This window comes from Delphinapterus leucas, chromosome 1, assembly GCF_059928025.1.
Source record: "Delphinapterus leucas isolate spDelLeu-1000000601 "Yukka" chromosome 1, BTC_Dleu_Yukka2, whole genome shotgun sequence".
NCBI lineage: Eukaryota > Metazoa > Chordata > Mammalia > Artiodactyla > Monodontidae > Delphinapterus > Delphinapterus leucas.
In genome coordinates, this window is record NC_143129.1 from 58,733,971 (window position 1) to 59,696,354 (window position 962,384).

Below are 962,384 nucleotides of genomic sequence, written 5' to 3' on the forward strand. Positions count from 1 at the left end.
TGCCCCCAGACAAACTCCTGTGAATAGATCAACAGATCCTATGTTCTTTGGAATTAAAAAAAAAAAAAAAGCATTTCCAAGTAGGTGCAGGATACAGCCCTCCAGTTAGATTTGCTTGTATTGAAGAAAGAGGCTGGGGATAGGAAGGAGGAAGATAGGTCATTCTCTACTGCATGAGATCTCCATCTCCATGTGGGGTGTCCGAAGAGTAAGACAGAGGCTACAGATAAATCTCAGCTGCATTGAGACCCTTCTGATCACAGGAAAGTCCTGCCTACCTCATATTTCCACCAAGGTAACTTTCGGATGAATACTTGTTCGTTTTCAAAATGATTATTTTGGTCAGCTCAAGTCACTGGGTGGGTGCTGTGAATTTTTAAATGTTACCAAGTAATTAATGCCTAGAACTGGAGAGAAACACAGCTCAGGTTCCCTTGGGTTCCCTCTGACTCGTGTTAATTTGCTTATCTCGGTATTAGTCAGCGTAAGCCAACCGTTGTAACAAACAACCCCCAAATTCCACTGGCATAACATAACAAATGATTGTTTGTGTAACAGTCTGAGTTAGAGGAGCAGCTCCCCTGGACAGCTGTCGTCCAAGCAGAGGTCCAAGGACCCTTGTACCTTATATCTCATGGCTCTAACCTTCAGTCCTCAGAACACTTTCCTGCCTTCTCATAGGAGAGGAAAGAAAAAAGAGAATTGCAGTTGGGAGCATTCATGGGCCAGGCATGGGAGGAGGTACTCGATTCCTTTGTCCAGAGTTCAGGCACATGGCCACACTTAACTTCAGGAGGCTGGCAGATACAGACTAACTGTGTGTGAATGGTAAATAGGGAAAAGGTTTGCTGAACATCCAGTCGGTCTCTGTCACAGTCATTCTCTCTCTCTCTCTCTCTCTGATGAGAATAAAATGGACTGTTTTGGGCTCTGACTTGACCCTGGAGGTCTGAGAGTCAGGGCAACATTAATTAGAGGGTGATGCTCTGTAGTTTCAAGGTGATTATTAATCAGCATAATGTCACAGTCAAAAAGTTGTAATGCCGAACGAAAGTTTTTCTCTCTGTATTCCAGACCTATTTGATCAGTTTCTGAGCCAAAGAAAGGAAAGGTGCTACAACCAGAGTGCCAACAGAATGGAGGGCTAGTTTAGTCTTCCATCACTAACTGGCACCGTGTTGTCATCCATGGTTCTAGGTACTTTTGCCATAAGCATCTTTGCCGCAAACATTTTCACCACATAATTAATTGGCAGCAAGGCAATTTTGCTATGAAAGATAAAATAACTGGTTGACAATTTTTGGTTTGACAGTTTGGTTTCAACTGATTGAAATGAGTTAGTATTTCTTCCAGTTAGTGACTTTATTGATAGGTTTATCCAACTGTCGGATGACAATGATTCACCCCCAAAAGTTGGTTTCTTATTTTGAAACATACTACGCTGGAGGAGAAAGAAGTCAAGGGCCCCAAAGATGCAGGGTTGAGCCTACACTTCCCATAGAACTTTGGAAAGTCTATGAAGGTACAACTGACAAGATGCTAAGGACAAACAATAGCGCAGAGTCTTTCACAAAACAATACAAAGCTCGGTTACCAGCATGTATCCTGGTATTTGGAAATGGTTACCTCTTCTTAAAGGAGGAAGAAATTTAAATGAAAAAAAGTGCAATGCTGAATGAGGGGACAAATCAACAAGAAAAAATAATAAAAAAAAATGTATATATATATATACACTATATATATAGTATATATATATATATAAACTATGAATGAAAGACTTGGAAGACAAGTGCTTAGGTACAACCCACAAAATAAAATCAATTATTTGTACAGCATTGCCCTGAATCTACACCCATTTAAAATATATTCAAATACTTTGTATTTTGCAATAAAGTCTTTTTAATTTTGTAGTTCATTTTTCATGTTTCATTATGTCCTTTTATATTTTGTTATTTTATCTTTTACAACAGAATCACCTTAAGGCCAATTAGTTATGTGGTGAAAACGTTTGTGGCAAAAATGCTTGCGGCAAAGATGTTTATGGCGAAAATACCCTACGTGATCACCCATGGCCCCTACTTGCCAGCCAAGCTTAGTGGATCTTTTGTGGTGGTACTATGGCAGCAGAGTATTTTCTTTTTGCTTTAAAAACCAACCCTGGATGTCTAGAATAAGCAACTATACCTGCAAGGGTGTGGAGATTCCAGTCTGGTAAGATACTGTGAAATGCAGGCAGTGGTCCTAGTTGGGTGATAATAGAGATGGTCATTGTAACAGATGTTGTGATGTGCCACAGAGGTTCCCTCTTCAGGGTTGATGACATATCCCCTTGCTTCTTGGAATATTGACTCCTGAATGCTCATAGGTCACAGCTATGCCTCTCACTAGGAACTGACTTGACCAAAGTTATGCCTCCTCCCATGCATAACTCCTTCTGGGTAACCTATGGCTAATGACTGCCTGCCTAGAGATTTAAAAGACTAGCTGTCTTGCCTCAATTTGGGACAACTCTGAAGGGCCATTCAAGCTCCAAGACTCCCTATAGAGTCTGCTTAGGTCTCAGTTACAACCTCATTTCAAGTCAGATTCTTCTTCTGCCCAAACTTTCCATCTTCACTTCCTTACATATATATCCCTCAAGAACCCTTCCTACTAAAGCTTCTGCTTGCAACTTCTCATCTAAGAATCCATTGATACAAAAAGTAGTTTTAGGAAGCTGACTTTCAAAATGGAATTTTGGACATGGGTCAGTCATTGGCTCTCTGGCAATGAGAACCCCATCACCGGTAGTAGGTGGAGTAGAGCTTGCCCCTGAAATGCTATATCAGTGCAATTGTTAAAATCAGGAAAATTTCTGTGCAATTGTTAAAACATTCACCAGCAATAGAATGATATGGGATGTCCACAGAAGAGGATACACGCCCTGCTGCAGTATTTCTCATGATTGAAGGGATAAGGAAAATATAATTATAAGGACCATGGAATTGGGTGGCTGTTGCTGAGCACCATTGATTTTTGAAAGATAAATAATGACAGGCTCAGGTGACTAATCACCATTTCAAGACAAAATATGAAAGCTAGAGGGCCTCAGCTGCATTTAGGGAAACCCTGATCTCCTGCAACCAGAGTTCGTACCAAGAGAATAAAAAACTAGGCTCAGGACTTAATCATTAAAGTAGTAGAGCTTCAGATAGGATTGAATTCTCAGTCTTAGTAAGTTTCTTTGCCAAATACAGCACCCTAATGGGGAAGGAGTAGGCTACTGAGACATGTAATGGGCTAAGTAGATGTGGTTAAGGACCTTGACTTGCTGGGTCTTCAGAAGTCCCCTCCTCCCCTCTGCCTTGTTAGAAGACAGTATCCCTCCCTTTCCTTGAAAGTGATGCAGAGACCTCAAAGGAGGCATGCACCTCATGAAACAATGCTTGCCTGCTTCAGGATTAGTCCCACCACCCCTCTTGGCAACCAATTCAATAAGGAAGACTGAATCTCAGTAAACCAGTCTAGAGATGTGATAAGCCTGCTATGGAAGGAGAGAGGGTATACACCAAAGGAGCTGCAAGGCATAGCTAATTGGTACTTGTAGTAGCTGGTAGTATGCATGGGACTGAACCCTGGAGTACTGGATCAAGAGGGACAGAACATAAGGTTAGATAATCAAGAGTTTATCAACACAGGAACAGTCTTCTTTTTATATGATTTGACACAATTGCAAAGACCCAAGAGATGATACTGATCTACTACTAGAAGGGCTTTATAATCTGGAAAAGGCCGAGGCCCACGTATTGTGAAGTAGAAGTGCTAGAACTTCCATGGAGTATGGTGAAGGAATAGATCAAAAGTTTCAAAGAAGTTGGCACACCGGACTGCATATACTATATAAGGCTGGAAATGCACCAGTTGAATATGTTCCATGGGAGGGCCTGAAGGACACTCCAAGTGTCATACCGATAAGGAATACCCTGGTGAAAGTTGGATCAGCTTAGTCATGACAGTTCTCTGTAGATCAAGGCTGATGATAGGAGAGGCTAATATAGAATTGGGCTTCCTAATAGCCCGATTATATCCCCAAACAGCAAAGGTTCATTGGTGGCACTCAAACCCTCGGAAGCAAGGTAGTTGCAATTATTGTAATGAAGCAAGGTGGCCATAGATACCACATTATGTGGCAAAATCCAAGGGTCTTTGGGTTGGGCTGGAGAGGAAATTTAACCTCCAAAGAGGTATGGAGATATTAATGGGAACTTGGTGTTTTCAGAGGCAAGTTAGGGGACAGTTAGGCAAAGGGGATAGGATACTTCTTAGTTTACACAAGCAAAAGGTATCAAGGATGGATGATAGGAAGAGATGAGGGAAACCTCTCAAGTTAAAATTCTTGTCACTTTGTCAAGTTTCCAAACTTGAGTCAGTTCTCAGAACCAGAACATTGAGGGCAGAAAGAGATGCTGGTTTCCTATGAAAAGGGATCCTGCAATTGTATTCAGTTGAAATTCCTCTAGTCCTTCTCCCAGGGACTACAGCTATTTACTAAGTGACATGCATTTGGTAAAAGGAAATACCCAAAGTCTTCAATATGCCGAAATAGCCTTCCTGTTAGAGTTGAATCTAGGGATCAATTTGGGGAGTGTTGCCATACAGTGGTGCTGTATGCGCCAGGAAATAAATGAAATTCTGGAATCCTTGGTCTGGCTCACAGTGGGTCACCAGGGTTCAAGGACACAGCTGATGGTCATTTGCTGGTAAAAAATTGAAATTGACATGCTTGTTATTTGGCAGAAACCCTTGGATTTAGTATTTGTTCCTTAATCTGTGGAGTAAGAAATATAGTAGTGAAAGCGGGATGGAAGTCTCTGCAACTTTCACGCAAGCCAAGAGTAAATAAAACAATAATATTGCAACGTGGGGAAAATAGTAAATATTAGTGCTACCTTCAAAGAGGTAAAGAATACAAGGGTGATGATCTGTGACAAATCCCCATTTAATTCAATAGAATGTCCCATACAAAAATGGAATGAATTGAGACCAAATGATGCACTACTGCAAAGCAAGTAGTGGACCCAAACGCAGCTGCTATGCCGGACATGATTTTACTAAAGCGGATTAATATAGGCTCCAACACATATTAAGTGGCCGTTGATCCGGTGAGTGCATTATTTTCCATCCCTATAGGAAAAGAGGACCGGACACAGTTCATATTTACGTGAGATGGACAAGAGTATACAAATATGGTCTTGTCTCAGGTTATATTAACACTTTGACTCTCTGTTATATTGCTAGAAGGGGTATGAAGTGTCTGACATTCCACAGGGCATCAAATTGGCCCATTACATTGACAGTGTCACGCTAATCAAACCAGATGAGAAAGAAGTAGCAAGTATGTTGGAAGCCTTGGCAAAACGGATGTACTCTAGAGGGTGGAGATTAAAGCTTCAGAACCCCAGTACATTAATGAACTATTTAAGGATCCGAAGTCGTGAAGAAAGCTAGACCATCCTCGTCAAATTAAACAACAAAATATTATATCTATCTTACACCTCCCACTACTAGGAAAGCATAAATTTTAGTAGCCTTTTCAAGTTCTAGAGGGAGCATATTCTGCACCTGGCAATACTGCTGACCCGTTTACTGGGTAACACTAAAGCCTGTGGACTTTGAGCAGTGTCTCAAGCAGGAAAGCTCAGCAGGACAAGGCTGTGCAGTGGTCTTGACGCTTGAGTCATATGACCCAGGAGACCCTGTAGGACTAACAGCATCTATGGCGGGCGAAGATAGTGTGTAGAGTTTATGGGAAGCTCCAATAGAAGCATCACAATGTGGGCCTGTGGGGTTCTGAAGAAAGTCCCTACCATCTACAACAGAGGACTGTCACCATGAGAAAACGGTTACTGATGTGCTGCTTGGCTTTGGTAAATACAGAGCTTCTGACTACGAGATACCAACGACCTTGTGGCAAGAGTATCCATCATGAGCTGGGTTCCGTCAAAGCCACCAAGTCATAAGGTGGGGCTAGTCCTGCAGCAATCCATTCTAAGATGGATATGGTACATCCAAGATTGGGAAATATCAAAGCTGGAGAGCACAAGTAAGCCAATCAAGCAGGTGGCCCAGAGTCAAATGCCATCCATCAGTGTTGCATTAGTGTGTCTCCGATAGCTCACATCTGTGACCTACTGGGAGGCCTTTATGACCAGATAAGAGAGAAGTAAAAAGCCCAACCTTTATTTCTAGTGTGGTGGTGATGGATAGTGATGAGGGCATATCCTCTCAGTGGGAAGAATGTTGATGTTAGATGCAACTAGTCATCAACTCTGGGTAGAAACAGAAGTGGCCTGAAATAAAACCATAGATAAACTCATGGGCAGTAGTGAATGGCATGGTTGGTTGATCAAGGGCCTGAAAGGAGAAAGATTGGAAAATCGAAGACAAAGAGGCCTAGTAAAAAGGCACGTGGATGAAAGTGGACAGGAAGTGTGAAGGCCTTTGAACTGCATGTTAACATTCAGCAGAGAACTTCTACTGTGGAAGAGGCACTAAACAGTTAGAATGAGCTGGTCAGCTGGTGAAAGCCAGCATCTGTCATTAGTCACTGTGATGCTGGCACAATGGATGCGTGAACTAAATAGTCCTGGGAACAAGTATGGAGGCTATGTGTGGTTTCCCATGCCGATCTGATTACTGCTGCTGTTGAATGGTCCTTGGAGGCAGCTGAGAACTTTGAACAAACGCTTTAGAGTACTGATTATTCTCACCTTTTTACTATGTTAGCTTTTGGAGGCATTTGTGTGCCCACAAATAGTGTTGAGACTGATAGGTTTTTCTGTAGGCCAATCTGACTCTGCAGTAAAACAATTTTCTCAGGTGCTCCCAGTAAGATCATTAAAAAAAATTATTTTTCTTTCACAGGAGGCAACGAGAGCAGGAATGCATCTTGATAGCAAAAGCAAGAACGTATAGGCTGAAGAGGAGTCATTAAGAATAAAGGGCATAGTAAGACTACGTTTGAAAATGATATGCCCTTGTAAATAGAAAATTTTAAGGAATCCTCCAAAAAAATTTAGAACGTATTAGTTCAGCAAGGTTTCAGGATATAAGATCAATATATGGAAATCAATTGTAGTTCTATACACAAACAATGAAAAATCCAGAAATGAAATTAAGGAAATAATCCCATTTATAATAGTATCAAAAAGGATAAAATATTTAGGAATTAATTTAGCAGAAGTCTGAGAATTTAAGACCAAAAAACTACAAAATATCATCAGAAGAAATTAAAGATTTAAATGGAAAGACATGCCATCTTTATAAATCAGAAGATTTAATATTGTTAAGATGGCAATACTCCACAAATCGATTTACAGATTCATCACAATCCCTATCAAATTTCAGCCACATTTTTTGCAGAAAATGACAAGCTGAACTTCAAAAACCACAGAATAGTAATAACATCTTGACAAAGAAAAAGTTGGAGGTCATACATTTCCTGATTTCCAAACTGACTACAAAGCTAGGCTAATAAATACAGTGTGGTAACCGGCATTAAGATAGACATACAGAGCAATCGAATGGAATTGAAGGTTTAGAAATCAAGCCATACATTTATGATCAATAAATTTTCAACACATGTGCTAAGACAATTCCAGGGGGGACAAATCTTTTCAACACACGTTGGGACAAGTGGATATACACATACCAAAGAATGAAGTTGGACCCCCTTCTCAAACCATACAAAAATTAACTCAAAATGGATCAGAGGTCTAAATGTAATAGCTACTACTGAAAGACTCTTAGAAGAAAACATAGCGGTAAATCTATGTGACCTTAGATTAGGCAATGGAGTTTTAGATATGACACCGAAGCAACGAAAGAAAAGAATAGATAAATTGGACTTCATCAACATTTTAAACTTTGTGCTTCAAAGGAACACTTTCAAGAAAGTGAAAAGAAAATCATACATATTATATGATTCCATTTATATGAAATGCTCAGAATAGGCAAATCTATAGAAACAGAAAAGAGATTAGTGATTGCCAAGGACTGGGGGTCAGGGAGGAATGCAGAGTGATGGCTAATGGATAAAGGATTTCTTTCTTGGGTCAGGCAAATGTTCTGGAATTAGAGAGTGGTGATTGATGCACAACTTTTTGAATAAGAACTACTGAACTGTACACTTTAGAGGGGTGAACTTTATGGTTTGTGTATTATATCTCAATAAAATTCTTATTTGAAAATGAAAAGAATGAAGGGCAGGAGGGTGGATCTGGAATGTGAACATTAGGCTGACTCATCACTGTGTCTAGGAATATGTACCTAGGCTCATTCTGCCCCCATTTCTTAGAACATTCCCCCACCTTTCTGCCTATCCATGTCTTCTACTTCTACTATAACTGGAATAGAAACTCTGCCTCCCTCATGTCTGTATCTAAAAATGTTATGGTAGTACTATACCCTGGTTCCCCATCAAGGAATTCAACTAGGAATTGCCTGCAATCCAGTACTTGCTAGTAGTGCGCTTAAGATGCGCTCTTTGAAAGAGACAGTCTAATGGGCATGTTAACTAGCCATTCTCTCTGATACTCCAAGCTCTATCACTCTAATAAGTTACAGCATCAGAAACAATGTACCTGGGCCATGTGACCTAGGCAGGCACAGGCATTTTGGTGATGAGTGATGTTATTATATTCTCTGCTTTTTAGAGGATCTATATAAGAAATATCTGTTTGAATGTCTTACCTATGTCTGCCACAGAACTGTAATTGAAGACCTTTTCTATTATATTACCCAGTGACCCTGATACAATGGCCCAGATGATAAACTTCTCTGTTTCCAGGAAGAAGTCTGCTTTTGCAAGTGAGTAATATATTTCTTTTTCCTTTCCTTTCCTTCCCTTCCCTTCCCTTTCCCCCAAACATAGAAACTATCTAATGTAATATCTACTGTGAGCTTGCTCTACCCTTTATATGCTTTACCTTATTTTACCATCACAACATCCTATGATATCCACACAGTTATTGTGCCCCTTTTACAGATGTGCAAACTGAGGCTGAAAGAGATGAAATGACATATCCCGCCCCTCACAATTGTAAATGACAGAGATGGGATTTGAACCAAAGCAGCCTGACTCCAGAAAGTATGCTAAGTCCAGCTTCTGCATTCACTTAGCTGTATAGCCTCTCCCAAGTTTTATTCTACAAGTCATCTGCAAAATTTTCAATTTAAGGGAGTGTACATACTAAATACTGTTTTTTTTTTTCCCCACACCTCCTATCTGAAAATGCTTGATAAATAACATTGATTGATTCATTCCTCCAAGTTTGAGATCCTTGGAAGAATGACCTTACATAAATTCTGGTGGCTGTTTTTATTAATGCTGTAAGGGTAGTAATCGCACAGGCTGGAAGAGAGGAGGACAGAATTGAAAACAGAAATAATTCATTCTATTTCTTAGATTAGGTGCCTAGAGGTGGCACGGTACCTTAGCAGTCTGAAGTTTGGGGCCTCTGGGTGCTTGCACATTGCTGCTGCGGATTTAATCATCTCGTCTGACGTATGTTTCTGTAGAGTGACAAGTACTCCCTGTCCCACTTATGAACAGATTTACTCTGATGGGCTTGGGGGGAAAAGCCCTTTTCTCAGCCAGCATGATTCAGCTGGTCTGTGGGGCTGCTTACCTGTAAACACATTCACAAGCAAGCTAGCTCTCAGCCCACAGAATTTTGATTTAGTTAAGTTTCCTTTTTTCTTTCTCTCCTCTCTCCTCTCTTTGCTTAGACTATTGGTATATATAGGTCAGGCACCTGCCTCCTAACTGGTTGAGAGATTAAAGACTAGGGGAGCACCAAGATTTTCATAAGTCAGGTTTGCACCTCCTGGCCAGACATCACTGACCTTTTGTTTCCTTAGCCCCTGTGCTTCCTAGGAGCCTCCTTTTTTTTTTTTTTTTTTTTTTTTAAGAGTCCTGAGAACTGCAGGAAGATAATAACAGGCATACTCTCTAAGAGTTTGCCCCTTCAAGTACGGTCTTCAGACCAGCAGCAGCAGCATTGCCAGGGAGCTTCTTAGAAGTGCAGAAAATCTGGGCTCCCACAGACATGCTGAATTCAAATTGCAGGTGAATCATACACACATTAAAGTTGGGAAGCCTTGATTATAGAACACTTCACCCTCCAGGGGAGGAAGCATCTCCTCTAGCAAACAGATCTCCCATGGCAGTGCCTTGTGTCTTGGACTGCATAACAAGGTGCTGACACGGGGCTCAGGAGCTACAAATAAGGGCACCAGCCAGATGTAGTGTGTGCCTTCAGTGGGGCTCTGCTACTGTCATTGCTCTCTTCTGCCCTCCGAGAAGGGAGGCACGTGTTACATGTTAAATCTTTCCCTCATAAATATGTAAATCATATGGAGACCTGGAGTATTGCTTCCATAGTTATTAGAAGGTTCACAACAAATGTCACCAGTGTCTCTTCCAGGGAGTGATTTGCTCCCTTTCTGTGCTCTCCGTCAAGACTTTGCCCATCTCTAGTAGAGAATGCACCACTCTGCTTTGTTTATGCATCCTCATCCCTCACATTATATTGTACAATTCTTCCTGGCCCAAAAGAATACATAAAAGAAGGAAAAAGGGAGGAAAGGAAGGAGGGAGGGAGGGAGGGAGGGAAGAAATGGGATTGAGTTTTAGAGAACTGAAGGTACACATGTGTTCTGGATGTCAGAGAGTATGGAGCAAAAGTAGGGAGAGAAGTGAGTGTTCGAAAAGGAAAGAAAAATCTTAGGGAGGTAGGGATGAAGCTGTTGGGTTACAGATAAGGGGACAAACCAAGAATTAAGGTCGCTTAAATGTAAGTGTGGAGCCAACATGGGAATCCAGGTCTGTCTGACTGAGGGCATATGCGTGTTCTGTACCACACTGCTTTTAACATCATGAAAGGATAGCACTAGAAAGTCCCCCAGTACCTGCATAGCAAACCCAACTCCCTCGTCCACAGGGGAGCAAACTCCCAGAGAAGTGGAGCGACTTGCCCACAGTTGCAAAGCTGGTTGGTGGCAGAACCAGAACAAGAAACCAGAAGAAAGTTGTGTGTCTACAGCCCAGTCATACTACCTGAATTTTCCCATCTATCCTTCCAGGTCTGGAGTTAAGGCCTTACTTTTGTGCCTTGGGTGGCTCCTTCCGTCCACGGCCTCTTGCTCTTCTGTTGGAAGGAGTAAGGACTCTAAGGGCATATCAGAGTGTTGCCATGGTGACTGCAGCCTAAGGCCTTTGGAGGTTCGTGGTACCCAGATACCTTTAGCCTTTACACAGAAGATGTTTTGCAGGAAGTACCAGATTTGTAAAGATATTCAAAGTCTAATTGATGGTCTCTAGAAAACAGCAAGAAATTGGAGGCAGGATGCTGTAATTAAAAAACATTGAGCTGATAGAGTCATCAGGAAACTGGCAAGTTGATCCCTCTATCTCCAGCTTAGATGGAAACATGTCTACTCTGTGTTTAAAGCTTCTCTGGGGAGAAAGTTTAATCTTTTTTCTTTCACTTGTTATAGCAACTGATTATTTTTGCTAGAACCAATCCCAGAAGATGTGAGGATACTCTTACCTCTTAGTAGTCCTCTTATGCTTCCTGGAAAGTGGTCTTCCTTCCCCCACCTTCACACTCCCAAGCCCTGAACTGGGTCCCTGTCATCTCCCAGGACCCAGACGTCATTTACTGGCAGAGAGAGGTAGAGAAGGAAGCAGATTAGACTGCTATTCCTAGCCCTGCTAATAGATACAACCTTGGGAAAGTTCTTTCACCTTTTCCTCATGTCAGAAATCAGTAGACAGGATGACCTCTAAAACACTTCCTACTCCAAAAATCTAATCCTCTATTTTGCCTGAGGGCTAAACTTCTAAGACTTATTTCTTCCTAAGGGCATTTTAATTTTCATACAAAATATAATGGCAAAAAGATCTCTTTTATATGCAAGAGAACAGACTTACATGGTGAAATTACAAACATTGGAGGTGATTTTTGGGGGCAGGACAACATGTAGGCGATGTATTCCAACCACTCGTAAGGTAGCTCTGCCCATCATGACCACTATTTTCGTATTTGTGAAAAGAAGCCAGGAACCGGATCTGAACTATTCCTGATATCCAGTATTTGAAGCAATCTTCATTTCTGTTTTTGGCTATGGATGCACGAGTATGCATTATATTATCAGCAGCAGGTATTAAATGTATTATTTAGTGTTAGAGGTATTAGTCTCGAACATTAGGGCAGATTAGCATTTGATATATTAGTTCTTTGGGGTTACAATTGATGCTTGAATTTCCGATTGTTATATCTAGTAACTGAATTGTGATTTGGCTCTTAATTCCACGATGAGTTCACCAACATTGACAAACCTAGTACTAATTAATTAATGACAATTCTTGATTTGCAACCATGTCTGAGAAAAGATAACACATCTTCTGATTATTATAGACTCTTAAGGCAATCATTTGGGGACAGCCTTTCCTTATGGCATTTCTCAGCCTAGCTTTCTGAGAAACTCATGCTGAATTCATGGTTTCAAGCTTTTAAAAGCCTCTTAAGAAATCCTGCCCATCCTTTACCACCCCCCCCTCGACTTCCTCCACCTGCCTTGTGGAAGCCAAGTCTTTGGTCTGCTGCTTTGATCCAAGCTCTTCTACACCAGATACCCCATCACTGCCTTGGAACGGAGGAGTCAGACATCTGTCACAGATATCAGGTAAGTAGGTCAAATATAAACATGTCTACTACTGTAATTAATTATTAATGTCTTTTAGACCCTCTATCAATATGGTGCTTGCTTCTGGGCTCAGAAGGGCACTCCTAAATATTTACCAATGTGTAATAGTACTTTTAGATGGAGTTGATACACTCAGCTTCATGGTTTAAACCTTCCAGCAGGCAAGCAGTGGAAATCTTTGTAACTAGATGAATATATTTCTAAAACCATATCATAGTATAGCATCTTCCCAGAGCCTTCCTAAGACAAGGAGTCTGAGGTAAGGAGATGCAGCATCCTTCCTAATAACTCTATAGGTGGGCTTTTCCCCCCCGTCCGCTCTCTGATTCAGAGACTGACAGCTGAGGTTTCCCACCCCTCAGCTGTGGGGCTGGCTTAGGTGGGATGTGCACCCTCATGTACTGACTCAGTTCCCACTGGGACAATTACCTTCATGCTACAGAGCATGCAACTGCTGATTCTGTGCACAACGCTTTCTCAATTGCTCTCCTCCCCACTCTGAATATTGCCGTGCACGGTGTGCCTTTAATTTGTGGGTGAAAGCCTCTGCCCACCCACTCCTACAGCATATAGATATGCACACTCTGAATGCTACAATCGGACTCTCCTATCTGCCTTACACCTCTCAAACCCCATCCTGGGAAGGTATCAAAGCCTTCCTACCAGTTGCAACCCCTTTCCCAACAAATGCACACTCCTTTGGCACATCAACACCCCCACTGATGAAAATGACATCTGTTGGTTCCATCTTCCACAGACGAGAAGCTTGACATAAACTCCCCAAAGTAAGCAGCGGCTGAACCAGAAATAGGCAGCCAATACCTGTGTTCATCCCTAAATCATTCCATCACTCTGTATTTCTACATTAGAAGCCTTCAGGGGAGTTGTGAAGAAAGAAATGCCCTAGGCTGCTTATCTACCAAGGATTTCAGGTCCTCCTGGGTTGATGGTACAGTAATAGACTGCTGAATTCCTCTCTTTGCAAAAATAAACGAAGATGGCTCTGGGCAGAGAGACACGACCATCCTTTCTGTCTCCCAGTTCATTTTGTACCAACCAAGATGTACCACAGGTAAGGAATGAGGTACTTAGTATTTACACGGTGACTTTCGCCTGAATAAAATGGGGGTTGTCATGCCTACACATTGTACTTGGATCATGTGGAGAACAGACAGAGAATTGGTTCTCCAAAAGATCTGCTATAAAATGCTTCTCATACCACCTGGGGGAGGCACTAAGGGAGAATGATGCATTGTTCTGTGTGGCTTATGTCAAACCTGACTTTTAGGCTGGGAAAGTAGTAATCAGACAGAATGGAGAAAACCAAGGCCATGTCTGCATGTTTCCCAATTTCCTCAAAGGCAATCCCAGACCATAAGATGCAGAAGATGAAAAATTCTCCTGATGTCCACAGCAGTGCAGGCAAAGAGAAACCCCTGTTAGCAGGCATTTGCCCTAGGCACAGAGGCTACAGTTCTCCTGGATAGCAGGAACTTCTCTACTACTCTCCTGATAGTGGCCTATCCTGGTTGTCAGACCTGTGTTAGCCCTCACACCTGGGAAAAAAGGAGGTGGGCAAGCCAGGTAACTCTCTGGAAAGAGTTTTGCCTCACTCCATTCTTTATTTAATGTCAATTTCTCTCTCTCTCTCTCCCTCTCTCCCTCTCCCTCTCCCTCTCCCTCTCCCTCCCTCCCTCCCTCCCTCTCTCTCTCTCTCTCTCTCTCTCTCTCGCTCTCTCTCTCTCTCTCTCTCTCTCCCTCTCTCCCTCTCTCTCACAAACACACACACACACACACACACACATTCAAGCCAGACATGCATGCACTTGTGTGTACACAGATCAACCAGCCTCCTACATAGCAATATCCTCCATCCATGGACACCCAATTTTTAAAAATCCAGGCAGCCCAGGGAACTATACTCTTTTTTTCCCTCTCTTTTCTCTCTAATTTTTTCCCCTAAAAAACAGCCTTTTTAAAACATATATATATTAAACCAGGCAAGTTTTTACTCATACGTTCATGTGGCTGGAGCAGATTGACAAGAAAAACAATCACAAAATAAATATTTTTTGGTTTTTTTGTTTTTTAAAAAGAACATTTCCCTATACATTGTCTCTAACTTGACAGAGCTGCTTTCTTGGACAGAACAGATGCTGTTGGGAGAGGAGCTCTGGCTGGACCACAAGGGGAACGTGGAGCCAGCCAGGCCCTGACACTGGGGAGGCCAAGGAAGCAAGGGGGCCGAGGGAGAGGGAGGGCAGCAGGGCTGCCTGGCTGCCCTGAGTGGTCCTCCGTGGGTGTCGCTTCCTGTTTCCCCAAGGGAGCTGGCCTGAGGAACGGTCTGTGTCTGGAGGGCTCAGAGGAGGCAGCGAACAAAAAGTAAGAACCACTGTGGGGAATCATGAAACAACGCCATTTAAGAAATCTGGCTAAAAAGAATACAAAAGTGACTCCACAGAGGGGGAGGCGGTGCTGCCACCTCTCCCATTGTTGTTCCCTCTTGCTTTCTTGAATGCTAAGAATCACTTTTAAGAATTTGTGTGTTGCACAGTTGGGCTGGTTCCTTTTCTGAAGCTCTCCCTGGCTCCCTCTCCTTCAACTGCATTCATGAGAAAGCACCGGCTTCACAGATACAAGGCTGCTGAGTGCTCGCCTCCCCTTGTGAGTGTGCGCGCGTGTGCACACGTGTGGTGAGTGTGTGCAGCGGCTGTTTCCTTCTCTCCTGCCTGCTTCAGTTCAAGCCCCGAGTCCCATGTGCTGGGTGCAGTCTTAAGGGAACACCCCGTTGGCACTAAGGTGAGGGCTTAGATCTTTGCACCCCGGATTCATGGATCCCCTCCCTGCCCGGCACTGGAGTGGGTCCCCCATTAGCTACAGAGTTTGCCTGTCTCATACTCCACAGGGTTTGGCAGCTTGGAGTTGAAAGCCCTCAGAGACGACTGGATCCTGCCCACCTCATTGTTGGCCAGTTTGAGCCGATGCCGGAGCAAGCAGGAGAAAAGGTCAAGCCGCACCTTGCCAGGTGGGGAAAGCTGGTTGACCCGGTCCCTAAGCTCGATGAGCTGCAAGAGGGCAGAGTCCTGGGAACCTTGAGTATACGGGTAGTCTAACTGGAGAATTAAGTCCCGGATGGCATCCGGGTCAAAGGGCAGGCTGTAGCCAAAGACCTGCAACGTGTTGATTTTCATGTAGCCCAAGTTCTTGGAGGGATCGGTCATCTCCAGAGGCTCGTAGTAGATCGTCTCATTGGAGCTGTCGTCCAGGGACTTGATTCGGCTCCGTAGGTAAACATGGACTGTCTCAAAGAAGGTCTTCCACCTGTTGCCCAAGGTAATAGTCCAGTTTTGGCACTGGGCAGCAGCATCCACATTAGTCCTTTCCCAGTCTGGGAAATTGCCCTCGTTCACGGGCATGAACCAGCTCTCAGAGTGGCTGCCCCCAAAGGGGTTGACATAGATGGCCATGACAGGCTCCAGGGTGCTGTTCTTGGTGAGGCAGATCTGCAGGGACAGGGCCAGCATCACGTGCACCAGCCCGGGCTTGTACTTGTTGCTCTTCAGGGTGAGCAGCATGCGTTTCCTCCAGGAAGGGTCGAACCAGCTGCCCAGGCGCATGTCATTGCTGATGAAGATGGAGTGCACCTCGATGCGGCTGTCCCACTTCTGCAGCAGGTACTTCAGCTCCAGGTCCTGCAGGTCTGTCTCCAGCCCCAGAAAGTTCTCCAGCGACTCGGCCACCTCGGGGCGGCACAAGCCCTGGGCGAGCACGTAGCCTGGGTTGCAGCTCCCACAGCGTGTGCTGTTGTCTGGGGCACAGTGGGCACAGGCGGGCCCTTCGCCCAAGGCACAAGGGATGGGGCCCTGGCAGGAGGACTGGTCGTAGGGGCAGGTGCAGCTGTGGCTCTGTTCCAGGAAGGTGCCAGGGAAGGTGCTCTCTCCACAGTAGAGGAGGGACTGGATACGGTTCCACCAGTAGGACAAAGACCTTTGCGAGGGGGGGATAAAAATGAAGCAAGAGTCATAGGAAGCCACACACTGCTGCTTCCTGAGGGTGGCAGGAGATTTGACTAATAGGTGATAAGGAAGATAAAAGCCCCAGGCTCTCTGAATGACAGAAACCCTACTTTACCACTTCGGGATAACCAAACAAGTTACTTCCTCCCTCCAAAGTACCACCTCATTCCCTTATTCAAAAGCCTACAGAAGATCTGCAGCGCCTTTCGTATCCAATCTAGTTTTCAGCCTCTTAAATAAGATCTTCCAACAACTGGCTCTCCAAACTTTCCAGTGTCGTGCCAACCTCTTTCCCCCTTCACAGTCTCTGTCCTTTCTAGAACCCTCCCACCAAGGATAGGACTTTTCTATGGCTGGCTCCCTCTTAAGGTTTAGACTTCAGCTCTTATGATACATCCCTCAAAGAGGTCTTCAGCTACTCCCCTGTCCAAAGCACCGCCCAGTCCCTCTCTGTCACATCACCCTGCTTTGATGTGATTCACAGCAATGTTCATTATCAAAATGGATTGTGTTTATTTATTGTTGACCTGTTCAGAGATGGCTTCCCTGCATATGCCGTGAAAGCAGGGACCCTGCATTATTCCCCAACGTATTCTCAGAAACTAGGATTGTTCCTGGTGCCTGGTAAGCATTTCCTAACTATGTGTTGGGGAAAAAAAAAAAAAAAAGAACCTTTCTCAAATGCCCTTGCCGGTCTGTCCTCTCACTCATATGTCCCTCGTTACCTGTGCCTCAGTTAGAAGTGCACCCCTGGGTTGCTGTGAGGGCAGCGCCCCCTCCTGGAATGCTCTGGCTCACACGTACCAGCCCACTTCCATTTCCTCCCACACAATCTGGCCAAGAGGTCCTTCTCCTGGGTGGCTTTTCTCTCTGACCTTTACTATTATTAGACCATGCCTTTGATTTACGGTCCACGAACATGCTTTTAAGTGGCTGCCATGTAATAATTTTATAATTTTGATGTTCCTGTATATTTATTATATCTTCTCAATGAACAAATATCCCTCACTGCTTAATATTAGGACATGCGAGGTGGACTTAATAAAGGCTTGTTGGATGCACGTGTGAATGAGCGGACGGATGCATGAGGGCCTGTGACAATCCAGCCCCACTCTGTTCCCGAGGGCACAGGCCCTCAGTTCGCTTCCCTCCTATGACTCAGAGCAGAGTCACTTGTTGGAAACAATCTATTGCGTGTGTTTCTCATCATACGCAATTGGTCTAAAAGCTTTAACTCCACCCTTTTCTTTCCTAAAAGACTTACTAAAATAGAAATGAGTGAGAATTAGAGGATTATTAGAATAACATTCGAATCGACTATAATGTATATAAAAGTAAAATTAGCCTCTCTGTTTTTTTTTTCTCTCTCTCTCTCACTTCAGATACAACTCATAACTGAGAATGACACGCAAGTATGTCAAGATAATAGGAGACTCTAACAGGCCGTGTGTGCGTCAGCATTCCCAGCTCTGCTGTGTTGGACAGGGGTCCTCCCCGGCCTCAGTGGCTGTCATGGGTGACGTGCTCTGGCTCGGGCATCTGGGGTGCTCACCTCTCCTTGGGCAGGCGGAAGCGGGGCTGCCGGTGGCAACGCTTGCAGAGGTTGAAGAGCCGGCGGACGATCCGATGGGTCTTCTTGAACAGCACTTTCAAGCTGGCTCCCAGCTGCTGGTAGCGGTGCTGGAGGCTGGTGTCCATGGCCCAGAACTGGGAGATGGCTGTGGAGTTCAGGAACCTGTCGTCTGGCAGCCGCTTCAGCAGGGCCTGGAATTCCTCTGTGGGTAAGAACACGAGAGCTGAGCTGAGGGGCACCTGGATGGGTGCCCATCAGGAGGACCTCCCCCCTCCCCCCAGACCCAGCCCGCCCTTCAGTCACTGTATGAGGAAGGAGGCTTCACGTCCACCCTCCCGGGCCCTTTTCTTTCTTTCTTTTCGAACAGCCTTATTCAGAGATGATTGACATACCTTAAGATATGGATTCTTTCCCATCCTTCCTGTTTCTAATATGCTTCTGAATTTCAAAACACATCTCTGTCACCACCCACAGGGCCAGTGACCTTGGGATGCATCTCTCTTGCCCTTTATACCGCCTTATAATTCATGCACAGTCTTCTTCAATCACACCACCGCACCCTTAGGGAAGGTGTGAGGCACTCATGAAGGTGCGGGCGGACGAGACTGGCAAATGCAGACACAGAAGAGGGAGCACCCCGCTCAGAAGTCTTCTTAGAAGCCTTTCAGTCCCTGAGACCAGCCTCTTCCCTCCATGTCGTTCTCTCTGACTCTAGGACACCTTTCCTCTCTTTTGAGATTTACCTCTTGGCCAGACACCCATTCTTTCTTGAAACTAACCCGGAAGCAATGTGCTTTCTGGTTCTTAGCTCCTACTGCAAGTCTGAGTCCTCCTCAGAGCTTCCTGGGCACAATGTGTTTTCTGAATTCATGCTCAGATCTCTGTCTATGGACCTGCTTTTACCTGGAACCTGCAGCCATCACGTCTCCTGATGGGGGTCTGGACAGTCCTCCTTCACTCACTGGCAGTAATCCATAGTGCTGAAAGCCCAAAGTCCTTTCCCACATACTCGGGCACTACCTAACACATCCCACCACCATTGGTCCAATGCAGCTGTGGGGGTTGGAATATGATACTCTCCTTAGCAACTGAATGCCTTGTTTAAGACCTGAGATGGCAATGCCTGGGGCCTCAGCTCATTCTGATTTCTCAGGTCCCTGGTTCTTCATCCCCCACCCAGATGACTGGAAAAATCACACCTAGTAATGACATTAACATCCAGTAGTGTGTGCATAGTTCTTTTTATGAAACACTTAGGTATACAAAACAGCCCAGAGAATAACAAGATAAACTCCCATGTGCCCACCACCTAGAGTTTGCCGTTTTGCCATATTGAATTCAGATTTTTTTTAAAAGAAATATGGCAAAGCAAATATACTTGAAGGCCCTAAACTTCCCCCTCCATCTTTATCTAGACGTTAACTACTCTCTTGAATGTTTTATTACTATCATATATTTTTTAACGTTTTCTAAAAATATATCCATAAAAATATTAAGTATTGGCTAGTATGTTTTAAGCATCAAATAAATAGTACTAAATATGTATTATATTTAATATGTTATTACAGTATTACATATAAATGTTATTTAAATACAAATATGTATATATAATACATAACCTTTTTCATTTGCTTTGTTTTATCCAGTATTGTTTTTTTTGAGATATATCCATATTAACTATTATTCATTTAATATTGAAATGTATGAGTATATCATGCAGAGTTCTTTATACTTTATCTACATTGCTCCATATGAGCCATCCACCCACCTATTATTATCATTTTCCCTCATTTACAGATGAAGAAATGGAGGCACTGAGGAGCTTCAGGGCTAAACCAAAGTTAGTTATACAAAGGATCAGTAATAGAGTGTGTTAGGTCTGTCCAAGATGTTATGACAAAACACCACAGACTGGGTGGCTTGTAAACAACAGAAATGTAGTTTCAGAGGCCGGAAGTCCAGGGTCAGGAGGCTGCTGTCAGGGTCTGGTGAAGGCCCTCTTCTGGGGCCAAAATTCTTGCTGGGTCCTCACATGTTGGAAGAGGTAAGGGATCTCTCTGGGGCCTCTTTTATATGAGCACTGATCCCGTTCATGAGGGCTCGGCCCTTATGACCTAATCAAATCCCAAAGTCCCCACCTCCTAATACCATCACCTTGGGCATCAGATTTTCCACATATGAACTTGAGGGGATACAAACATTCAAGCCATAATACAGAATAAGAATCTTAGCCTCAAGGTGACATTGATATCAGTTATACCTGCAATAAGCAATCACCAGCATGTACTAGGTGCCTCCTAGAAACATGCCGTGTGCCTCATTCATTCAACAAATATTCACTGTGCACCTTATGTGCAGGCACCGTGGAATCTGTGGCAAACAAGACAGACAAGGCCTATGGCCTCAATTATATTTACCTTAGCTTATTAAGTCCTTGAAACGCATCACTTTGGTAGGTATTAGGTCTGTTTGCATATACAAAAAAAGAAAATGAGTTCAGACTTGGGGTGGTCATATAACCTGCTGGAGGTCACCCAGCCAGTTAAGTGGCTGAGCCAGGAGCCAAGCTGAGCGCCCCGGGTTCTTATCCCGTACCTCTCAGCCGCCTCCCATTGACAGGGAGGAAATCTGGGCTGACTGACTGCTCACCTGACTCCTCAAACTGCTGGCTGTGAGTCGCCCAGGAGTCCTGGATCTGCAGCAGGCTGTCCTCCATGGCCTGGATGTCAGCGTCAGGACAGTTGCATTCTGGGAAGGTGGGGCTGCACTTGCACCAACAGTCATTCTCCTTGCAGATGAGCTCGCCCTCAGAGCTGCACGTGATGTAGCTGAGCGCAGCGGTCACGAAGCGCTCCCGCAGGTACTCGGGCAGCAGCACCTGCAGGCCTAAGGAAAGGACGAGTCGGGGAACTGCCGGGCAGGGCCAGGGAGTACTCAGTTTCCCACACCCAAGGCTGCAGGATCCCCAGCTGCGGTTCTGCTGACTTGTGCATCCTGGGCCCAAGAATGGCCACCCCAGGCCCCGATCCTGCTGAGCTGGTTGGGACAGAGGGTTATTGCTGTCCCAGTGACAGATGGGGCACATCAAAGCTCAAGGCTTAGTCAGACCCCTCACATCAGCCAAATTGAGAGCGTGCATATCATATGAACGGGCTTATTGGCTACATGTCAGCATTTCTAGGATGGAAATGGGAAGATGTTTCAGATAAAGGAAGAGCTTATAGCCCTCGTGGGGGAAGAATCAAGGCTTGATGGGCTTTTTTGCTCTGCCTCCAATTGCCATCCTGTTTCTAGCTTCTCTGAGATGAGAGGCAGGCCCCCTAGGATACTTCTGAATGCTGACCCTCCTGGGCCTCCCACCCTAGCCCCGATGACCAAGGAGGCTGTCCTGCTTAGGAGGTAGGGACAAGGTGTTGTGGGTACACAGTGGCCAGGCACTACAGCAAGCACTTTCCATATACAACTACAAGCAACACTGTGGTCATACTGAGGCTCTTATAATGAGGAAATCCCAGCCCAGTGACCATGGTGACCTGCCCAAGTCACAGTGCTGGGAAAGTCAGCTTGGTGTCAGACCCTGTCCTTGTCCTATTGGGTCATACTGCATAACTGGGACTGGCTGCCTATCTCAGGGTTTAACCCTTAACGCGATGTGAAAGCAAGATGGCGATGGATGCCCCAAGTTCAGTTGAGCCTGGATAGATATGAATGTCTCTCAGCTCTCTTTTCTAATTAGCTGCCTCTGGTCTTGAATATAACCCACTAAACTGCCCCAAGCTTCAGTTTTCCTACCCATCTGTGGTGGATATTGGTTCACCAGCAGCAGAATAGACTCCTAGTTGGCTTCAAGCCACACAGGATGGCTGCTGGAAGCATATCCAGAGGTGAATGAAGGACGGGCATGCCTTTGGTTGCAGCCCAGCCCGGTTCGAGGTCAGACCTGCAGGAGGCTCTCCCAGCAGGGACACTGGGAGAAACTGTGCCAGGAGAGGGAGGGACGTGAGGACTTCTGGACGGGATGAGCTCCCCTTTCATCAGGTGTCTGCCAGCTCCTTATTGTCACACCCTTGACCTTGTCCTTGGCAGGAAATCAGAGAGCCCAAAGTATGTAACCCAGTCTCGGCAGACCTCAAAATACAACTTAGAATTGCAGCCATGGTAGATGTTTGTTGTTCTTGTTTGTGATCCACCTCCTGTTCTGAACTGCTGCTAAATCTTCCTTTCTTGACGATGTGCCCACAGTGGCACTTGAGCAGCCCTCCCCATGCACGCTGTCCACATACGCTTGCTTTCAACACTCAGCCCTCTCCAAGTCCTTTCCTTTCACCTCCCCCATTAGCTCCCTCCTCCTCCTAACATTTCCTACTGCTACAAAATAAGTGCCCCGAACAATGTCTGCATGAGTGATGGGCTATAAAATTAAATAGCATAAGCTATTCCAAATGAACCACCAGACACTCTGAACTTCACTCATCACTAATTTCCAGACACAAACCCAGCCCATCCAGGGACCTAAGAGAAGAGGGATGCTAATTGCATTGGGCGGCTTTAAATACAGGAGTCTTTTCCTCCTTTTTGTATGCTTCTTGATGCCTAAAGCATTGAGGGCTTACGTCTGGCTCAGGTTGCCTGGAACTTGTAATCATAGACCCTGGGTGACGGCTATTGATTTTATAATACCAAGACAATAATATCCCAAACAGAGTCCAACTCAGGCCTTAAGAAGCATGAACTTTTCCCATTGCCAAACAGCTCTGTCTGAATCAGTTTGCATGGCTCTGCCCCCAGGATGCTTGGGGAACAGACAGCAGGAGCTGAGTACCTCCCCTTATCTCCCAGCCTCCAGACCTAGGGTCGTTCCCCTTCCTTTCGCTTTTCTGTTTCTGCCTGTTCTGTCCCCAGTTAAGGCTCCTATTCTTCTCAAACTCTTCTCCTGGCTTTGATCTCCCATTGAAGACTGCAGACTAGTAACAGAAAGCAGGGAACCCTCTCAGGGTAACCAATGGTCCCACAGTTTGTGTAGCTCTTAGTCAAGCTAGAGACGGTACCCCATAACCACTCTGCAAAGGCCAGCTATTCCCCAATGTGTACTGAGGATAAAGCAGAGGGTTCTTTGGACAACAAAGGAGATCGCCAACGAGATCAAGGTGTATGATGATGGATGTGCTGTTGCTGTAGGATAGTGACAGAGGTCTTGGGAAGGATGGGAGGTGGGAGGATTTGGGTGTCCAGTGGTTTGAGCAATGGTCGAGGTGTAAAGTGAACCATGTCAGAAGTTTTCTCAAAAGAATGATGGAAAGTTGTTAAATACAAGTTCCAGAACTAGTGGTAGTTCTTGTCTTCAGAAGGGTTTAGCCAAATGGGGCAGGCAGGACTTTTTCCTTTTGGTGATCTAAGTTGTTGTTGTTTTTTTTTTTACCGTGTATGGAAAGTGTAAAAACGGCACAGGGCACCTTACCGAGTAACTGCACTTTGTTCTCCGGACTCTGTACCAGGACAGAGCTGACCGAGTCCAGGTTGTCGTAGTTGCTGCAGCCCAGGGGACCGGTCCTGGTCTCCGTGACCTAGAGAAGGAAGGGCAGGGGGTGGGTTTACATAACAAGCTGAGACCTTCCCTTTGCACTTCCCTTTTCCAGTCAGCCAATCTCAGGCTCTATGTCCTGTCCTGGACCAGCCCAAGGAAAGGCATGTACCTCCCTACCCCAGGAGCATAAAGCCACTTTTCCCCTTGTTCTAAGACAGGGAGTATCAGTGGTATAGGGCTGGCAGCAGGAGTTGTACATAATTGGAAGCCTTTCAGAGGGAGCCAGAGGGAATTTGAGTCTGGAAAGAGGAAACTCAATGTAGGCAGTGGAAGCTGGAACCTTTGTGTTGGAGTTCCCCCTTCTCCTCCCCCAGAGGAAGAAAGGAGGGCAGACGAGGATGCTGTCAGCCCGCTGGCGAGCCCAGCTGCATCCACTTGATGTGATGCCCACAGGCTTTAGGGATCCCGAAGATGAAAAGCACTAGAGAAATATGAGTTATGAGTGTTATTATTAATATTAAACATTTAAATCCCACCTCGGCACTGAGACGTCCTTAGAGAAAATCAGCCATGGGCTTACTGCATATTTTAATAAGCATATTAAATATACATAAACTCTTATAGCTATGTAATATTCCAAAACACTGCAGTCATTTTAAAATATTATAAAGTTGGCCTATCGGTTTTTCCCTCATGTTTAAAGTATAAGATGAAAAATGGGGAGCTTTAAATGCACTGAATTAATTATGTAATAAGAATGATGGGGACCTGAGGCCCTTTCTTCTCAGGATCTCCAGAGGCTTTGCCAAAAATCAATCAACCAATCAACGAGTATTTATTGGGCAGCCACTGTTCAATTCCCTACCATTTAGCAAACATTCATAGAGTGCCTTTCTCGGAGTTCTTCAAGGAAATTGGCCCTGAGACCTCTGACCTTCTCTCCTAGCTCCAGGCACCTCGGCTCCGCAACAAGCATACAACTTGCAGTTTTCCATCCTTTTCTGCGAGTATTTAGTTAAAGCTTGGGTCCTCCACACACTAAAGGCTCCACAGAGGTAAGCTCGTAGTTATTTTGCTCACGAGGTTGTCAACAGCACTCAACAGGGTGCCTGGCACATAGCAGGTACTCAATAAATTAGAGAATGTATGAGTAATCTGTTCCAGGCTTCGGGGGGTGGAGAGGTGTGCACAAAGGTGTACAAGTTATGTAGTGTGTCCTCCAGGAGGTTACAACCTGTGGGGGAGGCAGGTACCTATCCAACTGACTGATACACATCCACATCGAGCAGGTGCAGAGTGCCATGAGGAGCCCTGAGGAAACCACAGCTCTAAACAAGGGAAGGAGTTTCAGAGGGGACACCAACTGAGTTGGTCTTTAAAGATGAGTAGAAAGTGGACAAGAAGAGAAGGGAGGGAAAGTACTCTGAGAAAAAGAAGGGGCAGCATCCCTGGTGGTCCAGTGGTTAGGACTCTGGGTTTTCACTGCTGAGAGGCCGGGTTCAATCCCTGGTTGGGGAAAACTAAAACCAGGGATTGAACGGCACGGCCAAGAAAAAGAAGGGGCAGCATGATCTACAACCCATGGGCTGGAAGCGTGTAGTGTAATTGTCTGCCGTCCTACTAGTTACCGTGGTGAATACCAAAGTGTAAGTGACATGTTTAAAGAGAATTCAGTATACTTGGTCTTAAAAAATACACATGGAAGAGAGTAATTAAGTGAGAGATGGTATGACACAGACTAATACAGTAAAGAGGGAGACGGGAGAGAACCTTGTAGCTTAAAGCAGTCTGAGAAGGCTTCATGGAGAAGGTGATCCATAAACTGGTCTTGAAGGATGAGGAGGGATGCGAGGGAAGGGGGGATTGGGGAGAAAAAGAGGTAACTGCAGACCAAGACCAAGGGGAAGCAATAGACACAGTGCATGAGAGGCAGCAAGACCCAGCATGGATCGGGGACGGGATCAAGGCCATGACAGAGGCAGGAAACCTCTGCACAGTTTCCAAGTTCACCCTCCAAGTTCATGCCATTTAACCTTCCCGCTAACTCTGAGACAAATCCCACTCCTATCACTCTTCAAAGAAGGAAACCAAGGTTCTGGGAGTTACAGTACCCGAGACCACAGGGCTGCTGAGTAGCTGAAACAGGGTTTTGACTTTTTAGTCCTCAGACTCCGGTTCAAAGCCCCGGGCCTCCTGTGAGGGCACGTCAAAGGGCTGCAGAAAATTAAAATGAGGTAAACCCATTTAGATAATATCACCCGAAAACACAAGTGTAAACAGACCAGTTCATCCAAAGTATTTTAGTGATCTGCCCTCTCTTCAGAATGTGAACATGGGATAAGACAAATTGTATACACTTTAGATATTATTATCCCATATTACAGATGAGGAAACCAAGGCCAGATAGGTTAAGTGATGTCTTCAAGGTCACACAGCTAGTAACCTGCAGGACTACGATTCATTTGACTCATTCATTTATTCTTTCACTCATTTATTCCTCTATTACATATTCAAGGAGAATCCAAAACTCACAGTGAGTAAGACACAGCCACTACCATAAGGAGTTTACAGACAAGGAAACATGTTTCCATAATCCTGGTGTTCCACGTGAGCCTACCTCCCTCCACAGGTGGGCACTTGGTGCTGAATAATGTCTCTGTATTGAGTGAGTTGGTGAGTGGCTAGTTGTCAAACTGCAGTGGGAAGGCAGAGTCAGGCTTACGTCAAGGTAAAGTCTTCTTTATCCACATGGTGCAAAAATTCCTATAAGAAGAGCTATGGCCAAGGACTAGCCCAGCTATTCTGGGGGACTCTGCCTCTCTCGGAATGGGATGGGCTGAAGGGCAGAGTGGGATGCTGAGTGCGGTATTTGGGAGATTTGCCTGTCCCCACCTCCAGGTAAGCTGGCCACCATGCTGTCCTGAGTTCTGCACTGGCTTTTCTATCCACCCACTCCTGAGTTGAACACTCACCAGCAACAGGTGAGAAAGCTACACACCTTATGCAGAAGTAGGACGACCCCCAAGGGGGCAAATATAGCACAGCCACTTTCCTCCCCTTTACCCTACCACTAGGCCTACCTATCTACCACCAACCCATCTGCTTCCCAACCCCCGCCCCCGCCACCACCATCTTGTTCAATATTCTGGGGCCAGCTCTGATGCGATTTTCTGACCTTTACTTTGCTATTTCCAAAGGTCAGTTCTACAAGAGGATAATCAATTAGGTAAGTCATTGAAAGGGTGTGAGTAGCTCCACTTTGTTAATTGTGGCACAAGGACAGGAATGAAGAAGAGACAAAGACCATGATCCCCCTGATCATTTCCTGTTAGAGGAAATGACTCAAGCCAGATCTCCACGAGTGAGGAAGGCTCACTCAGGTTTTACTAGATCCCAAAGTCATTGCTCTTTCCCCTGCTCCTCTGCTCTGAGCCACCTCTGTCTTCCCTAGAGAAGCAAGGAGGTGGGAAGGAGAAGGGGAGCTGGAGAGGGTCCTCTTGCAGACATTGCCTGAGCACTGACTTGATAAGCAGGATGAGCTGAGGACCCCTCCCCCAGAGTGATGAAAGCCCCAGAGTCCCTGGCAGGTTGGAGCAGAGAACCCCGTGCCTCTCCCTGCAGAAGAGGCAGACAGCTTTGGCGGGTTATAAAGAGGGCCCCCAGAGGTAATGGAAAGTGCAGCTCACTCAGGCGCAAGCATTCAAAGAGCGCCTCAGATAAGCTTTCAGGAGAAAATAATTGTGTGCTAATTGGCCTGTTGATAGAGACAGTCCTGCCTTCAGAAAGCCCTGATGGATCTCAGGTTCATTAGCACATCCAATTTTCCATAAATGCCAGATTGTGCAAACCCTCGTTCCAGTGAGCCTGTTCTCCTCCCCCTGCCCTTAACTCCCTGGCTGCTCTTGTCCTACCTAGGGGGGCACCTGCGAAGCTAAGCTCGAGTGAAATGGGCTTCTAATTGTGAGCAATAGGGCTGGCCAGGAGAGCACGGCTAGAGTGTGTGTGATTCAAAGAGCTGCAAATTGAATCCCAGGCTGCTACAGGGAGAAATTTAGACAAGTCACTTTAAAAATGCTTGTGAGAACCGCTCCCTCTTGCCATCCTGCAATCCACGTGAACTTTTATGTGGGCTCTTTTCAGGCAGCTCATGAGCATCTCAAACCCTCCTCACTAAGTCCTTCCTCAGCCTTCAATTAACTAGAGGGTGAGCTACAACTAGGAAATAGGCCCCTCCCCTCCTTCAGGGCTCTGATCCCTTCCTGGGAATTATGGACAGGATGAATATGTATTCAGCCCTTTACAGTTTTCAAAGTGTTTTCACGTGAACTGTATCATTTGGTGTCACCCCCCCATCCTAGGGTAGAGTAAGGGGTGATATTTACAATATGTCATTCACGATGTGTATCATCAGGAGAGGTGCCAGCCGTAGTGCCAAAGCAGGGTTCTGAGGGTCTCCAGAGTTCCATTAGTCCTTTGGTTACTATTAGGGGAGATCCTGGGGTTCCAGGGGAGGGATAAAGGTGGTTAGGGTGGCACACAGCAGATTGGGTGAAGATGATTTACCAGCCTGTATGGAAGTGTTTTAATATTTTAATAACTGATGTGGTCATATCAGCTGAATATAAGCCCTGGGTACAGGTGAGTAAAACAGTTGGTAAGTCCATGTCGTCATCGAGTTCAATAACTAACTTCCCAAGGTCATAGGAACAGTAAGTATCGAGGCTGAAACCCAATCCCCGGTCTTCTCACTTGAGTAAGTTCGTCTCCCACTAAACCAGGTAACCTGCCTTCTGCTATCAGTCAGGCATTTTATTGAGTGTCTCACCACACACCTGACACTGTGAAGGGACCTGGAACTGCATGCATGTGAAAAGAGCCCTGCTGTTGTGTGTGGGCAGGTGGAGATGGGCATGGAAACAGCTGCAGTCTAATGTGACAAATCCTGCAACAGAGGTGTGTACTGACCAGAGTAAACCTTGCAACAGAGGGGGATGTTCAGTGGGGTCTCGGGCATGTGTTGGATAAACAAAAGGGGGCAGGGTGCCTCTTTCTCCACATTAGTGAAAAGAAGTTGCTAATAAAGGGTAGAAAGTAAGAGCACCTTTGCTTAGAGAAACAAGCAACAGGAAGATATGCTCGAGGGTCTTTCCTTCACCAAGGCTGAGCAAATGGGCAGAGCCCCTCGCCTCCACCTCACCTCCATCCAGAGCAATGGCCACACTGGAAGCCAGCTCAAGCCCTGCGAAGGCATGTTCAGGAGAGGGAAGTAGGTGGCAGGGGCTGCAGAACCAGCAGAGGCGTGTGAGTTCACAAGGGTGTGCTGCAGGGGGACCTTGCTGTCTGGATCTGCAAACGCTGTGTGTGAAGGCAAAGAGATGGCCTCCTGTAGAACACCATTACTATCAGGACAAAACGGTCAGGTCAACCCTATCAAGGGGGCAGCGCCGTGGTACAGGATGCCAGCACCTCCCTTTGCTCCTTAGTCTAGGGGTGTGTCCTTGGACAGGTCACTAAACTATGTGGAGATGAGCAGAGCGGGGAGAAGACACTAAATGCCTTGTTTTTTTTCATGGTTCTCTGAACTGCAACCCATGGGGAGAACCCACGGTGTTCCCAAACAGAAACAGCTACAGGTCAAGCAGCTCAGTGGAAGCTGAATAATCATCTCTCATTCCACGTGGGACTGAGGAGTTCCAAGAAGAGGCTTCCGAGGATGGTGGCCCTTCTCTGGAGGAGATGGGCAGTGGCTCTAGTTCTAGAACGTGCATCTCCAGGCACTATAACAGACGTGGGTTCGAGTGCCTGCCCACCTCTCACGCTATCACCCACAGTCCTTGCGAAAGAAGTGAATCCCGTGAGCCATGGTCGAGATTATGTAACCCCCTCTCTTTGTGTTGGCCTAAGATGAGTCCTGAGCCAGATTCTTCCTCTGGGGAATTTAGAACTGTGATACTGAGAGAAAAAAGAAATTTAAGAGTTGATTATTGACACTTACAAACTTCAGAATAAATAATTATCAAGCACCTACTATGTACCAGGAACTGGGGATACTACAATGAACAAGAGAAGAGTCCCTGTCCTGAGTGCACTGGCTGAGAGACAAAACAGAAGATTACGTTCAGCCAGGGCCAGAGTCAGCTTCAGAGCAAGACAAAGCTAAAGGTGGGCTGAAGCCACTGGTGTACAGAAAGTCTAGAATAAACAGAGGAAAGAACAAGAGATGCAGAAAAATGAAGCAGGCAGAGATGAAAAAGTAGAGGCGTGTTCCAACAAGAAACAGAGTAACCTGGGAGTGTTACTGTTCTTTTACCACACCTATGTGTCTGGATTGGATCTAGTGTCTTGTTCTTAGAGACCTATGGTATCCTTCACCAGAGTTCTCTTAACAAATCATCTTGATACTGCATCCACCTTGTTTCTTTCAACTTAACATGCTTATAGGCACTTGCACACACACTGAGAAGAGCCCAACCCATGTGAAAAGTGGGGTCAGTGACTCATTCATTCACTCAGCAAACCTTTACTCATTATCCATAATGTGGCAAGCTCTGTACTCTCACTGGGAACCAAAGGTGCCTGAGACCCGGTCCCTCCCATAAGAATCTCATAGTTTCAGAGGCTCTCATGTTAGCTAGCAATCAGTTCAAATGATAATCCCTATAAGGGAGGCATGTGTTTGAAACACTGAAGAGGAACATTTAACTACCTTGGGAGTCAGGAAAGGCTTCACGAAAGAGTTACCTTTTTGAGCCAAGCGAAGAAGGGTTAGGAAAAGCCACTCAGGTGAACAGACGAGGATTGTAAGCAAAAAAGACAGCAGGTACCAGGAAGGGAGACACAAGAGCATGGCATATTTGAACAAAGACTAGGAGGTAGATAGGAGGACTGGCTTACATGGTATAAATGGTAAGTGAAGGGTTGAGGGGGGAAACAAGGGTTGAGAAGAGTGTAAAAGGAGCATTTGGAGCTGAAACTAAAAAGACAGCAGGGACAGTAGGTCTTCAATTGCCTTCCCATTTTGTTGAGAAGAGGAATTATCCCTTTTCAAGGTCCATTTGTGCTGTGGCTCACGTCCTCTATACATTTTCTAATTTGAACTTCCCAGAAATCCTTCACGTTAGAAATTATTCTGATCGTTCAACAATTTTAGAAGGAGCAAATGGGGGCTCAGAGAAGTTTGGTAACTTGATCAAAGCCTTGCCATGAGCGGTGGCAGAGCTCAGACTCGCGGGTTCTTTCCAATGCCTCACACTGCCGCCCTGGATGGGAGGCGGTGGTTTGGGCTCTGTCCCATGCAGTCAGAAACCACTGAAGGATTTTAAGCAGGGGAATGGTACGATATGACGATGTGCACTCACGCGAGCAGCATAGATCGTGAATCAGGGAGAAGAGATGAGAACGCTGATGGGAAGACTAGGTATGTGAGAAAACCAGGTAAGCGTGATGAGGTTCTGAATTATAGGAATGGCCGTGGGCATGACGAGGAGGCAAAGGGTAAGCTGAAGAGAACATGCAAGGGAGTGATTATAGTGATGGACCAAGAGATCGAAGTTGGGCAAAAAATGAGGCCATGGAGGGATGAGAGAAAGTGAAAAATTGGTCAGGTCAAAGGATAGGAAGGGACATTAATGGGACCATAGAGTTACTGACCCAGGCCTACCTTTCACGAATGGATAAGACCAATTGTTCTCCAACCTTGACACAGTCCACTAGAGGACTGAAGGGTGAGAGGGCTTCCACAGAGATCTGTCTTCTTGGTAAAACCCACTCTGTGCTACTACAGTTCTTTTTTCATCATTTTAAGCTGCCTAAGATACCAGCCTCCCAAATGTACCCTAGCCCGTCTGAACTTCCGTCTTCCTCCTCTCTCAGACTCTCACTCCAGACACTGGCCATCCCCCAATCTGACCCCTTTTCTTCACTTAACCTCCATCATGCTCTCTGGATCTCATGATCACTCCTCAGCAAGAACATCTATAACCTCAATCTCTTCTCAAGAGTCCGCTTCACCTTTTCGTTCTAAGCACAACCTAGCAGCTCTGGAGGATGTGGTTTCCCCTGCAGTCCCTCTCTAGCAGTGGCTGTCTGCCTTCCCACACCTCACACTGGCATGAAGTGAGGTGGGTCTTCCACTGTGATATCCTGAACACTGGTCCTCCTTCCTCTCTAAACATGAGGACTATCACCCACTACTCCTCTGTGTTGCCGTCTATTTTTCTTGTCACTCCCCCTCCCTCATTGAGGATTTTCAGTGTTTAGCTTGCTCACCACCCTCTTTCTTACCACCACCCAGGTCTGTATCATTCCTGCTGACGTCAGCATCCATATAGGTGATCCTTTAATACCCAGCCTCCCAGTCCCCTGGCCTCCTCACCTCCTTATCTTGTCCTCTATCCAACCCCATCTTAGGCTCCCACGCCCATGGCCGTGCCCCAGAACCTGACCCTCTGTAATAGCAATATAAAGCATTACACACTTGTACCTACTCTAGTCTCTTCCCTATAACAAGTCATCAAATCTACTGAGACTCCCAATCTTTTGACCTGGCCAACTTTTCCCTTTCTATCATCCCATAATGGTCTCAGACCCCTTGATCCACCACTGTAATCACTCCTTTCTATATACTCTCAACTCCCTTGCCTATTTTTTCTTTCATCTTGTACACATACACACACACACACACACACACACACCCCTTGGTTAAATCCAACTCTCCATCTCTCCCATGCCTGTCTGAACAAGACGTGCTGAATGTAGCTGATAAAACTCACAACGCTGCTGACAGGCCTCATGTTGTAATTATAACCATGAGTCTCAAATGAGTCCTTGGTGCCACCCAAGAATGCAGTCCATTTACCTAGTCATCTAGTCAGTTGATGACCTTAACTCTCTGAATGACCATTTCATACATTCTTTTCTCAACAATTCCTTCTTTCATTTAGCCACGGACTTTGCTTGTTTCATCAAGGAAATGGAATAAATCAGAAGAGAACATCCGCATCATCCCATTGCCACATCTGCCATCCCACTGCATGTGTGAGCTGTGTGCTCTGTACAGCCTCCGCCTCCAAAGCATGAAGTGTTCATGGTCCTGTGTGAGACCTGCTGCTCCACTTGTGCCTGGAATAGCAACCTCTCTCACCACCTCGGTTGCTTCTGCAATTATCTCCTGTCTCTCTGCACCATCACTTTCCCCCTCTCTACTGAGTCATTTTAATCAACATACCAATATTCTGGAATATCTCCCATTTTAAAAACAAAAACACAAGCTCCCTTGATCCCCCATCAGTCTCCAGCTATCACATTTTTTCTATTAGCCTTTACAGCAAGACCTTTAAAGAACTGTCTCTACTATTCTGATTCCTCACTTTGTTCTCTCTCTTGAACCTTCTCCACTCAGCCTTTTATACCCTTCATGCCACTGAAGCTACTCCTATCTAGGTTACCAGTTACCTCCATGATGCCAAGTTGAAGGTCAGTTCTCAATCTGACTGCTCAACAGTTGCCTGCTCCTTCTTTTGTGAATCACTTTCTTCACATGGCTTTGTGATCCAGCTTTGGTTCTCTTCATACCTTTACGCTCTGTCTCAGCCTCCTTTGTTGAATCCTCCTCGTTTGGCCCATTTCTGAAAATTGATGTGCTTCACAACTCAAAGCCCTGGGGCCACTTGATTAGCTGCATTCAGTCCTCGAGTGATCTCATCTCCTCCTTTCCCAAAGTTTTAAATACCAACTACACATGTGGATATATTTGTAAGCCAAACTTATATCTCCAATCATGACATTTCTCTTTAAATCCTGGTGTTGATAACCAACTGCCTGTTAGATATCTTTAGTTAGACATCTAATAGGAATGTCAAATACGATATGTCTAAAACTGAACTCTTGATTTATTTCTTTCAGATCTGCATCTCCCCCTAGTGTTATCCTCAGTTAATGAAATCACTGTTCATCAGGTTGCTCAGGCCAAAAATCTCACGGTTAATCTTGACTCCTTTCTTCCAATTTCTTAGCTAACACTCAATAGGCTCTACCATCAAAACCTGAACCTGTGAATTTCTCACTACCTGTATAGCACCAGCTTTGTCCAAGCCACCACTGTTTCTCACCTTGACAGTGAGAAGGACTGCATTGGTCTCCAGGATCCCTCTTTCTCCTCTCTTCCCTGACCGGTAATACCCTCATGATCCAGGCCCTGCGACCACTGTAGCCTCATCTGTCACCTTACCTCTCTTTTGACTCCTTCCACCTACACTACCGGTGCTCCTGGATCATACCAAGCACACTCCCACTTCAGGGCAGTTGCCTTCACTCCCCGCTCTGTCTAGAATGCACTCACTCGATATACATGTGACTCACTCCCTTGCTTCATTCAGATCTCCGTCTGGTCTTCCCTAAACTACCATGTCCCCATCACCCTCTATCTCCTTCCCTGACTTCATGTCTTTATGCCATTAAGCCCACCTGACACTGTTCATGTATTTAATTATGTCTCCACCACTAGAATTTCAGCTTCGCGAGGGCAGGGACTTCATATGTTTTGTTCACTCTTGGATTCTCAGTATCCAGAACAGTCCCTGACACATACAGGTGTTCAGTAAGGTTGGGATTGGCACACTACTATATGTAAAACAAATAATCCACAAGGACCAACTGTATAGCACAGGGAACTATACTCGGTACTCTGTAATAAACTGTATGGGAAAAGAATCTGAAAAGGAATAGATATGTGAATATGTATAACTCTGCTGCACACCTGAAACGAACACAACGTTGTGAATCAACTATACTCCAATATAAAATAAAGTAAAAAATTTTAAATACTTATTGAACAAATGAGTGAAAGAATGATAAAACTTCCTTGTGAGTCTTGGATGGGATGAAAGCAGGATGTAAGACAAGACTGAGCTCTCCTCAGCACCCTAACTTTATATTTAGAAGTAGAATATCCAGTGTTCTCAAGTATCTTCACTAGTCTTCCCTCAAACAACATGAACTGTCCTAGAAATCTTCTAGATGTCAGTAGAGAACATGGGATGAAAGTTATAGTTATTCAAGTTACAGTAACTCTTGAGCTTTTTCAAACATACATGAAATCATATCACCCCTCTGCTTGTCTTCTATTGCACTTTCTCACAGCCATGTGATCTGGCTCCAGCCTACCTCCGAATTCCATCTTGTACCAGCATCTTTCTTGTTCATCTCACTGCAGTCACAACAGTCTTCTCTGTGTTTCACCAAGGTACCACGCTGGTTCCTGCCTCAGGGCCTTAGCACTTACTGTTCCCCCTGCCTGAACACCCTTCCCTCGGATCTACACACAGCTGACTTCTAAGGATTCAGATCTCAGCCTCAAAGTCTAAACCCAAAGTGCCCTCCCTCGACCCATCTGGCTAAAACTCACTGTTCCCCTCTCTCAGCTCAGGAAATCTGTATCTACGACTCGGTCTTTTCCTTATATCATTATCTGGAATTACTGGGCGGATTTTGTACTTGTTTATTATCTTCATCCCCCACCAGAATGTAACCTCTGGAGAGCAGAGCCCTTGTCTACCTTTCACCACAGTCCCTCGGCTGGAGCCTGCCTTAGGGTAGAAGCCACGTGACTATTTGCCGCAGAAGGAAGACACAGACCATGTTTTAGGGCTGGTTTAGGGTTGTGCCCACATCAGAAAGCTGCTTTCCCACTTCCGTCAGTCAGGCCTGGCTCACTTGGAGCCAGTTAACACCCAGGCCTCCCTCTGCTTTCTCTGCCTGTCTGCCCTCCCTCCCCCAGGACCTCTCAGGCCCTTACCTTGATGGCCCCTGTGGCTATCTGGATATGGTGCAGCCGTCGCAGGGTGCTCTCTCTGTCGATGAAGTAGGAGGCTGCCAGCTGGTGCAGGATCTCCAGGGACACAGCAGAGCTGTTCCCACCGCCCCCGACTATAGGGGCAATTCCTGCCACCTCTGACTTTCGGCTCAGTTTCCGCTTGTCCACAAAAATGGTCAGGGACTCTTCTCCTACAGCAAACAACATGGGTGCACTGGTGAGGCCTTCAGCTCCCTAATCCCCTACCAATAAGAATGTGAAACCCTTCGCGAGGGGAGACCGAGCTAAGAGGGAGCCCACGGCCCCTGCTGACGGACTCTTCTCATCCCTACCACGTTCAGAACAATGTCATCAGGCTGCGCCACAGGATAAGGGCACCACTGCCTGGGAGGCCCTCCGCCTCCTCCCTACTTCTGTAATCTCCCAAAGCTCATCCCCCACCCCTCCAGCTTATCCAGTTAACATCCTCTATTGATCTCTGTCTCAGGCAATCTACCTCCATGGGGAAGATAAAATTCTCCATCTCAAGTTGTTGATAAGAAGTCACCGTGGCTATTTCTGCTCCCTAACAAAGGGCAAAAGCCTTGAAGCTCAACCTCCCTTTTCCCCATCAAACACTCAGCGCCTACCACATGCCGGCAGCTGGCCTGAACCCTTGGAGAGTTCCTTTTGTCCATCAGACAGTGAGCTAAATGTTATAATAAATCCTGCTTTCTCCTTGCCAGGGCAGAGAGAATGCTGCCTATTCCCAGCTCTCAATTCTGCGCTGGGTCCTAGCCATAGGTTGCGCCATCCCCTAGCCATAGGTCCCCTTCCACCTTTGCCTCCATCCAGCCCAAAGTCATTCTAATCGGTTTGGCTGGTTACCAATTTCTATAGAGTGGAAGCAGAGAGGTCAGGGACTCAGTGGACATTTACTTCTTTGCCTATGGGTCTCACTATTGTAACCACAGCCAATATTAAGATATGGAGAAACCTCGGGGTTAGATGGCTCAGTCAAAAGAAAAGTGGGAGCACCCACTTCTGGCAAGTGCTTAGTAGGAGTCTGTCTGTCCCCCAACCTCCTTACCCCACTTCCCCTCCCCAGGAGGATGCTTATAAGCAATGTTCTGGGGTGAATTTGGATGTCAAGAGATTACACTGTTGACAAATGCACCAGAAAGAAAACGTTTCCCGGTCAATAACAGGCCAGGAAGAATAAAAGACCCAGGAAGAGTATTGAAGCTATAGTCAATGGGTCTTAAAGCTATTTTCAATAAGCTGGCAACCAATGAGTGTAGGATCGTGGTATTGCTTACCTCCAAGGGTGGCAGAAAGTAAGAAGTGAGTGCCGTACTTTTTGATCAGGTTTTCGGTGACCTGTTGCAGGTTGGGTCTCCTTCCGAGGAGGCGGATGTTCCGGATAAACTCTGGGGCAAGAGGCAATGGCAAACTAAAGAAGTCCTTCCTTTCTAGAGCCAGGCTGTTCACTTTCCAACGTGCAAACTCCCTGGAGGAAAAGTCGAGGGACAAGGAAAAGCTCACTGTATGTATTTTGGAACAAGAGGCATAAAATCGGAAGCAGGTAATGTTCTTCCTCCACTTGCGCCCCCTCATCTCCTGTCAGCATACATCTCTGCAGATGGAGGGACCACTGCCTGAAAGAAGCCCTCTGGTCTCTGATTCCCAGTCGGTAAGAAAGCCCTACCTCAGCTGACCTCCATTAGTACATGCTCCCATTGGAGAGTGGCTTATTCACCGGAAGGCAGTCATGGTAGTAGTGTAATGGGGAAAAACAAACAATGAAAATATTGGAAGTGGTTTGCTGAAATAAGATCTAGTCACAACTGCAACTCAGTGGATGAGTCACCTCATGGCCTCTGTTACCCATTTTGAAAGTCAGGAGGTTGGTTTAGAACAAAAGTTCTCAAACTTTTTGGTCTCAGGACCCGATCACACTCTTAAAAATGATTGAGTCCCTGTATTTAGATGGCTTCTATCTAATGATAATTACCCCTTTAGAAATTAAAACTGAGAAAATTTAAATTAGTTATCTATTATTTCATTTAAAGATAACAGAAATAAATCCATCATATATAACATAAATAACATATTTGTGTGACAGTCACTGTATGTTCTGGAACAAAACAGATTTAGTAAGAAGAATGGCATTGCTTTGCCTTTTGGCAAATCTCTCGAGTTTCTGGCTTAGCAGAAGAGAGCTGCATTCTCATATTTTCTTCTGAGTTCAATCTGTTGAGATAATTGTGGCTATTCTTCTTTGGTACCACACGAAAGTCAACAAATGTACTTTCTTAAAGGTTAATTACAGTGTGGAATCTGAAACCGTATCAATAAGCTTTTCACACTCAGTTACATTAAAATCCAGCATTCTATATTGTACTTTGAATGGATCTTTTCACTCTTTATGATTTTGTAACATTACGTATTGGTCATCCATCTGGAAAATATGGGACCACTGAGTTATTCAGATCTTCCACATTTTGACACTTTTTATTATATAATATCAAAACATCATATTTGTTAATATCACCACAAATCTCAAGAAAAAAGTCTTTAAATATTGGAAAGCTGTCAAGCTCATGATGACAAATACAAGTTTTCCAAAATTTCAATTTTCATTTGAAAGCTTAAATTTTATCATTAGTAACAAATACTGTCAGTTACTTTCCTCGAAGAGGCAGGCTTGCTTCATTCTTTTTTTTTTTTTTTTTTTGAGAAAATGTCTGCCAAACACTAAAATCTGAATAACCATAGATTGTTGGTTGTTCTTTCAAGAAAAATTCAGTCCCATGAAAAAAGTGGCTAGTTCAACTCACAACTCAATCACAAATGTATTTTTCTCTGAGACCATCATTCTTCAGTAACCTCAAACATGCTTTATATGTACTTTTCATCTCATCTTACAGAATATTAAAAAAGACATGTACTCATGGGTCAAGATCCAATAAAATTAATACATTTTACTGCTTCAAGGACATTCGTCAAGTTAAGCATGCATGTATGTGTGTGTACGTTTAGGTATGTAATGATGAATACATGACTACTAGTGTCATTTGGTGAGACTGCCCTTATTTAAGTTGAGATGCCAGCAGTTTCATTCACCATTGCTTTTGCACCTTTATTGCAAATGTCAGCATGGACATCCTGAAAGGAACTAAGAGGATGTACATTTTGAGAAGCTCTATTCTAGAAGATGGCAAAGTTCCTTTCTAGTTCCATCTGGAATTTTAATCTTCATGCTTTACTCCTCACTGAAATATCTGTATTTTAAAGGATGAGATTTAAATGATCATATCCACTAGTAAAAAAGGGGTTTTCCATTGCCTCCCAAATTATACTAGTAAGGATCAGCTCCACTGCCTTAGAAAACCACAAAATGTAGTCTTCTCAACTTTCTCACCCATCCCAACTCTGCTCTTCATGACAGGGCTAAACCTTGCTCTAAACTTCCCCCCAAATCCATGAAGTACAAATGACAAGTCCACAGAAAAAAATTAAATAATTCAAAATAAATAAATAAAAATCCATGCCCATTTGAGGCTATAGAACTCCCCTATCTAATTCTAGAAACTAAGAGAGTGGGTGCATGTGCCAAACATTACCAGGGAAACAAAGGAAAAGGGATAACTAATAATTCAGGGTTCTGACAAAGCCTTTTAAAATTCCCACTGTGTGGCTTTATTTATCTAAGCAGGTAAGTTCATAATAATACATTATCTTTTATTTCCTTTGTGGAGGAAATGCTAAACTTTAAAGTACAGGGTATTTGTCAAAATATTTTCTATCCCAAATCCCACTGCAGCATAAAGAACAGTTGCTTGAACTCACTTCTTATTGGCTGGATGGCCAATCAAAGACATAGAGCAGCTTATTAAACAAACAAACAACAACAACAAAAAAACCCCACAAGATCCAACCATGTTCTGCAAACAAGACTCACTTCAGCTTTAGGAACACATACACTGAAAGTGAAGGGATGGAGAAAGATATCCCATGCAAATGGAAATCAAAAGAAAGCTGGGGTAGCTTATTTCAGATAAAATAGATGTAAAGCCAAAGATCATTATATAATGATTAAGGGATCAATTCATCAAGAAAATATAACATTTATAAATATTTATGCACCCAACATAGGAGCACTGAAATATGTAAAGCAAATATTAACAGATCTGAAGGGAGAAACAGACAGTGATACAATAATTGAAGGCAACTTCAATACCCCACTTTCAACAACGGATAGATCATCCAGACAGAAATCAGCAAAGAAACATTAGACTTAAACTATATGTTGTTAGACCAGATGGACATAATAGATATTTATAGAACATCCCATCCAGCAGCAGAATACACTTCTCAAAGGCACATGGAACATTCTCCAGGATAGATCATATGTTAGACCACAAAACAAATCTTAATAAATTTAAGAAGACTAAAATCATATCACACATCTTTTCTGACCACAATGGTATGAAACTAGAAATCAATTACAAGAAGAAAACGGGAAAATTCACAAATACATGGAGATTAAACAACATGCTCCTGAACAACCAACGGGTCAAAGGAGATATCAAAAAATATTTAGAGACAAATGAAAATGGAAACACAAATACAAAAACCTGTGGGGTGTAGTAAAAGCAGTTCTAAGGGGGAAGATTATAGCTATAAATGCCTACATTAAGAAAAAATAAAGATCTTAAATAAACAACCTAACTTTACACCTCAAGGAACTAGAAAAGAAGAAAAAGCTAAGCCCAAAGTTAGTAGAAGGAAGAAAATAACAAAGATCAGAATGAAAATAAATGACATAGACACTAAAAAGACAATAGAAAAGACCAATGGAACGAAAGGCTGTTTTATGAAAGGTTTAAAAAAAAAAAAAGGCAAATTGTTAGTTATACTAACCAAGAAAAAAAGGAAAGAAGACTCAAATAAAATTAGAAATGAAAGAAGAGACATTACAACTGATATCACACAAAGGATCATAAGAGACTACTATGAACAATTATACACAAAATTGGACAACCTAGAGAGAATGGATACATTTCTAGAAACATATATATATATATATATATATATATATATATATATATATATATATATATAAAACATACCAAGACTGAATCATGAAGAAACAGAAAATCTTAACAGTCTAATTACTAGTAAAGAGATTGAATTAATCATCAAAAACCTCCCAACAAACAAAAGTCCAGGATCAGATGGCTTCAATGGCAAATTCTACCAAACATTTAAAGAAGAATTAATACCAATCTTTCTCAAACTCTTCCAAAAAATAGAAGAGGAGGGAAACTTTCATACTCATTTTATGAAGCCACCCATACCTTTATACCAAAACCAGACAAGGACATTATAAGAAAATAAGATTACAGGCCAATATCCCTGATAAACATAGATGCAAAAATCCTCAACAAAATATTAGCAAACTGAATTCAACAGTACAATAAAAGGATTATACACCTTGATCAAGTGGGATTTATTCCAGGGATGCAAGGATGGCTCAACATCAAATCAATCAATGTGATACACCACATTAACAAAACAAAGGATAAAAATCATATGATCATCTCAATAGATGTAGAAAAAGCATTTGACAAAATTCAATATCCATTTATGATAAAAACTCTCAAGAAAGTGGGTATACAGTGAACATACCTCAACATAATAAAGGCCATAAATGACAAGTCCACAGATAATATCATACTTAATGGTGAAAAGCTGAAAGCTTTTTCTCTAAGATCAGGAATAAGACAACATTGCCCATTAGCACCATTTTTATCCAATATAGTACTGGAAATACTAGCCAGAGCAATTAGGCAAGAAATAAAATCATCCAAATAGGAAAGGAATAAGTAAAATTGTCCCTATCTGCAGATGGCATAATATTATATATAGAAAACCCTAAAGACTCCACCAAAAACTATTAGAACTAATAAACAAATTCAGTAAAGATGAAGGATACAAAATAAATATACAAAAATCTGTTGCATTTCTATAAACTAATAGTGAAATATCAGAAAGAGAAATTAAGGAAACAATCTCATTTACAACTGCATCAAAAAGAATAAAATACCTAGGAATACATTTAACCAAGGAGGTGAAAGACTTGTACACTGAAAACTGTAAGTCACTGATGAAAGAAATTAAAAAGACACAAATAAATGGAAAAATATTCCATGCTCATGGACTGGAAAAATTAGTATTGTTAAAATGTCCATATGACCCAAAGCAACCTACAGATTCATTGCAATCCCTATAAAGATTCCAATGGCATTTCTTACAAAATAGAAAAAACAATCCTAAAATTAGTATGGAACCACAAAATACTATAAATAGCCACAGCAATCCTGAGAAAGAAGAACAAAGCTGGAAGTATCATACTTCTTGCTTCAAATTATACTACAAAGCTATAGTAATCCAAACAGTATAATACTGACATAAAACAGACACATTGGTCAAAGGAACAAAAGAGCCCAGAAATAAACCCGCATATATGGTCAATTATTTTATGACAAAGAAGCCAATAATATTCAATGGGGAATGGATAGTCTCCTTTGACATAATTGGAATGATAATGGGAAAACTGGATAACCACATGCTAAAGAATTTAACAGGACACCTATCTCATATCATACAAAAAAATCAACTCAAAATGGATTAAAGACTTGAACTTAAGACCTGATACTATAAATCTTCTAGAAGAAAACACAGGCAGTAAGCTCCTTGACATGAATCTTGGTGATGGTGTTTGTTTCTGGCACCAAACCCACTCTCCCTGCTTTGTTGTAGGCCACACCTAGACTTCATTAAGTAACAAAGAATTTCTATCGTATCACTTAGTTTGTTAGGGGGTTGGCAGGTATTCTTCCATTTTCCACAGTTTCTTACAATGGTGGTAGCTCCTCACTGAAAGGAAAGGCCACTTTACCAAAGAGGTGAATCCCACTTTAATTAAATCTAATAAATAAAAATTGGTTCTCACACTGCTTGCTCAGTGCACTTCATTCAGGACTGCTGAACAGTATCTCCTACGAGAAGATTTTTCCCTGACCATCCCATCCAAAAGAGCACACCTACCTCTGCTTCCCCATGCCCCGCTTTGCATATCTTTTTAGCACTTATACTACCTGACATAATATATATTTTTAACTCTCTTTCTCTCCCATTAGAACATAAACACTATGAGGTCAGGACTGATTCTTTCTGTCTTATTCAACAGCAACAGAACAATGCTAGATGTTGTAAAACAGAACAATAGTAGATATTCAATAGATTTTTGTTGAATGATTGAGTCTCTCATTTATTTTATTTATTTAAAATAAACAACCAGGCTTCCCTGGTGGCGCAGTGGTTGAGAGTCCACCTGCCTATGCAGGGGACACGGGTTTGTGCCCCGGTCCGGGAAGATCCCACATGCCGCGGAGCGGCTGGGCCCGTGAAACGTGGCCGCTGAGCCTGCGCGTTCGGAGCCTGTGCTCCGCAACGGGAGAGGCCACAACAGTGAGAGGCCTGCGTAGCACACACACAAAAATAAATAAATAAAATAAACAACCATTATTTCATGTCACAGCTCTCCGAATCATTTAGTTGTTTGCAAATTACTGAAACTAGATTAAAAAAAGTTAGTGATGAGAATACATAGAAGCAACAACCAATTAGTGACTGATGTGAAATAAAAGTAGAGCATTCTAAGTGTGTATACATATCAATGAGAAAACTAGATTTGATTTATAAAAATGTAACTTATGGGCATATTTTGTGCATTTTTTATATATAAATCAAGGCACTGAAGGTATTTTCTTATGCTTTGGTAAACTGAGTCTGAATCCCCTTCCACTGTCTTCAGTGGACATGGACAACTTCCAATGACAGTCCACATGCTGAAGTCTGCGAGTATGGAGCGCCCATTCAGACTCTGCTGTGATTTACACCCAGTGTTAAACATCAACAGCTCCAATCCCCTATACTAGGTCTAACAACAATTTCTGCCACACTCATAGTGTTAAAGAGCCCAAAGAGGCAACAATCTTGGAGTCCTGTACTTTTCCTTAGTCTTCATCTTCCTTTGTCCAACATCAGACTTGACATATTTGACTGTATCACATATTTTATCCAAACCAAACAAAAGTTTTGAGTGTATCTTACTCAAGTGAATGAATATACTGAAGCTCAGAAAGCTAAGTATTTTGCCTAATGTCACAAAATTACCAAGAGGGAAATTTGGGCTATTAGAATTAGAAGAAACATTTGAATGCTATTTGCCAACCTCTTTCATGTTATCCTGTACATTGAAAATTCTCTGTATGTGATGCATTGGGATCAATGAATGAGGCTTCTCAGGCCTGAGGAGACAAGCACAGGGAGTCCTGCTACCCCAGACCCTGCCCAATCACCCCAAGGGCTGAGGGAATCAATATATGGACACCCCTATAATCCATCTGTAGCACCACCACATGCCAGCATGCAGAGCAGGTGAGAACATCTGTTCCATTCCTCTTACATTATAAGAAAATCAGGAAACAAAGAGGGAAGTGGTTTGCCTAAAACAATATAACCATTTGGCACTAGAACCAGAACAAAATCTAGTGTCCTAACCCTATCCCAGTGCTATTAACAACAACTATGATGATGGTGACAATAGTAACAATGAGACGCGGAGAAGTTAAGAAAATAACTTGCAAAAAGTCACACAGTAAGTGGCCGAGCTATGACCAAAACCCAGGTCAATACCATATTGCTGTTTCTATAACACTATTTTCCTTTTTGTATATTCGATTAAGTGTATTTTATTTCATTCTAATGCTTTTTAAAAGTTTACTATCTTTCAACAAAGATATTTTCATTACCCAGAACACTTAATTCCTTTAATTATCTACACAAAACAGGAATGTACTGTATATCCAAAATGTAGTGCAACATATACACCAAAGCAAAACCTTTCTTGGATGAAGGTAGTTTCAATATACCCATTTGCAGGAGGAGAAATTAAGACCTAGAAAAAAAAATCAACTCCATACACAGGGTACCATGCAAGGAATCAGAGATAAAGGCCTGATTCCAGCTCCTATGGCTGCTCTGAAAATCATAACACAGAATAACAAATGACTTAGAAAATGAATGATGCTGTCTTAGGAAGGTTTTTATGAGCCAGTAATAAAAATTAATGGTTAACATTTAATGAATTCTTAGCATGTGCCAGGCATTCTAAGTATCTTGCAAGTATTAACCAATATAATATTCAAAACACCCCTATAAGAGGTAAAATATAATTATCCTCATTTTACAGACAAGGAAATCGAGGCACAAATAATTTGCCGAGTAGGTAACACCTGGTAGGTGGCAGTCAGGACTGAAACACAGGCTGTCTGGTCCCAGGATCCACAGTATTTACCAACGTGTTATACCACCTCCCCCGTGAAAGTCAAAGGGGCAATCACGAGTTTGTGAGTGGAAGAGAGAGTGAGTGTGTGTGTGTGTGTAAGTGAGGGGGTAGGAGAATTTCAGTGGAGAAATACACCCTCCCAAAACAAATAAACAAAACTCGCTTCCACAAACTGGTGGGGTGTCGACTCAGAATTAGGCATAAGGCCTCAGCTGGCTGCAGGAAGGTTCAGGCTCTGAGGGCACCCAGTGGTTTTCTCTTCTACTTCACTCCGTTTCCTGCCTGCCCTTTGGGGCCCTTCACTGAATCAAAATAATGGAGGAAACATCTGTGAATGGAGTTTGAGCCAGAGTGGTAAAAAAAAAAAAAATGCTTAGAGAACTTATTAACCTGGTTCTTTCCAGCAACTGAAAACCTCAGAAGGCAATACTGGAAGGCAGCCTGAGCTATTCAAATAATAAATGTTCATTTCCAATTTTTCATTTAGTAGTTTTTTTTTCCATAATAAAATAATCAAGGCTCTTTTTTCCCCTAGGAAAAGGATGTTTTCTATATAACAATTATATTAACACATGCTACTTCAATTAAGCCATCATCTTTGTTTCAATTAAGACGTCAAGTAAATTTTCATTTCAATTTAGCCATTTCTCCTAAAATCTTCTCCCACTGTGTTTGTTTCACAGTCAACAGTATGAGAAAGCAAACATTTTAAGCACTAGGGAAGGCCATATGGAAAGGGCCCTTAAAGCAACAGAGGTGACTACATAAAGAGCTCACAGGTTAAACCAAGGGTGACCAGAGCTCTCCAATGTGGACTCTGCCTGCCGTTAACTGAAGCACTTCAAAACGTTGCTTCAGTTAAGGGCTACAATTAACAGAAGTTTAGGACACTTTCTATTGCATTTTAGATTAGCCTAGAGTGAATCGAAAATATTTTTGCCAAAGGATTAACATACCCATAAAATTATTAATAATCAAAACAAAGTTTAGGAAAGGTACAATCCCGATTGGAGGGTAAAATCCAGTGTGTTATTAGGAGCGAGCATACACACCGACACCGAGAATATTGTATACATAACAAAAAATCTCTATCTGTATTCTGAAGTGATCGTAGTTATCTCTGTCCCAGACTGCTAAACACTAACAGTCCGGTTGCCAATACAGGATGCTTCTGGTTGCACATGAGTTTAGGGATTTTCCGGAATCCAAAGGGGCCTGTGACAGGAAGGCGGAACCAAGCCCCATGCCAAGCCTCAGGCAACGGGAGCTTCAGCAGGGCTTGGGGGCCAGGCCAACTCTGGATCTGAAGCAAAAGGGTCTCCGATTAGAATACTAAATGGCTACAAGGTGTTCCCAATTTGAAAGGTGTAAATGAAAAGGAATGCCTCCACGTAGTAGCTACTGACTCTAAGGTCACCAAACCCCCTGCAGCACTGTGTTCCTCCACCATACATGAGGTCAACAAAAACTGCCACTGAGAGTCCCTCCGGCAGAGTCCTGCGCTCTCAGCCAAGAAAGACAGAAAGAGCACAGCCGGGGGCTTCCATCCAGGTGCGGTTTCCAGCAGCCACATGCTGAAGAACCAATTTTCGGGCTTGTAAACTGAGAACATTGACCCAGCCCCCTTGAAGAGTCATGACCCATGAAGCTTCCCTCCCTATGAAACCTTAAGGAGGAGAGTATTTCTTTAAAAATCCATAGTTTAATCAGAAATAGAGTTATAGATGTAGAAAACAAACTTATGGTTACCAAGAGGCAGTGGGGAGAGGGATAAACTGGAAGATTGGAATTGACACATACACACCACTATATATATAATAGGTAACTAATAAGGACCTACTGTATAGCACAGGGAACTCTACTCAGTACTCTGTAATGGCCTATATGGGAAAAGAATCTAAAAAAGAGTGAATATATGTATATGTATAACTGATTCACTTTGCTGTACACCTGAAACTAACATATAACATTATGAATCAACTGTACTCCATTAAAAATTTTTAAAAATTAAAAAAAAAAATCCATAGTTAAAAAACAAAACTATACCTCAGTGAGGCTGAAACCTAGTAGTAATGAACACTGCAACCTACAGTATGGGTAGTTGCACTGAGACCTTGTGCTTACAGCCAGATTATTTTTACCAACTTTCCAATAGACAAGTCTTTCCCTCTCTGTGTGGGAAGCACATTTCGGCCCATTTCCAAGACCACCAATATGGTTGCCATTTGGAAAAATCACATTTCCTGTATCCTGGGTATGCAGCTTGACCCACCGCACTCCGCTGTGGCACCCCTGCAGGTCTGCACCATCCTGTCCCAGTGTCGGCGTGCCCCTGAGTGCTCAGAGCTCATTTGTTCCCCTTGAGTTAGAATCCAGCCTGGTTTACCAGGGAAGGATTCAATGCTGTCTCCAGCAGAGAAAACCAGTCATCACCTGCTCACTCAGGCAGCTGTTCTAGAAGAGGTTCTGGTACTACCTGAGAGGCTGGGGAGAAGTCTTAAGGCCACCACTGAGCCCAGGATGCCCAGCTCCAGGCCCCACTTTAAACACAATGGCAGAAGGAGTGGACTGTTGTGGTCGGGAATGTTGCCCTTCTCTAGTCTTCTGATGTATTTCCAACAACCTGTGTTTTGGAGGTACCCTCCTCCAACCTTTAGTGCTGAAAGGGACTGAGCTACCATCCTCTAAAAGGTTGTTTTGATATGAACCATACTTGTAAGAAAAAAAAAATGATTTTCCTTGAAAAATGAAGGGAGACACAGGACAGGTCATTAAGTAAAATATTTAAGAACTTTGGAGCCAAAAAGATGGATTGGCCTTAGGCCAAGGACAAAAATAGGTTTCTTGTCATTTTTACTGTGACTTGACTTTGTCTATGTAAACTGTCAACCAATGACCATTGGCAAATTTCTCCCATACCAACCAGTACTAGATAAATACAAATGTCTTTGTTCTCAGAGCCCACCTTTCTCCTGGAGAGTTGTTTTTTCCCAACTAGCTTCACTCGCCAATTTGATGCAGGAGTCTCAATAAACACTAAGACTTGGACTGCTGATTTCCCTAAAGAGTTCTAGGAAAGGCACCTTCTCTTTCTTCATCTTTCTAACAATATACCTTGCATCCAGGGCTAGTACTCTCTTCATAGAACTCCATCCACCAAGCTAAGACAGTACCATGTTTTCTTTTTTTTTTTTTTTTTTTTTTGTTGCGGTACGCGGGCCTCTCACTGTTGTGGCTTCTCCCGTTGCAGAGCACAGGCTCCGGACGCGCAGGCTCAGCGGCCATGGCTCACGGGCCCAGCCGCTCCGCGGCATGTGGGATCTTCCCAGACTGGGGCACGAACCAGTGTCCCCTGCATCGGCAGGCGGACTCTCAACCACCGCGCCACCAGGGAAGCCCATAGGGCTCATATTTGCCTTAGAAAATTCACATGAAGGAGAATAGCCAAAGCCAACATATACATTGAGGGATGCCAGTTGTTTACCTCAGTGACACAGCTAAGATGGTTTCATGTTTTTGAGCTGGAAATTTTAGAGCTGAGGGATATATCATGCTTTGGCTCCTGTACAGAAGGCAGTATTTCTGGATACAGCACATCATCAGGAGATTTCCATCTCAACCAGAGATTACTATAATGTACTTGCCTATTAGAGTCTTTACTGCTATAATGAATAAGACATGATTAACCTGAACTGTAAAAAGAAATTATAATAAAACCATAATCTCTTATATTGGTATAGAGCTTTCCTTTAGTTTTTAAAAAAATAATTGCACACAATTCTTACACAAGCTCAACAATTTTATCAATGCAAGGGCCTCAAGAAAGAGGAAGTGGAGTTATTACTACTCAACTATGAACCTTCTAGAAGTTAACAAATGAAGAGACGGAGAAACTGAAAAAAGGGACCAAGTCTCAGCTGATCAGTGGTAGAGTTTGATGAGAACCCACACCACGCCACAAATGATTTTCTGTCTTTGTCTATGACCTGTGCTCAAGTTCAAAGGCCACTGTACACCTTTGTCATACTTCCCTGGAAATTCTTTTGCCTCATTTACCACTGTGGCCGGGAGAAATCCCCAGGCAGAAAGGCTTTGATCCAGGAGCATTTGGGTAAAAATATCTCAGCCCCTGCAACTCCAAGAGGCACAAGAGGAGAAAGAAGGCCAGCCCTCCCCACCATGCCCCAGTGCCCCGGCCCACCCACTGGAAGAATTCAAGAAGCCTGGCATGGAGGTAATTTAGCAGCCTGCTGTGTTCTCAAACAACGGCCGGTAAACAATGATTGGCCAATTTCATTCTAATCTTCCCAATTTTGCTCTAATTAAAATCAAGCTGTAGCTTTCAAACAGTTTAATTAAGGCTGATTGGGAGAAATGGGGAGGGGAGACTCAAGCTTAAAGGAGGAGGAAGAGATCATTCTTTGGCGAATCTCATACTGCCCGACAGGCTCAGGGGCTCGGAGAGGGTGTTGAGAGCGGTGTGTTTGTAGAATCAACAGGATGTACAGCAGACACACTGCAATGAAGGGCCAGTGAATCTATGAGGCCAGAAGGAACTGAAAAGGGAGCTGAGACCTATGTTTTCTGAGGCACAGAAAACCCCAGTTCTGCCCTGACCTCCCAACCTGATCCCCACAGCTCATCTTTTTAACTGTGGAGAAGATCGCTTTGTTCACTACTCTTCACCTCCCGTTGTGCTTGTCTTTGCCTAGCAAGCTGACAGCCCACGCCAGGCTTCTCCCCAGCAAACATCCATGGGCTTCCCATTACCTACTCAACCCCAGAAAATTCCCCCTCACTGGCAGTTCCTCCCATTGTTCTACAAGTTTATTCCTCTTGCAGTGAGATAGCCCTTCTGGTATTTGGGTGTACCTACTTTTTATATGGACTACTCTTTTTTTTTTTTTGTGGTACGCGGGCCTCTCACTGTTGTGGCCTCTCCCGCTGCGGAGCACAGGCTCCGGACGCGCAGGCTCAGCGGCCATGGCTCGCGGGCCTAGCCACTCTGCAGCATGTGGGATCTTCCCAGACTGGGGCACGAACCCGTGTCCCCTGCATCGGCAGGCAGATTCTCAACCACTGCGCCACCAGGGAAGCCTGGACTACTCTTCTTTAGATTAACTATTTTTAGTTCCTTCAATATAGTTCCCAGATCTCTAGGCCCTTATGCTTTAACTTTCTCTGCTCGCAATCTAGTTTGTCAATGTATTTCTTTTTGAAGATGACAACCACAATTAAACACAATCCAGTAGACGTGTTCTGAGCCACCAAGAGTACACTAGGATACAGTATCTGAACACATCAGTATCATCATAATTATCATCATAGTGTCAATTTACTGAGTCCTTATGTTGCCAGTCATGGGACTGGATGCTTTACACATTTTTCAGTCATCACCACAATCTTGCAAATGTCAGTGGGGTAGAATCCTCATTCTTGCCTGTATTAGAATGCCCTTCGACATGTAACTTTGCGGTAACTTTGCAGTATCACTCACTCATATGAATGGAGCTTATTTCCCTCCCCCATTGATATTGGGCTTAGCTATGTGACATTGCTTTGGACAGAACATGGACAGAAGTGACAGGTGCAAATTCTGGGCCCCAAAGTGCATGTCTCCACTCTCTCTCTTGCATCCCTGCCCTCACCATGAGAACTGTTCCCTCCATGAAGCTGTAAGATGCTGCCCTTTCAGCCTGAGACCCATAATAAGCATCACTGGAGTAAAGACCTAATGGCCCCTGTGCAGACCCACAACCTGAAGCATAGCTAACTCAACCAACCTACAGATGCTGAGTGAGAAAAATGATCATCGTTTTAAACTACTGAGTTTTGGGGATACTTTTATATCGATAATTGTGGCAATAATTAACTGATACACTGATACACTCCACGAGCTTAAGTCTCATTTTATGGCTGAGCAAGCTCAGACTGAGATAATTTAAGTATCTTAGTCAAGGACACATAACCAACCAAAAGTAAAGATAGTCTGTGATCTTTCTACTATACCTATTTCCTTTATTAATACACCTGAATATTGCATTCCTTTTTTGAGAGAAAAATATTCTTGGCTGACAGTAATCTCATGGTGAACCAGAACCAGCCCCCCATCTTTCCAACCCCAGATATTTTTTTCCCACAGCTAATCCAGGACTCCTATACCCTATATTTGTGAAGTCGACATTTTGAACTTCAATTTAAGGCTTTGCATTTCCCCTTTTTCTTGCATTTCCTCACTTGTGGCAGAGACTGGAAAATTGTTCTCTAAGCGATTTCATTTTCCTCCTGGGCTCACAGATGGACAGTTTTTCCCAGCTTCCTCTGCATTTAAGTGTAGCCACATGACTGAGTTTTGGCCAGTTTAATGTGAACCCAGGCCTAGCCCATAAGGCTTCCCATAAAATCTTTCATGCTCTCTTTCCTTGTTTACCAGGACCCAGAGGGGAACTCTGAGGACCTAGGTGGTGACACAGTGACTGGATAGATAGAAGGGGTCTTGTTTCTGAATGACTTCATGAGGCAATCTCCTTTTAACCCTACCACAAATTGCACTGGACATAAGCAAAAAAGTAAACTTGTATTAAGTCACTGAGATTTGGGAACTGTTTGTTCCAGCAGTTAGCCTACTCTGACTAATTCCACCTGGATCATGTCAATCTCATATTGCGGCCTGGCAAATAATCTTCACTCCTGACATTACTGCCTATCTGGATAAAGGTCCCTTTCAATTATCTGATTTTATTGCCTATGTGGTCAAACATCCATGCTCCCATATCTCCCCAGTTCAGTAACATTCCCATATGGGGTCTCTCTTCCTTGCTTTGAGTCTAGATGGAAATGCTGTTGGTCTTGAGGCCCTGACTTTAACATTATGGGATTATGGTGTAGGAGCTGTGTTCTACAGGGAAAGCACCTGTCACAGTTAGGAATTTATCTGGGACTATCTATAACTATAAAATCAATGAATAGATTAACTCCGGCTACAGCTAGGGAGAACAATATGTAGATTTTAAGTGATAAATTTGATTAATGCATGAAGATTGCAGTAGAAAGAGTTTGATAAAGTAAGGCTTCCCCTTCTTTGTTCCATCTTTCTCAATTAATCTCTCTTCATTTTCTCTTCTTCCTCAAGATTTTCCACTCTACTGTTTTCCATATTTATTCTCAGGAGACCTATCACAAGAATAAGCACCTATCTTGAAATAAACCAAATTTATTTTTTAGTTATCACCAAATAATCCTATAAAGAAATTCCTATTATTCTACCCATTTGACTGATGAGAAATAACTTGTACAAGATCACACAGCTGGAAGTAGCAGAACTTCCATTTAAACCCACAGAGGGGACTTCCCTGGTGGCACAGTGGTTAAGAATCCGCCTGCCAATGCAAGGGACACAGGTTCGAGCCCTGGTCCAGGAAGATCCCACAAGCCACAGAGCAAGCCCATGAGCCACAACTACTGAGCCTGCGCTCTAGAGCCCGCGAGACACAAGTACTGAGCCCACGTGCCACAACTACTGAAGCCCGTGCACCTAGGGCCCGTGCTCCGCAACAAGAGAAGCCATGACAATGAGAAGCCCGTGCACCGCAACGAAGAGTAGTCCCCACTCGCCGCAACTAGAGAAAGCCCGCGCGCAGCAACAAAGACCCAACGCAGCCAAAAATAAATAAATTTATTTTAAAAAATAAATAAATAAGCCAACAGAGTATGATTGCAGAGGGTGGAACCTCACCCACTTGCTTTCTGCTTCATCTAATTCAGTCCCAGAACACCCTACTCTTAAAGAGTGACTTCCTTCTTTTGTTATATCTTTACACGTGGCTGACATTTTTGCCTGGAAGAGCTCAGAGCCAAGTGAAGAGCAAATAGAGATAGGCAAATAAATAATTAATTAAATGCACAAAATAAGTTCTAAAGCAGAAATATGAACAGACTGATGGGGAACCAGAATTAGGAATAACTAACTTGCTTGCGGGAGCCAAAAAAGAAGCTATAGAGAGGTGATATTTAAACGGGTTTGAAAGGTGAGTCGGAGCTCAGATGGTAGAGAAAATGGAAAGAGCTTTGTAGGAAAACGGAATAGGACATGGAAAGACAAGTGGGATCTAAGGAAGGCTCTGTGTCTAGGAAAATCTGGAAATGTTCACTGAGACTGGAACACAAGATAAGCAGGAAGAAATGATGGGGCATAATCAGTGGCACAAGGTCAGTATTCATGGAATATTTGTTGAAATAGTAAATGGATGGATTTAGAAGAGACTCTCATGCTAAGAAAACACATTTGGATTTTATCCTTTGGGCACAGAGGGACCAAAAGAGGATTTTAGGCAGGTTGAACTGGAGAAGAGAGAAAAGGCCAAGTGGTAAACAGTGAAGCCAAGACAAGAGAGAAGAGGCTGGCTTTGAAAGGCAGTTCTGAGATGGAAGCCACATAAGGCAAATGGAAGATGGGGAAAAAGCATGAGTTACAGTGGTGGCCTGGTCATGGTAGGAAGCACAGGAAAGCATATAGAAGACATAATAAGTGTAGTAGAAAACAGGGTGAGTGCAGTTCTGGCTATGATTTTACCACAAACTAAGTCTAGGTGAACAAAATCAAATCATGTGGGAGGTGCAATTCTTTGAGAAGCTGAGAAAAAAGTTTTCTCAGGATTTTTTTTCTACATTTCACTTGAATGAAAAAACCTATATTCTCTCATGATAAATCCAGAACATATTTCCCACTTTTCTTGTAAAATTGATGCTTCAGGTCCCAAGCAGAGTCACCACATATTCTGAGGTGAGCCCGTGACCTTGAACTACCATCACTCATTTTCAAGAACTGCACAGAATGCAAGAAGTTAAAGAAATCTGTGGAGAGGAAAACGCCTGGTCTGACAAACTCCAGGATGGTGAACTGACACTGATCTGTGACAAAATTCTTGAGGATTTTGAAAGGTGAGCACGCAAGCAAGCAAGCTCTCCAGGAGCCGGAATTGGTTCAGGAAGAAAACCTTATGTCAACATCAATTTCTCATTTATTATCCCTTTCTTTGTTTACCAGGACCCAGAAGAACTCTGAGGCTCTGGGTGATGACAGAGTGACTGGATAGGAGTCTTGGTTCTGCATGATTTCATGAAGATCAAAGAGGGAAAAGAGAGTTGGGAAAAAAGAAACAAGGACAGTTTGAGAGAGAGACTGTGAGAGGGGAAAGAGAGAGAAAAGAACATCTGGAAGGAAGTCACAGTGTGCTACTGTATCTAAGAATAACTGCCTTCAAATGTCTGGAGACCTTTTGCAAAGAAGAGGAATTTACACTTATTCTAGAGAAACAGGAGAAAGCAGAGTCAGGACCGATAAGTGGAATTATGGAAGGAAATACTGAGATTCAATTTCATAAAGATCTGTAGAGTGTTTTGGGCTGCTGAGGGGAAGTTGGCTTCAGAGAACACGCAGAACTGGACCTGCCCAAGCCGAGGCACCTTCTTGGGGATTTGTAGAGTGGTTGTCTGCCATGGGTAGAAAATAAATGATTTTAAAGTTTCCTTCTGGAACCCTTCTATGCTGTTGGTGGGAATGTAAATTGGTGCAGCCACTATGGAAAACAGTATGGAGGCTCCTTAAAAAACTAAAATCAGAACTGCCATATGATCCAGCAATCCCACTCTTGGGCATATATCCAGAGAAAACTCTAATTCAAAAAGATACATGCACCCCAATGTTCATAGCAGCACTATTTACAATAGCCAAGACACGGAAGCAACCTAAGTGTCCATCGACAGATGAATGGTTAAAAAAGATGTGGTATATATATATATATACACAATGGAATATTACTCAGACATAAAAAAGAATGAAATAATGCCATTTGCAGCAACCTGGATGGACCTAGAGATTATCATACTAAGTGAAGTAAGTCAGAGAAAGATAAATATCATATGATATCATTTATTTGTGGAATCTAAAAAAATGATACAAATGAACTTATATACAAAACAGAAACAGACTCACAGACTTAGAAAACATATGTTTACCAAAGGGGAAAGGTGGGCGGAAGGTATAAATTAGGAGTTTGGGATTGACATATATATACTACTACATATAAAATACATAAACACCAAGGAGTTACTATATAGCACAGGGAACAATATTAAATATCTTGTAATAAGCCATATGTAAAAGAATCTGAAAAAGAATATATATATATATATTGAACTATAATATAATGAACTATACTTCAATAAAAAATAAAAATAGGGGTTTCCCTGGTGGCACAGTGGTTGGGAGTCCGCCTGCCAATGCAGGGTACACGGGTTTCAGCCCTAGTCCGGGAAGATCCCACATGCTGCGGAGCAACTAAGCCCGTGTGCCACAACTACTGAGCCTGTACTCTAGAGCCCGTGAGCCACAACTACTGAAGCCCATGTGCCTAAAGTCCGTGGTCCACAGTGAGAAGCCAACACAATGAGAAGCCCACGCTCCACAACGAAGAGTAGCCCCCGCTTGCTGCAACTAGAGAAAAGCCCGCATGCAGCAACAAAGACCCAACGCAGCCAAAAATAAATAAATAAAATAAATTCATAAAAAAATAAAGTTTCCTTCTAATTCACAGATCCGAGCACCTTGGTGCTGTTCTGCCATCCCATGTCCCCAGGCTTCCCTGCATCCTCAGACACTGTTTTTGCAGCTCTGGCCTCTTTTTCCAGGCCAACCACTAAATCTGGTGTCCTCTGATTTAGTCTCCTGGCCTACAGGCACCAGAATGGACATTGCCCTACTTCGTGGTAACAGAAGGTAAAAGAATGTATTATCAGGTATTATCAGCCTCTAGAGCCACATCTCTTCTATCAAGTCCCACGTGAGCATGAATTTCCAGATGGCCGAGGCTGGCATTCAAGGACTTGCTTAGCCTCCCCTCCTCTCCACGTGGTCTTTATCAGACTCACACTTTAGAACATAAACAGAACGCAGCTAAGCAAAGCCTGGCTCACTGCGCTGAAGTTTACCTCTGTTACTAGTAAACCAACTATGTGACCCCTGTCGAGGGATCATTAGGTGTTTACATGCCTCTGTGGATCCAGGAGAACTCGCTCCCCAAAGAGTCTTCCTTCCTCTTCCTCCTCCATCACTAGCATGTCCCCAGATGAGACACAGACTCTCCCAGCACACAAGGAAAATGAAAATTCTCCCAGGCACCAAGGCTAGTAATGAAGGGCTTGGGGCAGCGCTCAATCTGGCTACCTCATTTTTCTCCCACCAGGGCCTCCTGCCTGGCCAGTGAGACTTCTTGTTCATTCTGACTCATTCTGACGTCCAGAGCTTGCTTGTTCTTTGCAGGGAGAGGGAGAAAGAGGCACATTTCTGGGCTCAGGGGAGAGCCTGGTGTGGTGGCAGAACCAGGGAGCATTGAACAGGTGCAGAGGGGAAAACACAGCAGGCAGAGGGAGCTGTGCCAGATCCTTGCACCCTCTCTGAGCCATGGCCCGAGTACAGCAGCCCTAATCTGCCCACCCTATACCTACAAATCCTAAAGCTGACTTGGGAGTCCCAGCCTCTAGGTCTCTTTCACTGCTTCATCTGATTCCATGATATGCTGTGGATGCAAAGGGTAAGTAGGAGTGACCCAGAGTGCGTACCAATCTTGTCGTTATATGAAACTCCAAATTTGCAAAGTAGCCCAATAAGCAGAGGTTATTTGCATCACCAAAGGTTTCTTCTTGTTGGATTAAAATATTTCTTGAAATATAAGATATTTCCAAGTGGATGTCTGTGTTTTATAAATCAGTAGCTACCTGATCCTCAAGTCAGGGGCTAGAGACTGACTTAGCACTGAATTTTTATAAGCCATTGCCAGGCAAAAAAATAAGATACTGAATTTTGGAAATAGCATCAAGTGTCCCTCGATCAGAGGATTTGATTTACAGAAATTCGATTTACACTGCACCCTTATAGAAATACATTGGCAGTGCAAAGCCAACACACACAAAATTCTCTGCGGGTGACCTGCTTCAGGAAGGTTCATCTGTAGCTTCTTCCCACAAAGGGTTCACCAGAGCCCAAGTGCAGATGCAGAACTCTGGTGGAAACAGAGAACTACAGGGTCTTTGAGTGGGATGAGACACCTTCTAGCCCCGAGACCCATCTTCTCATCCCAAAGGTCTGCTAGAATGCCAGAAGGAAGAGTATGAGGGGCAGAGAGCACAGGTGGTTACAAGTAGAGGCACCATTTCTCTTGGAGCATTAAGAATCCCAGGCTCAGGGGCTTCCCTGGTGGCGCAGTGGTTGAGAGTCCGCCTGCCGATGCAGGTGATGTGGGTTCGTGTCCCGGTCCAGGAAGATCCCACATGCCGTGGAGCAACTAAGCCCGGGCGCCATGGCCGCTGAGCCTGCGCTCCGCAACGGGAGAGGCCACGACAGTGAGAGGCCCGCGTACCACAAAAAAAAAAAAAAGAATCCCAGGCTCAGATTATGTATTTGATTCAATAATAATCATTTAATGGTCAGATCCGCTATTGTATGGTTGAGTGCTGGCTCTTCCTCTTACCAGTTGTGCGACACCCTCTAAAACTCAGTGTCTTCATCTGTACAGCATGTAAACAAAGAGCATCTCCCTTGTACATTTCTCATAATAATTTTAGCATATATGTATATTATTATGCACTTAGTAAGATGTTGGGTATATTGTGAATACTCCATATGTATAGTCACTGTTATTTATTATTGTTATTAATATGTCACAACATAGAGGAATGCTTTGCTTTCTTCTAAGTTATGCATTTGCCCTCCCAAAACAGTCTGGTTTTTTTGCCCTCTTGCTCCCATAAAGAAACTGGGGAAATTGGTGAGAGCCTGCTGCCCTGTGGTCCACACTTCAATACTGTGTAGTCAATGCCTTGAGATCCCCGCTCACAAAAAGCTTTTGTCTCTCAGACATCCATGCCCTCCAGTCAACAGGCCCTCTGAAGGTTTCCTCCTGCTCGGTTCGTGAAGCTCCATTTAAGGTCACCTGCCCAGCCCATCCACAGGATCCAGTGATGCCTTTTTCAGTTGCTTCATATAGGATTGGGCAAATCAGTCCGAAAGACCAGAAGGCTCCAGTTGTCTTTCATTTGAGTCAGGGATAGATTGCGGGGACAGAAATCTTTGTCTCAGACTCAGGTCCAAATCTTCATCTCCAGCCCAGCTCTATGGTCATAAATCTGTTCCACTTGCTTTGAGCAGTTTTGCGAGCACGCTCACCTGTTTCTAATCCTGGAGTCGAAGACGGATGACTGGCACGGGAACCAAACTCATACCGAGCGCTTTGGTCTGCTGCACAGACCTCAGCCCACTTCCAACCACTTGCTCCCGGGGGTCTGTCTTCCTTGAAGGCAGAGCTCCCTGAGGCCTGGGCCATGTCACATTCACAGCTGTGTCCCCAGCACTTGGGGAGTGGCCAGCACACAGAGATAATAAACGTATGCTGACTGAATAAATGTCCCACCACATGCCACTCACTGTTCTAAGCAATGGGGACTGAAATAATTTTCTTGTGGGAGATGTGGAAAGCCCTGAGGTGGGATAAATGTGGCAGAAGCTGAATAGAGAAAAAAACTGAGAATCCCTGACCCAGAAGAAGCTGTTCTCTTGAGGAGAAAAAAAATGAAAAGACCATGCGGCTAGCCAGTGTCCCTTTCTGCCTGCATCTGTGTCCCGACGGTTTCTAGATGAAGCCTACCTCACTCCTTTCTACATATACATGTCTCTAAGTAGCAATTCATTCATGAATAAAATTAATTATTTCTCAAAGCAAAAATTAATCCTCTTTTTCCCTGCCTGACAGACTCAAGATCTCTCTACTAAATCTCATCTGAAAACAAAACTGAACTAGCTTTCTCCCCTTGGCCTTCCTGGATTTTCCCTGCTTTTCTTGCATGTTTTTATTTTTACATTTTCTTTTCACAGACCATCTTTGCAATCCTATTTCAAGCCAGGTGGATGACATGGAAATAGTCCTAGAACACACAGGAAAATTTGGGGCGAGAGTCATTTTGTCCTGGGGGAACGTGGGACTGACATCCTGAGAATTCATTCTGATATGGCATCCATGGACCAAATCTATCCATCAATCACTGAGAATGTGCTAAATATCTTCTTCTCCCAGAGCCTGAGATGCTACATTCCAATGTGTTTTTTCCGTTTATGTGTGCTGTCACTCAGACTGGACAGCTTAACTCCTGGAAATCAGTAGAACCTTGTTTTCTCTATCTTTTGTAGCCTTCAACAGTGCCCAGAATAATGCTTTGCACAAAGTAGATGCTCCATAAATACTTGCGAGAGGACCAAGAAAGCAAACACATGGTGTGGGAAGCTTACTCTAAATTCAATTTTTTAAGCCTAAGTGATGCTGGATTTTCAGTTGAACTAGTGGCTTTATAAGACCTCAAAGCACTGCTTACCATTTTCTCACCAGGTGCATAGTCACATTCCATTTTTCCAAAGTAGAAATGCAAGGAATTGCCTTTGGTCCTACCTTCTCCAGATATGCAATTACTTTGACTTCATTTTACTCACTGCCAGTACAGGAAAATGACATGCCCTCCAGGTGAGAGCCTTTTAAAATTGCACCTTGGAAGAAATCGGTGTCTAGGAGACCCTTCTGGCATTTTGGAGTGACAAGATATGGCAGAAACAACACAGTGGGGGAGAGCAGGTGGAGGAGGGACATTCACATGCTTCTTGGCATTTACACTGGATGCATGGGACTGGCTGCTCAGTTTCTAAAGCACACCTGGCACTCCCACAACTTGGGTTATACTGCTCCTGTGTCCACAGCACCGTTCCCCAAGCTCTCCACTTGGAGATCTCCCACTCAGCCACATCAGAGTCTGGCCGATGGATCCCCTTTTTTTCTGGCCTTCCTTGACCTTTCTGTGCAGAGTGACCTCGCACTTTCTCCAAATGTACTTGTCTGTGAGTTCCACCAGATCAAGAACTGTGTTCTCCCCATTCATGGCTTGTTAGCAGAATCTTGTAGAAGCATGAGCACAGAGTCGGCCTTCAATACAATGGATTGAATGAGTACTGCTCTTCTTACGCTCTTGAATTGTTCATTGTATGTGTATGTGCTCTTTCTCCTTCCTCGAAGTGAGCAGCACACTTCCTCATTCGCATAGGTCAGCAGCACTGGTGCGGATGTTTCCATGTTAAGATGCAGACAGGATGCTGCACAAGGATGAGTATCTGCAAGGCCCAATCCAAGGGCCCATACACCCTTTTGGGGCTCATCATCCAGACACTTCAGGAATAAAATTCCTTGGGTGAAGGCCTTCTGCTGGGTCTACAGCCTAGATTAGATAGTTTATGTCAGATATACGGCTATACATTTAGCCAGCACTGAACTCTTGAGGAAAGCAAACTCTAGACGTTTGGTTCTGTCCCTCTCCCACCTCCTTACCTCTGTGGACTGAGAACTAGTACCTGTAACCAGACTACAGGCTCATCACTCTGCATTGCCTCTGATTTCACTATGATTTCTTTTGCTCTAGTTTGTGTACTGTTCCTTTCTCGCCTTCTATTCCAACAAACTCCCTTGTCAAAATATAAACCCAGTGAGAAGGGCAGAGATCACCCAGTTTGCTCGGGTGATGGTCGTTTCTCCGGCCGAGCTCACCTTCTCCCCTGCCTGTCCCATCCACCTGAGAACCACGGCTTCCCTTGTGGTGCCCTGCAGCTGTGTGATAACACAACCTTCCTGTACCTCCGTAGCTGTAAGGAACACCTAGGAAATCACTGGGATTTACCCAGACAGACTGAGGTTGCCTTTGGTTGCCGTTTATTTATGTGGATTGTGATCTCTTAATTGGAGACGGTGCCTCTCCCAGGGCTCACTGTTTATTCAAATCAGTATTTGTTAGTCCCTGAGACATGGTCCAGATGATAAATCAGCTCTGGAGTTCCTTCTGTGATTGCTTCCACAGCTGCTCTCTGCCTCCTCACCTCTCCATCTCCCAGGAGGCACCCATAGGCTGGTTCTAGGCCCTCCAGCCTTTTCTGCTTTTAAAATTTTTCTCCCAGCTGCTGGATCTTATGAGTTCATGTGCCTTGGCACTAATAATTCCTAAATTTAACCTCCCATGACTACTGTTCTATTTCATTTGTAACATCTCCTGTAAATATTCTCATGACCTCAAGTGCATCATGGGGGATGCTGCCTTACCATTAAGCCTTCTGTCCTTCTCCACCCTGGTTATTCCTGCTCTCCTTCCACCTCCCAAGCACTTAGTATAATCTAGCTTTAATGTCATACTGTTCATGTGGGGCTCCTGTTAAAATGCAGATTCTGGGGCTTCCCTGGTGGCGCAGTGGTTGGGAGTCCGCCTGCTGATGCAGGGGACACGGGTTCGTGCCCCGGTCTGGGAAGATCCCACATGCCGCGGAGCAGCTGGGCCCGTGAGCCATGGCCGCTGAGCCTGCGCGTCCGGAGCCTGTGCTCCGCAACGGGAGAGGACACAACAGTGAGAGGCCCGCGTACCGAAAAGAGAAAAAAAAATGTAGATTCTGATTTTGTAGGTCAGGGTGAGACTTGAGGTTCTGTCATTTTTTACAAGCTCTCAGGTAATGCCAATGCTGCCGGTCCACAGACCACACTTGGAGCAGTATGGATAAATTATTCAGTTTTGCCCGTTTCTCACTTCTTTCACATGTAAGCTATTGCCAAACCTTATTTTTCATCCTGATGAATTATAAACAGATTATCTTTTCTTAGGGTAATTGCTCTGGTGCCTGTAGAAAGGTTCTTTTGCCTTAACTGCCCTCATTCAGCATGTCATCTGATTCTACCCCAGCCTGCCCTATTGTATGTTTCCAGATGCACCTGATAAAACACACTCCTGCTTCAACATTGCCTACCTTTGGGTACCACTCCAACCTCTTGGTTTTAAGCTATGTTCTACTTTGGTTCTCAAAATTTGCAAACTTTGCCCAGAATATGATCAGAAAATCATGATCAGAATACGATCACATATAATATGAAGATCGCTACTTATTTTTTGGTTTGTTTTTTTCCTCCTAAAAGACTTCTAACATACCCCTAGACCCTTCTTTTCTAAAAGAGAGGCAAATGATAGAAATGGAGGTATTAGTGACTAAGGTCAATAATTTGGAATTATACCTGGCCTTGCCTTTCTCCCAACCATCATATTATACTCATTGTTCTATATGATCTCTAACTTTATCTCTTAATTTTAATTTATTCTTTCCGAGTTTTAAGTGTTTCATCATAGTGACTTGGATTTTTTCCAATCCCACGATCATCTCTCTATTAAAGCTTTAATACAAAAAGAAATTTTTAAAAAAAACAGACTGCTCATTACTTTGATTTGTAGCAAAGAGAGAATGGAACATTACTGCTAGAGTGTTTTGAGAAACCATATTTACATTTGCATCAGCTCAATTTAGGTGCCTGATTAGGTTGCGTGTTACGATGAAGATGCACTTACCAGTCAAAGGGAAGTGGCGTGGTCTAGAGTAATGAGCAGGAGACTTCAAGTCAGGAGCTCTGAGTGCTATTTCTGGCTGTGACTGGCTACCTCTCTGACCTTGAACAAGTCCATCTCACTGCCCTGAACCCTAAAAACCCCCATCTGCCTCACAGGGCTGCTGTGAGAGGTTGATCACTTAAGGGTTTATTGTACTGGGGGCTATAGAGTGGGGCAAAGGCAAGCAGTTGGGGGTCACAAATGGAATCCGAGACAGGATCTCTGCTCTTCCAGCTCTTACCACTAGCCTATTAAGAGACAGTGTCTCAGAAGTGGACTGATTGCTCAGATCTTGGTCTGATAGGGCTTGAGAATATGCTGAGAGGTCGGCTAATGGAATTTAAAAGCCTGCCCAAAACTGGGTGAGATGGCCAAGGCCATCCTGTTATTTAGGAAGTTTTAACAAGAATGTATATTGTCTCTCTTCTCGTAATGGTGCCATCCTGAGATTGTTCAAGTTACCCCGGGACCAGGGAGCTGGCAGTGACCAGTGCCCAGCTTCTGTAGGACATCTTAAGAAAGGCCTGCTCAGTTGGCAACCTCTGACTTTATAGGAGAAAGATCATTCCCTGTGGTGACTCTAAAACATGCTGGAAATGATCCAGCTCTTTCTGGCAGTCCATAAGACCAGTAAGAGTGTGCCCCAGAAAACATGCATTCATTCTCCAGTTGAGTTCCTCTCCCAGCAGAGAGAGAGATTGAGGAATTAAGGTTAATATGCTTTAAAAAAGCAAGAGAACAATTTTTTTTTCTCCTTCTAATGTACGTTGTCAAATGCTAAGTTATTATCAGATGTCATCATGAAGATGGTACCCATGGCTGTCATCTCATTATAATTTTTGCATTGGTTAATATTTGTTGAGGATACTCTAATAATAGGTAATATTTATTAAGCACCGTTCTAAGTGTTTTACATCAATTCACTCATTTAATTTTCAGATAAATCCATTAGGTGGGCACTATTATTGTCCTAATTTTACAAATAAGGAAATTGGGGAACAAAGAAATTTAATAATTAACCCAACATCATACAGCTAGTAAGCTGCAGCCCCAGGATTAGAGTCCAGGTCATCTGGCTCCAGAACCTTCACTCTGGAGCATCTATGCCTATGAGAATACAAACTTATGGAGAGAGCAACAATCTCTGGGGACCCATGGTTAGAGAGGCCAGAGCTATTCTAGATCAACCAGTCATCTACTCCAACAGAGAGCACATTCTGATTTCCATATAAGAATAGGTGGGGTTCAGAGCTTAATGTTAGAACCTGGTTGTGTAATTGCTATAATATGTCCACACACAGATAGAAGAGAAGAAGGATCTCTGTTCTGCTGTGTAAGAGAGCTTCATGTAATTCTGTACCGAATATTCTAGCCCCATTGGAAAGTCTTATTCTTCCCCCACCACAGCTCACCTCCCTTCTTACATGGAAAGCACATATGGATACCATATGATCTCCATGTACCAAAAGCTTTCTAAAAGAATTGAATAAAAGACTAATCCTGTTCGAGACCCAATATTTCACCACAGAGCATTTCTGATATTCTCTGTAAGCTCTTTCTCCCTCTGCCCTTCTGGAAAAAATGCCCTTCTAGTCATTAGTGATGACTAGACCAGTTTTCTGTGACCTGCTCTAGTCACAGTAAACAAGGTCTTGAAGTTGCTAGAAGGAATTACCACTAGAGACAAAAGGGAAAGGGATAAGAGTGAGTTCCCTTGGGGATAATATAGAGCCCTACAACAAGTATCCATGGATCCACCATGGACTCCCAGAATGCTCCTGGAGCAGCCGTGTGTGACCATTCTCCCATTGCCCCGCCATGGGGTTGCAAATCGCAATGCTGCATTCCTGTCAGAATGACTGGTTACTGTTTCCCCAAGTACAGGTTCATGTGCAATAACTGACCCCAGAGAAACAGAATGGCACAGTGTAAGAGCCTGTCACATTAAATGATCAAAAAACCATTACGGGGCTTCCCTGGTGGCACAGTGGTTGGGAGTCCGCCTGCCGATGCAGGGGACACGGGTTCGTGCCCCGGTCCGGGAAGATCCCACATGCCGCGGAGCGGCTGGGCCCGTGAGCCATGGCCGCTGAGCCTGCGCGTCCGGAGCCTGTGCTCCGCAACGGGAGAGGCCACGGCAGTGAGAGGCCCGCGTACCGCAAAAAAAGAAAAAAAAAACATTACGGACTGATAGAACGGTTGATGGTGCAGAAGTGATTCCGGACATTCCCCGTGGCCGGCTCTGAGCTGCTGCTAAGGCATTCAGTGGTCACCCGCCTTGGGGCTGGGGCCTGATGACAAGAAAAATCTGTGGAGGGTTGAAGGAAACTGGTGCTTTATTGCTTCTAGTTCCTATAGCCCTTTGAAGTGAATGGTGGTATTAGGATTCCCAGCCTGACATTTCAGTTCCAACATACTTTAAAAATTTTTTTTGGTGATAACAGTGCTTTTGAAAGATTTGGGATAAACAGAAAAGTTTGAGGTGAATTAAATCTTGTTTTCCTGAACTAGAGGGATTTGCTGCTTAAATACATTCTAGGGTGGATTTTCTCTTTTCCCTTTTTTTCTTTTTTTTTTTTTGGAGAGATGGAAAAATAAATTCTTTGATAAAGAGAAGCATCGCCCTGAATTTACCTTATAGAAAATTCGTGGGGGACACAGGTCTAATTTCTTATATATTTACTGAGAGTCAAGTTAACCTCTTTTACCGGAGCAGGTGTTAGCTCAGCCACTCCCAGCCCGAGCTGGCCACTCTCTGCCTCAGTGGCCCTGTGTGAATTTACACTACAGTCTTTGGAGGATGGCAAGAATCAGAGCCGCTGAACCGGAGAGTATGAATTGTAATCCCTTCTAATATCAGACTGGAAGATAAATGGCTTTTGTTTCTACGGACCTCTGCACGCAGGAAGCACCAGCCCCTCAAATACCTCATCTTTCCCTTTGTCTGCATCTGCATGTGGGAATCGTGTACCAGGAAAATGTCCCCTGTAAATGGCTGCACTTACCATTTGGGACTCTCCCAGTGCTCAATACCTTAAAACCTTATTTCTGAGACTCCGTACTAACCTAAACAGACTGAGTGGTATTGCAGAAGAAAAAAAAAAAGCCCTGGGCTTCCCTGGTGGCGCAGTGGTTGAGAGTCCGCCTGCCAACGCAGGGGACACGGGTTCGTGCCCCGGTCCGGGAAGATCCCACATGCCGCGGAGCGGCTGGGTCCGTGAGCCATGGCCGCTGAGCCTGCACGTCCGGAGCCTGTGCTCCGCAATGGGAGAGGCCACAGCAGTGAGAGGCCCGCGTACCGCAAAAAAAAAAAAAAAAAAAAAGCCTCTTAGAAACAGAAAAATATAGTTTCTTTAAATATAATTTAAGAACCCAGACTTTGGAGTCTGACTACTACTTGGGAGCTAATCCTAGCTTCACCATTTACTAGCTGTGTGCCCCTCGGCAAGTTCCTTAACTTCTCTGGACCTCAATTTCCTCATCTGTAAAAAGGGGAGAATAACTGTTCTTCCAAAAGAGGACTATTAGAAGGATTAAATGAGTTCATGTACATAAGGCATGTAAAGGGCTAGATCCAGCAAGAGGGCCAAAACCTTTAGTATGTTCACATGACTAGGAATGCACGTGCCCAAGGTTACCAAGAGCAACCTCTAGATGGCAAAAGAATAGGTGATTTTCTGGCTCTGTTTCTCTTTGTGCTTTTTCATACTTTCCCTCTCTCTCTCTCTCTCTCATAAGAAATGAATCTGTAATCGGAAAATAAATAACTCTAATAAAAGAAAAAAATTCTAGCAAAGTTCCCAGGTTTGTCTGAAGACTATGGTCACGGTGAGGAGGAAAAGGGGGTGACACTAAGGCAGGGACTGAGAAGAGGGATGAAGGGAAAAGTTGAATTCAGGAATGCACTCAAGGGAGCCCTGAGGGTCCCTGGGTCACCTGAGGTGAGGATTTTGACGAGCCTTGTGCTTCTGAAGTGCTGGTCCAGCAGCCAGAAATTTGTACCTGGTTCATCCCTTGTCAGATGGGTCAGACAGGTCACATGTTTTACTTTCAGCTCTGATGCTCCTGAGGACAGGCCGAGGGGCAGGGACGATGCAGCCCATTTCCTTGCACAAGGCCAACTGAGGCTGTGGTGTTGACAAGGGTGAGGGCAGGCCCATCCCTGCCCCTGCGGGGCTCCCCCCACCTCTAAGGCAGGAATTGGAGCTGCCCTTCCTTCATTTGCATATCGAGTTAATTACAACTCATAAAAGTATCTCACCCATTATTTAAAACCCGGCCCCAGCCTTCCACTCTGACCTCCTGCAGCAGCTCAGGCCGCATGCTGAATCCAAGCCGCCTGATTTGTCCTCAATTTATAAGCAGCACAACCTATAAATAGAAACCCTTTTGCTAAGTTCCCCAGGAGGCATCAGCAGGTTTTCCAGCTTGTATGTGTTTTCTTCTTTTTTTAAAAACCAACATGGCAAGCTTGTTCTCCCTGCCTGCTGGTCCTCCGGCTCTCCCCTAGTGCAGTCTGCGGCCTGCCAGCTGGCTTGGCGCTTGGCGCCCTGCACAGACCCAGGCTGGCTTCAGTGGGACGCCGCACTCACCTGTAGATCCTGTATCTGGTGGTAAAACCCTGGCGGTAGCGCTCCACGAAGTCGGTGTACTCCTGCGTGCGGTGAAATGGGCCCCGATCTGTGAGCAGCCAGTCCAGGGGCGGCTGGCCGGCCGCGGAGGCATGATGCTCGGGGACAGCAGCAGTCGCCGTGGCCGAGACAGCCAGCACCCAACCGGGGAGGGCCAGTGCCAGCAGAGCTGCCCATGGGGCTGCCGCCACCGGCCGAAGCCCTCTAAATCGAGTGCCGCACTGCCACCTCATGCTTCTCCCAGGCGGTTGGTGTCTTCATTCTCTCGCCACACTCTCCCGCTCTGTGCCGCTCCACCAGGGCTCCTGGAACTGGAAAAGCACAACACGGAGATGTCAGTTGCACACCCTGGTCTGACCGCATGGGCCTGTGAGAATCAAATCTCCTTGGGCAGGGCCCATTCTAGAAATCCTTTATCCTAGTAACACATCTTCCTTCTAGGCATTGAGCTACGTGTTGATGTATATTTCATTTAATTCTTAAAACAATCCTACAGGAAACACCACTGTCATTTTGCCGATGAGAAGATGAGGTTTAGAGATATGAGGAAGGTTGCTTAATTGCACGCAGATTTCAAGTGAAGAAACCAGAATTTTGACCTCAGGGGGTCCAACTCTAACCTTTATACTGTGTTGCTTCCTTGTTTCCTTTGTAGACTCAACACCATCCGCTTGTCTTCCTCTCCCAAAAATGTTCACTATGTTTCAATAATAGCCTCATAGATTGTGTGCAGCCTCTAGAGGCTTGAGGTAAAGCAAAGAGAAGCCCCCTTTTTCTGATGGTGAATTGTGGGCAGAATAGTGAAGTCCCATCACTGTTATGAAGCTGGGTGAACTTGGGCAAATTACTTCCCTTCTCTGAGTTTAGTTATCCCTTACGGAAAATAAAAATGGAGAACAGTATGGTTCCTAATACTACTAAAAATAGAGTTACCATATGATCCAGCAATCCCATTCCTGGGCATATATCCAGAGACAACCATAATTTGAAAAGGTACATGCACCCCAATGTTCATAGCAGCACTATGTACAATTGCCAAGACATGGAAGCAACCTAAGTATCCATTGACAGATGAATGGATAAGGAAGATGTGGTACACACACACACACACACACACACACACACACACACACACACACAATGGAATATTACTCAGCCATAAAAAAGAATGAAATAATGCCATTAGCAGCAACATGGATGGACCTAGAGATTATCATACAAAGTGAAGTAAGCCAGACAGAGAAAGACAAATATGATATGATATTGCTTATATGTGGAAACTAAAAAATAAATACAAATGAATTTATTTACAAAACAGAAATAGACCTGCAGACATAGACAACAAACTTATGGTTGTGAAAAGGGAGTAGGGGAGGTATAAATTAGGAGTTTGGGATTAACATATACATACTACTCTATGTAAAACAGATAATCCACAAGGACTAGCACAGGGAACCGTACTCAGTACTTTGTAATAACCTATAAGGGAAAAGAATCTGAAACAGTATATATGTATATACATTTTATAAATAAAAATACTTTAATATATAAATAACTGAATCACTGTGCTGTACACCTGAAAGTAACACAACATTGTAAATCAACTATACTTCAATTTTAAAAAAACAAATGTAGGATTATACTATATCTAAAAAGAAAAAAAAAAAAGAAGAGAAAAGAAAAGAGGCTTGACTAGATAATAGTCAAGCTTTGGACTTCCTGCTTTGAAGATCGATCTGTTCCTTTACAAAAGGATAGAGTCACAGTGCAGGGATAGAGTCACAGTGGGAAATCACCATCATCAGAGAACAGATCCGTGGACACAAGGATGGCCATTGTGCTCTTTCTCCTCACTGTGTAGTATGGAAGCTCTCTGAGGGCAGGGCTGTGTATCCCCCTACCCTAGTTCCTGAGAGCACACAGTAGGCCTTCAGAGACGCTTCTTGAAGAAATGAATGAGTGCATTCTTGCCCTGCCCTGCCCTCTCTGAGTTGAGGGACAGTGCCAGGAAGGGAGTAAGACTTTGGCCTTCAAGACTCCTGGCTGACTCCGTACTGCAGGGGTTCTTGGAATCGAATTCATTTCTTCAATCTTCAATGTCTAGCACATGCTGTCAGAGTCTCACCCATCTCCCCTCACCAGTACCACCTTGGTCTGTGCTAGAATGACTTCCAATCCCCAACACGTGTAATTTGTGGCTTTGAGGCCTTTCTCTGGCTGCCAAAGTCCAGAGATGAGCTTCCTGTGATGAAGCAAGGGGTGTCAATTCACTGGCACTTCCAGACTTCTGTAAGGCCAGGTAAAGTGGGCTTCAGCATTTGACTCACTCCCATTCCCCAGGGCCCCAGGTCACTCAGGAATGGCTCCAGTTTAACAAAACCACCGACTTCCCTTGGACCAATGCAAACCCTGAAGAGGCTGCCCAGAGGCTGGGGCCAATTCTTAATCCTGGTCACTCCTAGCCTAAAAGCTGGCCTGAGTCTGACAGATCTGAGCCTCAGCATTTGTACAAGATGCTTTCAAAAATGTTGCAGTGCCTGCTGGTAAGGATAAAGGGACAGAAGCATGGGTGCATGGACCTTCAGAGTCACTCCTCTACTCTGATTAGTAGGTACTGACCATCTACTACGCACTGGGTAATTCTTAGAAGTTTCCCCAGTTAATTCTCACAGAAAGTTTCTACTATAAGCATTATTATTGCAAGTTTACATTTCCCTGAGACTCAGAGGTGCTGGGCTAGGAAGATGCAAAGGTAGAATATAAACCTAGACCTGGTTCCGTGTCCAGACTTTTCCAAAGAATGCTTTGCTCTCTAAGGCGCTAGAGTGGGCCCCAAGATAGACCCATACTTAATGAACTGGTGGACAGGGGGGCTGAAGGACAAATAGTGAGGCAACATCTGCCCTACCAGATCTTTAAACCTATTATAAAATTCCAGTAAGTAAGTAGGTGATACTGGCACACAAAGTGGGTGGGCAGATCAATGAAATAGAACAGCTAGCTCAGAAATAGACCTTATTATACATAAGAACTTAGTGTGTGTGTGTGTGTGTGTGTGTGTATGCATCACAGATTAAATGGGTAGGGAGTAGACTATTTTATACATAATATTGGGAAATTAGTTCCAGATGGATTAAGAAGTTAAATATAAAAAATAAAACCATAGAAAGAAGACACATTTCCAAGTGTTTTTATAATAAGTAGGCATTACTTTTAAACCGGGGAGGGAGGAAACTCGTGCTATAAACTAAAAGGAGGAATCCGCCTTGCACATGGAGGGGTAGGCATTTATTTTTATGGGATGTAATCTAATGAGGATGCCCAAAATATTTCTCATTTAATCATCCATGCATTCGTTGCTTGAGAAACGGAAACTGAGGTCTCCTAAGTGCCAGACACTCTGCTAAGGACCAACAATATGAAAGCAAGTGCTCGTTACATTGTCTGAAACACTACCTACCATTAGCGATTACTTCCTCTTATAAAATATTGTTCTCTTTCTAAAGGCATATTGATGGAGGCACATTTTGGAGACTGGGGCTGCTTGACAGAGCAGGCCAAGGCAGCAAACACAGTAAGGTGGACAAGCAATGACACAGGTAGGACACTGCAGAATGCAGGTTTCTAAAACGGTCCCCAAGTTTCTTGAGCCCTTCTGTGTGTGCCCTTTATAATCTCCTCCTCTTGAGTGCAGGCAGGCCCTGTGAATATGATGGGAGACTCCTTCCATGATCAGGTTACTGATCAGTTGACTTTGGGTTAATCAAAAGGAAAAGTATCTTGGGTGGGCCTGGCCTAATCAGGTGAACCTCTAAAAGAAGGTGAAGTGTCAGGGAGACAGGATCTAGCTGCCCTGGAAGAAAGCAAACAGCCATGCTGTGTACAGTCTATGTGGGCCATGCAGCAAGGGATTGTGGGTGGCCTCTAGGAACTGAATACAATTCCCAGTCAACAGCCAGTAAGAAAATGGGAACCACAGTTGTACCACCCCAAGAAAACCAATTCCTTTTTTATGGCTGAGTAATATTCCACTATAAAATTCCACTGTGGTATATATGTACCACATCTTTATCCATTCATCTGTTGTTGGACATTTAGGTTGTTTCCATGTCCTGGCTCTCGTAAATAGAGCTGCAATGAACATTGGGGTACATGTGTCCTTTTGAATTACGGTGTTCTCAGGGTATATGCCCAGTAGTGGGATTGCTGGGTCATGTGGTAATTCTATTTTTAGTTTTTTAAGGAACCTCCATACTGTTCTCCACAATGGCTGTATCAATTTACATTCCCACCAACAGTGCAAAATGGTTCCCTTTTATCCACACCCTCTCCAGCATTTATCGTTTGTAGATTTTTTGATGATGGCCATTCTGACCAGTGTGAGGTGATACATCATTGTAGGTTTTTTTTTTTAATTAATTAATTTATTTATTTGGGGCTGTGTTGGGTCTTCGTTTCTGTGTGAGGGCTTTCTCTAGTTGCGGCAAGCGGGGGCCACTCTTCATCGCGGTGCACTGGCCTCTCACTGTCATGGCCTCTCTTGTTGTGGAGCACAGGCTCCAGACGCGCAGGCTCAGTAGTTGTGGCTCACGGGTCCAGTTGCTCCACAGCATGTGGGATCCTCCCAGACCAGGGCTCGAACCTGTGTCCCCTGCATTAGCAGGGAGATTCTCAACCACTGCGCCACCAGGGAAGCCCCCATCATTGTAGTTTTGATTTGTATTTTTCTAATAATTAGTGATGTTGAGCATCTTTTCACATGCCTCTTGGCCATTTCTATGTCTTCTTCAGTGAAATGTCTATGGAATATTACTCAGCCATAAAAAGGAACAAAACTGGGTCATTTGTAGAGATGTGGATGGACCTAGAGTCTGTCATACAGAGTGAAGTAAGCCAGAAAGAGAAAAACAAATATCGTATATTAACACATATATGTGGAATCTAGAAAAATGGTACAGATGAACCTATTTCCAGGGCAGGAATAGAGATGCAGAAGTAGAGAATGGACATGTGGACATGGTGGGGAAGGGAAGGGTGGGACAAGTTGGGAGATTAGGATGGACATATATTCACTACCATGCGTAAAATAGCTAGTGGGAACAAGCTATGAAGCACAGGAAGCTCAGTGCTCTGTGACGACCTAGATAGGTGGGATGGGGGTGGGGGGGAGGTCCAAGAGGGAGGGGATATATGTATACGTATAGCTGATTCACTTCACTGTACAGCAGAAACTAACACAACATTGTAAAGCAATTAAACTCCAATTAAAAAAAAAAAAAAAAGAATAAGAAAACCAATTCCACCAACAGCCACATGAGCCCGGAAGAGAACTCTGAGTCCCAGATGAGAACTGCTTTCCTGGCTGACACCTTGATTTCAGTCTTGTGAGACCCTGAGCAGAGGACCCAGCTAACCTGTACCTGGACTCCTGACCCACAGAAACTGTGACATGATGAATTCATACTGCTTTATGTCACTACGTTTGTGGTAATTCCTTACACAGCAATTGAAAAATAATAGACACATAAAGGACTTCGCTCCCATCCTGCACACCTTTGAGGGTTCTTGGTGATTTCTGGAGGAGACTAGCGATTATTCTCGGCATGAGAACCATACAACATCAACCCTGCCTGACCTTTCAAGGTCAAAGTCCAGGTCTCTGTTTATATGAAAAACTTCAACTCTCATACAGAGTCAGTCTTCAAAAATACATGATCAATCAATTCCATGCGTTTCCTAGAGGCGTCACTGTGAGCCGGTGACAATGTGTGGCCTTGGCCCAGCCACTGAGCCTCCTGGCGGCCTGTGCTGTAACACAGGGGTGGCAGCCGCCCCCTCCCCTGTTAATCGCGGGTTTCTAAGGACAGGTGAGAGCGCGTGTGTGAAAAGCTGTGTGCTCTTTGAAAGAAGCGAGCTATATTAAGTCAACGTGTGCTTCTTGTCATTCTTTGTTTGTAATTATGCTTTTTCAGGGTTCACAATGTGCTGGAACCTGCCTGGTTATAGAAGTATCAGCTTTAGAATCAAATGGTTTTGATTGCTGGGCCGGGTCTGCTGAGCACAGCAAGAACGCCTGAATTCAGTGCTGACGGCGCCTCTAAAAAACCGGGCCTCAGAATCATACGGTTTCCGTTCCATTGGTTTTTCTCAGGATCTGAAAACATTTTGACCAAAAAAAAAAAAAAAATCTCTTTTTAAGAAAGAGAAGTTTTAAACAGGTTTCAAAATTTTCCTTAAAAAAATACCTAGAACACGTTCCTTCACCTTTAAAAAAAAAAAAACCACAAAATAATTGCTGCATTGACAGTTGCGTAAAAATTAGACTTTTCAAGGAGGGTAGCTTTTGGGCATTTACCGTTTATGCTCCACAAACAATATTATTATAAATCTTGTAACAGCAACCTGTCAAGCAAATCTTAACCGTCTAGATTCTCGAGTCTTGTGCTGGTACTGTTAATATTCAGCAGGTTAAAACAATTCTCGCCTTCCCCATGATGCTTCTATGTATCCATTTTGTCCTACAACTGGTTGTGAAAGTAAATCTCTATGTTACATGTGAGTGTATTAAAGTCATGGCTAAGCTAGCTCCTTGAGGAAAACAATTAGAAATTTACTTGTGAAAGCCAAATAATTTCACTTACTTAGACCCTACTCAAGACAGAGTTCTACACCTACACAAATTATAAATCAGCTTTGGCCCAAAGGTACAAGTAGAATAAGTCATGGCTTTTCCTTTGTGAGTACATTAGCTCGCATCTGTTCGTTAAGCCATGAATTCAATGGGTTCCAGTTTTGTCAACTGAGAAAATCAGGTGTAGATTAAGTCACATGAGAAGTGGGCAGCGCGGTCTTCAACAGGGGAAAGCTTATAAGAATCACATCTCCACCAAGACTGTCACCCAGCTGAAGACTTCTGGGGACTCTTTTGTGTCCTCCTGTTGGTCTCCATCTCCATGTACACTAGGTGTGTCGATGGAGCAGTTAGGATCTGGGGCATCAGCTGCTCAGGTACTAAATCCTGGCAAGGGAGATAGAAGTACAGTTTCCTCTTTGAAAAATACTGTGCAGGGGAGGGGCTCCACGTTGGAGGAGTTAAGGCTATGGCTAAGCTGTTGCTAGAGGCCAGAAGAAAAGGAGAAATAGATGTGAAATTAGTATTATAATTAACAGAATTGTTAATGTTGTTAACAATTATCATGAATCGATACCAGCAGACATCATTTTCTGTTTGTGTGGTCACTACTATTTATGAAGCACAGATAACAAAATGATGCTCGATCTTTGTTTCTCAAAATGTAGGATCCCCTTTTAACAGATGAGAACACCGAGGCTAGGAATAGATAAGTGAGTTGCACAAGGTCATGTGTGTCAGTGGCAGATCTGGGTCTACCTACTCTAGCTCCTATAGTATTTACACTTCACTGCACCACTTCCATGATTTACAGCTATAAAAACACGTGGGCTTTGCCACTTACAAATCACTTCCCCAGGGAGCCTCCCTTTGGTCATCAGTAAAATGATTTAAGAGGTGAGATGATCCTCATGGTCCTGCCCAAAACAGAAATCCCTTAATTCTATGCAAATAAAAGGGGCACAAATATGAGGGGTGAGGCGCTGAGATTTTAGTCTTCTTTGGGAGGAGGCTCTGTGTTTCAGAAAGGGAGTGAAGCATAAGACAAGTGAGGGATAAAGCAGACGTTCTTGCCTGTTGGAGCAGTGACATTTATTAAAATGATTAGGCAGTGACATTAAATAAGTTTTCAAGCCATTTGAGTGGTTAATTGGCCAACTCTATTGAAGAGATGTTTTCTTGAATAAATCTGAGGGTGTCAGTAGTAAAAACTCACAGAAAGTGTTATTTGTTCTTGTCATCCACAACATCTGGACACAAAACCTCCTGTTTTGACTAGAAAGGGAGAGGAGACCAGAGAAATGACAGGACATCCTGGGGTGAAGGGTAGATGGGGGTGCTATCCATTCAGATGAAAGACTTGTATTCGGCTCTCTCGTTGGGATGATCTGCCAGCCTCAACAGACCCTAACCACAGCCTTTTCATCCCTATAATATGTTCCTCGTTGCACTTCAGAGAGTTTCAGCTGTGCCCATCATTCCCCGTGTGCACCCGGGCAGATGTCACACCCCGACTGCCACTCTCCTCTCCAGGCTCTGGGATATGACCTTCAGTGTCACCCTCAGAACTGGCCTGGACCTAGCAAGGTACACTTGATGCATTCCCCCACTGCTAGACTTAATATAGGTGAGGAATAGGGATAGCCTCCCTGCACAGAATCAGGTTAACAATGTTAAGGATGATTTGTACAAAGGTAAGCTCTATCATGATTTACTATTTACTATCATGATTACTAAATGTTCTTGCATTCATCTGAGACCTTTAAGAGGAGAGACTGGGAGAGGCTAAGGGACTTGCTGCAGACAATTCCACAAGGAAGCAGAAATGAAACTCGGATATTCCGACTCCAAAACCTATCACTCAGGTCTCCTCACCCTCCCTCACCTCTGTCCATGGAATAGTCAATCATTTATTAAGCAGTTTCTACGCACCAGGACTGCACCAGGTGATGGTGGTAAATCTGATGAACAAGACAGACCCAACACCTGCCCTCATGGAGCAACAACAAAACATAGGACTTGAGGATCCTGTAATGAGCTTAAAACAATAATATTCTCTCTCTCTGTCTCCATCTCTCTCTCTCTCTCCATCCCTCTCTCCCTCTCCATCTCTCTCCATCTCTCTCCATCTCTCTCTCTCTCTCTCTCTCTCTCACACACACACACACACACACACACACACACACACACACACACACACACACAGCTTCAGTTACATTAGACGTCATAGGTTCCACCCCCTCAGGGCCCCCAGTTTATAGGTTTCTGCTGTGTGATAACCAGCCCTTCACTCATCAAGGATGGATCCATGTGTCAGCGGCAGAGGTTTCAGACTTGCCTGCCGGGTGTCCTTGGCACTTTCCTTGGGGAGACAAGCTAACTGACAGGCTTGCCCAGAGTCTCGTGTGATAAAGCCTGGGTCACCATGTGCAGACCAGGGTGGGCCCTGCGGCCCAGAACTTCCCTTGAGGTCACAGGCGTCTCCAGAAAAGAGAAAGAAAGCACTGCCAATCAAACAGAATCTCGAAATGAAAAGTTGCACATTTCAAAGCCTTTAAAACCTGATCTCCATGCATTTTAACCTTCCTCAAAACCGCTTCCATTATACTCCTGCATTATGAGACCCCAGCAGCTCCCTGTGGCCTGAGAACACATCTGCCTTCCTTCCTTCCCCAGGCACCAAGCCCTCCATCAGTAGCTCAGCAGTGGAGGGGTTACAAGCATAGACCATGGAGCCAGAACACCTGGCTTCTCACGTTGGCTGCACCTCTCCTGGCTCAGCTTCCTCAACTGTTTAAAAAAAAAAAAAGGAAAGAAAAAACGACAATAATAATAGTGCCTCCTCATGGGGTTGTGGGGATTAAATGCAACAACATTTGTAAAGGCCCTGAAAAGTGCCTGGCCCACAGTGAGTGCTGTGTGTGTGTTCACTGTTAGTTCTTCAAAGGCATCAACATATGGGTTTTTTGTTTGTTTTGCTGCTGCTGTTGTTGTTGTTTACAGGTGAGAAGCCTGAGAAGATAAAGTCTCTGTTAAAAATGTGTCCTCATTAGGCCTCAGGGGTCTCCACAGGTCACTCCAAGTGGCCTCGGGGGTCTTCCCCCGCCCAGGTCCTCCATAGATAATGACTGCAGAGGTGGGCAGTCCTTTTGCTTTTATCTGTGGCCTCTGTCACTTGACCCTTGATAGTGTGGCTATGGGCCCCACTGTTTACTCACTCCTGCCTTCCTTTTTTTCTCCCTGAGTCTATATCTGTGTGTTACATCTTTGAGGCTCTTGTCTGTCAAAGCTAGACTCTGTGTTGATTACTTTGTTACTTTGCCTTCCTACAGCCTCTGTTCCCTGATTAATTTCCACCTGATCAGATCATGGAACTGGGGGAAGGGGTGAGATCCTAGGGATTACTTGGCCTAGTGGGTCTCAGCAGCCTGGAGTGCGTGTGTGGTACGTGTGAGTGTGTGTGTGGGGGGTGAGGTACGGAGACAAGGAAAGAGAAGAGAGGAATGATTGATACCTTGGGTTGGGGTGTATTTCTATATTTTATTATAGAATATTTTGAAAATCCCCAGGAAGATTTTGAAGTAACTCTCCAGTGTGAGCCAGCGATAGAACCCCCTTCACATTGTTTGATAGATGAGAAAACATAGGGCCACAGAAGTGCCGTTAGTCATTGTGAGTTATTCACGATTTGGGGGCAAAAACAAGACTTGAACCTGGGTCTCTCAATGCTAAGCCTAGAGCTCATTCCATCTTTATTTCACATGTGTCAGAGGTCAATTGAAATTTTCAGAAGCCGGAATCCATGAGTTCCAGAGTTACCATGGTCATCATCGACAATTATGCTTTGATACCAGTTATTATGTGCCAGACATTGGTCTCAAAAACTTTCCATTCATTGGCTCATTTAATTCTTGTAAAACTTTATGAGGTTGATATTATGCCCATTTTACAGAGGAAGAAACTCAAGAACAGAGAAGTCAATGATGTTATCCCAAGAAAGTCCTTTGGACAGTCCAAATGACCTATTAACCTAAGATCCACAGATGTGAGTCTCATACGGGAGCTGTGCTCACAGAAGCACAGCTGTATCCTCTAGGTCACTCCTATTTTTAAAATTTCCTGTATCCTCTAGGTCACTCCTATTTTTAAAATTTCCATGGATTGATGAAAAGTCTAAAAATCTTAGAGAACAAAATCAAGATGCACCTAAATTTCCTGGCTTGGACAAGGATGCTTAAGCCTTCTGCTTTGGAAGAAGCCATGTGGCTCCTGTTTAGATGGCCTGTCAGCAGGCCTTATAAGAAGGCAATTGTATCTCCCGTGTGATGTCTTAAAAACCATAAGGTCAGACATGTTCCCCCAAACTGGGCCCTGGTGGACAACCCACAATTGCTGGTTTCCTCTGACTTACAGTGCTCTTCCCTTAGACCCCCAAACCCAACTGAGCCTGTACCCAAGTTCCCCATCCTCTCCTTCCTGCCCAATCTCAGGGTGTCCCTCTAAGGTGTAAGGGGCTTGCACCCTTGCTGGCTCCTTCAACCCCTGCTCTCAGCTCCCTACTTTCTGTCGTAGGAGACAGACCTCCAAGGATTGGCTGCCCCTTTGCCTAATTCTGAATTGTCCCACCAGCTCTTGATATATCCCTCTTTATGTATTGTTACCAAGATTGCCTGAATCTTGCCTTTTGGCCCCTGCCCCTGGCTATGCCCAGCCGCTCTCCCTGGATCCAGCTACTGAAGCTGGCTTAGTCATTCCCTCCCCATCCCTGGCAGACAGCTGCTTCCACCCTCCAGAGAGGAAACCTTCTCTTTTCCTGCCTCCTTTCCACCAGGCTGGCTTCCATCGCTGAAGCCCCAGCTCACTTCCCAGCAGAGCCAGCCTGTGTATACATAGGCTAGTTTGTTTCTTTCAGGCCTGGGAAGCCGAAATAAGCCTAAGCCAATCACATGGAAAATGTCCACCGCTGTGCAGTGTGCAGCACTGAGGCAGGCTGACACGGAACTCTCCATCCTGACCCACAGCCCTCACAGTTACTTTCGCTCCTGGCTTTCTGCCACGCTTGTCACTGAATCTGAACTTTTAGCCCAAGCTCTGCCCTACTGGGGCCTTGGCACAGACCAGAATGTAAAATGACAATGCCCTGGGCTCTGCCAAACAGCGCAGAGCTCCAGAGATGTTACAGATGCAGCTGTGACCAGCAAACAACACTGTTTCCCGGAGTGTGTTTGTAAATATATGAGTTGCCTGACAGCCTGTGGAATTAAATATAGATGCTACATCCCAAACTCTAGCTAAAATAAACTATATGCTGCTCAATGAATGTCAATAGGTACACTGAGAATGAATCATTATCTCTTTTTGTAGCGTGGTCCAAGGAACCCATCCCTAAGTGGTTTTTCAGTTGTTTGTTTTTTGATGAAGGCGACTTTTTTCTCCCACAGGCGTTTGACTGGTACTGGTGGGCAGCTGGGGGAGGGGGGAGGCATGAGGAGACAAAGTGGGTGCAATCAGTAAGTTTGCTGTGTTGGGGGCAGTGTGTACAGTATGGTGGCAGGTTACCAGGTAGACAGGGAAATTACTGTCAAACTTTTGAGACTGATGGCCTAAGGGCACCATTTCTAAAAGTATGGTCTGAGGCTCACTGGTCATTTGGAAAGAATGTCTGAGGGGGAGCAAGCTTATCCATCACTGTGAGTCCTCTCTTTAGTTCTCGAGCCAAATGACTCACCTTCCCTTGCATTGATTAACACAGGTGGCCTGTATATTACCAACCTCTTAAATTAATAATGGCAGGTTACCAGAAGCTGGTATTCCTAAAATCAGCACCCTGCAAGAGTTTACTAGGCACTCGTTCTCCTTCAGGCTTCAGCTGAGAAGGCTTATTGCCATGCAATCCTCTGTGTTGATGCAAAGCTCACCCTGCACAGATCACCAAAACCCCTACTCTGTGAGGTGGTACAAAATGAGAGGTGCTTTGAATTTAGGGCCTGTTCAGTGTCATCCTGAGGAGTTGAGGTTTTTACTTGTGTTGATCATTTTAGTTTATGTAATTGCCTATTTTGTTTGTTTGGTTGTTTTTGATGTTCCCCTCCAATTCTTTAACAGCAAGTTCTCTCTCCAGTAAAAGGTGGAACTGTAGACTTCGATAGACTGCAGTGACTTGGGTACTATCAGGGGATCCTTGTGCAAAAAGCTTTCAGAGACTTCAGTGGAAGAACTAGAACAATTCCTGAAAAATCTTAATTCACACTTCATTCTGGCTCACACAGCTACTGACTACCTAAACTATTTTTGAAAAATTTAGCCCTTTGTCAGATGGGGCAATAAGTTCCCCACTTCCTTTCTTTTTTTTTTTTTTTTTTTTTTGCGGTACGCGGGCCTCTCACTGTTGTGGCCTCTCCCATTGTGGAGCACAGGCTCCGGACGCGCAGGCTCAGCGGCCATGGCTCACGGGCCCAGCCGCTCCGCGGCATGTGGGATCCTCCCGGACCGGGGCACGAACCCACGTCCCCTGCATCGGCAGGTGGACTCTCAACCACTGAGCCATCAGGGAAGGCCCCCACTTCCTTTCTTTTAGGAAAGTTAATAAATATCTACTCATTATTCCAACAAATGTTTATTGGAAAAACAACATCCCATTTAGCTAGAATGTAAAATGCAGGAGGCGAACTATGGGAGAAAAGACTAGAAGGTAGTGCTTGGATTTCTTTGAAAGAAAGGAGAGTGCAAATCGTTGTTATAATTTTCTTATGGCAAGTCTTATTAGCCAAAGTCACATTAGGAAGACCCTGTGCTGACCAGGATTTGCATATGTCCACAATTCAGTGGTAACTAAGGCTCAAATCAGCAACTTCTGACTCAAAACTGAGATTAAATGATTTTCAGCCCAATTTTGAATTGTGCCATTGATTTTCAGTCCAAATCTTTGGAAAAATACTATAAAGTAACTTTGTTAAGAATTTTTAAAATTAAATCAAGTATTCCATTTCTCAAACATGGTAACAGAGAATATAGTCAACACAAAGCCAAGCATTTACTCCAGTGGGTCTCAGCTGGTGTGTGTGCGTGTGTGTGTGCGTGCGCGTGCGTGTGTGAGATTTTGACCCCAGGAGACCTTTGTCAATTTCTGGAGAAATTTTTGGTTCTGACAATTTGGAGAGGGGTGCTACTTCTCTAGAGGGTTAAAGCCAGGCAGCTGTTAAACATCCTATAATGCACAGAACAGCTCCCCACAGCAAATAATTCTCTGACTCCAAACATCTGTAGTGCTGAGGTTGGGAAGCTCTGACTTACGCCAACAAATTCTAATAAGCCCAGGCTCATAAAGTGTCTCTGAGTAATAGAAGATCGACTTTTTAGGTAAGTTTTCATGTATATCTAGTTTGCCAACATTTGTCATGGCGGCAAAGACCAAAATCACTCACCTTCACAGTCCCTCCTTCTAGGCCTCCTGCTTCATGCTTAATTGGTCCTTGATAACAATAACAATCAAGTGGTACAAGTCCTATGGTACAAGTCCTATTTATTGAGTGCTTATTTCCTACCCGATGCTGTGTTTAGCACTTTACTTGCAACAGGGTGGGTATTACTGATCCCTGAACAATTAACATAAGGAAAATGAGATTCTAAGAGATTAAGAAACTTGTACAACTTTCTGCCTTCCTTCTTTCTTTCCTAATTCAATCAAAAAGCCAATAGGCAGGCCTGTGTGATGGGGGCAACCTAGTAAGGGCCTGAATCCATGTGAGGTAGGTGGTTGAAAGGGGCAGCGGCCAGTGGAGTAAGGAAATTGGTTACATACAGGGGGATCTAGCCAGTGAGTAATTATATTGAGGATAACAGGTGCTAAGTTTCTCATGGTCAAGGAAATTATAAATAAGGAAAATACAAAAGCTAAAATAAACCCTGTGGTATGGCCTTGGGATTACAGGTATGAACTTGTGGTTCTAAATATAGGTAGAAAAATAGAGGGATATAGAGATGAAGAGACAGAAAGATTTTGGATTTCTTTGAAAGAAATGGATAGTGTAAATTTGTGTGTGTGTGTGTGCATGTGCTAAATACAATATGATATTCTGGATTGAATTCTGGAACAAAAAAAGATAGTAGTGGAAAAACTGATGAAATCTAAGTAGTTTATAGTGTAGTAAATAGTACTCCACCAATGTTAATTTCTTAGTTTTGACATATGTTCCACAGTTACATAAAATATAAAAATTAGGGGAATAAAGCAGAAACTAACACACCATTGTAAAGCAATTATACCCCAATAAAGATGTTTAAAAAAAAAAAAATTAGGGGAAGCTGCATGAAATTAGAAATCAACCACAGAAAAAGAAATGAGAAAAAATGATTATATGGAGACTAAACAACATGCTACTAAAAAACCAATGGGTCAATGATGAAATCAAAGAGGAAATTTAAAAATACCTTGAGACAAATGACCATGAAAACACACCATACAAAATCTATGAGATGTAGCAAAAAGCAGGTCTTAGAGGGAAGTTCATAGTGATACAGGCCTTCCTCAAAAAACAAGAAAAATCTCAAATAAACAACCTAACCTACCACTTAAAAAAATTAGAAAAAGAACAAGCAAAACCTAAAGTCAGCAGGAGGAAGGAAATAATAAAGATCAGAGAGGAAATAAATAAAATAGAGATTAAAAAAAATCAATAAAGCCAAGAGCTGGTTCTTTGAAAGGGTAAACAAAATTGACAAACCTCTGGCCAGGCTCACCAAAAAGAAAAGAGAGAAAACCCAAATAAACAAAATAAGAAATGAAAAAGGAGGAATTCCCTGGTGGCACAGTGGTTAAGAATCTGCCTGACAATGCAGGGGACACGGGTTCAGTCCCTGGTCCAGGAAGATCCCACATGCTGCAGAGCAACTAAGCCCATGTCCCACAAGTACTGAGCCTGCACTCTAGAGCCCGCAAGCCACAACTACTGAACCCACACACCACAACTACTGAAGCCCGCATGGTCTAGGGCCTGCGAGCCACAACTACTGAACCTGCATGCTGCAACTACTGAAGCCTGCATGCCTAGGGCCCATGCTCCACAGCAAGAGAAGCCTGCACACCGCAACGAAGAGTAGCCCCCGCTCACCGCAACTAGAGAAAGCCCGCGCACAGCAACGAAGACCCAATGCAGACAAAAATAAATAAAATTTTTTTTAAAAAGTAATGAAAAAGGAAACATAACAACCAATACTGCAGAAATACAAAAAGAAATCATAAGCGAATACTATGAACAATTACATGCCAACAAATTCAACAACCTAGAAGAAATGGACAAGTTTCTAGAAACATACAGTCCACCGAAACTGAACCAAGAAGAAACAGATATTTGAACAGACCCATCACTAGAAGTGAAATAGAATCTGTAATTTAAAACAAACAAACAAACAAACAAAAAAAACGCCCTACAAACAAAAGTCCAGGACCAGATGGCTTCACAGGCAAATTCTACTAAATATATAAAGAAGAACTTATACTGATCCTTCTCAAACTCTTCCAAAAGATTGAAGAGGAGGCAACACTCCCAAAGACATTTTATGAAGCCACTATCACCCTGATACCAAAACCAGATAAAAATACCACCAAAAAAGAAAATTACAGACCAATATATTTGATGAATATAGATGCAAAAATTCTCAAAAAAAATATTAGCAAACTGAATCCAACAACACATAAAAAAGATCATACGCCACAACCAAATGGGATTCATCTCAAGTTCACAGGGATGGTTCAACATACACAAATCAATCAATGTGATACATCACATTAACAAAAGAAACAACAAAAAACACATGATCGTCTCAATAGATACAGAAAAAGCACTTGACAAATTCAACATCCATTCATGATAAAAAAACCTCTTACCAAAGTGGGTATAGAAGGAACAGATCTCAACATAATAAAAAGCTATTCATGACAAACCCACAGCCAATATAATATTCAACATACACATACATACACACACACACATAAGCAATCTTTCCCGGTTCTGTCCACCCAAGTACATCCAGTAGAGTTCACCCTGCTTCAAAATCTTGTTTTCTAAGTCCTGTTCTCCATTAAAAGGAATCAGGGATCCTTGGAGAAATGGATGATTACAGGCCTGTGTCAGTTAAGGTATAAGATGAGTCTGGAACAATTTTGTGACAGAAACCTTGTGTGTGCTGACAAATTTTTAACAACTACATCTTTGGAAGAAAAAGTTCTGGTTGTAGCATTTGCCAGTTTCCATGGAGTAAATAAACACTCCCAATTGCTTAATTCTAAGCTACTAACCTCATGTCAGTTAGTACTTGCAAATTTCCTGAAAAATTTAGAATGGACTCTTACAAACCAGTGTAAGCCAGCTCCAGCAAACCACTGGGTTAAAAAATACCAAAGAATGATGGGTGCATGTCAAAAGGACACAGAGCTGCCTTGAAAGCCTTCCTCTCATGAATCCTGGGACAATTAGTAATGGGTTATATTCCTTTGAATAAAATAGGAATCCAAGAAGCCATATTATATTTATATAATAAATGTAGGGAAAAAAATAATAATTTCTAATTGATTATATAATTAATTAATAATTTAGAATAAAATTCCTAATAAATGTAGAAAAATAATGGAATTAGAAAAATCATCATTTATATATATTGTAGAAAAGTAAATATAGAAAATAATCATAATTTATAATTGAGATATAATTAAATAATAATTTGTAATAACTTAAGCAGAAAAATGATAGCATTAGAAAATCATAATTTAGTAATTATCACAGTTATAATGCACTCAGGCAAGAAACATAAATCACTCTAAAGTAGGAGGTAAAATTTGGTGAAGAACATTGTATCTCATAGTCTCAAAATATCTCCCTTGAAAATACTTATTAATTATAGAAAGAAAAAATAACTTTACAGTGAACAAACCTGGCAGCCACCATCTCACTCAAGTGATCAAAGTCAACATCACCGGAAATTGGACAAATACAAATCACGTGCACCTGACAGAATCCAATGAGATCACAACATCACTTCCATGACATTCTGGCCAAATATTCATAACTTGAATTCAACATGAGGAAACATCAGACAAACCTGAATTAAGGGACATCCTACAAATAATAAGCCTGTAATCTTCAAAAATATTAAGGTTATGAAGGTCCAAGGAACCAATCATTCCTGATTGAAGGGCACTGGAGAGACATGACAATTTTGTACCATGTGCAATCTGGGTTGGATCTTCTGCTGTAAGAGACAGTATTGGGTCAGGTGCAACCCTTGAATGGGGTCTCTGGGGAAAGGGCACATAGGAGTCCTTTGTACTCTTGTATACCTTTCCTGTAAGATTGAAATTATTGTAATGTACAAAGGAAAAATGAAAAATAAAGTTGTACATTGTTACTCAGCTCATGCAGCCCCCACTGAACCTCTAGCTGTTCTAACTTTGACACCTATGCCATTTACCAGCCCATGATTCTAAAATACGTTTGTCTACTGAACTCAAGGAAAGATGTCTAATACATAGTTTTAAGACACACCCTCATTGTTCACAGCTTAGAAGATACAACTGGGGACTTGCTAAGGTGGCTGTATCCAGTGTTGTCCAATAAAAATATAATGCAAACTACATAAGTATTTTAAATTGATTAGCAGCTACATTCAAAAGGTAAAATAAAATAGATGCAATTAATTTTAATAATATATTTTATTTAACCTAATGACCCCAAAATATTTTCATTTGAACATGTAATTAATATGAGAAAATTATTATCAAGATATTTTAAAGTTTCTCACACCGAGTCTGAAATCTGGGGTGTATTTTTACACTTACAGCACATCTCAACATATATACAAATTTTTCATCAGAAATACTTGATTCTGTATTTAGATTTGAAATAATTTACAGTTGAAAAAGATTCATAAACACAAGTTATTTTAAGCATACTTAAATTTTTTTATAATAATTGGAGTATATGCGTTTTCACTTTTAAATTAATCAAAATTAGATCAAATCTGCAAACAATTTCTTAGTTCCATGAGCCACTTGTGGAGTGCCTAAGAGCCACATGTGGCTAGTGGCTACCTATTGAACATGGCTGGATAGGTCCACAGTTCATCTGCTCCTATATATCCCTGTGTATGCACGTTGCTTACACTATTCCCATAAATGCAGACGCACTACAACTTTATGAGGATCAGTATACTCTTTTCTTCTGCTGCCTTAAGCATGAAGATTTTGAATGAAGCATGGTTCCACACAGCCGAAGGGATCAGGAGTCCTGGCTCCCGGCTTTCTACTTCCAACTACTAAATTAATCTCCCTTAAATCATGGCTTCTGGGACTTCCCTGGTGGTCCAGTGGTTCAAATTTCACCTCCAGTGCAGGGGGTGCAGGTTCAATCCCTGGTAGGGGAGCAAAGATCCCACATGCCTCATGGCCAGAAAACCAAAACATAAAACAGAAGCAATATGGTAACAGATTCAATAAAGACTTTAAAAAAAGAATCATGGCTGCCTATGAACTAGAATGTAAGTGAATAAATATAGAAGGTACATAGCAGAATGGCACCACAAGGGAAGGTTCTTTACAATTGAAAAGCACTAGACAAATGTTAATCGTTCGGGTTATTTTTATTATTAGAGGCCAGAACAAGTGGACAGAAGACATTGCCATCACAAAGACTTTGCCATCACAAAGACTTTGAACAAGTCAGTGAATTGGCTATTTTGACTTCTCCATAAGTATAATAAAAGGATGCACTACGCACTTCCAACCAACCCTCACACACCTGTACTGCCAAAGGAATTAGAAAATATTCACAGAATGCCTTGATCTCCTGAGAGAAAAGTGTTGCAAGTGAATTTATACTGATAATTGTTGCCAAGTGATGCAATTATGGATACATTTTATTGTCTCTGATACGATTTTCTTTTTCCAAATTTTCTACAAAACAATGCATTAGTTTTACAATCAGAAAAAAGAAAAAAAAAACTTTTCTAATTAAAAAAAAAGAGTGTAAGGCATTAAGAGGACTCTTCTGTCTCCGTTTTTCTCATCATCTATCCGACAGAGCAAGACCCAAGTCTTAGACGTTCTGACTTGAGAGTTTCAACCACCAATTAGAACAGCTGGTCAGACAATCCTTTCATTTCCAGCCATCTCAGCGCCTTACACTTGTTTGCTTCACTTGTGTGAGGTGGAGCTGGGGTTTAGTCGGAACAAACAGAAACGATTCATCATCACACTCATTCACAAATGTCGCTCCTTCAGCTCTCAGCTGGCCCCGCCACCCTTTGATAGTCTGCCAACTCTCCAGCCTCATGCTTGCTTAGTCCTCGGCCAGGCAGCCTGTGGGGATGGCCAGGCAGCTCCTGGAACCGGCACTGGTGATTCAGCAGGACAGGGCTTTCCTTCTCACCCCATCCATCCTCAGTCTCTGCCCTAACGAGCTGCCCGAAGGCTGAAACTGCCCTCCTCACATCGCAGCCGGCATGGAGGGTCTGGGGAGCAATTACCCATATGCTTTCTGTTCTCGCTGTCCCCTGAAGTTTCAATTAAAGATGTTCCCAGTTCTTGTGTTTTGGTTCTTTTTTTCATCCTGACTTAGAACGCTCCCCTCCCCAACAGGGCCACCCCATACTGCGTTTCAGATTACCCTTGCACAATACCAAGAGACACCATGCACACCTTAATCTAAGTGAATGACTTAGACCTGCACGGTTGAGCAGAACACAACCTGTGTGGTCAGTCACATCTGGGCCCTTGCCAGGTCCTGTGTTTTCTCTTAACCTCCAGAATGACGATTAAGCTTCCCTTTTTGTAACACAGCACAGTTGTACAGAGGTAGGGACCATACGCAAGAAAAGACTCAAAGGGCAAAGGAAAAAAGGTAAATTTGTCTGATCATGAAGGACATTGCTGGGTACCATGGACACACCCCAAGAGTAGAGTCCCCAGAGGTAGCTTGCCAGTATTAAAACATTTGAAGCCATGATGCAGATATAGAACGTTGTGGAGGAGGGTCCAGAGAGTCATGCACGTGGTTTATAGACTCAGTACCTGGGAGGTATTTCTCTGAAGGGCAGTTATCAGCAGTTAGTGGGTCATACCTGCTACTACATTGGGGAGAGGGGATGGTAAGCACGCTTCTTAAAATACTTATCTTCCCATTTTTGCTTGTTCAGTTTATTTCAGAGACACAAAACTATCACTCCTCAAACTGTCTCAACACAGTTCTTGAAGCTAGGCACATACAGCCCCACCCCCAAGTCCACAGACATCATTAAGCTTGGCTTCTGCAAACCCACCACAACTTTCCAATCTCCAAACCGGAGAGACTTTTTAGTACCTGTGGCGACTACTTACTGAGTAATAACTGGGTGCCAGATGTTGTGCTCATTGCCTTACAGACACTGTCTCATTTGATCCGCAGGACAATAAATAGCATTGTGTTCTCCTGTTATTTTCTTTTTATGGATCAGGAAATTAGGAGCTCAAGAGATTAAGTAATTTCTCAAGGTTGCAGAATTTAATGGCCAGGGTGGGCTGTCAGGATCCAGGGGCCAGGTTGCAAACCCTCGGCTCTACAGCCTCCTCAGCCTATTTCTCCCTCAAGGCCCCATTTCTCTGCAGTTCTGGCCACTGCCCACCCCTCCACCTGACTTCTCTGTCCCCTTGTGTCTGTATTTCTGCCTTTTCTTCCTTCTCCTGCTTCCTCCTCTGGCTTCCTGATCCATTCCCCTCACTTCCTGTCATCCTCCATCCATTCAGTGTGGGCCTCTTCTAAATGATACAGGTAGAGAAAAAAATCCCAGAAAGATAGCTACCGCATCAGTAGCTGACATCTGGAATTCTAGACTTACAGACAGATAGGTCCCTTGTTTCATACAGGGAGCACCCGAGTCCAGGGTGCGGTTACAAAATGTAGGTTTATGTAGCCTGCTGGGGGGAGATCTGGGACTAGAATCAAGACAGGTCTTTGCCACTCAGCCCAGAGTCCCTTTACTGCACCCCACTCCTCTGACAAATCTATGGTTCCAACAAACCCCCAAGTGACACCATTTTCCTCACAGGACTTCCACGTGCCTGTCCTTTCATATCTGGATCCTAAGGCAACCCTTATTTTCAGCAGCCCCACTCTTCCCCTTCAAAACCTCTTCCTGCCCTGCATTTCTCCCCTCCCTTTGTCTCAGGCTCTAAGCTTTCTCTGAGCCTGTCTTCTGTCTACCTTCCCACCTGAGATCTGGGTTTTTCCAAGGTGTTAGCCACTCCGGCTCTAGGTAACATCTTTCCTTCTACAGGGTTGTTTTCAGTGGGATATAAAGGCCATTAGCAAATCAATAAGCCTTTATTTAGAAAAGGGGGAGGGAGGGACCTGGAGTTTTTAATTCAGATCTAGCAACTCCTGGGGCATTATCGAGAGTATTCTAAAATTAGGCCTTTGAAAAGCAGGAGGGTGCCACGGTTGGAACTTTATAGCTTCCTGCCCATAAACAGAAGCAGCTTGCTATGGGTGGGATCATTAGCTGAAATCTCCCTCTCCTGCAGTAGTTATGTCTTCCTCTAACTGGAGTACCATATGTGTTATCTATTGCTGTGAGGTTATTTGTTTCTTTTATTCTTGCCTTCTCTCTCTTCTCTCCACGCAGCTCCTTCCTGGGCTCAGCATCTGTCCTTCTTCTTCTTTCCAGGAATTTTGAATTTCCATCTATCAATGTGTTTCTATCTAACACACCAAATACTTCTGTCAGTTCATCAAGTCTCACTTGTCAGTGTTGCCACATTGAGCCTTCATAAACACATATCTTTCTTATATATTTACAAAGGTGATCCTCCAAAAGTCAGCACATGCCCTAGGACCCCTCGTGCTGTCTGTCAACCTTTGGGGACTCCTATCATTGTCCTGTCCTTCCTCCTGTTCCAGTCCCACTCTCTCCAGGCAGAAAACAAAGACACAGTCCTGCGGGCAAGTGTGTGAATGGGACAAGAGTAGTGATGGTTTGACCACATACTTTAAGGCCAATGCCACGATGTCTAAAATAGCACAGTTAAGATTTAACCATATTTAACACTGGAATTCTGCATTTCCTTTGATCTAGCAAGTCTACATCTAGACAATTATTTCAGATATGCACAAAGATTCAGCTACAAAGATGTTTATTGTTTGGCAACTGGGAGAGACAGAGCCACTTATGTTTCTAAGGTATATTAATTATCTATTACTGCGTAATAAATTATCGGAAACTTAGTGCCTGAAAACAATAAAGAATATTCACTTTCTCACACAGATTTTGTGGGTCAGGAATTTGGGTGGTTCTGGCTCTGGGTCTCTTGTGAGGTTGTAGTCATGATGTCAGCTAGGGCTACAGGCATCTGAAGGTCTGACTTGGGACAGAGGCTCCATGTCTAAGTTGGGTTATTTTCAAGGCTGACAGGTTGGTTGGTGCTGCCTCTTGGTTGGAAGTCTCTGTTCCTTTTCATATGGACCTCTCCATGGGCAGCTTGATTATCCTCACAACACGGAAGCTGGCTTTCCTCTGAGTGAGTGATCCAAAAGAAAGCAAGGCAAAAGCTGTAATGCCTTTTATGACCTAACCTTGGAAGTCACACACCGCCATTTCTGCTGTGTTTACTGCTCACATAGACCAAGCCTGATTCCCTGTGGGAGCGGGTTACACAAGGGTTTGAATACCAGAACTGAGAATCACTGAAGACCATCTTGAAAGCTGGCTACCACATATGGGGAAGACTTCAGCAAGGGAAGGAGTCACCAGGAATTGTTTGTACTGTGAGTCTGAGAGAAGAACAGATCCGGTCTGGCCCTGTTAGTTCTAGACTTCTTTCTCTTTGTAAGCTGTCTGCCTGCAGCGGATATGCATTCTGCCTGTTCTATCACCCAATAAGTTAGCAGAGCAGGCTCTGCTTCTGTTGCACAGTGGTTGGCGTGGAGAGGTCGCGATGGGAAGGCTTGTTTTGTCTATGACAGATTTAGTTCCAGATCTAGGTCACATTCTCTACTCATGTCTTTCAGAAATAAAGCTGATCTTTGCCTGTGTCTTATCCCTAAATTGGATCCCAACTTTTGAGTGCTTGGTTGACCCCTCACATTCACAATTATGTCTTATATTTTATAATGTTACCTTCATAATAGTGGAAAAATTAAAACAACCTAAATGTCAACTAATAGATTGCTTGAGAAAATTATGGCATATCCATACAATTCAGTATAATGTAATCATTTGAGAGTATGCTATGTAAGGATATGAAAAATTGTACAGGATATATTAAGTGACAAATACAGGCTATAAAACAGTATGCAAGTTATTATTCTGTTAAAAAATAATGTATATCTGCTGAAAAAAGAACTCCAAGGAGATAGATACATACCAATTGTAGTTACCATTGGTTGGTAGGTTTATGGGGAATTAAAACTTCCTTCATTTGGGCTAATCTGTTCTTCCTAAATTTCCTACATTTTACAGTCATTACCTTTGTAATGAGGAAAACAAGAGGAAAAGTTTGCAGATGCTGGTTTGGGGATTCAATTAAAAGTAATTAAAGCTTTCTAACTCACAACTTTTACTGGGGAGAGAGTCAGGCATCTGAGTATCCCCCAGCCCACTTCCATAAGTTCATGTGACATCACTGACCATTGCCTCTTTTGTAAACATTCTCTTCTCTTGACATCCTTGACCTCACAGTCTGTTTTTACTGCTTCCTCTGTGGCCACTCCTTGTAGACTCATATTCCTATACTAAGTCATTAAATGTTGGAGTTTCTCAAAGCCCAATGCCAGGCCTTTATCTCTTCTTAGTATATATTCTACCACTAGGTGATTTCACCCCCATTCGTGGCTACCCAAGGCAGTTTACCCATAGATCATGTGAAATTCATACCTCTAGCCCAGGTCTCCATCCTGAGCTCATACGATTTCTGTACAACCTGACTGAGTATCTTAACTGGATGTCTCCTCAAAACTTCCTCAAATTCAACATCCTGAAAACCAGCCTCATGATCTTAAGTGGTTTCCTATCAGAATGAAGGGTAAAATAATACATCTAGTCTTGTGGTTCTCAATCCTGGGTGCACATTGAAATCATCTGTAAAATCTTTTTAAAAATACCAATGCCACACTACTATATATAAAATAAACAATAAGGACCTACTGTATAACATGGGGAATTATGTTCTATATCTTGTAATAATCTATAATGGAAAAAAGTATATATATATACATATGACTGAATCATTTTGCTGCACACCAGAAACTAACACAATATTGTAAACCAACTATACTTCAATATAAAAATAAGAAAAAAGATACCAATGTCTGGACCCCCAAAGATTCTGGTTTTAAAAGCCTGGAGTCAGGCCCTAGAGTACTTTTTTTTAAAGCCTCCCAATGACTTTTACTGAGTGGACAGAGTTAGCGCCACTGATCTACTTATTCAAGAGAAACCGGGTAGTCATTTTTGACATTTTCCTCTTCCTAGCCCCTTAAGTGCAAGCCACCACCAAGTTCCGTTAATTTGACCTCTAAAATAACACTCAAAGTTAAACCTTACGTCTCTGGCTTCACTGCCACCACCCTAATCTAAACCATCATCTCTCATCTAGACTTTCAATGCACTCTGCATCAGATCTGAACATCTGTCATCTCTTTCTTCCCTCCTGTGGTGGACACACCCTAAGGTGACCCCCAGGCCCTTGCGTAACTCCCTCCCCTTGAGTACAAGGAGGATCTGTAATTTATGTCTAACCAGTAGAATGCAGCAAAGGGGAGAGGATGTCACTCCCATGATTACAGTACATGATGTAAGACTCCACATTACCAGACTGGAGACAGAGATTCTCCTGGGGCCTTGAAGAAGCAAACAGCCATGTCATAAACTGCCTCTGCAGGGCCATGGGTCGGGGACCTGAGGGCAGCCTCCAGTTGACAGCCAGTAGGAAGCTGGGGCCCTCAGACCTATAACTGCAAGGAAAGAAGTTCAGTCGACAAGGACTTCCCTGGTGGCGCAGTGGTTAAGAATCCACCTGCCAATGGACATGGGTTCGAGCCCTGGTCCGGGAAAAGCCCGCATGCCAAGGAGCAACTAAGCCCATGCGCCAAAACTACTGAGCCTGTGCTCTAGAGCCCGCGAGCCACAACTACTGAGCCCACACGCCACAACTACTGAAGCCCACGTGCCTAGAGCCCGTGCTCTGCAACAAAAGAAGCCACGGCTATGACAAGCCCACGCACCACAACAAAGAGTAGCCCTCGCTCGCCGCAACTAGGGAAAGGTCGAGCACAGCAACAAAGACCCAATGCAGCCAAAAATAAATTAAAAAAATAAATTTTTAAAAAATCAAAATAAAATAAAATAATCTTTAAAAAAAATTCAGTCAACAAGCTGAAAGCACTTGGAAGTTGATTCTTCCCTAGTTGAGCTTCCAGGTGACAATGCAGCCTGATCAACACCTTGACTGCAGACTTGTGAGACCCTGAGCAGAGAACCTAAGTCATGCTCGGATTCCTGACTCATGCAAAGTATGGAATAATTAATGTGAGTTGGTTTAAGTCACTAGATTTGTGGTAATTTGTTAGGCAGCTCCTTACTCTCAACCCCCAAACATATCAATTATTTCATGGCTTCCCATCACTCTTTAGATATATGTTTAAGAAATTATCAAACTAACCTACGAAGCTGTGAATGACCTGCCTCACACACATCTCCAGTCTTGTATGTTCTACCCTGCTCTGTGCACTCACCATGAAGACCTTCTTAAGGACCTCCGACCAATCTAATGTCCTTCAACCACAGGGCATTTGCTCCTCATGTTGCCTCTGCCTTGAGGGCTCTGTTCTAGTTCTCTCTTACTCAATTCACTTCCTTAAGGAAGCCTTCCTTGAATCTCCCTGTCAGGGTCAAATTTCCGATTATAGCCACCTGCAACCTTGAGTCTCTTTTACTCATAGCACTTGCCAACTATGATTTTACACAACTGTTTGAATCATTGTTTGATCAAGGTCTGTCTCCCCTACTAGTCTTAAGTTACATATAGGCTGCAACATGACTCCTTTGGGCTCATCATTGATCCTCGGTACTTAGCGTATTACCTAACACATAATAGGCACTTAAATGTTCCTTGAGTGAGTGAAAAGTGAACGGGATATGGCTTTTGTTTAGAGCGCTGGATCTCACTTCATCTCAATGGATCCCAATTAGATCAAGGTTTATAAGGCTGACCCTCATTCCAGATTCAAGAATGGGAGTTCCAGACATGCCCTAGGTTTTGGGAAAAACCTACTACAACCAGAGAAATATTTACTCAATTTTTACTCTTCAGGCAAACTCTTTTTAATGACAACCAACTACACGTAAGGCAATGTGTTAGTTATCATGTGGGCTGCCAAGAGGTACAATGCAAAATCTCTGACTTCCCATAACAAGGAAGGACCCACCTTAGGGTCTCAAAAGAAAGTTGAAGAAACATTCCACCTTCTCTTTTATTAAAGAAACAGTCCTTTATGATCCAATTGATGAAGCTGAAATTGCCAGAAGACTCCTGTTCAAGCCTATCCTAATTAAATAAGGGACAAATTAGGAGAGAATAATCTGAAAGTAGAGATACACCATCCTAAGTTTAGGCTTCCAGAACCCTTGGATGTCTAAGTTCTATTCAACACCTGTGTTATACACTATGAGGCACAATAAATATTATCTTTGTAGCTTATATTTATTCCACAAAATATTGACTAATTGCTACAGGCAATTACATTCTAATGGGGAAGGGTGCGTTCAGGAAGCGTATCAACAAACAAACACATAATATATCAGGTAGTAACAGTTCCAGGGAGAAGAATAAAGCAAGGCAAGGGGATAGGGAGAAACAGTGAGGGTTGCTGTTTTGTAGAGAGTACTCAAGTAATAGGGTATTTGAGCAGACTTGAAGCAAGTGGGGTGTGAACTTAAGAGGGCATTTGGAGGATAAAAGCATGCCAGGCTTAGGTAGGAGTGAGTATAGGCAGGAGCTACAGGAATGACAAAGAGGCCAGAGTGGCTACAGGGCAGACAGGGAGTGAGAGAGTAGGAGGAAGTGAGGTCAGAGAGGTAGACGGCCAGATTCTGTCAGACTCTAAGGACTCCAGCTGTAATGTGAATATAATAATCTGTTGTAGCAGCCTTGTTCTGGCTGCTCTGTTGACAATAGCCTCTAGGATGCCCTGGGTGGAGCAGAGAACTGTTCACAGGTCAGAACAACCAGGTGAAAGATGGTGATGGCTTGGACTAAAGTGGTAGCTGTGGAGATGGTGAAAAATGGTCAAATTCTCTCTATATTTTACATCCAGAGCCATTGGCATCTACTGATGCATTCACTGGTTGGAAGAATAAGGAAAAAAGAGGAGTCTGGTCATGCTCTAGAATTCAGTGCATTTTTTAAAAAAGAAGATATCCTTCAATCCCTTTCCTACCCTGCTTTCATGCAACAACATCAACAAAATAATCTTGGGACATGCCTGCACCCCAAATTTCTCAATCTAAACACAATTTTAAAATCAGAATGCTAAGAAGCAATTTTTACCCTGAAAACTGTCATTTTTGTATCCGCCCCAAAGAAAGATGAGGCAAAGGGCTTCAGCTGGAGCGTGATGGAGAACTGTTGAATACAAGGAAATCTAGATCAGATGTTGTGAGTAACCAACTATGGTAATTAATCCTTAACAGCCCTCAATTCAATCTGCCTGGGACATTTGGGGGAGGGTTGGTGGCCCTCCAGTCTCTTTCTACCTCAAGAGGAGATGATGGTCAAAATGATCAGATAATCCTTCTCTTTCATGGTCTCGTGCTCTGCAAAGTTGCCCTTAAAAAGGCAAAACAGAGGGCTTCCCTGGTGGCGCTGTGGTTGAGAGTCCGCCTGCCGATGCAGGGGACGCGGGTTCGTGCCCTGGTCCGGGAAGATCCCACATGCCGCGGAGCGGCTGGGCCCGTGAGCCATGGCCGCTGAGCCTGCGCGTCTGGAGCCTGTGCTCTGCAACGGAAGAGGCCACAACAGTGAGAGGCCCGCGTACCGCAAAAAAAAAACAACAAACAAACAAACAACAAAAAAAAGGCAAACAGAATGTGTTCCAGTGCATGTGGCCAAAGCTGGGAACACAAACCACCACCCTGCTGCTAACGGGTCATTGATTTTCCTCATGTTTCCTCCTGTCTCTAAGAGAATTATCATGCTGCCAAGATTAAAAGTTCATGACTTCAACGGCTTGGGAGCAATACAGTATAATAAGGGTGAAAGACATTTACATACACTTCCTTACCCCCACCCTTACCCCCATCTTGCAATGAGAAAAATATCTAAGGGTGTTTTTTTTCTTTCCTAAGATATTACCTCGGGGATAAAAATAGAATGCTACATCCATTGGAATCTAGGTGTGCCTGCTATGTGTTTGTGTATCTATGAGCGAATATTTTTTTTTCAGGATTAGGAAAGGGGATGTCAGATATGAGAAACAACAGAGAGAAGAAAACAAAAATTAAAATGGCTTTTCTTTTGACTCAGAAATCTTCTAATTGACAAATTTAAAGGGTGTACTGCACAGCTAATCTGACTCTTCTAGTAGTACGTGACACAGATGTCACTCCACTTGCTAAAATATATTCTTTCATTCCTCAGCCGTTGAATGGCCAACGGAGTATCTGTTACGTGTCAGGAAGGCTGGAGGTACGCCAGGGATGACGAGTCTGCTTCCTCAGGATCATGGACACTTCTGTTCTGGCATCCCTTCTCGGGTTACTCCTTCTAGGCTCCCATGCTTTCCTTGTCTAGCATTTAAACAGGGTAGGTCCCCGCCTGCCACCCTTGGAGGACTTTTCTCCTCAGTCCCAAAGTTTCTCAACTCCCACAGCTTTCACTGTTACCCCTACAGCAGCGTCACCCAAATTTACACCTCAAGCCGAGCTCTCACACCTGAGCTCCAGAACTGCAGGTGTGTGCGTGTGTGATCATTATTGGGTTTGTTAAAAAATTAATTAGGTACTGTGTGCTCATTGCAGCAAGTATAATACAGAGGTATAAGGAAATATTATTTTTTCCTTCCCTCTCCAGTTCCTCTAGTCTGAATAAGAAATATGAACAGCTTAGTGTCTGTCTTTAAGCAACCTTCTCCCATCCATACTCATATAAATCTATACATACATCTGTTTATACATTACATATATATATTTCTATATACATTTTCCATAGGCATCTTAATCTCAGTGCATCTTATATTTAAACTTCAGACCCAAACTTCTATGACTTCATGTTTTCTTTGCTTTGAATCTGGAATCATGCAAGAGTTTCCTAACACATCAATCTACCCCTCTAATCACCGGATGTATATCCATTCATTTCTCCCCTAATAGTTATTGTTCTAAAATACGAATCTGATCTGCTTAAAATCTTTCAGTGGCTCCCCATTGCTCCTATGAAAAAGTTTAAACACATTTCTCTTGCATACCAGGGCCTTCAGTATCTGACTTCAATCTCTCATGCTTTAGTTTTCATCACACCTCATATTCCATCATGGGCCTCTCATCCAACACCTTATCCCTCATCCTATTCATCTACGCTTTCAGGTATATTCCATGCTTTGTCTTACCTCTGCTCCTTTGCATACAATCTTCCCTCTTCCTGGGTAGAGGTTTGTATTAGTCAGCTTGGGCTGCTACAACAAAATATCATAGACTGGGTGATTTAAACAACAGAAAATTCAAGTCCAAGATCAGAATGCCCTCATGGTTGGGTTCTGCTGAGACATCCCTTCCTGGCTTGCAGATGCCTACCTTCCTGTGGTGTCCTGATATGGGAGAGAGAGGGAGGCAGAGAAAGGGGGAGCGGGGGAAGGGGAGGGGAAGGGGGAGGGAGAAGCCCAACCAGAGAGGTTCCCAGTCAGTAGGTCTGGAGTGGGGGCTGAGAATTTGCACTTCTAAAAAGGTCCCTAGGGATGGCCCTCTGCTGTAGGAGGCATGCATTTGGAGGACCACTTCTCTGTAATAAAATGGGGTGAATATTAGCACTCACCTCCTAAGTTTGTCATTGGAATGATTGGATGAGTTACAGGGTAAAGTGTTTAGAGAGGTGACTGGTCATGCTAATGGCCCAATGAATGTTAGCTGTCATAATTATTCTCTGGCTGGCAAAACTGTACACGTTTGTCATCACTCAGTTTAAATTTCACATTTGATGAAAAGCTTTCCTGATATTCCGTGGTAGAATGTATAGTCTTACACCTGTAGCCTCCTTACCCCATTATAGAATTCACACATACAATTGTAACTACTTACAACTTACACGAAAGCCTGTCTTCCACGGACTGAACTGCTTAAGGATAGGAGTTTTGTATTATTTATCTTTGATTTCCCAGAATATGCCTGACAGAGAGAGCAGCTGCCCAATGAATATATTTTGATTGAAGAAATTAATGCGAAGAATCCCATGCATCTGTGAGAGTATATGCAGGGTTGCCTGATCTCAGTAAGAGCCTTGTCTGGTTATCATTTAGGTTTTCCCCTCAATTCTAACATATGAGATTTCCTCTTTTGACAGTGGTCCTCAATTCTGACAACACATTAGAATCACCTTTTACACCAAGCTGCTGCCTGAGCCCTCCCCAGACCAAGCGGCGCAGAGTCTCTGGGTAGAGGGCTGGGCGCTGGGAAGTCCTCAGAGTCCATCAGGTGATTCTGATGGATAGCTTGAGCTGGAAATAAAGGAGCTCGGAGAATGCAATCAACTAAAGCGTGCATTTCGTTCAACAATATCAGTCTTCTACTCCTGACCACGAATTTGTTTCTTATCCCAATATAAATTGTCAGCTTTGAACAGTTTTGAAAAGGGGTAAATAGAGAAATTAGCATTTGTAGAGCGCTCTACCATTTTCAAAGCACTTTCATACTCAGTGCCATCAAAATCTTAAAATAACCCAGTGAGGAAGGTATCATTATTCTTTACAAATGCTTTGAGGCAACAGCCGGCGGGGCCGGGGGTGGTGGTGGTGGTGGTACACACCAAACACTTTTAAAAGAAACAACAAACCAGCAAAATGCCATCTGCCAGGTTTTTTTTGCTCTTGGCGGATCTGTTATCAACAATGCTACCTACAGGCTATCTTTGCTGGTCATCTAGGACTTGGATTCCAAACATTTTTTTCCAGTTGGCTTTGGGGATACTTTGTTCCATGGCTGGCCAGTGACATCTGCTCTGCCCCTCGGCATCCCTAGGGGCACATGGCTCTCTCCTAGATGCTTTTCAGGGACTGAGTCCCTCCCCTGCTTGCAGGAGTTGCTGTTGGATTGACTTCACTCTGCCCACAGCAACCTACAATTTCCCCAATATTATGGTTAAAGAAACTTCAGCTGAGAGGGCTTAAATGACTTGTTTAGAGGCACAAAGTCAGTGAGAGAGGCAGGACTGGGATTCAAACCCGGATCAAGTAGGAAACAACTTAGGAGGACTCAGTACTCTGAGGGAAGGAGTGGGCACAGAAGAGTAGAGGATGCTGTAAGGAAAGAGAGGGCGCTGGACACATGCTTTGCCCTATGCAAGTCTGCCCAGGGCCATCTCTGAGTCTGTGGGCATAAGATTAAACTATAAAAGAGTAACGATACTATTTTTAAATGGGTGAAGGGGGTCAAAAGGCTGAAAGAAAAGAAATCAATTAGTTTGTCATCTGGCATAATAAAAGATTCCCTATTAAGTGGTAAACCTAACTTTATTAAATGCTTATTTTGATAGAGCTGTTAAGTGCTTAAATAAGAAAACACCATCAACATAGAAATAAATACAGCACAGAGATGGGGTAAACGCAGAAAGAAGAAAGTCATCGTGGTACATTGGCAACACTTTTTTCACCTAGGAATCGAGAATAGGGTAAAAACAGGGAAAGTAGCAATAGCTAGCTAGCTAGCTAATAAATAAGTAAGTATTACAAACATGTGCAGTAAAGCTGTTTTTAAAAGTGGTACTTGCAGGATACTTTGGAAGATTGTAATTTGGGGGAATAAATGTGATAGTTCTTCTGTATTGTATTTAGGGAAGTATTTAAACTTAATAAAAAATAACAGTGTCACACTGAGTACCCTACACTGCAGTCGATACCCCTTAGTGGCCTATGAACTGAATTAATGAGCTATGTTAGGTCCTAAAAACACAAAAAAGGAAAGTATTAGAGGGCACCCCTCCTTGTAACGGTGAGTGTTGTTTCTTGACCTGTTGGGATCAGTGGTGTGTGTGTGTGTGTGTCTGCGCACGCACACTGTCAGCACCGGAAGTTCATTCCATATGGTGGAAGAGTCATACAAGCATGAAAACCAATGGTGCACATAAATATTTAAAGATATGAAAGAGTTTGAAAAATAAGATAAAATTGTAACAATAGTTGGCTAAATATGCCAGAATGTAAACATCTAAAAAGAGTATTTAGCTCATCAGAGAAGTCCCTTAGGTACACTGTTTTATTCCAGGGATGTGGCAATGACCCAAAATATTTTTGGAAGTGTTTCCAAAACCTGAAGCACATCCTTGTAAATATAATTAATGGTGGCAAATATTTGTCCTTTGAGGAAATATTTTATGTTTAAATAAAAAGTCCCTTAGAACCAAATATGATGAATAAAAAAAGACAATGAAAATGAGTGGGCTGCGTTTAGGAAACTCCTGGGCTATAAACTCCTCAATAATGGAGGAGTTTAAATTTTTAAATTTTATACCTGCAGGTTCTGCCATATTGCTTGACATACGATAAGTGACTGAAAAGTGTTTGACGAAGCAATGAACAAATGAGTAGAAAACATTTTGGTATGAGTCCCAAAAGTGATATTTTAAAAAGGATACCCAAGATGTTCTAATTAGTAGAGTATCACTGGAGATAGTGATGAGCCTCTCAAGGGAATTAGAGGCTATTTGAGGGCCAGCTCTGATTGGGTAATGCAGGTCCTGATGTATATGCTTCATTCATATCCATGCGTGCTCACACACACAAAACTCACCACTTTATAGTCGCACCTTTTCTATCCATATGCAGATATGTACAAGACATCCCTATATGTATGGAAAGAGAGTTAAATCTTCTTAGTCATGGGTAGCTGTTCAGGAGACTGGGAAAAATGAGGGCTTATGAAAATCAAAAGGGGATAGAAGGAGATTTGAGACACTAAATGGTTAGATGCAAGATTTTGCCTGCAAATTAAGAATGTATCTTATCCTTATTGCCTGATATCAGGCAAATGATTATTTCTCATCTTCTTTGTGATCCTGTCCTTGGGTATCCTGGTGCGGTGGAGTCTGGGACACAGCACAGGGTCCTCAGTCTCGATCTGGATTCTCAGAAACATATTAGGGGGAAGAACCCCATTATCTATCCTCTTTGAATTGTGGATGACAAAACAATGGCAAAGTAAAATATCCTCTTTATGGAAAGAAGCAGGACTGAGTCATATGATACAGACAGATTTTTAGGGTGTCGTGTAGAAAATCTGCTTTCTACAACTTATCTTAAAAAATGTTATTGGATGAAACAGAAAATAAGAAAACAAACAAACAAAAAACCCTCCCATGTGTCTTCTATTGAGTAATAATGGGACATAAAGAATGTCAGTGATATTCTTTTCTGCATGGTACAAACAATAAGATATACAGCTAACCATCTCATAAGTATCACTACTACCTTCTCCATATGTCAATCTCTGTCTAGCCCTAACACCAGCATTTCTACTGCAATAGTAGCATGGAAAAATCTAGGGTCATGGACGGGGAAGAATGGGATCTGGGTTCTAGTTGCAGCTTTCAGCCATAACTAGCTCTGTGACCTTGAACAAGTTACTCCCCTGAGCTTTTGTTGCCTCCTGAATAAAATGGGGTGATTGGAATGGATGATAGATGGGTCTCCTTCCAGCACTGGCAGGCTAATACTTTTTAAACAGTTTCACCATGTGATGGGAAAGACATACATGCATAGAGCAATTCATTCTGTGAATGCCTCAACAGTGTGCTGAAAAGACCTCGCCTTTGTTGAGGGCACATGCTGGACACAGCAAGGTTCTCACTGTTAAATTCTACCTGAGACAGGGTTTAGTAGCATGGCTCAAGTTCAAGAAAGCACACACTTTCATTTCCTTCCCCATGCAAAGAGAGACCGATAAATATTTTGTTAAATTGCCCAACAAAGGGGAAACTACGAATTTCATGCAATTTTATGGTTCCTGAAGGTTCTTCTAATTGAATTACCATAGGCGCTTGTTGGGAATTCCTGGCTACGTCCCCTATAATTCCATTAGTACTACCTCTGTGGATCCTATAAATGCCATTAACATAAGGCAGATATTTGCTTTCAATAAGATAACACAGATGATTTTGTTTAATTGTCTCTCTAATCCCTCCCCCTCACAGCCTGGGAAATCATTTACAATTGCTCAAATCCAGGCATTTGTTATTGCTGATCAAAACTGCTTTGGAAACATGACAGTGTTATTGAGGAGGTCTGGCTCCTTCCCGTCACCCATCACATGCTCTTGTCTTCCGACCATGCTTTTGTCTTCCAGGTGGGTGAAAAAAAACCATATGTACTGAGATCCTCACATTGAAACGTATAGGGAGGAAGGAGAAGTGTGGCCAGAGCCTGCCCCTGTCTTCACTGCACTGCATCTGGACACAAGACTGGTCCCATGAACAGTTTATGCCTTACAGCCCAGGTGGGTTTCTTCTTCCCAGGCTCTTCTATCCCATATGGGCAGTGGTTGGCTACTGCTGGGTAGTTACATCCACTGGAACGGGCTCACCCTACAGCCCTTGCAGGCTGGCTCTTACCACTCGGTCAAATCTTTGTTATTCTTGGACTATTTGGTCTTGGATATCCCTAAATCTAATTGGTTTTTTAAGTTATTTGGGGTCTTTGCTTGTTTACCTTATGGTTTCAGTTACCTGATTGCTTATTCATTTCTGATTATTGGCTGAGAAGAGTAAAACCTGATCTCTTTTGCCCTGTTCATTGCTCCAATGAGACATTTGTAGGAAGGCTTGGGTAAAATAAGTTTTAAGTGTTTTGTGAATTGCATTTATTCATGTTCTGACCCACCACTATAAATACTCCAAAGTGGAACATAAGGCCTGGCCACTGGTAGTAATAAAAGTTGAAACTCAGTTGGACCAGGGAGATGAGTGATGTTCTCGATAAGAGTAGGGCTTGGATGGGCTCATTTCCTCTCCACAAACCAACATATATACACAGACCCAGGCAGTGTAGTAAGAGAAAAGAAAATGTTAGACTGAGTTTGGGACCAGACGGCTTTCACAGTGGGTCTCTCTAATCTCATCTCTATTTCTGCAAATCACTTCCCTCTTAGACTAATCCTCTGATAATTACCAGGCCCATCCGTCCACAGCTGAAGTGGGCATGCAACAGTATACTGAGAGGCATGATGATATATGCAGTGGGCTGTCAATTAAAGAAGCCAGGTCTCTTGTCTCAGCTGCAAAAGGTTTACCCGTTCCATGTTAAAGGAGGTTCAAACTGTCAAGGAACCTCCATCAAAAATAAGAATAGGAAATGAAGTTCGCAGGAGACCCCGATTACCTCTGCTCATAGCAGAGCAATTATTGGAACGATAATTTCTGCAACATGAAAGTGTTGAATATTTCTCTTAACTGCTGAGAAAAATATTGGGCTTTTGCTTATCAGTTTGGGATGACATGATAAGAGCTAACATTTATGGGCCAGGCGACTGTGCTAAGCTCTGAATTATCTCATTCACTCCTCACCGTAAGCCCTATGAGGAAGATACATATCTATTTTCTATATAAGGATGCTTAGATGTGTTAAGTGACTCACCCATGATCACAGAACTAGTAGAGCCCAGAACTGAAACCAAAACTGTCTGACCCTAGAGTCTGTTCTCCTAAACACCCCCTGTGTGTATCTCTTTGCCTGGGTCCAAGTAGACAGACTGGTACCCAAAGCTCACTTCTAATCCCATGAAACTGCAGTCATTAGTGAAGAAGGAACCATCAGATGGGTCCAGTTTGCCTATAGCTGCTTCACAGGGGATCCACATGCTTATCTTGACTGACTCCCACCAGGGGAAGAAAGAGAGGAGAGAACAGGAGCCTGCCAACCTCGACAGATGGTGTGTAGGCTGTTTTGGAGATGAGAAGAGAGAGATTTTTGCTGGCTGACAAAGAACAAGGGAAAGAGATTGGAGGGAAGTGTGACATAAGCAGAAAGAGCTAAACTTGAAATATACATGGAAGAGAAGAAGATTGAGGGATGGGGACTGATCTAGGAGACAGATGGATAAGTAGACTTGAAAGAGCATTTTTTAAATGCCACATAACTCCAGTCTAGTGAGGAAAAGTGAGTGAGAATATACAATCAGCAATGAGAGAAGCAAGCTTCTCTCCAAAGTGTTGCTGCAGTTCCCCAGTGGAAAGATTCAAAAGACCTGCGAATGGTGTTCCCTCTACAAGGAGATAAGGATTCAAATTCATGTCCGGAGGAAACTAGCCCTCGTCATTCTAGTTTGGAGTTAGCCTCACAGAAGAGCAGGAGTTGGGCACATTCTGAGGAAGCTTAAGATTGTATCAGTTCCCATCCATTGCCAGCTGAGTTCCAGAAAGGGGACAATAAGGTGAAATGGAATTTCTGTTCAGCTGAAGCTTATGGATGCACTACCGGTCACCAAGCTGCAAGGACCCTCCCAAACCTCAGCTGACAGACTACTGGTGGTATGATCTGTGTCCCACATACTCACCTTTCCTCTTTCCTCCCAAGCCTAGCCTTAAATTATTTATGCAGTTGACCTAACATTAAGATGGTTTATTCATGAGGCTGCCTTAGGAGACAGGAGGTAGACAACCTGCTTCTGTGAGGGTCTCTCTGGAGAGTGGCAGCTGTACACTGTGTTACTCCATCAACCTCTATGGGGACAAAACATCTCAATGTAAAGGCCTCTGTTTAAAATAATGCTCAGTGTTGCATAGGTCCCAGGTTGAGAAGCATTTATATTGATATAGTTGCTTGAAGAAAAAAAACAAGAGATTCCTCAGCACCAGACAGTGTAAGTCTGTGTTAAGGAGGACAGATCAGTACCTCTGACTGGTTGGATCTGTAACAAGCCTGACAGTAATTAATTTACCATCCTGAAGGTAATTTACCGTTGTCGGCCATGGTTCTTCTCTGGAAGAGATCAGGGGCAACCAAATGAATCATTCTGCCATCTCTCTACACCATTCACTGTGGACAGGGGCTTGGCCAGAGGTGGGACTGTCTTGGGCCCTATTCTAGGAGGTTTGGTTACTAAGAAGCCTGATTACTAAACAGACCATGTTGACAAACAGGTCGCACCTGTCAGATAACTCTATGACAGAAAATCCTGCTGAATGCATAAGAAAATATATATATATATATATATATATATATATATACTTTTTAGGTATCTTTTTTTCAGCTTTCTTAACAGCATTCTTTAGTCATTTGTTTGGATTTTTGGAATTAAGTCTAACTGGTTTCAATTAAGATCACATAATGTATAACTGCAATTTTCAATTTGCAATAAGACTTCTAAAAATGTTTTGTCACAGTTAGGACTGCATTAAAGACATCAGTTATGTTTCTCCCTGATCCTATATCCTGATCTTTTTTGCCTCCCGAAGAATTCTCTCAAGGTACAGATTTCCCTACAATTAACTTGTGCTTTGTCCTGAGTTAGCTTAATTGAAAACATCAAGCTAAAAAAACTCAGAAAAGATGTTTTCATAAAGGTACAGATGAAAGGGATGAGTTTTACTGTAAACTTATACACTTCAGTTTCTGCGCTTAAAAAAAAAAAAGAATTCTCAGGAAAGATAGGTGTGGGTTTATTTTCTATAAACAATCACTGAGTTCTTAACCTACGCATAGTACTGAGTAGGAAGCTCTGTGAACTAGCACAAACGTAAAGTATAATGCATGCTCTAAGCAATCAACGAGGCTACCCAGGGATAAAACATACATATCTTGGAAGTTAAGAGGTAATATAAGGGGACTTCCCTGGTGGTCCAGTCGGTAAGACTCCAGGCTTCCAATGCACCAGGGGCCCAGATTTGATCCCTTGTCGGGAAACTAGATCCCACATGCATGCCGCAGCTAAACATCCCGCACGCCACAACGAAGGCCAGATGCAGCCAAAATAAATAATTTTTAAAAAGAGGTAATATAAGAGTTAAATCGGTATCAAAGAGCTATCAGACAAAATATATTAATTTCCTGCTAAGGGGAAAATCTTCAAGATATTCATATGGCTCACTTCCTCACCTTCTTGTAGTATTTGCTTAAATGTTACCTCTTCATTGAGCCCTACGCTGACTACCCCATTTAATCTTGCAACCCTCCTCTAGTGCACCTATCTCCCCTGCTATAGTTTTGCCCATAGCACTTACTACTTTCTAACAAAAAATAAACTCACTAATTTATTATGATTTTTGTTTTTTTTTCTCTCTCTCCTACAAGAATATAAGCTCCATAAGCGCAGGGATTTTAATTCTTGTCTACTTGGTTCATTGCTATATCTCTAGCTCCTAGAAAGAGGCTGGCACCTTGGAAAAACAATAAATATTTCATATATTCTCACTGTATGAGCTTGAAAATGAGTTAGAAAGAATGAATATGAAACTAAAGGATCATACACCATCGTCAGATGGGATCTCCCAGGGATGCAAGGATTTTTCAATGTCCACAAATCAAACATATGCTATACCACATTAACAAACTGAAGAGTAAAAAGCATATAATTATCTCAATAGATGCAGAAAAAGCTTTTGACAAAATTCAACATCCATTTATGAGAAAAACTCTCCAGGGCTTCCCTGGTGGTGCAGTAGTTGGGAGTCTCCCTGCCGATGCAGGGGACCAATGGCATTTTTCACAGAACTAAAACAAAAAATATTTAAATTTGTATGGAAACACAAAGGACCCCAAATAGCCAAAGCAATCCTGAGAAAGAAAAACAGAGCTGGAGGAATCAGGCTCCCTGAATTCAGACTATACTGCAAAGCTGCAGTAATTAAAACAGTATTGTAGGGCTTCCCTGGTGGCACAGTGGTTGAGAATCTGCCTGGTAATTCAGGGGACACGGGTTCGAGCCCTGGTCTGGGAGGATGCCGTGGAGCAACTGGGCCCGTGAGCCACAACTACTGAGCCTGCGCGTCTGGAGCCTGTGCTCCGCAACAAGAGAGGCCACGACAGTGAGAGGCCCGTGCACCATGATGAAGAGTGGCCCCCGCTTGCCACAACTAGAGAAAGCCCTCGCACAGAAACAAAGACCCAACACAGTAAAAATAAATTAATTAATTAATAAGCTCCTACCCCCAACATCTTAAAAAAAGAAAAACAGTATTGTACTGGCACAAAACCAGAAACATAGATCAATGGAACAGTATAGAGAACCCAGAAATAAAACCACACACCTATGGTCAATTAATCTTCAACTAAGGAGGCAAAAATATACAATGGGGAAAAGTCTCTTTGGCAAGTGGTGCTGGGAAAGTTGGACAGCTACATGTAAAAGAATGAAATTAGAACATTCTCTAACAGCATATACCAAAATAAACTCTAACTGGATTAAAGACCTAAATGTAAGACGAGATACTATAAAACTCTTTGAGGAAAACATAGGCAGAACACTCTGACATAAAGTGCAGCAATACCGTTTTGGATCCACCTCCTAAAGAAAATAAAAACAAAAACAAAAAATTGGACCTAATTAAACTTAAAAGCTTTTGCACACCAAAGGAAACAATAAAAAAAATGAAAACAGGGGCTTCCCTGGTGGCGCAGTGGTTGAGAGTCTGCCTGCCGATGCAGGGGACATGGGTTCGTGCCCCGGTCCGGGAAGATCCCACATGCCGTGTAGCAGCTAGGCCCATAAGCCACAGCCACTGAGCCTGCGCGTCCGGAGCCTGTGCTCCGCAACGGGAGAGGCCACAGCAGTGAGAGGCCTGCGTACCGCAAAAAAAAAAAAAAGGAAACACAACCCACAGAATGGGAGAAAATCAATGCAAACCATGAAACCAACAAGGGATTAATTTACAAAATACACAAACAGTTCATGCAGCTCAATAACAAAAAAACAAAAAACTCCATTGAAAAAGAGGCAGAAGATCTAAATAGACATTTCTCCAAAGAAGTCATACAGATGGCCAAAAAGCACATGAAAAGATGCTCAACATCGTTAATTATTAGAGAAATACAGATCAAAACTACAATGAGATATCACCTCACTCCAGTCAGAATGGCCATCATCAAAAAGTCTACAAAGAGGGGACTTTAACACCCCAATTTCACCAATGGACAGATCATCCAAAATGAAAATAAATAAGGAAACACAAGCTTTAAATGACACATTAGAACAGATGGACTTATTTGATATTTATAGGACACTGCATCCAAAAACAACAGAATACACTTTCTTTTCAAGTGCTCATGGAACATTCTCCAAGACAGATCATATCTTGGGTCACAAATCAGGCCTTGGTAAAGTTAAGAAAATTCAAATCATATCAAGTGTCTTTTCTGACAACAACACTATGAAACTAGATATCAACTACAGGAAAAAAACTATAAAATACAAACACATGGAGGCTAAACAATACACTACTAAATAACTAAGAGATCACTGAAGAAATCAAAAAATACCTAGAAACAAATGACAGTGAATACACAACAACCCAAAACCTATGGGATGCAGCAAAAGCAGTTCTAAGAGGGAAGTTTATAGCAATACAATTCTACCTCAGGAAACAAGAAAAAACTGAAACAAACAACCTAATCTTTCACCTAAAGTAATGAGAGAAAGAAGAACAACAACAAAAAAATGCCAGAGTTAGCAGAAGGAAAGAAATCATAAAGATCAGATCAGAAATCAATGAAAAAGAAATGAAGGAAACAAGAGCAAAGGTCAATAAAACTAAAAGCTGGTTCTTTGAAAAGATAAACAAAATTGATAAACCATTAGCCAGACTCATCAGGGAAAAAAGGGAGAAAAGTCAAATCAAAAGAATTAGAAATGAAAAAGTAGAAGTAACAACTGACACTGCAGAAATGCAAAGGATCATGAGAGACTACTACAAGCAGCTATATGCCAATAAATTGGACAACCTGGAAGAAACGGACAAATTCTTAGAAGAGTACAACCTTCCGAGACTGAACAAGGAAGAAACAGAAAATATGAACAGACTAATCACATTTCCACTGAAATGGAAACTATGATTAAAAATCTTCCAACAAACAAAAGCCCAGGACCAAATGGCTTCACAGGTCAATTCTATCAAACATTTAGAGAAGAGCTAACACCTATCCTTCTCAAACTCTTCCAAAATATAGCAGAGGCAGGAACAATCCCATACTCATTCTACGAGACCACCATCATCCTGATACAAAAACCAGACAAAGATGTCACAAAAAAAGAAAACTACAGACCAATATCACCGATGAACATAAATGAAAATATCCTCAACAAAATACCAGCAAACAGAATCCAAGAGCACATTAAAAGGGTCATACACCATGATCAAGTGGGGTGTATCCCAGGAATGCAAAGATTCATCAATATACAAAAATCAATCAATGTGATACACCACATTAACAAACTGAAGGATAAAAACTACATGATAGGGCTTCTCTGGTGGCGCAGCGGTTGAGAGTCCGCCTGCCAATGCTGGGGACGCGGGTTCGTGCCCTGGTCCGGGAAGATCCCACGTGCCGCGGAGCGGTTGGGCCCGTGAGCCACGGCCACTGAGCCTGCATATCCAGAGCCTGTGCTCCACAACGGGAGAGGCCACAACAGTGAGAGGCCCGCGTACCGCAAAAAAACAAACAAACAAAAAACTACATGATAGTCTCAATAGATGCAGAAAAAGCTTTGGATAGAATTCAACACCAATTTATGATAAAAACCCTCCAGAACATAGGCACAGAGGGAACTTACCTCAACATAATAAAGACCATATATAACAAACACACAGCCAACATCATTTTCAATGGTGAAAAACTGAAACCATTTTCTCTAAGATCAGGAACTAGAAAAGGTTGCCCACTCTCATCACTATTATTCAACAGAGTTCTGGAAGTTTTAGCCACAGCAATCAGAGAAGAAAAAGAAATAAAAGGAATCCAAATTGGAAAAGAAGAAGGAAAGCTGTCACTGTTTGCAGATGACATGACACTATACATAGGGAATCCTAAAGATGCTACCAGAAAACTACTAGAGCTAATCAATGAATTTGGTAAAGTAGCAGGTTACAAAATTAATGCACAGAAATCTCTTGCATGCCTATACACTAATGATAAAATATCTGAAAGAGAAATTAAGGAAACACTCCCATTTACCACTGCAATAAAAAGAATAAAATACCTAGGAATAAACCTACCTAGGGAGATAAAAGACCTGTATGCAGAAAAGTATAAGACACTAATGAAAGAAATTAAAGATGATACAAACAGATGGAGAGACATACCATGTTCTTGGACTGGAAGAATCAACATTGTGAAAATGACTATACTACCCAAAGCAATCTACAGATTCAGTGCAACTCCTATCAAACTACCAATGGCATTTTTCACAGAACTGGAACAAAAAATTTCACAATTTTTATGGAAACACAAAAGACCCTAAATAGCCAAAGCAATCTTGGGAAAGAAAAATGCAGCTGGAGGAATCAGGCTACATGACTTCAGACTATACTACAAAGCTACAGTAATCAAGACAGTATGGTACTGACACAAAAACAGAAATGTAGATCAGTGGAACAGGGTAGAAAGCCCAGAGATAAACCCATGCACATATGGTCACCTTATCTTTGATAAAGGAGGTGACCTTTATCAAAGTGGAAGAATATACAATGGAGAAAAGACAGCCTCTTCAATAAGTGATGCTGGGAAAACTCGACAGCTACATGTAAAAGAACAACATTAGAACACTTCCTAACACCATACACAAAAATAAACTCAAAATATATTAAAGACCTAAATGTAAGGCCAGACACTATCAAACTCTTTGAGGAAAACATAGGCAGAACACTCTATGACATAAATCACAGCAAGATCCTTTTTGACCTACCTCCTAGAGAAATGGAAATAAAAACAAATATAAATAAATGGGACCTAATGAAACTTAAAAGCTTTTGCTGAGCAAAGGAAACCATAAACAAAACAAAAAGACAACCCTAAGAATGGGAGAAAATATTTGCAAACGAAGCAACTGACAAAGGATTAATTTCCAAAATATACAAGCAGCTCATGCAGCTCAATATCAAAAAAACAAACAACCCAATCCAAAAATGGGCAGAAGACCTAAATAGACAGTTCTCCAAAGAGGATATACAGATTGCCAACGAACACATGAAAAGATGCTCAACATCACTAATCATTAGAGAAATACAAATCAAAACTACAATGAGGTATCACCTTACACCGGTCAGAATGACCATTATCAAAAAATCTACAAACAGTAAGTACTGGAGAGGGTGTGGAGAAAAGGGGACTCTCTTGCACTGTTGGTGGGAATGTAAATTGATACAGACACTATGGAGAACAGTATGGAGGTTCCTTAAAAAACTAAAAATAAAACTACCATATGACCCAGCAATCCCACTACTGGGCAAATACCCTGAGAAAACCATAATTCAAAAAGAGTCATGTACCACAATGTTCATTGCAGCTCTATTTACAATAGCCAGGACATGGAAGCAACCTAAGTGTCCGTTGACAGATCAATGGATAAAGAAGATGTGGCACATATATACAATGGAATATTACTCAGCTATAAAAAGAAATGAAATTGACTTATTTGTAGTGAGGTGGATGGGCCTAGAGGCTGTCACAAAGAGTGAAGTAAGTCAGAGAAACAAATACCATATTCTAACACAAATATATGGAATCTAAAAAAAATGGTTCTCATGAACCTAGGGGCAGGACAGGAATAAAGATGCAGATGTAGAGAATGGACTTGACACAGGGGAGGGGAAAGATAAGCTGGTACGAAATGAGAGTATAGCACTGACATATATACACTACCAAATGTAAAATAGATAGCTAGTGGGAAGCAGCTGCATAGCGCAGGGAGATCAGCTCGGTGCTTTGTGACGACCCAGAGGGGTGGGATAGGGAGGATGGGAGGTAGGCACAAGAGGTTGGGGATATGGGGATATATGTATGCATATAGCTGATTCACTTTGTCATACAGCAGAAGCTAACACAACATTGTAATGCAATTATACTCCAATAAAGATGCCAAAAAACCAAAAGTCTACAAACAATAAATGCTGGAGAGGGTGTGGAGAAAAGGAAACCTTCCTACACCGTTGGTGGGAATGTAAATTTGTACAAACACTATGGAGAACAGTATCGACATTCCTTAAAAAACTAAAAATAGAGTTACCATACGATAGAGAAACCCCACTCTTGGGCATGTATCTGGAGAAGACCATACCTCAGAAAGATACATGCACCCCGATAATCATTGTACTATTTACAATAGCCAAGACATGGAAGCAACCTAAATGTCCATCAACAGATGAATGGATAAAGATGTGGTATATATATACAATGGAATATTACTCAGCCACCAAAAAGTGAAATCATGCCATTTGCAGCAACATGGATGGACCTAGAGATTATCATACTAAGTGAAGTAAGTCAGAGAAAGATAAATATCATATGATATCATTTATTTGTGGAATCTAAAAAAATGATACAAATGAACTTATATACAAAACAGAAACAGACTCACAGACTTAGAAAACAAACTCATGGCTACCAACGGGGAAGGGTTGGGGGGAGGGATAAATTAGGAGTTTGGCATTAACATAGACACACTATTCTATATAAAATAGATAAGCAACAAGGACCTACTGTATAACACAGGGAACTCTACTCAATATTCTGTAAGTCTGTAACAACCTAAATGGGAAAAGAATCTGTAAAGAATAAGTAAATATATATGTATAACTGAATCACTTTGCTGTACATTTGAAACTAACACAACATTGTAAATCAACTAAACTCCAGTATAAAGTAAAATTTTTTAAAAATAAAAATAAATAAATAAATAAATGAAACTCAATGAGTTACAATACCTGCTATAAGGAACTCACAGAATATCACTAACAACAAAGATAAACAATAATAACAACAACATTGATAGTTGCTATTTACTGAGCACTTATTTTGGACTTGTCACTGTGCTAAGCTCGTTATTTATTTTGTTTAATTTCCACAATACTCCTTTTAGATAGATATATTAACTCCATTATATTGATAAGAAAACAAAGGCTCAGGAAATTTAAATCACTGGCCCCAGATAACACAGCAGGAAAGTTGTTGGGTTGTTGGTTGTTGGGTTAGAATTTCAGCTCAAGACTCTTTCACCCCAGAATCCATAACTTTTTTTATCTTTTTAATTATAGAACTTTTCCAAACATATATAAAAGTAGAAAGAATCATGTTATGAACCCCTCTGTACGCACTGCTCAGCTTCAGCCAACAATGATAAATCCATAGCCAACTTAGTTGTTAGAGGTCATGATCTTAACGACTTACTGTATGAAGAAATAAGTGAAACAGAAATTTTACTCCTTATGAGCAGAAGAGCAGGACTCTACACACAGGAGTGGTTAGGAAAGCCTCCAGAACGTCCACTTTGGTTAAACTCCCCGCCTTTTCCTCCTCCTTCCCACCAGCTGATCATCCAGGCTTTATGTGAAGCCCCAGGGGATGGACTGCCCTATCTCTGCTCTGTTCCTGACCCTGTGCTCAGGATTCATGAGGCCTGACCCAAAGCAAAATTGCATGAGAACTCATTTCGGTGGGTGTATGTGCTAAGGTTGGAAAGAAAGAACTTTCCACTAAAGCTCATAACAGTCACAGGGTTCAGAGTCCAGAGGAACAAGTTCAGAAAGGGAGACCTTTGAAGTAGCCAAGGACTAAGACCAGATATCTCTTTGGGCTTCTGGGGCTGGTGGCTGATGGTCAGCCTGGAGGCACCATAAGCATTTTGTGTTAAGAGATGGGTACAGAATAACAGCAGGAAACAGTTGACTTAGGAAGTCAGAGAACTTGGGGTATAAGAGGGGTGCTGGGAAGGCTTATTTCCCAACGATCCTGGGGTGATTTTGAGCAGCTCCTTCTAAGCTCCCATGATTGGAGAGCCAGTCCACAGATGTCTACCCTGCTTTCTTTCCTCCCCTACCTTCTCCAAGTGGTTGAGAGGAAGAATCAGGGATTTGGGTTAGACAGACCTGACTTGGGTTCAGACTCTGCCTCTCCCACTTACATGACCTCAGGCTAATAACAAACTTGTCTAAATCTCAGCTTCTATAGTTTATGTTTGTAGGGTGTGTAAAGTGATGCTAAGAACACATTAATTCTCTGGGAATCAGGGTTGGAAAATTCTTCCTCACCGTCATGTGATACTTCAGCATTCATTAATGAAGAAGATGCAGAGATCCCTAGTGAAATATGCCTATAACTAATATTATCCATATTTTTACAAAGGAGGAAATTGAAGTAACCAGGAGTCCTGGTTGGGTTGTAAGTCCCAGTGACCCACATCTCACATGCATTTTGGAAGAGAGCCAGGATCTTGAAGCCAATTCCCTCTCACTCCTCAGTTCCTTCGCACTTCCCAGGGTTATAACTTTGACTTCCCGTTACGTCCACATTAACACCTTTGAAGGTCCTGACCTTTTCTCAAAGGTCTCCTCCTGTGCCATGTCATCCCCAGGCCCTAATAGTACAGGAACAAGAAGCTGAACACCTTCCCTGTGCATAAGCACTGTATATAGGTGTATATATACATATATGTGCATATATACATATACACACACACAATGTATGTATATATGTATATATACAGTGTATGTATATATATATGTGTATGCATATATATTTGTGTATGTATGTGTGTGTGTATATATATATATATATATATATATGCAAATATATTTCTTATAACAATGTAGGTATCATTTGTCTCTCTTCTCCTCTCTTTCTATTAAGATTAGAAAACCGAGGGCCAAGGAGGTGAAGTAACTTGCCAAAAGCCAACATTGGAATTGTGTCATCCAGCCCAGCTTAGCCCTTCAGGGATACCTCCCATGCTCAGGAACAACGAGGGAGTTGAGAGTGGAGTAGAAAGACAAGGGCCAGACTACTGCATTCCATACCAAGGTGTCAGCAGGATGGTCAGATCTTCAACTCAGTTTGGGATGTGGTAGGCACAGAATTCTGCACCTAATTGCTGTCCATGAATCATCTTTGTCAGGTTGTTTTGCTAAGCATATTCTGCCTTTAAGTACAGCAAAATCTTTCAGAGGTTCAGGTGGTCATTATAATAAATTCTCTGATGAATAAGGGGCAATGATCCCAGGCCCTCATGTATAGGAGAGAGTCCTCAGGCACTGAGGTAGCATGGCTCCTGAACAGGTTATGTCTGCTGGAGCTGTCATTCCTCCCGGGCATAAATTTCCAGAGCCTCACTACTGAAGGAGAGGCTGATAGAGCAGTTAACAGGGTAGGCTCTAGAGGCAGACTGCCTGGGTTCAAATCCCACTGCATCACTTCCTAACTCTGGGATCTTGAGCAAATTCTTAGCCTCTTAGAATATCAATTTCATTTTCAGTGAATGGGAATAATAAAAGTATCTGACTTATGGCTTCTTCTGAGAAAAAAATGAGTTAGTAACCTATTACAAATAAAATGTAGAGTCATGCCTGGGAAATAGCCAATGCTTAACAAATTATGGCTATTATACCAAACACATCTCCAGACTACAAGATATCCCCACGGTTAGTGATTCCCCCAACTCCGCACTCGCTTTGTTCATTCTCTCCTTGGGCAATTTAATTAGTAGTAGATCTGGCCTGCAATATCACCTTTTTCCAGTAGGTGTTGCTCACTCCCTTATGGCAATGTTTTCCATATCAAATTAAGCAACATATTATTAAGTTTAGCAACAAATTAAATTTAAATAAATAAAAGTTTCAAGGTCCAGGCATATTGGAAATATTTGGTTAAACAAAGTTGAAACGATTTCTTTATTGCAGAACTTTTCGGATCTTCTAACATGCTACATGTATTGTAAACCTACAATTGTGTATGAGGGGATGGGTGTAAGAGGGGAAAGTACTCTGTTTCCCAACTTTTCCAAGCACAGACACTTTTATTCTAAATGACACCCATTAACTACTTAAGGGACATTAAAGTTCTACCAAACCAAGTTGGGTAACATTTCATTTGGATTGCCTTAAAATGGTGTTTCTCAAAGTATGGTCTCTATATTACCTGCTTGTTAAAATGCAGGTTTCTGAATTTCACACAAGACCTACAGAATCAGACTCTGAAATCAGGCCTGAAGATTTTGCATTTTAACAAGTTCTCCAGGTGCACATTAAATTTCAAGAACCGTGACCTTAAAGAAATCACTTCCCTAATTTTGGAATTCTATACATTTGAAATCCTGAATACTAAATTTCCGTAATAGGAAGAATACTTGTTAACTTCCCAGAAGTCCCTATCTTAATGAAAAGTGTAGACTGTGGTATAAATAGTGAGGTTTGTTTGTTGGTTTAATTGCATAAACAGTAAAAGTTTTCCCTGTGCTAGGTATTGTGCCAAGGAGCTGGGGATACAATGACAAAGATGACTCAGATCCTGCCTTCAAGGTGTTTACAGTCTATAATTAAGAAGGGAACTGGGGACACTTAGCCTCTTGCCTGGAATCATTGTAGGGCCTTGGCCACAGTCACCTTAGTAGTCGAGTTCACATAGGATACGGGGGTAGGGGTCTCCTTCTAGGAGTTAAAGTAGGGAGAGGAAGAATTAATTTCTGTCTTACATGGCTCAGTCACAAATGAAGATGTCTTTTGGTTTTTGATATCCTGGGGAAAAATGCAGCAGGAAACAGGGCAAAGGCGGCAAATGCAGCAAAGGATGAGAGTGGGAAGTAAGGGGAGAGGAAACCTAATAGCGATACGGATTAGGGGGAGGGGAAAAAAACCCCAAAAACCCCTGCTGACTCTGTTCAGTTTAAGGTGAGAAATAACAGGATTAGAATGTCAGATTGCTGAGTCCTGCAGGCCTGAACCATAAACCTTCTCTGAGCTGTTCAGCGTTTTTCCTCTGCAGTCACTAATTAAATATTCCCTTGAAATAAAATAAAATAAAATGGCTTTTTTTTTTTTTGAGTCAAATAGAAGGCATATTATGAGGCTATAATGGGACCAGGTATCTGGCTGACCTACACAGGCGTGAACGTGGGAAGGATCTACCGGAGGGACATCAGGACAATAGAGGGCTTATCTCTGTCTTAAACTTTTCATAATCACTCCTCATTTCATGTGCAACTTTTATAGCAATTTATTTTCACACGTAGTCTCTTTGTCCTAACTAGCAGTAACTGAAAATATGTGGGATTCCCCGTTGTGTTATTTATGCAGAGCTATAAGCCAGAGGATCCTAAAGGACATTATAAGTAATATTTGAAGTCTAAAAATCATCCACGTGTTCAATGGGAAAATTGAGCAGGCAAAACTCAGGAGTTGCCCCAAATCAGGGTGGCTCAACAATTCAGTGTCCTTTGCACTAGTCTCCTCTCTTATCCAGATAATATCTTTATAATACTGTCCGCATTCTTGCACATAAAGCTTGCTATATTGGTAGATGCCTCAGTCTCTTCTCACTCATTTCACGACAACACAGTGTCTGTGTCCCAAGCTCAGTCACTGATATATTTATGATCAAATATCCAGCACCTGAGGCCACAGTGAGTCCATTTTCCATTTCACTTTGCTCTCCTATGAGGAGCAGGTCTGCCACTAAATAAGAATTTAAATAACTAAAGCCCTAACAGAGCTGTCACTGGCCCTGTATTCTTCTGTTGTTTGCCTGAGCAAAATCTATCATGACTCTATATGCATATGGCATGTGTCAACTGGTTTAAAATTAGCCAATTTTCCTAAGCATAAAAGTGGATTTTTGTCATATCACATGAACCATATATCACAGAAACAAACCAGTTTTTGTTGTGGCTTTTCTTTTCTTTCCAAAATGCATTAAGTCTTTTTAAGTCATTGCTAAAGCCATTTCACTCACTGCATTTTTGAGGTACATTTAAAGAAACCAAGCAGAGGAAAAAAAAAAGTCTCATACAGTGCTGTCACCTGGAGAGAAGTCTAGTTCATTATCAAGCCAACCACGCCTAAGAGGCTGGGTTGCTACACCTGCTTTAAGTAATAAATACCTCATATGTATGCTGCCCTGCATTGAAAATTTGGGTTAGTGCAAAAATAATTAAAATTAAAAAAAAATAAGATGATAAAGAAAAAGAACTGTCACTTATTGAGCACTCTCTATGTACCAGACATTATAGGAAGTGCTAATTCTCCATTATTTCATTTCATAGTCAAAACTATCCCATGATGTGAGTACAGAATATACCCATTTTACGGATGTGGAAACTGAGGCTTACATAGTAACTTGGCAAGCAACTTGTCACGGTCACATAGCTAGTACATGGCAGACCTTGCCAATGACTTGAACCCAAGTTAGTAGTCCCTGAGCCTATTCTCCCCGTGACTAGGTCATCTCATCTGTAACTGAAAGCACATTAAACATCTACAGACATGGTACTGAGGTATCAGTGGGCATCTAGGCCAATTCTTGCACTGCAGGTTTCTTAACAAAGGTTATAGGGGTGTTGTCATGGGCTCAGTTGCCCTGGGTTTCTCTCAGTCAAATAAATCCCCATTTAGCTTTGGAGAAGGAAGAGGAGGAGATGAGGTGTCTTATGTTCTCCCACCACCAGCACAAGGCACTGTTTTTAAGGACTGTGGATTAGAGCAAGCCTTCGGGAAATTCTGCTTGAGCCCCTGCATAATGCCTCCAAACCTTGCTAAGATCAGAAGTGATGCAGCGAATGTACTGAATAGGCAGCTGTCAGTACGGTCCCTTTTGAGGGGCCTACAGTTCCTCTCAAAAGGGAAAAACACCAGTCTCCTGCTTGGGTTAAAATCTGTGAATTTCTGTTTCGAAATGCTCAAGTGTTAATTGAGAGGGCAGCACATTAAATCATTATTAGTCATTAATACTTCAGCACAAATTAGTTGATCAGGTTACTGAGAGGTGTCAAGGGCCCTGAGGAAAAGATATTTTGATGGAGGTGGTGGGGCAGGGAGGGAGGGAAGGCAGAAGGACCAAAGTATTGCTTCTAACACACACACACACACACGCACACACACACACACGCACGCACACGTCCTCCGTTGTCCCTTTGGAGCTTGCCAGGACTGTACTGACAGGTAAGTGTTTTAACAAAGGTTCCAGCCACTCCTCAGCATCCTCCAGGCAAGAACCTCGCCTGCGCCTCAAGGCCGGGGGCTTGTAACACAGCCTTTTGCCTCTAGGGGTCTCCAGTGCCTCGAGGCTTCAGGAGGATGCTGACCTTGCTCTGTTATTCTGCAGGGCTCAAATCCCAAAGGGCCAAGGTTGCGGAAAGCGGAAGAGGCACGTGCGGGGAGCCCCCGAGGACCCCATCACCCACCGGAGCACTGCTCATCCACCTCCCTTGCTCCCGCCCGCCGGCGTATTTATATTATGCTAAATGGCTGAACACCAAGTGAGGGGGGGGCAGAAATTAACTGCCCCCGCCCTCCTTAATGAGTGCTTAAGCATTCTTATACCTCAAGGGGATTCCAAGGACTTCCCTCCGCAGACCCACCCCACACACTTCCTGGAAGCCCCATCTCCAGGCTACCAGACTCCACCAGAGCGCCAATCGCCCCTGTCTCAGCCCGGGCTCACGATGCTATACAAGGCCCCCGGAGTAAGGGACAGAGCGGGGTCCCCCCTGCCCTGATGGCCAGACTCTTCCTGAGGCTGGGGCTGCGGAAGGGAAAGGACAGGACGGTGAGGGAGGATCACAGCCTGGCTCCTGGGACACCTGAGTGCCCTATGAAAGCAGAGTCATTGAAGGCCAGAGGGTCCAGAGAGAGTTTTTCTGAAAATCTCGCAGCTAAGGAGTATTGGAAAAAGTAAGAAACTTTGAGAGAGGCACTGTTCCTCTCCATACATGCTTGAATAGGTTGCAGGGGGTTGGTGGCAAGGCCCTGGCTCTCTAACCCATCCTATGACTGGGGTTTAAGTCCCAGCTCCACTAGTCACTCTAGCTGTGAGATCTTGGGTAATTGGCTTAACCTCTCTGTAATTTTTTTCATCTTCAAAATGGGAATAATGGTATCTATCTCATAGGCAGTGGTTAGAACTGACTTAAAGATCACACAGCTGGTACATTCAGTGCCTAGCACTGTACCTGACACACAGCAGGCATTTGTTCATAGGCATTGAACTTCAAGCACCTTCAATCACTGAGAACATGGAGAACAAGAGGGATTTGTCCTAGGCTCCCTGAACTTCACAGGTGTGTCGGCATTGCTGAGAGTCTATTTTAAATCAATTTTAGTATGTCACCTGTTATTTAAAATGAATCACAAGTCTTGCTTTTTAAAGGAATTCTGTAGTGTGGTGGTTTTCAATGTGTTTTTGAACAGCCTTTAGGTTCCAAGGAGGTGTCTCAGGGACCACTTGCAGGAGAGGAAAGAGAAGCGACAGGTGAGGGAGCTGCAGGACCCCAGGCCTGCTTCAGTCAGGGAGGTCTACTTTTATCTGCTTCATATATTGGAATTCTAGGTAAGTATTTATTTGATTAGAGTCTTCTACTGCTTTTTAAAAAGGTTAGAACCACTGCTAATATACCCTTGTGTAATTCAGGGAAACCTTTCCTCCAAGCCTAAGGACACTCAACTCTTGTTTTGCAAGCCCGCTCTTTTGAAAATGGAGTACACCTGTATTGAGAAAGAGGCACCGAATATTGAGAAGTATTCAGCCCACACATCTTAAGTACCCAATATGTGTAAAGCACTGCAATCAAAACCTTGCAGCTTTTTTGAATGCGCACCAACCTTTTGGGTCTTTTCCAGAAATACCCTGAGGGTAAGAATGCTTCCATCCCCTTCCTAGCCAATGTAGCCTAGACCTCGGAGCAGTTAACCTCACGTTGACCACAAAGGTGCCCTTTGCCCTGGACATAACCTAAGACAATGATCACATTGAAAGCCCTGTGTCGAAGAGCATGGGCCTTGGGATCTGACAGACCTGAGTTCAAATGTGAGCTCTGCCACTTCCAAGCTGTGTGACCTTGGGTTATTTAATGTCTCTGAACTTGAATTTCTTCATCTATAAGCGGAAGATAACAACCCTTCTCAGAGGGTTGTTAGGTGATTAAATGAGCAATGCCTGGAGAGCACTTAGCATGGTGCCTGGCATATGGTAACCATTGCCAAGTAGTTCTGGATGCACCGGCATCCAACAGCAAATACCCAAGCTAGTACCTAACTCTCACCGACCACAACTAAATGCCATCACTGCTCTCCATGGAAGTCAGTGTCTTATGAGCTTTAATACTTGGGGACACAAAAACAGCAGCTGCCTTTTTCTGAATGTCTATTGTGTGGCGGGTACTTTGCTGTTTTTCAATCATTGCCTTTAACTGTCATGATGTTTGTGTTTCATGATGTACGGGGATATCCTCTCCATTTTACTAGATGGGGATACTGAAGCTCAGAGAGGTTGTGTAATGTATCCAGGGTCACACAGCTAGTGAGTGACCAAGACTAGACTGAAGCCCAAGTTTGTCTGACCCAGAAATCAGGGTACTTTTCTACCACCCTTGCTGACTCTCAGAACTTTCCTGTGTGGAAGGCAGAGGGCATGGTGCAGGGACAAGAGCCCAGGGTTGAATGTCAGCTGCTCTGGGCCTTGTCTTCCTCAATTTCTGTCTGTAAACAGGAATGATACTTACTTCATAATGCTGTAATAAAACTTAAATGAGATAATATAAGTAAAAACAAACCTAGTACAATTTTTTTCATAAAGTAGGCTTAGGATATATATTAAATAGGTATGAACTTGCCCCACCCATGTTTTATCTGCTCTCCAAATCATTTCCTTTTTAACCTTACCAGAAATATTCATAGAGAAGATACATATGTATGTATGTGTATATATGTGGAGCGTTGCATGTGAATATACATGTGTGTATATGTGTATGTATATATACATATATAAGAAAAATTACAGTGCAAACTACCATCCAGCTCAACTGTCAGCATCTCAGAAGCACCCCCAGACTGTATGCCCCTCCCTGATGAAATTCCCATTTCTCCCTCCAGTCCAATTCACTTCTCATCTTGTTAAAAAATAATTTTCTTTTCCCCTTTCGCTCATGCCTCTGGGTTGTCTTCAGCCTCTTTGCTGTGCCTGTGCCTGTCGCTTCACCAAGGCTCTGAGTGACACGTCATTCATGGGAGAGAAGTGAAATAAAGTGGTTCAGCAGAGCAGGGACGCACATGCGTACGCGTGTGTATGTGTGTCCACACCTCCTACCTCTGTGGGAGAGCAGCAAACCAGACATCTCGTGAGATATGTCTTAACCCCAAAGAACAGAAGGGACAAGTGGACCGATTGGAGAGAGGTTTGCTAACATGTGGGCAATTTGCTGCTCCCTAAGACATCCCCCCCACCCCACCCCCGGGCCACTGAGTCTTGTACCTTCTGCAGTGGGGGATGATCGTCACGGCAGCTAGAACTCTGGTTACACTGAGTCCACAATTTCTCTTCTTTAGACCCCCAGGTTCTACCCCACCCTGGGATTTCTACCTTCCTCAACTGACAAATCAGTTTCCAACTTAAATGTTCCCTTCTTAAAGAGACCTTCCCTGACCACCACCGCGATCACTCCTACTATACTCGATTTTGATACTTTTCTTCATATTAGTACCTGAAATTATCTCATTTGTCTAACATGTTTCTCTTTCTGGATATCATACTAATAAACAGTGTGAACTCAGGATCTAAACTGGGTTAGAATGTCAGCCACTCCACTTACTAGCTTGAACAAATTGTTTAACCTTGCTGGGCCTCCGATCCGTCATCTGTCAAATGGGAACATAGGATTTATTAAAAGGGGAATTATAGAATCATTATGTGAAGGAAATGAGTTAATGCATGTAAAGCCTTCAGTATAATGCCAGACACATAAGTACTACTAAAGTGTACTTAAAGTACTACTATTATCAGCTATGTCAGTAATAATCATTATTATAATTATCCTCCTATCTACCCTCTAGAATGTAAGCATTCTGACGGCAGGGCTCTTATCTGCTGTTCCCTGTAGAATATCCAATGCCTAAGAAGAGTATCTGGCACATATTCACAATATACTGAATAAATAGTTCCTGACAGATATGTCTGAGAACCCCAATCCCAACCCTGCCTCTGAGTGCAGGACAGGGCCATATAAACAAATCACTACAATGTGGTGGCTACAGTACAAAAACAGAGTCTGAGTGAGTTGTGCAGCGGTGTAAAGGAGGAGACAATTAATTCCTTCCCAGAGTCTCAGGGAGACTTCACAGAGGAGATCACCCTTACAGTCTTAAAGCTCGATAACCCTCAGGAAACAGAGAACAGGGCAAGGGAAGGTTCTCCAGAAAAGCAACACAGCACATCTAACAGCCTCGGAATACTGAGGGAACTGCCTGTAGTTTAGGTAGCTGGAGCGAGCAGGGGGAAATGGAGAGATGCAAGGAGAAGCTGCTGGACCAGCTTGTGAAGGGTCTCCTGCCTGTGATGCTAAGAAACTTGGGTTTTATTCCAACAGTAGTGAGGAGTCATTGAAGAAGCACAGTAAAGGAAGGAGCAAAATCAAATTTAGCGGTTTGAAAGATCACCCCAGCTGCAACGAGGAGGCTGGGTTGGCTGGCCCTCAAAAGAGGAGACAGGGAGACCAAGTACTGGGAAAGTCCAAGTGAGAGGGGTGAGAGCTGACGAGGGAGGCGGGGGAGGGAGGGAGGGAGGGAGAGAGGATGGCTTTGAGAAATCATCAGGAGGTAGAGCTTGTCATTGGGGATTGATTGGATGTGAGGGGCTGTGTGAGAGAAAGCAGAGCACAAGACAACTGTATTTCTTAATTTTGTCGCTGGGCGATTGGTTGTCCCATTAACCAAAGCAGAGAATTTGGAGAGGGGAATCATTCTATGTGTGAAATGGGTACATGACGAGTTCACCTTTGGACATTTTAATCTTGGCGATCATCAAAATGAAGGATGTTTTGTATGAAAGGATGTTGACAATTGTTGAGCATCTATCATGTGCCTGGAACTGTGTTTGGCTCCTTATGTATTTTATCTCATTTAATATTTAGAACAGCGGATCGAGAGATGGAGCATTATCATTTTTTTATAGATGATAAAACTGAGGCTCAATGACTAACGATCCCTACTTAACATAGTGAACACCAAAGAACAGTTAAGTAGACCAGTTTGATTAAGCAAGATTGAATGAAGTTCATACAAAGAGACGGATCAGAAAATAAAGTAATAAACGTAGTTTGGGAGCAGATCATGGAAAAATTTGAATGGAGGTATTAACCACCCCACAGGGGTGTTGTGAAAATCAGGTGAGAGAAAGCTTGTAAAGCATTTTGTAAACTATAGAATGCTCACCAAATATGAGGAGTTTCGCGCTTCCCTGGTGGCGTGGTGGTTGGGAGTCCGCCTGCCGGTGCAGGGGACACGGATTCGTGCCCCGGTCCGGGAAGATCCCACATGCCGCGGAGCGGCTGGGCCCGTGAGCCATGGCCGCTGAGCCTGCGCGTCCGGAGCCTGTGCTCCGCAGTGGGGGAGGCCACAGCAGTGAGAGGCCCGCGTACCGCAGGAAAAAAAAATATATATATATATATATATGAGGAGTTCCAGTTGTGGCCAAACCTTATTGCAACAAATGGTAATAATAAGATCATAGTGATAAGTGAATTATAGAGTTCAAATCCATACTTATTAAGTAAAGTTCAATCATGATGTCTTCTCCCCGTTCTTCTTACTGATAGGTCCACAAAAGAATCTCTAACATATAGCAGTGACTTTTCTTTCTCCCCATCACACCATCAACATGACTGGTTTGAAGGAGAACTCTCCCAAGAAAAGATGATAATATGGTAGACATGAGAAGGAAGAGATTTGAAAGTCAAACGGACCCAGCTAATCCCAATTGGTGTGTCCTCAGACTTCGGAGTGAGACCCTAAAGATAATTAACTTGGTTATTTCTACTGTCAGGCAGAAACCAAAAATATTAGGATAAAATCCCCAGGCCTCCTACCTGATGATTGTTTGCATGTGAACTGGAAGCGGCAATGCTCCACAAATGCTTAGGGTGAGCTGAGTCACTGTTGATGAGGTCTCCATCAAATAAGCCAACTTAAGCTATCTGTGCCCTCCTTGGCTTTCGATTTCAGAAATACATGACCAGACACTCTCTGGGCTACTCACAATCCCTCCCTCCATGTTCTCTCTTTTTATATTTCTGGCTCCTCTTGTTTCAAGCCTCTGTCCTTCCTCCACATTCTCTGTCACTACTCTGCAGGATTAGACCAGCACTGCCCAAAAGAAATAGAATGAGGGCCACATATATAATTTTAACTTTTCTAATAGCCACATTAGAAAGTAAAAGGAAATGGGTGAAACTAATCTTAATATATTTTATTTAACCCAATAGATCCAGAATATTATCATTTTAACGTGTAATCAATATTAAAAGAAGCAGTGCTGAGATATTTGACATTCTTATCCTTTAAGCCAAGTCTTCAAAATTCAGTGTGTATTTTTACACTGACAACATGTAATCCAAGTGCTCCAAGAGCTACATGTAGCCAGTGGCCACCATATGAATAGCACAGTGTGGGGCAGTGCTCAGTCCCATGAGGTATCAGATTGCCCACCCTTTGCTCAATCCAGCATCCCAGATATATTTGCATTTCATGTGAGCTTCAGTAAAAGGAATGATGGAACTGGCTGTTGAGGATTCCATGCTATAATGATGTTCCTCAACTTTACTTCCATCTGCATGGCAGAGTGACAGTTTCCAGAGAGATCAGATGAGACCCATTGGTCAGATGAAACCCATCCACCGCTGCCCATAGTCTGAAGTATAACTGAGCTGCCTCTCTCTTCACTCCCAAATGGAAGAGGCTTCAGCGTACAATCACTAGCCACACGCCCATGGGCCTGGACCTCTACCTTAGCCCCCAAACGTGGCAGCAGATACTTGTGAATAATAAAGAAAAAATGCTTCAGTCCCACCCACCAGCTGCAGGGTCATTTAACACAGGAAACAAAGGTGACAACAAGGCCTGGGGAGAATTTTCAAGAGAAAATCCATATCCCTCAGGACTTGTCCCCAGAATGAACTCCTGGGGCGAAGCAATCAAACAGACCATGTTCTTGGGGATTTTCCTCTTGACCTGAGAGCAATGATGGCATGACTTTAGGCAAGTCATTTCACTCTTAGTGCCCCACCAGAATTTTGTCCATGTCAGAAGGGGCCACCGAAGCAACCAATGACAGGTAGAGTGAATAGATGTCTCAAATCAAGTGAAGACCAGGGAATAGGGTTACACCGGTCCTCTCACAGGACCTATGCTTTCCCTTGACCTTTTCTCTGGGAAACAAGGCTCACTGTTGGAGCAAATGTGTGTGGCTGACCAGTCAAAGCCCTCTCCTGATGCCATGCAGCCCTTGGTCCTCCCTTGGTACTGCCCAGGCTGGCAGACTACCTCCCCGCTCTGCTGTTCAGCTGAGCAATCAGTGTACCTCGAGGTACAGCTGCGGGCAATACCGCGCCCACCCCTTCTCCTTTTGTGATCTCCTCCTTTGTGACTGCTACAGCATATGTTTTATTAAAAAGGAAAAGGAGGGGAGATGAGAGGTTTTGTACATGGGCACGCCAAGAATCTTAAGACTGAAAATCTTCTCCTCAATGCTAAATGCCTGAGGGCTTTGGCATTTTGCTGGCTCCATGTAAACCCCAATAGGGATATTTGGGTGGGGAAACAGGAAATGAAGGGAAATCAAGGCTCTCTCTTAGGAGATTCTGAGTCTAAAAACAATATATGAGAAGATTTTCTCGCGTTCTCTTGAAATTTGCCTACTTTCCCCCAATATCTTTCTCCAAAATTTTTGATATGTTGTTAAGCTCCCTGACCTTGAGCACTGTTTTTCCCATAATATATGGATTAGGCTTGAGGGTGGATAGAAGGCTTAGGTAATTTTCGGTGCCTAATGAGATGTCCAACATTTCAAAGCCCTCTGCCTGATCTGAGGGCAGCTTCCTCTAGGTCAATCCATGCTTCAAGTAATTAAACCAGGTGTAAGCTGTTTCCAGGATCCAAGTGGAGAAGTGGTTTAGGGCAAACCCCACGGAAACATGCAAGCCTTGAAGTTTCCAGCCTTCTCAGCTGTGCTGCAGTTAGCCTCTCTGTCAGCTGGAATCTTTTTCCCATTTCTCCCTCTCCAAACAAATCCCACCCTATCCCCCATGGCACAACTCAAATTCTCCTTCCTTGGAATACTGATAGCTCTCATTATCTGTGCAAATCAACTGTAGATTAATTAGGTCAGCCTCAAGAGTCTCTTGTATTGAACTGCTGTTTAGAATGTATGTTGTCATTTACCTTTTTCCCAGATGTAAGCCTATTTTCCTAACTAGAATGTAAGATCATTGAGGGCAAAGACAAAGTCTTATAAGACTTTTATCCCTCACAGCCCTTAGGTCAGAGCCAGAGGCAAAGCCTATGTCACTGCAACCTCCCATTCCTGTCAAGTACAGAACAGCTGAATCAAATCACAGTTACTAAGATTAACCCATTCCTTAGGGGGAGTCAGGAGAGTCTGGGGTTGGTTTGGGAATGATGAGACCCACACCCTACTCCATAGGTTCCCTTCATTGCTGTGTGACCCAGAGTAAAACAGTTCATCTTTCCAAGGTCCTCTGCCCTCCTTTTTCCAAGAAGGAGGCTAAACTCATTCTAGTCTCCTTCTTAGGGTAATCAAAGATAAATGAGGCTATAAGGCCTGTGAGGATGAATGAGATGAGCTCCCTAAAATGCTCCCAACCCTTTGGAAGAGTATGCAATTATAAAATGTATACAAGGTCTTATTATCTAAGAGAAAGAGTTGAATCACCAAAAATACACAGCACAGTGGGGAAAACAAAACACTAAGTGGGAACTCTCAACACTAAGCATCCCACTCAGTAGAAAGTGCCCACGCAGATGTCTCCAGTCCCTTAAGATTACCTCTTGTTTGTGAGCTGGGGAGGGACTTTGGAGCACCGTCTCAGAGGGGATGTTTTTGGTGCGACACTCCCCAGGGGCTGGCCTGTGTCTTGGGAAAGGGCATCGGAAGGAGTTGATGATGCAGGGATGTTCTTTGCCCTCTGGCCTTTCTCAGTAAACAACCTGTTAGGAGGCCAGAAGGGAAAACCCAGAGGATGATCTTAAGGGCCTAAATGGGGAAGATGCTCCCCACCCATGAGTCTGGCCCAATGCTAGCGGAGCAGGAACACTCCTCCCTCCCCAGCCCTTCCCTCCTTTTCTCCTTTCTTGTGGCCATACTGCAGCACACAGCACTCCATTCTGGGAGATAAAGCCAGCCCCATTTTTGGTGAGGAGGGTGAAGCAAGAGTCAGGGATGCTTCTGTCTTCTCCATGGCTGCAGAATAGCTGTTAAACCCTTTGGTGCCAGTTGCCCTCCAACAGGGAAGACCATGGTCTGACATTTGCTTCCTTTCCCTCAAACATTTCACAGTATCCAGGCTCTGTACCAGCTCAAGTCATATCGCTCCTCAAAGAAGCAAAGCATGCATCTTTCCCCATAGTAGGCAGCAGCTAAAAAGAAGGTATATATATGTATAGCAACAGCTATGATATTGATAAGATTTCAGGATCATTGTGTCAGCATTGCTTGGTCATGCCCCCAGTGCTGCAAAGCAACTTATTCTGGATGGGAGGGAACTCCAGAGGGTCCTGCCTTAAACAAATAACATACACATAACTGTGGGACATCAAGAGGGAAAACACACAAACTCGAACATCACTTTGCTGTTGTCTGATGTCATCAGACTGCCCCCCAGGGGATTTTGTAAAATACTTTAGCTGCTTGGTTAATACTGGCATTGCCCTGTATTCCAGGAGGCATGGTCAGAAAGACTGTTCCCTCAACATGCACATGTCTGGAGAAGGACAGAGGCAGAAATACTTGACTTACAATATACCTTTTATCCTCCAGATTGCTCTGTGCTGATATATCATTGTCCCTGCTGGATAAGGCTCAGATTACGCAGCTAGAAGCCTGGCTTGTTATAATTGCTATCCTTTTAACAAAACATTTGCTCCTGCTCGGGACACCTGACTCCCAGAGCTAGGAAGAGCACACACACAGTTCTTCATGGAGGGGTCTGTGCAATCATGTTACAGCGCATTAGCTTGATTATTAGTTCATATTTGGCTTAGGTCTATATACTCTGGATAAATATGTACCATGCAGGGGGACTACTTGGTGAGGAGAAAACTCCTCTGGGCTGGAAGAGCAGCTCCCAAGTTCATGTTTCTATTAGGAAGGAACACTCCAGGCATCTGGGGCCTGGGCAGAGAGCTGCACAAGCATGCTTCTTCTAGCGGCAGCCTGCTTCCTGCATACAGCTGTGAGCACAGGCACACACGTATATATACACACACACATACCATAGGCAGCATTAGACTGTGTACCCAGATGATCACAGAACCAGGGAGGGAGAGAGATCACCAGATAATCTCAGTGTGCCCCTCCTTCCAGCACAGCAATGCTCTCCCCAGTGTCTCCAGCGCACTGCCAGGTTCAACTCAATCAATGGGGTTTCTGCCACCACCCGGGGAGACTATTTGCAACCCACAGGGTTCACTCTTCAATCTGTTTTTTTTTTTTTTTCTTGGTTGCATGTGCATGGGGGAAAGAGACAGGCCTCTAGAGACATACCAGGGAGCTCTATGGACATGTGAATATAGCTCTAGGAACATGTGAATACCTGTGAACATGTGTTATCATGTATCACAACCTCCATCCCAAACATAGTGAACCGTGTACAGTTCAGCCCAGCATCTGCTGGGCATGCAGAAGTCCTTGTCATCTTCTGCAATTATGCAGTCCGATTGGATTTTCTGAAGCTAATGGGAGTTGCACTAACTTTGAGGACTTAAACCAGGCAAAAGCAATATAGGTCAGGCAGAGTGCCCAAGTCGTGAGGCAGCCGTGCAACACCAGGAGGCAATAATAGGACGATCTCTAGCTAAACCCCAAAGTCCACTGCTCAGCTCCACAAGACAGAAACTAAGAGGTGGGGATCATTCCCTCTGCCTGAAACTGCCAGACACCAGGGCAAGAGGGTTGTAGGAGGGCAAAACGATCCCCTTACCAAGAGACACACCAAAAATATAACGAAAAGGGGATGGAGAAAAACTACCAAAACCCTGCACTGTTACCTTGAATCCTTGCAAGAGCCCTCCTTGCTGTATCAGCTGCTCCGCAAACCTCCACCGATTGGGAGGAGACTCCTGAAAGATTCCAGGATTTTGTGCAACATCTCCAGTGGCAGCTTTCCAAAGTTTTTACTTCATGATTTCTTGTGGCTCCTTCTCATTTGGGGAAACGTGAATGCCTCCCCCTCAGCGTGTGAAAGGGAGCCGATGTCTCTTTTCAAATTCCTTGCTACCCGCTTTGCTGCTGCTGCTGCTGCTGCTGCTGCCGCCGCCGCCGCTGTCAGACCACTTGCCTGCTGCCTTCCAGCTGAGCAGCAAGGATGCCCGGCACCCACAGCATGTTTGAAGTGGGGCTTCGACGCTGGGCCGGGGCGCACGCGGGTGGAGAGGGAAGGAAAGTACCAAACCCGACCCGGGGAATCCTCTGTCCCTCCTCCGAAGAGAAAACCAAGATCGTGCCTTCCTTCCAACTCTAAAGAGACTCACTCACCCTGTCTCTCTCCCGGAATCACTGCCTTGCACATGGGTAGAGACAGTTCCTCCTGCTTCACCGCTCCCTCGTATGCCTGCAGACCTGCCCAGGCGCTCGCCGCGCACGGCAGGTGCACATCCCTGGGCAAATGCTAACGGGATCCTCCGAGCTCAGCGAACGGGCTGCCCAAGCAGCCGCGGGCAGAGCAGCTTCCGAGGCGAGCGGATTCCATCCCAGGCTGCAGCCCGGCGTGTCTCTGCTCCGACTCCGAGCTCCGTACCTAGGCAGTTTCACCTGCCGACTCAGACACCAGCTGAGTGTCTTAAGATAACAATGCTCCCCTGCCTGCCTCTCTCTTTCTTTCTTATGCACTTAGGTAGGCAGCCAATGGGACGCAGCGCCACACTCCCCACAAGCTCCCATTGGCTGGGCGGCTCGGCTGGGGGCGGGCTCGGGGCCTCACCGGCTGTCTCCTTTGGTTAGCTGGCTGGCGGGGCTACCAGCTCTGTTAACCCTCCCAGCTTTGCAGTAGGGACTTTTTTTGGTGTGGCTAAGGGAGGCTTGGATAAATTCACGACTGGGGAGTTGGGGACTGGAAGAAGGCTGAGGAAACAGGAAGAAACTTGGGAGCTAATTACATTTTCTTCTAATCTTCCTAAGATAATCATTTGTCCCAGACCATTTCCTTTGCTTGCTTAACTAGAACTAGCAGAGATAGGGACCCATTTGAGCCATTTTCCTTCTAATCTGAGGTTTTATTCTGTTTTGTGCATTTTAGCCTCTTGGTCTTGGTCCTGAATTACTTAATTAGAAATGAGTCCCCAGGTGAGAATACTTATCTCACAGCATACTCTCTCCCTCCCTCCCTCCCTCCCTCCCTCCCTCCCTCCCTCCCTCCCTCTCTCTCTCTCTCTCTCTCTCTCTCTCTCTCTCTCTCTCTCTCTCTCTCTCTCTCACACACACACACACACACACACACACACACCCCAGAGATACAGGAGAGAGAAGCAAAAGATGGCAGGGACTCAGTGAGTACAGAGAGAAACAGATTTAGATACTCTGAACAGCTAAATCAAGAAACATTCTGTCCCCAAACCAGGATTGTAAAGACAAAGGCAAAGAGAAGAACTTCAGGTTCAGGTTTCTGGGGAGAAATTTAGGGGAAAAAAATTGTCCTGCTTCCAAAAGAGTGAATTGTTTTGCCTGTGATGTTTTCCTCCTGCATGCCTCCTTTCACTTCAGTGTGTATCAGGAAGACGGATTGTGAATCTCCACTTGGTTTTTAAAGGAAGACTAGAGAAATCAGAACAGGAACAGCCTTGTTTCTGTGAAGCAGGTGCTGTTGCTGAGCCTGTGAATTGAGAGAGAGAGAAAGAGGAAGAAAGAAAGAGACAGAGATAGAGACAGGGAGAGATGGGGAGGTGGGGAGGAAAGAGTAAAGAAAGAAAATATTAACTTTGAATCAAAGAGTGTGAAATATATTCTTAATGTCCTAATGAGGATGCAAAACTGAATTATGTCCAGCTAACTAGCATACTACACTAAATTTTGGCAGAGCATGGGAGAGTAATAGTTGAAGAAAGAATCCAATTCAACAGAAGAGCTGGGGGTGGGAGCTGGCAAAGGAATGTGACGGGTTCATACTAACTTCTACGATGGGGGAAATATGGAGAGGAAAATACAGAGTCAAAAAGGGAGAGAAGTGTTTCAATTTAGTTTATTTTAAAAATACAGAGCAACATTAAAGATTACTTTTGTAAAGAACTAGGAAAAAGAAAAGTATGCAGAGGCTTAATGAATGCCAAAATAGTATATACATCAGGATTATCTGAAAAGCATCAGGGAGCCAGATGTTCTGAATAAATGGGGAAAATTAGAAATATTCCTCATGTATACACCCTGAGCCCCACCCATCTCTTTCACCTCCATTCCCTCCTCTGTATCTTGTATAGGTTTGAACTTACCTCTCCATACTGTAGGTATCTGTTTGCCTAAGCTAACAAAACATGTCAGAGAATAGTCCTCAGGATAAACTAAGTAAAATATAATAATATTTTACTAAGTAAAATAATATCCAGTGAAGGTCTAAATCTGCTGCTGTCCAACTCCTGAGTTATTTACTCCTGTGCTTCCTAGAGACAGAGGCCCCCTGAACTTGTTCCAGATGACAAGATGCCAAGTGTTGAGACTCTCATAAAAATAGTAGAAAGGAGTGGGTAATGAAATGAGTAGTTGAATAAATGATTACGAATCTTGATGGAAAGAAAGATAAAATTTCCAAAACCTCTAAAGGAGAAGTAAAGGGGGTATAGAGTTGGGAAACAAGAAAACAACTTGTAAAAAGAAAAACTTGCCTCTGCTTTCTTCTCCTATGGAGTCCTAAGCCATGTAAAAAACACTTTATTGAGGTATAATAGACATCACAAAATTCCACAAGTGTACAGTTTGATAAATTTTTGCCTAAATATGCATCCATGTGACCACCACCCACAGCATTTCCAGGAAGCTCGTCCTGGCATTCTCAGTCAAAACTCCCCTCCTCATACAGATAACCACTATTCTGACTTCTAGCACCAAAGATTAATGTTACCTGGTCTTGAAGTTCATAAATGTAGACTCTTATAGGATACACTCTTCTGTATCTGGTTTCATTCACTTATTATGTCTGCGAGATTCACCCACGTAGTTGCATGTTTATTATTTTACTGCTGTGTAGTATTCCGTCACATGACTAAATGCTATTTACCCATTCTCCTATTGATGCATATTTGGGTTGCTTCCATTTTTGTCTATTATGAGTAAACCTGCTATGAATGATCTTCATTCTTTTGGTGGATATATACAATCATTTATCCTGGATATACGCCAAAGATCATAAATCATTTAGTTTGCTTTTGGCTACTACATGGGAAAAAAAATCTCATGAAAATCTCATGAAAGAAGCCTATTTTCGGGCTTCCCTGGTGGCGCAGTGGTTGAGAGTCCGCCTGCCGATGCAGGGGATGCGGGTTCGTGCCCTGGTCCAGGAAGATCTCACATGCCGCGGAGTGGCTGGGCCTGTGAGCCATGGCCGCTGGGCCTGCGCGTCTGGAGCCTGTGCTCCGCAACGGGAGAGGGCGCAACAGTGAGAGGCCCGCGTACCGGGGAAAAAAAAAAAAAAAGCCTATTTTCTTTCTGAAATAATTGAAGAGCAGATAATGGCGAAATATCACCACTGAGCACCAACTAAACGCCTAAAATGTTAAATTCTTTATATACATACTCTCATTTCCTTCTCACACCTATTCTAAAAAGCATGTATTATTGTTTCTGTTTTTTTAATAAGAATGTTGAATGCAAGACACTGTATTGGGATATGACCCTTGGCCTCCTAATGTGGGGTGTGTGTGTGTGTGTGTGTGTGTTTGTGTGTAAGGGATCTGTGAGAGGAGCTATGAGAGAAGGGAGTGATGGAAGTTCTCACTACATAGATAAGGCCTGAGATTTGCCTACAGAGAAGGGACAATCTGGAGAACACTGAGTGGTGCGTTCCAGGTGGACAGAATGGCGTGGGAGGAGTGAAAATGGAGAACGGGCTTTAATTCGATGGGAATGTGTATGTGTGTTGTTGGGGGAGGGGAAGGGGATAGTGTAGTAAGCAATACAGCTAAGAGAATAAATCGTATGAAACTTGGAAGAGGGTTTGAATTTCGAAACTATGGTGTTCAAACTTTATCCTGTAGGAAAAGAAAAACTTTAGAATGGCATGAGGAAAGCAAGATTTCACAAAGATCAATCTGGTAGTTGTCTAAAGAATAGGTTAATAGCAGGGAAAGCATTCACAAGCTATTATAAGGGTCAAGGAGCAAGGCCGTTGGTACTGGAATATAGGAATTTGGACCTCAGGAGAAAACAAGTATAAGTACTTGTACTTATATTATCTGTGGCCTGTGCGATGGGCAGAGATCACTGGCCCCATTTTATTGAGGGGGACAGTGAAGGTAAGAATGGTCCAGGCTCATCTCCAAATAAGTAAATTATGGAGTTGAGACTTGACTCCAAGTCTGTTGTCTCACCACATCATGTTGCCTGTACAGAAAGGTGATTATGTAGATACACACAAATTTCTCCCAGCCCCATTTAAATGTAAAACATCGTACAGAATAGATGGTCTAGTTTCTGTGAACTTCACCCTCTCCCCCATCTCTAGGTACTTAATTCCCTAAAAGAAGGCCATGTGACAGTGTATGCATGTTTACAGGAATCCAGTGCCCTGGCAATATATTATCTTTTTATTTGCATAGCCTTCTTGCTTGACCCTTCCACAGAGAAGGAGGTATTTAAAGGCTTGAGACACCAATTCCAAGTCTTTCCAACTCAGTATACACTTTTTTTTAAAGTAACTTGATCATATCAATATATATATATACTTAAAATATATATATTTATTTATTTATTTTTGGCTGCATTGGGTCTTCGTTGCTGTGCACGGGCTTTCTCTAGTTGCGGCGAGCAGGGGCTACTCTTCCTTGGGGTGTGCGGGCTTCTCGTTGTGGTGGCTTCTCTTGTTGTGGAGCACGGGCTCTAGGCGCGCGGGCTTCAGTAGTTGTGGCACGCAAGCTCAGTAGTTGTGGCTCGTGGGCTCTAGAGCATAGGCTCAGTAGCTGTGGCCCATGGGCATAGTTTCTCCACGGCATGTGGGATCTTCCCGGACCAGGGCTCAAACCCTGTGTCCCCTGCAATGGCAGGCGGATTCTTAATCATTGCATCACCAGGGGAGCCTCAATATACACTTTTAAATGGACATTTGATCCATGTACTCTTTTTCTTGTAACTGTGAATAAGAAAGCAGGTAAAAATATAAGCATGTAAAAATGACTACAGATAAGCAAAGTAGATATTGACTTATTAGAAAATCAACATCAAATGGTTCACTCGGGTTTTCTAAAATGACTCAAGACACATCAGGAAATCGGGGAGAAAGATTTCAAAACAATAGTAGATTATATGCTACTCAAAAGCAGGAATAATATTTTTCCTAGAACCTGCTGACGCTTAGCATATGGTAGGTATGCAGGTGTTTACTGAATGAATTACTGGGGGCCATTAAGTTCAACAACTATCCATGGGTACACCTAGATGTCCCATAACTGTGTAGTGGAGAAAGCCCTAGGCAGAGAAATCTTGTTTGTGGCCTTAGCTCCCCCACCCCTTCTTGGCATATTGATCTTGGGTAAAACACCTCAGTATTTCACCGTCCTCAACTTCCTCATCTGTTAAATGAGAGACTGGACTAATAGATGATCTGGTAGTTTCATGCCATTTCTCACATTCTGAGGCTAAGTGTATTTTCTTGTTATCCGCTCTGATTTTTCAATGGTAAACCTTGAGTAACTAAGTTCTAATACTGCTTTTTTATGCTAGAGAGAGTAGACAAAAAAATATCATGGGGTCTTTCTCTCCCGCAGTATCTCCTATGAAGATGAGTTTTAGAAAGGTCATTAGCTGATAAATGGTTTTTGCAGTACTTTGCAATGCTACATGGTAATATATCTCTGGGTTAGTTCTCAGATACGTCAAATTAAAAAAACAAAAACTTAACTTGTAATAAAGTATTTTTGTTTTCTTTTCTGGTAAGCAGGCCTTTCACTCCTTAAACATGATCTTAAATATGCCTCATTTTCTCTATTCCCATTCATCAACTAGAGTAACCTTGTGAAATATATGGCAAAAGCTTTTAAAAATTCTTTTAAAGGACATACATCCACATATGCCAATAAATTGACACCAGCTAGAATGAGAATGAAATTGTTTCTAAAGTGGGGGTCCTCTTTGAAGAGGGTGGTACCTTAAATTCCTAGAGATTAGGAGTTATTTATAGCATAGTCTTACAGCACCTAGTATTTAAGTCAGCACTGAATAAATGATGTTGGAGAGGCAAACTTTTTTAAAATTGAAGTATAGTTGATCTACAGTGTTGTGTAGTTTTGGCAAACTTTTGAAATAAGTTATAGGTTATCGTGTGAAGGTTCAATTAATCATCAGATACCAGCACATACAAACATCACTTTTCTATCACAGTTTTACTGTCGTTATTTTGTTAAGGTATCACTGTCCAGCACTAATGGAAAGAAAATTTATATGGGTTTTTGTTGTTAATGTTGTTGTTGTTATCTACCCTGCTCTACTCTTGATTGGGCTGGGATTGACTTGGCCCATGCCCAAGGATATTCTTTTCTTCCTTTTCCATTTGTTAAGGGTGCTTAGAAACTTTGTTTTTCTCAAATTTTCTTCCAGCTCTGTTCTGTTTACTGGATTCTCTAAAACTAAAAGCTCAACATTTCTTTGAGTTAGCTCTACTTTTTCTCTCAATTATAGCATGCCCCCAATTATCTTTATATTGCTTATCATAGATAACGTTTGTAACAGAAATGAAACTGAAGAGGCAGAGAGAAATTGCAAATAAAAGTTCGGGTCTCCTGCTTAACCGTATGCAGTACACTGGCTTTGTTCTTTGTTATTCATACCATCTATGTATATCTACATACAGAATATTTCCTTTAAATACTTCTGCACAGTTAGTGCTGAGTAATAATACACACGTGTATTTATACCAGTACACGCTTATCCAATATACAAATCCAATTTTAGTGGGTAAAGAAGACTGGGACCACCTACATCTACAAAATAACTGGGGGCGTATTTGGTTCTAGAGACCCCCATCACCTGCTCTGAGGAAGCACCTTATAAAGGGTGTGCGTGCGTGTGTGTGTGTGTGTGTGTGTGTGTGTGCGCCCTCCCCAAGGCATCTGGAAGATAGTGCGAGAGGGAATATTTTGCATTGCAAAAACGGTTAAAAAAAAAAAAGCTATGCAGGTAGTTTATAGCCAGGAGCGTGCTCCTGCCGAGGGATGCAAAGGAGGAGAAAGGCGGCAGCACCTGCAGCCTACTGGGGACTGACCTGATTCCCTAGAATTTTCAGCTCCCTTCCTCTTTCCTCCGACGTCCTTCCTTCTCCTTTTCTCCACTCCCCACCTCCCCCCACCCCCTTTTCCCCCTCCCCAGATAAGCAGCTTCGGGAAACAAAGAGCGCGGGCTCTCCAGGCATCAGCGCTTAAGCCCTGCACCAGGCTAGCGGCGTCTCATTCCGGGGACCAGAGCTTTCCCCGCTCCACATCTCCTCCCCAACGTCCCCCGCCTCCCGCGCTCGCTCGCTCGCTCCCTCCCGCTCGCTGCCTCCCCCACCTTCGCGGCGCTGGGAGGAAGGCAGCCGGGGCTCAAGATGGCTTTAGCCGGGCTTTGCGCCCTGCTCGCCTACTGCTGGGGGCCGGCGGCGGTGCTGGCCACGGCCGCGGGCGACGTGGATCCTTCCAAGGAGCTGGAGTGCAAGCTGAAGAGCATCACGGTGTCGGCGCTGCCTTTCCTGCGCGAGAACGACCTGAGTATCATGCACAGCCCCTCGGCCTCCGAGCCCAAGCTCCTCTTCTCGGTACGCAACGACTTCCCGGGAGAAATGGTCGTGGTGGACGACCTGGAGAACACGGAGCTGCCCTACTTCGTGCTGGGTGAGTCCCGGGGGAGGTCGAGGCGCTGGCCCGGCGCCCTCACCCCCCCACTCGGGCTTGCTCTCCACACCCACTCGCCGGCGACCTCCCCTCCCCCACTCCTACCTCCCTGGATCCGCCCCATTCCCAGACCATTCTCCATACCGACTTGCAGACTGGCGCCTCAAAGCTGGGCCTTCCACCTCCCCTCAGCCGCCTTGCCCCAAAGGAACAGGTTGCAGGAGTCTCTCTGAAACCTTTCCCAGCCTTGACCTCCCAGCTTTCATTCAGAAGCACGTTGACAGGGCACTTCTTGGCAGTTCCCAGCTCACCTCCCAGAAGCCCTTTTTCCACTCCCAGGCCAAATGCTCAGTTCTTTGCTTCACACTCCCTGGGCCCCCATCCCCACCCACAGCATCCCCTGGGGGAGTTAGAAATAGGTATCCAGTGCCCACCTAGCCAGGTATGTGCAGGTCAGATTGCACTGGCTGAATCTCCAGTATTCACTCACTGAGAGCTCTTTTTCTGTCACCAGGTTGCTGAAACTCTCTGGCCTTCTTTCAAAACAGAAGTTTCCTACACCCCTGGTGTCCATCCTGGCAAGTCCTACCTCCATGCTTACATGTAACAGACACCTCCTTACAGACACCTCCACATTTCCAATTCCTTGGATGAACAAATCATCCAACTGTAGTCTGTTAACACTGGCATCTTTGTTCTCCAGCTCCCTTAGATAGATAGGCATTCCTGCACAGAGAATAGCCTCCCTGGCCAAGAAGCTCTTCCTTCCTTTGTTTATTTATTTACATCTCTCTCTTGGTATCCCTGTTTTAATTTCCTTAGGCCATAAAACTCCTTCAGATACTGGAACTTCTACATCACTTCTAATCCACCCCTCTTTTTTCACTTCCAAGCTGCAAAGATACTGTAGTCCTGCTCCAGCATCTTGCAAAGTACCACAGGTTCATGTGACCTTGTTGTCCAAAATTTCCGTCACTTCTCCATGTGCAGATCCATCTCACCCTGCTGTGCATGCCCACCATGCGATCCATTTCTTTACTGCTGCTATAAATCATTCTTATTTTGCCCAGGAGAGAATTAAAATATAACCACAAGTAAGTTTCTAGATCCAAGAAAAAAAAGTGAAAATGTCCAGGAAGCTGTTTCATCTCTTGACTGCCAGACCAACTAAAGTTCACTTTGTAGGGACATGGCTTCCTGTTGGCCGTATGTAGGTTGAAACCACAAATGGAACGCTATTTCACATCCTCTTCATGCTCTTTCCTTATGAGACATAAAACATTAAGAAGTGGATGAGTAAACCCCCACTCTCCAGCCCCTATGGAAAAACTATTTCAAAAATTGCCTGGTCCTTTGAAAAGTTGGTTCACAGTTCCTGGAGTACAGCTCAGTAGACCCCATTAAGCCCAACCTACAGCCTTGATGGCATTATTTAGTTTTGCGTTAAAAATGTACTAATAACACAATAAAAACTGGGGACTGGCTGGGAATGCTGACATTGTGGATACGCTGTTGATTAAAATGTGTAATTGCTGGGTTATTCAGTGGATGTAAATTTTGTGTTGAAGTCATGCTGATGTGCAAGTACAATCTGTTCATTGTCATGTGTAAGAATGAGTATAGGGAATTATATGTTTCTAAAGAGCCTATTTTAGGCTCTACATGCAGTGTTTACTGTGCATCAAGAGGGACATGTGTGATACATGAAAAAAAAGAAGATTGGACTAACAGGTATTCAAAATTCCAGTTCCTTTTTTGCAGAATCCCAAAGCAGGGCCTAAAGCCATGATGTGGCTACTAGGGTCCAATGTGCATAGCAAAAGCCCAGATGTTAAAAATGGCTTTTCTGCACCTCAGTGCAAAGCTGCCCACTGCAGCACCCTGCTGGAGTTGCTATGGTAACCCCCTGCAACTTGGCATTTACACGCAGGAGCAGACACACTCTCTCATTTCAGGGCCAGATGCATTTGCTCAATGCATTGATTGTCCCCTGCCCTCCCAGTTAATGGGGTATGTTCAGAACCAGAGATGTATTGGTACCTTCCCTTTTGGCCCAGTATTCCCAGGGGGAGTAGGAGTGAATCTCAGCTTGGGTAGTGGGGCAGAGCATGACAGAAAGAGAAAGGAGTCCAAGTTCATGGAAGTCAAGGGTGGTTGCTTTTGAAGTTAACTTTTGTTGTCCTGGATCCTGTCACTCGTGGCCGACAGTAAGGTCTGTAGTGACTTTGATTTAGAGGTTTCCCTACTCTTACCTCTAGAACCTGGTTTGCTTAATCCACCCCCTAGAGGAATTTGAATCAATCAGTCCTGGAAACTTATTGAGCATTTACTTGCTTGACATTCTTAGGTGCTTTTAGGATACAGAAGTTAAAAAAAAATAAAAGGCTTCTGCCCTCAGGGCTGTGAGTAATAACACCTGATTGTGTGGCAAGGTTGTCAAGGGCTGTAGGAATGTGGAGGAAGGAGATACTTGCATGGCAAGAGCAGACTCCATGGAAGATATGGGCTTGACTAGGGGCCTTGACCAAAATCAGATCCTTTTGTCTCCAGGGTCAAGTCCTATACCTCAGTGAGGCAAACAAGTGTCTTCTCCTTCTGACTATAGCCTTCTGCAGCCTCTTACCTCTACAAGCCTGCCATGGCTTTCAGGGCTCTTTCAAGACTTTGCACATGCTCTTCCCTCTGCCTAGAATGGTCTTCCCCACTCCTCCACTTGGCAGCCATTCATTCTTCCTTCTATACCCTGCACACATAGGCACCTCTCTATGAAGCCTTCCCTACCCCCACCAAAGTAGTTTGAGTTCATTCATCCCTCTTCAGTGCTCTTTGCATGGATTAAAAAAAATAAACACACACACACACAAATGAACAAAATCAAAGATAGGTTAGATTTGGCTTGGCCTAGGAAGGGTGAAGCCATTTGAGGTCATGGAAAGGATGAGCCAAGTATGGTAGTAGGAATGAATGTGGGACTAGCATGCATATGGCACAGTACAGAGATTCGCCTGGTGGTCTGAGAGTAGAGGACTCTGCCTGGCTCTGTAGGGTGGGACATGGCTCACCACTTAAAAGCCAAGCAGGGGATGGCTGACTTGACAGAGAAAGCACCGAAGCCTGACTTGCAGAGGCTATCTCAGCCTTCGAAATTGTTGTCAATTTTGCTTGTAGGGTAACTCTGAGGGGCAGTGGAGGGGGTGGCGTTATCTCCTGTTCTCTGAAGTAGGATTTGCAAATTCTGCTGAAAGGGCCGTATGTAACTTTCAGATGTGTTTTGTTTGGCTACACATAGTTTTGAATTTCAATGTTCTTAGTCACGTCATGCCATCTCTAGATTGCCATACTTCCTATGAATATTGATTGTACTATGGCTGAACCTCTTCTTTATGGTTCTTATCTGGTACCTCTTAGCCAGGTAATCTAAACCCCTGTTTTCAGAAGTGTTGTAAAACTTTCTATAATATGGGAAAATAACTGCAATTCCTAACTCAAAATATTTAGATACGTAGGCCTTATTACCCTCTCAGGAGAATATAAAATTTTGCTGAACTAGCCAATTAAAATTTCATACCTTAACTAAAATTTTGTGTCTCATCTTTGAAAACAGTAGACTTTCCTGCTTTGGTGGCGTATTTGATTTTGAGACAACTGGTTAACCTGAAGTATGGCTTCTGCACTGAAGTGTGGTTTTCTGTGCTGTGAACAGAACATATTTATCAGTCTCATCATTTTTTGAAGGGGATGCTCCTCTGTTTCAGACCCAACTATTGAGTGTGTGTAAAACTTAGTGAAGAAAGCTATTTCTCCTGTGCCTTGGAGTTTAGCTTTAGCTGTCATTGATTGAAGGAGGTACACTTGAAGACAAATCAATCACCCTGCAGAGATATAGTGAGTTCCCCCATGCAAGGTGCTATTTAAGGTGTCTGGAGCAGGCCAGTGTGGTGGTTAAAAGAACAGGCTTTGAAGACAGATCTGGTATCAACTCCAGACTTTCCACTTATTCCAACAGTGGAGAAAAGTAAGGATGGAGAGGTTAAGTAACTTACTGAGGGTTACATAGCTGACGATTGATGGATCTGTAACTTGAACTCAGGTTAATATGACATTTAAGTCTTTCTCTTATTTGCTATTTCATAGGCCTTAAAAGTTTTCAAAATCTGTTATTTTTTCATGGTTGAATGAAAGGAGCCCTGGCAATGGTTAGAATAGGGAAAACACACTCAGCTTGTATAAAGCAGTCCTTTTTGGTTTCTATGTAAACACCTTTTGAACACCCTTGTCCATCAAGTGATTTCTCACATACGCCTTAATACAGAAGAGGATGAACTTCACAAGGAATATTTACCTAAGTAGGTATACTTACCTAAGCAGAATTGGGGAATTCTTATTTCATTCATAGTTTCCACGTCTGGGTAGCCATGTGTTATGGCGTGTTATGGCACCCACAGCCATGATGAACAAAGTAGGGTATATGGGGATTAAGATAACATGTTCAGTGCTCTTCTGAGAAGGGCCCCACAGAAATGCAAACTGGGAAGCCCAGACAGCAGGTTCTGCTGTGAAATGGAGCCATCCGGAAGGCACTGTGGTTTCAGCTTCTTGACGAAGTCCACTGAAGTTTGTATCAGGTGATCTTATGCATAGAATTCACTGTCAGAGCCCAGTGGCACTGCTTGAATAGCAGTTACTGAGCTTTTTGATTGGCTTCAAATATAACATTAGACATAGTTTTCTACTTACCATTGAGCTTGGCCTAATAGGAAGCATCCTAGTTTTTTTTCCCACATATCCCTCCATCTCCCCATTCAAGAAGAAACTTTAAAATTTGTTTGTTTTCCTTCCTTTTGCTCTTTGCTACAGTGAGCTGCCTAGGTTAACAGCAAACAAATTCATATAGAGTGGCAGCCCCATCCAAGACATGGCAGGATGATTAGTAGCAACCTTAAGGTAGGGTCTTCAGCACTTATGTAACTCTTACTAGCAGAATGCACTAATTTATAGTATTGAGAGGGTTGTTATTTACTATTTCCCTACAGAACTGTAGATTTTACATCAAAGGAATTTTAAATGCAAGAGTGAGGAATTTTACATTTCAAATGCTCTTCTAGATATACTGATATGGTTTGAAGTTTTTGAAGGAAAAGTAAAATACAAGCTTAATTTCTTTATATCTTTGGAGGCAAGATTGAGGTCTTGTTTTACAGAATATATATATATATATACACACACACATATATGTATATATATATATGTATTTTTTTCTTTGTTTCTTTTTTTTTTTTTTTTGTGGTACGCGGGCCTCTCACTGTTGTGGCCTCTTCCGTTGCAGAGCACAGGCTCCGGACGCGCAGGCTCAGTGGCCATGGCTCACGGGCCCAGCCGCTCCGCGGCATGTGAGATCTTCCCGGACCGGGGCACAAACCCGCGTCCCCTCATCGGCAGGTGGACTCTCAACCACTGCGCCACCAGGGAAGCCCTGTTTATTTTTAAGGAATGTAATTAAACCTAAAGTCTAGTAGTTTCTCAGATTAAGCCCAGTTTACAAACAGAACGTGGCACCTTTTCAGCAGGGATATGCCAAGACTTTCTTCACTTTTATACCAAGTTCAAATACGTGCAAACAGATGTAATTTGCTCAAAAAAGCTCTATTTTGAGCAAGTTAATCTCCCAGGATAAGTTTAGGCCTATGGTGATTTTTAACATACCACAATTTGGCATCTATCGCCATTTTTTATTATAAATATGAAATAGTTAATATTTATTTTTTAATCATATACACTTTAAATACTGAGAGAAAAAAACAAAGTGCCTCTATTGATCTCCTAGTTTCCAAGGAGCAAAATTTGGAAAACTTAACTTCTTGCTGATGGCAATGTAAACCGACATGATGACTTCTGTAAAACAATTTGATATTATATAGTAAAGTTGAAAATATACATGCTTTATCACCAAGCAATTCCACTTCTAAGTATTTATTATATAGGAATTCTTACATCTATACACAAGAATATTTGTAGCAGCATTGTTAGTAGTAGCAAAACCTGGACGCAACCCAGCATCTTAATAGGAGGCTAGAAGTATACAGGTGTTATAGTTACCCAATGGAGTATTATCCAGCCATGAAAATAAATGAGTTGCAGCTACATATACCAACATGGGTAAACCTCACAAATATATCATAAGTGAAAATAAGCAACTAACTTAAAAATACAAATGATATAATTTCATTTATATAAAATTCAAAATAACGACATATTGTTTAACGATACTTACCAATGTACAATTTGTATGAAAAGCAAGGAAACAGAAAAACACAAAGGATGGGTGTTACCTCCTGTGCAAATATAAGATGATGTGAAGGAGGAGGGAAAAAAGAGGGCTTCAGACATTCTGGCAGTTCTTGATTTTTGTTTTTCTTCCTTTTTAAAAAAAGTAAACTTAATTTTTATAACAGTTTTAGATTTAGAGAAAAATTGTGAAGATAGTACAGAGAGTTCCCATATACCCTGCACCCAGTTTCAACTGTTATTAACATCTTACATTAGTATGATACATTTATTACATATAAAGAACCAATATTGACACATTAGTATTAACTGATGTCTATACTTTATTCAGGTTTACTTAGTTTTTACCCAGTATCCTCTTTGTGTCCGAAGATCCTACCGGAATCCTATGTTACATTTAGTTGTCACATCTCCTTAGGCACCTCTTGACTGTGAGAGTTTCTCAGACTTGTTCTTTTTTTTTTGTGTGTGTGTGTGTGATACGCGGGCCTCTCACTGTTGGGGCCTCTCCCGTTGCGGAGCACAGGCTCCGTACGCGCAGGCCCAGCGGCCATGGCTCACGGGCCCAGCTGCTCTGCGGCATGTGGGATCTTCCCGGACCAGGGCACAAACCCGTGTCCCCTGCATCGGCAGGTGGACTCTCAACCACTGCGCCACCAGGGAAGCTCTCAGACTTGTTCTTGATGACCTTGACAGTTTTGAGGGGTACTTGTCAGGTCTTCTGTAGAATGTCCCTCAATTTGGATTCTTTTTTTCTTCATTCTTTTTCTTTTTTAAATATCTTTACTGGAGTATAATTGCTTTACAATGTTGTGTTAGTTTCTGCTGTATAACAAAGTGAATCAGCTATACGTATAAATATATCCCCATATCCCCTCCCTCTTGCGTCTCCCTCCCACCGTCCCTATCCCACCCCTCTAGGTGGTCACAAAGCACCGAGCTGATCTCCCTGTGCTATGCAGCTGCTTCCCACTACCTATCTGTTTTACATTTGCTAGTGTATATATGTCAATGCTACACTCTCACTTTGTCCCAGCTTACCCTTACCCCAACCTGTGTCCTCATGTCCATTCTCTATGTCTGCGTCTTTTTTCCTGTCCTGCCCCTAGGTTCTTCAGAACGATTTTTTAGATTCCATATATATGTGTTAGCATACAGTACTTGTTTTTCTCTTTGTGACTTACTTCACTCTGTATGACAGACTCTAGGTCCATCCACCTCACTAATAATAACTCAATTTCATTTCTTTTTATGGCTGAGTAATATTCCATTTGTATATATGTACCACATCTTCTTTACCCATTTATCTCTCAGTGGACACTTAGGTTGCTTCCATGTCCTGGCTATTGTAAATAGAGCTGCAATGAACATTGTGGTACATGACTCTTTTTGAATTACGGTTTTCTCAGGGTATATGCCCAGTAGTGGGATTGCTGGGTCATATGGTAATTCTTTTATTAGTTTTTTAAGGAACCTCCATATTGTTCTCCATAGTGGCTGTATCAATTTACATTCCCACCAAAAATGCAAGAGGGTTCCCTTTTCTCCACACCCTCTACAGCATTTATTGTTTATAGATTTATTGATGATGGCCATTCTGACTGGTGTGAGGTGATACCTCATTGTAGTTTTGATTTGCATTTCTCTAATGATTAGTGATGTTGAGCATCCTTTCATGTGTTTCTTGACAATCTGTATATCTTCTTTGGAGAAATGTCTATTTAGGTCTTCTGACCATTTTTGGATTGGGTTATTTGTTTTATTGTTATTGAGCTGCATGAGCTGCTTGTATATTTTGGAGATTAATCCTTGTTCAGTTGCTTCATTTGCAAATATTTTCTCCCATTATGAGGGGTGTCTTTTTGTCTTGTTTATGGTTTCCTTCACTGTGCAAAAGCCTTTTATTTTCATTAGATCGCATTTGTTTATTTTTGTTTTTATTTCCATTTCTCTAGGAGGTGGGTCATAAAGGATCTTGCTGTGATGTATGTCATAGAGTGTTCTACCTATGTTTTCCTCTAAGAGTTTTATAATGTCTGGCCTTACATTTAGGTCTTTAATCCATTTTGAGTTTATTTTTCTGTATGGTGTTAGGGAGTGTTCTAATGTCATTCTTTTACATGTAGCTGTCCAGTTTTCCCAGCACCACTTATTGAAGAGGCTCTCTTTTCTCCATTGTATACTCTTGCCTCCTTATCAAAAATAAGCTGACCATATGTGCGTGGGTTTCTCTCTGGGCTTTCTATCCTGTTCCATTGATCTATATTTCTGTTTTTGTGCCAGTACCATATTGTCTTGATTACTGTAGCTTTGTAGTATAGTCTGAAGTCAGGGAGCCTGATTCCTCCAACTCCATTTTTCTTTCTCAAGATTGCTTTGGCTATTTGGGGTCTTTTGTGTTTCTATACAAATTGTTAAGTTTTTTGTTCTAGTTCTGTGAAAAGTGCCATTGGTAGTTTGATAGGGATTGCATTGAATCTGTAGATTGTTTTGGGTAGTAGAGTCATTTTCACAATGTTGATTCTTCTAGTCCAAGAACATGGTATATCTCTCCATCTGTCTGTATCATCTTTAATTTCTTTCATCAGTGTCTTATAGTTTTCTGCATACAGGTCATTTGTCTCCTTAGGTAAATTTATTCCTAGATATTTTATTCTTTTTGTTGCAGTGGTAAATGGGAGTGTTTCCTTAATTTCTCTTTCAGATTTTTCATCATTAGTGTATAGGCATGCAAGAGATTTCTGTGCATTAATTTTGTACCCTGCTACTTTACCAAATTCATTGATTAGCTCTAGTAATTTTCTGGTAGCATCTTTAGTATTCCCTATGTATAGTGTCATGTCATCTGCAAACAGTGACAGCTTTCCTTCTTCTTTTCCAATTTGGATTCCTTTTATTTCTTTTTCTTCTCTGATTGCTGTGGCTAAAACTTCCAAAACTCTGTTGAATAATAGTGGTGAGAGTGGGCAAACTTGTCTTGTTCCTGATCTTAGTGGAAATGGTTTCAGTTTTTCACCATTGAGAATGATGTTGGCTGTGGGTTTCTCATATATGGCCTTTATTATGTTGAGGTAGTTTCCCTCTTTGCCTACTTTCTGGAGATTTTTTATCATAATTGGGTGTTGAATTTTGTCAGAAGCTTTTTCTACATCTCCTGAGATTATCATATGGTTTTTCTCCTTCAGTTTGTTAATATGGTGTATCACATTGATTGATTTTTGCATATTGACGAATCCTTACACTCCTGGGATAAACCCCATTTGGTCATGGTGTATGATCCTTTTAATGTGCTGTTGGATTCTGTTTGCTAGTATTTTGTTGAGGATTTTTGCATCTATGTTCATCAGTGATATTCCCCTGTAGTTTTTGTTTTTTTTTTCTGCGGTACGCGGGCCTCTCACTGTTGTGGCCTCTCCCATTGCAGAGCACAGGCTCCGCATGCACAGGCTCAGCGGCCATGGCTCACGGGCCCAGCCGCTCTGCGGCATGTGGGATCTTCCCGGACCGGGGCACGAACCCGTGTCCCCTGCATCGGCAGGCGGACTCTCAACCACTGTGCCACCAGGGAAGCCCTGTAGTTTTCTTTTTTTGTGACATCTTCATCTCGATTTGGTATCAGGTTGATGGTGGCCTCGTAGAATGAGTTTTGGAGTGTTTCTCCCTCTGCTATATTTTTGAAGAGTTTGAGAAGGATAGGTGTTAGCTCTTCTCTAAATGATGGTGTTCGCCTGTGAAGCCATCTGGTCCTGGGCTTTTGTTTTTGGAGGATTTTTAATCACAGTTTCAATTTCAGTGCTTGTGATTGGTCTGTTTATATTTTCTGTTTCTTCCTGGTTCAGTCTCGGAAGGTTGTGCTTTTCTAAGCATTTGTCCATTTCCTCCAGGTTGTCCATTTTATTGGTATATAGTTGCTTGTAATAATCTCTCATGATCCTTTGTATTTCTGCAGTGTCAGTTGTTACTTCTCCTTTTCATTTCTAATTCTGTTGTTTTGAGTCATCTCCCTTTTTTTGTTGATGAGTCTGGCTAATGGTTTATCAATTTTGTTTATCTTCTCAAAGAACCAGCTTTTAGTTTTATTGACCTTTGCTCTTGTTTTCTTCATTTCTTTTTCGCTGACCTCTGATCTGATGTTTATGCTTTCCTTCTGTTAACTTTGGGTTTTTTTGTTCTTCTTTCTCTAATTGCTTTAGGTGTAAGCTTAGGTTGTTTATGTGAGATTTTCCTTGTTTCTTGAGGTAGGATTGTATTGCTCTAAACTTCCCTCTTAGAATGCTTTTGCTGCATCCCATATGTTTTTGGCCAATGTGTTTCATTGCCATTTGTTTCTAGGTATTTTTTGATTTCCTCTTTGATTTTTTCAGTGACCTCTTGGTTATTTAGTAGCATATTGTTTAGCCTCCTTTTGTTTGTATTTTTTACAGTTTTCTTCCTGTAATTAATATCTCGTCTCATAGCGTTGTTGTCAGAAAAGGTACTTGATATGATATCAATTTTCTTAAATTTACGAAGGCTTGATTTGTGACCCAGGATATGATATATATTGGAGAATGTTGCATGAGCACTTGAGAAGAAAGTGTATTCTGTTGTTTTGGGATGGAATGTCCTATAAATATCAATTAAGTCCATCTTGTCTAATGTGTCATTTAAAGCTTGCGTTTCATAATTTATTTTAATTTTGGTTGATCTGGCCATTGGTGAAAGTGGGGTGTTAAAGTCCCCTAATATTTTTGTGTTACTTTCAATTTCCCCTTTTATGGCTGTTAGCATTTGTCTTTCTTATTGAGGTGCTCCTCTGTTGGGTGCGTAAGTATTTACAATTGTTATATCTTCTTTTTGGGTTGATCCCTTGATCATTATGTAGTGTCCTTCTTTGTATCTTGTAATAGTCTTTATTTTAAAGTTTATTTTGTCTAATATGAGAATTGCTACTACAGCTCTCTTTTGATTTTCATTTGCATGGAATATCTTTTTTCCATCTCCTCACTTTCAGTCTGTATGTGTCCCTAGGTCTGAAGTGGGTCTCTTGTAGACAGCATATATATGGGTCTTCTTTTTGTGTCCATTTTGCCAGTGTATGACTTTTGGTTGGAGCATTTAATCCATTTACATTTAAGGTAATTATCAATATTTATGTTCCTATTGCCATTTTCTTAATTGTTTTGGGTTTGTATTGTAGGTCTTTTCCTTCTCTTGTGTTTCCTGCCTAGAGAAGCTCCTTTAGCATTTGTTGTAAAGCTGGTTTGATGGTGCTGAATTCTCTCAGTTTTTGGTTGTCTGTAAGGGTTTTAATTTCTCTGTCAAATCTGAATGAGATCCTTGCTGGGGATAGTCATCTTGGTTGTAAGTTTTTCCCTTTCATCACTTTAAATATGTCCTGCCACTCCCTTCTGCCTTGCAGAGTTTCTGCTGAAAGATCAGCTGTTAACCTTATGGGGATCCCCTTGTATATTATCTGTTGCTTTTCCCTTGCTGCTTTTAGTATTTTTTCTTTGCATTTAATTTTTGATAGTTTGATTAACATGTGTCTTGGCATGTTTCTCCTTGGATTTAACCTGTATGGGACTCTCTGCACTTCCTGGACTTGATTGACTATTTCCTTTCCCATATTAGGGAATTTTTCAACTGTAATCTCTTCAAATATTTTCAGACCCTTTCTTTTTCTCTTCTTCTTCTGGGACCCTTATAATTCGAATGTTGGTACGTTTAATGTTGTCCCAGAGGTCTCTGAGACTGTCCTCAATTCTTTTCATTCTTTTTTCTTTATTCTGCTCTGTGGTAATTATTTCCACTATTTTATCTTCCAGGTCACTTATCCATTCTTCTGCCTCAGTTATTCTGCTATTGATTCCTTCTAGAGAATTTTAAATTTCATTTATTGTGTTGTTCATCATTGTTTGCCCTTTTCTTCTAGGTCCTTGTTAAACGTTCTTTGTATTTTCTCCATTTTAGTTCCATGATTTTGTATCATCTTTACTCTCATTACTCTGAATTCTTTCTCAGGTAGGCTGCCTATTTCCTTTACATTTGTTTGGCCTGGTGGGTTTTTACCTTGCTCCTTCATCTGCTGCATATTTCTCTGTCTTCTGATTTTGCTTATCTTACTGTGTTTGGGGTCTCCATTTGCAGGTTGCAGGTTTGTAGTTCCCGTTGTTTTTCGTGTCTGCCCCCAGTGGGTAAGGTTGGTTCAGTGGGTTGTGTAGGCTTCCTGGTCGAGTGCACTGGTGCCTGTGTTCTGATGGATGAGGCTGGATCTTGTCTTTCTGGTGGTCAGGACTTTGGCTGGTGGTGTGTTTTTGGGTGTCTGTGAACTTATTATGATTTTAGCCTGCGTCTCTGCTAATGGGTGGGGTTGTGTTCCTGTATTCCTAGGTGTTTTGCATGAGGCATGCAGCACTGGATCTTTTTGGCCGTTGGGTGGAGGTGGGTCTTTGCGTTGAGATGGAGATTTCTGGGAGAGCTCTCGCCGATTGATGTTACATGGGGCTGGGAGGTCTTTGGTGGTCCAATATCCTGAACTTGGCTCTCCCACCTCAGATGCTTAGGCCTGACATCAGGCCAGAGCACCAAGACCCTGTCAGCCATACATCTCAGAAGAAAAGGGTGAAAATAAGAAGGAAAAAAAATTAAAATTAAAGAAATAATAAATAAAAAAATTAAATTATTATCATAAAAAATAATAATACTTAAAAAAAAGAGCAACCAAATCAATAAACAAATCCACCAATGATAAGAAGCCCTAAAAACTAAACTAAGATAAACATAAAAATCCGAAACAAATCAGTAGCATTCGGCAAACCCCAAGTCTACAGTTGCTCCCAAAGACCACCGCCTCAATTTCGGGACGATATGTTGTCTATTCAGGTATTCCAAGACGCAGTGTACATCAAGTTGATTGTGGGGATTTAATCCGCTGCTCCTGAGTCTGCAGGGAGAAATTTCCCTTTCTCTTCTTTGTTCGCACAGCTCCTGTGGTTCAGCTTTGGGTTTGGCCCCACCTCTGCATGTAGGTCGCCCTCAGGCATCTTTTCCCCACTCAGACAAGAGGAGGTTCAAGCAGTGGCTGTTTAGGGGTCTCTTGTTCCCTCAGGTCGTGGGGCGGGAGGGGTACTGTCGTCATAACTGGAATGCGGGGTGAGCCTGTGGTGGCAGAGGTTGGCGTGACGTTGCAACTGCCTGAGGCATGCTGTGTGTTCTCCCAGGGAAGTTGTCCCTGGATCACGGGCCCCTGGCAGTGGCGGGCTGCACAGGCTCCTGGAGGGGAGCGAGGGCGTTTGGATAGTGACCTGTGTTTGCACACAGGATTCTTGGTGGCTGCAGCAGCGTTAGATTTTCTTGCCCGTTTCTGGGGTCCGTGCTGATAGCTGTGCAGCAGCGTTAGATTTTCATGCACTTCTCTGGGGTCCGTGCTGAGACGGGCTCATGCCCGTCTCTGGAGCTCGTTTAGGCAGTGCTCTGCTTTCTGTGGGCAGACGGGGAAGGAATCCCCTCTCCTCACGCACCCCAAAACAATGGTCTGTTGCCTCTTCGGCAAGTCCAGACTTTTTCCCGGACTCCCTCCTGGCTAGCTGTGGCACACTAGCACCCTCAGGCTATCTTCACACAGTGAGCCCCAGTCCTCTCCCTGGGATCTGACCTCCGAAGCTCACGCCTCATTTCCCAGCCCCCACCTGCCCCAGTGGGTGAGCAGACAAGTGTCTCAGGCTGGTGAGTGCTGGTCGGCACCGATCCTCTGTGCGGGAAGCTCTCCGTCTTGCCCTCTGCAGCCCTGTTGCTGTGCTCTCCTCCGTAGCTCCGAAGCTTCCCCCCCTCCACTCCCCATCTCCACCTGTAAAGGGGCTTCCTAGTGAGTGGAACCTTTTCCTCCTTCACAGCTCCCACCTAGAGGTGCAAGTCCCATCCCTATTCTTTTGTTTATTTTTTTTCTTTTTGCCCTACCCAGGTACATGGGTATTTTCTTGCCTTTGGGGAAGTCTGAGGTCTTCTGCCAGCGTTCAGTAGGTGTTCTGTAGGAGTTGTTCCACTTGTAGATGTATCTTTGATGTATTTGTGGGGAGGAAATTTATCTGCACATCTTACTCCTCTGCCATCTTGAAGGTCCCCCTTCCACTCATTTTCTTAGATACTTAGTTACTTTGTAAAGATAGTTACTTAGGTCAGCATCTTTACCGCCCTCACCCCCTAGTGAAGTTGCATCATGTATTTAAGATAGTTAGTGTTTTGTCACTTTCTGCATCCCATCGTGGAATCACCCAACCTCCTAAATGTTTTCTTTTCTCTTAGTTTGTAAACTTCAGTGTTGGCTCTTTGTGCTCTAAAGTTTTATGGGATTTTAACAAATATACACTGTCATATATCCACAATTATTATCATACAAAATAGTTTTACTGCCCTACAAAATTCTTCACTCTTTGCCTATGCCTCTTCAACCCTTTCTTCATTACTCCAAACTCTGGCAACCGCTGAGCTTTTACTCTCACTATTGTTTTGCCTCTTCCAGAATGTCATGTAGTTGGAATTACACAGTATGTGGCCTTTTCAGACTTGCCGCATTCACTTAGCATTATGCATTTAAGATTCATTCATATGTTTTTTTATGGCTTGTCAGCTCATTTGTTTTAGTGCTGAATAATATTATATGGTGTGGATGTACCACAGTTTATCCATTCACCTATTGAAAGACATATTGGTTGCTTCCAGTTTTTAACAATTAAGAATAATAGTGCTATAAATATTAGCATATGTCTTTTTTGTGTGCTGGCTTTTTTGTTTTGTTTTGTTTTTGGACCCTCAATGGAGAGGTTTGAGTTAATCATACACCTGAATCCAAAATATATTTTATCATAGGTCTGTGAAAGCCTTCCTCCTTCCAGTGGCTCACTTGTTTGTTTGTTTCTCTTTATCCTCACCTCCAATTTCCAGCTGCCCTTCCTCACAGGCCAACACTCTAATTTTTTCAATATGTATCTTTATTTAAACATGTTCTTGTGAAATGTGAATAGTTTTTTGTGTGCTCATGTTATTGTTACTTTAACTAAATGGTGACGTGATATAATGACATTCTGATTCTTACTGTTTTCAGCCAGCACTCTTATTTTAAGATCCACTCATGTTACTATGTGTGAATATAACCCGACACTGTACTGTCCAATTAAATTTCTGCAGTAATGATAATGTCCTATGTTTGCCTTATTCAGTATGGTAGTCCCTACCCACATGTGACTCTTTTGCACTTGAAATTTTGCTAGTGCTTCTAAGGACCCAAATTTTTTCTTAAAAAAATATTAAGTAATTAACGTTGAAATAACCTCATGTGGCTAGTGGTTATGATGTTGAAAGTGCATATATAGGACATTTCCACCATTGCAGAAAGGATGACTGGACAGAGAAGGTCTAGCATTCCATGTTGGGCATCTTCCCCATTTTACCAATCCATTCAGTGATGTATGCCTAGATTGCCTCCAGCTCCACATCCCTATAAATAATGCTGCAATAACCATTTTTATACATATTTCCTCAAGGATCATTGTGAAAGTTTCTCTGGGATATACAGCAGGAGTAGAATTGCTGGTTCATAAAGATTATGTACACTTAATTTGACTAAGTACCATCAGATTGTGCTCAGAATGGCTGCCCCGGTGTACACTCTCATCAGTGGTATTTGAGAGTTCCTATATCCCCATTGTCCGGTGTTCTCATTTTTGTCAATCCACTACGTGTAAAGTGATATCTCATTGTGTGATTTCACTCTGCATTTTTAGCAGCACTTTAAAATACTAAGGCACTTATCCCCTTGATTGTAATATGAATGATAAAAAATTTGTTTTCCTCAGATGGATGTATGTCTTTTGATTTCACCTATATTTTTGTTTAGTTGGTTGGTTGGTTGGTTGGCTGGTTGGTTTTCCAGAAGCTTTTAGATTTTATGTATTTTAATTATTAATTATTTATTTTTGGCTTCTACACCTTAAGTCTTAGGGGAAATTCTTCCTCACTTTAGAGAAGTTTTTCCTCACTTTAGGATTATAAAAGATTTATTACTTTCTGTTCTCATACTCTAGTGGTTTCATTTGTTGCATTTAAATATTTGGTATATTTTGAACTTATTCTGGTATACACTATGAGATATAACACCTTATCCAGATGTACTGTATGAAGTGCCAACTTTAGCTCCTCAGATAGTTACTCAGATGTCTCAGTGTCATTTATTAAGTAGTTTGTGCCTTCCCCTCAGACTTGAGGCATCACCTTTATCTTATAGTAAATTATTTAATATATTTAAGTTTATCTGAACTTCTGTTCTATTACTACATATAGCTATTTATGTGCCTACCGTATTGTTTTAATTATTGAAGCTCTGTAGATGTTTCAGTATTGGGTAGGAGTAGTCACTTTTGCTACTGTTCTTTTTCAGAATTCTCCTAAGCATTCTTCTTCTTTTTTTTTAAATATAAACTTTCAAAGAAGCTTGTCTAGTTCTAAATATATATATACACACACACACATATATATATGTATATACATATAAAACATCAAGAAAAACAAACACTAGTAATTTTTTGGCTTAAAATCCCATTAAATTAACTAAGGGGGAATTAATTAAATCCTTATAATGTTAAGTTTTTCTATTTAAGAACTTAATATGTCTGTATTTATTCAAGTCTTCTAGTCCTTTCATAGAGTTTTAAAGGCTTTTTGGCCCCTCGTATAGTTCTTGCGCATCTCTTATTAGATTTCCTTCTAGGTATTTTATCATTTTGTGGTTTTGTAAAAGGAGTATTTTCTTTATATATATTCTCAACAATTATGTTTATATATATGAAATCTACTGATGTTTGTGTTAATTTCAACCCCCATTACCTTACTGAATCTCTAGCCATAGTAGTCTATCAGTTGCTTCTCCTGAATTTTTAGCTATAGACATATCATATGCAAATACTGATAATTTTATATCCTTCCTTTAAGTTTTTTACCTTTAATTTCATTCTCACTGGTACTGGTTCTGGTACTAATTCCAATATAAGGGCAAAGAAGAATGTGAATTCACATTCGATAATGTGAATTCGTCTCTTTTCCTAACTTTAATGGCAGATAACACTGCTGTCTTACAATTATGATAATGGCTTTTGGGTTAAGGTAAATAAAAATGACCATGTTAAGAAAGAATTGAGTGTTTTTTCCCTATCAAAAATGATTTTTAAAAAATTAAAAATATTTTTTGAGTATCTATAGAGATAATCATATGATTTTTCTCCTTAGATTTATTAAAAGGATAAATGGTATAAATAGACTTTCTAATACTGAACCATCTTTGCATTCCTGAAACAACTTGTACGTGGTAAATGATAAATGATGCCTTTAATATGCTGTTGGATTCTGTTTGCTAATATTTTATTATGGATATTTTGCATCAGTATTCCTAAGTGAGATTAGTCATAGATTTTCTTTTTTTGTGTGTGTAATCTTTGTCAGAATTTGTCACCTATTTTACATTTGATACATTTACATTTTTTCGTAAAAATAATTGTCAAGTTTTCCCTCTTTGTTTGCTCTAGCACAATTTAGATAGCACTGCAATTATCTGTAGAGCTTGTAATCTTTTTTTTTTTTTAATTTATTTATTTATGTTTGGCTGTGTTGGGTCTTCGTTTCTGTGCGAGGGCTTTCTCTAGTTGTGGCGAGCGGGGGCCACTCTTCATTGCGGCGCGCGGGCCTCTCATTGTCGCGGCCTCTCTTGTTGCGGAGCACAGGCTCCAGATGCGCAGGCTCAGTAGTTGTGGCTCACAGGCCCAGTTGCTCCGCGGCATGTGGGATCCTCCCAGACCAGAGCTCGAACCCGTGTCTCCTGCATTGGCAGGAGGATTCTCAACCACTGCGCCACCAGGGAAGCCCCAACACCTCCTTTTTGGAAGTACACATCTTCAGGTTCATCACCTTCTGCCCCTCCTAGTTGTCTCCATGTATCAGCTTCCAGGCCTTTCACTAATGAGCTTGGCACTGCCCCTCTGGTTTTGCTGTATTTACCCAAGGCCATATCATTAACCATGTAGACCTGGTTCAACATACCTATTCTTAAAGGACAAGACAGTAAATATTTTAGGCTTTTCAGGCCATGTCCTCTCCATTGCAACTACTCAAATATATCTTTGTAGCAGAAAAGCAGCCATAGACAATATGTAAATAATTGGATATGGCTGTGTTCCATTAAAACTTTATTTTTAAAAATAGGCAAGTGGCCCACAGACCAGTTTGTCAACCCCTGATGTAGACAGTGCATCCAATTTCCTACTTTATAATTCCTCGACTCCTATAACTCCATTGACCAACAAAACTCCACTTTATTCACCCATAACTTTGGTCACAACCCCTCATCCCCAGAACTCTCCAACTCTGAAACTGGTCCTAGTCAGACCACAAATTCTTCTTTCCAGCTCTCATGCTCTCCTGTTCCCTTCGACTGATCTTTGGTCCTTTGAAATTCACCATTTCATTGATCTTTTTATTTCCCCCATGTCTATTAGAATGTTTCTGGCATCTCCTCCTTTTCCTGAAGTACCTTTTGATCAGAATCCTCAGTTTCATTGCTTCCTGTCATTATACAGCATCTACCAGTTGAATGTCCAAATGTAGATCAGTTCCCCTAAATCCACATGCTTTACTTGTATCCACAGACTGAGTGCTGAGATCTGTGTGTAAATATTCCCTTTTGCATGGATTTGAGGTACTATAAATATCTAGGTTCTAATCTCAGTTTGGTCCTAAACATTGCTTATTAATTTTTATTGTCCTTGATAAACCTCTCTTTTCATTGCCCTCAGTGACCATCTCAAACCTTTAATAAGACAATTAAGCTCCCAACTTAATATCTACATCTTTACACTTAGCATAAGACCTTGCCTCATAACTTTACCTAAAATATTGAGACTATCAAGCATACTTTCTATACACCCCAACTCTCAAATTTGTAGACCCACTTCCATAGTCCTTCTTACCTTCTCATCTCCAACTTCCAGTATTTTTTGAGTAGCTGCTAAGTACCAGTCATGATACTAGGCTCTCAGGATGCAATGAGAAATAAAAAAGACGCAATCCTGTGTTTATAGAACCAAGAATTCTTTCTCTTCTGGGGCCTCACTGTATTTTTCATTCCTCTTTTGTAGAGCTTTACCTTTTTCTCCCTCTTTTTCCTAGATCTTTCCCACCAGCCTATCAATATATTCATGTTTCTCCTATCTTAAAAAAATCATCCACTTACTTGTATACCCTCTTAGTGATTACCTTATCAGTCTTTTCCTGATCACAATGGCTTTTGGCTTCCTGTCTGCTTCATTGCATTGAAGTCGCCATTGACCCCTTAATGTTAAATCCAAGGAATACTCTTCTATCCTTATCTTAATGGTGCACTGTTGCATTTGTCACTGCTGATCTTCACTGAATTCATCTCCTTCTTTTCTTGGGTATTGTACAAACTCTTTAGAGGTAGAGAGGTATGTTATAAAACTGAAAGAAAGCCAGTGTGGCCAGGACATGAAAGTAGAAAGAGTTTTTCCAAAATCAGCTGGTGGCAACTTCAAGAGCCTTGCTATTTCCCAGCTTACAATACTGCAGTGACTCCCAGAACCTGCTGGAGACGCTTGGGATTCTTAGCAAAGCATGAAAGGTACTCCATGATCTGGTTCCTCTATCTCTAGCACCATCTCTGATTAACATCATATTAATTTGAAACTCTTCCATTGCAAGTAAGACAAAACTTAACTAAAATTGACGTAAATGATAAAAAAGCTCCGTAGGCTCAGGTCAATGAAGGTGGTAACCACGCTTCCTTCTGTTAGGACTCCAGCTGTGTGTCTCTACAGTTCTCAAGGCTTTGACTTCCTTGGTCAACTACATCCTTAGACTGGTAGTAAGAGAGCAGTTCCAGGTATCACATCCATATGGAAAAGTATGGAAAAGTGTCCAGAGGAAGAGTCAGGTTGCTTCTGAGAGTTCTCTCATAAGAGGAAGAAAGCTGTGCTCTCCCAGCAGGCTCCTGCAAGCCTCTCCTTGCAATTCTTGGCATGAGTTGACTTAGGCCTCCCCAGCCCTGGATCAATCTCTGTACCAAGAGGGATGCAATAACCGGTCAGCTTCAAGAAATCAGGGCCTATTCCTGGAGCTGGGGTCAAACTCCCAGACTGCATGGGGAGAGGGAAGTTGAGGAGGACACCTCAAAGTCACTTCAACAACTCCCCTCCACTTCCTGCTTCAGGAATGGTGACCTATCATTCTCTCTTTAAAATTTCCCCCTAATTTCATTCAGTTTTTGGTATACATCTTTTTATTTTTTTAATTTTTTATGACATTTTGTTTATTTATTTAACACCTTTACTGGAGTATAATTGCTTTACAATGGTGTGTTAGTTTCTGCTGCATAACAAAGTGAATCAGCTATATGTATACATATACCCCCATATCCCTCTCTCGTGCCTCCCTCCCACCCTCCCTATCCCACCCCTCTAGGTGGTCACAAAGCACCGAGCTGATCTCCCTCTGCTAGGTGGCTGCTCCCCACTAGCTATCTATTTTATATTTGGTAGTGTATCTATGTCCATGCCACTCTCTCACTTCGTCCCAGCTTACCCTCCTCCTTCCCTGTGTCCTCAAGTCCATTCTCTATGTCTGCATCTTTATTCCTGTCCTGCCCCTAGGTTCTTCAGAACATTTTTTTTTTTTTTTTAGATTTCATATATATGTGTTAGCATACGGTATTTGTTTTTCTCTTTCTGACTTACTTCACTCTGTATGACAGACTCTAGGTCCAACCAACTCACTACAAATAGCTCAATTTCATTTCTTTTTATGGCTGAGTAATATTCCATTGTATATATGTGCCACATCTTCTTTATCCATTCATCTGCTGACGGACACTTAGGTTGCTTCCATGTCCTGGCTATTGTAAATAGAGCTGCAATGAATACTGTGGTACATGACTCTTTTTGACTTATGATTTTCTCAGGGTATGTGGCCAGTAGTGGGATTGCAGGGTCATATGGTAGTTCTATTTTTAGTTTTTTAAGGAACCTCCATACTGTTCTCCATAGTGGCTGTATCAATTTACATTCCCACCAACAGTGCCAGAGGGTCCCCTTTTCTCCACACCTTCTCCAGCAATTACTGTTTGTAGGTTTTTTGATAATGGTCATTCTGACCGGTGTGAGGTGATACCTCATTGTAGTTTTGATTTGCATTTCTCTAATGATTAGTGATGTTGAGCATCCATTCATGTGTTTGCTGGCAGTCTATATATCTTCTTTGGAGAAATGTCCATTTACGTCTTCTGGCCATTTTTGGATTGGGTTGTTTGTTTTTTTGATATTGAGCTGCATGAGCTGTTTGTATATTTTGGAAATTAATCCTTTGTCAGTTGCTTAATTTGCAAATATTTTCTCCCATTCTGGGGGTGTCTTTTCGTCTTGCTTATGATTTCCTTTGCTGTGCAAAAGCTTGTAAGTTGCATTAGGTCCCATTTGTTTATTTTTGTTTTTATTTCCATTTCTCTAGGAGGTGGGACAAAAAGGATCTTGCTGTGATGTATGTCATAGAGTGTTCTGCCTATGTTTTCCTCTAAGAGTTTTATAGTGTCTGGCCTTACATCTAGGTCTTTGATCCATTTTGAGTTTATTTTTGTGTATGGTGTTAGGAAGTGTTCTAATGTCATTCTTTTACATGTAGCTGTCCAGTTTTCATAGCACCACTTATTGAAGAGGATGTCTTTTCTCCATTGTATATTCTTGCCTTCTTTACCAAAGATAAGGTGACCGTATGTGTGTGGGTTTCTCTCTGGGCTTTCTATCCTATTCCATTGATCTATATTTCTGTTTTTGTGCCAGTACCATACTGTCTTGATTACTGTAGCTTTGTAGTATAGTCTGAAGTCCAGGAGCCTGATTCCTCCAGCTCCATTTTTCTTTGTCGAGATTGCTTTGGCTATTCGGGGTCTTTTGTGTTTCCATACAAATTGTGAAATGTTTTGCTCCAGTTCTGTGAAAAATGCCTTTGGTAGTTTGATAGGGATTGCATTGAATCTGTAGATTGTTTTGGGCAGTAGAGTCATTTTCATAATGTTGATTCTTCCAGTCCAAGAACATGGTATATCTCTCCATCTGTCTGTATAATCTTTAATTTCTTTCATCTGTGTCTTATAGTTTTCTGCATATAGGTCTTTTGTCTCCTTATATAGGTTTATTCCTAGGTATTTTATTCTTTTTGTTGCAGTGGCAAATGGAATTGTTTCCTTAATTTCTCTTTCAGATGTTTCATCATCAGTGTATAGGAATGCAAGAGATTTCTGTGCATTAATTTTGTATCCTGCTACTTTACCAAATTCATTGATTACCTCTAGTAGTTTTCAGGCAGCATCTTCAGGATTCTCTATGTATAGTATCATGTCATCTGCAAACAGTGACAGTTTTACTTCTTTTCTGATTTGGATTCCTTTTATTTTTTTTCCTCTCTGATTGCTGTGGCTAAAACTTCCAGAACTCTGTTGAATAATAGTGGTGAGAGTGGGCAGCCTTGTCTTGTTCCTGATCTTAGTGGAAATGGTTTCAGTTTTTCACCACTGAGAACAATGTTGGCTGTGGGTTTGCCGTATATGCCCTTTATTATGTTGAGGTAATTTCCCTCTATTTCTACTTTCTGGAGAGTTTGTATCATAAATGGGTGTTGAATTTTGTCAAAGCTTTTTCTGCATCTATTGAGATGATCATATGTTTTCTTTCCCTCAGTATGTTAATATGATGTATCACTTGATTGATTTGCATGTATTGAAGAAGCCTTGTGTTCCTGGGATAAACTCCACTTGATGATGGTGTATGATCCTTTTAATGTGCTGTTGGATTCTGTTTGCTAGTATTTTGTTGAGGATTTTTGCATCTATGTTCCTCAGTGATATTGGCCTGTAGTTTTCTTTCTTTGTGACATCTTTGTCTGGTTTTGGTATGAGGTTGATGGTGGCCTCGTAGAATGAGTTTGGGAGTGTTTCTCCCTCTGCTATAGTTTGGAAGAGTTTGAGAAAGATAGGTGTTTGTTCTTCTCTAAATATTTGATAGAATTGACCTGTGAAGCCATCTTGTCCTGGGCTTTTGTTTGTTGGAAAATTTTTCATCAAAGTTTCAATTTCAGTGCTTGTGATTGGTCTGTTTATATTTTCTGTTTTTTCTGGGTTCGGTCTCGGAAGGTTGTGCTTTTCTAAGCCTTTGTCCATTGCTTCTAGGTTGTCCATTTTATTGGCATATAGCTGCTTGTAGTAATCTCTCATGATCCTTTCTATTTCTGCAATGTCAGTTGTTACTTCTCATTTTTCATTTCTATTTCTGTTTATTTGAGTCATCTCCCTTTTTTTGTTGATGAGTCTGGATAATGGTTTATCAATTTTGTTTATCTTCTCAAAGAACCAGCTTTTTTTTTTTTTTTTTTGTAGTACGCGGGCCTCTCACTGCTGTGGCCTCTCCCGTTGCAGAGCACAGGCTCCGGACGCGCAGGCCCAGCGGCCACAGCTCACGAGCCCAGCCGCTCCGCGGCATGTGGGATCCTCCCGGACCGGGGCACGAACCCGCGTCCCCTGCATCGGGAAGCAGACTCCCAACCACTGCGCCACCAGGGAAGCCCAAAGAACCAGCTTTTAGTTTTATTGATCTTTGCTACTGTTTCCTTCATTTCTTTTTCATTGATTTCTGATGTGATCTTTATGATTTCCTTTCTTCTGCTAACTTTGGGGTTTTTTTTTGTTCTTCCTTCTCTGATTGCTTTAGGTGTAAGGTTAACATTGTTTATTTGATATTTTCCTTGTTTCTTGAGGTACGATTGTATTGCTATAATCTTCCCTCCTAGAACTGCTTTTGCTTCATCCCATAGGTTTTGGGTCATCGTGTTTTCATTGTCATTTGTTTCTAGGTATTTTTTGATTTCCTCTTTGATTTCTTCAGTGATCTCTTGTTTATTTAGTAGTGTATTGTTTAGCCTCCATGTGTTTGTATTTTTTACAGTTTTTTTTCCTGTTATTGATATCTAGTCTCATAGTGCTGTGGTCAGAAAAGATATTTGATACGATTTTAATTTTCTTAAATTTACCAAGGCTTTATTTGTGACCCAAGATATGATCTATCCTTGAGAATGTTGCATGAACACTTGAGAAGAAAGTGTATGCTGTTGTTTTTGGATGGAATGTCCTATAAATATCAATTAAGTCCATTCTTTCTAATGTGTCATTTAAAGCTTGTGTTTTCTTATTTATTTTCATTTTGGATGATCTGTCCATTGGTGAAAGTGGGGTGTTAAACTCCCTTGCTATTATTGTGTTACTGTCGATTTCCCCTTTTATGGCTGTTAGCATTTGCCTTATGTATTGAGGTGCTCCTATGTTGGGTGCATAAATATTTACAATTGTTATATCTGCTTCTTGGATTGATCCCTTGATCATTATGTAGTGTCCTTCTTTGTCTCTTGTAATAGTCTTTATTTTAAAGTCTATTTTGTCTGATGTGAGAATTGCTACTCCAGCTTTCTTTTCATTTCCACTCGCATGGAAAATCTTTTCCATCTCCTCACTTTCTGTCTGTATGTGTCCCTAGGTCTGAAGTGGGTCTCTTGTAGACAGCATATATACAGGTCTTGTTTTTGTATCCATTCAGCCATTCTGTGTCTTTTGGTTGGAAAATTCAATCCATTTACATTTAAGGTAATTATCGATATGTATGTTCCTATTCCCATTTTCTTAATTGTTTTGAGTTTGTTATTGTAGGTCTTTTCCTTTTCTTGTGTCCCTGCCTAGAGAAGTTCGTTTAGCATTTGTTGTAAAGCTGGTTTGGTGGTGCTGAATTCTCTCAGTTTTTGGTTGTCCGTAAGGGTTTTAATTTCTCTGTCAAATCTGAATGAGATCCTTGCTGGGGATAGTCATCTTGGTTGTAAGTTTTTCCCTTTCATCACTTTAAATATGTCCTGCCACTCCCTTCTGCCTTGCAGAGTTTCTGCTGAAAGATCAGCTGTTAACCTTATGGGGATCCCCTTGTATATTATCTGTTGCTTTTCCCTTGCTGCTTTTAGTATTTTTTCTTTGCATTTAATTTTTGATAGTTTGATTAACATGTGTCTTGGCATGTTTCTCCTTGGATTTAACCTGTATGGGACTCTCTGCACTTCCTGGACTTGATTGACTATTTCCTTTCCCATATTAGGGAATTTTTCAACTGTAATCTCTTCAAATATTTTCAGACCCTTTCTTTTTCTCTTCTTCTTATGGGACCCTTATAATTCGAATGTTGGTACGTTTAATGTTATCCCTGAGGTCTCTGAGACTGTCCTCAATTCTTTTCATTCTTTTTTCTTTATTCTGCTCTGTTCTAATTATTTCCACTATTTTATCTTCCAGGTCACTTATCCATCTTCTTCATCAGTTATTCTGCTATTGATTCCTTCTAGAGAATTTTTAATTCCATTTATTGTGTTGTTCATCATTGTTTGTTTGCTCTTTAGTTCTTCTAGGTCCTTATTAAACATTTCTTGTATTTTCTCCATTCTATTTCCCAGATTTTGGATCATCTTTACTATCATTACGCTGAATTCTTTTTCATGTAGACAGCCTGTTTCTTCTTCATTTGTTTGGTCTGGTGGGCTTTCACCTTGCTCCTTATCTGCTTTACATTTCCCTGTCTTCTCGTTTTGTTTAACTTACTGTGTTCATGGGTCTCCTTTTTGCAGGCTGTAGGTTCGTAGTTCCCAATGTTTTTGGTGTCTGCACCCAGTGGGTAAGGTTGGTTCAGTGGTTTGTGTAGGCTTCATGGTGGAGGGGAGTGGTGACTGTGTTCTGGTAGGTGGGGCTGGATCTTGTCTTTCTGGTGGGCAGGGCCACAGCCGGTGGTGTGTTTTGGGGTGTTTGTGTACTTCGTATGATTTTAGGCAGCCTCTCTGCTAGTGGGTGGGATTGTGTTCCTGTCTTGGTAGCTGTTTGGCATGTGGTGTCCAGGACAGTAGCTTGCTGGCCTTTGAGTGGAGCTGGGTCTTAGCGTTGAGATGGAGATCTCTGGGAGAGCTCTCGCCAATTGATGTTACGTGGGGCCGGGAGGTCTGCTGGTCCAATGTCTTAAACTCATCTCTCCCACCTCAGAGGCTCAGGCCTGACATCCGGTCGGAGCACCAAGACCCTGCTAGCCACACGGCTGCAACAGGTTTGAGTGAGGTTGCTGGAGTAATTATCCCTCATGATGGGGATGAGTCCTGAGGAAACGGGGCAGTGCTTTTAACCAATTCTCCAAAATGACTCTGGTGCTAGGTTCAAGGACTCCTGGTCTCAAGGATGGCGCTTCTCTCCTGGCGGAGGATCCTCTTTTCTTTTCCTTGGTGCGTAGTGTGGTTTCACTTGTTCAGAGGTGGCCCCATGCAGAGGCCTTGCACCTGGCCCTTCAGACCAGAGCTCCTGGTGAGAAATGGCTGCGCCAACACCTCAGCTCCTTCCGTATACATCTTAGGTACAACCTCGTCTTCTGTAGGTTCTTTGCCCTTTTTCTGTATTCTCATAACACTCCATGAAGACCTGTAATACACTGTCATTCTAAAATTATTTCCTTCCTGTTTGCCTATCCCATGATACGATAAACTCCTTAAAGGCAGACAACTTCTCATGCAGCTCACTGTCCTCAGCTGCTAGCACAGTGCTAGTGTGGCACGCAGGGTGTCCTTTGTGAATGCGTGTAAGCTTGCTTCCATTGAACTTCACTGGACTAATTCCTGAGGAGCCTTCAGGTCTAGCTCAGTGGTTCTCAGAGTGTTCCTCACATCTTCCTGTGGATTGATGAGGTACTTTCCAGAGGCTCTTTGAAGTGACAACTATTTTCCTCATAATATTAGGACATTACTTGTCTTTTTCCACTGAGTTGATGTTTGCATTGGTGGTGCATGAGCAGTTGTTGGAAAAACTGTTGGCACCTTAACAGGAATTAATGCAGTGACACCAGACCATGCTAGTTGTCATTGCACTTGTCACCATACCCACAGTTTTTTAAAATCTGGTTTTACTTAGGGGTAATCTAGATGAAACAATACAAATGATTAATTTATGAAAATTGTTGCTTGAGTACATGTCCTCTTAACATTCTAACTTACAAAATGAAAAGTACACATACACCACTTCTGCTCCAAGCTGAAGTGTGATTGTTTGAGTTGGTAGCTGAACTATCTCCCTTTCTCTTGTACCACAATTTTTGCTTAAAAGAACAAGGAAACTGTATCTATTCAGACTGGGGTGTTTGTAATAGGTATTTGACTGCCGTTTTCTTGAAAATGAACAAAGTGAGCTTGGAACATGACTGACAATATTTGTAGCCAATGATAAAGTCCAAGCTCTCAAGAGGAAAAAAAAATATTTTCAAAACTTGTAAATGGCACAGTGAACTTGACAGCTTTCCAATACTTACAGACTCTTCTCCTGAGACTAGCCCTGCTAGTGAGATTTTGAAATTGTGTAATGAAATGTGCCAGCAGTTGGAAGATCTGTGTAAATCCATTAGCCAGTATTTTCGAAGTGACCAGTGCTTAATGTTTCAAAACCATGAATGAGTTAAAAAAAAAAAGTATGTTCACATTTCAACATGGGAATGGAATTTACTGAAGCATGAAGACAGTGTTCAATGTATGGTTACTATTTCCACATTGCCACTCACCTTTAAGACATTAATATTTATTGAGTTTTGGTGTAGTATCAAAGAAGACTGTCCACAATTTTCTGAAATGGCTATGAAAATACTCCTCCCTTTTCTTTTTTTTTTTTTTAGATGTTGGGGGTAGGAATTTATTTATTTATTTTTGCTGTGTTGGGTCTTTGTTTCTGTGCGAGGGCTTTCTCTAGTTGTGGCAAGCGGGGGCCACTCTTCATCGCGGTGCGCGGGCCTCTCACTATCGCGGCCTCTCTTGTTGCAGAACACAGGCTCCAGACGCGCAGGCTCAGTAGTTGTGGCTCACGGGCCCAGCTGCTCTGCGGCATGTGGGATCCTCCCAGACCAGGGCTCGAACCCACGTCCACCTGCACTGGCAGGCAGACTCTCGACCACTGCGCCACCAGGGAAGCCCCACTCCTCCCTTTTCTAAGTTCATCTCTGTGTGAGGCAAGAGTTTCTTCATATACTTTAGCCAACATAACATGTTGTGGTATATTCAATGCAGAAGCAGAGATGAGAATCCTGTCTTCTTAAGCTGGATATTTAGAAGAGTTGCAAAAAATGTAAGACAGTGTCACTCTTCTCACTATTTCTTTTATTGTGAAAATATTTTTTTCATGAAATATATCATTTATGTTAACATGTAGTGGGTTTCTTGTTGTTTTGAAATGAATTAATAAATATTTAAGACATTTCTCAGGCCGGCTTCAAATATGGTAAACATAGATAGATATAACCCACATAGACAAAAGGTCTTTGTGGTTCTCAATAATTCTTAAGGATGAAAAGGGTTGCTGAGACAAGATATTTGGGAACTGCTGACCTATCTCACGTGGCACCTCAACTGGGAACTGACCCTGACATCCCAGGGGAAATTAATTATCTTTCATGTGAGTACTGCAGCATTTGGTTTACATTTCTGTTACAACACTTCCTGTAGAGTAACACATTAGTTTGTATGCTTATTTTTTCTAGCCTGTGAGCCTAGTGCTGGTGCATATCTGATACTAGTGCTTGATGAATGAATGAGTGAAATTTCCTGGGCTCCTTCTTCTATTCCAGCTGTTTCTTGTTACTGAATTTTAATGAGTATTCTGTGGCTCCTCTGGAGGGCAGGGCTTCACACACACACACTATAACCTCTACCAATTAGATGTGCTGTGTTTGGGCCCATCCCCTTCAGCCATGTGGTGAACTTCTAGAGATCAGGAAGGAAAAGTGGTTGGTTAAGAATCTCTGAATCATGGTGCCTAAAGCTGCTTTCAGAGGTGCTTTTCTTTAGCCACTTTTTTCGGTGTTTTGGATATACAGTGAGCTTGGAAGACACATTGTTTCATTACCTAAAGGTCACAGGGGAGGCTGTTTGAGAGACTATGACATTTAAAGCAACTTTAGTTTATTTCCCAGGGGTCTTGAGATTAAAGGCAAGGGGGATGGTTATTGTTCTAGAGCCATGTGGAAGAGTTGAGTTACTCTCAGACAGAGACTATAAATCCAAGGCATTTTCACCTTCATTTACCACCAGAGGAACAGAGCTGAAAGTTGATTGCTCTAAGGCTGTGGGTTAAAGCAATCTAGTGAATAATCCAACTTTCTTAAATCTTGGTCCTGGACTACTCAATCCTGGGGATTAGATACTTGGAGACTCAGAGATTTGGGGATTTAAGGCACTCTGAAACCTTCTAGATCAGAGCTTCACAAACGTTTTCATGGCAGGAGGCCTCTAAAAATGATGATCTCTCTATGTCTCCCTAGAGTAAATTACATGACTTCTCATGGCTAGAGGTGATGGGTTTAGGGACTGTGGCTTAACACCGGATGCCACCAGATACACTAAGGGTTGGAGGTGAACATCACAGCACATCTGTAATCCATTTGCAGCATACCAGTATGCTATGACATACCTAATGGGAAATTCTTCTCTAGTCTAATGTGTCTTCGTGGGAAGGCGTGCTAGAATCTCATTAGACCTTGTGTGGACTCCTTATGTGAAGTGAGAGATCAGTAATAACCTTCCCAAGCATCTAAAAACCGTGGTACCTCTGAATTGGACCAATTACCCCTAAACCACTGGGGCTATTATCCAGTGGCTTAAAACACCTCAGAGATAACACCAAACCACTGGACTCCACTCCGGCTCCTGACCTGTTTTGGTCTTAGCTCTAGGTACCACTCGTATTTAGCCCAGTAATCTAGCTTAGAGGGCATGCTCCAGAGTTTCTCATGACCTCATCAACAGCAAGTTATAGTCTGTGGAAACTTATAATAACCATAATTTCCACTGGGACTTGATAATGTTCTAACCAAACCTAAAGGAAAAGAAACTTGACATTTTGTTTACCTGTGGGACCTTATTCAATGTCAGCACTGCCCAATAAATGGTAACTTATTTTTCTGAAATAATGTTAGGCTTACAGAACAGTTGCAAAAATAATTCAGAGAACGCCCATATACCCTTCACTCAGTTTCTCCTAATTTACATGTTGCCCAAGTGTAGAATATTTTTGGGTGATACACGGCCTATCATTTAAAAATATAACATTTCAACATATATTAGAAAATATGCATATTAGAAAATAAAAGGCATATCAAACTCACAATTTCATTAATTTTGTCACAAAGATTCAGATTAAGCAAAAAGTTGATTTAAAGTAAATTTTAATTTAAAAACATGAAAGTGACGAACATTTCAGGTGGTTTGTGGACATGGCAAAATTAAATTACAAAGGTATTACTTGAATGAGTGACACTTGGGACTCTCTATCAAAGTAAATGCGTGACTTGGACATTTAAGAATTTACTTCCTCCTTACGATCTTAGGAGACACCCCTTGGATGCTGGCTTCCCAGGGCAGGCTTTATGTCTTCAGAGTGCCACTCCTGAGTGATTTGTGTTCTCCATCCAGTAAGCCGATGATGGCCAAGGCTAGAATAATGTCCCTGCACATGTCCATAGCAAAGCTGACTTCCCTAGAGTCCTCACATTGCAATATAGATTGACGATTATGGTGGTGATGATGGAAGTTAATGTTCTTCCTAAGACTGGACATTGACAAAAACTTGGAAATGTTCGTACTAGAGGGAGATTTGAGAGGGAAATGTAAATTATCCAGTTAATGAGTTTTCCCCAGTATATATGCAAAAACTGCTTTCATCTTCAGGTCACCATGTACATCACTGACGCCTGGCAGTTTTATGTTCTCCCAGGTTCTGCGCAGAGGTGATTACTAAGAACTCTGGAGCAGGGTAGCTATTTGAGGAGTTTAGACAGCCATGAGGGCTGTGCAGAAGGCTAGGAGGACTTGTGTTTAATCTGGGAGGGAATTTGCTGACCACATCTCTCTTCTGAAGTTCAGCCTTTCTTCCACCCTCAGGAGTCAAAATTACTTTAAATAATCTGTCTTGAAACTCAGCCTTCCTTTTTCTGTTTCCTCCCTGCTTTCTCCCTGCTTTCGCGTGCATGTTCTCATTGTTAGTGAGTGAAAGCTGGTGAGACATAGGGCTTAAAGTCCCCCAATTTCACTGTCATTATAAAAGCCAGGAATTTGGTAGATTAAGTAATAGCCTCCAGATAGAGCAAAAGTGCCTTTTGTTACATGGTATACTTTGTGCATTTTTTTTGTTTTTTAACCAGAGTCTTTCTCAAGGAAAGTAGACTCAGTCCCACTGACTTTCAGATGCCCTTGCTTTTCCCTATTTTTTTTTTTTTTTTTTTTTGCAGTACGCGGGCCTCTCACTGTTGTGGCCTCTCCCGTTGCGGAGCACAGGCTCTGGACGCACAGGCTCAGCAGCCATGGCTCACGGGCCTAGCCGCTCCACGGCATGTGGGATCTTTCTGGACCGGGGCACGAACCCGTGTCCCCTGCATCGGCAGGTGGACGCTCAACCACTGCGCCACCAGGGAAGCCCGTTTTTCCCTATTTTATTTATTATGTAAAATCTTGGACATGAAGAGTGACAGTGATGTATAAAGTAATATTTGATTGGTAGCTGCTACTTGATGGCCTTCTGTATTTTTCTGTTTATATCTGCCTGGCTTTCCAGACCGTTCCACCTCAAACTGGTCTTCCAGAGTAATACTTAGTCCTGGGGTGTTTGGGAATGACAGAAGAAGCATTCTGATTTCTAAATGTCAGGCATGTGAACTGTAGTTAACTCAGTCCTCTATTTCTGCAGTGGCTCTTATTTGTTTATTACTTTGTTTTCTTATTCTTTTATTTCTTTTCCTGGATTCGCTCATCACGTAACAAGCACTGGCCCTACAAGCGTAATTTAAAAAAAATACAACAGCTGTTTGACCACTGAGCCACATGCTGACCACCTTGCCTCAAATTTGTAAATTTGCTGGCAACGTGTAATTATTATTTTTATTGCCTCAAACAACAATTGCTACAGAATAAATATGACCAAAGGGAGCTGTCATCTGAGCACTTCTACATAACCATTCAAGCCGGGGTTCAGGGTATAATGAGGTGCACCATCTCCTATGGCTGTTGTTAGTCTGGTAGACACTGATACTGCCCCCTGGAAACATGAGGGGCATCCAGTAAATTGGCTTATTTATTCATACGAACTTGGCAGGTGGAAGCCACTACCCTCACGTGCACTGTCATTCCCTGCTAACCACTGACACTGACACAAACTGTTGGGTCATTTCCTACAGTCAAGTGAGACAGTATAGCACATAGTGAGACTGCTTTGGTTGTGCCCCCCGGTGCCATTTGTGACATACTTATTTTGGGAGTTGAGTGGACCCGGTGAATGTCCCCCCTTTTCTCCACCCAAGTTCAGGACCAATTGAGAAGCAGAAACAGGAGATAGGCAGTTGGTTATGAAAGTATCACCTTTATTACTGATAAAACTATGCTGGGAGACATGGCTTAGAGATGGTCAAAAGGCTTGCCTAACATTCTTTCTAGCTAAACTTTCATTCCTAAATGTCAGGCCTCCTGGGAAATAGAGCTGACCTTGCTAAGCTTGCACAAAGTGTGGAGAGGTGAGCAGAAGTTGCACTTTTCTCCGGCCTGCAGACATCGGAAACACACAGTGAGGGGTGGCTGCCAGCTCAGCTCTTCTTCCCATGCTCCCCACTCACACAGGGAGTGCAGGGGCAGAGAGGACAGCAGTGCTACCCTGATGGAGACCTCTTACATATGGAAGCACAAATCCAGGGCAAAGGAGGCTCTCCACCATCCCAGACACTCACTGTGCGCTAGGGCCTGCGCTACGTGCTCCACCTCCGTGATCTCAAGCACCACAGTTCCATAACGTAAGGCAGAAACTAAGGCTCGGCAAGGGTAGTCTCCCCAAGATCACACAGCTACAAAGTGTGAGTGCAATTCATCCTTCAGCCTATCATCACACAGCCTGTGTGTGATGACCCCAGATCCTATGCTCGTAACCACTGCACTGGAAAGTCTCAGACATTTTACACTTAATAGCACTTCTCACCTTAGCTTGTACCTGGACACAGTGCCACATGTCTCTGATTCTTGGTTTCACTGTCCGCTCAATGGAGAGAACAATCCTGACTTAGAAGAAAGAACTCTTATAAGGAATAGAGAGTAAAGGATGGTTGTAGACTACGGTTAGCTGGCACACACATGGGTGCCCAAGGACTCCACATATGGAGGAAGGGTACACACTTTAGATGGGGGGAGTAGAGCGTACTCTTTGCAAAATGTTCTGTTATCTGAGAGCTGCCACAAGCTGGGTGAAGGAGGTTAGCCTTGTTTCACATAAAGTGGTAAACCGGGGCACTTGTGCTTGTGAGATTCATCTGTTTGTCCATAAAACACTTAATAAAGTGTCCACTCTGTACCAGGAGGCTTGGGGCTAAGTTAGGGGGATGCTTTGATGGGAGAGAGAATGCTCATGTGACCTGGGACGATGAGGCTCTGTACATACCCATAAAAGGAAAGGTAGTTTAAAAGATTATAATGTCCTCTCAGCTATGGTAGATTCTTGACAGACCTGTTTTCAGCTAGCTTAATTCTCATTCTTCTCAAAAACACTGTCATTGCATTTGACTGCTAAAAGAAAAACACTCTTTTATTCTACTCACAACACTTCTGACACTAAATGGGTGGGTTTTTTCCCCCACACCAACCACTTTTCCAACTCTCCGGACACCAGCTGGGTGTCCTACAATTTAATTATGACCCTACCTACCTGGAGTTAGTGCAGGCCCCACAGGTTGAGGGCTCAGTCCTATAAGACTGCCTCCCACTTCGGATGCCAGTAGCAAGTCCCGGGTTGTCACCTGTGCTTCTGAACAACCAGCTATAGGTTGGGGTTTCCATAGCCCGCTCCTTAGTTTCAATAATTTGCTATAATAGCTTACAGAATTCAGGGAAACAGTTACTTACGTTTGCCTGTTTAATATGAAGAATATAATAGAGGAAACAGGTGAGCATCCAGATGAAGAGATACATAGGATGTGGTCTGGAAGGGTCCTAAGCACAGGGGCTTCTGTTCGCGTGGAGCCGTGGTACACCACTCTCCAGGCACACGCACATTCACTATCCACAAGCTCTTCGACTCTCCTACTTTAGGGGTTTTTTAAACGGAGGCTTCACTGCATAGGCATGATTGATTATTAACTCAATCTCCAGGTCCTCTCCCTCTTCCAGAGGACAGCGGTAGGGCTGAAAGTGCCAAGCATCAATCATGGCCTTGTCTTTTTAGTGACCAGTCCCCACACAGGACCCCACACAGGAGCCCACCAGGAGTTACCTCATTAGAACAGAAGATGCTCCAACGCCTAGAAAATTCCAAAGGATTTATTAGGAGTTCTGTATAGGATACTCCTATTACGCTCATCGCTCAGGAAATTACAAGAATTTAAGGAGCTCTGGTTCAGGAACCAGCGGCAGAGACCAGCGCATCTTTCTTATTATGACACAGCCACCTTTAGCATCACCAGAGTGATGGAATTCATTCATTCATTCATTTGTTCAGTTACATGCTTAAAGGTGGCTATGGAGCTGTATGTTTATGTCTCAAGATTCTCCCTGATTGAGGCCAACTGGGAAAAAAATGAGCTCAGAATGACAGTGTTTTGGGGATGTTCTCACTCATTGAGTGGTTAGTGAGAATCCGCTTATTTACAATTATATTGTCTCCTTTCTGTGCCAAATGCAAACATCTCTCAGCTGTATATGGAAAACCATCCTAAAGTGATTTATTTGTAGGTGATACCCTGATAAAGCAGTGAAAGTGCTTGGGATACTTACATGGAACAGACCAAGGACCTGTGACTCATCCTGTTGGGAATGTTTTCTCAGTGGGGCCCGTGGAAGATAAACAAGGCTTTTCCTGGCTTTGTCATACCCTCTTGCTGTTCTCTATAGACAAAGTCACTGGATCTCTGTTGACTTTGAAAAGTCAAGTAAAATTCTACTTGTGAAATTAGAATAATAATTACTATCAGGTGAATCTTAAAAACTCACTAGGTTTTCCCCCTATTTCCAGTAGACTTTCTGACATTCAAGATTCTGTCATTTCCACAATATCTCTGCTTCAGCAAGGCTGTGCCCTTCACTGTATCCAAAGTGCCTCGCTTGATTCAAGCTCTGAGCTTCTGTTCAGGACAGGTGCATTGGTCCTGACTTGATTCATATCATGTCTTTTTTCTGGAATGTTCTTTTCTCCTTCCCTGCTCCCTGAAATACTAGTTATTCTGCAAAGATCAGCATGAGTCTCTCTTTGATAAAGGCTTCCCATAATTACACTGTCTCACATAGATATTCCTCATCTCCAAAGTCCCACAGTTCTTGTTACCTAACTTGCATCATTTTATATTACTTAACCACTTGCTCTGTGTTTATTTTTCCTCCCAGCTAGATGGTAAGGCCATGTATAGGAGGTACTATTTCTTATGTGTCTTTTGTTAGAGCCCTTGGCTTTGTTGGAGCCCAGAACAATGCTCTGCTCATCAAAGATACTCAATAGTTACAGAATAAATGCAGGAGTCCTCATTTGCTGAGATTCACTTAAGTCCTGAGCTCTTTTGGTGACTCACACTGGGAAGGGTTTTTCAATGGATTGTCCTTTTCTTTCTAGCTTTTCTGCATGGTGGAGTGGAAAGAACATAAACTTTGGTGTCCGAGAATCCAACAGTTATTCATTAAATGCCCACAGCCAAGTTTTATTCAAAAGCCCTTGAACATTGGCTGCCTTATCCGCATTGTAGAGATAATACTTTTAAGAGTACAAGAAGTTACTTTTGTAGGGAAGCTGGCACAGTGTTTGGCACCGAGGAGATGCTTCTTCTTGCTACCCACTTGGACTCCACCCAGGCTGTACCTTCTCCTCTGCCTTTAATCAGGTAGTTCCCAAGTACTGGTTCTGTTCAGTGATATCCTGATTAATGATAGGTTTCTAAGGAAGCTCAGCTTGGTGCAAACCAACTGACAAAAACCTCCTCTAAATCTTGTGAAGCAGAGCTGTCTGGGTGCATTAGCATGACAAAGCCACCTCAGGATACAGCTATTTGTCCCATTCCAGTTGAAGAGGGAGCCATGTAGGCTCAGTAAAATGACCTAGTGTTCTAAATATATCTGGATCCACAGCCTCTTCTTTCTATGCTCTCCTTCCTCCTTCCCCTCCTCGACAACCAGAGATTCCTCCATGAGTTTGCCTCCACCCCACCACAAAAACGGTGAAGGATCTGATCCAATTAATGCTCTTTGATTAACTGATTGTACTTGAATGTGAATGGGTTTTAGCCAATGTGTTACCCCAAGCAGCAGTTATATTTTAAGCCTTTTCAGTTTATGATGGTATAAGAAACTTTGTCCCATGATAAGAGATCTCCCACATTAGCAAGCAGAGAGATTTTTTAGAGAAGGAGAATTCTTCAATCCCAATATGCCAGCTCCAAGGTTGACCTTGAACATAAACCAAAATTTAGCATTTTTAAGGTGATAGGATATGTTTGTTCAGAAGAAGCATCTCTTCTTTCCCCATGGCTCTGTTCCCTCTTCTCCTGGGAAGAGTTGACCTGAGCTGGGGTCTGGAGCTTGTTCTGGTAGCTGGCGGGGACTAGACAGAGAAGTGAGTACTGGTACTGTAGGCCCCTTTCAGCCTCAGAGGGTTCTATTCCCTGCCATTGTACCCTGGAAGGCATGTCCTCCCTCCCCTGAGTGAGGTATCTTAACCTCATTCTAAATCCTATCCTTATCATTTTCTGTTGGAAGACCCACAGATGCACATTTTATGTTTTCCAATACACTAGATGCTATTTTAGTTAGCATTTCATTAGCAGACTTTCCACATCTAAAAATCTTCATAAATCCCAACAGGTAGAGTGGCATGGTAGGAAGAGTATTAGGCTGTGGGGCAGGAGATCCAGGTTTACTTTGACTATACAGCCATCCTTGGTCCTCAGCATTCTCCAGGCCCAGCTCTGGGTGCCGGGCAATCAGAGACAGTTAACACCAACCCTGCACCTTCACAGACAAGTGTTCCAGCTCTGCCTTGAGGTAATAGTGACCTTGGACAAGTGCATTTGCCTCTCTGGGTTATGTGCAGAATGATGGCATTGGAGGAGGTGAATCTAAACACCCATTCCAGCTATAGATTTTATGAATCCGTGTGCAGCAGACCTGCGTCTGAGAATTAATACTTCAAAGTGATATTTTCATACTGTAACAACCCTTCTTGTCTGACATCCTTGAACTTTTTTCTTTGTCTCTTACACCATTTCCGTCTTTGTTAATAATGTCTATGGCTAAGAAATCGCCTGTGATCAGGACCTCTGCTCTTCACTATGAGGTATTTGCTAGAATTAGAGGTAGCCTGTTCCCCTTGGTTTCTCCTTTCTGAATCATGTATCTCTCTTGATTCTTCCTCCTGTCTTCGCCAGCCCTTTGACTTGCATGTGTTATTAATACCTCTTTGTTTAGTTCCCATTAATATAATTGCTCAGCATTTGTGTTGTGCTATTTCCAATCACATCCCCATAGACTTCTTCCTTACACTTTCCTGATTAGTTTTTTCTAGTTCAGTGGTTCTCAACCAGGGGTGATTTTATCCCCCCTCCCCAGGGAACATTTGGCAATGTCTGGAGACATTCTGGATGCCACAGCTGAATGACGACTGCTACAGACATCTGGTGGTTACAGGCCAGAGACGCTGCTAAACATCCTCCAATGTACAGGGCAACTTCTGCAACAAAGAATTGTGAGGTCCAAAATGTCAATAGTGCTGGCATTTAGAAACTCTCATATAACCATTTTTAATTCTGCAAGTGCAGGAACCAAATATGTCCATTTGCATGTGAATAGCATGCAGCATAGGACTACATAACAAGAAAGAGAGGAATTATTTATTATTGTTTGACTGAATAACCCCTGTGTTGGTAAACAGAGCCACTATTACTGCAAATTTAGTCATGTTACAATTTTGTAATTCCATCCAGAAAGGGAGGCCTGCCTAAAACCACTGTTTGATATTCCGTATAATAACTTTGACATGTCTAAAGGCTGTTCTCTTGAGATACTTAACCAAATGCATGAAGACTAAAGACCCTCAAGCAAGCCAGCTGAGATATGTTCGAAAGAGGACACTCCACCTGAGAATAGCCACAAGGACTGCAGCAGTGACTTCTGAGGCATGGGGTGCCTGCTGTGAGTGAAACAGTGAACAAAAACCTGGAGTGGGATGGGATTTAATTTGATGACAAATTTTAGCACAGTGTCAGGTCCTATTAATGGGCCACAGTGATACTTTATAAGAAGACAGGTCATCTAGTCTGGATTTGTTTTGCTTTCTTTTATAATTCTCAAGTTAGGATGGAAGACTGTCTATAAGCCTGTGGTAAAATATTCTAGAACCATGCTTGTAAAACTTTAACGTGCATATGAATCACCTGGAGATATTGTTAAAATGCAGAGTATCTTTAAGTGCTTCTGGGGTGGGCACCAAGATGTCCCATTTCTAACAAGCTACAGTTATATATACTATACATATGGGCGCTGCTGGACCATGGGCACACTTGGAGTGACAAGGTGTTTAGAATGGTAAAGGCAGAAAGTACTTTGAAGGTTACTGAGTCCCACTGAACCTATATTTCACAAATGATGAAAGTGAGGCCTGGAGTCTCTAGGGCAGGCACTTACAGAGTGTAGTGACCAGATGTCTGTGCCCAGCCCACTTCCCACACCTTCCCCACTCTGGCCTCACTGCTCAGTCTTTGGCAAATCACCTACTGTTGCTGGGTCTTGGATTTCTCTTCTTAGAAACAAGTGGGCTGCGGTCGCTGTGAATTCTGCTGTAGCTGAGATGTCATTTCCTCCAAGCCTCTGTCATTTGGATATTGATGGTCACCGCTGCTCATATCCTTTTTCCTATTGCCTCTTGCCTCTCGGGAATGAATCTGGGGGATGCAGGAAGCAGGGCTGGATGGGCAGAAGATTGATGATGGGCTACTGGCAGGATGAACAGGTGCCATTTTCATTTGGTGAGCATACCTCTTTGAGATGGGCTCTAACCTTGGTCGCAGATGAATCCTGGCACCCATCATGCTGGCTCGGCCACTACTGATGTGACGAGATGCACAGAGCTTCATGTGAACTGGCACTTCTTGCTGCTGAGACCCAGGCAACATAGCGAAAGCAGCCTCTTGTGGCAGTAAGCACAGCTACCTGCCCCTCTGCACGCAGCAGGGAAGGCGCTTCCATTAATATTGCATTGGAGGGTGGCGAGAGAAGGGAAGGAAGGAGAGGAAGGAGAGGAGACCTGCGCCTTCATTCACTTGAACCTCTTCATTATTCAGCTCCTATAATGTCTTCCCTGGCATCTTGTTGCTTTTCAGGTCATTGTTAGAACTAACCACTATGGTTAGCTTTGGACATCCCTCTGGGAATTCCTAAGACATTTCTCACAACTCATTTGAAAATAATGATTCCATCTCTTCTCATAGGGTGGTCATTGTTGCTAAAGTTTCCTCTCCCTCCTGTATGCATTCTTGACACTTCTTCTTTTCATTCTATAGTAGCATCCAGTGAAGCCATTTTTAAAACTTGAGGGAAGAAAAATCAATATTTTAAGCAATAAAAATCCACTGTTTTTCACAGGATTTCTCTTTGAGGATTTTTGCAGACATCAGACCATAAATTCCCTTTGTGCCCCTTTGAAGTATTAAGGAGGGTAGCTCTTTTTATTCCATTTTGAATAATAGTAAGACTGAAACATAGCAATTTCGTGTTGGCCTAAATTCAGTCCTTGGGTTGGTGGGGAGAGGACCCACATCAGGAACAGAAGCAGGTTATCTGGTTGGAATCTAGACACCCGGTAATTCTCAACTCCAGTGAGGTTGCTCCCAGTAGTGAATTAGGCAGGACTTCAGGGGTGGGAGACCAGTGTTCTCTAACAAGATCAGAAGTGTAAGAGCTGATTAGACCCATGAGGTGGAACAGGAGTGGATAATGAGTGGTGCAGAGGTCAGAGAGGGGCAACTGCTTTCCCGGGCCCACGTTTCAGAAGCAAGAAGGCACTCAGTGAAATGAAAATGTAACCCATTTAGTGTTGATGAAATGACATTCTTATGTTTGCAATCCATTACTAATCTGAGGGTCTCAGTGCTCCTTGGAAGCATAGAGGCCAGCTACATACACGGAATGATGAATTTTGAAGGTGTTAGAGCAATAGATTGGAATTTGTGGATCCAGACATTGGTACCCTCATTTCTGCTACTCTTATCTGTAATCAATAAATGCTTTCAAGGCACATTCCCTGGGTGGCTACAGCGGGCTCAGCACAGGTACAGATGACTTGGTCCCTCTAGCATCTGGTACATAGCAGGTCCTCAGAATAAGTGTTGAATAAATCAATATATGAATAAATTAGTATATAAACTAAAGCAAGTGGACCTATTCCTTACCCTCACACAGCTTTCAGAAGTGTGTAGTCTGTAGAGAATTGGTCACATTCTTGTGTCTCACTTTCCCCACCTCAAAAATAAAAATAAACTAGACCTTTACAGGGCTAACCTGTGAACTCCTCCATCTGGATAACTAGAAATGCTTACCTACGAATTACCGTTAGATACTTAAGTCTTTACATTAGCTGGACTGCAGATAGAATAATGGCTTTCATCTTTGTTCTGACGGTATTCAACGTGCAAGTAATGTTAATCACAAGAGATAGCCCTGTTCCTGTCCCACCATTATGCCTTGACCATCTCTATCCTTACTTTCCTATCACCAGTTAGAGGGAAGAGAGAGGCAATGATGAGATATTTGGATCATTGGGCATTCATGCTTACACAGCACATGGATTTTGTCCCATGCATTCTGTTAGGTAGAGGAGAAATGTTTCAGTCTCAAAAAACAAACTAATATTTTTTGAGGTGACAGAATTTTGTGGACAGAGAAGAGCTTGGGCTTTGTATCCAGACAGACCCTGTTTTGAATTCTATCTATGGGTGATCGCTATCCAGTTACTTAACTTCTCTAAGCCTAGGTTTTCTTTGGACGCTGGGGAAGTTTAGAAACTGTAAACTGCCTAGCACATAATTGTTGATGAATAGCTCTTTTTCTTTTGATTATTACTTAGGTCAATTACTGAGGTATCCGTGCAGATACCGCAGTTGGACAACTAAGGTGATGTACATGATTAAAAACAAGATTCAATAGGATGGGTACATGTGTTCCTGACTCTAGGATATGAGGGCCACTCTAAAAGTGATCTTTCAGAGTAGACTGTGTGATCAACTGTGCTTTATGAACTAACCTGAAATGATTCTTTTGCCGGAGAATCTGCCCCAAGCCAGGTGACACATAGAGGGAGAATGCCAACACTGGAACATCTCCCTCATCTTTTTACCCCTTCTCACTCTGGGTATAAATATCCATTAACACCTATAATCCTACTTGGAATCTGTAGAAGCAAACATACGCGATTCCAGGTCTTACAATGAACAGCTTTGTTGGCATTGTAGCAGTTACACCTGTTAAACACAGGCAGTTTGCTCAGCAAGTGCTAGAACAGATACCAAGGCAGGGTACTGGGTGGTTTGCAGAGAGGAGTTACATTAGCTTTGTTTTTCCATCAGGGCCTTTGGAGTCCAGGGACCCAGCTGTACCCCAGCTTATACTTGGGCCTTGGTGAAATTCTTGATTATTGCTTCCAGCCTCTTATTTTGAATATTTTGTTGAAAGTATGATCTTAATGAGGACCTGGACCCCTGTTGCTTGTATACCTGCACTTTCCTTCTGATGAATGAGCTTAGGAGATTTTGGGGTCAGCAGGAGGCATGTAGGGATTCAGCCCCAGAATCACAAAGCCATGTGAATAAAGCTGCAGGGTGGGGGGAGCAGACTGTCACCATACTTCTTTGGTGACTTCATTTGCTCCTTGATCATCTCTTCTTGGTGATGATTAAATCCAAATGGAAGATAGTAATTTTTAGCTTGAAAGAAGTGAGTCTTCTTAGCCAAGGTAGGAATCATATTTCCTGCTCATGAGGGAAAGGAGCTGGATATTTTTACTTATCTTAATTTGTTTGCATGTTTTAAGAAATGCAATACTCTCCCTACCTCCTTCAGTTATAAAGGTAATATATGTTCACAGCATTTGTGTCAGAAAAAACCAGAAAAGCATATAGAAGAAAAATCGCTCGTAACCTCATCAACCAGGTAACCCTGTTGACGTGGAGACGTAGTTCCTTCTTTTTAAGCATAGTTTTTACCTACTTGAAATACTATTGTACACATAATTTAAAATCTTGGGTTTTCATGAGAAACTTTAAACAAATCCTATATTATCAAAATCTAAAAATACTAACTTTATAAATTCTGAGAATGCAGTGGATGGATATAGATGGTTTACTATTAAATTCTCAGTGCCTAGCAAATAAATGTTTGTTGAATAAAATGAACGATGATATTCTAACCATATGGATGTTTGGTTTTCTACTGAATGATATTCACATTTCCAATTTGTTTGCTTTTAAACATAATGCTGCAGTTAACGTGCTCGGTATAATAAAGTTCTTTTGTACTTCTAATGATTTTCTTCTGACGGTTTCCCAGAAGTGTAATTATACACTCGGTCAAAAGGATATGAGCATTCTTAAAGTTCTTGGAACATATTACCAAATTGCTTTCCAGAAAGGTTTCATTAATTTATACTTCCACAAGAGGTATGTGAGAGGCACATTTCACCGTACCCGAGGCGGATAGCGAGTTAGCAGACACCAAGGACTACTCAGGCAGCTCCATCCATCTAAGAGGATGGACAAGAACAACTTCTGGTGAATTGAGGGGAAGGTGTTTTTAAATAGGATCTGAAGAGTGAAATGTGTCATGTACTTTTGACTAAAAAATCCAATAAGTGCAAAATGGGGCTCAGAGTAGAGAAAAAACATTAAAGGAAAACTGAAATATGTAGCTTTCTTCTGCTCAAGGGACCTAACTGCCAGGCCCTGCAAGTCTCAGAGAGGAGGCTCCATGCTAGGATCTAACGGTGACCTTGTCCGCCTTCACCACTCAGTGTCAAACACTTTAACATGGACCAGGCTCGTGCCAAACTCTCTGGGTGACACTAATCCCTGATTTAATTACCCTTGACAGTGTGTGATGGGCCTTAACGAGCTAGGATCCCTAATGAGCTGCATCTTGGAGTTTTAGAGCACTACCTGAAGGGCGTGGCCCTCACCCAGGCTAACTCTGGCTCCCATCTCAGGGACCTCAATGCAAGTGACAGGGCAGCATCTGGTGACCTGCAGAGTAATGCTTCGAAGTGGGAAGGTGACACATGATATTTTCCTGGCCCTAAATCATTAGCAGGTAAGTACTGCAGGGACAGTTTTAAGAGTGTAGGCATTATGTGGGTGCATGCCATTTTCCCTGCCAAGCAGTCATCTTCCTGAGGACAAGGACCATTTTGCTTTTGTGCTGCTCATTACAAGTCTCCTTATTGACAGGGCTGGGTGGGAGGGTGTGCCTGCCGGTTACTCTGGAGGGATACCCTAACCTTATAACCAGGGTTACATAAACTGCCCTATCCAGCAAGATTTAGCCCTGGTCTTCTGTGTTAACCATGGCAAGATTACTATTTTGAAAAAGGAACTTCAATAAGAAGAAACATTAGAAAGGGAAACAGTCAAATGAATTCGAAAAAGTAGATGAGTTTGCAAAGTAAGGTTTAGCCATGAATGAGACTGTCTGTTCACAAGCTCTATGACCTCGGGACAAAGCAGCATAGATCCTTTCCAACAACCTGCGTCTTTGTCTGCTGGGATCCTCAGATCCTACAAAAGCTGCTCTTCAGTCTTATTTCTGCATGTTTCATCTCCCTAACCTATTCGCCTGTCTTTAAACTGATTTTTAATTTGATGTTGAAGCTACAATTATCTCTTTCATTCACGTCTGGTCCCCAACATCCAGGATGTAAATTTCTCCCATGGAATTCAGACCAACTTGTTCTGTGAACTCAATGATTATACAGCCCTGGAAATTATACCCTCATCCCTTACACGTGCTTACTGGGATTTTTAGTATTTCCTGAAGCTTACTTATCATTTTCTTTCCCCAGTAAGATTAATCCTATCATCTGGTGAAATGAGGCATCTTCATCTACTGGTCTTAAAGCCTGATAGTGGCACCATCTTTCCTTGGAGCTCGTTTTGCACTTTTGACAAACGGGGGCTGATTCTTTCTCTGTTTTTACACTCACACTTCTTTTTTGACTGTTTATCGTATTCCTGTTTCATGCTGATGGGAAATTCCAACCTTTATATTATATTCAGAACAGAGACAAGTGAGTGCTAGGTCCTAAGGTCGGTGGCTGATCCAGACTTTACTGCGTTGGGTTGCTAGTTCTACCCACTTCTCCAGTTTCTCTTCAATCAATTCTATAAAATTAAACAACTCTTTCCCTCAGTGCCCAAAAGGGCCCTTTTGATTCTTGTCTGATACCTAAAGAGTATAAACATACTGTTGAAATCACAGAGGAAAGAGAAGAGTCACTTTTTACACGTTTCTTCTAGATTTTAATTTAGAGTTGCTTATAAGATCTTGTATTTTGTGCATACACGTACAAGCAGACACGTACCAACTTCAAAAATAGCAGTGGTACTGTGAGTTCCCCAAACTAAGGAAAATAATGTTTTCCAATTTGCAGGCCTTTTAAAAGTAACTTATTTGACGTTTGAAAGCAATATATGATAATCTGAGGGCAAAAATTGAACTCTCTAATAATATTTGACTTTTAGAATTTTGATTCAATTAAGCAAACATTAAATGTGGTTTGCAGTTTTTGAATTTGGAAAGGCCAGTCCCAGGCATAGAATTCCTACTGTGCATAATAAGAAAATTTGGGGTGAGTATAACTTAACAGATTCAAGAATCTCTGGAGAGGCTTGTACAAAGACGGAAATGGATGCTTTTTTGTTTTCTTTTTATATTGTACTTCCAAGTTATGACTCCTCTTCAGAATTGTATTATTTGCTCAAATTCATCTAATGGCAAAATACTATGTGAATAGCCTTAAATTCTTGTGTAGGGCTGCAACTAAGAAATGCTGAAGGCCCCTAAACCATTTTTGCTGTTCAATTAAACGTTACATTTGTATTATTATATTTTTTTATTAGAACTTGATGATTGCTTCACCAGGGCATTACGAGTTACTATTTGTAAAGAAATTGCATCTCTCTGGAATAAAGGTCATTTTCTGTTGGTGCATAAGTTGACGTGAAAAATTACAACTACAGCAAACATTTATGTTTTGGATCATATGCGTACGGGATGTGGTTGACCTGACAAACTGTTTAAATAAATCATCAAAATGGGCTCCATCCATCCACAGCTTTGAAAGAACTTGAGAGTGGAATTGTAAAACTGGGGGCCAGATATGTCAGATGGCTCCTGTGTGAGCAGCCTGATTTACTGGATTGCCTGGGTAACTGTCAGGGATGCCCCAGGGATATGCAGAAGGGGTCTCTGAGCCCTCACATTCCTTCTACTGAAAGAAAGAGGTGAAGTGATTATAAAGAGAGGGTCATTGAATGGATACAAAGTCATATCCAGAGTTGAAGGACAGTATGGTGGTTAGGATCTTGGGTTTCAGACCCAGATGCAGTGGGTCAGATGTGCCGAAGATGTTTGATTGTGGGGAAGGCAGAATGGCAGAAAACACTATGACATGGGTGAAGAATAGGCTTAGATATCAGGGAGACGATAAATGGGTGTTTCTTGAAATAAAAAGCATTAACTGTGGGGTCTTCTAGAAAAAACCACTTCAAAATTTTTAACATTTTAATATTTAAAAATTAATTCGTTAATTTCTTTATTTGGCTGCGTTGGGTCTTCGTTGCTGCACATGGGCTTTCTCTGGTTTTGGCGAGCGGGGGCTACTCTTCTTTGTGGTGCGCGGGCTTCTCATTGTGGTGGCTTCTCTTGTTGCAAAGCATGGGCTCTAGGCACGCAGGCTTCAGTAGTTGTGGCACGTGGGCTCAGTAGTTGTGGCTCATGGGCTCTAGAGCGCAGGCTAAGTAGTTGTGGCACACGGGCTTAGTTGCTCCGCGGCATGTGGGATCTTCCCGGACCAGGGCTTGAACCCGTGTCCCCTGCATTGGCAGGTGGATTCTTAACCACTGTGCCACCAGGGAAGTCCCCTACATTTTAATATTTTTATAGAAGGTATCGAGACCATAATGAAATTTGTTTAGTGTGCAATCGACATTAAAGCCTTCCACACATAGGAATGTCAAGCCAGTAGAAATACATTTCAGAATATCAGAGAAGATTTAGATGAGGGAATTGAAAGGTAACTTCCGTAAAAACTTAAAGCTTCTTTCTTTGCTGCCCACATAATTATGGCCTACCTGCACAAGGTTTGTCTGATGCTTCCAAGGATTGTTTACCCCTCTTGATGCCTTTGATGCTTGTTGTATATGCTATTTATTTGACATGGGGCATATGCTAGCTTTAAAATGTTATTTACCTTTTTTTGTATATATGTTGAACCTCCAATCACATTGTCTTTTTCCTTGTGGTATGGTATCACTAGAACCTATCACAAAGCCCAGAATCCACTAGATCCTTAATAAACCATTAGTGGTATTCTTGATGATTACCTTAGTTCAGATTCCCTAGAAAACAGGGCCTTAGGACCAAGTTCTAGAAAACAAGGCCTTAGGACCAAGTTCTGCTGCTTTATTTGCAAGGCAAGGACCACAAAAGTAAGGAGAAGGGGAATGAGAAAGGGAAGAATAATAAGAGATGTGAGATGATGCATTACCATAATGGCTGCTGCTTCATGACACCAGCGAGAAGACATAGCAGGTCACTTGGCACACACGTTTGGCTCTGCCAAATGGGAAGTCTTTGGACGCAGCTGTACCACACCCTGGAGCAGTCCATGGAAGGGAGGAAAGAGAGATTATTTATCTGCCTGGCTCCTTCCCATCTTCTGTTTTTCATTGGTCAAAGTCTGCACCGGAGGAGTTAACTCCCCTGTGCTTCTGAGTTGCATCAGCTGGCCCCTGCAGTGGCCACTCAGAAAGCCAGATCTCATACCCTGAAGTGTGCTGCCCCGTCTGAGCTGGAAGTTGCAAGAGATGCCAAGACTCAAGGGGTCCAGCGGCTTAGCCTGGTTGTATGTCCCTAGCCAAGGTGGAAGTCTGTCACTCCCAGGCAGTAACTGGTTGGTTCCAAACTGGTTTAGGTCAATTCATCTGCCACAAAGACAGCTGGGGCGGAGCAAGCAGCTGAGGGTCTCGGAGACAGGTGCGGCCAAGGGAGTCAGATGAAGTTAATAAGATATATCTGATGGGATGATAATGCGATGATGATGATAAAGAAACACCACCAGCAAGAAATGGAGACAAGAAAGCACCAGAAGAGACCAACAAGAATCAACCAACAAGTAGAAGCAATATTTAATGTAAGGATAGGTTCAACACCCTTCCATTTAGAAAGGTGAAAGACAAGGGAAGTTCTAATTATATGAACATAGATTTGTTCACAGCATCTTGGAATATGACAAATAAGGGGCATCCCTTGAAGCTTGAAGGAGAGACTTAATTTGGGAGAAATGAAAGGGGGTATTGTTATGACTTAATATAGCTGGTAGTAAACACATAGACTGTATTATCCTCAGAGGTGTTACTGTCAGAAAATACAAACTGGTTGAAGAATAATTTAGGTAAATTTATATTTTATGGAGCCATAATCGACTACTAGGTGGAAATCAAGAGTGTTTAGGGTACTAGCCCTAACCTTTTGAGATTGAGATCACAAAAGACAGTAATGTCCTTCCTTTAATATATTTGGCATCACTTTCAATGACTGAATCCTGGTCTCAGTGGATCATTGGTCTGAGCCAGTATAAAGTGTCTTACATATCTATTTTTATCACTAATATCCATAGTAATTTCAGGGACTTTTTGCCTTGGGGGAGAAGTGGAGGGTGCATCAGAACTGTTGTCTTCAAATCTAGGTAAGCATCCTGCATCCCTGTAGAGGCACAATGTTCACTTTAAGGATTACTCTGCCTTTGTCAATACTCAGTCTTTTTAAAAAAAAATTTTTTTATTTATTTTTGGCTGCCTTGTGTCTTCATTGCTGTGCGTGGGCTTTCTCTAGTTGCGGCGAGTGGGGGCTTCTCTTCATTGCGGTGTGAGTGCTTCTCACTGCAGTGGCTTCTCTTGTTGCAGAGCACGGGCTCTAGGTGCATGGGCTTCAGTAGTTGTGGCACGTAGTCTGAGTAGTTGTGTCTCACGGGCTCTAGAGTGCAGGCTCAGTAGCTGTGGCGCACGGGCTTAGTTGCTCCGTGGCATGTAGGATCTTCCCAGACCAGGGCTCGAACCCGTGTCCCTTGCATTGGCAGGCAGATTCCTAACCACTGCGCCACCAGGGAAGTCCCCAATACTCAGTCTTTTAGCATTTAATCCTCCTCTACAAACCAGTGGGGAATTAAATGGGCAATCAATCCACTTGATCTTTGCATCGTCATCTGAAACACAAATATAATAAACTACATTAGTTTCATTATACTCATCCTGAACTCTAGTTCTTTGCTTAAGTTAATCTCTGTACTTGGATTTTCTTCTCTCTCTGTTTATCCAAGTCCGTGCACTGAAAGGCTTAGGCCAATTCCCATTTCTCCATAAAACCTCTGACCACTTCATTCCTCATGGCCTTTCACTGCTTTAAATCATATGACGTTTATTATCTTTATCATAAATACTCAGCTTTAGGCTCTTCTGAATTGGTTGCTAATCACTTTGTACATAAATCCCCTTGCTCTAACTAGATTTTAAGCCCTTTTGAGAGCAGGGGTGAGGTCGCCTGGTACTCTCAGGTAGGCCCCACATGGAGCACAATGCCAGGCACTTAGTTGTTGCTTGGTGAACACTTGCTGGGTAGCAGGTTGGCAGGTGAGAAGAGTGTGGGTGTGCTGCCATCCAGACAGACTCGGGACAGTGGGCAGCTCACTGTAGCTCCAGGTGAAAATGCTTCCTCATTGCTTTGGATAATGAAAGCAGTCCTTCATTTTCACTGAGAGTAATAAAAGTTACTGCCCCTTTCAGTGGTGCTAACTCACTCCCATTACTCCCCCTCCTCTATCAAAACATGCCAGGGTTGGGCTTCCCTGGTGGCGCAGTGGTTGAGTCTGCCTGCCGATGCAAGTGACACGGGTTCGTGCCCCGGTCCGGGAAGATCCCACATGCCGCGGAGCGGCTGGGCCCGTGAGCCATGGCCGCTGAGCCTGCGCGTCCGGGGCCTGTGCTCTGCAACAAGAGGCCGCGATAGTGAGAGGCCCGCGCATCGCGGTGAAGAGTGGCCCCCGCTTGCCACAATTAGAGAAAGCCCTCCCACAGAAACGAAGACCCAACACAGCAAAAAAAAAAAAAAAAAAAAAGCCAGGGAATCCTAAAGACCTTCTAATTGATAATAAAGAGAACTTTTACCCGATTTTAAAAAAAGAATTTGCCTTCCCTACCTTTGTCCTCTTGTTCCTCTGGGCAGTGGCTTCTGTTGTAGCTGTTAGCAAAATGCTTCAGGCAATATACATCAGATAGAGAAATCCCTCATTACTGCATTCCTCCCAAGCTCAAATCTGAGACGATACTACCGAGTTTAGCCAAAGCAACATCAAGCTCACACTCACACCTTCACCAAATCTGTGATGGGGTCTCGAGAGCCTTCATCTTTTTTCTTTTGGAGTGAATTTGGAGGGAGGGGATCCATCTGCAATAGGAGGCAGAGGCAAAACTGAAGTGAGAATGACTTGAACAGTTTGGCCTGGAACATGCTATTGCACTTCTATCAGCCCCAGTTTCATTATCTCCCAGATGCTTCTTGTGAGGATGGAGTGAGATGAAACCACGTAAATGCAGGGCAAGTGAGGAGAGTTGGGGCTCCACTGGCAGGTTGAGCCTCCTACCCAGGATTCTGGCTACCTGCTTTAAGCTCATGTGTCCATCTGGCAGGGAAAAGGTGATGAACGATGCCCTGTGCTTCTTAGAAAGAGGACGGTGGTTTACTTGGAAGGAAGAGTCAAGCCCACAGTGGGAAGCAGCTCTTAAAGCCCTGAGATAACCAGATATGTGGCTGCAAGGCTTCCTTGAAAACGTCTTTATCGGAGAGAACAAAATTAAATGCCCTTAAATCAAACCTTTTACACAATGGACCTGTCCCTTCCTAGGCAAGATGGAAACAGACTCGCAACTCTGGGGCTTAATTCTCTTACTTCTCGTCTCCTCACTGATCAGCCACTGAGTTTGGTTTCCTGCCTCGGGTTAGCTCACAAGTGGATGCTGAGGCCTCCTGAAGGCTTGGCCATGCCAATTGCTTGCTGCACCACTGACCAAGATGTAGTCAGCTCACAGAGCCAGGGTGGGTAAGATGCAGCTTGAAATGGATAGCTGCTGTTGAGAAAGTCTGATGTCAAGAACCCTGAACTCAACACAAAGGAAGAAGTAGCCCATGGGCCACTGGGAGCCACTGGGTTGGGATGAGGAAGATGGGGTAGGAATGTGAGGGTCTACCTTCCATGATCTGTGATCACCATCTTTGGGATGCTGGCTCAGGGTTGTGTATTTTGGAGCCTCTGTTGCCTATCTTGTCTGTAAAAAGGGAAAAATAGTACCTACCCTACTTCCTCTCTGGGGTTCTGATTAGGAGCACATGTTCCAACATATATGCAAGAACTCAGTAAAGCACAAAAGGTGTTGGGCAGTTGCTGGAGAGTAATGGTCATTAGTGGAAATGAAAGTCCAATAATGATTATTATTTGGTCAGTTTTTCTCCTTTGTTGTAAATGAATGCTTTGAAAATTTTTGTGCACATTTGTGTTGGCGTTCCATATTTCCCACTGACTGTTGAAACGAAGCCGTATCATGTACCGTGAGGGTTTGCTTAGGACCACTGACAATGCTTTCTATTCAGCATGTACTGGTTTCCTTGACTCCCTCTATGAAACCTTGCGGAAGAATGTTTCTTCACTCCCAGCTGGTAACTGACCCTATGGTCAAGTGCAGTTGCATGTGGTTATGTGTGGCTTTAAAATAAGTGAGGCAGAGACTACTGCACTGGGCATTCCCTGAGATGTTGCGAGGTGTCCTGGCCTTGAAGCTGGGGGCTAGCGCTCCAAGGAGTACTTCAGCCATGGCCATCCCTAGAAGGAAGAAGGGGGAGGGGGTCCAAAAGAGGCAATGCAGTTTAGTGTTTTGATTCTCACCATCTCATTGGATCTTCTGTCTCAGCCTTTCCCATAATTTATTGCAAGCAGCTTGAGAAGACCTTTTAGATCCTGGGCATTTCTGCCTCCTGTTCCTTGCAATAAGGAGGATAATTCCCGTCACCTCCCTTGCGGGAATGCAGTGAATCTGATGAGTTAGGTAATGTCTGGACAGAACGCTGGCCCCTGTGAAGTAAGAAGGAGTGTAGGGTGGCCAAAAGCAAAAAAAAACAAAACAAAAAAACGAACAAAAAAACCCCCAAGGGGTGACATAAGTGGTCAGATCACCAGGATGACGAGTGTGGCCCTAGCCTGACCAGCAGGCATCTGAGCTGAACGTGGGGTTGGGGGCTGGTGAGGGGTGGGATAGGCAGAGAGAGATGGGAGTGTTCCCACTTGACTCCTTAAAAGTCTTCTCTCTAGCACCCTTGACCTTGCAAGTTGAGGCTCGGCCCTGCTGCCACATTTTAGCACCAATCAAGTACTTCTGAGCTGCTGTTGGTACGCTCTAGTGTCCCCGGATATTATGACTAATTGGGCTGAAGCAAAGACAGCTCCACTCTCTGAGGTTCGCTTTGAGTGGCATCGTGCTCTGCCTCTTGAAGAATAGGCGAGACGTAGCTCCTGTCACTTCTGGTCCCCATCTCCCTCCTACTCCAAGCTTCTGGCTGTCCATATTAACTCACGGGGCCTTCTCTCAGTCCCTCTGTAACACAGAGCTTACCCTCACCACCTCCTCATTGCAGCTTGTTTTAAAACCACTTTGGCTCAAGGAGAATGGGATTTGGCCGGTAACAGTAGGGTTCCCATCGATCTCTTTTTTAACCCAATAACCCCAAAGTGCTCCAGGTAGCAGCGGTACTTCTTTCCCTCAGCTTTTATGCCTCTGCTCGAGCCAAGAAATGAAACTGCTAGCTCTGTGCTAAGTGGGTCGAGAGGTCCTCTCGTTTGCTTGCATCTGCTTCAACCCTGTCGACAGTATCTGTGAGCTGTTCTGTTCCACCAAAAGAGAACCATTCCCGTTCTCCCCCAGCTTCAAACTTGACATGTTTAACCTCCCTCCCGGGTGAAATCTGGGTCCTCACCACAAAACCCAGACTCTGGAAAGGACATGCAGAATATACACCATAGCCTGTCTTTCCACCTAATGTCAAGGCCTCTCGGATGTGAAAGCTAATAGAAGCTTTGGAAGAGCTGGAGGAAGGGAAGGAGACGGAGGCGGAAACTCTAACTTTCACAGAGCATTTCTTTTCTGCTACGAGTAGTAAAATGCTATCTCCCTGAATTTTCACCCCAAACCTCATAAAATGTCACTGGGCAGGTGAGAAACTTGCGGCTCAGAGGAGATAGCATCTTGCCCACCATCACATGGCCATCCCACTGCACACCCAGGTCCATCCGACCTCAAGGGCCGTGTTTCTCCAAAATGCCCTTTTCCTGACTTCAGGGTCACCTGGGCTCATCCTTTCATTTCCCTGCTGAGCAAACAGGGTGGGTATCACCTTTTCAGGGTCACCGGCCTTTTTTTAAGGAGCATATATCTCTCGATCTTTTACCCGGTGTCCTTCCTATAAGGCACCTAGAACTCCCTTCACCTCTGCAGGATTATGAAGATGGCTGGTGGCCCTATCTCTGAGTTGTGACTGAAATCTGAAGGTCCTCATAAAGCTCACATGTGGTTTACATAGCGTGTAAGGTCAACGCCGATGTCTGACACTGGCAAGGCTGCCCCTTACATGAAGAAGACAGCAGCAGCAGTGACAATAATAAACTAAACCAAAACCAAACAAAACCATGATCACAGGACAGATTGGTGTTAGATCTGCTGAGCTCAGTTCAGAAGAGAGAGAGGGGTCCTTGCTAAGGATCCCTACCAGGAGGCAGGAGCCTGTGCCCGGGAACTGTCTTCATCCGGTACAGCTGGAACACATCGTCCGGTCAGGTGGAAGCCCTCTTTCTCACGGCTGGACACTTCTAATGGATGGGCTTCTCCCATCGAATTCCTGCAGCTAAGAGGAAAGCTAAGGCAGACACCAACTTAGAAAAACTGAGAGGCAGAGCCTGTGTGAGTGAGATAAGAAGGGTGAAACTCATTGTAGAAGGAAGTGCTGTATTTCTGCAATGGAGGGCCCTCCTGTGTCTGGGAGTCATGAATATTGCATCAAAATAATAAGCTTATTTAAGAAAAGGAAAAAGAAACCCAGGAGCTGAGAGAATTAAATAACTCCTGGGAACTAGCCTTAGGAAGGTCTTTTCAGTTTGACTGTGGAAGTAAGTTTCTGTCAGGGTTTTTGCCTTGGATTTTTAGCTTTGTGTGAATCCGGATCAAGAAAACCCCTTTGGGATGCCTGAGGCGGGGAGGAGAAAGCCCTTTGTGGAAAGATGGTGGGCGGGTGACTTCATAACCAGTGGGCCTCGAGGGCACTGTCAGCGTTCTCAATGCCTGGTTTCCATACCATCTTTATGTAAAATTTCCCAGTGTTTAAATTTCATCCGGGTAGTTGAGGATGTTTTAAGGTGATTGTTTGAATGTTTTAAGGTAATTGTTGCAACTCAGCATTTTAATACTTCGATTAAATATCAAGGCATCCCACAAACATACTTCTGGGTACTTTCCAGCACAAGATCAGAGATAGGAGCTCCACTGCTGCTCCATTTTCCAGCTCTGAGGCCATGTTGCTGCTTCTTCTGGTGTAAAGTAGAGCAAATAAACATCAGCAAAACATTACTGCTTTCTGGTGCCACATAGAACGGGGAGGAGGAGGTTGTTTCCTGGATGACTTAACAAGTTTTTGACCATGGCTCTCTAATGGACTGCAACAAGGTACCTGGCTTCCGTGCGAGGGAAAGGGTTCTTTCAACAGTTCCCCGCCACATCTGCCCTATTAATTTCCCTGCTATTTTAGGACTGAGGGGTAGCTTCTGCTTGATGATAGATAACAAGAAGATGCAGGTTGTTAATGCACATACTTGGGGGAGTTCTTTGTGATATTGAGAATGAGGCAAAGTGGAGGGAGGAGCAAGAATAACAACAAAAGGCAGAAGGAAAGGTAAAGGAAGCACAGAGGCATTAAAAATAGTCCGGAGCTAAACCTGCATTGTTCTGTGTGGGCAAGGCCATTCCAGGAGTATATGGAGTTATAGGAGAACTGGCTCCCAGAACTCAGCTGGTTTCACCTTTCAAGCTGTTCAAATGAGTAGAAGGTTTGGGAGAAAAGAAGGAGAGAAGGAGGGGGAACCAAAATACCCTTTGCATTTCTGCAGCTTCATTTGAGTTGAGAAGGGCTCTTTAGCCAGAGCCTCCAACCCGAACCTTGTTTCCATGGCAACCCACTTGCAGCCTGCAAAGCTGCGACAGCCCACTCTGGAGCTAGTGTTGCCGAACCAGAAAATGGAATGGGAGAAGTTTGGTTTCCTGGATTATTAACATTAAATATATTCACATAGAGGTATGTAGGAATCTGTATTCAGTAGTGAATGCCGTCTTTCTTCCTTGACCTGAAACATGAATTCTTTGCATTTATTTAGCATTTACTAGGCACCAGCACTGGGTAGGTTCTGGGGATAATGTGGTGAATAAGAAATAGCCTTTGACATTGATGAGGCTACCATCCCAGGAGATCTGTGGCATTCAGCATTTACGTTCTGGGTGTTGCACCAGCGCAGAAGAGGGCATAACTAACTTTGATAGGGGTTAGGAAGGCTTCCCAGTGATAATGACAGTCAAGAGCTGACAAAGAAGTGAGGAGGAGTTTTCCAGGTGGAGAATGAGAAGAAGGGAATTCCTGTGGGAATAATATCTATTAAGTAGGAAATAAAGCAAATTATGATTTTGTTTCTTGACAGGTCTTTGAGACAACCCCCCCCCCCATCCTCCATTAGATTCTGCCCACCAGCTGTTGGGTTCTGGCTACAGCATTACTACTTTGGGTTGATTTAAAGCCTGTGGGCTGACAGAATTTCCCAGTCTTTCATGGGGCTCACTCATACACTTGCTTTAAGGGAAAAATGCATTTCTAGCATTATGTAGAAAGATAATACTGGTAAACCAAATGACATGAGGGGCGTAGAGGGTGGTTAGGGCTGATTTTTAAAGACAGCTTATAATGATCTATTTGAAAACTCTTTTGTTTGGAGATTAGAATACTTTCTCCCTAAGACATCCCACCATTAGTTTGACTCTTTGCATAATGACTTTTTTAAAGAGAGACATACCTGTTCTGAACTACTTTAGTGGTCTTTAACTAGCTGGTTTCTTTATGCTCCTAGAGATATACTAATTTGCATACTGACACCAAGAATATAAATATAAATTACTTCTCTCAGAGCGCTGGAGAACAAGGCTCACCTCAGTAATATTCCACAGAGCCCCCGTAGGATCAGTGCCAGTCATCCTGTGAACACTCTGTGCATATTAATTGGTGATAATTGAAAAATAACACCCATCATCCTTAAAGAAGAAGATCACCTCAATTGATGGCACTTTTATCCAAAGACTATTTTATTACCTAGATTCACTAAATAATCAGATTGTCATTATCACACGCAATATTACCACAGTACTAATATATATTTAGTCTTGTATTCATTCATTCAACAGCTATGTTCAACACAGTGTGGTGGGGATATAAATAGGAAAAATAACAAGTCCTATTCTGAAGAATCTTACAATTTACTGTGTTTATGGAAGGGAAGGTGGAGATGTATAAATAAATGTAATACAGAACAAAATGAAGTAGTTGCTGGGTATGTATATGTGTGTATATATATGTGTGTGTATATAATGATATATATATATATATATATATATAGAGAGAGAGAGAGAGAGAGAGAGAGAGAGAGATCTAGCACTGTGCCTCACAACACGTTTTGTAAGTGTAAAATGATTGATAGGATAAATAAACATACTGTAAATGTTCATAAAATAAATGATTCATTTTAATGGGTGTCCACGGCTTTCAGGACAGAAAGGCTTTATAGAGAGAATAACATCTATGTAGAATTTCAAAGAATGAGGGCTATTTTGTAGGTATGGAGGAGAAGGGCAATCTAGGCTGAGGAAACAGCCTGGGCAAAGGCTGGGAGGTGGGCTATGATGGGTGTGCCTGGGAAACGGTGAATGGTCCAGTGAGGAGGGATACAGTGTGAGACACCTGGAAATCAGGCACTTGGCTCTGGAGAACCTTGAACACCATCATGCCTCAAAGTCTGGATTTTCTATTTATGGTGGGGGGTGGAATAGCCGGTGAAGATGTTTGAGGAGGGAATTGATGCTCTATGCTTATTGCTTATTGTCTGTGTGCTCTCAGTAGGACACAGCCTCCACCAGGTGAGGCTTGTTGTCTACTCTGTTCACTCATACACCCCACGGGCTAACCCAGGCCTGGCACACAGCAGATCTTCAGGAGATAGGTGGTGAATGGGATTCTACCAGGGCTTTAAGAATTTGTTTCTGGGCATGATGAAAACGTTAGGGAACGGGAAGGATTTCAGGAAGGAGATGCAAGGCAGAAAGCTTTTCCAGAAGCTCAAGTGAACACCTACAAGACTGAAGCTGAGAGTGACATGAGAAAGGACAACGACTGTGAATGGGGAGCTGAGGAAAGCACCAGAGAAGTTGGTCACTGAGTGAACGTGAGGGTGCGGGTCAAATATGTCCCCTGTATGATTAAAAATAAACAGCTGGCTAGGACTGCCATTAACCAAGACTGAGAACACCGAGGGAGGAGTTGCCCCCAAGTTGAGGGTGGGGAGAAGCTGAGAAGAGAAAGACAATGGCTTTGCTTTTGGAAAAGTTGAATTTGAGGTGCACTTGGGAAATTCATGTGGACACTCAAAGGGACAGTTGGGGAGTGGAGCTCAGTTTGGGACAGGAGGACTGGAGTGAAGGATGTGGGAGTCATTAGGATAAAGGTAACAATGAAAATGCAGACAGTAGGGGCCCTGGGTCTCTGGGGACGGCATGGAGAGCAAGACTGACAAGGATGGGACACAGAATCTGAGGAAGGCTTGTTTTGCGTAGGTAGGAAATTCAAAAGCTTGAGAATTGGGAAGTCAGGACTAAATTAGGAAAATGGAGAGTCAGAGAAGTCAGGAGAGTGTTTTCTGATTGAGAATGTGACCAAATAACTGAGTCTGGTCGAAAATGATGCAGGGTGAAGACTGTAAGAGCCCACTGGGTTAGATAGTCAAGAGCTACTAGTCATGTCAGTAGAATGATGGAGGTGAAACATTACAGAAAGATGAAAATGTTGGCTGACAAAATGGAGCACAAATGCAGAGTGCTTCTTTATGAAATTTGGCAGTGAATGAAAATATGGAGGAGGGTTTGGCTTCAGAGGAAATTAGAGTTGAGGAAAGACATTTTTTTATGAAGGAAAGTGAGCTCATGAAGAGGGAAGCTTTTACGTAACAACTTAACAATAAACTCTTAGTTGTTTCTATAATATAGGAAAAGTATTTTGATTTTGAGAAAAGTAGCATAAGACACCTTTCATCTACACGTAAAATACGGTCATGCATCTGAGCACAGTTTTAATGTGATAATGTCAAGCACGATACATAAAGGTGATGTTTAGTCTTACTAATAATGATCAATTTATCAGTCTCAAATTTTATCTATGGAAAGAGGGCTTCTTTCTGTAAATGCTGTGAGGTTGAAGAGATGGTGACATCATGGTCTGTCGGTCCCTGTCTCACCATTGCCTGGTGATGGCTGCATAGTTCCAAGGAGGAAAATCAGGTCAGACAGAGTGAGAACTTGGTAGTCCTAGATTTGGGTTTCACCGAAGCGTTAGGAGCTCTAGGTGTTGAGGTAATTTGGAAGGTCATTGGATCTTTCACCTTGTCCTCCAGAAGATTTCCATGAAAAGTATTTCAGAATTATAACGTCCTGCCCAATGTTAATGTACCTGGGACCTACAGTAGTAGTGGTATTAGTTTATATGGGAAAGGAGCTCATGGAATTTTGTGTGATTGCTTTGTTTTGACCAGGTAGAGAGTAGAGTTAGCATAGAAACAAATGGAAAAACATTTCCCCCCTTTTTTTCTTAACCAAATAATATAGCCAAATAGAAGCAAGTAAATTTTTTTATCCCTTTCCTGAAAGTTGAAGATTTTATCTTGTCCTGTGTCTTCAGAGTAATAGGAAAGAACTACTGTTATAGAAACATGAAGTTGGCTGAAATGTGAGCGGGAAGGATTCTACACATTTCAAGGCCCTCTTCATACCAGAATCTCACAACCACCATGATTAGATTAACCTGGGTATCTGGATATATCATTGAATGGAAAACCACACTGGCAATACAAAAATGCTTAGCTTTTTGCTTTTTTTTTTTTCAAAAAAAACAATCTTTCAAAAACAGGACTAAAAGACAACTGCACATAAATGACGAAAGCGACATTGATGCAAGTGCACTGAGAAATAGAAGTGGACAAAATATCTGAGTAGGGGAGTGGTTGAATAAACTATGCCTCTCTAAATTCATCATGTGCAGTATTTAGCATATTCAGAAACATGGAGGAAACCCAGTTACGATGTTCCATGGAAAATCCAGGACACAAATCTCTATGTAGTGTGACACAGGTTTTATAAAATTAAATGCTGCACATATAGATATATTGGCACAGAAAAAGGCCTGAAGCAATATTATACCCCAGAAATGTTATTGATAGTTATCTATGGTGATAGGATTATGAATAATAATTATTTTGCTCTTTATATTTTAGGTACTTTCCAAGTTTTATATAATGAGGTTACTTTATTTTTATAATTATAAAAATTGTTTATACCTGAACTTCAGTCTCACAAAAGTGTCACTGCACATGTGTTTCCCCATATGTGTCTTTCCATTTCATTTTCACCAGGATAGGGTCCGGATTTGGGGGGCCTAAATTTATAACCCCTGTGGCCTTGTGTTTATACATATATATATATATATATATATATATATATATATATTTTTTTTTTTTTTTTTTTTTTTTTTTTGCGGTACACGGGCCTCTCACTGTTGTGGCCTCTCCCGTTGCGGAGCACAGGCTCCAGGCGCGCAGGCTCAGCGGCCATGGCTCACGGGCCCAGCCGCTCTGCGGCATGTGGGATCTTCCCGGACCGGGGCACGAACCCGTGTCCCTTGCCTCAGCAGGCGGACTCTCAACCACTGCGCCACCAGGGAAGCCCCTTGTGTTTATATTCAAACCTCAGTATGAATCAGAACAGGCTCTGTTTAGACTCTGGACTGGAGCAAATCAGAACTGACGTGTTTACCAGATATTTCCCTGTGGGTGAAATGGGTGGGCATCAAGATTGGGGAGATGCTGGTGTTACCCCTGGTCTGTTGGGCATGGAAGGGGCTGCCATGCCTCCTCCTCTCCCTCATCTCCCCCCTCCTGTGCCCTTACTCTTATTCCTCCGTCTCCTCCCCTTCCTCCTCTCCTTCCTCCTTTCCATTCTCCCTCTCCTCCATTCTTTCCTCCTCCACCTCTTTTCACGGGCTCTGCTTCTCAGCTGGCCAAGTGCTCCATTGCTGTGTTTGAACCACATGCACTGGAGGATAAAGAGCTGGCTCAGGAAAAGTTCATGGGCATCATTTATAAAATGCACCAGGAACCAGAAGAAAGGCAAAAACAAGCATTTTGACTGTGGCCAACCAAATCAGGCCATTTAAAAACTTGATTTAAAAAATGTATGCTTGGGCTTCCCTGGTGGCACAGTGGTTGAGAGTCCGCCTGCCAATGCAGGCGACACGGGTTCGTGCCCCGGTCCGGGAAGATCCCACATGCCGCGAAGCGGCTGGGCCCGTGAGCCGTGGCCACTGAGCCTGCGCGTCTGGAGCCTGTGTTCTGCAATGGGAGAGGCCACAACAGTGAGAGGCCCGCATACCGCAAAAAAAAAAAAAAAAAAAAAAAGTATGCTTGTGGTAATGAAACTGTTGTGCATCTGTTTTTTTTTACATTTATTTATTTTTGGCTGCGTTGGGTCTTCGTTGCTGCACACGGGCTTTCTCTAGTTGCAGTGAGCGGGGGCCACTGTCCTTGCGGTGCACAGGCTTACTCATTGTGGTGGCTTCTCTTGTTGTACAGCACGGGCTCTAGGTGTGCGGGCTTCAGTAGTTGTGGCACACAGGCTCAGTAGTTGTGGCACGTGGCCTCTAGAGCGCAGGCTCAGTAGTTGTGGCGCCTGGGCTTAGTTGCTCCGTGGCATGTGGGATCTTCCCAGACCAGGGCTCAAACCCGTGTACCCTGCACTGGCAGGCGGATTCTTAACCACTTCGCCACTAGGGAAGCCCACGCATCTTGACTGTGGTGGTGTATATGTGAAACTACACGTGATAAAACTGCATGGGATAAACACACACACACACACACACACACACGAGTATAAAACAGGAATTCTGAATAAGATCAGTGCTTTGTATCAGTGTCAATATCCTGACTGTGATACTGTGATACTGTACTATAGTTTTGCAAGATGTTACCATTGGGGGAAACTGAGTAAAGGACATGTGCTATCTCTCTGTATTATTTCTTACAACAGCATGTCATGCTATAGTTATCTCAAAATAAAAAGTTCAATTAAAGAATAAAAAGTATGTGTTAGCCATTCATGTCTTGTAAGAGCCATTGTCCACATGGCTCAAGATTCTGCTCTGATAGTAAGAACAAAGGGTTTTAAACAAATATTCATTACAAAATTATTATGCATTAGGCACTATGCTAACTAAGCACTTTGCATTGTCTTTTAAGAAGTTCATCAACCTTATGATGGTTATTATTGTCCTTACGTGACATATAAGGAAACTGAGGCTCAAAACATTAAGTAACTTGCCATACTCTCCCAGCTAGTAATTGCAAACTAAGGAACCAACCCAGGTGGTCTGGCTCCAAAGCATACACACTTAATCCCTAAGCTATACTCCCTTTGCGTTCTATCAGGTAAAACGTTTGCCTTGAATGATATTTAACTCAGGTAGGTAGGGGGTGTCTTGCCTCTTCCCAGACATCATTTCTTGGCATCGATCCTTTGGGGCTGTTCCCTAAGAGTTTATCTAAATACTTACTACACTTATCTATATGACCAATTTTACTATCTCTAGTTTACTATATCAATTTTACTATCAAGTTTATTCCCTGCTATGTAGAGAGTTATGTGTTTTTAAATTGAACTCGCTCTCTTAGGTTTCTTTGAGAAACTCCCCGCTCCCTTTCCACCCACTAAATAATTATGGAGATGAGGTGGGGCTTGTCTATACACTCTGTTAATGCAGGGTATGCGATGGAATATGGATGAACCCTGTAGCCGGAACTAGGAGCGTGCGGCTAGGTTGTAGGGTCTGAAAACTGGTATCAGGGCAGAGCTCAGATTCTGGAACAAGGGTGGTGGTTGAGCACATGTGAATGAGAGCAAAGAAGTGAGTTTAAACCAGGTAGGTGCATGGGAAGTGGGGAGACAGAAAAAATAAAGACACACACAAGGCTAGCTCCAGAACTGGCACATTCAAAGGAAACAAGATGGTAGCAGAGGAAGGTATGGAAGAGAACAAATCCAAGGTCAAGAGGATGACAGGGGAAACTTTCTTTCCAGCTGGAATTGTCGTGTATGCTTCCCACGGGAAACAACCAGTTTCAGAACATGAATGGCAACACGCGTCACCCAGCTGGCCCTGGCTCTCTTAAGACTTTACTCACTGAACCTTGAATGTCCTAATATTATATGTGATCTTCTTTAGTTCTGGGGAGAAAATGGCCTCTTTTGTGCCACATGGAAGCTGGAAACAACCCTAGGTGTTGACGGGCTGGTTTGGAGCAAGCGCAGTGGTTATGACTTTTTTTCTCCTATGGCGAACTGACTGCCGCATGCCACTCAAAGCCTGAACTTGTGATAAAGAGGCAGTTTCCAAGCCATCGCTGGGAAGAGGCTGCGTGTGTGCAGAGAAGGCTGGAGAGAGGGGAGGGCTGCAGGCTTCTTGCGTGTCTCTTTTCATGGGATGCTTTTATGGGCTTGGGAAAGAATTGGTTGGTTAGTTAAAGTTAGCTCTACAAAGATTGCCTTAGAAAGAAAATGAAAGAGAACCTTCATAACCAGTCACAGGGGAGAGAGGTCATTGCAGAGAGGAGCAGGAGATGATGTAGGGAAAAAAATTAATGAGACAAGCACTAGGCATGATAACAGACTGACTTGAAAAGGGGAAAAGAGAAAAGGATTCTGGGCTGCCCCGGGACTGTCTAAGCTGCATCAAAAGTAGAGATAAAAGGTAACTCAGCTATCTTATTAGAATAGGGGGATGTCTGCACCTTATGCTTTTCTTCTCCACCCCCCTTCCCAGGCTAAATCTCAAACCCAAGGGCATTAGGGATGTGAGATGAAGAGACTAGAGCTGTCTGTTTGGGAGGAAGCAGAATCCACTCATTGTGGCAATATTGACTGAGCGCAGTTTGAAGCCATTTCGCGCATTGGACCTCATTACCCGCGTCTGCCTTTGAGTCAATGTCCCTAGTCTGGTTATCGCCTGGGTGGCACCCACCCCTGCCGGACACAGGTGAATGCAAAGTGTCCTCAAGGAACTCTTTCCTGGTGAGCAGGGCCTCAGCTGGCCTGCAGAGGAGGCGTGGCGGGTAGAGGCGAGCAGTTCTGGAAACAGCTGTTGTGTGTGTCATCAACAGAGTCCCTCTTCCTTTGATGTGAAAGATTACCTACACAAAAGCCACTGTCAGCTGCAAAAACATGGTAATAAGTATTTTTTTTCCTGATGAAATAAAGCAATTACCGCAGACTAGGCAACACCTAAGTGACCCCAGTGGTAACCAGAGCAATTTGCTGTGAAGTTGGTTTTCACTAAAATAGAGGACATTTCATGGAAGCAGCCTTGATGCCTGACTGCAGACATGGAGGAGGGTCGTCGCTTGCCATTGGGCTCCTATAAGGGAGGGAGAGAGGGGACAGGGGAACAGGAGTGGAACGTAAAGCAGAGCAGAGGAACACAGTAAACGGTTGCAAAACAACTTTGTACCAAACACCTCCAAGTGGCCAGCCCCACCACTGGTTGAGGGCTGTACCCACTATGGATGTGGGCCTGTCTATCCTGCTCACTTGAGAACTGCCGCAGCCACAGGAGACGTAGCAAAATTCTGCCTGACAAATGGAACGGCTTATGCTTTGTGGAATCCTTCCTTTGCCGAGCCATTGACCAGATGTTTGTAGAACTGAGGTGAGGGCTTGGGGTGATACACGTGGGGAACGCTTAACCTCTCATCCCAGTCTTTTATGTGCTCCCACTCTCTATCTTAGCATCTGTAGCAGAGAAGATCACCATCCCATCACTTAGAGCACTGACTGAATACTTTAGAAAGCACAAAGTTTCACTGAGGCCATCTAGCAGAAGAGTGCCCTGTTTGGGGATACACTTGTAGGGATTGTTTTGTAAATACCTCATCATTTCTACCCTTAAGAGTGGTGGCAGACCAGCATCATCAGCGTCAGCTGGCGGCCTTTCAGAAATGCAGATTCTAAGGCTCCAGTGAACTAAACATGTGACTTAACAAACTGCCGGGGGGTTGCTATGCGCACTGAAGACTAAGAAGCACTGCCTTAGCTGTCTTCAGTGCTGTTTCTCTCCATGGCTTTATGGTGGAGCAAGCCTGGTCTAGGGACTTAGCCCTATATCCAAACCTTAGCTCCTTTACTTAATGACATTGACCAATGACATTGACCATTGACCGTTATATCTCTCCAGTATAAAATCATGCCAGGGTGGTTGTGAGAATTCAGTGAACTAATTCATATCAAGTGGCTTGCAATGAAAATGAATTAACAAACAGTCTTCCTACTACCAAGTCTTCTTGTTAAAGAACCTTTGAGTGAAATACCCTGCCCCCTGTTCCTAAAAAGCTAGCTTTTATAGCAACTGGTGTTTTCAAGTGTTATAGGAGGGTTACATAGAATTTCACTTTGCTTGATCGATCTTATTGCTCTCAAACTTAGCCAGGCTTTCACAGCAATCTTCTTCTAAATCATGTCTACTTCATAATTAAAGACAAGATACTGGCTTATTTTCTGGTCTGTTGAGCCCATATTGGAAGCAATCTGGAATCAGAGGACCTTTCACGTTTCCTTTTCTCTAAAACAGACAGTGGCATACCTGCTTGGGCTTTGGGCTGTGACAGTCTTGGGTCCAGACTGTAGTTCTGCCATTCACTAAAGTATGACTTGGAGGAGTTATCTACTCTCTGTGAACTTATGTATAATCGAACATGGATGTAAAAAATCCTATTTAATAGGGTCATTGTAAAGAGTAAGTGAGACACAAGAGGGAAGAGATATGGGAACATATGTATATGTATAGCTGATTCACTTTGTTATAAAGCAGAAACGAACACACGATTGTAAAGCAATTATACTTCAATAAAGGTGTAAAAAAAAAAAAAGAGTAAGTGAGAATCTATATACATTGAAAGCACAGAACCTTACGCATAGTAGGTGCTCATGCATATTTATTTCCTCCTGCTTTGTATCTAGAAATAACTCTAACCATTTCTGGGATGTGGTGATCAAAACTAATATTTACTCTAGAACATCACTGGAAAAGGAAGGTTTGCCTGTCAGGGACACCTGCATAATTTTTGACCCTCTATTACTCACTGGCCATTTCAGAATCAGAGTTAATGTTATGTTAGACACTCCAGCCAAAAGGGTATAATGATTTGGTCTTATGACTCGTTTTAATAAATTAACCTTGAAACGTTACATATTTTTACACTTAGGAACTCATTCTAACTTAGTCCTCGTTTGATTTTTATAACTTATTTTAAAGTTCTCTTTGTACGTTATCTTTCCTCCGTAAGTCTTGTGATGGCCTTTGGCCAAAAGAAATAAAATTATGACCTAGTAACACGTGTTACAATGTGTGGTTCAAATTTACCTACCAACTTTGAGTTCTCAAAATACTAGACTTCAATGAGAAAGAATCAAATATTAATGTGTTTTATAGGTAGATAAATAAGGGAGGGAAAGGATGGAGAAGGGAGGACAAATAACAAGTGGGTGATAATAAGTAGTGTAAGAGGAAAATATTCACAAGTATAATTAAAGATAAAAGATGCCTTCAGCTGAGCTTTTCAAGGAAGTGGAAAAATCAGTGAGTCTGAGAAACTTGGCCAGGCTATCTAATTTAATAGTTTTGAAATTGGAAAGATGAAAGCTCTTCTACCAAAAGTGGTAAAACAGTGGGGAGAATCATATAATATTATGAAACGAAGGAACCATGAGAGTTCAAGTCTGTTTTCTTATCTTGAGTCATGCCTACACTTAGTGCCAGACAGATGAGAACCCATTTCTGCTTTTTAAACAATGTTAGAGGAAGATATTTTATGGTCTCTTGATTCCAATTAGCATTCCAGAATTTTGAAAGTTTTAAACAATTTCCAGTCACAGAGAGCTTTTCCTGAAATCTAACCTAAGTCTCACATTTCTTGCTCAACAGTGATTTTTATAGACAGCTTACTGCTAAGCACTGGCGTTTGAAAATGCCATCCTAGAGCATTTTCACATCCAAAGCAGTGAAGTTGTCTGTCCCTTGGGATAGTGTATGTGTGCATGTGTCTGTATGTGAAACACAATTTACCTCCTTTAAAACCACTTTGAGGGTTTTATCAGGTGTGTCTCAAACATCTTCTAACAATGTGTCACAAATGTAACATTGGTGATTTTATACACACTTTCCTAGTAAGTATTTATATTCCTCTACTATTTCCTGAACAAATGAGTTTCTTAGATTACCTATTTTCTGCAAGCTTCAAGTAGAGACTTTTAAATGTAGCATACTGTATTTGAAAAATCAATATTCATAATTTAAAGAATTTCACTTAGGTCTGTTCTCAATCTTAGTTTTTACCAAACTGATGAGGCCTGACATCCTCTGTCTATCCCAGATGTTCTTTGGGGTCAAATAACCCCACGCTCTGTTGAATTTCTTCCCATTTTCTGTATGCTGTTCTGTCTCCTTTTCTTGCTTATCTTCCCCTACCTCACCTCAAAATCACAGTTCTTCAGGACTCAGCCTTAGACCTTCTGCCTGTTCTCCAGAGGTGATCTCATTTATTCTCTTGGTTTCCATTGCTACCTAAATGCCTACAACTGCTAATCTATTCCTCCAGTCCAGATGGTCTTCTGAACTCAAAAGCCGTATGTGTAGTATTTGTAAGGCACTAAAAGTTAACATGCCCCAAACTGGATTCCCCATTTCTCCCTTTACCTTCCATCCCTCTTCCTTCTGTTTTCCCCACCCCAATAAATGGCACTGCCCATTATTTACAATAGCCAAAAGGTGGAGAGGACCCAAGTTCCCATCAAGAGATAAATGGATAAATAAAATGTGCCATGTACATGTAATGGAATATTATTTAGCCTAAAAAAGAAGGAAATTCTGACACGTGCTACAACATGGATACCCTTGAGGACATTATGCTGTGTGAAATAAGCCAGTCACAAAGGACAAATACTGTGCAATGCCATTTATATGAGGTACTAGAGTATTCAGATTGATAGAAACAGAAAGTAGAGTGGTCACTTCTAGGGGCTGAGAGGAGCAGGGAATGGGAAGGGAGGGTAACTGTTTAATGGATACAGAAGTTTGCTTTGGGAAGATGAGGACAATTCTGGAGATGGATGATGGTGATGATTGTACAACAATGTGAATGTACTTAATGCCCCAGAAATGTCCACTTAAAAATAGTTAAGAGGTTAAATTTCATGCTGTATGTATCTCACTACAAATTTTAAAATGACAAAAAAATGTAAGGGAACACGTTGAAAGACACCACATAAAACAATCAGCCAAACCCAGAATGTGGAACATACACGAGTTTCACTAAAACATCAAGGGCATACGCGGAGCGGCGGAGCCCGTGAGCCATGGCCGCTGAGCCTGTGCGTCCGGAGCCTGTGCTCTGCAACGGGAGAGGCCACAACAGTGAGAGGCCCGTGTACTGCAAAAAAAAAAAAAAAAATCAAAGGCATAAAAAAAGGAAGAGGGAAGGACTGTTATGGAATAAAGGAGACCTAAGAGACAAAAATAAATTAATTTATAGAAATGAGTAAACAACAATACCTTCCACCTAGGCTCTTAAGCCAGGAATCTAGAAGTCATGCTGGAATCTTTTTGCCCCGTGTGTCCATTTGTGTTTGCACACATGCGCTGTTCTTACAGAAACCCCCTTTGTTCTCACTTTGAAGCAAGCAAGCTCCAAAGGAGTTGGATAAGGGAGAGATTTTTATGTTTGAAAGTTGAAGGGAAGACTTTACAAACAAGGTGAGCCTGCTAAGGGCCTTGAATGCTGGGTGACATAGAATTACTTAAGAACTGGTTGTTGGAGATGAGATTCTAGATAGAGGGACAAGATGCGGTAGGAATAAGCTTGACATCTGAGTGGCAGTGATGGATGTGGAGCTGCAGGAAAGCCTTTTTGCCTGACCAGGCTGGTCATGCTGACTTCTTGTAGAGTTGGGCCCTCTGGAGCGGTGTGGGCCAAGGGCCACTCAGTGCAGTTGCATTTGGTTTTGTAGATAGTCGAATGCGTGTACACATTTGACATTCTGTGATGTAAAGGAGTCAGAGAGAAATGAGATCATATCTAATTCTGGAAGCTTCTGGAAAATAGGGGTCATACTATACAAATAAATGGGGGACCTGAAGAAGTTGATTGTGAAAGGATAGATCTTACAGGGAAAAAGGTGGCTTGTGCAATCAACTCTGTACTTTAGGGAGAAGGGAAGGAGAGGGGACACTTTCAGAAGATGACTTACCTTCTAAGGCTGTTTTGCAGATGCAGGCCAGATGAGCATCCAAAGGGATGTTGCTATGACAAGACACAACTAGGATGTACTTGATAGCGAATCTGGATTGAAATGCAGTGGAAACCCCATTCTGAGAATTAGGATTCCTTAACAGATGAGGGGTAAGCTTGCTATTAAACATGTTAAGAGCATGTTTCTTATGTGTGACGTCTAAGTGTGATGGAACATGGCCTTTATTAAATTTGTCACACCCTCTTTCCCCTGGACCATTCTTAGATTTTAAGTTCCCTCCCCTATGATAGGTTAATTCTCCTTTCTTTCTTTCTTTCTTTTTTTTTTGCGGTATGCGGGCCTCTCACTGTTGTGGCCTCTCCCGTTGCGGAGCACAGGCTCCGGACGCGCAGGCTCAGCGGCCATGGCATACGGGCCCAGCTGCTCCACGGCACGTGGGATCTTCCCGGACGGGGGCACGAACCCGTGTCCCCTGCATCGGCAGGCAGACTCTCAACCACTGCGCCACCAGGGAAGCGCCTCCTTTCTTTCTTTGAACCAACAGTTTTGTCTAAATCTATCAATCAGGGTCCCAGCAGAAAACAAGTTATATACTCCAACTGAGTCTTACAGAATTTACTAAGGGATTATTTAAAAGGTACAAAAAGGAATAGTGCAGTATGCAGAGGCTATTAACATTAAAGTGTTGTGACCATCCTTAGGCCTGAAGGGGAATAGAAGGAGGCAGTTACTAGAACCCAGAGATGGTGAGGGCTGTTGGGACAGAGCTGTGACCTCCACTGAGGGACACGCCCAGCCCAAGGCTGGCCCCTGGGGAATCTCACCCTTCTTCATCCCTCTGTTCTCACACAGGTCAGCCTCCCTGGGCACAGAGCAAGATGAAGAAAAGTGGGTGGTGTATCAGAGCAGCAAATGGAATATTTCTATTGGGTTTCCATGCAGATCTCTTGCCATCTCTTCTTTAGTGTTGCGACTTTATTCTGAGCACAATTTAAAAACGTTTTACCCTTTCATAATTTTGCTTTTATATTATCATATGTACTTACTTATTCATTGAAATTTCAAAATGGAGTCTTTTATAGGTAGGTCAGGCCTGCCAGTCTTAACCTGAGCTATAAGCCCCCACCAGAACTTCTTAGTATGTAATGCACTCAGGAATAGCCAGCTTCTAATGTTGATTCAGACTCAGGAGGTCTACGGAGGGACCTGAGAGTCTTCATTTCTAACACGTTCCCTAGTGATATCTATGCAGCTGGTCCATGGACCACATTTTGAGGAGCAAGGTACTGCATGATTTGAAAATGGCCTTCAGATAAACTACCAGCTACCTCAAATTGGTTAGGTGAGGTAGTGGAAGGGTCCACCTTTCCACTGATGGCCTGCCATCTGCTACTTCATTATTTCTTGGCTTTGCCACCAGTTCCCAGAATTCATGTGGACCACGTACTTCTCCAAGTCTCAACACGTCTGCCTTCTATATGGGATTTAATGCTGCTCCTTTTCCTGGATTTGCGAGGGAATGATGACAGCAAATTACTATGATTATCTTCTGCGAATGGTGTCTTATAAGACCTGTTATCTGCCTCACTGTTGCTGTCATTTGAACACCATTCAGCTTGATGCTTACCTGAGCCAAAAAAGCTAATGATGTTTTGGTGACTGCATCAGTGAGTTGCAGAAAATGAGGAGTCTATAATCTTAGGGTAAGCTTCCCTTTAACAGGGTAAGGTATCACAGACTAAACTTTCGCTGTATCTTAACATATCTTACAAAACAAGTGACCAGTTTATCAGAGGCTGAAGCTGTACACAGAGTGAGGAAAGTATAGGAGAAGCCTGAGGGACTTGTTCCTCTGAGTTTTATTTCAAACAGTAAGCTGGTAGGTCAGTAAGTGGAACTCTGAAAGCCAGACCTAGGGAAGTTACAAGATGGGATAGAGAGGGGGTTCACTCTGGGATGACAATGAATGCCACGGGGCCTTGTGCCTGTGGACTCAGATAGCAGTGAGGCCAGTGGAACTAAAAACATGGGAAGTGAAAGTGGAAAAGAGGAATACAAAGGATGAATCTCTGTCATAATCAGTTGCAAAAAGCAACAACATTTAAGAAAGTAGCTATTTTAATGTAAATAATATAAATTACTATTCACTGAGTGCTTTCAGTATGGCCAGTTCTCTACATACATTCTTTCAGATCATCCTGCCAACTCTGAAGAGTAGCATAATTAAAAGCCCAGACTCTAAACTGCTTGGGTTTAAATCTGGTGTGAACCAATTCCTAGAAATCTGGCATTTTGAAGCGTTTAACCTTCCTGTGCTGCATGTTTTTTACACGGTGAAATGGACATGAAAATAGTAACAATCTTGTAGGGTTCTCTCCAGGAATAAAGGACTTGATAAGTGAAAATTATTCAGAACAATGCTGGCATAGACTAATCTCTCAATCTGTGCTAACAATAATTATTAGCATCTCATTGAGTTTGATTTCTTGCTTAAATGTGAGTTCTTTCCATGAAGCCACGTTGTCTCTTCGGGTTTATAGTGGGATGACCATGTTACTTATGGTGGAGAGGGAGTCTTTTTTTTTCTTTTTTAACATCTTTAATGGAGTATAATTCCTTTACAATGGTGTGTTAGTTTCTGCTTTATAACAAAATGAATCAGCTATACTTATACATATATCCCCATATCTCCTCCCTCTTGCGTCTCCCTTCCACCCCCTCCCTATCCCACCCATCCATCACAAAGCACTGAGCTGATCTTCCTGTGCTATGCGGCTGCTTCCCACTAGCTATCTATTTTACATTTGGTAGTGTATATATGTCCATGCCTCTCTCTCACTTTGTCCCAGCTAACCCTTCCCCCTCCCTGTGTGCTCAAGTCCATTCTCTATGTCTGCATCTTTATTCCTGTGCTGCCCCTAGGTTCTTAAGAACCATGTGTTTTTGTTTTTTAGATTCCATATATATGTGTTAGCATACAGTATTTGTTTTTCTCTATCTGACTTACTTCACTCTGTATGACAGACTCTAGGTCCATCCACCTCACTACAAACAACTCAATTTCGTTTCTTTTAATGGCTGAGTAATATTCCATTTTATATATGTGCCACATCTTCTTTATCCATTCATCAGCCGACAGACACTTAGGTTGCTTCCGTGTCCTGGCTATTGTAAATAGAGCTGCAATGACATTGTGGTACATGACTCTTTTTTTTTTTTTTTTTTTGTGGTACGCGGGCCTCTAACTGTTGCAGCCTCTCCCGTTGCAGAGCACAGGCTCCGGACGTGCAGGCTCAGCAGCCATGGCTCAAGGGCCCAGCTGCTCTGCGGCACGTGGGATCTTCCCGGACTGGGGCACGAACTCGTGTCCCCTGCATCGGCAGGCGGACTCTCAACCACTGCGCCACCAGGGAAGCCCCATGACTCTTTTTGAATCATGGTTTTCTCAGGGTATATGCCCAGTAGTGGGATTGCTGGGTCGTATGGTAGTTCTATTTGTAGTTTTTTAAGGAACCTCCATACTGTTCTCCATAGTGGCTGTATCAATTTACATTCCCACCAACAGTGCAAGAGTGTTCCCATTTCTCCACACCCTCTCCAGCATTTATTGTCTCCAGATTTTTTCTTTTTTTTTTTTTTTGCGGTACGCGGGCCTCTTACTGTTGTGGCCTCTCCCGCTGCGGAGCACAGGCCCCGGACGCGCAGGCTCAGGGGCCATGGCTCACAGGCCCAGCTGCTCCGCGGCATATGGGATCTTCCCGGACTGGGGCACGAACCCATGTCCCCTGCATTGGCAGGCGGACTCTCAACCACTGCGCCACCAGGGAAGCGCTCTAGATTTTTTGATGATGGCCATTCTGACCAGTGTGAGATGGTATCTCATTGTAGTTTTGATTTGCATTTCTCTAATGATTAATGATGTTGAGCATTCTTTCATGTGTTTGTTGGCACTCTGTATGTCTTCTTTGGAGAAATGTCTATTTAGGTCTTCTGCCCTTTTTTGGATTGGGTTGTTTGTTTTTTTGTTATTGAGCTGCATGAGCTCTTTGTAAATTTTGGAGATTAATCCTTTGTCCATTGCTTCATTTGCAAATATTTTCTCCCATTCTGAGGATTGTCTTTTGGTTTGTTTATGGTTTCCTTCGCTGTGCAAAAACTTTTAAGTTTCATTAGGTCCCATTTGTTGATTTTTGTTTTTATTTCCATTTCTCTAGGAGGTGGGTCAAAAAGGATCTTGCTGTGATTTATGTCACTGAGTGTTCTGCCTATGTTTTCCTCTAAGAGTTTGATAGTGTCTGGCCTTACATTTAGGTCTTTAATCCATTTTGAGTTTATTTTTGTGTATGGTGTTAGGAAGTGTTCTAATTTCACACTTTTACATGTCCCTGTCCAGTTTTCCCAGCACTACTTATTAAAGAGGTTGTGTTTTCTCCACTGTATATTCTTGCCTCCTTTATCAAAGATAAGGTGACCATATGTGCGTGGGTTTATCTCTGGGCTTTCTATCCTGTTCCATTGATCTATATTTCTGTTTTTGTGCCAATACCATACTGTCTTGATTACTGTAGCTTTGTAGTATAGTCTGAAGTCATACTGATTCCTCCAGCTCCATTTTTTGTTCTCAAGATTGCTTTGACTATTTGGGGTCTTTTGTGCTTCCATACAAATTGTGAAATTTTTTGTTCTAGTTCTGTGACAAATGCCAGTGGTAGTTTGATAGGGATTGCATTGAATCTGTAGATTGCTTTGGGTGGTAGAGTCATTTTCACAATGTTGATTCTTCCAATCCAAGAACATGGTATATCTCTCCATCTATTTTTATCATCTTTAATTTCTTTCATCAGTGTCTTATAATTTTCTGCATACAGGTCTTTTGTCTCCTTAGGTACGTTTATTCCTAGATATTTTATTCTTTTTGTTGCAATGGTAAATGGGAGTGTTTTCTTAATTTCACTTTCAGATTTTTCATCATTAGTGTATAAGAATGCCAGAGATTTCTATGCATTAATTTTGTATCCTGCTACTTGACCAAATTCATTGATTATCTCTTGTAGTTTTCTGGTAACATCTTTAGGATTCTCTATGTATAGTATCACGTCATCTTCAAACAGTAACAGCTTTACTTCTTCTTTTCCGATTTGGATTCCTTTTATTTCTTTTTCTCTCTGATTGCTGTGGCTAAAACTTCCAAAACTATGTTGAATAATAGTGGTGAGAGTGGACAATATTGTCTTGTTCCTGATCTTAGTGGAAATGGTTTCAGTTTTTCACCATTGAGAATGATGTTGGCTGAGGGTTTTTTCATATATGGCCTTTATTATGTTGAGGTCAAGTTCCCTCTATGCCTACTTTCTGGAGGGTTTTTATCATCAATGGGTGTTGAATTTTTTCAAAAGCTTTTTCTGCATCTATTGAGATAATCATATCGTTTTTCTCCTTCAGTTGGTCAATGTGGTGTATCACATTGATTGATTTGCATATATTGAAGAATCCTTGAATTTCTGGGATAAACCCCACTTGATCATGGTGTGATCCTTTTAATGTGCTGTTGGATTCTGTTTGCTAGTAGTTTGTTGAGGATTTTTGCACCTATGTTCATCAGTGATATTGGCCTGTAGTTTTCTTTTTTTGTGACATCTTTGTCTGGTTTTGATATTGGGGTGATGATGGCCTCATAGAATGAGTTTGGGAGTGTTTCTCCCTCTGCTATATTTTGGAAGATTTTGGGAAGGATAGGTGTTAGCTCTTCTCTGAATGTTTGATAGAATTCGCCTGTGAAGCCATCTGGTCCTGGACTTTTGTTTGTTGGAAGATTTTTTTTTTTTTTTTTTTTTTGTGGTACGAGGGCCTCTCACTGCTGTGGTCTCTCCCGTTGCGGAGCACAGGCTCCGGATGAGCAGGCTCAGCGGCCATGGCTCACAGGCCCAGCCGCTCTGCGGCATGTGGGATCTTCCCGCACCGGGGCACAAACCCGCATCCCCTGCATCGGCAGGCGGGCTCTCAACCACTGCGCCACCAGAGAAGCCCTGTTGGAAGATTTTTAATCAGAGTCTCAATTTCAGTGCTTGTGATTGGTCTGTTTATATTTTCTATTTCTTCGTGGTTCAGTCTTGGGAGGTTGTGCTTTTCTAAGAATTTGTCCATTTTTTCCAGGTTGTGCATTTTGTTGGCATATAGTTGCTTGTAGTAATCTCTCATGAGCCTTTGTATTTCTGCAGTGTCTGTTGTGACTTCTTTTTCATTTCTAATTCTATTGATTTGAGTCTTCTCCCGTTTTTTCTTGATGAGTCTAGCTAATGGTTTATCAATTTTTTTATCTTCTCAAAGAACCAGCTTTTAGTTTTATTGATCTTTGCTACTGTTGTCATCATTTCTTTTTTCATTTATTTCTGATCTGATCTTATGATTTCTTTCCTTCTGCTAACTTTGGGGTTTTTTTGTTCTTCTTTAATTGCTTTAGGTGTAAGGTTATGTTGTTTATTTCAGATGCTTCTTGTTTCCTCAGGTAGGATTGTATTGCTATAAACTTACCTCTTAGAACTGATTTTGCTGCATCCCATTGGTTTTGGGTTTTCGTGTATTCATTGTCATTTGTTTGTAGGTATGTTTTGATTTCCTCTTTGATTTCTTCAATGATCTCTTGGTTATTTAGTAGTGTATTATTTAGCCTCCATGTGTTTGTAGTTTTTACAGATTTTGTCCTGTAATTGATATCTAGTCTCATAGCGTTGTGGTCAGAAAAGATACTTGATACAATTTCAATTTTCTTAAATTTACCAAGGCTTGATTTGTGACCCAAGTTATGATCTCTCCTGGAGAATGTTCTATGAGCACTTGAGAAGAAAGTGTATTCTGTTGTTTTTGGATGGAATGTCCTATAATTATCAATTAAGTCCATCTGGTTTAATGTGTCATTTAAAGCTTGTGTTTCCTTATTTATTTTCATTTTGGATGATCTGTGCATTGGTGAAAGTGAGGTGTTAAAGTCCCCTACTATTATTGTGTTACTGTCGATTTCCCCTTTTATGGCTGTTAGCATTTGCCTTATTTATTGAGGTGCTCCTATGTTGGGTGCATGAATATTTACAGTTGTTATATCTTCTTCTTGGATTGATCCCTTGATCATTAAGTAGTGTCCTTCTTTGTCTCTTGGAATACTCTTTGTTTTAAGGTCTGTTTTGTCTGATATGAGATTTGCTACTCCAGCTTTCTTTTGATTTCCATTTGCATAGAATATCTTTATCCATCCCCTCACTTTCAGTCTGTATGTGTCCCTAGGTCTGAAGTTGGTCTCTTGTAGACAGCATATATAGAGGTCTTGTTTTTGTATCCATTCAGCCAGTCTGTCTTTTGGTTAGAGCATTTAATCCATTTACATTTAAGGTAATTATTAATATGTATGTTCCTATTACCATTTTCTTAATCGTTTGGGTTTGTTATTGTAGGTCTTTTCCTTTTCTTGTATTCCTGCCTAGAGAAGTTCCTTTAGCATTTGTTGTAAAGCTGGCTTGGTGGTGCTGAATTCTCTTAACTTTTGCTTGTCTGCAAAGGTTTTAATTTCTCCGTGAAATCGGAATGAGATCCTTGCTGGGGAGAGTCATCTTGGTTTTAGGTTTTCCCCTTTCATCACTTTAAGTATGTCCTGCCACTCCCTTGTGGCTTGCAGAGTTTCTGCTGAAAGATCAGGTGTTAACCTTATGGGGATTCCCTTGTATGTTATTTGTTGTTTTTCCCTTGCTGCCTTTAATATTTTTTCTTTGTATTTAATTTTTGATAGTTTAATTAACCTGTATGTTGGCATTTTTCTCCTTGGATTTATTCTGTATGGGACTCTCTGTGCGTCCTGGATTTGATTGACTATTTCCTTTCCCATATTAGGGATATTTTCAACTACAATCTCTTCAAATATTTTCTCATTCCCTTTCTTTTTCTTTTCTCCTTCTGGGACTCCTATAATTCAAATGTTGGTGCGTTTAATGTTTCCCAGAGTTCTCTAAGACTGTCCTCAATTCTTTTCATTCTTTTTTAAAATTCTGCTCTGTGGTAATTATTTCCACTATTTTATCTTCCACGTCACTTATCTGTTCTTCTGCCTCAGTTATTCTGCTATTGATTCCTTCTTAGAGTATTTTTAATTTCATTTATTGTGTTGTTCATCGTTGTTTGTTTCATCTTTAGTTCTTCTAGGTCCTTGTTAAATGTTTCTTGTACTTTTTCCATTCTATTTTCAAGATTTTGGATCATCTTTACTATCATTACTCTGAATTCTTTGTCAGGTAGACTGCCTATTTCCTCTTCATTTGTTAGGTCTGGTGGGTTTTTACCTTGCTCCTTCCTCTGCTGTGTTTCTCTGTCTTCTCATTTTTCTTAACTTACTGTGTTAGGGGTCTCCTTTTTGCAGGCTGTAGGTTCGTAGTTCCCGTTGTTTATGGTGTCTGACCCCAGTGGCTAAGGTTGTTTCAGTCGGTTGTGTTGGCTTCCTGGTGGAGGGGACTGGTGCCTGTGTTCTGGTGGATGAGGCTGGATCTTGTCCTTCTGGTGGGCAGGACCACATCCAGTGGTGTGTTTTGGGGTGTCTGTGATCTTATTATGATTTTAGGCAGCCTCTCTGCTAATGGGTGGGGTTGTGTCCTGTCTTGCTAGCTGTTTGGCATAGGGTGTCCAGCACTGTAGCTTGCTGGTCATAGAGTGGAGCTGGATCTTAGCGTTGAGATGGTGATCTCTGGGAGAGCTTTCACTGCTATTACGTGGAGCCGGGAGGTCTTTGGTGTACCAGTGTCCTGCACTTGGCTCTCCCACCTCAGAGGCACAGGCCTGACACCCGGCCAGATCACCAAGACGCTGTCAACCGCATGGCTTAGAATAAAAGGGAGAGAAAAAGAAGGAAATAGAGAAAAAAATAAAAGAAAAGAAAGTTATTAAAATAAAATTTTTTTAATAATTATTAAAAATTAAAAAGTAATTAAAAAAAAAGAGCAACCAAACCTAAGAACAAATCCAGCAGTGATAACAAGCGCTAAAAACTATACTAAAAAACAGAGAAAAAAACAAAATAAAAAAAATGGACAGACAGAACCCTAGGACAAATGGTAAAAGCAAAGCTATACAGACAAAATAACAAAGCATACACATACACACTCAGAAAAAGAGAAAAAGGAAAAAAAAATATAGCTATATATATATATATATATATAAAAAGAGAGCAAGAAAATCAATAAACGAATCTACCAGTGATTATAAACTCTAAATACTAAACTAAGATAAACATAAAAGAAAAAAAATTCGATGCAGAAAGCACCCCCAAGTTTACAGTTGCTCCCAACGTCCACCACCTCAATTTTGGGATGATTTGTTGTCTATTCAGGTATTCCACAGATGCAGGGTACATCAAGTTGATTGTGGAGATTTAATCCGTTGCTCCTGATGCGGCACGGAGAGATTTCCCTTTCTCTCCTTTGTTCGCACAGCTCCTGGGGTTCAGCTTTGGATTTAGACCCGCCTCTGCGTATAGGTTGCCTGAGGGCATCTGTTCCCTGCCCAGAGAGGACGGGGTTAAAGGAGCAGCTGACTTGCGGGCTCTGGCTCACTCAGGCTGCGGGGAGGGAGGGGTACAGAGTGTGGGGCGAGCCTGCGGCGGCAGAGGCTGGCGTGACGTTGCACCAGCCTGAGGCGCCCCGTGTGTTCTCCCGGGGAAGTTGTCCCTGGATCACGGGACCCTGGCAGTGGCGGGCTGCACAGGCTCCTGGGAGGGGAGGTGTGGCTAGTGACCTGTGCTCGCACACAGGCTTCTTGGTGGCTGCAGCAGCAGCCTTAGCGTTTCATGCCCGTCTCTGCGGTCTGCCTGATAGCTCCAACTAGCGCCCATCTCGAGCTTATTTAGGCCGTGCTCTGAATCCCCTCTCCTTGCAAACCCCAAAACAATGGTCTCTTGCCTCTTAGGCAGGTCCAGAGTCTTTCCTGCACTCCTTCCCAGCTAGCTGTGGCGCACTAGCCCACTTTAGGCTCTGTTTACGCAGCCAACCCCAGTCCCTGGGGTCTAACCTCCGAAGCCGGAGCCTCAGCTCCCAGCCCCCGCCCCCCCCCGGCGGGGGAGCAGATAAGCCTCTCGTGCTGTTGAGTGCTGGTTGGCACTGATCCTCTGTAAGGGAATCTCTCCGCTTTGCCCTCGGCACCCCTGTTGCTGCGCTCTCCTCCGCGGCTCTGAAACTTCCCCCCACCCTGGTCTCCGCCAGTGAAGGGGCGGAAGCTTTTCCTCCTTCACAGCTCCCTCCCAGAGGTGCAGGTCCTGTTCCTATTCTTTTGTCTCTGTTTTTTCTTTTGCCCTACCCAGGCACGTGGGGGGGTTTCTTGCCTTTTGAGAAGTCTGAGGTCTTCTGCCAGCGTTCAGTAGGTGTTCTGTAGGAGTTGTTCCACGTGTAGATGCATTTCTGATGTATTTGTGGGGAGGAAGGTGATCTCCACATTTTACTCTGCCATCTTGAAGGTCTCCCCGAAAGGGAGTGTTAACAGTGTCAAAATACCCACTGGATATTTTCCCTTTATGTTTACGGCATAATAAGCGTCTATCTATAAAGGAATATGGGGAAAATGATTTGAGACTGTAAAACATAGTGATCATGATTCTTTAGTGATTCTCGGGAGCTAAGGCAAAGGAAATCCATGCTTGCAGTGGTATATCAAGGCTCTCAGTTTGTGGCACAGTTCTTTTAGGGAATGAAAAGGAACTAAACCCTCTTATGGAACTATTTAGTCCTTGAACCAGGAAGGTATTTTAGATGAGTTCTGTGAGACTCAAAAGGTAATTATTTACCAAGTATCCAGAGTAACATCAAGTATTGGGTAAGTCCCATACAAGCATATTATTTAATCCTCTCTCACTCCTTCATGGTAGCTAAATATTGTCACATAATCCCCCATCAGTGAGGAAATGATGGGCCTGGAATTCCTAAGTGACTTCCTGATCAAGGGCAAACAGCAACTTGGAGAGGGAACCACCGCTTGTCTCCATAGCCAGTGGGCCTCCATTCTGCCTATTAACTCTGTGAGCCAGGCTAAGTAGTCGGAAGAGCAATGTGCATTTGGAAAAGAAGAAACTCATTTCAAAATGACCCTTGACAAAAGGTAGTGGTGATCAAGAAGGGATAAAGATAAGGCCCAGGGGAGTGCTATTTCACAGTTGGAAAGCTGGGGAAGACGTGGGCATTGCCTCATCTAAATCTTTTCATCGTACAGAATACCTAGACCTCAAGGTCATGTGCAGTTAGCGTCAGCATGGAGACAAGAGCCCCTTCCTGGACTAACATTCATTCCACTCTATCTCTCTCCCCATAAAGTGCAGTTGCTTTTGCTGGGAATGAGAGGCTGTCAGTATAAGCGTCTGTGGCACCCTTTTAGTAGGAAATAGTTAAACTGGGGAAAATCATACCTTTTAATTATTGAAATCCTTTATTGATGCTGAGACATTGTTTGGTGAACATACATGGAGAATATTCATAGATATTATATATTACTAAAGCTCCCTCTTATTGACTTCTGCAACACAACATAAACACGCAGAGCCCAATAAAACATGACTTTGTCTTAATAGCATTATGAATAAATTATTAAGAACTTTTTTCTTCTGCAGTGATTTTACTAGTTTTTTTTTAAATAAAATCAAACCTTCTATAGGACTGTAATTAAAAGTAAAAGAACATGCAGCAGTTTTTAGCCATGATACTCAGGAGATTAATAAAGAACTGTCAAAACTCAGACGAAAGAATATCCTCTGTTTGCTGAGGGCCTCCTTGAGAATGGCTTTCAAGGGGGCCATAACCTCTGTGATTGCTTACGCATCTCACCAACTGTGGCTGAAGTCTGTGCTGGAGAACTTGCCCAGAATGGCTGCTGCACCATGCTTGTTGGATGCCAATGGATGTTGCCAAGGTGGAGGAGTGGGTCTTCTTTTTTCTGCATTATTCTCATCTAGCACAAGCCTGGCCCATAGCAGGGCCTCTTCAAATGCTTATTGGATCAGTTACTGTACTACAGGCCATACCCTTTAACTACAAAGCCAGGTACCATAGTTTGGATTTCCTACTGAGTCGGCCTGGGGATCTGCTCAGAGCTAGTATACACAGTGAATAACTGTGATGAGAGATGGAAGACCCAGTTTAATGAGCAAGGGCTCCTGTCTCAGCCAGACCTATATTTTAGTGATGGCGGCACTGTCTTAATGCAAGTTACTTTGTCACTTTGACCCTCATTTCTTGAAAAATGATAATACCCACTTTTCAGGGGCTGGTGAGAGGACTGTGTGATAAACATGTAAAATGACCTAACTCAGAGCCTGGGAGCTTGTTCTTAGTATTCGCCTATGCCTGCCACCAGGTGGAAGCCCTGGAGGAGAGTCACCTGATCAGGAGCCAGCTACTAAGTCTGATTTATCTATTGCTTTACTACTCTTGCATACCCATTGAGTACCTGCTGCTCCATCCCTGTAGCTCAGTGTATCCTCTTCTCTGTTCTCACGTTAGATCAGTTTTAATTGAGTCTCTGTGGCTGCTGTCTCTGGTGTGGGTTCAGTCAACTCTCCCAGTGCCCAGTCTGGCCAACCCTGCCAGAGAGCTTGCAGAGGACAAATGTCCATCCTGTGATTTTGTATGCAAGGGCAGGGCTACTGTAGGTCACTTTTAGCCTGGCCAATTTCACTCCGATTTTTCTTCTGATTTCTTCATTTAGTCCCCAGATATATCTCCGCATCATCCATTTGCTTTTGTGTCTCATTATGAGCTAGGGGGTCACCCTCAAACCTTCTCTGTTGGGAGGTGAGAACATGTGTGATCTGTGCAAGACCAACACCAATCTGCATTGTTCAAGGCTCCCTGTATTGGAGGTCACTCAGCACCCAAACAGTGCTTCTCTCTGCAGATATAAGCTGGTTCTTTTAACACCTTTGAGGACAGGTAGGAGTTCTTATCATCCTTTTGCAGTGTGGAGAAGCTGAGGTAGGGAGAGTCAGATGTTTATTCTGGGTCATAGCATCAGCCGTGATGGTCAGGGAATAGCTTGCAGGGGACGCCTGCTCCTAGTTGGAGTTGATACCTCAAAGCAATACAGCTGGTTTACGGTTTCTCTGAAGTCTTTTGGGGTGGCACCATTGGCTTCTTCCTCTTTGGATGTTGGCCCGTTCTGTAGTGCTAGGAGTGATTTTTTCCTTGAGTCTAAAGGAAGTTAGACACATTGAACGTGGATACCTAAACTTTTGAGGCCTGCCTTTTGGAAGGTACCCACACCTTGGATACCATCATTTCTGAAAGAATATTGGGCTTGATTGAGAAAGTGTTTTAACCCAGTGATGACAATTATTAAAAACTTATACCTTCACTACCCCTGCTATTTAAGACTGTTTTTCAGGCAAAAGGGTGGTTGTGTTTTTTCTTGCACTTGGAATACTCCCTGGTGTTAGGATAGACTTAAAGCAGAGTTGAAAAGAACCCTTTGGTTCTTTTCTCTAGGGAATGCAGACATTTTGTCAAAGGGCTATTGACCTCTATAGAAACTGTGCTATATGAAAACAGCCTGAGGAGTCAGTGGTCCCAAATTTGAATCTCTCTTCCCTTATTTAGTAGCAGCATAACTTGCATAGGCTTCATCCTCTCTCAGAGTCTGTTTCCTTCTCTGTAAAATGAGGCCCATAGTACCTGCCTTTGAAAGCTATTGTGAAGATTATATAAATGCCTAACACTGTATTGGCTCATAATAAGTACTGCGGACGCGCAGGCTCAGCGGCCATGGCTCACGGGCCCAGCCGCTCCGCGGCATGTGGGATCTTCTCGGACTGGGGCATGAACCCGTGTCCCCTGCATCAGCAGGCGGCCTCTCAACCACTGCGCCACCAGGGAAGCCCGGTGCAGTCATTCTTTATCTTACTGATGGCACATCGCTTCTACTAATGTGTCACTCTCGCCCTATGATGTTTTTATAGGAAAATGTTTAGGGTTTCAGACTTTTTAAATGACATATACATAAACTCATATGAACTTACAAATCATAAGCGTATAGGTCAATGCATTTAAACAAAGATAGCGACCCTGTATAACCAGGACCCTGATCACGAAAGAAAAGAGTTAGCACCCTCCCCCAAATCCTCCTTGTGCCCCTTTCAGTCACCACCGCCCCCCTGCCAAGGGGAAGCATTAACTGGATTTGTACCACCATAGATTAATAGGATCACTTTTAAATTTTACATAACAGAATCATACAGTGCAAACTTTTCCCGTAGGTGGCTTCTTTTACTCTACAATATGTTTTTGTAAAAATCTGTTCGTGTTACTGAGAGTAGCTGTAGTTTACCCACTATCACTGCAAAGTGGTATTCCATTGTGTGATTATATCACAATGTGTTTATCCATCCTATTTTTGATGGCCATTTGAGTAGCTTCCAGTTTGGGGCTATTTTGAACAGGGCTGCTATGAACATTCTTGTGCATGTCTTTTGACTCATATAGAAATGCATTTTAGTCAGGTATATACCGATGAGTGGAATTTCCGGTGTATAGTGGATGCAAGTGCCTAGCTTTCATAGCTACTGTCAAATAGTTCTCCAAAGCTGGGTTTTTGGTTTTAAAAAGACAAAGTCATATTAGTGGTAACAAGACCAGCCTTGCATCAGTAATCATCTTATACTTAGAAATGGAATCCTCTTGCTAAAGCTGTACTTTATGTGCTACTCACAAATGGAATTTCAATACCCAGTTCTATCGCATATTAGTTGTCCTTACCTAGGAGTAATAATGGTCTTCTCTCATCCTGGACTCCTGAAGGCAAAACATTTTCCATGCAGGTACCAACCTTTCTCCGGATGTGAAAGCTTCAGCTTGTTCATTTTTATGGTACAATAAAAGCCCACTTTAAAAAAATTGGCCAGCAGGGGATTAGGGTATCAGTAGAAAAATTCTATGTGTATGCAGTTGCTAAGTTATCTTTATCCTGCTTGTTCTGTTCTGGAAGTGTATGACTAGGAGCTGTCAGTTGTCTTAAATGTTTTAATGAATAATACTTAGTTGCCTCAGGCTTTTTTAAAGCAAAGTACATAGATGTGTTTTAAATGCAGAGGGAGATGGAAAATAATAGATGGTCTGCCTTAACAAAAGCATCACCAAATGCCAGCTAACTGACCTCGTTTCCCTGTTTCCAGCACAGTGAAATTTCATTATCATCATCATCTTTATTAACTAATTTTTATTATCAGTCTGTAAAACACTAAGGGGTTTATAGTAGAGTGAAGTGAAATGGACCATGTGTTGAAATTGGAATTAGGTACCTGGGAACAAGTCTGTCTGCCATTTACTAGTTCTGTATCTTTGGGACAATCACTTAACTTCTTCTACCTCAGCTTCCACAATTTTAAAAAGGAAGGGTTAGATTCCAAGACATGTAAGAATCTTTCCAGCTTTAGAAATCCTGTGATTCGAATTTTAATCAATTTGGGTAAGTTGATCGAAATGCATACAACCAAATTTTTTCTTGTAATTAAATATATTATTATCATTATTTTTACTTTCATAGCTTAAGAAGATAGATGCCCATGCTTTTCTGAGTTCAATGACTTTCACATGGACTTTCTTAAATAAATAAGATGAGAATGCTTGTCCTAAGTGAATTAAGGACAACAGTAAGAATCCTTCTACTTCCCAGTTATAGTTTCCTTGAAATTGCTCTTTTTTTATTTAGTAAAGAGGGAAGTGGAGCAGAGGAGGGGGAAATCCACTGGGCAATAATATTGGGAAAACATTGAACTGTCCCAACCTCAAATATCTTCTTAGTTTTTATTTAATATTAGTATTTATTTATTTAGAAAAATATACATGAAGCACCAGCTATTTGTCAGGGACTTAAGATCTAGAAATAGGTTAACAGAAACTCACACAGTCAATGAAAGCCTGCACAGTCAATGAAAGTCTCTTGTGTCTAAAAATACAACAGATCTGATATTTTGCATGATTTTCCCTTTTAAAATAACAAAATAATGGAATATACTATATATGTTCATTGTGGAAAATTTCAGACCTGATTTTTTTTTTTTTTGAACATCCTGTACACATCATAAAATCTAAGCTAGGACTTTAAAGGAAGATTATATATTGATTTATTCTTTTCTACCTGCATGTTTTGCCCTGGAATATAATTATATTGAAAGGCTGGTAAGAATGATGTTTTTGGAGAAAAAGAGTACATAAAAATCAGCTTTGGAGTTTTTTAACATAATACTTTGTGTTTAATTTTTAATTATGGAGGCATAAGAGATTATATCCAGTGTGTTGAGAATTGATATTGCTTAATGGAAACGTTTTCTTCCCTACTCTTATATATATTATTCATAGAAAAAAGTGGTCTTTTATGAAAGGGCGGCTGGTCCTTTAAGAGAGGAACTTCCTCACAGTAGCTGCTAACAGTGGTTTTGATTTGCTGCCCGACATTCACTTACAGGCTCATTTAACATTAATAGGTGATCTCGGTTCACTTCATGACCTCTTGGAACCTAAATCACAGGCAGGGTCATTTAAGAGATTTGGGGAGAGTAGACAGCCAGTTAGCAACTTTGGGGAGCTCCGGCTAGAAAAGAATCGCTATACAAATGAATACTTAACTATATCAAGTTGGAGCCCATCAAGTCCCAGGCGCCGCAGCTGCACCTGGAGTACAGCTTCTAAGCTCAGCTCAGCGCCGCAGAGGGCATGCGCCAGGTCTACTACTTCGGCCTGTGAGGGAAGTACTACAACGCCACGGAGCTGGAGCTGCTCGGGTCTGGCCTGGAGGACCTGTTCCACTCGCGCAACCAGAAGTTGACGCTCAAAATGGTGCTCAGGGTCGCAATCCAGCTGGTCAGGCGCATGAAGTACATGCACACCAAGGGCCTCACCTACCGGGACGTGAAGCCCGAGAACTTCCCGGCTGGGCTGCCGGGCACGCCATCCACAATCATCGACTGACTCCGGCCTAGCCAAGGAGTCCATCAACCCCGAGACCAAGAAGCACATCCCGTACTGCGAGCACGACGTGCTACATAAGCCTCAACTCTCACCTGGGCAAGGACCAGAGCCGTTGTGATGGCCTGGAGGCGCTGGGCTACGTATTTCCTGTGCGACAGCCTGCGCGGGCAGAGGCTCAAGGCCCACACGCTCAAGAAGCGCCAGCGGAAGATCCGGGACACCAAACGGGCCACGCCCACCGAGAGCCTCCCCGAGAGGTTCCCGGAGATGGCCACGTACCTGTGCTACGGGCGGCGCCTGGACTTCTTCGAGAAGCTGAACTCTGACTACCTGCACAAGTTCTTCACTACCTCTGACCTCAGCCGCTTTGTGTTTGGTTACCAGTCCGACAGGGCCGGGAAGCCCCGGCCCACGCCTGTGGCACGGTCCACACCAACCTGCCCTCGCAGCCTCAGGCTCGGGACAAAGCCTTGCTACACAGCAAAAACCAGGCACTGAACTCCATCCACGGGGAGCTGAATGCCGACGACACCACCGCTGGTCACTTCAGTGTCCCCATCACAGTCCCTGCAGACGTGGAGGTGGCTGACGACACCAAGTGCTGCTGTTTCCTTCAGAGGAGAAAGAGAAAATCGCTGGAGCCACGCAAGTGACCCTGGAGCGGTGGTCCCTGAATCCTCCCGCTGCAGCCCCTCGGGGCCAGCTTGGCCATGGCCATGTGGCCGCAGCCGGACGCAGACTGCCAGGCCGGCAGAGCTGCCCTCCCCACGTGGGATCACTTACTTTACATAAGACTTTGGACGAGATTCCTTACACCTGTGTCTAGTCCGCCCTTCCAAGAGCATTAGCTACTTAAAACAAGGAGAAAAGAAAACTCCAGCGGCCGCTCTGCCTTGCGTCTCCGCCAGTGTCCGTTGAGTAAGTAGTGCAGCCGCCGGCCCCGTTAGTGCCATAAAGTGCAGCTTTTCTCCCTCTATCCGGAGGCCGTTTTCTCCTGGGGTCGCTGTGGGACGTTGCTGCCAGAGGTGAGCCCGCCCTGGGCCTCCCCAGGCCAAAGGGGAAGGCTGGGTGAGGGCGGCCCCCAGCCGAAATGCTGCTCCAAAGCCTGGGCCGGCAGGTGTGGCCGGTGGGGAGTTCCTGCGCACCTACTCCAGCCGCTGCCCCAGGGCGCAGACCTCTGGGCGGCCACCACTGGGCCCCTTGGGTGGTGCCAGGTGTGCCTGGTTTTCTTGTGTTGGCTCGGCGCTGCTGGCCGAGCAGTGGGAGATAAGCGTCTTAAAGCCAGTCCCAGACCCACAGTGGGCCAGGTCCGAGCGGTCAGCGTGGTCTCCCGGAGGCCAGAGTGCTGTGCGGTCAGAGCAACTGGGGGCGTTCCCCGCGGCGTGTGCATCTAGGTCTTGCCTTACAAAGTGTACAGAAATGGCACTTCGTTTCTCTGATGCTTCCTGGAGGCCACAGAATTTAGGGGCTTTTTTAAAAAAATAAAGGAAAATGAAACCAAAATAATATTAATAATAATAATGATTATCATGCAGGCTTTGCTAAGTGCCAGGCGCTGTATTATTTCATCTTTATGACAAATCTTTGATAGAGGTATCATTACTATAGCCAGTTTTAGGTGAGGAAATTGAGGCTTAGGTTTATTAAATGAGTTGTGTAGAGACACACAGCTGATAGATGATGAGATTAGGATTTAAACCATGTTCTAACCCCAAAGACTGTGTTCATGGGAGCTGCGGTTGTTACGGGTGAACCTATGTGGAGACATTTCTGTATGAAATAAGGTGGAGGTGTTTGGCAGTTGGGAAAAAAAATTAGTTATGGGACTTTTCTTTGAAAATACCACGGCATTTTCCCAGTTGTGGTGATGATTGGAGAACTGATACTGATGAGCAAAAATTATAGGAGTTTTGTCAAGACTGGGGGCGAATGAGGAAACTGTTAAGATCGCTGCATGAGTTGCTCTAAACAGGGTTTACTTTTAGAAGTTAGCTATATTGGACTTGAGGTGCTTAAGCAGGCTTTGGGTATCTGGGATTCGTGCATCTGAATGACATCCAAGTTTCCTCTCAAAGCTAGTGTTCAAAGAGAGTGTGTCATAGATGTGCAAAAATTACTGCTGTGGTCTTGTTAGTGGGTTGATCCGCAAGAAGCAGCAAGAGTAAAACCACTTATTGATCTTTGTTCTTATTTCACAAGATCATTTTGGCTATCAGGATCCTTGTGATTCCACATGAATTTTAGGATTTTTTTCCTATTTCTGCAAAATATGCCATTGGAATTTTTAATAGGCATTGGATTGAATCTGTAGATCACTTTAGATAGTATGGACATTTTAACAATATTAAGTCTTTCAATCCATGCACAGGGATGTGTTTCCATTTAGACTTCGAAACAATATGAAGCTGTGCTAATCAAAACAGTATGATATTGGCACAATGGCAGACATATAGACCAATGGAACAGAATAGAGAGTCTAGAACTAGATCCAAGCACACACTGTCAAATTATCTTTAACAAGATTGCCAAGACTACACAATACGGAAAGAATAATTTCTTTAATAAATGGTGTTGGGAAACCTGGATATTCACGTACAGAAGAATGAAGTTGGACCCTTATGTTAAAAATCAACTCAGGGGCTTCCCTGGTGGCACAGTGGTTGAGAGTCCGCCTGCCGATGCAGGGGACATGGGTTCGTGCCCCGGTCTGGGATGATCCCACATGCCGCGGAGCGGCTGGGCCCGTGAGCCATGGCCGCTGAGCCTGTGCGTCCAGAGCCTGTTGCTCCGCAACGGGAGAGGCCACAACAGTGAGAGGCCCGCGTACCACAAAAAACAAACAAACAAACAAAAACAAACAAACAAAATCAACTCAGAATGGATTAAATACTTAAGCATAAGACCTGAAACTATAAAACTTCTTGAAGAAAACAGAGGGAAAATCTTCGTAAGATTGGTGTTGGCAATCATTTTTTGGATATGACATCAAAAACACAGGCAAGGAAAGCAAAAATGGACAAGTGGGACTACATCAAACTGAAGAGCTTCTTTTAAAAATATATTTATTTATTTATTTTTGGCTACGTCAGGTCTTAGTTGCGACACGCGGGATCTTTCGTTGTGGTGCATGGGCTCTTTGTTACAGTACGCAGGCTTCTCTCTAGTTGTGGCGCATGGGCTTCTCTCTAGTTGAGGTGTGTGGGCTCAGTAGTTGTGGCATACAGGCTTATTTGCCCTGCAGCATGTGGGATCTTAGTTCCCCGACCAGGGATCAAACCCGTGTCCCCTGCCTTGGAAGACGGATTCTTAACCACTGGACCACCAGGGAAGTCCCTCAAACTGAAAAGCTTCTGTACAGCAAAGAAAACAATCAACAGAGTGAAAAGGCAACCTATAGAATGGGAAAAACTATTGCAAACCATATTATGATAAGAGGTTAATAGCCAATATATTAAGGAACTCCAATGTTAAAACCAAATAACTTCATTTAAGAATGTGCTAAGAACTTGAATAGACATTTCTCCAAGGCACACAAATGGTCAACAAGTTTATGAAAGATGCTCAACATAATTAATCATCAGAGAAGTGCAGATCATGAGCTATCACTTCACACCTGTTAAGATAGCTATCATAAAAAAAAACAGGAAATAGTGAGCATTGGTAACGCTGTGGAGAAATTCAAACTTTTGTACACTGTGGGAATGTAAAATGGTACAGCCACTGTGGAAAACGTTATGAAGTTTCCTCAAAAAATTAAAAGTAGAACTACTATATAAAATAATCCAGCAATCCTACTTCTGGGTATTTATCTAAAATAATTGAAAACAGGATCTTGAAGAGATATTTGCATTTCCATGTTCATTGCAGCATTATTAACAATGGCAAAGATATGGGACAATCTAAATGTCCATTGATGAAAAAATGAAAATAATCCATCACTGAAGGACAAATAGTGCATAGTTCTACTTACATGAGGTATCCAAAGTAGTAAAACTCAGAGAAACAGAAAGTAGAATGGTGGATGCCAGGGACCAGAGGGAGGAAGAAATGGGAAGATGCTTTTCCATGGGTACAGAGTTTCAGTAATACAAGATGAAAAAATTTTAGAGCTCTGTTGTGCAACAGTGTGTATATAGCTAACAGTACTGTACTGTACACTTAAAAATTTGTTAAGAAGGTAGATTTCATGTGAATTGTGCCCCCCCGCAAAAGCAAACATTGAGAATGAAAATACATATTGAGAATGTGAGAAGGATAAAAAGAGAAGGCAGGGGCTTCCCTGGTGGCGCAGTGGTTGAGAGTCCGCCTGCCAATGCAGGGGACACAGGTTCGTGTCCTGGTCTGGGAAGATCCCACATGCTGCAGAGCGGCTGGGCCCGTGAGCCATGGCCGCTGAGCCTGTGTGTCTGGAGCCTGTGCTCCGCAGCGGGAGAGGCCACAACAGTGAGAGGCTCGCGTACTGCAAAAAAAAAAAAAAAAAATTAAAAAAATAAATAAATAAAATAAAAAGAGAAGGCAGTGGGCTTGAGATTATGGGCATTTGAATTGGCAAAGTCAAGGGCAAGGATCTAGAGGAAGAAGGGCAGTTGGATTTTACTCAGAAGACAGTCATGTGCTCAGGCAGCCTGTCTTCATTTAAAACCACCTGTGTGCATTTTTAGTGCATTATATTCATTTGGGAGGCAGGATATACAGTGGCTAAGGACATGCAGTTTGGTGTCAGACTGACCTGGGTTTGAGTCTTGGCTCCTCTGCTTATGAATTGAAATTTTCTTAACTTCTCTCAGCCTTGCTGTTCTCATCTGTATAGCAGAGAACAATATCTATTTCAACTGAGAAGATTAAGTGAGGTAATTTGTGTAGTGATCTCAACTGAAAATTGTGATGATTTTTTTTCAGCAAGGAGGCAGCATTAGTACATAAGGCTGGAGCCTGAAAGTCTGTGAGATTTCAGGCAAGGATATTTCTACAAGGCAGGCTCTCTTGGGAGCTGATGTCAGTATCAGTATTTGTATGCAGATCTGTACCTAAAACATAAACCCCAGAATATAAACCTTCAATGAAATTCAGAGACCTAACAGTCCTATATACAAACACACAGCTGAAAAGTCAGCTTTCACATACAATTAAGAAAAAAATTGAACTTTAAAAAATAAAACTGTTAGTTGTTAATCTATGGGAAAAGTTGAAATCTCTCCTTTTCTTTGTTGATGTTTCTTTCATTTTTTGATGAAATCTCCCCACGCTGTCATCTTTCAATCATCTAGGTCCCATTCAGAAGCAGGGAGAGCTCTGGCAGAGCCAGTGTTGCGGGTGTGTGCAGGGTCTTTTTTTGCTTGTTTTTCATTGTTGCTTCCTGGGCTTGCTCTTCCGAAGAGGGCAAATGGGACATCTCAGAGTATTAACTTACCAGACAGGGGGTATTAAATGATATGAATGTGGTTGCTATAGGATTTTGCAATTCTTCTAAGTTGGTAATAACTGTTTTAAAGGATTAGGTAAGAGAGGATTTCCTTAAGTCATCAGGTGGCGTCCTGCCTGTGCCAGGAATGGTCTAAGTTACTGTTCTTCTGGTAACTCTAAGTTGATGGATGTCATATACGGTATTCTGACACTGAGTGTTAAAATAAGTGCCCTTTAGACTTCAGCAAAATATTTGGCAAGGTCTTCCACATGAGCTTTCCAGACTTGATGGAAGGAGAAGGCAGAATGCTGCTCCAAGTAAGTAGATTCATATGTGGTTGTAATTTTTTTTTTTTTTTTTTTTTTTTTTTTTTTTTTTTTTTTTTTGCGGTACGTGGGCCTCTCACTGTTGTGGCCTCTCCCGTTGCGGAGCACAGGCTCCGGACGCGCAGGCTCAGCGGCCATGGCTCACGGGCCCAGCTGCTCCGCGGCACGTGGGATCTTCCCGGACCGGGGCACGAACCCGTGTCCCCTGCATCGGCAGACGGACTCCCAACCGCTGCGCCACCAGGGAAGCCCTGTGGTTGTAATTTGATAGTGGATTCTAATCATATTTTTTATTCAGTCATTCATTCAGTGTCAACAGATATTTAGTCAGAGCTTTACCATGTGTCAGACCCTTTTCTAGGTACTGAGAATGTACTAGTGACCAAAGGAGACAAAGCTCCTGCCTTCATGGAACTTATATTCTAGTGCCGCAGGGCTCTTTCCTTAGACCCGTCTTGTTCAACATTTCTATAATTGATTACTGTAACATTCAAAAACATGTTTGTCCTACAAAGCCACAGTAATAAAGACAGTGCATTACTGGCATAAGGCTAGACATATAAAAATGGAATGGAATTGAGAGTACAGAAATAAACCCTTATATTTGTAGGCAATTCATTTTTGACAAGGGTGCCAAGACAATTCAATGGGGAAAGTGGTGCTGGTACAACTACACAACTGTGTATCCATGCAAAAGAATGATGTTGAACCCTTACCTCACACCATATGCAAAAAATAACTCAAAGTGGATTTAATATATAAATGTAAGAGCTAAGACTGTAAAAGCCTTAGAAGAAAACATAAGTGTAAGTCTTTGTGATCTTAGATTAGGCAATGCATCTTAACTGTGGCACTGAAAGCACAAGCAACAAAGGAAAAAATTAGATAAATTGGGCTTCATCAAAATTTGAAACTTTTGTGTTTCAAAGAACGACGTCAGGAAATTGAAAATACAACCCACAGAGTAAGAGTAAATATTTGCAAATCATGTATCTGATAAAATATCCAAAATACTTTAAAAAATCATGTATCTAAAATATATAAAGAACTCCTACAACTCAATAATAAAAAGACTAACGATCCAACTAAAAATTGGGCTAAGATTTGAATAGACATTCTCCAAAGATATCCACATGGTCAGAATGCTCGATAGCATTAGTCTTTAGGGAGCTACAAATAAAAACCACAGTGAAGTACCACTTCATAGCCACTAGGATAGATATAATCAAAACCAAACAATAATAAGTGTTGACAAGGATGTGGAGAAGTCAGAACCCTCATACACTGCTGGTGGGAATGTAAAATTGTTCAGCTGATGTGGAAAATGATTTGGCATTTCTTCAAAAGAGCTAAACATAGAGTTACCATATGACCCAGCCATTCCACTTTTAGGTATATGCTCAAGAGAATTGAAAACATCTGTCCACAAAAAAAACTTCCACATGAATATTCATAGCAGCATTATTTATAGCATTCAAAAATGGAAACAATTCAAGTGTATGTTAACTGAAGAATGAATAGACAAAGTGTGCTGAATCCATACAATATACTAGTATTTGGCTGTAGAAATAAAGTACTGATAAATGCTACAACATGGATGCATCTTAAAAAACATGATTCTAGGGGCTTCCCTGGTGGCGCAGTGGTTGAGAGTCCGCCTGCCGATGCAGGGGACACGGGTTCGTGCCCCGCTCCGGGAAGATCCCACATGCTGCGGAGCGGCTGTGCCCGTGAGCCATGGCCGCTGAGCCTGTGCGTCCGGAGCCTGTTGCTCCGCAACGGGAGAGGCCACAGCAGTGAGAGGCCCGCGTACCGCAAAAAAAAAAAAGAAACAACAACAAAAACATGATTCTAAGTGAAGGAAGCCACACACAAAAGACCATATATTATATGAATCCATTTCTATGAGATGTCCATAACAGGCAACTACATAGAGACAGAAATTCATGATTGCCAGAGGATGGAGGGAGGAGGGATGGGGACTGCTAATGGGAATAGAGTTTCTTTTTAGGCTGATGAAAATTTTCTGGAATTAGGTAGTAGTGATGGTTGTATAACTTTGCAAATATTAAAAATCACTGATTGTACAATATAAAAGGGTGGATTTTATGGTATGTGAATTATATCAATAAAAATGCTTATCATAATTATAGGTTACATGAAACTAGCAAGGGGAATTTTTGCATTGGATGGCAAAAATGGCAAAGTCTATACTCAGAAGAATCTTGACAGATTGGAAAGATGGGCTGAATCTGAAAAGGTAAAATTTAGAAGGAATAAACATAGAGTCTTAAAACTGCATTTAAGAAAAACAATAACAGCCCTATAAAATAATTCCAGGCTTTAGTTCACAGAGAGCCTGTTGTGAGTCAGCAGAATGTCACATCCTAAAAGGTTAATGTAATGTTTGCAGCATTAACAGAAGTATAGTTACTCCAGTGGGATATTAACATCATTTTTTTTTTTGAGCTGGCCAAATGACACCCAGACTTTTGAGATCAGTTCTGGTCGTTGTGATTCAGGAAATATCTAGTTCAGTGGGGGAATGTAGCCCAAATACATATTATGTTTGTCTTTCATGAAGTCTGCGCTCTCATTTGAAGGCATTTTGGTAAGATGGGCCTCTTACCACCAGCCCTATCACTCCTTCATTACCACAAGCAGGGCCAGACTCAAACATGTATTTTACCCACATCCTCCTTATTAACGTTTGAATTTAGCCCCTCTCTCCACCCACTCTTGAAAACAAAGGCATGTAAAAAGGATGGTAAAGGCGTCCCAAGACATGTTGAAAGGATAAGGAACAATTGAATGAACTATTATGCTCCATCAGAAAAAGATCTGGGAACCATGGGAGCAGACTTCAAATATCTGAAGGTCTTTCATGTAGATGTGGGAAAAGACTAATGAATACAAGGGATTGATGGGTTGAGGCTTCAGAGAAGGAGATGTTTTGACTCAAAGTAGAGAGCATTTCAACTGAGCTCCCTGTGGATGGGTGGTCTTTATTCAAAGGTGGAGGGTTGGTTGAGCTTTGTTGGCACAAGCTGGATGACCATTTAAATGGATATAGGATCTAGATGACTTTTGTAATCTCTTCTAGTTTTAAGATTTCATCATGATGCTAATTATCTGTCAAGCCACCCTGCTGGTTTATCTATTAGACATTCTACCAAGGGACTGCAAACATAAGACTGTCTCATGGATCTTTGTCCTTTAGGAAGCTCACAGTCTAGAGGGAATTATAAGAATACCAACACCATGTGTTGTATTGTATTATATTGTATTGAATTGTGTTGTTTGTATTGCAATGATGATGGTGGTGATTGAGGAGTGTGTGTGTTGTGTGTTTCACAAGTGTGTACATTTATGCTCATGTGAGCAGGGCTAAACTAATACGTGGGCCACTAGTGCTTTTGGTGTCAGAAGTGACGAGGATGCCCTATTTTTATTAAACAAAATAAGAGCTTCACTCAGCCACTGACTGATAACACCCTGGGAAAGGTGACTGTTTTCAGTGACTTCTAATTTCTATTTCAGTGTCTGATTGCAAGGTCTTTGCTAAGGGTCAGTTTTGATGGAGTTTGTAGGGTTGTAGAAGAACCCCAGCCAGTACTGGGGAGAGTGTGATATGCAGGTAGAGAGCCGGGCTTAGGCTGGGTGGTGCAGGGAGGGCGAGTGAGAATAAAGATACAATTCTTTCTGCATGTGTCTCTGTGTGAGTTATGAGTGTGTGTGAGAGAGGGTGGTGTGGGTAGGTATATGTATCCTGTGGGGTATCAGGTAAGCCTTCTACCGTTCTGTGAACTGGACTCTTGAAATTGAGGAGTACTTGTATTCATTGATCTTATTTGCCTCAAACATTTTCAGCGTATAGTGTCCCTCTGGTGCCTCTTTCTCTGAATCTGTCTCTCTCCTTCCAGGCATAGCTATGGAACAAAGATTAATTAATACATTAACTAAATTATACAGATGGCTTTAACTGCCCTCCATAGGAGCTTTTGTTATTGGAAGGGTCAAATCTGGTCCCATTCAGAAGCAATCCAGAAACTCTCATGGAGCCATCAAGGACCCCCAGATGGTGTGAGCTTCCCCACTGAGCAGGAAGACTCTTTGTTTTTTTTGAATTTTATTTTATTTTATTTTTTTATACAGCAGGCTCTTATTAGTCATCCATTTTATACACATCAGTGTATACATGTCAATCCCAATCTCCCAATTCATCTCACCACCACCACCCCCCCCCGCCACTTTCCCCCCTTGGTGTCCATACGTTTGTTCTCTACATCTGTGTCTCTGTTTCTGAGCATGAAGACTCTTGACATCAAACAAAGTACAGAGATCTGGGAGCTCCATGCCTCTGCATTGATGAGATTAGGCAGGGGCTCCTGGGTAACCTCCTCTGCTTTTGAGAAGGACTGGCTGTGCTGGTTACGTAAACCAAGAAAAATCACCATCCTCTCTTGCTGGCTCACTGCCCATATCCCTCCCGTAGACGGGAGGGGTGTGTGGTGGGGGGAGAGAGAAGAGACAACATGCAGTAATTTGGCCAGTTCTGACTCTGGGCCAGACAAAGCAGTTCATATCCAACAAGTATTGAAGGTTTCTAAACCTTAATAGAAGAATTTTGATGTGTTGATTACCCTGTTTTGTTGAGGAAGGAAGGAAGGAGGAAGAGAAGGAAGAAGGCGGGAGGGAAGAAACACTCCACATGTGCTTGTATATAGTTACGTGAGCTTGGAGAATGGTGTGCAAAGATATTTTCTGAACTTTAATATTAGTTACTTCCGGGAGTGGGATTGCAAGGCAGACGGGCAGAAGTTTCGCTTCAAAAGCTTCTCAGTTGTTTGACGTCTTAGAATGAGCATGCTACATTTTAAGCGAGAAATGTTTAAAATAATTTTTAAAATAGGTAATATCAACAGAGTGTAGGATTTTTCAGAAAAATTAAAGTAGCACCTCTTGGTTTGTTGTTAACTCCCAAACACATGTATTTTTCCCTTGTGAATGTCCTGTCTGCCTTTTTGATTTTACTGATGGTGACACTAGCTACATTCAGTGAAGTGGCTAATCAGGCATGTGGCGAATGTTACAGCTGTTCCAACTTCTCTATGTCTTTGGCTTATCGGCCTGATTCCCAAGCTCAAGAAAACTGCCTCTGTTTTGCCCCTTATAAGATGGCTGGACACTTAGGAGTGAATATTATTCAACTCTGGCAATGGAAGTTTGTCTTGGCTTCTCGGTGGTGGTAGAAGCAGAGGCAGGCCAGCATCTCCATGGGTAGCAGTAGGAAGCGTTCCATTCTCTTTAGGTGCTTAAGCAGATTTCCAGTTCAATTCTGTCACATCTGAGGGGTTCAGATATCTTTTCAAAACCCAAGCCTTTAGGCTTGTACTAAACTGAAACTCTGAGGCACATGAGGTTGGTTCCTCATCACTATGACTGGAGTTGAAGATTGAAAAAGATGAGGTGATAATAATACCTTACAGATATATAACTTCTTTAAGTAAAGCTCTTTGCAAACAGCTCAGCAAACCCCAGGACTGACAGCCCTGCTCGGCCAGTGCTGAAATGCAGCCGTGCCCTGAACAAAGCCACCTCCAGGGTCAGCAAGCCACCTTCAGAGAGACCTTATCTCCCAGCTTCGCTTGGAGAGGTGAAAATGAAGACTGTATCTACCAGCAGCGGCAGGGACACTTTTTTGAAGCAAAATGTAATTACCAGAGTAGGAGCTGGCCTCGAAAGTGGGGATTAACACTCCCCCGCTCCCACCAGCATCTTGGGCTCTCTGAACAGCTCCAGCAAGATTTGGGGTTTTATGCTTCCATCCAAAAGCTGGCTCTGTTTGAAACAACGGTTGAGGACTGCAGACCACAGAGACATTGATTCATTGCAAAGAGGGGAAAGGATTTAGCAGTATTTCTTGTAAGCCTAGGCAGCATGAGGTTGGAAGTGGGGATCAGAAGAGATTCACAGGGTCTGAAGGTTGAAAAAGAGGCCATGCTCACCTCCAAATTGTAAATACCATTCAGTCTCCTGCTGAATGGGCAGAATTCCACATATGACTTGCTGAGCGCACTGCTGAGGGTGGCTGACTCCTCACGGTCAGCATCCCAGGTCCTGTTTCTTTACTCTTGTACCTCAAGAACACCCCTGAAAGATGCTTTTCTCTTCTGGGCAAGTCTCTCATGCAACCAGCTTAGGAGTCTGAAAATTGGTGTTTTCTGTTTTGTCCTGGTCAGGAACCCTGATGACTTCATGCAAGTCACTGCCCCTCTTGGTGCCTGATTCTTCACTTGCAGCACAGAGAGGTTGTACCAAATCAGGATCTTTACAAATGGTGCCTCCCAGAGTCCTAGGGATTTTCACTAACAGGCTTCAGCTGCCATCAGGAGGGTGGGAAGATGGAAATGATGGGACTCTGAGCCCATTATCCCTGCTGGGATGAGAACCATTCTTCTTTTATCTCTGTTGACATAGTAAGCGTCTCTTTAAAGGTTTCTTTTGAAGAAAGAGTTTTGCTGTTGAAAACATTTTGAGAATAGATGCTATTTTCTAGTTCTCTCTGGCTATAATAGTCTGTGCCCATGCAAATCGCTTTGGCAGTTTTACAAACCAAACACCCAGAGTATTCATATTAGGTGCCATAGAAGATACCTAACAATCTCTGGTGTCAAAATAAAAGCTATTATTTTCTTTTCATTAAAAACTGTCGATCATACTAAAGATGAGAAGAAACACACAGAACATATGAAGAAGAAATTTAGAATCTCCCATACCCCCACTCTCCAGGGACGAACTGTAAACATTAGTTACATGTTTTGCCAACTTTCTATTCATATAAAATTCTTTTTGGAAAACTGAGCTCATATTTTACACAATTTAAAAAGAGTTTAAAAACATTATTTGACCTTATATTGTAAGTGATTTGCCACATCATTAAATGTTCTTTGAAACATATGATGGTTAGTTGTATTTAGTATTACATAGTATTTCATCATATGTCCATACCATCATTTATCCATCCCTTTTCTCATGCCGAGCATCTAGATGGATTCCAGTGTCTGCAAGTTAAATGCTAAGAGGAACATTTTTGCAATAATTCTTTTTCCACCATATATGTATTTAAGGTTAAGGCTTTTTCCCTTCTTGAAATTTATATTTATGTTTAAAACTAGCTGACATGAAAAGAAAGCTAAAGGTGGAGAAAGAGGTTGGTTGAATGATCCATGATACTACAGAGAAGATACCACTAGAGAGACAAGAAGGAGGAAAGAAAAACACTAGGAGAAGATGTGTGTGGAGGAAGGGGAGGGTTTCTCTGCTATTATGCAAGACCAGAACATCTGACAACCTCAGTAATAACAGAAAAGTCTTTTGTCAGATCATTATTGAGTGAAAAAATATTCCATTTCTGAGGAACACAAAATCAGCTGTGGAGAACCCCCCTCCCCCGCCCCCAAGGAGCATCGTGAGGACCTTGAATAAGAACCACATGGAGAGTGAAACAACCTGGTTGCTGATTTTGACATTGCCATGAACTTGGGCAGGTGACCAAACTCTGTTACTTCATCATTTAGTGAGGGAATTCCAGTTGGTCAGTCATTTCCTGTGAAAGACACCAGCCCACCTAGAAGCCAGTGAGAGAGTAAAGGGTACCTACAAGGTATTTGTATTTGCAGTCTTTGTTAAGAACCTGATAGAAACTTTGCCCTTGCTATTGAAGAAAAAGATAAAGAGAAAACCAGGGAAACTCATTCCATGCCTCCTGTGCCAACGATTCTGTGAACCAGGCTTTTTATCTCTACCACCTCTCGTAAAAATCCTCGGAAGCAGGGATTTTGCAGGTGCCCTTTACTGCCTTAGCTGCATCTTATAGGTGAGGAATCTAAGGCTAATACCAGTTAAGTAGCCTGTCCAGGATCATAGGGCTAGTAAGTGGCAAAGCACGTTTCAAATTCATACTGCCTGTTTTCAAAACCTATGCTCTTGCAACTGGGCCATATCACCCCAGTTATCTATGTCTTTGAATAAAAAGAGAAAAAAATAAATTATTACTCAATAAATAAGCTTGGTAAACAGGAAGAAAAATATGATACAAGGTTCCATATCAGATTTTTAAAAAATGAAAGGAAGGGAAGGAAAGAGGGATGGAGGGAGGGAGAGAAAAAAAGAAAACCTTAGAAACTCGGGACTATTTCATCTCTAAGTTCTCCAACATATACAACCAAATGCTTTTCTTTCATATCTTTTAGGTGTCAAGGAGCATGAGAAATCCTTTGGTCCAATCACTTTGTTTTGTAGATAAGAAACTAGGCTCCAGAAAAAGGTCATTGACTTGTTCAATATCATGTGGATGGTTAAAAGCAGAACTGAATTAAGAACCAAAGTTATCTCTGATCACATAAGACAAGTATTTCTAACACTAAACACAGTGCGTGGCATGGATTAGTACCAGTCATTCAATGAAGATCATTCCTTTTGCTTACCCTCTGCTGTCCCATCCCTTTCCTGTGTTCATGCCTTTTTTCATTCATCCATCACTTGCTGTGACCAAGCCATGTACTCAAGAGGTTCTTGGCCCAGGTAGAAGTTCATAGAATCTTATGCTCGTGCTCTTCTGCTCACACCCTATATCATTTGGGGAAAAACTGGATGTTAATGGGTTAAGGAGTAAAAGAGAGAATGAGTAGAGAATATAAATTCATAGGCTTAATTTTCGAAGGGTTAAGCAATTAATGAAAGGACAGATAATCCATAAGAAAAGTCAAAATCAAGATCAGAAGCTTTTCTTCTTCTAGAGGAGATGGAGGTGAGGATGACTTTTACCATTATTTTAGATGAAGGAGGAAGAAATACTGGGAAGGTAGATTGCAGGTAAAAGGGACAGGAGAGTAGAACAAAATCTTTAGAGGTAGCAAGTGAGGGAGAAGTTGAGGGCCTAGGGAGAGGGGTTGAACTTTGAGAAGAAAAAGAATAGCTTTCCTTCTAGGCTGGAAGGGATATGAAAGGAAAAGTGAAGATAGGAAGAGTTCTGAAGTAAAGGACAGGAAAATTAATGGAGTTCACCTCTCCTAAAGATGGACTGGGATGGGGATAATAGGTTTGAGTTATGAAAACAGGTCTTGGGCTCAGAATGTACCCACTCTTGAGATTTTTATTTGGGGAGGGACATACTCTCTGGCACCTTTGTGATTGGGAAGGTACATAAACTGTACATAAGAGCTTACATAGCAGCCTCTGCTTTTAGTGGGAGACATGCAGGGCCTGGAATTGTGGTAGAGCAAAATTAGCTGGTTCTCTTGTCCTTGGTGGTCATTTGCCTTTCTTTCTTCCTGAGTGAAAATGGTGATGCCTCCAACCATTCACTCCCTGATGGTTTCAGAAGTATGACTGGGAGAACTTCACTCCCTGTCGTGATGGGGAACTGGAGAAGTGCTGTGCTTTGCAGTCAGAGGCATATGGCACTTCAGAGGCAGTGGTCACATATCTGCAGATACTATTACAAGGCTCCAACCTATAGCTACTTTCCATCTCCACAGAAGACAGAGATGAAAGGAACAGGTTTAAATGACAGCAACAGGGGGATTGACTCTGACAAAAGAAGAAAAACATCTTAGTAAGGTAGGATAAGTATGCTGTGGAGAGGATTTGGAGGATGTAGAACATACATCCCTAGAAACCTCCAGGCCCTCATTTGTCTGGATACCTGGGATGTAGAAGAGCTTCCTGCAGAGGTTTGGTCCAGGTGGAACCAAGACTCCCTTACAGTTCTGTATTTCATTTATAATCTTGATAGCCTGACCGCAGGTGGTGATCGCTGACAGTGGTCCACTTAGGAGACCATGTTGACAATTGAGGATTTGGGGAAGAGCGCCACAAAAAACAAGGGAGAAAGAACTCTTCTATTGTTTTCCTGATATATAATGGGCCTTTGCAGGAGGAAACTATTTTATTCCAGGGGTTAGAAACCTAATGCCCCATCACAGTTTATACAGGGAAAGCCCAGTGGATGATTTTTTTTTTTTTTTTGCGGTATGCGGGCCTCTCCCGTTGCGGAGCACAGGCTCCGGACGCGCAGGCTCAGCGGCCATGGCTCACGGGCCCAGCCGCTCCACGGCATGTGGGATCCTCCCTGACCAGGGCACGAACCCGTGTCCCCTGCATCGGTAGGCGGACTCTCAACCACTGCGCCACCAGGGAAGCCCCCCCTCAGTGGATGATTTTCATTCATTTCTAACTTTACACTTGGAATTCTTAATTTTTAATACCTAAAAACAATGTTTTTACTTTTAAAGGTGAGATGAAACATTTTTTCCTCCATGGCACTTGACCTAATTTGGCATAGAGAAAAGAATGATGCTTTTGGACGTACAGATTTCCTACAAGAATTTTAGAAAATGCAGAGGGTTGTCATCTTCTGATATTGGGTGGTGCCAGAGAGAGGACGATAGATCACTAGTGTTGAATTTGTATGTGATCGGCAATACATTTTATACTCTGCCCAGACAACCAAAAACATACGGCCCTGGACTCACATAATAAGGAAAATATACTGATCCATGGCCAGTTGTTGTCATCAGGTCACTAAACCTATTTCTCCAGATATAAGATGAGACTATCTTGCTTCACAGTACAAATGTAATAAAATCTAGTAATGCAGCTATGAAAATAAGCACTGGCCCATAACCCAAGGGCTTAAGAAGTCAAGGCTGAGGAGAAATGGGCAGTATACAAAAATAAATTGAATTTCCCCCTCTTTATCTTGAGTTTAATAGGAATTTGGGTGTATTTTCCACAGAGAACATCTACATGTGCTTTTTGCAGGCAGGAGATGGAAAAATAGGAAATATGGTACATTGATAAGTGGAAGAGTAGGTAAAATTATAAATGGGGATTTGGCCAGTGAAAACGTTATGGTCCCAATAATTCAGAATCTACTAGCGAGTAATGAAGTGCCAATACCTTAGGCCAATCTGTAGTGGCAGAGTTCCCTCCAGTATCAGGAGGGAGAGTAGTAAAGGGAAGCCAGGAGTGTTTAACACAAGGTGCTGGTGTTATTCTTCTGGTTTGTATCAAAAACACCTACCCTGAACAACTGAGGAGTGGGAGGGAAATACATGCTATGGTGGCTCCTTTGAAGGGACGAGAAAGGTCACGTCCAGGCACTGAGATTGGCCCTGGTTCTTGCTTGCCTTTTCTTCTGCTCCAAAGTCTCCCTGCTGTACTCTTTGTATGCGTGTCCTTATGACAGAAAGATCAAGGGGCCACTTCAGAGGAGCTTAAGCTTCAAACAGTCTTTTCCAAAAATAACAAAGGTGGAAGGAAGGAAGAACCCTCTGTGAGTGAAAGCTGGAGCCAAATAAAAAGGCATGAAATGAGGCATTGTGGAGGTGAAAGTCACCTGAGAGAGCCCAGAAGCCCATCCCTCTCACTTAACAGGAGAGGAAACTGAGGCCCAGAGAAGCCTTTTCCTTAAAGGACAGTTGTCCCTGGTCTCATCCTTGGCCCTTGACCTTTACACACTGCAGACTCATAGGTGAATTCATCCATTCACATGGCTTCCCCTTAGCGTCACTTGTACATGACCACAGAGGAGATATTCCCATGTGCTTCTGATGTGTCCATGCACCTGTCTATGGGGCATTTCTACCTGGAGGTCCAATATGTAATTCAAACTGAGCATGTCTGAACCATCACTCCCCAGCATACCTGCTCGCCATCCCATGTTGCCTCTCTGGGTGAATGGTGTAAACCTCACACTGGCCTTTCAGGATTGTTCACATGTCCTCCCTTCCTCTTGTCCCCACATCCAAGCAGTGATTCACTCTGTTAATTCCTCCCCTTCCATTACTCTCCTGCCTTTTCCTGCTTCTCCTTTCTACAGGGCAAGCCCTTAACCCCTCTTAGCTTGAAGACTGCAGTAGTTGATCTCCCTGACTTTGATCTCAGCCCTTCTGGTCTTTGCAATCCACAAGCACCTTTTTATTTATTTATTTTAATTTTTTTTTTTATTTTTGGCTGTGTTGGGTCTTCATTGCTGCGAGCTGGCTTTCTCTAGTTGCGGCGAGCAGGGGCTACTCTTGGTTGCGGTGCACGGGCTTCCCATTGCGGTGGCTTCTCTTGTTGCGGAGCACGGGCTCTAGACGTGCGGGCTTCAGTAGTTGTGGCACGCGGGCTCAGTAGTTGTGGCTCACGGGCCCTAGAGCGCAGGCTCAGTAGTTGTGGCGCACGGGCTTAGTTGTTCTGCGGCATGTGACCAGAGACATGGGACCAGGGATTGAACCCATGTCCCCTGCATGGGCAGGCGGATTCTTAACCACTGAGCCACCAGGGAAGTCCCCACAAGCACCTTTTTAAAAGCCCAAACCAGGCGTATCTTTCCACTCCCTTTTGCCTGGAGAATAAATTTCAAACTCTTAAGCATGCCACACAGTGTCCTCTGTAGTGTGACCTCCAGTGAGTTCTTCAGCGTAGCACAGCCTGCCAAGTGCCATCCTGATGTTATAGGAGGGTGCCATGATATTATTACATGGCTGTATATCATGGAGTAGCTTCCCCTCACCACACACACTCTGCTGGGATAACCACACTTATCTTTAAGCTTAGTGCAGATATCATCTTTTAAACCATGCTGATGCCCTCTCCTTAGGAAAAGTGGGCCACTCTTTCCTTATACCCTCACTCCATCCTGTGTATACTTCTCCCACGGCCCTGTTATTGCATTCTTAGTTGTTGTTTCCCCTGCCCATTCTAGTATGTAAACTCCTTTTGGGCAGGTTTATTCATAGTTGTAAACTTTAGCCTTTGGCATGAAGGTAGGACTCAGTGAAATACTTTTAAAAAAGAATGAATGAATGAATGAAAGTGCACACAGCCCACTAGTGATCCAGTCAAGTGAGAGATCCCTGGTTTTCCTTCTTCAGTTCATGTTTTCCCTACTACGTATTATAAAGTCTTGGTAATGAAACGTGGCATTGACACATGAATCGAAAGATCAATGGAGCATGCTGCCCAGGGAGAAGACCCGGGCATTTAAAGTGGTACCATCAGTGTATTTTCTCTACAAAATTGATCTTATTTTCAAGTTGAAATATTAGAACTCACAAACTAATTAGAAATAAGTGAAGACGAGTCTTCAATTTCTAGACTTTGTGTCATTTTTCTCTTGCGGCTCAATTATAGTTTAATTGTCCAAGAAAAAAATAGACAGGAAAGGTGCACACATGTATTGAGTGCCTGCTATACACGTCACATAGTTTCATTTAATCCTCATACAGTCTTTGAAGTGTGTATTATTATCTACATTTTACAAATGAAGATACAGAAACTGAGGTATGTAACTTGCCTAGAATCACGTGACTAGCAAATGTCAGAGTTGGGAGTCTAATCACGTCTGATTCTAAAGTCCATTCTCTTTCCCCTTCACTACGTTTCCTCCCTAGGGAAACAGAACAGAATTAGGGACATAAAATCTCAAGAAGTTTCACTAAAAGACATTCCTCTGTGACTCCAATAACAAATTGGACTGAAGAGACAGGAGCTGTGAACCCTAACTCTTATCCTGTTGCATGGTATGATTTTGAGAAAGTCCATTAATCTCTTATATCCCATCTCTTTATATTCACAAATACGGGACACACAGACTTTCCTCATCAGTCACGCAATTAATAAAAAAGTTACTTCATAAATGAATTTGTGTCATTTGCTACAGAAATGCACTTGATGCAGTTACTAACCATAAAAGTGGCCTTATTTCTACAAGAAACTAGTATTGGTCTAAAGGAGATAAGACAGCTGGTCTAGTTAAAATTAAGCAGTGGATAAAAAATTGATTCCCTTTTTATTTAATTTTATATCAAGTCTTTTTTGGGATGTGTGATGCCAATATTCTTTTACCCCTGGTGATAGGGCAGAACATAGAGAAGTGAAGAGATGCTTAAGAGGAGAATAGGAAGGATAGTGGGAGTGTGGCTGCTGAACGTTTTACCTGCCAAATTGATTTTTTTCCCTACGTCTGATAACTCCAAGGTGGCAATTGACATTTTTGCTTGAGCATTGAACACATATCATTCACAGCATTTAGTGGACCTCAACAGTTACTGCCTATTGACAGAACTTGAATTTTGACAGTGCTTTATACCGTGCAGAGAGTCTAAAATTAAATATACTGGACAGAGCAATAGAGAAAATATTCAAAGTAGAAGCATCTTAGAATATTAAAAAAAATATTTTCAGTTTTTTTTCTGGATTTTGAGAGGCAGTATAACGGAAGGAGCCTTGGTCTGAGATTCTTTCTCTGGATTTCTATGGGCTAATGCTCTGTGTTACCTTGGGCAAAATACTTAACTCTCTGAGCTTTTGTTATATTTTAAATGGGGCTGTGGCATTTATGCCCTTGAAGGATTGGGCATCTGTAAAATGAGGACAGTATGTCTAAGTTCCTTTGTAGTAATTATGTCTCTAGGTTTTATGATGGCTGGGATACTCAGTTTGGTTCCCAGGCACCTTTAGAGCATACCTGGTAATATGGCAGCAGGGAAGCAGTAGAAGGGAAATGGGGCCCAGACACTGAAAAACAATGGGAAAATGGTGACTCGGTCTTTTCCTTAAAATCGTGATATTTCTTTCAAAATAGAGCCCTAAATAGATTTTTAAACTGGAAGGGAGAATTAACCTGAACTTCTAGAGGCTAAATTTCCTGAAGGATGAAACTCTGAGACATTTTTATAATAACTCCCATGATTAAGGGACAGGAAAGCTGGGAGAGACCCAGCTCGGCTCCAACAATTGGCCTTACAAATTGCCCCACACCCCATGCTGCCATTCTTTTGGGACCTGGGAAAGACACCAGGTCCTTCACCAAGGATCTGTCATTTTTACAGTCAGAATACTCTCTCAGACATTCAATCCACTCTTTCCTTGTTTTATAAAAAGTCCAACCTTTGTACACCTAATATGATTTAATCCTGGTTTCATTTCCTGAATCTTTGTGTTGCTTTTTCTTCCTGGATCTCATGTTCAGTGCTGCCAGTTTCTTTGTCCCTGCAGGTGCAGACAAATTAGCATAAAGAGTAAGTTGCAGAATTGGAAAACAGCAAATTTGATTTCAAAGGCTATTTCAGACTGAGGTCCATTTGGTGGCATTAGGAGCAAAACTAATAAACAAACCAGATTTTTTTCCACCCAAATTGATTTTTTTTTTACTTGACAGTATCCCTTTAGAAGTAGAGTATTTTATCAAAATCTGATTTTAGCTGTCATGTACAGTGCTTTTTTGTTGTTTCCTTGCTCATTATTTCTGACTGTTAAGTTATGTGGGTTGGCAAAGGAAAATCTTTTCTTTTATAATAAAGAAGAAGGCATTGCCTTTCCAGCGTCATTATCTGCCGTCATGTTTCACAGCCTTACAGCAAGCAGCATATTGTGGTTTGCCATTGTGCCATCATGACTCCCATTTTGCAGATGGAAACAAAATTACAAAGAGACTTCAGAGCCATAGCTAGACTCTGAAAAGACACAATTCTGAAGAAACCGGGGGTCCCTTTACTCTTTCACTGTCTAAACAAACATTTTTTAGGACTTCTCTCATAAAGAGTTATATGTATTTACCTGTTGTTCTAGGGGGAAAAAAAGAGCCTTCTATAAGCTGTGACAGGTGATCAGAGGAGGCTCGGGCTAGGTGCTGTGATCAAGGCCATCTAGTGAGGGGCCAGCGTTTGGAATTCTCAGAGCATTCCAGATCCTCTGAAGGTATCACATCTCAGTGGGTAGGCTCCTTTGATTGTAAGGCACAGTAACTCACGTTACTCAGTGATGGGGGTGGTCCTTGTTAGGACTCCCTCATGTCAGCAGGAGGCAGTGACCTCGAAGTGTTGAAGGAAGGGGAGCCATGCTCCTCCCAGGCCTCAAGGCAGGTGGACCCGGATCCAAGATGGCACTTGGGGCTCAGTGAAGGGCTTTGGGGTCTTCCCTGTGTTGTCCTGCATGAATGTGCCTCAGTTCCTTCTCTTCCCCCTGCCACCTTAACTAGCATTTCCCTCTGTGCTCAATGTCTTTCCTCTACCTCAGAGCTTTGCATACTCATGTGTTTTCTGTTTCTTCATCTATCCAGCTTGAAGTGACCCTTACGGCCCAGACTCCCCATCTGTGCTTTTACTATGCATCTCTCTGAGTTCTGCTTCTGCTGATTTAGGCCTGATTCCTTCCGCGTTCCCTATTTCAGATTCCTAAGAGTGAGAATCTGATTAGCTCATGTTCTTGTGCTGAGCCACTTCGTGAGTTCCTGCCCAGTCTATGGACAGGCTGCCCTTGGGTGAAGTGCCCACCGTCAGGGGCTCCTGTGGAAAGAAGGGCCTGAGGAAGGGGCTGTGGAGGGAGGGGCAGCTTCCTGTGGAAGGAGCAGTGGGCAAGCGCTAGGATTGGCATGCCTAGTGACTGGCCTACCCATCTTTCCTAAACCTTCCTAATACTACTCCTCACCCTGAAGGCGTTAGCAGCCTATGAGGAATGACTGGCGTAGAATTAATTTCTAGGAGCTAAAATGTTTTCAAGGTCAGAAAAGGAGAAATCATTAAAGTGGCCGAAGCTCCAAGACACTCTATTAAGAGCTTTGCATTTATGACTTAATTCCTTGCTCACGACAACTTTCCAAAGTAAATATCATAAGCCTTATCGGGCTTAAATAACCTGTTCAAGACAAACCAGTACGAAGTAGAAAGGTTGATATTCAAACCCGGTCTGTCTGACTGCAGAATCAGGCCTGCAAAACATACTCCTTGCACATCGAACCACGTCTCTTCGACTAGAGTTTTCGTTACCTGAGTCAAATCCAGCATCTATGAAATAGTTTGATTGGAATTGGAGCCCCCGCAAGAGAGCGTCTAAGCCTGAGCTGGATGGAGAGGATGAGCTTTGGGGGCCGGGGTTCATCTGCCTCTGAGCCCGGACTCCTGGAGGGCAGCGGTGGAGCCGCAGCCCCGCCCCCAGGTCCTTTCACGCCCCTGTAGCCGAGAGCGCGCATGCGGAAGCCTCCTGTGACTTACATTAACACAGATCCGTCATTAATATGACAAATAGGCGCACCTGCAGACTTAATTGCTTCCATTTTCTTGAGTCACTGATAGGTTTATGGCCTGCCTCAATTCCAGTAAAACCGCAGCAATCTAGATGGGACGAAAAAGTGTCTTCCTCCAATCAATCTCTTTGAACAGTCCCAGACTCCAGCCCTGATGACAGACTTTCTCTCTAGACAGCGTAATTAAAGAGGCCGAGACGGCTATTTTCAAAAGTCCCTTCATCTTAGTTTTATCATCTGTAACACAATCCTCGAAACTTAGACGGGAAACATCTTTCCTTCTCCCATCCCTCCCCAAATGACTGACCCTCCATGTTGGCAAAGGCTGTATTTCCCCCTCCATTCGTCTCACTCCAGAAGCCAGTCAGCTGGGCTTTCTGCTTCCCTCCTGTGAGGAGAGTGGATGTGGTGAGGGGTTTCCATTGCAGTTTAGGGATCCCTCACCTAAGATTGAAAGATCTGCCCAGAAAAAGAAAAGCCATCTTTACACCAGAAGCTTTTTTTCCCCCACCAAATCGAGGTCTGGCTGTTCATGAAAAAACAAAGATAACACAAAGTAGGATATAAATGATCTCTTAAACGACTGAAGAAACCTCTCACAAAGAAAGCAAAGCTCCCTAGTATATGTTTTGTACTAATGGAACAATTTAAGTATCAAAATTGAAAACAAAAAAGGCAAGGATTTGGAAAACTCTAATAGGTTATTATGTATGAAAAATGCATGCTAAATAGAAATTAATTGACCAAAAATAGATTTTTATAACCATCAAGCATATAAGAGATCCCCCACAAGATGTAAAGAAATGATGCCAGTCTGAAAAACCCTAAATTCTCTCATGATTGTAGGAGGGGAAAAATGATAAAATTAACTGATGGAATGACTTTTTTATATTGAAGAATTTGTGATTTTTCATCAAGCATGTTACTTCCTGAAATGTAAGTACTAAAACAAGTAATATTGAGTACAAAGAGTACCCCAAACTGGGTAACAAGAATAGTTAAATTACTGGTGCTGCCTGAGATACACCCATGCGTCCTGAAGACCTTCAGAGATGAAGTTAGGGAAAGTGGTACAAAATATCTAGTTCCACCTGATCTGGCAGGCCTTCCCGGTTTGTAAGGACTCTGAGCCCTTACTGGGGGCAAACCCCTAAAGTTGATGCTGCTGGATGAGATCTGTAAATACTTCTACATAATTGAACCTAGCATGCATGGAAGAGGTAGGCACAGTGGTGGGGGGAGACATGGTAACTGTGGGAATCTATAAAGGAAAATCAAGTCTGAATGATCACTGCTCTGTAGAAGTACCATTCATGTTGATCGAAGGGATCTACTTAGATTTTCAAAAAGCTCTGGCAGGTTCTACCTTTGAAATCTATTTTTTAAAATGGTAAGTTACTACCGTATTTGTTGGGCATGGAGCCTTAGTTAGGAAAGCAGTATAAAAGTCTTCATACATGGTTTAGATGATACTTTATATATAGGAAGTCAAATTGATGGAGACAAACTGCAAGAAGAGCAGTAGAATCTACGTAGAGGACAGAAAAGAGGGTGGTGATTTTCATGTCATCAACTTCAAGGTAATGTTCTCCCAGATACAGGCTCTAGCTATAGTTATAAAATATAAAATAAAAGGCTCTCTGTCATTTCATTAATGATTCAGGAAAATAACCTAGAGTTCATTAAAATCATTCTCTGACAACATTGACCCGATATGCTACCCTGGCTGAAAAAGAGGAACGAAATGGCATCATGAAGGGCATGGGAAACACAACAGCACTCTACACTTAAGTAGAACCACATTGATTTTTTACGAGGAATAAAAGAAGTTATTCCTGTTGCTAATCTTTAATGATCATAATATTAATAATAACTACAACTCTTATTTCTCATATTTCAAAGCATCCCTATGTGCATTTTCACTTTTAGGGCCCTGTGAGGTAGATATTTGTATTTCCATTTTTTGAAAGATCCAGAAACTGAGGCATTTAGATTTCAGGTACAGGACCCTTGTCTCAGACTTAGGTTTTCTGAAATTAGAATCCTTCCTATTTCAGCTATGCTGCATTACCCGCCTCCAGAGAATGCATTTAATGAACCCAGAGAGAGTGCACAGAAAGGCAGCTGTAGTGGTCAGCAGGAAGTGGGTGTGGTTGTATGAAGGAAGAATAAAAAACCTGACACGTGCTAGACACAACAGCCAAATAAGAATGAAAGAAATATGAATGAGTCTGTGGATACAAAGACTAAGAGAAGAATGTGCCCATGTTTATCACATAAAGTATATGTGACCTTGTTCACCAAACACTCAACTGCTAGGACTCAAAGCTCTATCTGAAACCCAAAGAAGATGAGTGTAGGGCAAATGAAAGGAAGTTCCACTTCACTGAGAAGGTATTATTCATACAGAACTTATTTTCCAGTGTGTGGTACAATCAGAAAATATAGATGCTGTAAACAAAACAAAAAAGATACTGAAAATTTCATGAATGAAAAAGACATAATTGCTAAGGAGCTGAAATCAGCTTTACGGCTGATGTCAGAGAGGATATATGCCCCTGACACAGAATTGCCTTCCAGCTCTGTGTCTTTCTGGCCATAGGCTGAGAGCTAGGTGGAAAAGCTATTAGCTGTCCCTAAGTTCTGTCTTTGTGTCCTGACTTAAGTCTACTCATCCAGTTACCATCACTTGTATTCACAATATAATGGCTTGATCGTGAAACATAGCTGTATTCCTTTACAGTGTGTTCTTGCCGAAACAGAAGCAGAAAACCCAGCACTTCTTTTCTTTCTGCAAAACTCCACTAACATTGCTTTAGTTAGACCCTCTAATTAATGGGCGAGTGCTACTAAGTAGAGAATGGAAATGTCAGTGCCACCTGTTAATTTCCTGATCTTTGGTGCTGGTAGGGTATGCTAGGATCAGCTAAGGAGGAGAACTAACCATGGGAGGTCACCTTGCAGTGGAAAGCTACTGAAAATTAAAAATTAAACTCCAGAAGAAATGTAATGTCCATTAAGATATGAGAATAGTAACACGACTAGGGCAGAAAACCAAGAGAAAAGGGGCAAGGAACACATAGTGAGAAAGTAGGTTGATTAGAAATTAGTTTTATAATGGGGGCTATGTATTAGGGTGTTTCATAGGGAAGAGGCAGGAAAGTACAGTGTTTCAGAACCCAGAATCTGGAGCTAGACATCCTGTTTGAACCCAGTCTTCTCCACTTGCTAAATGTGCGATGCTAGGCAAGTCACATAACCTTTCTGTACCTCAGCCCTCTTACAGGTGATCGTTATCCAACTCATAATGACTGTGAAGGTGAAATGAGTTAATATATTCAAAAGTCCTTAGGTAGCACCTGTGATGTACATACTTCATAAGCATTAGCCATATTGTATATTGGGTTAATAGACAGTCTATGTTTAGAGATTGATGTTGTTCATGCACCCAGGTAATGCTTTCCCCTCTTGATTTGACCAAGGTCAAAAAAAAAGAGAACTATAGACAGATTATCAGGTCCCAGTTCATGCATCACCACTCCCCATTCTCACGACCATGGTCAGTGATACCAAGGACACTGCCTCATTTATCTCCTACCACAGTGGTCAAGGGGGGCAATAGTTGAAGTCGATTTGTTGGCCTGCATGTTGATGATCCCACGCTGGACCTATTTCTCACTAAGTGGCAAGTGGAAAGGGTGAGGCTTCAGGAAGAGTGTGTTCCTTTTCTAGAGTCACAATGCCAAAGTCATATGATCAGTTACCTAACCTCTTTGTGCTTCACTTTCCTAATCTGGGGATAATAATAGTACCTACCTTATCAGCCGTCAAGTAGCTTAATGAGAATGTATGTGTTTAGTCCATTACCTACCACATAGTTAGTGCTCAATAAAAGTTAGCTTTTATTGTTTTGAAAAATAGTAATAATCATCAGTTGTCCTACTTTATCTTGTCAAATGCAGCCTGATCATAACATCACTGAGAACTTTATGAACACTAAACTTGGCCTGTGCAAAGCATAAATATAAACTCATAACAGAGATGAGAAAAAGAGGAAAACATCCTTGGCACTATGAAGTGCATATGATTATCTGAATACAGAGATTCAGACACACACTGCAGAGCAGGGCCCAGCACAGAGAGGAGCCGAAGGAATACAGGAGGCGTGAAGAGTGGTGCTACTGACCAATGCAAAATAGCAGACCTGTTTTCTCAAATACATCCTTCGTGAAGAATGCATGGCTCCCACTTCTCACTGCCAGCCCCATAATGGGTGTTTCGTGTGGAAGGCCTGTAGAGGAGGGAGGGCTTTAGAATTAAGATAGAGTAGGGAGAGGGCTATAATAAAGAGGAGGAGAAAAGTAGAAAGATGTTAGCAACTGGTACTGTCAATGTACTGTACGTTATTCCTAGCTGAGCAGCAACATACTTTAGCAATCAAGTGGCCTTGTATTTCTTGTATATCATTATCTTTCACCCAGCAGTGACTAGATGGCTAGATTAATATTTCCATGGAGATATCTGTCTGGCAGGTCACTTAGAGTTCATCTTGACCTCTTTTGAAAGGAGCGTTTACACAATAGCCTGCAGAAATGGGCCCAAGAGAGTCTTCAGACCAGTAGCTGGAATCCAGTAAGAAGCAGATCTGATCCTCCAGGGGAGTCTGTCACAGGGAAATCACATCAGATTGTCATGTGATTTGTACACTAGTGTGAATTGGTTAATAACTCAATTTCATTCCCAGGTCTATAAGCCCAAACTTCAACCTGCTGACAGTGTTTACTATTGATACATATCTTGTGTATATCTAATTCATTAAGCTGACATACAAGCACAGTGGTTCATGAGCTCTCAGTATAAATAAACATCGCTTTGGTAGACATCACAGGTTGGTAGGAGCACTGTGCTAGGAGTCAGAAGGCTGGATTTTTTTTTGTTGTTTGTTTTTGCGGTACGCGGGCCTCTCACTGTTGTGGCCTCTCCCGTTGTGGAGCACAGGCTCTGGATGCACAGGCCCAGCGGCCACGGCTCACGGGCCCAGCCACTACGCGGCACATGGGATCTTCCCGGACCGGGGCACGAACCCGTGTCCTTTGCATCGGCAAGTGGACTCTCAACCACTGTGCCACCAGGGAAGCCCCCAGAAGGCTGGATTTGATCCCTCTTACCTCCATCATTTTAGCTCTAATCCTTGAGATCATCAGTTACCCTCTTTGGCCTTCGATCCTAATTCTGTAAAACCTAACCACAGAGGACTGCTGAATGAAAAGAGAAGGGGCCTCCTAAGAAAGGTCTTTGTAAGTTGAAACACAGTGATTAGAATAGGAATTTTCTATGTGCTCCAATCTGTAGAATTCCCTCCCACTCCCCTTTCTCCAGCTGAATAACACAACAGAGACACAGAAGATTATTACCACTTCCCAGCTTCACTTCGTAGGAACTTAAGGTTCAGCCCCCACTATGGTAATTGCAGACTGTAGAAAGATAAAAAATAAAATTAGAGAATTTTAGTATGAGAAGAGGCTTTAGAAGCTACTCTGACCCTCGTTTCCTGTAGGAGAAAGTGGTTTAGAGAGAAGAGCCTAGACAGATGACTGGCCACCCAGCTTCGGGCTCCCCGCCTACGTGTGTGCTGGAAGGCAGAGCTCACGGTCAGCGAGGTGAGCTCACAGGTCTGTAGGAATGGGACAGAAAGCTTTGTCCACCAGGGGGAAGATGAGAATGGAAGGTTCCATTTGAGTGGCACCTCTAGGTGTTTATGATAACAAGCACTTATACAAATTAATCTGCAGCAAAGGACTCAGTTTACCCCTGAAGGAAGCTCAGCTGTTATTTTAACACCATTTCTATTTGGTCCTTCCCTCTTCCTTGAGCACAGTCATCATGAAGCCGAATCTGGCCTCTGTACCCCAACACCAAATTAATGCTCTGAGACAGAGTTTTGGGTAAAGTAGAAAAGAATAGCTTCATTGCTTTGCCAGGCAAAGGGGGTCACAGTGGGCGAATGCCCCTAAAACTGTGTGTCCCAACCTGGAAGCGGTAGTGAGAAGTTTTATAGTAATGGTTCAAAGAGGGCGTGATCAGCTCGTGGACATTCTTCTGCTGGGTTGGTGGTGAGGTAAGTGGGAGTCAGCATCATCAACCTTCTGATTCCAACTGGTCTGGGGTCTAGGTGCTTGTGGGCAGCTTACCATTACCTTTTCCCACCTGGTGGGGCTTCCACTACCTGCAAAACAGCTTAAAGATATTGTTCTGTGTATCCCTTGAGGGGCAACCGGGCCCCTGCCCCAAGGCTGCACTATTGTTTCTTTTGACTGTTCCTTTGTCTTTGCATCCTCTCCCTTCCCTAATTAGCAACTGTTTGAACCTGCTAGTTGGAACTCAGGGAAGGTCATGGAGGATGAATGAAGCCTATTTCCTGTAATCAAGAAATGGGGGACACAGAAAGGATCTTGTGCCCAGGAGCCCCAGAGGGTCCTGCTCAGTGTCAGCCAGTCCCATGTCCATCTGGGATGACCTGCCCATTTTAATTACTTAGTGTCTTGCTAAGGGCCTTATAGCAAGCTCAGCTGAGTTGGCCTTGCAAGCCAGCCTTGAAAGAACATGGAAAGCATGGCATCATCTGTGAAAGCCACTGTGGCCAGACCTTAAAGCAAAGATAGTTTAAGTGGGGTTTCATCAGAGGTATCTAAGGAATGTTCAATTTGTTAAGGAGCATTAGAGAGATAAACAAATAAGACTTGGCCAGGTTCCTCATTGGAAGTGAACTGATTCTTAATGGTTCCTGGACTTAGGAAGACTTTTAAGCAGCTTGTGACAGTTAAAATTACCCTTTGCTTAACTCTGTCAAAGATTATTGCTCAATTTCGGAATTTATATGAGTGATACTAATAATGACAACAACCCCCCCCCCAGTGTTAATAATGACAATGATATTGATTGGCATTCATTGTATGCCAGATATTGCTAAGCACTTTACTTCTGTTATCCTGGGGTTGAGGTGTGCAAAATGAGAGAATGGGAATTGAAGTAGTGGAAAAGAACAATAACCTTGAAGCCAAAACAACTAGGAAATTTTTTCCCCTAATTTTAGTATTTACTTACTGGGTGAACTTGGTCAAGTAGTTTGACTTTTCTGGAGCTCCTTATTTGTAAAATGGAAATATAAATACCCACATTAAAGGGTCATTAAAGATTAAGTTAATTCACGAATGTTGAAAGGGCTTCTTAGCAGAGGCCAGCACATAATATGTACATCATTACTGTTGAGTTGAATCATAGATGATAGGAACAAGTGGATGAGAACGAATTAGAAATGGAGATGGAGTTTAGGGCAAGCAGTGGGCTAGTCTCCTTTTGGAAGTCATTTATAGGTGATATTTTGTCATTATCATTTTCTTTTCCCATCCATTTTATAAGATGAGAACCGGTAAGGGGACCTCACTGTTCGAGATCAGAGAATTATAGCAAATACTAAACTCTTTGTTAATAAAAGACTAGAGTACGAGAGAGGACTCGGAATGAACAGAGCTCTCACTGGATCTACTAGGCAGTTTCCTTGCAATCACCCTACAACCAGTGTCCTGGTTTTCCCAGACCCATGTGTCCATATTGCTTCCAACGCCACACTACAGGGAAGTGGCCCCCAAGGACTTGCAAAGCTCAAATCAGAATTTCAGTTGTGAAACCGCAGGCTTCAAAATGACTTATTCTCGTTACAATGTATGAAATGATCCGTAAATACATATTTTAACTTTACCGAGTTTAAATACTATTACACATCTTACTTGATGTCAGATTTTGTTAAGTATGTGCTGTTATCTGAATTTACAAAGGTCAGTCAGATGGCAGTGGAGAATAGAATTAGATATATTTAAAAATCTTCTTCGTACATCTGTAGCTCAGATAACCCTGCCTTTTTCAAAGAGCTTTGGGCTTTTTTTCCCTTTCAAATGAGACTTTAATGAGTATCATGTGGATAAACTCTTTGCAGAGGTTTGAAAAGATCCAGAGAAAAACTGTTGTAGGAACAAGCAAACCATTTTGGATAAAATCATAAGCCATTTGAACGTCTCATCTCTCTGGTTGTGTCAGAATGTTTTGGATGCATTTTCACCCCACAGGAATGTTTTCATCTCCATGGCTAGGTAAATAGAATGTGCGCAGAGTTGCTGCATTGCTATTCATGCCGGCACAGAGTAGCACAGAGTGACCTACTTCCAGCAGCATCCATAGAATGCTTCGCTGCTTTTCATCAAGTCTGATTTACAAAACCACCCTCCGCTTTCCACTGCCCCTCCCCCCCCACCACCAGAGACAACATACTATGGACTATACCAGTCGTTATTTCTTTCTCTCATCACTCCTGCTTTTGGTATCAGTTTATTTCAGTCCATTGTAAACCTCTTCAGAAAACTGAGAAGTGGGTGGGTAAGCAGCTTTAAAGGAAACTGACATTTCTGATTTTTAGAATATAGCTCTATAGAGGGATATTTGTGGGGCCGCAGAGAGAAATCAGGTGAAATTTTCTTATTTAGACTACCTTGTTCACATAAACACATAGAGTAAAAACTCATCGGAGACCCTTTGCAGACATCTTGATTCTTTCTTATTGGGGACTGCTGATTGGAGTTTCCATAGGTCACGATCATGAGTTGCAATACAGCCAGTCTATAAGTTGGCAATCTGAACTAAGCTGGAAGCATCCCAGAGTCCAAGAGGAAAGTCTGATCTGGAAAAATCTTCCAGAGACTTTTATCCAATTGGCATGCAGAAACTTAGACTGTACCTGATTTGGAGTCTAACTAGAGCCAGTGTCACTGAATACCATGGTTAGAGCAGGGGTGAGTGGTTCTTAGAGACCTTCTAGTCCCATCATTTGAAGATGAGAAAAGTGGGCTCCAGGGAAATTATAGCAGCCTCATTCTCCTGCCCTCCCACCCCAATCCAAAGCTCTCTTTAACCTGCCATTCCATTTCTTATCATTGGATCATGAATGATTTGAGGCTCTCTTCCTTTTGCCATTGAGAAGAAATGTCACCAAGCAGAGGAAATAGGAACTCAGTTATCCTTCTGGTCACAAGTGGAAATTTCTATTCCAAATCTTAGAAAATCAGAAAGGTTTGAATTACTTGGAAAAGTAACATCCTGTTCTTCTGTTGGGTGAGAGATTCTTGAAATCTTAAGCCATTTTGCTATAAAGCTTTTGCTCACATAGTTGTGTGTGGTGGGGCAGAGGAGTGAGAATGAGATGATAAGTAGCAGCTCCACGGCCTACTGTGAGTTTAATAGAAGAACCACGAAGAGAGTTCCATTTCCAGTTGGATTCTGAACATCTTCACAAAAGAATTACCTAGCTGTACTATCTCCCATTTGGTTGTTCACTTAGCCACGCCTACATAGGCACAAACTTCAGGCAAGCCTTTGGTGAGCTGGTGGACTTCAGGCTCAGCAGGGCACCTTATTTTATGTGGCTATCATTCTGTGATGTGGGATTGCATCACCAGAGCTCCATACCAGATGGCAAGAGGTGTGGAGGCCCAGCCAACTCAACCTATGGGACCTTGTTTCTCTGCCTAGTTTCCTGTCCTCACTTCTCCCGACTTTGTCCTTTCTCTCTGCATCCCTCTTCTTTGTCTGATTTTCATCTGTCCCTCATCTTTCTTCACAGATGGCCAGGACACTAATGCACTGCTTTCATTATGTTTATGGAACAAGTTGGGGTCTTTAGAGGCTGCTGTTCCAGAGATTAAAGACTTGGGTCACGTTTGATACCAGAGTAAAGATTTACAGGATAATTAGTGATCCTCTACTGTTATTAACCCCTGACTTAAGCAGGTTGTTTTCTTACAAAGGTGTTGAAAATTAATGCCACTTTTAATAGTTTTAGTTGGAAGACCATAATGAGACCATGTGGGAAACTAGACCTACCATCAATATCTTTCAAACTCTGAAATGGGGATTTGGGGGGGGTAAAAAAGAATGGAAGAAAAGGGGGTAATTCTATCACAGGCCTACCTTTGGTCACCTTAATGATAGTCACTGATGGACAAGACTCATTTGTTATTCTCAGTTTGGGATAATTAGCTTATCGCTACTAAAGTTCTGCGCTTAATCCTGGTGGCACAGGGAAACTCAGAATGACAGCTGAGACAGCATAGGGTGGATGGGTGGCTAGATTCTATTTTTAGAGATGTTCCCTTTCCCTTGTAATTATTTCATAAAGAATATGAGGCTTTTCACAATACCACACTTAATAGAATTGAAAAAACGATCAAGCAAAACTAATAACCCATAGACATTCCTCCTCGAATCCCCTAATGGCAGGGAATTTCATGGCTGTGCATTTTATTTGTCTTCCAATTGATCCAGTTCTTTTCTAACTCTGCTCTGGGGAACCCCCTCAGAAGCCATATTAGATTTGGTTTGGAGGAAGGGTTTTTAAGATTAACAATGAGTTTGAAAATCCTGATCTAAGCAGGGTCTTCTAATAGTCAGCAATGGCCATCGGGGGTGTCACCCTCAATCTTGAAAGACTGCAGGGTCAGTTCATCAGGTGCCCTCAACATGAGGCTAAGAATTGACAAGTTAATGCTTCCTTCCGACTTGACCTCAACACCTGGGCCACCTCATTACTACACAACTGGATTTAGCTTGAAACTCAGCCTTGCCAGGAGTGGGAAAGGGGCCCAGAATACCAGGACTAACCTAAGCTACTCTAAGTTCTTTAATGACTTAAAGGATCTTTGAGAATTTTCCTAGTTCAAATCCACATTTGACTTTAAATTGTCAGATTCTTTGAAAGAAGACATCATGCATCTGGTCCTCAGTGAAGTTGTCCTTTGGGGAAATTCTCATTCTGATATGATGTATCTTAGCAGGTCAGTTCAGGGACTCTCAGCATGCGGGGTTGCCTAAAGAAGGACCAGGGATTTTTGGAGCAAGTTTTGGGTGTCCTAAGCTAATCCCACAAAAAGACAGTGCTGCAAGCTCACAGCACACAAGCTAACAGAACAATGACTAAGGCCAATTTAAAAGTGATTTCATCTCACTCTCCTTCTCTCTGCCTTTCCCCATCCCAGGTTATTCTGCAGTGTGACTTTCCCTGCCCAAGGTTCCATCTTCCTGGTTCTCTATTGCATCCAGAAGTTCCAAGGTTTCTTTCTTAGAATCCACATATCTGTATCAGCGTGAATAAGAACCTTTCTCACCAGCCTGAGGTCCAGTCTGAAGATGGGCCTGGCCTCTAAAGACTCTAATCGAATCACCTCTAACCTGTCCACTCTGTGCTCAGAGAGAGGGAAGAGGTAGAGTGCAGGTTAGACTCGAGCGAGGATTTGACACTGCTTGGTACATTAAAATCATTGCCTTTCTAGGTGGTAACATGAAGCACACCCTTTGGATTTAGAATTGTGGAATGGCAAGTTACAAAAGGATCTTAAAATTCATCAATACAGCTCCTCCGTATACAGATGAGAAAGTTCAAAGCCAGGCATTCCATTCAAGCTTACTCTAGACCGAGGCCTCCTGAGTTCCAGTTTAGTGTTGTGTTTCCTGCAGAACATAGGATCAGAGTTACACTGGGGCTGTGATTGAGTCTAGCCTACCTGCTACTCTTTCTGGATCCTCTTCATCCTTCTACTCATGGCTTTATTCATTCCTCTGCTTAATAAAACCACGGATGACTTTCCATTAGCTCTGAACTCCTTAAAACTGGCATTCACAACTTTTACAGTTGACACCGATCTGGATTTTCAGCCCAGTCCTCTACTACTCCTCTCCATATCCCCACTCTGCAGCATAACCAGACCTCCCGCAACTCTGCAAGCATGCATCATCCTGCTGTTCCTTTACACACTTACACACACTGTTTTCTTCATCTCGAATTGACCCCCAACATTTCTTCCCATTTTATCCCTTTCCAAGGGTATATGCCCAGCCAAGTACCACCCTCTCACCCAGCACTGCTATTACGGTTTAGAGTACTTATTCATGGCTCTGTCTTCATTTTCTTACTAGACCAAAAGCTCCTTGAGAGTAGAAACCATGTAGCACAACTTGCTAAATGTGGCAAATAGAGTGTGCTCCAAGATCTTTGTGTATTCAAGAATAAATGGCTGGGACTTCCCTGGTGGTCCAGGGGTTAAGAATCCACCTTCCAATGCAGGGGATACAGGTCTGATCCCTGGTTGGGGAACTAAGATCCCACATGCAGCGGGGCAACTAAGCCCGTGCCACAACTACTGAGCATGCGAGCCACAACTAGAGAGCCTGTGTGCTGCAACTACAGAGCCCACATGCTCTGGAGCCTGCATGACACAGCTAGAGAGAAGCTAGCACGCTGCAACAAAGAGCCTGCGCGCTGCAGCGAAAGATCCTGCATGCCGCAAAGACGATCCCGTGTGCCGCAACTAAGACCTGACACAGCCAAATATAAAATAAATAAATAAATATTTTAAAAAAGAGTTCTCATTACAAGGGAAAGAAACATATATTAAAAAAAAAAAGAATGAACGGCACCCTGGTTTCTGTAAATTTCGGGCATTCCAGAATTTTGGAGGTGCTGAGATCTGTGAGGTTAACAGAGGGTAAGAATGGGACAAATGGAATGCTAAAAGTAAGGGCAGCCTTACCTTTCTGGAGATCTCAGCCCCACAGTGTGGTGATGGCTGTGGTGCTCGTGCCACCTGTGGTATATTGAGATCTGACTGTGCAGGCTCCTGTTGGCACTTGTTTTATTCAGTACACTGGCAAAGGCTCTGTTTGAGCCTCGTCCACAGCCCTCAGGAGGTCTTGGACTAAAGTAACTTATTTGATCACCTCCCACATTTGCTCCTTGGGAGTCCCAGGTCAGGCTTGCATTGGTAAAGCAATTTCTGAGCATTTATTCTTCTTGAGATATTCTGCTGACATCCAGACCAACGTGATTACACTGATGTTCCAAGCTCTGATCTCAGCCCCACTGTGATGAAATTCACAAGACATTTACTGTGCTCTGTGTGATTTTTCATTGGTTGACCCAGGCCAGATATAGCATAAGTAAGTAAGTTCCTAGTTTAGCATTTTAGCTCTCCTGTGTCAGATCTTGCCAGGAGAGGGGAAAAAAGCCAAGGAGGAAACTATCATTCTGTAATTATCTTCAACCTAAAAAGTGACAGGCACCTTCACTGGCAGGTATGGCACCCTCCTTCCTTCACCCTTTCCCCTCTGTGATGATTCTGGTCCAGGCAGAATCAGGATATCATTTTCCAAAGGAATTTGCCATGAATAACCCATAGATAGGTTCAGAGGGCTGGGCTGGAAGCCAAGGCTAGAGATTCTGTGCTCTCAGCCCACCTCCCCATACCCCCACTGCACCCGTTCTTTCCTTGGTACCATCACTCCTAGAACCTTGGAGCAGGCGTCCTTCCTTCTCAAAAACAGTCTTGGCTGCCAGTGGGTACAGGGTTTCTTCTGGGGCCGATTAAAAGGTTCTGGAATTAGAATGGTGATGGTTGCACAACTTTGTGAATATACTAAAAACCACTGAATTGTATATATTGAAAGGGTGAATTCTATGGTATGTGAATTATATTTCAGTTGTAAAAGAACTCATGGAATACTAAGGCTTTGTGCAAAAAATTTAAATACTGCGGCACAAAAATTCCTGAAAGACCCCATGGGCTTTCAATTGCTTCCTCTCTTTATGCATGTTCGAAGGTCATGTCCTCTGATGCCTGTGTTGGAGGTGGAGGGGATCTGATAGAAATTCATTCATCTGTCTTAGTCCCTGTTCTGTGTCACGCTGGGGTGACTTTGGTCTGGGTATTTACTTGTCTCTGCTTCCACAGTTAAAACAGGGGTATTGAGCTTGACCTCCTCGATGAGGGTCTCCTGGGAAACAAAAAGCCAGTTTGTTGAGTGCTTTAGAGGTATGAGGTGCTGGATTCCTCTTGAATAGTTACAGGAAGGGCTAAAGTGGGACCTGACATGTGTGGAATAGAGCAGGTGCAGGCAAGAGGCTGGACGTGTGTTGCTCTAGGTGATTTAATTGTGCCATTAGGTGCTCTATTAGGAGCTGTCGCTGCTTGTGATTTTTGTGTCTGTGACGAGAAGGGGATGGAGTTTGGTTTCTACTGTAATGTCAGGAAATGGACTTGGGAGAGAAGGGTGTGTTTCCCAGGAAGAATCTTCCCAGTGCTTTGATGTGGAGCCTTGATGAGTGGTTAGAAAGAGTGAGTGCTGTCGAGTGGGGTTTGTGATTGCAGGACTTGTGATGAAGTGTCATGCAGCAGCCGCGGGTCTATCCAGGCACCCTTGGAGGTGCGCCGAAGGGTTTCTGTTCACCTGGAAGTCTGTAAAGACCCCTTAGAGGAAAGATGAACTTGGGAAGCTTTTGTCACTGCCTCACTTAACAAATGGAGCTGTGCCTGGGGAAAACCAGGACCAGGCTGCAGGGGACCCTTTTGCATACCCTCTGCCCACCGCAGCTTCCTAGATGCTTGTGCCGGTCACTTCCAGAGCATGAACAGCTTACCAACCCAACAGGATGACTAAGTCCTTCAGGCAATTAGGGAGAGAAGCTAAGAATGAAGGGGACCCTGAGCACCTTGTTTTTGCTGCACCCTTGTCCTCCTGCACACTCCAAAATTTATTCTCCTCCCTGGAGGAGAGGTAGTATGGTAGGATGAGCTGGGGAATCATCATAGGCTGATGACCTGTGGCTCATGAATCCTTCTCACTGACCTTCCCTGAGAGGACCAGCCAGTGTTCTTCATCTTCCTCCTCCTCCTACGTATTCTCCTATCAATGTCTGATGTCCATTTCCCACTTCGCTCTCTATTATAAGAAGTCCACTCACACTTCAAGGCCCAAAACTATAGGATCTTCTTCTTCTGGCAATGCTACTCTCCTCCCATCTTCCACCCTCTACCCAAGCAAGATTACTCCTTCCTTCTTCTGTTTCCACAAAACTTTTATGCATGTGGTGTAACACTTTACACATTCATTCACAGTGGGTGGCTTTGGAGAACTTGTTGAGAGCCTCATTTAGATTAGTCTCTCAGTGCCTAGAACAGTGCCTGGTGCGTACATAATACATGCCCAATGTGTGTCTGTTAAATAAATTAATGAATAACTACATAAGTAAATAAATACAGCAGAACATCATTTGTACACTCCCACAAAGAATGAAAGATATTTATAAACTGTATAAATATTTAAAATTGCTTTCCTCTTTATGATTGTGGTAACTTGATGAGAATACTTTTCTAAACAGATCTTACTATATCTTCTTTCCGTGTATTGAATTGTTTAGTCAAAGGTGATAAGTTTTGGGAGAAGAAGCCATGCCTTTCAAAAAAAAAAAAAAGAAATTTGACAAAGCGATGCTTTGCCAAAGTATGTTCAGCAGAATATGAGTTTCCGAGGATGACAATAGTTGTTAAGGAAAAAATGATCTTAGGGCCAAATGAAGCCCAAGAAAGCTGGATTAATCAGGTTCTTTCTGTCGTGGGATGTCTCAAAGTTTCGATCTGATATTGCTTAGGAATATTAGAGAAAGGGACACATAACAGTACGCTTCTGCAGCACCGCTTAACACCTGCAGTATGAAGTACGTAGTAGGTTTTGGTATATTGTTATTTATTTGCCAATGATATTTCAGTGCCTGAAAGCAGGTGAGTGCGTATGTCTGTGGTAAGGGCCTGCTTCTTCACAGCCCTCTCATGTATACCCCCTTTGCTCTGCAAAAATGAAGAGGAATATTAAAGGGAATTAAAACATTACTTTACCTGCCGAAGCAAGCATCAGACATCTCCAGCGGACTATGCAGCAGATGACGGTGGTTTTAGAAATAACCTGTCAGCTCCAGTGGCTCTGCAGTAACCTCCCAGGACTCTCCTGTAAGTGCCAGTTCCCTGCGCAGTAATTACCAACTCTCTCCTTGGCAGACGCACTGGCGTCTCCGAGTAATTTCTAGGGAACTCACACTTTCAAATCTACAAGAGGCAAAGAATCTTCTGTTTACCTCAAGAGGTCATCAGGGTACTCAAACTGTGCTAAGTAAAGGATGCTATTGATCATAGAAATATGGGGAAGAACTTGAATTTTTACCTTTGTATTTTTCTCAGTGGGTGAGAGGCTGGGCCACTAGTTTATGGTGCAAAGACTGATGGGATAATTCTCTTCTTCTCAGGGCCTCTTCCCTTTCTTGAGATTTGGAGCAGCAGTAAGCCTGACTTAACTATAGTTAGAAACCCTTTGTTGTCTTCATCTGACACTGGCTAATTGGTACCAATGTCTAAGGAGACGAAAAGGAGATTCGGACTGGTCCAGTTGGAATTCTGACCTATGCCTTTGGTGTTTGTCCTCTAGAGATCTCAGGGAACACGGAGGACATCCCTCTGGTGCGCTGGAGGCAGCAGTGGCTGGAGAATGGCACTTTACTTTTTCACATCCACCACCAAGACGGTGCCCCAAGCCTCCCTGGACAAGACCCAACCGAAGAACCCCAGCGTGAGTCGGCAGAAGAGGAGCTGAGAATCCTCCACATCTCAGTCATGGTAAGAGCAGCACAACTGTAGCCTCTCAGGCTATGGCTTGTACTTCCTTGACATTAATAGTCTGGGTGCCGTAGACATAGCTCTGTAGGACCCAGCTCCACAGTCTGATCGTTGATCTTGTTAATAAGTACATTTCCCATTTATGGGAAATATCTCCACCTGTGGTGTAAGTAAAAATTGCAGTTACTTCTGTACCACCATTACCCGACTGTTCTAAGAATATGCCTAGACGGGGAGTAACTTCTACAAACCAGAGACGGTGTCAGATGGGGGTAGTGGATTGTCTTAGAAAGGAATTATTCAATTAGATCAGAATATCTTATAACAGTTTCTCCATAAATGTTTGCTGAGGGACTGAATTGCCAAGCTGCTGGCTGCTACTGAGCCCTCTTCTCCCAGATGGGAGAAAATCAGTCCTGGCTTTCTCTCCTCTTACAGTAAAGGGTGTGCCAGTTGATACTTGCCTTTCTCTCTAGCCCATCTCAGAAACATCACCATCAACATCCCTTCTAAGATACCCCTTCTGAAAATTAGAGAATTTTTCCTAAAATTCTAGGAACTTGTGTTTTAGAATCTCACTAGAAAGTAAGTGCTACAGTGGCAGGCAGGGGTTTTGTTTGGCATTGTTTTGCTCATTGGTGTATCTTCAACACCTAGAATAATGCATTCACATAGTTAATGCTTAATTATAATTGTGGAATAAATGAATGCATTGCCCAGTAGAAATGGAACATGCCTGATTCACCTGGTATTTTTATTAGTAAAATCGGTACATCACCAGCTCCTGGGGTAGCTTGAAAGCGGTTGAGACTTGACTGATTATCTGCGGACTGTATGTATGGGAGGGGATGGGCTCTTTCACTGTGAGGAAATTCAACAGAGTACCAAACGAGGTCTTGATCTAAACTTTAATTAATCTGTTACTCTGGTACCATCACTATGTGCTGTTTAGTTTTGTGTGTTAGATTGGGGAAAACTGAGCACATTTTAGATGTATTAAAATTTTCATTATCTAAATATTTGGCATGGAAAATATCCCTGTAAAATCTCTGATAAAATCTCAGACTGCAAGCCTTCTATTTCTTCCTCAGCCAGTGTCTCCATGAATAACTGACTTGATAGATTACCTGCGTATGCACAGCTGCTCTACTTTGTTTAAACTATGTGATTGAGAAAAGAGTCCTTGAATAGCAAATAGAAAAACTTCAGTGTCCAGATATGCCAGAAAGTGAGCAGGTAAATCAGATTACTGCGCCTCACATTTACAAATTAATTGAGGTTTATAACATTAGGGTTAGAGTGCTTGTACATCTTTAGTCAAAGACCACTGTCTCTTCTCTCAGGGAAGCTTGTCTTCCTCACCGTAGCTTGTAGTTTCCAGGTTGTGGTGAGATCGGGCAGACCTGCAGAATCAGCCCTGGCATCGCTTGGGGTGACAGATGCAGGGGTCACATTGCTTTTGTCTTTATCATGTGGTCTGATTGAAAAGAAGGGTACAATGGTGGACTTTCCACCAGCTATCCACATCCTCCCATCAATGTGGGAAGCGGTTATTGTGATGGATAGTTTTTGTTTTCTTCTGGTCCAAGGCCATTTCAAAGGTCCAGTCTTTGTAACACCACAAAAATGTTCAGGGTAAAGAGAACTGTAAAGAGATTCCCAGGAAGTAACGTTGGGAGTGGCTGTGTCTGAAAGAAAGACCCTGAGTGTAAGATAAGAGGTTAAGGCAGGCGAGGTGTCAGAAGGTGTGTTTAGTGGGGGTTGGGGAAGTGGTGTGAGCATCTGTGGGAGGACGGTCCAAAGATTGTCCTAGTTGCTACATGATATCTTCAGTGTAGCAAGGACCCCATCTTCTATGCTCAGAATGAGGTGCTCCAATAGATTCTCCAGAGAAGTGTGTGTGTATGCATGTGTATGTGTGTGCCTTTTTGTGGGGATGGGTGGCTGATCAGGGATGCCAAAGAATGTGTCCTCAAAACGTAATAACCCTTACAAGAAGCCCTACATTGCTAATGCTTTTTGTTGAGCCCCGCTCAACAGGAATTAATGGAAAGTGGACACTGAACTGGAAAGAGAACAGAAGTCAGCCTTAAACCTGGGACTCTTTGAGCTCTTTCCTTCATATGCTACTGGTTACCCATGGCAGACCAACTATGATGTTCAGTTTTCCAAATAAAATGGGAGAGATTACTCCTTCAGCTTGACTTTAGTTTATTCTATGTTGTTTTCAACTAAGCTGGAGGGGGCAGAGGTTCAAAGGGCTTGAGTAAAGGGTAAGGGTGGGCAAGTCTGGTATTTGTTGCTGGCTTGCCCTCTTGGATGTGGATGGGTCCACATCTCCATGAAAAATTCAGGAAAGCCTGTGGCTTCTGCAGGAGCACAGGGCCCCCAAGGTGAACTGAAGATATAAGTACTCCCTCCCATCCTTGCCAAGATGGTGTGGTCAGTGGAGCCTCCTGCCGCCCCTCTTGCCATCCCGCCTACCTCCACTCCTAGTGCATCCACCCTCAGACACTGTCTCTCCTATCCTTTACATTCTATTCTAGAAACAGTTTCAAAGTTTGAAATTTTGTATCTGCCCTCAACTTAGAAATCAAGCCTGAAGATACCCTGTTTGAAGATGTCGTTCCCAGAGTCTCTGATGGTTTCTTCTTAAGAGACTCAGGGATTGGTAGACTTTATCTGATACACTTTGTGCCATATCTTTTGGAAGTAGGTAGGCAGCCATTTGAGTCATCTGGAATGACAACATTATAAATGTTAGAAGATAGCAAAATCCTTTGACTAGTAACAGTATTGGGCAGCGAAATGCACTTAAATGAAGTCTTATTACCCAAACCCTGTTAGTTATGAAATAACAATAGCAGGGCTATTTTTCATTAACTATAACAGTCAATACTGATGCAGTTTTTAGTTGGATCCAAATAGCATAATTCAAAAAAGAGAAAACTTAAGGTTATCAAAACATGAATATTAAAAAAACAAAAACAAAAAAACATGAATATACCCAACCATTTCTCTTTTGTTAAGACAATGTATATTTAAAAGCTTAACTAATAATCCGAAATATTTCTGATATGTGCAGAGGGAATTAATGGTTCTGTGAACACCTTAAAGTTTACATTGCTTTCATTTTGTATTTACACTTTTCTCATCCATATAGCCTCAGGGCAGAGACTGCCGTTTGTTTTTATATTTTGCATTTACTGTGTTTTATTTACACACAAAGTGTCAATATAAGTAATGAGAGAATGAGATATAGAGGAAAACCCTTTTTTTGTATCCTTTTGACATTGTATGGATGAAAATTGGTAAGTTCTCTCTTACACTGTGCCCAGTATATACATACCATCAGCAAAATCGTGGGCTTACAGAAAACCAGTACCTCAGCTAGGAACTTGGCAATTTAAAACTTTAAAAAACCTTTTGCTTTTCTTATTTTTCAATCACATCCTAAAATTTTTGAATTATTTTTTCCAAAGAAGTACTATTTCTTCCTTACATAGAGTAATTGGATTTCCTTCCAGAAATCTTATATTACTGCTTTGAGGGTCACATGATGTATTTTAACCTCCTGCATGATTCAGATGTGGCTGAAGAGATTTATTTCGAATTTTGCAAGATAATTGACGTTTAAAACTACAAAAGTACACAAGGATTCTCTTTTGCAAACTCTCGAACAAGTGAAAGCAAAATCATCAAATGAAAATTGCTATGTGAGCTTAAACCAGAAGTCAAGGAATTCTTCAGTTATAAGCAAATTTTTTACTCCATTGAAGGTCAAGTTTTAATATGACTTTACATTAGATGGTCAGACTCTGTGTGGATTTAAATTTCCATATTGTCCTTTTGCTAATTTACCATGTGATCTACATTTTTCTTTTTAAAGTACACAAAAGAATTTAATGGTGCATAATATAATTTTAATGGATTATCTACTTATTTCATCTTTGTAATTAAAGATGGCAGTGTTAATAGACTTCCTATATGCATATGGGTTGGTTAAGTGTATATATATAATTTTTTTTTTTTTGCGGTACGCGGGCCTCTCACTGTTGTGGCCTCTCCCGTTGCGGAGCACAGGCTCCGGACGCGCAGGCTCAGCGGCCATGGCTCACGGGCCCAGCCGCTCCGCGGCATGTGGGATCTTCCCGGACCGGGGCATGAACCCGTGTCCCCTGCATCGGCAGGCAGACTCTCAACCACTGCGCCACCAGGGAAGCCCTGGTTAAGTATATTTTTCACAGCAAGTAGCCTTTCAAAAATGCTTCAGTTTGATATATATGTATATATATTTGTGATAACTAATATATGTTATATATATATATATATATTAGTGATAACTCCCATTGGTAGATGATAATATTTTCTGTAGTTCAGCCTTCTTAGGCACAGTTCACAATTGAGGAAAAAAATAATCTTTGAGCATTTGTCTATCCCTCTGAGAGTTTTATGAAGATAACCCATCAATGAATCCTGGGTGCTACACAGGACCACTAGCCCCGGCTGTGTGGAGCCCATTGGCCAGTGTCTGCAGGTTCCTGTGGCCTCCAACTGCTGGCTCCTCAGGGGTCCCCAGGCTCCTCATTGCTGGGAGCCCCAGGTGAGCCCATGGCGCATAGTTTTCTTTGGGGAGAAAAAATGTAGGAAACAAGGTTCAGGATGTTCCATTCTGGGGAGGTCACACTTGGGGCTGAGTTAGTGCAAAGCCCACAGAACACACGTATGGGGGACCCTAAGATTGTGCTTCTAGAACTGCAGACAACTTTGTGCCCAAGGACCCATCCTTGCTCTTACTTGAGCATCCTTACTCAAGTTCAGTTCAGCTGCCGAAGCGTCACATATTACTTGCTTGAAGCTGTCTTCATTTCACTCCTAAAGCTCAGCCATTTCTAGGGCAGAGAAGAGCAGTTCTAAGCATGTTCATTGCTATGTGCCACCAAGACTGTCAGGTACTTATTAGGTGTACGTGGGCATAGGAGAGAGGGCTAGATGCTTTTTCTTTCAGTACCTTTTACCTTCAACAAATCTGTTACAAAAATTTGTTAGCAAATTCATTCATCAGAATCACTTTTTCTGTACCTTTGGAAGGTACAGAAAGACAGGTCCTGATTCAGTCCAAGGAGCTTATCTAGGAACTCAAGCCATCCATCATGGGACTAGATTGACCTATTGGCCATACTGTCCACCTACGAAAGCCATCTTTGTGTTCTTGGCCTTCCATGAGGAAAATGGGTGGGCAGTTCCTAAAATAGCAAGACCCCTAAAAACAAAACCCCTTTGTTCTTGGGTTGTCTCTGACTGTCTGATGTGTGACAGACTGGAGATGCCAGGGTCCATTTGAGGGCTATTCCAAGTACTGAGGGAGAGTTGGCTTGCAAACCTCCTCTATCTGGCGCCGTGGTTTGGTTGTGCATCTCTTGTCGACATGCATTAGGTGCAGGTACATGTGAATCCATTAGCCGTTTCAATTGATCAGCTGTTCCATCTTGCTGGCTGCCCTCCCCTATTCCTGTAGAGTTGGAACTGGGGTGTAGTGGAAGGAAACACTGCATTTAGTTGGAAGGTGGTCTTCAGATCTGGCTTTACCACTTTATGTAATCTGCTGTCCTTTTGGGAAGCTTCATTACCTCATCTGTGAGATGAATGCATTGGTTAGGCTTTTTAGCTTTAAAGAATGGAGATCTACTCAGACCTTCTTTGTAATGGAGTTTTACTATAGAAATTCATATGGAGGTAAGGGAGACAGAAATCCTCTGATTTAAAAAAAAAAATCTAAGAAGCAGAATTTCCTGAAGCCTGGAACAGGTAGGTTGTGCAGAATCCAAGTCATCTTGTCAGCCCCCAGCCTCAGCACTTTGTGGTTTGGCTTTTTGCACCTGTTTCTGTTACTTTTGTGGCCATAATGAGAAACTTTGTCCAGTCTACTCTGTAAATGTTTTCCCCATTTTGCCACTTTTATAAAATGTTTGTACTATCCATTCACTCGTCAAGTCACCTCACTTATGACCTCACCTGACTGCTCTCAGCTTTACAAGGTTTCCAGTTTTGTTCCTGCGGCTGCCAGCTTCCCTACTTCCCCCCACCCTTTTTCTAACTCAGGGAAACAAGCAGATGGACCTCACTAGTTACCATAGTTCCTGTATGTTCAGAGACTTCCCTATCAAATTATCCCATAGGTAGATGTAACCTTAACCAGCCTTCTTCTGTTGGCTATAGTTATGGGGAGGTTGGCTTAGGTGACACAGAAAATGGTCACTCCTGCTCCAGGGACAGCTTGGAACCACTTCCTTTAGTAGAGGCTGATAAGTCATGAGTCCATGATTCACTTGTTTGATACAGCGGGCAACTACAGTCTAACTTGTAGAGGTGTTAGGAGGATCGAAAGATATCATCACCACCATCACATCATCATCACAGTCTTAATTTTGCACTTACTATGTACTTCCTATCTAAGTACTTTCAATATACATTAGCTTATTTTTTATTCGTATTACAACAGCATGAGGTAGAGTTTGTTATTATCTCATTTTACAAACGAAGGGACTGAGGGCCAGACAAGCTAAGAAACTTACCTGAAGTCAAACAACCCTAAAGGTGCAGAGCCAGGATTTGAATTGAGGCAGTTGTCAGAGTCTATATACTCTAAGAAGCAACCAGCTCATATCCTAGCCCATAGTGAGTGCCCAAGATATATTTATTACATGTCCTTTTACCGGCTTTGGTTGTTTTGTCAACTTTTGTCTGCTGAGACTCAACTGACGAGTGTCCCCACTGTTACTTCAAAGCCACTAACTCTTTGAGCACTAGGACCCACAACCAAGGTGGCATGCAGATCTGTCTTTCTGTGGCTACACCAGGAAGCTAACCCCAGAATTTGAGAGTCTGTTCAGCTCAGCTGACCCCACCTACTAACCTTGGCTGCAACCACTCTGCCTCACAGCTGACAGCGGGTTTATTGGCAGAGAAGGGAGGAGGGAAGTTGGGGACTTCCAACTCTAAAACTGTGAAAGTCATGTAACAGTAAACTTAGGCTTCTTCATATACATACTTTCACACTCTGGCAGTAAATTTCTAGAAACCAAAAAAGCATTTTAAAAACATTATTGACCTATCATTGATTTTAAAAAATCATTGACTCATTCATTCATTTAGTTATTGATTCTTTCATTCAATGATATGTCAGCCTTCATGTACTTTTTTAACTATTGATAGAAAACTAATAAGACAAGATTCTGCTTTCAAGGAACATTCAATCATATTATTAACACTTAACGTTTGAGGATGGCCTTTGGCAGAACTGTCAAGTGGTTCCCTGTTCCATTCCATTCTTTATGTCCTCTTTACAATTCTATTCTTCTTTTTCCTGAAGCTCCTAGAGGCATTCAGTTAGCCCCATTTCTCCAGACAGCAAGGAGAATAGCTAAGAGGCCAAATTTTCACAAGGATGCTAATGTCTTTTAACAGCGTGATGTAATATTCTGTTCTGCAGTTTAGCTCACTTGATACAGATGCCAACAATTTACTTTTAAGTACTTAGTTCCCAAAATCCCTGAAGATCTTTTTGAACTAAAGAGTCATAATCTCTGTGGGGTTTAAATCAATATTAGGAACTGGTAATATTCATAGTAATGAAGCTATCCCTTCACTCGCTGTGTCCCAGACAGCGTATGGGATTATTTTCATGAATAATGTCAATCAATTTCCATAGCAGCTTTGTGAAATAGTATTAAATCTCCCACTTTTCGGATGTGAACACTGAGACGTAGAGAAAGTAAATCACAGACCGAATTTCACATAGGTGGAGCCAGGATTCTAGGCAAGTATATCTGACCTCAGACTTCACTGTGCTGTAAGACTGCAGCTTGGTGGCATGAGGGCTGGCTGGCTTCTCCAGTTTTGTAGGCTGTGGAACAAATGTGCTTCTTCTGGCTAGCACAGCAGAAACCCTTTGGTTGATGAGGGTTAGGAGGGCACATAGAGAAATGGGCAAGATACTGTCATGATGGAGTCTCTGAGTCACTTCAAAAAGTGAAGGGCTAGACTGGGCAACAGGATCAAGCTAATATTACAGAAGCCTGGGGTTGGATCTGAGCAGAGGTCATTGAGAAGCCAAGAAGCCACTGGAGACTGTAAGTTCTATGGTATAGTACTTTAGTTCTATGGTCTAGCTATGGTACTTTATAGCAGTGGCTTTGCTATCAGAGAGACCAAATTAAATCCTCATTCTGCCACTTACTAGAGTTTCTAGTGGCTTTGGAAAAATTGCTCAGGTTGTCTAAACTCACTTTTCTTATCTGTAAAATGGGAATGATAATAGATTCTACCTCATAGGGCCGTTATGCTGATTAAATGAGGTGATTCTTATTAAGCACTTCCTACAGTGCCTGGCCCATGGGAGGTGCCTAGTAAATATTGCCTAGGTAAACTCTTGGGGTGCCATGTAAGCTGGATGTAACAATTTCTGTGTGCAGTGTGTTACCCAGGGGCCCGCTACCTTAGGGAGCCAGGAAAGCAGGTGGGATCATAGCAACATCTTACAGGAGTCCTAGAGGGGTTTTGTTCAGGGAAAAGACTGAGGCCATTAGGGACATCAGGGCCACAGAAGGTGCCCATTACAAAGCTGGGATGTGGTCATGGACATCCAGGGCATTGTTAAGTCACTTTTATTGTTTAACAGGGTTTCCTAGCAGCTATCCTGTGGTTTAGGATGGTAATCTCAGCTCCAAACTTCCCTGGAAGAACTTCATTAATTAACTAATTTTTTTTATCAAACCAAATGACGTCATTATGGGAATTCCTTTTCTGCCCAAGTATCCACAGATACAAAGATTGTTATTACATTCACAAGAGAAAAAAGAAGGCATATAATGATGGGTGATATTCAGGGTCAGTATTGGTGGAAAAACTCAGATTCTTATTCTTAATGCTGTTATATTTCCTCCAGATCATGCTGTCTTCTCTCACCTTCTGCCCCTCCCTAAAGCTTTGGGATTCTCTCACAGACCTGAAGTTTGTCCTTAAATATGACCTCAAACCCACACCCATGGGCCTTGGTTGGAGACAAACTAGAGTTAGGTAGAGTAGATAGAGCTAGCTGGGCCCACAGAGAGACCTCTAGCATGGACAATGGCAGGAGATTAGGCCAAGGATCTGTAAAGGGCCAAATGGTAAACATTTTCAGCTTTGCAGGCCATTTAAGCTTTGTTGCAACTATCTAACTCTTGCCATTATAGTGCCAAAGCAGCCATACACAGTATATGAATGCATGGATGTGGCTGTGTTCCATAAAACTTTATTTATAAAAACAGACAGTGGGCCACATTTAGCCTAGAGGCCATAGTTTAGTGACCCTGATCTAGTACATTCTCCTCATTTTGTCTACAGAGCCCAAACAGAGACTAGACTCTAACAACTCGGTAGAAGTTATAGGGTTCTATTTGCAATGTAAAAGATAATAGTTTGCTAGTTCTTGTTAGACTCCCATAGATTGATTATAATTGTCACCTAAGGAAGGCGCTGATAAAGACTGTTCTTGCTAAAATTCAAGGCATATGGTATTTACAAGTTCAGGTGAAATGCACTCACATTAACCTCTCTTGAGAGGTATTGATGGGTTTAGTGAAGAAAAAAGTTGATGAAAACAAAAATGTGCATAGACTTGAAAAAAGAAATATAAACAGGATACCGATTAGCAAACATGCTGTCTTCTCTTCCCTGTGGCTCCTGCTTGGTTTCAACGTTGCCATACACAGTAGACTTATATGAAATGCCTGTTCATGTTAGAATATCTCCTTAAAGCAAAATACCTGATATAAATGTACATGCGGGCATGGAAGTAGAATTGTGCTTCCAGACACATCACCATCAAGTTGGTGACACGGAAGGACTTTACGAGTTGGTGGTGGCTTTCTGCCTTGCTGAGGAGGCTGAGGGTGGACAAAGCATTTTAAGACCTCGTCTCATAAAATCAGCTGTGACTCTTTCAAGTATCTGCTCAAGTTTATTCAAAGTCTTGCCTACGTGAGAGGCTGATGTCAGGAGCCCTCCTCAATGTGGCATAGGTGCCCCCACGGTACATCCGGGGCGGTTGGGAGCCTCTTAATACTGCCCTGCTATTTATGAATTCTCCTGACACCTCTATCACTGCTGCTGACATCCATAAATAGCAACAGAGATGAGTCAAGGAGCCTTCTAACTTGGGATGAATCAGATGCTCTGTTGATACATTGGACCGTGCCTGACAGTACAAGTGCTTCATGGAACAGTATCCGGAGCCTTCTGGGCTCTGGCTCCCAGTCCCACAGTTTGCTTAACGTGAACCTAAGGTGACTTCTGCTGCTCCAGCACCGTAAAGAAGGCAGAGCTGTATGAGATCCCTACAGGAGATCTGATACCAAATGTTTATGAAAGGATTCAACCTTTTGTTTTCTCCCTCCTTCTCTCTTGTCTGAGGAAAAGCTGGAAGGCTTTGGGATTAAGACACAAAAGTATTTTGGATTTATGAGTGAACATGTCAGGATTTGGCATTGATGGGCCTTAGACACATTATTGCAGAGTGAGGTAAGTTGCCACACAGAACAAACTCAGACGTGCTCTGCATCCCAGCAGTGACGTTAAAGCATCTCTCTTTGATTCTCTATTTATTCCCGAAATTTCATGGAGTCTGTACATCCAGGTCACCATCCTCAGGCTTTCCGCTGGCTGTGTCAGTCCCCAGCCCCACTCGCCTCAACTCGCCTCTGCTGATCAGCGAGAGCAGCCCCGGCATCTAAGGCCTCCAGCCTCTCCAGGTCACAATCGCCTTCCTGTGACTCCACCTGGAGTTGGGATGAGGCAGCATCCGCATGTCCCAGCCAGGGCTTCCATGGCAGAGTGGTGCAGGCTGAGAGCCTAGCTGTACTCATACAGACTGTGTTTCCTTTTTCTCTCCTCAGCAGTGATTAAAGCTCGGCCGAGGAGACGAGCAGCCTCATGTTGGATAAGACCACTGAATTAGAAGTCAGGAGGCGTTCACTATAGTTCTTTTCCACAGAAGAGTCTGTGAAACCTTAGGCAAGCTCCTTTACCGTCCTGAACCGCAGTTTTCTTATCTGTATATGAATGTTTTCAAAACTTTAGGCATTCAGGTTTTTTGCCAAATTTTTATACAATCTGTGTTAGTGTTTTCAGAATATTTTTATTTAAATTGACTGTCTTTTTCAGTTTGAAGTTATTTTAGCTTTATCTCAGATGAAAATGCCAACGAAATCATAGGTTTGAAGTAATAGTTGATTATTTCAATATAGGTTAGGAAAAATAAAATTTTATGAAATAAATAAAAATGTTTCATACTTTTACCAGCCATTAGCATGCCATCGACCAGGAGCATCGGATGGGCTGTGTGCACTCTGCCTCGGGAATCCCAGCCTAGATGCCCTTCAAGATGCTTCCAGATCTCACTTCCTAGGAATACGACAATGAAGGACAGATGGGATACTCAGAATCCCTGGTTAAAACAGACCTCAGGGTAATATATCGAGGAACTTGATTCCATCCCCTGCAGCAACTCTGCTCTTCTTTTTTCCATTTATGAGCATGAGATGATGGTCTGTGGGGAAAAGGGTGGGCTTCTGTGCCTATAGGTTGGGTTGATGGTGGCAGTTCTGCCCTGGGAGGGATCTGTCACTTCCCACAGTGCTGATCTGTTGGAAGGAGTTTGGTGGCTGTGAGCCCTTGCCTGTGGCCCACTGGGATCTCTCTGCAGGCACTCTGAGATTTTGCTGAACTGCTGGCCCAGGGCCCCTGTGCTCAGCCAGCTCTGCTTTTCATAGTCCCCAGGGAGTCTCCCTACACATGTCCCCACCTTTGCTGGCAGGAAGTGCTCCAGGATGGAGTGGCCTGCAGACCACGTGAGGGATCAGATCATAGGAAGGGCCCACAACCTCCAGCTTGGGGGACTTGGTAAGGGGAAATGTCCCACAGAGCACTGTGGAATCACCTCTGGAGGACTTTGGGTGCTCCAAGAAGAGGATGTTTATCCTCCTACCTAAAATGCCTTCAGCGAAGCCAGAGGTGGCGTGATTCCTGGCAAGCACAGATGAGCCAGTGTTTTTTTTTTTTTTAATTAATTTATTTATTTATTTTTGGCTGCATTGGGTCTCTGTTGCTGCCCCGTGGGCTCTCTCTAGCTGCGGCGAACATGGGCCACTCCTCGTTCTGGTGCGATAGCTTCTCATTGCGGTGGTCTCTCCCGTTGCGGAGCACGGGCCCCCGGCGCGCGGGCCTCAGCAGCCGCGGCTTGCGGGCTCTAGTGCGCAGGCTCAGTAGTTGTGGCGCACAGGCTTAGTTGCTCCGTGGCATGTGGGATCCTCCCGGACCAGGGATCAAACCCGTGTCCCCTGCACTGGCAGGCGGATTCCCAACCACTGCACCACCAGGGAAGTCCCCTGAGCCAGTGGTTTTATATTTCTTCCTCACGTGACTGCTTCAGTTGCCCTGCGTGCTCTGTTCTCAGGACAGCAGTTAGGAGGAAAAGTCTGTTTTAGAAGGAAAACTCCTGACAGGATAATGAACTCTGCCTTGCCGACTAACAGTGAAGGCACTTAACAGGGCACCTTCCCCTCCTGGTGGGTCCCGCTGGTTCTCGGCACAGCACCTGACAAGGACAAGGCAATGCCAGATTTCCATCAGGAACCAGGAGTGCGAGGTCCTCTCTGAGGCACTGGACATTCAGCTGCTTTCCTCTTCCTCGCTTCCCTCTCCTACATGCTTTTTGTGAGTTCCTTTGCCTCTTTGCTCAAGTTTGGATTCGATGTTCATTTTTGCCTAGTTTTATCTAATGGAAAAAGTTAGAGTGGGAAGTGGGCTGTGTAACTATTTCTGTGAGCACATTCAAAGGGCTATTTCTACATCCAGACATTTTTCACCAGCATTCATGCTACATGCTGCCTTACCCAGAAAATATCATTTCAGCTCACTAGGGTTGCAGAGGAGAAAGACCGTTATTTCACTTATGAATCATCCACACAGATAGTGCATTTTATTATCTGGGAACAGAAGGATCTCAGTCTTCCTATTCATTCTTTTGCCCAGGATCCCCCTTTCTGCACTCTCCTGTTCAGTGTCCCTGTACCTGTCATGGCCATGGCATTGTCCCCTTGTGCCTTCCACTCCTCTCCCTGTGTATGTGTTCAAATCCTACCTATCTTTTACGTCCTCCCTCAAACATCTCCCCCTGGCCACCTTCCCCAATCTCTTCACCAGAGACCATGCCTTCTTCTTGGTTTCCTATGGCCAGGCCATCAGGGAAGATTTCTCTGAGCCTCTCTCATGGCTGGTATCTATTTCTACCCAGTGTGTTAGTATTTTGATGAGTCTTTTCTTCTCTACTAGGTTCCTAAATGGCAGGATCTGGTCTAAGTCTGATTCATCTTTATATTTCTTACAGCTACCAGCACAGCGCTTCACACAAGAAACATCCCCAGTTGGTGTTTGTGGAATGAATATTATTTGTTTGTATCATGTTTTTTCCCCCTTGGTCCTTACATCTGTCTCTTTCTCCAGCCCTGGCTTCTCTCCCTCAAGCTTCTGACTTACAGATCTGTCTGTCTGGATGTCCCACGTGCACTCCGAACAACATAGAACAGATGAAATGTATCATCTATCTTCCCCACCACCCTCTCCACTTCCTGTGTTCTCTCCTCGCTTGGTGCAAGGACCATCAGCATGGTTACCCAGGTCAGATCCCCTTTCCTCCCTCTCTGTCCTCATTCAATCCAGCACCAAGCTCTGCTCATTTGATTTTCTGAAAGTCTCTAGAATCCCTCTCTTCCTTCCTTCCCCACCACCACTGCTGATGCAGGCCCCCATCACCTCTCAGCTGACTGCTGCATGGGTTTTCCACCTGTTCATGCTGCCTTCTGATACCATCCCCTCAAAACTCCCCTCTCACTACCACCGGGCTGTTCCTAGTAAAATCTAGCTTCGACCATGTCACCTTCCTGGTAAAATGCCTTGAGTAGTTCCTCACTCTGAAGGGTAAATTCCAAGATGTTGAACCTCTCATGATCTGACCCTTCTCTTCCATCACTCCTTAGTGTCCACTCTCCATTCTAGGCACACTGACCAGCTCAGTCATCTTTCCTGGACCTCCTTTGCTGTTTAGTTCATCTGTGATTTCACTAGTGCCATACTTTTGGTGTAAAATGTCTCTTGTCTCCTCCAAGTGGGGTCGCTTTTAATGCCTCTTTAAAATTAGTCCATAGGGCTTCCCTGGTGGCACAGTGGTTGAGAGTCCGCCTGCCGATGCAGGGGACACGGGTTCGTGCCCCAGTCTGGGAAGATCCCACATGCCATGGAGTGGCTGGGTCCGTGAGCCATGGCCACTGAGCCTGCACGTCCAGAGCCTGTGCTCCGCAACGGGAGAGGCCACAACAGTGAGAGGCCTGCGTACTGCAAAAAAAAAAAAAAAAAAAAAATTAGTCCATGACTTTGCCTAGGAGGCATCCCTGGGCCCCCTCCCTCTAGGGTGGGTGCCTGCCAGTGCACGCTCTGGTGCATATTCCTGCCCTAGCCCTCATCCCTGCAGGAGCCTGCCTTCACTGAGTGTGATCTCCTAGCTAGGAGGGATCGTGTATCTCTGTATCCCAGCCAAGGGCCTGGCCGAAAGAGACTCTGGGAATGAACAGACGCCCCTGTGGGGAAGGCCGAGCAAGTCTGCCACCATAGAAAGCTGAGGCTCAAAGAGGCCAAAGGGCCGAATGATTGGTGAGTGGCACTGCTGGGACTGGGGCCCAAGTGCTCAGTCAGGGCCGCTTCCTCTGTGTTGCAAGGCCTTTGGTGGAATGTTCTGCTCAGGGCTCCTCTCTGGTCGTTGGGGTCCCTTTCTCTCCGCTAAACCCTCACCTCTCTTCCTCTCTCTGCATAGTCGTGGAAAGGGAACTTAGGGAAGACTGACACACGCACCAGAGCTGGCCAGGTCACAAGGCCATCTCTCTATATATATCTGTATTAAAATTTGGTTTAATTGACACTAAGCAAAATCACTGTGAAAGATCTTCAGAGTGAGAACTTCAGCAGTGAGTGTATTACATGGCATGACATGAGGACCGAGGTGGTACCACCTGGTGTTATACAATGAAGAGGCCTCTCCCAGGACCTGCAGACTCGACGGTCCCTGACCCAGACTTCTGGGAAAAGCCAGGCTCCCAGGAATAAAAAAATCTGGGTTTTTTGTTTTTTCCCTGTCCTCAGTGGCTGTGTTCATACCTCTGCAGTTTGCAGCCACAGTGCCGTGACCCCATCAATTGTAAAGTGTGCCAAGTGAATCTGATACTAATCATAGGTAAAGTGCTGAAATTTGTGACTGGTTTCCTTTTATTCCATTAGAGTGGAGTCAGTGTTATAAATGACCTGTAATAAGGTCATTCTCACTCAACTTGTATTCTGGTATGGCTTCTTGACTGAGAGAGAAAAAAATGGAGTGACTGGTGCTGGTGCTGGTGCTGGGAGTACATCAAACCCTCGGTGTGCCTGTGGGATCTCCCCAGGGTACGGCCCGCATTTGTCGTGGTGTGGTGGCAGAGAAAACTGTTCACGTTGTTGGTCCTGACAGTGTTTGGCCCTCTTGCTAATAAGCCAGATTTAATTTCTCCAACTACAGAATGGAGTGAACGAGAACTTCTCCATCCTACCTGCAGTCACTCTGCAGAACTAGACATACAAATGTAAATATATACACACATAAATACAAATAATGCTTATATTAATAAAAACAAAAATCAAGGCTTTAGTTTCTAAGAAAAGGGACTTTTTTACACTATTCTTTTTGTAAAACACATATATCGTTCTTCTTATAATTAGGTGCTAAACTGATGTTTTAAAATGTGATAACAAATGTCTTTGACATCTCTGATGATGAGACTGTATTCATGCAGAGCTCTGTGGAGGACACAAGAACAGTCAGATCACAGGTCAGTTCGTTTTACTAGAAAAGCATCTCTGTCAGCTTAAACGAGCCCTCTGCCATCTCACAATGGCTTGCTAATGGTACAGAAAGATACAAGCTAGAATGAAGTTGCGTAGGTGAGAAGCCATCACGCTTTCTGAAAACACAGCTAATATCCTCTGGTTGATGGGTCTGTAGCATGGACCTTCCATTCCTCACTCCCTTGGGGTGAGGAAGCAGCCCCCCTACTGTAGCTGACTCCTTCCTGGGAGGCTCTACAGCCAAGGGAGCACCTCAGGGTTGGCCAAGGAGCCAGCTGAGGAGAGCGAAGAGGGCTTCCAGATGGAAGCCTTAATTCTGAGCCGACAGTGTAGATATCGTGCTATTTGTGCTTTATCAGCTTTGCCAAGCCAGCTGAATGTGCCTCCCTGTAATTAATCAAGCAGTGAGCTATTTGCAGTGGGTCAGTTCTGCGCTGGGCCCTCCATTAAGGCTGGGACTGTAGAAAGTTTTAAAGCCATGGTCTCTGCCTGCAAGTCTAGTCAGAGCTATGATATGGGAAACAGCAGAATCAGGGATTAAAGATTAATTAAGAAAAGCTCTTATATGCTTTAAAAATTGGGAACAAATGCCATGTCTGAGAATTGGAGTAATCAAAGTAGGTTTCAGGAAGGAGGGGAACTTATGCTGGGACTTATAAGGGTGTGAAGAACTGAGGTAGGAGGAGGGTGAGGAAGGACGTGTCGGGGAAGGGAGAGGGCAGAGGCGCAGAGATGGGCATAGACAACCCTGTCACCCTATCCTGTTCTCTCTCTGCCCCTCTCTCCCTTACAATTGAACTGAATGTGAAGAGTAGAAAAAAAACTAAATCACTGCTATCAAAAAGTAGAAAAGTGAAACCTCGTGGACGCCATGATCTGCACTAAGTCGTAATGATGTTGCAGGCTGGCTGGGAACAACTTCCACGAGGTCAGGAAAACATACCTGCCCCTGGAACAGGATTATGCATTTGCTGGGGGGATGATGTCTGCCTCATTCAGTTGTCTTGGAAGCGCAAACCCCCGACTGTCTTTGTATCATGTGAGCGTCTCTGGCCAGATCAGGCTGACCTGTGGATGCACTCTGCGTGATCAAGCCGTTGATCAGTAAATCAAAACAATAGCAGAGTTAGGCCTTTTGTCACTTTCCATGGGTGGGATGGGGCAGAGCTGGGTCTAACTTCCAGCTTCCCTTTGCTCTGGCCCATCTTTGCGGGCAAGCACTGGGCTTGCATCCAAGGTCCTGGGATGTATAACTAACATCTGGCCGGGAACAAAGGGAGCCGTGGTCAGCTAGTGAAGAAATCAAGCTTACAGGTGACAGGTTCTCTACTTCACCTCATCACCTCCCCCTCCAAAGCCCCGATATAAGAAAGAAGTCCTGGAAAACCAGAAGAACAAAGCTGACAGCACGCAGAGACGGGTGGGTGGGAGGCCAGCGAGGGAGGAGGCAGGGAGTTGTTGTGTGTGCATGTGTTTTAAATTAATGATGGGAAGGATTTGAAGACTTGTACAATGACTTTGCCAGGGAAAATGTAATTAGCCGAAGACAACATGCTGCTGATGTTGGAACCGGTGGTTTAATGAAGCCTCCTGCCCTAATGAGAACGTCAGTGTCTTGCTCGGAGATTGCCGTCACAAAGAGGGCCTCTTCTCCAGATTTTGTGCTTGATTAGTTCCAGAGAAAAATTGAATTGTAATAATTTTTTTTTTTAACAGGGAGAAACAAGAGCCACAGCACTTAGTGTATGGCCCAAGAGCAGACTCTTGACTGTCAATCTTCCCTCCCACTCCCCTCTTTGGTGTCAGACAAAGCTTGCTGGCAAGGAGTGAGGGGCTTGGAGGGAATCTTAGCATGTGAAACACTAATTGTGTTCGTAGGTCAGCGTCTCCCCCAGTCCTTAATTCCCTTGCCTGTTCCTTTGCTACAATTCTTCAGCTCTATTATGCATATTACTTGGTGCCAAGATTGAGTCACAGCTTGAGTGTTACAAGAGATGTGACCATGGATGCCCGTTATTCTCCTTAGCAAGGTGGGTCAAATAAGTTACAGGTTAGAAGAGCTTTATGAGCAGAAAGCCATGAATAAGAGTTTTGCTAACCTCTGTATTTGATCAGCATTAAATGACTTGCATTGGGAGTGACCACTATCATTGTTAGGGCCCTAATGCAAAACATGACCTGCAGGGGTTCTCCTACCATCTCCAAATCTGTTGGCCAGCAGTCTTTTGGGTGACCTGACTGATGCAGGTTCTAATTTCCCTGAAAGTGTTCAAGTCCCACATTTTCTCCCCAGCCTATCTTCTACATGTGTTGTTGTATTATGGAACACATCTAGTGTTCCTCTTAGGGCTCTGACCCCAGAACAAGGGCTTACAGGCAGCAAAGAGACCTGAGTTTATGTGCAAGTGTGGCAGGCTATTCTCAAGGAGATAGTTGAGCATCTGTGCCTGTTGACCCTAAAGGCATTTGATTTCACTTAGAAAACATCCACCCAAGAACAGATATCTCCGTAAGTTTTCTCTTCCCATGTCGAAACGACCGCCCAGTAAGTCTGGCCGCCCTTGGCACAATTAAATTATTGCTTGAAATTATGCACTTGGTCAACCCAGTGATTACATTAACTGATCAGCTTAATTGAAGAAGACTGGGGGCATCTGGGGCAGGCAGTGAAGACAGTATTGAGTGTAGACATTTGAGAATCCTTACTTGCATAACCCTAAGAGTTAGATATAGGAGCAAGACCACCAGGGCTTAATTTGGAGAAGATGGGAAGTTGGGGAATTGCAGCCCAGGCTACAGTGGTGGGTTCCTTTCTACTCAACAAGGTCATAAAACAACATTGTTAAGATCAGTGGTTGGGTCTTTGTTTGAGCAAATTATGTAGCCCCCCTGATCTCCTGTTTCCTCACCTAAAAAATGGAAATGGTAATTCCTACTACTTATATTTATTGGTAGGATTAAATAAAATGATAATGGTAGTTCACCATTCACTGTGTTTGGCACACGGTATAGACTTTACAAATGGTAGTTATTATTTCTCTTCCATTGTGCCGATACTATAGGAATAAGACTGTGTGTGTAGAATTGCAGAATGAGGCAAGAATTCAGGGGAGGAATTAAGCATATGTAATGGGATTGCTATAGGAGCTGAGAAATGCTTTTGTAGTGGTATGTAGCCTCTGAAATCTTTGCAAAGCTAACCGTCAGCTCTGTAGGATTGTCACCTCTCCCAATACAGACACTGTGCCATTGGAGGGTCTACTGTGAAAGAAAACCCTGGCAGGGCTTCTGAATACTTGACTAGACCCTGCCACAGCAGACCTCATGGCAATCATAATGATAAAGTTGGACCTCTGTTTGTGGGACAAAAATATGGTCAAGGCCTGCACCTATGTGAAGGGCCTTCTACCTGTCCCCTTGCAGACATCTCCTGGATTATGCAGCCTTTAAAGGTTCATCTCAGTTTTTAGCTGGGGAGGAAAAAAGACCTTTAAAAAAAAAAAAAAGACCTGGTTCAGAGAGAGATATTGATGAATATGTGCCCAAATCAGGGAAATCTTGACATCTTGACACTCTCTCCGTTTTATTCCCAACTTTTTTCATCTGAAGTCATTGGAATTTCCACAGGTCATTGGAATCCCCACAGGGGTCCTGCACAATGTCTGCCCTCAGTTGGTTTTCATTTGCTCAGCGCCAGCTGCTGCCCACAGAGCTGTTAGGTCTCTGAGACCTCCTCTCTTCCCCTTGGGCTGGGCTACCTGACATTTGGGGAGCTGGGAGGAAGAGGGTTTAACAACTCCATTATGTTCAGAGAGAAAGAGGGTTAAAGTCTAATGGTCATTAGCATATACCGTGCCAGCTGCCTCTTCTGTTACTTGTTCAATAATTCCCTTAATGCTTGGTCCTAATGGAGCAGATTATTGTTATTATTTTACTTCATTGAGATCACCTACTGCATAAAAACAAAGAGGAAAGGGGGAAAATAACGTGGCCAAGAATAGGCATGGAGCATTATCCAGCTGGAGATATTTATTTATTGGCTTCATGCTTGGCTTGTGAAGTTCTGAAGGGCTGGTGCACATGGTCCGTGGAGGGAGCCTGTCTCACGCAGCTCTGCCCATGGGTTGCTGAGACAGTGACCTGGCGTGCTTTTGCTTCCGTGTGGACCCGTTTATCTCCCAGCCTGCCTGTCATGCACAATGTACACATTTGTGCACGTGCATGCACGCACATACCCACACGATGGGTCACACGTGGGGCCAGCCTCTTAACGTAGCACTGATTGCGGTCCCATCCATAATGTCTGACTAAGCAGGAGCATCTCTCAAAAATTTTCTAAGTCTACATCTAGAGGGAGTGGAGGACCTCAGCTTTGCCTCTGTTGCCTGATTCCTCACGGCTCTCTCACTCTGCAACAATCTAGGCCAGTCTTTGGAATTAGGGGATCCAGTAGGGTAGCCTTGGGCCCGGAAAAGCCAGCCGTGGCAAGCTGCTTCTGTCACCCTGCTTCGTCCAGCTCCACTTGACCTCAGCCTTCTCATTAAGGCAAACGGCAGGTTCCCCAAGGTACTAGTGATCAGAGAGCTCTGAGCTCCTTATGCACAAATGTACTCCCTTGCTTTTACTTTGGGACGGCAAAGTCAAGCCTCAGAGGTAAGAAAAATCCCAAGAACTAAAAAAGCAGCTCTATAAAAAGAACCTGAAAGAGGACAACTTGAAATAGCCCAGGCTGGCTCCAGCATGCTAGACTCTAGCCACTTTCCCTGCAGAGCTTCAGGCTCTCATTAGCTGAAACTCCTGAAGCCTCACAGAGAAGTTGAAGACAAACTTCCCAGATTAAAGAAGAAAGACAGTGATCAAACCTAACAGAATCAAAACTTTTAGACCTGGGAAAATAAAAAAAAAAATTAAAAGCTATAAAGTTGAGTTTCCTCTTGAGAAGAACTTCATGCTCATAGCCTCCTTGGGTTGGGAGGGCCCTCTGATGTCAAACTGCCTAACGTAGGGAGCTCTTGATCTTAGAGTTTTTCTCTTGCTTATATATGGAAGGTTGCCTGGTCCCTATCTTTACCCCCCAAATGGCATTTTAATGAGAGATCTTGTGGGGACATCCTGTGTCTTCCCTATGCTTTGGATATTTGGACTTAGAAGGGTGGGGATGGGGTTCTGAAGCATCTCATGGCAGCAGGCTCCAGTGAGAGGCTAACCAGGCAGGGCAGGTCTGTCCCCTGCCAGTGGGATGTGCAATTCACGTCAGAAGCCCCAGAGGAATGTTGAAGCCTCTTAATCAGCATGGTGGCCTGTGGCAACTGGAAAGCATTTCCACACGATTAAAGACTTCAGCAAACCCTCAAGGGGAGGTAGTGTTCCTAATAATTTATAAATTGCACCCACTACTTAATAGGCTTAACCTGTAGCTTTTGCCTTCCATCTGGGAAGGAGATGGGCAGAGGATAATGGATTTCTATTCACCAGCCACCACAGAAAAGAGAATTTGCCAGAAGAGCAAACTAAGGGGCTTTCTCTTCTAGTTTAGGGACTCCTGGCAGTAAAAGGATCCTCAAGGTCAAGAATGTGTTAATACAATTTCAATGACATCTTCTGATTTCCGAGGCCTATTGTGCCTTTGGGGAAGCAGGTGGGCCTGCTTATCAGGGCTGCGTTGGCTAAGCTGGAGTTGATAGCCTGCCTCTGAAGGATCAGTTCCTTGGTCTGTAGTTGCTGGCATTACTGGGCAAGCAGAGCTCACAAATATTTTTTCCATAATTAGTTTACCAGTTGAGAGCTGTTTCCAGTTTGACAGGTATCAGTGTTATAATCAGGAAGTTTCCAATTTGGAAGAGTCAGTGCATTTCTTTTAATCACTTCATTTGATAGATGAAGGCCTGGGGTAGGTTCATAGAGGCTGTGCAACCTGCACAGAGTTGTTCCGGTTAGCTCTGCTATTTTATGGGTGACCTACATGCTATTAGAAACTTACTACAGTTTTCCACGGGGCTCAGAGAAACGTAGGATTGGATGAGACCTTGAAAATCATCTATTCACCTCATCCATTCCCTACCCCTGGGATATTTGGATCTAGATTAGAAAGTGAGCAGCATTGCCATATGGGCTTACACAGTTTTTCTCCTCTTGGTCTGCCTTCTTTGAAAGCTGGAGAGAGATAGAAATGATCACTGTCATATGTGAGACAGGGCATTTGCCCTAGACCTTTGGGCTTTGTTATTGGGGAAAAATAGGTGACAGGCCACCAAACTCGTGTGTTTTATTCTTAGTTTTTAACCACCGTTTAATTCCTTTAGGAATAGAATTTGAATTCAGTGTGTCCAGTGCCTTGAGGGATAATTAATTATGTCTCAGATTCACTCTTCTGGTTACTCCTAGGGCAGAGCTAAGCTTTGAAATGTGAGTTGATTGATTGTCTGCAGCCACTTGACAGATGGTAGCCAGAAACATAATCTCAGCTTTTCCGCTTCTCTGCCAAGGGTTCGCAAAACCCAGGTGACTCCCTAAACTTTGGTGAAATTTGATAAATCTGGATTCTTTTTGTTGGGATTTACCGATCATATGGCACTGATTTGGGATAATGGAAGGGTTTTACTGGCCCCTGACGTTATAGGTTATACATAGAGTATAACCTCCAGTCCAAATATCTTTACCTATCACAGTTTCTTCTGTTATAAGAAAAGTTATGGCAGGCTATTTCCAGTCCTTGTGATCTGTTTTTATCTTCCTTTTGTGCCTATGTTTACCTTTAAAAACCAAATTATAGAGATTATTTTCTCTAACTCAAAGGTAAACCCCATGAGATCAGGACCTATTCCTTTATTATTCACTGCAGTATCTGCATAACAGTGACCATAAGAAAAATGCCTCTCTAAAGTGAGTAAATATCTGTTGAATGATTGAGTCATGAATCGAATGGATGAGTCACGTAAGCAACTGACATATAAGCTTTGCCTGCAGGCACACAGACGATGTCCATATTGAAAGATACTCAAAGTTGACCTCCCCTTCTTCCCTCCCTCCCTCCCTTCGTCTTTTCCTCCCCCCCTCCCGCCCTCCCTCCTTTCCTCCCTCCCTTCTTTCCACCCTTCCTTCCACAGTTGTTGAACACTTAACTTCATGGAAGGCACTACTAGGATTGACCCTGGAACTTAGCATCCTCTGCTCTCATGAAGTCTATAATCTAGTAGATGAGATGAACAAGTAAATCAGAGATAAAAGTACTTGTGGTTAGTTATGTGGAAGGGTTCTATGGGTGGTTCAGTGATATAGGGAAGAATTGGCTGAGGTTATGTCACTGAACTGACTTCAAAGGACAAGTAAGGGTTAGCTAAGGGAGTGAGGAATGACCCAGACCCAGGATGAATACACAGGTCAGATAATGAGGCAGTCTTGTGGTTGGCCTGCATGACTGGGATGAGCATAAAAGGGAAATCTGCCTAGAACTTTCTATCCCTGAACAATCACCATCAGTGCTATATAAAACATTGTTACATAAATATTACAAAATCTGCAAATTATCTGACAAACCTCATACTACTCTCTCAGGTAGGTGCCCAAAATGTCAGTTTCATGAGAAAATAAAAGCTGATTTCATTTGTTTGATCTCTGTTAAAGCCAGCAGAAATGATTTATTGATTTTTTTAAAGAAAAAAATATTTTTAAATACCACTTTTTGCAAGCATCTTATTAATAGATGTGGAGATTTCATATACCCCAAACATACTTGTAGATACAAAAATTTTAACAGTTTTGACGAAAATCAATAGAATAATCAGAAAACTCATGAAAAGATGAATAAAGAGCAAAAAATTACATGTCTTGCTGTCAGTGTTATTTTTTTAATGTTCAAAGTTTGCATTTTGTTACTTCTCACTTGGGTCCAGATGTACCTTAATGGGTTTTCTGTTTGTTTTGTTTTGCCATAAAAATTCAAGTTAACACATAAATGAAGCACATACTCTGAACGCAGCTAGGGTAATGCAGAAGCTCAAAGCAAGGTGTAGGTGTAGGAAGAGCTCCTGTGCACTTCTGTAAAGCCTGGGAGATCACATTGCCCACTGCGTTTGTCAGTATGCTCACGTTCACATGCCAGGTGGAAGTCTATTTGAATGGGGTTGAATGCTTAGAGGAAGTTTGTTCCTTCCAACAAACTTTCTTTTCTTTTTTTTTTACTAAATATAGTTGGTTTACAATGTTGTGTTAGTTTCAGGTGTAGTAAAGAGATTCAGTTGAGTATATATTATTTCAGATTCTCTCCCATTATAGGTTATTATAAGATATTGAATATAGTTCCCTATGCTATACAGTAGGACCTTGTTGTTTATCTGTTTTATATATAGTAGTTTGTATCTGCTAATCCCAAACTCTTAGTTTATCACTCCCCCCCTTTCCCCTTTGGCAACTATAAGTTTACCAACAAATTTTCTTTTGTCAGACAAGAACTTGCCTTGCTCTTTTCACTTGATTATTAGGAAGCTCCTAGCCCTTCTTGGCCTAGGCTTTCTTTCCATTCATCTGCCACCTCTTGGTTTCATTAGGTTATTTGAAAGAAAAATCCTAGAGCCTCTGTGAGTTTCACTGGAACTGCTTAAAATCTCCAATGGAAGTAGAAGGGTTAAAAGTAATGGTAACATCAAAGAACGGTGGTTTATCACAGGAATGCAAAAGCAATCGAATTTGAGCACTGGATTTGAGTCCTCACCATAGACGGAACATTATCAAAGTCGCTACACCCATGCCTTTTCCCAGTATAGTGGAGGCCCTATACACAAAGTTCCCCTACCTACTCCCTCCTCACTGGATAGAGCAGATAAGCAGTCCAGAGGTATTTGTGTGTAGTGATTTTACAAATTATTATTATAACATATTATTATTATTAAATAATATTACAAATTAATATCATATAACTTATGTATATTATTATTTCGATAGTAGTCCACAACTAGTAAGCCATAACAAAGTGTTGTGACATCTGCCATCATTTTGGGTTATAGAAGCAGAGAGACTATTCCACAGTTTGAGTGCCTGAGAATGTTTCTTCATATGCCTGTGCTGTTTCACCTGATGGCTGGAGCTCATTATTGGTAACTGATTATTAAAAAACTGAGATCGTCTGGAGTCAGTGACTCTAAGCAGAGGGAATGTTTTGCTAAAGCAATAAGAGCTGCTAAATGAACTGGCTTAGCCAAACAAAAACTTCTATTCTAGCTCCCTATGAGTTGTTATTTTTTTAAAAAAATTAGCATAAAATATTGCTAATTGAGTGTCTACGCCCCTACATGGTAAAGGGGACTTTAGATGAACCTAACAAAACCGTACCCTGAAAAGAGCAGTGGAAGAGGATCTGGGTGTAGAACCGGTTCTACGCTGTCTAGTTTTGTAGTTTCTCTGGGCCTTCATTTCTTCAGAAGAGGAGGGGCTGAGTCTAAAGATTTTCACTGGATCTCACAGTTGAGAGGGAACACAGATTTCTCTGTCGAAATTCAACTAAACTGAGAGTCTAATGGTATCCTCCAGGCATGTAGTGGTGTGTGAGGCACAGTCTTATTTTAGCACAGAGACCTTGAAATGCATCTGCTGTCTTTGCCCTGCCTACTAACCTTGAGTAGGACGCTTGAGTGGGTGCTTGGTGCAAGGTCCTTTGTTTACGATAGTGTCTCTTTGTCAGCTATATGTGCACTTTGAGTAGTTTCTCTTTTTCCTTCGAAAGGTGAGGATGGATTCAGGTGGAATTACCCATATTCTCCTACTCTGTCCTTTTAAAATTCATGAGATAGATGCCAGGGTGTATATGTCTCCAGTGAGCGAAGCTCACTCGGGGTGACTGCAGCCTAGTAGTTAAGAAGGTAGGCTCTGGAGTGGGAGTCATTTTGGCCCCATTCCAGTCCTAGGATTCATTTGCTGTGTGACCTTGGACAAGTTATTCGGCCTCTGTGCCCTAGCCTTTTCAAATGTGAAATGGGGAAATAGTTGACCCTACCTCTCAGAGTGTAGAGCATTTGGGGCAAATGTCTGATACAAAGTAAAAGCCCCATTAACAGACCACTGTCGTTGCTTTATTCCTGTGTAATAAGGGGCATGAACCTATGGCCTGGATCTTATCACAACCCCGTTGTGAGCAACTGAAAGGAGAATCAGAAAGGAAGAGTGGAAGGGGCGCCTGAAGACCTCTCTCTGAGCAGGAAGGATGGTGCTTAAACCATTCCCGGGAGATGGATGTTTATGCTCCCCTTACAGCTCTTTAGGGAATAAAATTACCTCGAGCTTTCACTTGCCTAATTCAATGTCTGACATCTTCCCTGGCTCGGGAAGTTATTCTTTCTGTGTGGCTTAATTACCTATTTTTGCAGTTTCAGTTTGGGATGAAGGAAAGTTAGTGGGTCTGACTCTGAGATAAAGGGTCTGCCGAAAAACCACTGGGTTGGACTCAAACACTCATCCTCAGCAAACGGGTGCAGGGCTCAGGTCTGCCCTGTTGAGGTGCCCCAGGGACTCTCTGTGCACACCTGCAGGGCGGCCAGGAGGGAGGGACCATGGACGGCAGGGGCGGCACTTATCAGGGACCTAGAATGCTTGGCTCTGGACTCCCACCCCCACTGTAACCTGAGCAGCTTCATATTCATGCTTTCTCTGTACTTGCTTGAGAGATTTCACCAGGAGAAAGGGTTATGCGGATAAAAGAAAAATTTGAAAACCTGGAGGCCAGCGTATGTCTCCAAAAAGCCACCCGACATGACAGGTCACTTGACAGCTGACTCGGTTACTTCTTGTCTCAGCTCCTCTGAGCTGCCTGTTGGAAAGCAGCAGCATCCTGTGTGTGAGTGCGTGCGCACGTGCTCACAGTGATGGTGGGAGAGGGAGGATAAATGGGAAAATTTACAGGGAGCGGAACTTTATAAATCTAAGATATAATTATTATGAGACTGGAAAAAGCCCCCTCTAATATACTCAAGGGAATCATCTTGACCCAGCCTTGTGTGGGCGAGCCCCTGGAAATTAATAGAGGGTTTTCACCTCTAGCCTATATGATGGGGTGACAGTGATTGTAGCCCAAGATTGAGAGCAGAACCATTTGGCACATGCCCACCTAATGAAATAGGTTCCAAGAGGTATTGACCAACATAAAGGGAGTGAATACAGACTGTGCAGGGGAAGATTTATGCCCACTGAGTGCTGTGCAGCAATGAGCTTGTAAGCCCTTCCCTCGAAACACTGCCCTGGGCACACGTTAAGGCGAGGCATTCAGCCTCGCTGAGCACTGCATCCTCATCTCTGACGGGCAGCTTAGTTGTGTTCAGGCTTTTAAGTAATGGCCTCAGAGGATGGCCTTGGAGCACCAGAAGGTTCAGAAGGAAACTCCGCTGCCAGCCTGAGTCCAGGACAACATGGGTCTCAGTCCCTTCTCTTGAGCTTAGCAAGAATGGGAACATCACTCAGGACTGTGTGAGTGGGAGAAGGCTGTCTCCTAAAGCAGCAGTAACCCCAAAAGTCATGTTCAAATGATGAGATTTCTCTGCACACTTGGTTGTAAGTTCCTGACGGATGTAAACTTCTCTTCGGATGGGTCTCTGGTTTTCTCCTGCTCGGGCAATTACTCTGATGGAGACATTTAAGGTTAGGCTGACAGCCTTGACTCCCTGTGATACAATCTATTAGATGTGTTACATAGTTACCTAACTTAGTACTTACACTGCCCTGTGAGGGTAAGTGGTATCTTTTCCATTATACAGATGAGGAATCTGTAGTATCTTCTCTCTTATACAGAATCTGAGGTCTCGAATTTATAGGACTTGCTGATGGTTGGTGGAGGCAGAGTTAGAATCTATATATGATTGATTTTAAGATATGAAAGAGGAAGAAACCAGATGCCATCCCACTGCTAAAAATTGGCCTGAAACCAGCTTTACATATAGCAGATCTGCCTTAAAAAACCCTCTCTCTTATTTCTGCAGCTGAAATTACACACACACACACACACAATCACAAAGACTTCTTTCTTCTTCAAAGTGTTTGCTAAGCCAGAAGCAACCGTGGATCACTTGAAATGATGCACTAATCATCCCAGTTCCATTTTTCTTTCACCCTGATCACCGATCACAGCACACTGTCCCTTTACTGCTGAGTGATGCTTGCTATAAGCACTTACTGCACCTAAGTGAATGAATGAATTAATGGGTGAGTGATGGATGGTAACAGCGGGAGGGGTGAGACCCCTTGGTGGGATGAGCTCACCCATCTTCCTGCATCCACCTGCTGTCCTCTCTTCCTAGGGTGGCATGATAGCGCTGTTGCTGTCCATCTTGTGCCTCGTGATGATCCTGTACACTCGCCGGCGCTGGTGCAAGCGCCGCCGGGTCCCCCAGCCCCAGAAGAGTGCCAGCGCTGAGGCTGCCAATGAGATTCACTACATTCCTTCTGTGCTGATCGGCGGGCACGGGCGGGAGAGTCTGCGCAATGCCCGCGTGCAGGGCCACAACTCCAGCGGCACCCTGAGCATCCGGGAGACACCCATCCTGGATGGCTACGAGTACGACATCACTGACCTGCGCCACCACCTGCAGAGGGAGTGCATGAACGGAGGGGAGGACTTTGCCAGCCAGGTTACCCGCACCCTCGACTCCCTGCAGGGCTGCAACGAGAAGGCAGGGATGGACCTCACGCCAGGTGGGTGCCTCGGTCCTTGTCTCAGGGCACTAGAGAGTGGGTAGGGAACAGCTGTTTTCTAATTTCATGGCTGGTTGTCATACATAATGGGATGTGCCAGTGCCCTTTCCCAGGTGGGCAAGAAGCGTAAGCATTTTCCTGAGATGATGGGAGCCGTTTTCTAATATACGAAATCAGAAGAACAAGGGTAACTTGGATCCCTCTCCACTTCCACTTTGCACTGGAAGTAGAGGTACTTTTACATCCCACAGAAGAGTGGGTTAGAGGCTTTTTCATATATAATGAGCAATGCTCGGGAAAATAGGGGTGTAGCAGAAAAGATCAGCGTGTGTGTGTGACATTTTTGTATATGGTATGTTTGTGCGGGCAATTTAATTTTCCATTGAAGTGGAGGGGACAGAGGTATCTTTCTTTTCTATGATTCCTGACACTTTGGCCTGGGGTGTTTTAGTTGTGTTGTGTTGCCCATACCTCTGTGGTCTTTAAAAGGGATGTACTTCTTCAAAGAAAATAAAGGAATACGATCAAACTGTTTGACCTCAGATGCTTTGTGCATCTATGAGACACTGGGTGGAAGAGACTTGGATCTAATGTGGCTGAACAAGACCAGAGTCGGTAAAATGCAGAGAGGAAATGACTGTACTTTTCATTTATAGCCTATCTCTCATACTTCTATAAATAACAACTATCTGTAGATAAAACCCCAAGACAATGATCCTTCAAGGAACTGCCCAATTATCTTTGAAGAAGACATTTTTGAAACTGAATATTGCTTAAGATATGTGGACTTTCTGTGGGGCTTGAAATCACATCATAGAGGTTTCCATTCTGCTTGTTATCTAGAGAAGATCCTATGACTAGGCATGTCTTAATAAGGTTTAAAGTCTAGACATTCCTTGAGACTAGGGGATGTGTCTTCAATATCTCATGTATTCCACAGCACCTGCCATAGTGCTAAGCCCACCAAGTAGCCATATGATTAGAGACTCAGGGAGCAGGCAGATAGCACAAATATGTGAGAGAGCTGGATGTCAACAACAGGGAACGGAGCAGACTGGGATGAAAGAGAGGGGGCAGGTTCCGCCTGAATGCGCTCAAATTCAAATTTCTGTGAAACTCTGTGCTGACCAAAGGAAAGAAATCTGCAGTCTGTATCTCACCGAACGGCCACACGTGGTGACCCTATCAATACAGAATTGGTTGAATTGGATTTCCTTTCTTCACCCCTTCTCTCATAACTCTGTAGTCCCCTAGAAATCAAAAAGAAGCATTTCAGTCTCTGCCAGTCTCTCACTTTAAAGCTTTCATATTTAAGTTTCTGTGAAACCCCATGTACTTGGTTCATGCAGATTTCCTTGCTCTCACTTTCTTTGGCCTTTTAAAGTTTCTGCCTTGGCCTTTCCTTATACAGGAAGCGACAATGCCAAGCTGTCGCTGATGAACAAGTATAAAGATAACATCATTGCTACCAGCCCCGTGGACTCCAACCACCAGCAGGCCACTCTGCTTTCTCACACCTCCAGTAGCCAGAGAAAGAGGATCAACAACAAAGCAAGAGGTACCCGCGTCTGGTGTTAGGGCTTGAAGGTGGCTTCCTTAATACCAGCAGAGGCAGGGCCGTTAATATCCTTGACCCCCCCACTCTCAGGCATCGCTAGAGGGGCTGTGTTTGGTCGCAGTCTTTCTACAGGCCTGTTGTGTGTTACTTAACCAACAAATTTAAATGTATACACACCTTTTGACCAAGTAATTTTAGGAATGAGAATTTATCCTTAGTAAATAATAATTGAACAAGTATGCAAAGATGTGTGTAAAAGGCTGTTCATCCCAACACTGTTTAAAAGAGCAAAAAATTGGAAGTAGCTTAAATGTCAATCAATGGGGAATTGCTTAACTACCTGCACATCTGTCTCCCGTCCAGTGGCTTAAGATGATACTATAGATCTATATTTGTTCATATGGAAAGTTGCCCACCCATCTATTCAATGGGGAAAAATGAGGTTATAAAATAGAAGGTACAGCAGAATGCCATTTTTAAGGGGAACTTAAAAAACCTTTATCTGCTTCTGTATCAGGAAAAAGATGGAGAGTGTATTCATCAAATGTTAACAGAGTCTTTCTCTGACTTGGAGGATTTAGAGGACATCAGCGTTGTTCCTTTTAAACATGTGGGGGTCTTTTGTTTATTCTTTTCTCTCTTTTTCACATTGAATATATATTAATCCTAGAACCAGTTAAAAAATACAATATAGACATTAAGACATACAGACATATGCCCCTTAGGACATAATTCCAGCCTCTATCAACCAGAATCATGACGTGTAATGAGGGAAATTTCCCTTTCTTCCTTTTCCACGTACCGTCCACGATGGTCCTCTCTGGCAGGTGGCTCTCCTCAGTAGGAGCATGGGCTGGGTGGATGTAGGGCTCTAGTGATGGCTGTCATATCGAGGTCTCCTTCTCCAATAAATCTGTGTATCAGGAAGCTCCAATCCCTGTGGCTACTCCTCCCAGATTGTCAGTCACCCTGCTCGTGTTTTCCCCTTGAACTTGCCCACCCAGTGATTTGGTGTCATGAAGACAAAACTGAAGACACTTGTTTTTGCCCTTGTGTTTTCATTACAGCTGGTTCCGCCTTCCTGAACCCTGAAGGGGATTCTAGCACAGAGGCAGAAAATGACCCCCAGCTGACCTTTTACACTGACCCCTCGCGGAGCCGAAGGCGCAGTAGAGGTAGGAAGGATAGAGGGGCAAAGTGGGGTGAGAGGGGCCATGGGGCGGGGAAGGCAGGGAGCTACAGAGGTGCTGGGTCAGGGAGGGGGCTCTGTGGACCAAAGCCAGTGTCCGCAGGAAGAATTCTTGGACCAAACTTGGTGTTTCCTCCTAAGGAAGAAAGAAGAGCCTAGAGTGGAAAATTTCAGAGAATCATCTCTCCCAGATAATGGCACTCTCAAACAAGTTTCCAAGTTGTTTGAAAGGCTATTTCTTGGTCAGAAGACTCTCAATTCCTTCTGGAAGCCTCGGGAGTCATATTTTGCTGTTTAGACACAGGAAATAAAGTTGATAAAGTGTGTTATATGTGAAAAAATGGACAGTATATTTACCCTCGCTTACCCAGCCATCCTGGGATTGAGTGAGGCAGAGCTTGGGGGGTGGGGTAGTTGAGGAACGATCTGTGGCCTGAAAAACATGTGTAGTGGTTTTTGACCTTTAATCCCCTGCCCAGCAGAATCACAGGACTCCCAGGGCCCAGGTCCCCTCCCTTCTCCTAGCAGGGCCCAGGTTGGTTTGTTCATTCTTCTCAGTGTTGACAGAGTTGTCCTTTCACGCAGCCATGGTCTGTGACTCTCCACCCCGATGTTCAGTGGCTTCAGGCATGGCTATTGCAGCTGTGGCTGCCAGTGCCTATGACTTCGTGGTCTCACCATCGTTACTGAGGGAGGTCTGTGTTCAGGCACCAAAGCTTCAGCGTTTACTTGCTGTGTGATACTGGATAAAGACGACTTCTCTGAGCCTCAGTTTCCTCACATATTAAATGGGTTAACAATACCTCACGCATAGGGCTTAATTATATTAAAATGTGCCTTTTTGGTGATTGGCAAGGCACTATGAGATCTCTATTGTGTTGCTGTTAGAACTCTCCACAGTGCAGCGTTGGGTTTCTACAGCACTTCATCGTAAAGAATTTTAGACAGGGGCCCCTCGAGATACAATGGAGGATATTTGAGTGATGTCATCTTGTGTGATAGTCAATAACATTTTCCCCAGCCAATAATCAACCAGTGCCGCCCCCAAAAGACACCTACCTTTTGGCTCTCTCCCACCTCCATCCGAGTTCTTGACATACTGAGGAATTCTTCCCAGAGATTGAAGGAAGCCATGTTAATTCCTCAGTTCCAGTTCTGCAGGCTGTGAGTTCTGTCCAGTTCTTCCAGTTCTGAGAGCACTCAGTACAGAAGTTCTTCCCACCACTTTTCTCAAGAGATCAGTGGGGCTCTGGGTTGCCTAATGTCTGGTGCCCCAGTATCCCTGAGGTGACTCTTGATGCTCATTACATATTTATATACAGCAGAGAGTCGTCCTAGGCCCATCCACCCTAGGCCACAGCAAAGCAGGGTGGGCTCTGCTTTAATAAAATCCCGTGTAAGAAAATCTATAGTAATGAATTAGAATGAGTTCCTTTGCAACATAAAATTGTTACTTTTAAATACCAAGTTCTCCTAGTGCATCAACTGTTTATTGCTTTTAACTAGACTGTAAGCTTCTTACGGATGGGCATGTCTAATTTATTTTTCCAAAGTGCCTAGTGAGGGATTTTGCCTATAATAGATGCTTGCCAGTGTTTGTTGAATTGAACGGGATACATCAGTCAGGCCAGCAGGAAATTTTATAACCCACCTGTCATGGGTCAGGCTTTGTGATCAGTAGTAGAAACATGAAAACATGGCACAGTGATAAGACTTAATTTAATAATATAAATAAAGTAAAATGAGTACTCAGAAGAGAGAACAGTTAATTCTACCTGGCAGCAAAAGGAGGCAAAAAGGGAGAAAATAATTAGACTTGGATTATATACAATGCATAGAATTTCTTGAAAGAGGAAGATCTAGGGGAAGGGCATTTCAGTAGAGGAATAAAGCAGATACAAAGCCTTGAAGGCACAAAAGAACATGGCATTTTCAAGCAAGTAAAAGGAGTTCAATGTGGTAGTTGTAATCCAGGATTTGAATATGTAGGCACACAGGGATAGGAGGGATGGGGCTGGATAACAGGCTAGAGGACGAGTGCACGCACGATGTTAATGGGTTTGCACTTGGTTCTGTAGGTCAAAGGGGACCACTGGAAATTTTGAAGTCAGGTAGAGATTCTGGATGATGGGTTGATGATGCAGAAGGACCAGAGAGATAAGAGGCAGAGCAGCAAGTCATTTTGCCATCACAGGAGAGCAAGTGCCTGTAAACAGTGACTACACTGTGTGAGAAGGGCTGTAACTGCAGGGTGCACAAGGGCGGGAGGAACAGCAAGGAATGAGTGAGAATCGGTTCTTGAAGGTTTCAGGGAAGTGTTTACAGGGAGATATTGTTTGAGCTGAGACTTGAAGAGTAGGTGTATACCAGGCTGACAAGGTGACAAAATGGCATTCTGTGGAGGAGGAAATAGTATGAGCAGAGTCACAGGGACATAAACAATAATTGTCTAGTCAGAGAGCAGGAAATAGTTTACTAGAATAAAGCTTCTGGGGCAGCCTGTGGTCTGCTTCGGAAATAAGGCTGGAAGATCAGGAGATCTTCTTTGACTGAAGGACTTAGACCTGACACTTCAGTTGGAGTCATTGAGGGTTTTTTAAAGAGCAAAGCCCTGGTCTGCTCTGCTTCGTGAATGATCCCTCTAAGGCAGCGTGGAGGATAGGTGAGAGCAGGGGGAAGTTGAGGCAGGGAGACTGGGTGGATGGCTGTTGCCATAGTCCAGGGGTGAGATGATAGACCAAGGTAGGGATGCAGAGGATGGAGCAAGAGAAATTTGGGGCACAAAATGAAAAAAGATTTAATGGCATTGGTGGGGGGTGGGGGTGACTTATGAAAAAGAGGGAAGAGATAGACATGATGGCATGTGGGGGCCTGAGGAACCAAGTAGAAGGCGGTGCCATTCGCTGGGCAGTGGAAATGGTAGGGGGAGCAGGGTTGGAAGGAGGGTGAAGAGCCCAGTTTTGGATATCGCATTTGAGTGCCTGAGGGCCGTTCGGGTGGCGGATCTGGGCGCTGCTCAGGCCTGGTATGGGCTGGAGGAAGAAATGTGTAAGTGTGGGAAATAGACTCCGTGTTGAAAGGGTACTAACATGAATAGAAAATCTCCAGGTAGCAAGGGACAGGGGATCCAGAGGCCACCTGCCACCCTGCAATCACTCCCTCCCAGCTATTGCCAACACACCCACTCAGGGGATCTGCTCGCAGAAAAGATGTGTGCAGCCATAGACCACATCTTTTCCCGTGTTCCTGAGAACGGCAATTGCAAAGACTCCACTGGACCCAGAGATTGAATAGTGAATTGTCTAGGGGCTGTAGCCTCACTGGATCTGTGTGTTGATTCCAGCTCCCCTCCTTAGTAGCTGCTTGACCCTGGACATGCCCCTATAGCCTCCCTAACGCACGGTTTCTGTGGGAGCTGCCTCATCATGCTGTCATCGTTAAATGATATGCCCAGGTGTGAGACACGTAAGACACCTGATATGTCAGGTGTAAGGTGCCTGACAGGTAATTACACTTACTCATAAGTGTTAACTATCACTATAAGGTTAATCTCTTTGAGACTTATTTTCCGTATCTATGAAGTGGGTAGTTACTGTACAGACTCATAGATTTATTGTAAGGAAGCAAATATTTAAAATAGTGTATGTAAAACACTTAGCACGTTGCCAGCCATAATAGATGCCTTTCATTGCTATCAATAATAAATATTAACACAGACTGTAAGAAAATTCCAAAGTATTCATACGTTTTGTCGGCAGCTTGCTTTGCTTTCTTGCTTTCCCACATCTGTTCTGTTTCCATGTGAAAGGTCCCTCTTCTTACTACCATTTTGTCCTCTCCACCAAAACCAAACAAACACCCCCAAAACCTCCCTTCTTAGCCCTGTCCCCAGCTACTTGGAAGTGTTTCTTATCCCTCAGCTTTCATATTTTCTCCCTAAGCTTCCATTTATAACCTTACCCCAAGGACTGCAGGACTGGGGAGAGCCTTCTGGTGTGACAATATCTTCTACTTGTATAGAGCAGACGTTCCTTGTTTTCCTCCTTCCAAGCCCTGGACTCTCACCCACAGAGTAGGTGAGAGGTAGTTTGAACCCCAGGAGTGGAGAAGCTGGTTGGTGAGAGCGCCCTCTGTGGAAAGCCATGGGAAGTGCAGGGAGTTCCAGCGTAGGATAAAAGCATTCCCACCACCCTTGAGCAAGAGGTTGCAGCCCTGCCAGGCGAGTAGAGGGGGACAGTGCCCTCCTTTATGATTTCTCTTGTGACCTGGACCAGGAGGCATGCAGAAGACTTGCTCACAGCTGGCCATTGTTGACTCTGAGGACCACCAGTGGCCCAGTCCCCTCTGACACCAGGCGATGACATGGTGTTCCATGAGGGTGAAAGCCAATGAGCTCACGCACTAGACACATTTCCCACCTGGGCTGGGTTTGCCAGCTGCCTCCCCTGTTTTCCAGGTTGGGCAGCAAAAGGCCGAGATGGCCCTTCACTACCAAGATTTTTCCCATCAAGTGTCTTGCTTTTGCCTTATTTTCAGTGGGCTCTCCCCGAAGTCCTGTGAATAAGACCACCTTGACATTGATCAGCATCACCAGCTGCGTGATCGGTCTTGTGTGTTCCTCTCACGTCAGCTGCCCTCTCGTTGTCAAAATCACCCTGCACGTCCCCGAGCACCTGATCGCTGATGGTAAGTCCACCTCTGAGGATGCCACCTCTGCCCCTCCCCCGAGAAGAATGTTTCAGGGTAGGCAGGGAAAATATAGACAAGCCAGGGAGCCCTGTTACCTATTAGTGAGGAAAAAATAAAGCTGGATAAGAAAGACTTAGGACAAAGTTAGATTGTCCACTGATGAAATCAGAAAGCAGGTTAAAAAAAAAAAAAAGAACAGATCACCTCCTCCTTTCTATGCCCATTTCCCATTTCTGTTTGTTTTTAATTAAGCACCTGTCTTTGTGGATAAATGCAGGGCATACTGGCTATAGGTACATAGACACCAAGATTCTCTTAGCCTTTGAATGGGGAAAAGCTAAGTGGAGTAGTAGAATGTTTAAGCGTTAGCCACGTTTCCGTTTGATATGCCTGGTGAGAAATTCCTAATTGCAGTAACTTGCTATGAGCCTAGAACTCTGAAGCAATAATTTACTTTCATCCAGGGGGACCCTGATATAATGAGGGAATAATGTACGTTCTGAGAGTCCCTGAATTAGTTAAGCCCAGAGCACCTAATTGACTTGTTAATGTCTGTTCTCTTGGTTGCCGTAAGGCTGAAAACAGGTGGGGACTGTCTGGAGTGTTAGAGGGCCTGCTATTTATTTTCATGGCAACTGAAGACAGGCAGCAGGTCTCCGTTCCTTGGACGACTGCCAGGGTCTGATGGAGCCGTGCCACGGCCATCACAGAGCTGCTCTGTCCCTGTATCCCTTGGGTCCACACTAGTAGACATGGGATGGGACAAGGCAGCAGGGGATGATATGGCGGGAGATCCAAGTGTTGGCCGAGTCTCCATCCGCTGATCCCTTGCTCTGTGGCTCGTGGCGGGCCAGGATTGGTAGAAGTAATGACCTCGGGTGGGGGCTAATCTGCAGAGCATCGCTCAGCCTGTCTTCAGTAATGTGTGTGTGTGCTGTGGGCACACACGGGCATGCCTCCTCTCTCTCCCCCTGCAGGGAGCCGCTTCATCTTGCTGGAGGGGAGCCAGCTGGATGCCAGCGACTGGCTGAACCCTGCCCAAGTGGTTCTCTTCTCTCAGCAGAACTCCAGTGGGCCCTGGGCCATGGACCTTTGTGCCCGGCGGCTCCTGGACCCCTGTGAACACCAGTGTGACCCCGAAACTGGTAGGCGGGAGCACCGGGCAGAGGGTAACTGTCAGAGTTCATGCCTCTTGCAACTACCCCTCAAAATCCAGGCCATCCCTCCCAACTGACCCATTACCCCTGGGAGCCGAGACTGTGCAAGCTGGCAGCATGTGGGTGAGCCCCTGAGCTGGCTGGCTTAAAATGTGAGGTCATCTTCTGGCAGAAGCCTTGGAAGCCTCCTAACTGTAGCCCCAAGCCAGACAGATCAGCTCGGGATGACCTCCACAGCCCATGTGCCCTCCAGTCAGGGGATATCAGCCAAGGGGGCTAAACTTTTACGCATGTTTATTGTAGAAAATATGGGGGGCTTCCCTGGTGGCGCAGTGGTTAGGAATCCACCTGCCAATGCAGGGGACATGGGTTTGAGCCCTGGTTCGGGAAGATCCCACATGCTGCAGAGCAGCTAGGCCCGTGCGCCACAACTATTGAGCCTGTGCTCTAGAGCCCGCGCACCTAGAGCCGGTGCTCCACGATGAGAGAGGCCACCGCAATGAGAGGCCCGTGCACGGCAATGAAGAGTAGCCCCCGCTCACCGCAACTAAAAAAAAAAGCCCACGTGCAGCAACGAAGACCCACTGCAGCCAAAAATAAATAAATTAATTAATTTAAAAAATGGGAAAATTAGAAAAGCTTATAGAAGAAAATGATAATCATCTATAATTCTATCTCCTGCAGAAATAATTTAAAAATTTTAATGTCTTTCCTCCCTTCCGATCTTTTATCTATGCCTGATTCTTAGAGGCTTGTAAGCACACCAAGTCCAGTAGAGTTTTCTTGATTTTTTTCACTTAACATTCTGTCATGGGAATTTTCCAGAACCACTAAATAATCCTCAATAACGTAATTCTAATGGCCATTTGGTATTCCACTGTAGGTCTATATCATAGCTCCTATTTAAATAGTCCCCTATTATTTGACATGTAAGACGCATTAAATTTTTAATTTTTATGAACACTACTAAAATGAATATCTTTCCACATAAATGTAGGGCATGTTTGAAGTTATTTTATTCAGATAAGTCTCAGAAGAGAGATTACTGGGTCAAAGGGTATAGCCATCTTTCAGGCTGTTATATTATCTAGGGGGGCTGGGGCTGCTCTGAGAGAAGGGGTTTGAATTCATACACAGCATGTACTGGGGTGCTCTCAGTGCTTCTTGAGCTCCAAGGCGTATGGATCCTTCATCCCAGGTTGCTTTGCCCTTTCATTGTAGAAGGGGTTCCTCTATGGTAGTCTTTATAAAGACCTATTTCCAGTAGGTTCAGTACCACAGATAGCTCCTTCCCAGAGGAGTGGTAAGATGCCTAAGATCCCCAAGTGAAACATTGCTGGAGTCTAGGGCCAGGTCTTCCAGCTCTCTGTACCTCACTTACAGCCCCCCTCCTCCACACACACACACACACACACACACACACACACACACACACACACACTCTCTCTCTCTCTCTCTCTCTCTCTCTCTCACACACACACACACACACACACACACACACACACACAGAGATGTAGGTGCCGGGGTAGAAGGATATTAGTAGAGGTTGACTCCAAGAGATCTAGCTGTTACTTGTGTTACAGTCCATTGCTGTAGCTCTCTGGGGGAGTAACAGGTAACTGCAACGTCAAAAGTTCACCTTGATAGGTCTAAAAGTTGTTGTTACGTGGGCCCATCACAGAGATTCTAGGTCCCCCTATGAAGGAGAAAGTACAGCATTTTAAACATATGATGTCTAAGACTGTGCTTACTTGCTGCTCCTCCCACGCTGTCAGGCAAACACCAAACTAGACAGATGGGCCGTGCACCATGCCCAAAAGCCAGTGGGCTTGGGAGAGAAAAGCAGGCTCGTCTCAGAGGTGGAGCTTCTCCATGCAACTGAGCTAGTCTCCCCTCTGACTTGGATTAGGAGACCCTGGACCACCTCACTTGTTAAACTCACTTCTGAGAGAAGCATGATCTCCAGAAGGCCTTGGAAGCTTCACCTGAGGTTTTTAAAGAACAGGAAGCACTTTGAATTACAGGTGGAAAGAGGGATTGGTGTTTTAAGCTTGGAGGGTCTTAGAGATAAACTCCTCCTTCCTTTAGGTCAATGCTCAAATTCCCCAAGAAGTTACACGACTTGCCCGAAGCCCCACAGCTACCTAAGGCAGAGTCGGTGTTCTGTCTACCGTGAAATCAGAGCAGAAGTGGGATTGTAAAGGGTTGCTTAATTCCCCTGGACAGGTCAGAGCCAACGTACTTGTCACTGTGACACTATTCAAGCAATCACCGTTGCTAAGCATCACTGTTTCCTGAGCCAGAAGCTGAAGAACCTGCTTGTCCATAGCAAAGCTCCCATCACCTCTTCAATCCCTCCTGGATATCTCATTTCTAATCCTTACTGAAAATGACTTTGGGAAGCCCCTCCCCTGCTAGTGGCTTCCCAGTGTCTGTGACAATTAATGAATTTCCAACTGGAAAGCCAGGGAGAGAGATTAAAAATAAGAACCCACCACAGAACTAAGGTGCGACATCTTCATTCCGGGGTAGCCGCTGAGAAATGATACTGCAGGGACTTCCATTTTCATTAATGCTGGGGTTGGAAACCCTCCCCCTTCCTGCCCTGCTTCTGTCTGTGCCTGGGATGATGTGGCCATCCCACATGCTCGTCAGTAAGAAACTTTATCGCCTCCCACACTCCATCCTAAAGCCTTTCTCCAAAGAGCTGAGTGTGGGCATTGGCTGCAAGTCAAGTCGACGTTATTTTTGCAGTCCTCCAGCTAACTCACTTGGAAATGTCATGGTGTTAGGACATGTGCTTTCCCAGCCATGCCGAGGGGTCTGCCCACATGGATGGGTGGAACTGTGCAAGTGCACGTGTATACTTTTTCACACATGCAAACAAACACACAAACAGGCACTCAGTCACTGCAAAGGAGCACCCTCCAGTGCCTGAAGCTCTCCTCAGGCATCCTTCCAACGTGTTTCAAACTTAAGTGTGTGTTTACTCGTCACCTGCACAGAGGTCCAGAGTACCAGGTATGATAGGAGGCTTAATGGGCCCCCGAAGATGTTCACGACCTAATCCCCAGAACCTGTGAAAATGTCACGTTACCTGGCAAAGAGGAATGCAAGTTGCAGATGGTATTAAGGTTGCTAGACAACTGATCTTAAAATAAGGGGAGTATCTGGATTAACCAGGTGGGCCCAATGTAATCACAAGGGTGCTTAACAGTGGAAGAGAGGGGCAGAAGAGGCCAGAGTGATACGACATGAAAAGGACTCCACCAGCCATTGCTGGATTTGAAGGTTGAGGAACCAGTGAATGTGGGCATCCTCCAGAAGGTGGAAAAGGCAAGGAAACAGATTCTCCCCTCAAGTCTCCAGAAAGGAGCATAGCGCTACAGACATCTGGTTTTTAGCCCAGTGAGACTCGTATCAGATTTCTGACCAGCAGAACTGCAAGATAATATATTTCTGTTCTTTTAAACCACTGAGTTTGTGATAATTTTTTATGGCAGCTATAGAAAACTGACACACTAGGGAAGGAGAAAAAGGACAGAAGAAAAATAAGCATTGTTATGCCCTCTTTATATCAATCACCCTGGCACAGTTTATAGAAGGTGGCTGCCCAGACCTTCTGCGGATGTGTCAGGAATCTACGGAAGGACTGGAGCTGGAAGAAGACTTGAGACCATTTTCCACTCCAGCCTCCCTTTTGCAGTCTAGCAACGTGCTATCTGGGAGGGACGTAATGTACCTAAAGCCCTTAGCCCGGAAGCCCTCTGCCAACTGCACACTGACATCCTCTCTCAGATCATCCTAGGTTAGTAACCCTGGGTGTGTCTCTGGTCACGTGGGGCTAACAGCAAACCACTGAAATTGTAATGCTTAATGCCCGGATGGATCCAGCCAGGGGTTGACTTTTCCTGTACTTTCTAAGGGTTTTTGTGGTGGTTGTATGTTGGCTTGTTTCCTGAGGGCAACACAGACTAACTGGCCTCAGCAACTTCTCTTTCTGCTGCATTCCTGGCCTTTATTCCGCCATATGGGCAGCTGTGGAGGCTTCACACACCTGCTTGATTTCACAGCCCCCTTCAGTTCTGGCCACAGATCCTCACTGCCCTTTTCAAGGTATGTAGCTTTTATGAGTCTGCAAGGAGCATGCACTTCAAGCTAAATCAAGTTTTAATCACCATCCAAGATGGTCACTGAAATTCCTTCTGTCCCACATCTTTCCATAGGCTGGTCCCAACCATGAAGAAATGTGTAAAATCTGGTGAGGGGCATTGGACCAGTTTTGCAGACTCACTCTAGCCCTCCTCCCCTTTCCTTACTCTGAATAAGGGCCTCTCTCTCTTTCTCTAGTCTTCCCTGGTTTTTAGAACCTAGTTAGGTGGGGTAGCACAGCTCCCATTTTGTTCCTGCCACCTGGATTGCCCACTCATCCCAAACTCTCTTTTGTGGCTCAATTAAAGCACCTGCCTTCAAGGTGTACTTTTGGCCTATTTCCCTCTGTCTGCCCTCCCAGAGTTGTGTGGGGTTGTTTGAGCCTACCTCTTGCCTGATGTCTGCCCAGGAGAGGAGACCAGGCAATTAGATATTATTCAAGCCCAGATGTCTGACAAAGATTTCCCTTTTTGGATGAAGCGTACCCAGTTGACTTTAATAAAAGCCAACTGCTACCTGAAGGATGGAGGTGATCAGGACTTTTGGCCTTGATCTGTAGTTATGTCTGTGAGCCCAGTCATGTCTGAGGAGCCCTAGCTTCAAGGTCTTTCTTCAGTCGTTCGATGAGATGCGTGCCTCCATCCATCTGTGGAATGGGAAATGACTGGAAGGCACTGCCTGTTAGCATCTGCCTCCAGAGTACCGAGCACAGATCCAGTGTAGGCATCTCCAGGCCCTGCACAGATCATCTCTTGGGTGGGCTTCTACTCTCTGGCAGTGTAGTTGTCTGTGAGTGCCTCCTGCAGGGCACGCTCCATCCCAGTTGGGCACTTCTCTGTGGCCGTGACACGTCTCTCTGTTGGATTCCTATGAGCACCACCACAGAGTCGGCACGTCATGTGTTCCCTGCCATCTGTCACAGCAGATGCAGAGACTGTAACACTTCTAGCTTAGGAGGGCATCCAACACCCTTGTGGGGTCTTTAAAATTCACAGCTAACAGTCAGAGCCTGTGCTTGCACGAAACCCCTCTTAAAGTCAAGATTTAGCAGTTGGTTGCCATAGCAACTTCCCTCATCAAGTCTGAACTCCTTTCAATGTAGATGGCCAGACTGGTTTTGAGGAGGAATACAGAAGAGGGAAGTTTGGTGAGTTCCGGAAATGAGGATGATTTAAGAGACGAATTTTGGAAATCCTCAAACTCTAACATGATATGTTTGAAAAATGTCTCTGTTGCTCTGACTCCGGGCTGCGTATAACATTATATGGAGGAAAGCTTTACTTCTTGTCAGTAGTGTGTCCCCACGTAGTAATGAATGATGGAAATCTCATCAGGGGATAATGACTGTGAAGGCAATTGAGAAAGGTACAAATGGTAGATATTGCCAGCATTAGGAAAATCAAGCTCTGCTCGAGCTCTGAGTTGTTACTGCATTTACTTTTACATGTGTTGTGGTAACTAGATATCGGGTGTGGAAGGTGGACTACCTTTTTTGTCAAAGCCATCCAGTTAAGAACATTGTAAGAGTCAGACTGATGGGTTTGACAACCTCTTGAGATTCCTTCCTGTTTTGTAATATCATATCCATGCCTAATGTCCACAAGGAAATTGAAAGATGATCTCCTTAAGGGCGAATCATTTCTGGGTCCTTGACCCATTAGTTGGCTTGATATTGGCACCTTGGGGAGAGGTGGTGGTGATGGTATCTATAAATTTGGGACACACTCTTTATTTGTTTATTTTCCATTACACAGTATTTATAAAAGGTCTCCTCACATATAGGAAAATCTAGCTTGTTCCTGCTCTTGTGTAGCTTATAGCCTAGAGTCCATGCTTTCTTTGGAATTGATACGGTATGAAGCCTGGCTCCTGGTACTTCGCTTCTTTTGCCCGCCTCTGGTCCTTGCCCTCGTTATCTTTCCTTCTATCAGAGAAACAGCCTTCCCCTGAAAGCCTTATCATCAGCTACCGAAGCTGTGTTTTCCTATGTTCGACTCCCAGCTCCCAGACCGCTCCTAGATACAGCTCAGCACCACTGAAGCCAATAAGTTTCACCCTATTGTGAATGTAGCCCGCAAGGAAGCTTGAGTTTGTCATACAGGAGGCAAAATACTGATCTAACACTCCCTGTGGATCCCTCCCAAACTAAGTTACTCATTTCTACTCCACTCCTCAGCACCTTGACTGAGCAGGTGTTGGAGAGGAAGACGAGTGTTATCTGTTAGTGAGACCCTGATGGACAGTAGCTTATAGGTCAGTCTCAACAAGAACGGATGCACTTAGATCCTAACAAAAACTTCTTGCTCAGAGCCTACCCAGTCCTTGCCGCCATAACTGTGAGGCCCCTTCACTTCATTTTTATTGTTTTTTGTCTTTGAAAAGAGAAAATAGCTCTCAAAGCTATTATTCCATCTATATCCTTTTTGAGTGTTTCTTCCCAGGAAGATAAAGAAACCTTATCCTTTGTCTCCCTAGGGTCTGGCACCTTTGTAACTTCCAAATTTTAGGAAGTCACACTCTGTTCTTTCACTACCTGTAAATTAAATAACCAGCCAGTGAAAAAGACAATACCGGTGCTTCAGTGGAACTGATCTCAGTAGCTTAGGGATACATAGCATTGCCTAAGGAATTATTAATATAAGGAAGCAGTTACAATTTTCTTCAAAGTCAGACTAAGTAGAGCAATGCTTCTTAATCTTTTGGGGGTCTTGGATTTGCTTATAAATCTGATGAATGTTATGGAGGCCTGCTGAGGAAAGATGCACATACACATATGTACAGTTTCACATACGACTCCAGAGGGGTCGTGGACCTCTTGGTACACTGTTGAAGTAAGTAATGATAATGAAACATAGTGATATCCTAAACAAACATAGATGATTCTTCTGTTTATCAGCACCAAGATAATGAGCCATTTTCACTTAAAAATAAAAACCCAGAGTTCTTATAAAACTATGATAGGTATAAGTGGCCTCCTCTAAATACAGCAGTTGTTCTTGGGCTAGCAGCATGGCCTGGTTGGGAAAAAAGGTCTGGAGTCAGACAGACATAGGTTCAACTATTAACTCTGCCATTTAAATCTGTCTCTAGATCCCTTAATTCTTCTGAGCCTCGATTTCCCTCATCAGGATAGCATGGCTAATCATATGTACTTTTCAAATTTCTTAGAAACATTTGATGAAATAACTCACTTATGTGGCCTTCAAACATGTGTTGATCATCTAATATGTGTCTTGCAGTATACTGGCCACTGAGAAAATAACAACGAAGGAGTCCCTTTGCTCAAAGAGTTCTTGGACTTTGTGTCTGCAGAGCCCATGTAATAGGTGCTTTGTAAACGTTAGTGTCCTCAACCAGTGAAAGTTATCACATAGTGAAAATGGAGAGATTGGTGGTGTGTTCCTTCACGTGGGCAGTGGAGATGGGCGTGTATGGTATAATAGGATTTATGGTCTCATCCGTGCCAGTGTTAGTTTGATGTGATCATTTCATATTAATTTTCTCCAACACAGACATGTTAATCAATTTCTTCTTGTTTCTTTTTCTTCTTCCTCACCCTGCTTCTAAGGGGAATGCCTCTGCTACGAGGGTTACATGAAGGATCCAGTGCACAAGCATCTTTGCATTCGGAATGAATGGGGAACCAACCAAGGGTAAGTGAGGGGACGGCGAGTTAGCCAGTTCCCGGACGTCACCACTCCCTCACGCAGACGTGACGTGGAGCAATTGTGTGGAGAGGGACAGAGCTAAAGGGTGGTTCTATTCTGAACAGCAAACGGATGAACGTGTCACTGTGCGTTTCCATGTTTACACCATCCCAGTGGTGTCCATCTCATCTTCCTCTCCATTTACGAGTTCAGAGGTGATGCCTCTGACTCGCAGCCCCAAGCCTCCAGCTGGGATCTGGGAATCAAGCTGTCCCTCTCTTCCTTTTCACACCGCCATCAGCCACGAGGATTCCACAGATAGAACTTAGCTGATGATTTTGTTGGAGACACGTGAAGTCGCACACACTCCAGTGTAGCTCTCCCAGAGCTCAACGAGCTTTGCAAGACTGATATGAGTGGAAACTTGTTTTCACCAGTACTGTCAGAGAGGGTGAAATGCAACGACTCAGGGAGTGCTTGGCATTGAGTCAAAGGATTTTCACCTGATCTCCAATTACCATTTCTTTTAAGATCTTTGCTTTTCCCCAAGCACAGACAACTGGGATAAGATAGTTACCTTGTCTATTGCTTTATATTTTATTCATTTTACTTTTTTTGAATTTTTTCATGGAGAAAAAATATACATAAGATAAAAATGATCATTTTCACCATTCTTAGGTGTACAGTTCAGTGGCATTAAGCACATTCACATCGTTGTGCCACCATCACCACTATCCATCTTCTATTGCCTTTTTTTTTTTGGCATTACGAGGGCCTCTCACTGTTATGGCCTCTCCCATTGCGGAGCACAGGCTCCGGATGCGCAGGCTCAGCGGCCATGGCTCACGGGCCCAGCCGCTCCGCGGCATGTGGGATCTTCCCGGACCGGGGTACGAACCCGTGTCCCCTGCATCGGCAGGCGAACTCTCAACCACTGCGCCACCAGGGAAGCCCTTCTATCGCCTTTTAAAAGCAACTTCCTACTTTGTTTTGGGTGCTGAGAGATTACTTTCTGCCTTGGCTGGGTTGTGGAGGAGGGTGTGGGAAGACAGGGATCAATGAATGCTAACTAATAATAGCAATCAATGGGACAGGGGAAACTAGAAAGAAATCAAGGCAAAAGCCACCTCGGGGCTTCCCTGGTGGTACAGTGGTCGGGGCTTCCCTGGTGGTGTAGTGGTTGAGAGTCCGCCTGCCGATGCAGGGGACATGGGTTCGTGCCCCGGTCTGGGAAGATCCTACATGCCGCGGAGCGGCTGGGCCCGTGAGCCATGGCCGCTGAGCCTGCGCTCCGCAACGGGAGAAGCCACAACAGTGAGAGGCCCGCGTACCACAAAAAAAAAAGAAAAGCCATCTCGGAGTGATTGCTTAGACTGTGGAGTGGAAATGTGTTTGTGGCCTGGCAAGGTGGAGAACAGAAATCACCATCCCTTCCCATGGCACCAAGGAGGACTCCTAGCCCTGAGTTCGATGCTCAACCTCCTCTCTATGATTCGGAGGAGCCCAAGCCTAGAATACTGAATGTGGTTCTGGACTCTCAAAGCAATAAATATGGAGAAAAATGGGTGAGAGTTTGGAGAAGAGCAATAAAAATGATTGAAGAGCCCAAAGGAGTGATTTATGATGAAGGGGAAGAAGAACCCCACTCAGAGAACTTGACCAGCTGATAACTAAGTCATGGAATGAAAGATGCCTGTAGATGTTTGAAGAGGGCAGATGTGCTGGAACAGGTTGAAGTTGAGGGATAAGGACAAGAGAGAATGAAGTTAAGGAAAGGAAATCTGAGTCACAGGTCAGAAAACTTGGGGGAAGTCAAAATGCCATGAAATTTTTCTGTTAGTGAAAATGAAGGATGGCTCCGTTTTTCCACTGAATTTGTGATCTTATCAGGGAGACAGTCCACAAAGTGTAGAGGAAGATGTTTGGAGAAGGGTAAATGCATATGAGGTGGCCGGTTGTTGAAAGATTGGTGGGAAGGGCAGAGAACTTGGCTTATAGATGCCAAGTGGAGTTTGAATAAAGAGTGCCATTTGCTATGGCTATGTAAAGTCAGTTCAGTCCCCTTACTCTCTGCCCTCTGACATGTTTGCATAGTTGCCAAGGAGCCAAGATTTTAGCTTATGTGCTGGCCGAAAATCTCAGTTGACTGTGATTCATATTGAGTAAAATATTGGAAAAGGTGATGGATAACCAGCTCTCTGTCTCTTAGCCTGCATACCTGCTGCTGAAGTAAACAATGACAAAAAATCATTTCACTTTTGTGCCCTGAATGATCCAGGCTGGCTCTCTGCAGTGATTGGATTTGGTGGCTAATCGCTCAAGCCTCCACATCCCTTGCCTTGTAGACAGATCATGTGACGATGGGCCTGACTTCACTGGGTAATTGCACAAGGCTTCATCATTCCCTCTGGCTGTGTGTAGAGACAGTCTTGGATGTAGACAAGAGCCTCCAGGGAAATGGTGGAGGCCCCACGTTGGTGTCATTTAAAATAAGACAGGCTAGAGCCCTGAGTTAGAGACTGACAGGAACATTAGCCCCAGGAAACAGACAAGGAGACCTAATCTATCATTTCCATCTCTAATTTCCATTATTCTCCGATCATCACTGTCTATAAGGTCTCATTTTGGACACTAATAAAATAATGGAGCAACTGTTAGGAGGGGAAAAAAAGTGACTGTCATGAGAATAATGGAACCAGGAGTGATAAGCAGCATGTTTACATGTATATAAAAAAGTGCCAGACAAAGGACTGCATCTTCCTCATAAAATGACAAGATAAATGAAAAGTAGAACATTCATACATCTTGATTTAAATCAGGGATCGGATGCCACGTTTCTTTAAATGATTCTTACAAAATTAATGAAAATTGATTTGAACGTGAAGACTGTCACTTGAAAAGTACAGATTGCTAACTAATGACACGTACTGGGGTATTACGGAGAAATCAGTGGTAGGCCTGATTTTCCTGAATATTTTATTTAATGGTCCGGGAGGGAGAGGTGAACAGCTTGTATGGGTATTTATGTTTTTCACTTAGTATTCTATATTGCATACATTAAAGTAGCTGAACATTCTTTTGAAGTCGAACAACCAAATCCTAGGCCAGTGAAAGTTAAAATGAATTCCCTTATGAAAATCTAGGTTAATGTACCAGGACAGAAGTATCAACAAGCAGTCGTGACTTTCAGACAAGGAAGAAAGTTGGTCAAGGACATTAATACAAAAAATTACAAATGGATGATTCCGGGAGACAGAGAAGTTATACCTGCAGCTTTATCCAGACTCTGCTTTGTGCTTCGGTTTACCTGGACCTGTATGTGTGCGTATGTGTGTGATGTGTGTGTGTGTATGTGTACATGAGTGAGCTGGTTTATTCATAGAAATCCTCTCCCCACCCTACTCCTTCATCTACTCTCTCACTCATTCATGTTTTCAGCAGATATTCACTGTATTACCCATCGTGGCCCAGGATAAAGTAGGTTGCTAATTATAAGAAGAAGATGTTATCTCTGCTCTGGAAGAACTAATAGTCTAGAATAGATAGATGGGCACCTAACAAGAAAATTACAATGAATTCTAAAACCTATTAAAATAAAGGTTTGAGCAAAGTTCAATGGGATTACAGTTTGACTCATGTGACATCTAAGGATCTGGAATAGGATTTCATGAGGAAGTTAGATCTTGAACTGTTCTATTTAACAGGTCACGAAGGTAATTCTAGGCAGAAAGAACAGCATATGCCAAGGCATGGAGGCTTAAGAAGCATGGTTTTTCCAGGAATGGCAAACAAATAACTCAATGTAGCTCACGGGTGCAGTTTATAGAGACAGGAGAAGAGGCTGATAAGGTGGGTAGAGACTAGATCTTAAAGAGCTCTTGCTTACTAAGACTTTGAACCTTAAAGCTCCATGTGTACACCCCTAGAATTGTCAGCAGGAGGTGTCTGTATATGTGGAGGGCTGTTCCGTCACTACACATTATTTTTCTGGACCCTTCAAAAGAAATTAAAACAATCCTAAAGGGGCTTCCCTGGTGGCGCAGTGGTTGAGAGTCCGCCTGCCTATGCAGGGGACAGGGGTTCGTGCCCCGGTCCGGGAAGATCCCACATGCCGCGGAGCGGCTGGGCCCGTGAGCCATGGCCGCTGAGCCTGCGCATCCAGAGCCTGTGCTCCGGAACAGGAGAGGCCACAACAGTAAGAGGCCCCCGTACCGCAAAAAAAAAAAAAAATCCTAAAAAGAAAACAAAAACCAAAACAAACACACAAAAAAACTCTCTCAAGACTATCTAAGGTTTTATTTATCTGGATCCTGCAAATAAAGCAGTCTTAAAATTATCCTGTAGATAAAAGTTTTGAAGACCATACAGCAAAGAGTGACAGAAAATTGGGGACCATAGGTACAAGACATGTGAATCGAGGGGGTTGCAGCCATTTTTGGTGACTCTGGTTTTGCCAGAAATGCCCAAGGAGAAGTGAGGCTAGTTGAGACATTCGTGTGTGAATCTTGGTGATAAAGCCAGCCACTGTAGTTTACCCAGGTGACAGGATTCAGGGTGGCAGGTTGTAAAATCACTGAACTCATTACAAAAGAGGCTCTGATTCACTAAAAGTAAAAATAGCTTCAAAAAGATTTAAACAAAGTCATGGATGACAGACTTCTAATAGTTATTAAAAGAACATAGGATGCTTGAGGTTACATCCTTGGTCTTTGAGGTTGGCAACAAAATCAATCATTGCCTGCCCCAGCACCCTTGGTGACCCAGGTGCCCAGCAGAGGACCCGGGATGGAAGGATCCCGCCCTAGTGCAGGGCTTCACCACATCTCTGTCTAACCTGTGTGAATCCACAGCTGCTCAGCCTCCCAACCCTGTGGCTTCATAGACACAGCCAGGGACTGTTAGTGTCTCTATGTGATATTTGTCTGCTAGGACAACAAGGTCAAATTTAAAAATTTCACAGATAAGAAATGAAACCAATAAATGAGGGTGGAGGAGGCAAGAGAGATGATTTACATGAAAATATTAGAAGAGAAAAAACAAATTTATTTAGCTACTTTGGAGATTATTAAGAAAGGCTCTAATAATGTTTTTTGTTAAATTAAGAGTATACCCAGTGGCCTCTAGATACATTTTTCAGAACACCACAGTCAGATTAAATTCATGCATTTGAAGATTCCCGGTAAATAATAGAGTGATTTCTTATTCTGGCATCTCAGATACAGAGGGCAATACCAAGGAGATTCCCCACTAGAGAACATATTACTAGATTTCAGTGCTGAAGAATGGTGATAGAGTGATAATTTATGAGATGGGAAAAGACCAGCTGTGGAAATGAACAGGTGTTTCTCCAAGGTTTTAGAAGCTGTTGTCAGGAATAATCCGGCTCATCAGAGCACTTGTTTCACTGTCTGCTCAGGAGGCAACATACTTACCTACTTACCATGACATCCCCCCCAGACTAGTACATGTGTGTGCTTGTGCCTGCGCATGCACGCACACACACACACTCACACACTCGTACATAGCCCGTGCCACCTTAATATGGCCTTTCCATTGTCCCGGGTTTGTACTGTGCTTTCTCTTTCTACAACTCATCCCTGCTACTTACCCTCCCAGGGATCCCTGCTTAGGGATTCTAAATCTGTATAAGGAACAAATGCCCCACACCACAGAATCCAGTTTCCTTTTCAAGCCAAGAATGGGGACCATGTTTGTCATGGTTGGCCTCAGCCCCTCGGTCTTGCTCCAAAGCGTCCTTGACAGAAGGTAATTTTATTAGGATCTGTCTGAATGATGCCATCCTAAACATTTCCCTAGAGACCGCTCACAGAAAAATGACCACAGCCCACTAGAGAGGATGCCTTTGCCTCTGAGTTCTAGGTGTTAGCAGAGACCAACCTGCACTGATGACTCCAAATGATCTAAAACCCATTCTCACCTTCTGGCCACCTAAAGCTGAGCCAGAACATTCTCTCAGCTGTCTGACCATCAAAGTGCAAATGCTGAACCATCGTATGGCAGTGACTAGAATGCTAGGGGGTAGCTCTGATTCCCAGCCCAGGTCTTGGGCAGTGTTTGGCCTTCTTTGACCTTCCCAAAGTCTCGTCAGAAGTGACTCAGATGGAGTCAGACAGTCCTGCGTGACATTTGACATTTCCTGACTTTCATTTGTCCGTTTCTAGCTCATCGTCTGGCTTTTATTTCCCCACCCCCATGCCTGTCTCTGTATCAGTGATGCCCTGTTCACCTTCCTCCAACCCCTCAGACAAGATTTGCAGGCCAGCCTGCTGCTGCTCTTTTATCTCTGGGCGCCCTCCTCCCCTTCCCTCCAGCCCCAACCTCATTGTCTGTGCCCAGCTCCTGTCATTGCCATGCCAAGCACAAACGGGATTATCCTCCCATTAGCTCTCTTTTTATTGTCCTTTTTTCTCTTTGTGTGTGTGTGTGCGTGTGCATGCGTGTGTGACTCTTTCTAATTGGGTGCGTGCGTGCGTGCGTGTGTGACTCTAATTACCTCTCACTTACTCACTTATTCCTAGCAAGGGTTTCCAGTGGTTTTATTTGGCCCTTTATTTCTCATTCTTCTTTTCTTCCCTCCCTTTTCCTTTACTTCCATCTGCTCCACTTCCCCCAGGAGTCAGTAGAAATGTGGCTGTCCTTTCTCCCACCTATTTCAGTGTCAAACAGGTCATCTTAGCTCTTAGTATTAAACCTAAAGTTCCTAGTTCCTTCTCTCGCTAGAAACTCTGCTGTAACCTGATTCTAGCTGAAATATTGCCCTGTAGAAAGAAGAACTGACCCCCTCTGGGTGAGCAGGCAGGAACTGAGTGGTTGAAAGTGGATCTCCACCTACCAGGACCTCCTCAGACGGGCTTAACGGGGTCAAGTCCCCTCAGTTGTCTTGGGGGACCCTGCACCTCATTCTTAGGGATTTTTCTCAAGTGGAAACATGTTTAATTTGACCCATTTTCACAAAAGACGTGTGGTCAGTCAGCTGAGTACAGCCATATGCTTTGTACATTGCAGGTAGACATCTAGCACAAAGAGCAGCTGAGGGGTGAAACCTCGCCCCTGCAGGCCCAGGAAAGCAAACTCTGAGACGCAGGGGGCATTTGTCCTGATGCGTGCCTTTTTCTCATTTGCACAAATGCAGTTGAGGAGCTAGAGCTGCCCCTGGCCGGGGTTGTTTTAGGTGATGCCCTTTGCTCCCCTCTTAGAGGCAACTGTAACCTTGGTTACTCAAGATGATAAGAGAGCAAAATACGCCTAATAATTGACTCCCTGATGCCAGTTCATGGAGCAAATACTTAAGAATCATCTGGGGAGCTAATACTGATTTCCGATTGCTACCCCAAGAGATATATTAATTTCATGGGTCTGGGAGAGGGCCCAGTCTTTGTACAGATGGAAAGCTCCCCCCAAATGCTTCTGCAGCCCAGTCAGACTTAAGAGGCCCTTCCTAAGCAAGGTGTGGAGTCCCCACATCCCCACCAGGAAGGCATCCTCTTACCAGTGCACCATCCCCTCTGATGAAAAGGATGGGTTTGTAGACTAGTGGCTGAGTGCATCCTAAAGGATTCTTGTGTTTTACTTTTGGGGAAATAGAGGGCCAGAGAGGTGAAGAAACTTGCTCAAGGTCACCTAGCTGGTGGCCAAGCTTTATAGTGACAGGTGGGTATTGGAGATAAATCAGTTGGGTAAATACTGATTTCAGAGAGAGCCAGTGTGATAAGCGTGTGACATTCTGGAAGTCATCAGCTGTGGATGAGAGATGGGCATTCCCCACCTGCTTCTCTGCATCCTCCTCCCCAGGGCACCGAGGGGACTCAGCTTCATCCCACCCTTCCCCACATGACAAGTGTCTGCAGTCCCCCTGCAGTACTGCCTACCCCCTGGAGGAGAGTGAAACATCCACGGTGTTCTCTCTGACTAGTCCAGTCACGGTACCAAGAGACTCATTTTAAACAGTACCGGAGGCAGGAACACTCATATTTCCTCCAGTATGACCACCAGGGTGAAAAAATCAACCTCGATTTACCCTCCCATCTGCTCGAGAATGGAAGATAAATTGTTTCAATTTTATAGAAATGAATGTTTTATGTTTGGCCCAGGCTTTCCAGAGAGTGTCCTGAATTTATATATTCTACTGAATGCATGGATGTTTTCTACTAGGAATGCTCCCTGGACCTGCAGCTTCTTTGGGTTTCAGTCTAAGAATACTAGGTTTGAGAGTGCTGTCATCTTCCCTGGCTTTGGGCATCTTGGCTATTTATCTTTTTTTTTTCTTTAAAGTAAATAGAAAAAAATCCACTCATTATCCCATGCTCAGAGAAAACTACCATTACCATTTTGTCATATTTCTTCCCAATTTCTTTTTCTATGCATCAAAAGTTTTGCTTTCCACTGCCCCCCTTAATTTTTAATGCATTTTTGTTCTCTTTCGTTATTTCACAATGAGCATTCATTACTTTTGTAACCACAAAATTTGGGGGAAATTTCAGAAGGAAGCTTTAAAAGTGTCTTTGTTGTATATTATTTTTCTCAAAACGTTTTCTCTGGGGAAGTTATTCTTAATGTCTATCTGAAAAGCCTCAGTTGAAAACCTGGTTTTGGAGGAAAGAAGAAAGTGGCTCAGGGTCTAGCGTTCAGGTCAAATTCCTCTAATGTAAACATCTCTGTAAGTTTTTGTATAACAAAGGGCTGGATGAACACCAGGAAGTGACCCTCGAATTCAGCACAATATTCAATGCAGTACAACTTCAGTGTCACTGAAGATTTTGATCAGTCCCTCAGATGCTGCTGCTTAATCGCTGCCATTTATTAAGCGTATAATGCTGGGCTCAGTGTTGGTGTTGTTGTTGTTTTAATATCATCCCTAATCTTGATAAAAAGCCTCCAAACTGGTTAAGAGGTGAGCAGTTAGTAGTGTTTATTGCACCTGCAGTCTCTGTGAAAACAATTTCAGTAAAAGTCATCTTAAGGTTTATTCTTCCTAGATAAGTACTTTGAATTCTGCTTCGAACATTCACACTACAATTATTTTTTCCTAAGTTTTAACTTTATGTAATCTCAGGAATTGGAGAGCAAACATTTTGTCACTGCATGTCTTGGTTTTTATCTTTTTTTTTTTTTATAAAAGGAATGCATATAATTCGTAGAAAATCAAAAAAGAAAAGAAAAGAAAAGAAAAGAAAGTCACCCACAGAACAGTAAAAAAAAGACAATCCAAGCCACCTGAAGTGGCATCCCCTGGAGGGAACTCATTCTGAACTCTTTTGTTTGTTTAGGGATAATTTTTATTTTAAACAAAAATCACACTGTATTGTTATATCTCTTGCTTTTTAAAAAATATATATTCATATATACACATACGTATATATGTATGTATATGTAGTGAGAAAGGTGCCTACTATTATGTGAGGCTCAGCAGTATGGTGACCAGGGTCACAGTGGTGAACAGAATTGCCTGATGCCAACATCTAGGCTCTTTTCATTAGACCATGACGCTACTCAACAATTGGAATAATCTTTTCCTTCCCTGGTACTCTTCTTCCCATCAAGTTTATTAACCTTTCCACACGGTTTTCCACACTGAGAGTAGCATGGTTGGCTTAAGGAGAGATAGCCTGGAAACCAGGCTTTCCAGCTGAGGTTGGCTTTTGGATCTAAGATCTTTGGGTGGAGGAGAGTCCCCAGATTTCTGTTGTGCAGGACTGTGAAGGGAGGCCGTGGACAGCTGTTCAATGCCCCAGTGCTGCACTAGCCCAATTAGCCCCGGAGGTGGAGGATTTCCGTGTGGCTGCCCAGACCACAGTGCCCGGCACGGACTTCCTCCAATCCTGACGTACAGCAGAGACTCCCTTGCTTATAACCAAATGAGAAATATGACTTTACTTATGTCTGTATTTATTTATTTGTTTGTTTGTTTTTTGCGGTACACAGGCCTCTCACTGTTGTGGCCTCCCCCGCTGCGGAGCACAGGCTCCGGATGCGCAGGCTCAGCGGCCATGGCTCACGGGCCCAGCCGCTCCGCGGCATGTGGGATCTTCCCGGCCCAGGGCACGAACCCGTGTCCGCTGCATTGGCAGGCGGACTCTCAACCACTGCGCCACCACGGAAGCCCTGTATTTATTTTTTTATTGAAGTATAGTTGATTCACAATATCATATTAGTTTCAGGTGCACAACATAGTGGTTCAATATTTTTATAGATTACACTCCATTCAGAGTTATTATAAAACATTGCCATACATCCCTGTTTGTATAGTAGTTTGTACCTCTTAATCCCCTACCCCTGTCTTGCTCCTACCCCCTTCCCTCTCCCAGCTGGTAACCACTGGTTTGTTCTGTATATCCGTGAGTCTGTTTAGGCCTTGTTACATTCCTTCCACATGAGACGGATGACTTTAAATGGAGTGAGTGCTCACCGTGGTGGGATGGTCACAAATGGGAACATATTCCACACTGAGAGAAGCCTACCTGGAGTTAAATTAACATCAAAGCCAGTGAGCTGTAGTACTTTGCATGCCTGGTATTATAACACTCCCCACACTCTACCCTTCAGGGGCAGTAGTAATAGTCGTGATACTAATATAGTAATAATAATAGCTGACACATATAGTTCTTGGGGTGCATCAGCCAGCCCTCTAAGTTCTTTTCATGTACCAAGAAATTTATTTCTCATTTCAACACTATGAGTAGAAACTATTGTTTTCCCCATTTTACTGGTGATCTGTTGAATATTTCAGCAATATTGAAAGTCTCATTGGCAAGAAAAGAGAATCTCGGTCCCTAAGGAGAACTTTCTGTTGCCAAACCCCTCAAGGGCTACTGTTCTGAGAGTCTCAAAATGAAAGCAGGGGAGAGGCTACAATTCGGCCTTGAGGCTCTGGGGACAGGGGATCCTTGAGTCGATGCCTTGATTAAAACAATGACAAGTATGTAGTCTGTAGTTAAGTATCTCTTCCAGAATGATGTAGAGTCCTAGGGAAAGTGACGTGTCACTAGAGGGACCTAGCTGGAGGCCTAAACACAGTAAACGCTCTAGGCTGGTAACTGTTGGGACCAGACACCTGTTACTGAGTAGCTCTGTGCTCTGGCCAGTGTAAAACCACAACTGTGGATTCAAATCAAGGTGGCCCATTGTAGCAGAGGCCATGGCACACTCTTCACCATGGACCCTATGCAGGCATTGCATTTGCCCATTTACTGGCACAAATGTGAGAGACTAAAACACCTAGGCAAGTCCTTGCTATTGGCAAAGATTCCAGAGCCTTTGCCCGATGGGTCAGGAGTGAGATCTTCACGTTTGAAGGATGGGGCCATCCATTTTATTCAGACTACTTGGCCTGGAAAGAAGGTAGTCTGGGATATGTTCAGAGGTTCTTCTTTCCAGGTATAGTCTTAAATATTGTCAACCAGACTTCACTTAATAGCCTTGGTCAAATGATCTCATCTTAACCAGGAGGCTGGGGATACCTCACTTCCTAGAGAGTTTATGTTCACCTGCTCATATTTTTATCTGTGTGGGAGGCAGCATAGCACAATGGGAAGAACACAGAGTTGCAGACAGACAGGCTTGAGCTCAAATCTCATTTCTACTACTAAAAGCACTCAATTTTTGGCTAGCTTCATAACTTTTGAGGCTCAATTTCCTTTTCAGTAAAAATAAGAATGTTGCACTCAATAATGTTACATAAAATATGTAAGCACTTAAATAAGTGATGGCATCAAGTATCCCATTGATGATGTTTTGCATTGGTCATAGCCTCATTTATGTTCCATGAACTGCCTCCAAATGATGAGATCTTAACATCAATTCGGCAAGTTGGGTTTAGAGGAATCCACCTCTAGAATATAAATTCCACGAAGGCATAAACAATGTCTCTTATCTATCATTGCATTGTCAGACCCTAACACACTGCTTGGCACATAGTAGGTACTCCATAAATATTTGTAAGATAAATAAAGGCATGTGGTCATCTTTGGGCAAGACATCCACAGACTTCTACTTTCTGAACCTAATTGTATCTTTAGACTCTCTTATGAGAGTGGTGACTCACCTCCGTAATTTCAGGAAGTAGGAGTAAGAATATCAGCTGAATCGCTCACAGTTCTATACACTCAGAGCTGGAAGCCCACCTCAAGGTCATATCATCTCACCTGCCACCTGGTATAGGAATCCGTCCTACAGCCTTTCTAGCAGATGGCCACCTGAATGCTATCAGTGAAGAAGGCTATGTTCTTGGAAAAGGCAGCTCATATCGTTGTTGTAATGCAGATTCTTAGACAGCTGTCCTTCAGGCTGAGCCAAAATATGTTTTCCTGTAACTTCGATCGGTTTGGTCAGCTCTGTCCTTTGGAACAATAAAGAATATGTTGATTTCCTTCTTCTCTGCCCAGGACTGCTAGCTTATATGGTGCCTTTGTGTGGATTAGAAAAATGTGCTTATCTGTTGCAGAGTGTGGGGTGGATGGGTGCCTGTGAACAACTGGGACCACCATATATGGTCTGGCTACACGTTCATGTTATCCCATGTATTAGCTATCCCTGCCATTTCGTGTTATCTGTGAATTTAATTAACATAGCTTCAGTGACCTTCTTCAGGTAACTGATGAAATTGTTAAAGAGAATGCCACCAAGCCCTGCTCCCATCAGAGACTTTCTTGCAGGTTGACCTTGACCCCTTACTCCAAACTTGTTGGTTACATTTGTTCAATTACACAGAAATTCATCAGCTGTATAATCATTGAACCTTCATATTTCCATCTAATCCATGTAAAAGAGTTTGTCAAGTGTCTGGCCCAGAATGGGTGCTCAATACATTTTCTAAGTCAGGGAATGAATGCCTTTCTGAAATCAGGGTAGATGACTTCTGTGCTGCCCTTTGAAATGCTGACCTAGAGATGCCATCAAAAATGGTCATGAGCCTAGCTTGGGACACCCCACTTGTTAGTGAATCCAGTCTAGCTCTTAGACATTTTGGCATTCTTGTTTTTTTTATATTGATCCATCCTCTTTCTCTAAAGAGCCCGAAGCTGCTGAAAATTTGCTTCCACACTTGTGGCTCTTAGACCATCTATTGCTCCAGGCCATGCAGTTTTATCTCATTAAGAGTCTTGCCTCACAAGGAGTTCCAGCGATGTGACTCTCAACAATTTCCTACCTGATAAGTGAAGGTAAAGGTCATAGTAAGAGCTAATATTTACTGAGAGTTTACACTGTGCCTGGCACATTTCTAAGAGCTTATATATTTTAATCTTAACACAACTCTTTGAAGCTATCCCTTTTTACAGATGGGGAGACTGAGGCACCAAGAAGCTTGGTAACTTAGCCAAAGCTTGCACCATAGTAAGTGCCATACTTGGCATTCAAACCTAGGCAGTCTGTCTGGAGTCCGTGCATATAACTCACAGGGTGCTGCCTGACAAGGAAAGGATTTACTGTATGAACAAGCAGATTTGTGGGCAGCAGATGCCCCCTTTTCTGGTGTCTTGCCCCATCCTCCCCACTCCCTTCTCTGAAGTAATGTGAGTCAGGCAGCTGAGCTGGCTGCAGGCACGATGGTCAGGATCACCCTCCACCCCATGTTCTCAGTTCTCCAGTTTGGGGGATTGAGCTAGTGTCACCATCTTCTCTCCGCCGTCAGCCACTTAATGGGCTTTTCCTCCCAGGTCCCAGAAGCATTTGCTCTTCGAAAGCCTGTGGAGAGGTGGAGCTTAGCCCAGAGGAATGAGCCACTTCAGGCGTCAATGAAGTACATGTAGAGAGGTACTTGGGGTGCTCCAGCCGAGCAAGGGGAGGAGGTCAGTGCGTCATGGGCTCCTTCTGTGGGTCAGGCTCTCTTCCAGGTGCTTTACATCTGCTACCTCATTTCAGTGATAATAGGGAGCCTCGCTGATTGCTTTCTATGTGAAGGCATCATCTGTAGATGCTTTGTGAGTGTTCGCGGCATCCTCTCCTCACACTGTGCAGATGAGGAAGCAGTGGCACAGAGGATTCAGCCACTTGCTCAGAGAACGCAGTAGCAGTGGGAGGAGAAGGGATGAACCCGGAAGCCTGATTCTCAGTCCAGGCCCTCACTGGGATGCATGAGGATGAGTTTGGCCACCATAGAGCCTCTCAGGATAGGTCCCTCCTAGCTCTCAAGGCTCCCAGCATTTGTTTCCAGCCTGACTGAACTGCTTGCTCTTGATCACACTGACCTTTTACTTTATCTTCTCCCTACTTTTGCTCAGGACATCTCTTCCCCTGCAGTTCTCTCCTTCCAATGCCCCTCCCCATTCCCAGTCTCCCGGGTGCAGCCCAAATACCTGCTTCTTTATAAAGCTTTCCCTGTTCTCCAATATGAAGCCACCCCTTCATCCTTTGGGCTGCCTCAGGCCTGTAACTCTCTCTTGTGGCCACTGGCACGTGGGGCCTTGTTTATATCCCTAGACTTGTCTTGACTCCTTGTAGACAATAAGACTTGTAGCGCAAGGGCTTAATTTTGAGTCTCATTCTCAGGTACAGAGTGTCTTGCATGTAGTAGGTGCTCAATAAAAATTAAGTAGTTGCTGTTTGTGAGATTCCAAGCATTATGAGAAATGAACTAATAGAGAAGATACAGTAAGTCCCCTACATACAAACGAGTTCCATTCTGAGAGCATGTTCATAATTTGTAAAGTCCAGCAAAGTTACCCAACTAACACAGTCAGCTGTATAGTACTGTATTGTAATAGGTTTATAATACTTTTCACACAAATAATACATTAAAAAAAACCCCACAAAAATAAAGAAAGCATTTTTAATCTTACAGTACAATACCTTGAAAAGTACACAGTACAGTACAGCAGCTGGCGTACAGGGGCACATTCGCATCTTTGAAAGTTCGCAACTTGAAGGTTCGTATGTAAGGGATTTACTGTTTGGAGGCAGGAAGGAGATCACCTTGAGATCACTCACAACACGTCACTTCTACTGAGGACTTCCTTTGTGCTGGACACCCTATTCCAGGCTCACAATAGTCCTATAAGGTCCAACCCACTAGGAGCTTAAATACATTAGGAATTGAGCCCGTAGAACATAATTGTTAAAACTATACAAGCAGACCACCTGAGCCTCAATCCCGGCTCTACCACTTACTGGCTGTACCCACCACTTCCCTTGGTCAAACTGCTTAAGTCCTCTGTACCGCAGCTTCCTCCCCTGTGAACCAGGCGTGATCATAGTACCTACCTCATAGGGTTGTAGTAAGAGGTGAACGACAGAACCATGGAAAGCAAGAGTGGAGGGTGTTGGTAATGCCAGGTGGCAAGGGGATCAGATGGCCCTTCCTCCGAGAGTCAGAGAATCTAGCAGCAGGTATCATAATACCTGCCAGGGGAATGGTTTTCAGGAGGGAAGCCCTGCGTCCATTTTTAAAAATCTTTCCATTTTGACCACTGGCCAGGCTGGGTCTCTTTGTTTGGTTTGATTTGAACTTTTCTCTTCCTCTCTGCCAGCATCAGTGCATCGTGAAGACGCACTCCTGTTCTTCAAAAGCTTTGCCTCTCCCTTCCCCAAATTGTGCTTTCCACCGGGCAGAGGAGGGTGTGGTTGAGCACAGCAGCCTAAACTCAAGCCTCTTGCCTAATTACACTGCAGTCAGATTTTCCACGCAAGCCCCTATCGTGGCAGGATGCCCTCTTTGAAGTCATTAGTCTTCACAGCAGGGAGAGCACATCATCAAAGATTCCGTTTCCCAGCAACCCTTGCTGTGTGCCCTTGCTCACCAGAGGATTGCAGAGGGAGAGAGAGAAGAGCCTACAAGTGCATTAAGTCCACTGTTCTCTCCTCTGGCCGTGGACCACGATCCCTTTGAACTGAAGCCCAGGGAGAGGGCTGGTGATGCTATCACAAAACCTCTCCCTGTTCTTTCAGTTTTAACCAATTTAACAATTAAACTTGCTAGGGCCAGGGATATGAAATGTAGGACATGGTTAAGGTTCCAGTCTATAAAAGGCCCTATGGGATGGGGGTTGGGAAGGTAACAAAAGTGGCTCTGAGGCTCTAGACACTTAGCATGTACTTGGTAATGACTATGAGGAATCTGCTGTGAAGTTAAAATTCTGTGTGTGTGTGTGTGTGTGTGTGTGTGTGTGAAAGACGTATGGAGAGAGAGAGGGAGAGGGAGAGAGAGAGAGAGAGAGAGAGATCCTGGACTTTGGTTACAGAAACCTGGATTTGTATCCTGGCCTTGCCTGTCACTTGTCATTTACCTGGGCAGCCTTTTAATTTCAAACTTTCAGTCTCTTAATCCCTTGGAAGCTCAGTGACGATTGTGAATGAAATAATGTTTAACAGAGCCATTCACTTAGACCCAGATCTTAGATTTCTGCGTGAACCTGGGCCTGAGGTTTCAGCACTGAAGTCCCAGGGCTGTGACCAGAATAACCTGCTCCGTGTTTGGAAGGTCAGTTGGTGGAGCCCCATGAAGGAATTCATAAGGGGAGCATTTGAGTGCAGATCTCTGGGGGCCTTGCTGAGGACCACGGGATGCCCCTGGTGGGCTCCAGCTTCTCCTGTTCACCACCGTAACATTTGTCCAAAGGCCCATCGCACACACACGGCCTCACCTGCACCCCTACTCTCTCAGGCCAGCACTTTATCTCTCACCTGGACCACGTGATAGCCTCCCTGCCCCCTGACTTGGCCTCACATCCTTCCTCTTCAGTCACCAAAAAGATCCATGTAAATGAGCTGTTCATTTTACACCCTACCTAAAGCCTGCCAACGAAACCTATGGCCCTACAGGATAAATTTGGGCCTTTCTAAGGTGGCCTACAGGCTCTTTCTGACCTGATTCACGCCAACCTCTTCAGCTCAGCATCTCCAACCATTCTCTGCCCAGAATTTTAGGTTCCAATGACATTGAATCTGTTGTAGAGCCTATGTGTGCACCATGCTATACCACATGTCTGTGTATTTGCTTAGGGGGTGTGCTGTGCCTGGAATGGCTTTTCTTACCTCAATTCCTAGCCTATTCCAAACTTCCCTGCCTATTCCCTGCTTACTATTTAAGTCTGCATCCGGATAGGCCCCCCCCGAGATATCTATCTGACGCTACCCAGTCTTCACAAAGCGACCCTCGTCTGTGATCCCCAGGTATTATCTCTGCCATTGTATTCACACCATAATTATCATGACCTGATAAACCTAATCATCTCTTCATGTATCTGCCTTGGCCCCTACTATCCTAGCTTGTAAGTTCCTCAAGTTCAGGGTTGTGTTTTATTCATCTTTGTAACCCTATAACATTTCCTGTCACATTCAGTATTAAGCTCTGAATAAATGTTGGTTGAATGAATAAGTGAATGGTTGTACATGAAGTTATACATGCAAGTTCTTTGCAAACCTTTGCATGATTTTCTCAGTGTATTTCTTGGTGTAGGTCTCTCCAGGAACAAAAGAGAAATTGGCTTATTTATATTTAATATTTGGCATAGTGTTCCTTTCTGAGTTAACTCATCAATCTTCCCAGTGTCACTAAAGTAGGGTACATCCATAATTTATTCATTTGAAAAACATTTACCAATGACCTTCCATGTCTCTGGGATTGTGTTAAGTGCCTGGAAAAAAGAGATGAATACTAATAGTCAACAATCATGTAGGGCTTATTATATGCTGGGCACTGTTCAAAACACTTAGTATTAACTCATCTAATCCTCACAACTTTATGAAGTGGGTACTATTACTATATACCCTCAGTTTGCAGTTGAAGAAATTGAAGAATGTAGACCATCCTAGCTTGAGCACCCTAGAAACAAAGCATATGTGCTAAGGTTTTATAGGAAGGCACAATGCCAGGGTAGCAAGAGGGAGGGGAAAAGGTAATTGAGGCAGAGAGAGAAGAAAAACAAATGCAAGATAGTGCACTAGTAAGCTGGCCACTTCTAGTAAGCTGGCCACTTCTAAGCTTTAGAAGAAGCCAGCTTTTGGACACACAGGATGTAGCATAGATAAGTGTTATGGAAATCTATACCTCTGAACAGTCCATGGGGGTAGAGGATAGGCAGGAATGGAGAAGAATTTATCTGCTGGTTTTCATGGACAGGGATATTAACTTCAAAATCTACAATATTAGAATGTATGGAACCTATGCTTCCACCACCCTCACACACACACACACGCACACTCACACTTGTTACCACCCAGGTGAGGCTCTGACAGGGGTCAGCCTCAAGTGAGGAAGTGAGGATTCTCTGTCAGAATTATGATGAACATTTACATTCAGCATAGGTCAATGCATAATGTGCAGGAAGCACAGCATCCGAGAGATTTAAATATAGGAAAATTGGAGGCTGACTATAAATACAGTCTGTTGAATGAATGAATGAGTCGAGATGAATAGAAGAATGAAAAGGAAGCATCCTGACGAATGACTTAGGTCCAGTAGAGGAAAGTAGAGTAGTCATGAAATGGTCTGACTGATAACCAGAGCATTAGTACACAAGTGGGATGATGACTATCACCATGAAAAGAAGTCAAGCTAACGGGGTCCCCAGTGACCTAGGTTAGGCCTAGGTGTGTGCTGATCAGATGGATGTAGCCAGATTTTGTAGCAGGCGCTTTTCTAAGAGGAGAGTGTTCCTGGGAGAGTTACTAGCTTTTTTTTTTTTTTTTTTAAAGCCATGTTGACAGGGCTTCCCTGGTGGTGCAGTAGTTGAGAGTCCGCCTGCCGATGCAGGGGACACGGATTCGTGCCCCGGTCTGGGAAGATCCCATATGCCGCAGAGCGGCTGGGCCCGTGAGCCATGGCCGCTGAGCCTGCGTGTCCGGAGCCTGCGCTCCGCAACGGGAGAGGCCCCAGCAGTGAGAGGCCTGCGTACTGAAAAAAAAAAAAAAAGCCATGTTGACAAACGGCTTGTACAATTCTTTTTTTTTAAGAAGATGTTGCGGGTAGGAGTTTATTAATTAATTTATTTATTTTTGCTGTGTTGGGTCTTCGTTTCTGTGTGGGGGCTTTCTCTAGTTGTGGCAAGCGGGGGCCACTCTTCATCGCGGTGTGCGGGCCTCTCACTGTCGCGGCCTCTCTTGTTGCGGAGCACAGGCTCCAGACGCGCAGGCTCAACGGCCATGGCTCACGGGCCCAGTTGCTCAGTGGCCTGTGGGATCTTCCCAGACCAGGGCTCGAACCCATGTCCCCTGCATTGGCAGGCAGATTCTCAACCACTGCGCCACCAGGGAAGCCCCGAGTTACTAGCTTTTTTATTTTTTAGTTTGATTTATTTGGGGGGGATGGGAGGGTTAAGGGTAAATACTATCCTGCCCCTATCTACCTCCAATTTCTATTCCAAAAAGCCTTCCCAAAACACTTGCTTTTGTTCTGCTCCTCATCTCTGCTGTGGTAGATTTAAGAGATTCTTCCTTGAGATTCAACAGCACCAGCAGATAGCCAAATAAGAGCTCAATTCAGTATAACCCCTGGTCTGGGAAACTCCTTAAGGACAGCAGCTGTACCTTTTTTGTCTTGTCTTTTTTGTGTTTGTGACACCAGGCCCTCTTAGTCACACAGTAAGTGCTCAATAGACATTAAATCAATGACAGCATCAATGAACAAATAGTGCCAGATGGTTGATAGTTCCACTGTAATCACTTTCTGAGAGGAGAGAGTAACAGGAATTTTTCTTGACCTTCTGAGTGTCTGTCTACTCCTGTATCCATCCCCAAAGTAATACCCGATGATAGGGACTGCAACCAAGATCATCTTAGAAGAGATGCCAAATCTCACTGGAAAGAGAAGGGAGACACGAGTTTCTTTTGCCATTTCATTCTAGACAGTTGAGAAGGATCATTTCTGATCCTCATCTAGACTTTTCATTTCAGGAGCCACTGGGTCCAACTTGGGGTCCTTAATGAGTTTGGAAGTAGAATTCTCATTCTCCAAGGTCATCTTTGTAACTCTCTTTCACAATGTTCAAGGTATATGTTTTTTTCTTAACTGCAGTATTCAACCCAAGAGTTCACTTCTCCCATTTTCTTCCAGCTCTTCCAGACCTATATTTAACACATGAGGAAGCAATGAATCTGCATGAGATGAACTTCAATTCACGTTCCTAGGTCCAGTTTAGATGCTAAAGGAATGTTGCAATTGGTAGCAGAATAGCTGCCATTTGTTGAGTCCCTACTCTGTACTTACTGTAACTTTACTTACACTTAACTTTCCTGATTCCCCAGCTACACCCTGAAGAATTTCGGGCACCACAGCAATCTTACAGGGGAGCTGTGAGATATTTTAAGTTGTCAAGGGAAACACAGGGATATCCGACAGAGACCACACAAAGTATTTCAATTTTATGGGTATTGTTTTTTTCAAATGACTACTAAGTTGTTAGGATGTGAATACTTATTAAGTTGTTTGGACCTGACCACTAATAAATGAAACTAGTAGATCTTTCTTTGGACTTAGGGGAGTCACTTTGGGTGCTATGAGTTGGGCAAGTTTGGGAACTTCTGTTTACTTCATACAGTAAGGTCCCCAGTAAGGTTGGCAATATTTTCTCAAGTTTACCTCTGAGGACACTAAGGGTCAGAAGAATCAAGTAAATTACTACAAGGTCAAATGGCTTGTAAGCAGTGGAGCAGATTTGAACCCAACACTGCCAGATCCTGAAGCCCGTGTGCCTCCACAAAGTTGCTCTACTACAGAGTTAATGAAGATTAGATCTTAGACTGTCCAAGCTAAAACAGGCTTCGACAGGAATCCAGCCCAACTCGCAATCTGGCCCAATCACACAATGGATTAGTAATAGAATTCAGCCTGGGGATCTGGTCTCCTGACTCTTATTTCTGCATATTTCCTCTCTCTTCCCAGCTTTGGACAACCACCCATTATCCTTCTCCAGTTTTCATGACCAAAATGTTGAAGATGCTTTATTTCCCTAAAGCACAGAGAAATGAGGGACTTTGGGGAACAGTACTGAGATTCATTATGGCGGCAAAGCGTTTGGCCTACAGGGAGAGAGCAAAAGAATGATCATGCAATGTATGATTTACGTTAAGCAAACATAAATGGGATGTGGCATCATCTGTTAATATCTAAGTGGTATAAATGTTACAGAAAAGGGCAGAGGAGTTATTCAGGAGACATAACTAGGAAATGGGTGAGAAGGAGAAAGAAAAATTTAGGCTGAAGATATGATGCTTATACTTATTAGCTGGTGTGAGGAGGAGAGAGAGGAAGGCTCTGTTGCCTGATTTATGTAAACCTTGTGGAAAATGCCCGAGGGGACGATTACACTGACCCCCAGGGATTATCTAGATAGTCTTTCCTATTGGCAATTTTTATTTTAACAGCTGTAGTTTTTCATGTGTCTTCTACTGTGTTCTTTACCCTTTCTATATTTTCCCTTCCTGTTCATTTCCAGCCATTCCAGGCACTTCCTTCCATATTTCTTTTTTTCTTTTACTTCTTTTTGCCCCCTCATCCTCAGAGTCACTTTTGATTTGCTTTTTGTCCTCTCTGGTTATTCTCCCCCTGCCCATCTTCCTCCTCGTCTTTCTCTGGTACCTGGCACATTCCAGGTTTCCAGGCCATTGCTCTTCCCGTCTCTTCTTCCAAAATAGGAAATGAATTTGCCACTCTGACAAAGAGAACAAAAGCTGAAAGTCCGTGCCAAAGTTACAAGACAGCATTTTCTCTTTTAAGGGAGTTTTAATTTTAAAAGGAAAAAAAAGTGCAGCCTCTTCTCCCTCCCCCTGCTGCGCCTTCACTGCTTTCTGGGCTGTGAGCATCAGTTGAGGGACAGCCAGATAAAAAGCCCCTCCTTGGTTCAGATCATCTCCATTCCTGTTCCCTCCCAGCCTCAGATCCTTTTTACTGCATTTTTTGGAAATCCAGGCAGAAAATGGTAGTATTAGCATTTTTAATAAAGAAGCTGGAGGAGAGAGAGGCAGCTCAAGAAAGCTGAAGGAGGGGCTGACGCCCGAATCCACTGACAGTTAAAACTCCCTTTGTGGAGCCAGAGAGAGCTCAGGATGGGGGCAGGGGAAGGAGGACAAGAGAAGTAGTAGTTTTAGGAGAATCATTCAGGCTGATATAATTGGAGCTGTGAGCACAAGCGGACACAGTTGGGAGGTGGGAAATTGCTGTGCTGGACTGAGTTTGGCTCAACTTGATACTGAGGCCGGCATTGTGAAATGTTTTCTAATTTAGCCCATTTTCTCTGTCTTCCTGGAATGAGCCATTATTCCTCCATTACTGGCAAAAATCATGGTCCTGGCTAATCTCTTCTCTCCTTTTCTCTTCTTCCTCCTCTCCCTGTGCTCTGCAGGAAGGGAGAAGAAATAAACAGGAGGGAAGGGGTCACCCACATCCTTGATTTAGAAAAAGAAAGTGAACCTCGGAGACCCAGAGTGGCTGACATCATCTTCCCTATTTCATTTTTCTAAGGAAACAAATGCAAAAGTTTAATGGAGTTGCTAGGTTTTTGTTTTGTGCGTGAGGCCATTGTACCTCTGCAGGCTGAAGCTTAATTGGCTCTTTTCCCACCATTGAAAAGGAGAAAAAAATATCTCCTTGGCAGAGGTTACTGTTCTCTAAAGAGAGTGGCAGTGATTAGGTCTAATGCCTTTGACAGCTGGATGAGAAGTTGCTAAATAAGAATGAATTGAATGCCTAAACCTGGAGTCAGTCAGAAGGTGCCACAAATCCTAGAGATCAAAAGGAACCTTCTTGTCAAAGTGTTTTTCCCCCATCACACTTAAAACTCTATGAGAGTAAAATAGTGGCAAATCTACTTTACTTCCCCAAATCCAATTCCGCAGAGGGCCAGGGCAAAGTCAAAATCAGAGGCATACCCCTTCTTACCCCTGGGTTTCAGCATATTAAGTGCTTAAGACCTCTCTGTTGGTGAAGTGTCAACGCAAATAATTGTAGACATAGCAGACGCTTAGACATGATGCTAATCCCATTGTTCAGAGCCTTGCAATGTTAACAAAAGAGGAGCTATCCCAGCCAATGTTCCTTACACATGAAATCAATCATTTTGGCCTCATCTGAACAAACAAAAGAATGTGTGTATTTGTGTAAACACTGAGTTGCATCTGGGCTTTACATCTTCATGCTGCATCTTGATTTCCTTCATCAGTGACATTCCTCTTGTCCTTGCGCTTAGGGCCATGACCCGGTACTAGGTGCCAGGCATATAAATATACATATCAGTATCAACTGCAGCTCTGGAAATTTTCCACAATCTTTAAACCAAAATATCTTTGAAGAGTTCAGAGAGGCAAATGGGACTGACTCTTAGGTCCCTTCAAGGAATAGATGCTGCCTCCCAGCTTCACAGCCATGGGTAGAAGTAACATCAGTTGGAGACTCTCAAAAACATTTAGGTTTGGAGAGAATATAGGCTTATATCCAGACCAAGGTTTTTTGTTTGTTTTTTTTTTTTGCTGTATGCGGGCCTTTCACTGTTGTGTCCTCTCCCGTTGCGGAGCACAGGCTCCGGACGCGCAGGCTCAGCAGCCATGGCTCACGGACCCAGCCGCTCCGCGGCATGTGGGATCTTCCCGGACTGGGGCACGAACCCGCGTCCCCTGCATCGGCAGGCGGACTCTCAACCACTGCGCCACCAGGGAAGCCCAGAACCAAGTTATTTTGAAGGAGTGGGGAATTAATTTGGAAATTGCTTTGTTACTATACCTAAGGATGAGAGTTCATTTTCTTTTCATGTCTATTAATTTGCAAATAACCTGAAGTGAAACCTTGGCCTTCAGCTCTCCCCACATTAAAACTGTCCTGGACAAAGGTCAAACATTTAAGCATCTGAAAGGGAAGCCAAAACCTCCAGGAAGAGGTGTTGGCAGGGTCCTTGGTTCCCTTCTGTTACTAGATCGTCTGTCCTTTTACCCTGGGTGATTCTCCCTCTCCCAGTATCTCAAACATGATCTATGTGCTTGTGTTTTCCAAATCTGTCTCTCCTGCCCGAATCTCTCTTCTTGGTTTCAGGCCTCCATTTCCAACTGTTTTCTGGATATTTGCTCATGGATTTCCTACAAGTATCTCAAATTAACTTGTCCAGAATTGAACACGAAACCCATTCCCACCCTGATACCTGGCTCCAACTCCCACAGTTTTTGGCCTGGGTAAATAGCATCATCCATCAATCAGTCTCCCAGATGAGAAACTTGGGGGCCATTCTCCCCCTAAATCCCCCACAATTACCTCTCCTTTCTCCCGTTCACACACACCCTGTTAGCCACCAAATCCTCTTTGCTCTTCTCAGATATGCCTCTCAAACCCAGTGGTTCCTTTCTACTCCCAAAGCTTTTGCCTTACTCTTGGACAATCCATAGACTTTGACAATCTCTAATATCCTTGCTCACTGCTCTCAATGCCATTAGGCTCACCTTTTGGGAGGAAGAGAAGGAAAGAGCCCAGGAATTAGAGGATGTGCATGGTGGGGAAGGGACCATGGGCAGAGTCCAGGGGAGGAGGGGGAAAAGCACTCAGCCTGTTCAGGAAATAGTGGGTGTGATGGGGCTGTGGAACCTGATAGGAGAGGCATGGAGGATACATGGGGAAAGTAAGGCAGTGGCCGGAGGCTTTGGATTCCCAACAAGGAGTCTGGGTTTTACCTGGAGGAAATGGGAAGCTGGTAGAGTGTGTTTTGAGTAAGGGAGGGGGTGATGAAGATGGTATTTCAGGAAGGCACGACAGGCATTAGCTCAGGGATCTGCAAACAACTGCCCTCAAGCCAAAGCTGGCCTGCCACCTGTTTTTGTAAATAAAGTTTTATTGGAACACAGTGGTACTCATTTGTTTGTGTATTGTCCATGGCTGCCTTCATGCTACAAAGGCAGAGTTGAGTAGTTATAACAGGGACCATATGGCTGCAAAGCCAAAAATATATACTGTCTGGCCCTCCACAGAATATGTTTGATTATTCCTGCATTAGATCAGGGTTTCTCAACCTCAGCACTGTTGATGTTTGGGACCGGATAATTCCTTGTTGCCAGGGGGCTGTGCTGTGTGTTGCAGGATGTTTAATAATATCTCTGACCTCCACCTACTACATACACGTAGCACCCTTACCCCCAGACGTGACGATCAAAAGTGTCTCCGGACATTACCCAGTCAGGAAAGGGGTCAGCACCTCCCCCTATTAGATTATGGTGAAGCCAGCAGTATTGGAGGCAATTTAACAGGTAGTTACAACAGGTGAGGATGATGGTGATAGTTACAGCAAACCCTTACGTTGTGCTTGCCATGTGCCTGCCACTATAAGTACTTTCCATGTATTAATTCATTTAATCTTGGCAACAATCCTGTGAGGTGGGTACTATTTTATCATTAGTCTCTTGTAGGGGGTATATAGTTACTATCATTTTACATATGAGGAAATTAGATCAGAGTAAAGTGATTTTTTTCAAGGTCACCCAGCTAATAAGTGGCAAGCCAGTTTTGAACTCAGGTGGTCTGGCTCCTGAATTCACGTGCTTAACCATGAGACTATACTGAGTGACACAAAAAATAATGGATCTGTCCTGATAGCTTGATGGACATGGAATTGGTTAGAAAATAGGCATTTTGAACTATTGCCTTCTCCCCACTTCCAAACTATTTTTATTTCACTCTAACCTCAAACAGCTGGGGAATCTCTTCAGGTATCTCTGCACCTTTAAGGTGTTACCCCCAGCTACCCTCTTCCTCCCCGCCGCCATACACTGCGCACATAGAAATGTCCCTGAGTCAGGCATGATACACATGGTTTGAATTGTCAAAATGGCCATGGTTGCCTTCGTCTGGGTGTTAATATTGTTCATCATTCTACCACATTTTTAAAGTAGTGAATTCGTGTTCACTCTTATGAAGTGATTCCAACACCTTTCCTGTGGTTCGGCATCGTCTTTATTTCTTGTTTGTACCTAGCAACTGTTCTGTCATCTTCCTGGCTATTCTGTCTATGGAGAGTGCAGACATTGTGAAGACAAATGGGTGGGAGATGAGTCTGGGAAAATGAAATAAGCTGGAAGCCGTGTATAAAAGAAGACAATCCTTCTAGGGACAAAAGGGCAAGCTTGAGCATCAGTTTCAGAGGCAGTGCTTGGGAACCAGATCTCCACTGCTGCCTCTGGAATTTGCCATCCAGTACTCTCTGCTCACAGGCTGAGTGTATCAGGTGAGTGTTGGGTCGTCCACCTCTGCAGTGAGAACAGAAAATGCTGTCTCCCTCAGGCATGGTAGATCCTCTTTTATTCAGAAGATGACCTACATGGAAAGAAAAAAAAAAAAAAAACCCGTGTGTGTGTGTGTGTGTGTGTGTGTGTGTGTGTGTGTGTGTGTGTTGGAGAGAGGGTGGCAATAAAATAGCTAGGTCTCAAGATAGCAGTATGGAAGTAAATTAGCCCAGCTAATGGAGGACAGGGGTTGAATACTGTACCCCAACAGGACAGGTGGGTGGATGAGTGGCCAGTACCTGTCCAGATAGAGGGTTTCTTGGCACCTGGAACTTTGGGCAGAGGAATGAGGTGCACAGAAGAAATCAACGCTCACAAGCTGCTTCCTTGGCTTTGGGCTGGTCCCAGGGAGCTGCCTGGTATCAACAAGCAGCACACGGCAATAATGAAAGCAGGATCCTGCCATCCTAATGGCCTAAGGGCCTTCTCATCCTCTCCATCCAGGCCAGACTCCTTGGTAGATCAGCTACAGTTCCTTTATAACTGCCAGTGTATCAGGGGTGTGTGACGGTCAAGAGCAGGAACACACAGCAGAAGCAAGAGGCTGCAGTGATCTTGAGAACTGGGCGTGGGGGAAATGAGGACGGGCTGTGAGGAGAGACGCATGAGGAAGCAGGGGCAGCAGGGCAGCCCCGCGTGGAGCAGCGCTGCAGAACAGTGGGGAAAGCGGACAGGATTCTGCAGGATGATGGAGGGGGGCTCTGGGTCTTGCTTTCTGAGATGTCCTTGCCCCAGGAAAAGTCACTTTTCATGCTATCTAGGCCTTGTTTTACCCCTCAGAGGGGAAAGTGAGAGAGGGCCTGTTGTGCATGGTGAACAGGTGATTTCTCTCGGCTGGACAGGTGGTCAGAGCACCAAAGTCCCTAGACTTGAGGCAGAAGATGAGACCTTACAGAAGGCGAGGGCACAAAGGTCCTTTCTCACCAGTGCCTGAAAGCTGGACTTGAGGCCCGGGTGGAGGGGAGGGGTGTGCAGCCTGTAGCAGGTCAGCTTTCCCCCATGCAGACTCCAGGGCAGGATTTGCAGGCTGGGGGAGTTCTCCTCGGGAGCAGCAACTCAGAGGGAGGCAGTGAGAGAAGCGCATTGGGCAGAGGGAGAAAGTCATCTGCCTGGCAGTGACAATGGAGGCCTCGGCCCATCCAAGGGGAACTCTGGAGCTGGGACAGCCCTTCAGAGGTGTCCCAAATTGAGGCAAGAGGATCGGGGCTTTGCCCCCTCCACACGGACCGGTCACTGGATGTGGGCTGCCCTGAAGAGGGAGGCCTACATTAGGCAAAGCAGCTTCCCAGAGAGGGTGTCCGCTGAGGTCCATCTGCAGCCACACTCGCATGCCTAGGGCGTGAGTGCCTGGGTCCTGAAAGAAGAAGCATGTGGGTGGTGCCCCAGAGCACCCTCAGCAGCAATGGCATAGTAGTGAGAATGTGGGTGTCCTCATCGGCATCTGCCCCAGGTGCCAAACTCGTGGGGAGTGAGAGCTCTCACCTGCGCCATGTCAAGGTGGTTTTGCACAGTCAGTGGGATCGGGGTGTCCAGGCAAGTGTTAGGGGTGGGTGGAGGCACGTGTGAATCCTGCTCTATGGTACCCTGGTTTGGTCAATCATAGATTTCAAGGTTTAGGTCTAGGCAGCTCAGTGACAACCTCAACAGTGTCAGATGAGAGTGACCAGAGGCTGGTCAGCCAGTTGGTAGGCTGGGTGAAGCGCCCGGAGGTGTTCAGTCTAGAGCAGGAGAAGCGAAGGGAGGACATGGTGACAGCTGCAGCAAGAAAGTTAGACTGGTGCTGTTTTGCCCCAGAAAGGCAGACCCAAGACTAACAGGTACAGATGAGAAGGAAGCAGATTTTAATTCAAATAAGAAAAATGTTGAATGCTTAACACCATCTCAAAATCCTCTGAAATCTCTGAAATTTGGGAGCCGAGGCTCACAATGGCTCAGTGGACGCATGGTAGTGGCTTTGCAGTGAGGGATGTGGTCTCAAAGTCCTGTGAGTTTATGATCTCCTCAAGCCCAGCCTTTCCCTGGAGGCTGTAATCATCTCGACAACATTTCCCAAAGGATCTGGCCTCTCGGTCTTCAGTGTGATGGTGACCTCACCACCTACCAGGCAATGATTTTCCTTTCTGGATGGTTTTAATGGAGGTGAAGTCCTCCCATTTCCTTCTCCCCAGAGCAATGTTGACCATCCCCCATCACTTAAATTGGAGGGAGAGGAAATCAAATGCCAAACACTGCAGAAGGGCACTTTCGAACACTCCTTTCTCCTTGCTGCCTGCATGGAGCAATCACTGAGCCTGGCCTTTGTTCCTGGCACCTGGACCAGCAGTGTGGAGGGAGAATAAAGGCCCCATCTTGGAGAATGCTAAAAGAGTCAAGAAACAGCAGAGCTTTCACGGTATCAATGAGTAAGGAGGACAGCCTCTGCTGCTGTCTTTCCCTATCTGGCCTCGGACTGGGCCCTTACAATCACCGGACTTCCTGAAGTCTCCGCTTGCAGTGGGCTTGACAGTTTGGATTAGGTTCCAGCTGGAACATTCTACAGCAGCCCAATCTGAGTGTGGCAGGCCCAGCAGCTGTCATTTGTAGGAGTGCATTTGAGGCTGGTGGGAGATGCAGGAGGGACAGCCATGGGGATCTGAAACCTTTCGCGAGTCCAGAGGCCTGAGGCTGCTTGACCACAATGCCCAAGGCCAAGGTCAGAGTGAATACTTTGAAGGCTTTGAGAGAGAGAGAAAGAGGCCCGTGTGTGCAGCACAAGGGCACTGAGGTGCAAAAGGCAGAGAACATGTCTTGAGCTGATGAGTGAGTTGCCTTCAGCAAACCTGGTCTGTGAGAGAAAACATCCTCAAACCCAAAATCAGAAAAAGTTTTGAGAGAGAACAGCAAAGAAAAAAAAAATCTGAATTTTAACCACGTCTGTGAACATTTTTCATAGGAAAGATAAGGGCAGTGAGTACAGAATGAGTTAATGCTGCCAAAAGGATTAAGAGGAATAAAAATGGTGTTTACAAATATACCAGGGAAAAAGAACACTTGGGAAAAATAGGTCCATAAGTAAGTAAAGGGGATCCAAATCTACTGCGAGTCTAACATGACTGAGGAGCTGAATTCCTTTTTTACTATCTTTCTTTTACTTGAAAAGTAACAAGAAAATTTGAGGAGTTGTCATGATTTTCAGTGGGAGGCTGTAACTATGAGCCCAGCAAGGGAGCCCAGTGAGAAAGCCAGGGCCACTGCAGGGAGTTCTTCAGACACTCCCCATGACCCTGGATGACCCAGAGCCTCAGCCTGGCATGCGTGCTGCTTCCTGACCTGCCACCTACCAGCCCAGCCCAGTTAAAGCCTCATCCCAGGCTTTAACTTCTGTGGCCCTTGTGCATCTGCCCCATTGAACCACTTGCATTATCCAAGCAAACCACATTCTTAGGTGCTCTCCCCTTCCTGCACTGGAACGCCCCCCTCAGTCACCATCCAACTTCATCCACTGCAGCATCACCACTGCCCTTCACCTCCCCAGTGGCCTACCTGGAAAGTCAAACCTCTTCTCTTTTCCAGTCTCCCTTTCCAAGTCCCACCTCAATCATCAACTCTGTGGCTTTTCCCTTCTTCCCCTCAGCTTTGCCTTGTACTTTTCTGAACCTCCATTACTCACTTCTCTTACATTACATAAAAATGTGCATGTATATGCTTCTCCCTCTAGACTATGAACTCCTATGTCCTGGGCCAGGTCTTCTAACTCTGTGTGCCTGGGTGTCTATCTCTGTGTCAGGAAAAAAGCAGGACTATTGTTCTCTTACCCAGGCTGCACATTAGAATCTTGTTGAGTCTATTAAAACACACCCATGGCCATGCCCCATATCAAACCCATGAAATCAGACATCTCAGGGGGTTGAACCTGGCCTCCGTATAGTTTAAAAGCTCCCAGGTGATTCTGATGCCCAGTGAGGGCTCATACCACTAGTACAAGGTTTCAAACTGTGATTCCCAGACCAACAGCGTCAGTATCACCTGTGAACTTGTTAGAAATGTGCATTCTCCAGCCCACCCCAGACAGCCCACCCTACTGAATCGGAAACTCTGAAGCGTGGTTCAGCAGTTCGTATTTTGGCGAGCCCGCTGGGGGGTTCTGATGCACACTGAAGGTTGAGAACAACTGTTGTGCTAGGTGCAGGCTGATCAACAATCACTGAGTGGGATCGTTGAAGTATTCGCCCTGAGGTTTGTGTGGCCTTCGTTACTTCCCAGAGTAGGTGCAGTTGATAAAGTTTTTGGAATCTTGTTTTCTGTCTTCCTTTTATTTCTTCCTCACAGAAATCAATTAATAACCAACCCTACGTAACTTACAGGACTTTTCTGTGCATTGGCCAGCCTCCTGGAGAAGGAAATTTGCAGAGACTCTGCCTCACACTTCTTTGGGGCACTATACGTCCTTTTATACAGTGGACTCTTGAACAACATAGGTTTGAACTGCACAAGTCCATTTATACCCCAACTTTTTTCGATAGTAGGTACCACAGTAGTATACGATGCAGCTCATGGAGGAGCCACAGATACAGAGGGCCTGGAGCGGGGACAGTGTCAGCATCCCTAACACCCACGCTGTTCAAGGTTCAACTGAAATTGAATTCTGTGCACTCAGGCCACTTCCATCCTTCTGCTGACCTGACCTTCCAGTTACCTCCTAACTTCCTACTTCTCAAGACTCTTTTTATTTGGCACAGCAAAACAGAACAGATCTTCACCTTTTGGCCTCTCAGGACCTCATTCCTACCCAGCTTGAACAATTCAAAGTCACTGTATCCCAAACTGAGCTCTTAATTTAAACTTTTTCCTCTTTTAGGTGCCCCAGCACAGTGAATGGAGCTGCCACCTCCTGGCTGCTGAAGCCAGAAATCTGGGTTTCATTCTCACTTCCTCTCTCTTCCTCATCCTCACACCCAGTCACTCTGTGTGTCCTGTTAATTTCTATTTTCTTTTCTTTTCTTTTTTTTTAAAATTATTTATTTATTTATGGCTGTGTTGGGTCTTCGTTTCTCTGCGAGGGCTTTCTCTAGTTGCGGCAAGCAGGGGCCACTCTTCATCGTGGTGCGCAGGCCTCTCACTATCACGGTCTCTCTTGTCGCGGAGCACAGGCTCCAGACGCGCAGGGTCAGTAATTGTGGCTCACGGGCCCAGTTGCTCCACAGCGTGTGGGATCTTCCCAGACCAGGGCTCGAACCCATGTCCCCTGCATTGGCAGGCAGATTCTCAACCACTGCGCTACCAGGGAAGCCCAAATTTCTATTTTCTTAATCTCACTTAGAACTGTCCCCTCTCCTCTGACTGCTTCCTTCATTCTGGCGCTTCTCGTTTCTCATGGGGATTACTCCCCGAGCCTGCTAACCACTCTTCCTGCCTCTCCTGCTTAAATTCCTTCAGCAGCGCTCTGTTACCTTTCAGGATGAAATTCCAAATTCTTCCCTATCAGGCTCTGCTCTGCCCTGACCTCTGGCCTCATCTCCAGTGCTTGTCTCCTGGCTGCTGGGCTCCAGGGGAAGAGATCCACCTGCTGTGCTAATCTCTGTGACTGAAGGCAGGACTTTGTCTCCCTGTGGACTGCATTTCCCCACATTTTTGTCAAATCAGTTCATACTGATCCTTCAAAATTGGGTTTCTCCCACCTTCTCTGCAGATCATTCTTTGGCCCCCAGGTATGGATACCTTTCCCCTGTGGATCCATAACACCCCAAATATCCCTCCATTGAGTACATTTTACTGAGAGGAGTGTGTGTGTTTCCTAGGGCCGCCATATAAAATGCCCCAAACTGGGTGGCTCAAAGCAGCAGAAATGTATTGTCTCATAGTTCTGGAGGCCACAAGTCTGAAACCAAGGTGTTGGCAGGGTCACGCTCCCTCTGAAGATCCCTTGCTTGCCTCTTCCAGCTTCTAGCAGCCACAGATGTTCCTTGACGTGCAACTGCGTCACTCCAATCTCTGCCTCTCTCTTTACATGGTGTTCTCTCTGTGTCTGTGTCTTCACCAGGTCTCCTTCTTATAAAAACATCCATCTGAATGGAGTAGGGACCCACTTTACTCCAGTATGACCTCATGTTAACTAATTACATCTGCAAAGACCCGATTTCCAAATAAGGTCACATTTTGAAGAACTGAGGCTTAGGGCTTTAACATAACTTTTGTGGGGGACACAATTCCACCCATATCACCAAGTATGATAATAAGCCATTGATTTATCTGGTTCTTTCATTAGGCCGTGGGTCCTTTTGGAAAAGGGCTGTGTCTTACTTGACTTTATTTCCCCAGTGATGAGTGTGGTATTTGACACCTAGTAAACCCTTAGTAATTGTTGGCTGACTGCATGAACAAAGAAACATGTATGTTAATTGTCCTTATAACAGACATCTCAGTTTCTTCTAATTCTTCTCTACATTAGGGGATTACCAGCAAGGTCACTCCTTGACGGCATTATATTTGAAAAGCATCCAGGCATGAAGCTTTTGAGCTCTGAAGTTTGCCACAGCCTCCCAGCTTCTCCTTGCCCCACTGCAGCCTCCCCACTGTTTGCCTCACTCTTTGACTTCATCTTTCAAAATCCATCAAATCCATTGTCTCTTTCCTGGCTCCAGCCAGCCTGGATGCCATGCAAAGCCATTTATAAAAATACGTTCTTAGTCACCCCCAAATCCTTGTCCTTTTTATTTTCTGCCACTTCTCCCTGGCCCCTTCCGACATTTATAAGAGCTTTCCATTTGCTTCTCTGCTGCTCTGGGGCTTGCTAGAGCTAGGGAGAATCCCGTAGAAACCTGCTCACGGGTATTCTTTCTGTAATTCCAACCAGGGACTCACAGCAGCATCACAGTCTTCCTTCCCATCTCTTGTCATGGGCCAGAAACCTTTTCACTCTCCTCAAATACCCAGTTCTGTCCTGGCCCCTGGCCCTCAGCCCATAACCTCAGCCCTAACTTAAGCCGTGTGACACAGACTCCCTTTCCTTCCTTCCGTCTTACTTTCAGTCTCTCCTCGTCTTTACCCTCTCTCACTCCTGTCTTTGAAATGGATGTGTTCTTCTCAGTGCCAAAGCTAAATTCCCCACCTTAATTCATCATTCCAGCTCTTCTTACTTTCTAGGAAGCCTTGCTCCCCAGATGACTATTTCTTGCATATACTGTTATACCCAGACACCTTCTATCCCTTATTCAAATGTCAAATGATCCCTTGACCCTGTTATCTCTCCCTATGGTTTTTCTCATTTACTTTCACTACCTAAATTTCATAAGGAAAATATCAACATATTTTATCTTTGCTTTTATTGTCAGTTAATTTCTTCATGAAGACTTGATGCTAGTGTTATAATTATTACCTTGAAATTTTAAACTCAGCTTGGCAATCTCTCTTTCTATTCCTCTCTTCCACACACAGACACACGCCCCCCGTCCCCCCCCCCCGCCACGCTTGCTTATTTATAATTACCAAAATCATTCATTAAAGTTTTTGTCTTGAGGGTTTACTGTGTGTTGGGTTCTGCCAAGAGTTGCAGATACCATGAGGAAACGACTCACAGGGCTCCTGCCCTCAAGGGGTAAACACTCTTAATGAGGAAGATACTAGAACAAACAAGAAAACAAACACGTCACAAAGTACTTACATGTTGTGAAAAGTCCAGGGAAGGAAAAGAGAGGGTTAACCAAGAGTGACTAAAGTAAGGGGAGGAGATGGGTAACTTAAAATCTGAGGTCTCTGAAGCTGTGTTTCAGTTGAAACTAAGAGATGAGAAAGCACCAACCAGATCAGAATGAGGAGTAAGGCTTTGTAGGGCTAGCACATCCTCGTCGGTCCTGGGGAAGCAAAAAGCCCTGGCCCCCTGTAGGAACTGTCAGGCTCATGACTCTGGCACAGCAAGCAGGGAGAGAGGCTGTGCATGAAGTTGGTGAGGTAGGCAGGGATCAGGTCACGCAGGGGAGCTTTGAGGGCAGGACAGGAATTTAAAGGATGAGAATGACAGGATCAGATTTGTATCTAAAGATCGCCTCACCCAGGGCTTAACCCTCCCCTTCTCAGACAGGCTCTCCTTGACCATAAACACTCAAGGACCACACTCCTTTCTTCGGAGCACTCACATCACTAATGATTGTGTATTCATTAGTATGAACGCATGACGCAGATTCTCACCATCTTCGCTTTTGTTCACCTCTGTATCCCCGGAACACAGAACTTGACCGTCCCGGCTGCTGAGTACATATGTGCTGAATAAGTGGATGAATGAGTGAATGAATGAGTGATCGTACTTCATCTGTCTTCTGTGTCATTTTTGGCAATGTAACCTCTCTGAGCTTCAGTGATCTTATCTGTGAAATAGAGGTAAACGGGGATAGTAAATGATTGATCAGTCCTCCCGTTATTACTATCTCTCCTCCTCCCATGGCCTCTGTTTTCACTCCCATTCTCCCTGTGTACTTCCCTCTTTTTAAAACACCAGCCCTGCTTGTCTAGCTACCTACTCCACATCTCGCCAGATGCTCACAGTTAAAACTCAGCCTTTTCCATCCTACCTCCTCATCTCTGCCTTGGAGTTCAGATGTGTCCTCATCTCATTAACCCTTCCAGCCAGTGCAGCTCAGCGACTCTCCTTCGTCCTCTGCAGCACCGGGGAGGATGATACTCACTGAGGTCGTGGCAAGGGCTTTGGCGTCTGAGAGTGCTAGGCTGGAGCTTGGACTCTGCCAAGTGTTATTTAACTTTCCTAAGCCTCACTCTCCCCATCTATCAAATGGGAATACTATAATGCCTACGCCTCAGGGTTTTTATGAGAACTCAGTAAAATAATAAATGTAAAACACTTGACTCATTGACTACTAGTAAATGTACGATAAATAATGGTTCTTACTTGCTTTATCATAAAAACTGACAAACCAAATGCCACAAATTGTTTACTTATCATTCTTATGCCATTAGGCCATGGTCCCAGACAGGGAGGGACCTGCCTTTCATCCCTGTATCCCAGCACTCTCCATTGCATCTGGCTCATCAGAGGTGCAGAATAACTGCTTGAGGAATGACTCACTACGTTAATGAAGTCCTTGATGGCAGAGAATGTGTATTAATCATTTCTGTGTCCCTTGACAGTGTTTAGCAGTGCAGTAATGTTTTTCAAGTAAATAAATAAATGAATGAGGGATTGAATTAATAGTGAACTTGCTAAATAACATGTTGAATGGAAACAACTTAGTAGATAGGAAAGGACTTTGGGGAAAGGGTAAAAGCACTCATACTAAATACAAGTCCTTGGTGGATATTGTGATTCTCTCCTGGTTCCCTGGTTTAGTTACATTGTCAGTTTCCCCTCACATAAAATCATAGAAATGGAGGAAGCTGTCTCTTCTCCTGCACATCCTCTGCCTCTCATCTGTCACTCTCCTCTTGTGTTAATGCTGTTCACTCTCCTACCTTCTCGCTGGAATTGAGGGGGTGCATCTGTGGGGGAGGAGGGAGTCCCAGGTTTGCACCCTCCTTTTACGGGGAGGGCACACTCAGCAGTGAATAGGTGTTGAGCTGTTTTTCTTGTGCAGGGATGGATTTGCACAGATCCATCACTAAGCTCGCGTCCTGTTCATTTGTGAGCAAAGATGGGTGTCCAGGGATACCTGGTACAGGCTTTGCCCATGGACAGGAGTAAGTGAGACTAACAAGCTTTCAGGAGGATTGAACTTGAGACCCTGGCTGCATTAGCCCTGGGTGAAAATCAACTAAGCCTTTAGATGCAGAGTCCAGAGAAAAATGGGGGATGGAAACTTACATTTAGAAAGTAACAACTGTGTGTCAGTCATTGTCCTGGAACTGTATTTATTCATTCATTCATTCTTCTGTCATCCTGTAAGTAACAGGCAGTTATTATTATCACCATTTCACAGGAAAAGACAGAGAGACTTGGAAAGGTTAAATATCTGGTCAGTTTCACACAGCTGGCAAGGAACTCAAATCCAGACCTTGGACTCAAAGGGAGATGTGACTCCAGAGCCCACCCACAAAATCTGAGCCACAGTGAGCCTTTTCTGGGGTGACTTACATGAACTACTAAAGGCACAGAGGTGTCTGCAAGGGCCCCTGCTGTCAGTGGCTATTCTGCGGAACTGCTTTCAGTGTCCACAGCAGCTGCCACGGGGTTATGAGACGGGGCAGAGAGTACTTGTGAGTCCTACCAGCCATCTGCCCACCCCTCCCCCAGCCCCCAAAGGAAACGTTGCAGTAGCCATGGCAATGTGTGTGAGTTTGTGAATGAGTGTGTGTGTGTGTGTGTGCGCGCGTGTGTGTGGCACGTGCATAGACACTTGTATGTACGTATGTACGGGGGTACATCTGTACCTGTGGATGCATTTATAAACATGAAAATCTCAATTCTGTATAATACTGTTTTAATGAAAACGACCCACTAAAATCAAAATGACTGACAATAAAAAAAAAACAAATGCACATCTTATATAATTGTAATGAAATTTGGGATATCTTAATTCATCAATAAAGGGGACAGAAGGGAACTCAATATGGTTCATCCGTCATTATTATTCAGAAATTTTAAAACTGGGTTCCAGTGAATCCTTAGGCTAGATTGTAATTTCCATTTTTATGGCAATCATACTGTATAGAAGACCGAACTCATCCGTAAAGATTGCCTGAGGGTGTGAGTAGACATATGTTAGGTCGGCAATTCTCAACATATTGTGAGCTTTAGAACCAGCTGCCTAACTTAAAAAATACTGATGCTTGGCCGCACCCTAGATAGGTGGATGAGAGCAAGTAAAGTTTGAGAACTATTGTGCCCATGTGTGGTGTGAATCTAATGTACCCCAACCTTTGAGAACCATTCTGCTGTAGCGCTTATGAGAGATGCAGGGATAAAGTAGATTCAGTAGCTGTGACAGTGCAAGGACATTTAAAGAGGAAGACAGATAACAGGTGACTTTAATACAAGGTGTAGGGAGGCAAGGTGTAGGGCAAAGTATGGGCTCTGTGATCCATGATAACACTCACCAGTGCCCTTGCTGGTTGAGTGACCTTAGACAACTGACTTAACCATGCTGAACCTTTGTTTACCTTTGCAACCTGAGGATAATAACTGTACAGCTGTGTGGCTCTCCAGGTGGTAGTGAAAGGGTGTGCCAGTGTGTGTGTGGCACTGAGCATGTGACTGCCTGGAACATGGTCAGTGGTCAGTGAATGGCAGCTACTCTTTCCAGCTTTTTCTGACCCACCCAAGATTTCTTCCTTCTGCTTTATATAATCCTTGATCCCAGAATATACAGGGAAACTGCAAGTCCCTGGGCCAGCTTTCCCATCTGAGGACAGATGGACTCTGCCTTCTAGGATGCCCCTTGGGTCTACTGAAGCAGGCACTTATCCTTTCTGCCCATAAGACAGGTGACAGGGATCAAGGTAACAATGTGTCCTGCCTAACTGGGGTCCATGCCTATGCTTCCTCACTGCTCTCATTCTATGGCATGCTTCGTGTTGACTAAAAGGCTAAGTGTGGATTCTGTATTTGTATGTACACGTGTATATGTAAGTGTATTAGCATTCTACAGAGAAACAAAGCCAATAGGATGTAGAACATGAAGAAAGATGTATTTTAAGGAACTGGCTCATGCAATTATGGAAGCTGACAAGTCCCAAAATCTGCAGTCAGCAATCAGGAGACCCAGTTGTGTAGTTGGGTATGAGTCCAGAGGCCTGAGACCCAGGAGAATTGATGATGTAGCTCCAGTTTGAAGGCCGGCAGGCTCAAGACCCAAGAAAAATCAGTGTTTAAGTGTGAGTCCAAAGGCAGAAAAAGTGGATGTCTCAGTTGGAAGACCATCAGGCAGGAAGAATTCTCTCTTACTCAGGGGAGGGTGAGCCTTCTTATTCTATTCAGGTCTTCAACTGATTGAGTGTGACCCACCCACATTAGGGAGGGCAATCTGCTTTACTCAGTCTACCAATTTAAATCTTAATCTCATTCAAACACCCTCACAGACATACCCAGAATAATGTTTGACCAAATATCTAGACTGACCCTGTGGCCCAGTCAGGTTGACACATAAAATTGACCATCATAATGTGTGTATTTGTCTTCATTGCCACTTTTTGGGGCCAAGGTTGTATCCCTGAATTCCAAACTTGGGGGGGGAAAGTTATAACATTTGTTTATTACTGTCATTTTCAAGATCATTTTATATACTTCTAAAATTTCTTTGAGCAAAACCCTTTTCAAGATTTAGAACCGGCATACCAGATAATATGTGTGTAATAACAACCAAATTTATTTAGGACTTACTATATCCAAGGTTATTAGGTTTTGCAGATATTAGATCATTTAATCCTGTGTAGTTGATAAGGTGGGTACTATTATTATCCCATTTTATAGGTGAGAAAACTGAGCCACAGAGAGACAGGGACTGTGTTAGTTTTTCACTGTTCTATCATTAACTGAGATAACATGTTAAGCACACACACAAGCACACATACACAAAACATAGAGCAAAACTGCAAAAATAAAGTTGATTAAAAAATGAAAAATCAGAGATTATGAAGTATCTAAAATTTATTTATACACACTTTTGTTCAGCAGTGTAAAGTTTGTGTGGAGTATGCTGTAGCTCATGATTCCCATTCTGCATATGGAGAAACAGAGGCTCTCGGGCAGTCTTACTTGCTTGAGGTCATAATAGCAGAAGGGGATTTGAACTTGTAACTTCCATCTAGTGCTCCTCTCCTTATATCCCATTACCTGTAGTTGTCAAAGTGTGAGTTAGACTGGACGTATTCCAGATAAGAGCACAAACTGTTCCTGCCTAATTACTGGAAGGAGGGCCAAGTAGTGGGCACAGGAGCAGGTAGGAGGATGGATGTTGTGAGGACAGCATTTAATCTGACTGCCTCTGTTTTCTCAATTAGGTAGGAAGCAGATCATTAGCTGAGGGCGAGGATGGGGGAGGAGGTGTTGGAGGTGTGAGGAGAAAGAAGAAGCTATGAGATAATGATCTTGAGAGTGGGAGAGACAACAGACAAGGAAAATGTAGTCTGATCGGTAGGCAGTATGCAGAGCCCACTTGAGGTCAGTGGTGTCGGATTTAAAGGGAGACCAGTCGGTGTGGTTGTCAGTGGCATTCATGTGTGCAAACACAGAAATGGAGCCACGGGGTCATCGAGTTTAACCAGTGTCAGAGTGTTTCAGACAAGTACGATGAAGCAGTGAAGGGCAAGAGAGTTGAGGTTACATGAAAGGGCGATTACAATAATGGATCACAGAATTTAATTTGAGTAAAGAGGGAAGCGGGTGCGTGAGGTGGGTGAGGGTCGATAAAACGGTGGTTGGATGAATGGATTTTAAGGCTCAGGTGGATAGAAAATATTCTGTGGCTTTAGGAGGAATGAACTGGGAGGGTAGGAGGTGACGGTCAGATATTGGGATTCTTGAAACTGTGACCAAGGAAGGGTTGCAGATATTGGTAACCTAGTCTATGAGCCTGGGAGTGAGGGTGGGGACAGGATCCTCTGAGGAGAAAAGTCAAGGAAATGAGTGGTTTGAGAATTGAAAGGATCATCTTAGTGGCTACTGAAGTCACCAAAAATTATGAAGTGAGCCAGGCTCTGAACTGTGGAGGGTAGACGGGGGCGGGGTGGTGTTGGCATGACTGGAGCAAAAGGAGGAAATGGATAGGATGGTCTGATGGCAGGAATTAATGACCTTAACCAAGGACACGGGGTTAGTAAGTGGCAGAGCCAGGTTTTAAACCTACTGAGTCTGGCTCCATAGTCACATTCCTGGCTGCTTTGCTAGTTACTGACAAATATGTTACTTTTCTGCATAAAAACTTCTAAATGAATTTGTTTACCTATTAATAGACAGTAAATAATGAATAAAATCACACCAATATTTAACTTTTCTTTACATGAGATTTACACGCTTAAAGATAACACACGTTTGTAAAATACAGCCTGTCATCACGATTTAGTTTTAAAATGTGAAGTTAGAAATGCATTTCTTTTTACCAAATGGGAATGTTAATTATAATGGACAATACTAATATTTGCTGAGTTTGTTCTGTGTGGCGGGCACTGTGTAAAAGTATATACCTGCTTGCTTAACTCTAGGTACTATTTTAACCACATTTTATAGATGAAGACACTGAAAGAAATTGAGGGACTTACCAGGCAATGGACTGCCTCACCCAGGACTCAAATCCAGATCTGTCCAACCCTCAACCTCATTTGCAGTGTGGTCTAGTTCTTTCCTGAGTACCTGCTATGTGATGGTTCTATGCTGGACAGCGAGGCTATGGCAAAGATGATGACAGAGTCCTTTATATATGATGAAGGGAACATATTAACTAAATATATAGCATATTAGTTATAGATTCTATAAAGGAAAGTGCAGGGTGCGTTATATAACAAGGGAACGTAACCTAGTCTGGAGGGGAAGGTCTATTTTGGGAAGTAATTTTTAGTCCAGAATTAACGAACAGTATAAATTAAATAAGTAAATGAGAGGGAAAAAAATCCAGGTAAAGAAACAACATCTGCCAAGGCCTTCGGGCCCTAAAGTGTCCTGTGGAAACTGTGGACATCATTATTCTTGTCATTTAACTTCTGATAAAGCCACAGGTTTACCAGACAATCTAGGGATCAGCCATTCCAGTACTTATTCCTCCCGGAACTGGTGCTGATTGTGAAGACAGTAGCACGTAATAATCTCCTCATTTTATCATTAGGGTAAATTGAGGTGTGGAGTGTTTCAGCCAACTGCATAGCTGGAAAAGTCATTTTTACCAGTTTTCCTTTTATCTTTTCTCCTGTATATCTCTCAAACTACCTTTTTTCAGAAGCTTTTTAAAAATGAAACTCTATTCTCTCTTTGTTTCACCGCCCTCTCCTTGCAAATGCATTTACCTAGTTAAGAAAAGGAACATTTGCTCAAAAGCTCTCACATTGCATATGGATATGGCATCCTGTACCCGGACCCCAAAGTATTGTGACTAGCTGGGGGGGAACTTTGGAACCATGCTTCCACCAGAAACTTAGCGTAATGTGGCCAGAAGCAAGCTTAAAAGGATGTGCTTTCATTTAACTATGGACAAATGATTTTCATTTGTAAAATGATCTCTTTAGCGATGGGTGGAGGAATATATGAGTTCAGAAGAAGCTCCTAGTTTTCGAAAGCCCATCGTGAAATGCCTTTTTCATCATTGCCTCCAGCTGAAACATTCTCTCCCTACACTGAACTGTGTCTGCACATACATACATACATGCATACATACATACATACATAGGTACATGTATTCTCTCTCACACTCTGTATCCCCCCACCTATTTTATATCTATCTGTCTATCTATCTATCTATCGATCTGTCATCTATCATCTGTATCTCTTCCTTCTCAACTCACCCCCAGGTGATAAGTCTTATGTTCCCCACAAGGAAGCCCATCACCAGACAATGCTGACCAGAAACTTCCGAGTTCCCTTTCCAAGTGCCACTGTTAGGTGGAAAGCTGGGACTAGCATTTAATCAAAGAGCAGATTTTAAAATACTCTCGTCCAGAGCAGAAGTGGTGCCTTTCTGCCCTGGGAGCGCCGGTGTGAAGGGATCATTCCATCAGGCTGGCCATGCAGGAGTCCACTCACTCAGTTGGGTCTAGGTTACACAGTGGAAGGAATGCCCAAGCAACCAGTCAAATCAAGTTAAGCCAAGGCCACAACCAACTTCTGGCCTAACCCAACAACTAAAGGAAACAACACAGTGACCGCTGATGTGTCTTGAGAAAGAGGAGCGAGAATTGAGGAGGGAAACTGAAAGCTTAGAAATTGCCAGTGCTTAAGGAAGACTCTGCATAAGCTGAGGGTATTGTGTGAGACAGGGGCAGAAAAGAAAAGGCAAATAAGAGATTACTAATAGCTCTGAGCATACACAACTTGCAGGTGTGTCCTGCCGGCTGCTGTGTTTCCGTTACACTGGGGCTCCTCTGTGGCACAGATTATGTCCCTGCTCGAGGCAGTGGATCCCAGATGGTTCCGGTGCTGGCCCGTGAGGCCCCTGAATCTAGGCCATCTGCTGCCCACACAGGAGGAAAATCTTCAGGGTGTTGATTTGTCAGACTGAAGATATTAACAAACAAACAAGCTCTATTCTGACTTCCGATGCTGCTAATTTTCCTAAACCAACATGTGACTGGGTTGCCCGAGCAGGACAGAGAATATTCAAGACCACGTTACCTAAGTTGGAGTCAAAAGACTGACGTTTCCTTCCAACTGCGGTGTTCAGTCTCCTGCCCAGCATCTGGCCTGCCACTATCATCCTTGGGCTCCTCGATGGGTGGTCTTTCCACAAAACTAACATTGGCACAGTCTGCTCGGTAATGCCACCCCCCTCCTGATGGAGGCCACGCTCTTGCCACCACAAGCAGATGGAAGCTGAGGTGGAAATGATTGTTTCGTTTGACATTCACCCTCCTCCCCACTCTAGTCCTGAAAACCAAGTGGGAGTTGCAGCTACTTAGATGCCTCTACTTCCCGGGTCCCAGAGACTGGTCCAGGTTCCTCATCTGATCTAAGATAGATCAAGCAGTTCCTCCACGGATTAGTTTTTCCTAATGAGGAGGGGTAGTGTCTCTCTGTGGTCTGAGCCTGTAAAGACAGCCGCTGGAGCCTGCAGGAGGCCAAGTCTCCACCATGTGCATAAGACATTTTCAAAAAAATGGTCCTGTAGAGTGAGACATAGAGCCAAGAGAGGAGAGGGACAATTATAAGGGCATCTAGACCCTGTTGCCAGGCATCCCCAAGGCAGCTTCCATCTGAGCCTGGATATAGGTCTATATCCTATATCTAATGCGCCTCTTTTTGGTGAGGCCAATTCAATTTTTTTACTTGGACTCACACCCAGAAAGCCCTAATGCAGAGGCCTCTTCCTCTTTCAGTTGGTCTCAGCTCCACGTATTTTCAGCACTTTCAGGTCCAGCTCTTCATCACTTTGCCCCCGCCTTTTCCTGGGTGGCCCCCTGTGGCCTCTCCACTCACCTGCATCAAGCTCCCCTTGGCTACGCTGCCACGTGCCGCCAACACCTGGCCCTCCCGGTGCCCAGGGTGAGTGATCTGCCGCTGCCACGACCACTTAGTTTATTTCCAACAAACCCATTCCTCCTCCCTTTTACTCATCCTCTGCTATTTGTCTGGCATATGTATGTTTCTTCAGAAAGACGGTAGATTCCTTCGACAGCAAGAATCTCTTTATCCCGGCTCCTGTTGCCTAGTATCACAGTTCACACACAATAGGCTCTCCATAAATATTTGCTAAATAAATCAAATAAGAATCCCCATCTCCCTGACACATCATCCCTGACTTGTGGGAAGGAAATAAGTCAATTCTCTTTTCCTCCTTTGCTGAAGCAGTTCGAAGACTCTCCGCCTTCCCTTGCCATTTCACAATGTGCTCTTCCCCTCTCTCTGCATTTCATGTCAGTCCTGCAGCGTCCCTGCCCTGTGAAGTGGGCCCCGGTGGGAGGTGCGAGTCTTCCCACACTCATCGTTATCTCCTCTCCAGCTGCCACAGATACATTTACGATCTGAGTTAAAGCCTGGTGTTGCATTGTGTTTGCACCTTAGGGGAAGACACCTCTTCCTCATTAGAAATTTGGGAATCTCCTTTTTATAGTATTTATATTGGATTCAGGCAACTAGTACATTTAATTTGTTTAACAAATGCTTACATGGCACTTACTGAATGTCAGGCACTGTTCTGAGCACTTTAACCATAGTAACTAGTTCCTTCTTATAACAACCTTGCCAGGTAGATAAAATTATTACCCTCAGCCTCATTTCACAGATGAGGAAATGGGGACACAGAATGATGAAGGGACTTGCCCAAGGTCCCACAGCAATTGCTAGCTAAGCTGGAATTCGAATAGTCAGGCTGGCTCCAGAACCCACGTCCTACCCACTGGGTCCTGCTGCCTGCCAGTGATCAGGGCAGAGTCCAGACCACACATCTGAGCTGCCTTTCTTCACACTCAGGCCTCTTGAAAGCAGGAAGTCTCTTTGACATGACTACCTAGCAACATGTCAACGTGTGCTTGCTTAATCAATGTTTCTGGGCTTATCGATTCACTACCTATGGCCTGAATACAGGTTTATTTATGTTATTCTACGCAGTTAATTGTTCACATTGTAATCAACGCTCGTCCTAAAATTTGGTTCCTCAAGATATATTTTCAGACAACCGAGGAACCACGCCAAGAATTAAATCTAATGACACATTGCACCCATTTTGAGTCCTAGAGATGACTTGGAGGCAAAACGTGTGTTATTTAAAATTATTAAACTGATAGTAAATAAAATGTCATTTTGCCCAAAAGAGAGATTAAGTTGCAGCTCCCTTTTCTTTTTTTATTGCCCTCTCTAGGTGTCTAGGATCAGACAAGACATTTTTTTCTCCTGATTTTTAGTCTTTTTCTTGAATTAGTACATATTTTTTAGCTGCTCACAAGCCACCACTCACTGTTCAGCAAAAAAAGAAAAAATCAGATTCAAACCCCAGAACAGAACAAACATGAAGAACACAGGGGCTATTTATTTGATGTAGGGGTGATTCATAGTATGGTGTTTGGGTACTGTTTGGAGCCAATGCTAGTTGCCTCAGGGTATTTCTAAATTGAATTCCAGGAATAAAGTGTTTATAAATAGTGAGCATAGAAAAGAAATGTATTCATCCCAGCCACTCCCTTAAGGAGTCCCAGTGGCCTCCCCTTGGAACTACCGACTCATTCAAGTAGTTAATTGATTAGCTGGTTGGGTTAAGTTGGTGGTTCTCAACCCTATCAGACCCAACACCCTATTTTATGACAAATAAACTTAACCTTTTTTATAATCCTTAAATTAAATTCATATATAATAAAATCTACACACAAATAAATATATATATGTCTTAATAGTAATTAAAAGAGAAATGCTAAGATATAATTTATAATGATATAACTATTTTAATGTATAAATTCTCTGCAATATTACAGTGGAAGAAATAATAAAGTTGACAGACATTTGCGTCTAATGTAGATTCACCAAAATATAATATGTAAAGTAATATGCAATACACGATATATGTAAGAGCAATTAGACTGAAACAGACATGCTGTATTGGTGATTCAAAGACCATGAGCAGCATTGTAGACAATGATGTGATTTTCCAAAATTATGAACAAATCTTGGTAAAATTCCTAAATAATAGTGTATAATCTTCTCTTAATTTACATGGTAGTTATGCACCTAGACAAATCATCTTGTGTTAAAACAGTACAAGCTGCTTTGTTGCTTGTATGTAAATGGAGTTAGCATCTAGGCTCAGATAATTATAAGCAGGTTTTTTCTACATAAGTGTGCAGCAAGACATTCAGAAGTTTGCAGGACACGGGGGAATTTTTTTGTTGTGCAGGGCTATTCTGAGCACTGCTCTGTTCTAGCCTTCCAGACCTGCCTTCTAAATGCCAGTAATGTCCTGCAATCATTGTGTCATTCAAGGGCAACTGCCCTAAATTTCCCCAAATACTCTCTATTGGTGACACCACCCTCATGGACAACCACTGGGTCAATTCCTAGTATTAGATTTAGTCCCAAATAATTATGTCAATTTATTCTCCTGACTTTTTGTAGTCCTTGAAAACCAAAGGCATGTCTACAGTAAAATCCTCAGTAATTAGGTTATTGGGTTGGTGTGATTGGGTTATACTGGAGACTGTATGTTCCATGAGAGCAAGGGCCCAGTTCACCCCATGTGCACAATATCTAGTACCTGCACAAGGCCGGGCTTTATATGTCTTGCTTGAAGGAGTAAACAATTTTGGGGTTGGACATCTGGGTTAGTGAAGAGATATATACTATTGAAAAGGAATAGATTTGTTACTTTCAAGTACATGTGACGTCCAGATGCTCACTAGAGAGACCCGTATTTAAGTCTTATTCAAAAATACCATTTCAGTTGTTTCTGATTGAATGAGTGACATTATAATGATTGAAACCATCTGGAAGCTGTCAAAGACCCAGAACCTTCATGTCATTTTGAGGGAAAGGGGGCATGTTGAGGACCCCACATGAACTGCGGCCTTGGCCTAAAAGGTTTGCTTCATCTTCACAGTGGTCTGTGAAGCAGCTATTAGCAAATCTGTTTTTACAAGTGATGAAATTAGACTCAACAAGGCAAATAATCTGCCCAAAGGTAGACAGTTGGCTCAACAGCAGAACAGAGTTGGAACTCAGAACTGTCTGATTCCGGAGGCTTCATCTTTCCAAGAAATCATACTGCTTCTCTTTCTTCAGTGAAGCAAAGCTAAGTGTCTGTTAAATCTATTGGGTTGGCCAAAAAGTTCGTTTGGGTTTCTCCATAACATCTTACGGACATTATTATAATTTTAGTCTGTACAGAGTTCCAGCTGTCATGTCTATTAAATTCCACTTTTCCTAGTGGGTCAGTGATTTTTGCATTGATCCTGTTCCTGGTTGGGTTCCAGCATTCCAGGTCTTGTAAGCTCACTTTAGTGGGATTCTTGAGGGACTGTGTCCTCTTTGTCTTTGGGTCTCCAGAACCTGGGATGGTAACTGGCACAGAGTAGACATTCAGGGAGTTTGTTGGTTGACTTTAATTGCATGCCATTTCTCCTTTCAGGCCTTGGCCTTATACAATATTTCAGCGAGGCTTTGACCTGGTTTTGGGAGAACAACCTTCTGATAAAATATTCAGGTAAGTTGTTGTCTAGGGACTTGCTTATATATCTCTGCAAGCCCCATGTCCCACTTCCCACTGAACTTTCTTTCCTAGTGGTAATTTATAAAATGGGGAACACTTTTAGTCATTCTGCCCTCCTAGTAACAGCAGCGTTTGCCCACCTTCATCCAGTGACATCATGGAGGATGTTGAGGCCAGACAGATTCTGTTGGGGTCCTGGCTTCCTTCCTTGCCTGCTCTGTGACCCCCAGTCATTTACTTAACCTCTTGGAGCCCCCAGTTTCCACATTTGTTAAACAGAGCTTCATTACATGCCTTGCTGTATTGTTGTGAGGAGTATATGAGATAATGCAGGGAAAACCCCTGGCACAGAACAAGCAACTAATGTTAGTTTTTGCCTCTTCATTTTGCATCTAATTTGCACCTTTCTCATAAAGACTTAAGTGGTTCAAAATTAATCCCTCCTATCTCTGCCTCCCTCCTTTCTCAGCTATACCTCATTATCATTTTCTTTAATCTACCACCCTTCTGAACCAATTGGATGTTTCTAGTCCCTCCCAAATTTCTACCTACACACCTGGGAATGGTACATATTAGAAAAGTCAGCAAGCAGAGGAAGAATTTGGGTGCCAGCCATGAACTAGGAGATTTTCATAAAGTTTAATTCACGCCAGACCTTAGCTGGAACACAAGTTTATTTCCAAGCTAAGATCTTATCATCCGTTTCTTCAGTCTGTCAGTCTATTTTTCACTTAACGTGCATCAACTGAGTACCCCCTAAGTGCCAGAGATTGTGCTTGTGCAGGAGGTATGGACACGAATACCTCTCCCTTCACGAGCAAGCCCTCTGGGAGAGGAAGTAAATAGTCCTTCCCGAGTGTTTGATGTCAAAGGAGGCATTAAGCGACTGCATAGCCATACTGGAGGAATGGTGAGCGAATGGAAAACTTGCTTCCTTTTGTTCACTGCACTCGTACACTGTGAGGAGTCTCGCCTGTTCACTGCCGTCTTTCCACACCCCTTCCCCAGACCCTCTCTGTCAGCCAGTCCTGGCCTTGGTGTTCATTTTGCTCCTGCATTTGCCTCCTGGAGCTGGCTTCTCTGCCTCAGCTTCTCCTTCTCCTCCCTGCTGCCTTGGATGCACTGGGCTCTGCCACTGCCGTGCTCTCCTAAGGCACTCTCCTAGCTAGAGCGCCGATTCACAGAGCCACTTCCTCACAGAGCCCTCCCTTGCCCTTTTCTCTCCCGATGTGATGTCTCTCCGGGGATGGGCTGGGTCATGTTAATGACATTGGCCACAGGCTGCTTTTGAGGATTTGTGCTGCAAGAGGTGTAGCTGTATTCCTTAGACTATGACTCGGGCATTTAAACTTTCCAACAATGATGTATTATTTGGCAGACTTTTTTCTCCCTTTTTCCTGCTGCTGGTCTGTTGGAACTTATGAAGGGTGATAAGGAACTTATGAAGGGTGATAAAGATAAGGCAGATGGAGAGCCTGGTGGAGTTCTATTAACATGGATAGGTTCCCTCTCCCCTAAAGGTCCGAAACTAACACTTTGAAAAACCAAGCCCTTAATGAAATTGCTTTTAGAGTAGAACCAGCTCAAAAAATGTGTTTCCATCCCCACGAGCATCATTTGTTCTTTTAAAGTTTGTTAAGTAGCAACTAGATGTGATACCCAGTCACTACAGAGGGGATCACATGTGTGGTTTGACCCATGCAGTCACCTATCTCAGAAGCCAGTGGGTTAATCAATAAGTGTTTAAACATTTTGATCCCTAACATAACAGATGAAAACACCAGGTCATGACCTCTTTATTTCAGGTAGTAAGAATTTTAATGAGAACCTTCTGTGATCTGAGTCAACCAACTGCCAATGGCCAGTCTGGAAAATTCTATGACCTGGTCAGTGACTGCAATTTCTTAAAGGAGCTAAATGACTATTTACTTGCTACTCTGTTCACTTATGATTTAGAGACTTGATAAATTCCAAGCCACTGCATATTTCCCTGGACTGTGGAATAAAATTTAAATTCTGACATTCAGATCTTTCCACAATTGAATGTCAATGTACAACTCCCTCTTAATGAGCTGCTCTTCTCCTATAGAACCTTCCATTCATAGTCAAATCTACCTTCTAACTGATCCACTGCCCCTGACAACTTGCATATTTCCCACTCTGCACATCTGCTCAGACTCCCTCCTCTATGCATATTCTTCTATAAACACTACCCATTGCCATGATCTAGACCCAGTTTCAGCTAAACTCAACATCTATTGAGCACCTACTATTGCAAGGTACTGTTCAAGATGATGTAGATATGACCAAACAAATGTGACCAAGATAGTCCCTGACGTCAAGGAATTTACAGTCTCATCTAAGAATTGTTCTCCAACCATGGCCCTCCATGAGAATCTCCAGTGAGTGGATAAGACTCTGGGCTTCCAAGGCAGGGGCCACGAGTTCAATCCCTGGTCGGGGAGCTAGGATCCCACATGCCATCTGGTGTGGCAAAAAAAAAAAAAAAATTACCAATGATCTTACCCAAAATAAACCAATTAATTGAAAAGTTCTGGGAGGTGGGACCAGGGCATGAGTGTTTTTTAAAATACCACAGTAATTCTAATCTGTACCCAGGATTGGGAAACACTGGCCTGAAGCTTCTCCAATCCATTGCATCAATCCACAATGACTTCCTCCTTCCAAATTTGTATATATACTAGCTTTAATGTTTATTTGTCAATTATTTATTTCATGTTGATTTTTAATTTGCCTATTTGCTTCTCCAATGAAATGGTTGTCTTCCTGAAGGGCGGGGAAATACGCTATATAGTTTCTTTTTTTTTTTTTTTTTTTTTTTTTTTTGCGGTACGCGGGCCTCTCACTCTTGCGGCCTCTGCCCCTGCGGAGCACAGGCTCTGGACGCACAGGCTCAGCGGCCATGGCTCACGGGCCCAGCCGCTCCGCGGCATGTGGGATCCTCCCAGACCGGGGCACAAATCCGTGTCTCCTGCATCGGCAGGCAGACTCTCAACCACTGCGCCACCGGGGAAGCCCACCCTATATGGTTTTAAATATTTAATATCTAACATACCATTTTAAACATAGTTGGTCTTCAATAAATAACTGTAGATGATCATGTCAGGTATTTCCTAGCCAGATTAGGAAAAAACCTAGAAAAAATCCCAGAGAACCTGGGAAGGGCCCAAGCTAGACTCAAAGGATCCAAGGGAACCCTGAATCTCCAGAATGAGTCTCCTCACCCAACTCAGCCTGATACTGAAGATGTTCTTTCTGTGGTAGCTAGGATCACTCCATTCCACTAGGCCCTCTCGTGGCAGGGGTGAGTACAGACCAAATTTTTCTCTCAGAGACCTTCGTCCTGAGTGCGTACCTGCATCCTTTGGAATAATACCTCATTCTGGCATGGCTTGCCCTAGGAAAGGGTGGAGATGCCAGGCTAAGAGCCATTTATCAGTTTTCCCACATTCGATTTCATGCCAAGCCACGATGAGAGCACTGGCTTTTTCTGTCCAGTGCTTTCTGGCAAGCGCTTGCTTCTGGACAGAAATTTCCAGCTCTAGTTCAAAAGGGCCATGTGCAGGACTCAGCCCACAGCTGAGCCATTAACTGCAGTGGTCACCACCAGCTGTCACGCGAGAAGGCCCAACCTGGGAAAGCATTTCAGATATTCACCCAACTTCTCTTCGGTGGCTTTTTGAAGTTGTTCCTGCCAAATCTGCATGGATGAGGGATAGATGAGATTTTAGGATGCAGCTTTCCTCTGACAGTTTGTTCTATATTTAGTTTTTGGAGTCACTCAGTAGATTTTGCAGATAAAAGAAAACTTTAGAATTTCATACGCATGAGCCAACATGGGCTGGAAAGCGGCTCTGAGCAACACTCTGAGAATCAGACCCACCCCCCTCCTTCCCACTTATGGAGAGGCGACCTTGGGGAGGTTGCAAAACTTCTTAAAATGTTGGTTGATGTCTTGGTAAGATGGAACCAAATGACTAACCTCAGAGGGCTGTTGTGAGGATAAATGAGGCAACTCTAAGAGCACCTGCCTTTAGAAAGTTCTCAATAAAGGTTAGTCTCTACCCACACCTGACTTTGCTTCCCCTACAAGGTTTCACCTTGACCCTACCAGAGGGTGAAGGGTTTCTTGTTAACTTGGTAGAGTGTCATGTTTCAGAAGTTTCTGTGCTCTGAGGAAGTTCTTTATCCTATCAAACCCAGATCCATCTCAAACATCAAATGTGTTCAAACCCAGAGGTTAACCCATATCCTGTTTTAAATGAAGAATAATTTTCACCACCATTTCTATCTTTAAATTGGAAAATTGGGATTATCTCCCCTAGCAGCCTGTTCGAACTAAAGAGCATAGCTAAATCTCCTTGTCGAGCAGTCAGTAAATATTTATGGAGTGACATTCCTGTGTCAGAAATTATGTTTGGCAGTGGGGATACAAGATGACAAAGAACCATCCTCTGCCTACCAAGAGAGCGCATTCTTATGAATGGTGATGGACACATGAAAAGATGAGTGCAGATCAACATCTCAGGGGTGACAAGGCACCGTGTGCACGTATGCAGAAGAGAGTCCCTTACTCAGCCTAAGAGCATGAAGGCCCTGGAGGGCTTTCAGGAAGAGATGCGACCTTAACTGTGTCTTAAAATGAGTGGGAGTGCGGCAAAGGAGAGAGGAAAGAAAATTCAGAAGGAAGGACTTTTAAGAGCAAAGGCAAGGAGGCGAGAAAATGAGGACGACTTTTGGAGTTACGGGCAGATTGCATTGTGGGAACACAGAGTTTGAAGCAGGGCTTGGTGAAAGAAGAAGCTGAAGTGTGACATCTTCGGAGATGTGGACTGTGTTCTGTGGGTCTGGGTGCCCTTAAACAGTGTCAGTTGGAGAAAGATGTGGTTTGCATTTCCTTTCGAAAGATTACTGCATGCAGAGGAGGAAGGGAAAACTGAGATGGATGGACATGGATCTCTCTCCCAAAAGAAATATGCTAGAATTGCCAACCGTCTTCTAAAATCTGCTACAGAAATTATAAGCTACAGGTCACAGATCTGTTGCTCTGCATCAATGCAAAACTTGTCATTTTAAAACTGAAATAGAAAACAAAAACTCCTGTCTATGTCCAAATAAACCGCCTTCTCCCTGGTACCCTTCAATATTGCATATGTCCTCTCTGAAACAGTGTATCATGCGTAACATCAGTGGTGTGCCCACCCCAGCCTGCCTGTTAGAGTCTTCCTGTCTTAACAACGCCCATTACAAAACTCACTTAAATGTTGTTGCCTTCAAACCACATTCTTCCTTAAGTCCCAGGTTCCAGGCACCTTGGGGCAATCACCTGCCCTGAATGGGCTCCTTAATCTTGCCAGGTGATTTTGTGTGTGTGTGTGTGTGTGTGTGTGTGTGTGTGTGTGTGTAGGAAGTGGCATGCCTTCAATTTCACCAGCTGCTTCACAGAAGAGTGGGTGGTGGGTTTCCTCTTCTGTCCCCCTAGTAATGGGTCTCCCTCACCTGGTGGAGACCCCTCCTGCACTGACCTAGCCCTACCCTAGCCTCCTGTTCCTGTGGGCATGGAGAGTCGAGTGCCTCCTTCAGAGCAAAAAGGATCTCTGCTATTTCAGTGCTGCTTAATGCAGAGGTGTGCTCCACAGGTCCAGGAAGTAGGGGACTGAGAGTACTGCTGGGAATGAGGGAGGAATCTCCCCAATCCTGGCCACGTCCCACTTGCTCAGTGGTTTTGCCTCTCCCCTGGGTGCCTGCTTTCTCTTCTTTCAGCTGCTCTGTTACCCAGGTCTGTTGTTCAGGGAGTGGATGAAAATCACAGGACTTGGCTGCTTAAAACTCATGAGCCTTGGTCAGTGGGGATTCTCTGTGGCCCGCGTCCTAGAGAGGGCTACACGTCTCATAAAAGATCTCATGTCATCAGTCTGGTTTCCTAGCATCCCAGGCAACCTGGGGAGTGGAGAGGGGAATGTGCAGGTTAGGGGAAAGGAGAGGGAGTCTGAAGTGGTGCTCTGTGACCAGCTTGCTAATGGAGCCGGTGCTGGTTCCGTTTAATTGTACGCATCCTTCCATTGTTCCTCCTTGCACTTTAAGCGGGAAGGGGACGCCAGACTGCCACAGCCTCGTGCTATCCCACCCACACTGGCTTTTGTCCCAGGGACTATTTTTGACTGTGAACACAGAGGATTTGAATGCCTTTGAAATAAAATGAATGAATAAATAAACAAATAATCTCTCATGGTTTCCTTAAGCTCTCCCGTGAAATGCTGATTGATTCCTTTATTCCTTTTAGCCCTTGTTATAAGAGAGAAGAAAAATCTTCCCTGTCTCCTGCGGGTTAGGCGTTAGCTAGGGGTGTGGGTAGGAGTGTGGAGGATACATCTGGGCCTACCTTCTTCATCCCTCTTCTCTCCTCCTGGGAGGCTCCTGGCTTCAGTCATTTCCACTCCCATCCCATAGAAGCCAGAAAAAGGGAGCTTTTCTTCTTTCTTTTCCTTGGTAGGGCTCCTCCAGGCACAGAGAGAAACCGTCACTACCACTGTGGGTGTGCAACGTGGGGGATGGGAATGGTGGGAGGCCGGTACATCTTTCCAATTAAAATGCTTCCAATTATATCTGACTTAAGATCGGGGAAGCCCAGTTTCAAATCTGAAGGAAACTGGAACTTGATTGCTTATGATATAAAAAAAAAAAAGACACTTTTAAGAGTGGGCAAGTGGATGCCATCATCAGTTCTCCAGCCGGCTGGACACGTGAGCAGAGGTAGGCCTCTCTGCCTGCCTCAGACTCGATCATCTCATCCATCAAATGACAATAAGCTCTCCTTTTTGGAGAGGACTACAAGGGTTAAGAAGGAAGCAGCTGAAGGTAGAGTGCCAGGTCCTCCAGTGGGGTGCTTACCCCGCCAGTCATAACCAGCTGGTGTTGGGTGTCTCTGCAGATTCACCTACACCCTCGGGGAGGGCATGTGGTTGCCCCTCAGCAAGAGCTTTGTGATTCCACCAGCTGAACTGGCCATCAACCCCTCAGCGAAGTGTAAGACAGACATGACAGTGATGGAGGATGCTGTGGAGGTCAGGTGAGTCCAGCCTCGGGACGCTGAGGCCCACAATGGGTTTGGGAGGCTGAGTGGGAAACTACCTGAACGCCCAAGGTGCTGGGAAGGGAATCAAGACAAGTTGGAAGGAGAAGTTGGCAGGCTGCCTTCCAATTCCCCAGATGCAGTGCCAGGATCTACGCTACCTGGGTCAATATTGCACACCCCAAGTCTCATGCACCGAGAGAGGTCATAAAATTAGAGTTTATTATAAGCACTTCCCACAGACCCTCAGGACTGACAGGCAATAAAATGTTAATTTCCTTGCCTGAGTTGAGACCTTCTTCTTTGACCAGGAGTTACAGCCTTGGCTTATTTCCCAGAGATGGAGAATGTCCATAATTTGTTAGTTCAAGGCTCAGAGTATGGTTGATCTTTAATATTTGTAAGAGAGAGTAAGACATGATCCGGTTGGCCAGACAGCAACGTGGAATGTGAGGCTACCTGTTGCACCTGGCGTCCCCTGGCCTCCTCCTACCTCCTGCTCTTTCTTCCTACAGAGAGGAGCTGATGACCTCATCCTCCTTTGACAGCCTGGAGGTCCTCTTAGATTCCTTTGGACCAGTCCGTGATTGCAGCAAGGATAATGGGGGCTGCAGTAAGAACTTCCGTTGCATCTCAGATCGCAAGCTGGACTCCACTGGTTGCGTGGTATGTCTGCCCTGTCGAGCTTGTAATTTCAGAGAGAGGGGCCACAGGATAAGACACAATGCAGTTAGAGTTGAAAGCGTACTGTGAGTAAAAGGGAGGGTCAAGATTGATTCCTCCCTAGTTGTAACTACTGTCTAGTCTACATTATGAATTTTCTTTTGACAGAGATGAGGTATGTATGGAGTCATTTAATCAGGAGGTGTTTGTGGGGCACCTACTGTGTGTGCTGCAAGTATCCTAGGAAAATGTCATGAACTGTACGGCATGGCTCTTTCCTGCCAGCCTCGCGCTCTAGTTGGTGAGGGATCCCCTCAAACAATCTGAGAACGAATTAACTGCTTCGTAGTATACTATTGACTCTAGCAGGAAATAGACTGCATTTACTATAGCAGGAAATTCTAGAAGAAACCTACCTTTGCCAAGAATCAAATTACATTGACTATAATAGGAAGTTTTAGAAGACACATACCTAAGGCCAGAATGATGAAAGAAGTAAGTTATGCCAGGAATGGTAGAGAAAAAATAGAAATAGGTCCTCTTTGAGACCATAGCAATGAAGTCCTGCTTCCCCAAATGTGGTTTTCTACTTTATCGGCCATATGGACCTTCGCTACGTGTAAACTGTGTGACGCTATGAACTAGGAAGACTGTTTGGGTTAGAGTGGACCAAGCTATCTCCCATGCCATGGATATGAAGATTGATGGACCCACGCAGGTAAATGGAGGCAGGAGCAGATGGGCAAGGCTTCAGCTCCTGGGGCCTTTATATTAGTCATTTTCATGCCCATCAACACTTGTTGTCACGTTTCAGCCTTCCCTTCTTTTGAGGGCGGAATGATGCAATACTGACAGAGGGGAGAGGGAACAGGGCAGAGAAGAAAGACAGGAAAGCCATACACAAAGTTGGCATGAAAGAGAGGAAGAGGTGATTCACTGAGACACGTTGTTATGCAGGGTTTCCGGGCAGAGCTGGGAGCTTCCAGCTCTGGAGACGATATGGAGCCTCATCTTGCTTCCCAGTCTGACAGCTGTGCTCTTGTAAAGGGGCCCAGAGGAGGGGCAAGCTGTGAGGATGCTGGGGCCAATTCCATCTTTCACACCCCCTACTTCCCTGTCTCTGAGCACCTGTCCAGGGAGCTATTCTCCATCAAAGATGGATACGTACCTGGGTCCAGAGTGCGACTCTCTCAGCCCAAAGGCCTCCCCAGACTTTCACAGATTGGGCAGCAGTTGGCAGGAGGCTGATTCCTCTGAGAAGGGACAGAAGAAAAAGAAAAGAAAATGGAAAGAGAGAGGGCTGAGGGGCAGGGAGGCAGAGGACCTGGCCGGTCCATCAAAAGGAAGGGAAGACAGAACAGAGAGGACTACCAGGAAAACACAAAGAAAAGTGCTCTTTAGGTCGTGTCTTCCAAAGGCAGCCAGGAGGTGAGTCGATGTCCCAGGTACTCCCCTTCCTATAGCTAGTCTGCTTTCAGATGTCTTATGCAATGAGCTTCCCAGCGGGCTCCCTCAGGAGACAATTTCACTGTCTAATGGAGTTCCCAGCTGAGACACATTTTTTAAAAACTATTCAACCTGCATGTCTTCATCCAGATTTCAACCTTTCCTTCCTTGCTGCTCTCTCGGGTGGGTCATTATAAGTACTGAAACACTGTGTGTGCACACATGTAAACATCCCTCCCCTACCACCCTCATACGAGTTTGAGCATGCCCGCACATGCACACACGTGCACATGGATATATTCCCCATCTCTTCCCACTTCTCTGCCCTTTCTCTGAGCCCCTCAGGGTTTGCCTTCTGTTGGTGATCCCAGCCCCTTTTAGTTGGCATATTGCCGTGCTGATGTATTCTTGTACTTTTAAGACCGTGCTCTGTGAGACAGAGCTTGCAGGAATAGTTCCGATGAATATGCATTTGCAATAAGGCTGCTGCATTTGTGAATCGGAGCCACTGCAGAAGTCACCCAATTGTACCAGCACTTGCCATTAGCATAAGACTTTGAAGTCACTGGCCCATGTGGATCTTGGAGGGAGAAGGGGGCCGGGCCCATTCAACCGACTGTTTCTCATTGGCTGGGAAGCACGGGATCCCTGAGGCGGAGGACTGGGGCTTGAGAGCTGACGGGCCACCTCATAATCTTGTGACCCTACTGAGAAAATCTTGATGTTGCGCCTGATCTGATTCCACTGGGCATCAGTACCATCCCGCAGCCTTGGTGCGTTAGCCCAGGGGTTCCGTGTCATCTGGAGGAGGACCAGGGACAAGGGCATCGGCTGCAGCGCCTGCAACGTGGAGAGAGTCGGGCTCCCTTCCTCCTTCCATCCACATCAACCCTGACATTCAGTTCTCTGAGTGTCGAACTGAGAGGCTTCCCTGGAAAGGCATATGCTTATGAAAGAAGAGGAGGCACTCAGAGCACGCTGGCCCTTAATGAACCTGGGAGAGGGACAGAGATGTGGGAAGAGACAGGTTCCACCGCATATTTTCCTGACTGAGTTCAAGCCAGACGGGTGGGCTTGGTCCACAGCAGCTGCTCAACCTTCCTTCTTTCTAGGAAGGCAGGGCACGCCTCTCTGTTATGCATGGACTCCCGCAGGGTTAATTGCTACCCAATTAATTGCGCTGTTATTTATGTAGTCTCTGGGGACAGGAAACAAATACCCGTGAAAGGCATAGCCCTGTACCAGCCTCAGTCACTCCGTTCCAAACCAGACCACTCTCCAACGGTGGGATTGCTGGACGTTTAGATGATTCCTGGAGCAGAGGTCCGCCCCCTACCGCGGACAGCAGGTCTTACTCCTACCCATTGTCCTTACTGTGCCAGGGTGGGAGCAGTGGTCCCCACCTGCACAGCACAGGAGTGCCCGTTCTCTGTTCTGTGGAGCCCCAGGGGGTCCTGCAGAGTCCATGTGTTAGTGACCTATTGCTGCTGTAACAAATTACCACAGGTTTGATGGCCTAAAACAACAGCCATTTTATTATCTTACAGCTCAATAGGTGAGAATCCAATTCCGTGTCCCTGGGCTAACATGAAGGTGTCAGCAGGGCTGCCTTCCTTTCTAGCAGCTCTGTTCCTGGTCTTTTCCAGCTTCTAGAGGCTGCCTGCATTTTGGGGGCTCATGGTCCCCTTCCTCCATCTTTAAAGCCAGCTATATTGCATTTTCCTGACCATTCTTCTGTAGGACATCTTCTCTCTCTTCTCTTCTGTCCTCCGTCTTCCACTTTTAAGGAGTCTTGTGATTACATTGAGCTCACCTGGTTAACCCAGGATCATCTCCTCATCTCAAGAGCCTTAACTTGATCTGCAAAGCCCCTTTTGTCACAGGTTCCAGGGATTATGTCGCAGGCATCCTTGGTGCCATCAGTGGGAGACAGCAGTGGGAACTGGAGGAGCCTTGGTGGGTAGGACTCTAGTCTCCCCTCTCCCAGCTTTAACCAGAGCATCTTGATTCTTACCAAGCCTACCTATTGAGGTTTAATATAAAACCGTATTTGAAGTTTGAAAATGATTTCCAACACTATAAAACTATTTTCAAAAAATTATAAAAATGGAAAGCCTGTGCTCTAATGCTTCTTCCTTATCTTCACACTCATCCTGACAGTGACCCCCCCAGAATGCCTTCTGCTATGTGAGGTGTCTGCACATCCTTAGGTGAGCAGACTGTGGCCTCGGAAGGTGAGAGGTCTGCTGTCCTGCTTTCTCATGTATTGAACACATGACCTTCCTTGCCAGAGCATTATGCTCTAATGAGCACTGAATTACCCAGCGACCCTGCCGCCCTTCTGTCCACTTGCTGTCCACAATGGTTTCCCACTGTGTCATTTCACCTCCACTGGAGCGCAGATGTGCGGAGACCATTACAGATGACCGTCTCTCGTTCTCTCTGTAGGACAGTAAGCAGAAGGCTATGCCTCAGAAGCTTTCAGAGAAGTGGGGGCAGGAAGCTGAGATAGAAATTTAATTCCATCAGACTTCTCCCCCTTGCTCCTGCACGGCTTGGGCTTACATGTCAAAGCCCATCAAACAGCCGGGGAAATCATTATTTATGAAAAGAATAAGACTGCCGTGTTGTAAAGAAGAACCTATTTCGAGTAGGACTTATGGTTGCATGTCTTATGAATCATCCAGGTAAGGCAAGGCAGGCTCGGCTGTAGAACATTGTTCCTCTTCTCCCAGGGGCCCTGAATACACTCCTGTGTCCATCAGTCATACGCATCTGCCAACAGAGCTTCCACCTCATGATCTGGAACTGAGGTGTGTGTGTCTCAGGCTGAGTAAGATTTGACTAGATTCCTAAGTAATTAATCAGCCAAAAATCATTGGTAGAAACAGAGGGGAAGACAGTGAAGAAAAGGAATTGAATGGCGAGAATCATTTAAATCTCATTAGCACATTATGCTTGAGACCAGTGATAAGTCAGGAAGCCATGAGCATCACATGAAAGATGATTAACCTTGTGTATTTTAGGGGTCACTGAAATATGAGCTCATATATTAGACTTTCTTGATGGGTAAGGGTTGTTGCCATAATAAATGGAGTTTTCTTCCTGGGACTGCTAAATGTAACCTATGCAAAGAGGGGTTAATGTCTGACCTTGGGGCTCAATCCTGAGCAAACAGTTCTCTTTTAAGGAAGAAGTGAAGGGATTGTCCACAAGCCGGGAGAAGAGAATGGCCAGCACTTGCAGAGGGAAACTACAAGCTCCTCCTGGAGGCCAGATTTCTCTCCTGACAACTGGTCTCTAGCTGCAAATACTTCTAGGAAGAGGCCATGATTTGGAGCGTATAGTTTCTTTGTGTTTAGATATAGATTTTGAGGAGCTCAACATGTGACTATAACAGCACATGAAACATTCAGGCAAAAGCAAAAGCAAATTTATACCGTGGGAAACTTGATTGATTAGACTCCTTGGGGATGGGAGTTCTGGTTCAGCAAGGGTTAAGAAGAAAACTCTATTTTTGGTTTCAGCTTCCTTTTTTTGAAATCTTTCAAAAATGTTTTACTCTGAACTGCAGCCCAAGTAAGTTACAGTTCAGTAAAGATAATTGCATCTTTTTTAGTGATTGAGGATCTTGTCTTGCTTTCAAGGTCATTGCTCTGGACAGTTTGCAGTGTTTTGTCCTATAAATATATGCACCCCTAATACAGTGTGTGTGTGTGTGTGTGTGTGTGTGTGAAGAGAAGGGGGGAGAGAGAATATTAGTCTGGATCTAGAAATCCATAATTGATTCCAGAATGTACTCAAGGAATTGCCTAAGACAGTTGAACAAACAAACAACAGATCTATGGGATTGCTTTATTTTGTTGACACATTGACTTTATTCTTTAGCAATTCCAAAGATCCAGCTTTTCTCACACTTGAGAAGCAGTATGCCAGAGTGGAAGGGACACAAATGAACACTGGGGTCAGATAGAACTAGGTCCAAATTCTGATTCTGCCATTTTCCACGTCTGTGACCTTAAACAAGTTACTACTAATCTTTCTGAGTCTAAGTCTGTTCACTTATAAAATAAGGGGAAAAAAGTCTAATTGTGAGATTGAAGATAATTTATGTAGATTGTCCTGCACATGGAATTGCTTAATTCCCAATAGCTGTTATTATTATTTTTAGCTTTACTTAAGAGAAAAGAAATCCAACTTGGACAAGGCAGCTGTCTTCTTTCCAAATCTCCTACAAAAGGGTAAACATCAGGTGGTCCAATCTGGCACAGTGATGGTTATCTAGACACCAGGGCCAGACAAGATGTGGATGTGCCAGGTTTGGGGGTTCTGGAACAAAGCCTGCTCGGGTTTCATTTGGTGACGTCTTTGTCGAATATCACACTTGATGGGGCATTCTGAAAAGAAAGCAGGTGGTTAAAAAAAAAAAAGAAAGCAGGTGGTTGAGAAGATGGGGAGTGCTGGCTAGTGACTGAGATGGCTAAGCTGGTACCAGGGTTGAAACCACGTGAGGTAGGAATAACAAGCGCTGGCTTTGTCTCTACTTTGATGGCTCTTCTCAAGCTTTATAGAAGGAAAAAAGAACTCATGGCAACCAGTGCAGCCCACTTAATTCCAGTCAAACTTCTGTGTTTCAATACCCACCATGTCCATGCCTGGGCAGCTTCACAGCGGTGAAGCCAGCTCCCTTCTGGTCGCATATCTGGCCTAACAGCTGGGTGGCCAAGAAAGTGGGTGCGTGGAGGGGGCTAAAGAAATGTGGGGTGCAATCCTCAGCCGCCTCATTGGCTCATTTACCATCATCTGAAACACCTGGGTGTGTACAGCATGAGGCAGCCCTTGGAAACATCCTTAAATGCTGTCACCTTCCAGCACTCCAGCTGGCTCCCTGGGGAGAAAGGGGATGGACCAGGCTGAGAGCCTGGCAGGCTCATGGTGGGGGGGCATTTGTTTGGGAAATTGTAGAATTAGTGTCAGCAAACAGTGCCCATCCTGCTGTGATCTTCAGTTGGGAAGCATATGGCGAGAGGGGAGGTGAGTTTTCAGAGGCACACCTGTGACAGCTCCAGGCTACTAGGCCAAGGTGCTTGGCAACCAGGAGCTAGAGCCAGACAGGCAGCAGCGCAGGAGAGGAGGTGTTTAACATCGTTCTACCGAGTTTTAAAAGGCTTTTTTTGCTGTTTGGTTTTAGTTTTGGAGGAGTGTTTTAGCTAGCTGGCAGTAGGTGTATAGCAGTCACTAAAATCAGGTCAGATCTACACAGACCCCCAGCTGTGCCCCATATAAGCTGCTGGACCCTGGGCAAGTTATCTTTCCCCTTCCAGCCTGTTGGAAGGAATCAGCAGCAATGTAAACGTAGAGTATTTTTTTGCATTGGCTTTTAGATGGAATCCAGTGCAGTAAGAAGTTCATGCGTTAATTGGCAGTGTTAACAGTTTCCAGGTCTATTAAATGAGGATAATACAGGGTGCTGTGAGATGAATACCGAAAGCACATAGCCTAGCGCCCGGCTACTAGTAAGCGTTCAGTCAACAGTGACTGTTGTGGGAGAACCTGATTGTGCTGTGAGCTGGTGATGGTGCAGCCTGCCAAGGTTTCAGGTGCGGTCCTGCCGTAATCAACCATGGGACGTTAGGGAGGTTAAGTTTTGTGCGCCCCCGTTTCTTCACGTGTAAAATGAGGATGATCAGCCCGCTTACCTTATGGGATGCTGTGAGGGTTGTGTGAGTAAGACGCAGGAATATTAGACACTGCCTGGCTCGTCATGGATCCCCTGTGAATGTTCCAACTGCTCACCGAGCCTTTTCATCTTGCCTGGGACCTGACTGATTATTTCTTCCTGCATTATCTCTTCTGCTGTCATTCTTGGGTAGTTTATTGAGGACGTGGTGGTACAGAAAAGCTCAGTGTTTTACACTGAGTGTCCAGGGAACTGGGATAAAGCCCAAACCCAAGTATGGCACCTGTGGGTGCTCATGTAGCAGGTACCCTGGTCTGTGCATCTTCCTCAGGGCATCCTTGAGGTGGGAAGGTCATGAGTACCGCCACTCTCACTAGGAGAGAGTGGCTCCGTCCAAGGTCACAGAGAAAGTCCACTTCCTGCTGCCGGCTGGCAGCCCTGGCTCAGTCCGCTTCCTCCAACATTGCCATCCGGTACCAATGTTGACAAAGTGCTTTGGATGTCAGAAATAAAGTCCTATTAATCCTAAGTCCAAACAGCAGCACCCCCTTCCCCTAGCCCAAAGGAGTCTCTTCTAATGCATTTTAATTCAGGCCCATCACTTCCGCTCTCCTGCCCGTCTGAGGCCCAACTGGGAGGCCAGCACACCTCGGCCCTGTCTTGCTGCAATGCTCCCTTCCAGCCTGCTGGTAGGAATCAGCTTTAATGCAAATGTGTGTGATCTGTGCCCAGAGAGAAGAAGCGAGATGTCAGAAAAGGTCACTTGCTTTTATAGGGAGTCCAGCATAGTGGGAAACTCGTGCATTACTTACCAATGTTGATGGTTTCAAGGCTGAATGCTAAAAATAGGCATCAGTGGTTACATTCTGGTTCCCAGAGAACCCAGGTCCCGGGTTCACCCACCTGTGTGGATGCTTTCTGATTGTGCCAGTGCCCATCCGGACTCAGCCCCATGAAGGACAGCTCTGGTTGCTATGACCGCCACATCGGGGTGGACTGCTCTGATGGCTTCAACGGTGGCTGTGAGCAGCTGTGTCTGCAGCAGATGGCGCCCTTCCCGGATGACCCCGCTGTGTACAACATCCTCATGTTCTGCGGGTGAGTTGAACTGCCCATGAGGCCAACCGGCTTACTGGGATGAGGGACTTTCAGGAAAGTAAACGGATGTGAACCGGTCACTCTAGGCCAGCCCTTAGGCTCTGAGGAAAGAGCCTTCAGGACTGGAAAAGGGGTATTTTTAAAGTCAGAGTTGGAAGGACCCTTAGGGGAAATCTAGCGTCACCACTGAAAATGAGGAAACTGACCTAGGGGTTTACCTAAATCATTTCCAAACTGTGTTTGTGGTGCTATGTTAATTGTTTTGTGACAAAAGGATTCCACGGTCCAAAAGCTTGGGAAAGATTGTGTGAAACTAATCAATTATCAAGGAAGGGACATGCTGGATTGTTGCCGAAAGCCAGTGCCTGTGCATAGTCATGAGAAGATTATTCAGTGGACTAATAATGTTATTTTATTGTATTTCATTTTATTTTCTTTATTTGCAAGTGGCAATTTTCCTGTTTAGTTTCTTGTAAAATCCCATTCCATAAATGGAAGCTTGATCTCAATTTTAAAGTCTCCATAATGTCATCATTATGGTTGACCCACTTCAATTAATGAGGTAAATTCAGCCAAAGTTGCATAGAATTTATTTATTTAATAAACATATATTTGAGCACCCACCTTGTGCAGACAACCTAGTTAGGTGTCAGATATAGGAGACACAGTAGGATGTGAGATCTGGTCTCCTCTCTCTCAAAGGAGTTTACGATGGGATGTGCGGCCACGAGCACAAAGGAGAATGGGGGAGATGGCAGTGTGAAAGGACAAGTTGTCAAGATGCTCAGGATGGACTAAGAAGGAGCCAGCCAAATTTAAAATTCTTTCCAGAAACACTGTGTTATGGCTCAAGGAAGGAACCACTTTATCTTGTCCCAGACCTAAGCTGGTGCCATAAAGTCCTTTGTGGGTCTCAAATCAGGTCTGTTGTCTGGACTAATACAGTAGGTCCCTAACTGGACTTTCTTTCCTATTTCATCAGAATTTGGTACCCATGTACCTTTAGCACTCTCCAAGCCACTATATATAGCCTGCCAAAAGAAATCCTTGATTTTTGAGGTTCTTTAGAAAGACCAAATCACATGCACTTATAATTAAAGAGCTCTGCTCACACCTGTTCACACGATATGTAAATGGTGAATGGGGAAAACAAAGTTACATTAACATAGGCTTCATTTGTACCTCTGCTAATGACGACAGCAGCATTTAATGAGCACCTACTATAGGCTAGGCACAACATAAGTTCTTTGAGTTCAGTATCTCACTTAATCTTCTCAGTAACCCAACAAAGCAGCTACTGTTTTTCTCACTTTTACAGATGTGGAGTTCAATCAGCTAATTCAAGGTAACCCAGTAAAGGGCGGCGTAATTGCCATGATAATATTGCTTCTCACCACTTAAAACTATGGTAATTTGTTCCTCTATATAGAACAGAGGTCTTTATCTTATTGCAACAATTACTATAGATAGCAATAAATGATGTGTTCTAATGTCATGAACATCTATAAATTCCAAATTTGGTATGTTTCTAAGGAGAGACCCAAATTAAATCAATATGCTTTTAAAATGACAGCTTTATCAAAGCCGTTCTTACTTGAACGAACAAATAATGTTCTTCTCACTATAACTACAAATAAAGTCCAATTAATGACTTACGGGTTATTGACCCATATCTACCAACATCAGTATTGCTCTTCCATTAGAGTAACTGCACATGTTTAATGGGGAGGATATCAAGGAGGTGTCCACACAACATGCCCTAACATCTCTTTAGTTCAGGAATGCTACTCTGAATTAAGGGGGAGTTAATCTTACGTTTGGATATATTCAAACAGAGCACAGCAGCAAGATGATCAATCTTTTTAATTTCTTAGCTGACTTGTCACAGGACCAGGTTAGAAGGTTATTAATTTCTTAAGCACAGTGTCATTCTTTTTGCTGCCTAATTACCCTCCAAACAAATGCAGGGTCTGGCCATGTAGATTGTTCTGGAGAAAGACTGTAGAATACTTTGGATTTAAATGTGTTAACTCATTTATAAGCTTATATCCAGTGATTCTTACTCAGACCTATCTGGGAAATCCTACACTTATTAGAGGAGAAAGAACTGCAAAGCTCTGGAAGCACTTATCCGCGAAGGAAAGGTGAGAGGCTCTGTATGATCACATAATGCAAGAAGACTCCGTTTATAGACCTAAGAAACTGAGTTATATAGGGGACAAAATCAAATCAGGATACTCATAATCTTTGGCTATCCAACATTCTCCCAAGGCATTTTTTTCCAATCTGTTGGGTTGCGTTGGCTGCATGGCTCATTGATGGAATAACTTCTTATCTTGAGCTTTCCACCATGCTAGGTGCATCGAGGATTACAAGCTTGGTGTAGATGGACGCTCTTGCCAGCTCATCACAGAGACCTGTCCAGAGGGAGGTGACTGTGGGGAAAGCAGAGAGCTCCCCATGAACCAGACCCTCTTTGGGGAGATGTTCTTTGGTTACAACAACCATTCCAAGGAAGTGGCTGCTGGACAGGTGCTGAAAGGAACATTCAGGTGAACCCCACGTCCATAGCACTGGTTATTCAGGGCTGTTGATGGATCTCTTCTCTGATGGGTCTTAAAGTCAGCATAAAGTCTCGTATCTTGGATCCAGGTAACTGTGACCCTAAAAGGATAGGTTATTTTCTCTCCCCTGGTCTTTACTAGGTTCACACTTCTCCTTCCAGAACCCAAGAACCCTGAACAGTAAAGTGTTAAAATAAATTTTTACCTTGCCCAGGCAGAGACTACAAGATTTTCCATGGGAGCCACCACAAAATGCTCAGGTTCTATCATCCCTCTGAGTCTTGGCGAATGAGTCAATCTAGCATAGGTCCTCAATATGGTCCAAGAATCCCTGAGGGTCCCTGAGATCCTCTCAGGGGATATTCAAAGTCCTGCCTTTTCCAACTACAGAGAGGATGGGTTTCCTTCATATACTTCAATCCAAACAATATGTTGCAATAAGTTGAATGCAGAGGTGAGAATGCAGCTGTCTTCTATGAAATCAGACATTTAAAAAACTTGCAAAAAATGTAAAATAATGCCACTTGTCTCATCATTTTTCAAGACATGTTAATATTTAATGGATTTATTATTGTCATCTAAAAATATATCAATAAATATTTTTTCATTTTTTCTTTCAATTTCTAATATGGTAAATGTTGATAGATATAATCTACATAAACAAAAGCTACTTGGGGCCTTCAGTTATTTTTAAGAGTGTAAAGGGGGTCTTGAGAACAAAATGTTTCAAACCACTGACTTAGAATATTCCTAGGCAGTTCTCCATTTGACCCCTGTCCCTAATCTGTCTTAGGTTATTTGAATACATCATCCTCAGAATCCATGCATTTCAGGAGATGATGGTGATGTTGATGATGACGATGTTGAAAGTGTTATAATATGGACCAGCAGTTGATAGCAAGCTAGGTCTGGACTCTTACAGGCAAACTGATAGTAAACTTTCGAGCTATTTTTTGGAGTCAGTTGTGTTTTCTGTTACAGACAGTAGACTTTACTAAAATTTCCCCTTTTAGCCTGGGACCTCATTTGCCAATGGCAAGCAGTGAGGTGTCACAATGAATATTGTGGTGGCTTCATTTGCCCAGATCTTCTGGAGAGGGGATCAGGGAGTAGGGACTGGGGTGGGATGGGGGGAAGAATATTCTCGATCTTGTAAGTAGACCTTTTCAGCTGGTTTATTTCTCATCTCCCTCAGCCCTTTCCCTACTTCTCACACTCGTGTCTTGCTCCAGACATGTACCTTGAGTGGGGTCCAGGGTGAGGGGAAGTTTTTGGTCCACTGTGGGTTGAGACATAGATCGCTCACCAAAGAGTGGCGTTCACTTGAACACTCAGAGATGAACGTCGGCCTCTGTTTCCAGGCAAAACAACTTTGCTCGAGGTTTAGACCAGCAACTGCCAGATGGTCTTGTGGTGGCCACTGTCCCCCTGGAGAATCAGTGCCTGGAGGAAATCTCAGAACCAACCCCGGACCCAGACTTCTTGACTGGTGAGTGTGCCACACACCTTACTTAACTGGCAGAAACAAACAAGCAGCTCCCTGTGATGCTGTGAGCTCAAGACGCTTGACCTTGCTTCTTTTGGTTTCAAAGCCAGTGATTTTCTTGATATGTGATAAAAGCTCAGTCCTAAAACTGAACACTAGTAGGATTATTTGTCAGTGAAATGGCCAATATTATCACATAATTCTCTGCAAAATGGCCATAATAATACCTTTCCCTGCTAGTCTTATTGGGATGCTTTGAAAACAAATGAAATAATAGATATGTAAGAGTTCAGAGTTCTCAGTGGATTAGAGGAAGTGACTAGGTCACAGCAGAGGTAGAAAGAAGGTAGATTGCTTAGAGCCTAAATATCTATCATTGGTTCCCCGGCAAGTGCTTCTAGAGCAGTGTGAGAGAGTAGAGAATGCTAGAGCTTTGTTGTCAAATGACCCTGGGTTTGACTCCTGGCTCTGCTACTTTCTAGCTGTGTGACATTAGACAATACAGTCTCTTGGGGTCTCATGGCCCCCATCGTAAGATGGGGATCATAACACCTGTCACTTAATGTTGCTTTGAGCCCAATGGCACTCTTCTCCTCGGCTCACTGTGGAACGAAGGTATGGGCTGATTGGGAGAGGCAGGAATACTAGGGGTCATTTCTCTTTTCTGTGCCACTAAAGACCCCCAGTTAGCACCTCCTGGACCAAAGAAGGCATTTCAAAGTGTTCCAGGGACCCTTAAGAGGCAGCCAACCGGGAACTCAGCATCACTTACCAGGAGTCTCGACATGAGCTCTTTCCTTGTCAGCTTTGTTCATTTCTCCATTACTCCTCTCCCTTCTTCATTCTATGTCTTCCTTATTCTAGACCCTTCTCCCCTTTATTTTCCCCTTTCCTGAAGAATAGCTTGAACTGAGTGTAAACCTTTTTCAGATATCAAGTTATGTCCAAAAATTTCGTTTAGACGAGAATGGGATTAGAATTAGGTCTGTCTGAGTTAGTATAGCATAGTGATCACTAGCTTAGGCTCTGGATCCTGACAGCTAAGCTCAACTCTTCACTGGCTGTGTGATCTTGGACAAGTTACTTACCTTCTCCATGGCTCAGTTTTTTACCTGTAAAAGTGGATATTATAGTTTTACCTTTCTTATAGGATTAGTATGAGGAATAAATATTCATAAAGTTCTAAAAACAGTTCCCGATACATACTGAGATGTATGTTTATTAAATAAATAAATATACCAAGGAAGAAAGAAAATATGAACATTCAAACTACCAAACTGTGCTTTCCTTATAGAAGAAGGAAAGGGGGCAAGGGAGAAAACAATTAGATATATTCTGGACCAGAAATAAATCTCATCGAAATAAGCTGCCTTCTAAAAGATCACACACACACATACACACACACACAAACCTGAAAAAATTAAAGTGCACCTCTGGGTGTGTCCTGAAAGCCTACGTCTCTAGTGTTTCGCAATCTAGCTTTCTTGTTTCCATGTCATTGGCTGAGAAACACTTGCTGGGTGTGTGTAAAATGCCTTGTAAAGGAGGTGTGAGATGGTGCACAGAAGCAGGACAGGCTCCACACTGCCAATAAACTACCTGGCTTCTGTTTAAAGAGTCAACAGGGCAACTCTCTCACACATTAGAACTTACATGGAAGTGAGATTTCAGTTGTCAGGCTGGGAGGACACAGAGTGGTCCTGGATGCTACCTGAGCTTTTTGGGGAGGATAGATCTGAGAAGCATCAGAAAAACATGTGCCTGAATCTCCATCTTTGGAAATAAGAAAAAGATCCAAACTTTGTTCAAATCCACAAGAGAAACATTTTTCTTCCCTGTGCCCTTGGACCTCTCCTGATTTGGTATAGCAGAGGCAAAAGGAGTGGAAGGATGTCCTGGTGGGACCTTTCCTTTTTCATGGCCTTGAGACAGTGACATTCCTAAAAGTACAAAGAGAACTTTTCTTGACCTGCTAGTTTTCTACCCAGCCTTTCTTTTTAATGTATTTTGATTAAGAAGTGATACCAGTTAGTCCAAGAGCAGGTATTTCCTTTGATGTAAGAAGGAATCAGTCTTGTTTTTCAAAGCCCAGAATACCTAGAAGAATCAGTTAGAGATGGCTGACCACTTTTCTTCCATATTTATTTCCTAGTTCTGGTAACATTTTACTTATATCTTTCTTGAGAGTCATACAGAGAATGTCATATCATGCCGCACTATGTGCTATTATAGGTCACGGTCCCCATAAACCTACAAGCTTAAAAGGGTTTTGGGCGAAAGTGATCTTCAGGTTCTTCTATATCAGCATTTTCAAGCATGTTTTTTTCGTGAAAAACCAGCCCTCCACTCATAAATAGGTTCTATCTTCAAATAATTTGGAAGTAGCATCTACCTCTCAGCAGTCTGTAGCACCTGAGCATGGAACAGATTCCAAGAAGTCCTGCACTAAAGAAATACCTTTTACTTTACTTAGCCCAGCAATTCCCAAATCTATTTAACTAGAGAATCCTTTTACACATAACAGCTATTTCGAGCTTTCAGAATTATTGGCTTAAAGAATGTACTGGAAAATTTCTGATGTATGTGTTTTATCTTGCCGGTTACCTTCTTCCTTACCAAAACAGTTAAGAACTCTTATGCTTTACAAGCCTTTTTGGTGTTATAAGTTGTGTGGAAATAAATGAAGACCAACAAAATGAAAACAGGTGAAGGCTATTTACACACAGCAAGGGGGTCAGCCACCATCACTTGCATTTTGGCAGAGACTGAGAGGCAGGCAGAGAAGTAGGAAAGCTTCAGAGTGGAAAAAAGGGAGGGCTTCAGATACGCCCTGATAGGCATGTAAGCTGTTGGCAGGTGATCCAACTAACCAGGAGTGAGGTATTCTTAGGTAAATGTTTAGGAGACCTATTTGACTTTCTCTGGTGGAACCTAACTTGGAAGCAAGAACAAAAATTAGGGAAGCTGTCAGTTATTAATCAAGTCCTGGTGAGTTTGGCCTGATTGTTACAGGGGTTATTATTTGGCTTCCTGAACTAGAAGAGATGGTGGTCTGACTTCCTACAAGTCTGACTTAGAGACGGTAGATTAGCTTCTTGGGCTGGTTGCTGTAGATAATAGGGTGGTTTGCTGGGCTGGTTGCTGCCGATTGTGGGTCAGAGTTCTGTTTTTACATGCGGTCTGGCCATCATCCATTTGTATTTTCAGTCTCTCAGCTGAGAAAAAAAAAGAGTCCAGAGGCAGATCAAGGAGGAAGAGGAGGCCGCTGGTCACATTCATGGGTCCGATGGGCGCCATAATCACGGAATCTTCAACATCCCCTTGACATTTCAATAAAATAACAGGAGAAAACTAACTTTCTTTTCTTTCTTTCTTTTCTTTCTTTTCCTTCTTCCTTCCTTCCTTCCTTCCTTCCTTCCTTCCTTCCTTCCTTCCTTTCTTTCTTTCTTTCTTTCTTCCTCCCTCCTTCCCTCCCTCCCTTCCTCCCTCCCTTTCTTGTTTCCTTCCTCCCTTCTTCTTTCTCTATTCTTTCTTTCTTTCCTACCTTGCCTGCCTGCTTGCTTTCCTTCTTTCCTCCCTTCTTTCTTTCTTTCTTTGTTTCTTTTTCTATCACATAGGTCTATTCAGTCATTCTTTTTTCAAGCATATGTAGGAAAAAATAATGTTCTTTCTTGAGAAAACAGAGATATTTTGTTTGGAAAAAAAATCATTCACTAATGTATCACAAATAATAATAATATGAAATAAAAAACTGGGACTAACCACATTGCAAGGGCACACCGAGAAAGAATCCTATGACTCAGCAAGAAAATAGATATTTTTAAATATCCCTTTCCTTTTAACTAATGGAAATATTATCTGTAACTGGGCACAGAACAACATTTCCTGAGCATTAACAGTTATATAACTGTTTCCCTGACTATGGTGTAGCATAAAGGCACTCAGTAGAGTTGTTGTTTAGCAGTGAAGTAATGGAGTTCGGTTGTTTGGCTCATCCTGGGCGAATGTGGGACACTGTCATCCCTGCCCACCGCCAACACCCGTGCTTCTTTTATTTTCCCTTCCCTCTATTGACCTGAACTAAGGCCTGGGAATTTATAACAAAAACGTCAATTAACAAATGTCAAGTTCACACAATTAGAAGTGATGAGAGAGAGGTAGGGAGGAGGGTGACAACATTATGGAAACCATGTATGTATATGATGTTTTAGCTTTTCTTAATGTGCTTTTATACCCGTAACTTTATTTTGTCCTGACAACCTACCTGTAAAGTAGGCAGGATGGATACTATCATCCCTACTTCTCAGATACGAAAACTGAAAGAAAGGAGTTGCCTAGCCCCAAGTCACACAGCTGGTTGGAATCACAGAATTGAAAAGGAAACAAGGGGTCATCTGAGCTAAGCCGCTCACTTTACAGATGCAACAACTGAGAATCGCAAGGTCCTCTGGGCAGGTAGCCAGAGAGGAAGCTCAGGCCAGTTGATTGGCAGGCAGAAACTGCCCCCTTCGGCAGCATGGGTGCCTTAGAACTCCCGCCTCCTGATTTCCTGCCCTTTTCTTTTCCTGCTGGGAAACAAGTCCATTAAAGGGAATGTTTCCTGATACATTGAAAAATCTTTATCGGGCTTGCTATCTTTTTATTAATAGAGTTTCTGAAATAACAGCAAGCTGATGAGCTAGCATCACTAGAGAATGCATACTACGTAGAACAGTTTTACAAAACATGCACATTATAACTCGAATGAAACGTACCTTGGAGGTATGTGACTGGAGTCTTAAACTTGTAAAGTTAGAATTTCCTTTATATGCTTTTACGATTGACATAAAGGCGAAAAGCCAGCGTATGCAGAAGTATGACTGCCGTCACAAAGCTTAATGCCCTAAAAGAAGAGCATTTGAAAGGAAAATTGCTGAAAACCTTCTTTTAGTTTCAAGTAACTTATCTTTGATTACCTGAGATCAGATTTAAGCAATTGATTCAGTAAGCACCTCTTCTGACCTTTTTTCCTGTTTTTCTACCGATAATTATTCCCATATGATTCACACAGAAATGGAAATTTGGCAATCACTCAGCTAATTTGATCAGAGTTGACAAGCAGCTAATTAATCCTACCTACTCTTCATCCAGTTTAGGCACTAAATTAGTTGATTTAGCCTGAAGGAAGCATGGATCAAAATGGCAGGATAATTCACTACGTATGTATCATTGCCATTATATTTACACACACACGCTCACTGTCTATCTAAATTTATCATATATGTGGCCATTGTATTTGCATATGTACATATATACGCACACATGTGCATACATCAGGCATAGAAATGAAGCCCAAATTGGTGCTCTCAACTTAGCAAGGTGATTTTTTAATTTCCTGTGGCCTAATTATTTTGTTTCTGTAGCATTTTATATTTATAGTAATGGCTAGAATTCAAGTAGAATGCCACTCTTTCTACAAGGTGTTCAAGCAAGAACAGCTCATTACAACATCACTAAGAGGCTACAAGGATATATTTATTGAGAATGGCCTTGGATAAGTAACTTGGCTTCCCAGAGCCTCAGTTTTCCCATCTGTAAAATAGGGACCACAAATAAAGTGCCTATCATGTGTCTAGCACATAGATGACACTCAGTATAGGGCCCATTCCTGCCCCTTACTAACTTAGTCATGCTGACACTGTCCCTCCTGGTAAAGACGAAACAAGCATTATCAGCTTCAGAGTAATTAAAACTTAGATACGGAACACAAGTCAGTTAAATGGGACACAAAAATCGACGTTATCAGGAACTTGAGCTGAGTCAATTATTGCAGCTATTAAAGAGTGTAAAAACCTGTGTGTTACAGTAAGCCCAGAGTTTCATATGAGTTTATTAAGGGAGTATTGTAGTAGAATAGTTATGAACCCTGTTCTGGTCTCAGACACATCTGGAACTTTATCCTGGCTCTACCTGGTGGCCTAGGGCCCTTATGCAAACTCCTGTCTAAGCTTCAGTTTTCTCATTTATAAGATGCAGACAATAACACCTAGTTTACAAGGATCATATGACTATATACAAAGTGCTTAGCCGAATGCCTGGTACAGAGTATAGGTTCAATAAGTGATAGCTGTTGTTACTATGATTCCAGAAATTTTCTCCATCCAAAAATGCTTTCTCATTTCCTCACAATTACACCCCCTAAGCCAGTAGACTTGGGACTTGAGAATCCACTACATGCACTGAGCCCGCATTTCCTCTGTCCCTAGGGATGGTGAACTTCAGTGAGGTGTCCGGATACCCCGTCCTGCAGCACTGGAAGGTCCGCTCTGTGATGTACCACATCAAACTCAAACAAGTGACCGTCTCTCAGGGTGAGCACAGCTGCAAGCCATCCCTCCCACCTGCTCCTGGGGTGTGGCATTCCTTCCCAAGGGCACAAGCCTTTTATCAATGTTGAAGATGCCACCCAAAATGTAGCCATTCCACGAGATCTATAACCTAGTCACTCGATTCACCCTTCAGGGCAAATGGCTGGAATCGGATCATTTTCTTAGCATAGATTAAATTGCAAGTCTTATCTTGGATAATAGAAGAGATGGAAAGGGCAAGGCGGGAACCACTGGAGATAAATTTAAACACTTACTTTATCATATTTCCTGGAGTCACCCAGTGTATAGAGAGGATATGCGAAAGCAAACTTTTTATAAATTGACAGAATAAAACTTTCCAAGTGCAAAGAGTGTACTTTACTATACCTTAGAGGTTCTATATGATGAAAGAAATAAGGGAAAGAGAGCAAGAAAGAGGAAGGGGAGTGGAAAAATAGAAAATAGCTATGGTTCCTAAAAGCAAGTAAGCAAGATAGATGGATAGATAGATAGATGAATGTAGATTTATCTACATCTACATCTATGTTTTATATATATAAAGATATGTATATATATCTTTATATCTAATAAGTTAAGGAGTAGTGAATTCTGAACTTAGGATAAATTGTTCCAAAACAGAAAAATGAGGCACCTTGTATAAGTATTCTTCAAATCTTAGTGATAGAGAGTTGTGAAGACAAGTGAGACATATACTAGAGAAAGAAGAGGCCTTAAGGATATAGAACATCTCCAAAGTACACAAAGGGACTCAGAACTTTTTATTTTCTATCACGAAAGAGTTCTTGGCAAGAAGGGATTGGGATGTGGCTATTACTGAAGTGAGCTCTGCTGGTGCAGAAAACACTTGGAACGAGCAAAGTTACTCGTCATCCTAGAAAAATACGGCAGTATTTTTCACATACTCAGTTTGCACGCAGCACAGGTGCTATGCATATCAGGGGTTAACAATCACATATCTCTGTTGCCACGTGCTTTTAAAAGCCACACATGGCATCATGGACGATGTGGACTTCTGCACTTGGGGTCTCAAGCCTGGGCCGGGCTCTGCCTTGTCCTGATAGGACACAGGTGTGTCAAAAAGAAGGCTGTACAAAGTTGGTCAGGTAGGGAAGGTATTGGATTTGGAAAATTTGCCATAGGTTATCTTTCTGACAAATAATGAATCTCTTAAACAGGGAAGGCAAATCCAAGGAGATTTGTCTGGGGAGGAGGCAAACAGATTCCTTCCTCCATTTGCCATTTCAAAGTCTTTATACTTTTGATTTTCTTAAATAAATGTAAGCAGTGTTTTAGTGGCTTTCCTTATCTTTCTTCTTCCATTATCTTCCCATACCCATTTCTCTGCATGAAGGCAGCATCCTGAAAACTTTTTTGGTCACTACCCACAGTTACAGCACATTTTACACCGTGACCTTGTGCACAGGCATGTCTCCACATACACACCACAGAAGGTTCGTGAAGCCATACTTCATCTTCCCAAGTGAAATGTTCTCTGCTGGTATTTGCGTTTCTATTTTAGACTGTGCTATTCTTTTTCATTTTTTAAATGCTATTATTTGAGCTCACTAAATTGATTTAATGTCATGACTTGTGATTTGAAACAAAAAACTTTGACTTAAGCAGGGAGGTAGTGGAGATTTGATAATGTTATACTTAACTTGCACGAAGTTAACAACATAACTAACTGGGTGGAAGAAATATTCTTTTAGGAACTGAAATGTCTGATTTAGCTACCTGGAAGTACCTGGTAGCTCCAGCCAGCTCTCCAGTGTCACTTTGGGCCACATGGCACTTGCACATAGAGGCTGGATGGCCTGGGAATCCAGATACCCATATTGTAAGTCCTCACTCTTTTTCTTGGGTGACCTTTCTCCATAGCCCTCAGCAATGCTCTCCACTCCCTAGACGGGGCTACATCTCGTGGGGATTTTGTAGCCTTGTTGGACCAGTTTGGCAACCATTACATCCAGGAAGCTATCTACGGCTTTGAGGAATCCTGCTCTATCTGGTACCCAAACAAGCAGGTCCAGCGGCGACTCTGGCTGGAATACGAAGACATCAGCAAAGGTGAGTGACATGCTCGTCAGCAAGTTCTACTCCCTGTGCAAGTCCTGGCTGCCTAGGTACATCCATAGGACCAAAAATAGGGAGTCTGTAGGTGAAGGACTAATTCAGATTTGCCTCGATGTTCTTGCCCACCCTTTAAATTGCCAAGGTTTGGTTGCTAAAACCAGATGTCAAAATGGGAGTATTTGGGGAAACTTTATATGCAGGAGGGGGTCCAAACTGTATGACCACTGAGTGGGTTATCATAGAGGGAGTCTTCTAAAGGGCTTACCAGCCACCATGCATCCTGTTACCATAGCACGGGCAAAATACTAGACTGTTCTTATGGAGTGGGGGAGAAAAGGAGAGCGTTTCAGTCTCCCCCCACCACTCCCTGCCTCCGGCAATCCCATCCTACACTGGCTGGCAACCCCTTCCGGTAATTGCATAGTAAACCCCTTCTCACTCCATCCTGCCCTGTGTTCAGGGGCAATTTTCCTACTGCTCTGTGCTCTGAGGAAATCTCCGTTGCCCCAGGTGTTTGTGTAGCTCTGGATAACAGCCTCCCAAATAAATCTTGGTCCACTGTTTGATGGCAAGTTAGTATTCAGTCCAAGTAAGTATAAGAAATTGGATTTTCTGGGACCCTTTGAATCACCTTCTGATGTAGGAGGAGTACTGGCTGGTAAATTTGTGTTCTGGTCAACCAAGACTGGTTTAGAATTGCCATTCATGGAATTTCTTCTTCTTATCTTATCCTCATGGCATTCTGATGAGCTCAAATTATGGATGTGTGAGTTGCTAAAGGGCAAGTGATGAAATTAGCACAGTGAAAACTCAAGAAGTAGGTCATCCTAAGATTTAATGATCAAGGGTCCCTCTGAGACTAGGGACCCCCTGCTGTCATCAGTGCTACAGTGGGAGAAAATATGCTCCCGTGGCTGAGATGCCCTTGGTTCTCTGAGCTCCATACAGATTTCTATTTTGTCTTGAGGCATGAGAGCCCCTCTTCTGACTGGGAGCTTTCTTCCAAAAGAAGCAAGAGGCTTGTACCTGGACTGCAGGCTTCCCCCCAGGTCCTGATTCCTCTAAGCTCAAAGAGACAACCGCAGGCTTCTTGTATCCCTTCAAACTTCAGCATCTTAAAATTGTTCTGATTCCAGTTTGCCAAGAAGGAGTATAATGTAAGCACATTTCGATAAGACCAGTTCCAGCTGGCAAAACTGTTATGTTTCCATGCCAGAGCCTAGCGATTGAACCAAAGGACTAAAGCCTCCTCTATTTCTGTTTGCCAGTGGTTCAAGGATTGCCAGGCTCTAGGACTGCTGGGAGATGCGAGCCTGACCTTCCTCAGAACTCCTGGTTCTACCTCTTGCGTCTATCCTGAGCATTGTAGTATCCTTAAGGTTAAATGCGAAGCCCAGGAGGGAACTTTGTCCATGGCCTTGGCACTATGCCCTATCCCTCTCCATTCTTACACACAGGAACTAATTTTGTCACAGTCCAGCTGTTGGCTTTAGTTCTCATAAATATGATGTATATCACCCCTTGCTTGTTATTGATATTAAAAGATATTCAAATATTTTAGTATGTTTATTTTGATCTCTTGCGATTGTCCACGTATACCTGCCCCCCAGCTGACTCCTGAATCTTACCTCTGTGTCATAGAGTTTATCTCTCTTATTGTTGGATGTGATTCTTACACTTAAATATTTTTCTTCTCCCTATGCACTAATTTCTTTTTATTCCAAAAGCACGAAGCATGCTACTGATTAAGGATTATAAGTGCATAAGACAAAGGAAGATTTTCTTCTGCTTTTCTGCACTCTGGAGAGGATTGCTCCAGAATGGAATTTATACACTAGTGGTGACAAGTGTTCTGAGAGGGCTATACCTACCATGGCATAAAAGTGACACCTTTTTAGACTCGAGTCCTTTAATTATATGTTCTTGCCTATTCTAACTTTAAAAACTTTCCAGTGAAAAGGGGTTTTGTGTTCTTTGCTTTTGTACCTATGATTAGATACCTAAAATTGCTTATGGATTGAATAGGAAAGAGGTTTATCAGGGGTGAAATGAAATGGAAAGATCATAGGACTGAAAGGCTGGGACTCTAGAATCTGCCAGGTAACTTTTGTTTAGTCAATCAACTATAGGCATCTCCCCTGTAAAGTCTTCTGTAGTTTCTTCCAGCTCTGACAGTTTATGGATCCTAGAAGTCCCCTTTATGTGAGAGGCTTTCTCAGGTGACACATTTGAGTAAAAGACTTTCCTCTTCTTTCTACAAATCACTACACAACTTCTTGAGGGTAGGTTCTATGCCTTATTCAACTTTGAAATCCCAGGGTCCAGCACAGAGCCGGGCACATGACAGTCCCTCAGCAAGTGTTTGTTATTGTTGAGGTTGTTGTTAGTGATGGCAATTGGGGTTGTCTCGGTGGGAACGGTGGTTAAAAGCTCTTCTGACGTGGTGACTTCCCACGTGGGTTTTATCATAGACACATAACGCTTTAGGTACGCCTGACTGATAAGAACTCAGAGATGGGTATTTTTGAACAGATCTTCAGAAGGCAGCCTTTTATTCAACAGCCACTTATTCATCATACAACCACTATATGGTTTGGTCAGACCATTATGTAGGAGCACCTGTCTTAAGATAAGTCTGACTGGAGCCCATGAATAACATATTTCCATTTCTCACGGTCTAAGATTAGCCTCTCTTCTTTTTCTTTTACAGAGCAAATAAAGACTATCTGAATTGAAATTTCCAACCTCACTCTCTCTGCTTCTAAACTGACTTCCATCTTTTCTCATCATCCTTTGCCCTTGTGCCTCAGGAAATGCAGTGAGTTCCTCCTCTTCAGGCGAGTCTCTCCACCTGTACACTTGCTTCCTTCCCTCTCTGCTTCCTCTTAGTCCTCACTCATTCATTAGCCTCCTCGTTTTTCATCTCTGCAACCTCTTCAGCCACAATTATCCCTTCGCCAACCTTCTGTTTTCCAAAAAATAATATTTTTATAAATATGCAACTCTTTTACCACTGTTTCCTTTCAACATGTCACCATCAAATTTCTTGAGTACGTAGTTTATACATCTTTTCTCTACTTCCTCAACTTCTTTTCACTCTTCCAATAATTGCTTTCAGCCCCGTCACCCTTACAGAAATTGCTCTGGAGAAGGAAAAAAAAGACTTTATAAGCAGAGGTTCATTTTTCTATTCTGTGACCATTTCATCTATCTCAGCTAAAGAATTTGTCCCTTTTGGCCAGGTCTGCCTTCTTGCAAATCCTCTCCCTTTGTGTCTCTGATGCTATTCTGTCCAGATTCTCTTCATAAGTCTTTGGCCTTTATTTCTCATTCTTTTTTGCCCTCACTCCTCTAAAGAAATCGCTTACATTTTGGTCATTTTCTAGGATTTCACCCTTAATGTTCATCTCTTCTTCACTGTTGCTGGGTGATTCTCTTTTGTATCTACCTCAACCCACATCTCAGATCCTTCCCTTCTCCCTGAAATTCAAAAGCTCATTTGTCTATGAGTGTTTACCATTTCTACCTGGATATTCTATAGGCACCTCAATGATCAGCATCTCTTTTCTCTGTATCTGCTAGTAGATTCATGAACCACATTGATGGGTCATAATATAAAGTGAGGGGTCTTTTATATTCTCCTCCACCCTCCACATTCAACCATTTACAAGTTCTGTTCTTTTTACCCCCTAAATATTTCTTCAGCAGGTGTCTTCTCGTCCATTTCTCAAAATTGTATGAGTTTACGGTATCAGCTCTCATAAGAAATATTGAAATAGCATCCTCAGGTGCCTTCTTCAGTTTCCTGCCACTCTCGTCCATTCTGCATTTCACTATCTGTTATCTTTTTTAAATGCCCCTTTATGACATGACTCTTGAGCTTGGAGCCCGTCACTTATGCCTTACTGCCTTCTCAGCATGAACATGGCTTCACTCCCTGTATTAGTTTCCCATGGCTGCTGTAACAAATGACTACAAACTTGGTGGCTTAAAACAACATAAATTTATTTCCTGAAAGTTCTGGGGCCAGAGATCCAAAATCAGTTTCACTGGTCTAAGCTCAAGGTACTAGTGGGGCTGGAGGATCCTTCTAGAGGCTCTAGGAGAGAACCCCTTTTTTGCCCTTTCCAGCTCACAGTGGCCGCCTGTATTCCTTGGCTTGTGGCCCCTTTCTCCATCTTCAAAGTGCATCACTCCAATGTCTGAGTCACATGGTCTTCTCTCTGACTCTTTCTGCCTCCTCACGTAAGGACCCTTTTGATTACATTGAGTCCACCCAGATAACGCAGGATAATCTCCCCATCTCAAGAGTCTTAATTTAAGCATATCTGCACAATCTCTTTTGCCAGGCACAGGTAACATTCATAGGTTCTAGAAATTAGGACCTGGGCATCTTTGGGAGCAGATATTCAGCCTACCACACCCTCTACCCTCTCTGGCTGCTGCATCACTGACCATTCCCTACCCCGAGCATTCCTCCACTCTGATGACACAAGACTGCTTGCTATCAGTCCAAAACCCTTGCATTTGATTCCAGGCAGTTTAAGGCCTCAGAGTCTCCCTTCCTGCCCCAGTCTGAGGCCAGAGGTATGTGCTCTAAAGTCTCCACAATTACTCGTCCCACTCAGAAATTTTCTCTTGGGCCTTCTCTTGCCCACCCGGCCCCCTGACCCTACTCCATTCCCTGGTGTCTGTTCCTTTGCCTCATTTCTGGATGGATCTTGTTCTCTTCTTAGGCCCTTAGGATCAGCAGATCAGTCTTCCTGGCTATGATTTCTGTTTCTTGCTTGTGTCTTTTAATCGCCCCTTCAGCTCTATAAATTGCCATCTGCAATTAAATGATACCTTGACCAAGTGTCAGGCCCCAACTCTGGGTCCAGGGTCAAGGTTCCCACTGGTTCAGAAGAGGAGATTGAGCCTTTCCACACTTCTGAGCCTACCTAACCTTGTCCTCTATCTACCCCGATTCTACCATCACCTTTCTACTCTTCAAGAGCCAGTTCTAACATCACCACTTCCACCAAGCCTTCCTTCTAGTCAGAATTCTTTGCTTCCCGTTTCATGCTCTTGGAGCTCCTTATATATATCCTTTGACAGCAGTCTTGACATTTCCCTGTATTGTCATTTCCCTGTATGACTGTCTCCCATGATAATAGACTTGGCAGCATGTACCATATTTCCCTCCTTTTTGTAATTTAAAAAGTTTATTTAAAAAATGCAAAATGTGTAAAACAGAATAAAGTGAAAAATACATCTTCCTCTCACTCTTATCTCCCAGTCATCTAGTTCCACTCCCCAGAGGCAACCAGGCAACTATTACTACAGTTTACTGTCTATCTATCCAGATATATTCTATTCCTAGCTATGTGGAAGTGAGCAAAGAAAGTTGCAGAAAAGTAGATATATTAGGGTCTTGTCTGTTTTAAAAATGTTATATATAAATATATGCATATACACATCTATATAAGTATAATCTTTAGCCTCTCTCTCACTGTCTATGTATATTTAGATATGTGTGTGTGTATGTATGTACACACACACACACACACAAGTTATCTGTTTGTTTCAAGATTAGGGATATGGTATAGGGTAGGGGCTTTTATTTTTTGTACTAAAAACTTCTGTGTTGCTCTTCCTACAATAAGCATGTGCCACTTTTATAATAAAACTTTTTTAACACACTGAAAAATATATTCTGAAAAGTTTCTGTTATCTAAAGACTTAGAAAGTTAACTGGAAGAAAACAAATCACACAATTGTATCTACAAAGAGCTGAACTTTGGATAGAAATCTGGGAGGAAGTGCAAAACAATAGGATCATTTCTTACCAATCTTTGAGTCTTCACCCCTGACACAGGGCCTGGCATATTATTAGCATCTGTTGTACTGTTTGTTGAACGAATAGATCCTTTATTTTGTTCTTACTTCAGAAGAAACCAGTAAAAAGAGCCATAGATCTGTAGATTCCAGAGAAGTGACCAAAATTTGAACCTTCTTCAAATAAGAACTTCCAAGGGCTTAATTTTAATCCTCAACCTGACACACTAAACCTCAGTACATTTTCTTTCTCTCTTTATTTCTTTTTTTTTTTTTTTCTTTTTTTTTGGTACTCCATTCAGGAGTGGATTTCCTCAGATCTTTCTTCCTTTTCTTTTCCAATATCACTTTCATTGCTACATTAGATCTGACCTTTGCCATAGCTTTTCCTCACCATTGCTTTTGGGGCATATCAGTGGGGTTATCTGGGTTGACAATTGGCAATAAGTAAGCTCTTCCTTTCTGTTGTACCTTGTAGTCCATAATCCACTGGGGGTTGGGGCATAATCCACAGCGGGTTGGTTGGTTGGTTTCCAGCCAGTTGCTTCCTTTCCATGGGGAAAGCTAAGAAGAATAGCTTCCTCTTCTTCCAAGACACAAGTTGAGAGTTTGTCCCTTAAGGGGACCCTCTAGCTCTGAGAAGTCTTAAGTTAGATTAGAATCAAAGAAAGAAGTAAGCCACATGGATGGCATTGTATTTCTACCACACAGGATGCCACGTTTTCTATTTTTCATCAATTATTTTTTGGGAGGACAGAGCCCAAGAAAGACTCAGTTGGCTCATCTGCCCAGGATAGTGAACAGGTTTCTTCCACGGCTGAAGCAAAAACAATAGCTGAAGCAGCCATCAGCCTCTGATCCAGTCTGTGAGTGCTGGTCAGCAGAGACCTAGTCTTGTGTATTTGATGCCAATGAAGAGTAATAACTTAAGTTTGTATAATGCTTTATGTTTTACGACCCCAGGGTTGCAAACCAGCTGCAAAGGCTCTCTTTATGCACATTCACAATGACGAAGTTAGCACACAAGTGGCAAAGCGATTATGGCATACAGCTATTTTCTTTCAATGATTAATTAATTCATTCAACAAACGTTTGCTGAGGGCCTGCTACATGCAAAACCCTGAAGTGAGCAGAGAGGGGGTTTCGAGAAGACATCTGTTCTATGGCATTCCCAGGCAGACAGGCCTGATGAAGGTGCCACTGATGCTGAGCCGGGTGGTATCATAAACAGAGGCTTCCGAGAGGATCTAAGCTTTTCTAAACGTATGTGTGAGGATTTATTTTGAGTCTTCAAGTCCCCAGGCTCTGATGCAGAGTCCGGAGTAAAGTGGATCTGTAGGTTGAGGGAAGAAGTTACCAAAATAATATTACCAAACAGCCTGTTACATAACTGTTCTCATTTAATCCTCAAACATACACATCACTTAAGTCTTACGTTCCCTATTTATAGATAAGAAAATAAAGGCTCAGAGAGCTTAAATAACTTGCATGTGGTCACCTAAGCAGTAAGTGGCAGAGTGAGGATAAGAAGAATGCCTTCACCTACTGAGATACGTTGCAAATGGCAGCTTGCTGTTTTGCCTGCCAGTGGCACAAGAAGAGATGAAGGTGGGAAGATGAGTGGGCCAAATGGAAGTAGGATCAAGATGGAATTGAAGCCAGGTGACTGGTCTAAAGTGACCACTACAGGGCCAGATGTCAACCATGGTTAGACTTCAAGAAGGATCCACTGCCTTTCATCTTGAGTTTTCAGGAGTTTTGGTTATTTGTTGTGGGTTTTTTTTGTTTTTTGTTTTTGCCGTGATATATGATGATGACCCAGCTTCTGGAGGAGTTTTTGTTTTTTTGTACAGCAGTGCTTTTCAGAATTTAATATGCATATGTATCACCTGGGATGTTGTTGAAATGGTGATTCTGATTCAGTGAGTCTGGGTGGGGCCTGAGATTCTGCATGTCTAACAAGCTCTTGGATGACACCAAAGCTGCTAGTCTGAGGACGACGTTCTGAATAGCAAAGCTAGATTCTCTCCTCAAAGACCAACAGGGAGTGGGTTTCCCCGTCATCCCTGCTCTTCCTGTCCAGTGCAGGAACTTCAACACGGGAGCCATGGCACGGTGGCCTCCAGGGCTGTGTCCTGGTATCATCTGCACAGTGGAGAGTCCCACAGAAAGGAGGCCGAGCCTGAATGGTTTTCACTTTAGGCCAGGACTTTTCTGTGATTAAGCCATTGATCATTAGGCTTGTGTGCACCATTGAACAGCCTTAAGCCCTCAGGCACTGAAGGGAATTGGAAACATGCCAACCATCAGGATTAAAGGTGATAAGCTGTTTTCTTAAAAAAACTTTGTGCTGTAGGCAACACTGTCCTCATCTTACTATCTCAAACATTCTATTTTTTAAAATAGTGTTCAAGAGGTCCCCATTTTTTCCTCTCAAAACCAAAAATTATTGGAGTTTCATATTTTTACCTGGCTATTATTTTAGTTGATGGGACAATTCTGGTGGTGATGTCAAACTTCTTTCATATAATGATGGGCCTGACGGTAGTGACATCTTGTCCATAATGTACAATTTAGTAGTTGATTATATAGTTTTCTGGATTATTCTCTCCTCCAGATATGTAAGTTTTGCCTTAACAGTTTGATGGATTGCTTCCTGAGAGTGGGCTCATTCATTCATTTATTCAGTTCCTTCTATATCTAAACACTGGTTTAGGCACTGGTCCAATAATGGTGAATGATGCAGAAAATCTTCCTGCTTCTATGGAGCTTATATCTTAGTGAAGAGAGAAAGAAAGTGGCAAGTGACAAACGAAAGCAATAATTCTAGATAGTGACATATACTATGAAGAAACTAAAATCGGGGGGTGTAATAGAGGGTGACTGGAGGATGGGTGGGGGAGCTGATTAAGATGGCAGGCACAGGGCACTTCCCTGGTGGTCCAGTGGTTAAGACTCCATGCTTCTATTGCATGGGGCACAGGTTCAATCCCTGGTCTGGGAATTAAGATCCTGCATGCCGAGAGGCAAAAAAAAAAAAAAAGATGGCAGGCACAGAGAAGGCCTCAATGATGGTAATGAAGGGGTGAGTTTGAGCTGAGACCTGGCAGACAAGACAGAGCACGCAAAGATCGGGGGGGCCGAACAGTCCAGGTAGGGGACATAGCAAATGCAAAAGCTTCATAATTTTTTGAATTCTCATAGCTTCTAGCATCAGGTAGGGCATATAGAAGTTAGTTGGTAAATACCAGACTGTTAACCAGCATGGCTGAGAAGAAAGAGGCCTGGGTTCTCTGGTGGAATATGGAGAGAAGAAGCTCTACTTCTAGCCAAACTTGTTCTGTTTCCTAGATTCAGCAAGCTAAGCTGGGATCAATTTGTTTAGCCCATCGTCTTTTATCCAACATTTAGATCAATGCTCAGGTGGGCTGTCCATGGTGCTATAGACCCAAGAGAAATAAGCATATGGCGACAGGCTTAAGAGTACAATACGTATATCTACCATGACTTTTATCTCGGTCTTAAGCCATGGTCTCCATACCAAAACTAATAGTTTATGTCTGCACAAGAAAATATGTTGGGAAAAAATTACAAGATAAATGGTGAGGCAATGGGAAATCCTGCAGCAAATGTGGAAATCTGAACTTGACATCACTTGGGCTTCCCGCTTCTTAACTGGCAATATGTCTATATTGTCCATCCAACTCTAAGGCAGCATGTTGAGGGAAAGAGCACTGGATGGGGAGTCAGGAGATCTGGGTTATTGGTCTCAGTTGAACCGTTAGTCAGCCAGCTGACCGTGGGTAAATTACTTAGCCCTCTTCAAAATCATCTTCCCATCTGTATAATCACTAACTTGAATTAAATTATACTTAGAGTTTCTTCTACTTTTGGTGTTCTGTGACTTCTACATGTTCAGCAAATGATTTCTACTTCTCATAACAGAATGCAACATTTAATAATGCCTGGCTCGAGGATAAATAGGCTAACTCAACTGATACTGCAATGGAAGGAGCATAATGCAGCTGTTTATAGGGAGGATTTAGAGTCAGATTGGCATCAGAATTTTTATTGAGAAGTTTAATTAGTGGCTGTGAGCCTCAGTTTCCATGTCTGTAAAATAGGGCTATTGATACTTAGCTTACAAGTAAGGATAGTGTAAGGGTCGAATACAATAATTATTTATGAAACACAATGTCTAGCATACTGTAACTGTTCAGTGCACTGGGACATATTATTACGGCTATTATTAGTACTAGCATTATTTCAGTGAAATTTGCAGTTCAGTTCACTATTTTTGAACAAAATAGCTGCTGATCAAAATGTCAAGGAGATGTCAGTAAAACTGGGTAAATTTTTTCTTCACAGAAACACTGATGTATATTTTAGAAGTCACAAATCACTAATTAGGCTAGTGGAACAGGGGGCGTCAAACCAAAATTACAAAAATTAAGACCAGAATCACATCTTTTGGCTGCTCTTTTCGGTCCCAGTTATAGCTCCTTTGCTAAGAAAAGACCAGGAAATAAGCACCACCCATATTAGAGGGATTTTTTTTTTTTTTTTTTTTGGTGGGGTAAGGGAGGCTATAAGAATGTGCTCTCTGTGGAAAAGAATCCCTGGGGACGTTTTTTTTGATAAGCAGCCTGGGTGTTACTGCTTTTTAAATGCAAAGCAGCTGTCAGGTGCATCCTCCAAAGGGGGAAATTCATGCAAATGTCCAGCTGTACTAGCCTTCCCCGTTACCTGTAACTCAAAGCCTGTGCCGTCTGGTTCTGCTGCCTGCATACAGATGTGGACTCTGATTCCTCTTGTGCCCCAGAGGTGGGACCCTGGCCCTAGTAACAACCCAGGCTCCAACATAAGTGGATGTTGAGGTAGAAAGATAACTGATTAGTTGTTTTGGGGTTTTTGTTAGGCTCCTGTCTCCTCCTGTTTTCCATGAATAATCTGCTTTAGAGGAACACTCTTGTATTCTCAGAGGCCTGAGGAGGTCACCAGCTTCTGGAAGGTGAGGGCTGTCTCTAGCAAATCTCTGAGGTCACTCCCTATTCCTACCCCATCTTTTGCAATACATAACGCCATGCACCGAATCTAGCAGGCAATCAATAAATATTGGTTGAATGAATAAATGAGCAAATAGCATACTTTTCTCTCCTCCTTTTCCTCTTCCAATGGAAATGGCAGCATATTGTCCAGGACAGCATCTCCTCAAACACCATCCCCTTCAACCCCCCGGCACCAGCCCACCCCCTCATCATCCCTCTTCCATAGCCACAGGATTGATTGTTTTGTGTGGGGGACATTATCCACTTGCCCCCCGACCCCGGAATTACGTCATGTCCTGGGATTTGGCATTAGAAAAATAGACTAGTCTTTAAAACCAAGTGATCGGGCTTCCCTGGTGGCGCAGTGGTTGGGAGTCCGCCTGCCGATGCAGGGGACGCGGGTTCGTGCCCCGGTCCGGGAAGATCCCACATGCCGCGGAGCGGCTGGGCCCGTGAGGCATGGCCGCTGAGCCTGCGTGTCCGGAGCCTGTGCTCCGCAACGGGAGAGGCCACAACAGTGAGAGGCCCGCGTACCAAAAAAAAAAAAAAAAAAAGGAAAAAAGAAAACCAAGTGATCAGCGACTGGGATTACATACTAGGAACTGGTGTAAATCCATGTGTGGACCTCCAATTTGCAATCGTTATTTCAAGTTTCTGGCTACCAGTTAATGTTGTAGGAGCCAACAATAATCTTTCTTTTACCACCTTTCCTATAATTGCTTTTTAAAAACTAAAGCAAGTAGGAAAGTTTTCTTTGTAGGGAGGGAGGGGGTAAGGGAGTATGTGTTAGGTGTAACATGCAAAAGTTTAAACTGAAACATAAGGCATAAAACTACTGTGACTTAAACCAGCACATCAACAAACCCCTTTCATCTAAGCTTTACCCATTTGGCCACTAACCATTTCTGATTCATTCCTAGTTTCCATGCCTCTGTTGTTAAGAGACAGCCTCCCTGAATCTCATGGAACTCTTTGGAAGTTGGTTCAATTATTAAAAGATGTAAATTAAGGGGAAAAATTAAAAATACACGAGCAAAAACTAATGTCAAGGAAATCAGCAAAAAATGGATTAGGTAGGTAATTAATTTAGAAAAAAAAAACGAGAGGAGTTGACATCGTTTTCAGGCCTGGCCCCAATGGCCAGCTACACTACAAAATGGCAGCTGGTTAACGTCACAGCAGTCAAAGGACCCAGACTACACCACTTCTGTCTCTGTTACTGATGAGAGGAAGATGGTTTTCCAGTCAGATCAACTTCCCTCTAAAAAATCCCCAGGTGTACTTTGACATTGTCGCTGTTAATTTTGCTGCCAGCAGAGTCAGGGACACGTAGACCTCAATTAGCAGCACCTTGAGGGAAGGCTGTGAGTTCTGCAAGGTAATGATGTTTAAGCATTCATTCAGAAATGTGTATTGTTTACTGTAGATCAGGTGCTGTGCCGGGCATCAGGAATATGATGGGTAATAAAAGAAGGCTCCTAACCCACTGTGGGATTCTAGATGTTGAGGTGTAAAGCATAGCTCTCTCCTTTGCCAGCCTCATCTTACTTCTCCTCTCCTTGCAATTGGCTAGTCAGTATCTATGGGACAGCATGGTTGAACCCTCTGGGGGACCCACGAAAGAGGCAAAGAAGGTCACTACGAGGTCCGGAACATACTTTCCACCTTGAGAGTTCATCCCACTCCTTGGAAAGTTTTTCAGGGGGCAGGTCTCTGCATATCCCGTCAACTACTGAAGTGCCCATACTGAAGGTGGCTGCTGTCCCCAGGAGCAATCTGTGAGACACAGAAGAGGGGAAGCAAAGGGGCACACGTGGAGAGCTTTAGGTGAAGACCCCTTGCACCACCAACAATTCCTGGGGCAAGGGGCTGTTGGACCAGGTTGGGCCATCGCTGGGTCACATGTGGTGCCCACACCACTGCCTTGCTGCTTCGTGCAGGGCTGTTTGTAGACTACCTGTGCTCTGGTGACTGCCCACTGAGGCCAGAGAGGGGACCGTACCTGCCTAAACAGACTTCATGGCCTGGGGCTCCAGGAAGTGGTCACACCGATCTCCCCTTAAAGCCTAACATGATTAGAAAGGAATAGATAGCTTGGCTAAGTCATAACCACACAAGGCCCGTCCACCTGGTTAAGTCTGGCAGGGGACAGCGTTCATTCCACATAGTTAGAATGTAACACCACAGAAGCCCTCAGCTTGGAGCAACTGCAAAAATCAAGCAGGTTCAAAAGACTTAATTTTTCTTTGGCCGATTAATAAAAAAAATAACACAGAATGAAAGAAAAAGAAAGGTAGAAAGAAGCATTTCTCCAGCGCAATTTTTCAATAAATCTGCCAGTTAAAATATGTGCTTTGTAGGTGAAACGTGAGTGCCAGTGACAGGGAAAAACAGCCTAATCGGGTAAACCAACATCCCGGACTCCCTTGACATTTTTTTGTTTCCTTGGGGTTTTTCTTTAATCAGGTTGATTCCACAGAGGCAGCTTATAAAGTCACTCTTTGCCTGTGCCTCTGTTGCCCACCTTGACTGCTATGGTCCCTCCTGTAAATGTATTACAAGTCCAGTCGATTACCGTGGTAATTGGTTCTATTTATATTGATGTGTTTGGGGCATTTATGGCTTTATGTATTTTTATTTGGTCTTCTTGTTTTGCCTTCTGCCTTAGAGAGCAGGGACTCTGCCCACGTCTTTGCGTCTCCCCATAGCTGTTGCCTTAGACTCTGCTTGCAGTGTGTTCACGATCAATATTGATCACAGTAATGTGGATGTAGATAATCAGGAGACGCCAGCCCCCAAGCTTTACTGATCGCTGCATTCTTTTACAGAGCTGGGTAGAAAGAAGAAGTGTTATTATTATTATTTTTTTTTTTTGCGGTACGTGGGCCTCTCACTGTCGTGGCCTCTCCCGTTGCGGAGCACAGGTTCCTGACGCGCAGGCTCAGCGGCCATGGCCCACGGGCCCAGCCGCTCCGCGGCACGTGGGATCTTCCCAGACCGGGGCACGAACCCGTGTCCCCTGCATTGGCAGGCGGACTCTCAACCGCTGCGCCACCAGGGAAGCCCAAGAAGTGTTATTTCTTGAGAATTTCCACAATATCTCCCTTCAAGGGTAATTCATGTGTTGGGCCCTGTATAGATCATGCATTCTGCATTTGTTGGGCTGATAAAGATCATTAATGATCTACAGATACACGTAAAAGCAAATTGAAACCAAAGAAAAGCTCTCTTACAATTCAATCAACCATTTTAAAACATGGTTGATGATGGAATGATGGAAAAATGGAATGATGATTCAGTGCATATTTATTGAGTTTCTACTTTGTGTAGGCGTTGGGCAGTCATCACTGTAGAAGGAACATGATCCCTGCTCTCACGGAGAAGACAGGGATGAGACAGAATATAAACAAGTAAATAAAGAATAAACAAAATACTAGAAACTTTGGGTAATAAGGGTAATGAAGAGGGTGCTGTGATAAAGGGTGACAGGGTCAGTATCCTCTTTAGAAAGGGTCATCAGGGAGGGTATGAGTGGTGTTTATGTTGAAATGTGGAGGATGAGCTGGAGAAAAGGCATCCCAGGAAGGGGGAGTGGCCAGTGCAAAGTCCTGAGGTGGGAAATCCCAGTGGGATTGCAGCCTAGGGAGTGAGGAAACCATGGCCTGGCTGGAGCTGGAAAGGACAAGGATGGCCATGCAGAGTCATGGAGGCAACTGCCCCGTGACTCTGCATGGCCTATATGTTGGGATCCGTCCTGCACTGGGTGGAGAATAGCTTCACGGGAGGCCATAGTGGACACAAGGACACCAGTTAAGGACCTAAAGCAGGAACCCTGGCAGTGGACATGGAGAGGAAAGAACAGTGTAAGGTTTGTTTGTGGAATAGAGAAACTTGAAGACAGGGTGGAGGAGGGGAAGAGGAGTGGAGATAATTCCTAGATATTTGCTTGAGCAACTGATTGTGCTGGAGCACCATTTACAAACTGGGGGGCAGTGGGATGGAAGAGGTTGGGGGATGGTGGGGAATATAGAGCATCATGCAGACTTTGAGTTTCCATGGAGACAGCCAAGTGGAGAAGTCAAGGAGCCAGTTAGAAGTGCAGGTCTGGAGCTTAGAAGGGAGGTCAGTGCTAGAGATGCCAATCTGAGCCTGCAGAGTTCAACCAGCTCATCCCGGATGAGCTCACTCAGGGAGGAAGACGGAGAAGAGAAGAGAAGTGGGCCCAGGCCCAAGCTCTGAGTTGCTCCCACACTTAGAGGCCGAGCAGAGGTGGCAGGTTGCGGGGGAGCTCAGCAAAGGAGACCGTGAGGGAGCAGCCGGGAGGTGGGAGAATCAGAAGAAGGCTGTGGTGAAGAGGACAGTGGGCGGCTGTCTTGTCCTGCTGAGTGAGATTTGTAGGTCAGACATCATTGCCTTAGAGCAGTGTTCCTTTAGAGAATCCTAAAATATTATAACTGCAAAGGCCCTGGTAATATATGTGCAGAAACTTACAATTATTAGTATTTTTCATATATCTCATACTCCTCACCACCCTATGAAGTGCGGAGGTAGGTTACACATTATGACCTTGTCTGGTGAAGGGTCTTGGTGAGCTGTGCTCAGTCACAATGGCTTCACTTTGAATTGTAAAGCCCTGAAAGGCACTTTGCAAAGCAGAGGTCTGTCCCTTGGGGTATCTTCAGAGCGAGCGTGTTGTCCCAGGTCCTTGGGATGCTGAGCGGTGGAACCATTCCCCATGCAGAACGTCTGCCCCAGACCATGTGCTCTTGCTGGATGCCCCCGCTCCTCCCACTGGCAGACCTGTACCTCTAATTCCAAGGGGAGGAGCTGAGGCCCACAGTGTGAAGACACTAGTCTGTGGTCACACAGAGAGTGGCAGAACCAGAAGGAACCCAGGCTTGATCATTCATCATCCTTGTCTCACAGATCTGTGCATTGCTTTCTGCCTGTGCTAAAAACCGGAAGGGCTCGGGACGCTTGTTCCACTGCCTGGGTACATCTCTTTGAATTTTGGATCATCCCACAAGGCTGTCCCAGGATAAACACCCCCTCCCTGAGATTGTCCACTCTTAACAGTTTTATTATTACCAGGCGTTGTCAACCTAATAGCGAACAAAATAAAATCCTTACTCTGCCCGGCTTACCTTGTTATCCCAGTCCTGGGGAGAGAATTCCATTCCACAACTTAAGAAACACTCACTAAGTACCTACTGCCAAAAGTATATTGGATCCCAGGTCCTATGCTAAGTGTCCGGAATATGCTGATGAATGAGAGCTGCGCCCTGCGCTGGAGCTGTTCATAAAGTATGTGGGAGGGTGTCCAGTAAACCAGAAATTACAATATAGTGTGATAAGGACTCTAAGAGACTGGAGAACAGTCAGCACGGAAGATGGGCTCCTAGACCGTAGGATTGAGAAAACCTTCCTGGCGGAAGTGTTGCCTGGACAAAGAGATGGAGGGCGGGTGACATTGACCAGCAGCCTCTGAAGAAAGGGTATTCTAAGTAGGAAAAGGCAAGGCACATAAACACGGGGAATGAGAAAATGTGAGGGGGAGCTGGGGTGGGGAGGCAAGTATAAAGGTCCCACTGGCCAAGCCCTATCCTCCTACTTCTAACTTAGAGCGGTTTGAAGGACCTACTTATATCTTAATGTGGTTTAGGAGTTATTGAAGGATTTCAGCAGAGAAAGGATATGTTCCTATTGTGCTTAGAAGCTTACATCTGGACAGTATGGAGGGTGACTGGGAGACGTGAAAACTAGAGATAGGTTGACCAGTCAGGACAGTTTTGGAGTAGACTGTTTGGGAACTGCTGAGGGTCTGGAGTAAGGGGGAGGAAATGTCAAGTGTAGGATGGACGTGACAATACTTTTGGAAATATCACTAATAGGTGACTCTTTGGAGGGGGAGGGGGAGGATGCGGTAAGCCGTGGCAAGGCCCAGCCCTGGAAGTTTCCTAGGTAGGCATAAATGGAAAACCTGTGGCTCCTGTGGTGAGTTCCCCAGTTATGGAACAGCAAGAATTGAAAACTCTTTAGTCCAGACATTAAACTGAGCTGACGTGGATTGCCGAGCAGCAGAATTTTTGCTTTTCATGATAGTACATGCTGGGTGGATGGATGGAAGCCGACGTGGCAGAGGATGCCAAAGGCAGCAAACTCACCTTTCTGGGGTGTCCATCCTAGCAGCATCTCCCTTTTTAGGGGCTCCTGAACTGCAGGCATGCCTCGCTGAGATGCAAGGGTGGAATGGGAAACCTACCTACTCACCTGCGTCCTTATCTCACTAACAGCCTGCCCTTTGGCTGGAACCCTAAGTAGAAGCACCTTGAACCCAGCTCAAAGCATGATGCCAACAATTCCTTGAACCCAGCCCAGACTCAGTAGTCTGGCCTAGTGTAGGGGAAAAGGGTCAACGGTGATCTTCATGATCTCTGGGTTTCAGATACAAGTTAGTCCATCCACCACAGTAAAAATCAAAATGGTTTTTTCCCTGAAAGCCATTTGGGCGGAGATGAACTAGGGCCATGGGTGAAAGATGGAGAATGAGTTGGGCGGGGAGGATTCAGGTTTCTAAAACACACCAATGCTTTCCTGCAGCAGCTAGAAGTCATATTTCTGTAAACACTCAGATCCTTGCCATCCCGAGCATATGTTTCCTTGTTATCTTTTAATTGGTTTTTATCTAAATTTAACACCAAGCAGTTTGTGATGGCGGCAACTGCGAGCATTAGTGTGGTACATGTCAATTCCAGGGCCGTGTGAGATGTCAGGACCTCATCCGTGCCCTCCCTCTCCTCCCCGCATCACACCAGCCCATATTAAGAAGCTGGAAATTGCTCCTCGTGCCCTTTCCTTTCTGTGTTGTCATGTTTATAGATGTCAGGTTCTGGGGAACAAAGGGAGAGGAGTAATCTAAAATCCGAATGATACCACCGGAAGCTGTGTATAACAGCAGGTGAATGCCAACAGATTGCAGGCTGGTATCAGCAGGCCCGTGATGCATGAAATCCTGCATCCCAGGAAAGGACTTCAGAAATTGTCGAAAACAACTCAGCAAAATGCAGTAATCAGGTGTTTTCAAGAAAGCCGGAGAAGTCTGTTTCCGAAGATCTTGTATATCTATGATGTGGAAGGAAGCAGGATGCAACGGGAGAAGGAGGATTTGGGAGTTAAGAGACTCGGTGGCTGAGTGATTTTAAGACAGATCCTCATCTGCAAAGCAGGATAGTGAGAATATTGCAGAGGATTGTCAGGACCAAGAGTGTCACGGCTGGCAGAGCCTCTGGCCCATAGCAGGTCCTCAGTAACGTAACCATTAGGAGATTTTCCAGGATGGGCTCTAGCACACTAGTCCCACAGATTTTCTACAAGACGTGAATTCCATGTTCAGATTATTTTTGACAACACTGCCTGCTATATTTCCTTCTTGGAGATGTGCAATACATACGAGAATTTTTTTTTTTTTTTTTTTTTTTTTTTTGGCTGCATTGAGTCTTCGTTGCGGCATGCGGGATCATTTGCTGCGGTGCACGGGCTGCTCTCTAGTTGTGGCGTGCGGGTTTTCTCTCTCTAGTGACGCGCAGGCTCCAGGGCGTGTGGGCTCTGTAGTTGAGGCGCGAAGGCTCGGTAGTTGTGGCACACGGGCTTAGTTGCCCCTCGGCATGTGGGATCTTAGTTTCCCGATCAAGGATCGAACCCGTGTCCCCTGCATTGGAAGGCGGATTCTTTACCACTGGACTACCGGGGAAGTCCCTACATATGAGCATTTTAAAGGCTTTTTGAAGATTTACCAAAAACCTGTGTAACTTTTACTCAGGTTGCTCCTTCACATTAGAGCTTGAAAATCTTTTTGTCTGTCTATTTGTTATTTTGAGTAATGCTATCAACAGATCCTAAAAACAAGTTCTATGAGATCTACTTAGAAAAATTCTGAGTTTTTAGTTATGCTGCTTCTAATAAGGGAGAAGCTTTCCCTTTAAATTCCTCTCTCCAGATCTGGCACCAAATCCTCTTGTTTCTTCTGAAATACCCACCCCCCACCCCCGTTTACCCCTCATTCTCTGCACACGGTTGTCACCCCAGTCTGACCCCCAGACCTCCACGCCTGCATTGTTACTACAGCCCCCTGGCTAGTCGTTGTGGTCTCTAGTTTCTCATTCATTCAAACATTCATTCATTCAGTCTACATTTCACCACCTGACTCATCTTCCTTGGCTGTTTTCGTCCTTTGTGCTATTTCCTGTTTAGCTCTAGCAAAGGCTGGCTCCTACCTGTTGCTTCAAGCCTTAAAGCCCTGGTCTGCTTCTTCAGGGACCCATTCAATATGGCCCTATGCTATCTATGTAACTGTATTGCTCATTATTTTTCCAGTTAAAACCTCTGTGTCACAGAGTTAAGCTCTTTAATGGCCTCCTTGGCTACCTTCACCTCTATTTTTTTTTTCACCTTACTGCCCTTACCTTGATAATCTACATTGTCCTAACTACCTGGTCAGCTCCTCCCATTCTTCCAAACATAGTCTTTCATGAAGCCTTCTGGGACTTCTCTGGCCTCAGTGATAATCCCTCTTCTCTTCTTACAGTCTCAGCCATGTGATAGAGGACTGGTTGGATACCCTGGAGTCAGACAGACCTGGGTATAAGTTCCGCCTCTTCTAGTGAGCACGCTATGAACTTGGGCAAAGTAATTAACCCCTCTGTTGCTCAATTTTGTCATCTCTAAAATAGGGACAATTTCAGCACCAACCACGAAAGTCAATATGGAGAACTGACCTCAGTGTTAACTCTTACCTGGAGATTAAGAAATCCAGTCATCCCTTCATGTTCTACAAGATGGCTTGCTGCAAAGAACCTTCCTTCCCCCTGAGACTTACAAGACTCACAGATCCCTCAAAATTCCCATTCTTTGTCGTATAAATGATTAGCTGAACTGCTTGTCCCCACTGATCATTCAAAACAAAATGCTTGTTAATCAGACTTTGGTTAAACTTCCTTCCTTCCTCCAGGCTCTTGAACTGTAGCCCACCTTCAGCTTGAGCCAGTATACAGCCCCTCCTGAGAATGGGCTGGCCTCATACCACCTGCCCACATGTGGTTCTTTCGAGCTTTGTTTACTTCTCTCTATAAAAGAAAAACTCTTTTTTTCTAACTTTCGAGATGCTGGCAGACCTCATCAGAGCATTCTCCCAATTATAATTGTCTCCCCCTATTATTACAGTAGTCTCCCAGCCATGTCTTGCAATAGTCTTTTTGAATAAGGCACTCCCTACTAAGTCTAGATTTGCTTTTTACTTGACAGAATACATGGAAAGTGTTCCACAGAGTGCCAAAATGTGTAATAGAGAGCAGCTGCTATTCTTGTAATTACTATTATTATTATGTTTTGTTACCTTGCTATCCCAGATAGATTGCAAATTCTTTGAGGTCAGTCTCATACTTTAGAGCTCTCCACAGTACCTAACACAATCCTGGGTACATAACAGAAAGATCTGGGTATAGATCTTTAGTAGACGTATACTGACTAACTAATGAACCTGTCATTGAATCTGGAAGCCGACAACCCAGTGTGATCCTACATTTGTGAACAATTCCACAGACAGTGTAAAGGATACTTTACCTCTGTTTGGAGAAAGAAGGTGACCAAATAAGGATTGAGACTCCACCTGGGGTCATCTTAACAAGTGATGAGAGACTATGGCAATTCCTGTTTCCTTTCTATCTTCTCTAGCTCATAAAATTGCTTTTAAACAGTAGACAGTAAAGAAACCATGTAAGATAGAATCGTTGCTCGAAATGATGAGGAGAGAAAGAAAGAGGGAAGTTAGCAACTCGGAGAGAATTATGTCTCCAAGCTTCTCATTACCTGCAGGGCCAAACAACACCTTCCATATGTGGCTCTGGGCAACCATGGGTGGGAGTGGGGGTGGGGAGGTTGGAACAAATGCTAGAAGGCTGTTCTCTTTTCTTCAAATATGGGAGAATATTATATTCTGGACAGTAGGTGTTATTAAGCATTATACCCATGCCCCACATGACTTGTGAAAATAGTGAATGTGGTGATAACAGAGATGTAAAATGAGTTTACTATGAGTCAGCCATGATAGCAAACCTCATATTCATTGTTAAAAGTATTTTTATGTTTAAATGCCCCTGGCCAAAGAAAACCTATTCATTTCACCATTCCCATGCGTTCCTTACCATCACTGGGAGACAGTATGGCCTAGTGGTTAAAAGCAAGGTTTTTGAAATCTGTATAACCTTAGCTTTCTGAGCTTCACTTTGGATATCTAGCAAAGATACAGAGCAAGGTGTAAGGATTCAATGAGATCAAGTATAACAAAGCATTGAATTTATGGTGAGAACACCATAGGTCAGGGGCCAGCAAATATGACCAGCAGGCATATCTGGCCCCGCTACCTGTGATTGGATGGCCCACAAGCTAAGAATGGTTTCTCTTTAAATAAACGGAAAATAATAATAAAAAGGAAAATAATATTTTATGACATGCGAAAATTATATAGAATTTAAATTTCAGTATCCACAAATAACGTTTTATTGGAACAAAACCATGAGTATTCATTTACGTATTGTCTGTGGCTGCTTTTACACTCAAAGGCATAATTGAGTAGCCTGCAAAGACTGAAATATTTACTATCTGACCCTTTACCGAAAAATGTGCCGATTCCTGCCATAAGTGGTCGGTAGCTCTTGTTATTAAGGATGCTGTTATCCCTCAAGGCCAAGCCCAACAGCTCCCTCCTCAGTGAGGCCTCCCCTGATCTAACTGTCCTGATATTATCTGGTCTTTATTTGATCCTTTAAAAAAAAAAAAAGCAATTAAATTCTGTATGTCTGTCTTATCGCCTCTATAAGGTAATATACATCCTTTGAATGTAGGGATTACACATAATTCATTTTGGTATATTCAGAAGACTTGAACAGTACCTTGTAAACAGATATTCAGTAACTTAGTATTTGCTCTATTGAATTGAGTTCCAGTTTGGGTCTTCTGATTTTGCTTGATGTCAACGAACTTTGCGATGGAAAGAAAGTCCTGGGAGTCTGAAGACAGAAGCATAAAAAGGGTCTAAAAAGATGTACAGTCAAAAAAATAAATAATGGTAACAGCCTTGAAATGAGTACTTAACCGCTATACACACAAAGTCTCAGCACCGGTTACTTGTTGACAACATTGGATTCCTACTGTCTCTGAAAACACAAAATTAGATGTGCCTCAGGGATTTGGAGAAATTAAAGATGAATTTTCTTATCTATCATTTTAAAACGGTCCTAGTCTCTCAGCTTTCTTGACACCCTTTAAATTCCTGGCGTTGGGAGAGAGGTTGTATTTTGTTAGGGGGGTGTGTGTGCATGCGTGCACATGCACATAAGGACAGATATTCTTTCCGTTTTGTTCCTTTATTCATTTGGCATTAGACTAGAATAAAGACAAATATCCGAATTATCCTCCAGTAGACTTGTTACCGTAGGAATGAAAATTAGATACAAGATCCTATAGTGGTAAGCTTTATAGAAACAGATAGAATTCATGACTTAATATATCTGAAGTGGCTTATTTTCTGTATTTCGCTGTGGGTTTTGATTCCAGATTGATACAAGGGAAAGATACCCCTGGGATCTTGCTGATACCTAGGAGGGATTTGCTTTTACTCTTTTCTGTGAAAATAAGAAAGAATCTAAAAATCCTAGCACTCTTTTAGTACTAACACCTAAGTATTGTAAATAATTGTTCAAGACGTGGAGTGGAGGTCCTGAAATACTACCATTTATAAACCATCCACTCCATGCAAGCACCATCCAAATAGCATTGCATTTCAGGGAGAAATATTTTGTAACTTGAAAGGTTGGTTTGGGAGATCAAAATTTAATCTTATGCCACTAGTGTAGCATTTTTATTTGAATTAGTTAAAGCTCAGCATGGTCAACAGCATCTTTTCTACCCCTTTCCCCCCTAATATTAATGAAAGAATCACCCAATTCCCAGAGAAATTTGTTGCAGCCTTGAGGGTCCCCTTGGGACGGTAGAGATCACGTCACTCTGAACAGGCTTGCCGTCAAGAGCAAGGATGCCTGACAGACAACCAACCACATCTTTTGATTGATGTCATGCATCAAACCTGTACGTGGAAGCATGTTGTCATAAACGAATTATAAATTTAATGGCATCTCTTCCTTCCCTCTTTCCCATCCCGTGGGGCTCTTGGGGACTTTGTGACTCCAGTACTGAAGCCAGTGACTCAGACATATTCTGTCTCTGCTACCTTCTGCCAGCTCAGTCAGGTACCTCGGGACTGTCAGAGGTCTGGACCAAGTCATGGCTTTCTCAGCCTCATTTTGGGGGGCAAGTGTTGGAACCCTTCCTCAATCCTAGTTTTGTTTCCCCACAATGTGAGGGACTTCTGATCCCTTTACTACGTAGGAACTGACTTTATAGCCACCTTGGTGGGTTAAGTTCCTGCAGACTTGAAGCCTGCTACTTTAGTCCCTGTTACTGAGTATTCTTGAGTATTCTGCTATCTCTAGCCCGTAGAGATCCTCGGTTGGTTTTTGTTTTGTTTTGTTTTTCTTGAGCATCAATTTAAAAGAAATCATTATGTATTTATTGAGTACCTGTTGGGTGCCAAGACTGCTAGGCGATGGAGTAATGATGGTGAACAATGGCTGCCATTGAAAGCTAAGATACCAGAGGCCCTGCTAAAGGGCTTTGCCTTTATTATCCCATTTAATCTCAGAACAGTTCTATGAGATGAGATAAGTTCTGTTATAAACCCATTTTACAGATAAGGAAACTTCAGCTCAAAGTGGTGAAGCATTATGATAACTCTCTGAGCTCTGAATTTGAACATGGGTCTTTGCCAGTTGTGGTGGGAGCCTGGGATATGACATGCTCACAGCATCCACCTCTGGTTCTTACCCTGAGACCAGAAGGACTGCTGCACCCCTCTCTGGCCTTCCCCTTCATTTCCAGGACCAGACATCTGCTTTCCCACTTTGACTGCTGGTCCAACCTCAAGGGTCCCAGAGACTCTAGCCTCCTTATAGCCCATGTCCCAATACACCATTGGGTCTGGGAGCTTCTGCTGGCTCGGTGGCTGAGTGGGGCCATGTCTGGCTGGCAGGCTGGCTGCTGGGGCTGTGACTGTTGCTGTTCCATGTAAATCACTGCCCAGTCATTTCTTTATGGAAAAAAAAAAACCATGTGTGTGCATGAGAGAGAGTTAGACATTATAGGAGACCTTGGCTTTAATGGGGAAAGAGACAAGATGGTTATCTTTATTGGTTATCGTAACTGCCAACTGGGCCCTGCTACACGAATAAGAGCTTCCTTCTTCCTTGGCAGGGCCCCATGCAGAAACCACAAAGTTATGTCTTTTTAACATTTATAATTATTTTAGTATCTACTATAATTACAAGAATTCAGGGAAGTAACTGCCACTATGATTTTACATTACTTCCCTGGGTTGAACGTCATGATTAAGTTTTCCTTATGGAATTTGAATGAGATGAGTTAAAGGTGGAATTTGTTAATATATACACACCTTTTAATCATTGTCTGAAGGGAGAGTATGAGGTCTGACTTCTACAATTGCCCCTCATTTTGTCGTCCCCCTGCATGGAACTGTCTGCATAGGTGTTCCCTCCTTTTTACTTTCCATGAAATCCTTTATGAGATGAACATGCATGATTGAGTAGGTCTGTTTTTGATCAAGAGTATAAAAGTTTTCTGACCTACGTTATTACGCACCTAAAGTAAGACTGACCACACAGTGCTTTTTTCTAGCAAAATCCAGCCTGCAAGGGGACCGTAGATGGCCAGTTGGAATCTACTCCTTGTGGGGATACCCTTCCCAGGGCCAGCATGTGGTCCTCTTGGCTGGAGAGCATGCTTGTTTACTTTTGGAATAGTTCAGGCCATTGTCATCAGAGTCTGAATCAGTAGTTTTCAAATTAGGCTGCTTGTACCCTGGGGCTCTGAGAAGATGCGTGAATGGCTCCATAAACAATACAGTTGTTTATTTTTACCACACAGTAATGATGTTCAATGACTAAGGAGTCTATTCCTGACTTTCATCTCTTTTACATACTCGGGTTAGTTGTAGAATTTTTAAAAAGTGTTCTGACGATATTTATAAAATAAATTACTCTTGGTGACCTCCAACATGTTATCTGAAGTCAGAATCATTTGGTGTGCCTGGTAACATGTATATCCCCCACTCCACCCTGCTGATTTAAGGAAATACTGAGAGCATCAGGTCACAGGTTAATAGACATTTAACATTTAGTACTGTCTATATGACTCCACTGGAAGCTCACGTCTAGTTTCTCCTGGACTTTTCTCTTTGCTGATCTTAATCTGTATCCTTTGACTGTAATAAACCATGAACACAAGCATTAAAAAAAAAAGGGATGTGGAATTCATTCTTCTGAAAGTGCTCCCCCTGCTGTGACACATCCCTGACAAGTGGCTGTCTGGCATCTACAAGAACCCTGCTACTAGCCAGTGCTCGTCATCTCCAAGGCTGCCCATCCTACTTGGTATCAGTTATAAATTAATATAAAAATCGTCCTTGAAGGAATCAAGAGGCTTCCAGGAATTTAGCCTCCCCACCCTCAGGCGTAGGTTTCAAAACTTCCTCCTAGGTGTACCCAAAGCCTGTCTTCCACACCTCTAATATCACTCCCTGTCGTATCACTGTCTCCTTTTCCATCTACTCCTCCCACCATGCACACTGGAAAATGAGCTTTCTTGTTTCTTATTTATCTGTGTACATTAGCACTGAGTACTGTACCTGACACATAGTAGCACTCAATGAAAATTTGTGGTTCAGTCAACTCAACTCCCTCTCACTTAATAAGATCCCTCCCTTGGATCTCCATTCTGCCCTCTGAGATATACAGAATTCATGAGCTCCCTCTTCCACATGACAACCCTTCAGATATTTACAGAGAGCACTGCTAAGTCTGCTTCCAAGTCTCCCTGTATCCATTCTAACTGCCCCGATTCCTTCAGCCAGTGTTCATATGACACTGTCTCCAGGTGCCCCAGAATCCTGACTGCCTGGCCTTTCTTTGGAGTCTCTCCCCACTTGTGACTCTCAATCCTAAACCAACTCAAGGCGTGTGGCTTGACAAGGCACTGTCTCTCTCCATCACCTTGGTCACTACGCTTTCTTAATACAATCTAAGATATTTATGGGCTTAGCAGCCATGCTCCATTCATTGCCATCCTCTTCATCTTGTAACCCTTGCTCTCCCATGCATCCGGCTCTTTCCACCATTTACAAATGGTGTTGCAACCAGGCTGAGCCACTGAGTGGCCCACACAAACCAGTGTGGGTTGAAGCTCTGGGTGAAACCCCATCTTATAATGAGAGTTTCATTAAGTTTGGACAGGCAGCTGCAGAGACCAGAGAGTCTGATAAGAGAGGGCACAGGTTACTGGGAGATGAAAAGAGCCTGGTCCACTCAGTGCATTTTAAACTCAAGAGGACCAAGGGGTGTGGGACTTGTGTGGAATCCAAAATCGCCATCAGGAGCCACAGTCTATTTGAGCTCAGGGCTCCAAGGAGCAGGAGAGCAGCATAAATTTCAGTGAGGCAAAGCTAAGTGGTAATGGACTTTAAGTCCTCTCACACATAGTTAATTTGCAGAATAAATTGGTCAGGGCAACAAAAGGATTTAACACCCAAATTCATTTGCAAAACAGAAGCTAGATGAGCATCAAGAGGAAAATGGAGACCGTTACAACATTCCCTTGCCGGTTGGAGTAGTATTATTATTGAATAATATTTTTATTAAAAATTTCTAGACCATTTGGTAGTTAAAGATATTTATAAGTGAGTCCTTGCAGCATCCAGCAAGGCATCAGATCTTTCGCTGTGGAGCTACACAAGCCCCGAAGACTCCCACCCTGCCCCGGTAACTCAGGTTAGCATCCCGAACACACACACACACACACACACACACACACACACACACACACACTCTCTCTCTCTCTCTCTCTCACACACACACACACACACACACACACACACACACACACACACACACACACACACTGTACACAATGTGCTGCCGAGTTTTTGTAATGTGGAGGCAAGGCAAGTAATGATCGTATGTCAGTTTTACCCATTTCAGAATCGTCACAGGGTGTCCCCAGACTGTGCTTCTCTTGTCTAGGTTTGAAGCGAGAAAGAAAAGAGGTGACGAGGTAGGAGCTGGAGCCAATAGAAGAGATGGAATCAGTGGAGTCACAAAGAGAATGTTGCTGGGCTGATGGTCCTGGCAAAGCTAAAGGCGCTCATGGGTACCCCCAGCTGAGAAATAACACTGCGTGGTGAACAAAGGGAATCGTCAATTTCACTCTGTGGATATGGCCAGAAGCTCACAGAGGCCCCCAGTGGAGCCCTCAACATTGGCAAAAGCCAAAGCTGGTGCAGGGAGCTCCCTGTTCTCTACACTCTCTCTGTTTCTATTACAGTTTTCTCCCTCTTCTTGACCCCGGGCTATTCCCCTGTTTTTCTGGCTCCTTCTTGGGGAGCACCAGGAAAGAGGGAAGGCACCGGCCCCTGAGCGGTCTGGGGGTGCACACTTGGCTTCTCATCTCAGCCTTCCAGACTGGAAAACAAGACTGGGGAAAAAAGCCTTTAATCTCCAGACAGGGGCACAGAAAGTTCTTTCCTGGTGGCCCCGCTGAGCTTGCCCACTCCTCATGTGGTCTTTCTGCTAATGGAGATTTGAAAATAACTAATCCCGCAGGTGTTCCTCATTTTCACCTCTCTCCCAGCCTCGTCCTCCCTCCCACTCCCTCTCTCCATGCTGCTCTGTCTGTAGCGAATCAGCAGGGATAATCTACTGCAGCTCTGCACATCCGGAAGGCTGTGACTCTGAATCTCTTATGTCAGGTTTGTTTGTTTGTTTATTTATTTATTTATGCTGGTTTGGAAAAAGCTTTAATGCAATGGATAGTTATTGGAATAATAACTACAATAAATTTAGTATCAAGCCAAGAAGATATTAACTGTTTTTTTAACTATCTTTACCATTTGGAATCACAAGTTGAATTTTCAAAAAATAAAGAAAATGGATAAAAAAATGATACCATGCATTGTAAGCTATAAGATGTGGTGTTATCAACAATAATCTTCATATTGATAATTATACTTAAAAAAAAAAATGTCTGGCAATGATCATCCATTTCACAGAGAAATCTACCTCATGATGGAGTTTGGAAAGGCAAGAACAATGAGTTAAGGGGACAACCTCTGTGGCCCAGGTCCCTTTGGCCTGTTCTCCTCTTCCCTACCAGGAGGAGGTACATGAGAATCATCAGCTGGCCTGTGGATGAGATGGGGGACCCTGATGCCATTGAGATTTAGCCAAAGTACAGGGCTTCAGGGCTGGTTCTTGATCCTCTGAGGCCTTGGGGGCCATCTTCAGTCTGGCTGCACACAGCTGCGGCTGGGCTGGGGACGCTGATGGAGCTGGAAACTTCTTCCCTCTTCCCATTGTTCTGAGAGGAGGTCAAAGGGATGGATGGCCAGCCCCCAAATGGCCAGCCAATGCATTGTCACTGGCTGTGGGGCAGGGCAGGGCTGACTGTAAGTGTCACAGTGTTAGAGGCTATGGCTGCTCCAGTGGGTTGGATAGTGTCCCCCCAAAATCAATGTCCATCTGGAACCTCACCTTGTGACCTTATTTGGAAATAGGGTCTTTGCTGATGTAATTTGGATGAGGTTATCCTGGATTTAGGGTGGGCCTTGTGTCTTTATAAGAGAAGGCAGAGGGAGATTTGGACACACACACACAGAGAAGAGGGCCAGGTAACACCTGAGGCCAAGATCGGAGTGATGCAGCTATAAGCCAAGAAACACCAAGGATTGCCAGGAGCCACCAGAAGCTAGAAGAGGCAGGAAGGATCCTCCCCTAGAGCCTTCAGAGGGACTGTGGTCCTGCTGACATCATGGCTTTCGACTTTTAACCCCCAGAACTGGAGAAATAAATTTTTGTTGTTTTAAGCCACTCATGTGGTGTCATTTGTTATGGCAGCCTTAGGAAACGAAACAGGAAAGATTTGATATGAACAAAAACCTTGGCCATCCACCGAGAGTCACATGAGAGGCATTTGGTGAATAAAGACGTGAGACTATAACAGGCAAATGAAAAACCGGAATCATATAAACATTATAAATGTGGGTGTTACAAAAATAAGCTCAAAATGGATTAAAGACCTAAATGTAAGGCCAGAAACTATCAAACTCTTAGAGGAAAACGTAGGCAGAACACTCTATGACATAAATCACAGCAAGATCCTTTTTGACCCACCTCCTAGAGAAATGGAAAGAAAAACAAAAATAAACAAATGGGACCTAATGAAACTTCAAAGCTTTTGCACAGCAAAGGAAACCATAAACAAGACCAAGAGACAACCCTCAGAATGGGAGAAAATATTTGAAAATGAAGCAACTGACAGAGGATTAATCTCCAGAATTTACATGCAGCTCAATAACGAAAAAACAACCCAACCCAAAAGTGGGCAAAAGACCTAAATAGACATTTCTCCGAAGAAGATATACAGACTGCCAACAAACACATGAAAGAATGCTCAACATCATTAATCATTAGAGAAATGCCAATCAAAACTACAATGAGATATCATCTCACACCAGAATGGCCATCATCAAAAAATCTACAAACAATAAATGCTGGACAGGGTGTGGAGAAAAGGGAACCCTCTTGCACTGCTGGTGGGAATGTGAATTGGTACAGCCACTTTGGAGAACAGTATGGAGGTTCCTTAGAAAACTACAAATAGAACTACCATATGACCCAGCAATCCCACTACTGGGCATATACCCTGAGAAAACCATAATTCAAAAAGAGTCATGTACCACAGTGTTCATTTCAGCTCTATTTACAATAGCCAGAACATGGAAGCAACCTAAGTGTCCATTGACAGATGAATGGATTAAGAAGATGTGGCACATGTATACAATGGAATATTACTCAGCCATAAAAAGAAATTGAGCTATTTGTAATGAGGTGGATAGACCTAGAGTCTGTCCTACAGAGTGAAGTAAGTAGAAAGAGAAAGACAAATACCGTATGCTAACACATATATATGGAATTTAAGAAAAAAAATGTCATGAAGAACCTAGGGGTAAGACAGGAATAAAGACACAGACCTACTAGAGAATGGACTTGAGGATATGGAGAGGGGGAAGTGGAAGCTGTGACAAAGCGAGAGAGTGGCATGGACATATATACACTACCAAACGTAAGGTAGATAGCTAGTGGGAAGCAGCCGCATAGCACAGGGAGATCAGCTCAGTGCTTCGTGACCACCTAGAGGGGTGGGAGGGAGGGAGACGCAAGAGGGAAGAGATATGGGGACATATGTATATGTATAGCTGATTCACTTTGTTATAAAGCAGAAGCTAACACCATTGTAAAGCAATTATACTCCAATAAAGAGGTTAAAAAATAAGTAAATGTGGGTGTAGACAGTGCACACACAAATTTATTACAATTTTTGATAGGGAGTACCTACAGAGTACCAGGTGCTGGGCTCTAGGGATGCAGGGATGAGCAAGTCCCACCCTGGAAGTGAGTGGGATGGACAAGACATAAAACTAAACTCAGTCTGTTACAGTGTGGTAGGTACCCCTCTGGACACAGGCACTAAGTACCTTCTGCTAGGGATGATGGAAGCAGAGTGGCATATATATATATATGTGTATGTGTATATATGTGTGTGTATATATATATATATATATATATATATGGAAGGATGGAAGGTAGGGAAGAAAGAAAAGAGGGGAGGGAGGGAGGAAGGAAGGAGGGAAGAAAGAAAAGAGAGGTGGGGAGGGAGGGAGGAAGGGAGAGAAAGGAAGAGAGAGAAAGGAAGGAAAAGGGAAAGAAAGACATTTTTAGGGCGTGTTGGGACAACAATGATATCCGCCGGGTCTCCCACAGCCCACAGACGTGTGCACTAAGTGCGCTGTGCACGTGCTTCCGGACAATCCCCCTGAGCCACTCAGGCTTCCTGGCCTGGCCTGTATGATGAATCCTAATGAGGCTTTGGGTTGCAGCCTTGAGGAATTGCAGGCAGTCAGAGAGTAGAAAGAGCTAAAAACCTTTTGCTTCTTTCCATCCCTGTGTGTTTGTTGAACGCTTATCAAGTGCGGGGCCTGGGTGAGAGCCACGACGCTCCAACAAAACAGAGGCAGCTTCTTGCCCACTGGGGAGGAGCAGTCTAGCTGATTAGAAGAGCTCATTTTTGTAGTAAAAGCTTCAGGGCTTCCCAGGAATTCTTGGATTTTATTTTTGTTCCTCTTGAGACGCATGGGCTGTTTAGAGATGCATATTCAGGCATCTTTAAAGTGGTGGTTGCATCACTGGGCTGTCTTCATATTTTCCTTTTCACACTAAGTTTAAGATTGAAAAGAGGTCACTTTTTTTTTTTTTTTAGCACTTGGGGTCACTGCTAGACAAAGGCTGTCTTTGCGTTTTTATTGATTCCTTGGTAGAGGCTGCTCTCCTGCTATTTCTCGGACTCAACCTCTCATCCCAAAAGGAACATCACTATTACTGACCAAAAAGAGGCTGACGGAGGCTTTGGCCAATTTGTCAATTTGTTAGGAAATTAAAACTGTTCCCACATCAAAGCTGACTAAGAGCTTTTGGCAAGGACAAAGCACTGCAGCTACACCAAACTTCAGCTTCACATGGACCTGCTGAACCAGGAGCCTCAAGCAGGCAATTATTCGTTTGACAACATGCCTATTAAGAGGGGGGCAATCTTCAGAAAATGTAACCTTACGTTATTGATCCACTTTTTAAGAGCTGTTTGGGGACGAGATACTATTTTCTTTCTGTCTCCTACAGCTTCCACATCTGCATGGTCATAATTGATGAACAAAATCATCACCTGCAGGTGCCTTGGGGAAAGGTTTAATTCTGTTTGGTAGGCAATGCTTCATGAGTGAGGCAGAAAATTGGAAAACAACATTTTTAGAGAAGAAAAATGTCAACAAGAACTGGAGGAAAACTAAGCATTTTCTGCTAAGTGCCAGTTAAAGAAAACATTTAATTTTCCAGAAGACACCTTTTCTTGAACGTCCCGTTAATGGTGCTTTGCTGAGGTGCCCAGTGGGTATTTGATGACCACTGACTATTACACTGGACTTCACCACACCCAGACATGCCGTTCACGCTTATAACAAAAACCATCTGATCTGCTATTTCCAGAAATTTCTTGAAGGAATACCAAAGAACTAGAGCTGAAGTGTACACTAACTTTAGTATTTTTTTGGTTTACATTACATCCCTGTATCTTACTTATTTTATACTTAGTCGTTTGTGCCTCTTAATGTAACTTAACTTTAGAACACAAAGGATACATCCTGACAAAGGATTTTTGTTTTTTAATTGTGGATTTATTTGTAAGGAAGGACAAGAGTATAAACTCTCTGGAATTGGGACTGTTTCTGAACATGTTGGTTAGTTGTCTAGTATTTAATCCCAAAAGAAAGATGTGCTTCCTCTGAGCTAATGGGTAGTGATGAATGTGTAGTGGGAAAGGTGGATGGGCTCCAGTGTGCAGGCTGAGACTGGGCAGAGTAGAAAAAGTGCAGAAGGCGTGGTTCTCTGTGACCGTCCTTGGGGTCTAGAATGCCTCTCTCTCTTGCTGTCACACTGCCTTGTTTGCTGGTGAAGTGGTCCACACAATGTTGAATCCCAGTACAATGCTATCGCTCAGCTCTCAGAGCTGCCTAGAACCCCACAGCAATGTACCTCCACCTCAGCTACTGGTACCCATGGCCCCGCAGGCCCAGGACACCAGTCCGGCCTTTTGACACATTGTGACATTAGTGACCACAACTTTCTCACATTTTCTAGTCGCAGGAGAACCACTGTCTGCTCTTCAGCGCCACAGTCGGCTACCCCTTTTCTTAAGCGTAAATCCTTAAGTCCCAAGGTGATTACCCAGTGCACATTAATAACCTCTGAGATATGTGTGTATACTTTCAAAATTTGCAAAATGTATTTTTGCAATATTATCTCAAATCTTTGTAACTAGATTATCTCTGACCAATTCCCGTTTGTACATGAAAGTAGTGGAACTCACTCTAAGTTGATGTCTCTTTCGAAGAAAACTAGAAAATCTCAAAAGAACCCAGGACAGCAAGGTGAGAAATGAAATTAAACCCAGCCTGTCTAGTTAGTACCTGCAGAACACAGGGAGTAGTCATTTGTATACAAGTCATTATAAATGATTTATTAGTTGGACAAACATTTGTAGGCATTCCATAAATATTTGTTTAATGAATTGTCAAATGCATTAGTTACATTACATGTTAGGCACTGTGGGATATTATAGTGGCGAACAAGACATAATTTCGTCCTTCAAGGAGCCAATCATTTGATGGTGTGGCTGGCAGCAGTGTAGATAAGTAGACAGGCATTGTGAGAATCATTAATTTTAGAGAGTACTCACTATGTCCCAGCTCCGCTAAACTCTCTGCATGGATTTTATCAATCCATTGTTACCACAGCCTTACTAAATCAGTTGTTATTATCATCTCCATTTTATGTATGAGAAAGCCCAGGCACAGAAAGGTTAAGAAACCACCCCCAAACTACACAGCTAACAAGTGGTAAGGTCAGAAATCAAGCCCAGGCAGTCTGACTCAGACCTTGCAGAGAAGTGGATGGCTTGGGGGAGGTAAAGTACATAGATTTAAGATTGATTGGGAGAGCAAGAAGGAACCCACAAAGAAGCCAGGATTTCTGGCTCGAGCAATAGGGAAATTGATGCCCTTTCCTGAGCAAGGACCTATGGAAGGAGGAGCAGGTTGCTGGGAGGGTGTGGAGACATGAGGACTGCAGTTTGGGACACGTTGAGTTTGAGGTGCCTGTTGAACATTCAGATGGATTTCCAAGCAAGCATATTAAGTTCTATTATACTTGGGGAAGCAATCCCAGCTAGAAATGTAGCTTTGGCTGTCGTCAGATAACGTTTTTTTTTCTTTCTACTTGATTGCTTGAAGCTTTGGTAAGGGGCTAGAGACTATTTACAGATGCATTGGCTTTATTCTTTATGTTTGACTTGTTTTTAAAATTTAAATCTATGGTCATGACTTACTATATTCACTCCCCTTTTCCCTCCAAAAAAAATATATATCCATGGATATATAGATAGAAAGAGATATGGAAATGGATATATACACCTAAACCAGGGAAAGGAGTTTCAAATATGAAGAAGACACAATCCCTGCCCCCAGAGCACCCGTTATCTCCTATTGAGGTGTAGAGAGAAGTGGCCGGGTCACGCCCTATCCACTTGTCCCTGATTATGAATCCGTCGTATTGTATTTTGGTCAGATCTCAGAAAGTGTGTCTCATGGCAGGTCTAGGAGTTCAATTTAAGGCCATCCAGAGCGACCTGACCCTCTCTGTTTACAGACATAACTAAACACCGTAAGAGGCTGATTTGACCCTGGGTGCATGGGTGGAAATGTGAATTCGGGTAACTTCAGGATTTCTGGTGTGAACAGGAGTAGACTGGGGTGGGGGGAGTGGGAGTGGGGGTAGGTCATGGAAATCAGGGTGTCCGTGGGCTTCAGGGTGCAGTTCACTATGGCTGTGCTTCATTTACCCCACGTCAGGCTTTCTTTCCTGTGGGTCCTAAGCTGTCTCCAAAAGCTGGGATCTGACAAGTTTGCATTTGATTTTTTTTTTGGCTGCCTGATGAACTGCCTCTGTAGTTCTAGCTGTGATGTCATTAGCATCTCATTGCCTTGGGCACTGACTCAGGAGAGAGATTCTTAAGCAGTCCCAGAATCCTACAGGAATGGTACCAATTTACTTCATAACAGCTAATTCACCTTCATGACCTGTCAGTTTCCAGCAGCAGAGCATACCCTGGATGAGGATGGTCAGTCACTTTTATCCTCCTATGCTCCTGAGTCTAGGTGGGTCAATATGTACATGCCTAAGGCCACAGGCACATCCACAAAGAGATTTTGAACACTGAGGATGCCAATAATCTCATAGCACAGTATTCTATTGGGGAAATTCATCCACTGTGTGCTGTAGGATACAGATTTAGCCTAAAGCAAATGGCATTTATTTATAGCAAACTGTATTTGCAGAATGCTTTGCAGTTTTGGGGTTGTTAACGACATTCCAGGTTGGCTGTTCTTCTACTTGTAAGAAAGCTAAGTGTGATGAGGACCCCACAGCCTCCCCTGAGAGCAATAGGGTGAATTTTGCAAACGGGGCTGAGTGGGGGGGAGCACACTTGGGTATTCTTGGTCAGAAGTTACCTTTGTCAGTTATATTCTTTTAAGACCTTAATTGTAGCTTATTTTTGTCCAGAAACTGTATATTTGTTGAAATAGAATATTCATTTTATTAAGAAACAAGATAGTGTCTCAAATTACTAGAGCATTTCTACCCAGGATCTAGAGGGCAGAAGAGAGACGAAGTAAGAAAGGACTGTCATTGGAGTAGACATAGAAGAAGGTGGCCATTGAACCATAAGGAAATAAGGCAGAGACTCTTCTCTCCACTCTCCACACACAGACCTCGCCACCACCCACTCCAACACTGAGCTGGGGTTTAAAAGCAAATGTCAAAACTCAGACTCTCCTGAAGCTTTTAGGTTTGAACTCTTTCACTCCCCACAGACACATTGGTTATTGGTACTCTCTTTGGGCAAAGGGAGATTTATCTGGGCTTTCACCACTGGACTCCCATCATTTTAAGGAGTATTTCCCGATCGTATCTTTAATGGCGCATGGAAAATGCATTTTCTTTTTGAAAAATCTCTCTCATACACACACATCTATTCTTCGCTGGAGCCTGAATAGATGGCTTTGGGGAGTTAGCTGCTCATTACTTCTGTGTAAATCTCGCTCCTCTCTAGACAGCTCCATCCTGCATGATGAGGGGACCAGAGGGGCAATTCGTCTTGGCCTCCAGCAGGGCCTGCTCTGTATGGGCCTGAATATTATCAGGAGAAGGAAAATACAATTCTGATGAAAACAAGAGTTTGGTGGCCTCTCACCATCTTCCTCTGTAAACCCCTTCCTGTGCTTCTCTACGTCCTAATCTTACACCAGTCCAGGGCTGAAGGATACTGAAGGGGATTAGTTGCATCTTGATTTTAATTGGGAAAGCCAGAAGACGGAAGCAAGGGGAGCAGCCCCTCAAATGTTTACAGCGATTACAAGCCTTAATGATGCAGCGCTGGAGGGCAGGGAGGCTGTCACTCAGCTCGACTGCGTTTGGGGTTGCAGTGCCCTCTCGTGGCCCAATTTGTCTGTCAGATGGTGCACCCTAAGTGATGAATGCGCAGGGGTTATATGTCTTATATACGGATATGTATGTAGGGTGTGGGGGTAGTTTCTGGGTGTTTGGGGAGTGAAAGTGAGAGAAAAGAAATCTGGTGGCATATTATTTTCCCCTTTAAGTAAACTATACTCCATGTGAAGGATATGGAGGGGGATATATATATATATATATATATATATATATATATATATATATATTTTTTTTTTTTTTCCCTGGTACGCAGGCCTCTCACTGTTGTGGTCTCTCCCGTTGCGGAGCACAGGCTCCGGACGCGCAGGCTCAGCGCCCATGGCTCACGGGCCCAGCCGCTCCACGGCATGTGGGATCTTCCCGGACCGGGGTACGAACCCGCGTCCCCTGCATGAGCAGGCGGACTCTCAACCACTGCGCCACCAGGGAAGCCTCTGGAGGGGGATTTTTATTTTCCCTTTAGAGTTTTATTTTCCCTTCCTTGTGTCTCTCACAATTATGTCTCTCACTCTGTATTTTTCTCCTTAGGATAAGTTTTATGGATTTGTTTTACTCAGCTTTTTATTATTTGATTGAAAGGAAATTGTACCATGACTTTTTTTTTTTTTAAAGTAGCCAGGTGTTATTTTTCCGTAAGTTTATTTTCTGTGGTACCACAGTGGCCACACCGGATTGATCACGCCTTTTCTTTCCTCTCACAGAAGTCATTTTAGAGCTGATATCACCACCTCGTGGTCATTTCATAGAAATGCTTCTCGCAGCCTCTTTGTTGAATACTTTCTCAACCAGGAGGTTGAGATGACATGTGGATGGATAATGAAATGCTTGTGAGGGTCAGGAGGGCCAGCAAGAGACCCTTCGGCTCCCCGGCAAGGCTTGCACAGTGAAATGTTTCAAATCTTATCTTGAAAAGAAGCATGGTCTCTTTACTGATTTTTTTTTTTTCATTTACTTTCTCAATGAACAAAGGCCTGTTTTTCTAGAAATCACATCATAGTTGCAAAGCTCTCACCCCACCCCTATTTATCACAGCCCAGTTCATACAGCCTGTTGAAGAAGATTGGAGGCCTGGCCAGGGGCTGGGTGAGGAGAGTCCTCCTGCCAGGTCGTGGCCGCTTTACGAACCCTCCCAGTGGGGTTCACTGAGTTTCATGAGCCTGAATGTCAATCAAGATGTACACGTGGCTTGGAGTTGACTCTGGGGCTAGCTGGTATGGGCTTCTGGACTTCCTATTGGAGGCCATCACTCTTGGTTTTGGTGTGTGCTGTTATGCAGTTCCCTTATAACCTAGCAAGGGCTTGAGCTCAATCTTTGATCCGTTATTAAACAAAAGGCACGTGTGAAATTATATTCCATATTTATAGTTTCTAAGTGAGCCTTTGCCTTTGCACACAGAAGGAATCTGGTGTCAATGGAGCTGCTGGTAAAAATGTCTCATCTGCACAGGGATGATGCTCATGTGGGAAACAACAGTGCTGAAATGCCCCTGGACACTTCCAAACGGTCTTACATTACATCGCGAACAAGGGGAGAATAACAGTGCTCCCTGAGCCCCATCAGAGGGAACTCTGCTATGAAGTCATATCTCACAATTACCTTCTGGAACCACTTTGCAAATCCTTCCAACCAGTTTCCCCAAAGATCTGGTCCCTCAAGCTCGGCACTCTTGATGAGCCTGAGAACCAGAAGGAACATTCTGTGTCTGCCTGTTGTTTCCAAAAGCCCAGCCATCTCCCTGAAATTGTTTCATGTTCGGGCATACAACTGTGCACAAAGGACCAGGGATCTCCTAAGGAACCCAGAGCTTTTTGTTAGCAGATTCTACTTCCATCTTTCTTTAGACTTAATAAATTAAATGAAAAATTATGAAGGCTTGGAAGAGAACTGTCAAGCAATGCTTTCTTCCATAGGGAAGAACTCTTCTGGTAGGCATTTCCAATGTTTGTCACCAAAAATAAATCAAGAGCTTCCCCAAATACCTTTTACTCATCAGTCAAGGGCAATGTGGACCCATCTTTCAGGCTTTGTAGTGCAAATCTTTTTGAAAAAGTCAAACTTCCTTCTGTATCTTTAATACATTGATTAATAATGAAGCAGAGAAGTCCTGTTATTCCCTCTGACTTAACGGCTTTAGGATCAGACAAGACTGGATGTAAATTTCAGATCTCACTATATACTAGCTGTGTGGTCCTGAGGCTCTTGGCCTCACTTTCCTCATCTATGAAATGGGTGTAATGATAGAACTCATGCGGAGAGTTGTTATAGGGGTTAAGGGAGATCTTTAAGAGATCTCACTTTCACTGTACAGACTTGATAAATCTTACTGATAGTTACGATTAAAACTATGATGATGGTGCTTCAACATGCACTAGCCGTTGTGCTCTGTGCTCTAAAAATAGTTGGCTATTTATAACCAATGCTAGAGGTAGGTATTATTAATATCTTCATTTTTGGGTGAAGAAAATGATTCATAGAATAATCACTGCTATTATTGTTTATATTATTGATGACAGCCATAAATCCTGCACAGGTACAGCAGAAGCATCCGTCTGAAAGGATCCGTGGCACTGATGATTCTCAGAAAGGAAGAAAACCTGGTCTCACATTTGGAAGGGTCATTTCCAGCTGTGTGGGTTTCTGGGAGGATGGGCTCCCCACATTGAGTGGGATAACAGCATCACATTCTTACCCCCTCAGAGTCATTTTCTGACCTCGCAAGGACTTGAGTCTAGCACTCAGGGGCCACGAGGCCATGCAAGTCCCTGCTCTTTCACCTCCCTCACTGTTCCTTTTTATTTTGTGTCTGCCAGGCAACTCCCCATCCGACGAGTCAGAGGAGCGGGAAAGAGACCCCAAGGTGCTGACATTCCCAGAATACATTGCCAGCTTGTCAGAGTCTGGCACCAAGCGCATGGCGGCTGGAGTCCGCATGGAGTGCCAGAGCAAGGGACGGTGCCCCTCGTCCTGCCCCCTGTGTCATGTGACATCCAGCCCTGACACCCCTGCCGAGCCAGTTCTGCTGGAGGTGACCAGAGCAGCCCCCATCTATGAACTGGTCACCAACAACCAGACGCAGAGGGTAAGAGGCCTGGGACTCGGGGTTCAAGGTGGCATCAGCAGCAACAAAGGGCTTTCCAAATGGCCTGAGGGGGTGACAGGGTCAGCTGAGCTCAACGCTACAATATGGAGAGTGAGACTTTTTATTTAACTGCTCCAGCCACCTAATTTGCTTAGATTTGCATTTTTGCATATTAAATCAAATCAATGCATCTGCGACACCCATGGTGATGACTCAGGAGTCACCGCTTGGCATTTGTACGGGTCTTTGAGCAACAAGGGCTGGAAGGAGGAAGGGAGATAAGGAGGCATGGCAATCACAGTCACCAAAGCTTTGTTCAGAAAGCCTCAGGGGGTGGTCGTGGGAGGGGACTCAGCAGTTGGCCCGGCAGGTGGGCCAGCTCCCCTAACTGATCCAGGACTGGGTCAGCTAGGCTAGAAGGAGCACATTAGGTGCAGATCCCCAAGGGAAGGATCTGCCCACCTTAGTCTGGAGGGGGTTGGTTTTCTGCCCATCACTCTGACTCTTAAGAACAAAACTCCACATCCATGCAGATCTTTCTGCCTTATATTATGCAGCTGGGTCATGACATTTCCCAGCCACTCCTCTTTTTCCTCTGCCCCTCCCTTTCCCAAGGTGCTAGCAGGAAATGAATGGACCCAAAAGGGTAAGCTAAATAAATGCAGCAGAGGCAGTGACTTACCTCATTTCCTAGCGCTCTGATCTTCTCAAGGACGTTAAAAACAGAGCGGGTCAAAACACAGACAACAACGACAACAATGACAAAAATAGAAAACACAAAAGCTCAGGGTGGGGGACTTCTGAGACTAGGCAAAGCCACTTTGGGGAAAAGATATAGTAGAGTCACAGCAGTGAGCTGCTTGCCTGCCTGAGAGGTGTGTCTCTCCAGGTGGGGTGATAATTGCTTTCTCTTTTCTCTTTCAAGGGACACCTGGTGCATCACAGTTTGTTTCATAGGTGATGCTCAAACCGACAGGAGGGATTTTGCATGTGTGTGTGTTTCTCTCGCCTCTCTGCCTCTGCTACAGATACCTCATTGAGTGTTTGAAAATAAGGTTTTTCACAGGAACAAAAAAGATAAATTGTTCCTTTGGCCTGCAAATTTCTCTTCACTCTGATAGAAGTGACTATGGGAAGAGAAGTGGGAGAGAAGAGACCACTGGAGGTGGGTTTGAAAGGATGATGAGAAGGAGGGGCTTGTGTCACCATGGAAACCCCAAAACTGCAGTGCTTTTAATCCAATGCCCAGCCCTCCCCTTACATGTCCCACTCTGTCTTCTGTGAGCACCCAAGGCTGCTTCTCTGAGCACCCCAGGAGCTCCTGTGCACTTGCCTGGGAGCAGCAGAATCAGGGAGCTCACGCATAGAACCATCCTTTGGGACAGGGCATGCGAAGCTGCCGACAGGGAAGAGCTTGGCGGGAGAGGGGGGCCTGGAGCCCCTGCTTCCTGTCAGGCCAGTACCAGCAGAATGAGGAAGCTGAAGATGTTTTGTCTTTAGCAACGCCCCTTTCTGGATCCCCTGCTTGCCAGAATTTAGCCCCTCTCTGTCTCCCTGCACTGGTCTTAGGAGAGTGGTTGAGAGATACCTCCCATCTGGCCATATTTTGAACCTTTAATTTCTAAACACATAGAAAGGTGGCCTGAGCAGGAGTTCAGTCACCATATCTTCTCTCTTCTTCCTTAGACATTGTCTGTGTCCACCATTCCCTCCACTCCTCTGCTTTTCTTTCTAATTGTGCCCTTTCTACGAAGGAATAGAGATGAGGAGTGATGAAGCAAAGGACCAGTGGAGGGGAGCTAAGTCCTGGCATTAGTAACTCGCTGTGTTCCTATCCCTACCTGCCTGGCAGATCATCAGGCCAGTTTTCCAACCTCTTGGCCTCACTGTCTTCCTTCTGTCGGACTAAATAATCTCCAATGCCATATTTCAGTCTAGTCTGTGACTGCAATTTAGAAACAAGTAGATCAAACCATATGACAAACCAGGTGTGTCAAACCCAACAAACTTGAAGTCACCACCTTCCACCCTAAACTATACCTGCTTGTGCTTCCACTTCAGTGAACGGCATTCTTTTCTACCAAGTTGCCCAAACTGGAGACCAAGGATGCTTCCTAGACTTTTCTTGTCCCTAACATCTAATCCATCATCTAGGGCCACAAATATCTCAAATCCGTCCTCTTTTTATTATACCCCCTGTCACAGCCTAACTATTTCGGTCATCTATTGTAATATCAAGCCACCATCTTCTTGTTACAGTAGCCTTCTTACTGGTTTCCCTGTTAGACCAGTCAGAGTCATCTAACTAATTAGTCTTAAGGCTAATACGAACTTGTGATCATATAGCAGCAAGGTAATTCAGTGGCTCTGCAGAATCTATTGAATAAATCTAAAGTCCTTAGCGCCTCCTTACAAGGGCAGTTCACTCTCCGATTTTGTCTTCGCTTACATGGTTAGTCTGTACCCACTCTATACTTTATGCTCTATCCTCCAAAATTTAACTCCTTGTACCTCCTTAAACAAAACGCATTTTCTCCCATGCATCTGACCCTTCAGACTTGCAACTCTTTCTCCCGGAAGTGCCTTTTCCCACATCACTGCCACTGGCAAACTCTTAACTGTTACTTCCAAGTTTCACCTCAAACATGACTCTCCCTTACACTCCCAGGCCAACCCGCTGTTCCGTCGTGTAGCTCCCACTGTATATGTGCATACATCTTTTAAAGCATGCATCACCTACTATCCTAGGGTTTATATAGTTGTTCACTCTCCTCTAGACTGTGAGAAACTTTCTCTTCTATGGAATCCCAGCGCCCAGCAGTGGTCACACATAGTTGGCATTCCGCAGAATGAATGAACGAAGTGATGAATAAATGGACAGATGAATGGATAGATGAACTTGGCTTGAAAGTTCAGCTCCTTGGACTTCCCTGGTGGCACAGTGGTTAAGAATCCGCCTGCCAATGCAGGGGACATGGGGTTTGAGCCCTGGCCCGGGAAGATCCCACATGCCTCGGAGCAACTAAGCCTGTGCTCCACAACTACTGAACCTGCGCTCTAGAGCCCACAAGCCACAACTACTGAGCCCGTGTGCCACAACTACTTAAGTCTGTGTGCCTAGAGCCTGTGCTCCACAACAAGAGAAGCCACCGCGGTAAGAAGCCCACGCACAGCAAGGAAGAGTAGCCCCCGCTTGCCACAACTAGAGAAAACCTACGCGCAGCAATGAAGACCCAATGCAGCCAAAAATAAAAATAAATAAAATAAATAAATTTATATATTAATAAAAAGTTCGGCTGCTTTCCTTAGAGAAAAATAATAAAAATTGGAAAATTCGATTTCTTTTCTGGAATCAGGATTAAATCTAATAACAAACAAGGATTCCTATGGAATGCCTGCCTGGCACATTGTAGGTACTAAGAAAAATGTAGTTTTCCTTTCTCTTCCTTTCCCAAAGCGTTCCTTCTTGATTCCTCTCTTGTACCCTCATCCTACCTACACAGTTACCTCTCGCCCAGGATTTAGAGAGTAGGAACTCTCAGCGAATGGTCTGAAACGGCATTTAGAATGTTTGCCATCATATGTATTGTCATCAATAACTTTGGAAGGAAAATCTGATCAGGTTGCTCCCCTGTTTGAAACACTTTGATGGTTTCCTGTTGCTCTTAGAATGTGACACCCACCCCCACATGGTGTCCTAAGAATTTTGTAATCAGCCTGCCACCCTCTCACTTTCTTAGCATCTCTTTGCCCCCGCCCCCGCTCTGTCTCTTACAGCAAGATGAACTTTTTCTTAGTTGATTTTAGAAGTCAAGTTTCTTGCAGGCTAAAGTCTTCTTAATATTGGTTTTTCTACCTGGAATACTTCCCCAAGCTTTGTGAACGGATTACTCTTGACCTATCCCTCCAAGCTCATGGAGGCCTTCCCAAACTCCTCCGTGAGATTGGCCCCCTCCTTGTCCCTTCTGCCACCATTTCACCCTTTTCTGGAGCCCTTATCACAGTTCTGGGTATTTATATAACTTTTGTTTGTTTATTATTTAGCTGTAAGACTTAATGCAAGCAGGGGCCATATATATCTTACGCACTGTATCCTTAATGCTTAGGACAGGAAATCGTTCCTACAGGTGCTTAGCCAATAATAGTTGATTGAAGACTGTAGGGCAGCAGCCATGATGTCTTCTTTATTCTGCTCATCTCAAAGGATGTCTGTTTTCCTAGTTAAAGAAAATACACCTTTTGATTTGAATTTGGTTTAGTCAGGTAAAGCATAAAGTGAGCACCTACTGTGAACTGGTATTCATCCTGGGAGCTGGTGGATATGGTGTTAATCAAGAGGGCTTGATGTTTCCATCAAGCCTGAGATGTAAAATCCGTCCTGTTACCCATTTACTAACCTGTGGCCATGAGCAAGTTACCTAACCTTTTGGACTCTAAGTGTCCTCCACTGTGAATCATGATAACTGTCTAACATAGAGCTCAAATTAAAGTGTTACTGAGCCAAACTCGGGTCTGCTCACCCACGCACAGTAAAGTCAATCTACTGACACCAGATTGTGGTGAAGGAAAATGCAGCGTTTATTGTAAAGGTGCCAATACAAGGAGGACAGGTGGCTTGTGCTCTAAAACCCCAAACTCCCCAAAGGCTTTCAGGAAAACAGTTTTAAAGCCCAGGTGAGGGAGAGGGGTTGCAGGGTGTGTGATCGACTTGTGCACAGTTCTCTGATTGCTTGACGGTGTGGTAACAGGCCGGTGTCGCAGGGGTTAACATTATCAGTCCTTAGGCTCCAGGAGGCCTGAGGGCTACTTGCTCATGGTCATCAAGTAGTTAACATCTTCCATTTGCGGGGGGGGGGTTCACATCTGTAAAACAACTCAGGAAATGTGCATCAGATACTATTATCTAGGCACTTCAGAGAGGAGCTAAAGCAGAGGTATGGGGGAAGGGTCTGCCCCCAGAAAGCTCCATAGGGTCTGCTCCCTTACAAAAGTGTTAGCATTTAAAGGGCTTTGTCTCCTTAGGTAGGTTTATTCCTAGGTATTTTATTCTTTTTGTTGCAATGGTGAATGAGAGTGTTTCCTTAATTTCTCTTTCAGAGTTTTCATCATTAGTGTATAGGAATGCAAGAGATTTCTGTGCATTAATTTTATATCCTGCTACTTTACCAAATTCATTGACTAGCTCTAGTAGTTTTCTGGTAACATCTTTGGGATTCTCTAGGTACAGTATCATATCATGTGCAAACAGTGACAGTTTTACTTCTTCTTTTCTGATTTGGATTCTTTTTATTTCTTTTTCTTCTCTGATTGCTGTGGTTAAACTTCCAAAACTATGTTGAATACTAGTGGTGAGAGTGTGCAACCTTTTCTTGTTCCTGATCTTAGTAGAAATGGATTCAGTTTTTCACCACTGAGAATGATGTTGGCTGTGGGTTTGTCATATACGGCCTTTATTATGTTGAGGTAAGTTCCCTCTATGCCTACTTTCTGGAGAGTTTTTAACCATAAAAACTTATACCTACAATTTAAATGTTGAATTTTGTCAAAAGCTTTTTCTGCAACTATTGAGATGATCATATGTTTTTTCTCCTTCAGTTTGTTAATATGGTGTATCACATTGATTGATTTGTGTATATTGAAGAATCCTTGCTTTCCTGAGATAAACCCCGCTTGATCATGGTGTATGATCCTTTTAATGTGCTGTTGGATTCTGTTTCTAGTATTTTGTTGAGGATTTTTGCATCTATGTTCATCAATGATATTGGTCTGTAGTTTTCTTTTTTTGTGACATCTTTGTCTGGTTTTGGTATCAAGGTGATGGTGGCCTTGTAGAATGATTTTGGGAGTGTTCCTCCCTCTGCTATATTTTGGAAGAGTATGAGAAGGATGGGTGTTTGCTCTTCTCTAAATGTTTGATAGAATTTGACTGTGAATCCGTCTGCTCCTGGGCTTTTGTTTGTTGGAGGATTTTTCATCACAGTTTCAATTTCAGTGCTTGTGATTGATTTGTTTATATTTTCTATTTCTTCCTAGTTCAGTCTCGGGAAGTTGTGCTTTTCTAAGAATTTGTCCATTTCTTCCAGGTTGTCCATTTTTATTGGCATATAGTTGCTTGTAGTAATCCCTCCTGAGCCTTTGTATTTCTGCAATGTCAGTTGTTACTTCTCCTTTGACAAAAGACCTATATGCAGAAAACTGTAAGACACTGATGATGGAAATTAAAGATGATACAAACAGATGGAGAGATATACCATGTTCTTGGATTGGAAGAATCAACATTGTGAAAATGACTATACTACCCAAAGCAATCTGCAGATTCAGTGCAATCCCTATCGAACTACCAGTGGCATTTTTCATAGAACTAGAACAAAAAAATTTCACAATTTGTATGGAAACACAAAAGACCCCGAAGAGCCAAAGCAATCTTGAGAAAGAAAAATGGAGCTGGAGGAATCAGGCTCCCTGACTTCAGACTATACTACAAAGCTACAGTAATCAAGACAGTATGGTACTGTCACAAAAACAGAAATATAGATCAATGGAACAGGATAGAAAGCCCTAGATAAACCCACATACATATGGTCACCTTATCTTTGATAAAAGAGGCAAGAGTATACAATGGAGAAAAGACAGCCTCTTCAATAAATGGTGCTGGGAAAACTGGACAGCTACATGAAAAAGAATGAAATTAGGACACTCCCTAACACCATACACAAAAATAAACTCAAAATGGATTAAAGACCTAAATGTAAGGTCAGACACTATAAAACTCTTAGAGGAAAACATAGGCAGAACACTCTATGACATACATCACAGCAAGATCCTTTTTGACCCACCTCCTAGAGAAATGGAAATAATAACAAAAATAAACAAATGGGACCTAATGAAACTTAAAAGCTTTTGCACAGCAAAGGAAGCCATAAATGAGACAAAAAGACAACCCTCAGAATGGGAGAAAATGTTGAAGCAACTGACAAAGGATTAATCTCCACAATTTATAAGCAGCTCATGCAGCTCAATAACAAAATAACAAACAACCCAATCCAAAAATGGGCAGAAGACCTAAGTAGACATTTCTCCACAGAAGATATACAGATTGCCAATAAACACATGAAAGGACGCTCAACATCACTAATCATTAGAGAAATGCAAATCAAAACTCTGATGAGGTATCATCTCACGCCAGTCAGAATGGCCATCATCAAAAAATCTACAAACAATAAATGCTGGAGAGGGTGTGGAGAAAAGGGAACCCTCCTGCACTGCTGGTGGGAATGTAAATTGATACAGCCACTATGGAGAACAGTATGGAGGTTCCTTAAAAAACAAAAAATAGAACTACCATACGACCCAGCAATCCCACTACTGGGCATATACCCTGAGAAAGCCATAATTCAAAAAGAATCATGTACCACAGCGTTCATTGCAGCTCTATTTACAATAGCCAAGACATGGAAGCAACCTAAGTGTCCATTGACAGATGAATGGATAAAGAAGATGTGACACCTGTATGCAATGGAGTATTACTCAGCCATAAAAAGAAAACAAGATTGAGTTATTTGTAGTGAGGTGGATGGACCTAGAGTCTGTCATACAGAGTGAAGTAAGTCAGAAAGAGAAAAACAAATACTGTATGCTAACAAATATATATGAAATTTAAAATAAAAATTGGTTCTGATGAACCTAGGGGCAGGACAGGAATAAAGCTGCAGATATAGAGAATGGACTTGAGGACATGGGGAGGGGGAAGTGTAAGCTGGGACGAAGTGAGAGAGTGGCATGGGCATATATACACTACCAAATGTAAAATCGATAGCTAGTGGGAAGCCACCACATAGCACAGGGAGATCAGCTCAGTGCTTTGTGACCACGTAGAGGGGTGGTATAGGGAGGGTGGGAGGGAGATGCAAGAGGGAGGAGATATGGGGATATATGTATACGTATAGCTGATTCACTTTGTTATCCAGCAGAAACTAACACACCATTGTAAAGCAATTATACTCCAATAAAGATGTTTAAAAAAAATAGGGAAAAAAATAAATTAAGGGCTTTGTAAATTCTAAAGCTCTACACAAATCATAGTGATAACAGAGAATCCCTGCTCCCTTGAGGCTCCCAATCCAAGGAGGGGGGTCAGTATGGACTTTATGTCATCTCTTCTAACCTGGGATGGATGGGACATAGGATACTGGCTTTGGACTTGAACATGTTGTATTTTGTAGGATTATCTCTTCTTTATCCTCTTCTCTTTTTTTCTTTCTTTTAATTGTTTGGCCTAAAACTTTCCAGGATAGCTGTTTCATTTCTCTAATTTATCCATTATGTGTGGGTGTGGTGAGGATGAAACAGAGGGAAGAGAATCAAAGGAAAAGCAGAGGCTGCAGAGGTTGAGTTGACCTGGAGAGAAAGCCCTGAGCTTGCCCTGCAGCTGTCTCAGGCTCTCCCCCACCCTGGGCTGGGGTTGAGGCAGCAGGGCCTCACACAGGGCTCAGTGCCTGTCAGGACCCAGTTCCTCACCAGGGACTTGCCCCTCTCATAAGTTCTGTTCCCTCAGTGATCTAATTTTATCTTGTTGTCCTTTAATTGAATAGTGAATATCTGCTGTGAAACCACTGTATGTAAAGACTTACTCCAGGTTCTATGTTATTAACAAGCTTCCACACAAGACGCAACCCTGTCATTCAAAGACAATAACAATTGCTGTTATTTATTGATGACCGACATGTACTATTTATATGCAGCTAATGTGTGCATAGCATAGGCACTATGCCATGCCCTTTGGCATGTATTTATTCATCTAACTGTCACAGCATCCTTATAAGGAAAGTGCTGTTTTTATCCCACTTTACCATTGAGGAGCCTGAGTTTATGTAATTTGCCCAAGGTCACATGGCAGTGGTTGGCAGAGCTGGAGTTCTCACCTAGAGGGACTGCCCCAGAGCACGGCTCTTAGCCTATGTGTCACGTGGTTTCTGCCTACTACGAGGAAAGAGAGGTCTAATGCATAATCACAACCGAAAGCAGAACTGCATAAATGTTGTAAGTGAGATACAAGGCATGCTGAAGGAACGCAGAGGAGATACTGGGGCAGCGTGAAGAGGGCAGAGAAGGATGTTCAGAGAGGCAGCTGAGAAAAGGCTGAGTGCCTCTGGCCCGGGGGAGAGTGGTCAAGACTGGCCCTGCTGAGCGTATGGGGAAGAGGTCATGGCTCTAGAGCCCTAGGTGTGGAGTGATGGTGCGGAATGGGAGGGAGGGAGAGGCGAGGTGGAATCAGACTTGATTCCAAGATGACAGCCCTCAACCACAGGGATGAACTATTATGCTAATGAGACAGAGACACCCTACGGGTCCTACAGGGTCCAGTCGTCCCAGAAACACTCTTCTGGGGTAGAAGTAAATGGAGACGTGGTGCTACAGGCTGCTGACTAGAGTTATTTAGGGCCAAGCAGAGCCCTGATGCTCTGTCTCATTACTCTGGGGACCCAGCCCTGGCTCCCTGATGCTTACTCTTTTCTCTGCCCTCTCTTGCAGCTCTTGCTGGAGGCCACCATGAGCTCCCTCTGGTGCTCCGGGACCGGAGATGTCATCGAGGACTGGTGTCGATGTGACCCCACCGCTTTCGGAACTGATGGACTCCCTGCCTGTGCGCCTCTCCCACAGCCCGTGTATGATTCCCTTTCTCGGCCTTTCTCTTGCTTGTGTGCCTCGCCATTATTCTGCAAACATATGTTAAAGAGTGTCTACTCTTTTCCAAGCAATGGGCTGGGTCCTGGGGAACAGAAAGAAAAATATGGTGCAGTACCTGCCTTAGGGGCGCTTTCAGTCTTCTAGGGAGGCAAGTGAACCAATTTAACAGTAGCAGAGATGGTAGGATAAGAGTTATATGAGACATTTAAAGACAGTGTGAAAAGGGAATAGTCGAGTCTGAATTTGAAGAATAGTGAAGGCTTCATAAAGGACATAGCACTTGAATTTCTCCCCAAAGGTGGAGAAAGCAGGACAGCATGGCTAGAAGAAAAGAGGGGTAAATGTATTGTTGCCGTGGAGGAAGATAGAAGTCAGTAATAAGACCCAGGACAGCAACACACTTACTGGGTGTCGGGCACAGTGTGAAGCAGTTAGGTACTGTTATCACCACCACCACCACCTTTAACAGACAGGGAAATGGATTCCGATGGACTGAATAGTTTTTCCATGGTCGTAGAGCAGGAAGCAGGGCCATAGGTAAGAGACCGTGATCTTAACCATAATAGTATAGTACACAGAGGCTACAACTCAGAGATGACTTTGGGTAGAACCAACAGGGTTTGGTGACTGATTGACTGTGGGAGTGAGAAGGAAGGAAAAGTGGAGAATGGACTTAAGACTTATGACCTCAGTGGCTGGGACGATGACCTCAGTGGCTGGGACGATGAATAGGCTACAGCTGAGAAAAGAAGCGTCCCAGGATAAGCAGGTTCGAGGAGGAGGTTGGTTCCCTTTGGACCTGCCTGAGAATTATAGTGGGGCAGTCGTATAGAAATAGTCAGCGGTCATGAGGAAAGATGATCTGGAGCCCTATAACAAAGTAAACGCTCGAGATAAGAAGATTGAACTCAGCCCCAAAGAAATGAGAAATGGAACCACAGCTATGAGAAAGGATGCTCCAGAATGACTGTCATCTGGGAAGAGCAGAGGGTCAGGGATGTGCATTAAGGGGCATCTGCATTTGAGGGGTGAACAAAGTACAAAGGGCTGCAAAGGTGGCTGAAAATGAACATGTCCAGTTTTCATACACTCAGAGAAAGGCTGAACAGAACTGGCTGAACTCATGTAAAGGGCAGGAAACCCTGTTGGCCTCGAATGTGGCATCTGCCATGGGAGTGAAGCACAGAAATGTTGTGTCTAATAAAGAGGGATGGTAGGACGAGCTGGAGGAGCCTGGATTGGTAAGGCAAAGAGAGCCCAAAGGGAGGATCCTGACTCAGTAACTGGAGGGCTGAGTAAGCAGGAGCAAAATGGCAGGAGGAAACCAGCAAGTGAGAGGCTGGTCTGTGTGCATACTGCTATCTGGTCTGTTCCGTGAAAGTGTGGGTGGGCCTTAAAGGGCCAGGACTGAGCAGGAAGAACATTGAGAAAGAGGAGAACACAGTGGTACAGGGTCATCACAAGCCAATGTCTTCTTTTGTCTACAGGCCTTCTCTATGTGGGCCATTTTAGACACGCCAGCCATTGGCTTCTTGCTCTTTACAGCCATGACTTAGACCTCTCAGCTCAAAAGAGAGTCAAGCTCATTATTAGTAAAAGGTCTTTCCTTTGGCAGAAAGGGAACTCTAGAAGATGGTGCTTCTAGCCTGATTCACCAGCTAAGAGAGCTACCTTTGACACACAACACTAAATCAGGTGGATGCCAGATCTAGCCATTGGTGTCCTAGGGCTGATTTCATTTCAAAATCTGCATTTACTAAATGTCATAGCAAAAGAGATCTAATTGGGCTAAATTTCCATAAACAGGAACATCTACAAAGGACTTCACTTTTCTTGTCAACTCTAGTCACTTCTTCCAGCAGCAAACCGTAATTTCTTGAATTTTTATCAGTAGTTGGATATAGGAATGCACTCTAGTTTTACACTAGCCTGTTTAAGTCATACACACTCCTATTTCTCAGTAGAGGCCAGCCTCAGTCCATGTTTTCACGGAATCTGAGTTCTCAGTAAGGCTTAGTTACTTAAGCTTCCTAATGCTTTTTTCTTCAAAATAGCCCTCTGCATATTATTCTAATTAACGAATACCTGCACTGTTTTGGGTCTGTTCCATCTTTAATGTCATATGCAAACTATGCACTCCTTCATAGTAAGCCACTAAAGAGCATGTGGTTTGTGTTATTCTCCCACCAGTTGAATTCCTCACTGTTGCTCCCACAGCTTCCCATGATGTCTTGTTAAAGTTCTTATCACACATTATTACAATCACATGCATAATTTGTATGTTGGTCTGGTGACCACTCCATAAGAGAAGGGGCTGGAGTTGGCTTTTGCACCAGTGCACCTTCAGCACCGAGCACATTCTTGTAAGTAGTGGGTGCTTAATAAATATTTGTTGAATTGAAATTGAACATTGCTTTGATGGGATCCATCCACAGTACCTTGCCTGGGGATCCTTGAGACCAATGACACATCTGGTGAGCTGAGTGGAGGCTAGAGCACCAGGATTATGGGTGGTCATGAGATATGGGAGCAAAGGTTGGGAATGAATGGCAGAGACTCATGTAAGGGAGGGAGGCTGGTGTGAGATGAACAGGGAAAACTCCCTAAAGCCAGTGGTCTAGGAAGAAACAGGGGACAAGAAGCAAGTGGGAAACCTAACACACACACATGATGTCAGAACAAGGCAGAGAATTGAAACCTCTTGGATCATTGGAAGATCCATGCCAATGAATGTTAATAGTGTTTGAGTCTCTACAATAGTGTTTATTGAGTCTCTACAAGTCTCTACAATAGTGTTTATTGAGTCTCTACAAGTATAAAGAGTTATGAGATGGCAGAGTGGTCAAAATGGACAATTTACATGACACAAGGAGACAATGAATTGGGAAAAGCAAGGCAAGACTAGAGTCTGGAATCAGGATATTCATAGAAACCCAAGAGTAAAGACAGAAACTGAAATCAGAACCTGAGTGTGCAGACGTAGGACAATGCCCTGAGGAGAACTTGACATGTGTCCAACTTTCTCTGGCCCAGTAAAGCCCCCTATGAGCATTACCTGCAAACTGAGCACGTGTTAGTACCCGTAGCAAGAGGGGAAACCAGGGTTCCGCCAGCAGGGCAATCCTGTAATGTTCTTGAAGCTGAGCTGACTGTCCTTCTTAATGCAGAGCTCTCCCAGACATCACCTTTAGTGGGCCTTGGTATGAGCATTATAGGCACATTTTCTTATTTTTCAAGAGCAAACCCAGAAATTACATTTTCAAGCCCTATAAAGTGCTACTCCAAAGGCCCTATCCACTAACCCTGTAAAATGCAGGCATTCCTTCATCTTTGACTCACCTGCTTATTTATTTATTTACAAATATATGTTGAGTTCCCAATTTGTGACAGGCACTTAGATGAACAAAATATAGACTTTAAGGATCTTCAAGAATTTTTATTTTACAGTGAAGGAGACACACCCTCAAAGAAATCATCCTAGTGGTTGGTTAAGAAAGGTTAGAAAGAAGAGTTTACGCTATAATAATAATTGAGAAGGTGGCCAGTAGTGGTATTGGGGCTGGGCCCCCATTTCATGTTTCTTGCTGTCTGCACTCAGGCTCAGACTCTCCACGGTTCATGAGCCCAGCAGCACCCTCGTGGTCCTGGAATGGGAACACTCAGAGCCTCCAATCGGCGTGCAGATTGTAGATTACCTCATCCGTCAAGAAAAGGTCACTGACAGGATGGACCATTCCAAGGTGGAGACAGGTGAGCATCTCCCACTTCACAGGCTCATCTTGATCCAGGGTGGCAAAAAGAAAAGAAAAGGAAAATGTCCTGCCTCCTGGCTTTGCCCTGAGTCCCCAGGCAACGTAGGAGGAGCAGGGAGAAGCAGCAGCAGCTATCCTTTCCATTTGAGAGTTTTTGCATGGTGAGCATCTGGCAAAGTCTTGTTTTAATTTTGTTTTTGTTTATGAAAGAGGTGTCCATTTCATTGTCTCTAGGCACACAAAGAAACAACAATACAGTACACTAGTTATCCTAGCCCATAATTAGGAAACAATTCTGTGTTAACCACTGCCATGATTACAGAAAAAGTTTCTTTGCTAATAACCCCAACTCCCCACCCCATCCAGGCAAAAGCATGTAGAAACAGATGTGCTTATTACCCCATGTCTTATCCTAAAGCAAACCTTGCTTTTGCCAGGTACAGCTAGAAGAGAGACGTCTTAAAGGAGTGGAAACACCCCATGAAAAATGTTTCATGCCTTAGTATTTCACTGTCTATACATAGGGAAAGGTGAACATAAATCATTCCTAAAACTGACGCATGAGTATGGGCACCAGCAGGGTGGTAGCATCCACAGTCTAGTGCAGGGTAAATAGCTTCTGGTGAAACTACCACTGTGGCTTGGAAACATATGCACTGCCTTTGGGCATGGAGCGCTGGCTACGGCTTCTTCCGAGGCTCTTTCCTGATGCGCACAGGTACTGCAAAGGTCTGGTAATGACCATTGACCAGAACAGCTGTTTTCTGGCCAAGCCAAGAACATGTCATAAAAGAGCTTGCAGATGTGCTATGTATATCTTGCCTTGGTTGTCTCAGCTAACTCTGGACAGATGGCTCCAAACTGATTAAGTATGAAACAGAAAAGACCATTCCTTCTGGGTCTCCTTGCCCTACTAGGAATTTGAGAAGACCAGGGACCGAGTGATTTTAATGTTAAGTTCTAACGGAGTCAGTCCCAACCAGGTGTTGCTTGGCCATCCCTGTTTCTCATGCTTTTTCCATTCCTTCCCCTCTGGGCAGAAACGGTGCTGAGCTTTGTTGACGACATCATCTCCGGAGCGAAGTCTCCTTGTGCGATGCCCTCTCAGGTCCCGGACAAGCAGCTCACCACCATCTCTCTGATCATACAATGCCTGGAACCTGACACCATCTACATGTGAGTGACAGACACCTGTCTAGTTATTCCTTACCCTGAATGCCCCCAGACTTTTAGCTGGTTCCTTTTAGCTGCTTGAGTTCCTTTAGAGACTTCGAAAAACATGAGTGTCTCAAGCCTTGTCTCAATCAGCATTATAGAGAATCTTCTCGGTATTGGAGGGGGAGGACCAAGAAAGATAATATAGTCCCATCCTAGTTTGCAACATATAAACAACTAACGTTAACATCAGGCCGATTGAAATTAAAGCTAGATGTAAAAGAGCAAGGAACCTGTTGTAGAAAAGAAAGAGGTGATTCTTTCTAACTAGAGAGGACGTCATCTGAATTAGGTTGTGTAGAATTTCAGTAGGAAGCATAACGTTGGAAAAGGCACTCTGGGTGAGCGGCGAGTAGACAACAGGGTAGAAGCAGGTAGTGAATAAAGGGGACAGAAGAAGGCGAGCTTGGGAAACTAGAGTGAATGCTGTTAAGTCAGAGGAGATGATTAATTTTGTTTTGGAGGAAAGGAGTAGAATACCAAGAATTCTGCTCTAGTGGCATTGAAATAGATAGTTTACAGAGGTGAGAGATGGTCTTTCTTCAAAGAAAGTACAGCGAGCTCCTGTATTGTGGCACTTGGAACAGCTCTATTCTTTCTGGTAGCTCTTCCCCGTTTCCCTCGGTGCTCTGGGAACAACAGTAAAGTATTCGCGAAACAGACATAAAAGATACCAAGAGAGGAGAGAGAGTGATGGAATCTTAAGTCATGACGGGAAAATTGCGCAGGCGGGGGGTGAAGGCAGAATTCATAGCGATGTAGTTCTGCGACTCTTTGACCCCATCAGTATGAAAAACATTTAACAGTTTACAGATGAGGTCATGGGAACAGAGTCAAGGTTTCTGGAATAAATCATTTCCATTTCCGTAGTGGAAGAGTTCAAAGATGAAAAGCACTGGAAATGTGAGTGGCGTGGATTGCAAGATGAACTTAGATGCTCAGGCTGAATACCTTCAGTACGGGAAGGAGATGTGACCAAGGGGCCAGGCTGATGAAAGTAAAACACATAAAGACAAGTGGTATTCTGGAGGGGCTGGAAAATATAGAGAGACATAAATGGTAATAGTAGGACAAAGGAAAATCTACTTAGGATTCTCATCAGATGGCCTGAGATTTGGGCAGTCTGGCCCTTCATTAGGAGGGGAACATGTAAAACGAACAAAGATTTGGGAACATGGAACACCTAACCTGCTGTAAATGCCTCAACCTCAGTGAAACTGGAATTACCATTTATAATGAGGGCCCACTAATTCCTGTCACTAAGTAACAAACGTTAATTAGGAATTTCAAAGTTCCTACAAGCACGAGGCTGGCATGGTTGTCCGTTAGGAGTGCCAGCCCTTACCCACTCTGGGACCCTCCTCATATGGGCCTTGGTCTGGCTACATTTCACAGAGACCCGAGGCCGATGGCTTCTCCCACTCTGCTATCCTAGGTGAGCTTCTAGTGTCTCCCTCTTAAGTCTTGTAAAACACAAACGTTCTGTCAAGATTGATTGCTGAAGAAATTAAGAGACAGTGCACTGGGCAGAGGGAAAAACAGCCAACCTCCACTAGGTGGCGCTGCAGATCATGTGCAGAGAGCATGCAGGCGGGCCTGGGAGAGACGTTCCTCCTTGCAGAGCCATCGAGTGGACCAGAGCTTCAGTCCCTGGTGCAAGGACAGGAGCCCTGCGTTAAGAGTTGAGAACACATGGGCCCCAAACCTGATTTTGTTTCTAACCACTAAGTGATTAAGCAGAACACTGAACGTTTCTGCAACTAAGTTTTCTTATCTGTAATATGGAGGAAGGCAGCCTTCATTTATGGAGGGTTCACTACGTGTAGGTGCTTCTGGGAACCACCACCCCCGACCCTGTGAGATTAGGGTTATTGTTCCCATTTTATAGATGAGGAAACTGAGGTTCAGCAACGCTGAGTAACTTCCTCAGAATCACACAGCTTGTTGTCTGGGTGTGGCGGGTGGTTAAGAATTGAATCAAGGTTTGCATTCTCTTATCTGCGTCTCACTCCCCAGCCAGTCCAGGCTACTGGAAGGATCGAGCATGATCTTATAACTCAAGTGAAAGCATAGAGCTAGCTGGCTCTTCACCTGGGGTCCACGGAGGCAGAATGGCCTTTCAGTATAGATGGCTTACTTTGCCATCCTATGCACTTTGATGCATTGGAAAAGCATTATTCTGAGAAGGGTCGACTGTACAAAAACAGTTAAGAATCCTGGTTGAAAGAGATCTTAAAGTGTGTCCGGTACTCTATCTTCATTTTACAGATGAGGAAACTGAGGCCAGAGTGGGGAAGTGACTCCCTGGCCTTGTAGCCTACCACACCCCACCGCAGCGTGCCCTCACAGCAGAGCCGCTGCCTTAGGGGACATGAGACAACGAACAGATAATTCAGAAAAAGGGAGTGGATTTGGAGCCATCCGTAGAAACCACCACACCTGGAGGGGGCAAGTGTGAAAGTCGCAGACAGAGACAGTCAGCCCCTGGCAGGAGGCCCAAGGATACTCCATGCACTTCAAGTTTCAGTCCTTTAAAACATCAGCCCTGGAGCCAGAGCAGGGCTGCGTTGGTTCACACGCACGCACGCACGCACACACACACAATATACATGTCGTCACACAGGCTCTAACAACAGGCTAAACAGTCCCAGCAGCCAGGCAGAGGTGGAAAGGGTCTGGGAGCTTTGGACGAGACAGTGAATGGACTTACACATTATCCCTCTGGATTGGGAGCAGGGCTTATCTCTTCTGTCCAGTAATTCCGGCTATAATCCTCTTACTATCCTATGAGTGTCCAGGGTGGAAATGCTGCTGCTGACTATAAACGGAGGACCTTCCTGAAATAACTGCACACAACATTTCCACATGAAACGTGTAGAGTGTTCCCCAGGCTTGCTTCAGTAGTAAAAATAATCTGACTACTCCTCAGGGTCCCTCCAGGACCGAGGGAGCCAGGACCGCTGAGGATGGTTTTTTAGGTCAGGCATCCTCTCTACTTAGAAGGATGTGGGAAGACTTTTGTTTCCTAATAAAGGTAAGGGCTTTGCTATTAAAAATGGTAAGGACTTAGGACCCTAAATTTTTTTACTAATTGCCCGGTGAGAATAATGAGAATTAATTACAGCATACACAATTTCATCCCAGCCCAAGATCCAATAGAGTTAGTGGGAACTCACAGCAGGATTGAGCACAAAGCAAACTCTGAGGAGTGGGACAAGCGGGAAGGGGTGAGGATTAACTGCATCCCAGGCACTGAGAGAGAGCGTCCATCTGACAGCCACTTTGGTACCTGAAGCTTAGGACATTTCTCAGGGAATTTCTCCAGGGAAGTTGCTAAAAATTAAAGGTTCAAGGTTAAATAAGGGTGCACTACAAAAGGTGGCTGGAACCTACCATAGACAGCCTAGGGCAGGTGACCCCTAAGCTTGTAAATATCCAGGCAGACAGCATCATGTAGCCCATGTAGCAAGATGCCAGCCCTGACCTGGAGTCCCAAGGCGATGCTCGGGGCCCTGGGAGGCGGATGGGAAAAGATGAAGCAGGGCCGTCTTACAGAGGACAGGACAGCAGGCAGTCTGGATCTCGGGGGCGGGGGGGCGGGCTCAGGAGTGTGGGCTCAGTCACCCAGTTGTGGAGGGACCAGTGAAGGAAGAGAGCACAGAGGTGAGAACCGTGTCCCTGGGCCTGGCTCACACTAGCAGCCCTGTGACTTTGCCAGTGCCTGGGCAACAAACAGGGCTTCCTATCTCCTGACTCTGATGAGAAGGGGCAGCCAGAAGTGGGATCAGGGCAGAGTCTGCAACAAAGATCAAGCGACCCACCTCTGAGCAGGGAGACGGACTTCCTACACGTCAGGGGCCCTGTCGTCAGGATCTCCAGTGAGAGAGATTCCTGCTCCATGAAGGGTACATGAGGGTGAGGAGGAATTCACCCATCTGGGAACCCCTGATCAAGAGGTGCAGGTCTGCAGTCTGCCCTGGGTACCTCTGGGCCCATCTCTGAGAAACAGCTCAAGGTGGTCTGGAGCAGAAGGGCAGAGGAGGGAGTTGAGACCTGGCCTGAGACCGGCTTGTGGGATACGACTGGGAAATGGAGCAGTGCCAGACAGGGTAGAGCGGACATGCTGGCTTCAGGTTTGGTGGCCTCAGTCACATTTCTAGAAATAGTAGCAAAAGGCTGATCAGGTGTGTATATGGGGGGTGGGGAATGATGCAAAATTCCAGGGGCTGCCATTGCTCGGGGTCCAGGCAGCCCAGTGTGTGAGGCTGGATGCAAAGGGCTCACTCAGACCTGGGAGGGGAGGGATGGTGACGGGGGAGAAGCCAGTCCCTGGATTTCGGATCAGGGTGGGAGAGGGGTTTAGTACTAGGTAAGGTGGTAGATCCGAACTAAGTAGCAAGACAAGAAGCAGAGGACAGTAGAACGGACAGAGACACCTTGTGCACATAAGATGAGAAAGCCAAGCACCTGGTCCTTGTCTGACTGACAGCAAGGAGGCTGGGCGGTCCCGCGGGAGCACACGGGCAGGTCTGCACCCAGCTGGGCCAGCACATCCATGGGATGTGATTCCAGCATGAGACTGGAGAAGGCAGAGGGAGGGAAGACAACACATCAGGACACACAGCTTCTTAACACTGACCGTTTCCTGGGCTTCTCTGTGGGGAGGCAGTCGTAGATGCAAGGCTGTCTTTTCTCTGCTGAGAGAAACTTATATTTCCTGACGGAATCATTAGGCAATTTCCATTCCTTTTCTACCTCATCGGTTCAGCTGTCTGAGGCTCATTTACCTTAACATGTACCTGGCCCCTCTGTCTTGGGGCATCTTTCTTCTTTTCACATCTCTTCCTCCCTGTAGCTCTGCCAAGAGGAAAGAAAATCCAGACTTGCCAATAAATGCAACCTCCCATGGCGACACAGCAAAAGAGAAAGAGACAAGAAAAGCAGCATTAATGATTTGCTTTAGACTCACTAGATTAGTTGTTAGAGGTCCTGGGCACCGACACCAGAGGTTACCTTCATGGTTATATTCAAATTCCTGTCTGAGTAGCAGAACCTGGCGTCGCTCTTTCCTCTCCATCGAATTCCATCACCCAAGGGGGAAATTTTACATTCAGCCTTTGATGGCCGGGTCTTCATCCTCTTCCTGATGTGTGTATGTGTGTGTGTGTGTGTGTGTGTGTGTGTGTGTGTGTGTGTTGAAGGGTGGAGGGGGCTCTTAAAACCACATCTTCTCGTTGCCAGGGGTAGGTTTCCACTCTGGACTCCTGGTCCAGGTTTCCACTCTGGACTCCTGGTCCACGGCGGGGAGCATCTAAGTGGGTCAGAAGGAACTGCATACAGGAGATAGAGCCCCTAGTCACAGGCACGTCAGGACCCCCCAGCTCTGGTGTTTTCACTTCTGACTTAAAGAGGAGAATAGTCCTCAGTGCTCGGCATAAAAGCCTCAACTGGGTACAAGATGAACAGAACAGAATTAATATAATTTATGCAATGTCATTGAGCTCCAGGTACTGCGCTAGGTCTTCCTGTGCTTTATTATCTCACTTAATCATCGCAATGACCTACAAGCAGTTTTATTATCAGCTCCATTTCACAGAATAGGGAAAGTAAAGCTCAGAGGAGTTAACTAACAACTCCACATGGCAGGGAGTGGAGGCTTCAGACCCACTTCAGACCATCTGTTTCCACAGATACATGCTCTTTCCCTCAGCTTGGTGGTTGTCAGAATGGAACTGGCATCAGAATCACCTGGAAGACTTGTCATAGCACAGATCTTTGTCGCCACCCCTAGAGTTTCTGATTCAGTAGGTCTGGCATGGGGCATGAGAATGGTCATTACTATCAACTTCCCCAGTGATGCTACTGGTCTGGGGACCCCACTTTGAGAACCGTGATGCTCTATGCCGTGATGCTCGCCATGAGGTAATATCCTTAAGACAGCAAATGACAGCCCAAGACCTACCAGGAAGCAGCAAGATGCTCTAGACTGCATACTTTATGACCTGGTGATGGCAGTAAGCACATGGCAGGGTGGCGAGAGCAGCCAGGGGCAAACCCGCCCGTCCAGTAAGGCTTGGCTGTCAGCTGGACCGCAGGTTCTCTCTGTTAATGCTACCCTCCCCTCCCTGCCAGGTTCACCCTGTGGGGAGTGGACAACACAGGACGACGCTCCAGGCCAAGTGACGTGATCGTGAAGACCCCTTGCCCAGTGGTGGATGATGTCAAAGCCCAAGGTAAGAGACACTGAGGCCAGCAGAGTCTGCAGAGGGATGCTCCAGGGACCTCCCCTCGCCATGGGGAAAGGGGGAGCAAGAGAGTCAAACAGAACAACCTGGAGTTCAGCAGGGAAGGGGGAGAATTCAAGGCTCAGGACAGGAGCATCTGCTTTCCAGGAACTCCTCAACCTCTGCCTCTGGCGGAAATCTGCATTGCATCCCATTATTCCACATAGTCTGTAAGTCAGAGAGCCAGTAGGAGATACTGGTGAAAGCCCCAGACACACATGGCAATGCACCAGGTGCTTATGTACATGGTACCAGGTGCTTTAGTACCTGTGACCTCTGCCCTCAGAATGCTGATCGGCTAACTTACTCTCTTCATATTTTTTGGTACACATCTGAAAGATTAGCATAGGAAGGCTACAGATTTAGAATTAATTGCTATATCACTCCCTCCCTACCAAAGATGTGCATAGGAAGGCTACAGATTTAGAATTAATTGCTATATCACTCCCTCCCTACCAAAGATGTGTCAGAATCTTCATTCTATATTTTAGAGTTGTTATGGACCAGTTCTTTGGTAAAGAATTGTCCCTCTTCAGTGCAGCAGAATGAGCCCCTGTCAATTAGGAAGAGTTTGTTTTCAGTCAACATCCATTACACGAATAGCACACTTCTCGCTGCTTCTTCTCCTCATGAAGCTCCCTGGAGGTCTTGATATCGTCACTTGCTCTAAGGCTTATTACATCCCCTCCACAACCAGAATTTAACTCTCTTGGGCACCACTTCTGTGGGGCTCTGGCACCAGTTAAAGTGATCTGATCAACTAGTAATTTCTATTAACAGTTGGACAGCTAACGGACCTATAGCATACGCACATTAACAGAGATGGTGACTGATGCTAGAAGTTTAGGTTGTGCAAGTTTTAATAAGAGAAATGCTGTTGCCAAGCTGGCATGTGGTACCCCTCAAATCACCTTAACTGTGGCTCCTGACTCCAGCTGTATGAAGTTGGCTATGAGTTGACACAATCCCACAATGTTCAAAGGGTGATTCAAAGCCACAGTGGGTAGAGACCTAGACCTACTTTAATTAAAATCACTGATGCTGTAGCACTTTACACCTTCTGAAAGGACTTTCATTTATTGCCTCATTTAACATGCATGGCATGTTAAAGGCACTGTTATTTTCAACACAGAAATCTGATCACATAACGCCTCTTCTTACAACTCTTTAATGAATTGCTATTCCTCTTGTGATGAAGATCAAAATATGTAACAGGCATATTAGGACTTAAATGGAGGGACCCTTGCCCACTTCACCAGCCTCTTCTTGCCCACACTCCCCATCAATCTCTGTATTTCCTGAAGCCTCACTGCCTTTCTCAGTTCCTCCAACACACCATTTCCATTTCCAACACGGAGCCTTTGCACGTGTTAGTTAGTCTCACTACCTCAAATACTCTCCAATTCCACCCCTTTCACTGATTAACTCCTCTCAGCCTGCAGATCTCAGAGCAAGTGTCCTTCCTCAGTACGGAAGGGGTCCAGGGCCACTGCTAGATGCCCTCATAGTACCATGTTTCTTTCTTTCAGAACATTTATCTCAGTTTGTTATTATAATGCCTTGTTCAATATCTATTTACCTCATTAGACAGTGAGTTCCATGAGAGCAGAGTTCTGTTCTCTGTTTGCCTATGATTATGTCCCTAACACTTAGAAAGGAGCATGGTGACTGACTCGTTCCAGGAAATGTAGACTCTGGAGTCAGACCACCCAGGGTCAAATTTCTGCTCTACCATCTAACTACTTGACCTTGAGCATGTTACTTCACCTTGTGCCTCAGTTTACTACTCTGTAAAATGGGGTGGGGCATAATGGTACCCTAGATAGTAAGTTTCTAGTGAGAGTTAAATTAGTGAATTTATGTAAAGTGTTTTTAAGTGCCTGTCCAGTAGTAAGTATTCAGTAAATATTAAGGATTGTGGGATTTTGTCCCTCATGGTCAACCTGATACAACTGGAGTCAGGAGTCATGAACAGGATGATTTTCAGGCTACTAGCACATCAGCTTAGACACAATATTTCTTTTATTGAAACTTTCCCAACCTAAACTTCCAGCATCAGTCAATGTCTCTGTTAAGATCATTAACCATGCCTAGAGTTTGTTCTCAAGTAGGAACTCAATAAATATTTATTTATTTATGTACTTATTTATTTTTATTGGAGGATAATTGCTTTACAATGATGTGTTAGTTTCTGCTATACAGCAAAGTGAATCAGCTATATGTATACATATATCCTCTCCCTCTTGGACATCCCACCCCCCTAATCCCACCCATCTAGGTCATCACAGAGCACCAAGCTGAGCTTCCTGTGCTTTATAGCAGGTTCCCACTATCTATCGATTTTACGCATGGTAGTGTATGTATGTCAATCCCAATCTCCCAATTTGTACCACCCTCCCCTTCTCCCCCGTGTCCACATGTCCATTCTCTTTGTCTGTGTCTCTATTCTTGCCCTGCAAATAGGTTCACCTGTACCATTTTTCTAGATTCCACATATATGCTTTACTATATGATTTTTTTTCTCTTTCTGACTTACTTCACTCTGTATAACAGACTCTAGGTCCATCTACAACTCTACAAATGACCCTATTTCATTCCTTTTTATGGCTGAGTAATATTCCATTGTATATATATGTACCACATCTTCTTTATCCATTCATCTGTCATTGGACATTATGTTGTTTCCATGTCCTGGCTATTGTAAATAGAGCTGCAGTGAACATTGAGATACATGTGTCTATTTGAATTATGGTTTTTTCAGGGTATATGCCCAGTAGTGTTATTGCTGGGTCATATGGTAGTTCTATTTTTAATTTTTTAAGGAACTTCCATACTGTTTCCCATAGTGGCTGTATCAATTTACATTCCCACCAGCAGTGCAGGAGGGTTCCCTTTTCTCCACACCCTCTCCAGCATTTATTGTTTGTAGATTTTTTGATGATGGCTATTCTGACCTGTGTGAGGTGATACCTCATTGTAGTTTTGATTTGCATTTCTCTAATAATTAGTGATATTGAGCATCTTTTTATGTGCCTCTTGGCCATCTGTATGTCTTCTTTGGAGAGAGGTCTGTTTAGGTCTTCTGCCCTTTTTTTTTTTTTTTTTGCGGTACACGGGCCTCTCCCTGCTGTGGTCTCTCCCGTTGCGGAGCACAGGCTCCAGATGCGCAGGCTCAGCGGCCATGGCTCACGGGCCCAGCCACTCCGCGGCATGTGGGATCTTCCCGGAACGGGGTACGAACTCGTGTCCCCTTCGTCGGCAGGCAGACTCTCAACCACTGTGCCACCAGGGAAGCCCTTCTGCCCATGTTTTGATTGGGTTGTTTGGTTTTTTTATATTGAGCTCCATGAGCTGTTTGAATATTCTGGAGATTAATCCTTTGTCCATTGCTTCATTTGCAAATATTTTCTCTCACTCTGAGGGTTGTCTTTTTGTCTAGTTTATGGTTTCCTTTTACAATTTGCATGGAAACACAAAAGAGCCCAGATAGCCAAAGCAATCTTGAGAAAGAAAAACAGAGCTGGAGGAATCAGACTCCCTGACTTCAAACTATACTACCAAGCTCAGTAATCAAGACAGTATGGTACTGGCACAAAAACAGAAATATAGATCAATGGAACAGGATAGAAAGCCCAGAGATAAACCCACACACCTATGGTCACCTAATCTATGACAAAGGAGGCAAAAATATACAATGGAGAAAAGACAACCTCTTCAATAAGTGGTGCTGGGAAAACTGGACAGCTACATGTAAAAGAATGAAATTAGAACACTACCTAACACCATACACAAGAATAAACTCAAAATGGATTAAAGACCTAAATATAAGACCGGACACTATAAAACTCTTAAAGGAAAACATAGGAAAACACTCTTTGACATAAACCACAGCAAGATCTTTTCTGACCCACCTCCTCGAGTAAAGAAAATAAAAACAAAAATAAACAAATGGGACCTAACTAAATTTAATAAATATTTACTGAATGCATAGAATATTGCCCCCATCTTATAGATGTAGACACTGAGATTCGGAGCAGAGTAAGTAAGCTGACCAGGGTCACAAAGCTAGCATCTTACAGGGCCTGCGCTCAGACTCATTATTTGACATCAATCCCTATTTTGCTTGCAATGTTAAATTAGATATTTAGAGGATTATTATGTAAAAGACTGAAAACCTTTCTTTGTCTCTCAATACTGATGAAGAAAAGACATATCAATACATAAAAAAATAGTGTTCAATTTATATAGCAAAATAATTCTCCTTTTCAGGATTATTGGTGTCCACTGAGATGTTATAGTAGAATGGAGACCCTTAGTATAAGACAAATGTGCTTCTCTCTGGAGTGAGTGTTGCCTGGTTTGTAGGGTATGGACTGAATGACTTTTGAAGGTCTCTGAAATCCCTTGATGATGAAAGCAGAATCTGGGGTTGAAAACACCTAGATGAGAGACTGGGAAGGACCCAAGTTACCCTTATTTCATCATCTGTTGATTTCTTACTCCAAGCCAGAGTAAGAACAGGTGTTGAGAAGGTGTCCCAGCTATTTCCGTTTTGGAGAATTTGCTGATGTCCTTGCCAGCAGTGGTAGGCACCTTGGACTTGTTTGCTGAATAGGCAGCAGGCTGGTTGGACATCAGTGGGGTGAATAGCACGTAGGAGAGATGCCAGACAGTGCCACCTGCAGGAATAGATGGATAGAAGCAACTCTGGAATAAAGAGTGGCCAGCAAAGAATAATCTGCCCAGGAGAGACCGCTATACTATTTCTCTGTGGGGCTTCTTTGTGTTAATCTCGTCCCCAAAGCATATCAAGATGTGCTTCTGACCATTTGTGCCCCCTGACAAAGAAGACTTTCTGAAATCCCAGCAGACCAGCTGGGAGCACGAGAAGCAACTTAATGCTGAGAGAATGAAATAACATTCCCAGGTCCCGTTATCCTTCAGCCAGAGAGGAGTCCTGTACGGGGCAGATGCGGAGATTAATGAGTTAGATTAATTGAGGACATCCTTGCAAATTAATACAGGCCTGGCCGTTATGCCAAAAAGCATAAGCTTTGCCTTCTTCAAACCCAGATGGCGATCATGAATATAGCTCACTTGGGTTGAGTTTACAACTAGTGACAAATGGGAATTACCTTTTAAGTGACCCAGAGCATGACCTCAGCTCCTAATTATCTAGCAGGAAGGCAGACCCTATTTCTTTTTTTTTTTAATCTTATTTAATTTATTTTTTTATACAACAGGTTCTTATTAGTCATCAATTTTATACACATGAGTGTGTACATGTCAGTCCAGACCCTATTTCTTATACGATCATTTTCCTAAACTAGATACTTTCTATGAAGAATTTTACTGCCTTATGACAGTAAAGTCACTGAGCAAGGAAGTTTCTACCAATGTTTTACTGAAAATACCCTTTACCCAGCAGGAAAGGCTAGTCAGTAATAAGGTCAACCTAGTCTCTAGGTTGGGGCATGACCTTCAAGGGTTCTTCATGTGGCTTCACTAAGTGAAGGCTAGTTCTCATTCATCTTTCCTCCAACATTCATCCTCCTTTCCTGATGCCAAACATAAATCCTATCCATTTCTTCATTTGCTTCTTCCACAGTCATTTATTAATTAATACCACAATCTGGTGTTCGATGCTAAAGAAACAAAAGGAACTAGGCTCAGAATCTATTTTCAAGAACTTTATAATAAGATTTCATGAATGTATCCAATCAGACAACTTATCTTTATCTTAAGCCCTTGCTAAATAGCTGGTCTAGGCACTGGGGCAAAACTCCCCTGCCTCGTGGAGATTATATTTAAGCAGGGGTGACAAAGCAAAACAGTAGCAAAATAAGTAATATTTCAGATAGTGACATACGTTATGGAGACATATAAGCAGGGAAACGGTTTAGGAAGGCAGGGGGTAGAATTTCAACTAGAGTGGGCTGAGAGGAAGGAGAAGGAGGAAAGCACACAGATATCTGGAGGTGGTCCATTCCAGTAGAGGAGCCGCAGTGCAGACATCCTTGGCGTGTTTGAAGAAGAGAAAGGAGGCTCCTCTGGTGAGAAAGATGATGAGAAGGAAAGGAACAGGAGAGGAGCTCTGAGAGGCTGTGGGGAAGATCCTGTAATGCTTGGTCATCAGAGTAGGCAATGGGATTCTGCTAGGGACTGGGATGGGAAGCCCTGGAAAACTTTGGGCAGAAGAATGACATGATCAGACTTAATGTTACAGGATCGTTCTGTCTACTTTGTTGAGCATGGACTCCAAATATTGGGTCCAAGGTGGAAGTGGGAAGACCGATTAGAAGGCTATGGCAATACAGAGGAGAGATGATATTGTTTTAAACTAGAATGATCAGGATATAGGTGATGAGAAGTGGTCCAATTCTAAATTATTTTGATGGTAGAACTAAAAGGATTTGCTAAATGGATTGGATGTGGAGCGTGAGAGAAAGAAGAGTTCTTCCAGCCTTATCCTATATTGTGAAAAGCGGTGTATAGAGGTGTGTCCAAAGTGCTTAGCTGAAGCAAGACCACCTAGGTCAGCTAAGCAAGACCACCTCGTTCAACCGCTTGTGATGTTTCCCTGGCAGACCCCAGCAGCCTATGTGAAGGTAAAGGAAGAGCAGAAGACGGAGCAAGCTACTCGAGGACACTAGCAATGGGCCGCGTAGATCAGGTTAAGTAGAAAAGGATGTAAATACAGGAGTGATGCCTGGAGTGAACGAAGATGTCAAAGGACTTGGGGTTTCTGTCATTGAAGAACAGATTTGGTAGCAATAAGTATAGGAACCATGAAAAGAGGTTGTGTTCACAGTACATATGTGATATTTGGATTTATTATTTCAGAGATGGAGAAGTTCTCAGCCCAGTGATTGGCTTTGATGATGGGGGAGTCTCTAGACTTAAGCAGGCCTTTCATTTTGGCAGTGAAGTCACCCAAAATGGTGATAAGAAATGAGGTGGAGAAGATAACCAGATGCTAGATTCTGCCATGTCTGGAGAAGCATAGTTAGGAAGTGAGTGGTGGGAAATAGAAAGAGACAGGTAAGATTTTAAAGTGGAGGGACTTTTACATATATTGAGAGAAAAAATTGTTTTCTGGGAGGTGGCTCTTTTCTGGTGTATGAGAAGGATCCCTCAGTACTGGAGAAGGTGTCATGCAGGTTTCAGCCGATGCAGGGGTATGGAGGGAAGGAAGAGTGTGTTCCAAGGTCAAGGGTGAACGGAGAGTTGGTTGCCACATAACAGTGTTGGTCCCAGAGGAAGTAAGAAAGTTTTGAGAGAACGAATGAGTATAGAACAGTGGTGCTCAAAGTGTGGTCCAGACAAGCAGCATCAACCTCACCTTGGAACTTGTTAGATATGCCAATAGTCAGGTTCCAACTGAGACCTACTGGATCAGGAACTCCAGTGGGAACCAGAAATCTGTGCTTTCACAAGCCTTCCAGGTTGTGAATCAAGTTTAATTCTCAAGTTTGAGAATCATTGGTGTGAAGGAAGCACAGAGCAGCATGGGGAGAGAAGGGTAGGGGAGAGGACAGACAGACTTGGAGGATGGGGGAAAGGGGCTTTGCAATTTGGACAGTGCTTAGAATGACAAAAATATAAAGCCAGTTGGGATTCATTGTCCTCAAGTTTCCACGTGGAATTCTATGGTCAGTTACTTCAGTGTGGGGACAGACTGGGGTTTCAGGTAGCTCCCCCCGAAATAATGTAAATGATGACTTAGGACCTCCATTCAGGAGACTTTTGTTACAGCAGCCAAGGAAGCCATTGGCAGAAGGTATAGGTGCTTCCCAGGATTCTTATTTCATAGGAAAAAGAGCAACCACTGCTGGGGGATAAGAAAGCTCCCTTCTGCCCCTGGAGTCACTCCTCTCATTTAAATAAGACTATTTCCCCACTCTTGGACTCTTGTGTTTCAGCCTCTCTCTGTGTCATGGCATTGGGAAAAGCATGATCTAGTAGAGAACCAGTAACAGGAATTTAAAAAAATAATACCTGCTATTGCCCAACTCTCCCCCTCACTCACTTCCAGACACCATGGCTTATTGCTGCTTTCAGATCTGCTGCCCACCATAGCTGGGGGGCCTCCGTGCTGGCATTTCCTCTCCCTCCTATGCTGTGCCCCAGATATCCTCACAGATCGTTCTCTCCCCTCCTCCAAGCCATGGCTTGAATGTCATCTTTTCAGTGACACCCCTCTATTTAAAATTGCAATGCCCCATGCAGCACTCGCAATGCTCCTTCTCCTGTTTTACTTTTTCCCACTTTCTAGCACACTGTATCTTACTTATTTATTATGTGTATTGCTTAGCTGAATGTGTCCTACCACCAGACTGTAAGTGCCATAGGATGAGGACTTTTTGTCAAAGTTTCTCCCTGGTGTAGCCAAGTACCTAGAAACATGTCAAGCACGTGGTAAGCACTCAGTAAAAATATTTACGGAATGAATTAATGAATAAAAGTGTACTTGCTTTGTCCAGACATCATGCTAAAGAAATGCTTTACATTCGGTATCACTCTTAGCCTCACAATAACCTTGGAAGATATGTGTTATTAACCATCACTGAACAGACAAGGAAACTAAAACCCAGAGAGGTTAAGTAACATGTCCAAGGCCACACAGCTAGTGTAGTGGAGCCCAACTCCATTTGATGTCATGGTGCCTATTACTTTTTTTTTTTTTTAACATCTTTATTGGAGTATAATTGCTTTACAATGGTGTGTTAGTTTCTGCTTTATAACAAAGTGAATCAGTTATACATATACATATGTTCCCATATCTCTTCCCTCTTGTGTCTCCCTCCCTCCCACCCTCCCTATCCCACCCCTCTAGGTGGTCACAAAGCACCGAGCTGATCTCCCTGTGCTATGCGGCTGCTTCCCACTAGCTATCCATTTTATGTTTGCTAGTGTATATATGTCCATGCCACTCTCTCACTTTGTCCCAGCTTACCCTTCCCCCTCCCCATATCCTCAAGTCCATTCTCTAGTAGGTCTGTGTCTTTATTCCTATCTTACCCCTAGTTTCTTCATGACCTTTTTTTTTTTCTTAGATTCCATATATATGTGTTAGCATACGGTATTTGTTTTTCTCTTTCTGACTTACTTCACTCTGTATGACAGACTCTAGGTCCATCCACCTCACTACAAATAACTCAGTTTCGTTTCTTTTTATGGCTGGGTAATATTCCATTGTATATATGTGCCACATCTTCTTTATCCATTCATCCGATGACGGGCACTTAGGTTGTTTCCATCTCGGGGCTATTGTAAACAGAGCTGCAGTGAACATTTTGGTACATGACTCTTTTTGAATTATGGTTTTCTCAGGGTATATGCCCAGTAGTGGGATTGCTGGGTCGTATGGTAGTTCTATTTGTAGTTTTTTAAGGAACCTCCATACTGTTCCCCATAGTGGCTGTATCAATTTACATTCCCCATGGTGCCTATTCTTAACCATACCTTTGGGTCTGAAGCCTTCAGTACCAGCCCTGTTCATTTATTCTGATGCCCGAGAGATATTGGCTCCCTTCTCTTTTTTTTTTTTTTTGTGATGAAGCTGTGTATGTAGACACCCTGCCATCTCTTCACCTGCATTTTAACTATTCCTGAACACCGTGCATGTCAAAGAGAGGGAAGACAGATACCTGTTTTGGAAAACTCGAGACTTCTGTGAAGCTGAAAGCTGGGTTAAATGATAACGAAAAATATCTTATAGTCTTTAACTTTCTTTGAGTTAGTGAATTCTTGAGATGCTATGAAGGCTAATGAAATAATATCCATAAATTCCCTCATTGGAGATAGGAGGGGCCAGAAATATTCGGTCTCTAGGAGCCTAGCGTGTAGATTTTTCTGAATATAATATCCCATTTACCGATGAAGGCTTTTAAGCACACCCTGGTGTTAGATTATCTTGGTTTTAGGAGATTTATGGTAGAAACTGGGACTATCCCACCTGGTCTCAGGCACAAATGCTTCTGCTAACGGGAAGCATTAGCCTACTCTAGCTGGATATTACTGTTGTGTTAGGAGAATAGTAAATATGCCAGAAAACACCTTCGCAGTCATCACTGTTGCTCAGCAGACTGTCACAACCAGGGCCTTAGGCCTGTGATGCTATGTCCCATCACTGGAAATAAGAACAGATTGACAGCAGTAAAAGGATAAGAGAAGGAACCCCTGGGCTTCCCTGGTGGCGCAGTGGTTGAGAGTCCGCCTCCCAACGTAGGGGACGCGGGTTCGTGCCCCGGTCCGGGAGGATCCCACATGCCGTGGAGCGGCTGGGCCCGTGAGCCATGGCCGCTGAGCCTGCACGTCCGGAGCCTGTGCTCCGCAACGGGAGAGGCCACAACAGTGAGAGGCCCGCGTACCGCAAAAAAAAAAACGAGAGAAGGAACCCCGAACCTCCCTGTCTGGGCTCTGGTCTATTCACCTAGGTTTCTGCACTGCTGGTCATTCTTCTCTAAGTACGTACTCCCTGCCTCCCAGTGAACAAGCACAGCTCTTAGAATAGTCCTTCTGCTTCTTTCCATTTCTACTCCAGAAATGACAGACTCCCTGCATATCTACTAGGACTCTCTCTTACTTGGAATTTATGGGCCAGCCAGGGCAGTGTCCTCTACCAGAAATAGTCAACCCAGAAAGCATCCCCCAAGACCCTGCCTCCTGTATCTTTTTTTTTTTTTTTTTTTTGCGGTACACGGGCCTCTCACTGTTGTGGCCTCTCCCGCCGTGGAGCACAGGCTCCGGACGCGCAGGTACAGCGGCCATGGCTCACGGGCCCAGCCACTCTGCGGCACGTGGGATCCTCCCGGACCGGGGCACGAACCCGTGTCCCCTGCATCGGCAGGCGGACTCTCAACCACTGCGCCACCAGGGAAGCCCCTCCTGTATCTTAAATTGGTTAAACACTACCATCCCCTGAGCATAGGTGCAAAAGGGCAATGGAAGATAGAGTTTTAAAGCTTGACTCCAGCCCACACTGGCTATATGACCTTGGGCAGGTAACCTGGCCTCATTTGTAGCACAAAGACATTCATATTCATTGTGCAGTGGTGGTATGAGGATTAGAATTCACACATGTGAAGTTCTTGGCAATCAGTAGGATGTTAATACATAAATACCAGAGCTCTTTATATTCTATATAATTTTTATTTATATTCTTTATATTCTATATAATAAATACCAGAGATCTTTATAGTCTACATCACTGTCCACTTTATCTCTTGATCTTATTTTAACAACCTGAGAATTTTAAAGTCCTGAAAATCTGAATGGATTTCTCAGCTGAAATTATTTTTATTGCAGCTTAAAGATGCTGGTTACAAGGGTTTAATTGCTAAAGGGTTGGTACAACCCAGGTCTGGAGATATATCACCAGAAACCCTCCACCAAAGTGGATTCAAATGACTGCCAAGGTCATAAATTTCATTCATTTAGCTAACATTTTTTTTATCTATTATTTTGTCTGGCCTTGGTCTTGCCACTCAGGACACTGAGGAAGTGAGGTCTGGCTCCTGTTTTCGTAGGCAATGGGCAAGATAGACAAAAAGGGAAATTATTGCAATGCTTGGGCAGAGTAGAGGTAGAAATTTTATTCATTCCAACCCAGGAAACTCTTAAAATGATGACTCAGTCATCACCAGCAACCTTGAATTCACTTGGAGTAGTGACAAGGGATCAGGGCCTTTAGGCTAACAGGGGGTCAAGTGGGCAAAGTCTGGCTTAGAAGCCTGTAGACTTAGTCTCTTCATCCCCAGATTTAACACTGGATCTGAGACAAAGCTCTCCAGATCTCAGTTCCCAGCTGTTTAGGAAGAAAATGTCAACAAATCTCCTTTCTGACAGGTTTAATGAGAAAATATTTAATGATAAAGTGCTTTGAGCTCCACAGGAAAAAATGCCAAGGCTACACAAATTCATTGCCACTTTGCCACATCACCGAGTTCAATCTTAGCAATGTATACCTTGGAGGCAGAAATATAAGAGGTATAAATTAAGCCAAAAGATCACTCGTTTGGAACTGCAGAATGCACTGGATTCAATGTACATGTCAGCACAGATCTGCAAGCTTGCCTTCCTACCTGTCTGGGTGGCCCTAGCAAAAAGACCCGCGTTCCTGCAGTCACAGGGCCAGGTTGCTTTTGGCACTGTGGCTACTCCAGGTTCTTCACATTGCTGGAGGCGCGACCTGACAGTTCCCGACTTCATCCCTGAGCCGAAGGCTGCTCCCTGCTTCCCAGGGCTTCCCTTTGCTTTTGCAGGATTCACTTTGTACCCAAGCATGCAGCTTAGAGGTGCAGGGGAGTTAATGCCTCATGGGGGCAAATGTGAAAAGTCCCCATGGACCAATCCTGAATGGGAGCTGGATATAAAGTCTTCTTCTGTTCTCCCCCAGATGGACCAGTGAGGATCCAATAGCTTCATACATCCTCTCCTGCAAAACATAGCCATCAACTCCTTAGAGCATTTTCTTATATTCACTCTGCCTCCTTTCTTGCCTCATTTCTCTCTATCCTCCCTCCTGCTTCTCTGGGAATGCATTTGCCAATAAAGTATCAATCTATGAGCTCTTGCCTCGGGCTCTGTATTATTAGGAAACATGGGTGAAGACAAAGAATATTATCACGTAAATTGACCTTAGAGAGATTCTATTTGAAGCCTTTCATTTTATAGAAGAGAAAACTGAAACCTGATAGGGCAGTAGGTTCAGTATTCTTTGAGTAATATCACACACACACACGTGTATATATACACACACATATACATGCATATACACACCTATGTGCCTGTATTTATAATCATTTATGTATATGTGTGTATATATATATGTATACGTGTGTGTGTGTGTGTGTGTGTATATATATATGTGTGTGTGTGTGTGTGTGTATATATATATATGTGTGTGTGTGTGTGTATAATCTTATTTATTGGCCTTTTCTCCCATCCTCAGAAATAGCAGACAAGATCTACAATCTCTTCAATGGCTATACCAGTGGGAAGGAGCAGCAGACCGCCTACAACACCCTCCTGGATCTGGGTTCCCCCACCCTCCATCGAGTCCTCTACCACTATAACCAGCATTACGAGAGTTTTGGAGAATTCACCTGGCGGTGTGAGGATGAATTAGGCCCCAGGTAATCAGTAAACTTCATTATCTCTTTTAAAGACCTCAGCTTTTTGAAATTTTGTACCTCTTCCACTATAATACTGCCTTCATGAATTTGCAGATATCCTGGGTGAGCTTAGCTGCTGTAAGTCCTGTGCTTTTAGACAGCTCAGTTCATACTGATTAGTTATGGATAAGCTGTATTTATGCTGTATTTAAGTCAAGCCATGAATGCATTTCCTGAACTCTGAAAAAACCTTTGCCCTTGAGTTGTTTTACCCGCTCTTTATCATGCTGACACAGCATTCCAAAGGCTAAACCGTAGGAGCCAAAAGCTTAGTCTTTTGAAAGAAAATTAGGAATTTTATTGAAGAGGTTATCCAAAAATATTTACTGCATATGAACTTTACATATGTTATATGCATTATACAGACGTATTTCGAGCTAAATCCTACATTCTCTTGAAAGGCAGAATGGGGGTAGCCAGTGACCCATCTTGACATCTAACTTGGCCAAAGTTAGGATAATGTAGTGTTTGCCAACTTGCCCTGGCCCCAAGGCTACAACTTCCTAATACTCAGTACTCCTGCTTTTAGGTTATATAGCCCAGATAGAGTTCTTGGGAAGAGAGGAATGGGAAGAATGCGTAGAGATAACACCTTTCCTTTGTTCCATTCAACATGGCTGTGTATTGCTGCTCTGAGAGGAGAAGATTTCTCTGGAAATACTAAGATTTTCAGATAAACACAGTGAAGAGGCTTTTCACATGGAATGTCCCCAAACTTATACATCCCAAAACTATTTAGGAGTTAATAAAGAAAAAAGAAATAGGGGAAGGAAGGAAGGGAGGGAGGGATGGAAGGAAAGAAAGAAGAGAAATAAAGAGAGGAAGAAAGTAAATGAAGAAAATCAATACAGCAGGATCCTCTGGCACTCAGAATTCTTGCTCTCCTGCCAAAAGGGATCAATAAAAGTATCACCCAAAGCTCATCCCATTTGTCTGATATCTGATCAGTTGGAAAGGAGACTTAGTCTCAGGATGCCTCGTATGACCTGAATTTATAAACTTTTCTAGAAGACCATTGTACAGGACATCCCCCGCCCCGCTTACCTATTTTCTTACTTTTGAAGAAAGGAGAAAATCTAGGATTACCTTCCTAAAATAAAATGATTTTATGTGTAAGGTCAGGAAGAATTTTCTGCGTTCCATAAATTATTTCCCAAAGTTTATAAAGGTTGGTTATTCTTGGGCAAACAGATGCCATGGCTATGGACAGGACACAGAGGGAAATATATAAGGGGGCTTTAATTTGTTCTGTCTCAATTTTGGTAAAAAGCAAACCCTGGGTTAGAAGGTAGATATATATTATGAAATAGCCTCCCTGCTCCATACCTTACCATTACTCCTGTCCTTATTATTACTCATACCTAATATCATCCCCTCTCTCCAGCTCTCTCCCCAATTCCCTTCATGCTCTCTCCTCCCTCCTTCTGACATTTATTGAGTACATATATGCAGTTCTTTGTCAAGGAACATAAATGTCACAATTTGAATAGCACTAACATTGCATACATCATCTTGACTTCCAAGGGAATTTGGACTGCTTTTAAAATTTCTCTCTTGTAACTCAAGAGTCAGAAGGAAAATTGGTTAATGAAGAAAGTGCGCAGGGGGAAAAAATGCCGATCTCATTGTAAAGTAAGGCCTGCTGCTGACTTGACACTGTCTTCTCAAAAAGAGAAGACTCTCAGGAGTCTTCCCAGGAGACTCTTTCATGTGAAATACTGGTTTTTTAAGGCTATATATTAGGGGGAAAATTGTAGTTTCATTAGCTTGTGGAAAATCAAGTTTCGCTCTTCAGTGTCATGGATCTGGGGGAGAACCACAGGAAACAAGAAGTCTCCTGCCTTGAGATACTTCACCACTTTGGAGTTAGTTGTGAGAATAAATAGAAAAGGGTCAGAGGGTACATACGCCCTGCAAGCAAGCAGAAAGTACTCCCTTGCTTCAGTTAAATCCAATTCCATTAAAATTCATGGACGCCTCCATGAGAGTTGAAATACCTTGAGGACAGCCTTGGTCGCATTGCTCTTAAGAAAGAAGAAGGCTCTGAGATGGTCAAGGACATACCCAAATGAATTATTATCTTTTTTTAAAAAGGGAGCAATGAAAATAGCCACAAAAAACTCCATGGGCTAATTAAATCCATTTGTTTGAAAGGATGGCTAGGATGTGTTCCTTTATCCACTTCTTCAAGATGAGGCAGATGCTGCCCTTTACTCTGTCTTCTCTCCCCCTTCGTCCACATCCCAAGAATGTGTCAACAGCTAATGACATGCGGCAGGACAGATTAAGAGGAAGGCCACCAAAGTCCCTGTTGATGACGACTTTTGGAAAGCCTGCTTGGCCAAAGGGCAGAGGCTGATGGGCAGAGGAGAGGCAATCTGCATAAGGTGTGACTTAGTCGGCAGAGTGTTTGATTTTCTCTGACCCACCATTGCAGTGGGAGAAAACTTGACTGGCCTCCGATGACCTCACACTCTCTGGGTCCCTTGACTTTGCTGCCACAGCTCAACACCTTGCTTCCAACGTCCGTCATCCCCGCCCGTCTCTCGCTTGCCCTCCTAGGAATGCGGTGAGCTCACCCCTTGTGACGCTCGTAGCCAGGACGGAAGAAGAGGCATGAAATGAATGTGCTTCTTGTTCTTGAGAGCTCATTCTAAACTTGGTGAAGAAACTTCCAGTTTCTGGAAAGAATTGTTGATTGAATTAGAAAAGAGATGCTTCCTCACGTGTGAAGTTAGCCTAGCAGTTGATAAATACTGCAAGGGGTCCTGTTCATTGAACTTTCCAGAACAGATTTTAGAGCCTCACATGGGCTTGTTGGAATAAGAGACTATTCTTTCATGGGTCTCTGGTCACCCATGGTTTTTTGAAGAAGGGAAAGAACACAGCTAAATGAGGGAATCCCCGTTCCTTCACTTATCCTAAGTGTTCAGAGTCAAAGCCAGGGCGGGCTGAGAACTGGCCATCAGGCAGTCCCATCTCTAACACCAGAAGTGGAAGCCAAGAAGAGGCCGTACACCAGTGAGCTAGATCCTGGCGACAGCCCGCTTCGCCAAGCTATGCGCAGGGGGTCTCACACCCTATTCTTGGCCCAGTGGGATCACTCCTTTACAGTGTGTGTGAACTTGGGGAGACCTTGCCCTCCTCTTCCCATTCTCTCAGGGATCTGCAACAGCTCAGGTGCCCTCTCATCACCTCATCTTCTTCCCACTCTTTGGATGGGGTTTCAGGGGTCTCAATGGCACTAGCCTCCCGACTTTCCGAGGGAGATTGCAGAACAGGGCAGGAGCTCGCCTGGGGGTTAATTAGGTGATGCGTGCCACTGAGAGTCTGCATTTTCCCAAAGAATGACCCTATGTCAATATGCACTGAGGGCACTATTGTTCATGCCCTTATTACACTATAATTACCTTCATACAGGCGTAATGAGTTACACTTGATATCCCCCAAAGTGCAATATATTGGCGGCTTCTACTCAGTTCAGAAATACCCTTGAAAAGGGAAACATCCAGTCAAACACATTATTTGTCATTTAATGGTGATAAATTACTGGCTTTAAAGTAAATTGGTCTGATTTGTCAGCTCTATGATTTGAAAAGAGCATAAATCCCCACTAAAGTGTGTCATTTCCTCTTCCTTATTTGTCCTTATTGCATTTTGTTTCTTTGTTTCCATTTTGGTGCCCTACTTTGCTCGTCCGTCCTTATTAATTAATCATTTCATTCATTCATTCATTCTTCCATTCATTCATTCATTTTCTTGACAAGTATTTATGGAGGTTCCCCCTCTTCTAAGTGCCAGCCATGGAACAGTAAGCAAAATAAACGGGGCTCTTCCCTCTTGAAGTTTAAAGTCTCACACTGTTTATCTTTCCTGCCTTCTCTTCTTTCTAACCTAAGCATCCTCCATGCTTGATCCGTAGGAAAGCTGGCCTCATCCTTTCTCAGCTTGGGGATCTCAGCAGTTGGTGCAATGGACTCCTTCAGGAACCCAAGATAAGCTTGCGACGCAGCTCCCTTAAGTACCTGGGCTGCCGCTACAGCGAGATCAAGCCCTACGGACTTGACTGGTCAGAGCTTAGCCGGGACCTTAGGAAGACGTGTGAGGAGCAGACCCTGAGCATCCCTTACAACGGTTATGGGGACAGCAAAGACATCTAGCGCCATGATGCCAGAGAGCAGCTGCCAAAAGGAAGCAGGAGAGAGGAGGGGAAATGTCTGGGTTGGTGTGTGGATTTTTAATGTTTTTAAGGGAACGTTCAAACCTCCACAGGCAACATCTAAACTAGCGAGAAGGTGATCCTTGCTTCCTGCAGAACTTCTCGGGTATCATGTTCTCCATCTGTGTGGTCAGTAAGCCTGCTAGCCAGGGCTTCCTAAATTTCTTCTTAGGGAAATTACTTTGGGGCTTGTTTTGCGGTTAATTTGTTTTGTTCATTTTTTGTCCAAGAGGTTCATCAAAATGCTCGGGTTCTGCCATGCTTCTCATGAAAGGGCCATTAGGTTGGTGCACCCTGTGCTCACTGAGTTCCTATGTCCCTTGCACCTGGGGACAGAGATGAGGCCAGAAAGTTGTAGAGTGGCCTCAGACCCCAGCCTCAGATGTCCTAGGGAAGCTCTCACACTAAGACCCTAAGCTCTGCTCACAGAGAACAACAGCAAGAGAACTGGGAAGGTGGCCCCTGTGTAGGTCTCATGGTTTCCGCCCCCGGCCTTCCGATTGCTATCTTCACACTGCAGAGGTGAACTTCGCCTCCATTATGGGCCCCGGTCGGCCTCCTGGATTTTTAAGGGAATTTTAAGGGAATTAAATCTCCTTCTGGAAGAACTCTGCCTTCTCCTCTGAACAATATATCTTTAAGAGGCAATAAAATGCTACCTGTCTAATGCACCTGCAGAGCAGTCTACCTGGGAGTCTGGTTAGCAGTCCACGTTCTCGAAAAAAAAATGTAGTTTCTTCTTTTAAAAAGCTCCTGCACCTCCAGGGTGAACTTCTGCAGACCAGTAGTGCATGTCGCATGCCCGGATTCTCTGTGGTGTCTGCGCCGCTTACCTTGCACAGATCCGTCCTGGCTGATGTCCGCTCTGGTCAGGACGGGTCAAGGCCTCCATGTCAGTGTTTTAGTGAACTCAAGTTATTACCCATCACAAAACACTTCCGTCCATTCTCCCCTTTGCCAAATTTGCTTAGTTATGTTGCTAGTTTTGCAAATCATTTCTCTGGGTGAGGATTCTATTTTCACCCCCCATCTAGTTGCCAGGAGCAGCAGAGGTTCCGTGTGGGTGAGCTCCCCTGACCACAGGTAAGGGCCAGGCCACTGCTTCTGCCCCGCTCCCCGAGCATTGGCACTGGCACAAGTGGGGGCCTGGCCAACGGGAAGTCCAGCCTCTCAGAAAGAGCTCTGCAGAGCCCTGTGGACCAGCAATGGCCTTAATTGTCCTCACACACCTCAGAGGCCTGGACACACACGTTCAGCCACCCTGCCTTTGACCAGGGCTCCTCATTTGGAAACACAAGAGAAAGGTCAGGAAGGAGATGCAGAATCTATAAGGCCTGTCATTGAGCCGTATTGAATTTTTTCTAAGTGGTTAGAATGACAGAGCTTGTTTATTGAGTGCTTACTGTGTGCCAGACGCTGCTCTAAGCACTTTACATAACGCTGAATTCTAGCAACAGCTCGTTTCTTACCTACCTGAACCACCATTTGAATTCAGGCTGTCGGACTCCAGAGCACAGGATTTTAACCCCTCGCCCTCCTCAGCTCTGCTTTCCATGTTGCCTGGACGCGCAGCTCTCCCTGGCCCCTGCCTCCGTGGCACAGATATGCCTGCAGTGCGTTGCAGTGGGAGGAGGGCACAGTGCATCCTAACCCTGCAGCCGGGGCGTCCTTTGGGACCACGGATCTGCAGCACAAGCCTTCTCCCCGCCAGTGCCTGAGAGTGAGCCTGTGGCAGGGCTGCAAGCACAGGTGACCTCACGCCCCTCTCTGCATCTTTCTGCAGAAAGATGGAAAGACAGTATATCGACTCTGGAATGCAGCCCCCTCAGTTCCAGAGCAAAGGCTGGCAGAAAACTGAGACCCACCTGGGGTCAATGCCGGGCGGTGGGTGAAATGCCTCAGAAGCCAGTGTCTCACCTTGACCGAAGAGGAAGGGGTACAGGAGGCAGCAGTGGGACCCCAGCCAATGGGGCGGGGCCTTGGTGAGAGCTGGTTTTGCCGCTGCTGCTCCTTTATTCAAGTCTGCACAGAAAGCTGGATCTGCACAGCAGAGGACCAGGACCTTGGGCCAGAGAGGGGGGCCAGGGAGTGGCATCAGGGACACCGTTCCCTGTCCCTCCTTCTGTGTTATTAAAATAAAGCACGCTCACGCTTTCCCTCCCTCCTGCCGTCTCCCCCCAGGTCCATCCTCATCTTTGTCTGCTTCTCCTGCCTGATACCCTTCCTGCTTAGCCCCGTCCTTCTCCCTCCTTCAGTGTGCCCTGTGCCCTCCACACCTACACACAGTATGTGCACACACAGCACACACTCTGCACAGGATATACACACACTACCCACACAGTACACACTCGGCAGAGAGTATATACACATATTACACACACACTACATGTGCACACACTACACACACGCTCTACAAACTGCACAGTGTATACACATACTGCACACACACAACACACACACTACACACTGTATATACACATACTACATGCACAGCATACACACCACACACACACACACACTATAGACTATACACATTATTTACACACTACACAAATACAAACTATAGGCACACACACTATACACATACAGACTGTATGCACACACCCTATACGTATACTATACACACTACACATAGGCACACACACTACATACTACACGCAGCCACAGATGTGCACACTACACATACACACACTACACCCACAGTGTATACACGCACACTACATACACACTGTACACACACAACACACACTATACACGCTGCACAGAACATACACACACACAGTATACAGACACACACTATATACACACAGTCTACACGCACACTACAGACACACACATGCACACTGTACACACAACCTCTATGCCTGGGTCCCACCTACTTTCGAGTTAAAAATAAGGCCAATATGAATGGAGTAGGAGAGAGTGGTCGGGCCCCCTGAGGATTTCACTCGAGGATTTTGCCCAAGGAAGGCAAGCTCGCTCACACCCTGACGACACTGCCCACAGTTTGACTGCAGGAACCCATTCTGACTAGAAGGGTGACGGACGGGGCCACTATTAAACCTCGACTTTCCAAGCTGCCAAACAGGTCTTAAGGGAGCTGCTTATACCCACCAACACTCTGCCAGCCCTGGGATCCCACGAGGCCACTGGTGTCTCCTCCTGAATGGACATGGCCCACTGTAATGGCACTAGACCCTTAACGGAGTGTGCGGTTGTCTTCCGTGGAGTTTGGTCCGTTCATTACTTTCAGTTAATCGCACTTCTTGATATTTGACAATGTTCTATTAAAAAACTGAGTGTGAAAAAAACCCACTTTACTACTATAGAAGGAAGGGAGAGTATAGTGTGACCGACTTCAGGTATAGCAGTATTGTTTAAAAGAGAATCATTGTACGATTATACAAATGGAATAATCAACTAAATAATAAACAAAGCTGTCAGTAAGTGTCGGGTGTGTGGATGTTACCGGTGTCTTTTAATAACCGGAGTGATCTGGTTAGACCAACTGGGGAATTATTAAAGCTTTAAATGTTATACTTTCGATTCTGTTGATACATACATAGGTCTTATAGCCCATCATCTTAAGTAGAAAAAGAGTTAAATCCTTCACAGCAAATTATAAGCTTATTGTTAGGTACTAGCTATTCTCATCTTCTTTCTACCACTCCAAATAATTAGCCAGTGAAATGTATTTATTGCACATCTGCTTCATTTCAGACACTGTGTGTGGTGCGGGAGGTACACTGGGTGGTAGGACAAGCTTGTTCTCCGTCACCGAGAATGGCATTTTATAGGGAAAGTTAGACATTGAACCCATCATTACAAGGGTGACAAGAACTATGACAGAGACATACAGGACTCTGTGGGAGCTGCTGAAATTTGTATGTTGGGCATCTAAGAATAATGTTGCAAAAGGCCCTGCCTGACACATTCTTATCTTGCATTCTGTAGAGGCATTTGGGAGAGGCTGGCTATTATGAACTGTAGCTCAGAACCTCAATCTTTTTTGCCCCCTCTCTACAATGTAACTTTAAATAGATGTTATCTGTGCTGCCACCAGCGCATGTGATTCCCTTTAAATTCTTCAATAGCCAGCTATTCAGTGCCTAGGCACTAGTTGGCCCTCTTGAAAAGTAACCGTGACAGTTCTGGTCTGTGCGCGCAAGTGAGAATTATTAAAAGAAGACAGACTGGCAGTTTTAAAAGACGGCCCCATAAATTCTTCGACACGCCTCCCAACTAGAATGGTGTTCTCCTGCCTCTGCCCTTGAATCTGGGCAGGTTGATGACTGTTTTGACCAATAGATGAGAATGGAAGTGAAACTCTCTGACTTCCAAGTCTGAGTCATAAAAGGCCTTGGGGCTTCTGCCTTTTTCTCTGGAACTCTTACTCTTGGAGAAGAAATCTGAGGCCACCGTGCTGGGGCCACCATGCTGGAGACGTCACATGTAAGCACTCTGGGCCACTGTCCCGGCTGAGCCCAGCCTTCCAGACATTCCAGCTAAGGCACCAGACACATGAATGAAGCTGTCTTGGCCCCTGGAGACCCGTCCCTCTGCCAGCTGCACACCACCCAGCGACCTCTATCAATGTCACATGGAAGAGAAGAATCACCTGCCAAGCCCCGCCTGAATTCCTGGCCCTGAAAATTATGCAACACAATAAAATGGTTATTGCTTTAAGCCACTATGGGGATTGGTCTGCTAAATACAGGGGACCGGATGAGAGCTCAACGGTGTCTATTCCACCCAGCCAGTGACGGAGCATCTAAGTTTCTGTCCCGGGTGTGAATTCACCATGAAAAGAAGAGGTGATTTTACCCGGGCTGGGCTACGTAAGCATAACGTCCCTCTCACCACCTTGCAGCAGGGAATGTCTGCTGCAACAGAGAAGAGCAAAAAAGAAGGCTGGATGCTTCACTCCAATACCTCTCAGAGGGCGAACCTCAGGAACTTAGTGGAAGCCCTGGGAAGGGGGACAGTTGTTCCAGGGCCAGCAAAAAAAAAAAAAAGAGAAAGGAGAAGACAACTGGGGACAAAGTAGGAATATTAGAAGGGAAGGGTTTCTTCTAATTATTTTGCTTTTCTGCCCCTTTGCATTTGGAACTTCCTGGATGTGAATGTGTACATCCCACACTTAAAGTGTGCCAGGCACCGTGCTAAACACTTTAACTGCAGGCTCATCCTCAATCTTCATGCAGTTCTGTGAACTGGATACTCTCAGGAAAGAGGAAGCAGAATCTCAGAGATTTTATATAACTTGCCCCAGTTCACAGTGAAGTAGAAGTAAGGCCTCTCAACCAAGGGCTCTCTGACTCTAACCATTACACCATCCTGCCTCCGCCATTCATGAGTTGGCTTCTTATTGAGTTTCCTAGAAAGGGAAGAACTCCCACTGAGATTTTTTACAAATCGCTGGCTGGTCACCCTATGTCAGACCATAAAAGAGAATGTGGCTGGATCAATACAAACCTACCACGATTAGGAAAACAACTCAGGGTGCATAGCTTGTTTCCAAGCTTGTTTGCTTGTCTGTTTGGCTTGGTTTGGGATTTGTTTGGCTTGTTTTTTGTCTGTCTCGTGAGGATAATGCAGAGTCAAGAAAATCCGTGACTCAAGCTCTATCTGTTGAACGTAGCCTTGTGTTGGCTTTTCATGGTTCTTTTGCCCTGTTCTCTGTGCTCTGCATGCATCCTAGGTAACACCCGATACTTGAGTGAGATCTTGGGAAACAAAAACCTCCTGCCCTTCAGGACAGCATAGCTTGTCATGTTGATCCAGGACCCAGCCTGATTTTGATAACCTACTGGCTCCCAGCCCTGTTTCCATCACCACCTCCTTTTTCATTGTCATTTCAAGTGAACCAATGAATGAGCAGCTTAGTGTCAAATGAAACCTCAGTGTTATATAGAACAGCTGACAATTTCTCTTTGATACATGTGGGACTCCAGGCTTTGGCTCATGTCTGCACTATTCTAAAGTGAGGGGAAAAAAAACCCCTCTTTGTGCCAGGGCTTTGCAGTGTGTGCTGTAATTGAATTGATTCCTGTAGGAACGCACAGGTTTTGATATCTTGTTTCTTCACCCAAACTGCCTTTCCTTAGAGTTTATGAATATGTCTGTTCACACAGAGCTACCCATTAGTGTAATTGATTTCTTACTACCTCTCCCAGGAAGAAAACCTCAGCCATATTCTGCGCTTAATAATTAGGAGCAACTTCCTTTGTTCAGAAAAATTCAAATGTCAGGTAACCCTGAGGCCTTTGCTGTCCAAAGAGTCAGACAGTGTTCTGTGACCTACTGGCTTAGAGATGAAACCGTCTCCTGCCATGTCCTTGTGGTGTCCCGGGACCTAAGAGCCTGTGGATAAGACAAGGTTGGACATGCCTTCACCGCCATTTTGCCCCAGTGACTGTTGAGTGTAACTTGGTAATGCCCATACTACTCAAAAGCCAACTGCCTCTTTGTCCTCAGATCCATTCCCCAGCCTTCTGCTGCTCTGCTGTGTGTCACAGAGAGCTGGCTCTTGCAAGCTACATTTTCCCACACAGCCTTGCCAACAGGCTTCCAGCCCGTGGGACAATGGCAGGCACTTGTGGAAGATTGGAGGACAGGGAGAGGAAGGAAACCAGTGTATTTCTTCCTCTCTCTGACTGGATGGTGTCGTTAGCATCTTCTTTGTGGTTCCAGCTGCCTCTCTGGCCTCAGAACTCCTCCAGCAAATTCCTGCCATGCTTTCAGCTCCCTTTAGGTGGCTCCAAGTCCTGAGTTTTAGTAACACGGTCTTATCTCCTCAAAGCAGGAGCTTCCTGCTGTTGCCAATCTTTGGGTTGGCCCACGATTTTTCACATGCCCTTTCTGTTATTCCAAAGCCTTTCTAATTAGTTTTCCATTTTGAATTTTCTCTATTGAATGATCTAAAATGTGTTCTGCTTTCCTAACTGGGTCTTAACTAATACGTACTTCAAACCAAAAATTATTACATATCATATGACATAAAAGTTTTATAACTCTTTAGGATCTGAATGACAATCTGGAACATAAATTCTGATGACAGAAGTAAAGAAATTTCCATAAACTTGAAGATAGATCGCAAGGATGGCGAATGGGTTTTCACTTGAGTGCTAAATTTGATCAAGTGTAGTGGCTGCCTGTGATTTGTATTTTCTTTTTTTTTTTTGGCTGCGTTGGGTCTTTGTTGCTGCGCGCAGGCTTTCTCTAGTTGCAGCGAGTGGGGGCTACTCTTCGTTGCAGTGCGCGGGCTTCTCATTGCAGTGGCTTCTCGTCGCGGAGCACGGGCTCTAGGCTTACGGGCTTCAGTAGTTGCATCACGTGGGCTCAGTAGTTGCAGCACGTGGGCTCAGTAGTTGCAGCACACGGGCCCTAGAGCATGTGGGCTTCAGTAGTTGTGGTGCGTACACAGAATGCCTAAAATCAGGACTATACAGGAAAATCATTTATGTATGCACCATAATATAAAATAATAATGTCATATAGCTTATATACAAAAGTGAATATAGGTTCATTGCGCAGTGATAATGGAAACAGTGAGAACAAAAAACACTTTTCTGAAACCTCTGGCCCCATTACTATGTGATCACTTTCACAGCATTTTATTTACGTTTTCTGAACTGTTCTTTTTTCATTTCTAAATCTGTATTTTAAGATAGTGTTAGTGGTGTTAATTTGGTATCTTAGGTGGCAGGAAACAAAGGATTTCAAAGTCCCCATCTGTTTCAGCCTCTTGCACAGTGTGTCAGTTAAGATGCAGTCAAGATTTCCACAGAGAGAATTTAATGTAGGGAATTGGTTAAAAGATACCGGAGGAGCAAAAGAGCAAAACTATTTGAAATACTGAGATAACACAGAGGTATGAATAATTGCAGGAAGCAGCCACCCCTCTTGGACTCAGAGAACAAAGGGAGGAAACAGAAAGTAGGTTTCCTCAAGGAGAGGCCATTTGCTTGGTGATGGAGTTTCTTTGTGAGAACATAATAGAGCTGGTCCTTCAAGGGCACAGAGATGACAGAGACTAGAACCAACTGCTGCTGCCACGGTAAAGGGCCATTAGAAGGATGCTGCTGCTTGAACTGCAAGTAGACCCAAAGGAACCAACCAGTCCATTCTCCTTCTTTCTTCCAGTCTCCCTGTAGTGGCCCCTACTGATGAAACCTAACATGAAACTGACAAAAAAGAACTGAAATTTGCAGTGTTTCCACAGCAGCATCACAAAGCAGAGGACAAGAGGGTGGGTTTGAGCTGAGAGACAGTAGTTTAATAACCGGCACAAGTGGCCTGAAGATTAAATGAGATAATGCTTTGGAGGCGCTTAGCACAATGCCTGGAACACACCTAGTAAATGCGCCACAGTATTGGTGCTCCCTGGCTGTCTTTACTGTTCTTAGACACTGAAATGGAGCCACATGTGCCACAGCCATTTATCCTTTCCCAGTAGCTTTTTCTTGACAACATGATAGGGTAGCAAGGAAACATGTTTCAAGTTTATACTATGCATTCTTTTTTCCCTATGGTTTTTTTTTAGGTAACACTGGTTTATAACATTACACGTTTCATGTGTACAACATTATATTTCAGCTTCTGTATATACTACAACGTGCTATCTTTGAAACTGAACTTTCTCTAAGAGGTTTTACCATTTTATGTGAGATTTGTCACTGAAGATGTTGTTGTTTTTAATAGCGAGTAACATTGATTGATTGCTTATTATGTGCTAGGCACCATCTAATCACTTTGACATGGCTTCTCTTGTCTAATTCTCCCAACAAGCTTGTGGACAGATACTGTTAATATCTACATCCTACAGATGAGGAAAGTTGGAAATCTTAAGTAACTTTCCCAAGACCGTAAGGCGGGTAAGTATGGGAGCCAGAGTGTACCCTTCTTACTGCTCTCTTATGCTGCAGTGCGTCCCACCTAAATCACCCCGGGATTTGGAACCTGTGTGACATCAACAGGGTGATTCAACTAAACCAACAGCAAAACTTGACTGAACATGTTTTTTGTGTCTGTTGTTTCTCTTTGTTTTGTTTTGCTGATGGGGGGGGGTCGGGGTTTCCTTGTATGCAGCAGAACCGACAAACGAGACTCGGCGATCTTCACATGTCCACGTCTTGCTGCTTCTTCCTGGTATTCAGCACAGCGTCAGTCCCTGCTGTGGAGAAGGCGTGGCTAGGGAGCTGGGCCTATGCACTTTCAAGGATTCTTGTGACGTGAGTTTATTGGCATGCATGGAAATGGAATTCCTCCCATGTCTGATCTCACTGACTTTTGTGTCTCTACTGGCGTAAAAGTCATTCCCACCCTCCAGCCTGGTCGTATTCTCAGGCAGACCATTCCAACTACGCAGATGTCTCTACAGCTCTAGAACGGAAGCGTTCAACCACACCCATGGATCTACTGTGTCTACACCGCGGTAACCCCTGACCAAGGTCAGTCTAAAGCACTTCAGGTCTCTGGACCTTCCTCACCCTCGGGTATCAGACAGGGGAAGATGTTTTGATCCTCACCCTGTAGCTTCCATGTCCCTTGACGACTAGGAAGGAATCTGAAGAGACCCACAGTAGAGGTGTTGGCGATGGAGCTGACTGGTGCGGGGCAAGGAGAGGGGAACATAAAGAAAGGGCATTTGGCTGCCCCAGCAATACCAGCAAACACTCAAAGGAGAGGGTGTAGCCCAGAACTTAACAAAGTGCCACTGGGTTCGAGCAGCCGCTGGAATGTCTGAGTGGAACTTCATTCCTCCCCACAGAGCCTGGGCTGAGGCCACGAGCAAGGAGTGCCCTAGCTCTCAGGACTCCTCAGGACGAAGACAGGCACGGAAAAGACAAGCTGACCTCCCAGGTGTGGGTTTTCCTCTCCCCCAGGCACAGAATGGGGGCCTCCCAGAAGAAATTTGGAAAACTCCACAAAAAGCCAAGAGAGACTTGATCTACAAATTATTGTTTTTTCCCCCAAAATTCTGAGCTGGACATTCTTCAGGGAATGAGCAGGCACTTTGAAAGTTCTTCCCCGCAGAAGTTCACTTCTGTCTTTTCCTTTGCTGCCTGCCCTTCTCCAGCGTGGAATTCTCACTGTGGGCATGGACCTGGGATCTCAAAACCCTCACGGTTGGATCAAACAGAAGACAGATCCGTGGTGTGTGTTAGCCACGGGAATGGGCAGCAGTGGGTTGAAGAGGCAAGTCTGGAAAGACGCTGGCGCCGGGAGAGACAAGACCACAAGGACAGTGAGGGGGTGGGACTGGCATGACTTGAAGAGCTGGTGTTGGGGAGCACACAAGAGCCTGAGGTCAAGGCGGGGTCTGTGTCTGAAGTCCAGCGCTTAGATGAGGCTTCACGAGCCAGGAGATTCATAAAATCCTGATAATAATGAGGTAGTGTGGACAACTGCTGGCCAAGTTGTTTATGAGGAAGGAGGCCTGGAACTCCCTTCTAGAGCCTGGAAAAGATATTGCCAGAATCTGATCTTGCCTTCACCTCCAGGTCTTGCCAGACTCAACCCTTCTCCAGATTCAACTCTTTCCTGTCCGATTTCCTCTTCCCCGAAGCCTTAACTAGCTTAGAGGAAACTCTTGTCTGAGCTGTAGCGTGAATGGAAACTGGAAACAAGTGGTGAGATTTTAAGTACACCTGAAATGGTAATAGGAAGGTACTGGGCACTTCAATGGAAAAGAAGGAAGGAAATTCTTTCATTAATAAATATTTATTATTAATAAATATTTATTGAACTCCAGCCGTGCTATGGGAAAGAAACTCACACGGAACACTTTGTATACCAAGTGCTTTCAAGGGTTACTAAGGTTACCCTATTGAGTGCTCATAATAGCCCTGCAAATGTAAACTCATCCCCACTTTATAAACGGGCCCTAAAAGACTCATCTGCCCAACGCCTCCCTGAACTGGGAGTCCACACCAGGTCTTCAGTCTGAGGTCTGTGCTCTCCGAATGATCAAGATGAATACATAAATGCCTACGATCTCTACCAAAATTTACTTGGAGTCAGTCAAGTCCTGATGCCTTGGTACCTCCAGGAATGTCATTTACATCTAGAGGAAACCTTGTTACTCTCCCCAAGCCACGATCCTTGCCTGGGGCCCTCTTTACTTCGTGAAGGTAAATTGTCTAAAACTACAATTAGTATGGGTGGATCCAGTTTGCGTATTCGTGAGTATGCTGCCCAGGCAGAGCCCCAGGACATGCTCTGGCATCAACATGACCCTCTAAAATTGTGAATAAATTACATTTCTTGATGACATAGTTTAAACAATTTTTTTCCTCCCCTTAATCCTTGGAATCAGGGTCACATTCTAACTATTTAATCTGGGGCCTCGAACTGGCACATAGCATGGCTTTAAATGAAATTATATTTAAAACATAGCCAAACGTTCATAGAACACTTAATTGCATGTGAGCATGTGAGTGTGTGTATATGGGTGTGTGTGTGTGTGTGTGTGTGTGTGTATGTGTGTGTGTGTGTGAGAGAGAGAGAGAGAGAGAGAGAGAGAGAGGAATACCCATTAGAATAATTCACATCCCAGGCCAGAAAGTATGTGGAAACTCAAAAGCCAGCCAATCACCATCCGCACTACTCTGTTCCTCCTGTACCAGGGATACTTCTATTGACCTCGGGTAATAATACTTACAATCACCATTTTAAAAGTGCCTCCACGGGGACTTCCCTGGTGGCACAGTGGTTAAGAATCCGCCTGCCAATGCAGGGGACACGGGTTCGAGCCCTGGTCCGGGAAGATCCCACATGCCGCGGAGCAACTAAGCCCATGTGCCACAACTACTGAGCCTGTGCTCTAGAGCCCGCGTGCCTAGAGCCCATGCTCCACAACAAGAGAAGCCACCGCAATGAGAAGCCCGCACACCGCAACGAAGAGTATTCCCCGCTCACCGCGACTAGAGAAAGCCCGCGTGCAGCAACAAAGACCCAATGCAACCAAAAATAAATAAATTTATAAAAAAGAGAAAGAAAAAAGTGCCTCCATGGAAGGCACTTCATGATTATCATAGTAAATCTGCATGAAAATTCTCTAAGTTAGGAATTATCATGCCATTTTACAGATGGGAAAGTTGAGTCTTAAGCCATTAAATAACTTGCTCAAGATCAATTCACTTCGTCTCAGGTCAGGTTGTCTCTTAGATTCTCAATCTTGCCTAATCGACAGTTGCTACTTCTTCCTAATCCATGTGGACTACACATCTAAAACCAAAATGTGCACATCTTAGCTGAGCTAAAGCACACCTCAACATAAAACTGACCGACATACCCTGAATTCAATGGTCAGCTTCAAAATGAGTCATTTTGAAACTATGCACTCACAACCCAGTCTTCTGTGTTGGCCCTGTGTTATCCTTGCTCAGACTATTGTTAAAGAACAAGTCAAAGCATAAAACTCGAGTGTCCACAGACCCACCCACCCCCTCCAACCCCAAACGCAACATCTTCGTTTCTTTTGATTCTCACATTCCCAGAATCAGGATTGGGATTCAATTCAGCAAATTTTAAGGTTTTATTCAGGCAAGGCACTGTGCAAGGCAGTGTCAGAGATCCAAAATCAAGAAAGATGGTGTTTGTAGGGCCACAATGTAGAGATGTAAAGTGGTGTCTTGCCCGAGGCTGCCTGGTCCAGGGGGTGAATATGGCCAGAAATCCAGCCCGTGCTATACGTTTCAAGCCATGCTCTCTGACATTGGTTTGCTTTCACTCAGATGAAGGGGAGCTTTTCTTTTATTTCTCAGAAAAGGTATCGCATGGTCTAGTGGAGCCCTGAGTTCACCTGGCTTCGAAGAGTTTACGATTGAATAGGAGGGAAAGACAAGAACACAGATAACAAAACATCAGTCCATCAGGTTGATGATCCTGGGGGAGGACAATACGGAGCCATGGACACAGTAAATCTCATCGGATGGGGGAGGAAGCACAGCTTCACGGAACTGGAGGACACTAGAGGGGACTGGGAAATGAGCAGCTTTGGGGCATGTGGAGATGGAGGGAGGGCATCCAGGTCCGGGATTAGCACAAGCAGAACCAGGAGCCTCAGGGGCTGTGGGCGCATCCTCTCTGACTGGAAGGCGGGGGCGGGGGGTGGTGTGGGGCCGGGGAGGACCACTAGTTCGGAAGCAGCGGGAAGCCAGTGTAACAGGTTGGCTGTGCTGAGAGTGGTTTGATCCTTCAGGACAGGCAGACACCGTGAGCTCCTTTCCCTGAGTCCCGGGTGACCGGACGAAAGGTGTGCTACAGGAGGAATGATATGGAAGCCTCGTGCCAACGGACTGCTGGGGAAGAGACAGGAGAAGGGACCTGGCTTGGTGACGTTACCATGGCAGTTGAGGAGGTGATGGCAGCCCAAGCGAGGGTGAGAGGAAGGCAAACCGAAAGGAGGAGGATGGATGTGAGAGCAAGCACAGGCGATGGATTATGTGCAGGTACAGAGAAACTGGTGTGGGAAACAATTTCCCTCCAAGGAAAAGCCAGAGAGTCCTTACTGCGGCTAAGGAGACCCTCTGTGACCCTCCGCATCCCCCAGCCCTCTTTGCCCTCACCTGCATCCCTCGCTCTGCTCTTCTGCAGACAACACTAAGCTCTCTCCCACCTCACTTCTGCTGCTCCCTGTTCTGGCTCACTCTCCCCCCAGGTATTCACGGGGCAGCTGATTCCTGCTGTTGAGAAGCATTCACAGACCTTCCCTATAGAAACTAGCACTTACCCACCCCGGGCCCCCTTTACCCCACTTACTGCACCTTAGTTTTCTTTGTAGCACTCTTCACTGTATAGTCTGTCTCCACCAATGTCTTTCCAAATAAGGAGCTTTGTTTTGTTCACTGCCGTATCCCTAGCACCTGGCACAGAATAGGTGCTCAATAAGTATTTATTGATATCACCAGCTATTTGGGTATTTTTTTGCTTCACTCAAGTCAGAACAGTCCGGATATAAAATGTGTAGCCCTGGGAGACAGTGATTTCCTTAATACTAGACTGATTCACAATTAGGCAGGACAACCCATGGTAGGAAATGTTATGTGAATAATTCAGTCTCTTGGAGACCCTTTCAAGCCTGAGAACCTATAAATCTAAGTACTGTGCTTTATGTGTGTGGTTTCCCCAGAGAGGGAGTGTTCTGTTAGAGCATAGAGGGTTAATGCATAGACCCTAGAACCAGACTCCGAGGGTCTAAATCAGGGCTCTGCCACTTATTAGCTGTGCCACCTTGGGCATTTCTGTACCTCTCTGAATACTTCTCATGTCTCATCTTTTGTTTTAATCTTTTTTTGCGGTACGCGGGCCTCTCTGTTGCGGCCTCTCCCGTTGCGGAGCACAGGCTCCGGACGCGCAGGCTCAGCGGCCATGGCTCACGGTCCTAGCCGCTCTGTGGCATGTGGGATCCTCCCGGACCGGGGCATGAGCCCGTGTCCCCTGCATCGGCAGGCGGACTCTCAACCACTGCGCCACCAGGGAAGCCCTCATGTCTCATATTTAAGTGTTTTACTGCTCCTCAGTCATGGTCTGACTTCTCAAAGTTAAGGTCCCTTTAGCAGGTTACCTGGCAAAGTAGAGAAGTCAAGAGCAGTGTTGAGTTCATGAGCACTATTTCCTAGGACATTTGCAGAAACTGTAGGAACTCTCTTACGGATCATTCTAAAGGTTATTGATTCGCTACCAACAAAATCATTCTTTGGAAATTATTTGTGTCCTAACACAACTTGGCTTTACTATTCAGAAAGCACTCCGAACTGCACATGTCGAGTTGTGATATGGGAACTTTCTTGCGCTCTGATAGCCTTCTGTGAGATTTAAATATGTGACTTCTCAGAGTACAAATATTTTTTACAAAGCAGCTGCCTTCAGATAGCAGTTATCTCATGGAGAGGAAAGGCAAATTGATACAACATGATTGGCAGTCATTAAAAAGTCAATACTCTCCTTTTATTTATTTATTCTCTGCATTTGAATAAGTGACTTTTGTGTGGACAGAGACAAGGCAAAGGAAGCTTGTCTATATTAAATTATCCTGAAGAAAATTTGATTTGAAGAGCACTAGCAGATTGTAGTTGGTCTGTACTATCTTTCAGGGCTTGGGAGTATTTTTATTATACTGATTTGGAATGTTAACCAGATTTGACTTGTAGATCCTTTTAAGTATGGACTCTGGGGCGCGGCTGGGCCCGTGAGCCGTGGCCGCTGGGCCTGCACATCCGGAGCCTGTGCTCCGCAACAAGAGGGGCCACAGCAGTGAGTGGCCCAAGTACCGCAAAAAAAAAAAAAAAAAAAAAAAAAAAAAAGAATGGACTCTGGGGCTTCCCTGGTGGCGCAGTGGTTGAGAGTCCACCTGCCGATGCAGGAGACACGGGTTCGTGCCCCAGTCTGGGAGGATCCCACATGCCGCAGAGTGGCTGGGCCCGTGAGCCATGGCCAGAGCCTGTGCTGCACAACAGGAGAGGCCACAACAGTGAGAGGCCCGCGTATCGCAAAAAAAAAGAATGAACTCTGCCATTGTGCCATTGTCATACCAGTTCTTACTTAACACTGGCAATGTAACCCGAGGATCTAGTGGCAGGATCAAGGGGAAAACAAACAAAAAAAGGGATCATCAGCAAATCACGCACACTTGGAAACAATCATTATGTTCGAATGAGTCTTGACTTTGTTCCAAATACCCAGGGCATGTGTAGGTTTTATGGGTGTGGACATATATTACAAGATACAAGATTCTCATCACCATCCCTTTTTCTGAGCCAGCCGTTGGGCAAACGGAAATGTTATCGGTCCAGAACCAGTGGTCCTCTTGGGGTGACAAAAAGAGATGACCCAAAGCCAGATCCAGAGATGCCCTGGAGTTATTTATAAGTGAAAAGCCATATTACCCTCCTGCCATCCTGAGCCCCTCAACATCTGATTGGCTGGAATCTTAGAGTAGTCAGTCTCCCAGCTGACGGGTGACTCATCATGTCATTTAAGTTTGTCAGTCAATGGAAACCAGAGGTCCAAAGTCTCTCTCCAGGACTCTCCCTGGGGAAACTATTAGGGAGAAGGCAGCCTTGCCAGATGTCTCAGTCCAGCTGGCCTAATGGGCATGTGCAGGGCATCTGCTTATACTCAGGGCCTGGCATGAGCAGAGGGCCCTGGAACGATTCTCTAGGTTTGCTGTCAGTTTTCTTACCATCAGCTACTAAGAAAGCCACCGGTAAACCAATGAGCACCTTGAAATATAAACAAGTAAAAAGACATTTAACTTTCCCATTTCAGCTGGGAAAATCTGAGTTCATTCTGGGTCTAGTGGGCTGGACTTCATGTAGTGGAAAGTACATCACATTTGGAGACAGAAAAGTTGGATTCCCATCCCAACCTGCACTTAGTAATATGAACTTAAATTTTTCTCTTTTTCTTTTTTTTTTTTGCGGTACGCGGGCCTCTCACTGTTGTGGCCTCTCCCGTTGCGGAGCACAGGCTCCGGACGCGCAGGCTGAGTCAGCGGCCATGGCTCACGGGCCCAGCCGCTCCGCAGCATGTGAGATCCTCCCGGACCGGGGCACGAACCCGTGTCCCCTGCATCGGCTGCGCCACCAGGGAAGCCCTCTATCTGGCTTTTAAACTGATTTTATCAAAAAGCAAAGACATGCTCTTTCTTCAGAAGCTTACTCCTCCTGGCTTCCCTTTTCTGTCAGTGATGATAACCTTTATGGGTATAAAGATAACGCAGAGTCATTGTCTTTGACATCTCTCTCCACTTCTCCTTTGCCTTTTCCCATCCTATGAACCATCATTTTTCTTTTCCTTCTTTTATCTATCATCTTGGTGTCTCACAGAACCAGGCTTGACTCTAGTGCCAGGCATATGACCTTAAGGAACTTTCTTTATACACTGACACTTGGTGTCCACATCTGTGAAATGAAATAGTGGAAGTTGCAGATCTGTCTGTGAGGATTAAACCAGATTGCCTTTGCCAAATGCAGGGCACATGTGAGCTGAGTTCTCCCTTCTAGCTAAGTTGGATGCCCCAGGGACGTCTGCTATCACCCAGCCTTTTCCCCTTCCTGCTTCCATAGGGTCAACCCTGTTCTTCACTTTGCCTGGACTCTTCTCTCCCCCTTTCCCATTTCTGCCTATCAAGCTCGTATGCATCCTTCATGGACCATCTTTCAAATACTCCCTGCCTTTGGCATCCAGAGGTGACGCTACTGCCTCTGGACTGTAAATGATTCTTGCATTTTATTCCTAGAACTCATGAGGCACTTGACATGACTACTGTGCACTCTGCTTTTGTATACGCCATCTCTTCTCGTGAACTTTCATGTTTACCTTCCTTATGCATACCATTTACTTAATAAATAGTTTTCAAGTGACTGAAAAGAACCATCAGTTAATCAATGATGGATGTCCAGACCTGAAACGAGCGAATGAAGTGCTCTAGCAATTTGGAAGTGATGGAATGATTTAAACGAAGACTAAGACACCAAAGACACTTCCCATTTTGTGTGCTGATGTTTTAATGAATATTTTATAATCTTACAAAATAACTGGCTGTAGCTGTTTTACGTTACAATACAGTAGATAGCTCCTTTCACTGTGTTCCCAATCAAGCCAGCCCCTTGGGATGCTAACTGACACACTCAATAGTGATCTCACAGAGGAGAGGACATGCCAAATCCAATGCCTTGTCATGGGGGGGAAGGAAAAGAGAGAATCCAGAATAGCTCTTTCCTTGCATGTACAAGTTTGTCAGCTGACCATTCTCCCCACTCTGCCCTCTCAGCCCTCTAGTTGGAAACGGCCACACTGATCATCAGAGTCTTCCAGCCCTAGGCAACCTGGACCCCAGCGCTCCTAGTTACTGGGAAAAAGAAGAAGCAGAGAAGTGATTTTGGAACAAGGAAACAAATGGAAGCGCCTCTGGGAGAGGCCCTCTGTGGCCCCATGTATGGGGAAGAGCAGCAGAATGCAGACCGCCACATGGAGTGAGTGTGAGCTAATACCCACTGGGGATTTGTGACCGTGGTGTCTTAGAGCTTCAACTTTATTAGCGACCTGAGGAGCCCGAAGCACTAGGCTCCAGGGACAAAGGCTGGAAGAACCTGCCATCTATGAATGGCCAGGACTGACTTGGGCTGGGCAGCCTGTAGCCTGAAAGGCTTTCCACACCACCCCCCCCCCCCAGAACCCTCCTCTCACCTTCCCGGGGCAGCGATGGAGTGCAGGTGTTGCCAACAGAGAATGAAATATTTTAAAATGAAGTACGAAAGAGAAATGTTCTCACGGTAACTCCTGTGGGAAGACTGAGCCCAGATCCATGCTGGCATGAACCACAGGCTCTGTATTCCTGGGGCTTGGGGTGGGAGGGGGTGGGGGTGGGTGGGTGGATGTAGCCTTCCTGAGCTGGGCGAAGCCCAGGATAACTCTCAAGCTCAGACATGGCAGGATTCCCCTGCACGGAGTTTGACATGCTTCAAGAAATTTGGATAACCATCTTACAACTGTTTTAAAATGAAGAATCTAAACTCTTCTACTGTCCTTTCCATATTGAAGCCTATCAGAATCCCAGAAATAAATATTCTCTTCTTGGGGGCACTAAATGTGAACCCAGATAAGGAACAGTAGGTATCTAGGCTATTGTTTCCATTACGGCTGGAAATACAGAGAACAAGAGTATTTTGCATGGGCAGACTCTGGTCTTTCCCTTCCCCGGTGACCTTGCCACCCTCATTTCAGATCCCCACAGATAAATATGTTGTTCTTTCCTACGTGAAGTCTGGCTCAAGATAGTGGGGGAAGCATTTCTTCTTTCTATTGATAGTTGCACAGCCACTGCTTTCAGGGTTGATGGGAAGAATAGAAAACTGTGGTCAGAGCCAAAGGGCAGGCGATCCAGGGAGACCAAGGCTGCCCTTGAACCTTTGCCTGTTCTTCCCTTCCTGAGATGATAAACTGGGGTGTTGAACAAGAAACTAGCTCCTTACTTTCTTTCCCCAAGGCCTAATCCATAAATCGTCACTAAAGAACAACAACTGCAGTAGACCACGTGCAAAATGAGTCAGCCCAGGACGTAAACAGAGGCAGGTTAACGCGGTCATTTCACATACAGTCCATCTATTGAACAAGAAAGGGTAACAACGACAAAACGGACCCTAAGCAGCTGAAATTCTTCTCTCTCCCCACAGAGTGTCACCCTTGTTCCATGTTATTTTCATAGCTTGCTCAAAGTGCTCTCTCTGGGACACATTTGACACATCACACTTGAATAGAATTTACCTCCGAGTCTGCATTGTTCAAAAGATCCCCTTTGGTCTGCTGTGGAGACTCGGAACGAGGCTGAGTCTCCTTGACTCAATTCATCCTCCAGCCCTGGGCTCTGATTTACCCTGACTTCTCCCCTGTCTGTCTATGGCCTCCTCCAAACCTGCCTGTTCTTCAGTTTCCTCCACCTTTCCCCGATGTCATTTCCATGACATTTTTTCCCCAGAAAGTCAACAATAGGTCATGTGGCTGTGAATGATGGCCAGGCTTGGAGACTTAGGAAAAGGGAGACCACAGGCCAAGTATGAGGCATGCGTGAGTTCCTGTAGTCCTGGTGATGGGAGAGTGAGCCTACATACAGACTTGTGGACTGAGTGACTGGCTGAGAGCCACACTTGGAACAGGCACCTGTGGAAGTGCAGAAAATCCTGGGCCTCACCAACTGCAACGAAGAGTTCCAAGAACTGAAGAGAATGTATTCTTTTTGGATGGATACTCAAGAACCATAGTCTAGTTTTCCTGGACCCATCACCAATGGATAACCCCACCCACCTTTCCATGCCTTTTAGTATTATCATTCCAAGCCCCCATCTCCTCAAACTGGGCTCAGCTCCCAGTTCATAAAAAGATGATTAGCTGACATGTGATTATCAAAAACTCCATCTAATCTCTCCCTTTCCTTCCCCAGCTCCCTCTCAGCCTGCCAATCCCTAGGGATAGAAAGATGGCAGAAGAACATGTCTTTCGGTCCTCAAACCCTCAGCATTCATTTTGGACGTGAACTTCACAGCAGCATGTGTGGAACAATGGATAATTTTTAGCTTAGTAGACAGCAAAAAATATAATATATATAATATATTTATATCATTATGTTTAAATACTTATAAAGAATTAATAACTAACCTCATTATTACTAAGGGAGACTACACAAAGAAAGGGAGAGAGCCAGTTTAGATTGGACGAGCCCTGAAAGATGGCCATCCATTCAAAATGGGTATTAGCAGAGTGTCCCTGGCAACTTCTCTTCTAGTATTTTGGTATTGGTTTACAAGTTGGGCGGGGCTGAATAGTTGGCAGGGTGCAGAGTGGGGAGCAGGGTAAGAGTTGAGGATGGGATTTGATAGAATATAAATGGGGAAGGAGGGTCCTTGTATATATATCATATTTCTCTTTCCACTTTAAATCAACTGCCTCTTTGAAGAAATGTTTGCCTGTGATCCTTACTTGGGCTACTTGACGCAATAGTTGGCACCTATAAACGTCCTCTTGCATTTCTTATAGGATCCTTGGTGTTCTTCTTCCTTCCTTCATTTCATGACCTTTCTTCTTCATTCATCTTTTGTTTCCTTTTGTGGAGGCCTCTGATTCTTACTGCCTCCAGGGCAGTGGAAGGAGGGGCTTGATCCCACAGTTACAGGTTTTCTTCCGCCTTGGGGTCTCGGCAGGTGCATTCATCCAGATCACAGTCAGCAGCAAATGGAATGACCTAGGAGAAATCAAAGAGAAGTTGCAATCACTCATTTTTGCACCAAGCATCACACTTTCAACCAGCTTTTGCTTTTTTTCTCACTTGGTCCCAGAGGAAGTGTGGGATTGCGTGTTAGTATCACAGAACTGAAATTAACACTCAGTTCTTTCACTTACACACCATGTCTCCTTAGGCAAGGTAAACCTTCCTTGCTTCACTTTCTTTATATATAAAGTGGGAGGGCAACAGCAACTACCCAAGAGGGTGTTAGTGTAGTTTAAATAAGATGATGGATATGAAACACACATTTCCAGGCACCTCTAATACCTGTTACTACTACTTCTAACATTACCACTAGTGTTCAAAACTACTGCTGTTAACGTTTTTGTTGTTATTATCAATCTTCGCAAAATCTTTGTAAAGTAGGTAAGATGAATATTAGTATTTTCTTCTTACAGGGAAGGTCAAGAGAGGTAGGATGACTTAACTCAAGGTCATGACACTACTACCTGGAAAACCAAGGCTCTGTTACCTAGCTCTATGTCTTCTACTTTTTTGATGTTCTTGGGGCCATAGAATCATCTCTTCTATCTTCATAAGCTTGAGGTTTTGCCCTTCTTGAACCCAGGATATACTTTGGCTTGGTGAAACAATGCATCTTTCTACCCGTTGTTTGTGGCTAGATTGCCTTCCTGCTATGTAATTATCCCTCCTCCAGGTCAGAGATGGTCCAGCAAAAGTTGCTCTCTTCCTGCTTGCACTGCTACCAACAGATAATCATACTTTTTGCGTGTCCATAACTAGCTTCAGAGAGAACTGAGCATTCAGGAGACATGATGTAAAAGTGGCAAAGATTCTGCTCTTTGGGCATGGATAGTCAAATGAAACAACAATACATCAGCATATTATTTAATAGTCCAAGTACACTGAAGAGATAGGCTGGGTGACTGGGCAAGTGGGCTGGAGAACGGGTGGTGGGGTTTGAGGAAATTTCCCAGCATATTTTCACATATGAATTAAATGTAATTTAGGAGTCAACAGGGGTGAAATGCTTTTTCAATCCTGATTCATGTGTATACTGGCCACAGGCACCAAACTCCATTAAAGAAAAACCCTAGATCTGCTGAGTGTGAGATGGAGATGGGGAGAGAATTGACTGCTTTCTTCCGAAGTGGTTATGCCTTCCTGAGTAGAAATGGGATCCTTGACCAGGTACTTTCTTCAAGTGAGACCAGGAACTAGTTGGCATGATGTCTGACCTGCAATCCAAGCTCTTGATCTGCTTCTCATGGTTTGGGATTTGCTGGTTTTTAGAGCAAAAGGGGGCCAAATTGAACAGTGATACAAAAGTCCCTGAGCTCTCTGCACTCAATAAGTTAATTCATGTCAGTGGTGAGAACAATGCTGGCACAGAGTGAGCCATCCGTAAATATTAGCCATTAGGAGGAGTATTCAGGTCTGTGTAGAGGTAATCATGCAGACGTGACCTTATTGTGGAGACACATACAAGGAAGGAAACATTCTTGTGTATTTCTGATTCATCAAATCGGCCAACTGGCGTCAGTTATCTTTGGCGCTCTTGGGTTTTCATCCATATTATTCCAAATTTTCAGCCTATTCAATTTTATAGGCTTAGCTTAAGCATATCTTCTATTTTAATAGAGTCCAGAGCAACAGGATAAAAGGCTTCAAGAAAAGGGCTACTGCTCAGGATACAGCGGGGGAGAGCTCCAGGTAGCTTGTGGTGCCTGCTCAACATACACCTGCAATATGCTTGTAATACACTTTATAGGATTATTCATTTAGCTGTGAAGTTTAAAAATAAGTGGATACCACTTCATGGATAATCCTGCCTCTCCAAGGAGTGGAGGCCATTTTTCCCTACCTACAGAAACTTTTCCTGGGCAATGATAAGCAGGTGGGAGTCTTTGAGCAGCAGAAGCATGGCTTTTCTCTAGCAGTTACAGGACTGACAGTGAGAGACTAGTGTTTTCTAACAAACAACCTATCCTAAAATTACTATCCTTAATCCTGTCACTGTAGAAGCTCCAATGTTTGTTCGTTATCATTCCCTCTTCTTGACTGTTGAAGAAAAACAAATTATGATGCACCACGAAGGAGAGCTAGCCAAAGCTCCTGCCTCTATTCCTGGAGCTGCTACCCTCTCCCTCCCACTCCCAGGTGCCCTCACTTACCTTCTTGGAGGAGAGCGTGGAAGAGCAGCAGTCTCCCCCATCATAGTGGCAGTAGGCCCGGTTATTGATGGTATCACACCAACCATCTGCTTGGAAAGGCTGGTAAGGAGGCAGCAAGTCACGGTCTAAGTACAACTTCACTCTGCTTCACCCTATTCTCCCACTCATCCCACCCCCAACATAATCCATGGAACTCAAGACATTATTATGGGAGAGCACCAAAGGGGGCAGGGTAAAAATTGACCTAACACTCTCAAGAAGTTGAAAAGTCTCAAGATAAGACCATTGGATCGAAGGAATTGTCAAATTTCACAACCAGTATCTGCTCCTGGCCTACTCTAGGGACCAGGATGGTTCATTTAATTCCTTGATCAACTTTTTCACCTTCTCGTAATAGTAGGTCTTTACATCATTAGGTAGGTTACAAAATATTTTCACACATGTTAACTCTGTTGATCATCAGGAAAACCTGTGCCTCAGGCAGGTTTGGCTTTTAAAGTCCCATTCTATCAGTGAGGAAATGGGGATAAATAGAGATGACAAAAATCACTCCAGGTCACACAGCTAGGTCAAGTGGAGTTTAGGCTTAGAAGTCATGTATCTTGATTTTTTTGCTGCTTCTCACAGATTGAGGACCATAACCCCCATCTCTTCTGGTACTTGTACTTAGAGACCCTAATAGGCCTGGGTTGCTATAGACTCAAATGATGTTTGTCCAGAATGCAGTGGTCCTAGGGTTTGGGACACCAGTGCCGGAACACAAATCATCCCACAAGTACAGCTACTTCATGCGTAGCAGGTAGACACAGGGTTAGAGCAGAGGAAGCCAAACGGTTTCCATCTACTCCTGTTACTGCTGCAAGTTAACAGGAACCAAAATGGGAAAGGGGCCCAGGCCAAACCAGAGTTAGTGGAGTGTTTCACCCCAAAAGGGAATGTATGATAAGAACAGCAACGAGCGGTTAAAAAAATAGCTCAGCAGCCCAACGCATTGTTTCTCTAGAACCACTCTCAGAGGGAAACAGTGTCCCACGGCATCCTGGGGGGTGCACCAGCCCAGGCAGCCCACCTACTCAGTCACATTAGCTGCTCCCCACCCTGAGTGGATACCCAATTGTGAAGCCTCAGGAAGCATCTCGTAGTCAAGCTCTTTGGGCCAGAGGACCGTCAGTAGACTCTTGAGGCCTGAGGCCACCTTCCAGTTCACATATTCAAATCACTTTCTCTTCCCCCACCCTCCTTAAATGTCAAATAGAAGGACTGTTCCCTATTTCACTCTTGCTTTGATGAGATAGATCACTAAAGTAAAAAATGGCCATTAAGGGACTTCCCTGGTGGTGCAGTGGTTAAGGATCCGCCTGCCAATGCAGGGGACATGGGTTTGAGCCCTGGTCCGGGAAGATCCCACATGCCACGGAGCAACTAAGCCCGTGCGCCACAACTACTGAGCCTGCGCTCTAGAGCCCACGAGCCACAACTACCGAGCCCATATGCCACAACTACTGAAGCCCGCGCGCCTAGAGCCCGTGCTCCGCAACAAAAGAAACCACCGCAATGAGAAGCCCGTGCACCACAACGAAGAGTAGCCCCCGCTCGCCGCAACTAGAGAAAGCCCGCGCACAGCAACGAAGACCCAACGCAGCCAAAAATAAATAAATAAATACAAAATTTTGTTTTAATGGCCATTAAATAATTTTCAGCAATTGAGTTACATCAGAATGAGCTCATCCAAGTTATGTCTTCAATGTTTTGATTTATTCTATGGGGTCCTGAGGTCACTTGAACATCATTCCAGATGTATACCAGTTTGCGAACCTCTGAGAAGCTGCTACTTGTGGGGTGGAACTCAACAGCTGTCACACAGCTGCACAGCAACGTCAGTTGAGAGCAGGAAGTGAAAATGAATTCTGTTCTCAACACACGCCTCACTGGGATAAAAGACATAGATTTTGAGATGAGCATTTGTCTTTAACCCTGGAGCCAGTTACTCTGGCTCTGGAGAACTTGGAATAACTACATAATCATAACTTGAATCTACAATTGCAGCCAAATAGGAGTCAAAATACAACTAGCTGCATCCTTAACACCTATAGATGCCCTTGGGTTCTCCTGGGAGGACCAGATACATCCATTGAGATTCCCCCAGAATTTTCTTTTTCCAGTGTTTGGAGTATATCTTCCTCATCTAACACTGCATCTGTTACTTTCCCTCCAACCCTGACTGACTCATTGGCAAAACTTAATCTGTTTCTTCTTTCTTTTTCATGTAATCGTCTATAAAAATCCAAAGAGCACCCAAAATACTGCTCCTACATGTAAAAGTATGGTCTTCAATATGGAGGATTAAAGGGAGATCTAAAGATCTTCCTTTTCATAAGAACAACTTAGACATTTGAATGGATTAATAAAAGATCCTGGGAATCTTTCTTTCCAACCTCTCCCCCAAGGATGGCTTCTCATCTCAAGAGTATTAGGGAAGGTATGTTGAAAAGATTAGAAATTGTCTAGGTGATCTTCTCTAGAGCTCACTGGACTTTGATGGCTATAGCCTGGACATGATTTCTAGAATGTTCTTAAAGGGTCATCTGGGAAGAGAAGGGAATTTATAAAAAGGAGCATAAATACAGAGAAAAGGTTGGAAAGACACAAGTATTTAATTTACTATATACCTATTAGAATTAATTGCTCCTCCCCTAACCTGCCAAAAATAACTACTCCACCCTAAACAAACAGAGTCTCCTATGGCAACATGTGCCTGAAAGCTTGACAGCTTGAGTCCAAAGTTACAATGGAAAAAATAGGAAGGGAAAAATGACTAATCGATCCAAAGTTTCTAAAGTCTCTGAAGACTGGACTAGATTGGGGGACGCAAATCTCAATAATTGAAAGGTGTCTGACTTGGGACATCACTCCTCCCCACAGGAAACTTCCCCAAGGAATGGTACAAGGCTTGGCTTCTCTGCACAATGTGTCCATAGGTGAATTTTTCACTACCCATACCTGCACCTCATTTTCCTGTAACATCAGAAAACGAAGTGTTCCAAATAAGAGAATTTTTCAAGTACCTAAAGCTTATTTCTTTAAGAGCCACTTTTTAATTTTCATTTTAATTGTTTTCACAAAAGAAAAAAACCTGTACAAAATTCCTGTTTCCTGTGCTATGCGGCTGCTTCCCACTAGCTACCTATTTTACGTTTGGTAGTGTATATATGTCCATGCCACTCTCTCACTTTAGCACAGGGAGATCAGCTAGGTGGTTTGTGACCACCTAGAAGGGTGGGATAGGGAGGGTGGGAGGGAGGGAGACACAAGAGGGAAGACATATGGGAACATATGTATATGTATAACTGATTCACTTTGTTAATAAAGCAGAAACTAACACACCATTGTAAAGCAATTACACTCCAATAAAGATGTTAAAAAAAAATCCTGTTTCCCTGCCTTTTAATAACTTATAGAATACAAAGTCATTGACATGAATATTTTTCCTTTTTACTTATAAGGAGGCTCTTTGCATTGGGCTATTTACCCCTTTACTAAATGAGCCTCCTTCAACACACACACACACACACACACACACACACACACACACACACACACACACACACACACACACACCCTCATGGGTCAAGCTTTGTAGAATTATACCTAAAATGAATACTTAAGTCTGACAGAGAGGCTGGGTTGCTCTTCTTATGATGTATGAGCTTGATGATACCTATTTCAGTTGTTATAGGAACGCTTTTCTTGCCAACTGGCTATGTTCCAGGCAGTTGAGGTGGCCATATGAATGGAAGTGCATAACTGATGAAATACAAAGAGGAAAGGCTGTCAGTCTGTCCTATCCATATGACTTTACTTCTCAGAAGTAAGATAATTTCTCCTTTATGTTATATTATCTGGTGATATTTTCTGTTTAAGTTGTTCTGGGGAGTTGGGTATAGGAATGGTAGCTCTGTCTGTTGCCTATGGATGTAGTCATTTATTCAATCACTCAACATTTATTCCTCACCTATTTGTACCAGGCATTGTTATGAGGGTACAGAGAGAAATAAAACATGGCTCCAGTCCTCAAGAGAAGCCCCCACTTGCAGTTATAGCTTATGACAAGTGCTAGCATAGAGATGCAGACAGAAGTACCTAGTCCAGATTTGGGGTGGGTGGGGATGCGGAAAGGACGACATGAGCTTTCAGGGGCTGGCTTTGCTACATCTAGCCCACGTGAAAAAGAGTTTAGCACTGGATGATTCAGAGGGGTAGAGGGGCCTGAGAAAACTGTGCAAGTGAAAGAAGAGGGTAAAAATAGATAGGCAGGTTGTCCCAGACTGCTCATCACAGAGCCCACTGTCAGGAAGAGTTCCCTAAACTTTGACTGATTGGCTGATTGATAGTACCTCTATTATGTGAATTAGATTAAGAACATTTTTCTTCTACAGCTTGCAACAGAACCCATGAGCACACTGATGTTCTAGAAAGGTTAGTTTGGGCTTCAGACCCTCTGCTCTACTAACATAAAGATTGAGATATCAGCCCAAAGTGATTATACCCCTATAGGTAAAGCATGGGACAGAAGCCCGATAAGTAATCTTGAGGAGCGTGTTAAAACAGGAGAAGACGCTAATCACATTTCTGTATAATGCCTAACACTATTTTCTTTCTCCTACATCATTTCCCATCGAAACCTTCTCGTTATGTGAATGACAAATCAGACCCACACCCAGTTCTTCATATTGATTAGGCTACATCAGGCCAAAAGAAGCCATCTTCCAAGGCAGCTGTGGTGCCACACCCAGTGAAGTCCATGCAGCAGATGGAAGTTCTCTGGCTCTCCAATGAATGGTGACCTCCAGCCTGGTTCTTTCAGCCCTTGGATCTGCCCACGTGTCCATTGCTTCACCTGCGAATCTCAGGGGCAAAATTCAGAGGTCTTTGAGGCCCCTCAGGGACTCTTGATGACCAGAACATTAGTTGCTTTCTTTTTTTTTTTTAAGGACCATAGATGCATAAAATTCAAAGGCTGGATGGATTCTTGAATACTATTTAGTACAAAACTCTCATTTTACAAATGCTGAAGTGGCCCCTTAAAACAGTGAAATGTCTTGTTTGCAAGGCTAGTTGTAACAATCCTGGGAACGTAGCCCAAATTTCTTGATTCTTGATGTTCTTTCTGCTAAACCATGCTACCACTCTCTGATTATTCCATTAACCTTCTAATTTCTTGGGAATGCAAAGATTCCTTTGGCACCTCTATAAAAAGGGCTTAGGTGCAAGAACATTAACAATGAAGTGAACCCAGCGATCCAATGTAGAAACAGAGAAAGGATCATATATATAATCTCAATTCCCCTAGACCCCCCCCCCCAACTTCACTTCTGTTTTTCTCAGTTGCAGGTTAAAAGTTTACCCAAATAAGCTACCTGGTACTATAGCTCCTTCTGGCCTTGGGGCTCGGCTGGCCCATATTCTCCTAGAAGCTGATTTTGCCAGGAGGAAGCAGCACTGCGCTCCCATCCCATCAGCAGATGCCTGCAACCCAGAAACATTTATTTCTGGGCCCTAGAATGCTAAAGCCAGGCATTTTCTGCTCATTGCAGTCATCTGAGGAAAAGAGGAAACGGAGTTGTTCCACTCCTCCCGTGTTCACCCCTTGGGGTGGGAGGGTGCCAGTGATCTCACATATGTGGGTTTGCAACAACCTTCTTGGGAAATGTAAAATTAAAATCGACAGATACCCTGAGATGGGTTGTGCAGGAAGAATTTCTTAGATACAAGCTCCTCTGGAAAATCTCATCTGGCTTCCTAGACCCAGAGAGTTCTCCTTGCCTGTGTACTATGGTATGTTTTATCCATATGTGCATTATAGGACTTAACATTCAGAATGTATCATCAAGGGCTCAGCGTCTAATCCCCTTCAGTCCCAGCTACTAGTTCAGTTTCTGATGCACAGTAGGTTCTCAAGAAATACATAACTATGATGGTGGCTAAATACATTTTTTTTTAGCATACTTTATAACCAGATCCCTCCTTTTCATTAGTCCTCTCCTACTAGGGTGCAGAGTATTGGTATACATTTATTTCTGAGTGGGAAGAAATAGTAGAATAGACCATCTAAAGTTCTCCTATTAACAAGCTGAAAATGTTGAATAAATTTATCAATATCATCTCAGCACCTCAGATGGTATAATAAGAAAAGAATGGAAATTGCCAGGGGCCAACAGCAAAAAGAAGCTGAAAACCAGAGCAGAAAGAAGACAGTGAAACTGTGGCTGTCCTAGGAATGTTTGCAAACACTATCTGTAATCAGGTTGCTGGGTTTTAACAGCTGCTCGGGGATCGGGGCCCAGGTCTTGGAGCTTTGCAAGATGGAGATCTTTTAAGTGACTCTGTTAGAATTTTAATAAGGTAAAACGTGAGGACTGATATGGAATGACATATGGAATGGTGATGTTGCACAGGTAGCTTGGCTCACTTGGAACTAAGAGATTTTCTCCTGCCTACCAGCCCTGAAGTCTCCATGGTTCAATCCAGGCCTTGGCAAAGTCACTAGTCACTAAGATATTGAAGACATGCTGGGTTACCAGCTAACAGCTGAAACTGCGAAGAGTACCTCCTTGAAGGCCAAGAGTCTACTCTTCAAACAATAGATAAGCAAGACATAATTGAAAGGAAAGCAATGAAGATACACATTCTGTTGGATAGGCAGAGGGAAACAGCCCCGTTTGGTGGCCCCTAGAGAGGGGTCAGTACTCAGGTCTTCTCTTGTAGTCTGTTGTTGTGCTTTACTGGTCCACGTGAGATCATGTAGCTTCTGAACAATTTTCACAGAAGAAAAAACCTTTATAAAATTCCTGTTCCCCTGCCTTTTAATAACTTATAGAATACAAAGTCATTGACATGAATATTTTTCCTTTTTACTTATAAGGAGGCTCTTTGCATTGGGCTATTTACCCCTTTACTAAATGAGCCTCCTTCAACACACACACACACACACACACACACACACACACACACACACACACCCTCATGGGTCAGGCTTTGTAGAATTATACCTAAAGTGAATACCTAACTCTGAGAGAGAGGCTGGGCTGCTCTTCTTATGATGGGTTGCTCTTCTTACCCTCAAAAAAGGAAGAGCAAATGGGGACCTTTACAGGGCTGGAAAGAGAAGCCTGATTATCACCAGCGTATCTCTATCTGACACCAAAACCGAAGTGTAGTCTTAGAATAGTAATAGCCAAGTAGTGCAAAAACGAATCTCTTCTGAGAGAAACAGAATGCACTGAGAACGGAAAAAGAAAAGCAAACAAAATAAGGTCAAATGACTTCTTTCACCCGTAATAATTTTATCTGCAGCAAGGTACCCAAAGCTTAGCAGCTCCTGCCCAGGAAAGTGCTCAAGGCTGTACAGTATGGTGATTCAGAGTATGAGGTATGGTGTGAGATAAACCTAGGCCCAGGTCCCAGCTCTGCTCCTTACCAACTGTTAGAGCCTGAGCGAGTTACTGTGCTTTAAGCTGCGGTATCCTCATTCGTAAAATAGGAATAACACCTATTCAGAGGGTTGCTGTCAAGAGAAAAATGAGTGAATGGAGGTGAAATACTTAGCCCAGTACCCGGCCCACAGTAAGTACTCAATGAATCCTAGTTTTATGAAGGCGGCAGGAATGTACCATTGCTTTGTGCCAGTGTGGGTGGGTGTCTGAATTCCCTCCAGGGAGACTCTGGTCAAAAAGATGTCAAGATTCTGCCACCCGTACTTTAGAGTCAAAGCGTGGATGCTCTCATCCCTGAGAGCCTCCTGTTCCCTTCGCTCTCACCATAAATGCACCCATCTGAGTCATGGAGGAGAGTCGGGTGACAAGGGAAATGGGTCTGGGACTTATAAAAATAGAGTGGGAAAGGCCTGTCTGGCTTCTGGAAACCAGGGCTCTCCTCCAAACCATAGTGGTGACTCAGGTGTCTTAGCCTCTGAAAAACCCCAAACCGTCACAGACACCTCTTCCCTGATGGGCACCACAGGAAAACAGGAAGGTGAGAAGACTCTCTGTGACTTAACTTTTCAGTCAAAAATTACCTCCTAGCAGCTCCTTCCACTTAGCTGCAAAAAAAGACCCAGTGGCGCAGGCTCCCCACCTCACTTACAAACACACACGACCAGCTTCCCCACGCGGCCCCTCCTCTTGGCCCCAAACGGCTCTGATGCTTCTTCTCATCCACCCCCGGGGGGGGGGGATATTAGGGCCCCGATGGTGAATTTGGGGCAGGAGGGTATTCAGGTAGAGTCTGCACGTATCTGTGCCAGAAAAACACGGTCTCCAAGTCAGAGCTCTGCTTCTCACGAGAGACATGAGAAGAGAACATCTCCCCACGGTTCTTGGCACACTCTCTCAGGGGGCTTAACAAAACGACAAAGCCCTCCTGCAAATCTGTGATCTGCCCCTTGGTTGAGAAACGTTACTGTATAGAACCACTGCTGCTGATGGGACAGTGTCCTGTGCTGTGGGCCCTTTTCTCCCTCCACCTTTTACCAAAACTGTCTGAGGCTGTGAGAGCACCCCGTGCTCCAAGCCACTCTCAGCCACCACCTTAACTCCTTCCTCAAATCCCCATAATCACTCACAAGGTCACTGCCTGCCCCCTCGGCGTCAACCCCCAGCTCCATGTCCTAAACAAAATGCCTCCAAACCTTTTCTCTCCTCCTCCATCGGTCTCACTCCTGTCTCTCACGCTTTCCCTTTTCTCTGGAGCAGCGGATCCTGCACAGTCAGCTAGTCCAGATTGGATGCCAGTGATTTCCAGTCCTTCGCTGTTAAATTGGGATTTCATGGCAGCTCCACCCTCCTCCTCCTTGAACCACACAGCAACGCTTCTCAAGACACGGCAGCAGTCCTCCACGTGACCTAATGGCTGTGCTGGGGCTCCCAGCGGGAGCCGATGATGGCACACCCTCAGAACCCATCTGTGTCTCCATCGCAAGGCTGGCGGACCCGTTAATTCTCATGATTTTGTCTTGTTTTCACGGTGGGAGGGGCGTTACAGGTGGCCTGCAAACTCTCCTGACGGTCTTGCTACATGGCATTTGGCTTTCTTCTTTAAAAGAGGAAAAAATTAACAATTGTGCGTTTGGGGGAATTTCCTGCCTTGGCTCCAGATAATTGGAGCCAGCCTACTGTGGTTCAAGGTCAGAGGTAGAAACGTTGAACACAAGAGGTCTGAACTGTGCAAGGACTACGGGGCAGAGACACTTCCGGTTTGTCTCCTTTTCCACTCCCGTTTCCTTCCATCAGCAGTAAGGCCCCTACGTCAGCACAACACCTAACAGACCACACGAGCTGCTTCGTGAATAGCTGGTGAGTGAGACACGTGCCGAATCGACTTTGTAAGCTAAGAGGGCAGAATAGTTTTTGCTTTCTACTCCTCTGGCCTTTCCTCCAAGATAAGGTGCCTTTCCGCTGTCTGGCTCCCCTAACAGCCTCCCCAGATAGCTGTTCTCACTCTCAATGACTCTCTCTAAAACATCCCCGGAGACAGCTCGGCACGGCCTTCCAGGGAGAGGTTCGCTGACCGCAGGCTCTCACGGAGCCAAACTGCAAGCGTCAGACGAAGGAAGCTGAGAGCAGAACGTCGGCCGCTGCAGGTGCCTTGCTGAGCAGGTGGGACCTCCCCCTGGCCTCCAGGCACCTCTGGAGGTGGCCCCTCACCCGTGCCTCCTCTCCGGGTCTCTGCCAGCACCAGACCCCTCACGATCGGGCCATGGAGCCGTACAGGCTCTGTTCAAGAGCTCACAAAGCTCTGGGAGGCGAGGGAGGTGAAAGCGCGAGGAAACGTGCGGAAGTCAGAGGCGGAGGACCTGCAGCTGGGAGACGGGGACGGGAGAGCACGGGAGTCCTGGGAGAAGGCCCAGGGCGGACGGCTGGGGTCCTGCTCTGACTTCGAGCGTTCCCCTCCGCCGTCCCCTCTCCGGGCTCCTCGACCAGCCTGCAGTTCACGGGAGGTTGAAGCAGGCCTGAGCAGATGGTGGGAATGTTCCACGGCAGCCCCCGACACGCGTGCTGGCCCCCGGGGGCCCCCAGCACACGCACTCTCATGCCAGGCAGGTGGGCACTGCTTGCTCCCCGAGCCCGCCCGTGGAAGAGGACGGGGAATGCAGACTGTGGGAGGAAATGACAATACTCATTGTTCGGATTAAATACTTTGCTTGGCCCTCCTGGTGTTTGCTGAGAGTCTTTTGCTTTTTCCTTCCCTCCTCCCTCTCTGTGCCCTTCCCTCCACCTCTTTCTCCTCTCTCTCTCTCTCTCTCTCTCTTCCTCAGTCATCAAGCACACTGAGAGAAACTTCAAGGAGAGGGCAGGAACTCCTAGGGTGGGAAGACCTGTTTATGGAAATCAATCAACGTAGTTGACAAAGGCTTCTGCCATTCTGATACCACGCCCAGCTCTTCACTGGGGTGTTTCACTTTGGGGTAAATCTAAACCTATTAATACATTGCTTTGAATTTTTGTAAGTCTTCATGGGATATAACTCACAGCACTTGCTCTCTCTCTCATTCTCTCCTCCTTTCATATATATGTAATAGGTGTGTATATATATATACGTATATACATGTATACGCATAAATATGATGCATAAATGATATATACGTACTGTTCGTATATAAGATAAACGTGTGTATAATAATCACTAACATATAATATTTATAATACAGATATATAACATTAAAATGTGTTTATATTTTATACACAGAAACAGACACGTACATCCGTATACAATTTCTCTAGAAGCTCCAGGCATAAGCAGTGCCTCTAAAGGTAAAAATAACTTTACAAACTAGAAGCCATCATATAGAAACAGGATACTAGTGTTTTGTTTTGTTTTTTGCAGTACGCGGGCCTCTCACTGTTGTGGGCTCTCTCGTTGCGGAACACAGGCTCCGGACGCGCAGGCTCAGCGGCCATGGCTCACGGGCCCAGCCGCTCCATGGCATGTGGGATCCTCCCGGACCGGGGCACGAACCCGCGTCCCCTGCATCGGCAGGCGGACTCTCAACCACTGCGCCACCAGGGAAGCCCGAGAAACAGGATACTATTTTTATTTTATATATGGCATTTTCTGTGTATCAGGTACTGTGCTACAAGGTTTCTACTCATGATCTTATTGAACCCTCACAACAACCCATTTTACAGATGAAAAAATCCAAGGATCAGAGCTGTTAAGGAATCTGTCTCTAGAAAAGATGTGGACCCACCGTCTGACACCCAGGCCTGTGCTATAACCATCCTGACATGCTCACACTGCCTCTAGCATTATTCACCATATAATAATGATATGCCTCATTTCACTTCTCAGAACTGCTCACCTGATCCAATCTCTACCATAACTATGGGCATGAAGTAGCCACTTTCTGGATGGAAGGTCAGTGTCACATAAGTCCATGAGAAATGTACCATCTAGGATATTTAACTTCAAAACATATACTATGAGCCAGGCATGGGGCTAATTGCTAGAATCCTAGGATATCTGTTTCATACATACTTAGTGTGTCTCCTATGAACAAGGCATGACAAAACATTTGCCTTAAAGAAGCTTTGGTGGCATCAGCCTTAAATAAGGCAGAATCTGAACAGCATCTGAGACAATAAGAAAAGAAAATCACAGGCCAATGGAGGATTGATTGCCAAAGTAATTAATGGCACCAGTAAGAGCTACAGAAGTTCAGAACAGGAAAGAGGCTGGGGCATTTCAGAAAGGCTTAATGGAGTAAATGGGATTAGACTTAATCTTTGAGGATGGATAGGATTTGGGCAGAGAAGTAGGGAGAAAAATCCCAGGACGAGGGCAAATATAAACCAAGATTTCAAATGGAAAAAGAAAAGATATATCTGTGGTTTTCTGCCTTGAGTATTAATGGCCTAAGTTTGGAGTTAGGTCAAAATCTCCATCTAGAGGAATCTAGTCTTCATCCCCGAAGCCAATAGGGAGCAGTGGAAATTTGGGAGTTTTTTTGTGTGTTTATTTATCTAATTTTGGGGCAGAAGCAGAACATGGTAAAAGTTGTGCTTCAAAGGTTGGATCTGGGGACAGAGTGGGGAATGTTCAGGAGACCATTGGAGGGCTCCAGAGTAGGTAGAAGTTGACCTTAAGCAGATAGGAACTGAGAAGAACAGAATTTTTGGGTCCTAATATGGAATAGGAAAAAGCAGAAGGGAGGGGTCTTGTGAAGGACTTGTCAGGACTTGGCAAATGGCCATATTTAGGTAGAAGACCAACGGAGATGAAGGTTTATCTGTGACATTTTACTCAAATCATGCTAAACTTGTCTCAAAAAATTAGCTCGTTGAGAACATAGCTAGAAAGACTCCTCACTAAATATAAGGACTGAGTCACAGGACATAGAACCTGATCCATCAGCTAACCCTATTCTACCTCACAGTGAGAAGCTCTACACATTTTCTTTTTCCATCTAAACCAAGCCCTAGAGGGTCTCTCCTGCCCGATTTCTGCAAGACTTTCCCCACAACTTAGACATGACTATTTTATCACCCCCAGTAACATCCAGGTCCAGCTGAGTTGAGGAACGGCAGGAGGGAGGTGGCATGTTTATTCTAGAATATTTTCTTGCCAATAGTCTTGTTTCCTTTAGCCCTGGTCTAATTTTTAGTTCCTGTGTCTACGAGCAGCTCAGTTTGTGTGGCTGGCTGATGACTGCGGTTCTCATCCTTAACCTGTCACGCCATCCTGGGTTGTCAGCCCGGCTGTTCTATTCCCCGTTAATTGGTCCATCCATCCAGTCTCACTTTCACCCATATGGAACCTATTCTCTGTGCAAGTGTCCTGTTTACATTCCCTTTATCTACGGGATGCTGGTCTGTGTATCTTATTCACTCAACCACTGATCAGCTGCATCTGTTTCACAACATGTTCTCCAGTCTCACTTCCTTGGTCTCTGATCCTTGCTAAGCAGTGTTCCTGGGTCCGCCTCCTCTTCCTCTGGACGAAAGCTTGCAAAGCCCAGGGAGAAGTCCTAACAGGTGACCAGCACCCCATGTTCGTCTCTCAACTGACTCCCCTGAAGTCCTGCATTTCTAGTTTGTGTGTTCTCTATTTGTTTATTCATTTTTAATCTTCCTACTAATTTAAGAACAGGACAGGGACTCCGGAATCAGCTGCCTGGGTTCATTTACAGTCTCATCTGCCAACTCCGGGGCTTTGGAAATGTAATGGAGTCCTCAGCCCCTCAATTTGCTCATCACTAAAACAAGAATGATAGCAATGGTAATAAGTCCTCACAGTATGCACCTGGCATACAATAAACATCCAATAATGCTATTAAATATGCCATGGAACCAGGAGTTATTTTTCTGTTTGTTTCCTGAGTTCAGTGAGCCTGCATACTCTGGGTGTCAATGTTTCCCTATCTGTGAAGGTACAGGGCAGTTCTCCCAGAGGTGGCTACCAGATAACCTGGCCATCCTTCTTCTCTCTTAACTATGACCAGTAGTACCAGGGATCTTACTGTTAACCTCGCACAACTATAGGGACAGAGTGACTTAAGGCAGGCAAATGCATAAGCCAAGTTATCTGAAATACTAGTCCTCTCTCTTAGGTTCCATTGTTGATAGTTATGGGATAGCAGCAATGCTGTGTCAGAATTTGTCTCTGGTCCCTGGTCTCCTTTTTTTCCGTCAGCCTCATCTCCATGCTTGACGGTGCTCCCTCTGACAACTCCCATAACTAGTGTATCCATCCCTACCAGAGTGTCTGCACATTCTTCTATCCGTCTGGAAAGCAGCAGACATACTAAGGGGTCAGTGACAAATACGTATCTGCAACTAAATAAAAGATAATATATTAAGGCAAAAAATGACTTTAATTGTGGAAAGACTGGAGCTTTGTGAGCCACTCGGCGAAAACAAGAATTTATGGGTGAAATAGGAGCATACATAGCACCCCCAAAATTATGTAGTGGAGGTAGTCACCTGTTAAGCAAAATTGGGAAACCCATTTCTAAGTATCGGGACATTTTCTACCTGACTGAAGCGAGCATGAGCAAAACACCTGCTGTTAGGGACTGACTTTTGTTCCCTCAAAAAAGCATATATTGAAGCCCCAGCTCACAATATGATAGTATCTGGAGGTGGGGCCTTTGAGGGGTAATTAGGTTTAGAGGATATCATGAGGGTGGGACCCTCATAATAGGATTATTACCCTTATAAGAAGAGATAGCAGAGCTTTCTCTCTCTCTCTGCCATGTGAAGACAGTGAGAAGGTGGCCATCTGCACACCAGGAGGAGAGACCTCACCAGGAAATTGAATCAGCCAGTACCTTGATCTGGGATTCCCCAGCCTCCAGAACTGTGAGAGATAAATGTCTGTTGTTTAAGCCATCCAGCCTATGTATTTTGTAAATAGCAGCCCAAGCAGACTAACACTCAAGACTTATTTAGTGTATTTATTAATTTAGCTACTTTTACTGATTTGTCAACCTAAAGAATTCCCAAAGATTTTGTCTGAAAAAAAAGGAGCAGGAAAAGGAGGTAAGAAGAAGACAGACAGGCAGGAAGCCCAAAGAAGTAAAAAGATCATTGGCTTCTCCTATTCAGTAACTAGGCAATGCTGGATGGGTCTGGCCCTTGGGCTGGGCACACAGGGCATGAAACCAGAACAGGTGAGCACAGCCAATAAGCTGGGCAGGCTTCAGACACTCTAACTCAGCTACAGTGTCATCAGGGTCTTAAGTGGTTCCAAGGCCAGAGACCATTACCGGAAATCTAACAGCATTGCAGACATGCACCACCAAGTTTAATATTTCTCACATTAGAAAGACTTCAACTGAATCTAATCTCACTTTTAATTAGTCCTCACGTTACCTGGTGAGGCAGGTTAATATGATTATCCGTATTCCACTGATGGGGAAAATGAGACAAAGGGCCATGCTTCAAGGTCACTTAGGGAATGAGCAATAGAGGTGAAAATTAAACTTAGGTATCTTAAACTTCCAAACTAGCACACAAGGGAGAGAGAGGACAGTGGGGAGCTGATTTCATCATCAACATTTGTTCAGGATCTTTCACATCTGGATAATGCATATTCAATTTACTACCTGGTTTCTCTAATTAAAAAATAAAGGACTCATTCTAGTCCTTTATGGAACTAGAATGGAACCCCCGTATTCCATTTTCAAGGCATAAGGAATTTACCAAGTATTCTCTGCCAGGAGCAGCCAAAGAAGTTAATAAAATGCACACGACTCAGACAAGTGTGACTACGTATTGACTATTTATGGAACGTTTAATATTAGACTGCATTGTGGGGAGTGGGTATAAACACAGAAGAATGAAACATGCCTCCTGTCCTCTAGAACCTGGTCTAACTGGTCCAACTGAACATTCAAAATAGGTAGCCAGCACCAACACAAATAGCACACAAGTCCAACCACACAGGCAGGAACCAGGTCTTTCCTTTGTTCCCCGAAGTAGATGTTCAAGCATTATGTGTTGACAAACTGTTGGCTGAGCTTATTTCAGATCAAACTGAGATATTATTAGTATGAGAGGTAAGCTCATTGTATCATCATACACCTCCCCTCCTTCCAATCCAGTTAATTTCATCTTCAACCTCTTTCTCATCATCCATCACACCCAACATCCAAAGGTTCACCCTTCTACTGAAGAAATAGTTTTGTATGCAGACCCTCTTCTCTCTCCTCTTTCTGCTTCCTCAGTTCGGTGAGGTAGGTGGCTGTTACATTAGTTTAGGTGAGAGGGGATAAGGTTCTGACTTCCGTGGTCCAACTTTGCCACCATGCTTTTCTTCCTAAAATATAAATCGTATAATCTTTTTTCTGTGACTGCGATGTTTAATGCTCACTGAGATGTTTAATATCTGTGTGTTTCCCTGTGTCTCCCTGACTCGCTTGTCGTGGGCTTGAGGCCATGTGACCAAGTTCTAGTAAATGGGAAGGCAAGCAGAAGTGACGCATTACTTCTCATCTAAGGGACTCAAGAATTATTGGCATCTCTCTGTATTTCTTCTCTGCCCTTTTGGAGGAAACCATGGAGACCACATTTTGAGAGCACAGAGGCGTAAGATACAAGAAATGAATGGGTGCTCCAGAGAGCTACGCCAGACTTCATGTAAGTGAGAGACAAGTCCTTTGCCATGTTAAATCACTGAGACTTCCGGGTTACTTTGTGACCACAGCCTATCCTGATTATTTCATATTCTACTTATAAATCTTCAATGGATCAACACTGACTCCAGGATAAAGTCCAAACTCATTAGCTTGGCACACAAAAGCCTGAGTGACCTAGCCCTAGCTTAGCTCTTTAACCTCCAGTCATTCCACATTCCTTCATGTTCCCCAAGATCAGCTTCACTGAGCAGACTAATAATATTTTCTGTGATACGCCACTGGTATTTTGGAGTTGTTTGTTATGTGACATGATAGTAGAAACATTTAAATAATACAAAGATTGGTATTAGAAGTGGGGTGCTGCCATAACAAAAATCTAAAATGTGTGGCATTGGTTCTAGAATGGTGCATCAGAAAGCAAAGGAACTGTTTTAGGAAGCTGGAAAAATGCAGTAACTCCCCATGTAGTGGGGGAAAAAAATTATTAAATGTGTCCTGTAGTTGTGAGGAAAGTTATAATGTTAACTATTATAACTTGTAGGTCAGAAAATTTACTCAATAGCCTACTGGCTTTGGGTAAAGAGAATTTAAAGAATAACATTACCAGGGTTAGTTATTGGTTGCTATGTTCATCTGATAAGGTGCTGCAAGAAAAGATGAGCTCAGAAAAGGTTGCTGCTTTGCCAGCAGAATTGACAGGTAATATAGAGCGCTAAAAATTCCAGGACTTGCAGTGAAAAACAAAGCTATTTCTCATCTCCAACAAGCAAAAGATAAAACAGAGCAATGCTTTGTGTTAGACAGGCCTTCGAAGACTGAAGTTAAGGCCTAATCTCAGGCAAAGACCAAATCAAGGGGTGGACCATTACATCATTTGTTAGGACTTTTAACTGGATTAAAGTGGCACCTAGAAGATCCTTGTAGTTGAACGAAGTGACTCATAGAAAAGAGACTAAGGACTTTATCCCAGAGAAGTCTCATAAGCTCAGAATACCTATAATCAAACTGATTCAGAGAGGCATGTCTTGAAAAGACTGTGACATAGCTCTTGCAATATGGATTTGACTGAAATTAAATATATGCAAAACCAAAAAAGTCTGTGAGTTCAATTTCCAAAAGTAGCATCAGACTGTGTTAAAAGAGACTTACTGTTAGCGAATTTGGATAGATTTTTTGGATCCCCTATATTCTAAGAGAAGAAAGCAGGCTGATAACGTTACTTAGCTTCCAATAGGAGGATGTTCTCCAGTGCCCTCTTCTTGTGACCCAAGAGGATAACAGAAAAGGAAGGACATCCAAGAAAGCAGAGCCAAGAGCCATGAAGAAAAGTCGACTTGGGACCTATATCCAGGGAGTAATCAAAATCTATTAAACAAGCAGCACTCCTTATTCTTAGAGTATAATTTTTACCACTTTCCTCAGAGGGATTTCAGAATTGTGGACCGGTGCCAGTTATGTTCCTTTCGTTATTCTCCTTTAAAGGGGATGTTTATTGTAGCTGTCTTGTTTTTACTCTACTTTGCCCATCAGGTGTGCGGAAGGCAGAGAACTTGTGATTTTTAGTACAACAGAGTCCAGACTAAGAGAAGCTACGTTGTAACCTGATGTAAATCATGATGTTCTAGATTTTTAAGCCTGATGCTATAACTGGATAAGACATTTAGAATGTCTTGGGGTAAGGTGGAGTAAATTTGAAATATGACAAATGTTTGTAACCAAAAAGACTGACTGGCAGATATTATTACATGTCCACAGTTCCTTTTACGAGTTCACTACCAGCAGAGTACATTTCCCATTCCTACTAATTTTAAATGGAGCCATATGATTTGCCTTGACCAATGGAATGTGAGTGTGAGAAACATATGCTACATTTGACCGGAGCTTTTGAATGTCCCGGCATGCCTTTTCTGGCTTCTTTGTACCCATGTTATCCATCATGAGAAGAACATATGCTGGGTAGCTACTGACCCTGAAACCCTGAAGCCTGGGTCCTTGAGTGAGAGTCAGGTGGAGTATACCGTAACCCAACCCCAAACCTAAGGCAGAACCACTTTAGTCAACTGCAGATGCATGAGTGAGAAATAAATTTTATTATTACAAGACATTGATATTTGGGGATTATTTGTCATGCAGCATTATCACAGAAAAAACTGGATGGCTGCATCACACCATTTCCTTTCACATTTTTTGCCTTTCCATATGTTTCTATTTATCCTTCAAAATTCACCTCAAGTGGTTACCCCTCTGTAAGATCTTCTCAGCGTGATTGGGATGAGTTATTTGCTTTATTCTCTGTGTCCCCAATTGAGTTTGTTCATATCTTTGTATTATTATTCATTGGGTAGAAATTTGATCTTTTACCTCTGTTGCACACATTGTGTTGGAAATTCCTGATTCATTTTTGTAAACTTGACTCATAGTTGGCACACAGAAAATATTATTTTAAGTGAAGAAATAAATAAAGGAACCTGAAGGAGTGATCACAGTTTAGTAGCCATGGTGTGAGTTGGGAAAAGAGGCTATTCCGCTTCTGCAGATCCTTGCCATTGGGGGGAGCAGCAAGCTTTTAGATTGAGAAATGGTATGAGGCTCATACAAAAAAAAAAAAAAAAAAAAGCTGGATGAATTTGTTTTTTCATGTGTTGGAATTTGGAGCCCTAGATTCTGTAGCGAAGCTTGGAGAGGTGGGAAGATGCTTCCCATGCATGAAGTATTGTACATTCCTGGGTTAGAACATGTTTTCTTTGGGGGGTTGTTGTGGTTTCTTTCTTTTTCTCTTTTCTTTCCTTTTTATTTTATTCCAGCTTTGGAAGCATCCAATGTTTGCAATAACAATAACAACAACAAAAATATGAGGCTGGCCCACTATGAATCAGGAGACAATTTGTACATGCAATGGGTGTAGGGGGTGGGAGGTGGAGGGAGGGGAGAAGAAAGGAAAAACACAGCTGCCAGGAGCTTAACAGAAGAAAATGCCATGCACAACACGTGGCTGGCACAGTGGGCAGCAACATCTGTTCTCGATAAGGACCCCCGGTGTGTGCTGCTGTGTGTGCACGTGTGTGTTCATGTGCGTGTGTAAGGAAACACCCAGGCTCTGGGCTTCAGGAAGCCTGCTCGTGGCTCCAGGCTCACTAGTCTGAAATGCTGCCCTCAGTGGCGGCCTCTCACCGTGAGTTAGATCTGCAGCCAACTTATTCTTGCGAAGTATGTTGCAGGCTAGAATGGGCTGTGGAAAACAAGCCGGAGAAAAGCCACAGGGGCCTCCTGACCCATTTGAATCTTTCTCCTGCCAAGTCCTCATTATTGATCTTAAATAGGAAGGAAAACAATGTATAAGGCTGAAGAGGCTATGGAGAATCTACTGGGGAAAAGAAGGCTTGCTTAGGATCACTGGGCTAGGGGTGTTGAGACAAGGAAGAGACAATGAGTCTGTTTTCAAAATAGGTGCATATGGTTTGGGGATTTTCTGTTTCTCTTTTTGTTGTTGTTGTTTGGCTAAGCATTTAAAGGCTCATTTTCTCTCTTATTCTTGTTACTCTGTTCAGTGAAACAGAGGGAAAATAAGATGGAGGCTTTGTATCCTGAATGGATGATGGGCATCCTCTTAAGGGAAGCATCTGAAGGAAGTTTGCCTCAAGCTGATGGGCTGGAGCTGGGATGCTGCCGGCCGGATGCAGATCTGAGCTGTGTTAGCCCCTTAAACAAGGTTCTGCTGCCCAGTTTGGGTGCCTACACCTGGAAAGGTAGATCCAAAGGGACACAAAAACTAGCTCAAAGCTGCAGGCCTGAGAAAAATCACACTGAGTTGAAAGGAGGCAAGCAGAGGCTCTGCTTCTCCTTATTGATTCTTGCTGTAGCTTTATGTCCACACCTCCTAGTAGACATTTGACTTCCTCAGCTGGGACCACCAGTGAGCAGCATGTAGGATGTGTCCCCTGTCACCGGCACTGTTGCCATGCCTCCGCCTGGCCTTGCTTTGGAAGACTTCTCACACAGGCATGATAATAATGATGATAGTCCTGTACACATGTGTAGCATTTTAGTGTCAATCAATGCTTTCGTAAACATCATGTTATTTGAGAGCCAAAAGAACATTCAAAGTCAACCAAAGGAGACATTGTTTTTCCATAGGAGTTAAATGACTTTGATTGAGGTCACATAACTAGGGAGAAGAAAGGCAATATGTGGAACCAAGCTTTCTCTACCCAATGCACAAACAGCCTTCAAAGAGCTGAAGGGAATCTAAATTTCACCACTCATCCCCAAAGTCCCAAGACAGGGCCATGCTTACTGCAGGCTTTACTCAACAAAACGAGCATCCAGTAAGAAAAAGACTCTTAAAGGAGTCATAAAGCTCAGGGTCTCTTGGCAATCTTTTTACCCTTTACAAGTTAGCAACATTTTCCTTTTCTCCATAGTAATCAAGCTGCTTCTTAAGATCCTTGCCTAGCTGCGAATCTTCTCCCCAGTCTGTGGCAGCCCTTAACTTCCTACCTCATTCATTCACTCAAGATATATTTATTGAACATTTACCCTGTGCCAGTCACTGTACCACTGTACTAAGGACTTGAGGTTTATCAGTGAATAAAATATACAAAAAGCCCTGCCCTGTACAGCTTGTATCCCAGTGGGGAAAATAGATATTAAATGTAACAAATAATTATTTAGTGAATTAAAAAGTAACAGTCCTATAGAAAACAGGGCAGTGTAAGGGAATGCTATAGGTTGGAGGATGGGCAGAGAGTGAGAGAGGAAGGACAGTTGCAATTTCCAATCAAATGGTCAGAGAAGGGACATTTGGAGAGCTGTGAAAGCCATCGCAAGGACTTTGATTTTTACTCCAAGTGAACTGAGGAATTCTTGGAGGGTTTCAGCAGAAGAGTGCTTGGATTTAGCTTACATTTTAACAGGCCCCTTTGGCTGATGTGTTGAGACTAAGCAGCGGTGAGGCAGGGGTAGGAATGAGACCGGCTGGGAGGCTACTGCAGGAGTCCAGGTAGCTGAGGATGATAGCTCAGACCAGGGCGGCAGCAGCTGAGATGGCGAAAAGTGACTGGACTGTGGATGGATTTTCAAGGTAGAGCTAGTAGGATTACCTGATGAACTGGCTGTGGGGGATGAGAGAAAGAGGGGGATTAAGATGACATCAAGGATTTTGTCCTGAGCAACGGGAAGGATGAAGCTGTCATCAACTGAGATGGGAAAGTCTGCACAGAGAAATGGGAAACCGCGGCTCGTGAACTCCTTGAATTCTGTTTGCTGCTCTACAAGCTTTGTCTCTAGCCCTTGTTACTTCCTTCCCACCTGACTCAGAGCCAACGGTATTTGAAACCTTTTCTATCCCCTCTTTACCTTGAGTGTCCAGACTCTTAATCAGATTACTACCCACAGATAATAAATATATTAAAGTTTTATTCATATCAAAAGTCTTTCCATAAACACTGTTTTCCACTTAAGTTACCGTTCATCTCAACTCCTTGTACTGGCCAACTTTTGGAAACAATATTTTTATTTGCTGCATCCGCTTTCATATCTATTTCTCAACCTACTGCCCTCTCCCCTGTTCCACTGTTACCACGGTGTCTGGGATTACAGCGAGTGCTGAAATTATAAGCCTAATGTCAATACCCAACTCGTTCGTCCGCTCTGTAGCACTGAACACTATTTACCATCTTTCTCCTCTTCCGTGGTTTTTCTACAGCCATTCTCTCCTGTATTTCTTTCTACTTTTCTCCTCATTCTCTATCTCCTTGACTAGCTTCACTTCCTCTGTTCTTCCCTTGTATTACTTCCCTCCTCCCAGGTCTTTTTTCCTCACCTCTCTCCATTCACATTCCTGGCATGATCACATCCCCTCACCTATCTTTAATTATCATCCATATTTTCCTCACTTCTCAACATAAGTCACGAACTGAGACTGTGCTCCTGAACGCTAGACCTTTTATTTCCAACTCCACTAAACTCAGTCTAAAGCCAAGCTCATTTTTGTCTCCTAAAAGCCTGCTTCTTTTTCTTTACAGAGATGAATGACATTCACTATCCATCCAAACACCAGGGAGTCAGATTTAGATCTTCATCTTCCCCATTGGATGGGATTTTAGAATCGATTTTATATCTTAAAAGGAAAGGCCTCAGCGGTGGCTTCTTTCCATCCCTACCTGGCGGGACCGTGCCTGGGCTCTCACCGTCTCTCTCTTGAGATACAGGCACTGTCTCCTAACCATTCTCTTCTCGAAGGGCTTCATCTTCACCAATGTATCTCATCTTGTAGCTTCCTAGTGATGCTCCCCAATGACATCGGAATAAATTTGATGGTCCAAGTATGGCCACATTCAAGCCATTCCCTCATCTAGCCTGAGTCCCTCTAGCCTCAACTGTAGTCTCCACATGGTTCTCCAGACACTCCCTGTGTTTCAGATCCCTGCGCCTTGTGCTCATAACATCTCCTCTGCCCATAGGGCTTTCTACTTTAACGCCAACTAGTGGAACCATTAAATCCTACATGAGTGTCTCTTTGCTCTGAATTCTTCCCCAAATTGTATGTCCCACATCCACCTCCTGCCTGTTCAGTAAGCAAACACAATCACTTTCTTTCCTCTGTTTCCACAGCACTTTGAACTTGCTCCTCCCCGCAAGTTAGAGTGGATTCCCAGGAGACAGGAGCTTTGTCTTCTTTCCCTTCATATCCCTAGAGTCGGAGACTATACATGGACAATAAATGTATATTCTGTGAGTAAGTGCATCCTTATCTAAAACCTGCACTTTCACGAGTTAAGCACCTTAAAGAGGTTTCTGCTTGACTCTAGGACAAATAAGAAGTTAGAAGAGACAGTAGAGGGAAAAAACACCAAAATAAGGAACATCGTCTCTGTCAGGTGCATCTGTTTTCTTCCATATAGGCATAAATTCTGTTGAAGGGATTTATGGTGAGTAGTAACAGTATAATGACCACTGCACATCTCTTACATCCCAGGCTTAGCACTGGTAAGACATGTGAATTGAATTTGTTTTTATATGTGCTCCCTCAGCCCCACTGAAACGGGAATAAAAAGATAAACAAGGTACGAAATCACAAGAGGAAAGAGAACAGGAGAGACAACAACAGCCAATGGAGAATTCAACAATGTTTAAGAAAGTGGGAAATGTATGGATGAATAGTAGCTGACAGAGCAGATCCGAGAAAACAGATACCTAAGTGCCTGAAATGCACAGAATACCGGGAAAACTCAAGAATTAGGAGTGTCAGGGACCCCTGCAGGCAGCTATACAGGTGTGTCTTGTGGGGGCGGTGTGTGCGCATGTGTGAGAGAGAGGGAGAGAGAGAGAGGGAGACAGAGAGAGGAAGAGAGAGAGAGAGAGAGAGAGAGAGAGAGAGAGAGAGAGAGAGGAAGAGAGAGAGAGTGATTGCGTCAGAGAGCTCAAACTCCCCCTTCTATATTAGGAAGTCAGTAAATAATTCCATAAATGAAAAAAAAATCAAGATTGGCAGTGGAAGCATTATTAAACAGGTGATAGGTGTATAGATATATGTAGTTATATATTTATAGATGCAATTTCCAGATGAAATAAAAGGAGTGACGAGGAGAAGCAGAAAAGATATGACAGAGTTGTGTCTGCCAAGAGCGGCTGAGGTTAGCCAGAGAGTGGCAGGCACTGCCCGTCCTCCAAGTAAACCCAGAGGTGCTAACTGGCTTTTTAAACTAGGTACATGTACAGTAGTACTTTTATAGAATTAAAGTTAAGTTTAAAAAATATTACATGAAAATATGGCTAATGAGGGCAGACCTGAGATTGAAACCCATTAGTCAGGGGTTGAAACGTGTATCCTTTCTGCCGTGCCTGCTATTTGCAAATAACTGCAATCAGTTTGGGGCAGTCACCCTTTTTTTGTCACCGTTTCATTATAGGGTTAGTCAGAACATACACACCCACATACGCACATATGTATATAGGCATACATATATACTTCATATACTTTTAAAAAGTAAGTGTAAGAGACTTAGTACTTTGCTATCCCTCAGTCACAATCAACAAGCATTTAATAAAATAATTTCACTAAAAGGAATATCTATTTTAGTAGGATAAATTAGAAATGACTCAAATTATATGAACTTTCTGAAAGGGCTTGTCAATATGACTATTTAATGAAGGCATATGCAAATGACCATGAGGGTAAATGGTAAACCAATCAATGCTTTATGGACTTTCAGAACGGTCTCAGTGAACATATTTGAGTCACACTTACACCGTATTTAAAACGTATTTTAGGAGCACAGTTCGAAATCTTAGTGGAGAAGGGCCTTAGGAGAAGAGGAAAGGGGTAGAGTTACTTACAGATATAATCTGATTATATTTGCTTACTGCTAATTCTTATAATCTCAGCATAATCATTAGGAAGCCAAGTTGAAGAACAGAAGGTAGCATTTCCATAATGCTATTTTTACAGGTGAGTAATATTTCAATTGTCTGCAAAGTTGGGCTAGAAACGAAGAATCAAAAGAACAGAACAATAAGGAAAAGCACAGAGTAAATCAGAAAAAGGGTGTGGTTGGAGGAGAAAAAGGGAAAAACCCATGTCATGAGGAGAATTAACAGAGTGAGAGAGCGGCCCACCCAGGAGGCCGGAGAAGACAAAAGAAGCAAAATGCAGCCTGGTAGAAGGCCCACCGGGATGTCACAGTGTGGTTCCCAGGGAGTCTTAAGCATAAATTCTCATGAACGTTGTTAATCTAGAGGAGGTTTTACAATTTACATGGTTGTGCCTTTAATGGTTTACTTTTTAAAAAAGCAGGGAAAAAAACACAGTGGTTTTAGCTTTCAGTATGAAAAAACTAGTCCTAATTAACATTTGGAGTCCGATTTTCAGAGATTCCAACTGGAGGATCTAAAGTAGAGCCCTGAACCGAACGGGATTCTGGACAAGCCTAAAGACATACCCAGATTTCCAGGCCGGTGCAGAGACTGCACAAAACTGGCGGTGAAATTCACAAACAAATCTCGGGGGGTGGGGATTGGAACTTGGCAGCCAGTGAGCCTGGAAGACAGCTCCAACGTAAGTTAATTTTCATTTTTTCCTCTGGATTTTAGCACGTCTAACACATATTTAGATGTAGATTTGTGAGGAGCCACACTACCCCTACCAGAAGTGGAGTAGCTGTTCTCATTACTAGCTGCTAAGCCATTATTATTTCCACCCTAATTAACTTCTTTTCACCCATAGATACTGAAGAGCTTGGCAAGAATGTCAAAAGTAAGCCCATATGATCTGTCCTCTGAGAAGCGTGGGAAAGAATGATTATCATATCTGATTTGTGAACAGCTAAAGTGTGGCAAAGAGAAGTTTAATTGTTGGCTATCATTTCAATGACAAAATGTAAATGAAAAGGAAATAAGAGAAGTTAAACAACTTCGCTATCTCAGTGCCCAAAGTGATAAAGCTGGGTTGGAACATTTGGTTTTCTATATGCAGGTATCATAAAAAAAGATTCATTTTTTTCTCTTTTTAATAAGGAATTTATAAAGACAGACTCAGGTGAGAGGTTTTTTGGAAAAGATCAGTAGAAATTCCATCTGGTCACACTTCAAAGATCAAGTTTGGGGCATTTATTAAAAGAAATTTGTGACTATCTAGTGATGAAAAAGGCATTACTAAAGCACAGTAATAGAGATAAACCTTACAAACAGAAAGGATAAAAGTTTGAGAAAAGAATGGCTGAACAGGTTTCACTGTGAGGCTGAGTGAAATTATATATATCTTTATATATGACATCTTGTGCTAAAAATCAAGGGGACAAAACCCTAACAGAAATAAAAGCCTTCCTCCAAAAGGGCCACACATCATGCGGAGGCCCATAAAAATCACTTATTTCTCGGGTATTTATCGCGTGCAGGCTAACCTGTGACCCTCTCCCACCCCCATCTCTGATCATCGCATTCAGATCTGCATGCAGGCATTCTGCACCCAAGTATAAAGCGCGTCTCCTAAAATGGGGCGTTTTAGTCTGATTCTAGCTCCTCTCTACTCCTTCTGGGCTCAAAGTCTGGGAAAGAAAAAAAGGTGCAATAAAACCTCGATTTTCATGCCATCATTTCCACCTCATGAATTATATATCGGCCCTCACATCCTAGAGGTACAGCAGTAAACCCAGGCAGTGCCCATGAGTGATAGAGAAGCACATGTCCCAGACACAGCTAACAGGGCTACCATCTGGAATACAAATAATAAAAGGGAGGCAGAGAGAGGTCCAAGACAACACAGAAGAAAGAATCTAAGGAATGATGGAGCAGATGGAATGAATTAGTGATGGAAGCATTGTTGATATCAGCTACTAAATGTGTAAAAATAATACAACTGCCCACCTACATTTACGTAAATGCAGCCACTTCACTAAAGCTAAATTTATCCCCAACGCCTCCTCACCCCTGTCTTTCCACTCCCAATTCCCTCCTGTACAAATTCCTATCAAGGTAGTACTCGTTATAGTCATGACACTTAAAAATATCCCTACTGGTTGCCTTCAGAAAACACAAATATATTTACATTTAAATCCATGGAGTGATAGATTTACAAGGAGTGAGAATACCGAACCATCATCTGTGTCTGAGACATCAGAAAATATTTAACCATATCAGAGAGAAGACAATACACATCCCTTTAAAATGCTCCAAAGACTAATATGCCTTTAAACAGTTCCCTTTATAAACTTCTATAAAGTTTAACAGTTCCAGGATATTCTCACACAGATTTACTTTAAATAGTTCATTCAGCTTTTTAAGCCCATTATTTTCTGTCCTGTTGTTATTGGGGGATGCTGTTAACTCTTCTCTATATGAAATGTTTACTACATGAAAATACTTACTGCATTAATCTTTATCCTTCTCTTTTAGGCTTAAAGATCCCAATTCTTTTTATTTTTCACCAAAGGTATTATTATCAAGCATTTGATGCTATTTTTGTGACCTGCAACACGTTCTGTGTTTTCTAATGGCTATAGAAGTTGGACCCAGAGAGAAAACAGGATCAGATCAATGGTGAGAATAATGATAGGCAATGAAATACTCGGGTTTTCGGTTGGTCTCACTTACACTTATTGGCAGGTAGCTTGTCATTTTAAGAACATAGTCAGGCTACTGTTTACCCACAATGAACCATCATTTAAAAAATTTAACTGTAATTTTAAAACAATTAAGTCTTTTCTGGCTTATAAGAATTTCAGTTTTACCACTGTCTGACAGATATTTTTACCTCTATCCTTGATCTTTCTAATGTTAATTCTATTTCAGGTGATTTCTTCATTTATTCAAGAATTATTGGAAGACCTAAACAGACATTTCTCCAAAGAAGACATACAGATGGCCAAGAAACACATGAAAAGATTCTCAACATCACTAATTATTAGAGAAATGCAAATCAAAACTACAATGCGGTATCACCTCACACCAGTCAGAATGGCCATCATCACAAAATCTACAAACAATAAATGCTGGAGAGGGTGTGGAGAAAAGGGAACCCTCTTGCACTGCTGGTGGGAATGTAAATTGATACAGCCACTATGGAGAACAGTATGGAGGTTCCTTAAAAAACTAAAAATAGAACTACCATATGACCCAGCAATCCCACTACTGGGCATATACCCTGAGAAAGCCATAATTCAAAACAAACCACATGCACCCCAATGTTCATAGCAACACTATTTACAATAGTCAGGACATGGAAGCAACCTAAATGTCCATCGACAGAGGAATGGATAAAGAAGACGTGGTATATACATATATACAATGGAATATTACTCAGCCATTAAAAGGAATGAAATTGGGTCATTTGTAGAGACGTGGATGGACCTAGAGTCCGTCATACAGAGTGAAGTAAGTCAGAAAGAGAAAAGCAAATATCGTATAATAACGTATATATGTGGAATCTAGAAAAATGGTATAGATGATCTTAGCTGCAAAGCAGAAATAGAGACAGAGACGTAGAGAACAAATGTATGGACACCAAGGGGGAAAGGGGTGGGGTGGGAGGAATTGGGAGACTGGGACTGACACATATATATTATTGACGCTATGTAAAACTGATGGGAACATGCTGTATAGCACAGGGAACTAACCTAGTACACTGTGGTAACATAAATGGGAGGGAAGTCCAAAAGGGAGGGGATATCTGTATGTGTATGGCTGACACATTTTGCTGTGCGGTGGAGGCAACCATACTCCAATGAAAATTAATTTTAAAAAAAAGAACCCACTAGATAAATGGTTAACTATTGGTAGATGGAACCTTTTTCTCCAAGATGTGATGTGGATGCTATTGCATACAATTATCTTTGAGTGTATTAATTCATTCCTGCCCAGTGCCTCTCAAAGTGCAGTTGAGGACCACCTACATTAGAAGGACCTGGGGTATTTCTGAAAAAAACAAATTCTTGGACTCCACACAAGACTTGATATGTAAAAATTGGGAGGGAGGGGCAGAACCTAAGAATCTACATTTAAAAAAATAAGCACTCCAAGTAATTCTTAAGCACACTTTAAAAACAAAAACAAAAAGAAAAAACTATCAGCAGAGTCCACTGCCCATGTGAAATGAGTAAAGACAAGGGGTGGTCAGAGTAAGTCTTGAGTTTTCCACTGGATGGACCATCCATCCCAGTTCAGCACAATCTACAGTAGTGATCCAACATGTGGTCAACTCCTTAGGTGTCTTCTTAAATTAGGGGTATATCGTTTGGACTAGAATGGCACACCTGCTAAATTTAAAAAGTGATTTCTCCTTTATCTCTTTGACCAATCATTCTGTCACAAAACATCACACTGAAAAGGAGAGTATATCCCTTATAAATACAGGACTTAGAGAAGTTTGTCCCAGAAGTCTTCCTAGTAGAAAAACCAAGCTTGCAGGCCCATAGAGAAGTTTGTCCTAGAAGTCTTCCTAGTAGAAAAACCAAGCTTGCAGGCCCATAGGCTTTATTGTTCAACCCCCTTTTCTTTCAAAATGGTACATGCTACATAGCTTTACTTTCAGTCTTCTGTAAGCTCCTCATTCCTTTGAGAACATCAAAATGATTGGATAGGGACTCCAAAGAGTCTTACTAAGCAATTCTTTACCTAATCTTCTTCCAGATCAGCTTGGCCTCTCACTCTCTTAATGTATATGCACCTACATATGTATTTCCTGCCACTGTCTTAGAATAATAGATAGTGGGAAGAAGCATTAATTTTTCGGTGAGTAACAGAAGTCACTCAGTATGACTGATAAATGAGATTCAATTAATGTTTACTGAACATTCATACAATGGGCGCTTGCTCATCCTTTATCATGTTCTGACTCTCATATCCACCCTTTCTTCGTCTGAGTTCTCTCTTGCCAGCTAGAACCAGGAGGATGGAAGAAAAACCAAAAGCAGAACTGACCTTGGACTGAAGCCAAGGAAGGACGGTGCCAACAGATTTCCAAAATGCAACCCATCCAGTGAGTAAGAAATCAAACCTAACCATTAAAGCCACAAATCTTAACAGAAAGATCAAAATCTATGCAGAAGGCAAAAATCCCCAGAAACAAGGGATATTTCCAGTTATTCCTGAAAAATCAGCATGACTCACATTCTCCTGAGGTATGACCTCTTCAAAGGCTCCCAAACGACACACCCCTGGGTGCATCTCCATAGTTTTCTGTATCAGGTATCTGACGAACAAGTTTAAAAGATAAATTGTATCCACCTGATTTTAAAGCTGAGGAGCTTAAATTCAGAGATGTTAACGGACTTGCCCAAGGAAACATGTACTAAGGGATGGAACTGAGGTTCAAGCCTGCCTCTGGACCCCTGACAGCCTTCCTCTGGCTCCTCTGGGTTGCCCCTGTTGCAAAGCTTTCTGATTCTATGCATGGCAGGGTTGTAATTCTCTCCTTCACCTTCTACTCCTTCCCTCCCTTTCCTTCCACTGTGCTACTCCTCAGAAATCCAATATAATCGTTCTCGATTCGAGACTTTCAAAGTCAAAGGTCTACCTTCAACCCTCTCTCCCTGCCTTTAGAGGGGTAGAAGCAGGTGTCATTGGAGAATTAGGTCTGTGTTTTTCAAAGGAATAAAACACATCCTATAACTCAGAAGCTCACAGATTGTAGGAAGGACAGACCTGTCATATAATCTTGAAATAATGTGATAAGTGAAAGATAGGCATTTACAAGGGTATGTATAAGAATTTATAGGAGAAATAGTAGCATGTTCAGAGAGACTTACTTGAAATACCCAAAAAAATCTTTAAAAGTTTTCTAAATTTTATTGGAAGCCTCAATAACATCAATTAACCATGGCCACCTGCAGTATATAATACTCATAAAGATATAAAGTGGGTGTGAGTGGACTCTTTCTTGATTCTTAATATGTACATATTGTTTCAATAAGAGCCCATCCTTACATAGTGATGTATATCGTTCCTTAGGCAATACCACTACAAATATGTTATATTATTTGGCAATTTACATAGCACCTTAACATCAGTTATTTCACTTGACTCTCACAGGAGTTTTGAGAGAAAGCCAGACAGATACAACACGTAGCTAAAAGGGTAGACTCAGAATTTGAACCTAATTCTTCTGACATCATTCCACCTCCGTCCTCCTCCACAGCTGCCCCCACGTTTTTTTTTTTTTTGAAAAAGCATAACTCTACAAGAACCTTCAAAATGTTAGAGAATTATCAGAAATTGTAATCCAAAATGGGGGGCTGCTGACAAGCACAACAAACTTGTAAGAAATACGTGCTCACAGAAAAAGCAGAACCAAAATGTAGGTCGATGGGCACTCAATTTTAATCATCCTACAGGAAGGAAATTAGTCATTTCTATGCAAAAGGAGGCTGGAAGTGTGGTCTTTATTTCCAGCTGCATTCCCTAGAGAACAAGATGTTCTTAGTTTAATGGAACCTAGGACTGCAGACTTTGTTAGAATTAATAAATATGACTTTTTGGAAGGAAGGAAGGAAGGGAGGGAGGAAGGAAGGAAGGGAGGGAGGAAGGAAGGAAGGGAGGGAGGGAGGGAGGGAGGGAGGAGGGAAGGAAAAAGAAGATAACACATATGATCTGATGGTATAATGTGTTCATTGACGGAGTGAACGCTCACTTCAATTATCACCCCACAAAATGAGGACAACCCTCCCCGCTACCCCCCCCCTCCACATACTGGGAAAGGAGTGCACTCAATTGGCCAAGCATTGGCAGAATAAGTCTTTGTTTTCTACACAGTTAGCATTGACTATTCGTGTGCTTGTCTATAATTTTAATGGGCACAGGTCTGGGATTAGGGTTAACAATTAGGAAACTAATGCAATAGCCCAGGTGAGAGATGTTGAGGCCCCAGTGAGGGCAAGAGTAGGAATGAGTAGAGCTCCTCATGACCGATTAGATTCAGCAGCTGTCTCCAAGTGATTTGCAAACTGTGGCTCTCAGAGGGTCTCCAGGGAACGGTCTGTTCCCCTTTCTTCCTTTGTTCTTTCCCTTTTCCCATCTTCAGAGTTTGCATCTAACCGCGTTGAGGCCACCCAGCGGCTCTGCCCTGCCTTCTGCTGCACGCATTCAGTAAGCATTCCCAGAGTGGTTAATGGCGCCTAACCACCCTATAAGCATCTACTAGGGACCCGGAATGGCATGATGCTTAAACATTTATGTCCATTATCACATTACTCCCTCATCACAGCTCCTTACAATGGCTGTGTTGCCCCCACTTCCCAATACAGATTAAGACACAAAGGCTTACGCCGCTCAGCTGACCCAGGATTTGAACCTATATTTGTTTAACTTCAAAACTTCTCCACCAACCAAATTACCACTCCCTGCCCATTTGCAAATTACAAAAGAAATAGAAAATACAAGGAGTGTCTGGGTCAAGAAGGTGAAACACAAGAATCAACTAGAAAAATAGAATTTAAGGCATGAACAGGTTTGGACTCCAGATACGTGGTACACACGTGCTCCTGAGAAAATGGGAGCGTAAGTGACCACGAGAAGATGGCATTATTTACATAAGATGTTTCAGAGGGAACCTTCAGTGCTGTCTCTTAAAGAAAAGTGAGAGGCATAGCTAGTGGAGAATTGAAGGCTAAAACTCTGTGGCCAAGGGGATAGGACACAAACAGAGGTGCAGAAGTGACACAACACAGGCGTGAAGTGGGACAGTGAGGGGATTGGTTCAATGCCTCGGCGTACTGAGACCAATAAAGAATGATGTACTTCACTCTTATGAGGCTGAATGTCTTAAGGGGACATCTTAGAATTCAATTCGCTATTGGAAAGCCAAAAAAGAAAACCCTTTTTAGACACTGGGGTACAAAGTATCAGATTTCTGTGCCACACGTTTTAAAACTTGCTCTCACCCACCTAACCCTCTTCGGTTCATCTTGCATCCAGGTCTGTTTTCTCTCCGTCTGTCTCTGACACTCTTTGGTTCTCCCTAATATATTTAGCTGACTTTTTTCCAGTAAAGAACTAAGTGTCTGCCAAGTTGCCCCTAGAACAGGCCAGTTTCAGCCGCTCTTGTCCTTTCTTTTCCATCCTCGCCCTCCCTCTCTGCATTTCTTACTACTTATTCCTTCAGAATTGTTTCTACTTCTCCCCATGCGCCCCGCTCTGCACAATTCCTTTTCCCTTTATACAGGTATTGATTCTTCTTCTTTGTTCCTCCCGTCCACCCCTCTAAGGGTTATTTTTCTCTTCCTAGCCTTTGCTGGGAAACAGGAAGCAAAATCATGTCCTGTCAAATCTTGTCCTACCCAGAGAGTCTCGGGAAATACTGTAGAATAATCAGAATGTGAATGAATAATGTAGGCTAAAATTATTCCTAGACAAATAAGCTTCACATTAGGGATCCATAGTCTAGGAACCTTCTTGTCTGCTCCCATAGTGACCAGAGCGGTGGTTTGCAAACTTAAGCGGTCTTCAGAATCTCCTGGAGCCCTTGTTAAAACACAGATTGCTGATCCCCACCCCCAGAGTCTCTGATTCAGTAAGTCTCGGATGGGGCCGGAGAATGTGCATTTTTAACAGGTTCCCAGGTGATGCCACTTGTTCTGGTCCAGGGGCCATGCTTTGAGAAGCCCTGGAGCGTGGGTACCAACAGGTGTGTGGTGGTCAAGCCTAAGCTGTGCATGATAGCAGCTGGGCAGAGGGGTCATAAAAGGGAATGAAGGTTTGTTCCTTGTCACGCCAACAAAGGGGCTGAAAGAAGCCTGGGAAGCTCTGGATAAGGGATCCAGAGCATGTGCTGGGGTGCAGCACAGAGGGAGGACAAATGGGGAAAGCTCTGTGTTGTGACCTCCTGGGAAACACCGAAGCCAGCTCCAAGCCCTGCCATCCACCCTCCCTCTTGCAATCATGCCTGGAAGCCACAGAAGGGAATTCTCAGGATCCCTTTGATCTCGCCAAAGTTCTCGAATCCTCTGTCTGTTTATCTCCTTCCTTCCCTGGCCTCCTCGTCCCCCTTGCTACCCCCTGCCCAGTGGATGAGTCACTCACTCCCCTCCCCACCCCACTGCCATCTGTTTTTCTAATGATGGCAGAAGATGAGCTGTTTTGTTGGCCCACACCATAACAAAGCACACTCCATGCTAGCATTTTTCCTGATGCACGCTCAGGATGGTATTTTATTGGTATCATTTCCCCACCCAGTTTTCCCTTTGTCTGAAACCCCACAATTTTCCCCTCTTTGGCCTCATGGAGATCCCAGTTTCCCAGAATTAGATACAAGAAACAGGGATACAGGAGAATCCAGGGACTAACAGGCATGTGGGTTGGGTGTGTATGTGGGGGGAGGGTGCTGGAAGTCAAGGGCAAGTTAAACAGCTCTCTCTAGCGCACTAGGCACAGCCAGAATTATTGAGCATTGCTGCTAAGTGGCTTAATTACTTCCAGTGAAAGACTTTGATGACAAAGCCTAACTGTAGCCTGAGACTACAGTATTTGTATCTGCTACTGGCTATTCCCAGGGTGAGAGGGCTTAAAGGGTGTGTGTGTGTGTAAAGTTACATATACACATATGAATTTTATGTGAAAATCCCAATTTTCAAGCATTGGCAACCAATACAAAATTGTTTTTAGACACTGAGCTGGCCAAACCCCTGTCTGTGGGCCACTGATCTGCAAAACTCTGATCTAACTAAACTCCAGTGAGGCCCGGTTAGAGAATCCCAAAACCATAAATAATTCTGACTTGCTTTTAACTTTTATTAAGTCATTTAAAATGGAACCCTGGAGATTTTGTTAAAATTAAAAAAAAGGCAAAATCAGAAATCCTAATATCTGTAATTTGGGGATTGTGGAGCTAAATTTAAGAGATTACACGAAGGACATAGGATCTGGGAAAGGGCAAATACTGAAGCAGAAGGACGCAAGTCTCCATAAGGTGAGCAGAACAGAGAGCTCTGGTCTGCGCTGGGGGAGGGGAGGTGGCTTACCTCACAGGACTGGATGCAGTGGATCAGGAGGGGGTCTGGGTGCCACTGACGCCGCCCAGTGCACACGATGCTCTGAAGGGGAAGACGGAAAGAACAGAAAACAAAAGCAAAGACACCTGGTCAGTGAGAGAAGGGGCAAATCCTGAGCTTACCCCACTAGCCCAACCCCTTCCCTGAGGAGCAAGCCCCAGCTGTGCTGCATGAAGAGGTCCAAGGCCATAGTCTGGTCTTTCCCGTGGAACTGCTAATTCTGCCAGGTGAAGCCAAGGGGGAATCTCTTAATGGAGGGAATCTTTCATTCTCTTCATCATCTTCACCCTCCCTGAGCTATCAAATCCAGAATGGTGTAGGTGTGCTTAAAAACAGCATCCTCAATACTAAAATGACTTTAATTTGGCTCTAGGCATAATATTGGTTCCATTTATTTTGAAATATTAAATCAAGTTACAAGAAATTGTGAGATGGCTTGTGTTCATCAGGAAAGACCATGGAGTTTTAAAGGCTGAGAAACAGAGCTTCATAAGAAGAGTCTTGAACTGAAAATGGATCTCAGGAATCCCAGATCACAAGATGTGAGTGTCCAAGCAAGGAGTGGGGCCAAACTGCACGCTCTGCAACTCCTGGCAGCACCAGTTATGCCTCCTTGTGGGAAATAAAAGAGGGTCTACGCACTGGACAGATAGGCTTAATGGGAAACCGCCAGGCACCAACATTAAGATGGTGAGAGTGTGAAGACGTGTCTGTGTTAAAACACTGGTGACCTTCTCTGACCATTGACCAGGGCCCAAGGACCATTTCCTGATGTGCCTTTAAACAAGTAGTCATCTACTCTTTATGAATAATAATAACTCATTTTCATGGAGTTTTTTTTCTTTTAATTTTTTGTATTTAAAGATTTCAAAAGATACACTTCAGGAAAAGAGAAAGTCCCAAAAGATGTTTCAAAGAGAAAAAGAGGTTCTCTTTATAACCTGCTACCAATCCACCCATTTGTGGACTTTCATACTCACATTTTAAATTCAGTACAATAGAAATTCAGGGGAACCAGAAGAAAAATGATGCATTGTGAGATATGAGTTTTACATAAAACAGCACTCCAGTAATTGAAAATTATACATTCTAGAATGCTAAGACTGTACAATGATCAGATTGGAGACATTTGCATATATTAAGCTGTAGGTATATGAGTATATACCTCAGAGTCAGTTATGCAAATGCGCATCTGCAGTATTTTTCTGGAGTTATATTACTATAAACTAGAAGTCCTCCTTCACAGCTTCCCTAAAGAGGCAATAAATACTGTAAACCCTAAAAAGTTCTTTTGATATTCAAAACTCTATACTGTAATAATGTAGAAGGCGACTTTGCTTAAATTATCATTGCAAAGACACAGACCTACTAGAGAATGGACTTGAGGATATGGGGAGGGGGAAGGGTAAGCTGGGACAAAGTGAGAGAGTGGCATGGACACATATACACTACCAAACGTAAAACAGATAGCTAGTGGGGAGCAGCCGCATAGCACAGGGAGATCAGCTCAGTGCTTTGTGACCACCTAGAGGGGTGGGATAGGGAGGATGGGAGGGAGACGCAAGAGGGAGGAGATATGGGAACATATGTATATGTGTAGCTGATTCACTTTGTTATAAAGCAGAAACTAGCACACTATTGTAAAGCAATTATACTCCAATAAAGGTGTAAAAAATAAATTAAAAAAATTATCATTGCACTAAAAAAAAAAAAGAATTATCAAATATATACAGTCATTCCTTGATATCCACAGGGGGTTGGTTCCAGGACCCCCGTGGATGCCAAAATCCAAGGCTCCTCAATCCCTTATATAAAATGACATTCTATTTGCATATAACATCCTATTTATACTTTAAATCATCTCTAGATTACTTATAATACCTAATACAATGTAAAAGCTATGGAGATAGCTGTAAATACACTGTAAATGCTATGGAAATGGTTGCCTGAAAGCAGCAAATTCAAGTTTTGCTTTTTGGAACTTTCTGGATTTTTCTTTTTTTCTGAATGTTTTGTTACCAGATAATGGTAATGGCAAAATGCAGTAATTTGAACCCTTGAAATGCAAATACATGGCAACTTTATTCCTTCTCATGCACTGAATCCACTAAGGACCCCCAGTCCCCACCCTAGTCAGTCAGTCATTCAATTCAGACTAAATGTAGCACTCACTACGACCCAGTTTCCTCAGGGAGCAAGAGGGATCTGAAGATCCACCAGTCCTGTCACTGCCCTCAAAGAACTCAAAGTCTATGGGGGGAGGTAGCTGGAAGTACATCAATTCCTCCACATGAAGGGGAACTTAGCCTCAGCACCCTCACATGACGACCATAGCCAGAACTTGCCAGAACACTCTGAACTGACTGGATCAGTTTTTCTTATGCCCTTCATACCTTCTACTCCATCCACCACCTTTCTACATGCAGGAGTGTTGATCTTCTAATACTTGAGAAATTCTAAAAATACATTGCAAAGGAAAAAAGCAAACAAAAGAAAAAAAACCTAAAAGAAAGAAAGAAAGGAAAAGAGTCTGTCTGTATTTACTTTTAATTCTTTTTCTCCAGTGCTCTTTTTTTTAACCACAGACGCTTTTGGTTTTCTTTTGTGACCATCTCTCCAGATTAATGTTCTGTGGAACTCACTTTAGGAAATGCTACTCAACAGTTATCTGATGGAAACAATATATGTGCATTCTTTTTCACATAACAGCTTCTTCATTTTGCTCTGCTGAAGCAAATTGCAATTACCATTTATTGTGAAATTTGTGATCTCTCTCTTTCCAGTCTTTTTTTCATCACTGTTCCATTTGTAGTACTAGCCTCTACATCTCTACTCTGTATCAGTAGTTGGTTCATTTTTTTTCATTCATTCAATTTGTTTTAACATCTTTATTGGAGTATAATTGCTTTACAATGGTGTGTTAGTTTCTGCTTTATAACGAAGTGAATCAGCTATACATATACATTCTCCAGTGTTCTTTTCTCTTATTATTTCCAATTTATTTTTTACACCTTTGTTGTTGTTGTTTTTTTGTGGATGCACCATGTGGCTTGCGGGATCTCAGTTCCCCAACCAGGGATTGAATCTGGGCCACAAGCCCAGAATCCTAACCACTAGGCCACCAGGGAACTCCCCTACATCTTTGTATTTTTATGTAATTTAATTTTATTATGTGATACATGTTCACAGTATAAAATCTAAAAAGCATAAAAGGATACACACTCTCCCCAACTACTCAATTTCCTGCATACTATTTTTAGTTCTTTTTTATGTCATTACAGATAGTCTATGAACATATATACATATATAAAATTATTTATTTCCTCACACAAAGTATGAAATACTATAATTTTATTTAGTGCTTTAGTTTATTGTTGTTTGACTGTCTAACTTTATTTTACTTCATAGCATTTCTTGGTGTTCTGTTCATTTTATGGTATATGGGTTGCTGCATTCTATTGATTGCATATTATTCCATTTCATGGATGTACCTTAATTTACTTAATCAGACCCATATTAATGGATATTCAAGTCATTTTCAGTCTTTTGCTCTAACAAACAAAGCTTATGTATAAGTCATTTCATACATGTGCAACTACATCTGTTCAATAAACTCATGATAGTGGAATTGACAAAACCCATCTCAATGAATTTTTTAATATTCTATAATTCAGTCTTAAGACTAATTCAGACTGGCAACCTCCTCGATCTCTGTACAGATTACCAAAGTTTCTGGTACCTGTGTCATATATCTTCCTAGACTGCAAAATCCTTGAGAATAGGGACTGTCTCCCACTCACACATCTTATTTCAGTGACTTAGAGAGAGACAACGTTCAACAAGTACTTGTCAACCGTTAAATAGGGTGTTGTACCTTTAGGTTTCTTCTTTATCTTCTGGCCTATGAAAGTCACTCATCTCATATGAAAAGATCTGCATATAGAATTAATTGAATAACTACTTACTGATCAAAATTGGAGAAAAATTTTAAATGTTTTTCAGATCCTACATTTTATGGGCACATTTGTGGTAGTGAGGTGAAAGAGGAAAGTGAAATGGGAGGAAAACTAGTGAGAAGTTGGCATAGAAGGGCTAGCTCCTGGTGAGGTGTGTTAAATTAGTTAAACAAGGAGGCCATTACACTGAGGTGGCTCTAATGCCACGGTGGCCTGTGGAAGCAAAGCAGAATCTAAGCCTGTCAATGTCTCAAGGTTATGAAATTGAAACCAAAGGGCAATCAATCATGAACAACCAACTTGGCTTTAAGCTATAACCAATCAATAATTTCCTTACTTTGCTTCTGCCTTTTCTCTATAACCAAGTCTCTCCGCAGCTGCTGTTGGTAGAGTACTCCTAAACCCAGTATGGCACTACCCGATTTGAATTGTTTTTTGCTCAGATAAACTCTTAAAATATTTAATATGCCTCAGTTTATCGTTTAACAGTTCAATATGATTTTCTTATTTTCTGGAATGCTTTTGACAAATTATAATCCTATATATTACATTTGAAAAGCTATAGAGAATAATTGAAAAAACAACCTTATATCCTCTGCCCAGCTTTATCAAATCATGACACTTTGTTTTATCTGCTTCCAGAGTCTGTCACTAGAGATTCAATTAATGTCCCTTATATATGTCCCTCCAACATCATTCTCCTTCCATCCTCCCTATTAATAACAACTATTCTGAATTTTAAAATTATTATTTCTATACATTTGTATATAATTGTAACTATAGTTGTTATACTATTAGCAAGCCACTTCTCAGATGAATCAATTGTGAAAACTAAGGGCCAAGGATTTGTTTTAAACTTTTCAAAAAGAAAAAGTTCATGAGAAAACCAGTTTAAAGATTTCCTCTTGGTTGGACTATTTTAAAGTTTTTTAAAAAACAAGGGAAAAAAGAGAAGAAAGGAAGAACAAAGGGAGAGCATAGGTGGGAAAGGAGAAGATGGGGTGGGGGAGAAAGGAGGGGAGAGAGAGAGAGAGAGAGAGAGAGAAGGGACGGAGGAAAGAGGGAAAGAAAACCAGTTAAGGATTATTAGGATGGTCATAGGGCTGTATGAAGGCTGTTGCCTGGTTAAATGTGTTGTTAAAGGTCACAAGACTGATGGTTAGCCAACATTAAGGTCTAATACAAAATTGCTCAATTGTTTTTTATCAGGAATAGTTACTTGACAGAATGGGCTACTAATCACATCAGATCACAAAGTTCTGCTCCTTGCCCAGGTTTGTGATGATCTCCTTATTACCATATATGTATGCAGCCCTAAATAAAATACAGCACTATTTTGCATATTTATTTGGACCATAGTACATTACCCTGCAATATACTTTGTGGTTATTCTTCCCCCATCCTCCAAGACACTCTTGTCTACTCTTCTCTAGAGAAGAGGGAATTGATGCCTGAGACTTACTCAAGCAGAGAGGGAACAATGCCACGTTTTAAACAGATGAAAAAGAAGATTTTTTCATGACTCATGTCTGAGGGATTTGTTCTCCCGTGATGTGTGGCAAGTGTCATTGGAGCTGTTACACACAATTGCACCCATCAAGAGGACGCTCGGGGTGGGGGGAGGGGGAGGATTAGGAGATGAGGGGACAGACTGGAGGGTGAGACCAGATAGTGGGAAACTGTGACTATTATCTTCTTTTTTTCCTCCTGCTTTTCTCTTCCTCTTAAAACATTTTGGTTATATTTAAGGAATTATTAATCCTTTGGGGAACAACTTGGGAAAACAAAGTCAGAAATTATAAGGATTGTTTTGACTGAGCAATTCTGTTGAAGAGCTGGGGAGTTGAGAGAGGGATTCCATGCAGTGTTGAGAACTTTGCAAACCTAACGTGTGTAGCCACAGGAAAATCTCATTAATTTGGACCTCACTAATTCCTAATTAGGATATACTAAAAAAAAAGGAAAAAAGGATTATGCAATCTGGGAAAACTGAATTTATGAAGCAGACTAATAGGGAAATGAGATGTTATGATGGATACTTTTGTATTTCACAAAGAAACATTTTCAAATACAGTTTAGAAAAACTCATTTACATGCAAACAACTGCCTTATTATGTGCAAAAAAAAAAAAATCTCTCCATGAAATCTGGTTCTCAAAAGACCACTTCTTTATAAGGTAAGTCAAAATGTCAATTTTCCTATTTTAAACAGGAAAGTTGCAAGATATAATAAAACATTCTCTAGACACAGTGGTTAAGGACAATAATAAAAAATCAACCTTACATAGGCTTTCTGGAAAAATCCAAAGGTTTGCCATGAGAAATGGCTCTGTGGAGGTGGGAGGCACTGTCTTCTTCGAGCTCTTTGGTTTCACACAGCAACCTCGCTCTGAGCAATGGGTGAAATGAATCATGCATTGAGTAAGACATAATTCCTACCCCCAAGACTCTTACAGTTTGGTGTCAGAATGACAGAAAAAAGGAAGAAAAGCGGAAAATGAAGAAGAGGAAAAGCAGGGATGAGAAAAACACCAGATGCTCTCAGCGGAAGTCCATGGGGAGCTCTTCCTACACCCTCAGCTCAGACCCCCTAGATATGAGCAATGGTACTGATTGGGCAGTTGGCTGTCTCCTGTCTGTCCTAGCTGCCAGTTTCCACTGCTCAGTCACCCTGACTGGCAGGGATTTATTTGACAGCCAAGAAGCCCTTTTGTTTGGCATCCTCTCTTTTGCAGGGATATGTCTCTGCTGATGCCATCACCATAGAAAGGTCTAAATCCCTGGGTGCAGTAGGTGAAGGAGGAAAACGCCATTACAACAACAAAGGCCCAGAAAGTCCATTTGGGAATTTCAAATCCTTACTTCATGTTTCCTACAGCCAGCATGCCCTTGAAACATTTAGAAATAATAGTATACGTTCATCCTTACTCTCTTCTCAGTCTCATAACCAGAGGCGTTAGAAATTGCTTCTTCAGTCAGAGGTGTCCAATAGGAAGCACTGAATGGCCATTAATTGTCTTCCCAGCCCCATTTGCAAAAGGCGCAGAAAAAACATATGACCTACACACCTCTATCTACACACACTAACAAGCAAAGCATAGAACTTATAGAACAATATTTTTCTTTCTTATAGATAGCAGGTGGTATCTTTTCAGAGAGGCTGGAAATTTCCAAAGGTAAGATTTGTACTAAGTGAACTTAAATTCCATTTTTACGTAATTCAGAACTATGTGCTAGAAACTGTGCAAGACATTGCAAAAGTGTTATTTTGAATTTTTATAACAACACTTCAAGATAGATAACACCATCCTCATTCTTGCTGATGGGCAGACAGAGGCTCCAAGGGGTAAGTCATATAGTATTTGAAACCAGGAGGACCTCACTCTTCTTTTGACAATTGCCACTTTGAGTTGTTTTTCATCAAAACTCCAGACTACCTAAATCCTCAGAAATTCTTCCTTTAATGGAAAGTATATTATTCTAGGAGTCAGGTATCATGTTCAGGAATAAAAACCAGTAGAACCCCCAGAGACAGGCACATAAATGTTATAGGAACCTAAAACGTATACTTGATTGTTCTTTAAAAACAAACTCTTTCACAACAAGGAAAAGCAGTATTATAGGGAAATATCTCTCTCAATTATTTTTGTTAGACTTCACGGGGAGGGAAGGGACATGGGGGAATGAGGAGGTTCTCATAGTTAGGGCAAGTGACTTGTTTTCTATTTGATAGGCAAACTAACCTAAACATACACCAGGGGGAAAAAAGACTACAGCCAACAGGGTGATTCAGGGGAAATGACTGAACTTGGAGTCAGAAAAGTTGGCTGCACTGCTCTCTCCATTTCTTGAAAGCTGTGCAACCTTGAACAGATAACCCGACAGCATCTAATTTGTCAGTAAAATAAGGATAATAAAATCTTCCTTTCTTAGTTTATTGGTTTGTGAGAAGATTCAAATGAAATTATAAATTTCCAAAATATATATATTATGTATATATACACAACTTTGAAAGCAATAAAGCGTTATCCAAATGTAAGATACCATTTTTATTACAAAGAATGAAGTCATTGGAAGCAGACTAGAGAAAATGATGCAATTTAATCCATTGCTCTGTAGTCTTGCCAGATACCAGGTATTTGAAGTATGGGAGATAGCAAGGGTTTACACGAAATAGGAGATCATCATTTACTAAACAAATGAGCCAGGCTCCAAATAGGTGTACTTGTAGTTAAAATATTTATGTTGCCAGTATTTTAATAGCAGTGTTTCGCAAAGCATTACAGTGGAATTACCTGGGGTGCTTATTAAAAGATGCACACCCCAAGGCACTGGCAGTCTCTCCAAAGGGGGGAACCCAAGTCTGCTCCCTTTACAAACTGCCCAAGTGATTCTGAAGGACACCAAAACTTAAGATTGAGTACAATATGGAACATTCTTCAAGATAAATCAATGTAAGTTACAAGGTTTTTACTCGAAGAAGACTTTCATTTAATACAACTGTTTTGGTGTATAAGGCATTTCTCCTTTTTTGTGAGGACAAGCTTAGATTTCCCGCCCCTCAAGAGCCACTGAGTGCCACAAAATGGGACCATCTATGGTTGGGGCATAATCTCATCTCTGAGGACCTGGGTACATAAGGGCAATAGCCTCATCATTATTTCCTTTGCTTCCACTGACTTCTTTTTCTTGACTAGACCATAGTCATGATAAATGCAGTGATACAAATGATAACATTTGGTGTTTGGTCTAAGAAGAAAATAAATTCTGCATTTTCTTTCTGGGGTGGGCAACTTGAAATTGACAAGGATATAATTATACATAGCAGTACGAAGCTGCAGCAAGTGCTCCCAGTTGGAGAAGAAAATATATATTTACTTTCAAAGTAGAAAATGATGCTACAGCAATTTCTTTGCTTACTCAGCCAACATTCATAAGACACCTACAATTTGCCCAGCACTGAAAAAGGAACTAGGAATGTAAACATGAACAAAATGCTATGGAATAGAGGTAAATAAATAATAATGACTCCCCCGAAGGATGGTTGAGAAAGGGGAGGTTTTAATAAAATAGAAGATATTGTTTTTCAGTTTGGAAATAGTCAAGTCTCTGTTATTGGTATCCCTGCTGTCTTCAAGAAGAAAAGTGAACTGCTCTTCTCTGAATGTCCCATTTGGAAAGCAGAGGTCGGAGACCCCCCATCACCGGAAGGCCTGCACTCTGGCCTGACAAACCCTGCATGCATCGATTGTGCCCATGGGACGTCTTGTTGGGTAGATGCTGAAGTGATTGTAGAAGGGTTCCTGAAGCAGTTCATTTCTCAAGTGGGACAAATGGATTGTAAACATCCCAAGCCTTTCCCCCTTTAGCTGCTTATAGAGAAAGAGAAGTCTTTCATCATAAGAAGTTGAGTTCAAGGGGCTGACCATCTGGCACTCCGTGAACATGAGGCAGAAGTTCTTTCTCCAGGTACTGTAATTCCAGCTAAACCTTCACAACAGACTGTGGGAAATGGGACAGGAAGTCTAGAAAGGCTGGGATGGGAGAACCAGACAAGGTGTTTTTCTGGCTTTCTCCTTCCTGCTCCATACGGTCTTCCCAGCGCCCTCCCACCCGCGGTGGGCCACCTCTTGCATAGCGTTCTCATTGGGTTCAACATCTTAAGAGGGGTCGCCATGCCCTACAGGATCTCGTCCACCAGCCGCTGCCCTATCTCATCCTTCTACCTCCCATCTCCCCTCTCCCTCACCACCGCAGTGCCCTGGTTTCAGACACACAGAATTCCTTACCACTCCTTATCCTCTAGAATTTTCCCCTCGATCATAGTTTAAGACCCAGAGGGAAAGCTTCCTGGCCTGCTGATCCTCCCCCAACTCCCCAAAGCTCCTGAGCAGAAGAATTAGATGCTTCCTCTTGGGTGTTCCCACAGCTCTTCTACCACAAGCAAGCCATTTCCCATGTTGCATTATTATAAATGTTTGTTTTCGTGGGCATATTATAAGTCTTGTAAACAGAAGGATTCTCATTTTTTTCCTTTTCATATTCCCAACGTTTAGCACAGTTCCAGGGCACACAGTAAGCCCCAATAAGTGTTTGCTGGGTGAGTGACTGACTGAATTAATAGGGTCACGCTACTCCCATCCCCCACCCCAAAGCATACTTAGAGTATTTGTTCCTGATCCTCCTGCTTTAACACACATCCCTGCCAATACGGCAGCACAATTAGCCTGTGAGAGAAAAGGAGCAATCTGAGAATGATTTCCGAATGAAATGTAGTATCTCTCTAGCGTCCATCTCTTGGTGACTCTGTGGGCATAGCCTTCCAAGGTTTTTGTTTATTAGACAGTCTAATAAAGCAACAAAGCGCTCAGGCTTTCTGATATCCCCACCCTCCCATTCTAAGAAGAAATAACTTCCTGACTACAAGGTCATCTCCATTCATACTTGTATAGCCTTTTCTTTCTCTTTTTCATTTACTCATTTCACAAATATTTATTGAACACTTATTACATACCAGTTAGTGTTCTAGTATCTGGGGATATAGTAGTGAACAATAATCCCTCATTGACCTTTTTATTCTACTGGTGGAAAGAGACTTATTAATACATAAGATAAATGAGTAAAATATATAATATGCATGGTCATGATAAGTCCTAAGGAGAAAAACATAAAAGAGGGAAGGGAAACAAAGTTTTAGGGGAGTTAAAATTTTAGATAGAGTAGTCAAAGGAGGCCTTCCTGACATTTGAGTAAAATTCTGAAGGAAGCAAAGAAGCAAGACATGAAGATACCCAGGAGAAGAGCATTCTAGGCAGAGGGAGCCACAGGGCAAAAGTCCTGAGGTGGGAGTGTGCCTGTTCAAGAATTAGCCAAGAGCCACTGTGGCAAGATTAGAGTAAGCCAAGGAAAGCATATGGGAGAGAAAGTCAGGAAGGTAAAGGTGGTCAAAGGAGGCCATGGAACTGAGAACCCAGGTGTGGGAAGGACCCAGTGTGTGCATGTTGAAATCAGTAAGAGTCATGCCAGGAATATTAGGTAAAGTGACTGTGAGCCAGGAGCTAAAGTGGTGAAAAAATCAGGGGAGGGAGTGAACTGAGGGTCAGAAGGTGACAGCTGCACTGAGAGTGGTGAGTGCTTTATTCTGTTGGCATTAGATTCAAATGTGGGTGATTTCAGGGAGGAGGCAGGGAGAAGAGTTTGGAAGTGGCGCTGAGGAGACAGGAGGACATCTGCTCCTCTCCCAGGCCCGGAGACAGGAGGGGTGTGAGAGAGAAAGTAGGCACCAGTGGACCCCGCAGGGAGGCAGAATCCTCAGGGTTTCCAATGAGGATGAAAATGAACGGAAAGCTCACAGATGTGATGGATCTCGCTCATGACTGACTTTGAATATCAGAGGTTCCAGAGAGGATTTGGGGGTTTAGAGAGAGTGGGAAATGGAGGCAGGAAAGGTAACTTTCCTTACTTCCTCTAGTCATTCTCTCCCTGTTTTCAGTTTTATTTTCATCTTTTCTAATTTATTTTCCTATTTTTTTATTAGTGGTAATTTTCTCCTTCACTTTCCTTCCTGTATTATCATTCTTTATGTCTCTGAGTCTTCCTTCTATATTATCTTTTAAACTTTCCTTTAGATATTGGTCATCTTTTTTCTCAAGCTTTTCTCTTTTTTCTTCTTGATTTTCAATCCTTCTCTCTAGGAATGATCCATGCAGTTGTTTGCTCTAAGGATGCTTTGAAAGCCTCTGAAATTACTCCAGGGAATATGCTGCCGGTTGAGAATTGTTCAGCAGTCTTACATCCTCGGCACATAAAAATGATCCTTTCCTCACCTGGACTTTGACAGGTTCCATCCAGTGCTCCAGAGTGTCAGCAGTGACGTTCTCAGGAAGGATTACGGGATCGCTAGGGGGGATTATACACGATGGGGAACACACTGCACCTGAAGGAACAGAAATTTACAAAAGAGACTTGAACTTCCCACATCTCAGTCTTTTACATCTTGGAATCATTAGCTTTGATTTTTCTTTCTTTTTTTTATTGTTTTTTTTTTCTTTTCTGCTCACGTCTTTTTAAAATAAATAAATAAATAAATAAATTTGTTTATGTATTTGGCTGTGCTGGGTCTTCGTTGCTCCACACGGGCTTTCTCTAGTTGCGGCGAGCGGGGGCTACTCTTCATTGTGGTGCTCAGGCTTCTCATTGCGGTGGTTTCTCTTGCTGTGGAGCACGGGCTCTAGGCGCGTGGGCTTCAGCAGTTGTGGCTCGTGGGCTCTAGAGCGCAGGCTCAGTAGTGGCGCACGGGCTTTGCTGCTCCGCGGCATGTGGGATCTTCCCAGACCAGGGCTCGAACCCATGTCCCCTGCATTGGCAGGCGGATTCTTAACCACTGTGCCACCAGGGAAGTACAAAAACAATTGCTTTCTACGTTGTAGGTCACCTCATTAACATGGTCATAGGCAGGGTCGATACTCATCTACTGTGTACCTGTAGGGATATTCCTACACTAACTAGTAAAGAGCCACTTCTGCAAGTTAACTCCCTTGGCCCAAGTGCCCTTTCTCCTTCTAGTCCAATATACCCCCTCCTCTGGAATCCCTGAATCTCTGTATGACTTAGCAATAAAAGATTTAATTCCTGGTCTCAAAGACCTCCAATACCCCACTCCAGGACTCTGGCCAGCCAAAGTCTACCCGGATTTGTTGATGCCTTTTAAGTACTTTTAATACCATTTCTGCTCATATAATTTCCTGGAAGCTTATGACTGCGACATCTACTACCTAAGAACTTTACTAGTTGGGGAAGAAATGGCCCAGAAATCATGAAGGTGGATTTATAATGCCCGCTAGACTGAAGATCATTACACAGGCAGCCAAGAAACCTATGTGATTAAAAGAGGAAACAAGGGGAAATCAGAAGCAGAGATTTTGGTCATGTGTTGGCCTTTTAAAGAAAAATCTTGCTTTATTTCTTTGTATGTGGTGTCTTAAGTGTCTTCTAAAATTCTATTCAAAGAAGGCAGACTCTCAGGGTTCTCTATTTCCTCATCTAAAGATTTTGATGATCTCCAAGTTTCTTTTCAGCTCACACTTACCTCTATTAATGTTTTTTGCTGACTTGTATAATAACTCAAAGAGTTACATGACTCTTAAGGACTCTATATACGTGTGTGTGTGACATATTAATGTAAAAATTAGAGGGTGGGGAGATAAGAATTTTCTCATGAGACACCACACAAGAGGCATGGTCTCAGCATTCCGCTACTCCTTGCCTGACCTTAAGACTTCTCAGTGCAAAGAGCAACTTGAAGATGGTAAAGAACATTCTCAGAAACTAACAAGCTTTCTCATTAACTCAAATGATACCTACTGGCATTACAAACGTTAGAATGACTTGGAAAATTACTCCTTGCTTGTACAATTCAAAACGTCGGGTTAATCTCACAAAGTTTTCCACAAACAGCATCCCTCTTCTATGATGCTTAAGTCCAGCCAGAGCAAATTTAAGTCAACTTGACTTTCAATCGACCCTGGCCACAGAGACTTTTAATTTCAATGACTGCTTTAAGAAGTTACCCCTAGGTTCTGGAGCCTAATCCCCTGTACAGAAGGAAAGGCTGCTGAGCCAGGCAAGCTAGGCAATTTCAAATTGTTCCTTTCAGGAACTCTCTGCTCCAGTAACGACAGCAGAGAGAATGGAGGAGGCGCCCAGCACATGCGTGGTGTGCGTCTACACGTTTCCACCTTTCCTCTCAGAACTACTACTCCTGCCACAAATCAATCCACTTTTCAGCCTGCTGCGAAATGGGTAACGTGACCAGACACTATGCAAATGGTTCAGCAGCGGCAACAATATTACACATGAGTGGAGGAATAAAAAAAACATAAATTTGTCATAAATTTCATTTTTACTGAAGCAGCTAAGAGTCAACTTGAATTTCTATCCACTCCTCGGGGAGAACAATGGATCTGATTCAAGATCCAGCCAGTCCTAGTTAAGGATTACTTGGGAGCAGAAGTCAGCATCCCTTCCCAAACATACCAATCCTGTATCCCTGTTCACACTTGTACTCCACGAAATTCAGCTCCGAGGTGGGTGGTGGGCATTCCCCTTGCAGGTTCTCACATAACTTGAACTCCTCGGTCCACAGTCCCTCCTTCGTGCAGAGGATGGGAAGCTAGAATATCAAAAGTCAAACACATGTACCTTATTGTTTTGCTAACTTCTTTTAGAGTGGGGGAAAAGGTGGTCTGATTAAATGGTAGTGTTCTCCAACTTCTAGAACCTGGACTAAAAGACAATATTGAGATAATAAACCATGTTGTTTCTGACCACCGCCTCCCCCGCCGCAAACAAAAAGTCAAGACAAGTTTTTGCTGTTTTGATGTGAAGGAATCATGAACAATTTTGTCATTAATAAAATTCATTAACAATGTGTTTTCCTTTGGATGTAAGGATACGGTGAGCTATCAACAGTAGCCCACGTATTCTGAGATAGTTTTTGGAATTTTTTTCCCCGATGGTGTTGTTTTGCATTGATCCATTCATACTATCCCACAGATGCTGCTTGTGGCAAATGTCAGATTTTTTTCAATATGAGTTTGAGCCCGTAAAACTAATTCATAATTTTTCTGGAGGTGCTTTTTGCCTTTCTGCTTGAATGGAAACATCATAGATGCTTTTGATCTCACCAAAGTTCTAGTCCCTTTCTCCACATGTATGCTGGTTTGTGTAACTCTTGGCTTCGCATCCCCAGCAATCACAAAGTATACTATAGGCAGAACACAGAGAGTAGCACTAACTCACAAACCCCAAGAAAGTAAGATTTTAGAATTACAATAACTCTCCCTTCATCTGGCCAACTCCTTGACTCCTTAAACAATCAGTGCAAACAGATGTGTTGATTTCTAAGGGGTCTCATTTCATGGAGTATTCTTTTCAAATCTGTCCTGCAGTGTTTACCTTGGAGTACTGGACACTGAGATAAAGGCATGTTCCAGGAGATCAGTCAAGGTCATTGATCTTTGCCTAGGAAGTCTGCTTAACTTCCTGTCTCGTGTATGTGTGTGGTACTTGAAAAGATTCTAAAATAAAATTGATTTTAGTCACATAACCGTGATAAGACTGTGGTTGTTGCTTGAGACCTCTCACGCCAAAATCCTAGGGAGAATAATAGTCAAACAGCGCATTCGGCTTTGCCTCTGCTGAGGAATTCGTGTTTCTGTTCAGGACTCTGTTCTGTTAAAAAGTGTAATACCAGCATTTCTAGCCAAGTTAGATCAGAGGAAATCACATTGCCAAATCAGAATCCCAGCATTTTTGCAATTTACCCAGGTACCCAACCCATCAGGTTGTTCTTCTTATCCAAGAGGAAGTTCTGAAGTCAGGAGAGAATATTCCAAAAACGTGGCCTCTTCTGAATTCCCTATCAAATAATATCAACACCCCTGGTTAGAATCCCAGCTTGGTAAGGCCCTGCCTGTTGCAATTCATTTAGATCATTTCTATGGAACATTCTTGGATTGGTCACCAAGACTAGAGCACAACCTGATCCAAAATAAAGTTCAAGTCATCCTTACCCTTTTACTTTCCTCGTTACAGTTGAGCACACACTGGCTGTTGAGCTCAAAGCCGTTGGTGCATTCATACATGCCTTCAAAGACAGGAGATGGGGGCTCACACACCACTGGGACGCAGCTGCCTTGCTCCCAGATTCCATCTTCCAGGCACTGGATCTTCAGGAACTTGCTGATAAGACATAAAGCAAAATAGCCCATCAAAATCCCTCAAGGAGGTTATGGGGAAGACTGGACCCTCAGTAACATGGGCTAAGAATTAGCAAATAGACAGGGGCAGTTGGGTCTCGTTAGCCAAATGTCATACCTCTCTAGTCTAATTTCTAAGTCATGGAAGTAAAAATAGTAATGTGCACGTAATAGCAGAGATCACATTAGCTGTTATATAGTAATATTTTGTAGATTACTCTCCAGAGAGTTTTTCTAACTATCAGAGCAGCATCTAGACTTTTTCAGTTGGGTTTTCATTAAGCTCTTCATCTTGGAGCAGTCTCACACCCAAGTGCACTTGGAAAATACCTGGTAGGATGGAGTACAGAAATGATTATCACACACTCAGGGGACTAAACGGAAGTCATTTGAGGATCATCAGTGTTAATATGGTAATGTAATCAATGAAGCTGCCAATATTTATTGGTTCTCCAAAGAGGGGAGAAGATACAGCAGTAGGGGTCTTCTTAAAACAGAGGCTCTTACCCTGAACTTCAGAAGAGCAAGAGCCTCACTGGAAATTACTATGGCCATTTTGTTTGCTTACAAGTCCATTTTTTTCTTGGAAAGCATTCATAGCTTTCGTGAGATTCTCTGAGTAGACACGGCTCCACAATGTCCTGGAAGAACTGCCCTTCCTTTGCATGCACAGATGTGGCCTCCAACCAAAGAGACTGCATTTGTGGTGGACAGTAGTCAACAGAATTAGGTTTTGCTGCTGCAAACTCCATCCCGTTCCCCTTCTAACTCACTGCCAAACTGAAGGTGCTGTCCATTTTGCTGTTTTAATGCATCCACTTCTGATTCAGAACATAAGATAAGCTTGTGATTCTAAAATAGAAATAATCCTTTGACCCCTGATTCAACCACACGGTGGCCTTAAATTTTTATTTTCCAGTATCACGATGTTCTTTTTAAATTTAAATATGCCCACCATCTACACACGTTTAATGGACTATCATACTTTTATGCAATGACCCCTGCATGCTTCTCCAGTATTTTAATATTATACTAGTACAACATTTATCACATTATTTTATACATGTGTACATGTCTGCCTTTCCCACTAGGTTGGAAGCTGACTGAAGGCAAGGATTGTGTTTTATTCTTGCTTTTAATTCCCAAGAACTAAAAAAAAAAAATCTGTCTTATATTAGGCATTAATCAAATATTTGCCAAATTGAATTATTTAACCAAAATTCACAGTGTGTTAGGCACACTGCATAGCACATTATATATTTTAACAAAGTGAACCATCAGAGTATCCCTAATGAAGTAGTATTATCATTCCCATTTTATAGATAAACATACTCAGAGACGTTAAATAATTTGACCAAGATCCTACAACACAGAATGCAGCTGATTTCAAAAAATTTAAATAAGTTTTAATAGTTTAACATATTTTAACAATATCCACTTAGATATTCGTGAAGGAGTGTTTAACTTATTATTAAATAGTTATTTAGATTCATACCTTTATTCCCAGTATTATTTTAGGATAGAAATCTGATTTTATGACTGGAATTCTTTAGCATCATAGTTTATGTGGACATATATCTACTATCTGTTAATAATAAACACTATTTTTGAGCTGTATTTCAGGTGTTTGGAAAGACACCTACATACATTATTTCACTGAATCCCCCAAACAGCATATAAAGGTAAATATTATTATCCACATTTCAGAGAAGGAAACTGAGCCTGAGAGATTTAAAGCTAGCTCAAAGATCCACAGTAAAAGCTGCAGAGAGGACTTGGACCCAGGTCATCCTGCTGTTGAAGCCTGTGGCCCTTCCTGGGTCAGGTTCAGCTGCACCTCTTATGCTATACAATCCACTTTGAATATCAGTAATGTCTCTATCCTACTGAACAGCCCTTTAACCGGATGCCACATTTATAAGTGTGACCAAAAAAGGAAGATTCATTTTTGCAGAGTACTAAATTATGTATAGAAAATTGCACAACTCAGTGTATAGCTCAAGAAATTTTTACATGTGAATACACCTGGGTGATCACCACTCAGATCAAGGTACAGAGAATTTCCAGCCCCCCTAGAAATCCCTCTTCCCAGTTGAACCTTCCCACACCCCTGCAACCCACACTCTTCAGACTTGCATCAGCTTAGATTCATTTTGCCTGTTCTTAAACTTTATATAAATAAAATCACACACTGTGTACTCTTTAGTATAAGGCTTCTTTCCCTAAAGGAAGATGACATTTTATTTATTTATTTATTTTTACATCTTTACTGGAGTATAATTGTTTTACAACGTTGTGTTAGTTTCTGCTGTATAACAAAGTGAATCAGCTATACGCATACATATATCCCCATATCCCCTCCCTCTTGCATCTCCCTCCCACCCTCCCTATCCCACCCCTCTAGGAGGTCACAAAGCACCGAGCTGATCTCCCTGTGCGATGCAGCTGCTTCCCACTAGCTATCTATTTTACATTTGGTAGTGTATATATGTCAATGCCACTCTCTCACTTCGTCCCAGCTTACCCTTCCCCCTCCCCGTGTCCTCAAGTCCATTCTCTGCGTCTGTGCCTTTATTCCTGGAAGATGACATTTAAAAATGTCTTCTCTAATCGATTTTCAAGGAAGCATATGCAGTTCTTTTTACTATAACGAAGCTCATTTTTGTCCCTCTCCTAGGCTGGATAGTCTACTCTTTTTTCACACTACAGAGTTTATATTCTCCCAGGGACTCTCTCCTTTCTATCACCTCCCACAGATGAAATCCTTCCCCTACCTCTGCTGAACTGCCATTCCCCAGCTGGAGAGAGCAGGCAATACCACTGACACCAGGGGAGAGGCAAGGCTGCAAACCTTGCATGTCAGCGTGGTCATAAAGGAAAACCCTTGCTTGGCCAGGACAACAATATTTTGACTTCATGTGGTATTTTTCTCTGAATTGGTTGGAACACTTCAGCCATGGAAACAGTCCTCCCTTTTCTTGCCCAGAGTGGAGAGCCATTCAAGAATGCCGATTTCTTATATTTCCTTGCCAGTTTAATAACCTCAGGGATGAGGGTAGAGAGATCAAACTTGGCTGGGGAAGAGTGAGTTGGCCGTTGCGGGTGGTACCCAGGTAATGTGACAGGCCCTGCACTGCAAATCACCAGTCATATCGGTGATAAGGAAGGGAGAAGGCTGTAAGGTGGCAAGGGAAGCAACACAGTTCACATGGGTGCCCCTGGACCCCAGAGGAGGCACTCCAGGAAGGAGTGGGGAGAGGCTGGGAGACAGGGCTGATTCCCTAGGAAATCCTGTTTCCTTCCTGCAGGGGTTCCTATGCCCCCTCAGCCTCACAGATTCTCCTTGCAGTTTCATCTCCCTTATACAGGGGCTGTCTTCTGCATGTCAATCAATCAGATGACACAATTCAGGCCCAACCCTCAGACTTCTCGCAAAGCATTTGATTGGTCAGTGTCACTGGCTCCATGTCAATGACTGTCTATACCCACTTAGGAAATGACTCTTGACGTCCCATGGTATGGAGCTTGGCACTTGAGTGCCATGGGCTGGTTCTGGCCTTTGTTCAAAAAGGGACTGAGATTGTGGTAGGAATTCAAGGTGTCCTGTATTCCTCCCAGCTCCAGGAAATTTGGTTTCCACGTCGGGCCCCTGAAGGGGACTGAAGCCTATAGCAATGGCAGAACTTTAACCCCCAGTGGTACCAAAACTGCCTCTGCGTTTCTTCTAGTTTGCTGATCTTGAGGAGTAACCTCTGACCCTGATAAAATCATTAATGAAAACATTGCTTTATTCAGAATGGTCCAACTCCTTCTCATAAAGTATATGAGTCAAAAGCTAAGAGACACTTTTTAAGTCATGAAGTGAATAGGTTTGCATTTCAAAGAATGATGGCATTGGATATTAGACAAAGCACACAGGCAGGCCCTCACCAGGGCAGAGATTCCAAGACTTTTCTGATCGTCCAGTGCAAGTGCCTTTCACTTGAAATATTCTATTTATGGACTATCAGCTCCCTGTATTTTCTTTATCCCAGGGGAGTAAGAGAGGCTAAAATATCTCATTTTACAGGCAGGAAACTGCACATTAATAACTATGAGGTGAGTTGCTCAGTGTCACAGAGCAAGCAAGTCAAAGGCAAAAGCAAGAATAGAACTCAGAGTTTTGAAATCATAACATAACACCCCAACATGGTGTTGGAAACACCAACAATGGTTTCCAAATGACATCTGTAGACCAGCCCCATCAAAATCATGTAGGAACGAACTGTATAAAAAACTAGATTGCATACATCTCCTGGAACTGCCCTCACATTCTATACTTTTAAATTTGTCAACAGTCTTAAAATGTAGCCAGGTTGCCAAACTACTAAAATCTACGCTACTTTCCTATGCTAGTAAAAATAAACCATAGGTGTAGAAATCAGAGAGCAAAATCACCCACCTAACAACACCGGCCAAAAGGCTGGATGCTTAGCAAAGACCAAACACGACAGTTACAGCCAGACAACTTGCTCTGTAAGTGGTACCATGAGGGTTTGGGGGTAGGGGAAGGTTTGTATTTATTTTCCCTCTACTCCAGAGAAATCACCACAATTTCCAAGTTAGAAGATGCTTTTTCCAATTTCCAGAACTTGTGGTATCCACCTAGTGCCGAAAATCCAGCTGTGCTCTTTCTGCTTCTTACATCATTGCCAGAAATAAAGATCTTGTAATCAAAACTTGGCTGAAAGTTTGATTGATGTTGCTTGAGGCACACATGAGTCTACCCCGTCCTTCTATCACCACTGCAGGGTTTTCAAAAGTAATATTTATTTTCCATTGGAGAAAATAAAAGTATGATTGTTGAGTCCAAGGGAATTATCATGTCTTTACTGATCAAGGGCATCTGGTGTCTCCAATGAGTCGTCCCTCATGAGTAATAATAATGATAACAGAAAAACAATAAAATATTGAGCACTGAAATGCTAGGCATTGTACAGAAGGATATATGTCTATATCATTTGACCCTCAAAACCATCCTGTGTGATTATGGGAGTTCTTGATTCCCTTCTCTCCACACATGCTCTTCTGTAACCATCCCCAGCTCAGCAAATGATACCACCATCTACACTGTTGCCCAAATCTGGAACTTAGGAGACATCCTTGATTCTACTCTGTGTCTCAGTCTTACCTTTTCCCCAAGTGAGTATGATCTTATTCAATCCATCAGTAGGTCCTCTTAGTTTCACCTCCCAAATATCTCCAGCATTTGTTCCCATATCTCTTGCATCTCCACTGCCATGAGCAGTAGCCCACGTTCCCATCTCTCAACTCCTTACTGGAGACTTCACTTCTCCTCTGGGCCCTTTCCTACCTAGTCTGCAAACATCAGTCAGAGGGATATTTTGTAAAAACAAATAAATAAATTAGAACATGTCATTTCCCTGCTGAGGACATTTCAATTGCTTCCTGTTGCATGAATAATAAAATCCAAACTTTCTCACTCACGAGGTCCCGCATGAGTTGGCCACACTTTCTCTGACCTCATCCTACATCCCATTCATCTTACTTAGTGTGCTTTGCCCACACCGGACCTAGAATCCCGAGCACAACTCAAGCTCTTTCCTGCCAAAGGAAGTTGGTACCATTCTCTCTGCTTGTGATGTTTTTCTTTTTGTTCTTTTCCTGGCTGGCTCTTCTTCTTATCTAAGGATAAGTTTTGCCACCCAAGAGCATCCTTATTTTATACCTCTAATGTTTTTGGTTTTTAATTAAAGCACCTGTGTACTTTTGCATAGAATGGATACTCTGTAATTATTTTGTATGTTGCCTGCCTCGCCCACTGGGATGCGAGCTTGGTGAGGGCAAGACCTTAGTTTCTATCATATCCCCAGTGCTCAGCATAGTGTCTGGTACAGAACAGGTGCCAATCAACATTGGTTCAATGAATGTATAGATGTTTATTTTATAGATGAACTAAGTAGGTTTCGAGAAGTAAAATAACTTGTCTGAGGTTACCTAATGGCAGAGCAGGGATCAGTACAGGCATACCTGTTTCACTGTGCTTTGCTTTACTGCACTTCACAGGTATTGCACCTTTTACAAATTGAAGGTTTGTGGCAACCCTGTGTTGTCAGATGATGCTTAGCATTTATTTAGCAATAAAGTACTTTAAAGTTATGTACACTGTTTTAAAAGACATAATACTATTGTACACTTAACAGACTACAGTATAGTGTAAACATAACTTTTATGCACACTGGGAAACCAAAAAAGATTTGTGTGATTTGCTTTATCGTGATATGCGCTTTATTGCCGTGGTCTGGAACCAAATCCCCAGTATTTCCGGGGTATGCCCGTACCGTGGATCTGTCTGATGCCAATCCCTACATCATAATCTGGAAGCACTAGTGTTACTAGAAATGGAGCTGCAGATAAATTACTTTCCTTTACTTTGTGCCTTTGTACAGAGTATCTCAAAGTCTCACCACACAGAATATCCCTAAAGACGACAAGGAGTAACCGCATTACTATTTCCATTACATAGGTTAGGAAACGAAAGCATTAATTGGCTAAGCGTTTTGCAGGGCACGTGGTCAGTTTCTGAGGTGAAATTAGAAAGCTTCTTCACTCAGAGCATTCTAGGCCCTTACTGCTTACAGTGTGGTTCCCAGAGCAGCAGCACGGAAACCACCTGGGAGCTTAGAAATGCAGAATCTCAGGCTCCCACCCAGACAGACTCAATCAGAATCTGCATTTTAACAAGATCCCCAAGTGATTCCTATGCACATTAAAGTTTAGGAAGTAGTTTTCTAGACCATTTTAAAAGACACGGTCCTCAACTCCACCCCAGACAGAACCATCAGTGCTTCCAAACTCCAGGCCAGCTTTCCTCTTAACAAACTGCAGACCTGGTTTCTCAAGCCAACATCCTAAATGGAGAGCAGCAGACTCCAGGCATAGCTAGTCCACAGCCGATCATAGTTGCTCTACCCTCGCTCTCACCAGGCCTCCGGAGGCCCATTCCCGGTCCACTTGACTGGACAAGAAATAGTAATCGGCAGGATCGGCCCACCGGACACACGGGCTTTGACCTTTCATTTTTCCCTGACTCATAAAAATGCTTATAACTTACAAAGCTCCTCTTCCATGTAAAATAGAGCCTCTCTGTCAGAGTGAGCAACCTGCCAACCCCCAAAAGCGTGTGGTCAATTCTACTTCAAAGCTCCACCCCTCACTTCTATCTTTGATCTTCCTGCTGCTAACTCTTTGGTCTCCAAATTGGCAGATGCGATAATGCCCTGGCCCGAAGTCTGAATCCCTACCTCAAGTCTGGGGCCACTTCTTCATCTATCATTGCTAAACTGTCCAACCCTCAGCCTCTCTCGCTTCAACAGCCCCCATTTAACCTCTTTTCTACCAGTCTCTTGGCCCCTCTCATGCATTCTTCACACAGCTGACAGAGCTATCTTCCTACTAAATCTGCTCAGGTTACCTCCAGACCTAAAAACATCCTGAGGTTTCTCCAATGCCTGCAATTGAAACCTTAACATTATTCTGCATAATTCTACATCTATTCCCTTCAGGGTGTGTTTGAGGAGCTGGTGATTACACTGAAATGCACGGGTGAACTGGGTCTAAAACATGGAAACCTTAAATAGGAATCTCTTGCTTTCATTATCTTTCATCATTCAGTTGCAGCCTACCTTGGAGATGTTGTGGGTTTGGTTCCAGACCATCGCAATAAAGTGAATATCACAATAAAACAAGTCATAGGCATTTTTTGATGTCCCAGTGCATGTAAAAGTTATGTTTACACTATACTGTGGTCTCTTAAGTGTGCAATAGCTTTTATGTCTAAAAAATGTACATGTATTAATTTAAAAATACTTTATTGCTAAAAACAATGCTAACCATCATCTGAGCCTTGAGTCATAATCTTTTGATTTGAAATATTGCGAGAATTACCGAAATGTGATACAGAGACACGAAATGAACAAATGCTGCTGGAAAAACAGCACCGATAAACTTGCTCGATGCAGGGTTACCACAAACCTTCAATTTGTAAAAAATGCAGTATCTGCAAAGCATAATAAAGCAAAGAGCAATAAAATGAGGTATGCCTGTATTTGCCCATTCATATGTTCAGTCAACAGATATTCATTAAGTACCTAGTATGTGCCCATACATTACATTAGGTCCTGCTGTTGTAGAAACAAATATTAATACAATAATAAGGCCAGAAGACTAACCTGTGGGAACCCAAAGAGGGGCATAAGGAAGGCTATCAGGAAAGGAACACTTAAAGATGGGTTTGATAAAGAAGGAGAAGGACCTGCCAGGTAGAAGGAGCACTGCATGCAAGAACCAGTGGTGTGAAAGGCAGTGTGTGTTTGAAGCCTTAGTCTAAAGTTTAAATGGAAAAAAAAACAGGCCTATATGTGGCCCCTGTGGGGGAAAAGAGCCTGGGTGGGACCAAAGTCTGGCAGAAAAGGGCCACAAATTGTATGAATTCCATTTCAGAGGGTAGGATCTCTCATTTGTAAGGAATCCTTTGGCTATCTTCATAAAGTTTCTAGTTGAAGAATTCTTCTTCTAGATATTGTTATATTCCTGTTCCTGGTCAGTCCAACTCACAGGTCTCATGAAAAGTGCTCACAGGATGTCCATACATTCACCCTCACCTGGGAATTCACGAATCCATCACTGCCCATCATTGTTGCTCTTCCAGAAAGCAAAGCTCTTTACACGGCTCCTTGACCAGAAGTTACAGCAGTGATAAGACCTGAATCCACTAAAGAGTTACCAGAACTTCTGGCAAGTTGTGACCTACATAATGACTTCAGAATTTACACAGGTGAACCCTGCATTTGCCTCATCCCTCTGATGTGGGCTGGAATGGAAAGGCTGATTAACATTCTCTTTGCCAGTTTTCCCTGAACGAAGAGGAAGAGTCAGAGGTCACAGTGACCTTCAGCAGGTTGTTAGTGGCTTCACTGGGTAATTCCCATCAGGAAGATGGGAATTCCCATCAAGCAGATGACTTGGAATCAGGAGACTAATGCTCAAACTCCAGCTGTGGCTCTTCATATGTCTCTGACTTTTATTAAGTCACCTCATCTTTCTTCTCTCAGTTTTCCTATCTGAAAAATGGGGATAATAATAGCTTCCTTACAGGGTCCTTGGAAGATTTTATAAGTTAGTGTATATAAAGCATGTAGTACAATGACTGGTACATACAATGTTCAATAAGCCATGGAAGTTATTAGCTCTGATGACCAAAATCACTCTCTCTCTCTTTCTCTCCATGTTCCCTGTGTTCCGTGTGTGTGTGTGTGTGTGTGTGTGTGTGTGCGCGCGCGTGCGCATGCGCATGTATGAGAGATACAAGTGTGGAATGTTAGCATTCTACTCAGTCTTTCCACCGTACTTAATTCTTCAGATTTTTGTCCCACCCAGAATCTTTCAGGAGACAGTTCATAAATTAGCTGGGCCTGACCTGACCTTATTACTAAAGAAAAAAGGCAAGCTCTCAATCAAAATGCTCACCCGGTATGCTGAAGAAGGGCTTAGAGGGAGCCTGCGACAGGATGGGGTAGGAAAAAGGAAGTGTAGAAAGGGCATCAGGGAGAGAAATTGTGAGTTGAAGAACCTAATGGCTTATATATAACAACCCAGCACTTACTCATGCTAGATTTTTAAAATTATTTTTCCTGATTAATAGAGAAATCAGTGGTCAATATAATATCAGAGGAGGAAGGACAGTTTTACAAGACCCTCCCTAGCTTGGGATTGAAGGTCACAGGGAAAACTATAAGTTCATCAAATGCTCTGTTCAAAGTGAAGGCTGCATGCCAATCACCAGAGCCTGTGAAGCCTGCAGCAGCGAGCTGGCCTGTGCCCAGGTGTGTGTGTGAGTGTCCAAGGCTTGGAGCAGAGGTTTAGTCACTTTCATGCCAAAAGAGGCTGTAATAAATTAGCCTAAATCTCACATTATCCTACAATGGCAAGAGAATTGAGGATTCCAAGGATAAACTTCGAATGTATTTACTATAAACACTAATTATAAAGCCAGACAATGTCTTAATGGAAAGAAAACAAATTTCTATTTCTCACAGATGCATGAGTGTACATAAAGATTACAGTGTGTCCCTTAATTGCCAAATCAGAGCTAACCTGTGTGTCTCTATATACATAGGTTTAGCATCTAGTCATGTATGTATATGTACAGTGTTATGACACAGAACTTAAAAATTAGGTATATTATTTTACTGAATTTTTAAAATTACAAATCCAGGGTACTTAAGGAGTTTTAGCATTTGCCTCAACTGCATATTTCATTTCGTTAGCCAAGTCTTTCTTCCCTTTCTTATGGTAGGATAAAATCAGTTGAACCTCAGAGAATCAAGCTATGGTTCAAAAAGTTCAAAAGAGACTAAAATTTAGGTAATGTTTCCAGGACATGCCCTTCCCTTCTCCTCCAAGACCAGCCTGACTGTATTTGCCCACCCTAATTTTTGAAGTATGTCCAGCTCTATCTTGCTGACGATTTAATTTCCATTTCTTTTTCTCCACATCCCCCTTCTTCCTTTTCACGGTCCACTTGAAGCCACTGTAGTATTTGGATAACTCACACTGGGATGAGATGAAACATTCAGAGGGGGTTCTGATTGGTGGAGGGAAGTACATGTATTTTTTTTTTTAATTTAATGAACTTTCTCTTTTGATGTGTGTGTTTTCTTTATAGACAGGGGAAATGCACTCCCCTACCGCCCTGGTAACTGAAGACTTATACTTCCCACTTGGAATGCCACCTTCAGTCTTTCCGGTCTCTATGTTGTTTTTCTGGGGCAAAGGAACCAACCACAGGATGGGAAACAACAGCCCCTGATGAAAATGTAAGCTGAGTATATTCCTTGCTAAAGAAGAAGATTAGCTGTTAAACACACCAAAAGCAACATTTTACAAGGAGTATTAACCTGCTGGAAATGATGATGATGGTGATGATGATAAACAGCAGCTACTTCTGACTTGAAGTTTGATCTAAGAACTGTGCTCAGTTCTTTGTATCTACTGTCTCACTTAATCCTTAAAAAAGTCTGTAAGTATCCCTCTTTCCTATTATCCATCTGGTAAATAAAAATAGTCATGTTCAATAGAGATCAGTGACTTGAAAGGTCAAAGGGCTAATAAATAGCAGAGTTGGGATGTAAATTTATATCTTACTAGCACCAGAACCTGCGTAATTAACCGCTAAGCAAAGAGATAAATCTTGGGCAAAGGAAAGACTTCCTAGAAAGCTGACTAAATTTTCTTCTTCAGACATTTTAGAGAAGTGCTTAATCTTTAAACTCAATTCTAGAAATCCTTAAAAATGTACCCAATATTCTGTCTTCAAGAAAGGTCTAGATCTAATCCTCTTGGGGGTGAGTGGAGAACAATTCACCAAAACCCATCAAGAGGAAGAAATAAAACCTTGGCTATTCATTTGGATCAGAAGCTCTCCAAGTGTTACCTACTAAGTATTGCCTACTAAGATCTTGTCTGTGTAGTATTTGTGTTTAGAATATATTGCTGCTTCTTTTTTTCCTGGTGGCAATAAATTTCATGTATCACTTCTCTCAATGGTGTTATACCAAAGCGTTAAATCTCCTCATTAATTCTGTTGAGATGATAGAAAATAAAATGTAGACTTTTAGATCTGGAAGTCACTCAAGATTTTCCATTATTTTTCAGAGGTGGAAAAAGAGGCTCAGAGAAATGTAGTAATTTACCCACGGTCAAAAGCCTTATTAGCCAAGAGCGTGGGCTTTGGAGTTAGAATGGTTTTAGCACCATATATTGACTGAGTGATCATGGGATGACTACTTAACAATACTCTGAGTCTCAGTTTCCTTACCTGGAAGAGGGGATAATAAAGTACTTAAATGTATTATCATTATATTATATCATTACATATTACCGTCTCATATTATTCTCCATTATACTCTTATTTTATCATATGATAAAATTTACCTGTGTCGTAAGAGATGAATGGGGCAATGTATGCAAAGTTCTTCACACGCACAGCACATGGTGCTGAATCATCATTCGTCATCGCCAGCCCAATAGCGCAGGGTTGAGGCCTTATGTGTTTTAGCTCTCTACCACACTAAACAGTCTTCCTGTGTGTACAGGGATGGGCCAAGTACACACATCTAGCTACAAAGCCCTCTCGCACCCTCCCCCCAGATCAGAGCAGACAAACCTCACTGAAGGGTTTCACCAACCAAACGTTTGTCAAACAATAAATAGGCACAATGCAAGGCCTATTTACAATGTTGCAGTCTGAACCTACATCTGTGTTTCTAGAACTTAAGTAGATTTATGTTCTTTGGAAAAGCGACCCTCAGAAGGATGGCTATGTACAATTACTCTTAAACAGGTATTACTACTACAGTACCTTTCAGATGGCATCTTGATGAATGACTAACTTAGAGGGAGAGGCTGTCTAAGTAAAGTTAGAAGGTTGGGACAATTCATACTTTGAATTAATTATGAGTCCTATCGAGGTTAGCCTAACCTTCACACATAAAGATAACACCTAATGAGAAAAGGGTAACCACGGGAGTGAAAGACAACGGAGAATATAACACGGTCTTTTTGATAAAATATAAGTCGTACACACTTATTTTAGCTCCCTGGGAAGTCAGGTTAATGAAACATTAACCTGATTAATGTGATTAATGATGACGTATATGTGGAAGTAAATTGCATGGAAGGAAAAGAAAGGTGTGTGTGTATTACAAAATATGAATAAGAAAGAACTCCTGAAACTATCTAAACATGGCAATTTCTTTGAAGTTACCACTGTTTGTATTTTCTCTATTAACTCCAAAAATAAATAAACCTCAAAGAGACACATGAAATCTGGCATGCAAAAGTGCTGCTATAGTAATTTTTTTTTTTTTTTCGGTACGTGGGCCTCTCACTGTTGTGGCCTCTCCCACCGCGGAGCACAGGCTCCGGACGCGCGGGTTCAGCGGCCATGGCTCACGGGCCCAGCCGCTCCGCGGCATGTGGGATCCTCCCGGACCGGGGCACGAACCTGCGTCCCCTGCATCGGCAGGCGGACTCTCAACCGCTGCGCCACCAGGGAAGCCCAGCTATAGTAATTTTGAGAAAAGAAAACGTTACTCTGGATAGTTTTCAGAAAGTCAAAATCCCATGACTGATATTGTTCTTACACAAAGAAAGGTTTGTGCTTCTAGATTGTGCTTCTTGATTTTGGCTGCACATTGGAGTGACTTGGGGAGCTTTGCAAAAGACTAATGCCTGGGTGCCGCTTCCAGAGATTCTGATGTAAGTGGTTTGGGGTTTGAGCTGGGCATTAAGATATCTGAACTCTCCCCAGGTGATGCTAATGTACAGACCGGTATGAGAACCACTGTTCTGGTGAGCTTGTTGAGAGGGAGAGGTCTAATCCTTTTTCTGTTACCACCAACTTGTACAGTTTGCCAATCAAGCTTAAATGTCAGTTGAATAAGTGAAATTAAAACTGTCTCTGGAGAATGACCATTCCTTCTATGTTGCTGAGACAATTGCTAGAAGAAAAATAGACATAATATTTTTAAGGGTTCCTACCACTCTAAAGCACTTGAAATAGAAATTTCCATACCCTCATAAGAAAAAAAAAAAAAAACCACCCTCTTTCCTGCACCATTTTTAGCATCAAATTTAACATTAAAATCCTATCATGAATTTTCTAATAATTCAGTCTTTTCATCCATTTAGAAACTATTTATTGAGTACCTACCAATAAATGTAGAAGCCACTGGGCACATGATGCTAAACAAACATCCATGGTCTATTGGACAGCTAATCGAACCATTTCTACTCAGTGAGATAAATGATGTTGTCAGGGAAGTTTTCTGTGCAGTGGGAAACCATGGGAGGGACACTTCCTACAGACTGGGGAGATCTGGGAGGCTTCCTAGACAAAAATCACACTTACGCTAAAAAATAGGGGAGTAGGAGTTAGCCAAGCAAAAGGCCACTGTCGGGGAGAGTTCTAGCCAGAAGGAACAGCATGTTTGAAGGCCCAGAGGCATGCTAGCCATGGTGTATATAAAGAAGTAAAAGAAGGTCCAGAGCATTAGAGCGTACAGTACAGAAGGTGTTGTGTGTTACAGTTGGAGGGAAGTGATCTCTCAGGGAAGACAGTCAGCGACGAAGCTAGGTAAGCCAGGCCCAGCTAGATCATGCAAGACCTTGAACATATTTTAAGTTTAAGCTTTTTTATTTTCTTAGATGAAATAGCAGAGAGGCTTGTCATTTAGTTTTATGCAAGGGAATGCTATAACTGGATTTGAGTGTTTTGAAGATTATTGTTGCTGCAAAGTAGTGAAGGTATTGAAGGAGGAAAGACTGGAGTTAGATCAGTTCAGAAGTGAAAAAGGATAGTGATCTGTCATAGAGAACTGGCAGCAGGGATGCGGAGAAATGGCCATATCTAGGGGTCAGTAAGATGATGACACTCAATGGAAGTTGATGACTGAGGGTGAAGGACATTCGAAAGTCTCAGGTTACGTGCAGGTCCCTGACCTGCCCAACCACATGGAACACAGAAGGATGTGCAGATTTGAAAGAGATTATAATAGGCTCTGTATTATATAGTAAGAGTTTGAAAGGCAGATCGGATTTCCCAAGTGGCTATATCTGTAGGCTGTTGTCCTAATGGGTCTTATGGTCCTTACAGGAAGAGACTAGATAGCAGGTGTGGTTTTAGGAATCATCAGCATGTGGAAGGTAGTCGAGGCTATGGGGTAAATGATCTTCAGCCCAGACAAGTGTGCAGAGCAAGAGAGAAGAATGAGCACAGAGACACCAATATTGAAGAAATGGGCAGAGGAGAAAAAGCCAGAAGAGGAAATTGAGAAGAGACAGAGAAGAAGCAGGAAAATCAAGGGAGTGAGATAGAGCAGAATCAAGGAAAAGTCTCAAGGAGGGTCTAGCCAACCATGTTATAATGAAGAGCCAGGCTCCACCTTTGATGTTTGACTCTGATGGCTTTCAAGCCCCATCATATCACACATCTGAGCAAGCCTGTAAGAAAGCCTGGGTGCTTCCTCTTTTGGCTTCAGCAGAAAGTTCAAACCACGCCAGGTCCTGTTCACATGCACAAACCCTCCCCCAAGTCTCACCCCCTAACCACCATACAACTCCAGACCAGTCTCCCTTCCCTGATTGCTCAAGCCATTTGAAGACCAACTTGGAATTTTCCCCTTCTCTCCCCTGAAAGCCTCATTATGTGAGTAATAGACATTTTCATACTCTCTTGGTCAATGTGTGGCATCATTACTTTCAACATCCAAACCAGACTTGGGTGGGAGGGTCCATCCTATCTCACAGGGTAACTGTGACATAAGCCGACTATTCTCACATAACATAAGGTCTAAAAAGAGTCCCTGCATTTGACAGCAGTGCGGTCCATGGCAGGCTCAGCCGTAGTGGAGAGATGGGAATAAAACCTGAGTGTCAAAGTGTGAAGGAGGGAGAAGATGGCAAGATGGAGACAGTGAATACAAACAACTCTTTCACCAAGTTTCACTGTAAAAGGGAGGGGGGAAGCTGTGGTAGCTGGAGGAGGACATGGAGTCAATAAAAGGCTCTGCTTGTTTTCATTTTAACATAGGAGAGACCCGAGCACAATTAAAGAGAAGTAACCAGGCGAGAGGAAGGAAGAGGCTTCAGATGTAGGAAAGAGGAAGGTAAGGTCATTGAGAGAAATTCTCTAGAAGGGGCACAGGATCCAGAGCAAAGGTGGAGGAGTTCATAATTCATTTTATTTTTTAAAAAATTTTAAATTTATTATAAAATATGATTTCTTAAAAGAATCCTAAAATAGAAGACAAAAAAATCTCCCTGAGTCATAACACTTGCCCAGAGTATTGACACTTTGGTGTTTTTTTTCTAGTTAAAAGAAAAAAAATAAGTTTTTTTTTTTAACTGAAGTATAGTTGATTTACAATGTTGGGTTAGTTTCAGGTGTATAGCACAGTGATTCAGTTATACATATACATATAATACATAAAGAATATATATATATTCTTTTTCAGATTCTTTTCCCTTATAGGTTATTATGAAATACTGAGTGAAGTTCCCTGTGCTGTACAGTAGGTCCCTGTTGGTCATAATTCATTTTAGACAGTGAGAAGGGGGAGAACATGTTTGGAGGTGTCAATTAGCTTGCACACCTATCTATGGGCAGACCTTTGTGCTTTAGGGAGTGAGGTGATCTGCTGGAAGTTAGGGAAGAGGTGTTACTGGAGGAGAGGAGGTCTGAAGTAGCCTTCAAGAACAGAGACAGTGTTTGTCTTCAAAACACAGAAGGGTCTGGACACAGGATGGAAGGGTCACGTCCCTGTCTTACTGCCATCTTGGAGTGCTGGTCTCCACTTGGTTTGCCTATTTAGAAAGATCTGTCTAGTTTTCTTTTATCACTTTCTGCCTCCACAAGTTGGCTATGATCTCCTCTTTCTAGCTCACTTCATTATTTTTTTAAACTGTTTATTCATTTATCTCATTATAAAGTCTAGAAAACGTAGCAAATATAAACAAGCAGAAAAAGAAAAGTTATATTCCCTATAAACCTACTACCTAGAGAATACGACTATTAATATTATAATCACTTCTAGCTTCTGAAGAAGGATGATTAAAAACATACCTTTAATATGGAAAATAAGGATTGTATCATTTATAATAATTATGTGCTGCTTTTATCCACTTATTGTATTGTGAATGTTCTCTCATGTCTTTCATATTCTTCTAAACATCTTTAATGGTGACAGGATATTTCATGATATGCCCGTGTAACTGTATGGCTGTACTACATAATGGGCATTCATTTTGTTTTATTGAATTTTTTGTTACTCTCCTTCTCAATTTTTCCCTCTGGAGAATCCATACAGTTTGGGTGATACTGACTCTACCCAAGACTTCAAGGCCAGGTCCTTGACCAAGGCCAAAGCCATTGCATCTCCTTGTCTTCAGGAACTAGAGTCAGTGTGAGCAGTGTCACCTTCACATCCCGGGAAGAAGGGGCAAGGGATCCAGGGGCCAGGAGAAAGGGCCTACCTGTAGTCCATGTCCTCTCCTATGCTCCACTGTAAAGAGAAATAATGTCCATGAAAGAGGGAACATGGAGGCTGTGTGCTCCTGAGGCCAGAGCCTAGGTCTTACTGATATCTTCACTCCTAACCCCGAAGCTGGCATAGAGCACCCACGTGAAGAAGTGCCAACTGCAGCTGTGCCCTCCCTGCATCCGCAAGTGCAATGGGACAAAGCTTAAACAGGTTGGATAGAAGAGAAAAGTCAGATGCAGCATTTATCTTTTTCTCTTGAAACAATATTCAACAGACTTGAGAAGAAGCAGGAAGGCAATGTACTTGGCTGATATTTTGGTAGTTGTTTCCTTCTTTTAAAAAGAAATGAGCAAAAAGTAATTTCTAGCATATGTATTGAACTTCATAGTTTATAAAACGCTTTCAGTACATTACCTGCTTTGGGCCTCAAAACAATACTCTTGGGTAAAAATCATTACCACTCCTCACGTCAAGGAGGCAAAAACCGAGACACGCGGATGTGACATACATTGTTCAGGGTCATGCAAAGAACAAGTGGCAAATTTGACCACCTAGGAGGTTTTTCCACTACTCAGAGAACTGCAGAAGACTAGCATGTGGCCACTCTGTCTGGGTTAATCTCCCTGTTAGCTTCTCTCAACTTCTTCTCCCCCTGCCTGCATGTCCTAGAAAGAATTTTAGGGCTCCATCTGTACAACTCTGGGCTCCAAGCAAGGAACAAGGCTGACATAGTTCGTTGGGTAAACACAAGAAGCAAGTGACAGTGATTTACTCCTGACCTGCAAACTTGATTACCAGTCCACTGCTGGCTATGTAAACAGGTGTAAACTAAGATTAAAACCAGTTTATGCAGTGCCGTAAATAATTTAATCTCTCCTCAGCATGGTGCTTGTGAATGTAAATGTTAAAGTCCAAACCGATGCTGATGCTGTGATGCAAGCTTCCAGTTTCTCAACCAGAAAAGAAAGCTGTGCCTTGTGGGCCCCTGCTGGGGCAGGGAAGCCGGTGGAGTCAGATATGCAGATGCAGCAGGAAGCCCATCGTCATGGAGGAAGCCTCACTGTTCCCAAGGCAAAGCTCAGCCATGGGCCCAGGGGAGCTAGGAATAATGCCTCCACCTCGAATTCCTCCTGGTCCCCGAGACTTTTCTCTCTCCCTCCAGTCTTCATTGCATTGCTCTGCAGACACCTGAGTTGGCTCAGGTGTGTGAAAAGTGAGGCAAGAAGAGAAGAAAAAGAGCAAGAAAACAGCAGCCTGAAGGCTGGCTGTAATGCCATTCTCACTGGAAGATGACCTGGATACTCACTACCCGTCAATGCATGCTGACGCAAATTGGTCTAGATCCTATGACCATCACATGCAAATGTGTTTTCAGCTGTCAAAAACTGTTGACTATACCTGCTAGAGTCACTGAACCAGAATGCTGCTTCCTATGAATTTTTCATCAGTATTTATTCATGTTCTAATTAGCCAGGCTCTTGCCACGGGGGACTTCCCTCTCCCCCTCCCAAATATGATCTTGGGTTTTCTTGGGAGTGAAAGGCTCCGGGCAAAGCCGGACTCAATCCATCCCATATTGAGATGGCTGGATGTTGACTAGAGAAGGGCGAATTGGAGCCAGAGAGTAAGCTTCCTGTTTTTCTTTTGCTCCCTTAGAGAATTCTAGCTTACAATCTAAGTTGGTATCTCCTGGAATCACTGGTAATGCCATGGCTGGGATTATGTCAGTTCAAAAAAAAAGTCTTTAAAAACATACCTACTATGATCAGATTTTGAACTAAATCCTGGGTAAGAAATAAATCTGATTTTCTCCTTTACTGACGTAATTTATGGTAGGAAAATAATAGTTACTATTTATTGAGTACAAGGAGTTTCTTCTTCTGAAAGCTTTTTGCTTGTGTTTGTTCGGAAAATGTTTCTTTTTCTGAAACCATTTATTGAGCATTTAGCACAAACCGGGCACTGGGCTGAATATGTATTATCTTGTTTAATCCTCAACTGAACACTCTGGTGAGGGCATTATCCCCAGCTTACAAAGATGAGACCCAAAGAGTTAAGTAACTTGCCTGAGGTTACTCAGCTAATAAAATGGGGAACAACTGGGATTTGAACCCCAGCATGACTTTCTTTAAAACCCTTCCTCTTAAATTATGCAGTAAGCTTTTGTTCTTTCTGATCCACCATGTGTTCAGAAGAAAGGTTCCCTTGGTTTCTGGGTCTAGGAGTGTATACACACAAAATCCAGGAAAAAGAAAGCAGAGAGACTATAATTACAATATTAATAGCTAATATGTATTGAGTTTTATGCTTTAAAAATAAATTTACTGACTCATGTTTTTTTGTTTGTTTGTTTGTTTTTGCGGTACGCGGGCCTCTCACTGTTGTGGGCTCTCCCGTTGCGGAGCACAGGCTCCGGACGCGCAGGCTCAGCGGCCATGGCTCACGGGCCCAGCCGCTCCGCAGTATGCGGGATCTTCCTGGACTGGGGCGCGAACCCGCGTCCCCTGCATCGGCAGGCGGACTCTCAACCACTGCGCCACCAGGGAAGCCCCGACTCATGTTTTATACATACTAATTTATTTAGTTCCTACGTTATTATTATTATCCTCATTTTACAGATGAGGAAGAATGAGGCAGAGAAAGAAGACTTCCCGGCATCACATAACCAACAAATACCTGAGGTGGGGACCATCCCAGACAGTTTCTCCCATAGCCACAACCGTGAGCCTCCACCTGTTCTGATGAGGATGTTCTAGGACAGAGTTGGATTCGGGTGATGTGTGTACTGCTTAAGAAGCTCATAACACTTACTTTCAAGGAAAATAATAATTCGGGCAGAGACTCTTTTAAAAACACCTAGATGAGACTGTGGAATCTCCTATGAGAAAGAATATCTTTACAGAAAGCATACTTGGCCAGCCTGCCTGTCATGACTGGGGAACACACCTGTGCAGGTGAAGAGAGATTATACAGAAAAACAAACACAACAAACAATGGACAACCCAGAAGGTCTTAATATTATTTCCAAAACAGTGGTCTAGGATTTGCAAATGAAGGAACAGGAGCAAGGTACAAGGGTAGAGAGAACTGCAAAGACCAGGAACAATCCAACTTACTTCCTGACTTTATTCTCCGCACTTCCCATCACGTAGTAGCCCGGTTTGCATTTGTATCTGCAGATGGAGCCCACATCATGGTTGCCCTGGAGGCAGTGAGGCAGGAGCAAGTTGGCGTTCGGGATAACAGGGGGAACATCACACTCCAACTTGCAGTAGGCTTCAGGGAGAGACCAGAGCCCATCTTCAAGACAGGTCAGCCACGGGCTCAGTCCTGACTCCAAGAAAGAGAAGCACAAGATGCTCAGAACAGAGAGTCCAGAAATAAAATACTAGCAGAGAGAGCGAAGACCTGTCAACGTACCGTCATTCTTGGAAAGTCACGTTACTCTTTGTGGAGCAGCTTCTCTAAAACCTCAGGTCAAATGTTTATCCTATATCTTTGTGCCCACAGAGCGTCTACTGTGCTCTCTTATACAGCACAGAGGTCAGAAAGCTCTTTCATGACCTGAATGAAAGGAGAGCTACCAACCAAATCATTACCTCACTTCCTCACTATAAATAATAAAAATAGAGTAGTGATAGTATTGTGGAAAGCATTATAATAATACTAGATGACACTTTTATTGCGCTCATTATATGCCAGGCACCGCTCTAAGCATTTCACATGTATTCACTTGTGTAAACCTCAAACAACCCTATGAAACAGATACCATCATTATCCCCTGTTTTGCAGCTGAGGAAATTGAGTTTAGGTAACTTGCCCAAGCTAGTAAGAACAGAGGCAGGGTTTGTACTCAGGCAGTTTGGATGCAAAGTTCTGCACTTCAACACCATACCGTATGCCTCAACGTCATTCATGGTTTCTCCAAGTGCAATCCATGGACACCCCACAGTAGCATCACCAACCCACCTCAGACCTACTAAATCAGAATCTGTCAGCATGAGGCTCAGGAGGTTGCATTTGTAACAAGCCTGCTCAAACACTGTTAGGCGCACCTAAGTCCAGGAGGTAAAGAGCAAGATGTGGGGTCTTCATCTCTTCCTAGCAGTACAGCTCATGTAACTATGCTCTCATTTCTAAAACAGAATGAAAAGCACCTAACTCATAGGATGGTTGTAAATATTAAATTTAAAAATGTGAATGATAAAGGGTATCTGGATTATTAATATTATTAGAAAACTGTTAGTTGGCTTGACTCCAGAGGACATAAAGTCAAATAAAAATGGGAAAGTCTAAGCATCTTTCATTAATGAGATCTTGAGTCAGGGCATTCTGGGACAAGGAATGGTATTGCCCTTTGGGACTTTGCTTGTGTTATCAGAAGAAGGTGATACAGCAGAGCCAAATGGGAAGGGCACTGGGGTGAAGAAAAGATCCCCAAAGTACCCCCGAAGAGAGAGAACCTGAAGAGAACTTGCATACAGCTCCTGGTTGGCCAGACAATACCTTGAAGCTTGGCTGGTGGGACACAGGAGATGGAGCAGCGTTTCAGAAAGTTTGTTCCCTCTGAGCAGGAGAAGTTTGCATAGTTCACCAAAGACTGGTCGGGGACACCACAGTCAAGGGGCATGCAGCTCACAGCCCGGTCCCAGTGCCCAGAGGAACATGTGAGCAGAATTTCCTTCTAGAAACAGAAAATTTTCTGCTGTCAAGGTGACATAAAAAGGCTTATCAAAACAGTTTCCAGGCTTTGAAAGAGTCCTGATGATTATTTGTGCAAACGTTCACAACAGGCAAAATTAGTTTGTCTTTCTCCCTCTTTATGCCTTATTGTCTTAGTGCACTATCTCACACTACCCAGGTATGTTGCTAATGAAAGACAAATGTTAGTGTAAGGGAACCTTTAAATGAAGACTCTCCTAAAGGCCAACTCTTGGCTATCCTCCATGTGCTTCTCCAGATCACTCTCTACCCTTCTCCACCTTGCCCTGGGATGCTGGCTCCTGTAGATTTCATGCCTCTGACTTGTGTTTGGTTTAGCACCCAGGGCAACAGTGGCAGGAGACTGGAGAGGGAGAGAGGCAAGGGAGGTCAGGGTGCTGATCCTTGCTACTCCCTCCCTAGGGCTTGCTGTAGGTTGGCTGCACCCTTTGGCAGCGATCTCCACACACCTCCTGCACTCTCTTCCCAGGGGTTCTGCTAACTGCTCTCTATAGTCAACTCTTCAGGCCTACAGGAGATATCACCCCTTCACCCTGGGATTCTGCACCATCTCCTTGTAATTTCCTATATTCTGCCCCCACCTTTAGAAGTGGTCCCTTTACTGAAGTCCCTCAAATTGCCCACCTTTGAGTGTGTCATCTGTTTCCTGCTGGGACCTTTACAGATAATGCTACTAAACATAATTGTTTCTTCTGAGAATGGTGCCTAGGCTTTAAGAACCGCTGAGACTTAATGCATATGAGGCATCTTCCAAACTTTGTAGTTAAGTTTGAGAGATTCCAGCTGTTTCCCTCGGCCTGCGGTTTCTGTAGGGGAGCCCTAGAATTCATCACCATGAAATAAATGAGGAGACATTATTTGAACACCTAGAAGGGCCAGATTCCTTACTAGGTTTGGATAAACAAGACCCTCAAGGAGCTAATAATCTACCAGCAGAGCAAATCATAGGTTGGAGCAATGTATCAGAAAACAATTGAAGGGGGAAAAAGGGAAAGAAGGAGAAAGAGAGAGAGAGGAAGGGAGGAAAGAAAGTAAAAAAGGAAAATTCAGGAGATATATTTTTGTTATATCCTACTTCCACCTGTAATGATTTAAGAGAATATAATACAAAGACTGCAAATGATAAAATGAAAGAAGGAGAAAACGTGGACCAAGGAGAAAGAAAATTTAAATTGCTGTTAAAAAAAAATACAGCGATATAATATATGCATGCTTGTTTTGTGGTGGTGAGATAGCACTACAGGGGCTGGAGGAGGGACTGCCCATACTTGGGTAGGAGGGAGAGGGTTTGCGGGGAGGTGCACAGGGTAGGTAACTCAGGAACTGGCCTTTGAAAGATGAGCGAGACTTCCCAGCAGCAGAGGGGAAGCAGGCAGAAGAAAGTATTCAGAGTGAGGGGAACAGGATGAGCAGGCACTCAGAGATCTGGATGCTCATGGCTTGTTTGGGAAAAAGCACAGCCATCATTCTAGCCAATGGGTTACCAAAAGTCAAAGGGAGAGTGGGGAGATTCTGCGGCTCAGCCAGCCATCCCACCAGGAGACCACAGTGGCACCGAAGCCAAAGGTGAAATGACTGGTGAAAGCACCTGTCACCCCTGACACCCACTCTTGGCTGGCTGCTCCTCCCTGCTTTCCAGTGGTTCCCTGTTGCCTGCCAGAAGAGCCCAATTCAAAGCCAGACACATTTTTCTGTTTAGTTTAAGTTCTTGTGTCAACAAAAAGCAAACATCCCCGCTGTCTTGTGATCAGGAGCCGGGATCGTACAATCTGTTTAGTGGGGCCAGCCTTGGGTGACAGGAGTGGTCAGCTGGAAAGCTGTGCTTGCTGACTCCACCATTTGGTTGGCAAAAGGTGAGCTCCCACCTTCCTTCTCCCAACTCTGTCCCTGCCACACTGATCACAGCCTGGAAGACTGGCTTGAACCACAATGATCACTTCAAGAATGTCTCTCAAACTCTACATATATTGCCTGGTTTTTCTCCTGGCTTCATTAGGTATTAACCATTTTGTCTTGAACTTGTTCCTAATTTTAATGAATTGCAAACACCATCTTTTCTTCTCTCCCCTTCTTTACCTATATCGCAAAAATGTATTTAGTTCCTACATTGTTTTTGTTCTTTTTCCTTCTTTCCATCTCTTTTCTAGTGTGAGTTAAGCTGAGTTAAGGGCAGGTGATAAGAGTTCTGCCCTTCTCACCAAAGCATCATAGACCAAGGAGTTGGTGCTTCAAGGTATGTTAAACCTGTCTCTCTCTATGCAGAACCTAAACCACCTGAAACCAAAGATTGTGTCTTTAAATCCTGACCATGTCTAAGCAAGTGAAATTCTTCCACAGATCTACAACCTGCTAAGCAGTCAACTGGTACAAGATGAAAACAATTCCAATCTTCCAAACCATTGATACCTGACTAACCAATCGTGATTCCACTCTTCCCTCATCATACCTCATCTTTCTCATCTTCTTCTCAAGCATCATTACCTTTTTGCCTAATGCATCCTGTCTCTATCTCATATTGTGCTCATGTTTTCTAATGGTTGATTTCAATTTTCAAGTTCCTCTGTAGAGTACTGAAAGCTCTCTAAAGGAAAAATGGAAAATAAAATTCTTAGTTGAGAATACATTATCACGCTCATCATAATGGCAGCTTTGCAGAGAGCTAGGTGCCTATCATTTTGCTAGAAGCTGGTAAATTATGTCTAGTCAGTCATCAAAATAACCCAGTGACATAAATCCTTCTGATTTCATTATTTTACAAGCGTGGAAACAAACCTAAAGTGGTTAGTTTCTTTTGTGTGTTTGTCTTTACCTAAATTACATACCTACTAAACAGTGGAGTCAAAATTTCATTCCAGCTCTGTCTCTCAAACTACACTCTTCATTAACATATTCTACTACCTTCAGATCACCTTGAAATCTTCAAGTGGTGCATGGTAGCTTGTAGAAATTTGGAAAATTCAGTTAAAGCTAGAATCATGATATAATCCCCACCTCAGTAACAGAAGGAAGAAAATCAGACTCTTTCCTCCAGTCTTCTTGTAAGGAGGACTGGTGGGGGCAGGGAAGGGGGCTGGTGCGTGGCAGTCAGACAATGAACCACAAACAACCTGACTGCAAACTATTTTGCCTGCAAATTGTGGACAGGTCTAAACTGCAGCATTCCCATTTTGAAGCCAAAAGTGGGGGTCATAATTTCTGATAGGAAGATAAAAAAGCAAGGGAGAAGGATGGAACAAGTGTTCCTGCCTACTGCCCACCTGGAGAGAAACTGACACCCTAGCTAATGGAAACTGTACCTGTTCTTATATATACCTTGCATTTCTATAAAGCCATGCTTCTCCTTGCTTGTTAGATTCCTCATTTTTCCTTTCAGACGATTTAGAAACACGTGCCTTTCCCCATCCAGCCAGGGGGAGGAACATGCCTACTGTCCCTCCCCAGGGACTTGGTCCTGATGACCACGGGTTTCCAACTCACCTGCATGGGCCTGAGGTACTGCCCACTGCTGGCCTGAAGGTCAAACCCCCTTTGACAGGTGATAGAGCACTTCATGTGACCTGGGCCACCAGAGGTACAGTTCACCACATCCGCGTGATCAAGCAGCAATGGCACACAGCTGCCCTGCTCCCCACAGGGCCGATGGGCACAGCTGGAGATGACAGAAACAGAAGTATCTTAAACGGACTCAGAACTGATAGGCAGCAGCAAAGGCTTTGCATCTCCCTCTGGGAAGTGCCTCTAAACCAAAGAGAACATTGTTTCTCCAAAGCCTATATTAAATTCATTACTTCCTTCTATGTGACCTGGAACCACACAACATAAAATGAACAAGAACAATATCATCTACGAAGTGATTATGAACTGGCTTTCTATGGCTCTTGCAGGAGGACAAAATGATGGTGGAACAGGTGGGGAGCATGTCTCAAGAGCTCTGGATGACATCAGAAATGAAAAGATCAGAGGATAATCCTTGAAATATTTCATAACCAGTACTCTGGGCCCCAAACAATCAGAACAGACATAGGACAAAGGTCAGGAGTGAATCCTGGAGGCCCCTGGTTGTGTCAGGCATTAAACTTTCTGTTGTTCGATCACAGGTTTGTCGCAGGGGACCCTGTAGGAAGGGCCTGGTTGTTTGAGATGGCAGAAAAAGCAACATTTATTTACTGATTGTCATGGAAATATTTTTGACAACTGGCATACACCATTGAATATCAGCACCGGCTAATCAGAAATTGAGCCCATGGCAGAAAGAAGAAACGCACACATATCAGATCCCTGCCACATGCCTGACGTTGTTCTACATGCTTCCAGGACATTATCTCAGCAGCGGAGAACTGCTGTCCAGATCTCAAGGGCTAGTCAACTGGGAACAGGAGGGATAGGTAACTCCCCAGGGTTTGGGGAGGCTCTGCTGGGACCATAACAGCAGCAACGATGCAATCTCTAGAGATGGACCTAGAGATTGTCATACTGAGTGATGTAAGTCAGACAGAGAAAGACAAATATCATATGATATCGCTTATATGTGGAATCTAAAAAAAGAGTACAAATGAACTTACCTACAAAACAGAAACCAAGTTACAGATGTAGAAAACAAATTAATGGTTACCAGTGGGTAAGGTGGGGGAGGGATAAATTGGGAGATTGGGATTGACATATACACACCACTATATATAAAACAGATAACTAGCAAGGACCTACTGTATAGCAAAGGGAACTCTACTCAGTGCTCTGTAATGGACTATATGGGAAAAGAATCTAAAAAAGAGTGGAGATATATATATATATATATATATATATGTATAACTGATTCACTTTGCAGTACACCTGAAACCAACACAACATTGTAAATCAACTATACAAAAAAAAGAGGGGGGGGCATGCAACAGAGCCGAAAGAGGGTTACCCTCTTATCAAGGCAGAACAACAGAGATTAAAATTTAGAGCAACTGCCCCCAGGCTGTGTGAATTTGAATCCTGGATTCACCATTTACTACTACCTGTATGATTTGGTTACTTATTCCCCGGTATTTCAGCTCCTTCCCCCATGAGATGGGGATAATAATGATGCATATCCCACAGGGTTGTTATTGTTCCTGGGTTAATTCTCTCTACTGCTCCACTGCAAATGGCCCAAGTCCCACCTTCAGTGGCCTGTTTTTTATGAACCAGCCACATGTTTTAATTTTCCCACTTCTGTACTTTTGCTCAATTTGTTGTGTTTTCTAAAAGGCTTTCCTTCTCCAAGAAGCCCCTCCAGATATCTTCCTCCCTCGAACCTCTCAGGGAAATTTAAAAAATAACTCTTCTAACGCTTCTTTTACTCTATCTTTTAGTATAGTCATGTATGCATTTGATTGTTCAGTTAATTAACTTATCCACCCTTTGATCCACAAGGCAATTAGTATCTGTCTCTTAAATGCTGTTGAATCTCCCAACTAGATTATGATACTCTTGAAGACAAACACTGACTCCTACCCACTTTTGTATTCACCATACACCTCATTGTAGGAGTTACAGTAAGTGTCTGCTGAATTAAATTTGTTCATATCATAGACATCAAAGTAAGTCAATGGCTATCAAAATGGTAAATTTGTTAAATTTTATAGTGATAGGTGGGGATATGAAATACAAAAATATCATTATCAGACGACAGAGGATGGGAGGGAGACGCAAGAGGGAGGAGATACGGGGATATATGTATATGCATAGCTGATTCACTTTGTTATAAAGCAGAAACTAACACACCATTGTAAAGCAATTATACTACAATAAAGACGTTAAAAAAGAAAAAAAAATGATCCAACCATCTTGCCCTACTTATTCATTCATTCATTCATAAACAGTTACTGAGCACTTAGCATTGGCAAGGCATCGGTCTCAGTACTGGGGATAAAATAAATATGTCCTTAAAGAACTCATAGTCTAGTGGTGTAGAACAAGAAGATATTTTCTGATATTTTCTTGCTCATGATGTTTTTGCCAGTGGTACTAAATATTAGTTAAAATGGCTTCTGTGAGTCTCGTCATCATTAATTTGTTCTATTTGCCCTTGAATTGTGTTAGCAGCCAACGACCTTATCAAGGAGCTGGGCAACAATATAAGAAAGTGGAAAATAGGGGCTTCCCTGGTGGCGCAGTGGTTAAGAATCCGCCTTCCAATGCAGGGGACACGGGTTTGATCCCTGGTCCAGGAAGATCCCACATGCCAAAGAGCAACTAAGCCGCGTGTGCCACAACTACTGAGCCTGCGCTCTAGAGCCTGCGAGCCACAACTACTGAAGCCCGCACGCCTAGAGCCTGTGCTCTGCAACAAAAGAAGCCACTGCAACGAGAAGCCTGCGCACCACAGCGAAGAGTAGCCCCCGCTTGCGGCAAACAGAGAAAGCCCGCGCGCAGCAACGAAGACCCAGCGCAGCCAAAAATAAGTAAATAAATAAATAAAAAAGTGGAAAATAAAATGTCATTGAATTGAACATACTGCCTTGAAATAATTGAGAATTGCTTTAAAAAGCACTAGTCCAAAAAGTATGGATTTGATTCAAATATGCTAAAGTTGCTGCCCCTGATCTTGTACCCATGGGGTTTAAGTTACACGTCAGGGATTTAAGTTATATGTCAGTGACATTCTCATTTCTTTTACCTATGCTTATTAGGTATAGGATGGAGGAATTGGAGTTGAGTGGTATGAAGGAAACTTTTTTACTCCTTTAAGCTCTGATTATTCTCTGTGAAGGTGTAGTATTCCCTCAGAATCACTCCGGGAGCCTGATGAAGGGAGGAATACATGAATTGCGGGGGGATGACTGTTAATTGTCAGCATGGATTCTCCAAATCCAATGCTGCTAATTAGGTATGCAATACAGGAAATAAACCTTTGTCTCCGAGTCTTTATTCAGCCTAGCTGGATAAGGAATCTGAAACCTGACGGTCCTTCATGGAATGAGATCAGAACACCTCATTAGTGATGCTAAAGAACTTCAAGTTCCACAGATACTACATGCCCTTGATGTACACAAAACGTAATATTTCTTCAGCGTGTTAAGCAGAGAAGACTGGAAAACAGAGAGTCATTAACAGTTCTGGTTCATGTCAGCTCACTGCCAAGAAATTAATGTGAAATAATAGCACGTGCTATTTTCCAGTGACTCCGTCCAATTCATCCATGTCATCACTGAGGACAAATACGTGCTGAGATAAGACACAAAACAAATACTCTGAATGAGCCTCCTTCCATCAAGATGGTGTTCCATTAACTACTGTTGCTATGACTACCAGTATTAAAAGTCCATCCAGCCTTGGCAGCAAGGGAGGAAGAATGAGACAGGGGATGATAGAAAAGAGGGAAAGTGGCATGAAATAAGACCAAGACAAAAAAAAAGCATCAAACCCAGACCTGTTTATGAAGTGAGAAATGGTTTTAGGGCAGCTGCTGCAAATTCTTTCACTAGCTTATATTTCCATTTGCTTCCTTTTTAAGGAATTTGTTTTATGAGAGTGGTGTTTGTCAGGTCGTTAGCTTCTGATGGCATCTGGTATCAATTGCAGACTTCTCTCCTTTGCACCCCAACCCCAAACCCCTTTTTGTGTTTCTCTTCCACTACAAATACTGCTTCCCTGAGTGAAGTTTCTGTGTTCTCCGTTTTCCCATGCTCCTGATACATTCTTCTTTCTGGCTACTGTTACTTTAAGCCCCAATATCATAATGATAATGCTGACAGTAAACATAATTAGTCTTAAAACTCTTCAAAAGCTTTCTTCTGAGGGTCTTTGGACAAATGTTAATGAAAGTGGCAGCAGTGAAGGCTTACAATGTCCCAGAGAGATGGGCAGTTAGGTATTTATCTTGGTTTGACACACAAGGAAACTAAAGCTGTTTGAAGACTGGCTGGAGGCTGCACAGTGAGTTAGAGGAAAATCCTCAGGCTGGGTCTCAGAGTCCTCACTCTCTGGGCCAGCCTAGACCACCAGGCCGTCTCCCTGGCGATGAGGTGGATCTCCTGTTGCTTTCTTCTCCATTCAGGAGCTAGCATCATTGGCCAGGATGAGCCAAGAAGCTCCTCAGCAGGGTAGTCAGGGGGGAAAGAGTAGAATATTAAATGGTTGGTCTCAGTTTTGAGCTGAGAGAAAATCAAAATTGGCAATTTTTGTCCAGCTGCCATTGTCTGCATGATGCCCTGCTAAGCGTGTTTCTTCCTTTGGCAACCACTTCTCACCCTTCCACCCATCTTTTTCCAGACCTTTCCCCACACCCCATCACAATGTGTTCTCGGGTAAGGATATGATGCAGCCAGTCAGATGTGATTCACAGGTATTTCCATTTTAACAGGAGACAAAAGTTTGAAGGCAAAGGAATGAGTTTTTCATGATAGAATCTTAAGTCAGTAGGCCCTTAGAGGTCACATTATGTAGATGGTCACCTTACCCATCATTCTAGCTTTGCTCTTTGTGTCTCCACTTCCCCAATAAGCCTCTACTCTCTCCCTTCTTGTCCTCACTTCCGGAAGCCATCATGTTTGAGGATTTTAAAAAATGCTTTCAATAGAGAAATCCCTTTTCAAAATGTATGTTATCCCTGGGCTATCTTCTTGCATATAACCTGCTTGGGGACACCCAGGCACACTAGTAGCACCGTCCTACCAAAATGATGTGTGTGCTTCCTTTTCGTTTGGGCCTCTGCGTGATGCCTTGGGAAACCTCTGTTGGCAGAGTTCCATAAAAGAATGGCCCTCATCTGCCACAAGGCAGACTTTGTCAACCACAGTTGTATATTTAACTCAGAGGCAGCATTTAAAAAATAAAGATACCCAGGCTCTGTCCCCTGGAGATTTTGATTCTGTAGGTTTGTGGTGGGATCCTCACAGCTGTGATTTTATTTTAAGTTTCAAAGCTTTTCAGGCTCACCAGGAGTGAAACCTGGCACCATAAAGATCTGGGTATGTGTAACCTGAAAGATATGTCAACAAATTCCATAGGCCAAGACTATAAAATAACAAATGCTGATTCCAGAAGGAGAAACTCGTTCCACTGTTTCATCATTATGCTTTAATGTTTTCAGCACAAATTATCACGTGGGAGTCATAAGACAGATCAAAAGTATAAAACATTTCCCCCATTCTGAAGAATCTTTCAATACGGCTGAAGAGAGAAAATAATTAAATCATGTGGTACCGATTATAAATCCATGGCTGTTCCAGAGAAAGTTTTATCATTGGATATGATTTGACCTCAATAAATTAATAGGATTTGGAAAGGCAAAAGAGATATGCCAGAAAGATACCTCCAATGCTTTCCAGACAGAACACAGAGCAAAGTAGCACTCTAAAAACCTAGACAAAATCACCATTTCCTCTCCCTGCCACTGAGGACTGAAGAAAATTCAGTGGGGGCGGGGCTTTTAAATTCTGACTAACAAATTTAAAGAACCTATATGGAAAAGAGGCAACATCGATATTTGATGATAGACTTAGAGGCAAGCCCCCCAAATCTTCCCCTACCTTCCAGGGATTGGTGAGGAACAGAGTAAGACTAACCTCAGAAAGCAGACATCATTCTCAGCGGACACAGCAGACAGACTCACTAACAAACCTACAATGAGCTGTGCCCCAGGGCATGCCAAATCAGGCACATTTTAAAATTTTCCATTGCTTGAGGCCACTAGAGTGAAGCTGGCTTCACTTCCAGCCAAGGTCCACATTTGGGAAGCTGGGCAGCTCCTAAGGAATGGGTGAAGTCCTGGCTGTTCTGTCCACAGCTTCCTCACAGCTTTGGTGTAAGGTTCCCCTGAGGGTCTGTGCCATCCTGGAGGAGTTTCAGAAGGCTGTGACACTATTCCACTATTCAGAATCAATAGTGAAACCTCATTCCTCCCATGTAAGAACTGATGCGAGTTATGCGCTAAAGATCCCATTTCTTGCATGTGACAGATGGAGGGTGGGGAAGACCTTTAAAAATGATCTTAGAGGAACCACAGTTTGTTAAAACTAAAATGGACCTTAAAGATAATTCAACCCTAACTCCTCATTTTAGAGATGAGGAAATTGAGCCCAAAAGAAATTATGGGATATTCCACAACTTCCTACCACGCTCAGACTACAATATAATAACAAAGAAACATTTAATTAAGCTTTAGATTAAACTCAAAATCAGGTTGACATCAGCTCAAGAACTTTTCTAAAGTCAACGTCCCACCCTCCCTCAGGCATCCAACTTGATATCTGGAATCTAGATTAGTTTAGGAGAAACTTTCTGGCACCTGTGTCATACTTTTTGAGAAATAGCATGGTGTGATGGAGAAAGTAGTAGATCAAGGCCGATGTGACTTGGGCTCAGGTCTTGGCTTGTCCCTGCTTAAATCTATGACATTGGGTAAGTCTCTTAACCACTCTGGCCTTTTGTCTGCAAATCTGTAAAATGATGGGGTTAAACTAGGTTCTCTCAAGGGTCCCTTCCAGCTTTAACATGGTATTTAACTTTCTAGATGAGGTGATGGTGCTCCTGGGGTGGGAGTACAGAAAACCCATGAATGGGCAGGATGTGGTAGAGAACCCAAAAAAAGAGTTGCTCACAATCTTTCTTTCCTAGTGTAAGTTTTTGCTTAATGTCACAACATTTAAGTTGTTTAGTTAAACAAAATATTGCAATTCATTTATCCAAGAAGTGCCACCATTGACCAAATAGCAATCCCAGTGGTTTCTGTAGAAACAACTCTTTGAAGGTTACATAGTGAAAGAGGATCAGATTTCTCTCCATTCCTCCACTTTGTTTTACCAATTCTTATTGAAATAAGAGGGTATGGGCTAAGAAGAAATGTATGCTCTGGGTTTGGCAGCAGACGGAAATAATACGTACAGAAAGTAGAGTGGGCTGGAAGAGATGGAGTCCTCGTTAATCTTCCCACCACCAACAGCAAAACCAAATAATAATAATAATAATATCCATCCTCAGAGAGCTTTGCCGTTTCTCCAAACAAATACAAAAACATATGGCCACCATTCTGGCTCCCCATTCTACTTCCTCCTCACTACTGGCTCCATCTTTGCTTTGTAGGGCAAGAACCAGATTAAATGTCAAGTACATTTCCATCAGCCTTCTTGGGCAGAACGAAGCTGGTACTTTGAGGGGTTTTACTGAAAGGTCATACTGACCAAGAAGGGAAAATTAATTCAAATTCTTCTCCTCTGAAGAGTCTCATCTGATAGAAACAGAGGAATCTCAGTAATAATTCTGATTTTTCCATCACGTGACAAAGAAATGAAGTACTGCACTAAGGAGACTTCTCCTTCCTTCCTGTATCCTGGGAAAGTGGGGGTTTTCTCTGCCCCTCTATTGAAGTCTTTGCCCCTAAGTTGGCCCCTGAAAACATCTCTGTCAGGAGATGTCCATCTCTTCCTCGAATGTGACCTATTCATAAGTTCAGGACTGGGCTCTGGTGGCCCCAGGACTAGTAATTTGCTTCACTCATTTCTATTTCAGGGCATGGTTTTTTACCATGCCTGACTGTAACACTAGAAGTCCCATCCAAATGCCCCCTCTTCCTCTAAAGAAAAACAGATTTACATCACACAGCCAAAAGCACTCCCTTTCAAAATCCCTGTCTCACCAAGTTTCAGAACTGACGATTTTAATGTAGATTATAAAATATGTGGAACACCAAAGGAAGAGTCAAAACAATTTCTGGCTCACCGGCAGAGAATGTGTGCCCTAGCACAGCACCAAGGAAACATAATCACTCATCAGAAACAACAACAATAAAAACAAATATTATGTCTATATAGAATATATATAATAAACTTTTTTTCCAGTTTGCGAAGGCAGTAACCATTTCCACGTGAGGCATTTCCTAATGAGGAGTGATCACTGGAGCCCCCAAATGACTGCACTGCTGACTCCCCCTACCCACCCCACTATTCTTCCCGGGGCACCAATTAAACTATTAATTCAGGAGTGACACTTCCCTAGCCATATTCATAGGCCAAGGCTGGGGAATTGTGAAACAGGTGGAGTTAAGTGAGGGAACAACATAATCCTGAGAATAAAGTTTAATGGGCATGGGGAGGTGGGGGTGGTGGTGGGATGAACTGGGAGATCGGGATTGACATGTATACACTAATATGTATAAAATAGGTAACTAATAAAAAAATATGCTTGCAAAAAAAAAAAAACAAAACAGTTTAATGGGCATGAGCTTCCATCTGTGGCATTCCTAGAACAGTACTTACAAGGCAGGAAGAAAGGGTAGCATGGCTTCTGTGTGGCTATATACAAGCTACGCATTAACTGAGGTCTTGAGGAGTCGCAAGCCAGCACCTTGAATGAGCCCCAAATTCACATATAGAAGTAGAATATAAAACACATGTTGGGCCCCTCTGGGACTCTCTCTCCCCCTTGGCTTCCTTTCCCCGTAAAGTTTCTGGACTCCCCAACAGAAGCTTCACATTGTTCCCATCATCTCGTAATTCAGGAATTTATCAGTCCTTGGTTGACATCAGATTTGGAATATTACTCTCTTCTGTCCTTTTGTTCTTCCTAGCATTCCCAAGCCTTGCAACATCAATGGCTCATTTGCTTATGGAGAAATGAAGGCCCAAAGAAGGGAAGGGACTGTCCTAAAATCGTGTGGTGAGACTGGATGATGTGGCCAAATGTGAGAGGCAGGGGTCTGGACATCGGGCTTGCTGCCATTCTAATCGCCAGGCTTCCTCTGTCTCCACAGTTATGGCTACACCGAACCATGGCCTGAGAGTCCTTGCAACCAGAACTTAGGGTCAAATCCGTCAACAGTGTCTGTCTATTTGGCAGGCTGGCAAGACGACAGAACCCTGGAAATACTGGCTTGTTTTAATTTTCTGTGCTTTCTCCACCAGCTGCCGTTAATACAGTCCATAAGCACAGGGCCAGCCCTGAGAAAAATTGGGAAGCAGGTGATATTTTAAACTCATTTCTCTTTTCAGCACCAATTGTCCCGCTTCTCATACTCCCCCAAACTTCCAGTTACCTACACTAGGTTGCATTTCAGCAGGGCTCTGGTATACTTTTGAATTGGCAAGGTCCATAAGAGAATACTTCTGGCATAAACAGCTGATAACGACTTAAGGCATTTCTATTTCTATTAAGTGGTTATTGACTATTTTAAAGAGACCGCTGGAGATTATCAGGACTTGAACAAAATAATTCCTAATTGTGGACTTTCAGACACTGTGATAAGGCGTTGGGAATTAGTGTTGTGAAGTCACTGTTTTGAAACCAGCCTTAGCGGTAGACTCCAACCACAAGTCTTCCTAAGATGTCTGTGCCTGTAGCCCTGAAATCTGAAACCTGAAAGCTGCCACCCAACTGGTTCTAAGAATGTATCCCACCATCTCAGACAAAGTAATATTTTAATAAAGGAACCATCTCAGGCAACGTAATATTTTAATAAAGGCTATTTCTAGAGTAGTCTAGCCGTGCCCCAATAAACCCCTAAATGAGACCATGTCCATGACCTTTCCATTTTTCCTCTATAACCCCATGAGAGTAAACAGTTGAAAAGACTCAAACAGCTCACTGTGCCTCCCAAAGCAGATCTGTCTTTCACCAGGCCATCCATCATCGGCCAGGAGAACCAGAATCCTCGCCAGTGGATTCTCCTCCTTCCCTCTTATTTTATGGACAAATCATTCTGGGAAAAGGAAGTTGAGCAAGAAACCTAGGGAACAATTGAGCAGCTATAATTCTTTTCTTGCTTAAGAAGCAAAAACTGATTCAATGTTAATTTGCTAAACTGCTTTGGGGAAGAAGATAATCAAATGAATAGAAATGCAATACATATTTCATTTCTATACAGCCTTTCCCAGCAGCAAGAGAGAACAGTTCCCATCATCCTGGAACATTAAAAGGAAACCCTATGCTAAATATAAAAGATGAAGAGCCAAAGGATAAATAGATGCTTTAACCTGTAGCCCCTAGCACAAGAAAGGAAGAAGCCCTTTACTTTGTGAGGCTATCAAAAGGGTGGTGATTGGAATGTTTTACATAGGACTGAGTAGGGAACAGAGAAGCCTGGCAAGGTATAGGGGCCCAATCCAGGAAGAGAAGGAAGGGAAAGTGTTGGCATTTTAAATCTGAGCTCCAAATAATTGAAGCGCGATAGGAATTGGTAAAGCAGCAGCAATGAGGGTTCCAGGGAATAATGAAGCATGAAGCAGAATGACGGATAATAGAGGTGGAATGATCCTATTACCAAGACCAGGCTCACAAACTGATTGCAGCAGGGATGGAATGCCAAGGCACTGAGCTGTGCTCTGGCTGCATGCCCCTGGACTCAGGCTCAGAGGCCTTATAATCTAGCCCCAGCTCTACCAGTAATCTATGGTGCAAGCAAGAAGAAACATTTTTACACCTGAGGAGTCCCAACATCTTCCGAATGGAAAACACAGCCACTTGCTCCCAGAAATTCTCTGGGGGTTATAAAAGTCATAGAAGTGAATTCTATGGAAAAGGTGCTTTCCTTTCTACCACATCCCTCCACTCCCCAACCAAAATCCCATGTCTGCCAAGAATTCTCCACGGGCAATGGAGGGTGACCCAGAAATCCTCTATACTTGACTTACTGATGAAGGTGCTATCTTCTTGGTCAGCAGATCCACCTTTTCAAGATTAGCTTTCTAAGGCTAAAGATACCTTTTGTGTCACAGCACAGCAATGTCATTCAAAGGGGGGATCTGAAGAGGCAAGGCAGCTGAGGGGAGCCAGCCTGAGATAGCATTAACCCTGCGTGTTACCGAAGTTTGCGTGTGACTCGCAAATGGAAAGATATGAGTTATTTGGTGGTGGCTGACTGTTGGCTTTTCTCCCTGAATTATTTATTTTTTACAGTCCCTGCTTCAGGAAACAGAATCTGAAGAACAGAGGCTCCACAGAGAAAACAAAAGTGACTAAACTAATATACATGTACATAAATTTGTAGGTCTCTGTGCATCCTGAGGCACTTCAAACCAAATCAGCTATACACTATTCTTTGACTACTCATTTTTAAAAATAAATTTATTTATTTATTTATTTTTGGCTGTGTTGGGTCTTCGTTGCTGTGCGTGGGCTTTCTCTAGTTGTGGCGAGCGGGGGCTACTCTTTGTTGCGGTGCGTGGGCTTCTCATTGTGGTGGCTTCTCTTGTTGTGGAGCATGGGCTCTAGGCGCTCGGGCTTCAGTAGTTGTGGAGCACAGGCTCGGTAGTTGTGGCGCACGGGCTTAGTTGCTCCGAGGCATATGGGATCTTCCCTGACCAGGGATCGAATCCATGTCCTCTTCATTGGCAGGCAGATTCTTAACCACTGTGCCACCAGGGAAGTCCCTACTCATTTTTAATTACCTGATTCTTTTCTTTACACAAGCATGATTAACAAAACATGGCAGGTATGTTACTTATGTCAGGCATTATGTCAAGTATAAAAGAGTTGGAGGCTGAACTCTCACTGATGTCCACAGTAACAGCCTAATAGTAAATGTTTTTAATGCATAAGATAAATTCTGCTTAAGAGCTGTTGCCTTGAATATACAATCGTACACACACAATGTGTGTGTTCATTATTTCCTCTTGATGCAGACTTTATGTGCTCATGCTCAGTTTGCTTTAACTAAAGAGGAAAATCCAGATTTATGCAGAAAAGATAAAAGGAAAGAAAGAGAAGAGAAAATCTGGGGATGACACTGCTGTTTACAAAAATATTTATATTTTACTTAAAAATAATGCCTTTCTGAATGGCACAATCATTTAAAAAGTTAAATCATTTAAAAATTTAGTTATATAATTCAATGCATATTAATCTTCTCCAAAAGATTGCCTTGTGTAAAATAAAATACATACACACACACACTTACACATATATAACCACATTTCACTAGACCCAAATTGCTAAATAAATTAACCCTCAATTGTCCTACATTATGAAAAGAGTCAGAATGCAGATCATTTAAATAATAACCACTTTTTTATTTTTAGATTTTTAAAATAATTTTATGATTTTCTAGGAAACCCAATTGATATTACTGATTGTTTTTCACTTTAATGAACACTGTAACAATTCTGGATGAGCTATTGAGAAGGTGGCTTAGGCTTAGGAAAAAGGGAAAATGAACTTGGGAATAAAATGTGGAAATGGATCAGTCATAAAATGGATGTGGTGGACCTAGATAATGTAGTATTGGGAGGACATTCTCTGGTAAAAGGCTGTTTAGATAATCCACCTACCAAGAACTGGGGAATCCCTATAAGAAAGACCTTACTCTGGGAATCATTGTTCTTCCCTCTGCTTTTTTCCTGCATGCAAATTCCTCACATGTCCCTTGTGACCCAAGCTGCCTAGTAAGTTGAAACTACATCAGTAGAGTGTGTGGCTCTATCAGGCCATGAGACACATGCAGTGAGATCCTTGTAACTCCAAGGTCTAGGCACACTAGTCCAGCCTAACATATTTTGGTGGACATTATTCCAGCCTCTTAGAATCCACAACCTTGTGTAATTCTCTCAGCTTGAGTGCAGGTGGGACCAGTGACTTACTTCTAACCAAATGAATATGGCAAAGGTGACAATGTCACTTCTGAGTACACAACCTAAGATTGAAAGTTACTCTTGCTGAGAGACTCTCTCTTTATGGATTTGAAGAAACAAATTGCCAAGTGTGAGCTGCCCCATGGAGATGGCTATGGGGTAAGGAACTGAGGACAGCATCTGTGCAACATCCAGCAGGAAACAGGCCCTCAGTCTGGCAGCATTTGGGGACCAAATGCCTACAGAGGACCCAGTTAAGCCTGGCCTAAAATCTTGAATTTCAGAAACTGTGAGAGTATAAATGTGTATTGGTTTAAGCTGCAGAAAACTAATACATACACAAACCAGGCTTTAAATTGTAGTCTTCCTTCTGGCTTAGCTGTACTTCTAATCTCCAAGAGAATGGAATATTTCTTTTCTGATTTTCTCTCCTCGAGGAATAAGATTCTTTTTGTCTGGGCTAGGACCGCAGAGGAGCTGGGGCAAATTTTCTCTTTTTCTAATGACCCCAAATCCCCTGGATTCTGCCCATAAAATTGCCCCACTAGATAATTCATTTCCTGAACTTTTCCAAAAGTCCAAAATATCCTTACAATTCCACCATTTATTACCTACTCCATCAAATATCACCAGATCACCTGCATTACTTGGAGCCCACATCTACATTTCTTGGTTTCATGGATTCCTCAAAATAAATATGCCATTTGCATAAACATATCTAAAATACAGGTGCTCTTTAATTATTCCACAGCCAGTTAAAAACTTCTTACCGCAGTCCAAATAACGTTTGAGGTAGGGTGGAAGGATTTCTTGGAGAGTAATAGACATGAGTATATTCCTTTTTAAAAATAATTATTAATTTTGTTGTTGTTGTTGAGGTATAGTTGTTTTACAATGTTGTGTTAGTTTCTACTGTACAGCGAAGTGGAGTTCCCTGTGCTATACAGCAGGTTCTTATTAGTTATCTATTTTACACATATTAGCGTATATATGTCAATCCCAATCTCCCAATTCACCCCACCCCACCCCCCCGCTTTCCCTCCTTGGTGTCCACACGTTTGTTCTCTACCTCTGTGTCACATGAGTATGTTTCTAAAACAGCTTTTCGTTCCTATAATGAAAACTTTCTTTACTAAAAACAAATTACTTTGATACTGCTCTTGGTTTTGCTAGTTTTAAATAAGGTGAATTTGTACACACTAAGTCTCAGTTTCCTCAACTGAAAAATGATTCCTGGCATATTGTAGGCACTTAATAAATATTTTTTGAATGATGAATAGTCTGCCTCTTTCTACACACACACACACACACACACACACACACACACCCCATACAGAATAATTAGTTTTACAAATCAGTCTACATTAAATTTTTCAGAAGCCTTTCTTCTATGTGAAATAAAATACGGCAATGTATATACAATGTGTACACACACACATATTCACTGTTTTAGACATAAATTTTTACACAACTCAACTCTCAATTATCCACAAAGATAAGAAGGATCAAAGCATGACTATATACAGTGAGTGAGAAAGAATGTGAGAACAAGAGAGAGAGAGAAGAAATAACTCAGGTTTCCACATGGATATTCATTTAAAAAGATTAATGTCCTATTCAATTTTATATTAGAATACTTGGCTTTGATAACCTATAGTTTAAGGTAAACCTCAGAACCCACTATAGTTTTATATTTATGAGTATCTATTACTTGTTTTCCCTCTCAATCAGAATGTGTATTTATACCGAATAAGCTAGAGATATTTATACTTTATGTTTGCCTTGGACTTAAAATAAGTTCAAAGCATTAAAAAAAGAAAATATGCATTTCCAGTTAGGTCAGTCTACTTAAAAGTTATATTGAAAATTGGTCTTAGTATTAAAGCCAGGAACTTAAAGAAAATCTTAACCTGGAACATACAAGGCAGAGAGAAGGGGTTTCTTCATGGTTACTTGACAAGATATTTTCTGCCAGTTATCAGCTTATTCCCTCTCAGTTCCAAATCTCCACCTTTATTGCCCTGCTTTGCGATACTAGAGATGGACCATGCAAATATTGCTCTTTTGCCATTTAGCACGATGTCATGTTTTCCCAGTAGGCGTAACTGGAGAGACACTGCAGGAGGAAGGGGTGTTTCTTCTTGATTCCTACGTGCTTTTTCTTCTTGATTCTGCAGCTCTTTGATGTCCAACACAGCCTCGGTCTAGTGGTGCTCACCCCCTAATGAGTTTCAGTGACACCCTGCATGTCCCAGCAGTTCTACCAGCACTGCAGCTGGCTTCCCAGCAAAGGTACCCCAGTGAATGACTTCCCACAAAGTTTCAGCAGCACCCCAATGGGTGGCTTCCCATCAAGTTTCATCAGTGCCCAGCAGGTGACCTCCCAGAAAGTTTTAGCAGCGCCCCAATGACAGCTTTCCATAAAGTCCCAATAGCACCTCAACAGACAGCTTCTTAATGAGCTTTGATCAGCACCCCAGTGGGTGGTTTCTTGATTGCCAGTCTCAGCCTATGAAACCTCAGCAAACTTCTCTGTCGCCCAGTGTGCCACTGCTCCACCCTCTCCAATGAGATCAAAATCACAGCCTTGGAGGGGGTCAGGTACTCTTCCTTGGATACTCTTCCCTCATCCCTAAAAGTAATGATCGCTCCCTTTATCTACCATTCTTCTATGTTAGGGTTCTCTTTACCATTTAGTAGTTAATCCTCTGTTACTAGTCAATAGTTATTTATATTTATCTTCCTCTATTCTAATTACTGTGTCCTGACTGACTGACTGAAACAATGGAACTGGAAATGGTAGTAGGAGATAGAGTCACAAAGATAGAATTTGGGAATCTGTTTGGTTGTGCCTTGGGGCTTGAGTACAATGCTGAGCTACTTGTCAATGGGAAATGGGATGCTAATAATCAATGACACGCAGTGGGACCACAATTACCAATTACCAAGCTATCATCTTTGGCTATTGTTGTGAAGAGCCAACTGGGAACCCAAACTCCTGCTGTACTTGACCACAGGTGTCCTGCACACCACTGCTGAGCCCATCACAGCAGCCAGAGAGAAGAAAGTACATCAAAACCAGGAAGAGAAGACCCTTTCTCCTACAGTGTGTTTCCAGAACCCACTGTTGACAAAAGTTAACACTGTGCCAGCCAGCAAAGGATAAATATCAATAAAATCCTGCTCTAGTACTACGAGTTAGGGTGATAAGGGTGGATTTAGAGGTGAGAAGCAATAAGTTGACTGATAACTATCACAACTTGTAGAAGGAGGATGGTAAAAATGATAAAGATGGGAAATGGTGTGGAAACTACCTGGGCTGTCGTCCCACCTGGTGTTTGAATGTACTACAAACTCTACATGGATCATTCTCAGGTAATCTCACAAGAATACTCTGAGGTAATTTCTCCCTGTTTCCCACTTAAATACCAACAATACAGAAAAATATGAAAACTCTTATCAATACCAAAAACCAAGGTGGATAGATGGACTCTGAGGATTTTTCTCCTGATTTCAAAATGTATTGGAGTTGAATTGAGAAATATCACTGGAAGCCAAAACATGCATTTCTTGTTTTGTTTTCTGAAAAAAGCAAAGCAAATAAAGAATAGAGCCATACTAAAACAAAAGAGGGAAACAGGTCACTCTTTCTTCATTCCCTGGCCCCTGTAAAGACCAGAGAGCTGGGCACTACTTCTCAGGGGTCACAGTTCTGTTCTCTATCCATCAGTCCTCATCAGTACCCTTTCTTTACTCATTTCAAGATTTCCGGTCAGGAATTATAAGGGTCTTGGTGGGGTGAGGTAGAAGCAAGTGGGGAGAAGGGAGAACCATTGGCAAAGGCCATTGAATCCTGGGAGATAACTGTCCCAAAGGTAAGAATGCTACAGAGTCCTAAAGAATACTACAGGCTTGAGGACCATGAGATAAAATTTCAGAATAAAAGCTTGGAGTAGTTTTACACAGTGAAATCCTACTGTCTTTGTAAACAGTGCAGTAAAGCAATGTGCCCTGGCCTCACTGGCAGTGAAGACAGAGAAAGGTTAAAAATAAAACAGAGGCAAACATTTATCAAACAAATACAAACAAAAGGAAAGCAGGGATGGAAATTTTAATTCCAGACAAAGCATAATACAAAGCCTTAACCTTTGAAAGGGGCAAAAGGGGTGGCAAGAGCTTTGATCCTAATAAAAATAAAACAGTCACAAGCATTTATACACCTAATTATGTAATATGAAATTATAAAAAGCCAGAACTACTTGAAATACAAGGAAGAATGGAAAGAAGCACAACTGTCTGGAAGGTTATACTGTATTCTCAACCTTTTATAGAGCAGGTAGATAGAAAAATCAATAAAAGGAAAGTACAAATGCTGAAAAGAAATGAGTGATCAGAAGTTTCAACCACTGCTATCAGCCTATGTCCTGAAAAAGGCGATAATATTCTTCATCTTCAGAAGATTCAACACTGGGGTATCTGATGGATATACCATCAGGTAGGGTCAGAGAAGTTGCAACTAATGTTTTTATTGTATTCATGTGACTGAAAAAACAGAATCCTGTTGTAGGAGAAACACATGCCCATCAGCAATTCTTGCCTGTTAGTAAATTCTTCTAGACCTGACCTTGTGAATTTCCAAAGTAGATAACATGAGCCCTGATTATCTGCAAGCTAATCCACTCATTTAGGAAAATTAACCTATTAGTGCCAGGACTGTATCTCGGACACATTCAAAATCCCACTGTATTAATCAAAAAGATGGTTCCCACTTCCCCAAGCCATCAACACAATCCTGGAATGGTTGGGGATCTGCCTGACACTCCAACTCCTGGGATACTGTGGAAGGTTATGCAGGACCTTTCCCCAAGGTGGCTAGGGCAGGAAATAGTCAGAGGGTAAGAATGAATTCAGCTCTTACTGGGCACTGGTGGCCAAAACCAAGAACACTAAAGTTGGTTTTCAGGACTAAGGCGTTCATTATCAGTAGACTAAGCCCAAAGGGTCATAAGCTGGGTAGCCATCATAGCAGAATGGGAAACAAGATGCAGAGAAAGATCAAAGTCAAATGGCCCAAGGTAAGGATCATGAATGTCACTGGAGAGCCAGACTTAGGTTTACTGGCCTTCAGCTGAGATTCTGTGGGTCAGTCAGGCTGGTTTAAGGATAAAGTGTTGTAGGAGGACAGACCATTGGTCATTAGTGGCTAAATACAAAATGGATAAAACATCTTCTACTGCCAGGCATCTGTCAGCTCTCCCTTGCCCATTTTAGTATTAATGTAATTCAGGTCATAAGGGGTAAGAAGGAGGTAGCCAGGAATCCCTCTCACTATGCCCAGAATTTGAGGGTTTCATATTATGGTCTATCTACATTTACAACTGTGATTGATACAAAGATGCTAAAAGGCTTCTACTCTTTGAGAATACACAGGGATTTAGATTTTAAATCTGTCCACAAAGAAAATATGCGGGATCTATTAGGTTCCCTGTGTATCAAAATTTACTATATTGCACTGATCTTCTGGCCAAAAAGGAAAAGCCAATTTGCATGGCTCCTGTCAGTCACATGTGGTTTGGAAATTCTCGTGCATTCCAGATACACTCTGTGTAAACTGGAGAATCATATCTTATTTCTACTGGTTTGCATGCATGCGTATAAAACTTGTTTTTCCCACAGTGCCAAATGAAAATAAGTGAAGAACTAGCAGCAGTGATCATAATTAATCAACTTCTTTGTCAAAACTTCACAGCTGTTGTTGTGAGGGGAATTCTTGTCCCTTGGGGTCTACAGAGGTTGTGACTTCCTTTTTGCTTTGCTTGTTCAGTTCTGTCCCGTGGAAGATTTAGAGATAAAATCTGTAACTGTCATTCAATGCACAGTTTCTGACACCTCTTATGCGCCAGGGCCTTTAGTAGGTACTGAGAGATACTGAGCAGAATTCCTACTGCAGGGAGCTCAGAGTGGGAAAGAACAACAAATAAATAAATAGGTATATTTATGTGATAGCTGCCTTTGTAAAGCATGGGTTGTGTACAATGTCCTATGGAAACAGGGAGGGAGTTTGCCAAAAATTCATAGACGAAGGTGAATCATGATGGTCAAGTGTGAGTTGAAGTGAAGAAGTACTGGACAGCATTCAAGAAAGTAGGAACATTGTGTGCAAAGACATGGAGCTCAACAAGAACACATGTTTCAGGGACCTGAAAGAAATTCTGTATGGCTTGAGGCCAGAGGTAGAACCAATAGAGAAAATAATTGGAAAACACATGAGACAGAGGCAATAATTCTAGTAAAAAAATGCTATTTTAATAGTCTACATTCTTACATTAATATTTGAAGACTTTTGCTCACTAAGGAGACTTAAAAGTTGCAGATGAACTAGCTAGTGTTGCAGTGTCCATTACCTGGACCCTATCCCTTCCTAGCACTTACAACAATGTCTGACACATAGTTAGTGCTTGATTAACATAAACTACTATTACCGCATGTGATAAATGGCACCTAATGACTCGTGCCTTGATGCACATCCCTCCTCTTGAGTATGGGCTGAACTAACTGACTCATTTCTAATCAATAGAATATACCAGAAGTAATGGGTTGTCAATTCCAACATTATGTTATAAAAAGACTGGCTTCCTTTCTGGGCAGACTCACATGTACTCACCCTCTCTGGTTCTCTTTATTTTTTGGATTATTAGCCGCCATGTCATAAGGACACTCAGGCACCTTATGGAGACGCCCACATGGCAAGGAACTGAGCCATGCCTATGGGAGTGTGCCCACTGCCAGCACCTGTGTGAGTGAGTTTGGATGCAGATCTCCCGAGGCTTGCCACAGCCACATGAGTGAACTCGGAAGTGAATTCTCCAGCTCCACTCGAGCCTTGAGGTTACTGCACGCTTAGCCCACAGCTGATGGCAACCTCGTAAGAGACTCTAAGCCACAGGCACCTAGCTGAGTTGCACCCAGATTCCTCTCTGACAGAAACCGTGATAAGCCACTAAATTTTGCTATAATTTGCTGCACAGCAAAAGATAACTAATATACTATATTAGTACTGTCTACACTTATTCCCTAATCAAGGTTGGGTTTCTGGGATGCCTAGGTTGGGCAAGGTGGTATCAGAGTTCCTCCTTGGTGATGGAGTGCTGCCTGCAACTCCAGCTTTTGTGACCAGGACCCCAATCGCCTGACACTTCACTCCTTGAGGGAACAAACCCTGTTGCCTACAGCGCCGCTCAACTGATTAGACCTTTCACAGAACGAGTCCAGCCCAAGTACAGCACAGATTACTGTGTTTGGCTTGCTCCTTGCCCCATCAGGGCCAACCTTGGGCATGCCAATGCTATGAAGAACAGTTCCTTACTAGCAGGAGCTGAGAGTCCAGGAAATGCTATCTAGATGACAATTAACAGATGTCCACAGAAGGCCACCTATAGCTAATGTAGTCCTGATTTCCATATGTAAATCTAATTGATTATATGACATGCCTTAGAAACTAATTGTTAAACTTGCTATATACACTGTCCAGGTGGGAACAAGTAAAAAAATATACATCGCTTAGGGAACACTAAGTTTTTGGCAGAGAATTTTTGGCAGTTTACATAACAATGTTGATGTGAAGGCAGTGGTTTTATATGTAAAAAAGATTTTGCGACCTTAAAGATGATAAATATTTACATAAACATTATTCTCAGCTAAGGAAAGAAGAGCAAAATATAAAACGCAAGTGTGCCTTCTATGAATTGTTCTTTGCTTGCTTCTTAAGTCTTTTTAGAAGTTCTTAGACCCATTTTTAGTTAGTGAACAAGCACCCACTATATATACAATAGTATGTATGAAAATGATAGCAACACATCACAACAAAAAGAAAGAAAAAAAGGAAGAAAGGGGACTTTGTACCTCTGTCCCTGATGATTTTGCCCCTCGTGATCTGGGATGCAGTTGTTGGAAGCTGAAGGACTTATGATGGAGGATGTCCTTAGAGCCACTGCTGAGATGCCCACCAGTGGGGATGAGAACTTCAGCAGCACTGAGGTGGTATGGTGGAAGAGGACGTTCGAGTGATGGGTTACATTGATAACCAGTGGGTTATGCTGGCATGACAGTTCATAGCTTCCTGAAGAGAAACAAGGAGATGAATAATATTTTAAGTCTTTCATGTAGTACCAAGTTTCCATATCTAGTATTCATTTTATCTTCTCAATAGCTGTATGATGTAAGCAAGGTCTCAAACAATATCAGAGACAGACATCAAGCTGATTCCTGGGTCTACTGGATTGTCCTCTAGTGGTCCTAAAGGGATAACTGTCAGACTCACCAAGAGAGTGGTTGTTTCCACTGATATCGGTCAGGTAAAGGGTCACTGTTGGCCGCTGATGTTCCCCAGGCACCAGGCCATCAGATGTCAAGAAAATGAAAATTGCTGTGGCCACTCCTGGTCTATTGAAACAAACCTAGGCATAAGCACATACATGTACGAGCCATTATTTCCAGTGGGCTATCAAGGCACGTGTCACACTATTTTTATACTTCTCAAATAGCTCACCACTCATAAAGAGCTCCCTTCTCCTTTACAATGGGAAAAAACATGGAGTAGGCACAGAAAGATAGCCACAGTCACATCAAAAGTCAAAATTAGCTGGAAAGAAGATAGCTTTCAGCTACTGAGCTTCCCATCTTTTTATGAGACTTTTTATGTCAACCAATTGCTTGTCACTTGAATCTTTCTTTACATTTCTCAAAAAGATCACTCAAATAGACCATCTCTGGAGACAGTAAACTACAGCATAGGTAGACAATACCTCCCTACCTCCAAAGTGAGAGAGGTGGACAAGAGTATCACCTTGCTAACACTTTGTTCTGAAGTGGCATAGCTAATTATCCTTCCCTATCTCCTTATCTCTCCCTTAAAGTTTTTATCAGAACCTCTCACTTAGCTTTTGAACTATGCCATGGGAGAGAAGCTATTGAAGATTCGGTTGCTTCTGAGATTAGAAGCTGCCAAACTGTTTATTCTTATTCTTTTGGTGCCTCAAGCCCATATACCCTATCCATGGCTGAAGAATAAGCCAACAATGAAAATTCACAGGAAAATTCAGTTATCTATAAGAAATATACCTAGATGGCTAGACTAATTAACAAAGAAACAGTCTTTCACACTAAACTATGGATGTTTTGTCCCTGGAAATCCTTTAATATAAAAGAAAACACCTCAGAGATTGGGGAATGACCTGGAGAACTTATTTTCCATATTGAAATTATTTGATGTAGTAATTCTACTTTTATTTCCTATAGCTCAACATTACTCTTAATTTCTATTGAGAATTAACTCCAGTCTTCCCTGGTGTTGGATGGTTGTTGCATTATTAGAATCTGGTGCTGGACTGTACAACCTTCTGTGTGTATTTCTCTAGCTTTTTATCAGGTTCTGAAGGGGATAAAGCTCCAGAAAAACTGTCCTCAGTGTCAGAGCAGGGTACAACATCTAATGGCAGAGGTCTTTTCTTAAAATGGGGAGCAGGAGAGTAAAACATGTTTTCCATTTTAATAAGAATTCTTCCTTGTCTGCAGACTGATTTTTCCTGAGCCTTGGTGGTGTGTTTATAGAGTGTCCATTTGCACTGCTGGCTCAATTAGGGTGATTTTATGATTTTCAGTGGTCAATGTAGCACAACTCTCCCTTCTTCCTTTCCTCCTTTGAGGGAAAGACCAGCCACACTCTTTTTTTACAGAGTCTTTTTTTCCTCCTTTTCATTTCCCCTCTTTGAAGTAATAAATATTTCTTTATAACTTAAGAAACTTCCAGACCCATAGGTTATGGCTTGCAATACAAGGTCCTTTGTTCCTGGCTGGATGAGGGCTAGACATGAAACACACCATAAGGTAACCAGGAGCCTAATGCAAAGCCCTCAACCCCAGCCCCAAATGACATCAAAGTGCCCTGGGAACTCCCACAACCTCTTCCTTTTCATACACCACAAAAGAGACCTGAGTACTGGAAGAAAGCTCTGGGTTGTTTCCTGAGCCAGGAACAAACAGAGTCCAAACAAGTACCTGGTGGCTTTACCTCAGTAGGTCTCAGACTCGAAGAATGGAATGGCTTCAATGAGCAACAGGAGAGCTCAGTTTTCCCACTGTCTGTTGGGTCCCAAAATAGTCACCACCCACCTGAAGCTAATTTGTAGGCCTTATGGTGTGGATTTCTCCATCTTGAGGGCCCATGCCCAAAACCTCCATCTCGTTTTGCATCTCCTTGCTCTACGGGTCTTTGAATCCCAAATCACTTTGAACCTTAAAGCCTGCTCTTGGTCGCAGTGTCTCTGTGCCTTGACTTGTGGGAAGCAGCTATGCCAGGATTTCCAGTCCATGGCTTAAGTAGGAAAACCACAGGTGAGACATCAGCAGAGAAATGTTGGGATACACAAAGCAACGAGAGACAAGGGTTTGATCATGGTACTGGATGCCAAGTCTTGGGCATTTTCTCTCACAGTGACACAGAGAGGTAGCCAAACTTCATTCTCATCTGAATACCTGATATGATTCACAGTAGCAACTAGACACAAAGAAGTATAACACTCTAACACAACTATTGGAACCTCAAAAGCAGAGAGACAAGTTTGAGCCTGCACATATGTTCATAATGAATCTGAGCCACGGTAAAGGGAATCAAGTGAGTTCACCATTCTGGAGGGAGTGTTGGCCAGGCAGAACCCTGGGTTTAATCCATCTTTACTAGCTGGGTAGATCTGAACTATCCATCTCTCCTCTCTGAGCATAGGGTGCCTCTTCCACATCTGAGAAACAGATATACTACCTATCTCAGGTGGCTACTATGAGGATGAAATGAAATCACGTAAAAGCACATAGGAGAGTGCCTACCATCTAGTAAGGACTCAGTAATTCTTATTTCCAAAAAGGAATTATTTTTTATCCTGTTTATACTTCAGGAAGACAACGATAAAGAAGAAAGTTTTAAAATTAAACATACAACCATATATTTTGGTATATAGAGAATTACACTTTTATGAAATTTATGGGCTAAAAAATTTCATATATGTTTTTTTAAAATGGCACTTGTACGTGTGAACTGATACTCCAGGTTCTGCTTCCATAGTAATTGGTAATACTTGAAGCTCTTGGTATAGAATGTATCTCTACTTTATAAATGGGATATATGAAAAATATACTTTGTATATATAACTATTTTAATAGAGTTTTAAAAATTCAGTTCAATATGCATTTATTAAAAGCCTATTTTTATGTATATATAGACAAAGAAATTTCTAGAATTGGCTGTATAATTAGAAAACTAAAAGTGTATACTTTATGTGGACAAAGAAGATATTTTTAAAAGCTGCTCTTGGACTTCCCAGGTGGCGCAGTGGTTAAGAATCTGCATGCCAGGCCCTGCCCGCAGGAAGGCAAAATCCAGCCTCATCCACTGGAAAACAGGCACCAGTCCCCTCCACCGGGAAGCCTACATAACACACTGAACCAACCTTACCCAAAGGTTTGTGTTTGGGGGCAAACACAAAAAACAATGGGAAATATGAACCTGCAGCCTGTGAAAAGGAGACCCCAAATGCAGCAAGTTAACCAAAATGAGAAGACAGAGAAATACACAGAAAATGAAGGAGCAGGGTAAAAACCCACCAGACCAAACGAAGAGGAAATAGGCTGTCTACCTGGAAAAGAATTCAGAGTAATGACAGTAAAGTTGATCCAAAATCTTGGAAATAGAATGGAGAAAATACAAGAAATGCTTAACAAGGACCTAGAAGAACTAAAGAGCAAACAAACAAAGAGAAACAACACAAAAAATGAAATTTAAAATTCTCTAGAAGGAATCAATAGCAGAAAAACTGAGGCAGAAGAACGGACACGTGACCTGGAAGATAAAATAGTGGAAATAACTACTGCAGAGCGATTAAAGAAAAAAGAATGAAAAGAATTGAGGACAGTCTCAAAGACCTCTGGGACAACATTAAATGCACCAACATTCAAATTATAGGGTTCCAAAAGAAGAAGAGAAAAAGAAAGGGACTGAGAAAATATTTGAAGATATTATAGCTGAAAACTTTCCTAATATGGGAAAGGAAATAGGCAATCGAGAACACAGCACAGAGAGTCCCACAGAGGATAAATCCAAGGAGAAACATGCCAAGACACGTATTAATCAAACGATCAAAAAATAAATACAAGGAAAAATAATAAAAGCAGCAAGGAAAAGCAAGAAATAGTATACAAGGGAATTCCCATAAGGTTAACAGATGATTTCTCAGCAGAAAATCTGCGAGCCAGAAGGGAATGGCAGGACATACTTAAAGTGGTGAAAGGGAAAAACCTACAACCAAGATGACTCTACCCAGCAAGGATCTCATTCAGATTCGAAGGAAAAATAAAAAACCTTACAGACAAGCAAAGGCTATGAGAACTCAGCACTACCAAACCAGTTTTACAACAAATGCTAAAGGAAATTCTCTAGGCAGGAAACACAAGAGAAGGAAAAGACCTACAAAAACAAACCCAAAACAATTAGAAAGTGGTAATAGGAAGATATACATCAATAATTGCTGTAAATGTAAATGGATTAAATGCTACAACCAAAAGAAAAGGACTGGCTGAATGGATGCAAAAAAAGACCTGTAGAAATGCTGTCTACAAGAGACCCACTTCAGACCTAGAGACACAAACAGACTGAAAGTGAGGGCATGGAAAAAGATATTCCATGCAAATGGAAATCAAGCGAAAGCTGGAGTAGCAATTCTCATATCAGACAAAATAGACTTTAAAATAAAAGCTATTACAAGAGGGCTTCCCTGGTGGCTCAGTGGTTGAGTCTGCCTGCCGATGCAGGGAATGCAGGTTCGTGCCCTGGTCTGGGAGGATCCCACATGCCGGGGAGCGGCTGGGTCCGTGAGCCATGGCCGCTGGGCCTGCGCGTCCGGAGCCTCTGCTCCGCAACGGGAGAGGCCGCAACAGTGAGAGGCCTGTGTACCGCAAAAACAAAACAAACAAACAAACAAAAAACTATTAAAAGAGAAAAAGAAGGACACTACATAAGGATCAATCCAAGAAGAAGATATAACAACTGTAAATATTTATGTACCTAACATAGGAGCACCTCAATACATAAGGCAAATGCTAACAGCCAGAAAAGGGGAAATAGACAGTAACACAATAATAGTGGGGGACTTTAACAACCCATTTTCACCAATGGACAGATCATCCAAAATGAAAATAAATAAGGAAACACAACTTTAAATGATACATTAAACAAAATGGACTTAATTGATATTTATAGGACATTCCAGCCAAAAACAACAGAATACACGTTTTTAAAAGTTCTCATGGAAACACTCTCTAGGATAGATCATATCTTGGGTCACAAATCAAGCCTTGGAAAATTTAAGAAAATTGAAATCGTATCAAGTGTCTTTTCCGACCACAACGCTATGAGACTAGATATCAATTACAGGAAAAAAATCTGAAAAAAATACAAACACATGGAGGCTAAGCAATACACTACTAAATAAGAAAGAGATCACTGAAGAAATCAAAGAGGAAATCAAAAAATACCTAGAAACAAATGACAATGAAAACATGATGATCCAAAACCTATGGGATGCAGCAAAAGCAGTTCTAAGAGGGAAGTTTATAGCAATAAAATCTTACCTGATGAAACAAGAAACATCTCAAATAAACAACCTAACCTTACACCTAAAGCAATTAGAGAAAGAAAAGCAAACCCCAAAGTTAGCAGAAGGAAAGAAATCATGAAGATCACATCAGAAATAAATGAAAAAGAAATGAAAGAAATGATAGAAAAGATCAATAAAACTAAAAGCTGCTTCTTTGAGAAGATAAACAAAATTGATTAGCCAGACTAATCAAGAAAAAAAGAGAGAAGACTCAAATCAATAGAATTAGGAATGAAAAAGGAGAAGTAACAACTGACACTGCAGAAATACAAAGGATCATGAGAGATTACTACAGGCAATTATATGCCAATAAAATGGACAACCTGGAAGAAATGGGAAAATTCTTAGAAAATCACAACCTTCCAAGACTAAACCAGGAAGAAAAAGAAAATATAGACAGACCAATCACAAGCACTGAAATTGAAACTGTGATTAAAAATCTTCCAACAAACAAAAGCCTAGGAACAGATGGATTCACAGATGAATTCTATCAAACATTTAGAGAAGAGATAACTCCTATCCTTCTCAAAATCTTTCAAAATATAGAAGAGGGAGGAACACTCCCAAACTCTTTCTATGAGGCCACCAGCACCCTGATACCAAAGCCAAAGATGTCACAAAAAAAGAAAACTACAGGCCAATATTACTGATTAACATAGATGCAAAAATCCTCAACAAAATACTAGCAAACAGAATCCAACAGCACATTAAAAGAATCATACACCATGATCAAGTGGGGCTTATCCAAGGAATGCAAGGATCTTCAATATATGCAAATCAATCAATGTGATAAACCATATTAACAAATTGAAGGAGAAAAACTATATGATCATCTCAATAGATGCAGAAGAAGCTTTTGACAAAATTCAAAACCCATTTATGATAAAAAGCCTCCAGAAAGTAGGCATAGAGGGAACTTACCTCAACATAATAAAGGTCATATATGACAAACCAACAGCCAACATCGTTCTCAATGGTGAAAAACTGAAATCATTTCCACAAAGATCAGGAACAAGGCAAGGTTGCCTGTCTCACCGCTATTATTCAACATAGTTTTGGAAGTTTTAGCAACAGCAATCATAGAAGAAAAACAAATAAAATGAATACAAATTGGAAAAGAAGAAGTAAAACTGTCACTGTTTGCACATGACATGATACTCTACATAGAGAATCCTAAAGACGCTACCAGAAAACTACTAGAGCTAATCAATGAATCTGGTAAAGTAGCAGGACAAAAAATTAATGCACAGAAATCTCTTGCAATCCTATACACTAATGATGAAAAATCTGAAAGAGAAATTAAGGAAACACTCCCATTTACTATTGCAACAAAAAGAATAAAATACCTAGGAATAAACCTAACTAAGGAGACAAAAGACCCATATGCAGAAAACTATAAGACACTGATGGAAGAAATTAAAGATGATACAAACAGACAGAGAGATATACCATGTTCTTGGATTGGAAGAATCAATATTGTGAAAATGACTATACTACCCAAAGCAATCTACAGATTCAATGCAATCCCTATCAAACTACCACTGGCATTTTTCACAGAAGTAGAACAAAAATTTCACAATCTTTATGGAAACACAAAAGACCCTGAATAGCCAAAGCAATCTTGAGAAAGAAAAACAGAGCTGGAGGAATCAGGCACTCTGACTTCAGACTATACTACAAAGCTACAGTAATCAAGACAGCATGGTACTGGCACAAAAACAGAAATATAGATCAATGGAACAGAATAGAAATCCCAGAGAAACCCAAGAAGATATGGTCACCTTATCTTGATAAAGGAGGCAAGAATATACAATGGAGGAAAGACAGCTGCTTCAATAAGTGGTGCTGGGAAAACTGGACAGCTACATGTAAAAGAATGAAATTAGAACACTCCCTAAAACCATACACAAAAATAAACTCAAAATGGATTAAAGACCTAAATGTAAGGCCAGACACTATAAAACTCTTAGAGGAATAAATAGGCAAAACACACTATGACATAAATCACAGCAAGATCCTTTTTGGCTACCTCCTACAAAAAAATGGAAATAAAAACAAAAATAAACAAATGGGACCTAATGAAACTTAAAAGCTTTTGCAAAGCAAAGGAACCAAAAACAAGACGAAAAGACAACCTCAGAATGGGAGAAAATACTTGCAAACGAAGCAACTGACAAAGGATTAATCTTCAAAATATACAAGCAGCTCATGTAGCTCAGTATCCAAAAAACAAACAACCCAATCCAGAAATGGGCAGAAGGCCTAAATAGACATTTCTCCACAGAAGATATACAGATTGCCAACAAACACATGAAAAGATGCTCAACGTTACTAATCATTAGAGAAATGCAGATCAAAACTACAATGAGGTATCATCTTGCGCTGGTCAGAATGGCCATCATCAAAAAATCTACAAACAATAAAAGCTTGAGAGGGTGTGGAGAAAAGGGAACCCTCTTGCACTATTAGTGGGAATGTAAATTAATACAGCCACTATGCAGAACAGTAGGGAGGTTCCTTAAAAAACTAAAAATAGAACTACCATCTGACCCAGCAATCCCACTACTGGGCATATACCCTGTGAAAACCATAATTCAAAAAGAGTCATGTACCACAGTATTCATTGCAGCTCTATTTACAATAGCCAGGACATGGAAGCAACCTAAGTGTCCATCGACAGATGAATGGATAAAGAAGATGTGGCACATATATACAATGGAATATTTCTCAGCCATAAAAGGAAGCGAAATTGAGTTATTTGTAGTGAGGTGGATTGACCTAGAGACAGAGTGAAGTAAGTCAGAAATAGAAAACCAAATACCGTATTCTAACCCATTCTAACCCATATATGTGGAATCTAAAAAAAGAAAAAAAGGTTCTGAAGAACCTAGGGGCAGGACAGGAATAAAGACGCAGCTGTAGAGAATGGACTTGAGGACATGGGGAGGGGGAAGGGTATGCTGGAACGAAGTGAGTGAGTGGCATGGACTTATATATACACTACCAAATGTAAAATAGATAGCTAGTGGTAAGCAGCCGCATAGCACAGGGAGATCAGCTAGGTGCTCTGTGACCACCTAGAAGGGTGGGATAGGGAGGGTGGGAGGGAGATGCAAGGAGGAGGAGATATGGGCATATATGTACACATATAGCTGATTCACTTTGTTATACAGCAGAAACTAACACACCATTGCAATTATTCTCCAATAAAGATGTTAAAAAAAAAAAAAAAGAATCCACCTGCCAATGCAGGGGACATGGGTTCAGTGCCTCGTCCGGGAAGATCCAACATTCTGCGGAGCAACTAAGCCTACGTGCCACAACTAGTTAGCTTGTGCTCTAGAGCCCGTGAGCCACAAGTACTGAAGCCTGCATGCCTAGAGCCCGTGCTCTGGAACAAGAGACTCCACCACCACAATGAGAAGGCTGCACACTGCAACGAAGAGTAGCCCTTGCTCGCCACAACTAGAGAAAGCCCGTGTGCAGCAACGAAGACCCAACGCAGCCAAAAAAATTTTATTATAAAGAAAATAATAAGCTGGTCTTTCCACAGCCAAGCAGAGCTATTTTAATATATATAATGGTCTAGGCTATTTTTATTTTTTATGAAATAAATAATGGATTTTATGTTCCTAAATGTGAAAATAGGTATTGGCCGGAGCAGAAAATTTGTCAACACAAATCTCTGCTCATTCTACCCCATGTCACCTTTGCCACTACAAGTATGACACTCCTCTAATCAGCACATCAAATGTACAATATGAAGAGCAGCCCCTTTCAGGACAAAGCACACCAGATGCACCTCCTCGGGGACTATTCAGGTCTGAAATGAGGACCAGGCATGGCCCAAGAGAAAAGTCCAAGATGCTAAGAGGTCAAGGGACTTGTAAGCTTTATTTGTAAAGTTTTATTATTTGTTTTAACAAGGAGATTGCATTTATGTATTACAGGGCAATATAAAATTAATTTGAATGTGGCTTTTATGAAGAAGACAAAGTATAGTTAGATATCAGAAAGGAGGCAAGATCTTTTAGAAAAGCAATTGATTCTCAGGACTGAGGAACAGTCTAAAAATAAAATGTTTGCCAGTGAAATTAGCTCAGTGAATCTCCAGCAAAGTACTTTGAAACAGAGAAAATATGGATTAGATAGATATAGATAGATAGATAATAGGAAGATAGATAGATAGATAGATAGATAGATAGTTAGATAGATAGATGATAGGCAGATAGGCTGAGACTTACTGATAGAGTGGAAAACCAGTCCTGTACACTCAATTGCTTTCCATCCAAAGCCTTCACATTAACTGCTGGATCTAACTTCTGGCCACTTGTGGGGGGTAAGACTGAAAGAATGTTTTCTTGGTGCAGAACTGTTGGGGCTTAAGAAATCCCTCTTCAATCTGCCTGCTGGGTACAAACACACTTAATAGACTCCCAGACCAAGCATTTCGACGTCCAGGTCATCCTTTGTGGAGGTACCTGGACAGCAGAACATAAAACTATACCACAAACTTGAAAAGAATCTTCTCTGAGGTTTTAAAATGCTTTTGGTTATTACTGAGATGTTATTTTTTGTGTGTGCTTTTCCATTTTCATTCATCTATGGCACTTCCTGATTCCAGAGAGAAAGGGAAGGCCCTTGAACAGGAGAAAGTGAGCACATATTATTTTCATTTTGCATAGCACTATACAGTTTGCCAAACATGATCACATGCCTTGCTGGAGCCTCCAATAAGCTCATTGGGTTTTTGTTCCTATTTGAGACCTTTTTATTATAATATCCCCAGGATACAAAGGTTATACTATACAAGTGAAACGTAGGATTCTGAGAGCTTAAGTGACTTCCTCTAGCTGAATGCTAGACAGTTAGGAATTTGGGTTTTCTGTGTTCTTCTGACTGCCCAGGGATTCCTAATTTGGGTTAGCAGAAAATAACAAATTTGTTAGAAAATTTGTTGATGTGTGTGCCCTCTCTCCCCACAAAAAAATGAAGTCACATAAATACTTAGATATAAAAAAGTTATACTATTTCAGGGAGCTAAGAGAACACTTTGAAAGCCATTCATTAGGGTCAACAGAAATTAGATTAAGAATGCTTACACAATTGGTTGACCCACATGGTTTTTTTTGTAGGTGGAAAGCTATCAAATATTGGCAATTTTATACGGTTCACCCTAATAATATTGCTGTCTATGTAGACTTAAGAAATTTGACAAGGGAGACATTAACTCTCAAAGTTTCAAGGTATGTTACCTGAAGTCCAAATCTAACAGATGAAGGGAAGGTGTGAGGCAACTAGATTCTTGTCTCTGAGCTTGAGGCCTCTTGGTGGCCTCTGTACTTGAGGATGTGAGTCAAAATGTGGAGGGGGTTTTGAACCTGGTTTGACTTCCTTCCCGTGTTCAAGCTCCTGTCTCTCTTGATATTGGTCAAAACCCAGTTGATTTCTAGTGTTATTCCTTCATAGTACAAGTAAGGTTATAAACACCATGAGCTTATGTAGTCCTTTTTTCAGAAGAGTGAGGTCAACTTGTCATTTTATGAAATGAAGAAGAAACCTCCCTTATGACCCCCACCACCCAGGAGGAGGCATTTGACAATGTATGATTTGGCAAGTCAGTGGAAGGGCTCAGATCAAAATCAGCTTATTGGCTCAATTCAATTCTAAGAGCATCTCCTCATTTGTGATTTCAGACACCAGGGCTAAGTCTGCAGAGAATTCGTGTTAGAAGAATTTGAGAGACTCAGAGGGGGATCAGAAAGGCAAAACCAAATCTGTAGTGAATACTGTGGTGTACCACTGAAATCCCCTTCTTCATGACTGAGCATTCAGCTCACATCAAGTCTCTTTCCAGAAACCGCCCTCAGAGAAAGAAAGCCTCCACAAGGTTATGCCACTTCCCTGGAGTAGGGGGAGAGAAGAAACCCATGTCCAATGGCCTTTTCATAGGATTGAGTGGTATACAAGGTGGGACAACTCTGAAGGGCCATCGTAGCTCCCTGTAGGATGCTGACACTTTTGTGTGGCTGTTTCATAGTTCTACTCCTCTCTCTGCCAACTCCTAGTTCTTTCATTCCCCCATAGGTGTTGATTCCAAGGAAAGTTCTTGATAAACTTTTCTGCAAATCTTTATCTCAGAGTCTGAATCCTGGGGAAACTCCACTTAAGACAAAGTCTGAGAATGAGAAAAGGTATTACGAAATACAGATAATGAAGGTTCTCTTGGGAACGAGAATGCATAAGTGAGGGGATGAGGGATTCAATGGAGAGCCAAGAAATCTTCCCTTCTGGTTAAAAAAAAAATTGCTATTCCAATTATTTATGAAACTTAGAGTCTGCTAAGTTGTCATAACTAGGGCCTGCAAAAGCTTTCATGTAAAATCAAAGTTAGATTAGTAGCAATCAGATAGGAAAATGGAAAATGAGTCTTTTACCTCTGGGGATAAACTGTTTAGCCACAGGGAGATGCAGTTCCTCTTTCAGTGCACTAGGCTAGTTTTTGATGGAAATTAAAATCATATATGCATAGTCATCTTTGCTTTTTTAGGATTCCCAGAGACTGCAGGAATCCATGTAGGTTAATTTTCCAAAGAGAAAATTTTATTTTGGAAAGCAAGAACTTTTCAGAAATTTAAATCATGTGTACAGAAATAATCACAATATAAATTAGAAATTTTTCTTCCCTCTTAAAAAGAGAATTCTGTACCTCAGTGAATTTTCACTTGATAATTGGAGGCATCATTTTGAACATCAATTATTTTACTGAATGATGAGATAACAATCCTCTAAAGTAGTGCTTCTCAAACTTTAATGTGCACACAAATCACCTGAGAATCATGTTTAAATGCAGATTCTGATTTAGTAGATCTGAGATTCTGTATTTCTACCTAGATCTCATGTGACACTGATACTTTTGGAAGCCAACCATATTTTGAGTAGGAGAGCTCTAAAAGTATCAATAGATATAATTAACTTTGTCCTTAGCATTTGATAGCCTAAGACTACAATTATTATATTAATCATATTTGTTTATTATATCATTCTTTTTAAAATTCACCATCAAACTTGAAATAAAATGCAGAGCTGGAAGGAATCATCTGGTCCAAGAACCTCATTTTAACTCTAAGAAAAATGGTGCCCAAGAAGGATATATGATTTATATAAGGTCATAACTGATAAATGGTAAAAACAGAGCTTACAATGTTCCTCTGAGCATATATTTTTAGTCAGTTTCTAACTCCCTGACTAAATTGGTAGCACCTTTCCTGTAAAAGACTGAAATTCAGATAACTAATATTTTTAGAAATCTGTATAAAGTGAATAGACTCTGACAAAGGGCCTTGTCAACTTTTCTATGAATAAAGTCAAAGAATCCAAAGTTGTGACTGGACTAGGTGCCTTCTACACATGAGCTTTTTCTTTTTTGCTAAATTATGAAATCTGGACAGCTTTCTGTATGGTTGTGGTGTTCTGGATGGACCTCTGAATAGAGGATTACCTTCTAATTTATTAAATAAAAAAATCAGAAGAGTTGCTAGATTTAGCAAAAACAAACGGCACACCACATAAATTAAAATGTCAAAGAAAAAAGTTTTTTTAGCATAAGTATGCCATTAATATAGCATAGGACTATAACAGATACACAAAACCTGTAATAGATAATGAAAAAGGAAACTAAGCATATCACTAAAAAAAGTCATCAAACCACAAAGGAAGAGATCAAGAGAAAGGCTAGTAAAAAGAGAAACTACAAAACAGCGAGGAAACAACTAACAAAATGTCAATAAGTGCATACTTATCAATAATTACTTTAAATGTAAATAGGCTCAATTCTCCAATCAAAAGACATAAAGTTGCTGACTGAACAAAAAATATACAAAACCCATCTAATAACACTTATAGAATCTCATTTCAGACATAAAGACATACACAGACTGAAAGTGAAAGGATGGAAAAAGATGTTCCATGCAAATGGAAACCAAAAGAAAGTTGAGGTAGCTCTTCTTATATCAGACAAAATAGACTTTAAAACAAAGACTGTAATAAAGACAAGGAGGACATTACATATTGATAAAGGCATCAATCCAACAAAGAGATAAAACTACTGTAAATATTTATAAACTCAACATAGGAGCACCGAAATATATAAAGCAAATGTTAACAGACATAAGGGGAGACATTGGCAACAATCGATAATAGTAGGGGACGTTAATACTCCACTTACATCAATGGACAGAAAATCAATACAGAAACATAGGCTTTAAACAACAAAATAGACCAGATGAACTTAGATATATACGGAATATTCAATCCAAAAACAACAGAATACATATTCTTCAAAGTGCACATGAAACGTTCTCAAGATAGATCATATGTTAGGGCACAAAACAAGTCTTAACAAATTTAAGAAGATTGAAATCATATTAAGCATATTTTCTGACCACAATTGTATGAACTAGAAATCAGTTACAAGGAGAAAACTGGAAAATCCACAAACATGTGAAGACTAAACAACATGCTACTGAACACCAATGTGTCAATGAAGAAATCAAAAGAGAAACCATAAAATACCTTGATACAAATGAAAATGGAAATACAATATACCAATACTAATAGGATGCAGCTAAAGCAGTTTTAATAGGGAAGTTCATAGAAATAAATGGCTACCTCAAGAAATAAGAAAAATCTCAAATAAACAATCTAACTTTACAACTAAAGGAACTAGAAAAAGAAGAACACACAAAGCCTGAAGAAGGAAGGAAATAACAAAGAATAGAGCAAAAATAAATAATATAAAGAATAGAAAGACAATAGAAAACATCAATGAAACTAAGCCCTGATTCTTTGAAAAGATCAACAAAATTGAAACACCTTTAGCCAGATTCACCGAGAAAAAAAAAAGAGAGAGGTTTCAAATAAATAAAATCAGAAATGAAAGGGGAGATGTTACAACAGGCACCACAGAAATACAAAGAATCATAAGAGATTACTAAATACAATTATACACCAACAAATTGAACAACCTAAAAGAAATGGACGAATTACTAGAAACATACAACCTTCCAAGAGCAAATAATGAAGAAACAGAAAATCTGGACAGACCAATTACTAGTAAGGAGACTAAATCATTAATTTAAAAACTCTGTACAAACAAGTCCAGGATGAGACATCTATACTGGTGAATTCTACCAAACATTTAAAGAATTGAAGCCAATTCTTGAACTCTTCAAAACACAGCAGAGGAGGGAACATTTCCAAACTCATTTTATGAGGCCAGCATTAGCCTGGTACCAAAACCAGACAGGGATACCACAACAAAAGAAAATTACAGGTTAATATTCCTGATGAACATAGATGAAAAAAATCCTTATCAAAATACTAGCAAACCAAATTCAACATTACGTTAAAAAGATCATATACCATGATCAAGTGGAATTTATTCCAGAGATGAAAGGATGGTTCAAACATTTGCAAATTAATCAACATGATACACCACGTTAAGAAAATGAAGGATAAAAATCATATGATCATCTTAATAGATGCAGAAAAAGCATGTGACAAAATTCAACATCGATTTATGATAAAAAAAATCTCAACAAAGTGGGTATACAGGAAACACACCTCAACATAATAAAGGCCATATATGACAAGTCCACAGCTAACATCATATCGGTGGTGAAAAGTTGAAAACATTTCCTCCAAGATCAGGAACAAGACAAGGATGCCCACTTCTGCCACTTTTATTCAACATAGTATTGGATGTTCTAGCCAGAGGATTAGGCAAGAAAAAGAAATAATGGGCATTCTACTCGGAAAGGGAGAAGAAAAACTGTCACTATTTGCAAATGACACGATTTTATATATAGAAAACCCTAAAGACTCCACCAAAAAAGTATTAGAACTAATAAGTGAATTCAGTGAAGTCGCAGGATACAAAATCAATATATAGAACTGGTTGCATTTCTAAATGCTAATAACAAAAGAAAGAAAAATTAAGAAAACAGTCCCACTTACAATTACATAAAAAGAATAAAATACCTAGAAATAAATTTAATCAAGGTGGTGAAAGACCTGTACTCTGAAAACTGTTAGAATGACTACTTTCAAAAAGATAAGAAATAACAAGTATTGGGAAAGATGTGGAGAAAGGGCAATGCTGTGCACAGTTGGTGGGAATGTATATTGGTGCAGTAACTAAGGAAAATAGTATGGAGGTTCCTCAAAATTTTTTATTTTTTAAAAAATAGAACCACCATGTGTGATCCAGCAATTCCACTTCTGGGTTTTTAGCCAAAGAAAATGAAAAGACTAATTCAAAAAGATAAATGCACCCATATGTTCATTGCAGCATAATTTACAATAGCCTACATATGGAAACAACCTAAGTGTCCATCAATGGATGAATATATAAAGAAAATGTGGCACATGTATATACAATGGAATATTATTCAGCCATAAAAAAACGAGATCTTGCCATTTCTGACAACATGGATGGATTACGCTAAGTGAAATAAGTCAGATAGAAAAAGACAAATACCACATGACCTCACTTATATATGGAATTTTTTAAAAAAACAGAAAAAGCAAGCTCATAGATACAGAGAACAGATTAGTGTTTGCCAGAGGTGGGCAGTAGGGAGTAGGCAAAACAGGTGAAGAGAGTCAAAAGATACAAACTTTCAGTTATAAAGTCAAGGACATGTACTGTACAGCATGGAGACTATAGTTAATACTGTATTGCGTATTCGAAATTTGCTAAAAGAGTCGATCTTAAAAGCTCTCATCACAAGAAAAAAAATTTGTAACTAAGTATGGTGATGTTAACTAGACTCACTGTGGTGATCATTTCCCAATATATACAAATATTGAATCATTATGTTGTACACCTAAAACTAAGATAATCTTGTATGTAAATTATACCTCAATAAAATAAATAAGTAAATAATTTTCAAATAAAGAACAAAAGAAAGAAGAGCAAAAAACACAAATTTTTAAAATAAAAGAAATGGAGAAAGGATTTTGTAGATATTTGTGTATATAAACAAAAAGAGAGAAAAATGATAAGAGTGGAGACACTTTTTGCCCAGTTAATGGAAAATACACATTTCTAGTACACACTGGTCCTTAATTTCTGAATGAATAAAGATTACTACTTAAGTGCTTCCTAGGGCCAAGCGGAGGAGGAAAAGAAATCTAATATTGATATAATTGGCACAATAGAAAAGCTGTTATGCTCTGAAAAATCAGTGCTAGAAACAAAATGTTATTAAAATTACATTATTTTAAAAAGAAATTATGAGTTATTACAAAATTCATAGGGCTGATTGACAATAAAAGGACTATATATCAACATCTGTGGACTACAATAAAAGTAACACATAGAGGGAAAATTTATGGAACAGTGAAAAATTATCCAAGTGTCCAACACAAGAAGCTAAAAAATAACATCATTGTAAATCCAGAGAAAAAGGAAGGGAAGAAATAATAAAGAAAAGGATAGAAATCAGTGAATTTGAGAATAGCAACTAGAATAAAAACAGAAATTAACAAAACTAAAATTTGTTCTTTGAAGAAGTCCTAGGCATGAGTAATTAAGAAAAAAGAAAAAGAAGTTTCAAAAATTACAATATAAAGGGAGTGATGACTATACCTAAAATAGAGATGAGTCATAATAAAAACACATTATGAAAAACTATCAGTACTAAATTTGAATATGTGGAAGAACTTAATAAATTTCTAGAAATATCTAGTAGCTCAAAATTAGAAAAGAGGAATTGAATATATTAATAAAAATCAAATAAATTTAAATAACAATCATAAATATTTCCTTGTAAAAGCCCCAGGCCCAATTGGTTTTACAAGTGGGTTCTGAAATATTTTGAAGGAACAGATAATCCTTATTTTATACAAGTAGTTTCAAAAAATAAAAAAGAAGGAAAACTGTTCAAATAATTTTATGAGACTTGTATAATCTAAATATTCAAAAAAGAAATATATAAACTAATTTCACATATAAATACAAAAGCAAAAATCCAAGATTAAAAATTAACTAATAAAATTGAAGACTATACTTAATATATAATATATAATAAAATGTAGGTTCACTTTACAAAGGCAAACATGATTTGATAGCTAAAAAAAAAAAAAAAAATCAGGTCAAGATGGTCGAGTAGGAGGATGTGGAGTTTGTGTCTCCTCACCACTAGGGCACCTAACAGGTACTGGCAGGGGACCTTGGACACCTAATGGGATGGGAGGAAGCCCTGTGTGACTGGGTAGGACATGGGAGGGAAGGAGGGGGGAAGGAAAAGTGGAGGTGGGATGACACTGGTGTCCCTGACGGGCAGCTGGGGGAGGGGAGATGTTCCCATGATAGGAGGGGCCCACTCATGGCAAGGGAATCAGCAATGATGGGGAGAGGCCTTTGGGGGATCAGGGGATTGGAGGGGAAATGCAGCCAGCATCACCACCGCCTGCTTGGTCCCCAGTGAGCCTGCTGGGGACTGAGGGCTGAACCTTCGCCCTCCAGGGCCCCCTCCAGCCACATGGGTCCTGGGGGCATGGGAGGGACGGAGGGGGGATGAAAAGTAGAGACAGGATAGAACCAGCAATCCTGAGGGGCGGCTGGGGGAAGAGAGGGGTTTCCATGCTTGGAGGGGCCCACTCACAGTGAGGGGATTAGTGGGGAAGGGGAGAGAACTTCAAGGGATCAGGACATTGGAGGGGAATGTGGTCAGCATCTCCCCAACCTGCTCAGACCCCAGAATGACTGTTGGGGTCCTGGGCCTGAACCTCTGCCCTCCAGGGCCCCTTCTGGTTGTGCGGGTCCTGAACCAAAGCCTTGTCCCACCCCCACCCCCACCGCCCACTGCCCAGGCCTTTTCTGGCCATTTTTTTTGTGTGTGTGGTTCTGTTTGCTTTTTTGTTGTTGTTTCAATATTATTTTTCTAAAGTATTTTTTATTTTTCTAATTTTATTTTATTTTTTATTCTTTGTTATTCTTCTGCTCCTTTATATTGTTGCCTTTTTTATTTTTCTTTTTTTTGCCAAACCTTGCAACTTGTGGGGTCTTGGTTCCCAGGTCAGGGGTTGGGCCTGAGCTCCTGTGGTGGGAGCACCGAGTCAAAACTGCTGGACTAACAGAGAACCTCAGACCCCAGGGAATATTAATCAGTGTGAGCTCTCCTGGAGGTCCTCATTTTGGCACCAAGCTGGCTCCACCTAACTGTGTACAAACTCCTGTGCTGGATAGCTCAGGCCAAACAACCAGCAAGAAAGGAACACAGTCCCACCCATCAAAAAAAATGAGATGAAAAAAAAATGTTACAGATGAAGGAGCAAGGTGAAAAGCTACAAGATCAAATAAATGAAGAGGAAATAGGCAACATACCTAAAAAAGAATTCAGAGTAATGTTAGTAAAGATGATCCAGAATATCAGAAATAGAATGGAGGCACGGATTGTGAAAATACAAGAAATATTTAACAAGGACGTAGAAGAACTAAAGAACAAACAAAGAGTGGTGAACAACACAGTAACTGAAATGAAAAATACACTAGAAGGAATCAACAGCACAATAACTGAAGCAAAAGAACAAATAACTGAGCTGGAAGATAGAATGGTGGAAATAACTGCTGAGGAACACAATAAAGAAAAAAGAATGAAATGAAATTAGGACAGTCTCAGAGACCTCTGGGACAACATTAAACACACTAACATTCAATTTATAGAGGTCTCAGAAGAAGAGAAAGAGAAAGGGTCTGAGAAAATATTTGAAGAGATTATAGACGAAAACTTCCCTAACATGGGAAAGGAAATAGTCCATCAAGCCCAGGAAGTGCAGAGAGTCCCATATAGAATAAACCCAAGGAGAAACAGGATGAGACACATATTAATCAAACTATCAAAAATTAAATACAAAGAAAAAATATTAAAAGCAGCAAGTGAAAAGCAACAAATAACATAAAAGGGAATCTCCATAAGGTTATCAGCTGATTTTTCAGCAGAAACTCTGCAGGCCAGAAGGGAGAGGCAGGATATATTTAAAGTGATGAAAGGGAAAAACTTACAACCAAGATTACTCTACTCAGCAAGGATCTCATTCAGATTCGACAGAGAAATCAAAAGCTTTACAAACAAGCAAAAGCTAAGAGAATTCAGCACCACCAAACCAGCTCTACAACAAGCTAAAGGAACTTACTTCTCTAGATGGGAAACACATGAGAAGAAAAAGACGCACAAAAACAAACACAAACAATTAAGAAAATGGTAATAGGAAAGTACATATCAATAATAACTGCAAATGTAAATGGATTAAATGCTCCAACCAAAAGATACAGACTGGCTGAATGGATACAAAAACAAGCCCCATATATATGCTGTCTATAAGAGATCCACTTCAGACCTAGACACATACAGACTGAAAGTGAGGGGATGAAAAAATACTCCATGCAAATGGAAATCAAAAGAAGCTGGAGTAGCAATACTCGTATCAGATAAAATAGATTTTAAAATAAAGACTATTACAAGAGACAAGGAAGATCACTATATAATGATCAAAGTCACAATCCAAGAAGAAGATATAATAACAATTATAAATATTTACACACCCAACACAGGAGCACCTCAATAGATAAGGCAAATGCTAACAGCCATAAAAGAGGAAACCAACAGTAACACAATAATAGTGGGGGAGTTTAACACCCCATTTACACCAATGGACAGATCATCCAGACAGAAAATAAATAAGGAAACACAAGCTTTAAATGACACAATAAACCAGATAGACTTAAAGGATATTTATAAGACATTCCACCTGAAAGTGGCAGAATACACTTTCTTCTCAAGTGCACACGGAACATTCTCCAGGATAGATCACATCTTGGGTCACAAATCAAGCCTTGGAAAATTTAAGGAAACTGAAATCATATGAAGCATCCTTTCTGACCGCATGCTATGAGATTAGAAATTAATGACAGAAAAAAATGTAAAAAACACAAACACATGGAGGTTAAACAGTGCACTAGTAAATAACAAAGGGATCACTGAAGAAATCAAAGAGGAAATCAAAAAATACACAGAAAAAATGACAATGAAAACACAATGACGTAAAAGCTATGGGACGCAGCAAAAGCAGTTCTAAGAGGGAAGTTTAAAGCAATTCAATCTCACCTCAAGAAACAAGAAAAATCTCAAATAAACAATCTCACCCTACTCCTAAAGCAACTAGAGAAAGAAGAAGAACAAGAACAACAACAAAAATGCAAAATTAGTAGAAGGAAAGATATCATAAAGATCAGGCCAGAAATAAATGAAATAGAAACAAAGAAAACAATAGCAAAGATCAAAAAATCTAAAAGCTGGTTCTTTGAGAAGACAAAAAAAATTGATAAACCTTTAGCCAGACTCATCAGAAAAAAAAGGGGGAGGATTCAAACCAATAAAATTAGAAACGAAAAAGGAGAAATTACAACTGATGCCTCAGAAATACAAAGGATCATAAGAGACTACTACAAGCAACTATATGCCAATAAAATGGACAACCTGGAAGAAACGGACAAATTCTTAGAAAGGTACAACCTGACAAGACTGAACCAGGAAGAAATAGAAAATGTAAACAGACAAATCACAAGTAATGAAATTGAAACTGTAATTAAAAATCTTACAACAAACAAGAGTCCAGGACCAGATGGCTTCACAGGTGAATTCTCTCAAACATTAAGAGAAGAGCTAACACCCACCCTTCTTAAACTCTTCCAAAAAATTGCAGAGGAAGGAACACTCCCAAACGCATTTTATGAGGCCATCATCACCCTGATACCAAAACCAGACAAAGATGTCACACACACACACAAAAAGACGAATATCACTGATGAACATAGATGCAAAAATCCTCAATAAAATACTAGCAAAGAGAATTCAACAACACATTAAAAGGATCATACACCATGATCAAGTAAGGTTTATCCCAGGGATGCAAGGCTTCTTCAATATACGCAAATCAATCAATGTGATACACCATATTAACAAATTAAAGAATAAAAACCATATGATCATCTCAATAGATGCAGAAAATCTTTTGACAAAATTCAGCACTAATTTATGATAAAAATTCTACAGAAAGTGGGCATAGAGGGAAACTACTTCAACATAAAAAGACCATATATGACAAACCAACTGCAAACATCATTCTCAATGGTGAAAAACTGAAAGCATTTCCTCTAAGATCAGGAACAAGGCAAGGATGTCCACTCTCGCCACTCTTATTCAAATTAGTTTTGGAAGTCCTACCCAGGGCAATCAGAGAAGAAGAAGAAATAAAAGGAATACAAATCAGAAAAGAAGAAGTAAAACTGTCACTGTTTGCAGATGACATGATACTATACCTAGAAAATCCTAAAGATGCCACCAGAAAACTACTAGAGTTAATCAATGAATTTGGTAATGTTGCAGGATACAAAATTAATGCACAGAAATCTCTTGTGTTCCTATACACTTACAACGATAGATCAGAAAGAGAAATTAAGGAAACACTCCCATTTACCACTGCAACAAAAAGAATAAAATACCTAGGAAGAAAACTACCTAAGGAGGCAAAAGACCTGTACTCAGAAAATGATAAAACACTGATGAAAGGAATAAAAGATGGCACAAACTGATGGAAAGATATACCATGTTCTTGGATTGGATGAATCAATATTGTGAAAATGAGTATACTACCCAAAACAATCTACAGATTCAATGCAATCCCAGTCAAATGACCAATGGCACTTTTCACACAATTAGAACAAAAAAGTTTACAGTTTGTGTGGAAACATAAAGACCCCAAATAGCCAAAGCAATCCTGAGAGAGAAAAACGGAATTGGAGGAATCAGGCTCCCTGACTTCAGATTATACTAAAAAGCTACAGTAATCAAGACAGTATAGTACTGGCACAAAAACAGAAATATAGATATATGGTACAAGAGTGAAAGCCCAGAGATAAACCCATGCACCTATGGTCACCTAAAATATGACAAAGGAGGCAAAAACATAAAATGGAGAAAAGACAGTGTCTTCAATAAGTGGTGCTGGGAAAACTGGACAGCTACATGTAAACGAATGAAATTAAACACTCCCTAACACCATACACAAAAACAAACTCAAAATGAAGTAAAGACTTAAATGTAAGGCCAGACACTATATCTTGGAGGAAAACATAGGAAAAACACTCTCTGACCCACCTCTCAGAGTAATGAAAATAAAAACAAAAATAAATAAATGGGACCTAACTAAACTTAAAAGCTTTTGCATAGCAAAGGAAACCATAAACAAGATGAAAAGACAACCCTCAGAATGGGAGAAAATATTTTCAAATGAAGCAACTGACAAAGAAATAATCTCCGAAGTATACAAACAGCTCAGGCAGCTCAATATCAAAAAACCAAACAATCCAATCCAAAAGTGGGCAGAAGGCCTAAATAGACATTTCTCTAAAGAAGACATAGAGATAGCCAAGAGGCACATGAAAAGCTGTTCAACATCGCTAATTATTAGAGAAATGCAAATCAAAACTACAATGAGGTGTCACCTCACACAGGTCAGAATGGCCATCATCAAAAAAATCTACAAACAATAAATTCTGGAGTGGGTGTAGAGAAAAGGGAACCCTCTTGCACTGTTGGTAGGAATGTAAATTGATACAGACACTATGGAAAACAGTATGGAGTTTCCTTAAAAAACTAAAAATAGAACTACCATATGACCCAGCAATCCCACTATTGGGCATATACCCTGAGAAAACCATAATTCAAAAAGACACATGTTCATTGCAGCACTATTTACAATAGCCAGGATATGGAAGCAACCTAAATCCCCATCGACAGATGAATGGATAAAGATGTGGTACATATATACAATGGAATATTAGCCATAAAAAGGAACAAAACTGGGTCATTTGTAGAGATGTGTATGGACCTAGAGTCTGTCACGCAGAGTGAAGTAAGTCAGAAAGAGGAAAACAAATATCGTATATTAACACATATACGTGGAATCTAGAAAAATGGTACAGATGAGCCTATTTGCAGGCCAGGAATAGAGACGCAGACATAGAAAATGGATGGATGTACACAGAGGCGGAAGGAGAGGGTGGGATATATTGGGAGATTAGGATTGACATATGTACACTACCATGTGTAAAATAGCTAGTGGGAACATGCTGTATAGCAGGGTGGCATGGCGGTGGGTAGCAGGGAAGTCTAAGAGGGAGAGGATATATGTATACATATAGCTGATTCACTTTGTTGTACGGTAGAAACTAACACAGCATTGTAAAGCAATTATACTCCAATAAAATAAATAAACCAGCCACCAAATAAATATATAAAAATTTAAAAAATCAATGTGATTCAACATAATGATGGATCAAAGAAGAAAAATCACACAATCATATCAACTGATTAAAATCAAGTGTTTCATTAAGTTCAGCTCACATATATCAGTATGGTTTGCAAGAAGTGGAAGAAATTATCTAAGGCTTATTCTAAGTTTATATGGAAAATTAGTGTTTGAGAATAATGAATAGCTAATTTAATTTTGAAAATGATGTGCAAATAAGTAGAAGTTGGGGGATACACTCTACAGGAAATTTTTTACATGGTAAAAATTATAGTAATAAAAGCAGTGTATTGCTGGCATACAGAGCAGGAAAATAGATCAATGGAATACAACAGAGTGTTTAAAAAACAGGCTCTTGTATATATCAGAAACGAGTATATAATTAATGTAGCATCACAAATTATCAGGGCAAGGATTAATGTTTTAATGGATAGGGTTAGAAAAATTGGTTTATCGTATTTAGACAAAAAAGTGGGATCTTACCTTATTCTACATATGAAAACAAAATTTAAATATGTTAGAAACTAATCTTTAAAAGGCAAAATTATTTTAAAACTGATAACTAAGTGAAATAATTTTCAGGTTGTTTTTCTCTCTTCAGTGTTAATTCAGTTTATGAGAAAATGTTTCAAATTTTACATCTTCTCATGTTTCATTTATTTTATATCTCATGAAGTATAAAAGTAAAAGTTTAATTGCACTGACTGCTCTTTCCAGAGAAAGTAAAATAACAGTGATGATATGGGATTATTTTCTACTTGACTGACTTCTGCTTTTCTCTGTTATTTCCTTTTTATTTTTACTTTGGTTTTAATTTTATCTTTTTCTAATTATTTAATTTGAACACTGATTACTGATTTTATAATGCTTTTTCCCCTAAATACAGAGATTTAAAGTTAAAATTTTCCCTGTAAATATTATGTTTGCATCCCATAAAATTTGACATATTATTTTATTCTCATTCAGCTCAAAATATTTTCTAATTTCCCTATAAAATCTTCTTTGACCTATGGATTATTTACAAATGTATTGCTGGATTACCAAAAAAAATTGGAGCTTTCTTACATAGCTTGTTATTTATTTCTAATTTAGTATTGTTGAGGTCAAAGAACATATTCTTTATGATTTCTATCATTACCCATTTGTTGAGACTTGTTAGGTAGTCGAGTATATGGTCTCTCTTGGTGAATATACCATATGCATTCTGCAGTAGTTGACTGTGGTGTTTCCACAAATGTCAATTAGGTCACGATATTTGATAATGACTTTCAAATCTTATACACTTGTTCTAACGTTTTTGTCCACTTGTTACATCAATTACTTAAAGAGAGATAATAAAATCCTCAATTATGATTATTGATTGGGTTGTCTGTTAGTTCTGTCAATTTTTAATTAATTTCTTTTGAGACTTTTTAGGTGCTTCAATTTTACAAGATTAAGATTGTTCTGTATTTGTGATAAATTGACTCATTTATCATTATGAAATGTCCCTCTTTATCTCAGGTAATACTCTATCTTGAAGTCTATTTTGTCAGATATTAACATAGCACATCGATTTTTTATGCTTAGCGTTTACATGGCACATAATTCTCTACTCTTTTACTTTCAATCTGTAGATCATTATATTCAAAGTGTGTTTTTAAACAAATAATATATAATTGGTTCTTTCTGTCTTATGTAAACTAATAATCTATGCTTTTAGGTGGCATTTTTGGACAATGTGCATTTAATGGAATTAATAATACAGATGGATTTAGGTCTACCATCTTGGTATTTGTTTTCTCTTTATTATTTGTTTCTTAGTTCCTCTTTTCCTGCCTTCATTGGGATGAATCAAGCTATTTTATTATTCCATTAATCTTCTCTTTTGACTCTTTACCTATAGCTATTTGTGTGTAAATGTATATTTTTTTGTGATTGCTCTAGGGATTATTATATGTATGCCTAATTTATTACAATCCACATTCAAATAAAATCACCATATCCTGAATAGTTTAAAGACCTTACAGCACTATTATTCCACTTACTACCTGTCCTTTGTGATAATACATATTATTTTTCTATAGGAGGCGTCAGCCAAGCCTTGAGTGAGGTTGCTCAATTTCTTTTTTCACCTACTTATGCTTTCTTTCCTTCCTTTCCACAGATGTTGATAGCTAGGCTACTGCTTATCAAACGTCCTGCATATTAAGTTCCATCTCAGAATCTGCTTCCTAGAGAATCCCACCTGCCACAACCAAGGAAAATGACCAATTCTCCCCATCTTTGAAAAATTCTTTTCGATACGGTTTCCACTCAAACTTCAGTTCATCTTTTAAAAAGTTTTGCAGGAAGAGGTGGTTTGCCCCTATTTCTGGCCTTTGTCACCTCCCCTTTTCAGTCTAGCTAAGCCCACAGTCCTACTTACTCACTTCTGTTCTGGGTCATAAGTAGTGTTATCAATATGCTCCCAACTGCCAAGGCTAAGACCTAACATCCCATCATTTATTCATGCAATCACAAAACATTTCAAACATCACAACAACCAGGATCTGTGCTCAATGCTTGACATACAACCATGACTATACATGGTCTCTGCCCACAAGATCCTTACAGTTTATGTGATGGAGAGACAGACAAACAAGAACAGTGAAGTGTATAGGAACTATGACAGAAGTGTCTATTGAGGAGGAAGAGATTAATTATACATACTAAGTATGGCTTGGGAGAGAAGTTCAGGAAAGTCTAGGCCTTATAAAAGAAGTAATCCTTGAGCTAAATCTTAGAAGATGAGTATGTGTTTCTTTGAAAGTCAAAGTGGAGAAAGCACTTACCAAGAAGGAAGAACATGAATTCTTTACCTGAAAGGTTACAGATATGTAAAAACCTTGGTGTTTTCCAGCACTGAAAGCAATCTGTTATGACTAAAATTTCTAAATCCTAGAATGTGTATGTGTGTGTGTGTGTGTGTGTGTGTGTGTGTGTGTGTGTGTGTGTGTGTGGTACAGAGGAGTGTGGAAGATGAGATAAATGGGGGAATTCATGCTAAGATAAGACTTATCTCTATCTCCCTATGTCCAATCAGTCACCAGGTCCTTTTGAGTCTATTTTACACTTCATTATGTTTGTAGCATAGCATTTTGTCTTCTATAATAGTTGCATAAACATGCCCACTGCGGAGTATGTACCTTAAGGGCGAAGATAGTGATTAATTCATCATTGAAACCCTCTGCAATACAATATTTTGTTTATTTTTAGGCAATGTTTATTGAGTAGAATTAAAGGTGAATGTTGTTATGGTGTGGAAATAAGGCAAATGTCCATACATACCTTTAGCATTAACTGGAAACTAGATATAGAGCAGAGGTCAGCACACTACAGCCCATGAGCCAAATCTGACCCACTGCCTGTTTTTCGTATGGTCTGTGAGCTAAGAATGGTTTTTGCATTTTCAAATGGTTGAAAAAATTCAAAGAAAAATAGTGTGAATAATGTGAAAATTATATGAAACTGAAATTTTGGTGTTCATAAGTATAATTTTATTAGAGCACAGCCATGCTCATTCATTTATGTATTGTCTATGGCTGCTTTTATTCTACAACAGCAGTGTTAAGTAGCTGTGACAGAGACCATATAGCCCACAAACCCTAAAATATTTGTTATTTGGATCTTTACAGAAAATATTTCCCAACCCTTGGTATAGAGGAAAACACACTGGTTTTGGAATAAGTTGGATTTGAATTTGAATCCTATCTATACCTCTACTAGCTATGTAATGCTTAGCATCTCTGAGTTTTCAGATAATCATTTTTAGAATCAGAAAAGTCATATCTCTGATTAAAAATTCAGGTAAGAATTGATAATAAGATATCTGGAACATATTAAATCTCAATAAATGTGTTTCTCTCTATCCTCTCCTCTTTAGTGCCTGGTTTTAGGGATTCTCTTTTTTGAAATCCAATCAGTTAAATATACACTGCGTTTTCTGTTGAAGATTCATATTCAGTGTTTGGCTCGTTGAACTCAAACAAAGAAAAGGAGGAAATTATAGTTAACAGGCTTTAGGTTTTATGTAGCCAGGGTTTCTAGACAGTGGTCCATAATTTATAAATAATGTGGAGGGCCCTGGTATTTAAAATACGATGACCATGTGGTAGTTTCAGTTAGGACTGCTAACCAGTCCAGCTTGAGTGAGGCCATTCTTAATTGGAGACATTTTAGAACAGCCATGAAAATAAACATGAACATATGATTTTGCATATGCTGATGGGCTCCTTGTGAAACCAAACAACAAGTACTTTGTTGAACGTCTGCTTCTCAGATTGCTTCATTTGTTGTCTATATTGCTCAGACCCAAAGCACTTTCTGGGAAGGATCATGCCTTCTGTTTCTTTCTCTATTCCTTAATGGTACCTGGAGTTTACACTATGCACTTAATAAATCCTATGAACTTGATTCACAGATATATCATCTTTGAAGAATTTAGAAGAAATCCAACAAAAGACAGGAAACCTTTTCTTCCATTCCACATATGTTTTAATTTGTTTTCTTGCTCATGTCATATTTCCCTGTTTATCCCCAGTGCTTATTTCTGGGTTTGGCATATTGCAGGTGCATAATGAATGTTGACTGAATGAGGCAACATCGTGTAGAGAAATAAACATGGGATTAGAGCAATAGGCATGTGTTTGAACTTCAGGTTTACCCTTTTATTCTTGGGTGATGTAGAAAAAGCACCTTGAGTCTTTGATTCCTCTTTTCCCAATCTGTAAAACATGAAAACACCTACTTTGCCAAACTCACAGGACTATTACGGGGTTCAAATAAAAAAGTGTTGAGAATGCACACTGTAAACTATAAAGGGCTTTAAAATGTGCTTATTATTGTAAATAATAAAAAGAATCTACATTTTATTCTATGTAAGAGAAAGTTTTCATATTTTGGTCTATTTATCCCAGATTTAAAAAAATAATAATAATAAGGAAAGATAAGAGTGACAAGTTACCTTAGTAAATGTGGACTAAAATGATAGAAATTTTGTTGGGCAAGTAGCCAGTAAAGGAAAGATTTTGGAAAGATATTTTCAAGGCTAATGTTTTCCAGTACAGTTGTTTCTCACTGTAACAAATTTGTCTCTGATCCATTGTATACAAATCATATTTGTGTACCAAATCAAGATTAAAGTAATAGAAAAGGCATAATAAGGAGTCAGAAATCCTTCAGTCCTCAGAAAACTTTGAAAAAAACTTAATCAGCTTATTTTTTAATATCACTTCCTAATTTATTTAGTATCATGTGGATTTGTGAAAACTAAATTTTCTTAAGTTTTTATATGTTAACATTCAATGATATTCATGATTTTTTTCTTACACAAGTACTATTACTCCTATATCTCTTGTAAGAAGAACAGAGTGCAAACCTAAAATATATATGGTAGCTAAATGACATACACTTAAAAAATTCCAGTTGGAGATTTTTGCTTCCAGGTATAAAGAAGTAACTTATAGTAGAACATCTACTCCTAAAAAGAACAATTATAAGAAATGAATAAAGTAAAAAAAAAAAAGTTTGAAAGCATTTGAGAGCAACTAAGGCAGTCAGGACCGAAGAGACTCAAAAAGAAAGAAACCATTGAAGATAACCTAACATTCTGTGTCACTATTGCCACTGAGGTGTTTCCAAATTCTAAACATGAAGAATAAGAGTATAAGAAGCTAAGCAGAAATGGGTAGATTAAAGACCAAAAAGCTAAGCAGAACTTTTAGCAGACACATATTGCTGAGGAAATAGAAATTGTGCTTCAGAGACAATCAAGGTAGAAGACCCAATTAGTTGAGACCCCTGAAGGACTAGGCCTTAGGAGAAAAGGAACTATGAAACATTTCAGGCCTCATTAATACAGAAGCACAAGCTTGAGTCAACTTAAGTATTGACGAAGTTAAGGTGCTCTTTCCCAAATTTTATTATACATTTTTTAAAGTAAATCATCTTAAAAGGAAGATATCATTAGCCAGAGCCTACACAATTTTTCAGTGTCTGATATTCAGTTAAGACACTATTCAGTATGACAGGAGATATGCCTAAATGAATGAGAATTAAGAAATAAAAGTCAACATGAACAGACCTCAGGTCACCAAGATATTAGTATTATCAGACACAGATGTTAAAATGATTGTGATTAATATATTTTTAAAATAGACTACAGGATGGAGAATTTTAAAGAAAACGAGAACCTATAGGAATAAGTATGTATTCTAGAATTAAAAATAAAATGACTGATACTAATAATATAATAAACAGTTTAACAGCCAGTTATATGGTGTAAAATTTGGGATTAGTGAAACAGAAGATATGTCAGCATAAGATAATCAGACTGCAGCATGGAGAAAAAAAAGAATGAAAAATAGAACAAAGAGAAAAGGAACAAAATATAAACAGCAAAAAGCTCTGATGTATGTAATTTGGTGTCCAAAAAAGGAAGGGCAAGTAAAGACATTAAGCTACAGATTCAAGAAGACTGACAAACAGTTAGCCAGATATATGCAAAGAAAAACAGGCTTAGGAATATCATACTAAAACTGTTGAAGACAAAAGACAAAGAGATTATGTTAAAAGCACCAGAGAATAAAAGACATTGCCTTCAAAGTAATGTACATCAGATGGTACAGCTAACTCTCCAAAGAAAGTATATAGGTAAAAAGGCAATGAAATAACATCTTCGAATTCTTAAAAACAACAACTGGCCACCTAGAATTCTATACCAAGCAAAGATACTCTTTGAAAATAAATGTCGAATAAAGATATTTTCAGCTACACAAAAACTGGAAGAACTCACTGCCAGCAGATTCATGTTAAAAAATAATAATAAACGGATTTCTTCAAGCTAAATAAAAATGAGGAAAGCACAGAAATGTAGAAAGGACCAAAGAGCACTGGAAAGGTAAATATTAGGTAATTTTAAATCATTTTAACTTAAAAAAGCCAGGAAACAGAAAATAGAGACAAAGCATTCTAAGTTACTCATTGATTATGAAACTGTGAGAGAGCTAATTCATAGCAGACTCTCACCGGTTAAGGACCCACATTGAAATCTCGAGGGTAAAAAAGATAGAGAATAAAATAAAAGTATAACTAGTAAACTGATAGAATGGGACATAAAATAATAAAACTACTTATTTAATCTAAAAAGGGCAAGAAAGAGAAAAAAACAGAGAGCATGTGGAACAAGTGAATAACAAATGGTTTGTTGGTAGATTTAAAACTAAACATCATTAATTACATTAAATGTAATTAGGCTAAATACTGCTGTAATTGGAAAATAGAGAATTTTAGATTTATTTATATAGAGATTTGTTAGATTTAGATTTATTTATATATGTAAAGATATGTTGACTTCAAACAAAGCATATTAAATATAATTGCACAGAAAGATTAAAAGTAATAGGATGGAAGAGGAAACAATATGCAAATTAACAAAAAGGTATAGCTATACTAATATCAGACAAAGTTTACAGTACAGCAAAAAATATTCTTAGAGATAGGTGGAATCAAGATGGCAGTGTGGAAAGACGATGAGTTAACATCTCCCCAGAACTATGGCACCTGCCAGCTGCTGGTGAGGGACCCTGATGCCCAAGGAGATGGGAGGAACACCCAAGTGAACCAGTAGGACATGGAGGGACTGAGGGTGGAGGAGAAGTGGAGGCCAGACAGGACCAGTGCCCCTGAGTCCTGGGACATCAGGAGAGGCAGGTGGGAGGGGCCCTCTGGGAGAAATGGGAGAGGAGTGGAGGGCGATTGCCCCTCCCACTTGGGCTTGGGGAGCCTGCTGAGCTCCCAGGCTGGTACCCACCCCCTACAGGCTGCGTGGGTCCTGGGGGCATATGAGGGAGGCTGGGGAGATCAGGAGAGGCAGGCGGGAGGGGCCCTCCATGACCAGAGGAGCAGGAGAGGAGAGGAGGGCATTTGCCCCACCCACCTGAGTCAAGGGAGCCTGCTGAGCTCCCAGGTGAGGTCCTCTACCCTCTGAGACCAGAGGTGGGGGACACGCCTGGGTCCCTTCCCCCTACAGCCCCCAGGGCCTTTTCTAGGCCTGTGGGTCCTAAGCATAGGCCCTTCCCACTGCCCAAACCTCGCCCTTGCTTAAGTCCCACCACCCACAGCAAAGGCCTTTCCCCCTTTTGCTTTTGCTTTTTTTTTTTTCTCTCCTCCTCTTTTCTACTATCGTGGTACAATTGTACCTTCCAGTTGTTGATTCATTTATATTTTTATTTTTATATTCTTTCCAACATATCTGTTAGTTTCCTAGTCTAATTTTATTTTTTACTTTGTTATTGTTCTCTCTTTTTTTTTTTTTTCTGCCACCCTATGTGGCTTGCTTGGTTCATGAGCCGGGAGTCAGGCCAAAGCTCTGTGGTGGGATCTCTGAGTCTGAACCACTGCACTGACAGAGAACCTCAGACCCCAGGGAATATTCATCAGAGTGAGGTCTCATAGAGGTCCTCATCTCAGCACCTGGACCCAGCTCTACCCAACAGCCTACAAACTCCAGTGTTGGAAACCTCAGGCCAAACAACCAGTAAAACAGGAACAAAATCTCACCCATTAAAAAAAAAAAATGAGATGGCATAATATATGTCACAGCTGAAGGAGCAAGGTAAAAGCCTACAAGACCAAATAAATGAAGAGGAAATAGGCAATCTAACTGAAAAAGAATTCAGAGTAATGATAGTAAAGATGATCCAGAATCTCGGAAATAGAATGGAGGCATGAACTGAGAAAAAACAAGAAATGTTTAACAAAGATCTAGAAGAACTAAAGAACAAACAGAGATGAACAACAAAATAAATGAAATGAAAAAAAAAACACTAGAAGGAATCAATAACAGAATAACTGAGGCAGAAGAACGAATAAGTGAGCTGGAAGACAAAATGGTGGAAATAACTGCCGAGGAGTAGAATAAAGAAAAAAGAATGAAAAGAACTGACGACAATCTCAGAGACCTCTGGGACAACACTAAATGCACCAACGTTCTAATTATAGGGGTCCCAGAAGAAGAAGAGAAAAAGAAAGGGTCTGAGAAAACATTTGAAGAGATTATAGTCAAAAACTTCCCTAACATGGGAAAGGAAATAGTTACCCAAGTGCAGGAAGCACAGAGAGTGCCATACGGGATAAACCCTAGGAAAAACACACCAAGACCCATATTAATCAAACTAACAAAAATTAAATTCAAAGAAAAAATATTAAAAGCAGCAAGGGAAAAACAAAAAATAACATACAAAGGAATCCCCATAAGGTAATCAGCTAATTTTTCAGTGGAAACTCTGCAGGCCAGAAGGGAGTGGCAGGAAATACTTAGAAAGGTGAAAGAGAAAAACCTACAACCAAGTACTCTACCCAGCAAGGATCTCATTCAGATTTGACAGAGAAATCAAAAGCTTTACAAACATGCAAAAGCTAAGAGAATTCAGCACCACCAAACCAGCTCTACAGCAAATGCTAAAGAAAATTCTCTAGGCAGGAAACACATGAGAAGAAAAAGACGCACAAAAACAAACCCAAAACAATTAAGAAAATGGTAATAGGAACATACATATCAATGATAACCTTGAATGCAAATAGATTAAATGTCCCAACCAAAAGACACAGACTTGCCGAATGGATACGAAAACAAGACCCATATATATGCTGTCTACAAGAGACCCACTTCAGACCTAGGGACACACAAAGACTGAAAGTGAGGGGATGGAAAAAGATATTCCATGCAAATGGAAATCAAAAGAAAGCTGGAGTAGCAGTTCTCATATCAGACAAAATAGACTTTAAAATAAAGACTGTTATAAGAGATAAGGAGGAACAATACATAATGATCAAAGATCAATCAAGGAGAAGATATAACAATTATAAATGTTTATGCACCCAACATAGGAGTACCTCAATACATAAGGCAAATGCTAACAGCCATAAAAGGGGAAATAGACAGTAACACAATAATAGTGGAGAACTTTAACACCCCACTTACACCAATGGACAGATCATCCAGACAGAAAACAAATAAGGAAACACAAGCTTTAAATGACACAATAAACCAGATAGACTTAATTGATATTTATAGGACATTCCACCTGAAAGTGGCAGAATACACTTTCTTCTCAAATGCACATGGAACATTCTCCAGGATAGATCACATCTTGGGTCACAAATCAAGCCTTGGAAAATTTAAGAAAACTGAAATCATATCAAGCATCTTTTCCAACCACATGCTATGAGATTAGAAATCAATTACATGGGGAAAAAAAGGAAAAAACCCCACAAATATATGGAGGCTAAACAGTGTGCTACTAAATAACCAAGAGATCACTGAAGAAATCAAAGAAGAAATTTAAAAAATAGATAGAAACAAATGACAACAAAAACACGATGACCCAATAGCTATGGGATGCAGCAAAAGCAGTTCTAAGAGGGAAGTTTATAGCAATTCAATCTCATCTCAAGAAACAAGAAAAATCTCAGATAAACAATCTCACCCTACACTTAAAACAACTAGAAAAAGAAGAACAAAGAAAACCCAAAGTCAGTAGAAGGAAAGAACTCATAAAGATCAGAGCAGATATAAATGAAATAGAAACGAAGAAAACAATAGCAAAGATAAATAAAACTAACAACTGATTCTGGAGAAGATAAAATTGATAAACTCTTAGCCAGACTCATCAAGAAAAAAAGGAAGAGGATGCGTATCGATAAAATTAGAAATGAAAAAGGAGAAGTAACAACTGACACCACAGAAACACAGAGGACTATAAGAGACTACTACAAACAACTATATGCCAATAAAATGGACAACCATGAAGAAACAGACAAATTCTTGGAAAGGTACAATTTTCCAAGACTGAACTAGGAAGAATTAGGAAATATAAACAGACCTATCACAAGTAATGAAATTAAAACTGTAATTTAAAATCTTCCAACAAACAGAAGTCCAGGACCAGAGGGCTCTACAGGCAAATTCTATCAAACATTAAGAGAAGAGTTAACACCCATCATTCTCAAACTCTTCCAAAAAATTGCAGAGGGAGAAACACTCCCAAATTCATTCTACAAAGCCGCCATCACCCTGATACCAAAAGCAGAAAAAGATATCACAAAAAAAGAAAATTATAGACCACTAACAATGATGAACATAGATGCAAAAATCCTCAACAAAATACTAGCAATCAGAATCCAACAACATATTAAAAGGATCATATACCATGATCAAGTGAGATATATCCCAGGGATGCAATGATTTTTCAATATACACAAATCAATCAGTGTGATACATCACATTATCAAATTAAGGAATAAAAACCATACAATCATCTCAATAGATGCAGAAAAAGCTTTTGACAAAATTCAACACCAATTTATGATAAAAACTCTCAAGAAAATGGGCATAGAGTGAATCTACCTCAACATAATAAAGGCCATATATGACAAACCCACAGCAAGCATCATACACAATGGTGAAAAACTGAAAGCATTTCCACTAAGATCAGGAACAGGACAAGGATATCTGCTCTTGCCACTCTTATTCAACATAGTTTTGAAAGTACTAGCCATGACAATCAGAGAAGAAAAAGAAATAAGGGGAGTACAGATTGGAAAAGAAGAAGTAAAACTGTCACTGTTTGCAGATGGCATGATACTATACCTAGAAAATCCTAAATATGCCACCAGAAAACTACTAGAACTAATCAGTGAATTTGGTAAGGTTACAGGATACAAAATTAATGTGCAGAAATCTCTGGCATTCCTATACACCAACAACGAAAAATTAGAAACAGAAATTTAGGAAACAATCCCATTTACCATCGCAACAAAATGAATAAAATACCTAGTAATAAACCTGCCTAAGGAGGTGAAAGACTTACTCAAAAAACTATAAAACACAGATGAAAGAAATCGATGATGACATAAACTGATGGAGAAATATACCATGTTCTTGGATTGGAAGAATCAATATTGTGAAAATGACTATACTACCCAAAGCAATCTACAGATTCAATGCAATCTCTATCAAACTACCAATTGGCATTCTTCTCAGAATTAGAACAAAAAATTTTACAATCTGTATAGAAACACAAAAGACCCCAAATAGCCAAAGCGAACTTGATAAAGAAAAACGGAGTTGGAGGAATCAGTCTCCCTGATCTCAAACTATACAGTATATCAAGACAGTATGGTACTGGCACAAAAACAGAAATATAGATCAATGGTACAGGATAGAATGCTCAGAGATAAACCCACGTACATATGGTCACCTAATTTACAACAAAGGAGGCAAGAATATACAATGGAGAAAAGACAGTCTCTTCAATAAGTGGTGCTGGGAAAACTGAATAGCTACATGTAAAAGAATGAAATTATAACATGACCTAACACCATACACAAAAATAAACTCTGAATGGATTAAGACCAGACACTATAAAACACTTAGAAGAAAACATAGGAAAAACACTCTTTGACATAATCCACAGCAAGATATTTTTTGACCCACCTCCTAGAGTAATGGAAATAAAAACAAAAATAAACAAATGGGACTTAATTTAACTTAAAAGCTTTTGCACATCAAAGGAAACCATAAACAAGACAAAAAGACAATGCTCAGAATGGGAGAAAATATTTGCACATGAAACAACAGACAAAGGATTACTCTCCAAAATGTATAAACAGCTCATGGAGCTCAATATCAAAAAAACAAACAATCCAATTAAAAAATGGTTGGAAGACCTAAATAGACATTTCACCAAGGAAGACATACAGATGGCCAAGAGGCACATGAAAAGCTGCTCAACATCACTAATTATTAGAGAAATGTAAATCAAAACTATAGTGAGGTATCACCACAGGCCGGTCAGAATGGCCATTATCAAAAAATCTAGAAACAATAAATGCTGGAAAGCGTGTGGTGAAAAGGGAACCTTCCTGCAGTGTTGGTGGGAATGTAAATTGATACAACCACTATGGAAAACAGTATGGAGGTTCCTTAAAAAACTAAAAATAGAACTACCATATGGCCCAGCAATCCCACTACTAGGCATATACCCTGAGAAAACCATAATTCAAAAAGAGACATGTACCACAATGTTCACTGCAGCAGTACTTACAATAACCAGGACATGGAACCAACCTAAATGTCCATCGACAGATAAATGGATAAAGAAGGTGTGGCACATATATACAATGGAATATTTCTCAGTCACTAAAAGAAACGAAATTGAGTTATTTGTAGTGAGGTGGATGGACCTGGAGTCTGTCATACAGAGTGAAGTAAGTCAGAAAGAGAAAAACAAATACTGTATGCTAACGCATATATATGGAATCTAAATTTAAAAAAATGGTACTGATGAAGCTATTTTCAGGGCAGTAAGAAAGATGTAGACATAGAGAATGGACTTGATGACCTGGGGTCAGGGGGAAGCTGGGGCGAAGTGAGAGTAGCATTGACCTATATGCACTACCTAATGTAAAATAGCTAGTGGAAAGAAGCAGCATAGCTCAGGGAGATAAGGTCGGTGCTATGCAATGACCTAGAGGGGAGGGAGAGGGAGGATTGGGAGGGAGGCTCAAGAGGGAGGGGGTATGGGGACACGTGTATGCATATGGCTGATTCGCTTTGTTGTGCAACAGAAACTAACACAGTATTGTGAAGCAGTTACACTCCAATAAAGATCTATTAGAAAAATATTCTTAGAGATAAAGAGAGACGTTTCTTAGTGTTAGAAGAGATAATCCACCAGGAAGATATAAAAATTCTAAAATTATCTACTGACAGTAGTTTCACTTTACACAGTTTCCATATACAAAAATATCAGTTATCACAATTTAGTTATATAATACCAGAGTCCCAACGATATGATTCAAATTTCAGTTACCAAAAAATAATTGTAACTGTAGAAAGTACAAACTCCATTAATAGTCTTTCCATCCACAAATCACCATGTAAATAACAACTGAGGATCATGACCAGTGACCAATTACATCACTTCTTTCAAACTGTCATTGATCATTTACTGTGTATCTGTTATTCAGTTCACACAGAGGCAGAAAAGTGGGCATTTGTGTTGCCTCATCTCCCAGTGACATTTTACCCACATGACATTTCACAAACATGGATAATCAAAAGAGGGGATCAGCCAGCAAGGATGAAAGTACAGCAAAGAAACAAAAAATTATAATGCTTGAGGTGAAATTTGAGATAAAGGTAAATAGAGTTATAGACGAAAGAGCTGAGTGTGGGAATGCTGATGCTGCTGCCATTTGAGAGACTGGATTTGCAGCCAGAGGAACTTAGTGAAAGTGAAATGATCAGCAAAAATGAGAAAAGTGGTTGTGACAAAAAGGATGAAGATGTCCCAGAGGAAATGATGCCAAGAAAAAATTCACATTAAAAGAACTCTCAGAGACGTTCCATAACATTAAAAGTGCAAAGTACTATAAAATGTTGGAAGCTGCTCAAACTTAGAAAGGAATATGACAATTCACAAAGGCACAGAAAAACTGCTTGCTTTGTAATGTAAGTCATATGAAGCAAAAAAAAAAAAAAAAGGCAAGCACTGTTCAAACTATACTTGGTAGTTTTCTTTTTTTTTAAACAAAGAAATGAAACACTTTAATTCTCTGTTTGTAATGTTTTTTTAAATTATAATGAACTAAAATTTACTATTTTTTCACTTCCTTTCACATGTATTTCTGAAAATAAGAGAGTTTTTAATATCGTGTCATGTAACTATTATAATTTTTCCCATCAATTACTGAGTTTGCTTTGTATAGTTTTAGGATACATGGTCATTTTGTGGTCCCACACTACAAAGTGAGAATTGCCTGCATATTTAATAATATAGTTTCAAAATATATAAATCAAAAACTGACAAAAATAAGAGAAACAGACAAATTCAAGACTATGGTAAGAAAGTCTGACCCATATCTCACAGTAACTGATGGAAATAGTATACAAAATATCAGGGAAAATATGTATATATCATATATTATATATATGATATAGGAAATTTTAATGACATGATGGATGAACTTGATCTATGTTAAATATATAGAATGCTATATCCCATAATTTTAGATTACATATTTCTTTCAAAGTACATGTAATATTTATCAATATTAACCAGATGCTATTCCGTAATTCAAGGGTCAACAAATTAAAAGGCTTGAAACCATACCAAATATAATCTTTGACCACAGAAGACTCCAGCTATAAGTCAAAAATAAAAAGGTAACCAGAAAATCCATAAATGTTTGGAAGTTCATCAGCATACTTATAAATAACTCAGGGATCAAAAAATAAATCAAATAAAAATTAGAAAATATGTTTGAACTGGATGATAACAGAAATAAGATGTGAAACTTGTAGTATGTCGCTAAAGTCACACTTAGAAGGAAACTTGTGGCCTTAATGCACATATTTTAAAAAGAAAGAAGCTAAAAATTAATTATCTAAGCATCATCTCAAGTTAGTAGAAAAAGTAGAGCAAGTTAAGTGTAAACATAAAAGGAAGGAAATAATGCTATTTTCATTATTTCCTTCCTTTTATGTTCATATATGTATATTTATATATATAAGAATACATATATATTCTTTGGTTCTATAAAAACATTAATAAAAGATTAATAAAACTGATAAATCTTTAGGAAGACTGAGCAAAAAAATAAAAGAGAGAAGGCAAAAATTAACAATAGCATAAATGAAAAAAGTCCTGGGGAGCTTGGAAATATTACAAATAAAATAAGAGAACATTACAAAAAACTTAATGCCAATAAATTCAAAACTTTAGAAAAAATGGACTAATTACTTGGTGGAAAACTCAACTTACCAAAGTTGACCTAAGAAGAAATAAAAAACCCAAATTTTTCAATATTTGTTTTAAAATTTTAACACATATTTAAATATTTTCCTTAAAGAAAACACAGACTCAAATAGCTTTACTGATGAATTCCTCAAAAATTAACATCAACCTTTCACAAAATATTCCAAAAAACTGGTGAAAAAAGGAAACTTACTCTGGGAGTCAAACCTAGCCTTCATCATAAAACCTGACAAGATAGTAAAATTAAAAAAAAAAAAAAAGTAGGAACCAATCTCTAATGAATATAAATGAAAAAAACACTTAAAATATTCACAAATAGGATCCAAAACTATTGGCAAAGGATTATACATAGCCTCCAAGTTGTTATTTTTTTCCCCAGGTATCTAATGTTGATTTAACATTTAAACATTTATCAATGTATATCAAGACAGTGACAGAACAAAGGGGAAAATAATATGGGCACCTCAGTGGATGCAGAAAAAGCATTTGATAAAATTCAATTCCCTTTTTCTCAGAAAACTATAAAACATTAAGAGAAATTAAAGACTTAAGTAACTCAAAGAAAATGTTAGAAGACAGTATTTTAAAGACAAAACTCTCCCCAAATTGGCTCAGAGATTCAGTAAAATCCCAATCAAAATTGCATCAGGTTTTTTTTTCCTATGTGTGAAAATTGAAGCTGATTCCAAAATTTATATGAAAATTCAGAGGACCAAGATTAGCCAATACAATCAGGAAAAAAAGGAACAAGTTTAAGGCTTACATTATTTGATTTTAAGACTCATAAAAAATGTACAGTAATTAAGAGTGTAACACTGATGCAAGGATATACAGATCAGTCTGTATACAGATATACAACAAAGATGTAGAATCTCCACAGTAAACAGACCTCCACATACATATTGCCAGTTTATCTGCGATAAAGGTGACACAGTGCAGCAAAGAGGGGAAAAGAAAATTTTACTTTGAGTAATGGTAGTTCTAGGTCTAGGGAGAAAAAATCTTGATCCCTACCTCACACAATACACAAAAATTCCAATGGATTGTGCACCTACATATAAAATGTAAAACAATAACATTTCTAGAAGATAACATAGGAAAGTATATCTTTGTGGTAGGCAAAGACTATTAAATACAGTACACGACAAGCACTAACCATGAAGAAAAAGGAAGATAATTTGAATTTTAGTAAAGTTTAGAACTCTGTTCATCTAAATATACCATTAAGAGTAAAAATAAGTAAGCCACAGAGTGTTGGAAAATATTAAATAACGTATAACTGGAACAGGATTTACATTCAGAAAATTGTAAAGAAATCATATAAATTAAGAAGAAAATGACAGACAGTCCAATAGAAAATTGAGCAAAAGACTTTAATATGCCCTTCAGATAAAAAGAAAAAAAAAAAAGAAGAAGAAGAAACTACAAATGACCAATATACATGTAAAAGTCTCCTAATCTCATTAGTCAACATGTGAATACAAATTGAAACCTCAGGGAGGTACATTTACATACCCAACAGAATGGCCAAAATGAAGACTTTTAAATATCAAGTAATGGTGAAAATGTAAAGCAACTGGAATACTCATAGGCCTCTGGTGGGAGTATAAACTAGTACAACCAAGTGGAAAATCATTCGGGATTATCTACTAAAGCTGGTCATCTGCCTAACTATGATCTAGCAGTTCCAAATATACCCAATTGTTTATATACATTCACCAAAAGAAATGTACAGAAGTGTTTATAGCAGAACTATTTGTAATACACAGTACAGAAAACCTAGAAATAAACTATATGTCCATCAATATGGTTAAATAAAGTATGACATATTCATGCACTGGAATTCTACACAGTAATGGAAATGAACTTTTCTGCTAAGTAAAGCAGCACGATGAATCCCACAAATAAAGTTGAGTAAGAAAGAATCAGACACAAATAGTACATTACTGTAAAGTTTTTTACATAAAATGCAAACAGGCAAAACTAATCTATGGTGGCAGAAGTAAAAATAGTAGATACCTCTGTCATGTAATAAATGAGAGGGGGAATGAGAGAGCCTTTTGGGGGGTGATGTTAATTTTCTGTTTCTTGATCTGTGTGGTGGCTAGAGAGGATGTTTACTTTGTAAAAAAATTATTGATCTGTGCATTTCTGTACTTTTCTATGTGTATATTATACTTTGATAAAACGATTGCTTATAAAGAAAAGTCCAACATTCAAAGAGAGATGAAAATAAATTCAAGATGTAAAAACTTTGCGATGATAAAAGGAAATCTCCTGACAAGCCATTCCAATGCATCATTTATACACACACACATGCACAATCTATCCACAGCCTTCACAAAAATCCATTTGGGCCACTTACTTTGAGCCAAACCTCATCCTCTCTCTCCGGGCTACCTTTTAGCTGCTTACTCCCTTCATCCTGAGGGCTATTTCCACTGGTGACACAGGGAAACCAGCCAGTAAGTGGACGTTGCTCTGGTAAATCTGGACGGTATGATGTGCAAATCTGAAATGCAATTTCAACCAACAATTAAATGTGGAGGGTGAGAGGTAAGTAAAGACAATGAAACTCTCCAGCTTGAAACCAAAGTTTTCCTCTCTTTCTGAATGCCTAATGATCACGTTATCGGCAGAAAACTTTTCTCAATGTAGAAGAATGTCTCAGTGCTCTCTGTCAGCCTCAAGATATAACTTTATCAGGGTAGAAGAGTACACATGACAACTCACAGCCCACTGATGACCCAAGGATCTTGCTCAACGAATTGTCCTGGCACATTTCAGGCAACTGCTCCTAGGATTAGTTAGGGAAGTCTGTCCAGGATGATGATTAGATCCTTACCAGGCAGGATCCACTGGCCCCAGAAGTGAGGCTACTGAATCAGGGAACCACTAAGCTGGGAAAAGGAACCAGGAAAGAGAAAATCCAGGAAATTTTTCCCACTTCACTGTGGGAAGACAGACAGGCTAGGCTAAAAGCCACTTTAGAGAGCTGTCACTAACTCAGAATCTCCCAGTTTTCTGGGCTTCCTGTCATTGGGCACCAGAACTCTTGAGAAAGATGCCAGAATTAGCTGAAGGAGTGTGGCAGGCATGGCTACTTGCCTATCCATATCCATTCCCCTTTCTTTCTTTCTTCTTTTTTTTTTTTCTTTTTATAAATTTACTTATTTATTTTTGGCTGCATTGGGTCTTCGTTGCTGTGTACTGGCTTTCTCTGGTTGCAGCAAGCCGGGCTACTCTTTGTTGTGGTACGTGGGCTTCTCTTGTTGTGGAGCACGGGCTCTAGGCGCACAGGCTTCAGTAGTTGTGGCACGCAGGCTCTAGAGCGCAGGCTCAGTAGTTGTGGCACATGGGCTTAGTTGCTCCGCGGCATGTGGGATCTTCCCGGACCAGGGCTCGAACCCGTGTCCCCTGCATTGGCAGGCGGATTCTTAACCACTGCATCACCAGGGAAGCCCTCCCCTTTCTTTGTTATTATCAAACTCCAATTTTGTTCAAGGTGACAATGTATCAAGTTATAAATGCTCATCTCCTCAGGGTCCCTTACAACTAAGGATGATGAAGTGACCTGGATCTGACCAATGAGATGTTGGTGGAAGCCTATAGTGTCAAAGTTCCCGAAGAGCTCCCATTTTCCCAATAAAAAGAGACTCAGCTAGCACGTATGAATATTTCCCTTTGACCTTTCCCCTTCTTCCCACTTGAAATAATGACTTCGTGCCTGGAGGAACAGCAGTCATCTTATGAGCTTGAGGAAGAAAGCTGCAAGCCAAGGATAGAAAGAGGTGAAATCTCAAAGACCCCTGGGTCCTTGATGAGTTCCTTGAACCACAGCACCAACCTTGGCTGGTTCCTCAATCGTCTGGGGGTATCTCCTCAAGGCTAAACTCCAGTAATTCTATCCTGACCTAATACACCTAGAGAGCTAAATCTTACTTCTGTTGAAATGACTATATTGCTTATTGTTATAATGAATGAAAGAGTTTATTTGGCAATGGAAACATCTAGAATAGTATCCAAAAACTAAAGCCCTTAATCTTCTTTTAGGTATTTAATTATGATTCATAGAAGTCAGTCCTCAGAGTCCTCAGAAGATCTTCTATTTATTTAGGTAGATATTCATGGAAAATTGTATACCTACGGATTTGTTTTTAGTACTCACTCTCAAATTTCTTTAATAATAAAAATTATTTAAATCAAATACTTTGGGGGCTTCCCTCGTGGCGCAGTGGTTGAGAGTCCACCTGCCAGTGCAGGGGACACGGGTTGGAGCCCTGGTCCGGGAAGATCCCACATGCCGTGGAGCGGCTAGGCCCATGAGCCATGGCCGCTGGGCCTGCACGTCCGGAGCCTGTGTTCCGCAACGGGGGAGGCCACAACAGTGAGAGGCCCACGTACCGCAAAAAAAAATAAAAAAATTATACTTTGATCTTTAATACATATTTTAAATTTCATTTGATCCTTGTAATAAACCACTGAGTTAAATGCAAAAGGTATTATTATACCCATTTTACATATGAGAAAATTGGGGCCCAGAGAGGTTAAGTGACATGTCAAATCTGACTTAGTAATAATCATAATAATACTGGTAGATCCAATAGTGTTATCCGGGTATTCTGACTCTTTACTGCTTCTTTTTCTTCTTTTAAAATAAATTTTCCCAAACACAAAGCCCAAGTGTAATTTCTGATATGTGTATTCTAAGACTAATTTTGAGATGCTTTTGTGTAACTTGAAGTCAGCTATTGCATAGTCAAAGGTTCCTAGATGAAAACTAGTGAATGTAAGTGGGGTGAGGGTGAGGGATGAGATTTAATTGCTAGTCTAGAAGCTTTTCATTTAACATTATCCTATTCTGAGTGCATTAAGAACTAAATTTGGTGTCAAAGTGAGGAGAAAAAAATGTATGCTCACATTAAGTATCTGGGGGAATCACTTCACAATTTTGTTTAGCCTTGACTCTATTCTTCTGGCTTAACTTACCATGGAAGGAGGTTCTCCAGTTACCAAGGAAACAGGACACTTCTTCTTATCTTCGTGAGAAGAATAAGCTTGGGTAGCCCACTGATCCAGGTATCCTTTGGGAGTATAGAGGCCACAGTCTGTGATGCTGGTTTCCTTCTCAAAAGGTTCACATATCCCATCTCCCTCATATATATAGCACAGGCTTGGCTCCCCTGCCAAGAAAAATTTGTATGACATTTGAAAAAGTGTTTTTATACATGTCATGTAAAAATAATTACCTTTTTTTCTCCAGCCTGCTAAAGAGAAGACTGTAATTACCAACTCGTCTAATGCCCACCCCAAATATATAGACAACACACGCACACACACACACACACACACACACACACACACACACCTAAAAAGAAGGATACTTTTTCATGGGGAGAGTGGTAAAATCCATTTATATAATAAAAAGTATACAAAGGGGGTGGGGTTGGGGGAGAAGGAGCAGGGAGAAAAAAAACAGCTGTGGGCTGGATATAGAAAGAAATTTTAAGGAACCATTGAGCAAGGTACTTAGGGGAAGATGGGGATACAAGAGAAGTAAGTAAAAGAATAAAGGAAATTTAAATAGATGGTAGGATGTATTATGTACTTGAATCCTCTTCACAGTTTTTGAAATATTAAATAAAATATTTGAGGGATTTGTTTTCAATTAAATTTTTGCTGCTGTGTTTCTTCAACTAACCATGCAACTTGCTCTGAAATGGACAAATGGGCTCCAGGTTTATAAGGATTACACGTGTATTATTTCTTTTAGTCTTAAAACAACCATGTGAGGTATGTATTTTTTGTTTGTTTCATCAATAGACAAACTGAGTCTCCGTGACTGTGACTCGCCAAAGTTCCCTTGATGCAGAAGCAATATCACTAGGCTCTGAGCCAGGCTTACACAAGGCAGGTTCGGGGGCTCTCTCTTACTCCACACTGCCTCAAGCCAAGGCAGAAGGACTGTCTTCAAGAGCAAATGTGTGAGTAATGAATATGTGAGAAAAACCGCTGGGCTTGTAAAGCAAGCTGTATCCCCTGGACAAGTCCATACTTGCTCATAGGATAACTCCTGCTAAGTGAATAGTCTGTACTAACCATAGATATGTAAAATAGCTTTCTTCAAATGTAAAAAGCTGAGATGCAGTTATAAAGCCATTTATTAAGTACTATTGCATTTTCTACCCATATTAGTAACATAATTCTAATTCCTCATTTCTACTTAAAATAATAGGACATGCAAATAAGATCAAGATTTAAAATAAATCAACACATAGGTACACACTCAGTAACATCATCACTAAAATTAACTGTTACTATACCATTCTTTTTATTTTAAATTCTTCACAGAAATACCACAAGACGGTTCCAGTAATTTTTCAGCTTCTCATCAATATGTAGTTACTAATTATTATCCTTAATAATTTCAAGTCTAAGACCCTTCTGTGGTAAATCTACCTCTACTTGCCAGGAATAAGCCACTATTCCTAGGACTTGGTTCTAAGCCTATTTTGGGTTTTAAACTCCTGCATTCCATTAAAGCCATGGTCTTTCTAAGTCACTCCCCTAAAACCAATATATGTGTATTTGGAATGACTTCTCCATGAGGATTCCATATATATATATACACACACACACACACACACACATATGTATATATATATATATATACACACACACATACGTATATATATATGTATATTTTATATGTATGTTTATATGTATGTGTACTTTATACACACATATACATATATGTGTATGTATAGTTTATATGTATGTACATATTTTATATACACATAAATGTATATATGAATATATGTTTATTTTTTATTATTATTATTATTTTCTGGCGGTACGCGGGCCTCTCACTGCCGTGGCCTCTCCCGCTGCGGAGCACAGGCTCCGGACGCACAGGTCCAGCGGCCATGACTCACGGGCCCAGCCGCTCCGCGGCACGTGGGATCCTCCCGGACCGGGGCACGAACCCGTGTCCCCTGCATCGGCAGGCGGACTCTCAACCACTGCGCCACCAGGGAAGCCCTATTTTTATAATATATATCACATACTTTTATAACATACATACATATACATGTTTTGTTTTTCTATATAATCCAGTGACTGTTTCTCCTTGCTTCTTCTCTATTTTTTGTCTACTATGAAAACTTTTGCCTCTGTTTCTTCAAATCCATGAAAAAATAGCAGACCACTTTTACAACACATTTCACAATGGTTCCTTCAAAATTAATCTTTTGAGAAATAATGGAATAGAACTACATCCTTAGCATACTATGAGCATATTACTCACTGAAACAAATGTCTAACTGTGGAATAGATCATTCTAACTTTGCCCTGTAAAGTTAAAATAATTTAGCTGTAAAGTTAAATGAGACTTGAGCTGCACTGGTGAAGGCAGTGTGTGTGTGTGTGTGTGTGTGTGTGTGTGTGTGTGAGAGAGAGAGAGAGAGAGAGAGAGATGAGCCCACTATGTGCTACCAGAAAGAAATGATGCAAACAGAGGTGGCATTAACAAATACTTGTGTACAGAAGAGGGGAGGTAATCGGTTCAGTGTATTCTGCACAGCCAGACCACAACTAGAGTATTGAATTCCTTTCTGGGCATTGACCACATGAAGCATGCCAGGTTAGGGTAAATAGGAAAGGGTCTGGAAACCTAATCACATGAGGGGATGTTTGGATTGGAAAGGAGAATAATGGGGAGGCATTTCAAATATCTGAATGGTAGTCAAATAAAACTGGAAAAAAATTTATCCTCTGTTGTTTCATAGCAAGGAAAAAGCACTTGATTAAGAATTAGGAAAGCTGAGTTCCAGTGCTGGCTCTGTAGAGACCTCGTTGTATGCCTGTGGATGAGTCACTAAAATGCTCTGAGTCGCAGTTTCCAAACCAGAAAAGGGGAAAAGAATTTTATAACAGATAATGCTACTTTTAAACAGAATGGTCTCTTTCAAGGTGCATACTTTACTGCTAAATGCATGTAAGCAAAAGCTAAAGACCTATCTCTCAAGAACTGGTAGATTTCTATAAGGGAAGGAAGCTGGACACAGGAAGGGATAAGGGTCTCTATTAGACTTGTGGTATATGGTGGGCACTGAACATGTTTTGTTAGACGGATGGATGTAAAACTACTAAGGTTTTATAATTTTTTCTTCTGCTCTGGAGAGCAGGGGCATTTTTGTGTTCTGTATAGTATTTAATACCTTAATAAATTCTACATAATTATAATCATACCTGACTTTACCTTGAGATTTAGAAACATTAAAATATTTTTAGATGCACTGCTTTTTAAAGTAATTTGATGAGTATACTGCACAGAATCATGGCAATGTATGCATAAGGGAATGGAAAAATAATCTACAAAGAAGCCTGTTGAGGGTTTTAATCAGAATTGGGAGAAGTGTTCTAGAGGGCCTTCCTGTGTATCAAGAGACTAGAGTCAAAGCCACCTAGTAATAATTTATTACCAGTGATTCACCAGGATTAAGAAATGTTATGACCCTCTGCCATTCTTGATGATCTTATCTATTAAACACAGATACCAAGAGATATCTTGTACTCCCTTTGGCTCAAAACGTACCCTACCCTAATTTTTATGTAGAATCTGTGGGATTGTGCTACTTGGCTGACAGTCTGACATTAGACATGAGGACCCAAGAGCAACCCTTGGTAACATTAATCTAAGAGGCAGGGTGACCTAGTGGTTTAACATGTAGACTCTAGAGCTTTGCTTCCTTAGTTCAAATCCTGACGTCATCACTTCTAGCTGTGTAAGAGAAAGCAAGTTATTTAGGCTCTCTGTGTCTCCGTTTAGTCTCCTCATATTTATTGTAGGGATTAAATGGGAAAATATATGTGAAACAATTAGTGCCAGGCACACAACAGACACATCAAATGTTATTGTTAGTATCAGTAAGAGCTCACAAAAATAAGACACGGAGACCCCTCCAAAAATAGGACATAAGCCTAGGCAGGTGTTTCGAAACTCACCTACACAGTTGAAACCTTCCTCTAGTTCACATGCCCTTGAGCAGCCATCTCCACTCAAAAGGTCTCCATCATCACACTCTTCGCCCAGGCTCCTAGAAGGTAAAAGTGTACATTCTTATATACATACATACATAAAATGATTCTTCTTGTTTGGTTACCATCACTTCAAGTTCTTAAAACTCCTTATTATGTATTTAAAAATGCAAGCTGGAGAGAAGTAGGAGCTAAGAGAATGCTTTTACAGGAAAAGTAGCTCATGGTTCAGACACATTAGGAGATCCACCAGGGGTCCTGCCAGTGTTTCCGGAAGATGATCTTACACTAGAAGAGACCTATCAACCTCATGAGGGGAACCCTAAAAGTAGTTAGCTGATCTAGTGAGGAGGAAACCTGCCCATCTACGTGTGGCTTTGTTTTCTATCCATTTTCTTACTGACAAGTGATACCCAAAGTGACAACTTTTAGCTTCTAATAAAAATTTATTAAACTAGAATCTGAGGATGACTTCTTGGGGATCTGTGATTCCATTAGAATGAATCTACACGTTTCCGCGTTTTAAACAGTGGATTAAATGATTTGTACAGCTCCTTCCTGCTTCATGGGTCATGGAGTGCCTCTAGCTGAGACAAAGCTGCAATTCAGAGATATCTTCTCATTGGATGGCAGAACTAAGTATGACTGTTTACAGAGAGGGAATACAGGCAGAGTCTAAAGGAACATTTTGATAAAGAGCCTTGTGAGGCCCAGTAGCCAAGCAGGTGTTGCTACAGGTGAAGCTGTTTCAAAGCTCAGGCTAGAATGTGTAATATCAGATTAGGAAGAGGGACCTTGCCTCTTTCTGCCCGAGCTCCGCAGGCAGATGCGGCACCATGGGGCATCAGAAACTCCATCGGAGGACTGCTGTAGGAGATGCTACGACAAAAGCCAAGTACTTTGTTCAAGGAGGACTCTGTCTGGGTAGTAATGGTAATCTAGTCCTGCAGACACCTTAACTAGAGGGGAGCAGACTTAAAATGGGGCAGCCAGGGAGAACATCAACAACAGCCAGATTTGCTCTGTGCATATGTGAGGCTTCCCCAGGGAGATATTTAATTGAGATGGAGGAGGACAAGGGGCAAGCTGAGACTGAGTAAGGCAGAAGGTGGCAGCAAACTAGCAAGGTTTGGGTATTAAAGTGACCTCAGTTGCTTGAAATAGTTCTGAGGTCTGCAAACATTTGGTGTTTATATTTCTATGAAAAGGAGTAGACCTACAGTAAAGCTTAGGAATCTTAGAAGATTGAAAAGATAAACAATATTTAGTAATTACTAAACAATGGGATGAAACCCCAAGAAAGGCTATAGATTGCTTTCTATTAGGTCTTCAAGATATAGGATACTGGGAACTCCCTGGCGGTCCAATGGTTAAGACTCGGTGCTTTCATTGCCATGGGAGCTACCCTAATTGCCTGGTTGGGGAGCTAAGATCCCACAAGCCGTGCAGTGTGGCCAAAAAAAAAAAAAAAAAAAAAAGGTGTAAGGTACTTTTCCTTGATCTGGGACATTTGGGGCTTCCCCGGTGGCGCAGTGGTTGAGAGTCCGCCTGCCAATGCAGGAGACATGGGTTCGTGCCCTGGTCCGGGAAGATCCCACATGCCGCGGAGCGGCTGGGCCCGTGAGCCATGGCCGCTGAGCCTGCGCCTCCGGAGCCTGTGCTCCACAACGGGAGAGGCCACGGCAATGAGAGTCCCGCGTACCGCAAAAAAAAAAAAAAGTCATCTTATTAGGATGCAGGATCTAAGACAAATCACAGTGCCTAGCCTTCTAATCTCCTACTCCCAGCAGCTTTATATAAGTAACATAGTAGGTTAGATAAGCATTCAGAACAGGTTAATATAGGGTGATCACTGGGACACGGAAGTAATCAGTGCTAAATTCCGGCAAGTCCCAGGCAAACCAGAATGAATTAGTCCTCTAGACTGATGTCACTAAAGGGTAACGGAAAAATGAATATGGCACGTTAAGAAATCAAAGAAGTGGTTCCATTTTTACCTTGGTGATTTTATGGAATAGCTGGAAATTACATTACAATCAGGTCTTCCAGGGATCAAATGAGCAAGTGAAGCTCAGAAAGCTATACTGATTTTCCTCAGGTCACACAGCTCATTAGTAGTATAAGACCGGCAGCTGATCCAAAAGCTATCCTCACATCCTCCTTCAGCATCATTTGGCAAGTAACCTTCTCCACCATGAATTCCTGCCCTGAGTCACTGCCGAGCAGTTGTTCTCTGAAACCTGAAGAGGGTCCCCACAGAATCAACCCCCATATCTATGACTGGGGTGAGCTCTAAATAAAAGTGGGCCCATCCTTAGCTATGTAGAGATGTGATTGACCACTCAAGATATCTACTAGGTCCTAGATTTTGTTTAACACTTGAATCACATAGTGCCCTGCCCCTTACATTTCCCAAACCAGTCAAGCTGAAACTTGAGGCTAACCCTCCTTGTCCAAGCAGGGCAGGGCATCCTCCCTCACACAATACCAGGCATACAGTATGTCCTCACCTTGCAACCTTCCCATCTCCACAGTAAGGAGCTCCATGGACGTGGCTCAGAGGAGGCGAAGCTTCTCCCAGTTCTGCTCCAGCTGCAGCTTGAACTTGGTACCGATACATCTGCCCAGGTGTGACCTCCCTGTGGAAACCAATGGGCTGTAACCACCATATCCAGGAAGTGGGGCATACCCTGGGTCCTTTTCAGATGGTTTGCAGGAGTTTAAAATAAATATTACAGGGAATATAAATGTTAAACATATGCCACATTGTTTGAAACAAAGATCAGGGCATATAGTCTTACAGAACAGCAGAATGTTTGAAACCATATTCAGTTCTGTATTTCCAGTACATTCCACATAGTGAATGTACAACAAATGCTTGCTGAATTAAAACTGAACTCACAGTCCTAGGCAATCTAAGAGAATGGTATTTCGAGTGTATCTTTACCATGTTATATATACACATACAGAAAACCACCAACTATTGAAAACCTAGTCTTCTGTATCATTCAAGCAGTCATAGGAACAGAAGATGAAAGTTTCAGAGTTCGGTCTCAGCAAGGCCCTTCTTGGGTCTGTGAATCAGAGTTTTCTTGTCTCTCAAGAGAATTCTTGTCTTGAGGAGGCAGAATGCTTACAAGGAAAAGCCACTCTCTCCTAGAAGGAGGTGAGAACACCTTCCATCATCATTGTGTGGATGCAAGAAATTCCACAACTGGAAATGCATTAAATGACTCCCCACCTCCGAACCTCCAAAATACATATAAACCAGGAATGGAGTTATCAATTGACACCTGAGATGGAAGGAGTTTATCTGATTCTATCTAGAGCCCAATTGCACTGATCAAGTGGAGAACGTGAGAGACTGAACATTTATTTGCAAGGGGGAAGGGACTCAAGAGGGAGGTTGCTGGTTCCAAAGACAAATTCTGCCCTCAACTTAATTTTTGTCCAGTGCCTGCCCTAATCGGAAAAGTACCACTAAAGTCAAGCTAGGATGGGAGTGACTTAGGAGAACAGGGTCTCAAAGGGCTGTTGGGATTGCCGTAAGTGGTGCCCACAGATCTCCCGCCAAGACCCTCTCTTCTTTAACACACTCTTCGACTCAAGCACAAAGCCTCTACTCTTTCGCCTGATGCTGCAACAAGCAAACAGGAAATGTCGTGGGGTTTCAAAACAGCTTTAAACACCTCTGTACTGGCTTTCAGCTATTTTAGTAGGAAAGACACATAAATATGAAAGACATAAATTTCCAAATTAGCTTTCTGTAGGGACGCACTCCTCATCAGAGTGCCAGATATTTCCAAAGCAAAACCAGTTTTATATCCTAATCAATTCTGATGGCTTCCCTTTCGCAGGGTGGTTTCTGTCTGACTTCTCATCCAGCCATGCATAAAAGTCTCATACTGCTCTGTGGCTGGGAAAGGATTGGGAGGAAGCGTCAGGATATGTTTACGCTTCTTGTGGAGAAAACTCAGCAGCAGGTAGCCCCGACCTCCAATGAGCTGAGTTTGTAAAAGGTAATGTGTTACTAAGGAAAGGGAACCAAGATGAGACTCAGTCAGAAAATTGGATTTTAATCTTGAGCTTGCCACTTACGAGCTCTGTTCAACCAAATTAAAGTTAAGCCTTAGTTCTCTCATCTATACAATGGGATATTATTGACCTTAAAGGTTGTGTGTACAGGTGTGTGTGTGTGTGTGTGTGTGTGTGTGCACACATGCACGTGTGTATATCAAGTTAGGTAACAAATATCATTTTAATTGCCTTACTAAAGAAACCCCCCCCAAAATATATTTTTTTCTTTTCAAATCCATCCCATGATCTATCCTCCTATTTTGCATGAGCTTTTTGACCATTTCACTGTTTTCTAGTTCTAATTCATAGAGCTAATATGAGAGGAAAAATGTAGTAAAATTCAAGGTGAACATTTTTCTCTACTCTTTTGTAGCTGTGGCAGACTGAAAAATGGCCACAAATTCTTCCCATCCCAGATGCATGCATGCCCTTCTGTGATGTGACTTTACTGCTTTCTCTCATCAAGAAATAGAATTGATTTTGCCACCCGCAGAATCTGGAATTGACTGTGACCTGCTTTGGCTTGTGGAATGATGTCATGAGTAATGTAAGCAGAAGCTTGAAAACTGTGAGTGTTTGGGGACTTGCCATCCCTGCTTCTGGAAAGCCTTCCACCAGCATGAGAACAAGCCCAGGCAAAGCCTCCTAGTGAAGGAGAGACAATGGGGAAAGAGAACTTCATCCTCCCAGCCACGTCAGTGTCTTAGCTGAGCCTCCAATGCGTGCATGAGGTCACCTGGGGCCACCTAGCCCTGGCCAAGCGGGTCCAGGTGAGTACACACAGCCAACCCATAGAACCATGAGAAATAGTGTTTGTTGTTTTAACCCACTATGTTTTGGGATGATTTCTAATGCATCGAAAACTAACCAATATAGCACCTTTGATAAAACTTCTGTTTTACCCTGAGTTCTGCCCTCAGGGCAGCCTCTGAGGAAAATTATGAGGTGAGGAAAATTTGCCTTTAGAGATACCAGCCTCCTACTCTATGGACATTTAACTCTTTAAGCCAATGATCTTATCTTAGTCTGTGTCCCCACCACTGAGCACACAGTGCCAAGAGCACTTAAGAACTCACTAAATGTAGAAAGAACAGAAGAAAGAGAAAGAGGAGGGTTGGAAAAGAAGGAAAGAGAGAGGGAGGGAGGGAGGGAGGAAAGAAAAATGAATGAGTCATGAAAGTAGAGTATAGTGTCTGCAGGACCCTTGGCTTCTCTTGCTTAGCTGTAGAAGAGGTGACTGTAACCTTTGAATGGTATAGGAGCTGCGGCAGATTATTTAAAAGTTATTTAAAAGCAAGGATCAAAAATCAAATTGTGTTACCAGGTAGGAGTATCTGACTCTGATCAACTTATTTATGGCAATTAATATTTTCAGTCCAACTGAAACATATCAAATACTAACCTCTTTTTTTCCATAACCGTAAAGATGGCATCATCAGTCAGAACACCTGCTTGCCCCTTCTGGGAAATGCTTTTGTTCATCTCAGAGATGCCACTCTAGAATAAAACCCCCTCTGAGAGTCTGAACATTTCTCCAAATAAGGGCATATCAGAATATTAAAAAATGGAGAAAAAGGAAGCCAAACCCACTCCCAAAGCCTCAGGAAGCCCCGTGGTTTAGAAAGCCCTACTGCCCAACTCACACGTCTGTGAATTTCCTGTGAGGATGTGTCACCACCATGGGCAAGCCACTGGCAAATGGGGGTTCACGGAGGACCTGGTACCTCACGGGCCTGCAGCCAGAACACAAGGGACTGTGGGGCTGAGAAGTCAGGAGAGCTGCATCAATCTCCATCCGCTCATCAAAGGTGTAGACTTTCACCCCCAAGACTTTCCCATCAACGTGCAGTTTGATAGTGAGTGGGGTGTCACAGAAAGTGTCTAAGGGGCCTAGGTGCACGGACTCCTGGTGTTCCAGCAAGATCTCTGTGTCAAAAAGCGCCTGGGAGGAGTCCATGGAGAGGTAGGTGACCCACAGGGTAAGAGTGTCAGCTTGGACTGGGTGCTGGAAGAGCAGCTCCAGGCTACAGCCTTCTGCAGGGCAGGGGACCGTCATGTTCATGTGGTACAGGTGGAGCTCAGGACTCCAGGCCTGCAAGCTTGGCTCACAAGGTTGATCCACGTCTGGAGGCCCTGAGGGAGATGAACAGAAAGACAGACGCATCAGGAATCACCATTAAAAATCTGAAAATGAGTCACCCCTATCAAGGGCCAGAAAAAAGAATGAAGCAGAAGAGAACTTTGAGCAAATTCTTAGAGGTTAGATCTTAAGTATTACTGAAGACAGAGGTGTAACAATTCAAAAGTACTATGCTCCAAATCACCACTTTCTGGTGCCCTTTAACAAGGGAAATCCAGCATGGCATTCGGAATGGAGTGACCCAGAGCCTAGCTGGAAACATGAGGCCGATACAGGTAAGGTAAGTCATGGTCCTTAAAGAATCCTTGAGCAGAAGAGAATTATTTGTACTTAGTTTACTAATAATTTATGATAAATTAATGCTTCTGAAGCCCTGTTTTATTTACTAATTAGGCCAATGTTTGTTTCAGGCTGTTGCTACAATGTTTAATTAGGCTTTTCACAAAACTTCTTTGATACCCTAAGATCACACCGTAGCAATCCTTCCAATGGACTGTTAGCCAAACTTTAAAACCATACATTGAAACTTCCCTTTTAGTTCAAATATCTGTAAGCCAGTAGAGCACTACACAGAGGAAACCTGCCGGCAGGAAATAGAAACACTTCTCTTGAGTGGAAAAAAGAGGAGATTCAGTAGCCAGGTAAAAATGTAATGGCGAAAAACCAAATATCGCAAACATATAAAGTCAGCTCTGTGGAAATAATCTATACGAGGTGGTTTCTCCTACAACACGAGGGGAATTGAAAGAAAACTGCTAAATTAGGAAGCAGTAGTTAGGCTGTAATTGGTGCTGTGCATTAGCTGTGTGACTGTGGCCAGTCTATCTAAGCCTCAATTTCCTCATTTATAAAATAAGCACTATTTAACCCCTGCCTTACTAGATTAGTGTAGAAGATCTATACAGTGTTCCTTAGAAATATTTGCAAACTACATTTGCAAAAATAGAATGACTTAGCCCTTCAGGATTTGGAAAATAATGTTCCAAAGCCCAGAGGAAATAAGTTCAAATGTGTGTGTGTGTGTGTGTTACATCTTATGATCCCTATTGTTTCTTCCCTGTATTGTGAATCCATTCATTCATTAATTCAATAAAAATTGACTGTGTGCCTCTTTCACACCTAGCACAAATCTAGGTATCAGAGATAGAGTAGTGAACAAGAGAGACAAAAGCCTTGACCACATATATCTTACCATAGGGTGATAGGTACAACAATAAATAAAGAGGCATCAGTATAATAATGTCATCTCCGAAGAAAAATAAAGGAGGATAAAGGACTAGAGAATAATGGTGTGAGGCTGGGGGCTATTTTAGATCAGGGAGACAGGGAAGTTCTCTCCAAGAAGATGATATTAAGCAGGGAATATGTCTGGTTCAATTTTCTATTCCTCATAGCATTCAGAATGTAGTTGGGGGTCAATAAGTGTCCATTAAGTGTCATTAAATACATTTTGATCATATCTGTAAATATATGTGTTTGTGTGTGCTCTGCTGGGGAATCAACTCCTTTCATTTTATACATTTAAAATATGACTTGATTCTTCACCTGTTCAAAGCAAAGGAATACCAGTATTTCCTCGCAGTATTTTCCAACAGGCATCCCCCAATACTAGCAGAGTAAAGGCCCTTGGAAGCCAACTCAGTAGCAGCACTGTCTGTCAGAAAGTTTATTATGATCTCATGTAAAGAGATGAAGTGGAGGCCCTAAAAGTTTGGTATGCCTGGAGACACCGTACAAGAGTTAGAACCCAGAATTTCTAATGCCTTTCACCTCTAGCAGATAACTTTAAATTTTTCCAAGAATTAAAAAGAAAAAAAGTACAGGGCCAGAGAGTCAAATGGGCATTAAAGCACTAGCACAGGACGAACCGTTTGCCACAAAAATGGCCTTTTATGAAATGCCAATCTCTAAATGAGTCGTACTCAGTGCCCATGTAAATTTTATAGTCACCTTCCATTCTCCCCTGAAAAATCATTTGAAAAAAGTTCTATATGATCAATCAAGTCAATTGTCTCCCCCCAGATTCCTCCTCAAGGCTCCTGTCATTTGAGTAACTGGGAGCCCAAGGGGATGCTATAGACTCTTAGACCAATGTTCTCCTTTTTTTTCTTATCAGAGTCAAGACTACAAACTAATTCAAATAGGAACCTGTCCAACACGTCTTACGGAGTCATTTTTAGGCTCTTAATAAATATAAGAAAAAGAGAAAGGTGATGACTAGGTAAACACTGAAGACGGTGACGATAGAAGAAGTCAAGCCATTCATCAAAAGGTGCTAAAACTCATGTCAGTAGCATTTTTTGGACTTGAATTGGGGGAGCATTCATGCTCTACTTTGTCGTAGAGGCACTGTTATACATAGGTGAGTGAATATGTAACTGAGAAGTTGGGGGTGGGACAGGAAAGGGAACAGCTAAAAAAGTTTTCCCTCTCCTAGAGCCTAGCTTAGATGACATCCAAAGCACAACCAGTACCAGTGATTAATAGACTCATAAAATAGCATAGATGAGAATGATCAGTTTGGAACACCTAGTCCACCCCACCACACCCAAACTGGCTCAGTCAGTGTGTATGAGTGTTCCCTGCAACGTGTTCTCTATTAGCCTCCTGATAGAGGGGAGGATGAGATCACCTCATGTTGTCATGTGGCAAAGCTGCTTCATGGGCTGACAGGCACATGTAATACGACATGCCTGAGTTAGCTCCCCCTGAAGCCGCCCCCTGAGTTCTCCATCCCTCTGTCCTCTATGCTCCCCTCTGCTTCACCACAGCCACTGGCACGTTACGCACACAAAGGATATCCACACAAAGGTGCGAGGCAGAGTCATTCCCAGAGCCCTGGAGATTTCCAGCACATCACACACACACACGCACGCACACACGCACACACGTACACGCACGCACACACACACACACACGCACACACACTACCTTTTTCTCACCATGCCACCGCTCCACCCTTTACCTCCACCCCCCATGTCCACCTGGGCCACCAAGGTGTAAATGAAAAAGTCATGGTCCTTTACCCACAGCCTCCTCTGGGGTCCAGTAACCCGAGGAGTCACACACGCGCCGGGAGGAAGCTGTGTGCACGTACTGACGGAATGTCCCTTCTTCAGTGCAGGCACCACACACGCTGCCCGGGACCCTGGGAAAACAATGGGCAGGGGTGGAGATGGGGAGAAATAGATCAGAGGAACTGGGTTAACGAAATTCACAAGACCTTTGGGGCATGGGAGTGGCGATGGGGAGTGAGGCCTTAGTGGGTAACTGAGAACACAACTATTTCTCAACTCATTTCCTTCTTGTATAGACCTCATCTTTGCAAAATTCATAGTGACATGAAAATCTCAAGGTTATGAAGCAGAAGAATTTAACTAAGTCATAAAGGAGGCCTGTGGAGATGAAAGAGGCCTTCTATCCAGTCAACACAAAATAATTACAATCTGAATCTTTCAACATAAAACGACTTATACACTGACTCTCAATAAGTCATCCAAAGCCTCCTTGCATTCCCCCCAACTGAAACAGACAACAATTTTCACAGTAAACGTATTAGTTATATGTGGTCTTATGTTTTAACTCTCTACTTTTAATCACACACATACAATAAAAGTCATAGGAAATGTAACACTCCTTGGTTCTCCATTGCCTACAGGGATACATCTAAATTGCTTACCATGATTCAGTGTCCTTCAGAGGATAGCTCCAGCCTTACCTACTTCAGTCCCTTCATGAATTTCATTTATGTTCCCATCACAATAACTAATCACCATTTCACAAAATACATCATACCCCTCACACAGCTCCATGAAGCCTGCTGTTCTCTCTCTGGCTAAATAGGCTTCTAAGCTTCTCTGTTTAGCAAGCCCCTACTCATCCTTCAAGACCCATGCAAATGTAACCTTTGCAGTGGCACTTAGCCTGACTCCTCTGGATGGCCAGCACGCTCTCTTCTGGGCACCCACTGTACATTCTGGCTCCCATTGTAGGGCACTGATCTGTGGTGTTGAGAATCCCCACCCCCATTCCTCCTCCTTTGCCTGTGAGCAGATCCAGACCAAGCTCGATTTTTCTATTCCCAGCAGTTAGGACACAGACTGGCCTTAGCAGTCCCTCTGTGAGAGCTTGTTCTATGCGCATCCTTGAGACTATTAATACACCTATGAAGAGCTCTTCAAGCACCGTATCTTGAAGAGGTAATGACAACAATAGCTGAATAACAAGGGGAAATCACTTGACGAGGCCTGTCTCTGATACTTAGAATCTTTTTTTAAAATTTATTGAAGTATAGTTGCTGTACAATATTATAAAAGTTATATGTATACAATATAGCAATTCATTTTTAAGGTTATACTCCATTTACAGCTATTATGAGATATTGGCTATATTCCCTGTGATGTACAATATATCCTTGTAGCTTATTTTACACTAAATAGGTTGTGGAAGCCCAATTGTGAACGATCCATCTGCAAACGGAGGCATCAAATCAAGGTCTCTCAACAAGCAGAGGGAGAAAAGTAAAATCTTGCAATATAATGGAAAAACAGTATAGTTAAATAAGGGTAATAAGTATGCTACCAGCTCCCATTTATTAAGCACCGTATATACCTGGCATTGTTCCACTAGGTGCTTTTCATAAATTATTTCTAATCCCTGTAAGAACCCTGTTTACAAACGAGGACACTCAGGCTCAGAGGGATGAAGTAAATTGCCTAAAGTCACAACTAGTTTCTTAATTCTTCTGAGCAAGTTCCCAAACACCATCAAGTGTCCAGTACTTTGGCAACCAAAAGGTGTCGTTAACTCCAAACCCCGACTGCAGTCAGCGCTCACTTCTGTTGCGGACGCAACTCCAAACCACATTTCCCTGATGCACTTGGCTCTTCCGGGGCCGCTGCTTAGTGCGTGGTTGGGCTCCTCTCTGACATAAGGATTCCAAATACCTACTGGGGAGGAGTAAACATAACTCCGAGTGTGACACAAATCGCGGGGTACGTGACGTGAGTTTCCCCGACGCACGTGTCAGGAGGCCTCAGCGCTGTAGCCCACCTCACTGAGAAAAGGAAGCCAACTGCAGCCTTTTCTGCCAACAGCCTCACAGCAAGCCAGCACTGATGTCTGCTTTATCGTAACGTTTGTACCAGACAGAGAATTGAAAGATTAAATTGTTTACATGTGTTACATAAACTGATGTAAAACACGGGTCTGCACATGCCCACAGAGGACCTATTGTTCAGCCAGAGCAACCCAAGCTGCACGAGGTCACACGTGCAGGAAGAGGATTCTTACACACATCACAGAGCTATATGGTGACTCACAGAGGGAACCCATGAGAGCTTGGGTGCCGATGACAATCAAAACTGCTCTATAGGATTGCGGGGTCTAAGTAATGTCACGCATTAAGTGTCCACCAGGTGTCCAGGACAGGTTCCAAGATCCCAGAAGGCTGGGAAAGCCACTTTGAAAAATGGTTCACCTGCTTCCTTCCATCCCTGTCTCTCCCTGTCCTCTCTCCCAGGCTTTCAGCAAAGCTGGAGTACACAGGAACATGCTTCAGGGACATTCAGCTCCCTAGTTGGGATCTGACACCCAGAAGGGAAGCATGACACACAGATGAGGGACTCTCCACCTGCTAAAGGGGAAAGCTCTAAATTCAAAGAAACAATCGATTCCATGTCCTCCATTTCTGCAATTCCAGGGGATACCCCCAATTCAGCTCTATCCAGCTGTGGTGTCCTGGGCTAGCCACCGTGTGCTTCTCTATGCCTCGGATTCCTCACTTATATAGCAGAGGTTGGGCTCACTGCAAGGACTAAATAAGACAATTGCAGGTAAACTACCTCGCACAGTGCCTCACACATACAAGGACCGAATAGCCCACAGTGGTAGGTTTTGAAGACGGAGAGCAGGTCATGGATGGGGTTCTGGCCCTTTTCAGTTAAACCGCATTCCCCCATCCTCCCACCAATTGTCAGATGTCATCCTTTTCCTACCTTCTCTCTTTTCCACAAAATTTTTCCTGGTATTCATTATACCAATATGCAAAGGATGAATAAAAACCAAGTTTAGGTGTAATGATTCTCTTCAATAAACACAAATTAGCTGTTTATTGTGGCAGGCCAAGAGACAAAGACACAAAAAATAGTCCTGACCCCAAGGAATTGCCAGTTGAGTAGTGGAGCAGATAGGAAAATGCACAGATAATGACAATTCCGCAAGACAGTAGCCATAAGTGGGGTAGGCACGGGGTACAACAGGACACAGAAATGATGCACAGCTTGAGTCGCCAGCCACCCACTCACCCCCAGACCTGCCTGGAGGAACATGCCTTACTTCCCTTCTTCCAAACACCACTGTGCAAGTAGCAAGCCCTGCTCCACCCTTACACCAAGGAGGAACAGCTGACCTGGACAGGTGGCAAATGCCATCTCAGTTTTGTCAGGTCATTTTTTATCACATTTGTCAACCCCTTCGCAGCTCCTAGAAGCCCACCAGATGTGATTTCAGGAAACATCCGGATGCCCCTCGCCAAGGAGTGGGCACATATGATGCACCACTGGCTGATGTGAGAGCCCCATGAGCTCTGCTCAGGAGATGAGTACTGAGCAGGGTGGCGGAGGCAGCCCTGAGTAGCGGTGCATATTTATAGTTCCAAACTGGGGTTCCCCCAACTTCACGTCCTTCCCCTTGTTCACAAGAAATGCCACAGAGAAAGATACCAGTGCCTCTCTCACCTGTCATACACAACTCCACTAATTGGAGGCAGCCAGTGGATAGTGAGGGACAGGGGGGTCTGCCCGATGACCATGGGTGGGATGGGAATGGGGGTGGGCTTTCGGCTTTGACTCCATTGCTGATATACAAGGTCCAAATAGCAGTGCATTCGGGCCACTTGGTTAGGGGTGAAGCTGTCAGTGCAGTCGTCATCTGCAGAGACAAAAAAGGGAACAAGAGAGATGGAGGTTTTAACCTGCAATGTCCACCAAGGTAGGGATAGATTTTGCCAGGAAATATCTAGGCTGGAGGTGGGAAAGAGAAGGCAGAGAAGAGCACTGGCTTGTCTCTAAAGTAAGTTGGGCTTGGTGTTTACCTTGATGTTGGCCAGAGTGAGACTCACGCCCTGGGGTTCAGGGTTGCTCTGGGCTGACATTGCTTATTCAGGAAACCACAAGATGGCAGTGTTTCAGCATATGGCCTTTTAATTCGTGAACATGTGTGGAGTTGCAGACACCTGCTTTATGCCCAATGACTTTGGCCCAGGTTAGTGAGTATTCATGGAGGTGCTCCAGAGGAGAGAAAGCCAAAAAGTCAAGCAGGCAGCAGGACTGGGAATGGTGATCCTCAACTTCCTTTTAGAGCTGGTAAAATTTCCTATTAGGTACACTTTTCATAGGGTTAGAAAAGGAGTTATCTTAGCTTCCAGGCCTTCTTCCATGAAGGCCCACCAGTGAAACACTCCCCTCGGCTTCTTAGATGTTTCCTCTGTCCACTTCAAAGGTGGTACCTAAATAGCTCTGCCCTCCGCACCCCACTGTCTGGTCTCTCTGCCCTGGCAAGGGCCACTGTGTGCTTGTTGGGAGAGGCAAGGATGCTGGTCCTTATGAATTTGATGTACCTGAATCATGCACCAAGATGAGACTTAGATAGGAATATATTGATGGGTCACCGACAGGACCAGCTCAGCACTTTTTCTTCCCTGCAAAAGCATGGTCAGCATCTGTCTGTTACCTTTTCTTTCTTTCTTTTTTTTTTTTTGGATAGTTATCTAGAACTTATCACCAAGAAGCCCCTGGATGTTATAGAAAAATTACTTCCTTCCTTCACCACTGGAATAAGTCATCAAATCACATCAGTCCTTAATTTCAGGGATAAATTTAAGTCCATTATCAGGAGATGATAAGTAGTATTACTTTTTGACAGAAACAAGGGAGGTGTGAAAGGACAAAGAAGAAGCATAATCCAAGACAACAAAACCAGGACCAAGAAAGTACCATTTTTTAAATGAAACAGCACCATGTTCTGTAGGCAAGCTAAGAATCAGCCCTTGTCTAGTGCTGGAAGAAGAGAATCTGATACTTTAAAAAATGACATAACAGAAAAAGGAACTCTGAGCTTAAAATTAACCAGGGCCATCTTCTTGACCAACTTCAGAAATAGTACAAAGAGCCACTTTGAAACAGAAACCTCTTTCTCCATCACCTTTGGACTCTCCTTCAGAGTAAATCCCTACGAATATGGGAAAGAAGCAATATAACCAAGTTCTAGAGGTGAAAGGGCTCTCAAGAGAGCTTTTGGCTTTTTCCCTCTTTTTAACTGAGATAGAAATACGCTTATCTTTTAATTTTTAGTGGAGGAGAATCTAGTCAATGAGACCCCTTAATATTTCAATATTTCTTTAAGTTCTTCAAAGACATGAAAAAAAAAAAAAAAGAATATGCCATGACAAATACACTTCAACTCTCTGGCATGAATGACTGCTTGATAATCCTCTCTAATTCCCATGCCTCCACCCTCCCGGCCCCAAAAGGCTCCCATGTAATCTTAATAAAAACAAAGACATCAGGACTGTTGTGATACCTGTATAACTCATGTAGTTGCTGAATGGAGCCCCTGGGAAGTGGGTGAAGCCACAGGTGTCATTGATAGGCTCTGGGTCCTGGCACAGCTTACTCTTGGGAGTGGGGGCAGTGTCGGCACAGAGGTCTCCTGTATCCATGGACGGCACCGTCTCCCTGCAGGGGTCGTCACAGGATTCTCTTTCACTGACCCCTTTGAAGACATGGTAGAGTCCCAGGACATGCCCCACCTCATGGATCATGATGTTGGTGTGGCCAGGCATGCCATAATAGGCTGGGTTGAGGACAACACCACCTGTAATGGAAGGTTTGCAAAACATCTCTAAGCATGTAGTGAAGAGCCACCCTCTGTCTGCTGATAAACATTGAATGTTCAATTCCAGCCTCTAAGGGGATGCTTTGTAACTTCTAGTGGCATTCAGTCCCTGGTCTTCCCTCTGGCCACAAATACCTTCTGAACCAATCAGCAAACATGTCTTTAACCTCTGTCTTGGGTGAGTGCTGTATTAAATGCCAGGGATAACAATACAGACAAGGTGACATTATAGAGGGCCAGGATTCTCAGCCCTGGCTGTGCATTAAAATCACTTGTTGAAAAATACAGACGTCCAAATGCCAGCCCCAGTGAAATGAATCCAAATAGTTGAGGATGGGGTACATGCCTCAGTATTTTTTAAAACTTCCCAGGTTGAGAGCCATTGGTCTAAGTGAAAGCACATGCGATTCTCTGAGGACTTGAACAGCTATCTGACCTTCTAGAAGCTCAGTTTTGTTGTCGGTAAAGTGGAGATGAGAGCGCTCCTTTTTTTTAAAGCATTTGGCACATTGAAGCAGTTTAGTAAATGACAGCTGTACATGCTGCTTCTGATTTTATGACCCCTAATCTCAAGGAGCTAACAACCATTGCGACAAAAGACAAGTCCAACTGAACTACCATGAAATTCTGAATGTCATGGGCACTACAGGAATTTGCTCCACTCTCATTCCTCCCAAATCTCCCTGAGAACACCAAGGGAGGTGCTTCAGAGAAGAGTTCCATCCATTGCATCCAATCTGGGCTTAGATGAAAGACCTAGTGGTATCACTGTATATTACAAAAGAAAAGGCTAAGGATCTCTGAGTGTCCCAACTCCTATCTGTCTAGTTCCCAATCCCTGCTTCTCTCCTCTCCCCATTGAAGACTCTCCTTCTCCACCCCTAAACATTGTCAGGATCAGACCCATCTTCACCTCCAGTACCTGGAACAGGGAATGTCAACAGCTCTGGACCAACCCTCTGGTGTCCAGAGTCATCCTAGCTATATTTCCAGGCTGATCCTGCCCTTGTGTCCCAGATCCAATCCCAGTTCCCCAGACTTGCTTCATTCCTCCTACCTAAGTCCTCCCTGTATCAGTAGTCTGCTGAGTATAGCGGGCCCCCCAGAAGAATAGCCCTGCCTTTCTTTTGCCAGATCACATTCAATATGTCCCATTCCTGAACCCTATACAATACCCTATAGACAACTACGTACATGGTTTTATGGGCAGGATACAGTCACCAGGGTATCTGGTGCCACACCCATTGGTTTCTGTAATGGGCAGCTCAATCTGCCTTATTAGGGACTACCTTATTGCAAAGGGCAGTTTCTGAATCCAAGTTCTAGTTTATTCTAGTCTGCCCAGACATGCTGACATTAACCAAGCCATGCTTAGACTTGTCCTGAGATATATTGTCTACTTTCATATCTAAAACAAAGCTAGACCTCATCTTCCTTGTTTATCATTTCTATTACTTCCAGTAAACATTCAACATTATTTTTTCCATTTATAAAAATATATTCTGTATAATTTTATACATTTGTGCATCATTATTATATCAACCTATTAGGTAAAAATTAGTTTGAAAACAGATCTATTTCAAAAACATCCAGGGTGTCCAGTATTTGAATAAACCTGGTAAAACGAAATATTTCCATCTTTCAAGATGCCTTCCACTTCATGGTGACATATCCAGTTTCAGTAATAATTATCATCAAAGTTATACACCATTATGCTCTCAGTTCTCCAACAGCAGTATCGACCTTCACATCAATGAGGATTCTAACAGAACACGTTTTTGTTCTCTCCAAATTGCTTATACCAATTTGCCAGAATCAAACTTTGAAAGGCTACAACTTGCCTATAAGTTCTGAGTATCTACGCTGAGTAGTTTTTCCCAAATTGTGTTCATAAACTCTGGTCCTGGGTGATACTTTGCAAAAAAAAGTAGTATCAGTGGTTAAATATGCTTGAAGAAAGAAAGGTAGCATGCCATACGTTCTCTGGAAGATTCACATTGTACCTGAGAACTGTTTTGTTAAAGGTTCTGAAAAGTCCTGCAGCAATTTTGTTTAATCCTTTGTGCCCCAAATTTATTTGAACACAGAACCTGTTTGGGGTACAATACTTTTTGACATCTGGAATACTGAATTACTCGGAGCGCAATGCATGAAATACTACCAAAGACCAAAAAGCCTCCCAATCAATAGTTATTTTCTATCCATATTCTTGCCCCCGAGCAAATGTCAAATACCTACTCATCCTATGGTAAGTCCAAGACAAGTTTTCTTGGGATCTCCTCCAGCAGCAGAGAAAGGAACTAGAGCTGAACAGAAATAAGGTTCCAGAAGAAGGGCTAGCAAAAGTAGCATGTGTCAAAGACATAGGCTGGGAGTGTGGCCTTAGGGCACTCAAAGTGGATATGAGCGTGGTCATGGTAATAGTAGGCTTCTTATCAACCTCTAGAAGTCTCTGCCTCAAGTCCAAATGAGATTTTTCCAAATCTAAAAATATTCACAGTCTCCTTTCAATAAACCTGGTTGTTTATAAGAGGAGGAAAAAGCATAAACATGCAAATCCTCAGCCCTGCCAGCAAATCTCCTCCATACCAAGGACAATTGGCCAGAGTTCTCGACCACAGCACCCTTAACACACATCCCCAAAGCAGGAGAATATAGATTTAACAACATGGCACTTAAATTTTAACGAAAGGCATAAGCCTTTGAACATATTTACTGACAGTTATACTTTTGATTCCAGGGAGATGATACTTCCAGCCCCAAATCATCTGTATGGATCACCTAGTAATGAGCTTAGTTACCATATAATTAGAATAGTGCATACTCTCATTCAGGAGTAAGTGCTGCGTACGCCAACCTATGTTAAGGAAAAAGGCCAAGACCCTGGACCTCTTACAGTAATTCTGTCCAGTACACCCCAAGGTTATAGACTAGAACTTAAGGACTTTGAAATGTGGTCCTGGCCCTGACTAGCTGTGTGACACTGGCCCTGCTCTTTAACCTTTCCCAGGGTCTCTTCTGTAAAGTGAGGGGGCTACACAGGCTTATGGCTAAGAGTCCTTCCTATTCTCTTCCTGTGCCTCTGAGAGCTAGCATGCAGGACTGAGTGAGACAATCATAAAAACCACGTGGAGAAATTTGTGTTATGGACCGTCACCACCTCGGCTTAGTGAGTTGTGTTCCCAGACTCCCATCTCTCAGTAGCCTGAGAAGGGGAAAGGCTGGGAATGAGCAGCCGCAGGCATCTACTCTCTATCTGTTACAGATGGTCAAGTGATCCACTTACTGCCTGTTCATCCTCACACCCTTCCCGCAAGTGTGTACTCTCCTTCCTCTCTCCTGAGCATGGGCGTCCCACACTGTTCTCAATCCCTCTTTATTGCAGCTAAAACAAACTGGTTAAGTTATTAGGGGAGTGGGCTTTAATCACTCAGAGACACACACACTGATACGCCCATACGGGGAAGAAAGACATTAACTTGTTTCATGGTTTACTTTATAAAAGTTCTTTCACATTTTGATGAAAATAACACACACACACACACACACCCCCCACACGCTCATGCCAAAGTCTGAGTGAGGCATAAGACTCAAAATCTAAAGAGGAATGTTGGTCAAAATTTAAAAAGAGGAAGGTGAAAACTTTTCATTAAGAAGGAAAAAGAAGAAGGTGTGGAGAAAAGGGAAGCATCCTACACTGTTGGTGGAAATGTAAATTGGTACAGCCACTATGGAGAACAGCATGGAGGTTCCTTAAAAAGCTAAAAATAGAGCTACCATATGATCCTGCAATCTCTCTCCTGGGCATGTATCCAGAAAAAGATAAAAACTCTAATTCGAAAAGATATATGCACTCCAATGTTCATAGCAGCACTCTTTACAATAGCCAAAACATGGAAGCACCCTAAATGTCCACCGACAGATGAATGGATAAAGAAGATGTGGTACATATGCACAATGGAATATTGCTCAGCCATAAAAAAGAATGACATAATACCGTCTACAGCAACATGGATGAACCTAGAGATTATCATACTAAGTGAAGTAAGTCAGACAGAGAAAGACAAGTATCATATGATATCACTTACATGTGGAATCTAAGAAAATTATACAAATGAACTTATTTACAAAACAGAAATAGACTCACAGATATAGAAAACAAACTTATGGTTACCAAAGGGTAAAGGTGGGGGAGGGATAAATTAGGAGTATGGGCTTAATGTATACGCACTACTATGTATAAAATAGGTAAACAATAGGGACCTACTGTATAGCACAGGGGACTATATTCAGTATCTTGTAATAACCTATAATGCAAAAGAATCTGAAAAAGTATATACATATATATATATATATATATCACTTTGCTGTACACCTGAAATTAACACAACATTGTAAATCATATTTCAATTTTAAAAAAAGAAGGAAGAAGACATGATATATAATAAGTAAAAACCAAGTCCCAAGAGTGGCAACTCCTTCCTGTCCTCTCTGTCCCTTGGGTTCAACCTACCCTCACAGGGGAATGAGCAATTCTTTTCCAGGAGGAACTTAATAGAAATCAGGAAAAGGTAGTACAAAATCCTACCTTCCAGGACTATTTTTAATATTCAAGCAAACCAGCATCATCTTCTGAAGTGGGTACTTATGCCCCACACTTTCCTCCATTTTCGTTACCGACAACATGGGTCACACTCCGAGAGGTTACAAGCGGGTCCTTACACCATTGCACAGAAGCCTCTCTCACACTAAGTGGCCTTTGGAGTGACCAGGGCTCCTTCTTTGGCTGTGGACTCTCACTGGAAATGTATTGATATTTATTTAGGGGGACATTCTTTAAAAGTGCTAAGGCTATTTCCCGATCTGTTCAATGGAAATAACAAGAGTTCCTACCTCAAAGGGTTGTTATAAAAATTGAAGTATTGACAGTGATGCAGATAAATAAGCATTTAGCTTATTTTTCAGAACAATGTAATTCAAAATGTGTATTAGACTATTTGTCAATATTATTATAATTACCTAATGCAGCCTGGTCACACACACTCATTTGCTCCCACCCCTCACTGGCTCCCACCTCACCATCTTCATTCACCAAGAAAATGAAAGCTAGGGTCTGACCACAAACTGGGCAGACCTCACAGAGTGATACCAGACATCATCAGGCAAGGTAGACAAATACCCTCACATAAGGAGCTCTGATTTGCCTCTAAGCTGCTCACACTTTATTTCCATGTTATTCTGATCTTAAGAGCCAGGGACACCCAGAAGACAGAAATGAATTGGATAGAGTTGCAGATAGACAAGTGCCCATTCTCTTCATAGACAGCATACTGGCATTCAAAAATTATTTGCAGTAGCCTGAAATTAGTGACTGTGAGAGGAAAGGAAATCTTAAGGGATTGGGACAGTAGGCTTAATTCTTCATAGACCTTGCTGGTAGGTTCAAGGACCCCTTTTTAAGTAGTGTCAATGACCTTTTCCTTCCTACTTCTCTAGTTTTAGAGACTATAATTATCATTTCCTACACTCAAAACCACTGTTCAGGGCTTCCCTGGTGGCGCAGCGGTTGAGAGTCTGCCTGCCGATGCAGGGGGACACAGGTTCGTGCCCCGGTCCGGGAAGATCCCACATGCTGCGGAGCGGCTGCGCCCGTGAGCCATGGTCGCTGAGCCTGCGCGTCCGGAGCCTGTGCTCCGCAACGGGAGAGGCCACAGCAGTGAGAGGCCCGCGTACCGCAAAAAACAAAACAAAACAAAAAACACTGTTCATTTTTGTCTTTTCTCATCTGGAAGGATAAAATTAAAACATAATTGAGGGATAAATGTGGTGATAGGATGGGAGGGATGGGATTCCCTTTCCTACAGTAGAATTCCTTCCTTCGTGTTCTCTGCTCTCACCTGCCATTTTGAAACAGGAAGTAGAAAGACATGTCGATATATGTTTCAACCATACCTTGGCCCTTCAGTCTTCACTACTCTCTCTACTCTCATTCACCTCCCCAACGCCTGTCCTACAAGGCTTCCTAGGGACTGACCACCAGACCAAGAGCACCAATCAGGAGAAATTTTGAAGTAATAGTGTGAATTGAGGGGCAACATTTTGGAAATACTAACATTTCACCCAAGTGGTTCCTTGCCTCCCTCCCCCTTACCCTACTGCCAGACTCTCTTGCATATGTTCATTACCTGCATTCATTCATTACCTTACATTACAGAGTGAAAAGCAAGGAAAGAAGTCCTTTTCTGGATGTGAGATTTCCAAAACCTATACCATTCCCTGAGAGGACTCCATGGTTTAGCCAGCATGATGGATAAAATGGAGGAAAGTAATCCTTGCCTGACATTACCAACACTACCACCACATTTTAGCCTAGAAAAGATTCTCCTAAGCTGGAGGAAAAGAGATAAAAAGGAAATAATGGGAATGTATAGATGGTGGTTGGTCCAGATAAAATGGATTGTAATCCATCTTTTTAGATCCCAGTAAAGGGATAAAGATTCAAAATAGGTGCATGTGATCTGACAACAGGGGTTTTTTCCTCATTCCAGTGATGGATTCCTGAGTAAGGAGCCTAGTTCTAAAGAATAATGCTGACCAGTGAGGCTAAGAGGGCAGGGTGATAGAGAGCCTTCCAGAGAATTCCTGAAGGTGAAGGACCCTGTGATAGGAACAAGGGTCATCTTAGGTTACCAGCATCACCTAATGACTAAGGACAAAATGGATCCTTCCATCTATGGCCTTGGCATTTATAAGTCAGCTCTGCAGTTAGATACAGACCCAGGCAAAAGAAACTCAATTGACTAAGAATAAATCTCTACTACCCAGCAACAGCGGGGCTCAAAACAAGTATAAAGTTCATTATAGAAGAATAAATAAAAGTTACATTTCTTGCATACCTGAATGTTGTACTGGAACGTGAACTCACTACATGCCAGTACCACTTACTTGTACATAGAACATAATATGAATGGGGCTTTCTGGATTTAGCAACTGGTGGCCATGTGTGGTGCAGCTGTTGCTTAATGGACTGGCGGGGAGCACAAATACCTTCTTAGGAGAACTTTCAGCCTTGATTATGAGAGACGAACTAAAACACTAAGACAGGGTTGTTGTGTGGTCCAGAGGATGGTGCAGGGGAAGAAAAGAGAGAAGTTGCTGATTAAAAGATTAAATCTCAGTAGCAGACAGCCAAGCTCCCAAAGTGATGCTGTATCCAAGTTCCAACTGGCTTTTCCCAGCTTAAGCACAAGACCGCCAGAGTAGCACGTGGCAAAGAGAATGAATCCCAAAGTCACTTCTATTAAAAACAAAACAAAACAAAAAGGAAACTCAGGCAGCTTGAGGAAAGGACATGAGTTGAAATGACTTTAAAAGAGTTCTGTAAAACTTTTAGGGCTGAATGTTATACGCCCATAAAACAAGGAGGTTCAGAGCTGGTCTGCAGGTGCCTCCATAATTACTTCCAGTTACTGGCTGAGACACACTCCCCCAATCACACTCTGCAAGGAAGTGACAAAGCTATCAAAATGTGTGGGGGTCCAAGGAAGGAGCACTTTGGAGCAGGGCAAGGGAGGAAAGTGGCAGAGGTGGGCTGACAGACAAAGGGAAAGAAAGAAATGGAAAAGGTTAAAAAAAAATCACAAGTGCTTAGAAAATGAAGCAAACTTTTAACAGAACCAGCCCAGGAACCATTCATCTCCAAATCTTATATTGGCTTCTTAGTTTTACAGCCTGTGGTCTCATTAGAAAGAAGTCCTAGTTCTGGACAAGACTGAACAAAGAGAAGAATGTGTAGAGGGTAAAGGCTTTGCAAAGTCTGATGTCATTTTTTATCTCCTTTTAAACTCTTTCAGCCACTCCTACCCACAACTGGCAAGCACTCCAGTCTTGCTTTTTTTTTTTTTTAACATCTTTATCGGAGTATAATTGCTTTACATTGCTGTGCTAGTTTCTGCTGTATAACAAAGTGAACCAGCTATACGTATACATATATCCCCATATCTCCTCCCTCTTGTGTCTCCCTCCCACCCTCCCTATCTCACCCCTCTAGGTGGTCACAAGACACGGAGCTGATCTCCCTGTGCTATGCGGCTGCTTCCCACAAGCTATATATTTCACATTTGGTAGAGTATATATGTCCATGCCACTCTCTCACTTCATCCCAGCTTACACTTCCCCCTGCTCGTGTCCTCAAGTCCATTCTCTGCATCTGCATCTTTATTCCTGTCCTGCCCCTAGGTTCTTCAGAACCTTTTTCTTTTTTTTTTCTTAGATTCCATATATATGTGTTAGCATACGGTATTTGTTTTTCTCTTTCTGACTTACTTCACTCTGTATGACAGACTCAAGGTCCATCCACCTCACTACAAATAACTCAATTTCGTTTCTTTTTATGGCTGGGTAAAATTCCATTGTATATATGTACCACACCTTCTTTATCCATTCATCTGTCAGTGGACACTTAGGTTGCTTCCATGTTCTGGCTATTGTAAATAGAGCTGCAATGAACATTGTGGAACATGACTCTATTTGAATTATGGTTTTCTCTGGGTATATGCCCAGTAGTGGGATTGCTGGGTCATATGGTAGTTCTATATTTAGCTTTTTAAGGAACCTCCATACTGTTCTCCATAGTGGCTGTATCAATTTACATCCCCACCAACAGTGCAGGAGGGTTCCCTTTTCTCCACACCCTCTCCAGCATTTATAGTTTGTAGATCTTTTGATGATGGTCATTCTGACTGGTGTGAGGTGATACCTCTTGGTAGTTTTCATCTGCATTTCTCTAATGATTAGTAATGCTGAGCATCCTTTCATGTGTTTGTTGGCAATCTGTATATCTTCTTTGGAGAAATGTCTACTTAGGTCTTCTGCCCATTTTTGGGCAAATATTTTATCCCATTCTGAGGGATGTCTTTTCATCTTGTTTATGGTTTCCTTTGCTGTGCAAAAGCTTTTAAGTTTCATTAGGTCCCATTTGTTGATTTTTGTTTTTATTTCCATTTCTCTAGGAGGTGGGCCTAAAAGGATCTTGCTGTGATTTAAATCATAGAGTGTTCTGCATATATTTTCCTCTAAGAGTTTTATAGTCTCTGGCCTTACATTTAGGTCTTTAATCCAATTTGAGTTTATTTTTGTGTATGGTATTAGGGAGTGTTCTAATTTCATTCTTTTACATGTAGCTGTCCAGTTTTCCCAGCACCACTTATTGAAGAGGCTGTCTTTTCTCCATTGTATATTCTTGCCTCCTTTATCAAAGATAAGGTGAGCATATGTGCTTGGATTTATCTCTGGGCTTTCTGTCCTGTTCCATTGATCTGTATTTCTGTTTTTGTGCCAGTACCATACTGTCTTGATTAGTGTAGCTTTGTAGTATAGTCTGACGTCAGAGAGCCTGATTCCTCCAGCTGTGTTTTTCTTTCTCAAGATTGCTTTGGCTATTCGGGGTCTTATGTGTTTCCATACAAATTGTGAAATTTTTTGTTCTTGTTCTATGAAAAATGCCATTGGTAGATTGAAAGGGATTGAGCTGAATCTGTAGATTGCTTTGGGTATTATAGTCATTTTCACAATGTTGATTCTTCCAATCCCAGAACACGGTATATCTCTCCATCTGTTTGTATCATCTTTACTTTCTTGCATCAGTGTCTTATAGTTTTCTGCATACAGGTATTTTGTCTCCTTAGTTAGGTTTATTCCTAGGTATTTTATTCTTTTTGTTGCAATGGTAAATGGGAGTGTTTCCTTAATTTCTCTTTCAGATTTTTCATCATTAGTGTATATGAATGCAAGACATTTCTGTGCATTAATTTTGTATCCTGCAACTTTCCCCAATGCATTGATTAGCTCTAGTAGTTTTCTGGTAGCATCTTTAGGATTCTCTATGTATAGTATTGTGTCATCTGCAAACAGTGACAGTTGTATTTCTTCTTTTCCGATTTGGATTCATGTTATTTCTTTTTCTTCTCTGATTGCTGTGGCTAAAGCTTCCAAAACTGTGTTGAATAATAGTGGTGAGAGAGGGCCACCTTGCCTTGCTCCTGATCTTAGTGGAAATGGTTTCAGTTTTTCACCATTGAGAATGATGTTGGCTGTGGGATTGTCATAAATGGCCTTTATTATGTTGAGGTAAGTTCCCTCTATGCCTACTTTCTGGAGGCATTTTATCATAAATGGGTGTTGAATTTTGTCAAAAGCTTTTTCTGCATCTATTGAGGTGATCATATGGTTTTATCCTTCAATTTGTTAATATGGTTTATCACATTGATTGATTTGCGTATATTGAAGAGTCCTTGCATTCCTGGGATAAACTGCATTTGATCATGGTGTATGATCCTTTTAATGTGTTGTTGGATTCTGTTTGCTAGTATTTTGTTGAGGATTTTTGCATCTATGTTCATCAGTGATATTGGCCTGTAGTTTTATTTCTTTGTGACAGCTTTGTCTGGTTTTGGTATCAGGTTGATGGTGGCCTCATAGAATGAGTTTGCGAATGTTCCTCCCTCTGCTATAGTTTGGAACAGTGTGAGAAGGATAGGTGTTAGCTCTTCTCTAAATGTTTGATAGAATTCACCTGTCAATATATCTGGTCCTGGGCTTTTGTTTGTTGGAAGATTTTTAATCACTGTCTCAATTTAAGTGCTTGTGATTGGTCTGTTTATATTTTCTATTTCTTCCTGCTTCAGTCTCGGAAGGTTGTGCTTTTCTAAGAACTTGCCTATTTCTTCCAGGTTGTCCATTTTATTGGCATATAGTTGCCTGTAGTAATCCCTCATGATTCTTTGTATTTCTGCAGGGTCAGCTGTTACTTCTCCTTTATCTTTTCTAATTCTATTGATTTGAGTCTTCTCCCTTTTTTTTTCTTGATGGGTCTGGCTAATGGTTTATCAATTTGGTTTACCTTCTCAAAGAGCCAGCTTTTAGTTTTATTGATCTTTGCTATCGTTTCCTTCATTTCTTTTTCATTTATTTCTGATCTGATCTTTATGATTTCTTTTCTTCTGCAATATTTGTGGTTCTTTTTGTTCTTCTTTTTCTAATTGCTTTAGCTGTAAGGTTAGGTTGTTTATCTGAGATTTTTCTTGTTTCTTGAAGTAGGACTGTATTGCTCTAAACTCCCCTCTTAGAAATGCTTTTGCTGCATTGCATAGGTTTTGCGTTGTCGTTTTTTCATTGTCATTTGTTTCTAGGTATTTTTTGATTTCCTCTTTGATTTCTTCAGTGATCTCTTTGTTATTTAGTAGTGTGTTGCTTAGCCTCTATGTATTTGTATTTTTTACAGATTTTTTCTGTAATCGATATCTAGTCTCATAGTGTTGTGGTCGGAAAAGATACTTGATATGATTTCAATTTTCTTAAATTTACCAAGGCTTGATTTGTGACCCAAGATATGATCTATCCCGGAGAATGTTCCATAAGCACTTGAGAAGAAAGTGTATTCTGTTGTTTTTGGATGGAATGTCCTATAAATATCAATTAAGTCCATCTTGTTTAAGGTGTCATTTAAAGCTTGTGTTTCCTTGTTTATTTTCATTTTGGATGATCTGTCCATTGATGAAAGTGGAGTGTTAAAGTCCCCCACTATGATTGTTTTACTGTCGATCTCCCCTTTTATGGCTGTTAGCATTTGCCTTATGTATTGAGTGCTCCTATGTTGGGTGCATAAATATTTATAATCATTATATCTTCTTCTTGGATTGATCCCTTGATCAATCCAAGATTGATCATTATGTAGTGTCCTTCTTTCTCTCTTGGAATAGTCTTTATTTTAAAGTCTATTTTTTGATGTTAGAATTGGCACTCCATCTTTCTTTTGATTTCCATTTGCATGGAATATCTTTTTCCATCCCCTCACTTTCAGTCTGTATGTGTCCCTAGGTCTGAAGTGGGTCTCTTGTAGACAGCATATATACAGGTTGTGCTTTTGTATCCATTCAGCCAGTCTATGTCTCTTGGTTGGAGCATTTAATCCATTTACATTTAAGGTAGTTATCCTTTATGTATGTTCCTATTACCATTTTCTTAACTGTTTTGGGCTTGTTATTGTAGGTCTTTTCCTTCTCTTGTGTTTCCTGCATAGAGAAGTTCCTTTAGCATTTGTTGTAAAGCTGGTTTGGTGGTACTGAATTCTCTTAGCTTTTGCTTGTCTGTAAAGGTTTTAATTTCTCTGTCGAATCTGAATGAGTTCCTTGCTGAGTAGAGTAATCTTTGTTGTAGGTTTTCCCCTTTCATCACTTTAAATATGTCCTACCATTCCCGTCTGGCTTGCAGATTTTCTGCTGAAAGATCAGCTGTTAACCTTATGGGGATTCCCTTGTATGCTATTTGTTGCTTTCCCTTGCTGCTTTTAATATTTTTTCTTTGTATTTAATTTTTGATAGTTTGATTAATATGTGTCTTGGCGTGTTTCTCCTTGAATTAATCCTGTATGGGACTCTCTGTGCTTTCTGGACTTGATTGACTATTTCCTTTCCCAGATTAAGGAAGTTTTCAACTATAATCTCTTCAAATATTTTCTCAGTCCCTTTCTTTTTCTCTTATTCTGTGAGCCTTATAATTCGAATGTTGGTTCGTTTAATGTTGTCCCAGAAGTCTCTGAGACTGTCCTCAATTCTTTTCATTCTTTTTCTCTTTATTCTGCTCTGTGGTAGTTATTTCCACTATTTTATCTTTCAGGTCAATTATCCGTTCTTCTGCCTCAGTTATTATGCTATTGATTCCTTCTAGTGAACTTTTAATTTCATTTATTGTGTTGTTCATCATTGTTTGTTTGCTCTTTAGTTCTTCCAGGTCCTTCTTAAGTGTTTCTTTTATTTTCTCCATTCCATTTCCAAGATTTTGGATCATCTTTACTATCATTACTCTGAATTCTTTTTCAGGTAAACTGCCTATTTCCTGTTCATTTGTTTGGTCTGGTGGGTTTTTACTTTGATCCTTCATTTGCTGTGTATTTCTCTATTTTCTCATTTTGCTTAACTTACTGCCTTTGGGGTCTCCTTTTCTCAGGCTGCATGTTTGTAGTTCCCATTGTTTTTGGTGTCTGCCCGCAGTGGGTGAGGTTGGTTCAGTGGGTTGTGTAGGCTTCCTGGTGGAGAGGACTCGTACCTGTGTTCTGGTGGATGAGGCTGGATCTTGTCTTTCTGGTGCCGAACTACATCCAGTGGTGTGTTTTGGGGTGTCTGTGAACTTAATATGATTTTAGGCAGCCTCTCTGCTAATGGGTGGGGTTGTAGTCCTGTCTTGCTAGTTATTTGGCATGGAGTATCCAGCACTGGAGCTTGCTGGTCGTTGAGTGGAGCTGGGTTTTAGCCTTGAGATGGAGATCTCTGGGAGACATGGGGCTGGGAGGTCTCTGGTGGTTCAATGTCCTGAACTCAGCACTCCCACCTCAGAGGCTCAGGCCTGAAACCTGGCTGGAGCACCAAGACCCTGTCAGCCACAGCAACAAAGAATGGAGGAGTGTTTTTGTGTGGTCTGCTAGCCTTCTACTAGTCCCTGATTTTCCAATCCATTCAGGAAGCAGATTCCTGTTTTCATGTTGTATTGATTTTCTATTGCCATTGTTCTTTCAATATCTCCTCAGCTATCCAGGGCTCAGCCACCTCACTCTCCTCGGCTGTGGCCCCTGGGGACTCAGAACTGCAATGTGGCCCAGCCTCCCACAGGGTTGGGGGCGGGACGGGGGTGGAGCCTCGCCCTAGGCCTGGCATCGGGGACAGGTGAACACCACTAGCCCTGCTCAAGCTTACGGAAGAAGAACCTGTAATCTGGAGAAGAAAAACTGGCGTTCAGGCTGGACCACTCTGAAGCCAAGGCCACGTGGCGCTTCCTCCTCATTAGATACTCCCAGTATCACATGGATGCCTCCCTCACTCCGGGCTTTCTAACACCTCCCATACCATGGGAGAAAAGTCATTTGATTAACGAAAACTGAAGATGTTATCACTGAGGCCTTGGAGACTCATGATGTACTCCTTTCCTTGTTTCTGGATGACGGTGGTGCTTCAAACACCCACAACCTCATACTACAGAGTACAAATGGGAAAGATATTTTCTACAATTGATTTACCAATTCAGCATTTACTGAGCATCTATTCAGTGTCAGGTACTGTTCTGGGCACTAAAGATTCAATGATTACTAGGACATATTTTAAGAAAGGAGATCTTTCAAGGCATCACACACAAAGGTGATTATTTATTCCACCTACTTATAAACGTATAAACCTATCTTTGGGACACCCCAATTTCAGGGCATTTAGTTCATACCCTAGGATAATTTTTTCCAAAGTTTCAATATCCAAGAGTGTTCACTATGTTTGAAACCCCAAGGCACCTAAAATTACCCCATTTGCTGACAAATAATCTACAGTAGCAGCCAGTGAGTAATTCCAAGGAACAGTCCTCATCCTGTTCATGTCCTGTAGCCTGCCTCATTAATGATGCTCTAAGTCCTCATATGGACATGGTGTGCTCCAGTTTACATGTCCTGTTTATTCCTTGTCTTGGGGAAGAATCACTCCACTCTGGCATAGTGAAGAGGGGACAGAGTGGAGAGGAACAAAATTGCTTTGCTCTAGCCCAACCATTCAGTGATTTGTTGCACCAGAGTGTGCTTCCCTTTACCTCCTGTGGATTCTTCTACCTCTCCCACGCTGGCTCCTGCACCCATACTCCACAGAAACAATTAGGCTGAGATTAACAGAGACTTCCCACTTGCCAAATCAATGTCTATTTCTCACCCGCATTGTGCATAAATGTGTCACAATTGATGTAACACCCTAATCTCAATGTCAACTGTTTGGTTAGGAGGAAGTCAAGCTTTGTTTGGGTGAGGGGATCCCCTATAAAAGTTCTAGGTGAGGGAAGGATATCTCCCCTCAGAGCTCATGTCTGCTGCTTTTGTCTTCCCCTTACCCCCTCATGCAGCTATTGCTTTGCTTTCTGCCAGATGCCTGCCACATCTGCATCACCCCTGTGGTAGCTGTTCTCCAGTCCATCTGGCCCCATGACACCCACAGACCCTCATCAGGCACTACCTGTCTCCCCCAAACTGCCAACAATCACTTATTCTTTCCTTCTGTGACTTATAAGGAGCCTCCCTTTGTTTCTTATAAGCTGCTTTACCATTGCAGGCAATTGGACACCTAAAAACACTTTTTTTTTTTCTTCCCTAGAAAGCCAACATCTTCCTAGGGCACTGAAAATCTCTAGGATGGAGATGAAGTAGGCGGGAAGCTAAGGGCCCAACCAGCAACAGCAGCCATGGTATTTGGAACTTCTATTGCTGCTGCTGCTACTACTCCTAATGGAGCTAATATTTATTGAAGCCCTACTATGTGTCAGGTAGTCTTCCTCATGCTTGTTATTCCCATTTTATATATGAGGTGACTTGCTCAAGATACATTTCTTCCTATCTTTCGGAAGCCATAGCCCACTCTATCACTTGAAGACATTTTTTTTCCTCCGAGGGTCACATTATCTGGACTCCTTGGAAGATCCCATGTGTCTAAAGCCCCACTGTGAGCCAGGTTCAAGTTCCCTCCCACAAGGTTCTTGGGTCCCATGTATTGAGGCATGTTGCTTATGATCTGATCAGGATCTCTGAATGTTCCTTGGCAGTACAGACATTCCCTAGAACAATTAAGGAAGATGGTTGGCTCAGAACACTCTGAAGTGCCTAACTTCTGTGCCAGAGAGTGACCGACTGTCCTCTCTAACCTGGCCAAGAAGCTCTTGTACGTACTTCATCACTCTGAAGCAGTCATATTTGTGGGCCACAAGGGACTTTCTCAAACCCCTCTCTCCTTTGTTGTCTGGTACACGCCTGAATCCTGCTCCTCCTTCTGCTTTTGTGGAAGTGGTCAAATTTGTAGAGATCCCAAATTCAACACCTCCAAAGCCAAACTGCCTCCCCCTTTGCTCCTGCTTTTTCTATATTTTCTACCTCGGCATCATCATCCACTCAATCAAACAGAACTCTTTTTTCCCCATCTACTTATTTATGTGAACAAAGTTGCTCAGTACTTAGAGCTATAAAAGAAAAAAAAAGCAATATAAATGATGCGAAATCCTGTCTTATTATAACAATAATTACTCTTCATCCACTGACACAAGAACTAATCTGGGAGAGAAAAGCCACTCTTGGCTCATTAAATATGTATTTTCCACTTTGTTTACTAGTCATTAATCAACATTTAAAAATATTGTCTTGATCAATTTTGGACAAGGAATCATTTCAAAAGCTAACTCAATTGAGAACAAATTTTTAACATGTTATAACTTATGATCAATATCAATGTTAATATACTGCTTGTGATATTGTATTACAGATTTGCAAGGTACTACCACCAGAGGAAAATGGGTAAAGGATATGTGGAATCTCTTTGTACTATTTCTTACAACTATATGTGACTATTCAGTGATCTCAAAATAAAAACTTTAATTAAAAATATCACAAAATGTTTATGTTTTTATTCAAAATATGTTTTTAGCAGAGAAATAGGTGACTAACTAAAGACTTTGAAAAAAGTATATTTATATGTTACATTAGTATAAAGTTCTATAGGAGCAATGAAATGGAAACAAATTCAAAGAGAAAAAAGGAGCAATGAATAATTTCTCAACGTTAAAAAAGTGCATGGCCATGAGTTTTTCTAATGAATGATTATCAAATTATTATGTTACCAAAGATACATTTAGAAGAGTAGATTTAAAATGTATTTTTAAATGTCAATAATTTAAAATAATATGCCAGAAATTATATTCTTTGCTATAATTTAAACTTATGGTTAAATTTTTAGGTGCTACTTTTAAAATCGATGAAGTGGTACAGAGTTTTTCAAAAGTCTTTTAGGAGGTACAAGGGAGCAAGAATAAGTTTGAAGAGCTCTGCTCTAGCCATTCCAAGGACATTCCACTTCTAAGCAAGTCTAGGTTTTTAACAGTCTAAACCTTGGCATCTACCATTTCTTTCACTATGGAATGCCCTCTCATTGTCTGCCAAGCAAACTCCTGCTCATCTTTCAACTCTCCCCTCAAGCCTCAGCTCCTCTGGGAACTCTTCTCTTCTTCCCTGATGTTTTCAGCACAATCAGGCACTTTCTCATCATGTTCCTACTTGACCTCCTGTGTGGCAGCATCGTGTAGTATTATAAGTGTGTATTTGCATGTCTGTATCCCAGTTGTGCTGTGCAAACCTTTACGGTGGACTTCTTTTAATTATTCTATCTCTGATATCGCCATGAAATAGGTTCAACAGTTTTTCTTTGAATGAATAAATAAATAATTATGATATTAATGGTTTATAAAAGGTCTGGTTTACCACTAATTTAAGTCTTCTGCCTTTGAAGATATGTTTTCAGTTTAAGTGCTGTATACTAAGGTTAAAGATATTCAAACAACTGAGCTCAAGGGGATCTCATTTATCCATTTACTTTACTTACAAAAAATTCTGCCCTGCATTACCACAACATTAAAAGTACAAAATCATGCTGAAGGCCAGAAATGGTGTTGATGGACCACAGATTACCTTGGTCTTTCCTCATAGTGACTTAAGCCATTTGTAGTCAGAAACTGGATTCAGCCTTAAAAATAGCGTACTTATCTGCCAGGTCACTCAGCTGACCCTCAAAATACAGGGTCTTGAATGTTGACACAGATAATCTTATCTTGAGTCTTGAAAAGACTCTGTTTAGAAAATCCGAAATGTCTTCCTCTATCATGTTATGCCAGCTGTCTGTACTACTCTACACCCGATTTAGGTCAATATGATTCCTTTGTTCAATCACAGTTATGACTGAACAAGAAAAGATAAATAATAACATGAGAAGTTTCATATTGAGTCAGATTTTCAGCTAGTCTTCTACTTCTTAAATGCACATTAAGAAACATGATGTAGGGGAACTAGTTATTCCTAAAAGTTTTAAGAATAAAATATAAATATCCCTAGCTTCTTTTGCAATTCATTATGAGTCAGTGACTCATGAGATAATTTAAATATTTCTTGAAACTATTTAAATTTAATACCTTCACTCATTTATTCAGTCACCCCTTCAATCAGTGAGCATTCAAAGAGCACCTGCTATATGTGAAGTGTTCTGCTCAGGCAAAGAGGCCACAGACCTTATTTAGATTTCACCAGTTTTTGCGTGCAAGCTTGTGAATGTGTGTGTATGTGTGCACGTGCAAGTGTGTGTTTGTGTGTAGTTCTATGCAATTTTATCACATGTATGTATACCTTTGTGTAACTACCATTAAGATTTCTCCTCTATTATCCTTTAAGTCACTCCACACACATACCCCTCTCCCCACCACCCTTCACCCCATTCCTAACTCCTAGCAACGACTAATTTGTTCTCTATCTCTGTTGGGGTTTTTTTTTTTAATTTTGAGAATACCACATAAAATTTTGAGACTACTACACTAAATCATAAGCGTGCAACTTGTGAGACTTTTTTTTCACTCCGTATAATATCCTTGACATCCAACTAAGTTGTTCCATGTACTAATACTTTGTTTCTTTTTATTGCTGTGTGATATTCTATTGTGCAGATGTATCACAGTTTGCTTAAGCAGTTAGCACCGAAGAACACTTTATCATTTCCAGTTTGGAGCTGTTACAAATAAAGCTGGATTTCGAGTAGTCATGTTTTCATTTCTCTGGGATAAATGTCCAACAGTCCAACTGCTGGGTTATATGGTAAGTGTATGTTTAATTTTATAAGAAACTGCTAAAGTGTTCTCCAGAGTGGCTGTGCCATTTTACTTTCCCATCAGCAATATATGCAATATCCAGTTTCTCTGCATCCTCATCAGCATTTTGTATTGTTATTATTCTTTTTTAGCTCTACTAATAAGTATAGTGATACCTCATTGTGGTTTTAATTTGCTTTTCCCTAATGGTTAATGATACTGAATATCTTTTCATGTGCTTATTTTCCATCTGTATACTCTCTTTGGTAAAATGTCTGTGTTTTTGTCCGCTTTCTAACTGGAATATTTGTTTGTTTTACTATTGTTTTAAAAGTTCTTAATATATTCTAGATATAAATCCTTTGCGAGATGTGTGCTTTGCAAATAATTTCTCTAAGACTGCCATTTCCTTGTTCATCGTTTTTTTTTTTTTTTTTTGCGGTACGCGGGCCTCTCACTGCTGTGGCCTCTCCCGTTGCGGAGCACAGGCTCCGGACGTGCAGGCTCAGCGGCCATGGCTCACGGGCCCAGCCGCTCCGCGGCATGTGGGATCCTCCCAGACCGGGGCATGAACCCGTGTACCCGGCATCGGCAGGCAGACTCTCAACCACTGCACCACCAGGGAAGCCCTCCTTGTTCATCTTAACAGAGTGTTTCTCAGAGAAAAAGTTTTAATTTTGATTAAGTCCAATTTATCAGTTTTCATTTTTATGGACTATGCTTTGGGTGTCATATATAAGCACTCTTCGCCTAGTCTTGCCCTGAAGATTTTCTCTTATGTTTTCTTTTGAAAGTTATATAGTTTTACTGTTTATATTTAAGTCTATGATCTATTTTGAGTTAATTCTTGTATAATATAAGGTGTGTATAAGCTATCTAAAATTAATAAATCAGTATTTTTTCCAGATACTGGTGTAGAAGGGGCCTTAAATTATATAATTTTATTTACTTCTTGTCTTTCGTGCCATTGTCGTCATATTTTAACTCTACGTATATTTTAAGCCAAAAAGGCATTGTTACTACTTTTAATATTTTTATCCTTTCTAGTGTGATTCATTTCTTTTTGCATGCCTCTGTTTCCTTTTGGAGTCATTTTCTTTCTGTTTGGATAGCTTTCTTCTTCAGTATTTATTTTACTGCTGGTTTTAAATTATCTCAGTTTTTATCTGAAAATATGTTTAATTTTTCTTCATTTTAAAAGATTTTTGTTGAACATAGTATTATAAATTGGCAATAATTCTCTTTTAGCATTTTAAAAAATATATCCATCTATTGTCTTCTGACTTCCATAGTTTCTGTTGAAAGGTCAGCCTGTCAATCTTATTGTTGCTCCTTTGAAAGTAACGTAACTTTTTTCTCTGGCTACTTTTGAGGTTTTTCAGCACTTTTGTTATAATGAATCTAGTTGTGATTTTCTTTCTATTTATCCTTCTTGGGGTTTGTAAAACATTTTGAATCTGTGGTTTAATATTTTTTGTCACCCTGAAAAATTCTCAGCAGCTATCTCTGATATTATTTCTGCCCCAATATCCTTCTCCTCTTCTTCTAGAACTCCAATTTACGTTAGGAATTTTTCATCAGATCTCAAATGTCCCAAGTTGTTTTCTATATTTTTCCATCACTTTTTCTCTCTGAGCTTCAGTATGTATGTTTTCTACAGTTTTCTAGTTCATTAAACCTTTCTCCTGCTCATAAACCAATCTACTAATTTCTTAATTTCAGTTACTGTATTTTTGTCCTAAAATTTCCATTTGATTCATTAATATAGATTCTAGTTTTCTAAAGACACTCTTCACCTTTTTATCTATTTTTGAGCATATTAATCACAATTATCTTAAGCCAATATTCAGTAACTCCAATATATGGATAATCTGTGGGTCTGCATTTATTTAGTGATTCTTTGTTTCTTTGTTTAGTTTAGTTTACCATCATTTGGTCTTATCTCTGGCATAATTGCTAATTTTTTTTTTTTTTTTTTTTTTACTGATTTCTGGCTACTGTGCATGAAAACTTGTAGAGGCTTTTGATGATATTGTCTTCCTCCAGAGCATATTTAATTTTCTTTTGTTAAGCAGTTAAATATAGGCAGATGACCTTCCTCCAAACAGGGATTTAAGTGTGTTTCAGGCTGAATTTTAGGCTTTGTGTAAGCTAGGCTATTTATATTTTCCCTCACACATAGGGTATCTCAAAGCCCCTCCTTGATAGGACCTCAACTTCATTTTTTTGTCCCCTCCACTATGAGATTCCTGAAATCACTGTTCAGCTTTTTAATCTGTTAGCAGTTATTTTATACTTGTTTTATGGCCACTGGCCCTGAGCATGCATAGTTTAGTAATTAGAAAAATCTTCAAATAATGAGCAGACTATCAGGCTCATTTTTTTTCATGATTTCTATCTTTCTGGAAGCTTGGTCCCTCAAGTCTGGATGCCTTAGAAGGCCTGACCTTTAATTTTTGTCTCCTCAGTAGTGAGAAGCAAGCTTTAGGCTGCTTCTCTCCACTCTGCCTCTATTACTTTCACTGAGATTTTGGCAATTTCCCTAAAGGAGAAAAAATCTGAGTTATATGTAGAGCTCACTTCAATGCATTTTTCTCCTCACTGGGATTGGGTCCCTCAAATCCTCGTTGTCTTGGCTGATGTCTTCAAATAGTTAATTTTTGGAGGGGTGTTATTTTACCCACTTTTATAGTTAAATGAATCTTGTCAATGGCCTAGTGCCAACAAAGTTAGAAAAATATTCAGGGCTCTGCTGCCAGTCCAATAATTCTTATCAAGAGGCCAAGATTTGTCTCCATAATGGCCAGGAAGATCATTTTTTTAGGTTTTTTGAGCAAGTAGGTTCAGTACTCAATGACAGACCTGGGATTCATAGAAACAACTGCTGGGTAAACCTAGCTGTCATATATACCGAAAAGGTAACCTTTGGTGAATCAGGTATGAACCAATTTGGAGGTAATTTCTTACCGTGTTACATGCTCCTCTGCTAGTATTGTTTTTCATGAGGATAATTCAAGATACTCAAACTCACTGCTAAATGAATTATTGGAATATAACCTTCTAGCCCACTTGTTGCTACTTTGAAGACTAGAATGGCTCACATTAGCTTTCATCTGGAAAGCTCCACTCATCTCACAAATTTCTGACTTCTAATATACTGAGAACTGAAAATACAAAATTTAGTGATAAAAGGACTGCAGAGCCTTAAAACTGTATCAGATACTATAGAGCCAATGAAATCCAGCGTAATAACAAAGCATTCAGTTTGGATCACCACAGGTTTAACTTTTCATTGTCTCCTCCTTTGCTTGAGATATATAACCCTTCTGGATGTTGACCTGATTCACTACAAGGATTTTTATGTTCTGGTTTCCTCTTGAACAGCCACAACATTTTTTCACCTATTGCTAACCTACTGCGCATCATCTTCCTTCCCCAATTGTTTGGACACTTGTTCATATTTTATTTGATTATCATTTCAATACTCTGGACTCCACTTCACAATGACCCATCATACATGGGTTTGACATATACAGTATTATGTGATGTTTATTCAGTTTATTTCTCTCTGCTTTGTATTTGACTACCAAGAAGATTAATTTTGCATAATCTCTTTTAAATCACTCATAAAATGGTTTCTGGTCTCTTTCAAGCATTCTCTTTCCAACATGAAAAATTCCTCTCAATTATGGTAATTCAGTTTTAAAGTAAGTTTTGGTAGAATCCTATACAAGACTCTTTGAAAGTATATACAAATTATAATGAATAATTTTACTCTTCACCCACATAAACTGATTTAATGACTCTATTGATTGGTCAGTAATATTTCCTTTATAATAATGATAAGATATTGTAATAAAAGGAATTATCTTTCTTAAGCATGCAGTAGTTCCACTCAGTATTAAGGTGTCACCTTTTTCCTAGGTAAGCAGACAAGCTCCCCGCCTGTTTTAATTTCCCAGAATCTCCTCAGGATTCCAATCCATGCAAGAAGCCCAGCAATCTTCTGGCTCAGTGTTTACTGCAAACCAGGTTTCATAGTCTAGCCACCTTCTTGCTAGTTTCCCCCTTGAGGCTCTCCAAGACATAAAATGGATCTTATTCCATGTCAGCAATTTATTAACATCTAGATTATAGATTCGGTCTAGGACATTCTGAGTTTTTGCCACTGTTTGCTCTAATACATCTTACCTGTCTGCACTGAAACATTTTGAGAGATTCTCCCAAAAGCTATTCTCAGCCCAAAGCAGCTAATTCATTAAGTAAATTTATTTTTCTCTCTGTTTTTTCCCCAAATGCACTTTCATGGATTCCCTTCCAATCTCCTCATTTTTCCTACTATAGTTGGTCTTCACTTTACTTACCCAGGTGACTGATGGCTTCCTTGTCCCAAGGCCAGGTGGCAGCACCTGCAAGGTCTTCCCGCACTGAGCTGGCAAAGTAGACGTTGAGGAAGTGAGTGCTGTTGAGCTGCAGTGCCTCTTTCAGCTCCTTCACACTCATGTACGCCCTGGAGAGCATGTAAGAGGAGGAAATGTCACACCAAAGGGTCAGTCCATAGAGAACAGTAGAAGCAGACCTAATCAGACTCTGACTCTCCCAACCAGCATTGCTTTTTAGAGGAGAGGAGCAGAGAGGGCAAGACCAGGTATTACGAAGCTCTCAAAAATGCACTAATACACATTTAGGATATTTATTCCAAGATAAATAATATCCTACCTTTTTAGCACCACAATATTTATACGGATAGTCAGTATTTGACATCATACTCAATTCTGCACTCTACACCCAGATTATTTCTTCAAGATAAATCCAGTAATACCCTTAACTCTATGCCCTGAGAGTTATCCCCACCCCCACCCCAGCCCACGGTGAAGAAGGCCTTTCAACTCTCAGTCCCTGGTTCTTTCCATCACACTGCATGATCATTATTATGATAAGAAGACCGATTGAATCTCTATTTCAGTATATGCTTGCTTCAGGCATATTTTTAAAGGTAAATAGTGGCCAGAAAATATAAAGTAAAACAGGTAAAAAAGAGATGAGTTATAGGTAGGAGAGGATATCATAAGCTACTGCAAAGAATGTTAATTTTATATATATTTCTCTTTCTAGTACCTTAATCCATAGACTCTCTACCCCTACTCCGGCTACCTTGTGATACTCACCAAGTATCTCTATTGGTGGCCTTCAAAGCACTAGGTAATATTATGTTTGAACTTATTCACAGACTTAAAGGTCTATTAAAAACACATGCCCCACGGCCCATTAAAAAAGGGAAACAAGCATTTGATCTTTTTTTAAGCTCATATATAGTCAAAGACCTTCATCTTCCTGGCATCAGTGAATCTTAAAACTTTACTATGGGCAAACAGAGCCTCATCATACTCAATGAAGAGCTATTTTAAGAAAGAACAACTAAACCAGAACCCAGTGGCCCCTTGGATTCACTGGATGCTTCCTACAGTGGCCATGGGAATGCCACTCCAAAGATAGGAATGATCCTATCACAGCTTCAACTGTGCAGACAGCTCTCTCAACACAGTTGAAATTTCCTTTATAGATTCACGCTTTATTCTTGCTATTCTGGTAGACAAGCTGCAGACACTGAAATCTCTCAACCCAGAAGCTCAGGCTAGAAGAGCATGACCCTTCTTCTTCCGTTCACTCTGCCTCCCAACTACACTGTTGATGCCATCTATTTAATCCACATGTAGGATATACTGGCAAGGAGTACTCAAGAAATAGAGATCCCAAAGGAGACTGTGTTTATGTTCTTTGGCACAGAACCAAAAAGGGGAATAAAAGTAAAGAAACACAAAAAGATTTTGCTTTAGAACCAAATATGCTTGAGAGAATGGGGATTTTAAAATATTCTTTCTTATTGACTTATAATATCTTGGAAAAGTAATTCTCATCCCCAATAAATCATCCAGATTTCATGAAGTGGTGTCAGATGTGATCAGAGGGATATTCCTTCTGATACTTTCCTGGAGTGTTTTTTGAACTGTTGCCTGGTTTTCCCTGGACATTAGTCACATTCCCTTTCCTTTTCTCCTTTATTAAAAATAATTACAATTTCCTGTATTGATAAATTGATGGTTTGGAGTTATGATGACATCAAGTAACTCTTCAACACGGAGGTGGTCTAATTGGTCAGATAGAAGGAGAAGAGGGAGGGTGGATGGGAGGAGAGAGAGAAAGAAGAAAGAAAAGGGAAAAAAGAAACAAATAGAAAATAAGAGAAAGAAATAAGGGCAGAGAGGATCAGTGATAGCCTATGTACAGCTCAGGGTACCAAGAAAGAAAATCTACACCCTCTGTTCCTATTCCAGAGTTCCCATTAAAATTAGGAATTGGTAACTTGACAGTTTTCTCTCTTTCCTCCCCCCTCACTTTCCCCAAATACCCCTGTTCCTGGCATGGTTTACTTGGGCTATCTGTGTGTTCCTGGCTTCTCTGTCTGCCACTTACCAGTCTTGGCCATCATCCTTCTATCCTCCCTCAACCCAGCAGTTCCACTAATTTCCCTTGAGCCACCCTCCAAGAGGCCTCTTCCTCCACTACCAGCTCATTAGCTGATTCTACTCATCTCCCATTTCTTCGTTGCCCATTCCACTCTCCAGCCATAAATTACCCTTCCAGATGAGAGTGTTTATGTCATACTTGTGGAAAACTGGGTACAGCCACTCTAATTCCTGCACTCCATAGAGATATAGATAGAAGTTGGCAAGTATAAGGGATAAAATACATTTTTAAAAGCTAGAGACAGTTGGAAACAGTCACTAATTGAATTGATACAGGAACGCTTTATTTTGTTGAAGACAGATTTTTGTCCAGATTATTCCATAAACCAAAAAAGGGCAAAGTGTAGACAGCAGGGTGTCCAGTTTGCATGTAGACTGCCTTGCCTATTATAACACATGTACGCCATTTCAGAATTTAATCAGAGCTAATTAAGATAAACGTCTTAGCTTCTCCACTAATGTGACCAGAGCCTGGCTCAGACCTAGGGTGGAGAAAATGGCCATTATTCTAAAATTCAGAGCTTAACATCTTGCTTCAGAAATGATTTATTAAGAGATAAACTTGTCATCCAACCAAAGGAACTTAATTGTTCAAAGAAGGGTGAAACGACATACATAACTTTCATGAAAAGCATGGGACCGTGAACTGACCAGAACTATGTATGAAGAGAGGTGAACTGCATTGATCTACTTAATTTCTGCCAGGATCTCCCTTTACTCATCCTCTCCACATTCTAGACTGAGATACTCACCATGAACTTCTCCCTGAGGACTCAGACAGACCAAAGAGAAGCTGCACCTTGACCTTTATAAAAAATTTTCTCAAAAACAAGCTTTCCTTGAGGCTGACATATCAAGTTGTTCTGCCCATTGCCTGAGTCTATTATTTCTGACATGCCTCCTGGAAGAATGCGCAGCTGCCTCACTATTTTATCACTGTGACCTACTGGTTTGGGATTAAACATTGCCTGGTGTCCAGCCCACCACATTCCTTTGTCCCCCAGATGATTTCTGTTGGGATCCCTTGACCGCTGACCCCTAGCCACACTCTAGTATCTAAGTGTCCATGCAAGCCCCACTCTTGCTTAGTTTCTGACTAAGTAAAAGTGAAAGGATATAAAAATAATGCCTCTTGTGCTCTAGTTTAATAGTCAGTTGAATAACTCCTTTATAGACTGTTAGAAATGATTCAGGCCAGAAAGAAGAAAAAGATCCTGAGCTGTCTGAAGGAAGTTGAGTCAGCATCAAAAATTCGCATGTTAAAAAACAAGACATACAAGACGCATGCATGTATGCCCTGAGATTGGGACCCAGGGCCCTGCTTCCCACAGTCAGACCAAGCTCCCTCCAGAGGAAGATCCTGACTGCACTCCACAGGGGTAAGGCAGCCTCCATTAGAACAAAACCAGATGCTCCCAAGGACCCTCAGCCAATTCCCATCACAGAAATGACCGGTGCCAAATCTGGGATATTTGGGTTTGGTTAAATCTAAACCTTCTTGTCATTACTGTACACCATGGTTCTTGACCCAAAATACACAGAAGGGTTCCCTCTGCCACCCCCGTCTGCTATCCACTCTGCCAACTATGCTTCCTCCTCTGGGTGAATATCCCCTTTGACCTACTCCCCCAGTCCTTGGACGGTGCTCGCACCATGGGGCTTACAGGTCCTCAGAGTACCAACTAGCATCCTCCCAGCTGCCTAGTGCCACTCTGAAAACTTAGTGTTTTTTTGCGGTACGTGGGCCTCTCACTGCTGTGGCCTCTCCCATTGCGGAGCACAGGCTCCAGATGCACAGGCTCAGCGGCCATGGCTCCCGGGCCCAGCCGCTCCGCGGCATGTGGGATCTTCCCAGACCGGGGCACGAACCCGTGTCCCCCGCATCGGCAGGCGGACTCTCAACCACTGCGCCACCAGGGAAGCCCAGAAAACTGTTTTTTATTCTCTGTCAAAGTCCTCCTGCTATTGGGCACATGGTACTCTACTATGTCACCATATACTTTCTACTTTCTTTCATTGTCCCATCTCTTGGTTGCTCTGTACACATCAAGGGCTTCACAGTCTGACTCACAGTCTTCCCCCTTACCTTAGATCCTAGAGTCACCTGAGGAAATTTCAACATGTATGTGAAACATCCACTGAAAACACAGTCTTATGTTTTACTTCCTTATTGCCAATGACCCTTGCACACCATTCTCATTGTCACCTTTACTCAGGTGGATTTTCTGATCTCATGTGGATCTTTAGTTCTACTTGTCTAAACTTGTATTTGATTATGGTCATCTCCTCTTCAGGAACTATTTGAAATCTTTACCCTTCTCTACCTTTTCTTGCCCCTTCTCCCCCAGCAACCTCAATCTCCTCTGACTCTTAGATAATCGTGCCTCCTTCTTCGATGATAAAATTGAAGCCATTTATCATGCACTCTATCACTCCCCCCCATACATACACACATGCACACACACACACACACACACACACACACACTCAAAACATTTACTTCCTTACCTATTTTTATTCCCTTTCCTCTTGTCCTACAAGATGAGGTTTCTGAGAAAACCATAGCTAGTACCCTCTTCCTTTCCAATTCAAACCTCTTGAAAGGATAATTTCTTCATCTCCCATTTGTTTCCCTTTTTTTCATGTATCCACTAATCCCACTGTAACCTGGCTTTCATGAGAACCACTTTATCAAAAATGCTTTTGTTGAAGTTGTTAGTAACCTCCTAGTTGTCCCTCCCCACAAAAATGGAAAAAATTCATTCACCTTCTTATTGGAATCCTTTGGTTCATTTTTATATTGTTAGTTACTTCCTGCTTCTTAAAGTTCTCTGCTTCTCTGCTTTTATTGCAACGCTCTTTCCTGATTCTCTTCTTGCTTTTGTGACCACTGATTCTCAGTCTCCTTTGTGGGTTTCTCTTTCCCCTTCTAATCCTTAAAAGTTATTCCCTGGGGTCCTGTTTGTAGTCCATTCTTTTGTCACTCTCCTTGTTCACCTTTGGGAACTTTTCCACTCTCAAACTTTGAAGCACCATCAGTATTTGGAAAACTCTCAGGTAGATATATATATCTCCCTCTACCTAGATCACCCACAGACATCTTGAAGCCAACATGTCAATGTTATGGGTGGTTCTACCTGAGCACAAACAAAATTCGGACACAGTGAGCTTTAATGCATCTCAAATAGTGGTCCAACTACTGAATCTGTGGACATTTTTTCCATGGATATATTTGCAAGAAGTGTCTGAGTTTTGGCTAAACACAGAGGCAGTATGTGACAGTGTCCACAGGAAGATAAAAAGGCAAGAACAGGGAAGAACCACAATGGTATTTTGTCCATTACCTAATTTTATAGACTGGATTTCGAGTTCCTCAGGAAGAAACAAAAAGAACTCTTTTTGTAAGAAAACTGGTACAACCCAGGATACATAAGCCATGCTTTATGGCCTAATAACAAAATGAAGTACCAATTGAAGAGAAGGGACACTCTCTCCATTTCTGGAAAGAATTAAGGGGTGTCAGCACCATTCTAGCACTTGAGAGTTTTACAGCCTTGGGTTGCATTAGAAGCCAGTTCTCTAATAAGGCCAGCTTTTCCCTAGAGAAACAGTGAGGGCAGAGCATCAGCTGGAAATGCTGAGTGTCAGCAGACAAGGTAAATACCATTGCCAGTATTCAACAGCAAACAGCAGTAGAACCACAGAAGCCAGTGGGCATGAATTTTTAAGGCACACCCTTCCGAAGACTCCCAAAAATACTAGAGAAAGAGGACAACGTATGAGGATAAGATTTTATAGCTATACACTGAGCTCATGTAATTTGATTATTAATGGTAGCATGACATCATTCGCCCCCAGGGGGTATGTGGACTGGAGGATATTCCGTTCGTCTCTGACTGAACTCACAGTCTTCTTCCCCACACCCACTTCTCCTCCATTGTCTCTCTCTGAATTGATGCCACCTCTATCACCCTCTCCATGACACAGGAAGAAAAGCCAGGATTCTTCCTTCAATACTCCCCCCTCTTCACTTCACTCCCCTCATTATAATCAACCACCTACTAATGATCCCAGGAAGAAAAGACATCATGATGATTATTGTTTCTCTTCTGAATGTCCCCAGAGAGGCTAGATATCATCATCACTCAGACATAATCAACTGGGAACACATTTTTTTCTTGAAATTCAAATATGGAGGAACTGACAGGAATTATTACACCCAAAAAACTCACTTTTGCTAATGCATGTGGGAAAGAGTATTACTACTGGAAGTAAAATGAAATTATTCTCTAGAAAGTTTTATCTGTTGTAAGAACTTGAGGTTGAAATAAAAGAGCTAACTGGAGATTTAAAGGACTTGAAGTCTAATGTCATAATATCTTCTGTGCTAGGCAGAATAATGCTCCCAAAGACGTCCATGTCCTAGTCCCTGGAACCTGGGAATCTATTACTTTACATGGCAAAATGGATTTTGCAGAGGTGGTTAAGAGTACAGACTTTGAGATGGGGAGACTATTCTGGATTATCTGAGTGGGCCCAATCTAATGACATGAGTTTTTGTAAGCAGAGAACCTTTCCCACCTGTTGTCAGGGAAGAGAGGTGGCAACAGAAGTAGACTCAGAGAAATGCTACATTTCTGGCTTTGAAGTTGAGGGAAGGAAGGGGGCAGCAAGCCAAAGAATGTGGGCAGCCTTTAGAAGCTGGAAAAGGTCAAGAAATGGTTTCTCCTGTAGAACCTCCAGAAAGATATGCAACTCTAACAACACCTTGATGTTAGCTCAGTGAGAACCATGTCAAACTTCTGACCTATAGGACAATAAGTTAATAAATATGTGTTGTTTTCAACCAATAAGCCTGTGGTCACTTGTTGCAGCAGGAATAGAAAATGAATATATCTTCTTTCATTTAAACATATAGTATCTTTGGAAAAGAAAAGAGCATACAGAGAATAAAAATCTGGCTTCAAAAGATGGTGTCGAAAGAATTTGTTTTAAAAGAACTTGTGATTGCCTTCTGAGGCAGAAAATAGTAAATCCCGCGTTTCCAGTTCTTGGTAGTAGTTTACCTACCTTATCAAGGGAGTCATACGCTGAAATTTATTTGGAAGGGGAGCATAAGAATACCCAGATAACTTATTGGGTCTGGATAAGGGAAAAGAAACGCATGGTGGAAGTGATACCCAGTTGAACTTAAGAAAAAATAACCAAACCAAAAGTCACAGGTAGCATGTGTCAGCATCCTGAGAACAGGTGTTTAAGCCAGAATGACTTGGTCTCATGTCCCACCTCTAACACTCACTGGCCATGTGGCATTGGCAAGGTGCCTACCATCATTACACCTCAGTGTCCTTATCTGTAAAACGACAATAACGAAAGTATAATCTGCATATACTTATTGGGAAGAAAAATGAGATAACATCTAAAATCACACATAAACAGTTGTCAATAAACCTTATATTATCAATAACAATACCTATGGTCTCAGATGTCTACATAGCCAGCAACAAAGTTCAAAAATCATAACATAGGAAAGCAAGTATCATCTTAAAGACTTGATGGGGAGCTAATCATAGACTATGTCTGAGAACGGGTATACCTTGCTTGAAAGAAATAAAGTTAAATGAAATAGAAGTAATACCACGGTGCAAAAGGAAGCAAACACAACTGAAATCTGACACCTGAAGTAAACCCACAATGGAAAACATTTAGTGAAAATAAAATAGCAATGAACATTTTCTAGGCATAAAGTACTGTTGGCATGGTCAGGCAAGGGATAGTTTTGATACATCCCAAAAGCAGTTTCCAAAATGGACACAAAATAAAAATATAGTGATGACCCAGAACATCAGATGAGAATGTCTCTGCCAGAAGGCTGGTGCTGCTAATAGCAATAGCAGCACTTCTGATAAATACTTTCTCTGACTTCCTGATAATATCTCTCAAAAAGGTCAGGAAACAACAAAGGGTCATGATAATTTATTTTAATTCTTATTAATAAGAAAGAACTAGATCGTGACATGGAATGTAAGAGTTCCTTTAATGAAAGAAACTCTATTTAAATTTTTCAATAGCCGAGGCTGGTAACATCAAGGACTAGAGCTTGAGTAAAACAGATTTCCAAAAGGGAGTAATGATTCCAAGGCCTAGGACTCTCAAGGGGAAAATGGCCCTTTGGAGGTAGAAGGGCATAAACCTTGAAAATTAATGTAATTCTAGATTGTCCCAATAAAGCAGAAAGGAGATAAACATCAAAAAGAACAGGTTCTGTAAGGGAACTCCCTGCTGAGCTAAAATTTTAAGAGAACATATGTAGATTTTGGAAAGAGGAATAGCACAAAACTATTTAAAAAAATAGGGTCAAAAAAGATAAAGCCCAGGGACTTCACTGGTGGCACAGTGGTTAAGAAACCGCCCGCCAATGCAGGGGACACGGGTTCGATCCCTGGTCTGGGAAGATCCCACATGCTGTGGAGCAACTAAGCCCATGGGCCAAAACTACTGAGCCCGTGCACTAGAGCCCGCGAGCTGCAACTGCCGAGTCCACATGCTGTAAATACTGAAGCCTGCATGCCTAGATCCTTGCTCTGCAATAAGAGGAGCCACTGCAATAAGAAGCCCATGCACTGCAATGAAGAGTAGACCCCACACGCCACAACTAGATAAAGCCCGCACACAGCAATGAAGATCCAACACAGCACCCCCAAAAAAGATAAAGCCCAGAACCAGCATAAACATAAAAAATGCAAAGAATGATAAATTTTAAAATTTACGTTTTTCAGAATAGTAAGCAAAATAGAGTATAATAATACAGAAGGGAAAAAAAAAACTGAACTCTTCAAAGTCTGCCTTGCTGCCAAGATAAATAATCATTAAGAAACCCATTGAATAAGTCATTAACCTGGCAATAATTTATTTGCCCCTAATAATAATAGTGATCACAATTAACTGAATCCCAAATATATGGTAGATGCTTCATATATATTTTCTCATGTAAGCTCACAAGTCTATGAAGTTAGCGTAATTATTTCATTTTACAGATAAGAAACTAAAGCTTACAGAGATAAAGTCACTTGCCCAAAACCACACAGCTTGTAAGTTTTGGAGGCAAGTATTAAACCCAAGTTCCTCTAACTCCGAAGCACACATTCTTTCCTCTGTTCTTCAATTGGTTTCACTAGGATCTGTGAGTCACTGTGTTGGGCCTTGGCAATGAAAAGATACAGAAGACATAACCCTTTTTCAAGAAGCTCAGTCTAGTGAGGAAGATAACCATGGAAAAATATGATTCTAATGCAAGGTGAAGGGCACTATTACAATGTGCATGGAACTATATGCAAGAATGGGGGACAGAGTGAAAAACCAGCTTAGAGAAGCAGACATTAATAAGGTGTTGTAGAAGTTTTTGGTGGATATTGTCAATTGGCTTGTGTACATCAATTCTACCCTCCCTCTCCTGTGTCTTCCTTTTCTGGAGGACAGAAAAGTTGAAATATACATTTGTCCAGCTCCCTTGCACCTAGGGATCTAGATGTGATTTAGTCTACCAATCAGCTGTGCTCTAGTTAGAAGGTGACAGTAACATGAAGACCTTACTTCTGACTGCTTCTTCTTTCTCTGTCTGCAAGCAGGGCTGGGCGATGGTGTTCCAGTGCCCAGCCACTGGCAGTGAGGGTTTGGGGAAGGCTATGGGGGCACACCCTCATTGCTGGTGTGGATCTAACAGGTATAGCATGACTCGGTGATGGCAGCCGTGGTTTAGAGACTTTGTGAAAGAAGATTCTATAGAAGTTGGTGACTAACTGGATGTTTAGTCCCAACTTCTGTAGAGTCTTCTTTCACAAAGCCTCTAAAATACATCCCTATTTTTCCCTTCCCACTGTCACTGTCTGGAATAGATCATTTTTTACTTTATTTGTCATGTACTAAAATGCCTTCTTATTTTTCTCCCTCTAATGTTATGTGCGCTCCCGCCTACACCATATGACATCAAAACTGGTGCTCTCCTGCTCACTCTTGGCTCCCTGCGCCCTACACAATAGTCCTTTAGGTTTCCTTTAAGTTGCCACTCAAAGTTGCCCTTAATCTGATGACCAGCCTACCTTCCAGGATCACCCCAGCACCACTATGCCATTGATCGAGGTAAACTGATTGACCCACTGACGTCAAATATGCCCCTGATTTTTTTGTTTTGGGTCATTTTGTTTGTTTGTTTTTGTTTTTTTCCTCCCTGCTTTGCTTATACTGTTCTTCCTTTACATATATAGTTATCAAAAATGGATCTGACATTCAAGGCCCATTTTCTATCTCACGTTTTCCGTGAGGCCCACACCAATCACCCCAGCCTGAAATGAGCCCCAAAATCTGAGTTTCTAAGTCATTCAGTCTAGTCTATAACACAACAGATTGTAATATGTAATTACAATATGTAAGCCTACTTTGGCAATGTTTGCCAACAGTAGAAATCCTACCTCTATATATTTAACCTAAGAAGATATTTGTAGGAGTTTCAAATATGCACCAACAGCAATGGAATAATAGCACAAATATATAGTATAATAACATGGCAGTATAATAGCATAGTATATTCTACTAATAGAATAGCATAATAGCAAGCAAGAGTATAATAGCAAAATATAATGTAAATTCCCATTAACACGGATCTGGCAAATTAAATTAAAAGTATATAATATTTATGCCATGAAGTCATTAAAAATAATCTAGATTTATACTTATTAAAATGGAAAAATGCTCCCAACATATTATTGAGTGAAAAAGCTGATGGTACAAGAGTAAGTATAACATAACTCTATTTATTTAAAACCATATACATATGTCACTCTAGGTATCTAGAAGGGGATGAAACAGGTCATGGGATTTGAATTAATTTTCTCTTCTTATTTGTATTCTTCTGTGTTGGTCTTTCCATATATATACATTTACATGTATGCATATGTATAACATTTATATGTATTATGTATATATATACAAGTATATGTATATATAGGTCTTTACATAGACACATATGTGCATGTGTGTATGTACGTGTATTCTTTATTTCAATATTATAGAGCTTCATTATTTCATTAGGGGGACAATGTGCCCAGAAGTCAAGTACCATGTCTTTCTCAGAGTGAGAACAACTTAGTACATCATCTTGCATATTATTAAGTGCTCATTTAATATTAGTTGAAAATATCCATGGTGCAGATGGGCTTTAACTGGAAGATTAGGCAGAGAATACCCCATTCTTCCCCCTCCCAAGTTCACCAGTACTGCCCTGCTGCAGAATCCACTTAAACCACAGGGCCCGCTTACATCTACAAGAGTCAAACTTCAAAGAGTCGCACATAGGATCTGCTGTCTCTGGTAGAGAGCAAGAGACAAAAATATGCCCCAAGCTGAAGCCCAAAGCCCCAAATACACGCTTTTTGACAACTCTTTATTGATGACTAAAGACAGAGCAGATTCTTGGCAAAAACACTGTATAATGATAAACTCTCAGGGCCTGGGTGGGAATGGGCAATGTAATTCCACAGACATTACACTGGGTTTAAAAATAGGAAGCTTTTCCCGGAAGAAGTAGTCCTTGTGGGTAACTGGAGCCGACAGGATGTGTTTCAACTAATGGTAAAAGTTGAAGTCATCCCGTATTTTAGTCATTTTTTGTGTTTCTTTTCTCTTCTCCTATAGCTTTTTCTTCCACTGTTTTAGAACATTTTTAAAGGTTTTCTTCAAATCCTGTTTTCAAGCAAAACATTCTTTCTGTAATATGTCATACACGTGCACACACACACACACACGCCCCCCGCAGAAGTCAGTTCCTTTTGACAGTACACATGCACCAAACTGAGCTCTCAACTTTATATTCTATTGACATGGGGAAGGTGAATGAATCCTATAAAACCACTGATGATTGAAAATCCTTTAAACTTTGATTTCAGGAGGTGGGATAACACACTGACTAATTCAGAAAGTATTTACTAAGCACCTACTAAATCTCAGGCTCTGTGCTGAAAAACCAGTATACAATGGACAAGCCCAGGTAGCACTCCTACCATCATGGAGTTGGTGGCCTTATGGGGAGATGACAGGGAAATGGGCAGTCACACTGGGACTCAGCAGGTACTCTGGCAGAGAGAGTAAAAGGTGTGGTGAGAATCTGTGGACCAGAGCACTTGACCAAGATTAAGAGAAAGTCTTCTCAGAATTGGCATCTATACCAAAACCTGGCAGATGAAAAGGAGTTATCCTGGAGAGGAGATGGCATGGGAAGAAGATGCAGCCATTGGTAGAAAGGTCCAATGGATAAGAGAAGGGAAGTAGTTCATGAGAGCTGGAGAGAAGTAGAAAGACTGACACTGAAGAGGGTAACAGCAGCTGGATCTTGAAAGGTCTTACAAACCATGATAAGAAGTTTAGAGTTCTTTAAAGCAAGGAAGAAACGCGATTAGATTTACTTTTTGGAAAGACTGGTCTTAAGAAAATATGGAGAATGGATTTGAGGCTTGCAAAACCGGAGGCAGAGAAGCCTATTAGAAGGCTGTGGCTGGCTTTGAGAGATATTTAGGAAAAGAATCAATAGCAATTGGTGATTAATTGGAGGAGGTTAGGGTGAGGAAAAGGAAGAGTCCAAAATGATTCCTAGGTTTTTAAATTGAGTAACTGGTTAGCACAATTCACTGAAGTGAGAAATAGGAAGAGGAACAGATCTGGGTGAACGTTTGAAGTCATCTCTGATAACCAAATTACAGATGTTTATTAGACAGGTGTATATATGGTTTTTTAGACCTGAGCAGTATATAAATTCAGAAACTGATGATAATGAAAACTGTAGAATGAATGAGGTAGTGCATTACTGACTTCCTAAGGGGTATACTCAACACAGTGTGTCCTCAGGGAACCAGCAGAGGGAGAGAGAGAGAGAGCGAGCACGCACCAGTTAGTTCATTTTCAAAATTATATACAGAAGTGTACAATTTGAAAGACTACAGAGAGACAATATTGATTTTGCTTTGTTTAAAAATATATGTTTACTTTTTTTTTTTTTTTGGCTGCATTGGTTCTTCGTTGCTGCATGCAGGTTTTCTCTAGTTGAGGCGAGCGGGGGTTACTCTTCGCTGCGGTGCGTGGGCTCCTCATTGCAGTGGCATCTCTTGTTGCGGAGCACGGGCTCTAGGCTCGCAGGCTTCAGTAGTTGTGGTGCACGGGCTTTGTTCCTCTGCGGCATGTGGGATCTTCCCGGACCAGGGATCGAACCCGTGTCCCCTGCATTGACAGGCGGATTCCCAGCCACTGCGCCACCAGGGAAGTCCCCCAAAATACGTGTTTACTTTTGAATTACATATCATGGGACAGTGAAGGGGTGATCTTTTCTGATGATCTCAAAAGCCTCAGTCTGGCCGAGGAAAAGGTACACAGAGTGAGAAGAGAAGACATTGAATCAAACACTGAGGAACAGTAACTTTAAGGAATAGGCGGAAGAAAAGAAATTGGCAGAGAGGTCTGAGAAGCCGTGATGAAGAGGTAGGAAAGGAATCCAGGAGAGTCGGCATCTCCAAGGCTAAGGGAGAATATCAATCCAAATGTTCCTGGCGATTGAAGTAAGTGAAGAACAGAAAATTCTCCATCAGAACTAGAAACAAGGTCAGTAACTTTGACAACAGCAATTTCAGAAAAACAGTAGAGGCAGAAACCAGACTGCAGTGGCCTGGAGAATGAGTGGCTCTTAAGGAAGAGAAGATAATGAGCATAGACAAGAATCGTGACAGTGAAGATGTAGAGGAGGATGGAAAATGTTTATGGTAGGAGGTTTAAGCATTACTAAATTAGTTTAATAGGAAGACACCAGTAAGAGGAGATAATATAAAAAGGAAAGAAAGATATAATTAAGGTAATTAAATGCAGAACACATCAGGAGAGATACACCGTACACAGGAGTGTGGTGGATACTGTTGGTGCTCTACCTAAGCAAGTACCACCAACCCCTAGCTGCTGTGAATATTGGCTGCTAACAATTCACTTTTTTCTTTGGAAAAATCCCCTTTCGCCAAATAGGAGCTGCCTCACAGGACATTATGCTTCTCTCCTCCCAGGGCAGCTGGCAGACAATGACTGATTGACAGGAGGGTACAAAAAGCCAGCCCTTTGCCCCAAGATAGGACCAAATCCTTGGCGCAATTCATGCTCCAGAGCTCCCTGTGGGATTGAACTGTGAGACCACATGCTTGCTTAGACCCTTGCCCTGACTTATTCTGTTTTCCTCATCCCTTTCTGCTAAAAGAAACCCTCAGTAAATTACAAAAATTCTTGTCTCAGGCACCACTTCCTGGGAATCTCCCTGAATATCAAGAGGAAGATTCTCATGCATTAGAAAGGGAGGAGGGAAGGGAGAAAAGAATGCAAATAGTTTTGAGGATTGATGGCAGGCATTTCATTAAGGAAATGCTTCTCTAATTGATGTTGCTTTCCTAGTGAAGGAGTAGGTGAGGGGCTTTCCTAAGAGTGGGGATGAAGTGATGGGTACAGAAGCTTGAGAAGACTTAGAAGGTGTGAAATACTCATAGTGAGAGGAGATAGAATAGGAAACCAACCACTTATTAGGGAGAGGTAGATTAGTTAGTTGGGGTTCATGAACAAATATTTTGATGCCACCTTCTCCCAAATCCAGTTAGTTATAGCTCCTACTTAGAAGAAACTAAGGAGTAGGAAAAAGAGGAACTTCTGTTTTTACTAATGATTTCAAAGCATATGATTTTTTCCTAGATTTTGAATTTATAAATATTATGCAATGACAAATCGTTAATTATGAATTGAACTCAAAAATGTTCTGCTTTCATCTTCAACATTCTCAGTAAAATTGGACTCTTCAAATTCACCAATAATCTCCCAGTTTTTCTACCCAGTGGACACCTTCTGTCCTTACCTTCTTGACCTTTCTGGGGCATTTGACATTGTTGATCACTTTCTTCTTGAAACTTCCTCTTCACTTGGCTTCAGTATGTCATCACGTTCTTAGTTTACCTCCTATCTTTAAGGACACTCCTTCACATACTCTCTCAGTTTACACACTCTCCAGCCCCTGGTTACCTGTCAAACTTCGTCTCTGGCCATTATTTCTCTTACATTGTTTTTCTAAATCCCCAAAGTACTTACAGCTCTGCACCTGTTATGTTCTCTCTCTTGGTTCCATGAAAGTTCACAAATATTTCTTCAGTCTAGAATGTTCTTTTCCTTTGTTCTTTTCTGCTAATAACTACCCATTATCAAAATCGGTAGAGGTGTCACCTCTTCCAGGAAAATTTCCTGACATCCGTCCCAACTGCTGCGTCCAGACTTAGTTTCTAGCCTAGGTACTACCTTAGCACAGTCTGTATCCCTCCAACATAGCACTTATTGCATTATGCTGGTGACTGGCGGAAAGCTGAAACTTGAACTGAGATGCTTCTGATTCTACAACCCCTCCTCTAACTATGGTACAGTATTGCCTCTAGTGATGGACTAAATATTTCTCAATATTGAGTCCCTGAAAGGAATTAAAATAAATTCCACTGTGGGACATATACATTGGAATGCAGAAAACATTTCTGTGTCCATATTTGACTCCTTTTGATGAAACAATGAAGTGCAAAGGACAGCTAAATAATAAAATGGGTGTTTAAAAAATATCCTGTCACTCATATGCTCGAGGACAAGTCTGACTGGTTGTAAGGACACACAACATAGGAAGATCCAAATCCACCAAAACTTTCTGGGCCCTTCTGATGGTGCTCACAACTTCTCCTGAAGTCATAGGAACCTGCAGACAAGGCTCGCCTGTCATCATGTCTCAAGGGACAAAGGCTCCTAATTCCATCCTTTCATGCAATAAGTTCTCATAAGCCTTCAGTACATGTGTGTCCTCTTTTGATGGAAGAGTTTTGTTTGCCTTTTGCCTTACCATTTGTAGACTTGGATTACAGAAAGATGCTAGACCATTCCTGTCCATCTGAAAGTTGCAAGTGCTGTTGTGGCTGAGGAAAGAGAAGTCTGTATACATACACGGAGGCAACCTCCTCACCTTCCCTTCTTCGCTCTCACCTCCTGGCTTATCTCTCACCCTCTCCTCTCCTCTGAGAGTTGGGGCCCAGAAAGGCATGCCCTTTCAGCCACTCTGTTGTGCTTCCTTTTCCAGAAGGCCAGGGCCAGCATTCTATCTAAGGAATACATTTCCTTTCCTCAATCTCTCTCCCTCTCCCGCCCTTGACATTAATGCTTTGAAGCCATCTGAGGATCATTTGTTTGCTGAGCGATCACGTTCAGACTATGGCCTAGTGATGACTCACGCTCTTGTGGTCTCCCTGTGTTTACCATGGATATTCTATTCCAGCTGGATTTCCCTTTCCCCAGGAAACCTAGAGCTAAGCGATTTCTCCGTTTTTCTCCTTCTACCCCAGTACGCTTCATATTACCCTTTCATCACCGATGTCCTCTAAAAGGTGTATATGTGTGTGCATGTGTTTGTGTGCATGTGTGTGTACTCTAGACCAGCGAGCGGTCTGCAACTATGAACTACAGGCCAAATCCAGGCTGTGGCTAGTTTTTGTATGGCCTGTGAACTAAGAATTATGTTTATATATTTAAAAGTTGTTTTTAATAAAACGGAAGAGGAGGATGCAAGAGAGACCATATGTGACCTGAAAGCTAAAAAGTATTTACTATCAGGCCATTTACAAAAAAAGTTTGCCAACTCCTATTCTATACTAAAGTATGGTTCTAAAGCATGAGTCTGAATCAGACAGACCTGAATTTATAGTCAAGCTCTGTCACTTACTGGCTATGTGATCCTGGACACATTACTTAACCCTTCTCAACCTCAATTTTCTCATCTGTAACATAAACTAAGAATTAACTCCAATGACAGATGTGAAGGCAAAAATGGCATGCTATATAGAGTATTTATCATAGAGTTTTACTCATAAGAAGAGCAGAATAAATAAAAGCTACTTTTTTATTGTTATTTTTTGATGGGGGGGGGTGTCTAATACAACTTGTATGCTCACATAGGAAAAGGTGACACACAAGAAAGGTGATAGGTGAACCAAATCTCTTAACTGTCCTGTGATTGGATCTCTTCACTGTCAAAAAGAAGGAATGTCATAGCTATGGTTCTATAAAGATTAGAGGTGAATAAGACAAATGCTTCCATATATGGCTCCAAAATGTCTGGATGGGAGAAGAAGATCTCAGAGCTATGCTTTCTGTACCTTTTCACCCTAGGCAGAAACCTGAGAGTAATCCTTTCTCCTCCATATTTATTCTCGACCTTAACATCCACTCAATCACTGAAGCTTACCTAATTTACCTATTAATTATTTTCAACCATCCCCTTCACTCTAATGTCACTGTCATGGGTCCTCATAATCTCTTGTCCAAACGGTGGTCTTCTATCTTCTTGCCTACCTTCCTCAAACTGTTACCCACATAGCTGCTGGAGTTATCCACCTAAGCCACCAACCTCACCAACCTGTGACCTTCCTTCCTTCCTCATCTCTTGTCACTACCCAGCTCATGCTTTACTTCCAACAACATCAAACTACTTACCCACCTACACCCAACTACACTGTTTAGTGCCTCTGTCCTTTCCCTTATACCTTCTACCTAACCCCTCCTTTTTTAATAATAAAAGTACTACATGGGTGTTATTGATAATTTAGAACACAAAAAGAATTAAAGGAAAATTATATAGTATCCAAATTCTAATCCCTCAGAGATAATTACTATTAACAGTTTGATGTATTTGTTTCTATTTTTATGCATATGCGCATACAGTAATTTACAGAATGGGAGCATACATACTCTTTGAATCTTAAGCTCTTGGTATTTCACTATTATTTTTTTGACTCCCACACATTTATTTTGTTCAACTAAATATGCAATCAGGTATCCTTTGCAACTATTGTCATTTTAACTGTAATAAACCATAGAAAATTTACAATCGTGATTTCCTCAGCCATTTACTCTTCTGGGCAAAAAATTTTCTCATCTCATTTAGAGGCATTTCTGTAAAAGTAAGCATGCTTTGGGCACTGCCCAGAAAAGGGGAAAAATTATCTTTCACGGGGGCATGGAATGAAAAGGAAATTCTGGGAGCATCAAATCTTTCTTCCTCACAATAAGTTTAGTTATAGAAACAAGTTGCAATTTGGTTAGAGTCAAGTGGCAATCCTCGGAGTAATGTGGCTATTTGAGCTGACTTTACTGTAAAATTGTACACACTAACTTAGACCTCCTTGACTGATCTCGGTGTTCATGAAAACACTGGCCTGAGTCTCAGTAACATCACCATCACCAAGAAGCTCTTAAGTCCAATGTGATGATGAGGCTGACTCGGGCTAGATTCTGTTCTATGAGAAACAATGGCTCTTTAAACGCTTTTCACAAAAGGAATTCCACAGTCAAAAAGAAAAAAAAAAAGAAAAAAGGAAAGGAGTGCACTTCCCTCTTTATTCTAAATGCAAATTATCCAGGGTTCTGAGACCTCCTGTACTGAACAAAACTAAAAACTGTTTAAATTCCTAGGAGATGGCATAAGTAAATAAAGATTGTAGCTCTGAATTAAGATGACCTGGTTAATTTGGGCTTTGCCATTTTTCTTATGGAATGATTTGGAACATTATATAATCTCACTAAGCCTTGGTTTCATAATTTGAAAAATGATTGTGATCATTTAAAAAATGAACATAAAAATAACCTAAGAAGTGAGAAGAATAATAGCCTGAGGACAAAAACAAGACTGCCTCCTAAAATTGCTATGCAGGTTAAATGAAACAATGTATGTAAAGCACATGGAAAAACACAGAGGACGTAGAAAAACAATTGTTATTTAACTCAGCATTCCTCAATTATGTTTAAAAATGACACACTTTTTATTGTTTTTCAAATAATGCTTATTTAAAAACAAGTGGAACATACTTTCACAAACTGATCTAAACTCAGAATCAGGCTTGTTTTCAAAAGTTGAGGAAAGATGGAAAGAAGTAGGGAAAATAGAACAAAGACAGAACTTACAACTATTTCTTTACTGTTTGAAAATTTCCAAAAAGAACGTATTATTCTAGAGGAGAAACTCAATTTTTAAAGAATAAAAAGGGCAAATTAGACCTTGGTTAAAATATTCACCCTATACTGTACCATCTTTTTATATGCTAGAACAAAAGCAGCTTCACAATTAAAAGGCCAGCACAGATAAGCTAGTGCATCAAGCCCTGAAAATGAAGATAAAGTGGGGCAACACTTCCCTATGTAAGAGCTTCCCTAGGCAGAGTTTGGGCTACCTAGTCTCTATTATTCTAATTCTACTCCAGTATTTAGAACCAATAAAAGGAGTCAACCAACAATAACTAACAGAGAAAATAGATACATAAGAGGGAAAGGACCAACTAGTTTTTTTCACTTGGCGTACATCCCGAAGACACTCTTGACAAGCTGAAAAGAAGGATGGATGGGTCATCTGTTGAGCCTCATCCTTTATTTAAAAAGAAAAAAGTCAGCATTTCCAACTCCAACATCTATTAACAAAGTATTTTCTACATTCAACGTTCTCCATTTATCTCCCCTACATACACACGCGCGCACACACACACACACACACACACGGACACAAGTGCACACACACACAATTTCTCAAAACCCGAGTTTATTTTTAGTCCAGAGAGATTGGGTGTTCCAGATCAGGGCCCTCTGCTCCTGAACAGACATTCTAAAAAGGCTTCCTTGCCAGATATAAAAAGGCCGCTGTATAATTTATTAGAGGAAATTACACAAAGCTCTGATTACTTTTTAACCAGAAAGTGAAAAAAATATCCAAGAATCCTGATCAGATTCAGTATTGCACTTGGCACATGGGAATCTGTAGGAGCTAGGAATTCTCAGCAATCCCCAGCTCTACAGCCACTCATCCACAGCACACCATGAAGGAAGGTTCGAGTTAGCTGGCATTCAGTCTCCTCTTCCCTGCAAATGTGCAATTCCGTTTCCCTAAATAATAGGGGAGTTTGGGCCAAAGAAAACTCAAAACAATATATTCATTTAATAGCTCTAATGGCTCTGCTAAGGCCTGCCAATGAAAACGCTGGCTAAATTGTTCCAGAGAGCCTTCTACCAGAGCTATACAAAACCCGCCAAATCTCTACCCACCACCTCCTCCTTCCTGCCACTCAATTTTTTTTCTTTCTTTCTTTTATTTTTTTCATTTTGGCCTTTTCCAAGAGGAGCATGTAAAATACCCAAAGAATGTTCTCTTTTCAGTATGTATTATGTTTGGGGTACAGATTAATGTTTACTTTTCATGGGTAGGGTGAGCATATTTTCAAACCAAAATCAAGATGTGGATTTATAGTATAAGGATACTTCATAAAACAATAGAATAGAATAGTGGAAATCACAACTGTCCTGAAAAACCCAAGTAGAGTCAACCTTCATTATTAAGGACATAAACGCTTCGGAGGTTGTATGTTGCACTTTCTTTCAAAAATCATTTTTGAGAACTTAACATTTCCTAGCACTGTGCAAGGCACTTCAGATGACATTGAGATAATTTAACTAAAAAGAAAAGATCTCCACCCCAGACAATGATTAACAAGTAACCTCCACCCCCTCTTTTCCCAAGGAAAAGGGTCATGATGACCCTTTGGGGCAGACCAAAAGAAAAGAGTGACAGTCAGGAGAAAAGAAAGAAAAATGAGAAAGAATAAAAGAAGTTGGGGAAATAAGAAAAGAAGCAAAAGAGTAGGCAGAGAGAAGAGAAAATAAAGGTGTTCATAATAGGGCAAGGCCAACAACAATTAAATCAAGAGCCACTGTTGTACATCAGGACCATTCTTGCCTACCCTTGTATAATAAAAGCCATTAAAACCAGGCAGTTGGAATTAGATCTCATGCTCTCTCACCTTCAAAGTGTCAAGAGAAAGTCATGAAATTCTTTCAAAAGAATGTAATGCTGTCACTACGATTTGGAATGTGTCTTCAGGTTTTCTCATCCAATACAGTTCCTGTTAAACCCCCAAGAGTCCCCTATTTTATTATAAATTATGTGACATATAAACAAACTATGGTACCACTTTCCACTGGTTCAGTTCCACCTTGACCACAAGCACTAGACCTGGAGGAACCTGTCATAGATTTAGCGATTCAAAAAGCAGGGAAGGAGCGTGTGAAAAATGTTGTTATGTACATTGTTACAGAGGAGAGATTTTGAGCAAGCAGTGAGGAAGCTTTGGCCTGAAGCAATGTCGTGAGTCTTGTAACCCATCTGTTTAGAGCCAGGTTGTCCCCCTACCAAGCCATCCTACACCCTGCTGCTCATATCATATGTCTCTGCTCAGAAAACCAACCATGGGTCTTCATTATCCAATAATTAGTTTCAAAATCCTCAGGTTTTTTGTTGAAGATCTTTTATGCTCTTGCTTATTGGCCTTTTCTTTCCCTATCTTTCTGTAAGTACCCTGATCCAGTTGAATGACATTGCTCTGTATTCCCTGAATACACTGAGAAATTATCTCCAAACTTTCACTCATGCTATTCCCATTGCCTGAAATCCCAAACCTTCACACACCGAGTCTTATCAATCCATCAATACCCAGATGAATTTTTATCTCCTTTAGAAGTATGACCTAATTCCTACCTTTTCACTCTTGTTGTGCTATATCTATAATGAAACCCCATACCTTATTTTAACCTGTAACCATATTTTACCTTGCTTCTTGTTTATATTTGTATTTACCCCCATATCACATTGTGATTTCACTATGTGTCTTACTTCTTTTTGTCTCCCGTGAAGAACCGAGGTTCTCACTGAATACACTCAGTAATGACTTATTTTTCAAATGAATGAACCTAGGTCCTTAAGTGCCCAAAATGAGTCACTGAGAATTTTCAAACTTTTCTATGCATTACAACCACCTCTGAGATTTGTTAAAACATACTCGGTTAGAGTCTAGGCATGAGAATTTTTTAAAAGCTCATCATTCTGAGGTACAACAAAACTTGTGAGGCCATAATCTACAAAATTTTAATGATGAAAAAAGTTTTGAGTTAGTGGTCCCAAATAGTTAAGTTCAAGTTAGAAGTTGAAATCAGCCCACTGATTCTACCAACTTTCCCATCTGCAATCCATGTGAACAAAATCAAATTTGTTTGCCCAATATTCCCCCTCCGACCATTCATCTAATTGGTGACTCTAAGTGACTAACAGGTAGAGCCAACCTTTCTGAGAAAGCATGTGTTCGGAGAACTAGCTATTTAAATACCCAGTTTCCAATATTGAATTCTAATCTTGGTTGTCTAAATTTATAGCTGGGCATTCTTAGTTTAAGCCGCTTAGGCCCCCAAGCATCGGTTTCCCTGACCAAAATATGGAAACAAAGAAACAGGCAAAATCAATACCTCTTAAAACTTCTATAATTATCTCTGCAGAATGCGTTAGCTCCGAAAGAAATTCTCCACTAATTTATATGACTGTCACTTTACAATTGTGTTTGTTGTCAGAGTCCCTTTCATATTCTCAATAGCAGAGTGCATCAACAAGAAACCATTTTATATGGGTACCACAGAGGAAGGAAAGAACATTGAGGCAAAGCTGTTTCATGTTATTTACTCTGATTCCCTGCTTTCAGAATTGATGACATACTTCACTTGGCATTCCTGGATCTGTGGATTTTGGGTCTCCAAGATTCATTCCTGGTAATGTCAGTTTAACTCAGGGCATTTGGCAGCACTGTATGAGGTGCTGTGAGGAACATCAGTTTTGCAACCTCATTTGTCATGTAATTAAATTATTATATAATGAAAACTAGGTACCACACAATAAAATGTTCATTCTCCTACTGTGGTATAGTATACTCAAGCATAAAACAGCCACAAGGGAAGATTGGAAATGACATGGAAAGGTCAGCCTTAAAATTATTTTAATTCATTTAGGAAAAAAAAAAACAAACAATAAAAACAAGAACAAACCCAGGAAGAATTAATTTCCAAACCAAAGGGACAAAGGAAAGTTGAGTGGAAAACAGGAAATTAAGGGAGGGGAAAACAAATACTGGGATAGGGAAACAGAAACAGAGTGAGCCTTAGAGACGGGGCAATTGTCACAACTCCCCATGATAAATTATAGATAGCAGTCATTGAAAGTCATTAATATTTGCTATTATTCCAAGACAACTAGCCAAACTTGAGAACTTACAGTGTCAGCATGTCATCGTGGTACCCTGAATGTTTGAGGGTAGTTATAGGGCAATGTTTTCAAACAATGGATTGTGGACCATTATTAAGTTATGAAACAAATTTAGTGGGTTCCTAACCAACAAGTTTTTTTTTTTTAAAAAAGAAGAAGAATAGAAGAGGAAACATTGGCACTGTTAACAGTAGGTATTGCATTTAGAAACTTTGGGTTTACACATATACGTAAATATATACATATACACATATTGGGTTGCCATGAAAAATGTTCTTCTAACTGAGAGTCAGGGTAAAAAAAAATGAAAGATTCTGCTGTAGGAATTGATTGTTCTACTTCTTGAATTATTTTCTGTCTTCCTAGAGAGCTCCTCTTTTGCCTCCTCTCTTCTGACACATGAGCTGTCCCCCAAAGTTTAGTCCTCAGTTCTTTGTTCTGCTGTCTATGTATATGCTACCCCATGGAAAATTTAACTACACCTATCAATTCTAAGAGGATCTATATGAAACTTCTGTCTCTCAAATACATCTCTTTCCAGACTGTAAACATCTACTCTCAGCTACCTACTGGGTATTGCCTCATTATCAATCCCAAAATCAATGTATCTAAAAGTAAAATCATCTGGGTTCAAGTCCTGATACCATCATCTACTGACTGTGTCACTTTGGGCAAATTATCTAATCTCTGAAAGCTTCAATTTCTTCATCTGCTAAATACGGATAATAGTATTTTCTTATATTAAAAACAATAATGTATACTAAGTATAATGGCTCTTTGGATACATTAGGTGTTTCATAACACCTAATATTTCCCTACCCCCTCAAACCAAATTCCTCATCAGGTTTCCAAACTTTTATAAAATGCAGCATTTCTCCAGGACTTGAATTATTGGAATAATTGTTGCCTCCTCTCTCTCCCTTCAACCCTCACCACTTACTGAGTCCTATTGATCCCATCAGGTCTAATTTGTTTCCAAACCTCTGCATCCCTCATCTTCTCCCAACCTAGTGCCATTGATTCTCAGACTGAGTCCCATCTATGGGCCAAGGCAGGAGAATTTATCAGCAAATCATTCATCTCAGAGATGAGCATTAAGTCACTTATATAAAGTGCTCCAGCTGCTGCTCTCCATACTAGCCAACTACCTCCCTATGCGTCAATGTCCTCATCTATAAAAATAGAGATAATAGGTTTTCTTCACTCATTTAGCTATTGTGAAGATTAGATATAAAGCACTTAGACCAGTGCCTGGTGAAAAGTAGGTGCTCAATAAGTATTTTTTTCTTTTTCCTCTTTCTCTTCTTTTTCTCTTCTTTCTCCTTCTTCTTCTCTTTCTGCTCTCTCTTCTCCTCTTCCATCTTCACCTTGTTGGTGGTTATTGTTGTTATTGTTAATATTATTAACCTCCTACATCTTGTTTTCACTAATCCACTTCATTAAGCCCTCCATAGACCAGTGGTTCCCAAACTCTTTTCTAAAAGCCCTAGGGACCCACGAGGCTACTCAGGGACTGCTGAAGAAGGGAAGAGTAGGCTGAGAGGTGTGCCTCCAGGTTACTAACAGGGAAGCTCAGTTTGTTCCTTGGGGGACTGTTTATTAAACTGATTTCACTAAGCAGAATAGCTCCATTGCTAAAATAAGGCTTGAGCAACCCTCTCCCAGACCACTAGACCACTATCAGTATCCACTGACTTCACTTTCTTTCTCCCCATCCCACCCATCATGTTCATCAGTCATTAATCTTGAAATTTGATTCTCTGCTTCTCTTTACATTCAGTGTCCTACAAAATTTCAAAGTTGAATCAATCCCAGCATTTGTTCTCCTGTCCAGGTTCCTGAGAGCCGATGAAAATAAAATAAAACACACATACTTCTAGTTCTGGTCTTCAACCTCAGTTGAATGCTCACTGCTGCCTAGCAGTCCAACACATCTCTCGTAAGCTCCTTCCTCCATTTCTTTCACTATTGAAAATCCTTACTCCCACCTTAAACCTCTAGCAAGCTAAATGCCACTCAACCTTAAAAGATTTGCTTCCCAGCTTAATGGGAAGATAGGAGCTACATGGCAACACTTGATTGAATTTACTCCTTCCCAGCTACAAACAGCTCCATCATCATCTATCCTCTCCCCTTGCACTCCCTCTTCTCCTCTACCTGGGCAATGGATCCTATCACTTTCTACCTATTCATAACTCCTTTTGTCATTCACCCCTTCTCACCCCCGTATTTTAAAACTTTCATGTTCTCCTAGCTCTCCTCTATTTTTAGAGAAATACTGTCTTTACTCTTAGCATTCAGCTCTCTTTTTCCCCTCTCAGGAAGGTTCTTCAGAGTTCACCACTTTCACCTCCTATTCACTCTTCAACCACTGTCATCTGTATGTTACTCCCCCATATCATTAAATTTGCCAGTGATCTCTCCATAGTCTCAAATTCAATTGAGATTTTTCTGTTCTTATTTTATTAGACTTCCATACTGCACTTGATGATTTTACTCCATACTTTTTTCTTTTAAATAGATATATTGAGATAAAATTCATACAATTCATCCATTTGAAGGGACAATTCAATGTTTTTAGTATATTCACAGATATGTGCAATTTTAGAATATTTTCATTATGACAAAGAGAAACCCTGTATTACTTAGCTATTATATATCCCTATCCCCCCATCTTCCCCAGCTGTAAGCAACCATTAATCTGCTTTCTGTCCCTATAGGCTGGACTATTCTGGACCTTTCATACAGATGGAATCATACGGTATGTGATCTTTTGTGACTGGCTTCTTTCACTTAATACAATGTTTCAAGTTTTATCCATGTTGTGGCATATACCAATACTTCACTCCTTTCTATGACAATAATATTCCACTGTATGGACATACCATATTTTATTTATCAACCTTGTGCTCCTTTAAGAAATTATCTCCTCCTAAATTTCTGTGACAACACACCCTCCTGGATTTCCTCTACCTCTGTTTTTTTTTCCCCAGTTTCATCAAAGGGTTTTTCTTCCAAATTCTCATCACTTAACTGTCTGCTGTTTACATTCTACAGACTCTCCCTGGGTGAATTCATCAAAATCTATGGCATCCACTGTCACCAATTGGTTGATGACTGTCAAAACAATACCCAGGGTCCACATGCTATTCTCTAAGTTTCAAACTACATAGCCAAATTTCTACTGGACGTTTTTACCTAGATATACTTCTGAGTGTTTCAAATTCAGTTAGTCCAAGTTGAATTTGTCTCTTACCTCCACTTCTTAATCCCAAATCAGCTATTTCTCATCAATTCTTTATTACGGTGAAAAATGCCCACCACTTATTTGTCTCTGCCATAAATACATGAGTCATCCTCTCTCTCTTCATTTTCTATCAGTTTCCAAGGCCCGTATAGACCTTAATGGTCCTCATACATGCAACATCTTCTCTCAGCTTTTACTGTCACTGCCTTCTTTTAGTTTAAGCATTTGTCATTTCTTCTGAGAATTACCAAAATAACCTCTACAATGTCTGCCTCCAACCCATTCTCCATATTTGTACGAAATGCTAATCTTGGCACATAATCTATTTAAATAATCTTCAATGGCTCCCCAAAGCTTAGCACACAAGGTTCTTCATTATCTGCTCCTTGCCTAATTCTCTGGCATCAAGAGCTTTTTCCCCATACATTTTTTGCTCCAGCTTCACACTCCTTGAATGCAATTTCACATCTGTGTGCTTTTGACAAACTTCTTATTTTACCTAGAATATATGTATTTACAAAAATAAACATTTATTTTATAAAAATATAAAATATATTTAGTTAGGTAAAAGTAGAAATGCATATATTAATACATGCATTAACAACCTTTACCTAAATAACTCTTTCTTATCACTCAATGTTTAGCACTTAGGGGAGCTTTCTATAAGGGACCTTCCTATCTGATGCAGACACTCTCGCTGGTGCTGATTAGCTATTGATCACATTATACTGTAAGCTTTTGAAGGTAGGACCTACCTCCCATTTAACTTTGTGTGCTTTGAGTGCTTAGTATATTGGTTGGCCTATGTATGACCTTCAGTAATGTTTTAAGTATCTTACATCTTACATTTTCTGTGAAGCTTTCTTTTTCTCCCCAGTCTTTTTTTCAAGATCCACCCAAGTACTTCTAGAAGTACTTCTAACTGACACACTCTGTCATAATACCTATCATACTGCATGATAATTACTACATTTACATACTCCAGTGTCCACACCAGTGCCTGGCACATAGTAGATGTTCAATAAACACTTGCTTAAGTAAGGAATATATGAATGAAAATGAATACATGAATGAAAGTCTTCATCACAGGACCCAGTTTCCGCCATTTCTAATCATTGAACTCACACTCGCACAGTGTCACTGTCCCTGGGTTCACTTCCTTATTAACTTGCTGGGTGCCCTAAGCTCACATGGAATTGGCTCCTAGCCTAATTCATACACAGACCCCTCTCAGGGTCTGAAATTCTAAATTCTATCCTGATATTTGAAGTTCTAACAATCTCATCGGTTATCAGTTGCCCACCTGTCTACCTGCATGTCTGGACTTCCAAGGAGATATATATTTCATCCATCATCCCTGTGATCACCCAATTGGATACTCCATTATTTAACATACTGATGTGTCATTAAGTGACAAATAAAGTTACATTTCCTTTTAACAGGGGACAAATTCTTATCTGGTTGAAATCATTAAAATAATGTTCTATTTATGGAATTTTGGGCATTATCAGCTGGTGGGAGGAACCACTTTCTAATGACCAAGGTCCTCCTAGGAACTCTGACTTCATACCACTTGTGTGTCCACCTATATTCACCTACTCAAAAGGAGGCTGGCTCTGATATTGTGCATAACCTTCTGTTAATAACAGGGAGTTATTGGAAGAAATGTCTCTCGCTGGGAATATACTATAAACCACAACAGATGGGGGTCAGGTTGGTCTGTTTACACCATTTCTTGATTGCTTTTCCATTGCTGGTGAAGGTCTTAAGTTTTATGGGTAGCATAAATCACAACTGCAGCCTAGAATTCCGTATTCAGCTCTTAACATAAAAGACCTGTCAAATGTAATACATCTTGTGAAGAGCAGAACCAGAAAGAAAAATTGAATTTTATCTGTAAGTAAGTTCTTTAAAAACAGGAGACTGAAAATCCTTATTCAACACTGAGAGAGAGTTTCAATTTCAGATGATAAACCAAATGAAAAGTCAAATACAAGATTATGTTTTTAAAAGAAATTTTAAAAACCAGCCTGCACAGGCTCATTGTATCTACTTCTACATTGCTTGCATTATCAACCAGAGATCAGTCTGTGCTTGAATACATTCAAGAGATAGTATTCATTCAAAGAAAATAATCCAATAGTAATCAAGTAATAACATTATAAAACATATAAACACACATAAAAGGTTCTTGTTCCATGTTTTATTATATTTTTTGCATTATGTTCTATTTTTCGATTAGGTTATAAATCACTTTAGGGCAGAAATCATGGCATATTTCTCTACGTAGTCCCCAGAGCACTTAGCATGGTAGTACAAACATATGATTAATAGTGATTTCATTAACTGAAAGTCATACATTCAGGAAATATGCACCAACTGCCTTCTATGTCCCAGTCTGAAGATAGTTCTGAATTTGGCAAATGTTTCCATAGGAAACAAAGATTTCTTCGACATAGACATCATACTTTTTCATCATTAGCCTGCTCCCTTGCATGCCTTCTCAACTCCTTTGCACTGGCTTTCTCTTATTTCACTGTACTCCCTTGGCAAAACCTCAAACCTAGTGAAATCAACCTTTCGGAAGGTGCTGTTTGCACCCACGTCGCTTAAGATCACCAGAGAAAAACACACAAATATGCTTCTGGGTTCAGTTTGAATGCATGGCTTTTAACCTCACCTGGGCCCTTATGCTGTCCAGATCCTACTATATTTCCCTAGTCCACTCACTCTCCTATTCACCTAGTAATTATTTCACAACTTATTTTCTCTCTTCAAACCTTCAACATCTTCCTTTTCAAATCTTCACTCTCAATTGATTACCTTAATGCCTCCTTCACAGGGAAATAGAATGGAGAAGAACATTCAGACAAGCTCCTGCCACCCAACCCACCTATCCCACTGCACCCTATGCTCTGCTTCTCTTACTGTTAAGTGAGTGAACGGGTCAGGCTCTGACCTGAAACCAAGCCTCCTACTGTGCCCTAGATTCTATTCCCTCTCACCTTCTCCAGGATACCTCTCAGAAATTTTCCCCAAGACAGATTAAATTTTAAAATGACATGCTCCAGCTTCCAAGAGTATCTTCCTCATAAGTTTTCCCTATAAGGAAGGATAAAAATGGATATTGGGTTGGGCAAAAAGTTCCTTCAGGTTTTTCCATAAGATGTTGCGGAAAACCCAAACAAACTTTTTGGCCAACCCAATATTTAAAGTAATGAAGATGACACCTGTGTCTAGATCCTGTTTAAAAGAATAACATCAAAGTAAAAGTCAGTTTACACACACTAACCAAAATAAATCAAAACCTGGAGGTTGCAGAAAGAACTTTGGACCAGGAACAAAGAAGCCTGGGTCTAGTCCCTGTCCTTTGGGCAATTCACTAAACTTCTCTCAGTCTCAAAAGATTACAGATCTTTGCAGTCCCATCCAACTCTCAGATTCTCATCTAGCACTTGCATTCTTTCAGAAAACCAGCTTTTTTGAAAACAATTTATGGGTAACAAGTTGTTGATTTAACCCAAATAACTGTAATCAGAACAAGTGGTTATTTGATACCAATTTGGGTTTGATGCCCAAACCAGTGCATACATATAGACATAGTCTTATATCAAATCCATACAGCTGAAGTTAGTTGAGTAATTAACAGGAAAATACACCTTCCTTGTGTCTGAATCCCTCAGAAAACAGTGCCAACCTTTCTCCTGGTGCCCAATAGCATAGGTCTGGATGTACAGGCCTGAATCATTAAAGAAAGAGGAAAAAATAAAGGAAGCTCCTCAGATACAAGAGGAAAAACAGGTGTGATCTGAAGGCTACCCACACAACCAATCTTATTGCAAAAAAATACAGCATTTCCTTCTCTAAGGAAGAATAACGCACATACCTGGCCCAGAAATGTAGTGAGATTTCTCATCACCCTCTATTGTCTGGACATGAAGCTTCTAGCATCCTCACTAATCGTTATTGTAATTACACATTCTCTTCTTTTCTCCACCCCTCAAATGCATTCACTTTTGTTCTCCATGTGAAATCAATTCAGGTATAACTCCGTTAATAGGAATTTCCAAAACACTATCTAAGTTTTCATTTTAATCCAATCATATTTTAAATGGCTGCTATGGTAAATCCTTTTGGGAAAAACAAAACAAAAACAAAAACAACTACCCTCAGTATTTGTCAGTTTGGCTTTTCTGAAAGAGGGTCATGGGTGCACATTATAGCTCATTTAGACATTTCCACCCAAAGGGTAGAAGGCAAGCATATTCTCCAGTCATCTCAGCAAAAGAAATGTTAAAAATAAAATCTCAAAATAAATTAACATAATTTAACGAATAATGTTTAGCAGAAGAAGCGAGACACAAATGTATGTAGGAAGATTCTATTTAAATAAAGTTCAAAACTAGGCAAACTAAATATATATTTTAGGAATACATGCATAGATGATAAAACTATAAATAAAAGTAAATAAATTATTATCAGAAACATTAGGATAACATGGATTGGAGGGGTGGAATCAGAGACAAAAGGGTGAACACAGGACTCTTCTAAGACACTAGTGATCTCTGTATCAGCAAGAGCAGTGGATGCTAACTTTGTAATTATTTTAAAAATCATATATGTATGTCTTAATATGCCCTTATTTATGTGTAACATTTTTATAATAAATAATAAATTAACAACAACAACAACACTGTTTCTGAAGTAAATTTGACTTCTTGTACTTTTTTAGTTTGGGAAAACAGTGGGATGAAAACATAGGAAGGGCACTCATACTCAAACAATTATGGATTATATCACCTATGTATTGGTTTAGTATTCTCATACAACTGATAGTAGATTGTGTGTATGTGTGTGCATTTTATAGGCGCTGGGGACTATTCATTTATCCATTAATTCACTGCTTTAATCAACATCTACTGAACACCTACCACATGTCAGGCACAGTGTTAGGCAGTAGAGAGGCAAAATGAACAAGATGTGAGCTCTATTCTCAAGAGTGTATGAGCTAGTTCTAGAAGACTAGCATCTTTCTAATTTTCAAAAATGACAGTCCTTCCCTGACTCCCCCACTCTTCCTAGCTGGGGGTTTTGATGCTCTTCTGTTGTCTTACTCTCTAATTTCCAAGCCAACTACCTGGACAAGAGTTCCACTGGCAGCCTCAAGACCCATCGCTTGAAGTGTGGAATTGATCACGTCGCCAGACTTAGTGTCCATCAGGGCAGAGTAAGCCCTGGGCTCCTTCCTTCTGTGATACTGATCAAGTCTACTGTCTAGTTTCTCTTTCTAGCACAGGCCTTGAACTCGTCCTGCCAGTTGGGTTGCCCACTGACCACATCCCTACTTTGGCTTGAGTGATCTATCAGCATGTGGACTCCAGATACTGCCCGTGTGTCATAACCTGAAAGACTCAGTGTCTGCAGATGCAGTGTTCTTCACTGACTGGGCTGCTGATACCCACCCTCTTGTGTCCACCAAGCACCCTCCTGCTTGCCCTTGTGGGGGTCCATCATGCAACCCAGTTAAGTCTCCCAGTCCTAGACTTGCCAAGTTCTCACTCTCTCTGCCTTATCCCTGAGCAGTCCCAGTAGGCATTGCTCCCAACCCCTTAAAATTATGATGACAATGTAATAAATATAACATTATGATGACAATGTAATAAATATAAATGTAATGTAATACATGTAATAAAAATTATGTAAATATAATATTTTAGGGTGTTGCTCCCAACCCCCTAAAATTATGATGATGATGTGATAAATATAACAATAGAGATGCCTACAGAGTGATACAAAAGCACAGAGGAAGGACTGGGGATGGGGGTAGGAGTGGAGGAAACAACTGAGCTGAGTCATAAGGAGGAATGTATCAGATGAAGGAGCAAAGGAGTTTTCCAGCAGGAAAAGGAACAACTTCTTCAAAGGTATAAACATGGGAAGAAGTCTGACATGCTTGGAAAATGACGAGAAATTTTGTGCATTCAAGGAATGATGAGATATGAGAATAGAACAGTAGATAAGAGGAAAAATGAAGAAAGATCTTAAATGCCTCGCTAATAAGAAATGTGCCCTATTTGGCATGCATTTAATATATTCTTGTCACAGTAATGATGAAGTAACCTGACCTGAACCAAAGTAATGTATTCTGTTACTTGGAGATTAGTGTGGGCTTACTCACGTCCATAATTTATAAGGCTTAGCATTCAAGGAACTCAGCCCTTTTAGTACAACTTCGGTCATCCACACCATTTCCTTGGGTAGGTGATAGTAGCAGGTACAGGACCAGCTCAGAGGCACAGTGATTTTAATGGACTTATCACACAGTGATAAGAAGATCACACAGCGAAGGAAGGAACACAGGAGGCGTTCAGCAAACTATTGGTGAATATATGTAAATTGAATCAAAAAAACCCCTGATCCTTTGGGAAATCTCCCCACAGTTCCATATACTCAATTCTACTTTGAGGGCCAGGACAGTTCTCTCTCCTGTCCCCTGTAGAAAAGGTAGCTGTTCAGGAAGAGGGGACTTCAACAGGGACAATCCCAGGTGAAATGAGGACTGGCTGATTTCTGGGCCCAACAATAATGAAAGTTGGCTCCAACTCCTCTTGGCACTGTTGGAGTTTACACTATTCATTTCAGGCTGCCAAAACCTCTCACTGCCCAGTGATTTACACTGCCAATAGTGAATCATCAGAGATACAAACAGACCTGTTCACCTCTCTGAATCAGAGACACAGTGACTCAACCAGCCAAAAGGACTTTGTTCAGAACAGAATGAGAAAGGGAAAAAATATTAGGCCAGAGAGTGGGAATCAAAATGGAAGTTCTTGAGAAGATGGAAAATGGTTATAATAAAAATAAAAGGAGAGCCTCCCTGGTGGCGCAGTGGTTAAGAATCTACTTGCCAATGCAGGGGACACGGGTTCGAGCCCTGGTCTGGGAAGATCCCACATGCCATGGAGCAACTAAGCCCGTGCGCCACAACTACTGAGCCCACCTGCCACAACTACTGAAGCCCATGCGCCTAGAGCCCGTGGTCTGCAACAAGAGAAGCCACCGCAAGGAGAAGCCCGCGTACTGCAACGAAGAGTAGCCCCCGCTTGCTGCAACTAGAGAAAGCCCACGTGCAGCAACAAAGACCCAATGCAGCCAAAAATAAATAATTAAAACAAATAAATTTATATATAAAGAAAGAATAAAAGCAACAAAATATCTCAAGCTATTAATTTGGTCAATGACTTTCCCTGTTGTCTTACCCCATTTTTATTTCTCTCGGACTTAGGTGGGCGTAACTGGAGTGGATGAGAGATGATTTTGGAAGTTCCATTATATCAGACAGAGCCCAGCATCATGGTTTACCAACTCTGTACCTCAACTGTGCCCAAAGTCAAAACCCCGCCCTCAGAAGGAACACTGCATTCTTACGGTTTACCATCATCAAGTTTGTTAGCAATAAGTACTTTGACAGGTTGATCTCAAACAAAAGGAAAACTCATTGATAAGTGACCTCTGGGGATAGTCCCTGGCCTAAGGTTATCATTCTAGGGCCCATTAGATCTTTAGAGATTGCCCTTGGCCTCCTTAGATCATAGTTAGTATATTTATACCTTTAACAAATTTATTTAGCACAAATTTATTAAGAACGGATCATATTCTCTGTGCAAGATTTTACAAGGCAAACTGTGAGAGATTCTGATTGTTTCATCTATCAAATGTGGATAATACTCATCTCTCAGAATGGTAATTAAATGATAAAATAAATATAAAATAGCTCAGTGCCTGACACAAAATCAAGAATTAATAGTCATTTCTTTCAATTGTGGCAGTACAAAGATAAACGGGTATACTTCTCTTCCCTTAAGGAACTCACAGTATAGATCATGCCTGAAATCAACCTCGCATCCTGGAAGTACTACCTGATCCTTCATGGGCCCTGTGAGCAGCCATGCTGGTTCAAACATAATGCTCAGCCTTCTGGGCTGAGAACCCCATGGAGCTTCCTCCTGCATGCATTCTAGATCCTAACTCTACACCACCTTTAGGTGTTAAATTAAAAGAAAACTGTGGAATATTTTAAAATTTAAGTATAATTGATTAATGAGGACACCACCAGAGTGCTGTCAAGTGGCAATGGACATGAATAATAGCTCTGGCCCAAGACACTTCATAACTTGTTGAAAGTGTACATAACTACTATTTTAAATTTTATTTATTTTTTTGGCTGCATTAGGTCTTCGTTGCTGCATGCGGGCTTTCTCTAGTTGCAGAGAGCGGGGGCTACTCTTGGTTGTGCTGCGTGGGCTTCTCATTGCAGTGGCTTCTCTTGTTGCAGAGCACAGGCTCTAGGCACACAGGCTTCAGTAGTTGTGGCACGTGGGCTCAGCAGTTGTGGATCGCGGGCTCTAGAGCACAGGCTCAGTAGTTGTGGCACATGGGCTTAGTTGCTCAGTGGCATGCGGGATCTTCCTGGACCAGGGATCGAACCCATGTCCCCTGCATTGGCGGGCAGATTCTTAACCACTGTGCCACCAGGGAAGTCCCCATAAGTACTATTTTTAAAAGAGAGAAAGGCATAGAGAGCAATGTTTCCTGGCATGAGGCGGTATTATATCCAGTAGAGGAGGCAGTTGCTACAACAGACAAGCCATTGATCCCAATACTGAGTCCTCACACAGAGCAGATGTCTCGTGAGAGTCGCTTGTGCCAGAGAAAAATCACTCCCATCAACGTGTCCTTCCTGGTGTTTTGAGTGGAATTTTAACCTTTACTCCTAAGAAGTCGGCTTTGTCAAGAGCAACTTCCATTGCTTTTTTTTTCTTTTAAAATTTTTTGTGTTGTTTTTCAACGTAAAATCTCGTGTTAAATTACTTAGAAAAGAGAAGTCTAGTTGGGAAATATGGATAAAAATGAATAAGGGTGTCTGTTGGTCATTCCAGACATTAGGTCAGGGAGCCAGGGTGCCAGGGTGATGACTGTGAGAAGAGCAACTTTGACCACCTGGTAGGATGTCCCCCACTTTGTCCATTACTGCACCCAAAGCCCTCATTTGTGTTTCTAGGTAAACCCATTATATTCTTCCTAGTATTAAGCTTGTCATCTTTCATTGCAATGAATACTTGTTGAGTTTAAAAAACAAAACAGGGACTTCCCTGGTGGCGCAGTGCTTAAGAATCTGCCTGCCAATGCAGGGGACACGGGTTCGATCCCTGGTCCGGGAAGATCCCGCATGCCGTGGAGCAACTAAGCCCGCAAACCACAACTACTGACCCCGTGTGCTGCAACTACTGAAGCCCATGTGCCTAGAACCCATGCTCTGTAACAAGAGAAGCCACCGAAATGAGTGCAACGAAGAGTAGCCCCCACTCGCCACAACTAGAGAAAGCTCACACACAGCAACGAAGATCCAACACGACCAAAAAGAAAACCAATCTGGGGACATCCCAGAAAACCCCAAGTAGCTTTTGGATCAATGACTTACCTGATGTCCTCAACCTCCAAAGAAAATACTGAGTTATTAGCATATTCATGAAGCAACAGTTTCCCCTCTTATAAATATATTAATGATGCCTTCTTCTAGTTTTTCAACAATTCCTTCCAGCCTGACGTTTTCTGTTACTATTGTTTTCTCTCACTTAGGAGCCACTTCATTGCCCCACCCTCTTTCCTCCCTCTCCATCTCCCATGTGGAATCCTTTACCTCTTTGCTTGTATCTCTATAATTGAAGGCAGAGTGTGCCTTTAGTGTAGCATGCATAAGGGTATTTTTATGCTTTTATTAGGAAAATATGGAAAAAGAGAAGTTAAGTAATGACTATCTTGAGACAATGTACATGAATTTTAAATGCAAACTGAAGCTTATTTTTTGTACACAATCCCTTCTGAGAGTATTTGCTTCTAGAATAAATTTCTATAAATTGAGTCTCACCTGTAATGTTTCCCCCTTTTCTTCCATTATCTAAAGAAATTTGACTGTGTCAGGCAGAACCTGTCATCTTGAGAATTAATTGGGTAAATATGTTCCCAAGAGCCACTTCTTTACCAAAAGATGTATTAACAGAAACAGGGCAATAAACGTCTTCCAGAACATATGTTTAGCATGTGCCTTTGCAATGGCTGTCAGGAAGCATTTTCACTGAATGAACTGGCCTTCTATACACATTGCTGTATATACATGGCCCCATTCTGGGAATGGTAATGAAGTCTTAATTGTCTACTAGTTTTATCTCTCTTTTCTGAGAAAGCACACCATTATTTTTTATGCATTGCAAAGTCATCTACTTAGACTGAATGTGAATTGAGAGCTACCAAATAATGATGTTCTATTAATATATTGGATTATGATTCATTGACCCAATCAGATCTTCTCTGGTTGGGGAAGGTGAAGGTATGGGAAGGAGGATAAAGCAAAGCATGAAACAGAATTTCTGGAGCCACCTCTTAGTACCAGTGGAACAACAGTTACACACTTACACTAATCCTCATTGCTTGAGGTCACCAGGACACGTGATAGAGCTAAACTCAAATAGCCCTTATGATTAATTCGTTTCTCATAAAGTTCTAAAAAACTGCCTAATGAGAATCACCATAATGTAGTGTGATAGACATCACAATGATAGTCCCCAGTGATCCTTGCCTCCTGGTACTCACACCCTTGTACAATCCCTGCTCCTTGAGCGTGCACTGGGTTTCATGGCTCACTTCTGAACAACAGAATAAAGGCAGAAGGGATGGGGTGTACTTCCAAGATTAGCATATAAAAAGACCGCAGATTCTATCTTGGTTTTTTGCTTTGTTTTTTTGCTCACACGCTCTGACAAAAGCCACGTAGTGGAGCAGACTTATGGAGAGGCCCACGTGATGAAGAACTAACAGCTTGACAACAGCCACATGAGTGAGCTTAGAAACTGACTCAGTCAAGCATCAGATGACTACAGCCCAGTCTGATACGTTGATTGCAGCCTCCTGAGAGGCAAGAGGCAGAACCACCCAGCTAAGCCACTCCCTGATTCCTGGTCCTCAGAAACTGTGAGACAACAGAGGTTTATCATTTCAAACGACCAGGTTCTGGAATAACATGTTATTCAGCAATAGGTATTATCTGGAAGGGTAGATTTGTACAGGATTGGGCAAACTAGAGCCCATGGGCCAGGGCCTACTCTTGTGAATGAATTTTTATTGGAATGCCCATTTATATATTTTCTAGGACTGCACCCACACTATAATATGGAGGAATTGAGACAGAGACTGTAGGATCCGCAAAGCCTAAACTACTTATTATCTGCCCTTTATAGAAAAAGTTCGCTAACACCTAGACTTACAGAAAAATTTGATTTGAAACAACCAAATAACACTGATTCAGAAGTGGATACCCAAGTAGTGCTCCAGTTTTTTCTTTCTGCAAATTAAATAACTATTGCTCTAAGAGGTAGGTGGCTTGTCTAGCAGCATATAGCTAATAGCAAAGCCAGACAAGAAATCCAAGTTTCCTCAGTCCCAATCCAGTGGTCTCTTCCATATACCGTACGACCCCACCCTCAAGATTAGCCACCAAGAAAAAGCTTTATCATGAGTTTCTTGTATTACCTTAACTAAGTCACTACAAGTCTCTTTGCATAATATCCTTTATCAGCATAGTAATATTTATAATGTGTTTCAAAGTATTAGCAGATGACCTTATTACTTGATATACTTAAGATAATGCAAATGTATATGAAAAAGGAAAATGACAGATTATAGAAAGACAGATTACAGAAAGGTCACTTAGCACTGAGAATAGTTATTTGGGTTAACTTCGTTATTTTTACTCTTGCTGAAGGACTGTGTGATTAAAAGTGGTAAGCTGAATGATGTATACTTATTTTCAAAAATTACCTGCTTATGTATAAGTCCTTTTATGAGAGAAAGCAAATGAGCACCACCGATGTGACTTTCTGTGTCCATAGCAGACACTGCTGATCAAATACAGCATTCTTTCCCCCTGGACTGCAACGCGGTCTCAGAATCTTTCTCCATACCATGATTCAAGAACCTACCATTGTTCAGTTGAAGCTGGCACCTGGGTTGAAACTCATGCACATTCTCTGACTGCTAATAACACTGTAGTCTCTATGCAAAAACCACTGGTACAAATTGGTCTCAGACCTCTTTTTAAGATTGGCTACTGAAAGAACTAACTTCCAGCTGTTTAACTCCAAAACAGCACACAAAACATGTATGCCTTACACATGTGAAGGTTAGAGCGAATGGTAACAATGTATTTGAGAAAGGATTTGTGACTGTGATTTAAACTTATGTTAGGATCCAGTTTAAATGCAACTTTGTCCACGAACCTTTCCTTGATGTGCGGCCCTATGTTCTGGTTTACCTAGGCAGTCCCAGTTTGTTCCTCTTATGCTACCATAATTATTAACCATACCTCTTTTCTTTTTCAATAGTGTCCCAATCTGTATGAGAAACTATATGGTCATTTATTGATGACCCATTTTGGAAGAGGCCTCTCTCCTTTCTCTAACATCCCTATAGTAATTAATAGCTTGCATGTGACAAATTATTTAACATATAATAACTATTTTTAGTTATAATTTATGCTTCCACAATCCACTCACCAGTCTAGATTGTGAATTCTTTGAGGGCAGTTGTTCTTCACTATACATGGGTACTAAAAGAGACATGCAGTAAATAAAATTCCAATTAATCTTTAATCCCTGGTGTCTCACACAGACTAGACACAAAGAAGGCATTTGTTGAATTAACAAATGCTTGGGATCATAAGAGTTCTAATAGCTAAAACTATCCCTTATAGTAAAATGTTCAGAGAGAAATAGTACTTTGGACGTATGATGTTTTTTGTGTTTTTTTTCTTTAATTGTGAACTTGCTTCTTAATTTTTTAAAAGGTTATACTCTACATATAATTATAAAATATTGGCTATATTCCCTGGGCTGTACAATATATCTGGACGTGCCTTACAAGTGTTGCTTGTGTAAATAAATAAACAAATGAATGAATTCTCATAGTAAAGTTTCTTGACCTCATTATTCAATCTTTCTCATTATGTTTTTCACAACCCTATGGAACAGCATACCGACAAACATTCATTAATTGAGATGTTAATTAACATGTACCAATAAAAAAGCAGCATGTTGCCACAGGGTAATTTCTTTTTTATTTCCTGGTGCATTTGAGTAGTTGATGGAAATATGGTAAAATCTCCTTGTCTAGGTATTTTGGTACGGCTAGTAATAAATATTGGTGCATTTCTGAAGATAGGGCATGGATCCAATAACCTCTGAAGGTCCAAGGGACCCATCTGGAAAAGTTATTTTGACAAGACGGGTCACAGAATTTGAACCATGAACAGAGACCACCAAATTGACTCTACAGTGGCCACGGAGTTCAAGGTTTAGCTTGATATTAAAATATCTCAAATTTCCAAACAGAGGAACTAAAGCTAAGAGACCACATAAATCAGTACTTACTGGGGTCAGAAACATGCTGGGGATTGTCTCTCATGACACAAATTAACTACATTTCTTAAATTCTAGCTTGTGATCCAAATATCACTCTCACAGCTCCAAAGCCATGACTTATAGGTCCTAACCTTCTATAAAAGGAAGAATTGTGAGAGCACCTTTTCGGTCAGCTCAGATCTTCAGACAAGTCATTATAACCAGTAAGATGTCCTGATTCCCCAAGAAGGAGAGCCTCTTCAATCTCCTGTGGAGTTTACTTTGACTAGGGGGCTTCTCCACACGCCACAGTTTACTCACAAGTGGAACTAATCATTGCCTTAAAACCCTGTTTCACAATGTGAAGGTTCCGGATGCCTGAGGAGGCCTTTGCATGAACTTGACAGGAGGTAAATTAAGAAAGAAATATAATCTCAGTGGGCTTGTTTCTGGCCAAACTTTCAAGTTTTCATTTGTAGTAACAGAGTTATTCAACAGGCTTCAGGTAAGCTTGACCTAACACCAGATCCTGCTACAGTACAGTAGATGGCCCAGTTAATGGAACTCCCATATCTCTAGGGAAATGGCTAAGGTAGACCCTTCATTTGGCAATGAATGGGCTAGCTAGTCTTCATTTAGCTCTTATTAAAGCTTAGTAATTAAGAAGCAAGTCGCAAGGATATATTGTACAGCACAGGGAATATAGCCAATATTTAATAATTATACATAGAGTATAACCTTTTAAAAAATTAAGAAGTTCACAATTAAAGAAAAAAACCACAATTTTTCTCTACACTCCAGTTCTTTCCTTCCTCCACTCGTACCCCTCTTTCCCTATACCATCCAACCCTCTTTATCCCCCTTGCCCTCCCTCCCCACAGCCCACCTTGGTTTGGGTTAATGATTTACTCATTCTCCAAGGCAGAATACTGCCTGCTCTGGAAAAATATGGCTTTCTCAGCCCACTCATCATTGGAATTTTTCCTTATTTCCCAACCTCTCCTGTGGCAACTGCCGTGAAGCATGGGCACTCGGCTCTTTGTTCTTTTTAAATTGGGATTTGCATGCTGCTCTCCATGCCAACTGCAAAGAGAGAAGCTGCTTGGTCACCAAGCCAGCAGCCTGCCAGGGCTTCCAGCCACGGACACCACAGAATCAGCCCATTCTACTTTCCTGGGAGTCACATTACCCATAATCACAGGCAGTTCTGGGCTTTATTCTTATTCTGAACTTCACGTCTTCTTTTGCTCAACCTCCTTATTTTTCTCCTTCCCTATCATCATCTACTCTATCAATGATTGTATAATGTGAAACTAGTAGACCATGGCCACATAGATAAAAGGAGTCTAATAAGGAATCTATGACTTCAAACCTCTCCCTCTGAGCCCCCAAATAGTTTTGAAACTTATGGAGTGAAGTAGAGTATGGAATGAAATGAAGGCACTGAGACAGAGACTCATCCTCCGTTTGCTACCTAGTAGCTTGAGTAGTTAGGTGCAGTCGGGAAAATAACTAAGGAGCAGATGACCTCCCCTTGGGTTATCCAAGCAGACAATCACCTGGCTTTGCAACTTGAGACAAGCTTCCTCATCCAAAAAATAAAATGAAGCAAAATAAAATAAAATAAAATGGTTGAACTTAATAATCTCCAAGATCCAGCTATGACATTCCATGACTCTGAATCTGAGTAGGTTTACATGTCTTTTGGAATTTACCTTGGTTCCACCTCCTTAGGGATTAGCAGCAGCTGTTTGCAGAATCACCTTCTTTCACAAAAGCTCTTGAAAGAAGGAAATGGGGGTAGATTCATAAGTTTCCTTCATGTTTCAGCACATGAAGATGGACAAAAAAGGGCTATTATGGACAATCTCCACCTTCCCCCTACCCTTCTCTTACCTCCTACCCTGTCTTCTTCTCAAGAGACAACTGCCTCTTTCTTCACCATGAAGATCTAGGCTACCAGGAAAAATCTTTCTCAAATCCCAGCCTGCACGCCAACAACTCGTATATTCACCCTCGCTGCCTTCCCTCCAGTCTCGGAGAAAGATGTGTCCTTTCTTCATTTCATGTCTGCAACTGTTGCCTGGGTTCTGAATCCCTTCCTTTCCTACCTCCACAGAAGGGCCAGTCTCTTGATTATACTTCTTCTTTAAAATTGTTTCAGTATAAAATTATTCCAACCATTCTCTGAAAGGTGGACATTGAGGCCATAAAATTACCTTTTGCTTGTGCTTAGGAGCAGACCCAAGACTCATTATGCGGGAGAATATTAGATTTTTGCTAAGAGTGTTGTTGAGAACACTGTTCGTTGCACTATGCAGTTTTCTCTACATGTGGTCCCCTAGGAGAAATTTTGGTCCAGTATGATTACCTATGCTTGTTGTTCTCTTGAGAAGTTGTTTGTTTTCTTCGCATAAATAAAGTAAGTCATGGAGCTTAGCTCATCTCCCTCTTTGTATTGATTCTGGGAAGTTCATAGCTAAATCTGTAGCCTAACACTCTACTATGCATGCATTCATTCTGCGTACTGAATTCATCACTGACAGTCTTTTCTTACCTGTTCTTATTTTCCCCTTTTCCCCCTTTCTTATCCATACATTTCTTACTTTAAGTTGCTGTATCATATTAAAATACAAGTTACCCCTTAAGTCCTGTCTGCAGTAAGGCAGGGTAAAACTAACCCCTAAACAAATGAAAAACATTTCTTCCAGAGACCTCTTATTTAGAAATATATATGCAAAATGTACAATGATTTCCCTTTCTGTAAAAATTGAGTCTAAATATATTAAAAAGTAAAGAAAAACACTGAATAATAAGCCTTAGGAAAGGCTTATATTTGAATTTTAGTATTGGCCAAAATAAATTCTTGAAATAAGATGATCCACTCAAATTAATTGCATAAAGATGCTATGGCAGCTCCCCAAGAACTCTAAAAACAGGACAGACCACTACTGCAAAGGCCATTTTCACTATGAGTCCTTTCCAAAACTACCTGAGATGGACTAGGCTACTAAGAAAAGGAAAAATGTGATTGTATCTATTTGCTGACCAAGGATCTATGATAATGCAGGAAGGTCCTAGAATGACAGAATCAGGGATGCTGGTTTTTTCCATTATATTAAAATCTATGGGAAAGAAGTAGACCAAACTATTGAACAAAAGAGTTAGATAAGATTACAAAATGTATTTAACTGAAAGTATTACGCTCCACATGGAGTCAGTTTGAATAACTGTCCTAATATTGGACTGTGAATGTCCCATGATGATGTCCCATTTTCATAGTTAATGGTTAAGTCATTGAATAAATGGCAACTATTATTACAGTTACTACCCTAAATCTTCTTATACTATATGATAGTTGCCAATTCTCTGTTGACTTTGAGCTCCTGCTTAATATATCCCCCCTCTGGTCTCTACTGCCCAATTGAGTACTTCCAATTGGGAAGAGCTAAACATATAAATGATTCTTAGAATGATTACTCTGATACAACATACGGAGTTAATTTTTACAGTAAGGTGGAGGAAGACGAAAAGTAGAAAGACAAGTTGGTTAGTTACTATAGAAATTCAGATTTAGGGGGGCCGAAGATGATTAGAGATGATAGTATTTGGCTATATTCTACTCAGTATTGCAATTATATTCATGTATGTCTCTTTCTCCCACCTGAGCTCTTTGAATACAAGAATTATATCCCTAGAGCCTGCTACTGCATCTAAAGCATCAATAGTAGTCATTCAATAAACGTTTGTTGGAAACAATGAATTAATGAATGAGTGGATGAACGAACAGAATGAATAAGATGTAAAAGAGGCCATTGTGACTTTTAAAAAATACCCTTTATGCTCATTCTTCAATCAAGCAGAGAGAAGTTAAAAATCCACACTTGAAAGGGAAAAGGGCCATTTTACCATCTTGCGCATCACCACTCTCCTCACCAAACTTTGGATGTCCTCCAGGTTGCCGGTGTTCCTCATAAAACCTACTGCCCAGAACTAAGCCTAGGCTCCAGACAGAGCCTGATCAGGACTGTGTCTAGAGGGAGCATCTCTTCCAGAGATCTGAACACTTTATCCCTTTTTAACAGAGCCCAAAATTGTTGGTATAATTTTAATGGCCACATCACACTTTTCCGTAGTATGAAGCCTATGCTTACGATCATTTTCACATTGATTGCTGTAAACACAACTAAACATCAGCTTGGTTTACACAGTTTTTATATCCTAAAGTCTAAGTTCATCCCTGTAAATTTTCATGGCGTTGTGATGAGACCAGCATTCAATCTTTTCAAAATTTTACTTGGAATAATTTTGAATCCCTAACTCTGCCACAGTCCTAAGTGCTATGACACCCCTCTCCCAATTGTGCAGCACTCATTCAGCAGGCAATTATGAGTACCTACTGCATACTGAGCACAGATTGCAGACCTAGGCCTTCCTAAACCGTAAATCTTTCTGAAAGCATACTAGCGAGGAGATGCTCATTGTACTCAGCTTTGCATTCTTATACTCACACATGAAAGATGCTTAGGAGGGGAGACAGAGCACAGATTCCCTGTGGGTCAGGGTGAATAACGTCTCCTGCTTTCCATTTCACAAGGACTCCTTATTACTATATAAGGCACGATCTGGCCCCTGTAAATTCCACACTGAGATGAATACCTCCTTCACATCTCTTTTTCAATCATATGCTCAACATCTCCTTCAGGATGTCCACCGTCTCTTCAAATTCACTGCTGAACGCAATGCCATGTCTCACCAAACACTTTTAGTTATGATGCATTTTCAGCTTACAAAGCATTTTCAACAAGTATTATCTCATTTGAACATCATCATATTCCTCTGAGGTAGTCAGAGCAGTTAGGCACTTCTCTGCATGTTCTTCACTAATATCATTCCACTGCTTAAGTCACTCTACTACTCAAGCTCTACTGCAGCTTCCCACCTCATTGAAACTAAAAGCCAAAATCCACACAATGGCCTGATAAGCCACGTGACCTGTACTCACCAACTAATCTCTGTTTAGCTCATTCTGCTCCAACTCCTTGCTCTTCCTCTGCTGTGGATTCCACGTGGCTCACTCTCATACTTCCTTCATATATCTGCTCAAATGCCATCTTTTCAGGAAGACCTTCCATGGATACCCTTTATCTTGCTTCCACAGCCAGCACTACTCCCTGTCTCCCTCATTTTTCTGAATTTCTTTCCACAGCACTTATCACCATCTGGCATATCATGTATTCACTTGTTATTTGTTGATTGCCTGTCTCCTCACACTAGACTATAAGCTCCATGAGGGAAGGAAGTTTTTTTCTTTACCTCCTGCAGTGTCTAAAAGAGTGCCTGGCCTAGAATAGGTGCTCAAATAATATTTGTTGAATATCTATGAATATGAACGAACGTATGATTAAATTGTGTGACTAGGGCTGGAGCTAGGACTAGAGTCCAGTTTTCCTCATTTTTAGTTTCCTAGTTCTTTTCACCATGCCACAATAATTTCCGTAACTATTTTCAACCTGTTGCCTTTTCCTGCCTAGACTACTATAAGAGCTTACAAAGTCATGTTCCTGCCTCCAGGCTCCCTGGTTCGTAACGCTGATTCTGCATGCTGCCTCCAGATTAGTTTTCTGGAGAGTTATTTCCATTTCTGGTATAAAGAGTTTAGAAGCCCTGATCATCCCTCTACTGGAAACTACTATAACTTCTTGATACAATACAAAAATAAATTTTAAATAGTTACGAAGCTGAAAGGAAATTAAAGGTTACCTCCAGAGCCCACATACAAAGTAAAAATAGGAATCCAGAAAAGTAAACATTCTCTGAAGCAGCTGGCTTCCCTGAAGGCTCTGCTTATTCCTGGTGCCCTTGACCTTCAGTTGGATGGCCTTGTGAGAATCTTAGATAGGAAACAAAATAACTTAGCCAAGATAGGGAGTTTTATGGAAGAGCTCCACATAAAGCCAGGACTCTGAAGATCTATTCCATAAATAAAACAGAACACCAAAAAAAAAAATTTTTTTTAAAGCTCTTCATCAAGGGGAACAGCAAGGAAACACATTCTGCAATCTTGGCCCAATAAATAAGGTAAATATCTCCCTTGGGAAATAACCACAAGTCATCACTCACAAGTTTTTACTCCAAATTCATAATACCCTATGGTTTAAAAAACCTTATGCCAATTATATATATTTAAAGTGGTTTCATGTTCCTAGTGCCCCAGGAAATTGGCATAAGTAAAAGAGTATATCTTCAATCCAGGCCTGAAAGACACTGGAGAGATAAAATTTCAAGGATCATGGGCTCCCAATCAAACATCACAAAGCACACATGAGGAAACAAGGCACCATGAGCAAGAACCAGAAAAATTATTCTGTTAACAAATAACAGAATCAGACTAGCTGATATAAAATATAAAAGAGGTATGCTTAATATGTTTTTTTTTTTTTTTTTTTTTTTGCGGTACGCGGGCCTCTCATTGTTGTGGCCTCTCCCGTTGTGGAGCACAAGCTCCGGACGCGCAGGCTCAGCGGCCATGGCTCACGGGCCCAGCCGCTCCGCGGCATGTGGGATCTTCCCGGACCGGGGCACGAACCCGTGTCCCCTGCATTGGCAGGCGGACTCTCAACCACTGCGCCACCAGGGAAGCCCTTAATATGTTTTTTTAAATTAATTTTTATTGGAGTATAGTTGATTACAATGTTGTGTTACTTTATGCTGTACAGAAAAGTGAATCAGTTATACATATACATATATCCACTCTTTTTTAGATTCTTTTCCCATATAGGTCATTACAGTAGAGTTCCCTATGCTATATAGTAGGTTCTCATTAGTTATCTAGCCTAATATGTTTTTAATTAAACTTTTTATTTTGAGATAATTGCTGATTCACATATAAGAACTATTACAGAGTAATAATGAATATCCTTTACATGGTTTCCCTCAATGATAACTTCTTGCAAAAGTATGATACAGTATCACAACTAGGATACTGACATTGATACAATCCACCAATCTTGTTCAGATTTCCCATTTTACTCATAATAATATGTATGGTTTTAGTTCCATGCAATTTTATCACATGTGTAGATTCATGTAGCCATCACCTTAAATTGTTTTTAAAAATAAAAAAGAATATCCAAAGTATGAATAAGTAACATAAATTGATTTTTTAAATGACTAGGCAGATACAAAAAAAGAATTAAATAGAACTTATGGAGATGAAAAGTATACTAATAAAAATTAAAAATTTATTGGTGGGTTCTAAGAGCAAATTAGCCAAACCTGAATAGAGTCAACTGGGCAATAAATCCAAAAATAGTTACTCAAAGTGCAACACAGAGAGGCAAAGATTAAAAAATTGAAGAGATATTAAGAGACATGAAGTAGAGAGTGGGAAGTGTAATATATATTTAATAGGAAATTCAGAAGGAAATAATAGAAAAATTAGAAAAAAGATATATTTGAAGAGATATGACAGAGTAAATACAAACAAATGACAATTAGATAGCTAATTTTTCAGTAGTATTAATGGAAACCAGGAGACTGTGGTATAATACCTTGATAAGAGAAACAAATAGCCAATCTAAAATTGCCTACCTAGAAAAGTTACTTTTTAAGAAGTTTGGTTACCAGGGGGGAAAGGAGGGAGGGACAAATTGGGAGATTGGGGTTGACATATACACACTACTAGATATAAAATAGATAACTAATAAGGACCTACTGTATAGCACAGGGAACTCTACTCAATACTCTGTAATGACCTATATGGGAAAAGAATCTAAAAAAGAGTGAATATATGTATATGTATAACAGATTCACTTTTCTGTAAAGCAGAAACTAATACAACATTGTAAATCAACTATACTCCAATAAAAATTTAAAAAACAAAAACAAAAAAGAAGTTTGGTTAAATATAAAGACATTCTCATAGATATTAAAATTAAGAAAGCATATGACTAGCAAACACTTAATAAAGGAAATTCTAAAAAATGTCTTTCAGGGATAAGCCAAATGATCCCATAAGGAAGATCTAAAATTCAAGAGAGATGGTAGATATTAAAACAGATATATATTTTAAAAGATGTCTATGGATCGATTGATCAATCAATCAATACATAGATATCTCTACACACAGCCCACGGCTCCCAATTGTTTACTGTTCAAATCCCTTAGCCCAACAGCTAAGGCCTTTCCAATATAACTTTTCCAATTTTCTCTCTTTCTTACTTTTCTCTAGGAAATTTCCCTTCCTTTCATATTGCTGTTCTTATGGAGGCCTGAATATGTTTGCACATGACATTTGTATTTGGGTCATATCTTTGTCCTTGCCTAATAAACTCTTTCTTGCTTTTTACTATTCATATTTTAAGGAATCCACATTTTATATAACGTCTTTCCTAAGTACTAAGCTCATAGTGATTTCCATTGTCTTTCCCTCATCCCTTGAGATATATATCCTCTGAAACAATCATTATATAATTAAAATAAACAAATATTTATCATGCCCCCACTATGAGCTAAGTACTTTGCTAGGCATGTAAGACTTATTATACCTGACACACAATATAGAATGGTAGTTGGTAACACAGGATCTGTAGTCAGAGTTTAATCACTGTCCTGACACTGCATGATGCTAATTAACTATCTCAGTCTCAGTTTTCTCGTACATAAAATGGAGATAAGCAAACTATCTGCTTCTTAGAACTATAGTGAGCATTAAATAAACGATTTTATTGTGTTTTATTGGTAAAATAGATAGATACATGGTAGATAGACACATACAGAGACATCACAGTACCATGTATATATATATGTTATATGGTGTATATATATATATATATATATAATCTTGCTATGAGCTATGTAATTTACCTGGATTATCATGACATATTTGATTGAGATTTGAATTCTAAATCATAAAATCCTAGGAATAAAATTGGCATTAAAATTCTGTGAGAATTACATTACTAGGAGTACCAAGGTCTAAGGTCTAAGAAATTATGTATGTCAGGAGTCTCCAAGAAGTAAAGATGAAAAGCCAGTTTGCTCTACCCAGAGTGTTGGCACCAGCCGAGAGATGTTGCCTTGGAACCCTGAGGAGCCCTCCCTGCCATCCTGTTCTTTTGGCCACAGTTGATTAAATTCAACGCTGGCCAGAAACCTATGATTTCTAGCCTGACGTGTAAAGATGAATTGGGCCAATACACATTAATTGTCTCCAGAATATGAACCAAGATTCTGCAAGAGACTGAGGCAATTAGCAATTGGATGTGAATCTTAAGAGAAGATTCAATGAGATAAAGCAGGAGCCACAGAAAGCTGAGTCTAGTTTTAAACTAAGGCTATTAGAGAATGGGAACTATGAGTAATATAGCAAATTGGGAACAAGATATGAACGGTGCAGGTGCACTAAGATGTAGAGAACCCTGCAGCCTTTGAGAGAAATGAAGTGTGAAACCTGCCTTAGTCCCTAGAAGCCTTCTAGCTCCACTTCCAGCCCATATGTAATTGTACAATAATTTTTTTTCTTTTTTTTTAGTTAACTTGAGTGAGTTTCTGTTCTCTACAACCACAAAAGCCTAACTAAAATGTTTGGTAAGAATATTGGCTAATCTGTGACATCACCTCAAAGAGGCCCTTCTCATTGAAGGGCCCTGTATCCACTTTGCAGGGTCTGCTCTTTCTCTCAATCACTGTCTCCCCAGCTAATGAGGATTCATCTTACTTCCCGGCTACTATAGTTGACTATTTCTCTGATTATCAAAATTTGCTCTGTGTTTCATAGTTTCAGAGCCATCTGGGAGCTCAGCCACTCAAATAATGAGATAATGAGTAAAACGGTTTACAGCCTTTCCCTCCTCAGCTAACATATTCACACTTTCATGGGTATCTTTAGTTACTTTACTTAGTTCTGAATATGGCAATCCTACAACAGTAAGGGGGCCAGTAGGAAGGATTACTAGAGTGTAGATTCTGAATATCCTTCTTTCTTCAATACAGAGTAGCACATTCTACCCTTCCCAAACCCTTGCCCAACACTGTCATTTACCCCATGTCATTTATTTTCCATTCATATATATGTTAATTCATTTTTAAAATATCAATTGAGCACTTCCTATGTTACAAGAACTATGAACGAAGAGCCTAAAGTCTTGTACAAGAGACAGATAACAACGGGTAATTACAATACTGTATGATAAATCTGTACTCAAGAAGGAGTGGGCAAACTTTTTCTGTAAAGGGCCAAATAGCAAATATTTTAGGTTTTGTGGGCCACACAGTTTCTATTCTAACTATACAACTCTACCACATGAAAGCAGCCATAGACAATATGTAAGTAAATGCATGTCACTGCATTCTAATTTACAAAAACAAGTGGTGAGGCAAATTTGGTCCACAGGCCATAGTCTGCCAATCACTATACTAGGGTAAGAACAGTCCTTTATTCAACAATTATTTATTGAACACTCTTAGTATTTGTTGTTCTAAGTGCTAGGGTAAAATAGTAACTCAAACATACAAAAACCCCCTCTCTAATGGAACTTACATCCTAGTGGAGAATATGGACGTTAAGCAAAAATTTTAAATACATAGCATGTCGGTGACAAATTCCAAAAAGAGAAGTAAAACGGAGAAGAAACCATGAAGAGTCAGAGGAGTTGGGATTTTAGGTGAGGTCACCAGAGAAGCCTTCACTAAGAAGGTGACTCTGAAAAAAGACTGGAAGGAAGAGGGAGCACTAGCCATGTAGGAATCTGGAGGATGCACATTCCAGCAGGATGAAAAGCCACTGAAACATTTATGCAGCAGGAATATGTCTGCCAAGCTAAGGGACAATGAGAAGGCCAGTGTGGCTGGAATGGAGTAAACAAGGGAGAGCATGGTGGGAGACGAGGCCACAGAAATAACTGATGCCAGATTAGGTAGGGCCCTGTTGGTTATAGCAATACTATTGGCTTTGACTCTGAATGAGCGGGGAAGCCGCTGGAGAATTCCAGGCAGAGGAATCGCTTGGTCTGAAGTATACTCTAATAGGGTTACTCTGGCTGCTCTGTTAAAAAACAGACTGCAGGGTGGTGCAAGAGCAAAAGTGGGGAGACCCTTAGGAGGCTATTGTAATAACACAGGTGAGAGACAATGGGATCAGAGCAGAGTGATGGCAGTAGGGAGATAAGAAGTGATACAAATGAGATAGATAATCCCTACCTGAGGACCAAGGAATGTTACCAGGAAAGAGGAAGTGACATTCTAACTGAACTTGAAGGATAAGTAGGAGTCAGCCAAGCATCAGGCTAGGAAAATCCGGTCCACAGCCACAGACAGAGCTCCTGGTGAGAAGTGAGAGATGCACTGGGGTTCAGAAAATTAATGGGTCAACATCTTCCTCCAGGGGATGACGCTCTGATGAAACAAATCTTCAGAATAACCCATGATGCCCAGACTAACTACATGTTCCATACCCTCCCCAACCTACTTCTCTGTGACTTTCATTCAGTCACTAAAGTAATATGCAAACAGTGTTCCTAGAGGAAAAAAAAGGAAAACATGTGTAAGTGTGCAGCTGTCTTTCAGATTTCCTAGGCTTAAATTCTAGGAAAAGATCCCTAAGTGAAATCCTCCGAGACAGACTGGCATCTGGCCAGGGTACCAAAGCCAGCACCCCAGCTCCTAGGAAAATACCCGAGTATCTTGAACAACTGAATGTGTTTGGAGACCAGGGTCTCTCCTAAAAATTTTCTAAGAGGAAATATTTTTAACCCAGACATACCACAGGGCTCTACTCACAAGTCTGCCTATTTGCCTAGAAAAGAGCCATGAAAAGGAGAAAAACAACCTCTCCCCACTTACCTGGGGAGAAAAGTTCACTGAGCCAGCCAGGTGAACAGAAAAATTGTGGATTTCACTTACTCTATAGAATTGTATCTATTGAAACTACGGAGAAATTGGCCTGTAGAAAAACAACCAAGAGACATTTCTATTTGTTAGTAAACTTTCTGAGCTTACCAGAAGGTATTCTTATATCTTCTCTCCTATTCCCTTTGCCAGATAAAATGAGAATGAGGTGAGACTTGTCTCTTTAGAGTTTGCACAGCCTGTGCATTTTAGTGGAGGGATTTAGATGTTTTCTTGCTGTTCAGTTTTAAAGTTTCTTCTCCATTTCTTTTTTCTCTGCCTTCTTCTACCCCTTACACTTATTTTCCCCATGCGTGTTTTTTTTGGCTGCAGGGAACTTTGAATCCCAACTTCAAAAGAAACCTATAATGAAGCTGGGCTGATGTTTAACAGATCTGCCACTGCAGGGGCCCAGCCCAACCATTCCTTTGGCTCAACAGCCACAGAGGGTGGGTGAGCAAAGCAGAGCTAATCCAGAGCATCCAGGTCCGTGCAGCACCAATTTCTCCACCTGTTCCCTTGAATGTCACATGCAACTGTCCTCCTGTCCCATAGATACATATCCTATAGTGTACAACTGCAGACACCACTCTGTGCCATGTTTCTGCAGGGCACCTCCCAGCCCACCCTCTTGAGGTCCCTTTTAGAGGGAAGCAGACCATGCTCTAGCATTGCTATATACAGCAGTTCTTCTGCTCTCAAACTCCCCACCATCAAAACTCAGGAAATGAGGCAGAGAAGAGACAGTGAGGCACTAAGACACAGAGACTTCAGCCCACCACAGGCATCAGAAAACAAATGCATGGCACTGCCTTGATCCCATTGTCTGCTTCACAGCATGGTGACACTAGGTGGTTAATGACTCTCACTTAAACTGTTCTCAGCCATTTGTTTGTTGTTGTTTTGGGGGGGCAGGGGGGAGGGGGCTCACCGAGCAGCATGTGGGATCTTAGCTCCCAGACCAGGGATTGAACCCGGGCCTTTGGTAGTGAGAGCTCAGGGTCCTAACCACTGGACCACCAGGGAGGGAACTCCCCTCAGCCATTTGTTTTTATTTGGTGATTTTTCTCCACATGCTAACAGAGTGATGAAATCTGACACATAGAAACCAAAGCAAAGAGGTAAACATAGTGCTCTAGATTTGGTTGGATACTAAGCTCAACTCTGATGTGAAAAGGAGAGAAAGAGTAAGGGATGGAAAGTAGATTCAGCAGCAAAGAACCCTTCATCTCTGAGACAATTTTAGAGAGAAAAACAACAGAAACAAGTCATGACCAAAAAGAAGCTGAAGCCTGCAAAGATTAGGGAAGCTGAGTTTCCCTTAGGGCATAGAGATTCCCTTGGCTTGGCTTCCTAGGATGCATCATAGGGAGTAGCCAATGACATTTGTGATTTTACGAAAGTGGACTTTCAAGCCCTTCTTTCCCCCAGCAATTGTAGACCCTCTCTTAGGGCAGCTACTATGTAGAAACATACCTCTGGCGTATGTAGCCTTCCCTTTCCACAAGCCAAGTTCCTCTATCTTGGTAATTCTGTTCAACTGGCTGGGTAATATATCTATAATTCATATCTCCTTCTGACCAGCCCCAAGTCTGATAAATACTCTCCCTTTGATAGGCCCATCTGGGTTACAGATGTTTGGTGCTCTCTCCTCCTGTCAGAGCTTTTGGGAGAGGAACTCCTTTGGGCTACATTTCTGGTTTCTTGCTGGGGGTGGGGGAAGAGGGAACATTGAGCAGGATTTGAGAAACAAGAAGGATTGTTCATAAAGCAATCACTGTACTTGCACGTTAGTAATCTATCTGTAGGTGTGTCCCCCACTTCCCAACCACCCCCTACTAAATGGTGAGCTCCTGAGTAGAGGGACTCTCTGCCTGGCACGCTCTGCTCCTCAAAAAATGTCTGGAAAAATTTGTTGGAGTTGGGTCTCTTTAGAGTCACAAAATAAAGGAATTGTGAACTTGAGCACTGTGATTTAATTGTAATAATAGGGCTGCTAGATATGGGTAATTTAGTTCAGATACAACCACCAACTCTACCAAGTCACAGGCCCTCATAGAAATCCAGAGATCCACACCTCTATGAATCCAAAGTCCTTTCAAACAGTCTAAGCCATGGCACAGAAAAGCAGTCTATACTCTATGTTCTGCTTTTAGTGCCTCAGACTGGATTTCAACCCAGGTATTTAGATAAAATTACTAAATCCCTCCACTAAGGTATTAACACTTACTCTATGTATTCTTTATATTTGTCCCTTTGTTTAGCTTACTGTGTCTGCCACATCACAGGAACTTGATAAATAATTTTTTCAAAATATGGTTCTTGCCAATAAGAGTTATGAAAAACAGTCAATGTTTTTAATAATAAAAATTCAGCACAAGAAATACAAGGCAGAGAAGATGGAGTATGAATAAAAGGTCTGTACATGAAATAAGTATAAGGGAATTGGGAAAAAGAAAACCTATCCTTTCCACTACAGTCTGCCTTCAGATTTCTCCCTCTAAAAGAGGAAATTCATAGATAAATATCCTTTTTTAAATCATAAGAATAGAGATATGAAAGTGTGTTTCCTATTGTGAATAAGCACTAGACATCTGAGAAAATCCACCAGCATGAAAGACAGATAAGAATTAAGAGGAAAAAAGTTGACTATAGATGAATCAGATATAGTACACAGGGAAAAAAAAGTCAGAATTCATCTTATTTTTAGTCTCAAAAAAGGGTGCATCCTTAAAATAAAAATAGACTAATATAGAAAATCAAAGAGTAAAGTCTTAAATATATGATTGCTAAAATTAAAAAAAAATTCAATAGAAGAGTTGGAAGATAAACTCAAGGAAATCTCCAAAATATAGAACAAAATAACAAAGAGATAGAATATAAGTGAGAAAAAAGACAGGGAATAAGTTCAGGAAATAAATCCTCAGGCATTTCAGAGAGGAAAAAGAGATCAGAGAATTAAGAAATATCAAAGTAATAACTTCAGAAAATTTGCCAGAGGTAAGGGGCATGTGTCCAAATTGAAAGGACCACTGAATATCAACAAAAGAAGAATAAAAGGCCAACACTTAAAAAGAAATTATCATAAAATCCCTAAAGTAACAAGGTTAAAATTCAAAAACAATTTTTAATAGGAAAAAATTCACCTCTAAAACACAGAGGCAACTAATGAATCTCTTCAAAAATTTAAGAGAAAATGTTTTCCAACCCAAAATTTTACACCAGGACAAACTATCAGTTTGGGGTAAAGGCAAAATAAAAACATTCTGAGAAATGCTTTTCTGAAAAAGTTACCTAAAACATCCTTTCTTAGAAAGTTACTTAAGGATGTTTTCCAGTAAAATGAGGTTGTAAATTAAGAGAGGTTCATAAAATTCAGGACATAGTGACTCCAATTCCCCCTCACAAAAGCAGTGAAGAGAAATTCCAGGATGACAACTGTGAAGCAGAACTAAAGATAACTGGTCAAGTCAGAAGAGGAGAGAAAAAAATGGAATAAACTTGAAGGGAGAGCTCCAGAGGAGTGTTAAAAAAAAAAAAAAAAAAAGACACATTCTATAGATTAGCTAGTATGATAAAGCATTTGAAAATGATTGAAGATATCAAAAAAGAAGGAAGGAAGGAAGATAAAAGAAGGGAGGGAGGGAGGGAGGAAATAGAGACTCAAGGGGGAGGGTGTATGTGTATGGGAGAGTGGGGGAGCTATGCCAGAAAGGAAATATAGTAAAAGAATAAAACTCTGTTCTGCAACCAAAAGAAAAATATTCTACAGTCATAATGTTGTAAATATATATATGTGACTCAACCAAAAATAGTAAAATTACTATATTAGAAAAATGCAGAGGAGAGGGAGGAGACAAAGTAAAAGTCTCATCTTTGTAATAAGAGCAACTTATGCATAATGTTTAAAATTGATGAATCAGTCCTAATCACTGGTGGTTCAGTGGTTAGGACTCCACACTTTCACTGCTGAGGATCCCTGGTCAGGGAATTAAGATCCTGCAAGCCAAATGGCATGGCCCCCTCCAAATAATAATAATTTAAAAAAATAAAATAAAATTGATGAATCAAGTGATATAAATATAATATCTGGATATATGTACATGGAGGTTATTACCAAAAGAGGCAAGTAAAATAATTAAATATGGGAGAAAGGCTACAGAGTGGAGAAGGATGAGGAAGAGTTAGGAAGGGGATTGTCATTCTTCCTTTTGGTACAATTTGGTAAAACTGCCTTTTGGTACAATTTGATATTTTAACCAGGAGCATTTATTTTTTATTTAAATGTTTTTAACTATCAAAAAAGTATGACTAGTTCCTTTTATTCCACAAAGTGAGTTTTGCATGTAGGGGTAAGAAAGTTTGAAACGTGTCTGGGTCTACAGATAGAAAAGGATAAGTTACCATGGCAACTCTGAAGTGGTAAGGGGAATAAGTTATAAACACCCAGATGAGGGCAGTGGCAGTAAGTATTTAGAGACACAAGGGGCCACTCTAAGGAGAGTGATGCCTGGGTACCTTGAAAGACAGCTCACTCAGTCAAGGCAGTGGGCTGTTGTAATGAGCTAGTAGACAAATGAGAACAAGCCAGATTTCCCTGGAGAGTTCTCTGGAGATCCTAAGAGTTGGCAAACGTTGTTAGTGAGGTTTAGCTTCTGCTTAAGGTTATCAAAATCTAAAAACCAAACCCAAACAGAATCTTTCTTATGCAAATATTTCTGGTAATGTGATCAGTTCCCTGGGTATTATTATGTAAACAAAGGCTTCCCATCTGTCAGTTCTAATAATGATAATAACTAACGTTAGTTTAGAACTGTTTCTGTACTTTGAAAACTTTAGAGTTACCAAGCACTTTCCTGTACCTTATTTCATTTGTTTCACAAAAATAACCCAAAGATATAGGTAACGCAAAGTATTACTGCAATCACCCTCATTTTACAGACAAGACATCTGGGTTTACAAAAGTGACTTGCGCAACTTACACAGCTGGTTAAGTAGCAAGGACTCTGGAACTCAACTCTGTCCCCTGATTGCAAATCTTACACTCGATCCTTGATGTCAGACATCTGAGCTACAGGTGAACCTATTCATTGGTGCTAACTGCCCATGCACAGGGGCACCAAGAGGACTGACCACACACAAGACCATGAATTACCACACAAATCATGGCCAAAACCCACAAAGGCAGCCATTCAGGTATTGGGTGGAAGCTGAGATCTAGTCCTCCCACCTCCCACCAACACTACACCCTACCTCAGGTGTGGGCCTTTTTATAATTCGTACAAAGGTACCAGTTATAAATGGGGAACCCTTTCCCACATACACAAATTACTAAGTTTACCACCCACCTCTCTCCTTTCTTACCTCCCTCTAACATTCCCCAACTCCTGCATCAACCATCAAATGGAAATCCTCCTATTGGCTTCTGTCTCACAGCAGATGACACATCAGATCCATTTATTCATTAAAATAAACATGAAATAAGCAACTACGTCTCAGCCGCTGTTCTAGGCACTGGGAATGTAACAAGTGTTCTGGTCACATAGAGCTGATATTCCAAGCCAGGAAAAGACAAATAAACAAATACCCAAGAAAAACATCAGAAGTGATGTGTTATAGAGAGAATTTAAATTAGTTGACATAATAGCGATTGACTAGTCAACTTGGGAGATCAGGAAAGGCCTCTCCAGGAGGTTACATTTAAGTAGATTTTGGAATGACAAGAGAAAACTCACCAAGGGAAGACCAAGGAAAAGAGGATTCCAAGAAGATGAAACAGATAGTGCAAAGCCCTGGGGCAGGAACAAGTTTGATCTGTTCAGTGGAACAGAACAGTCACAGTGAGGCTGTGCAGTGTGGGTGGGGAGAGCAGGGGAGGAAGCTAGAGAGGAAGGCAGGGGTCAGGTTGTGATGCGGGAGACAGGAGGGGAGTTTGGATTTTATTCTAAGAACAGTGGGAAAAAAACTAAGAAGGGGAGTGACAGGATCTAATTTACCTTTTACATAGGATCTTTCCAGATGCCGTGTGGAGAATGGAATTTAATGGGGCAAAAGAGGAAGCCTCCAGTCATCTAAAGGAGACTTGTGGTTAGATGTAGAATGTCTTATGTTCATAAAGCTGCTGAACTGCTCGAACTGCTTCACACATGGGCCTCTTCATGAATTCCTGTTACTTTGCTGGAAACCTAAGACTATAAAAGGAATGCTCATGTATAACTGGTGCTGATTGGTTTCTATCGACATATACCTTGTTTGCTGTCTGTGAAGATGCCCTGGCTTCCTCTGATAGACCAAGTTGTTCAGCTTTCCTGTGTCTTAAGCACCTGGTGCGTGTGCCTTTCACACCACGTACACAGCTGTCTGCTCCATAGAAAGTGAGCTGTGAGGGCTGTGTCTCGTCTTAATCATCTCTGTGTTCCTAATCACCCAACACAACACCTGGTACTTCATGAAAGTTCGATAATATCTGGTGGAGTAGATGAATGTTTTATTTGGGGGCTGTGTGAACACTCTTTTGTCTCCAGAAGCCAAAAGGATAAAACGATGTTAGGAATGTACCCTACAAGCCAGATACCCCAAGCCCCCGTCCCTTACCTCCTAGGTGAGTCAGGGTCGAAGCAGGTCTTGTGCACGTCAGCCCCCTCCGGGTCACAGCAGTCACCATCATCAAAGTCGTTCAGCATATTGTTGCACTCCACGTGGCAGATCCCATCCCTGCGATTCCAGGAGTAGCACCGGCCCTGCAGGCGGCAGTCGCCCCCGTCGTAGCCTGTGAGTGGGTGCTCACACTCGGGGTCACAGTGGTCATTGCCAATCTTGCTGGGCTCACAGTTCACGAGCACAACACGGTGGCGCAGGGTGGAGTTGTGGACCTGGTGGATGTTCAGCTGCCAGCTGATGTTGTAGCGGCTAAAGGCTTCATTGAGCACTTCATGCTGCCGACTGATCTGCTCCTCACTTACGGTGGGGTTCAGGCCCTCGTCGTCGCAGATGTTTACTACCTGGTAGCGGATCACCTTCTCTCCCCGAAGGGGCCAGTGCCAGCTGTACTGGGAAATCAGTTCCACGTTGTCACAAGCTGTTTGCCCACAGAGCGGGGGCTGCAAAGGTGACAGGATCTCAGGCTCCGGCTCAAAGCCCTGGAGAACCTCAAGCCGTGGGTACTTCCCATCTCTAAAGGGGGCCCACTGTTCTTCCAGGGGCTCAAAACTGGCTGTCAGTAGCAGGGTGGTCAAATCCTCCACCTCGCTTGGCTGCTGAGGACTGTGCTGGAGGTGGCTTTGTGGGAGGGCCGTCGACCAGAAGACCAGTGTGCCCAGGTGTCCACGGAAATGGTGCCCATCCTCGGAGCTATCCCCACCCAGGAACAAAGAGCGACAAGATGCCATGAAGGGACTGTTCAGGGGACCGGACTGATCTGGACTACTAGCCACCTGAGTGCCATCGACATACAGGGCCATGCGCTGTCCATCGTAAGTGGCTGCCACGTGCGTCCACTTGCCTGGTTGATAGCGACCGTGACCCATCATAATGGTGGCTTTCTTCACGCGGTCAGTGCGAAGAGAGAAGAAGAAGCGAGCATCTCGCCTTCCCACATCCTTCCCTGAGCGGATCCCCAGGGCCCAGCCCTTGTCACTGATAGTGTGGGAGCAGTTATCAAACACACCTGGGAAAGAAGGAAGAGTCGAGGGGAGAAATACCAGATACAAAGGGGATGGAGAAAGGGAGAAGAAAACCCATATAAATAGCAAGAATGTAGGTTTTTAATGGGAAAAAAATAAGTGATACAGATTCTCCACCTAAGCTGCCTGTCCAGTATCCCATATCAGGCTGGCAACATCTTTCCCCAAAAGGAACTTAACTTGAGATTCCATCCAATTTAAAGCATTCTGACGTTTTTAAATAACTAAAATGGAAGTTGTAAGGGGATGTCTAATGCAAGTGAAAACCATCCTCACCACTCTGTCACAAACGTTCCTCAGGGTGACTCTGTGTCCATGACTTCCCACTCTTTCCACTTCCTCAGAAGTCATGAGGGCCTTCATGGTTTTTACAAAAGTTAGTAATCTCCTACCCCTTCAAAAGATCATTTTTCTCTATTGAATATTGAAATGATGATTCTTGTGGGGAAAATAAGGAGAAGACTGTAACATCCCAGACATGTTATTCCCTCTAGTGCCCAAGGGCAAGGATACCCATCATAGTGAACAGTTGTTCCCCAGAGTAAGCAAAATGACATTGCCCCACGGTCCTAGACTAAATAAACCTAGTCAAATTATAAGAATGATTGTTTTATAACCAATAACGCCCACCAGAGTACAGAAGTGGAACTTTCCCAGGTAAACGAAGCTCCTCACCACATGCTACCTTACTTACCACTTTGCTCATGGGAGGCCCAGCACTATTAAGTCCCATAAACAAAGGAAGGAATTCCTGTAGATAACTATGTCACTAACAAGTTGGCAGCAGGAAGAAGTAATCAGATGTAACAGGACCACAGATGAAATAGGAAGACTGAAGGCAATTTGGAGGCCTTGAATGTTCCCAGCAATCCATCTGCAGTTATGAACCCACCATCCTCCCGGTCCCTCTTATACTATATAGGCAGGGTCTCAACAGCAGCTTTCAATTGTAATTTACATAGAGGCAGTACATTCACACAGGAAATGCTTAGTAAATACTGCTTTAACTAATGAATGCATGTTAGAAAAGTCCGCTGGCCTTTAGATAGATACCTGAGGCTAAAACCAAGAGTTATTCTTCCCCAGCCTCCCCCAGCCAACAGTTTTACTTATTTACCTGAGCTCCTATATAATCCACTCAAAGAGTACCACTCTATGGACAGTTTGGATTTTAAAGACATGAGTCCTCCCATTCTAATTGCAGGCAAGTGTCTTAAAAGTAGCTATGTTCTTCATAAATGATAGATTATCTTCTCTTCTGTTTCTAACATAAATCAATAACTTGTGATTTAAAAAATAAAATGTTCTTTTTAACAAAAGCAACTCATCTCCAATCTAGCAATTCTAATAATTAGACTTCCAAGTACTGGTGATGACTAGGTATAATACAATGGTGATGTTCTAGTATTGTTTGGGGTTTTTTGTTTATTTTTACATTGAGGTCTGTATGGTAAAGGAATGTAACAATTACTGCTTTACAAATTCTTGTACTGGGTAGATTTTCAAAAAAGCAGACAAACCTAGTGAGATCAGTAATAAGTTTCCTGCTTCATAGTTTCTCCTTGGTTCACTTATTTTCATAAGTACATTTAGCCTTAATTATGTCCATCCACTAACCTATGAAGAAATGTGCTGCAATATTTAATATCAGAACCATGGAGTTACTAACTTCTCAACTAGTAAATATCAGCTGGTTTTTTTTTTTTTAATTAATTAATTAATTAATTTTTGGCTGTGTTGGATCTTCATTTCTGTGCGAGGGCTTTCTCTAGTTGTGGCCAGCGGGGGCCACTCTTCATCGCGGTGCGCGGGCCTCTCACTATCGCGGCCTCTCTTGTTGCGAAGCACAGGCTCCAGACGCACAGGCTCAGTAGTTGTGGCTCACGGGCCTACTTGCTCCGCGGCATGTGGGATCTTCCCAGACCAGTGCTCGAACCCGTGTCCCCTGCATTAGCAGGCAGATTCTCAAGCACTGCGCCACCAGGGAAGCCCAATCAGCTGGTTTTTAAGAGGAAGAATTGAGGAGGAGGCTATTTCTTATTTGTTGCATATACAGGTGTATATGAGTTGTGGTATAAATTATTAGGCTTGACTTATAAATTACTAGATAATTAGCTTGTTACCTGCCAGCATCTAACTGCAATTTTGAACACATTAACTTATTGTCCTTAGAACTTCTAGTAGCAACAAAATAATTGTTTCTACTTACTTAGCTCATAGGAAGCTATTAAAATTATAGTGTGTCTAAAATGTTATTTCTAACTTCTTGAGGCACTACACAGAAGATGGAATTTTCTTTTCATACTAGTTTAGTTCTGATTAATCTAAATTTTAGTAATTATATTAGAAAGGATTTATTGGCCAAGAGCATTAAAATAGTCAATTTTAGTTGGGAGTTGTAGAAAGTATATAGAAGTATTACTTTTTGAATGATTATGAAAGTAATGATTATTTACTCTCTAATTTAATAAGATGTCACAGCAGCATATGTGAAACCTCACTAGGTACCTAGATAACTGCATTCTATTTGCTGTATTACCACTGCTCATACTTCATCTATAGGAAGAGAGTAAATAATTGCTGAAGCACTGCCCTGCACTCATTCCAGAGAAGGAAAAAAAAAACCATATTTAACAAATAGAATTTTCCAACCCGATTACTGTGGACTGAACATTTATGTCTTCCCAAAATTCATTTGTAGGAACCCTGCTCTCTAATGTGAAGATATTTGGAGATAGGGCCTTCAGGAGGTGATTAGGTTATGCAGGTGGTGCCCTCATGATGGGATTAGTGTCCTTTTAAGAAGAAAGCTAGCTTCTCTCTCTGCTCCCCACCATGTGAGGATACAAGAAGACAGACAGCCATCTGCCAACCAAGAAAAGGGTTCTCTCCAGACACCAGATCTGCTAGTGCCTTTATCTTTCCTAGCCTCCAGAACAGTGAGAAATAAATTTCTTCTATTTAAGACACCCAGTCTGTTGTATATTTGTTATAGCAAACCAAACGAACTAAGAAACCAATGACATCAACACTAGCCGTGGATCAGAATCACAAGTGGAACTTTCACAAATACAGATTCTTGTGAAACCATGTTGAGAGCTGCTGTTATTCTATATTTTAAAAACAAATCAAGGGCTTTCCTGGTGGCACAGTGGTTAAGAATCCACCTGCCAATGCAGAGGACCCGGGTTCGAGCCCTGGTCTGGGAAGATCCCACATGCCACGGAGCAACTAAGCCCATGCGCCACAACTACTGAGTCTGTGCTCTAGAGCCCACGAGCCACAACTATGGAGCCTGCACGCCACATCTACTGAAGCCCACGTGCCTGGGGCCCATGCTCCACAATATGAGAAACCACTGCAATGAGAAGCCTGCGCACGGCAACGAAGAGTAGCCCCTGCTCTCCACAACTAGAGAAAGCCTGCATGCAGCAATGAAGACCCAACGCAGCCAAAAATAAAATAAATAAATTTTAAAAGACAAAAAACAAACAAAACAAATCAAGCTTCTGACTGCTGTTCAGTGGATGGAAATGCAGAAGACAGAAGTTGGGAATCTTAATTTTTCCAACCAGTGGAAAGGAATTAGAAAAATTGTTATCAATAAGCTGTCAGACATGAAAGTGGAAATCGCATCTGAAATTCTTCTAAACCATTTGTTTTAAACCATTTGTTTAAAGATCACATCAGATAGAGCATTTTAGGTCTGTCTGAGGTCTCTACGTAACCATACGTTCTTGCTCATTAATTCAGAAAACTAGTGGAATGAAAGGCAGTTAAAAGAAACAGGAGCCTGTTATGAATAAGTGCACAGATATGATGCTGTTAGAGAATATGGTTAATGGATTGTCTAGGATTCATTATTAATTGGGGCTTTTTATTATCTATAATACAACTCACATTTAAGACTACTGAAATGGAAATAAGTGTCCCCTGCTCCCGCTAAAAGATCTATTATTCCAAGAGGGGAAATTGTGGCATTGAAGCATAGTATGCTTATATCTCCCTGAGAATCACTGCCAGCCACCCCAACCTCTTTCATGACATCATGAGTGTGTCCTTGTGGGGATTTTCAAAATTTACAAGGACAGAGTAAATAAATGTTTCTACCCCCTGCATATTCTATATTCTTATAGTCTGTACTGGTTAAAATCTGTTCCTCCAATCTGTAGGGTACTGAATGGAAAATTATCTGATTCTCTTCTCCCTTGAGACTGAATAAACCAGACTGCAGTTAAACTAGAATTGCAGTCTGTGCTCAGACAAACACAGACTTAGCCCCAACATTGAACCCGTAACCTGGAAGCTCTCTGCTTCACCCCTAGCTGGTGGGAAGAGGATCATGCTTGGCCACTTGAAGTGCTGTCACCCCACTAAGCCTTGAAGGGTTCACATTTCATCTCACTGTCTTGCTCTTCCTAGAAAAAGAAATTCCACTTGGAATTAGTCATTTCAGTTCCTCAAATATTTGCTGAACATCTCATTCATGCCAGATGTACACACTCTTCTCAGCTTTGGAAGAAAAGGTAGTCTTTGCACTTGAGGAGTTATAGACTCATGGGAGAACAGGCAACATAGGAAGTAATTTTAATATAATATCAGAACTAATATCAAGAAATACATAGGTGAGGGCTTCCCTGGTGGCACAGTGGCTGAGAGTCCGCCTGCCGATGCAGGGGACACGGGTTCGTGCCCCGGTCTGGGAGTATCCCACATGCCGCAGAGCGGCTGGGCCTGTGAGCCATAGCTGCTGAGCCTGCGCGTCCGGAGCCTGTGCTCCGCGACGGGAGAGGCCACAACGGTGAGAGGCCCGTGTACCGCAAAAAAACAAACAACAAAAAAACACAGACAAACCAAAAAAAAAGAAATACATAGGTGAGTGAAAACAAAACCTAATCACAACCCATAGTTCAGAGATGATTTCCTGAGGGGATGAGACCCAAACCTACTCTTGAAGAGTGTGTAAGAATTGGTCAGGCTAAAGAATTACAAATCATTCCACACAGTGGCAGGATGGAGAGCACCAGAGGTGAAACATGTCAAGGTAGGTCTTGTATAACACAGTAAGGGGCTTGGACTGTGTAAGTTAGGGAATACCTTGAGGCTTTCCTACTGCTGCCAAATGCCTCTGATATCCTAAGAACACACAGATGAACTCTAGCATGAAACACCATGTGGTTGACCTTGCCTCACACACTAGCTCCAACTGCAATTAAGAAATTTTTCAAAGCTTACAGATGGACAACTGTGGCATAAGATATACATGAACACCACAAGAGTTCCATGTAGTTAGTTCACCCATGCACTTGTTGGATAGCTATTTATGCAGCAATACTAGTCGCCAATCTCAGTACTTGGTGCTTGGGATTTCTGTAATAATCATACGGTTATCTGACATCATCAGGAGTTCAGTATAGTCAGGAAAATAAACCTTAAATAAACAACTACAATGAAATATGCTGACAGTTGGAAGTATAAATAGCTATGTGAACAGCAAAAAAAAAACACAAAAAAACAAAAAAACAAACCTTTATTAAAACATGGACATAATAAGGCAAAAATTCTCCCTGAAGTTACTAAATGTCAACTTTCCAGCACTAGACTACCTTCTTAATAACTTAGTTCCGATCAAATCTGCCGATGAAACTAAGGTCACCTTGATTACTAATCAGAGTGTCTGGGAAGGTTAGGGAGACCCAAAGCCAAAGAATTTCAAGAGGTAAGTTCAGGCATTCCCCGATCAAAGGTCCTGCCATTTCACCCAGAAACATTTACTGTAATATTTCATAGAACCTGCATTTATATAAAATATCCACTTTAGCTGAATCTTCTTAACCGTGATGTAGTATTCTTTTGGTTAATACTTTTTTCCTTCACTTCTTATCATGTAATGATATCTCCCATTTATACAGTACTTAAGCTTTCCAAAGCAATCTGCTATAACTAACATTTAAATGGTAAAGCCATCCTGTGAGCTAGGCAGATGAGTATCATCACCAGCCTTATTATATAGACGAGGACACTGAGGTTCTGAGAGGGCAGGTGTCAGTCTGGGTACGTAGAGTACACTAGAGCCAACGTGTCATGATTCTGAGCCCAGAACAGTTTTCTATGCTGGGGAAGACCATAGTGCATGGTGGTTACAAGCATGAGTCAGCCAGAAGCTACAGTCTCCAGTCTACCACTTAACATGCTGTGTGACCTCAGAAAAATTACATCATCTTGCTGAACCTCACTTTACTCACTTGCAAATTGTACCTGTAAAATAAAAATCTGTCCACCACTGGTCTTCTCTTCAGCATCCCTCAACCACAAGCTGAGATCACAGACCTACCTCATGACATTGTTGTGAGAATTAAAGAACACATGTGAAGGATCTTAGCACAGTGCCTAACTCATACAAAGTGATTAATAAGCATTACCTGTGACGACTAGAAGGAATTTGATGATGAACTATCAAAGGGAAGAACAAATTAGATACAAAATCAGTGTTATGCAGATGAATGTTTTACAACTGGTTCTCTGAAGGGATAAAACCAAACAAACAAACACTGATTGTTGGCATTTGCTAATTTCTGTGGTGTAAATATTCCAACAATGGCCAATTTTAATTTACTGATGTCCCTGAACATGGAGTTGGGAAGAGAAGTGTACAATTGGCTCTGGTGAGCTAGTCTGAGCCAGTTCCACCACTAGAAAGACTCAAAAGGAAAGCAGATACAAGCCACCACGTGTCTCCTTCACCCCCGACTATTAAAGTAGATGTGGCTGCTTTGCTGGTCATCTGATTTTTTAAAATTAAAAAGGGGTGTGACTTTGAGACTTACTATAAAGCTACAGTAATCAAGATATTGTGGTACTGGTGAAAGAGTAGACAAATAGATCAATGGAACAGAATAGAGAGCCCATAAATATAATCAATTTATCTTTGGCCAGGAGCAAAAGAAGCATAATGGAGCAAAGACAGTCTCTTCAACAAATGGTGCCGGAACAACCAGATATCCCCATATAAAACAACAAAAAAAATAATATAGACACAGATCTTATATTCTTCACCAAAATTAACTCGAAATGGATCACTGACCTAACTGTAAAATGCAAAACTACAAAACTTGTAGAAGATAACACAGGAAAGAAAACGTACATGACCTTCGGTATGATGATGCCTTTTTAGATATAACACCAAGACATGATCCATGAAAGATATAATTCATAAGCTGTACTTCATTAAAATTAAAAACTAATTTTCTTCTAAAGACAATATCAAGAGAACTAGAAGACAAACCACACACTGGGAGAAAACACTTGCAAAAGACACATGGGGCTTCCCTGGTGGCGCAGTGGTTGAGAGTCCGCCTGCTGATGCAGGGGACACGGGTTCGTGCCCCGGTCCAGGAAGATCCCACGTGCCGCGGAGCAACTGGGCCTGTGAGCCATGGCCGCTGAGCCTGTGCTCCGCAACAGGAGAGGCCACAACAGTGAGAGGCCCGCGTACCGCAAAGAAAAAGAAAAAGATCAGTGGTTGCCAGGGGTGAGGGGAGGGACATGAATAGGAAGAGCAGAGTACCTTTAGTGCGGTGAAAATGATCTGTAGCTATACCTCAGTATACTTTTGTCCAAACCCATAAAAATGTACAGCACCAAGATTAAAGCCTAAAGTAAACTATGGTCTTTGGGTGATTACGATGTGTCAGTGAAAAGTCATCCTTGAGAATAAAACATTTAAAAAAATAATAAAAAAATAAAAGATCATTCTGGTGAGTGATGTTGATAATGGAAGGAGGCAATGCATGTGTATGGGCAAGGGATATATGGGAAATCTCTGTATCTTCCTTTCAATTTTATTGTATACCTAAAACTGCTCTTTAAAAAAAAAAAGTATTTTTAAAGGGGTGGGGGGTGCGGTATATGTTTCTTCCATTCTGGGTTTTGAGCCTTAAAATTACCAAAGTACTCAGTGACTGACTGCGCCTGTAAAATAAAATCTGTCCATACCAGGTCTGCTCTTCAAATCCTTCAGTCACAAACTCGGATCACAGAAAGACCTCCACGGCTCATCCACATGCCCTCAGGAGTGATCCCCAGCCCTGCCTCCTTAACTCCACCAAGCAGAAGAAAGATGGACTTTGATAAAAAAGAAAAATTACCAATCTCCACATTTAGAAGATTTCTCAGTCTAGCAGAGTAAAGGCTGACAAAGCCAACACAGTCTAAGCCAACACAATATACGTGGTGAAATTCTGAGCTTGTGCAACATTGAGATTTTATAACTTTGGATGTACATGTGATAGAAGCAAACACGTTATAACTGTTGTTTATTCATCAAAACCACATTCTTGGGAGGAACAGAGGGACCAGATCATCAACATGATTTATGAAATCACTCAACACCAAACTGAACTATGAAAGCCCATGGGTTAGAAAAATCAGATCAAGTGATGTAACTCAAAAAATGATGGTGGTACTGAAGCCAAACATTTGGGTCACATCATCTTAAAACTTTAAGAATCATTCTTTCATAGAATGGCTGAATGGATTAAAAAAAAAAAAAGAAGAAGACCCATCTATATGCTGCCTACAAAAGACTCACTTCAGATGTAAGGACACACACAGCCTAAAAGTGAAGGGATGAAGAAAGATATTCCATGCAAATGGAAACCAAAAGAAAGCTGGGGTAGATATATTTTTATCAAACAAAAGAGACTTTAAAACAAACACTGTAATAAAAAACAAAGAAAAACAAACACTGTAATAAAAGACAAAGAAGGGTGTTACATAATAATAAAGGGGTCAATCCAACAAAAGGATATAACATTTGTAAATATTTATGCACTCAACATATAAGCACATAAATATATAAAGCAAATAACAACAGACCCAAAGGGAGAAATACCGTAATACAATAATAGCAGAAAACTTAATACCCCACTTACATCAACGGATAGATCACCCAGACAGAAAATCAATAAGGAAACATTAGCTTTAAATGACACATTAGGCCAGATAGACTTAATAGTTATATATAAAACATTCCATTCAAAAGCAGCAGAATACACATTCTTAAATGCATATGAAGCATTCTTCAGGATGAGTCATATGTTAGGCCACCGAACAAGTCTCAATAAATGTAAGAAGACTGAAATAATATCAAGCACCTTTTCTGACCACAGTGATATAAAACCAGATATCAATTACAAGATGAAAAAGTTTTTAAAAAATCACAAATATGTGGAGATTGAACAACATGCTACTGATTAATCAATAGGTAAGCAAAGAAATCAAAGCAGAAATCAAAAAATACCTTGAGACAAATGAAAATGGAAATAGCAATACAACACACCAAAACCTGAAACATGAAGCAAAAACAGTACTAAGAGTGATGTTTACAGCAATAAATGCCAACCTCAAGAAACAGGAAAACTCTCAAATAAACAACCTAACCTTACACCAAAAGGAATTAAAAAAAAGAATAAAAGAAGCCCAAAGTTAGTAGAAGGAAGGAAATAACACAGATCAGAGAGGAAGTAAATGAAATAGAGGCTAAAAAGACAATAGAAAGTATCAATGAAAATAAGAGCTGGTTCTTTGAAAAGATAAACAAATATGACAAATTTTATCTACACCCAGCCAGGAAAAAAGAGAGAGGGTTCAATTAAACAAAATCAGAAATGCAAAATGAGAAGTTACAACACATACCACAGAAATACAAAGGGTCATAGGAGACTATTATGAACAATTATGCACCAACAAATTGGACAATCTAGAAGAAATGGATAAGCTCCCAGAAATATATGATTTTCCAAATAGAAGAAATGTTATGAAGAAATAGAAATTTTGAACAGACCAATTACTAGTAAGGATATGAATCCATGATCAAAAACCTCCCAACAAACAAAAGCCCAGGACCAGACAGCTTCACTGGTGAATTCTACCACACATTCAAAAAAGATCTATTACCTATTTTCTCAAACTCTTCCACAAAATTGAAGAAGAGGAAACACTTCCAAACTTATTTAATAAGGCCAGCATTACCCTGATACCAAACACAGACAAGAACACCACAAATAAGAATATTACAGGACAATATCCCTGATTACATAGATGCAAAAATTCTCAACAAAATATCGGCAAACCAAATTTAACAACACATTTAAAAAAAATCATACACCATGATCAAGTGGGATTTATTCCAGAGATGCAAGAAAGGTTCAACATCTGCAAATCAATCGTGATACGCCACATTAACAAAATGGAGGGTACAAATCATGTGATCATCTCAACAGATGCAGAAAAAACATTAGACAAAATTCAACCTCAATTTATGATAACAACATTCAACAAAGTCAGCATAGAGGGAAAATACTTTAACACAATAAAGGCCATGTATGACAAGTCCATACTTTCACCCATAATACTCAAGGGGGAAAGGCTAACAACTTTTCCTCTAACTTCAGAAACAAGACAAGGTTGCCCACTCTTGCACTTTTATTTAACATAGTATTGGAAGTACTGGCCAGAGCAGTTAGGCAGGAAAATGAAATAAGAGGCATCTAAACTGGAAAGGAAGAAGTAAAACTGTCACTATTTGTGAATGACATGATTTTATATATAGAAAATCCTAAAGATTCCATTAAAGAATTGTTAGAACTAATAAACAAATTCAGTAAAGTTGCAGGATACAATATCAATATAAACAAATCCCTTGTGTTTATGCACACTAACAACAAACTATCAGAGAGAGAAATTAAGACAACAATCCATTTATAATTGCATCAAGAAAAATAAAATACCTAGGAATAAATTTAGCCAAGGAGGCGCATGACTCATTGATGAAAGAAATTGAAGAGGACACATATAAATAGAAAGATATTTCATGCTTATGGGTTGGAAAAATTAATATTGTTAAAATGTGTGTATTAGCCAAAGCAATCTACAGATTCAATATAATCCCCATCAAATTTCCAGTGGCATTTTTCACATAAATAGAACAAACAATCCTAAAATTTGTATGGAACCACAGAAGACTCCAAATAGCCAAAGCAATCTTGAGAAAAAACAAAACTGGAGGCTTCATGCTCCCTGATTTCAAACTATTCTACAAAGCTATAGCAATCAAAAGAGCATAGAATTGGCATTAAAAATAGACACTCAGATTAGTGGAACAGAATAGAGAGCCCAGAAATAAACCCACATGTATATGATCAATTCATTTATGACAAAGGAGCCAAGAATACAATGAAAAAAGGACTGCCTCTTCAAAAAACGCTGCTGGGAAAACTGGATTGTCACTTGCAAAAGAATGAAACTGGGCCACTATCTTATATCATACACAAAAATTAATTCAAAGTGGATTAAAGACTAGAATGTAAGACCTAAAACCACAAAACTCCTAAAAAAAAATAGAATATAAGTGACTCAACATTGGTCTTGGAAATGATTTTTTGGATCTGACTCTAAAAGCAAGGGCAACAGAAGCAAAAATAAACAAGTTGGACTATATCAAACAAACAACAGCAAAAACTTCTGCACAGCAAGGGAAACCATCAACAAAATGAAAAGGCAACCTACCAAATGGTGAAAATATTTGCAAATCTTATGTCCTATAAGGGTCTAATATCCAAAATATATAAAGAACTCAAACAATTCAATAGCGAAACAAAACCCCAAAACATCTGGTTTTAAAAAGGGTAGAAGATCTGAATACACATATTTCCAATGAAGGCATACAGATAGTCAACAGGTATTTTACAAAAGGCTCTACATCATTATTCATCAGGGAAATGCAAATCAAAACGACGGTGAGATTATCACCTCCCACCTGTCAGAATGGCTATTATCAAAAAGACAAGAAATAGCAAGTGTTGGTGAGGAGGTGGAGAAAAGGGAACCCTCTTGCACTGTTGGTGGGAATGTAAATTGGTGCAGCCACTATGGAAAACAGTATGGAGTTTCCTCAAAAATTAAAACTAGAACTACCATATGATCCAGCAATTCGGCCTTTGGTATTTACCTGAAGAAAATGAAAATAATTTGAAAAGATATGTGCACCTCTGTGCTCACTGCAGCATTATATACAATAGCCAAGATATGTAAACAACCTAAGTGTTCATTGATGGATGAATGGATAGAAAGATGTGGTAAATATACTCAATAAAATACTACTCATGCATAAAAAAGAATGAAATCTTGCTATTTGTGACAACATGGATGGATCTTCAGGGTATTATGCTAAGTAAAGTAAGTCAATACTGTAATAAACCATAATGAAAAAGATATATATATATATATATATATATATCTGAATCACTTTGCTGTACACCAGAAACTAACACAACATTGTAAATCAACTACACTTCCATAAAATATTTTTTTTAAGTCAAACAGAGAAAAACAAATACTGTATGATTTCACTTACCACTTCTATGTGGAATCTAAAAAACAAAACAAAACTCATAGATACAGAGAACAGAATGGTGGTAACCCGAAGGGTAGGAGAATGGGGGGGTAGGTGTAATGGGTGAAGGGGTTCAAGAAGTACAAACTTCCAGTTATAAAATAAGTAACTCATGGGTATATAATGTACAGGATGGTGACTATAGTCAATAATATTGCAGTGAATACTCAAAAGCCGCCAAGAGAGTAAATCTTAAAAGTTCTCATCACACACACAAAAACGATATGTAACTGTGTATGGTGACGATGGTAACTAGACATAGAGGTGATCGTTTTGCAGTACATTCAAAGATCGAATCATTATGTTGCATACCTGAAACTAATGTTATATCAATTATACCTCAATTAAAACGATTTTTCTTTCAGCTCTTGCTTGGAACTGGCTTCCACTATGCATCAGTGTTTACTAAATTTAAAATTGTTCAAATACTTTACCTTGTATTTAAGTTTTCCGAGAAAGGAAAGTAAATTGAGAGAGCATATCTTTTTCATTTTATTCCTGCTCTCAACTCCAAAACTTGTCTTTAGAGACCGTGGGTACCTTAACAGAGCTATATACTCATGTGGGTCCTCCAGAAAAATCATTTGCATCCAGTTCTCTACTGTTATTAATTGCCAGAATTTAGAGTTAATAGAATCAACTAGTCTCCCTGGGTGAAAAAATTTCAAGTAGTAGTGAACATCAAAGCCAGAGAGTTATAAGTAACTGTTTAATGTAGAAATTTTTAAATGTGGCCCCTGTAGAGGAGTAATCCTGATTCTTTTCATTTTGGGGTTCTTTCTTTGCACTCAGGAGATCTGCTCATGCCAAAAGGAAATAAAGAGACTTAAACTATCTTTTATTAAATATCTATGACGCTCCAGACACTGGACATGTTCCAGCCCTTTTAAACCCTACCACAAGTGTATGAACTGAATTTTATTGTATTCACTTAAAAACCAAAAAACTGAGGATCACAGAAGTTAAGCAAGTTTTCCACAGTCTTACATCTAGGAAGAACCAGAGACAGGGATCAAAACCAGATCTCGTTGACCAAAAAGCCCATGCTCTTTCCACTGCACTAAAACATTTCAAATTCTAAAAATTAATGGTTAATTTTTCTTTTGGAGCAAGAAGAGCAAAAGAGCTGGTGAGTGTGGCATTAACAAATTTTCAGGCTACTTCTTGAAGGTGACTGGGATCTGATTCTCAAAAAAATATATGCAGGCTGACATCCACACCTGGAAATAGTTTGGAGGAGAGAACAGACTGGTTAGCATAGCAGTTAATATCTCCAGGCTGGCCAATACCTAAGTTGACAGGCTGTCTTACTGACATCTAGTAAAATGTCTGGGTGGCCCCGCAGGGTTTTCTGTGACACATGACACTCGGCAGTCAATTCTAGAGGACCCTGAAACAAAGTGGGAGCTTCGTATCCCAAAACCAGGACAGTGACTAAAGGCTGGAGAAGGTGGAAGGAGAGCTGATGTGAAGAACACTCAGCTGAAAACTCTGCTCCAAGCCAGTGGCTTCCATCTCCATTTCTTCCTTTTTCTTGGCTTCCCCACTAGGTATGTAACTGGTGGAGGAGGACTCTGTATTAGAAGAGAGTGTAACAGAGAAGGGAAATGAGATGGTCCAGGTAGGAGCTGCTCTCAAACAAGCCAGTCAGACTGTTCTGACTGCTCACCTCCTTCTCCACCAGAAATCCCCTCTGCTCCCCTACTGGAATCTTCTGCCAGTTGGTTTTGATAGAATAGGGTCCCCTGAACACAAGACCAGATAGAGGGAGTTACACTTCAACAGTGTTCTTGGCAACGTAATGAGGACAGTATCCACCCCAGGAGTTATAAAAGTCAATATGAAGTGAGAGCAAAAGGAGTCTTCTGAGAACTGTCAGGAATCAACCTGTCCTTGGCATTCCTATTTTATGGTAATGACAAATGGGGAAAAGAAGCCATTCATACACTTTTCCTTCTCAAAGCAGAAAAGTGTCTGTGTTTCAAGAACATTATGCAAACTTTGATTTCAGAGTGTTGAAATAAATGGAAAAGTCAAAAAATGTCCCTGTCTGAGAGCCTATGTAAGCCCAATGCTGAGAAAGATGCACTGAGACTTCATTCTCATACGCTTTCCGATTAAAATCCTGATCTACAGTCAACACGTCACTTTCCTAACAAACACCACCATTCCAAATACAGTCTCAACCCCACAAATAATGCTATAGAGCTCCCTTTGCCTGAAGTGCCTCCCACCTATGGGTGTGCCCTTCAAAATTAACCTAAGCTTCACTTTGTCCATGAAGCCTTGCTTGACCACTTCAGTCAAAGGAGTTTTCTGCTGCAGCTTGCTGACCCTCATGGTACTGCTGCTATCTTCCCTATTCATCCAAGCAATCTGAAAGTTCCTTGAGGGCAAGAGCCTATCTTAAACACCTGTGAATTTCCCACAGGGTGAAGAGAAGACCAAGTTTTAGTTCCTACATTGCACCTGCTCTGCTATGAAAGTCAAATTGAGTCATGAGAATCTTGACTCAGAGAAGGAAGATATCCCACCAGTCTCGGAGGTGGGTGGGTGGAGGGCAGGGGTGCCCATTGATCCTGCAATTGCATCTGACCTAGAGGTATGATGCAAGGGGGACCAAGTGTTCCTTCCACTGTGCATCTACAGGTGCTTAGACTTTCCCATGATGCTTTCCCCAGCCATCACATAATAAGCTGCTTCCTTCTGAGTCCTACAAGGTTGGATTACAGCACATGTGGTAAAACCTGTGGAGAGATTTTCTTGGGCAAAGCCCAATCCTGGAGGGAACATTTATCCATGAGAGAGTCTTATAGAGGAGATCATTTAACTATAGGCCAAGGTAGAAGAAGATAAAGTCCAGGCAAAAATGCTGTCCTTGGCACAGAAATGGCCATGGAACCTCAATTCCAGGAAAGCCCCAGATCAGAGTTCTCTGTACTTCTGGGAGGGTTAAAATCGGGAGTGAGAGCTCTGCTTCTCCAGGAAGGCCCACTGGCTTCCAGAAAGGTGAGGCTCAATAAAACAGAGAAGTCACGCACAATGTCATCAGCTCTGGTAACTGAAAAAACATGCTGTGTGGTGCAAGTTTGTTTTTAGGAGGAAAACGAGCAAAAAATAGGGCCAGGTTAGGTCATGATCATAAATCAACCTGATACAAGGCAAGGTTCTTTCTCAGGATGTTATGCCTATGGCCTCCCTGCACATCTATCTGCTGCCTTCTGCAGAACTACTTACCCAACACCCCACCCCCCAGGGAGAGCATAAGGGGAACAAAAAGGGCCAAGGAGGAGGAGGAGATAGGCCATCCATCAAAGGCCATGCAACCTGGCAGAGAGCAGGGCTGTGTCAGCAGGAACAGTGGGAGAAAGTGAAAAAAGAAGCCCAGGGAGGTTTTTTTCAGCTGTTCTAGAAGACTTTCCTTCAAGACAGGATTAGGCTCAGCTTTTTAACTATGAGCGCAAGCTTTTACAGAGTGGGAGAAAAACCTTCTGAGAATATTTCACTAGCATCTTCCCAGAAAAATTTTAAATCTCTCTTTACAGTCCACTCTTCATTTTAGTCATGCACAAAGATGACAGAAACCAGAATGAGAATTCCCCAGGCTTTCCATAGGCCACCCATGCATAGGGTGAGAGCTGATAAGGCAGATTGGCAGGGAGAGGAGAGGGCTTGCTTTGTCATTGCCCGAGAGAGCAGGGAAACACAGTATGGTGAGATGGGAGACAAGAATCCAAAGGCATGCGCAACCTCAGAAGAGGTGGCTCATACATAGCAACCATGGAAGGTAGTTAGCAAGGTTCCTGACACAAAGTGTCAATAAATGTTAGCTACTCTTAAGGTTATTATTGTTACTGATGAGGAACAGAGTGGACATCGGGAGTTAAATGAAAAGCACCACCACCTTCTACCTTTAATAGGTAGTGCCTGCCGGACCAGACTGAAAGTGCACACAGGCCTCCTGAAAGGCCAGCTCTAGACCAGAGCTGCTCAGATTTTAGTGTGTGTATGGAGAACATCCAAAGTTAATATTAGCAGCAAAGTTAATATTAAGAAGTGAAGAAGAAATTAAGAGCTTTCCATATAAGTAAATGATAAAAGAGCTCATCACCGCTAAACCAGCCTTAAAAGAAGTGTTAAAAAGACCGCTTTAAGATGAAAAGAAAGGGTGCTAATTAATAACAAGAACACATATGAAAGAATAAATCTCACTGGGAAGGTAAATATATAGTAAAGGTAGTGGATGAATCACTTACAAAGCTAGTATGAAGGATAAAAGCCAGAAGTAATAAAAATAACTATGATTACAGTAATTAGTTAAGGGATAAGCAAGATAAAAAATGTAAAATGTGACATCAAAAAGATGAAACATGGTGGGGAGAGTAATAATGTAAAACTTTACAATGAGATGAAACTTAGTTGTTATCAACTTAAAATAGACTGTTTTAGATATAATTTGTCATATGTAAGCCTCATGGTAACCACAAAGCAAAAACCTATAGTAACTACACAAAAGATAATAAAAAGGAACATATGAATACCACTGAAGAAAGTCATCAAATCACAAAAGAAGACAGCAAAAAGGGACTTCCCTGGTGGTGCAGTAGTTAAGAATCTGCCTGCCAATGCAGGGGACATGGGTTCGATCCCTGGTCTGGGAAGATCTCACATGCCGCGGATCAACTAAGCCTGTTCTCCACAACTACTGAGCCTGTGCTCTAGAGCCCGTTCTCCACAACTACTGAGCCCACGTGCCACAACTACTGAAGCCTGTGCAATCTAGGGCCCGAGTGCCGCAACTACTGAGCCTGCGTACTGCAACTACTGAAGCCTGTGTGCCTAGAGCCTATGCTCTGCAACAAGAGAAGCCACTGCAAATGAGAATCCCACACACTGCAATGAAGTGTAGCCCCAACTTGCCCCAACTCGAGAAAGACAATGCACAGCAATGAAGACCTAACACAGCCAAAAAAATGAAATAATTATTTAATTAAAAAATAAATACATAAATAAATGTTAAAAGAAGACAGCAAAAGAAAGAGGCTACAAAAACAGCCAGAAAATAATTAATACAATGACAATAAGCACATATCTATCAATAATTATTTTATCTATCAATAATAACTAAATTCTCTAATGAAAAGATTTAGAGTGGTTGAATGGATTAAAAAAAAGAAGATCCATCTATATGCTGCCTACAAAAGACTCACTTTAGATGTAAGGACACACATATGCTGAAAGTGAAGGGATGGAAAAAGATATTCTACTCAAATGGAAACCAAAAGAAAGCTGGGGTGTCTGTACTTATATTAGACAAAATAGACTTTGAAACAAAGACTGCAATAAGATACAAAGAAAGCTGTTACATCATGATCAAGGGGTCAACCCAATAAGAAGATATAACATTTGTAAGTATTTATGCACTCAACATAGGAGCACCTAAGTATATAAAAGCAAATAATAGCAGATCTAAAGGGAGAAATAGACAGCAATACAATTATAGTAAGGGCTTTAATACCCCACTTGCATCAATGGATAGATCATCTAGACAGAAAATCAATATGGAAACGTTGGCTTTAAACGACACATTAAGACTAGATTGACTTAACATTTACATACAGAACATTCCATTCAAAAGCAATAGAATACACATTCTTCTCAAGTGCACATGGGACATTCTCCAGGATAGATTATATGTTAGACTACAAAACAAGTCTTAACATGTCTTTAAAAATTTAAGAATTGAAATCATGTCAAGCATCTTTTCTAGACACAATGGTATAAAACAATAAATCAATTACAAGAATAAATCTGGAAATTTTACAGATATGTGGAGACTAAATAACATGCCACTAAACACCAATGGGAAAATGAAGAAGTAAAAGAGAAACCAAAAATACCTTGAGACAAACAAAAATGGAAATATGACGCCAAAACTTATTGGATAGACCTAAAGCAGTTCTAAGAGGGAAGTTTATAGCATGCCTCAAGAAACAAACAAACAAAAATCTCAACTAGACAATCTAAATTTAGACCTAAAGGAACTAGGGAAAAAAGAATAAGCAAAGGCAAAAGTTAGCAGAAGTTCTGAAATGTCAAAGATCAGAGCAGAAATAATAACATAGAGACTAAAAAGATAATAGAAAAGATCAGCAAAATCAAGAGCTAGTTCTTTGAAAAGATCAATAAAATTGATAAACCTTGAGCTAGACTCCTCAAGAAAAAAAGAGAGAGGACTCGAATAAACAGTCAGAAATGAGAGGAGATGTTATAACTGATACCACAGAAATACAAAGGATTATAAGAGATTAATATAAACAATTATATACCGACAAATTGGACAACTTTAAAAAAATGGATAAATTCCTAGAAACATACAACCTTCCAAGCTTGAATCATGGAGAAATATAAAATTTGACAGACCAATTACTATTAAGGAGATTGGGTCAGTAATCAAAAACCTTCAAACAAACAAAAGTGCAATACCAGACAGCTTCACTAGTAATTCTACCAAACAGTCAAAGAAAAATTAATGCCAGTCCCTCTCAAACTCTTCCAAAAATAGAAGAGAATACTTCTAACTCATTATACAAGGCCAGCATTACCCTGATATCAAAACCAGACAAGGATACAACAAGAAAAGAAAATTACAGGCCAATATCCCTTATGAACATAGATGCAAAAATCCTCAACAAAATATCAGCAAACTGAATTCAACAATACATTAAAAGGATCATACACCATGTCAAGTGGGATTCATTCCAGGGATGTGAGAATGGTTTAACATCCATAAATCAACAAATGTGATACACCACATTAACAAAATGAAGGACAAAACTCATATGATCACCTCAATAGATACCGAAAAAGCATCTGAAAAAATTCAATTTCCATTTATGATAAAAACTCTCAAACAAATTGTGTAGAAGGAATGTAACTCAACATAACAAAACCTATATATAATAATCCCACAACTAACATTGTGCTCAAAGGTGAAAAGTGGAAATCTTTTTCTCTAACATCAGGAACAAGACAAGAGTTCCCACTCTCACCACTTGTATTCAATTTGGTATTGGAAGTTCTAGCCAGAGCAATTAGGCAAGAAAAAAATAAAAGGATCTTAATTGGAGAGAAAGTAGTATACTTGTACCTATTTGTAGATGATATGATTTTATATACAGAAAACTCTAAGGATTTCACTAAAATATTGCTAATACTAACACATGAATATAGTAAAACTGCAGGATACAAAATCAATACACAGAAATCTGTTGTGTTTCTATGTACTAATAATAAACTATCAGAAAGAGAAATTAAGAAAACAATCCCATTTACAATTATATCAAAAAGAATAAAATACCCAGGAATGAATTTAACCAAGGAGGTGAAAGCCCTATATATGGAAAATTATGACACATTGATGAAAGAAAATGAAGAGGACACATATAAATGGAAAGATATTCTATGCTCATTGGTTGGAAGAATTAATATTGTTAAAATGTGCATATTTTCCCAACCAATCTACAGAATCAATACAATCCCTATCAAAATTCCAATGGCACTTTTCACAGAAATAGAACAAACGATCCTAAAATTTGTATGGAAGCATAAAGGACCCCAAATAGCAAAAGCAATATTGAGAAAAACAGAACAAAACTGGGGGCAAAATGCTCCCTGATTTCAAACAATATTACAAAGCTATAGTAATGAAAAGAGTATGGTATTGGCATTAAAACAGAAACAAAGATCAATGGAAAAGAATAGAGAGCCCAAAATAAACCCACACATACACAATTAATTCATTTATGACAAAGTAGCCAAGAATACACAATGGGGACAAGACTGGCTTCAAAAAATGCTGTTGGGAAAACTGGATAGCCACTTGCAAAAGAATGAAACTAGACCACTATCTTATATCACACACAAAAATTAACTCAACATGGACTAAAGCTCTGAATGTAAGACCTGAAACCATAAAACTCCTAGAAGAAAACACAGGCTGTAAGCTCCTTAACATAGGTCTTGGCAAAGATGTTTTTAATCCGACACCAAAAGCAAAAGCAACAAGAACAAAAATAAACAAGTGGGACAATATCAATAAAAAAAGGCACATTTATTGCAGCATTACTTACAATAGACAAGATATGTAAACAATATATGTCCATCAATAGATGAATGGATTAAGAAATTTTGGTATATACAATGGAATACTACCCAGCAATGAAAAAGAATGAAATCTTGCCATTTGCAACCACATGGATAGACCTGGATAGCTAATATGCTAGGTGAAATAAGTCAGACAGAGAAAGAAAAAATATCATATGAGCCCTCTTATATGTGAAATCTGTAAATATATATAGGAAAAGAAGAAAAACAAACAAAAAAACCCAAAAGCTCATAGATACAGAGAACAGATTGGTGATTTCCAGAGGTGGGGGACTGGAAGGGTGAGAGAAATGGGTAAACCGCTTTTGGTTTTGTTTGTGTTTTAGTTTAAAAAATTGAATTAAAAAAATAAAAATTTAAAATTAAATAAAAATCACATTTTAGACGAATATTCAGGAAAACAGGAAGGTGTTTACAGCTTGTTTATTTTTAAAACTATGTAAATTCTAAAACAATATATATACTTTGATCTAAATTTTATAAAATAACAAATATGTGCTTATTTTCATAAATGCAGATTCACAGGAAAAAGGTTTCTTAATTTTTATATTGAACACATTTTCTACAATAAACAACCTCTCTGAGTCCATTTACTTATCTGTAAAATGGAACTAATGATAATGCCTCCTTCATTTGATGGTCAAATGCATTAATATAGGTAAAACCTAATTACAGTAAACACTCAAAAATGTAAGCTGTTATTAATTATGGTTATTTTTATCTTGCTTTCTGCTGAATCTCCAGTATCTACAATGGAGCCTGACACATATTAGACACTCAATAAATATTTGTTGAACAAACTGATTAATTAAGAATTATACACTTCATGTAGGACATTGGTAAAATTAAAATCAGATATTTTGGTTGGAATAGATCATAAGGGACATTAAATAAGAGTTAACCAGTTTTGACTTACACTCTGGATGACAAATCAAGAGCCACTGAGGGTTTTAGGCAGCTAAAGATAAGACATGGCAGAAGGAAACCTACTCAGATCTGCTTGTTAGAAAATTGTAATGATGATGCTAGAAAATTTTAAGTAATAATGATAATGCAAGGACAAAAATAAGTTACCTAGTAAATAGTAAGTTGATTGTTGCCATTTCTATATGGCCTGGAGGTTATTTAAAGGAATTTTGCACTGTTTGGAAAAGCCTAGAAAGCAAAGGGCTTGGGCCACCGTGACCCCCAGAACTGCAAAGAAACAGGCCCAGCACTGCCATTGACCTGAAATCAATCTGGGGCAGCAGGAGCCTCCTTCCTAAGGAAGTTTCCTTGATCACCACAGCAAAATGCAACATTGCTTTAAGCATTCATTACCTACTGCCTGGGTGGTTAGCTATTTTCTTGCTAAAATAGTAATCCACTAGGGCTAGAAAAAAAGCTACCTGGATAGCCAAGCTGGAGTTCTAGTGTGCCTTTCAGAGAGTGGCCAATGTATTTTGGGTCCTCATGCACATCTCCCAGGACAATCCTGCCTCATCCCAACTTCCCCAGACTCTCCCAGGCCTTCATCCAGACCCAAAAATGGCTAAGGGGAGCCAGCCCAGCAGCCAACTGAGAATCCAAAAGGTGGTTAATACTATTCTAGTTAATAGAGCAGACTGAGGAGTGTGATCCGCTAGATCAACCAAACTTAATAACTGTACAACCTTGAGCAACATCAAGCAATTTCTCTCATTTTCCTCATCCATGAAATGGAGATAATAACGATACCTAATTTATAGGGTCTGAGGGAGGATTAGATTAATTCACACATGTAAAATAATGAAAACAGTGCTTAGCACTCAATAAGCACTCAATATTATTATTCACTTGTTAATATTATCATTTTAATATATATAGGCCCTATCTCTCCAACTGTATCATAAACTCCTTGAGAGCAAGTAGTCCTGTCATACACTAACTTTGTGCTCAATAAAGATCTGTTGAATAAATAAATTAGTAAGTGAGAGAATAGATTAAAAAACAAATTGAGCTAGGTACTTCCTGTTTCCGGGCCACCTGTTGTCCTCTTTTTTAGACTGGCAAAATTAACTTTCTCTAGGAACAGTCTCTCCTTCCCCTCCCACAAGGAATAATGTGAACAGATGGATACACAAAACAAAATTTCTAGGGGGACAATGAGAAAGAGACAATGCATACAAACCAGAAGAAGCAAATAAATAGAATAGATACTTTCTGAAAGTTTAGAAATAATCAAATTGCAACTACACCCAATTCTTCTAGGAGACTAGTTCCGGGTCAATATTTATCAAGTATAGATATATTTGGTGGGCTGAGGAAGGGAAAGTTGAGGTGGAAGATAAGGGTAACCACCCTTTCTAGTTATTTTCGAGTGAATTTCAAACATTGTAGCCATCTTCCAAATCAATAGGATTTAAAGATTACCATGTTTTCCTGTGCCTACTTCCAAACAGAAAAATTCACTTCACAGTTTGTAAGACTAAATCTTGCCCTGTGTTTGTTCACTCATTCATTCATCCTCTTATCAAATATTTATCGGATGAGTTTTATTTGCTATCAATGCACTAGGTGCTATGGGTATAGCAATGAAAAAAGTACAGCCCCCGACCTCAAGCAGCGCAGAGGGGGAGCTAGCCTAGGAAAGAAATAGTGTGGCAGTAGGGCCATATCTGTCTAACATCAGCCCCCAGCACAGTGCCTGGCACACAGTAGGAGCTGAAAGAATATCTGTTGAATGAATAAAAAGTAAGATGAGACTTGCAGTAAGTTGACCTAAGTGTTTTGATAAGGCTGAGTATAAGGTGTTAGGAGAATTCACTGGAGAACAAACCTATATCAGTGAGACCAAGGAAGGTTTTCTAGAAGAGATATCATATTAACTAAAAACCAGGGAGTGACTAGAAGTAAGTTCAGTGAATGTGGGTTTGGGGAGTAGTTTCTTGTTAGGAGAAAAAGTGCAAAGGGCTCCGGTCGGAAGCCAGGGAAAGAGTGGTATATCTGTGTCACTGCTAGTAGTTTGGCATTGCTAGAATGTAACTAACAGTGTGTGTGTGTGTGTGTGTGTGTGTGTGTGGTTTTGAATGTCTGTGTGTGGTGTGTATATGTGTGCATGTTTAAGTATGTATGTGTGTATGTAGGTGCACGCACGTGTGCACACGTGTATGGATGGGGGTGTGAGTGTGCATCCACCCTAGAGGGCAGTGATGAGCCTGAGGACATAAGTAGGGTACCATATGGCATACTAAAGGAGTGGATCTATATCCTGAGCTCACATGGGGGTCATTCAAGGGTTTTAGGCCAGAAAGTGACTTGAGCCGCTTGGTATTTGAGAAAGCTTAAAAAAAAAGTTGTCAATTAGCTGAAGAATGAATTGGCCTCTCAGGTGAGAGATGTCCAGGATTAGTGTAGTGGCTGTGGGGATGAATAGGACAGGTCCAAATGAGACTACAGAGGCAGAACAAACAAGACTTGGTGAGTGATTCCTGGTATTATATGTGATGTTGAGGAAGGTAGGGGTGAGGGGTACTGAAGTGGGACAAGAACCCCCAGGGTTCTGGCCTGTGTGGAAAGAGCTCTTTGCTGAGATCAAGGAAACGGGAGAAATGAGACAGGTAGAAGGATTCAGCTGAGACAATTTGGGACCCTTTGCTCCTTGCTGCTTCTTCCATAAAAATTAGAGACAGCTTTGCACTGTGGATAAGAGCATGTACTCTAGGGACGGAGCCCTCAGGTCCAAATGTTGATGCAGCATGAGCAGCTGTGTGTCACTGGGCAACATCCTATTCCTCTCTGTGCTCCAACTTCTCCATCCACTTCCTTGAGTTGTTCTGAGGAGCTCATGAGTTAACATTTTCAAAGTGACCATAGTCATATGTGGTTCAGAGTAAGAACTATGTAAGCATTTGTCAAATAAAAATCCTTTCAATAATTTCTTGAAACAATTGGGCATGCTTTCCATTTCTGCTACCTCATCTTGCATTATTCTCCTGTGTGTTTATGCTGTCTTCTACTTTAGATTACTAGTGCTTTATTACAAGACCTTGAGACTTGGATCTCTCCTACCTTAAAAAAGTCTCTCTAAACCTGTGTCTACTTCTGACTCCTATTCCTTCCCCTCATAGCCACTTTCATTGCAGAGAGTGCTAGACCCTGCTCTAGGTCTTCACAGCCTCCCATCTCATTCATACCTCCATTTGCTGTAATGTGGAGTCCTCTCCCAGCTCCCAACTCCAGGGTGAAACTGCTCTCTCTAAAGTCTCTGATGATTTCCTAACTGCTTCATCCAATGAGCCCACTTCAGACCTGATGGCTTAGTGGGTGCTCCTATGCCATCTGACACTTTATCTCCATCCTTCTCTCTTTTCCCCAATTCTGCTGCCTCCCAGGCCTCCCTCCTTCAGTCTCTCTGGTTTCTGGCTCTCCTTCTCTAGCCTCGATGAATTCTCAGGCTCGCTGAGACAGGACTGGCCCTCCTAGAGGCCAAGCCGTTATGGTACAGTTACAGGTCAGCTCCCACTGGGCAGTGAGCACCTTCCAGGTACAGCCCCTGCCTTACTCATTCTTGATTCCCCAACACGTGACGTAATGCCTGATACTTCACCTAATAGGAACTCAATAAATGTTGGATGAATGAATAAATGAATGGATGAATTAACAAATAGAAACCCAAAAAGGTATGTTTCTTTTCTAACCTGCCCAAAATGTACCACAATTACTTGTATGAAAGTTAGCAAATGCTGAGTCACTGCTTGAATGATGATTCACTAACTGATTGATTAAGTTTTAAGCTCTGTGACTTCCCACTCTGATCAGCAACTGGACTTCTAATCCAGAATTGAGCCGCAATTACTGGTCTTGATATCCCAGTTGGTTGCCATGGCAATGCTTCAACTTCAAAATGCTCTGAAATTTTGGGTTCCAGTGACTGTATTGTATACCTGGGCAGAACAACTTTTCTCTACGACTCACTTCTGACTCATAAAGAGAATTGGGATGCTTTTGTTTGCCCACTGGGCTTTATTTCCTAGATGTTCTCTTTTTAAAAAAATCCAAAGAGTAGGATTATTTTAAGGCAGGTAATGGAAACGAGAAGGAGGGGATGCTATTATTTTTTTGGACACAAACTTAACATAGAGATATGCTTTCTAGAAGGTGCTAGGGTCATGGGGTGTATGATGTGAGCAGGAAGGGGTCTGATGAGCCCCCAGGGTAACCTAATCCCATGTACTGGAGTACAGAAGCATGGAATTTATGTACTTGTTTATGGCAGCAGACACAGAAGCTAAGGGATGTTCAGGGTATTCAGGCTCAAAATCCAAGCTAACGTGCTGCCTTCCTCTCCTGTTTATTTTGCCTCCTCAAGGCATGGACTAGGATGGGAAGAAGAAGGAGCAGGCCTGCTGGAACACACGTCCTGAATGACTCAGATGGGCCGCCAGCCCCAGAGGAACAATGAAGTAGAGCACAAAGGAGGGAGCAGAAGGTGAGGAAAGACAAAGCATTGCCAGTGATGGGCAAATGGGTGAATGTATTTGGGCCGCCAAAGGTGATTCCTACTTTCCAGCTTCACCCCTATTACTCTTAAATATTTCCAACCTGACAACCTGTGCTCTACCCAAGAACTGCACCGAGAGTGCCCGTAGGTTTCCATCATCCCTGAGGACTGAGAGAACACACAGCCGACAGAGAATGAGGAGAGAGCGGCCAATGGTGGCATGTGGATCAGCCGGGACCCCTCCGCGCTGCACTGTCTCCCTGAGGTTGCGGACACAAAGAAGGGAGACAGTAACTGAAGGTGGGGATGAGGACAGGAAGAGCAATACGCGGTGTCAGGCACTGAAGCTGCCCCGTGATAAGGAGGATGATCACACAGTCACACTCAGAGGAAACACTTCTGTGCTGCCACCTGGAAGTGAGTCTCCTTCCCCAACCTGCACCCCGAGACACCTGGATGACTCCAGAATCCCAGATCTCATCCTTGTGAGTCAGGCACCAGGTCCTGAACAGAGTGGGCCACAGGGAGATGGCAGTGCTTAAGCACCCAGAGCTGGAAGCCAGGGAAAAATTCAGGACATTATAGGGGAGCTATATGGCCTTTATTTTCCCTTCTCCCCTCTGTTTCTCTTCTTCTTTTCTTCCTGAAGGAGCTGATGCATCAGAATCCGAAGCACTGTGACTTTTGAGGGGCTGAGTGTTCCCCATGTGCATGTCATTTGGGGCTCATGCACGTGGAAAGTCATAGAAAGTTATGCAGTTCAGGCCAAAGGAGAACTCCCGCCATACAGAGTCAGGTTCAGGGAAGAATGGGCCATCTTAGGATGCCCTTGAGTAGCTGGAGGACGGAGCTTGATGATAGCTCCCATCTCAACCAGTAAGGCCTCCCTCTGATTGCAGAGGCCTCAGCACAGAGGTCCATGTGTCTACTCATTGTACAAGACAACATCACATTTCTCAAAGACTACCCAGGTGCTACCAGATGTAAGCAATGGCCAAGCCCTAGTCTTCAATGAGGCCACAGAAGTCTTTTTAATTTTAGTGGGTCAAAATATAAAACCAAACTCTCATGCATTCCTGGGAATTACAAAATGTTCAACATAGTTACCATATGCAATTCCACTCCTAGATGCCTACTCAGCAGAAATAAAAACATAAATCCCCTTGTGTATGGTATTCATAGCAGCACTATTCATATAGCCAAAAAGTGGAAGCCACCACAATGTCCATCAACTGGAGAATAGATTTTTTTAAAAAGTGACATGTCTAAGGAATACTACTCAGCAATGAAAAGGAATGAAGCTCTGATGCATGATAAAACGTGATGAACCTCAAGTGAAAGAAACCAAATTCAAAAGACCACATATTATACGAAATGTCCAGAGTAGCCAAATCTATAGAGACAGAACATAGATTATTGGTTGTCTCTGGTTATTGTGGATATGGGAAGGAGGAGAGGGAAATGGGGAGTGACTACTAATGGGTAAGGTGTTTCTTTTGGGTAGAATGAAAATGTTCTAAAATTAGATTGTGGTAACAGTTGCACAACTCTGTAAATATTCTAAAAAACATTAATTGTACAGTTTAAACAGGTGAACTTCATGGTATAAAAGTTTTATCTCGATATGCCATTTATAAAAAAAGAAAATATAGTTGACCCTTGAACAACACAAGGGTTGGGGCACCCACCCTCCATGCAGTCAAAAATCCATGTATAACTTATAATAAGTCCTCCGTATTCCCAGTTCCTCCATATCCAGGTTCCACATCCTCAGAATCAACCAACCATGGACCAGGTAGTACTGTAGTATTTACTATTGGAAAAAATTCCACATACAAGTAGACCTGCACAGTTCAAACTCATGTTGTTCAACGGTCAACTGTAAATAAATAGAAACTCCATCTGGAATGCTCATACAGAAACCATCAGGACTTGTTTTTTGCAGGAAATTTCTGGGAAGTTTTGTTTTTACTTGAATAAAAGGTGTTTCCCTACCACTGATACTGTCAGTCTCTCTGTAGGTATTATCCTGGACAGGGTAGGACTAGGAAGCAAAGAAAAAGAGGGCTATGGAAGAAGCATGGCATGCAGGAAGCGTCCTGAATACCAGGTGCTGGCAAACTATGGCCCACAGGCAAAATTGGGACTGCCACCTGTCTTTGAAAATAAAGTTTTACTAAAACACAGCCATGCTCATTCATTTACATATTGTCTACGGCTGCTTGCATGCTCTAACGACAGAACAGTTGTAACAGAGACTATGTGGCCTGCAAAGCCTAAATTTTTTACTACTGTGCCTTCACAGAAAAAGCGTGCCTACCCTGCTCTAGATTCATGAGTCTACTTAAGTCTTAAGTCTTGCTGCTTAAGTCACGGTCCACATACTAGCAGCAGCAGCACCTAGGAGCCTGTTAGAAACGTTCCCCCAGACCTGCTGAAACGGGATCCGCATTTGTGTTAGTTAGTTGTGTTAGTGCAAGAAGCAGATGCCAAGATGGGGTTCAACATACAAGGATTTTGTTAGGAGAGCCAACTAGGAGAGAAAACAGGGAGGGGGCCTGAAAAGACTGGGAGAGCCATCAGTTCATGGTACAGGTCTGACCTGAAGGAAGGAAAGAGAGAAGATGGAGTGGAAGCATTGTAAACTGCTATACAGTCTAAAGAATGATCTGCAAGGCCACCACGAGTCCTCAAGGCAGAGACAACTATCAGAGGAGATCTGAATCTCTCAGGAACTGGTTTTCCTTATCCCTGCCACACCAAGAAGGCATGTGGCCTCAGTGGAAATGCAGTGACAGATTCAGAGCACAGCACCTCTGTCCTTGGGCAAGGAAATGCCCCAGAGTTGGCATTCTCATTGCATCCGCTGCAAGGTGTATTCCCATAGCAGCAAGGACATTTTGAGAAAAATACCAGGTGATCTCTATGCATATTTAAGTTTGAGAAGTAATGCTCTAGAGCAGGATTTGGCAAACTCTACAAAGGGCCTCACAGTAAATATTTTAGGCTTTGCAGGCCATACATTCTCTGTTGCAACTACTCAACTCTGCCATTCAAAGTGGGAGCAGCCACAGAGAACACACAATCAAATGGGGGTGGCTGGGTTCTAATAAAACTTTATTTACAAAAACAGGCTCCAGCTTTGGACACACATAGCCTTCCTTTTAGATTCTCTTTATATCTATGTGGATACTTCTGTGTGTGAGTCTGTGAAGCTCCACACCCCACATCAACAAAACTCCTCACCCTGAGGACGCCACCCCCTTACTGGGAGAAGGGGTTGTTACATCGTCCTGTGAAATCTCAATTCTCAGGCATCATTCAAAACAAAAAAGCTATCAATATGCCTTAAACAAGGTCAGCAGATGCTAGCTACCAGGAAATCCAGAGAGCTCTGAAAGTTATGTGAACTACATGACACGGACATATTTCTGGAAAGTGAGCATAGATTCCATCATATTCTCAGAAGAGTGTATGATCCCAGAAAAAGCCTTGGACCATTGTCCAATGTATTAAATAGTATTGCCCACGCTAAAAATAAAATGATTTTTTAAAAAAACAGAGTCCTTTCAAGCCACTGATTCTACAGTGTTCTCAATCATCTTGAGACCATCTTGCCAAAAAACCCTATCTACCGTCATTCCTATTTTACAGATTAGGACACTAAATTCCTAAGAAATTAATATCCTAACTGAGGAAGGACTGCAGGTTGGTGGGTTAACACCAAAGATGCATTGGTTAACACACTGCTCTTAGCAATGATCACCTCCCGCTGTTAATACCACTTCGTAAATAAATTCCACGGTCAAGCCTGTGTTGGGCACTTTACATACATGATTCAATTAAACATTGTAACAACTCTGCAAGACATTGTCTCATTTCTCAATCTGAGGACACCAAAGCTCAGAAAAGTTTAATGGATTGCCACAGGTGGCAGCACTGATCAAGTGTCAGATGGGGTCTGATTCCAGGTCTGTCTGACTCCCAAATTCTGCCCTGGAATGTCCTCTGAAACTTGGATCCTCAGAAAAGGAAAACTCATCTTCAAGTCAGGGACAGTTTCTTAGACATCTTTGTATTCCCCACAGAGCCTTGCCCTGCTTTGCATGGCAAGGCATTCAATAAATATTTGTTGAGTGAAGAAACGTGGGCTCGGGCTCCAGTTCTGCCATGGACTTACTGACTCAGTCTCCTGCCTCTTGGAGCTGCAGGTGGTTACTCAGCTGGGCAACTTCAGGGAACATTTGAAATCAATTAGGGGTGAGGAGGAACCTATTAAAAGGTCCTCTTCTGTGTATGCTGGGGTTGAAGGAGAGGAAAGGAAGTTGAGAAGGAGAGAAACAGGATGGTTTCAGGGTTGGGTGCTGGAGCTTAAAGATTTCACACGAGGATGGAACAGAATTTGGCTTAAGTCCACTGCTGAGTTCCAACAGCCTCTCCAAATGGGATCCTGACCTCAGGCTACTCCTTGGTGGCCACAAATCCCTGAATTGCCACGCCCCTGAGTAGTTACTTTGATGGAGGCCCCTACACTGGAGCAGCCACACACAGTCTTTTCCTAGGCCCTCTTGCCTCACGTCAGAACTACAGGAGATTGGCAACTTCAGAAGGTCTAACTTGCAGGGGGCCCAGCACCATCACTCCCCCTCCAGGGACCAGAATCTTAGCAGTGAAAGCCTGTGAGGCCTGCACTGTCCTTGGCTCTAAATGAAAGTATTCCAACAATCCATCCAGAATCCAACTTCCTATTTTGGAAGCACGTGGGAGTTAGGGGTGGGGGGAGGGAGGTAACTCTAGTTGATTTTGTTTTCTTTACCAGATTTTACAAGTGCCAGTTAGTCACAACCCAAAGAATGCCACTTTAGCCCTTTCACGTAGGCCCTGCAGAAAGACTTGTATGAAGCTGACCCTAAGGGATGCCTACCAACAATGCTCTGGGAGGGGATGATTAAATACCTCCCAGAGGCCGGGGGGGGGGGGGGGGGGGGAGACAGCCCTCCGAGAAACCAGACACATTCCCCACTGCGTGGCTTCCAAGGCACCGCCTACTCTCCTGTGCACGAAGCAACGCTGCCACCTAGTGCCCTGTGTGGGAAGTATTCCCTGAGGTCTCCCATCTCAGGGGGGTTCCTCTACAGGGGGTGGTGCAGCTGAATCACTTAATATATCTGCCAAGGAGAAAATGCCCCAGGTTTGGTAGATGGAGGACCGGGAAACTGGGTCTATGTTAAGTAGGTAGAATCTGAGGTTTGAGAGCTGTTGGAAAAGAGTATGGGAGTCAAGTTTTGCAGCATCTTGGGTTATCCTCAGTGGAGCAGCAGAACTTCCATGGTTGAATTGTATTTAGCTCTCAGGAACACAATTCAGTTGTGGTCATTCTGCACAGCTGAAGGCCAACCAGCCCAGAAGCGGGCAGTGACCAAATAAAAGGACCAGTGCTAGGGTCGGAGAGGGAATTTGGGCTGATCTGTTGGTAGGAGTGAGTAAGTTAGCGAATCGGAGGCCTTTATTCCGGGAGGAGGGCGGTGGGGGTGGGGACTAGCCTTGGCCCTTCATGGTTCTCAGCCCTGGGGCCCCCAGAGGAAGTGTACGGAGCTGAGCACAATGAGTAGACAAGGATGCCTACGTCCTTGGAAACCCGGTTGCTAGAATCCTAAAGAATGAAAGCCTTGTTCCCAGCCCCCATCTCTCCCAGACTTTTACCCTAAATCTCTCCTGAATATTTTCTGATGTGCACAAATCTGAACAGAGATACAGGGTGGGAGGTGGAGAGGAGATAGACCTGTGTATTCCCTGCCCTTCCACCTTCCTGGTGTGGACCTATAGGGGAAATACCAGCACACCTCCAGGAACACTTTGATTTGAAGAGAAAGAAACCTCCGAAGCTAGACTGTCTGCGAAAGAGCTCTGCCTAATTTTACACGCTTAGGGAGGTTATGAGGATTCAGATGGGCACTTTGGAGAAGGATCTGAGTGTGTGCTGTGGCAGGGTGGAGGTGGGCACAGGAGGGAGATGTACGGGCTTGCGGGGGGGGGGGGTGGCGAGGGAGGAGGTGCATCAAGGAAGGCTGTAATTGGAATCAAATCCTGACCCTGTTCTTCCCGCTGCAGAGCATGAGACAGAAGGACATGAAAGGGATGGAAAGATCCACTGTCCAGAATCTGTTCCGTCAGGTTTTGGGTTTTAACAACTCAAAGCACTGGTCTCTTAGCGCCTCCCTCCTATATTCCTGCTGCATCCTTCTCTGATTCTTCTGAGCCAGGGAACTGATCCCAGGTCCCTATGCCGCTACTGCCAGAGGAGGGGTAAGCAGAGTGGTAGGCCCCGGTCTAGACTGCAAGCACACAGTTTCCCTGGCAGATGGGTACTAGGAAGTGAGATTAGGCAGCAAGAAGATGTCATCTGGGAAAAACTGTGAAGCTGCCAACTCCGATCAGATAATCATCTCATTATTTCTTCCATTTGGCCCCAGAATAAGGATTTCCTTCTACTCTTTCTCTGCCCCCACCTATCTTATAGCCCAGCCCCTTCTCTATCCCCTCCCTTCACCCTCTCCCACCCCAAAATAAAATCACGCATAACCACAAGACTCTAGAGCACTCAGTGTCTGGGAATCCCAGCTTCCAAAAGAGAAATCACAGCCAAAGAGGGGGAGACAGCGTGTCCGGAAGGGATGTTCCAGCAACACCCCATTGCAAGAGGCTCCCTCCTTCCAGATTTCTTTCTCTAGTCTGAAACTTATTTGCAGGCATCCAGTAACCTGAGAAGTTTTTAATACGGGGAGCTGTCAAGCCTTTGAGGGGTTCTGGAGTTCCATTCCCAGTCTGCCTCTGGCATACCTCTCATTTCCTTCTGTCACCCCCTCGATGTCATAGGACTGGCAAACATCAAACGGTGTTGCAGACAACCCAGATTAATAAGATTTCAATGGTTCTACTAGGTGCCTAGCCTTGTGTGAGGTTCTGTCACGGGGTGGGGGGGCTCCAGAGGGATAATGGGAAACTGAATGATGAAGTATCACATCTAACCCCCAACCACCCCTTGCCTGAAACCAATCCCCCCACCATCGAAGTAAGGCAAAGGAGACATTCCTAACCCCACTCTTTTCTTTGTCTTTCTGGGTGACTTCCCATGAAAGCCAAGATCTGGGTATAGAGTAAAATATATGTGGGTAGTGTTCCCAAACACTGCCCCTGATTAACACCATAGAGTTATACAAGGTGCATTTTAGGTCCCTTTTACAACGGCCAGGGCAAGAAGCCAGGGTCCTGGCTTGTGAGTGCCCACCTTTTCCCGTAGACCTTGCTCTTCCTAGGCTGGACTCACTCATGATTTTTAGGACAAAGCAAAGGGGACTCAAGGACCTGGACAAGGTAGTAGCTTTCTGCTACATCCCAGGGCTGCTCAGAGAAAAGGAAACCAACCAGGACCCATTGGCTGTGTACCTGGCAGCCTTGTTCTCTTGCCGCCTAGCCCAGCCCAGGCTTGACTCGCTGCCCAGGTCTTTACACTTTCATGTAGTTTCAAAGTTGCCTGGGTATCTCATACTGGACTATGAGAAATGGAGTGTGACACCTCTTCCCCACTGACAAAGAACCAGAGATCTTCCCCTTTAAAGAGGGATAAGAGAGTGAGCTGGAGGTCTCCTAAGTGCCAGCACAATGTATAGAACCACATGAGATCAATACAAGGCACAAATGCTCTTGTGGTTACAGAGTCGTTAAGGTAGATGATGTCTGGAATCCTGCTGCGTAGATGAATACAGGCCCTTCCCCCTCTCTGCTCAGCCAGCCCTCCTGCTCTGTCCCTTTCCCCTCCTTGCCCCCAAAGTCTAACCTCATCAAAAAAGGAAGCCAACCCTACCCCCACGGACTACGGAAAGCCCAGGAGTGGGTTATTACCTGCAATGATGGCTGGGCTGTTCTGTCCTCCCTCCGGTTTCACCCAGGCTTCCACTGTGAACGCCTCCCGGGGAATGTCAGCCAGCACTTCTGGACGCAGCAACAGCTGCTCCCGCCTCCCAGAGAAGTACAAAACAGGCAATCCTCCTTGGGGGCTAAAGGTCTCTGCTTCCCAGTCGGGGTCCCCTCCACCATTCTGGATGCCGCCCTCCGAAGAGCTGGTTCTGACCCCATGCATAAGGGGATGCTTAGACCAAGCTTGGAAGTGCCGGGGAACAACACTGGGGTCTCCCTGCACACCTCCTGCCTGCCCCTTCGCCACCTGGCGCCGCCGCCTGGTCTTGGTCCGGCCCTTCCTTTGGGTCTCTGGTCCGGGTTCCTTCTGGCGTGGGAAGGTGGTGATCTTGGCGGCAGCCAAGGCTCCGTGTTCTTGAGTCCCAGCCTCACCTAGAGGCTCCTTGGATCCTTGATCGCCAAGATAAGTGTCATCATCTCCCAGTAGCTCCGACTGCCCAACAGGACCATCCCCTACCCACAGGGCAGCTGGCCGCTCAGCCTCACTTGTCACTCCTGCACTTCCAGTCAGGTCTGGGGGAACAGATCTCACAGCCATTCCCTCGGTGTCTGGCTTACTGCGCCCTGCATGGTACGTTCCTTGATCCCTCGCAGGGTAGGGCCTCAGGTAGTTCCCAGGTCTGCTGGGGTAGACCCCAAAGAGGTGATGCTGAGGGGCAGCTCTGGGTCTTCTAACCTTGGCCCCCAGCCAACAGCGTTCTCCTTCCAACAGCACCTGATTCAGGTGTCCTCTTTGAGCCAAGGATCTCTTGCGTGTCCAGCCCAGCTCAGAGCTGACAGTACTGAGCGCCCACCCAGCCAGAATCACCAGGCTTATTCTCAGAATCTTTAAGCACATCATACCTCCGCTGGCTCTTTATACAGAACCAGAAGTCAACTTCTGGGTACCACACCAGGGTGATGGAGAGAAGAGAAAGAGACAGCTAGCAGTAGATTCACAGTCACCGGGCAAACTGTTTTGTTCACGGACCAAACTTCTTCAGGCAGCCCCAAAAGAGAACCTCTTCTGGCTACCTGCGCTGGGTGCTGGGCCAGCGTGGCCTCTGTACCTCACCCACCGTATGTGTTTCCCTCACCCTTCTCCCTTGACCTCTCTCTCCTCGCTCTAGTTTAGTCCTTGCAGAATGAAGTTCGTTTCTCTGGGTTCCTATGAATTTCTTCCAGAGAGCTCAGGTTTCTCTCTTTTTCTTTCTTCAATAGCCCCTCCCCTCGCTGATACTAGAAGAGGGACACATGGGCATAAGCCAAAGCCCGTCAAATACACACTCACTCACAAACACATACCGCTCACTACCTGAAGTCATTCCAAAGAATCTTAGCTTCTAATTTTCTTTTCTCTCTCCTTCTTCCTTCCCTAGGAGTTACCTTCTCTTTGTAGTCTTTAACCTCAAATACATCCACCTTCCAATAAACTGCTAGAAAAACTGGTATACAGAGACACAGAATTTGATGCTTATTATCTAAAAAGCCAAAAAGAATCTGGGGGCACAAAAATCCCAGCTGGTACTTAACCTTCACTCTCCAGATGTCCTCCTCAGCCAGCTCTCCATCCAGCCTCCAGTCTGCCTGTGCAGGTCAGAATGCTTCCCTCAGCTCCGTGCTTGGGGTTGGTGAGTGTTAAAGGATTTTTGTTTGTTTGTTTGTTTTTTTATCCCCTTCTAACTTGTTGCTGTGTTGTAAGTCTCCGTAAAGTTCTCCTTTGGGGTGCCAGTCTGGTGTCCTAGTAACCTTATGAGTCTGAGAGCCCTTGACTTCACCTTCTGTGAGTCTTGTGGGTCCCTGGGAAGATGGAAAAGAGAGCGAGAAGAAGAGCATAGCCTTCAGGGGACCTGTTCTCTCCGGTCCCTCCTGCTCCCCTCTCTCCCTTTCTCTCTGCCTGTAATTCTCTTCTTGTTTGTTTCATTTAAAGACAATGATGATGTCAAAGCTAATAAGTTCGGTGCATCTCTCCACCTACTCCCTGTCCCCTCCTCCCTCCTGAAAACCTCCCCACCTCACTGAGGCACAGGGGACAGACGCCACTCTTGGTTTCCCCAGTAAACATTTCTTGCTTTCTCTCCCAGCAGCTGCAGCCTACACAATCAATAGCCAACAATCAATACTGTTTCGGAGCGCTCTTTTCTGTGTGTATTCTCTCTCTCTCTCTCTCTCTCTCCACACACACACACACACACACACACACACTCTCTCTCTCTCTCTCTCTCTCTCTCACACATGTGTTGTGAACAGACCTGCTTACTGCCTGATAAATCCACACCAGGCTTTTAGGGACCACTTGCATCTTTCTTTTGTTTTGCCACACACCTCCTGTATTTCTTCTTATTTCAATCATTTGGGATTTAAAAGAACAATACCCCAAATTCACTTTATATGAGACATTGGGGGAAAGGAGAAATCAAGTATCCTGCTGCAAGAAGCATTCAATGGAAATGCCGTGGATTTGTGCGATACAGGTCTTCTTATTCTCGCTCAAGTTTCTCACTCTGAAGTTACTAAAAGTCACCATATGCTGAGTGAGCAAATAAACAAGAGAGATGCTCAAAATAAGTAAATTACAAAAATAAACAGCTAGACCCAAGCAGCTATTTTTTAAATTGATTTGAAATGAATGGATAGAATGTGGAAGTAAATAATGTGATTTTAACCTCCATAATAATGTTTGCCTAGATGTAAGCTATCTCAAAGAGTCCTACCGCCTAAACACAAGTGCGTGTATAGACACACACACACACACACACACACACACACACACAGAGCATGATTCTGAATTCTCAACACAGGTAAGGATGTTTGACCACAGGTGAGTACAAAACAGGTAGAGAAATATACTGGGTCCTTCATTCCATAGTAAGAAAAATCACTTACAGTTCTAAAATCACTGCTTGTGTTGCCCACATATAAAACATGCAGCCCACATATTTTGGAGTCAGATCACACTGCCTCTTTTGCCTTGGGTCTCCCCATCGTCTTCTAAACTCCTCTCCTCTAGCTAATAACTGACTTATGTGCTTTAAGAATGCTGTATCCTAAGCACCCCATCCCTGGCATGCCCTGTTTCCCTAAGCAGCATCCACTGAAGCCTCAAAGCAAGTCCCCAAAGAAGATATCAATTCAGGCACGTGGATACCACTACACAGAAATCCCTCAATCCTAGACTGTCCTTTTTCCTCTTATCATCTCCCTGTCTCCCTTCACTTTTCTGACTCAGCCCTTTTCCCTCCCCCTCACCCCGAAGCAGCTCAACAGAAATTGGGGCTTTGGTAGAAGGTAGGGGGAGATTACAGAGAAAGACAGAAAAGCAGAGGAGATAGAGACAGAGAGAGAGAAACCAGGAAAGAAAGGAGGGAAGGAAGGAGAGGGACCTTCATTTAAATGAAGGGAAGATACCCAGGTAAGAAAAGAAGTAAACTCCCCCCTCCCTCATGCCACCCCCAGGACCCTTAGAAAAAGGTTTCATACCATTCATTTCAGGAAGGAGGGATAACACAGCAAGGAAGAAGAGTTCCGCCGTGCTTTTCTCCCCCTTTTAGTATGTGAATGATCTTGCATCCCCTATAGGTCTCTCCTGGCTCTCAGCTGCTAGTAATCCATTCATAAGGTTTCAAGAAGCTACACGAAACTCAAGCTTCCAGTTTAGTTTCTCTCTTCTCCCCTTCATTCCTTTGCTCACCACTCTCCTTCAGCTCTTGGCAGTCCAAAGTTTAAAAAAAAATGTTGAACCATTTCTGTGTTTTCCTCCTGTTGTAACTTTTGCTGTGACATCATAACCCTGCCCACCAACACCCCACCTCTCTCTCTCCTTTCCATCCCACCCCTCATCAGCCCCATGCCCCCAAAATACCCCCCACGGGGAAGAAGGGCTCCTGTCAGTTCCAACCTGTGAAAACACAAAGCTACTGGAAGGTGCCCCCTCTCCCCTCGGTCCCCCTCCTCTCTTCCCCTCCCTGCCTTACCCACCGCTCAGCCACGGCTCTCCCAAGGCTTTAACAATGATCCCATCTGTTTGACATGTGCGGAAAGGTGGGCTGGATTCAAATAATCTGTCAAGTGAATCATCAAAAACCCAGCAACCCCCTCCTCAATTCCATCGCACACGGTCACACACCAGACCCCAGCCAAAGGGTGAGAGAAGTCAGACTTGCACACCACCCACCCTGGATGCCAGGGAGAAAGACACCAAACATGCCAAAGGAAACGCACATTTATATATATGTATAAATTCTGTGGCTTATTTGTTTATGACAAACACCCACACCCCAAGTCTCCTACGCCTCTTCCCCAAACCCTGCCACTCCACAAGTGCACAGATTTGAAAACTGGTAGAATCTGTTTTGAAATCTCCAACGAGAGGGTTTTTCCCCCTTTTTTTTCACTCCAAAGCACTATCTGTGGCGATCAGACTCGAGCAGGGTTGCCAGCAAATGCAGGAGGCCCCTTCTAGGGTACAGGCTTTCAAACCAGCGAAGCTAGAGGGAATGGATTTAAGGACACACAGCAGGAGCTGGCTGAATTTATTTTATTTTGACGGGGGTAGTTGGGGGAGGAATATCATTTCTGAAATACCCAAGGAATGAAGGGAGAGGATATGGATTTCTTAAACAGTTTTTGCAAGAGGAGCGGTGTCTTGTTCTGCAGGTAAATCTATAAGGCAAGAAATTGGAGCTTACAGATAAACAAGGACCGAGAGGGAGAGGGAAGGAAAGGGGAAGGAGGGAAGTGAGGGGAGAGGGAGAGGGGATGGGGAGTTGGGGACGTGGAGAGAGGAGAGAAGGGGAGAAGGACAGAAGGGGGCGAGGGGAAAAGAGGAGGAGGGGAAGAGGGAGGAGGGAGGAAAGAAGGAAAGGGGGAATAGGAGGGAGGGGGGAGGGGAGGGATGGAAGAGGAAAGGGGAGAAATGGAAGGGGGAGGGGAGGGGGACGAAGGGAAAAGACAAGAGTCTGGGAGGAGAAAGGACTGAAAAAGAAAAGCAGGGAAGACAGGAGGGAAGAATGAGACAGAGAGGAAGAGAAAAAGAGAAAGGGGTGGTGAGGCACATAAAATATGGAGACCAGGAAGGCAGTTAGATCCATGATGGTTAAACATAAAGGAGTCAGAGAGGCAGGTGAAGGGACACACTATAAAATGGGGAAGAGGCTTGGTTTTACACACAGAAAACAAAGGGCACACAGTGAAGGGATTCACTCTTAGTGATCGGACACAGTGAAAAAAATTAGATTGCCAGGGTGCAACCTTGTTTCTTTAAGTAAACCCCTATCCCTTCCTCCTTCCCTGCCCACATCTCTTCCTCCAATCCCCACCTCCACCTTCCTTCATGCATCTTTTTGTTCCCAGCATTATCTTCCCCTGGAGAATTCAGGAGTAAAATTCAGAACCCACCTACTCACCCTCCAAATAAAACCCCACCCTTAATAGCCCCTTTCTTTGCTTCTATCCTCAGAGAGTCCTGCGTCCTCTTATCTAAAGATTGAGCTGTTTGTGACAATACGCACTTCACTTCAACTCAAATTATACTATGTTTCCTTTAAGCCCAGGACCTCAGGGCTGTTTTGCTTGTATTTGCTGCCATAGTGGGGCTGGTCAGTTTCCATCAGCATTGTCATCATTATTATTAAGAGTCTTTGAGCAAAGGGAGAAGCCAGTCCACGCTGGCGTCCACCTGCAGTAGAGAGCTACAGTGGGGAAAGAGGGAGGGAGAGAGACCCCTTAATATGGTCACTGATCCTTTCTGACTTTCTGATTCCAAAATCTGATCCCTTGAGGGAAAAGCTCAGCTGGGAGCCGGCCAGGGAGCGTAGTAATAAAAGCCTTCCAGAACACAACCAAATGCAGTATCTATATATAGGAGCCGGATCTGTTTTAGCTACTTGAAGTCTAAAATGACACCCGGAAACAAACATTTCAGCAATATGTTTATTGGAATCTTATTCAGCTAGTGCTGGAAAGAGTGAGCTCTGAAGGATTTCACTCAAAGGCTCAGGGTTGTTGCTTTCTGCCCGCCCCTCCTGCTTTGGTACACAGAGCTGGGGGTCAGCTGCTCTATCATTCATGGGGGTTACTTGAGATCCCTTTGGGGTGACTTATCACAGCCCCTTTTTCCATGGGTGAGGAACAAGGGTGAAGTCACAATTAACGGCACGGACAGACAGGGCACCCAGGGCTCCTGAATCCCAGTCAGCTTTTCTCTCCTCTGGTATGCACCTGTCTTGCTGTGTGCCACCCACGTGCCAACTGGATGGGAGGGCAGTATCGAAGACTGGCCTTTCCGTTCCACATTCAGGCAAAAATGCCCAGGGAATGTATATTGGTCATATGTGTTCTGTAACTCAGAATCACACACAGAAGGAAATGCAAATCTGGATTCCATGCTCCCCAACTGTGCATTTTTATTTTTAAGATTTTGGGGGGGGGGGATGTGGACCATTTTTTTAAGAGTCTTTATTGAATTTGTTACAATATTGCTTCTGTTTTATGTTTTGGTTTTTTGGCCCCAAGGCCTGTGGGATCTTAGCTCCCTGACCAGGGATTGAACCCACACCCCCTGCACTGGAAGGCAAAGTCTTAACCACTGGACCACCAGGGAAGTCCTCCCCTCGACCCTGTGCATTTTAAGCCAAGAGAGGCCCTATCTTTTTGTCAAACTGTTTGGTGCTCCTTATGGTAGATAATCATATTTTTTTCTACAACATTATTACTATTATAAATTATTATCCATGTTAGTGGTAGTGTTTTGCAAAGCTCCTTCATCCAAACAGATCAGAGTAGTTCATCTACAGGTTAGCCTTCCCAACTCCTCCAGAATTGCCTGTTGGAGGCAACAAGCCAGAGAGCTATTTCGCCTGGTGTTAGTCCCTGTCTGGATGTTTTCCACAATATTTCGATCCTTGGAACCAGCTTGTGGAACCTTTTGGCTGGGGGAGGGTTAACAGTGATGCTAGACCCTGCCCTGCTCATCAGAGGAACAAACGCTCTGCAGGGGTTTTGCTTCAGTTAGTATTGCCTTTGCACCTGGAGCCTCTTCAAAAGGCAACCTCATAACAAGAATAACCATTACACTTGTATACTTACTTTTCCTTTGACCCAATGCACATTGGTATGCATTCTTTCTTCCTAACCACAACGACACAAGTGCAAGGCAAGTGTTATGCCCATTTTACAGATGAGGACACTGAGGCTAAAAGTTAAGCAACTTACTGAATGACCTGCAGACACTAAGAATGCAGCCAGGACACATCTCAAATGCATTGTGCTAAATGGAAGAAGCCAGACTCGAAAGGCTACATCTGGTATGATTCCATTTATATGACATTCTAGAAAAGGCAAAACTATAGAGACAGAATAGATCAGTGGTTGCCAGAAGCTGGGCGTCGGGGGGAGGGGAAAGTTGAATACAAAAAGCACAAAGCGATTTTGGGGTGATGGGACTGTTCTCTACCTTGATTGTTGTGACAATGCATGACTGTATGCATTTTTCAAAACTCAAAGAACTGTGAACTGAAAAAGGTTACTGTTATGTAAATTATACCTCAGTGAACCTGGGGCAGAAAAACAGAGCCAAGGGTAGGGTCAGGGTCTTTTGATTCTGAATACAGGACTCTTCTGTCTACATCCTGCAGGTATCCAAAGACCAAAGGAGAGCATGACACAATTTGGTCATAGGTTGGGGCCACTCTGTGCCTAAACTCTCCACTGACCTTCTTGCCTACCCCCTGAGATGACCCTATGGAACCAGACTGAATGGAGCAGAGCCAGCTTCTGGTCCCAGCTCCATCAACCCAGAGCATCCTAGCAAATCAAATAAGTAACCCTCAGATGGGCACTGGTGAACGATGAGGCCCCTGATCTGCAATTCAATAGCCATCTGACCTTGGACAAGTTGTTGAACTTCTCTGAGCCATCTGTAAAATGAGAGCTTGGAATAGAAGACTCTAAGTTCCCTTCCAGGTCACACTTAATATTCTCTAATTTTTCAACCCCACACTTATTCTGAGATTTTGTTTGCTCAGTTATTAAAAAAAAAAAAAAAAAAAAAAAGCCATTGCCTACTTCCCGTAAATATCCCAGAGACTCAAGTGTATATTAGCAACGGACACACAGGACATTTATTTTAGTCCTTAAAGAAAGCCATATATTCAAATGTAACTCCACTGTAACAATGATAGGCAAAAAGAGGGGTAGCATGTGGGGAGTTTTCAAGCTCTAATCCATACAGATGTTTATACATATGAGCCATTGCCATGTATTTAGAAAATCAAATATCAGAACACATGGTATTAGTATGAAAATACTTAAATGGGAATGACTTTTTTCTTTTTTTTATTAATTTTTATTGGAGTAGAGTTGCTTTACAATGTTGTGTTAGTTTCTGCTGTGCAGCAGAGTGAATCAGTTATACGTATACGTATACATGTATTCACTCTTTTTTAGATTTCCTTCCCATTTAGGTCACCACAAAGCACTGAGTAGAGTTCCCTGTGCTATATAGTAGGTTCTCATTAGTTATCTATTTTATACATAGCAGTGTATATATATATGTCAATCCCAATCTCCCAATTCATCCCATCTCTCCTTCCCCCCTTGGTAACCATAAATTTTTTCTCTACATTTGTGACTCTATTTTTATTTTGTTAATTTTTAAAAAACTTTTATTGGAGTATAGTTGCTTTACAATGTTGTGTTCGTTTCTGCTATACAGTAAAGTGAATCAGTTATATGTATACATATACCCACTCTTTTTAGATTTCCTTCCCATTTAGGTCACTGTGACTCTATTTTTAAATTTGATACCGTGCTAGACTCTTCAAGTTTGCTATCCTCCCACAGTGGTAACAATAACAATATTAATAATAATAACTAATATTTATTAGTTACAATATGGCAGGCACTGTTCTGGTCACTTTAGATAGATTAGTTGATGCAATCTTCACAACAGTTCTGTGAGTGGTTACTTCTATTAACCCTATTTTTGAATGAAGAATAGTAGTGGTACATCTACTGAGTACCTACTACGTGCTCAATGTAACATGTACTAGTCCATGTAAATCTACGAAGCAATGTACATAAATCACCTCATTTAATCCAACAACTAACCTATGAGATAGCTCCACTGTGATCCCCATTTTTTTGGTGAGAAAACTAAGGCATAGAGAGTTCAAGCAACTTATTTGAGCTTAACCACCTTGAAAAGAACTACCTATCTCCAGAGGCCTTGTTCTTAATTTCCTTACTACACTGCCTCTTCATGGAGGACATAAATACATACTGATGATGACTGGACTCCCAGCACACCAAAACCAGACTTTTCCTGATCAGGACACCCCAGTGGTTTCTCTGGAGTACAGGAAAGGTTTTTTTAGGTCTCTTCCTTAAGTTTCTCCAGGTTGAAGGTCCAAAGCCTCCGAGAAATGTGGCCCTGCTGATAGCAGCACCCAGATACAGGCTGCACCTCTGCCAAAGCTAAGGTACCTTTCACACATCCCCAAGACTTCTCTTCTCACTGCTCTTGCCTCCCTGATCCATTACATTCCCACTGAAATCTAAGGGACTTTTAACCAACCAGCCATAAGTGAAAAACCAGTCACTTCACCAACTCATTAACTCCATCTGGGAAGTATCATGCAAGATGGATAAATGTTGGGTTGTCTATTTATTATAACTAATACAAACATTTAATACTAATAACAGCTATTAGTCGATGGTCTATTAACCATCATAAAATATATACTTCCTGTGTTAAGGTCAGCTCTGATATAGAACTCGAAGTTTTACCCTAGATTCTAAATACTGAGTAGTATTCATGTCAGTTAATTGCTGAAATGTGGTACATGTGTAAATATTTCAAAATGGACATGCCCCCCCAGATGCGTTCAGGAAAGGGAGCAGGCCTGTGTATAGGAAAGGAAATGTACTCTTCTTAAACCCCAGCCCAGCACAGCTTTTCCGTAGATCACAGCCACAGCTGGAGGCAGAAACACAAACCAAAGCTGTCTGAGCCCGTAAGCTTGTCAGATGCCCTTCAACTCATTCAAAAGAGACCCTTTCCAGTAGGTGGCAAGAAAAGCTCAAGTTCCTTTTCTGCAGAAGAGTTCAACTTTCTTTTCTACTAATGTGGTATAGTTAAGAGGGTAGGCTCTGTGGATGACAAACATGAATTCTAATCTGGGCTCTGCCCCCATGGCCTATGTGGTCTGGGGCAAGATTCAGGGCCACCACTGAGGACAAGAGCACACCCGTGCCATCAGTGAGAGGCCGTAATAAGGAGCATTTCTCAACAATGTGTCTGACACAGAGTAAGTACTAAATAAACATGAGTACTATTGAAGAAGCCAACTCCTTGAACTGTTCTACCCTACAAGTTTCTTATTTTAAACTTTCTATCACTCCCAATGATCCATTTTGATGCCACTTCTCACTGTACTCAAAAGGTAAGCCTTTCCTGTGTCCCAATTGCTCTTTTGTTTATCTAAATCTGTCGTTCTCAATCCTGTCGGTCCCGTAAGTCCCATTTTGATAGCAAATATTTTGTACTGAAAATTCAAATATAGTATGACCTACCTTACATAATTTCAAAAAAGGTTAATGTCCTGTCTAAAATATTAAAACAGAAAATAACTTACACTGAATAAAATGAATTTTAACATATAAATATTTCTGACACAACTACATTAAAAGAATGAAGTAAAAAAAAGAAAAAAAAGATCAAGTAAAATGAAGCAATCAAATGCTTGAACCTACTTCTCATAAATAAGTTTGGATTTAAGAGAAATAAGAAAATATTCAACAAACATTACAGGTATTTCCTTTATACTGGCATTTTGAATTCAGTGCTATCAAAGTAAAGTAGTATATATTCGTAGAGTCGGCATGACTACAATAGCTCCAAACGCAGACCAGTAGAGGTGTGTGTATGGGTGACTCAAATACTGTAAGCAGCATTGCCATGACTTTCCCAAATGGGAAGCAACTCTTGGTAAAATCTGAAAACAAATCAAAAGACAATCTTCCTTCAAAAACATAGAAGTTGCATTTTTAGGGAGTATATCTGAAGTATACGAAAAATACTTTTGTGGTTCAGCATTTATATTTAAAATAGAATCAGCTCCTAGACTTGGATCATTATAAATGGGTTTTTCAGCTACATGAATGTTTGGCCAAGCATTCAAGAGTCAAGCAGGATGCAAGAGGATTCATCTAGTGGGACTATCCATGTACTACAGGGATGTCTAACGTCCCTGGCACCCACCCACTGAATGCCACAAATAACCTCCAATCATTGTGACACCAAAACCACTCTCACTGTTTTCCAAAATGTCCCTAGGGGGCAGCACTTCCCCCACTGAGAACCAGTCATCTAAACCAAGGCCAAAATATGATGCAGACAAATCTAATTGAACCTTGTATATGTATTTGCACTTGACATACTGCCAAGATTCAAAGGGGAGGAAGTCATGTGGAGGTTTCTAACTGCAATTTTTATGGTATTTGGTGATAAAGCTGAAGTATATACTCCTCAATAGTGGTTTGAACTGTGTGTATCGTATATACACACAAAGATGTATAGCACACATTCTATCAAATGATCATCTTTCTAAATATCATCCAGTGAGATTCTCCATGCTCAAGTAGCAGTTTACTCAGTTCCATTAAGCTCCCTCTACTTGAAAATAAATAAACAAAGACCCTGAGGGTATTATGCTAAATGAAATAAGTCAGACAGATAAAGACACCATATGATTTCACTCACATATATTTCACATGTGGAATATAAAAAACTAATAAACAAACAAACAAACACAAACAAAATGAAACAACAAACCAAACCAAAGAAAAATAAGCACATAGGTACAGAGAACAGAGTAGTGGTTACCAGAGGGGAAGGGGCTGGGAGGAGGGTGAAATGAGTAAAGGGAATCAATTGTATGGTGATGGATGGAAAATACATTTTGGTAAGCAATTGTAGGGTATAGAGAAGTAGAAATACAATGTTGTAAACATGAGACTTACATAATGTTATAAATCAATGTTACCTCAGTTTTGAAACAGAAAGAAAAATAAATAAAAAAGTATTATTGAAGGACATAACCCAATTGAATTAGAATGTTAGTGTTTAAATAAATAATCAGAAACAGGATAAATATATAAATAAATAACAAATTAATAGAAAACAATGTCTGGGATTATGAATCTCAAAATTCAAATCATAGATTCTGGTCCTTGGCTACCAATGTCATATAATATACCTCAAATTATCACTGGAAAATGTTTGTTACAGAGGCCATGGCCATCACGGCTCTGAGCAGCTCTTGGACTAAAGCTGTAAGATCTCAGAAGCCCTAGTAGAGATGCTGGTTATCACTGGAAAAGTGTTTTCCACATAATGCTACACATACACTCTACTGGGGGAGGGTTTGAGTTCTCACTTTCCTTGGCCTGAATTGAGTAGGTCAATTTACCTGGCTATATGGTTAAGAGCCTCATTTTAACTCAATATTTTGGCCTTATCTTGCCCTCTGAGCTAGGTCCAGTGAAGAAACAGTTAAGTCATGATGGCCTTACCTAATCTTCCAGGAAACATAAGTTGAGCACCTTCTAGGTGCCATCCATCATATTAGATTCTGGGGATACACTGACAGTAACATACAAGCACTGCCCTAGATTGCTTCACAGACTTGTTAGAGGAAAAGTCCAGAACACGAATACATTGTAAGACATGGCTGTAAGTGCTATCTCAGAAGTCTGAATGAAGTGCTACCAGGCCCCAAGGATAAAGCAACTAACTCTTCAAGCACTAATCCAGGGAATTTCACAGAAGGGGCAATTTTTGAACAGGGTCTTAAATGAAGACTAGGAGTTTTCCAGGTAGAAGGCATTTCAAGAGAGAACGGCATGTACAAGATGCCCCAGTAGCACTTTATTCAAGCCTCCAAGATAGCATGTATTGCTAAGTCCTATAGTTTACCCATGTTTATGTCTCTCTTCCCAGTGACCCTGGAAGGCAATCTAGGATGGTGCCCCAGTTGTCTGGGGGGAAAAAAAAACAAAAACAAAAAAAGACAAGCTCAATTGAGGAACTATGAGAAATTTTGATTGGCAGGGAGAAGAAATTCTTAGAAAGAAACAACTGGTCCCTCCCTTTCCTCATCTTCCTGTTGAAGAGCCTGGAGCCCTTCCCAGCAGACTAAGACCAGAAAGGACATACAGAGGTTGAAACAGTACCCACAGCTCTCAAAGGTACAATGAAAAAGTAATGTTATTTGAATAGCAAAAGGCTACCTGTTCCTTATTCTCCTCCCAGTGTTAGGCTCAGCCAAGTCCAGACCTGAAAGAAAGGTCTGAAAGAAGTCCAGTCCTTCCCTCATGGCCACATAGAAGGAAAGAAACAATCAACAAAATGAAGACAACCTACACAATGAGAGAAAATATTTGCAAACTATATATCTGATAAGGGGTTAATATCCAAAATGTACAAGGAACACACACAACTCAATAATTGCACAAAAATAAAAACACTCAAAAATTTAGTAAAGGGGGGCTTCCCTCGTGGCACAGTGGTTGAGAGTCCGCCTGCCGATGCAGGGGACACAGGTTCGTGCCCCGGTCCGGGAAGATCCCACATGCCACGGAGCGGCTAGGCCCGTGAGCCATGGCCGCTGAGCCTGCGCGTCCAGAGCCTGTGCTCCGCAACGGGAGAGGCCACAACAGTGAGAGGCCCATGTACCGCAAAAAAATATAAATAAATAAATAAATAATTTAGTAAACGGGGGCTTCCCTGGTGGCGCAGTGGTTGAGAGTCCGCCTGCCGATGCAGGGGACGCGACGCGGGTTCGTGCCCCAGTCCAGGAAGATTCCACATGCCACGGAGCGGCTGGGCCCGTGAGTCATGGCCACTGAGCCTGCGCTCCATAACGGGAGAGGCCACAACAGTGAGAGGCCCCGCGTACCGCAAAAAACAAAAAAAGAAAAAGAAAAAGAAAATTTAGTAAAGGGCCTGAATAGACATTTTTCCAAAGAAGATATAAAGTGACCAATAGGCATATGAAAAGGTGCTCAACATCACTAATTATCTGGCAAATGCAAATCAAAAGCACAATGAGATATACCTCATACCTGTTAGGATGGCTTTTATCAAAAAGACAAGAGATAACAAGTGTTGGTGAGGATGTGGAGAAAAGGGAAATTTGTACACTCTTAGTAGGAATATAAATTGGTACTGCAATTATGGAAAATAGTATGGAGGTTCCTCAAAAAATTAAAAATAGACTGATCATATGATCCAGCAGTCCCACTTCTGGGTATATATCCAAATGATACGCAATGAGTATCTCAAAGAGGTACCTGCGCTCTCATGTTCATTGCAGCATTATCCACAATAGCCCAAGATATGGAAACAACCTAAGTGTCCATTGATGGATGAATGGACAAAAGAAAATGAGAAAGAAAGAAAGGAAGGAAGGAAGGAAGGAAGGAACTAAGTGAAAGAAGTCAGACAGAGAAAGATAAATACTGTATGATCTCAACTTATATATGGAATCTAAAAAAGTTTAATTCATAGAACCAGAGAGTAGAACAGTGGTTGCCAGGGGTTGGGGGTGGGGGAAACAGGAAGATGTTGGTCCAAGGATACAAAAAAAGATGAATAATTTCTAGGGATCTAATGTACAGCATGTTGGCTATAATTAATAATACTGTATTACAGACTTGAAGTTACTCAGAGAGTAGATGGTAAGCATTCTCATCCCCTTCTCCCTAAAAAAAAATGGTACATGTGAGGTGATAGATGTGTTAACCTGATTTTTAAATCATTTTGCAATGTATGTGTATACTGAATTATCAGACTGTACACCCTAAGTGTATACAATTTTTATTTGTCAATTGTACTTCAGTAAAGCTGGAAAAATTATTTGAAGCATGGCCAAAACCAGAATGTTCTCTGACTTCCTGCCTGACATGAGTTCTCCTGAGAATGGAGCAGGACCTACGTGGAGTCACAGTGGAATGAAGGGTAGGAGATCAGGTGTCTCAAGAAATCTCTATTGGCCCACAGGAAAGAGCGTTTTACTGGAACAGCAGCTCTCACTTCCCAGTGCACAAGTTTCCTATGCACCTGCTCAACACACACCATACAACTTGTGAGGAAAAACCCACACAGTACTCAGCTAGAATCAGAAGCAGCACCCAGACAGTCCTCTCTCCTGCTATGTCTTCCCTCTGCCCCACACTATGAGCTACTTAAGTTCATGGACCTTTTCTTATTCAGCCCTGTGTCCCTACAACCTAGGACAGGGCCTGGACAGCAAACTAGGGGCCAGGGTAAGTGTCTGCAGAGCTGAGCAGAACTAGAGGCCGTGTGCGAGGGATCCGCCTTGCTGAGGGTGGCAGCATCTGTGGCTCCTGCAGTGAGGCCACCATGACCTGAGCCTGTACTTCCCTCCGATTGCCTTCCACCTGCCTCTGGCCACCTCCTCCTTGGCTGTGCCCAGTGCAGTCCAGCCAACCCCAGCTCATGCCCTGCACTGCGTACCAACCCAGGCAGCCAGATAAGAAAACTGGCAAAACTCTTGAGCCCTCTAGCTCTGCTATCAGAATGGCTCTTGTCTGTCTGGTCAGACCAGCACACAGGCATTTGAACTGAAAGGGTTGGGTGAGGGGCTTATCCAGCAGGGAAATGAAAGGCCTTTATTTAACACCTATTAAACTCAAATCCCAATTTCATTCATTACCATGTGATCCTCAGGACCCGGCAAGCCATTACGATTTAGGTGAAAGAAAAAGGATTCAGAGATGACTGAAGTCTCTTCAAGAATCTGAGGGATGGACCTAGAGTCTGTCATACAGAGTGAAGTAAGTCAGAAAGAGAAAAACAAATACTGTATGCTAACACATATATATGGAATCTTAAAAAAAAAAAAAAAAGGTTCTGATGAACCTAGGGGCAAGACGGGAATAAACACACAGACGCAGAGAATGGACTTGAGGATATGGGGAGGGGGAACGGTAAGCTGGGACTAAGTGAGAGAGTAGCATGGACATATATACACTGCCAAATGTAAAATAAATAGCTAGTGGGAAGCAGCCGCAGAGCACAGGGAGATCAGCTCGGTGGTTTGTGACCACCTAGAGGGGTGGGATAGGGAGGGTGGGAGGGAGATGCAAGAGGGAGGGGATATGGGGATATATGTATACACATAGCTGATTCACTTTGTCATACAGCAGAAACTAACACACTATTGTAAAGCAATTATACTCCAATAAAGATGTTAAAAGAATAAAAAAAATTTTAAATAAATAATTTTCCAGTTTAAAAAAAAAAAAGAATCTGAGGGATAATCTGTAAAGGCTATGTAAACAGCCATAACTTTAACCAAAATTTTTAAACCTGTGAGGCCAAGCAAAAACAGACTTTAAGACTTTCAGAACCAGAATCTTGGCTGGCCTCTTTTATCAGTCTGCCTTTCAAAGACCCATGAATGAAGAGCTGGCAGCAGGATATATAAGTGGCTTGAATTTGTGAAATACTGTCTAATGATAAGTAAAGGGATTTTGAAAAGAGGTTGCATGAGTGTGAATTCTGCTTAAGGAACTTGGACCAGCATGGGCTGGGGGGAGGGGGGATAAGGGAAGGGACTGAAGAAAAGCAAGATTGATCCAAAAAGGAGTGGAGAACAGCTTGGTTTGGCTTGAGGAAGAAATTTGGAAGAGAACATAGCGGACTAAGGCACAGGCTCTGGAGTTAATCAGATGTGGTTCTGAAGCCTGGCGTCATCATTCACTACCAGTGTGACCTTAGATAAATGTCCTCACCTCTGTGTCTTGATTTCCACTTTTATAAAGTGGAAAAAATAATAGTACTTGCTGCATAGGTTGTTGTGTGGATTAAATAAAAGGATGACTGCAAAGTGCTTGGTTCACTCTGATATCTAACACATGTTCCCGACAAGGGAAGACTGATTGTCCTAGGGTTTGTCCTGGATCTATGGGGAGTGAGTGGGAAAGGAGGAAGGAAGGATTTGGAAGAGGAATCCTGTCCCCTGGGAGTGTGTGTGAGTAGAGTAAAAGGTTAGGATGTAAGGGCGAGCAATAATGAGATCAAAACAAGGCCATAGCACTTTGAGTCACTGTGTTGAGTTGAAGAATAAGCAGAGCTGATGCAAGAGCCTTCCTCAGAGAAAAGAAAGAAGTACAGAGGGCTGGGCTGAATGGTTGGACTCAGGACATGGGACACAAGTAGGAAGAAGGAATCCATGAAACATGAGGATGGGTAGAGGTGAGAGAATCAGCAGACATCCAGGTAGCCAAGAGGTGAAAAGGCATTAAGATCAAGGTCACACTACAGGTCTAAGTAGCAGGGCCAGGGTCCCAGAGGTCACAGCATTAACAACCGAAGATGGTTGGTCCTAGGACAAGGCTGCTTATTCTGTTTGTGTTGACCAGGCTTTCAGATGCATAAGGTGGACAAAAACCAAAGACAGCCCCTAATCAAGGCTTCCCAGGAGGTACTTTCCAGGGAAATTGAAGGGTTGTCCCTCCCACACTTGCGAAAGTGCCATACTTAAATATTTCCTAAATTATAATTTTATTCATTGATTAACTATGTCAAGGGAAGAAGCTACATGCATCATACATACGCACGCACACACACACACACACACACACACACACTCACACACACCATACCTCCTCTGCCTTTAAATGACCATCTTCTCTCTTTTTTCAGCAAAAAAAACCCCACAAAAAAAAAAGAGGCCTTTCTCACCTTCTGAGGTGGCCCACACTCTGTCTGTGGCGTGTGTTTCTCCCAAGGCCACTCTCGCCTTCTGAGATGGCCCATACTCTGTCTGTGGAGTATGTTTCTCTCTAAATAAATCCATTTCTTACCGATCGCTTTGTCTCTCACTGAATTCTTTCTACAATGAGACATCAAGAACCTGAGCTTCGGGCTCCCCTGGTGGCGCAGCGGTTGAGAGCCCGCCTGCCGATGCAGAGGACACGGGTTCGTGCCCCGGTCCGGGAAGATCCCACGTGCCGCAGAGCGGCTGGGCCCGTGAGCCATGGCCGCTGGGCCTGCGCGTCCGGAGCCTGTGCTCCGCAACGGGAGAGGCCACAACAGTGAGAGGCCTGTGTACTGCAAAAAAAACCCAAAAAAACAAAAAAAAACCAAAAGATATGGCTCCTTAAGTACTGAGCGAAGAAGAATGGGGACACAGAACTTGGTGCATGGACAAGGTACAAGGTGTTTTCTAGTTTTATATGTCAATATCTGATGTACTAGGCAGATATGCAAAAATTTAAAATAAGTCAGAGTATAGAATTGAGAACCTCCTGTATTTAGAGAACCACTTAAAGTATATGCTAGATGAAATGACATGAGAATAACTCAAGTCCCAAGAGAATAATTACAAGAGGTGGACTCAGAGATGTAAGATGGTACAGCATGGATGGCAACATTCGGATCTCTTCACTTTCTAACACCTGAGTCTTGTCCACTGCCTTGGAGGGAGGGGACAGTGGGCACCCACTGAGTCACCACTGAGGAACAGAATTGAATCTGTACCAAGTGTACTCAAAGCAAAGGAGCTATCAGACTATAAAAATTAATTCTACAACATGCTTTCCCCTCATTTTCAACCAGATCTAGAGGAATCTATAAAGAAAGATCCCTTTAAAAAAATCTCCAGGAAAATAACATGGGCATGAGTGGAAGCAGTGTGGTATAGAAGTTAAATGAATGGGCTCTGGAGTTAGATAAGTGAGGTCTGAGCCTAGCTCTACTAAATACTAAATCTGTGCCTTCCCTATGCCTCTTGTTCCTCATCTACAAAATCAGGATGGTAACTGTACCTCCTTCACAGGGTTAGAGGCAGATTAAATGAGATAATATATGAACAGAGTTTAGCAGTGTTAATGTAGACTGTACGTATGCAACATCTGATAGTATTAATAACCATTGTTGCAACTGTTCAATGCCCCCAGTTTCTTAACTCCTTCCTGTTTGGACTTTGTAGTACCCTTACACACTGGCTCCAGGCTTGGCTGGTGGGTTGTTAGTGAATGCGATCAAGCAGAGGATGATTTGCATGTTTGGATGTATTTGCTCTCGCTGCTCTGCTATGGCCTTGAGAACAGGCAGGCGCTGACCTGCTGGAGGACAAGAACTATGAAGTGGAGTGAGTGATCCCAGTCATCCTGGCCGAGGCCATTCTAGATCAGCCAGTACTAGCCAACCCCACACAGGTAAGCAAATCTAACCCAGATGAGCAGAGCACTCAGTCAACCTGCAGCTAACCTCAGAAGCACGAACCAGTCTAGCAGAGATCAACCAAGTCAAATCAACTAAACCCCACAAACTCCTGAGCTACATAAATCTATATCATTGTGTGCCATTGAGGTTTTGTTTGTTACGATATTGTTTGTTATGTAGCATCATTGTGGCAATAGATAACTGATCCACTATTATTATTAATGTTACTGTTGTTATTATTATAACTTTTCAGAGGAGCACAAAAAGGTCCACGCATGCCCTACATAGCTGCCACAAGCAAAACATCTTTCTCACAACCTGCTCTTCTTTTCAGAGAAAGAAAAGAAAGTATTAGACAAAACGAGCAGGTGGCTGCTGCTTCAGAACTTTTTGCCTTGTTTTCCTGACAGGTTGTTGCTAATGATGCTATTATTTTTCTTGTGAGTGGAGATACCCATGACAGTATAACCCCACAGGCTGCTATGATGAATTGTTAATTAGTTTAATTAGTGACGAGCCCTTCTTCCATCAACTTAGATTCTAACCTTATATGTTCCCACAGAGACTTAACGGTACTAGGTCCTAGGAAAGCGCTTGTCGGGAGACCTTCAAAATCAAAAGCACTAGATGAAATGAGTCCTTGGGGCTTCCTGCCTCCTCTTTCAAATAACAACAGGAGCACTTACTCTGTCTCAGGCACTACGCAGGCACATTATATGTGCATTTTCTCATTGATTCCTCATAAAAATCCAAAAAGCAAGAACTATTTTATCCCCAAAGCATATATGAGAAAACTGAGGCTCAGAGAAGTAACATCAATGTTTTTGAGGTCACATGGCTAGTAAGTAACATAGCTGGGACTAAAATCCAGACCTGTCTGATCCCATTCTCGTGACTGCTATAGATGCTGTTTCTCTGGCCCTAATTCCACCCTCCCTCTGGCCTGGTGCTCTTCTCCACTCTCCGTGTCTCCCCTTAACATGCTCTCAGAAGAAACCCCAACACTAGCCCCTGGCTCTCTCATGTGCCTTTAGGCCACCGTGCTCCTTTCCCCAAGTTATGTGCATGTTATTCCTCAGTTCTCAGCAGAATTAGCTTAACTGTGAGGAAGAGCAATTCCTGAAGAATAGTAGATTAAGCCAGATGGAAGATTTTTAATTTAGCTCTTATGAAAATGAAATCTGGAGGTCAGCAAAATAGCATAGTATCGGCTCCCCAGTCATCAAGAAATGAGCTCCTTAACTCTCCTGTTGATCCACGATATCAACGTGTTCTTCTGTCTCACAGTCCAACATGGCTACTTGAGTTCCAGCGATTACATCTACATTCCAGCCAGCAGTGTGGAGGAAAGGGGAAGAGGGCATGCTCCTTTCTTCCAACATTTTTTCTCATATAGTATGCTTTGACCCTTAACCTCTTTATTGCTTCATTCTCCCTGTTTTTCTCCACCCTGGGGCAAGCTGGTCCATTCCTCTCCACTCTCCACTTTTTATCACAACCTTCTACAATCTCCCTCTGAGCTTGAGAATGGAAACAGGAGTTATGAGGAATACGGTAAAGAGCAATTTTGGATGCTTTTGCAGCCCAACGAGCAAGACATTTAGCAATTTGCAAAGGATTTCATTATAATTTCTAGCAGGACTCCCAGAGTAAATCATTTCCGTTCCAACTGTTTGTTAACCCTCCCTCTTCTCTTTCATTCTTCTTTCTAAATCACCCTAAAGCCACATCTCTTCATGTGTGCAGTTGAACCACATGCAATAAAGCTTCAGGAGTCTCAGTCTTGGATGGCTACCCGTAAGAAAGCAGCTCTGAGTCTGAGAGCACTTGCTGCTCCCAGAGATTAGCTCCAGTGTGACGGCTGCTTCTCTCGGGCACACACCTGCTATAAACTCAGGTTCAGTTAAGCCACAGCACGTGCTGAAATAGGCTTTCCTCAGTTAACAGTCCTAAGTAAAATAACCTCCTTCTAATTGTTAATCCATTCTATCTGATGAAGTCATCAAATATCTTCAAAAGTGTTCCTTATTTTATTATTTTTACCATTTGACTTACACCTTAGGGTTGAGATGTTATTTTCAGAAAGCCCTAGGCAACATAACATCCCTAGAAAGGGATGCCCCATATAGGTTTACTTACACCAGATTGAGAATTTGTAGCACACATGCAGGAGGGAAGGAGCAGAAAGGCAATGCTTTGACAGGAATAAGAAAAGGTTTGAGGTGTGAAGCAAGTAATGAATGACTCCAAGGGAGGACGAAGGGCATGTAAAGAAGCAGTAACGGGGAGGGACTTCTCTGGCAGTACAGTGGTTAAGACTCCGTGCTCCCAATGCAGGAGGCATGTGTTCGATCCCCGCTCAGGGAACTAAGATCCCACATGCTGCACGGTGCAGACAAAAAAATAAATAAATAAAAATACTTAATTAAAAAAAAAAGCAGTAGTGAGGAATCAAATACAAATCTCACAAATCTGAGTTTGCCTCATTGTGAATCACCTATATTATTGCCATAAACAAATCTGTGTTAATCCCACTAGTTCAGAGGACACTGGGGTGAGCAGGGAAGCTTCTAGTCTGTCAGGTGTAGCCCCCTCCCCACCAGGGGGTGGTCTTCAATACATGTGTGTGGAATCAAATGATTATGCTGATGCTGGGCACCAGAGATGGAGACAAAAACAGAGGCCGAGGGGGATACAAGGAGCATGGAGCAGAAAGTCAGGCAAGGCCACAAAGAAAACATGACGTGGATGTCTGGATCACCTGCATGCGTGGCAGCAGCCAGAATTACGCTCCTGCTGCGTCTGGAGTATGAGGGTGATGCTGTGTTGACCCACGGCCAGGTGGGCACAGGAAGCTGGGTTGCCCTTCAGGTCCTTGGCCATCATTAAAGGTGAGTGCCCAGGAAGGGTCTGAACATAAGACTTCCCCTAGCACACATTTGTCACCAGTGGCCAGGAGGAGAATCAAACAAACACCACCGAGAGTAAATCAGTCACTGTTTGAGCAGGTGCCCTTTTCCGAATGAAATTGCGTGTGTTATTTTTAATATCTCTTGTCCATCTGCTCTGGTTATTTCCTCTGACCCAAACTGGAAGGCTCCGTCGCGTTACCTGGACAGAGATTTGATCATGCAGTCACCTTCGTCGAGCTGCAGGGACGTGCTTGGCTCGTCTGATACACAAACCCCAGGAAGTATAAATAGAAATGTTGCTTTTATTTGTAGACTTAATGTTTATGGGGAAGCTGACTCAGAGGCATAAAAGCTTACCTCTTCCAATTCACTGAACTTTGGGCCCATAATTCTTGCAGTTCAGAAAATCAAATAGAGGTCAGCAATTTATGCCTAAGGTACCGGAGGTGGAGAGCCAGAGCAGGGCTATTAAACTCGGCAAATGTGCTTATGTGTTTTCAGTTTTCGTATGTTGTTTCTGCCGGGGTCTTCCACAACTAAATTGCTGCTGCTTTATGGACTGAAAAACCTCAGAGTGAGAGACAGCTTCTCTTTAGCACTTCTGCCAAAATGTCAGGGCCGGTCCTGAGCCGAGGCATTCCTTACCCAGGAGGTCTCTAGGGAGCCCAGTTCCCAAGATATAGATGTGCTACCATTAGCATCAACTTCAATCCATGCCCAAATGCACCAAACGGCCAGCTCGTGTTCATTATGCATCCCATAAGATACCAAAGACTACTTACTTGATTTTATATTTGAAGATTTTTTTAACTGACTTGTGTACTTTCCACGCTTCAGTTGGAAAGAAGGTCCTGAGAATTAGTGTACAGAGAAACACTGACACCTAGAACCCTTAATCAAAGTCAGATATTAGTTGTTTGTTAAACAACTAATCCTTGTAAGAAGCTCCCGGAAATTCTAGAAAGGAAAGCTGCTCAGTTACTCTCCCTTACGATTGTAGAACAGTAACCAGTGTGCTTGAGACGATTAATTGAAAATCTAGATTCCTTGGGAAAACCTGAAAAGGGCAAATAACACTTCAAGAAATATTACCGCCCGTGAGCCATGGCCGCTGAGCCTGTGCGTCTGGAGCCTGTGCTCCGCAACTGGACAGGCCACAACAGTGAGAGGCCCGCGTACCGCAAAAAAAAAAAAAAAAAAAAAAAAAAGAAATATTACCACTGCTATATCCCCAGCACCTAAAACAGGTTCTCAATAAATATTGATTGACTCTCTGGCTATAATGACATCTGTCTTTATACCATGCTTACAAACATTCTAAACATCCTAACACCCAGACAGAGCCTTTTTCAGATTTCATCCTTTTTCACAAAGTCAGGCATCTGGCAGCCCTGGCCTTTGACACAATACACTGAAAACCAATGATGGTGAACCTTGAACATCCCATGGGGTCAAGTTGGACTAACTGACATCAACAGCAATACAGAGCTACTGGAAGCAGGCAGGATCCTAGTTGGATCTGGTCTGCCTGCCTGCTGCTAGGAACCATGTTGGTGTGAATACTCCAGTTTACATCGAAAGAGCTTCATATTTGCTTGGCAAACAATTCAATACAAATTAGAACATTCAGTTCTCGTTTGGCCTGGGAGCCTCAGGTAGACAGAGCTAAAACTTTGATCGTCTTTTATGAACTACCAAAGTAGCCTAAGATATTGGGCCTAAGGAGACTTTTATGTGGTCATAGAATTGATTCTCCCAGTTGGAAGCAAGAAGTAGACATGCATGAAAGTGGAGAGAAAAAGAAAAGGAAAAAAAAATGGACAAACTTCCTTAGCCCTATAAAATTTTGCATTCCAGTTGTTAGACCCTGCTTTTCATACCAATCCAATCAAAATATGTGAGAGGACATCATGAAATATAGACCCCTAATATAGAATCATGCACTTCCCCAACTCTTACAGTTTATGAATAAAGAAATTAAGATCCAGAGACTTGCCCAAGACCACTAAGCTATTTGGTGAAAGTATGAGTCTCAGCCTCTTTCTACCTACCACATGACAATTTAATGTGAAAAGGGAGTCTCCACAGCTCTCTTAAGATGTAGATGAGTCCTAAGCTTCACAGATTTCATAACTCCTGACTTTAGACAGAGTTCAACACCTGAGAAAAGAGTGAGGTTTTTATTTCTCTTAATTAGAATTGTCATTCCTAGGCCTGGCCACCTCACATCACTGGGAGCTTCTTGTCTCCCAGGTCTTTGGGCAGCAGCAGGGACTACTGGTCCACATTCTAAGAGCAGGGAGCTCACCGGCCTCTGAGTAGGGCTGAATTTGTGAGCCTTACCTTCTTCATGCAGCCCATGCTACATGCCCACTTGCAAACATGAAAGAGCGAAGTTTCCAGAATGTATGTGAAGTGATATTGTTGAGATTTTTAGCCAGTTCTGTGCATCAAGCATTGGAATCTCTCCAGCCCATTGGTATTACTTCTCCTGGCACTAAGGAGGGGATTAGAGAAGAAAAACTCTAAAGAAATATGGCACAGATGGCAAAAATCAGGGGAAAAAAAAAGAAAGAAAACTTGGCCTCAAGAGAAAGTAAGTAGCAACATGGATGCAAACATGCCGATAAAAAAGGCAAGTGGCCATCTTGCAGGGTTAAAAAAAAGTCTGGTGATGGATCACCAGGCCGGCAAATGTTCCACGGTATTGAAAACAGAGCTAGCCACAAAATCATTTTTTCTCCAGGTTTTTGTTTGGGTTGGAGAATGCAACATCAAGGGCACATTTGGAGGAGATGTGTGTGGTGAGGCAAGGCAGAGCACTAGCTCCTGCAGCAGTTCTCTTGGGCTGATAGCCGCGCCCCTTCCCTCTTCCTTCCCCCATTACCCTCCCCTCATCCCAGGATAGAAGAAAATGCCGTACAACTTTATGTAACTGACATCCCCAGCACTTTGAAGTACGGACCTCAGTGAATTCAGCAGCCAGGAGATCAGATCCAGCACATTCTCTGATTGACTGCTTTCCCTAGTTAACTGCAGGCTGGAAGCAGAGCCTTGGAGTGGGCTTCCACCCACAGGGAGCTGTGTCCTGACACTTGGATTAAGGTCAGAAAGATCAGTCTCTGGCTCCTTCTGAGACTTTCAGGGACACTCTTAGAATGAAATGGGCTGCTGGCCTTACTCTTTCACTTCAGCGTCTATTATCTGTTTTTTCCCACCCGATTTTCCTCAAACATATTCCATCAAATTAGCTTTTGTCCCAATTCCAAGTCACACTCTACGGAAAATCTAAAGATTTCCCTTCTCCTTTAATCCTCCGCACTGCATTTCATCAAGTATTTACAGAGTGCCTACTATGTGTAGATTGCTGTGCTAGGTTATCTCAGAGATTATTTAAAAACAAACAAAAAAAACAGCATAGTCTGTGTCCTGCCCTCAAGGAATCCTCTAGTAAGCAGAATGAGTTATTATGGCACGAAATCAATGCAGGGCATATTTAAATCAGGGTATCAGAAAGGAAGGATCAAGGAAGTCTTCATGGGAATTTGAAGCATGGCAGGATCTTGATAAGGGAGGTTGGAGAAAAAGAGCATTCCATGGAGTGGGCACAGCAAAAGACACGTAGAGGTGGGAAAGCATGGAGAGCCCTGCTTGGCTGAAGCATGGGGTACATGGAAGACATCATGGGCTGTACTCCTGAAAAGGTAGGTTAGAGCTAAAGCCAGCAGTCTTGAAAGTAAGACTGAGAAATTTGGACTGGAAGGAAGGGATGTAGATGCTGTAGGCTAAATAAAATCAATCCAGTGAAACAAAGAAAAAGATAGTTGTGAATGAGAGCATGTCCAAAAGTCTACTTGAATGAACAAATTGTTGTTTTCCTTTTCATTCAGTGTTTAGGGCCACTGTGCCTCCTAAGGTACTGTAGAATGGAAAGAAAACCAACATTTGGGCCAGATAGAGCTCTATTCAAGCAGTAATTCTACCATTATTTAGCTCTGGGCCTTTGGGCAAGTCTTGTATAACTGATATGAGTTCTCTCTCACCTCCTAAGATATAAGAAACATCACATTGCCCTCTTTTTCGAAGCCAAATTAAATCTGCCTCTGGGTCTTCACTAGCAAGCAAGAAATGTATTCTCTGTCATGTTGGGAGTGGAGGAAGGTCAGGGGATGAGCTGCCCCTCATAGGAATGTTCATGAATCTCAGAAGACTGGTGCATCCAGAGAACAGGGGGAAGGGCCTCTATTCTTTAGTCCATCTCAGCAAACTGAATTCTTAACATCTGAGCCTTCAGGGTCCATTTGAATGTGGAAGGCTCCATTTCCCCCACACCATGATTGACAGGATGATCTCCCCCTATAGATCCTCAAGCATGGGGGTAGTGACCAACTGTCCAGGTTTACCCAGGACTGAAGGGGTCTCCAGGATGCAAGGCTTTCAGTTTTAAAACCAGGAAAGTCCAGGGCAAATTAGGATGAATTGGCCACCCTGCCTGGCACTCTATGTCCAAACCAAAGGCATTCACTTGTTTTCCCCCCACCCTGCCCCCATCAGAGGCTCTGGTCTACCCAGAGCTCTATCAGGGATCAGGATAGGGCCACCAGCCCTGAAAGAACTTGCTACTACCTTCCCATCTATGTCTCAAAGCCAGTTCTACTTCTTTAAATCAAAGTACTAACCTGGGTAAGGGATTTCTTCTGAATAATTGGCAACTTCCTCTTTTTTTTTTTTTTCCGACGCTGAACCACAAAGCCATCAAACAACTCCAGAGGCAAAGTTGTCCAGAAGTCTGAACATACAGGCTTGACCATTCTACCTGCAGGTGAGAGGAGGAAGGCACGAGGACAAAAGCAAAGGAACAAATTACCCTTTTAATCCTCTGAGATGAGTCAGTCATTAAGCCAAATACAATGTGTCCTGTAGAAACACAGCACATACAACGCACCAGGCACTGTGGTAGGTGCTCCGTGTACAGTGGGGAAAAGATGGCAGCCCTCTCCTCATCAAACTTACATTCTATCACTATCCTGAAACAAGAAAGAAGCAGGAAAAAGTGTCTCAAAAAATTATTCAGCTGCAAGTGACCTAGAAGAGCCTCCTGGAGCCATCATAGGGTCAGATGTAATAATGCTCGTAGAACCCTCACTACAGAGCCGCCACACGGGATGCTGCCCGGTACAGCCATGGGGGTACCTCCGACTTTCTGGACTTGCTATTTGAAGCTACAAACTGTTCCTCTTTGACACTTCCTTCAGTTTCTGCCAAACTCTTGCTACATTTCTGAAGAGTCTTTAGATTTACTGGGCTCCATTACCAGATTCATTTACATATGCCATCTCATGTTATTCCCATTTCACAGGGGAAGACTCTCTGGCTTAAAAAGCAATTAGTTTAGGTTACACAATCAGACAAAGAGTGAGAATTTGAACCCATTTCTTCCAGCTCCAAGCCTGTGTTTTTCCTTATGTCACATTGCCCTCCTGGCAGCTCCTTTGAGAGACCTCTTTCCTTTGCCCACTGCTCTGGGGCTCTCAGGTCAGAGATTGGTGTTACAGCTGCAGAGGCTGTGGGTCAAAGGCAGGGCAGCTAGCTGTATTGGTCAGGGGAGGCTCGCGGCTATAAAAAATCATCTGAAAACCTTAGGACTGTCTGACAAGGATCCACCCAATTAGTCAAGCCTTTTTCTGAATCTTCTAGGGCTTTTTTCATCTGCTGCATTCAGCCTGCCAATGCGAAAAGAGAAAAGGCCCAAAGGATAATACTGGGGCTTCTTGATGGGCTAAGCTTGGAAGTGGGGTAATCATTTTTGCCCATATTCTATTGGCCAGAACTCAGTCACATGGTCACATCTAACTACAAGGGATGCTGGGAAATGTAGTGTAGGGGTGCATCCATGAGGAAAAGGCAATGGGGTTTAGTGAACACAGAGCAGTCTTTGCTAGAGTGGGCAACAGCATTTGAATAGCAGCAATGTTCTGGGGATGATCAACTCTTGAAACACTCCATCCACAAAATGGAGGACTCCAGAGACTGTTTTCTTTGCAGGGATGGTGCAAGGACTAGAGGAATGCATACAGAGCTCCAGAGCCAGTATAAACCCTTAGTCAACAGTCATGGAGGAGAAGTAGAGGGTATAATGAGACAAACATGACCCTGAGTTCCCCTCACCAACTTTAGGTCACTGGGCAGGTTTATAATCTCTGTGAGCATGGAACTCCATCTCCAAAGTATGGATCCTTGTAGCTAATCTATACTTGTGAGAATAAGAGGGAAGTTCATTTAAAATAAGAACTGCCTCAAAATCCCAAGATAAAGGGGTACCAATTTTCATTCAGAGAAAGAGGTAGTGAACACGCAATAAATACACTGTTGGTGGAAGACCAGAGAAGCACTAGGTGAATGCCTGCATTAAGAAGTATAACTTTCAGAGAGACCAGTAGTTTCCTCCCAAAAGCTACCTGAGTAGACTCTCAATGGGCCTCTACTACTGGATCTATTTCTGGGTAATTGCCAATAGCTAGGATTTTAGAAGTTTCGATCTTATTTTAAAGAATAAGGCAGCGATTCTCAAATCTGGTTGAGTATCAGAATCACCTGAGGAAGTTTTCAAAAATACAGAAGTAAGGCTCAGAAATTTGAACTGTTTCAAGTTTCCCAGATAATTCTGAAGTAGCCAGATTGGCACTGTTCCATTAACCACATTAAGAACCACTACCCTAATTTATTAAAAGAAATCCTAAACATCTTGATATACCCATTTATCTACCTTATAACCTGTTAAATAAAGCAGAATGCCACTCTAAAGTAGTACACCTTTCAGGGTGTTGAACAACACGAGCAAATGCACCATAATGTGAGCACAGACACTTTAAACTTGACAGACAAACGCTTGAATGAAGACATGGGGTGGGCCAGAAAGCAAAAGAGTTTTATTAGATTGAGTGATTGATTCATTCACTCATTCAACCAATCACTTGACAAATTATTATTGAGCCATATTGCCAGGTACTGTTCTAGGCTCTAAGAATATAAAAATAAATAAGAAATAGTCCCTATATTTCCAGAAGATGGGGAAAGAAAAGCTACAACCAAGTTTGCTTCTTGAAAGTACCCACCACAACGCTTCTGAAATTTAAAGCCTGTAACATTTTATTAAGAGCCTATGCAGCTCTATAAGAAGAGACCAGAGGAAGAGGGGGGAAGATGGCGGAAGAGTAAGACGCGGAGATCACCTTCCTCCCCACAGATACATCAGAAATACATCTACACGTGGAACAGCTCCTACAGAACACCTACTGAACGCTGGCAGAAGACCTCAGACCTCCCAAAAGGCAAGAAACTCCCCACATCCCTGGGTAGGGCAAAAGAAAAAAGAATAAACAGAGACAAAAGAATAGAGACGGGACCTGCACCAGTGGGAGGGAGCCGTGAAGGAGGGAAGGTTTCTACACACCAGAAGCCCCTTCGCGGGAGGAGACTGCAGGTGGCGGAGGGCGGGAGCTTCAGGGCCGCGGAGGAGAGCACAGCAACAGGGGTGCGGAGGCCAAAGCGGGGAGATTCACGCACAGAGGATCCGTGCCGACCGGCACTCAACAGCCCGAGAGGCTTCTCTGCTCACCCGCCCGGGCGGGCGGGGCTGGGGGCTGAGGCTCGGGCTTCGGTCGGAGCGCAGGGAGAGGACTGGTGGCGTGAACACAGCCTGAAGGGGTTAGTGCACCACGGCTAGCCAGGAGGGAGTCCGGGGAAAAGTCTGGACCTGCCGAAGAGGCAAGAGACTTTTTCTTCCTTCTTTGTTTCCTGGTGCGTGAGGAGAGGGGATTAAGAGTGCTGCTTAAAGGAGCTCCAGAGACGGGCGCGAACCGCGGCTAAAAGCACGAACCCCAGAGATGGGCATGAGACGCTAAAGCTGCTGCTGCCGCCACCAAGAATCCTGTGTGGGAGCACAGGTCACTCTCCACAACTCCACTCTGGCAACCTGTGCAGCCCGCCACCGCCAGAGTCCCGGGATCCAGGGACAACTTACCCGGGAGAACGCACGGCGCGCCTCACGCTGGTGCAATGTCACGCCGGCCTCTGCCGCCGCAGGCTCGCCCCGCCCTCCGTGCCCCTCCCTCCCCCGGGCCTGAGTGAGCCAGAGCCCCCGAACCAGCGGCTCCTTTAACGCCGTCCTGTCTGAGCGAAGAACATTCGCCCTCCAGCGACCTACACGCAGAGGCGGGGCCAAATCCAAAGCCGAACCCCGGGAGCTGGGCGAACAAAGAAGAGAAAGGGAACTCTCTCCCAGCAGCCTCAGGAGCAGCGGGTTAAATCTCCACAATCAACTTGATGTACCCTGCAACTGTGGAATACCTGAATAGACAACGAATCATCCCAAATTGAGGAGGTGGGCTTTGAGAGCAAGATTTATTATTTCTTCCCCTTTTCCTCTTTTTGTGACTGTGTATGTATACGCTTATGTGTGAGATTTTGTCTGTATAGCTTTGCTTTCACCATTTGTCCTATGGTTCTATCCGTCTGTTTTTTTTTTTACTTTAAAAAAATGTTTTTTTCTTAATAATTATTTTTCTATTTTATTTTACCTTACTTTCTTTTATTTTATCCTTTCTTTCTCCCTTCCTTCCTCCCTCCCTCCCTCCCTCCCTCCCTCTCTCTCTTTCTTTCTTTCTTTCTTTCTACTTTTTCTCCCTTTTATTCTGAGCCGTGTGGATGAAAGGCTCTTGGACTCCAGCCAGGAGTCAATGCTGTGCCTCTGAGGTGGGAGAGCCAACTTAAGGACACTAGTCCACAAGAGACCTCCCAGCTCCACGTAATATCAAACGGAGAAAATCTCCCAGAGATCTCCATCTCAACACAAACACCCAGCTGCACTCAACGACCAGCAAGCTACAGTGCTGGACACCCTATGCCAAACAACTAACAAGATAGGAACACAACCCCATCCATTAGCAGAGAGGCTGCCTAGAATCATAATAAGTCCACAGACACCCCAAAACACACCACCAGACGTGGACCTGCCCACTAAAAAGACAAAATCCAGCCTCATCCACCAGAACACAGGCACTAGTCCCCTCCACCAGGAAGCCTACACAACCCACTGAACCAACTTTAGCTACTGGGGACAGACACCAAAAACAACGGGAACTACGAATCTGCAGCCTGCAAAAAGGAGACCCCAAACATGGTAAGATAAGCAAAATGAGAAGGCAGAAAAACACACAGCAAATGAAGGAGCAAGATAAAAAACCAGACCTAACAAATGAAGCGGAAATAGGCAGTCTACCTGAAAAAGAATTCAGAATAATGGTAGTAAAGATGATCCAAAATCTTGGAAATAGAATAGAGAAAATGCAGGAAACATTTAACAAGGACCTAGAAGAACTAAAGATGAAACAAGCAACGATGAACAACACAATAAATGAAATTAAAAATACTCTACAAGGGATCAATAGCAGAATAACTCAGGCAGAGGAACGGAAAAGTGACCTGGAAGATAAAATAGTGGAAATAACTACTGCAGAGCACAATAAAGAAAAAAGAATGTAAAGAACTGAGGACAGTCTCAGAGACCTCTGGGACAATATTAAATGCACCAACATTCAAATTATAGGGGTTCCAGAAGAAGAAGAGAAAAAGAAAGGGACTGAGAAGATATTTGAAGAGATTATAGTTGAAAACTTCCCTAATATGGGAAAGGAAATAGTTAATCAAGTCCAGGAAGCACTGAGAGTCCCATACAGGATAAATTCAAGGAGAAACACACCAAGACACATATTAATCAAACTGTCAAAAATTAAATACAAAGAATACATATTAAAAGTAGCAAGGGAAAAACATCAAATAACACACAAGGGAATACCCATAAGGTTAACAGCTGATCTTTCAGCAGAAACTCTGAAAGCCAGAAGGGACTGGCAGGACATATTTAAAGTGATGAAGGAGAAAAACCTACAACCAAGATTACTCTACCCAGCAAGGATCTCATTCAGATTTGATGGAGAAATTAAAACCTTTGCAGACAAGCAAAAGCTGAGAGAGTTCAGCACCACCAAACCAGCTTTACGGCAAATGCTAAAGGATCTTCTCTAGGCAAGAAACACAAGAGAAGGTAAAGACCTATAATAACAAAAACAAAACAATTAAGAAAATGGGAATAGGAACATACATATCGATAATTACCTTAAATGTAAATGGATTAAATGCTCCCACCAAAAGACACAGACTGGCTGAATAGATACAAAAACAAGACCCATATATATGCTGTCTACAAGAGACCCACTTCAGACCTAGAGACACATACAGACTGAAAGTGAGGGGATGGAAAAAGATATTCCATGCAAATGGAAACCAAAAGAAAGCTGGAGTAGCAATTCTCATATCAGACAAAATATACTTTAAAATAAAGACTATTAGAAGAGACAAAGAAGGACACTACATAATGATCAAGGGATCGATCCAAAAAGAAGACATAACAATTGTAAATATTTATGCACCCAACATAGGAGCACCTCAGTACATAAGGCAAATACTGACAACCATAAAAGGGGAAATCGACAGTAACACATTCATAGTAGGGAACTTTAACACCCCAATTTCACCAATGGAACGATCATCCAAAATGAAAATAAATAAGGAAACACAAGCTTTAAATGATACATTAAATAAGATGGACTTAATTGATATTTATAGGACATTCCATCCAAAAACAACAGAATACAAAATTTTCTCTAGTGCTCATGGAACATTCTCCAGGATAGATCATATATTGGGTCACAAATCAAGCCTAGGTAAATTTAAGAAAAGTGAAATTGTATCAAGTATCTTTTCCGACCACAACGCAATGAGACTAGATATCAATTACAGGAAAAGATCCGTAAAAATTACAAACACAGGGAGGCTAAATAATACACTACTTAATACCGAAGTGATCACTGAAGAAATCAAGGAGGAAATAAAAAAATACCTAGAAACAAATGACAATGGAGACACGACGACCCAAAACCTATGGGATGCAGCAAAAGCAGTTCTAAGAGAGAAGTTTATAGCAATACAATCCTACCTTAAGAAACAGGAAACATCTCAAATAAACAACCTAACCTTGCACCTAAAGCAATTAGAGAAAGAAGAACAAAAAAACCCGAAAAGTTAGCAGAAGGAAAGAAATCATAAAGATCAGATCAGAAATAAATGAAAAAGAAATGAAGGCAACTATAGCAAAGATCAATAAAACTAAAAGCTGGTTCTTTGAGAAGGTAAACAAAATTGATAAACCATTAGCCAGACTCATCAAGAAAAAAAGGGAGAAGACTCAAATCAACAGAATTAGAAATGAAAAAGGAGAAGTAACTGACACTGCAGAAATACAAAAGATCATGAGTGATTACTACAAGCAACTCTATGCCAATAAAATGGATAACCTGGAAGAAATGGACAAATTCTTAGAAATGCACAACCTGCCAGGACTGAATCAGGAACAAATAGAAAATATGAACAGAACAATCACAAGCACTGAAATTGAAATTGTGATTAAAAATCTTCCAACAAACAAAAGCCCAGGACCAGATGGCTTCACAGGCAAATTCTATCAGACATTTAGAGAAGAGCTAATACCTATCCTTCTCAAACTCTTCCAAAATACAGCAGAGGGAGGAACACTCCCAAACTCATTCTACGAGGCCACCATCACCCTGATACCAAAACCAGACAAGGATGTCACAAAGAAAGAAAACTACAGGCCAATATCACTGATGAACACAGATGCAAAAATCCTCAACAAAATACTAGCAAACAGAATCCAACAGCACATTAAAAGGATCATACACCATGATCAAGTCGGGTTTATTCCAGGAATGCAAGGATTCTTCAATATACACAAATCAATCAATGTGATACACCATGTTAACAAATTGAAAGAGAAAAACCATATGGTCATCTCAATAGATGCAGAGAAAGCTTTTGACAAAATTCAACATCCATTTATGATAAACACCCTGCAGAAAGTAGGCATAGAGGGAACTTTCCTCAACATAATAAAGGCCATATGTGACAAACCCACAGCCAACATCGTCCTCAATGGTGAAAAACTGAAAGCATTTCCACCAAGATCAGGAAAAAGACAAGGTTTCCCACTCTCACCACTCTTATTCAACAGTTTTGGAAGTTTTAGCCACAGCAATCAGAGAAGAAAAGGAAATAAAAGGAATCCAAGTCAGAAAAGAAGAAGTAAAGCTGTCACTATTTGCAGGTGACATGATACTATACATAGAGGATCCTAAAGATGCCACCAGAAAACTACTAGAGCTAATCAATGAATGTGGTAAAGTAGCAGGATACAAAATTAATGCACAGAAATCCCTGGCATTCCTATGATGAAAAATCTGAAAGTGAAGTCAAGAAAACACTTCCATTTACCATTGCAACAAAAAGAATAAAATATCTAGGAATAAACCTACCTAAGGAGACAAAAGACCTGTATGCAGAAAATTATAAGACACTGATGAAAGAAATTAAAGATGATACAAATACATGGAGAGATATACTATGTTCTTGGATTGGAAGAATCAACATTGTGAAAATGACTCTACTACCCAAAGCAATCTACAGATTCAATGCAATCCCCATCAAACTACCACTGGTATTTTTCACAGAACTAGAACAAAAATTTTCACAATTTATATGGAAACACAAAAGACCCCGAAGAGCCAAAGCAATCTTGAGAACGAAAAACGGAACTGGAGGAATCAGGCTCCCTGACTTCAGACTATACTACAAAGCTACAGTAATCAAGACAGTATGGTATTGGCACAAAAACCAAAAGATAGATCAATGGAACAGCATAGAAAGCCCAGAGATAAACCCACGCACATATGGTCACCTTATCTTTGATAAAGGAGGCAGGAATGTACAGTGGAGAAAGGACAGCCTCTTCAATAAGTGGTGCTGGTAAAACTGGACAGGTACATGTAAAAGTATGAGATTAGATCACTCCCTAACACCATACACAAAAATAAGCTCAAAATGGATTAAAGACCTAAATGTAAGGCTAGAAACTGTCAAACTCTTAGAGGAAAACATAGGCAGAACACTCTATGACATAAATCACAGCAAGATCCTTTTTGATCCACTTCCTAGAGAAATGGAAATAAAAACAAAAATAAACAAATGGGACCTAATGAAACTTCAAAGCTTTTGCACAGCAAAGGAAACCATAAACAAGACCAAAAGACAACCCTCAGAATGGGAGAAAATATTTGCAAGTGAAGCAACTGACAAAGGATTAATTTCCAAAATTTACAAGCAGCTCATGCAGCTCAATAACAGAAAAACAAACAACCCAATACAAAAATGGGCAGAAGACCTAAACAGATATTTCTCCAAAGAAGATATATAGACTGCCATAAACACATGAAAGAATGCTCAACATCATTAATCATTAGAGAAATGCAAATCAAAACTACAATGAGATATCATCTCACAGCAGTCAGAATGGCCATCATCAAAAAATCTAGAAACAATAAATGCTGGAGAGGGTGTGGAGAAAAGGGAACCCTCCTACACTGTTGGTGGAAATGTAAATTGGTGCAGACACTATGGAAAACAGTATGGAGGTTCCTCAAAAAACTAAATATAGAGTTGCCATATGACCCAGCAATCCCACTACTGGGCATATACCCTGAGAAAACCATAATTCAAAAAGAGTCATGTACCAAAATGTTCATTGCAGCTCTATTTATAATAGCCCGGAGATGGAAACAACCTAAGTGTCCATCATCGGATGAATGGATAAGGAAGATGTGGCACATATATACAATGGAATATTACTCAACCATAAAAAGAAACGAAACTGAGCTATTTGTAATGAGGTGGATGGACCTGGAGTCTGTCATACAGAGTGAATTAAGTCAGAAAGAGAAAGACAAACACCGTATGCTAACACATATATATGGAATTTAAGAAAAAAAAATGTTACGAAGAACCTAGGGTTAAGACAGGAATAAAGACACAGACCTACTAGAGAATGGACTTGAGGACACGGGGAGGGGGAAGGGTAAGCTGTGACAAAGTGAGAGAGTGGCATGGACATATATACACTACCAAACATAAAATAGATAGCTAGTGGGAAGCAGCCGCATAGCACAGGGAGATCAGCTCGGTGCTTTGTGACCACCTAGAGGGGTGGGAGGGAAGGAGACGCAAGAGGGAAGAGGTATGGGAACATATATGTACATGTATAACTGATTCACTTTGTAATAAAGCAGAAACTAACACACCATTGTAAAGCAATTATACTCCAATAAAGATGTAAAAAAATAAAATAAAAGAAGAGACCATACTTCTGCTCTCTTAATCACACTTTACTGGAGGTAACTTGTTTACTCCATGGTGAATAGTCTCATTATTCATTGCAAAGAAGATAATACCATATAAAAGCCTACCTCCTCCAGGAAGCTATTCCTCAAAAATAATAGTTTTCTATAATATGTGTTGTATGTATTTCAGGTCACTACCCTATCCTTGTGTATTTATTTTAATATTATCTCCCCTCCTTTATAGTGTCAACTGGTTATAATGCTATTTTCTTTTAAATATTTTCAAGAAAAAAAATCCATTCAAGTGTGCTAGACTTTGAGCTCTCTTTCCCATGACCTGTGTACCAGCTCATGAGAGCTAGCATGACAGCCTGATGCCTGCACTCTTGGCCACTGAGTGTTATTGCACCATAGTGCAAACACTCCCCACCAGAAAGGGTGCTACCAATGCTACCCTGAGCTGAGTGTGTTCTGCAGAGCGTGTGGCTTATCCATCATATCCTCTATCTCTGCCATTTGTTTTATGGGGTGTTTTTGTTTTTGTCTTTGTTTTGCCACTTGGCTTGTGCGATCTTAGTTCCCCCAACCAGGGATTTAACCCGGGCCATAGCTGTGAAAGCACCAAGTCATAACTGCTAGACTGCCAGGGAATTCCCCCGTTTGTTTTATGTTTATAGACCAACAGTTTTGACCCATGATAACTGAGAAAATGTCTGCAAATGATAGTACTAGAAAGAAAAACATGAAGAGTAACATGATGGATGTCAAAAGGCAGTTTTGTAAGAGCTTGAAAATTCTTCAGGAAAATGGTCATGGACGAGAAAAGGGGGGGTAAAAGTCAGCAGGCAAGAGACTGATGGGAGTCCTTAGACGTACCTAGGGGCCTAAACCATAACTGTCACCTCAGAGGACTGCCAGATGATTGTATGAATGGGGCCGAAGGAACACAGCAGGTCACAACTTCAAAGAATTTGGAGGGGAGAGAGAGCCATTTGTCAATGTACAAAAGAGGGAATGTAATTCCACAGGGACTGTGCCATAAATAACCCCCTTATGGCTCTGATTCAGTTAGAGCTCCCTTTTCCAAGAGGACATCAACACTGCCAAACTGGGTAGGTATGGTTCTTTTATTTCTCCTATCGGATCATAAGCTCTTTCAATAAGAGATTCCATGACTCAGTTATATTTGACCTCCTTAGGAGTCTACTATAGAGTCATGACAAAATTTTTTTAAATGAGTGAATGGATTTCTAAATGAAACAGACCACTCACCATCTCTGACATGTCACTGTCATGAGTAATAGGGTCTCTAATAGGCTGATAACAAAAATCCCCACATAAGTTGGGGTTCTCTGGTTTATGCCTATTCATTATTGTCGAGTCTCTAGACCTCACTTTCACTCCCATCAAAGTCTCCCCAAAACTGAATATGGCACCCACCCAGAGAGTAGATTCAGAAATTCTTCCCTTCTCACCTAGGCAACATAGAAGAGTTTATACAAAGAAAGAAACACCTTAAAGGGAGCCTAATGGGGCATTATCTCCACCCTCTAAAAGGAAGGAAGGAGAGGCAAGGCAGTGAGTTGGGTATAGCCCAGGTTTATTACATTTGATTTTCCTTTCAGCCAACACTCGAGAGAAAGAGAGGCCAACACTCGAGAGAAAGAGAGACCAACACTGGGTACCTTTGCAGGAAACTGCAGTGATTTTAGTAGGGTAGAAAGTGGAAGAGTGAAATGTTATTACTATAACAACTGACATCATAATTGCTCCTCAGAGGACAACCGTCTCTACTGAGTAAATACCTTGATAAGCGGCTTAGGTTGGAGGGTGAGTCACTAAGCATAATAAATAGATTGGTAGATATTCTATATGAGAAGATGAGAGAAATTTGTTTTGCTACTGAAGGATGGAAGGGAGAGAGGAACCATGACATAGAATGAGGTTCAGACAGTACTTGGAGTGATATTGCTTGTGAAAGTTCTCCAGTGGTGGGGCAAAGACATTTTTAAGAATGAGGATGGTCTCAGGTTCAATTTGAAGTTTATATTGCTATACTTTAAAATCCTCCCCTTATATCCCCAAATTCCTTATTAAAATCTACTAATCACAAAAAAATTGCTTTTATGTGTAGAAATGGTGATAATTAAGAGAAGATTTAATGTTTAGGTTGATATTTTGTGACTTGAATTTCGTGTTTAGGTTGATATTATGTGAAACAGAAACAGCATAAACAGCATCTCACTAGATGACCCATAAAAGAAGCAAGAGTTTACAGCCAGGGCTAATGAGGAGACAATAATTTCCCTAGAAATTCATAGTAGTTCTGTGGAGCATTTTGGTCTTTCACAGATGTGGAATTACAACTTCAATACAATCTTATGCAGATCTCAAGGAAAAAGAAGGGCCCACAAAAATCTGTGTATAATGGCATTCTGTGGTTCATGCCTTTGCAGAATCTATAGATCTCACTTTCACTCCCAACAAAATCTCCCCAAATCTTTCTAGATGTTCCTCAGATACATTGCCCAGGTATGCCAGAATAAGACTCTCTGCCACCACTTGGTGATCTTCACTTTTCCTCCTTCCCTGCTTCCCTCATGGGAGTGCCTTCCTGCTGCCCGCACTACCTGGAAGCACTGGTGTTGCTTCCAGAGGCTGTCCCCTTCTCTCTTGACCAAAGGTGCTTTCCAGTTAAGTCATTCTTTCTAAAGTGTGGAGATTCCACATGTTTTAGTTATCTATGACTGTGTAACACACCACCCCAAAACTTAGTGGCTTAAAACAGCGACTTATTATTTCTCATGATCCTGTGGATTGACTGAGCATCTTTTCTGCTCCGTGTGGTGGCAGGTGGAGCGCTAGGGATCCTGGAAGATCAAAAATGGCCTCATTCACAATGGCTGGCGGTTAGTGCTGGCTGTGTAGGCTGGGAGCTCGGTTAGGGCTGGAGGCTGGAGGATTTGATTCCCCTCCAGCGGGTCTTACTCTGTAGTTTCTTGGGCTTCCTCACAACATGGTGGGTGAGTTCCAAGAAAAGTGAAAGGACAAGCTGTAGATCTCTTAAGGCCTGATCTCAAAATTTATATAACCTCACCCCTGCAACATTCTATTGGTAAAATCTAAAGGGAGGAGAAATACATTCCACTTCTTGATGGGAAGAATAGTGGGGGGAAAAGAAAAGAAATAACAAAAATTTGCAGTCATCTTTAATCTACTACACCACGCTACTCTGTCATACACACACACACACACACACACACGCACACACACACACACTACTGCTGTACAGTACTTCCTTACGTTGAATCTCAGAGCATACCTCTACTTCCAGCCTCTTGCAGACAGTCTATATGAGAAATACTCATCTATTTCTATTGCCAGCACCCTAAGCCTTAGACACCAGAACAGGAGAGTCTGGCAGCAGGACCAATCTACTGAATGGATCCTTCCCTGCCAAGCAGTCTCCTTCTGCCTAAACTCCCTTGCTTTTCAGTCAACCACACTTCCTCTTTTGACCAGGCCATTTATCACAGGGATTGTGTATCCTTTTGAAGGTTTTATTTCATTGGCTTACTCAAAAAAGCATGAGTTCACCTTAATCAGACATATGCATGTGCCATCTTCAATAAGGGGCTAACTATGAAATGTCTCTGCTACTTATCCAGTATTGGCACAGAGATGACAGGATCTTCAAAGTGTTCATGATAGTCATATATCACTGAAAGTTCCCCAAATCTAACTCAGCACAGCAATTCAGCTCTCTGAAAGCGTGCCTGAACCGCCTGAACCTGAACTACTTTAAAAAGACTCCCAGTGAGTCAAGTTCCCGAACTTAACTGAATTGGTGCAGTTCCAGAATTTTTTGGTGGTTTTGGGAAGCTAGGAGGGTGAAAAACCACAGATACCACCCCCCCAAACAAATCCCCAGTATGGTACAGTCTCTGATCAGCTTTGTGTCTGGACCCAAGGCAAGAAAAAATCCTAGGGGGGAAAATGTAGAAGAGAGAATTGGACAAGGAAGAAGAAGAGCATAACATTTCTAATTCCCATCTTGTCACCAGCCTAGAAGAAGTCTAAAGCTGCTAACACTGCAAAAGAATGACTTTCCTCCTGCCCCCTCTTCAGGCAACTGAGATTCTGACCTGACCAACTGCTAAAACCTTGCCCCAAGGACAGTTACCAATTAAGCAAATTAAGCCAGAGATAAGGTAGTCTTCCCCCAGTCCACACTTCTGGATTCAAACTGCTGTGCTCCACCCTCACCTTACACAAGAAATGCAGTCAAGAAGAAGAGCACTTGATAACAGCCAAAGGGACAGTGAGTTTCTTCCCATTGTAGCTTCTAGCCAACTATTGACTTTCAGCTTCACTGTCTTGTTATGAATATTAAAAAGGAAAAGGTGCCATCAGCAAATGCAGGGAGTTTGTGATAAATTACTGTCTTGACTTATATTGATGAATTGCAATTCATTATCCAGACAGGTAACGGGCATTCATGTTGTTTCCACTTCCTGGAGATGATCAGTAGCCAAACCTTGTAAACAGCGAGATGGAAAAGCAGGAACAACTCGGGACAGTGAATGGTGGGTTGCTGAATGCTCTGTTTCATTAGTTTTTCCTATCAACATCTCATGGAGAAGCAAATTTCTAATTCAGATGAAACTGGATCTTCATCTGAAAGCAGGAACAGCAAAATAAGTTTTTCTCTAATGAGAAAAATAGTGGAAAGAAGCACACAGTGTTGCATACGGTGCACCTTTGCTGCTGCTATTAGGTCTGAAGGTCATGTCCTTTTCCCTCCCTGTCCCCCTCTCTCCCTCCACCCTTCTCTTGGTCCATCCAACTCATTCTCAGACTCCATCTTCTCCAAGAGCCACTCTGACCCCACAAGTGAGGCCGGCACTGTTCTTGTGCACCCCTTTGTTTCCTGTGCACACCCCCACTACTGCACTTACCCAATGTGTTAAAGTTACTTGGTCATGTGTCTTCAGAAGAGTAGGCTGAAAAAGAGCAGCATTATGTCTTATACTGCTTTGCATCATTAGGTCCTAATCCTCTCTCTTGCACATCAAAAGGATTGAATCCGGGATTTCCCTGGTGGCGTGGTGGTTAAGAATCCGCCTTCCAATGCAGGGGAGTCCAGCGAGCCACAGCTAAGGAGCCTGCCAGCCGCAACTAAGACCCAGAGCAACTAAAATAAATAAATAAAATATATATTAAAAAAAAAAAGGATTGAATCCACCTTGAACTGAGCTGAATGAACATCTATCATACTGTTGTGTGACTTTTAGTATCCTCTACCTTCTCCTCAATGTTACCAAGTAAGTTATATTATTATGTTTCATAGTCTTGAGGCTAAACTAAGTGAATCTCAAAGAAGTTTTGAGACTTCCTGATCCCTGCTCTCCAGAATAATGTATGTGAACATATAGCAGAAATACTTTCCTATTACTTTCTTCACTTACTCTTTGAGTTGCTTTTCCAATAAGACATATCCTTTGCTAAGCCATTCACATTCTCTCCTGAGTTGCTATTGTGCTGAAGCCAGATGTTTGTGAGTTGTATGTCCACTCTGGGAATGCTGTCCCACTGACTGATAGGACAAACTTATGACTCTCCCTCACCAACCCTGTACATACATACTCCCACACACGTAGGTACATGTACAGGACTGTGCCCATTTGCAGATGGTTTCTGAATTTATCCTTGAAAATCCCACATAAAGATTTTCGGAATCATAAGGACTCTTGGGAATTCCCTGGCTGTCCAGTGGTTTGGTCTTCAAGCTTCCACTGCATGGGGCATGGGTTTGTTGCTGGTCGGGGAACTAAGATCCCACATGCCATGCAGCACAGTCAAAAAACCCCAAAATATTAAGTACTCTTGATTGGATTTCAAATACATAGTATTTTTAAAAATTGTGCTCAAAAGAATTATTTTCTGCTTACCTTCCTTTCAAAGTCACCAATGACGAACTTCAAGACCTGAATGTTCTCAGATATCTTCTGATGAGTTTCTTTATTTTTTATTTTTTTGCCTGTCAAGCTTTTCAAAATCAAGGGTAATTCCACAAAGGTACTGCACCCTTCTGTTGGCATTCCAGTAGACTGGGATAGATCGTACAGATTCTCTGCATTTGGGTTGAACTATTATGACCCTGTAGATGGATATTCTCAGATTGTATAAAGTGTGCATACTATGTGGTACTCCTAGTTTCCTCAAATGTGTTCTTATTTAAAGTTAGGAAGGCAGCAACAAGTCTTAGAAAACCTGCAGACTGGTAGTCAGGAGAGGCCTCAAATGTTTTATAGAAGGAAGTGGTACATGAATAGGTAAATACCTAAGTAGGGAGATAGGTAAGGAGGTGGGTACTTAAGTAGGTAAGTTGGTAGGGAAGTAAATAAACAGGATTTCTCTACTAGCTAGCACTCTGAGATTGGGAAAGTCATCCCTCCCCTCTGGGCCTCAGTTTCTAGTTCTCTAAAATTAAGGCAGTTGGACTACTTGGTCACCAAGCTCTGTTCAAGTCTTTTGAGTCTATGAAGTCATCTGTGACCAGCTTTCCTTCATCCCACTTTCCCATTCTCACTGCTGGTGTGTTTCCATATTCCCTACCATCCTCTTCCATGGATCTTCTCAAGGCGACTCTAGATCTACTGAGACCTGCTTTCTTCCATTTAAGTTCTTTATTGCCCTGGAATTCTAACACTTCTCGGTTCATGGCCCTTCCCCCATGGTGGCCAGTCACCCTTCAATATTTAAATGCTTTCTTCATGTTAACAAGAAGCAAAGAAAAGCCCCTGACTGACTTCCCTGTTTCCTGTAGCGAATGGTTCTGAAGTGACCTGAAAAGTTAATGTAACTTCCTCAAATGCCTCACTCATTGACCTACAGAGAAGTTGAGCCGCTGGCTCACCCTGGCTGCAGTCATCTGTTTTTAATTGCATCAGTCCCCATATCAGCCACAGGCTTCAGTTTCACAGCCTGGGATGAGCCGTTTAGGGAGACCGCCTTCCCTGCCTTCCCCAAACACCTCCAGCCTGAAAGGAGCTGTCATAGATATCACCTCACGTTGATAGTTTTCCTTTTAATATTTATAAACAGGAAAGTATTTTTCTCTCCCCCACTTGAAATGTATATATTCATTCATTAAAAGGCATTGACATGGCTGAGGTAATGGCCTGTCGACAGATTTACAGCAAGAACCATCTCACTGCCTGCAGGCCTGTGCATTTTAATATAATTAAAAGGCTTCTGTTTGGAATCTTAGCTAATTAATATTCATGCTTTCCTCCTTCCACCCACCATTCCCAATTTGCCATCTTTTAGGAGATTGATCATGGCCCAATTAATCCCGCCACCAGTCAAAGCAAGACAGGTGGGGAAGAAAGGGGGAAATGCCATTGCAGTGTTGGCTTCCTAATGAGAAAAGAGCTTTTTAAATAATGGAAATCTTCTCCCGGTTTATAAGGAAAGTTGCGGAAGGATCTCTATGACTGTGGGAATTGGTAGGAGTGGAAATGTGGACCAGGGACTGTGGATTAATTCCTCACACTGAAGTGAGTTCAGTTTATTAATCTTTAAGAGTCTTCACAAGTTTCGTTCATGCCAGAAATCACAGGACAGGAAATTGGAGAAGCAGGTAATATATTTTTTAAATTTTTAAAAAATAATATAAAAGTGAAAATGACAGCAACAGGTATTTCTCACTATTCAGTAGCTGAGAAAACCATCCACAAATGAAAGTGTGGTCACTTACTTTTCTTTGTCTCTGCCATCCTTTAACACCAAGGCTTACAAATGGGCATTGCTTTGCCTGAAAAAAACAAAAAACACCCTGGTAAGTGATGAGAATAAGGGTATTCGTAATTAAACTATCCTCAGATATGTGAAAGCTTGTCACAATGGAGCAAACTAAGCTTTCTCTCTACTTGACTTGAAAAGATAAAAATGGAAATCTTGGCAGCATTTGTGATGAGACACCCAACAGCCACAGACCTGAGTGAGCTTGAAGGAGCTCTAAAGTAAGAGAAGGAAGAAATAGTCTCTGCCTTCCCCACACAGTTGCTCTTCCAATCCTCAGTGTCTTGAGAACATGTTGTCCAGTGATGAGGGCAAAAGCCATAAAAGAGAGTTGACAAGAAGCGCACCTCACATTCAGGTTAGCTGACAATGGCCAGGTTACTTCACCACTTTGAGTCCCATCCACAAAATGGGAAATACCTCCATCAGACAATTGTTGTGAGAACTAAATGAGAAAAAGCCTTCAAAGTGCCTAGCACAATGGACAGTGAATACTAATTCCAGTTGAATAGCCACAGCAAGCTGACTATGGAACAAAGTGGAGAAGTAATAGCTACTCCATGTCACAGAGAAGAACATTTTCCCAGAAAGAAGAAAGAAAGGGTGGAGAGGTCTTGGCCACAAAATACATAACAAGTACAAAAAAGCCCAAAAGGGGTTGATCACATCTTTAAGCCTGTCTCGCCCAGTGCACTGGGTATTAATAATGGAACAAAGAGGGGTTACAGAAACAAGATAAAAATAAACCAGAAGCACTGGGGTTACACAACAGGTACATGTAGTCTGTCCTGTTGATGAGTCACTGGTCTGAGAAATCTGTTTAGGTTCAGCAGGAAGTCCATGAACAGGCTGCAGCTTAATTGTCCTTCCACCGTGTCTGCTCCCATTGTGAGCTTGGGGCTCTTTATTTCTTAAAAGTATGAGCAATCACATCCTCCTGGATGAGATCATGTAGGGATGTATTGCTGATCCATCCAACTGGAATGCCCTTTTACAGTTTCCAGCTATTAAACTCCCACTCTCACTTCAGGGCAGCAGAAGTGTCCCTTCCTCTGGGAAGTCAGCCCCATTAACCTGGCCAGAGCTAATCATTCCTTACTTTGGATCCCCAAAGAATACTTCTGCTCTATTAACATTTATAAGTCTCTCTCCCTCAGTGATAATGATGGTGATATTTGTTAACAGTTATTGAAGTCTTTCTAAGTACCAAGTACTGTGCTCAATGTTTTATGGACACTAGCTCAGTTAATCCTAGGAGGTATATATTTTTATTCTCCCCATTTTGTTGATGATGAAACTAAAGTTTAGTGAATATCATGAGTATCTTGCTTGTCACACGGCTGGTAAAACAAGATTAGGACAAAGGCAGTTGAACTCCAGAGTGCCCCCCCCATTCTGATTCAATATTGTCTCTTCAACAAGGCTTAGTACACACTGAGAGCTCAAGAATGATTTGTACACTGAATAAGGACCATTGGATGGTTGGAGGCATAGACCTGACCTCTGGAACAGGCAAACCCAACTGCAGATATGCATCGGAGGGAGAGGCTCTCCACAGCCCATCATCCTTGTCACCATATTCCCACTGAGCCTTCTTTTTGGTCCTAGTCATACCCAAGATTGTATACAAAGCCCAAAATTTCCTTGAAACAGGTTCAACCCATGAAGAAGGCTGTGGAGAAACAAATTTACACCTCTTTTTTTAAGTTTTATGTTTTGTCAAAATGTTATTGTTGGTGATGAGCATAGGTTGCAGTGAAGCAGGGGTTGAGTCCAAATGATTGGAAGCTGAAGGGATTTCTCTATGGGGTTTTGATTTGTTATGCCAAACCCATATGGTAAAGGGAAAGACTCCAGAGGCTGACCTGGGTTAAGCTCTGGGCAATTGAGGCATATCCTGCAGTGTCTCTAACACAGTCATCCATAAAGTTGTGGTGATAAGCATTGCCCACCCACTCATGTTGAGAGCACGAGTATGACAGCCCTTAGTGTGAGGGTGTGGTGATCTTTGGAAAAAGTTGCATGGTCATGCTTTCTCCATGGTGAGTTATCTTTAAACCAAGCTCTAGGAAGATGCTTGAAATGCATTCTCTTCCTCCTCCTCAGCTGCCAGCAAGACAATGGGAACTGCTATATAACAGAGGATGCAGTTTCCAAATGAGCAGGGAGTAATTGTGAGGCTTCTATAATTCTTTCAGGGAAGAACTGTGAGAGGCAGAAGAGATCATAGAATTTAGCTCTCTCATTTTACAGATGAGGAAGTTGAGGCCAAAGCCAGAGAGATTGTGGAATGAGGGAATGGCCAACTGGACCAAGATAACATGACTGGTTCACAGGGAGCTGAGATGGGAACCCAGATCTTCCAACTTCTATTGATATCACGCTGTGATTTCTCTTCTCAGAACTTAAAGTTGTATTTCCGATTTTGGTAACTGTTTTGTTAAGTGAGAAGTGGAGAGGGAGAACCAGTGAAGGCAAGAGAGAAGAGTTAGATCTTCTCTTTAAAACAGCTGAACAACAAAGAAAGTATATTGTCGCTGGTAGTTAAAAAGAGAGAGAGAGGGGCTTCCCTGGTGGCGCAATGGTTGAGAGTCCGCCTGCTGATGCAGGGGACACGGGTTCGTGCCCTGGTCCGGGAGGATCTCACATGCCGCGGAGCGGCTAGGCCCGTGAGCCATGGCCGCTGAGCCTGCGCGTCCGGAGCCTGTGCTCCGCAACGGGAGAGGCCACAACAGTGAGAGGCCCGTGTACCGCAAAAAAAAAAAAAAAAAAAAAAAAAGAGAGAGAGAGAAGGTAGGGAGAGAAAGAAAGAGAGAAAGGAAGGAAGAAAGTAAATGAAAATTTTCATATGAAAAATTTTAAAAATATAAGCAAATAACAAGAGTTTATCCAACAAGCTATAGAATATAGGTGAGAAAAATGAATAGGCCATAATCACTCACAGTTTTTAGAAAAACAAGTTCATCCCTAAATTTTGAAATTGTCACAATTCATCAGCATCCTGCAAAACGTCTGGTGAGATTGGTGCTCAAACTGATACCCAGAAGCATGGTTCTTATGAACCAGTGCTACATTTTTTTTCCTTTTTTTTTTTTGCGGTACACAGGCCTCTCACTGTTGTGGCCATGAAAGTATAAAATACTGAGGGGTCATTTAGCAAGATATTTTCAATACTTGTACAATAAAAACTACAAAGCATTAAGTGGAGAAATTAAATAAATGGAGAAGTATATCATGCTCATGCGAATCAAAAGACTCAATATTGTAAGTCAAGTGTTCCTTAAGTTCATCTACAGATTCAATGCAATACCAGTCATAATTCCAGAGGCTCTTCTATATAAATTGATATACTTATTCTAAGATTTATATGGAAATGTAAAAGGCCTAGAATAGCCAAAACAATTTTGATAAAGTAAAACAAAGTATGAAGATTTATAATATGTGATTTCAAGCATTTCCACAGAGCTACAGTATTCAAGACAATGTGGTATTCATGTAAGGACAGTTCATGAAACAAAATAGAGTCTACATGTAGACCCCTACATACATGGCCAATTGATTTGGACAAAGGAAACAAGGAAATTCAATGGGAAAGTATAGTCTTTTAAACAAATGGTGCTGGAACTAATGAATATTCATATGGGAAATAAATCAGCATTCACCGTTACTTTATTTCATAAACATTAATTTACTTGAAATGGGTCATAGAACTTAACATAAAGACTAAAACTATATAACTTCTAGAGAAAAATATGGGAGAAAGATCTTTGCAACCTTAAGATAAAGATTTTTTTGACATATAAGGCATAAAAAAGAAATTATGAATTACACATTATCAAAATTCAAATTTTTCTTTAAAAGGTTAAGAAAATTAAAATTCAAGCCACAGATTGGGAGCCAATGCCTACAATATCTATGTCAAACAAAGGACAGGTATCAAGTATATATAAAGAAAATTTACAACTTGATAATAATAAAAAGTGTCAAAATATTTTATCACTGCACAAAAGAAAATATTAAGTAGCCAATACACACTTAAAATATGTTCAGTATTATTACTCATCAAGAAAAGTAATTAAGACCACAGTGATTTACCGTTACATCTCTTCTAGGATAACATTTCTAAAAAATGACCACATTAAATGTTGGCGAGAATGTGGAGCAACTGGAGATTTCATACACTGTTGGTGGGAATGTGAAAATCATACAACCAACTTTGAAAACAGTTTGGAAGTTTGTTATAAAGTTTAACATATACTTGTCATAGGACTCAATAATCCAATTTCAAGACACACAAAATTATATAACTTCTTTATAGTTTTTTGTTGCTGTGCTAGTGGTAGTGCATTTTAATCTCACTTTTCCAATTGTTTGTAACTGTATGTAGAAACACAGTGGATTTTTGTATATTGATCTTGTATCCTGTGATCTTGCTAAATTTACTTGTTAGTTCTAATACCCTTTTTTTTTTTTTAAGATTACTTAGGGCTTTCTATTATACCATCATATTAATTTGCTAGGGCTGTCATAACAAAATACCAAAGAATGGGTGACTTAACAGAAATTTATTTCTCACAGTTCTGGGGCCTGGAAGTCCAAGATCAAGGTGTCAGCAGACTTGGTTTCTTCTGAGGACTCTTTCATTGGCTTGCAGATGGCACCTTTTTGCTCTGTCTTCACATGGTCTTTCCCCTGTGCATGCTCCTGGTGTCTGTGTGTCCAAATTTCCTTTTCTTGTAACTACACCAGTCAGATTGGATTAGGGGCTATCTTAATGGCCGAATTTTAACTTAATTACCCCTTAAAGGTCTATCTCCAAGTATAGTCACATTCTGAGGTAGTGGGGTTGAGAGCTTGATCATATGAATTTGGAGGAACACAATTCAGCCCATAACCATCATCAGGTTGTCCGCAAATAAAAACATTTTCTTCTTCTTCTCTAACTATATGCCTTTTATTTAGTTTTCCTGCCCTATTGTACCAGCTAGAACCACCAGTCAACTGTTGAATAGAAGTGATGAGAACAAACATCCTTGACGTATTCACAATCTTAGGTGGAAAAGTATTCAATTGTTCCCCATTAAATATGACGTTCCGTGTAGTTTTTAATAGATGCCCTGTAAGTCAGGTTAAGAAAATTTACTTCTATTCCTAGTTTACTTCTATTCTTAATTTACTTCTATTCCTAGTTTTGATTATGAATGGGGGTTGCATTTTTTCAATTGCCTTTTCTGTACTGTAATTCCTGGTAACATACCTTGTTCTAGAATCCACTTTTTCTGATATTAATATAACAATTCCAGCTTTCATTTGATTAGTATTTGTATAGTATATCTTTTTGCATTCTTTTACGTTTACACCATTTGTGACTTTGTATTTAATGTAAACTGTTTTTAGACAACATGCAATAATGACAAGAACAATTGGTTCTTACTTTTTTATCTATTCTGACAATGTCAGTCCTTTAGTTGAATTGTTTAGAGTTTATATTTAATATTATTGATATGGTTAGGCTTGAACTCACTATCTTGATAGTCTTTTCTATTTGTCCCATAGATTCTTTCTTTTCTCCTGTCTTGTTCTGTCTTCTTTTGGATTAAATTAAAAATCTTTTATGATTGCATTTGTGTGTGTGTGTGTGTGTGTGTGTGTGTGTGTGTGTGTGTGGTACGCGGGCCTCTCACTATTGTGGCCCCTCCCGTTGCGGAGCACAGGCTCCGGACGCGCAGGCTCAGCGGCCATGGCTCACGGGCCCAGCCGCTCCGCGGCATGTGGGATTTTCCCAGACCGGGGCACGAACCCGTATCCCCTGCATCAGCAGGCGGCCTCTCAACCACTGTGCCACCAGGGAAGCCCTATGATTGCATTTTATCTCTACTATTGGCTTATTACCTCTGTCTCTATATTTTCAGTTTTTGGTTTGTGCATGTGTGTGTGTTTGCTCTAGGGTTTAAAATACACATTTTTAACTTATCAAAATCTACCTTAAAATGTTATTATACCACTTACATTAGTGTGCTTCCATTTCCTCCTTCCCAACTTTTGTGTAGTTATATATTTTATTTCTTCAAATATTAGAAACCTCAAAATGTATTCTTAATTTTGCTCCAGTTGACTATCTTTTGAAGAAATTTTAAAATGAAAAAAAATTCTTTTAAACTTACCCATATATTTGCAATTTGTAGAGCTTTTTATTTCTTTATCTAGCTCTAAATTTCTGCTTCAAGAATGTCTTTTAGCATTCCTTATAGTTTAGAGCTTTTGGATACAACTTCTTTCAGCTTTGGTTTGTCTGAAAAGTCATTATTTCACCTCAATTTTTTTGAAAGAAATATTCACTTAATATAGAATTCTAGTTTGATAGGGTACTGTTGTTGGTTTGCTTTTCTTGTTCTGTTTTTGGGTTTGTTTTTGTTTTTAGTTTCAGCACTTTAAAGATGCTGTTCCATTGTCTTCTGGTTTGCATTGCTTCAAATGAGAAGACTATGGTAATTATCTTCATTCTTCCATCCATAACATGTGATTATTTTTCCCCTCTGGCTGCTTTTTAAGATTTTCTCTTTATCACTGGTTTTTACCAATTTGTTTATGATGTGTCTTAATGTGGTTTTCTTTGTGTTTATAATGCTTGAAATTTTCAGATCTGTGGGCTTACAGTTTTCACCAAATTTAGAACATTTCAGCCATTATTTCTTTAAATATTTTTCTGTCCTCCCCCATCCTTCTGGAACAACGTATACGTTAGACTGTTGGAAATTTTTCCCAAAGTTCCTGAGGCTCTGTTCATTTATTTGTTTCAGTATTTTTCTCTATATGCTTTATTTTGGATGGTTTTTCATTGTTATGCTGTCAAGTTCACTGATTTGTTTTTTCTTCTGCAATGTCTAATCTGCTACGAATTCTACCCAGTGCTTTTTCATTTTGGATATTCTACTTTTCAAAACTAGAGTTTCTGTTTTGCTCTCTCTATTATTTCATTTTTCTCCTCTTTATGCTCACATTTTTCTTTAAATACTTATGCATATTTATATTAGCTCTTTAAAAACTCTTGTTAATTCCATCATCTGTCACTTCTTACAGGTTTCTTTTGACTTATTTTTCTATTGAATATGGATCATGTTTTCCTATTTTCACAAGATTAGTACCTTTTTATTTAATGCTAAACCTGGCTAATTTTATATTGCTGAATGCTGGATTTTGTGGTCTTCCTTTAAAGAGTGTTGCACTTTGTTTTGACAGAGAGTTACGTTACTTAAAGATTAGCTTGATCATTTTCAAGATTGTTTTTAAGCTTTAGAAAGTGGATCTTGAGTGGCCTTTACTCTATGGCTAGTTTAGCCTCACTATTAAAGCACAACCACCCTGAGGTCTCTACCAAATGCCCCAAGTTTTCAACAAGGACCCTGGCTGCTCAGAACTTGAATATCTTCTAGCCCTGTGTGAAATACAGCTTCTTCATCATTATTTGCCCAGGCTTGGGGTGTTTCTCCCTATATATATGCACAGTTAAGTATTCAACAACAGACTCAAGGGAATCCCTATGAAATTTTTGAACCTTTTTTCCTGCCCAATTCCCTTCTCCCCAGTACTCTGTCCTGATAATTCCAATCACCTCAGCCATCCCGACCTCCAGTATTGATTCAGCAACTCAGAAATTCTGCAGTGCTCTGCCTGGGATCCCCCTCTTTGAACCAGGGCGAGGCAAGTGCCTCCAGGCATAAAGTTGGGCAATCTTAGGCTTCCCTAACTTGTTCCTCTGCTTTCAGGAAACACAGTCCTGTGCTGCCTGTTTTCCAACATCCAAAACGGTTGCCTCATGTAGTTTGTCCAGTTTTCTACTTGTTTATGGTGGGAAGGGACGTTCTGGACCCAGTTACTCCATCATGGCCAGAAGCAGACATTTGTCCCCAAAATTGTTTGTTTTAAAACACAAAAATATCGCTTACTTTGACCTGTGGACAAAATAGCCTGGGAAGTGTTGAAATAGAATTAAAATAGAATAAAATGCCTAAATAGAATGAAAATGTTACATGTGTCAATAAATATTGTGTTGTATTATTTATTAATGGGGTTTTTGTCACTTGATTTAATTGAGGAGGAATTGAGGAGGAAGGAATCAGGAGAAACCATTTCACAACAGGAAGAACTATTTTATTAAAATTTTTCACACTCTGATAGTTCCTTAGGTTGCTCCCTGTATCAGCAGGATAAGCTAGATCATTCTGTGATTCCAAATAATTTCCTGAAAGCAGTTACTTAAGATAATGAAGTTTTATTTCTCTCTCATGCTACCCATCCATCATGGGTGGGTTACAGGTTACAGCTATGTTCCATGTCGACTTCATTCCGTAACCCAGCAGAAGGAGTGGTATCTGTCTGGGACTTAAACAGTTTTTATGGCAGAGGGAAAAGATATATGGCTCTTATAACTTCTGCCTTGAGGATGACACATTTTCAACATTGCATTGGCCAAAGGAAGTCACATGGCTATGCATTACTCCAACAAGCCAAGGATATAAAATCCTTCCACAGGGAAAAATAGTTACTTTGTAAATACTAATACAACCTACTGTACTTCTATACCTGTCATCTCTTCTGTCTTGGATTAGTTCCTAACATAAAGCTAAACAGTATCAAGAAACGTAGCTAGGTATTTCAACGTGGCTTCCATCCTGAAACTGCACATAGTCTGTGCTTAAATGATTACTATAAGCCATCAAAATGAAAAAGGGATTCTACATCTGCTGATATGTGGAGACTACCAAAATATATTGTTAAGTGAACAAAAGTAAGATACAGACTAGTGTTTATAATACACTTTAATTTGTGTAAAGAGAAGAATGTATTTATACACCTGCATGTGTATGCATAGAAATATTCTAAAAGGATGCACAAGAAACAGATGCTTCTAAAGTAGTATCCAGGAAACATTTCCTTGGAGCAGGACGTAAGGGTCTAGACTGAGAGAGATGTTCTTATTGTATGCCCTTTTGTATTATTTAAATTTTTTCAAGGGTATTTATTATTTTCTTTTTTTCTTGAAGTGTAGTTGATTTACAAGGTTGTGTAATTTCTGCTGTACAGCAAAGTGATTCAATAATATATATATATATATATATTCTTTTTTTACATTATTTTCCTTTATGGTTTACCACAGGATATTGAATACAGTTAAGGGTATTTATCATTTTCTTAATGACTTAAAATTTCCTTTTTAGTAAACTCTGAAGAGTTTGATATCAGTCAACCAATTTCCCTAACAATGTTCCAGAGTATCATAAAAAGTAAAGTTATTATAGCACACTGCTGAATGATCATAACAGAAATCATAGAATCAATTGACAAGGCACCCTCAGACCCACTTCAGAAAGCCCTTCACGAATTCTGGAGATCAACTTAACGAAAAAATAAACCTATGAAAAAGTGTCAGAGGATCCTGTGGGTTTCCTCTCATACTGATGAAATATTTAGTTCATGATACGCTGATCGCTGAGATCAAACAGACTTCGATGCTTTCCCGCCATATCTTCCTCCCTCAGATCTGCCACTGATGAGCCACTCCAGCTCCTAATCTGAAGAGGCATTCCACAGCATCTGCCTCCTGAGCATGGGAACATGGAGATAGCTTTCTAGAATGCTTGTGCCTAAACCTTACAATGAACAGACACCCCTTTGCCCCAAACCCCTTACTTCACAATATTGGGGTAGTGGCCCCTTTACTCAAGAACAACGTCAACTTCACGCTGGAATAATGAACGTATTGACTAAGAAACTCTTGTTCTTATTGTGAGTGTAAATTTCACAGTTATCTCTGTGGCCGTGTTTTGAAAATTTTAATGTTTAGATACTAAGTAGTTTAGATACTAAGCCTCTCTTGAAATTCTTCTTTCTATATTCACGTGTAAGACAGAAGAATGGCCACGCAAAGATGCCTATGTCCTAGTCCTTGGATGTATAAATATGCTGCATTACAAACTGGAAACAAATTATGTTAAATTATATTAAGGCTGCAAGTGGAATTAAGGTTGCTGATCAGCTGACCTTAAAATAGGCAGATTATTTTGGATTATCCAGGAAAGCCCAATGTCCCAATGTAATCAAAAAAGAGTTCTCAAAAGTGGAAGTGGGAAGCAAAGGAAGTGTCAGTGTTGGAGTGATGTGATGTGAGAAAAACCTAACCTCCTTAATAGGAGCCTATTAAGAATAATATTAAAAAAATTTAAAAAGAATAATATATACAAGCTTACTTAGCATAACTCAACAACAAAATTTTTTCCAAGAAAAAAACTGATCAGGGCTTCCCTGGTGGCGCAGTGGTTGAGAGTCCGCCCCCCGATGCAGGGGACACGGGTTCGTGCCCCGGTCCGGGAAGATCCCACATGCCGCGGAGCGGCTGGGCCCGTGAGCCATGGCCGCTGAGCCTGCGCGTCCGGAGCCTGTGCTCCGCAACGGGAGAGGCCACAACAGTGAGAGGCCCGCATACCCCCCCAAAAAAAAAAAAAAACAAAACTGATCAACATTTTATCATATAGATTGTATTAACCATTTCAGAGAAATAATAAGTACATAAGAATGGCTGACAATACAACGAAATCCATCTCTAACCTCATAGCTATGGGATAGTTGCTTGTACAACATCATGTGTCAGACATGGATTTTCACTAGTATTATTTAAATTGAAAGAAAAATGGGTCAGAACTTTGTCTGGACATCACCACTTTGTTCTAGTGTTCTCAAATAAATGGTTAGAATTCTGAAAGGATAGCGCAGACAGCTAGCATGTCTTAAATCAGATATTTGGAGAAAAATGTGTAATGAAACTTACACAGTTTTTTTTTAATTGCTTAATAGGTCAACAATATATTCAACAATAAGTGTTAGTCCTGCTTACTTTTTAAAACAGCTACATCCAGACATAACAGAGTATTTACAGCAGAAATTATTCTTTATGCCAGTCTATGTTCATCACTTTTTCACTCATTTATTCCACAAAAGATTGTTATTAGCGACTGTGAAGCTGGGCCACAGTGCATTAATTTTATAAATGAGATGTTGGCATCACTATCACAAAAGGATCAGAGGGAGGCTAGAGAATGTGGCATCACCATGGTGACCTACTGTGATGGTGAGCATCCCAGGAGTAATCGACCACAGAAAAACCATCAGAAAGCTCTCCTCCAGGGACATGTTGTCTTTTACTCAACCACTTAAGGAATGATCAGGGCCACAAAGTCAAGGAAGCAATCACTCTTCTGTGACTATTACAAAGAATGAAACGGAGTCCCTGGGCTCTTCCTCAGCCATTTGTACAGACATAACCTTGAGAAAGCCTTCCCCATCTCTGACTGGAAAATTACATTAGCAAGAGAGAAAAGGTTTTACAAATGCCAGGGGGTATAGTAGTTCATTATTAGCTCATTTGTCCCATTTGTACCATTTTAAGTTTCTGTAGTTTTGTGTTTCATCTGTTTGAACAGAGATTGGGATGTTGTTTGGGGGTTTGGAGAAGAGTGGCCCGAGGGATAAGATGTGGATAAAGGGAGACCGGGTAGCTTCACATAGAAGAATTTTGCATTAATATTAGGTTCTCTTACAAAAACCTGTCATTCCTTGTTTGTTTGTAATTACGACTCAAAATAATAGAAACAGATTGTTAAGGAGGATAACTAAAAAAATAGAAAGGTATTTATTAGAAGCCACATGAAAACTAACTTTTAAGGGATAATAAAACTGTAAGAAAAGACTTTTCCATCAACTGTGGGAATTTGCTTTGCCGCTACAATTTCTATGCTTTCAACTTTTGGATTCAGTCTTATAAGTGGGTGTCTGTTTCTGTCTCATATTTTTTTATAACATATATACGTCTACATATATATGTTATAAAATATAACATTTTATGGTTAACATTTGGAAATGAGTAAGGTTGACGATAGCCGGCTAATGCTAACCTAGCCTTCCAAGTACTATTATACTATAAACGAAAACCAATTTCTTTAGACTGTTAGCAAAGTAAAGCACATATTAGTCAATATTTAAAATGAGCTTCCCCAGGATGACTCTTCAAGGATATGTTAGGTATTATCCAATTAAAATTGCTGACATTAACAATAACCATGGTTTAGAATTATGCTGTTGCATACACAGGTTAGGGGAAATTGGTATTGAGTCATTATCAGAGGTTAATTCCAGTAAGAACTGGTTATATTTGATTTATTGAATGACTACAGAAGGTACCTCTACATGAGGTACATTTCCAAATTCATGTTGCTGGTCAAAGAGATTTGAATTAAATATCCATAAATTGTAATTATTATCCTAAGACTGTATAAAACTCATACATCAGCTGTGAAATAAGTCAATTGGTTATGCACATATGGACACATATTTAGAAGTAAATTTTCTTTAAAACTTAACTTAGGACAAAAAATTTTTGGAAATAAAATATATCACAAAATTGAATTTTTTTTCTTTTAATGTCCTTTCAGATCTAAGGTTGCTTTTTTCTTATGTTTAGGAATATATAAATACACTATGTTTAATTTGGTTTGTCCTTAAAATCACTGTTTTTCTTATCTTTGAAATGTAAATACCTGGAAAAGAAAAAAAAAAACACATAGGAAATTTTTCCAATTTGGGAGGTGGGGAGGAGCAGTGGAGGAAGAACAAAATAACTGGGAAATTATTTTATTTTTACTAAGTTAACAAAATCTCACAACTTTCTCCACACATATACATATTTCTAAATGAAAATTTTCAAAAGTGTCACCCTTCTTTTGACTTGAGTGCATTTATCCATGTGCATCTAAGCACACTTATTTATCGTAGGATTCCTGTTTCTAATTATATTGCAAAGGGGTATAAACATTTCAAGCTTAGAGCAGGGTGTTCTCATTTATTATTGAAAGAACATGGTGATCTCCAAATTCATCCATACATACACACAGAGAGACCCAGGGAGTTGTTACAAGTATTTGTTCAGTTACCATGAGCTAGGAGAGAGACAGTAACCTATTCACTGACTCAGAAGGCTATTATCAACAAAATAAATTAAAGCATGAGTTGGTCCATAAAGGATGGATTGTGATAAGGCCAATGTTAGGCAAGTTCTCCTTTATGCAGTGGGTGTTTTCAGCCTCAGAACCCCTTTCTGTGAACTGGACAGGGGAGCAATGTGGAAGAGAGCTGATGGAGGGAGCTGTCCACCGTTGTCTCCCCTCCCCAGCTGGAAGCCAGATCTGTGTTAGAAGTCAGATTTGGGGGATCACAAATGCTCCACAGAAGCAGATATCAGAGCGACTGAAACAACCCTGTCCTTTTCTACAGTAAGATCTGTTCTAATTTGCACATTTCCTGCCCAAGGACAAATTCAAAACCACTAGCTCAAAATGGGTATGATGAACTGCCCTGCAGAGTTTAGTAGTCTTTAGGATAAGTATGAGGCAGAATCCTAAATACGTAAAGATTAAGTTATTATCTATTCTGGGACCATGGCAGGACTAGCCACATATTCTGAAATTCTAATCAATTAAATCGAATCATTATTTATTATTAATTTACTATTCCTTAGATACAAGGATTAATAAGACATCACTGAAGTCAATTTAGTAAATAATTATTCCCCCCAAATATGTGGTCCCGAAATGATGGCTGTGGACTAGCAATCATAGGCAATTTATAGTCCATCCCAGTGCAAAGCAGTTTCTCACCTGGACAGGGAGTCATTTGTTCTTTCACACAGTCACATCACCTGTGAGTTACCCATTTTCTTAGGGAAGATTTTCTTACTTGGTTGTCAGCTAGACAGAGGCAATTCAAGTTAACATAAGACTCTTTACAGAGGCAGAAGCAACATAAGAGATGGGCAGAGGCAAGACCTGAGAGCGCAGCCACTACCACCATAAGCCTTCTCGGCAAGCCCCCTCCTGAGACAGCCCCAGGCCAGAGGAGCTGCAGAAGCAGAGGAGTTCAACAGGGGTCCACTCTTCCTGCTCGCAGAGTCAGTCAACCACACCACCCAAGTGCTCACCGACTGTCGCAGCAAGAAATTTCTGGGCCGTGCAAAGGCCTTTGACAGGCACTAAAATGTGGTGCTGGAGAATGGGAAGGAGATGTGGACCGATGTCCTCAAGAGTGGCAAGGTAAGCAGTCCAAGCACTGCTACATCTCCAAGGTGTTCCTGTGGGGGGGCTCAGTCATCATGGTCCTGTGGAACCCACTCATCTCTGTCAAGGAGGGGCCTCCTCTGCTCCCTCAGAAATCACTCCCCAGTCCTGCAAGAACCTGCCCTTCGTGGCGGGAATAATAACGTCTTGTGGTTATTTTTTTGGTTTTGTTTTAATAAATAAATAATTTTTCTAAAGAAGGAATGAAGGAAAGATGGAAGGAGGGGAAGAGAGGCAGAAGGGGAGGATAGTAAGAAGGCAAAAGAATACACTGGCTTACAAAAACAAAATTTGCAAAGGACAGCCTTAGGGATGACTGGTACCAGGGACTTCAGTGATGATACCTGGTATTTTTTTCTTGTGATTCTGTGTGGTGATTTCTTTCTGACCAGTGTTTCCAACAGGCATGGAGGCTGGTAACCTGTAGCTTCAGATTTTTATCTTTATAATCTCAGAAACCAAAATTTCAAGCTCTGGTTAGAAAAAAATTCAGGAAAAGTTCCTCATTGTCTTGGTTTGTGACAGGTGCCCACCCTGGGATGAATCTCTGTGGCCGAGGTCTCATCAGTAGTTAGCAACTCACAGAGTAGAGCATGGCAAGGAGGAAGAGGTCCCAAAGAAGAAGAGAGGGTTGTGTCCAGAAAGAATGAAGGTGCTGTGCAAACAGAACAGAACCCACTCAACCTGTAACACTTACCAGATTCTCATGACGCCTATAACTTAAGAAATGGAAAGGATAATAAGAGTCCATGGTTCCAGGTTTCCACCACTGTGTTAAGTTCTGGGTGCCATGTTTTAAAAGAGGCTGAGACAAATTGAAGAAATATCCAGAGGAGGGATGGCATTAGAAGCTATACTATACAAGGTATGGTTAAAAGAACTGAAACCTAAGGAGGACTAAAGACATGTAGAGCAAAAAACCACAACTCTTTCATGTACATGAAGGAGCATATTTGCTCTGTACTGCCTAATTCAAGGGGTCACAAATGTGCCTACAGGACTCAGAAAGGTAATATAAGGGAATAGAGCTAGCCAGATGTTAGAAAAACAATAGTACATGCATGATAATTAATGGCAAGTGACACTCAGCCACAGGATGTAGAAATCTACAGGAAGTGGAGGTCTCTGGAGACCTGGAGAACTTATGCCCCATCTAAAAGAGGCAGTTCCCACTCAGGTCCAGATAACTGTTGCCCTGTAAGAAAGTGGCTGCGATATTACAAGATCTTTCTTTTTTTAAGAAAAGCCAGAAAACCTTATTTTTATGTAAAATCTCTCAATTTCTTCAATGTTGGCTTATTATTTTTAACAAACACCAAGCAGGCCAAACAAAATGCTCTTTGAAAGGGGTCCCCCATGGGGTCCCAGTTTGAAATATCTGCTTGAGAAAGTAAAACTAGAACTTGTCATTTGAAGCTATTAAGAGTCAGGGTTTTAGTCTTTATAATTTATATATAGTTTAATAACTAGGACTCTTCAATCATAATATGGTAGATGTTTTGTGAATTAGTAAGTGCACTGTCCCTGGATGTAGGTAAGTAGAAGCTGATGGTATTTATTACGGAATATTATGGAAATGAATCTTGCATTAGGTAGTCTAACTGGCCCTAATAAAGGTCTACAGATTGATTTTGAAATTTTGGAAATGATATCAGAAAATGTTCTCCGAGAGAGATTCGGAAGAAGTAGAAAGCAATATTTGAGAACTCTATAATCCACTTGAAGTTAAACACATTACTGAAAGAGACAATGGAGAAAGCCAACATGGCACAATGTTTCTAAGTGCAGGCAAGACCACACTGAAGATATATATCTCATATGTCCTGGCAACGGGATACGATTTTAATGGACATAAATCCAAATCTTTTTCTGTATAGTTACCAAAAAGAGGCTTCCTTGCCCTATGTTTTAGCATGTTTGGAATGAAGGGAGTGTGGTTTGGGGGGTTAAGTGTTCTGGATTCTTTTCCTTGGTCTGTTATTCATGAGTGATGTGACCATGGACAAGTCACATTCCTCACTTTCCAAACAACTTAACGATATAGCATCGTTTCAAATTCAAGATTGTCAAAACAGCACCCCCCCCTCACTGTCCTTTCTTCTCATGAGAAGAACATGTCCCTTTCTTGACTTCCTCATGTCAAGGAAAGCAGCAAAATTTGACTTTTTCTAGACTCCAGTGGCATATATTTTGCCCACTGTCGTGAAAGAAGGTCTCTAAGATGACATCATGAGCAATAAGCTCATGGAAGGAAATTAGGGTTCCTGGTGTAGGAGGACAACGTAAGGAATTTCCACTTGAAACCAAAGACGATGAGGTGCTCAGAATAAGAGAGTAGGTCTATTGCTGAGCCACAGGCTTTGTGAAAATATATCCTGGGCAATACAAAAACCAAACCAAAGCTCAAAAATTACCTCTACAGGGGCCTGATAAGTTCTTAGACAAGGCCATTCTCTTCCCATTTTTGCCAGTAGAATTTGGGGCAAGGGAGAACTTTCCACCTTCTGGTTGCAACTGTGTCCCTCAAACCTCCATGTAAAGTAAATACGTATATGTCAAATCATACATATCAAACTCAACTATAACTTCAGATATGCTCTCATAAGGAAAAAGATGACCCATACTAAGAAGCAGTTATGAGAATCCTAACATTGCCAATGCATAGCCTGGATATATTTAATTTTTTTTAAGTGACTGCAGAAAAATTAGTTGAAGGAGCTAATAGCCAATGTAAACTTAAAATTTGTTTAAATATGATACACACAAAATTTGTCTTCAAAATTCACTGCAAAATTCATTTCCCTTTCTGCTGAAAAATGTCAAAGATGCCATGAGACTACAATGTTTAGTTAGTCTGGGAAGTTATGCTATTGCTCCTAGGATTTAGAAAAACTGTCTGGTTGAAAAAAAAAAAAAGAAACTCAGAAAATTAAGATCACACAAATAGTTCCTAACAAACCCTTGCTAGTAATATGTTTCTGTCTTTCTCAGTAGAATTACCCAGATATCAATAAATATTATTTGACTGATAGCTAATTAACAATAAACAATTCCTGCATTTTAACTGAGAGGCAGTTTAGCACAGTGAATAATAACCTGACCTCTGAAGCCAGACTGCCTGGATTGAAATCCCAGGTCCACCACTCACTAGCCATTAAGTTTCTTAACTTCTGTAGTTTGCTCATTTATAAAATACTAAACTTACATGATAGGGTGTGATGAGGATTCAATAATTTAATATATGCAAGACAGTGCCTGACACAAAGCACTGTGTGACTGTAAGCTATTGTTACTATCTCTTGCTTTATAGAATCCATATGTCCCATAGTTATTCACCAGGCTGTGTCCTCTATTCCAGGCACCGCACCAGGCCCAGGAATGTTTGTAGCATTTCCTAAACCAGCAGCAGGAGTCTGAGTGGTGTAGGCAGTGCATTCTCAAGTACAAAAATTAAACAGTAAGGTGGAAGTAGGTGCAAGCCTCCTTCTCCTAACTAATTAAATGCATACTTTAGAAACTACACTGAGTATGCTTCAAGGGGAGGTCACCCATAATCTGTTTGTGAAATTTGCAGTTCGACAGTTACCCACTCAGGTGACTTTTGCCACATCTACATTAAATTTGCAACTGGCTTAGATTTCTGTATGAGATGATGCTTCTAATTTGTGTTTTGGGTTAAGGCCCAGCTCCCAGCGTGTGGAGAGAGAGTTACAAAGGAGAAGTTCTCGTTATCAGAAGGCCGGGTGGGACAGAGTTTGGATGTGAGCATGTTGTGCCAGTTCTCATATGTCTACAACCCAGGCCAAAATCTGCCCTCAGTTATGCATGCACAGCTTTCATTGACGTCAGCAAGAACGGTGTTCACGTAACAGGAGGCAGAAATTTGGCTCTTTGATTTTAGCAGAATCAAATGCCAAAATTTTGCTGATGCAGGTTGCAAATTTAAACCTCAAAGGGTCAGGAAAATGCAAGAGAACTTTGCTCTATTGGCAATCTCCTCTTTTGAACAGGCCATGTAATTAAGCGAGTCCCGAATTTCTCCAGCCTGACTTGGAAGCTCCTGATTCTCTTGTGCAGATGAGTTGTGTGTAGCCCCCTGTTGCAGTAAGACCTTTAACTGTGATTCCAAGATTTTGCCTGCATCTTCAGATAAGACTCTAAAACACAGCCCTAATTCACTGTCGGTTGCAGGATTCCATTTCTGGTCTGGGTTTTAACAACAATGCTGAAATCAGATGGTGGTGCTGAACAGACGCCACTTCCCACCTTAGATGATTGAGGAATTATGTAACGAAATTTAAGGGCTCAGCATTCTCGGCGTTTTCAGACTAAGTTGCAGTCTAATTTATGTTCAGACAAATCCATAGCTTTGTCTTAATATTTGTGAGGTTTTGTAAAAATTTAATTTAATTTTATGCAATCATGTTAACAATTGGATCTCCCAGACCTGAGCATCTGGTAGTAAGTTTCTGAGTGGTAAAACACAATTCAACCGAAATATGATGCCAGGCCAATGGACCCAAAAAAAAAAAAAAAAAAAAATCCCTTAACTAAGAGTGGAGATATTTCCGATTCCTTTATCCAGCTATTCAAAGTCTGTTTCCTGCTTTGGATCCAGAGAAGCAGGCTTTCTCTTGAACTGTTATTTAGAACTTGGATGGATGCCTGAGTGTGTGTCTTGTGCTGTGAGTTTCCTTATGGGTGACATGACCTAGCAAAGCCTTCTTGGCCACTTGTCACTTCTCACTCCCTTCTCTTCAAGGGAGAAGTAGATTATATGAATGGTAAAATTGGGAGCAAGAACAGAATGTATCTAAGCTCCCTCTTTGGAATCTTCCTGCCTGCAGAGAGCAAGTATTCCACTCTGCTCCCATGCTACAGATTTTGCCCTTGAGAAGGGTGGCAACATTTCCTGTGACTGAGAATGAAGTCTCTTATATTCAAGTGAGTGGTATTCACAAACCCATCATATGTCAACCACATTCTCCAACAGCTTCAGGAGCAATAGAGATGCCATCATGATATCTGTCAGCTTGACATTTTATTGAAGACAAGGGGGTAGACAAGTGATAAGAACTTATTAGCTAATGACTAAAAGTGATCAACTAAAAACTAATAGACTTAAGAACACTACTTAGAGGTCTTTGTCCCTGCAGTGAACCACGGCTGCCCCCTGCTTCTGCAGGGGACCCTCCAACACTAGCAGAGTTCCTGCCCAGAGGAACCAAGATGGTGGAGGAGAAGGACGTGCTCTCACTCCCTCTTGCGAGAACACGAGAATCACAACTAGCTGCTGGACAATCATCGACAGGAGGACACTGGAACTCAGCTGAAAACATACCCCACCATCCAAAGACAAGGAAAAGCCACAAGGAGACGGTAGGAGGGGCGCAATCACAGTAAAATCAAATCCTATAACTGCTGGGTGGGGGATTCACAGACTGGAGAACACTTATACCACAGAAGTCCACCCACTGGAGTGAAGGTTCCGAGCCCCACGTCAGGCTTTCCAACCTGGGGGTCTGGCAATGGGAGGAGGAATTCCTAGAATCAGACTTTGAAGCCTAGTGGGATTTGATTGCATAACTTTGACAGGACTGGGGGAAACAGAGACTCCACTCTGGGAGGGCACACACAAAGTAGTGTGCGCATCGGGACCCAGGGGAAGGAGCAGTGACCCCAGAGGACACTGAATCAGACCAAACTGCTAGTGGTGGAGGGTCTCCTGCAGAGGCAGGGGGTGGCTGTGGCTCACCATGGGGACAAGGACACTGGCATCAGAAGTTCTGGGAAGAACTCCTTGGTGTGAGCCATCTTAGAGTCTGTCATTAGCCACACCAAAGAGCCCAGGTAGGCTCCAGTGCTGGGTTGCCTCAGGCCAAACAACCAACAGGGAGGGAACCCAGCCCCACCCATCAACAGTCAAGTGGACTGTTGACCCCAACAGAGCAACAGTCAGCTCTACCCATCAGCAGTCCCTCCCATCAGGAAACTTACACAAGCCTCTTAGATAGCCTCATCCACCAGAGGGCAGATAGCAGAAGCAAAAACTACAATCCTGCAGCCTGTGGAATAAAAACCACATTCACAGAAAGATAGACAAGATGAAAAGGCAGAAGGTTACGTACCAGATGAAGGAACAAGATAAAAGCCCAGAAAAACAAGCAAATGAAGTGGACATAGGCAACCTTCCAGAAAAAGAATTCAGGATAATGATAGTGAAGGTGATGCAGGACCTCAGAAAAAGAATGGAGGCAAAGATCGAGAAGATGCGAGAAATGTTTAACAAAGACCTAGAATAATTAAAGAACAAACAAACAGAGATGAACAATACAATAACTGAAATGAAAACTACACTAGAAGGAATCAATAGCAGAATAACTGAGGCAGAAGAATCGTTAAGTGACCTGGAAGACAGAATGGAGGAATTCACTGCTGCAGAACAGAAGAAAGAAAAAAGAATGAAAAGAAATGAAGACAGCCTAAGAGACCTCTGGGACAACATTAAATGCAACAACATTCGCATTATAGGGGTCCCAGAAGGAGAAGAGACAGAGAAAGAACCTGAGAATATATCTGAAGAGATTATAATCAAAAACATCCCTAACATGGGAAAGGAAATAGCCACCTAAGTCCAGGAAGCGCAGAGAGTCCCATAGAGGATAAACCCAAGAAGAAACATGCTGAGACACACATAGTAATCAAATTGGCAAAAACTAAAGACAAAGAAAAATTATTGAAAGCAGCAAGGGAAAAATGACAAATAACATACAAGGGAACTCCCATAAGGTTAACAGCTGATTTCTCAGCAGAAACTCTACAAGCCAGAAGGGAGTGGCATGATATACTTAAAGTGATGAACCTACAACCAAGAAGGGAAGAACCTACAACCAAGATTACTCTACCCAGCAAGGATCTCATTTAGAGTTGATGGAGAAATCAAAAGCTTTACAGACAAGCAAAAGCTAAGAGAATTCAGCACCACCAAACCAGCTCTACAACACATGCTAAAGGAACTTCTCTAAGTGGGAAACACAAGAGAAGAAAAGGACCTACAAAAACAAACCCAAAACAATTAAGAAAATGGTAATAGGAACATACATATCGATAATTACCTTAAACATGAATGGATTAAATGCTCCAACGAAAAGACACAGGCTTGCTGAATGGATACAAAAACAAGACCCATATATATGCTATCTAGAAGAGACCCACTTCAGACCTAGGGACACATACAGACTCACAAAGAAAGTGAGGGGAGGGTAAAAGATATTCCATGCAAATGGAAATCAAAAGAAAGCTGGAGTAGCAATATTCATATCATATAAAATAGACTTTAAAAAAAAGAATGTTATAAGAGACAAGGAAGGACACTACATAATGATCAAGGGATCAAACCAAGAAGAAGATATAACAATTATAAACATATATGCACCCAACATAGGAGCACCTCAATACATAAGGCAACTGCTAACAGCTATAAAAGAGGAAATCGACAGTAACACAGTAATAGTGGGGGACTTTAACACCTCACTTACACCAATGGACAGATCATCCAAAATGAAAATAAATAAGGAAACAGAAGCTTTAAAGGACACAATAGACCAGATAGATTTAATTGATATTTATAGGACATTCCATCCAAAAACAACAGATTACAATTTCTTCTCAAGTGCGCACAGAACATTCTCCAGGACAGATCACATCTTGGATCACAAATCAAGCCTCAGTACATTTAAGAAAACTGAAATCATATCAAGCATCTTTTCTGACCACAACGCTATGAGATTAGAAATGAATTACAGGGGGAAAAAAAGTAAAAAACACAAATACACGGAGGCTAAACAATACGTTACTAAATAACCAAGAGATCACTGAAGAAATAAAAGAGGAAATAAAAAAAAAACACCTAGAGGGCTTCCCTGGTGGAGCAGTGGTTGAGAGTCCACCTGCTGATGCAGGGGACACGGGTTCGTGCGCCGGTCCAGGAAGATCCCACATGCCGCAGAGCGGCTGGGACCATGAGCCATGGCCGCTGAGCCTGCACGTCCGGAGCCTGTGCTCTGCAATGGGAGAGGCCACAAGAGTGAGAGGACTGCGTACCGCCAAAAAAACACCTAGAAACACATGACAAAGAAAACATGACGATCCAAAACCTATGGGATGAAGCAAAAGCCATACTAAGAGTGAAGTTTATAGCTATAGAAGTCTACCTCAAGAAACAAGAAATATCTGAAATAAACAATCTAACCTTACACCTAAAGGAACTAGAGAAAGAAGAACAAACAAAACCCAAAGTTGGCAGGACGAAAGAAATCATAAAGATCAGATCAGAAAAAAATGAAATAGAAACAAAAAACACAATAGCAAAGATCAATAAAACTAAAAGCTGGTTCTTTGAGAAGATAAACAAAATTGATAAACCATTAGCCAGACTCATCAAGAAAAAGAGGGGGAGGACTCAAATCCATAAAATTAGAAATGAAAAGGGAGAAGTTACAACAGACACTACAGAAATACAAAGCCTCCTAAGAGACTACTACAAGGAACTCTATGCCAATAAAATGGACCACCTGGAAGAAATGGACAAATTCTTAGAAAGGTATAACCTTCCAAGACTGAACGAGGAAAAGATAGAAAATATGAACAGACCAATCACAAGTAATGAAATTGAAACTGTGATTGAAAATCTTCCAACAAGGGCTTCCCTGGTGGCGCAGTGGTTGAGAGTCTGCCTGCCAATGCAGGCGACACGGGTTCGTGCCCTGGTCCAGGAAGATCCCACATGCCGCGGAGCGGCTGCGCCCGTGAGCCATGGTCACTGAGCCTGCGCATCTGGAGCCTGTGCTCCGCAACGGGAGAGGCCACAACAGTGAGAGGCCCGTGAACCGCAAAAAAAAAAAAAAAAAAAGACTTCCAACAAAAAAAGTGCAGGTCCAGATGGCTTCACAGGTGAATTCTATCAAACATTTAGAGGAGAGCTAACACCCATCCTTCTCACACTCTCCCAAAAATTTGCAGAGGAAGGAACACTCCCAAGCTCATTCTATGAGGCCACCATCACCCTGATACCAAAACCAGACAAGGATACTACAAAAAAAAAAATTACAGACCAATATCATAGATGAATATAGATGCAAAAATCCTCAACAAAATACTAGCAAACAGAACCCAACAACACATTAAAAGGATCATACAACATGATCAAGTGGGATTTATCCCAGGGATGCAAGGATTCATCAATATACGCAAATCAATCAATGTGATACACCATATTAACAAACTGAAGACTAAAAACCATATGATCATCTCAATAGATGCAGCGAAAGCTTTTGACAAAATCCAACACCCATTTATGATAAAAACTCTCCAGAAAGTGGGCACAGAGGGAACCTTACTCAACATAATAAAGGCCAAATACGACAAACGCACAGCAAACATCATTCTCAAGGGTGAAAAACTGAAAGCATTTCCTCTAAGATCAGGAAGAAGACAAGGATGTCCACTCTCACCACTATTATTCAACATAGTTTTGGAAGTCCTAGCCATGGCAATCAGAGAAGAAAAAGGAATAAAAGGAATACAAATTGGAAAAGAAGTAAAACTGTCACTGTTTGCAGATGACATGATACTATACATAGAGAATCATAAAAATGCCACCAGAAGACTACTAGAGCTAATCACTGAATTTGGTAAAGTTGAAGGATACAAAATTAATGCACACAAATCTCTTGCATTCCTATACACTAATGATGAAAACTCTGAAAGAGAAATTAAGGAAACACTCCCATTTACCACTGCAACAAAAAGAATAAAATACCTAGGAATAAACCTACCTAGGGAAACAAAAGACCTGTATGCAGAAAACTCTAAGACACTGATGAAAGAAATTAAAGGTGATACCAACAGATGGAGAGATATACCATGTTCTTGGATTGGAAGAATCAATATTGTGAAAATGACTATAGTACCCAAAGCAATCTACAGATCAATGCAATCCTTATCAAATTACCAATGGCATTTTTTACAGAACTAGAACAAAAAATCTTAAAATTTGTATGGAGACACAAAAGACCCCGAATAGCCAAAGCAGTCTTGAGGGAAAAAAACAGAGCTGGAGGAATCAGACTCCCTGACTTCAGACTATATTACAAAGCTACAGTAATCAAGACAATATAGTACTGGCACAAAAACAGAAATATAGATCAATGGAACAGGATAGAAAGCCCAGAGATAAACCCACGCACATATGGTCACCTTATTTTTGACAAAGGAAGCAAGGATATACAATGGAGGAAAGACAGCCTCTTCAATAAGTGGTGTTGGGAAAACTGGACAGCTACATGTAAAAGAATGAAATTAGAACACTCCCTAACACCATACACAAAAATAAACTCAAAATGGATTAGAGACCTAAATGTAATACCGGGCACTATAAAACTCTTAGAGGAAAACATTGGAAGAACACCCTTTGACATAAATCACAGCAAGATATTTATTGATCCACCTCCTAGAGTAATGGAAATAAAAACAAAAATATACAAAGGGGACCTAATGAAACTTAAAAGCTTTTGCACAGCAAAGGTAACCGTAAACAAGATGAAAAGACAACCCTCAGAATGGGAGAAAATATTTGCCAATAAATCATCGGACAAAGGATTAATCTCCAAAATATATAAACAGCTTGTGCAACTCAATATTAAAAAAACAAACAACCCAATCCCAAAATGGGCAGGAGACCTAAATAGGCATTTCTCCATAGAAGACATACAGATGGCCAAGAAGCACATGAAAAGCTGCTCAACATCACTAATTATTATAGAAATGCAAATCAAAACTACAATGAGGTATCACCTCACACCAGTTAGAATGGGCATCATCAGAAAATCAAACAACAAATGCTGGAGAGGGTGTGGAGAAAAGGGAACCCTCTCGCACTGTTGGTGGGAATGTAAATTGATACAGCCACTATGGAGAACAGTATGGAGGTTCCTTGAAGAACTACAAATAGAACTACCATACGAACCAGCAGTCCCACTACTGGGCATATACCCTGAGAAAAACATAATTCAAAAAGACACGGCACCCCAGTGTTCATTGCAGCACTATTTACAATAGCCAGGTCATGGAAGCAACCTAAATGCCCATCAACAGACGAATGGATAAAGAAGACGTGGTACATATATACAATGCAATATTACTCAGCCATAAAAAGGAAGGAAATTGGGTCATTTGTAGAGATGTGGATGCATCTAGAGACTGTCATACAGAGCGAAGTAAGTCAGAGGGAGAAAAACAAATATCATATATTAACGCATATACGTGGAACCTATAAAATGGTACAAATGAACTGGTTTGCAGAGCAGAAATTGAGACACAGATGTAGAGAACAAACGTATGGACACCAAGGAGGGAAAGCGGCAGGCGGGGAGGGGGTTGTGGTGTGCTGGGTTGGGAGATTGGGATTGACGTGTATACACTGATGTGTATAAAATTGATGACTAATAAGAACCTGCTGTATAAAAAAAAAATTAAATTAAATTAAAAAAATTTCTTTAAAAAAGAACACTACTTAGAAATAGGGAAGTGAATATAACGGAGGAAAAAACATCTTGAAAGTGGGTGCCCTTGATAGGTTGGGAAGGGAGGAGTAATGTGGATTAGGGCAAGAAGCTGCTGTCCTCACTCTCCTTTAAGGTTCAGTCTTATTTTGACACTTGATAACCATTCATAAATTAACATTTACTACATTATGGAACTATGACACATCAGAGTGGAGAAAGTTTAATAGATCTCCAATGTTTTTCAAACTGAGAGTCACAACTGGTTAGCATGTCATGAAATCAATTTATTGGCTTGTGACCAACACTTTGAAATGAAATGAAATAAATAGAATAGATCAGAGAGCATCATAATCTGGATCACGGTATAAAATAAACATTTTTATTGTGGATTATGATAAAAAAATGTTTGGAGTCTATTCAGTTTTTCCAACTTCCTACTTAACCCTCAACCAATTTCCTTAACTGTGTACCCACTTTATCTACCAAGCCAAGTGGTTCTAAATGAGAGTATGCATACGAAAAAGCTCAAATCATATTTAAAATATTGTTTTGATTTCTTGATGATGTTGATAATGATGATGACGATGGGAAAAATGTCTGACCTTCAATTTTGTACCTCTCTTCAACATGAAAGCAGCCATAGTACCAGCCCAACTCCACACCCACACTCTTCTAAGAAGCTATCAACACTATGTAGGGTGTGGGCCAGCGCCTCCGCTCAGCCAGGCTGATCTGGTAGCACCCTTAGGCTGCAGGGTAGGATAATGGCTATGGCAGACCGTGGAGTTATACAGACTGGCATCCAAATTTAGCTCTGCCACTGACTGACTATACAACTTGAGCTAAATTATTTAACTGCCTTGAGTCTCAGGAAATCACCATTATTATCATGACCATCATCAAATCAACTATTTTTGTTTTATATTCTGGAAACATGGAGGAAAAAAAGTACCTCGCTTTCACTGGAGAAGCTGCAGTGCCACTGATGAAACAGATGCTGCCTGAGCTAAGGGAGAGCAGGGGAAGGAGGAGAGAAGTCTCTGCAGCCATTTCCCATGACCTGTGCAAGGTGCCTCCTGACACCTGCAGCACTGGGCTCTTTATCACCCAGGCTCTGTGAGCACCACTGACTCTACCCTCTAGTTTTAGAGACATTTCTCATTCCCAAGTCTCACATCCAGCTATTTCCAGTCTCACACAGTTGACCCCCTGGCATTTTGACTCAGGGTTCCATGCTCAGTGTTCCAGAGCATCCTCTGTGCACCCAACCACACACTAGCCCAGAATAGAAGAGCCTGGGGTCAGCTACGTTGGACAAGTGCAGGTCTTAGGGATGGGAAACCTCGGCTCATATTCCAGTTCGGCCACTTTCTCATCTGACCTTTGCTAAATCATTTCATCTCTCTGATCTTACTTTCTTCCTCCAATAAGATCAGATGAAACCAAGCAGAAAATCAAGAGTCAAAATCCAGTGAGTACAAGGTTCATTACAGCACTACTTACAATAGTCAGGACATGAAAGCAACCTAAATGTCCATCGACAGACGAATGGATAAAGATGTGGGGCTTCCCTGGTGGCACAGTGGTTGAGAGTCCACCTGCCGATGCAGGGGACACGGGTTCGTGCCCCAGTCCGGGAAGATCCCGCAGAGCGGCTGGGCCCGTGAGCCACGGCTGCTGGGCCTGTGCGTCCGGAGCCTGTGCCCCGCAATGGGAGAGGTCACAGCAGTGAGAGGCCCGCGTACCACCAAAAAAAAAAAAAAAAAAAAGATGTGGCACATATACACAATGGAATATTACTCAGCCATAGAGTCTGTCATACAAAGTGAAGTAAGTCAGAAAGAGAAAAACAAATACCGTATGCTAACACATATATGGGATCTAAAAAACAGTACTGACGAACCTACTGGCAGGGCAGGAATAAAGACACAGACATAGAGAGAGGACTTGAGGACACAGTGGGGAAGGGGAAGCTGGGACGAAGTAAGAGAGGAACATTGACATATATACACTACAAAATGTAAAATAGATAGCTAGTGGGAAGCAGCTGCATAGCACAAGGAGATCAGCTCCATGCTTTGTGTCCACCTAGAGGGGTGGGATAGGGAGGGTGGGAGGGAGGGAGACGCAAGAGGGAAGAGATATGGGAACATATATATATGTATAGCTGATTCACTTTGTTATACAGCAGAAACTAACACACCATTGTAAAGCAATTACACTCCAGTAAAGATATTTAAAAAATGCAATGAGTAAAAATTTGGGAATATTTGCATTTCCCCAAACAGAACGATGTTAATGGGAGTAAAACAAACACCATTCACATATTTCAGAAATTCTTTTAAGTAAATAAAAATAGTAATAAATGCTGTTCTTTTTTTAAGTTGGTCTTTACCATTTATACAAAAAAGCAACAACCTTGATTTTTCTCAAGTATACTTCTTATCAATTCAAATAACTTCCTTTGACATTCATTACCTGTTACAATCTGGTTCTACTTACAGTTTTTACTTCATTTTCCATTGTTCCCATGACTCCACTCACCCCATGCTGCGCCCACACTCAGCCTCGGCATTTCCCAAACATGTCTGCCATGTTCATAGCCCCATGTTTTTGTTCATGCAACAGTCTTACTCCCTCCCCTAATTCCACACTTGCATTCAAGCCCAGCCCAAATGTCACCTTATCTGCGAAGGCAGCTCCCAAGCAAGACTAATTTTTCCCACTTCAGGACTCCCATAGTATGTAACCCACATAGATAATGTAGGACATACCACAGCATATCATCACAGTTGTATTTTTCCCTGCTAGACCATCAGCGCCTTGAGGGCAGGGACCATCCCTCCATGTTTGAATTCCCCATAGTGCCTGGCACTTACCCAGCATATAGTAAATGTCCGATCAAAGAACAAAGTTATCTTGACTCCTCAACATTCACAGCCTTTGACAAGGTTATGAAAGAGATTCTCATTCTTCTCCTTCAGGCAGCAAAGCCAGTTAGGGGCCCAGCCCTCTTTGCGAGCCACAGGCAGAGCCAGTACTTGTGATCATGTTGTAAATCAATTTTCAGGATGGGTAGACCAGCATATGGTCACCAGACATTTTGCAGTAAGTAGGATAGTCTGTAGTTTGGACTAACATGTATGGTTATCAGAAAAAATCCCTATTTAGAGGATGTTGAGAATCTTGGGGTCCAGGTAGACTACAGGGCTCCTACCACAGCCATACAGTGACTATAAAGAGGGACAGTCAAGTGGCCTGGGTCCTTTAAACCTTCCCACCCTCCATCATAGTGCACGGCCGTCGCTAAGGAGTACTGAACCACGACGGAGCGGCTGGTTCCTGATGCCTATACCGGCTACTTTGAGCTCTGGTCACTTCAGACAAGCATAAACCCAGAGCAATCTATATGGATTGATGGAGTCTTTCTGCATCCTTGAGTGGAGAAGATGAACACATATGAAGTATTTGGAAGAAAATATGTAGCAATATATAACCAGAGACCAAAATATGCCAAACAGACTATAAGTCTCCTGGTTTATGATTCTACATCTGAAATACACAAATACAATCTGGGATGGTTTTACAGGCTAGTAGAGAAGATAACCACTTTTGTAATGGAGTTTCAGCACAATGGGTAGACCCTTCCCACTCCCCCCAGCCCTATCTCCAAATACCTCCTTTATCAGGCTATCTGTTAACTGAAGGTCATTAAAAGTCTAAATTCCTTTGAGTAGACACTTCTTACTTTTATTAAATGCCCCTGCAAGGGATAATACCTTCACTGAAATCGTCTGTCAAATCCTTTGAGATAGAGAAAATGGACCAGAGGGATCCTGGTACCTCAGCAGAAGAAAAGCGTATCATTAGTAGAAGAAGATAACCAGAGAAAAAAGACAGGATACCTAAAGAAACTTTGCCCAACTGCCACGGGACTTACTCTATTGTAATACAGCCCAAGCCATACTTGTTCTGATAACAGGGACCCTCTTTTCCTGCAGTCTGGTCTAGCTGACATAGAACAAGGTCAAGAAGAAGGCACTCCTGTCTGAAATTGTTTCACAAATTCAATTAAGCCAATTGGTCAAATAGTTACTGAAGATCTACTATATGTTAAGCACTTTGATAAGATATAGAGATAAATAACTGAATAAAAATCAGTCCCTGCTTTTAAGGAATTCATAGTTTAGTGGGAAGACAAATATATTAACTAATAAATATCATTTAGTGCCATAGAAGATATGATCAATATAAAGTTCAAATTATAGGGTGGGGGAGGCACCATTTAACCTGAGGCCTGGCCAATTTTTCAAACTTTTCATTTCTTGGCACTAAAAAAAAAAATCATTGAAAGGAGACCCTACCAACACTACAGAGCAAATAAGCCTGGCATGATCCTGGCTTTCTATAGGGAGAGTAGACACAAAGGATGAATTCAGAGAGATTACCCCAAATCTGCAGTAGCTGCCATGGGATCGCAAAAGATGTACAACCACCATGGGTTACAGGCATTTACCTGCCAACAATGAAGTGTCACCAAGCACGTCATTCCATGACATGCATTTGGCCATGACATGCAGTTTTTGTAATGATATAGAACAGAACAGAATTTTTGTTTTGTAAAAGTTATGTTTCGGTTACATCCATGAGTGTGGAAGTCTGTGATTGTGTGTGTGCACGCATGGATACGTACTAGGTCACTATGTAAAATGTGAGTGGTGATTCATAGTTTGAGGAGCACTGCCTTAGACAACTGTAGCCCAACCTCAATGTAAAGATGAGGGTGCTGAGATCCAGAGAAGTTAAAATACTTGCCCAGGGGACTTCCCTGGTGGTCCAGTGGTTAAGACTTCATCTCCCAATGCAAGGGGTGCAGGTGCGATCCCTGGTCGGCAAGCTAAGATCCCACATGACTCACAGCAAACAAAAAAAAAAAACCCAAAACATGAGAAACAGAGGCAGCACTGTAACAAATTCAATAAAGACTTAAAAAAAAACGGTCTACATCAAAAAAAAAAAAACCTTAAAAAACAAAAATAAACAAAATATTTGCCCAGAGTTTTAAAGTTTGTTAGTGACAGTGTGAAAACTAAAACCCAGTGTCCTGACTAACACCTCAGTGCTTCCCCACATCCTATCACAATGTACACAGGATATTTTTCCTTTTTTTTAACATCTTTATTGGAGTATAATCGCTTTACAATATTGTGTTAGTTTCTGCTGTATAACAAAGTGAATCAGCTATATGCATACGTATATCCCCATATCCCCTCCTTCTTTCGTCTCCCTCCAACACTCCCTATCCCACCCCACTAGGTGGTCACAAAGCACCAAGCTGTTCTCCCTGTGCGATGCAGCTGTTTCCCACTAGCTATCTATTCTACATTTGGTAGTGTATATATGTCAATGCCACTCGCTCACTTCGTCTCAGCTTACCCTTCCCCCTCCCTGGGTCCTCAAGTCCATTCTCTACATTGGTGTCTTTATTCCTGTCCTGACCCTAGGTTCATCAGAACCATTCTGGTTTTTTTTTAGATTCCATATATATGTGTTAGCATACGGTACTTGTTTTTCTCTTTCTGACTTACTTCACTCTGTATGACAGTCTCTAGGTCCATCCACCTCACTACAAATAACTCAGTTTCATTTCTTTTTATGGCTGAGTAATATTCCATTCTATATATGTGCCACACCTTCTTTATCCATTCATCTGTCAGTGGACACTTAGGTTGCTTCCATGTCCTGGCCATTGTAAACAGAGCTGCAATGAACATTGTGGTACATGACTCTTTTTGAATTATGGTTTCCTCAAGGTGTATGCCCAGTAGTGGGATTGCTGGGTCCTATGGTAATTCTATTTTTCCGTTTTTTAAGGAACATCCATACTGTTCTCCATAGTGGCTCTATCAATTTACATTCCCACCAACAGTGCGAGAGGGTTCTCTTTTTCTCCACACTCTCTCCAGCATTTATTGTTTGTAGAGTTTTTGATGATGGCCATTCTGACTGGTGTGAGGTGATACCTCTTGGTAGTTTTCATCTGCATTTCTATAATGCTTAGTAATGTTGAGCCTCCTTTCATGTGTTTGTTGGCAATCTGTATATCTTCTTTGCAGAAATGTCTAGGTCTTCTGCCCATTTTTGGATTGGATTGCTATTTTTTGATAATTGAGCTGCATGAGCTGCTTGTATATTTGGAGATTAATCTTTGTCAGTTGCTTCATTTGTAAATATTTTCTCGCATTCTGAGGGTTGTCTTTTCATCTTGTTTATGGTTTCCTTTGCTATGCAAAGGCTTTTAAGTTTCATTAGGTCCCATTTGTTAATTTTTGTTTTTATTTTCATTTCTCTAGGAGGTGGGTCAAAAAGGATCTTGCTGTGATGTATGTCATAGAGTGTTCTACCTATGTTTTCCTCTAAGAGTTTGATAGTGTCTGGCCTTACATTTAGGTCTTTAATCCATTATGAGTTTATTTTTGTGCATGGTGTTAGGGAGTGTTCTAATTTCATTCCTTTACATGTAGCTGTCCAGTTTTCCCATCACCACTTATTGAAGAGACTGCCTTTTTTCCACTGTATATTCTGGCCTCCTTTATCAAAGATAAGGTGACCATACGTGTGACGGTTTATCTCTGGGCTTTCTATCCTGTTCCATTGATCTATATTTCTGTTTTTGTGCCAGTACCATACTGTCTTGATTACTGTAGCTTTGTAGTATAGTCTGAAGTCAGGGAGCCTGATTCCTCCGGCTCTGTTTTTCTTTCTCAAGATTGCTTTGGCTCTTCAGTGTCTTCTGTGTTTCCATACAAATTGTGAAATTTTTTGTTCTACTTCTGTGAAAAATGCCAGTGGTAGTTTGATAGGGATTGCATTGAATCTGTAGATTGCTTTGGGTAGTAGAGTCATTTTCACAATGTTGATTCTTCCAATCCAAGAACATGGTATATCTCTCCATCTATTTGTATCATCTTTAATTTCTTTCATCAGTGTCTTATATAATTTTCTGCATACAGGTCTTTTCTCTCCTTAGGTAGGTTTATTCCTAGATATTTTATTCTTTTTGTTGCAGTGGTAAGTGGGAGCGTTTTTTGGTTTTTTGGTTTTTTGTTTCTTTTCTGCGGTACGCGGGCCCCTCACTGCTGTGGCCCCTCCCGTTGCGGAGCACAGGCTCCGGACGCGCAGGCTCAGCGGCCATGGCTCACGGGAGTGTTTTCTTAATTTCACTTTCAGATTTTTCATCATCAGTGTATAGGAATGCTAGAGATTTCTGTGCATTAATTTTGTATCCTGCTACTTTACCAAATTCATTGATTAGCTCAAGTAGTTTTCTGGAAGCATCTTTAGGATTCTCTATGTATAGTATCATGTTATCTGCAAACACTGACAGCTTTACTTCCTCTTTTTCGATTTATATTCCTTTTCTTCTTTTTCTTCTCTGATTGCTGTGGCTAAAACTTCCAAAACTATGTTGAATAATAGTGGTGAGAGTGGGCAACCGTGTTGTGTTCCTGATCTTAGTGGAAACTGTTTCAGTTTTTCACCATTGAGGACGATGTTGGCTGTGGGTTTGTCATATATGGTCTTTATTATGTTGAGGAAAGTTCCCTCTATGCCTACTTTATGGAGGGTTTTTATCATATATGGGTGTTGAATTTGTCGAAAGGTTTCCCTGCATCTATTGAGATGATCATATGGTTTTTCTCCTTCAACTTGTTGATATGGTTTATCACATTGATTGATTTGCGTATATTGAAGAATCCTTGCATCCCTGGGATAAATCCCACTTGATCATGGTGTATGATCCTTTTAATGTGCTGTTGGATTCTGTTTGCTAGTATTTTGTTGAGGACTTTTGCATCTATATTCATCAGTAATATTGGCCTGTAGTTTTCTTTCTTTGTGACATCTTTCTCTGGTTTTGGTATCAGGGTGATGGTGGCCTCGTAGAATGAGTTTGGGAGTGTTCCTCCCTCTGCTATATTTTGGAAGAGTTTGAGAAGGATAGGTATTAGCTCTTCTCTAAATGTTTGACAGAATTCGCCTGTGATGCCATCTGGTCTTGGGCTTTAGTTTGTTGGAAGATTTTTAATCATAGTTTCAATTTCAGTGCTTGTGATTGGTCTGTACATATTTTCTATTTCTTCCTCTTTCAGTCTCGGATGGTTATACCTTTCTCAGAATTTGTCCATTTCTTCCAGGTTGTCCATTTTATTGGCATATAGTTGCTTGTAGTAATCTCTCATGATCCTTTGTATTTCTGCAGTGTCAGTTGTTACTTCTGCTTTTTCATTTCCAATTTTATTGATTTGCGTCTTCTCCCTTTTTTTCTTGATGAGTCTGGCTAATGGTTTATCAATTTTGTTTATCTTCCCAAAGAACCAGCTTTTAGTTTTATTGATCTTTGCTATAGTTGCCTTCATTTATTTCTGATCTGATCTTTATGATTGCTTTCCTTCTGCTAACTTTGGCATTTTTTTGTTCTTCTTTCTCTAATTGCCTTAGGTGTAAGGTTACGTTGTTTATTTGAGATGTTTCTTATTTCTAAAGGTAGGATTGTATTGCTATCAACTTACCTCTTAGAACTGCTTTTGCTGCATCCCGTAGGTTTTCAGTCCTCGTGTTTTCATTGTCATTTTCTTCTAGGTATTTTTTGATTTCCTCTTTGATTTCTTCAGTGATCTCTTGGTTATTAAGTAGTGTATTGTTTAGCCTCCAAGTGTTTGTATTTTTTACATATTTTTTCCTGTAATTGAGATCTAGTCTCATAGCATTGTGGTCAGAAAAGATACTTGATACAATTTCAATTTTCTTAAATTTACGAAGGCTTGATTTGTGACCCAAGATATGATCTCTCCTGGAGAATGTTCCATAGGACCTTGAGAAGAATGTGTATTCTGTTGTTTTTGGATGGAATGTCCTATAAGTATCAATTAAGTCCATCTTGTTTAATGTATCATTTAAAGCTAGTGTTCCTTTGTTTATTTTCATTTTGGATGATCTGTCCATTGGAGATAGTGGGGTGTTGAAGTCACCTACTATGATTGTGTTCATGTCAATTTCCCCTTTTATGGCTGTTAGAATTTGCCTTATGTATTGAGGTGCTCCTATGTTGGGTGCATAAGTATTTACAATTATTATATCTTCTTCTTGGATTGATCCCTTGATTATTATTTAGTGTCCTTCTTTGTCTCTTGTAACAGTCTTTATTTTAAAGTCTATTTTGTCTGATATGAGAACTGCTACTCCAGCTTTCTTTTATTTCCATTTGCATGGAATATCTTTTTCCATCCCCTCACTTTCAGTCTGTATGTGTCCCTAGGTCTGAAGTGGGTCTCTTGTAGACAGCATATATACAGGTCTTGTTTTTGTATCCATTCAGCCAGTCTATTCTTTTGGTTGAAGCATGTAATCCATTTACATTTAAGGTAATTATTGATATGTATGTTCCTATTCCCGTTTTCTTAATTGTTTTGGGTTTGTTATTGTAGGTCTTTTCCTTCTCTTGTGTTTCCTGCGTAGAGAAGTTCCTTTAGCATTTGTTGTAAAGCTGGTTTGGTGGTGCTGAATTCTCTTAGCTTTTGCTTGTCTGTAAAGGTTTTAATTTCTCCACCAAATCAGAATGAGATCCTTGCTGGGTAGAGTAATCTTGGTTGTAGGTTTTTCCCCTTCATCACTTTAAATATGTCCTGCCACTCGCTTCTGGCTTGCAGAGTTTCTGCTGACAGATAAGCTTATGGGGATTCCCTTGTATGTTATTTATTTTTTTCCCCTTGCTGCTTTTACTATTTTTTCTTTGTATTTAATTTTTGATAATTTGATTAATACTTGTCTTGGTGTGTTTCTCCTTGAATTTATCCTGTATGGGACTCTCTGTGCTTCCTGGACTTGATTGACTACTTCCTTTCCCATATTAAGGAAGTTTTCAACTATAATCTCTTCAAATATTTTCTCAGTCCCTTTTTTTTTCTCTTCTTCTTTTGGGACCTCTATAATTCGAATGGTGGTGCATTTAATGTTGTCCCAGAAGTCTCTGAGACTGTCCTCAATTCTTTTCATTCTTTTTTCTTTATTCTGCTCTGCGGTAGTTATTTCCATTATTTTATCTTCCAGGTCACTTATCCATTCTTCTGCCTCAGTTATTCTGCTGTTGATTCCTTCTAGAGAATTTTAAGTTTCATTTATTGTGTTGTTCGTCATTGTTTGTTTGCTCTTTAGTTCTTCTGGGTTCTTGTTAAACATTTCTTGTATTTTCTCCATTCTATTTCCCAGATTTTGGATCATCTTTACTATCATTACTCTGAATTCTTTTTCAGGTAGACTGCCTATTTCCTCTTCATTTGTTAGGTCTGGTAGGTTTTCATCTCGCTCTTTCATCTGCTGTGTGTTTTTCTGTCTTCTCAGTTTGCTTATCTTACTGTGTTTGGGGTCTCCTTTTTGCAGGCTGCAGGTTCGTAGTTCTCGTTGTTTTTGGTGTCTGTCCCCAATGGCTAAGGTTGGTTCAGTGGGTTGTGTACGCTTTCTGGTAGAGGGAACTGGTGCCTGTGTTCTGGTGGATGAGGCTGGAGCTTGCCTTTCTGGTGGGCAGGACCACGTCCAGTGGTGTGTTTGGGGATTTCTGTGAACTTATTATGATTTTAGGCAGCCTCTCTGCTAATGGGTGGGGTTGTGGTCCTGTCTTGCTATTTATTTGGCTTGGGGTGTCCAGCACTGCATCTTGCTGGTCGTTGAGTGGAGCTGGGTCTTAGCGTTGAGTGAAAGATCTCTTGGAGAGCTCTCACTGATTGATATTATGTGGGGCCAGGAGTTTTCTTATGGACCACTCTCCTGAACTCGGCTCTCCCACCTCTGAGGTTCAGGCCTGACACTCAGCCAGAGAACCAAGACCCTGTCAGCCACGTGGCTCAGAAGAAAAGGGAGAAGAAAAAAGAAAGAAAATAATAAAATAAAATAAAGTTATTAAAATAAAAAAAATTATAATTAAAATTTGAAAGTAAAAAAAAAAAGAATAAGAGAGCAACCAAACCAATAAGCAAATCCACCAATGATAACATGTGCTAAAAACTATACTAAAAAAAATTTTAAAAATAAAACAGACAGACAGAACCCTAGGACAAATGATAAAAGCAACCTACACAGAGAAAATCACACAAAGAAGCATACACCTACACACTCACAAAAAGAGAAAAAGGAAAAAAAAATATATATATATATAAAAGGAAGAGAGCAACCAAATCAATAAACAAATCTACCATTAATAAAAGCTCTAAATACTAAACAAAGCTAAACATAATACCAGAAACAAATTAGATGTAGAAAGCAAACCCCAAGTCTACAGTTGCTCCCAAAGTCCACCACCTCAATTTTGCGATGATTCATTTTCTATTCAGGTATTCCACAGATGCAGCGTACATCAAGATGACTGTGGAGATTTAATCCGCTGCTCCTGAGGCTTTCCAGAGAAATTTCCATTTCTCTTTGTTCGCACAGCTCCTGGGGTTCAGCTTTGGATTTGGCCCCGCCTCTGCGAGTAGGTCGCCTTCTGGCATCTGTTCTTTGCCCAGACAGGAGGAGGTTAAAGGAGCAGCTGGTTAGGGGGCGCTGGCTCACTCAGGCTAGGTTGAGGGAGGGGTACGAAATGCGGGGTGAGCCTGCGGCGGCAGAGACTTGCTTGACGTTGCAACAGCCTGAGACACGCCGTGTGTTCTCCTGGGGAAGTTGTACCTGGATCACAGGACACTGGCAGTGGCGGGTTACACAGGCTCCCGGGAAGGGAGGTGTGGATAATGACCTGTGCTTGCACACAGGCTTCTTGGTGGCTGCAGCAGCAGCCTTAGCATTTCATGCCAGTGAAGAGGCTTCCTAGCGTGTGGAAACTTTTCCTCCTTCACAGCTCCCTCCCAGAGGTGCAGGTCTCGTCCCTGTTCTTTTGTCCCTGTTTTTTCTTTTTTCTTCTGCTCTACCCTGGTATGTGGGGGGTTTCTTGCCTTTTGGGAAGTCTGAGGTCTTCTGCCAGCATTCGGTAGGTGTTCTGTAGGAGTTGTTCCACATGTAGATGTATTTCTGATGTATTTGTGGGGAGGAAGGTGATCTCCACGCCTTACCCCTCCACCATCTTGGAGGTCTCCCTGTACACAGGATCTTGATAGGGAGAGCAGATGTGGTAGAAGGTGAGGGAAGGACAGGGAGGGAGGATGAGGATGGAAGAGCTGAACCTTTGTACCTCCATTTACCAACTAGACACAAGCTGCACTGGGCTTCTGTCACACCCTGTTTGAACAACCATGTTCCATCCTCAAAAGAGTAGAAATAATTGGTAATATTTACCAAGTTACTATGGGCCTTGCACCATGCTAAGTACTTTACATCTCAATCATGTATCACGTATATAGTATTATCATCCCAATTATTCAGGTGACAAAACTGACCATCAGAGAATTAGGTACTGGCCCAAGGCCACACAGCTACTTAGTGCAGAGCCAAGACTGATAACTCAAATCTAATTTCAAAGTCATTCCTTTAAACCCTCTATACCATAACCCTGTTTCCAAATAGTTTAACCCTATTTCCCATGTCTTAACTACTTTTTTCCTCTACATTTATTTCCAGTTTTATATATTATATAAACAAATATATATTTCTGTGTGTATATTTATATCTAGGTATCTATACCCACACATGTATCTCTATATCTTATCCCCATATACACATATATAGATATATAGATATAAAATCTCCAACCCTCATTATACTCCACATTTTGATGCATATATTAGAAGATAAAGCTAAAGCATCCCTAAGAAGTAGTAACCTATGACCCAACCCACTCTCCCATTCATTCTCTTATTTTAAATAACAAATAAGATGCCTATAAAAGTTTAGTTACTCTGGGAAATGAGGATGACCTGGGCCTATTTTCTATCCACACAGGACACCTGGAGAAAGAACAGTACCACACAGAAAGGAAAGAATAGAATAGTAGCATGAGGGTTTAATATCTCCAAATATACTTTTGCTGCTCACGCTTATAACAGGATTTAAAAGCAGCCCTCTCCATTTTTCCTGTTCACCTGCCTAAAATTCCAGATAGGATTCCCACATCAACCTCATTGTTTGAACTGACTGTAAGAAGAGGCCTCAATAACAGAACTTTGGTTTGGAATCTGGAGTCTGGATATTACCATTCTTGGCCCCACTACCTTTTTTTTAAACCCCCTCCTGTCCCCTTTATCGTCTCTCTGGTATTATGTACACACATAACTGACCCCTACTTGACTCAGAACCCCTCTGGGAGCAGGAACTACACCAGGTCCCAGCACAGGCCTTGGCACTTACTCACACTCAGTAAGTGCCTGCTAGAGTCACACCTAGGAACCACCCCAGCCTAACCAGCCTGACAGTCAGTGTGTGGAACTGGTCGTGTTGCTTCCGGGAATACTCACTCCAGCCCTGGCCACCCACTTGGCTTACCCATTCCTTTATGTCTAGAGTGTTTTTGCCAGAAACTGAGGTCACAGGAACTGGAAAAATACTGAAAATTTAAAATAACAATAAAAGCTTCCAGGGTATTTCGTTTCTCATAACTAAACTGCAGTCATGCTTTAGAAATCTTTCTCTGGAATTTCACCAACTTGCTTCTCAGCTAGATTGTGACTACCTGGCCACGGTAGCCAAGGTGGATACAAACATCAGCAGACAACGGTCGCTGGTCATCAGCAACTCCAGGAGTGAAGACTCCACATTAGTGCGGTAGCCCCAGGGGCAGATATGGAGACTTGGCACTTGCAGGCTTTCTGAATACTGCTGGCATTGGAGCATGTCTTCAAAGGGATGTAGCTTAGATAATGGCTACAGGGGGAACTTTGGTCAAGATGGCCTTGACCAGAACCCCAGCCTCTGTTAACACTGAGTGTTTTCAGAACTGCTCATTTTGCTGATTCTTAATGATAACCTACATCTATATTTTCCGAGGCATGTTTTTAAATAGTTGACACCAGATTACCTTGGGGGAAGCAGGGGAGGGTGGTATTTGGCAGATCGCTCCCCCACTAGGATCTGGGTAAGCCCTTTTGGCCATTTCCTCCTGTTCTTTGATCTCACCCCCTTTCACCTTCTGTGGACTTGGTCCCACTTCAAGTATTTCTTCTTTCTTCAATCTACCCTCCCCCTCTATATGGCATATAAGTCCCTTTCTTTCTACCCATAAGCACGATCAAGCTGTCCAGAGCCTCTTTCTTCAAAAACCCTCAATGGCTCTCAAAGGCCTCCTAAACTCTGAGTGCATTTTCCTTATCTGACATGCAAGGCCAACTATAATCTAGTCCCAATGTGTCTTTCCACTCTGATCTCCCACTGCTGCCGTCCCTACCTATAGAAATACCCCAAACGGATTGTCCACTGGTTTCAAACCATACTCTGTGCTTTCTCACTCCCAGGCCTTTGCTTGTGATCATCCCTCCATTTGAAAGTCTCCATCTAGGAGAATTACGACACTGCTCAAATGCCACCTTCTTCATGAAGTCTTTCCTGATTCCCTAAATTCAGTATGATCTCTCTAAGTTCTAAATCCCAATAGCACTTGATATAAGAACTTCTCTTGGGCTTCCCTGGTGACGCAGTGGTTGAGAGTCCGCCTGCCGATGCAGGGGATGCGGGTTCGAGCCCCGGTCTGGGAGGATCCCACATGCCGTGGAGCAGCTGGGCCCGTGAGCCATGGCCGCTGAGCCTGCGCCATCCAGCGCCTGTGCTCCGCAGCGGGAGAGGCCACAGCAGTGAGAGGCCCGCGTACCGCAAAAAAAGAAAAAAAAAAAAAAAAAAAAAGAACTTCTCTTGTAGTATATATTGATATTCTACCTTGCACTATAGATATGTCTGTACCTGTCAGAGTATTCCTACTAGACTGTATGTTCCTTGAGGGCAAGGACTATATGTTAATTATATCTCTGTGACATACCAGGCCCCAGCACAGACTCTCACCCGTATTACCAGAGTACACATGCATTCTCTCATTTTAAAAAAGCATTTCTTGAACACCTACTGTATGCTAGGCATTGCGATTATATCAATGAGCAAATGAGACAAAAATCGCTGCTCTCATGGAACCTGTATTTATGTATTACAGTGGGGAGAGATAGACAATAGACAATATACATATTTAGATGTCAGAATCGTAAGTGCTATGGTTGTTAAAAATTGTTTAAAAATAGTCCAAATAGAATTATAAGAAAATACTTCCCTGAGAAGGTGACATATAGGCAAAGAACTGAAGGAGGTAGGAGAGTGAAGCATGTAGCTTCTAGACACAAGGTCAAGCACGTGCAAAGGTATGAAAAATATATGTCTGGAGAGTCTGAGGAATAGCAAGGCGGTCAGCATGGCTAGAGTGGAGTGAGACAGAAGGAAAGATATGAGATCCGAGAGGTAATGGGGAGACACATCATTTGGGACCTTGTAAGCCCTTACAAGGACTTTGGGCTTTTGTTCTGAGTGTGATGGAAACCATTGAAGGGTTTTGAACAGAAGACTGATGTAATATATCTTAATTTTTGACACAGTTACTCTAGCTGCTCTGTTGGACTGAAATTGTGGTGGCAGAGAGAGGGCTAAAGCAAGGGATCCAATGAGGAGGTACTGTAATTATCCAGGTGAGAGATAACCTTGATGTGGACCAGGTAGCAGTGGAGGTGGTCTAATTCTGGATACATTCTGTATGTAGGCCCAACAGGATTTGCTGAGAAATTAAATACGGAGTGTGAGAGAAAGAGAAGTGGACTCCAGTGTCTTAGCCTGAGCAACTACAAGGCGGAGTTGCCATTTGCTGAGAGGTAGGTTTGGATTTTGTGCCATTCACTGAGTGAAGACTGGGTTCGGAGGTCTGGAAGCCCTCCCCTCAGCCGTCCTCATGGACCAGCTGCAGCTCACACCCTACAGCTTCTGCCCATGGCGTCTGGCCCATTTCTTTACCACTGCCAGGCTTTGTGTTCTCTGGAGTGGCCACACCAGGCTGAAAGAGCTCTGAATCTCAGTTGCGGGTGGATTTCTGAATCTGCTCTTTCTCTATCCTTCAGAGTCCTCTTTTACCCCTCTCTTAGCCACTTTTTCCAGTGTATCAAACAATACACTAGTATAAAACAATTCTTTGTATTATATTTTTTCTGTTCAAATCACTGGTGTAATTTCTGATTGGGTCCTGACTGATATAGTCAGGGAGAGGAAAAGACCCAGCAAAGGAGCAGTCAGTGGAGAACACAGACAGGTGGAGGTGGGTGCGGCCTGGAATCCAAGGTAAGAAAAACATTTCAAGAAGGCAGGAGTAATCCAGTGTGTCACATAGTTCTGATTTCATGTAAGAGAAGGATGGAGAATTGACTTCGGGATTCAGGAATGTGGAGGATATTTGGTAACCCTGAAAACAGCATAGGCCAGTGTTACCTGCCCAGCAGCCCTCCCCCGCTCCCCAATTCATGGTCTCAGTGCCCTGATTTTTGTTGGGAAGCCATTCCTCGTCTTCTCTCGTTACATATACTTTAAGTAGGCTTGACCCCAGAGCTGGGCATGTGATCTAAGCCTGGCCAGAACGCTGCATCTATTCGTTACTATGATTGGTTCAGAGATGAGCACATAACCCAAACTGCTTCAATGAGATTGACACCCAAGACATACCAAGACTAGAGCATCCAGGAAATAGGAATCCTTTTCCCACTGGACATGAAGCTGAGAAGACAGGCTATAAGCTCAAAGATGCTGGTAGTCATCTTGCCACCCAAAGTGTAGAGCCTGACTGAAAAATGAAGCCAACACAGAGAAAGCAGAGCCAAGAAAAACCAAATTCCAATGACATTTGTGTGAGCCTTTGGACCTAGTTAGCCTGAAGCCACCCCTGGCCTTTTTAGTTACATGAGATAAACTCCTTTTTTGTTGTTCATGACCATTGGATTTTAGTTTTCTTCACTTACAACCGAAAAAGTCATGAGCACAATATTGATGTTTAATTAGTGACTGTAGAATCGAAAACAGTTGATGAGAAAAGTGACTTGCCCAAAGTCTCTGTGGCCAAGATGACTCTATATACACCAGGTCTTCTAACTCCAACAGTTCTTTCCACTATACCAGACTCTGCTAAGGAAAGCAGCAGCATTTGTTACGACTGCCATTAATCAGCTTAGTGGACTAATAGATTTCAGTATGACTGAAAGATTCTCCTGGATTGTGTTGAATGGCTGTTCTCTTTTCCCCCCCATGGCATGGGAATGTGTTATAGTGAAGAAAAGAGAATGTCAGAGCATCAAAGTGGTGAGGCAATGTGACCAAGGGAACTAGTAAAAACTCTTTATTTTGAAACTAATTGGAAATATGTAGAGATCTATCCTTTTAAGAATATCCATTCTTGTCCAGGGTCAGAGCAATATAAATCATAGCCTCAATTTTTCCTTTAAACCCAAATGTTATAATTAAAACTGATTTGCCCCCTTTATTAACTCAGTTGCAGACAATAAACTAATCTGACAACTGGTCCCCCTCAGCAATGGGTAGCTAGGGAAATCGGCTTCCTCAGTGAGTCACAAATGTGTGTTAAACCACTGTTTGTCTTCTGGACACCTTTCCCTGGCCACACTAGGAGATGTCCCTGGTTAGACACAAATATAGATCCCTGTGAGGTGGATGGACAACTCTGTCTCAAAGCTGCCGCATGGCATCACCCCAGCGCTGTGTCTGAGCCCCAGGCACAGAAGGAGGGTATGATGGCCCCGGTGCTGAAAAGGTGCTTTGTCTGTGTCTGTGTCTGTGTGTTTTAAAAATCTCAGAGCTTAAATCAACCAATGAAATATTCATGGGGATCTAAAGTAGTGGGCAAGCTAACGGCCTTCTTATGGGAATATCAATATTCTTGGAGCCAGTCTTAATCCAATATTCAGAAAGCTTCTCTTCCCCCTTCGTCACTTTGGATTCAGACTTATTTTCAGAAACCCTCCACCCTTTCACAATCCTGCTGCATTAACAGGATGGGTGGTGACGGGGTGGCGGGGGGACCAAGGGCAGAGCAAGATGACGAGAAGAAGGCCCTGTGGGGTGTGGAGGGGGCTGGGGATGAGGAAGGGCTGCTCTCCCACACGCAGCCATAGGTACGTCCAGGAGAGATGGTCAGTGTGGACACCCTGGGAAGCTGGAGAACGTGTGCACAGTCGGGTGACTGGCTTCAGTGTTTTCGTCTGGTCTATGGTTCCAGGTGTGCACGTAGGATTTTCCTTCCTGGCAAGAGTCAGAGGGAGAGGTGGAGAGAGGGAGAGAAGGAGGTCCTAACCAGTGTCATGGAAGGCAATTACTGCTGGAGAAAGAAAATATTTTCCTTCATCCATCCTCTGTCACATGTGGGTGCCCCTCATGAGGGTAGAAAGAGGTACAGCATGAGCGTCTACAAAGACAGAGTTTGCCCAGCAGACAGCTCGTGTGCTACACAGTAACCCCTGCCTGTCCCCGTCCCCACCTGGTCCTTCAGGCCTGCCCACCTCCACTCCCCACCAACCACATGCCTGCCCTTAAGGTAGGGTGGAATTCTACATTCTCCTTTTCCCTTCTCAGCCTCTCAGTTCAGACTGCCAAAAAAGGGGCCAGTTCGGATGGTGGTTTCCTGATGTGGGTACCTGTCCCTCAGGACTGGATTAAGGTCTGCCAACTCATTTCAGGTCTGCCCGCCCAGAAACCATGGAGCTGCCTTCTCCCCAGGGCTGGTCTGTGTACCTGAGAGTTACCCAGCACTGCCCTCTCGGGTGCCCCAGGAGCTGCGGGGGAGCAGAGAGACTTCTTGGAGACTGGTGCTCAGAGCAGTACTGCCAAGCCAAGCTGGGAACGGAGGAAGCCCAGTTACAGGCATGGTCGAGGGAGGGAGGTGTGGACAGCAGGACTGGGCGGGGAGAAGGCTTCTCTCCACACACACACCCTCTTCCCCTAGCTGGCTTCTCTCCAACAAGAGTTAGCGAGCAGCAGTGTTCAGTGCGAGGCCTCAAGGGTTGTCAGTCAGCTGGAAACCCTACCCTGTGGCTAGGAGGAGGTGCAGAGGGGCCCCTGGCCATGGGCACTTCCCTGTGTATTTCTCTTCCAAAGGCTAAATCTTCAAATCCAGGCTTTAGAAAAAAAAAATTTTTTTTAACTTTCTGTGCTTTAAGGCTGATGTGCTATAAATTTGGGGAATTAAGCGATGAAATCAATTTTACAAATCAACTCACTGTATTTCATCTCGCATGCTGAGGCTTCTTGACGCAGAGCTTGGAAAAGGGAAACTCCTAGAGTCAAAGCAAGGTATTTGGATTTTCTCTAGAGAAGCTTGAACCCTACTAGGTACTAAATAACAGGTTGACCAACAGTAAAGAGAAAAGTGCAAGGAATGAAGAGGCCGTAAGAGGCACTCCCATGTTCATGATGTTTCTCTGAGTCAGCCCACTCTACAATTACTCAGCAAACACCTACAAGAATCCCCAAGGGTCCTCATAGCCCACTAACCTTGAACCACATCACCTCCTGTCTAACACTTCTCCTTCTCCGGACATATCTAAGTCAAGGGGTGTTATTTCTTCGGGACACTTGCTTGCTAGTGTGGTGTGCTCAGAGTCTGTTGTACGATTATCTTGCAAAGGCCAAAGAATCACCGCTTCCTATTTTTTATGACTCTGATGAGTATTTCAGAGATGCTACTCCCCACCATCCACCCACCACAACCTTCACAAGAAAAAGTGAAAAGCATGGGTCCACATGCCACTGCTTTATGCTCTCACAGAATCTGGCTCTGTGCTTTAGTTTACTTGCTGTGTGACCTTGGGAAAATTACTTTACTTCTCTGTGCCTTAGTTTCCTCATCTTCAAAATGGAGATAATAATAGTACCTATCCTGTGGGTTGCTATGATAAATAAATGAGATAATATATGTAAAGATTTCTAGAACACATACTAAACGCTGTAGATGTGTTAGCTAATATGATTACTATAATAATTATTATTGGTGCCCCCAAAATGTTTGTTGAGTAGAATTCTGCTCAAGTTCCCATGGAGGAAACGTCCTCATTCATTAATTAATATGGAGATACTGAAGCAGCCAGTCTGCCCTCAAGGCTTTGTATAACTTAGATCTCACCTCAATACAGCTTGATTCAGCTCCACCAAAGGGAGAGCAGAGTTTAACTCCTATGATATAAATAGGTGACTGTAATATAAATAGGTCTTAGTTGAGGACCTGGCTGGAGAGGCTTCACCAGGAACTTAGCAAGACTGCACCATATCTTTGAGCCCAGGATTGACAGACTGAGCACGGAGAAACCTGACCAGTCTTGCGGGCCATTCTTTGTTCTGTCTAACCAGTAGCCCGAGAATACTGTGGCACAATACTGACAGCTTAGATAAAACCCCTGTCTGCACATTCTCAAGCTGACGTCCACACATTCTAACTGAGGTAAAAACAAATCCACTGTCTGAACCTAAATCTGGCATTTGACATAATGCAAGTACTTACTGTCAGGCTATGATTGTTGCTGTGTAATGCACCCTCCCTAACACTTTATGCTTCTTCATTTGATCCTCATAATATCCCTATTGGTAGGTAAATTTTACTTTTCTCCCCATTTTACTGCAACTCAGAGAGGTTAAGTAACTTACCCAAGGGCACACAGCTACTAAGTTGCAGAGCTGGGAACCAAATCAGGGTTTATCTGACTCCTGAGTCTGTGATCTTAAACAGTAGCCTTTATTGTTAGTTACATTCAAACTGTTTTTAAAAGGAATCTGCCATATAAGAATATGGAATGCCTTTTGAAATCAATATAGATTCTTAACAACGATTCCTCAGTCTCCTGTTGTTGAAAATTAAGTGCTTTGATGGCTCGTGCCCCACAGGCTGGCATATGCTTTTTCCTTTACAGTCTTTTCAATAACAGATCCCACTCAGAATATTCAGCCATAGATCCTAGCCAAGGTTAGCATGCCAGCAGTTTCCAGATATGTTGCATCAGGCATTACCTATAAGCTATAACTACTACATATTGAATCCACACAATTGACCCATGTCTTTAAGAGCAAATAACTAGGCTGACAATCTGTTATTAGCTTGAATTCTCTGTTGTTCATTCTCTCCACACCCATATTTAAGATATAGGTCAGTCTGAGAATCCTTCTAGCAGTGTTTTTCAAAAATGGCTTGAGCCCCCTTAGTGGACCATAAAAATAATTCTGTAGATCTAAGCAGTCTACTTTTTAAAATTAAACAGAATAGTATAGATTAGAGAATGGAGTGTATCACATGTAGTAAGAGTTCACAATGCTGCGTGAGACTTTTTTTTAGGTATGTATGTTTGTAATGAATCACAATATAAAATCCATTTCTTATTGTGAAAGCCATGGTTTTAAAATTTTAGACTCACATTCCCCAACACTTTGCCTGTCAAAGGGAATACTGGCATGAACCGAAGTCACAAGAAGGGAGTAAAACTGGGCCAAGATCCTGAGAAGAAGGATAGGGCAGGAAGGGGAGATTTTGATGGGAGGAATAAGGAATCAAAAGACTGTCTTTCTCAACAAAACTGATCTCTCTTCTTGAGAACAGTTAGATGGGACTGAGAGGGCATCTCCTTGGAGCTTCTCTTGAAAAGCTGAACAGGAAGAGGATAGTGTCGGGGCAGAGTTGGGGGGTAGGATAAATTGAGATTGCCTAAGGATGACGTTGGCCCACTTAAAGTTCTTATCAAATTTTGATAGTAGGATTTTGAGGCTCCCAGTGCCTCACTAACATGGTAACAGAGCTGAAAGCACCTGACTCTAACTTTCCCCAGGCAAATACCCATGAGCCAAAGGAGGGGCAATAGACCACTTGGTTCCAAACTGGTTTCACATCAGTCTTTTCTAAAAATACGCATTCCAGGGCTTCCGCCTTATACGTACAGAATTATAACCTCTGAGGAAGAATCCAGGAATATGTAATTGTTAAAATCTTCCCAGATGATGCTGGTACAGTCAGCCCAGCCATGGTTCCCAAACTGACAATTGGGCCAACAGATCAACTGAAATAAAAAGTGCCCTTGAAGTGAGAGTTAAGGGCCTTGCTGGCTTTGCAGTATACCCATGAGAACAAATCTTGAGCAACCAGAGTGGTAGGAGGGAGTTCTTGAGTCTAAGCATAAGAGTGGGACAGGTAAATATTCACATGGGAGGATGCATGCCTAGGGCCATGCATGTAGGAGCACTAGCTCACTGGCCCTGGGTGCCTAAGATAGCAGTCTGCTTATGGCTCTGCTTCCATGTGGTCTGAAGGTACCCAAGGTACCAGGCATCTGTTTTGAACCACTCCAGGGGCCCTGAATCTCACACATTAGTTTTGGCAAACTTTAAGGACACTTTGGTTTCCAGGAGTTCTTTGCCAGGCACCATATTTTGTCCAACAAGAGTTACTGGAAGAAGTCAGCACAAGGACTTGGACAAGGATTAAGGCTTTAGGGCAGGGGAACACTTCCTTATCTTTCCTGTAAACAAGATCTCTAAAGGTCCTTGTTACCAAAGGCAAGAGTAGAGTGAACTCCTTCCAAAGGCTAGTGTTCAGATAATTCTGAAGGGACTGAATCTCAGGTGTGGATGAGGAATAGCATTTCCTACTGGGAGTCTATTCTCCCCAAGGTAGAGAAGTATTTCTTTTTCCCAGGCATTAAGTTCTATATGCCTGGAGAAAATCTGCAAATGGAAAGGACAGGAGGACTACTCCGTCCTGAAGAGTAACACAGATGCTCATTCTGGCTAGCATGGGCACAGAAGCCACATGGTGCCGGTAAACTTTCCCCACACTGGCATCCAGAATGCACAGGGCTATTCCATTAAAAACAGTCACTGAAATTCATCTGAACCACCAAATTTCTGATTTCCAGTTCTTGTCTTCCATATCTAACTGGCTGCTCTGGTTTCTGACTTGTTTGTGCCAGTGATATGAGAATCTCTGATACTTCCCTGCCATAGCTATAAGAGACTACTCGTTCACACCCTGATACCCATCCCAAATGCCACTTTGGGGATCTCCTCAGACAAAGCCAATGGCCTCCATACTCTCTTGCTACTGACCTGGCCCACTCAAGACTCCATCTTTGTCACATCCCATCACAATAAAGCATGTCACCTGGAGGCCAGATGGCTGGTTTTAGGGAACAATGACAGTCATCACCTGTTTTCCTCATTATGGTGGGGACTTGGGCTTCAGCTCTTAGATTCTCAGAGCCATCAGTATGGCAGAGGACAAACGATATTTAGTCAACAAATAAGCATTGAGAATCCCCTGTGTGCTGGCACCGTTCTAGGTGTTGGGACGCAGGGAATAAGACGGGCAAGTTCCTTGCTCTCAAGGAACATACATTATAGACATGAGACACAAGTGTTTGCTGACAGTTTTTGAACCACATTTTACATCCTGAAGGGACTCAGATGTTGGCAAGACTGAGATGAGGCCTTCCTGAGAATGTGTTTTCAATATTTTCCCTTCTCTTTTAAAAGGATACTGGCCTGGTCATCAGAAAAGATATTAGGGTAGATGAGAAATGATTAAAACTTTATGAAACAGTCTTTGCTCTGAAACTTACTAAAGCCTTTTAAAGTCACAGCACCAAATAAGTACAGTAACTCAGAAAATCCAATACCTTACTAATATTGGAAAATTGCACCCTCTGCAAGCCCAGCAATTACTCTTGGTTTCTGTTTCCCATTTCCATAATAGGTACCAGTTAGATGTCTCAAGATAGATAATTAAGCTACTTCTCTTTTAACATTCTACCATCCCAATTTTTCAGACTTTCCAAATTAAGTGGACAAATGGCCATGACTCTTTCCTTCCTCCTAAAAACACTTCCCACTCCCATCCTCCAAAAAACAAAGTAAAAGAACACACCAAAATTGCTAATCTCCATTAAAAGGAATATAAGATGTTGAGTTATTTTCTTGGCCCAGCCAAGACATTGCCAGATGACCTTTTTCAATCATTTAACTTGTCTGGTGAGATTTTTAGAAAGTAAATTTGTCTGGCAATTTTTTTCCCAGTTCCCATCCTGGTAAGTCCATAATGACAGGAACTTCTCTAGCCAGGGCTATTCCTGGGTATCAGGAGGACAAAGTGACAGTACACAGGGTTCTTGCTGCTTACTAAAAGAGGCAACCATCTCTCCCCAGTGTATACTTTCCTTCTGTAAGGATGCACTGAGGCCAGTAACAACTGATGCTGGGCCAAGAGTGGAGAATCCGGGCTTTTCATTTTCAGTAACACTCCATTAAAAAATCTTCACCTGTACTAGGTGTTTCGTTATTTGTGAGCCAAGTCGTACATACACACACACACACACACACACACGCACACACACACACAATCATTCAGTCAACAAATATTTATTGAGCACGTACTCTTTGCCAGCCCAGAGTTAATGACAGTGTGGCTTTCTCAGCACAGGAAGCCTATTGCACATGCTTTAAATGAGCCACATACCCCAGGAACAGTTTTATAGCATAGAATTTATGTACTTTATTTACCATGTAAATTCATTCTATTTTCATTTTCAACATAGAAAATATGGAAATACAGAAAAGTAGAATAAGAAGAAATTTCTCTTAAGACCACCAACCAAAGATGACTACTGCATTTACATTTGGTTTATCTTCTTTCCATTTTTTTCTGTATTGAGCTTCTATTGCAGTTGTTTAACATAGATGTGTTTGTACTGCACATACAATTTTCTATCTTGCTTGTTTCACCCTCTTATTGATACAACATATGATTTTTTCCAAGTGCAAAATCTTGAGGCTTGGAAAAGGATTCTAAGAAGGTGGTGGAGTAGGAAGCATCAGGAACCCGTCTCCTGACCTAGACAACAATTGCACTGACAGAACCTGTCTGATATAACCATTTTGGAACTTTGGAGTCTATTGAGGATTGCAACTTCCAGGGGAAGGTTTGGATGGTAAATTGTGGTTAACTTTGGTCAATTTCAGCTTTTCAAACAGTCGCAACTATCCATCCTGCACCCTTAGCCCCGTGTCAGGCAACTGTGCATGTGTTTCTCTGCACACAGTTTGCACAAGTCAGGGTGGGCAATAAGAACCCTCTCCTTGAAATATCATGGATCTGTGCTCTGGTCTCTGATAGCTGCTTATAATCATTGAGATGTAGACAAAGAAATGGGCAGCCATTTTTGTACTTCCCCTCTTTGTGACTAGTCCCTCCCCACTGGCTGGAGTGACTTCCAGCAGATTTAAAGGGCTAGTGCTCTTTTATTTCTTCTCTTCATTTTTTTCTTTTTCCCCTTTTGGTTGCCAGACATTAAAGACTAGGTTATTCAAAAGCAACTGCATATATAGAAAAATTAGAAAATGACCATGCACACCCAGGGAAAGGTGCAGGCTCAGAAAAAACCTGAGAAGACCCTAAGTTTACACCTCAGGATTATCCTTGGCACAAAGAAAGTGTACAACAATTTAAAAATCAAAAACAATAAACAAAAACTACAGCAAAAAAGGTAAACTCTAGGGAATGAGAATCTGATCTCCAGAGTAACCACATTATTAGATTTAAATGTTTAGTTTTCAACACACAAAAAAATCACAAGGCATACAAAAAATGGGAAAGTATGGCCCATTCAAAGGGAAATTTAATAAATCAACAGAAACAGTCCCTGAAAAAGACCTGATCTACTAACAAAGACTTTAAAACAACTGTATTAAAGAAAAATCAGAGACCTAAAGGGATATGTGGAGGAAGTCAAGAAATGGTGTATCAACAAAATAGAAATATCAATAAAGAGATAGAAAACATAAAAAAGAAACCAAAAAGTAATTCTGGACCCTAAAAAGTATAGTAACTGAAATTAAAAATTCACTAGAGGGATTCAAAAACATATTTGAGCATGTGGAAGAAAGAATCAATGGACTTAAAGACTGGACAATGGAAATGATTAAGTCTGAGGAACAGAAAGAAAAAAGATTTTAAAAAATTAACAGAGCCTAAGAAGCTTGTGGGACACCACCAAATGAACAACATATGCATTGTGAGAAGCCCAGAAGGTGAAGAGAGACAGCAGCGGTCAGAGAGGATATTTGAAGAAATAATGGCTGAAAACTTCCTAAATTTGATGAGAGACATTAATATAAACATCAAAGAAACTCAACAAACTCCAAGGAAGGTGAATTCTAAGAGACTCACACAGAGACACTTTAGAATAAAACTTTTAAAAGACGAAGACAAAGAAAGACTTGAAATCAGTAAGAGAGAAGCGACACTTCCTATGCAAGACAGCCTCAATAAGATTATCAACAGATTTCTCTCAGAAACTTTGAAGGCCAGAGAGCTCCAAAACAGAAAAAAAAAAAAAAACCTGTCAATTAAAAACCCTATATCCAGGGCTTCCCTGGTGGCACAGTGGTTGAGAGTCCGCCTGCCGATGCAGGGGACATGGGTTCGTGCCCCGGTCCGTGAAGGTCCCACATGCTGCGGAGCGTCTAGGCCTGTGAGCCATGGCCGCTGAGCCTATGCGTCTGGAGCCTGTGCTTCGCAACGGGAGAGGCCACAACAGTGAGAGGCCCGCATACCGCAAAAAAAAAAAAAAAAAAAAAAAAAAATCCTATATCCAGAAAACTGTCGTTTAAAAGTAAAGGAGAAACTAAGACATCCCCAGATAAACAAAGCTGAGGGACGTTGTGACTACTAGACTTGCCCTGAAAGAAACGCTCAAGGGAAAATTGCAAGGTGAAATGAAAGGACACTAGACAAAGCCATATAAAGAAATAAATATCTTAATAAAGGTAAACAGATGGACAATTATAAAAGTTAATATTATTGTAACAATCATTTATAACCCCACTTTTTTTTCTAAATATGACTTACAAGAGTATTACATTTTTAAAAAAACAATAATTAGTCCAAAAGCTAGTATAATTGTAAATATTAGTTTGTAACTACACACTTTGTTTTTTACATAGTTTAAGAAACTAATACACTTAAAATAATTATTGGTTTATATTTTGGGGCAATGTATAACAATGTGATTTTGTGATATCAACAACAACTGAAAGGGATGGAGACAGAGATGTTAAAGGAGTAGAGATTTTGTATGTTATTGAAATTAAGCCAGTATAAATTCAAATTATATTGTTATAATTTTAGGATGTTAAATGTTATTCCCAGGATAATCACAAAGAAAATACCTATAGAATATACACAAAAGTAAATGAGGAAGACACTTAAATATCTCACTATATACTGTGGATCCATATAAGAACGTAAAAATCTATCTAGGGATACTTTTTTAAGCCATTTGTTCTTCATTGGGATTATACTTCTATCATAATAGTACTGAACAAATAATAATGATTATACCTTTACTAAGGTTATTAATTATATTGTGTCAGAGGCTATCACATTACCTATATAATTTCATTAAATCATCAAAGCTATTTTTTATGTACTTTTAAAAATTCTTTGGTCATACTGCGTGGTATGTGGGATCTTAGTTCCCCAACCAGGGATCAAATCCACACCCCCTGCATTGGAAGTGTGGAGTCTTAACCACTGGACCACCAGAGAAGCCCCCATCAAAACTATTTTTTGAAATTAGTGGTATTTCATCCTCACTTCACAGATTTTTTTAACAACTGTAGCTTAGAAAGTTTAAATGATAATTACATACATTTAGCAAAGAGTGAAACAAGAATTGGAACCCAAACTATCTTTTTGAGGTGTAGTTGATTTACAATATTGTGTTGGTTTCAGGTGTACAGCCCAGTGATTCAGTTATATTTTTTTCAGAGTCTTTTCCATTATAGGTTATTTCAAGATATTGAATATGGTTCCCTGTGTTATACAGTAAATCCTTGTTGTTTATCTGTTTTATATATAGTAGTGTGTATGTGTTAATCCCATACTACTAATTTATCCCCCCCTTCCTCCTTCCCCTTTGGTAACCGTAAGTTTGTTTTCTATGTCTGTGAGTCTGTTTCTATTTTGTAAATAAATTCATTTGTACTAAAAAAAATAGTCTCACTATAAAAAGTCAACTAAACATAAAAGAAGACAGTAATGCAGGAAATGAGGGACAAAAAAGCTATAAGGCATATTTAGAATAAATACTAAAATGACAGAAGTAAGTACATCCTTATCAGTAATTACTTAAATGTAAATAGATTAAACTCTCTAACAAAAAGACAGAGGTTGGCAGAATGGATTTAAAAATATGATCCAACTATATGCTGCCTACAAGAGACTCACATTGGATCCAAAGCCACAAAGAGATTGAAAGTGAATAGATGGAAAAAGATGTTTCATGCAAATAGTAACCAAAAGAGAACAGAGGTGGCTATACTAATATCAGACAAAATAGACTTTAAATTGCTTTTAAAGTTACAAGAGACAAAATAGTGCATTATATATTAATAAAGGGTTCAACAAAGCAAGAAGATATAATAATTGTAAACAGGTATGCACCTAATGACCATAAAAATATAGGAAGCAAACCTGACAGAACTGAAGGGAGAATTACATAGCTTTACAATAACAGTTGTATATTTCAATACCCCATTATCAATAATGAATAGAACAACCAGACAGAAGGCAAGTAAGGAAATAGAGGACTTAACAGTTAACCAACTAAATGTAACAGATATATACAGAACATTCTACTCAAAACAATAGCATACACATTCTTCTCAAGTGTACATGGGGTATTTGCCAGGATAGACCATATGTTAGGCCACAAATTAAGCTTCAATAGATTTTAAAAGATAGATGTCAAACAAAGTATCTTCTCTGACCACAACAAGATGAAGTTAGAAATCAATAACAGAAGTAAAACTAGAAAATTTGTAAATCTTTGGAAACTAAATAGCACACTCTTAAATAATCAGTGAATCAAAGAAAAAATCACAAGGAACTTAGAAAATCTTAGAGATGAATGAAAATGAAAACACAACATACCAAAATTTATGTGACATAGAAAAAGCAGTACTAAGGGGAAATTTATAGTTATAAATGCTTACATTAAAAAACAAAAGAGATCTCAAATCAACAACTACACTTTACAACTTAAAAAACTAATAAAAGAACAAACTAAACCCAAAGCTAGCAGAAGGAAGGAACTAATAGAGACTAGAGCAGAGATCAACAAAACAGAAAACAGAAAAATAATAGAGAAAAACAATGAAACCAAAACTGGTTCTTTGAAAAGATCAACATAATTGATAAAACTTTACCTAGATGGACTAAGAAAAAAAAAAGAGGAAATATTCCTATTGCTAAAATCAGAAATGAAAGTGGGAAGACTACTACCAATTCTACAGAAATAAAAAAGATTGTACAAGAATACTATGATCAATTATGCACCAACAAATTGGATAACCTAGATGAAATGGATGAATTCCTAGAAACATAAAACCTATCAAGACTAAATCATGAAGAAACAGAAAACCTTAATAGACCTAGTCCTAATAAGGATTTTGAATTAGTAATCAAAATTCTCCCAGGAAAGAAAAGCCCCAGACCTGATGTCTTCACTGATGAATTCGGCCAAATATTTAAAGAACTAACATCAATCTCTCTCAAACTTTTCCAAAAACTTTAAGATAAGTGGACACTTTTTAACTCATTCTGTGAAGCCAGCATTACCCTGATACCAAAGCCAGACAAAGACACTACAAGAAAAGAAAACTACACACCGATATCTCTTACCAACAATGATGCAAAAATTCTCCACAAAATATCAGCAACTGAATTCATCAGCATGTTAAAGGATTATACACCATGACCAAATGGGATTTGTTCCTGGAATACAAGGATGATTCAACATACATAAACTGATTAATGTAATATACCACATCAACAGAATGCAGGGGGAAAAATCACATGATCATCTCAACTGATGCATCCAAAGCATCTGACAAAATTCAGCACCCTTTCATGATAAAAAAACACTCAAAACATAGGAATACATGAAAACTACCTCATCATAATAAAAGCCACATATGAGAAATCCACAGTAAACATCATACTCAATGGTAAAACACTGAAAGCATTTCCTCGAAAATCAAGAACAAGGCAAAGATGCCTGCTTTCACCACTTTTATTCAACATAGTATTGAAAGTTCTACCCAGAACAATTAGGAAGAAAAAGAAATAAAAGGCATCCAAACCAGAAAGGAAGAAGTAAAATTATCTCCATTTGCAGATAATGTGATCTTACATGTAGAAAGCTCTAAAGCTTTCACACACCATACACACAAAAAAAACTGCTAGAACTAATAAATTAATTCAATAAAGTAGCAGGAGCAAAGTCAACTCATAAAAATCAGTTGCATTTCTATACATGAAGAATAAACAATCTGAAAAAGAAATTACAAAGACAATTTTATTCACAGTAGCATCAAAAAGGACAAAATACTTAGGAATTGCCTAAACCAAGGAGGTAAAAGGGTTGTACAATGACAAAGCATTGCTGAAAGAAATTTTAAAAGACATAAATAAATGGAAACATATCCCATGTTCATACCTTGAAAGACTTTATATTGTTCAAATGTCAATATGACCCGAAGCAAGATACAGATTCAATGCAATCCCTATCAAAATCCCAAAGATATTCTTTTGCAAAAAGAGAAAAACTCATCCTAAAATTCATTTGGAATCTCAGGGGACCAAGAATACCAGAACAATCTTGAAAAGGAATAACAAAACTGAAGGACCCATGCTTCCTAATTTTAAAACTTACTTCCAAGCTACAGTAATCAAAACAATGTGGTACTGGCATAAAAACAGACATATACAACAATGGATAGAAGGGAGCCCAGAAATAAACCCTTGCATATATGGCCAAATGATTTTTGACAGGGTAACCAATATCATTCAATGAGGAAAGGACAGTCTTTTCAACAAATGATCTTGGGAAAACTAGATATCTACATGCAAAAAAATGAAATTAGATCCTTAGCTAAGACCATATACAAAAATTAACCCAAAGTGGATCAAAGACATATTATAAGAGCTAAAACTATAAAATCCGTAGGAAAAAAAATAGGACAAAAACTTCATGACATTGGATTTGACAATGATTTCTTGAATATGACTTGAAAGGCACAAGCAGCCAAGGAAAAAATAGACAAATCAGACGTTGTAAAATTTTTAACTCTTTGTGCATCACTAAATGATATCAAGAGTAAAAAGGTAACCCACAGAATGGAAGAAAATATTTATAAATCACTTATCTGATAAGGGATTAATATTCAGAATATATAGAAAGCTCCTAAATTCAGCAACATGAAAATAAACAACCTGATTTAAAAATGAGCAAAGACTTGAGTAGATATTTCTCTAGAGAAAATAAATAAATGGACAATAAGCACACAAAAAGATGTTCAACGTCACTAATATTTAGGGAAATGCAAATCAAAACTAAAATGAGATGCCACCTCACACCCATTAGGATGGCTACTATTAAAAAATGAAATAAAAACAGAAAATAGGTGTTGGTGAGAATGTGGGCAAATTAGAACTCTTGTGCACTATTGGTAATGTAAAATGATGCAGCCTCTGTGGAAAACAGTATGGCATTTCCTCAAAAATTTAAAAATGGAATTTCCATATGATCCAGCAATTCCTCTTTGGAGTATATGCCCAAAAGTATTGAAAGCAGGGTCTCAAAGTGATATATGTATACTCATGTTCATAGCAGCATTATTCACAATAGCTAAAACATGGAAGCAACCCAAGTATCCATTAACAGATGAATGGGTAAGCAAAATGTGGTATAAATGTACAATGGAATATTGTTCAACCTTAAAAGGAAAGAAAAATCTACATATCCTACATGGATGAACCTTGAGGACATTATGCTAAGTGAAATAAGCCAGTAACAAAAAAAGACAAATACTTTATGATTCCATTTATATGAGGTACTGAGCGTAGTGTAGTCAAAATCAGAGAGATCAGGAAGTAGAATGGTGGTTGCCAGGGACTTGGGGTGAGAGAGGTATGGGGAGGTATTGTTTAATGGGTATGGAGTTTCAGTTTTACAAGATGAAAGACTTCTGGAGTTACATGGTGGTTATGGTTGCACAACATTATGAAAGTATTTAATACCACTTAACTATATACCTAAAAATAGTTATGATGATAAATTTTATATTATGTGTATTTTAGCACAATTTTAAAAATGGAAAAAGTAAATTCCTGGGGCTTGAGAGTGCAAGTACTTTAAGGACCATGGCGAGTTACCAAGTTGTTCCTATTCCTATGGCTTATTTCACAGCTCAGGTTTGAAAACTATCACATTTTCTGGTAGCAGGTTCCTCTCATTTTTGTACTATGCAAATTAAAAGAATTGGTAATTGCAGCTTTTATGTGAAGCAATAAAACAATTATGGAGCTTGTAATAAGTGTGTGAGCCTTGGATAGGAACTAGATGTCCTCGTTTCCCTCTATTCCCTGAAGTCTCCTGCTGAGCATCCCTTCTAATCCCACTGGGTACCACCATTTCCTGCTGGACTCTGTCTCCAAGTCTCAAGTGGGCATTTCCATCACCCCCATTGAGTCCACAATGGCTAAGAGAGTATGGCAGAAATAGCAACTTACTTCCAAGCTACAGTAATCAAAACAATGTGGTACTGGCATAAAAACAGACATATACACCAAGCATTCCAACTGATTTCCCATATTTTCCAGCCCTCTTGCAGTTAGGCAGCCATGTGACTAGTGCTGGTCAATGGACTATGAATAGAAAGAGTGTGTGTCATTTCCAGGTCTGAATGTAGCAAAGCCAACATGGAACCCTCCATGAGTCTGTCCCTCTAACAAAGAAGGTCATGTGTTCTTGACTGTACAAACTTAAAATGGTAGAGCCTCTATCAATCTGGGTTCCCAATGACTGAGGTAATGAAGCCCCCACCAACTTGCACTGAACATGTGGAATGAGAAATAAGTAAACTATTGTGCTATCAAGCCACTGGGATTCCACACTTGATTGTTTCTGCAACATGCATCATTACCTAGCCTATTCTTACTACTGGACATAGTTTTTAGTGAAATCATTCTTTTAGTGTTTATCTATAGCCAACCACATCTATAGTAATCAGACATAGGAGTAATATACATTTTACTGTCTTCAGAACTGCCCCTGATGGATTCACCTCCAGGAAACATTTCATGCAAATAGCCTTCTACGTATCTGTTCTACCAATTCATCAAACATCAGAAATCCATAGTGGATACATCTGAGGCTCATGCTGAATGACCCACCTGCCTGTCACCCTAATTCTAAGTATGGCACACTCAAAAGTAGGTAAAATACAATGAGGTTAGAAAATGGGCAAAAGACCTGAACAGACATCTAACCGAAGGAAGATATACAAATGGCAAATAAGCATATGAAAATTTGCTCAACATGGTATGTCATTAGGAAACTGGAAGTTAAAACAACAATAAGATACCACTATACACCTACCAGAATGGCCAAAATCCAAAACACTTACAACATCAAATGCTGATAAGGATGTGGAGCAACAGGAGCTCTCATTCACTGCTGCTAGGAATGTAAAATGATACAGCCATTTTGGAAGACAGGTTAGCAGTTCCTTACGAAACTAACCATACTCTTACCATATGATCCAGCAATCATGATTCTTGGTATTTACCAAAAGGAGTTGAAAACTTATGTCCACATAAACAACCTATATACAGATGTTTATAGCAGCTTTATTCATAACTGACAAAACTTGGAAGTAGTTAAGATGTCCTTCAGTAAGAGAATGGATAAATAAACCGTGGTACATCTAGACAATGGAATATTATTCAGAGCTAAAAAGAAATGAGCCACCAAGCCATGAAAAGACATGGAGGAAACAAATGCACATTGCTAAGTTAAAGAAGTCAATCCAAAAAGGCTACACAATATATGATTGCAACCATATAGATTCTGGAAAAGACAAAACTTTGAAGGCAGTAAAAAGATCAGGGGGAGGGGGAAGAGGAATGAATAGGCAGAACACAGAGGATTTTTAGCACAATGAAACTACTCAGTATGATATTATAACAGGGAATACATGTCATTATGCATTTGTCCACATCCATACAATATACATAACCAAGAATAAACTCTAATGTAGACTATGAACTTTGAGTGATAATGACATGTCCATGTACATTCACCAATTGTAACAATTGTACCACTCTGGTAGAGAATATAGGTAGTGGGAAACTCTGTGTGTAAGTGGGGGCAGAAGGTTAATGGGAAATCCCTGTACCTCTGCTCAATTTTGCTGTGAACTTAAAACTGCTCTAGAAAATAAAATCTATTTAAAAAATTAAAAAATAAAACACTCACATATAAAAATGGAAGCAATTGCAGAGAAAAAATTTAAAAATGTAACTCAGTAATCATATTGGTGGCATTAGTACTAGTATTGTTGTTCTGAGACTGTCGTGCTTGTAAAAAAAACCTATAGCACCAAACTTGAACTGAAAGTATCAAAATGCACTCATGAGGTGTTTTATCTTTCAAAATATATGGATATTTCCTCGTTCCATCCACTGAAAAGGCCTAGAAACAATAATCAACACAGTAGTAATGAACATACTTTGTACCTGGGCTGTGGCTTTGAAATACCATTGCCTACTGAAAGAAACAAGGGATTCTTGAAGAAATGGCAGATTCCAGGTCTGGGGCAGAAAATGCACAAGATGAGCCTAGAACATCTTGTTATATCAAATAGTAAGGAAGCCATCAAAGACTACTAGGGTCATATCAAAGGATTCTAGTGCCAATGGAAGAGGCTCTCACTGGCCAAAGATGGGATGAATTGAAAATAAAGATAATTATTATAATTGCTTGAAACCTATCCAATATGTTGAATACACGTATGAATACATGGATACACAAGTTCATGATAATTAAAATAAAAAGACATCTTTGTAGGGTGATAGGAAACATTCATTATTCTGACAACTGGTAAAGAAAAGAAGGGAGCATTTACTTTGCTTTTCCTGTCTGAACTATACCACTGATTAAACAAATAACAGATGAGGAAAAGTGTCTTTTTATAGAAGTATTCTAATAAATAAAATAATAAAATTGTAATATTCTGCAGTTCACAATAAATTGATGGATCTAGACATTGAGCATCAATACACGCTTAACAGAGAGAGACAATTGGCATTATATGCTTCCTAATGGCTCACCCATCATCTTGCCTAAGTGATTGACCTTGAGTTTCAAGCCTCTAAATCCAGCTGCCATTTTGCAGGAAATACAGAGGATAGAGGAACCTGCTGAACTGCATCAGGAGTATGCAATTAAAACAAACAGACCGCAGGAAACTCTACAGGTCAAATGACCTGGGTTCTTCAACAGATCACTTGTAGGGAAAAGAAAAGTTTGGAAGGGAGAACTATAGGTTTAAAGGGATTTAAAAGACATATCAAAGTTTTTAAAAATGGACAAAACTCAACTATAGTATTTAGAGATGCCACTTTGGTAGAAACCAGCACCCCACCTTAAAAAAAAATAGAAGAAAGTGATTTCTATAGAAGTCGGTATAATGGTTACTTTCAGGGGCAGGGAGGTCCAGTACAGGGCCCTTGGAGGGCTTCTGACATGGCTGACAAGGTGCTCTTTCTTTATCTGGGTGATGGGTAAGTAGGTGCTTGCCTTAACAATCCACTAAGCCCTGAGTTTGTTTTTTTGGTTTTCTGTATTTGTGTTTTATGTTATAATTTCTAAAAGGCTTTAAATTAAAACACACACACACACATGAGCTGAGGTTTCTGGAGAAGGCTTTCCAGAGGTAGGCTATCTTGAACTGGGTCTTAAAACACAGGGCAAATGAAAGTTAGGAATGAAAATCTAATTGGCTTAGAGGGAAATAAGTCTCCCAGAACCTTGCTGGAGCTCCTCATCCCTTTGGGGGAAGCACCTCAAATCCCTCAAACCCAAACCAAACAAGGTCAGAACCATGCATAATCCCCCTCTCCTAAGCTCTGCCCATTCTTCACTGCCCCACACAGCTTCTTCTTGTGCCAAGTAACAAACACCTCCCTTCCTATGTCCTTCTTGGCTTAGGCATAAACCCCATCCAAAGAGGCACAGTCACCAGGTATCGCCAACTATCTGTAAAAGTCAGAGAAGACAAACTCAGGATCCATAATCAATAGCTCCCTTACATTCTGAGGGTGTGCTTTTTGACCGGAGAAGCCACTGGGGACTTGGAGCGAAACCAAGGGACCAGCTCTTCCTCTCTTTCAGCCCAAAACTTAAAAAAAAAAAAAAAAAAGAATTTTAATTTTTTTTTAATTCACTGACCCAAAACAGTGGTCTCCAGATTAGAAATCAGATCCAGCCAAGATTAGAGGAGACACCACATGAGGAAGGCTGGCGCAAAGCTGATAAGCACAAAGTATTCTTGGAATTGTTGTGCTGTTTTAAAAATGGTTGTGTTTTCATTTCACATTTTTTGTTGCTTCTGAGCCATTTTCATTAGGGGTTGAATACTTCTCTGGATTTTCTGTTTTGTTGCCATCAGGAACATTAAGTCTTCCTTCATGAAAGCATTCCTTCCTCAATTCAGTTCTATTTTCCTTCTCTCCGAGTGTTCCATGTAGCCTAGAGCCAGCCTCATTTCTCTTGACTCTCTCCATTCTGATCACTCTCCTCTCCCCTGGATCTAGAACACGTTGCTCTGGTTTGTCTCTCCTGCTTTCAGGTCTAGAAGGGGCAGGTGAAAAGCGTGGATGTTGAGACATCTTCATTAGGAAACTAAAGAAAGGGGGCTGTTCTATACAGCTGTCCACGGAAGGGAGGACAGGAGTGAGAATTCTTACCCCTTATTCATTGGCGCCAATGGTAAGCGGAGGAAATAGATGGAAACAGGTGTCCACATGGGGCAAGATGAGAAGTTAGCTCAAGTTAATTCTCGGTGTCCTGGGTCTCTCCCTTAATGCTGTGGTGGGTGAGTGAGCCCCACCCAGCATCCTTCCTCACCTCCACCTCTGAAGTCCGGGACCTCCCTGCGTGGTGCTGGAGTGGGGTGGTTCTCAATGACATGTTAGTGTGAATTTCAGTTAGCATTTGCATTGGGGAATTTAACTAAACTCAAAGTTGTGCTTCTCGTTAGAGAAATCCCATCATGTTTTCTGGAAGGCATTTTGGACGGCAAAGTCCCTTCCTCCAGCACGTAAAAATCTATCAAGTAGTTGACAGCTGCCCCTGCAAAGGTACGTAAAGAGTATTGACAGGAACCAGGACTAACTTCGGAGAACAGCGGGGAGCGCGCCAGGAGCGCGTATTTGCAGCGGTGGAATGTATACTGCGGGCTTCGACGAGGCCTCTGATGCATCCCGGGATTACAGGCGCTGGGGGACATCTGGAGGATGCGTGAAGTGTCTCGGGGGCCCCCTCGCGCTTGGGAGGTGAGAGGTAAAACAGTCCAGGACCTTTGGCCCAATGGATGTTCTCACAAGCAGTCACACTCAGGCCAGTTCCCAAGAAATACCATAGTCAGCTTTTCTTTTCCTTTTCTAGTGGGAGCTGTTCTCCCGGCCTGGGCGGGAAGTACGCAACTGCTAATGTAATCCTTAAAGACAGCCCTCCCCAAGGTGCCACCCACAGTAAGAGCCCAGCGGAAAAGCTGCTGTACCCACTTCTCCTCACTAGGCAATTAATGTTGGACCATCCATCCTCCACTTATCATCACAGATGTGTTCGTAGGGGTGCTAGAGGGATTATAGCGTGTGCTTGCATGCCACAGGGACTTAACACTCACACCCAGAGAAATAAAAGAGAAAAGAAGAGAGAGGGAGAAGAGGAGGGACTAGCGCATTCAATGGATGCCAGAGGGAAGTCACAAACTACTTCTCTTGTGATAGAAAAGAACTTTTTCAATAGTTAGGCTTTTAAAAAGCCACAGTGAGTTGAGGAAAGAGACGTGTTTTTTGGTCAGAAAGATCTCGACTTATCAAGGAAATTAAAACAGAAGGAAACATTTGCCTTTGAGACCAACACTGTTCCTTCCAGGGTGTGCTGCCCAGCAAGCTGCTGAGTGTATATAATCTCTGGAAGTATTTGGAGGTAGGATGGTATAATGGTTAGAAACAGAGTTTGGAGTCAAAAACTCGGACTCGAATCTGGATTGTTCCACCTACCAGCTACTATAAGTTATTAATTACTCTAGACTTCACTTTACTTACCCTTAATAGGGGATAATAATTGTTCCTACCTTGTGGGACTGGTGTGTTTAATGAGATGATGTGTTTAAATTACCAAAGCAGAGTACCTAACAGGTGGTTTATGTTCTATAAATATAGCATTATTATTATTGTTTATTAAGGTAAAGTTTTTAAAGGCTATGTGTCCCCATGAGGGATAGGAGAAGCATTAGCTGGGGATCCACATTCTTCATATATCCCACCATCAGGGAAATGTATACTTCCGGGTCATACCTGGAAGCAGGAGATCAGTTTGCCTTTTTATGTGAGAGATGAAGGATGGGAAGGAACAAGAGAACACAGAAAGGACCCCATGCAGAAGATATTGCTGCTGGAGCTCCTAATTCTTTCTAAGCCCACTTAACCTGCAAGAGGGTTGGAGCTGGACTAAGTGAGTCCAGCTCATGACTACACCCCCCCAGTGCTTAGCCAGTATGAAGAAAGAAGAGATGGGCTCATACACCTGGAAGGGTGTCCACAACAAGATGCAGTGAGAATTTACTGAGCTGGTTAAACTGTCTGCCTTCCAAACTGACCCCTCACTAGCTGTGGACAGACCTAAAAGCCACAGGGACTAATAAGCAGATTTGCTTTTTCTGGTGCTCGTGAAATACCCAAACGTTCTTCTTGCATCAACAAAGCCCCTAAGGAATGTAAATTGGTGCAGCCACTATGGAAAACAGTATGGAGGTTCCTCAAAAAACTTAAAATAGAGTCACCATATGATCCAGCAATCCCACTCCTGGCCATATATCTGGAGAAAGCTCTAATTTGAAAAGACACATGCACCCCTATGTCCACAGCAATTTACAATAGCCAAGACATACATGGAAACAAGCTAAATGTCCACCGACAGATGGGTGGATAAAGAAGATGTAATACACACACACACACACACACACACACACACACACACACACACACAATGGAATACTTACTCAGCCATAAAAAAGAATGAAATAATTCCATTTGCAGCAACATGGATGGACCTGGAGATTATCATGCTAAGTGAAGTAAGTCAGGCAGAGAAAGACAAATATCATATGATATCACTTATGTGTGGAATCTAAAAAACTAATCCAAATCAACTTATTGACAAAACAGAAACAGACTGACAGATATAGAAAACAAACTTATGGTTACCAAAGGGCAAAGGGGAGGGGAGGGATAAATTAGGAGTATGGGATTGATAGATACACACCAGTATATATAAAGTAGATAAACAACAAGGATTTACTGTTTAGCACATGGGACTATATCCAATACCTCATAATAACCTACAATGGAAAAAAGTCTGAAGCTGTACACCTGAAACTACCACAATATTGTAAATCAACTATAGTTTAATAAATAAAATTTAAAACAATTTAAAGTAAAATATGATACAAATCTAAAATATGATACAAATGAACTTATTTACAAAACAGAAACAGACTCACAGACATAGAAAACAAACTTATAGTTACCAAAGAGGAAAGGGGGGAGGGATAAATTAGAAGTTTGGGATTAGCAGGTACAAACTACTATACATAAACAACAAGGACCTACTGTATAGCATAGGGAACTATATTCAATATCTTGTAATAAACTATAATGGAAAAGAATATGAAAAAGAATATATATACCTGTATAACTGAATCACTTTGCTGTACACCAGAAACTAACACAACATTACACATGACGTATACTTAAATTTAAAAAAAATAAAAGGTATTTAATACAGGAAAAAAAAAAAAGCCTCTAGCACAATGGAAAAACTCAGCCTGAAGCTCTCCAGAAAGGGTATTTTGAGGGAGGAATGTGATGGCTTAGTGATATTCAGGGTGGGAGACTCTCAGAAGCTTGTGTTAAACATCACCTTCCTTTCCGGTGCTTATTCAGGTATTCCAAAAGTGAAGTAATCAAAACTAATTTGGAAGCTACCTGAATCCACAAATCTTGAGGTAAACGGAGTTTGGGGGTAGTGCGACCTTTTATATTATCCCTGTCTATTGTCTTTTGTCCACTTTGTAATGACTAGCGCTGATCTCACACCCCTTGCTGCCACTTAGCCTTCCCAGCCAGCCCCTCTTGTATAATGCTATCTTTCACATATTTGTCAAATCCACTGGACAGAGAGCGCCTTAATCAAATTTGCATTTTCAGCACCTTGCCCAGTTCCTGGAACACATTGCAGTGACTCCATAAAAACTTTTTGGATGGATTCATGGCACACCAACCACCCGAAAGTAGTGTGTGCTGAAGCACCTACACCTCTCCCCCGAAACTAATGACTTCGTAAACTGACAGATCAGATTAGGGAGTGTAAATTAGGACCATTTGTGGAACAGATTGAAGTCAACTGGCTCGAGTGAGAACTGAACCCAGCACCTCACTCTGTTAACTGAGTGAACAAGGTACAAGCTGCCACTGATTCACCAGGCAGCCCAGGTGCCAAGGCCCCCTCCTTTGCAACAGAACCCACCTTTGTAACAAAGAGATAGTTTTCCAACTGTGAAAGCAGATTGTCAAAGTTCAGATGGATAAGTTGAAGTTCACTTCCTGAAAAGCAGCTGCTCTCTCTGTCTGCAACTAACCGGAACCGCCAACACTTTTAACAATGTGGATAGAAGATCAGGAGGAAACAACTGGGAAAGGAAAGGAAGAGAAAACCCCTCAGCTCTCTTAGAATGATTCAAAAATGACTAGACTTCCAAGGCCTCAGAGCTACAAGACTTAATCTAGAATTTCTAAGCAAAACAGATAAGCCTAACAACCAGGATTGTACTGTGGAATCCCCAGCTGGAGTTGCCCTTAGTTCTGGAAACAATCTTCGTACTTCATGTAGCAAGGAATTTTTGACTTCCCAAGGTGACCAATCCCCTTTTGCCCTGACTTGACTGGTGACAAACATGCAGGGCTCCACCTAGGCCAGGTTCATAGCCCTCAAGTCACATTGTTGTTTTCTGCACCTGGAAAGCCTTCACACCCCTCTCTACTGCACAGATCGATTCATTCAAGGCTACCCCCATCCATGAGGACTTCCCTGATCTCTACAACCCTCCTAAGAGTCCTTCTTTTTGACACCCCATAATACTGAAGTGTGGTCCCCTTGATCATACCACTGGGAACTTAATCTCATTATATCTCAGATAGTATACTGTTATTTAATGGGATAACTTATTTGACCCAGGATGGCCTGAACATACCTGGAGGTAACTACTCATAGATTAGAACTGGAAGGACCCTAGCCAGACAGGCATTGATATTTGAAATTTTACCCTTAAAATTGGAGAAAAAGAATCAAAAATGATTGGACATCACTCAGTCAGTCCAACCTCTCACCTAGTGCAAGAATCCCCTCCACACCACTCTTGGTGGATGTTCATTCAGCCTTTGCAGAAATTCTTACAATTATAAGAATTTCACTTCCTTCACAGTAACTCATTTTCATAATGAACATCACTAAAGTTTTAGAGAGAAAATAATTGTTTAAGTTCAAAGAATTATTAACAGTAATCTTTAGTAGGAATAACATGTTAAATATGCATTTGTTATCAGCCACTCATATCTAATTCTGCGTGTTCCCTAATACATTAAGAAAAAAACTGAGGTAGTTAATAGATAAGTAACTTACAGATACAAAAAAAAAAAAAAAAGAAAAAGGAGCACTCTGATAAGATAATGAGTAAAGATGTGATTAGATATGGGAAATGGCAAGAAATGGAATTTTAAGTGAAAACGCAGGATTACAAAATTGCAAGCACAGTAGGCTAATTTTAGTTAAAAATATAAATAGGAATAATTAAAATTGAAAATATCTAACATCCCAACACCCAGAGATGACCATTGCATATGAGTGATAGGCTCATAGATTATGTTTTCTTCCTTATATTTTTCTGCATAGTTCAAATTTTGTACAGTGATTTCAACCACTGTTATAACAAGAAACATGTTTATGTAATTTGTAATGTTTTATAGTGAATCAATTAAGAAGGAACTTTTCAAAGGCCCAGTTAGCTAGGACAGTGTTTAGCAGATGACAGTGTGGAAAGCTGTGTCCAGCACTTGGGGTGTTGCCTAGGCAGCAGGCTGGTGACAGCCAGGGAGAAATTTTGGGAAAAGGCTGTATCTTTTCATCTTTATATCTCCAGCACCTAATATGGTATCCTACGGGGACAGTGCAAAATGAAAATTCGGGATCACTTGTTCTAGGAATATTACAAATTTCAAGACAACAGCAGTAGTACACTAAACCAAGCACAGAGCCTTCCTAAGTGGAGGCCCTGTGCAACTAAATACATCTCAAACCCATGAAGCTGGCCCTACCCCACACACTACAGGTGCTCAATAAATATTTGTTGAAAGTAAAGAAAGGAGGGAGAGATAGGAGGATCCCAAACACAAACCTCCCAATTGCGCCTCATAGCAAAACTGCACTCAGCAAGGTTTTGAAGTTTTAAGAGGATATGAGGTCGTAGACAGGAGGAAGCACTCTTCCAGAATTTTCCCAGACAGCCTATATTTGAACTATACTTCCTCTTGTTGTCGTACATATACCTTTTTGATCACAGTCATGGTTTTTGATCTGGATAACACGATCACTCTATCTACAAAAGAAATGAATATTCTCTCTTTCATCTGTTCAAATAAGATATTTGGCTCTGACTATTATATCCTCCCTCTCTGCTTTTCCCCTCAACCCACTTTTCCTCTTATAACACTTTAATCTTGGCAACAGAACTCTCCCTACCCATCTTTTCCTTCCTGCACCCCCTACATACCCATCCTCAGCGCTCCCTCTGCCTTTAATGCCGCCAAGCAGACACTGAACATGAGAGGGCGTCTGCAGAGGATGTGGATAACCCTCATCCTAATCTCCTTCACGGTCTTCCCACCCAGGCCTGGCCCAAGCCCAGGAGAACTGGAGCTGCCAGCTCGTGGAAGCCGTTGCAGCCCAAAAGGAGACAAGGCAGCCAGGGGTCATCACTTATCAGGGAAAAATGAGACAATTTGTTACAATTTATTAGACTGGGGAAACTGAGCCTCTAAGTGGGAACCTGACCCTTGGACAGGGAGAATGCTAAAAAGGATGCTTGCCCTCAGTTGCCAGGGCCACATCCCAGCCCTCGAATGCTAAAGAAATATGAGACGTCTACCACCCCCTGGCTCACATCAGAAACCAAGCCAAGTTAGCAAATGTCTAGCATCCTCCTCAGTCAGCAGACGTGCTGTAGTAATAGTACTGATGTCCCCTAACATGTCCTAAGAGTTTTGCTCCTTCTCAATCTCTGCCACGTATTGGAGCCCATTTAATCTTCAGAAGGACTCATGGTATACGGTGGGACAGGTATTATATTCCCGTTTATAGCTTAGGAAACCGAGACACCAAGAGATGAAGGGATCTACCCAAGGTCAGAACTTTAGCTAATGGTGGGCCCAGGACACAAACCGAGGTTTCCTGGGTTTGCTCTCTGGCTCCTTCGACACTGCTATGGTGGGGGTTGGGTAGCAGTCTAACAGAGGCAGGGGAGGGATGCAAGAAAGATGAGGGGGGAGGCAGCAGACCCTTGCAGGAATTTCTGGACATTTTGCCTTAATAAATAAGATACAAATAATTTGCCATTTGTCTTGCTGTTTAGCAGCTACTCAGCTGTTAATTAATCACATAAAAGCAGGAAGCCTGACCAAAAGTAGAATGAGCAATTTTTATTTCAGTTTAGAATGAGAAGAGGGTTTTTTGCTGAATGAAAATATAGGATTTCAGATGGCCTGGGACCCTTTTTAAACAAGAGAGTGGGACTTCCGTGGTGGCGCAGTGGTTAAGAATCCGCCTGCCGATGCAGGGGACAGGGGTTCGATCCCCGGCCTGGGGAGATCCCACATACCGCGGAGCAACTAAGCCTGTGAGCCACAACCACTGAGCCTGTGTGCCACAACTACTGAAGCCCGCATGCCTAGAGCCTGTGCTCCGCAACAAGAGAAGCCACCGCAAGTAGAAGCCCGTGCACCGCAACGAAGAGCAGCCCCCGCTCGCCGCAACTAGAGAAAGCCCGCACACAGCAACGAAGACCCAACACAGTCAAAGATAAATAAAATTTTAAAAATAAAAATAAATAAATAATAAAATAGTTTCTCTAAAAAAAAAAAAAAAAAAACAAAGAATGAAGCCAGACCTTGAAGGGCTGGCTCAATTTAATGCAACAAGTGTTGTGGAGCACGTTCTCTTCACTCTGCCACCAGGAGGGGGCCCTCGCCTTGTGTCTGAGCCCAGCTCTGTCTCCTGCTCCACTGACGTCCTCAGGCAGACCTGGGGCTTCTTCATGCAAGGCCCCACTTTGCAAGTGCAGGCTTCATCACAGCAGTTACCAGATTCAAAGGTGTTTCTGCGGCTCTTTCCCTATTACACTGTGAGCCCTGGAAGGCAAGGCTCATTCCCTAGACACCTTTACGTCTCAAAAGCCCAGGAGATGATCTGGAACACAGCAGGCCCTCAATAAACCTGAGAGATTAGCAAATGAATGCATAAGCCAGTTCACCTGAAACAGGTCACATGACCTCTTGGAAGGTTCAGCTCTCCCATTTACGAAATGGGTATAGGCACACCTGTCCTGCCTGAGTCACAGGGCTGTAAAAAGACCAAAAGACCAAATGTTTGTGTATTGTCAGGCCCTCTCACACATGTCCCAAAGATACACTAAAGTGTAGAAAACCTGAAGACAGGAACCCTGTCATTCTTGTTCCTGGTGTGTCCCCAAAATTTACATTAGCACCTCAGAAGGAAGTGCTCAATTAAGGTTGGTGGAAGAGAAAGAGGTGGGACAGAAGGATACAGAATACTTTATAAACACTGTGGCCTCTCAAAAGCTATGATATTTCCCCCCAAGCGTAATAAGTTCTGATCATCAGAAAGCGTGGTGTGCTGCTGAGAGTCTCTGCCCCCCATTTCCAGTTCTGCCCCCTCCATCAACCAGTCTCCTCTGTCACCCACGACATGAGGAGAGTTGCACTCACCCTCCCTTTTTTCAGACAGGGACAATTTTGTCTTTTTCAAACTTTCTGAGATGTAGGAGGGTGGTGAGGGCAGGACTGAGTCATACCATGGAAGCCAGTATCTAAGAAGGATGTCTGCCATCTGTCCTGAAACTTACCTAGAGCCCAAGCCATTGTGCGGGTCACTAGCCCAGGCTGGAAGGGACACAGTGGTACAGACAAAAAGCTGAGCAGGGGCTGAGAGCTGGCCACCACCGTGGAGCTGGAGTAGGCACGGGGGTGTCTCTGTGGCCAGCCCAAGCCAAAGAGCCACCTCAGCACAGGCGCTTCCTGGGGATTAACGAAGCACAGAAAGAAATAACACCTCAAACCATTAACCCCAACCAGCGATAAAGCCTCAGGAATTGCATGGCAGAGTGGCTGCTCCTGCCGTATTAAGTTGAAAATGCATGTTTAAAAAGCCTATGGATATTTTTAATGGACTACAATATCATTGGTACCCAGTGGGCCTCTCCACAGCGGGAATACCTCAGCCTGGGGCCCTGGCCCTTTATTCAATGTGCGATGTTCCTTCTCCCTCTTCCTGTTACCTGGCTTTTCTTGTGTCCTTTGCTCCTAGAATATTGAAAAACACCACATAAACTGAAAACACTGGAATGAGAAAAAGAGAAGCCCAACCAGCTTGCAGGGGCCACGGTCTGAGAGCAGGTGCCAGCGCTGCAGGTGAGCTCAGTGGGCAGCCAGACGGAAGGAAATCAACAAGAGTGAAGACTGCCAAGGCGCAGGAATGCTCCATTGACTTCTTTGACATTGAAATTCCCAATGAAAATGTAAATGTTATCTGGTGGAGGAAGCCTCTGAGCCATTTTTAGGCCATTAACAGCTTTGCTACAAATAAATTACCTAAAATAGCCAGTCACCTATTAGAGCCCTGGGCAATGGAACTCAACACAGGTATTAACAGCGGAAGTAAGGAAGGTCAGGAATCATGGGGGCAGAAGGGTGGAAGAAGTAGAGGAAGATGAGAGACCTAAGTGGGCTTGGAGGAGGCACCAGGTCCTTGGCCAAAAGATATGAAGGGCAATGGGTGGAAAGTGAATACTGGACTATCAATGACTTCCAGACTAATAACTTTTTCTAGATTAGGCCCAGCTAGGGGATGACTAAAGATAAACAAAGGTCAGAAGAGAAGGCAAAGCAGAGAGAGAAGAAATGAAGGCCAATGGAACAGAAGCATTACTTCTGGCAGTCATGGCATGCTGAAGTTCCTGGGGGCTCCACCGACTAATAGGTTACCCTTTGGCAAAATACATATCTACTCCAGACTCAATTTCCCTATTAAAAAACGTCTCTTGAAAGTAATGTCCCTCAGACTGTCACTCTGGGGGATAAAGAGTTAATATTTGAAACTCTGAAGGCGACTTTGGAGAACAAGTTTCTATTCTAAGTGTGAGAGATTCCTATTATAAGAAATTCTGTAGATTGACAAAGCTAAATGGCCTCTACATCGTATAACCATAATCCCCCTCAGTGTACAAAAGTCCAAAAATAAAGACCAGATGTCTTCAGATTGCTGACGTTGATTGAGCTGGTTCCACTCACTCGCAGTGATTGCTAAACCAAGCTTTCCCTGGACGCAAAGCTGAGGGTTTCCATCCTTGTGTTATTGGCTTTTTTGGCCACAATTTGCCTGTTCACGTATATGGGCACCCTTTTGGCGTCCTCGGGTCTGCAACGGAGTTTTCCACTCCTTAGAGGATGTGTCTGCAGAAGCTCAGTTGAAACCCATTAAGTACTTGTGCCTCCTCAGCAGCCTCTCCTGGCATCAAAGAGCCAGTTTCTCATTAGTAGCTGGTTAGAGCAGTGAGGCCTCCACCAGTGACTTGCTCAAACTCTGGTTACCCAAGAAAACCTTTGTGAAGATCCTGCCCCAGGCCAGCTCTCCCAAAAAACTCCTCCACCCCCTCAAAGCCTCAGACTGTGCTGGGAGGCCTGTGCTTTGTATAGGCCAGCTGGGAGGTTGTCCCCCCGTTTCCTAGACATCCACCCGCTCTGTCTCTTTCTCATAAATTTCCAAGCAGTGTTCTGTAGTGCTAAAACACTTCCTGTTCTTATTCTCATGTGTTTCTCATATGTATTTGCCCTATTAGATCATAAGTTTCGCAGCCATGAGAACTATATTCTGTAATTCCTTTTTATTCTCCCGCTCAACTCTCACAGATGTCAGTACATTAAGATGTTTTAGTAAAGAGCTTGTTGACTGGCTAAGTTTTTCAAAGGGAGAAACAAAAGAAAAAATGAATCGTGACAGTTGGTTGCAGACCAAAGACAAATAGGTGTGTGCTTGGGGGTGTGTGTGTGGTGGGGGGGTGTCTGTGAGCTCATTTGCATATTCACTCATCCCACAAATATTTGTTGAGTACCTACTATGTTCCAGGTGTTATGATAGGCATAGGGATACAGCAAAGAACAAGAAAAATAAACTCCTTGAGTTCCCAGAACAACACTTCGATACAGTTTGCTAGGTCCTTGAGCCTCATGTTGCTTGTGTGTTTGTAAAGTTTATTTCATGGCTGAAAAGGGATGGTGTGTTTGGATTTGTCTCATGTAAAGAAAAGGTAAATGTGTCCTATGAGAATATGTTTGATTTAGGCTCAGGGTACAAAAACCAGAAAGGAATGTTAGATATACTTTAGAACCCAATAGTTTTCTTCATGATGTGTGACTGTTTTATCTCGAACCTGAAGGAAAACAGTACAATTTACATATGCAAATGAGAACAGCCCAAACTTGCATACCACTGAATATTTTAGGAAACCCCAAACTGCAGGTTCCTATGAAATCAAAAGCACTGATTTCAGGCCAAAGATTTTAGACAGTAAACATACTGATTTTCAACAAGTTGTTTGCTTTTTAAAAAAATAGAAATTGCTTTCTATCTAATCCTAGTAGCAAAAACCCAAAGTTCATATTGTGTTACTTTTTTTTTTTTTTTTTTGCAGTACACGGGCCTCTCACTGTTGTGGCCTCTCCCTTGCAGAACACAGGCTCCGGACGCACAGGCTCAGCGGCCATGGCTCACGGGCCCAGCCGCTCTGCGGCATGTGGGATCTTCCCGGACCGGGGCACGAACCCGTGTCCCCCTGCATCGGCAGGTGGACTCTCAACCACTGCGCCACCAGGGAAGCCCTGTGTTACTTTTTAAAGCATGGAAAATGGTTTATAGCTTAGATCTAATTTCACTCTTGCTGCACAGAGAGGTAATTGGAAGAATACAATATCTACTCCATGTCGCTTTAAGGACAGTTAAGGTCACATGCTACTCCCAGGTAGGATGAGACTAGAGCTCATGTGAAATATTCTTGACCCTCTCCTCACCTAAGGCATTTCTAATTTTAAATTTTAATTGTAATTTTATTTTGAACCTGATGTACTTAGAGAGCTGAGTTGATTATACCCTCCAGTTCACAGCACACGATCACCATCAGTGCGTGCAGGGCTTCTCTCCTATTTTATTTTATTATTCTCCTTTTATACCTGATTCTAGTCACATTTCCCTCTCTTTCTCTTTCTTTTTAGCCCCTCTTCCACCCTAAAGGTACCCACATTAATGTGTTTGATATAGATAGGCAGATAGATAGAGATACATGTATATATGTACATGGATTTATGTGTGTATCTATGTTCTGTATGTATGCATATGAGGAGGGTTATCTTTGAAAAATATACAGTGTGAGGTGTGTGTTTGTGTTTTAAATAGACTTAGGTGGTATTATGCTGGAAATTTCATTGTGTTTCTTACTTTCTTTCATTCTCCTCTTTCATGCCTGTAGTTCTCTGCCTCCGTAAACAAAGCTCTTATGACTATCCTTGTACATTCCCCCTTCCGGTAATGCGTGAACATTTCTCTGGGGTATATGCTCAGCCCTAGGGTTCCTGGGTCATAAGGTATACCCACAAACATCACTTTAGCTAGGGGCTTCCAGGTTATTCTCCAGAATGACTGTACCAATGTACATTTCACCAGCAGAGCATGAGTTCTAGTGTCCCCCAGTCCTCACCAATATTTCTAATTTTTGCTATTCCATTGAGTATAAAATAGTATTTTATTGTTATTATAATTTGCATATCTCTGATTTTTGAATTTGAGCAAATTTTCATATATTTGTTAACTATTCAGATACCCCCTTGTGTGAATTACGTATTCCTGTTTTTGAACATTTTCCATTGAGTTCCCCGATCTGTCTTACTGAATTTTAAGAATTCCTGTTCTAATCTAGATGTCTATCCCTTATTGTTATATTGGTTAATGAAAATATCTTCTCCCAGTCATTACCAGTCTATTAACTTGATCTATGGTGCATTTATTGAAGATAACTCTTCTAATTTGTTGTAGTCAAGTACATCAACTATTTGCCTTATGAATTGCGCTTTGGTGGTCTTATTTTAAAAGACCTCCCTCACTCCAAACTCACAAATACATTCTTTTCCACTAGCTTTACAATGACATTCACATTTAGGTATTTGATCCTTCTAGATTAACTTTTAGTGTCATATCGGAATCTTTTTTAAAAAATATATATATATATTTATTTATTTATTTGGTTGCGCTGGGTCTTAGTTGAGGCAGGAGGGCTCCTTAGTTACAGCTCGCTGGCTCCTTGGTTGCAGCCCATGGGCTCCTTAGTTGTGGCATGTGAACTCTTAGTTGCAGCATGCATGTGGGATCTAATTCCCTGACCAGGGATCGAACCTGGGCCCCCTGTATTGGGAGCGTGGAGTCTTATCCACTGTGCCACCAGGAAAGTCCCAGGAATCTGTCTTCATTTTTTCCATATAGTGGCCTTATTTCCTTAATACCATATATTAAAGAATCCAATGACATATACATTTGTGGTGCCACGTCTATCATATGCCAGGTTTCCAAATAAACATGGGTCTACTTTTAATTCTTTGTTCCATTACATGGATTTATTTTCCTATTCTTTTCCTCACACTACTTTTTGCTTTTACTTGCTTTCACTACTTATTTCTTTTATTACTATGGCTTACTGTGTTTCATATCTGGTAGAATGAATCTTCTTCTTTGCTCTTCTTTTCAAATTTGACTTAGCATCCATGGACACTTGTTAACCTATACAAATTGTAGGATAAGCTCAAGGTCATTTCTGTTATCTTGAAAGACCACATGATCTTTTATTCTCCTCCACCCTAGCCCTTTATGTCATGCCTCTTTATATTGCAGTTAATAAAAACCCAACTAAAAGCAATTTAAGTCAACAATAATAATGCAGCAAGTGCTCAAACAACATCATCAGGACTCTGTCTTTTCTTCTACCTCTTGACTCTACTTTCCTCTGAGTTGGCTTCTGTCACAGACAAAATTTCTCTAGGAGTAGGTCCCCAGCTGCATCTTACTTTTCTAGCAACCCAAGCAGAAAGAAGATACTTCCTCCTTGAGAGTTTCATCAGAGTTCTGAATGGCGCTCTCATGCCCCATCCTGCACTGTCCTGAAACATGCCCCATCCTCAAACAACCGATGTGACCAGACTTTTGAAGGCTCTGCTTGGCCAGGCCTGTGTCTTTTGCCTGCAAACCACTGGTTCAGCCCCATATGACACACATGGACTAATAAAGAAGGAGTATTTCCATAAAGAAAAACTGAAATGCTACTTCCAGGGCAGGCAAAACCTACAAAGGTTAACTATCCACTGTGGCAATCCATTGCACTTATTTATTTCTACCTGACTCCTCCTACCAAAATATAAGTTCCTTGAGGGCAGGCCTTGTGGCTCTGCATCTTAGGGGCCCCAGTACCTAGTCAAATGCCTTTATATAGTGGGCATTCAACAAGCATCTACTGAATTTAAGAAAGTAAGTGAATGAATGAATGAAAGAATGAATGCCAGGAGTAGCAGTTAGGGCTAGGTTGCATCTTATGGAGAGAGAAGGGGCAACAACAGTAACTGTATCGGACCTTTAAACTGGCGTTTAGCGAGCCAAGATCTCAGCCTCAGAAGTGGGGTCATGGCTCCGCTGTCACACAGATATAAAACCTAACAGTTAATTCCACTGACTTTCCCAATGACTTACAGGAAGTCTCCTATAAGAGGAAGTCTAAGGTAGTGATTCAAAGTTTTAGAGTCTGACAGTCCTGACTCCCATCCTAACTCTGCCAAGTTTTATAAAAACTTGATTCACTTAACCATTTGGGGTCACCATTTCTTTTTCTGCACAGTGGGGACTAATATGTAATATGTAGGAGAGTTGTTATAATATTTTAAAAGATAACTATGTAAAGAGCTATGTAAAGAGTCTGGCGCTGGGCTATAAGAAAGTCTTTGCCTTTTGGTGTGCAACTTCAGGAGTTCCCTGGGAAAGATTCAAAACTGGTCTCCATACTCTGAGGGCAAGGAGAGACCAAAGAGGTATAACACTCCAGATTGGTACGTGGCAGTTTTAATAAGCAAGAGAACATACATATGAGGCTTACCTTGGGTGGCTGCAAGATGAGTAGATCTTGGCCCCCACTTGCCAGAATCTTAACTAAGGTCAGTTATATATTCTGTTCAGATGGTCTCAACAACATCTTACCCTCTCAAGGCTGTCCTTGAAATGACTGCTAGTGTGGGAATAGCAGGTGGGACATGCATTCCAAGGGCAGGGGAGGGGGTGAGGAGCCTCTGATTGTTTAGGTCCAGCTCACAGGCCAAGCAGAGTTTGCCTCCTCTCAATAACCTCCTCCAACACAGCTACAACAGAGTTTTCAAGTATCTACTAGGTGTCAGGCAAGGTGCTTGACTCTAAGGAACCAAACTAAGCAAACTAAGCATGGTTTGTCTTCTCAAATTGCTCAGAGTCTTGGAGGGAGGAGAGAGAAATTGAAAAGCTAAAGTATAGTAAGGGCCATGCTGTGGAAGTACAGGGTGCTGGGGAGGGACAAACTGGAATACTTAATCCAATCATGATAGCTAGGGAAGGTTTCCCAGAGGTTGTGATATTTTTGATGAAACTGGAAAGATGGGTAAGAATTAACAAAATTAAAGGTGAGAATGTCTAGATAGGAGACTATTCCAGGAAGATAATTAAGAGAGGCCATGGCAAATTCTTAAAGAAAAGAAATTCTTCATGGTTCTCAAAAAGGATTAGTTAATATTTGTGTAACTATCACAATTATAATGACATAGTATTAATATCTATTAACTCGTATTACGCCCTATAGGGTAACCCTTTTTCCTCTCAAGAAAATCTTTCTTGGTATTCACACAGACATATATTCCTTGATTTCCAAAACTTCAGTGTGTTTTACTTGCTCTTAGAGGATTCATCAAGGACCTGACATAGTCAAAGAAGGCTGCATTCTAGATCTGGAGAGCATTTGGAAGAAATAACAGATGTGGATCAAAGGAAATTGGAAAAATAATAAAGAGATCTAGGAATAGGGTATGACCTTGCAGAATGTGATGAGGAAACTGGCACAGTCAACTTCAGGGAAGCTTTCAACCAAAGGAGGACATGCCTATAAAGAGGAAGGTGGCAAGGTAGGAGAAAGAAATAGGAATAAAAGGAGTATCTCTCTTCGTCTTGTTTGTTCACCGGGAGGAACAACTGAAGCATACAAAACTAAATACATGGGCTTTTTGCATTCAGTGATGTTTTCACAACCCCATCATCTAAAATCATTTAAATTTTGAGTCCTTTTTGCTGATAAATATGATAAGGATGACTCCAATCACCAACAGTCCTTGACTGCAGTATAGTGAACCTCACTCCTGGTGCTGTCATCACAACACGAGTACCGTTCCTCTTCTCATTGCTCTTCAACCATCACTGCACCATCACCTGCAGAGGTTTTAAAGTCATTGAGATGCCCAAACTCCAACCCTACTGAATCAAACCCACCAAATCAGAGTCCTGACAGATGAGGTCTGATTCCCCCCACCCAACACTGTTACTTCTCTGACTTCCTTTCCTACTGCTCTTCCCCCAAACAAATGGGCCTCCTTGCTTTTTGTATTAGGTACCTGTTGCTGTGTAACAAATTATCCCCAAATGTAGTATCTTAAATATATATATATATATGTACATTTATTATTTCACAGTTTCTGTGGGTCAGGTACCCAGGCACACCCTAGTTTGTATAGTGTCTGGCACATGATAGGAGCTTAACAATCATTTGTTGAATGGAACAATTTGTGGCACTATCAGAATATTTTTTTGGTAAACCTTGAGCTCATTTGGGAATTGCTTTATAGAAAAACAGACAGCCACTCCCAAATATATATACTGCTCCACTTAATGGCTATATCTGTTCTCATCCCAAATCCAACTACTGCCCAGGGAAACTTACTTTAGTTTGTGTATCACAATAAGGACCATCTTAGGTCAGGCTCACAGACCCTGAAATGAGGATTCATATGCAACTAACTTATTAGGGAAGTGTTTCCAGGAGAAACTGATAAGGAAGTAGAATAAACCACTTGTAAGAACAGAGAATCAGTAGTAGTTAAGCAAGAGTGTGACCAGGAAAAGTCCCAGCCTCAATCTAAACCCACAGGGAGATCAGCAGCATAGATTACAGCCTCAGAGTTTGTCCCTTCTCAAGACCAGAAATCTGGCCTTTCATATTCCACAAAATCAGCCATTGGCTAACTGGTATATAAACCACGAAGCTCTAGAAAGCTAAGGACAGTCCTCTGGAGTAGGTGGAGGTGTGAGTCATTAGATGCAAAGCACACAGGCCACAAAGAACCAGTAGGAAGGACCTGAGATCTGGAAGGAATGCTGTCTATATTCACTGCAGGTACAGTTAAGAAAAAAGCCTCTGGCTCCTTCAAATCCAGACATGCCTCTAACTTAGGACAAGATGAAATTGTCATCTGATCACATTTAATCCTTGCCAAAAAACCTATGAGGTGGTTGCAACTACTATTCCTATCTTAACCAAAGCTTAAAGAAATTAAGGGACTTGCCCAAGAACATGTAGCTATTCAGTGTCTGAGCCAGGATTCAAACTCCGATTTATCTTCCTCAGAGTCCATGCTTCTGATTGCTATTCTATAATTAAAAATGTATTTATTCTTTTAATTTCACTAGCATGATGGAGAAGAGACAAGGCTAAATAGATATCCATTGATAGAAAGGGGACTGGTTGCCCAAGCGTACTCACCCCCTTAGTGCCTGTAGCAGTAAATATCCATTTAATAAGTGAAGAAGTAACTGTAATACAGGGGACTTTTCCATACAGCAGTCCTCAGATATTTATAGATTGGGCGCAAACAATCTAAGTCCCATCCCAAGATGTTGAAAAGATAGGAATAAAATAGACTTTATGTCTACTCTGGAGTAGTCCAATAAGATGCTTGCCATGTGGGAAGATCTACTTATTGTTCAATATAGGTGTGGAAAAACCCAAACCAAAAAAGCTTTTTGTCTTACTTCTCCTTTCAGGAGAACACAGTGAGTTTACAGACAGTTCCAGGGAAAGTATATATTCTGGGTTTCAAGAGAAGATGAGAATTTGGTTTTACCAGAGGTGATGACGGAGGTGATATATGGAGATCGCCAAATTCAGCCCCAAAAGCCTCTTGCTGCAAAGCACGGATGCCCTTATCTGGTTTCACTGATGCACCTGGGATGCCGTGTTGAGCAAACACAACTGATCTTTCTTATGGGTCACCAGGTCACTGGAGCACACCTGGAGCCCTCTGATTACATACAGGCAAAAAGCCTAGAGACCAGGTGGGTAGGGTGAGGTGGATACCAATCAACAGGGGCTTTACAACCTTCAGTTTTAGTTTTTGGTCTCTTTGTTTGCTCATCTTGAACTGTGCTGATAGGGTTGTAGTGAGCTAGTGCCCAATTCCATTCTCTCTTGCAGTCAACAGCACGACATTTCCTAGGTGACTTTTAAGGTTGGAGTTTAACCAAGTGATCACATAACAGAATGAAACTAACCACCCCCATGATTTCTTTTACCTTCTATCAAATTACAATAAATATGCAGAAAAAAGTATGTATCGTAAGTGTATAGCACAATGAACTTTCACAGACTGAACATGTTTAATCACCACCCCAGAAGCCTCCCTTATGTTTTCTTCTGGTCGCTGTACACCCCTCCAAGAGTATATAAACTCTCCTGACTTCTAACACCCTTGATTAGTTTAGCTTGTTTTGTACTTTATGTAACTGGAATCCTACAGTGTGTATTCTTTTGTGTTCGGCTTCTTGTACTCAACATTATTTGTTGAGATTCATCCATGTCATTGCATTTAGTTGTAGATCATTTATTCTAATTGCTGTATATTAGTCCATTGTGTAAAAATGCCATAATTTATTTATCCTATCCTGTCAGTGGGCATTTGTGTAGTTTCCAGCATGTGGGTATTATGAATAATGCTGCTATGAACATTCTCAAACAGGTCTTTTGGTGCTTTTCTGTTGGGTACACACCTGAAAGTGCAGCTTCTGGGCATGAATTCAGCTTCAGGAGATACCACCAAACATTTCTCCAAGAGGGTATTTCACCCGTGATTTTCTCCTATGTATTTTTCACCTGTGATTTTCACCCTCCAACACTGGCCTCATTAACAGAGAACTTGACTAGAACTCACCTATTAGGAACTGCGCAACTACCCCTCCGGAGGATGCAAGTCCCTGAAAAGCAGGAATTCCCTGGCATTCTCAAAAGTTACTTTAACCTCTGTAAGAGCTCTGAAAACACGATCTTCCCCCAAGGAGGGAAAAAGCAATTTGGGGGTAATCCCACGCTGTTCGTGATACATATTCCCATGAGAGAAGAGTTACTGCACTTGAAACCGTTTATTTGCTTTTGGTTCGGGGAGAGTTTCATGAAGTCCAAAGCGATTACAGAGGAGCTTTTGCAAAAGAAATGGGAGTTGGATCAGACTGCTTCCGCTTTCCACATACACCACAGCAGAAGTCCCAGGAGGTCAGCTGGAACAGAGATTGGTTGGAACCCTGTACAGTCCCAATGAGAAGCCTTCCTAAGGTCTCCAAGGTGGAGCATAAATCACAGATGTGTGGAGCTTTGAAGATCTAACTTTTGTTGCTAATCTCTCTGTTCTGAAACGGTGGGTGGGGAATATATGAAGGCAAAATCGACAAACAAGTCCCAGATAATAGTTTCTGCCCTTGCCAAAGTTGCGGTTCAGTTTTTTAATAAGCTCATTGGGATTTGCTCTTGTTACTGTACTTTACTCATTAGTCCTTGAAGTTACTGTTGGGTACCTTGGGGTGGAGGCCCCAAACCTCAGCATTCTTCTAAAGGGCTTACCACTGCAGGAGAGAGGGGTGAGGTGGGGGGAGCAGCTCGCTCACGCACTCAGAAAGGTGCCGCCTGCCTGGATCTCCTTCCCAGGAAGGAGAAGCAAGGCGCTAAGGTGGAGGCCAGCATTCACACACAGGACTTAACAGGGAAGGCTTCTGCAGGGATCTAGACAAGAGTTCCTCAACATGTGGTTGAGATGGTGGATACACATTATTCTCCTTATTTTTCCTGTATGCATGAAATGCTTTTATAATAAAATATTTTTAATTAATTTAAAAAAAAGAGTTCCTCAACACGTGCAGTTCCGGTGCCACAGGAACCGGACCTTTACATCAAGCCCCTCCCATCCTCCGCGTTAGCTTTGGTTGGTTTTCCTATGTACGTTGGGAGAATGACATTGAGAAAGCACTCTTTGACTAATCCAAGTTGCAGTTATACAGATATCATTTCCTTTGACATTAATCTGATTAAAAAAAAAAAAACTTACCTTACTACGGTACTTAAAATCTGGTCCCATATTTCCAGTTTTTCTAAATTCCATCCTGTTGGTGTATTTGTGAGTTCTGTTCTTCAAGGAGGTTTATTCAAAGAAAGAGGGAAGAAGAGAAATAAGTTCTTTATGAAATGATGACACCAAATTGAAGCTTTATAAGACTATGTTGCACTTAACACTTGCTGCTCCCCACCTTTTACCATGGGGACATTCTATTAGGCTTATTATACTCTTATTATGCTAATTGAATAAGCCCCTTCCCTGGTTCCTCTGTGTTTTCTGGAAACAATTTAAACTACTTGACTTCCCTGTTAAGGCACTGCACCACTCAGGTTCTGGCTGTGTTTCCTTTCTTGACCCAACTTCCTCTCCTATGTAATTCTCCCTTCTGCTTTATTGTTTTTATTCTACCATCCTGGCCTGTAGGAAGAACAAATTGTCTGTTCCCTAAATGCCACCTCCCTATATCCATGTATTTTCTGTCCCTCCTCATGAATGTCATCTTCCAGAATATCCTATCCGCCTTTCTGATCCCTAGAAGAAAAGGGACTGGATTCATTGCCCCTCATCATGGAGAGAAGATGGAAAGGTTTCCTTAAATGTTGCAGAAACATATGTTGTGCTCACCAAAAGGAACCTGGAAAGACTAGTCGTAATCCCATAGCACAGCCTTCCTCAAAGCCTTTTCCAGCTTGTTTTCCCATTTGTCAGTACATTGTACATGAAAGTTATAGGGATCGTTTATTGTTAACCATGTATGTGGGCAGAGGGATGAACAGTTTAAATAACATGACCCGTTAGCCGACAGGGAAATTAGAAATCATGTTGTCAATACTTCTGAATTGAACTTTTTATTCTCAAACAAATATTTACTAAGGTAAGTTGACACATTTTAATGCATTTTTATAGACAACCATAAGGTATGATAGCATGCATTGTAATATACAGTGTACAAAGTTCTTTCAGAAAAACTTCAGCACTTGATCCTCACAACCACCCTGCGATGAAATGGAACAATAGTAGGTTTATTTCATGAAGGAAGAGACTCAGACCGAAAGTTCAGTGGATTGTCCTGAGTTTCTAGCTCCTGCTTAGTGCTTTTTCCACTATATTGTGCTCTCATAAAATTTGAGGACCATGAAAAGGCCCTTTTACACAAGGACATTTCTTTAATAAGCCTACCATGACACCTAAAATTATGCTATTATGGAATCATTCATTTTTTAAGTTTAAGTATTATGTCCCCAGATATAAAACATAAAGCCATAATCATGAGAAATAGCTCTAGCATAGCTGACTGTTATCTTTGATAGCTGCAAACAAGGAAACTAAAGATTGAGATATAAGTCCCAAAACTACGAGTTTGTTGAAACACTAGTGGAAAAAAAAGAGAAAAAGTCCTTGAAAAATACGGTGTGTGTCCTGTCTTCATGACCTGCTATTTTGTGATCTTGGACAAATTACCTTTGAACATCAGTTTTCCCATGAGTCCAAGAGAGATAGTAACAATACCAAAATGAAATAAAGTACTGAGACTGTACCCTAGTATAGTCTGCAAACTGAAAGTTACTACAAAAATGTTGGTTCCCACCACCATAATAAGTTAACCTATCATGATCTCCTTGAAAGACTGAGTCTTTATAATCTAAGATGATCTATGGGATTTTAAAAGATCACCCTTGGAAATAATATTTAGAGAATTTACAAGGGACCAATCATGATGGCAAACCTCTTTTTTGCTATCATGTTAAGTCCCTAAACCACAGAGCATTTTACTATTCCATGATTAGACATCTGCACTCACAGTGTGTTCCAAAGACTTAGGTCAGAATGGAAACAGACCTGGGAAGTTCAAAGCTGCTTTATGAGATAAGTCCTAGAACCAAGCTGAGCAGAGCAGGGCTACTTACAGAGCTTCCAAGGATCTCCAAGTAACTCTGCGAAAATGGCAAAGCAAATCTGGCTGAAGGCACAACCAAGATAATTTTCGAGATAATCATTCATCCTCTTACTTATTCATTTATTCATTTGTACTTTTAACAAATATTTATTAAAAGTCAACTATGAGGGACTTCCCTGGTGGTACAATGGATAAGACTCCACACTCCCAAGGCAGGGGACCTGGGTTCGATCCCTGGTCAGGGAACTAGATTCCATATGCATGCCACAACTAAGACCTGGCTCAACCAAAACAAATAAATAAATATTTTTTAAAAACGTCAGCTATAAGCTGGGTATTCAGTAACCTTGGGGACTTCATGAGTGAATGGAAGGACCTGGTTCTTCCCTCAGGGAGCTTCATTTGCTAGTTTTCATGAATGTGGGAAATACTCCAATCACATAGTTCCTACAGTACTTCTTCAAGGCTTCTCAGAACCTTGTCCTGACACCTTAAAACAATGAAAATGCTCACTGAAATCTTCCCATCATATGCTTCCATTTCCTTGCCACCAATAGCCCTTCTCCTGCCCACCCTATTCATTACCCCCTTGACCTTGCTCTCAGGTATAAGACAGAGCCACTCCCCTGTATTAACACACACGCATGTGTGCAAGCACACAAACACACGCATACACTATGCCCTCCAACCTTGGCTAAGTCCTATTCATCCATCAGGCGTCAGTTTAAATATCACTACAAGAAAAATAGATGGCCAATAGGTACATGAAAAGATGTTCAGGATGGATAATTATTAGAGAAATGCAAATCAAAACTACAATGAGGGGCTTCCCTGGTGGCTCAGTGGTTGAGAGTCTGCCTGCCGATGCAGGGGACACGGGTTCGTGCCCCGGTCCGGGAAGATCCCACATGCCACGGAGCGGCTAGACCCGTGAGCCATGGCCGCTGAGCCTGCACGTCCGGAGCCTGTGCTCCGCAGTGGGAGAGGCCACGGCAGTGAGAGGCCCGCGTACCGGAAAAACAAAAACAAAAACAAACAAACAAAAGAAACTACAATGAGGTATCACCTCACACCTGTCAGAATGGCCATCATTAAAAGTCTACAAGTAAGAAGTTACACGAAGGGGAGCTTCCGGGAAGATGGCGGAGGAGTAAGACGCGGACATCACCTTCCTCCCCACAGATACACCAGATATACATCTACACGTAGAACAACTCCTACAGAGCACCTACTGAACGCTGGCAGGAGACCTCAGACCTCCCAAAAGGCAAGAAACACCCCACGTACCTGGGTAGGGCAAAAGAAAAAAGAATAAACAGAGACAAAAGGATAGGGACGGGACCTGCACCAGTGGGAGGGAGCTGTGAAGGAGGAAAGGTTTCCAGACACTAGGAAGCCCCTTCGCGGGCGGAGACTGCGGGTGGCGGAGGGGGAAAGCTTCGGGGCCGCGGAGGAGAGCACAGCAACAGGGGTGCGGAGGCCAAAGCGGAGAGATTCACGCACAGAGGATCAGGGCCGACTGGCACTCACCAGTCCGAGAGGCTTGTCTGCTTACCCGCCGGGGCGGGCGGGGCTGGGAGCTGAGGCTCGGGCTTCGGTTGGAGCGCCGGGAGACGACTGCGGTTGGCGGCGTGAACACAGCCTGCAGGGGGTTAGTGCACCACGGCTAGCCGGGAGGGAGTCCGGGGAAAAGCCTGGACCTGCCAAAGAGGCAAGAGACTTTTTCTTCCCTCTTTGTTTCCTGGTGCGCGAGGAGAGGGGATTAAGAGCGCTGCTTAAAGGAGCTCCAGAGACGGGCGCGAGCCGCGGCTAAAAGCGCGGACCCCAGAGACAGGCATGAGACGCTAAGGCTGCTGCCGCCGCCACCAAGAAGCCTGTGTGCGAGCACAGGTCACTACCCACACCTCCCTTCCGGGGAGCCTGTGCAGCCCGCCACTGCCAGGGTCCCGGGAAACAGGGTCAACTCCTCCGGGAGAACGCACGTTGCGCCTCAGGCTGGTGCAACATCACGCCGCCCTCTGCCGCCGCAGGCCCGCCCCGCACTCCGTGCCCCGCCCTCCCCCCGCCCCCCCTCCCGGCCTGAATGAGCCAGAGCCCCAGAATCAGCTGCTCCTTTAACCCTGTCCTGTCTGAGCGAAGAACAGACGCCCTCCGGCGACCTACACGCAGAGGCGGTGCCAAATCCAAAGCTGAGCCCCTGGGAGCTGTAAGAACAAAGAAGAGAAAGGGAAATCTCTCCCAGCAGCCTCAGAAGCAGCGAATTAAAGCTCCACAATCAACTTGATGTACCCTGCATCTGTGGAATACATGAATAGACAACGAATCATCTCAAATTGAGGAGGTGGGCTTCGAGAGCAAGATTTATGATTTTTTTCCCCTTCTCCTCTTTTTGTGAGTGTGTATGTTTCTGTGTGAGATTTTGTCTGTATAGCTTTGCTTCCACCATTTGTCCTAGGGTTCTATCCGTCCATTTCTTTTTTGTTGTTTTCTTTTTAATTTTTTTTCTCTTAATAATTATTTTTTTATTTTAATAACTTTATTATATCTTATCTTACTTTATTTTACTTTATCTTCTTTCTTTCCTTTTTTCCTTCCTTCCCTCCTTCCTTCCTTCCTTCCTCCCTCCCTCCCTCCCTCCTTTCTTTCTTTCTTTGTACTTCCACAAATTCTTTCTTTCTACTTTTTCTCCCTTTTATTCTGAGCCGTGTGGATGAAACGATCTTGGTGCTCCAGCCAGGAGTCAGTGCTGTGCCTCTGAGGTGGGAGAGCCAACTTCAGGACACTGGTCCACAAGAGACCTCCCAGCTCCACATAATATCAAACGGCGAAAATCTCCCAGAGATCTCCATCTCAACACCAGTACCCAGCTTCACTCAACGACCAGCAAGCTACAGTGCTGGACATCCTATGCCAAACAACTAGCAAAACAAGAACACAACCCCACCCATTAGCAGAGAGGCTGCCTAAAATCATAATAAGTCCACAGACACCCCAAAACACACCACCAGACGTGGACCTGCCTACCAGAAAGACAAGATCCAACCCCATCCACCAAAACACAGGCACTAGTCCCCTCCACCAGGAAGCCTAAACAACCCACTGAACCAACCTTAGCCACTGGGGACAGACACCAAAAACAACGAGAACTACGAACCTGCAGCCTGCAAAAAGGAGACCCCAAACACAGTAAGATAAGCAAACTGAGAAGACAGAAAAACACAGAGCAGATGAAAGAGTGAGATGAAAACCTACCAGACCTAACAAATGAAGAGGAAATAGGCAGTCTATCTGAAAAAGAATTCAGAAAAATGATAGTAAAGATGATCCAAAATCTGGGAAATAGAATAGACAAAATGCAAGAAACATTTAACAAGGACCTAGAAGAACTAAAGATGAAACAAACAATGATGAACAACACAATAAATGAAATTAAAAATACTCTAGAAGGGATCAATAGCAGAATAACTGAGGCAGAAGAATGGATAAGTGACCTGGAAGTTAAAATAGTGGAAATAACTACTGCAGAGCAGAATAAAGAAAAAAGAATGAAAAGAACTGAGGACAGTCTCAGAGACCCCTGGGACAACATTAAACGCACCAACATTCGAATTATAGGGGTTCCACAAGAAGAAGAGAAAAAGAAAGGGACTGAGAAAATATTTGAAGAGATTATAGTTGAAAACTTCCCTAATATGGGAAAGGAAATAGTTAATCAAGTCCAGGAAGCACAGAGAGTCCCATACAGGATAAATCCAAGGAGAAATACACCAAGACACATATTAAGCAAACTGTCAAAAATTAAATACAAAGAAAACATATTAAAAGCAGCAAGGGAAAAACAACAAATAACACACAAGGGAATCCCCATAAGGTTAACAGCTGATCTTTCAGCAGAAACTCTGCAAGCCAGAAGGGAGTGGCAGGACATATTGAAAGTGATGAAGGAGAAGAACCTGCAACCAAGATTACTCTACCCAGAAAGGATCTCATTCAGATTTGATGGAGAAATTAAAACCTTTAGAGACAAGCAAAAGCTGAGAGAGTTCAGCACCACCAAACCAGCTTTACAACAACTGCTAAAGGAACTTTTCTAGGCAAGAAACACAAGAGAAGGAAAATACCTACAATAACGAACCCAAAACAATTAAGAAAATGGGAATAGGAACATACATATCGATAATTACCTTAAATGTAAATGGATTAAATGCTCCCACCAAAAGACACAGATTGGCTGAATGGATACAAAAACAAGACCCATATATTTGCTATCTACAAGAGACCCACTTCAGAACTAGACACACATACAGACTGAAAGTAAGGGGATGGAAAAAGATATTTCATGCAAATGGAAACCAAAAGAAAGCTGGAATACCAATTCTCATATCAGACAAAATAGATTTTAAAATAAAGACTATTAGAAAAGACAAAGAAGGCCACTACATAATGATCAAGGGATCGATCCAAGAAGAAGATATAACAATTGTAAATATTTATGCACCCAACATAGGGGCACCTCAATACATAAGGCAAATACTAACAGGGTTGTAAAAAAAAAAAAAAAAAAAGTCTACAAGTAGCTTTCCGTGCTACACAGACAGGGGTCCATATGGAGTTGTTCTGGATCCCCACTGTAAATTTTTTTTTTAACATCTTTATTGGAGTATAATTGCTTTGCAGTGGTGTGTTAGTTTCTGCTTTATAGCAAAGTGAATCAGTTATACATATACATATATCCCCATATCTCTTTCCTCTTGCATCTCCCTCCCTTCCACCCTCCATATCCCACCCCTCTAGGTGGTCACAAAGCACCGAGCTGATCTCCCTGTGCTATGCAGCTGCTTCCCATTAACTATCTATTTTACATTTGTTGGTGTATATATGTCCATTCCACTCTCTCACATTGTCCCAGCTTACCCTACCCCTCCCCGTGTTGTCAAGTCCACTCTCTAGTAGGTCTGAGTCTTTATTCCCATCCTGCCCCTAGGTTCTTCATGAACATTTTTTTTTTTTGTTAGATTCCATATATATGTGTTAGCATACGGTATTTGTTTTTCTCTTTCTGACTTACGTCACTCTGTATGACAGACTCTAGGTCCATCCAGCTCACTACAAATAACTCTATTTTGTTTCCTTTTATGACTGAGTAATATTCCATTGTATATATGTGCCACAACTTCTTTATCCATTTATCTGTCAATGGACACATAGGTTGCTTCCATGTCCTGGCCATTGTAAATAGGGCTGCAATGAACATTGTGGTACATGACTCTTTTTGAAATATGGCTTTCTCAGGGTATATGCCCAGTAGTGGGATTGCTGGGTCCTATGGTAGTTCTACTTTTAGTTTTTTAAAGAACCTCCATACTGTTCTCCATAGTGGCTGTATCAACTTATATTGCCACCAACAGTGCAAGAGGATTCCCTTTTCTCCACACCCTCTCCAGCATTTACTGTTTGTAAATTTTTTGATGATGGCCATTCTGACTGGTGTGAGATGATATCACACTGTAGTTTTGATTTGCATTTCTCTAATGATTAATGATGTTGAGCATTCTTTCATGTGTTCGTTGGCAATCTGTATATCTTCTTTGTAGAAATGTCTATTTAGGTCTTCTGCCTATTTTTGGATTGGGTTGTTTGTTTTTTTGATATTGAGCTGCATGAGCTGCTTGTAAATTTTGAAGATTAATCCTTTGTCAGTTGCTTCATTTGCAAATATTTTCTCGCATTCTTAGGGTTGAATTTTTGTTTTGTTCATGGTTACCATTGCTGAGCAAAAGCATTTAAGTTTCATTAGGTCCCATTTGTTTATTTTTGTTTTTATTTCCATTTTTTTTGGAGGTGGGTCAAAAAGGATCTTGCTGTGATTTATGTCATAGAGTGTTCTGCCTATGTTTTCCTCTAAGAGTTTGATAGTGTCTGGCCTAACATTTAGGTCTTTAATCCATTTTGAGTTTATTTTTTTGTTTGGTGTTAGGGAGTGTTCTAATTTCATTCTTTTACATACAGCTGTCCAGTTTTCCCAGCACCACTTATTGAAGAGGCTGTCTTTCCTCCATTGTATATTCTTGCCTCCATTATCAAAAATAATGTGACCATATGTGCGTGGGTTTATCTCTGGGCTTTCTATCCTGTTCCATTGATCTATATTTCTGTTTTTGTGCCAACACCATACTGCCTTGATTAGTGTAGCTTTGTAGTATAGGCTGAAATCAGGGAGCCTGATTCCTCCAGCTCCGTTTTTCTTTCTCAAGATTGCTTTGGCTATTCAGGGTCTTTTGTGTTTCCATATATATTTTGAAATTTTTTGTTCTAGTTCTGTGGAAAATGCCATTGGTAGTTTGATAGGGATTGCATTGAATCTGTAGATTGCTTTGGGTAGTAGAGTCATTTTCACAATGTTGATTCTTCCAATCCTAGAACATGGTATATCTCTCCATCTGTTTGTATCATGTTTAATTTCTTTCATCAGTGTCTTATAGTTTTCTGCATACAGTTCTTTTGTCTCCTTAGGTAGGTTTATTCCTAGGTATTTTACTCTTTTTGTTGCAATGGTAAATGGGAGTGTTGCCTTAATTTCACTTTCAGATTTTTCATCATTAGTGTATGCAAGAGACTTCTGTGCATTAATTTTGTATCCTGCTACTTTACCAAATTCATTGATGAGCTCTAGTAGTTTTCTGGTAGCATCTTATAGGATTCTCTATGTACAGTATTATGTCATCTGAAAACAGTGACAGCTTCACTTCTTCTTTTCCAATTTGGATTCCTTTTATTTCTTTTTCTTCTCTGATTGCTGTGGCTAAAACTTCCAAAGCAATGTCAAGTAATAGTGGTGAGAGTGGCCAACCTTGTCTTTTCCTGATCTTAGCGGAAATGATTTCAGTTTTTCATCATTGTGGACGATGTTGGCTGTGCGTTTGTCATATACGGCCTTTATTATGTTGAGGTAAGTTCCATTTATGCCTACTTTCTGGAGGGTTATTATCATAAAGCAATGTTGAATTTTGTCGAAAGCTTTTACTGCATCTATTGAGATGATCATATGGTTTTTATTCTTCAATTTCTTAATATGGTGTATCACGTTGATTCATTTGTGTATATTGAAGAATCCTTCCATTCCTGGGATAAACCCCACTTGATCATGGTGTATGATCCTTTTAATGTGCTGTTGGATTCTGTTTGCAAGTATTTTGTTGAGGATTTTTGCGTCTATATTCACCAGTGATATTGACCTGTAGTTTTCTTTCTTTGTAACATCTTTGTCTGGTTTTGGTATCAGGGTGATAGTGGCCTCGTAGAATGAGTTTGGGAGTGTTCCTCCCTCTGCCATATTTTGGAAGAGTTTCAGAAGGATAGGTGTTAGCTCTTCGCTAAATGTTTGATAGAATTCATCTGTGAAGCCATCTGGTCCTGGGTTTTTGTTTGTTGGAAGATTTTTAATCACAGTTTCAATTTCGGTGCTTGTCACTGGTCTGTTTATATTTTCTATTTCTTCCTGGTTCAGTCTGAGAAGATTTTGCTTTTCTAAGAATTTTTCCATTTCTTCCAGGTGGTCCATTTTATAGGCATAGAGTTGCTTGTAGTAGTCTCTTAGGATGCTTTGTATTTCTGTGGTGTCTGTTGTAACTTCTCCTTTTTCATTTCTAATCTTATTGATTTGAGTCCTCTCCCTTTTTTTTCTTGACAAGTCTGGCTAATGGTTTATCAAGTTTGTTTATCTTCCAAAAAAAACAACTTTTAGTATTATTGATCTTTGCTATTGTTTCCTTCATTTCTTTTTCATTTATTTCTGATCTGATCTTTATGGTTTCTTTCCTTCTGCTGACTTTGAGGTTTTTTGTTTCTTCTTTCTCTAATTGCTTTAGGTGTAAGGTTAGGTTGTTTACTTGAGATGTTTCTTGTTTCTTAAGGTAGGATTATATTGCTATAAACTTCCCTCTTAGAACTGCTTTTGCTGCATCCCATAGCTTTGGGGTCGTCGTGTTTTCATTGGCATTTCCTTATAGGTATTTTTTGATTTCCTCTTTGATTTCTTCAGTGATCTCTTGGTTATTAAGTAGTGTATTGTTTAGCCTCCATGTGTTTGTATTTTTTTACAGGTTTTTTCCTGTAATTGATATCTAGTCTCATAGCATTGTGGTCGGAAAAGATACTGGATACAATTTCAATTTTCTTAAATTTACCTAGGCTTGATTTGTGACCCAAGATATGATCTATCCTGGAGAATGTTCCATGAGCACTTGAGAAAAATGTGTATTCTGTTGTTTTGTATGGAATGTCCTATAAATATCAATTAAGTCCATCTTGTTTACTGTATCATTTAAAGCTTGTGTTTCCTTATTTATTTTCATTTTGGATGATCTGTCCATTGGTGAAAGTGGGGTGTTAAAGTCCCCTACTATGAATGTGTTACTGTCGATTTCCCCTTTTATGGCTGTTAGTATTTGCCTTATGTACTGAGGTGCTCCTATGTTGGGGGCATAAATATTTACAATTGTTATATCTTCTTCTTGGATCGATCCCTTGATCATTATGTAGTGTCCTTCATTGGCTCTTGTAATAGTCTTTGTTTTAAAGTCATATTGTCTGATATGAGAATTGCTACTCTAGCTTTCTTTTGATTTCCATTTGCATGGAATATCTTTTTCCATCCCCTCACTTTCAGCCTGTATGTGTCCCTAGGTCTGAAGTGGGTCTCTTGTAGACAGCATATGTACGGGTATTGTTTTTGTATCCATTCAGCCAGTCTATGTCTTTTGGTTGAAACATTTTATCTATTTACATTCAAGGTAATTATCAATATGTATGTTTCTATTACCATTTTCTTAATTGTTTTCAGTTTATTATTGTAGGTCTTTTCCTTCTCTTGTGTTTCCTGCCTAGAGAAGTTCCTTTAGCATATGTTGTAAAGCTGGTTTGGTGGTGCTGAATTCTCCTAGCTTTTGCTTGTCTCTAAAGGTTTTAATTTCTCTGTCAAATCTGAATGAGATCCTTGCTGGGTAGAGTAATCTTGGTTGTAGCTTTTTCCCTTTCATCACTTTAAAATGTCCTGCCACTCCCTTCTGTCTTGCAGGATTCCCTTGTATGCTATTTGTTGTTTTTCCCTTGTTGCTTCTAATATTTTTTCTTTGTATTTAATTTTTGATAGTTTGGTTAATATGTGTTTTTGCATATTTCTCCTTGGATTTATCCTGTATGGGACTCTCTGTGCTTCCAGACTTGATTAACTATTTCCTTGCCCATGTTAGGGAAGTTTTCAACTATAATCTCTTCAAATACTGTCTCAGTCCCTTTCTTTTTCTCTTCTTCTTCTGGGACCCCTATAATTCAAATGTTGGTGCATTTAATGTTGTCCCAGAGGTCTCTGAGACTGTCCTCAATTCTTTTCATTCTTTTTTCTTTATTCTGCTCTGCAGTAGTCATTTCCACTATTTTATCGTCAAGGTCACTTATCCATTCTTCTTCCTCAGTTATTCTGTTATTGATTCCGTCTAGAATATTTTAAATTTCATTTATTGTGTTGTTCATCTTTGTTTATTTGCTCTTTAGTTCTTTTGGGTCCTTGTTAAACGTTTCTTGTATTTTCTCCATTCTATGTCCCAGATTTTGGATCATCTTTACTGTCATTATTCTGAATTCTTTTTCAGGTAGACTGCCTATTTCCTCTTCATTTGTTTGGTTTGGTGGGTTTTTACCTTGCTCCTTCATCTGTTGTGTATTTCTCTGTCTTCTCATTTTGCTTAATTTACTGTGTTTGGGGTCTCCTTTTCACAGGCTGCAGGTTCGTAATTCCTGTTGTTTTTGTTGTCTGCCCCCAATGACTAATGTTGGTTCAGTGGGTTGTGTAGGCTTCCTGGTAGAAGGAACTGGTGCCTGTGTTCTGGTGGATGAGGCTGGATCTTGTCTTTCTGGTGGGCAGGACCACTTCCAGTGTTGTGTTTTGGGATGTCTCTGAACTTATGATTTTAGGCAGCCTCTCTGCTAATGGGTGGGGTTGTGTTCCTGTCTTGCTATTTATTTGGCTTGGGGTGTCCTGCACTGTAGCTTGCTAGTCAATGAGTGGAGCTGGGTCTTGGCGTTGAGATGGAGATCTTTGGGAGATTTTCGCCATTTGATATTACGTGGAGCTGGGAGGTCTTTGGTGGACCAGTTTTTTGAACTCGGCTCTCTCACCTCAGAGGCACAGGCCTGACGCCCGGCTGGAGCATCAAGACCCTGTCATCCACACGGAAAAACAGAAAACGAAAAAAAAAAAAAAAAAAAAAAAAAAAATATATATATATATATATATATATATATATATATATATATATATATATATATATCGTTGTTCCCAAAGTCCACTGCCTCCATTTGGGATGATTCGTTGTCTATTCACGTATTCCACAGATACTGGGTACGTCAAGTTGATTGTGGAGCCTTAATCCGCTGCTTCTGAGGCTGCTGGGAGAGATTTCCCTTTCTCTTCTTTGTTCGCACAGCTCACAGGGGCTCAGCTTTGGACTTGGCCCTGCCTCTGCGTGTAGGTCACCTGAGGGCACTTGTTACCGCTCAGACAGGATGGGGTTAAAGGAGCAGCTGATTCGGGGGCTCTGGCTCACTCAGACAGGGGGGAGGGAGAGGTACGGAATGCGAGGCGAGCGTGCAGCGGCAGAGGCCGGCATGACGTTGCACCAGCCTGAGGCGTGCCGTGTGTTCTCCCGGGGAAGTTGTCCCTGGATCCCAGGACCCTGGCAGTGGCGGCTGCACAGGTCCTGGGAGGGGAGGTGTGGATAGTGACCTGTGCTCGCACACAGGCTTCGTGGTGGCAGCAGCAGCAGTCTTAGCGTCTCATGCCCGTCTCTGGGGTCCGCGCTTTTAGCCGCGGCTCGCGCCCGTCTCTGGAGCTCATTTAAGCAGCGCTCTTAATCCCCTCTCCTCGCGCACCAGGATACAAAGAGGGAAGAAAAAGTCTCTCGCCTCTTTGGCAGCTCCAGACCTTTTCCTGGACACACTCGCAGCTAGCTGTGGTGCACTAGCCCCCTTCAGGCTGTGTTCACGCAGCCAACCCCAGTCCTCTCCCTGGGATCTAACCTCCAAAGCCGGAGCGTCAGCTCCCAGCTCCCACCCGTCGTGGCGGGTGAGCAGACAAGCCTCTCGGGCTGGTGAGAGCTTGCAGGCACCGATCCTCCCTGCAGGACTCTCTCTGCTTTGCCCTCTGCACCCCTGTTGTTGCTCTCCCCTCCGTGGCTCTGAAGCTTCCCCCCTTCGCCACCCACAGTCTCCGCCGCCCGCGAAGGGGCTTCCTAGTGTGTGGAAACCTTTCCTCCTTCACGGCTCCCTCCCACTGGTGCAGGACCCGTCCCCATTCTTTTGTCTCTGTTTTTTCTTTTTTCTTTTGCCCTACCCAGGTACGTGGGGAGTTTCTTGCCTTTTGGGAGGTCTGAGGTCTTCTGCCAGCTTTCAGTAGCTGTTCTGTAGGGGTTGTTCCACATATAGATGTATTTCTTATGTATTTGTGGGGAGGAAGGTGATCTCTGCATCTTACTCTTCTGCCATCTTGAAGCTCTAGCCCTCCCATCGTAACTTAAAGGGAAACTTCCACAATGTCTGGAGACCTTGATGTCCTGCAAATGAAGGAGGAGGATGTCTTCAAATTCCTTGCAGCAGGAACCCACTTAGGTGGCAGCAACCTTGACTTCCAAATGGAATAGTACATGTACAAAAGGAAGAGAACCTGGGAGAAGCTTCTGTTCGCAGCTCGTCCCATTATTGCCATTGAAAACCCAGCTGATGTCAGTGTCATATCCTCCAGGAATACTGGCCAGCGAGCTGTGCTGAAGTTTACTGCTGCCACCGGAGCCACTCCTATTGTGAGCCACTTCACTCCTGGAACCTTCACTGACCAGATCCAGGCAGCCTTCCGGGAGCCAAGACTTCCGGTGGTTACTGATCCCAGAGCTGACCACCAGCCTCTCACAGAGGCCTCTTACGTTAACCTGCCTACTATTGCTTTGTGTAACGCAGACTCTCCTCTGTATTATGTGGACATTGCCATCCCATGCAACAAGAAGGGAGCCCAGTCAGTGGGTCTGATGTGGTGAATGCTCACCGAGGATGTTCTGCACATGCGTGGCACCATCTCCCGTGAACAGCCATGGGAGGTCATGGCTGATCTCTGCTTCCACAGAGATCCTGAAGAGATTGAAAAGGAAGAGCAGGTGACAGCCGAGAAAGCTGTGACCAAGGAGGAATTTCAGAGTGAGTGGTCTGTTCCAGATCCTGAGTTCACTGCTTCTCAACCTGAGGTGGCAGACTGGTCCGAATGTGTGCAGGTGCCCTCTGTGCCTATTCAGCCGTTCCCCACTGAAGACTGGAGTGCTCAGCCTGCCACTGAAGACTGGTCTGCAGCTCCCACTGCTCAGGCCACTGAATGGGTAGGAACAACCAGTGAATCATCTTAAGCTGTTCTTCCACACTCTTAAAATGGAAATAGGTTGACGGAAAACAAACAGTTAAAAAAAAAAAAAAAGTCTACGAATAACAAATGCTGGAGAGGATGCAGAGAAAAGGGAACCCTCCTACACTGTTGGTAGGAATGTAAGTTGGTGCAGCCACTGTGGAAAACAGTATGGAGGTTCCTCAGAAAACTAAAGATAGAATTACCAATATGATCAAGCAATCCCACTCCTAGGCAAATATCCAGACAAAACTATAATTCAAAAAGATACATGCACCGCTATTTCATAGCAGCACTATTCACAATAGAGAAGACATGGAAACAACCTAAATGTCTGTCAACAGATGAATGGACAAAGAAGATGTGGTACATATATACAATGGAATATTACTCAGCCATAAAAATGAACGAAATAATGCCATTCACAGCAACATGGATGCAACTAGAGATTATCATACAAAGTGAAGTAAGTCAGAAAGAGAAAGATAAATACCATATGATATCATTTATAAGTGGAATCTAAAACATGACACAAGTGAACCTATCTACAAAACAGAAACAGACTCATAGACATAGAGAACAGACTGGTGGTTGCCAAGGGGGAGGGGGTTGGGATAGGGATGAAGTGGGAGGTTGGGGTTAGCAGATTAAGCTTTTATATATAGAACGGATAAACAACAAGGTCCTACTGTATAGCACAGGGAACTATATTCAATATCCTATGATAAACCATAATGGAAAAGAGTATTTTAAGAAAAGAATGTATATATATGTATAACTGAACCACTTTTCTGTACAGTAGTAATTAACACAACATTATAAACAACTGTACTTCAATAAAAAAGAAAAGAAAAGAAAAAAGAAATGCAACTAGATGCACACCAAACATAAAAGAATGTTCTCAGCAGCAATGATGACCAAAAACTGGGAAAGATCTAAATGTCCATCAAAAGTAGAATGGATAGGGACTTCCCTGGCAGTCCAGTGGTTGACTCTGCGTTTCCAATGCAAGGGGCACGGGTTCAATCCCTGGTTGGGCAACGAAGATCCCACATGCTGCATGGCATGGCCAAAAAAATTAAAATTTAAAATAAAAAAAAAGTAGAATGGATAAATTCTTATGTATTTATACAATGTAATACCATATGACAGTGATAATCAGGGAACTACAGCCACATGCAACAGCTATGAATGATTGTCATTGAGTGGAAGAAGCTACCACAAAAGAGTACATGTTGTAGAAATTCATTTATAAAAACTCTAAAAATTAGGAAAAATAATATTTGGTGATAGGATCCCAGTTCCCTTTGGGTATTGGAGGTCGGGGCTGGGAGAGGACATTACGGGGGATTCTTGAGTTCTGGTGATGCTTTACTTCTTCATCTGGGTAGTTACACCCATCTGTTCACTTTGAGAAAATTCATGGCAATAAACACTTAGAATTTTTTAAATAAATAAAATATCACTTCCAAGAAGGTGTCAACCCCATGATGAAGGTTAGCTCTTCTTGTTTTATACTTCTGTATATCGCATATGCTGTCTCTATATAATCTATTTTATGACCCTCTTCACACTCATAGTCACTTGTTCAATATTTTTCTTAAGCTCTGTAAGGGCATAGAGTTTATGCCCCAACACCTAGCACAGTGCCCACAAAGGTAGATAGTTAATAAATATTTTTCGCATGATTAAATGAATCTCAATGACACCTTGCACTAAGGTGAATTTTAAATATGCCTGCTCACTCTTCTGAGTTGATCTCAAACTTTTCTGCTTGCTTGAAAGAGTACATTCCTCCACACTAGTCTCCTGAGAGCACAACCTTTTTTTTTTTCCTCCAAGTGTGATTTCCCTGTCATGTACATTCGTGGCACCACATAAATATTAAAAGCATGATCAAATGTTCCGCAGTTGGAATATGTTGAGTGAATGACTCAGTGAGAAGTGTCCTTCTGTTGTGTGATTAAACAAGACACATAATATTACATGTTGTCAGAACAGGATGAAGTCAACATAGTCTAGATTAATGTGGATGTTACTGGCTTGTCCATGGCCAGAATGGATGGGGAATCTGGCATTGTCCCTGGCCAATGGAAAAAAACTTAGACAAGTTCTGAAGCTAATATTTTTTGATCTTTCCCTACCCTGAGCAGCATTTCTTCGCTACTGTGGATTGGGGAGAAGGTAGGATTATTCAGAGCACATGGAGCACTTGGGGACAGAGAACACAAAACACTTAAAACTCGACTCTGATAAACATAAAACTTGTGTCCTGCCAAGTTCAAATGCAGTTTTTCCAAGATACAAATTTCATGGATAAGTTCAGGGAACCAAAGGGACATTTGATCAGTTGGCAACTGAGCTGAAGCTGGTTCAGGATCCAAATTCTTTCCTCACATCTTCACATCCAACCCCTCCCCCCACTCCACTACTACTTGGGTATCCCATGGTGTCATATTTAGCCTTCAGATTCTTTCACACAGGCTGTCTTTACAGGCCTTAATGAGGAGAGGAAAAAATGACAGAAAACAAAGAAACACATGAGCTGTTCTTTCACCTCTCCACCACCTGAATGGATCCAGTGTCCCTCCTCTTTATAAAATCCTGCCCCAAAATGGTGCTGCATCATACGTGTGCCACTGAAAGTAGGCATGAGGGTGGGGGAGAGGAGAATTGGGGGTGGATGGTTCAGGTTATGGAGACGGTGTGTTCTTTCAAAAAGAGAAAGAGGGCTTCCCTGGTGGCGCAGTGGTTGAGAGTCTGCCTGCCGATGCGGGGGACGCGGGTTCGTGCCCCGGTCTGGGAGGATCCCACATGCTGCGGAGCGGCTGGGCCTGTGGGCCATGGCCGCTGAGCCTGCGCGTCCAGAGCCTGTGCTCTGCAGCGGGAGAGGCCACAACAGTGAGAGGCCCACGTACCGCCAAAAAAAAAAAAAAAAAGGCAAAGAAACCCTTTAAAAAAAGGAATAAGCTAGTCTGAAAGTCTGTAAAATGACATTCAACTGAAGTCCCTTTCTTTAAACATAAACAGATGTATAATGTCCAGAAGTCCTCAAATGGAATAATGCCTAAGTACCTAAAGGCAGAATGTGGCTGGATATCCAATAAGAAATTATGATTTAAAACATTGCATTGTCTAAAGAGCAATAGTTAAGATAATCAAATTCATTCTTTCATTCAACTAACATGCAATGAATATCTACACTGTGCCCAGAGACTGTGCTATGTGCCAGGGTATTCACATAGGTAAGAGGCCTGCACCCTGGAGGAGTTTATATTTTAGTGGAGGAGATAAGATAATAAAGAATTGTAGGAACACTGTGAGCATAGAAGGAAGGAAGGAAAGAAGGAAGAAGAAGATAGGTAAGGAGATGGTAGTATGGAAGAGAAACTGCCTAAATCTACCCAGGAAATTCTGGAATGACTTTAGTGGATGACACTAACATGAATAATTAATAGTGGCATTAGCAATAATTGTTATTGTTATTTTTATTGTTGTATCCTGGTGAATCTGGGGTGACATATAATGGTATGAATAATATGGGTCAAGTACATTAAAATAATCCCTTTTTTTTTTTTTTTTTTTGCGGTATGCGGGCCTCTCACGGTTGTGGCCTCTCCCGTTGCGGAGCACAGGCTCCGGACGCGTAGGCTCAGTGGCCATGGCTCACAGGCCCAGCTGCTCCGCAGCATGTGGGATCCTCCCAGACCGGGGCACAGAACCCGTGTCCCCTGCATCGGCAGGCGGACTCTCAACCACTGCGCCACCAGGGAAGCCCCATCCCTTTTTAAGTTAGGAAGTTCATTGTATTACGTAAAAATATCTAAAACAGGCAGTGACATATTGTCAAAAATGATTTTCAGTGAATAGGAAGGTCACTGGACAACAGAATCCCTGACAAAATTACAAGAAAGTAAAGTTGTGCTGGTAATTGCTAATAATTAACCCTTGGTATTTTATAAGACAGTTTAAAAATAATAAAACATTAGAATTAGAAGAGACCTAGACAGACATCTAGCTTAATATTAGTATTCCTTTACTACACATATTTGTCTACCCTTCTATCTGCCCTCTTAGTCTGTAAGCTCTTTGAGGGTAGGGCCTGTGTCTTATTTATTTTGTGTCATAGTACTAAACAAGAAACAAGAGCTCAATAACGAAGGCTTCCCTGGTGGCGCATTGGTTGAGAATCCACCTGCCAATGCAGGGGACACGGGTTCGATCCCTGGTCTGGAGAGATTCCACATGCCGTGGAGCAACTAAGCCCATGCGCCACAACTACTGAGCCTGCACTCTAGAGCCCGAGTGCCACAACTACTGGGCCTGCATGCCACAACTACTGAAGCCCACATGCCTAGAGCCCGTACTCTGCAACAAGAGAAGCCACTGCAATGAGAAGCCCGCGCACCGCAGTGAAGAGTAGCCCCCGCTTGCAGCAACTAGAGAAAGTCCGCACACAGCAATGAAGACCCAACTCAACCAAAAATAAATAAATTAAATAAATTAATTTTTTTTAAAAAAGAGCTCAATAATGTTTTCCAAAGGAAGAAACTAAGAGGATATTTATTCCACCCCTTTACTTCAAAAGAATGGAAACTGAGCCTCAGAGTTATGAAGGACTAAAAGGCAAAACAAAATTTTTTCATAGTAAAGACAAGCCTGGAACCCAGATCTCTTGACCTCAGGCCAGGTTAGTGTCCATCATATCATATTACCCACCTACAATCAATCATTAATCAGTGGAACATGTAGAGAAGAATGTTTTGGGGTCATAGTTTCTAAAGTTCTGTTATCTTCTTGTAGCGTTCCCCTACATCTTTCACCTCCTCCATGTAGATGCAAAAAAAACAAAAAAACAAAAAAACAAAAAAAACCCCAGAGAATATAAATTTGAAACCCCATTTTTAAAATGCTGCTGATCATTGAAACCCTAAGTGTCACCTCTGACATTGTCCCCAGACCCCGTAGATCCTCCCTAAGACAATTGGAAGTCTCACAAAGTATGTGAAACTAGCCCAGTTTCCCATGTTTTTTTCACTTTCTACTGTAGGTCATTAGCAGGATTCTATTTTAGGACAGAAATGTTGTTACTACCCCTCAAATCATACCAAAGTAGGTAGTTTTCTACTGAATTGATTCTGCATAGCAAAAAGCACTGCTGGCTTATTTGTTCTTCCAAGCAGTAGAGGGCCTTTCTCTTAGCCTGATATGGTTTTTTATCCCTGTATACCTTGTACTGTGATGTTGAGGGTGGTGATGGTGATGACGATTTTTATTTTCTGTTTGTCTTTGGTTAACATTGATTGAGTTTTGCCTTAAGGATTTCAGGTTAAAAGTTAAGACACTAGAGGAACTAACTTTCTGAGAGTTTCCATTCATAAACAAATAAAGCAAAAATTTAGGTAATGATCATGGTGCTGTCAGAATACCTTGACATACAGTCTTTCATCTAATCCACCCAGGGCAAGAGGTTTTTATTCTTATTTTACAAGTGAAAATACTAAGCCTCTGGTGATTACCCACACTCACATAGCTAATGAATGGTGAAACTGAGACTCCAATCCAAGACTTCGGACTCCAAATCTACTTGGAATTTTGCCTAGCAGAAGACAGGGCAAAGGGTGATCAGCAAAATCCATCAGGTGAAAATTAAATTTCCTTTATGAGGAAATTAAAGAACTAAAATCAAATAGATCATATTAAACCAATTTTGTGTCAAGCTCCCAGAATTAAAACTGAATTCTTAATCTCAATTCACTCTCTATATAGGGCCACCATATTGACCTTGGAAAACTATAAAGTTGGATTATTTTCATCATTTAGCAAGGAGGAAAAAGAAGCTGAAAACAATTAGGAAGGCCAAGCAAGTAGAAGGATGTTTTGACTCCAGTTGGTATAGAAATAGATTCAGAAAAAAATCAGAAGATGTGAGCCATTCCTTATGAGGCTCCAGTACTCATTTGTCGGGGTTAAATTTGATATTGTATCATAAGTGTGTATAACATAAGATTCTGAAAGCTCAGTGTTTCTAAATGGCTGTTCCTTCTAGAATATCGTTCTGGCTGCAGAGGTGCACAGTCCTAAAAGCAGAAGGATACTTTATCAAGAAAGCAGAAACTGATTCACCATATTGAGTTTCTAAATTTTACAGAGTTTTCAACACCATTCTTTTTAAATTATGAGACATTGAGATAAATTTGGATCTTAAACTTATTCCACTGGTGTCAGTTGTTGACCCTTTTATGAGCAAACAATCTGATATTCTCACTCAATAGGGAGGCACTCTGACAGGGATCTTGTCCCAAGAAAACTTACTCTTTTTTTTTTTGACTCATTAGAGATCTCAATACATCTCCTAAGAGCATTACTTATTTTCCAGGGTCACACAGACCTTAAATATTCGATTACCCAGAAAAAAAAATCAGTGACTGGCATTAAAAACAACTGAATCTACAGATGGCTTAAATGAACATTCTGGGAACCACTAGAGCCACTCAGTATTCTCCAGGGAGCATTAATAATGTAATTCCTAACTGCTGTAACTTAATTCATTACATACTACTGAGCACCAGGTATATGCAAAGTACTACACTCAGTGTAATAGAGAGAAAACCGTGGTCGTCGTTCACAAGGAGTTCACTGTGTAACAAGAGACAGTAGATATGCTTATAAGAGACTATAAAACAAGTAAAAGTACCATAAGAAATGCCACAGGACTCCAATAGTCAATTTCTGCTCCTATTTGCTAACCTCAGATTACTTCCAGCAAAGCTGATGTTCATTTCTGCTATACTAAGAGCATCAAGAATCTTCTGACCGGGTCAGATTCTACCTCAGAGTCAAGGTTTTGTTCTTTGAATCTGTTTTTCGCTCCTGCTTTGGTCTTCCTTCTTGTCCCTGACCCTTTCCCAGCTCTTCCTCTATCTCTACCTGCTAAGACTTTAGGCTATTGGTCCTGTCTTGCTCTATATTGAGGGTTCTGTGCTCTCTTGATTTCTGTTCCTCTGCCCAGGTTTATTCCACTGCCAGGTTGTGACAACATGTCTGTGACACTGTCAGACTGCTCATCTGAATTCTGGCTCTTGAACCTTGATCCTTAGATGATCTGGTTTACTCTTAGGACTATGTCTGCCTATGTCTTTTCAACCCACACCTAATTCCTGTTCCCTATCAAACTCTTTGACACTGTAGGTACATTGATAGGATCTTAGAGATACAGAATAAAATCACTGAGTAATACATCTAATCAAATTGTTTGAACAAAGATAATGAAAATTATTTCTGTCAGTTAAATGACTGACTTAGAAGAACCTTTTGAAAAGAGGATTCATGCTGTGAACTGAACCATGTAAAAGATCAAAATCACCAAATTAAATACCCTAACAAGAAAAATGTGTGTTATGTAGCAGCAGCTACTTTCTGAGAATTTTTTTTTTTTTTTTTTTTGGTGGTACGTGGGCCTCTCACTGTTGTGGCCTCTCCCGTTGCGGAGCACAGGCTCCGGATGCACAGGCTCAGCGGCCATGGCTCACGGGCCCAGCCGCTCTGGATCCTCCCGGACCGGGGCACGAACCCATGTCCCCTGCATCGGCAGGTGGACTCTCAACCACTGCGCCACCAGGGAAGCCCTACTTTCTGAGCATTTTATCTCAAGGTCCCCAATATAGCATGAAATCATGTATCTAAGAGCTAGAAAGAACTTTAGAGGTTGTCTAGTTAAACCTTGTACTCGTTAAAAAAAAAAAAAAAACCTTCTGTAGATAACCCTCTTAGGAAGGTCTTCAACCTCATTTATCCAACCCACACTTACTGATCATCCACTATGGGCCAATCTCCTGCTACAGCAGAAGATATAAAAATGAAACAAAGATCTAGGCCTCAAGAAGCTTCCAACCAGGCCAGGGATAAACAAGAAACAAATAATTGTAATACTGTGTGATGACTATTATGATAGAAACAAGTTCAGGATTCTGTGGGAACTCACAGGAGTAAAGAATGGAACCTCACTGAGATCAGCATAATTAAAAGTATGAAGGGAGATTAGAGATGACTTTCCAGTACCGGAGACTCTTGGGATGAGCTGGAATCAGCCAAGTCCCAGGAGGTAAACAGGTATACAAGACTGAGATGAGAGCATACACAAGAGCAAGAAGGCATAATGAAGGAAAAGCAGGAGTGGTAAGCAACAGCTAGATAATAAAAGGCCATGTTTATTCCAACAAGAAGATTGGATGGTACCTTGAAGACAGTGGGGAACCAATGAAGGACGATGAGTGGGAGAATACATGAAAATATTTGCATTTTAGAAAAAAATGACTTTAGCAGTAATGTAAAGGATGGACTAAAGGAGTATGAGACTGAAGTGGTAGAAAAACTAAGCTAATGCATCTAATGTAGAAAAGTATGGCAGGACTGTGTGAGCTCAATCCCAGGGCCAAAACAAAATCCTGAAAAATAGATAGGAAAAGGAAGTAGTACCGCCTGGGTAGTGTAGGAAAAAAACAGGATGAGTCATAACCTCTGATCAGAACCCAGTTAACTTCACACCTTCCCTTAAGTCCATACAAGTGCCCAGGAATACAGAAACTATATCATTCATGGTACCAAGCTATCTTTCTTCAAGTCTTTGGTACAGGTGTGCCCAACATTGTATAAATATTTCCATCCCTCTCCAATTCCCTTATACATGCCAACCAGACCATTGCTGGTCAATCTTACCTCCCATGCTTACAAGAGAATGTGAAATTTTATAGTGGCTGGGAATATCAGTCTTGCATTGGGTCCCATGTTTCTACTTTTGTCATGGAACTGGAGTTTACTGAATGAAGAGACAATTACAGTAATCCAGATTAGAAATGACGAGGGCCTAAACCACAGCAGGTTAGGTGTGACAAAGATAGAGAACAGATTAGGGTGGCCTTTTAAAGAAAGAATTGGTAAGACCATGGATGACAGAGACTGGAGAAGAAGGCCGACTTTGTAAGTGTCCCTGTACTAGTTACCTGCCTAATACCTCCCCTGAATGGAGACAGTGGTGACAGGAAGGCTTTCTAGACATTGAATTACTGTGAAGAGAAAGAGAAAGTGCTTCTTCCTGAGGGTTGTAGATTCTCTGTTGGTTTTTGATTAGGTGTAACACTGATAATCTTTCACTGAAGATGGCTTAATTGAGGCTCATCTACACTTCAGAAAAGGAAACGTAGATATCTTCATACAGTTGTTTTTAGCCTTGTGATTCTGTCTTTGGGCTTTACACCCTGTGTTAAAACATTCACATTATGTACTGACAGCATTTGATCCTGTAGAACTGGTTTACAGACATTCTAATTGTTGAATTTCTTGTTATATGCATGTATAATGCACTCATTATTACTCTTTGCTTTTTGTGGTACGCTGAATTCAAGGATTTCGTATTAGGGGAGTAAATACATTTTTAAAAAATCTCCAACCAGCTGATTTCCTTCCAGCCTTCAATATTATCTGGGCACAAGGTGAACCTAATGCTTTCTATCCAAAAATCTGTTACAAAGGAGCTCTCCTGGATGGGCCTCTCCAGGACTCTCCAGGCGGACTGTGATGGAAAATTCTGTGCTGGGTTTCAGAGGTCACACAAAGAAACGCGTATGTGTCAACCCTGGAAAAGCATCATCTGTGTTCCAGCAGCAAAGTGTTTTGAAAATGTCATCCCTCAGAGAGTTCACTCCAGAGCCAGTTAAAGTCACGGTCATAAAGAGCGGAAAGACGACACAAGTGGCCAGAAAAACATCATAACGTGATAGAACTGAAAGACTTATTAGACATGATCTAGTCTAACTCCTTCATTCTTGATTGTGGAAACTGAGACCCAAAGAGCTAAAAAGCAATGAGTTTGTGGCACTAACAAGACTCCAGATCTCCTGAATCCAGGTCCAGTTCTCTTCCTATCACACATTATCACTTCATGGGATCCCAAAGTTGTATATAGCAATGCATTCTGGCTGAGATTCAGATATGCTAGCATGTGGAACTAGGCGCCCTCCTGTCCAGAGGTCATCTATGTGCACCAGGCTATTAAGGGTAACTGTCACGGAATGTTTGTGGACACTTAGATAAGAATCTAGCTGCATCCTTTTACTGGTATGGGCCTAGGACCCCCATGGGAAAGAACTTGAACTGTGTTCATAATTGAGGTCTAGACAAATACAGACATTTCTGATAGATTGGGGAGGTCCCAAGGGAAGCTACGCTCCAAACAGCAACAAGCAGGCCACTGAAGGAAAAGTTACCATAAGTAGGGAGGAGTCTCAGGAGGGAGAGACTTAGTATCAGGGCCTGAGTGTAGAAAAGGGAACTGTTATTCTGGGTACAATATGAGGCTGTTCTTAAAACACTCTCCATCTAACCCTAACCAGCCCCCTGGGATGTCTATATATCCAAGGCAGAAGAGAAGTACATGAAAACAAATATACAAAAGAAATCAATCACTCAAAGGCGTCTGCATTTCTGACAAGAAAATGACCTCCACAGAGGGCTGGATGATGAAAATAAAAGCTTTTACCACTAGGGAAAGACCCCCATAAAGGAGAAAGACACAAGAAGGGGAACAGGTTTCCTCACAAGCGAAAGATTCAGAGAACAAATATGGGCAAAGATGGAGATAAGCTTCAATCAGACAGCAGTGAAAAGAACAGACATATCGAGGGAAGTAGAGGTTGAGAACAGGTTATCAACAGGGTCTAGCATAGCTAGCATGGCAGAGCCAAGCCAGTAGCATCAAGGTGACTAGTGGCACAGCCATAGGCAGTGATGAGACATGCCCAAAAGTACAGGGGTTAAGAGAGGTGCAGCAGCAGGACCCTGTGAATATCCGCAGCAAGGTTGACCTGTGCAGGCAGCAATATATTTTAACCAAGTCATAGCCTAGATCAGGGAAGCACAGTAACTGGAATAGATGAACTACTGAATTGTAGGCTCTTTTCTCACTGCCATATTCCGTACACTTAGCACTTGCTTGATACCTAAATTAAGACAGCAAGTGTTCACGTTGCAGTTTGGGTTCTCTAGGATGAAGAAGACAGACTTCTGAGACAGCAAGTCGTATGCAGGGCCTTTGCTGTGGAGTCCTCTTGGGACTGTACCTATGGGAACAGATGAAAGCAACGCTGAACAGATAGAAAAATTGGTTTGTGGTGGGTCACAACAAAATCCTCAGCGGATCCTGGGACCTCCCTGGTGGTCCAGTGGTTAAGACTCCATGCTCCCAATGCAGGGGGCATGGCTTCAATCCCTGGTCAGGGAACTAAGATCCCACATGCCAGCATAGTGCGACATAAATAAATAAATAAATAGGCTTTAAAAAAAAAATCCTCAGCTGATCCCATGGGGAGATTTGGAACTGGGATGGCTCTACAGAGTGATCTCAAATTAGGGCAAATGGTGGGCCTTTATACCTCTGTATCAACCATGTGGGTTGCCCCCAGGAAGGAAGCATCACCTTGGGTGAGGAGACATTCATCAGAGGACAGTCTCTGGTGAGGGACTCCACTACAAGCCATAAGTTTCCAACTCTCAACAACTTGAGGAATGAGTGTTTCAGTCCTCAAGGAAGGACCTGGGCAGCATACCACACATGCACCACAATTTGTTTACATAAATGAAGGGCACAGCCTAAATTACATGAGAGGCCACACCATCTTTCTGAGGATTCCTAAAGCCATAGGAAATATGAGATCCAACCATTTGATAGATGGGTATTATTGATCACCAGATCTAAGGACAAATTGTTCAAATAATATCGGCCAGATTCTGTAAATGAACGGGGACTTAAAGCATCCAGGCTCCATTAAGACTCTGAAAGGTTAACTGAGTCATTTAGTCCAAACTTCTACCTCTAGAGACTAGATGTCTGACTACCAAGAGAGCCCAACCGCTAGTTTCCTTCCATCACTCAATGAAAAACAAATATGTATGGATTCATGGGCCTACTACTCAGAACATGGGCCTGCTCTCCACCTCAGAACTCTGTCTGATAGTGGAACTTTTAACCAAACAGAGATCCAAATATCAGCTTCTTAATGGCCTGGAAAGCATTCAGTGATCCTCAAAGCAGGTGTTCTAATAACTGTGCTGGAGAATACAGTTCAAACCAGATGCTGAATGGGGCCCCTATCTTCCGTCTTCAGTATATACCTTGGCGCCTACACATTTGTGCCATGGGGTCCCACAGAGCAGACCCTGGAGACCCACACCCATCTGGATAAAGAGCCTGCATGTCTGACTCATACAGTAATCACCAGCCTCTTTAAAAAAGCTTTATATGATGACCTGCCCGTAGCAAAGCATGGCCTCAAAAATACCCCAGACTCTAACAAAACAGACTAGTCTCTCCCATGAGGAGAAGTGAGCAAGTTGAGAGAAAGGGGATAGAAGCATTGGTAGAAATGTCCCTCTTTGTGCTAACATGGGTCGTAGAATGGGAGGCATGAACATTCTTCCGCAAATCCCAGGACAGTTTCTTGTCAAGACTCTTTTTGATCATCTCCAGGATAAGAAGTGCGCTGTTCAATAGGAAACCTATTCTGTTACTGAAACCCCTATTGTTAGAAAGTTCTTCACTGTTCTGAGTTGAAAACTGATCCCATTTAATTTCTACTCCTCACTTGTGCTAATTCTGCCCTCTACAACAACCAGAACTATCTGTGTTTCCTATACTATTGATACATGGCAGACTATCAAACAGACTCTGATTCTCCTTCCCATATGCTTCCTAAGCACATTAGACAAAACTCCACAACAATGTTTATCCAATTATGTTGCTAATATGTGTGATCCTAAAAAATGTAGCTTTCCAGACCTCACCCCTTAGGCTGATTCAGTAGATCTGATGTGAAGCCTAGTGTGCTACACTGTTTGACAGATACCCAGGTTGTCCAATGATCCTGCTTTTAGAAACACAGCGTTAGACTATGTGGTTATTAAGAGCAGAGATCTTATCATATTTACCTCTGTATCCCTGGCACTTAGTAGAGGGTTCTGAATAAAACTTTATTGAATGAATGATAAATTGAACATTGAAAAAATGAACAATTTTAAAGATAGCTATCATTATTAACAAATTATCTGTAAGTCTTTTCCTTTTCAGAAGAAATATATCTAGTTTTCTTCACAACAGATTCTTCATAATCCTGTCACTCTCCTCTAAAGCGCTACAGTTGTCAATATTTTTGTTAAAATGTGGTGCTACTGTTGATGGGAATGTAAATTGATACAGCCACTATAGAGAACAGTATGGAGGTTTCTTAAAAAACTAAAAATAGAATTACCATATGACCCAGCAATCCCACTACTGGGCATATACCCTGAGAAAACCATAATTCAGAAAGAGTCATGTACCAAAATGTTCATTGCAGCTCTATTTACAATAGCCAGGAGATGGAAGCAACCTAAGTGTCCATCGACAGATGAATCGATAAAGAAGATGTGGCACATATATACAATGGAATATCACTCAGCCATAAAAAGAAACGAAATTGAGTTATTTGTAGTGAGGTGGATGGACCTAGAGTGTGTCATACAGAGTGAAGTAAGTCAGAAAGAGAAAAACAAGTACCGTATGCTAACACATATATATAGAATCTTAAAAAAAAAAATGGTTCTGAAGAACCTAGGAGCAGGACAGGAATAAAGATGCAGACGCAGAGAATGCACTTGAGGACACAGGGAGGGGGAAGGGTAAACTGGGACAAAGTGAGAGAGTGGCATGGACATATATACACTACCAAATGTAAAATAGATAGCTAGTGGGAAGCAGCTGCATCGCACAGGGAGATCAGCTCAGTGCTTTGTGACCACCTAGAGGGGTGGGATAGGGAGTGTGGGAGGGAGGTTCAAAAGGGAGGGGATATGGAGATATATGTATACGTATAGCTGATTCACTTTGTGATACAGCAGAAACTACCACACCATTGTAAAGCAATTATACTCCAATAAAGATGTTAAATAAAATAAAATAAAATGTGGTGCTGAAGTTCAGTTGGTCTTCCACACGTGTTCTGTGCAGGGAATAACCACCTCCCTTGATCAGAACACAAGAATGCTTCTAAGAGAGCGTGAGATTGCAGTACATTCTTTTGGCAGCCAAATGACACTGTTGGCCTACATTGCACTTACATTCAGCTAAAACTACAAACCACCCCATCTTGAATAGAAGCAGTTGATTTTTTTTAATTAATTGTAGTATTTTTCTCCTACTTCTACTAAAGTTCATCTTATTACTTTCAGCTCATTGTTCCAGCCTGTCAAAAGCCTTTTGAATCTTGATTCTATCATCCAGTGTGTTAGCTATTCCTCCCAGCTTTGTCATCTGAAAATTTAGTAAGAGGTTTTCTGTGCCTTCATCTCCAATTCAATTATTAAAATATTAAAAGTGACAGTGACAGAGCCAGAAACCTGAAGTATACCATTATAGATTTCTCTTCAAATGACACAAATCTCTTAAACATTTTTGGAGTGTGGCTATTGCACCAACTATAAATCCACCTAACTATGCTTCATTCAGTCCTTACTTCTTCTTGTCAACAAAGATATCATGAGAAGACCCTGATGTTCTACAAAGAACTCAGACTAGGAAACTTGAGTTTATTCCAAGCTCTATCTGCCATAAACTTACTGTGTGACATTAGGCAATATAGTCATTCTTTCTGGTCTTCCTTTTTCACTTACAAATGAGTAATTTGAACTAAGTGATCTCTGAGATCCCTACCAGCTCTCCAATTCCACAATTCCTGGTATCTTGGTGAAATATGATACTCTCAACACAAGTAAACCCTCAGAAAGTAAAAGAAGTTGCTTTGGTATGACTTGCTGCTAGTGCATTTCTACTGGTTCCCAGTGAAAATAGCATACTTTTCTAAGTTCCTAAAGCTGTTTGTTTGCAGTCCTATCTCCTCTCAATGGCAAATGGAAGCCAAGAGACTCTGATATTGGGCTGAGGTTCAAGAATTCTGGGAGCTGGCATGGGGTTAGGGCACCACTTACCTGCCAAGTCTTGAACATGGGCATGGACAGAACCAGCGTAGAAAATTGTGTGAGTCAACTTTAAAGTCTCCCATTTGTAATTTCTGATGTTTATCTTTTCCGTTATAAAAGTTAAAATGTTTGCCTCCCTGAAGTGATTGGCAATGTTCTGCTTTGCCTTTTTTTTTTTTCCTCAAAGATCATTAGTAGCAGTTATATGCATACTTTTCCAGGTTCATGATTTACTTCCTCTTGGTCTAAAGATTTGAGTATATTTAAAGCAGTCAGATGCCCTTTTGCTTTCACTCATTCATCTCAGTCTTTAATTCTTTATTCTATCTTTCAATTTGTTAATTGTTTTCTTTAAAAGAGAAGAATGAGGAAAATAAGAGTTAGGCAGGTCTGTATTATCCTCAACAAATGTTAACATTACCTGACCTACTTTTAAATAATGGAACAATCTTTTAATATATTTCTTGCTCCCAAATTCCATTTTTTGCAATCTTCATTTTACCCTTTTTTTTTTTTTAGTCCTTTGGGATATGATGATCTTTTGTTTGGTGACTTGAAAATGTGCATGAGAAAAAGACTGGACCTTTGTAGACTCCAAGCTGAAAAGCAGAGCCATTAGGCAGAAAGGAGGACTCTAAGTTAGAGCATTAAGACCAAGCAGCTGTTTGAGAAGGACATTTCCGAGTGCTCAGAGAAGCACCCAGGAGGCTAAACCACACAGAGGCTCTGAGCCTCAGATGGCAGACCAATAAAGAAATGTGGCTACCAGGAATTAAATCCACTTGTTCTCACAGAATAATAGGCATTTTAAAAGCAATTTAGTCCTTTCTTCTGAAAAACAACCAGATTCATGTTTCATTTCACCTTTGCTCTGAGACTTTTTTTAATTTATAAGGACAAATAAAATCAAATTATGTGTTGTTTATTTAACAAAGTTATCAACATAAAATAAAAACCACAGGATGGTACAATCTAGTGTTATATCCCTGACTCTGTATTACTCATGTCTAAAGAAGGTCTACACAGAGTCTAGTCTACTTTCAACAAGTTCCATTAATAATCTATTGTAACTGTGCACAAAACAGCATAATTTCCAAGAGAAGTTCATTTTCTAAAGAGTTAGTCTAACCCCTTTTAAAGTTATTTTAGTAATGAACTGTCACAAAGATGTTAACTATGTATAGCATAAAATTTGGATTTGGTAACCAAAAGATTAGCTAGCAATGAAACTATAAGAAGACACCAAAACTTAGAAAGCTTTTCATTGTTTTTTCTTACTATCTTCTTCCTCTTGAAGCAGCATAATTGCAGTCATCTAAGGGAAATTCTAGGTGGTATATTTTCCAATTCTGATCCCGGATGCCAGAGATTAGAGAGTTTCAGCCTGATACCAGATTTTTTTACTTATAAAGTGACTCTAAATTATTTTTATGGACCACATAGTTGTACAGAAAGTGGAGAGCTATACTATTTTATTCAAAGACCTCTAGATTTCAAATCTTTCCCTCAACTCAAGAGGAACAGTATAGTTAGTTTATACTGATTATTCTTACACTGATACCAAGGTGGGATAAAGGACTTTGTTAATTAATTAATCAAAACACATATGTTATACAAGTAACCTATAAAAGCAATTATACAAATAAAGGCCCAAGTTCATCATCTTTAGTAATAACCATAAAAAACTGGACTTCAAATAACTGATGTTCTTACAGAGTAGAAGAATTACTGTCTGATAAGAGGGATTTCCTTCTTCCAGACAACTATTTTAGACAACTGTGTTCAGTTTTTGTGACCCCCAAAAAGATGTGTCACTAACCTAGGAATAGAGGGGAACTTCCTCAACTTGATAAAGAATACCTGCAAAAAACTTACAGCTAACATCATACTTAATGGTGAGAAACTTGAAGTTTTCCCACTAAGATCAGGAACAAAGCAAGGATGTCCCCTTTCACCAGTGCCTTTCAACATCATACTGGAGCCCTGGCTAATGCAATAAGACAAAGAAAAAAAATAAAAGGAACACATAAGGGAAGAAGAAAGAAAACTATCTTTGTTCACAGATGATATAAACATCTACGTAAAATATCCAAAAGAATCAGCAAAAAAAAAAAAAAAAACCCTCCTGGAACTAATAAATTATTATAACCAGATTGCACTAAATGACGAGGAGGATGTAGAGCAACAACAAGAACTCTCATACATTGCTGGGAGGAATGCTAAATGGTACAGCCACTTTGGAAGACAGCTTGGTCATTTGGTTGTTTTTTTATAAAACTGAAAATCTCTTATCATACAATCCAGCAATCACACTCCTTGATATTTATCCAAAAGAATTGAAAACTCATGTCCACAAAAAAAAAACCTGTACACAGCTGTTTATAGCACTTTATTCATAACTGCCAAAACTTGGAAGCAATCAAGATGTCCTTTGGTTGGTGAATGGATAAATAAACTGTGGTACATCCACACAAGACGTTATTTAGTACTAAAAAAGAAATGGACTATCAAGCCATGAAAAGACATGGAAGAAATAGAAATGTATATTACTGAGAGAAGTCAATCTGAAAAGGCTACATACTATAGGACTCTAACTTTATGACATTCTGGAAAAGGTGCAACTATGGAGACCATAAAAAGATCAGTGGTTGCCAGGCATTAAGGGGAAGAAAGGGATGAATAAGTGGAGCACAAAGGATTTTTAAGGCAATGAAACTATTCTGTATCACTGTAATGGTGGCTACATCATTATAAATTAGTCCAAATCCATATAATGTATAACACCAAGGATGAACTCTAATGTAAACCATGGACTTCAGGTGATAAAGATGTGTCAACATAGGTTCATCAGTTGTAACAAATGTGTCACTCTGGTGGGGGATGTTGATAAAAGGGGAGGCTATGTGTATGTGGGGACAGGGTGTATATGGGCAATGTCTGTATCTGTTCAATTTCTCTGTGAACTCAAAACTACCCTAAAAAATAAAGTCTATTTTAAAAATAAGTAAATAAATAAAATTATATATATATATATGTTTTTTAATTTCCACATTCTAAACTATGGAACTTGTGAATGTAAATTTATTTGGGAAAAGAATCTTTGCAAATATAATTAAGTTAATGATCTCAAGCAGAGATCATCCTAGATTATCCAGATGGGCCCTAAATCCAATGACAGGTGTCCTTATAAGAGACAGAAGAGGAGAAGACACAGACACAGAGGAAAAGGCCGAGAGAGAGGCAGAGATTGGAGTTATGCAGACACAAGCCAAGGAACGTCTGGAGTCATCAGAAACTGGAAGAGGCAAGGAATGATTCTTCCCTAGAGCTTCAGAAGGGGCACAACCCTCCCAACATCTGGATTTCAGACATCTAGCCTGCATAAATGTAAGGGAATAAACTTCTGTGTTTTTAAACCACTATGTTTGTGATAATTTTTTGCAGTAGCCACATGACGATAATATACCAATCTAGCAGAATAATTTGGATTCGGCACGTTTCAAAGACTCAAGTCTTCCTTTCCTTTCTACCCGGGACAATCCCCTCTCTCCATCATCAAAGCCAGCAGTCAAGTCTTTCTTATATCACATCGCTCTAAAACTTTGCTTCCAGCAACATTTTCTTCTCTGGCTCTTCTACCTCCTTCTTTCACTTGTAAGTACCTTTATGATTACACTGGGCCCACCCAGATAATAAAGTATAACCAACCTCCCTATCTCAGGATCCTTAACTTCATTACATCTGTAAAGCACCTTTTACCAAGTAAGGTAACAGATTCACAGGTTCCAGGGATTAGGATGGAGATACCTTGAGGGGAGGTGAATATTATTCTGCCTAATGCACGTAGCTAAAAATGTGCCCATGGATAAATTCACCACAAAACTAGATGACAGGAATTACCACAAGCCACAAACTAAAAAATGAGAGAGAGAGAGAGAGAGAGAGAGAGAGAGAATCAGCAACAACTACAAGGCCTGCATGGCATCAGTATCTACACAGAGGAAAACAGCAGGGTGTCTTGAGCTCCTGAGAATATGAGAACTCCAAAATCCCCAATAGACACTCACTGGAAAGGGCAGTGGGCCAATTTAAGGTCAGTAGCTGAACTGGGAGAGGTTCAATGCTCAGGGTGAGTACAGGAGTACACGGTAAAGTATGAAGAACGTAGATCAGTCTAAGCTATGTGAAATCTTGAAATTAACAAACTAAATACTTATCCAGGACAAATCCCAATAGTAAGGAGAAATTCCTAAGTCTATTCAAATACAGCATGACAGAGAAACAGTAGCAAAAGGGGAACAGGGGTAGGGGAAAACAATCTCAGAAAGTATAAGTCTATTTATCAATCACTTTGTGAAAACAACAGAAGATGAAGCTCTTGAATCATGAAATTTGAAAAGTTATCTTGGCCCATTCCACTATCTTCAGGAAACACAGAAAATTTCATTTTGCTTAAAATGAGACCCAAACAAGGATCATGATCAAAACCCATTTTTACAAAGAAATAAAGAGGAGAATAACATCCTTTTAGACAACAAAAGCACTCCAAAAGGTTATGTGTACAAAACAGATAAAAACTGTAACCTAATATTTCAAAATGAGCTAAAAGTCAATTAAGAAAATGACGGAAGTGTTGAAAGAACACATACATTGTAACTAGAATCCTTAGAAAAGAGAATACAGAACTCTGAAAAGAATATAAATAATATATAATCTCAGTAATTATGACTAGATTAGAAGGGACAAATGAATAGATAAATAAAATAGATAATGCATTAAGATAAACAGAAAATTTAAAGAATGAAATTTTTAAACTAAAATATGAAGAGTTTAGAATCTCCAATACCAGCCTAGATGGAACAAGAGGCCAAATTTACCATCTCATATGAACAAGTAAAAAAAAAAAGGCAAAATATATAAAACAATGGTTATCAAGACATCAGACATCTAACAGTGAAGGGCACCAATCTCTGAAAAAGAGGGAACGAATAGTAGCCCTACTATTGTCCCAGTGTACTGCCCAAAGACAGTATCCAGGCCACAGGGCATGTGGGGAACACTCAAGAATATCTCAGAGTCCTCATGGAGTTGGGTAAAGGTGGAAATCTAGGGAGGTCAAGGCAGCCGGAGTTCACAGGTCAGAATACTAGACAGGAGAGGGGGGAGAGAGAGAGAGAGAGATAGAGAGAGAGAGATCTGTAAAGTGTCCTCCTTGAGTTTTCATATGAATACTAATCAATCCATTCATATAAGAAAACTACACAGGCAGGGAAAGAGACACCTAAAAGCATTAGACGAAACAGTTCTTGGGGCTCTTGGAGTTTCTCTTCCCACCTGTCAGAGTGCAGAATTTAACACAGGGCATTGTGTAGAGTACTCAAAAGAGTTTTGCCACAGTATCAGGGAAAAACTAACCCTATGCTAAATGCTGCTCTGTCCCACCAAAAACAAAAGCAAATAAACAAAAAAACTTAAAATTAGGCATAAACGATGAAACTGTTTCCAAGAAGTTAAATGGTGTCACTGAACAAGAGGCAATAGTATTTATAATAGTTCAAAAATATCCAGTACCCAACAAGGTAAAATTTACAATGCCTGCCATCCAATCAAAATTACCAGCCATCAAAAGAAAGAAGAAGGTCTGACCCACAGTGAGAGAAAAATTCAAGCAAACTGACCCAGCAATGACACAAATAGAATTAGTAAATAAAGATATTAAGAGCATTATTATCCAGTGGTGTACTGAAGTCAGGTCATACTGGCTCAGGAGACCCCATTTTTCAATTATTCTCAATTACTGGGAATTACCATTGTTTAAAATTATATAGACATAACAGTTAAATAATTTATATTTAAAGCAAAGGTAACAAATACAAACACTCATCACTTGCTAATTATTTTGCTACATTTTAGTATCATCTATGCTTCTGAGGTTAAGGTTATTGTATTTGTATGTTATGAACAGATACTATCAAATAGTGTGCTCCTATTGTGCATCTGTTCTCAACTCTACATTCAGTGATGACACACTGGTAGCTTGAAATTAGCCAGAGTGGGATAATATAAAGCATAGAAATTTTCAGATGTGACAAATCAAGGCTGTGTTATTTTTTCTGGCCAAAAAGCCAAATATTTTCCAGCACAACATAAATTATAACTGTATTCCCTATGTTCAAGAAGCTAGAAGAAATATGGAACATATTAAGTAGAGACACAGAAGATATAAAGAGAGATAGATGATAGATAGATAGATAGATAGATAGACAGATAGATAGAATACTGGATAAATATAAGAGTAGGTTAGACTTTGAAGAAGAAAAGATTAGTGATCTGGAAAACAAAGCAATAGAAACAATCCAAAATAGAATGCATAGAGAAAAATATTTTTTTAATTAATAAATAAATAAATACATCATCAGTGAGCTCTAGGACAATTTCAAGTGACCTATATGTGTAATTCAAGTCCCAAAGTGGCATAAAGGGAAGAAATAATTTTTTTAAGAAATAGTGGCCAAAAGATTGTCCACATTTGATATAAACTGAAACTTACAGGTCAGAGGACCTCAAAGAACCCCCAAGAACATAAAACATTAAGAAAACTACAGCAAGGGACATAACGATCAATTGCTTAAACTAGTGATAAAGATGAAATATTAAAAGTGCTCAAAGAAAATTGGCACATTATATACAGAGGAAGAGAGTCTTGTCAGAAACAATGCAAGTCATAACAATGGAGCAATATAACTGAGAGAAGAAACCTTTCAACCTAGAATTCTATAACGGGTAAAAATATCTTTTGAAAGAAGAGTTGAGAGACTTTGGGAGTGACATCAGTAAAATGGTGGCATAGGAATTTCTAGCTCTCCTTCCCAAAAGAAAATATCAGTTTGAACAACTATCCACATGTGAAAATACCTTCACAAGAGCTAAGGATTCCAGGATTACAGCACCTGGATGAAGCACAGAAATAAGAAAAGATGCATTGAGGAGAGTAGGAAAGATAGATTCACATTACCCCCATCATCCCTTTCCCAGGCAGCCCAGTGCAGCAGAGAGGCACCATCCCCATGGGAGAAAGAGAGTGAAGTAAACACCCAACTTCACGATGGATGCCAGAGCCAGCCTGTCCCAGCACCAGGCCCACTCCTGCAGCCCTAGATGACTCCCATGAACACCAGTCCCCAGCCCAGTCCAGTGCCAGGCTGGCCCCTGACTCCAGAAAGGGTCCCACAGACCCTGATCCCCAACCCACCATAACAGGCCAGCCCTGCAGCCTCAGCCTCCAGGCCAAACCCCAGGTTACAGGCTGACTCCAACAACCCTAAGCTCCAGGCTTATCCTAATGCCTGGCCAGCCCCCATGGCACCAGCTTTCAGGTCAACTCCAGTGAAATCAGGTTCCTAACCTGTGCTAGTACCAGACCAACTGTCACAGACCAAGGCCCTGGGGCCCAACCAAGTGGTCCCTAGCACCTGATTGACCCCTGTGAACCCAGGATCCAGCTGCACTCACAAAGACCCAGGTCCCAGACCCATTCCCTCAGACTCAAGCACCAGGCCCACTTTAGGGAACCCAGGTTTCAGGCCTGCCCCTGAGGACCTAGGCACAGGCTGGTCCCCATGGACCCACGCACCAGGCTGGCTCACCTGCTGACCCAAGCACTGGACCTGCCCACCCATGGACTCCAGCCACCCACAGACACCACCAGACAGCCTACCCAGAATCTCTGGAGGGGCTGACTGGTGAAGGACGTTGCCTGCCAAAGCTAGTCTGTAAAGCCTGTAAGAGGTACCTGCTTCTTCAAATGCACAGACACAAATGCAAGATGATAAGGATCATGAAAAATCCAGGAAACATGACACCACCAAAGGAAACTAATGAAACTCCAATGACTGACTCTAAAGAAATGGAGATCTATGTAAGTTTCTTATAGTATACTTTAAATGTTTAGTCGCTTGAAGGTAAACAGTTGTAATTTAAAGATGTGTACTACAAACTCTAAATCAATCTCCAAAATAAAAAGAAAGAAAAGAAAACAAAGAATTATGGGTAAGAAATCAACAAAAAGATTAAATAGAATTATAAAAAATAATCAGTCCAAAAGATGGCAGGAAAAGGGAACAAAAACCAGATTGCATAAATCATATTCTGAGCTATTAAACTAGTCTCAATAAATTTAGAAGTACTCAAAGTATCTTCTCAAACAACAGTGGAGCTATATTAAAAATAAAACACAGAAACTATCTAAATAACCTATGGGTAAAAGAAGAAATCAAAAGGGAAGTTAAGAAGTATTTTAATTGTATGACAATGAAAAAACACCTCAAAATTTGTGAGTTGCAGCCAAATAGGGATTAGAGGGAAATTTATAGTAATAAATGCCTTTACTAGAAAGTAATAAAGGTTTCAATTAAATTACAGCTCCCACCTTAAGGAACTGAAAAAAAAGAGGAATAAATTAAACCCACTGTACACAAAGAAAGAAAAATAATAGAGATTAGAGTGAAAACCAGTGAAATAGATAGTAGAAAAACAACACAGAAGATCAATTAAATGAAAAGTAGTTTCTTAGAGAAAACAAATAAAATTGATAACCTTCTAGCCAAACTGATTTAAAAGAGAAAGAGAGAGAAGGAAAAAATTGTTAATATCAGGAATGAGAGAAGTAACATTACTCCAAAATCAATAGACATTAAAAGAATAATAAGGAAATATTACAAACTACTTTATGCCAATAAGTTTAACAAGTTAGACGAAATGGGCTAATTTTGTGAAAGACATAAACTCAAAGTTCACTAAAGAAGATTCAGACAGGGCTTCCCTGGTGGCACAGTGGTTTAGAATCTGCCTGCCAATGCAGGGTACACGCATTCTATCCCTGGTCCAGGAAGATCCCACATGCCCCAGAGCAACCTAAGCCCATGTACCACAACTACCTAGCCTGCTCTCTAGAGCCCACGAACCACAACTACTGAGCCCGTGAGCCACAACTACTGAAGCCTGAGCTCCTAGAGCCTGTGATCTGCAACAAGAGAAGCCACTGCCATGAGAAGCCCGTGCCCCGCAATGAAGAGTAGCCCCCCGTCGTCACAACCAGAGAAAGCCTGCACACAGCAACAAAGATCCAACACAGCCAAAAATAAATAAATAAAAATTTTAAAAAAGATTTGGAACAAGAAAATAATGTACATTCTCACTTGTATTCAACATTGTACTGAAAGTTCTGGCCACTACAATTAGACAAGAAAAAAAATATGTATATTGGAAAGGAAAATGTGAAATGCACTTGTTCACAATTACAATAAAGTGCAAACATTTCTAAATACCAAATATATATGTATACTATAAGAAAAAGAGATTAAAAATAAAAGACCACATAGTGAAATATTATTTATATAAAAGATTTGTATAGCAAACATAAAATGAAAAGATAAGTCATAATTTAAAAAAAATAATTACCTATAAGTAAAGAATATTGTGGAGCGGGCAGAGAAATTCAGGACTTCCCTGAGTATATTTTGTTTTATAAATTTAACTTTGGACACATGTACAAATTTTACATGACTGTAAAAAATTAAATTTAAAAATTCATTCCAAAAAAAAGTTAAAGTAAAATGAAACTAAAGAACCTAAATGTGTATCCAGCTGGTTACATAACCGCATAGCGAGAAAGACCAAAGGAACTTTAAAAATAGACTCCAAATCATATTGTTGGTGAAAAGGGCTGGTATTATTATCCTGAGACTGTTGTGTGTGTGTATTGTGGGATAAAGCAAATGGGTAACTATATGATATGGTATCATTCCTGTTGCAAACCAAGCATTCTCAGAATACTTAGAGAGAGTATTGGACTTCCTACAGCCACATAACTCAGGGTCTCCAATTATTGCCATTCAATATCAAAGAAATCCAAAGATTGCAGAGTCTAGAAAATTTAGGAATGTTAAGTTACATTTGGCTTCTAGGTAAATGTGAGTTTACTATCTTTGGAAGTTTTCTAAAAGTAGACTAATAGTAGAAATAAAGAGATAATGACATAAGATGTTCATTGGCATGTTAAGCTCCATTTCTCTTGGCTGTATAAAGCTGTTTAATAATGAGACTTGATTGAGTTAAAAATAGCATGGTAAAAGGAAAGAGTCAAGAACCCTGGTTTCAAGCCCTGGATCAGTTAAGGCTGACTCTGAACTGAGGGTTGTGAACTGGACAATCTCTATGGTCTCTTGACATTTTCAAACTCTGTCATGGTCCCAGTAAGCATATGAAATGCCATCAGCAGCCTGCTCTTGCAGTCCTGTAGTTTCATTAGTAAATAAGCTGACTCTTCAGCAAATGTCCAATCTCACTCGAAAGGTGTATAGTATACATGTAGATATATTTTTAAAACATTAATGATATCCCAAGCTTCAACAACCAGACCACAACAGAACATTGGCACCAACATGTTTATCTGGAAGAAAAAGTAACAGAGAATATATCATTAGAGAGGATAACTACAATAAAAATCTCAGGATTGGAAAGCCTGAACAATACCAATTTACCACAAGAGTCCACAAATTGAAGGCCACATTTGCCAGACATGGAATTCCTAAAAGGATTATCTCTGACAATGAGCCACAGTCATCCTCAAAGGAATTTCCACATTTTGCCAAAACATGACATTTTGAACACTTCACAGTCAGTCCACATTACCACAGAGCCAAGCCCTTTGCAAGGGGTTAGTGGTGAAAAGCTGAAAGAATGAAACTCTAAAACACATTGGACCATGCTAAGACTAATGATGAAGGCCCCTGCCTCAGACTATTTGGAGCAAGGAGTGTATTGTGGGCAACTTTCAATTCCCCTTTCCCAGTTATTATAGTCTTAGCATCTCCCCTCAACACTATTATCTATGCGTGGAATGCAAGGGCCTATGGAAGTGAATCTGCTCCTCACACAAATATTGTAAAACTGAATAAAAACAGATATGATAAACAACTCACACCACCAAGCCCTGGTCTAACCCCTCAGTCTGTGAAATCCTATCCCTTAGAAATTATGGTTGACACCAAACACTGAAATAGGAGATATTCTTGCTGGTGATGGTTTGTGTTTAAGATTACCCCAGAGTCCCACAGGGAACATTCTAGAAAAGATTGACATTTTGTTTAATTAGTGCAAGTGTGGTTTGAAAATCTAATATGGGTCTAGACCTGTGCTGATGAAGTACAATCCCGCCTTAGTCAAGGCTTTTTCGGTGGCAAGTAACAGAAGTCACTCAAGCTATCTTAAGGAAAAAAATGAGAATTTATTGCATAGATCATAGGGGTATATTATGGAAGCCAAGAGCAAGTCATGCAGTTGGTCCTCATTTTGAAGACTATAGTTAGGAACTGGAAAGGTATTAGAGTCAAGGCAGAATGTGGTCCTTATCTCCACATTTCTTGTACATTTTGTTTCTTCTCTCTCCCTGCTTATAGCATAAGATGGTTGCCTGTGATAGGTGGCCTCCAAAATGACCTCAATGATCTCCACATCTTCATATTAACACACTCGTGTAATCCCTTAGACCTGAGTGTGGACTGGACCCTGTAACTCCTAGTATAGAATACAACAGAAATAATAATATGTCACTTTCAAGATTAGGTTAAAGAGATATCCTGCACACTTTCACTCTTCATTCATTCTGAGTGAAACCAGCTGCTATTTTAAAATCTGATCCATGAAGAGTCCCACACAGAAAGGAACTGAGGGAGTCCTCCAAATAACAGCCAATAAGAAAATGAGACCCTCTGTCCAACAGCTCATGAGGAATGGAATCCTGTCAACAACCACACGAGTGAGTGGTTGGAAATGGATTCAACCTCAGGTAAGCTTTCAGATGAGACTGCAGTCCCAGCCAAAACCCTGATGGAAACCTTGTGAGAGATCTTGAGGCAGAGGCATCTAAACAACTTGCATGGAGATTCCTGACCCAAAAAAACTGAGTTAATAAATGTTTATTGTTAAAAGCCATTAAATTGGGGGGAAAATGTTTATGTATAGATACATAATACAGATTTTCGTACCATAACAAATACCCAAAAATAGGGGAGTGGCTTTAGGACCAGGAGGTGGATGGAGGCCAAAAGGGCTATAAGGAGCATGTTTAGAGAAAGCCTAAATTGCCTTGAGCACATTTGTAGTCAAAATCTGGACTTTGGGGATGCTGCCAGTGAGGGCTCAAAAAAATTTAGGGGCATGTTATTGAAAACTGAAAAAAGGAGATCCTTATTACATAAGGGCCAAAAGCTTAGCAACACTGTCATCTGTAGTTATGTGGAAAGCAGAAAATGTTCCTAATAAAGTGTATGATCTGGTTAAGTAGATTTCTAAGTAGAATGCTGAAAGCACCACCTGGTTTCCTCTTACAGATGTGAGAGAAAAGAAATAAATAGAAGGACTATTAAACAAAAAGAGACCAGGAATTAATAATTTTTAAAATTTGAAGCCACTTCAAATGGCAAACAATTCTAAAATTTAAAAACATGGTTTCCAAGTAAGGAGCAAATAAAGAGCACTGCTAGGAGAACATGGTTGAAAGATGAAGTTCAGAGTACGACTGTAAAACTTTTTGTTCAGACCTCAGAAAAAAATAGGCGATGCCTAATAGTATTATTCAATCACACAAAAGTGCCTTTACAAAGACTTTTGTAAAGAGTTTCCCAAACAAAAGTTCTTCTAAGGAGCTTACATATACTGTCCCTTGTTCATTTCAGCAGAGGCTCAATGTGAAGAAAGGCTTTTCCCAAAGATATTTATGAGTATGGACTTTATCTAATGGCAATTCTAACTCCAATGACATTCATAGGAAGCCCACAATATTTCTGAGAGAATTATATCAGCAGACTGCCATCTTAGACTCAAAGGGACAGAGGCAGTACATAAAGAAAAGAGGGAGTTCAACACCCCCAAATTTAACTAGTAGGAAGCAGGCTGAGAAAACTACTCAGCTGAAAAATGTTACCTTTTATACAGAAAGAAGAATGATCCACAGGTTGCATCCAAGATACCCAGAAAACAGAACCATGGAGTACTATACTCAGGCCTTGAGACATAGTCAAGGAAGTCCAACATTTGCTTGTCCAGATTTCAGAATTGCTATAAACCTGTGACTCCTTTGTGGCTTCTATTTCCCCATGTCTTTTTGAACAGGAATGGACTGGTTAATCTATGCCTGTCCCATAATGCTGTATTATGTGTAATGAGGGCAGATAATTTATCTCTTTAGTCTTCCATGTCTACAGATTGAGAGGAACCATAACTCAAGGAGCTGTACTTAAGGAACTAAGGTGCCTCATCCAAACCTGGAACTGATTTAGATAATGAGGTTCTAGACTTTGAACTGATGCCGTAATGCCATACTTCTGGGAAGGGGTGACTGTACTTTGCATGCAGGAGAGACAAGAATCATTGGGGGTCAGAGGGTAGACTGTGGTAGGCATCCTCTAAGATGACCTTCAATACCTGCTTCCTGATGACTGCATCCTTGTGTAATCATCTACCCTTTGGTGTGGAACGGGCCTAGTCACGTCCTTTTAACGGACAGAATATGGCAAAAGCTAGGAAATACCACTTCAAAGATTAGGTTACAAAGAGACTGTAGCTTCTGTTTTGTGCACTCTCCCTCTTTCATGCTCTTGTTCTCTGATCAAAGCCAGCTTCCCTGTGGAGAGCCCCATAAAGCAAGGAACTCAGGGACGCTCGTAGCCAGCAACCGGCAAGGAACTGAGACTGCCTGTCCAACAGCCCATGAGGCACTGACTCCTTCCAAAAACCATGGGAGTGAGAAGAGAAACAGATCCTACCTCAGCCAACCCTTCAGATAATACCACAGTCCTGTCCAGTCAAAGTATATAGAACTTGGATTGCAGCCTTGTGAGAGGTAATAAGGTAGAGGTGCATATCTAAGCCATTCCTTAGATATACACCTAGATAATCAATGTTTCTTGTTTAAAAATGTTAACTTTTGGGTGATTTGTTATACAGCAATAAGTAACTATTACAATGGCCCAGCCCTGTGGCCCTGTGCCTATTGCTCTGGCACCACCAACTAATAGGTCCCAGTATCTGATTCCCAAATTCCCAAGAGAAAGATTCTGGTTGGCCCAAATTGCCTTGGGTGCCTACCATTGGTACAAATAGCTATGGCTGTGGAGACAACAAAGCTGTCTGGTACAGTTATAGCCACAGGGTTTCGGTCCTGTGAGTAGAGATCAGTTCTTAGAGAAAAGGAAGTAAGCCAGTAAAAAGTTTCTTTGAAAAGGAAATCCACCTCTAGTTGGGAAGATGAAACACTTGAAGTAAACAAAGACTTCTGAGGGCAATAAAAGATTAACTACAGGCCCCATGTCCCTATTACCTCAAACACAGTCTAGGGCTGTACCTACTGTGATGCTAAAACAACCAGGAAGTTCTGTTACTAGAATTACTTTGTTTGCTAGGGTTTTTTTTTTAATCCATTAAGCTAGCTGTTGAGCAGAGTGCTGAGAAAACAATCAATTGATTGAATCCATTTGTTGACATAAAAAGAAAAGGAGGAAAGCAGGTGTCATACTAGCAAACAAATGCTCCTCTTTGATTGAAGGAAAATCTCTAAAATGTTAGTGCTCTACATGGCATGACTGCTCCAATAAATCCTCTTAAAAATTGGTATCTTGTTATGATTGCACAAAAATTATGTTGGAAAGAGGATTATTAAGGGCTAAAGATCTCTCTGAGACCATAAACATCATGGTTGGATGACGCCAGGAAACAAGCTTCTTATTCCTATCCTTGATATTAAAGTTTTCTGACTGATAAAGACTATATATTACCAAAATGCTGTCTCATAGATTACAAAAATAAGAAGGGAGCTAGCAAAGGTGAGGACTGACAGTACAAAGAGGTGGGAGAAAAAAAAATTAAAAATAGGTCAGAAATGGGCTTTAAGTCTAGAAGCAATAGAGAATATAATCTGATTATTTATAGCACTAATTTATACCTAGAATTTTAAAAGTGAAATTTAAAGGTTAGAGATAGAAGTTCAAAGAGTAGTGCTTCCAATCTGTCAGCTAGGTAAACTGGGACAGAGAAAAGCTACAATCATTAGCTGTACAATCACACCCCACCCCCCCCACCACTACCAAAAGTTGTTTTCTCCAAGTCTTTGCTACAACCCTGTTCTGTCACATCACTGAGCAGCTCACAGTTCTAATACCACTATTACTAGTAATATCAGCAACAGTTACTATTTATTGTGTCCTGGCCAAGCCTTAAGCAATGAAGTAAACACCTTTGGTACATAACATCACTTAATTCTCGAAACACTTAATTCTCTATAATGTGGGTACTATTAAGTTCTTCATTCAGTACATGAAGAAACTCACCTAAGGCTGAGGGAGATTTACAAAACTTGTGCAAAGACGCACAGCTGGAAAGTGAAAAAGCTGGAATTTGAACTAACTTCAAAGTCCATGACCGCTATGTTAGCCTCCCATGATATTTCATTTGCTAAGCACTTATATGCTATCACTGTGCTACAAGCTTAGCTTACATTGTCTCATTAGGTTATCACAACTGCCTATAAGGTTTGATTATACCATTTTACAAAACAAGAATCTAAGGAAATGCACTGGTCACCAGACTATTGTCTATTGACCCTCCAGCTAAAATGAACCACTACTTAAGTAATTACCATGTGCAAAGTGACTACTTAATAAGAACCAGCTTCGGGACTTCCCTGGTGGCGCAGTGGTTAAGAATCTGCCTGTCGATCAGAAACAAGAAAGAACTACAATCCTGCAGCCTGTGGAACAAAAACCACATTCACAGACAGATAGAAAAGATGAAAAGGCAGAGGGTTATGTACCAGATGAAGGAACAAGATAAAACCCCAGAAAAACAGCTAAATGAAGTGGAGATAGGCAACCTTCCAGAAAAAGAATTCAGAATAATGATAGTGAAGGTGATCCAGCACCTCAGAAAAAGAATGGAGGCACAGATCAAGAAGATGCAAGAAATGTTTAACAAAGACCTAGAAGATTTAAAGAACAAAAAAACTGAGATGAACAATACAATAACTGAAATGAAAACTACACTAGAAGGAATCAATAGCAGAATAACTGAGGCAGAAGAACGGATAAGTGTCCTCGAAGAGAGAATGGTGGAATTCACTGCTGCAGAACAGAAGAAAGAAAAAAGAACGAAAAGAAATGAAGACAGCCTAAGAGACCTCTGGGACAACATTAAACTCAACAACATTCGCATTATAGGGGTCCCAGAAGAAGAGACTGAGAAAGGACCCGAGAAAATATTTGAAGAGAATATAGTCGAAAACTTCCCTAACATGGGAAAGGAAATAGCCACCCAAGTCCAGGAAGCACAGTGAGTCCCATACAGGATGAACCCAAGGAAAAACACACCGAGACACATAGTAATCAAATTGGAAAAAATTAATGACAAAGAAAAATTATTGAAAGCAGCAAGGGAAAAGTGACAAATAGCATACAAGAGAACTCCCATAAGCTTAACAGCTGATTTCTCAGCAGAAACTCTACAAGCCAGAAGGGAGTGGCATGATATACTTAAAGTGATGAACCTACAACCAAGAAGGGAAGAACCTACAACCAAGATTACTCTACCCTGCAAGGATCTCATTCAGATTTGATAGAGAAATCAAAAGCTTTACAGACAAGCAAAAGCTAAGAGAATTCAGCATCACCAAACCAGCTCTACAACACATGCTAAAGGAACTTCTCTAAGTGGGAAACACAAGAGAAGAAAAGGACCTACCGAAACAAACCCCAAACAATTAAGAAAATGGTCATAGGAACATACATATCAATAATTACCTTAAACATGAATGGATTAAATGCTCCAACCAAAAGACACAGGCCTGCTGAATGGATACAAAAACAGGACCCATATAAATGCTGTGTACAAGAGACCCACTTCAGACCTAGGGACACATACAGACTGAAAGTGAGGGGATGGAAAAGGATATTCCATGCAAATGGAAATCAAAAGAAAGCTACAGTAGCAATACTCATATCAGAAAAAAAAGACTTTAAAATAAAGAATGTTACAAGAGACAAGGACACTACATAATGATCAAGGGATCAATTCAAGAAGAAGATGTAACAATTATATATATATATATATATATATATATATATATATATATATATATATATGTGCACCCAACATACGAGCACCTCAATACATAAGGCAACTGCTAACAGCTATAAAAGAGGAAATCGACAGTAACACAATAATTGTGGGGGACTTTAACACCTCACTTACACCAATGGACAGATCAGCCAAAATGAAAATAAATAAGGAAACAGAAGCTTTAAATGACACAATAGACCAGGTAGATTTAATTGATATTTATAGGACATTCCATCCAAAAACAGCAGATTACACTTTCTTCTCAAGTGCACATGGAACATTCTCCAGGAGAGACCACATCTTGGGTCACAAATCAAGCCTCAGTAAATTTAAGAAAATTGAAATCATATCAAGCATCTTTTCTGACCACAACACTATGGGATTAGAAATGAATTACAGGGGAAAAAACGTAAAAAGCACAAACACACGGAGGCTAAACAATACGTTACTAAATAACCAAGAGATCGCTGAAGAAATCAAAGAGGAAATCAAAAAATACCTAGAGACAAATGACAATGAAAACATGACGATGCAAAACCTATGAGATGCAGCAAAAGCAGTTCTAAGACGGAATTTTATAGCTATACAAGCCTACCTCAAGAAACAAGAAAAATCTCAAATAAACAATCTAACCTTACACCTAAAGCAATTAGAAAAAGAAGAACAAAAAACCCCCAAAGTTAGCAGAAGGAAAGAAATCATAAAGATGAGATCAGAAATAAATGAAAAAGAAATGAAGGCAACAATAGCAAAGATCAATAAAACTAACAGCTGGTTCTTTGAGAAGGTAAACAAAATTGATAAACCATTAGCCAGACTCATCAAGGAAAAGAGGGAGAGGACTCAAATCCATAAAATTAGAAATGAAAAAGGAGAAGTTACAACAGACACCGAAGAAATACAAAGCATCCTAAGAGACTACTACAAGCAATTCTATGCCAATAAAATGGACAACCTGGAAGAAATGGACAAATTCTTAGAGAGGTATAACTTTCCAAGACTGAACCAGGAAGAAACAGAAAATATGAACAGATGAATCACAAGTAATGAAATTGAAACTGTGATTAAAAATCTTCCAACAAACAAAAGCCCAGGACCAGATGGCTTCACAGGTGAATTCTATCAAACATTTAGAGACGATCTAACACCTATCCTTCTCAAAGTCTTCCAAAAAATTTCAGAGTAAGGAACACTCCCAAACTCATTCTATGAGGCCACCATCACCCTGATACCAAAACCAGACAAAGATTCTACAAGAAAAGAAAATTACAGACCAATATTACTGATGAATATAGAAGCAAAAATCCTCAACAAAATACTAGCAAACAGAATCCAACAACACATTAATAGGATCATACACCATGATCAAGTGGGATTTATCCCAGGGATGCAAGGGTTCTTCAATATACGCAAATCAATCAATGTGATACACCATATTAACAAATTGAAGAAAAACCATATTATCATCTCGATAGATGCAGAAAACGGTTTTGACAAAATCCAACACCCATTAATGATAAAAACTCTCCAGAAAGAGGGCATAGAGGGAACCTACCTCAACATAATATAGGCCATATATGACAAACCCACAACAAACATCATTCTCAAGGGTGAAAAACTGAAAGCATTTCCTCCAAGACCTAGGGAGACAAAAGACCTGTATGCAGAAAACTATAAGACACTGATGAAAGAAATTAAAGATGATACCAACAGATGGAGAGATATACCATGTTCTTGGATTGGAAGAATCAATATTGTGAAAATGACTATACTACCCAAAACATTCTAAAGATTCATTGCAACCCCCATCAAATTACCGTTGGCATTTTTTACGGAACTAGAACAAAAAAATCTTAAAATTTGTGTGGAGACACAAAAGACCCCGAATAGCCAAAGCAGTCTTAAGGGAAAATAATGGAGTGGGAGGAATCAGGCTCCCTGACTTCAGACTATACTACAAAGCTACAGTAATCAAGACATTATGGTACTGGCACAAAAACAGCAACATAGATCAATGGAACAAGATAGAAAGCCCAGAGGTAAACCCATGAACCTATGGTCAACTAATCTATGACAAAGGAGGCAAGGATATACAATGGAGAAAAGACAGTCTCTTCAATAAGTGATGCTGGTAAAACTGGACAGCTACATGTAAAAGAATGAAATTAGAACACTCCCTAACTCCATACACAAGAATAGACTCAAAATGGTTTCGAGACCTAAATGTAAGACCGGACACTATAAAGCTCCTAGAGGAAAACATAGGAAGAACACTCTTTGACATAAATCACAGCAAGATATTTTTTGATCCACCTCCTAGAGTAATGGAAATAAAACCAAAAATAAACAAATGGGACCTAATGAAACTTCAAAGCTTTTGCACAGCAAAGGAAACCATAAAAAAAGACGAAATGACAACCCTCAGAATGGGAGAAAATATTTGCAAATGAATCAACGGACAAAGGATTAATCTCCAAAATATATAAACAGCTCGTGCAGCTCAATATTAAAAAAACAAACAACCCAATCCAAAAATGGGCAGAAGACCTAAATAGGCATTTCTCCAAAGAAGACATACAGATGGCCAAGAAGCACATGAAAAGCTGCTCAACATCACTAATTATTAGAGAAATGCAAATCAAAACTACAATGAGGTATCACCTCACACCAGTTAGAATGGGCTTCATCAGAAAATCTACAAACAACAAATGCTGGAGAGGGTGTGGAGAAAAGGGAACACTCTCGCACTGTTGGTGGGAATGTAAATTGATACAGCCACTATGGAGAACAGTATGGAGGTTCCTTAAAGATCTAAAAACAGAATTACCATATGACCCAGCAATCCCACTTCTGGGCATATACCCAGAGAAAACCATTATTCAAAAAGACACATGCACCCCAATGTTCATTGCAGCACTATTTACAACAGCCAGGTCATGGAAGCAACCTAAATGCCCATCGACAGATGAATGGATAAAGAAGATGTGGTACATATATACAATGGAATATTACTCAGCCATAAAAAGGAACAAAATTGGGTCATTTGTTGAGACGTGGATGGATCTAGAGACTGTCATACAGAGTGAAGTAAGTCAGAAAGAGAAAAACAAATATCCTATATTAAGGCATATATGTGCAACCTAGAAAAATGGTACAGGTGAACCGGTATGCAGGGCAGAAGTTGAGAGTCAGATGCAGAGAACAAATGTATGGACACCAAGGGGGGAAAGCCGTGGGGGGGTGGGTGTGGGTGTGTGATGAAATGGGTGATTGGGATTGACATATATACACTGATGTGTATAAAATTGATGACTAATAAGCACCTGCTGTATAAAAAAGAAAAATTAAATTAAATTAAAAAAAAAAAGAATCTGCCTGTCAATGCAGGGGACACAGGTTCGATCCCTGGTCTGGGAAGATCCCATGTGCCACGGAGGAACTAAGCCCACACACCACAACAACTGAAGCCCGCGCACCTAGAGCTGGTGATCCGCAAGAAGAGACACCACCGCAATGAGAAGCCTGTGCACCACAACAAAGGGTGGCCCCGCTTGCCGCAGCTAGAGAAAGCCCAAGCGCAGCCATGAAGACCCAACACAGCCAAAAATAAACAAATTAATTAAAATAAAGTTATAATGATACTTAAAAAAAATAAGAACAAGCTTTGTAGACAATGTGTTTTATGATGACTATAATTGGTGAACAATGTACAAATATCATACAGGGAACCCCTAGTTTCATGGAATACTAAACTCAGAGTAAACTATTTCTCTTTGTCTTATTTTAGAAGTCAAGGAAGACTCCTTTCTGCTGTGTATCCATTTATATATAGCCCCTACACAGAAGTCAACGGGTGTTTCAAGCACAAGCAAGACAGATGTAGCTGCTGGGGTGGGATAGAAGATGATTAGCAGCATGCAGACTGTTATGCTTATGTTGTTCTGTGTTGACATCTGATAAGGCTATTCTTGTCTGTGTTTACATGTCCCATTCATCTGGTTCAACCAGACACGGTTTTATTAATATTATTGATGGTTACTATAACAACAAGCATGTGAATGTACTTTAGCTATGAAATTGTGACAAGTATTTGGTTGATCACAGTCCGTAAATTTCATCATAGGGATGACCTCCAAGGGTGAAAGGAGATGGAACAGGACATCACCGGATGGACACTTGCTTTGATCTCATTGAGGAAACTCACATAATGATTTCTCCTAGAAAAGTTTCTTTCCAGGGGCTTCCTCTGGAAATTTGGAGCTGTTTGACCCTTGGAGAAAAGCCAGTAACTCAACCAAAGATTCTTCCTACACCATAAATAGCATTCTGAGTTTGCATCCTCCATCTTCATTACTTTTCCTCTCCTGGCCCTCTCAGCCCCTTCACTATTCAGGACATTAATGGAATAAAGTCAAATACTGGAAACTGGGTGATCTTCTTGTAGCTCTGGCATCTTAGGTGACGTTCCTTTGGACTGCAGATACGTGCTAAAGTTTATGCTGGATATTGTGAGGAGGGAAAAGAAGGGGAAAGATGGTGGATATCTAAGACAGGTAAACCACTCGCTGTCGTTGAGGAATTTGTGGTCTTGTTTAAGGGGTAGGATGACTGAAAGGGTTTAGGTTTAGTTTAGGACTTTGGCTTTTATAACCAGGAGAATCCAGGGCAAACCAGGATGAGTTAGCCACTCTATGAAGTTAGTCTGGGAAACTCACTTCATCTACATAGAACTCATATCTCCCAGCTCTAAAAATGAATTTAAAATTTTAACTTCTTTGCCTTAATTCACAGTAACCCATATCCAACAGGAGAAAAAAAATGCATGAAATCTTTAAAAGACAGAGTACAGAGATGCCAGCCATGTCTGATCCTAGAGCATTGGCTCCAGAGAGACAGGAAATTGGGACATCGCAACGTCCATGATCTCAAAAGCTTAGTTTCTCCCTGTGGAACCCCTGGTGTCTTTGAAGCAATGGAGTACCATTTAACAGATTGACTCCATGAAGGTATCTAGTGATTCCCAGGATGTAGCTTATACACTGGAAGGACCTGGTTCAACCAATATTGAACAACCAATCTTAAAACTCCCAACACACCGCTGCATGTTTAGGATGAATGAGATATGATCAGTAAAGTATTTTGATTTTTGAGGGGTTACATCTTTAAATACAGCAAAGAAGATACCAGATTGAGGTGTTCCATTTAATGTATTGGTTAAGACACATTGGTTAAGTGTATTGGTTAAGTGGGTGAGAGAGGGTAAGGGAAAGAGACAAGTCATCCTGTGTTGATTTCACATCACCATCCCTCTTCTAGTGAGAGAAGAGCAGTCACTGAGCTTAGAATCATCTATTATTCATTTTCTCCAAAGAAATAGGAGTGCTATGAGAATTAAATGTTGGTGCAGGGGAGGAGTACACTAAAAGCCTCTCCCTCTTCCAATTTAGAACATAGTTGGGAGAAGGTAGGAACAGAGTCTTCTCCTCCAGGATAGTAGCAAAGGCAACACTATCCATCCATCTTGGCTCAGCTCAGCCAATAAAGAAAAAGATACTCTACCCAAAGCATTGTCAGAGCTTATGGGCTCTGTGTGAATGAGGCTGAGGAGACAGCTATGACACTATGAGGCTACACAGATGATCCATCACTTCCCTTTCTGTGCCCAGGAAGGCTTGGTGCCTGTTATGGGTTGAATTGTGCCCCGCAAAAAGATATGTTGATGTCCAAACTCCTGGTACCTGTGAATGTGACCTTATTTGGAAATAAGTTCTCTTCAGATGTAATCAAGAAAAGATGAGGTCTTACTGAATTAGAACGGGCCCTAATCTAATGGCTGGTGTCCTTATAAGAAGAGGAAATTTGGACACAGAGACACAGAAGAACAACATGTGATGACCAAAACAGAGATTAGAGTGAGGCATCTGCAAGCCAAGGAATGCCAAGAATTACTGGCAGCCTCCAGAAGCTAAGAGAAAGGCATGGAACAGACTCTCCCTGAGACAGAACCTTTCCAACACCTTGATTTTGGAATTTTGATCTCCAAACTGTGAGAGAATAAATTTCTGTTGTATTAAGCCACACAGTGTGCGGCAGCTTTTTATGGCAAACCTAAGACACTAATACAGAAGCCAAGGGTCTGTCCTTGGCAAAACAGTGAAGCAGGTATCTCTGGGAACTGAAATTCTTGCCTGATTTATTGTACTCACCTCATTCCACCTTGCTCACCTTCCCTCCACCCTCCATATCTATGCTACAGACATACTACTAAAATCCAAATCCTTCCGTGGTTCTCCACAGTTTGCACACGGTAGAAGCAGACCTACAAACACTGCCAAACATGGACACCATCCATCTTTGTAGCCCTCTCTTGCCTCACTCATTGTATATAGTCCCTTAAAACTACACTTCTTTTTTACTCCTTGGTGATTTCACGCAGATGTGTTCTTTGCCAATGTAAAGATTCAACTCAAATATCACCGCCCTTGGAAGCCTTTCTTCACCTCTGTAGGTGAAGAATTTGATCTCCGTTCTCTGGCATAGAGCGTCAAAAACTCTTGGAATTTCCTGAGTGACAGAAGTGTCTTTGTTATGCTAATGTGTGACTCTTGGTGGGTCCCCAGATAGCTCCGGGATGGAGGCAGGTCACCAGAAGAAGGTTGTGACTTTCAGTCCCCAGACCTTCAGGGAGTGAAGTAGGACTGGAGATTGAGTTCAGTCATGTGGCCAATGACTTGATTAATCGTGCCTATGTAATGAAACCCCAATAACAACTCTGGATATCAAGCTCGTGGAGCTCCCTGGTTGGTGAACACACTAATGGGCTGAGAGGGTGATATACTCTGACTCCACCAGGACAGGGTGTAGAAGCTCTGTACTCCCTACCGGAACCTATCCTATGTGTATTCTTTATAATAAAACTATAATAATTATAGTACTTTCATGAGTTCTGTGAGTTGTTCTAGCAAATTTTCACACCTGAGGAGATTATGGAGACCCTTGAATTTACAGTCAGGCACTCAGAAGAGCAGGTGACCTGGGACCCCTCCAAATGCAGCTTGCATGTGAAGTAAAGGCAGTCTTGTAGAGGACTGACCCTTTAATTTGTAGAGTCTGAGTCTAACCCCAAGTGGTTAGTGTCAGAATTGTATAGTAGTACACCCAGTTGGGTTTTGAAACAGGATAGCCTTCTATTCCTCCTCTCCACCTCTTCTGCAGCTGGTGTTAGAATCTGTGTTGCTTTTACATGTCCACAAGAAATCACCTCTGCAATCAATCCATGTTGTCTGATTGGGGCTAATCCCATTTCTTCAGCTCCAGAATAAGCATTTGACCCAGACCTGGCCAATAAGAGTATTCCATTTTCCCTGGTTGCTTCAGAATAGGCATGTGATCCAAGTCAGCTCAAGGAGATCAGTTTGACAGAAAAACACCCTCTTTCCATTAGGGTTGTTAAGCAGATAAGCAAGACCACAGCTGCCTAACCCATCCTTGGCACTATTTGCAGAGAATTTGCCTGAGAATGATGTCAACACACACAAAAAAGAAAAGCTAAGAGACAATTGTCCTAATATAGTTTTTGAGACACTGAATATAGCTGTGTTTGAAATACCTACTGAACCTCCTAATTATGTTAATCAGTAAATTCTCTCTTTTATCCAAGTTGTTTTCAGCTAAGTTTTCTGTCACTTGCAACCAAAAGAATCTTGACAATAGACCGTCCTTCCAAAGCCCACCCATGCCTCTCATTTCTATCATCACACTCGTTATAATTGTCGATTTGTTTGCCTAGCTCAAGAGAAGAATGATTATGTCTTATTTGTCTTTACAGCCTGCAATACCTACTTCAATGCCTAGAATGGTAGTGTCCAAAACATATTTTTTGCATGAGTGTTGGGTAACTAACCACCTCTTTCACAAGTGCTCATTTCCTCTCTCTTGGCATCCCTTTCTCCCTCTCATCTTCACCCCCAGCATAGTCTCATTCACAGAACAAGAGAGGGGACAAAGGTACCACTCTAGAAATTGAAAAAAATGAATTGTAGCCCTTGTTCTGCTTGTTTCAAGATATGTAACCTTAGCTGATCCTCTTCTCTCTGTCTAGCCTCAGTAAAGTGAGCAATATCTGAAGATCCTCTAAGGGAAAACCTTGCGTGACTCTAATACCCTGCTAAACTACTAGTTAAGAAGTAAGACAATACCTTACTAAGGACTAAGCTACGAGTTTTCCCTGGAATTGCTGCATTTTAAGAGATGATTCCTGAAGACTGAGAAACTTTAGAGGATTAAAGAGATGAAACTACAAAGGTGGAATGATAAGCTATAGATAAAACTACCTGGTAGGTGTGCCCAGCTTAGTGGCCCCATACATCACCTCTTCCTTGGGTTTTGCCATTGAAACCACTATTGGAAAGTTACAGGATAGGACTAACTGCAAAAGATGGAATCTGGTCAAGTCTCTCCAATATGTGCACTACCCTACTCCCAACTCAAATCATCAGAATAAAATCATAATCCAGAACTTGCCCAAAACCCACAGATTGGGTAAGTGGCTCATTCCAGGACATTGACACTATGTCCCCAAGCTCAAAAGGAAAACAGCTGTTACAAGAAAAAGGCAGAAGGACCCAGCGAAGAAAACAGGCTAAACTATGTCTTTCAACACTTACCAAACAGGAATAAGACCTATTGTCCACTTGGGAGATTGTCATAGGCCTCTAGGTTCTTATGGACAGCCATGTCTTTTTCTCCTGCAGGTATGAACTTTAATGTCTTTATTTTAGGCCAAATTCCCCTCAAGGGTAAAGCTAGAAGAATTTTGAGAGAACCATTGAACAGGACACATGTAATGAATCTGGTGTTCCCCACCTGCACCTGCCCACCCAGACTGAGTCTTAACAGGGCATCAAGAAAGTGAGCTTTGACTGTATGGAGTCCACTTTTGTTTCACCCAAGCCCCGAGGCCATGCCTAGTAGAAGCAAGTGGAGGCAAAGAGGATCATCTCAATTATTCAGGCCTTGGATTACTCCTGATACCCTCCCTGGGGTTGAGAGAGGATAGCTATTGTAAAGGGTGGCGGGGTGGGCCAAAATAGAGAGGAAAGAATATGTTTTCAAATTATCCAGGCCAGATTATCACACAGTTTTTACTTTCCTCCTGAATAGACAACAAATGACACAACTAGGAGACTCCCAGAGATAACTATAAGGTAAAGGCCAAATACAAGACTGCTCACGAAAAAAAAATGACTTTTTAAAACTCCAGGGGGAAACTACTGCCCACCGATAGCCCACCTCTCTGTACAAAAAAGACAAAACAAAATTTTCCCCACTTGCTCCATATCTTTAAAACTTCACTTCCTTGATTTAAGACCTTACTTTCTGTTACAGTACATGATCTCCCAGGAAGGCAGCATTTTAAGTCACTATCAGCTACCTTAACCTTAAGGTGAATGAGTTCCTGTTCTTTACGGGAGTAACTTTGATGAGCGAGGGAAGCCAGGAAAGAAGTACGGGAAGACAGGAAAGGAGTGAGAGAGAAGGAGCGTGATCATGAAGGAAGCTGTTCACAGAAGAGAAAGGGAAGGCTAAGACTACTGCCTGCATAACTTTGCAAAGAAGTTGTCCTAGTGAGGCGAAATCAAAATTCTTAAACATGATCCTTTGAAAGTACTTACAGTGAGGACCTACAAATCAACTAAGAATCATCCCTGGAAAGAACCCTAGAGTTCGTGGAAATAAATCCTGCATTAGCATGGCAGGAAGCACTCCTTCCATCTTCAATCACCGTAACAGCTTTATTTCTGAACTGTCTTGCTCCTCCCGTCCACACAGGCATAATCTGGATTTCTTTCAGAGAGAATTAAGCATCTCCCTACCAATCTCATCTCTCTGACACAAGGTGTGGAAGGCTACAGGTCACTGCTCTACAGTCTGCAGTTCTTGGGCTACTGCCCTCAGGTTCTTCACACTGCAGTTTCTAAAGAAAGAACCTCAGAAAAGAAACACATTAGCAAAAGTTCTTAAACTGTGGGAAGAACTGCCGATTTTCTCTTGGGTAAGAGCACCCTCTGGTGGTGAATATCTGTATTATGGCCTGGCATCTCCATCTGGACGTATGCTGGGCTCAACCATAAATCCCTCCAGATGGAATGTATTCCAAGATCTCTCTTGGTAGCATAACAATCCACTGAAATTGAAGTTATAAGGTCTTGGTCCATGGCCTTGCTCTATTAATCCTAGCGTGTGACTTTGGCTTAGTCACCTTTCTCAGCCTCACTTCCACTATTAAAAGTAGGAAAACAGGGGCTTCCCTGGTGGCGCAGCGGTTGAGAGTCCGCCTGCCGATGCAGGTGAACGCGGGTTCGTGCCCCGGTCCGGGAAGATCCCACATGCCGCGGAGCGGCTGGGCCCGTGAGCCATGGCCGCTGAGCCTGCGCGGCGTCCGGAGCCTGTGCTCCGCAACGGGAGGAGGCCACGGCAGTGAGAGGCCCTCGTACCGCAAAAAAAAAAAAAAGACGGTGCCTTCCAAGTTTAAAGTTATTGTACTTCTTAGCTTTCACATGTGAGGAAATAAGTTGAGACATTGTAAAATCTCACTTCTCACCCCACTAGTTTTAGCATTCACTGATGTTTCTTATTTAAATTAATTATTCCTCCGATGGTTGCCAGCGGTGATTATCTAATACCATCATGCCTTCTACATTTATTACTTCTACATTTATTATTATTGACTTTCTACTATAAGGAACAGCTTTCTCTTCTCTCCTTTTATTTATTAATTCATTTGTGTATATCAATGCAGACTCATGAGTTAACTGTTTCATTCAGTAGGTCATAATCCATAACTCTCATTGTCATTTTGATGTTTAACTTGTTCTAGATTTGGCCCCTGGGCTTCTGAGGCTAGTTTCTGCATCCTTGCCATGCCCTCATCATTCTTTGAGCATGTTTTTCTCTCTAACACAACAAGATATTCCAGGTTCATCTTACACTTTTCCCCAGCCCTAGAATCCACCATTTCTTCAAGAAGAGAGTGGTGTTTAGAAACCAAGATCTGACCTCTAGATGTGCTTTTACTACTTCTGAGGAATTGCTTTTCCTAGTCCATTTCAGAGAACAGAACTAGAAAATTATGCACGTGAATACATACATATATATACCTATGCAAACATATACCTGTATGTATATGTACATGCATATATGCACACACATATATACATAAACACACTCACTTTACACTTATTTTACATATAGCCATAAGTTCACACCAGTACCTTCAATTCTAACCCAATACCGCATGGTCCATTTCATTCTAGCTGTGCCCTTTCCATATTTGCTTCTTCCTTCTCTGACAATGAGAAATGCATTTTCTCAAACTCTCATTTTGTAGCTAATCTCCTGACCCTGCCAAGCTGCTGCTCCCCTCTAGCCAGGATCCTGACCCCCACTTGTGCCTACCTGCCAGCCCCATTTTGTGCTATCCTCACATACATCACCATATTTTAATTCTCTGAAAAGTGCTTATTTTCAGTCTACCTTTACTAGAGCATAAAGGTAACCTCACACAATGCTTGGTGTATGGTGTGTCCCCTGTAAATATTTACTGAGTGAATGAATGAACTCCTGCATGCATGCTGTATATGCAGGATCCTGAAATAAATATTAACTTGGGGGATCATGGGTGGTAGAAGAAGGAGGAGGTGGCAAATTGTTGATAAGTAGTGCTAAAGCAGGTTCTGAAGTCTAAATTCCAGGAAAGTGAGCAGGTGCTATGCTCTCGTGGGCTCCTCTTTACGGAAAGATAATCATGTATGAAAGCAAGTGAAAATCTTCATACATTAGTGTAGTTAAAATAAAAAGGATGAAATGTGTGTTCCAGAACACGGACAGCAATCTTCAGAAAGCGAGAGAACTTCTAAAGCCAGTCAAGAACAATATGCAGGGCTTCCCTGGTGGCGCAGTGGTTGAGAGTCTGCCTGCCGATGCAGGGGACGCGGGTTCGTGCCCCGGTCCGGGAAGATCCCACATGCCGCGGAGCGGTTAGGCCCGTGAGCCATGGCCGCTGACTGAGCCTGCGCGTCCGGAGCCTGTGCTCCGCAACAGGAGAGGCCACAGCAGTGAGAGGCCCGCGTACCGCAAAAAAAAAAAAAAAAAAAAAAAAAATGCAGAGAGGATGATGAGAGGGCACTTCCCCTCTGAAAAAAAGAGTAAAAATTAAAAAAAAAACAAACAGAAAGCTCCTGAAGATGGAGCTGGTGGCCAAGCCAGTGAGACCTCTCAGCCACCTGGGAAGTCAAGGGCCCAAATGGACACCATCACTGAAACCAAAAAAACATAAACAGAGGTGAAGTTAAAATTTCCTGAATAACGAAACCCATGACTTACTGATGACAGTAACTTGGTTACCAGACAAAGCTGCTTTCCTCAGTTTACCAGAAGGAATGTGGAATCATCTTGAGGATTATGCAGATTATAAGAACTCTCAAGGAAATATAGACAATAAGGAATATGTTGTTAATGAAATTATGACATACATAAATGCATATACAGTATAATATTGGACACTCAGCACTCTACAACTTTGAGACCACAGTATTCTGGAATCCTTGCAGATTATTCTGATATGGTCTAGGTTTATGGAACACCACATCTACTGAGATTATTTGTGTGCATCCAAGCAGCATTGGCCTGTGTCTCTCTGGATGTAATCTCTGGATGAGAAGAGCTTTGATTTAATATTAAACTATCTGCACAACTCTCAAATACCTGGCAGAGGTTTTTGCAACTCTGAATAGTGCCAGCAATTATGAGGTATCATCACAAAGTTGTGATCTGTCGACACTCATTTATGTTTGGATCTCAGTGGTACGCAGGAAAATGTTTAACAACCTGCTCTTTGGATGGGGAGGGGGGCGGGGGGAGGTGTTGATTTGTAGCATTTGCCGATTTCCAAGGCATAAATACTCCCACCATGATAAATTTCACTGAAGGAGGAGTGGTCTCTCTGGAGCAGGTACAAGCCAACTCCATTCACCACCAGCCTACTATTGTGTATAAACATTTTTTTTTTTTTTTCTGGTGCGCGGGCCTCTCACTGTTGGGGCCTCTCTCGTTGCGGAGCACAGGCTCCGGACGCGCAGGTTCAGCGGCCATGGCTCACGGCCGCAGCCGCTCCGCGGCATGTGGAATCTTCCTGGACCGGGGCCCGAACCCGTGTCGCCTGCATCGGCAGGCGGACTCTCAACTACTGCGCCACCAGGGAAGCCCTGTATAAACATATTTTTGTTCTTGATCCTTTGGTACAAATGGTGTACTTCAAAATTATTAGTGTAAACAGGAGTGATGTTTAAGCTTGCTTTCTGTTTTTAAATACAAAATTTAAAAGATACAGCTCCTTTTCTGATTTCATAATTGCTACCCATGTATGAAGTGATAGACAGAGTGGGCTTTACTGTCTAGTTGATGACGCTGTTCTTGAAAGGCTGGTGGGTCCACTCCTCATATACCACGTATTTTATAATATGTTAATGCTACATGACCAAGTACTGTGATCCCTAGTGCCCAAAGTTTGATTCAATGTATATAACTAAAAACATATCCATTTGTGCTCATTTTAAGTAAATAGCCCTTCCTTTGTAAGTCATGAAGTTTACTAAGATTATTGAATAATAATGGCTTATTTAGTGGTTTTTGCTGTAATGTGGTAATATGTAGTTAGTTTCCTGGTAAAGTTACTTTTTAGCAATTTTTCTTCATATATTCAGTATTTTCCTTGAATTGTACACATAGGGAGGGTGTGTGTGCTTGTGTTGAGTTTTCTCTTGTTTTTTTATGTAATCAGTAAAGAAGCCAGATATGAATGTGCGGTAAACCATTTTCACGTTGGCATGCTGGGATGTTGTTACTAAATTCCTGAAGAAGCTAAGCCTATGAACTAAAGTGAAACACACCTCTTCTGCAGCTACCAGAATCGTGAACCTTCTAATTATAACATTAGCCCTCACTTTTACAGGGTTTTACAGTTTTCAAAGGGCTCTTAAATGCACGGCATCTTCTGGTGGACCCTTACCAATGTATAATCTTGAATCTAAGGTGCAACATCCTTTTCTTGCATGTTCCAGCATGTTAGCAGAAAAGCTGCCAAAAGAACACAAAAACAAATACTAAGAATTCAAAATTGAAAGAAAGAATGAAACAGGTTATTCATTTCAACCTTGGCTTTAACAAAGCAGGTACAATTATATATGGGGAGAGCAGCCAAATATGTTCATTTATTTATTAAATAATCATCATCTAAATTAGTCTAAAGCAGCAGGAGTCGTCATCACACATAAGAAGGGTGACCTCACTGGACAGTGCATGTAGTTGATCGGCATAACAACAAAGAAAAAGGCCAGGAGAAAACGAGTTTTGGAAATTGACATAGACTCCTAGAATATGACCAGATTATGATATAAATAATGAGATTTCACGTTTAACTCAATGGAGCTTAAATTTTCATGCAACCTCCAAGGGCAAAGTTGTGGCGGAAGTAGAAAATAAGACAATAGAAAAAAAAAATTCTGTGACTTGACCTCAAACTTTAAAGGCAGTTAAGAACTGGTACCTAGAATTCCCTGCAGTTGGAGCTATGGCTTATAAAGACTGCTGTGATTTTTTTTGGAGCTAGGTCTATTATGCAGCATTACAACCAACCAATGCAATTCTTCATCTGCCCCTGAGAGAACTGCCTAATTTGAACGATACTCTTTGAACCAGTGGTCATAGGGAATCTGGTATGTGCGGGGGGATTCAGCAAAATACAGAGATTTCCCTTGCCTTTAATGAAAATACCATCTTGTTGAGGAGATAAAGCAATCACACATTTAAAACTAAACAAAAGGGCTTCCCTGGTGGCGCAGTGGTTGAGAGTCTGCCTGCCAATGCATGGGACATGGGTTCAAGCCCTCGTCTGGGAGGATCCCACATGCCGCGGAGCAACTGGGCCCGTGAGCCACAACTACTGAGCCTGCGCGTCTGGAGCCTGTGCTCCAGAGGCCGCTACAGTGAGAGGCCCGCGCACCGCGATGAAGAGCGTCTCCCGCTCGCCGCAACTGGAGAAAGCCCTCGCACAGAAACGAAGACCGAAACACAGCCAGAAAAAATAAAATTAAAAAAATAAATTAATTAAATTAAACTAAACTAAATACGACATTAAAATTTTAAGGGAAAAAAAAAATTAAGGAAAGGGGAGTGAATTCAGAGAGAGTGTTCAGAAAAGCTCCAAGGGACTTGATCTGGGTCTTGTAGGGCATCTGGACTGAGATGGACAAACAAAAGGCGAGGAAGGACTTTGAATCAAATCGGAGCAAATGTGCAGAGGTGGAACATGCAGTGGGCACGTGGGGAACTGAGGCTTATTTTTCAACTAATGGTGAAAATATAAAGAACAGATGTCTTCTAAGTAGCTCCTATGCCTCTACCAGCTACAGCATGAAACTCTGAAGGCTGGGTGTATTCAAAGTCCCCAAAGCTTGAAGCATCCTCATTCTTTCATGGAACTGTGAGCAATGGCTGGGACAATATAAACAACAAACAAGCTATACAGCATGTCAATAATTTCTGAGTTCTTTCTAGTAAACAGTACAGAAGGGAGAAAATATTGTAACTGCATCCCATTCTACAGTCCACTTAAGAAGAAAAATGGGTGATGGTAGCAACGGTGAGGAGGAGGATGGTGATGATACTTAGAATTTACTGAGTGTTTATAATATCTCAGGATTTGTGTGTTCCCTACATTATTTCACTTCATCCTCACAGAAGCTTCAGGACTTCTTTTGGTAACAAGTGATGTAAAACTGGCTCAAAATAGCTTAGCATTAAAGGGAATTAATTGTCTGGCATAACTGGAAAGCCCAGGGGTAGGTATTCTTGGCTTCAGAAAGAGCTGAATCCAGGGGACCAGATAATGTTATCAGGATTCTGTCACTGTTTTCATTTCTCAGATCTCTTTTACTCTGACTGTGGCTTCATTTGCAGCTAGTCACTCTTGGTATACCTGGGGAGACTGACTGCCTCCATGCTTATTCTTAGAGGTCAAAGGGAGCAGACCTTCCTCTCTTGTTCACTCCCTCCCTCTTGCTCTTCCTGCCCTCTCCCTCGCCTTCTCTCCATCATGGAAGGCTTTGGATGGCCCTGCTGAGCCATGTGCACAACACTCAGACCAAAGGCTCCAAGGGCCTTGAGTCCTGTGGCTAGCCCTTTCCACCAGAGATGGGCAGGTGATGGGATTGACACCGTATGAGTCAGGGAGAGCCATTCCTAGTGGAAAGCAAGCTGCCCGGCAAATGTCCACTACAGGTAAATACCAACATTATCCCTATTTGGCAATGAGAAAATTGAGGCCTTGGCTGGTTGAGTTTGGAACCAGGCTTTGGAAATAAGACTGCCCATTGTTAAACCAATGGCTGTTAAGCTGAGAAACCTTTGAAAAGGACTGGGCCTGAGCCTCACCCAGATAATTAACCCAGAATCTAGGTGGTAAGAACTGGGTGGTAAGAACATTTTTTTAATCTCCTCAGGTGGTTCTAACACTAGAAATATGAGAAAGCAGCCAGTATTGAAAACCTCTGTCCTAAGCTCTAGGCTCCTGTTAATAATAAACCCCAGAATACACACAGTACTCCCTTCAGCCACCTTTATCAACCAGCTTGTAAGAATGACCTGATGCTTTACCTGCCTGTCTCCCTCACTCACCTTTATATCATCCCATCTTTACAGCTGCAGTCCCTGGTACCTCACCTGACATAGCAGGCATTCAATAAATATTTGTTAAACTGAATTGATTATAGCTCCCTGGGTTTTCATGCAAACACTCATGCTGGAATGAAGGGTTCAGAGGGGGGAAAACAGTAAAACTATCTTCTTGTCGTAGTAGCGATAATGATAGGAAGGAGGAAAAAGGAAAGGGGAAAGTAGTCCGTTGTCCATATTTTCTCAGTCAAAAAGAAACACAAAAATAAGGAACTCAGTAGGTAAAATTACCATGTGGCATACATTACTTTTCAAGTTAACATAACCCTTCAAGGCAGCGTTTCATCTTTCATTCTACCGGGTTCCTTAATTACAATATCTTTATTCCCCAATTAATGGCTCATTAAGCTTATCAACACCTTTTTAGAATATTAACTAATTTATTCTTTAGAAATGTAGGCATTATTAAATCAGAATCCTTTATGGAAAAGCATATTCTAATGACTTCTTGATCTCTCATTCCATTCGATGACACCATGTTAAACAATCGCTTTAACCTGATCAAGTTTAATTTTTCTGCAGTCAAGTAACTACCCTTCAGTTAAAAGCTTCTGTTAGAACTATGCTAACATAATAGCTCTTGGTTCTGTGTGCCTTTTGGTGATTTCTGTTTTTTTCACACAAAACAACCTGCTCTCAAACTTCCATTTTACCCTGTAGAAACCTGAGCCCACATGTTTCATCTCTATCTGGGTGTGGAGGCGGGTGCAGGATAACTTTAATTTTTCCCAACTTGGCTGTCTGCTTCCTAGAATCTCTCTATTTTCAGCTGCCCTGGGATTTCCCTTTCCATTGCACCTGCCCTGACTCTGGGCTCTACCCCAGCACTGGCCAACCTTGTGAATGTTTTATGAGACTGTCTGCTGCAGAGACCCTTGGAGCCAACCAAGAACACCTGTTGTTTCCTTGCCCTTCTCCAGACCTTCAGTGCCCACCCTCTGCTGGGCTCAGGCATTCCTTCCATCCAGAAGGTTTCTGAGGTTTGCATATCTGCATAAGCATCTAATCATCAGTCTGCTGGCGAGCTTACTTCCAGAACAATGATTGGGCACTAAAGTGTGTTTCAGGCAACTCAGCTAGGCCTTTAGGCTAAAGAAGTACTTGCCTAAAAGGACACTTTATATGAAATCCAAAGGCTTGCTGGCAATCATATCCCCTTTGGTAATATTTTTTTCCCAAAGTTCTTGTTCTTCCATTTTTATTGTCAGTAACCACTAAAGAAAAACAAGGTCTGATTAGAGTCCAGGGGAAGAATGCCTGTTTCTTCAGAGGAAGAACTTCCTTTAGGAACCTGACGTTCATGTACTCACTGCCCCTATCCCCATGACTGACACTGCCACCACTCTAGGACTTTAGACTTGGAAATGTAGGAATCTTGATCTCTTTGCTTAATTCTTTATGGACTCAAGTATTTCTTACATCAGATAGTTTTATGTGTCAGTAGCACTTGAGTTCAGTAGGCTTTGAAGGGCCAGCATGGGAACCTCACCATTATTTGCAGTACTGCACCTATGGGAAAATGTGTTACACATACACAAAAATAAACATGCAGCAATAGCAGCCTGTCTCCTTACCTTATCTCCACACTCAGGCCCTGCCCTTAACCCTATGCAAGGCACTGGACATCCAGCAGCAGTAAGAGGAAACACAGACTCATTTGCTCACCACTCCCTACACTTTTCTTCTTAGTTCAATTTTCTTTCTCCTGAATTACATCTTTCAACAGTTCCTTCAGAAAGGTTCTTTTGTGCTAAATTCTTTCAGTTTTATTTTGTCTGAAAATGTTGTTTTGGAGGGAGAGGAGATTTTATTCTTAAAGTTTAATTTGCTATAGAATTTAGGTTAATATTTATTTTCTCTTAACAATTTGAGGATATTTTCCCACTGTCCTTTGACTCCATCGTCTGTTGAAAAATCCCCAGCTAGTTGAACTATCATTCCTTTGTTAACTTGTCTTTTTTCTAAAGTTGCCTTTATTATATACTTTTTGTCTTTGATATTCTGTAGTTTCATTAAGATGGATCTAGATGTGTATTTGTTTTACTTATTTTGCCAAGAAACTTGTTGTGCTTCTTGAGGCTTAGGACTAATGTTTTTGTTTGTTTGTTTGTTTTTTTAGGACTAATGTTTTTAATCAATGAAAAATCAATGAAAAAATTCTTAGTTTCTCTATCTTTGAATATTACCTCTCCACCGTTCTCTTTATTCTTTCTTATTGAAACCCCTAGTAGATATATGTTTCATCTTCTTATATCTTCAAGGTCTCTTGATGTCTCATTTTTCCAACATTTTTTTTTTCAGCACTTTCCTGATAATTTCCTCAGATTTATCTTCTGGTATACTAATTCTCTTTTTAGCCAGCATTTTTAACCTGTCTACTAATTTCAGTGTCTACACGTTTTCGTCTCTAAGAGTTTTTTTTTTTTTTTAATTCATTTATTTTATTTTTGGCTGCGTTGGGTCTTCGTTGCTGCGTGCGGGCTTTCTCTAGTTGCAGTGAGCAGGGGCTACTCTTCTTTGCAGTGCATGGGCTTCTCATTGCAGTGGCTTCTCTTGTTGTGGAGCATGGGCTCTAGGCGCGCAGGCTCAGTACTTGTGGCTCGCAGGCTCTAGAGCACAGGCTCAGTAGTTGTGGCGCACAGGCTTAGTTGCTCCATGGCATGTGGCACAGGGCTTGAACCTGTGTCCCCTGCATTGGCAGGCAGATTCTTAACCACTGTGCCACCAGGGAAACCTTCTAAGAGTTTTATTTATTTTTAAATATGCCTATTCTTTTTCAGAATCTTATGCTTTATGATATTATTCCTTCTTTTATGTCATTTTAAGCATACATATTTGATAGTCTCCACCTAATAGTTCTATTGATGCACTGTCGTTCATAAGGAATTGTTCTCTAGTATTTGATAATTTTGGAGTGTGAGCTTATCTTCATTGTGGCTTTATCTGTGGAAATCTTGCATACCCTAGGTTGAAGAAGTGTTCCTCCAGAGAGGTTTTGCATTTTCTTCTGCCAGCTGTGAGGCCCTAAATCATTTATATACTCTTCTCTGAGTTTAGGAGTTCCTAGCCAACCATTCATTTTCATAAGGTTTTTGTGTGCCCGGTGTTCAAAAGTAAGGAGTGGCTATCCTTGCTTTGAAAACATTTCAATAAAGAATAAAAGTCCTTCTGCTGAAAGGTTCTCTGTAAAGAAGCCCAGTTTGGCCACTTCATATAGGAAGAAATTATACCTAAAGCATACAATGCCATTGGCAAGCTTCTAGTAAATTGAAATAAAACCAGATTTTTACTTCATTCAAATAGCCAAAATTAGGGCCTGAAGTTTCTGATCCTCCTACCTCTATGACTGGTCATAAAGATAAGTTATATAATTTAAATCCATCGTATCTCTGGGCAATACTACCATCTAAGTTTTTATGAGGATTACATGGGATTGTCCATGAACAGTACTTAGCACAGTACCTGACACATAATAAGTACCCAATAAATGTTATCTATTAATTTACCATCTAATTCTCAAAGAATCTTGTAATTAGGTATTCTTTCTGATACCTTATCTGACTGTCCCTCCTCTTCTAGCAGATAATAACATCTTCCATAGTAATCTATCACATGATTGAAAGGTTTTATTCTTTATGCTTTAATCACTGAGCTTCTTCTCTTCTACTGTTCCTTTGCCATTTATTGAATTTACTTGAAGAGAAATACAAAACTAGACTCAATGCTAAAGGACTGACAGACACTGAGTATAATAGGAAAATTACTATAATTCTGGATATATCACAGCTTACTCCATTTGAAATGTCCACGTATAATACTTGCTTTTATAATAAGACTATTGTCGACTTGTATTTGGCTAATAGTCCACCATGACCCTCGGGTCTTACCGGGTCTAAACATGCCATTCCCCTTCAGTCGTTTTTTCACCACTATGTATTTCCTCCTGGTTGATCTGCGGTAAGTGTTTACATTATGTTCCACACAAAATAAAAGACTTCTTTCAGAGAACTGCTTCAGATGCCTATGAATAAGAACATCAAAAAGAGAAATCGTGCTGTACAGCAGAAACTAACACAACATTGTAAAGCAACTATACTCCAATGATAATTAATAAAAAAGAAATCTTTCAAATATAAAGTTTCATCAGCTTGATATCACAATATTTTCTTTGCAATTATATATAACTCTCAGCAATGATGCAAGGAATGTTACTGAATTATGTATGCGTATTATATGTCGATTAAAAAAAGATATTACGGGGCATCCCTGCTGGCGCCGTGGTTGAGAGTCTGCCTGCCGATGCGGGGGACGCGGGTTCGTGCCCCGGTCCGGGAGGATCCCACACGCCGCGGAGCGGCCGGGCCCGTGAGCCATGGCCGCTGAGCCTGCGTGTCCGGAGCCTGTGCTCCGCAACGGGAGAGGCCACAACAGTGAGAGGCACGCATACCGCAAAAAAAAAAAAAAAAAAAAGATATTGCTAAAATATCCACATCTTAGATGAGTGAAAAATATATAAATCATCCTAGTGTTTCAAAAGTTTTGTGTTCTTTAAGTGTTTTGCGATGACTTCTTTGAGCAATTCCTCAAGATAATTTTAATAACGTCATCTTTGTAAATAAAGCTGCATGGGACAATAGAAAGATCCCTGGCCTGGGAATTAGGTGAGATGGATTACAGCCTGTTAACTGCTGATCTTCTGTGCAGCCTCAGGCAATTGATGTGTTCTTTTTGAACCTCAGTTTCCTCCTGGTCCACACTGAACTTCGCAGCTCTGATGTTCTAAGCAGAGCTGATTTGGCCAAACTTAGTTGCATCCTGGGATTTAAAAATCTCTTCACAGGGCTTCCCTGGTGGCGCAGTGGTTGGGGGTCCGCCTGCCGATGCAGGGGACACGGGTTCGTGTCCCAGTCCAGGAAGATCCCACATGCCGCGGAGCGGCTGGGCCTGTGAGCCATGGCCGCTGGGCCTGCGCGTCCAGAGCCTGTGCTCCGCAACAGGAGAGGCCACAACAGTGAGAGGCCCACGTACCGCAAAAAAAAAAAAAAAACAAAAACAATCTCTCCACAGCCCTGTGCTCACGCAGTGTCCACTCCAGTGAGGTACTTGGGGTGCTCTCCAAGCACGCATGCAAGCTCCTTCCCTTGGCAGATTGCATCTGAGCTGTGTCTGTGTGATACCCTTTTGATCCATAACTGTGCTGTCTGCTTTTATGAGTCAAAAGAGTAGTTTCTGGTGCCTTTTGTAGATGTGCTTCAGCTACATGGAAATGCAACATTAGCAACCTCTGTTAATAAATACCTAAAGAAAGTATCTCAGCAATTCTGATGATGAAATGGCGCAGGGTCCCAGAGATCACTTAGAAACCCTCCCTCCATAAATATCCCTCATTTTTCATGTAAGAAAACATTGCTGCAGCAGGTTAGATATGGAGTAAGACTGGAATCCAAATCACTTGTCTTGGAGAGAGTGGAATTTTCACTGAAGCATGCTACTGCTTCCAAATATACCACAGTGTCAATATCAGGGATTAGGCACTGATATAAATAGAAAATATAAAAATATGTTCACAAGGCTTTACAGTGGACAAGCAACTTATACCTCTATTATTTCAATTGAGCCTCACTGCAAATTGCAGGAAGCTGACACTTGAAAGTGTTAACTTGCCCAATGTCGCTTAGCCAGGTGGTAAAAGAGCCAGACTTAGAGGCCAACTCCTCTAACCCTGGTCTTGTATGTTTCCTGGACGTAGCCCTGCCTTCCATCAAACAGGCTGATTACCAAGGAATGAAGTAGATCTTTCCACTGCCTCTGGCTGCTGAGGGATCAACCTGAAAAGGGTTGGTCCAGTTGGCAAAATACTCCAAGCTATTCACATGTTCTAATCTACCAAGATCAACACTATAATTAAGTTTACTTTTAGGAAACTTCTGAACAGGAAACCAATCAGAAGCTAGATATTCCAGCTGATTCTTTTCTTTTCTTTTTTCCTTTCTTAATTCTCTGAAATGGCTCGTTTCTAAACACTTAGTCATATTAATATGCAATTACATGAATGGGTGGTTCACACAGGCAAAATCACTAGATAAGCTATTTTTGATCCAAATTTTTTCATCAGATAATATTAATAATTCCTTATATTTACAATAAGGAGCTACAGCATAGTGGTTAAGCAGGAGAGCTCTAGTGGTCACATCAGGGTTCAAACCATGGCTCTGTAACCTCGTCACAGTTTTTGTTCATATAATGGAGATAAAATTGTCGCACATACATCATAAAGTCATTAAGAGAATTAAATGTTGTAATACCTATAAAGGACTTAACATTGTACCAAGCACACAGTAAGCACACAATAAATGCTAGGTATTATTATTTATATAGTGGAGTGTCATATTATTCTCATTTTACAAACTGAGATTCAGAGAGGTTAGTGATTTTCCTAAAGGCACAAAGTTTTAAGTGGCTTTATGGGAATTTATTTGCTAAAGCCTTATTAAACTCTAATTCGAAAAGATATATGCACCCCAATGTTCATAGCAGCACTATTTATAATAGCCAAGATATGGAAGTGCCCGTCAACAGACAAATGGATTAAGAATGTGATGTATATGTACAGTGGAATATAACTGAGCCATAAAAAAATGAACTTCTGCCATTCTTAGCTACATGGATGGACCTAGAAAATATCATGCCTAGTGAAATAAGCCAGACAGAGAAAGACAAGTGTTGGATGAGATCACATATGTGGAATCTAAAAAATACAACAAACTAGTGAATAAAACAAAAAAGAAGCAGACTCACAGATACAGAGAACGAACTAATGGTTACCAGCTGTGGGGGGGAGGGGCAATCTTGGGTTGAGGGAGTGGGAGGTGTAAGCTATTGGGTGTAAGATAGATTCAAGGATGTATAGTACGATGCAGGGAATATAGTCAATATTTTGTAACAACTAAATGGAAAGTAACCTTTAAAAATTGTATAAAAATTTGTTTAAATTATACAAATAAAAAATTTTAAATAAGAATTAAAAAATAAGAATAATACAAATGAACATATATGCCGAACAGAAACAGACTCACACCCAAAGAAAACAAACTAGTGGTGACCAAAGGCGAGAAGGATGGGGGAGGAGCAAATTAGGGGTATGAGATTAAGAGACACACACTATTATGTATAAAATACATAAGCAACAAGGATATATTGTACAGCACAGGGACTTATAGCCATTACCTTGTAATAACTTTTAATGGAGTATAATCTGTAAAAATACTGAATCACTATGCTGTAGTGATTACCTGAACCTAATATTGTAAATCAACTATACTTCAATAAAAAATTAAAATTAAAAAAAACTTATTAAAGATGAATTCATATCAGGCTGAGAGCAAAAACAAGAATGGGGGAGAGAAGAAGAGGAATGACAGATTGGCTGGGTGGCAGGGACCCCTGAACGACCACATAACAGAGCTCTGAGCTGAATGCTGCCAACTTCATACTTTTGCTATATTTAATAAGTGACCAGTCCGTGCCGCCCTGCTTTACCTGAAGTGGCTTGGTTTTCCCTCAAAGCACGACAACCACAGACGAATCAGATCAAACAGAATGACACATTTATTAAGATAGCCTCTAGGCGAAAGGCCAGTTGTGTCTAAGCCTCTACCGTGTGACATAAATCTGTTTAAATTTGAGAGCACACCAGTCATGTGGGCACAAACTTCTTTTCTTAAGGGTTAGGAATACTCTTAGCTGACAGTAAGAAAAAAGTCCACTGAATTATCAACTAAATTACCTATGGCATTGTTGTTGTCCTTTTAATTTTCAATCCATCTTGGACTGGTCAGTACTTTGTTCAACAAGTCTACTGTTGCTGGTTTAACAACAATGTCAAACAATGTACTATGGAAGTATCTAAACCCTTATTCTCAATTTCTGTTCTTATCTCTTTACAGAGCAGTAAGAAACAGTTTGTGTACTGACACATACTTCTAACATTTTGAGAAGCATTGGCATAAATAAAAGGACAGTTGTTATCAAGTTCATGAGAAATTCAGAAGTGATCCCAGGGTTAATTTGGAGGCTCCATGTCATTAAAAAAGACCCAGGCTTTTTTTTTATTATCCCATTTTGCCAGCCACAGGGTATTTGTTTCTATCCTCAGGCTTGTAATCTAATGGCCAAAAGCTCTCTGAGGCCACGACAGCACCTCCTCACTCAACATGACCCAAAGCAGGAAGAGAAGAATGAGAGCAAAGGGGCTTTCACCTCATGTGGTTCTGTATTCACTCAAAGAGGAATATCTTGTCTAGAAGGTCTAGAAGCACCCCCAAAGGTCCCCCAACTCATCCAGAACTGCCCCTATACCCAACATGCAAAGAAGAATGGGATCTCTGTGGTTGAATGAGGCCAACAAGGGTCCCGTCCCTTGAGGCTCCACAGCACATTGCCATATGAACAAAGCCAGGGACTTTGGCAAGGAAGAAACAGGAATGGCTGTTAGGCGAGAAAAGAAGTGTCTGCCACAGAAACCTTAGCTCTGTCCAGACCACAGGAGGCTTAAAGAAGTTTGCCCTCAGGGAAAACGTGGCTTTCTGCAAGGATAAAGTAGGTGCTCAACTTTTTTAAGGTGATATACCTTCTTATCCACTAGAAACTTCTGGAATTCAGAAACAACCAGAAGGCAGATCTCCCATCCATTACCTCCTGAGGTGATTTTTTTTTAACTTCATAAGTCTCCTTTTCCTTGTTTTTAAAAGGGGCTTATAACAGGACTTTCCTCAGGGATGTGTTACGAGGATTTTAAAAGTTAATAGAAAGCACTTAGAAAAGGTCTTGGCATGTGGCAAGCTCTAAATAAACCTCACCTTACTGTTGTTGCTAAGTGATTACTGAGAATAGCTGGGAGTTTCTACATAACCCGGGGTCAGTGTTAGAAAATCCTGAGGGCTTGAGAGTTTGGAGATACGTAGGGCAGTTTCTGGGGCTCGTTTCACATGAACACGTGATAAGGAAGGACTGAGCACGCAGAGGGAAATGTTATGGGCAAACGTGTAACTTCTGAAAGAAGAATATCAAGGTACTCACTCTGAATCAGCGGAAACTCAGGAGACCCAAATTTGTCTTAGAGTCCAGCAAAACCCAGTGTGAAATTACAGGCGCTTACAGAGTCTTGCTTCCCCTATTTGGGGCTTATTTGAAGAAGTTCCGCAAAGAGCTGTGGAGCACTAGAGCTGTGATCTGCCCTTAGCGGTGGTGCTGAGGTTGTGATGCTGTGCTGTCTACTGGCCAATGAGCTATTCCAGGAAGCAAGAAATCCGGAATGGCCCAGAGGACCTTTCAAAAGCTGTTGACAGGAACAACTGGGAGTTACCACAGCCAGCAGAAAAGACTGCCCGGAGTTACTGTGTGCAACAATATAGGGTGGAATGGTCACCAGGAGCTGGGGCTACTGGCCTCTCCTATCACTGAGGGCCATAGACCACAAGTTTCTAAAAGACAGTTCTGGAAACTGCCAATGGAACTGACTCTTATTATTCAAAGCAGCAGACCCTAGGTCGGAACTGGAGATCTTATCGCTCAGAAAGTCTTGCCCTCCTCACCATCAGTTCAGGGGATCGAAGTGGTGGTAATTAAATAGCAAACTGTAGAGGGAACAGCATGGGCTCGGAGTCAAAAGACCTGGACCTGAGTTCTGTGTTTTTCTTTCTGTGACCTTGCTTAAGTCCCTTAATCCTCTGTGCTTCAGAGTATTTAATAGATTAATATATATATGAAAATGCTTTATAACATATAAAGTACCAAGAAAATTAAAAACATTGTAATCATTATTTTTTCAGTATGTTCTTAAATGAAGAGCAAGGTTAACAATTTTTCACAAGAGAAACTGAAGGGAATAGAGCCCTAGAAAAACTGAGTGGGGTCCCAAGCCAGTTTTAGAGACCCTTAACAGGAGCCTAGCTGAAAGTTCAGGTGAGGTTTGGAGAATGAGAGCCTCACCAATGACTAGGATCAGATTCAACTTTGTGATCTCAAGTCCTTGAGCTTCTGCATAGATGTGGTACGAGTTTTCAGTTGCTTAATGGGCTTGAAATCCCATTTTGTTTCAAATGGAAAACTACCTGAATGTTTCCTGAAGAGGGTTTTTTAGAAAAAAAAAACCAAACAACTTAAGCATAACATATCTGTGGTTGATCTTCTGTCAGTATAGTCCCTTCCAAAGTTCCCTGGGGAAACCAGAAGGCAGCAATGCTCCAGCAGCTGGGAGAGAAGGACACATTACAAGATGTGATCACAGCTGCTGTGTTGAGTCAGGACGCCCTTTTGAGATGTGCAGACTGGTGCTTCTGTGAGGGCAGCCGTGCTCTGCACCCTCACCACTAGTCTGGAGGATTTCCTGCACACATCCAAGTAGTGACACTACCTACTTCCTTGGGCACCGTCTTCTGTCTTGGAAACTAGTGGTGCTTCTGAAGGACTCCATCTGCCTATTCACTTTGAG

At 42.1% G+C, this 962,384-nt stretch overlaps 3 protein-coding genes, 1 long non-coding RNA gene and 2 pseudogenes across 4 annotated transcripts; 4 read left to right on the plus strand and 2 right to left on the minus strand.

Moving 5' to 3' along the window:
* The first annotated feature begins 14,504 nt into the window (after nt 1-14,504).
* LOC111165681 (uncharacterized) lies at nt 14,505-19,965 on the plus strand. Its single transcript, XR_016393057.1, has 4 exons — nt 14,505-15,549; nt 15,656-15,775; nt 15,946-16,424; nt 18,149-19,965. It is a non-coding gene; the product is annotated as an uncharacterized LOC111165681 (long non-coding RNA).
* Nucleotides 14,724-131,184, minus strand: BRINP2 (BMP/retinoic acid inducible neural specific 2). The gene is made up of 8 exons (XM_022556560.3): nt 130,298-131,184; nt 67,170-67,519; nt 36,974-37,164; nt 35,658-35,866; nt 23,798-23,903; nt 20,989-21,225; nt 18,319-18,541; nt 14,724-16,737 (listed from the first exon to the last, which is right to left on the minus strand). The coding sequence occupies exons 2-8, from the start codon at nt 67,439-67,441 to the stop codon at nt 15,621-15,623; spliced, it is 2,355 nt and encodes a 784-aa protein (XP_022412268.2). The 5' UTR covers nt 67,442-67,519; nt 130,298-131,184; the 3' UTR covers nt 14,724-15,620.
* An 87,389-nt stretch (nt 131,185-218,573) lies between these two features.
* LOC111165659 (casein kinase I pseudogene) lies at nt 218,574-224,548 on the plus strand (annotated as a pseudogene).
* Nucleotides 224,549-297,351: 72,803 nt separating this feature from the next.
* On the plus strand, nt 297,352-461,134 carry ASTN1 (astrotactin 1). Its single transcript, XM_089901297.1, has 20 exons — nt 297,352-297,538; nt 299,027-299,176; nt 300,157-300,348; nt 350,336-350,386; nt 351,276-351,441; nt 355,010-355,084; nt 362,043-362,180; nt 362,699-362,849; nt 370,904-371,070; nt 373,428-373,622; nt 374,996-375,123; nt 381,366-381,470; nt 383,367-383,555; nt 422,590-422,858; nt 432,390-432,523; nt 436,144-436,295; nt 437,338-437,473; nt 443,645-443,745; nt 456,752-456,935; nt 460,897-461,134. Exons 1-20 carry the CDS (start codon nt 297,352-297,354, stop codon nt 461,132-461,134), a joined length of 3,108 nt encoding a protein of 1,035 aa, XP_089757423.1.
* Nucleotides 461,135-478,631: 17,497 nt separating this feature from the next.
* PAPPA2 (pappalysin 2) lies at nt 478,632-792,401 on the minus strand. Its single transcript, XM_022556566.2, has 23 exons — nt 788,443-792,401; nt 761,543-763,396; nt 726,472-727,543; nt 667,920-668,065; nt 644,551-644,844; nt 642,708-642,900; nt 638,997-639,118; nt 635,474-635,963; nt 632,264-632,392; nt 629,721-629,812; nt 625,704-625,897; nt 623,080-623,226; nt 581,112-581,247; nt 580,694-580,910; nt 559,740-559,911; nt 556,047-556,224; nt 554,657-554,870; nt 534,253-534,421; nt 532,715-532,850; nt 530,506-530,615; nt 518,695-518,766; nt 484,117-484,215; nt 478,632-481,939 (listed from the first exon to the last, which is right to left on the minus strand). The coding sequence occupies exons 2-23, from the start codon at nt 762,456-762,458 to the stop codon at nt 481,865-481,867; spliced, it is 5,373 nt and encodes a 1,790-aa protein (XP_022412274.1). The 5' UTR covers nt 762,459-763,396; nt 788,443-792,401; the 3' UTR covers nt 478,632-481,864.
* A 109,452-nt stretch (nt 792,402-901,853) lies between these two features.
* Nucleotides 901,854-904,460, plus strand: LOC149750512 (small ribosomal subunit protein uS2 pseudogene; annotated as a pseudogene).
* The last annotated feature ends 57,924 nt before the right edge of the window (nt 904,461-962,384 follow it).

What these genes read in the sequence shown, in the direction of transcription:
- BRINP2 (XM_022556560.3), bottom strand. Translation starts at nt 67,441, where the DNA reads ATGAGGTGGCAGTGCGGCACTCGATTTAGAGGGCTTCGGCCGGTGGCG. An exon ending in ACCAGATACAGGATCTACAG is followed by an intron (nt 37,165 to 67,169) that starts GTGAGTGCGGCG and finishes CTTTTCCTCCAG; the next exon opens with GGAGTTTGCACGTTGGAAAG. An exon ending in TAGCCACAGGGGCCATCAAG is followed by an intron (nt 23,904 to 35,657) that starts GTAAGGGCCTGA and finishes TTCCTTCTCTAG; the next exon opens with GTCACGGAGACCAGGACCGG.
- PAPPA2 (XM_022556566.2), bottom strand. Translation starts at nt 762,458, where the DNA reads ATGATGTGCTTAAAGATTCTGAGAATAAGCCTGGTGATTCTGGCTGGG. An exon ending in GACCCTGACTCACCTAGGAG is followed by an intron (nt 668,066 to 726,471) that starts GTAAGGGACGGG and finishes CATGCTCTCCAG; the next exon opens with GGCGTACATGAGTGTGAAGG. An exon ending in CTGGAGAACCTCCTTCCATG is followed by an intron (nt 623,227 to 625,703) that starts GTAAGTTAAGCC and finishes ATTGCATTTCAG; the next exon opens with ATTTGCACATCATACCGTCC.
- ASTN1 (XM_089901297.1), top strand. Translation starts at nt 297,352, where the DNA reads ATGTGGGGGCCTGAGGAACCAAGTAGAAGGCGGTGCCATTCGCTGGGC. An exon ending in TGGGCTGGAGGAAGAAATGT is followed by an intron (nt 297,539 to 299,026) that starts GTAAGTGTGGGA and finishes CCTTATTTTCAG; the next exon opens with TGGGCTCTCCCCGAAGTCCT. An exon ending in AACATCCTCATGTTCTGCGG is followed by an intron (nt 371,071 to 373,427) that starts GTGAGTTGAACT and finishes CCACCATGCTAG; the next exon opens with GTGCATCGAGGATTACAAGC.